The 1,031,416-nt window shown below is 45.2% G+C and overlaps 2 protein-coding genes across 3 annotated transcripts; both read left to right on the top strand.

The window, feature by feature from the left end:
- The first annotated feature begins 261,370 nt into the window (after nucleotides 1-261,370).
- LOC138295431 (brain and acute leukemia cytoplasmic protein-like) lies at nucleotides 261,371-901,509 on the top strand. 2 transcript variants are annotated; one of them, XM_069233729.1, is made up of 4 exons: nucleotides 261,371-261,571; nucleotides 412,692-413,339; nucleotides 896,059-896,249; nucleotides 898,396-901,509. In XM_069233729.1, exons 2-4 carry the CDS (start codon nucleotides 413,153-413,155, stop codon nucleotides 898,423-898,425), a joined length of 408 nt encoding a protein of 135 aa, XP_069089830.1. In that variant the 5' UTR covers nucleotides 261,371-261,571; nucleotides 412,692-413,152; the 3' UTR covers nucleotides 898,426-901,509. The 2 variants fall into 2 exon arrangements, with proteins under 2 accessions (XP_069089830.1, XP_069089829.1); XM_069233728.1 differs by having other exon boundaries at nucleotides 261,383-261,571; nucleotides 900,309-901,509.
- On the top strand, nucleotides 263,329-265,029 carry LOC138297002 (uncharacterized). Its single transcript, XM_069236518.1, has 2 exons — nucleotides 263,329-263,617; nucleotides 263,951-265,029. Exons 1-2 carry the CDS (start codon nucleotides 263,329-263,331, stop codon nucleotides 265,027-265,029), a joined length of 1,368 nt encoding a protein of 455 aa, XP_069092619.1.
- Nucleotides 901,510-1,031,416: the final 129,907 nt, after the last annotated feature.

Raw genomic sequence — 1,031,416 nt, 5'->3', positions numbered from 1 at the left:
ACATATACAAGGTCTGGTTAGGATTGGGGGCATTATTTATCGCCCCTAATAAATAATGCAGCTACAGGGTATGTTATTTATCAGGTGCGATCAATGTCACCTATTATGATTTATGGGGAATAACATTTGGATTTTGGCATTTAACGCACCAAAAAATCCGCGTGATACCTTCTATTCTCCCCTGTTAAATTTCCGCAGGTTTGACCTGCAGAAATTTAATGAAGACTGAGTTATTTAACACATCCAATAATTACTCGTGGATCAGAATATTATGAGGCACTCTTAGTCAGGCTCTAGGCCTCCAATCACTCCTGTCTCAGGACAGTATTGCACAAGGAGCTGTTTTCTGCCCTCCAACTATAGTCACGTCAGTCCATGACAAAAGCGTCCCAGGACCTATGGTGGTCCTATCCTAGGATGTACTATATAAAGAAGAATGAGTATGGATCAGGCCCTTTCTTGAAATGAGCTAAATGATCTCAGACCGATTACTAGCTAGCAAGTGACAGGGTAGAAAACTCAGTTCAGCCCTTTCTTCTCATCCTAAGCATTGAGTGTCTCCTTAAAAGCTCTGGGCTGGAAGATGGTAAGTGAGAATACCTCACTATTTCACCTACATTTGTTCTTGTGTAAATGATTTCACATTAATACCAAAACTAAAATATGTAACTCACATGTGATGGCAAATTTGATTTCACCATTTTAAACCAAGCTACCTTTGGGAATTTGACAATACTCACTGGCGCTATTTCTTAGATTCAAACTATATCTATGAGGCACGGGTTCTGAGGAGGAGTGTCAGTAGTCAGTGAAGGTTTCTAAACTACCTACAATTTATTTTGAATATTTGAACAAATATCCTGCTTCACAATGCCAAAGCTATCCCGAATGAAACAGGAAGGGTGCTCCCCATTTTTGTTCTTGCCTCATAATGGGCAAGTTACTAGTATTTTTTAGGGCCATATGTACGAACACTTTTTCCCATAGACACAGAATGGGTAAAAACCTTTGCTACATCTGGCCCTTAGTTGTTTTGGGTCTTTGCCTAAGACCCATACAGAAAGTGGCTCACTCTCACAGGAGCAGAGGGTGCACTGGGAGAATCTATGCCCACCACTTTAACAAAGCACAGGTGGCCGGCACCTGTCGAACTGGAATAGTCCACAGCATGTATGTCCTGATTATACCAGTGTAAAATCTTAGATACTGTTAAATTAGTAACACTAATTAGTGTCTCTATGGTATAGAGCAGGGACGGATGGAGGAGCAATCCAACACAAAAAAGCACTGCATGAAATCCCTCGGGCAGTCTGCATGGGCAGTTGCCAACGACCTTTACCTATTTATGGCAAATCTACAACAGAAAACATCCTAGTAGTGTGCTAGTTAGGCAAACCAGAGACTACTTGAAAGCATCCTTGCCTCACTCTTATGTAGGCGTAGCTCAGGTTTTAGGGTGTGTCAGCAGGACAAGGAGCAACAACTAAAATAGGCAATACAGTATTTAAGATAAATTATTTAATGTCAAATCACATTCTAACATTGGGATTGTTAGAAATGGGGTCGTTGGTTGACAGTCAGGTTACCCCTGTCCAAGCAAGGACTCTCACTCTAGTCAGGGTAAAGGAGAATCACCCACAGTTAACCCCCGCTCACCCCTTTGTTAGCTTGGCAATAGCAGGCAGGCTTAACTTCAGAGTCTAGGTTTAAAGTATTTGTACCAACACACACAGTAACTCAGTGAAAACCCTACAAAATGGCATGACACAGGTTTGGAAAAACAGATAACGTTTATCTAAACAAAACAAGACCAAAAGGCAAAAGTCCACCAATCACAAGTCAAGTTATGAATTTAAAAGCAAAAAGAGCCTTAAATCATTAGAAAACAGTGCTATTGCTGTTGGCGTGAAAAAGTCCCTGGGCTGCATCAAAATAACACCGTACGGGTGTGTGTGCATTGGAAAAGGCCAGCGATGCGTTGATTTCTCACTCGCAAGTGAGACCGTGTGTCGTTCCTCCTCTGGTCAGGTTGGTGTGCACCATTTTTCCTCTCCGCAGGAGAACGATGCGTTGATCTGGACAAGCATCTCGAGTCTAGGCAGGATTTGCATTGTTTTTCCGCGCCCAGCGAGGTTCGTGTCAAAAATCCTGCCGCACGGTATCAGAAAAAACACTATGTGGGTTGCGACATTATCAGCCTCCGTCAGCGGGTGGTGCGCGTTATTTCTCCAGCCGTGTGCGTCGATCTTCCAGATGCAAAAAAGGGTAGAGCGTAGATTTCAGCTGCAAAGCTGGCGGCGCGTCATTTCTCAGCTGCGTCTCAGAAGGCGCGTCAAAAATGTCACCCGCACGACAGTCTGTGTGTGGATTTTCAGTCTTGGTCTACCAGCTTCACCTTTCAAGGCCCCAGGAACTGGATAGGGCACCACTTGGCAGGAGTCTCAGCAGAGAGTCCAGGTGCTGGCAGGGGAAGTCTTTGATGGCCCTGAGACGTCAACATCATGAGGCAAGCTCAGGACAAGCCCTTGGAGATTTCTTCACAAGTAGGAATGCCCAACAAAGTCCAGTCTTTGTCCCCTTTCACAGGCAGAAGCAGCAACTGCAGGATAGCTCCACAAAGCACAGTCACAGGCTAGGCAGCACTTCTCCTCAGCTCTTCAGCTCTTCTCCTTGACAGAGGTTCCTCTTGATGTCCAGAAATGATCTAATTTTTCAGGAGTTAAGGTGCTCTTCTTATACCCATTTTGGTCTTTGAAGTAGGCCTACCTCAAAGGAAAGTCTCTCTTGTTTGTGAGATGCTGCCTTGCCCAGGCCAGGCCCCAGACACACACCAGGGTGTTGGAGACTGCATTGTGTGAGGGCAGGCACAGCCCTTTCAGGTAAGTGACCACTTCTCCCCTCCCTCCAAGCAAAGATGGCTCATCAGGATATGCAGGCTACACCCCAGCTCCCTTTGTGTCACTGTCTAGAAGAGAGGTGTAAACAGCCCAACTGTCAAACTAACCCAGACAGGGAATCCACAAACAGGCAGAGTCACAGAATGGTTTAAGCAAGAAAATGCCCACTTTCTAAAAGTGGTATTTTCAAACACACAATCTCAAACCCAACTTCACTAAAAGATGTATTTTTAAATTGTGAGCTAAGAGACCCCAAACTCCACATGTCTATCTGCTCCCAAAGGGAATCTAGGGCCAGATGTAGCAAAAAGAAAAATTGCGACTCGCATTTTGCGAGTTAATGCGACTCGCAAAATGCGAGTCGCAATTTGCAATGCCAGAAAAAAAAACGATCCGATTTAGCGACTCGCAGCCGGACTCGCAACGCAGTGTGCGAGTCCGCAGATTGCGAGGTCGCTTTTTGCGAGTGTGCAAAAAACGAACTCGCAATTAGCGAGTAGGTGTCGCAAATTGCGATTACCTCGGAAATTGCTTGCAGGTGCAGCAGAACACTCCAGAAAGCACACCAGAACACTCTGGAAACACTTCCTGGCACATGATGATGACATCACAGCCAGGAAGTTTACAAATACACCTGGGAGGAGGGAGGACCACACCCTTTTATAACTGCCAGTCTTCACACAGAACAATCAGCAGCTGCCATGGAGGGAACCACACGAAAAAGAAAACTCAAATTTTCTGAGAGGGAGCTGGAGGTGCTGACAGAGGAATGCTGTCAGCACCATGATGAGCTTTTTGGAAGAGCAGCCCTCAATGTTCCTGAGGCCACAAAAAAAATACTCTGGCAGGACATACAAGAAAAAATCAATTCCCTGAGTGTGAGCCACAGGACAATCGAGGACATTAAGAAGAGGTGGTATGACCTCCGCTCCCGGACCAAGGAGAGGGTGGCTGAAAGGCTCCGGGAGATGAGAGGCACTGGAGGGGGACCATCATCTGTGCCACCACCCACACCCCTGGAAGAAAGGGTTGAAGAAACTCTGGAGCAGGAGGCTGTGTGTGGATTTGGGGACCTGGACACATCAGAGCCCAGCACATCAACCGGTGAGTACCATGTGAGAAGCCTGTACCCCTATCAATGCCATACCCCCACCCACCATGTACACAGGGGCATGCACAACCAAAATAGCTCCATTTCAGGTTAGAAATTGCCAGAATGATGCATTATGGGAAATGTAGTCAAATAGGCAGTTCATAGGCAAATGTTTATTAGGATGTGTGCAATAGATAGTAGACACTGACAGTCTGTTCCACATGTCCCACAGGTCTCCAGCAAGACACCACCAGCACCCCAAGCACCCAGGCCCAGGAGGACACCCCAGGACCCACCAGCACCCCCACCTTCACCGTCAGCAGCATCCCTGCAGTAGTAACACCTGCTGCAACAATCACGCCAGAAGCTGCCCCAGCAACAGGCAGGGAGGTCACAGGTGGGAGCACAGGGCAGCCACCGCTGCGCAGGCGTCGCAGGGCACGACCATCTGGGCTGCAGTCTGCATCCGGGAGACTTCCTCCAACCACCAGCGAGGCACATCTGCTGCGGGGTCAGCGCCTGCAGAACAGAATATTGGGCAGGATTAATGGTGTGCTGCACCGCTTTGTGCGGAACAACCATGCAAGCATGCAGCGCCTCAACAGACGCATGGACATGATGTGCCAGAACACTGGGGACCTTGCCCTTGCCATTAGGGAACTGGCGGGAGGACTGCTGGCCCAGGCAGAGGCTGGGCGGCGCAGAGATCGCCAGATAATGCAACGACTGGACAGGAAGGCCACATCGATCGGCAGGCTCGCCATTAATACAACAGGCCTGTCGAGGAGGACAGTTGGTCTGCAAATAGAGATGGGCCATTTTGCTGGGGATGTTGCCAGGGGCCTGGGACGTCTCACCCACATAATAGAACTTATGGAGACACGGGAAATGTCAAGGGCCACCGGGGAAACTCCCCAAGACAGTGAGGAGGGCTCAACATTGAGCAGTGTATCTGCCACAGACAGCAGGGTGCTGAGGAGTGGTAGGCACAGCACCACGGACGCAGCAGGGACCCGCCAGGCTGGCAGGAGGAGCAGGAGATCATAGATCACACCCAGGACCATTAAATGTGGCACATGGCGTTAATGTGCCACATGACTGGTTGGCATTTCCCTGCCCATGGACAATTTCGACTTGTATATAGTTTCTTAATTACAGTAATAAAACAGTTATTTTTGTTCCACTTAACAAATTGAGTTTTTGGTTAATAGCTGAGTATGGTGGGAGTTGACACGTACCGTCCAAAATATTGTGTTGCAATGTGGTCCCGTCTCAGTCTGCCTTGATTAGCTATACGCCGATCCCCATGATGGCGATGTGGTTGTTCTTGCTCTTCATCATCAGGATCTGGATCTGCAGGGGTGAGAGATAGCCCACGTCGGGTGGCTATGTTGTGGAGGATGGCGCATGCAACCACAATTTTGAATGCGGTAATGGGGGTGTATTGGAGTGCACCTCCACTGCGGTGGAGGCATCTGAATCTTGCCTTCAGGAGTCCGAAGGTGCGCTCTATCAGGTTCCTGGTCCTCTTATGCGCACTGTTGTATTGCCTTTCAGATTCAGTTCTGGGTGTCAAAAACGGAGTCATGATCCAAGGCCTAAGAGCATATGCACTGTCACCTGTTGGGCACAAAAAGTACAGATTGTCGTGCACAGTGACCTGTGTGTATGTCTGCAAGTGTCTGTGGCTCTACCTAGGAGGTAACCGTCTCCGAATTCCCCACGTTCCAGGCGTTGATGTATCCCACTATCCCTAAAAATGTATGAGTCATAGGTACTGCCTGGAAACTTAGCTACGATGTCCGTGATGACATAATGGGCATCACAAACGACCTGTATGTTGAGTGAGTGGGTACACTTTCTGTTGCGGAAAATGTGTTCCAGATTAGCAGGGGGGCATATTTGAATGTGTGTCCCATCTACACACCCTATGACATGGGGAAAGTGGGCAATGCGGTAAAAGTCCAGCTTGGTGCTGTTCATTTCTGCCTCATTCTTTGGTAAGTATATGAAGTGAGACATGTGCGTGACTAAGGCATCTAGGAAGGCCCTGAGGAACCTTGACACTGCACTTTGGGATACCCCACCTGCCACAGCAATGACCCCCTGATAGCTCCCTGAGGCCAAGAGGTGACTGAGCATAGTACTTGCACATGCGTAGGAATGGCGCAGCCACGCAGAGTCTGGTGTTCTAGCTGTGGTTTCAGAAAATCTATTAATTCTAGTATGGCTGCGCTGCTAAGGCGGTATTTGTCATAGATCTCCTCTTCAGTTTGCTGAAAAAGAGTCTGCCTGGTTCTATATATCTTCTCCTGTCTGTGGCCCCTCCTCCTCCTCTGCTGGGCTGCGTAGACTCTCCTCCTCACTGCTATCAGGTATATCTCCGCCATCTTGAGTAACCCAGATGGCTTCTGGGTCCCCTTTTATACTTTGGTAATGGTTACCACCTGCTCTGAGTTAGTGGTAAATGGGACATGCAAACTGGGCTTTTTGCGACTAGTCGCAATTTGCGAGTTGCAATTGCATAAGGTTTGCGACTCGCAAATTGCGACTTGCTATTTGCGGGTCGCAAAATGGGGTCGCACCGGATGCAACTCGCAAACGGGTCCCATCGCTTTTTGCGAGTCGGAAATGGGCTTTTTGCATCCCATTTCCGATTTTGCACGGTCGCAAATTGCGATTCTGCCCGTTTGCGAGTCGCAAACGTTTGCTACATCTGGCCCCTACTCTTTAATCAGATTTAAAAGTAGCCCCCATGTTAACCTATGGGAGAGATAGGTCTTGCAACAGTGAAAACCGAATTTGGCAGTATTTCACTGTCAGGACATATAAAAAACATTAGTCTATGCCCTACCTTGAACATACACTGCATCCTGCCCATGGGGCTACCTAGGGCCTACTTTAGGGGTGTCTTACATGTAAGAAAAGGGAAGGTGTAGGGTACACTTGCCAAGTCGAATTGGCAGTTTAGAAACTGCACACACAGACACTGCAGTGGCAGGTCTGAGGCCTGATTACAGGGCTACTCGTGGGTGGCACAACCAGTGCTGCAGGCCCACTAGTAGCATTTGATTTACAGGCCCCTGGCACCTCTAGTGCACTGTACTAGGGACTTATCAGTAAATCAAATATGCCAATCATGGAAAGCCAATTACATACACATTTTATATAGGAGCACTTGCACTTTAGCACTGGATAGGAGTGTTAAAGTGCCCAGAGTAACCAAAACAGCAAAAACAGAGTCCAGCACACATCAACAACCTGGGAAGCAGAGGCAAAAAGTTAGGGGAGACCACGCCAAGGATTCCAAGTCTAACAGGGATTCTAAATTATCTTACTGAACAAATTATGAAGGTGAACTGGAGAAAATATGTCGAATGATTTCAGTATAAGTTGTTAGGAAGGAGAGTATGTATGGCTGCCTCTGGTAATGAAATTTAGTCAACAGGAAATAAGTGAAAATTAAAGAAGACGATTGATTCACAACACAGAGTTTTCAGTGGGATCTAAAGTCTAAGTGAGGCCAATCTATGAATGATCACGCGTGGCATGGCTTAAAAGTTTGGGTTGTTCATGACTTTTATCTTCATATTTAGCCTATGACATGGGCCAAAAATCATCCAAGTGGAGCATAGATTTCCATGGTGTCTGTACAGCTTGTTATGCCATTAGATGAAGTTTACAATGAAAAAGAAAAGTTGTAAGCAAAAGGTTTCAGGGTGAAGAAGGTATTCCCCTCTGGATGATAGCTGATGTAATAATGTTAAATTGGATTGTAGCCTTAATTCTTTTTCGGTAGATTTTTGTTTGCATTAATTGGCTCAGTGATTGATTTTGTTCTGCTTTGGCAACAGAGGGATCCAGGGGCTAGGACTGCAGGTAGGCAGAGTTTGAGCTGGAGTGGTTTCACAAACTTAGGCCCATATTTATACTTTTTTTTTTAGTCATATTTGCGTTATTTTGTTTACACAGATTCGGCGCAAACCTAACTCTACATTTATATTTTGATGTTACACACATCTAACGTCAAACTATAGGAGTTTGGACCATTTTTGGATGAGTGCACCTACCCTGCGTCAATGAGATGCAAGGTAGGCGTTCCCATACAAAAAATTGTGCTATCCCCATAGCCCCATATTCATCCCCCTGTGCTAAAATGATTCACAGGTGGGAGGAGGGGCTAAATAATGGGGCAAAGCTTGCTTAGCCCCTTTATTTAACGCCTGGGTCAGACCAGGCGTTAGGGGACCTGTGGACCCATTTCCATGGTAAAACACCATGTAATGGGTCCACAGGTGCCCTCCCCAAGCCCCAGAACACCCCCACCCCCACCAGAGGGACACCAAAGGATGGGGGACCCCATCCCAGGTAAGTCGAGGTAATTTTTTTTTTCTATATTTTTTTGCCATCTGGGCCCTAACTTGGGGTCCCCTGCATGGCACAGAGTGCAATAGCCATGCCCAGGGGACACTTGTCCCCTGTGCTGGCCATTGGGGTGATGGGCATGACTATTGTATTTCCTAAGACAGGAGTCATGTTTTTGGTGGTTGTGCACCAGGAAATGGTGATAATCTGGTTAGAGGCATTGTTTTTTGCCTCTAACCAGGCTACGGTCATTTTCTGATGCACAACCCCCTCCTTCCCTACCGCCAAGCCCACCCAGCGAGCGTCTTCATCTAAAACGCTAACCCAAGTTTAACGTCAGCTTGCGCCATTTAATAAATATGGCGCCCGGCTGACATTGTGAAATGACGCAGCCGGCTCTAAACTTTTTGCCTCAAAACTGCGTTCGCTCAGTTTTGCCGCAAAAAGTATAAATATGGGCCTTCGTTTTTCAATGAGCAAGATGGGACATTTTTTTATTTTTGGGATATTGCACCTTCTCACAAAGTGTGAGTGAGTCATCCCAGTTCTTCAATATGTCTTCATTTTGTTTTCAGAGATTATGGGTAGTTACATTATTCACTTAGCAATAAGGAACAAAACTGAAACCAGGCCTATTTGGGAAACTTCATACTAAGTGTATATGGGTGAACTTTCCTGAATTCACTTGGTGACCTTTATACCACTGGTACCTACAAGTTTTGAATTCATTAAGTATAGGAATGTCAGGGCATGTAGCTACACAGAAACCTAAGATGTGCTGCTATGCCTACACATCATGGCTCAACACTGGCATCCGAGTATTGACAATTTACACTCTACTGTTCAGGTGTGGCTTTAGCTCTGAGCAGTAGCTGTTTAACAGACGTTACTCAGCAACGATACACAAGTGTCCTTCCAATGCAGAAGGATGTACTTTCTGGGGTGAATAATTGGAATGTGTCGCTACTTAGCTCACACAGACCATCCACTGCAGTTCATTGCCTTGAACAGCAGTGGAATTACCAGTACTTCGTTCTGGCCAGTTGTTTACAGTGCTCAGCACCGGCACGTAATTGTCAACATGGGCACTTGCCACATGGTGGTGCTGTCTGTCTAAGTTAGAAACAACCACAACAAAAGTTGTTTAATATTCATTAAAAAGGGCTAACATCTGCCGGCCAAGCCAGTCTTAGCTTTCGGTGAGTGGAGTGGTCTGGACTAGTCTGAATTGTGACACTTGTAGGAATGTGATTGTTAGTAGTTGTGCGAAAGTCCTTCTTTTTGCCCTGGTCCCCCCCAAACGTTTTGGACAGATACTGGTGGTTAATGACTCTTGGCTGTGCCCTGGGTACTGCTTATCAGTCCCAGGGCCAGTGCTCTGTGTAAAGTGGATATGCAAAGTAAGCTAATTATAATTGTCAGTATTAACCTACCTATAAGTCCCTAGTATATGGTAGGGCGTGTAGGTTTAGGGACCCCAGCATAGGTAGTGCACCCATAGGTGTACTGCTGAGGTGCCCAGTGTCAATGTAAAGGCAGGCCTGCCTTGCTGACTGCTTTTAAACTGAAGTTATATGCAAATTCGACTTTGGAATTAAAGGTACTTCCAAAGTCTACCTTTATTTTTAAATATAAGACACCGCTAAGGTGTGCCCTATGTGCCCCAGGGTTGGGTGCCATATAACTATAAGCAGGGACCTTATAAAAATTGTTTCATAAGCCCTGTTGAGGTAAAATAGCCAAATTCATTTTTCCCTCACTCTAGTGAATGGCCTTTATAAGCTAAAATGGGGAGACTTTATTTTAATTAAAAAAGTCCCCTTAAGTGTCAGATACCTCGAGTTTGGTATCAAATTAATTATTATAATAAAATCCCACAATTTATAATGAAAGCATTTTTTAAATTCTACCTGAAAAGTTGCCAACTTCAGCTCTGTAGTGCCCTTCTCTGATTGGCCAGCCTCTGGCAGCCTGGCCAGCCTGACTTGATGAGGTGTGAAGTGGCCTGGGCTGAACACAAAGGATGTGCCAGGGGGAGGAGAACTGCCTCTGCCGATGGGGAAGTAGGAAGGGGGAGGGCTGCCAAACTGGTCTTCAAAGGCAGGGAATGACATTTGGAGCAACCCAGCACCTCCCTCACATCCTGCAACCCCAGACAATTAGGTGCCCTCTTGATTAGATTAGAAGAGGGCAAGAGAGGGGTGTGTTTCGGATTTTTTGCCACACCAGTGGGTGGGCTCAGCCAGATCTAACCTCCAAAAATCTTTTTCAGCCATGTTGGATTTTTGAAGAATGTTGCTTCCGAGGACTGATTTTTGCCACACTTCCCAGGAAGTGGTCATCACAGGGGCAAGGAGCCTGCCTCTCACTGGAGAACCAGGACCCCCCTGTTTTTCAGCGAGGAGCAAGGATAAATATGGCAGAGCTGCACTCACACCTCAGATCCCTACAAGGAAGAATATCAGAAGAAGAAGGACTTCCTTGCTGGACTCCTGACCTGCACCTGCACACTGCACCCTAAAGGACTGCACCAGCTGCACACTTGGGCTCCACCACAAGACGGACTTTGCCTGGCTTCATCTGGTTCAAGGAGGGACTCCCTGTTTGCTATAGGTGAAAAATTGCTAACCAGAGTTCCCTGTCTCAGATCCTGAAGAACCTGACCAGCTGACCAATGTCCAGTGACAGTTTTGAAGTTTGAGCCAGGTGCATTCTGGGAGTTGTAGCCCGCACCCTCAAGGAGCAAGTCAGCGCTTCTGGAACCTTGGGGTCAGCTGTGGACTCCTGAAGGACCTTCAAAGACCTTCTGGAAGAAGATCCAGAAGTTTGGAGAAGACTGGAGAACATTTTGGGAAAAGCTCCACAGAGGGACGACCTGCCGAGGTGAACCGTAGGTTCATCCAGCTGAAGAAAATCTCAGAAAAAGTGACTAAGTCAGAACGTAGAAAGTTGACCGGGACCTCCCACTCAGTGTATGCAAAAAGGGCTCCAGGGACTTCGGATCAAGATTCGGGATTGGCCTGATCCAAGGATTTTCATCTCAAAAAATTGTCTAAATCTGAATGTAGAAATCTTCACTGAGGTCTCCTGTGACGCGTATCCAAGGAAGGGCTCTGGGGAGTTCGGATTGGACTGGCGACTTCGTCCCACTGAGAAAAATCTTCAACGAAAACAACTAATTCCAAAGGTAAACTTTTGACCGAGGCCTCCTGCTTGCTGTAGCTGAGCAGGGCTCCTTCCCGGTCCGCCCTAAAGTTTGACTTCCTCCTGGTCGAGTGGCGACCAGATGACTAGATTGGCGCTATTCATTTCTATGTGCTAAAAAAATAGTAATTCTTAAAAAAAATCATATCTTCGGTTCCCCTTATCCGATTTTATTTGTTTTGGTGTCATTTTTAAGGTAAACTTATTTCCTATTTCTAATCAATTGGTTTTGGATTTTTAAACTGTTTCCTGCGTTTTATTTAATTACTGTTTCATGATACTTGAATGCTTCACACTTTGTCTCCTAAGTTAAGCCTTGTCGCTCATTCCCAAGCTATCAAGGGTTGAGCTGGGGTTAATTTATTGAGACCTAACTGAACCTAGTGGGGGCTAGTGGCCAATTGCTAAGTGTAGAGACTTACCTGCCCTTACCAATAATCCACTTTCCAACAGTAGTTATGTTCCTGGCCACTGGCAATGCTGAGAAGGGTAATGGGTGGTGCAAGCTGCAATGGCCTCCTGTTGAGGGACCTGGCATTTATTGTTTTTAAAATGAAGCACTGGGCATCATTATGCAGCACATGCATGATCACTAAACTGACCCCATTTTTTCAAAGACTGCAAGCTCTGTACTTTCAGAAGCATGCACAGGTTATTATTCAAAGTTGCAAATCCTCAGACTTCACACCTTCGCACACCACAATGCACATAGCGTAGGGATCTTGCAGGCTTTTGGACTTTGCTTCCCACAAACAGGTAAGACTATTAGATATCTAGTCTCTCACTCTACATGTATGCATCTGGGCACAGGACCTCCAGCAGACAGGCTGTTAAGATGCAAGAAATTACCACTGTAGTCTCTTGATCCTCCCTATTCCTGGATTCCACAGCAACCATACTACTGAAATGTCATGCCACTTCAGGTTCCACAGTTGGAAGGGGGGACAGTGGCAGGCAATGTGCCTCACTATTGTTGGGTGAAATGGAGACATTGGTTTCATTAACCCCTCTTTGGAGAATACTGAAACAATGTGGAAAATCTATTTTTGACTTTCTGCTTCATAGATTCAAGAAACCCATCAGATTCTAAATCATTTGAATGGTCAATTTTTTAACAACTGAGTCTTCCATAGTGAACATGTTTAATGGGTTTAAGACAATCTGGTTGGCTTGGTGATTTGGGGACATTCACTGCTTAGGTTTGCAGGTATTTAAATCACTGTTGTTCTTCATAGAACCAGCGACACATGCAAGTGCCAGAGTTCATGTATCCTTGAGCTGTGATGTGTTTGTGGTGGTGTGTTTGCATATTTGACATTAATTAGTGTACTGTGATGCAAATACATTTTTCCCTAGTACTTTATGTGGACTTGATATATTTTCCATTGGATAAGTTACGTTTTTACAACGTTCATTTTTTGTGATTGTCTGTTTTGTTTTGATTGTGATTACAACCAATGCTGTCCAAAAAGACAAATCTGCTTAACATATAGGGAGCATGTTTCTTAAATGAGCCTTTATGACCATAGTGTCTTTGTATTATTTGTGTAGTAATTATCTATGCTTTATAAAAAAGGAAAAAGTGCATTATTTTCAAATGCATGAAATTAAGTTTTTCAACCCCTCCTCAGGTGCAGTAAGAATATATGCAAGTGCAATTACAAAACAACACTATGGCCCTCATTACGAGACTGGTGGTCTCAAGACCGCCAGCCTCGCAATGGAGGTCGGACCGCCTCAGACAGGGTGGTCCGGGCCACTTCACACCTCATCAAGGCCCCATTATGACCTTGGCTGATCCCCTCGGTCATACCGCTGACACCGTCAGGCTGCTGCCAGCCTGGCAGTCCTGGTGGTTGTAATCTGCCAGGGCAGCGCTACAAGCAGCACTTGGCATGGGCAGTGCAGGGGGCCCCATGCACAGCACCATCACGCATTTCACTGCCCGAATTAACGGGCAGTGAAGTGCTGCTTTAATGTTGTGGTGAGTTTTCCTGTGGGCCTGTGGGAAAATCCTAATGGGGCGGCAATCATGCCGCTAGCACTGGCGGTATGATGAAACCCGTGGCTTCGACGGTCTTTGAAAAAGACCACCGAAGTCGTAATGAGGGCCTATGTCTTATGCAGCTAAGATTCAGTGCAGCAGTCTTTTCTTCATATCTGTTCTGTTTGTTCCTATTTTATTAGTGCTTTTATTAATTTTTAGGTTTTGGTTACAAAAACAGGCAAGCTATCTGGTTGCAAAAGACCTATTGTGAGCTTACCAAACTTTAGAGTGGGCTTAAAGCCTTCCCACTGCTTACAATTGGTTGGATATATTCAGGGGCGGTTTCGTTCGCAATGGCAAAGGAGCGTCGCCCCACTGGCTGAGCCAGTGATATTTTAATATGGCTTTATTTTACAGCTGCTGGCTCAGCCAGCATGTGCAGAGAGGGGTGGGGCTGGTCCATGGGGGAGGGGAGGCGGAGGAGTGGAGACAGTACCCTAAGTGCGCAAGTCAGTTTGGCTGGCCGTCTTAGGCCGGCAAAGCAGACAGGCGCTCTTAGGCTTCTCCAACCCGGCTGTGCAACATAGCTGGGTTGGAGAAACTGAACAGACCCAGTGCACTATCTGAGCGGCAGACCAAGCCGTTCCGACCAATACTGATAGCATGAGAGTAAAACCAGGATTGCATGGGGAGCCTGTGCAGGTGTCCCAGGGACTGCTGTGACACCATCACCATCGAGGGAAGAGGAACGAGGTGGCCGGCGGAGTTTGTGAAAGCAGAAACAGGTACTTAAAAAAATATGTATTTATTTTATTTCCCCCTGTAAACCCCTAACCCCACCTCCCCTTGAGATTTGACGTGGTCGCCGCTGTATACATTGTGACTTTCATTTGCTTGCTTTTTATTAGCTGGCTTGCCCTGTGCATTGAATATCAGTCTTTCCCTTGGTGCATAACCTCTTTACCATTCTTATGCTTCGCTGACTTGTATTCTTCCTCTGCTCACTAAAAGTGCACTATTTTTTCCTGTTTTATTCAGCACTTCATGAGAGTTCCTATATTTCCTAGCTATCGCCTTCATATGCTGCTTCTTTCCCCAAAGACTCGACACAGCATACTTTATTTTATTGTCTCTCTATTGTACTGCTCTCTCATGCTTTACCCATACACCATGTTGCTTTGTACCTCGTGTGCTACACTCTCTGTCTTGTGTGCTTCTTCCGACACCCCCAGTGCTCCATCTTGCTCTCCCCCTTTTGTGCTGCTTTTCCCATACTCCCCCCACCCAGCTTTTTATTTTCTCCATTCTTCTGGCCCCCTAACAGCTCCACCCTTGCTTTTGATGAAGCAGAAAAAGAAAGACTAACAAACATTCATATGTCATGTAACAAAATCGTATAAGACAATGTGATTTTAGAAAGAAAAATAATGTATGTAGAAAATGTGCCCACGAAGTAGATCGCCATTAGTATAAACAAGCTTAAATTAATCATGAAAATCGTCAAATGTACGAATGTGTCATAATTGCAGCTATATTCTATGATTTTCTCGTTAAAATTGTTATATGTTTAGCTTAAATTTAGCACAGGCTTTGGCCTAGTTGCCTGGTCTCAATTTTAACTGCGTAAGTTTTCACTTGTATTAACAAAGACGTATTTTAAACCTTTAAAAGCTGTATTTTTCCAGTAGAATGACTAATACACTTATCTCAAAGTTGCGTGCTAGGCAACTTTCATCCCCTTTGAAGCAAGGTCAGTTTCTGCAGGTGCAGACCATAAAGACACTGATGCAGAATTAATTGGCAACTTTGTTGCTACTTGTGTTCCAAAACTCCAAGGACACCTTATGCGTAGATGAGTATTAAGAGAAAAGACACTATTCATTGGTCAAAGAGAAATCACCCCATGGACCGTCCAATGCAAGAACCTGAAGAATTTGCAACTTTTCTTACTTAATCCCACCGGATGAAGAGAAGCCAGACATTTTCTTTGATGCCATTTTGAAGCCAGAATCGAGAATCCATTTTTGATGACACTTTGCTGCTTTTTCTCTATCCCAGAGAGAGACTTTAAAGAATTCTCACCCTAGAGACTTTAACTTTAACTTTACTTTGCCTTGCCCATTCAATAACTTTTGTCCCCCCATTGTCCTTGCTGCTGCAAGGAAAACCTGCCTTAAACTTTGCCCCCTTGAAATTTGCCCCATGCTGATCGAACCGGTACCTGAAGGACGAAGACTTTCCTTGAATGCTGATTGTATTTGGTAATTATAAAAGGATAAATGTATTATTTGTTGTATTTTCCTTCTTTGGTACCAACTGCTTATTTTTGACAGAGCCTAAGCTAGAAGGTTTCTAAATTTATGTTGATTAAATTAATTTTTTGCATGAAGCCCCACATGCCAATGCTAATCAGAGGTTAGTTGAGGTATTCATTTGATGCACCATGCTGAACTGAAATCTTGTTATGCTGACCGATGTATGCGATTAGTCAATTTCAGTTACTTTTATTAGTGATTTGCATTGCTATAGCCGAGTGCATTATAATCCAAGTTTTGCGTAGATTGCGTTTCTTCCGTCGTTATGGACAGCCAGTAATGTTCGTATATGTGTATCATTTGATTTTGAGACTTACTTATATTGTGTTAGCTTTGTTAATATAGGGAAATAAACTCATTAACTTTTAATAAACAGGTGTGGTTATTCATGACTGAAAGGTCATGGTGTGTCTAATTACTGTTATTCTGTTGAACTAATTTGTTGATTGATTACTAATCGAGTATTGTTATTGATTATAAATGATTATTGATTATTGATTTGAGAGGATCCGGCAATTCTTTATATGAGGAGAACTCAACCCGGTAAAAAGATTCACCGACCTCTGGCGTGTCCAAGCATAAGTAATTTATAAGGACTGGACGCACTATCATTAGATGGTAGCAGAGCTTGATGGTTTGGCCCTTTGGGACCCCATCCGAACAATAGACGGATTCAAGTTAGTATTTTCTTTAATAAAACAAGTTAGAGAGATGATGATGCCCTAAATTCCCAATGGCTTTCCTGGAATCTCAGAGCTTGCGAATGGAGGAAATGGAGGTGTGAGAATGTTTTCGGCGTTTCCAGTGATGGTATGAGTGAAGTTAGGGTTTTGTGCTTGCATAGCTTATGCCGCAGATGAATTGTGAAGTGTGTGAGGATTTTAGGGGGTTACAAACTCCAATAAAAATGTTATAGGAGTGGTACTCCAAAGTGTGGAAGTAGGGAAGTCGTCGAACTTCATATGTGTGTAGCGCTTTGTGCAGGAAAAATTGTCCACATGGTTGATGATGTTGAGACGGGCCCTGCGAGGTCAAGAGACCCCGGAGTATGTTGAAAAGTGTATGAGACACTTGATTGATGTTGTAATTTGTTCGGTTTAATAGGTTGATCGGGCGTGGTCAACAAGTCAGTACGAATGTTGAGGAATAAAAGAACATTTTCGACTTTGAGATTTGACGAATTCTAAGGTGCACTAGAATAGTTCATTGATCAGTTGAGAGTAAAGTTTGCAGGTCAAATTTTGCTTGCGAAAGTGGGAAACCGAGAAAGATGGAATAACTGCCGAGGCTAGTGAAAAATCCCGAAGTTGTCTGAAGCGATTGTATTACCTTTCCTGTAGTAAACCGACAGATTTGTTTTCCTTTTTTTGATTAGTGCTCGTAATATATTGCAGAAATTAGTTTTGCGTGAAGCTGAATGAAGGAGGACAAGCCGCAAGACTTTGTCAGCCGCAGTGTGTGAGTGTGACGTCACTAGGAGTCGCGCTGGGATAGGTTGATTGGTTAGAAGGGTCGCGCACGGATTGGACGCAGTCCGTGAAGCGCAATTGGTGAGGAAAGGCAAGCGAAGAGTATTCTGGGAATTAAAGTCACTTATTGATTACATTTTGAGAAAATAAAGGACGGAAAGATGACATTTTTCAAAGCATTTAAGAGTGCATTGAGGGGAGATGTATATATTAAAGCAAATGTAGGAGAAGAATCACCTCCTGAGGGTATACCAGCTTACATCGTAATTGAAGAGAAGGGTGTCGCACCATGTCTTTGGTTAAAGCAATGGTGTAAATGAACAGAAAAGCATGGAAGTGTAGCGTTTCCTATCCATGGGACGTTTAATCTAAGAGTTTTGGAGAATTTAAGATTTGCGCTAGATGACATGAAAATACCTCCAAGACCAGCACAGTTTGAAGCATTAGCAATCTGGGAACAAATGGCTAAAAGGCAACTACAAAAGAAATTTGAGACAAGAGTGAGAAAACTAGAAAAGACACTAGCGGATGCTAGATGGGATAGTGCTCAAAAGGTTTGGAGATCAGATATATTGCAGGGAGTCAAATTGTTTCCAGCAATTACTGACGAAGCAGAGATGGAAGGAAAGAATGCTACCCATAAAACAAACAGGAGTCAGTCCAAAGATAGAGAAAACAAGAGAACCTCGAAAAGGTCAGACGAATCAGACGATGAGGAGTTCATTCTGCAATTGTTAAATGACCGTCCACCACCATATGTGGAAAACGAAAATGGCCCAAGCACTAATACTCCCCCTCCAGAACCGACAGAGGGTACTGTAACACCGAATTTGAGAAAATTGCAGAGGCAAAGTAGTCCTGATATGCCTTTGACACAAGAAATACCACAAGATCAGAGAATATATCCTGACATGACTAAACTGGAACCTGTTAATGATTATCAGCCACAGGTCCAAAGACGCTAATATGATGAACATAATTTGGAAATAACTTCTGATTTAATGGTGCAGAGAGGACAGAATTACCAAAGACCGACATTGATTCAAACTGAACCAACAAAAATTTTGATGCCTCAAAAGCAGATACAAGAAATACCGAAGTACATTCAAACAGCAGAAACACAGTTAGACATGTCAGCAATGATGAACCATAATGTGGGAATTAACATGCCACAGAATTTGGGTAACAGACAGAATCCGAATGCAATATCTTTTTCTATCACTGTAGGTCTGCCAGTACCATTATATATATAAGCAAAGTCAAGTGTATGCGATCAAGGTGCAATGACACAGAATGAGACAGGAAGGAGATACATTGAAAATACTCAAGAAATGAGTCCCGTAGGAACACTGTCAAATAGATCTGGGTCTTTGTTGGAATTTAGTCCAATTCCAATTTGTGTTCCGTCAACTGTGGTAAGGTCAAATGCACCACTAATAATACCGCAAACTTCAAAAACAGAAACATTACAGAAACCATCAGTAGCAGTAGACGTAGATGCTACATTAATGGGACTAAATGCACAACAGTTAACACAATGGTTGAACAGTCTGAATGCCCCACAGAGTACACCCAAGGGGAAAGGAGAAGAATATTTGAATCAAATAAGATTGGGCATGAAAGCAGGTGAACTCATAGATGGAATGATGGGTCTGAACAGGTTAGAATCATACACAGAAGAGCTGAGATACATTTGCCCTAGAATTACAAGAGAAGTAAGCAGCATACATAAGAGGTTACAAGAAGTTGCAGACAGACACATAATAGACATAAATAAAACCAGGCACTTGAGCAGAAGTTACAGGTTAGACTTTGAGGCAAAAGATTTTGAACACATGAGGTCTGCAGGAATGAAAACACACCTTAAAGAAATATTGCAAAGCGCGCAGGTCTGGAGATGTTTAGACAAGTGGGAGAGTAGGTGGGTTAAGAAAAAGGATAAGAAGAAAGAAAGTACCCCAGATCAGAATGATAAAATACAACAGAATGGTGATCTTATAACCATGTTTCCAATGAGAGAAACAGCAGGAGGAAAACTTATCCATGTACCATGGCACAGGTGTGACATTCAATCTTTTACGGATGATTATCCTAAGCTAAGAGAGAAACCGATCAAATGGTATCAACAAACAGATAGATTTGTGAAACTCACAAAATGTCTTTAGGAGGACCTGAATACTTTATTCGAAATTGGAGTTCCAGCAGATTTGTGGGAAGATTGTAAAAGGGCTGTAAATTGGCCAACAAGTGAACCGGAAAGAGATAAGGACACAGGTGCACTATCGCCTAGGGTAATGAGCATATACCATAAAGTGATTGAGTATTTGAAAACAAAAGTTGCGTTGAAAAATGTAGATTGGCAGACAATTGACAGAGCAGCACAGGAAGTTAAAGAGTCGCTACATGCATACTATGAGAGATTGTTGAAAGCATTTAAAAATTACAGTGGCACGGAAACAATTGAGGCAAAGGACATGCTCCATTTTGTATTCAGATTTGTGGAAGGATTGAGACCAGAAATTAGCCAGATGATTAAAATGCATTTGATTTGTTGGCAGTCAAAATCGATTGATGAAGTGTTGAACTATGCAAAATACTGCAGTGATGAGATTGAGACAAAGCAGAAAAGGTTGAAAAAAAAGTGATGGTGATGCAGCTCAGTCAGGTTTGCAAGGTGTCCAACAACAGTTGCCGCAGTAGCAACAGCAGGGAAATGCTATGTTTCAGCCACAGATGAGAGGCAGAGGCCGAGGAGGTTTTGTGAATAATGGTCCTGATTTAAATACTGTCGTGATTCCTAATGTTATACAGGCAATGAAGAAAGTGATGCCATATCACACTTGTGGAATCGTCGGACATTGGAAACGGGAGTGCCCAATGTTGGTGCAGGAAGGTGTAGGTCAGCAAAACAATGATGTCAATACATTTCAGAATATGAGAGGACCAAAATTGAGAAGTCCAAACCCAAATTTCCAAAATAATGTAAATCAGATGCAGCGTCTACAACCTATACAACAACAGCAGGTGCAAATGCCTCGTGTACAAATGGCACAATCACAGCCAATGCAACAGCAGTTTCCTTTGGTACCTAATCAGTAAATGCAAGTACCCTTAGCACCCATGAATCAGCAACAAGTAATGCTTCCTCAACAGGTCACAGGTCAAGGAATGAATCAAAGTAACACAGTACACCAATTCCCGTTACGCAGTGAGAATGGAATAAACAATGAATGGGAGAGTGAAAGTTCAGATGAGGAGGGAAATTGTATGCTTGCAGCATCTTTGGAAGTTGATCAAAAGGGACCATATGTGGAAGGAAGAGTTATGGGTCACAGCGTTTCCTTTTTGGTTGACACAGGAGCTACACGCTCTACAGTTAGAAGTATTGAAGTACCAAATTTGCCACTTTCAGGGAGAACAGTTCAAGTAGTGGGAGTAGCAAATCGGTATCTGACAAACCCAATTACAGATCCAGTGCAAGTCAAAATTGGTAACTTTCAAGGGTTACATAAATTTGTGGTGTGTGACTCAAGTCCAATATCCCTATTAGGAAAAGATTTATTATGCAAACTAGGATGCTCGATTATGTGCTCACATAATGGAATTAAAATTCAGACAAACAGTGATGAGGAAGAAGATGACGGTTTAGAAGAAGAAGAAATGGAAACTGTTGATGAAGAGTATCCCCTGATTACCCCCCTTACCCTATGCTCACTGAAGCAGATATTCCAGTTGATTTAAAAGAAACTGTTGAAAAGGAAGCATGGGATGTGACAGGGAAAGAAGTAGAATGATCAAAGGAGCAGAACCAGTGAAAGTGACTGTAAAACCTAATGTAAGTTTTCCTCAGACTCCACAATACCATATGCCACAAGATACTCTCATGAAAGTCGCCCAACTCATTGACTAATTTGTGAAACAGGGAGTACTGAAAGAAGTACTAAGTAGTCTATGTAATTCACCAATCATGAGACTAATAAAACCAAGTGGAAAAGTCTGAATTGTTCAAGATTTGAGAAAAATAAATGACATAATAGTCAAATGTTGTCCCGTAGTACCAAATCCAGCTGTAATAATGTTTCAAATTCCCGGTGATGCAGAGTGGTTCACAGTCATCGATTTGTCACAAGCATTCTTTTCTGTGCCTCTTCATGGGGACAGCCAATTTCTCTTTTGTTTCAAATTCCTGGACAGAGTCTACAGTTGGTGTCGAATTCCTCAAGGGTTTTCGGAGTCACCATCAATTTTCAAACAGATTCTAAAGAAAAATATGGAATCATTGGAATTACCTTTTGAATCAACCTTAGTACAATATATTGACGATTTACTGATTGCATCCAAAACAGAAAATGACTGTGCAGTTGACACTATTGCCTTACTGAACCATTTGGGAAGGAATGGACACAAAGTGTCTCCTTCAAAATTACAATACTGCCAAAAGAAAGTGAAATATTTGGGTCACCAAATAGAAAAAGGGTCGAGAAAAATCATGAAAGAAAGAATAACGAGTGTACTTCAAATGAGTCCACCCAAAACAAGGAAAGAGGTGAGAAAGTTTTTGGGAATGGTAGGCTACTGTCGCCAATGGATTCCCAATTTCTCAACTCTAGCCAAACCTTTACTGAAACTGACTCAGAAAGATGCACAGGATGAAATAATGTTGAAAAGAGATGAAATGGATGCCTTTATTGAATTAGGAATGCATGTGCAGAGCTCCAGCTTTAGGTATGCCTGATTACACAAAGCCTTTCACATTGTTTTGTCATGAACATGATGCATGTTCCTTGTCTGTCTTGACTCAAGCCCATGGTGGTGTAAACAGACCAGTAGCATATTTTTCAGCTACTTTGGATTCAGTCACAGCAGCCTTACCAGGATGCTTGCGTGCTGTAGCAGCAGTTGGTGTGAGCCTGAATCAGAGTGAAGGAATAGTGATGGGACATCCTTTAACAGTTATGGTCCCTCACTCAGTCAAAATACTTTTGACACGTTCCAGAACACAGCACAAGACTGGTGCTAGGCTTACAAGGTACGAGACAATAATTTTGGGATCATCTAATGTGCAATTAAAAAGGTGCACTACATTGAATCCAGCAACTTTGTTTCCCAGTGAGAATGTTGAAATTGAAAATGCAGATGGTATCGAACATGACTGTCTTCAAGTGACTGAATTTTGTACTAAACCAAGACCTGATATCAAAGATACTCGACTGGAAGAAAATGATCAGATTATTTTTGTTGATGGTTCATGTTTGAGAGATGCACTAGGAATATTGAAAGCAGGATAAGCTGTATGCACAATATCTGGTGTTCTAGAAGCATCTTGGCTTCAAGGAATTTACTCTGCACAAGTAGCGGAACTAGTAGCCCTTACTAGAGCTTTCCAGCTTTCCGCATCAATGAAAGTCACCATTTACACTGACAGTCAGTACGGATTTGGAATAGTGCATGATTTTGGACAATTGTGGTCACAAAGAGGCTTTATGACCCCTTCAGGATCACCAGTGAAAAATGGTGAAAGGATAAGAAAATTGTTACATGCTATCCAGTTACCAGGAGAAGTAGCAGTGGTAAAATTCAGTGCACACTCGAAATCACAAGACTTAGGGCCAGATGTAGCAAAGGTTTGCGAGTCGCAAACGGGCCGAATCGCTATTTGCGACAGTGCAAAATCGGAAATGGGATGCAAAAAGCCCATTTCCGACTCGCAAAAAGCGATGGGACCCGTTTGCGAGTCGCATCCGTTGCGACCCCATTTTGCGACCCGCAAATACCAAGTCGCAATTTGCGAGTCGCAAACCTTATGCAATTGCAACTCGCAAATTGCGACTAGTCGCAAAAAGCCCATTTTGCATGTCCCATTAACCACTAACTCAGAGCAGGTGGTAACCATTACCAAAGTATAAAAGGAGACCCAGAAGGCATCTGGGTTACACAAGATGGCGGAGATATACCTGATAGCAGTGAGAAGGAGAGTCCACGCATCCCAGCAGAGGAGGAGGAGGGGCCACAGACAGGAGAAGATATATAGAACAAGGCAGACTCTTTTTCAGCAAACTGAGGAAGAGATCTATGACAAATACCGCCTTAGCAGCGCAGCCATACTAGAATTTATTGATTTACTCAAACCACAGCTAGAACACCAGACTCTGCGTGGCTGGGCCATCCCTACGCATGTGCAAGTGCTATGCTCACTGCACCTCTTGGCCTCAGGGAGCTATCAGGGGGTCATTGCTGTGGCAGGTGGGGTATCCCAAAGTGCAGTGTCAAGGTTCCTCAGGGCCTTCCTAGATGCCTTAGTCACGCACATGTCCCACTTCATATACTTACCAAGGAATGAGGCAGAAATGAACAGCACCAAGCTGGACTTTTACCGCATTGCCCACTTTCCCCATGTCATAGGGTGTGTAGATGGGACACACATTCAAATATGCCCCCCTGCTAATCTAGAACACATTTTCCGCAACAGAAAGTGTACCCACTCACTCAATATTCAGGTTCTTTGTGACACCCATTATGTCATCACTGACATTGTAGCTAAGTTTCCAGGCAGTACCCATGACTCATACATTTTTAGGCATAGTGGGATACATCAACGCCTGGAACGTGGGGAATTCGGAGACGGTTACCTCCTAGGTAGAGCCACAGACACTTGCAGACATATACACAGGTCACTGTGCACGACAATCTGGACTTCCTAACAGTGTACTTTTGTGCCCAACAGGTGACAGTGCATATGCTCTCAGGCCTTGGATCATGACTCTGTTTTTAACACCCAGCAATGATTCAGAGAGGCAATACAACAGTGCACATAAGAGGACCAGGAACCTCATCGAGCACACCTTCGGACTCCTGAAGGCAAGATTCAGATGCCTCCAGCGCAGTGGAGGTGCCCTCCAGTACACCCCCATTACCGCATTCAAAATTGTGGTCGCATGCGCCATCCTCCACAACATAGCCACCCGACGTGGGCTACCTCTCACCCCTGCAGACCCAGATCCTGATGATGAAGAGCAAGAACAACCACATCGCCATCATGGGGATAGGAGCATGGCAAATCAAGGCAGACTGAGACGGGAACACATTGCAACACAATATTTTGGACGGTACGTGTCAACTCTCACCATACTCACCTATTAACCAAAAACTCCATTTGTTAAGTGGAACAAAAATAACTGTTTTATTAGTGCATTAATGAAACTATTCACAAGTAAAGATTGTCCATGGGCAGGAAAATGCTAACCAGCCATGTGGCACATTAACGTCATGTGCCACATTTTATGGTCCAGGGTGATCTCTAAGACCTTCTGCCCCTCCTGCCAGCCTGGCTGGTCCCTGGTGCTTCTGTGGTGCTCTGCCTGCCACTCCTGAGCACCCTACTGTCAGTGACAGAGACACTGCTCACTGTTGAGCCCTCCTCACTGTCCTGGGGTGTTTCCCCTGTGGCCCTCGACATTTCCCGTGTCTCCATCATTTCTATGATGTGGGTCAGACGTCCCAGGCCCCTAGCCACATCCCCAGCGAAATGGCCCATCTCCACTTGCAGCCCAACTGTCCTCCTCGACAGGCCTGTGGCGTTCATGGCGAGCCTGCCGATGGATGTGGCCATCCTCTCCAGTCTGTGCATGAGCTGCCGATCCCTGCGCCGCCCACCCTCGGCCTGGGCCAGTAGTCCTCCCGCCAGTTCCCTCATGGCAAGGGCAAGGTCCCCAGTGTTACTGCAGATCATGTCCATCCGTGTTTTGAGGTGCTGCATGCTGGCATGGTTGTTGCGCACAAAGCGGTGCAGCACACCACTAATTCTCCCCAAAATTCTATTCTGTAGGCGCTGATCACGAAGCAGATGTGCCTCACTGGTGCTGGGAGGAAGTAGCCCGGATGCAGACTGCAGCCCTGATGGTATGGACCTGCGACGCCTGCGCAGCGGTGGCTGCCCTGTGCTTCCACCTGTCTCATCCCTGCCTGTTGCTAGGACAGCCTCTTGTGGAATTGTTGCAGAAGGTGTGGCTACTGCAGGGATGCTGCTGACCGTGCAGGTGGGGGTGCTGGCGGGTCCTGGGGTGTCCTCATGGGCCTGGCTGCTTGGAGTGTTGGTGGTGTCTTGCTGGAGACCTGTGGGACATGGGGAACAGACTGTCAGTGTCTACTATCTATTGCACACTTCATAATAAACATTTGCCTATGAACTGCCTACTTGACTACATTTCCCATAATGCATCATTCTGGCATTTGCTACCCTGAAATGGAGCTATCTTGGTTGTGCATGCCCCTGTGTACATGGTGGGTGGGGGTATGGCATTGATAGGGGTACAGGCATATCACATGGTACTCACCGGTTGAGGTGCTGGGCTCTGAGGTGTCCAGGTCCCCAAATCCAGACACTGCCTCCTGCTCCAAGGTTTCTTCCACCCTTTCTTCCAGGGGTGTGGGTGGTGGCACAGACGATGGCCCCCCTCCTGTGCCTCTCATCTCCCGGAGCCATTCAGCCACCCTCTCCTTGGTCCGGGAGCGGAGGTCATACCACCTTTTCTTGATGTCGTCGATGGTCCTATGGCTCACCCCCAGGGAATTAATCTTGTCCTGTATGTCCAGCCACAGCTGTTTCTTGGTGGCTTCAGGAACATTGAGGGCTGATCTCCCAAACAAGTCATCATAGTGCTGACAGCATTCCTCTGTCAGCACCTGCAGCTCCCTCTCAGAGAATTTCAGCTTCCTCTTTCTTGGTGTTCCCTCCATGGCAGCTGCTGTTTGTCCTGTGTGAAATTCGGCAGTTATAAAAGGGTGTGGTCCTGCCTCCTCCCAGGTGTATTTGTAAACTTCCTGGCTGTGATGTCATCATCATGTGCCAGGAAGTGTTTCCAGAGTGTTCTGGAGTGGTTTCTGGAGTGTTCTGCTGCACCTGTAATCAATTTTCAAGGTAATCGCAATTTGCGACATCTACTCGCTAATTGTGAGTTCGTTTTTTGCACACTCGCGAAAAGCGACCTCACAATCTGCGGACTCGCACACTGCGTTGCGAGTCCGGGTGCGAGTCGCTATTTCGGCACTTTTTTTTCCAATGCATTCCGAATTGTGACTCGCATTTTGCGAGTCGCATCAACTCGCAAAATGCGAGTCGCAATTTTTTGTTTTGCTACATCTGGCCCTTTGTTTCTTTGGGAAATGGATATGCAGATCAAGTCGCAAGGTTTTGCGCATTGAACTGTATATTGCTCAGAGACAAATGGAATTTGATAAGTGAGCCAGAACTTGAACCAAATGAAGCCTTTGCTCTAAAAGTTGTAGACACAATAGAAGAATTGAAATTCATACAAAATAATGTTAGTAAGGATGAAAAACTCTCATGGAGTAAATTACAATGCATAAAAAAAACAGATGATTTGTGGGTTTCAAGTGAAGGGAGATTAGTTTTGCCAGACAGTCTTTTGACACAAATAGCTAGGCTATATCATGAACAAGCACACATTGGAAGAGATGCCATGATTAGATTATTCAAAATTGATTGGTTTAATCCCAAATTTCACCAAGTTGCTGAAGCAGTTTGCCATTGTTGCGTCATTTGCCAACAAATGAACGCAGGGAAGGGAACCGTAGTAAATATGAGCCACATTGGAAGAGCAGGTGGGCCGTTCAGCAGGATGCAAATGGATTTCATTGAGATGCCTCTGCATGGAGGCTTGAAATATGTGTTGGTGATTGTGTGTATTTTTAGTCACTGGATTGAAGCATACCCTACATGCAGAAATGACAGTCTCACAGTTGCAAAACTACTCTTGAGAGAACTAATACCACGTTTCAGATTTCCGATCTCTTTAGAATCAGATAGGGGAAGTCACTTCAATAACGAAGTAATCAAATTATTATGTGCAGCATTGAACATTGAACAAAAATTGCATTGTAGCTACCGCCCTGAAGCATCAGGACTAGTGGAGCAAATGAATGGCACGCTGAAATCAAGAATGGCGAAAATATGCGCATCCACAAACTTGAAATGGCCTGACGTGTTGCCTTTGGTGTTAATGTCAATGAGAAACACACCTGATAGAAAAACTGGACTATCACCACATGAAATTCATGCAGTTCCTGTGAATGCCCTTGTAAATATTACAGATGATATGGTATTGGACTACAGCAAAGGTCTGTCTGATGTGGTCCGCTCTTTTTCTCACCAGGTAGGGGCAACCACCTTGCCACAGATCCAAGGTACAGGACACGCCCTGAAAGCAGGTGACTGGGTTGTGGTAAAGAAGCACGTGAGAAAATCATGTTTAGAACCCCGTTGGAAAGGACCTTTTCAAGTGATTCTGACAACTCCCACCGCTGTGAAGTGTGCGGGAGTTCTCAACTGGATTCACGCCAGTCACAAAAAAAGGCTGACGTGTCCCACAGAAGAAGAAATTGAAGCGCTGAAATTACCAACGGCTAACAGGAAAGTACCAGGCACTGAGACAGAACGAAGAGAGCCTGAAAGTGAACAAGAAGAAATTGACACAAAAGAAATATTCTCTGAGAAAGACGCAGTCGATCCCTTTGAGGACAACAGAAGCCTCAGGAGATGACAAAGATCCTATCTCAGGTGAAGAAGCAGGAGAGCCTAATAAGAGGAGGGCTTTCTCAGAAGCAGACGATACAGGAAAAGAAGGAGAAAACCTGACTGACCTCCCAGGTGAAGGAGACAAGACAGAGCAAAGTGAAATTGTTCCAATTCTTCCAGAACCGGTTGCAGGTCCATCAGGTGAAAACAATGCGAAACGAAGACGAAGCATATCACCAGTGAAATCAAAGACTAAAGAAACATTAAACGAAAACAAATGGCCAAAATTGAAGGAGAAAAGAAAGGAAGTGTCTATCATAACCACATCGAATGAAGAAAAAGACACAGTCAAAGAACAAGACATAAGCGAAAGGGAATCGAAAGGAGATGCAAAATTGAAAAGGAAAAGAATAGCGAGCAGAAGATATTCTGGTCCAGAATGGGCATACACAGCCACTAATGATTGGTCAGACGAATTTCCATCTCTTAGTCTTGAAAATGAAGAAGCAGAACAACACTTTGGTACTTGAAAAGTGAAATTTCATGAACATTACCGAATAAGACATTGATAACCTGATTGACTTTTGAAACCGATTTTGAGACAAAGCTGCTAAAGAAAACCGTGTGAACTTTGACCTTGTTGATCCTTTATACATATTTGCAAATTTGATTTGATAAAGTATCTTCAACCTTCTGATTCTCTATAGATCATGACAGACAATACTACACAAGGACATAAGATGAAATATTGTAAATACATGTGTATAGGTCTAATAATTGCATGTGTACTAATAATTATGGCAATGATTCTTGGAATGCATGGAGGGAATGAAAGATACGTGAATGATGCTTCTACTTTTAAAATTACTACTGAATTAACTCCTTTGAAGAAACTCGAACAAGACGAAAAATATTTACATGATTATACTAACGACAACAAAGAACTCTCATCTAATGTCTTCTATCGCTTGCTGAGTGAGTATGTTGAGACAATGGACACGAAAGATTGTTATATATGTACACAAATCCCTACCTCAGTAGTAGAAGGGGTGACATATCATAGCATGCCTCTTACGTATGGAATAACAAGTAGTTTGTTACTAACCAGATTTTATGGCCAGGAGTATATTCAATACTTCTATTCCAATCATGATGTCGTATTTTCATATGTCCCCATAATTGAGTACTTGAGTAAAGTAGCAAGAGATTATTATATAAAATTAGTTAGGGGTTTCTTTGAACCATTATCACCTTTTTCCACAGTTCATGCTCATAAAGAAAACCTTATATGCTTACTTTCACCCGTAGAGAAAAGCTTTTTAGATCACACTGAAGATAGAAGGAAAATGATAAACGAAAAATTAGAAAAAGAATGACATAAAAGGACATCTGTAGATAACTATGCTTTTGCCACAATAAAGACACAAGGGAAGCTAGCTTTAGATGCATTACACATAGGGAAACTTTGTATATATAGACCTAAATCATACTATGAAACAATCTTTGTAGGAGCGAGTGAATGTAAACACGTGTTTTTATTCCAGAGTAAATGGACGTTCATTTTAAATGGACTAGATCCAGCCACTCCAGGGGTATATTATATTTGTGGACTTAATGCCTATTATCGTCTTCCAAAAGGATGGTATGGGAGATGTTATTTGGGAATAGTATTTCCAAAGATTTATCAACTAGATGACTTAAAGAAATTTCCAAACCTGTCTGAATTACATCGTATTCAGAAAAGGGAGACAGTTTCTGGTGTGGTAGGAGACATATTTGGAACAATAATTCCTTCAGTAGGAGTTATATTGAATTCAATCAAAATACAAAAGTTGTCTACTATTGTGGATAACATGCTGACAAATTTCTCAGGAGCAATGATCCTGATGGATACTGAACTTGCTGCAGAAAGAGCTATGACTCTTCAAAACCGGCTTGCTTTAGACATTCTTTTAGCAAAGAATGGCGGCGTTTGCAAAATGCTTAGTGCACGTCACTGTTGCTCATATATACCAGACAACAGTAAACAAATTATAAATATGCTTACAAATTTAACTAACAATAGTACAGATTTGAAAGAATTGAAAGAACCAGGAGTATGGGAAAAAGTTGGAAAAGGATTTGCTTCCGTGGGAAATTGGCTCAGCAACATTTGGAACGGAATATTACTGAAAATAGTAAAAGGGATATTAATAATACTAATTTTCTAAATAGGTATTTGGGGAATATGGAATGCTATTAAAATACTGAAATCAAGAAACAAGAGAAGAATTGAAAAGAAAGAACAAAAGGAAATGGTAAAATTATACAGGGAAAAATCAAAGGGAGTAAAAAGGAAAAGGGAAATGATTGAAATGCAAAATTATTAAAACAGAATTTTAATGAAATAAAATTTGTGATGGAAGATTTAATGTGATGACATAATTAGTCATCAGAGGAGGGATTGATGAAGCAGAAAAAGAAAGACTAACAAACATTTATATATCATGTAACAAAATCGTATAAGACAATATGATTTTAGCAAAGAAAAATAATGTATGTAGAAAATGTGCCCACGAAGTAGATCGCCGTTAGTATAAACAAGCTTAAATTAATCATGAAAATCGTCAAATGTACGAATGTGTCATAATTGCAGCTATATTCTATGATTTTCTCGTTAAAATTGTTATATGCTTAGCTTAAATTTAGCAGAGGCTTTGGCCTAGTTCTGGTCTCAATTTTAACTGCGTACGTTTTCACTTGTATTAACAAAGACGTCTTTTAAACCTTTAAAAGCTGTATTTTTCCAGTAGAATGACTAATACACTTATCTCAAAGTTGCGTGCTAGGCAACTTTCATCCCCTTTGAAGCAAGGTCAGTTTCTGCAGTTGCAGACAATAAAGACACTGATGCAGAATTAATTGGCAACTTTGCTGCTACTTGTCTTCCAAAACTCCAAGGACACCTTATGCGTAGATGAGTATTAAGAGAAAAGACACTATTCATTGGTCAAAGAGAAATCACCCCATGGACCCTCGAATGGAAGAACCTGAAGAATTTGGAACTTTTCTTACTTAATCCCACCAGACAAAGAGAAGCCAGCCATTTTCTTTGATGCCATTTTGAAGCCAGATTCGAGAATTCATTTTTTGATGACACTTTGATGCTTTTTCTCTATCCCAGAGAGAGAGAGACATCAAAGAATTCTCACCCTAGAGACTTTAACTTTAAATTTACTTTGCCTTGCCCATTCAATAACTTTTGTTCCCCCATTGTCCTTGCTGCTGCAAGGAAAACCTGCCGTAAACTTTGCCCCCTTGAAGTTTGCCCCATGCTGATCGAACCGGTACCTGAAGGACGAAGACTTTCCTTGAATGCTGATTGTATTTGGTAATTATAAAAGGATAAACGTATTATTCGTTGTGTGAGAAAACAGGGCTGATTGCAGAGGCCCCCTAACTTTTTGCCCCCATTTTCCACTTTTTGCTGGTGTTTTCCTGACTCTGATGGTGCCCTGGGTACTGCTAACCAGTCCCAGGGCCAGTGCTCTGTGTAAAATGGATATGCAAATTAGGCTAATTATAACTGGCTAAGTTAACCTACCTATAAGTCCCTAGTATATGGTAGGGCATGTAGGTTTAGGGACCACAGCATAGGTGGTGCACACCTAGGTGCACTGCTGAGGTGCCCAGTGTCATTTTAAAAGCAAGCCTGCCTTGCTGGCTGCTTTTAAATTAAAGTTATATGCAAATTCGACTTTGGAATTAAAAGTACTTCCAAAGTCTTAAACTACCTTATTTTTACATATAAGTCACCCCTAAGGTGTGCCCTATGTGCCCCTAGGGCTGGGTGCCATGTAACTATAAGCAGGGACTTTATAAAAATAGATTTATAAACCCTGGTGAGGTAAAAACAGCCAAATTCGTTTCTCCCTCATTGAAGTAAATGGTCTTCATTGGCTAGAATGGGGAGACTTTATTTTAAATTTTAAAGTCTCCTTAAATGTTGCATACCAAGAATTTGGTATCAAATTAATTGTTGTAATAAGTCCCACAACTTCCAGTTGTGGGATTTAATATAACTTGTTCAGGTAAAAAGTTTAGACTTTACCTAAAAAGTTGCCAATTTCAGCCCTGCATTGTTTTTGCTGCTGTGCTCTGATTGGCCAGCCTGCAGCAGCTTAGCCAAAGCTGCCTTGATGAGGTGTGAAGTGGCCTGGCTTCACACAAAGGAATGTGCTTGGGGGAGAGAATCTCCCTCAGCAGATGGTGAGGCAGGAAGGGGGAGGGCTGCCAAACTGGTCTTCAAAGGCAGAGAAGGACATCTGGAGCACCCAGCAACACCCCCACATCCTGCAACCCCAGACAACTAGGTGCCCCCTTGATTAGATTAGGAGCGGGGTGTGTTTATGATTTTTAGCCACACCAGTGGGTGGGCTCAGCCAGATTTAACCTCCAAAAATCAGATTCATCCATGTTGGATTTTTAGAGAATGTTGCCTTCTGGGATGGATTTTTGCCACACTTCCCAGGAAGTGGTCATCACAGGGGACGACCCTGTACCTGATTGGAGAACCAGGACCCCCCTGCTTTTCACCCAGGAGCAAGGATAAAATTGGCAGACCTGCACCCACACCTCAGATCCCCACCAGATTTCAACAAGAAAAGAACTAAAGGAGAAGAAGGACTGCCCTGCTGGACCCCTGGCCTGCACCTGGAACCTGCACTCAGAAGGACTGCACCAGCTGCACACTTGGGCTTCACCACAAGAAGGACTTTGCCTGGCTTCAACTGGTTCAAGGAGGGACTCCCTGTTTGCTACAGGTGAAAAATTGCTATCCAGAGTCCCCTGCACCAACTCCTGAAAAAAGTGACCAGCTGACCACTGTCCAGTGGCCAAAAAGGAGTTTGCGCCAGGTGCATTCTGGGAGTTGAAGTCCGCACCCCCCAAGGACCATCTCAGAACTTCTGGACCCTTGGGGTGAGCTGTGGACCCCAAAAGAACCTTAAAAGAACATCTGGGAGAAGCCCCAGAAGTTTGGAGAAGATTTGAAAAATTTTGTAAAAAAGCTCCAGAGAGGGACCGACCCGCCGCGGAAATTCTAGCCGGCTTGCCACAACCGCAACCCGGCCTGACTTGGTGGTTCGTCCCGGTAAAGAAAAACCTCTGAAAAAGAGACTAAGTCCGAAGGTAAAAAGTTGACCGGGACCTCCCAGCCATCGTATCCGAGAAGGGCTCCATGGACGTCGGATCAAGATCCAGGTTTACCCCGGTCGAAGGATTTTCACCTCGAAAAAACGACTAAGTCCGAAGGTAAAAATCTCCACCGAGGAAACCCACATTGCGTATCCGGACAAGGGCTCCAGGAGGTCGGATTCAACTGGCAGGTTCGTCCCGCTGAAGAAAATCTTCAAAATAAAGACTAAGTCAGAAGGTAACTTTTTAACCGAAGCCTCCCGCGACTTGTAGCCGAGCAGGGCTCCATCGCGGTCGGCCTGAAACTTTGACTTTGCCCCGGTCGAGGTGCAACCAGATGACCCGATTGGCGCTTTTTGTTTCTAAGCGCTAGAAAAATAATAATTCTTTAAAAATTCATATCTCCGGTTCCCCTTAACCAATTTTATTCGTTTTTGTGTCATTTGAAAGATAAAAATATAAACTATTTTTATAAATTGGTTTTGGATTTTTAAACTGTTTCCTGTGTTTTATTTAATTACTGTTTTGTGATATTTGAATGCTTTACACACTGTCTCCTAAGTTAAGCCTTGACGCTCGTTGCCAAGCTACCAAGGGTTGAGCTGGGATTAATTTACTGAGACCTAACTGTACCTAGGTGGAGGTTAGTGGCTTGTTGCTAGGTGTAGGTACCTACCTGCCCTTACCAATAACCCATTTTCCAACACGTTGTATTTTCGTTCTTAGGTACCAACTGCTTATTTTTTACAGAGCCTAAGCTGGAAGGTTTTCTAAATTTATGTTGATTAAATTCATTTTTTGCATGAAGCCCCACATGCCAATTCTTATCAGAGGTTAGTTGAGGTATTCATTTGATGCACCATTCTGAATTGCAATCTTGTTATGCTGACCGATGTTTGAAATTAGTCAATTTCAGTTACTTTTATTAGTGATTTGCATTGCTATTGGCCAAGTGCATTATAATCCAAGTTTTGCGTAGATTGCGTTTCTTCCGTCGTTATGGACAGTCAGTAATGTTCGTATATGTGTATCATTTGATTTTGAGACTTCCTTATATTGTGTTAGCTTTGTTAATATAGTGAAATAAACTCATTAACTTTTTATAAACAGGTGTGGTTATTCATGACTGAAAGGTCATGGTGTGTCTAATTACAGTTATTCTGTTTAACTAATTTGTTGATTGATTACTAATCAAGTATTGGTTATTGATTATAAATGATTATTGATTATTGATTTGAGGGATCCGACAATTCTTTGGATGAGGAGAACTCAACCCGGTCAAAAGGTTCACCGACCTCCGGCGTGTCCAAGCATAAGTAACTTATAAGGACTGGACGCGCTATCACTTTTCCAACCCTCACAAACATTTACATTTTTTTTACCTTTTTAGTAGGTTCTGCAGCTGCCCTTTCCTTCTGGGACTATGCTACAAATATAACCACTTTTGCATTCTTACATTTATTTTTTTGTTTATTTTACTGATCTAAGAAGCATCCACCATCTCAGATTGGTCAATGAAAAATAAAATTACATCTACACCTTTGTGAAAGCATGTGGATGTGCGGTGATGCATGCATGTCAGAGTTGTCAGAGTGGGCTAGTTCTCGCACACTTGTGCAATATTTAGCCCAACTGTGCGAGGGAAAATAAAGTTGGACAGGCAGTCAAAATTTGGGCTAGAATCCACCCTGTGTGTGACAGATTCGGAGAATTGTGCGGGGCAATCGTGCTTGGTACTCCAGCCTAGGGCTGCCTCGCCACACCCCTTCTCTTGCTTTAGGTGTGTGCATGCCCACAGTTAACACCTGGGGGGGCTTAAATCTTTTGCTGTGCTGGAAATTCCATCCTATAGAAGCCCTGCATTGAGTCCTGCGTTGAGCCCTGGCATGCCCCCATAACCCTGGTGGCCTGTATTTCACCCAATCGTGGTTTGTTCCATGCGTCACTGCGGGGGTGTGTCAACACTTGTCTGGCACCACCATTCACCTTTTTTGCTATTTATTTTTTGGGAATCACCCCCTGCTTTCTCCTTTTTTACCTGCCTGCACCTCCTGGACGACCACCCACCAGACCACCTGCCTGTCGCCACGTGAATTCTTGGTCCTCGAACTTCCTGCCTGCTCCGCAGTCAGCTCACCTGTTCCTCGCTTCCCCCTGCCCTTTTCAATTGTATAGCATCTGTTTGCAGAGGCTTAGGCTCTCTTTTCAAGTGAGCTGTTCGCCAGCCCCCACTGCCAGTTCAAAGGTGAGTGAGAGGGTGGGAGCGTGTACATGTATTGCTTCACTTTCTGCGCCAGCAACACTATTGCGGGCCTGTTTAATACAAGATGCTCTTACCCACTACAGCATGTGTTACACATTGAGGGGGCATAGGATGCTGTAAGTAGTGCAAGTACTTTATATTTAAAGCAGTGCTGTACCTCGAGTACTTTATATTTAAAACAGCACTGCTGTTTATGTGAAGTGCGCCAATACCTTTAGATCAAGTCCCCTCTATATACAAAAAAAAAACCTTGGAAACGAGAACACTCTACTTGTCCCTTTAAGTTATTGCTCATGCCATAAAGAGCTTTGTTTTGTTTTGGGAGCGAGTCGCGTAATCGGAGTTTCATCTAGTCGAAGTTTTGACTCATCATAAGGTAGTGCAGAGGGTTAATGTGCCTGCAGCATGGTGTACCATTATGATCACACAAGCATTTTTAATAAAGAGCTTTTTTTATGTTTTTTTCTTTTTTTTTGCTGTTGCTGAAGCAGATATGTTAATTGGAAATATTACTGAGTTTTTATGAATTTTGAATAATAAGAAAAACGTAGAAATAAAATAACATAGAAAATGAATGGACATGTTTGAAAATGTGCCCACGGAGAGTGGTCATCAAGATTCACAAATTTACTAAAAAGTGACTAAAATATGTAATAATGATGTAGTAATATGTCATTTTGATATATACAACGTATGTTTTGCATTGTATTGTAGAGCTAACTTATCCGAAGTTGTGGCCTAGTTTTGCCAGGCCTCATGCAGAAGCTGAATAATAATGCAATGTAGAGAAGCTAATGTGCTGAACTGACCATGAGCCGCTCATTGTTTAATAAAGGCTGCTTAGCTAGAATTCTCTGCGATGAACCGACGGACAGGAGATGATGGAATCAAAAATGTATCAAGGACTGTGTAAAGCAGACATGATTGTACTTTCTCAGGACTCAAACAATAGAGACAATGACTGGAGAAGAATATGCAACATTTTCAGTACCTGATGAGCCGGATGATGACGACCTCGTACAGTGAAACAATCGAAATCTTGAGAACTGTGTAATATTAGAATTCATAGATTTGCACAATTTTGGCTATTGGATAGAGTCATAATTGGTGATTCACTGACCAATTAGGAATTGGGGGATAGTCTGGGTGACTTTGATATAATGACATGACAGAAGAAGAGAGTTCAGATGTTAGGTGCAGAAGTCTGGAGATAGAACTGATGGAGAAATGTTAGACGCGATATCAAGGAGATTCAAGACTTTGTCATTGGGCTCATACAATACAATACATATTGATGACTTACTGGTTGCATCCAAAACGAGGGCCGAGTGTAAGTCTGACTCGATTGCCCTGTTGAATCATTTGGGAAAATGTAGACATTAAGGTCCGCATTTCAACCTTGGCGGGCCGCCTCCGGCTGCCTATGCAGCCGCACTCCCACCAGCCGCATTAACAACATCCCCACTGGGCCGGCGGGTGGAAACAGAGTTTCCGCCCGCCGGCCCAGCGAAGATGTCGGCAGTAACATTGGAGCTGGCTCCTAATGGAGCCGGCGGTGTTGCGGCCGTGCGACGGGTGCAGCTGCACCCCGTTGTGCTTTTCACTGTCTGCTATGCAGACAGTGAAAAGCATGTGGGGCTGTGCCTGTGGGCCCCTGCACTGCCCATGCCAAGTGCATGGGCAGTGCAGGGGCCCCGCGACTCCCCTTCCCACCAGCCTGTCCATGACGGTCTCTACCGCCATGGACAGGCTGGCGGGAAGGGAGTCATAATCCCCAGGGCAGCGCTGGAAGCAGCGCTGCCCTGGCGGATTATAACCGCCGAGACTACGATGGCGGGAAACTGCCGGTACCGGCGGTGCGACTGCGGCACTACCGCCACGGTAATAATATGACAAATTGTACCGCCAGCCTGTTGGCGGTACGATCCCCAAGACAACCCTGGCGGTCTTGGACGACCAGGGTTGTAATGAGGGCCAAAGTGTCACCTTTGAAATTGCAGTATTTTCAGAAATCAGTGAAATATTTGGGACACCAAATTGAGAAAGGGTCAAGGAGGATTTCCAGAGAAAGGATTACAATGATATTGCAGAGAAGTTCACCAACTTCACAGAGAGATATCAGAATGTTTCTGGGAATGGTAGGGTATTGTCGTCAATGGATTCCAAATTTTGCTGAGATTGCCAAACCATTGCAGCAGCTGACACATAAAGATGTTACAGATCTCTTTATATTAGACCCGAATCAGATGAAAGCGTTTACTGAGTTGAGAAAGAGTTTGTGCAGAGCTCCAGCGTTGGGAATGCCTGATTATACAAAGCCATTCACGTTGTTTTGTCATGAACGTGATGCTTGTTCTTTGTCTATCTTGACACAGGTCCATGGAGGTGCTTATCGCCCAGTAGCCTATTTTTCAGCTACCATGGACCCAGTTGCAGCAGCCTTACCAGGTTGTTTGCTTGCAGTTGCCGCAGTTGGTCAAAGCCTTTCACAATGTGAGGGAGTAGTGATGGGATACCCTCTAATGGTAATGGTACCGCAATCAGTTGAGATTATACTGACTTGGATGAAAACACAGTATTTGACTGGTGCCAGACTGACAAGGTATGAGACGATCATTCTAGGTGCTTCAAATGTAACACTGAAAAGATGTACAGTGCTGAACCCGGCAACATTACTTCCAAGTGATACTGTTGAAATTGAAAAAGAAGAAGAGATTGAGCATGATTGTCTCGAGGTGACTGAGTTGTGCAGAAAACCAAGACCTGATATCAGAGATACACGACTGGAAGAAAATGATCCAATTGTTTTTGTTGATGGTTCACGTCTCAGACATCGTACAGGAACATTGAGAGCAGGATATTCTGTATGAACAATTACAGGTACTTTAGAAGCCTCTTGACTTTGAGGTGTATATTCTGCACAAGTAGCAGAATTGCTAGCTCTTACTAGAGCATGCCATGTATCTGCTAGATTGAGAGTCACTATCTTTACAGAAAGCCAATATGGATTTGGAATTGTTCATGAATTTGGTCAGTTGTGTTGCAAAGAGGTTTCTTGACCTCTACTGGTTCACCAGGAAGAAATGGCGACAGAATAAAGAAGCTGCTGTATGCAATACAGTTGCCTGAAGAAATTGCTGTGGTAAAATGCGGTGCACATCTAAAGTCACAGGACTACATCTCACTAGGCAATGGATATGCGGACCAAGTTGCAAGGTTTTGCAAATTGAACTGTATATTGTTCAAAGACAAGTGGGAACTGATGTCAGAGAAGATAACACGTGTATGAGTTTCGCATTGAAAGTAATCGATACTTTAGAAGAGTTGAAAACTCTGCAGAGTAATGTTGACAAGGAAGAGAAACGACTTTGGTCCAAATTAAAATGTGTTCAAAGGCCTGATGAAATATGGGTTTCTGGGGAATGTCATATGGTCCTGCCAAATAGTTTATTATCACAAATGGCCAGGTATTACCATGGTCAGGCACACATTGGGAGGGATGCCATGGTTCGGTTGTTCAAAATAGACTGGTTCAATCCCAAGTTTCGGAAGGCAGCAGAGGCAGTATGTCCTCGCTGTATAATCTGTCAGCAGCAAAATGTGGGAAAAGAAACACTGGTGAATTTGAGCCACATTGGAAGAGCAGGAGGTCCATTCAGCAGAATGCTATTGGATCTTATTGAGATGCCTGCTTGTGGAGGTTTGAAATACGTGTTGGTGATTGTGTGTATTTTTAGCCACTGGATTGAAGCATACCCCACAAGAAGGAATGACAGTCTCACAGTAGCAAAGTTGTTGCTTAAGGAGTTGATACCACGTTTCGGATTTCTGATCTCTTTAGAATCAGATAGAGGAACTCACTTCAACAACAAGGTGATTAAACTCTTGTGTGCAGCACTGAACATTGAACAGAAGTTGCATTGTAGCTATTGCCCTGAAGCATCAGGGCTAGAGGAACAGATGAATGGTACTTTGAAATCAAAAATTGCTAAGATGTGTGCAGCTAAACATTTTAAATGGCCAGATGCATTGCCTTTGGTGTTGATGTTGATGAGAAATACACCTGACAGAAAGTCAGGGCTGTCGCCACTCAAGATACTCATGGGCAGAGCAATGAGATTACCAGCAGTTCCAGCAGTTCCAGCCAATGCACTTGTGAATATTACAGATGATATAGTGCTGGGCTACTGCAAGAGTCTGGCTGATGTGGTTCGCTCTTTCTCTCAGCAGGGGGAGGCCACTACCCTGCTACCCATCCACGATCCAGGGCACAATCTGAGAGCCGGCGACTGGGTCGTTGTCCGCAAACATGTTCGCAAGAATTGTTTAGAGCCACGCTGTAGAGGGCCTTACTAGGTGGTCCCAACAACTATGACAGCTGTGAAGTGTGCAGGACTCTTGAACTGGATTCATGCGAGTCATATGAAGAAAGTGGCATGTCCACTGGATCATGAAGAAGTGTTGTTGAGAGCACCAACAACTGTAAAACAAGTTGCAGCAACTGAACCAGAAAAAAGAACCAAGAGAGCCTGAAATTGAGCAAGAGCTTGTGGAAGATGGTTCTATTACCCCTGTAAGAGGTGAAAGTGAAGAATTACAGGAGGGTGCAGAAGAATCAATCTTAACGGATACAACAGGAGAGCCTAGCTCAGCAGGGGTTCTCCCAGCAGCAGAGGGTGCTGAGAATCAAACAGAGAAAGTGCCAGACCAAGAGTTGCGATAGATCAAAGTCAAAGTGATCCGACTCCTCCTGAGCCCGTTGCTGGTCCATCAAGAGAAAACACCACAGAGAAGGAAAAAGAAAAGAGTCCAATTTTGAAAGGAATGTTGACAGAAGGATCAAGAAAAGGAGATAATTGGCCTAAGTCGCAAGTAGAGAAAAGGAAAGAAGAGGTCATAAATGAAACAATAGAGGAGGAAGTAGATACTACAAGAAAAGAAGAATTGAGTGAAGGAGAACTGAGTGGTGATCAAAAGTTGCAAAGAAAGAGAATAGCAAGTCAACATTACACAGGTCCTGAATGGGCATATGCAATTACTAATTAATGGTAAAACAAGTTTATGTCCTTTTGTTTTGATAGAGCGGTTCCAAGTCAGTATTTTGATGTAACTTAAAGGTGAACAAGAAGCTGAATTGTTGAACCAATCTGAAAAAACTTAAAAGAGAGTGTTGAAAATAAACCAGAAGAGACATTGATAACCTGATCTGACATCAAAAACCCAGATGTGACAAGCTGCTAATCAATTTTGACACAGGAAAAGGGTTCCTGAATGTGAGACTGAACTGCGAGAGAAGAATTTTTCTCTCTTTTTGATTTTTATAGCACTTTATATAAGAATTACTTCTGCTTTCTGATCCTTTAAAGATCATGGTTGAGTTGAATAATCAAGTTAGGAATGCTAGGCGTTGTAAATATATGTGTGTTGGATTGGCAATTATGTGTGGAATTTTTTTTATAGTGGTGATTGTGGGAATGTCTTTTCTTGATGTGAAAAGAGACAATCGTACTAGTGCCCCTGATATTACTACACTAACAGCTTTAGAGAGGTTTAAGTTAGATGAGAAATATTTGCATGACTATACTAATGCTCAAGGAGAGCTTTCTTCTAATGTTTTCAATCACTTGTTGAGTGAATATGTTGAGACAATGGATGCAAGGGATTGTCTTGTGTGTACGCAAATTCAGTAGAAGAAGGAGTTACGTACCACAGTCTTCCGCTAACCTACGAAATATGCTATAGTCTGCTACTAACAAGATTCCATAATCAAGAGTATATACAGTATTTTTATTCTAACTACGGCTTGGTGTTTTTGTTTATTCCTTTTATTAGGTATTTGAGTAGAGTAGCTAAGGATCATGAAATAGTATTAGTTAGAGGATTCTTTGAGCCTGCACTAACAATTGGAACCGCATATATGCACATAAAAACAACCTCACATGCTTGCTTACACCTTTAGAAAAGAGCTTCATAGGGCATGCTGATGACAGGAGAAAGGCATTAAAAGAAAAACTATAAAAAGGCTTAGAGAAAAGGACTTCAAAGAATGATTATGCTTACACTGCAATTAAAACAAAAGGGAAATTAGCATTAGATGCATTACATGTAGGGAAGCTTTGTATATATAGGCCGAAATCACGCACTGACACTTTATTTGTGGGAATGAGTAAATGTAGGCATGTGTTTTTTGTTTCAGAGTAAATGGACCTTTATGCTGAATGGTCAGGATCCTGGGATTCCTGGTATCTATTATATTTGTGGACTTAATGCTTATTACCGTCTTCCAAGAGGATGGTATGGGACATGTTATTTGGGAATAGGTTTTCCAAAGATTTATCGGATAGATGACTTAAAGAAATTTTCAAAATTGACTGAATTACATCATAAGCGACAGAGGAGGGAAACCTCTTGTGCAATTGTGGGAGATATCTTTGGTGCAGTGATTCCTTCACTGGGAGTCATCCTGAATTCGATCAAGATACAAAAGTTGTCTACTATTGTGTATAATATGCTGACAAATTTTACAGGGGCAATACTCCTGATAGTTACTGAATTAGCCGCGGATAGAGCTATGACACTTCAAAATCGCCTTGCTTTAGACATCCTTCTAGCGAAGGACGGCGGAGTCTGTAAAATGATAAACTAAAATTGCTGCCCGTATATTCCGAACAATAGTAAAGAGATAAGATACTTGCTTACTAACTTGACTAACTTAAGTAAGGATTTAAAAGAATTTAAAGAACCAGGTGTTTGGGAAAAGGTTGGAAAGGGATTTGCTTCAGTGGGAAATTGGCTTAGCAGAAATTGGGATGGGGTATTATTAAAAAACATACAGGGAATATTAATTGTGATTGCTTGCATATTAGGATTATGGGTTCCTGTAAATTGTGTCAAAAGATTAAATTGAAAAGTTCTAAAAATAATCAGAGGAGGGAAGAACGAAACAGAGAAAGAAAATATAGGGAAGATTTGAGAAGGAGACAAAATACTGAAGAAATTGATTTATGAAAATGTTGATGGAAAAAGTAGTGTGATGAAATATTTAGTCATCAGAGGACTTTGATATAATGACGTGACAGAATGGGAGAGTGCAGATGTTAGGTGCAGAAGTCTGGAGACAGAACTGATGGAGAAATGTTAGACGCGAGATCAAGGAGATTCAAGACTTTGTCATCGGACTCATGCTCTTGAGAGCCTGATGTGATGCTGATTGACAGAAACACTGGTTTCTGTTTTTGTCAGAGAGATCATTTTGTTACTTGCAGTTTATAAGTTAAAATTCTAGTATAGAAATGTGATCATTTGCTGCATGCCAACTGCATGGAATAGATTAGAGAGTTTTGATTTTTCCCCAATCTTTCATTATCCTAAAAAGGTATCATTAAGGTAGAAATCAGTTCCTATTGCTAAATATGCCACTTCCTAAAAAAGTACTGTAATTGTACACTTTGGGCCTCATTACGAGGCTGGCGGTCTTGAGACCGCCAGCCTCACAATGGTGGTCGGACCTCTGCAGACAGGGCGGTCCAACCGCCCCAATATGACCCTGGCAGAGCCGCCACAGCAATACCGCCGAAACTGCCAGGCTGCAGCCAGCCTGCAGCCTGTCGGTCCCAGTGGTTGTAATTCGCCAGGGCAGCGTTGTAAGCAGAGCTGACCTGGGGATTACAAGTCCCCATCTGCCAGCTTTTCCATGGTGGTAAACACCACCATGAAAAGGCTGGTTGAATGTGGGTGTCGAGGAGCCCCTGGGGGCCCCTGCACTGCCTATGCACTTGGCATGGGCAGTTCAGGGGCCCCACGCACAGCCTTATTGTGCATTTCACTTCCTGAGTTACAGGCACTGAAATGTGCGACGGTTGCTGCTGCACCCGACGCACCACAACATTGCCGCCGGCTCAACAATGAGCTGGTGTCAATGTTGTGGTGAATGTTCAGCTGGACCAGCGGGCGACTCCTAATATGGCAGGCAAAAGACCTGCATTACAGGCAGTCTTTTGCCTGCAGCGGCTTCGTAATGAGGCCCTTTGTATTTTTGTCATATAGCATGACCGAGGCCTGGTATATTTTGATTTCTGTTTGTTCCCATTGTTGGAGCTAGCTTTGATCCCTGGGGATTACGAGTCCCCATCCGCCAGCCTTTCCATTGTGGTAAACACCGCCATGAAAAGGCTGGTTGAAAGTGGGTGTCGAGGGGCCCCTGGGGGCCCCTGCACTGCCTATGCACTTGGCATGGGCAGTTCAGGGGCCCCCATGCACAGCCTTATTGTGCATTTCACTTCCTGAGTTACAGGCACTGAAATGTGCAACGGTTGCTGCTGCACCCGACGCACCACAACATTGCCCCCGGCTCAACAATGAGCTGGCATCAATGTTGTGGTGAGTGTTCAGCTGGGCCAGCGGGTGACTCCTAATATGGCGGGCAAAAGACCTCCATTACAGGCAGTCTTTTGCCTGCAGCGGCTTCGTAATGAAGCCCTTTGTATTTTTGTCATATAGCATGACCGAGGTCCGGTATATTTTGATTTCTGCATTGTTCCCATTGTTGGAGCTAGCTTTGAAAAGTAAACAGAGTTATTTCCCCTAGATGGCTGCTTTGTCTTCTCTCTTCCCTGCTCATTAGCACCAGAATTTGACGAAATTGCCAGTCATCTCTAATATACAGCAGGACAGGGAAACGAGAAGCTTGGCTGGTTGGGTAAAGAATAATATATATATGTCGCTTCACGCATTATGACACTTCACGCAGCACTCTTGTACTTTCTAAGTGCTGTAAATTTAATGGTGCTCAATTTACTTATGGACCTATAGCGATTTCTGGGGATTGTGGCCTGATTCCCCTAGTTAATTTTCACTGAAACAGTGTCATTTTGGGGCATCCTATTATGTGGAAAAGTTAAACTGTGTCTTAGAAACCTTGACTAAAACATGAACATTTCTAATTCGTCCATCAATGCTCCTTCACACCTCATGTCACTATCAAGTCAGTCCCCAATATTGTCTACCACCACCTGCGCCATCTTCTTGGAATCCTCCCTTTGTTGCACCTTCGGCTCCAAATAGCTCAGGCTCTAATAGTGGTCTCTTCCTGATGTGACCACTCCAACACCAGCTACTTCGGGTTCCCGATAAAAGTGTACCTCCAATGGATGAAGAACAAAGAACCACGTCGACTAGCTCATGTTTCCTTGATACACTGACATCACATTGTGCCCTCCTTCAAAAGCCTACATTGACTCCCCCTCAAATGCACATCACATTTCACTACACAGTGTAGGATGCTGCTACTTTTGGCAGTGCCTGAACAATCTTGCCCACCTCAACCTACCACTGCCAGACTCTGAAGGATGCTGCTACTTTTGGCAGTTCCAGGCCCAGAAGAACACTTTTGTGCACCTCAATCTACCTCTGACAAACTCTGAAGGATGATGCCATTCAGGACAATGCCGTGCCCAGAAGAACGTTTTGGCACAATTGAACTTCCCACTGCTTGAGCAGGGGTCCATTTTACTGTTGCCTGGAAAAGAATAGGGGATGGAGTATTTTTTCTGTGAGCCTGCAGAATGTATTATCACTTTCTCAGGAACATCAAGCAGCAAGTTGTGCACCCCATGCAATGGACTGCTCTCTTCTGATGAGTACTAAAAGTATGAAACATACGTAACTTGCGGATGTAAAGAGATGCCCATCATTTACCCTTAATTTGCTCTTGGGGCGTTGAAATAAGTGTGAATCCTTGGCCTATATTGCACTACTCTGAAGGGCCTGTTGGGAGTATGCAAAATTAACTTGATGCTGAAGAGCATCTTTCCACAGTTGCAGGCCCCCAAACATCAGATTCAGAACAGTTTTCCACAGCTTGCGCCAGATCATGAGATATCACGTGAGTGACAATCTTCTTGACAGACCAACTTGGATTTTAGTGTAAAAAATATAGGTAGTGTGGGTGTTGAACATATAATCCTTGAAATAGGAGTGTATTTGTGAATATTGCAGTCACTTACATTAGTGGAGTGGTAACAATGGGCTAGTTTGGGCTAGTATTTGGTTGCTTTTAGGCTTGAGAGTTGTGAAAAAATCTGGCAACACTGATGCATGCCCCCAGAGCATCTTTTTTCTTTGTGCCGATCCTACAAAGCATTGGCAAACAGCGTTGGCAAAGCAAATAGGTCCACTTGGCATTGATTCGCTGTGGTAGTGCTTGTTTTTTCTTATTTTATCGTGCACATGACAAACAAGCCAGGATTCAGGCGCACAACGCCACACACTTTTATACACAAATGTCTTTCTAATTAGTTCCCTGAGACACTGTTTCTCATTTTTTGAAGCTTTAGAAGGAGTCAGCAATGAATGCACTATAATAATACCAATTACAAGGATTAGAAATTGATCTAACATGGTACACTTTCACTCAGTGCGGCTTCTCAACGTAAAAACGCAAGGCTATTAATCAGAGACGGATTCAACTAAACTTGAAATGAATTGAATGACTAATTGCGAAGAAATTTTGAAAAAATTAGCACTACGTTGTTAATAGCTAGAAGACAAACAGCTTTGTTTAACCTCAGGATATTCTGTGACTGTGCCAACTTTTTGGTTCCTAAGAGATGCAATAACTGGCATTACACTTCAGCCCAGGAGGCAGGTAATTAAAACGGTGGGGTGAAGTGCTTGAGTGGAACAGCAGTGTCCTTAACACTGTGTAAATGTGAATTTCAAGTGGCACTGCAGCTTGTACCCAGAGATTTGCAATGTGATCAGCAGGGCTCAAACAAAAGCACTCAGAGAGCACCTGAACAGCTTAGTTTATAGAGCATGTAGTGAAATAAAATGCAGAACAGTGACTGGTTTTAATAATAATAATATCAGCTGCTTAAATCTAAAAAAGAAAAAATGCATATCACCACCAGCTGCAGCGTGAAGGCCACTGAGCATGAACAGGGCCTCGTACTCAAAGGCTTAACATTTAGATCTTTCCTTTTTTTGGCATTGGGCATTAGGGCTACTGGCCCTACAAAGCTAGAAGTGACCTTGGTCTCCATGAAACTCTGAGAGGGCCTGCATATCACGTTCAGATTAAAATTCAAGTGCATCCTGCCCTGTGACAGAAGTGAACAATAATTAACAATAGGTCTGGGTATTGTATAAGTGAAAGTGCTTTGTTGTGGGGTTATTTTAGCACTTATATAGGCACATTCTTTTTAGCTGGGGTCTGAGATTTGTGTCCTCTCACCCAGTCACGTGTCATTCTATTCCTATTATTTGTTTAGCAAGGCTTCATTTTAGTAGCAATGTTTCATTATTTTATATCAGTTGCCCTTCCACGCAGAATTGTTATTCATTTCTCTGCACGACATTTCATCCTCTGCTACCTTACACAGAATAATGTGTTGTCATGTCAGGGTAGTTCTCAGAACAAGAAGAGGTTTTATTATAAAAAAACATGCTGCCCCCACCAACTTAGACAGGACATTTCAGCAAGCTTTCCATCTCATGCTGAAACCTCATGTTCCCTCTTTGTCTATAAGGGAGGGCTCCCAGCAGACACCATACCTCTTTATTACCTCTAACACAGGTTTGGGGATTGGGCATCCATCCCGGGACTAGAAGGGCAGATTAGGGCTATCACTGCTATTGCTCTCATATGGCAACTTAGGGCCTCATTTACAAGGCCCTAGAGGCACATTGTGCCTCTGGAGAGTCATTTAATTTTACGCTCCAGTGGCAAAGTGTGCCGGCCCATATTTACAAGCCCACCTTGAATGACTTTTCATGGCCTTGTGAAAATGGATCGCTTTCACACATAACACTGTGTGAAAGCAGCATTCCATGGGTGTTGCTTCGGGTGTTCCCAAAACCAGAAAAAACAGTGTCCAAAAAGTCGAGGGAGGCAGTCAAAAAGTTAGGGGTGACCACCCTATGGCTGTCAGGTCTAACACCTTTCACGCATAACAATGCATGAAAGCAGCATTCCATGGGTGTTGCTTCAGGTGTTCCCACACAATACCCATTGAACCGGAAGGAATCTGATACATTCCGAGATTGAAAATGATGCAACAGGGAGCACACATAGAAAGAGGAAAATATCTCTTATGTTTGTTTTTGTGCAGGAAAGTTTCCCTTCCTGCTCAAAAACAATTATCACCACAACATAGGCATCCTTGCACCATGGTTTCAAGGGTGTCTGCATTGGTGCTAGGCAGCAATTTGTGCACCAGCACAGGGGTAGAGGGCAGTCATGTGACGTATCTTGTGGGTATGTTGAATTTTTGCCCTGGCCCGGTGGCACAGGGCAGTGCAGCAAGGCACTTGCTGCACCACCTTGTGCCACAGGACTCGTAAATGAGGACCTTAGTATTGTCAGTAGACATATTAGGGATGCTATTGTGACAATATGGTGTGACTTGTTCTTTATTTCGCTTTTCTGGTCACTGCTGTAATAATGTTGTGTTTCATCATCCTCACATTCGCAATTCATGCCTTTTTACATAGAACACAGTTGCGTCAATAAAACCTATTGAACTAAGATGCGTCTGTTTTTCTTTGCATGTATGAGACTTGTATAACTGAGAGAAAGGGTACGATCTGTTCTACCACGACTTCCCTGAGGAGTATGAGACTACCACACATCACCTTTTCCTTTGGTTCTGGTCAGGTGCTGCTAGCTAGCCAGTAGTGTTAGGTCAACAGCTGTCATACAGTGTGGGATCTGACTTAGTCTCCCATACTCTGTAGTGCTGCTGTCCAAAATCCAGCAGTCTTGTGACTATGACAGGAGTCTACGACAGCTTCTTCATTAATGGAGTGTAGATGTTCAGTTGAGAGACTGAGTAGGTAAACATGAAAATGTGTCAATTAATGGATGGGTGAATGAGTGGGTGAGTGAAAATATGCATGAGAAATTAATATAGAGTCATTGCATGGATGTGTGAGTTAGTATGAGCAGGTAAGCAAGTGTATGAGTGCATTGCAGGAACAATGAGTGAATAGACGGGTGGATGCAAACAGCTGATAGCATTTCTACAATCTGAGAACTCAACTAGAAGTAGTGATGATAGAGAAATGCCATCATAACATATTATTTCAATGTGGGCATTACATTGGGACTGGGGTACTGTATTCTATTACACTACGCAGTAGAGAAGTGCATTTCATTGCATTGTACGGTACTGTATTGCATTGCACAGTATTGCACCATGCCATATTATTTCTGCATTCTATATTATTTTGAATTAGAAAGTACTGTATTATACATTACTGGGGCAGGGGATTTCAATGCGCAATGATTCATATAGCACTTATTTTTATTTATTCATTTATTTCACATTCTTGTGCAGCAGTCACTCTACTTGGACTTTTGTCAGCAAAATACATAATAAAATAAATGTGAAATTGGAGAAGATCCTTAGCACATCCTACATCCACAGAAAGAGTATTATTGATGGCGTGCTCCATAGAAATATTTTTGGCAGCTTTACATGATTTTTTTATTTTTGAATTTCAGTCTACATATACTTCTTATGTGGTTGTCTAATGTTGGAATTTATTAGAGAGGTTCCGAGGAGCTCCAGTGTAGTCTATGGCATTATATATCATGCATGTCAGTTTGAATTTCATTCTGGCTTCAAGTAGACAGTGGAGGTCTTTTAGGAGTGTAGGTCATATGTGGTCAAGCGTGCTGGTTCCAGAGATCATGTTAAGTGCTGATTGTTTAACAGCTTTCACAGGGTTTAAGGAGGAAGAAACAAATTACTCTGGTCCTGATGCATAACATCAAAACACTTCCTATACATGCAGCATGGCAAATATGCACTGTTTTATTGATTGCACTCCACAGACAAGAATGCTACCTCTTGGCAAATGAGCTTTGGTGAATTATTAGGAATATGAAGCACTGTGTAAATACAACTACAATAGGATAGAATGTATTCGACCCCTCCAGCACTGTGAAGCCACAGAGCTAAGCAAATATTTATTGACATAACCAATCCCTATGTTCAATAAAAATGTACTGACTTTGCTTAAAACCTGCTTCAAAGTTGTGTTTTAAATTTCAATACATGCATGAATTAATATTTTTACACGGATCAGAAATTTTTGTTGTACATCAGCTACCACACTTTCATTTTTCTGCTGACAGGTTTCACCAGAAAAGCCTGAAGAAAGGTATGAGGATAAGATGCTGAGACATAAATACAAACCATGCAGTAATCTGGGTGGTAAATGCCCAAGTGAGACTTGGGTTTTTGATTGACTGGGGGTGTGAGCCCTGGTCAAGCAACGGCCACATTCCTCGCTAAGTGAACCACAAAGCGTCACTAAATTAACCTGTGCTTAACCCTGGGTAGCTTGCCACAAAAAACACAGTCAGGCTTAACTTAGGGGAAATGTTTCTATGCAGCACACAAACAGTAATAAAGTAACAACACAGTACAAGAAAAATCCCAAACCAATTTAGAAGAATAGAGCACCTTTTAATAAATGATTTGACTCCAAAATGACAAAAATTCAATCAGTAGAACCTGAGTAATGAATTTTCATTTTTTTTTGTAAAACATTAGCACCTAAAAGATCAAAGCGCCATCACCAGACATCTGGTTGCACGAGTCTGGGACAAAATGATAAAATATGGCTGAGCAAGATGAAGCGCTGTTTGGATTCAAGAAGATAAGTGGGCTTGGTCTGCACATACCTTGGGACTTAGAAGAAATTCTAAGAAAAAATGTCCGAGAAGGTAAAGTTCAGCGAGGGAAGGCTGTAGGAGGTGTCTGAGGAAGGAGCGTTGTAGTCAGATGGCCTTGGGTTGAAGCTGTGGTGATGATTTCTACGTTTGGACTTAGTCGTTGAAATGGAGGCCAAATAACTTGAGCGGGACAAGGCAGAGGGCTGTAGCCAAACATCGCTCTACAAGGTCTGATACCCCTTTGGTGAAGGACCGCTGAAAAGGATATGTTGCTATAGAGAAGAACGTAGCAGGAGAAGCCGTAAAGGCAATCTGACCAGTGATGCACCTCGAATGGATAGGCGAGCGGGTTGGTCTTTGTCTCCCCCTGGTTCTCAGAACAGTTGTTGGTCAAAAATGTTCCACATGCTCAATTTTGGAATTTGGCTTTTGGCACCCTTAGCACAATAGGCCATCTGAGCACCTTTAGCACAACAACCAAGAGTCCGGTATTGGTGGAACATCTCTTGGTGCAGGTTCTAGATGGTACAAGCCTTAAAGGTCCCTGTCGCTCCGAACAGGAGGCCAGCAAACAACCCTTGGAGTCACTCTGGCAGTCTTGTATGCAGGTGAAGATGTAGGGCTCAACAGCAGGACTGGCCTCTGAGAGATTAAGACAGGCTTCAGGCAGCAAAGCAGTCCTTCTAGGTACTTCAGGAGTCTGGCTGAGAGCACAGCAGATGACAGCAAGAGTCGGTCCTCTGAGAGTCCTTCCACAAGTCCAGTAGTGAACTGAGGAGTGGGTCTGAGGCCCATATTTATACTTTTTGACGCTAAACTGCGCTAACGCAGTTTAGCGTCAAAAAATTTAGCGCCGTCTAACGCCATTCTGAAGCGCCATGCGGGCGCCGTATTTATGGAATGGCGTTAGGCGGCGCAAGCAGACCGGCGCTGCCTGGTGTGCGTGGAAAAAAAACACGTAGACCAGGCAGCGCCGGCGTAGGGGGAAAATGGTGTTAGGGCGTCTTAAAATGGGGCAAGTCAGGTTGAGGCAAAAAAATCGCCTCAACCCGATTTGCGCCATTTTTTTCGACGCCCAGACGCCATTTAAATGACTCCTGTCTTAGTAAAGACAGGAGTCATGCCCCCTTGCCCAATGGCCATGCCCAGGGGACTTATGTCCCCTGGGCATGGTCATTGGGCATAGTGGCATGTAGGGGGGCACAAATAAGGCCCCCCTATGCCACCCAAAAAAAATTAAAAAAATAAAAAATTATACTTACCTGATCTTACCTGAATGTCCCTGGGGTGGGTCCCTCCATCCTTGGGGGTCCTCCTGGGGTGGGCAAGGGTGGCAGGGGGGGTCCCTGGGGGCTGGGAGGGCACCTGTGGGCTCATTTTGAGCCCACAGGCCCCTTAAAAAGTGGCGCAAATGCGGGTTTTTTTGCCCCGCCCACTCCCGGGCGTGATTTTTGCCCGGGAGTATAAATACGACGCATTTGCGTCGCCGTCATTTTTTTAGACGGGAACGCCTTCCTTGCATCTCATTAACGCAAGGAAGGCGTTCACGCAAAAAAATGACGCTATTTGCCCATACTTTGGCGCTAGACGCGTCTAACGCCAAAGTATAAATATGGCGTTAGTTTTGCGCCGAATTAGCGTAGAAAAAAACGACGCAAATTCGGCGCAAACGAAGTATAAATACGGGCCTGAATGTCTTATTTTACAACGTGTTTTTTTTTTTCTGGAAGGTGCTGGAGAGGTTCTTTGAAGTGCATGGAATTTCCTACCCAAGCTGGTTGCAGTGACAGTGTCACTAGGCCCTTTGCTTGAAGGCAGAGCACAGGCTATTTAGTTTCAAGTGGGGCTGTAGTTAGCACCTCCCCTCCATCCTGACAACAGATGACCCTTTGAGGCACATCCAATCCCTCTTTTGTGTGACTGCCTGGGAGGAGTTCACAAAGTCGAACTGTGAACTACAGTCTGTTGTATAGCTATGTTAGCCATATTTTAGATATGTTATTTTAGCACACTAGGTCTGCCACTCTGCATTTTAACCTAGTTATATTTAATTTAGCATTGTTTTATTTTCTAGCAATAGTTACATTCTTGCGGTGCTGTTTTATTTCTCGCTATCTCATTGTACTTTCACCTAGGAAAGCATTATGGTGGTCATTACAACCCTGGCGGTCGGTGTTAAAGCGGCAGTAAGACCGCCAACAGGCCGGCGGTAAAAAATTTGGAATTACGACCGTGGCGGTAACCGCCAACAAAGACAGCCACTTTAACACTCCGACCGCCACGGCGGTACAAACAAACAGCTTGGCGGTCACCGCCAACAGACAGGCGGGAGACAATTTACCGCCCACACTATTATGACAGGCCAATCAGCCACCTTTTCCAGGGCAGATTCACAGCCGATAAAAACAGGGTGGAAACAGGAATCCCGAAGGGAAAACGCTCACCTCTACACACTCCACGAGGAACGAGGACGCCATGGACCCGGAACTCCAAATTCTCCCTGCAATAGTCTTCCTGCTCCTCTACCAGGAGCACGAACGCTGGCGGCGAAGACCACGGTGAGTACTGCACCTACGACACAGGGGAGGGGGGAGGGAAAAAACAGGGACACACACACGCAACACCCCCACCCTCACTCACTACAACACACACACTAATGCATATCAATACATCACAGTTACACCCCCAAACCCCCCGGAAGAATGCAAAGACAATAGAAAATGAGTGTAACCATTGTAATATATTAAAAGCAAGTAGGCAGAAATATATATATACACCATGTACATAATATATACCAAGCATAGTAGTCCAGGTAGTGCTCTAAGAAAGTCCGTGGAACACTGGCACCACCTGGTATGGGCGAGGCCCACAAGAGATCGCCGACCATGACGGAGAGAACACTGCAGGGGCATCAGACAGCAACTAAACAGGCACCTCAGGGGGAGGGAAAGGGGGGGCACCTCAGCCGCTTGAGTGCATAACGCCAAATCCACGAGAGGCCACATGCCCACTGTTCCATCCTGGGGAGTGCAAAGCCACAGTCTCACAAGTCTCTACAGTGGGTGGTTTGCCCACTGTTACATCCTGGTGAGTGCAAAGCCACAGTCTCACAAGTCTCTGCATTGGGTGGGTTGCCCACTGTTCAATCCTGGGGAATGCAAAGCCACAGTCTCACAAGTCTCTACAGTGGGTGGGTTGCCCACTGTTCAATCCTGGGGAGTGTAAAGCCACAGTCTCACAAGTCTCTACAGTGGGTGGGTTGCCCACTGTTCAACCCTGGGGAGTGCAAAGCCACAGTCTCACAAGTCTCTACAGTGGGTGGTTTGCCCACTTTTACATCCTGGGGATTGCAAAGCCACAGTCTCACAAGTCTCTGCAGTGGGTGGTTTGCCCACTGTTACATCCTGGGGAGTGCAAAGCCACAGTCTCACAAGTCTCTACAGTGGGTGGGTTGCCCACTGTTCAATCCTGGGGAGTGCACGGCCACAGTCTCACAAGTCTCTATAGTGGGTGGGTTGCCCACTGTTCAATCCTGGGGAGTGCAAAGCCACAGTCTCACAAGTGGATAACAGTCTTCACTGGTTCTGGAGGGGGCATGGTGCCCAGAGTGCTTCATCCTGCCAAGGACAGAGGGAGTGGATGCCTTTCTCCACTGGTTCTGAGGGGGATCTTTGTGCCCAGAGTGCTTTATCCTGCCAAGGGCTGAGGTAGTGGATGCCTTTCTCCACTGGTTCTGGAGGGGGCTTTGTGCCCAGAGTGCTTCATCCTGCCAAGGACTGAGGTAGGGGAAGTATCTCTCCACTGGTTCTGGGGGGGGCTTTGTGCCCAGAGTGCTTCATCCTGCTAAGGACTGAGGTAGTGGATGCCTTTCTCCACTGGTTCTGGAGGGGGCTTTGCGCCCAGAGTGCTTCATCCTGCCAAGGACTGAGGTAGTGGATGGATCTCTCCACTGGTTCTGGAGGGGGCTTTGTTCCCAGAGTGCTTCATCCTGCCAAGGACTGAGGTAGTGGATGGATCTCTCCACTGGTTCTGGAGGGGGCTTTGTGCCCAGAGTGCTTCATCCTGCTAAGGACTGAGGTAGTGAATGCCTTTCTCCACTGGTTCTGGAGGGGGCTTTGTGCCCAGAGTGCTTCATCCTGCCAAGGACTGAGGTAGTGGATGTATCTCTCCACTGGTTCTGGAGGGGGCTTTGTGCCCAGAGTGCTTCATCCTGCCAAGGACAGAGGGAGTGGATGCCTTTCTCCACTGGTTCTGAGGGGGATCTTTGTGCCCAGAGTGCTTCATCCTGCCAAGGGCTGAGGTAGTGGATGCCTTTCTCCACTGGTTCTGGAGGGGGCTTTGTGCCCAGAGTGCTTCATCCTGCCAAGGACTGAGGTAGTGGATGTATCTCTCCACTGGTTCTGGAGGGGGCTTTGTGCCCAGAGTGCTTCATCCTGCTAAGGACTGAGGTAGTGGATGCCTTTCTCCACTGGTTCTGGAGGGGGCATGGTGCCCAGAGTGCTTCATCCTGCTAAGGACTGAGGTAGTGGATGGATCTCTCCACTGGTTCTGGAGGGGGCTTTGTGCCCAGAGTGCTTCATCCTGCCAAGGAGTGAGGGAGTGGATGAAAGTCTCCACTGGTTCTGGAGGGGTCATCGTGCCCAGAGTGCATCATTCACCCCGTGACGGACTCAGTTGCGTCCGTGCCCTTGCCGCTCATGGGCCAGCAGTGCTTGAGATGGTGGTGCCCTGTTCAGCGGTGCTTGAGATGGCGGTGCCCTGTTCAGCGGTACTTGAGACTGCAGTGCCCTGTGCAGCGGTGCTTGAGGCAGTGATGCCCTATTCAGCGGTGCTTGAGATGGCGGTGCCCTGTTCAGCGGTGCTTGAGATGGCGGTGCCCTGTGCAGCGGTGCTTGAGATGGCGGTGCCCTGTTCAGCGGTGCTTGAGGCGGCGGTGCCCTGTTCAGCGGTGCTTGAGGCGGCGGTGCCCTTTTCAGCGGTGCTTGAGATGGCGGTGCCCTGTTCAGCTGTGCTTGAGATGGCGGTGCCCTGTTCAGCGGTGCTTGAGATGGCAGTCTCCATTGCAGGGTGTCAGCTGCTGGCGGTCCTTCATGGCCCAACGGGGCTATTGCTGGCGGTCCTTCATGGCCCAACTGAGCTTTTGCTGGCAGTCCTTAATGACCCAACGGGTATTTTGCAGGCAGTCCTTCATGGCCCAACAGGGCTTTTGCTGGCGCTCCTTCATGGCCCAACGAGGCTTTTGCTGGCGCTCCTTCATGGCCCAACGAGGATTTTGCTGGCGGTCCTTCATGGCCCAGCGGGGCTAGTGCTGGCGGTGGCCTCCTGGGCAGCTGGGCTGGTGCTGGCGGTGGCCTCCTGGGCAGCTGGGCTGGTGCTGGCGGTGGCCTCCTGGGCAGCTGGGATGGTGCTGGTGCTGGCGGTGGCCTCCTGGGCAGCTGGGATGGTGCTGACGGTGGCCTCCTGGGCAGCTGGGATGGTGCTGACGGTGGCCTCCTGGGCAGCTGGGATGGGCAGCTGGGATGGTGCTGGCGGTGGCCTCCAGGGCAGCTGGGATGATGGCGGTCTTCTCAGCCATGCTGCTCTTCCCAGACTTGCCGGGTTTCTTGTGGCCCTTCCCCACCTTGGAAGGTGTCACAGCTGACTCCACACTCCCACCTGTACCCCTGGGAGTGGCTTTGGTGGCTGGAGTCTTCCCCCTCTCACGCCAGGCACTGGCCAACTTCTGATGCTTCACAGGTGGGGGACTGTCTGTGCTGTGGGTCCGTGCCACACTGGCTGCCCTGGTGGCCGGTGCACTCCAGATTCCGGTGACTACAGGCACCACTGGTCCCGGAGATGTTGTGGCTCAGGTGCTAGTTCGGGACCTAGGAGATGGACGGGGTGGGGGAGGTGTGGGGAAGAGGTCAAGGGTGGACAGGAAAAGATGTTTGGACACACTGGGACGGGTAGCTGGAGGGGGTTTGGGAGTGGAGGAAGAGGTGGTGGTTGTAGGAGGTGTACGTTTGGTGACTTTGGGTGAAGGTGCATGCGCTGGAGGCTGTCGTGAGGTAAATGGCTGTTAGGTGGGTGTGTGCCTGCATTTGTGTATCTTGGGAGGGGGTGTCACAGACACACTGGGAGAGGACACAGGGGACGTGTGAATGGTAGTGGGGGTGGTGACTGCACGTGAGCGGGGTGTGGTAGTGGGTGTGCTGGAGAGGGACGTTGTGGCTGTAGATGTCGTGCATGCAGGTGTGAGTGTAGACGAGACTGGGAGGGAGGAGGGAGACGAGGAGGAGGGGGACACAGTGGAGGCAGTAGATGTTGCTGTGTCTGTATGTGTGTGATGCTTGCGTGAATGCCTGTGGGATGTGTGGTGCTTATGTTTGCCTGAGCTACCCTTGGGTGTTGACGTGTGTGCATGTTGGTCTGTAGGTGTGCTTGGGATAGGCTGAGGTACAGGGGATTGGGTCTGGGTGGAGGATGTTGGAGGGGGGAGGCTAGAGACGGGGACAATGGCTGCCATCAGTGCTGAGGCCAGAGTCTGAAAAGCTCGCTGCTGGGCCACCTGACCAGAATGAATGCCCTCCAGGAATGCATTTGTATGTTGAAAATGCCTCTCTACACCCTGGATGGCATTCAAAATGGTAGACTGCCCAACAGTGAGGGACCTGAGGAGGTCAATGGCCTCCTCACTGAGGGCAGCAGGGGTGACTGGGGCAGGGCCTGAGGTGCCTGGGGCGAAGGTGATGCCCACCCTCATGGACTAGAGCTGTGTGACATAGGTATGTTGACATTACAATTGAAAGAGCATTTTGTCACTGTTATTGCTAATACACTATTTCGAAATCACAGACAGACTCCAGATTGTTTTGTGTTTTAAGTGTGTTTATTTAAGTGCTCAATATTGGAGGGGGTAGTGAAATGGTGAGGGGTGATGGCGGAGGAATGTCCATGGCAGAGTCTAGTCTATTAGTCTCACAGGTGCATTGCCCAAATGGGCATAGGAAGTGGAGCTGGGGCAGTTTAAGTATGGACAGAGTGACAAAGTGGGACAGTAGGATGACAATCACGGTGGTCTCATTTCTTGGCGGGGGTCTTGGCATCGTGCTCTGTCTTTGTTCTGGATCTCAGGGACCGTTTGCGGGATGGTTCTCCCTCTGCAGGGGGTGGGGTGCTGGTGTGGTGGTCCTGTGGCAGGGCGTCCTGTCCACTAGCGCCGGCGGAGGTGGTGGGCAGTTCATCCTCCATGCTAGTGTCAGGGACCCCTTGTAGTGCCACAGTGTCCCTCCTGGTGTTGAATAGTTCCTTCAGCACCCCTACGATGGTGCCCAGGGTGGAGCTGATGGTTCTGAGTTCCTCCCTGAAGCCCATATACTGTTCCTCCTGCAGGCGCTCGGTCTCCTGAAACTTGGGCAGTACCGTTGCCATCGTCTCCTGGGAGTGGTGGTAGTCTCCCATGATGGAGGAGAGGGCCTCATGGAGAGTTGGTTCCCTTGGCCTGTCCGCCCCCTGTCGCACAGCAGCCCTCTCACCTTTCACTGTAGGCAAATCCTCCACCTGAGGGAAAATGATGTAGCTCCGCATGTGTTTCAGAAGGGCAGACAACACTCTGGACAATACGTTGGAAAACACAGGCAGGGACATCCCTGATGCTATGGCCAGTGTAGTTTGAAATCACCCACTTGCAAGGAAAGGGAGCACTGACAGCACCTGCACTTGAATGGGGATTCCTGTGGGATGGCGGATTGCTGACATCACGTCTGGCTCCAACTGGGTACACAGTTCCTGGATTGTGGCACGGTCAAGCCTGTATGTGATTATGACATGTCGCTCCTCCATTGTCGACAGGTCCACCAACGGTCGGTACACCGGAGGATGCCACCATCTCCTCACATGTCCCAGTGGACGATGCCTATGAAGGACAACAGCGAGCACAGAGTCAAACAACTCAGAGGTACGTACCCACAGTTTACCCAGAACACCAATCATACATAAAAGGTGGCCTGTATGTGTGTTGAGTCTAGGCCTAGGTATGTGTGACACAGTTGGAAAAGAAGCCATGTGGGCCCCTGAAATGGCGGCTGCTTGACCTCTAAAGTGGGACAATGGGATGTGAGGTAACTGCGCTGGCGTTGTACACCGTCGCGGTAGGCGGTCGTAGACCGCGGCGCAATGCTGCATTGGTTAACATTGGACCCTATGGGTCCCAGGAGCCAATAATGAAGTGCGCCGGCGGTGATGATATGCACCGCCGCGGACGTGACCGCCATTTTCTATCTGTTCAATCACTCGATAACTGATCTTCGACAGGAGAGCACCTACACTGCAAGTGCTGCTGTGACCTCGGTCTGGAAGAGACAATGGCTGCTGCGTCTGGGGAAAGGGCCCCTGCCTTCAGTGCTCAGGAGTTGGAGAAGCTCGTGGACGGGGTCCTCCCCCAGTACACGATACTCTACGGTCCTCCAGACCAACAGGTAAGTATACAGGGAGCACGTTGTATGGGCTATGCCTGGGTGGAGAGGGCTGGATGTTAGTTGGAAGGGGGCAGAGTTCAGGGAACATGAAGGACTGTGAATGCATGTGCCACATGGCAAGGGTAGGGATGGGGGCCACTCACATCGACGGTGCAGTTGGTAATGACTTCTCTTCTTCCCCTGTGCATGTCATGTAGGTCAGCGCCCACCAGCAGAAGGACATTTGGCGTGCCATCGCAAGGACGTCCGGAACCTGGGGGTCCACCGGAGACGGGGCACCCACTGCCGGAAAAGATGGGAGGACATTCGCCTCTGGAGCAAGAAGACGGCGGAGGCTCAGCTGGGGATGGCCTCTCAACGTGGGAGGGGTGCCCCTCGCACCATGACCCCCCTGATGTTCCAGATCCTGGCGGTGGCCTACCCGGAGTTGGATGGGCGCTTGAGGGCATCACAGCAGACACAAGGGGGTGAGTACACTCTCATTCTGCGGACTTGGCGCGCAGTGGAGGGGTCTGGGTGGGGGAGGAGGGCTGTGGGTTTCCCTAGGCCAGGGCGAGTTCCGTAGGCAAGGCCCCTCCGTAATACAGGCCATGTGGCACTCCACCCCACCTCGGTAGAGTGCCAAGTACAGGTATACATGCCTCTGTGGCATCTATGTGTGCAGATGTCCACCATAGCCATGTAGGCCAGATGCCAGGAATTGCATCTGTAGAGTCCGAGAGCACGGCGTAGTGCAGGGGCTGCTGTGTCTGTATTGTCCGCCAACGGTAGCGGTAAGCCATGCACTCAACATGTCTTTCTTCTGTCGTCTCCCCCCCCCCTTTTTGTGCTCTCCCTGTTCTTTTGTGCATCAGCATCATCAGGCGGAGGTACAGTGGCACCAGAGCACGAGGGAGCTGCATCCCACATGGCCATGGAGGGCCACACCACAGACTCTGAATACACCAGTGGGACGGAGGGCGAGGGGAGCTTCACATCGGTCACCGGATCACCAAACAGCGACACGGACTCGTCCACCGATGGGAGCTCCCTTGTGGTGGCGGCACCATCTGTGCCCCCCACTTCTACAGGTACAGCCGCCACCTCCCCTACCAGCACTGCCCTCCCAGCAGCCCCTCAGCGTTCGGCCCGTGCCCGCTCACCCAGGAGGGTGGGCATCACCTTCGCCCCAGGCACCTCAGCCCCTGCCCCTGTCACCCCTGCTGCCCTCAGTGAGGAGGCCATTGACCTCCTCAGGTCACTCACTGTTAGGCAGTCTACCATTGTGAATGCCATCCAGGGTGTAGCAAGGGAGTTGCAACACAGTAATGCATTCCTGGAGGGCATTCATTCTGGTCAGGCTGCCCTTCATCGAACCCTGCAATCTCTGGCCTCAGCACTGATGGCAGCCATTGTCCCTGTGTCTAGCCTCCCCCCTCCAACTTCCTCCACCCAGACCCAATCCCCTGTACCCCAGCCCCCATGCACACCATCAGACAAGCATGCATACACCTCAACACACAAAAGTAGCTCAGGCAAACATAAGCACCACACAACCCACAGGCACTCACACAAGCATCACCCACATACAAACACAGCAACATCCACTGCCTCCACTGTGTCCCCCTCCTCGTCGTCTCCCTCTTCCCTCCCAGTGTCGTCTACACTCTCACCTGCATGCACTACATCTACAGGAACTAGGACTCGCACCAGAACACCCAGAACCACACCCCGCTCACCTGCACTCCCCACCCCCACTACCATTTACACGTCCCCTGTGTCCACTCCCAGTGTGTCTGTGACGCCCTCTCCTAAAGTACACAAACGCGGGCCCCCACACACCCAACATCCATCCACCTCAGAACAGCCTCCAGTACCTGCACCTGCACCCAAATCACCTAAAGTTACACCTCCTACAACCACCTCCTCTTCCTCCACTCCCAGACCCCCTCCAGCTACCCATCCCAGTCTTCGTCAGCAACTCTTCCTCAGCAACGTTGACCTCTTTGCCACCACCCCCACCCCTCCAATTGATAGGTCCCGTAGTAGCACCTCAGCCAAAAAAAGTCCAGTACCAGTGGTGCGTGTTAAAGGTGTGTGGAGTGCACCGGCCACCAGGGCAGCCAGTGTGACACAGAGCCAAAGCACTGCCAGTCCACCCCCTGTAAAGCACCTCAAGTTGGAAAGTGGCCCACAGGACAGGGTGAAGACTCCTGGCGGCAAAACTGCTCATAAGGGTCCCAGGGGGAGTGCAGAGTCAGCTGTGACTCCTCCAAAGGTGGTGAAGGGCCAGAAGAAGTCTGCACAGTCTGGGAAGAGCAGCACGGCGGAGAAGGGCGCCATCCTCCCCGGCGGCCGGGATGCCACCGCCAGCACTGTCGTCACTGGTCCGGAGACCACCGCCAAAGTCAGTGTCCAGGAGGGCAGCACAGTCGTCACTGGTCCGGAGACCACCGCCAGTGTCAGTGCCCAGGAGGGCAGCACAATCGTCACTGGTCAGGAGACCACCGCCAGAGTCAGTGCCCAGGAGGGCAGCACAATCATCACTGGTCCGGAGACCACTGCCAGAGTCAGTGCCCAGGAGGGCAGCACAATCGTCACTGGTCAGGAGACCACCGCCAGAGTCAGTGCCCAAGAGGGCAGCACAATCATCACTGGTCAGGAGACCACCGCCAGAGTCAGTTCCCAGGAGGGCCCCGGCAGCCACAGCCCCGCTGGGCAATCAGGGACCGTCATGCCACACACCAATGCACAGGTCAGAGACCGCCATGGCAAAGCACCGCTGAACAGGGAAATCACCGCCATGGTGAAGACCGCTGAACAGGGCAAAGCACCGCTGAACAGGGCAAAGCACCGACATGGCAAGCACCGCTGAACAGGTCAGAGACCGCCATGGCAAAGCACCGCTGAACAGGGCAAAGCACCACTGAACAGGTCAGAGACCACCATGGCAATGCACCGCTGAACAGGTCAGAGACCGCCATGGCAAAGCACCGCTGAACAGGGCAAAGCACCACTGAACAGGTCAGAGACCACCATGGCAATGCACCGCTGAACAGGTCAGAGACCGCCATGGCAAAGCACCGCTGAACAGGGAAAACACCGCTGAACAGGGCAAAGCACGGCTGAACAGGGCAAAGACCGACATGCCAAAGCACCGCTGGACAGGGAAAAAACCACCACATCAAGCGTTGTTATCCCATGTGCAGCTGGGACAGTGACAGAACAGGAACCGTCACGGGGAGCCTGATGCAGTCTGGGCACCAGTCCCTCTCAAGAACCAGTGGAGACTGTTATCCACTTGAGAGACTGTGGCTTTGCCCATGCATTTTGGGCCCAGTGGTGCACGGACATTGATATGTGCATACCTGCACTACTTCTCGTAATGCATAAAATCTGGAATGTGTATACATCTGTACATATTTGTTAACTGTATTTTGATACATTACAATGTTTGAACTAATTTCATTTTGTCTTTGCATTCTTCCGGGGGAGGGGGGTTGTGGGTTGTTACTGTGCTGTTTGGTGTATGTGTTGTAGTGGGTGAGGGTCGGGTTGGGGGTGGGGGTGTTGCGTGTGTGTCCCCCTGACTTTTGCCTCCCCTATGTCGTAGGTGCAGTACTCACCGTTGTCTTCGGCGCCTACATAGATGGTGATCGTAGAGGAGCAGAAAGACAAGAGCAGGAAGTATTTGGAGTGCGGGCTCCATGGTGGCCTCCTTCCTCGTGGAGTGTGTTAAGGTGAGCGGTTTCCCATTGCAAAAGCTGTTTCCGCCGTGTTTTTATCCACGGTGAATCCGCCCTGGAAAAGGTGGCAGATTGGCGGGTTGTGATACTGTGGGCGGTACACTGTCTTCCGCCTGTCTGTTGGCGGTGACCACCGCGCTGCTTGTCTGTACGGCTGTCGCGGTCGGAGTGTTAAAGTGGGTGTCTATGTTGGCGGTTTCCGCCACGGTCATAATTCCCTTTTTTTGTCCGCAGGCCTGTTTGCGGTATTACCGCACCTTTAACACCGTCCACCAGGGCTGCAATGACTACCTATATGTAATGAAGTAGGTACAGTACATAACCTTAACATGTGAAGCTCAAAAAACACTTAAAAAGTGTGTATATGCTATGTTGAAACTGTAGAGGAAAAAAACTAAATTAACAAGAGGTGGTGGGAAAGTAGAAACAAGAAAAAATGTATAAGGCCAGCAAAATCCCAAAAAGTGAATAGAAGGATCATTCATGCAGAGGAGAAAATCTCCATCATATAAGTAGAGAACCTGTATGTATCAAGTGAAATGTAAACCTAAATGCAGAGAAAAGTGTCCAAAGAATAAACACTGCATTCACTGTGCATGTGTGAATATTATTGGTGATGGAGTACAGCACCACCAGTGCTTCGCATATTAGTACATGCGTGAAAAAAGTGGAGACATAACACGATGATGCATATAACAAGAAAAAACGTACCGAATTATAATGTATCCAGATGAAATCATATGTATGAATATAGGTTGAGACGTCAAAGTCCAGTGAAGAACAAGTGTCTTACACCAATAGAACTAGGATAGCAGATCACTGTAAAGTTGGTTTCACGAGAAGAGTCTCAGACATCACAATAAGTAGAAATATGTTCGAAAATGAAAGGCCATGATAAGCCCAAACAAAAGTTAAAAAATAAGTCTGAAGAATAGCTACGCTAAGAAAGACCATATGAACATAAAATGCAGCAAAATCTAGGTCCGTAAGAGCAAATACAAAGAAATACTAAAATTACAAGCCAGTAAGTTTAAGGAAGAAGGAAATACTTGTAAATAGTGACACATAAACTGTGAACACGGATAAGGTATTTATGGTCCAATCAATACAAACTTAAAATGCGTTAAGTGGTAGGCTATATCGGCATAAAGTATTTAAGAAATAGCCTGTGGTAAAGTGAAACCGAGAAAAAAGGTGCCAACAGGCATCCCGTAATTGCCACAGAAAACCAATAAATAGTGAAAAATAAAAGAAGTGAATAATTAAATAACGCGTACCAGGCTGGGTGAATATTTATGGGAAGAACCAAGGCAGCGCGATAGCTACAGTGCTAAATGAACGTCCCAACATGCCGAAAATAATAGCGCATGCATCGTGGACTAGAAAAATGCCGGAGCACACAAATCGTTTGCCGGCAGTTGGAGATCACAAAATGAACTAGAGTCAAGTAATGGCACAAACAAGATCTCATTACAGATATGGTGTATCGTATATCTACAATCCCATTACCTCGCCATGTATATACATTTTACCTAAGATCCATAAAACAGGCAATTTCCCTTCAGGTAGACCTATAATCTCAGGAATAGGATCTCCAACTGAAAAACTCTCAGAATACAGGGAGTGCAGAATTATTAGGCAAATGAGTATTTTGACCACATCATCCTCTTTATGCATGTTGTCTTACTCCAAGCTGTATAGGCTCGAAAGCCTACTACCAATTAAGCATATTAGGTGATGTGCATCTCTGTAATGAGAAGGGGTGTGGTCTAATGACATCAACACCCTATATCAGTTGTGCATAATTATTAGGCAACTTCCTTTCCTTTGGCAAAATGGGTCAAAAGAAGGACTTGACAGGCTCAGAAAAGTCAAAAATAGTGAGATATCTTGCAGAGGGATGCAGCACTCTTAAAATTGCAAAGCTTCTGAAGCGTGATCATCGAACAATCAAGCGTTTCATTCAAAATAGTCGCAGGGTCGCAAGAAGCGTGTGGAAAAACCAAAGGGGGTCATTGACCGCCAGGGTCAACGACCGCGAGAGCACCGCCAACAGGCTGGCGGTGCTCTCAAGGGCATTCTGACCGTGGCGGTTTGGCCGCGGTCAGAAAGGGAAAACCAGCGGTCTCCTGCCGGTTTTCCGCTGCCCTAAGGAATCCTCCATGGCGGCTCAGCTTGCTGCGCCGCCATGGGGATTCCGACACCCCATACCACCATCCTGTTCCTGGCGGTTCGGCCGCCAGGAACAGGATGGCGGTATGGGGTGTCGTGGGGCCCCTGGGGGCCCCTGCAGTGCCCATGCCAATGGCATGGGCACTGCAGGGGCCCCCGTAAGAGGGCCCCACAAAGAATTTTAGTGTCTGCTTAGCAGACACTGAAATTTGCGACGGGTGCTACTGCACCCGTCGCACATCCTCCACTCCGCCGGCTCCATTCGGAGCCGGCATCCTCATGGAGGGGTGTTTCCCACTGGGCTGGCGGGCGGCCTTTTGGCGGTCGCCCGCCAGCCCAGTGGGAAACCCAGAATACCCGTGGCGGTCTTTTGACCGCGCAGCGGTATTCTGGCGGTTCCCTCCAGGCGGGCGGCTCCCGCCGCCCGCCGGGGTCAGAATGACCCCCATAGTGTTTAATCTTTAATTTACAGCCTTGAAAATGTCCTTTGGACGAAACACGTGTTGGCTGTTTTGTGTCTCTATACTCACCAGAAATAAAGATCTTTCATTGGATGAAGAAGAAGAATTGCTTCATGCACTATTTTCCACCTATTGTTTGGACTACCTTGGTGTGCTCTGGTATTTTGATTAATGAATTCTCTAAGTACAGTTCATAACTTTGTTATGACCAGTGCAGTAGACACCTTGGGTGGCTGGGTGTCATACTGGATTTAGCACCCCAACACTATATTTTGGATAAATTAGCCTGTCATTAGTTATCCAGGGATGAAGGATGATTCTCCCCCAGGGGAAAACCTGAAGGGCAGATTAGGCTTATTAGGCTGTGCTCAATCATAGTGTAGAGGGAAAACATATATACAACATTATTCTTAGTGGCAAGATGGTAGGACTATTTTTGTGTTTCCCTCTCATCGTCACCTGCTTGCTTTTATTGTGTTTTATCATCCTAGTTATTGCAAAGCATACCTTTTTATCTAAGATGCAGTTAAATCAATAAACTCTTATTTAACTATATTCTGCCTCTGTTGTCTTTGCTGGTGTGAGACCTGGGTAACTGGGAGAAAGGGAAGAGATCTGATTAACGAAGATTCCACTGAGGAGTCTTTCTTGTTATGCGCCCGGTTGCCAAAATCATCCCTGTTCTTGGACAGAGATGAGACACTGCTAGTTAGCCGGATACTCTGGATTAGGCCAAGAGGCATCATAGGGTGTGGAATCGTACTTAGTGCCTACAATCTATGCTATTCTGCTACCCAAATTCAGTAGCCTCATTAGCATAATGAGAACCTATGCGACAAGCCAGTCATGTGATCCAAGTCAAAAGGCTAAATTGCCAACTTTCTAAATGTGGTGTTTTCAATATTGTAATGAAAAATCTGACTTTACTATTAAAGAGAGTTTATCATTACAATTTCATAGATACCAAAGATTACATAGAAACCTGCTAGAAATTGCAGCTTATTAACCCCTTCGCTGCCAGGCCTTTTCCCCCTCCTGTGCCGGGCCTTTTTTTGCCTATTTGGGGCAGTTCGCGCTTAGGCCCTCATAACTTTTTGTTCACATAAGCTAACCAAGCCAAATTTGCGTCCTTTTTTTCCAACATCCTAGGAATTCTAGAGGTACCCAGACTTTGTGGGTTCCCTTGAAGGAGGCCAAGAAATTGGCCAAAATACAGTGAAAATTTCGTTTTTTTCAAAACAATTGGAAAAAGTGGCTGCAGAAAAAGGCTTGTGGTTTTTACCCTGAAAATGGCATCAACAAAGGGTTTGCGGTGCTAAACTCAGCAGCTTCCCAGCTTTCAGGAACAGGCAGACTTGAATCAGAAAACCCAATTTTTCAACAGAATTTTGGCATTTTACTGGGGCATACCCCATTTTTGCAGTTTTTTGTGCTTTCAGCCTCCTTCCAGTCAGTGACAGAAATGGGCATGAAACCAATGCTGGATCCCAGATACCTAAACATTTCTGAAAAGTAGACAAAATTCTGAATTCAGCAAGGTCATTTGTGTAGATCCTACAAGGGTTTCCGACAGAAAATAACAACTGAAAAATAAAAATATTGAAATTGAGGTGAAAAAAACATAAATGTTTCTCTACGTTTTACTCTGTAACTTTTCCCTGCAATGTCAGATTATCGAAAGCAATATACCGTTACGTCTGCTGGACTCCTCTGGTTGCGGGGATATATAGGACTTGTAGGCTCATCAAGAACCCAAGGAACCCAGAGCCAATAAATGAGCTGCACCCTGACGTGCGTTTTCAATCTATACCGGGTATAAAGCAATTCATTTGCTGAAATATAAAGAGTAAAAAATTGCTATCAAGAAAACCTTTGTATTTCCAAAAAGGGCACAAGATAAGGTGTTGAGGAGCAGTGGTTATTTGCACATATCTGAATTCCGGGGTGACCAAACTAGCATGTGAATTACAGGGCATTTCTCAAATAGATGTCTTTTTTACACACTCTCCTATATTTGGAAGGAAAAAATGTAGAGAAAGACAAGGGGCAATAACACTTGTTTTGCTAATCTATGTTCCCCCAAGTCTCCCGATAAAAAAGATACCTCACTTGTGTGGGTAGGCCTAGCGCCCGCGACAGGAAACGCCCCAAAGCGCAACGTGGACACATCCAAATTTTTGGAAGAAAACAGAGGTGTTTTTTGCGAAGTGCCTACCTGTAGATTTTGGCCTCTAGCTCAGCCGGCACCTATGGAAACCTACCAAACCTGTGCATTTCTGAAAACTAGAGACCTAGGGGAATCCAAGGAGGGGTGACTTGCGGGGCTCGGACCAGGTTCTGTTACCCAGAATCCTTTGCAAACCTCAAAATTTGGCTAAAAAAACAAATGTTCCTCACATTTCTGTGGCAGAAAGTTCTGGAATCTGAGAGGAGCTACAAATTTCCTTCCACCCAGCGTTCCCCCAAGTCTCCCGATAAAAATGATACCTCACTTGCGTGGGTAGGCCTAGCGCCGGCGACAGGAAACACCCCAAAGCGCAACGTGGACACATCCTAAATTTTGGAAAAAAACAGAGGTGTTTTTGCGAAGTGCCTACCTGTAGATTTTGGCCTCTAGCTCAGCCAGCACCTAGGGAAACCTACCAAACCTGTGCATTTCTGAAAACTAGAGACCTAGGGGAATCCAAGGAGGGGTGACTTGCGCGGCTCGGACCAGGTTCTGTTACCCAGAATCCTTTGCAAACCTCAAAATTTGGCTAAAAAAACACATGTCCCTCACATTTTTGTGGCAGAAAGTTCTGGAATCTGAGAGGAGCTACAAATTTCCTTCCGCCCAGCGTTCCCCCAAGTCTCCCGATAAAAATGATACCTCACTTGCGTGGGTAGGCCTAGCGCCGGCGACAGGAAACACCCCAAAGCGCAACGTGGACACATCCTAAATTTTGGAAAAAAACAGAGGTGTTTTTTGCGAAGTGCCTACCTGTAGATTTTGGCCTCTAGCTCAGCCGGCACCTAGGGAAACCTACCAAACCTGTGCATTTCTGAAAACTAGAGACCTAGGGGAATCTAAGGAGGGGTGACTTGCGGGGCTCGGACCAGGTTCTGTTACCCAGAATCCTTTGCAAACCTCAAAATTTGGCTAAAAAAACACATGTCCCTCACATTTCTGTGGCAGAAAGTTCTGGAATCTGAGAGGAGCTACAAATTTCCTTCCACCCAGCGTTTCCCCAAGTCACCCGATAAAAATGACACCTCACTTGCGTGGGTAGGCCTAGCGCCGGCGACAGGAAACACCCCAAAGCGCAATGTGGACACATCCTAAATTTTGGAAAAAAACAGAGGTGTTTTTTGCGAAGTGCCTACCTGTAGATTTTGGCCTCTAGCTCAGCCGGCACCTAGGGAAACCTACCAAACCTGTGCATTTCTGAAAACTAGAGACCTAGGGGAATCCAAGGAGGGGTGACTTGCGGGGCTCGGACCAGGTTCTGTTACCCAGAATCCTTTGCAAACCTCAAAATTTGGCTAAAAAAACACATGTCCCTCACATTTCTGTGGCAGAAAGTTCTGGAATCTGAGAGGAGCTACAAATTTCCTTCCACCCAGCGTTCCCCCAAGTCTCCCGATAAAAATGATACCTCACTTGCGTGGGTAGGCCTAGCGCCGGCGACAGGAAACACCCCAAAGCGCAACGTGGACACATCCTAAATTTTGGAAAAAAACAGAGGTGTTTTTTGCGAAGTGCCTACCTGTAGATTTTGGCCTCTAGCTCAGCCGGAACCTAGGGAAACCTACCAAACCTGTGCATTTCTGAAAACTAGAGACCTAGGGGAATCCAAGGAGGGGTGACTTGCGGGGTTCGGACCAGGTTCTATTACCCAGAATCCTTTGCAAACCTCAAAATTTGGCTAAAAAAACACATGTCCCTCACATTTTTGTGGCAGAAAGTTCTGGAATCTGAGAGGAGCTACAAATTTCCTTCCACCCAGCGTTCCCCCAAGTCTCCCGATAAAAATGATACCTCACTTGCGTGGGTAGGCCTAGCACCGGAGACAGGAAACACCCCAAAGCGCAACGTGGACACATCCTAAATTTTGGAAAAAAACAGAGGTGTTTTTTGCGAAGTGCCTACCTGTAGATTTTGGCCTCTAGCTCAGCCGGCACCTAGGGAAACCTACCAAACCTGTGCATTTCTGAAAACTAGAGACCTAGGGGAATCCAAGGAGGGGTGACTTGCGGGGCTCGGACCAGGTTCTGTTACCCAGAATCCTTTGCAAACCTCAAAATTTGGCTAAAAAAACACATGTCCCTCACATTTCTGTGGCAGAAAGTTTTGGAATCTGAGAGGAGCTACAAATTTCCTTCCACCCAGCGTTCCCCCAAGTCTCCCGATAAAAATGATACCTCACTTGCGTGGGTAGGCCTAGCGCCGGCGACAGGAAACACCCCAAAGCGCAACGTGGACACATCCTAAATTTTGGGAAAAAACAGAGGTGTTTTTTGCGAAGTGCCTACCTGTAGATTTTGGCCTCTAGCTCAGCCGGCACCTAGGGAAACCTACCAAACCTGTGCATTTCTGAAAACTAGAGACCTAGGGGAATCCAAGGAGGGGTGACTTGCGGGGCTCGGACCAGGTTCTGTTACCCAGAATCCTTTGCAAACCTCAAAATTTGGCTAAAAAAACACATGTCCCTCACATTTCTGTGGCAGAAAGTTCTGGAATCTGAGAGGAGCTACAAATTTCCTTCCACCCAGCGTTCCCCCAAGTCTCCCGATAAAAATGATACCTCACTTGCGTGGGTAGGCCTAGCGCCGGCGACAGGAAACACCCCAAAGCGCAACGTGGACACATCCTAAATTTTGGGAAAAAACAGAGGTGTTTTTTGCGAAGTGCCTACCTGTAGATTTTGGCCTCTAGCTCAGCCGGCACCTAGGGAAACCTACCAAACCTGTGCATTTCTGAAAACTAGAGACCTAGAGGAATCCAAGGAGGGGTGACTTGCGGGGCTCGGACCAGGTTCTGTTACCCAGAATCCTTTGCAAACCTCAAAATGTGGCTAAAAAAACACATGTCCCTCACATTTCTGTGGCAGAAAGTTCTGGAATCTGAGAGGAGCTACAAATTTCCTTCTACCCAGCGTTCCCCCAAGTCTCCCGATAAAAATGATACCTCACTTGCGTGGGTAGGCCTAGCGCCGGCGACAGGAAACACCCCAAAGCGCAACGTGGACACATCCTAAATTTTGGAAAAAAACAGAGTTGATTTTTGCGAAGTGCCTACCTGTAGATTTTGGCCTCTAGCTCAGCCGGCACCTAGGCAAACCTACCAAACCTGTGCATTTCTGAAAACTAGAGTCCTAGTGGAATCCAAGGAGGGGTGACTTGCGGGGCTCGGACCAGGTTCTGTTACCCAGAATCCTTTGCAAACCTCAAACTAAAAAAACACATGTCCCTCACATTTCTGTGGCAGAAAGTTCTGGAATCTGAGAGGAGCTACAAATTTCCTTCCACCCAGCGTTCCCCCAAGTCTCCCGATAAAAATGACACCTCACTTGCGTGGGTAGGCCTAGCGCCGGCGACAGGAAACACCCCAAAGTGCAACGTGGACACATCCTAAATTTTGGAAAAAAACAGAAGTGTTTTTTGCGAAGTGCCTACCTGTAGATTTTGGCCTCTAGCTCAGCCGGCACATAGGGAAACCTACCAAACCTGTGCATTTCTGAAAACTAGAGACCTAGGGGAATCCAAGGAGGGGTGACTTGCGGGGCTCGGACCAGGTTCTGTTACCCAGAATCCTTTGCAAACCTCAAAATTTGGCTAAAAAAACACATGTCCCTCACATTTCTGTGGCAGAAAGTTCTGGAATCTGAGAGGAGCTACAAATTTCCTTCCACCCAGCGTTCCCCCAAGTCTCCCGATAAAAATGATACCTCACTTGCGTGGGTAGGTCTAGCGCCGGCGACAGGAAACACCCCAAAGCGCAACGTGGACACATCCTAAATTTTGGAAAAAAACAGAGGTGTTTTTTGCGAAGTGCCTACCTGTAGATTTTGGCCTCTAGCTCAGCCGGCACCTAGGGAAACCTACCAAACCTGTGCATTTCTGAAAACTAGAGACCTAGGGGAATCTAAGGAGGGGTGACTTGCGGGGCTCGGACCAGGTTCTGTTACCCAGAATCCTTTGCAAACCTCAAAATTTGGCTAAAAAAACACGTCCCTCACATTTTTGTGGCAGAAAGTTCTGGAATCTGAGAGGAGCTACAAATTTCTTTCCACCCAGCGTTCCCCCACGTCTCCCGATAAAAATGATACCTCACTTGTGTGGGTAGGCCTAGCGCCCGCAACAGGAAACACCCCAAAGCGCAACGTGGACACATCACAGAAAACAGACCTGTTTTTAGCAAAGTGCCTACCTGTAGATTTTGGCCTGTAGCTCAGCCGCCACCTAGGGAAACCTACCAAACCTGTGCATTTCTGAAAACTAGAGACCTAGGGGAATCCAAGATGGGGTGACTTGTGTGGCTCGGACCAGGTTCTGTTACCCAGAATCCTTTGCAAACCTCAAAATTTGGCTAAAAAAACACATGTTCCTCACATTTCTGTGGCAGAAAGTTCTACAATCTGAGAGGAGCCACAAATTTCCTTCCACCCAGCGTTCCCCCACGTCTCCCGATAAAAATGATACCTCACTTGTGTGGGTAGCCCTAGCGCTCGCGACAGGAAATGGCCCAAAACACAACGTGGACACATCACATTTTTTCATAGAAAACAGTGCCTACGTGTGGATTTTGGCCTCTAGCTCAGCTGGCACCTGGGGAAACCTAGCAAACCCACAAAAGGAAATGGCCCAAAACACAACATATTTTTTCACAGAAAACAGAGGTGTTTTTTGCAAAGTGCCTACCTGTGGATTTTGGCCTCTAGCTCAGCCGGCCCCGGGGGGGGGCGGGGGGGGGGGGAATTGCCCTAAAATTAATTTGACCCCCCACCCCCCCAAACCCCCCCTGCCCAGGTGCGACCCTTGCCTACCCAAGGGGGGCAGAAATGGTCTAAACACAATTTGCCCCCCGAACATCCACCCCCCGCCCCCGGAGCGACCCTTGCCTATGGGGTCGCTCCCCCTGCGTGACATTGGCGCCAAAAAACAAATCCCCGGTGCCTAGTGGTTTCTGCCCCCTTGGGGCAGATTGACCTAAAATCTACCAATCTGCCCCCAAGGGGGGCAGAAATGGTCTAAACACAATTTGCCCCCCAGGGGAGCGACCCTTGCCTGATGGGTCGCTCCCCATCTCTAAAAAAAACCAAACAAACAAAAACAAACACACAAAAAAAAAAATTGCTCTGGCAACAAGAGGTTTCTGCCCCCCCTGGGGGCAGATCGGCCTAATAATAGGCCGATCTGCCCCCAAGGGGGCAGAAATGGCCTAAAATAAATTTGCCCCCCGAACACCCACTCCCCCCCCCCCGGAGGGACCCTTGCCTACGGGGTCGCTCCCCCTGCGTGACATTGGCGCCAAAAAACAAATCCCCGGTGCCTAGTGGTTTCTGCCCCCTTGGGGCAGATTGACCTAAAATCTACCAATCTGCCCCCAAGGGGGGCAGAAATGGTCTAAACACAATTTGCCCCCCAGGGGAGCGACCCTTGCCTGATGGGTCGCTCCCCATCTCTAAAAAAAAACAAACAAACAAAAAAAAAAACACAGAAAAAAAATTTGCCCTGGCAACAAGAGGTTTCGGCCCTCCCTGGGGGCAGATCGGCCTAATAATAGGCCGATCTGCCCCCAGGGGGGGCAGAAATGGCCTAAAATAAATTTGCCCCCCGAACACCCCCCCCATCCCCCGGAGTGACCCTTGCCTACGGGGTCGCTCCCCCTGCGTGACATTGGCGCCAAAAAACTAATCCGCGGTGCCTAGTGGTTTCTGCCCCCTTGGGGCAGATTGACCTAAAATCGACCAATCTGCCCCCAAGGGGGGCAGAAATGGTCTAAACACAATTTGCCCCCCAGGGGAGCGACCCTTGCCTGATGGGTCGCTCCCCATCTCTAAAAAAAAAAAAACAAACAAAAACAAAAACACAAAAAAAAAATTTGCCCTGGCAACAAGAGGTTTCTGCCCCCCCTGGGGGCAGATCGGCCTAATAATAGGCCGATCTGCCCCCAGGGGGGGCAGAAATGGCCTAAAATAAATTTGCCCCCCGAACACCCACTCCCCCCCCCCCGGAGGGACCCTTGCCTACGGGGTCGCTCCCCCTGCGTGACATTGGCGCCAAAAAACAAATCCCCGGTGCCTATTGGTTTCTGCCCCCTTGGGGCAGATTGACCTAAAATCGACCAATCTGCCCCCAAGGGGGGCAGAAATGGTCTAAACACAATTTGCCCCCCAGGGGAGCGACCCTTGCCTGATGGGTCGCTCCCCATCTCTAAAAAAAACCAAACAAACAAAAAAAAAACACCAAATTTTTTTTTGCCCTGGCAACAAGAGGTTTCTGCCTCCCCTGGGGGCAGAAATGGCCTAAAATAAATTTGCCCCCTGAACCCCCCCCCCCCCCACCGGAGCAACCATTGCCTACGGGGTCGCTCCCCCTGCGTGACATTGGCGCCAAAAAACAAATCCCCGGTGCCTAGTGGTTTCTGCCCCCTTGGGGCAGATTGACCTAAAATCGACCAATCTGCCCCCAAGGGGGGCAGAAATGGGCTAAACACAATTTGCCCCACAGGGGAGCGACCCTTGCCTGATGGGTCGCTCCCCTTCTCTAAAAAAAACACCAAACCAATTAAAAAAACACAAAAAAAAAATTTGCCCTGGCGCCTAGAGGTTTCTGCCCCCCCTGGGGGTAGACCGGCCTAATACCAATAGGCCGATCTGCCCCCAGGGGGGGCAGAGATGGCCTAAAATAATTTTGCCCCCCCCACCCCTACCCCCCCCGGGGAGCGACCCTTGACTACAAGGTCGCTCCCCTTGTGTGACGGCGCAAAAAAAAGATCCCTGGTGCCTAGTGGTTTCTGCCCCCCTTGGGGGCAGATTGACCTAAAATCGGCCGATCTGCCCCCAAAGCGGGCAGAAATGGCCTAAATACATTTTGCCCCTCCAGGGGAGCGACCCTTGTCCAAGGGGGTCGCTCCCCATCTGTAAAACAGAAAAACAAAAAAATCCCTGGTGCCTAGTGGTTTCTGCCCCCCTTGGGGGCAGATCAGCCGAATCAAAATAGGCTGATCTACCCCCCCCAGGGGGGCAGAAATGGCCTAAAATAATCCCCCCCCACCCCCCCCAGGGAGCGACCCTTGCCTAAGGGGTCGCTCCCCTTGCGTGAAATTCACGCAAAAAAAAAAAACTCCCTGGTGTCTAATGGTTTCTGCCCCCCTTGGGGGCAGATTGGCCTCATCAAAATAGGCCAATCTGCCCCCAAGGGGGGCAGAAATGGCCTAAATATAATTTGCCCCCTAGGGGAGCGACCCTTGCCTAAGGGGTCGCTCCCCACCTAAAAAAAAAAGAAAACATAACAAAAAAAAAAGAAAACATAACAAAAAAAAAAGAAAAAAAAAAGATCCCTGGTGCCTAGAGGTTTCTGCCCCCCCTGGGGGCAGATCGGCCTAATAAAAGGCCGATCTGTCCCCAGGGGGGGCAGAAAAGGCCTTCCCAAAAAATTGCCCCCCCTGGGAGCGACCCTTGCCAAAGGGGTCGCTTTGTTGCGTGACATACGCGCGCAAAAACAAACTCCCTGGTGTCTAATGGTTTCTGCCCCCCTTGGGGGCAGATTGGCCTTATCAAAATAGGCCAATCTGCCCCCAAGGGGGGCAGAAATGGCCTAAATATATATTGCCCCGTAGGGGAGCGACCCTTGCCTAAGGGATCGCTCCCCACCTAAAAAAAAAGAAATCATCACAAAAAAAACAAAAAAAAAAAAAGGTCCCTGGTGCCTAGAGGTTTCTGCCCCCCCTGGGGGCAGATCGGCCTAATAATAGGCCAATCTGCCCCCAGGGGGGGCAGAAAAGGCCTTCCTAAAAAAATGCCCCCCTGGGAGCGACCCTTGCCCAAGGGGTCGCTCCCTTTTGCCAATTTCAAGGAAAAAAAAAAAAATCCCTGGTGTCTAGTGGGGTTTCAAAAGCCGGATTGCAAGCAATCCGGCTTTTGAAACCTGTGAGAGACTTCAAAGGGAAGGAAATACATTTCCTTCCCTTTGAAGCCTCTCGGGGCCTCCCCCATGGGATTGAAAAAGAAATGCAAAAGCATTTCTTTTTCAATCGCGCTGGAAGCTCTGCTTCCAGCGCGATGGGGGAGACCCTGTGACTAATCAGCGGGCGCTCGTGCGCTGACGTCACAGGGGGGGTTGGGGGGGTCGGGGGTGGGAGGGGAAGGGCTTCCCCTTCCATCCCTGACTTGGGGGGGTGGGGGGGAACCCCACAGAGGGAGCGAGAGCGCTCCCTCTGGGCTCTGTGCACAGGACGTAATGGTTACGTCCTGGGCACAGCAGCACTGTGCCTCAGGACGTAACCATTACGTCCTGGGCACAGAAGGGGTTAAATGTAATAAGGACTCCTCAAAATTATCCTATGGGAGGGGTAGGCCTCACAGTCGCCAAAAACTAATTTAGGAGTTTTTCACTACCAGAACAGGTAAAACTTAAAAGTACATGTTGAACCTTTTAATTACGCAGCACCCTGCCTTATGGGCTACGTAATGGGATTTTAAAAGCCAAGTCTTCATGGCAGTTCAAAACTGCACTCAGGCTGCAATGCCAAGACTGGGGCATGTCTTAGAGTGTTACTTAAGTGGGTGGCCCAATAAGTGCTGCAATCACATTGGCAGCATTTAATTTACAGTCACTGGTTATATGGTATAACATTCTAGAAGAGAATGATGAGTAAATTAAATATGCCAAATAGTTATAAGCCAATCAAACAATGTTTAGGAGAGTGAACACAAGCACTCCAGCACTGGTTAGTAGTCATAATGCCATCAAAAACAATTTTCAGCAAAAATTGTTGGTAAGTAGGCAAAATGTTTAGGGTAGGACCATCCTAAAGCAGGCAGGTCTAACAGTTGATTACACATTAGGCCTTTACTCTGAAGTGAGGATTTTAGGGCAAGGTAATTATGTCACCATACACCATGGTAGGGCTAATTACCAGGTGCACTATCACCCAAATTTTAAAGAACTGGGCACCATGGGCCTTGTCTCTTTTGTTGTGCTTCTATTCATAAAGTAATGTACATGGCTAACAATATCCAAGTCTCAGTTGGGGTCACCAAGCCCATGTAGTTTGCCCATTTCTCTATGCACAGTAACCTCACAGCCTCTAATAAGTCTCTGTCTCTGTCTGACAATACAACTACATATTATGAACAGAGGAGAGAGGTGGGGTGTGGATATGTGTATGAGTATATGTGTGGGGAGAGTGAGACGACCCATCTATCCTGTTCATTTCCCTGAAATCATGAGCACTTTCTTTGCTCTTTTATTATGATAAGATAGTAGAGAATACCTAAATATATCATGAATAGCGTGCATAGATGTTGATAAGTAAAGGCCACCAAACTCTCCTGATATGTAAAATGCCCTTTCAAATAAAACCTTGTAGACCATGCTTACGGCAACATTTAGACCTTTGGGGACAGTAAGCAGATCTGCCTGAGGGGTAGCCCATACCTTCTGCCAATCAGACAGAGCATCATCCGCCCCATTTAGATATCCCAACCTGCTTGGCTGGGATTTCTGTGCTGGAAGGGCAGCTGCAACTGCTGCACCCTCTTCAGAGCACAAAAGGCTTGCTGAGTGGCACCAATTTAAATGTATCCACTTAGTAAACGTCTTTGTATTGAGGAAATAAACCTTCAAAGTGGGGGTTTGTTTTCTCATTATGAAACATAGTTGCAGTTGGCATGCAGTTTTCTCCCTACATGTGTGGGACATTCTACATTTTCCCTGCCTGTATTCACCATGCCATGCCTTTCTTATGTTTTTTCTCTTTTGCAGCTACCTCTGTTTGGAATGTAGTTTGTCTTAGCCTGTTTAAAATAGTGGATCTAGGTTTAAGAAGGCTCTTAAATTAAGCCATTTTCTGATTATATTCATATCTTTTCTGATGTTGTAGGGGGTTCAGTGCTAAGATGCCTCAGGGCATTTGTTGCAACAACTCAAGTCATATATTGCAAGTGTAGGTAGTCAGCATATTTAGGGGCATATTTAAGAGCCTCTAAGGACACTGGAGCATCACTTTACATGACTCCCTAGTGGCACTAACCTCTTCTCCATATTTAAGGAGGTGTAAAGACACTTTTTGTGGCGTTATGTCTCCTTGTAAATATGGGCCCCTCCGACGCAGTTTTCTGCGTCAGGTGTCCAATGGGTGTTGCTGTGGGTGTTCCACAGCAACACCCTTTGCATTTTTTTTTAACGCTTTTTACGAGATTTCGTAGATCTGAGGCAGCGCCAAAATCTATCGCCACCCCATGGGTGGTTTTAGCAAAGAGCAACGAGGAAGAATACTTTTATTCTTCCTCATCTTTTGCTTTTTCTGCAGCACGCACAGAAATAGAAAAACGCCAGGAGTGATTGTTTATGTGCAGGAAGGCTTCCCTTCCTGCACATAAACAATCATTTGAAAATTATGCTTTGGCACTTCTGTGTGTGCTGCATTCTGCAGCACACACAAAAGTGCCAAAGCGCCATTTGTGATTGTTTATGTGCAGGAAGGGACACCTTCCAGCACATAAATAATCACACCCCTCAACACACACATCCTTGCATGATGGTGCAAGGATGCCTGCGTTGGCACTGGCAGCTAAATTTAGCGTCAGCACACGGGACAACACAGGGGTGCGCCGTATTCAATTAAATATGGTGCATCCCTGCATTGTGAAAATGATAGAGTGCAATTTTGACAATTTTGGCACAACGTTGCTCTCTATCATTTTCTCATAAATATGTGCCTTAGTGTATTTCCTCAGGCACGAAACAATGGGTCTGCTGGCAATTTTTGAAGAACTCAAGCAGAATCGATAGGGTGTGGCTCTTGTCCTTTGGTGATAGAGGATTGCGATCTGTGGAATAGCTCAGGTGTCTGGTGCATTACCTATGGGTAGACTGAGACAGGGTTCTGTTATGTAATGAGTGAACATATAACTAATGTCTAACCAGACGCATGCCTCTGAACACCAAATATGATCAGTTTCTCAGAGTGCATTGTAAGGCAGATGGGGAATATGTAGAATTTGCTTTAAAGTATGCCATGCATGTTTTTCTCTGGGATTGTGTCTTGAGTGTCCTATCTCTTCAAAATAGTATAGGTTGGCAGCAAAATGCTTATGAAACACTCTTTTTTCCATCAAACTAATCCTCAGTCTTTCACAAACAGCATAACTCTGATACTTGGTATAATAGGTTGTCATTGCAAAACATTACATAATGAGAATACTACTTTGTGAGCTACTTGTTCTAGAGTAAGAATGACAAACTGATATCTTTCTTGCCAGCCTGACATCTCTCTTGTGCCACATTCTAGGTTGCCCTTTTCTCCAGCAGGCTAATTGTTATAATTAGTATACACATTTAGGAACAGCCATGATAGAATATGGTCATTCTTCTCAAAGGAGATTCAGATTTCACTTTTATAATGCACATTACCCCTACAGGATTTAAAGCAACATTGACATTCTAGTTGAATTGATCATTCATGTGCTAGATGCTTCAAAACATAATTAAATTAATTTTATGAGTCTCAATTTCACCTAGTGACTTAGAAAAACGTTGAACCTTGGATGCTATCAATGCTATGCCTTATGTTACCAATAAAGAATTTTATGTAAATTGACAATTTAAACTGATTCCTTCTGGATCCCAAACGCCTCATTATGTGAACTTAAATTTACAAGCAATTGGTTTAATATTTGCTACTTGTTATATCAGACTTTCATAGCATTCTTACAGGTTTCCAACCAAGTACCTAGGATTGTAAGCTATTAATAATAAATTTAAATCTGTGATTCTCTAGGAAGCAGTGAAAAAGTACAATGCATTCTTATATTCTATTTGTTTTCTGCCATACACCCATGTACTTTTACTTTCAAATTACTTGCAGCACTTGTCATGTTCAATGGTAAGTGCATGTCCAAATCAATGTTTTCTCGCATGATTACAGTCTAAATATTGACTTTCACATAATTACATAATTACAACTCAAAAGATATTAGGCCAGATATACAAAAATGCAATTTTGCATTTCTTAAATAGCAACTTCATAGAAATCGCTATTTAAGAAATTAAAATCGCCGTGTACAGAGATACAGATTTCCTAGTAGCGATTCCTAAAAAGTTGGAATCGCTACTAGGAAATCGGTATTAAGAAATCCCATTGCATTTTAGTCAATGGGCTGGTTTTGCATTTCCTAATTAGCGATTTCTTATTAAGAAATTGCTATTTGGGAAATGAAAAACCAGGGATGTCAAAGGGCAAAAGTCCCCCCTTGGTGCACCCAATAAATAAGGGTGCACCTGTTGGGCACATATGTGCCTAAGGGGCATGTGTGTGTGTTCTATTGCAATAAAAAAAGCACCTGGTTATCACCGACTTCAAGTCAGTGGTAATTGCATCTCCTAAATGCCCAAGTAGCATTTAGGAAGTGCTTTGTACATCAGAATTGGAATCGCAAGTAGGAAATCCCTATTTGCGTTTCCTATTCTGGGATTCGCAAATTGCGATTTTGACGAGGTAGAAATTGCAATTTGCGAATCCTTAAGGACCTCTGTTCATAAGAAAAGGCCGTTTTACATTTCTTAGCAAGCCCGAAATACTGAAGAGATGCGAAAGAGCTTTGTACATCTGGCCATTGTCACGGTGCAGTTAATAAGTACAGGAACTGAACTTATGGCTCACGATATATGTGTAGGTTGATATTGTGGGGGTTGAAATCGTGACATATAATAATTCAGATCTAATGAGAATTCAACATCGAAGAGATTTGCATAGAAAATGTTAGTTATCAGAATAGATGTTTTTCAACGGAATTTGAAATAAAAGCCCGGTCAAAACATAAATACTCAACAGTGCTGTTGGCTACTCTACTAAAGTTTAACTTGAACAGGAGCCAAAAGGACACTGTCTAGAGATGGTGAGTAGCTTATTTGCAAAGCAGCTTCGAAGCAATGCTGGGATGGCAAATCAGATTTCTGAAAGACTTAACAGCTGTTACCTTTTGTCCAGTCCATATGTGACCTATTGTTTACCTGTTGTACTAATTCTATCTGCCATGTCACAGTACCCTCACTCTATGCTTGGTTGCCAAAACGCCACATTTCCGACTTCATGGTAGGCAAATATACACATTCAATTTGAATCAGATATTTTTTTTAATTTAGACACTAACCTCAGCTTCTGACTGAGTTTGCTAGCCAATTATACTCAGACAGATGAATCAAGTCAGAGCACCGCCTGTCAGTGGCGTACAGAAATACCTTCATATCACAAGGATGCTATGTGAGAGTTGGATATTCCATAAAAGCATGTTGCTCCTGGCAGAGAAATTCAGACCACATTTCATGTTCTCAGTCTTCATCCCTTCATTTCGGAAAGTGTGTCTGGGGAAAGTTTTGATGTTAAAAGCACAGGCCATTGTCGGCATTTCAATGAAAGTGTTATCGTCATCAAACGTATAAAAACTGTCTATAAAAGTCTCTAGTCATAAAGTGCCACTTTAAATAATCTCACACAATCAAACCAGAGTACCTCTATCAAGAGGCATGTGATCACTGATGGCTGGAGAGATAATCATAGCCTTTCCATTTACCCACTTGATATTTCTGGAGCTAATAAAGAAAAAACTCAGGCCCTGATTTATACTTTTCGGTGCAAAACTGCACTAACACAGTTTTGAACCAAAACGTTTAGCACCGGCTTGCACCATTTCTGAGCACCAGCTAGGCACCATATTTATGGAATGGTGCAAGTCGGTGCAAAGAGTAGGCTGGTGTAAAAGAAAAAAAGACGTTAGCCGGGTAGGGCTGGCAGTTTAGAAGAAGGGTTTCTTTTCACCAAAACATTACGCTAGGCAGGTTATATTAAAAAAAAAAAAAAGACTCTAACCATCCATACCACATGACTCCTGTCTTTAAAAAGACAGGAGTCATGCCCACCACCTCAATGGCCATCACAGGGGACCAGTGTCCTCTGGGCATGGCCATTGCACCCAGTGCTAGGTAGGGGACCCATTTCAGGGCCCCCAATGTCACTTTAAATAAAAAAAAAAATACTTACTTGTACTTACCTATACTGACCTGGGATGGGGTTCCCCATCCTCTGCTGTCCCTCTGGTGTGGGTGGGGTTATCCCTGGGTCCTGGGGAGGGCACCTGTGGCCTTATTCTATGGTGTTCCACAATGGAAATAGGCCCACAGGTCTGCTGATGCCTGCCCTGGCCCAGGTGTTAAAGCAAGCTTTGCACCATTATTTGACCCCCTCCTCCCCCAGTGCGTGATTTTGGCACAGGGGATAAATATGGCACTAAGGCCATAGAGTAATTTTTTCCACTGGAATGCCTATTTGCATCTCATTGACGCAAAGTAGGTTTTCACGTCCAAAAAATGACTTTAACTCCATAAATTTGGTGCTAGACACCTCTAGCACCAGAGTTTAAATATGGATGTAGTTTTGCACCGAATTTGCGTAAAACAATGACGCACATTCAGTGCAAAACAAGTATAAATATGCCCCTCAGTAACACACTTTTCCAGACTATCTCTGTAATGTCCTCCCACTGAAGTTTAGACTGTCCACACTCTTCCGTCAATTCAGAAAAATAAAATAAAGAATTGCTATCTATAGCTGCTGCTCCATCAAAAATGTGGCCTACAAATCCATAATGCATTGTAATATCCACCCCATTTATAAGGTTTGCTCACAGATGATACCTATTATATGAAATACAGAATGAATATTTAAAATAATATTGAATTCTGGATATTTATTTGCATAAGCCTTCGCAATTGTACTCAAATGTTACATAATTTTAGTCCACGATAATGAGACTAAAGAAACCCAAGTAAATGTGTTTTGTCAAAGAAAGCTGGTGTGGTATTGCTGGAGGCAGCTCGGTCCTGTTGGCTAAAGCATAGGCCAGTCAGGTGGAGTGCACTACTCCTGTCCCTGGTGGTCAGGTACACCAGCTAGATAACCTCTACTCACCCTGGGGTAGCTTGGCACAGAGCAGTCAGGCTTGTCTCTGAGGCAATGTGTAAAGCAACAGCACAGCATGTTCCCACACCATTCTGTCTGAACAGCCCCAAAAAGAGACTTTACACTGGTGGTATGTATAGAAAACGTGTATTCAACACACACACATGATCAAATAAGTTAATTTACAATGTGATCTCAGCATATCGGTCAATGAGCAAACAACGCATAGTAATAGACACTGTAAACATAGGTGTGAAGCTCAATAAACAGAGCAACACATGATAATACGCCCCACTGCGTTAAATATCAAACACTGTATATACATTTAGAGAAAAAGCACATTCCCTTCCCACACTTACTGAAGGCGCCCACCAGCTGTCAGTACCATGCCCACCCTCACGTTCCTCCACAATGTGTGCCCCGGGGCTGACAGTAGCTGCAAAAATGTACATCAAAGTACTCACACTCTCCCTCTCAGGCCCACAGCCTCAGTCTTGCTAGTAAAGTGTTATGTCGATCCTAGGACCTTCCTGGCAAGCCCAGAGTACCCAGCAACACCACAGTGCTGCTACAGCACTCTCTTGTTCTCACTCTGACTCCCTCCCTCACATCCACCCAGTGCCTAGGCTCAGGGCCCCGGTATCAGTTGGCACAGGAACGCACACACACACACACACTCTCATACACACTTGCATCTGGCACCCTACTGTGGTACCCTGATAACTAGCAAGTGGATGCCCTTCTGCTTTCAGGCACTGTGTTCCAGTCCGGCCTCCACCTGGCACCTAGCACTCTAGTCATCCTCACCCCACCGCAAACCTCAAAGAATTGTACTTTCCCCTGGGCACCAAGTCGCTCCAAAAGAGGTCATACTCCCCAGGTATCAGGTTTAAAGTGGGGGACAAGAAAAACAAAGGCCACCAGACCAACAAGGTGGAGACATTCAGGCTCCAAATAGGAGGTGCCCTCAGAGGTCTGTAAAACACAGGGGGAGGTTCCCGGGGGACCAGTCGACAGACTTGGAGATGCCCAATCCTGCAAGACGGTCCAATGGTGCGAACTAGTCACCAAGTTCAGCGCCTCAAGAATGGAGAGACGCTGTTAGGGCATGGTGTGTCGATCCACCCCAGACAGTTCAGATTGTACACAACAAGTTCCCAGGTCCATGCCTCAGGACCGTAGGCACCCTGTCTGTTACCTAGGAACCTCCAATGCCCGATCACCAAACAGGTTCGATCCAATGTAGAAAGTGCTCAGTGCTGTGCCCCCAAACAAAGTGGACACTACTCAGGGACACAATGACTTGGCCTGAGTCACAAGGTTGCTCCAATCAAATCTTGGTTTCTGTACCTCTCTAGATTGAGGTACTCTGTCTAGTAGGCTTTGAACTTAGCCGTACCTGACTCTCACTCCAGACAAACACACTAGACACAATGGTGGTCATTTCAAAATTGGCGGTAAAAGCCGCTTACCGCCGTGCAGAAGACCGCCAACACACCGCCGCATCACCAAAGGTCAGTGATAAACTGGCGAAAACAAAACTTCCACCGTCACGCCAACAGAAATACGCCCACACTATCACAACACACGAATCCACGCGGCGGTCTTTCAACCGCGGTATTCTATTGGCGGTACACACCGCTGCGATCAAAATACACACACATTTACAAAACACAGCCACATTGGACAATTCAAAATACAAACACCTGATACACATACACACACCACTCCCACACACCCATTACAATATAAAACACACACCCACATCACCCACAAACCCCTACGACCAGTATTACAGAGAGAAGGCCAGAGAGAGACACCACCATCCACAGACTAGCATCCACAGGCACACAACACCATCACCCACACAACTTCCACGCACAAAACACCACACACCACTACATATCACCACACTTATCACCCCACACACCACCCCAAACAGCACCTACACAACCACATGGCACGGCAAAGACACCCCAGGTTCTCGGAGGAGGAGGAGCTCAGGGTCAAGGTGGAGGAAATCGTCCGGGTAGAGCCACAGCTATTTGGAGCACAGGTGCAGCACACCTCAATTGCAAGGAAGATGGAGCTATGGCGAAGAATAGTCGACAGGGTCAACGCAGTGGGACAACACCCAAGAAATCGGGGGGACATCAGGAAGAGGTGGAACGACCTACCGGGGAAGGTGTGTTCCGTGGTCTCAAGACACCACCAGGCGGTTCAGCGGACTGGCGGCGGACCCCCACCTCCTCACCCACAGCTAACAACATGGGAGGAGCAGGTCTTGGCGATTCTGCATCCTGAGGGCCTCGCAGGAGTAGCTGGAGGAATGGACTCCGCCGCGTCCGTGGAATTTCGCCACAGCTATTATGACCCACATCTCGGAATCCGACAAAATTCAGACACCCACACAAGTCCGCCACACCAAAGGTCAGTGATAAACTGGCGCCAACAGAAATACGCCCACACTATCACGACACATGAATCCACGCGGCGGTCTTTCAACCGCGGTATTCTATTGGCGGTACACACCGCTGCACTCAAAATACACACACATTTACAAAACACAGCCACATTGGACAATTCAAAATACAAACACCTGCTACACATACACACACCACTCCCACACACCCATTACAATATAAAACACACACCCACATCACCCACAAACCCCTATGACCAGTATTACAGAGAGAAGGCCAGAGAAAGATACCACCATCCACAAACTAGCATCCACAGGCACACAACACCATCACCCACACAACTTCCACGCACAAAACACCACACACCACTACATATCACCACACTTATCACCCCACACACCACCCCAAACAGCACCTACACCACCACATGGCACGGCAAAGACACCCCAGGTTCTCGGAGGAGGAGCTCTGGGTCATGGTGGAGGAAATCGTCCGGGTAGAGCCACAGCTATTTGGAGCACAGGTGCAGCACACCTCAATTGCAAGGAAGATGGAGCTAAGGCGAAGAATAGTCGACAGGGTCAACGCAGTGGGACAACACCCAAGAAATCGGGGGGACATCAGAAAGAGGTGGAACGACCTACGGGGGAAGGTGCGTTCCGTGGTCTCAAGACACCACCAGGCGGTTCAGCGGACTGGCGGCGGACCCCCACCTCCTCACCCACAGCTAACAACATGGGAGGAGCAGGTCTTGGCGATTCTGCATCCTGAGGGCCTCGCAGGAGTAGCTGGAGGAATGGACTCCGCCGCGTCCGTGGAATTTCGCCACAGCTATTATGACCCACATCTCGGAATCCGACAAAATTCAGACACCCAAACAAGTCCGCCACACCAAAGGTTAGTGATAAACTGGCGCCAACAGAAATACGCCCACACTATCACGACACATGAATCCACGCGGCGGTCTTTCAACCGCGGTATTCTATTGGCGGTACACACCGCTGCAATCAAAATACACACACATTTACAAAACACAGCCACATTGGACAATTCAAAATACAAACACCTGATACACATACACACACCACTCCCACACACCCATTACAATATAAAACACACACCCACATCACCCACAAACCCCTACGACCAGTATTACAGAGAGAAGGCCAGAGAGAGACACCACCATCCACAAACTAGCATCCACAGGCACACAACACCATCACCCACACAACTTCCACGCACAAAACACCACACACCACTACATATCACCACACTTATCACCCCACACACCACCCCAAACAGCCCCTACACCACCACATGGCACGGCAAAGACACCCCAGGTTCTCGGAGGAGGAGGAGCTCAGGGTCAAGGTGGAGGAAATCGTCCGGGTAGAGCCACAGCTATTTGGAGCACAGGTGCAGCACACCTCAATTGCAAGGAAGATGGAGCTATGGCGAAGAATAGTCGACAGGGTCAACGCAGTGGGACAACACCCAAGAAATCGGGGGGACATCAGAAAGAGGTGGAACGACCTACGGGGGGAAGGTGCGTTCCGTGGTCTCAAGATTCCACCAGGCGGTTCAGCGGACTGGCGGCGGACCCCCACCTCCTCACCCACAGCTAACAACATGGGAGGAGCCGGTCTTGGCGATTCTGCATCCTGAGGGCCTCGCAGGAGTAGCTGGAGGAATGGACTCCGCCGCGTCCGTGGAATTTCGCCACAGCTATTATGACCCACATCTCGGAATCCGACAAAATTCAGACACCCACACAAGTCCGCCACACCAAAGGTCAGTGATAAACTGGTGCCAACAGAAATACGCCCACACTATCACGACACATGAATCCACGCGGCGGTCTTTCAACCGCGGTATTCTATTGGCGGTACACACCGCTGCACTCAAAATACGCACACATTTACAAAACACAGCCACATTGGACAATTCAAAATACAAACACCTGCTACACATACACACACCACTCCCACACACCCATTACAATATAAAACACACACCCACATCACCCACAAACCCCTATGACCAGTATTACAGAGAGAAGGCCAGAGAAAGATACCACCATCCACAAACTAGCATCCACAGGCACACAACACCATCACCCACACAACTTCCACGCACAAAACACCACACACCACTACATATCACCACACTTATCACCCCACACACCACCCCAAACAGCACCTACACCACCACATGGCACGGCAAAGACACCCCAGGTTCTCGGAGGAGGAGCTCTGGGTCATGGTGGAGGAAATCGTCCGGGTAGAGCCACAGCTATTTGGAGCACAGGTGCAGCACACCTCAATTGCAAGGAAGATGGAGCTAAGGCGAAGAATAGTCGACAGGGTCAACGCAGTGGGACAACACCCAAGAAATCGGGGGGACATCAGAAAGAGGTGGAACGACCTACGGGGGAAGGTGCGTTCCGTGGTCTCAAGACACCACCAGGCGGTTCAGCGGACTGGCGGCGGACCCCCACCTCCTCACCCACAGCTAACAACATGGGAGGAGCAGGTCTTGGCGATTCTGCATCCTGAGGGCCTCGCAGGAGTAGCTGGAGGAATGGACTCCGCCGCGTCCGTGGAATTTCGCTACAGCTATTATGACCCACATCTCGGAATCCGACAAAATTCAGACACCCAAACAAGTCCGCCACACCAAAGGTTAGTGATAAACTGGCGCCAACAGAAATACGCCCACACTATCACGACACATGAATCCACGCGGCGGTCTTTCAACCGCGGTATTCTATTGGCGGTACACACTGCTGCATTCAAAATACACACACATTTACAAAACACAGCCACATTGGACAATTCAAAATACAAACACCTGCTACACATACACACACCACTCCCACACACCCATTACAATATAAAACACACACCCACATCACCCACAAACCCCTATGACCAGTATAACAGAGAGAAGGCCAGAGAGAAATACCACCATCCACAAACTAGCATCCACAGGCACACAACACCATCACCCACACAACTTCCACGCACAAAACACCACACACCACTACATATCACCACACTTATCACCCCACACACCACCCCAAACAGCACCTACACCACCACATGGCACGGCAAAGACACCCCAGGTTCTCGGAGGAGGAGCTCTGGGTCATGGTGGAGGAAATCGTCCGGGTAGAGCCACAGCTATTTGGAGCACAGGTGCAGCACACTTCAATTGCAAGGAAGATGGAGCTAAGGCGAAGAATAGTCGACAGGGTCAACGCAGTGGGACAACACCCAAGAAATTGGGGGGACATCAGAAAGAGGTGGAACGACCTACGGGGGAAGGTGCGTTCCGTGGTCTCAAGATTCCACCAGGCGGTTCAGCGGACTGGCAGCGGACCCCCACCTCCTCACCCACAGCTAACAACATGTGAGGAGCAGGTCTTGGCGATTCTGCATCCTGAGGGCCTTGCAGGAGTAGCTGGAGGAATGGACTCCGGTAAGTCAAACCGTTAAATACCATATCCCCCACCCTACCTGCATGCTATCACATACCTCCACCCTCGCCCCCACCCCTATCACTCCAACTCCTCACAAATGTACCAATATCACAAACCACACATCCCAACACCAAGCCCTGCATGCAACACCAACGCATGGACACCCATCACTTAAGCATGTCCACTGCAGATACCGATACACCCCCCTAAACCATCTTCACACAAGGTCCCACACAGGAATGCAAGCACTGGGGTACATGCTCACCCACCCATTGCACACCATGACACACACAGATGCAATAATCATGCTTTTCCACCCATGCAGGACCACTACCCAACGTCACCAGACAGGAGGGTACAGACATCTCCACTCCACCCACAGAAGAGGCCCACAGTGATGACAGCTGCTCTGTCCACCTGGATCTCGATGACCAGCCCAGATCATCGTGGGCCTCGGGACAGTTGGTTCCCCTCACACAGGCACAGGCCACCACAGACCTTCCCCCCTCTGGTAACACCAGCACAGCACTCACCCAGAGGGCCCATACCTCTGTCCCCAGGACACGTCAATCAGCTGTGTGTCCACCACTACAGGGAACCCAGGATAACCCACCACCCCAACAACAACAGGGACCTGGGGGCAGTGGCAGTGGGCACACGGTCCAGGGGACGGAGGCCCAGGAACACAGGGGAACTGGGAGGGCTGCTGTGCGACAGGGGGTGGACAGGCCAAGGGAACCCACTCTCCACGAGGCCCTCTCCTCCATCATGGGAGCATATCACCACTCCCAGGAGACGATGGCAACGGTCCTGGCCAAGTTTCAGGAGACCCAGCGCATGCAGGAGGAACAGTATTTTGGGTTCAGGGAGGAACTCAGAACCATCAGCTCCGCTCTGGGCACCATCGCAGGGGTGCTGAAGGAAATACTCAACACCAGGAGGGACACTGTGGCACTATAAGGGTCCCCTGACACTAGCATGGACGATGAACTGCCTACCACCTCCGCCGGCGCTAGTGGACAGGAGGCACCGCCACAGGACCACCACACCAGCACCCCACCCCCTGCAGGCGGAGAACCACCCCGCAAACGATCCCTGAGATCAAGGAACAAGACAGAGCACGATGCCAAGACCCCCGCCAAGAAATGAGACCACCCTGATTGTCATCCCACTGTCCCACTTTGTCACCCTGTCCATATTGAAACTACCCCAGCTCCACTTCCTATGCCCATATGGGCAATACACCTGTGAGACTAATAGACTGGACTATGCCATAGACACTCCTCCGCCATCACCCCTCAACATTTCACTACCCCTTCCAATATTTTGTATATAAATATACACACATAAAGCACCAAAAGATCTGGAGTCTGTCTGTGATTTCGAAATAGTGTATTTGCAATTACAGTGACAAAATGTTCTTGAAATAGTAATGTCAAAATACCTATGTCACACAGCTCTAGTCCATGAGGAATCTAAGCAGATGACACACGTTGGGACCCACACCTGTGAAACCGTAAGGGAAAGTGACAACTCAGTGACCATACACTGGGTGAAGTCGACAGACAGGATTGAGGTAGAAGTGTAAAAGTACATGTAGTAGGCAGGAATGTAATCTCACCTGTGTTTCACTGGAAATATTGCTGGATGACTGAGTCCCTGTTGTCCATGTCTTCTTCCTCTGCTTCCTCCTCATCACTATCCACAGGCTCCACAGCTGCCACAACACTGCCATCTGGACCATCCTCCTGCAGAAAAGGCCCCTGTCGTCGCAAAGCCAAGTTGTGAAGCATACAGCAGGCCACGATGATCTGGCACACCTTCTTTGGTGAGTAGAATAGGAATCCACCTGTCATATGGAGGCACCGGAACCTTGCCCTCAGGAGGCCGAAGGTGCGCTCGATCACCCTCCTAGTTCGCCCATGGGCATCATTGTAGCGTTCCTCTGTCCTTGTCCTGGGATTCCTCACTGGGGTCAGCAGCCATGACAGGTTGGGGTAACCAGAGTCACCTAATAGCCACACACAGTGCCTCTGGAGTTGACCCATCACATAAGGGATGCTGCTATTCCGCATGATGTAAGCGTCATGCACTGAGCCAGGGAACATGGCATTCACATGGGAGATGTACCGGTCTGCCAAACACACCATCTGTACATTCATTGAATGATAACTCTTCCGGTTCCTGTACACCTGTTCACTCCTGCGGGGGGGTACCAATACCACATGTGTCCCATCAATGGCACCTATGATGTTGAGGATATGTCCAAGGGCATAGAAGTCACCTTTCACTGTAGGCAAATCCTCCACCTGAGGGAAAACGATGTAGCTCCACATGTGTTTCAGAAGGGCAGAAAACACTCTGGACAATTCGGTGGGAAACATAGGCTGGGACATCCCTGATGCCATGGCCACAGTTGTTTGAAATGAGCCACTTGCAAGGAAATGGAGCACTGATAGCACCTGCACTTGAGGGGGGATTCCTGTGGGATGGCGGATTGCTGACATCAGGTCTGGCTCCAACTGGGTACACAGTTCCTGGATTGTGGCACGGTCAAACCTGTAGGTGATTATCAAATTTCTTTCCTCCGTTGTCGACAGGTCCACCAGCGGTCGGTACACCGGAGGATTCTGCCATCTCCTCACATGTCCCAGCGGACGGTGCCTATGAAGGACAACAGCGAGCACAGAGTCAAACAACTCTGAGGTATGTACCCACAGCTTACACAGAACACGAATCCCAATCCGAAATTTGCCCTGTATGAGTGTTGAGGCAAGGCCTAGGTATGTGTGACGCAGTTAAAAATAGATCCATGTGGGCCCCTGAAATGGCGGCTGCCTGACCTGTAAAGTGGGACAATGGGATATGAGGTAACTGCGCTGGCGTTGTACACTGTCGTGGTAGGCGGTCGAAGACCGCGGCGCAATGCTGCATTGGTTAACATTGGACCCTATGGGTCCCAGGAGCCAATGACGATGCACGCAGGCGGTGATGGTACGCACCGCCGCGGACGTGACCGCCATTTTCTATCTGTTGAATCACTCGATACCTGATCTTCGACAGGAGAGGACCTACACTGCAAGTGCTGCTGTGACCTCGGTCTGGAAGAGACAATGGCTTGTGCATCTGGGGAAAGGGCCCCTGCCTTCACATCGGAGGAGTTGGAGAAGCTCGTCGATGAGGTCCTCCCCCAGTACACTCTACTCTACGGTCCTCCGGACCAACAGGTAAGTACACTGGGAGCATGCTGTATAGGCTATGCCTGTGTGGAGAGGGATGGTTGTAAGAAGGAAGGGGGCAGAGTTCTGAGTGCATGAAAGACGGTGGGTGCATGTGCCACATGGCAAGGGTAGGGATGGGGGCCACTCACTTTGACGGCGCAGTGGGTAATGACTTCTCTTCTTCCCCTGTACATTTCATGTAAGTCAGCGTCCACCAGAAGAAGGATATTTGGCGTGCCATCACCAAGGACGTCCGGACCCTGAGGGTCCACCACAGACGGAGCACCCTCTGCCGGAAAAGATGAGAGGACATTCGCCGCTGGAGCAAGAAGGCGGCAGAGGCTCAGCTGGGGATGGCCTCCCAACGTGGGAGAGGTGCCCGTCGAACCATGACCCCCCTGATGTTCCGGATCCTGCCGGTGGCCTACCCGGATTTGGATGGGCGCTTGAGGGCATCACAGCAGGCACAAGTGGGTGAGTACACTCTCATTCAGCTGACTTAGCACGCAGTGGAGGGATCTGGGGGGGGAGTACTGTGGGTTTCCCTAGGCCAGGGCGATTTCCGTAGGATAGGCCCCTTCGTAAGGCATGGTCCTGTGGAACCCCACCCCACCCCACCTCTGTAGAGTGCCAAGTACAGCTATTCATGCCCCGGTGTCATCATTGTGTGCAGATGTCGTCCATAGCCTTGTAGGCCATTTCCCAGGAATTGCACTGTAGAGCCCAACAGCGTGACGTAGTGCAGGGGGCTGCTGTGTCTGTCTTTTCTGCCAACGGTAGCGGTAAGCCATGCACTCAACATGTCTTTCTTCTGTCCCCCCCCTTTTTTTGCGGTCTCCCTGTTCTTGTGTGCATTAGCATCATCAGGCGGAGGAGCAGTGGCACTGGAGCACAAGGGTGCTGCATCCCACATGGCAATGGAGGGCCACACTATAGACTCTGAATACACCAGTGGGACGGAGGGCGAGGGGAGCACCACGGCGGGGACAGGAGCTGCAACCAGCAACACAGACTCATCCTCCGATGGGAGCTCCCTTGTGGTGGCGGCAACATCTGTGCCCCCCACTACTACAGGTTCAGTCGCCACCCCCCCTACCAGCTCCGCCCTGCCAGCAGCCCCTCAGCGTGTGCCCCGTGCCGGATCACCCAGGAGGGTGGGCATCACCTTCGCCCCAGGCACCCCAGCCCCTGCCCCTATCACCTCTGCTGCCCTCAGTGAGGAGGCCATTGACCTCCTCCGGTCCCTCACTGTTGGGGAGTCTACCATTTTGAATGCCATCCAGGGTGTAGAAAGGGAGTTGCAACAAACAAATGCATTCCTGTAGGGCATTCATTCTGGTCAGGCTGCCCTTCATCGAAACTTTCAAACTCTGGCCTCAGCACTGATGGCAGCCATTGTCCCTGTGTCTAGTCTCCCCCCTCCAACTTCCTCCACCCAGACCCAATCCCCTGTACCTCTGCCTATCCCAAGCACACCATCAGACCAGCCTGCACACACCTCACCACACAAGGGAAGCTCAGGCAAACATAAGCACCACACATCCCACAGGCACTCACGCAAGCATCACCCACATACAGACACACCAACATCCACTGCCTCCACTGTGTCCCCCTCCTCGTCGTCTCCCTCCTCCCTCCCAGAATCGTCTCCACTCACACCTGCATGCACTACCACTACAGCCACTACGTCCCGCACCAGCACACCCACAACCACACCCCGCTCACTAGCAGTCACCACCCTCACTACCATTCACACGTCCCCTGTGTCCTCTCCCAGTGTTACTGTGACGCCCCCTCCCAAGATACACAAACGCAGGCACACACCCACCCAACATACATTCACCTCACAACAGCCTCCAGCGCATGCACCTGCACCCAAAACCACAAAAGTTACACCTCCTACAACCACCACTTCTTCCTCCACTCTCAAACCCCCTCCAGCTACACGTCCCAGTGTCTCCAAACAACTTTTCCTGTCCACCCTTAACCTATTTCCCACCACCCCCGTCCAACTCATAGGTCCCGATCTAGCACCTCAGCCACAAAATCAACGGGACCAGTGGTACCTGTTGTCACAGGTATGTGGAGTGCACCGGCCACCAGGACAGTCAGTGTGGCACGGAGCCAGAGCACAGCCAGTCCCCCCCCTGTGAAGCACCAGAAGTTGGCCAGTGCCCGGCGGGAGAGGGGGAAGACTCCAGCCACCCAAGCAGCTCATAGGGGTCCCGGGGGGAGTGTGAACTCAGCTGTGACTCCTCCCAAGGTGGGGAAGGGGCAGAAGAAACCCGTAAAGTCTGGGAGGAGCAGCACGGCGGAGAGGACCGCCATCATCCCCACTGGCCAGGAGGCCACCGCCAGCCCCATCGTCGCTGCCCAGGAGGGCACCGCCAGCCTCAGCCCAGGTGCCCAGGAGGGCCCCGCCAGCCACAGCCCAGCTGCCCAGGAGGGCCCCGCCAGCCACAGCCCAGCTGCCCAGGAGGACCCCGCCAGCCACAGCCCAGCTGTCCAGGAGGACCCCACCAGCCACAGCCCAGCTGCCGAGGAGGACCCCGACAGCCACAGCCCAGCTGCCCAATGAAGGACCGCCAGCCCCAGCCCAGCTGGGCACGAAGGACCGCCAAGTCAAGCACCGCTGAACAGGGCAAGGACCGCCAAGTCAAGCACCGCTGAACTGGGCAAGGACCGCCAAGTCAAGCAACGCTGAACAGGGCAAGGACCGCCAAGTCAAGCACCGCTGAACAGGGCAAGCACCGCTGAACTGGGCAAGGACCGCCAAGTCAGGCACCGCTGAACAGGGCCAGCACCACTGAACTGGACAAGGACCGCCAAGTCAAACACCGCTGAACAGGGCAAGCACCGCTGAACTGGGCAAGCACCCCTGAACTGGGCAAGGACCGCCAAGTTAAGCACCGCTGAACAGGGCAAGCACCGCTGAACTGGGCAAGGACCGCCAAGTCAGGCACCGCTGAACAGGGCAAGCACCGCTGAACTGGGCAAGGACCGGCAAGTCAAGCACCGCTGATCAGGGCAAGCACCGCTGAACTGGGCAAAGACCGCCAAGTCAAGCACCGCTGAACAGGGCAAGCACCGCTGAACTGGGCAAGGACCGCCAAGTCAGGCACCGCTGAACAGGGCAAGCACTGCTGAACTGGGCATGGACCGCCAAGTCAAGCACCGCTGAACAGGGCAAGCACCGCTGAACAGGACAAGCACCGCTGAACAGGGCAAGGACCGCCAAGTCAAGCACCGCTAGCCCATGAGCGGCAGGTGCACTGACGCAACAGGGACCGTCACGGGGTGAGTGATGCACTCTGGGCACCAGTCCCCCTCCAGAACCAGTGGAGACATGACATGCATCCACTCCGTCTGTCCTGCACAGGATGAAGAACTCTGGGCACCAGTCCCCCTCCAGAACCAGTGGAGAGATCCATCCACTACCTCTGTCCTGCACAGGATGAAGCACTCTGGGCACCAGTCCCCCTCCAGAACCAGTGGAGACATGCATCAACTCTGTCTGTCCTGTACAGGATGAAGCACTCTGGGCACCAGTCCCCCTCCAGAACCAGTGGAGATATGCATCCACCCCATCTGTCCTGCACAGGATGAAGCACTCTGGGCACCAGTCCCCCTCCAGAGCCAGTGGAGAGATCCATCCACTACCTCTGTCCTGCACAGGATAAAGCACTCTGGGCACCAGTCCCCCTCCAGAACCAGTGGAGAGATCCATCCACTACCTCTGTCCTGCACAGGATGAAGCACTCTGGGCACCAGTCCCCCTCCAGAACCAGTGGAGACATGCATCCACTCCGTCTGTCCTGCAAAGGATGAAGCACTCTGGGCACCAGTCCCCCTCCAGAACCAGTGGAGACATGCATCCACTTCGTCTGTCCTGCACAGGATAAAGCACTCTGGGCACCAGTCCCCCTCCAGAACCAGTGGAGAGATCCATCCACTACCTCTGTCCTGCACAGGATGAAACACTCTGGGCACCAGTCCCCCTCCAGAACCAGTGGAGACTATTATCCACTTTAGAGACTGTGGCGTTGCACTCCCCACGATGGAACAGAGGGCAACCCACCCACTGTAGAGACTTGAGAGACTGTGGCTTTGCACTCCCCAGGATGGAACAGTGGGCAACCCACCCACTGTAGAGACTTGAGAGACTGTGGCTTTGCACTCCCCAGGATTGAACAGTGGGCAAACCACCCACTGTAGAGACTTGAGAGACTGTAGCTTTGCACTCCCCAGGATGGAACAGTGGGCATGAAGCCCCCTCGTGGATCTGGCGTCGTGCACTCATCCAGCTGAGGTGCCCCCCCTTCCCTTCCCCCTGAGGTGCCTGTTGTATTTCTATCTGATGCCCCAGCAGTGTTCTCTCTTTTTTGATCTGGTATTGTGTGTGGGCCTCGCCCATGCATTTTGGGCCCAGTGGTCCACTGACTATGAATGGTGCAATACCTGGACTACTAACCGTGGTGTACATTTTGTTAATAGTGTATATATGTATATATTTGCTTTCTGAATTTTGATATATTATAATGGTTACACTCATTTCCTTTTGTCTTTGCATTCTTCCGGGGGGTTTGGGGGGTGTAACTGTGATGTATAGATATGCATTGGTGTGTGTGTTGTAGTGGGTGTGGGGGGTGTTGGGGTGTTGCGTGTGTGTGTCCCTGTTTTTTGCCTCACCCCTCCCCTGTGTCGTAGGTGCAGTACTCACCGTGGTCTTCGCCGCCAGCATTGGTGCTCCTGGTACAGGAGCAGGAAGCCTATCGCAGGAAAAATATGGAGTTCCGGCTCCATGGTGTCCTCCTTCCTCGTGGAGTGGGTAGAGGTGAGCGTTTTTCATTCGAAATGCCTGTTTCCGCTGTGTTTTTATCCGCAGTGAATCCGCCCCGGAAAAGGTGGTGGATTGGCCTGTTGTGATACTGTGGGCGGTACATTGTCCTCCGCCTGTCTGTTGGCGGTGACCGCCGAGCTGTTTGTTTGTACCGCCGTGGCGGTCTGAGTGTTAAAGTGTCTGTCTTTGTTGGCGGTTTCCGCCACAGTCGGCGCCCGGAAGACCACCTAGAGTAGTGATCGCACCCCTGGGAGGCAGGCCCTTACAGAGTGGCCAATGGAGAAGTGACCCTCTTTCCGGATTTCACTATCGAGGTTCAAATAAGGAGATCTTCCTTTCTTGCGGTGAAGAGAGCGCTGAGAGAAGAAGGAATCCAATACTCACTCCTTTTCTCTGCCAGATTGAAGGTGATGGAGGAGGGCAAGTCCACTTTCTTTCAAAACCCTGAGGAAACATGGGAATGGTTAGAGGCCCGTGGAGGACAGAGAAAACAACGTGGGGGACTGGGTAGAGCCTCCCCTGTCCCTCCGGGGGTGGGGGGTGGCGGCGCCGAACCCGCCCCCGGACTGAGCCATTGCAATCTCCGAAAGACCTGGGCAAGAAGGAGGCCCTGAAGGCAGCGGCATCAATGGGTAGAGAAGCCTCTCCAAAGGGGAGCGATGACATAGACTAAGACGGCACTGCAGCATCGTCAGTGGAGGACTCCTGCTGCTCGGAGCAGCCGCCGAAGGTGACTCCGCAGACGGCAGATGGACATTGTACCTCCCCCGATCGGTTTCTCGTCGAATCAGGTGGAATGGAGAGAACTAAGCTTATTTGTTGGACTACGTTGCTTGGTTGCACGGTTTACTTGGGCAGCCTACAGTTAGGGAGGTGCCCTGGGGTGGGGGAGTTGGGTTTTTTTAAGTTTGAACTTAGATGGTGCCTGGAGAGAATAGGTTATACACACAAGGTTCGCTGGATCACACAAAGTGGCGGGGAAGACAACGAGGGGGGGTGGGGCCCGCATTTTTTACATGACACATCCAGATGGCCGACTATAATCTCTTAACATGGAACATACGTGGGATGGGTTCACCTGCAAAAAGACACAGAATACTGTCCCTACTGAAGAGGAGGGGCATACATGTAGCGATGCTCCAAGAAACCCACTTGACCACGAGTGAGGTGGAGAAGCTGAGACGCAGATGGCGAGGACAGGTGTTTGCCACCAGGTATTCTGCCTATTCCAGGGGAGCCCTAATCTGGATTCGCGCTGGAGTACCCTTCGAAGCGATATCCATAGACATAGATCAGGAGGGCAGATTTGTAGTGGTGGAGGGGAGGCTCCATGGGATCCCAATAATATTAGGAAGCGTATACAGTATGCCCCCAACCAAGATCAGGCCCCCTTCCTGCAGCGCCTCTCGAGGCACATTACCCGCCAGCAACATGGGGAACTATTATTAAGAGGAGTCTTTAACAGCGTTCTGGACGTAGATCTGGACCGCTCCTCACCCCCGCTGTTGGGCGCAGAGACACATACAATAGCCAAGAAAGTAAGTGAGTGGGTAAAGGCCTGGGGAATGGTAGACGTCTGGCACGAACATCACCCGCACGATAAAGACTACTCTTTCTACTCAGCCCTGCACCAGATAAATACTAGGATCGATAGGGTGGTGTTCACTCCCGGGATAGCGAGAGGTATTACTCACACTGAGTACCTGGGGCGAACCATATCGGATCATAATCCATTACTAGTAACGTGGAGAGCAGCTGAGGATAGGCCCCCCATACCGCCGTGGAGAATGTCACCGAGAGCATTGGAGGACCAGGCATTCAGAGGGGCACTCCGATCTTACTTAACTGATCATATTAACATAAACAAGGGGTCAGCCTCCTCCAGACATATGGAATGGGAAGCACTTAAGGGGGCGACGAGGGGTTGTAGCATAGGTCAGACAGCCGGGATAAGACACACATTAGAACGAGAACTGATCAAGCTCGAGGAGACTATACACAAGTGGGAAAAAAATGGCCATAGAAGCACACAAGAGCAGGAGGAATACGAACAGGCGAGGAAATCCTACTCACAGTTGGAAGAACAACTCCGAGACCATTGCTTCCAGAGACACTTAGCCTCAGTACAGGCTGAGGAGGGTAGGTCGGGTAGGATGCTGGCATGGCTGGTGAGATCGGGAGGGGAAGGAGCACCCAAAGTAGCCGTACGTGACATGAAAGGCGACTACAGATTTAAACCTGGACCCATAAATTACGCCTTTAAAGAGTACTAAACCTTCCTCTACAGGGAGCCAAATCTAGATAGGGACCGCCTGAGGGAATTCCTGCGACCACTCCGCTGCCGACCCTGGCCAATGGAGATGGTGAAGAGCTGGGGGGCCCGGTAACGACGAAGGAGGTACTGGAGGCCATCTCACAGCTGGCCCCAGGGAAAACACCAGGAACTGACGGGTTGGCAATGGACTTTTATAAGAAATATGCCAAGTTACTGGCCCCACAGCTAGTGGACGTTTCTGCAGAAGCACTACACCGTGGCCTACTCCCAGGCACACTCAGGGAAGCATTAGTGATCCCTCTACCCAAGACAAAATCGGGCGAAGCGTCAGTCACCAATTTCAGACCACTCTCAATGCTGAACAGCGATTTTAAAATTCTTAGTAAAATATTGGCCAACCGCCTGCTTCAGCATATACCCACTCTAGTACACGCGGAACAAAATGGGTTTGTCCCGAACCGTAATACATCACTAAATCTTAGACGCCTCTTCGCTATCCTGCAGATGCCAAGTGCAGTGAAAGGGATGTTATTAGCAATAGACTTTGAGAAAGCCTTTGACTCGATCCGCTGAGACTACCTAAGGACGGTGATGTTAAGGATGGGCATGGGAGCCAAGTGGGTTAAGTGGGTGGATTTTCTCTATACAGCCCCACAAGCGAGAGTGAAGATGGGAAAAACCATCTCAAGCCCCTACTCCATACATAGGGGCACTAGGCAAGGATGTCCTTTATCGCCGCTATTATTTGCCCTGGCTATTGAACCATTGGCAGCACACCTGCGGATGAAGGGTAGAGGCAGGGGAGTGACACGGAGAGGAACCGAACACAACATTTCACTCTATGCTGACGATATCCTAATCTACCTCAGAAATGGGGAATCTGGGCTATCCTGGGCCTTACAGTCACTGGATCACTTTGGAGGTCTCTCGGGCTTACAACTCAATAGAGGCAAAACCTTCATCTTCCCGATGACAGCAGGTTTCGTCCAACTCTCTGCGTTCCCGGAGGCCGTGGTATGGGCTCCTAACACATTTAAGTACCTAGGGATTCAGGTATTTCACGACCTGAGGGACTTACGAGATAGGAACATCGGTAGGGCACTCAGCTCCCTTAGAGCTTCCGTGGGGTTTTGGAGGTCATTGAAACTATCCACAATGGCCAGGATATCTCTGTCTAAAATGATCATGTTACCTCGCCTCCTTTATTATTTCACTAACTTACCGGTACAGATCCCTGCGTCATGGTTCAGGGAGTTAAACTCCTTACTCAGGGATCTGGTATGCGACGGAAGCTGGCGCCGCACAGCACTATCGATTTTATGGAGACCAGCCACTGAGGGAGGACTCGGCGTCCCGGACTTCGAACTCTATTACTTAGCATGCCAATTACAGTGGACTGCTAGATGGTTCGCGGGCGGGAGCCACCTGGATAGGTGCACTACGAAAAGAGAACAGGGTGTGGAGGAGATTATATCAGATATGGTGGGCCGGAAGATGAAGACACAGGAAAAGAGCACACTGACGAGGGTGGCTTTGGCCTGCTGGAAGAGGTGCTCACTGCGAGTGGGGAAGGCCTATTCCCCTGCAATGCCACTGACCATGCTGAGGGTAGAAAAGATTGCGGGGAACCGGGTGGACTCCGATCTGGGGGCGTGGACGAGGGCTGGAGTGGAGACAGTCGGAGACCAGTTCTGTGGGGGGGTGTTGAGCTTATTCACTGAATTGGTAGACAATAAAGGGGTCCCTAGGGGAAAGTTCCTCGTGCACTAGAGGCTAATTCATATTTTAAGGGAACACTGGGAAACGATTAATGCAGAGCCTACCACACACCGGGTGTTGCACCTGCTACTGACATTGGGCGTAGATACCCACCTAATCGCATAACTATACAGAACTCAAATCGAAGACACGTTAGATCAACTGCAACCTCTGAGAGATAGATGGGAAGGGACTCTCGCACGGGAACTGTCAGACACTGAGTGGAGGAAGCTATTGACATACCCGAAGATAATACGCGTCTGAGATAATTTCAGTTCAACTACACACACAGGACATATCTCACCCCACTACGCTTAGCTCGTATATATGGAGGCGCTCCTAAGGTATGCCCCAAGTGTGGCACCACGGATGCCAATCTTGATCACAGAATCAAGTTGACAGATCAGCCAGACAGTTGGGATAACTGAGAGAAGAACCCACTACATTATTAAATAGCACGGAGGGTGAGCTGCGGAAACATGAAGCCACTAAAAAGCAGGAGGAAGGCACAGAACACAGGAAGGACACAGAGTGTAGATCTGGAGAATAGCAGAGTGATAATCAGGTAACCCAGCACACACGGAAGGAACGCCGGGGATTGGGTAGGGTCACGTCACCCCCCATAGTTAGAATTATAAGGAACCATGGCACCATCACGTTTGTGTTCATGTTTATGTTAATGTCAATGTTGACTGATATCGGTGTAAGAACAGCATGCAAGGAATTGTTATTGAAAATACGTGGCAGGAGCCATAATATTAGAACACGCTCAAGCACAAGGCAGATGGAAACAGTAAGGTGTTCTAATGATACTGAGACACAGTAAACTAAGTACCAGCCTTCGATATATATCTTAGTGGGAAACGATTTCTAGAATCTATAGTAATGGTTATGAATGACAATGCCTTGAATAACCTAACTTGTATAACAGCAAAATGTTAATAAAAAATATATTTTTTTAAAAAGTAAGGGTAGTGAGAAATGCTGTTTACTGGTGTAAGTTAATTTTTATTACTATTACAGAAATGTCACGATCAGTGGCCACTGAGCAAAAAGTGACTTGCGTGCAGTCTGATGTGGTCATATTAAAGGCCTCGGTGGCCACCCTTGAGGCTCAAACATGCAAACTGGAGGCACGTGTTGAAGATGCGGAGGGTAGGGCGAGGCGCTGTAACCTCCGTGTAGTGGGCTTCTCGGAAGGAGTGGAGGGGGCGAATGTTGAGGTCTTCCTGGAGGACTGGATCCGGAAATCTCTGCCTGCTGCCCCTCTTTCGGCTGTGTTTGTGGTGGAGCGTGCACACTGGGCTCTGGTGCCGCCGCCGCCTCAGGGGGCCCCTCCACATACGGTCATAGCCAAGGTCCTTAACTACAGAGACCACAATGCAATTTTGCAGGAAGTATGCAAACATGGAGATCCCACAATTGAGAACCACACTATTCGTTTTTTCCTATACTATACCAGGATGGTACAGCTCCAACAACAGTCATATGCTGGTGTTAAGCGTAAGCTAAGAGACCTGGGCTATACTTATATGTTGTTGTATCCAGCAAAGCTGGAGGTTCTACATGCGGGCCGTGCTCACTTCTTTCAATCTCCTCAAGCAGTGTGGGACTGGTTGGAGCGGAGCAATGGGACAGGACCGCCGAGGTCCCCGCGGAGGGCGAGTGGTGGAAAACCCCAGGGGCTGGAGGAAGTGCGAACTGCGGTGCACAGGAGCACCAGGCGCCATCGTACTGGCCGTGGAAGTCGAGTGATTGTGTGCTTGAGCGGTACTCTGACCCTTGAGCGGAAAAGACAGGAGCGGGAGGAGGCAAAACTGTTGGTACAAACTGTCACGTCAGAGGCTTCCTTGCGTTCCGGCTCCCCCGGAGCCGCAAGTGGTCTGTCTCCGGAGAGAGAAGCCGAGATCACCTGACCGATATACTAGACCTTTGATGTGATTCGTACCCTGGTTTGGGGTCAAAGTTTGGGGTCCTCCTATTGTCGGTTCTTTTTAGGTGCTGGGGAAGCAGGGGTCTGGGTTGGGCGATTGGATGGGGGCCGCGGCAGAGTGGTGAGCCTGTGAAAGCCCCCCCCCCCTCCGTTGTTAGTTTATTGTTGGGGAAAGTGTGTGTGCGGTCTGGACAATTGGCGGAGTGCAGTGTAGTCCAGACCTGACACTGGCTATCGAGTGGGAGTGGCGATTGTTCCCCAATTCTGGGTTCTGGAAGTGATAGCGGGGTACACACACAATTGGGCAGACGCTACTTGTGGGTGGTGTTTACCCGGGGTGGGATGGGGGAGTGTTATGTGGGTTCTAGTTGGTGTTGGTATTTTGTTTTTAATGAGCGGAGCATTGTGAGCATTCTCCGTCTGAAAAGGTATCGGATCATCGGGTTGGCATGCGCCGTGGCTGGGGGTGGGTTGGGGGGACTACATGTGGGTGGGGGGGTTGCAGTTGAGCCTGGTGAAGGTTCAGGTGGTGTGGAACAAAATATGGCTGGTACCCTGACACGTATATTTACATGGAATGTTAGAGGCTTTAACTCCTTTGAGAAGGCTACAGAGTACACACATATCTTAAGCAGCTTGGAGTGCACATTGCACACGACGCATTTGATAGAAAGTGAAGCACAAAAAGGACAGAAAAAATGGAGGGGGCAGTTTTATTCAGCAACCTACTCCTCCTACGCTAGGGGGGTCTCTGTATGGATTGCCCTTGGGACTCCATTCACATTAAGTAGCTTAAAGGCGGATGTTCAAGACCGCTATCTATTCCTGCATGGGGTACTAGATAGCCGGGAGCTCTGTCTGTTAAATATTTATGCCCCTAACACTGATGATGCAGAGTTCTATCATCAGCTCCAACAGGAATTAATATCTTATACAGGGATGCCTATTGTGTGGGCTGGTGACTTTAATTGTGTCCTTGACAGGACTCTAGATAAAGACCCGCCAAAGCTCAACACTAAGTCGCAAATGACTACCAAGTTGCGGATGGTTATGAGGAACTTACATTTTGCGGGTGTGTGGAGGGACATGTACCCTACCTCCAGAATATTTTCATGTTACACGCCGATCCATGGGGCTTGTAGCCGCCTGGATCATTTACTTCTAGCCAATGACGGATCGCTTGACATTCGCCATGTTACCTATCAGGTCCGGTTTTTATCAGATCATGCCCCTCTCCTTCTGGAATGTGAAACACACGTACCCAAGACGGCGATCCCCCTGTGGAGTCTGCGGCCAGACCTACTGAGTGATACTGAATATAAACAAGACCTCCAAGTGGTGCTGATTGGTTATTTTAGTACTAATTGGGGTACGGCCGCAACCCGGGCGTCGAATGGGAGGCACCAAACGTAGTTATTAGAGGGGAAAGCCTTAGTAAAACGTATGGTATCAGGAGGCGCTTGGACCAGGAGCTTACACGGCAGGAGGATGTATTGACAGCCCTGCAGCGGCAAATAGATAATGGCGATACATCGGAATCGGTGTGCCTTGGTGTGTGGGGCAGAATTATAGAACTATGGGATAGACTAGATAGTTATGTCCGCCAGAGTTATACACAGCGGCTGTATTGGGAGGGGGACCGTTCAGGGCGTATGTTGGCTTGGATTCTTCGGCGGGAATGCCCTGTTCCTATTATTCAGATGCTCCGTGGTCCCTCTGGTTAATTGATCCTGGGACAGCTACTGGTGAACTCACACCCTGCGGGAACACCTGCAGGCTATTTATACCGCACCATGGGGTGTAGATGTGACCCGGATAGGGGAATATTTGGATGGTCTGCGGCTGCCTCGCCTTACAGAGACCCAGTTGGAGGAGCTGGAGGGGGAGGTGTTATTGGATGATCTGACCGAAGCGTTGGGAGGAATGGCATCCGGGAGGGCACCTGGTCTTGACGGGCTACCTGTTGAAATTTACCGTACTTACCCAGCTGCGACTCTGCCGCGTCTGTTGGAGGCACGTGGTGCGGGACTTCTCCCGGAGTATATGCGGGAGACGCTGATAGTCATGCTACCGAAGCCTGGGAAGGTGGTAGAAGACCCAGGCTCCTAAAGGCCATTATCTATGTTGAATGTAGATGTTAAGTTGTTGGCCAAGGTCTTGGCCTCTCGTTTGAGTCGAGTGGTGATCCATTTGGTACAGAGTGATCAATGTGGATTTATACCAGGAAGGGGGACTCATATGAACAGACGGCGCCTAGCCCATGTACCACACAAGACTTGCGATTCCGCGTTTCCTGCGGCTCTAGTGGCACTTGATATGGAGAAAGCATTCAATACGTTATCCTGGGAATATCTTTGGGAGGTGATGCGTCAGATGGGCATCGGCCCGGTCTTTCTATCCTGGGTTGCATGTTTTATATACAGGGCCCCGGGCAAGAGCCGCATGGGAGCAATAGTGTCAGAGTCCTTTACTATTGAGCGTGGCATGCAGCAGGGATGCCCCTTGTCGCTGCTGCTGTTCGCGTTAGCAATGGAGCCTCTAGTCATACAGTTGCGATCTGGGTTGGAAGGGTGATGCATCCGGGCGGGGGCCAGAATGCATATGATATCATTGTATGCTGAAGATGCCCTGGTGTACGTTACTGATCCGGAGTGAGCGGTCCCACTCTTGTGTATGATAGATATTTTTGGACAGATGTCAGGCCTCCGAATCAATCAACGCAAAACGGTATTATTTCCAATGGCAGGACTGTCGAAAGCAGCGGCTCCTGAATTACCCAGTTTGGGGCTGCCTCAGGAGACAGAGGGGGTCATTCTGACCCTGGCGGTCGGTGACCGACAGGGTCACCGACCACGGGAGCACCGCCAACAGGCTGGCGGTGCTCCCAAGGGCATTCTGACCGCGGCGGTTCAGCCGCGGCCAGAAAGGGTAAACCGGCGGTCTCCCGCCAGTTTACCACTGCCGTTGTGAATACTCCATGGCGGCGGAGCGCGCTCCGCCGCCATGGGGATTCTGACACCCCCTACCGCCATCCTGTTCCTGGCAGGTCTCCCGCCAGGAACAGGATGGCGGTAGGGGGTGCCGCGGGGCCCTTGAGGGCCCCTGCAGTGCCCATGTCAATGGCATGGGCACTGCAGGGGCCCCCGTAAGAGGGCCCCACAAAGTATTTCAGTGTCTGCTATGCAGACACTGAAATACGCGACGGGTGCAACTGCACCCGTCGCACCTTCCCACTACGCCGGCTCAATTCTGAGCCGGCGTCCTCGTGGGAAGGTAGATTTGCCCTGGGCTGGCGGGCGGCCTTTTGGCAGCCGCCCGCCAGCCCATGGCAAATCCCAAAATACCCTCAGTGGTCTTTCGACCGCGGAGCGGTATTTTGGTGGGGGAACTTCGGCGGGCGGACTGTCTGTAGGAGTCCTTGCCAAATGATCAAGATATCGTCTATATAACGACGCCATAGCTTGATGTTGTCAAAAAAGGGATTGGTTGATGGTAAAATAAAAAGTTTCTCAAACTGATACATGTATAAACATGCCAGACTGGGAGCGAAAGTGCTGCCCATCGATGTCCCTCTTATCTGATGATATAGTGAGTCTTCAAATTGGAAGAAGTTTTGTGTCATAGCCAGGTCAGCAAAGTGCATTATAAAGTGTACCGGGGTCGAGGAAGTCCAAGGTTGATGGAGAAGAGCGGACTCGACAACCTGCAGAGTTGCTGCCTGGGGGATGTTTGTGTATAAAGATTCAACATCTAAGGTAATCAAAACCTCGACCTGTGTAGATGAATTGATAGTCTCAATGAGGTTGAGGACGTCTTGTGTCTTTTTTCCAGGGTGACCTAATAGAAGACTGACTACGATTATTTAATCCATACACTGTAAGTGACCTTCCAGCACTTATTGCTATTTGTTCTTAAGGAGAAGTTATCTTTTCTAAGGTCCTGAAGAAACGCAGCTGGATCTTTTATAGACCATTCAGGCGTGAAACATGTCGACCCCTTAGTGTTAGGATCGAGTATTTCTCCTCCTTTCCTCACTTTATGTTAAGGAGTGTGGGGCACGTTACTCCCCTTTAGACTCCTTGATTCATTTTTAATCTTGGCCTGACTCCTCCATATAGTATTAAAGACATTTGGTGTTCAGAGCCAATTTTAATACACCTCTTACTCTCCTTTTTTCCACCATACATTATCACATTTCACTGACTCTACCTGATCAGTAACATCATTTTCGGTCAAAGAGCCTACCACCTTTTGAGTGTGTCTTTTTTCCAGGGCGACCTAATAGAAGACTGACTACGATTATTTAATCCATACACTGTAAGTGACCTTCCAGCACTTATTGCTATTTGTTCTTAAGGAGAAGTTATCTTTTCTAAGGTCCTGAAGAAACGCCGCTGGATCTTTTATAGACCATTCAGGCGTGAAACATGTCGACCCCTTAGTGTTAGGATCGAGTATTTCTCCTCCTTTCCTCACTTTATTTTAAGGAGTGTGGGGCACGTTACTCCCCTTTAGACTCCTTGATTCATTTTTAATCTTGGCCTGACTCCTACATATAGTATTAAAGACATTTGGTGTTCAGAGCCAATTTTAATACACCTCTTACTCTCCTTTTTTCCACCATACATTATCACATTTCACTGACTCTACCTGATCAGTAACATCATTTTCGGTCAAAGAGCCTACCACCTTTTGAGTGGTGGCCTGTCGGATATTGCAGTGCCGGTCCGGCGAGGAGTCAACCCGATGATGATGCTTAGCATTGCAATTGATGCTTGAGGGTACTCCTAATGACATTATTTGCCCGTGATGATTAACGTAGGCAGACACTTTTGGAACAGTATACTTTTTGTTATATAGGCTTATATGTAGGGAGCACGTATACTGGACCTTTAACTCTCCCAGTCCCTCTTCTTTTATTAGCATAGTGGGGGACTGGGACTGCCAGACCTCTACCTATATTATTTGGCCGGGTTACTACAGTACGCAGTCCGGTGGTGTGAGGATACTCCTAACTGGGAAAAAGATTGGTTGACTGGCTCGATCCGGGTGGAGCAGCTCCCGCATATCTTGATGGGGGACTCTAGGGTTCCGCAGGGTACACCTCATCTGATTGTACAGGTATCGAGAGCCTGGGAAAGTGCGGTTGTGAGGGTTCTCCGCAGGGCCCCATACGCGCATCTACTATCATTATGGTGGATCCGTCCCTTTGCTAAAGCCGCTGAGGTGATGGATTTTGAGAGGTGGTGCACAGGGGGTTGTAATAATGCGGGTGACCTGTACCAAAACGGCACAATTATCACAAGGGAAGAAGCGGAATCCCTGTTCTGAGTAGGCAGGAGGCAGTTCTTACAGTACGCAAATATTTCACGGACGGCCAGAGAGATTTGGACGACTTTTCCAGAGGAGCCGGCAGAGTCTCATCTCCTGGTCACTCTTCTGGATCCGGGGGTGAACGCGGTCTCCTGTTCCGAATGTATGAAGCGCTTAAGGGAGATAGGCAAACTGGGATGCAGAGAATCAGAGGCTGCTAGGAAGCTGACCTGGGTGTAGCGCTCACAGACGGGAAATGGAATAGGGCCTGTTCGCTGGTGCAAGATGCGATTAGCAATGCTCGGTTTAAATTGACACACTTCTATTATTTTCATAGAGCATACCTGATGCCCCAACGTCTCCGTAGAATATCCCCCTCGAGACCTGACAGCTGTGGCCGTTGCAGGTCGCCGTTGGCTTCTTTTGTGCATACAGCATGGGTCTGTAGCTCTGTTCAACCCTTTTGGTGTCGGGTAGGGGTGGCGCTTAGGGAGGTAACAGCTGTGTGAGTGCAGGTAACAATTAAACACTGTTTAGTGGGTGTTCTCCCTGTCCCTAAGAAAGGTCATAGGATGGCGTACAGATTTGCGCAACTGAGGCTTCTTTTGTCAAAAAGGCATATCGCGATAAGTTGGGCTAGCCCACACCCCCCGCTGCTTGCAGACTGGCTGAATGACTTGGCCGAATGGGCCACTGCTAAGGAATGTCACCTGCGTAGGGTGCGAGAGGATGAACATGCCGCCCGAGATATAGAGCACTGGCATGAGATGATTGCCGAGTTATCTGGTGGGAGAGAGAGTGAGGGGGAGGACCCATTGGCAGACGACTCAGTCTGTTGAGCTCTGGATACAGCTTGTCTATTCCTGAAATAAGGTTAACGGTTATTGAGGCATGGCTATGAGGTGTTGAGCTATTAGGGTGGGTGTGTTGTCAGGGTTGGCTGTTGATGTGGGGTGATTTAGATACGAACTAATGTGTGGTGGCCCCGGGCGTCTCTTCCCCCCATCCCTGGCTGTGTGTGGTGGTACCTTTGATGTCATGTGGACGTTGATGCTCACTTTGTCTGTTTTGTCGCTGCTCCTTATGATCACAGTGCTCTGCTCTGTTTGTTAGTTGTTGGACTGAAATGCACTACACGAATTGTATAGCGATTGGCGACACTAACAAATGGGTCCATTATATTGATTTTGATGGACTTGACCATGTCTGATACTATAAGTGTTTCTTCCCTTATGTTTACTACGGACAATGCACAATTCGTGAACCTGGATGGGGACCTCGAATGTGTACAGTTGCTGGATGGTCGACTGACAGCAAATCTCCTTCAATTTAATATGCTATGATGTAGTGCATGGTTTCTATGCATAAATAAACAAGTTAAAAATAAATATTAAAACTATTACAGAAATGCCACTTCTAGAAAGTGAGCATTTCTCTGTGCTTATGACTCTGGTGTTTTGCAGCTTGACTTCAATCCACGTCTGGGCAGAGTAACAGTTGGGCTTTGTGCATGCTTTTCAGACAGCCTGTACACAGGGAGGGTAGAGGTGTCACAGAGGTGCATCTGCATACTGAATAGTCTTCCTGGGCTGAGAGAAAGGAGAGGCGGGGCACACCTGCATTTGTAAAGGTTGTGCCCTGGCCTCACACAAAAGGGTTGTTTACCTAAAACTGATGTTTAGAGCCTGTGCTGAAGGAGAGAAGGGACAATCCCAGAACCAGCTGTAACTGGTTGGAACCTCCTCTCCCATTTCTTTGTGAACACACTGTAAAACTGAGTATAAGTACAGGGGAATTTTCCCCACAATTTGGTAACATTTTCAAACTGGACACAGAAGGCTGCTGGAAGGACTCACCTGGGACCGCCATGGACTGCTGCTGCTGTGCTGACCTGTGACCTGCTTGGTCATGTGGTGGAACTGTCAACTGCCTTCCTTCAACTTGTGCTGGCCTGCTGCTGGGCCCTGCCGCCCTGTGCTTCTAGTGTACTTTGTCCCCCAGGGGCAGGGTGCCATGGCCTCTGACCCCTGCAACTATTGGAAGCGCATGAGGAGCGCTTCTTCTTTAATCTAGCGATTGGAGGGCGCTCTGTTTATTCTTAAACCAGCACTTTGAAAGCGCTTTGTTTCATTGCCCCCAGCATTTCCGAGTGCTTTTTGCCGCCAAGAATCACCACCGCCACTCGGACTAATTGAAGTGCCCCAGCGCTTGTGAGCACGTTATTGCAAGGGATTCACCTCCGCAACCCGGCTTTTGTTTTATAAGCTCACTGGAGTCATGCTGTCCCCAGTGTCCCCGGGTCACCACTAAAAGTAAGGAAAGGAGCGAGGGCGCTCCTACCATGCCCCCAGGGCAAAACACGCTCTGAGGAGCACCTTCGGGCACAAGCAGGCACCTGCTTTGGTGCTGCTTCACTGCCACAGGCCAGGGCGGCCTCTGTTGTCGTTTTCAAAGCCAGGTGGGGAAGGAAGCCTCATCAGAGGCTCCACCCCCACTGGGCCCCCTGTTGCTGCTTGGAGGACGGGCGGAGGGAAGGAAGCCTTATCGGAGGCTTCCCCGACCCCCGGGCCCTTGTGTGTGTTTGGGACGGGTGGGGGGAAGGAAGCCTTATCAGAGGTCCCTTCACCCCACCAGAAGCCCTAATATTTCTCTTGGAGATCGCCGGGGAGGCGTAAGCCTCACAGGAGGCCCCTGCGCCTTTGGTCCCCCTGTATGTGGCCCCAATTGTAATGCTGGCTTTGAACCCCCTCCCCCTCTGGACGGCCAGTCGCGGCCCGGGCAGGCCACCAGAGATCGCAGGCCCCAGGAGGGGCCCTTTATAAAAGCAGGAGGAGGGTGCATGCCGCCCTCCTCCCCCCAAATCATAGTGAGGCCACTGTTTTGCACAGTGGAGCGCCGGGGGCCCCCTTTGTTCTCTTCAGGGCACTAGAGGTGCCACTACATCACCAAACAGGTACTTTTCAAAGGACATAAAATTCATAATGTTCCTGGTATGGTCATGGTATATTATTATGTTAACCTGTCTCTTCTGATGGTATGACATATATGTTTGCTAATGTTCCTTTTATGGGCATTCCCTGCTATGTTTTCATGACTTGCTATATGATTTATAATGTTCTTGATATGGGCATTTATGATATCTGTATGACAAGTGCATTTGTGTAGTAATGTAATTCCTGACTACTGCTTCTGTTTCAGAATAATAAGTAACCTGTGTGTTAAGTGTGACTATTGCTTGTTCTGCAGAGTAACTATTGTGTAACATTCTGACAACTGCTTGAGTAGCAGGGTTTTAATGACATGTTGTGTTTGGTCTACAAATTGCGTTGTGTACAATACAGTTTATTTTGATATAACTTGGTGTTGTATTTCCTTTGTGGTGGGGATAGTGTGTCAAGTGTGCTGTGTGTGTTGTGCAAACGCTTTACACATTGCCTCTGGGATAGGCCTGGCTGCTCGTGCCAAGCTACCAAGGGGCTGAGCAGGGGTTATCTTGGATGTGTAACTCCCTTGCCCAGAATAGAGTGGGTGGGTTCTGCCTGGCTTAGATGCATACCCTAGCCAACCAGAATACCCATTTCTAACATCCTCACTAGATCATACCTGTCAAAGTTTACAAACAATCAATGTGCAGCTGAACTATGCTACTGTGATTTGGGGGATGTGATACCATTTTGAACTTTCTTCTATTTTGTACAAAAACTAAATGTTCATCCTCAGAATTGCTGATTGTAAATGTACATATCCACCTAGGAGCAAGACAATGATGGTGAAATGTGACTAAATTAATCAATAATTTAACCACGCCTTTATCCTCCTAATCCACCCATGGCATTAAATTAACAGATTTTATTTAAATCCAATGCTTACAAACACAAAGAATGCATTGGCCCAAGAAGAAGACAACATTTGGAGTATCCCAAGCAAGCAAATTTTCCTCCAAGAAGAGAGCACTTTTCTTGATTGGACTGTTGGATTCACCTTACTTTATCACGTTGCAGGTACTCAGTGGTTTTCCTAGAGTCGATTTGATATGCTGCACTCACATTGCAATATTGCAAAAGGCTGTTTTCAGTTATACCATCATCTCAATCAAAATGGTGAATCTTTTTCAAACAGTTAAGATTTTCCAGTGTCTGGAGAGTGACCACCATTCCTAACCAATCACTCTTATTCTAAACAAGTATTTGACTCTTAAAGCCTACTAGATAAAAACGAGTACTGCTCTCAATGCAAAATTTGAAAATTTGGGTGCAAATAGCATCTCCAACCTTTTTAATTCTCTCAAAGACATGGCAATAAATGTATTAAGGATATGGTTATACATACCCGTCCACAGCCCAAGCTCGATATTCAAAGACAGAAAACATTATGGGACCTACCGCCTGTTACGGGCCACCACCCTTGTGGTAATTGCAACGTTTGTACTCTAACTAAACATTTCACATCCATAGTTCTAAATCCCATAGGGACTTGGCATCTCAATAAACACACTAACTGTAACACTAAAAATTGTATCTATATGATCACATGCCCCTGTGATTTACGTTATATTGGCATGACATCAAGACCAGTAAAAATCCGCATTAACGAACACAGGAGTAATATTCGTTGCAATAGAATTACTACCAAACTCAGTGAACATTTTTTGGAGGCAAAACACACACCAGATGATATGTGGTGGGTAGTAATAGAGGCACCTAAAAACCACTCGTTTGACACTAGCCATCTTTTCAGAACAGAACAAAGATGGATTTTCAAACTAGGTACCTATATATATGGTCTGAACGATGACATACCTTGGACTTCACTGACCTGACTTGACTTTTATGTAGACATATTGGTTGTTCATTTCTCGATTTGTAACTGGAATAAATTTCATACACATATTTCTTGGTATATAATGTGGTATTGTTTACCTTGAGAATACCTTTAAATGAATTTTGTCCCATTATGAGCAACTGTACCCTTGCCAAGGAATAATAAGTTTTGCTCCAGATCTGATAACTATATACTGACGTACACACTAACAGCTTTAAAACCTTTAATTTTATACATTTTCCACTTAGTCACCTTGTAGATCTGTGGAAATGCACTCTTGTTTGAGGGAGACACACATCCCCCGTTGTCCACCTCCGATTTAGGAGGAAAGATGTGTGTTACAATTTGGGCAGAACGTGAGCAGGACACATCGGTGATCTAACTAGGACTGAATTTGCTAGTCCTTCTTTAGTCTTCACTTGGGGTTTCGGGAGCCCTTTCTCCCTCTCCATGATTCGAGACGCGCAGAACCCGTGGAAACACAGTTACTTCCGGGTCCGCGGCGTCCCTTTAAGCTCCGACGGCGCTCGCTCTGCACTTGTGCGAGACGCCGTTTACGGAGGGTAGGTCCACAGCTACGGACCTGGAATACTTATGTGAGTACTGCGGCTGCTACTTACGCGATATTTAACGCTCTTTAGCTCGTCTTTCGAGCTCAAAAATGCCTAGTGGTACACTAATACCACGCATTATAGCAAATGGATATTTTGCCTTAATTATTTGAAGCAACAGACATAACGACCTAACGTTTCTAATGTACACTTCCAGGTTACACGAGTGTGGGCACTATGATGGCTATTTCCCTTAATTATATTGCACTTATGGTGACGTGCACTATAATCTGTTGGTTTGCTCATTGTTAATGATTGATACTCACTACTCTAACGCACATAATTGCTTGGTTACTTTTGTCACCAATCTTACCTCATAATACGACGCACTGACTACAGAGTGCTGGGTGCTACTTGTATTATGTGTACAACATGGATTACATGGTTTTTTTGTGCTTTTTGATGACTTACATCTACCAATAGGCTACGTGTTTCCAAGTCCCTGAAACGTGCCTCTCAAGGAGCCCTATCCTGATTAAGGGATGGTAAGCCCATGTTTTACTTTTAAGACTGCCTGATCAACCTTATGAAAAACACATATTACACCATGATATTCACAATAGATATTATGAGTTGTATGAATATATTTTTTTGTTTTGATACTTCTCTGTCCCCTAGGGCGACCTGATAGTGACGTAGCGAGTTTGACTTAAAAATGTAAGTGACCGGTATATATATTTAATTTTCGTCACTTTTTCTTTTGTAATTGGAGAAGAATTTCCTTAATAATTGTCTTTTTTTGGTCCTGATGAAGCGTCACTGGATCCTTGAGGACCACACGACGCGAAACATGTCGACCTTATTCTGAGGGTACTGTGATTATTACAGACCCCGATAGTTCGTTGCTCTTTGAAAGTAATTGAGCATCAATACTCAGTTTATTACTTTCCTTTTTGATTTTAGTCTTGGTCTTCATCCGAGTATATTAAATTAAAGGAATGTTTCTTCTTTTTTCGGGATGAATAACCAATTTTAGTCTTACATCTTATTCTCTCCGAGCGTATGCTGGTGCCTTAATACAGGCATTCCTGTCTGATTAGTTTATATCTGAACAGAACGGCTGAGTGCTTCCCTTTTAGGGGAGCCCGTCAGGCGTTGCAGCGCCGGCCTGGCGAGGAGCATTTCCCAATGATGATGCCAGTCATCCATTGTGATGCTTGAGGGTTTTGCTCCTGACACCTCAGTGTGCCCTAGGTTATTCGAGTACTTTTGGAACAGTGTACCTTTTTTGTATATTACATTGTTGGGAGACTGTACACTGGACCACAAAAACTCCCGGTCCCTCTTCTTTGCCTTTAGATTCATGTACAGCTGTTTGCTGTGGGACCTTAGTCTTTTTCAATTGCTGCCCTGTTGAGATCCTCAAAATGGATGATTTCCAGGGACTTAGCTATGACGACGATATGGTGTCAGCAATTTTACAAGCACCATCTATTCTTGATCACGATGGGTCAACTCCATCTGGTAGTCTAAAAACTGAATGGGATAAACTTTCTGCTTTAAAGAAGGAATTAATTAAAACAGTCATGCATGGTACCATCATGACTGAATACTTACGGGCAAACATTGCACCTAATGGCCTTTTGGTTTCTAATATCCCTCGGATATTTTTGCAAGATCTGGCCTTTAGAAAAGACTGGGCACAAATAGCCTGGAAATGTACTAGGGATTGGCTGATTTTAATCATTAACACTTCCAAACGCTTAGCGGATATTCTTACTATTCAAATTAACACCATGGAAAATGGACTAAAAACGTCTGTCACTTTGACATCTTTCAAAAGCCGTCTTTCTGAAATCAATACTGAACTTAACGAGCACAAGGAGTTTTTAACACAACAAAAGATTACTAAACTCCAAAAGGACATCACAAGATTTAGCAGGGAGAAGGTTTATCCGTATATTAAAGAAGATTTTGAGGGGGATAACCAATCTCGATCATCTGATGATTCTACCTCTTCTTATAAGAAGAGTCGCAAAATCAGCAGTGGTTCATCATCAGATGGGTGGAGCACCGATGATAATCAACCTCAGCCTTTTTACAATTATCCTCCTTACCCGGTGCAACATCCTATGCCCTGGCAAACACCATTTCCCTTTTTTCAACCTCGCCCTATGATGCCATACATGCCTTTTTTAGGCCGCGGCCGGGGCAGAGGCAGAGGCAGAAGGAGAGGAAGAGGAAGGCACGTCCAGTGGTCCAGAGAGGAACCACAGATGGTCACGAGGAGCCAAGTGAAAAACCCTCCAGTGCGAACCTAGTTGTTAATCTATCAACTAGAATCCTCACAGAAGCAGAAACTAATGTGCTCAACAAGGCCCTGGGATTTGTCCCTACCCCTGAAGAAGATTTCTTCCGCTTACATATCGAAATCTCCCAACTCTTTCGTAAAATTCGCTTACATTTTTTCTTCAAAGACAAACCTGCTGACACATCACTTATGGATTCAGGCCTAAAGAAACCATCTGGGTTCGTTCCTCCACTAGCCTTGATGCCTAGTGAAGTAGTGACCTTTGAAAAGGCAGTATTATCTGATTTGGAAAAATTATGTCCTAAACACCCATATAATAACACACCTACAAATGAGAAGAGAGCACTACTATCTTTAGCTTCTGATACTAGCATTACCATTAAACAGGCTGATAAAGGTGGTGCAATAGTAATCATGAACTCTACTGACTACAGACAAGAATGTCTGCGCCTACTAAGCGACTCTACTTACTATGCCCAGATAAGAAGTGATCCTACTACTAGATTAAAGAAACAGATCAGAGTTCTTATTGAAGAAGCCAAGAATAATTTATGGATATCATTAAAAGAGGCTGAATTTTTGGACACACCCCATCCACGTGTTCCATACTTTTATTGCCTACCTAAGATTCACAAGGGTATTACACCACCACCTGGACGCCCTATAGTTTCAGGAATTGGTTCTGTCTTAGAACCTCTTTCAACGTTCTGTGATCACTTCCTACAACCATTAGTGAGGAACTCTTCCACCTATCTAAAAGACACAAAAGATGTCCTCAATTTAATTGAGACCATAAATGATTTAGGAACGGTTCAAGGAATCATCACATTGGATGTAGAAGCACTTTACACCAATATTCCTCAAGAAGCGACTTTAGCAGTCATTGAATCAGCTCTACGAGAAAAATCCGATTCCTTGACCTCTCCGGTTTCCTTCATTATGCACTGTGCTAGACTGGCCTTGACAGAAAATTATTTTCAGTTTGAGGACCAGTTTTATCATCAGATCCGAGGGACTTCAATGGGAAGTACTTTTGCCCCTAGTCTTGCCTGTTTATACATGTATGACTTTGAAAAAAAGTTCATCCTTTCCTCTTTGAATGTTTACCAGGACAACATAAAGTTATGGCGTCGCTATATCGATGATATTCTTATCATCTGGCAAGGTCCTCTGTCCATGACTGATCATTTTACAACATGGATTAATACACTTGATCCTTTCTTGAAATTCACATCTACTGTTTCTGCCACACAGTTACCCTTCTTAGACCTAATGATTTCAATTGATAATGGTATACTGACCACGACAGTTTATCATAAACCTACTGATCGAAACTCACTTTTGTTATATGCAAGTCATCACCCAAAAGCCCTACGGGATAACCTTCCGGTGGGACAATTTCTACGACTCAAGCGGAACTGCAGTTCGTCCCTTGAATTTAACCATCAGGCTGACTCACTCCAAGAAAAACTCTTGGAACGATATTACCCTTCGAGAATAATTAATCAAGCACGGAAAAGAGCGAAGAATAATAACAGGGAAGCACTATTAATGACTATTGACAAGAATCCTCAGACCAGGATAACGTGCGTCTCTACTTTCACACCCTTATCCAATTCTATCAAGAAATTGATTAACAAACGTTGGCCTATTTTGACTAGTATAGATAATGACATTCCTAAACCTCTTTTTGCTTTCAAACGTACGTCCAATATTAAGGATATGGTTATACATACCCGTCCACAGCCCAAGCTCGATATTCAAAGACAGAAAACATTATGGGACCTACCGCCTGTTACGGGCCACCACCCTTGTGGTAATTGCAACGTTTGTACTCTAACTAAACATTTCACATCCATAGTTCTAAATCCCATAGGGACTTGGCATCTCAATAAACACACTAACTGTAACACTAAAAATTGTATCTATATGATCACATGCCCCTGTGATTTACGTTATATTGGCATGACATCAAGACCAGTAAAAATCCGCATTAACGAACACAGGAGTAATATTCGTTGCAATAGAATTACTACCAAACTCAGTGAACATTTTTTGGAGGCAAAACACACACCAGATGATATGTGGTGGGTAGTAATAGAGGCACCTAAAAACCACTCGTTTGACACTAGCCATCTTTTCAGAACAGAACAAAGATGGATTTTCAAACTAGGTACCTATATATATGGTCTGAACGATGACATACCTTGGACTTCACTGACCTGACTTGACTTTTATGTAGACATATTGGTTGTTCATTTCTCGATTTGTAACTGGAATAAATTTCATACACATATTTCTTGGTATATAATGTGGTATTGTTTACCTTGAGAATACCTTTAAATGAATTTTGTCCCATTATGAGCAACTGTACCCTTGCCAAGGAATAATAAGTTTGGCTCCAGATCTGATAACTATATACTGACGTACACACTAACAGCTTTAAAACCTTTAATTTTATACATTTTCCACTTAGTCACCTTGTAGATCTGTGGAAATGCACTCTTGTTTGAGGGAGACACACATCCCCCGTTGTCCACCTCCGATTTAGGAGGAAAGATGTGTGTTACAATTTGGGCAGAACGTGAGCAGGACACATCGGTGATCTAACTAGGACTGAATTTGCTAGTCCTTCTTTAGTCTTCACTTGGGGTTTCGGGAGCCCTTTCTCCCTCTCCATGATTCGAGACGCACGGAACCCGTGGAAACACAGTTACTTCCGGGTCCGCGGCGTCCCTTTAAGCTCCGACGGCGCTCGCTCTGCACTTGTGCGAGACGCCGTTTACGGAGGGTAGGTCCACAGCTACGGACCTGGAATACTTATGTGAGTACTGCGGCTGCTACTTACGCGATATTTAACGCTCTTTAGCTCGTCTTTCGAGCTCAAAAATGCCTAGTGGTACACTAATACCACGCATTATAGCAAATGGATATTTTGCCTTAATTATTTGAAGCAACAGACATAACGACCTAACGTTTCTAATGTACACTTCCAGGTTACACGAGTGTGGGCACTATGATGGCTATTTCCCTTAATTATATTGCACTTATGGTGACGTGCACTATAATCTGTTGGTTTGCTCATTGTTAATGATTGATACTCACTACTCTAACGCACATAATTGCTTGGTTACTTTTGTCACCAATCTTACCTCATAATACGACGCACTGACTACAGAGTGCTGGGTGCTACTTGTATTATGTGTACAACATGGATTACATGGTTTTTTTGTGCTTTTTGATGACTTACATCTACCAATAGGCTACGTGTTTCCAAGTCCCTGAAACGTGCCTCTCAAGGAGCCCTATCCTGATTAAGGGATGGTAAGCCCATGTTTTACTTTTAAGACTGCCTGATCAACCTTATGAAAAACACATATTACACCATGATATTCACAATAGATATTATGAGTTGTATGAATATATTTTTTTGTTTTGATACTTCTCTGTCCCCTAGGGCGACCTGATAGTGACGTAGCGAGTTTGACTTAAAAATGTAAGTGACCGGTATATATATTTAATTTTCGTCACTTTTTCTTTTGTAATTGGAGAAGAATTTCCTTAATAATTGTCTTTTTTTGGTCCTGATGAAGCGTCACTGGATCCTTGAGGACCACACGACGCGAAACATGTCGACCTTATTCTGAGGGTACTGTGATTATTACAGACCTCGATAGTTCGTTGCTCTTTGAAAGTAATTGAGCATCAATACTCAGTTTATTACTTTCCTTTTTGATTTTAGTCTTGGTCTTCATCCGAGTATATTAAATTAAAGGAATGTTTCTTCTTTTTTCGGGATGAATAACCAATTTTAGTCTTACATCTTATTCTCTCCGTGCGTATGCTGGTGCCTTAATACAGGCATTCCTGTCTGATTAGTTTATATCTGAACAGAACGGCTGAGTGCTTCCCTTTTAGGGGAGCCCGTCAGGCGTTGCAGGGCCGGCCTGGCGAGGAGCATTTCCCAATGATGATGCCAGTCATCCATTGTGATGCTTGAGGGTTTTGCTCCTGACACCTCAGTGTGCCCTAGGTTATTCGAGTACTTTTGGAACAGTGTACCTTTTTTGTATAATAAATGTAGATCCATAAGAAATATGTGTTTGGAGTGATCTTAATATGCTGATACGTACTATCATGCAGATAGAAACATGCTGTCCCAAAAATAACAACTGTAGGCTCCATAATACCTGATCCCTCAAATTACAGATTTATAGCCCTTCTTGTGTTTGACTCCATAAATTATGCAGTCTCTTACTAGACGAATTGCGAAACTTGGAAACAGAATATATAATCTGTGAAAAAATGTAGTTATTAGTTGACAGGGCTGAAAGTCCAACTCGAATGATAAACACAATCCTTGTCAGGGTGAACCACAAAAATCACTAAATATACCTTTGCTTAACCCTCTGGTAGCATGGTATAAAGCAGTCAGGCTTAACTTACAGGCAATGTGTAAAGTAGTTATACAGCACTTTGTAAGCACAGTAGCAAAGTGAAAACATAGCTCAAGGAAAAGCCCAGACCAATTTAGAGAAACATTTTCAATGTAAATTGTAATAAATAAAATGATACCATAATCACAAAATCCTAATCAATCAATCAATCAGTGTATTTGTAGAGTGTACTACTCACCCGTGAGGGTCTCAAGGCGCTTTGAGAGTGGGTGGAGGGGGGAGCTGCTACTGCTCGAACAGCCAGGTCTTGAGGAGTCTCCTGAAGGTCAGTAGGTCCTTGGTCTGCCATAGGTGGATGGGGAGGGTGTGCCAGGTCTTGGCCGTGAGGTAGTAGAAGGCTCTGCCACCGGATGTTGTTCTGTGGATGCGTGGGACGGTGGCGAGGGCGTGTTCAGTGGATGGGAGCTGACGGTTCGAAATGTAGAAGGTGAGACGATCATTGAGATATACTGGTCCGGCGTAGAATTGGAGATAATTTTTGAAATATCAGGTGAAAACTGCCATTCGTGGTTATCTAATGGCCCTGGGCTATTGTCACAAGTTCAGGCCAACCATGACAGAGCGTGGGTCAGATACAGAGACAAGGCTAGTCCCTTTGAAGAGGTTACCTCCCCAAAGTCTGGGCGAAGAGTTCCGTTTGCATTGACAGGGCTCAGAGGAGGTCGTTGTAAGCATGAGGAGCAGGTTGGTTGTCTCAGATGGTCGTTGAAGTAGCATGAAGAACCTGTTATTGCTGGAGATTCGTATGGGTGACTGATGCAAGCTGTTGCTCTCGGTGTGAAGAGCAGGTCTCACTGCAGCTTCGTGTGCGATTCTTGAACTCAAGAGGTCTCTTTGAAGTTGCGAGGAGTCCTAAACCTCTGTTTCTTTACCTTCTCTTCAGGTGGAGTTCACAATGATGCCAGCCAAGGCTGTAGGACCTGGAGGGCACCTCTATGGGATGAGGACTCCAGCAGAGGCCAGTAGCAGGGCTCACACAGGTCCAGGCAAGCCTAGTTGGTGCTGGTCAACTGGGCAGTTGCAGGTATGCCCCTAAATGCTTGTTATGTCCCTGTACCTCAAGCAGGAAGTCAGTCAACTGCCCCTTGGAGTCACTACGGGTAGCCTGGGTTCAAGGCAAGCAGATCCAATCTTACTTCTTCAGACCATTAAGGCAGCTCTTCCAGCAGCAGGGTAGTCCTTCTTCTGAATCTTCTCCAGGTCTATGAGAGTTCTGATAAATTATTTTATACCAGGTGGCATACTTTGTTTGGCCTCCAAAACCAGTTCTGGTCAGTTCTTCCCATTTCTCTGGTCTGGGGTGGCAAAGGAAGGCACTGGTATCAGGTTCCTTTGTTTGTGCCGTGGGTAGAACACAGTGGGGTTAAGACATTTGAGGGGAGAAATTTGAGGGGGCCTCCCAGAAAAGCATGTGGATTTACGCAGGAGCACTCAGACCAGGGTACTGTGCTGAATGGCCACCCTGGTGCTCAAAGCTCCCCCTCTACACCATAGGGCTGCAAGTGCCTTTTGTACACCACTGGTAGAACCCTTTCACTGGGAACTGTGGGTGTACTCTGGAAAAGGTACAGCTCCTCCCCAGCCATCCTGTCAGGAAGACACACTCCCCTCAAACCTAGGCCTTATTTGTTCCCATGTCTGTAAGCAACACATAACCCACAATAGCAGAGCCATTCACAGTTATGTGACCAGGGAAACTGGCAGAAAGGCACAGTTGGTGTACAGTGAAAAATGTAAACTTTCTAAAAATAGCATTTTCAGAAGAGTAGCTTAAAATCAGACTTTACCATGAAAAAGGATTTCAAATTACAATTCATTTGAGTGTAAACAGCATACCTCTATCTGGACTGAAACTTAGGATAGCACTTCTTAAGTGTAATAAGGTAATCAAGTGTTAGTCAATGGGAGATATAGGCCTTGCAACAGTGAAAATGACTTTTGGAATTTTTCACACCAGGACATGCAATTTGTAATGACACAGTCATTTTCAATCTCACTAGTGATGGGTTGCAACACACTGGACAATCTCAGTATGTACTGTGTTTCAAACAAACAAGGTCAGTTATAGAAGACAAAAGTACTGAATTTCACCTGCTACTGTCACAATAGGCTCATCAAAAATGTATATGGAGAACCTACCAAGAGTACCAAATCCAACAACACCTTGGGGGAGGGAGGGGTAGTTTTAAGCAACAGGAACATCCAAACGGCATCTTTAAGTGATGGGAAATGAAGCAGCATCATTAAAATCTAGACTCCTGAAACTGTGCACAAAACCTGATGGTCCAGCCATTTCACCACTTCTCATTATACCAAAGGCAACAATTCTTCCATCACTGAGCATTTCTAGGTCAATTTAACAACTGATGAAAACAGGACTAGAGGAAGTTATATTGGCATATACTTACCTAAAGTTCGACTAATTGATGAGTCTGTGGCCCAAAAGAATCATAAGATTCTAGTTCAAACTAAAACTTGCTGAAAAAGTTATTCAAACGTATCCTTAACAAACAACATGGTGCATCAAGTTATTCTAAGTATACAGCTTGGCACACAACCACTAATCCAACACTACAGTCCACCACTAAAGGTGGAAAAGCGTGGAACCACCGCGAGAACTAGCTCTTTTTTTACTCAGGTAATGAGAAAACGTGGAGGAACCACATTAAGTGCAAAACATAGAAAAACGATCTCACAATCTTTTAAAAATTGCCCACAGAAACCTGGCCATGGGAACCTCTTAGATCAAGAGCCATCTAACATATCAGGAACTCGCTATGGCCTGAGAACTAAAAATTCAATACCTCTGCCTTTGACTTGTTGATGCAACATAAATCTTAAACGATGGACGTAGAAGACAGACTATAAACTATAAATACAAAGTCGAACAGCTAGTCAATGTTGCCCAGTTTTCATAAGAGAGAGCAAGAAGTTACTAGTTCCAGTCTCGCTTTTGCATATGGGCCTGTAAGCCTGCAATCACTGTCTATTTAAACATTCTAGTAAGGGGTTCTAGTAAGCAACTTTTGGACATATTTACAAGAGAATGGCACATCAGCTGTGATGCGCCATTTTTCTTGTGCCCCCTAACAACACAAAGTGTATGCCGTATTTACAATTTGGTGCACTAGGCACACATTAGGACAATAGCATCAAAATATATGACGCTATTGTGGTACTTTGCAGAATCAGCAGCTTAAGTTGTAGAGCTGATCCTGCAAAGTAAAGGAAGGCCCATTGAAAGTAACGGGCACATCATTTCAAAGTCTGTTCTGAGCATGCATAAAAAATGACACTAATAATGGCGCAGTGAAATGCTGTAAATTTCACTGTGCCATTTTTATGGGCCTCCCTGCAGGAGAATACCCCCTTGCATACATCATGCGAGATGCAGGCATAATGTGGTACAAGGGGGCGAAAAGTGGTGCAATGCAAGTATTGCTCCACTTTGTAAATATGGCGAAGGAGCATGGCCTCCTTAACATCACTTAGCGTTAAAAAAAAATGATGCTAGTGTGCTGCTAGGGTCCTGTAAATCTGGCCCTTTGTGTCAAAAACTGTAAACAACCTACATAATTTTAATAATGTTTGAATAGTACAACCTACTAAAAGCCAAATAAATTGTTATGAGGCTTATGCACAAGTTTTATTTGTTTCTTGTTGTGAATCTGGAATACTTATTCATATTGAATGCTTTAATTACCTATCAAAACACATATTTATTCATTTAACAAATATTTGAGAAGCCACAGCGTTGCTGACTGTTAGAGATGGAGGACCGGGAAAGGACACCTATGTTTTTCTCTACAGCTGCAGTGCATGGCCCCTTTAATGCCATGAGATGATCTGTTCCGTGTGCGTGCAGCACAGGCACGTTTTTCTTTTACCATGCATGGAGAATGTGAACGGCGTGCCCTTGGAGAACGATTATTGCCATTATACCATTGCATGACCTGAGACCCATTACTGTAAAATTGAGCTTTCTAATCTCATAATTAGTCCTAACCTGTTTCTTTCCTACGGGACTAGGCGAACGTGTTCACAAACCTCCCTGATCTTTATGTAAATGTGAAATTCTATATTCCCTACTGAAAAGGAAGCAAAAGTAGAACTTTAGGATGGATCAACATAAATGTACTGATTTAAGGGCATATTTATAAGCCCCTAGCACCTCATTGTGCCATATTAGTGTCATTTTTTAACTCTAATGTGGTGTTAGGTAGGCATGTTCATCACGCCATCTTTACAAAGTGAGTCAATGCTTCCACTGCGCCATTTTGTAACCCTTTGCGCCACATTATGCCTGTGCCAGGCATAATGTATGCAAGTCAGGGCGTTGTGGCGCTGAGAGGCCCGAAAAATGGTGCGCCATTTTTTTTCGTCATTTTTAATGCTCTCACAGAGCAGGCGTTAAAATGGCACACCCATTATGTTCAGTGGGCTTCCCTGTGCTTTGCTGCACTAGCATCAACATTTTTTACGCTATTGTGCTAACGACTGCTTAATTCTTAGTTCCTACAAGTAATATTCTGCCTTGGTTGTTGTTAGTTTCAGTCTTTTATTGCTAGAATCCACTCAGGAGCTGCAGAGAAACAATCCACAACCACATGTAGTGATTACTGACTGCCAGGGTAAATCACTCTATAAGATTCACCCAGCAACATCATTGCCAGGATAAATGCTCCACAGGGTCCACCCAGGATCAACAGATGAGTAACCAAAAGCATGAACGCCTTACAAGCAACCAGAATAATTGCTTTATTCAACCTAGCCTGGCTGAAGAGGGGTGATACCCTAAAACCGATCCCAGGATGCTTGTTTCTGGTCCAGGGAGGACCTGGTCTGGCAGTTCGGGCTGGACTATTCCCATGGGGAACAGGGTCAAGACTGATTTGCGTATGACTGGGTCCCACTGGAATGGCATGGTGAGCAAAAAAACTGATGGATTAAACCCAGATCTGTGACTGGGGTTGAATGTTTGATTTGTTCTACATTCCGTCCATCAACTGTTCTTTTTGAGAAACAACCCACAACCACATGTAGTGATTACTGGCTGCCAGGGTAAATCACTCTATAAGATTCACCCAGCAACATCATTGCCAGGATAAATGCTCCACAGGGTCCACCCAGGAGCAACAGATGAGTAACCAAAAGCATGAACGCTTTATAAGCAACCAGAAGAATTGCTTCACAGGGTCCACCCAAGAGGAACAGATGAACAGTCAAAAGCATGCACTTGTTACAGGCAGCTAGGGTAATGCTCCATAATGTTCACCGAGAGGCAACAGAGATGCAGCCCACATCAAGCAAAGGTTGCTGGCAGTTGACGTAAATTCCCTTCATGTTACACATCAGCAACATAGGTGTATCTGATGCAGTGCCGGATCTACCCTATGGAGGCCCCTAGGCTGTCGAAAGTTTGGGGCCCCCTTCAAATTATCTCATAACATGTTTTCAATTTTGCCAAACAACAATTTTAATAAACCAATTTTATTACACAAAACTAAACATTACACGTACATAGTTTGCATCGCTTTTTTTACAAACTGACAGCTGACAGAAGATGAGCTTTTAAGAGACACTGTTATGTGAATCTGATGTCTATGGTTTATGTACTTTAAGTTGTTAATGGGCATATTACATTAATACAATATTTTCTCCATAGAGTCCTAAATGTAAAGTTCTTATTTCTTTGAGTTGATTCATTTTTTCAATCTTTTGGAAACAATTTAAGAAAGCTTGATTGTAATTTTCTTTCAAGATCAAATCAATATTATTTTGATCTATTGTTGCTGGGCCCCTAAAAGGGGATCTAACACTGACCTGGTGTTCCTAAATATTAATGCAGATAGTGGACTTGTGGTGTGGAATGAATATATTTAGGATGTGCAATGAGGTGAAGAGGCAGAGATTAGGTTTGAGATTAAGGCATAGAAGGACAGGTTCAGAGGAAAGCATTCTTAAACTTTCCACCCTACACCTGGTACCCTAGCTCAATGTTCTGGAAAGAGTATGATAAGGATAATGGTACTAAGAGCTAGAAAGGAGGTGGGCAGGCCAACAGGAGTGGGGACAATCAGGAGACTCATAGGGCTAGAAAGAGGATGGGGCAGAGCCAGGGCTAATGTTGTGAGGGGGAGAATGAAAGACTACAAATGCAGATCAGAATAGAACCTGAAGAACAGAAAAACTCAGACACTATTCTAAACTAAATCCTAACTTTGCAATGTACGTTTGCCTTAACAACTCAGTATAAAGGACATTTCTCACAGCATGATGACAGTGGGGATCATGCTGTTACGTCATGCTATATTACGTGCATTTGTAAAGCACACTATAACTCGCGAGGGTATCCTAGTGCTGAGCAGGTGTGTGTGACTAGTCCTGCCTATGGCAGGTTGGTTAATTGAAAAGCCAAGTCTTCGGGTTCTTGTAGAATTCAAGGAGGAGGAGGAGACTCTGATGTGTGGTAAAAGGCTGTTCTATGCTTTACAAACAATATAAGAGAACGTCTGTCCTCCTGATCTTGGTATGCGTAAGATGTGCTGGAAATATCAGTCCTTCTGTTGGAAATATAGAAAAGATATAGACCAAAAGATGAAACCTGACTCTACCTAGCTTACAGATTCCACATGTGCAGCATCACTAATTAAAGAACTCAAATTTAGAAGAAGAATATGTAAACCTCTTGCTTTCGTTAATTCCTTCTGTTTTTATTAATGCCTAAACATGCACTAACTCTTAAAACCAAAATATGATGGACAAGATCCGTTCACAAGAGAGGGAAATGCAGTGCAAAGATCTTGATCATTGTTTCATAAGCCTGTGAGCACCTTGTTCCACAAGATGCTCAGATAGGGGGCTTTGAAAGGCAACAGGGTAAGGGTTCAAATAAAACAGTAACAAAACAATAATGGTATTTACTGTAATCAGAAGGTACCAGGTTGTGTCTAACACTCCTTGTGTAGGCTAGTGTTGTGTAGATATTCAAGTATGGGCTGGTAAGTTCCCAGTACTGGGTTCTCCTCTCTCCAAATACACATTTATATCTACTAGCTGCTAATTATTAATTAAAAATCAGTGGGAGTCTTTCGATCATTTTGCTAGTTGGAACAAATGAATTCCAAATTATTGTTTTGGTTATCTACTTAGACACACTTTTACTCTCCAGATATCTGTAATGAACAATCGTGCCTGCTACTGGCTTCGTTCTAGATGTGCATTTTTTAAATGATCACTAATTACATTTTGTCATTAAACCTGAAACCGCATAGATGTTCAACTTCCCTTATTTAGGATAAGGGTTTGCACAGTGCTTTGTGGTGTTTTAGTTGATATATTTCCTATATTTTCGTAGGACACATTCTGGTGTCAAATATTTAACTGGCATGAAAGTCGTAGGACAAATGTTCATGCTGGGGTTCCCTGGTTACAGCAACATACATTAACTGCTCTTACACTGTTCAGTATCTGGATTGTACCACATCTGCCTGTTCTGCATGGACACCCCATATTTATCGCGTTTTTCTGGACCCTGTTTTACCTGGCTTTAGTGCTCCAAGCACTCTACAATCTCTAAAACAAAAAGTGCTAAATTGCCTGTGCACCCCCTCTATGAGAAGTCTTGTAAATTGGGAGTCCCCGTTTGGCCTATTTCACTTCCCTCTAAGCCCTCTGTTAATGGTACCTAAAGTGTGCCTAATGCCTGAAAAGTTAAATGTCACATGTGGGCTGCTCTGTATAATTACCCCACCCGCCTATATAAACAAAAAGGTATTTCTCTAGAAGCGCCTTTATGTTCTGGCTATGTTCCAGTTTAAATTCACTGCAGTGGCATGTGATAGGAAAAAAAGCCTTTTCGAAGTAGGAAAAACGTATACATTTTTATATATTCTGAAGACCCCCCTAAAGTATGCTATGTAGTCCACAGAGGAGGGTGTTAATGTAACATAATAGGGCACACTAGGGTTCTGCCCTCACAGTGAAATAAAGCCCTGTGTAGGCTGGTTAGCAAGCCTATACACTATTGAAATCTATATGTGTCACCCCTTCTTAGGAAAGGACTCAAAAATGTGCCATTAAATTTAATTCGTTTTTAAAATCTGACATAATAGTGAAATTAGATCTTTCATAACTTAAGCAGAAAAGTTACATTGTAAAAATATATGGAAGACTGCCTGAGTTAGAACTTTCCTAAACCAGTTATCACTCTTCTCCTTCTAGAGCAGAGGACTTCAAACTTTTTGATGCTGGGACCCCCTCTCAGATTGTTTTAGGTTTAAGGACCCCCTCTAACAAAAATTTCTAGAACCTGGTACTCCTCATCATTGACAATCATAAATGACTCCAATTCCCACAGCAAATCATTTTTACGGTGAGGAAATACACAGTGTTTAGCAAACTAAAGGTCAGTAGTGTGGGGGCGTGGTTAGAGATGTGGCTAAAAACTAAGGTCCGAATATATGAGGAACTGGACTAGGGCAGTGGCACAAGTCTTCTTGCTATACTGCCCTAAGGCAATATAAAGGGGCAGGAATTGACTGTATTTATGAAATACAGTGCATTCCTGTCCTTTCTCCCTGTGCTGGTGCACAAATTGCTACCTAGCACCAACGAAGGCAGGATTGTTTTTGTGCAGGAAGGGGCACCGTCCTGCACAAAAACAATTCTGAGAGGCATTTTCCTCTTTCTACATGTGTGGCAGATAGCAACACACATGGAAAGAGGAGAAAACAAGGATAAATTAAAACATTTTTCCTCATTACGCCTGCTCTGGGGAGGCGTACGGTTTTGCCACTGCTCCAGTTTGCATGATTTTGTAAAATCTAGGGCAGAGTCAAAATCCATGGGTGTTGCGTGGGAACACCCTCCACAACAGCCATGGAACGCCTCCTTGACGCAAAGTAAGGCAACACAGTGTCTTACTCCATATCTATGACACCATGCGGAGTGGCTTTGCGTCGCCTCATAGGTATGATTGAGAGACTTGTGCCGCCAGTGCAAACTTCTCATAAATAAGCCCCAAAAAATATTCTGTAAGTCTTTCACCATCAGGTAGCTACATATAAAATAACAGTGAGCTTAAATGAAAAAAAAATAAAAGAATGATGTTACTCATTGGGAGATGCACTGTAGTGCATTATGAAACCTCTATTAGTTAGTGCACTGCACAGGTCTGTGACAGAAAGCACTGTGAATATCTAAGGCATTATTTTATACTTGCATTACACACAGTATAAGATAGGCCACTACAAAAAGGTTTAAGATAAAAGAGTGCTTCCAAAATGTAGATTTAAGTAATATCAGAGCATATGTAATGCCATATTTAATAGCTGTCCCTTCAACACCTCCAGGTGAAGTAAGCGCTATGTAAATAAAATTACAATTAAAATCACACACTTCACAGTACAGTTGTTAACTCTGCACTACTACTCATAAAGAATAAATGTTTGACATAATAAAGCTTTGAGTGACTCGATCATTTAAAGCCAAGAACCGGCTCTCAAGCAACCTTTATAGTTGAAGATTATGCTTCACATTTGCAGAGCAACTCGTAGCGCACATTTGCATTTCATTCAGGAAGCAGGCACCCTGGCACAAAAGCGTTTTTAGCTGTCTGTGTGGCTTTATTTTCCAGCACAGGAGACTCAGTAAATCAAAGTCCAGCTGAGGCATTTTAATGATGGGAGAAGTGAGGCTGGGGGAATGTGTGACCCCCTGCCCATGTCGTCTCCTGGGGAGTCGCAACCCCAAGATTGAAGACCTCTGTTCTAGAGCTATAAAACGCATCCTTAGATGGAAGAGTCAGAGATCCCGGTTCAGGGAATAATGGTCTGTCTCTGAGCCAAGGAAAAGCCAATGGGTGTTAACCACTAGGTACTTAGCTGAAATAAGCTATCTAACATTGGGGAGGTGTGGTAAGCAGAACAAAGTACAGCTTTAGCACTACCTCTTGATTGCGAGATGTTAGGGAAGGCTGCTCCTATTCATTCCCACAACCCTCCCAGACATGCAGACTCCATTATCAGTAGAAGGGAAACCCAGCTCAGCCAACTATCACAGCTCCAGAGTTGGAATCTAAGGGCCAGATGTACAAAAATGCAATTTTGCATTTCTTAAATAGTAATTTCATAGAAATCGCTAATTAGGAAATGCAAAATGCTATTTACAAAGATACTGATTTCCTAACAGCGATTCTTACAAAGTAGGAATTGCTATTTGGAAATTGGTATTAAGAAATCCCATTGCATTTGAGTCAGTGGGCCAGTTCTAGCAGAAATGCAGAATGCAACGCACACAGAAAAAGTTAAATTAAAGAGAAATAAAGGTATAGCTCCTGGTTGCTCCTACCTTACGCCGCCCCAGGAAGGCATAGACATTTGACCCATTCCCAGGTTTGCAAATCCTTGTAAACCTGGGAATGCATCACAATCCATGAGTGTTACGTGGCAACACCCAACGCAACACCCAAAGAATGCCTCTTTGATGCAGATTAGGTCAAAGCAGCGATTTGTGCTGGGTTGCCTTACTTCATATACACAAAGCTATGTAAAGCCATGCAAAGTGGCTTTGTGGGGCCTTGTAGATAAGGGCATGAAGCCTGCACTGTTGGTGCATCAAAAAAAGTGATGCATGGCAGTGTAAGCCGCTTGTAAATGTAGCCCATAAAGAACCCTGACATCACTCCTGGCTCGTGCTCAAAAAGAGCAGACCAACACACAAGGACTCAAGGACCAACTACTTGAATCTCTCCAAGGGTCAAGTGGTTGGTCTCCTGTTTACCTGCTCCTGTGACACAACAATCAGAAGAACTCCTGATTCTAAGGAGTTCCTGCTGACTAAAAATGGCTATAAGATTCAGGTGACCTAAGTAGGGAGAGACTTGCCAGAAGCATGATGTGAGTAGCTGAGGGATACAGGGCGTACCAGAACAAGCTTTCCCAGCAGCTGGAGGATATGTCTGAAGGTAAAAGTGTTGACTGGATGAACCTAATTGGTGTATCCAACCTCAGCTTCACTGTAGTCGGCCTTAAGCTGCTCCTAGGTCCTGCCCCACCACAAACTGTTGTTTCTCCATAGTATTTGACTTTTTTGATTTTCTATTTTCCCTTAAACTTAAAAAAATCATATTCCTAATTCTTCTTTCCCTTTTCTGATGTTCTTTCTATCTATTTGCACAATATTGTTGCTCAATTTTTAAAATAGGCTTAAGAATGTTTTTTGTGTACTTTACGTAAGAATGATTGGTGCTGCTTAAACAAAGCATGTGTATATCTGAGGACTGCTTGCTGCTTGGGCCACAGCTACCAGGGGCTGAGCAGAGATTCCCCCATAACTGTGTTTTTACCTAAGCAGATTTGGCATACCCTCTCAAATTAATAACCTAATTTCCAACATGGGTTAAATATGACACAATGAAAATCTGCTTGGCACATATTCATGCAGTGACTTTAGTGACAGTTTGTTTAATGGAAGGTGGGACAAAGTTTGCTCCTAAAGTCTGTACATTTTCTAAACAAATTACATAAAGCTAACTGCAATTAGCAGGGAAAACATTTTCGACCCAAGGTGTTGGAATGTTTTGCTTATGCAGGGTCATCCCCAGTCTTTTTGCCTCCTACCTCCTATTTTTTCTGCTGACCTGTTGCTGTTGGCCTTTGAACTCTGAGCACTTTACCACTGCTAGCCAGTGCTAAAGTGCACATGCTCTCTGTGTAAATTGTATGTAATTGATTTATAAATGATCAGCATATTTGATTTACTAGTAAGTCCCTAGTAAAGTGTCGTAGAGGCGCCAAATGGGCCTGCGGCACTGGTTGTGCCATCCACATAAGTAGCTCTGTAATCATGTCTCAGACCTGCCATTGCAGTGTCTGTGTGTAGAGTTTTAACTGTAAATTCGACTTGGCAATTGTACACTCTTGCCAGGCCTAAACCTTCCCTTTTCTTACATGTAAGGCACCCCTAAGGTAGGCCCTAGGTAGCCCCAAGGGCAGGGTACAGTGTATGGTTAAGGCAGGACAAATAGTATTGTGTTTTAAATGTCCTGACAGTGAAATATTGCTAAATTCGTTTTTCACTGTTGCAAGGCCTGTCCCTCTCATAGGTTAACACGGGAGTTACCTTTAAATCTAATTTCTGTGCCTGTTTGTGGATTCCCTGTCTGGGTCAGTTTGACAGTTGGGCTGGTTACACCTCACACTAGACAGTGACACAAAGGGAGCTGCGGTGTAGCCTGCATATCCTGATGAGCCATCTGTGCTAGGAGGGAGGGGAGGAGTGGTCACTCACACATGAAAGGGCTGTGTCTGCCCCCACACAATGCAGTCTCCAACCCCTGGTGAGTGTCTGGGGCCTGGCCTGGGCAAGGCAGGATTTCATATTCAAAATAGACTTTACTTTGAAGTAGGCCTACTTCAAAGGAGAAATTGGGTATAAGAAGGGCACCCAAAACCACAGACTTGAGAAACACTTCTGGAAACAAGATGAACCTCTGACTGGAGAATAGCTGAAGAGCTGAGGAAGAAGAGCTGCCCTACCCGTGACAGTGCCTTGTGGAGCTATCCTGCAGTTGCTGCTTCTGCCAGAGTAAGAGGGCAAAGACTGGACTTTGTGTGCCTTCCATCTTGAGAAGAAATCTCCAAGGGCTTGATCTAGAGCTTTCGTCCTGTTGTGTGAAGTCTCAGGGACAGCAAAGACTTCTCTCTGCCAGTACCTGGAGTCTCTGGAGAGACTGCTACTCTGCCCTGTGGTGCCCATCCCATCCATTTCCTGGGTGCCTAAAAGGAGAAGCTGTCAGCCTAAAGACAAGGAAATCCACGCACAGAGCGCATGCGGGGAAAAGATCGACCCGACTCCGATCTGCGGCTGAAGAAATGACGCGCCCCCGGCTCCGCAGCTGAGAATGCAGACAGGAAATGCGACCGAAGAATCGATGCACAGAGCAGGAGAAACAACGTGAAGCATTGCTGACGGAGGCTGGGAGATCACAACCCGCGCTGCGGGCTTTTTGGATCATCGTGCAGCTGGATTTCCGACTCAAGTACCACTGGGCGTGGAAAAACAACACAAGGCCTGCCCGGACCCGAGACTGCTGACCGGATTGACGCATCGCTCTCCTGCAGAGAGAAGAAACTACGCGCCCCCACCCAGCGAAAGGAGAAACAACGCAAGGTCCTGCTCGTGAGTGGAATCACCGCTTCGCAAGCCGTTTTGACGCACACTCGCCCGTGCGGGGTTATTTTTGACGCACCCATGGTACTTTTTCACACTAACAGCGTTAGTGTGTATTTGAAACTACTTAAAGTCTCTTTTGCATTTTTATTGATAACTTGACTTGTGTATTGTGGATTTTTGTTGTTTTGGTCTTGTTTTGTTTAGATAGATATTTCCTATTTTTCTAAACTGGTGTTGTGTCATTTTGTAGTGTTTTCATTAAGTTACTGTGTGTGTTGTTACAAATACTTTACACCTAGCAATCTGAAGTCAAGCCTACTGCTCTGCCAAGGGGGTAAGCAGGGGTTAGCTGAGGGTGATTCTCTTTTACCCGGACTAGAGTGAGGGTCCTTGCTTGAACAGGGGGTAACCTTACTGTCAACCAAATATGCCATTTCTAACACCAAGGAAGGCTATTCAACTATAAAACCTCTACATTTCTAAATCTGAGAACACATGCTTGCTCTTTTTTATGAAATAATGAAACAAGTGGCTAAGAACTGATCATGGTTCTTTCTTTTGGATGATCTTCTGATGATCACCTTAGATACTTGTCCCTTTATTTCACAAACACTACTGGTCATACAATTATGGATTTTGTACTATTGGTTCACCCCATTCTGTCACTTATGCACAGTGGCATGCATGCACCACAAACCTAATGTATCGGTCTGCACACGGAGTTGACCCTGTAGTAGAAAGCAGCTGGATGCATCAGATCTTGCTGCTTCCACTGAGGATGGCATTTCTTTGCCTGATGGCATACGCTGGGTGGATGAAGCCTACAACTCTTACATTTTGAGTTTACTATCACTAAGGAAATAAAGCTGCAAGTGGTCAACAGCAATGACAAGCTCTTCTTGCAAATGATGGTTAACTATTCATTAACATTGTGTTGGTTCAGCTTGAATTGAGATATACTGCCAATTGAGTGTACTCTGGACAGAGTTCGAGAGCAGTGCTGATACATCCATAGACTAAAGCATGAACAATCACAGGCAGAAGATCAGCTGAGGATTTGAAGTGCCAAGCACAAGTTTCTAAATTCACTATTACCTCTTAGACCCTCCACTCTAAATGCAAGAGACCCACCAAGGATTTCTTTCTGGCACAAATACTAATCTTTATCGATTTGTTCTTCTCGTGTTTAGTTGTTTTTGAGTTCTATGTATTTTACATGCATGTTACACTCTAGATCAGTGTTTCCCAAACTATGATTCTCAAACTACTGGTGGCTCACCAGCCAATTTTTGGTGGGTCGCAAAAGCCCAAGCAATAAATAAAAAAACTTTAAATTCTGTATTTATCTACTCACATTTGCTACACTTTGAAGCAAGAGGTCAAATGTCGCTATGTCTTCAGACAAAATGTTGCTTGTTTTTAAACATGGGGATTTGTGTTTACAAACCTCTCTCACTTTGCAGTCAGAGAAAGAAAATTAAAATTAATTATGTGACAACGTTGCCAAGGTACAGGGAGAGTGATAGGAAAGGCTGTTGAATGTAATTTTTTGTATCATACAACAAAATGTAAATACATGGAAAATGTGACCTGTACACATAAGCAGTTTGGAAAGCAAAAGTGAAGGAAATTTATTAGGTTTATTCAAATATGTAATGTGTTTGAAGTGAAGTAGTTTGCCTGCTGTTGCATAGACTGGAGTGGGAATAGTAAATGGAACCCCTCTGAAGTCCAATGCTTTCCCTACTATTGCACAGACTGGAGTGAGAATAGCAAATGTAACCCCTTCAAAGTCCCACATTTCTCTAGTGTTGCACAGGCTGGAGTTGGAATAGTAAATATTACCCCTACGAAGTACTACACTTTCAGTGACTCTCAGGCTTACCCTGCCCACATCATCTCCTCCCAACACTGCAGCATTCACATCACAGGCAACCATTCGTCCCTGAACCTGTGTCCCAAGGACTGTTCAATCTATTGTGTGCCCCACAGAACAGGGGCCTGAGTCTAACCTTGACACCCCTGACAATGATGGACCTCCAACCACTGTGAGTGGGCCCACTGTACCAGGGGCACAGGCATGTGCGGGTAGGGTGCATAGGAGGGATGCTGTGGGCCAGAGGATGGGGCCTCAAAGAGACATAAAAGACCAGAAAAAACAAAGTTCCCAAGACAGGATGGGGCAAATCATCACCATGTTGGGGGAAAATCAAAGGCTATAGAGGGAACACCACCAGAAAGTCATGCAGCAGTGGCAGGCAAAAAATGCCTACATGGCTACCATTGAAGGGGTGCTGTGGGACATCAGTACCACCCTGATTAGTTTCTCCTCACAACATCAGGCCTCTTCCAGAGGCAATGTTACATCTGTCTCTTCTACATCTGCGGCAACTAGTGGAATGGAGGCACTACTAGGGGGAGGACATGCCTAAGACACCCCACCCACTGTAGCAGAAGAACCCCCCCACTGCTGCAAACGTGGGCATCCACCAATACATCCAGCCAGAGCAGATGCCAAGACCAAACCCACTGCCAGGAAGTGAACCTCTCCTGATTTGCCACCCTTTTGTGCCACACAAACACCCTGTTGACTCTTCAGAAACGTAACTCCATTTTCCCATGGTACAAGGACACCAGATTTGTGAAACCAACTGGTATAGCAGCTGTTCTGATGAATACATCAACCATTACTTCACTCATTACTTTTATTTTCATTTGTGCACTTTAATTGTAACTGATAGTATTTTGATATGCACAATAAATCACAATTAAACACAGATACTTTGTATGTGTTCTTTTTAATACATGTACAATAGTCATGCTTGCCAAATGTGGTCTGGGCGTGCCCCCCTGTATTGAACAGCCAGTGTAATGATCATCAGATGGAGGCTCCCTCAGCAGGAGACACATTACAATAGAAATGTCACAAGACAGAAGTCAGAGAGGTCGAAATCCAGGTCAACACAATTGCATAGTCAGTATTCCAATCTGCAAACACAGCATGGCAGAGAGTACCATCAGGATGTAAGCCATGGTGTCATACAGTGCACAGGTTATGGAAGACAGGCCTGTAGGAAGGGTGAAGAGGTCCCACATTGCAGAAGAATCATGCAGAGGGCTATGGGTCACAAGGAAGAGGGCTTGGAGCTGGGGCTACACGGGGCCTGAAGATCCCTTAGAGGAGATGCTAACAAGCCTTGGTAGCTGCAAGAAATTCAGTGCACAGGGTTACTCTACTGCGTGGGGAGGCAAGGGCTTACCTTCACCAAAGTTGGACAGCTGACAAAGAGGACCAATGGGACTACTTCAGACTACCACCCATGATGCAGGATCCACGCAGTTCAGGATGAAAGGAGTGTCACACAACTGGTCGTCGTTGCAGTTGGTGCCTGCGGATGCAGGGAAGTGACTCCTTCGCTTTAAGGGAGATTCCTCCTTACTTCTTGTGCATACTGAAGAATTGCTGCCCTCAGAGGATGCACAGCCAGGGAAATGTTGCATTTGCTGCAAGGAGTCAGAGAAACAATGTTGCAGAGCGGAGTCATTGCTGTAGCTGCAGATTGTAGGTTCCTGTAGCTGCAGATTATAGGTCCAGTGACCAGAAGTTGAAGTAAGCGGTGCAGAGGAGTCCTGCTGGAGTCTTGTCCATCAAATCTGAGGACCCACCCAAGAGGGAGAGCCTAAATAGCCCTGGAAGGGGGACCACCTATCAGGAGGGGGCTGTGATGTCACCCGCCTGACCTGGCCACTCAGATGCTCCCAGAGGCCTCTGCCCACCTTGTATTCAAGATAGCAGAATACAGAGGCCATCTGGAGGAGCTCTGGGTACCACCCCTGGGGTGGTGATAGGGGAGTGGTTACTCCCCTTTCCGTTGTCCAGTTTCGCACCAGAGCATGGACTGGAGGCCCCTGAACCGGTGAAGGCTGGTTTATGCAAGGAGGGCACCAAAAGTGCCCTTCAAAGCATATCAGTGGCTTGGGTAGGCTACCCCTCCCAATCCATGTAACACCTATTTCCAAAGGGAGTGTGCTACCCCGCCATCTCAAAGGAAACCCTTTATTCTGCTTTCCTGGGCTTGAGCTGGTCAAGCAGCAGGAGGGCAGAAGCCCATCTGAGGAAGTGGCAGCAGCTTGGGCTGCCTGGAAAACCCCAGAAAGCTGGTAGAAACCATGCCGGGGGTCCTCTAAGGAGCTCCCAGAGTGCATGGAATCATACAACCAATACTAGCAACAGTATTGGGGTATGATTCTGACATGTTTGATACCAATCATGCCCACTTTCAGAGTTACCATTATGTATCTGGACATAGGTAGTGACCTATGTCCAGTACACACATAAAATGGCATTCCTGCACTCACGAAGTCCAGGTAAATGGCACTGGAGTTCATAGGAGTTCATGGGAGCACCTCTGCTCATGCAGGGGTGCCCTCACACACAGGTACCTGCACCCTACTCTCTGGGCTAGGACTTACAGTGACCTGGTGCAGTGACCTCTAGTGAAAGAGTGCATGCACCTTTTCACGTAGGGTACAATGGCAGGCCTGCAGCCACATTTTCATTGGGCTCCCATAGGTGGCATAATACATGCTGCAGCCCATGGGGAACCTCTGGTGCCTCATTGCTGTGGGTAGCTGGGTACCATATACTAGGGACACCAGTATGCCGCATGTGGAGTGTTTGTTGTCCAAGCAACCAGGGGTCCTGGTTAGCAGAATCCCTGTGAACACAGCCAAAACATACTAACAACAGGCAGAAAGTGGGTGTAACCAAGCCAAAAAGAGGCTACTTTCCAACAAGGCCCATGTTAATGTACCTACAAAGCAGGGGCACACAGATAGGTCCTCCATATCACCAGATAGAGGCTCTTCACATTCCCATACCATAGCTACAATATCACTTTCACATGGAACACAAAAAAGAACATGCCAGAGAAACTCAGTACTTAAAACATACACTAACATAGGCCCCATAGCTGTAGGATTGGCACTCACCTATGTCAGTACAGAGTTACATGCACCTTGGACAGCAAAGTTAGAACACAAACACAGCTAGGTCCCATGGCCATCACAAAGTACTCCACCCACTGTGAAATGAGAGGCCATGATCAAACCTTCACACATGTGCCACTATCTTCACCTGACATGTTAAACATCATTTTACATCATCCTCAACAAGGTAAAACAGAAGGACTAAGCATTTACCACCCCACATGTATGAAAGATAAACTATCAAGTTACCACCCCACTGAAACTAATAACATTTTACCAGATATCTATCAGATACACCTCTCATGTCTGTCAGCAATAACCATTGGCTAATGACACTGAATACAGCAAGCCTAGGTTGTGGAGCCAAACAGGATATAACTAAATCAATGAGTGCAAGGAAAAGAGGATAGGAGATTGCACAACACATAGCTCTGTCCTGTACACTTTACAATTTATCAGTCTGCATCCACAATGCACACATAGGCATTGGAGCGCATTAGACCCCCAATGATGGATCAAGAAAGGAGGTGTAATGGCAGCCATCTACTACAAGTTGTGCACATTCATCACAACAAAAAGTGCATTTCACATACCTGTATGTCAGTTGAAGTACTGATTGATGAGATCTGCCCAAAGTCACCTGCTCCTTCTTCCTCTGGTTCTTCATCAATATCTGTTAGAAATGGGGTTTCTGGTTGGCTAGGGTATGCACCTAAGCCAAGCAGAACCCACCCACTCTAGTCAGGGCGAGGGAGTTACACACCCAAGTTAACCCCTGTTCACCCCCTTGGTAAGCTTGGCACGAGCAGTCAGGACTACCACAGAGGCAATGTGAAAAGCGATTGCACAACACACACAACACATGTGACGCACTATGCCCACCACAAAAGAAATACAACACCAAGTTATATAGAAATAAACTATATTGTACACAACATCATTAGACCAAACACCACATGTCAGTAATACCCGCCGAGGTTCCCATCCCGACCTACCAACTGAGCGGGGACAGGGAACAGGGGCCTCTCGGGCCGATGCTGCTTTCTGTGGGGATGTCGTCCTCGGTCATCCCTGTTGTGTGTAGAATGCCTCTCCGTGGCCACTCTCAGCTGGCCACAAAGCAATTCCTACTTGTGCCCCGGGGTCAAGCTCCTGCAGTCTTTCAAGAGTGTCTTTCCTAACATGGGGAAAAACCCCTGTACTTATACTCAGTTTTGCACAACTTTTACAAAGAGGGTGAGAAGAGGTTCTAAGAGTGTCCCCTCTCTCCACCAGCACAGGCTCCAGACATCAGTTGGGGGTAAACAAGCCCCTCGTGTTAGGTCCTTTCCAAATGCAGGTGTGCCCTGCCTCGCTTTCCCTCAGCCTACGAAGACCATTCAATATGTAGATGCACCTCTCTGACACTTCCATCCTCCCTGTGTACAGGCTTTCTGAAAAGTATGCATAAAGCACAGCTGTCACCCTGCCCCAGATGTGGATTAGAGTCAACCTGGAAAACACCTGAGTCATAAGCTCAGAGAACTGCTCACTTTCTTGAAGTGGCATTTCTATAATGGTAATAAAAAAATCCACTTACACCAGAAAGCAGCATTCCTCACTACCATTACAACAATACCAAACATGCCTACGCTACCTCTCATAGATCAGACAATACCTTGTAGGCATAAGGGAGGGCATTTCCGATGCAATCCTATGAGCAAGGCGGCAGTCACAGCAGTGAGAAACCAAATAGGCTGTTTGTCACTACCTGGATAGGCCACACAACCAGGCACATGTTCTGCCTCCTACATACATAGCACCTTGCCCACAGGGCTAGCTAGGGCCTACCTTGAGGCTGACTTACATGTAGTAAAGGGAGATTTCCAGGCCTGGCAAGTAAATTTAGATGCCCAGTCCCTGTGGCAGTAAACTGCGCATGCAGGCCCTGCGCTAGCAGGTCTGAGACAAGTTTGAAAGGCTACTTTGGTGGGTGTTTCAAGCAGCGCTACAGGCCCACTAGCAGCATTTAATTTACAGGCCATGGGTATGGAGATATCATTGTACAAGGGTGTTACACCTGACAGCCTTAGGGTGGTAACCCCCTAAGTTTTTGCCTGCCTCCTTCCACTTTTTAGACACTGTTTTTGCTGGTTTTAAAACTCTCCGCACTTTACCACTGCTAACCAGTGCTAAAGTGCATATGCTCCCTCCCTTTAAACATGGTATCATTGGATCATACCCAATTGGACTATTTAATTTACTTATAAGTCCCTAGTAGAGTGCACTATGTTTGCCCAGGGCCTGTAGATTAAAAGATACTAGTGGGCCTGCAGCACTGATTGTGCCACCCACTTAAGTAGACCCTTAACCTTGTCTCAGGCCTGCCATTGCAGGGCTTGCGTGTGCAGTTTCACTACCAATTCGACTTGGCATTTAAAAGTACTTGCCAAGCCTATAACTCCCCTTTTTCTACATATAAGACACCCCTAAGGTATACCCTGGGTAACCCATAAGGCAGGGTGATGTGTAAGCAAAGGGCAAACTACCTATGTAGTTTACATGTCCTGGTAGTGTAAAACTCCTAAATTAGTTTATACACTGCTGTGGCGCCTGATGTCTTCATAGGCTAACATTGGGGCTGCCCTCAGACATTGTTTGAGTGGTAGCTGCTGATCTGGAAGGAGTAGGAAGGTCATATTTAGTATGGCCAGAATGGTGACATTAAATCCTGCTGACTGGTGAATTTGGATTTAATATTACTATTTTAGAAATGCCACTTTTAGAGAGTGAGCATTTCTCTGCACTTAAATCTTTCTGTGCCATACAATCCACATCTGGCTGGGTTTAGGTGACAGCTCCTTGTGCATTCACTCAGACACGCCCCAAACACAGGATACTCAGCCTCACTTGCATACATCTGTATTTCGAATGGGTCTTCCTGGGCTGGGAGGGTGGAGGGCCTCCTCTCACTCAAAGGACTGCCACACCCCCTACTGGGACCCTGGCAGACAGGATTGAACTGAAAGGGGACCTGGTGCACTTCTAAGCCACTCTTTGAAGTCTACCCCACTTCAAAGGAACATTTGGGTATATAAACAGGGTCTCTGCCCCTACCAACTCAGACACTTCCTGGAGAAGAAACTTGTACCCAGAACCTGCCAAGAAGAACTGCCTGGCTGCCCAAAGGACTCATGTGACTGCTTTCTGTGAAAGACTGCTGCTTTGCTGTTGCCCTGCTGCCTTGCTGCTCTCTGGCTGAGGTGAAGAAGTGGTCTTCAAGGGTTTGGATAGAGCTTGCCGCCTGTTCCCTCAAGTCTCAGGACCAAAAAAACTTCATCTCTTCAAGAAGGACACCTCGTGTGGCGAAATTCGATGCACAGCCTGCTAGAAACGATGCACAACCTGCCCTGCGGAGGAATTTTCACTGCACGCTGAACCGGAATGACGCAGTCCAACTTCCCAACAAAATGATCAACGCAGCGCCAGAGTAGCGACCGGAAATTCGATGCACGGGCCACTGGATCGACGCATTGCCGGAACGACGCAGCCCGACTTCCAGAGAGGAATCGACGCAGCATCTGCCGTGCAGTAGAAAATTCAAAGCAACGCTGACCAGATCGACGCAGCTCCTGTGACTTCATCCTGCCAGCTCAGGAAATCCACGCACCGTCCCCGGGGCATCTGAAAACCCCACATCCTGAAGAGGATCCATGACCGAGCGCCGGAAATCGACACACAGCCATCCCTGCATGGAAACTAAACGACGCATCGCCGTGTGAGGCCTGATAAATCGATGCACACCCCTTTTGTTTCCACACTCCTCCTCCCCTGTGGCCCCCTTGCGGAGATTCTTCATGCGAACCAGGTACTTTGTGCTTGAAAGAGACTTTGTTTGCTTTAAAAAGACTTAAGACACTTTATATCACTTTTCAGTGATATCTCTACATTTTACTTATTGCATCTTTGACCGATTTGACCTGCATTTAACCACATAAATATTATATATTTTTCTAAACAATGTGTGGTGCATTTTTGGGGTGCTATATGGTGGTATTGTATGATTTATTGCACATATACTTTACACATTGCCTTCTAAGTTAAGCCTGACTGCTCAGTGCCAAGCTACCAGAGGGTAGGCACAGGATAATTTGGATTGTGTGTGACTTACCCTGACTAGAGTGAGGGTCCTTGCTTGGACAGGGGGTAACCTGACTGCCAACCAAAGACCCCATTTCTAACAAAGGTACTTACAGGTAAATTAAGTGTGCCAATTAAATGCAAGCCAATCATACCAACTTTAGAAGGGAGAGAACTTGCACTTTAACACTGATCAGCAGTGATAAAGTGCTCAGAGTCCTAGAGCCAACAACAAGAGGTCAGAAAAAATAGGAGGAGGAAGGCAAAACATTTCGGGATGACCGTGCAAAAAGGGCCAGGTCCAACAATTGCCATATCATCATTTCCAGTTACTGGACTAGCTGCCTCCCCCTCATCTGCTATCAATGGTATCTGACATCTCAGGGCTAGATTGTGGAGCATGCAGCAGGCAATGATTATTTGGCATACCTTGTGGGGCAAGCAGAGGAGGGCTACTCTAGATAAATCCAGGCACCTAAATATGCCTTCAGCAGTCCAAATGTACGCTCTATTACACTCCTTATCCTCCCATGGGCCTTATTGTAATAGAGTTCCCCTAGCGTGGTTGGGTACCTCACTGGTGACGGTTTGGATATTCTGGGTCACCTATGAACACAATGGTTAAAAAACTCAAAAACTCTATCTGCGACTGGCTATATTGTGATGACAAGAGACATAACTAACTTAAACACACTATAACGGAAACTTACATCTAGCCAGCCCTCTCTGTGTGGAGCGTGCCATTAGCTGAGGGACATTGCTGTTCTGCATGATGTAGTGGGACATTGCTGTTCTGCATGATGTAGGAATCATGCACAAATCCTGGATACTTGCTGTGACTTGTGAGATGTACTCTTCTGCCACACACACACCACCTGACCGTTGATTGAGTGGCAGTTCTTTCTTTTCTTATACACTTGTTCATTTGCACTGGGAGGGACTAAGGCTACATGGGTGCCACCTATGGCTCCTACCTCATGAGGAATGTGTCCCATCTCATAAAAGTCTGCCTTCAGATAGGCCAAATCTGCTCGGTGACCTGATGTAACCTGATGTAGCTGTCCAGGTGTCTCAACAATGCACATAGTACATCCTTCAAAACTAGACTGAAAATGGGCTGCGATATCCCTGCTGTTAAAGCTACCGTATTCTGAAAGGAGCCTGTGGCCAGGAAGTGTAGCACTGAACAGACCTGAACGATGGGGGGTATGCCATAGGGATTGCGAATGGCAGGCATCAGATCTGGCTCCATCTGAGTTCATAGATCCATCATGGTATGACGATTAAGACGATACATCTGGATGACATGCTTTCCTCCATGGTGCCCAGGTCTAATAGTGGACAGTACACTGGTGGTTGTCTCACTTTACCCATGGCAGGATAACTATGTTGAGAGAAGTGAAAATACAATATTTTATGCAGTATGCGCACATCATGTATACTTTGTTTATTACCTCACACCTAACATCTGTATAAGACGTCTAGCACATATGACATGTACAGTACAGCCCATAGATATGCACCAGTTTCACCCTCCTTGGTGCACATTGGCAACTATGACAGTGGGATTGGACATATGATACTACTGTTAGGGCATATGTGTGTAAGACGTAGCTGTCCTGCACTAATCACACATATGTTTTGGTAAAGATCAATGGGCCAGATGTATGAAACTTTTTTGCACTCGCAAACGGTGCGAATCGCAAAAATCGGCCGTTTGCGAGTGCAAAAAAAGTGGTCTGCGATGCATGAAAGGCATTCGCAGACCAAAAATAAGAAATCGCAAAAATTGCAATTTTTTGCGTTGCGACCTGGTTTTGCGAGTCACAATTTGCGATTCGCAAAATCCAAATCGCAAGGAGATGCAGCAAAAAATCGCATATTGCAATTTTTCACAGAATGGCATTTTGCACATGCAAAATACCATTAAAAGAAACCAGGTGGTAACCAGGTGCAAAATTAAAAAATGCATTTTTAAATAGTACATGTGAAGCACACATGCCCTTTTGGCATGTGTGCACCTTACATGTCCCCCCCAAAATGTTTGGGGTGCAGCAGAGGGGGCCTTAGGCCCCCCGCACCCTGGGGTTTTGCATTTCCAAAATTGCGATTTCTGGTTCAGAAATCGCAATTTTGGAAATGCAAAAAATTTGCAGATATGGGCCAACAGGCCCATAGCTGTGAATGGGGCTGGTATTGCAATTTGCGATTCGGTAATAGCATTTGCGATTTTTAAGAAATCGCTATTACCGAATCGCAAATGTGATACATGGCACTTTGCGAGTCGGAAATAACGATTTCTTAAAAATCGATATTTCCGAATCGCAAAGGGCCGTGATGATACATCTGGCCCAATGTCTTTCCGTGGACTAAGCACCTCTGGTAGCTGTACATGGTTATCACCATATTTACTCATTCAACACTGCTTTTACTTCACATTTGCAAATTATGTTACACAACCATGAGGGCACTACATACAGATATACAGCACTTTAGGGGATTAAGTGACAACGCAGATTAGAATACACTTTAATCTATGAAATGGGCCCAAAATGCCTACTCAACTGGACAGGTGGAAGTGACCTAAGTCTACCGGCGGAAGTCATCATGTTGGTAGGCGGTCGCAACCGCGGAGTAACTTGCCATTGGAAAACATTGGTGTCTTTGGCCGACTTGGCCCAATGGCGATGTACGCCGGCTGGGACGGTCATGTACATGGAGGCAGTGACCGCCTTCTTCTGCACTATTGCTCACTTGACTCCTGACACTGTTGCCAGCAATACCTCCACCTTGTGAGCTGCTGTGTACTGGCCCTGGAAGCCATCATGCCATGTCCTGCAGGTGATAGGGACCCTGCCTATTCCACGGAAAAGCTTGAGAAGCTACTGGAGGAGGTCCTACCCCTGTATGAACAGCTATATGGGGCACCAGAGGAGCAGGTGAGTCTAATGTTCTAGCTATGTGTGATAGGTGCTCTGTGTGATTTTGCATGGGGCATGTGAACTTGTGAGGGTGTTGATGCATACAGATGGCATAATGTGGAGGCGTGTGTGCAGAGACGATTGGTATGTGTGCCTGATGTGTACTGACCAATCCTATTGGTATGGCGCATTTGTACATGACCTTCTCCTTTTGTCTGTGTCAGGTCAATGCCCATCAGAAAAAGGGAATTTGGCGTGCCATCACCAAGCAAGTGCCGAACTTGGGGGTCCACGCCGACAGAGCACCCATTGCAGAAAGCGGTGGGAGGACCTGAGACGCTGGATCCAAAGGCCGCAGAGGTCCAGCTGGGAATGTCCTCCAACAAGGAAGGGGTGCCCTTCAGACCCAGACCCCCCTAATGGCCCGCATTTTGGCAGTGGCCTACCCTGAGGTGGATGGTCATTTGAGGGCACAACAGCAGCCACAAGGGAGTAAGTGCTGAATTACTCCATGTACTTTACTGTGGTAGTTAGGTGTTTGCTGTTACACTTTAGCAGCTGTGACACTGTAATAGGTGCTACATGTACGTAGACTACTGGGAATACATAGTACTCAAGTTGCCTGACTAAAAGATGGCGGTCTAGCATAGGCTTGCGCATGTCAACGTTTACATCACCTGTGTCAAGGAATATCTATGACTGCATGTGAAGATGCACAATTATTGACAGTGCCACATGTGTGACACTGCCCAGCCATATATATGTATGTAAGCTGCTTTATAATACTATCCATCTAGTATTCCTGGTTCCATTAATCTAATTATATGAATATGTAGCTCTCAGGTGTCAGACCACTCCCATCTGTTAAGATCAGCTGTATATGCTGCAAAGTGCCTGACAAATTTGGTACATGGCCTAGTTACCCTGTGTCCTGGTACAGATATTGACTCTATGTGAGGCTGGCATCTCAATCTATCAATAGGTATGGCCAATATTGGACTGTTCATATGGGTTTTTGGAGGTGTCCCCAGTATCCCTTCATAATCATACTATGTAGTATGTAAAGGTAGTAGCAGAAGGACATCCAACTATGGGTGTCTGGTTTTGTCTATTTGCCCTTACCAAGCATTTCCATGCCATTGAAATGAGGACAAATCACTTACATCCCAATGCCTTTGTTGTGAAGGAGGTAAGTGGGTAGGCTGTCCTGCCCTTTGACACTATGCAATGTCCATGCTATATGTGCCAATGCCCTACCAATAAGAGTGCAACATATGGTATTAGCTGCCTACATCATGCCTCAGTGGTTACATGGGAGCAGATCTTGTAGAGTGGGGCAATCATTGCTACCCTTAGCCTAGCTGATGTGGGCAGTTTGGACAGGAATTGGTGTAGGCTGACCACATATTTCAAGATGTCATGGATTAGCAGTACTACTATTTCTCATACAGGTGTTGTAGTAGTGGGATATATTGTCAGTGCAATGGCAGTTGTGTAGGTCCATGTGTACATCATGTGTACATGTCTTTTCAGTGGGATATGTGTGTTGTCTGGACTTAGGTACCGCAATTCACATCTTGGGAATGGTGTGAGTGATGTTGGTGTACTCATGTTGTTATTTTGTGGTTCTGTAGCTGCATGTCAGGTGGAATGTAATGTGCCCTAATAGGAATTAGTAGGCTGACCTTTGTTTAGTTGTTGTAACTATGCTCTATGTGATTGTCAGTGGATATCTCATGTGTGCTAGGTAGGACACTGTAGCTGTACATGCATTTCTGGTGTGATATGGACTATCTGTGAATAGCGACTGCAGCTAATCTTCTGAGATTTGGTACATGCAGTGATATAGCAGTTCTCCAGACATGGAATGTAAAAATGTTATGGTAATTGTATGGGCCTGCCACATGTGTCTTCATCAGAGATTGTTGACATTGTGTCATATATATGCAGAGGGATCAGCTAGGCATGTGATTGGAATGGCAGGTGCTGTGTTGTTTGTGAAGAGACTTGTCTTTACTTGCATGGAACATGACTTATGGTCATGGACTGCTCAGGTGTAGTTTCTGAATATGCATGATATGGTGTTATCACCCAACTGCATTTCCTAAAGATGATAAGATAATGGAGAATTATGACCTGGATTAGGATAATATATCCGCTTTAGCCAGGGCATGATGAGCATACTGACATAGATTTACAGGTGATTTGATGGGATGCTCCGGTTGTGCTAACTTACATGGATTATGATGTTGGTGACAGAGATGTCAAATGGGGTAGATAGAAGTAACATGTTTTGACATGATGTAGGATCTGTGGGTTTCAACACGGGATTACTTTGCCAGGAGATGTATACCTACAGTTGTGCATGTTGTAATGTGTGTATGTGAAGAATGTGATGATCCTCTCTCTCCCTCTTTATCTCTCCCTCCCTCTCTCTCTCTGTTTCTGTGCATCAGCATCAGCAGGTGTAGGAGATGGGGCACTGGCGAGTACGGATGCTGCCTGCCGCAGGACCCAGAGTTGTGATACAACTGACAGGGAGGCACCCAGTGCCCTGGAAGGCGAGGGGAGTGCCATGGGGGAGACTAAATCCAGCACATCATCTTCGGAATCCTCCTGCAGTGGACACTTCCCGGCGGTGGCGGGCCCATCTTGGACCACCCCAGCACCATCTTTGTCCACCACCCCCCTTTCTACCACCACCCGCCCTGTAGCTCACCACCCAGTTGACCGTGCCCGTTCACCAAGGAGGGTGACCATCTCCTTTGCCGTAGGCACCTCTGCCCCAGCCCCTGTCAGCCCTGCTGTCCTTTTTGAGGAGGCTATTGACCTACTGAAGTCGATCTCTGTGACCATCATGAATGCCATCCAGGGACTGACAACTCAGATACAACAGAGTAATGCAATCCTGGAGGGCATTAACGGTGCACTGGCTGGCCCAAAAAGATCACTTCAGGCTCTGGCCTCCACACTGATGGCAGCCAGTCACCCTTTGCCTTCTGTCTCCCCTCAACCTTCCTCTACCCAATCCCAAACCACTCTTCCCTGACCCAGCCACAGCACACACAAACAGACAGGCATGCATCCACCTCAACATGGAAGGGTAGCACTGACAAACACAAGCACCACAAGACCCACCACAGGCATGCACACAAGCAACATACACCTGCAGACACATCAACAGTCACTACTGGCCCTGACATCCCCACCATCCCAAGCATCACAGACACAACGCCTGACACACCTGCAGTCACCACACCAACATTCAAACAAACAGCCACACCACCTATCATACCCACAATCAGCACAATAGCAGACCCTACGACATCCACCCCAGTCCCCAGATTAGAAGACACCACAACCACATACACACCTACATGAAGCACATCCACCATGCCTGCATTCACCACCGCAACAGACACTCACCCATTCACCATGGTATCTCCCAGCACCTCCACCCCCACAGATCCCAAGACACATAAATGCCCACACTCACCCACCCAACAGACACCCAGCACCCACAAGTATACGTCACACTCACATGCATCCAAGACATCCACCAAAACACCTCAGACGACCACTCCCTCTTCCTCCACACCCAAACCCTTTTGCCATGGCCGTCCCCATGTGTCGAAGAAAGCTTTCCTCTCACGGTTGAACCTGTTCCCTGCTTCTCTTCCACACTGTGTGACCCCATGATGCTCTGTGCCCCTGCCCAAGTCCTGCCCTTCCACCCCCACCACCTCCCTGCACGTACCCATGCCCTTCTCCACCAAGGAGTCTGCCCCTCCCAGGGCTTCCCAACCCTCCCCTAAGCCTTGTTCCCAAACCTCTCCCAAGCCTTGACCTAAGCCCCCTCCCAAATCCAAGCCCAAAGATCCTCCTCCCAACCCTAAGCTCAAACCCCCCCTCCAGCCCCTGTTCTAATCCCTGAGGTGCCTGCCGCCCCCTTGATGCCCCTACCTGTGGAGGTTACATGGCAGTCAGCAGTCAAGTTAGGGGCAGATGCAAGTGCCATATGTGCAACTTGCACTTGTATGATTAGGACTGGCCTATGGCCTTTATCTTTGCAGATAATGATGTGTATATATATATATATATATATATATATATATATATATATATATTACTATTTATATATATCAAGGCTGACCTGTTGTTTGTTCAAAGGCTACATCTTTGTCCTGCTATTATTTTCTTAGGGGAGTTTTGGTCTTGGCTAATTTTTTTTGTGTGTGAGTCAGTTTTGTGTGAGTGGAGGTTGGATTAGCTGTGTCTGGGCAGCATGTGTGGTTGTGTGCAGTGCATTTGTCCCCCAGTGATCAATGTGAATTGTGTGATGGGCATGTGTATGTTAGAGACATTTTGTTGTGTTGGTACTGTGTGGTGTTTGTGTCAACATGTGTTATTTGCAGTGTTGCGTGCCTTTTTTTGGTTGTACTGTGTGCGTGAGTGTGTGTGGAGATTGGTATGTCAGATCTGTTGTCATGTGTGTTTGCGGGGTGTGACATATGCCTTGTTGTTTGGATGTGTGATTGTGTGTGTTCATTTTCTGATGTTGTTGCGTTGTGCTGTATGTAGGATTTGTCAAGTAGTGGTGTGGATTGTGGGTGCTTGACGATAATTTGGTGGTGTTGCGATTGTGGTGTTGTTATGTCTTTTGGTGGTGTGTTGATTTGTGTGACTGTGCCAGTGCTGTGTATCTGGGGGTTGGTGTGTGTTTGAGCCATGTGTGTGTGTGTGTTGGCTGTAGTGTGAGTACTATGTATGTGTATGTGGGTATGTGGCTGTGTGTGAGTGTGCGTGTTGGTATGCGGTTACGTGTGTGTGTGTCGCCCTCACCACCTGTTCTCGATTGGAATGTATTGCATAGGTACTTTGACAATTTACAACAGTGGCAGGTATGTGTACTCACAGTTGCTGACGCCGTCGCTGGTTGTGAGCAGGAGCAGTGGGAAGACATGTAGTTCTGGTTCCATGGCGGCTAGGGCGGTATGGCTTCCTGAAGGTGAGTGTCTCCTTTTAAACAGTTGATGTGGGTTTCCATGGTGGTGCGACCGTGGCGGAAACCTTTGCAGTGTGCAGCCTTGTAATGTGTCAGACGGAAATATGGTCTCCACCGGCCTGCAGGTGTCTACTGTCAACCATGGCGGCCTGACCGCACTGGCGGTGCCGGCGGTGGTTTGACTGTATTCTGTTGGGAATACCGCCATAGTCATAATTCGACTGTCTTCTCTGCCGTCCTGTTGGCAGATCGACCGCCAAAATGGCGGTCCTGAGTTCGCCAACTCATAATGACCCCCTTAGTGTTTGCTCAACAGTACCGAACCCCGGTTGAAAACCATATTGAGCCTCAGAGAAAAATGTATTCCCATGAGTCCATTCTTCCAGATTTTGTAGGACAGCCCACCTGGGGATCCCAGAAGGGAAATAGGTCGATAGCATGAATGTTGGCTTCTATTCCCCTTTTTTACATATGGGAACGGTAATAGACTCATTTTGGAAGTTAGGGATTTTACCTCTTACTGCCGCTCGAAAAACATTTGTTGATAGGGGAACCCAAAAAGAGGGGTTCTGTCTGTAAACATTAATGGAGACCCCACCTTGACATGGCACCTTTCCAGCAGATGATTTTAAAATAGCTATAGATACTGCATTTACTTCAGGGGATTTACTTAAGGCTAAGATTTCTTCAGAGGAGAGAGTCAGTATCTCCACTGTGGCCTTTATTGGTAAGCCCTGTCTAAAAAAAATTGAAAAATAGGAGACCCAGTCCTCAGCCGGGATATGACTTTCAATTCTGGGCTAACTGTCATCTTTGAAGTATGGCCAGTTTATTATTTCCCAGAAAGCCCTCGAATCCCTGAGTGTAGAAGCAACTTACAGATCATACCAAGCCTGTTTTGTTACCTTCTGTTTCCTTTTAACTCAGATTTGTATGTGGATCTACATTGTCTTACGTACTCAGTGTTGCAGGAGGATGCTTTTAGGTTCTCTTTTTTAACTTTTTTAAGGCAAAAGGTGCCTACTGAATTTAACCATTTATAGGGGGAGGGTGCCCTATTCTTGTGATATATGACCAACAAATTAGAAACAAATTTACAGAGACCATCAAAACTCTCCAGCACATCCTCAACTTTTGCTACCTCAGATGAGCAGCTCATAACTTAGTCTTTCTTTAAGGAAATTAAGCTTCCAAGAATTTTTCGTGGTCTACATTTCCCCATTTAAGATGTATACCTTTACTTTTAGAAAACTCGAGGTCAGGGGGAAAGCTACACATTTGTGGTTTATCTAAGGGATGTGTTAAACTCACAACTGGATTATGATTGCTGATGTTTGAAGGGAGGATGTAAGAATCCTGTATATATGACACAATCTGGAGTGAGAACAAGATAGAATGAATGGTGGAAGTTGTTAGAAATGGGGTCTTTGGTTGGCAGACCGGTTACCCCCTGTCCAAGCAAGGACCCTCACTCTACTCAGGGTAAAAGAGAATCACCCTCAGCTAACCCCCGCTCACACCCTTGGTAGCTTGGCACAAGCAGTAGGCTTAACTTCAGAGTGCTAGGTGTAAAGTATTTGTACCAACACACACAGTAACTTAATGAAAACACTACAAAATGAAACAACACAGGTTTAGAATATTAGAGAATATTTATCTAAACAAAAACAAGACCAAAACGACAAAAATCCAAAATACACATGTCAAGTTATCAATTAAAAACCAAAGAGGCTTCATGTAGTTTTAAACACAACGCTAACGCTGTTAGCATGAAAATGTACCTTGGGTGCATCAAAAATAACCCCGCACGTGCGAGTGTGTGTCATAAAGGGCTTGCAATGCGTTGATTTCACTCTTAAGCGAGAACTTGCGTAGTTTCTCCTTCAGTCAGGTTGGCATGCGTCATTTCTTCTTGCTGCAGGAGAGTGATGCGTCGATCTGGTCAGCAGGTCCGGGCAGGCCTTGCGTTGTTTTTACGCACCCAGCGGTGTTTGCGTCAGCCACACAACGGTCCGAAAACCACACAGCGTGGATTTTGATCTCATCATCCTCCATCAGCGATGCTGCGCGTAGTTTCTCCAGCTGCGGGCGTCGATCTTCCGGACACATTGCAGGCGACCGTCGATTTTCAGCTGCAAAGCCGGTGGCGCATCGATTTTTCACCTGCAGATCGGAAATGTGACGATCTTTTCCCCACACGGCATTCTGTGCGTGGATTTCTCACTCTTGGGCTGCCAGCTTCTCTTCTCAGGGTCCCAGGAACTGGATGGGCACCACTTGGCATAGTAGGAGTCTCTCCAGAGGCTCCAGGTGCTGGCAAAGAGAAGTCTTTGCTGTCCCTGAGATTTCAAACACCAGGAGGCAAGCTCTATATCAAGCCCTTGGAGATTTTCACAAGAAGGAAGGCAACACAAAGTCCAGTCTTTGTCCTCTAGCACAGGCAGAAGCAGCAACTGCAGGATAGCTCCACAAAGCACAGTCACAGGCAGGGCAGCTCTTTTTCCTCAGCTCTTCAGCTCTTCTCCAGGCAGAGGTTCCTCTTGGTTTCCAGAAGTATTCTAAAGTCTGTGGTTTTGGGTGCCCTTCCTATACCCATTTTGCCCTTTGAAGTAGGCCTACTTCAAAGCAAAGTCTCTCTTGTTTGTGAAATTCTGCCTTGCCCAGGCCAGGCCCCAGACACACACTAGGGGGTTGGAGACCTCATTTTGTGTGAGGGCAGGCACAGCCCTTTCACATGTAAGTGACCACTCCTCCCCTTCCTCCTAGCACAGCTGGCTCATCAGGAAATGCGGACTACACCCCAGCTTCCTTTGTGTCACTGTCTAGTGAGAGGTGCAACCAGCCCAACTGTCAAACTGACCCAGACAGGGAATCTACAAACAGGCAGAGTCACAGAAATGGTTTAAGCAAGAAAATCCCCACTTTCTAAAAGTGGCATTTTCAAACACACAATCTCAAAATCAACTTTACTAAAAGATATATTTTAAAATTGTGAGCTCAGAGACCCCAAATTCCACATGTCTATCCACTCCCAAAGGGAATCTACACTTTAATCATACTTAAAGGTAGCCCCTATGTTAACCTATGAGAGGGACAAGCCTTACAACAGTGAAAAACAAATTTAGCAATATTTCACTGTCAAGACATATAAAACACATTACTATGGGCCTTATTACAACTTTGTAGGACGGTGTTAATCCGTCCCAAATGTGACGGATATACCACCTACCGTATTACGAGTCCATTATATCCTATGGAACTTGTAATATGGTAGGTGGTATATCCGTCACATTTGGGACGGATTAACACCTCCTCCAAAGTTGTAATAAGGCCCTATATGTCCTACCTTAACCATACACTGCACCCTGCCCTTGGAGCTACCTAAGGCCTACCTTAGAAGTGCCTTACATGTAAGAAAATGGAAGGTTTAGGCCTGGCAAGTGGGTACGCTTGCCAAGTCGAATTCACAGTTAAAAACTGCACACACAGACACTGCAGTGGCAGGTCTGAGACGTGATTACAGAGCTACTTCTATGGCTGGCACAACCAGTGCTGCAGGCCCACTAGTAGCATTTGGTTTACAGGTCCTAGGTACCTCTAGTGCACTTTACTAGGGACTTACTAGTTAATCAGATATGTCAATCATGGATAAATGGAAGGTAAGTAACAATGATGGGAAGGAGGAGGGGGCAAAGAACAACGATGGGTGAGCAAGCAACAACAGTGTGTGTGTCGAGGGAGTGGAGAAGAGGAAAAAATATAAGAGGGGTGGCAAAAAATAACATCAAGAGGGCATGCAACAACAAGGGGAGAGGGGATGGAGGGGAGCCAAGCAACAATGATGGGAAGGATGAGGTGGAGCAAACAACAAAGACTGCAAGGAACAATGAGGAAGAAATGATGATGAGGACCTTAATTCAAGCAACAGAAGACAGTAATAAAGCAATTAATCAGTACTTGGCTCATGCTCCACTGAGAGAGAAACACACAAAGAGAAAGTAAAACTGGCACGCGCTGACCAATGAGAAGAAAAGAAATGAGAGCGACGATGAGGCCAATCGATGATAAGCAATGGGTGGGCTTTAGGCCCCGTTTTACCTTTAAGATAACAATCTTCAGGGTTAGAGGCCACTTGGAGAAAGAGGAAGGTCTTCAATTTCTTTTGAAAGATCGGAAGATGTAAATGGAATTTAGAGACAAGGCAGTGAGATCCATAGTGAGCAGCAATGTAGGAAAACAAACACCCCCCTAAATGGGCCTTTGTCAGATAGGGGCGGTGATAAGTTTAGTTGAGCCAAATCAGAGGCAACAGATGGACAAACAAGGTTTGAACGTGTCCTTAGGTAAATAGGAACAAGGTCATAGAAAAATCTTGAATTTGGAACACTGAGATTGATGGGGTGAGACGAGGTTAATGCAATAGAAGGATGCAGATCATTTGCAAGTGGTGGGTAAGCTAATCGGGCAATCATAAATAAACAGTTGCAGTAATCCAGGCAGGAGGTGATAAGAGACTAGATAGTATTTTCCATGCTGGAAAGGGAAGTATAGGGAATCATTGTACGCATAGTGAAACAAAGCCCAGTTATGTGATAAATTTGCCTGCTGTTGGAAAATGGGCTATTGGTAAGGGCAGGTAGGTACCTACACTTAGCAATAGGCCACTAACCTCCACTAAGGTCCAGTTAGGTCTCAGTAAATTAAACCCAGCTCAACCCTTGGTAGCTTGGCAACGAGCGTCAAGGCTTAACTTAGGAGACAGAGTGTAAAGCATTCAAATATCACACAACAGTAATTAAATAAACCACAGGAAACAGTTTAAAAATCCAAAACCAATTTATGAAAATAGATTATATTTTTTATCTTTAAAATGACACCAAAACGAATAAAATCAGATAAGGGGAACCGGAGATATGAATTTTTAAAGAATTATAATTTTTTTAACGCCTAGAAACAAAAAGCGCCAATCGGGTCATCTGGTTGCAGCTGGACCGGGGCAAAGTCAAAGTTTCAGGCCGACCGCGATGGAGCCCTGCTCGGCTACAGGCCGCGGGAGGCCTCGGTTAAAAGTTTACCTTCACACTTAGGGGGTGATTCTGATTCTGGCGGGCGACGGAGGCCGCCCGCCAGAATTCCGCCCTCCATTATACCGCTCCGCGGTCAGAAGACCGCGGAGGGTATTATGAGTTTTTCCCTGGGCTGGCGGGCGGTCTCCAAAAGACCGCCCGCCAGCCCAGGGAAAAACTCCCTTCCCACGAGGATGCCGGCTCGTAATCGAGCCGGCGGAGTGGGAAGGTGCGACGGGTGCAGTGGCACCCGTCGCGTATTTCAGTGTCTGCAAGGCAGACACTGAAATACTTTGCGGGGCCCTCTTACGGGGGCCCCTGCCGTGCCCATGCCATTGGCATGGGCACGGCAGGGGCCCCCAGGGGCCCCGCGACCCCCCCTACCGCCATCCTGTTCATGGCGGCTTTCCCGCCATGAACAGGATGGCGGTAGGGGGGTGTCAGAATCCCCTCGGCGGCGCAGCGAGCTGCGCCGCCTTGGAGGATTCTTAGGGGCATTGGAAAACCGGCGGGAGACCGCCGGTTTTCCTGCACTGACCGCGGCCAAAGCGCCGCGGTCAGAATGCCCTGCGGGGCACCGCCGGCCTGTCGGCGGTGCTCCCGCCGACCCTGGCCCAGGCGGTCTAAGACCGCCGGGGTCAGAATCACCCCCTTAGTCTTTTTTTCGAAGATTTTCTTCAGCGGGACGAACCTGCCAGTCCAATCCGACCTCCTGGAGCCCTTCTCCGAATACGCGATGCGGGAATCCTCGGTGGAGATTTTTACCTTTGGACTCTCTTTTTCAAGGTGAAAATCCTTCGACAGGGGTAAACCTGGATCTTGATCTGACGTCCATGGAGCCCTCCTTGGATACGCTGGCTGGAAGGTCCTGGTCAACTTTTTACCTTCGGACTTAGGGCCATATTTATACTCTGGTTGCGCCGAAGTTGCGTCGTTTTTTTCGACGCAAATTCGACGCTAAACTAACGCCAACTAACGCCATATTTATACTATGGCGTTAGACGCTTCGGGCGCCAAAGTGCCCGGAGTGTGCGTCATTTTTTAGCGTGAACCCCTTCCTTGCGTTAATGATATGCAAGGGAGGCGTTCCCGTCTTAAAAAATGACTCCCAGGCCTTTACGTGGTATTTATACTCCCGGGCAAAAATGACGCCCGGGAGTGGGCGTGGCCAAAAACGGCGCATTTGCGCCGCTTTTTAACGCCTGGGTCAGGCATGGCGTTAAGGGACAAGTGGGCTCAAAATGAGCCCAGAGTGCCCTCCCCTGCCCCCAGGGACCCCCCCTGCCACCCTTGCCCACCCCAGGAGGACACCCAAGGACGGAGGGACCCATCCCATGGACATTAAGGTAAGTTCAGGTAAGTTTTTATTTTTTTATTTTTTGTGGCATAGGGGGGCCTGATTTGTGCCCCCCTACATGCCACTATGCCCAATGACCATGCCCAGGGGACATAAGTCCCCTGGGCATGGCCATTGGGCAAGGGGGCATGACTCCTATCTTTACAATGTTAGGAGTCATGTTGATGGGGGATGGGCGTCGAAAAAAAATGGCGCAAGTCGGGTTATGACGATTTTTTCGACGTAACCTGACTTGCCCCATTTTAAGACGCCCATACGCCATTTTCCCCCTACGCCGGCGCTGTCTGGTGTACGTGTTTTTTTTCCACGCAAACCAGGCAGCGCCGGTCTGCTTGCGCCGGCTAACGCCATTCCATAAATACGGCGCCCGCATGGCGCTTCAGAATGGCGTTAGACGGCGCTAAATTTTTTGACGCTAAACTGCGTTAGCGCAGTTTAGCGTCAAAAAGTATAAATATGGGCCTTAGTCTCTTTTTCGGAGATTTTCTTTACCAGGACGAACCAGCAAATCAGGCCGGGTCACGGTTGAGGCAAGCCGGCTAGAGTTGCCGCGGCGGGTCGGTCCCTCTATATAGCTTTTTTACAAAAGTTTTCCAAGCTTCTCCAAACTTCTGGGGCTTCTCCCAGATGTCCTTTTAAGGTTCTTTTGGGGTCCACAACTCACCCCAAGGGTCCAGAAGTTCTGAGATGGTCCTTGGGGGGTGCGGACTACAACTCCCAAAATGCACCTGGCGCAAACTCCTTTTTGGCCACTGGACAGTGGTCAGCTGGTCGCTTTCTTCAGGAGTTGGTGCAGGGGACTCTGGACAGCAATTTTTCACCTGTAGCAAACAGGGAGTCCCTCCTTGAACCAGTTGAAGCCAGGCAAAGTCCTTCTTGTGGTGAAGCCCAAGTGTGCAGCTGGTGCAGTCCTTCTGAGTGCAGGTTCCAGGTGCAGGCCAGGGGTCCAGCAGGGCAGTCTCTCTTCTTCTGTTGTTCTTCCTTGTTGAATGTGGTAGGGAACTGATGTGTGGGTGCAGGTCTGCCAGTTTTATCCTTGCTCCTGGGTGAAAAGCAGGGGGGTCCTGGTTCTCCAATCAGGTGCAGGGCCCTTCCCCCTGTGATGACCACTTCCTGGGAGGTGTGGCAAAAATCAATCCCAGGAGGCAACATTCTCCAAAAATCCATCAAGGCTGAATCTGATTTTTGGAGGTCACGTCTGGCTGAGCCCACCCACTGGCTGAGCCCACCCACTGGTGTGGCTAAAAATCATAAACACACCCCTCTCCTGTCCTCTCCTAATCTAATCAAGGGGGCACCTAGTTGTCTGGGGTTTCAGGATGTGGCGGTGTTGCTGGTTGCTCCAAATGTCCTTCTCTGCCTTTGAAGACCAGTTTGGCAGCCCTCCCCTTCCTGCCTCACCATCTGCTGAGGGGAGATTCCTTCCCACAGGCACATTCCTTTGTGTGAAGCCAGGCCACTTCACACCTCATCAAGGCAGCTTGGCCAAGCTGCTAGAGGCTGGCCAATCAGAGCACAGCAGCAAAAACAATGCAGGGCTGAAATTGGCAACTTTTCAGGTAAAGTTTAAAACTCTTTAGCTGAACAAGTTATATTAAATCCCACAACTGGAAGTTGTGGGATTTATTACAACAATTCATTTGATACCAAACTCTTGGTATGCATGATTTAAGGAGACTTTAAAAATTAAAATAAAGTCTCCCCATTCTAGCCTATGAAGGCCATTTACTAAAATGAGGGAAAAACGAATTTGGCTGTTTTTACCTCACCAGGGCTTATAAAAGTATTTTTATAAGGTCCATGCTTATAGTTACAATGCACCCAGCCCTAGGGGCACATAGGGCACACCTTAGGGGTGACTTATATGTAAAAATAAGGTAGTTTAAGACTTCGGAACTACTTTTAATTCCAAAGTCGAATTTGCATATAACTTTAATTTAAAAGCAGCCAGCAAGGCAGGCCTGCCTTTAAAATGACACTGGGCACCTCAGCAGTGCACCTATGGGTGCACTACCTATGCTGTGGTCCCTAAACCTACATGCCCTACCATATATTAGGGACTTATAGGTAGGTTAACTTAGCCAATTATAATTAGCCTAATTTGCATATCCATTTTACACAGAGCACAGGCCCTGGGACTGGTTAGCAGTACCCAGGGCACCATCAGAGTCAGGAAAACACCAGCAAAACATGGAAAATGGGGGTAAAAAGTTAGGGGGGCTCTGCAATCAGCCCTGTTTTCTCACACCTGCTAATGGAAATATGTTGCCCAAAGATTATATCATATTTGTAGATGGATGTGGAGGTGATGATCATTTATTGAGTGACAGAGAAACACACAAGGTTGATCCATGTACAATCACGTACCAAGAATGCTATGGTAGTGAGAGTGTAATCTCCCTGTTAAAAGTTGGCAATTATTTATTTTGTACAAATTATTTTGATTGCAGAATGCACTAATAATAAGAAGAATATGCCACAGGTCACCAGTAATACGTTCTTGTAGGTGAATTGTGATGTCATAGACCCCAGGGACTAGGGCTGCAGTTGTCAGAGGTCTTGCAGCAGCTGTTACCAGTGCCCGCTGGCCACCGTCACACCTGCACGAGAAAAAGGTAATTGCAAGCAGCACAGACTGAGGCTTGTTACAGCCTGTTCTCAGTCCCCACCCAGTATTACAAGATTGTAATGAGCACCGAGCAAGGGCCCAAAGTGCAGCATCTCAGGATCTGAAGTTGAAGCTCATACTTCCTCAGCGTCCATGCCAAGATGATGTCGGACAGGGATAGCGAACAAATGACAGATTTACAAGAAAGTTGTGCATCAGCTGTGATGCACCACTTTTCTTGCACCCCCCCTTACCGGCCCCTAAGAACATAATGGCGCTAATCCTGCAAAGTAATGGGAGGCCCATTGAAAGCAATGGGTGCATCATTTTTAACACCTGTTAAGAATGGTGCACTGAAATCTTGTAAGTTTCACTGCGCCATTTTTACAGGCCTCCCTATGGAGGAACACCCCCCTTTCATACATTATGCCTGGCGCAGGCATAATGTGGTGCATGATGTGGTGCAAGGGGTCGCAAAGAGGCGCAATTCAAACATTGCGCCGCTTTGTAAATATAGGGAAATATGCCACATTAGAGTAAAATAAACATGATGCTAGTGTAGTGCTATGAGGCGCTAGGGCCTTGTAAATCTGGCCCAAAGTCCTGCTGATGATGCAAGTCATCTGACAGAGCCACTCTCCACACCTTCTTCAAACCAAATAGCTCTCAGCAGCAGGTGTCTGGGATCACGCAGGCCAGCAACCACCTCACCTTGCGGCTTTGTGGAGTCACAGACATCACCCTGTGAGAGCTACTCTTATAAGCATCACACAATGCTGGGTAGCCCTTATGCAAACGCCACCATCCCTAGCAAAGCTCTCAAAAGGCAGTCTAACTTGTCATAAGATGTTTGTGCTACGCTGCTTTCCTAATGACTGCCCCATTGCAGTAAAGAATTACCAATCAGAGGCAAATGAGTTCCTCCGAGACTTAACTTCAAATTGACCCATTAGTTTTAAATAAAATGTGACAGTATATTCTTCTTGCCTGACAGATTTTCAACCCCTTTTCCAGGCCTGTTTACTAAAGCACAGACTTCGTTGAGCTTCTCCATGGAGATGCTGCCGATGAATCTTCTGAAATAATAGCTCACGTGCCTTCACTCCGGGAACGATGAGATGGGTATTGTTGAAAAACAACCATTAAGTGATTATGCTCAGTGCCGAGTACATGATCGAACGAGCAATAATTCCTCTGCGATTCGAATCCCATTAGATCAATAGCGACAATTTTGTTGCCAAGAACCAATAAAGCAATTCTCGTGCACTGCAAAACACCTGGGAGAAAAACATAAACTATGATTTGTAGTGTTTGCAGTTTTCACCATGACAGCGAGCTGCTGAAAAGCAGCACACATAAATAGCTGTGATGCTCTTAGCAGGCTTGCCCAGCACTCCACCCCCCTAGGATTCAGGATTCCTCACAACTCTGCCTATTTTACATTCCATCACCCCAGAGGCAATGAATGCATGTGCAGTAACATGCATAATGTATGAACAGTGGAATGGATAATTTTATTCCATTATTTCCCAAACAGTGTATGCGTTTTATTTCTGCTATAGAATTGAGAATAATCTGATTTATGCATCTCTGTTTCAAGGACTTCTGTCAATAGCTATGTGATAATTACACTGGTAGCCTCTTGCTCACTGCCTCAGTACAACTAATAGTAATACTGCAATTACTGACACCATGGAGCATGAAGGGGTTCAGTATTTCCTGCTTGCGAGATATTACAGCATCATTAAACATTCTGCGGGGCAAAATGGTGGATAACACAGTAATAGCACATGGTTTCCCCCTGATTCGAGTTGCACAATTGCGAATATTTTGGTGGTCCTCAAATAAATTTCGGTGGGATTAACCTGGCTCAATTTACGGCTGTGGGGCACTGGTGTCACCCTGTGGGACAATCTTTGTTGACGCCCCCCAGTGACCTCCTTCTCCATGGATTGGGATCACCCTCCAAGGGTGATCCTCATCCTTCCATAACTCCTCTCGCACATTTATTTAATTTCTTTTGTAGCACTGCTTATACCAATATATTTGTTTCAGAGCACTTTGTGTGGCACACACACAAACACCGTATACAGAGACAATAAATTATACGAGTGTAAATCAATGTGTAGGAAACCTTACAGAAGACAATGAGGACTACAAGGTGTAGGAGTCAGGTGTCATCCAGGTTGATAGGCAGAATATTTTAAGAGTTCTTGGTCTCGAGAAGCACGAACCCAGGATTTAAAATGTAACATAGTGGTTGGCATTACTAATAAGAATATAGTTCTACCCAAACAAAATATTTTAAGCAATGAAAGACTGGGAAACAAACATAAGGTTCTAAACCTATGCCATGTAGTTTGCAAGCAAGTCTTGGATGCCGGTTCATAGTTCACCATTGTTGGACCTGGCTTTTTGACAGGGACATCCCCAAACTTTTTGCCTCCTTCCTCCTATTTTTTCTGGCCTGTTGTTGTTGGCTTTGGACCTCTGAGCACTTTACCACTGCTAACCAGTGCTAAAGTGCCTATGCTCTCTGTGTAAATTGTACTATTGATTGGTTTATCCATGATTGACTATTTAATTTACCTGTAAGTCCCTATTAGAGTGCACTACATGTGCCTAGGGCATGTAGATTAAATGCTACTAGTGGGCCTGCAGCACTGGTTGTGCCACCCACCTCAGTAGCCCCTTAACCTTGTCTCAGGCCTGCCATTGCAAGGCCTGTGTGTGCAGTTTCACTGCCACTTCGACTTGGCATTTAAAAGTACTTGCCAAGCCTAGAACTCCCCTTTTTCTACATATAAGTCATCCCTAATGTGTGCCCTAGGTAACCCCTAGAGCAGGGTGCTGTGTAGGTAAAAGGCAGGACATGTACCTGTGTAGTTATATGTCCTGGTAGTGTAAAACTCCTAAATTCGTTTTTACACTACTGTGAGGCCTGCTCCCTTCATAGGCTAACATTGGGGCTGCCCTCATACACTGTTGAAGTGGCAGCTGCTGATCTGAAAGGAGCAGGAAGGTCATATTTAGTATGGCCAGAATGGTAATCTAAAATCCTGCTGACTGGTGAAGTCGGATTTAATATTACTATTCTAGAAATGCCACTTTTAGAAAGTGAGCATTTCTTTGCACTAAAAACTTGTTGTGCCCTTCAATCCACGTCTGGCTAGGTTTAGTTGACAGCTCCTTGTGCATTCACTCAGACACACCCCAAACACAGGGTACTCAGCCTCACTTGCATACATCTGCATTTTGAATGGGTCTTCCTGGGCTGGGAGGGTGGAGGGCCTGCCCTCACACAAAGGACTGCCACACCCCCTACTGGGACTCTGGCAGACAGGATTGAGCTGAAAGGGAACTTGGTGCATTTCTTAGAGACTCTTTGAAATCACCCCCACTTCAAAGGCACAACTTAGTATAAAACAGGGCCTCTGCCCTACCTCATCAGACACTTGCTGGAGAAGAAACCTGAACCAGAAACTACATCCTGCCAAGAAGAACTGCCTGGCTGCTCAAAGGACTCACCTGTCTGCTTTCTCCAAAGGACTGCTGTCTTGCTGTTGCCCTGCTGCCTTGCTGAACTCTTGTCTGGCTGTGAAAGTGCTCTCCAAGGGCTTGGATAGAGCTTGCCTCCTGTTCCTTGAAGTCTCAGGACCAAAAAGACTTCTGCCTTTCACGTGGACGCTCCGTGCGCCGAAAATTTCGACGCACAGCTTGTTTCGCGGCGAGAAAAACGCCGCACACCGACGCTGATCGACGCGACACCCTCGGGACGATCGAGACTTCGACGCACAACCTCGCAAGGACAAAGCCGCCCGACTTCCAAGGAGAAATCGACGCGACGCCTACCGTGAGTGCGAAACTTTGACGCACGGCCTCGCAAGGACAACGCCGCCCGACTTCCAAGGAGAAATCGACGCGACGCCTGCCGTGAGACCAAAATTTCGACGCACGGCCTCGCAAGGAAAACGACGCCCGACTTCCAAGGAGAAATCGACGCGACGCCTACCGTGAGATCGAAACTTCGACGCGCAGCCCCGCAGAACGACGCGCAGCCGGAAAATAAGCAGGAGAATCCACGCACAGACCCGGGACATCTGGTAATCCCCGCGATCCACAAAAAGAGACTGTCTGCGCGCCGGAAAACGACGCCCGACTTCCCCGCGTGGAAAAGAACGACGCAAGTCTGTGTGTGCTGAGCGGAAAACGACGCACACACCCCTTTTTCCACGCATCTCTTCTCCTGTGGCCCTCTGAGGAGATTTCCCACCAGAAACCAGGTACTCTGTGCTTGAAAGACACTTTATTGCTTTTTAAAGACTTAAAGACTCTTAATATCACTTTTCAGTGATATCTTTACAAATTCGTATTGCAACTTTGATCGTTTTGACCTACAATTATCCAGATAAATATTCTATATTTTTCTAAACACTGTGTGGTGTATTTTTGTGGTGTTATACTATGGTGTTGTATGATTTATTGCACAAATGCTTTACACATTGCCTTCTAAGTTAAGCCTGACTGCTCGTGCCAAGCTACCGGAGGGTGAGCACAGGCTGATTTTGGATTGTGTGTGACTTACCCTGACTAGAGTGAGGGTTCTTGCTTGGACAGAGGGCAACCTAACTGCCAACCAAAAACCCCATTTCTAACATTGGTGATCAGCGGTGAGGATAGGACTTGTATTTGTGCAGTGACATACAGTAGCTAAGTATTTCACTACCTACCCACAGTTGAAGGTCAACTTGATTTTTTATCTTTTTTTGACTTTTGGTCTCTGATGTCCTCCTGGATATACTATTGATATTTTGGACTTTGGATTTTGGTTTTTGCTGGTAAGATCCTATCAGAATGGGATCGCTTACCTACTTCTTTTTGCCTACTGACCACCTCACTAAGGCTGACCTAAGGAAGCTTTGCAGAGAATGTGGCCTTCCTGTAGCAAAGAGATCTACTAAAGCAGAGATGCTACGTGCCTACATAGTCTGGGAGGAAGACAGATGGGCAGAGAGAGAGGCAGCAAGAAACCAAATGACTAAGTACCCCTCAGAGGAGGAGGAGGACGACTCAGATGAGGAAAGAGACCCAGTGAAAAAAGAATGGCTCATGGCTCTAGAGCGGTGTTTTGAAGAGCTAGATGAGCAGCTTGAAAGGGCTGAGGCAGCAAGTCTCTTAGCCCTGGAAGAAGAAAAGATTGCAGCTCAAGAGCTGAGCTGTAAAGAGCTGAAACTGGAGGCCGGAAGGGCTGAGTCCAGTTCAGATGGTGGCAGCAAAAATCTTGCATCTAGTACTGCTGAAGAAGGGCACAAGCCCAGAGATGTGGTACCCAACTTGAAGAAGAGAGTTGACACACCCCAGGCGGTTCAAGGGTATGAGGTAGTTCCCGTTATGCACAGGGTCCCTGAGAAGGATTGGGGAACTGGCACAGGGAGTCATATTCCTACTGGGGGGAGGGACACTTTACTGACTCTAGCAGAGAGTGACAGAGAAAAGGGTTCCCCCCTGGTGGACGTCCTGGATATAGAGTGTAGAGACATCCCAGAAGAGTTTGGGTTGAGTGTCAGGGACAGACAGAAACTGTCTCACCAGTCTCAAGAGGGTGATGTAGAGTGCTTTTCCAAGGCTGAGTTACTAGGTGGTTGGGTGAAGGGTACTGTGGTTAATACATGTGAAGGGCAGAGTGATGTAATTGCTGGAGAGCATATGTCTGGTCCTTATTTTCCAGAGCTACGCCAACACCAGGTGGAGTGTGAGTTCTCTGACCCCAGGGAACTTACAGTGGAGGCAGACTTTTGGGTGAGTACCAGAGAGTCTGAAGAGGCATTTGGGGGTGCTCCTGAAGGGAGTGGTCTAGGTGATTCCCGACCAAGTGAGGTGGGAGAGGATTGTAGTGTCCCAGGTAGGTCTCAGAGCCTAACCTGTACCGTAGGGCCACCTTTTGAGGGAAGCCCCGCAGTGTCAGAAGAACTTGGGGGGATGACTGTAGACAGCATCCCAACAGTTCTGGTGTCTGGCAGTACCACTCCTAGTGGGGGGGTGCAGAAGTCCAGACATAGGGTTGAGAGGGGGTGGCAGACCCCAGTGGAGGATCTTGAAAGTCAGGGGTCAGCTCTGAGAGCAGAGCCCCCCAGGAATGACCCAGGTGAGACCGTTTCTGGTTTGGGGGAAACCCAGACTCTGCCGGATGGGCAGAGGTCGGGAGACCTGCGCCAACCAGACTCTTGTGTGGCCCTTGGGGACGGCGTGTCCCTTGTGGGGGGTGAGAGTGCCCCCCAGGAAGTCCTGGCATGCCAGGCAAGGATTCAACCTCAGGGTGGTGACTCTGGGTTGGATAACCGGGTTCAGAGGTTAAACTTTGACCTGGTGGGGGGTAGATGTGCCCCCCAGAAAGTCCTGGAATGCCAGGCAATGGCTCAACCTCAGGGTGGTGACTCTGGGTTGGCTTACCAGGTGAAGAGGTCAAACTCTGACCTGGTGGGGGGTAGGTGTGCCCCCCAGAAAGTCCTGGCGTGCCAGGCAGTTGTCCAACCTCAGGGTGTCGACTCTGGGTTGGATGGCCAGGTTCAGAGGTTAAACTCTGACCTGGTGGGAGGTAGGTGTGCCTCCCAGAAAGTCCTGGGGTGCCAGGCAATTGCCCAACCTCAGGGTGGTGACTCTGGGTTGGCTAACCCGGTTCAGAGGTCAAACTCTGACCTGGTGGGGGGTAGGTGTGCCCCCCAGAAAGTCCTGGTATACCAGGCAATGGTTCAACCTCAGGGTGGTGACCCTGGGTTGGAGAACCAGGCTCAGAGGTTAACCTCTGACCTGGTGGGAGGTAGATGTGCCTCCCTGAAAGTCCTGGCCTGCCAGGCAATGGTTCAACCTCAGGGTGGTGACTCTGGGTTGGGTATCCAGGTTCAGAGGTTAACCTCTGACCTGGTGGGGGGTAGGTGTGCCCCCCAGAAAGCCCTGGTGTACCAGGCAGTTGTCCAACCTCAGGATGGTGACCCTAGGTTGGAGAACCAGGTTCAGAGGTTAAACTCTGACCTGGTGGAGGGTCAGTGTGCCCTCCAGGAAGTCCTGGTGTGCCAGGCGATTGTTCTACTTCAGGGTGGTAACTCTGAGTTGAATGGCCCAGTTCAGAGGTTAAACTCTGACCTGGTGGAGGGTCAGTGTGCCCTCCAGAAAGTCCTGGCGTGCCAGGCAATTGTTCAACCTCAGAGTGCTGACTCTGGGTTGGATACCCAGGTTCAGAGGTTAAACTCTGACCTGGTGGGAGGTAGGTGTGCCTCCCAAGAAGCCCTGCTGTGCCAGGCAATTGTCCAACCTCAGGGTGTTGACTCTGGGTTGGATGACCAGGTTCAGAGGTTAAACTCTGACCTGGTGGGGAGTAGGTGTGCCCCCCAGAAAGTCCTGGCGTGCCAGGCAATTGCCCAACCTCAGGGTGGTGACCCTGGGTTGGGGAACCAGGCTCAGAGGTTAAACTCTGACCTGGTGGGAGGTAGGTGTGCCTCCCAGAAAGTCCTGGTGCGCCAGGCAACTGTTCAACTTCAGGGTGGTGACTCTGAGTTGAATGGTCAGGTGCAGAGGTTAAACTCTGACCTGGTGGAGGGTCAGTGTGCCCTCCAGAAAGTCCTGGTGTGCCAGGCAATTGTTCAACTTCAGGGTGGTGACTCTGAGTTGAATGGTCAGGTGCAGAGGTTAAACTCTGACCTGGTGGAGGGTCAGTGTGCCCTCCGGGAAGTCCTGGCGTGCCAGGCAATTGTTCAACTTCAGGGTGGTGACTCTGAGTTGAATGGGCAGGTGCAGAGGTTAAACTCTGACCTGGTGGGGGGTAGGCGTGCCCCCCAGGAAGTCCTGGTTTGCCAGGCGGTGATCCAGTCTGAGGGTACAGACCCTGGGCTGGAAGACCAGGTTCAGGGTGTCCCCCTGGACCTGGAGGGAGGGGCTACTGATAACAGTGCCCCTACCATGTTGTCTTCTGAGGAGGCCACTCCTAGTTGGAGGGTGCTGGACCCCAGAAGGGAGGGCAGGGGGAGGGAAGCCTCACCCCGGGCCCTAGTCCCACCTGAAGGTACAGACCCCAGGTTGGAGGGCCAGTGGCAGGTTAACAGCCCTGCACTGGTGGAGGAATGGTACAGGGCGACTTCTGTAAGCCCCCTGGCCATGTTGGACTCTGGGGGTACCGCTCCAGGAAGGAGGGTACAAAGCCCCAGAGGGGAGGACCAGGTTCAGGCTGTCATCCCTGACCTGGTGGAAGGGAGAGTGGTTAAAGGGTGCCCAGCACCTGGGGCTACCGCCCCCCACTCTCCACAGCCACAGTGGTTGGAGAGCTTTGAGAGGCCTGGGGCCTGGCTCTCATCCCTGGCAGCTGTCAGTAATCACTGTGGCTTGCTGTCCGGGTGGACAGAGTTATCCCTGGGGAGGGGACAAGTGTCACACCCCAGGGGTAGAGTGGGCAACACCACTATGTTGGTCATGGGGGTACTATCCTGCTCCTGGGATACATCTGTGAGCAAAGTAAGGTTAGGTGCTGCACAGATGGGATCCGCAGGAAAGGAGAAAGGTTCCCCATGGATGGGCTTAGTGGGCCCTGAGAGTATGGACAGAGGGATCCAATTGGAGTCAGGAAGGCGAAGAACTGGAGCATGCCCCTGCTGTTGTGGGCCTGGGTCCTTGTTCTGTCGCCTCAAACAGGGAAGTACATCAGGATAGTGATTGTTCTCCCCTGGCTTTAGGCTGGTGGGGGGTCATGTTGGACCTGGCTTTTTGACAGGGACATCCCCAAACTTTTTGCCTCCTTCCTCCTATTTTTTCTGGCCTGTTGTTGTTGGCTTTGGACCTCTGAGCACTTTACCACTGCTAACCAGTGCTAAAGTGCCTATGCTCTCTGTGTAAATTGTACTATTGATTGGTTTATCCATGATTGACTATTTAATTTACCTGTAAGTCCCTATTAGAGTGCACTACATGTGCCTAGGGCATGTAGATTAAATGCTACTAGTGGGCCTGCAGCACTGGTTGTGCCACCCACCTCAGTAGCCCCTTAACCTTGTCTCAGGCCTGCCATTGCAAGGCCTGTGTGTGCAGTTTCACTGCCACTTCGACTTGGCATTTAAAAGTACTTGCCAAGCCTAGAACTCCCCTTTTTCTACATATAAGTCATCCCTAATGTGTGCCCTAGGTAACCCCTAGAGCAGGGTGCTGTGTAGGTAAAAGGCAGGACATGTACCTGTGTAGTTATATGTCCTGGTAGTGTAAAACTCCTAAATTCGTTTTTACACTACTGTGAGGCCTGCTCCCTTCATAGGCTAACATTGGGGCTGCCCTCATACACTGTTGAAGTGGCAGCTGCTGATCTGAAAGGAGCAGGAAGGTCATATTTAGTATGGCCAGAATGGTAATCTAAAATCCTGCTGACTGGTGAAGTCGGATTTAATATTACTATTCTAGAAATGCCACTTTTAGAAAGTGAGCATTTCTTTGCACTAAAAACTTGTTGTGCCCTTCAATCCACGTCTGGCTAGGTTTAGTTGACAGCTCCTTGTGCATTCACTCAGACACACCCCAAACACAGGGTACTCAGCCTCACTTGCATACATCTGCATTTTGAATGGGTCTTCCTGGGCTGGGAGGGTGGAGGGCCTGCCCTCACACAAAGGACTGCCACACCCCCTACTGGGACTCTGGCAGACAGGATTGAGCTGAAAGGGAACTTGGTGCATTTCTTAGAGACTCTTTGAAATCACCCCCACTTCAAAGGCACAACTTAGTATAAAACAGGGCCTCTGCCCTACCTCATCAGACACTTGCTGGAGAAGAAACCTGAACCAGAAACTACATCCTGCCAAGAAGAACTGCCTGGCTGCTCAAAGGACTCACCTGTCTGCTTTCTCCAAAGGACTGCTGTCTTGCTGTTGCCCTGCTGCCTTGCTGAACTCTTGTCTGGCTGTGAAAGTGCTCTCCAAGGGCTTGGATAGAGCTTGCCTCCTGTTCCTTGAAGTCTCAGGACCAAAAAGACTTCTGCCTTTCACGTGGACGCTCCGTGCGCCGAAAATTTCGACGCACAGCTTGTTTCGCGGCGAGAAAAACGCCGCACACCGACGCTGATCGACGCGACACCCTCGGGACGATCGAGACTTCGACGCACAACCTCGCAAGGACAAAGCCGCCCGACTTCCAAGGAGAAATCGACGCGACGCCTACCGTGAGTGCGAAACTTTGACGCACGGCCTCGCAAGGACAACGCCGCCCGACTTCCAAGGAGAAATCGACGCGACGCCTGCCGTGAGACCAAAATTTCGACGCACGGCCTCGCAAGGAAAACGACGCCCGACTTCCAAGGAGAAATCGACGCGACGCCTACCGTGAGATCGAAACTTCGACGCGCAGCCCCGCAGAACGACGCGCAGCCGGAAAATAAGCAGGAGAATCCACGCACAGACCCGGGACATCTGGTAATCCCCGCGATCCACAAAAAGAGACTGTCTGCGCGCCGGAAAACGACGCCCGACTTCCCCGCGTGGAAAAGAACGACGCAAGTCTGTGTGTGCTGAGCGGAAAACGACGCACACACCCCTTTTTCCACGCATCTCTTCTCCTGTGGCCCTCTGAGGAGATTTCCCACCAGAAACCAGGTACTCTGTGCTTGAAAGACACTTTATTGCTTTTTAAAGACTTAAAGACTCTTAATATCACTTTTCAGTGATATCTTTACAAATTCGTATTGCAACTTTGATCGTTTTGACCTACAATTATCCAGATAAATATTCTATATTTTTCTAAACACTGTGTGGTGTATTTTTGTGGTGTTATACTATGGTGTTGTATGATTTATTGCACAAATGCTTTACACATTGCCTTCTAAGTTAAGCCTGACTGCTCGTGCCAAGCTACCGGAGGGTGAGCACAGGCTGATTTTGGATTGTGTGTGACTTACCCTGACTAGAGTGAGGGTTCTTGCTTGGACAGAGGGCAACCTAACTGCCAACCAAAAACCCCATTTCTAACAACCATGCTATATTAGAAGGTTTGTCACTTACGATCTACAAGTAACAAAAGCATCTCTGTGACAAAACAAAAGCAGTAACCCACTGATCTCTCTAAATAAATACAACTCAGCGTTCTGCATGTTAAACTGCTTTTCAGCAGGCACATTAACCCTCTGAGCTACTTTATGTTTAGTCAAAACTGCTAGACAAAACTCAGATCTCTCCAGCAGGTCGATTTATCACCAGAGTTATCTTGATATTTTTAATATCGCCTGAAAATTGCTTGGCATTTAAGCAACTCTCAAACAAGTGCTTTTAAACCCACAAGATACTTCAAAATGCAGCACCTCTCTAGGTCAGCGCCAAGTGTGGTGGGACCAGTTTCACCTCCCTAAAGCCACCCATCTCTGTGCAGTACAATTTGTAATCCTGATTTGGCTGCTAACATCTGTCTGCATGCAAATTAAAATTACCAGGGCATGCATAATGGAGAATTACTATTTTGGTAATATTTTGTGCCCTTTGTCAGGTACTATGATGACATTAATATCAATGTATACATTACGTACTGGGTGTCTCTATTACATTGAGGGCCTGATTTATATTTCAGCGGGCAGGTTACTCCATCACAATAGTGATGGATATCCCAAGGTTACTCCATCAGTGATGGATATCCCGACTACCGAAATATAAATTCCACTATATCCGATCGCTTTTATATTTCAGTGGACGGATATCCGTCACCATTGTGACAGAGTATCCCACCCCCCAAAATATAAATCAAGCCCTATGTCTCCTCTTTCTTGTAAACATAAATGGAGTACAGAATGACATAAAACTAACACACAAAACAGAGGCTGGAAATAGATTAATGAGAACCCGGTTCAGGGAGGAGGGTCCAGGGGCCAATTATGGGTTGGGGAGGGGTCTGCACACCCCCTCCATTAATATGTATGTTTTGGCCCCAGGAGTTGGGGTCTCTGAGGCCTAAAAAGCCAACTCTACGCTGCGCACAATAAAGGCTGTGCACGGTGTGTGGTTAAAATATTACTTTTAAAAAACTAGCAATTCACTGCAGGAAACAAAGGTTAAAGTAAAATTATAGTTATGTGAATATGTCAGTGACAACATTAATGTTTTGAACAACAAAAAAACACAGAAATTCACCAGGTATAGTTAGCAGAGCTCACTATAGCTTGCACCCCATCGTTCACTGCTTATGGCCTCACATATTACATCACTCATGACATGTTCTATGACATCAATGAAGGGTGCAGGTCTAGTCTTCCTTCTCAGCAAGCATGACAGGACTCAAGCAGCTGGGTAGTCCTCTGGCCATAGGACAGTCCTTCTTTTGTAGTATCTACAAGTTCAAGAGTATACTGAAGAGTGGGTCTGAGGGTCCCCTTCTAATACCCAGTGCCCACCTTGAAGTGGGAGAAGCTGCTGGAGTTTCTGCCTACAGAGGAATTTCCTGCCTCCCTGCCCTGCTCCCAATCTGCTAGTGTGATTCTTTCTTTTAGAAATATACAGAGGTCAGCTGCCAACAACACCTAGCCATGTGAACCAGGCTGTAGGCACTAAATGGTTAGGACATGACTGTCAACTTACTAAAAGTGCTGTTTTCAGAACTGCAAATTAAAATCCGACTTTGCCCAGAAGGTTTTAGATTACAATTTCTCAGAAGTCAAACATGATATTACAACCTGATCTCAAACAAAAGTTATCACTTATTATAGGTAATAAGATAACCCAGTGCTATCCAATGGGGATGGTAGGCCTTGCAATAGTAAAATATTTATGTGAGACAGGACATGTAAAACTGAAAGGTACCTGTCCAATGTTTTGAATACAATGTACCCTGCCCTAAAGGTTGTCTAGGGCCTATCCTAGGGGTGACTTACATGTATTAAAAAGTGGGCCTGGGTGGTAAACTCGGCTCTGCTTGCATAGTTTTTGGAATTCAGGAACTTTACACTACATGGAGTAGCGTGGAGTTTCCAAAATTCTGCCTTCCTGCGTAAAGTGGAATTCTTTTTTTTTCCTTTACGTGTGCAAGATTTGCATTTGGCACCCATTGTGTGCAACATGATATTCTCAGGTCACTAGCGGGCTTGCATGAGATTATGCGCCCGCTCGCACGACTTCTGGCCATGACAGTTCCATTATAGTGTCACTGGTGAGCACATCTTGAGTAAATTCTCTATTCGAGAAGCAGTTAAATCTACTCTAAAATAAATGTTCAAGTTGATTTTCTTCTCCAGCAGACCGCTCAAGCTGTGTTTTAGTGGAAGAAGCCTTTAAAAAATAAAAAAGTTTGTTTCTAACAGGAAGGAAATGCCCCAGAGACTCTAACTTCCTGTTTCTGTCCAGCAGGCTCATCCCAGTGTTTTGTCCCCATCCTGATCATTTTTCACTTTGATTTCGAGGTGGAAGGATAACTCTCTGTGCCTGCTGGAAATATTCTTTTGGATGTAAGGACTTTGTTTTTGTGAAATCACACAAGCATTTTCAAAAACTATTGTAAAAGATTGTTGTTTGTTTGATAGAGCATGCACCTGTATTTCTTTGTAATTTTATTTGAGTTTAAAATGTCATTATGGTGGGTGGCCTGTAGTTTCAGTAGGGGCCTAGTTTTATTTTAGCATTTCATTTTGCACCTTTGTAAAGGAAAAATGTTGCAACAGTACCTTTTCTCAAAGTTTGTTACATTTGCAATATTAATTAATTTTACTGTGTGGCGTACACTGCAAAGGGGCCATCAAGCCAGTAGACCCAGTACTAGTAATCTGTGCATGAAAGAAATGTTTCGGGTGTATGTTTTTAAAAAATCATTTAGGGCACGGATGTCATTGGATTAAATTAAAAATATTGACTATTGTTTGTATTGCATGTTTTTTTCATTGCAAAAAGTGTATATATTGGGTGCTATTTGATGTCATCGGAGGATATGTGTTGTTGTAAAACTTGTTTAGCTCAGTTAATTTTCGAGTTTAGCATTGCTGATTTAATGATAGTGTTTTCTTCAGTGCTATCATGCCTGCTTTGTCTGGCCAGTGTGTGTGTGTGTGTGTGAGTGCGTGGGTGTGTGTGTTTGTGTGAATGCTTTTGCCATCGATCAACATTTGTCTGTGTTTTCCACGTCATGTGGACAGGATCCAATTTGTGTAGTCTGTGTCCATAGGCTTGAATGTGTTCTTTGTTCTCCATGCCTCCTTGCTAATTTTTGTTGTTTGACCGTGTGGCTGGTAGCCATTTTGTGCATCGAGCCAGTGTACTTTTGCCATAGGCTTGTCTGTGTTCTTTTTTCTCCATGCCTCCTTGCTCACTGTTGTTTTTGACCATATGGCTGGTGGCCATTTTGTGCACCCAGTCAGTATGCTTTTACCCTAGGTCTGCATGTGTTCATTGTTCTCCATGCCTCCTTGTTCGCTGTTGTTGTTTCACCATGTGTCTGGTGGTCATTTTGTGTATCCGGCCAGAGTGCTTTTGCCATAGGCTTGCATGTGTTCTTTGGCCTCCTTGCCGCCTTGCAGGCTGTTGTTGTTTGACCATGTGGCTGACAGCCATTTTGTGCATCCAACCAGTGTGCTTTTCCCATAGGCTTGCATGGATGTGATAACAACAGTTTAATAATATGCTTAAGCATCATTTAGTATATGTATATTAATATGATGATGAGCAGTGCTTTATATTCCATTCATTTTTCATCTACACTGCCTAGTCTCACAATAGGTTTCTCATACTTTCATACAAACATCAGCAATTTATTACGGTTTTTCTATTTTAGTTTTTTTTATGTTAATTCTTTTATTTTTGTATTTTTTTTTAAAATTTTGTATTTATTTATTTATTTTTGTATTTTAATTTTTTATTTTGAGTGCCACATGTGTCTTCTTTAGACTAGATGTACATAAAACAAAGAGCTATATCTGTATGATGTGTTATCCTGATTGTAAATGAAATTATATGGTATGGTGTTGTGGTTTGACTTTAAAATGGCTGGATAATTGTTGATAATTATGACTTAAGTAACCAACCACACTACATTATATAGCCTTTGTATTAACCTGGGATAAGCACTCCTGCATCAACAGCACCACCACAACCTAAGCCCAAGCCTATGTCTGTCAGCGAGGCAGACACTGCAATCATGATGATGCCAACAAGCAGTGACATTGAATTATATTTGTCCATTATACAAAGTATTACCCAATTGTTTCAGGAAACAGTGAAAAGTGGACAGCAGCAGCAGCCAGTAATAGTAGATCTTCCTAAAGTTGGAGCAGAACAAAAGGTTGAGCTTACTGCAGAGCAACAAGAAAACTGTCAACAATAGCAACAGAAGAATTGGACCTAACCTCTGCATTGGCTTGGTTTCAAGTGGCAGGTCTTAAGTTGAGTGCGGAGGTGAAGGCAAAAGAGGTCTACTAAGTTTCAGCACCAATGACTATTCATAGGATGTTCCAGGAGTATCTGGATGATCTAAAAGAGGTCTATGTGGTTCAAAAGCCATTGGTATATTGGTATGGGAAGATGCACAAATGGTCAGAGCTCAGCATGCTGGCAAAAAAGTATCTGGCTTGTCCTGTAGGTAGTGTGTCTGCTGAGCATGTGTTCAGTGCAGCTGGCACAGTTGTCACAGTGTGATGGACCAGTCTCTCACCTCAAAATGTGGACAGATTGACTATGATAAAAATGAATCAACATTTCATACCACACAATTACACAAATTCCTGAGATAGCACAGGAGGAGGAGTAGGATGATTGGCCAGAGTCATGTGTGTTAGCCGACCAACTTCTGAGTTTGAGTATGAACTCTACTTCCCTGGCTAAATATGTCAGTGCCACCATAGAACTATTTAATTATTTATCGTTGAACTTCTTTTTTTTCACAAAAAAGTGGCTAGTGGAACATTATGTTTGTGTCTGATTTTAGGTGCCCCACAATACTTAGTCACATGTATGGCTGGATTGGAGTTGGACCAGTGTGCAGTAAAGGAGCCTCCACGACTCCTTGAGGACATTGCAGACAATGCCTGCCTCCCTCTCATGCCTATCCTTTTGTCCATCAGGAGGGCTGCCCGGGAAGATAATTGATTTACAATACTGCAATACCAAATGTCTATGTGTTGCTTGCATCAAATATACAATTGTGGACCTACCACTGTGCTTGGATTGGAAGAGGTAACTACAACTATTGCACCAATGAGTGGTGAAATATTATTGAGTGAATGTGAGTGTTGCTTGCAGTGGCAGACAGTGAGGGAGAATGTTCAACTAATAACTTGATTTTGATGAACTGCAATGTTTGGTGACTGATGGCTGATCATTTTTCCTGACGGTTAATGGCCCTTTCAAACTTAGCGCAAATCTACCTGCAGGGTTCACTCCCTTTTTCTGCTTATTCAGAGAACAGACCAGTCACTTTAGTTAACAAACACAAAATACTGCAATTCTGTTTCTCTACACTACAAGTATATCTCACCCAGGTCGAGACTGGGGCAGAGTTACTCGGAGGCAGGAAGATGATGGAAGGATTCAGGACAAAACTACCTCAACAGCTAGAAGAAGGAAGTTATCAACTTCAAAGGGAAACTATGATGATGAGGGCTCTGAGGCCTAGTACTCAGCTATGTGGAATGGAGAGAGGTGTGTTGATTTTGGAAATGCTTCTGAGTGTGTGTGCTGAACTACTGGCAAATGTGAAACTCCTCTTGTTTTTGCTCTGCCTCTGAGTCTTCTTGGTACAGTCCTCGTGAAGCTTAGCTTCCTTCTGCTCTTTTCCTTGACTCTACAATACAATTTCTGTTTTGCACAGGCCTTCTCCTCTCCTGCATGAACGAAAGCCGAAAGCTGAGCTCAACACTCCTGGTTACTTACCAGACTGGTTCAGACAGGCACTCAAAATTGTCGGACATTCCAGAGGAGAATGCAGATGCACCGCCCAATTTGGCAATCCAGTAACATTTTTCTTTTAATAATCATATTTGTTAGAACTGGGTGGGTTCAATTCACTCCTCCATAATATGATTTTCAAAGCTAGATGAAAGAACATTTAGATATCTAATAACTTGGGTCTCTGGGGCAGAAGGACTGTTTGAAGTGCATTTAACTGAACTGTGTCGTACTTATTCCTTCGTTTCCTTCCACAACAGATTGATGATGATGGGCTGTTCATCACCCTGATGAACATTGTTCTTGTGTTGTGTTTGTCTTTGTCACACCTTTCCCAAATCCGCTTTCTCATTCATTCCTCAAACCCCTAATCCTCTTCCACCCACGCTGTGTGATTTATGTGTGATTTATGACTTTATGCGTGATTTAGGTGTGACTTAGTTTACACCAAATAGATCACACACTTGTTGGGGTGGGTGTGGTTAAATGCGACACCAACTGACTGAAGAATCTTCTACTACCTGAGCAATAGCCTATACTAGCCTCACTTAACTGACCAGAACATCATTCCTCAGCATCAACATCATCATTTAAGCCTTTGTTATACGGAAACGCTTAACCTTGTCAACTCCAGAGTACAGACTTTGAGTATACTTTTCCTGACTTGAGGCCTTCATAAATTCGGTTTTCATTACATTCCATGCTTACCATTGCTTTACTATTGCTAGTTTTTGTTAATAGTGATATTCTTTGATATATCATGGTGGTGTTTGTTCTGAGCCTTTGTAAAGCTATACTATACATGTATATGTATAACCCACTAGTTATGGGTTTTTTCTTTCAATTTAGTTGCCTGTGATGGATAATCCTTTTGATTAATCCTGCAGTTGGAGATCTCCTAGGTGAGAGTGGGACCTCGCTTTTAATGTCTTCCCTGGTAGCGCACTACTGCTACCATAAAGAAGGCACTTTAGCAAAGCTACTAGTAAGGTGTTTGAAAATTGACGGAGGGAGCAGGTGCCAGCCATCACTTCATCTATTCAGGTAAAAGAACTACGGAGTGAAGTGAACTAGTTTAGTTAGTACATAACTAATGTCTACTGCAGATGAGATAAGTAATTGTTTATCTAGGTTTCTGTGGGCAATGTAGGGAATGGCAGCATACTCTCCTAATGGTTAATATCATCACAAAGAGTAGTGGGACAAGGGTATAACTAACTATAAATATCTGACTTACACTTTGAGAAGAATATTATAAAGGCAGGCTGCTTGAAAAGGTATCAGTGTAAAGTTAAAATAAAATGCAAAGAAAATCTTCAAACATAAAGTAGATTAGAAGTTTTCCTCTTCACTGAAAAAACGTCAAAAACTAAACCCACCCTCTTTTCCCACAAAAGGCCTATCCCTCTCGTACAACAATACCCCTCCTCATCCCCAACTAACAACCACAATAAATATAATGTCCAGAAGTCGGAAGAACAAAATAAAGTCTTGCCCAAATTCCCACCGTCTCCAGCCACAACAAAACTCCCTCCCACCAAAACAAAAAAAAAGAAGAATGCATTCACATTGAAGGTCCTCAAGTTTTGCTTATGGGCCTTGAGGTGTGCCATCCTACAGCCCAAGTGTGCTAGCTCGAGCAGCACTCAGAGATCGAATAGCCGTCTGAACTGAGTGGCAGTGGTGATATGTGGATGTGCAGCTCCAAGTTACCAGCAACACTGGTGCTGGCATGGCCTGGAGGCACAAGTGGTTGGCTGACAGAAGTGGAGCCCAGAGCAGGGGCATGTGCCTCACCCTCCTCATCTACCAGCCATTGGTACTAGGCCCTGGGGGCCTCTAGCTTCTGCCACCAGAGACGGGACACTATCTCCTGCCATGTCGGTGGACCAACAGGAATAGCTATATCAAGAAAGAAAAAATAAATAGAAAAGACAAATTGTAAAGAATGCTCTGTGCAAACAATTGTTCAAAATTATTGTGGTATCAGCATAAGTTCATTGCTGGTCCCCTAGGGCCATTGGAATTGTTAAAATGATTAGGAAATCACAGGGACATGATTTCTTAATCACCCCAAGTGGGAAGGATATGCCCAGACGTGGGTCCCGTGCTCACTGCGCCACTGGATTCAAGCTAGTCCAGCTGATGAAGGGTGATACCCTGAAACCGGTCCTAGGATGCTTGTTTCCAGTCCAGTGAGGACCTGGCTTGGCAGTTTGTGCTGGACTGTTTCCATGAGGAACAGGGTCAAGACTGATTTGCATATGGCTGGGTCCAACTTGGGTGGTGTGGTGAGCAAACAAATGATGGATTAAACCCAGATCTTTGTGACTGGGGGTGAATGATTGATTTGCTCTGCATTCCGTCAATCATCTGTTCTTTTTGCATTACCAGAAGCAGGCACATATTGCACAGCCAACACTGCAGTGCCAAATTGAACCATGCTGCAATTAGGTTGGGTCATGGCCTGTGGGTCGCAAAATGCCAGGGACACAGAGGCCATGGATGATGGGTGGGCTTAACAAATACAGCGGGTATACTAGTAATTGTCATTAACCCAGCAATGTAACTTGCTACTGCCCATCCCTCCCACTACAGAGATTTCCCCTTTGCTGCTGCTTCGTCGTCTGGCACACTGGTGGCGGCCCCAGCAGTAGTGGTCTGTGCGGCTGGAAAAGCATTACACATTTTGGACGCCAGATACACCTCCCCCTTTTTTTTTTAACAAAATACAAACACAACACATGACTACAATTCAGTTCACAGAAACCTCTCTCCTATCTACAATATCACTTTGGGCAATTTGCTGGTTGACAATGTTAGAAAAGTCAGCAGTCAAGCCATCTGTAATGGGCGGACAGAGATATGATGATGACTGTGAGTCATTTGAAGCACAATGAAGGGGTAGAATAAATTGGCCAATGAAGGAGTTATGGTTTTGGTTAGCAGATGCAATGGGACCATCCACATACTACTTTCCTGCCTTGCTGCACTGTCATCTATACTGTTGGGATGCTGAATAATCCCTACAACACACCATTGGGGAGCCTCACCATAATCATGGCCACTCTCTTGTCATATGAGCATAAGCAAGAAATCCTTCTAAAAAAGAGGCATAGAATAGCTTGCTTGGGACTGCAAACTCAGATATTCTATCTATTAATCTATTGTCTTAGTCGTACAGTGCCAGTCCACAAGGTATATAAGTTAGGGGAGAGAGAAAGCTTAATAACCAAGCAGAAGAAAGATACAAATTAGTACAGACAGGAGGAAGTCAGCTACAAAAAACAAGAAATATAGAAAAAAGGATCATGCAGGGAGGGATAACAAGAATTAACAAACATTAAATAGAAGGAAGAGAATTTTTTTTTTTTAAACTTCATAGTATAAGAGAAAGAATGAAACATTCTAATTGGGAGAGGTAAAAGTTAGAGAAATACATATTGTTATGGAGAACTTACTTTGGGCCAGCAGAGCCGTCAGTTGTGGCTCTGGTAGTGGAGGTGGTACTTCCACCCGCCACAGCACAGGTGGTGGCAGCCTCTTCAGCCAGAATCTCTGAAGTTCTCTTCTTGACCTTGGGTGCTGGTGTAAGAAATAAAGAAGATAACAAAAATAGATTAGTTAATTAGTTAATCTACTGGAAAATATTTTGACAGGCAAATGCAGTAACAAATTAACATTGCACTTTTTGAAAACACATCACCTAGATCATCGAGTTGACCTATTCCTAACTTCCGAAACCTTACCTAAGTCCTATTCTAAATTACATAAACTACTTTTGGAAATACTGATGCACTGCAATGAGTGATCTTTGCTTCACAACCCCTTCTAATGGGCCATCTCGTTCAGTTTTTCTTTTCAGTACAGAGATGCATACTACACATCACTGGGAGATTGCTTGGGAATGCACGAGCTACAGAAAAAAAAGACACAGAGAATGTGAACTAACTGATATTACTACTCCTACCAAAGAACCACTATCTTAGTGACAGGAGTACAGAGGAGTCTGCATGACTTTACAAATAAATAGCCCAAGGCACCTACAGCAATGAGCAGAAGTAGGTAGCACCGAGTACCTGGATCGCTCAAATTGGATCACATAATATTCCTAATGTTACATGAACTTAATTTACCTCTGAGATTCAGCAGCATGCTATTTGAAAAAAATTGCATTGTAGGGCACAGCAAAATTTGTCATTACTAGTACACACCAAGCCCCACAACCAGGATGTCCTTCAGGTCGAGCAGGTCCTCCTCCTGGTCAAGGGTGTAAGCCCAGGAATGTATCAGCTGCTGCTGGGTTTTCTGTATCCCAGTACACCTGTGCATGCAATGGTGCACCCTACCCCATAGCATCCAATGCTCCTGCAGGCCGTGGCCACTGCCAGACCTTCTGCCAGCATGGACCAGCTGCCTCTCTCACACTCTGCCATGGCATTGGGTGGGAATAAAAAAGAAGAGACAGGAAAGAGAAGGAATACAGAGGAAGAAATGAGTAAGTTAGGGACAAAATGTCACAGAAAATAAGAAAAAAGAGGCAGAAACATAAAATACACAAACACAAATACACATACTAATGAAATAAATGTAAAACAGGGAGAATAAATGGGATGAAATAAGTATTGCATAGATAGAGACTGGATTATAAAGTAGGCTCAGCATCATGCACAGAATGGGAAAACAAAATGGCCACATGCGCATGCAACTGCATGGTTCCATTTGCACTTGCATTGCAATATAGAGCGCGGTACTCGCACCAATCAGCACAAATGGACGGCCGAGCACAACTTTGCACGTTTTGCGGAGCGAGGTGGAGTTCACAGAGTTTTTGCCACTCCACAGAGTTCTGCAATTTCTCCAACCACTATTTAAAAGGAAGGTTTAGTTAGGCCTGGCAAAAGATTTATTTTGCCAGGTAAAACTAGCAATTTAAAACTGCACACCCAGGCTGCAATTGCCAGCCTGAGACAAGTTTAAGAAGACTACTTAAGTAGGTGACACAATAAGTGCTGTAGGCCCACTTGTAGCATTTCTTTACAGGGCCTGTTTACCTGTAATACTACTTTCCTAGGGACTTAGAAGTTAATTAAATGTGCGAATTAGGTGTAAGCCAGTGTTACCATCTTTAAAGGAGAGAGCATTACCACTTTAGCACTAGTTAGCAATGGTAATGTGCACAGAGTCATAAAAGCCAACAATGGGTTCAGATATCAGAAGGGTTAAGGCCAAAAGTTTGGGGTTGACCGTGCAAAGAAGGCCAAGTCCAACAATATCATTTTGTGACCAATTTTACATATTTCACAAATAAATGATGTGTGCAATGAAATACCATGTTCAAAATTTATTGACCAAATTAAGCTTTAAAAACTGTGTACACATGCTTTTCTAAGATGAACATTAACAACTGCTTATTTGACTTTAGATTTACTAAGAAGCTCATGTTTTAAATTTATTACACTATTAATGCATAGATGAACAGTTTTCTTGCTTATTTTTTTTCTAGTACTTATAAAACATTCTGGAAGTTCTGAAAGGAAACTTTTCTACATATACCAGAAACAAAATGTGGAAAAGTAGGAATTTCGTAGCAGTGTTTCAGCAGATTACCCTCTTCAGGACATGCAGCTATCGACCACACTTGCCACCCTACAGTATTTGCTTCTGAGATTGCTATAAACACTGCTAGGTCAAAGCAGCCTTTATAGGTCTCTAGGAAATGCAATTCTTATTGGCCTGATCACTTTAACTTATTTGTTTAACTTATTTGTGTACATATGCAATGCTACCACAATCTTTATCACCTTTGGTGTGATCTAAAACAGTGATTATCATGCATATTAGAATTAAAAAATGGTCTGTAGCAGTCTGCGTGGTGTTGCTGGGCACGGGCATAAAAACAAACAAACAAGCATTTAAAAAAATGTTAATAAAAAAAAGCTTTGTCCTGAACTAGTGACATTGAAGTGCGCTACTTAATGTGGGGATAATCACATACTGTCACTCACATTGAAACTAGCCAGTGACTCAACTAGGCTGATTGGCTGCTACATATTGTGGTGCTAGGAAGACAAATGTGAAGGACAATACAGTAGACAAATTGATGAAGAGAGATGATTGAAAGTCCACTCTATACATATGCATCTATTTTATAGGAATTTGTTTGGGAAAAGCACAAGGCATTGGCTAATTCCAGACATAAAAAACGGCAGATCCATTTAAAAAGTTTTTAAAAAATTGTAAGCGGGAAACAAACAAAATCCAACCCATTTTCTTTTTTTAAAAAACCTCCATATTCTGCCTACACTACAAAACCAAACTTATGCAACTAACACACTTTAACTGATACAGTAATTCCCATCCTGAAACATATAAAAATACATTACGCTACACCAATCCAATCTATTATAAATGAAAACATAGAAACTTCCTTAGCTGGTCTGAAAAAAGGATCCTGCATCCATCGTCTTTAAAATCTGCTAGGGAATAACATGGGAAAAAGTCAATTTAATGGCCTCAATGGGAAAAATGGTGTGCAAATAGAAATGAAAAATAGACTACAGTTACATTAGAGTCAATGTAGAATGACTTAAACATGATATTACATGCTATAATACTGTGTGAAAATATAATTTAAGTTTTCATGTACTTGAAAATATTGCTAGAATGTTTTTTAAAGAATATTAAAATGAATCTTGTCTCTATAGTTCATAGAAAAAAAAGTTAATGTTCTTCCTTTTCTTTAATATTTTTCTAACTCATTAACATTATCTAATTGTAATTTTTTTGTACTGTACTGTATATACAATATATGAAGACAAAACAAGTTTATTTTTGATTAATAATTTGGGGTTGTATTTGCAAAATACATTTTCAGGATGTTTAGTGGTACTACAGATGTAGTACACAATGATATTCTCTCTGCATCTTCTATATTTTATGTGTGGGGATCTCTGCCCCAAATGTGGACATCTTTGCACACGTAGGTATACATTTTAGTAGTAGATGTGGCAGAGGCATGAGGAATGTCTTTAAAAATGGCTAATATTTAAAAATAAATGGGATGGGTTTAGGAAGGAGAAAAAAGGGTTTAAAGGAAGATTATGAAGGGGTTTAAGAAAGGACACACATGCACCCAAAAAAGAGTAAGCCCATTGTTATTCATAACCCGATCTTCTATAGTTACTACAGCCAAAAAGGACTCAAAAAGGTCATAAATGTGCTCTAATTCAGACCTGAGTATTTCCAGCACAATACGTGGCCAACCATTAGTACTGCAACACCCTTCCATTGAAAATAATGGTGGTAGAGGTGTTTTTCAAAATAACACTCATTAGGAACTAATACTTACTTATATTAACTTAGTTTAATTTTCTATACAATATAAATGCATTTACTTTAATGTTAAGATACATATTGAAATGAAACTTAAATATTATTTTATTTTACAATATGTTAATCATGTTTGATAAAACGTAACATGATTGTAAGTTTAATATCTTTCAAAAGAAAACAATTAACTTAATTCTTAACATAATCTTTAGTGTGGGGGGAGTGTGTTTGGTTTACTATTCTAACTTCAATCCCACAAATTTTGGGAAGAGCGGATACAATGAGGGTCACATTTAGCATTCTGATTCTAATCCCACAAACAATGTGGAAAGTACATATATTTAGGGAATCAGATTTATCCCTTTAACTCCAACCCCACAAATATCAGACTTTTTTCCTATATTGAGGAAGCCTGGTGGAATTTCCAAGGAGGCAGGTCTGATTTACTATTTTAAATCCAATCCACAAACAACTGGGAAAGTGCATATACTGGGTAGTCAGATTAACTCTTTTAACTCCAACCCAAATTACATTGTGGAAAGTGCAATTATTGGGGATACACTATCTATTCTTAGTACAATGCTACAAAGAGGGGAGAAAGTGCATTCTTTAGGGGCTATGGTTACTATTCTAACTCCAATCCTCCAATCCTGCAGAGAAAGTGCATGTATTGGGGGTGGTGGGGCACATTTACTGCTGTAAATCCAATCCCCAAATATTGGAGAAAGTGCATAAATTAGGAGTGGTCACTCATTAATTAGGAAAAGAGTAGAATAAAGATATATATAACACATTCATTATTCAGCAAAGCATAGATTATAATAACTTTTTCTCAGCTTGCAAAATCTGCAGATGCTCAAGCAAATGCACAAATGTAGAAAGGCAGCATCATGTCTTTTCTGCAAGCTAACATATGCATATCTATTAAGCCATCAACATGGAATGATTCACAGCTTTCTAAAGCATTTGCTCTTATCCTCACTTTCAAAAAGTGATTTCTATACCAAAAGAATCTGTATTTGCCTTTCACCTTTGGTGGAACTTGGGAAAATATGATCTAATGTGCCCTTCTAAACAGAAATAGCCCTGATAATATTTGGCAATGAAGAATATATCCATCACTTCAACCAATGCATGACCTAATGTTTAAGAAGGTGGTACTGCTACCCACATTCTGATCTTATGTCCCAAGAAACTCTTAAACCAAAATTGCTCAGAACTAAAACAGGTTGCGAAGATATGAAGTATGTCATCGTCAGGGAGTCTTCAATGGGTACAGCAAGAATCAGAGTGAGTTCCCCAGACATGGGGTGGAGTGATGTAAAGAAGATTCTATGGATCGTTTTGTAGTGCTGCATTTTTACACTGGAGGGAATAACAGGCCCATATCTTTCAATGGTAGGTTCTGGCATTTCTTCAGTGTCAAAAAAGAACACACAATTGTTATGACCAATTGTCTGCAGCACCTTGGATATCATCTGCTACATTAGTACAAAATAGGTAAGAGATGGCTTGTACTAGGGTTTCCCTGTTTGTCAAGCAGTAACTGGTGGATTGTGAATAATTTAAGTGGAAAGAAGCCTCATAATAAAATTACCTATTTGGAGATATTAAAAAAATCGCTTGTAATACATTGAAGGGGAGATTTACCTCATTAACGAATATTTGACCTACAAATCAACAATACGGTTCTGGATCATAATTTTATTGATACTGTATGGGACTTTAGGGGCAATCAGGAGTCTTTCGCATGTTTGCAAGATATCATCCATTTTTTTGGCAACCTGTCCATAGCTCAAATCTATAATTACTTCAACTTTAGGCAAAATGACTACTCCTAATTAAATATGTGGCTGACCTCACAACGCTAGCACCCTCTGCAAACTCTAAATAAAGCCCATAATTTGCTTCTTTTGATTAGCTTTGAAAGTAACAGGGCACAAAAGCCAAAAATGAATGCTTCTCAATTTGAGAAATAGGGATTGTTATGGAAGAGGGGGACACAACTGTGTAATCAGTGTAAGCAATGACTTTACTTTCCTGCACATTTAAAGTAATGATTACAATCTTATCATTACTTTCAGGTTAAAAAGTTAACAGCAGTGGAGCAAAAAGGGCACCACTTCCTTGCTCTTGTGGTCACTGGCAGGCATGAAGAAACAAACACCACATAGATTGCATGTGAAGTTGGTTATTGATAAGAGGCACCTATTTTGTTCACTAGTTCCAAGTCTGAACTCTTTCAGGAGTTGCAAAAGGAAGTTTTAGGAGACCTTTTCAAATGCTCTTTCTGCATCTAATGTGATCATCCCTGTTAAACCCCATTCTATGGTTGCAATATTAAAAATAGTTGTAGCAGAGTTGATATGAGCCTTGGCGTATGTATCTGGTATAAAGGCAAGTTGAAAAGCTGAAGCAGGGAAGGGCTCAACCTGGCTATATGTATGGAAAATATTTTTTAAAAGGTTTAGTGCATCTATTTATTAGCAACATTGTCATATAACACCCACATTCTTTGGGATCATTGCCTTTCTTCGAAGAAATTGTAATTGACACTTACTTCCACAATTTTGGTGGGCAATTGCCCTCACCAACCGTATTGAAAAGCTCTCTGAGAAATTGGAAAAGGTTTTGGTTAATTACCTTATAAACATCAAAGAGCAGAGGGATAGGACCTGCAGCTTTCCCATTGGGTAGGGCCTTTAATATAGCTTGTATTTCTGCTGATGAGAAGGGAGCTTTTAACATAGATGTGTATTCTACCAATAGTGCCAGGCCTGCAATGTGGTCCTGTCCATATTTTGCCATTTTATGTTGCCCAAAGATTGGCCAATATTTAATGCATAGTTTGTTGAACAATCAATTACCTTATTTTAGGATGGGGATGCAGTATGCTGCACTGCCTGAGTAAAATCCCATCACTTCCGGCCTCCACAGGCCCTTCCCTTCTCACCCACTGGCAGCAAGCAGAATAGCAGCCTTGCGGATGGCTAAAGCGTCCAGGATGCAGGCAACTGGGAGCTACAAACTGGATTATGGTAGTAGTGCTTTGCTAGACTAGTGTCAAAAATGTTGCTAGTCCAGCAAAGCTCGGGGAGGCCCATTGAAAAGAGCCTAGCATCAGTTTAACGCCTGCCCTGGCCAGGAATTAAAAAATGATGCTAGAATGATGCTAGAATGGCTCATTTGTTTGGGCCTCCAGGCGGAGAACGCCTCCCTTGCATACATTATGGCCCTCATTACAACCCTGGAGGTCGGTGTTAAAGTGGCGGTAATACTGCTAACAGGCCGGCGGATAAAAAAATTGAATCACAACCATGGCGGAAATCATCAACACAGATAGCCACTTTAACACTCTGACCGCTACGGCAGTAGCAACAAACAGGCAGAGACAATGTACCACCCACACTATTACAAGGCACCAATCCGCCAGCTTTTCAGGGGCGGTACCAACGCCATCAAAAGCACGGCGGAAACAGAACACAGAAGGGAAACCACTCACCTCTCGACAATCAACAAAGAACCAGGATGCCATGGAGCCCAAGTTACAGGTCCTGCCCATGTTGCTGTATCTATTAATAAACAATGAAGTGTAAAGAAGGTGGTGACGATGATGGTGAGTACTGCACCTAGCACACAGGGGAGGAGGCAAAAGAGAGTGACACACACACGCAAAACGCAACATCCCCACCCCCAACACCATACACACAAATACATGGAACAACATTACATATACACCTCGAAGAACGCAAGGACAAAAGGAATTGAGTCAAATCTTTTATATATTAGAAATAGGCAGATAAAGTAAACAATCGTAAAAAACAGTATATACAAATACTTACAATATGTACAGAAGGCCGTACACTGTCCTTCGCAGATGTCCTGGCCCAGTGGACAAAAAAATCTGGGGCGAAGCTCACTCATGACACCTGCCTCAAAACGGAGAGAACACTGCAGGGGCATTAGGTCGGAAAAAAAATAACAGGCACCTCAGGTGGAAGGGGAGGGGGGCACCTCAGCCGGATGATGGTATGACGCCATTGCTCCTCGAGGGGGCTCCATGCCCACTGCTTGGTCTTGGGGAGTGCAAAGCCACAGTCTCTCAAGTCTCTCAAGTGGGTGGGTTGCCCACTGCCTGGTCCTGGGGAGTGCAAAGCCACAGTCTCTCTAGTGTATGCCTTCTACACTGGTTCTGGAGGGGGTTTTGTGCCCAGAGTGCTTCATCCTGCCAAGGACTGGGTTAGTGGATGTTTTTCTCCACTTGTGCTGGAGGGGGCTTTGTGCCCAGAGTGCAGTGCTTCATCCTGCCAAGGACTGGGTTAGTGGATGTTTTTCTCCACTGGTTCTAGAGGAGGCTTTGTGCCCAGTGATGCAGCACTTGGGGGTGTGGCAGTTGACTTCGTCTCACCTGGGTGTCTCAGCCACGCGATGTACCTGGAACAGGTAGCATGATACTCCATGGAGGCAGACCCACATTCCATTCTGCTGCGACTTAGGCTGCCAATTGCTGTTTCGTATCAGTGCTAAAGGTGGTGTCTCAAGTGCCGTGTCCAGGGTCCAGGACATCACCTGCACACTCTGACGGCTGCACACTGGGGATGCTGCTGATGACCGACAGAGTGGCATCGGATGTGCACGTGGCAGTGCTGATGGCGGTGCAGGTGGCGGTGGCTGTGGCGGAGATGCTGCTAGTGCTGGCCGTGGTACAAGTGACAATTCCGGTAGATGGAGACACCCTACCGTCTCCGGCAGCCTCAGATGGCTGATCCTTGGGGAGGATGCTGCAGACTGACATTGAGGCTGTGGCAGTGCAGGTGGCGGTCATGACTGTGGTGCATGTGGCTGCCATCCCGGATGCTTTGGTGGTCACCAGCCTCTCACCAGGTGACATTGTGCCCAGAGGTGATGTGCCCTTTGGCTTGTGGCCCGTCCCCATCTTGACAGTCGCTGCAGAGACCTTGGCACTGTCCACTCGGTGTTTGGGCTAGGCCTTGCTCGGTGGGTGGTGGGCTGTCCCCTGCTGGAAGCTGTCCCCTTTTTGACCTTTGCAGGTGGTGGAATAGGGTGGTCCTTCTTGTCTTTCGGTGGCACACTGGCAGCTCTGACGGGTGCCCCCTTAGACCGTCCTGGAGTAGCAGGGACCACAGCAGATGCAGATTTGCTTGCTGAGGTGCTGGGCTTGGATCTAGACATCCTGGCCCTAGGTGGAGTACGAGGGGGGGAGGTGTTGGGAAGATGTCAAAGTTAGCTACGAAACATTTTTTAGGCATACTGGGACGGAAAGATGGAGGGGGTTTGGGAGTGGAGGAAGAGGTAGTGGTTGTAGAAGGTGTACGTCTGCTGAGTTTGGGTGAAGGTGCATGGGTTGGAGGCTGTTGTGAGGTGAATGGCTGTTGAGTGGGTGTGTGCCTGCGTTTGTGTACTTTGGGAGGAGGGCTCACAGACACACTGGGAGAAGACACAGGGGGCGTGTGCATGGTTGTTTGGGTGGTGATTGCTCGTGAGGGGTGTGTAGTGATGGGCGTGCTGGTGATGGAGGTAGTGGCTGATGATGTAGTGCATGCAGGTGTGAGTGAAGATGAGACGGGGAGGGAGGTGGACGACGTGGAGGAGGTGGATGTTGGTGTGTCTTCATGGGTATGGTGCTTGTGTGAGTGCCTGTGGGATGTGTGGTGCTTATGTTTACCTGAGCCACTTTTGTGTGTTGATGTGTGTGCATGCTGGTCTGAAGGTGTGCTTTGGATAGGCTGAGGTAGAGGGGATTCGGTCTGGGTAGTGGAAGTTGGAGGTGGGAGGCTGGAAACAGGGACAATGGCTGCCATCAGTGCTGAGGCCAGAGCCTGAAATGCTCTCTGTTGGGCCGCCACGTCAGAATGAATGCCCTCCAGGTATGCATTTGTTTGCTGCAAATGCCTCTCGACACCCTGGATGGCATTCAGAATGGTTGACTGCCCAACAGTGAGGGATCTCAGGAGGTCAATAGCCTCCTCACTGAGGGCAGCAGGGCTGACTGGGGCAGGGCCTGAGGTGCCTGGGGTGAAGGAGATGCCCACCCTCCTGGGTGAGCAGGCACGAGAAACACACTGAGGAGCTGCTGGGAGGGCGGTGCTGGTAGAGGGGATGGTAGCTGTGCCTGTACAGAGGTGCCTGCCACTACAAGGAAGCTCCCATCAGAGGAGGAGTTGCTGTCACTGGTGTCCCCGTCATGGAGCTCCCCTCGCCCTCCGTCCCACTGGTGCCCTCAGACTCTGTAGATTCACCCTCCAGAGCCATGTGGGATGCAGCTCCCTCTGTCGCTGGTGCCTCTGCTCCTCCGCCAGATGATGCTAATGCACACAAGGACATGGTGACAAAACAAGAAGGGGGGGAAAGACAGAGAAAACACATGGTCAATGCCAGCAACACTACTATCATTGGCGGACACAACACACAGGGAGCAGCCCTATGCACTAGGCCATGCACTAGCAGTTAGTAGCAAAATCACCTGCACATGGGGTACTATGCCTAACATAATTTGTTGCACACCTGGAACCCACAGGAGCCTGACTAGTTGTAGATGCCCACTAACACTATTGGGGTTGGAGTGCTTCAGAGCCTGCCTCACAAGGGACCTACCCTACCTAGTTCGCCCTGGCCTAGGGGAACCCACAGCCCACATCCCCCACCCAGACACTTTGTAAAGTGCGCAGAGTCAGCTGAATGACACTGTACTCACTCCCTTGTGGCTGCTGTGATGCCCTCAAGCGCCCATCCAACTCCAGATATGCCACTGCCAGGATCCAAAACATCAGGGCATCAGGGGGATCACGGTGCGACAGGCACCCCTTCCACGTTGGGAGACCATCCCCAGCTGGGCCTCCACCGTCTTCTTGCTCCAGCTGTGCAGGTCCTCCCATCTCTTGTAGCAGTGGTACTATGATAGACCCCCAGGGTCCGCAGTTCCTTGGTGATGGCACGCCAAATACCCTCCTTCTGGTGGGTGCTGACCTAGAGGAAAGGTACAGGATGAAAGGGAATTACTCTCCCGTCTGGGCCGTCATACTCATTGCCCACCAGTTCCCACCCATGCCCTGATGCACATACACTCACCATCCTCAAATTCAGGCCTCAGCCTCCCCCCCACATGTATCTTCCATCCACACCACTCCAAACAGGCATTGCCCACGCATCATGCTCACAGTGTACTCACCTGTTTGTCTGGAGGACCATAGAGTAGCGTGTACTGGGGGAGGATCCCATCCATCAGTTTGTCCAACTCCTCCGTGGGGAAGGCAGGGGCCCTTTCCACAGACACATGAGCCATTGTCGCTTCCAGACACAGGTCACAGCAGCACTTGCAGTGTAGGTCCTCTCCTGTTGAAGGTCAGGCATCAAGTGAGTGAAGCAATAGAAAGTGGCGGTCACGTCTGCAGCGGTGCGTACCGTCACCTCCGACGTACATCGTCATTGGCTCCTGGAACCCATATGGCCCAATGATAACCAATGCTAAATTGCGTGGCGGTCAGCGACCGCCTACCGGAACGCTACACAACGCACAGTTACCGCATTTCCCCTTGTCCATCCTTATAGGTCAGGCAGCCGTCATTTCAGGGGGGCTATGCCTAACTGCGTCACAGCACTATTTGACAGATATACGGACAAACAACGACACACACAGATTTACTCTCACTACTGAAAACACACTTGTGCAAACTATGTGGTACTTGACCCTCTGTCAACCATTCTCCTCCATAGGGCACATCCGCTGGGGTAGATGATGAGATGGCGTCATCCTTCAGTGTACAGACCCCTGGTGGACCTGTCAACAATGGAAGACAGACACATCATTATCACCTACAGACTTGATCGTTCCAGAATCCAAGAACTGTGTGTACAATTGGAGCCAGACCTGATGTCAGCTATCCGCCATCCCACAGGAATACCCTCTCTAGTGCAGGTCCTGTCAGTGCTCCACTTTCTGGCAAGTGGCTCCTTTCAAACTACAGTGGCCATGGCATCAGGGATGTCTCAGCCAATGTTTTCTAACATGTTGACAAGAGTGTTGTCAGCCCTACTAAAACACATGCGCAGCTACATCGTTTTACCCCTGGTGGAGGATTTGCCCACAGTGAAGGCTGACTTTTATACCCTGGGACATATCCCCAACATCATAGGTGCCATTGATGGTACACATTTGTCCCACCCCGCAGAAATGAACAAGTGTACAGAAATCAAAAAAGCTACCATTCTATGAATGTGCAGATGGTGTGTTTGGCAGACCAGTACATCTCTCATGTGAATGCCAAGTATCCTGGCTCTGTACATGATGCTTACATTTTGAGGAATAACAGTATCCCTTATGTGATGGGCCAACTCCGGAGGCACCGGTGTGGCTAATAGGTGGGCCCATGGTCCCCACACAATATGAATAGGTGTCTGGGTATGGGGTTGTCCCTAAGGGTTAGTGTGTGTCTAACAGTTGTCCCTCGATATTTACAGGTGACTCTGGTTACCCCAACCTCTCATGGGTACTGACCCCAGTGAGGAATGCCAGGATAAGGGCAGAGGAACGCTACAATAAGGCACATGGGCGAACTAGGTGGATTATTGAGAGGACGTTCAGCCTCCTGAAGGCCAAATTCTGGTGCCTCCATCTAACAGGTGGCTCCCTATACTACTCACCGAAGAAGGTGTGCCAGATAATCGTGGCATGCTGCATGTTGCACAACCTGGCATTGCGACGCCAGGTGCCTTTTCTGCAGGAGGATGGGCCTAATGATGGTTTTGTGGCAGCTGTGGAGCCTCTGGACAGTGAGGAAGAGGAGGCAGAGGAAGAAGATATTTACAACCAAACTAACATCATCATTCAGTACTTCCAGTGACACACAGATAAGAGACTGGCACTGCTCCTCTCATATCTCACTACTGTAGGACATTGTATAAGTCAGCCTTTTAACCTCTGTGTATGGACACTGACAGTTCACTTTGGCTTTCCATTTCACAGATCTGGGTACCTCATTCTGCCTTCTGCTATATTTACTGCTGCCCAACAACTGTCATACAATGGTATGAGCAAATGAACATTTACATTGATATTTGTGGATGATGTTGTAATTATACATTTGTGAAAGAACAGACTGACTCCAGATTGGTTTGTGATTCAAAGGTGTTTATTTATGGGCTAATGTGTATAAGGGGATGTGGAAGGGGCTAGGGTGATGGTGGAGGAAGGTCCATAGTAGAGTCCATTCTCTTGGTATCACAGGTGCATTGTCCAATGGGGCATACGGAGGGGAGCAATGTCAGTTTAAGGAAGGGCAGGGTGAGAGAGTGGGACAGGAGGGTGACATTCAGGAGAGTCTTATTTCCTGGCGGGGGTCTTGGCAATGTTCTCTGTCTTCTGCCTGGATCGCAGGGACCGTTTGCAGGGTGATTTTCCTTCTGCAGCCTGTTGGTCCTGTGGCGGGGCTTCCTGTCCACTTTCGCTGGCAGACGTGGAAGGCTGTTTATCGGTTGGGCTAGTGTCAGGGGCCCAGTGGTATGCCACTGTCTCCCTCATGGTGTTGGCCATGTCTGCCAGCACCCTTGCAATGGTGACCAGGTGGTGTTAATGGACTTCAATTCCTCCCTGATCACCATGTAGTGTCCCTCCTGCAGCCACTGGGTCTCCTGAAACTTGGCCAGTACCGTGCCCATGGTCTCCTGGGAATGGCATTATGCTCCCATGATGTTGGAGAGTGGGCTCCCTGGGCCTGTCATCCCCCTGTCGCACAGCAGTCCTCCCAGCTTCCCTGTTGTCCTGTGCCTCTGTCCCCTGAACCATGTGCCCACTGCCACTGACCCCAGGTCCCTGATTGTCTTGGGTTAGTGGGTTTGCCTGGGGTCCCTGTAGTGGTGGACACACTGCTGATTGATATGTCCTGGGGACAGTGGCATGGGACCGCTGGGTGGGTGCTGTGGTGGTGTTTCCTGAGGGGGAGGTTCTGTGGTGGGTTGGGACTGTGGCAGGGGAACCGACTGTCCAGAGGTCCCTGGTGGGCCGGGCTGGTCATCTTGATCCAGCCGTGCAGAGCTGCTGTCATCACTGTAGGCCTCTTCTGTGGGGGGACTGGATATGCTGGCACCTACTGTCTGGTGACGTTGGGTATGGGTCCTGTTGGGGTGTAAATGCATTGTTATTATATCTGCGTGTGCCATCTTGTGCAATGGGTGTGTTTTCCTATATTCCTGTGCTTGCACTATCGCCTTGGCCCTTGTGTGATTGATGATTGTGTGCCCTGGGTGAGTCTCTCTCTTTGACATGCTTTGGTGATGGGTGTCAATGCAGGTCTGTGATGGGTTCCATGCATTGTTGTTGCATGCAGGGCTTGGTATTGGGATGAGTGGGTTGTGATGGTGGGGTATATGTGAGGTGTTGGAGTGATGGGGGTGAGGGTAGGGGTAGGAGTTAGTGATGGCATGCAGGTAGGGTGGGGAGGATATAGTAGTAAAGATATGACTTACCAGAGTCCAGTCCTCCTGCTACTCCTGCGAGGCCCTCAGGATGCATTACTGCCAAGACTTGCTCCTCCCATGTTGTTAGTTGTGGAAGAGGAGGTGGGGATTCATCGCCAGTCCTCTGTACGGCCGCCTGGTGTCTGGATACCACGGAACGTACCTTTCCCCATAGGTCGTTCCACCGCTTCCTGATGTTATCCCGTGTTCTTGGATGCTGTCCCACTGCGTTGACCCTGTTGACAATTCTCCGCCATAGCTCCCTCTTCCTTGCAATGGAGGTCTACTGCACCTGTGATCTGAATAGCTGTGGCTCTACCCGGATGATTTTCTCAACCATGACCCTGAGCTCCTCCTCAGAAAACCTGGGGTGTCTTTGAGGTGCCATGATGTGGTGTGAGTGATGTGTGAGTGATGTGTGATGTGATGTGTGGGGTGATGTTTTGGGGTGTGTGGTGTTTTGTGCATGGATGGTGTATGAGTGATGGTGTTGTGTGCCTCTGGAAGCTGGTGTGGTCTTTGCTTTTCCCTCTCTCTGCTTCTTCAAAAATCTTCGGTGTAAGGGGTTGTGGGTAATGTGGGTGTGTGTTTTATAGTGGTGTGAGTGTGTGGTGTGTGTATGTGTATCAGGTGTGTGTATTTTGAATTGTCCAATGTGGTTGTGTTTTGTAAATGTGTATGTATTTTGAGCGCAGCGGTGTGTGCCGCCAATGGTTTACAGCCGTTGAATAACCGCCGCGTTAATTCGTGGGTCGTGATAGTGTGGGCGTATTCCTTTTGGCGTGATTGTGTGGATTTTGGTTCCGCCAATTTATCACTGACCTTTGGTGTGGCAGATTTGTGTGAGTGTCTGTATTGTGGAGGATTTCTCAGTGTGGGTCATAATGCCCGTAACGGATTTCCGCCGCGGACACGTTATGTTGGCGGCCGTCGGCACGGCGGTCAGCTGCATTTTTTCGCCAATGTTGTAATGAGGGCCTATATCTGGTGCAGGTATAATGTGGGGCAAGGGTTACATTGCACCAGTTTGTAAATTCGGTACAGGTTGGGGGACTATTTTGCGCCACCGTAGCGTCACGTAAAAGTACACTATGATGGTGCAAGGGGACTTGTAAATGAGCCCCTAATTGTGTACAGAGAATTTTTAGTTCCTGTCTAATTTTTTAATTTTATTTATGGTAAAACCACAGGTTACCCTCTGCATGTCTGCCTGAAGTGATTCCTATACAAAATATATTGAAGAAGTATGTAGGAACCCTTTGATGCAATCATATATAAATATTGACATACACACATATTCCAGATTGTTTAGAAGTGATAGCTTTACCTACAAAATCAAAACCTGGCTTGGCAGCTCTGATTAAGTAGCTCATCAGAAAATATATTATGATCAGAGGCCTCCTTCAGGTGTAGACCAATACTAACTCCTAATTTCAATAAGCAGACGAAGCACAGAATTATACCAATACCTCAATATCCTGGATGAGGAGCACAGCAGTAAATACAGCCTTATTCTTTGCCCTTTAACAGCCTCCACACGTCCATCATGCCTAAGGTTTGATAATAGTCTCTATAACTTTTGTCATCCTAGAACTCTCATTTTTCATAAACTGCCCAAGTGTGGATTAAGTGCAGACTGCACAAAGTAGACAGAGGCCTTCCCATATTGTTAATTTGGGTAATGGTGTGACAAATACATCTGCGCTATCAATATTAGGGCCTTAAATGTATTCAGTTCCCAAAAGCGACTTTCCCTTATGAGTGTTTTATGTCACTCAGTGCTATCTTTTGTCTACCATATCCTGCTTACAATACCATAGCTACACAATATTGCCTCACATTTCATGTAAATCCCTAGAATAGTCCAGACTAGGACACAGTAGTCTATTGATAAAGTATTTGTGGGCCAGTACATGAAATATGGGTTTCTTGGAGACAAATTATTTGAGAATTAATGTTGGATAACTACACCTTGGCTAGATGCAGCTTTTATCCTCTGTTCTATGGATTAACAATCCATGTTACTAATCCATTAGGAGAAATATTTTAACCTTAGGCATTTTAGACAATACTTTCCATGATAGATCATAGAGAAAAAATAAAGACCTTCCTGCCCTTGAGTACTCTGCTTTAGCTAGATAAAAGGGCACTTGCTCATTCCAGTTTTTTTCTTGCCCTTTCTGCCCCATCTCCAAGCAATGCTCTTCCTCTGCCCCCAACCCTTCCACCCATCACCCTACTCACATGGGACATCAACATCATCCTAGGGTGTGGAATGGAGCCACTTGGGTCAGCCATTCTTCTCCTCTTCCCCAAGGATTGCAAACCTAATTTACAATCCCTATACCATTAAACTAGGCCCAAACAGTAAAGAAAAAGACCAAAAAAAAAGTGAAATTATCAGCTGAGTTATGCCATGGTAGTGATAGTTCTCCATTAGGTAGTATGTCAGATGTTTTTCTCTTTGCTCTTCCCAAGATACTCCTGTGATACTCCTTTTCTACCAAAACCCAACACCAACAAACCAACAATCATCACTTGGATCCCCCTCACCACCGAAGATACTCTTAGAACAATGAGGTCCATGCACTCCGGGTCCCCACGAACCCATGCCCCCACCACATTTTCAACAGAGCCGCAGACACCATCACCTCCAAGCTCTACCTCACCATCAACAGCTCACTAGCTGCCGCCACCTTCCCCGATGACTGGAAACATGCCAAGATCAACCCCCTCCTCAAGAAACCCTCAGCAGATCCCGCCAACCTCAAAAACTTCAGGCCTATCTGCCTACTCCCTTTTCCTGCAAAACTAATCGAAAAAGCGGTCAACAGCCAACTCGCCACATTTTTAGAAGACCACAACATCCTCGACATCTCCCAATCTGGATTCACAAAAAAACCATAGCACCGAAACAGCTCTCCTGGCCGCAACAGACGACATCCACTCCCTGCTGGACAAGGGAGAGACGGCAGCACTCATCCTGCTCGGAGGCCTTCCACACAGTATCCCATCACAAGACTGGATCCAATCCTTCCTCTCAGGCAGAGCTCAATGAGTGAGACTCGCCCCCTTCCTCGGAGACCCCACACCCACCAACTGTGGAGTTCCCAGGGATCTTCCCTCAGCCCTACGCTGTTTAACGTCTACATGGCCCCGCTCGCCACCATTGTCAGAAGCTATGGAATCAACATCATCTTCTATGCCGCCGACACCCAACTCATCCTCTCCCTCTCCAACGAACCCAACAAAGCCAGACAGAACTTCCACGAAGGTATGGAAGCATTTGCCAACTGGATGAGAAACAGCTGCCTTAAACTCAACGCAAACAAGACAGAAGTACTCATCAAGGGCCCTCACCTCAACATGTGGAATGATTTCTGGTGGCCACCCACCCTCAGAAACCCGCCCACCCCCACCAGCCAAGCCCGCAACCTTGGGATCATCATGGACTCCAATCTCAGCATGAACCATCAAATCAACTTAGTCACCTCTGCCTGCTTCTGCACCCTCCGATTCCTACGCAAGTCCTTCAAATGGATACCCCTAGAACATAGAAGGACCGTGACACACGCCCTCATCACCAGCAGACTGGACTATGGCAATGCACTCTATGCAGGAATTAACAAGAAACTCATCCGCAAACTCCAAAACATCCAGAACGCCGCCACCAGACTGGTCCTCGACCTACTTCGACACTGCCACATCTCGCAACACCTGCATACACTGCACTGGCTTCCCATAGGGAAAAGAATCACCTTCAAGATCCTCACCACGCACACAGAGCCCTCCACAACACCAGACCAGCCTACCTGAACCATCGACTCAACCTCCACAGGACCCTACGCTCAGCCCAGATCTCTCTCGCAGAAGTACCCCACATCAGGATTTTCACGCACCCATGGTACATTTTCACGCTAACAGTGTTAGTGTGTATTTAAAACTACTTAAAGACTATTTTTGCATTTTTATTATTAACTTGACTTGTATATTGTGGATTTTTGTCCTTTTGGTCTTATTTTGTTTAGATAAATATTTCCTATTTTTCTAAACCTGTGTTGTGTCCTTTTGTAGTGTTTTCATTAAGTTACTGTGTGTGTTGGTACAAATACTTTACACCTAGCACTCTGAAGTTAAGCCTACTGCTCTGCCAAGCTACCAAGGAGGTAAGCAGGGGTTAGCTGAGGGTGATTCTCATTTATCCTGACTAGAGTGAGGGTCCATGCTTGAACAGGGAGTAACCTGACTGTCAACCAAAGATGCCATTTCTAACAATATCAGAACAGCAATTGTCCTCAAGGACAAAAATCTCAAGGAGAGCTTGAAAGTACTGATCCGATGTGAATTGTCCATATCATTTGCACTCTAAGGTTCCCCTTTGGCTCTCTCAGTGCAGTGTCATTCTTCTGAGCTTACTGAGTTTAGGGGAAAAACTTGGGGCCTAACTTGGAGTTTGGCGGACAAGTTAAATTTATATTGTATGTGATTTAAATTTTGAGTGACGGGATATTCGGAGTAACCCGTCCACTAAACTGTATACAGGCCTTTAGTTTGAATCTCTTTTGCTCACCACTACTCTCTGAAAAGGCCTCGGAAGAATCTCAGTTGCCCCAAGTCCACTTGCAGAACAAGTCAATTAACTCAGGGAAACAAATCAATAGTAGCACCAGTATGCTGTACTTTGTGTTGACTCCTCCTCCTAGAACAGCCTCTGAGGGCACCCCAAACAGGTCTAGCCTGTCAGAATGAATGGTACTGTTCCTTGCAGCCGCACAGCTCCTCAGTGAGTGTGCCAGGTTCAGCACTACCACAATCCACTCCTCCATCAGGATCATCAAGCTTGGAACTTATGTAGCCCACAATGAGCACCATTGCCATGAAAGACCCACAGCAGCAATCAATTGGTTGTTACCAGGATTCCAATCACCAAGGCAGCGCTATACCTTGCACCATCCAGACAAAACAGGTTAGCTATGGACAGATGATTGGTAGAAGGGGAGACAGCAACACAACCCTGACTGTCAGTCACCATCTTACCCTCCCTTGGCGGTGCTCACATTTAACATTCTAGCTCTAATCCACAAACCCTATAGAAAGGACATATATTAAGGGGGGTTCACGTTTACTATTCTAATTCCAACCTCAGAAACTTGGCGAAAGTGCCTGTATTGAGGGTCAGATTTGCATTGTAACTCAAATTCCACAAACACTGGGTAACGTGCATGTATTGGTGGATCAGATGAACTATACTAACTACAATCCAACACGCATTTTTAAAAAAATGAATTACACAACATTACACACTGCTGGTAACAGGTCAATTTTATTTCTGCATTTTCAACTAGGTCACTTAATACGCAGCGTTGAATTGGTGTTGCTCGAGTACTGCAGCTCAGGAAGAAACTTTAACATATTTGGACATGTATTGCTCGGAGATAAAAAATGTTTTCAGGTTGCCAGAGTTTCAGAGGGTTCTAGGACCTTTTTTGTGAAATTTCCTTTAGAAGCCGCAATATTTTTCAGTACAAGGTCTCAGATTTGAAAGCATACCTTGGAATTCTAGTTTTAACATGTGTCCTTACGTGAGAGCTCCACTGATGAATCACTTCCCTTCTGCGTTATTTGCTTGACAACCAATTACTGACCAAGTAAACACCATAAAACAAGCCAGAAATAACCCGCTGCTTCTGCATTCTGCATCACACATAGTAGGAGGAAATCACCTCCATTGATTGTTTTTGTGTAGGAAGTTGTCCCTTCATGCAGTAAACTAAGGTTTTGGTGTTAGCGGCCGGAGCTGTGTGGCAGCAGAAGTAGGTGATGTGGTGGCCCAGACATCGAGGTATGACTTCTAGTCATCCAACTATTTGATTAACACTGTATTTGAGTCATATCCAGTGTCTAGTTACGCCCAAGCAACAGCAGACCAGGTCATTCAGGCAGTAGAAGACATAAAGGTGCTGAGGCACTGACAGTAAGGTCATTGAAGTTTGGTTGTGGTTGCTTTCAAATCATCCCTTAGCGAGTCGAAGAGACCAATAGAGCAGAGGTGAGCATAGGGGAGAATAGGAGAACAAAGAAGAGCCCATGTTTGAACTTCCACCTGCGGCTTGCCCTGCCCTGACCTGCCTTGCTGAGATTTACCTGAGGGTACCTCAGGACTCTGAAAACCTGGAAGCCTGGGAAAGTTTAATGGTCACCCTATGTTGTGGAGGCGGTGAATGTGAGTGCGTTACTGAGCTTGCCTGATGGCACTACGCATTACCTCACTTTTCTAATATATGTGGTCATGGTCCCAAGAATTGAGCCGGCGGAGTGGGAAGGTGCGACGGGTGCAGTTGCACCCGTCGCGAATTTCAGTGTCTGCAAAGCAGACACTGAAATTCTTTTTGGGGCCCCCAGGGGCCCCGCGACACCTCAGACCGCCATCCTGTTCCTGGCGGGAGAACCGCCAGGAACAGGATGGCGGTATGGGGTGTCAGAATCCTCCATGGCGGCGCAGCGTGCTGCGCCGCCATGGAGGATTCATTTGGGCAGCGGAAAACCGGCGGGAGACCGCCGGTTTTCCACTCCTGACCGCGGCCGAACCGCCGCGGTCAGAATGCCCTGCGGGGCACTGCCAGCCTGTTGGCGGTGCCCCTGTCATTTTAGCCCTGGCGGTCTTGGACCGCCAGGGTTAGAATGACCCCCTAAGTGACGTATGTTGTCTGTGAATACAATTGGTTACTGTTGGACTTTTTGCCTTACGCAGGGTCATCCCCAGTCTTTTTGCCTCCTTCCTCTTGGTTTTTCTGACCTCTCGCTGTTGGCTCTAGGACTCTGAGCACTTCATCACTGCTGACCAGTGCTAAAGTGCAGGTGCTCTCCCATCTAAAGTTGGTATGATTGGCTTATACCTAATTGGCATATTTAATTTACCTATAAGTCCCTTGTACAGTGGTATCTCTATACTCAGGGCCTGTAAATTAAATACTACTAGTGGGCCTGCAGCGCTGCTTGCGCCACCCACTGAAGTAGACTTTTAAACCTGTCACAGGCCTGTTAGCGCAGGACCTGTGTGTGCAGTTTTCTGCCACAGGGACCTGGCATCTAAACTTACTTGCCAGGCCCAGGACTCCCCTTTTACTACATGTAAGTCACCCCTAAGGTACGCCCTAGCTAGCCTTATGGGCAGGGCGCCATGTATGTAGAAAGGCAGGACATGTGCCATATTGCATGGCCTGTCCTTGTAGTGACAAACAGCCTAACTTGGTGTCTCACTGCTGTGAGTGCTGCCTTCTCATAGGATTGCATTAGAAATGCCCTGCCTTATGTGTAAGGGGTATTGTCTGATTTATGAGGGGTAGCGTAGGCGTGTTTGGTATGGTTGTGATGGTGATAATAAATACTGCTTACTGGTGTGGGTGTATTTTTTATTACTATCACAGAAATGCCACTTCTAGAAAGTGCGCATTTATCTGTACTTATGACTCTGGTGTTTTGCAGCTTGACTCCAATCCACGTCTGGGCAGAGTGACAGTTGGGGCTTTGTGCATACTTTTCAGACAGCCTGTACACAGGGAGGGTGGAGGTGTCACAGAGGTGCATCTGCATACTGAAAAGTCTTCCTGGGCTGAGAGAAGGGAGAGGCGGGGCACACCTGCATTTGTAAAGACTGTGTCCTGGCCTCACACAATAGGGTCGTTAACCCCCCACTGATGTTTGGAGCCTGTGCTGAAAGGAGAGAGGGGGCACTCCCAGAACCAGTTGTAACTGTCTGGAACCTCCTCTCCCTACCCTTGTAAAACACTGTAAGAACTGACTAAAAGTACAGGGGAATTTTCCCCACAATTTGGAGACTCTTGGAATCATCTTGGAACTGGACACCAAAGGCTGAAAGGACTCACTAGGAACCGCCATGGACTGCTGCTGCTGTGCCTGGTCACTGTGAAGGACTTGCCACTTGCTGCCTTTCCCTTGTGCTGGCCTGTAGCTGGGCCCTCCACTTGAGGACCTTGTCTTAAGATTCTGCTCCCCCGGGGCAGGGTGCTGAGGCCCCTGACCCATGCATCCATTTCTTCACGAGGGGTGCTTCTCCGTGGTTTGCAGCGTGCTTATGGAGCCTTGGGAGCTCGTAGGCTCCTGGCTGCATTGTGCCCCTTTAAATAAGATCACCGCAGTGGCCCGGGAAGCTGGAAGAACACTTGCGCACCGCATCGGGTGCAGGCGAGTGTCTGCTCGGGCCCCAGGAGGGGTCCGATCTTCTTGTGGCTTCACGGCAGGACCAGGGGAAGGCGTGGGGAGTGCCCCCTTCCACCTGGCCTCTGCGTTAGGAGCAGGACGCTCCTTTTCTGCTGTTAGGTAAAACGGGCATTATTGTGGCCCCCCCCCCTTGGTGGAAGGGCCAGTGGAGGCCTGGGGTGCCCCCAGAGATCGCGGGTCCCAGGAGGGGCCTGTCATTAAACCGGAGGGGGTGCGTGGTGCCCCCCTCCTGCCCTAAGTAGTTTTTGCTGGCTTTGGCCCCCCTTGTGAGGGCCGGTTGAGGCCCTGGGGGACCCCCAGTAATCACGGTCCCCAGAGGGGCCTGTCTATAAACGAGAGGAGGTGCTTGTCACCCTCCTCTGACCCCAGAGTATGAGGGAGGCCCCCGTTTTGCGCATAGGAGCGCCGGGGGGCCCATTGTTTGCCTTCTAGGCACAGGAGGTGCCTTCATCCAACCAGGTACTGTTTAAAGGACCAATATAGTTGTGATGACGCAGAAAAAGAGGGTCTAGCATATACTCATATATTCATACATATCGTGTAATCAAAACGTATAATGTGGTGTGATTTTAGTAAAGAAAATAATGTACGAGGGAAATTGTGCCCTCGGGTAGTTCGCCATCATTGTAAACAAGCTTTATTAATCATGAAGTATTGCAAATGTAGTAATCTGTCATAATTGCAAATGCATGCCATGATTTCTCGTTTGAAACTGTTTTGCTTAGCTTAAATTTAGTAGAGGCTTTGGCCTAGTTGCCTGGTCTCAGATTCTAACTGCGTGCCTTTTTCTTGAACTAATGAAACATATATTCTTGCTTGAAGTTGTATTTTTCCAGCAGAGATGACTAATACACCTATCTCCAAGGTTTCGTACTAGGCCGGTTTCATCCCCTTCGATACAAGGTCAGTCTCTGCAGGTGCGGACAATGAAGGTACAGATACCAAAATAATTGGCAAACCATGATACAACTTGTGTTCCAAGGCTCCAAGGCCAATGTATGCATAAATGAGTTCTAGTAAAAGACAAATTTTCATTGGACAATTTGAAGCCAACCTATGAACCCTCCAATGGAAGACCCTGCGGAATTTGGAATGTTTCTTACTTAAACCCCCTGGACAAAGAGAAGTCAGCCATTTTCCTTGATGCCAATTTGAAGCCAGATGCCAGACTCCATTTTGGACGACACCTTGATGTTCTTTTCTCTATCTGAGAGAAAGAGACTTTAAGAATTCTCACCCTAGAGACTTTAACTTTGACTTGCCCCGTCTTGCCCATGAAATAACTTTGCCCTATTTTCCTTGCCGCTGCAAGGAAGCTTGCCCTAAATCTTGCCCCTTTAAAATCTGTCCCATGCTGATCGAACCGGTACCTGAAGGACGAAGACTTTCTTGAATGCTGATTGTATTTGGTAAATATGAAAGGACGAATGTATTATGCATTGTGTTTTTCCTTTTAGGTACCAACTGCTATTTTGATAGGGTCCTAGCTAGAAGTTTTTCAAATTTGTGTTGACTAAATTCGTTTTGCATGAAGTCCCACATGCCAATGCTAATTAGAGGTTAGTCGAGGGATTCATTTGATGCACCATGTTGATTTGAAATCTTGTTATGCTGACCAATGTATGAAATTAGTCAAATACAGTTAGTTATATTAGTGATTTGTATTACAATAACTGAGTGTATTATTATCCAGATTTTGCGTAGATTGCGTTTCTTCCGCCGCTATGGACAGCTTGCAATGTTCATATACATATATCATCTGGTTTTGAGACTTATATACATTGTGCTAGCTTTGTTAATGTAGGGAAATAAATTCACTAACTTTTAATAAATTGGTGTGATTATTCATGACTGAAAGATCATAGTGCGCCGAATTATAACTGTTATTGATTTCTGATGTGATATATTGATCTATTAATTGAGTATTGATTATCGATTACAATAGTTATTGATTATTGATCCGAATGACCCGACTATTCTAGGATGAGGAGAGCCCGACTCGGTTAAAAGATCCACCGACCTCCAACGTGTCCAGGTACAGGTAATTTATAAGGGCTGGGCGCATTATCAGTTGCAATCCAAAATTCTTTCTACAGACTTTTGTTTGATTCATATATTACCTACCTGCGTTTGATGTTTTTACATATGTGTATACAAATGTTCCTTTTATGGACATGCTTGCTAATATGTTTTTCTAACTTGCCATATGTTTTCTAATGTTCCTACTATGGGCATTTTATGATATTCTTATGACAAGTGCTGTGATGTAATAACGTGTTTTCCTGACTACTGCTTATGTTGCAGAATACTGAGTAACCTGTGTGATATGTGTGACTACTGCTAGGTTGCAGAGTAACTAATGTGTAACGTTCTGACAACTGCTAAGGTAGCAGGATAGTACTGATGTGTGATGTTTGGTCTGATAAATGCCTTGTGTACAATACAGTATATTTTCATATAATCTGGGGTTGTGTTTCCTTTGTGGTGGGGATATTGCGTCACTTGTGTTGTGTGTGTTGTGCAAACGCTTTACACATTGCCTCTGGGTGTGCCAAGCTACCAATGGGGTGAGCAGGGGTTATCTTGGACGTGTAACTCCCTTGCCCTGACTAGAGTGGGTAAGTTCTGCCTGGCTCAGGTGCATACCCTAGCCAGCCAGAAACCCCATTTCTAACAGTTACATAAGTGCCCTTTCCTACCATCAATTATTGTGAAGCAGTAATATCGATTCATCAAGTGGAAGGGGTGATTAGTGACATACTGTGAAGAGCAGGACTACTCAGCCGTGTTCTTCTTGACCATCCCTAGCACAGCTCAAGAGGGGCAAGTTTCTGGTTAAAACTAGTAAAACAACTAAATGCAGATGTTCAGTTTGGGAGAAACTAGAAAAGTGAGGAGGTGGAGGCCGGATGGTTAGGTCCATCTCTTAGAGATGATACAGAAGATACTGGAAATATTTCCACTAGACATAAACCAATAGCAGACAATATGTCCAGGGAGCCAAGTGGAGAATTTAGGGTGCATCTATCCTGGCAAAGTTAAGTTGACACCACAAATCCAGCTACCAAAATGGAGTCTAAAAATACATCATCCCATCCACATGGGGCAACACCACTGAATTACCCATATTCCATCTTCACAGGAAGTGACCCCTTTGGTTTCCTGCAAAAAATCAAAAGATATCACAGCTGTAGTCACCTCTAATGTTCTGCTCATCTGCCGCTGCCTCCCATCTTGTCTTGACTTCTCCCACAAGAGGACTTCATTTCCCATCAACCAACTGCACAGGAAGTGACACCAATGGATTTCACACCTATAGCACCCTGCTTTGCTCTGCCCTCCCAGGACTAACTGAATGGCAACGGCAGAACGGACACACAGCAGACAGGTGCAGCGAGCGTTCTACTGCAGTGCGAAGGTGCAAGCCTGTCTGCACCCATCCTCACCTATATGACCGTGGACTGCATCCAGCTCCATGAAACCTGGTTCTCCCTTTACCCACTGCTGCCCTGCAACACTCCTCCATGCTATCAACACCTCCTGCCACTTGCTACACTGCTGCTACATCGCACCACACACCACATATTCATCTGTGCCTCATGCATCCTACACCCATCACTCCTGCACCGACAGAATCCAGCAACTTACTTACTCACAGTTATACAAACCAGGCACCAGTTCACATTCACACAGAACAAACACCACCCACACAACATGCCACACTCACATGCATACTCCTCTACACCAGCTCGCTCACCAAGCACACCACAGAGATGTGGGCCCTACTGCATGACCATGCTTCTGACCTCTTCTTTCTCTCAGAAACATGGCTGAACACAACCAGACATCACTACAGCTATCTCTGCTAGCTACAAGATTGCCAGGCATGACCATTAGCACAAGCCCATAGGTGGATTTGCCATCATATTCAAAGATACCATCAGCTGCACCACCTACACAGACACCTCCACCACCCTCACCAACTATATGGAACATCTCACATTCAAGATATGCATCACAGCCAACTTCTCCCTTGGCAGAACCCTTTTATAAAGCACAACCAGAGCCACACTTTATAGATCTGGGGTAATTACACACTCACTCAGGTGTCGTTTCATAAGTTTTATCAGTATTTTCAGTACTTCATCTTATTCTCTGGTTTCTCCTCTCCACATATTCTTACCAGGTCTTCCGGTTTTCCTCATTCCAGGTTCTCTCTCAGGTTGTCGGCCTCTCTTTCTCTAGCCTGTGTCATCAAGAAGATCTGGTTCCCTTAATGTAAACCACACAAATGCACCATTAATAAAAAGATAATCCTTGTGGTTAAATGTGCAACTGTCACCTGCCCTGTGTGTGTGATCCTTGATTTTATGACTGGTGCTTCTGTTTCATTATTTTACCTATCGGAACATGGTCTGATTCCCTTATGCTATCACTTCGATAATTGAAGGATATATAAAAAAGGTACTTGCCTGTAGCCATGACCCTCCTCCTGGTTCAGGGCGATAGGAACCACAATGTCCTCCTTCCCCTCTTGATTGCCACGTTCAGGGGTGGTTGATCGTATCTCCTGAGGCTTGCCATGGCTCCCGGCACTGCTCTCCTCCTGGATGTTACTGCTGTAGTCATCTCTGGTGTTCTGCTCAGGTGTCACTGCCTCCTCATCTCTTGTCTTCTCCCACTAATGGTGCAATCTTCAGTTGGGCTCTGCTGTCGTCGTTCGCATCTTCTGCTTCTCTGCTCCAGCTCTGTGCTTTGCCATTTTCTGTGCCATCTTCTCCATTGGCTCCTTCATTTCAATGCTTCTTCTCTTCTTTTTTGGCGTCCTGTCATCACCTTCCCCTGGGGCAACTAGAACATTATTGTTCTTTGTGCTCCCGGATACATAGGCTGGCATTTTGGAATTCCCGGTTGGTTTGTGTAACAATTCACACCCAGACTAATTTCACCAGCGATATCATGGATTTCATTTCACCTCTCATCATCAATGCCAATAGCTTCATCTTCCTTAGGGACCTTAACTTTCACATAGAAGACCACACCAAACAAAAATCCACAGTTCTTCAAGAAAACCTCCCAAACCTTGGCCTCACCTAGCATGCTACAGAATCCACCCATACCAGCGGACTGCTATCGGATCCGATTTTCTCCTCAGTGAACAACATCACAGTCGACAAGCCCGAAATTATGTCCTGGACAGACCAAAGTTTTGTCAGTTTCAGCATATCCTTCATGCACAATGGTAGGCCTACCACTACCGGAACTACACGCCACAACTAAAAAAGCATCACGGAAGGAGAAAAGTAGGCTTTTGCCATCTCTGCACACTAGCTCAAGTACATTAGCAACTTGCGAAGCCCATCAAGAACCTCAAGAGCTTCACCACTGCATGCACCAACACCCTGTCTCTCCGAAGTGCAACCAAAAGGCAGGAGTCTGACAACAGTCCAGATGGTACACAAAGGAACTCAGGATGACATCTCTGCAAGCAACTGAAGTGTAAATGGAGAACAAGGCAACATACTACAGCTTCAGACATCTTCAAATCAGCCCTAAGATGTTACCAGCAGATATGGAACATTAAATGCACAGCTCTTGCAGATCGTATTGACACCAAACTAATAGAAGTAAAGGAATGTTCGCCACCATCAAGGATTTCAGTGCACCTACTGCTGTCACCAGCAACATCATCCCCTCGCAAGACCTTTGCAACCAGCTCTCAAAAGTCTTCTGTAACAAAATCCCCTCCATTTATTTCAATATTGTCCCTCAACCAGACCTTGTCACTGTTGCAAACTCAACTTCCCATCACAGTCAAAGAACATACCCTAACCTCACAGTCTACTGTCACCACTGTTAACATCGCTGCTGCAATGAAAGTCACCCACTCGGGTGCCCCTCTAACCCTTGCCCTCACCAGGCCTTCACCAAAGGACTCCTACCGATCAGAGAAACACACCCATCTTCAACACCTGCATCAACTCAATAAATGAAGTAATTTGTAAAGTGCACTACTCACCCGTGAGGGTCTCAAGGTGCTGAGGTGGGGGAAGGGAAGGAGGTGCTGCTACTGCTCGAACAGCCAGGTCTTGAGAAGTCTCCTTAAGCTAAGGAGGTCTTTGGTCTGACGCAGGTGGGTAAGAAGAGTGTTCCACGTCTTGGCGGCGAGGTGCGAGAATGATCTGCCACCTGTTGTAGTTCCGCAGATGTGTGGGACGTTTGCGAGGGCGAGGTCGGCAGAGCGGAGTTGCCGGGTCAGGGTGTAGAAGGAGAGCCGTCTGGTGAGGTATTCTGGTCTGGTGTTGTGCAGTGCTTTGTGAGCGTGGGTGAGGAGTTTGAAGGTGATTCTATTGTTCTTGGGGAGCCAGTGCAGGTCTCTCAGGTGGCCTGTGATGTGGCAGTGGCAGAGGATGTCCAGGATGAGGCATACAGAAGTGTTCTGGATGCGTTGCAGCCTCTTCTGTAGTTTGCCCGTGGTTCCAGCGTAGAGGGCATTGCCTTAGTCCAGTTTGCTGCACACAAGGGCTTGGGTTTCTCTTTTTCTGGTTTCGGTGGGGATCCATTTGTAGATCTTTCGTAGCATGCAGAGGGTGTTGACGCAGGAGGAGGAGATGGCGGTGACTTGCTGGGTCATGGATCATGAGGAGTCCAAGATGAATCCTAGGTTGCGTGCGTGGTTGGTGGGAGTTGGAGCAGATCCGAGAGTGGCAGGCCACCAGGAGTCATCCCATGTGGAGGGGGTGGAGCCAAAGATGAGGACTTCCGTCTTGTCGGAATTGAGTTTGAGGCAGCTGTTCTTCATCCATTCGGTGATGGCCTTCATTCCTTTGTGGAGGTTGGTCTTGGTGGCGTCCTCGGTGAGGGAGAGTATCATCTTGTGTCGTCGGCGTTTCGAGATGATGTTGAGGTTGTGGGATCGGGCGATGTTAGCTAGCGGGACCATGTAGATGTTGAAGAGGGTCGGGCTGAGGGACAAACCCTGGGGTACGCCGCAGATGATTTTGGTGGCTTCGGGGCAGAATGAGGGGAGGCGGACTCTGGGTTCTGCCGGTGAGAAAGGAAGTGACCCAGTCCAGGGCTCTGTCACGGATTCCTGCACCTTTCCAACACCTGGAAACATGCTTCCCCCATGCCCCTGCTGAAGAAACCATTCACTGATCAGCTGCCTCTTTCTAAGAAGACAGAGTTTGCGCTGCACATTTCATCAGCCATTGTACAATATACACTCTTTGCCTTGTACAAGGCCGCCTTGTACGGTACATGACATGCCAATTAGTTTTTCCTGTCCAGGAGCCAGTTCCTATCAACAAGACGCATCATTACTTCAGGCCTGTTCTTTAAACTCTGCAAGGGTGATGATATAAACTACACATAGGCCTAAGTAGAGAGCATTTCAGGTCATGGCTGTCCTGGGACAAGTACCACACTACAGACAGCTTTGCTGATCCTGGCACTGACTCTTTAGCTTCCTATGAGGATTGCCATTAAGACATCAGGCAGACCCCTGCTATCCCATTCAGGTATGTGGTTGGGTTACTCTCTTAGATTGGACAGGCAGAAGTGTGACAACCACTGTGCTCTCAGATCTAGACATAGGGTTTGACAGGAATCTCAAGACTTTCTAGAATCATACAAAATGGTGGGGTTGTTCATGTTCTTTACTGTGGTTGTATTGATGATTACTGTGTTATCTTTTATCTGCCTTATTTTTGCAGCCCATGCTTTTTAAACTAGGATGCAATTACTTCTATAAAAGCATTGAATTCCAGCTTGTGTCCTGCCTTGGCATCTGTGCATCACTGAGTAGCTGAGGTGAAGGGGTATTTCCATGACTTCCCCGAGGAGTCAGAGTGTCAGGTTTAGGTTGCCACAAAATCACAACTCTGCGGATTGGGGGGCTAGCTAGCCCGTAGTTAGGCCAACAGCTTCAAAGTAGTGTGGGGTTGACTTAGTCTTCCACACTCTGTGGTGCTACTGCCCTAAACATGCAGTCTCATTATCAGAATAAGAACCGCACAGCAATCTGTATTTGAAGGACTGCCTGCAGGAATATGAAATGTGGCAGTACATGACACTTGAACCTCATGTATTTGGGGTGCACAAAGCTAAATTCATGAAATTCATGAAATGATGAGCATATAAAATAAAAACAAATAAAAGCAAGAAACTTGAAGTATCTTCATAATGCTTGTCAGCTAGAGAATAGCAAACAAGCAAAAAAAAATCTTTTTTGCAGAATGACATTGAAATATGCCATATCACACTGCTTGACACGTCAGTATTGAGAGTGATCAATGTGTATATTCAGAGGAGGAACAAGTTGGACCACTCTAAATGGATACATTCTATTATTTACGATGAAAAGAGCCGCAAAGACCAAATCATTCTTCCTTGTGTGGTGATTAAATAGCAAGGCAGAAGAATGGTAAATGACTTACAAATTATGGCAGCATAAAAGTTCCCACGGAGAATGTATTATTTGCATCACAGTTTTGATAGAATAGATCCCTAGTAATTGTGAATGTAATCTTTCAGGTGTCACTTCAAGGTATAGAAGAGTCTAGCAGACTGAAGAAAAGAAGAAGTGGAGCTCTGAGGCAGTCTCTCTTTATCCCACTCCCCTTTCCCCTTTCAGGGTGCTCAAAATGAGAAACTATTCATTGCGAGTAGCCTGGGTTGTGAATCGAAGATAAATCTTCTGCTCCTGAGGGAATGGCACCAAGGTACTCTTACGAGGACATTTGGGACAGCAACTGTACCTCCTCCATTTCCTGCAACCCCAGACAGCCAGGCAGCCCCTGATTAGATTAAGAGAGGGCTGGAAAGGGGTGTGTTAATGGAAACTTAGCCACACCAATGGGTGTACTCAGCCTAACCTAACCTTTAAGACAGAAATTTTGCCATCTTGGATTTTGGAAGAATGTGGCTTCCTAGGACTGATTTTTGCCACGCTTCCAAGGAAGCGGTCACTCAAGAGGATGGTGGCCTCCACCTGTTGGACCGGAGCACCCCTCCCTGCTTGCCACCCCAGGAGAAAGGAAAAATATGGTAGAGCTGCACCCACATGTCAAATCCCTACTGGAACAAGACAAGAAGATGAAGACTGCTGTGCACCTGGACACTGCGCTGAGAACGACTGGACCAGCTGCACACTTTGGGCTTCATCAAGAAAAGGTCTTTGCCCTACTTCTTCAACCTCAAGAATGGACTCCCTGTAGGCTACAAGTAGAAAGTAGCCGACCACAGTCCCCAGCATCAAGCCCTGCAAAAATAGACCAGTTGACCAGTGAACAGTGGTCATTTTAGAATTTGAGCCAGGTGGCATTCTGGGAGCTGGAGTCCTAACCCCCAAGGAGCAACTCTGAGCTTCTGGAACTTTGGGGTGAGTTGTGGACACATAAAGAACCCTAAAAGTACTTCTGGAAGAAGATCCAGTAGTTTGGAGAAGTTTGGAGCAACTTTGGGAAAAGAGCCCCATAAGTGGACCGACCCAATGTTGTGAGTCAAGCCGGCCAATGTCGACCGTGACCTGGCCTGACTTGCATGCCCGTTCCTCTAAAAAGCTACAGAGCCCCAGACTTCCAGGATCTCACGGGGGTTTGTGGAAAGGCAATCCAACGATGTTGCATAAAAATTGGCTTGCTTGGAGGGTCGTCTGACGCCGGGGAAGAAAAGCTCCATAAAGGTTTCTGAGCCCGAAAGTAAAGGTTTGACCGAGGCTACCCGTGCAGTGTATCCGAGGAGGGCTCCATTGAGGTCAGCTTCGACTTTCGACTTGGTCCCGGTCCAAGATTTATGTCCCAGAAAAGCTTCTATGTCCGAACGTAGAACACTTGAGGCCTCCTGAGACATGCATCCGAAAAGAGCTTCAGCAAGATTGGCCTCAACTTGTGACTTTGTCCCGGTCGAAATTTATTTTTCAAGAAAACAACTAAGTGTGAATGTAAAACTTTAACCGAAGCCTCCTGTTCAGTGTAGCTGAGCAGGACTCTATCTCAGTCGGCCTCAACTTTTGACTTTGTCACGGTCGAGTGTGACCAAATGTCCAGAGTGGCGCTTTTGATTTCTAGGTGGCAGAAAAGATTTAGGCCCTCATTATGACACTGGTGGTGACTGTTAAAGTGGCGGTAATACTGTCAACATGCTGGCAGTAATTCCCGGCAAATTATGACCTTGGCGGTGATAACTCCCATAGTCGGCCAATGTACACACCAACCGCCAGGGCATTAACACAACTGACTACATCAGTAGCCATTAACAGCCAGGCGGAAGACAAGGTACCGCCCACCATATTATGACACAGCACACCTCCACTATTTCCGGGGCGGTACGAACGCCATCAAAAGCCTGGCAGAAACACATCACAGAAGACCAAAGACTCACCAACAGAGACACAGAGAAGACCAACGCTACCGTGGAACCGGAACTGCAAGTCTTCCCGATGCTCTTCCACACCATGCTCCACCTGGAACACCAACGCCGACGAAGACAACAACGGTGAGTACAGCCACCTACCACACAAGGGAGGGAGGGAGGAAAAGGAGCGTGACACACCCATGCACAACACACACCATTCACACACATACCATAGATACAAACAGCTGCAGGCGTAAATTAATGGCACACAATGCACGGCATAATAATACAAGGACTACAGTTCGTCAGCACTGACATTGTAATAACAAGGCAACACCAACCAAATGAACCAATTTCAGAACAACAATACATGAACAATTCAAGGTAAAACTCCGTGTAGTTGATCCAAGTGGTATTTCAGGAATTAAGTCGAAGTCCGGCAAACAGGTGACACTGGATATTTATTATAGATGAGAATAAGTGGTAAGAGTTCCAATCAAAATGACCACATATAACATAAGTCCATGCAGCAAAACAGCCGACACGTGTTTCGTCTTCTAGACTTTGTCAAGGCTGTGAAATAGATGAACAATATATACAAGTAGATGAGATGGGAAATGTACAATAGGGTATCCCTCACTCTACATCATTTGATCTTTGTAAGACACACTGGTTTTAGTTGTCTGGCCTTTCCTCCTCTTTTCTACAATGCACATTGATGTTGGATACCCTATTGTACATTGAGTGCTTGTGGACTGAAGTGTGGTGCCTGTGTTTGACTGTGCCACTCTTGTGTGATGTCTTGTATGCATGCTCGTCTGTATGAGTCCATAGGATGGGTTGAGGAGAGTGGGACTGGGAAGTGATAGTTGGAGGGGGGAACGGTAGGAACAGGGACAATTGCTGCCATCAGAAAGGAGGCCAGAGCCTGAATCAATCTCTCTTGTGCTGCCAATCCACCGTGGATGCCCTCCAGGAATGCATTGCATTGCTGCATCTGGCATGCCAGCTCCTGGATGACATTCACAATGGTTGACTGCCCTACAGAGATGGCTCTCAGGAGGTCAATAGCCTCCTCACTGAGGGCAGCAGAGCTCACTGGGGCAGGGCCTGAGGTGCCTGGGCGAAGGAGATGCCCACCCTTCTGGGTAAGCAGGCACAGGCAACTCGCTCAGGGGCTACTGGGAGGGCGGTGCTGGTATGGTGGAGGGCGGCTGCATCTGCAGATGGGTTGGTCACAGAGGCGTCCGGCACCACCAGGGAGCTTCCATCCGAGGAGGTATCTGAGTCAATGTTGTCACCTCCTGTCTCCGGCGTGGTGCTCCCCTCACCCTCTGTCCCACTGGTTCCCTCGGCGTCAGTGGACTGCCTCCTGGGTCCTGTGGGATGCAGCTCCCTCTGTCGCCGGTGACCCTGCTCCTCCCCCAGATGATGCAAATGCACACATGGACAGGATGACAGAAGGAGAAAGGGGGGAAGAGAAAGGGAGCACTGGGTCAATTACAGCACCAACACCACAGTTGGCATACACAGCACCATCACACACAGGGATCAGGATTGAGCACTATGCATTGCACTGGCATTGAATTGGCTAGATGTCACAGGAAGATGAGTGCCAAACACAGCCAACTACACACCTCCTGGGACCCACAACGCCCTGACTGACATGGAATGCAAACAAGCTAGGTTACCTGCATTTGCCATACATCCATTACCCTTGAGCTGGATCACACTGCAATGTCTGGCCTGGCATTAAGGGGCACCCACTAACTCACAACCACCACCCGGATCCCATGCCACCTAACAATTATTGTAGTTAGGCCCACTGTACTCACCCCCTTGTGGCTGCTGTGATGCCCTCAAGCGCCCATCCAGCTCTGGGTAGGCCACCCCCAATATGCGGGCCATCAGGGGGGTCAGGTTCCGACGGGTACCCCTTCCTCGTTGGGAGGCCATCCAGAGCTAAGCCTCCACGGTCTTCCGTGCCCAGCATCTCAGGTCCTCCCACCGTTTCCTGCAGTGGGTGCTCCACCTGCTGTAGACCCTCAGGGTCAGCACGTCATTGGCGATGGCACAACACAATCCCTTATTTTGCTGGGCACTGACTTGCAGAGGGAATACAGACAGGAGGACAGCATTACACATACAATCCAGCCTGTCACATATATGGCCCACAAATCCTGTTTGCAACTCCATTGGCACACACATCGCCTGGCGCACACCATGTACACTACCACCAGACATACCACCCCACATATGACACCATGCCTGCACACACATCTCCATGGAACTCTCCCACAAGCATTGTGGACAAGGTGAACTCAACTGTTGGTCTGGAGGCCCAAACAGCTGCCCATACTTGGGCAGGACCCCATCCACCAAGCGCTCCAACTCCAACTCCATTGAAGTGAAGGCAGGGGCCCTTTCCCCAGTCACACGGGTCATGGTATGTTCCAGACACAGATCACAGCAGCACACGCAGTGCAGGTGTTGTCCTGTGGAAATTCAGGAATCAAGTGAGGTTATAGACAGAAAATGGCAGACACGTCCACGGCGGTGAACATCTTCACCGCCGACGCTGACCCCTATTGGCCATGTACTCCACAGAGCCCCATATTAGCCAGTTAGGAATTGCACGGCGGTGCAAAACCACCTTCCACCACAACGCCCAACATCGGCGGAGTTACCTCACTTCCACCTGTCACTAGATACAGGACAGGCGGTCGCCATTTCATGGTGGGGGACTACATACAGATCTTCCATAACTGCATCATTTATGGAATTTGCACATACATTGCCATTCCCACAGTCCCATCACATTAATGTTGTATGCACACTGAGGTGGTGGTTTCATTGTACAAATGGTGACAGCCTACTCACTCTTTTGTCCCTTAGATCACTGCGGATGAATAGAAGGAAGAGACAAACTCCTGTGTACAGACCCCTTGTGGACCTGGCTACACTAGAGGACAGGTACAATATACTCACCTATACTGTAGACTGGACAGGGCCACAATCACAGAGCTGTGTGCCCAATTGGAGCCTGACCTGATATTACCTATCCGTCATCCCACTGGGATCCCCCTCTTGTGCAGGTTCAGTGCTCCATTTTCTGGCAACTGGTTCTTTCCTAGTGACAGTGGGCTTGGCAGCAGGAATGTCACAGCCAATGTTCTCTATCGTGCTGGCAAGGGTATTGTCTGCCCTTGTGAAACACATGTGCAGCTACATTTTTTTCCCTCAGGTGGAAGATTTGGCTACTGTGAAAGCGGGATCCTATGCAATGGGACATATTCCCAATATTATTGGGGCGATTGTCGGTACACATATTGCATTTGTCCCCCCGCTCCTGCCAGAATGAACAAGTGTTCAGGAATCGGAAGAGTTTCCAATCACTCAATGTGCAAATGGTGTGCCTGGTGGACGAGTACATCTCTCACGTTATTGTCAAGTATCCTGGGTCTGTGCATGACGTCTTAGTTCTGAGGAATAGCAGCATCCCAAATGTGATGGCCCAACTACAGAGGCACAGGGTGTGGCTAATAGGTGAGCCTGAGTCCCCATCCACTCTATGTCAATATATGCCCTAAAGTGTTATTCCCATTGCATTGTGTAAGGCAAAAATGTTTACCTCAATACTTGCAGGTGACTCTGGCTACCCAAACCTCTTGTGGTTCCTGACCCCTGTGAGGAATGCCAGGACAAGTGCCGAAGAGGCACATGGGTGAACCAGACAGATCATCGAGAGGACCTTCGGCCTCTTGAAGGCCAGGTTCCGGTGCCTCCATCTAACAGGTGGATCCATGTGCTACTCACACAAGAAGGTCTGCCAGATAGTAGTGGCATGCTGCATGTTGCACAACCTGGCCCTCAGACGACATGAGCCTTTTCTGCAGGATGAGGGGACTGGAGATGCCCATGTGGCAGCAGTGGACCCTGACGAGGGTGAGGAGGATGAGTAGGCAGAGGATGAGGACAACAGAATTTCAGTTATTGTCAATACTTCCAATGACACACAGGTGAGACAGTGGAACTAACCATTACTCTGACTATTGATGTTTTCTGTGTGGTTGTAGCATGAAGGCAATCACTTCCTTTGCATCTCAACTTACTGTCACCTATGGCTTGTGCTTTTACAGATGTTGGTGATATGACAACAGTGTCCTGATGTGTTTACTGCAGACAGCTACAGGTCATAATTTGTATTCTATCACAGTGTTCAGATCATTTGCACTAGTTGTGACTGTTCCCATAAATTCACATTTTAAATACACAAAAAACGGTGTCACTCAAGTTGTGTTCAAGGGTGTTCATTGTAGTGCAAATAATTGAAAAGTGCAATGAAATGGGGTGATGGTAGAGGAAAGTCCAAGGTGTTGTTCCAGTCTGTTTGTAGCACAGGTTCAGTGTCCAAGGGACCATAGGAAGTGCAGCAAAGGCATATCAAAGTGGACAAGGTGACAGAGTGAGACTCAAGGGGGACAATCAGGAGAGTCTCATTTCATGGCGGGGGTCTTGGTCTTGGCAAGTGACTCTGGCTTCTGTCTGGGTCGCAGGGAATGTTTGCGGGGTGGTTCACCTTTTGCAGGGGGAGGGGTGCTGGTGGCCTGTGGGTCCTGTGGCGGGGCCTCCTGACTACTAGCTGCAGCGGAAGTGGAGAGCTGATCAACAGATTGGCTAGTGGTAGGGGCCCCCTGGTGTGCTGTTGATTCCCTCATTAGTTTGCCATGTCTGCCAGAACCCCTGCTATGGATATCATGTTGGTGTTAAGAGCCTGCAAGTCCTCCCTGATTTCCTGATGGTGTCCCTCCTGCAGCTGCTACTTCTCCTGCATGTTGTTAAGGATCTGGCCCATCGTGTCCTGGAATTGTTGGTAGGTCCCCAGGATCTTGGTAAGTGGCTCCTGGAGTGTCGGTTCCCTGGGCCTGTCCTCCCCCTGGTACACAAATGCGAAAATAACAGATGATGGATGGAATGCAGAGCAAATCAAACATTCACCCCCAGTCACAGACCTGGGTTTAATCCCTCAGTTTGTTTGCTTGCCATGCCATTCCAGTTTGGACCCAGCCATATACAAATCAGTCTTGACCTTGTTCCCCATGGAAACAGTCCAGTCCGAACTGCCAGGCCAGGTCCTCCCTGGACCAGAAACAAGCATCCTGGGACCGGTTTCAGGGTATCACTCTTCATCAGCCAGGCTAGCTTGAATCTGGTGGCATAGTAAGCACGGGACCTACGTCTGTGACATATTGGACATCCTTAGCTTCCCCTCTATCGTTGCTGTTGCCCTGCTACCTTTGTTTGTGTATGGTGATGTATTATGGGATTGTTAGTTCTCCATGCTGTGCATGCTTTTGTGATGGGGGTCCATGTAGGGCTGTCCATGCATTGGTATAGCATGCAGGGCTTGGCATTGGAGTTAGTCATATGTGTAGGTGCAGTGTGTGGGATGGAGTGGAGTGATGGGAGTGAGGGTGAGGGTGTGAGATGGCATGCAGGTATAGGGGTGATAAGTAGTACATTTTGACTCACCAGTGTACAGTCCTCCGCCAACTCCAGTGAGTCCCTCAGGATGCAGTAATGCCAAGACTTGCTCCTCCCATGCTGTTAGCTGTGGGGGAGGAGGTGGGGGTCCACCGCCAGTCCTCTGTATGGCGAGCTGGTGCCTTGTTGCCACGTAACATACCTTCCCCCATAGGTCGTTTCACCTCTTCCTGATGTCGTCCCTTGTTCCTGGATGTTGTCCTTCAGCGTTCACCCTGTCCACGATTCTCCACCATAGCTCCATCTTCCTGGCAATGAATATATGCTGTACTTCTGCTCCAAACAGCTGTGGCTCTACCCTGACTATTTCCTCCACCATGACCCGCAACTTCTCATCTGTGAAATGGGGGTGCATCTGTGGGGACATGGGTGTTGTGTGATGTGTGTAAGTATGTCGGTGTTGGGTACTGTTGTTGCATGTGTGAGGTGGGGTGCATGAGGGATGTATGGGTGTATGTGGTGGGTGTGTCTAGTTGTCGCAGTGGTCTTGGTGTTAGTCTGGTGGCAATAACTTGTATTTGTAAAGGGTTGTGGGTAATGTGGGTGTGTGTTTTATAGTGCTGTGGGTGGGTGTGTGTGGTGTGTGTATGAGTGTCAGGTGTGTGTATTTAGAATTGGCCAATGTTGTGTAGTCTAGTATCCGAATCTCCATTTTGAGTGCACTGGTGTGTACTACCAATGGTTTACCACCATTGAATTTCCGCCGTGGTGATTTGTGGGTCATAATGCGGGGGCGTAGTTTTGTTGGACTAACGGTATGGGTGTTGGTACCGCCACTTTAGCACTGATCTCTGGGCTGGCGGATTTGTGAATGTGGTAGTATTGTGTCGGCTTGGTGTGTATGTGTGTGTCATAATTTGGCGAATAGATGTCTGCCTCCGTGGCGGTGTGTTGACAGCCGTCACCACAGCAGTAAGCGGTATTTACCGCCAATGTCATAATGACCACCATAATCTTTATAAATTCATAACTCTGGTTCCCTTTATTGGATTTTTGTCATTTTGGTGTCATTTTAAAGATAAAAACGTAGGTGGTCATTATGAACACGGTGGGTTGGCCGCCAAGGCGGTGTGGTGGCTGAAAATGCCAGCCGGCATGGCGGGCCAACCCGCCGCATAATGATCACGGTGAGGGCGGCCAGTGGCAGCCCTCACTCACCGCCAGGCTGCCTCCGTCAGGCAGCATGGCGGTGGGTGGAAACATCATCCGACAGGGCAGCGGCGCTACCCTTCAGATAATGTTTCCTAATCCTCCAGCCTTTCCCTGGCGGGGGCCCCTGCACTGCCCATGCACTTTGCGTGGGCTGTGCAGGGGCCCTGGTGCAGTGCCCCTTCATGCAGTTCACTGCCAGATTTTTGGGCAGTGATCTGCATGACGGGTGCAGCTGCACCCGCTGCACAGAGGCATTTGCGACGGCTCCACATGGAGCCGCCGTCAATGTCCCGACCACGCCTTCCTGTGGGCCGGCAGGTCGAAACAATGTTTCCTCCTGCCAGCCCACAGAAAGGTTCATTATTTGGCCAGCGGGGATCCGGGGACACTGGCGGTCCATGTTTTGACGGCCAGCATGAACACAACGGTTGTTACCGCCGTGTTCATAATGAACACCATAATCTAATTTTATAAATCAATGTTGGATTTTTATTTTGTTTGACTTATTCACTGTTTTGACGATATTAACTGCTTTACACATCTGTCTCTTAAATTAAGCCTAACTGCTCATTGCCAAGCTACAAAGGGTTGAGCCAGGATTAAATTATTGAGATCTTGTCTGGTCCTAGTGGGGATTTGTGGCCTATTGCTAAGTGTAGCACTGCTCTTACCAATAATCCACTTTCCAACAGTGCACCAAAACTGAGAGGATACTGCAGGCCTTAGATAGGTACTATGTTCCTGGACCAAATGTTCTCCTCTGTTGTCTCACAGCCTGCCCAATTATACCTGAGAAGCTAAAAAAAACCTGAGAAAGGAGGATGTTTACTCTGAACATGGATGGATTTCTTTTAATTGGAACACTGCTGAAAAAGGGAAACTTGACTCTAACAGACATTTGCAACTATGGGAATCGGATTTGTCCCATTTCATCCTGAGTTATCAGCTCTACACATTAATAAGAAAAAATAATTTATTAGGCTCTTTCGCTATGAAATGCCTGGAAGCTGATTACTCTGTGACATTTGTGATGTCACAGGCAGCATGATGAATCAATATCTCTGAAAGGGCTGAACAGAAAAGAAAAAAAATAATTGCAGTAAGGGATGACCATAAACTCCAGTAGAGAAATAAACTGCTATTCTGCACTTCAGCCCCTACTGAAGTAAATGAAACAAGGAAAGTTGCTAATCTGAACTACAAGAGGGCAGGATCAGTGTTAATATTCTTCATCATGCTGCAATTGTTTTAAAAATGTTTACTGACCTTTACATTTTAGATTTTCTCTTGCCTTCATGCATTTGTCATGCGTTTGTTCTGCACTAGGAAGGGTAGCGAGGTGAATCACAATTCTCTCTGAATAATTCTAGCGCTTGGCAATTAGCTTCAGTCCTGTACTTCTAATGTCCTTTTTGCAGTTCTTCAACAGAAAGACAACTTACAACCAATTTGGCACCAAAGTGTGGAGTACTGCTTCTTCAGTCAGGCATATATAACTTAATACCAAAGAAAATAATATTTAATCACTTCAATATCAGGAACCAATATAGATTATCAAAATGTCCTCCTCCCACACATAACTAAGAAAACCCCAAAAATAATTAACAAAAATATAGGGCCTCATTACGAGTTTGCCAGTCAGACCACCAGACCCCCATTTTGGTGGTCCCAAAAAGACAGCTCTATTAGGAGTTATACAGGTATGACCCCAGACCGCCAAACAAAAAATCCAGACCAGAACTTAGTGGTCCGACCTCCTCCCCGACAGCACTGCGACCAACCACTGACCGTATTACAAGTCCAAAATCACAGTGGCAGACACCCATGGTGGTTAGACAATGGCGGTTCGAACCATGGCAGTTTGCAGTCAGCAAAGTAATACACAACAGCACATTTGATGGATTTGAAAACAACACAGCTGACACTCATTGCCACACTCAACACATCTGCAAAGGACACTATAAAACACACCCTTTCACACACACCGCAAACCTTTGCATCTACACTCCAAGATAACGAAGCCTGAGCACCTTTTTTTGCAGAGTACATAGATTAGGTACCCCTTTATTTACCATCACATTGAACACCCTACGCACACATTTGCACATTCAGACCCATTGCACTTTCCTTGTTTAGAAAGTCACTGTCACCTGTTTTTGTTTGTTTTACCATGTCACGTTCCAAAAATCCACATTTTTCTGATGATGAGTTAAGAGGATGAAAGAGTAGAGCCTCAATTCTTTGGAGCACATGTCCAGCACACTCCTCTCAGTAGGAAAATGGAAATGTGGGAGAGGCTGGTCAACAGAGTGGATGAATGTTGTAGGTACCATCCTGCACACAAGGGAGGACATCAGGAAGAGGTGGAAGGACCTCAGGGGCAAGGTCCTTTCCCTGGCTTCCAGGCACCAGTTGCATACCAAGAAGACTAGTGGGGGGCCTCCCAGTACCCCAAAACAACTATTTCCCTGGGAGGAGAAGGTCTTGGCCATTCTGCATTCGGAGGGCTTGACAAGAATACCTGTGGGAGTCGGGTTTGGTAAGTCACAACAAGAAAAATTTCACCTAAATGCTAGTCATGGATGCCCAGCGCTCACCTTTACCCAACTCACCAGCCCAGTGTTCTCCCCTCCAAATACTCCTGTATGTGACCTCCCAATTGAACTGTACTCAACTGGGGGAACAACATTTGTATGGTGTGTGGAGTAGAGAGAGCAACAGGACTGCAAATCCCAGCAGGCACTGTTTCTGTGACTCCAAACTCCAGCACAGTGTTCTCGTCTCCAAATATCCTTGTTTGATAACTCACAAATGAAGTGTACTCACCTGGTGGGTTCACATATGTATAGTGTGTATTATGAGGACTGACAGGGCAGCAACTCCCAGCAGACGCTGTTTCTGTAACTACAAACACCAGCACAGTGTTCTCTTTTCCAAGGACCCCTTAGGTAACCTCTCAAATGACGTGTACTAACATGAGGGCTTCATACTTGTATAGTGTGTTTACCCTAGCGACTAACAGGATTGCAACTCCCAACAGGCACTGTTTATGTAACTCCAAACACCAGCACAGTGTACCCTTGCATGTCAACTCACAAATGAAGTGTATTCACCTTAGGGGTGACATTGGTCAGGTGTGTCAAGTACCCAGGCTTCCCTGACTGCAACTCACAAGAGGCACTGTTACTTTGACTACAAACACCAGAACAGTGTACATACAACCAAAAAGCACTGTTTCCCAACTCTCAATGTAAAGTTACTCAGATGTGTGGATACTGTTTCTGTGGTGAGTGTACTAGAGGAAGTGATGGGACTGCTAAGGCCAAGAGCCTATGTAGCTCACACTCAGCCCAGGATCCATATGCATAAATAGTCATGTCTGTAAAATCCCAATTGATGTGTACTCACCTGGGAGGATACCATTTGTGAAATGCTAGGAAGTAGTGGGCCTGACCGGAAACCTAAGCCCAATAGGCCCTATCCCACATACTCCAAAACCAAAATCAGTGTTCACTTGCCCAATCCCATCTAGCGGAATAGACCTACATTTACTTTACACACTTTGTATGATGCAAATTCTTAAGTGTGTATCCAATTGACACAGTGACCTGACTCTGACTCCCAGGAGGCACTGTTTCTCAAAATATAAAAATAAACATATCAGTAGTCACCTGATTAAATACCCTTGCCTGATAAGTCACATTTGAAGTACATTCCCCTGGAAGTGAGAAGCACACAGATCAGGCCCAACTCTAAGACGTGTCTGCCTACCTACTCCAACCTGACCTACTAACCCAAGATGAAACCATTGAGGACAGGCATGACAGCTTACCCAATGTGCTAAACAGTGATCCAAATGTCACAAGAGGCATAACAAGATTGGTATTGGTAGCACTCATATTAACATTGCACTAACCACATGATGACTTATGTCACATGTACTACAAACTCCTTGGTCTGCCTGTATCACATTCAACTAGGCCTCAAAATGGCATAAACCTAACTTGACTAGCCACTGTGTGGCCTGCACTGGACCAAGTTGACACTCCTGGCCCATCTCCCCATGGAACAATGTATTGCACATCTCAGCAGCCAGCTGTGACAGGCAAGGAGAGCTGGCATGCTCCACAAATGTCACGTCAAAACAACCATAACCATTTGCACCTGTCACAATATGTTTACATGCTAGACAACTATGTACAAGGTCTCTGTAAAATGTCACTGTAAATGATTGGAGGTAGACGTCACAATACAACCAGTAACATGGTATCTTTCACATCAATACGTTGTGCTGCCACTGGCCATACAGAGGTCACTGAAGAGATTGCCACAATCTCCCAGGATAAAGTCCTCAATGATGGCAACACTTCTGGACATCTGGACGTGGAGGACATTTTTTCCCCATCTGGGCAACCTGCTCAGATACCACCGGTGAGTCTCACTGTGGCCACATCAACACCTCCCAGCAGGGTTGCCTCAACATCATGGGCAACCATGTGCCTCCCAACCTGTGCCAATAGAACACTGACAACCAGCTTGTGCCCCCCCAGTCCAGGATTCCTGAGTCACAACACAACATCTCTGACAATGATGTTCCGGGAACCAGTAGGAGAGGGCACCCTGTAGCAAGGGCACAGGCCCATAGTGGTAGGGTGCATGCGAGAGAAGCTGTGGGCTAGTGTGGTCAAGACACCGGGGATGCTCCCGGCCAGGACACCATTAGCCACGTCTTGAGGGTCTAGCAGGAGTCCCAAGGCGCGATAGACCAGGCACTAACCAAACTCTGATGAAATGAAGCAGCTGCAGAGGGAATTCATACAGGAAGTGCATGCACAGTGGAAGGACCACAGTTCCAACACGACCTCCCTAACAGGGGTGCTGAGGGACATCAACACCACTCTGAGCGGGAATCGACAACAAGACTGCACCCCTTCTCTTGGCATGTCTACACCTGGCACCGGTGCCAGCCACTGGAAGAGAGGCCCTGCCAGCGGAAGTACCCACCTCAAAACCCCCTGCCTCTGTAGCAGCAAATCACCCCCCATATAAGTGGGGATATCCAGCTAAGTGTCTAGGAGGTGCGGTTGGCCAGCCATCTACCACTGCCAGCAAGTAACCTATTCCCAAATGACCTCCTTTGTGTGCCACATGTTCACTCTGTTCACTGTTTCTCAACCAACTTCCATTTCCAATGAGAGGAGTAAACTGGACTTTGGACTTTCAATGCTGTGGTATCTACTACAATGATTTCATCCACCATAACTGAACCCTTCACTATTCTGTTCCGTCATATACCTAATTTTTGCTTGATTCACAAATTTACAATAAATACCACTTATCACAAAGTTTGTGTCTGCTTGCTTCTGTTTTAAATTGAGCTATGCAGAGATGTAAGATCATGTGAAGCCAATTATGAAGACACAATATACTGGTGCAAGGAGGGATGTGTTACAGGTACAGTGTCCTTCTAAGGATTATATCCAACACACACAAACACATTGCTACAAGTGTCTGGTCACACTAAACATTTTATTCCACTGTACAGCACTGTACAGCACGTAGGCTGTCAAAATGTCTGGACTGTCATAGCCAAATATGGCTGACATAACAACCACAGCTCCCCAGACCATGGAAGGAAGGGCTTTGTCAGACATTGTCCTGTAGAGTAGGCAAACTGAAAAGTAGATGGTGACACCAGCTTGAGCCTTATTACACACCACATCAAAGCAATACAACAACACATACCCTAAGGTACAGATAGAGGGCAGTACTACAGTTCCTGATCACAGACACATCATGAGCCAATGGTTATGCATCTGTTGGTATGACACAAACATATGTCAGTGTTATAGCACAGGGACTACGGTTTTTATTGATGAAACACATCTATAGCTACATAGAGGTCAAACAAGAACAGTGATTTGCCTATGTGAAAGGTGAATGCCTTGCTTGCACATGATGACAACATATTTGATGGCCACATGATCACACACATGATGCAATCTGCCCACCACAACACACAAACAAGCAAGTACAATGTTCACTTCAGACCTTCCACCCAAACACTGGCTAAGCTGCCTGGCACTGGTCTCATATACCCCAAATCTGTGACCCACATTACCTGGAAAAATCCATGCCCGCTCCCTATGTCGGAACAGCATCAGACACCTGCCAATGTCACAACTTTGAAATACCCACATGAGGATGTCATGGCTAATGTATCTGGACAAAAGCAAAACAAGAAGTATGAGCTTCAAGACATACCTATTACCCAAATCATAACGCAAGCATCTGGAAAGGAATTAACATTGTAATGAGACTGACACAAATGATGTAGCTACAACAAGGTGAACATCTGTCATAGGCTGACCATCCATGTGCCCTTTGGCTAAACATTGCAAATTAATAGCTTCCCAGTTCTTGGAAAAGCACTCTACTCCACACATTCTTACAACTACACTTTTTCGTAGAGTCACAGTTACCTTGTCACATGACTTACCCACACTTAGGAAAAGTAGCTATTGATGAGATCTTCCTGCCTGTCAGCTCCTGCCTCTTCATCACTGACATCCTCACTTGGCATTTCAGGAGGCTCACCCAGTGGCACTGCAGGCTACCCCTCCTCTATGATGTATTGGATATTCCGCCTTGGTGTGAGGTTGTGGAGCACGCAGCACTTTTCCTGGTGGGTAGAGGAGGGCTCCATCAGTCCAGTCAAGACACCTAAATCTGGCCTACAGGAGCCCAAAAGCCCGCTCCACTATGAGAAGTGTTTGTCCATGGGCCTCAGTGAAGTGGACTTCCCCTGGGTAGTTGTATTTCTTATTGGCGTCAACAACCATGGATGGTTTGGATGTGCAGAGTCTCCTGTTTAGGAATGCAACATATGTGAAACAACTAGTCCCTCTTAACAGAATTGTGGCACCAGACATTGCACGCACACAAACAGGACGAATATGACTTACCAACCAGCCAGGCTCTCTCTGGGTACAATTGTGACATAGGCTGGGGGATTGTGCTGTTCCTCATAATGAAGGAATCATGGCCTGAATCCAGATAATGGGCACATACCTGTGAAATGTATAGGTCTGCTAAACACACAACTTGGATGTTGATGGAAAGGAGGTTCTTTCGGTTGCTGTATACTTGCTCACTTGCATAAGGTGGGACCAAGCCAAAAAGTGTGCCATCAATTGCTCAAACACATGTGGGAGGCACGCAGAACCATAAAAGTCAAACTTCATATGAGCTAAATCCTCACGTTGGGGAAACTGGATGTAGCTGTCCAGGTATTTCAACATTGCTGATATGACATCCTTCAACACCAGACTTAACATAGGTTGGGACATGCCAGCAGCTAGTGCCACTGTATGTTGGAAGGTCCCTGTGGCTAGTAAGTGCAATACTGACATAACTTATACAATGGGTGGTATGCTGGTTCAATACCTAATAGCTGGCATCAGATCTAGCTCCAACTGATGACACAAGTCTATTATTGTTTGCCAATGCAGACAATACAGGATTATGAAATGGTGTTCTTCCATGCTCTGTAGGTCTGGCAGTGGAAGGTAGACAGGTGATTGATGCACCTCCCTCTCCCTGGGTACCTATATATGACAAGAAATGAGTTCTGACATTAGTCATTGTGTTACCAGCTACATACATGATGCATGTCAATGATAACATGTGACAAGACAATTAAGAAGGGACGGACTTGGCATCACAACCACACATGTGTAGACATAATGTATCTGGACCTAAATCAAAAATGTGCATCACATCACAAACAGCCCTGGGATAGTGACTGGATGTCCCAACCACAAAATGACCTTTGATGTGGGTGGACTGTGCCTCGCTGTAAACTGCCATCCGTGCCCTGCAACTTACTGCAATGGTGTCTGAGTTTTAGGACCTACATGACAAGACAGGATAAGCAGGTTTGTGTGCTCAAAACAACATTTCCAGAGGTGTGATGCAGTTTTTGAAGTTCAATCCCACATTTCAGGCCTCTAAAATGGTGGCTGTCTGACCTACTGTACTGGACATCAGGAATCACCTGTGATTGCCGGCAGAAGTCGTCATGGCAGTAGGCGGTTGCAATCACGGAGGACACAGGCATAGGCTAACGTTTTTGCCAGTGGTGGTCGCAGGCCAATGTCTGTGTCTACTGGCGGTGACAACCGTGTATGTTGCAGATTTGACCACCATGTTCTGCAGATTCTCTCACTTGACTCCTAAAAATGTTACAGCAACACCTCCACTACTGAGATGCTGTGTACCACCTCTGTGAGCAATCATTCCACTTCCAGCAGGTGATAGGGCCCCAACCTTCTCTCCTCATATGCACAGTTTTCTCTCTACTTCACCATCCTTTCCCTCCTCACAGGATAGATTGTGCCTATGTGTGCCAGATTGACTACTCATGTGCCTGTAAGTGGAGTCTCTATGTCTTCAATGGGAGGGTCATTGTGCAGATATTGGTGGCCAGTGCCATATGTTGAGTTAAATCACAATGTGTTGTGTGTGTTTTTAGTGTAACTAGATCCACCTTGTGTTGGATAGACATAGATAGGTGTGGTGACATTACAGCCATCCACTGACATCTTTTTCCTCATGATTGTGGTATTTGTGAGACAACAGGTATGTGCATGGCAGCATAAGCTGAGTGTGCATGTTGTATGTGTCAGCTGTGAGTAATGTGAGCTATGTGTATGTTACTTCAAAGATTTCTTCACACATCTGCGCTTGCTAAACTGCAGTTTGTAAGGCATGTCATCACTTTCTCTGCCCTTCATGTTGCCACACACACCACATCCCAATTCCGACAGCAAATCAACACGTTTTGTCCTCATGCTCTGCTCCTGAACATGTTCAACTGCCACAGTACAAAATAACCTTTAATACCTCTTAAACAAAATTAAGAACTGGACTTAAGTTGAAGCTAAACACAGCACCATATTAGATTGGTTACAAAGTACATACAGTCAATTTAGATTGGGCCAGCAAAGTAAGTTGTTGCACAACAGCTGATCACCTAAACAAAGTTAATCACAGAACAAGAAAATGTTATCCCCTGCAAGTCATAAATGTGCTAACAGCATATTTATATATCTATATCTATCTATATCTATCTATATCTATATCTATATATATATATATATATATATGTTTAGATTTATGGATAGATATAGATAGATATAGATATATAGATATATACACATATAGACATATATTTTACAATATATAAAATTAAACACACCTATAAACATATCAGTAAACTGATGAGTTTAAACAAAATAACAAATAGACTTGAAGAAGTTGAAGCATTTCCAGATTTCCCAAAGAGAACCAATAATGAAGGCTAAACAAAACTAACTACAAATAACTACAGGTAATTAGGTAATAAAAATGACCTAAAAACTTCAATATATCTTATAAAAATTGTTTGCATCTGCACTAAAAATAAAGAACTAATTCCTACCTTTTCATTTATATCTCCGTTTTATAGGTTTCACATCAAAAGTTCAAAAGAAAAAAACTTGCTACACACCAAAAACACCTACCTCACCATTGTGAACACGAACAAACACATTATAAGTAAAACTAATAAAAAACTATCCCAAACCCCAACCCCTAAAATGTAAAAATAAAACAAACCCCATAACAACTCCCAAACTGACTAAACAATATTTTTTATCCAAACATTAAACAAATACTTTCTTTTTAACAAGGAAAATTGGCCCAATTGACTCACAACTGAATTGTAAGAAACTGAAGTGAACAAAGACCACAGTAAAAGGATGGCAAACTTGTAAATATAAAATATCATAAATAACAATGCATTGTTAGATGTCAGCAATAATCAAAATAGCATGTTTAACGTAAAGAAATTCAGATATACCTATACATGGAATACAGATACAAGGAGTGCACAAATAACAAAAATGTCGACTAGAAATGTATTAAATAATGCCCTAATGCTTGTTACATGAAGGCATTAGCTAAAGATGGCCTTGGTATTTATGTAAGAGAACACAACCACACCCCAAATGTAGCAAAGATAGAAGTAAGTCATGTTCTCAAGATCTCAGAGAAGGAAGCAGTTGCATACAGTAAGCCACAGGCGATATTCTAAAATATATACTTTCTAAAGTTTCTGAGCACATTGCAGGGGATCTACCCCAATCTCCAATCTCACTATCACACAAAAGAAGAGACACAAGCCAAACTCCTGCTGCTTCTAGAACGTAGAAAGACATTAACATTCCTAACCACTGACTTAACCATTACACCAAATGAAGAAGCCTTTCTCCTGCACACGAGTAAAAACAACATCTACCCACACAGAGCCATACAAGACTGCTTTACCATTTTAACCAAAGCATTTGAAGACACCTGAAAAACCCCACAATAACTGCCTCATTACGAGGCTGGCAGTCTTAAGAACGCCAGCCTCTTGGTGGCAGTCAGGACCGCCACGGCTGTGGCGGTCCGACTTCCACATTAAAACGCTGGTGGTCAGACCACCAGGGTTCCGCCCTCTCCACGAGATCGGTGATCCAGACGGGTTGACAGGTGGTGGAGGTCGTAATCCGGCAGGGGAGCAGCGCTTCATGCAGCACTGTCGTGCGGATTATGACCTCATTCTCCGGCAGCCTTTTCATGGTGGTTTCATCGCCATGAAAAGGCTGGCAGAGAACAGGTGCAGGGGCCACGGAAGAGGCTTCACTTCCCATGCTCTTGGCATGGGCAGTGTAGGGGTCCCCCTGCCCACTACCCTCGCAATGCCCAGACAGTGAACACCGAGGGTGCCTAGTGCAAGCTGCCACCTGTTTCCCAGTAGCTGACGGTTGGAAACCTCGGTTTAAACAACTCCTAATAGGTCCGGCGGAGTGGTCGCCAATACAGCGGCAGCCACCCTATATGGAGTTTGGCGGACTGGTTATCTCGTCCGTCAAACTCACGATTAGGCCCTAAGAGTAGAATATGCAAGGAACAGTGAGTTTGCATTTGAATTGAAAAAAACTAAAGCATTATCCTATGTAACAGAGACAGGATTCACTAACTTCTACAACATACAAATATTATCCTCACATTGCAAAAGATATTAACAAGAACTAATGCTGTTTCATTAATTACTTTCAGGAAACTTGGGATGGCACACTGCACCTTTGTGACCACAGATGCCAACCCAAGTTTTAAATACCATGGTGGAACATTAATGACTGTGCCATAGCTGAATAAACCAAGACTAACTACACAGTGGAAGAATAGCAGAACTCCTTCCAAGTCACATTAAGCTGACGCCACCCTGCCCTGTCCAAATTCCTAGACCTCTCACAGAAAGAACAAAGCTTCCAACACTAAAGAATAGAACAGTCAGGAAGCCATTCAGACCTAAAATATCTAAACAGACCCAAGAGATGTACAAAACATTGTCATTCAAGGAACAGCTGTTTATAAACAACAAAGGAATACAGTACTCCGAAATGATAGCTAGAACAATACTGCAACTAAAATATACAATTTCCCAACAATAAAATTCCAGACAAACGGGCTACAACAAACACAAATGTTTATTAATACATTTTACAAAAATATATTTTTTCATCAAAATATAACCAAAATAAATTTCCCTTTTATTAAAAAAAACACATCCCAAAATAGGAAAAAGTCCATACAGCAACCTCCAAAAACATGGAATAAAAAAAGAACATAGCCACTGTGTTGGAAGATGGGTCATTAGTTGTGTGGCCTGCACAAGTAAAGAGTCCGCACACGACTGCCACTGGGACCCAAGCACCCCATTGTAGCGCTTGACTTTCATAGGGTAGCTTTGCAGAGCAGTCCAAGGCTTACTCAAGGGAGGTGGTGTGGGCTAGTAATTCCCATTAATGAGCACACAAGCATGACTCTCAATAAATGATTGTCCAGTCTGTGCTTTTTCTTTTGCTAAAGTAAAAGTACATTTATTATTCACACACTCTACTCAATACTATGCAACAATCTACAAATATATACAAAGTGATGGAAGCACTCTGGGCAAACATTATGTAATCTCTCAGATCTCCTCCAGGGAGAGTATAATCCAACAATCCACATGGCAAAACAATCCCAGTGTCCCCCTTGCGACATTTGAACCTTTGACAGTATTCAACATTTTGACAGTAGGGTGAAATGAAGACACCTACATTTGTAATTAAATACTTCCATCTTGCCAAGTGGTGGCTGTCAGTGTCATTACTCAAATTAGCCTAATCAGGGAACATATGGGACCAAATTCTAGCACTATAACCATTAGGATTACTTTTAGATTACTCTTAATTGACCATAAAATAACAGTTCATTACATGGGGCAATACCAGCCTCCATCTATAGAAATCACCCTTCCACAAGCAGAAACAAAAGTTCACTGAAGCTTGTGCTTCAAACACCAGTCCAACCCTTGAGGGGTTATCTTTCATGTGTCCCACCCTACCTAGGGAGGGGACACCAACCGATGTTGGGGGAGGCTGTGCTGCTCCTTCAGCTCCTCCTGTCTCTGGGCATTCACTTGGTGGTGGCCCCATCTCCCAGGGACCACCACACGCTGTTTTGGGGGCTCAAACTGCGGCCCTTGCCCCGCAAAGCACGCTGGGGCCGCCGCATAGATGATGAGCGGCTCTCCCACTGCGTTGGGGAGAGCCGCTGTGCCTGCTGCTCTGACATTTCTCCTGGGGTGCCGGTCCAACCCGTACACCCCCGCACCAAACATAGAATCCTTTGATGGAGGGAGGCCCAGGGAGGCCACCCCTGGCCGCCCCCGCCGGCTCCCCGCACGGGCAGCACCTCTGGGGGCTGCCGCGGGAGCCGGCCTGCTGCCTGAGGTCTGCCCGCTCCAGTGGGCAGATGCAGAAAGACTCGCGTCCGGACGGGCCGCTCGGGGGAGTGCAGCGGCACTCCCCCCTTCCTCCTGGCATCTTTGGGGCCCAGGGATGTGGTCCGGGCCCCTCCTCATCGTGGCAGGGAGCACGACGGCGCTCCCTGAGGTCCTCTTCTTCTCGGGGCCCGGGGATGGGGTCCAGGCCCCTCCTCGCCTTGGCGGGGAGTGCAACGGCACTCCCCGAGGCCCTCCTCTTCTCAGGGCCCTGGGATGGGGTATGGGGCCACTTCTGGCATTCTTCACGGGGGGCGCAATGGCGCCCCCCTACTTCACTTCTGCTGGGGGCCCTGGGATAGGGTCTGGGGCCCCCCGCATTCCTTCACGGGGAGCGCAACAGTGCTCCCCGGCTTGGCTTTGCCGCAGGGGGCCCCGGGATGGGGTCCAGAGTCCCTTCACACCGCGGCAGGGGGGTGCGCAACGGCGCCCCCCCATCCGATGAAAATGGACCAGGCTTCACGGGGCCCCGAGATGGGGTCCAGGGCCCCTTCCTCTGCTGAGAGGGGAGTGCGACTGCACTCCCCTCTGCTCCTCTTCCTCCTGGGGCAGCCCCCGGGCCCTGGCCCACCCCGGGGGCACAATCTCGAGCAGCTGCGGAGCTCCACGCGCTTCGTAGCTGCTTTCCCAAAGGTCACCATCCTTTTTCCTGTGATATCATGGGCCCCCAAGGGCCGATTTTCATCATTCATGCATCGTTCCGCTCCTGGTGACAAGCCCTTGCCACCAGGAGCATTCTCCTTAAGCCTCCTGGCCTCGAAGGGTCCCAGATCCTAGGGAGCCAGTCCCACTGACTACCTGCGCCAACCTTTCCTCTGGGTTCCCTCTTTGTGTTCTGGGCAGCGCGCTCTCCTTGCGCTATCCCAGTCCTTTCCCCAGCTAGTCCTCTGGGGGTTAAGGGGACCAGCTTGCCTGGCCCTGGCATTCGCCTCGCTGGCCTGGAATCCTTCAGGGGCAGAGTCCCTGCCCCAAGGGCAGTCAGGAGGTTCTTCCTTCAGTTCTCCATGACGCCTGTCTGCAGTCCTAGTGTCCAGCAGTGAAGCACAGCCAAGAGAGAGCTCTCCCCTGTGCAGGACCTTTTTAAGTGGGGGCGGAGATGTCTAGCAGGTCTGCACCTCTGGCCTATCCAGATGTGCCACATCACTTCCTTGTCCCTGTCCCCTCCTTCTTGCACAGTCTTCTGGGAGAGCTCAAAATGGCCTCCTCCAGGAGTTAGTTGCCACATGTGCTCTGAAAGTCTCAGCCCCTCCTCCCTGACATTCCTCGCAGGGCTTCTCCAGCCTGCTCCTGGCACGGAATGACAGCTGGCTGATTGATGCAAGGCCCTGCTCCAGCAAATGGACAGAGCAGTAATTGGCCCTAATCCTGAGCTGAGTCAGAGAAAGATGACATCCCTGGATGACCCATAAGTTGTACAACTATGCTCTTGTAACCTACTGCATCATTCTTTTCTTACAGGTTTCAGTGTACTTTGGTGTCACTCTGGTCTCGAGTTGCACCGTAGGCCCTCCTTTCCCATTGACATTTAATGGAGTATCCCCACAATGCAAATACCTTAAACACACTGACATTGGCATTGAACTGAGTGTCCCTACAGTGAAAAGACAGTAAGCACACTGACTTTCCCTCACATGTATACACCCCTCTCATGAGACCTACTCCAGGTCACCACCCACTCTGCATAGTTCCTCCTGCACCAGGACTACCTAAGCGCAGTTCTTGGGCTGCGCACACCAGGAATCCTCCTCCCACAGCCCTCACATGGGTGCACATCCATGCACACATGTAACCTGCCCGGGGCCTCCTGCCCTTGCTGCGCCACAGCAGCCTTTCCTTAGCACGGCGGCACCGGCGGTAAACATGTGCAGTCCATTTTACCATGTGTTTACTGTGCGTGAGTCACCTCATAGGAGGCTTCCTCACAGTAACCAGTCAAAAACCAGGTGTTCAAAAATCGAAAAATCAGGGCAGACCTGATGGTCAGAACCATCCTCTAACACACTGTCACAAAACATACACTCCATTTACATTACAAACAGGGGAATATTACATATCAAACATTACTAACATAGCTACAACTACTATTTAACACTACTTACACCGCGTAAACAAAACTAAGGCCCACCACAATACAGTATGTTATAGTACAAAGGTCCAGATTACGACATTGGCGGTACGAAGACCGCCAATGCTGTGGTGGAAGTCGGACCGCTGTAGTTGTGATGGTCCGACTGCTACATTACGAGGTTGGGGGGCAGATCCACCAACCTACCACTGTCCCCGCCAGGATCCTGGATCCCGACGGGCTAAAGGCGGTGCAGGTTGCAATCAGCCAGTGGGGCGCTAAAGTAAGCTCTGCTGATTACAACCTTGTTCTCCGCCAGCCTTTTCATGGCGGTTTCACTGCCATGGAAAGGCTGGCAGAGAACAAGTGCAGGGGGTCACACTGGGGCCCCTGCACTGCCCATGCCTGTAGCAGACAGTGTGCATTTCAAAGGTGCTGTTGCCCCCTATGTGTGGCAGCATTATTGCCGGCTCTATTAGGAGCCTTGGTTTCCGCTGGTCACCCAGTGGGGAAGTCCTAATGGGACCGGCGGGGAAGTCGCCAGAATGGCGGCGACCACCCCCTCAGGAGTTTGGCAGGCAGGTGTTCCCATCCGTCAAACTCATAATTGGGCCCTCAGACTAAACACAACAAGCGCTACAAACTAACACCGTATCCTCAAATTTAAACATCTACACACAACATCATTTTTCAAAAGCCCTACAAAAGAAAGTAAAATAAATCTAATCTTAAAACTTACATAGCAGCAGAGAACCACAATCAACAAATCTTACAATACATATATTTTAAAATAAATACATGTTTACATAATTTAAAAAATATATATATAAACAAAGCAACAGTAATGAGTATGTAGCATATATATATTAAAAAGTACAAATAAAAAACTAAATATATACTACATACTTATATAGTCAATGGTAATGGAAAAATATTTAAATGCAATGGCTCTGTAAAATGATGCATAAGTCAAGAAACAAATGTGTAACATATGTAAACAGAATACAAAGTATATACCAAAACATTGAGTACATAAAACTTACTGAACAAAATGTGTATTAATATCAAAGAAAGTATATACATGTTTTTAAAAAGTTGAAAAAGATTGTTATAGTTTTATTATAACTAATACATATGTGTAGTAGTAATTATGAAAAAGTGTATGCAATTAACATTTATAAATTTATTAATTGTAATTTGCAATGTTTCTTACATTCAAAACATGAACCATATAACACTCAAATGCATCTAGTTAAGTAAACATGACTATGCTAACACAAACAAAAACACACACACAACACAACTATTCCACTAATAAAAACACTAACTGTAATACACCTAAAACCTGAAACAACAATATATTTACGAGAAACAGAAACACACTGCATAAACATAGCATATTTTTCAGCTACTCTGGACCCACTCGCAGCAGCCTTGCCAGGTTGTCTGCGGGCCGTTGCAGCAGTTGGTCAAAGCCTCACACAGTGTGAAGGCAAAGTGATGGGACACCCTTTAACAGTTATAGTCCCATACTCAGTTGAAATTTTGCTGACCCGAACCAAAACCCAGCACATGACAAATGCCAGATTGACGAAGTATGAAACAATTATATTGGGGTCACCAAATGTGTCACTGAAAAGATGTACTGTATTGAACCCGGCAACTTTGCTTCCAAATGAGAATACAGAGGTCGATGATGCTGAGGAGGTAGAACATGATTGTCTTGAGGTAACAGAACTGTGCACCAAACCGAGACCTGACATTAAAGATACCCAATTGGAAGAGAATGACTACATTGTCTTTGTTGATGGCTCATGCCTGAGAGACTCAGTAGGAGTATTGAGAGCCCGTTACACTGTGTGTACAATCACTGGTATCCTAGAAGTATCTTGGCTTAAAAGAGTATACTCTGCTCAAGTGGCTGAATTGGTTGCTCTTACTAGGGCATGCCATGGCGCTGACAAGCTGAAAGTGACTATCTATACTGACAGCAGATACGGATTTGGAATTGTTCATGATTTTGGGAAACTATGGTCACAGAGGGGTTTTCTGACCTCCTCTGGATCGCCAGTGAAAAATGGTGAAAGGATTAAGGAATTGTTGCACACGATTCAGTTACCTCTTGAAATTGGCGTGGTGAAATGCAGTGCTCATGTGAAATCACAAGACTTTGTGTCAATGGGAAACAGATACACAGATCAAGTCGCAAGGTTTTGCGCATTGAACTGTATATCGTTCAAGGATCAGTGGGAATTGTTACCTGAAAAAGAAAATGAGACATGCATAGGATACGCATTAAGGGTGGTTGACACTATGGAGGAATTAAAATTGTTGCAGGGTCGTGCCAGCAGAGAGGAGAAATGCTCTTGGCTTAAAATACAATGTGTACAAAGACCAGATGATTTGTGGGTTTCAAACAAAGGGAAAATGGTTTTGCCAAACAGTCTTCTGTCACAGTTTGCAAGGTTCTACCATGGGCAGGCACATATTGGGAGAGATGCCATGATCAGGTTGTTCAAGATTGATTGGTTCAACCCGAAATTCAGGCAAGCCGCAGAAGTGATTTGTCACAGGTGCATAATCTGTCAAACAGATGAATGCGGGGAAAGGGACAGTGGTAAATTTGAGTCACATTGAGAGAGCAGGAGGTCCATTTAGCAGGATGCAATTGGATTTTATCGAGATGCCTGTGTGTGGATGTTTGAGATACGTGTTAGTGATTGTGTGCATCTTTAGTCACTGGATTGAAGCTTACCCTACACGCAGAAATGACAGCCTCACAGTAGCGAAGTTGCTGCTTAGGGAATTGACTCCACGTTTCCAATCTCTTTAGAATCAGATAGAGGAAGTAACTTCAACAATGAGGTGGTTAAGCTCTTGTGTGCAGCACTGAACATTGAACAGAAGTTGCATTGTAGTTACCGCCCTGAAGCCTCAGGATTAGAAGATCAGATGAATGGTACTCTGAAGTCGAGGATGGCAAAAATGTGTGCAGCTGCAAATTTGAAATGGCCTGATGCCTTGCCCTTAGTGCTAATGTCCATGAGAAACACACCCAACAAGAAAACAGGACTGTCTCCTCATGAAATTCTCATGGGCCGAGCTATGAGACTGCCAGCGGTGCCTGCAAATGCTCTTGTGAATATCACGGATGATATGGTGTTGGACTACTGCAAGGGTCTGGCTGACGCGGTCCGCTCTTTTTCTCACCAGGTGGAAGCCACCACATTGCCACTGATAAGTGATCCAGGTCACAACCTGAAAGCTGGTGACTGGGTTGTCATCAAGAAACACGTGAGGAAGTCGTGCTTGGAGCCATGTTGGAAGGGGCCATATCAATTAATAATGACAACTACTACTGCTGTGAAGTGTGCGGGAATTCCAAACTGGATTCATGCCAGCCACACAAAGAAGGTGACATGTCCAACTGATGAGGAACTTGAATTGTCAAAAGTAACGACAGCAGAAAAGGAAGTCTCAGGGGCGGAGAGTAATCAACGGGGAACATAGAAAGAAGGAGAGCCAGTTGAGGACGGCCTGGTCACTCAAACAGCAAACGAGACTCAGAGGGGTGACAGTGAGCCTATCTCAACTGAGGCGCCAGGAGGACTGACTCGAAGAGAGGTTCTCCCAGAAACAGATGGATATGGGTTTGAAGTCGAACCCCTGACAGACCCAGAAGGCGAAGGGGTTGAGGCAGAAGAAAGTCAGAGTGCCCAGACTCCTCCTGAGCCGCTTGGAGTTCCATCAAGAGAAAACACCATAGAAACAGAGGAGGGCAACGAGCTGCCACCAGGAAGATCAAAGATCAAGGAGACACTGAAAGGATCACAAGTGACAAAAGGAAAGGTGGTCATTAATGAGACAATCGAAGAAGAGGTTGATACAACGAGGAAAGAAGACCTAAGCAAAGGAGAATTACAAGGGGACAGCAAGTTGAAAAGAAAGAGAGTAGCAAATAGAAGGTACGCAGTCCTGAATGGGCATACGCAACATTCTGTTTTGATCGAGAAATCCCAGGTCAATTCTATGGTACCTGAGTTTGGCTACAAAGAAAAGAGACTGTTAAGTTGAAATTGAATTAAAGAAACCTGAGAAAAGAGACTGATAAGTTACCGGATGTGACACTGTTAACCTGAATTGACCTTTTGAAAACTGATTGTGACAAGCTGCTAACCGAATTGACAAGGATCCTGGGAGTGAATGAAAATCTGTAAATACCTGTTAAAGAGAGACTTTGCTTAGCTTTGCCGGAAATAAAAGAGAGAAAAGAAAAGAAAAGCTTTAACCATCCTCAATTGGTTTGTTGTTTACACTTATAGCATTCTACTTTCTGATTCTTTACAGATCATGCCTAGCACGGGAGATGATAATGAGGGGAGTAAGCGCTGTAAATATTTGGGTGTTGCTTTAGGTGTTGTATATGTGATATGGATGTGAAAGCTTGTTATGTGTGTACACAAATTCCTGTTTCAGTACAAGAGGGAGTTACCTATGATAGTTTGCCCCTAACCTATGAGATAAGCTGTAGTTTGCTACTAACACGTTTCTACAACCAAGAAGAAGTGTAATATTTTTATTCCAACCACGACTTAGTATTCTCTTATGTGCCTATCATAGAAGATTTGAATAGCGCAGCTAAATATTATGCCATAACGTTGATTAAAGAGTTCTTTGAAGCTAGAGTAGCAATTAGTACATCTTATGCACACCACAATAATTTGACTGCCTTTCTTACACCTGTAGAGAAAAAGTTTCTAGATCACACTGAAGATAAAGAAGGATTCTGAAGGGGAAATTAGAAAAGGGCTTGCAGCAACAATCCTTTATTAATAGTGGGAGCTACAATGGAGTTAGGGAACAAGGGAAATTAGCTTTACATGCAATACATGTAGGTAAGCTTTGCATAACACGGCCAAAGTCATATTATGACAATGTGTTTTGTGGGAACGAGTGAGTGTAAGAATGTGTTTTTGTTTCAGTGTAGGTGGACTTTCATGTTAAATGGACAGGATCCAGCGATGCCTAGGGTCTATTACATTTGTGGACTTAATGCTTATTACCGTCTTCCAAAGGGATGGTATGAGACATGTTATTTGGGGATAGCTTTCCCGAAGATATATCAGCTAGAGGACTTAAAGAAGTTTCGGAAGGTGTCTGAATTACTTTGTACTAGACAAAAGAGAGAGACTGCTGCTGGTGTAGTAAGAGACATATTTGGAGCAATAATTCCTTCAGTGGGAGTTATTTTGAACTCAATAAAGATTCAAAATTGTCTACTATTGTGGATATTATACTGACAAATTTCACAGGGGCTATACTCCTGATGGATACTGAACTTGCTGCGGAGAGGGCTATGACTATTCAAAACAGGCTTGCTTTAGACATTCTTTTAGCGAAACATGGCGGAGTCTATAAGATGCTTAATGAGCGTCACTGCTGTGCCTACATACCTGATAATAGTAATGAGATTAGAAGTATGCTTACTAACCTAACAAGAGACAGTGCAGATTTGAATGAATTGAAAGAACCTGGAGTTTGGGAAAAGGTTGGAAAGGGACTTGCTAATGTGGGAAGTTGGTTTAGTAGTATTTGGCATGGGATATTGGGAAAAATAATACAGGGAATAGTGATTGTTTTGGCTTGTTTATTTGGGCTATGGTTATCGTGCAAAATTAGTAAAAGAATGAAGGCAAAATTGGCAAAACATAATGCGAGGAGGGAAGAAAAGAAAAGGGAGAAAATGTTCAGAGCAAAATATGAAAAGGCAAAACCAAGGGAAGAAATTGAAATGACAGAATTTAGAAAATGAAAATTTGGGAAAGAAGGGATTTGTGTGATGACAAAAGGAGGGACTGTTGGAGTTTAGCTTTTATATTCAATATTAACATGAAATGCTTGCAAAATAATGTATAATGAAGCTTCATAGAAAACGTGATAGAAAAAAAATTAATGGGCGTGTCTGAAATGTGCCCATGGGGAGTGGCCATCAATGTATACGATGATCAATGAACTTGACTAATAATGAATTATTAATGTGCTCATGTATGATTCTGTACTAGCTTTATGAATTATGTATTAAGGTTTTGCTAAGTTAATCGCTAGGCCTTAGTTAGCAAGGGTCTGGGCCTAGCTGCCTGGTCTCATATTAACTGTGTTTTTCTAACGTGCAATGTGCTGTCTTCCTTAAGGACATGGAACTGTACTTTTCCAGAAGCTAGAAATGTGTGTGTAACCGTAGTAAATTCTTTCTCATGAGACCCGACTTGCTCAAGGAGACATTCTTGCCGAATGCAACAGTGTCATTCGTAGCAGGTACAAGGTTGTCTAAACTGGTAAAGACAATGGAACTACTGACTGGAGCGGCGAGTGTAACTTTTCTCACCTAACATTCTACCCGTTGAAGACGTAAATCACAGGAGCCAATAAACTGCACGAGAACTGTCTTAGATGAAAATTCTAGTAAGGTGATCAACTGATTATTGGACAGAGAGAAAGATGCACCAAACATTGACCAATTGGAAATTAGAGACTTGTTTGGCAAATTCAATTTAACAATGTGACACAAGGAGAAATCAGCCATTACGTGCCTTATACTGAGCTATTAGAGGGACACCGTGCTGTTACTCTGAGATTCTGTCTTAATCTTTGCTGTTCTGATCCTTTAAACCATCCTCACCTTTCTTGCCTGGCCCGATACTTACTTCTCCTCCTTATGAGGGAAGAGTTCCTTCTCACCCTATCTTGCCGAGACTTTGCTGTCTATCCTGGCTGATGGCGAATGAACTGCTGTCCTGAGGGCGAAGACTGACTCTGTATGCTGACCCATTACAGAGGGTAACTAAATGATGATAAATTGTAATTGTCTGTTTGCCTTTCCTTTCTAGGTACCAACTGCTCTTTTGACAGAGGCCATAGTTAGATGTTTTCCAAATGTATGTTGCTAAATTGTTTTGCATAAAGCCCAACATGCTGATGCTGATTAGAGGTTAGTCGAGGAAATCACTAATATTGGGTGCAAATGGACAAATTACTGAATCTTTGCTTTGTTGAATAATGTGCTAACGATATTCTGCTAAAGTTGATTCATGATGACGTCGTGTTTTGTTCTAATGTTCATGATCTTTGCTTTGATAAAGTCTTATTCAAGTTGCCATGTTGTCACATTGTTGATGTGTTTGTTGGTATTGAGACTAATGTACTTGCTAGTAGAGTGTAACAAATAGGGAATAAATATCTTAAATCTTATTAAAGGTTGTGTGGCTATTCATGGTAAAAGGTCATGGTGTGTTTTGATTATTATTAATGTTGATAACTAGTTGATTGATTTATTATTGTGAATATTGATGAAGTCATTGATTTATTGATTGCAATGCTGAATTGATATCTCGTCTTAAGGTGTCTCCAATCAGGGTCAAAAGGTTCATTGGCCTAAAACGAGTTCCCGTGTAAATGAGTTAGCTAGGTTGGGACGTGTTAACAACTGCATAGTTAAAATGATAAACCAGCAAACTTGGCTAGTGGAATTATATAAGAACTTTAGAAATTTGATCAATGAACTCTTGCACTTTACAAAGCTTCCATTAAAAAAAAAAACGGAACGTTTGTCTGTATCTTGACTGTCTTGATATTGGTGAAGCAGTGCGATCAAGCTATTTACATCTTATCGAGCTCTGCATTGGTGCTTGTAAAATGGGTATAATTCAAGTATATGATTTTCTTTACATGAACCTTATTATAATGTTCTTCAAAGTTTAAAAAACTGCTGCTGCAACTTCTCTCCTATTCAGTTAGCTACCTTCAACATGTTTTAAGTTTGTGATAAGATTTATTTCAGAAGCAAAGACAACTAATCCTTTGCATATACTTTTGCATTAGTCACAATATTGATAGAGTAATTTATCAGTGGCCAAAGGTCTCTGCCTGTGGATATTATATAATATATGGTCTGGTCCATATGCCCTATCAGTGCTAGCTTTTTTCCTTCTCGCTAAAGACAGTCTCAGCTGTCTGTCGCAGGCAGCAGTGCATACCATACTTAATAGAGTGGGCTTTGGGGCAACTCGTGCTCATGATGGGATGGATTTCTTTTCCATTCCTATCCCTGATCCTAATCTGATGACTTTATCCCTATTTTTCCCTATTCTGGAGCATTTCAGGTTTAGCGCGCCTTTTGACTGGATTAATTATACCTTTTCACTTATGATGTCAGGGAACTTCTGTTTTCTTTTTTCCAGTTACCATAATCCATGGGAATGCAACCCTCTTCCTTTAGTTTTTTCCAGAACATGCACTTGCTTCAGCCCACTACGATCTCTTTATGCTTCCACGCTATTTGAGTTCTATGGCACCGCCCTCTGACACAAAGCACTGCCGGGACTTGGAGTCCATCTCCCAGTTTCCTCCATTTGCTTCTCTCAATTCCTCGCCTGTCACTCACCACCACTGCCTGTGTCCTACCCTTGTCCCAGTGTTCACCGCTATAGGCTTTGCCAGTGCCAAATGTTTTTCAAATTGTGCAGACATTAGTAACGCCAATAGCAGCAGCTGGCAAACTTTTAATCTGAATTTATAGAAAATACCCTTTTCTATGCTTTAAGATGGTCGCCACATTCCTTGTACATGGGACAGAAAGCACACTGTGAGATGGCAGGAAGAGAAATTGAGCAATTGAAGAAAACACAAATGTAAGGAGCAAAGTTGAACACCAAATAGCTTGAAACATGTCCAGAGATGCCCAGCATTGGTGGGGCCAGTAGTGCAAGGAGTATACCTTCAACTGTGAGTAAGAATAGCACAATGACCTGCATTTCACATAAAGCACTAAGAAAGACTGATGGTAGCATGTCAGTAGTGTGCCCCTGCCCCACTACAAATGAAAGAAGATGTATGTTAGAAATGGGGTCTTTGGTTGACAGTCAGGTTACCCCCTGTTCAAGCAAGGACCCTCACTGTAGTCAGGGTAAAAGAGAATCACCCTCAGCTAACCACCTACTTACCCCCTTGGTAGCTTGGCAGAGCAGTAGGTTTAACTTCAGAGTGCTAGGTGTAAGATATTTGTACTAACACACACAGTCACTTAATGAAAGCACTACAAAATGACACAACATAAGTTTAGAAGAATAGGAAATATTTATCTAAACAAAACAAGACCAAAACAACAAAAATCCACACTACACAAGTCAAGTTATCAATAAAAATGCAAAAAGAGTCTTTAAGTAGTTTTAAACACACACTAACGCAGTCAGCGTGAAAAAGTACCTTGGGCGCATCAAAAATAACCTCGCACGGGCAAGTGCACGTCAAGAAGGGCTCGCGATACGTAGATTCCACTCACGAGCAGGACTGTGCATCGTTTCTCCTTTCGCCGGGTCGGGCGTGTCGTTTCTTCTCTCCACAGGAGAGCGATGCGTCAATCTGGTCAGCACCCTTGGATCCGGGCAGGCCTTGCGTTGTTTTTCCACGCACAGTGGTACTTGAGTCGGAAATCGAGCCGCACGATGATCCGAAAACCCCGCAGCACTGGTGGTGATCTCCCAGCCTCCATCAGAGATGCTGCGCGTTGTTTCTCTTGCTCCGTGCATCAGCTCTTCAGTCGGATTTCCTGCTAGTGTTGTTTCTCAGCTGCAGAGAAAGCAGCGCGTCGTTTCCTAAGCTGCATATCAGAGTTGCTTCGATCTTTTCCTTGTCTTTAGGATGCCAGCTTCTCCTTACAGGGTCCCAGGAACTGGATGGGCACCACCGGGCAGAGTAGGAGTCTCTCCAGAGACTCCAGGCGCTGGCAGAGAGAAGTCTTTGCTGTCCCTGAGACTTCAAACAACAGGAGGCAAGCTCTAGATCAAGCCCTTGGATATTTCTTCTCAAGATGGAAGGCACACAAAGTCCAGTCTTTGCCCTCTTACTCTGGCAGAAGCAGCAACTGCAGGATAGCTCCACAAAGCACAGTCACAGGCAGGGCAGCTCTTCTTCCTCAGCTCTTCAGCTCTTCTCCAGGCAGAGGTTCCTCTTGTTTCCAGAAGTGTTTCTAAAGTCTGTGGTTTTGGGTGCCCTTTTTAAACCCAATTTCTCCTTTTAAGTAGGCCTACTTCAAAGTAAACTCTCTTTTGAATGTGAAATCCTGCCTTGCACAGGCCAGACCCCAGACACTTACCAGGGGGTTGGAGACTGCATTGTGTGGGGGCAGGCACAGCCCTTTCAAGTGTGAGTGACCACTCCTCCCCTGCCTCATAGCACAGATGGCTCATCGGGATATTCAGGCTAAACCCCAGCTCCCTTTGTATCACTGTCTAGTGTGAGGTGCAACCAGCCCAACTGTCAAACTGACCCAGACAAGGAATCCACAAACAGGCAGAGTCACAGAAATGGTATAGGCACGAAAATGCCCACTTTCTAAAAGTGGCATTTTCAAACACACAATCTCAAAATCAACTTTACTAAAAGATGTATTTTTAAATTGTGAGCTCAGAGACCCCAAACTCCACATGTCCATCCACTCCCAAAGGGAATCTACACTTTAATCAGATTTAAAGGTAAGCCCCCATGTTAACCTACGAGAGGGACAGGCCTTGCAAAAGTGAAAAATGCATTTAGCAATATTTCACTGTCAGGACATATAAAACACATTACTAAATGTCCTACCTTAACCATACACTGCACCCTGCCCTTGGGGTTACCTAGGGCCTACCTTAGGGGTGTCTGACATGGAAGAACTCAAAAGGTTAAGTCGAATTTACAGTTAAAACTGCACACACAGACACTGCAGTGGCAGGTCTGAGACATGATTACAGAGCTACGTATGTGGGTGGCACAACCAGTGCCGCAGGCCCACTAGTAGCATTTGATTTACAAGCCCTGGGCATCTCTAGTGCACTGTTCTAGGGACTTACTAATAAATCCAATATGCCAATCATGGATAAGCCAATTACATACACATTTTGTAAAGGAGCACTTGCACTTTAGCACTGATTAGCAGTGGTAAAGTGCCCAGAGTAACAAAAACAGTAAAATCAGAGTCCAGCACACATAAACAACCTGGGGAACAGAGGCACAAAGTTAAGGGAGACCACGCCAAGGATGAAAATTCTAACAATGTAACAACATTGAAAACGTTCTGAACCACCCATGTGGCAACTCTCAATAATCTTAATTTCTACATTATACCACTTGGAGTCCTACAGGCTAACAATTTCATAAATATCCTATGAGGTCAAGTAACACCCAATTATATCTGCATATTTCATTTAGTAAAGACTTCATCCAGCTAAAGGACTTCCTTGCCCTCTAAGCACGCACTCATTAGCATAGACATTAAGCAAAAATAAACTGTATGAGTGGCCCTTAAAAATCAACCTGAATGGTTTTTCAACACAAGCTGTCAACTTACTGAAGTTCCTTGACTTCCACATAGACTTCTACCTTAGATTCAAGACCATTACCTTACACAATGGGAAGACTGCCTAGATCCAACTGACCCTGCTCCACATGGTGAATCCCTTCTTTACAGAAATTGACTTCAGGACAGAGGTACAGCCCTGGTCTTCTCTCATCTCAAGGTCGTCAATGCCACAGCTGACAGCATTACAAATAACAACCTAACACCACCAAATAAAGTTTTTCATGCAGCAGCCCATCACACCAGAGACTTTCTCAAACCTGACTGAATTACGCTGACATTCTGAGAACTGCACTGCAGTGCACTGGTTCCCCAGCAAGCATGCTTCTAAGAAAAATCAGCACGCCTCATTAAGAAGGCGCTCAAAGATTTGTTTGCCCCTCTTGACATGGGAGGCAATTCAGATCCTCATGGATTTATCAGCAAATTCCAATACAGAAAACAACCCTTCTGGAACACCTAGCACACAGGTGGTATCGCTTCTACGGACCTTAAATGGTTACAAGACTTTTTTTCAAGCAACAGTCAACAAAATGTAATGGGCTCTTCCCTGTCATAAGTGAAAAAAATCTTGTGTGAGATACCAAAAGGGGGAGGTTCTAGAAGGTTCTCTATTATCAACTGTACTAGTTAATATCTACTGGAAGCCAATGACCTAGATGCCAATGCAGCATCAACTTGAATTCCTGCTGACATCCAATTCCATATCCAGCTCAGCAATTCTTCCTTGAAACTTGCCTAAACAAATTTGTTCACAGAATGAAGGAGAGCTAGCTGTGCCTCACATGTAGTAAGGCTACATACACACATCCAAGTGAAACTCAGTTATAATATGAAATCAGGCGGGAGGTATTGCATTAGAGTTAATCTGTATGAACGTCAATGGTTTAAAATTCAACATGAAAGTAGTCAATACTCTGAATGGTATATATTCAACAAGGAACCTTAGATACATCAAATATATCAGAGGCAATCAGTACCTGGATTTCTCATGTGGGTCCAGATAGGATCTTTAATTTTAAGACAACAAGCACAAGAAGCAAAAAATAAGGACAAAACTTCAATATAGTAAGAAAAAGTGCATTGCAAGTGAAAAAAACACCAAATTAAATACATAGAGTTGTAATATTATATACAGTTACTGGTGTATTGATACAACAAAGAAAAGACAGCCAATTCTGATAAGAGAGGTACAGCCACGGGGCAGTTTTCCCTTGTGGGATGAGCATTCATATAGTCTGTCTTTTGTTTTTGTCAACAACATTTTGACCCTTCCCTTCATACAGGGGTTTAATCAGGACACACAATAACCCAGGGGATGACTGCCTCTAGACTACATGGACTTTTAGGATTGATTCTACAAATGCAGCCACTTTCAGCTGGGTATGAGGTCCCTCGATGTTGAGGTGATTCTGTGGTATTGGCTTGGATAATAACTCACAGGATGAGTCTATAATAAGGCGTTGTACTTCATCTTCGATAGTACTAAACCTCTGATGAGGTTTATCTTACCAGCGGGCATGAACGATTCTCAAATAAAGCATTAACAAGAAACATGTATAGGCATGTTGGAATGATTTGTGCTGTTGCGATTATCCTCAGCATGATCTTTGCAGTCTAACCACACCACTAAACAATGTTGGCAAAGGTTCACCATATTCCATATTGAAGCATTCAACATAAAAATGATGCACAGTTAACAAAATCCCTAAAGGACATCACTTGGTTGTTCTCAGTTGCGTATTACCATCCTTCACCCCTGGAGGGTGCCTTTTCCTATGACCTTACACATATCACATCATTGGCCATAACACTGCAGCCATACATTTTTCATCACATTCAGCACAGCATGCTGCACTTTAACCATTTTCGCAAAAGGACTCCATTTCTGTAAAAACACCTGTAACTGCAACCTTTCCCTCCCTCCAAGAGAGCGTTCACCATTATAAGCATCAATTGTTCTGACATTCAGGCCACAAGGACTGCAACCACGATCTTCACTCAGGGAGGGAACAGGTCCACCACCTTGAACAAATGTTCCAGCATAGACTGAGCTTGAAAACACATTAGGACTCTTGAGGAGTGAGCCTTTTCAAGCCCCCTGAAACTGAGGGTGGGGACATTTGGAAACTTCTTGGGAAGAGACTGCACTCCTCCTGCAGCTCCCCTGCACTTTGGAATCAATTTGGCAGTGACCCCGCCCTTCTGGGGTCACTACTGCGCCAAAATTAGCCATTTCCTGGTGTTTTTCTTACATTGTGGGTTGGTCCCGCAATGCATTATGGGGCACTCCTCTGAGAGTGCCATGCATACTCACTAAGTGGCTCTCCCACTGCGCCGGGGAGAGCCTCTATGTTTTGCATCTCATTGGCAGCTTCGTGCCACTGTTCCTTTTCCTGTTGGGGGTGTCAAGTCCCACCCAGACACCCAGCGTGAGGTGAGAGGGGGTTGGATACATTGGAGAGTGGCATGTGGAGCCCACCCCAGGCTGCTCCCACTGGCTCTGTTGAGGGGGCAGACGTGATGCTGACAGCGGCCATCCTGGATGCATGGGGAGTGTGAAGCCACTCCCCCCTCCACTTCCTTGCCATCGGCATCTTTACAGGGAGCGCAATGGCCCTCCCCGGCTTTACTTCTAGGCTGGGGCCCAAGGATAGGGTCCTGGGCCCCTCCTTCTGGGCATCTTCACGGGGAGCAGGACGACACTCCCTGACTTTATGGCTTGACTGTGGACTGAGGAATGGGTTACTGGGGCCCTCCTCGTGGGCATCTTTTCCTGCTCCTCAACTTTACTGCTTGGCTGGTGGCCCAGAGATGGGGTCCTGGTCCCGTCCTCCTTCACCATCAAGGGCATGCAATGGTGGTTCCTTGCAGTTAGACTTTTTGCCGGAGTTGTGCGACGGTGCTTAACGGCCATCAGAGCTTTTTGGGGCAGCCTGGGGACCACTTTGAAACCAGCTGCAGAGCCCCATGCGTTTTGTCTCTGGGGGCAAAGGTCATGTGTCTTTCCTCTGGGTTATCTCGGGCCCCTGTGGGCCATCTGGGCAACCCTGGTTTCCTTTTGCTCCTGGTGGTGAGCCCTTGCCACCTGAGCATTTTCTTTCAGCCTCCTAGCCACGAAGGCCCCATCTTGGTAGGGAACCAGTCTCACTGACTCCCTGTGCCAGCTTTTCATTTGGGTGCCTTTCTCTCTCTGGGCAGCATACCCTCCTTGTGGCAAAGCACAGTCTTGCCCCGAACTGGTCCTCAGGGGGAGTAAGGGGACCAGCTTACCTGGTCCTGGGGCATGCCCCACTGGTTATGGGGTAATTCAGGGGCAGAGTCCATGCCCCAGTGGGCAGTCAGGGGTTTTTACTTTCCAGTTGTCCATGGTGCCCATCTTCAGTCCCAGCGTTATGCAGAAAAGCACAGCCAAGAGAGAGCCCTCTCCCCTGTTCAAGACCTTTTCAATGAGTGCTGCGCCTCCGGCATATCCTGATGTGCCACATCACTTCTCTGCCCCTGCCCCAATCTTCCTGCACAGTCTTCTGAGATAGCTAAAACCCGTGTTGCCCAGGAGATAGCTCTGAGGGTCTCAGCTCCCCTCCTCCCTGACATTCCTGCCAGGGCCTCTCCCAGCAATTCTTCCAAGGAGCCCCTCCTCACTGAACGGCCTGGGGCAGGACCAGTTTTTGGCATGGAATGACAGCTACCTGATTGATGCAGGGCTATGTTCCTGTAGGAGAACAGTAGTTAAACCAGCCCAGCAAGTTTACAAAGTCCTGGGCCCTGATCCTGAGCTTAGTCGGAGAAAGATGACATTCCTGGATGACCTATAAGCTGTACAGATATGCTTTTGTAACCTACTACATTGTTCTTTTCATACAGGTTACAGTGTACACTGGTACAATTCTTGAGTCTGTGGACCTAGGGGACTGGAGTTGCACCCTAAGGCAGCCTTTCCCATTGGCATGTAATGGAGTGCCACTACAATGAAGACAGTAAGCACACTGACTATCCCTCACACGTGTACACCCATCTCATAAGGCCTACTCCATGTCAACACCCTCTCTGCCTTGTCCTTTCTACACCAGGCTACCTGGGTGTAGTTCTTGGGCTGTGCACGACAGGAGTACTCTCCGCGCAACCCTCACACAGGTGCACATGTGTGTGCACCCGTGATCATGTGTAACCAGCCCTTGACCTCCTACCCTGGTTGTGTTGCGGCAGCCTTATCTTGACAAGGCAGCACCGGTGGTAAACACACACAGTCAATTTTACCATGAGTTTACTGTGGGTTAGTCCCAGATTATGAGGCTCCCCATAGGGAAAGGTAAAAAAACCGGGCGATCTATAAGCAAAAACTCTGGGCGGAACAGATAATCAGAATCACCCTCCCATAGTTACAAACTGTTTTTTAACTGCTAAAATGGTGCCATAGCATGTACTAAGGCTTGTGTTTTAATTAATTGGTTAAATAGCATAGTGAATTGACTTTTACTGATTTGTTAAGTTGTTACATCAACTATTTGCAAATCCTAAATAGAGATTTGCAATTTGCAATTTGCAATTGGAAAGAGCTTTGCAGTAGATTCAGGGAATGATGATAGCGATAATGAAGATATACCACCCCTCCACAAAAAAACCCTCTAGATCATGATGAAAACAGAGCAATAGAGAAAGTGACACTATTAGTATAAACCAGGAAGAATTATCCAGAGGTATTCTTTAAGTTTTTATTTCCATTATTTTCTATTTTTGAGGCCATCAAAAGCAATGTAATAAATAGTATAAAGTAATATTGTTCATTCACAGCACATAAAACAATTTTGAAAATAAATGTACTCATCAATATATTTGTATATAAATGTTAAACATGCAAAATATAACTAAACACGTTTTCCTGAATGTCTTTCAAAATAAACTAACAGAAACAGAAGTGTAAGCATCACCGTCTGCGTCCTTTTTTTCTTTCATTACACTCAACCTTTTACTAAGTGTACTTGAAGCACTCTGCTCTTTGCACTAATCGCTGTGGGTCTCTTCACTCTGTTCTTCAGCCCTTTTAGCATATGTAGCTCACATTTCTTCCATTTATCAAAAAAAATTCTAAGCATTTAGCAACAACCCCGCTAAAATGGCTGAGCTCAATTTACAGACTTGTAGATCTACTAAGTATGAAACTTGTGGCAATGACAAAGCAATCTACAGACATCCTAAAGCCATGAAACCTATTGCTTAAATGTCTGCATTAACGTTGTACATAAACTCTATTCTCGTGTATTAATCCACATGGTTACAGCCTCTGTATAGGAACTGATTTCATAACAAATTGCCTTATGTAATACACAAATGTGATTAAACCCAAGAAACATGGCTTGCTCTAGTCCAAGCGTCTCCAATAAGTAGCCCCTGAGCTACTGATAGCTCATCAGCTACCTATAAATAGCTCTCCTGTGTGCAGCCCAGTGAACTAAATTAGAAGGTGTTCCTTGGTTGAATTAATATAAGTATGCAAACATTTTAAAGCGTTATAAACTGATGTTTGGAACAAACAGGTTGAATTTCCAAAATATATTTCAAGCTGATATCTGGGTGATAAAATTCTCACTGTGTTGGCAAGATTGTTACTAATATTATCCACTTGGTGCTAGGGTCACCACAGCTATGGCTGTTGTCTATTGCCCATATAGAGACATTCCACATTGATAAAATATTTTTTATGTTACTGCTGGCAACAATCCCCCGTATACAGAGATGCTCATTGCTAATAATCTTGCACATGTTGTTCCCTAACGTAATCTTGTCAATTACGGTCACTACTGCGTCTCTAGTAAAAGTGGCACAGGAGGTTTTTCATTGAACATAAGTAGCGCTTATCATAAAAAAATTCTTTTTTTTCAAACTGCAACATAGACTTTCCTAAGTTTTTAAATTACTGAGCACATTCTATTCCAGCCTCTAAATTAGAGGACTCAGGCCTGATGTTAGCTCAACATTCTTCAAGCAATCTGCAGGCATAAGGTGTCTGCTCAAAAGGAGGATTTTTAGGTGTGAATAGGTGAAGGTAACACAATATAGGCAGGGTGTTGACTTTCACTTCTTAGTCAGAAGTATATCTTTCTTTAACCGTGATGGTAGCTTCAGTATAAAAGGATTCTCCTATTTCAAAATCATCAGAGTTGGCACCAATGTGACATTGCTGTTCACAGCGTGCCGGGTCCACATTGACGTCTATATTACATGACAATAATATTGATGAACCTTAAAAATGCATTTTACATAATGCATTGCTGTTTACATCATATTGACACTCCAATATGTTAGAATTACTTTTAACATTATGTCTATATCATATGAATGAAATGTGTCTGTATGCGATGAATACAATTAAACATTTAGTCCAATTTAACACATGTTAACTTTTAAAATGTGTTAGAAATTGGGTTTTTGGTTGGCAGTCAGGTTACCCCCTATTCCAAGCAAGGACCTTCACTCTAGTCAGGGTAAGTCACACACAATCCAAATTATCCTGTGCCCACCTTCTGGTAGCTTGGCACTGAGCAGTCAGGCTTAACTTAGAAGGCAATGTGTAAAGTATTTGGGCAATAAATCATACAATAACACAATATAGCACCGCAAAAATACACCACACAGTGTTTAGAAAAATACATAATATTTATCTGGGTATATGTAGGTCAAAACGATAAAAAATGCAATAAGGAATTGTAAAGATATCACTGAAAAGTGATATGAAGGCCCTCATTCTGACCCTGGCGGTCTTTGACCGCCAGGGCGGAGGACCGCGGGAGCACCGCCGACAGGCCGGCGGTGCTCCAATGGGAATTCCGACCGCGGCGGTAAAGCCGCGGTCGGACCGGCACCACTGGCGGGCTCCCGCCAGTGTACCGCCGCCCCATTGAATCCTCCACGGCGGCGCAGCTTGCTGCACCGCCGCGGGGATTCCGACCCCCCCTACCGCCATCCAGATCCCGGCGGTCCGACCGCTGGGATCCGGATGGCGGTAGGGGGGGTCGCGGGGCCCCTGGGGGCCCCTGCAGTGCCCATGCCACTGGCATGGGCATTGCAGGGGCCCCCGTAAGAGGGCCCCTACATGTATTTCACTGTCTGCTGCGCAGACAACTGCAACTGCACCCGTCGCACAGCTTCCACTCCGCCGGCTCGATTCCGAGCCGGCTTCATCGTGGAAGCCTCTTTCCCGCTGGGCTGGCGGGCGGTCTGAAGGCGACCGCCCGCCAGCCCAGCGGGAAAGTCAGAATTACCGCCGCGGTCTTTCGACCGCGGAACGGTAATCTGACGGCGGGACTTTGGCGGGCGGCCTCCGCCGCCCGCCAAGGTCAGAATGAGGGCCGAAGTGTCTTAAGTCTCAAAGTCTCTTTCAAACACAAAGTACCTGGTTTGGAGTGGAAAATCTCCACAAAGGGCAGCAGAGGAGGAGATGCATGGAAAAATGGTGTGTGCATCGGTTTCGCCCCTTCACACACGGACGTGCGTCGTTATTTTTCACGCGTGGAAGACATGCGTCGTTTTTCGGCGCGCGGATAGTCTCCTTCTGTGGTTCGCTGGATTACCAGATGTCCCGGGGTCTGTGCGTGGAATCCTGGGCTTGTTATCCGGCTGCGCATCGTTCCGGGGGGCTGTGCGTGGAATGTTCTCCCTCACGGCAGCCGTTGCGTCGATTTCCTCTCTGGAAGTCGGGCAGCGTTGTCCAGGCGGGCCGTGTGTCGAATTTCCGGTCGCACCGCAGACGTCACGTCGATCTTTTCCTAGTGGTGTCGAGCGGCGTCTTTCCGGAGCGGCGGGCGGTGAATTTTTCACCGCGGAGCAAGCTGTGCATCGAATTTTTCGGCGCACAAGGCATCCAGTTGAAAGAAAGAAGTCTTTTTGGTCCTGAGACTTCAGGAAACAGGAGGCAAGCTCTATCCAAGCCCTTGGAGAGCACTTCTGCAGCAAGACAAGAGTTCAGCAAGGCAGCAGGCCAACAGCAAGGCAGCAGTCTTTTGTAGAAAGCAGTCAGGTGAGTCCTTTGAGCAGCCAGGCAGTTCTTCTTGGCAGGATGCAGGTTCTGGTTCAGGTTTCTTCTCCAGCAAGTGTCTGAGGTGGTAGGGCAGAGGCCCTGTTTTATACCCAAATGTGCCTTTGAAGTGGGGGAGACTTCAAAGAGTGGCTTAGAAGTGCATCAGGTCCCCTTTCAGTTCAAGCCTGTCTGCCAGGGTCCCAGTAGGGTGTGTGGCAGTCCTTTGTGTCAGAGCAGGCCCTCCACCCTCCCAGCCCAGGAATACCCATTCAAAATTCAGATGTATGCAAGTGAGGCTGAGTACCCTGTGTTTGGGGTGTGTCTGAGTGAATGCACAAGGAGCTGTCAACTAAACCCAGCCAGACGTGAATTGTAAGACACAGAAAGATTTAAGTTCAGAGAAATGCTCACTTTCTAAAAGTGGCATTTCTAAAATAGTAATATTAAATCCAACTTCACCAGTCAGCAGGATTTTGTATTATCATTCTGGCCATACTAAATATGACCTTCTTACTCCCTTCAGATCAGCAGCTACCACTTCAACAATGTATGAAGGCAGCCCCAATGTTAGCCTATGAAGGGAGCAGGCCTCACATTAGTGTAAAAACGAATTTAGGAGTTTTACACTACCAGGACATGTAAACTACATAGGTACATGTCCTGCCTTTTACCCACACTGCACCCTGCTCTTGGGGTTACTTAGGGCACACATTAAAGGTGACTCATATGTAGAAAAAGGGGAGTTTTAGGCTTGGCAAGTACTTTTAAATGCCAAGTCGAATTGGCAGTGAGACTGCACACACAGGCCTTGCAATGGCAGGCCTGAGACAAGGTAAAGGGGCTACTGGAGTGGGTGGCACAATCAGTGCTGCAGGCCCACTAGTAGCATTTATTATACAGGCCCTAGGCACATACAGTGCACATTACTAGGGACTTATAAGTAAATTAAATAGTCCAATTGGGTATGATCCAAAGTTACCATGTTTAAAGGGAGAGAGCATATGCACTTTAGCACTGGTTAGCAGTGGTAAAGTACGCAGAGTCTAAAAGCCAGCAAAAACAGTCCAAAAAGTGGAGGGAGGCAGGCTAAAAGTTAGGGGTGACCACCCTAAGGCATGTCAGGTCTAACAAAATGCATCATGGGGTTATCATTTTTCATTTTAATTTATTTATTAGCAGTTGAAAATGAATTGACTTACGTGTATTACATTTTATATTAGTAGTAGATGTTTTTTCATTCTTTTTAAATCACACTAAAGCACATTTAAAATGTAAATTATACCTAAAAGATATGTAGCACTAACCAGTACTTGGTAGAGGAACATTAGATGTATCGATGTCTGTAACTTCATAAATGTACTTTCAATCATTTCCTCCATTGAACCAGTAAGGTGAAGACATGAAGAGCCACCAGTTTGACCAGCTTCAGATCTTCCTTTAGCCAGCTTCTTTTTCCTACAAGACCGTAAGTCATACTAGAGCTTAACAACCTCATAAAATGATGGGCTTGGTGACACTGACATCATTAATTCAGTGGATCCAGGCACTGTAAATTAACTTTTACCAAAAGGTTTATCATTGTTTGAAATTCCTTCTTCTACAGGAATCTCTAACTCCACATTAGAGAACTTGTTCTGCACCCCCACATCATATGTTTGTTGTGACTGGCTGCATATTTTAAACAACCTCCAATTGTTTTGTGCTCCACTGAGATGTTTGTTCCACAAAGTAGAAGCAAGCAATTTGCTGTGGGAGACTCACTTCTTGGTTATGACTCATCATAAACTGTCTAAGGGCCTGATTACGAGTGTGGTGGTCAGTGATGTGCTCCCTTCCCTCTTGTGTTTAAAAGACTCCCTTGAGCCAACGAGCTGTCAAGCTCATCTGGGATGTACCTGTTTGCCTGTGGATTGGTGCAGTGACCTGTGAAGACTTGGGCAGCATTTCAGCAACCCCGAATTACTTTTCTCTGCTCTCTACTACTTCCGCCCTCTATGGATGAAGGGCCAAACCCAAAAACATGTGACTAGAGATAACAGCGCTACCTGCACAAACTTTGGTGAAAATCTACAGCATCTCTGATGTAAGTGTACTGCAGTAGCCAGAATGCAAAGGGGGAACTATGCTGGAATGAGAGGCAGTGTGCCCCCTCGCCCTTTGTGTTTAAAAGGCTGCCTTGAGCCAAGAAGCTCACCTGGGATGCACCTGTGTGCCTGTGGAGTGGTACTGTGACCTGTGAAGACTTTGGAAGCATTTCAGCAACCCCAGATGATGTTTCCCTGCTCTCTACTACTTCTGCTCTCTATTAATGAATGGCCAAACCCAGAAACATGTATAGACATAAAAGCACTACCTGCACTAAAGTTGATGAAAAACTACAGCAAATTTGAAGTAAGCATACTGAATTTACCAGGATGAAATGGGGTGAACTGTGCAGGGATGACAGGCAGTGTCCTCCCTCCCCCCTTGTATTTAAAACTAATAGTATGTATGATTTTTTGTTTCATAAATGTGACTCAGTATGTATCTCAAACAAAGATTCACAAAATTATATGTGTAAGAAATTGAATTAATATTTTCAGTTGGCAACTGCCAATTTCAAGGAACGATCACAACTCTTTTCCGGGTGGACCTTCAAAGACACTAAATTAACCTGAGCTCAGCCCCCTAGTATCTACAGCACAGAGTAGACAGACTTAATTTAGAGCAATATGTAAAGCGGTTATGAAGTTCCAAAATGGTAAGAAAGTCAAAAGATCAAGTAATAAAAATCCCAACCTGAATTAGAAAAATAAGTAAAATGTAATGAGTAAAATTATACCAATACAACGTTTGAAGTGAAAATAGGGCCAATAAGTGCAAAGCACTAATGGTAGTAAATGTTTGCAGTAGAGTAGACTGGGACCTGGGTGCGATTTGAGGTTGGCCACAGCGGAGCCACGGTCATTTCGGGCTGGACTGATCCCATGGGGAACAGGGTCAAGACTGATTTGTATATGGCTGCGTCTAAACTGGGTTGACTTGATGAGCAAACAAACGGTGGATTGAACCCAGATCTTTGTGACTGGGGTGAATGTTTGCATTGTTCAGCATTCCACCCATCAACAATTCTTTTTGCATTTGTCATCCCAACTGGGAAAGGTATGCCCAGACGTGGGTCCTAGCTCACTGCGTCACTGGATTCAAGCTAGCCTCACTGATGAAGTGTGATACCCTGAAACCGGTCCTAGGATGCTTGTTTGCAGTCCAGGGAGGACCTGGCTTGGCAGTTTGGGCTGGACTGTTCCCATGGGTAACAGGGTCAATAATGATTTGCATATGGCTGGGCCCAAACTGGGGTGGCGTGGTGATCAAAAAAACAATGGATTAAACCAAGATCTTTGTGACTGGGGTGTCAGCATTCTGTCCATCAACTGTTTTTTTTTTTTGCATTTGTCGCCCCAAGTGGGAAGGGTATGCCCAGACGTGGGTCCCGTGCTCACTGCGCCATTGGATTCAAACTAGCCTAGCTGATGAAGGGTGATACCCTGAAACTGGTCCTAGGATGCTGGTTTCCGGGCAGGGGAGGACCTGGCTTGGCAGTTCGGGCTGGACTGTTCCCATGGGGAACAGGGTCAAGACTGTTTTGCATATGGCTGGGTCCAAACTGGGGTGGCGTTGTGAACAAAAAACCGATGGATTAAACCAAGATCTTTGTGACTGGGGGTGAATGTTTGCATTGTTCAGCATTCCGTCCATCAACTGTTCTTTTTGCCACAGTCAGATAAACCAACCAGGTATGGCTGACCAGAGGTTTTACCTCTGGAGTTAGTCTTTTTTCTGGAAGCCAAAAATCCTTCAGTGGGGCAAGGCAGCAGGCTGTATTGGAGGAAAGCTTCAAAAAATCTTCATGTATTTGTCTAGGTGCTGGGTGATATACCGTTGAAACTGTTAGTTTTGGCAGGAAAAGGTCGTAGTGAGTGAAATTCCAATTTTGCACCCAGGGAAGTTTTGTAACTAGTCAGATACTCTTTTAAGGTTTTTGCCTTTGGATTTAGGACCTGATTTAGTTATTGGCAAAAGTGTTACTCTGTCACAGCAGTGACTGATATATTGTCTGCCGAAATCTAAATCCCATTATGTCCTATTGGATTTAGATTTCAGCAGTCGGGAGATCCGTCACTGTTGTGACGGAGTAACCTCTCCGCCAATACCTAAATCAGGCCCTTAGCCTGTTTTATTTGAGTTTGGAGTCCTTCAGCAGGGGAAGGGTGTGGCTGTATCCAAAGTCAAGTTATACAAGGTTGGATACCTTCTTGCCGAGGGTCCATTTAACCCGCATTGCTGCCTCGGTTAAGCTCATGGCTGGAGAAACCTGGCTTCTTGGACCAGCAAGGTCATGCCCTGGTGTGGATAGGCTGGGGTGGTTTGTCCTGGTCCTCCAGAGTTAAGGAAATCCAAACATTTTCTAAGCCCCAGGCTTTCAGATGAGGTAGGAGACGTCCGGTTATACACAGCCCAGGATTTCAGGACTCCAGAAATGGCACTTGGGGGCAAGATTCACTCCATCAAACACCACCAACAGGGTCCAACTCAATTAAAGTTGGTACTGGTCAACTGGTTACTTTAGGAAAAGCCCTCTTACAGCTATTTGCATCTCTGTTTCCTTGCAGGCGGTCAACCAACTGACGCTTGGAGCCCACTTCTTTGTCTTGGGTACAAGAGGAAACCAGCCTAATTCTTCAAGGCTCATCGTAGTTCACAGGCACCATGTCTGGTCCTCCTCTGTTCTTCCCCAGGGCCAGAAAGTGCTCTGATGAGGAGCACATATGTGCCTGCACTAGCTACTGGGTGGGGGTGATTCCTGACCCCTCTTTAAACAATGCAGTAAAAGTTCACAGGGTAATCCTATCCACTTTTGCAGACATTCCCATTTACCAGTAAATACAAGCAAATTCACAGTGCCCTTCACTCCTAAAATCGAAGATGGGGAAATGCTTCTCCCCTTGTGCAAAGCCTGTGTGTCCATCCACAAGCGTGGCCAGAGTAATGATCAGTCCCTTCCTCTGTGAATACTTCAAACCAAATCTCGGGACAGCTTTCCCCTACTAGGTTGGATGCCTGCCTGACTGGGAGGATAATGTCTGGTGCCTTTCCAGGTGGCACCTAACTTTTGTTGGTGGCGGGAAAGCCCCTTTAAAGTGAGTTAAGTTTGTGGCAGGGGAAGATAAAATTCCACACGCCCAATTAATGTCTCAACTCTGGGAGCAGTTTTCACACCTCATCAGGGCTAATCACCCACTGCGCTACTACACAAAGCTAATGCAGATTAACCTCCAGGAGCCTCAGGCAAGGAAAGGGTGACTTTTGTAAAAGTTAAATTTCCTTAATATTTATTAAAAATCCAACTTCTCTATTGAACTGGGCTATTTATAAATATTCAAAAGACGAGTTTAAGCCTATGTCTATGTCATATGCCTAGCTGGTCCATATCCAGAGATAGTAGGATTATAATTAATATTTAATCCCACTTCCCATTATTTCCTATGGGTCAAACAGAGCCTCTGGGTCCTAGTCACTGTACGGACATGTTTCCTTTAAATTTCTACATTTCCTACTTTTAAATACCAGGTGCCCTACCTTGTTGGCTGCCTACATAGAGACAACTTATTAATATTTAAAAGGAAGATTTTCTTCTGTGAAAAAGGGTTATTTTCACAGGTCATTTTGCAGCTATTACTATGCAGTAATAAGGCTACTCCGGCTAGGCTTGAAATCACGTTTCCCCCTCCACTCAGGACTCCGAAGTCACCCCAAACCACAAGCTGGCGCCAAGCATAAATGTGGCACCCCAAGTCACCTTCATCAGAACACTGCTGGACTTGCAAAAGGATACCAGGCAGAGTGAATAAGCTGCACTTCGCATCTGTGACCTGTGAGGAGGATCTGTGCACGTTGGAACCCCTTCCACAATAAATCCAAGTACAGAAAGATCATCAAAGATTATTAGGCTGATGCCCTGGGTGGCTCCAGAAATATAAAAAAGCTGAAGAAGACATTCCCATGAAGAATCCAGATGACCAGTGACATTTGGACCCGGACTGGACTGTGTGAATGTGTACTCCTGTGGCTGTTTGGGTAGCAAAGAAGTTTGTGGACTTTTAAAAATATTTTGCTCCAGAGTTACAGAGCTTCAAGGGGACCAACTGTGAAAAGTATATGAGTGGCAGTTCCACTGTGCTGGATTTATTTTCAGGTTTGTCCCATGTTGAGAAGATTTTTTCCCTTTTCAGAATGGGAATCATTGAGGGCAATCTACCTGATGTATCTGACCTGTGCTCTCTCGTGGTTGGCCTCAAACTGTGGCCACTGACTCCCATTCCCACTTTGTGATTGTTGGTGCTATTTTCATTTAAATCTTTAAAAAATCATATTGCTGGTTCCCTTTATTGGAGTTTTGCGATTTCGGTGTCCTTTCACTGATTACATTTCTGTCTATGTTTATAAATTGGAGTAGGATTTTTTATTGTGTTGTGATAGTGATTTGTAACTGTGCTGATACTTCTAAATGCTTTACACATTTTCTCTAAGTTAAAACTGTCGGCACTATGCCACAGCTACCAGGGGTTGAGCTCAGGTTTAAATTACTGAAATCTTTGACTCGACCTAACAATATAGTGACCTTATTACTTGTGGTGGACCCTTTCCAACCCATTAATAAATCACTTTCTCACATTTCCAAAAGGGTAAACTTTGTTTTATAAAGAGGCTCAAGACCACTAACGCCTCCTCGATGGCGGCTGACAGGATTCACAAAGAGGTAGGCATAGTTTCTAAAGGTGACACCTTCCCTGTTGCAAAACAATTATTACCACCTTTGTGGTGCTTATAACTCATCAGTGGTTTGCAAAATCAATTGTGATTGCAAGCCATTGACAAATACCATTGCATGTCATAATTAGGAGGAAATGCACCTTTTATGTCCCTTCTGAACTGCGATCCGCTTTTTGTAAGTCAGAAAGGATTGTCTGCCTCGCAAAATAAATTTAGTAAATACAAACAAGACTTTTTTGTTTGCAAACTATGTGATTTTGAAAATGGCAGGGTTTGAGATCACAAAATGGCTTTATACATCAGTCCCCAGGTTCTGAGCATTTGGGACTTTTTGAAACATTTGTGCTACCTACCACTTGTTAATATACTAATGCCTTTTGACTATTTCTTCTGCATGCTCTAAAAGTTTCAGCATCAGATGTAACAAAGAGTGGTACACTTTGGCTGTGTAATAATCCTGTTACAGTTCAGCAGTGTCGTACCACACATAGTGCAACACAGATTGTTGATGACCACTATGTTCTCCTGGCTGGACCCTGGTATGCAGTGTATTGTTTCAACTGGGTGTGTCTTTTGCGAAGGAGCCATGACATCTGTATCTACCAGTGTTCTAAGACATTTCCATGTCACAGTACCAACATTTGCCGCCACGATCCTGCAATGTAAAAGGCCAGCGATGGTGGGATCTTATTGTGAGCAGTGTGATTGTGGAACATGCATGGTGGTGTCTTTTCGTGTGTTCACAACACTTCTCAGAAGACAGACGATACATGCAAGACAAAAAACGCCTCCTGCCAATACTTGTCTTCAGAAAGTCCTGCTCCCAAAACAAGGGCCCAACCAGCGATTTCTACTGTGCACACCTGAGTTAGTCACCCTCCCTTTGTGACCTGTACTACAATCGCTGCCTGCTGACATCCCCGTGAGTTTTCTGACCCCTGCCAGAAGGACCTCTTCCATTTTGATAACTTGATGTTAATAGGTAATTTTCATGGGTTCTATAAAGGCATTTCGGATAGGTGCACAGCTAATGTGAAAGTGGGAGCACCCTTGGCAGGGTAACGCATGGTGCTCCCCTAATGTGCCTGTTTCATATTTCCACAAAAAAGTGGTTGCGACCAGTTGAATAGATTCACATCCCAAAATACTTATCATATTCTAATATTTAGGAACATATAGCACAGACTCCTGTTAATTGAAAACAACCTTAAGACACGTCCTTTTCTCTCCATCCTTTCCCAGCTGGAGTCTTCTAGAACAGGATGCAGCTTTCAATGAGTGCTACTGTTTCTCTTAAAACATTTACTGCGCTTACAAGTTTTCTTTTTTGGATTGCGGGCATCAGAGGGCTGTTCCTCTGCTGTGCCATATATAAAATCAGCAGAGAATGCAGCACTTGAACAAAAACCTAAGCACGCAGGGAAAGATTCAATAAATACTCTGCACTGCACACAGCCAGCCTGATGAATCAGGACAGAAGAGGCACTGTTAGAAGACAATGTGGGAGGACAAGGTCGAGGACCTCTTCCCAGGTCATCCCTACCTGGAAGATAAAGGAATGACGACGTCACGCGGAGTCCGCCTCGACCCCTCCCCTTTACAGCAGCAGCATCAGCACCAGCGGCAGCGGTGGGGAGGAGGGAGACATCGGCTGGGAGGACCGCTCTTCACGCGCGGGGACAGAGTGTTCAGAGCTGTTCCCGCGCGGTGAGGAGGTACTGGGAGGAGAGGAGCAGGTACCCCTGCCCCCCCAAGCGGACCTCTTACACTTGGAGCCTGAAAACTGCCCACGGCGTCCACACCTGAACGAGGTAAATAGCATTAAATTCGGATATGGGCATACCCAAAGGTTGTCTTCTTAAATTGTTGAAATAGGGACGGTGCTGCCGAGATGTTTCTGTGCCATGTGTGTTTTGAGGGCAGTTCTTTGTGTACGTGTGTGTTTCCATGATTTCACCTCGCTAATGAAACGGTGAAAGGATGCGCTGAACTGCATCGCTCTGAGAAAGGTCCTTCACCCAGAGCAGGCTGAGACCTGGACACAGGATGCAGGTAGAAGCTCAGTTACAGGTAGGCATGCCTGTGCCACTTGTGCCTGTCGAGCATCGGTGTTCTGCACATCCTCTCTGTATCCCGCTCTGCTTCCCCTTAACTCACTGGGTAAAACGTGACGATTAGACATTGCACTGATGCCCTCTACTCCAGTCTGCTTGCAAACGTTTAGGGTTAAAAGCACTTTTTAAAAGATATAAACTTGTTTCCTTTTCTTTCGCTTACTTGGCATTTCAGTTTTTTTCTCTCTAAAAGAGGCGCCCGTCTCGGCCCCTCTGCATCAGATCTCGGGATTTAGGTTTAAGAGGAAATATTGAGGAATAAGAAATACCGTAATACTTTCACACAATTCTGAGCATGGAGCGGCAGAAGAGAGGAAAGAAGCCTTTCATCTGGTCCTTGAGGAGTATGAATGAAAGGCAGCCTCTACGCTTCATACATATTCATGCCTGCTATCCGCTCCTCGGCTGCCGCATCTCTAACTCGTACACCACTCGTGCCTGCTATCCGCTTCTCGGCTGCCGTATCTCTAACTCATACACCACTCGTGCCTGCTATCCGCTCCTCGGCTGCCACATCTCTAACTCGTACACCACTCGTGCCTGCTATCCGCTCCTCGGCTGCCGTATCTCTAACTCATACACCACTCGTGCCTGCTATTCGCTCCCCGGCTGCCGCATCTCTAACTCGTACACCACTCACGCCTGCTATCCGCTCCTAGGGTGCCACATCTCTAACTCGTACACCACTCACGCCTGCTATCCGCTCCTAGGGTGCCACATCTCTAATTTATACACCACTCGTGCCTGCTATCCGCTCCTCGGCTGCCACATCTCTAACTCGTACACCACTCGTGCCTGCTATCCACTCCTCGGCTGCCGCATCTCTAACTCATACACCACTCGTGCCTGCTATTCGCTCCCCGGCTGCCGCATCTCTAACTCGTACACCACTCACGCCTGCTATCCGCTCCTCGGCTGCCACATCTCTAACTCGTACACCACTCGTGCCTGCTATCCGCTCCTCGGCTGCCATATCTCTAACTGGTGCACCACTCGTGCCTGTTATCCGCTCCTCAGCTGCCGCATCTCTAACTCGTACACCACTCGTGCCTGCTATCCGCTCCTCAGCTGCCGCATCTCTAACTCGTACACCACTCGTGCCTGCTATCCGCTCCTCGGCTGCCGCATCTCTAACTCGTACACGACTCACGCCTGCTATCCGCTCCTAGGGTGCCTCATCTCTAACTCATACACCACTCATGCCTGCCATCCGCTCCTCTGTTGCCACATCTCTAACTGGTACACCACTCGTGCCTGTTATCCGCTCCTAGGCTGCCACATCTCTAACTCATACACCACTCGTGTCTGCTATCCGCCCCTCAGCTGCCACATCTTTAACTCGTACACCACTTGTGCCTGTTTGCCGCTCCTTCGGTGCCACATCTCAAACTCATACACCACTCGTGCCTGCTATCCGCTCCTCTGCTGCCACATCTCCAACTCATAGAACACTCATGCCTGCTATCTGCTCCTCAGCTGCCACATCTCCAACTCGTATACCGCTCGTGCCTGCTATCCGCTCTTTGGCTTCCACAACTCATACAACACTCGTGCCTGCTATCCGCTCCTCAGCTGCCACATCTCTAACTCATACACCACTCGTGCCCGCTATCCGCTCCTCGGCTGCCACATCTCCAACTCGTACACCACTCATGCCTGCTATCCGCTCCTCGGCTGCCACATCTCTAACTCATACACCACTCGTGCCCGCTATCCGCTCCTCAGCTGCCACATCTCCAACTCGTACACCACTCGCGCCTGTTATCCGCTCCTCTGCTGCCACATCTCTAACTCATACACCACTCGTGTCTGCTATCCGCTCCTGAGCTGCCACATCTCTAACTCGTACACCACTTGTGCCTGCTAGCCGCTCCTCGGGTGCCACATCTCCAGCTCATACACCACTCGTGCCTGCTATCCGCTCCTCTGCTGCCACATCTCCAACTCATACAACACTCGTGCCTGCTATCTGCTACTCAGCTGCCACATCTCCAACTCGTATACCGCTCGTGCCTGCTATCCACTCTTTGGCTTCCACAACTCATACAACACTCGTGCCTGCTATCTGCTCCTCAGCTGCCACATCTCTAACTCGTATACCGCTCGTGCCTGCTATCCACTCTTTGGCTTCCACAACTCATACACCACTCGTGCCCGCTATCTGCTTCTTGGCTGCCACATCTCCAACTCGTACACCACTCACGCCTGCTATCCACTCCTCGGCTGCCACATCTCTAAGTCATACACCACTTGTGCCTGCTATCCCCGCCTCAGCTGCCACATCTCTGACTGGTACACCACTCGTGCCTGTTATCCGCTCGTCGGCTGCCGCATCTCTAACTCGTGCACCACTCGTGCCTGCTATCCTCTCCTCGGCTGCCACATCTCTAACTCATACACCACTTGTGCCTGCTAGCCGCTCCTTGGGTGCCACATCTCCAGCTCATACACCACTCGTGCCTGCTATCCGCTCCTCTGCTGCCACATCTCCAACTCATACAACACTCGTGCCTGCTATCTGCTACTCAGCTGCCACATCTCCAACTCGTATACCGCTCGTGCCTGCTATCCGCTCTTTGGCTTCCACAACTCATACAACACTCGTGCCTGCTATCCGCTCCTCAGCTGCCACATCTCCAACTCATACACCACTCGTGCCCGCTATCCTCTTCTCGGCTGCCACATCTCCAACTCGTACACCACTCATGCCTGCTATCCGCTCCTCGGCTGCCACATCTCTAAGTCATACACCACTTGTCCCTGCTATCCCCGCCTCGGCTGCCACATCTCTGACTCGTACACCACTCGTGCCTGTTATCCGCTCCTCGGCTGCCACATCTCTAACTCGTGCACCACTCGTGACTGCTATCTGCTCCTCGGCTGCCACATCTCCAACTCATATAACACTCGTGTCTGCTATCCGCTCCTCGGCTGCCACAACTCATACACCACTCGTGCCCTCTATCCTCTCCTCGGCTGCCACATCTCTAACTCATACACCACCTGTGCCCACTATCCGCTCCTCGGCTGTCACATCTCTAACTCTTACACTACTCGTGTGTGCTATCCGCTCCTCAGCTGCCACATCTCTAACTCATGCACCATTCATGACCACTACCCGTTCCTCAGATGCAGCATATTCAACTCACACATAATCACAGCTTCTACCCACTCCACATCTGACACATCTTTAACTCATACACCACTCATGCCTGCTACCCACCCTCTAGGTGCAGCATCAGGAAAGACCTCAAAGCATGGTTTTTCGACTGATCCCCAACTGATCCTCGATAACTGCTCCCTTGCTGCCCCCACCCAGTGCCTTGAGACCCTAGCGGGTGACTAATCACGCTTTACAAATCTGCTGATTGATTGATTGACTCCATGGCTGCCACATATTTAACCTATACAACACTTATGGCTGCTATCTGCCCTGCCGGTGCTGCATGCATAACTAATACATATCCCTGGCTGCTACCTGCTCCACGGCTGCTACATCTCTAAGTCAATACTTCACTCATGGCTCCTACTCACCCCTCAAGTGCGGCATCTCCATCTCATACACTGTTCATGGCTGCTCCATGCTTCTCAGGTACAGCACCTCCAACTCATACATGTTCATGGCTGCTACCGACTCCACAGCTGACACATCTTTAACTCATACACCACTGCTACCTGCTCTACACCCTCTAGGTGCAGCATCTCCAACTCATACATAATAATGGCTGCTACCCGCTCCTCACCTGCAACACCTCTAACTCATATACCAGTCACAGTTGTTACTTGCTGCCCAAGTGTAACATCTCCAACTTATACACCACTCATGCCTGCTACTCACTTCCCAGGTGCATCATCTCCAACTCATACATATTCATGCCAGCTACCCACTTCCTGAGTGCCACATATCCAGCTCATACTTATTCATGGTTGCTTCCCTAGGTGCAGCATCTCCAGTTGCTGCTACCCACTTCATGGATGTCCCACCTCTAATTCACATGCCACTCATGGCTGCTATCTGCTCCCCAGGTGCAGCATCTCCAACTCATACATAATCATGGATGCTACCCATTCCATAGCTGTCACATCTCTAGCTCATACACCATTCAGGGCCGCTGTCACTTCCCAGGTACAGCATCTCTAACTCATACATATTCATGGCTGCTACCCACTCCACAGGCGACACATCTTTAACTAATACACCACTCATGGCTGGAACTCACTCCTCAGGTGCAGCTTCTCCAACTCATACATATTCATGCCAGCTACCCACTTCCTGAGTAACAGATATACAGCTCATACATATTTATTGCTGCTACACGCTTCCCAGGTGCAGCACTTCCATTGAATACAATCCATTCCACAGCTGCTGCATCTCTAGATCATACACCACTCATGGCTGTTACCTTCTCCCCAGGTGCAGCATCTTAAACTCATACATATTTATGGCTGCTACCCCCTCCCCGGCTGTACATCTCTAACTCCTACACCATTCATGTCTTCTACCTGTTCCCACAGTGCAGCATCTCCAGCTTATAGATAATTATGGCTGCTCCCTGCTTCTCGGCTGCCATGTCTCTAACTCTTGCTCCATTCATGGCAGCTCCCCGCTCCCCGGCTGCCACACCTGTAACTCAAACACCATTCATGGCTGCTTCCCAGGTGCCACATCTCCAACTCAAACATAATCATGGCTGCTGCCCACTCCACAGCTGCCACATTTCTAACTCATTCACCACTAATGACTACTACTCACTCCCCAAGTGAAGCATACACAACTCATACATTTTTGTGGGTGATATCCGCTACCTGAGTACTACATCTCCAGCTCATACATATTCATGACCCCTGTTCACTCCCCGGGTGGAGCATCTCCATCTCCAACTCATACATAACAATGGCTGGTGCCCACTCCACAGCTGCCACATCTCTGCTCTAATGCATACACCATTAATGGCTGCTACGCGCTCTCCAGGTGTAACATCTTTAACTCATACATATTCATGGCTACTACCACCTACCTGGCTGTGCATCTCTAACCCCTACACAGTTTATGGCCACTATCCACTCCCCATAGGCAGCCTCTCCAACTCATTCATATTCATGAATGCTACTTGCTCCCTGTGTACCACATTTCCCTCTTATATATTTTCATGGCCACTGCCCATTCCCTATGTGGTGCATCTCCATTTCATACATATTCATGGGCGCTACCCACTACCTGGAGACCACATTTCCAGCTCATACATATTTATGGCTGCTCCTCGCTCCCCGGGTACCATATCTCCATGTCATATATATTCATGGCTACTGTCTGCTCCCTGTGCATCACCTCTCCTATTCTTGCATATACATGTTTCTACTTGTTTGCTTGGTACCACATCTCCACCTTATACATGTTCATAGATGTGCTTTCTGTCACAGCCTGGGACCTAATAGCACTATAAATACAGGTCTCCATTCCGCACTATGCCAGCCATGGATCAGTTCTCTTATTGATTACACACCTAGACCTATGCAGTGATCACATTAACCAAATGATGATGATAATGATGATGATAGTGACGATGATAATAATAATAATAATAATAATAATAATAATAATAATAATAATAATACGAATAATGATAATAATACAATCCATATTTTTTTTTTTTTTTTTGGCTACTAGTATTACTTGTAGTGGTAATAGTAGTTGAAGTAATAGTAGTATTAGGAGCAGTGTAGGTACTGCTACAAAAAATTATGTGATTTTTGCCATTGTTACGGTTATAACTGTGACTAATAATCATAATGATAATTCTTTCCTTTCAACATGGCTCTGGTCACTGCAGATGCTGCAGTTTCACAGTGCTGTAAATAACAGTTATTAATACTGAGCAACTCAAAGGAGATCACTCATTGATTTCAGTAAGGTGAAAGACTGAGGTTGCTCAACCAGGATTTTATCCTTTAAGGTACACATTGCCTGCTGAGAGCATCACTGACCGTATTACTTATTGACCTATCTTAACATGGTAATATCATTATGTATATAGCCCTTTGTGATAGCACATTGCCAAAATAATTGTCTGTGTAATATTTTGCTGTGCATGTCTTTTTAAGTTTGCCACTTACAATGCATGCTTCGCCTTCTGAATCCTTTTCAAAACAATCTTCATTGAGGATAAAGCTTAGCTTTGCTAATGCTGTCGGTTCAGCAAAGGGCAATATCCCCAGCTTCCATACTGCTGTACCCCAAGATTTTGTTTCATTATGAGATTTCCTTTCTAGGACAGCTGAGTACAGCACCTAGTTACTACCATGCACTTCCCATAACAAATATTTAGATCTACTGGTTTGTCAAGTCCTTTTCATTAATTGGTATTTGTGCAAAATGTGTACATTTATATATTGGTAAGTATTAATATTTTTCTAATTGATGGATATCTCTATATAGCTTTATGTGGTGCTGCTCTTCCAAAAATTTACCTCATGATGTTTTATACCACAAGCAGTGAGTGCAACCAGAGGTAACAAAAAGTCGGTTGGCATATTTGTAGAATACTCATCACATTCTGCAGAATACGCCTTGTGTTTGGTTTAATGAGTACAGGGACAACCCCTTGATAAAGTGTTTTCTTTTGCCACTGAAATACTTAGGGCATTTCCCCTAGATGAATTTGTGGTTGAAACAGAGTGCTTTGAAGGTGATATTGAAGCTGATTGAAAGCATTCTTGATTATCATTATAACTGTGTGTTCTTGACCAGATAGGTTCTATTTTAGAGGGTCAAAATACAATAAGTGCATGATAATTAGATTGTCAGATATGTATATTGTTTGACTGACTTGGAGTAATGCAGTAGGATTGTGCAAAGCACCACATCCGTATTAACACACTGTATTACCAGTGCGGTAATGCGATTACCACAGGAGCAGTAATATTACTTATTTAGCAGGTCACAGTACAAGAGGGATTTAGAGATAGGACAATTCAAGATAAGGATTGCTGAGGGAGAGGGATTTGGTGGAGTCCTGGAAGGAGATGATGGAAGTGTTTGCTGTTAGTTCCCATTCCAGTGATAGAATGAAGGGCAGGAGGCGTTCAAGTAGTGCACAGTGGTATTGGTAGGGTATGCTGGGTGAAAGAAAGGGGAGGTGTAATCAAGTACACATTGTCTATGATGGGATGTACTGGGAGAATGAATGGGAGGGTGTGTTCAAGTACACATTGGCTACATTGGGATATACTGGGTGAATGAATGGGAGAGTGTGTTCAAGTATACAGTGGTAATAATGAAATGTACTGGGTGAATGGGGGTGGTGGGCTCATGTACATGGTGGTAATGGGATGCACTGGGTGAATGAGTGGGAGGGTGGGTACAAGTACACAGTGGTATTGGTGGAATGCACTGGGTGAATGAGTGGGAGGGTGGGTACAGGTACGCAGTGGTAATGATGAAATGTACTGGGTGAATGAGTGGGAGGGTGGGTGCAAGTACACAATGGTATTGGTGGGATGTAAGGGTAAATGAATGGGAGGTTAGGTTGACATACACAGTGATAATGGTGGGATGTACTGGGTGAATGAAGGGGGTTGGGTTCACGTATGCAGTGGTAATGAAATGTACTGGGTGAATGAAAGGGGAGGTGTACTCAAGTACACATTGGCTACAACGAGATATACTGTGTGAATGAATGGGAGGGTGTGTTCAAGTACACAGTAGAAATGATGGAATGTACTGGGTGAATGGGGATGGTGGGCTCATTTATATGGAGGTAATGGGATGTGCTGGGTGTATGAATGGGAGGATGTGTTCAAGTACACAATGGTATTGGTGGAATGCACTGGGTGAATGAACGGGAGGGTGGGTGCAAGTACACAGTGGTATTGGTGGGATGTACTGGGTGAAAGAGTGGGAGGGTGGGTGCAAGTACATAGTGGTATTGGTGGGATGCACTGGGTGACTCAGTGGGAGGGTGGGTACAAGTACGCAGTGGTATTGGTGGGACGCACTGGGTGAATGAGTGTGAGGGTGGGTACAAGTACACAGTGGTATTGGTGGGATGTAAGGGTAAATGAATGGGAGGTTAGGTTGACATACACAGTGATAATGGTGGGATGTACTGGGTGAATGAAGGGGGTTGGGTTCACGTATGCAGTGGTAATGAAATGTACTGGGTGAATGAAAGGGGAGGTGTACTCAAGTACACATTGGCTACAACGAGATATACTGTGTGAATGAATGGGAGGGTGTGTTCAAGTACACAGTAGAAATGATGGAATGTACTGGGTGAATGGGGATGGTGGGCTCATTTATATGGAGGTAATTGGATGTGCTGGGTGTATGAATGGGAGGATGTGTTCAAGTACACAATGGTATTGGTGGAATGCACTGGGTGAATGAACGGGAGGGTGGGTGCAAGTACACAGTGGTATTGGTGGGATGTACTGGGTGAAAGAGTGGGAGGGTGGGTGCAAGTACATAGTGGTATTGGTGGGATGCACTGGGTGACTCAGTGGGAGGGTGGGTACAAGTACGCAGTGGTATTGGTGGGACGCACTGGGTGAATGAGTGTGAGGGTGGGTACAAGTACACAGTGGTATTGGTGGGATGTAAGGGTAAATGAATGGGAGGTTAGGTTGACATACACAGTGATAATGGTGGGATGTACTGGGTGAATGAAGGGGGTTGGGTTCACGTATGCAGTGGTAATGAAATGTACTGGGTGAATGAAAGGGGAGGTGTACTCAAGTACACATTGGCTACAACGAGATATACTGTGTGAATGAATGGGAGGGTGTGTTCAAGTACACAGTAGAAATGATGGAATGTACTGGGTGAATGGGGATGGTGGGCTCATTTATATGGAGGTAATGGGATGTGCTGGGTGTATGAATGGGAGGATGTGTTCAAGTACACAATGGTATTGGTGGAATGCACTGGGTGAATGAACGGGAGGGTGGGTGCAAGTACACAGTGGTATTGGTGGGATGTACTGGGTGAAAGAGTGGGAGGGTGGGTGCAAGTACATAGTGGTATTGGTGGGATGCACTGGGTGACTCAGTGGGAGGGTGGGTACAAGTACGCAGTGGTATTGGTGGGACGCACTGGGTGAATGAGTGTGAGGGTGGGTACAAGTACACAGTGGTATTGGTGGAATGCACTGGGTGAATGAGTGTGAGGGTGGGTACAAGTACGCAGTGGTATTGGTGGAATGCACTGGGTGAATGAGTGGGAGGAAGGGTACAAGTACGCAGTGGTATTGGTGGAATGCACTGGGTGAATGAGTGGGAGGATGGGTGCAAGTACACTGTGGTATTGGTGGGGTGCAAGGGTAAATGAATGGGAGGTTAGGTTGACATACACAGTGATAATGGCGGGCTGTACTGGGTGAATGAAGGGGGGGTTCAAGTAGGCAGTGGCAATGATGGAATCTACTGGGTGAATGGGTGTGGTGGGCTCATGTGTATGGTAGTTATGAGATGTACTGGGTGAATGAAGAGGAGGGGGTTTCGAGTACACAGTCCAAATGATGGAATGTACTGGGTGAATGAAGCGAAGGGTGGGTTCTAGTATGCAGTAGTAATGATGGAATGTAATGGGCGAATGAAGGGGTGGGAGCTCAGTACACAGTGGTAGTGATTGGATGGTTTACTCTTTTGATGTTGGTGCTAATTCTAAGTGGCTAATTGATACAAACAAGTACAATCCATGTACCAGAATGGGCCATGTTGGTCACTAGAGGCTCCAGATGGTTCTTTTGTTTGAGTGACAGACGTGTTTTAACTAATACATAAAGATACTTGGAAGTGTCAGAGTAATCTACGAATGTGAACAGATTCTTGTGTGAGTACAATGCAGTTTTGTAATTCATTAAGTGATTTAATCACATTGATGTTTTTGTGGGAGTAAATATCTCCGTGTGGGTGATGAGCAGCCTTTACAAGGTGGTAATGACCTGAAAGTCTGTGAACACCCAGAAGCTTAAAGCTGTGGATATTCAGAAACCACTTACCGTCTTCCGACCCTTTCCCTGCATTGAATTGTTCTGAGACGTACTCTTTGTTAAGGACAGGATCATTATTCCATACTATACTGTATCTACCTTCTGCAAAAAAACAATAAACCATATATAATTCTGCCCTTTATTCCCTGCCCTCTAATCCTAGGGTGCCTTCTAATGCTGCCTTTTTTGTGTACACATACATATACAAAAAAGGATATGATTATTTGTATTTATCATAGGTCAAAGGAAAACAAGGGTAGGCGATTCCAGAGGGGAAAATATGTTCCCAGCGGAGGAAATAAAAGAAATGTCTGCAAGCAAGTCTGCAGATGCTCTATTTTTCTTATGTGATAAAATACACGGCTGTATCTTCACCAGAGGAAAAGGAATCCACAAAAGAACAGAGCGAAGATTCAGCCTCACAATATCTTTCGTTATTCCCTCTCGTCTGCAGCAGTCAGTTTGTCTGTCCGAGAGTTCGTGTTTGTTGACCCGAGGATGCTAGAGTCACATCTTTGGAATATGCATGCCATGCAGTGGTCCCAAGAGAGATACAATTATAGCGCTGTTGCAACTGCTCTGCAGGCGAAAAAACAGCTGAAGAGGCAAACTTTACATCTTCTCCCACCTGAAGGGGAAGGTGCTGAATAATAAGGAGCAGGAGATAGAGATAATTTCAGATGGGTCACTGAAGGGCTCTGATTGAAATCAAATAGGCAGCGAGATATTCCACAATCACTGCTGTTTTCACTGCACAAATTGTGGTTACCCACTTCCCACTGTAGCAATAGAATAGTATTTTAATACAGTGCTTAATTTGTTAAAAATGCTTAAATAAATTAAGGCACATAAAGTTTTTCTTAGGAGCCCTCTGCTGGCAATGCTAAATGCCATAGCTGGCGAATACCTGGTCTGTCCAGTCTTTGTTGTACTTGTTCCTCCTTCTCCCACTACCATTTATTCCTCCTTTTTGTCTCACTTTTACAGGTTCTTCTTCATACATGCTTTTTCCTTTTTGGAACTGGTTTCTCTTCCTCCTTCTTCCCCCCTTTTCTGCCTCTGGCTCTAGATCAAAGTTTGATGATTGAGCAGATTGGTTATGAATCTCTAGTCACCCCCCAACGCCACATTGTCTCCCGCATGGGACACCGGACCTCCTTCCTTATACCGCACCCCATCCTGAAATACCCTCCGCCCAGCAGACATTACACACACACGTGATTCCTATATTTCCATCACCTCCGAACACTTCACTTAGTATTGTGTGTGAGTCTGTACAAACTGCATTGGCTGTATTATATCTGCTTTTGTTTAAAGCATTTCTGTTCAAAATGCTCTTGCGCATCATCAAGTTACATACACAAATATTGCATTTAACAAACTATTAGAGGGTGGCCATCTAAATTAGCAGCTAGACATAAATGGGGGCAGGATAACTTGATGTAATTTTTTTTATACATTTGTTACTGAAACCATAAATAACAATTCTTTCTTAAAATGGAAATAAAATCCTGGACTAGAAGTTTACAATACATGAACAACAGGATATGTCAAAGTTGAAATGCACGGGGAGAACATTAAAAAGAAAGTGGAGATGTTCCCATTTAAACAAATCGAATGAATGGGAGATCCTTGTTTGTGGTCCAGTACAATTTTCTCTTTCCAGGGTTACCTCTCCCAAATGGATCTGAGGGGTCACCCAGAGAGATGCTTAATGTACTAGAAGCTGCTGTCAGTGTACAGGGATGGGTGCCACTATGCTGGAGGTTATATGACAGTGTTTTGGGATATGCTCACCTGGTGACAAACGAGTGATGTACAGAATGTCATACATCATGCCAATAAACCCAGGTTATCCCTGCACAGTCCAGTGAAGGACCAATAGCTGTAGTCCAATATGCCAGAAATGTTTTACAACTCCCACACTCCTGCTACAGATCCACTGAGGTGTCCAACACACATCCCTGTGAGGCAATGTGCTTGATCTTCCATATGAACCTTACTTTTTCATTCATTTCAGTCTGGAAGCAAGTGATGACTTCTTTTGTGCAGGGTAGAACAATCATCTTTTTCTACTTAAAGAATCCTGAAGGCGTTCAACTCCCAGTGCTGTTTCCTCCCTTCCCAGTGCCAGGACAATAGAAGGGGCAGCATTTAATGGTCATTAGCTGTGGTCTGCTCTTTGTCAGCTCATTGGAGGATGCATTATGCCTATTAGAGGAATCAGAGTTAGGAACTATCAAATATGTGACGGAACAACTTGGTCCTAAACAACAATAGCCTAAACCACTACTGCTAAACAACTAAAAAGTCTGTTCAACGAAGTACTGAACAACTACTGTCTAAACAACGATTTTGCCTGAATAACAATTATCTGAACAACGAATTTTAAAATTTTAAGGCAAGTCATATAAATTCTGAACAATATATATATATATATATATATATATGTGTATATGTATATATATACACATATATATATATATATATATATATATATATATATATATATATATATATATATATATATTCTAAACAACTAATAAACAAACAAAAAAAAGAAAAACTTACCTTAAAGATCGATGTTCAGGCAATTGTTCTTCAGGCAAAATCGTTGTTTAGACAGGAGTTATTCAGTACTTCATTGTAGAGACTTTTTAGTTGTTAAGCAGTAGTGGTTCAGGCAACTAGTGGTTTAGACCTCGTTGTTCAGGATGTTTCCCATTTTTTCTTATTGAAACGTCAAAGGAAGGACTCGTGCTGATGGCAAGGTTTCCTAGAAATGTGCAAATTAACCTAAATTCACCTGTCCAACAAATTAAATTTGTGAACGTCTTTCATAGTGCCAATTTTGTACCCTTATTCCTTGACGTCACTTAGAGTCTTTCTCGTCTTCTTTTTAGCTGGATATTTTTTTCTTTGTCTTTTCTTTTCAGACTCTCCATCTCATTCCTGTCTCCTCATCGTTATCTTTTTTCTACTGCAGGCCTGACCAGCGAGGGCACAGCCCCATGCTAAATTTCCACGTACTCTTTTTAATGATCTGTTAGCGCTTTCTTCATACCTTTAACCATCCCACCCTTCATTCCTTCCTTGTCTTATCCCCTGTAGTGTTTCGTCTAGGTTCCAACCTCCTCTCTCAGCTCTTCTTTTGAATTTGCAGTCAACCTCTCTCCTCTGCCGCCCCATTCTCTGATCTTCACCATCATTTCCTCTACGACTACAACCCTCCTTCTTTTTTTTCATTTTGGGGATTATAGTTTCCCCTTGAAATCTCCCTCAGTTCTCCCCACAATTTTTCACTCTCTCTGCTTCTCCATTTTCCCCTGCTCGTGTCACTTTTTTCTTGCTCTCACTTCCCTGTCCATTCTCTGACTTTTCACTACCATGTGGTCCATTTCCATGGCCGTATTTGACTTAGCGTTGCAGTGGGAACACCAAGTAGACTACTTTTACCCCAAATCTTTACTTTCTTTTATTTTACCCTTGATGCCCTTTTCTGTGGTTTAAGTGATCTATAACAGAGATCATATAAAAATTTGGGGATTTTTTTGGGCTCGTGTGAATGTATTAATCTCTGGGAACTCTCGATACGAGTAGTTGATGATTTGGCTCGTTTGTGGGATACTTTGGGATTTTATAGCACTGATATTAGTCAGTTTCCTGACACAGATGCAGTGCAATGGAGGTGAACTGCACAGTGTAATATGAATTGTACACTAGACACACGTATGGTTTCCCAGTCCACTTACTTCTTTGCTGATAATATAAACAATTGCTACCCTACTATTGAAAAATGAAATATTGCTTCTGGCTTTGGTTTGTGGGTCCATTGCTTTTGTTTTAATGGTCATTTGTCTGATGGGGCTCATGACAATGGACTAGTTTCTGACCTTATTTCTTTGCACACTCTTTCTATTAAGCTACCGACCATTCCCGACCTGTCAGTACTTACCTCAGTCATTTCTGTCACCCAGCCTTTATCATCTGCCGCCAACCACATTTTCGCTCACACATCGTAGCTAACGATTTACGGGGAGACTGAAGGTGAAGAAATAAAAAATGTGAGAATAGAATGATAGAAGATGAAAGAGAAAAATATAATAGGGTAGGGAAGAGAAACAGAGGATGGTTTTATGAATTCGGCAGGGAATAAGCATCGACAATGCAAACAGGCTCTGCTTTTACTATATGCAAGATCAATATGTTGTTTATGAGGGTTTTATTTCTCAAAAATGATGGTCTGTATTAATCTTTATGAGGTTTTCGAGAATACTCTGCCAGGTTGGTGTATGGTGTGGTTGAATGAGCTCCTACCAGCATAGTAGAGCTGTTCCGGCAAAACAATGTTTTAAAAAAATAGTCTGCTGGGCACCGTAACATGCTCTTGTACTAAGCAAGGCTTTTATTTCTCTGAAAGAAAGCCACAAAGGGTCATATTTACAATAAAGGGGGCATTGGTCCTGATACGCCACTTTTCTTGCGTGCCCCTACCGCCACCTAACGAAACCATAGTTGCGTTGTATTGACAATACGACGCACCATGGCGGTCGTTATGCCAATAGCGTCAACATTTTTTTATGCTATTGTGGCGTTTTGCTGCACTAGCGTCAACAATTTTGCCGGTAGTGCAGCAAAGCACAAGGATGTCCTTTTATTTCAAGGGGTGCGTCATTTTAACGCCTGCCATGAGAAGGCATTCAAAATGACAGAAAAAATGACGCAGTGAAATCTTGTAAATTTCACTACACCATTCTTTAAGGCCTCCTAACAGGGAAAAGCCCCCCTTGGCACAGGCATAATCTGGCACATTGCGCCACTTTGTAAATCTGACGTGGGGGAAAAGGCCACCTTAGCGCTGCCTTAGCATCAGAAAAATGATGCTAAGGCAGTGCAAGGGGCTTATAAATATGCCCCAAAGTGTCCCCTGTGTGGATGGAGATTTATTTTCACACATCTACGCATGTCCGGAATGTGGAACTAAAGGTGCATTTACATGGAACCCTACAACACCTGGGTAAGATTCTCAAGGCTGTGAACCCATTCATATATGTATGCAAAATGCAGAGATCATAAGAGCGCAATGATAGATGTGGACGTTAATATTTTTATAATACAAGGGATTCTACAATCCCTGTATAAACGGCAGTCAGTGATTTCTTTATAATTGGTGACTTGTGATGCACCAAGTCATTGATTATAAAGAGAAGGCGTCGGAACTCAACTATTATAAGGTTATTATAAGGTTATTACAGTTAAGTACTGACATCACAGCCAGAGCCAGCAGCTGAGGTGAAGGGCAGATTTGGTCAAGGAGCATAATTGAAGCAGCTGTTTAAAACAATGACAACAGAACAGTTGATTTTCTTTCTTCGGCTGCATTTTAATAGCTTAAAATGACAAGCAGAGGGAATATATTTTTGCACTCTTTAGACAGAGAAAACCTAAAATCGTTCTGCATGTTTCTACACGTTCTGAGCTACTTCAGCTCTTTTTAAACTGACTTGTATGAAACTGTTTCTAATATCTGTTTGCAATTAATATCTAACAGTTTTCTGATGTGTTTTATTTTTCAACAGAGGTTTTATTTTTACTCTTCATGTTTGCAAACATTATTGCTCTTTCATATGAAAGAGCTACGCACCAAGGTTTTAAGTGGTTTGTGGCAAAGGTGATGATGTGACCATGTATTATATGGGATAACGTACCCCCTGCAGTACATGATAAGGATATTGCAAGTCACCTCGGAGTTCCAATAACTTATAAAGAAACTCGGCCTTCAGACTTGTTCATCTGTGTGGTTATGGAACCACTCTGTGTCTTGCAATATCCTTATAATATAGAGCAGAGGGTACTATAACAATTATATCATGGAAGTAAGAAAGAAAACAGACATTTAGGTCCATATTTATACTTTTTTAGCACCGCATTTGCATCATTTTTTTACGCAAAAGCAGCGCCAAACTTGCAAAATACAATGGTATTTTGTAAGTTTGCGACATTTTTGCATCAAAAAGCAGCGCAAATGCGGTGCTAAAAAAGTATAAATATGGGCCTTAGTGAGAAAAGAATAGTGTAAAAACATCGTGCATAGTGATAGTGTGAGAGTAAAGAACTGTTCGAACACAGTGGGCATCATTATGAGTCAACCTTAGGAGTTGCCCTGTTTTTGGGAGGTATAATTGCATCTGCTACATGCCAGTGCTCATCAGTGCTGTTTTACTGAGTACAATGTTACCACCCCAGTTCAAGACTGCACTTTGAACTCATGATTAACATAGGAATAATTTACTTGGTCTCAGGGGCTAAATTCGAAATGTGCATTATTTTGCACAGCCAAATGCCAGTTCTAGTTGGGCTCATTTGTGCAGGAAAAAACAGGCATTGAACCTCTAGTGATGATGATAATTAGGGTGCCAAGGTTTATTGGCACCCGAATTGGATTAATGACCTAAATTGAGTGGAGACTAAGTAGGGCTCATCATTTTGCACTCCAAAGAGGACTGATAAGAGTAAATTATGTGTTTCGTAACTGCCTGAAACTTACAGTTGTGTATACAATATTTTCATGTTTTTAAAACAAAGGAAGCTTTTCAGAGTGTAATCTAAAACTTTGAAATGTTGCAGCATACTAAGTGCCCCTCATTGTCCTTATTTTCCTTGAATTACTAAATTCATGGATGTCTCAGTCTCTTATTGTACGAATTTGAATTATGTATTGTGGTAAAAGGCCGCTCTGGACACTAATGGCCTTAATTAGAGTTTGACATATGGAATACGGTGTCACAAACATGGTGAATATTCCAAATGCTAAAGCTGATAATGAACTTGTAATATGGTAAATGGGACATCCACCACGTTTATGTCAGTGTATCCCCACTAAACTCTAACCAGGGCCCTGAGTAGTGTTAGTGTTGTAGCATGCATTGAAATAAACAGATTAAATGAGCACTGAAGTATCCATCCGTCCATCCATTTATCCATCCATCCATCCATCTTTGTCTTGGTCTTCGCATATCCAGGAAAGGGCAATGAGAGACCTGGAGACTTGGGCTAGCTAAGCGGACAACATATCACCATAGTAATAAAATCTTACACTATAATTCCATGTATCGACTTGTAAAATACTTTTTCATAGAGGGAAATCCTGCATGTGACCAAATGAGGTAGTGAGTCTCCCAAAAGAATGCGTTTTAAGTACGACAGTATAACCAGAAAAAATAGATGAACAGCTTACAGCTGAAAAAAGCATGCCTTCACATCAGGAAATAGAATAGAGTGAGACTGGCTAGCCTTGCATTGCATTTTTTTCAAGCAGGATGTAAACCCATTTAAATGGTGGAGCAGTGTATCAAGGAGGCGACACATGAATAAAAGGCTCAAAGAGTGGATTCCAAAATCAGTCTATAAGAGAAGAAATGGAGTCATTTGTGAAGCAGGTAGGCAGTGGGCAGTAGGTTACAACTATGCATGACACAAAACTAATACAAAATCCTTATAACAATTATATTATAATTACTCGAATTGTATCTGGGGAAAATTTGCTTTCATGAAAGCATCAATGTCTCTACATGAATTAGATTTTTCGGTATAGGAGTCGGATGGTCACGTGTTCAATGAAAAATTTAGATGTTAAACATTGTTATGAGTCATACTTAGGGCCTCATATACAAGAAACTGGTGCATTGTCATCAATGGGTTAGACTTCTTGCGCCTGCCGCACATCCCCTCATGATGCCATGGATGCGCAGTATTTACTGTACAGAGCTCCATGGCGCATGTTTTCACTGATCAGAATTTCTGACACCTCTTTTGGTGCTAAAGTGACGCATTGCTGGAGTTGCATTGGAAAAAGTCCTGCGTCAATTTTACTCCTGGTCTAAGCATGCTGTAAAGTTTTGATAGGGTGAAGTCATAGAGTGATGTAGTGAAAGGTTGGAAATTTCTTTGCATCAGTTCCACGTGACTTTTTCCATGGGAACACCTATGCTGCACATGTTCTACCAGGCACAGGTATAATGTGACGCAGGACTTTACAAACTGACTCATTTGGTCCAATGCGTCAGTTTGTAAATATGGAGCAGGGTAGTGCGCTGCTAGTACCGCCGCTCCTTAAAAACAATGACGCAGCAGCACAAGGGCTTGTAAATGAGGCTGTTAGTATGTAAAATGATTGCAATTGTTGCATATCAATGGAAAAGTAAGTGTGTGTGTGAGAGAGACTGTGCACGTGTGACTGTGTGTTTATGTGTTTGTGGGTGTCTGTGTTTTATGGATTTTTCCAAACGGACATGCTTGATTGATTTATTTATTGGCTGACTGATTAATTGACTGATTTAATACTCAATGTGGTGCAGCGACTGAAATAATAAATGCTGTCATGTTTTACTTACAAGTAGGAAATGGAGCAGGTACAGACGGTATACAAATGAAGGGCTAATACTGTTAAGTACAGAGGTTTTTGTTCTAGCTAATAAACCATTATATGACCTCACAGTACTTTGAGAGTTGCTTCAAAAACAAGTAACGATCGATGTAGGAGTTATTCCACAATATTTTCCAGAGGCATGTAGCCCAACATTGCTGTGCCTTTTGACATATAGAATTACATACAGGGCATACACCTCTTTTCTGATGTGAATAGAAACCCAATGCAACACTCAGTTTGTTAGAAATCAAATTGCTACGTTTAGGAAATGTTTCCTTTTTACTTGCTCTACCCAGACTTTTTTCATTTTCAGGCCTGGCGTAAGCTGATGCCCTGTGTTTAAAAAAAAAAAATCCTTAAGTGAACCCTATTCATCCACTGGCCTACTGCAGTGTTATCTACCCTTTGCTTCTGCCCTCCACAACATACAGCATGGGACTATGGGTCATCCCAGTACCACCATTGGCACACCTCATTGTGAGTGATAATGTTTTGCTTTGTCCACAGTGTGCAGAGCCACTCTGCATGTATTTCATTTCGGTGCATGGATCTGGAGGTCAATTTTTAAATGTAAATTAAGTTGCACACAACAAATGTATTTTATAATTTTCGTCACTATTTAAGTATACCCAACAGCCTCTAGACCATGCAACCAAGGTACTCACTTATCTGGGTTTATGGCCCCCCCTCCTTAGCCAAGAATCCAGTTTTCTTCACAGTGGCCTGCTCCTCTGTCCCTTTTACTTTTCAGGCTGTCTTACCTGGAAGCATGATAACTGGAAGTGAGTCCAAAATGGGAGCTGTGTTCCATCCTAGCTCATTTCATGCTACACCTCTTTAATCCCTGTTTGCCTTCAGGAGCCGTAATCAGCCAATTATCCCTTTGTTTAGTAATAATTTGTCCACTCGCAGTTGGATGCGGTATTTCAGCTTATTATCAACATTCTGCATCATCAACTTTACTCCAGAGCTTTGTTTTCTTCATCCTTTGTATTCTTCAGGGTGGTGACTGCTTGTGGGATTCTAGGCTCGACTTGCTTGCCCGTTTCGTGCCATGTTCACTGTTAGAAATGGGGTCTTTGATTGGCAGTCAGGTTACCTCCTGTCCAAGCAAGGACCCTCACTCTAGTCAGGGTAAAAGAGAATCACCCTGAGCTAACCCCTGCTTACCCCCTTGGTAGCTTGTCACGAGCAGTAGGCTTAACTTCAGAGTGCTAGGTGTAAAGTAGTTGTACCAACACACATAGTAACTTAATGAAAACACTACGAAATGACACAACACAGGTTTAGAAAAATAGGAAATATTTATCTAAACAAAACAAGACCAAAACAATACACAAGTCAAGTTATCAATTAAAAATCAAAAAGAGTCTTCATGTAGTTTTAAACACACAATAACACTGTTAGCGTGAAAATGTACCTTGGGTGCATCAAAAATAACCCCGCACGAGTGAGTGTGCGTCAAAAAGGGCTTGCGATGCGTCGATTTCACTCATGAGAGAGACCTTGAATTGTTTCTCCTTTCGTCAGGTTGTTTCTTCTCTCCGCAGGAGAGCGATGCATCGATCTGGTCAGCACTCTCGGGTCCGGGCAGGCCTTGCGTTGTTTTTACATGCCCAGCGGTGCTTGCGTCGGAAATCCAGCCGCACAATGATCTGAAAACCACGCAGTGCGGGTTGCGATCTTACCAGCCTCCGTCAGTGATGCTGCGTGTCGTTTCTCCAGCTCCGTGAGTCGATTCTTCGGTCGTGTTGCAGGCGAGCGTAGATTTTCAGCCGCGAAGCCGGCGGCACGTCGATTTTTCAGCCGCAGATCGGAGTCGCGTCGATCTTTTCCCCGCACAGAGTTCCGTGTGTGGATTTCTTCCTCTTAGGCTGCCAGCTTCTCCTTTCAGGGTCCCAGGAACTGGATGGGCACCAAAGGGCAGAGTAGGAGTCTCTCCAGAGACTCCAGGTGCTGGCAGAGAGAAGTCTTTGCTGTCCCTGAGACTTCAAACAACAGGAGGCAAGCTCTAAATCAAGCACTTGGAGATCTTCACAAGATGGAAGGCACACAAAGTCCAGCCTTTGCCCTCTTACTCTGGCAGAAGCAGCAACTGCAGGATAGCTCCACAAAGCACAGTCACAGGCAGGGCAGCTCTTCTTCCTCAGCTCTTCAGCTCTTCTCCAGGCAGAGGTTCCTCTTGGTTTCCAGAAGTGTTCTAAAGTCTGTGGTTTTGGGTGCCCTTCTTATACCCATTTTCTCCTTTGAAGTAGGCCTACTTCAAAGTAAAGTCTCTTTTGAATGTGAAATCCTGCCTTGCCCAGGCCAGGCCCCAGACACTCACCAGGGGGTTGGAGACTGCATTGTGTGAGGGCAGGCACAGACCTTTCAGGTGTGAGTGACCACTCATCCCCTCCCTCCTAGCACAGATGGCTCATCAGGAAATGCAGACTACACCCCAGCTCCCTTTGTGTCACTGTCTAGTGTGAGGTGCAACCAGCCCAACTGTCAAACTGACCCAGACAGGGAATCCACAAACAGGCAGGGTCACAGAAATGGTATAAGCAAGAAAAATGCTCACTTTCTAAAAGTGGCATTTTCAAACACACAATCTTAAAATCAACTTTACTAAAAGGTATATTTTCAAAATTGTGAGCTCAGAGACCCCAAACTCCACATGTCCATCCGCTCCCAAAGGGAATCTACACTTTAATCAGATTTAAAGGTAGCCCCCGTGTTAACCTATGAGAGGGACAGGCCTTGCAACAGTGAAAAACGGATTTAGCAATATTTCACTGTCAGGACATATACAACACATTACTATATGTCCTACCTTAACCATACACTGCAACCTGCCCTTGGGGCTACCTAGGGCCTACCATAGGGGTGCCTTACATGTAAGAAAAGGGAAGGTTTAGGCCTGGCACGTGGGTACACTTGCCAAGTCGAATTTACAGTTACAACTGCACACACAGACCCTGCAGTGGCAGGCCTGAGACATGATTACAGAGCTACTTGTGTGGGTTGCACAACCAGTGCTGCAGGCCCACTAGTAGCATTTGGTTTACAGGCCCTAGGCACCTCTCGTGCACTTTACTAGGAACTTACTAGTAAATCAAATCAGGGATAAAATAATCACCAGTACAATTTACACAGAGAGCAAATGCACTTTTGCACTGGTTAGCAGTGGTAAAGAGCCCAGAGTCCTAGAGCCAACAGAAACTGGTCATAAAAATTAGGAGGAAGGAGGCAAAAAAGTTTAGGGATGACCCCACAAAAAGGGCCAGGTCCAACACCGGGCCTTAATTTCACCAGTGGATTCTTTTCTTTACCCAAGTAAGGTATTATTTTAGCCTTCAGCCATTACCTCCTCATCCATCTCCCCCGATCTAGTCTTTATATGTGAGATCGCATCCTAGCAGATATTATTCCCTAGCCAACTTGAATTACTTCCCCCAAAATGGCCACCATTACACAAGTGCCAATACTGATGCACCAAACATTCTGTCATTTTTTCTGCAGAAACGCGTTCCCTAGCTGTCTCAGGTAAGTGGAGTCTGTTTGTTTCAGACCCCTGAGTTATTTTTTTATTGTTTTATGGGAAAATTACTGCTATAGCGTCCTTATTGTTTTTTATCTGTTTTTATCTGGCTAGGGCATAATATCTGCTAGGAGGAGATGGGATCTCACATGTGAGGACTGTATTGGCAAAGACTTGGACTCGAAGTAATGAAGATTTCCCATAAGTAACCGGAGCATTAAAGCACACTGGATAACCTTGGTTGAAAGGCAAGGACAACTTTCATGAATCACCATTTGCAAACACAAGCTCCGTCCTGCTGCAGGCTTCTCCCTCTGTGAAGGGATCTGTTAGCACTCAGGTGCAACAGCAAAAAGAGCAAAACATTGTTAATAAAACTGCAGCCATATAATCCCAGTAATGTCTATGTGAATTGTTTCAGGCAAAAAGGATGAAGTGACCCCAGTGCAGGGGATACAGAAAAAGGGCATAACGCTACCTTCTGTGAAGAGGTGCCAAGGATTCTGTTAACCTCATGTGGCTAAACAAAATCTTCCAATATGCAGGAAAGCTGTCTACCTTTATATTGTCATAAGCGTACAACTGACCACGGTGCATGCATGTGAGCCTCTGCACATAAAGTGAGCAAGTGGGAGTACTTTAATGAAAGTCAATCCCTAGAACCCCATGGACGCCATTAGATGTAAAATGGATATAAAAGGAGCAGAATGACCTGCTAGGTCAGACTCCTCATCTTCCTGACTTTCAAGCACACACAAAGTCAGAATTCACATGCGATATTGCATCCCCTGTCAGTCTTGAGCTTGGATAATGTACAGAAATTCATTCCAAAGATGGAAGTTTAGCATCTCATGGCTAGCTTGCTTTAGTTTGCAGCAGAGTTAATGTAGGCTCGCTGTCTTGCAATGGATTGCATGACTAAGCCAAATTCAAGGTGAAGCTGGACTGGTGACGCATAAGCTGGCAAAAATAGACAGCCTTGAAGAGTTTAATAATGGCGTTGTCCAGATGGACAGCATCTCTCCCCTTTAAAACTTCACTTCCGTAGGCAATGGTGGAAATTAGTTTAGCATCAATTATTTTCAGCAGTGATAGAAAAGTGGAGTATTGTGTTGCTGCTTTGATGCGCTTAAAAGCAACAGTGAGAGAAACTGATTTTTGGTGCATAAGCTCCAAGTGTGCTTTAAAAGGGCCCTTGCTAGTGACATATGTGCCCAGGACCTTGTATTCACACACCGCCTCAATTTTGTCCTTGCCCATATACCACTGGTGTTGACGGCAAGATGGTTTTTCCTGGATCATTATTTTGGACTTTTTTAAGTTGACTGCAATGGCATTAATGTTGGAGTATTGGGCTGTGGGCTGTGGCCTCTGTCTAATAAGCACTAAATCGTCAGCATACACCAAACACTGGAGTATGTTGTTGTCCAACTTTGGAGAATGAGAATTAACTTGCGCTAAGCAGGGGGCAAAGTCAGCTAAGAAAAGGTTGAGGAAGGTGCGAGCTAGGGCACACCCTTGTTGTAGCCCCTGGAGGGTTGGAATCCTTCTTGATAGGTGAGCGTCGTCATGAACTTTGATCCTGATTTGGTGTGGAGAAGGATTATAGCTCTCAGCAGTGAGCTGGGTATGTTCCAGCTGGCCAGTTTGTTCCACATCTTTTCTCTGTCTACTCGGTCTAATGCAGCTTTGTAGTCTATGAACAAGAGGTAAAGGGGTTGCTTGGATGCCTATGGTCTTCTTCGGACTCAACTTGGGGCCTGACTTGCCAAGTGTTTTGTAAGATACTGTTACCACATCTCTTCTGGAATATTGACTGTGACACTTGTTTGAGACAGTTTGTTTAGGTTGTCCACCATTTTCCAGAATTTGTTGTGCCTGTTGGGCTTGAAGTCATATAAACATTTAGCAGATAGCTTAGCGGTCACCTCTCTTTAAATTCCACAAGTGCTTTCTGTACACAAGCCTGGCCTTGTCCAGGTTTGTCTTTAACTTGTCATCACTTGGCTTTTTTTGATACATGTGAAGGGCTTGGTTTAGGCTCCATTCAAGCTCCTTACATTTTCTGTTTGCTGCTGATTGGGAAGTATTATATTTGTGTTTGGAGCTTCCACCAGAGGATGGATGGCTGTCTATAAATTTTGTTGTAAACTGCTCCCAAGTGGTGTGAACAACACTCGTACTGGTCAGAAGGGCTGTCTATAAACCGTTAGCTCTTTCTGACAGGTCATAATTGTTCTTAATGACAATTTAAGCTACTTGTTATTTGCCATGTGGACGCTGCCTTGGAGTGGGTCTATTGGTTTGTGGCAGTCCAACTACAGAGCAAGGGATAACTCTTGAGATAGATGATCATTTTCGTCCCTCCGCTTAATTAGGAAGCCGGAGACCAGGTGAATAAGTGGGGCCAAAAAAACTGTAAAGTCTATTACAGTGGAAGCTTTGTGGTTGTGGTACGAAAATGACGGTGTACAATTATTGTAGAAGCTCTATGATGAGTTCTCTGTCCTTTTTGTCATGCAGGACTGGGTTTGGGGCTTGGTCTGGAATCTGTCAGAAGGAGTAATGGGCTGTCTGTGACTCCTCATCCTGGAGTGGCCCCAGCAGGTTCATATTAAAATCCCCTGAGAGTATTATTTTGAAGGGCGAGGGACTGTCCTGCTGGGCTAGGATTTCATGTATCAGATGTTCTTTAGCCGTCTATTTGAGTTTTGCCTTTGGGGGGTATGTAGATGTTCATGAGTACTAGGTTGAGTCTAAAAGGGCTCTGTCTCAGGATGCTCAGGACTGTCTGCAGGCTGCTCCAAATTGCTGGTTTCATGTTGTGGCTGCCACGCAGGGCAGCCTGAATGTATATTGCTAGTCCACTGCTTTGCCAGCAATAGAGGGCTTCTTTAGTATCTGGGTATGTTTAGTTAGTGTATCCTAGGGTCTTTGGCACTTTTTGGGCCCATGTTTCTTGTAGCATGACTATCTGGAAGGAGAGCAAGTAATTCAGCGTCTGGTTGTCTTCAGGTTTGTCTAGCAAGCCATTGATGTTCCAGGAGCAGATTTGGAGCTTGCCTGCTGGTAGTGCGGGACTTGTTCATGATTGCTACAAGACACCTGGGATCCAACTCCAGCTGTGAGTTTAGGGAAGTCCTCTGATGACACTCACTGGCTGCGGGGGATTTTGTGAGGCCAGGAATGCTTCTTTAGATTGAGATAGAGCACTTGCTAAGATTAAGAAAGAGCCATTGTGAAGAGTGGTACATGCCTAGTAATTCATGTGCGTTAGTAGAATATGGGGATATGCCGGTTCTGCATTTGGTGGCACCTGTATCCCCCAGATTTTAAAAACCCGAGCAGCACCTGCTGCTTGGTTGATGGCTGCATTGGATTCTCCAGTCAACTTGCTGGTTTAGTTTGTTTTTCCTGGCAATCAATCAATAAATTTATAAAGCGCGCTATTTACCCGTTAGCGTTTCAAGGCGCTAGGGGGGCGGGGGGTTAGCTGCTATCGGTCGAAGAGCCATGTCTTGAGGAGTCTCCTGAAGGTGAGGAGGTCCTGGGTCTGGCGTAGGGAGGTCGGGAGTGAGTTCCAGGTCTTGGTGGCGAGGTAGGAGAAGGATCTGCCGCCTGAGGTCTTGCGCTGGATTCGGGGAACGAAGGCGAGGGAGAGGTTGGCAGAGCGGAGTTGGCGGGAGGGGGCGTAGAATTGGAGTCTGTTGTTCAGGTAGGCGGGTCCGGCGTTGTGTAGTGCTTTGTGTGCGTGGGTGAGAAGTTTAAAGGTGATCCTCTTGTCCACGGGGAGCCAGTGGAGGTCCCTCAGGTGGTGGGAGATGTGGCATCGGCGGGGTATGTCGAGGATCAAGCGGGCGGATGCGTTCTGGATGCGGTGGAGTCGTTGGATGTCTTTTGTTGGGATGCCTGTGTAGAGTGCGTTGCCGTAGTCAAGTCTGCTACTGACGAGGGCTTGGGTCACCGTCTTTCTAGTTTCCGTCGGGATCCACTTGAAGATTCTGGGGAGCATGCAGAGGGTGTTGAAACAGGAGGAGGAGACTGCGTTGACCTGTTTGGACATGGTGAGAGCGGAGTCGAGGATGAAGCCGAGGTTGCGTGCGTGGTTGGCTGGAGTGGGTGGGGGGCCCAGTGTGGTGGGCCACCAAGAGTCGTCCCAGGCCGAGGGGGAACGACCGAGGATGAGGTCTTCCGTCTTGTCGGAGTTTAGCTTCAGGCGGCTGTTTCTCATCCATTCGGCGATGGACTTCAGTCCCTCGTGGAGGTTGGCTTTGGCGGTGTGAGGATCTTTAGTGAGGGAGAGGACGAGCTGGGTGTCGTCGGCGTATGAGAGGATGCTGAGGCTGTGCTGATGGGCTAGGTGTGCGAGGGGTGCCATGTATACGTTGAACAGCGTTGGGCTTAGCGAGGAGCCTTGGGGGACGCCGCAGATGAGGTTGGTGGCTTCAGAGTGGAAGGGTGAGAGTCGGACTCTCTGGGTTCTAACGGAGAGAAAAGAGGAGATCCAGTCGAGGGCTTTGTCTTGAATTCCGGCTTCGTGGAGACGAGTTAGTAGGGTGCGGTGGCAGACTGTATCGAAGGCGGCGAATAGGTCTAAGAGGATCAGGGCTGAGGTTTCGCCGTTGTCCATTTGTTGTCTGATGTCCGTGGCGGCGAGGAGCGCAGTCTCGGTGCTGTGATTGCGTCTGAATCCGGATTGGGAGGGGTCTAGGATGGCGTTGTCTTCGAGGTAGTGGGAGAGCTGTGCGTTTACGATCTTCTCAATGACCTTCGCTGGGAAGGGGAGGAGGGAGATCGGTCAGAAGTTCTTGAGGTCGTTGAGGTCAGCTTTGGGTTTCTTGAGGAGGGGTTGGATATCGGCGTGTTTCCAGCTGTCCGGGAAGGTAGCGGTGTCGAAGGAAAGGTTGATGATCTTGCGGAGTTGGGGGGCGATGGTGGCGTCAGCTTTGTTGAAGACGTGATGTGGGCAGGGGTCAGAGGGTGATCCTGAGTGAATGGAGTTCACGGTCTTTAGGGTTTCGGCGTCGTCTATGTGGGTCCATGTGGTGAGGCGGTCGGCGTGGGAGGAGATGTTGGGGGTGGGGTCTGGCGGAGGTATGGTGTTGAAGCTGTCGTGGATGGCGGCGATTTTCTGGTGGAAGAATGTGGAGAGAGCGTCGCAGAGTTTCTGGGATGGTGGGACGTCGTTGACTTTGGCGTTGGGGTTGGAGAGCTCCTTCACGATGCAGAAGAGTTCCTTGCTGTCGTGTGCGTTGTTGTTTAGGCGTTCTGTGAAGTGGGAGCGTTTGGCGAGTCGGATAAATTGGTGGTGTATGCGGTTGGCTTCCTTGTGGGTTGCTAGGCTGTCGGGTGTGCGCTCGAGGATCAATTTTTTCTTGAGCTTCTGGCAGTTGCGTTTGGAGGTGATCAGTTTGTCTGTGAACCAGGCTGCTTTATTCTTTCCTTGGTTGATGGTGGGTCTTTTGAGTGGTGCTAGGATGTTGGCGCAGTTGAGGATCCACTGTTGGAGGTTGATGGCGGCGGAGTCTGGGTCGGTGGGGTCGGCGGTGGGTTCTTGGCGAGGGTGCTGGTTAGTTGGTCTTCGGTGACTTTTCCCCAGCGGCGGTGAGGAGGTAGTGGGGTGCGGTGGTGTTTGGTGTTTTTCTTGAAAGTGAAATGGACGCAGTAGTGGTCGGTCCAGTGGAGTTCGGAGGTGTGGCTGAAGGAGATGTGGTTGCTTGCAGTGAAGAGCGGGTCAAGGGTGTGACCGGCGATGTGGGTGGGTGTGTTGACCAGTTGCCTGAGTCCGAGGTTGGAGAGGTTGGTGGTCAGAGATGCGATGTTGGCGACGTTGTTGTTCTCCAGGTGGAAGTTGAGGTCTCCCAGGAGGATGTAGTCCATGGGGGCGAGGGCGAGGGTGCTTGTGAGGTCGGAGATGGGGTCACTGAAGGGGGCTCTTGGCCCTGGGGGTCGGTATATGAGGGTTCCTCTGAGGGTAGTGTTGGGGTCCGTGTGGATCTGGAAGTGGAGGTGTTCGGCTGTCTTGAGGGTTTCATCCATGTGGGTGTGGATCTTGAGGGTGGATTTGTGGACGATGGCTATTCCACCACCGATTCCGTTGGTGCGATCTCTTCTGGTGATTTTGTAGCCGTCAGGGATGGCGATGGCGATGTCTGGGGCCGAGGAGTCGTTCCACCAGGTTTCTGTCAGGAAGGCTACGTCTGGGGTGGTGGTGTCGAGTAGGTCCCAGAGCTCGATGGCGTGTTTTCGTGCGGAGCGTGTTTTGAGGAGAATGCAGTGCAGGTGGATGGTGTTGGTTGTTGCAGGCTTTGTTGTTTTGTTGCAGGTGAAGTTGCAGTTGCGGCAGGAGAAGGGTCCTTTGGTGTGCTTCGGGGTGGCTTGGCAGCAGGCAGTCGAGGAGCCGGGGTTGAGTGCGGGGAGTTCGCTGGCTGAGTAGCGAAGGCTGGTGGTGCGGAGGGCGTGAGGACCAGGGGGGGTGGCGCTGGGCGCGGTCCAGGCGCAGACGGGCTTGCCTCTGGCGTGCCTCCGGCGCGCCAGCGGTGCGCCCGCTGCGCGGATGCGCAGCGCCAGCCATTAAGAAGGAAGGGGGGAGGGAGGACCAGCTGGGAGGCGGGAGGCGGGAGGGAGCGGCGAATGGGGGCGCGAGGGGGGCGGGCCGCAGGGAGGCAGCGGCAAGGGGAGATCGGCAAGGGGGAGCGCCCAAGGGGCGAAAAACCAGGGAAAAAGCAAGGCACAAAACAGTAAGGAAAAGTTTAAAAACAGGCACAAAATACAATTATGGCACAAGTTACAATCGGGGTACAGCAATCAGAGGGGCACAACGGGGGCAGAAGCGCAAGGAGGCAAGGCGCTGAGAATTAGAAAAACACTTACAGGACGGCGAAAAGCGGCACACGGGTCAAGTGAAGATTACTAGAGCCCACTAGACACCAGGGATGAGGCGCAGGAGGATGCCTGCGGGTGGAGGAGGGCCTCGAACACGCTAGCAGCAGCGTGGGCGGGGGTCAAGGGCAGGAGACAGCAGGGTGGTGCTGTGGACGTGGGGGGCGAGCTCTAGACCTAAGGCAGGTCAGAGGTCGCTCACTCGCGACGGTCAGCGCCAGCCTTTAAGAAGGGAGGGGGGAGGGAGGAGCAGCTGGGAGGCGGGAGGTGGGAGGGAGCGGCGAATGGGGGCGCGAGGGGGGCGGGGCCGCAGGGAGGCAGCGGCAAGGGGAGATCGGCAAGGGGGAGCGCCCAAGGGGCGAAAAACCAGGGAAAAAGCAAGGCACAAAACAGTAAGGAAAAGTTTAAAAACAGGCACAAAATACAATTATGGCATAAGTTACAATCGGGGCAAAGAGGACAGGATCCCGACCGAGACAATGTCAGCCATGGACAGGTTAGCAGTTTCTGGAATTTGGCTTAGGAATCGAAGGATGTTGCTATAGTTAAGAAGATCAAAGGAACCTCTTGATTGGTACTTAGCGTACACTAGAACTATCAGGCTGCCAGCTGTGCCAGAAGATGTTATCGTTGTGTCGGTGTGGTCATATCCAGTGGCAAAGGGCGGCTTATCCTTAGTTGCGGTAGATGAAGCCCTTATTGCTGGAAAATCTGTAACATTTGCTACACTTGTTGCTGTCTCTATTTTGGTGGTTTCCTGAGGATCCAAATTTGCTTGGACAAAGTTGCATAGGTTATGTGCCGGTCGAATGGTGCCTGTTATTGCTGTCAGGTCAGCGCAGGCCAGGGAGGCATGGCTGCTAATTACTGGAATGCAGCCAGCTTGGTGGCCTTGGCTAAGCAGACTGATGGCCCTATTTTTGCCTGTTGCACCCCTAGGTGTGGTGCAGAATCTTGATTTTGGTTTCCTTCTTGGCCTGGCGCCTGGCAACACCCAGCGCAGTTTCCCGTGTCCTCCTTGTTCATGATAGTTGTTTCCTGGGGGGTCGTTATGTCTGAGTTGACAGCTGCAGGCTCTATGTTGTCAGAGTGGTCTGTTACTGTGTCTTGTTCCTGTGGGTTGCATCTGTTATGTAAGTTTGGGTTGCAACTTGAGTTGTCGAAGAAGGAATACATGCTCTTATCTGTTCAATTTAGCCCTTATTTTTCTAGCTTTGCGCCGGTTTTTCCTCTGTTGTCCACTTGCCATTCTATCTAAAGTCCTTTTTAGATCTCGGTTTGTGCCAGAGGTATTACAGTTAGAGCCAGAGGTGGGCCTGTCAGAGAGCTGATGATGAGGTATGATGGTGCTGTGGAATTTCCTCAGTTGTTGCCACTGGAGGTGTAGCCTGCAGGACTGTTTTGCTCTCCAGTCAGGTCGAGATGCATCAGTTCATGGGTCTGTACTGGAGTTGAGTTACCGTACATAGTTGTCATGGCTTCCCATTCTGTTTTTGTAAGCAAAGAGGGACTTTGTGGAGGCTTGGCCTCATGATTGTCCAGGTTTGGTGGACTGCCAGGGGGAGCGTAGTTAGTATACATCAGAGTCGTGTGTTCCGCAGGGTTGGGTTGATTGCCCTTTGCTTTGTCGCTGTTTGTAGACTGGGCAGAGGGATAATGGAGGTAGCAAGTGAATGCAAGGTTGGTTCCCTTTCCTGGGTTCCTGCTGCTTCGATTAGGAAGAAGGAGTGACCAGCATTCACGCTTTCAGATAGGTTAGGAAGGATGTTGATGTTGTCTGCACATCGATGTACTTCCGCAGAGAATGTAAATATGGATTGAGTATCTCTGATCCGCTTGCTGTGGTTGTCAGAATTTAAGGGTGTATTGCCCGAGCCTGCGAGGCTCAGCAGACGTTTATTGAGCTCTTCTCCCCTCGGACATTAGTGCAAGCTAGTTGACTGCGGTCGACTTCGGTGTTGTGTGGTGTTGCGTTAGCATTAGGTGCAGTGTTTGATTGGGGTGCATGGCTTCTGACCGAATATGTGACAGAACAACTAGGTCCTAAACAACTATAGCCTAAATCACTACTGCTAAACAACTAAAAAGTCTCTACAACTAAGTACTGAACAACTACTGTCTAAACAACAATTGTGCCTGAATAACAATTGTCTGAACAACTAATTTTAATATATATTCTAAACAACTAATAAACCATAAAAACCAAAAAGAAAACCTTACCTTAAAATTTGTTGTTCAGGCAATTGTTATTCAGGCACGATTGTTGTTTAGACAGTAGTTGTTCAGTGTTTAGTTGTAGAGACTTTTTAGTTGTTTAGCAGTAGTTGTTCAGGCAAGTAGTGGTTTAGATCTAGTTGTTCAGGATGTTTCCCCTTCTGACCTGTCTGGAGAGTCCTGTGAAGCACCCTGAGAGAGACCGTATGTAATGGTTTGATTGATAACGGTCAGGTCTAATAGATACAGTAGTCCCGGGATGTTGGAGTTGAAGATGGCCGCTGCTTGGTCTTTGAGGAAAAAGAACTTGCTGTTAATTTTAGAAAGACTTTGTTATGTTGATATGTTTTCGTCAATTGATGATAGCTCTATTGCGCCGGGATGGAACTGTGACTGGTAATGTGGCTGTAGAGTTGTCTACTGCTGTGGGGAATCCATTTTAGTTTCCCACTGGGACACAGGAGTTAGCTTAGCCTTTGGCTTGCAGGCCTGTTGGCTCCATCACCTAGTGACCTTTTTCCCACTTAGTATGCTCTGTTTTATTCCATGTATTTTATTATTTCTTTTAAATTGTTGCCATTGCTTACATTTTATAAGAACTTTTGATTTTCATTATCAGTGCCATTCTGAGAAGGCGTCATTACTGACGTCACTATCAGTCATACACATAGGTATTGTCATCATGTCCCTTTCTCACTTACGTGTGACAGGAACATCATGTGCACTTGTTAGGGATTGCTTATGCAATTGCCAACTCAAGTCTGCCACATTATCAGTTGTTTAGGTACATATCTGCATCAGAGATCCTACATGATCAGTATAAATACATTTCACACGGACAAAGTCATTAGAGGGGTTTCTTCCAGATGCCATCTACGCTGCATGCCACCTTGCTGCAGAATTCAGCCTTTGTGTCACCATGAAGTCTGACCTAGAGACCTCAGTTCAAGGTAACAAGGGTTGGTGGGCACTTCTCATGGACAAGATACTGGCAGATTAGGGTCTCGTTAGGGTAGAGATTAGGCCTTTTTGTTTAGATATTGCATATTTTATGTTTACTGTAAGATGGTGGGGGTTTTCAAATTCACAATTCTCATCTTCACAATTCTGCTTTTATTATTGTTCATTATCCTAATCATGGCAGCACATGCATTTTATCGTAGATTGCAGTCTTTTTAATAAATATAATTACAACTTTTCTTCATCTCCTTCATTGCCTATGTGTGTATGAGATTTACTGCTAACGAGACAAAAGGTTAACTTACTTTCCACCACGACTTCCCTGAGACGCACACTCTAGAGTCCGTGAGTAAGGCTGCCAGAAATCCCCTTCACTGTCTAAGTATGGTGAGGTACTTCTTGTGAGTCGGGAGGGTAGGGTCGACAGTTGTGACTTGTTGTAGGAGTAACTCAGTCGCCTACAAATAGAAGTACTGTCACCCCTAAACCAGCAGTCTCACTAGGGAGTTAGAGTCCAACTACAACACTGCTGGAGTTGGACCTGAAGATGGTGGTGCAGAGTTGTCACAGATGATTGGATCAGTGCACACCATTCCTCTAGCAGTGTTATTTTCCCTTTTCGCTTGCATTGTGGGGTGGGGGGCATCTTGACAGTTCACATGATGAGCACAGAGAAAGGGCTGTGACAAAGTTAGAGCTGAGTTGGCCTAGTTGGCAGGGCTTGACTAAAGATCATGAAAGATCATGCAGCGCTTAGTCAGAGAGGCTGGCCGGGCTTAGCTACTGTTGCTGTGTGGGTTTAAGCGAGATTAGAGTAGGTGCACAAGTTGGTTACTCTACAGTTGGAGGCAGCAAGACTGTTACCACCCCCGTTGTAGAACTATTTCACCAGATCCACTAAAGCTGTGTTTTGAAAATCAAGAGCTTACCCAGGTAACCCTCCACGGCAAGGCCACCTGGTCATTGGGCTGGGGACCATAGCTGCTCACGCTGCTGAGTGGGCAAAGACAGGAGGCTAGTTAGACTGTTACCATGCCCTTTTTCCATTGAGTGGTGAGTGGGAGTAAGGAGTGAAACATAATGCACTGGAGGTGGAAGCACAGTCTTGGCAGCAAGCAACACCCAGGCCTGGCCCGGGCCACTTCCACTTCCACGATCAAGGGACTTAACCAGGTGTGTCAGGACTAACCGTCTCTCTTACCAAGCCTGCCTGCTCCTCAACACCGCCTAACTCCCTCACGCACCCTGAGCACACGCTGCCTATCAGCTGCCGCTTGTTCTCAGGTACCTGCTCCTGCTCACCTGCTGCTGTTTAGCCCACCTGAACCGGGTCCGGTTCTGTGTTGTGAGCAACCCGTGATCGAACAGCAGTGCTTGCCTCTGTGATGCCGTTGGTGGTCGATAAAGCAGAAGTTGAAAGGCTTAAACACTGCTGAGGCTAGCAAGGTGAGGGCTCCTGAAGACCAGACGGGGACACCAAGGGCCAAATGTATACTTTTTCACGCAAAACTGCGTTAGCGCAGTTTTGCGTGAAAAACTATAGCGACGGCTAGCGCCATCCTAAGACACCGGCTTGGTGCCATAGTTATGAAATGGCGCTAGCCGGCGCTAATGCCCTGTTAGCGTCCTTGGAAAGGACGCTAACAGGGCGGGGGAGGCGGAGGGGAAACCAGGGCTTGTGCGCCAAATTATGGCGCTACACTGTTTAGAGGCAGAAAAATGCCTCTAAGCAGTGTAGCGCCATTTTCTGGCGCACAACCCACATGGACATGGTTCCTGTCTTAGTAAAGTCAGGAGCCATGCCCACCACCCTAATGGCTATGTCCAGGGGACAAATGTCCCCTGGGCATGTCCATTGGGGCCAGCGCCGAGTAGGAAACAAAATATATATATACTTACCGGGACTTACCTGGGATGGGTCCCACATCCTGTGGTGTTCCTCTTGTGTGGGTGGGGGTGGGTCGGGGTGTCCCTGGGGCCAGGGAAAGGCACCTGTGGGCACTTTCCATGGTCTCTGACCATGGAAGTATTCCTACAGGTCCCCTTACGCCTGCCCATACCCAGGCGTTAAATAATGGTGCTAAACAAGCTTAGCGCCGTTATTTAAGGCCCCCATCCCCCGTGTTGGATTTTAGCACAGGGGATAAATATTGCACAAAGACCATATTGTCCTCTTCTGGATGGGAACGCCTAACTTGCATCTCATTGACGCAAGGTAGGTTTTCACGTAAAGAAAATGATGTTAACTCCATAACTTTGACGCTAGACGTGTCTAGCGCCAAAGTATAAATATGGAGTTAGGTTTGCGTTGAATTAGTGTAAGAAAAAAAAATGATTCTAATTCAGAGCAAACCGAGTATAAATATGGGCCCAAAATCCAAACAGGAGGTGAGGGGGGAAGTGGTAGAGCGGAGGAGCGGGAGCGTTCCTGGCGTCCACACGGCAAGTCTCCGATGCAGCTGGAAATGCCACGTCATGTGAGTCACTTGCTGAGACTTTTAACAACACGCACACAAGCATGCAAGAACCACCCAAAGAGGATGGTGCTTTTTTTCTTTATCCCACAGGCACACTACGCACAGACATACAGAGGAAGCAGCATACCACCAGCACCTTTACAGAGCAGTGGAACTGCAGCAGCGAGACTTCCAACAAGTGTGTCACCAGGCTTGTAGGATCTCAGCAATTTGTTTCGTTAACAGCCACTGGTTTTCAGAGTTTAGCATTGGTCTTCTCAAGCAATACCTATTTGTGATGAAAGACTCCAGCATTGTGAGATTCTTTCCAGCAGTTCATGGTCAGTGCTACTGCAGTCCATCAGTGTAGATTTTCTCTTACTACAAGTCCAGCATTGAACACAGAGGTCTTCAAACTGGGGGGTGGGCCCCCCTATGGAGGCCTCAAGTGATCCAGGGGGGGGGGATGCTAAACTCTGCCCAGAAGCATGTTATTGCAGTTTTAAAAAAGTAACAGTACTTAACTGCAATGTTTAAATAGGCTTAGACATATTTAAACATTGCCATTTTTCTAAAATAATTGTGAAAAATTCTGATGAGGGGGCCCAATAATTTTTATTTTTCAAGTGGGGGGGCGCGGCATTAAAAAGTTTGAAGACCACTGCTCTATGGTGACTGGCGATTCAAGTTATTAAAACACTTAGGGCCAGGTGTAGCAAAGGGTTTTACCCATTCTGTGTCTATGGGAAAATGTGTTCTTACATATGGCCCTTATTATCGACCTTTCTCTCATTCTTCGGAAAATAAAGTTCTAATTAGTTGTAGGGAGATGCCACCTTGAACATTTCACTCTTTCTGTTTTGTTTGCTAATTACTACTGGGTAAAACCTCACAAAGGGAGGCATGCTCTGCTTCAATGCTCATTCTGCATGTCTGTTTTCTACGGGCAATTGACCACCTAGGCCAGGATCATGAATAAGGAATTTCAAGGTTTTGTCCCTAAAATCTTCAGCAGTGTGCATTATATTTATAACGTTTGTTTCCGAATTTACACAATGTGCTGCTGCTCCTTTGGTCACTATACTGTTAAGCACATAGAGTTTCATGAAACTAATTGCTATATGATTAGTTTAAAGTTTTAGTTTTTTTCTGGAGACGTGTTAATTGCTGCGGCATCCCGCAGCTATATTTTGTAACTTAGCATTGATTTCTGATTTTTAATTCCATGTTCTTTATGTTTTTTTGCATGAAATGCGTTGCATGTTTTTTGCATTTCATACAATCGTGCCTGCTTGGGAAGGTTCAGCAAATCATTTTGCAGTTCAGCAAATGAATGAGAGTACAATGACGACAGACAACTGTGAAAGTGGACATTAAGGTGGAAGGAAGCAGTGATTGTGTAAAATAGAACACCACAGTGAAGCATTGTTGCACTGTGAACATAAACACCACAGTTTAGCATTGCAGTTTGGGTGATGTTGACAACCACAAAGAAGCTTTATTGTAGACAACTATACAAATGAGTGCCCTATTTGTAAGAGTTATGAACACAAGGGTTCATCTTGTTTTTAATTATTAAGCGCACAGCCACCATTTTTAGGAGGAGCAAGTCTTCTTTTTTGCAATTTCTAGTTTTTGTTTTTACTCCCTACACCTGACAAATATATAACTAAATAAAACAATCACACTGAAAACATCATTGGTTCATAAGGCCTGAATTATTGGCTTTATCAATGCTTGTTTTGGGTTGATTTGCTGATTTATTTGAACTCCTAAGTATGGTGATGCTGCAGAACATCTCCAACCCATGTGATCAGACCCCTTTGAACAATTGGCTAACTCCAACTGGAATACTTGAATTTTGGTGAAGGTCACAGCAAAAATATACAAAACTGCATGTGAGGCATAAACATCAATCATAGAAAATGCTGCAAATTGTAGCAAATATGTAGCAACTTCATGAGAAACGTTAAAATGTAACATCAGGGGCACTCAAGCAGACTTAAACTGCATCAAACCAAACTGCAGCAAGTTCATGCCAGGATACATAATTGTGCCCGTTTAAAAGTTTGCTTCCAGCATGAATTAAGTCACCTATAACATGTTCTTTGTACCCTACAAGCTCTTAGGTGTAGGTGGTTAATGTGTAGGAAAGAGAGATGCCAAATATTTAACTGGTGTGTCTCTGAAAGTAACAGGATTGGAAAGTGCTACATGCTACACAGCTTAAGAAGCTTTTACAAAGGCCTGATCTATGTAAATATATCACTAGAAATAAGTGATTAAACCCCCCTTCACTGAAGTAGTTGATAAACTGAGATTTGTAGTATAAATGGAGCAAATACGTTCTTTAGAAAAGGTGTCTGTCTCTGCCTAAGGCCTGGCAGCCCCCAAACTGGTACATCCAATCTCTCATCTTCTGCAGTGACTGTAATTAGATATCCCCACCCCTAAGAAAAGGTGTGAAAAGTGTCATTGGGCTCTGCCTGGAGAACAATGGAGTCTTCTTGGCACCTACCCTGTTGAGAGAGTTCAATTATCAGGACTTGAAAAATATAATTACAGGGCCTCACACACCCAGGATGTCAGAATAATGTCAGGTGGAAGAAAGAAGCTGAAATAATCTTACCCATAGAAGGTATAGGCAGAAACTTCTGTGATACTCATGAGTATGTTAAGGGGACATATGGGGTGAGCCTGCTTTGAAGTGGGCCTTCCCATAGACATAGTGGCACCTTCCCAAAGGGAGATATTTGATGGAAAGGACCGGTCTGAATAGGTTTTCTATCTGTGACCTTAGGCAGTGCCTGCAAATGAAGCAGTCTTCTGCAACTTTAGAAATTCAATTGCAGGTTTCTCAGGACTAGATTTCTACACATGTAATGAAAGAGGATGCAAAGTTTGAAAGCATTCAGTCAGAGATCTTTGTAAAGATAAGTTCAGGACACTAAGCCACCTGCTGCTGAGCTACTGCTATAGCTTTTGACTCCCACTCATTAGAAATTAGAATAGTGCCTGGAACGTGAAGATGCCAGGGGAAGAATATTGCTTGATTGCTTTAGGAAAGAATGAGATCTGGGATGCTGCTTCCTCATGAACCAAATGATGTGGCAGTTAATCACCATTGCTCAGAGAATTTTACTTGCTTAAGTCCACACAAAATCAAGGACAAGGGGCCACCATGGAAAATTAACAAAAACTCTTGAAGGGCTGAATTTGTGGCTGCTGCCCGATATATAAAAAGTACAGATGCATGTCTCCCCATTGGACCTGTGATGCTGAAGAGCTCCTAAAAGTTTGTATTTGGAAAGTATTCAACTTAAAAGAATAGGACTAAGGATCAGCTTTACTAACTGTTAGACCTGGCAGCCTTAGGGTGGTCACTCCTAACTTTTTGTCTGCCTCCCTCCACTTTTTGGACACTGTTTTTGCTGATTTTAGGACGCTGAGCACGTTACCACTGCTAACCAGTGCTAAAGTGCATATGCTCTCGCCCTTTAAAAATGATGACGTTGGATCATACCCAATTGGAGTATTTAATTTACTTATAGGCCCCTAGTAAAGTGCACTATATGTGCCCAGGGCCTGTAGATTAAATGCTACTAGTGGGCCTGCAGCATTGATTGTGTCACCCACATCAGCAGCCCCTTAACCTTGTCTCAGGCCTGCCGTTGCAAGGCCTGTGTGTGCAGTTTAACTGTCAATGGACTTGACATTTAAAAGTACTTGCCAAGCCTAAAACTCCTCTTTTTCTACATCTACATCACCACTAAGGTACGCCCTAGGTGACGTGCTGACGTGCTGTGAAGACAAAAGGCAGGAAATGCACCTGTGTAGTTTACATGTCCTGGTAGTGTAAAATTCCCAGTTTCGTTTTTACACTGCTGTGAGGCCTGCTCCCATAATAGGCTAACATTGGGGCTGCCCTCATATATTGTTTGAGTGGTAGCTGCTGATCTGAAAGGAGTAGGAAGGTCACATTTAGTATGGCCAGAATGGTAATACAACATCCTGCTGACTGGCGAAGTTGGATTTAATATTAATATTTTTGAAATGCCACTTTTAGAAAGTAAGCATTTCTCTGCACTTAAAACCTTCTGTGCCTTACAATCCAGGTCTGGCTGGGTTTAGTTGACAGTTCCCTTGTGCATTTACTCATACACACCCCAAACACAGGATGCTCAGCCTCACTTTCATACATCTGCATTTTGAATGGGTCTTCGCTGGGCTGGGAGGGTGGAGGGCCGGACATTTACATGTCAAAGGACAGTAGCCTGCCCTCACACAAAGGACTGCCACCCCCCAGGCAGACAGGATTGAACTGAAAGGGAACCTTCTGCACTTCTAAGTCACTCTTTGAAGCCTGCCCAACTTCAAAGGCACATTTGGGTATTTAAACAGGGCCTCTGCCCCTACCAACTCAGACACTTCCTAGAGAAGAACCTGAACCAGAACCTTCAACCTGCCAAGAAGAATTGCCTGGCTGCCCAAAGTACTCACCTGACTGCTTTTCTAAGAAGGACTGCTGCCTTGCTGCTCTCTGGCTGTGCTGAGAAGTGCTCTCCAAGGTCCTGGATAGATCTTGCCTCCTGTTCCCTGAAGTCTCAGGACCAAAAAGACTTAATTCCTGCAAGAAGAACTCCCTGTGCGGTGAAAATCGACGCACAGCCTGCATCGCGGTGAGAAAATCACCGCACACCGAACCGGTGCCACATCTGGGCATACCCAAGCCACTTAGTGCGCACAAGGCAATATCACAAAATAAACTTATGGATTGAATGTTTTGAACCTTTTCAAACACTCACCTTCAGTCACAGATCTGAGTTTAATCCATCGTTATTTTGCTTGCCACGTCACCCAGTTCGGACCCAGCTATATGCAAATCAGTCTTGACCCTGCTCCCAATGGGAGTAGTCCAGCCCAAACTGCCAATCCAGGTCCTCCTTGGACAGGATTCAAGCATCCTGGGACCGGTTTCAGGGTATCACCCTTCATCAGCCAGGCTAGCTTTAATTTATAACGGAAATCAGGATTTGAGTTGAAATGTTGGCCAAAGGGAGGCAACGTAGCTCTATGTGCTATTATACTTCAAGAGGGTGTTTCATGGTTGCATTCTCGAAGGAGGCATAGAGGAGAAGTGGTTTAATTTCTCCAATCCTTTCAATCTTTGCATGTGTGCTGCATTGCACCCCACACATACACAGTGGGAAATGTATTAAATCATATTTTTTAACTGGAAGGCTTCCCTTCTAGTACAAAACCAATGCTTTATAGAACGCATACCACACTGCACTATGGTACAGAGTGTGTGTGTGTTGGCACATGACAAGCTATAGAGTGTTCGAGCATTGGGGAAAAGGAAAACAGAGCCATATCTTAGCTGATATTGTGCTGTTTTTTTGCTCTCTCTTTGATGCATCTCAGTGCAGCAACTTTGGTTAATGCACTGCATTCATCACCATTTAGAATAATTTTTTGTTAGAATTGTTTTTGACCTCTGAAAGACAGGGGCAAGGTACTCGGGCTACTGGACAAAGGCTCAGCCTTGGCTCACAAGATCTCCTGGTTTGTCAGATATTTTTGCAATGATGCAGAAGGCTCCATCTGAACTGAAGAAACCAGGTAGCCATTCTAGCGGAGCCCTGTCTTGCCAACCGCTCCCCCTTGACTTTCCAGAAAAGAAGGGTTAGACGTACAAGTATGAGAGAGGCTGCTGATGCCAAAATTACCCCAGCACCAAAAGGACTTTGGCGGCTACAGTCCTCAAGTCTATCCAATTTAGAGGGGTCAGCACCAAAATTCAAGTCTTTGACCTGTCAATTCAATGTATCTTGTTTTTTGTGGTCTTCAGTAAGCACTGTATTCTACCGCACAAATCTGCAGCATTTTGACTTTCATCTTCCAAGTCAGAAGTTCAAACTATTAATAAGGACCAAGAGCTAGGCTTACCATACCCAGCTTCAATACATTTGCTTAAAAGGTTAGATAGGGCATGGTAACCCACACCTCATTAAGTAATAGTGCTTTTATCCATTTCCAGTTGCTGTTCATTGGTACAATTTGCTATAAACATTCAAAGTTACTGATCTCCTCTACAATGTTTGTTATTTTGGTGCCATTTCAATCACTGCAATTTTCTATTTTTTACTAATTGGTTTCAGAATTGTATCTCTTTAATTTCCTGACTTTAACATTGGTCTGATGCTGAAAAAACACTTTTAGCATCACCAGGTCCTAGCACTCTCTAGGATCTGCTCTGTGCCTAATTTAATCAAAAATGTTCTTTGGCTCCAAAAAATGCATCATTTTAGAATAGATTGAGCTGGGAACTGGCATCATAAGAAAGGATTTGATTTTATCTTGGATTGGGTGCCTTTGTCAGAGTCTCCTGAATAGACTACCGTCTTGTAAAGGGCAATTCCAAAGGTTTTCTTGCCATTTTCCCGTAATTGATAGCACTGGCTTACCAGACAAAGAAGAGTCACAAGTTTAGCATTCTTTGCCCAGTACAGAACTCTGAAGTCCTGTTGCTGCATTTCCCTTTGACAATCCACACCGATCATGGACCACTCCTCGGTGTGACCACGACTGCAGAAACTACAACATGATCCATCCCAGCATACACTGAGTAGTATGCACATCATCTTCTCATTGACACAGCAGAGATGGAACAGTATACCTTACTCCTGAAACGTCAGCCTTATCAGGGTACAATGAAAAAAAAATAGCAAAATGACTAGGGAGCATATAGAGAAGTGCTTTTTCCAAAGAATGCTCACTAGGCGAATTAACTTTCCAGTGAATCCGAAATTGAAGATGATCTCAAAGCGTCAGCGAATCACAGATTTCCAAAACCTCATATTACAATTTTTCTTCTACCATGATTGATAGAGGTTCAGCAGGAATACAATGATAAGGATCGGGCATTTTGTTAGAAATGGGGTCTTGGGTTGGCAGTCAGTTTGCACTCTGTCCAAGCAGGGACCCTCACTATAGTCAGGGTAATGGAGATACACACTCAAGATAACCTCTGCTCATCCCTTTGGTAGCTTGGCACAAGCAGTCAGACTCATCTGAAAGGAAATGTGTAAAGTATTTGTACCAACACACACAGTAATACAGTAAAAACACTACAAAATGGGCACCACTCCAGTTTAGAAAAGTAGGTAATATTTATCTAAATCAAACAAGACAAAAACGACAAAAATCCAACATACACAAGTCAAGATACGAATTTTCAAAGTAAAAAGAGTCTTACTCCGTAGGAAACAATTGAAATGTTGATTTTACACAAAGTACTGGGTTTGCGTCAAAAATAAAGCCGTATTGGTGATAGTGCATGGGAAAAGTCAGTGATGCATCGATTCCTTACTCACAAGTGCGTTGTTTTTTCTCTGGTCGGGTAGACAATGCATTGTTTTTCTCCCTTGCATGAGAGCGATGCATCGATTTCTGGAAAGGACACCTCTCTGATCCACGCAGGTTTGTGATGACTTTGACGCCCAGCAATGATGTGTGAGAAATCCGGTTGCACGGTGTTAGAAAACTGTGCTGCGTGGGGTTTGCATCATTATCAGCAGCCGCAAGCGGGTGCTGCGTCATTTTTCCAGCCACAATGCATTGCTCTCCCAGTTGCGATGCAGGTGGAGCGTTGATTCTAGCCACGAATTGGGTGGTGTGTCATTTTTCAGCCGTGTTGCAGGTGATGCATCAAACAGTTTCCAGCACGGTGTTCTGTGAATGGATTTCAGTTCTTGTTCTGCCAACTTCACCTTTCAAGGACCCAGGGATTGGATGGGGCACCACTTGGCAGGGCAGGAGTCTCAGCAGAGAGTCCAGGTGCTGGCAGAAGGAGTCTTTGATGGCCCTGAGACTTCAAAACAGGAGGCAAGCTTAGTCCAAGCCCTTGGAGATTCTTAGACTGCACAACAAAGTCTAGTCTTTCTCCCCTTTTACAAGCAGAAGAAGCAACTGCAGGGTAGCCCAACAAAGCACAGTAAGAGGCAGGGGCAGCACTTCTCCTCAGCTCTTCAGATCCTCTCCTTGGCAAAGGTGCCTCTTGAATCAAGAGGTGATCTGAAAATCTGGGGTTTTGGGTCTACTACTTATGCCCCTTTCTGCCTTTGAAAGAGGCAAACTTCAAAGGAAAGTCTCTGTTGTTTACAGGATCCTGCCGTACCCAGGTCAGGACCAGAAATACGCCAGGGGGTTTGAGACTGCATTGTGTGAAGGCAGGCACAGCCCATTCAGGTGTAAGTGACCACTCCTCCCTACACCCAGAAGGCTCATCAGGTTATGCAGGCTACCCCGGCTCCCTTTGTATCACTGTCTAGATGAGATTCACAAATAGCCCAGCTGTCAGTTTGACCCACACAGGGAATCCACAAACATGAAAAGTCATAGAATGGTTTAAGCAGGGAAATGCCCACTTTCTAAAACTGGCATTTTCAAACATACAATTCAAAAACCAACTTTACCAAAAGATGCATTTTTAAATTGTGAGTTCAGAAACTCCAAACTTCTATCTGCTCTCAAAGGGATTCTGCACTTTCATGATATTTAAAGGCAGCCCCAATGTTAACCTATGAGAAAGATAGGCCTTGAAACAGTAAAAACAAATTTGGCAGTATTTCACTGTTAGGACATGTAAAACAGATCAGTATATGTCCCACCTTTAACATACACTGCACCCTGCCCATGGGGCTACCTAGGGGTGCGTTACGTGTATAACAAGGGAAGGTATGGGCCTGGTAAGTGGGTACACTTGCCAGGTCAAACTGGCAGTGTTAAAACTGCACAAACAGACACTGCAGGGGCAGGCCTGAGACACGTTTACAGGGCTACTCATGTGGGTGGCACAATCAGTGCTGCAGACCCACTAGTAGGTTTTGATTTACAGGTCCTAGGCATTTTACTACAATTTCATACAGGGAGCACTTGCACTTTAGCACTGGTCAGCAGTGGTAAATTGTCCAGAGTAACAAAAACAGCAAAAACGGAGTCCAGCACCTCTCAACAATCTGGGAAGCATAGGCAAAAAGTTAGGGGAGACCACACTAAGGATGCCGGGTCTAACAAATATATAGCTGTAATTAGGATGAATGAAAAGCAGAATGAATCTTCCAATCATTAGGGAGCTTCAACAAAAAAGCATGGATTGATTTGATTTGATGAGAAATATCAAATGGACCAAATAATTGTGGTTGAAATTTTACTGGCAATGTATGAAAATGAAAAAAGAGAACACTTCTAACTCCAGGATTTAAAGTACAAGCATTTGATCTTGATTTCCATGCATATCTCTTTATGTTGACCTTAAAATTCTATACACTTTTAAAACCAAGACATCTATGTTTCTGCAACTGGATCAAATAATCAGTAGTGCACACACCAAAGGATGTATTTGGGGAGCAGAAGGAAAAACTCTAGGATTAAATACTTGCATACAGAAAACCCTGAAAAATTAGAAGTGACTTTAGTTGCATTGTGATAACAGGCTTTTGTGAAAGATAAAAAAAAAATATGCCTAAATGATTTTATTTTCATTACAGTAGCATTGTTGGATTTTGATTGCTTTGCTCAGAATGCACATTTGATGGTTGTTGATAACCAGAAGAAAGTTATTGTAAAACTGCTAATGCCTTTCACAGAGATGCCCAAAAAAGTGAATGATATTGAGTATCTCTATCTGAAATGATAATATGAGGTAATCCAAAAAGATTAACAATATCTGTCAAAGCCATTGGGCCATGTCTGATAGAAACCTGGAAAAAAGCAGACTTATTGCCTACCTTTGAAAAGATGTGCAATGTAACATTGTTACTCAATGTCCAGAAGCAGAAAAATCTGTAGGAATCATGTGCCAAGGTAAAAGAGCCACTGGTAATGGTAGTTAATTTCCAAAGAGCTTAAACTGAATGAATTATGTGGGACAGGCAAAAAGATATTCTCAAACATAATGAACAGTAGGGTTGTGCAAAATTTGCTTTCAGATAATGACTTGAAATTATACACAATTATGTAAAATTTGAATCAATCATTCTGTACTATATTCAGCCAGAAATGCGTTTCTGTATCAATTTTAAATATGAGGATGCATTTCATGCTAAAATAATTTTGGAACTAAATAAAAGCACCACAAACAACAGCTGCTTGCATTCTGTTTTCCCATGGTCTTGTAGTAGATTCTTACCTTGAACGGCAGGTAATTAGCTGTTGTCCCATGGTCTTGCAGTAAATTGATGATCTATGAATGGCCCATAATTACGCCTAACAAACACAACCTGAAATAAGGTGAATTATTTCTCCGTAATGTACATTTCTCTCTGCCCAATGAACAGTTAACCACCAAAAAGATAATAGAACTAAATGAAACAGTCTTAACTCTTTTATGACCAGAAATGTCAGTCAAGACACATCTTCGATACATCTAAATGTAGTTCTTTAGTTAGATAGAAATAGCTTGCCTGCTGAAATACAACTCTTTTCTTCTGAATAAAAGGGGCTTTAGATGAAGAACTTCCAATTCTAACAACACAGTGTCCGACTTCTCGGTACACACACCATTTTCTTCTTGAAACTCACAAGTTCTGGTATATTCTTGGCATAAATTAAACTTGTATGGATCTTTGTTGGAGGTACCTAAGAAAGTTTTTGTTTGGAAGTAGAGCAAGAGCATGCACTGAAGTGTCACATATATGTAAAGAGTTCATCAGTATCAAAAAGCAGGCCACTGAAATTAATTTCACAAATAGATCACAGAAGTGAAGATAGGGGCCAGCAATTTAATGAGGAGGATAGCAACTGTAATGAAAATAGATAATAAAAAATTGGGATCAAATGTTCTCAGGAAAGAGGAGTTATTTCTAAATGTTTACATTTGTCACATTCATATACTAATGGTTTCGCGGACTACCTGTACAAATTGATTGTACATGAATAAGATTGTATTATGACTGAATTGTATGGAAAAAAACAAAAAGAGTGTTTTACCACTACCTAATAAAAAAAGTATTTTCCACACATTTTTCCTATGAAAGCCTGTTGCCTTAAACTTCAACGTCCTCGAAGTCATCAATAGAACCTGCTTTTGCATCTTATGGTAAGGGTTAGTTAAATTAGTGGCCACCATTTTTAGGAGGAGCAAGTCTTCTTTTTTGCAATTTCTACTTTTTGTTTTTACTCCTTACACCTGAAAAATATATAACTAAATAAAACAATCACACTGAAAACATCATTGGTTCATAAGGCCTGAATTATTGGCTTTATCAATGCTTGTTTTGGGTTGATTTGCTGATTTATTTGAACTCCTAAGTATGGTGATGCTGCAGAACATCTCCAACCCATGTGATCAGACCCCTTTGAACAATTGGCTAACTCCAACTGGAATACTTGAATTTTGGTGAAGGTCACAGCAAAAATATACAAAACTGCATGTGAGGCATAAACATCAATCATAGAAAATGCTGCAAATTGTAGCAAATATGTAGCAACTTCATGAGAAACGTTAAAATGTAACATCAGGGGCACTCAAGCAGACTTAAACTGCATCAAACCAAACTGCAGCAAGTTCATGCAAGGATACATAATTGTGCCCGTTTAAAAGTTTGCTTCCAGCATGAATTAAGTCACCTATAACATGTTCTTTGTACCCTACAAGCTCTTAGGTGTAGGTGGTTAATGTGTAGGAAAGAGAGATGCCAAATATTTAACTGGTGTGTCTCTGAAAGTAACAGGATTGGAAAGTGCTACATGCTACACAGCTTAAGAAGCTTTTACAAAGGCCTGATCTATGTAAATATATCACTAGAAATAAGTGATTAAACCCCCCTTCACTGAAGTAGTTGATAAACTGAGATTTGTAGTATAAATGGAGCAAATACGTTCTTTAGAAAAGGTGTCTGTCTCTGCCTAAGGCCTGGCAGCCCCCAAACTGGTACATCCAATCTCTCATCTTCTGCAGTGACTGTAATTAGATATCCCCACCCCTAAGAAAAGGTGTGAAAAGTGTCATTGGGCTCTGCCTGGAGAACAATGGAGTCTTCTTGGCACCTACCCTGTTGAGAGAGTTCAATTATCAGGACTTGAAAAATATAATTACAGGGCCTCACACACCCAGGATGTCAGAATAATGTCAGGTGGAAGAAAGAAGCTGAAATAATCTTACCCATAGAAGGTATAGGCAGAAACTTCTGTGATACTCATGAGTATGTTAAGCGGACATATGGGGTGAGCCTGCTTTGAAGTGGGCCTTCCCATAGACATAGTGGCACCTTCCCAAAGGGAGATATTTGATGGAAAGGACCGGTCTGAATAGGATTTCTATCGGTGACCTTAGGCAGTGCCTGCAAATGAAGCAGTCTTCTGCAACTTTAGAAATTCAATTGCAGGTTTCTCAGGACTAGATTTCTACACATGTAATGAAAGAGGATGCAAAGTTTGAAAGCATTCAGTCAGAGATCTTTGTAAAGATAAGTTCAGGACACTAAGCCACCTGCTGCTGAGCTACTGCTATAGCTTTTGACTCCCACTCATTAGAAATTAGAATAGTGCCTGGAACGTGAAGATGCCAGGGGAAGAATATTGCTTGATTGCTTTAGGAAAGAATGAGATCTGGGATGCTGCTTCCTCATGAACCAAATGATGTGGCAGTTAATCACCATTGCTCAGAGAATTTTACTTGCTTAAGTCCACACAAAATCAAGGACAAGGGGCCACCATGGAAAATTAACAAAAACTCTTGAAGGGCTGAATTTGTGGCTGCTGCCCGATATATAAAAATTACAGATGCATGTCTCCCCATTGGACCTGTGATGCTGAAGAGCTCCTAAAAGTTTGTATTTGGAAAGTATTCAACTTAAAAGAATAGGACTAAGGATCAGCTTTACTAACTGTTAGACCTGGCAGCCTTAGGGTGGTCACTCCTAACTTTTTGCCTGCCTCCCTCCACTTTTTGGACACTGTTTTTGCTGATTTTAGGACGCTGAGCACGTTACCACTGCTAACCAGTGCTAAAGTGCATATGCTCTCGCCCTTTAAAAATGATGACGTTGGATCATACCCAATTGGAGTATTTAATTTACTTATAGGCCCCTAGTAAAGTGCACTATATGTGCCCAGGGCCTGTAGATTAAATGCTACTAGTGGGCCTGCAGCATTGATTGTGTCACCCACATCAGCAGCCCCTTAACCTTGTCTCAGGCCTGCCGTTGCAAGGCCTGTGTGTGCAGTTTAACTGTCAATGGACTTGACATTTAAAAGTACTTGCCAAGCCTAAAACTCCTCTTTTTCTACATCTACATCACCACTAAGGTACGCCCTAGGTGACCCAGAGTGAAGGGTGCTGTGAAGACAAAAGGCAGGAAATGCACCTGTGTAGTTTACATGTCCTGGTAGTGTAAAATTCCCAGTTTCGTTTTTACACTGCTGTGAGGCCTGCTCCCATAATAGGCTAACATTGGGGCTGCCCTCATATATTGTTTGAGTGGTAGCTGCTGATCTGAAAGGAGTAGGAAGGTCACATTTAGTATGGCCAGAATGGTAATACAACATCCTGCTGACTGGCGAAGTTGGATTTAATATTAATATTTTTGAAATGCCACTTTTAGAAAGTAAGCATTTCTCTGCACTTAAAACCTTCTGTGCCTTACAATCCAGGTCTGGCTGGGTTTAGTTGACAGTTCCCTTGTGCATTTACTCATACACACCCCAAACACAGGATGCTCAGCCTCACTTTCATACATCTGCATTTTGAATGGGTCTTCGCTGGGCTGGGAGGGTGGAGGGCCGGACATTTACATGTCAAAGGACAGTAGCCTGCCCTCACACAAAGGACTGCCACCCCCCAGGCAGACAGGATTGAACTGAAAGGGAACCTTCTGCACTTCTAAGTCACTCTTTGAAGCCTGCCCAACTTCAAAGGCACATTTGGGTATTTAAACAGGGCCTCTGCCCCTACCAACTCAGACACTTCCTAGAGAAGAACCTGAACCAGAACCTTCAACCTGCCAAGAAGAATTGCCTGGCTGCCCAAAGTACTCACCTGACTGCTTTTCTAAGAAGGACTGCTGCCTTGCTGCTCTCTGGCTGTGCTGAGAAGTGCTCTCCAAGGTCCTGGATAGAGCTTGCCTCCTGTTCCCTGAAGTCTCAGGACCAAAAAGACTTAATTCCTGCAAGAAGAACTCCCTGTGCGGTGAAAATCGACGCACAGCCTGCATCGCGGTGAGAAAATCACCGCACACCGAACCGGTGCCACATCTGGGCATACCCAAGCCACTTAGTGCGCACAAGGCAATATCACAAAATAAACTTATGGATTGAATGTTTTGAACCTTTTCAAACACTCACCTTCAGTCACAGATCTGAGTTTAATCCATCGTTATTTTGCTTGCCACGTCACCCAGTTCGGACCCAGCTATATGCAAATCAGTCTTGACCCTGCTCCCAATGGGAGTAGTCCAGCCCAAACTGCCAATCCAGGTCCTCCTTGGACAGGATTCAAGCATCCTGGGACCGGTTTCAGGGTATCACCCTTCATCAGCCAGGCTAGCTTTAATTTATAACGGAAATCAGGATTTGAGTTGAAATGTTGGCCAAAGGGAGGCAACGTAGCTCTATGTGCTATTATACTTCAAGAGGGTGTTTCATGGTTGCATTCTCGAAGGAGGCATAGAGGAGAAGTGGTTTAATTTCTCCAATCCTTTCAATCTTTGCATGTTTGCTGCATTGCACCCCACACATACACAGTGGGAAATGTATTAAATCATACTTTTTAACTGGAAGGCTTCCCTTCTAGTACAAAACCAATGCTTTATAGAACGCATACCACACTGCACTATGGTACAGAGTGTGTGTGTGTTGGCACATGACAAGCTATAGAGTGTTCGAGCATTGGGGAAAAGGAAAACAGAGCCATATCTTAGCTGATATTGTGCTGTTTTTTTGCTCTCTCTTTGATGCAGCTCAGTGCAGCAACTTTGGTTAATGCACTGCATTCATCACCATTTAGAATAATTTTTTGTTAGAATTGTTTTTGACCTCTATAAGACAGGGGCAAGGTACTCGGGCTACTGGACAAAGGCTCAGCCTTGGCTCACAAGATCTCCTGGTTTGTCAGATATTTTTGCAATGATGCAGAAGGCTCCATCTGGACTGAAGAAACCAGGTAGCCATTCTAGCGGAGCCCTGTCTTGCCAACCGCTCCCCCTTGACTTTCCAGAAAAGAAGGGTTAGACGTACAAGTATGAGAGAGGCTGCTGATGCCAAAATTACCCCAGCACCAAAAGGACTTTGGCGGCTACAGTCCTCAAGTCTATCCAATTTAGAGGGGTCAGCACCAAAATTCAAGTCTTTGACCTGTCAATTCAATGTATCTTGTTTTTTGTGGTCTTCAGTAAGCACTGTATTCTACCGCACAAATCTGCAGCATTTTGACTTTCATCTTCCAAGTCAGAAGTTCAAACTATTAATAAGGACCAAGAGCTAGGCTTACCATACCCAGCTTCAATACATTTGCTTAAAAGGTTAGATAGGGCATGGTAACCCACACCTCATTAAGTAATAGTGCTTTTATCCATTTCCAGTTGCTGTTCATTGGTACAATTTGCTATAAACATTCAAAGTTACTGATCTCCTCTACAATGTTTGTTATTTTGGTGCCATTTCAATCACTGCAATTTTCTATTTTTTACTAATTGGTTTCAGAATTGTATCTCTTTAATTCCCTGACTTTAACATTGGTCTGATGCTGAAAAAACACTTTTAGCATCACCAGGTCCTAGCACTCTCTAGGATCTGCTCTGTGCCTAATTTAATCAAAAATGTTCTTTAGCTCCAAAAAATGCATCATTTTAGAATAGATTGAGCTGGGAACTGGCATTATAAGAAAGGACTTGATTTTATCTTGGATTGGGTGCCTTTGTCAGAGTCTCCTGAATAGACTACCGTCTTGTAAAGGGCAATTCCAAAGGTTTTCTTGCCATTTTCCCGTAATTGATAGCACTGGCTTACCAGACAAAGAAGAGTCACAAGTTTAGCATTCTTTGCCCAGTACAGAACTCTGAAGTCCTGTTGCTGCATTTCCCTTTGACAATCCACACCGATCATCGACCACTCCTCGGTGTGACCACGACTGCAAAAACTACAACATGATCCATCCCAGCATACACTGAGCAGTATGCACATCATCTTCTCATTGACACAGCAGAGATGGAACAGTATACCTTACTCCTGAAACGTCAGCCTTATCAGGGTACAATGAAAAAAAAATAGCAAAATGACTAGGGAGCATATAGAGAAGTGCTTTTTCCAAAGAATGCTCACTAGGCGAATTAACTTTCCAGTGAATCCGAAATTGAAGATGATCTCAAAGCGTCAGCGAATCACAGCTTTCTAAAACCTCATATTACAATTTTTCTTCTACCATGATTGATAGAGGTTCAGCAGGAATACAATGATAAGGATCGGGCATTTTGTTAGAAATGGGGTCTTGGGTTGGCAGTCAGTTTGCACTCTGTCCAAGCAGGGACCCTCACTATAGTCAGGGTAATGGAGATACACACTCAAGATAACCTCTGCTCATCCCTTTGGTAGCTTGGCACAAGCAGTCAGACTCATCTGAAAGGAAATGTGTAAAGTATTTGTACCAACACACACAGTAATACAGTAAAAACACTACAAAATGGGCACCACTCCAGTTTAGAAAAGTAGGTAATATTTATCTAAATCAAACAAGACAAAAACGACAAAAATCCAACATACACAAGTCAAGATACGAATTTTCAAAGTAAAAAGAGTCTTACTCCGTAGGAAACAATGGAAATGTTGATTTTACACAAAGTACCGGGTTTGCGTCAAAAATAAAGCCGTATTGGTGACAGTGCATGGGAAAAGTCAGTGATGCATCGATTCCTTACTCAGAAGTGCGTTGTTTTTTCTCTGGTCGGGTAGACAATGCATTGTTTTTCTCCCTTGCATGAGAGCGATGCATCGATTTCTGGAAAGGACACCTCTCTGATCCACGCAGGTTTGTGATGACTTTGACGCCCAGCAATGATGTGTGAGAAATCCGGTTGCACGGTGTTAGAAAACTGTGCTGCGTGGGGTTTGCATCATTATCAGCAGCCGCAAGCAGATGCTGCGTCATTTTTCCAGCCACAATGCATTGCTCTCCCAGTTGTGATGCAGGTGGAGCGTTGATTCTAGCCACGAAGCGGGTGGTGTGTCATTTTTCAGCCGTGTTGCAGGTGATGCATCAAACAGTTTCCAGCACGGTGTTCTGTGAATGGATTTCAGTTCTTGTTCTGCCAACTTCACCTTTCAAGGACCCAGGGATTGGATGGGGCACCACTTGGCAGGGCAGGAGTCTCAGCAGAGAGTCCAGGTGCTGGCAGAAGGAGTCTTTGATGGCCCTGAGACTTCAAAACAGGAGGCAAGCTTAGTCCAAGCCCTTAGAGATTCTTAGACTGCACAACAAAGTCTAGTCTTTCTCCCCTTTTACAAGCAGAAGAAGCAACTGCAGGGTAGCCCAACAAAGCACAGTAAGAGGCAGGGGCAGCACTTCTCCTCAGCTCTTCAGATCCTCTCCTTGGCAGAGGTGCCTCTTGAATCAAGAAGTGATCTGAAAATCTGGGGTTTTGGGTCCACTACTTATGCCCCTTTCTGCCTTTGAAAGAGGCAAACTTCAAAGGAAAGTCTCTGTTGTTTACAGGATCCTGCCGTACCCAGGTCAGGACCAGAAATACGCCAGGGGGTTTGAGACTGCATTGTGTGAAGGCAGGCACAGCCCATTCAGGTGTAAGTGACCACTCCTCCCTACACCCAGAAGGCTCATCAGGTTATGCAGGCTACCCCGGCTCCCTTTGTATCACTGTCTAGATGAGATTCACAAATAGCCCAGCTGTCAGTTTGACCCACACAGGGAATCCACAAACATGAAAAGTCATAGAATGGTTTAAGCAGGGAAATGCCCACTTTCTAAAACTGGCATTTTCAAACATACAATTCAAAAACCAACTCTACCAAAAGATGCATTTTTAAATTGTGAGTTCAGAAACTCCAAACTTCTATCTGCTCTCAAAGGGATTCTGCACTTTCATGATATTTAAAGGCAGCCCCAATGTTAACCTATGAGAAAGATAGGCCTTGAAACAGTAAAAACAAATTTGGCAGTATTTCACTGTTAGGACATGTAAAACAGATCAGTATATGTCCCACCTTTAACATACACTGCACCCTGCCCATGGGGCTACCTAGGGGTGCGTTACGTGTATAACAAGGGAAGGTATGGGCCTGGTAAGTGGGTACACTTGCCAGGTCAAACTGGCAGTGTTAAAACTGCACAAACAGACACTGCAGTGGCAGGCCTGAGCCACGTTTACAGGGCTACTCATGTGGGTGGCACAATCAGTGCTGCAGACCCACTAGTAGGTTTTGATTTACAGGTCCTAGGCATTTTACTACAATTTCATACAGGGAGCACTTGCACTTTAGCACTGGTCAGCAGTGGTAAATTGTCCAGAGTAACAAAAACAGCAAAAACAGAGTCCAGCACCTCTCAACAATCTGGGAAGCAGAGGCAAAAAGTTAGGGGAGACCACACTAAGGATGCCGGGTCTAACAAATATATAGCTGTAATTAGGATGAATGAAAAGCAGAATGAATCTTCCAATCATTAGGGAGCTTCAACAAAAAAGCATGGATTGATTTGATTTGATGAGAAATATCAAATGGACCAAATAATTGTGGTTGAAATTTTACTGGCAATGTATGAAAATGAAAAAAGAGAACACTTCTAACTCCAGGATTTAAAGTACAAGCATTTGATCTTGATTTCCATGCATATCTCTTTATGTTGACCTTAAAATTCTATACACTTTTAAAACCAAGACATCTATGTTTCTGCAACTGGATCAAATAATCAGTAGTGCACACACCAAAGGATGTATTTGGGGAGCAGAAGGAAGAACTCTAGGATTAAATACTTGCATACAGAAAACCCTGAAAAATTAGAAGTGACTTTAGTTGCATTGTGATAACAGGCTTTTGTGAAAGATAAAAAAAATATGCCTAAATGATTTTATTTTCATTACAGTAGCATTGTTGGATTTTGATTGCTTTGCTCAGAATGCACATTTGATGGTTGTTGATAACCAGAAGAAAGTTATTGTAAAACTGCTAATGCCTTTCACAGAGATGCCCAAAAAAGTGAATGATATGGAGTATCTCTATCTGAAATGATAATATGAGGTAATCCAAAAAGATTAACAATATCTGTCAAAGCCATTGGGCCATGTCTGATAGAAACCTGGAAAAAAGCAGACTTATTGCCTAGCTTTGAAAAGATGTGCAATGTAACATTGTTACTCAATGTCCAGAAGCAGAAAAATCTGTAGGAATCATGTGCCAAGGTAAAGGAGCCACTGGTAATGGTAGTTAATTTCCAAAGAGCTTAAACTGAATGAATTATGTTGGACAGGCAAAAAGATATTCTCAAACATAATGAACAGTAGGGTTGTGCAAAATTTGCTTTCAGATAATGACTTGAAATTATACACAATTATGTAAAATTTGAATCAATCATTCTGTACTATATTCAGCCAGAAATGCGTTTCTGTATCAATTTTAAATATGAGGATGCATTTCATGCTAAAATAATTTTGGAACTAAATAAAAGCACCACAAACAACAGCTGCTTGCATTCTGTTTTCCCATGGTCTTGTAGTAGATTCTTACCTTGAACGGCAGGTAATTAGCTGTTGTCCCATGGTCTTGCAGTAAATTGATGATCTATGAATGGCCCATAATTACGCCTAACAAACAGAACCTGAAATAAGGTGAATTATTTCTCCGTAATGTACATTTCTCTCTGCCCAATGAACAGTTAACCACCAAAAAGATAATAGAACTAAATGAAACAGTCTTAACTCTTTTATGACCAGAAATGTCAGTCAAGACACATCTTCGATACATCTAAATGTAGTTCTTTAGTTAGATAGAAATAGCTTGCCTGCTGAAATACAACTCTTTTCTTCTGAATAAAAGGGGCTTTAGATGAAGAACTTCCAATTCTAACAACACAGTGTCCGACTTCTCGGTACACACACCATTTTCTTCTTGAAACTCACAAGTTCTGGTATATTCTTGGCATAAATTAAACTTGTATGGATCTTTGTTGGAGGTACCTAAGAAAGTTTTTGCTTGGAAGTAGAGCAAGAGCATGCACTGAAGTGTCACATATATGTAAAGAGTTCATCAGTATCAAAAAGCAGGCCACTGAAATTAATTTCACAAATAGATCACAGAAGTGAAGATAGGGGCCAGCAATTTAATGAGGAGGATAGCAACTGTAATGAAAATAGATAATAAAAAATTGGGATCAAATGTTCTCAGGAAAGAGGAGTTATTTCTAAATGTTTACATTTGTCACATTCATATACTAATGGTTTCGCGGACTACCTGTACAAATTGATTGTACATGAATAAGATTGTATTATGACTGAATTGTATGGAAAAAAACAAAAAGAGTGTTTTACCACTACCTAATAAAAAAAGTATTTTCCACACATTTTTCCTATGAAAGCCTGTTGCCTTAAACTTCAACGTCCTCGAAGTCATCAATAGAACCTGCTTTTGCATCTTATGGTAAGGGTTAGTTAAATTAGTGGCCACCATTTTTAGGAGGAGCAAGTCTTCTTTTTTGCAATTTCTACTTTTTGTTTTTACTCCTTACACCTGAAAAATATATAACTAAATAAAACAATCACACTGAAAACATCATTGGTTCATAAGGCCTGAATTATTGGCTTTATCAATGCTTGTTTTGGGTTGATTTGCTGATTTATTTGAACTCCTAAGTATGGTGATGCTGCAGAACATCTCCAACCCATGTGATCAGACCCCTTTGAACAATTGGCTAACTCCAACTGGAATACTTGAATTTTGGTGAAGGTCACAGCAAAAATATACAAAACTGCATGTGAGGCATAAACATCAATCATAGAAAATGCTGCAAATTGTAGCAAATATGTAGCAACTTCATGAGAAACGTTAAAATGTAACATCAGGGGCACTCAAGCAGACTTAAACTGCATCAAACCAAACTGCAGCAAGTTCATGCCAGGATACATAATTGTGCCCGTTTAAAAGTTTGCTTCCAGCATGAATTAAGTCACCTATAACATGTTCTTTGTACCCTACAAGCTCTTAGGTGTAGGTGGTTAATGTGTAGAAAAGAGAGATGCCAAATATTTAACTGGTGTGTCTCTGAAAGTAACAGGATTGGAAAGTGCTACAGACTACACAGCTTAAGAAGCTTTTACAAAGGCCTGATCTATGTAAATATATCACTAGAAATAAGTGATTAAACCCCCCTTCACTGAAGTAGTTGATCAACTGAGATTTGTAGTATAAATGGAGCAAATACGTTCTTTAGAAAAGGTGTCTGTCTCTGCCTAAGGCCTGGCAGCCCCCAAACTGGTACATCCAATCTCTCATCTTCTGCAGTGACTGTAATTAGATATCCCCACCCCTAAGAAAAGGTGTGAAAAGTGTCATTGGGCTCTGCCTGGAGAACAATGGAGTCTTCTTGGCACCTACCCTGTTGAGAGAGTTCAATTATCAGGACTTGAAAAATATAATTACAGGGCCTCACACACCCATGATGTCAGAATAATGTCAGGTGGAAGAAAGAAGCTGAAATAATCTTACCCATAGAAGGTATAGGCAGAAACTTCTGTGATACTCATGAGTATGTTAAGGGGACATATGGGGTGAGCCTGCTTTGAAGTGGGCCTTCCCATAGACATAGTGGCACCTTCCCAAAGGGAGATATTTGATGGAAAGGACCGGTCTGAATAGGATTTCTATCGGTGACCTTAGGCAGTGCCTGCAAATGAAGCAGTCTTCTGCAACTTTAGAAATTCAATTGCAGGTTTCTCAGGACTAGATTTCTACACATGTAATGAAAGAGGATGCAAAGTTTGAAAGCATTCAGTCAGAGATCTTTGTAAAGATAAGTTCAGGACACTAAGCCACCTGCTGCTGAGCTACTGCTATAGCTTTTGACTCCCACTCATTAGAAATTAGAATAGTGCCTGGAACGTGAAGATGCCAGGGGAAGAATATTGCTTGATTGCTTTAGGAAAGAATGAGATCTGGGATGCTGCTTCCTCATGAACCAAATGATGTGGCAGTTAATCACCATTGCTCAGAGAATTTTACTTGCTTAAGTCCACACAAAATCAAGGACAAGGGGCCACCATGGAAAATTAACAAAAACTCTTGAAGGGCTGAATTTGTGGCTGCTGCCCGATATATAAAAATTACAGATGCATGTCTCCCCATTGGACCTGTGATGCTGAAGAGCTCCTAAAAGTTTGTATTTGGAAAGTATTCAACTTAAAAGAATAGGACTAAGGATCAGCTTTACTAACTGTTAGACCTGGCAGCCTTAGGGTGGTCACTCCTAACTTTTTGCCTGCCTCCCTCCACTTTTTGGACACTGTTTTTGCTGATTTTAGGACGCTGAGCACGTTACCACTGCTAACCAGTGCTAAAGTGCATATGCTCTCGCCCTTTAAACATGATGACGTTGGATCATACCCAATTGGAGTATTTAATTTACTTATAGGCCCCTAGTAAAGTGCACTATATGTGCCCAGGGCCTGTAGATTAAATGCTACTAGTGGGCCTGCAGCATTGATTGTGTCACCCACATCAGCAGCCCCTTAACCTTGTCTCAGGCCTGCCGTTGCAAGGCCTGTGTGTGCAGTTTAACTGTCAATGGACTTGACATTTAAAAGTACTTGCCAAGCCTAAAACTCCTCTTTTTCTACATCTACATCACCACTAAGGTACGCCCTAGGTGACCCAGAGTGAAGGGTGCTGTGAAGACAAAAGGCAGGACATGCACCTGTGTAGTTTACATGTCCTGGTAGTGTAAAATTCCCAGTTTCGTTTTTACACTGCTGTGAGGCCTGCTCCCATAATAGGCTAACATTGGGGCTGCCCTCATATATTGTTTGAGTGGTAGCTGCTGATCTGAAAGGAGTAGGAAGGTCACATTTAGTATGGCCAGAATGGTAATACAACATCCTGCTGACTGGTGAAGTTGGATTTAATATTAATATTTTTGAAATGCCACTTTTAGAAAGTAAGCATTTCTCTGCACTTAAAACCTTCTGTGCCTTACAATCCAGGTCTGGCTGGGTTTAGTTGACAGTTCCCTTGTGCATTTACTCATACACACCCCAAACACAGGATGCTCAGCCTCACTTTCATACATCTGCATTTTGAATGGGTCTTTGCTGGGCTGGGAGGGTGGAGGGCCGGACATTTACATGTCAAAGGACAGTAGCCTGCCCTCACACAAAGGACTGCCACCCCCCAGGCAGACAGGATTGAACTGAAAGGGAACCTTCTGCACTTCTAAGTCACTCTTTGAAGCCTGCCCAACTTCAAAGGCACATTTGGGTATTTAAACAGGGCCTCTGCCCCTACCAACTCAGACACTTCCTAGAGAAGAACCTGAACCAGAACCTTCAACCTGCCAAGAAGAATTGCCTGGCTGCCCAAAGTACTCACCTGACTGCTTTTCTAAGAAGGACTGCTTCCTTGCTGCTCTCTGGCTGTGCTGAGAAGTGCTCTCCAAGGTCCTGGATAGAGCTTGCCTCCAGTTCCCTGAAGTCTCAGGACCAAAAAGACTTAATTCCTGCAAGAAGAACTCCCTGTGCGGTGAAAATCGACGCACAGCCTGCATCGCGGTGAGAAAATCACCGCACACCGAACCGGTGCCACATCTGGGCATACCCAAGCCACTTAGTGCGCACAAGGCAATATCACAAAATAAACTTATGGATTGAATGTTTTGAACCTTTTCAAACACTCACCCTCAGTCACAGAACTGAGTTTAATCCATCGTTATTTTGCTTGCCACGTCACCCAGTTCGGACCCAGCTATATGCAAATCAGTCTTGACCCTGCTCCCAATGGGAGTAGTCCAGCCCAAACTGCCAATCCAGGTCCTCCTTGGACAGGATTCAAGCATCCTGGGACCGGTTTCAGGGTATCACCCTTCATCAGCCAGGCTAGCTTTAATTTATAACGGAAATCAGGATTTGAGTTGAAATGTTGGCCAAAGGGAGGCAACGTAGCTCTATGTGCTATTATACTTCAAGAGGGTGTTTCATGGTTGCATTCTCGAAGGAGGCATAGAGGAGAAGTGGTTTAATTTCTCCAATCCTTTCAATCTTTGCATGTTTGCTGCATTGCATCCCACACATACACAGTGGGAAATGTATTAAATCATACTTTTTAACTGGAAGGCTTCCCTTCTAGTACAAAACCAATGCTTTATAGAACGCATACCACACTGCACTATGGTACAGAGTGTGTGTGTGTTGGCACATGACAAGCTATAGAGTGTTCGAGCATTGGGGAAAAGGAAAACAGAGCCATATCTTAGCTGATATTGTGCTGTTTTTTTGCTCTCTCTTTGATGCAGCTCAGTGCAGCAACTTTGGTTAATGCACTGCATTCATCACCATTTAGAATAATTTTTTGTTAGAATTGTTTTTGACCTCTGAAAGACAGGGGCAAGGTACTCGGGCTACTGGACAAAGGCTCAGCCTTGGCTCACAAGATCTCCTGGTTTGTCAGATATTTTTGCAATGATGCAGAAGGCTCCATCTGGACTGAAGAAACCAGGTAGCCATTCTAGCGGAGCCCTGTCTTGCCAACCGCTCCCCCTTGACTTTCCAGAAAAGAAGGGTTACACGTACAAGTATGAGAGACGCTGCTGATGCCAAAATTACCCCAGCACCAAAAGGACTTTGGCGGCTACAGTCCTCAAGTCGATCCAATTTAGAGGGGTCAGCACCAAAATTCAAGTCTTTGACCTGTCAATTCAATGTATCTTGTTTTTTGTGGTCTTCAGTAAGCACTGTATTCTACCGCACAAATCTGCAGCATTTTGACTTTCATCTTCCAAGTCAGAAGTTCAAACTATTAATAAGGACCAAGAGCTAGGCTTACCATACCCAGCTTCAATACATTTGCTTAAAAGGTTAGATAGGGCATGGTAACCCACACCTCATTAAGTAATAGTGCTTTTATCCATTTCCAGTTGCTGTTCATTGGTACAATTTGCTATAAACATTCAAAGTTACTGATCTCCTCTACAATGTTTGTTATTTTGGTGCCATTTCAATCACTGCAATTTTCTATTTTTTACTAATTGGTTTCAGAATTGTATCTCTTTAATTCCCTGACTTTAACATTGGTCTGATGCTGAAAAAACACTTTTAGCATCACCAGGTCCTAGCACTCTCTAGGATCTGCTCTGTGCCTAATTTAATCAAAAATGTTCTTTAGCTCCAAAAAATGCATCATTTTAGAATAGATTGAGCTGGGAACTGGCATCATAAGAAAGGATTTGATTTTATCTTGGATTGGGTGCCTTTGTCAGAGTCTCCTGAATAGACTACCGTCTTGTAAAGGGCAATTCCAAAGGTTTTCTTGCCATTTGCCGTAATTGATAGCACTGGCTTACCAGACAAAGAAGAGTCACAAGTTTAGCATTCTTTGCCCAGTACAGAACTCTGAAGTCCTGTTGCTGCATTTCCCTTTGACAATCCACACCGATCATCGACCACTCCTCGGTGTGACCACGACTGCAGAAACTACAACATGATCCATCCCAGCATACACTGAGCAGTATGCACATCATCTTCTCATTGACACAGCAGAGATGGAACAGTATACCTTACTCCTGAAACGTCAGCCTTATCAGGGTACAATGAAAAAAAAATAGCAAAATGACTAGGGAGCATATAGAGAAGTGCTTTTTCCAAAGAATGCTCACTAGGCGAATTAACTTTCCAGTGAATCCGAAATTGAAGATGATCTCAAAGCGTCAGCGAATCACAGATTTCCAAAACCTCATATTACAATTTTTCTTCTACCATGATTGATAGAGGTTCAGCAGGAATACAATGATAAGGATCGGGCATTTTGTTAGAAATGGGGTCTTGGGTTGGCAGTCAGTTTGCACTCTGTCCAAGCAGGGACCCTCACAATAGTCAGGGTAATGGAGATACACACTCAAGATAACCTCTGCTCATCCCTTTGGTAGCTTGGCACAAGCAGTCAGACTCATCTGAAAGGAAATGTGTAAAGTATTTGTACCAACACACACAGTAATACAGTAAAAACACTACAAAATGGGCACCACTCCAGTTTAGAAAAGTAGGTAATATTTATCTAAATCAAACAAGACAAAAACGACAAAAATCCAACATACACAAGTCAAGATACGAATTTTCAAAGTAAAAAGAGTCTTACTCCGTAGGAAACAATGGAAATGTTGATTTTACACAAAGTACCGGGTTTGCGTAAAAAAAAAAAGCCGTATTGGTGACAGTGCATGGGAAAAGTCAGTGATGCATCGATTCCTTACTCACAAGTGCGTTGTTTTTTCTCTGGTCGGGTAGACAATGCATTGTTTTTCTCCCTTGCATGAGAGCGATGCATCGATTTCTGGAAAGGACACCTCTCTGATCCACGCAGGTTTGTGATGACTTTGACGCCCAGCAATGATGTGTGAGAAATCCGGTTGCACGGTGTTAGAAAACTGTGCTGCGTGGGGTTTGCATCATTATCAGCAGCCGCAAGCGGGTGCTGCGTCATTTTTCCAGCCACAATGCATTGCTCTCCCAGTTGCGATGCAGGTGGAGCGTTGATTCTAGCCACGAAACGGGTGGTGTGTCATTTTTCAGCCGTGTTGCAGGTGATGCATCAAACAGTTTCCAGCACGGTGTTCTGTGAATGGATTTCAGTTCTTGTTCTGCCAACTTTACCTTTCAAGGACCCAGGGATTGGATGGGGCACCACTTGGCAGGGCAGGAGTCTCAGCAGAGAGTCCAGGTGCTGGCAGAAGGAGTCTTTGATGGCCCTGAGACTTCAAAACAGGAGGCAAGCTTAGTCCAAGCCCTTGGAGATTCTTAGACTGCACAACAAAGTCTAGTCTTTCTCCCCTTTTACAAGCAGAAGAAGCAACTGCAGGGTAGCCCAACAAAGCACAGTAAGAGGCAGGGGCAGCACTTCTCCTCAGCTCTTCAGATCCTCTCCTTGGCAGAGGTGCCTCTTGAATCAAGAAGTGATCTGAAAATCTGGGGTTTTGGGTCCACTACTTATGCCCCTTTCTGCCTTTGAAAGAGGCAAACTTCAAAGGAAAGTCTCTGTTGCTTACAGGATCCTGCCGTACCCAGGTTAGGACCAGAAATACGCCAGGGGGTTTGAGACTGCATTGTGTGAAGGCAGGCACAGCCCATTCAGGTGTAAGTGACCACTCCTCCCTACACCCAGAAGGCTCATCAGGTTATGCAGGCTACCCCGGCTCCCTTTGTATCACTGTCTAGATGAGATTCACAAATAGCCCAGCTGTCAGTTTGACCCACACAGGGAATCCACAAACATGAAAAGTCATAGAATGGTTTAAGCAGGGAAATGCCCACTTTCTAAAACTGGCATTTTCAAACATACAATTCAAAAACCAACTCTACCAAAAGATGCATTTTTAAATTGTGAGTTCAGAAACTCCAAACTTCTATCTGCTCTCAAAGGGATTCTGCACTTTCATGATATTTAAAGGCAGCCCCAATGTTAACCTATGAGAAAGATAGGCCTTGAAACAGTAAAAACAAATTTGGCAGTATTTCACTGTTAGGACATGTAAAACAGATCAGTATATGTCCCACCTTTAACATACACTGCAGCCTGCCCATGGGGCTACCTAGGGGTGCGTTACGTGTATAACAAGGGAAGGTATGGGCCTGGTAAGTGGGTACACTTGCCAGGTCAAACTGGCAGTGTTAAAACTGCACAAACAGACACTGCAGTGGCAGGCCTGAGCCACGTTTACAGGGCTACTCATGTGGGTAGCACAATCAGTGCTGCAGACCCACTAGTAGGTTTTGATTTACAGGTCCTAGGCATTTTACTACAATTTCATACAGGGAGCACTTGCACTTTAGCACTGGTCAGCAGTGGTAAATTGTCCAGAGTAACAAAAACAGCAAAAACAGAGTCCAGCACCTCTCAACAATCTGGGAAGCAGAGGCAAAAAGTTAGGGGAGACCACACTAAGGATGCCGGGTCTAACAAATATATAGCTGTAATTAGGATGAATGAAAAGCAGAATGAATCTTCCAATCATTAGGGAGCTTCAACAAAAAACATGGATTGATTTGATTTGATGAGAAATATCAAATGGACCAAATAATTGTGGTTGAAATTTTACTGGCAATGTATGAAAATGAAAAAAGAGAACACTTCTAACTCCAGGATTTAAAGTACAAGCATTTGATCTTGATTTCCATGCATATCTCTTTATGTTGACCTTAAAATTCTATACACTTTTAAAACCAAGACATCTATGTTTCTGCAACTGGATCAAATAATCAGTAGTGCACACACCAAAGGATGTATTTGGGGAGCAGAAGGAAAAACTCTAGGATTAAATACTTGCATACAGAAAACCCTGAAAAATTAGAAGTGACTTTAGTTGCATTGTGATAACAGGCTTTTGTGAAAGATAAAAAAAATATGCCTAAATGATTTTATTTTCATTACAGTAGCATTGTTGGATTTTGATTGCTTTGCTCAGAATGCACATTTGATGGTTGTTGATAACCAGAAGAAAGTTATTGTAAAACTGCTAATGCCTTTCAAAGAGATGCCCAAAAAAGTGAATGATATTGAGTATCTCTATCTGAAATGAAAATATGAGGTAATCCAAAAAGATTAACAATATCTGTCAAAGCCATTGGGCCATGTCTGTTAGAAACCTGGAAAAAAGCAGACTTATTGCCTACCTTTGAAAAGATGTGCAATGTAACATTGTTACTCAATGTCCAGAAGCAGAAAAATCTGTAGGAATCATGTGCCAAGGTAAAAGAGCCACTGGTAATGGTAGTTAATTTCCAAAGAGCTTAAACTGAATGAATTATGTTGGACAGGCAAAAAGATATTCTCAAACATAATGAACAGTGGGGTTGTGCAAAATTTGCTTTCAGATAATGACTTGAAATTATACACAATTATGTAAAATTTGAATCAATCATTCTGTACTATATTCAGCCAGAAATGCGTTTCTGTATCAATTTTAAATAAGAGGATGCATTTCATGCTAAAATAATTTTGGAACTAAATAAAAGCACCACAAACAACAGCTGCTTGCATTCTGTTTTCCCATGGTCTTGTAGTAGATTCTTACCTTGAATGGCAGGTAATTAGCTGTTGTCCCATGGTCTTGCAGTAAATTGATGATCTATGAATGGCCCATAATTACGCCTAACAAACACAACCTGAAAGAAGGTGAATTATTTCTCCGTAATGTACATTTCTCTCTGCCCAATGAACAGTTAACCACCAAAAAGATAATAGAACTAAATGAAACAGTCTTAACTCTTTTATGACCAGAAATGTCAGTCAAGACACATCTTCGATACATCTAAATGTAGTTCTTTAGTTAGATAGAAATAGCTTGCCTGCTGAAATACAACTCTTTTCTTCTGAATAAAAGGGGCTTTAGATGAAGAACTTCCAATTCTAACAACACAGTGTCCGACTTCTCGGTACACACACCATTTTCTTCTTGAAACTCACAAGTTCTGGTATACAGTATTCTTGGCATAAATTAAACTTGTATGGATCTTTGTTGGAGGTACCTAAGAAAGTTTTTATTTGGAAGTAGAGCAAGAGCATGCACTGAAGTGTCACATATATGTAAAGAGTTCATCAGTATCAAAAAGCAGGCCACTGAAATTAATTTCACAAATAGATCACAGAAGTGAAGATAGGGGCCAGCAATTTAATGAGGAGGATAGCAACTGTAATGAAAATAGATAATAAAAAATTGGGATCAAATTTTCTCAGGAAAGAGGAGTTATTTCTAAATGTTTACATTTGTCACATTCATATACTAATGGTTTCGCGGACTACCTGTACAAATTGATTGTACATGAATAAGATTGTATTATGACTGAATTGTATGGAAAAAAACAAAAAGAGTGTTTTACCACTACCTAATAAAAAAAGTATTTTCCACACATTTTTCCTATGAAAGCCTGTTGCCTTAAACTTCAACGTCCTCGAAGTCATCAATAGAACCTGCTTTTGCATCTTATGGTAAGGGTTAGTTAAATTAGTGGCCACCATTTTTAGGAGGAGCAAGTCTTCTTTTTTGCAATTTCTACTTTTTGTTTTTACTCCTTACACCTGAAAAATATATAACTAAATAAAACAATCACACTGAAAACATCATTGGTTCATAAGGCCTGAATTATTGGCTTTATCAATGCTTGTTTTGGGTTGATTTGCTGATTTATTTGAACTCCTAAGTATGGTGATGCTGCAGAACATCTCCAACCCATGTGATCAGACCCCTTTGAACAATTGGCTAACTCCAACTGGAATACTTGAATTTTGGTGAAGGTCACAGCAAAAATATACAAAACTGCATGTGAGGCATAAACATCAATCATAGAAAATGCTGCAAATTGTAGCAAATATGTAGCAACTTCATGAGAAACGTTAAAATGTAACATCAGGGGCACTCAAGCAGACTTAAACTGCATCAAACCAAACTGCAGCAAGTTCATGCCAGGATACATAATTGTGCCCGTTTAAAAGTTTGCTTCCAGCATGAATTAAGTCACCTATAACATGTTCTTTGTACCCTACAAGCTCTTAGGTGTAGGTGGTTAATGTGTAGGAAAGAGAGATGCCAAATATTTAACTGGTGTGTCTCTGAAAGTAACAGGATTGGAAAGTGCTACATGCTACACAGCTTAAGAAGCTTTTACAAAGGCCTGATCTATGTAAATATATCACTAGAAATAAGTGATTAAACCCCCCTTCACTGAAGTAGTTGATAAACTGAGATTTGTAGTATAAATGGAGCAAATACGTTCTTTAGAAAAGGTGTCTGTCTCTGCCTAAGGCCTGGCAGCCCCCAAACTGGTACATCCAATCTCTCATCTTCTGCAGTGACTGTAATTAGATATCCCCACCCCTAAGAAAAGGTGTGAAAAGTGTCATTGGGCTCTGCCTGGAGAACAATGGAGTCTTCTTGGCACCTACCCTGTTGAGAGAGTTCAATTATCAGGACTTGAAAAATATAATTACAGGGCCTCACACACCCATGATGTCAGAATAATGTCAGGTGGAAGAAAGAAGCTGAAATAATCTTACCCATAGAAGGTATAGGCAGAAACTTCTGTGATACTCATGAGTATGTTAAGGGGACATATGGGGTGAGCCTGCTTTGAAGTGGGCCTTCCCATAGACATAGTGGCACCTTCCCAAAGGGAGATATTTGATGGAAAGGACCGGTCTGAATAGGATTTCTATCGGTGACCTTAGGCAGTGCCTGCAAATGAAGCAGTCTTCTGCAACTTTAGAAATTCAATTGCAGGTTTCTCAGGACTAGATTTCTACACATGTAATGAAAGAGGATGCAAAGTTTGAAAGCATTCAGTCAGAGATCTTTGTAAAGATAAGTTCAGGACACTAAGCCACCTGCTGCTGAGCTACTGCTATAGCTTTTGACTCCCACTCATTAGAAATTAGAATAGTGCCTGGAACGTGAAGATGCCAGGGGAAGAATATTGCTTGATTGCTTTAGGAAAGAATGAGATCTGGGATGCTGCTTCCTCATGAACCAAATGATGTGGCAGTTAATCACCATTGCTCAGAGAATTTTACTTGCTTAAGTCCACACAAAATCAAGGACAAGGGGCCACCATGGAAAATTAACAAAAACTCTTGAAGGGCTGAATTTGTGGCTGCTGCCCGATATATAAAAATTACAGATGCATGTCTCCCCATTGGACCTGTGATGCTGAAGAGCTCCTAAAAGTTTGTATTTGGAAAGTATTCAACTTAAAAGATTAGGACTAAAGATCAGCTTTACTAACTGTTAGACCTGGCAGCCTTAGGGTGGTCACTCCTAACTTTTTGCCTGCCTCCCTCCACTTTTTGGACACTGTTTTTGCTGATTTTAGGACGCTGAGCACGTTACCACTGCTAACCAGTGCTAAAGTGCATATGCTCTCGCCCTTTAAACATGATGACGTTGGATCATACCGAATTGGAGTATTTAATTTACTTGTAGGCCCCTAGTAAAGTGCACTATATGTGCCCAGGGCCTGTAGATTAAATGCTACTAGTGGGCCTGCAGCATTGATTGTGTCACCCACATCAGCAGCCCCTTAACCTTGTCTCAGGCCTGCCGTTGCAAGGCCTGTGTGTGCAGTTTAACTGTCAATGGACTTGACATTTAAAAGTACTTGCCAAGCCTAAAACTCCTCTTTTTCTACATCTACATCACCACTAAGGTACGCCCTAGGTGACCCAGAGTGAAGGGTGCTGTGAAGACAAAAGGCAGGACATGCACCTGTGTAGTTTACATGTCCTGGTAGTGTAAAATTCCCAGTTTCGTTTTTACACTGCTGTGAGGCCTGCTCCCATAATAGGCTAACATTGGGGCTGCCCTCATATATTGTTTGAGTGGTAGCTGCTGATCTGAAAGGAGTAGGAAGGTCACATTTAGTATGGCCAGAATGGTAATACAACATCCTGCTGACTGGTGAAGTTGGATTTAATATTAATACTTTTGAAATGCCACTTTTAGAAAGTAAGCATTTCTCTGCACTTAAAACCTTCTGTGCCTTACAATCCAGGTCTGGCTGGGTTTAGTTGACAGTTCCCTTGTGCATTTACTCATACACACCCCAAACACAGGATGCTCAGCCTCACTTTCATACATCTGCATTTTGAATGGGTCTTCGCTGGGGTGGGAGGGTGGAGGGCCGGACATTTACATGTCAAAGGACAGTAGCCTGCCCTCACACAAAGGACTGCCACCCCCCAGGCAGACAGGATTGAACTGAAAGGGAACCTTCTGCACTTCTAAGTCACTCTTTGAAGCCTGCCCAACTTCAAAGGCACATTTGGGTATTTAAACAGGGCCTCTGCCCCTACCAACTCAGACACTTCCTAGAGAAGAACCTGAACCAGAACCTTCAACCTGCCAAGAAGAATTGCCTGGCTGCCCAAAGTACTCACCTGACTGCTTTTCTAAGAAGGACTGCTGCCTTGCTGCTCTCTGGCTGTGCTGAGAAGTGCTCTCCAAGGTCCTGGATAGAGCTTGCCTCCTGTTCCCTGAAGTCTCAGGACCAAAAAGACTTAATTCCTGCAAGAAGAACTCCCTGTGCGGTGAAAATCGACGCACAGCCTGCATCGCGGTGAGAAAATCACCGCACACCGAACCGGTACCACATCTGGGCATACCCAAGCCACTTAGGGCGCACAAGGCAATATCACAAAATAAACTTATGGATTGAATGTTTTGAACCTTTTCAAACACTCACCCTCAGTCACAGATCTGAGTTTAATCCATCGTTATTTTGCTTGCCACGTCACCCAGTTCGGACCCAGCTATATGCAAATCAGTCTTGACCCTGCTCCCAATGGGAGTAGTCCAGCCCAAACTGCCAATCCAGGTCCTCCTTGGACAGGATTCAAGCATCCTGGGACCGGTTTCAGGGTATCATCCTTCATCAGCCAGGCTAGCTTTAATTTTCAACGGAAATCAGGATTTGAGTTGAAATGTTGGCCAAAGGGAGGCAACGTAGCTCTATGTGCTATTATACTTCAAGAGGGTGTTTCATGGTTGCATTCTCGAAGGAGGCATAGAGGAGAAGTGGTTTAATTTCTCCAATCCTTTCAATCTTTGCATGTTTGCTGCATTGCACCCCACACATACACAGTGGGAAATGTATTAAATCATATTTTTTAACTGGAAGGCTTCCCTTCTAGTACAAAACCAATGCTTTATAGAACGCATACCACACTGCACTATGGTACAGAGTGTGTGTGTGTTGGCACATGACAAGCTATAGAGTGTTCGAGCATTGGGGAAAAGGAAAACAGAGCCATATCTTAGCTGATATTGTGCTGTTTTTTTGCTCTCTCTTTGATGCAGCTCAGTGCAGCAACTTTGGTTAATGCACTGCATTCATCACCATTTAGAATAATTTTTTGTTAGAATTGTTTTTGACCTCTGAAAGACAGGGGCAAGGTACTCGGGCTACTGGACAAAGGCTCAGCCTTGGCTCACAAGATCTCCTGGTTTGTCAGATATTTTTGCAATGATGCAGATGGTTCCATCTGGACTGAAGAAACCAGGTAGCCATTCTAGCGGAGCCCTGTCTTGCCAACCGCTCCCCCTTGACTTTCCAGAAAAGAAGGGTTAGACGTACAAGTATGAGAGAGGCTGCTGATGCCAAAATTACCCCAGCACCAAAAGGACTTTCGCGGCTACAGTCCTCAAGTCTATCCAATTTAGAGGGGTCAGCATCAAAATTCAAGTCTTTGACCTGTCAATTCAATGTATCTTGTTTTTTGTGGTCTTCAGTAAGCACTGTATTCTACCGCACAAATCTGCAGCATTTTGACTTTCATCTTCCAAATCAGAAGTTCAAACTATTAATAAGGACCAAGAGCTAGGCTTACCATACCCAGCTTCAATACATTTGCTTAAAAGGTTAGATAGGGCATGGTAACCCACACCTCATTAAGTAATAGTGCTTTTATCCATTTCCAGTTGCTGTTCATTGGTACAATTTGCTATAAACATTCAAAGTTACTGATCTCCTCTACAATGTTTGTTATTTTGGTGCCATTTCAATCACTGCAATTTTCTATTTTTTACTAATTGGTTTCAGAATTGTATCTCTTTAATTTCCTGACTTTAACATTGGTCTGATGCTGAAAAAACACTTTTAGCATCACCAGGTCCTAGCACTCTCTAGGATCTGCTCTGTGCCTAATTTAATCAAAAATGTTCATTAGCTCCAAAAAATGCATCATTTTAGAATAGATTGAGCTGGGAACTGGCATCATAAGAAAGGATTTGATTTTATCTTGGATTGGGTGCCTTTGTCAGAGTCTCCTGAATAGACTACCGTCTTGTAAAGGGCAATTCCAAAGGTTTTCTTGCCATTTTCCCGTAATTGATAGCACTGGCTTACCAGACAAAGAAGAGTCACAAGTTTAGCATTCTTTGCCCAGTACAGAACTCTGAAGTCCTGTTGCTGCATTTCCCTTTGACAATCCACACCGATCATGGACCACTCCTCGGTGTGACCACGACTGCAGAAACTACAACATGATCCATCCCAGCATACACTGAGCAGTATGCACATGATAGAGCGAACCGTAGTAACAATTTACCTGTGTTCGGACGCTCTTTAGGCCGATGAATCTTTTGACTAAGTGGGAACTCTCTGTACTCTTAATCGATCAGTCGCATCAGATCAATAATCAATAACGTACATAAGCAATACCTTGATCAACATAACACTTAACAATTAATCCAGAATACATTTCGGCGAACCCTGACCTTTCAGTCAGGAATAACCACACCAGTTTATTGCAAAGTTAGTGAATTTATTTCCCTATATTAACAAAGCTAGCACGATATAGATGTGTCTCAACACCAAATGATAAACATAAATGAACATTAATAGCTGTCCATAACGTCGAAACAAGTGTAATCTATGTAGCATTTGAATCACAAGGCATTCGATAATAGCAATGCAAAGCACTAATACGATAATCTGTAATGGGCTAATTGCGTACATTTAGTCAGCATAACAAGATCTCAAATTGCATCGTGCAACATATGGAATCCTCATCTAACCTCAAATTAGAATCGGCATGTGGGACTTCATGCGAAAACAATTTAGCAACATAAATTTAGAAAACTCCTATCTAGGGATCTTATCAAAAAAATCTGCAGTTGGTTACCTAAAAGGAACACAATGCAATTTTACAATTTCCTTTCATATTTACCAATTACGATCAGCAATCAATGAAGTCTTCGTCTCACAGGTACCGTTTCTCGATCAGCATGGGACGGGACAAAGGGGCAGGGGTGAACGGGGCAATTGCCTCACGGCGGCAAGGTAAAACTACTACTTCATGCAAAGGGCATTTCAAAGTTAAAGTCTCTAGGGCAAGAATCATTAAAGTCTCTTTCTCTCGACTAGAGAAAGCATCAAAGTCTCTCAAAATGGCGTCGCAGCAAAGTGGGCCATAATAGCTACGAAGTCTGCAAAATGGCGTAGTGTCCGGGTAATGGCCTCTAATAGCGCAATGGCCAGTAATGGCTACCTTCTTCTCGTGCACCTGGTTTTTATAGACAACAGTTCGAATCCAGTAGGGTCTCCATTGGAGGGTTCATAGGTTAGCTTCAAATTGTCCAATCAAAAACGACAGTTCTCAAGCTTTTACTTAAGCATACATTATCCTTGGAGATGGGTACGCAAATCGCAACATTGTCTACAAATTAGCTCACTTTCAGAGCCTCCATTGTCCGCACCTGCAAGTCGACCTTGAATTAAAGAGAAAATATGCCAGGCTGGCACGAAACTTTAAGATAAGCATGTGAACAGTTTCTGTGGAAAAGTACAGCTTCAAGCAGAAATACACGTTTAATAGCACATTGGAAAAATACGAACATCTAAACCGTGAGACCAGGCCACTAGGCCAAAGCCTCCTCTAAAGTAATGCTAAGCTAACGTAGTTCAAACAAGCAAATCGAAGCACACGTTTATGATTATGTCAGATTAGTGCAATTCTAATACACAACGTTATATAAAGCACGCTTATAAATGTTGGCAAACTACTCTAAGGGCACATTTTGTCCCCGTACAATCTTTATTAGTTCGGTTAATGTCACACATGATTATTTCACACTACGTTTATGCGTTAATAAATCAAAACCTTCATTTTCTGCTTCATCAATCCCTCCTCTGATGACTACTTGTCATCACACAAATTATGCCCACAAATTTTATTCCATTAAAATTCTGTCAGTTCCCTTTTCCTTTTAGTTCCCCTAGTTTGTGCTTTGTATTCTTCTGCCATTCTTTTCATAATTTTCTCCTCTTTTCTTCTTTTAATTCTTTCCATAATCATTATTATTCCCCTTTTTATTCCCCAAATTCCAAATACACAAATTATCACTATTAAAATTCCCTCTATTATTTTTAACAATATTCCATTCCAAATTCCCCCAATCCAATGTCCCACTGAAGCAAGTCCTTTCCCAACCTTCTCCCACACTCCTGGTTCTTTCAGTTCCTTCAAATCTGCACTTTCTTTTGTTAGATTAGCAAGCATAGTTTTAATTTTCACACTATTGTCAGGTATATAGGTACAACAGTGTCTTGCACCAAGCATTTTGCAAACACCTCCATCCTTTGCTAAAAGAATGTCTAAAGCAAGCCTATTTTGAAGAGTCATAGCTCTTTCCGCTGCAAGTTCAGCATCTATCAGGATTATAGCACCTGAAAACTTTGTCAACATGTTATCCACTATAGTAGACAACTTTCTTATTTTGATGGAATTCAGCACAACTCCCAATGAAGGAATCATGGCTCCAAATATATCACCTACCACAGCAGCTGCGGTCTCTCTTTTCTGGATACGATGGGATCCAGATGTCTTTTGAATCATCGATAGGTCATCCAGTTGATAAACCTTTGGGAACACTATACCCAAATAACATCTTCCCCACCATCCCTTCGGAAGACGATAATAGGCATTATACCCACAAATGTAATATACCCCTGGAATGACAGGGTCAAGTCCGTCCATCATGAATGTCCATTTGGCCTTAAAGATAAACGTGTGTTTACATTCACTCGCCCCTACAAAAATGTTGTCATAATAAGATTCACCTCGATATATACAAAACTTCCCTACATGCCAAGCATCTAAAGCAATTTTCCCTTGTGTCTTTATTGCAGCAAAATCATAATTATCTACTGAAGTCCTCTTATGTAACTCCTTTTCTAATTTCGCCTTCATTTGAGCCCTTCTATCATCTGTGCGATCTAAAAAGCTTATTTCTACTGCAGAGAGTGAACAGGTAAGATTTTCCCTATGAGCGTGAGCCGTTTCAAAAGGTAGCATTGGCTCGAAAAATTCCCTCATAATTTTAGCATCCCAATCCTTTGCAGTCTGGCTTAGCTGCGCTATTATAGGAACATAAGCAAAGGTAACATCATAATTTGAGTAAAAATACTGTATGTTAGTTTGACCATAAAACCTAGACATTACTATACTACAAGTAATCCCGTATGTAAGAGGCATGTGGTGATATGTCACCCCTTCCTTCACTGATGTCGGTATCTGGGTACACACATAACAATCTTTCGCATCCATTGTCTCAACATATTCTGTTAGTAAGCGATAGAAAACATTATACGAAAGCTCTTTCCTTTCATGCAAGAGTCTCTCATCCAGTGCTAGCCTTTTCAATGCGGTTAGTTCAGTGACAGTAACAGGAGCAATAGTAGAAGCCTCAATAGTCTCATTCTCACCCTTTCCATGCATTCCAAGCACAATTGCCATTATTATTAGTACACATGTAACTACCAAGCCTATACACACATATTTACAATATTTCTTTCTATTGTTTTGCGTCATGATCTGTATAGAATCAGAGAGCTAGAAGCACTTATAAATGAAACTTATTTAGCAATTCAGTATACAAAGCTGAACGAGCGCAATGTTCACACCGTCTTCTTCAAGAGGCCAGTCACTTATCGGTTAGCAGCATTTGTCTCAATTCGGCAATAACTCAGTCTTTATCGGTTTAGCAAATGTCTCATCCGGTTTAGCAATGTCTCAGCTGGTTGTTTGTCTCACGTTAGATTGCAGCAAGCAATATCGTTTATCACCCTTTCAATCAACACTGTCCATGAAACTTTTCTTTTCTATTGGTATCTCTTCCTCTTCTTCGTTCTCGATGCTTAGAGATACGAACTCGTCAGTCCAATCGTCATTGACTGCATATGCCCATTCAGGACCGGAATATCTTCTGTTCGGTATCCTTTTCCTTTTCAATTTTGCTTCTCTTTTCGATTCTGCCTCACTGGTACTTTCCTCTTTTGTCAAGTCTTTTTCTTCACTCGAGGTTGGTACCACGACAGACACTTCTTTTCTTTTCTCTTTTACTTTTGGCCTTTCTCCGTCGTTCAATCCTTCTCCAGACCTTTGTTTTACTGGTGATATACTTAGTCTCCTCTTTGCACCGTGTCCATTTGATGGACCTGCGACCTTTTCTGTAGAGGTTTGAACTTTTTCGTTCTGCTCTGCCTTGTCCCCTCCTTCAGGGGAATCGATCATGTTCTCCTTTTCTTTTTCTGTATCGTCTGTTTCTGGGAAAGCCCTCCTCTGATTAGGCTCTCCTGCTTTTTCACCTTTTTCGAGCCTTTCGTCACCGTTACTTTCGTCAGGCTCTGTATCACTTTCAGCTGCTTCAGGTTCTTTGTCACCTTCAGCTGCTTCAGGCTTTTTGCTACCCTCAGCTGCTTCAGGCTCTTTGTCACCTGCAGCTTCTTCGTCGCTGTCTGAACTTTCTCCTTGGTCTTCCCCAAGTGAGTCGGACTCTTCGTTCTCCAATAATATCTCTCTCTCTCCTGCTGCTGCTTGTTCGCTTTCAGTTCGCTTTTGTTCTGTCTCAGCACTCGGCACTGTTTTATCAGGCACTGGCAATTTCAGCGCTTCAACTTCCTCATCTGTGGGACACAGCACCTTCTTTGTGTGACTGGCGTGAATCCAGTTGGGAACCCCCGCACACTTCACAGCGGTAGTTGTCGTCAGGATCACTTGGAAAGGGCCTTTCCAACGGGGTTCCAGGCACGACTTCCTCACGTGCTTCTTCACCACGACCCAGTCACCTGCTTTCAGTGCGTGTCCTGGACCTTGGATCGGTGGCAAGGTGGTTGCTTCCACCTGGTGAGAGAAAGAGCGAACCACGTCAGCCAGTCCTTTGCAGTAGTCTAACACCATATCATCTGTAATATTCAAAAGCGCGTTTGCGGGAACTGCAGGAAGTCTCATAGCCCTGCCCATGAGAATTTCGTGCGGAGACAATCCGGTTTTTCTATCAGGAGTGTTTCTCATTGACATTAGCACTAAGGGCAATGCATCAGGCCATTTCAAATTTGCTGATGCACATATTTTCGCCATTCTTGATTTCAGTGTACCATTCATCTGCTCCACCAGTCCTGATGCTTCAGGGCGATAGCTACAATGCAGTTTCTGCTCAATGTTCAGCGCTTCGCAAAGTAACTTTATCACCTCGTTGTTGAAGTGACTTCCCCTATCTGATTCTAAAGAGATCGGGAATCCGAAACGTGGTATCAACTCTCTCAATAGTAGCTTTGCAACTGTAAGGCTGTCATTTCTACGTGTGGGGTATGCCTCAATCCAGTGACTAAAAATGCACACAATCACCAACACATATTTCAGACCTCCATGCACAGGCATCTCAATGAAGTCCATCTGCATACGACTAAAAGGACCGCTTGCCCTACCAATGTGGCTCGCGTTCACAACTGTTCCCTTTCCTGGGTTCATCTGCTGGCAAGTGACACATCGATGGCAAACTGCTTCTGCAGCTTGACGAAATCTGGGGTTAAACCAATCAGTTTTGAACAACCTTATCATGGCATCTCTCCCTAGGTGAGCTTGCCCATGATAGAACCGCGCAAGCTGTGATAGGAGACTGTTTGGCAAAACAAATTTTCCCTCATGTGAAACCCATAACTCGTCTTGTCTCTTTATACATTGTGATTTAATCCAGGAATCTCTTTCATCCTCCCTGACATTATTCTGTAGTGCTTTTAGTTCCTCTATCGTATCTACGACCTTCAAGGCAAATGCTTCAGCTGGTTCGAGTTCTGGCTCACTTATTGAGTTCCATTCATCTCTCAGTAATATACAGTTCAAGGCACAAAATCTTGCGACTTGATCCGCATATGCATTTCCCAAAGAAACATAGTCCTGTCCTTTCGTGTGAGCACTGCACTTTACCACTGCAACTTCAGCTGGCACTTGAATGGCATGTAACAATTCCCTTATTCTCTCCCCGTTTTTCACTGGGGATCCTGAAGAAGTCAGGAAACCTCTCTGTGACCATAGTTGTCCAAAGTCATGCACAATCCCAAACCCGTATTGGCTATCAGTGTAAATGGTGACTTTCATCAATGCAGACAGTTGACATGCTCTGGTAAGGGCTACAAGTTCTGCTACTTGTGCAGAATAGACTCCTTGAAGCCATCCCGCTTCCAAGACCCCTGTTACAGTGCATACAGCGTATCCTGCTTTCAAAATTCCCATCCCATCTCTTAGACATGAACCATCAACAAAAAGAATTTGGTCATTTTCATCAAGTTTAGTATCCTTAATGTCCGGTCGGGGTTTTGTGCAAAATTCAGTCACCTGAAGGCAGTCATGCTCGACGTCTTCAGCGTTCTCAATTTCGGCATTTTCTCCAGGAAGCAAGGTTGCTGGATTCAACGTAGTGCACCTTTTCAGCTGCACATTCGGTGAGCCCAGAATTATCGTTTCATACCTTGTGAGTCTAGCTCCAGTCATGTGTTGCGTTCGGGAGCGGGTCAAAAGTATCTCAACTGAGTGAGGGACCATGACTGTTACTGGGTGTCCCATCACTATTCCTTCACTCTGAGTGAGGCTGATACCAACTGCTGCTACGGCGCGCAAACACCCTGGGAGTGCTGCTGCGACCGGATCCAAAGTAGCTGAAAAATACGCTACTGGTCTGTTTACGCCACCATGGGCTTGAGTCAAGACAGACAAAGAACATGCATCACGTTCATGGCAAAACAATGTGAAAGGCTTTGTGTAATCAGGCATACCTAAAGCTGGAGCCCTACACATGCATTCTTTCAATTCAACAAAAGCATCCATCTCATCTCCTTTCAGCTCAATTTGATCCAAAGCATCCTTCTGGGTCAGTTTCAGTAAAGGCTTCGCTAGAGTCGAGAAGTTGGGAATCCACTGGCGACAGTAGCCCACCATTCCCAAGAATTTCCTCACCTCCTTTCTCGTCTTGGGCGGACTCATCTGAAGTACACTTGTAACTCTTTCCTTCATTATCCTTCGTGACCCTTTCTCTATCTGGTGACCCAAGTATTTCACTTTCTTCTGACAGAACTGTAATTTGGAAGGAGACACCTTGTGTCCATTCCCTCCCAAATGGTTCAACAGAGCAATGGTATCGGCTGTGCAGCCACTTTCTGTCTTTGATGCAACCAGTAAGTCGTCAATGTACTGTACTAGGGTTGACTCGAATGGCAACTCTAACTCTTCCAAGTCTTTCTTTAGAACCTGATTGAATATTGACGGTGACTCAGAAAACCCTTGAGGAATTCGACACCAACTGTATACTCTGTCTAGGAATTTGAAACAAAAGAGAAATTGGCTGTCCTCATGAAGAGGTACAGAAAAGAATGCTTGTGACAAATCGATGACTGAGAACCACTCGGCATCGCAAGGGATTTGAAACATTATCACAGCTGGATTCGGTACAACAGGGCAGCATTTGACTATGATGTCATTTATTTTCCTTAAGTCTTGCACAAGTCGGACCTTTCCACTTGGCTTTATTAGTCCCATTATTGGTGAATTACATGGACTGCTCAACACTTCTTTCAGTACCCCCTGTTTTACAAATTCGTCAATAAGTTGGGCAACTTTCATGAGGGTGTCTTGTGGCATGTGGTATTGTGGGGTCTGGGGAAAGATTGCATTGGGCTTTACAGTCACTTTCACTGGTTCCACTCCTTTCATCAATCCCACCTCTTTCCCTGTCATGTCCCACACTTCCTTTCCGACTGTCTCCCGTAATTCAGCTGGAATATCTTCTTCAGTTATCATCGGGAAAAGGCAAATCAAAGGATACTCTTCATCTACCGTTTCCATCTCATCCCCCTCTACACTGTCCTCTTCTTCCCCATCACTGCTCGTCTGGATTGTTATCCCTTCGTTCGAACACATGATCGAACATCCCAGCTTGCACAATAGGTCTCTCCCTAACAGTGCTATTGGGCTTGAGTCACATATCACAAACTGATGTACCCCTTGATAGTTACCGATGCTGACTGGTACCGGATCTGTTATTGGGTTCGTCAGGTGCCTGTTTGCTACTCCCACCACTTGAACTGTCCTCCCTGAGAGTGGCAAATTTGGTAGTTCACTACTCTTAACAGTTGACCGTGTGGCTCCCGTGTCCACCAAGAATGAAACACGATGACCCATTACTTTTCCCTCTACGTACGGACCCTTTTGATCAACTTCTAAGGACGCTGCAAGCACACAATCTCCTTCCTCTTCTGAGCTCTCACTCTCCCATACATTGTTTATTCCACTCTCACTGTGTAATGGGAACTGTTGTACGGTGCCATTTGTACTTGTTACCTGACCCGAGACCTGTGGAGGAACCATCACTTGCTGCTGACTCATTGGTGCCAAAGGTATTTGCATTTGCTGATTAGGTACCATGGGTAACTGCTGTTGCATCGGCTGCATTTGCGTCATCTGCATACGAGGCATCTGCATCTGCTGCGGCTGCATAGGTTGTAATCCCTGCAATTGATTTATGGTCTGAAAATTTGGGTTTGGACCTCTCATTTTCGGTCCCCTCATTTTCTGAAATGCATTGACATCATTGTTTTGCTGACCAACCCCTGCACCTGCACCTGCACCTTCCTGCACCACCATCGGGCACTCGCGTTTCCAATGACCTACAATTCCGCACACGTGACACGGCATCATTTTTTTCATTGCCTGCACACCCGTCACAACAGTGTTTAAATCCGGACCGTTATTCACAAAACCTCCTCTGCCTCTGCCTCTTGCCTGTGGCTGAAACGCCATGTTTCCCTGCAACTGCGGCTGCGGTTGCGGTACCTGCTGTTGGAACCCTTGCATCCCTTGCAAACCTTGCAGACCTGTCTGAGCTGCTTTAAGCTGCATCATCATCACCTTCTCTTTCAGCTTTTTCGGTTTTACCTCAATTTCGTCGCTACAATATTTCGCGTAAGTCAAGACCTCATCAATCGGTTGAGACTGCCAACAAATCAAATGCGACTTTATCATCTGACTTATTTCTGGTCTCAGCCCTTCCACAAATCTGAACACAAAATGAAGCATATCTTTTGCCTCAATTGTTTCCGTGCCACTGTAATTCTTGAACGCTTTCAACAACCTCTCGTAGTAACTATGAATCGATTCTTTTGTCTCTTGGGCAGTTCGATCAATCTTCTGCCAATCCACATTTTTCGCTGCAACCTTCTTCTTCAAATGCTCAATCACCTTATAGTACAAACTCATCACCATAGGCGATGGTGCACCCGTCTCCCTGTCTCTCTCTGGTTCACTTGTCGGCCAACCTACAGCTCTTTTACAATCCTCCCACAAATCTGCCGGAACCACGATCTCAAAGAGAGTGTTCAGGTCTTCCCAGAGACATTTTGCAAGTTTCACAAACCTATCAGTCTGTTGATACCATTCAATCGGCTTCTCTCTCAGTTTGGGAAAATCATCCGTAAATGACTGAATGTCGCTTCTGTGCCACGGTACATGTATTAACTTTCCACCTGCTGTCTCCCTCATTGGTAACATGGTTACTGTCTCGCTACTTTGTGGTCTCTTCTCATTATGCTCTGTAGCACTGTCCCTCCTCTTATCCTTTCTCTTTACCCACCTGCTTTCCCACTTGTCTAAGCACCTCCACACTTGGGCACTCTGCAACAATTCTCTAAGGTGTGCCTTCATACCTGCTGACCTCATGTGTTCAAAATCTGTGGTCCCAAAATCCAACCTATAGCTCCTGCTCAAGTGTTTCGTCTTGCCTATGTCAATCCCGTTTCTGTCCGCTACTTCCTGCAAACTTTTATGTACCTTGTTCACTTCTTTCGTGATCTTTGGACATAGATACCTCAGCTCCTCTTCCGTGTAGGACTCTAACCTGTTCACACCCATATTCCCTTCCACCAATTCTTGTGCTTCCATGTTCAGCCTCATCCTATTCAAGTAATCTTCTCCTTTCCCACTGTCTGAACTTTGTGTGGAATTCAAGCTGTTGAACCACTGTGTCAGCTGTTGCGCATTTACCCCCATCAGTGTAGCATTCACATCGACTGCCATTGATGGTTGCGGCAACTTTTCAGTATTCGATGTTAAAGGTATTATCAGTGGGGGGCTCGACCTCACCAGTGTAGACTGAGCACATATGGGACTAAACTCCATCAAGGATCCAGATCCACTTGGCTGAGCTGCTATCGGAGTTATCCCTGGAGTGTTCTCTATGCACCTCCTCTCTGTCCCATTCTGCAGCATTGATCCCTGACTGTTCATGCCTAAGTTAGGCTGGCTATACAGAGGTACCGGTGGACCTACAGTAATGGGTAGTGATATCGCATCTGGGTTCTGTCCATATCCCATGTTCTGAGGCATGTTCATCCCCATACTATGGGTCATCATTGCCGGCATGCCCATCTGACTCCCCGTCATCTGAGCATGAGCGTTTCCTCCCTGCATCTGCTTTTGAGGCATCATAAACTGAGTTGATTCAGCCTGTGTCATTGTTGGATTGTGACCATTCTGTACTCCCCTTACTGTTTGTTCTAGAACCATTCCTCCACTATTGTCACTGCTGTAGTACCCTGGCATCTGCGGTTGGTAATTTTCTGCTGGTTTCATTATGGGCACATCTGGATATATTCTCCTAACCTGCGGTATCTGCGGGGTGAACAGTAAACTCTGGTCCTTAGATCCCGATGGCGCTCCTGAACTCTGGGTTTCACTGCTCTGTACCGATGCCGGAGGGGCAGAACTGGTACTTGGACCTTGTCCATTCTCCGCATAAGGTGGTGGACGGTCGTTCAGCAATTGCATTATTAACTCCTCATCCTCTAACTCCTCTTCTCTTCTCAACTTTTCCTCGTCCTCTCTATCCTTGGAACACTTCCTGTCTGTCTTACAGGTAGCTTTCTTACCTGTCTCCTCTTCCTCCTTAGTAATTGCGGGAAACAATTTTATCCCCTGCAATATGTCTGACCTCCACACCTTCTGCGCATTATCCCACCTAGCATCCGCTAGTGTCTTTTCTACCTTCCTCATCCTTGTTTCAAACTTATTCTTCTGTTGCTGTCTAGCCATTAATTCCCAGATTGCTAGAGCCTCAAACTGTGCCGGCCTTGGAGGCACCTTCATGTCATACATCGTGAATCTCAAATTCTCTAGGATCCTTATATTGAATGTCCCATGTATCGGGAACGCTACGCTCCCATGTTTCTCTGTCAGTTTGTGCCATTGCTTTAGCCAAAGACACGGAGCTAACCCTTTTTCCTCCATTACAATGTAAGCTGGTGTGCCCTCGGGCGGCGTCTCCTCTCCTACGCTCGCTTTGATGTAAGACTCCCCCTTCATCGCACTCCTAAATGCTTTAAGGAATTTCATTTTCTCGCCTTTTATTTCACAAAGTTTATAATCAATAGGTCACTTTTATTCCACAAAATTTGTAATCAATAGGTGACTTTAATTCCCGGAATACTCTTCGCTTGCCTTTCCCCTTCCAAACGAGCCCCACGGACTGCGTCCAATCCATGCGCGACCCTTCTCTCCAACCAACCTATCCCAGCGCGGCTCCTAGTGACGTCACACTCACACACACTGCGGCTGACAAAGCCTCGCGGCTAGTCTTCCTTCACTCAGCTCCTCTCGTAACAACTTCTTGCATGTATCGTTAGCTACCAAAAACTAAAACAGATCTGTCGGTTTACTACAGGAAGGGTAACACAATCGCTTCAGGACCTTAGGGACCTTTCACTAGCCTCGGCCGCTATTCCGTCTTTCTCGGTCCCCACGTTCGCAAGCAAATCTGACCTGCAGACCTACTCTCAACTTGTCAATGATCTGTTCTAGTGCACTTAGAATCTTGTCAAAGCCCGAAGTCGAAGTTTCTTTCACTCCCTAACACACGTACCGACTCGTTGACCACGCCCGATCAACCTACTAAACCGCCCAGACCACAACATGGATCAACATACTCCGGAGTCTCTTGACCTCGCAGGGCCCGTCTCAACAACAACAACCACGTGGACCTTTTTATGCACAAAGCGCCACACGCACATGAAGTTCGACGACTTCCCTACTCTCACACTCGGAGCCGCACCTCCGCTATTTCTATGAAGTTCGACGACTTCTCTACTTCTACACTCGGAGTCGCACCTCCGCTATCCTTTAAAAGAAAAAAATCCTCGCAACCTTTTCACACACCCTGCGGCAATAAGCTGTGCAAGCACAAAACCCTAACTTCACTCATACCATCACTAGTACCACCAACGCTGTTTCCACACCTCCGTTCTCTCCATTCGCAAGCTCCGAGATCCCGGGAAAGTCGCGGTGGACCTAGCCCATCATCATTCTGTCAATCAGTTTTATCCAAGAAAAATCTAATTCAACTTCTCGAATGAGGCCTCAAAACGCGTAACCGTTAATTCAACACCATGTATTTTAATAGTACAGGGTCCCAAAAGACGAAACCGTCCTCTGCTACCATCTACTGATAGAGCGAACCGTAGTAACAATTTACCTGTGTTTGGACGCTCTTTAGGCCGATGAATCTTTTGACTAAGTGGGAACTCTCTGTACTCTTAATCGATCAGTCGCATCAGATCAATAATCAATAACGTACATAAGCAATACCTTGATCAACATAACACTTAACAATTAATCCAGAATACATTTCGGCGAACCCTGACCTTTCAGTCAGGAATAACCACACCAGTTTATTGCAAAGTTAGTGAATTTATTTCCCTATATTAACAAAGCTAGCACAATATAGATGTGTCTCAACACCAAATGATAAACATAAATGAACATTAATAGCTGTCCATAACGTCGAAACAAGTGTAATCTATGTAGCATTTGAATCACAAGGCATTCGATAATAGCAATGCAAAGCACTAATACGATAATCTGTAATGGGCTAATTGCGTACATTTAGTCAGCATAACAAGATCTCAAATTGCATCGTGCAACATATGGAATCCTCATCTAACCTCAAATTAGAATCGGCATGTGGGACTTCATGCGAAAACAATTTAGCAACATAAATTTAGAAAACTCCTATCTAGGGATCTTATAAAAAAAATCAGCAGTTGGTTACCTAAAAGGAACACAATGCAATTTTACAATTTCCTTTCATATTTACCAATTACGATCAGCAATCAATGAAGTCTTCGTCTCAGAGGTACCGTTTCTCGATCAGCATGGGACGGGACAAAGGGGCAGGGGTGAACGGGGCAATTGCCTCACGGCGGCAAGGTAAAACTACTACTTCATGCAAAGGGCATTTCAAAGTTAAAGTCTCTAGGGCAAGAATCATTAAAGTCTCTTTCTCTCGACTAGAGAAAGCATCAAAGTCTCTCAAAATGGCGTCGCAGCAAAGTGGGCCATAATAGCTACGAAGTCTGCAAAATGGCGTAGTGTCCGGGTAATGGCTTCTAATAGTGCAATGGCCAGTAATGGCTACATTCTTCTCGTGCACCTGTTTTTTATAGACAACAGTTCGAATCCAGTAGGGTCTCCATTGGAGGGTTCATAGGTTAGCTTCAAATTGTCCAATCAAAAACGACAGTTCTCAAGCTTTTACTTAAGCATACATTATCCTTGGAGATGGGTACGCAAATCGCAACATTGTCTACAAATTAGCTCACTTTCAGAGCCTCCATTGTCCGCACCTGCAAGTCGACCTTGAATTAAAGAGAAAATATGCCAGGCTGGCACGAAACTTTAAGATAAGCATGTGAACAGTTTCTGTGGAAAAGTACAGCTTCAAGCAGAAATACACGTTTAATAGCACATTGGAAAAATACGAACATCTAAACCGTGAGACCAGGCCACTAGGCCAAAGCCTCCTCTAAAGTAATGCTAAGCTAACGTAGTTCAAACAAGCAAATCGAAGCACACGTTTATGATTATGTCAGATTAGTGCAATTCTAATACACAACGTTATATAAAGCACGCTTATAAATGTTGGCAAACTACTCTAAGGGCACATTTTGTCCCCGTACAATCTTTATTAGTTCGGTTAATGTCACACATGATTATTTCACACTACGTTTATGCGTTAATAAATCAAAACCTTCATTTTCTGCTTCATCACACATCATCTTCTCATTGACACAGCAGAGATGGAACAGTATACCTTACTCCTGAAACGTCAGCCTTATCAGGGTACAATGAAAAAAAAATAGCAAAATGACTAGGGAGCATATAGAGAAGTGCTTTTTCCAAAGAATGCTCACTAGGCAAATTAACTTTCCAGTGAATACGAAATTGAAGATGATCTCAAAGCGTCAGCGAATCACAGATTTCCAAAACCTCATATTACAATTTTTCTTCTACCATGATTGATAGAGGTTCAGCAGGAATACAATGATAAGGATCGGGCATTTTGTTAGAAATGGGGTCTTGGGTTGGCAGTCAGTTTACACTCTGTCCAAGCAGGGACCCTCACTATAGTCAGGGTAATGGAGATACACACTCAAGATAACCTCTGCTCATCCCTTTGGTAGCTTGGCACAAGCAGTCAGACTCATCTGAAAGGAAATGTGTAAAGTATTTGTACCAACACACACAGTAATACAGTAAAAACGACAAAAATCCAACATACACAAGTCAAGATACAAATTTTCAAAGTAAAAAGAGTCTTACTCCGTAGGAAACAATGGAAATGTTTATTTTACACAAAGTACCGGGTTTGCGTCAAAAATAAAGCCGTATTGGTGACAGTGCATGGGAAAAGTCAGTGATGCATCGATTCCTTACTCACAAGTGCGTTGTTTTTTCTCTGGTCGGGTAGACAATGCATTGTTTTTCTCCCTTGCATGAGAGCGATGCATCGATTTCTGGAAAGGACACCTCTCTGATCCACGCAGGTTTGTGATGACTTTGACGCCCAGCAATGATGTGTGAGAAATCCGGTTGCACGGTGTTAGAAAACTGTGCTGTGTGGGGTTTGCATCATTATCAGCAGCCGCAAGCGGGTGCTGCGTCATTTTTCCAGCCACAATGCATTGCTCTCCCAGTTGCGATGCAGGTGGAGCGTTGATTCTAGCCACGAAGCGGGTGGTGTGTCATTTTTCAGCCGTGTTGCAGGTGATGCATCAAACAGTTTCCAGCACGGTGTTCTGTGAATGGATTTCAGTTCTTGTTCTGCCAACTTCACCTTTCAAGGACCCAGGGATTGGATGGGGCACCACTTGGCAGGGCAGGAGTCTCAGCAAAGAGTCCAGGTGCTGGCAGAAGGAGTCTTTGATGGCCCTGAGACTTCAAAACAGGAGTCAAGCTTAGTCCAAGCCCTTGGAGATTCTTAGACTGCACAACAAAGTCTAGTCTTTCTCCCCTTTTACAAGCAGAAGAAGCAACTGCAGGGTAGCCCAACAAAGCACAGTAAGAGGCAGGGGCAGCACTTCTACTCAGCTCTTCAGATCCTCTCCTTGGCAGAGGTGCCTCTTGAATCCAGAAGTGATCTGAAAATCTGGGGTTTTGGGTCCACTACTTATGCCCCTTTCTGCCTTTGAAAGAGGCAAACTTCAAAGGAAAGTCTCTGTTGTTTACAGGATCCTGCCGTACACAGGTCAGGACCAGAAATACGCCAGGGGGTTTGAGACTGCATTGTGTGAAGGCAGGCACAGCCCATTCAGGTGTAAGTGACCACTCCTCCCTACACCCAGAAGGCTCATCAGGTTATGCAGGCTACCCCGGCTCCCTTTGTATCACTGTCTAGATGAGATTCACAAATAGCCCAGCTGTCAGTTTGACCCACACAGGGAATCCACAAACATGAAAAGTCATAGAATGGTTTAAGCAGGGAAATGCCCACTTTCTAAAACTGGCATTTTCAAACATACAATTCAAAAACCAACTCTACCAAAAGATGCATTTTTAAATTGTGAGTTCAGAAACTCCAAACTTCTATCTGCTCTCAAAGGGATTCTGCACTTTCATGATATTTAAAGGCAGCCCCAATGTTAACCTATGAGAAAGATAGGCCTTGAAACAGTAAAAACAAATTTGGCAGTATTTCACTGTTAGGACATGTAAAACAGATCAGTATATGTCCCACCTTTAACATACACTGCACCCTGCCCATGGGGCTACCTAGGGGTGCGTTACATGTATAACAAGGGAAGGTATGGGCCTGGTAAGTGGGTACACTTGCCAGGTCAAACTGGCAGAGTTAAAACTGCACAAACAGACACTGCAGTGGCAGGCCTGAGCCACGTTTACAGGGCTACTCATGTGGGTGGCACAATCAGTGCTGCAGACCCACTAGTAGGTTTTGATTTACAGGTCCTAGGCATTTTACTACAATTTCACACAGGGAGCACTTGCACTTTAGCACTGGTCAGCAGTGGTAAATTGTCCAGAGTAACAAAAACAGCAAAAACAGAGTCCAGCACCTCTCAACAATCTGGGAAGCAGAGGCAAAAAGTTAGGGGAGACCACACTAAGGATGCCGGGTCTAACAAATATATAGCTGTAATTAGGATGAATGAAAAGCAGAATGAATCTTGCAATCATTAGGGAGCTTCAACAAAAAAGCATGGATTGATTTGATTTGATGAGAAATATCAAATGGACCAAATAATTGTGGTTGAAATTTTACTGGCAATGTATGAAAATGAAAAAAGAGAACACTTCTAACTCCAGGATTTAAAGTACAAGCATTTGATCTTGATTTCCATGCATATCTCTTTATGTTGACCTTAAAATTCTATACACTTTTAAAACCAAGACATCTATGTTTCTGCAACTGGATCAAATAATCAGTAGTGCACACACCAAAGGATGTATTTGGGGAGCAGAAGGAAAAACTCTAGGATTAAATACTTGCATACAGAAAACCCTGAAAAATTAGAAGTGACTTTAGTTGCATTGTGATAACAGGCTTTTGTGAAAGATAAAAAAAATATGCCTAAATGATTTTATTTTCATTACAGTAGCATTGTTGGATTTTGATTGCTTTGCTCAGAATGCACATTTGATGGTTGTTGATAACCAGAAGAAAGTTATTGTAAAACTGCTAATGCCTTTCAAAGAGATGCCCAAAAAAGTGAATGATATTGAGTATCTCTATCTGAAATGATAATATGAGGTAATCCAAAAAGATTAACAATATCTGTCAAAGCCATTGGGCCATGTCTGTTAGAAACCTGGAAAAAAGCAGACTTATTGCCTACCTTTGAAAAGATGTGCAATGTAACATTGTTACTCAATGTCCAGAAGCAGAAAAATCTGTAGGAATCATGTGCCAAGGTAAAAGAGCCACTGGTAATGGTAGTTAATTTCCAAAGAGCTTAAACTGAATGAATTATGTTGGACAGGCAAAAAGATATTCTCAAACATAATGAACAGTGGGGTTGTGCAAAATTTGCTTTCAGATAATGACTTGAAATTATACACAATTATGTAAAATTTGAATCAATCATTCTGTACTATATTCAGCCAGAAATGCGTTTCTGTATCAATTTTAAATATGAGGATGCATTTCATGCTAAAATAATTTTGGAACTAAATAAAAGCACCACAAACAACAGCTGCTTGCATTCTGTTTTCCCATGGTCTTGTAGTAGATTCTTACCTTGAATGGCAGGTAATTAGCTGTTGTCCCATGGTCTTGCAGTAAATTGATGATCTATGAATGGCCCATAATTACGCCTAACAAACACAACCTGAAAGAAGGTGAATTATTTCTCCGTAATGTACATTTCTCTCTGCCCAATGAACAGTTAACCACCAAAAAGATAATAGAACTAAATGAAACAGTCTTAACTCTTTTATGACCAAAAATGTCAGTCAAGACACATCTTCGATACATCTAAATGTAGTTCTTTAGTTAGATAGAAATAGCTTGCCTGCTGAAATACAACTCTTTTCTTCTGAATAAAAGGGGCTTTAGATGAAGAACTTCCAATTCTAACAACACAGTGTCCGACTTCTCGGTACACACACCATTTTCTTCTTGAAACTCACAAGTTCTGGTATACAGTATTCTTGGCATAAATTAAACTTGTATGGATCTTTGTTGGAGGTACCTAAGAAAGTTTTTATTTGGAAGTAGAGCAAGAGCATGCACTGAAGTGTCACATATATGTAAAGAGTTCATCAGTATCAAAAAGCAGGCCACTGAAATTAATTTCACAAATAGATCACAGAAGTGAAGATAGGGGCCAGCAATTTAATGAGGAGGATAGCAACTGTAATGAAAATAGATAATAAAAAATTGGGATCAAATGTTCTCAGGAAAGAGGAGTTATTTCTAAATGTTTACATTTGTCACATTCATATACTAATGGTTTCGCGGACTACCTGTACAAATTGATTGTACATGAATAAGATTGTATTATGACTGAATTGTATGGAAAAAAACAAAAAGAGTGTTTTACCACTACCTAATAAAAAAAGTATTTTCCACACATTTTTCCTATGAAAGCCTGTTGCCTTAAACTTCAACGTCCTCGAAGTCATCAATAGAACCTGCTTTTGCATCTTATGGTAAGGGTTAGTTAAATTAGTGGCCACCATTTTTAGGAGGAGCAAGTCTTCTTTTTTGCAATTTCTACTTTTTGTTTTTACTCCTTACACCTGAAAAATATATAACTAAATAAAACAATCACACTGAAAACATCATTGGTTCATAAGGCCTGAATTATTGGCTTTATCAATGCTTGTTTTGGGTTGATTTGCTGATTTATTTGAACTCCTAAGTATGGTGATGCTGCAGAACATCTCCAACCCATGTGATCAGACCCCTTTGAACAATTGGCTAACTCCAACTGGAATACTTGAATTTTGGTGAAGGTCACAGCAAAAATATACAAAACTGCATGTGAGGCATAAACATCAATCATAGAAAATGCTGCAAATTGTAGCAAATATGTAGCAACTTCATGAGAAACGTTAAAATGTAACATCAGGGGCACTCAAGCAGACTTAAACTGCATCAAACCAAACTGCAGCAAGTTCATGCCAGGATACATAATTGTGCCCGTTTAAAAGTTTGCTTCCAGCATGAATTAAGTCACCTATAACATGTTCTTTGTACCCTACAAGCTCTTAGGTGTAGGTGGTTAATGTGTAGGAAAGAGAGATGCCAAATATTTAACTGGTGTGTCTCTGAAAGTAACAGGATTGGAAAGTGCTACATGCTACACAGCTTAAGAAGCTTTTACAAAGGCCTGATCTATGTAAATATATCACTAGAAATAAGTGATTAAACCCCCCTTCACTGAAGTAGTTGATAAACTGAGATTTGTAGTATAAATGGAGCAAATACGTTCTTTAGAAAATGTGTCTGTCTCTGCCTAAGGCCTGGCAGCCCCCAAACTGGTACATCCAATCTCTCATCTTCTGCAGTGACTGTAATTAGATATCCCCACCCCTAAGAAAAGGTGTGAAAAGTGTCATTGGGCTCTGCCTGGAGAACAATGGAGTCTTCTTGGCACCTACCCTGTTGAGAGAGTTCAATTATCAGGACTTGAAAAATATAATTACAGGGCCTCACACACCCAGGATGTCAGAATAATGTCAGGTGGAAGAAAGAAGCTAAAATAATCTTACCCATAGAAGGTATAGGCAGAAACTTCTGTGATACTCATGAATATGTTAAGGGGACATATGGGGTGAGCCTGCTTTGAAGTGGGCCTTCCCATAGACATAGTGGCACCTTCCCAAAGGGAGATATTTGATGGAAAGGACCGGTCTGAATAGGATTTCTATTGGTGACCTTAGGCAGTGCCTGCAAATGAAGCAGTCTTCTGCAACTTTAGAAATTCAATTGCAGGTTTCTCAGGACTAGATTTCTACACATGTAATGAAAGAGGATGCAAAGTTTGAAAGCATTCAGTCAGAGATCTTTGTAAAGATAAGTTCAGGACACTAAGCCACCTGCTGCTGAGCTACTGCTATAGCTTTTGACTCCCACTCATTAGAAATTAGAATAGTGCCTGGAACGTGAAGATGCCAGGGGAAGAATATTGCTTGATTGCTTTAGGAAAGAATGAGATCTGGGATGCTGCTTCCTCATGAACCAAATGATGTGGCAGTTAATCACCATTGCTCAGAGAATTTTACTTGCTTAAGTCCACACAAAATCAAGGACAAGGGGCCACCATGGAAAATTAACAAAAACTCTTGAAGGGCTGAATTTGAGGCTGCTGCCCGATATATAAAAAGTACAGATGCATGTCTCCCCATTGGACCTGTGATGCTGAAGAGCTCCTAAAAGTTTGTATTTGGAAAGTATTCAACTTAAAAGAATAGGACTAAGGATCAGCTTTACTAACTGTTAGACCTGGCAGCCTTAGGGTGATCACTCCTAACTTTTTGTCTGCCTCCCTCCACTTTTTGGACACTGTTTTTGCTGATTTTAGGACGCTGAGCACGTTACCACTGCTAACCAGTGCTAAAGTGCATATGCTCTCACCCTTTAAACATGATGACGTTGGATCATACCCAATTGGAGTATTTAATTTACTTATAGGCCCCTAGTAAAGTGCACTATATGTGCCCAGGGCCTGTAGATTAAATGCTACTAGTGGGCCTGCAGCATTGATTGTGTCACCCACATCAGCAGCCCCTTAACCTTGTCTCAGGCCTGCCGTTGCAAGGCCTGTGTGTGCAGTTTAACTGTCAATGGACTTGACATTTAAAAGTACTTGCCAAGCCTAAAACTCCTCTTTTTCTACATCTACGTCACCACTAAGGTACGCCCTAGGTGACCCAGAGTGAAGGGTGCTGTGAAGACAAAAGGCAGGACATGCACCTGTGTAGTTTACATGTCCTGGTAGTGTAAAATTCCCAGTTTCGTTTTTACACTGCTGTGAGGCCTGCTCCCTTAATAGGCAAACATTGGGGCTGCCCTCATATATTGTTTGAGTGGTAGCTGCTGATCTGAAAGGAGTAGGAAGGTCACATTTAGTATGGCCAGAATGGTAATACAACATCCTGCTGACTGGTGAAGGTGGATTTAATATTAATATTTTTGAAATGCCACTTTTAGAAAGTAAGCATTTCTCTGCACTTAAAACCTTCTGTGCCTTACAATCCAGGTCTGGCTGGGTTTAGTTGACAGTTCCCTTGTGCATTTACTCATACACACCCCAAACACAGGATGCTCAGCCTCACTTTCATACATCTGCATTTTGAATGGGTCTTCGCTGGGCTGGGAGGGTGGAGGGCCGGACATTTACATGTCAAAGGACAGTAGCCTGCCCTCACACAAAGGACTGCCACCCCCCAGGCAGACAGGATTGAACTGAAAGGGAACCTTCTGCACTTCTAAGTCACTCTTTGAAGCCTGCCCAACTTCAAAGGCACATTTGGGTATTTAAACAGGGCCTCTGCCCCTACCAACTCAGACACTCCTAGAGAAGAACCTGAACCAGAACCTTCAACCTGCCAAGAAGAATTGCCTGGCTGCCCAAAGTACTCACCTGACTGCTTTTCTAAGAAGGACTGCTGCCTTGCTGCTCTCTGGCTGTGCTGAGAAGTGCTCTCCAAGGTCCTGGATAGAGCTTGCCTCCTGTTCCCTGAAGTCTCAGGACCAAAAAGACTTAATTCCTGCAAGAAGAACTCCCTGTGCGGTGAAAATCGACGCACAGCCTGCATCGCGGTGAGAAAATCACCGCACACCGAACCGGTGCCACATCTGGGCATACCCAAGCCACTTAGGGTGCACAAGGCAATATCACAAAATAAACTTATGGATTGAATGTTTTGAACCTTTTCAAACACTCACCCTCAGTCACAGATCTGAGTTTAATCCATCGTTATTTTGCTTGCCACGTCACCCAGTTCGGACCCAGCTATATGCAAACCAGTCTTGACCCTGCTCCCAATGGGAGTAGTCCAGCCCAAACTGCCAATCCAGGTCCTCCTTGGACAGGATTCAAGCATCCTGGGACCGGTTTCAGGGTATCACCCTTCATCAGCCAGGCTAGCTTTAATTTTCAACGGAAATCAGGATTTGAGTTGAAATGTTGGCCAAAGGGAGGCAACGTAGCTCTATGTGCTATTATACTTCAAGAGGGTGTTTCATGGTTGCATTCTCGAAGGAGGCATAGAGGAGAAGTGGTTTAATTTCTCCAATCCTTTCAATCTTTGCATGTGTGCTGCATTGCACCCCACACATACACAGTGGGAAATGTATTAAATCATATTTTTTAACTGGAAGGCTTCCCTTCTAGTACAAAACCAATGCTTTATAGAACGCATACCACACTGCACTATGGTACAGAGTGTTTGTGTGTTGGCACATGACAAGCTATAGAGTGTTCGAGCATTGGGGAAAAGGAAAACAGAGCCATATCTTAGCTGATATTGTGCTGTTTTTTTGCTCTCTCTTTGATGCAGCTCAGTGCAGCAACTTTGGTTAATGCACTGCATTCATCACCATTTAGAATAATTTTTTGTTAGAATTGTTTTTGACCTCTGAAAGACAGGGGCAAGGTACTCGGGCTACTGGACAAAGGCTCAGCCTTGGCTCACAAGATCTCCTGGTTTGTCAGATATTTTTGCAATGATGCAGAAGGCTCCATCTGGACTGAAGAAACCAGGTAGCCATTCTAGCGGAGCCCTGTCTTGCCAACCGCTCCCCCTTGACTTTCCAGAAAAGAAGGGTTAGACGTACAAGTATGAGAGAGGCTGCTGATGCCAAAATTACCCCAGCACCAAAAGGACTTTGGCGGCTACAGTCCTCAAGTCTATCCAATTTAGAGGGGTCAGCACCAAAATTCAAGTCTTTGACCTGTCAATTCAATGTATCTTGTTTTTTGTGGTCTTCAGTAAGCACTGTATTCTACCGCACAAATCTGCAGCATTTTGACTTTCATCTTCCAAGTCAGAAGTTCAAACTATTAATAAGGACCAAGAGCTAGGCTTACCATACCCAGCTTCAATACATTTGCTTAAAAGGTTAGATAGGGCATGGTAACCCACACCTCATTAAGTAATAGTGCTTTTATCCATTTCCAGTTGCTGTTCATTGGTACAATTTGCTATAAACATTCAAAGTTACTGATCTCCTCTACAATGTTTGTTGTTTTGGTGCCATTTCAATCACTGCAATTTTCTATTTTTTACTAATTGGTTTCAGAATTGTATCTCTTTAATTCCCTGACTTTAACATTGGTCTGATGCTGAAAAAACACTTTTAGCATCACCAGGTCCTAGCACTCTCTAGGATCTGCTCTGTGCCTAATTTAATCAAAAATGTTCTTTAGCTCCAAAAAATGCATCATTTTAGAATAGATTGAGCTGGGAACTGGCATCATAAGAAAGGATTTGATTTTATCTTGGATTGGGTGCCTTTGTCAGAGTCTCCTGAATAGACTACCGTCTTGTAAAGGGCAATTCCAAAGGTTTTCTTGCCATTTTCCCGTAATTGATAGCACTGGCTTACCAGACAAAGAAGAGTCACAAGTTTAGCATTCTTTGCCCAGTACAGAACTCTGAAGTCCTGTTGCTGCATTTCCCTTTGACAATCCACACCGATCATGGACCACTCCTCGGTGTGACCACGACTGCAGAAACTACAACATGATCCATCCCAGCATACACTGAGCAGTATGCACATCATCTTCTCATTGACACAGCAGAGATGGAACAGTATACCTTACTCCTGAAACGTCAGCCTTATTAGGGTACAATGAAAAAAAAATAGCAAAATGACTAGGGAGCATATAGAGAAGTGCTTTTTCCAAAGAATGCTCACTAGGCGAATTAACTTTCCAGTGAATCCGAAATTGAAGATGATCTCAAAGCGTCAGCGAATCACAGATTTCCAAAACCTCATATTACAATTTTTCTTCTACCATGATTGATAGAGGTTCAGCAGGAATACAATGATAAGGATGGGCATTTTGTTAGAAATGGGGTCTTGGGTTGGCAGTCAGTTTGCACTCTGTCCAAGCAGGGACCCTCACTATAGTCAGGGTAATGGAGATACACACTCAAGATAACCTCTGCTCATCCCTTTGGTAGCTTAGCACAAGCAGTCAGACTCATCTGAAAGGAAATGTGTAAAGTATTTGTACCAACACACACAGTAATACAGTAAAAACACTACAAAATGGGCACCACTCCAGTTTAGAAAAGTAGGTAATATTTATCTAAATCAAACAAGACAAAAACGACAAAAATCCAACATACACAAGTCAAGATACGAATTTTCAAAGTAAAAAGAGTCTTACTCCGTAGGAAACAATGGAAATGTTGATTTTACACAAAGTACCGGGTTTGCGTCAAAAATAAAGCTGTATTGGTGACAGTGCATGGGAAAAGTCAGTGATGCATCGATTCCTTACTCACAAGTGCGTTGTTTTTTCTCTGGTCGGGCAGACAATGCATTGTTTTTCTCCCTTGCATGAGAGCGATGCATCGATTTCTGGAAAGGACACCTCTCTGATCCACGCAGGTTTGTGATGACTTTGATGCCCAGCAATGATGTGTGAGAAATCCGGTTGCACGGTGTTAGAAAACTGTGCTGCGTGGGGTTTGCATCATTATCAGCAGCCGTAAGCGGGTGCTGCGTCATTTTTCCAGCCACAATGCATTGCTCTCCCAGTTGCGATGCAGGTGGAGCGTTGATTCTAGCCACGAAGCGGGTGGTGTGTCATTTTTCAGCCGTGTTGCAGGTGATGCATCAAACAGTTTCCAGCACGGTGTTCTGTGAATGGATTTCAGTTCTTGTTCTGCCAACTTCACCTTTCAAGGACCCAGGGATTGGATGGGGCACCACTTGGTAGGGCAGGAGTCTCAGCAGAGAGTCCAGGTGCTGGCAGAAGAAGTCTTTGATGGCCCTGAGACTTCAAAACAGGAGGCAAGCTTAGTCCAAGCCCTTGGAGATTCTTAGACTGCACAACAAAGTCTAGTCTTTCTCCCCTTTTACAAGCAGAAGAAGCAACTGCAGGGTAGCCCAACAAAGCACAGTAAGAGGCAGGGGCAGCACTTCTCCTCAGCTCTTCAGATCCTCTCCTTGGCAGAGGTGCCTCTTGAATCCAGAAGTGATCTGAAAATCTGGGGTTTTGGGTCCACTACTTATGCCCCTTTCTGCCTTTGAAAGAGGCAAACTTCAAAGGAAAGTCTCTGTTGTTTACAGGATCCTGCCGTACCCAGGTCAGGACCAGAAATACGCCAGGGGGTTTGACACTGCATTGTGTGAAGGCAGGCACAGCCCATTCAGGTGTAAGTGACCACTCCTCCCTACACCCAGAAGGCTCATCAGGTTATGCAGGCTACCCCGGCTCCCTTTGTATCACTGTCTAGATGAGATTATCAAATAGCCCAGCTGTCAGTTTGACCCACACAGGGAATCCACAAACATGAAAAGTCATAGAATGGTTTAAGCAGGGAAATGCCCACTTTCTAAAACTGGCATTTTCAAACATACAATTCAAAAACCAACTCTACCAAAAGATGCATTTTTAAATTGTGAGTTCAGAAACTCCAAACTTCTATCTGCTCTCAAAGGGATTCTGCATTTTCATGATATTTAAAGGCAGCCCCAATGTTAACCTATGAGAAAGATAGGCCTTGAAACAGTAAAAACAAATTTGGCAGTATTTCACTGTTAGGACATGTAAAACAGATCAGTATATGTCCCACCTTTAACATACACTGCACCCTGCCCATGGGGCTACCTAGGTGTGCGTTACATGTAAAACAAGGGAAGGTATGGGCCTGGTAAGTGGGTACACTTGCCAGGTCAAACTGGCAGTGTTAAAACTGCACAAACAGACACTGCAGTGGCAGGCCTGTGCCACGTTTACAGGGCTACTCATGTGGGTGGCACAATCAGTGCTGCAGACCCACTAGTAGGTTTTGATTTACAGGTCCTAGGCATTTTACTACAATTTCATACAGGGAGCACTTGCACTTTAGCACTGGTCAGCAGTGGTAAATTGTCCAGAGTAACAAAAACAGCAAAAACAGAGTCCAGCACCTCTCAACAATCTGGGAAGCAGAGGCAAAAAGTTAGGGGAGACCACACTAAGGATGCCGGGTCTAACAAATATATAGCTGTAATTAGGATGAATGAAAAGCAGAATGCATCTTCCAATCATTAGGGAGCTTCAACAAAAAAGCATGGATTGATTTGATTTGTTGAGAAATATCAAGTGGACCAAATAATTGTGGTTGAAATTTTACTGGTAATGTATGAAAATGAAAAAAGAGAACACTTCTAACTCCAGGATTTAAAGTACAAGCATTTGATCTTGATTTCCATGCATATCTCTTTATGTTGACCATAAAATTCTATACACTTTTAAAACCAAGACATCTATGTTTCTGCAACTGGATCAAATAATCAGTAGTGCACACACCAAAGGATGTATTTGGGGAGCAGAAGGAAAAACTCTAGGATTAAATACTTGCATACAGAAAACCCTGAAAAATTAGAAGTGACTTTAGTTGCATTGTGATAACAGGCTTTTGTGAAAGATAAAAAAAAATATGCCTAAATGATTTTATTTTCATTACAGTAGCATTGTTGGATTTTGATTGCTTTGCTCAGAATGCACATTTGATGGTTGTTGATAACCAGAAGAAAGTTATTGTAAAACTGCTAATGCCTTTCACAGAGATGCCCAAAAAAGTGAATGATATTGAGTATCTCTATCTGAAATGATAATATGAGGTAATCCAAAAAGATTAACAATATCTGTCAAAGCCATTGGGCCATGTCTGTTAGAAACCTGGAAAAAAGCAGACTTATTGCCTACCTTTGAAAAGATGTGCAATGTAACATCGTTACTCAATGTCCAGAAGCAGAAAAATCTGTAGGAATCATGTGCCAAGGTAAAAGAGCCACTGGTAATGGTAGTTAATTTCCAAAGAGCTTAAACTGAATGAATTAAATTGGACAGGAAAAAAGATATTCTCAAACATAATGAACAGTAGGTTTGTGCGAAGTTTGCTTTCGGATAATGACTTGAAATTATGCACAATTATGTAAAATTTGAATCAATCATTCTGTACTATATTCAGCCAGAAATGCGTTTCTGTATCAATTTTAGATATGAGGATGCATTTCATGCTAAAATAATTTTGGAACTAAATAAAAGCACCACAAACAACAGCTGCTTGCATTCAGTTTTCCCATGGTCTTGTAGTAGATTCTTACCTTGAATGGCAGGTAATTAGCTGTTGTCCCCATTGTCTTGCAGTAAATTGATGATCCATGAATGGCACATAATTACGCAAAGAATGGCATCATTATGTGAATTTCACCTAACAAACACAACCTGAAATAAGGTGAATTATTTCTCCGTAATGTACATTTCTCTCTGGCCTAATGAACAGTTAACCACCAAAAAGATAATAGAACTAAATGAAACAGTCTTAACTCTTTTATGACCAGAAATGTCAGTCAAGACACATCTTCGATACATCTAAATGTAGTTCTTTAGTTAGAAAGAAATATCTTGCATGCTGAAATACAACTAACTTCTTCTGAATAAAAGGGGCTTTAGATGAAGAACTTCCAATTCTAACAACACAGTGTCCGACTTCTCGGTACACACACCATTTTCTTCTTGAAACTCACAAGTTCTGGTATGTTCTTGGCATAAATTAAACTTGTATGGATCTTTGTCGGAGGTACCTAAGAAAGTTTTTGTTTGGAAGTAGAGCAAGAGCATGCACTGAAGTGTTACATATATGTAAAGAGTTCATCAGTATCAAAAAGCAGACCAGTGAAATGAATGTCACAAATAGATCACAGAAGTGAAGATAGGGGCCAGCAATTCAATGAGGAGGATAGCAACTGTAATGAAAATAGATAGCAAAATAATTGGGGTCAAATGTTCTCAGGAAAGGGGAGTTATTTCTAAATGTTTACATTTGTCACATTCATATACTAATGGTTTTATCGAGTACCTGTACAAATTGATTGTACATGAATAAGATTGTATTATGACTGAATTTTATGGAAAAAAAACAAAAATGTGTTTTACCACTACCTAATAAAAAAAGTATTTTCCACAATTTTTTTCTATGAAAGCCTGTTGCCTTAAACTACAACGTCCTGTAAGTCATCAATAGAAACTGCTTTTGCTTCTTATGGTAAGGGTTAGTTAAATTGGAACCTCAATCATTGCTCTACCACCTAGCTAGTAACCTTTTTTCTCAGACCAACCAATCGCAAGGAGAGGCCAGAGTTTTAATGTGAGATATAAAGGTTCTCCCTCAGTACCAAGAATCTGACCCACAGACTAAACCTGAATTTTGTAAGGAATAATTTGCTGATTGTTAATGTCAGAGAAAGTTCAAATAGTATTTGTTAAAGAGCCATTTCACCTTAGTTTAAATGCCAAAAAATACTAAATCAAGTATGACAGATTACCAAGGAAGAGTGGATGTACATGATGAAGAAGAGGTGTTATAAACAGTGACAACAATTTTAAAGATTCACAAGAGGGCCAGTGCTAGAAATGGGGTCTTTGGTTGGCAGTCAAGTTACCCCCTGTCCAAGCAAGGACCCTCACTCTAGTCAGGGTAAAGGAGAATCACCCTCAGCTAACCCCTGCTCACCCCTTTGGTAGCTTGGCACAAGCAGGCAGGCTTAACTTCAGAGTCTAGGTGTAAAGTATTTGTACCAACACACACAGTAACTCAGTGAAAACACTACAAAATGACACAACACAGGTTTAGAAAATATTTATCTAAATAAAAAAAGACCAAAACAACAAAAATCCAACATACACAAGTCAAGTTATTAATTTTAAAAGCAAAAGAGTCTTAAATCCTTTTGTAAACAGTAAAAACACTGTTAGCGTTGAAAAGTACCTGGGTAGCGACAAAATAACACGCACGGGCGAGTGTGCATAGAAAAAGGTTGGTGATGCCTCAATTTCTCACCCACAAGCGAGACCGTGCGTCGTTTCTCCTTTTCCGGTTGGGTCAACGTGCATCGGTTTTCCTCTCCACAGGAGAGCGATGGGTCTATCCGGGCAGCACTCGGGTCTGGGCAGGCATTGCGTCATTTTTCCACGCCCAGCAAGGTTTGCGTCAAACATACTGCCGCACGGTGTTAACAAAACCTGTGTGGGTTGCGATGTTACACATTTTGTATAGGAGCACTTGCACTTTAGCACTGGATAGCAGCGGTAAAGTGCCCGGAGTAACAAAAACAGCAAAAACAGAGTCCAGCACACATCAACAACCTGGGAATCAGAGGCAAAAAGTTAGGGGAGACCACGCCAAGGATGCCAAGTCTAACAGCCAGCATGAGTATTGTTAGAAATGGGGTCTTTGGTTGGTAGTCAGGTTACCCACTGTCCAAGCAAGGACCCTCACTCTAGTCAGGGTAAGTCACACACAATCCAAATTATCCTGTGCCCACCCACTCGTAGCTTGGCACTGAGCAGTCAGGCTAAACTTAGAAGGCAATGTGTAAAGTATTTGTGCAATAAATCATACAATACCACAATATAACACCACAAAAATACACCACACAGTGTTTAGAAAAATACATAATATTTATCTGGATAAATGCAGGCCAAAACGATTAAAGATGAAATAGGCAAATGTAGGGATATCACTGAGTTTAAATATTACTGTAAAAGCAATAAAAAGTGTCTTAAGTTCTCCTAGAAACAACAAGTGTGTCTTGCAGGGCAAAGTACCTGGTTTGCATTGAAAAATCCTCGCAAGGGACTGCAGAGGAGGAGAGGTGTGGAAAACGGTGATTGTGCGTCGGTTTCGCCCCTTCGCACACTGACTTGCGTCGTTATTTTCCACGCGGGGAAGACGTTGTGTCAATTTCCGGTGCGCGGACTTGGATCCTCTTCGGGTTGCGGGGTTTTCAGACGCCTCGGGGACGATGCGTGGAATCCTGGGCTTGCGGAGCGAGGTCACAGGGGCTGCGTCGATTCCGGTAGGTGATGCGTGGAATTTTCTTCCGCACGGCGGGCGCTGGGTCGATTCCTCTCAGGAAGTCGGGCGGCGTTGTTCTGAGTCAGCTTGCGTCGATCCAGTAGGGCCGTGCATCGAAGTTCCGATCGCTTTGCTGGCGCAGCATCGATCTTCTGTCGTGAAGTCGGGATGCGTCGTTCCGGACTCGGCGTGCAGTGAATTTTTCACCGCAAGCAGGCTGTGCTTCGTTCTTGGCAGGCGGTGTGTCGAATTTTCACCGCACGGGGATTTCAGCTACAGGAGAGAAGTCATTTTGGTCCTGAGACTTCAGGGAACAGAAGGCAAGCTCTATCCAAGCCCTTGGAGAGCACTTCTGCAGCACAGCAAGAGAGCAGCAAGACAGCAGGGCAACAGCAAGGCAGCAGTCCTCTTCAGAAAGCAGTCAGGTGAGTCCTTTAGGCAGCCAGGCAGTTCTTCTTGTCAGGGCGCAGGTTCTGGTTCAGGTATCTTCTCCAGGAAGTATCTGAGGTGGTAGGGCAGAGGCCCTGTTTTTATACCCAAATGTGCCTTTGAAGTGGGGGAGACTTCAAAGAGTGGCTTAGAAGTGCACTAGGTCCCCTTTCAGTTCAATCCTGTCTGCCAGGTTCCCAGTAGGGGGTGTGGCAGTCCTTTTTGTGAGAGCAGGCCCTCCACCCTCCCAGCCCAGGAAGACCCATTCAAAATGCAGATGTATGCAAGTGAGGCTGAGTATCCTGTGTTTAGGGTGTGTCTGAGTGAATGTACAAGGAGCTGTCAACTAAACCCAGCCAGACGTGGATTGTAAGGCATAGAAAGATTTAAGTGCAGAGAAATGCTCACTTTCTAAAAGTGGCATTTCTAAAATAGTAATGTTAAATCCAACTTCACCAGTCAGCAGGATTTTGTATTACCATTCTGGCCATACTAAATATGACCTTCCTACTCCTTTCAGATCAGCAGCTACCACTCAAACAATGTATGAGGGCAGCCCCAATGTTAGCCTATGAAGGGAGCAGGCCTCACAGTAGTGTAAAAACAAATTTAGAAGCTTTACACTACCAGGTACATGTCCTGCCTTTTACCTACACAGCACCTTGCCCTAGGGGTTACCTAGGGCACACCTTAGGGGTGACGTACATGTAGAAAAAGGGGAGTTTTAGGCTTGGCAAGTACTTTTAAATGCCAAGTCCAATCAAGTCGAATTGGCAGTGAAACTGCACACACAGGCCTTGCAATGGCAGGCCTGAGACAAGGTTAAGGGGCTACTTAAGTGGGTGGCACAATCAGTGCTGCAGGCCCACTAGTAGCTTTTAATCTACAGGCCCTGGGCACATATAGTGCAATCTACTAGGGACTTATAAGTAAATTAAATAGTCCAATTGGGTGTGATCCAGTGTTACCATGTTTAAAGGGAGAGAGCATATGCACTTTAGCACTGGTTAGCAGTGGTAAAGTGCGCAGAGTCTAAAAACCAGCAAAAAAAGTATCTCAAAAGTGGAGGGAGGCAGGCAAAAAGTTAGGGGTGACCACCCTAAGGCTGTCAGGTCTAACATGTGTCCCCCCAGCTGAAAGTGGGGAGAGCTACCCAACCTCCTGGGAGCTCTCATCGCTAAGGCGGAAGTATCTGGAGAGACCATCAGCGTTGGCATGGTCAATCCCCGGGCGATGCTCCACCGTAAAGTCCATCCCCTGTAGGGAAATGGACCACCTCAAGAGTTTAGGATTCTCACCCCTCATCTGCATGAGCCATCTGAGGGGCCTGTGGTCTGTCTGAACTCTGAAATGAGTCCGAAACAGGTATGTTCTCAGCTTCTTCAGTGCCCAGACCACAGCAAATGCTTCTCTTTCAATAGCACTCCACCTCTGTTCCCGTGGTAATAGTCTTCTGCTAATAAAGACTATTGGTTGGTCTAGGCCCTCCTCATTTAGCTGTGCTAGGATAGCCCCTATGCCATGCTCTGAAGCGTCTGTCTGCACAATAAATTCCTTGGAGTAGTCAGGAGCCTTGAGCACGGGCCGTGCACATGGCTTCCTTCAGGGAGTCAAAGGCTTTCTGACAAGCCTCTGTCCAATTCACCAACCTAGGTTGCTTTTTGGATGTGAGTACTGTCAAGGGTGTCACCATGGTTCCATAGCCCTTGACAAATCTGCGGTAATACCCGGTGAGGCCTAAGAAGGCTCTCACCTCTGTTTGGGTTCTGGGTGGTTGCCAGGCCTTGATAGTTTGAATCTTGGCCTGGAGGGGCTGCACCTTGCCACCACCTACTAGGTGTCCCAAGTACACCACGGAACCCTGTCCAATCTGGCACTTACTGGCCTGGATGGTCAGGCCTGCCTGTTGCAGAGCCTGAAGCACCTCCTTGAGGTGGAGCAGGTGTTCCTCCCAGCTGTCACTGTAGACGGCAATGTCGTCCAGGTAGGCTGCGGAGAAGGCATCCTTGCCAGCTAGGACCCCGTTAACCAAGAGTTGGAAGGTAGCAGAGGATTTTTCAACCAAAAGGGCATCACCCGGAATTGGTAATGGCCCTCAGGTGTGGATAATGCCGATCTCTCTTTAGCCCCCTCAGTCAAGGCGATCTGCCAGTACCCTGAGATCAAAAGTACTGAGGAATTTGGCAGCACCTAGTCTGTCTACGAGCTCATCAGCTCGGGGGATGGGGTGAGCGTCAGTCCGTGTGACTGAACTGAGACCCTGGTAGTCCACGCGGAACCGAAGTTCTGGCTTGGCACTGGGTGCAGCAGCCATGGGTACCAGCACCACAGGGCTGACCCAAGGACTACTAGACTTCTCAATAACCCCTAGAGCCAACATCTTGGAGACTTCCTTTTTGATGCTGGCCTTTACCTTGTCTGACAACCTGTAAATTTTGTTCTTTACAGGGGGACTATGTCCCCTGTCAATATCATGGACACACAAGTGTGTGAGGCCAAAGGTGAGGGAAAACAGGGAGGAGTACTGTTCCAGTAACTGGTAGCAGCCCCCTCTCTGGTCTAGGGTCAGGGAGTCAGCGAGAGTGACACCCTCCACTGACCCATCACCTTTCTTGGCAGCGAGGAGGTCGGGGAGAGGTTCACTCTCCTCCTCCATACCCTCATCTGTCACCAAAAGCATGTTGATTTCGGTCCTCTCAAAGTGAGGCTTCAGTCGGTTGACATGGAGCACCCTTAGGAGGTTCCTAGGGGATTGGAGGTCCACTAGGTAAGTGGCCTCCCCTTTCCACTCCTTCACTTCAAATGGGCCAGACCAGCTGTCCTGGAGAGCTCTGGGCTCTACTGGCTCCATTACCCACACTTTGTCTCCAGGTTGAAACTCTACTAGGGTGGCCTTCTGGTCATACCAGCGTTTCATTACCTCTTGACTTGCCTCAAGGTTACTTTTGGCCGTTTTCCAGAAGCAGTGCATCTGGTTGTGGAGGCCCAGCATGTAGCTGACCACATCCTGAGGGGGTGCCTTTGGAGCTTTCTCCAACCCCTCTTTGACAATGCTTAAGGGTCCCCTAACAGGGTACCCATAGAGAAGCTCAAAGGGACTGAACCCCACCCCCTTCTGGGGTACTTCTCTGTAAGCAAAGAGAAGGCATGGTAAGAGGACGTCCCACTTACGCCTCAGGGCCTCAGGGAGGCCTGTGATCATGCCTTTTAAGGTCTTGTTGAATATCTCCACAAGACCATTAGATTGGGGGTGATAGGGTGTGGTGAACTTGTAGGTTACACCACACGCATCCCACATGGACTTCATGTATGCAGACATGAAGTTAGTGCCTCTGTCAGACACTATTGTCGTAGTTTGGACTCTTGCTTTGGGCAAGACTGCTGGTTCAAGGATGACAGTACTTATGTTTGTTGGTGACTATGCCTATCCTACAACAAATCGCAACTGTAGTCCCAACCCTTCAGGCTCACTAGCAGTACCTCACCAAAAACCCAAACAGTTAAAGGTGATTTGTGGCAGCCTTTACGCATGGACTCAGAAGTATGACATCCCAGGGATTATCGTGGTTAAACGGAGATTACCCCTTTCTCACAGATATTTCATGTCTCAACCAAACACAGGCAATAACGAAGATGCAGTAATGTTTCAATAGTTTTTATTTAATACAATGCAGTAAATCGCATGGGCTGCAATGATTAGGATAATGAACAGTGCAAGAAATAGAATTGTAAAGACGAGAGTCATGATTATGAAGACCCCCACCATCTTGCGTTAGCATGGAAAGACATAAAGTATGTAATATGTCCTAGTACCCCATCGTGATAGGCCTAACCTTCTACCTAGAAGAGAGCTGGGTATGTTAAACCTAATCTGCCAATGCCATGTCCCTGGAAGGAGCCCCCAACCCTTGTTCCCTTGGAATGAGGTGCCGATCTCACACTTCGGAAGAACACGAAGTCCGGGTCAGCGTCAAGGCGACGTGCAGCATCAATAGTAGCGATGGTATCTGGTCGGAATCCCTCTGATTATCTGTCTAAAGTGTGATGTATTTATACAGATCTACTTGGACCCCAGACGTAGGTTGTTCCAAAACAATAGATAACACCACATGCTTGGGACGGTAATTTCTAATGTGAGCACCTACAGTTTGTTTGTCTTTGTCGCATGAGTTGATGCCTTAGCGCGGTGACACTGATAACATAACTCTAAACAAAAGGGCCTAACTGTAAACAAGGCAGCCATCTTAGAAGAATTAATTAAATAAATGGTCTAAGACAGAGCAAGCTAAGTAGGTTAAAAGTCACTAGGTGACGGGGGCATGAGTCTGCAAGCCAAAGGCTAAGCTAACTCCTGTTATCCCATTAAAACAAACTAGGATTCACTACACCATCTACTTTGGGAATCCCACACGGGTAAATATCCCCATTAGAGTTCTGGTCACCACCGGTGCAGTTACGGTCCTCAGAGGGATTGCCTGTGGGTAACGGGTGGCATGGTCCACCAAAACCAGGATGAACCTGTTGCCTAGGGCAGTTTTGGGGTCCAATGGACGAACAATGTCGATGCCCACCTTTTCAAAGGGGGTGCCAATGACAGGAAGTGGGATCAGGGGGGCCTTAACCCTTTTTCCTGTTTTACCACTGGCCTGGCAGGTAGGACAGGACCTACAGAACGTATCTGAGTTTGTCCTCATTCGGGGCCAATAGAAGTGGGTGACAAGCCTGGCAACGGTCTTGTCTTGCCCCAAATGTCCTGCCATGGGAATGTCGTGAGCCAGACCCAGTAGGAAGGTTCGGTAGCACTGGGGGACCACCAGAGCACGCGCTGCCCCAATGGTCGGAACCTTAGGCTCACTGTAGAGGAGATCATTCTCCCAATATATGTGGTGATCGCCAGAGGCTACACCTGCTGCCTGGGCTGAGGCTTGCTTCCTCATGCCCTCTAGAGTGGGACATTCTTTCTGCGCCTTGCAGAATTCCTCCCTGGTGGGCCCACCCTCAACTTGCCATCCAGCAAGCTCAGGTAGGTCACCTAGAGCGGCAATGTCTTCCCCAGTTGGCTCGAGGCCCTCCTCCTTAGGAACCCCATGAACCACTGCGGGAACTTCTGGGACCGGTTTCCCGCGCCCCTTGCCCCTTCTCTTGGCAGTTGTCTGGGCCATTGTTCCAGGCTCCAGACGCCCTTGATTCCCTCCCGGGCAGCCATGGACCGTGTGGTCATGCAGACCCACTCAGGCAATCCTAACATCTCCAAGTGAGACCTTAGCTCTACCTCCTTCCAGGTAGTGTGCTCAAGGTCGTTGCCTAACAGACAATCTACAGGCATGGAAGGACTCACAGCTTCTTTTAGAGTACCAGAGACCCCCCACCCCCACTCAAAGGGAACCAGAGCTACTGGTAGGTGGCTCTCACGATTGTCGGCGACTATGACTTGGTGGAATGTATTTGGGAGGACCTGCTCTGCTGACACCAGTTGACCCTTGACAGTAGTCATGCTGGCTCCTGTGTCACGCAGAGCCTCCACCCTTTGCCCATTGATGGTGACCCACTGCCTAGACTTGGAAGTATTGGCAGGCATGTGGGTTTTTGGCACCATCTCTGCATCCCCCAGGGACACTATTGTTACCTCTGTCTGCTCCCCAAAACTGTCTGGGACCATCTCCTCCCCGAGCGATACGCTAGCCAACCCAGGTGTCTGCCCTCCTTTAGGGGGCTGTGCCCTCTTGGGACACTTGGAGTCGCCCACAGAGTGCCCATACTTATTTCACTCTGCACATTGGGGTACAAACCTCCCTGTCTTATGGTCAGTAAAACCTCTCCTTTTGGAACCAGACCGGGACTGGTTACCACTATTCCCTTGGGAACTATTTTGGGGGCCTTTTGAGAACTCTTTGTTTTTAAGTTTTTCTTCCCCCTCTTTCTTCTGATGGGAACCCTGACCACCTTTGTGGGTGTCCCCCCCAGATACCTTTCTGGACACTCTGGTGCTAGTCCAGAGGTCCGCCTCCTCAGCAAGCTTCCCGGGATCAGTCAGCTTACTGTCTACTAGGTGCTGGCGCAACTCTGTAAAACAAATACTGAGCATATGCTCTCTCAGAATCAAATTATACAATCCTGTGTAATCATCTACATTGCAGTCCCGCACCCATCCATTCAGTGCCTTACTGGAAAAGTCAAAGAAATCTACCCATGTTTGTGTGGACTGTTTGGTGCTGTCCCTGAACCTCTGACGGTATTTCTCAGGGGTCAGCCCAAACTTGGCAAGTAAAATGGCTTTCATAAGTGGGTATGTGTTTTGATCCTTTGGGTCCAATGTAAGAAGTGTGTTCCTCTCAATTGCTGGCACATAACTCCACATAGCTGTACCCCATTGCCCTTCAGGAACCTCATGAGCCCTTAGTGCAACTTCATAAGCAGCTAGCCATTTATCTATGTCATCTCCCACCACAAAACTGGGCACCGCATTTTTGGGTATACGAATCTTCTTTTCTCCAGCAGGTCCTGCCTGTATGATGCCACCATTACTGCTGGACTCAGACTGCTTCGCCTTAAGATCCAGCTCCTTGAGACTCAGTTCATGAGCCAACAATAGTTTTTTTTCAGCCAAGGCTCTCTCAGCTGCTTGCGCTTCTCTCTCTGCCCTCCTTTCCTCCTGTTGAGCCTCAATTTTCAGTCTTGCCATTTGCAATTGGAACTCCCTCTCCTCTCTCCTTTCCTCTGCGGTCAGGCCTTGATCAGAGACACTGCTCCCTGGTCTGGCAAGGGGCACAATTGCAGTGTTAACTTCATCCACTGATGGCAAAAAATCCTCTGAGGGGCCATCTTCTGGCTCCTCATCCTCAGCATCATCTTCTAAATGCACTTCTGCCCAGGCCCTCAGCGCCACTTGAAAGTCCTCCTTTCTGGATGCCCCTTGGGTGGGTACACTCATCTCCTCGCAGAACCCTTTTACTTGTTTGACAGTATATGTCTCCAACAGGGCTAGGTCAAAATCTCCTGCTTGAGACCCAGCCTCAGACATGTTTAGTGAGGATTTAAGTTTAGAAAATTGTCAGGAAAAACGAATTTGCAAAAAGAGATAAAAATCAAGTTGACCTTCAACTGTGAGTAGGTAGTGAAATACTTAGCTACTGTATGTCACTGCACAAATATAAGTCCTATCCTCACCGCTGATCACCAATGTTAGAAATGGGGTCTTTGTTTGGCAGTCAGGTTACCCCCTGTCCAAGCAAGGACCCTCACTCTAGTCAGGGTAAGTCACACACAATCCAAATTATCCTGTGCCCACCCTCTGGTAGCTTGGCACTGAGCAGTCAGGCTTAAGTTAGAAGGCAATGTGTAAAGTATTTGTGCAATAAATCATACAATACCACAATATAACACCACAAAAATACACCACACAGTGTTTAGAAAAATATATAATATTTATCTGTATAAATGCAGGTCAAAATGATTAAAGATGAAATAAGCAAATGTGGGGATATCACGGAAAGTGATATCAAATGCCTTAGAGTTGAAATATTACTGTAAAAGCAATAAAAAGTGTCTTAAGTTCTCCTAGACACAACAAGTGTCTCTTGCAGGGCAAAGTACCTGGTTTGCGTTGAAAAATCCTCGCAAAGGACCGCAGAGGAGGAGAGGCGTGGAAAACAGTGAGTGTGTGTCTGTTTCGCCCCTTCGCACATGGACTTGTGTCGTTATTTTCCACGCGGGGAAGACATTGCATCGATTTCCGGCGCGCGGACTTGGATCCTCTTCAGATTGCAGGCTTTTCAGACGCCCCGGGGACGATGCGTGGAATCCTGGGCTTGCGGAGCGAGGTCATAGGGGCTGTGTCGATTCTGGTAGGCGATGCGTGGAATTTTCTTCCGCGCGGCAGGAGCTGCGTCTATTCCTCTCAGGAAGTCAGGCGGCGTCGTTCTGAGTCGGCTTGCGTCGATCCAGTAGGGTTGTGCATCGAAGTTCCGGTCGTGTCGCTGGCGCTGCGTCGATCTTCCGTCGCAAAGTCGGGCTGCGTCATTCCAGACTCAGAGTGCAGTGAATTTTTCACCGCGAGCAGTGCGTCGTTCTTGGCAGGCGGTGCGTCAAATTTTTGGCGCACAGGGATTTCAGCTGCAGGAGAGAAGTCTTTTTGGTCCTGAGACTTCAGGGAACAGGAGGCAAGCTCTATCCAAGCCCTTGGAGAGCACTTCTGCAGCAAAGCAAGAGAGCAGCAAGACAGCAAGGCAACAGCAAGGCAGCAGTCCTCTTCAGAAAGCAGTCAGGTGAGTCCTTTAGGCAGCCAGGCAGTTCTTCTTGTCAGGGTGCAGGTTCTGGTTCAGGTATCTTCTCCAGGAAGTATCTGAGGTGGTAGGGCAGAGGCCCTGTTTTTATATCCAAATGTGCCTTTGAAGGGGGGGGACTTCAAAGAGTGGCTTTGAAGTGCACCAGGTCCTCTATCAGTTCAATCCTGTCTGCCAGGGTCCCAGTAGGGGGTGTGGCAGTCCTTTGTGTGAGAGCAGGCCCTCCACCCTCCCAGCCCAGGAAGACCCATTCAAAATGCAGATGTATGCAAGTGAGGCTGAGTATCCTGTGTTTGGGGTGTGTCTGACTGAATGCACGAGGAGCTGCCAACTAAACCCAGCCAGACGTGGATTGTAAGGCACAGAAAGATGTAAGTGCAGAGAAATGCTCACTTTCTAAAAGTGGCATTTCTAAAATAGTAATATTAAATCCAACTTCACCAGTCAGCAGGATTTTGTATTACTATTCTGGCCATACTAAATATGACCTTCCTACTCATTTCAGATCAGCAGCTACCACTCAAACAATGTATGAGGGCAGCCCCAATGTTAGCCTATGAAGGGAGCAGGCCTCACAGTAGTGTAAAAACGAATTTAGGAGTTTTACACTACCAGGATATGTAAACTACACAGGTACATGTCCTGCCTTTTACCTACACAGCACCTTGCCCTAGGGGTTACTCTGCTGACACCAGTTGACCCTTGACAGTAGTCATGCTGGCTCCTGTGTCACGCAGAGCCTCCACCCTTTGCCCATTGATGGTGACCCACTGCCTAGACTTGGAAGTATTGGCAGGCATGTGGGTTTTTGGCACCATCTCTGCATCCCCCAGGGACACTAGGGTTACCTCTGTCTGTTCCCCAAACCTGTCTGGGACCATCTCCTCCCCGAGCGATACGCTAGCCAACCCAGGTGTCTGCCCTCCTTTAGGGGGCTGTGCCCTCTTGGGACACTTGGAGTCGCCCACAGAGTGCCCATACTTATTTCACTCTGCACATTGGGGTACAAACCTCCCTGTCTTATGGTCAGTAAAACCTCTCCTTTTGGAACCAGACCGGGACTGGTTACCACTATTCCCTTGGGAACAATTTTGGGGGCCTTTTGAGAACTCTTTGTTTTAAAGTTTTTCTTCCCCCTCTTTCTTCTGATGGGAACCCTGATCACCTTTGTGGGTGTCCCCCCCAGATACCTTTCTGGACACTCTGGTGCTAGTCCAGAGGTCCGCCTCCTCAGCAAGCTTCCCGGGATCAGTCAGCTTACTGTCTACTAGGTGCTGGCGCAACTCTGTAAAACAAATACTGAGCATATGCTCTCTCAGAATCAAATTATACAATCCTGTGTAATCATCTACATTGCAGTCCCGCACCCATCCATTCAGTGCCTTACTGGAAAAGTCAAAGAAATCTACCCATGTTTGTGTGGACTGTTTGGTGCTGTCCCTGAACCTCTGACGGTATTTCTCAGGGGTCAGCCCAAACTTGGCAAGTAAAATGGCTTTCATAAGTGGGTATGTGTTTTGATCCTTTGGGTCCAATGTAAGAAGTGTGTTCCTCCCAATTGCTGGCACATAACTCCACATAGCTGTACCCCATTGCCCTTCAGGAACCTCATGAGCCCTTAGTGCAACTTCATAAGCAGCTAGCCATTTATCTATGTCATCTCCCACCACAAAACTGGGCACCGCATTTTTGGGTATACGAATCTTCTTTTCTCCAGCAGGTCCTGCCTGTATGATGCCACCATTACTGCTGGACTCAGACTGCTTCGCCTTAAGATCCAGCTCCTTGTGTCTCAGTTCATGAGCCAACAATAGTTTATTTTCAGCCAAGGCTCTCTCAGCTGCTTGCACTTCTCTCTCTGCCCTCCTTTCCTCCTGTTGAGCCTCAATTTTCAGTCTTGCCATTTGCAATTGGAACTCCCTCTCCTCTCTCCTTTCCTCTGCGGTCAGGCCTTGATCAGAGACACTGCTCCCTGGTCTGGCAAGGGGCACAATTGCAGTGGTAACTTCATCCACTGATGGCAAAAAATCCTCTGAGGGGCCATCTTCTGGCTCCTCATCCTCAGCATCATCTTCTAAATGCGCTTCTGCCCAGGCCCTCAGCGCCACTTGAAAGTCCTCCTTTCTGGATGCCCCTTGGATGGGTACACTCATCTCCTTGCAGAACCCTTTTACTTGTTTGACAGTATATGTCTCCAACAGGGCTAGGTCATAATCTCCTGCTTGAGACCCAGCCTCAGACATGTTTAGTGAGGATTTAAGTTTAGAAAATTGTCAGGAAAAACGAATTTGCAAAAAGAGATAAAAATCAAGTTGACCTTCAACTGTGGGTAGGTAGTGAAATACTTAGCTACTGTATGTCACTGCACAAATATAAGTCCTATCCTCACCGCTGATCACCAATGTTAGAAATGGGGTCTTTGTTTGGCAGTCAGGTTACCCCCTGTCCAAGCAAGGACCCTCACTCTAGTCAGGGTAAGTCACACACAATCCAAATTATCCTGTGCCCACCCTCTGGTAGCTTGGCACTGAGCAGTCAGGATTAAGTTAGAAGGCAATGTGTAAAGTATTTGTGCAATAAATCATACAATACCACAATATAACACCACAAAAATACACCACACAGTGTTTAGAAAAATATATAATATTTATCTGGATAAATGCAGGTCGAAACGATTAAAGATGAAATAAGCAAATGTAGGGATATCACTGAAAGTGATATCAAATGCTTTAGAGTTAAAATATTACTGTAAAAGCAATAAAAAGTGTCTTAAGTTCTCCTAGACACAACAAGTGTCTCTTGCAGGGCAAAGTACCTGGTTTGCGTTGAAAAATCCTCGCAAAGGACCGCAGAGGAGGAGAGGTGTGGAAAACGGTGAGTGTGCGTCTGTTTCGCCCCTTCGCACATGGACTTGTGTTGTTATTTTCCACGCGGGGAAGACATTGCATCGATTTCCGGTGCGCGGACTTGGATCTTCTTCAGGTTGCAGGCTTTTCAGACGCCCCGGGGACGATGCGTGGAATCCTGGGCTTGCGGAGCAAGGTCATAGGGGCTGTGTCGATTCTGGTAGGCGATGCGTGGAATTTTCTTCCGCACAGCAGGAGCTGCGTCTATTCCTCTCAGGAAGTCAGGCGGCGTCGTTCTGAGTCGGCTTGCATCGATCCAGTAGGGTTGTGCATCGAAGTTCCGGTCATGTCGCTGGCGCTGCGTCGATCTTCCGTCGCAAAGTCGGGCTGCGTCATTCCAGACTCAGAGTGCAGTGAATTTTTCACCGCGAGCAGTGCGTCGTTCTTGGCAGGCGGTGCGTCGAATTTTTGGCGCACAGGGATTTCAGCTGCAGGAGAGAAGTCTTTTTGGTCCTGGGACTTCAGGGAACAGGAGGCAAGCTCTATCCAAGCCCTTGGAGAGCACTTCTGCAACAAAGCAAGAGAGCAGCAAGACAGCAAGGCAACAGCAAGACAGCAGTCCTCTTCAGAAAGCAGTCAGGTGAGTCCTTTAGGCAGCCAGGCAGTTCTTCTTGTCAGGGTGCAGGTTCTGGTTCAGGTATCTTCTCCAGGAAGTGTCTGAGGTGGTAGGGCAGAGGCCCTGTTTTTATATCCAAATGTGCCTTTGAAGGGGGGGGGACTTCAAAGAGTGGCTTTGAAGTGCACCAGGTCCCCTATCAGTTCAATCCTGTCTGCCAAGGTCCCAGTAGGGGGTGTGGCAGTCCTTTGTGTGAGGGCAGGCCCTCCACCCTTCCAGCCCAGGAAGACCCATTCAAAATGCAGATGTATGCAAGTGAGGCTGAGTATCCTGTGTTTGGGGTGTGTCTGACTGAATGCACGAGGAGCTGCCAACTAAACCCAGTCAGACGTGGATTGTAAGGCACAGAAAGATGTAAGTGCAGAGAAATGCTCACTTTCTAAAAGTGGCATTTCTAAAATAGTAATATTAAATCCAACTTCACCAGTCAGCAGGATTTTGTATTACTATTCTGGCCATACTAAATATGACCTTCCTACTCCTTTCAGATCAGCAGCTACCACTCAAACAATGTATGAGGGCAGCCCCAATGTTAGCCTATGAAGGGAGCAGGCCTCACAGTAGTGTAAAAACGAATTTAGGAGTTTTACACTACCAGGATATGTAAACTACACAGGTACATGTCCTGCCTTTTACCTACACAGCACCATGCCCTAGGGGTTACCCAGGGAACACATTGGGTGTGACTTATATGTAGAAAAAGGGGAGTTTTAGGCTTGGCAAGTACTTTTAAATGCCAAGTTGAATTGGCAGGGAAACTGTACACACAGGCCTTGCAATGGCAGGCCTGAGACAAGGTTAAGGGGCTACTTAAGTGGGTGGCACAATCAGTGCTGCAGGCCCACTAGTAGCTTTTAATCTACAGGCCCTGGGCACACTACTAGGGACTTATAAGTAAATTAAATAGTCCAATTGGGTGTGATCCAGTGTTACCATGTTTAAAGGGAGAGAGCATATGCACTTTAGCACTGGTTAGCAGTGGTAAAGTGCGCAGAGTCTAAAAACCAGCAAAAACAGTATCTCAAAAGTGGAGGGAGGCAGGCAAATAGTTAGGGGTGACCACCCTAAGGCTGTCAGGTCTAACAAGTATAATGTTAATTTAGTTCCAAGATCAGTTGAAGGGTGAAGCATTAGGGATCTGGCTTGGGGAGTTCTGTCAAATGGCTTAAAGGGAAACTGGGGGAAAATAGCTGTGTTATGGTATCTGAGTTCAGGAACAAGAGGCTTGAATGTGGTGAAGCTCCGGTAAGATAATACTAAACTGTGAGTCAAACTGTAAGGGGCATATGATTGCTGTGGGATTGAACACCTGTGCAAGATATTGAAGGACAAAAGTTTAATGTGATGTTGTGCAGAACTGTCAAATTGGATGCAATTCCCAGATGTCTGTTCTCAAAGATCCCCTTGAGACTGAAGTTCTTCACAGCTCGTAGATTAACACATTTTATTGATATCTTCCAAAGATTCACTGGATCAGATGCATTTTTTGCAAGCTAATTCCACTACATCAAACACCACATGACAGTCTCTCTGAGATCCCTTTCAACACAGGCTTTTTTTTTGGCCCATCACTCATGCTCCTCTCGGCAAGTTCCTCTCAGGCTGGACAGCAACTACCAGCATGCAGAACCTTCTTAGTCCAAGTGTGTGGGAAGTTGGGTTGTTGGCTGTGGAGGGTTTGAGCCCATCTCAAGCAACAGCCACAATCTCAAATAGGTTAATGATTAAAGTCACTAAATTAACCTGTGCTTAACCCTAGATTAGAGACAATGTGTAAACTATTTATGCAGCCCACAAACAGTAATTAAGGGAAAACACAACACAGAACAAATCCCACACCAATTTAGAAAAACAGAGTAAAATTAATAAACATCAAAACAACAAAGTGAAAACTAGTACTTAAAAGATCAAAGCACCAACCACAGATACCTAGCTGAAGAAGAAAGTTATGGGAGACTGCCATGTAGTGTGGTTCGGATACACAAAGTGAACTGGGCCCAGTCTCTGCTTACCTTCAGACTTAAAAGACATTTTGAGGAAAAATACTGAGAAGGTAAATTTCAACGGGGCAAGGCAGCTGGTGGTGTCTGAGGAGGACGCGTCATCATTAAAGAAGCCTCTGCTGTGGAGAAGAATGTAGCTGGATGTGCCGCGAAGTCAGGCCAACCAACAATGCACATTGGGCAGATCAACAAGCAGGTAAGTCCCCGTCTCTTCCAAGTTCTCAGAGCACTTTTTAGCCAAAAATGTTCTAACTCTGAAGTTTTGGATTTAGGCTATCTGGACACATTTTACACCACTTCCAAGGGTCTAGGACTTGAAGGTAACACTTGGAGGGTCAGGATCTACTCTGGCAGGGTCCAGGTGTGGGTTCAATATGGTTGGTACCTTTTCGGTCGATCAAGCTTTGATCAGAAGGCCAGCCAACTAGCCCTTACTGTCACTTCTGGAAGTCCTGTATTCAAAGAGAAGAGTTGGGCTCAAGCAGCAGGGCAGACCTCAGAGCAGGATTCAGGCAGCATAGCAGTCCTTCTTGGTGCAGTAAAGCAGTTATTCTGAAACACACCACAGGCCACAGCAAAAGGCAGTTCTCTGGGAGTTCTTCAGGTGATCCAGGAGTGAACTGAAGAGTGGGGCTGAGGGTCCCTGTTTTATGCCTGGTGCTTTCTTTGAAATGGGAGAAATGTCTGAAGGCTTCCCTCCACAGAAGTGTCTGGAATTTCCTGCCTCCCTGCCCTCGCTCCAGCCTGGCAACAGGCCCAAAAGGCTAGAGTGAAGTTATTTGCTTGTGAGCAGGGCCCAGCCTATTGATGTGTTAGTGGGACTGTGCACAGCTCCACCACCCCCTCCCCCCATCCTACCAGTGATGGCACATTCAGGCACCTAGTCCCTCTAATAACCCTCTAATGTGTGGCAGTGTGGGAGGAATATATGAAGGACAACTGGCACTCACATCTAGTCATGTGACACAGGAACAGGCTGCAGGGACCAAATGACTGGACAAGAAAATGCCAACTTTCTTAAAATGGCATTTTCAAAATTGTGACTTAAAATCCTACTTTCCCATTAAAAAGGATTTAAAATTACAATTCCTCAGTTACCAAACATGAAAGTCCCACCTGCTTCCAATGCTAAATTAGCACTTATTAAATGTAATAAGGTAACCCAATGTTATCCTGTAAGACTGTTAGGCCTCACAGTAGTAAAAAACAAATTAGGAAGTTTTTCCCTACCAGGACATGTAAAACCTAAAAGTGCATATTCAACTTCTTAATTACAATGCACCCTGTCCTATGGACTGTCAAGGGCCGACCTTAGGGATGACTTAAATGTAATAAAAATAGAGTTATAGACTTTGAGAGGGGGTTATTTTTTCTTGTTGAATTGGCAGCTAAAACTGTGCTAAAGGCTGCAATGGCAGTCCAGGGACAGGACTACTTCAGTGGTTTGGCTGAATGAGTGCCGCATGCCCACTAGTAGCATTTAATTTACCAGCCCTGGGTTTATGCTATACTACTTTACTAGGGATGTATAAATAAATAAATATGTCAACCAGGTGTAAGCCAATTTTACCATGTTTTAGGAAGTGAGCACAAGCTTTTCAGCAGTAGTTCTCAGTGGTAAAGCGTATAGAGTCCTAAGGCCAACAAAATTTAAGTCAGAAAAATAGGAGGGTGAAGGGAAAATCTTTGGAGGAAGACCACCATAAGGCTGACAGGTCTAACACACTGTATCCAGGCTTCTTGAAACAAGTTTCTTCAGCAGGCAAGGTCAGTTCATGAGAAGGGCTTGGTGTTGGAGGCAGAGACAGAGCAGGAGGCAAGTCTCTTCAAAGTTTTTGGCCGGCATTTATGAATTCTTTAGTGCACAAAAATAGGAGTCTTCTTTTCTTCTTCAACTCTAAGTAGTTGAATTCCTGCAGTGAATTAAGAAAGGTGATTTATAGTTTATGTAGTAGTTTACTATTGGCAGTTGTCCCTAAGCAATCCTACCTGAACGTCATATTTTATCTACGGGGTGTACTCTTTGAATGTGCATTGTGCAATCAACTCCTTAACAGAAGTTAATCACCTTAAAAACCAAGATAGTTAAACCATGTGTCAGCTTAGGAGCCTTTTACTTTCAGTTTTACTCATGTTCCTCCCATTTCAGCCCTTAAACCATTGGTTCTAAAGTTTTTGTCACCATGCAACCAGAAGATGCTCAATCCTTCACATTGCTAGAAGAACTTCACTGGCTCACTGAGTGCAAGTTCCTCTACATTTCCACATCCTACAAGGGAAAGCCTCTAAATATGTGCACTCTTCAGGCCCAACTATGCATCAACCTGGAATCTTCACACAGTAATGGAAGACCTCATCACCCAAGCAACTTTCAAATGAGTGCAACATGGAGGCAGATCTCGGAAAGGAAGTAATTAATGGAGTCAAAATAAACTACATTCAGTTAAAAACTTACCTACAGCTGATTACACAGGAAAGGCATTGCTACTGAAGACCTTTTGCACCATGTAGTAACAAAAAGGGAAAATCCGGTGCTTGATAAACCTCCCTAGAAATAATTAAATGAATACAAGGAAAACCATTCACCCAGCCAACATGTATCTCAAATCTACCACAGGAAAAAAGCAATCAGAAGACAAATCTACAAGCTCTTGTATTATTAAGGCGTTCTACCATTATATCAAGTTTTTTTAGCAACTTCGAATAATATTATGTTCAGAATATTGACTACTACTAAATTGCCAAAGTAAGTGTATATATAGGTGAGTAACGATTCACCATTCTTAACACCTACTGAGCTTGGCAATATAAATCTTGCCATCTTAAGTAATCTTTACTTATGTAATAAATAACTTGATATTTTGACATTTAAATAATATTAAGGAGGGGAATTGTGCAAAGCAGTAGATGTGTTGCTACTCTCTCGGCCACCAATAAACTATGCAATTCTGCAATCTAATCTGCACTTTAGATTTCAACTTGTCCTTTACTAACACTTCTCTTTGCCCTACTTTGTGTAGCTACCTATGCAAATTGCTCACAGAAATTGAAAGTCAAGCATGGCAATTAAAGTAATGTAGAGATAGATGTGTACACCTGCCCTTAATCAGTATGCAGCAGACACAGCACAAGTCCAAGTACCAGCTATCCAGAGCAAAAGCATGGTGCATTGTTTAAAAATATGGGTATGCTCAAAAAAACTATGATCAGAAAGCCAAGATGCAATGGGCTATTGAGATGAGAAAGGAACCGCTTTTTAGTTACACCTAAATGAAAGAAGAAATTACAATGCATAGAGTTAGGAACAGGGCGCAATTAAAATGAAAGGAGGGGATACAAAGTTTGAACAAAGTCATCAAGAAAGCATGCTAAAAGAATGAAAGAAAATTAGTTGTTGAGAGGGGAAGTCAAGACAAACAGAAGAGACCGAAATGGGACAAGCAGAAAATATAATCTCAATAAAAAGGTGTAGGAATATAAATAATGAAAGCAAAAAAAGAAGAATATGAGCTTCGTGAAAATGAGGAAACAAGTTGGATGGACAAAAAGAATACAGAGATGATATAGGAAAAGGATGATGTAAAATTATACCAGAAGACAAAAAGTACAGGAAAGGATATAAGAAGTGAATGGAAAGAAAGGAAATAGTTTGGGGCCAAGACCTGTGCAGCTAGCCATGCCAAGATCATTACCAAAAGCTTACCATGGACTTTATGCTTTCAGAGAAGAAAGGAGCCTTCCATACGCCACCTGACAGCATACTGTGGGGCTTTGCACTCAGGTCATGGCTATGCATCATCGCCACCTGGATTGTTCTGGCTTCTCCATGCTCATGGTCACCTGGAGGATCTTCAGTGAGCATTTTGGTCTGCAGAAGCACATGCAGCGGTGGCACTGCAGAATCCAGTACAAAGAATGTCAAACGTGGGCTTCTTCATTGGTCAAATGACTGCAATGTATACTAGGAATGGGGAGTGAACACACTTTCTAAACACATATTGCCAAGACGACCATCTGTCCATAATACATAATCCGAGATTTCCATTCCAAGATGTAATAGAGTATTTTCCTGTGATGTCAGTTCCTGTTTTGAAGCATATTTAAAAGGAGGCAATCGCAAGAAAATGATGCACCTCAAAGCATTGGTTCCAACTTTTACTTGTGATCTTCACCGCATTTGCTGCTATGTTTGTCCCTGGTTTTTGCTTCCAGCAAGTTGATCTTCTACTGGATTCTACTTTGAGTATTATGTCTGGCGCTTTTCTCCTGCCTGGTGTCAGGGAAGTTTAAAGCCTTGTTGATCAGTTCAGTGTTTATTGTCCTCTCTAGTTAAGAGCTACAGAATTGTGAGGGAGAAAAACCCTTATGTTTCTTCCCTCCTAACCGGGACCCTCTTAGGGAGACACTTGACACGTTTCACATATACTGTTCTTTGCAGAGTGATAGTGGTACTTCTGAATAAAATCACTCTTTCCTCTGTCAATCAAAAAGGGGACTGAAAAGAACTTCTCTGCGTCCATTCCTTGACAAGAGAATGTAAAGATGGACAATGTGATGAGAGGCAGAAGACATAAGATAAGTAAACTAGCAGAGCAAAAGGTAAGGCAATGATAAGAACTGTAAAGAACTGAATGATGTGGAAAGGAAGGGAGAGACTAAAAGAAGAGAAGAGAAGGGGACTCAAAAAAGGATGTGCCATGCACATGGGAAGCAGGTGGGAGAATGTCTCAACTCATTGGAAACATATAGATCAATGAACATCTGAAGAATGAGTGAGTGGCACCTGATTTGTAAACAATAAGTTATGGGAGAAAGGGAACTGGGAAGAGATCAGAGAGAGCGGGCTGGAAACATGCCAAAGGGAGTAAAGAGAAGAGATGGAGATGCTCTGATTGTCAGAAATGGTTTATTACCTCGACCCTTTCAGCTAAGCGTGTGAATAGAAATATAAAATGATTATATCTAACGGCAACAACATGCCAGCGTTTCTCACTGATGCCCAGGAGCCTGTGGGTAGAACACATTTCATTGTGCCTGAATCATCGTGTAGGTTTCAGCTACAAAGTGATTGAATGGTTCGTTTTCACTCACAAATGACATGTTGAGCCTCAGTTATTACTTTGGAAGAAATGTGCCTGGGCAGCCGGTGCGTGAAACAGAATCCAATCTTAGATAATTAGATTAGTTTTCTTTTACAGCGTGTTGCTGTTGGCTGGGCTCATTTTTCATAGCAGAGAAACTAAGGCATGAAATGTGTTTAGAATATTAAATTCCAGGTGCGTTTATAAGGAGACATCTCTATTTGGTTCAATTATATTGACATTTCTTATAACTTTCCCTTGGCTGTGTTAAGCTCTTGCTTAGATAAAGATTTGCACAACTACTTGTATCGAAGAAACAATGAGCAACATGGAATTATAACTCACAGTCGGTTATACCTATTCCAAAAATCGAAGTATTGTCTGTCGGAAGGTTTCAGGTTCCAATGAAGCTTGGCTGGCAGAGTTTTTCGTCTTGTATGGTTGATATAAAGACTGCAATTATGGATAATATTGACAACTATAACAATTCGAAATGGGAAGAAATAGAAAGGAGTGGTTATATGTTTATTTAATGGATTACTTTAGCGCTGCATCACCAGGTGGGTGAAAAGAGAGGGCTTTACAGAGAACAAGTAGAACCACCAAGCGTGCAACATAAATCAAGTAAAAACTAATCACTACAGGAATATAAGGGGGAACGGTGGATATTAACTGAGATCTGATAACCCTAATCACAGAGATACTTAGACAGTCATGGATGCTGCAATGAATTAAATGGCTTAAAATGCAAACTCTCATAGACAAAAGGCATTTTATTTGAGAAACGGAAATGCTCCTCTGTAGGGTGCATCTAGGGTGCCCGACTCACTGGGTAAAATCTTTACAGCAATCATCTCTATGCTTAACCCTCAGATTGAAGGTTTTGTTAGCTATGCCACTTTAATCCTGATGTGGTTGGTCACTGGAGTTAGTAGCCCCCCTGGGCTATGAGGAGTGTAGGCACAGTGAGAGTGTGGAGCTTTTCATCAGCAAACTTTGGGTCTGATTTAGACAGATAGAATTATATCCTGTGGGATTTAGTTTTCGGCAGACAGTATATACATCACCGTTGTGACGGAGTAGCTTGTCCGCCAATAAATCTAATAAATCTAAATCAGGCCCATAGGCTGCTGGAGGCAAGGGAATGGTGAAATTGTGGCAGGAAAGGCGAAAAAATGTGGGAGTCTCTGCGGAAATACTGATTCCCATATTCGATGACCTAAAGTGTGCAATCATGAGGATTTCCCCCGAGGAATTACCAATGCCTGCAGTATCTTTAACTCTTAGGTGAAGGGAAAGGAGGGAATACCAGGCGTTTTCCACTCACTCACAAATGGGCCCTATGCTGTGGGGAGTTTGATAAGACATTAGCTACAGGGGCTTTATGAGTCATCAAGAGCCTGAAACTATTTAATACATTTCCTGATGTCCAGACATCTTCAGCTATGAGTAATTCAATTCTGGTTTTGCATTTTGTGGTTTAGTGGACAAATTATGAAGTGACCAAAGTTACTGTGCTGCATTGCATGAAATGGCAAGAGCAGATCTCTACAAAGATATGATGCTGCAATTCTCTTTCCAAGCACTGGAACACTTTCTTGCTGCCTAGCGCCATGCACACACTTTTACAGTATAGTACAGAGGTGTCTTTGTGAGTACCCTTCCAGTACAAAATACTATTCTTGAATTTACTTTTAAATATTTGCACTTTGAATGTAAGCTGTACAGTACAACCCTCATCCAACCATAGAAACGTTTGCGTCTGCCCCGAGTAAGCATTTTGTTTTTTGGTGCAATGCCCATCCACCACCCATGCTTCATTGATGCTAAGTAATGCTCTGTGTTAGACCTGGAATCCTTGGTGTGGTCTCCCCTGTCTTTTTGCCTCTGCTTCCCATGTTTTGACTGTGTGCTGGACTCTGTTTTTGCTGTTTTTGGTACTTTGGGCACTTAAACCACTGCTGACCAGTGCTAAAGTGCAAGTGATCCTGTTTAATTGGCTTTTCCCTGATTGGCATATTTGATTTACTAGTAAGTCCCTAGTAAAGTGCACTAGAGGTGCCTAGGGCCTGTACATCAAATGCTACTAGTGGGCCTCCAGCACTGGTTGTGCCACCCATGTGAGTAGCCCTGTAAACATGTCTCAGACCTGCTACTGCAGTGTCTGTGTGTGCAGTTTTGAACTGCCAATACAACCTGGCAAGTGTACCGACTTGCCAGGCCCAAACCCACCCTGTTTATATGTGTAAGGCACCCCTAAGGTAGGCCCTAGGTAGCCCCATGGGCAGGGTGCAGTGTATGTTAAAAGTGGGACATGAACTGTGTGGTTTACATGTCCTAACAGTGAAATACTGCCAAAGTAGGTTTTCACAGTTGCAAGGCCTATCTCTCTCATAGGTTAACATGGAGGCTGCCTTTAAATATTATTAAAGCGCAGATCTCCTTTGGGAGCAGATAGACATCTGGAGTTTGGGGTCCACACAGTAAAATACTGCAAATTTGGTAGTCACTGTTGCAAGGCCTATCTCTCATATAGGTTAACATGGGGCTGCCTTTAAATATTCTTAAAGGGTAGTTCCCCTTTGAGAGGAGATAGAAATTGGGAGTTTGGAGTCTCTGAACTCACAATTTAAAAATACAACTGTTGGTTATTAGATTGTTAGTTTGAAAATGCCACTTTTAGAAAGTAGGCATTTTCTTGCTTTAAGTATTCTGTGCCTCTGCCGGTTTGTGGATTCCCTCTCTGGATTAGACTGACAGAAGGGCTGTTTGTGAATCTCTTCTAGACAGTGATACAAAGGGAGCTGGGGTGTAGCCTGCATATCCTGATGAGCCATCTGAGCTAGAGTGGAGGGAGGAGTGGTCACTTACACCTGAATGGGCTGTGCCTGCCCTCATACAATATGGTCTCCAACCCCCTGGTGCGTCTGTGGGGCCTGGCATGGACAAGACAGGATTTTGTGAACAACAGAGACTTTCCTTTGAAGTTTGCCTACTTCAAAGGCAGAAAGGGGTATAAGTAGTGGACCCAAAACCCCAGACTTTTAGATCACTTCTGGAACCAAGAGGAACCTCTGCCAAGGAGAAGAGCTATAGAGCTGAGGAGAAGTGCTGCCCCTGCCTGTGACTGTGCTTTGTTGGACTATTCTGCAGGTGCTGCTTCTGCCTATGAAAGGGGAAAAAGAATGGACTTTGTTGTGCATTCCTGCTTGAGAAGTATCTCCAAGTGCTTGAACTGAGTTTGCCTCCTGTTTTGAAGTCTCAGGGCCTTCAAAGACTTCCTCTGCCAGCACCTGGACTGTCTGCTGAGACTCCTGCCCTGCCAAGTGGTCCCCTATCCAGTCCCTGGGCCCTTCAAAGGTGAAGTTGGCAGAACAAGAGCTGAAATCCACGCACAGAACACCATGCGGGGAAATATTTGACGCACCATCTACAATGAGGCTGATAGCCGCCCCCTTTGCTGCTGAAATCTCTGCTCCACCTGCATCTCAGCTGGGAGATTGAGGCATTGCAGCTGGATAAACGATGCAACACCTGCTTGCGGCTGCTGATAACAACTAAAACCCCACACAGCGTGGTTTTCTAACACTGTGCAACAGGATTTCTCATGCACCGTCACTGGGCGTCAAAGTCATCATGAACCTGCATGTATCCGAGGTGCCCTGTCTGGAAATCAACGCATCACTCTCTTGCAAGGGATTAAAATCGCCTACCCGACCGGAGAAGAAATGATGCACGGCTTCACTTGCCAGTAAGGAATCAACGCATCGCTGACTTTTTCGACGCACACTTGCCCGTGTGGCTTTATTTTTTACGCAAACCAGGTACTTAGTGTAAAATCAACATTTCCATAGTTTTCTATGGAGAAAGACTCTTATTCTTTTGAAAATTCATATCTTGACTTGTGTATGTTGACTGTTTGTCGTTTTGGTCTTGTTTGATTTAGATCAATATTACCTATTTTTCTAAACTGGTGTGATGTCCATTTTGTAGTGTTTTCACTTTATTACTGTGTGTGTTGGTACAAATACTTTACAAATTGCTTCTGAGATAAGCCTGACTGCTTGTGCCATGCTACCAAGGGGGTGAGCAGGGTTTCTTCAAGTGTGTACGCCCTGACTAGAGTGAGGGTCCCTGCTTGGACAGAGTGCAAACCGACTGCTAACCAGAGACCCCATTTCTAACATTCTGCTTTACTGATAGGTGACTTTCCAGCGGAAAACAACTTTTGTTTTGGAAAGTAAACAACAAATGTACACTTTCACTAGTTGGTTTTATTTTTGGGGGATGCTGTACTATTTAAAATTATTGATAAATCTGTCCCAGTTTCAAACCACTTTTCCCATTTCTTGTGCATTACACCTGCCTTTAAGTTAGGGGAAAATTGGCTTGAAAATCCGGGAAGATCCTAAAAAGCTGTAGTTTGCCACAATGGGAAATCCCACAAAGCTGTAGGCTGCTGAAAAGCAAACAATATTCTGAATTCAGCATGGGGTAATTTGTGTAGATTGCGCAAGTTTTTTTCTGCACAGGAAATACCCAAGAACGCGACCCTGGAAAGCACAAAAAAAAGTTAGGAATTAACTTGATTTTCAAATTGAAGTGACTGTGGTGTTTGGACCTTGGGTCAGTTGGCACATAGGGAAACCTAGAAGCTTGAGTTACCAATAAATATAATACCATTCCTATGTGGTTGGGTCTACTATAATAAACAGGAACATGCCAAACATCCACAGAAACATGGACATAAAACACGGACTCAACCATAGCCACTCCCATTCATTAAAACTCCTGCACACTCTTACAGGAGCACAAACGCAAAACAAAAAAATAATTTTTGGCAACTGACATTATCAGCAAAACATCAGCATATCACTGCACAAAATTGTCACAATGCGACTAGACATATTATGTAACCATTCAGCATTACATTGCATGCAACACACATTTAAAATATTCTCCTGACAACTTCACTCATAGTGGCACAAATGATAACATATACTGTGGCACCAAAATCAGCATGACCTTTGTATTAAAAAATGGCAAACCCAAAGTCCTGCACAATGGTGAGCAATATCGCACCCGAATATGCCACACAGAACCCATGACAGTACATGTGGCGGTTAAATCAGCATGACCCTGCAAAACACGCAAGGATAAATAAAATTGTATGTCTAGTGCCGGGGCTCACAGTAAATCAGTTGTAAACACTCTTAGCACAACAATGCTCTGCATGAGTCATCCTCCCAAATTAGCTGACAAGCGCTGCCCTCCTCTGTTATACTGTTATACTTGCTGTCAGTTCACTCACCGCCATCAGTGCTGACTGCAAACCACTCCACTCCACTCCACACCACAGATTAGCTCAATTCTGTATTTTTTCCAACTGTGTGCATGCAAAGTTCAGCAGGTCACTTCTTTGTATTCATAGTCTATTTAATATCAAACCAATTAAATCCATATCTGGCACAGTTGTTAACAGGCACAGCACGCCTGGAATAAAAACAGTAACTGCTTGACAGCGTCTATGTTCATATGTGTACAGTTAAGTAGACCACCCTTTCAGTCTGAAGGCTGTCTGATGGGAAAGACACTGGTGGGGTTTAGGGTGTCTACTTTTCCTCTTCCTGCGTCTCTTTTCTCCTCCTGCATCTTCAAAGTTCTTTCACTTCTTTGTTTCATGAGTTTCCTTACATGTAGATTCATTTCCTGATCGTTGTCAGTGTTGTAATCATAGATTCTTCCTTAGCAAGTAGCAGTCAGGTAGCCAGTTCACGTGGTACCTTAACAGAAAGTTTAGCACGTCAACAGCAGTCTCTATGTTACTGATGTTGGTACACACCAAATGACATGTAATGATGCTCAATGTTCTATGCATCATGGAAATGTAAATTGTTATATTATCCTGTTTCCTCCCTTTTATTTTATTACATGTTTTCCCTTTATCTCACAATCAATAAAAAGCTTTGGAAAAAAAAGGATAAGTTACAGGTTAGTTAATAAGGAAATCCCGCAAGAAGCAGCATCCTCTCTGCTCTGCCCGCTCTCTCTGTCACTCTCCTTCAGTCACTCACCAACATTCTGTGACCTCACACACTGACTGAGCAGAGCAGAGAACAAGAGGTGTGTGCATAGAATGCATTACAAGCATAGTAGATTTTAACAGTCCATCAACACATTTGAGGCACTTTTAATCAGGAGAAGTGTGTAAGTGTTGAGTGGTAAGATGTCTGACGTTCACCAGATATTAAAGAGGTTTCACTCACAGGATAATGAGGTTGTGATTTTCTTTCCAAACTTTGATATTTGTAGGGAATTCTGGGTAACAAAACGCCATGCAATTCACACAAGACCAGTTGCCTTGAATTCTCCTGGTTCTCTAGTTTTATGGAATGTTTGGGGATGTTATGTTTCCCTGTGTGTCGGCTGACTCTGGACCCAAATACTGCTGTCACCCCCATGGAAGCCAACCACCATCATAAACATATGGTGCATCTTGTATGAGAATCCTCGCTCATACCCTCTGTGACAACCCAACACTCAAGAGCCCCAGTGTAACACAGATGATGAAAAGCTGACAAATATCATGTTGAAAGCATTCTCCTTGCTAGTTAGCCAGGAAGAGGGAGATAACCACTCTGTATCAGAACCCTTAGGATACACTGATGTTGAAAAGATGTAGTTGTGGTAGATTTCCAAACAACCAAAGAGAAGAACCATAAACTGACATTCGACAATTAGTTTCATTTTAAATGTAATGCACTTCAATCCAGTTTATTGCTTGTGGGCAACCCAAACCCCATAGAAAATCCATACACTTCTGTTTCGTGTCCCCTGCACATCAGGAGACTCAGAGAAATACAATTGCAGTTCATGATTTGGCAGGGATATGTTTCTGCATGAGGGAGAATGGAAGAATCACTGAATGTTTGGAAAATTGTGCAACAAATCTGACCAATGTAATGTCAGTATGTTTTCTTAGCCAGCAAATCATGGCAAGGGAGGTCTAGCACCCAGCCATAGAAACCTTAAGATGCACAGAGTTGCAAAATAAATTGTTATGGTAGCTTTCCAAAAGTCTCAGGGGTGATACCTGCAACCACAAAATAGGTTTCCTAAACTGCCTTTTCACTTTCAGATGCTTTCCAAATTTCCTGACTGCACTGCAGCAATTGTTATTACCTGTGGGCATCCAAACCCATGACAAATCCATGCATGTCTGACACATCCATGCTCAGGAAACCCGAAATGTTCCTGCAGGAGGGACACTTGGGAGAATTACATTATTTTGAAATAAAGTGCTGTCAGTCATAAAAGAATCATCTTCAAGACATTTTAATAGTAGGTCACGTGTGAGAAGGGAGAACTGGCTTACAACACTAGATTCCTGTGATGCAGAATCAGAAAATATATAGTTTTTGCTCTTTCCTTTCCCTTCTGCCACAGTGTAGTCTTATGTACTATATTAAATACTTTATTGTGCAAACTACATTCCAAGGGAAAACAGCATATATTTGGTATTGCCATAATCCAGAAATGGAAATACTTCCTTTGTTAACTTTCTAGGGTTTTATGAATGACTGTAAGAGAAATGGAACAATATATTGACGCAATATGTTAGAAACACTAAAATATCTCCATGTTTCATTACCTTGTCTAGCTTCAGTGAGATATTGATGCAGACTTGCATCATATAGATAGGCCTGAATGTGCCAGAGAAAATAAACATATAGCAGGCACAGGTAGGCAAAGAGACCAAATATTTACATGTATTTGAGCCACCTAATTTCGATTGACGAAAAAAAGCCCTCGCACAGAGATAAGTAAACACCCCGAAACTAAAAGGTTTATTAATTCTCTTCTTAGGATCATCTCTTCAAAATAGTAATTTATCTGTGTTTTTGTGAAAAATATTGGCCCTATAATGCAAAATTAAAGTCATGATTTGTTTATAGCTGTGGGGGAAAAACATACAACTGCATTGACTGTATGAAAAGGTAAAAATGCTGTCATAATGGCAAAGACACTAAGGGGGTCATTACGACCACGGCGGTCCCGGACCTCCCTGCCAGCGGTGGCGGTAGTACCGCCAACAGGCTGGCGGTGTCACAATGCGTATTATGACCGTGGCGCATTCGCTACGGTCATACCGCCGGTACCGCCAGCCTATCGCCAGGGGGTCGTAATCCACCAGGGCAGCGCTGCAAGCAGCGCTGCCCTGGGGATTATGAGTCCCCATCCGCCAGCCCGTCCATGGCGGTAAACACCGCCATGGAAAGTCTGGCAGTAAGGGGGACTCAGGGTGCCCCTGGGGGCCCATGCACTTGGCATGGGCAGTGCAGGGGCCCCCAGGCACAGCCCCATCGTACATTTCACTGCCCGAATTACGGGCAGTGAAATGCGCTACGGGTGCTGCTGCACCTGCTGCACCTGCTGCACATCAACATTGCCGCTGGCTCTATTACGAGACGGCTTCAATGTTGATGTGAGTTTTCCGCTGGGCCAGCGGGCGTAAATGCTGTTTCCGCCCCTGGCCCAGAGGAAAAGTCATAATAGGGTGCCACGCATACTGCCAGCACTGGCGGTATTGTGGCGCCCGCGGCTTCAGCGGTCTTTGTCAAAGACCGCAGAAGTCGTAATGAGGGCCTAAAATTCTTCAGACGCAAGATATTAGTACATCTTCTTCATGGTGGAGAGGGCTACTGATTGCCAAACTCCTGATTTATAAGAATTGGTTTCCCTCTATAAATAAATTGCTGGCTGAGTACATGAAGTAAATGGCCCAGGATAGAGCAATTTCAGCTGCTGTTATATGGTTCCTGCAAATATAGGAGGGCTGTGTATTAGACCAACACTAACTTCACAATATAGGGACTCAGCCCACCTATACCGTCTTTAAGTGTTCTTTTATCTCAGCTAGCTGACAGTACCACATCCAATCCCCAAACAGAACAGGGAAAGATGTTGTTGGCAACCTCAAACATATCACTTTGATCGCCGGTAAATGAGTGGGAACAAATGTAACCCTTTTGATAGTTGCTCTTGTACACCCAAGGTAAACACAAGGAAAATACAAAAAGCCTTTTCAAAACATTTATTGAAATTATTGTTTTTTTATATATGAAAAGCGTGTACTGCGATTCTTCGCAAGATTAACATTGTTAAAATGGTGAATAAGATTAGTAGTTCAACCATGGCAAATGCTGCTAATGCTAAAGTTTGTGTACTCCTATCTGTACCTAAGACTATAATAAATAAAGCATACTTGGAGTACTATTTGCAGATCAGTTGGGATGGTGTAAACTCCATACCTTAGTGTTAGATGTTTGGAAGCCAGTATAGGATATCCTCCTTGGCAGGATGAAGGTCACAGTCAGCAGAGCTGCACCTCAGTCACAGCTCTGCGAGGTTCCATAGCAGTTCCAGCAAAGAAGTGCTCCTCTCGCTGAATAATAGCACAGAAGCTTTTTATATAACAACATAGTGCTCTTATCACACTGTGAGAGAGAAATGCAGAGCAGCCTATTTGTTTCATCTGGCTAAAATGAGTTGTCACCCAACGGTCACACCAAGAAAGTAAACAAGTGACATTGTGTTCTCAAATGTGCTGCCATGGAACTAGCTGTTCAGAATAGAGGGCATCAGTGCCTATCAGAGATGCACATACAGCACGTTCACACACTAAAGTATGGCAAAGGTTACTACTGAAGAGAGAAAGGAGACAGAAGATGTCAACTTTAAGGAGCTGAATCTAAAATGACAACTGCATGCAAGACATGAGACGCTGGTGACATATTTAGAACAGGTAAATGTTTTTCTTCTCTCCTCTGAGATTCTGTTGAGAGCATGCACACCCATTGGTGTGGTGGAGTGGCTTTGATGTGTCTGCCTGTCGAGCCCAGGTTAGTAAACCTGAGATACAACAGTATAATGATGTTTGGGATCTTCCAGAAACTTTGCCTCTCTTCATGATCTCAGTTTTGGATCCATTTAGGTAAAGCTTGTTCTGACTCATGCCAGCCAACCAGAGATTGGTTATGTGTAATATCCCCTACTGGTTTCTGACTGAGGTGTATATCGGTTTTATCAGCAAATATGGGAACCAACATCATCAATGCTTAGGAATTTTGGCGTCCTTGAAGAACACCACAGCTGATGTCTGTGAGTTTAGAGAAAAATGTATATGACATTGTCCGGTGAGCACAGCTGTACAGCAATGCCACTGACCTCTGAAATCTCTGTTGAGCATAGTGGAAACAACATGGGGTTTGTGGTGTCGAGGAGTCCAGACAGTTCTGGGTGCCTAAAGATGAAAGAATTACTTATGTTCAGCAGGAATTATTTGGCTCCTCTGTGCATACAGAATCCATGTTAGACATCACTGAAGAGACTAAGGGGGTCATTCTGACCCTGGCGGTAAAATCCGCCAGGGCCAACGACCGCGGGAGCACCGCCAACAGGCTGGCGGTGCTCCCTTGGGCATTCTGACTGCGGCGGTACAGCCGCGGTCAGAAACGGAAAACCGGCGGTGTACCGCCGGTTCTCTGCTGCCCTGGGGAATCCTCCATGGCGGCGCAGCTTGCTGCGCCGCCATGGGGATTCCGACCCCCATACCGCCATCCTGTTCCTGGTGGTTTTGGCCGCCAGGCAGAGGATGGCGATATGGGGTGTCGTGGGGCCCCTGGGGGCCCCTTCAGTGCCCATGCCAATGGCATGGGCACTGCAGGGGCCCCCGTAACAGGGCCCCACCAAGATTTTCAGTGTCTGCCATGCAGACACTGAAAATCGCGACGGGTGCTACTGCACCCGTCGCACCCCTTCCACTCCGCCGGCTCCATTCGGAGCCGGCATCCTCATGGAAGGGTGTTTCCCGCTGGGCTGGCGGGCGGCCTTCTGGCGGTCGCCCGCCAGCCCAGCGGGAAACCCAGAATAACCGCAGCGGTCTTTTGACCGCGCAGCGGTATTCTGCCGGCGGGACTTTGGCGGGCGGCCTCCGCCGCCCACCAAAGTCAGAATGACCCCCTAATTGTTTTAGGAAGTGATGACAAATGCTGACCAACAATTATTTCCAATTTATTTCTCATGCTCTGGCTGCCTGGAGCAGGGTGGTGAAAGGACAGAATTGCAGCATCAGTGCCTTTTATGTCCTGAAAGGAGTACAAGTGTGTGCTTCAGCTCCTAAAATAACATGTTTGGGTGTCAGTCATGCACTTCCACATGTATTAGTACATTGTAAGCAGGAGGTTGATGCTATCAATTTTCTTCTTGGCTTGTTTTTATAGTTTCTTAGTTATACAAGCAGTGATTGTTTAGCTTTTCATTGTTGCTTTAATATTGTAGATGTTGACAATTCAGTCACTAAAGTCCTGATTTATAATTTTTGGTGCAAAACTGCACTAATGCAGTTTTGCACCAAAACATTTAGCACAGGCTTGCACCATTTCTGTGCACCAGCCGAACACCATATGTACGGAATGGTGCAAGCCAGGGCAAAGGGTAGGCTAGCATAAAAATAAAATGACGTTAGTCGGGTGGGGCTGGCGGTCTGGAAGAAGGGGTTTTTGCACCCAAAAAAAAGACTCTAAACTGCCTAGAGTTATTTTCTGATGCAAAACCATCCATACCACATGACTCCTCTTAGAAAAGACAGGAGTCATGCCCACCACCCCAATGGCAAGCACATGGGGCCAGGGTTCCCTGGGCATGGCCATTGCACCCAATGCCATGTAGGGAGGCCCATTTCAGAGCCCCCAATGCCACTTAAATGAAAAGAAATATATATATATCTATATATATATATATGTACATATATATATATAGATATATATATATAAAAACTTACCTGTACTTACCTATACTTACCTGGGATGGGGTCCCCCACCCTCTGCTGTCCCTCTGGTGTGGGTGGGGGTGTCCCTGGGGGCCTGGGGAGGGCACCTGTGGGCTTATTCCATGGTGCTCCACCATGGAAATAGGCCCATGGGTCCCTTAACGTCTGCCCTGACCCAGGCAAGCTTTGCACCAATTTTTGACCCCTCCTTCCTCCCATGCGGGATTTTAGCATGGGTGGATAAATATGCCGCTAAGACCATAGCGTCATTCTTTGCACGGGAGAGCCTACTTTGCATCTCATTGATGCAAAGTAGGTTTCCACATCCAAAAAATGACTTTAACTCCATAAATTTGGCGCTAGACAGGTCTAGCGCCAAAGTATAAATATGGAGTTAGTTTTGCACCGAATTTGCGTTAAAAAGATAACACAAATTCGGCACAATACGAGTATAAATATGCCCCCAAGTGTTTTGTCCAAGATGATAACTTGAGAAATCTGTCAAGGCTGATTAAAGTGTTAATCACTATTCAGTAAAACCTGACGGTCTTATCAAAGTCAATGAAAATGTTTGTGTATATTCAGTATTGTACTGTCCAGTAGTTATTTAGATTAGTCTGATGGTATTTTGTTCATTGCAACCATCCTTTTGAATATTTGAGTACTAGTAGCAAGTGAGGTTTGCTCTGTTCTGTAATGGACTGGATCTAGAATCAGAATGTTAGGACAAAAATATATTTTGCATAATGACATATTGGATTAATGTAGTCTGTTTTACAATATAATCTATACTTAGAGTCTTTCAGAAGGCTAGAAAGGAATGAACCTTCACATCCAAAATAAATGTTTTTTATGTTTAAAACATATGGGGGGTCATTCTGACCCTGGCGGCCGGTGACCGCCAGGGTCACCGACCACGGGAGCACCGCCAACAGGCTGGCGGTGCTCCCGAGGGCATTCTGACCGTGGCGGTTCAGCCGCGGTCAGAAAGGGTAAACCGGCGGTCTCCCGCCGGTTTACCGCTGCCCCATTGAATCCTCCATGGCGGCGGAGCGCGCTCTGCCGCCATGGGGATTCAGACACCCCCTACCGCCATCCGGTTCATGGCGGGAAACCCGCCATGAACAGGATGGCGGTAGGGGGTGCCGCGGGGCCCCTGGGGGCCCCTGCAGTGCCCATGCCAATGGCATGGGCACTGCAGGGGCCCCCGTAAGAGGGCCCCGCAAAGTATTTCAGTGTCTGCTTTGCAGACACTGAAATACGCGACGGGTGGAACTGCACCCGTCGCACCCCTGCAACTACGGCGGCTCAATTCTGAGCCGGCGTCCTCGTTGCAGGGGTATTTCTGCTGGGCCGGCGGGCGCTCTTTCGGAGAGCGCCCGCCGGCCCAGCGGAAATGTTTAAATGCCCGCCGCGGTCTTTTGACCGCGGTGCGGTCATTTCACGGCGGTACCTTGGCGGACGGCCTCCGCCGTCCGCCAAGTTTAAAATCACCCCCATGATGTTAAAAATACTGAACAACACCAGTTGACAATTAAAAGTATAGAAATCTGTATAAAGAAACCTTCATTGAACGTAGAGTGTGACAAATTCTACTTGCTACGTACAATAAGTAATACCAGGCCTCAGTGTGAATAAATGAGATAGACTTGAGAGAAATCTGTGTGAGATAATTGTTAACAGTTTCCTGCCTGCTTTGAATAATTGTTTTTACCAAAAATATTTACATTTGTTTACACTTCTACTGGTTAGATTTATGTGCTAAAACAATTTCTAAAAGTAAAAAAATGATAAATATCTGATTTTATTTTTAAGATAAATTGAACAGCCAGATATATCTCTGTGTATTATTCAGAAACAGTGACTACTTAACATGCTATGCATGAAAAAAACAATGAAAGAAAGTTTGAGGAAATTCCCACTTTTAGATAACAATAGTAGGTAAGATGTGCCTTCATGTGATTCCTGGGTCACAGAAGAAGAAGAGTTTGGTCTGGGGACACCTAAAGATTTTAAGAGGCTGAATGGCTACTACAGAAGGTATATGAGCAACATTTATCTGGTATGATCATTCTTCATTTGATAAGACTAAAACATTAAGGCCCTCATTACGAGCCTGGCGGTCTGTGACCGCCAGGCTCGCGGTTGGCGGGAGCACCGCCGACAGCCCGGCGGTGCCCCGCAGGGCATTCTGACCGCGGCGCTTTGGCCGCGGTCAGTGCAGGAAAACCGGCGGTCTCCCGCCGGTTTTCCGCTGCCCGTTGGAATCCTCCAAGGCGGCGCAGCTTGCTGCGCCGCCGAGGGGATTCCGACCCCCCCTACCGCCATCCAGTTCCCGGCGGTCCGCCCGCCGGGAACCGGATGGCGGTAGGGGGGGTCGCGGGGCCCCTGGGGGCCCCTGCAGTGCCCATGCCACTGGCATGGGCACTGCAGGGGCCCCGTAAGAGGGCCCCTAAATGTATTTCACTGTCTGCTGCGCAGACAGTGAAATACGCGACGGGTGCAACTGCACCCGTCGCACAGCTTCCACTCCGGCGGCTCGATTCCGAGCCGGCTTCATCGTGGAAGCCTCTTTCCCGCTGGGCTGGCGGGCGGCCTGAAGGCGGCCGCCCGCCAGCCCAGCGGGAATGTCAGAATTACCGCCGCGGTCTTTCGACCGCGGAACGGTAACCTGACGGCGGGACTTTGGCGGGCGGCCTCCGCCGCCCGCCAAGGTCAGAATGAGGGCCTATGACTATGTTTATAACCATTACTGCCTCCTGCACCCTCCCCAAGGGACATAGGGCCATATGTATGAAATTCCTGTTTTGCGATTTCCAAAAAGCAAATCTATAGACATCGCTATTTAAAGAAGATGGGGTCAAGGACTCAGGGAGCAGGAAGAGAAAGATCAAGTTCTGTGAGAGGAAGCTAAAAGTACTGACGGGGGCATGTGTCTCCCACATGGACCAACTGTTTGGGAAGGTCTCCTTCACAGTACCTGAGGCCCAAAAAACGTAGATCAGGAGAAGATCAACTCTCTATAAGTCACTGAGAGGACCGTCCCAGAGATACGCAGAAGGTTGTACGACCTGAGGTCCCGTACAAAGGAGAAGGTGGCCAGCAGGATGGCAGAGGGACATGGAACAGGCAGGGGATCTTCACAACACCGCCATCTGACTCTAATGGAGATATTTATAGAGGGGACCCTGGAAACTGAGATTGTGGGGGCAGTAGCAGACACTGACACCTCCAAGCCAGCAGGCACCAACCAGGGTAAGTCATCTTCTCTTTATGTACCTTTATGTACCAGACATAATATATGTTAGCTAATCCAGAAACCATGCATGAATAACTCCATTGAAGTGCTTGGCCCACCAAGGCAAGGCATCATGGAAGTTGTAGTACACATAATTTTCTTGCTGCACTGTGTGCTGATAACCACACCAAACATAATTGTACAACACAAAAATGTTGCACACACATGCACCAGAGCCACAACAATATTGTGCCCAAACATTAACCATTTATTTTCACTAACTATATGCTTGCATTTCCACAGCTCATAGGCCAGACGTGTCAGGACCTGTGGCAGCCAAAGGGGCTACTGAAAGTGAGGTGGTCATTGAGGTCACAAGACTATCACTCCCTCAGCCCATCACCACCCAACTCCAGCTGAAAGGAGAGCAACCATCTCACCCATGCCAGAGTTTGAGAACAAGGATGAGGGACAGTCGGAGAGCAGGGACCCCAGGGACCCCACAACATCTGAGACTAGGACACAGTAAAAGTGCAGAAGCCAAACTTCAGCAGTCCCTCCAGAGACTTTGTCAGACAACATGTCAATGCACATCCTGTATATGGTGGCCTGGAGAGGTAGATCATCTCCCCACAGAGCCTGCAGACAAAGCAGATACGCACCGTCAGAAGGCAAGTGCAATGCATATCCAAATCGCTGCAGAATATGGAGGAAGGCCAGGATCGGTGGCAAGCAGCAATGGAGAGAGAGCACTGTGTGCAGTGACAGAGGCAAAGGCAGTACCTGGCAAGGTTTGATACCTTCATCCAGGCCATTAACCGGCTTGCTGCCGCAACAACAATATTGGCTAGGCGGACTGTTAACATCCAGATCTGCAAGGGGCACTGCAGCAAAAACAATGCACATCGGCTAGTGCAAGTCACCAGGGCACTAAAAAACCTTCAGGCCCGCAACCTCTGCATCCCCAACATCCCTGCCCCAACTGAGAGTAAAGAAGGCTCTACCCTCAGTGGGATATGCCTCCAGGATGCATACAGTACCTGGCATTCACCCTGCAATACAGCAATACATCTAACAAGGACATGCCAACAGGCACACCACCCAGTGCTGCTGACAAAGCACCAAACCCCAGAGGCTGTAAAAAGTGGCTCACTGTGCACTCAATGAAATGAGTTGCCTTTGTTTTGTTTTCCATAATTTACTTTGTTTTTAATCTTTTAACAATGTGTCATGCATAAGGATGCAATTGATCCTTGCTTGCAACATCATTGTAGCAACCTAAATAAAAGGTGGTCACTCAGTTGTGCCCCATCATGTGTGATGTCTCATTTTTAGGATTTTTTCAATTTCTTACCTCAGAAATAGTTGTTTATCTCTGTGCTTCATGCACATCCCTCTGCTGCACGTGTAGCCTCCTACCCTCTTTCTGCACCTGTAGTGGTGGAAGGTCATCATCAGAGTTGGACTGTATGGAAATGTCATGCAGACCTTTCCGCATTGCAATATTGTGCAGTATGGCTCATGTGGCAGTGATCTTGCAGCTTGTAACTGGCCTGTACAGTAGTGCCCACTGGTCTTGAGGAGGCAGGGAAACCAGGACTTCAGGATCCAAAAGGCCCTCTTTATGATAGAGTGCATTGTCTGGTGTGTGCCCTGTTGTACTGTCTTTCACTTCTTGACCTTGGAGTCAGGTACAGTGACAGCAAAAGAAGGTGCACCATTAGGTCACATTTCACCCACCCACCTGACCACAGTATGCATTGAGTCTGTGATTTACTTACCTAGTAGGACACCATTGACAAATTCACCCAGTGCCAGTCAGTTGTATAGTTCACTGTGGTGGAACATGAATGAGTTGTGTGTGCTGCCTGGTAATCTGGCTATAAGGTCTGTTATGATACAGGAGGCATCACAGACTAATTACATTGAGTGAGTGTGGGCTTTTTCTGTTCCTACATATATATTCATTTGAGGAGGGGGGGCATAGGAAATATGTGTGCCATCAACACAGCCAATGACGTTTGGGAACTGCGCTACCTTGTAGAACATCAGTTTGATTTGTTGCAATGATTTGGGGGTATTGGGGAATGTAATATACTGGTTGACTTTGCTCATCATGATGTCCAGACACCCAAGATGGAACCTGGACAGTGCACTTTGTGTCACCCACCTACCCCTGCCACTCCTATGACTCCCTGGGAACTGCCAGAGGCTAATATATGTAGGCAACACAGTACTTGCATAGGTGGTGGGATTGCATTTCTTATGAGTGTTGGGGCCTGTAGCTGAGGTTGCAATTCAGCAATTAAATCAAGTATCACCTGACTACTGAGTCTTTACCTCTTATAAATCTCCTCCTCTGTCTACCCAAACAGCGTGGCCGTCACCGCAAATAGCCTCTCCTGTCAGCCCCACTGCCAAAATCATCATCCTCCTTGCCAGAACGTGCACTGCTGACATTGTGAAAAAGCCTGGTGCATTTTCGGTACCTTTTTATAGTTTGTATCTTGCTATCACCAGACCTGAATCAATGGTAATTGCATTTCCTAAATGCCCATTTTGTGACTAGTCGCAATTAGGAAGTCCTTTATACGTGCAGTTAGCGATTCGCAATTAGGAAATCCCTATTTGTGGTCTCCTAATTTGCGATTTTCAAAATGTGATTTCTACTAGATGCCTTTGGTACATACCAAAATGCCTTTGTACATATGCTTCATAATTCCTATCTCAGCATGGTTAGGAGAGTTTTACATACATGCACTTAAACATCCAGTCACTTGCAGAAATACACATGCAGACATTTCTATGTACGTCAGGTTGGCTAGCATGCCTATGACTCTGGCACTGCAGAGTATATCCTGAATAAACCCAGTTGGGAAAGAATCAATTTACAGACAAGAGATGTTCCTCAGTTTGAAGAAGATTTTCTTCAAAATGTTTATTCAGGTGACTAGAACTTAAATTCCTTGTGTATGCTTAGTAATGCAATGCAGTAATGCTATGCAGTGTCACATCAAGGTATTTTGTCCATGTTAGAAATCAGGTCTTTGGTTGACAGTCAGGTTATCCCCTGTTCAAGCAAGGACCCTCACACTAGTCAGAGTAAAAGAGAATCACCCTCAGCTAACCCCTGATTACCCCCTTGGTAGCTTGGCAGAGCAGTAGGCTTAACTTCAGAGTGCTAGTTGTGAAGTATTTGTACCAACACACACACAGTAACTTACGGAAAACACTACAAAATGACACAACACCAGTTTAGAAAAATAGGAAATATTTATCTAAACAAAACAAGACCAAAACGATAAACATCCGACATACACAAGTCAAGTTATGAATTTGTAAAGATTAAACTCAAAAATAGCGCTTAGAAACACAAAATGCTTCGATGAGGTGTTAACACGGCGTCGTGACGGAGTCGTTCCCAACAAGCCGACACCAGTGGCACCGGACACAGAGTCGCGTAGAACCCCAAGTACAGTACCTTTGGTGAAGAGTGAAAACAAGTCGATGTGCGCAGTCGGGGATCGCGGCGTCTGTGCGAAACATTGAATCCGCGTACTTCGAGTGGTGTCGGTCACGACGTGGTGCGGCGACTTCTACGGAGTCGCGGACTTCAGCGGGGCTGCAGCAGCATCGGGCCTGCGAAGATCGTCGCGTTCCAGTGAAGGTCTAGGCGTCAGGTGCAGGGCCTGGCACCTCTAGTGCACTTTACTAGGGACTTACTAGTAAACCAAATATGCCAATCATGGATAAGCCAATTACATACAATTTACACAGAGAGCATATGCACTTTAGCACTGATTAGCAGTGGTAAAGTGCTCAGAGTTCAAAAGCCAACAGCAACAGGTCAGAATAAATAGGAGGCAGGAGGCAAAAAGATTGGGGATGACCCTGCATAAGCAAAAAAGTCCAACAAAACCCCCTACCAGCCTAAAGCCAGGGGAGAACAATCAATACCTTGATGTACTTTCCTGATTGGGGCGATAGAACAATGACCCAGGCCCACAACAGCAGGGGCATGTTCCAGTTCTACGGCCTTCCTGACTCCAGTTTGATCTCTCTGTCCATACTCTCAGGGCCCACTAAGTTAACCCATGGGGAACCCTTCTCCACATCTGCAGATACCATCTGAGCAGCACCTAACTTTACTTTGCTCACAGATGTATCCCAATGGGCAGATAGCAACACCAGGGCCAACACAGTGGTGTTGCCCACTCCACCCCCGGGGTTTGACTCTCATCACCCCCCAGGGGCAACTCTGTCCACCAGGACAGCAAGCCACAGTGGCCCCGGACAACTGTCAGGGATGAGAGCCTGACCTCAGGCCTCTCCAACCACTGTGACTGCAGAGAGTGTAGGGCGGTAGCCCCAGGTGCCTGGCACCCTTTGACCACTCTCTCTTCCACCAGGTCAGGGATGACAACCTGACCCTGGTCCTCCCCTCTGGGACTCTGTAACCTCCCTGCCGGAGCAGCACCCCCAGAGTCCAAAATTGTCAGGGTGCTTGTAGTAGCAGTCCTGCACAATTCTTCCACCAGCGCAGGGATGTTAACCTGCAACTGGTCCTCCAACCTGGGGTCTGTACCTTCAGGTTGGACTAGGGCCAGGAATCAGGCTTCCCTCCCTTCTGGGGTCCTGCACCCCCGAACTAGGAGTGGCCCCCTCAGAAGACAACATGGGATGGGCACTGTTAGCAGTAGCCCCTTCCTCCAGGTCAGGGGGGAAACCCTGAATCTGATCCTTCAGTCCAGGGCCTGTACCCACAGACTGGACCGCTGCCTGGCAACCCAGGACTTTCTGGGGGGCATACCTACCCTCCCACCAGGTCCGAGTTTACCCTCTGAACCTGGTCATCCAACCCAGAGTCACCACCCTTCGGTTGAACAATTGCCTGGCACACCAGGACTTCTAGGGGGGCACACTTACCTCCCTTAAGGGACACACCATTCCCAAGGGCCACACAAGAGTCTGGCTGGCGCAGGTCTCCTGACCTTTGCCCATCTGACAGAGTCTGGATTCCTCCCAACCCAGAAATGGTCTCACCAAGGTCATTCCTGGGGGGCTCTGCTCTCAGAGCTAACCCCTGACCCTCAAGGTTCTCCACTGGGTCCGCAACCCCCTCTCAACCCTCTGCCTGGACTTCTGCACCCCCTCACTAGGAGGGGTACTGCCAGACACCAGAACTGGTGGGACGCTGGCTACAGCCACCCCCCCCCCCCAAGTTCTCCTGACACTATGGGGTCTCCCTCAACAGAGGGCCCTACGGTACAGGCTAGGCTCACCTCCTGGTGTTCCCTCATGGAACCCTCCAGGACCTGGGACTGGATCCCGGGCACCTTGGGCCTCAACCCATCCCCATTCCCTCTCCTCTAAGACTGGACATGGGGTTCCTCACCCATCCCACTACACTGGGACCTACCTGGGACACTACAATACTTCCCTACCTCACCTGGCTGGGAAATACCTAGACCACTCCTCTCAGGGGCACCCCCAAATGCGTCTTCAGACTCTCTGGTACTCCCCCAGAAGTCTGCCTCCATTGTAAGCTCTCTGGGGTCAGAGAACTCACAGTCCACAGGGTGTTGGCATAGCTCTGGAAAATAAGGACTAAACATATGCTCTCCAGTAATTACATCACTCAGCCCCTCGCATGAATTAACCAATGTACCCTTCACCCAACCATCCAGTGACTCTGCATTGAAAAAGCACCCCACATCACCCTCCTGAGACTGGTGAGACAGTATCTGACTGTTCCTGACACTCAACCCACACTCTTCTGGGATGTCTTCACACTCCATAACCAGGACTTCTACCTGGGGGGAACCCCTCTCCCTGTCACTCTCACTTAGAGTCAGTAGAGTGTCCCTCCCACCAGTAGGAATATGACTCCCCATGCCAGTTCCCCAATCCACCTCAGGGACCCTCTGCATCACTGGAGCTACCTCATACCCCTGAACCTGCTGGTGTGTGTTAGCTCCCTCCTTCAAGTAGGGCACCACATCTCTGGGCATGTGCATTTCTTCAGAAGCACAGGATATGAAATTGTTGCTGCCACCATTCCAGCTGGACTCAGCCCTCCTGACTGCCAGCTCTTCCAGTTTTAGCTCATAAGACAAAATCATCCTTTTTATTTCTAAGTCTCTTTTTCACTCTTCGAACTCCCTTTGCATCCTCAACTTTTCTGCCTCCAACCGGTGAGCCCTTTCTGCCTGTCTGTCCTGCACATCTTTAGGAGTCAGACCTTTAGAAGACCTACTGCTACCACTCCTGGAGACCCTCTCCCCAGGTGTAACAGGTACCTCTACTACACCACTGTGTAGACTCTGCACTTCCACATCCATATCTTCTGTGTGCCCCCCAGCTTCCTTGGCTGTCTCCCAGGCACTCAGTGCCTCTTGCAGCTCCCCCTTCCTGGTGGAGCTCTTAACGGGACAGGCAAGATCTTCACAGAACTGTTTCAATTGAGCAACTGAGTACCTCTTCAGTTTACCTAATTCAAACACAGCTCCAGCTGTTGCATCTTCAGATTGAGATATGATGGCAACAAGTGCAAAGTTCCATCAGCAGAAAACAAGTTCCCAATGAAGTGAAAAGAATCAGTCAAGGGATCAGCAAAATCATGGAAGTAGAACAAAAAGGAGTCCTTAAGAGAAAAAAGAAATATCACCAAACAAGTAGTATGTGGTCACCTAGTGGTCTGAGATCAAAACAGTAGTGTACACTCAATCACTGTATGTCAAGTGCAAATACAAGTCCAAATCCCAACCCCTGATCACCAATGTTAGAAATGGGGTCTTTGGTTGACAGTCAGGTTATCCCATGTTCAAGCAAGGACCCTCACTCTAGTCCTCTAGTCAGGGTAAAAGAGAATCACCCTTAGCTAACCCCTACTTACCCCCTTAGTAGCTTGGCAGAGCAGTGGGCTTAACTTCAGAGTGCTAGGTGTAAAGCATTTGTACCAACACACACAGTAACTTAAGGAAAACACTACAAAATGACACAACACCAGTTTAGGGAAATAGGAAATATTTATTTAAACAAAACAAGACCAAAACAACAAAAATCCGAAATACACAAGTCAAGTTATGAATTTGTAAAGATTAAACTCAAACATAGCACTTAGAAACACAAAATGCTTTGATGAGGTGTTAATACGGCGTCGTGACGGAGTCGTTCCCAACAAGCCGACACCAGCGGAATCAGGCACGGAGTCACGTAGACCCCCAAGGACAGTACCTTTGGTGAAGAGTGAAAACAAGTCGATGCGTGAAGTCGGGGATCGCGGCGTCTGTGCGAAACGTTAAATCCGCGCACTTCGAGCGTTGTCAGTCTTGCCTTGGTGCGGTGACTTTGACGGAGTCGTGGACTTCAGCGGGGATGCAGCGGCATCGGGCCTGCGAAGATCGTCGCGTTCCACCAAAGGTCACGCCGTCGGATGCAGGGGGCGTCACCGGATTCAGCAGCAGCGTCGGTCCGAAGTCGTCCGAAGTCGATTTCCTTGGATTTCCACCAGCTTTCCTTTCAAGGGCCCAGGGACTGGATAGGGCACCACTTGTCAGAGCAGGAGTCTCTCCAGAGACTCCAGGTGCTGGCAGAGAGAAGTCTTTGCTGTCCCTGAGACTTCAAACAACAGGAGGCAAGCTCTAAATCAAGCCCTTGGAGATTTCTTCACAAGATGGAAGGCACACAAAGTCCAGTCTTTGCCCTCTTACTCTGGCAGAAGCAGCAACTGCAGGATAGCTCCACAAAGCACAGGCAGGGCAGCTCTTCTCCTCAGCTCTTCAGCTCTTCTCCAGGCAGAGGTTCCTCTTGATGTCCAGAAGTGATCTAAAGTCTGTGGTTTCGGGTGCCCTTCTTACACCAAATTTATCCTTTGAAGTAGGCCTACTTCAAAGTAAAGTCTATTTTGAATGTGAAATCCTGCCTTGCCCAGGCCAGGCCCCAGACACTCACCAGGGGGTCAGAGACGGCACTATGTGAGGACAGGCACAGCCCTTTGAGGTGTAAGTGACCACTCCTCCCCTCTCTCCTAGCACAGATGGCTCATCAGGATATGCAGGCTACACCCCAGCTCCCTTTGTGTCACTGTCTAGTGTGAGGTGCAACCAGCCCAACTGTCAAACTGACCCAGACAGGGAATCCACAAACAGGCAGAGTCACAGAAATGGTATCAGCAAGAAAATGCTCACTTTCTAAAAGTGGCATTTTAAAAAACACAATCTTAAAATCCACTTTACTAAAAGAAGTATTTTTAAATTGGGAGCTCAGAGACCCCAAACTGCACATTTCCATCCACTCCCAAAGAGAATCTACACTTTAATCAGATTTAAAGTTAGCCCCATGTTATCCTATGAGACGGACAGGCCTTGCAACAGTGAAAAACGAATTTAGCAATATTTCACTGTCAGGACATATAAAACACATTACTATGGGGGTCATTTTGACCCCGGCGGGCGGCGGGCGCCGCCCGCCTGGAGGGAACCGCCATATGGCCGCTCCGCGGTCGAAAGACCGCGGAGTCCATTCTGGCTTTCCCGCTGGGCTGGCGGGCGACCGCCAGAAGGCCGCCCGCCAGCCCAGCGGGAAACCCCTCCCCACGAGGAAGCCGGCTCCGAATGGAGCCGGCGGAGTGGGCATGTGCGACGGGTGCAGTTTGCACCTGTCGCGTATTTCAGTGTCTGCTAGGCAGACACTGAAATACCCAGTGGGGCCCTCTTACGGGGGCCCCTGCCGTGCCCATGCCATTGGCATGGGCACGGCAGGGGCCCCCAGGGGCCCCGCGGCACCCCCTACCGCCATCCTGTTCCTGGCGGGCGAACCGCCAGGAACAGGATGGCGGTAGGGGGTGTCAGAATCCCCCATGGCGGCGCAGCAAGCTGCGCCACCATGGGGGATTCCCAGGGCAGCGGAAAACCGGCGGGAGACCGCCGGTTTTCCCTTTCTGACCACGGCCAAACCGCCGCGGTCAGAATGCCCTGCGGGGCACCGCCAGCCTGTTGGCGGTGCTCCCGCCGACCCTGGCCCCGGCGGTACTGAACCGCCGGGGTCAGAATCACCCCCTATATGTCCCACCTTGACCATACACTGCACCCTGCCCTTGGGGCTACCTAGGGCCTACCTTAGGGGTGCCTTACATGTAAGAAAAGGGAAGGTTTAGACCTGGCAAGTGGGTACACTTGCCAAGTCGAATTTACAGGTAAAACTGCACACACAGACACCACTGCAATGGCAGGTCTGAGACATGATTACAGAGCCACTTATGTGGGTGGCACAACCAGTGCTGCAGGCCCACTAGTAGCATTTGATTTACAGGCCCTGGCACCTATAGTGCACTTTACTAGGGTCTCACCAGTAAACCAAATATGCCAATCATGGATAACCAATTACATACAATTTACACAGAGAACATATGCACTTTAGCACTGGTTAGCAGTCAATAGCAGCAGGTCAGAAAAAATAGGAGGCAGGAGGCAAAAAGATTGGGGATGACCCTGCATAAGCAAAAATGTCCAACACCCCCCATATTAGCTGACCCTGTGTTAAATGTAAAAAGAAAATATTTTGGCTGTGCTTTATTACAGTCTCATCAGTACCTCTCGTAGGGTTGAGGGTGGAGCTTTAATGGCTCACACGGGTCACTCACTGCAGTGAGGTGTGCATGTCGAGTTGGATGGATGTCTTTCACCACCCTCGTCGACATGTGTACTTGAGAGGCATACTCCCCCCACCTACAATTAGTGAACAGGCCCGGGGCAGGATGACAATTGCAGCTCACCCAGTCTCTAAAGGAGTGCTGTGTATGGCTGCCCTAGCCAATCCTGGCACTGCTGTCATGCTGTTTCAGACATACACAGCAAGGGAGCCATGTCCTCATTGGCTCAGGTGCCATGCATAGGTTTCTGGCTTTTGCGCTGAACACGAGGCAGCACGGGGGTCAGAGGCTCAGGTTAGGTTCACATAATATAGCCAATAACTGTTTGGCTTTGCTAGGAAGCCATGCAGGGATTGGCAATTTTCTGTCCCTTGCTCTCTTCCTTCTGCGTGCCCAGTGCCATTAACAGCATTATACACAAGGTAGCAGAAACAGATACTCTCATCTGGCCACGTACTCCATGTAGCCCTCCTGCTCCAGGGGTGGACTACCCAGTGGTTGCTGTCTCATCACCGCGAACCCGAACGAAGGCCCATATTTAAACTTTTTTTGCACCTCATATTTAGTCATTTTTTGACACAAAAGTGGTGCAATCTTACAAAAATACAATTATATTTGGACGCAAATGGAGCACAAAAAAAGAATAAATATGGGTCAGAGTGTCTGCAGTCACCAATAGTCGTTGTGGAAATTAAACAACAAAGAGGTAAAACTGCAATATCTATTGCAGTTTTTTTTAAATGAGACTCCTTTACTCCAGCAGAGTCAATAATACAAGTAATCTGGATAATATCATATAAAATCCAACTTCACCAACAACAGCGGCCCATATGTAACCAAATAACTGAGGCATTTCTGAGCTGTGAGAGCTGGGCCCGCTGTCCACAATCTGTTCCATTTATTTACTTTCATTATTCACTTAACCCCTTCTCTTAACAGTTATTACTTCCCTATTGCTGTTTTGATTTTTTATTACTGTGCATTCTTTTAAAACAATGTTACTCCCAACTTTTTGTCTCCTGAACTGTAGTTTCTGATGCAATCATGTCACCGTGGGGTAACTGACACGCAAATGCCAAAATATAAATTAACTCCATGAACTATCCTTCCCGCTCTTAGGGCTGCCTAACAACTTGCTGCAGTCAGTGATGCAAACTGTTTGAGATAAGTTGTTGACAAATAGAGTATTGTCTTTTTTTTCTCCGACTACTGACTTTCCTGGCAGTTTGTTGTCCTGGTTCAAAGGCTGTGGTAATGGCTGTTCAGAGAGCCGGGCTTCTGAACCTGTTAAACAATCTTCTGTTTGTTGGGAGGCCACTTTCTCGCAAACTTTAGGACTTTCAAGTCTGATTGATTAAGTGGGTGTATGCAGTGTCCCACAATTAACCAAATAATCAAGTGCCATTTCTGAGCACTGATTGTGAATTTTTCTTCTTGGCTTGTTTTTATAGTTTCTTAGTTATACAAGCAGTGATGATTGTTCAGCCTTTCATTGTTGCTTTAATATTGTAGATATTGACAATTCAGCCACCAAGGCCCGTATTTATACTCCGTTTGCGCCGAATTTGCGTCGTTTTTTTCGACGCAAATTCGGCGCAAAACTAACGCCATATTTATACTTTGGCGTTAGACGCGTCTAGCGCCAAAGTATGAAGAAAGAGCGTCATTTTTTAGCGTGAACGCCTTCCTTGCGTTAATGAGATGCAAGGAAGGTGTTCCCGTCTAAAAAAATGACGGCGACGCAAATGCGTCGTATTTATACTCCCGGGCAAAAATCACGCCCGGGAGTTGGCGGGTCAAAAAACCCCGCATTTGCGCCACTATTTAACGCCTGGGTCAGGGTAGGCGTTAAGGGGCCTGTGGGCTCAAAATGAGCCCACAGGTGCCCTCCCCTGCCCCCAGGAACCCCCCCTGCCACCCCTGCCCACCCCAGGAGGACACCCAAGGATGGAGGGACCCACCCCAGGGACATTCAGGTAAGTTCAGGTAAGTATTATTTTTTATATTTTTTTACTTTTTTTGGGGTGGCATAGGGGGGCCTTATTTGTGCCCCCCTACATGCCACTATGCCCAATGACCATGCCCAGGGGACACAAGTCCCCTGGGCATGGCCATTGGGCAAGGGGGCATGACTCCTGTCTTTACTAAGACAGGAGTCATGAAATGGCGTCTGGGCGTCGTAAAAAAATGGCGCAAATCGGGTTGAGGCGATTTTTTTGCCTCAACCTGACTTGCCCCATTTTAAGATGCCCTAACGTCATTTTTTCCCAACGCCGGCGCTGCCTGGTCTACGTGGTTTTTTTCCACGCAAACCAGGCAGCGCCGGTCTGCTTGCGCCGGCTAACGCCATTCCATAAATACGGCGCCCGCATGGCGCTTCAGAATGGCGTTAGACGGCGCTAACGCAGTTTAGCGTCAAAAAGTATAAATATGGGCCCAAGTGTTTTGTCCAAGATGATAACCTGAGAAATCTGTCAAGGCCGATTAAAGTGTTAATCACTATTCAGTAAAACCTAAGGGTCTTATCAAAGTCAAGCAACATGTTTGTGTATATTCAGAATTGTACTGTCCTGAGTTTTCTTAACTTTTTCACCATCTGTCCCAATTTTTTTAATTATTAACTTAGCTCTTTCTTTTACTGGTTAAATACTTTACTATTTATGTTTTGATTTTTTTCTTTATTGTTCATTCTTTTATTATGATGTTTATCCTGATTTTTAGTTTCCTATTTAATCACTTCACGTTGATGTAACGAACACACAAATGCCTAAAAATCTTGTAACTAGTAACTACCCGAGCCATCTTTGCAGGCCTTAACACTTCCTAACTACTTGCTGCAGTGATATGAGCCAAGAGGCCAATGAATAGCAGCATATTGTTCTTTTTTGAGGCTGTGTTCATGCTTTTTGAACTCTCCAAGAAAACCTGCAATTTTAATTTTACAGCTGCAGACAGAGCTGAATTTATTTGCCTGTGTCATGGGGCGACAGGCGCTTCACAGCGGTTGTAAATGAAAACACTTCCCTCCTAATTCAGGCTTCCTCGGAGTCTGTGCATTTGTCATGGTGGGTACTCTAAAGGGTGTTTGTCACAGTGGTCCTTTTGTAGCTTGTCCATCCAGAAATACCTTTTCTCCTGGGTCAGAACTGTGCTGCAAAACTCAGCCAGACGAGAATGCTAACTATACAATCAAAATAATTCCCATGAGTTCACGCCTTACCTAACCACGGGTAATTCAATGGGAATTTTGATTTTGAAGGGTCTATTGGCATAGGTCAGTGGTGGCTGGTGACTGAAAGCAGTGGTGGGGCACAAATACAAGACGGAATTGCACCTTGTGAGTGAGCCTCACTACCCACGTATTTCCATTCACCTACTCACCCACTGCCTTTAGTCACCTACCCATTTACTCATCCACATTGTCATCCACTGCCATTCACACAACTCTTATACACAGACACCCACATTTTCTCAGCCACTCAGTCATGCCCTGCAAACACTTATTCAAACCAACACACATTGCCCCACCCATCCAGTATCCAGCAGTTTCAGTGATAAAAGCTACACGTTTATTTGAGCTGCAGATTACATGTTTAATATGACATATCAGGTCATTAGTCTGCAGAAGAAATAAAACGAGCATAACTAGCCATGATAAATTACTGGAACCATTACTGCCTTTGAGAGACGAAATCACCTACAGAGGCAGTGAAGGAAAGGCAGAGGAGAGCTGAGAGAACAGATTTTTTTCTTATTGGCTGTAAAAAAGATAGAGCTCCAACTTACTTGTGTGCAGGGTTGTCTTTGGCATATTTATGACTTGAGGTCTTCAGGTCACACTCCTGTCTCCCAGAGAGCCCTGGATGGAGTTATTTATTGTATTTATTCCATTTATCTGCCACAGACTGCTTGTAATGCAGGAAAAGGGGATTTTCTTTGCGCAATGCCACATTCTTTTAATAAAATGTGACCTCTGGTATGTAGACCCTTCTGATCACACCCCACCATTTGAATATATAGGAAAGGGTGGAGAATAATATCGGAGTGGCATGAAGTTTTCAGAAAACCGGGCTGAACAAAAAACGCTCCAAGCTGTTTACTAGCAGGGCTTCTGGTGGAGGAGGAGATAAGCCAGGGATGTCACTGCGTTCTGAGAACACGTAAGGGCTTTGCGTGGGCAAGGCCTGTCAGCCCTACTGTGCAGCTTTCAGCCAAATACTGACGCAGGCGCAGTGGGGCTATTCAAAGTTCCCCCCATATTCACTTGGAAAATGTTGTGCAGAAAATATTTTACTTTCATCATGTAATTAAATATATGCTTCTCTAGAGAGGCCAGAAAAGGCTAGAGGCGCAGCCCCTTAGCCCTTGAACACCAGCCGCCCCTGGCATAGGTGTCTCCAAGGATGAAACAATGCTATCCTCCAAGTCAACATGTTCAAATGTCTTGCAAGCAGATCAGTTGCCATCTACCTGTCTATCACCAAGTAAGTCTCTTACCTACTAAGGTGCCCTGAGACTGACTGAATGATTTGTCACCCATTGTTGGGCTGGGATGTGGGACATATTTAATGCAGAAAGAAATGGGGCTATTTTTGTGGGGGTTTAAATATTTCAAGACTACATGTCACAGTTGCTTTATAAGACTTTTTGCTTTCTCTAATTTGCTTCAAAATGCACCACTTACCGTTCTATTTTTCAAATCTTTCTTGATTGGGAGGAGGTGGTTCTTTCCCTCCTTTCCGCAAGCCCAGCTTTTCTCAGTTTGGCTTGTTTGCTTTGCTCATGAAATATACTCATGCCCAACTTTTATGCCCCACCACTTTCAAAACTCTCCTGCCACCACTGGTAATCTCTCTGCTTTGCACATAGACGAAGAAGAAGAACATTTATTGCAAGTTACTCAACATTCCTATATTATCTGTGTTCTAAATGTGGCTTTTGTAAAACTGCAAAGAGCTGCAAATCCAGCTCATCTGCTCTGCGTCTTCACAGTAGCATCGGAACCCGAGCTCCATTTAACTGCAGAATAACAATATTTAGGTTTAACTCTTTTTATCTTATCCAAGGTCCCAAGGTAAATCAGTCTCAACAATAAATAACCCAAGATATATGGACTGCACATCAAATTGGTGGCCTTACAATAGCACATCACTCTGTCTGACAGCTCAATATTCCAGTACATGCATGGCAACCACCAACTGGGAAATTTAAGAGGGGTATAGAAAAATAAAGAAGAGGAATAGGAAATATGTTCCCACTCACTATTTATTTAGTAACTGCATCTAACTCATTGTGCTGGTTTCAACCGATACATCCAGCTGCCACAGGGAGGCTCATATCACATTTCGTCTCAAACCATTCAATTTTTTTCATGTAAAGTGTCAGATTTCTTTTCCTTGCTAGAAAGTTTCTCGCGGTGTGCAGGTCAGTAAAAGCATAGCTCATTCCTTTACAATACACACAGAATTTAACTGGAAGCACTGAAACCTATTGCTGTACCCTTATTTTTTAAATGCTTGGAATTTCTGCCCTTAGGGTGTATGGGTCCTACTCAGGTCTGGGCAGTGCTTAATTTGTAAATAAAAATGTGCCGGTGCCCAAAGCCCTCCTCTTAAACACGCGGCTGCTGCAATTAAATGTGGGAATACGGAATTACTGAGGCAGCGTAATCCTGAAGCCATCTCGGGTCTCTTCAATCCATTTAAAGCCACTCCCTGCCCCTTCAGCTCACTCTTACAGAGCTCTTCTTTCTCCCTTTGTGACGCTTGTCCGTCTTTCTCTACCTCCCTCTTTCCCATTTGTGTCTTTAGCTCGCAGCAAATGCTTGAGGCAGAAGAATAAGCTCCGGCCCTCAAAAATAAGTGCCGGTGTTCAGCACCGGAATCAACAAGCACAAATTAAGCACTGGGTCTAGGAGAATCAAACCTCTTCTCTCGTAATAATAAATAACTTGATTTTGGAGTGAACTGTGGCTTGAACTCTCCCTGCACTCAAACAAGGTATACTGCTTTGGGAGGGAGCCGTGTGATGGGCTGTGGGGATGGATAGAGTATGCATGGTTGTGGCTATGGGCAAGGAATGGGGCTCACAGCACATGGTGTGCTGATTGTCAGCAGATCACGTGCTGGCATAAACGACCCTGTGTGACAGCGGGAATGCTCTCCTTTTGCTGCAAAGGGCAGATGCATGTCTTCCACAACTCGTATTTAAAAACATTGCACTTTGCAAAGCTTTCAAATTTAAAAGAAAAATCACCAAAAGGTGATCAATCGACTTGGCCCCTTCTTGCAACTAAGGCTCATATATATGGGAAATTGACAGAACGCGAAGCTGCGCTAAACTTGGCAGCGCCACGCTCCGTTATTTGCACAATGCAGGGATGCGCCATATTCAAGTGAATACAGCGCACCCCTGTGCTGACCCCTGCTCTGGCACTAAATTTAGCTGCCAATGCAGGCATCCTTGCACCATCGAACAAGGATATCTGCGTTGAGAGGAATGATTGTTTATGTGCGGGAAGGGACACATAAACAATCACTAATGGTGCTTTGGGACTTCTGTGTGTGCTGCAGAATTCAGCACACACAGAAGTGCCAAAGGGTAATTTTGAAATGATTGTTTATGTGCAGGAAGGGACACCATCCCGCACATAAACAATAATTTCTGGCATTTTGCTTCTTCTATCCGTGCTGCAGAATGCAGCACACATAGAAAAAGCAAAAAACAAGGTGGAATAAAAGTATTTCTCCTCGTTGTGTCTTGCTAACGCCACCCCAGGAGTGGCATTAGATTTTGGCACTGCCTCAGGTTTACGAAATCTTCTAAATCTGAGGCAGCTTCAAAATGCAATGGGTGTTGCTATGGCAGGCCCACAGCAACACCCATTGCACGCCCCTCTGATGCAGATAACTGCATCGGAGGGGCCCATATTTACAAGGAGGTGTAATGCCACAAAAAGTGTTGCTACACCTCCTTGTTAGTATGGAGCATAAGTTAGTGCCAATGGAGCACCTCGTAAAGTGACGCTCCAGTGGCACTAGGGGCTCATAAATATGCCCCTAAGTCTTCAACCCATTGCTTTGCCAGCCTCTAAATGACACCCTCAAAACGTGTGCATCTGTGACTTAAGAGTTGAAGGGGTAGAAGTGACTTAGCACCAAAGCTTTAGCGCATCTCTACACTTTGCGCTCTCTAGAGGCCATTCAACAAGGTGTAGTGATGTAGCGAGTCATTATTTTAATGCAATGATTCGAAGCAGAAGGTAAATGAACACAATAATTGCAGCAGGAGTGCACATTATACTGATGGCTTGGCCCAAAAATACCTGGGATGAGGATGTGAAAGTGTAGAAGGGGAGGGGGCGACTGAAATGATGGAAAAAGAAGGGCTTTGAAGGAAACTCTGAACAATAAGCTTGCATTTTATCTTTTCTTTCTAGATAATGAGCATAATGAAAGAGCAGCACTCCTGCTAATGGGGCCTTCTTGTTTCTGAAAGATTCTGCTCGTTGAAAAAGAAGAGTTTTGTTCTCAGCCGTCCAGCTGACTCACTCTGTCAACAACACTGAGTCTGTGAACAGAGCAGCATAGGGAAGGGATGCTGCTGGGACCCCATGAAGCTCAGTATAGCGTACCACTGGTTCATCCCTGACCCAGCCCAAACCAGAGACAAGGCATGCAACTGTAAATCTGTACCTCAGGCTTCAAAGGGTTTTCATCAGTGAATTATTCCCTGCTAAACGTGAAAAATTGTTCAACATTGGCAACTGCAGGAGATGGCAGCTGGGCTCTGAGGATCTCAGCATGAAGACGCGTGGCCAGGATGGGATCCTGTGAGAAGTTGAAATATGTTCAATTATAGTTTGGTTTCCTACCCTCACTGACAAACCCACAAGCAAGCATGGGTTGTGGAGGCAGTCGGACAGATGCCCTCGAGCCCAGGTATCTGGAGAGCTGGACCAAGGAGACCGAGTCCACCTGGTTGACGAGCACCGATGCTGATATCCCGCTCTCCTCCATCCAGAATATCCCTTCTGAGAACAACTCTGAGTCTGGTTATAGGGCAGAGAAAAAAACCTTGAATGCAGGTAAGGGAATGCTGTATTGTTCATACCTGTACTTTTGAAAGGTCACCTGCAGAGAAGGACGGTGCAAGGCAGCCAACCAGCATTGTATCATGGAAGCGTAACACACAAAGGTCTGCTCAGGTTATGAAGATCTGTAGAATCTGTCTTAACCAGCAAGACCAAGCATGACTGGTGTTATTCGATTTTATGTATTTGTCTGACTAGAAAGCACCATAATTGCAAGAGATAATGACTGCAAACAGTTTGGGATATGGTGAATTGGCAACAGTGTTTTTTTTAACAGTGTGTCATAATATGAGTCTATACCTAAGACCTAGGTTCACGTATCTTCTTTGGGGATAAGTTGGAAGTTTGTTTGAATAAGTCAGTTTTAAGGTCAACCTTGAACTGACCTTGGTGTAATTGTGACCTTATGGTGAACTGTTATGTCGGAATACCAAGCACAGGAATATTGTGATGCATAAATATTGTAGCCAGAATATGGGCTACCAAAATACACTGAAGGTAAGTATATATGTATTTACAATATTTACTACTCTTACCTCCCTACCTACGTATCTTGAAGATATTCATCAAGGTACATATATGTGATGTTGAGTATAGTAAGTCTATATTTATCTGTTGATCTTCATTAAACATTTGTAGTCAATAAGCTGGCTTCGATTATTTGTAGCACAGTATTTAAAACTCGATATTCCTGTAGTGTACCCATGCGGTGGCCTGAGCTTTCTATACTTTAGCTATCATTTGCAGCAGTGTTTTGAGCGTTTTTGCCTAGATTCAATGTTCCACTGGCAACCAAATACATGTTATGCTTCTATGGGGTCCTGCTATCACATGTATTGAGTTGTACAAATGTTGCCTAGTTTTGTGTCCTACAAGTTTATTTGTTTTTGGGAAGATCTAAGTAGAAGCAGTTTCAGTTTTCTTAAGTGTTCAAAATATGCCATTATGAGGAATATAGCTAATTCTGCTCTTTGACTGCAGTGAAGGAAAAAGTCTGATGTACAAAGCTGTTTATGAGTGCAAACCCTGCAGTAGCCAAATTCAATGTGTGCAACCACTGGTATTTATTCTATTTACTAAACATATTTTGCAAATCAGAAGGGCTGTTCCATTCCGAATCACAATTAGGAGGGAGTGGGGAAGAGGCATCCACTTTCTCTCCTTAGTCATTATCTTGGTAAAAGCAAGAATAGGTTTAGTGCAGACATTGTTTTTACAGGATTGCTATTGTATTAGCAGCGTTAATCCCACCTTTGCAAAGGGTGATGTGTTCCAAATGACTTAATTGACTAGAATCATGGCCAAAGCTGAATATAGCACACAGAGGTTCATAAATTTCTCAATGGGTTGCAAAACTAGACTAGGGCCCCCATTTTATGTGATCTTGTGAATTGTCTGGATTTTCCCCAATCCTACATTTACCAGTAACTCTGTTGGTGGGGAAAATTCAGATCTTTACGAGTTGGATCCTCCGGAAACACTAAGAAATAAAGAATTAGCAGGGAAATCTAATTCTGGGTCCGATATCCCCGATAATTCCTCATTTTGGATCAGAATTTCACCAAGGTAATTTGACTTTCAAAATCTCCATATGTAAGTACTGTTACTGGCCCTAACTAAAGAGTTTACCTATTTTACCCAGAACTATCAAACATGATGGAGGGGCTGGCAGTGACCTTAAGTGCAGACTGGACAAGATCTAGAATGCCTTCAGGATGCTGAACAACATGTAGAGGCCATCTCAATACAGCACCACCATGAAGTTGAGGCTTTACCACAGCTGTGTATCTGTTTTGCGGATCACAATGATGGCCGATGAAAAAACAGAAATATTGTCGTGTGGGCTCTCATTATTCTAAATGAGACTACTGGATTTCTAGGTAGAAGGATCGATAACGGTGTGGGGGACTGAGTCTGACCCACGTGTAAAGAACTCTGTCACCCTAAATCCGGTTGTTGCTCCGGCTAACTAGCAGTGCCTCATTTCTCCCACGGGGAAGAAATGATTGGGCAGCCGAGCGCATGACATCTTTGGAACTTCTCAGGGAAGTCGTGGTCACTCAGATCCAAACCAACTCTCTCATTCACAATATGGTCTCATATACAAATGACAAAGACAGTATGAGTTTTATATAATGTTTTAATAAAACAACTGTATTTTAGATATTAAGGCGTGAGCCGCAATAACCAGAACAATACAAAATAGTAGGATGGATATAGTAACCAGGAGAGTAAAACATAGAAATAAAGCTATCATAATTCCTAACCGTTTCTACTCTCCCTCTGCTTGTTCTATTTAGAGCACAGCATGTTAAGCTTTCAGCTTGCCTATTAGAATCACTGTGGGGATATCAGCCCTCATACCTGAGCAAAGACCTGTGATCTTGGTTCAGCATCTGCAACGAGGCAGTCAGCGTCAAGTTGTGGTTCCCTGGTCGGAATCTCCCTCTTGCGTGTACTGGGACAAGGAAGTAATTTTATAACTAACATGTCAGCGTGATCACAAAATGTCCCTACGCAGGAATGCCCAGTCTAAACTCTTACCACGTCTATCGGCAATGTACCAGACTGTATCCTTGACTGAAGCACAGAGTAAACATGTTATGGAGAACTCCAGTGCTGAAGTAGGCAAAACAGTGTGATATGAATAAAAAACAACACCGTAGAACTGGCTATTTGAAAAATAACAGTACGAAGCCTAATAAAAAACATGTAGAGCAAAGTGCACAGAGGCTCTAAGCTATTAGCAAATGAATAAAATATATTCAGGGCAAAATGCACAAAGGCCTAAAGCCTGAAGCTAAAGCGCAATGAATACGTAAAACTAACCACACTACACCCTACCCTTGTCGGTAGCAAGTGGTTCCAATAACATAAAAGGATGCCCTAAATATAAACAATATCTAAAACAAGTATTTCGACAAGGTGAGAAGACAACAAAGTCATAAATTTAGGTAACATGTGAGCATAACCAAATTCAATATAGTGTCAATTTTGTAAAATCCAAACATCAGACAGAAGCAATAGAAAGTAGGAGTTCCTCCACTTCGATATATGTCAATATCGGAAGATCCACGCCACAAAGTACCATGGAGCAGGTGTGATCCAAAGCCCCAAAACCATTCAGGGCGGCACCCCGTGTAGGGCCTATGAAAGAGACACTACCATCTTCCTCCAGGAAGGGAATCTCATAAACTGCCTCACGAAGCAAGCGCATCCGTAGTGCACAAGTCTGGGAATGAGCCCTCATCGGGAACATCAACAGATCAGCATCAACCATTGGAGGGCGCTGCAATGAGAGACAGAGAGCCAGTGCATGTTCAAATGAGCACCAAAGGCACCGAAACACGGGTTGCACACAATCCAAAACCGGTCTGAATGACAGAGACCAGTCGCACTCCAATTGTCCCAGGAGTGTTGCTCCAAAATGCTGCATCATGCGTTCACGACAAAGCTGCGCTGATGGGAGCAGCAGTACAGGATCTCGTCGTGACGGGACAGCCATTGCGAAAAAATAGCAATAACAGCAAGACTCCAGCCAATAAAGCCAAAGTAATCGGGAAACCCCCAAAAACGCTTCAGAAAATAGAATGTATAGCCGAGGGTATCAAACCGAATATAGAAGAGAAGGTATGAGCAAAACCAACACCAACGACTTTGAAAAAATGTGCAATACCAGCAGTGCTGGATGCATTAAATATACGTCCCACAAGTTCACCGAAGTGAGTCGGAAAGTTAGTATTCAAAAGGGACTGTATCTCCGCCGATGAGCTTGCCACCTGAAGTGCGTAGGTCTCGCTAGCAGATGTAAGGGCCACATGCTTTTGAAACAATAAAGCTTTTAGCCGACTCAACTTGTCGAAATCAACCTTGGAAGTAGCAATATGAGGCCAGATGTCCGCTACCTCCCTAATTTGAGTGGGGGGAAACAACACATTCCCGCAGCACGTAACGGCCTTGTTGACAACGACGATGTAAACTATTCCGGCACGCATGCCACAGCAGCGTTCGCTGTTAAGAACAATGTAACTGCCGTTAGAAAGCACCTGGAAAGTGTTTTTAATAACCGGGACTGGAACTCCCTTCAGATAACAAGCTAAGTTAGCAATCGAAGCATTTTACGCCCCGTGCAAGGTCAGCTGTTTACAAACCATTGAATGGCTGACAGAAGCTTCGCATTCGCTGCCGCTAAGAAAAGCCTCCTTCAAACCATTAACACATCTGTTCTGAAAGGGAAGGTCCCACACCTCGTGTATGTAACTGTCTCCCAATAGTTCATATCTACCCACCGGAATATGCTTCAAACACGAAGTAAATTGCAAAGTAGAGATAGGCAAATTAATAACCCCATGGATCAACCATTCAGCTGACGGAATCTCAGCTACCGTGAAAGGCAGTTTCTCTAATTTTTCAATATTTAACATAACATATGTCGCTTCCTTTTTAGCCATCAGTTGTTGTTGACGAGTCAAATTAAAAGAGATAAAGATCTCCCTGGCACGAACGTGCTGCCATGGAACGCGACCCGCCTTCAAGGTCTGAAGAGTCCAACCCAGCTGCATGATGGACCGCGTCTGACTCTGCCCATGATATAAAGAAGACATGTCTGAATTAATAATGTCAATAGCAGAGGACACAATGCTGTCAATCGTGTAAACACGTTCAGAAAGGGTATGCATGCCATTATCAACAACAGACAAAGTCTGCATCAGATTTGCTTGATCAATCTGCCTCAACCGGGCTGCAGCCTCTTGTTGTGAAAGCTTCCAAATCTCAGTATAAACCTCGTATAAGAACCTTTTCTTCCGTGGTACTCTGGGACCTGACAAAAAATCTTGAATATCAGTATTATTAGACAGTAACATGAGATGTGACTTAACTGCATCCAGCGTGGAGGACTTCAACCATTGCTGACAAAGCTTCCCCACACTGTATGTAGTTATAATATCAGCATGTTCTGGTGAAACGTAACGAGGGTCTGCCCTACTAGTCCTGAACCCCCCTGAAGAGGTGACAAAACGTTGATGACACATATTAGTGTCTACAGGCCATAATAACCACCCGCCTGGATGTAACGATGAAGTGTTAAGTGTACCATTCTGGACCCAATGTGTAAAGTCACAGAAAGTAGCATTCATATAGTGCTGCCAATTTTGTAATTTAGAAGGGACAGGTATACTAGGCAAAGTTAACTCCTTAATTGTCGCTAAGCCCAAACAGCTAGTCTGTTGTACTGTGTCATTGAGGAAAATCATCTGCACAGGGATAATACATGCTCTAAATAACGTGTCCCTGCCTCGCATTTGCCAATTTTTTGTACCCCAAACACTTTTCAAGTCAACAGTTTTCAACCAGTATTCATATCCTTCGACCGACAGTTTAGATACAAACAAATTAGAATACAGTAATTTAGTATCGGTCAATAACATTTGCTTATTAGAATACGGTGTAACTTTAAAATAGTAGGACCTAGCATTACGCGGATCATGCCCAGTAAAATATGCAAATTTGTCATAATATGTTTTTGAACTCCCTTGTGGAGGAGTCGAGCAATGTTCCCATTGCACATAATTAAACATGGACTTAGGGCTACTAGCTTTATGAATAAAGTGGTGTCCATAATAGTTGTAACAAAACATGTCACCATGATTATCTCTAAACTGGTAAGCATCTTCATCGTCATAGACAGTATAATATTGCAAATCCGTTAGCATAGAATCTACTGTCTTCACATCCCAATCATTAGAAACAATGCCAGGTATAACAATATCATTCATTGATAATTTGAGGACATACGGTATTTGAATCAATTCAGTGGGACCATATATATCAAACATTACTTTATCCCACACAATTCTATCCGGAACTGGTATAGCAGAAATGTTCACTGTGGACAAGTCTCTTCGAACCATATGAGACGATAAATGTGGTTTCAACACAGTCTCCACGTGCTCAATGTCAGATCGATCAGGAAGAAAATGACCATGTATTATCAGAACAAAAGTAACCACAAATCCCAACCATAATAATATAGTCATCACGGCCAAAAATAGCCAAAAATAGTTCCAAGGAAAAACAAAATATGTTTGTTTAAGCCATCCCAGCAGCCGTCGTGGACCGTGAACAGAAGACATCGAAGACGAGGAGCCGGACCCATCATTATCAGCGTCGTTGAAGCAGCCAGAAGCAGTTCTAGCAAAAGGTGCAACTCTGAACGAAGAAGCAGACGGAGGCTCCCGCCGTGGCACGCTATAAACCACATGTTCAGAAACATCAGTAGAACGTACAGCAATTTGATCACAAGATTCCATATTAATCGCCGTCGGTGGAACGATCGCAAGATCATCATCCACCCTCCCCAAGCTCGGAGAGGAAACAGTGTCGGTGAAAATCACCTGCAGCGGGACCTCATCCCCAGTAGTGAGAGGGATTCCGGAACTACTGGGTGTCCCCCTTGGTTTGCTGTGCAGAATCAGCCACATGTTGTAACTTGACATTATCAATGGAAACAAAGCGATTTCCTTTGGCCCCTCGCAGCGGCGGTAAAATCACAGTTCTCGTGCCGCTCACCCCTAACACAGGGACAGGTTCTCGATAAGAAGGACCAAATTCTTTTTTAACTGCGACCTTTTCACGCACTAGATCCCCAATCCTGGGTATCCAACCAGTAGTTGTTACTGGCTCATCCTTAATTCCTGAGGAGGCAGCATTGGCAGAAGAGTTATCTTCACGGAATTGTTGTAAATCCTGCAAAACAGTGACACAATCATTTATGTCAAAGGGCGTATCTGCCGCCTCCACACCAGGACCATCTAGATCAGGAACATACATTCGTGTTCCGAACAGGCACTCATATGAAGTACGACCCCCCAGTGACCTTCTAGGCAAGTTATTAAGTGCTCTCTGTACTCCATATAGGTGGGCTAGCCAACCACGATCCGTACCTATAACTCTGGCCGTTAAGGACTGCTTTAAATCACGATTTAAACGCTCCACAACAGAATTTCCCTCGGGATGAAATGGAGACGAGAATTGGAGTTGGACCCCCAACGAAGCCATGGTGTCCCTGAATGCCTTAGAGGCAAAAGCAGGGCCCTGGTCCGAATGAAAAGCCGCAACTGCAAATATATCGACAAAGATGCGCAAATCTTTAATAACAGTGCGAGCGTCAGCCGAGCGTTGTGGCCATACCCATACAAATCTGGAGCACGAATCTACAGCAACCAATATATATTTGTATGCACTATCTGGTGTCAGCGGACCACAATGATCCAAGTACACACACTGTAATGGTTTGTTTGAAATCAGAAGGGGCGTCTGCTGCGGGCGTCTAGCCGACGATGTCTTAATTAGTTGACAAATGTCACAACAAAGGACATACTGTTTCGTCTCCTTATAGAGACCAGGCCACCAGTAACGAGCCTGTAAAAGTGAAATTGTGGCAGCCACCCCAGCATGTGCAGAAGCCACCCCCTCATGTGCTGCAGAAATTAATCGAGGTCTCTCAATTTTATTGGGAATTTCACGTACACCAATGCCTGGAATTGTAACAGTAGCATTTCGCGCACCATTCAAGCAGTAACTATATTTTGAAGGAAATCCTTTAGGAAAGGCCGTGCCATCAGCAGTAGCTTGTATGGCAGCTGAAATTTCTGTGTCTGGTTTTGAACTCGAACGAGTCACTGCGGCCACAGTGGCGACAGCCACTGCCGACTTCGCGGCTTCATCAGCCAAAGTATTCCCAGCAACGTGTATTCCAACGCGCTGGTGTCCAAGTGAATGCACAACATGGACTTTAGGAAGCGTTTCCTTTAGATCCGCAACCTTACCCCACAACATTTTATGCTTAATGGTGTTGCCTTTAGAATCTCTGAACCCATTCATCTTCCAATAGTGTAAATATTCGTTGAAAGACTGCACACAGTAGTAGGAGTCACAGACCAGCAAGGTTAAAAGTGCCGGATCCGCGTGCTCCAACGCTAACAATAGAGCTTTGAGCTCAGCCATCTGTGCCGTGCAATCTCCCAAGGTTTTAGTATAAGTATGTCGGGGGCAGAACACTTCCCCCTCCATAGTGCCGCTCACCACCGCACATGCAGCAGAATATTGTTGTTTAGTCCCAACCGCCGGTTGCACAGAGCCATCAGTATACATGACCACTTCATATTGGTCAATAGGCAATGTACCAGCAGGAAAAGGGTATTCTATTTCGTATTGAAGAAATTCTTGAGTCTGCAGTTTAGGGTCAAATACATAATCTACATCAGTGGCTGTCAAAGACGTAGCCCGCTGTATCCATCGCGGGTGTAAAGCTTTCGAATTAGGAACACTCGCTTTTGTAACAGCCTCTAAGGCCGGAACCGGGGAAACGACAACTATGCGTTGACCCTGGGCCAGCGGTCTTTCTTTAATAACAGCCATCTGTACTGCAGTGAGAATTTTCTCAGTTTGTGCAAAATGTTGCTCTGCAGCAGAATACAAGTGAGATTTGTATGCAATCGGGACAGTCTCCCCTTCATTAAAGGTGACATAAGTAAACCCAACAGCCCCAGGTATTACCCTGATCACTAAATGTGTCTTATTGTCCCGAGTGTGTAAGTGTTTAACTGCTAAAAGATCACTCTGTAATTCTCGCAGTATGTGTGTATGTTCAATCGTCCAAAGTTTACTCGAAAAATTAGGGCGAATCAACTCGTATAATGGTTTTATACGCGTTGCATATTCAGGAATGTAAGTTCTGCCAAAATTCAGAAACCCCAACAATGACTGGAGCTTCCGAACCGTATTAGGAGGCTGCAATAAAGCACATTTCTCCCAAAAATGTGGCGCTAAGCTCTTACCCTCACTCGACAACTCATATCCCAGGAAAATGACGCTGAGGAAAGCAATCTTCGATTTCTTAAAATTGAACTTATAGCCAATATCTGCAAATCCCACAACAATGCGCGATACACGCCTTAGATGTTGCAGAATCTCATCATCTGTCAGATATATGTCATCAACATATGATAATGCTTCAGGGTCGAACTCATGCAGCATTTCAGTTACACGAGCCGAAAACAGTCCTGGGCTATTCTTATACCCCTGAGGCAAATGACAAAAAAATTTCTGAGAGCCAAACGCACTGAAACAGGTATAGTCCCGACTCTCGGGCGCTATATTCTGGCAGAAAAATCCATTAGAGATTCCAATGTTGTTTTGTATTTTTTACGCACTATATTATTCATAAGCGCTGCGCTATGTGAATTCTGTATTGCATATGTGCGTGTATGACTATTCAAATGTCGGTAATCCACCACTATCCTAAAGGAATGGTCCGGTTTAGCAACCGGAAACAAGGGATTATTCATCGGCGAGACACAGGGCTCAATAACACCCTGATACTCCAATTCAGTAAGAATTTTCCTAACCGATGCCCTAGCCTCAAATTTGATAGGATATTGCGGTTGTGGCTGAGGTTCGCCCTTTATCGGTATTACATGATAAGGTGATTGTCTGTCCCACCCCACGTTATTTCTATACAAGGCGGGAGCCTGTGCTAGAGCCCATGATTTACTATAGGACTCCGCGAGTTCTCTCGGAACAAGTGGTGAGAAGGAAGGTGCAATAACCTCCTCCCCAACTGGACAGTCGCGAACAAAGTCAGGTGGCCAATCTTGTTCGGCCAACAGAACATCATATGATTTTACCACATGGTCCCAAAAAATGGTGTTTATAACACGGTCAATGTCCCCTTCCAATCGCAGAGTTACTTCATATACTCTATCAGGATCAGAGACTCGCATATCCGCCGTCTCGACTTGTATGAAGTCATCAGTTGCTTTCACCTCCAGATGCTCTAGAAGACTCCGGCGAACTATTGTGACCTCTGCCGCGCTGTCTAACAGTGCTAACGCCCATGTCTTGTTCGTCAAGAGAACTCTCTTCTTGAGCGGCATGTCTAACTGAGACAGCTGCCACTTTCTTCTTTTTGAATTGCTGTTTCTGTTGCAGCGGTTTCTCTTCTTGTTTAATAGAAACCTCCGCTGAGCGTTGTGAATCCTGTCTCGGTTTCACGTACTCCGTCCTCCGCTCTGACCGCCCACCTCTCTCACTTCTCTTTTCCGAGGAGTCCTGAAAGGAACAAGATTGGCGTGTATCAGTATATTGATATCTATCAGGCGTCTTCAAAGTATCCCTATTCCTGAGATTATACTTATTCTGTGGGGTCTCCGGTTGCGGAGACTGCCCATCATCCTTCTTAGGTGTTTGCTGTTTCTTTTCCCAGCGCTTTTTCGAACCCTCAGGTTGTTGCTGTTTAGCATGATCTTTATTATTTTTACCCTGTAACTGGGGTTTTTGTGGTCTAGCCCCTAGGCTATCACGACCAATACTAGAATATGTTTCCGCTATTATTCTCGGAAGCTCCTGCTCCTGTTGAAGCAGCGGAACATCCCGAAGACGCATACGCACAGCTAGTGCTACTGCCTCTCCTTTGAGATTACTCAAAATAATAGAAGAAACTGTGGCAAAATTGCCCAGCAACTGCATGCCCAAATCCAAGGCAGGGGCAGCCCCATATTCTTCCTGTATCTGCTTAAGTACGTCCGGTAAATTAGCTAATGTCGGTGTACCGTGTGCCGTAGTGTAGAGCGCGGCAAACACCGTGCCCCAGGTATTACAAAGGTCCACCGGAGGAACCATCCCGTACGGCAAACACATCGTCAAAATTCTATGTTTATCCTGAGGTCCCGTATGGGGAAATACTGCTTCCAGCGTATTAATTTTTTGCGCCAGCCAAAACGGAGTCTCCTCTCGTTTAGCCGGTGCTTTACCCATAACTGAGTGTACAGTGGCCGGATTAAGACCCGGAACCACCGCCTGTGGGTGCGCTGGAGCAGCACGCGCTGCATTCGTATTTAATGTCTGCATCACAAACTGAACTAATCGTCTACATGTAGCCGTTAATTCTGTATATAAACGACAAACTTCAACCACTGCCAATTGAGCAACCGCAGGATGTGGTGTATATGTGGCCAATAAAGGCCAGGTAGGACCATCATTACTCAGTGGACCTAACCGTACTTGTGCTATTGTGTGTGGGAGGGCGCCATCAAGCCAATGATGGTGTTCTTGATAAGATAGAGGTATTTCTAAATAAGCGTAAGCCCTGTATTGCCCAGGGGCATTCACAACTGTGTATTCGTGAAAAGTATTTGTTCCCCCATCCACTGCTGGAAAAGCGACCCAAGAATAAAAAAGTTCCGTTCTAAAGGCTGCATGGGCGTCCACCACAAAAGTGACTGGACCCCCCTGGACTGTCAGTCCATGTGTCAATAGATGTCCCGTGAGCGGATGTCGCATATTAATTGCTATGTTCACTACATTAGGATTTGCCATTTCATAAAAAACGGCTGCAGGCCAGAGAAGGCACATCAATATCGGGGTTTTTTCCTGTCAAAGTTCAAGCTTGAACAACCAACCACTAAGTAATAGGATGTACCCAACCTGTGGTGGCGGAAACCCTCAGCCCCACGGACGTCTCCGCATACGGAACCGAGGAGTCAAAATATATACGAGACCGAGAGAGTCAGTCGGACCCAAACATTAGAGCCAGACCAAACGTTGGCGGCGCCATGTCGCGTGGGCTCTCATTATTCTAAATGAGACTACTGGATTTCTAGGTAGCAGGATCGATAACGGTGTGGGGGACTGAGTCTGACCCACGTGTAAAGAACTCTGTCACCCTAAATCCGGTTGTTGCTCCGGCTAACTAGCAGTGCCTCATTTCTCCCACAGGGAAGAAATGATTGGGCAGCCGAGCGCATGACATCTTTGGAACTTCTCAGGGAAGTCGTGGTCACTCAGATCCAAACCAACTCTCTCATTCACAATATGGTCTCATATACAAATGACAAAGACAGTATGAGTTTTATATAATGTTTTAATAAAACGACTGTATTTTAGATATTAAGGCGTGAGCCGCAATAACCAGAACAATACAAAATAGTAGGATGGATATAGTAACCAGGAGAGTAAAACATAGAAATAAAGCTATCATAATTCCTAACCGTTTCTACTCTCCCTCTGCTTGTTCTATTTAGAGCACAGCATGTTAAGCTTTCAGCTTGCCTATTAGAATCACTGTGGGGATATCAGCCCTCATACCTGAGCAAAGACCTGTGATCTTGGTTCAGCATCTGCAACGAGGCAGTCAGCATCAAGTTGTGGTTCCCTGGTCGGAATCTCCCTCTTGCGTGTACTGGGACAAGGAAGTAATTTTATAACTAACATGTCAGCGTGATCACAAAATGTCCCTACGCAGGAATGCCCAGTCTAAACTCTTACCACGTCTATCGGCAATGTACCAGACTGTATCCTTGACTGAAGCACAGAGTAAACATGTTATGGAGAACTCCAGTGCTGAAGTAGGCAAAACAGTGTGATATGAATAAAAAACAACACCGTAGAACTGGCTATTTGAAAAATAACAGTACGAAGCCTAATAAAAAACATGTAGAGCAAAGTGCACAGAGGCTCTAAGCTATTAGCAAATGAATAAAATATATTCAGGGCAAAATGCACAAAGGCCTAAAGCCTGAAGCTAAAGCGCAATGAATACGTAAAACTAACCACACTACAATATCACCAAACTGTCAGCCTTCTACGCCAGCAACTTGAAAGAGATCTTGCACATTTTCAGGCCATGAACTATCTCCTACCAGGAACAGCTCACTAGATGGAAGCAGAAGATCATGGACACCATCTTTATGCAAAAAAGATGGAGATGGATAGGACACACCATGAGAGGGGTACAAGACTCCATCACAAGAAAAGCTCTTCACTAGACCGCAGAAGGCAATTAAGAGAGAGGAACGCCAAAAAACACCTGGAGGTGAAACTGTGGAAACAGAACTGAGGACCCCGAACGACAGCTGCAGCACTGTACAGAAAATTGCCCAAGATAGACAGAAATGGAAGTCCTTAATAGCTGCCCTACATGCCAGTCGGCATAATGCGTAGCAAGTAAGTAAGTCACTGGCCCCATCAGAATTAAAAGACCACTTGTAATTCAAACATATGTTGTTTTGGGTAAGTTATTTGGGTTCCTTTTCCTTATATTCCCTTCATGTAAACCTTTGCTAACATATTACTGGGAAAGGCTAAGGCAGTTTGCCAACTTTGTATTATTATCTAGTACATTTTATATCCAAAGGCAGATCATGTTGTTTGGGAGAAAATGTTAATTTTTGCATGGTCGCCCCCATTTTTTGCTGAATTTTATAACTGCATTTTAGATTCTTCACACTGAGGCACTGCTGTTCAATGAAAGATACAGGGTGGTGTTTTTTTAGGGGAATTGGCGCTCACAAATACCCAATCCTCGAAGTCTCTCATAATCCTAATCTCCAAAAGGCGGTGCACTTAAAGGTGGGAAAAACAGACCTGCAACCCCCAAATTTGAACAATTAAAGACTGTCATAAACAAGAAATCTACATTTAAGGCACACGCATATAAGCAATTCCAATACATTATTCACTCATACTTTGGATAGTCCATATATAAAGTAATGTTCATTCATCAGATGGCACTTAAGCTTCAAATCTAAACTCCAATTGGCTCGATCCGTCCTGGGAAATATCCCACCGACTTCGTCATGGCTGAAAATGTCATTAAAACAACCTCCTCAGGAATATGATCAAACAAATCTATCACCCCACCACCAATCATCGTGAGCATGAAAACCAAAAACAATTCCGTTTTCAAAAAATTCCATTATCTAAAACATATGAATGCATGCATCAATGTGCACCATTTTCATCTGAAATCAATTAATAACATAGAAAAACTCATTGTGACCACCATTGGGACTGGTGAGTAACATTGTGTTCTATCATATAATACCAACTGATAAAAGACTGTGATAAAATGTCAGAAAAATCCTGGTAAATGATCCAAGTTAACCTAGAGACATCGTCCTTCAACTCTTCAAAAGTCTAAAGTCACTATCACAAAAGAAAAAGAAAAAAGTACACCCTTACTCGTTCATGCACGAAATTGAACTGGCACCACAATACAATCTACAACACATTAGCCCCAAATATTCTGTATCAAGCAGGTAGACCATCACAAGATTACAATCCTACCTTAGTATTGACACTCCCTCAGGGAAGTAAATCTCCATGCGCTGAGAGTATGCTGCCATACTCTCTCTTCAAAGGAAAGTCCCTCTTCCACTACTTCCTTAAATACAGGAAATAAACACAAACATAGGACTACTACCCCATTCCCTACTACATAATAGACTCAAACAAAGGATTTCCCTAGCCCCTGATCACTGGATTAGGGCAGGCGGCATCTTTGTGCAGTAATACTTCACCTGTTCCCCACTATTGTTATCATAATGATAGCTCCTAAACCACACAAAGGACATACCTGATACGTCCAAAACTCGCATAAGTAACCCTCTCTTCCCTGTGGAATGACTGCTGTTCCAAAAAACATAATGATAAGCGTACCAAAGTGCCGTCATCGACTATAGTATAAACAACCCCCTAGTAAACATAAACAAAGGACTCACTATTGAAGTTACAATTGTAAGCGCCATAGTCATTTCATCCATGTGTGTGCACCTCTAATCATTAATTACATTTATGAACATAGTTCCAGAACACATTTGTTACTAATATATACATCCAAACTATCAACTTACATCAATCTGGTAATCAGTGATCCTACTCTCCCTCAAAATCATTCCAATTTGGAATCCAAATTCCATCCATCCCCACCCATTGTGAAATATTGTTAATTTCCCAAAAATTACTCCAATTCTTGATTTAACCCATCCTCAACTGCTCTGTGACGCAAGATCCACAATGACTCCTTTCTCCTCAAAACCAGTTCCCTGTTCCCACCCCAGGGATCTATTGGTACATGCTCAGTTCCAAATTATCTGAAGATTTTACTCCTACCTTGTTCCTCACATATTCTCATATACTGTACCATTGGGTACCGTTCATCGTCATGTTTAAGTGCTCTCAGATGTTTACTAATCCTGACTCTCAAAGGGCGCATCGTACTACAGACATATATACGGTCACACTTGCATGGTAAAGAATAGACTACAAAGATTGATTTACAATTGATGTTAGAGTAAATTTTGAAAACACTATCGCCAGCATTCCCAAACTCTTTCTTGCCATGGCTTGCTCAACTGCAAACTCCGCATTGACCACACTTAAAAAAAACCTCTCTTATGTTCGGACAACCAATGATCCTGCGGCAGATATATTGGGTAGCTGGGGCTGAGAAGGCTCCTTATCGATCTACCCCTCCGATATGTAATTTCAGGTCTGTTTGAAATGAACCCTTTAAGGGTTACTTCCTGAGACAAGATTCTCCAAAGACTACTCATCACCCTCCTTAGAGCAGCAGAGGCCCCTGTATAATCAATCACCATCCTCACTTTATCTTTCTTGTTAATAGACGCCTTAGTGGCAAGGGGCTTCAATGTGCCTTGTCTAGACATGTTAGTTGCTCTCTGTTGTGCCTTTCCAATATCCTGAGCTTGATACCCTCTTAATTTGAAACGCTGACCCATGTTCCCAATACATTGTTGGAATTCATGTTCTTTACTGCAATTTCTTCTGGCCATAACCATTTCCCCAAATGGTATACCCTGAATCTGGTGTTTGGGATATACACTTGTAGCATGTAAAATAGAATTACATGAGGTTGGTTTACGAAAAAGTCTACTCTGTATCTTGTCATCCTCAATGTACAGTTCAAAATCCAGGAACTCCTTCTTCTTCTGACTGCATTGATAGGTGAATGTAACATTCACATCATTCAAATTCAACTAATTACACAAATCATCCAACTGTTCCATGTTACCAGTCCAAATCATCAGACAGTCGTCAATATAATGACCCCAGTACAGAGAATATGTTTGCCAGTGTATAGATCCTGGTCCCCAGAGCCACATCTTCTCTAACCAACCCATAAAGAGGTTAGCATAGGAAGGAGAAAACCTGGAGCCCATCGCCACTCCTTGTCTCTGTCTGAACCAGCCCTTATTAAACAGAAAAACATTCCAGTATGTTCCCAAACACTTGCAGATCTCCTGTTCTAGATATGACATAGTGCTTGTAATCCCACAATATGTCCAATACTAGTGTATAGTGAAACTACATTGTGTCACCAACAGCATACCCGCCTCCCACTGGACATCACTAGGCAAACCCAATACGTGCTTTGTATCTTTGATATAAGAAGGACGATTACTGACCAAAGGCTGTAAAAACACATCCACATATTTGGATAGCTTTTCCGTCGGTCCTGAAGTTCCAGATACAATTGGTCTCCCCGTAGGAAAGAGGAGCTCCTTATGTACTCTTCAGAAGAGTGTATAGGCAAGGGAACCTTGGACGGTCAACTCTCAAATACATATATTCATCATCATCAAGTAAGCATTGTTGATGCCAAATTTTCAGTCTATCGTTAATCTTATTTGTTAATCCTGGGATGGGGTTATTTGTGATTTTCTCATAACAGTTCAAATCACTCAATTGAGTATGAATCTCGCCTTCATAATCCACTCGATTCATGACCACAATGCTGCCCCCCTTATCTGCCTGCCTGATTACAATACTATCATCTTTCTGCAGTGTTTGTAATGCTTGTTGCTCCCCATAGGTCAAATTGTTACTAGGTTTCCGGATCCTGCCCTTAACCATGAGTATATCGAAAATTCTTACAGACCATTTTGTCAGAGCCCTTGAGGCAGAAGTGGGACGTCCTCTTGCCATGCCTTCTGTTCACCTACAGTGAGGTGCCTCAAAAAGGTTTTGGATTTAGTCCTTTCGAGTTACTGTATGGCCACCCTGCCAGGGGACCTTTGAGTCTGGTGAAGGAGGGCTTAGAGGAAGCCCCCAGTAAACCTCCCCAGGATGTATTTAGTTACATGCTGACCTTCAGAAACCAGACTGCCCGCTTCAGAGCTCTTGTAAAAGAGATCCTGGAAGCAAGCCAGGACAATATGAAACAGTGGTATGACCAGAATGCCAATCTGGTCGAGTTTCAGCCTGGGCAAAAAGTGTGGTTGATGGTGCCAGTCAAGCATAGGGTGCTCCAGGACAAGTGGACTGGGCCATTTGAGGTGGTGGAGCGCAAGAGCGAAGTCACCTACCTGGTGGACTTGCGGACTCCCTGGAACCTCTTAAAGGTTCTGCATGTGAACCGCTCACACCACACTTTGAGTGGACTGAATCGTCCATGCTCCTAGCAACAGATGATGAGGTGAAGGAAGAGAGCGAGCCTCTTCCTGACCTCCTGTCTGCTGGAGAGAAAGATGGGTCTGTGGAAGAAGTGAACCTCTTCCCCTCCTGACCTCAGAACAGCAGAGGGACTGTTGCCAGGTATTGGGTCAGTTTGCCTCCCTGTTCTCCCTGATCCCAGGGGTCACACACTTGTGTACACATGATGTGGACACTGGGACAGTCCACCCATTGAACCAAAGGTTTACAGGGTGACTGATAAGGTCAGGGCTAGCATCAAAGATTAGGGCCCTCATTTTGAACACGGCGGTCCGTTCCGCCACATAATGAACCAAACGAAAGACAGGCATCCCGAAAACCACCCACCGCCAGCAGAGTAGTGCCGACGACGACAGCAGAGCATGCCCACAGGCTGATGGAAAGGCCCAACCCGCCCATCGAATAATGAACCACCAGTCCGCCGCCAGTTTCGGGGCGGGAACCACCGCCACGCAAAGCCAGGCGGAAATTAACCAAATATAAGGAAACACTCACCGGAGGCCCACACAACGCGCCGAAGCAGACATGGATAGAGAGCTGCAGATCATGCCAACCCTGCTCCTTGCCATACACCTCCACGACCGAGACCGCCGACGAAGAAGACCACGGTAAGTACTGCAACTTAGGAAACAAGGGAGGAAACGGCACAGTCACATACCCACCCACTCCACCCACCCTGTAACCCCCCCAACCCTTCACAGCAGCACAAGTCATAAACCCCACAGCAAGAGGTACGTACCCGACACAAGGCAAATCCAACTTGACCATCGTACATACAAATGCCCCACACCCATAAACAATTAATCAAAAGACCAGGGTTCAACAGTGTGCCGCCATAACACAGGCCACACAGAAATCTTTAATGAAAGCTCACAGAGCCAAACAGTCCAAACAGGGCCAATGGCCAGTCCGTACTGCTACAATTGCCATGGGCCACAAGGGACCCAACCTGACTCCCAAAAGTGCACGGTACTCCACCTAATGGGGCAACAAAGGGGCATCCAGGCACCTCACGGAACGGGGCAGGGGGTAGTGGGGGAGGAGATTTGCGACGAGGTGGGCCTTGGACTTTCATTTGGAAGGTGGAGGGGTGGTGGGCTTGTCCTTTGAAGGAGGGGGAGCCAGATGAACTAGTCTCAGACTGGGCCTTTTTTTTCTCTGGGGAAGGGGCACGGGAATGTGAAGGGGGGACGGGGTGGGCTGTGAAGTGAAAGGAGTGGAAAGGGCAAGGAGGTGAGCACTCTTGGGGACAAGACGGGGTGGGCCAGTGGGTTGGAAGAGGTCAGCACTGGAGAGGAAAAGTTTCTTCGGAGCAATTGGGGTGGTCCTGGATGAGGGCGTGGAAGTGAAGGCAGAGGCAGTGGATGTATGTGGTGTAGGGGTGCGTGTAGTGGGTGCAGGTGACTGGACAGAATGCTGTGGTGTGGTGGATGTGTGATGGGTGGGTATCTTGGTGCGTTTGTGTGTTTTTGGAGGAGAAGGGTGGACACAGTGGGAGAAGACAGGCAGCTTGTGTGGACGTATGTTGTGTGGGTGTCTGCAAGTCTGGTGAGTGTGCTGCAGGTGTCAACTACAGGTGTAGTGAGTGCAGGTGTAGTGCATGGGGCGCATGTGTGGATGTCTGCTATTGTGGTGAGTGCAGTAAGAGGAGCAGCAACAGTGACTGAAGGTGCAGTGCATGAGGGTGTGGATGTAGAGGGGACAGACAGGGAGGTGGAAGAGGTGGGCACACTGGGTTAAGTGGATGTTGTGTGTGCATGAGTCTGTTGGCTGTGTGAATGCTTGTGGTGGGAGGTGTGGTGCTTGTGTTTAGAAGTGTGCTTCTTGTGTGTTGATGTGCTTGATTGCGTGTCTGAATGTGTGCCTTGGACGGGTGAAGGGAGTGGGGTGCTGGAAGGGGTAGACGAGGTTGGAGGGGGGACAGAATGGCCAGGGAAACTGGCTGCCGTCCAAGAGGAGGCCAGAGCCTGAAATGATCTCTGTAGGGCAGACATGGCACCGTGAATGCCATCCAGATAGGTATTTGTCTGCTGCACCTCTGATGCTAGCCCCTGGATGGCATTGACAATGGTTGTCTGCCCTACAGAGATGGTTCTCAGGAGGTCAATAGCCTCCTCTGTGAGGGCAGCAGGGCTGACTGGGGAAGGGGAGGATGTGCCTGGGGCGAAGGAGACGCCCACCTTTCTGGGTGAGTGGGCATTGGCAACTCAGTGGGGAGCAGAAAGGAGGGCGGTGATGGAATGGGGGTGGAGGAAGATGTCACTGTAGTGGTGTGGCCACTAGGGTCTGCCGGGGAGCCCCCATCGGAGGAGGTCTCGGAGTCACTACCTCCTGTGGCAGTTGCCTCCCAGTGGAACTCCCCCCGCCCTCCCACCCACTAGTCCCCTGGGTGTCGGATGTCTCTGCCTCCGAGGATCCGTGGGCCGCTGCTTCCCCACTTGTCGGTGCCTCAGCTCCCTCGCCAGATGTTGCTGCTGTACCAAACCAACACAAGAGAACAGGGATGGGGAGACAAAACAGGAGAGACAATTGTAAATAGCTGAATGGAGGTACATAATGGCCAGACATACACCCACCAAGAAGACACACCCAACAGGCAGCACCGTTCACTATGCCCATGCCCCTGACTACTGGCCAGAATACTGTTCTACACCCATCTCCTGGACTACCTAAGGAGGCGATGTGTGGGAGACCTGACAAAGACACCTCTACACCCTTTGGGGACCATAAAGTAGATGGACACCAGTCGGAGTCCATGCCTCTAAGCAGCATGAACCCTAATGCACACACAGACATCCTTCCAGACTGAAGTTTGTGAAATGAGTACTCACCCCCTTGTGACTGCTGTGCAGACTTCAAGCGCCCATCCAGGTCTGGGTACACCACTGCCAGGATACGTCGCATGAGGGGGGTCAGTGCCTGACGGGCACCCCTTCCACGTTGGGAGGACTTCCCCAGCGGGCTTCACAGATCTTACATGCCGAGCGCCGCAGGTCCTCCCACCTCTTTTTGCAGTGGGTGCTCTGCTGGTTGTAGACCCCCAGCTTCCGCACCTCCTTGGCAATGGCATGCCAAAGTGCCCTCTTCTGGTGGGCGCTGACCTAAAAGGGTGACACAGATATGGAACACAGAGGTCAGGCACTTGCAAGATAGGTACAGCTGGCTAATTGTCCACTATGGGACCGACAGTACTCTCAGACTTACAGGCCATACGCATGCAGCATGCCATGCACCACGGCCCATGCAGGCTCAGAGGTGCACACATATGTCCATTCAACACCATCCATTACAGCCAAACAGTGCCCCCCAAACCCAGACTCACCTGTACCTCTGGCCGTACAGTGTAGCGTACAGGGGCAGGACCCCATCCACTAGCCTCTCCAGTTCCTTCTGGGTGAAGGCCGGGCCCTTTCCCCTGCAACACGAGCCACATCCATTGCCAGAGGCAGGCCACAGCAGTACACACAGTGGAGTACCTGTCCGCACGAAATCAGGGAGTCAAGTGAATATTCGACGACGAAATTGCATATGTTCGCCGGTGGTGTGCACCGTTACCGCCGGAGGCGATCATGATACGCCAGGATTCCCCATTGGCATCCATGTTAACCAATGATTGTGCGAACAACGGTAAACACCGCCTCACGCTGTGACGTCAACCGCTAGAGGTATGAGGTCACTTCCACGACGAAAGGCCTGGATTACAGTGGGCAGACATTTTGGCAGTAACTACGCATTTATAAATAAAACTTTGCACAATGCAGGCCCTACTAGCCACGTGAAGCACCTAAGCATGTGTCCATTCCGTAATATACCACACATAAATACTCTGTTCCCTCATTGTGGTGTAGATGTAGATCTGTCAGGAAGCAGTTAATGTTGAGTCACTACAATGAACTATGCAGTGCACAAATGATGAAATGTGTGCCTATGTATGTGTCTTCATCACACCTTTTTGAAACCCCTCGTAGGTACCGGCCCTTGTGGTGAGGAAGGGCACCATCGGTGTACAGACCACTTTTGGATATGAGGACCATAATCAATTACAGACTCACACATACAACAATTCAGGAACTTTATGCTTTACTGGATCCTGCACTAACTCCGGGAAATTGTAATCAGCATGCCATCCCTACTGAAGTGCAGGTGCTCTCCGCACTCCATTTCCTGGCCACGGGCTCATTTCAAGTGACAGTGGGCATGGGTACTGGATTTTCACAGCCAATGTTCAGCATGGTATTGACAAGATTTCTGAATGCATTTGTACGACACCTGCAGTCCTATGTGAGATTTCCCCAAAGTACTGACCTCACTGCCATCAAGTCGGAATTCTATGCCTTTTCCAACATACCCCATGCTATAGGTGCCATCGATGGCACCCACATACTGATCATCCCCCCCAGAGTGAGTGAACAGGTGTACCGAAACAGAAAGAACTCTCACTCCATGAACATCCAATTGGTATGTACTGCAGACCAGTACATCTCACATGTGAATGCCACGTTCCCAGGATCAGTCCATGATTCCTTTGTGTTGAGGAACAGTAGTAATCCACACAGGATTGAACAACTCCAAGAGGACAGAGGGTGGATCATAGGTAAGTGTGCCTGTCACTAACTGACACATAGCAGACAGCCAGGCTGTCTGACTAAGGGGCATAACAATGATGACTCTGTATTGCACCTTTTTCTAGGTGATTCTGGCTATCCAAACTTGCGTTGGCTCCTGACACCAGTGAGGAATCCCAGGACGGATGCAGAGAGGAATTACAGTGAGGCCCATAGACGTACTAGGAGGGTGATAGAGTGAACTATATGTCTCCTGAAGGCTAGATTTCGTTGTCTACATATCTCTGGGGGTTCCCTGGCCTATGGGCCTGAAAAGGTGTGTAGAATAGTGGTGGTCTGCTACATGCTGCACAACGTGGCAGTGAGACATTCTATCCCCCTCTTGGAGGTGGAGGGTGCTGTATGTCCTGACCAGCTACCTCAAAGAGGTGAGGAGTTTGATGGTGATGATGAGGAAGGGGAAGATGTCAATTCCAGAACCCAACTGATACAACTCTACTTGCAGTAACTGTGTGGGACTTTGGCCTGGCATTGGGGTTTGTGACACATACTGGCAGTGTGCTCAGTCATGTAGGGGGGGTTGATAATGATAGGTGAAAAATGGTCCACGTCTGCATGGTACAGATTGAAATTTTCTGCATTTACTTATTGCCAACATTTAGGCACACAGGACTCCCTTAATGCATAGATTTCACAATAAAGTAGTTATCAGCCAGTTGCATCCATACTTCACTTTGTTCACAATTTAACACAGGGGACAGTTTTACAGGTGTGATATGTGTTTTATTGGTTGAAGTGAGTGACTAGTGCTATTTACAGTGATGGCAAGTCGTAAGGGGTGGGTGTCCTCAAGAACCACATGGTGGCAGCCTTGTTTGTACTAATGATGGGTCCATCTTTTCTTACATTAGTGCATATTGCCTCTGAGCAATGTGTGGTGGCTGATTGAGTGGGATGGTTGCTGTGCAGATTGTTGCTGAGTTACTTCTTGAAGGGGGCCTTGTTCTTTGCTGGGGTTCCAGTGCCATATCCTGGCCTGAGGGTCCGTTTGGGCGCCTGCTGTTGATCTTCAGGGGATGACATGGTAGGCCCTTGGGTTTCCTGTAAGGGTAGTTCCTAGTATGTTTCTGTTGATGGTGGATTCTCATGGTTGTCCTGTGTGGGTGTCAGACTGGTTTTGGACCAGCTGCAGCAGTGCTCCTGCTATGGTGGCCATTGTTGCATTGTGCTGTTTCCACTGCTACATGGCCTGTTGGTGGTGTTCCTGCTGCATCCTCTGACTGTGCTCCAGGGTGGACCCAATCTGTGCCAACCTGTCATGGGTATGCTGGTAGGCCCCCAATACCTCTAATATCACGTCCTGGGCTGCTGCATCCATCCTGTGGCCTCCCCCCTGGCCCACTGCCACTCTTGCACGTGCCCTAGCCCCCTCTGCCTGTGTCCCCTGCACAGGTCTGGCAGTACCACTTGTAATGGGGCCCTCACCTTCCTGCATGTTGGGAGTGGGAGACTGTGGCCTCTGTACCTGTGTTCCACCAGTCTGTGGCTTGGATATACTGGTGTGGGGACGCTTGCCCTGGGCTGCTGGTATTGACTGGGTGGTAGGGGTGACAGTGGTTTCATGGGTGGGGCTGCTGCATGGTGAGAGTCCAGGAATATGTGAGGGGCCTGCCTGCTCATCACTGTCCAGGGATCCTTCACCAGTGTCCTGTGAGGTGCCTCTGTCTCCCTGGGGGGCACTGGCACTCCTTGTCCCGTCCGTTAGGGTTGCATGGGTGGTGGTGCCTGTTGGGGGACATAGACATGTCTGTTACAGCTGCATGAACGTTTAAGGTGAACAGGACTGGGATATTTTGTGCTGGGGTTACTTTCAGTGGCCTTACAGGGTGCCTTTGTGAGGTTGACACTGCATTTAGCGTCGACCTTGGGGTTGCATTGTGGTGGGGGGTGTCGTTCCATTGTGGGTACTTGCAGGGGTAGGTGACTGTGCACAGGGGGAGGGATATGGGCCTGTTAGTGGGTTTGTAGTCATGCGGTGGGTGGATTTAGTGGCTGATGCCTGGGTGGGGTGTTGGTCCTGGTGGGTGTGGGTGGGGTGGTGCATGCATTACAGGTATGGTGTATATGGGGTATATGCTGATGACTTACCCGAGTCCATTCCTCCAGTGAGTCCCTCAGGGTGCAGGATGGCGAGTACCTTTTCCTCCCAGTCTGTGTATTCTGGTGGTGTTGGTGGCGGTCCTACCTAAGTCTTCTGCACTGCGATGTGGTGCCTTGATGCCATGCCCTCACCTTCCCCCGCAGGTCATTCCATCTCTTCCGGATGTCGTCCCTGGTGCGTGGATGGTGTCCCACTACATTGACCCTGTTCACAATGGTCTGCCATAGCTCCATCTTCCTTGCGATGGGTGTATGCTGCCCCTCGGCCCCGAATATTTGTGGCTCCACCTTCAGGATCTCGTCCACCATGGTCCTTAACTCCCTTTCGGTGAAGCGTGGATGTTTGGGGGGTGACATGGTGAGTGTGGTGAATGGTGTCGGGCCTGGGAATGCGGTGAGGGTGCTCTTCTGTGGGTCGGTGTGCGTCTCCTGCATGCTGGCGTTCGATGTCTGCCTCTGGTGCTCTCCATCTTCTTGGCCTGGTTTCGTTGCAAAGGATTGTGGGATATGTCTGGAGGTGTTTTATGGGGTTATGGATGTGTGTCACGTGTGTGGGTTACATGCTTATCCAATGTGTGCACTTCTTGCTGTTAAGTCCACTTGCCGCTTGTGGCGGTCGGAGCCGCCAATGGTTGTTCGGCCTCCACTGTCCGCCAAGATGATTTTTGCATCATTATTTGGGGGGCAGGATGTGGGTGTGCTTGGTGGTGGCGGCGTGAGGAGGTCTGGGATTCCCACCGACAGGGTCATGGCGAGGAGTGGTGGTCTGGTGATTTTTGGCAGGGTTGGGATTTTCATTCATTATATGGCGGGTTTCCCGTTCACCACCAACGGCGGGATTCTGTACACCGCCGCCATGTCGGTCGACGGTGTTTCCCGCTGTGTTCATAATGACCGCCTAGGTGTCTAAGATGTTAGCCCTAGGGGTGATTGAGTTTTCAAGCAGTCCTTAGGCCAGCGTTGTGGACTTGGTCCCAAAGGCTGCTGCTGCTGGTACCACCCCAGAACTCCATTTCTGTGTGCACTACCGGGGCCTCAATACGGTCACTAAAACTGATGCGCACCCCATCCCCCGAGCTGATGAGCTCATAGATCGGTTGGGAGCTGCCATATACCTCAGCACGTTTGATTTGACGTCTGGGTATTGGCAGATTTCCCTAACTGAGGGGGCCAAGGAGAGGTCAGCATTTTTTACCCCTGATGGACACTTCCAGTTTAAAGTGATGCCATTTGGGATGAAAAATGCCCCTGCCACATTCCAGAGATTGGTCAACCAGGTGTTGACTGGGCTGGATGACTTGAGCGCAGCATACGCTGGATGACATTGCAGTGTTCAGTTCCACTTGGGAGGAACACTTGCAGCACCTCTGCAGAGTGTTGGAGGCCCTGCAATAGGAAGGCCTCATGTTAAAGGCAAGCAAGTGCCAAATAGGGCAGGGTTCAGTGGTGTATTTGGGACACCAGGTGGGGAGTGGCCAGGTGGCACCCCTACAGCCAAAAAGTTACACTATTCTGGCTTAGAAGCCTTCAAAGACCCAGACTGAGGTGAGAGCCTGTTTAGGCCTCACTGGCTATTACAGGAGGTTTGTCAAGGGATATGGCACAATTGTTGCCCCCTTGAATGAGTTGACTTCCAAGAAGCAACCAAAGAAGGTGATCTGGACAGAGGCTTGCCAGACCGCTTTTGATGCCCTGAAGGCTGCCATGTGCACAGCACCTGTGCTAAAGGCACCTGACTATTCCTAGGAATGTTTTGGGCTAACAGACGCCTCAGAGCATGGTATAGGAGCAGTACTCACACAGCTTAATGAAGAGGGCCTAGATCAACCAGTAGCCCTCATTAGCAGGAGGTTACTTCCGAGGGAACGTAGGTGGAGTGCAGTGGAGCGTGAAGCTTTTGCTGTGGTCTGGGTGCTGAAGAAGCTACGACCCTACTTGTGTGGGACTCACTTCCAGGTTCAGACTGACCACAGGCCCCTTAGATGGTTAATGCAAATGAGGGGTGTTAGAAACGGGGTCTTTGGTTGGCAGTCAGGTTACCCCCTGTCCAAGCAGGGACCCTCACTCTAGTCAGGGTAAAAGAGAATCACCCTCAGCTAACCCATGCGGTCTGTGCGTGGATTTCTCACCCTTGTCCTGCCAGCTTCTCCTTCCAGGGTCCCAGGAATTGGATGGGCACCACTTGGCAGGGTAGGAGTCTTAGCAGAGACTCCAGGTGCTGGCAGAGAGAAGTCTTTGCTGTCCCTGAGACTTCAAACAACAGGAGGCAAGCTCTAATTCAAGCCCTTGGAGAGTTCTTCACAAGAAGGAAGGCACACAAAGTCCAGTCTTTGTCCTCTAGCAAAGGCAGAAGCAGCAACTGCAGAATAGCTCCACAAAGCACAGTCACAGGCAGGGCAGCTGTTCTTCCTGAGCTCTACAGCTCTTCTCCAGGGAGAGGTTCCTCTTGGTTTCCAGAAGTGTTCTAAAGTCTGTGGTTTTGGGTGCCCTTCTTATACCCATTTTGCCCTTTGAAGTAGGTTTACTTCAAAGAAAGGTCTCTCTTGTTTGTGAAATCCTGCCTTGCCCAGGCCAGGCCCCAGACACACACCAGTGGGTTGGAGACTGCATTGCGTGAGGGCAGGCACAGCCCTTTCAGGTGTGAGTGACCACTCCTTCCCTCCCTCCTAGCACAGATGGCTCATCAGGAAATGCAGACTACACCCCAGCTCTCTTTGTGTCACTGTGAGGTTTTTAGAGGGAGTTCAGACTTACAAGATGTTCCAGCCCTGGAATGCACCTTCCCCCGCACTTGTAAACTGATTTACTTTCACAATTATTTGCATGGCTAAATCCTCGTAAGAATGAAAAACGAACTTTTGCAAATTCAAAATGTGGCTTGGCAAACATAAGAAGGCTATTTGCATGTGTACATCAAACTTATACAGGCATAGTGTTTTGTGAATTGAGCCATGATAGTTTAGTAACTACTTTGACCTATTGAAAAAGTGCTGAAAATGTAAGTGACTGCATTTAAAATGATTTGCATAACAATGGAAAAGGTTTGCGTTTAGTTAATTCAATTGGAAAATATAACATTTAAAACATGCATTGGCATGCCAATATGTCTGGCTTTCGTTACTTGACCTTTTGGCTTCGACAACGGTTATTTTGTTTGTGAGTGGGCTTTGTACGAATGCAAGAACTTTATGAAAATAAGCACTATCGAAAAGCCAAAATGTATAATTTTATGGAAAGGCACAGACTGACCCAGTGGATTATGTACAGTGTGAATTAGCAAATTGTGCAAGAGCTATCATTCACTGTCATGAGCCAGTGATTGAAGTGGGCTGCCTAAGGACTCAGACACATGCAGTGGTGGGTGGAAGGAAAATGTGAATGACACTACAACAGACCAGTGGGATGACGAAGGTGACTGGAAGCATCTGTATGTGTGTATGGTGCATATCTCAAATGAATCCCACTCCTCACCATGCAGAAAACACATGTGATTCTACTTAGGTAGAAATTAATTCAAGGACACAGTCATTGCTATACTAAGTAACACTTGTACTTATGTCAACACGAATTGCAATTTGTGGTAACAATCCTAAATTCTCCATAAATTGCAATTCATTACTTATGAAGATCACATTTATACTCTTAGAGAGTATCCAATGAGCAAAAAGTAGAGTGACAAATGTGCAAGGGAACGGCTTAATTTGTTCTTATTCACCAACTTGTCTCATTTAGCTGCAGTACTGAGCCGTATTGTCCACATTTCAGATGTGCTTCCATTTTTATCCTGATCGTTCCTGCATAACAAACCAAGGGTACAGGCAGAATCGTCTTCTGTGCATAAGTTCCCATTCAGGCACATCGGCATTGTGATGGGGACCTGCTAATGTTAGAAGGATGCGGTCATGAAGCTTATATCTCAGGAGGGGAGCACACCAGTGTAGTTCCCATAAGAATTAATAGCATAACTTCTTCAGAGAAAATGATAACGGATGGGTGCCTCTCACTCCTCACCACAAAAAGTTGTGCTCACACAGAGAAGGAGTGTTAGGAGTTGTCACTCACAAGCGGAGTATTGTATCTAGATGTGGACCCCTATTCTGACCCCTAGAAACAGTAAACACACACAATTGTTGGTATTTTACAACACAAGTTATGTATTATGCACTATGTATACATGTATTATATGTATCAGTATGAAGGTAATTATCACAGCGATTTCAGTAGACATCATATAAAACAATAGGAATATCAGAAATGCCTCAAACATTTTTCAGCACTCATTCATATCCTCCCCATTAGATTATATTAGTCCCCGCCTAAAATCTAACTATATGTCACCAGCCTCCTGTTTAATGTTGGCTGCATGGTTATTTGAATTCTAATTATATGCCAAGCCATGTAAGTTTCCCTGCAACTTCAGTTGAGTAACAGTACTTCAGCGTGTCCCTCTAACAATCCAACCTCCTGTCTGGCCTACCCAAATCCTCAGTACTCTTTATATCATCTACTCCAATGACTTTCTGTGGAGAAGGGAGGGGGAACTTTTGTGCAGTGTTTCACACCATCACTCCAGAACACTAATAGGGCTTCTTCAGTAGAAGCACATTGAAGTAGGCAAATGTTGTCATTTTATTTCTTTCCAAGTCTGATTTGTATGAGGCTGGATAGCCTGCATCTCTAATTAATGCACACAGCCCTGCAGCTTTTCAGAGAAAGGAACACTTATTCTCCTAAATAATATCTGAAAATATGAGATTTCACACATTGTTAACATTACCATTCAAAATATTAGTTTTCTAGGCCCTACGTCTGACACAGACAAACCCCAAAGAATTAATATGATAATTTTGGCACTGTTTTGATGTAATGTGTATTACTATAAAAATAGTCTGCTGCACATGTCAGAGGTCCACTCATATATAGTATAATATTGACATGGATGGCCCTAACAGTAGCAGCATACCTTGACATTCCTACCCTTAAGCTGGGTGTGGAAAGTTCAGCTTGTTCCTGACCACTTATGTATTTAAGGACAGAGGAGCATGGGCGTTGCAATACAGAAAGAGAATATTTGCCTCTGTGTCATACTTCCTTCTGGCAGCCCTGCATTAGGTCAGGGCAAGAGAATGTGCGACAGGTTCAAGCACATCGCCCTGCAACATCTGGAACTCAAAATGTTTGCAGGGACAAGATGTGTGTGTGGCCAACCAATTTGCACATGTGCAGCAGCAGCGGCCTCTGAAAATCTCAAGAGGAGGGGTGGTGGGGAGAGGACGGAGACAGAGGAGGGAAAATAAAATAAACGTACCTTACCGCCATCTCCGTCTCCTACCGCCTCGCGCTCTTTTTCCCTCCATGTGGTGTCCCAGCATTCACTGGGACACCAGTACAGGCTCCCCAGCAATCCTGGTGCTGCTTACATGCTAAACATAGCATGTAAGCACCGTCAGGATTGGTCTGAGTGGCAGTCGCTACCACTCAGACACAAGCCTGGGGACTGTGCAGTTTCTCCAGCCCGACTGTGTATACAGCTGGGTTGGAGAAACCTAAGTGCGCATGTGTGTTTGGCCGGCTTGTGACGGCCAGCTAAACACACATGGTCACTTAGGTGCACTCTCCCCTCCTCCCCCCTGCCCCACTTCCTGTGGCCCATCCCCGCCCCTCCCCTGTCCTGATGGCTGAGCCCGAAGATGAAAAATGAAAGATGGATCCACTATCGTTTCATTTTTCATCTCCTGGCTCTTGGCCAGGGTGGCGACGCTCCTCCGCCATTGTGGAGGAGCCGCCCCTCTAGTTCAAGTTTTGTGCAGAAGCCAGTTTACTTTGTGAATTTGCAGGTTTGGAAACAGTGCTTATTTCTCAGTCTCTGTTAACATAGGTCAACAAAAAGGCTCCATTATGTGCACCAATTTAATTTATAAGCCTTATTCTTTCTCTAAAATTATTTTCCCTTTTTCCAACTGTATTGCTATATTTAAGTCTCAGCCTTTATTATTTAAGGAACATCCAAAGAGGAATTCGACACCCGCGTCACATTATTCACCTAAACAATTTTATTTTTCAGAATGCATCTTAAGGATGCCTTTTATTCTAAACCAGCAACTTGCTGACAAAGCATAGAATGGATTGTGGAAATAAATGTTTCCATTTTTAGGTCTCGGTTTGCAGAAAGCGGGTCCGAAAGTAGAGGTGCTGATACCTTTTAATTCCACTAAATTAAATGAATATGTATTATAGCGCAATATGCTTTTTAAGGCCCTTGAAACATCTACGTCAGCTACCCCTAAATCAACGTATTCATTTATTGAAGGAGATGTGAAATCCAAGGTCAACTTCCATGTCTATCCTTCGTGCAAAGTGTATTATTTATTAAAAGCATTTCACCATGCACGTGCCTAAATGTCAAAGGCAAGTATATGCAACATGATGAAATATGGATTCATTTATTTAGCCTGCGCAGGTCAAGGTGAAGATAAACGAAATATTGAGATGGTTGAAGTTAATGTGTAAATCGCACGGGTGAGTCCTTCCTCGGGGTAAGCATCAGATGTACAAAGGCTTAGTAACAAAAATAGGACAAGGAGGAGGGGAGCAATGCCCTTGAGGTATAAGGGCAACTATGGGCGTCGCGTGGTCAGCATGATCGGTGGGGGGTGAGCTTCAGATTTTCTGACAATCAGACTGGCATATAATGTTTAAATATATTATAAAACAAGCAGGGTGCGTGAGAGGGGCAGTTGAAAGGGAGATAAATGCAGATTGGTAGGAGTACTAAGCAAGAAAATATAAGATATGGTGAAATATCCAATATTTTTTAGGACTTTCAAAGCAGAGAATGAAAGTGTTTGCGTGTGTTTTGTCTGTGTGTGTAAAAATTCCGGCTGAAATCCAATTGACAGCTCACGCTACCCAACTGAATACATCTGTATCTATTTATCATGATATAGATTTATTAGGGGGTATAACACCCTCCTCAAGCTACGCCACTGAAGCTGTATGTTTTGCTAGAGTATTTTCATTTTCTGCAAGTTCTAGCTGAACTTTTACAAAATTCAGGCCTGAAGGCTCCACAGAGACAAACCAAAGCTCTCTTAAAATATCCAAGAGTTGACAAAATAAATGAAATTCTGCCAATTCCTAAAGGCGATGCTAAATGCAGAGAAAAACATATTTCATCTAGTCTACCAAGAGTGTGATGCAGGAAATTTCACTGGTGGATTATCCAGAGACAGTGCTCCCTCGGGAAAGTGAGGAATTTCGTTTTCATGAGCAACCAATGGTGAAATAACAGCAACGGTAGATACATCAACAAATAGAAATAAAAAAAAGTTAATTTTTCTACCTAAGCCCTGGTCAAAAGTGTGGCCCATGAGTCCGCGGGGAGGTGGGGATAAAAATCAATGTTGCATATGTGCTTCTGCAGTGCACCCAAAAGTATTTATTAGTACTTGGTGATGGGGGCCAGGAGTAGCTGTGTCCCCTGAAATGCCCCCCACCCCCAAGGAAACAAATGACAGTACACTTAGGAGCATATTTATGAGCCCCTAGTGCCTCCTTGGGCCTCCCTAGCGTCATTTTTTTTAAGCTAAGGCTGCGTCAAGGAGCACCACTTTGTATAATGTATGCAAGGTGGGCATTCCACCATTAGGAGGCCCAGAAAAATGGCACAGTGAAATTTACGAGATTTCACTGCACCATTTTGCTCGTAATTTGGAAGACGTTAAAGTGAAGCTCACATTGTTTCCAGTGGGCCTCCCGACACTTTGCTGGACTAGCACCATAATATTTTGTGCTAGTCGACCAATGCACCACAATAGCATTAAAATTGTGGACGCTATTGTGCTAGCGTGCGTCATGGTGCACCATATTGTTGATGCGGCGCTAACATGATGATGTAAGGGTGGGCGCAACCGGGCACTAGAAAAGTTATGCATCATAGCTGACTTGCCACTTTCTTGTAAGTATTTTCCTCAGTGAGAGATCAATGATCCCCGTGGAGGTTTAAGCTAAAAATCAATCACTTACATACATGACACCGTTGTGATTCTGGGTCCTGAGAGGTCATTAGCAATGTTTGCTTCTTATTGTACACTAGATCCAATTGATATGATTTTATAAACCTTAAAGGCAAGTTGTACGCATATTTGTGGCAGTCTTTAATGTATGGTGAGCGACCCTTGACAAAGCCGGTAGGCCTCACTTCTTTTTAAATAATTGCATAGCACATAATGGGGTAATTATGGGTTTAGGTGTTATGGTCTGTGAACTTTAAAGGCATCTCAGACCTACTGGATCTGGTCTGCGCTTAAAGGGTGTTTTTCCTTTCTTGACCTTTCTTTAGGGTGCACCCCCTGTCATTTGGGAAGCCTCACATAGATGGTTTCTATTCATTTCTCAACTTGCAATTGTGTGCAGATTTGTAATAAAGTAAATACTGTTATTTTGTAGCGTATCATTTTTAACATTAAAAGCACTGATAGGACTTTGATTTATTAGGTGTTATTTGTTGGGTCACTGAGTTCCAAGTTGGTAGAACACAGTTCGCCCCTGAGTTAATCTTGGATTGCTCTTCCTCACTATCAGTGAGTCAAATGGGACTTGGCTCCCAGTTTGATTTTTTGCAGTACACGGGTGTTGGGACACCAGTGCCCATATTACAACTGTCCTTGTTTCCCAAAGGCGCCATTACAAGCAAATGTGCTAGGCACAAACAGGGACAGCATATCCTATTACAGTGAGTGCACTGCCCCCTGGGCCACCACAAACGTCTGTTGTCCTGGGGATAAAACATTCAGTGAAATATGGAGTGATTGTTCGAAAGATGCTCTGTGTTTCTCTGTGCAGGTGGCAACCTGCCTGCACTTTAAAGAGCAGTTAGAGATCTACCTGCAGGCAGGTGAAGTGAGTGACTACACCCGCCTGCAAGGGGATGTCTTTAGGCTCCCATCCCCCCATAGAGCTGCCCTGAGGGTGCACACTGACAGTATGCCACCTTTTGGTAGCACAATTTCAGTGCACCTTCTAAGGGCATGTTTGCCGCTGCACCCGCAACCGTAATACGGCACAGAGACAGAGGGATTCCCTAATTTGCATGAGACTATGCCTCCATGCAAATGAAGGAGCACCCTCTGAAGATAGCACTGACGGTACTTGTGTGCCAGAGCTATCAGCATTGCAGAAGGGACCTGCACAAGCAACTGGAGCCCCTTCTGTAGTACCATAGTGCTGTGGAGGCACAAAAGCAGACACACATGGCTGATGCATCCCCTGGGAACTGTGTGTAATATGACCTCAGAAGTAAAAGTCCTTAGTTGTTACAATTAACACTCTGTAATGGTGAATGCCCTGGAACCCTCCAAGCTAGACATCTCACATTACATTCTTTTCCTGGATTTAGTATACAGACACAACAATATGCATATGAAAATAACAACTAAGAAAAAAACCTGGAGAGAATTACTTGCCTTTTTTAGGGCAGTCTTGAGTAATGAGAGTGTAAGTAATTGAAGTCAAAGGGAAGCATTCCAACTGCCCTACAAACCTATAACCTGGTTTATTTGCCAAAAATAAATAATTCATTACATTCACATGGACACCTGGAGATTTTCATATCTATAGATTGTCCAGACAAAACAAATATGAGGAGGAAATTGTAAGAATTTAGGATTTGACAGTAGAATTACATGAAAAAGGTGTACTTTATTGGTTGTTAGAGCTATCACATTCATCACATAAAGCATAGAAAATAGAAAAGGCCATAAACTTAGACATCTATAAAACTTCATTGAGGAGCTGGATTACACCATCAGACATGAGCCTGAACACAGGTGCGTCTCACTTTCATAAGAAAACATTTAGTGACAATGCACTCTAAAGACAAAATTCTGAAGTGCCTACCAGAAGTGCTGCGAGAAGGGAGCACCTGTGAAAGAAAGAAAAGTAAGAAGCATCAAGCTGTCTATATTTAAAAACAAAAAATAAACATCAGGCATATTACTTGAATGGATGGAAGAACCCGAATACTGGGAAAGTGCTCACCTTTGATTAATAGATAGATACAATGACACAATGGACCCTTATCCTACATTGATAGTCTTGTTGATTGATTCACCACACTAGAGGCCTCATTGTAGAGACTGTGGTAAAGGAGCGATAAGGATGGTGAAATCTGCTGTAAATTACTAATGGGGCATACAATAGGCAAAATATGCCTGTAAGGCAATGTTCTTCAACCTGAATATAGTGGAATTATAGGGTTGTAGATGTTTGGAAAGGTAAATCCAGTGCAGTTATTGTATAGATGAGGCAGGTTGCTCTATGTCGGATGGGTACACTTGCAAGACTAACACTAGATCTTTTTTACAGGATAGAGTTGTATAAACCTTTCAGGACCTGGTAATAAATCACACGTCTACTGTTGTACACTATGACCTACATGTAAGGAAGATAGGGAAGGACAGGTTAAAATCCATGAACAAAATGGAAACAAAATGGGAGCCCTAGTCTAACTTATCTGATAATTAAGCTTCACGTATACCACGCATACAAGTGGCATAACTAAATCAAGTGAAATCCGTAACAAAAGTGGTAAATTGGGGTGGAACCTAGAAGAAAACAGACAAACTGAAAAGCAGAGGAGGGGAAAACAATTATGGGGTGACTATCATAGGGAAGAAGTCTTATGATCAGAAAAGACAATAATATCATGCTGGCTTTTAACAAATTAAATATATAATTGTAACAGGGGTATGGACTGTACATGCTTTCAACTGGGAAAAGCTTACAATCTTCACACAATGTGTAGACTGGTAATGGAAACTTGGGAGAAATGATGATTAATCATGTAACAACACACACACATAATATGTACTGTGGCTCTTACCAATGTCTAAGGCATTTAAAAAAAACATAATTATTCCATTAACCGGGGACTAAAGGTTGTTTCATTTGCACTAGTATAGCTATACTGACCAACATACGAATGACCAAGCTGAAAAATATCATGGGTTGCATCTCAGACAATGCATTGATGGTCATTATCACAAAGTAAAGAATAAACAGATTCCTGGCCAAATAGTGCAGAATGAATGATGACCATGCCAAGGAGCCCATAAGAAAACACAGAATAAGATAAATGCTGAAGGTCCCTTTGGAGAACAACATGAATCAGTATAAAAATTACAGATCTTATTGGAAATGTGCCAAGTATTTGACAAAGAATTACTTGTGAAGGAGATAGTTAAACAAAGAGATGTAATAAAATGGTGTAGACCACCATACAGACAACAACTAAACAAAAGATCAAAAAAGTGGTAGCATTACAAGAGCTTCCATCAGAATGTGGTTCAAGCTAAATACCACTTGAAGACATTAATCCCACAAACATATTGTGGGTGTAAACCTCTGCCTACATGCAATTCAGCAACTCCTGGTGGAGATTTATGCCTAGTACTGTGTGTCCTCATCCACTTACAACAAGGGGGCAAGTATGATTTAAAATGTAACTGTACCCTTTTTACATCCAACTCCACCAAATTATAGGTCAACATAGCATTCTCCACTATGTAAAACTATGACCTGAAAAGAACTAGGGAACAGGCACCACCAAAGGAAAACAATGCATACCTGACGATCAACACAAGTGGAAGAACATAAATTAAGTTCACACCACGGGCTATTTTCTCTTCCATTTTTGCAGCCAGAGGTTGTAGAGCTAGACGTCAGCTACAGTTGTGGTTGTGTTTTGACTTTGTGTGTGTGTGTGTGTGTGTTTGGGGCATGCAATTTGCTATAATGTATCTTTAAGTGTGTGACTGTAATGCTAGCTATGCTTTAAGTTGTTCTATTTGCATACATGTAGTTTTCAAAGTATGTAAATCTGTTATCTTTACATTTTTCAAAGTTAATTGTTTTGGTGTCACTGTTTAAAGTTATGTAACAGTTGTTTACATTAATAGTTCAAGTTCAAGTTTATTTATTCAATGCATAGTTGATATAAACCAATTCATCACACCATTCTATCTAAATCAAAAAATATACAGTCCAGAATGTCAAACTATGAAATCTAATATGCATAAAAATAATATTATTTAAGAAATTTCTAATGAATATCTACTAATCCGAGGTCAGTATAAGATACCCATATATGTCTAATACCTTACTTAACTAGGCCTAAAAATAGTTTCGTGAATACTGTACAGTGATTTCTTGTTTTTAAAGAGAATTAAAAAATGTCTGTAAATTCTGTACGAAAACTTGATATATATACACTAATTAAGATCTTATTTAAAAAATGTTTGTGGTGTTAAGCATAAAAACCTGGTAAATTTAGCATTCAGAACAACGTCAGGGGGTTTAAAACAGGCAATCACTGCTTGCCTGCAAGTCCATAGCCTCCTTTGATTGAATGTTGCTTTAAATAGACATTTGCGTTCATTTCATAGGCCATTACAAATACAGATCAAATGAATTATATCTTCCTTACCCTGGCCACACAGCCTGCACTGAGGGACTGTAGCGGGGTGTTCCCACGGAACTAGGTAGGCACCACCAGGAATGATGCCAAATCGATATTTGATAAAATTATCCTTGTCTATTTTTGTCCACCCAGCTTCCAAGTAAGGCTAACATTTCAAAAGTTTATACTTGTTTATTACCATCCAGGAATGCGATCTGAAGGCCAATAAACTCTTATCCATGTTCACTGATCTTTTCCTTGTTATCCGGTTTAGGAGTTTTTTTAAAGCAAAGTAGGAAAGGTTCTGAGTCCCATAATTCCACTACTCCAAGTCGGTTAGTGCCTGATCTTAGTACTTTCTAGATTTAGCTTTAGAGTTTGAACTAATCTCCTTCCAAAGTGCTTTGCAGAGCTGATTTTCCTTTGTTAGCTGTAAATGTTTCCAGGCTTTGATATAACTGGCTTTCTTATCTATACATTAATTTAGATACCCAAACTCCTGCCTAATTTGTGCTTGGGAGGTATACCCTGGTAGCTGGAATAAGGACCTAAAAATCTTTCCAGTGATTTTATTTAGGATGATAGCATCTTGTCCACACAAAGCTGCGGTTCCGTATCCTAAAGTTTGAATTAGTTTGGCTGCAACGACTTGAAGCAATGGCCGATAGCTAGGGCCGGTAAGCAGTTTTTTTAAAGTACGGAAAGCGAACAGTAGAACATTTCCTTTTCTGTATAACTCCTGTTTCTGGGAAAGAAAGGAGCCACGTCCATCAAAAAGGACACCCAGGTATCTATACTGGTTCACTTGTTCCAAATCACCCCTTTGATTGTTCCATTTTTTAACTTTCAACGTTTTTTTGCTAATTTCCATTACTTTGGGTTTTTTCTGATTTATTTCCAATCCATTTTGTTCTGCATATTCGGATATTTTTATGATGAGCCGCCGTAGCCCTACTTTAGTTTGACTCAGGAGTACTACGTCGTCAGCATATAGCAAGTTTGAAATGGTCATATCACCAAGCTTTGGGGGGTGCGCATTTACCTTATTTAGTTCCGCAGTCAAGTCTGATACAAAGAGATTAAAAAGATATGGTGCCAGCACACAGCCCTGTTTCAGACATTGTTTTGTTTTAATTTCCCTTGAAAGGAAAGATCCATCCCCTATATTAACTCTTACCCATGTATCTGTGTATAGCTGTTCAATATCCTTTAGCAGATTCTCCGGTATCCCCCAGGAGACTAATTTCTCCCATAGGAGAGGTCGCTGTACCAGGTCAAAGGCTGATTTAAAATCTACAAAACACAGATACAAGGGTTGATTTTTTTGTTTGCACTTCTCAATCATTAGGGATAGAGTTAAAATGTTTGCGGCAGTACCCAGGCCCTTTACAAAACCTGTCTGATGGGAGGAAATAATGCTATTTTCGATTGTCCACCTACGAAGATGCTCCAGTAAAATCCCTGCATAATATTTAGCTTCTACATCCGCTAAGGTAATTAGTCGATAACTCTCAGTTTGTGACTTATTACTCCCATGAATATTAGATGGATTATCGGCCCCCTCCAAGATTTTGGAATACTTCCTAGCGCCATCCAGTGGTTGAAAATCAAAGCCAATTTTTCACCCCAAAATGCAGGATTCAGTTTAAACAAAGCATTTGGGATCCCATTTGGACCAGGGGCACCCCCAGTTCTGCTGTTTTTTACTGAGCTTATAATTTCGGACATTGTAAATATTATTTTTTTGGTTTCCTTTTGGGGTATGAGGGGTTTTAATTTTACTCTTTCTAAGCTTAACTTTATTGCTTCCTCTTCTAAATTTTAGCTGGTTCTCTTTTGTTCACCAAAGTGGTGACTTAGGTAATCAAACCAGATGCTTCTGAGATATTAGAGCTGGTCAGGGTCATCGGGGCTTTATTCAGGGTAATCACCATTTTCCAAAAACCTTGTGTATTTGATTTTTTACTTAAGAATAGGTCCTTTGCCCACAAATCATGGTTTTCCTGATGCTTGTATTCCAATATTTGTTTCCGATACATGTTGTTTAGATTTTTTAAGTCAGCCTTAAAATAGCAGTTTGTTGGATTCTTGTTATATAATCGTAAAGCTCTGTTTTGTTCTTTTCTTAATTTAATCATGTGTGCTGAAAAATGTATATTCCAGTTTGTTTTCGCACCTCGCCCCTGGTTTTGATACCTGCATTGCGGAGTCCACCGACATCGACAACATGGAGGGATATATAGAACGCTTGCTAACCCAGGTATTGGGCCATGACACGTTTTCAAATATTTTTGTGGTTGAGAGATCACACCGGTCACTAGGCCTATCATAACCAAACTATTGAACTTTGGGGACTGAGATGCGGCTCTGCAGCAAGCAAGAGAACTAAAAACACTCCAACATGAAGGGACGACAATCTCGCTCAACCCTGATTTAACACAGCAAGTACAAGAGGCAAGAAGACAATTTATCACAGGGAAATGTCAGCTATGAGATCGGCAACTGGAATACCTCATGCTTTACTCAGCCAAGTTACATGTAATGGTGGATGGCAAGCCAATCTTATTCACAGACCATAACCTGCTTACCCAATTCCTGAAGCGACAGATATCCAAAGGGGGTAGGTGAGATGAAGCACAAGCCTCCATATAAGAAAAGAAGGAAAATGCATATACAGAGACTACAGTTTTGGTTGTTGTTGGTAGCACGAACAGATAGACGCAATGGAACTGTACATGCGAGACTTGGGTGGCCAATCGGGTAGCTAATGATGCACTATTGAAATGCAAATATATGATTTAGGCGATATTGCTTGATAATTGGACTTAGATTCAAGAAGGAAGCTGCTTGATCTAAAATTTGACACCGGAGGAGCTGATATATATGACACATAGGAGGCGGGGACCCCCTGCATGTGAACAGGCCAAATATACTAGCAAGGTGGCCAGCCAAATGAGCAAGATAAAGAAACAGCCGAGTAACATCCACCCTAGCGTGTATTTCACTCAGTTCCACAGGTGATTGCTAATCAGTTCAATGGGAGGGTGGGGGGAGGTGCACGTATATGAAAATTGGCAGGTTTAGGAAATGCCTGTTGTGGGTGGGGGAGGGGTTTCCTACAATGAGTTACCAGTTGGGATTGTTTTGTTAATATGGCAATTGCGGACTCAAACGAGGAACACCATGATGACAGCATCTTGTACACCATGCGGCACATGACCGATCATAATTCTGAGCTGGACGGCAGAAGGGGTTCAGGTACTGTGAGGTTAGTAAGATGGAACATCAAGGGGTTAATTGATTCCAGAAAGGTGTGGAAGGTGGTAGCCTACCTTCAGCGTCATAAGGTTGATTTGGCTATACTACAAGAAACACATTTGACACCACACAGTGCTATGCTTACCCCAAGGAAAATGCAGGGACAGTTTCTGGCAGCAGGGTTCACGTCCCATTCCATGGGAGTACTGTTATGGGCAGCAAAACATTCAGGTATCTGCCTTCAGGGGTTCGCAACAGACCCCAACGACAGATATGTTGTGGCCCACTGCAGCAAAGGAGATCTCACCTTTCTCATTATCAGGGTCTATTGCGCCAATTTCGATAATCCACAGTTTTACATCGACCTATCTGCTTAGGTGGCGATGTGAGGGAGCCTCCCACAGATATAGGGAGGAGATTTTAATTGTACTTTAGACCCATTGTATGATCGATCAGGGGGTGCCCACAGAAAACCGGCCTCTGCAGCTAAGGCGGTGAATGAGATCTCAGCAGATACTGTGTTAGTAGATATATGGAGACACAGACACCCAAGTAGGGTAAGGTTTACTCATTACTTGATAGTACACGATTGGCATACACAAATTGACCTCTGGCTGGTTTCTAAGAGTCTGGTCCCTCGTACGCATGTGAAAGACCCCTGGCCCAGACATACTCAGATCACTCACCAGTCCCGCTTGAGATCAAGGTGGGCCCCAAGAAAATCCCACCATTTCTGTGGAGGTTCCCCCCATATTTGTTATTGGACTCAGTGTTTCGAGATGACTTAGCCACAGCCATTAAGGAATTTTTTCAGATCAATATTGGCTCAATTGCCAATATAAGCACGGTGTGGGAAATATTCAAAGTCTATATTCAAGGGATTACTATAGCTAAGCAAGCTGGGGTCCTGAAGTCGCTACGTGGATGCTTGGCCCATCTGGATCAAGAAGTTGCACAGTTAGAAGATGAACATCTGAAAACTGCAGACAATCATCTCTTGGGCTGCATCTATGCAAAGATAACAGCATTTCAGGACATACCGCACACTGAAGTCCAACACATGAGGAAAAATGCAACGGCCCGTATATACGGGGAGGGAGAATGCCTGGGGTCGACATTGGCGGGTCTGGCACGCCTCAGTAGAGAGAGACACAATTTTGGCAATACAAGATGAAGACAACAGTATAATCAGAAGCCAGGATTGCGAACAGATTCTATGACTATTATGCAGCACTCTACACAGCCAAAATAACTCTAGATTTAGATGCAATATCTGATTGTTGGATGCATGTCACAATGCCTTGGTTAACAAATGCAGATAGGGAGTTCCTCACTGCACCTCTGCAAGCTGCAGGGATACATAGAGCTCTGAAGGATATGCCAGAGGGGAAGGCCCCGGGGCCAAACGGGCTAACAGTATATTTCTATAAAACCTTTCAAGATCTGCTATTACCCCACTTGATGGCAGTTTATGAGGAAATGGCGAGGGCTAAGGAGGTGCCACTATCTATGAGAGAGGCAGTACTCATCACATTGTTGAAACCTGGCAAATCCCCCTTGCAGTGTTCATCTTATAGGCCATTTTCATTACTCAATGTCGACACTAAAATCTATGTTAAAATTCTGGCATACTGTCAGGCAGCAGTAATACCCAAACTGAGCCAGAGCATTCGGGGTTCATCCCGGGCCACAACCTTACAGCAAACCTCCGTACAGTGTTTGGTACTTGAATCCAGAGGTAAGAGCTGTCACAGTCTTCCTGGATGCCAAGAAGGCTTTCGACTCCATGGAATGGTACTTCCTGATGGCGGTGCTCCGCTGTATGGGAGTGGGTGAAGTTTTTCTATAATTAGTACAAACCCTATACGAAAGACCATTAGTAAGAGTTAGGATCAATAGATAGGTATCAGACGTGATACATATCACCAGGAGCACCAGACTGGGGTGCCCATTGTCTTCTTTGTTATACGTGATTGTTGCTAAACCACTTGCATGTGTGCTGTGGGAGTACCATGGACACCGGGGCCTCAGGTTCCATGGATATAACCTAGTAGTCTCCACATATGCGGATGACACAGTACTGTATATCCGAGACCCTAGCCGTAATCTCGCACTGACACTCCAAGAGGTTCTAAAATATGGTGCCCTTTCTGGTCTGCGGATTAACTGGGATGGATCCATAGTGTTCCCCCTAACACCAGCCTCAATTCCTATGGACATGGACTTTCCCCTTAAGTGGGAGACAGGCTCCGTTAGATATTTAGGACTCCAAATTTATACAGAGTCCTCTAAGATAGTGTTAGAAATGGGGTTTTTGCTTGACAGTCAGGTTACCCTCTGTCCAAGCAAGAACCCTCACTCTAGTCAGGGTAAGTCACACACAATCCAAATTATCCTGGGCCCACCCTCTGGTAGCTTGGCACTGAGCAGTCAGGCTTAACTTAGAAGGCAATGTGTAAAGCATTTGCACAATAAATCATACAATAACACCATATAGCACCACAAAAATACATCACACAGTGTTTGGAAAAATATATAGGTGGTCATTGCAACCCTGGCGGACGGTGTTAAAGCGGCGGTAAGACCGCCAACAGGCTGGCGGTCTTTGTTTTGAGTATTATGACCATGGCGGTTACCGCCATGGTCATCCGCCGCTTCACCGTTCCGTCCGCCAGGGCGGAGACGACCGCTGGGCTGGAGACCTGGGTCTCCAGCCCGGCGGCCGTCACAATACCACCGCCGGTATTTTGACCCGGCTTACCGCCATGGATTTCCAGCAGTAGGAACCGCCATGAAATCCATGGCGGTAAGCCCTATCAGTGCCAGGGAATTCCTTCCCTGGCACTGATAGTGGTCTTCCCCACCCCCCACCCCCACCCCGACGCCTTCCCCTACACCCCCCACCACCCCTGCCACCCCCCAAAGGTGGCAGGGCCCCTCTCCCCACCCCGACCCCCAACTTCACATAACTCACACACACACACAACACGCATGCAGGCACCACCAACACACATACACGCACACACACCAACATACATGCCTACATCAACACACTGAGTCAGATACGCACACCCATATACGGACATACACGCACTCATCCATACAGACATACATACAGACATACATGCACTCATTCCCAAAACACGCAACACACCTGCAAGCATACACGCACTCACAACCCCCTCTACATACACAGACGCACACCCCATGCACCCACACAACACACAACACCCCCCCATCCCCCTCCCCTAATGGACAATCGACTTGCCTTGTCCGTCGATCCTCCAGGAGGGGATGGGAGCCATGGGGGCTGCTCCGCCGACACCACACCGCCAACAGAACACCGCCGCGCCGAATCACAGGACGTGATTCGCTGGGCGGTGTTCTGTTGGCATGGCGTGGAGGTGGAGCAACCTCCACTTCCCCGCCGCCCACCAGTATGGCTGTTGGTGGCTCTCTGTCGTAAAAAGGATGGAGAGCAGCCAACAATCATAATACGCCGAGCGGCAAACCGCCACTACTGGCGGTCTTCCACACGGCGGTCCCTCGGCGGTCTTGTTAAAAGACTGCCGAGGTTGTAATGACCCCCATAATATTTATCTGGGTATTTGCAGGTCAAAACGATCAAAGATGCAATATGAATTTGTAAAGATATCACTAAAAAGTGATATGAAGTGTCTTAAGTCTTTAAAAAGTAAACAAAGTCTCTTTCAAGCACAAAGTACCTGGTTTGGAGTGGAAAATCTCTGCAGAGGGCCGCAGAAGAGGAGATGTGTGGAAAAATGGTGTGTGCGTCGGTTACGCCCCTTCACACACGGACTTGCGTCGTTATTTTTCACGCGGGGAGACATGCGTCGTTCTACGGGAGGAAAAATGGTGTGTGCATCGGTTGCACCCCTTCACACACGGACTTGCGTCGTTATTTTTCACTCGGGGAAGACGTGTGTTGTTTTCCGGCACGCGGACCGTCTACTTCTATGGATCGCGGGATTACCAGATGTCCCAGGGTCTGTGCGTGGATTCTTCGGCTTGTTTTTCTACTGCTTGTCGTTCCGGGAGGCTGTTTATGGAATTTTCTTTCTCACGGCAGGCTTCGTGTCGATTTCCCCTCTGGAAGTCGGGCGGCGTTGTTCATGCGAGGTCTTGGGTCGAAGTTCCAGTCGCCCCGTAGGCGTCGCGTCGAGCAGCGTCGGTGTGCGGCGATTTTCTCACCGCGAAGCAAGCTGTCTTTTTGGTCCTGAGACTTCAGGGAACAGGAGGCAAGCTCTATCCAAGCCCTTGGAGAGCACTTTTACAGCCAGACAAGAGTTCAGCAAGGCAGCAGGCCAACAGGCCAACAGCAAGGCAGCAGTTCTTTGTAGAAAGCAGACAGGTGAGTCCTTTGAGCAGCCAGGCAGTTCTTCTTGGCAGGATGCAGGTTCTGGTTCAGGTTTCTTCTCCAGCAAGTGTCTTATGAGGTAGGGCAGAGGCCCTGTTTTATACTAAATTGTGCCTTTGTAGTGGGGGTGACTTCAAAGAGTGTCTAAGAAATGCACCAGGTCCCCTTTCAGTTCAATCCTGTCTGCCAGGGTCCCAGTAGGGGGTGTGGCTGTCCTTTGTGTGAGGGCAGGCCCTCCACCCTCCCAGCCGAGGAAGACCCATTCAAAATGCAGATGTATGCAAGTGAGGCTGAGTACTCTGTGTTTGGGGTGTGTCTGAGTGAATGCACAAGGAGCTGTCAACTAAACCTAGCCAGACGTGGATTGAAGGGCACAGAAAGATTTAAGTGCAAAGAAATGCTCACTTTCTAAAAGTGGCATTTCTAGAATAGTAATATTAAATCCGACTTCACCAGTCAGCAGGATTTTGTATTACCATTCTGGCCATACTAAATATGACCTTCCTGCTCCTTTCAGATCAGCAGCTGCCACTTCAACAATGTATGAGGGCAGCCCCAATGTTAGCCTATGAAGGGAGCAGGCCTCACAGTAGTGTAAAAACGAATTTAGGAGTTTTACACTACCAGGACATATAAACTACACAGGTACATGTCCTGCCTTTTACCCACACAGCACCCTGCTCTAGGGGTTACCTAGGGCACACATTAGGGGTGACTTATATGTAGAAAAAGGGGAGTTCTAGGCTTGGCAAGTACTTTTAAATGCCAAGTGTAAGTGGCAGTGAAACTGCACACACAGGCCTTGCAATGGCAGGCCTGAGACAAGGTTAGGGGGCTACTGAAGTGGGTGGCACAACCAGTGCTGCAGGCCCACTAGTAGCATTTAATCTACAGGCCCTAGGCACATATAGTGCATTCTACTAGGGACTTACAAGTAAATTAAATAGCCAATCATGGATAAACCAATCAATAGTACAATTTACACAGAGAGCATATGCACTTTAGCACTGGTTAGCAGTAGTAAAGTGCCCAGAGGTCAAAAGCCAACAACAACAGGTCAGAAAAAATAGGAGGAAGGATGCAAAATGTTTGGGGATGACCCTGTCAGAAAAGCCAGGTCCAATATATAGTAATGGCAGATAATTACGATGCCGCAATTAAAAAAACTGGTGGAAAGGTGGATTTGGCTGCCACTCTCGCTAGTGGGAAGTGTAGCCCTCATGGAAATGGTGGTAATCCTGAGGTTTCTATTCCTTTTCCAGAATATTCTTATGCTCTTGCTGAAATCAGTTTTCTCTACCCTGAGAACCCTACTTATTACACTTGCTTGGGCAGGAAAGCAACCGAGAGTGCAATGGCGAGTGCGGACTTTGCTATACGAGCTGGGCAGACTCAATGCACCTAACCTAGAGACATACTATAGAGTGGCCCACGCCATGTTTGCACAAGCTTGGATACATGGCACCTCGGAATTGCCATACCTGAAGTTGAAACGGAGTATGGCAGCCCCACACTCTTTGCCATAATGGATATTTCAGCCTCCGACCCATTGTCATGGGGTGCTTGACTCTTTAAACACAACTACACATGCTTGACATAGTCTAATGGCTAGACAGGGGCTCTCTCTGATGTGCGCTCCCCACGCATATCTGGAATGGTGCGCTTGGTTCCCGTTGGGACGCGACAAAAATGCAGTGGCCGCATTGCACAAACTGAACATTAAGTCAATAGGAGACTTCTTCCATGAGGGCACAATGCGTACCTGAGCATCGGTTGCAGAACAGGTGCAACCAATAACCCCTCTTCTACAATATCAATATTGTAGAGCCAGAGACCCAATGGGTGTAACATTAGGAGACGAATTGCAGGAGCCACCAGATATGCAAGCCCTTTCCATGATTATAGCAGACACCCAACCTAGTAAGCAGGTATCTAGACTTTATGCACACACACAAGAGGCTCATGGGAACGAATAGATGAAAGCTAGGGTGGAGTGGCAGAGAGATTTGGGGATACAATTAACAGATGAGTAGTGGCGCTACTGCTGCTCAATGACTCACATCATCTCCCTCTATGGTAGACACCTCCTCATACACTTTAAATGAATTAACAGGACATATCACATGCCCCTTGGACTCTTTAAATACGGGCTGTGCAGCGAGGCAATTTTCTTAGATGTGGTGAGGAACAGGCAGGATTTCTCCACATGGCTTGGACCTGCCAGGGCATACAGCGGTCCTGGGAAAAAGTGTTGGACGATTTGGAAGGCATGATAGGAAACCGACTGGAACGCATGCCCCTCTCAAGGCTCTGTTGGATTACGACAGAGAAGTAAAGGGAGACGATCAACGTATGTGATCGATGGGGCTGCTGCTGGCAAAACATAGGGTGGCCATGGGGTGGGACCGGGGACCGTTGCCATTGTTAAAGAATGGCGTGCTGACATATTATACGGCAACACTCAAACAGATATATACAATGAGCTAATCCCCCAACAAATAGACCCAAACAGTTCTGGGGAACTTATCAGAAAAATTAAATTGGGATAGAAAAGGGAGAGCCGGAGGGTGATGAAACTAGTGGCAATGCTGGGAACAGTCTTAATACAGTAGATAACTTGCAAGCTCCCAAATATATACTAGGTCCCATATGGTGAAATTGCAGAACACATCATTGTAGGGGACAATCGGGAATATAAAACAGGCACCATCATCATATTAAGCTGCTTTGCTTGACCCTGCCAGCGAAGCCAGAGATATATATGTAAGACCACACTTGTCATGTATGTACATTAATATTACAATGTATGAAAACGTAATTGCATTTTGGTTGAAGTGTTACAATTGTAAAAGTATAAATAAATAAATAAATAAATATAAAAAATAATAATCTAAAAGGCCGGAGGTGGCTCCTCTGGGTTTTTCCGTTGAGGAAGGAGGTAATCCATCTGAGCGCATTCCCTTTAATGCCAATGTGGTGGAGTCTTTTGATCAGCCTGTGGTGGGATGCAGTGTTGAAGGCGGACAAGTGCTTGAGGAGAATCGAAGCTGCTCTTTCTCCTCTGTCGAGGAGGGTTCATAAGTCACAGGTGGCTGCGATCAGAGTAGTTTCAGTGTTGTGGTTGCTGCGGAAGCCGGATTGAGAGGAATTGAGTAGCTGGTTCTGCTCCAGGTGTGGCATGAGTTGCTTGTTGATGATCCTTTCCAGTACCTTTGCTGGGACTGGAGAAGGGAGATTGGGCAGTAGTTTTTAGGTTTGCGGCGGAGAGTTTTTGAGTAGTCATTTTTTAAACTTGATTTCTATGGTTGTTGGAATGTGTAACATTGTTTGTAATTTGATCTTTCATTTAATTCTAATTGTTTTATGTGTATATATATGTTCTGGTAATGTCATTGTCTGTCTCCTTTAATTTCTAAGTGATTACCTTGCAGAACATGTGAGTGGCCATGTGGTATGTGTGACCTACTCCGGGGTGTGACTGGACTAGTTCTGAGACTGTCATGGCTGTAAAATCACTGGACTTGACACTGATGTAACTTTTGTGCCTTATAAATGACTTACAACTTTGTAGCAGTGTTTTTGTAATTTTATGTCCCTCTTAGTTGCCATTCTTAATGCCCCTTTTCCATCCCCCCCTGGATATTAAAAGTTCCACATTTTCCAGGCACCCACCCCCTTGCTTCACAATTTCTCCTCAAATGTAGAAGTACATAGTTGTAGTTTTATACACTCTCAATGGAGCAATTCACACACAAGTGATAGGACAGACAGGTATAAATCTATGCCATAACAATGTGAATTGGACTTATGATTATGTGAATTAGTACTACAGCAGGAGTGCTACCCAATCGCGCATGGTTTTGTGAATCCCCCCCTATTGTTAGCATTATAAGCTTAATACTTGCTGACCTGATTACATTAAAACAATACAAGCATGTAAAGGAGGTAGTATACCTTTTAGTCTTACCTTCATAAAAGAGACATGCATGGTACTGAAGGCCGGCACAAAGAAACCAGGGAGGGTACTTACACAGCTAGTGAATATGCCAAAGGAGTTTGCCACTTTCTTTGGAAAACTTAGAACTATGAATGCGGCACTGACATTCTAATGAGCTGCATTTTTTTCTTCAGTGTCAGGCAGCCTACATTAATAATGCAAGAGTTGCCTTGTGAAAAAATAATTGAACAGACAGTCACAAATGGCACCAAAGATAACAATGCTTAGAAGATGGTTGGAGAACAAATCCTCCCCAGAGAATTTTATACGATTTCAGATGAACAACTAGCTCTCTTGCTGTGTATAGTGTTTAGAGAAGCCCAAGAAAAGTAGTGCCATATCACAAAAACATTTATTGTCTGTATGTACTGTCCTTGGTAGTAAGCAAAGACAGTACTTGCACCGAACAGCTTTGATCAGTGCATTAAGAAAAAAGGATTCTAGAGGCAATATGCGACAAGAATGTGTATGCTCATTTACATGGGGAATTTTGTTGTGATGGTGATGTGTTCTGGCAGTTTTTGTGCCTTGTTTCTGTGCTGCTTTGTTTTTGTGCTGCATTAAAGCAGTGTGATTTTGGTGTCTTGTAGTGTGGTTATACAAAAAACAGCACATGCCTTGCAATTTCCTATGAGGACTGTCTGAGTTGGTAACATAGCACTGCGCCAGCACTTCTATTGCGTAAGACACCAGTCAGCCGAAAACTGTTATCATAGCACCCCCTGTGCTCACTTTATGTGAACTGGCCCTTAGTGTGTTTGCCCTTTACAGTTCTTAAAGAGGATCAATACATATTGAGCATTGAACAAGATGTGTGAGGAACAAGTAGTGCTGTTGCTCTATATAGAGTTTTAAGATGCTAACACATTTATGAGAACAGAACACTATTTTCATTGATTGGAAAACATGTCACCGTTCCCACTGGTCTGCAGGTTGTTCTGTAAAGATTATTTCTTTTTCTGCTCTTCTCCAAGTTCGCTTGTGTTCTAAAGACTCTAGGGTGGGAGCTTGTGTTGCAGTAATTGGGTAAGACTTCAGCCACTCCTAAGGAGAGGACTCACTTATTTTAATGCACTTCCCTGATATTACTGTAAACAATTTCAGAATCCTCATCTAGGGGCCGGCCTATTGAATGAGCAGGGGTGGCTCCTCCATAAGGGCAGAGGAGCGTCATCTCCCTCCTCCCCCCGCCAGGAGCGGCAGCTGAAAAAAAATTCCACAAAAAACGGTAAACTTTGTTTATTATTGTTTTGGCGGGAAAGGGGAGGGGCCACGGGGGTGACGAGCAGATCGCGCAAATGTTTGGCCGGCCGTCTTGGGCTGGCCAAACACACATGCGCACAGGGCTCTCTCCAGCCCAGCGAGAGCCTGCACAGGCTCCCAGTCTGTCTGGGAGTGCCCTGGCTGGGCGCTCCATGCCAATCATGACGCTGCTCTGAGCAGCATCAGGATTGGCCGCAGGGCAGGCTGGGGAGCCTGTGCCTGCAGGCAGAGGAGAGGAGCAGTGCGGTTCTGAAGGCGGCGGCACAGGTAAGTTTTAATTTTGTATTTTTTATTTCATCTCTCTTCCCTCCCCCTGCTACTCCCCCCCACCTCCCTGCCCCTTCACCATCGTGTGAGCCGTGACTGTAAATTAGTCCCTCCATTCGCCATCAAGGCTGGGCTCAGGACGCCTTCTTACTATTTTACGGGCTTACTTATGAGCTATAGGTTTATCTTATTTATGAGCTACAGTTTTATCTTATTTATGAGCTATAGGTTTATCTGCTGTATATAGATGAACAATTGAGTTGGCCTCAATCCAGATACTGGAGCCAGTTCTTAATTCACTGTGTCAAATATTCTTCGAAATCAGTGCTAAAATGCAACAAAAACATCTGGTTATAAAGTATTTTCTTGTATCTCAGCCTGGTGCTGCTGAGGGCAATTCAAATACTGTACAATGATACTTGGATCAGGGTCACTGTGGATGAGAACATCTGTGTAAAGTTGCAAAATCTACTCTAACAGGGGTTTGAAAAAAGGGTCTGAACTTGCACTCCGACTATCCAGCTTCTATATAGCAGATATGGGGGAGGATCTCTGTACGGTGCAAGGTGTTCATCTAAAGCTTAAATATTATTCTTTTTTAAGAGTGCTCTAATTACCTTCTGCTTTACAGTTCTCATTGTCAACTTGAGGTCAATTCTACAAGTTTTGCAGGTTTGATTTTTGGATGTTGGTGAGGGGCACATGGAGGAAGATGTTTGGTGATGACTCTCAAAAGAGAATCTTCGCACACGTTTCGATATGCCTGTAGATGATGAAGGTGGGCACAATCCACGCAAGTCGATTGAAGGTGAAGATTGAATCCTCTAGTTCAGTGGTTCCCAACCTGTGGTCCAGGGACCCCTGGGAGTCCACGGAGCCTCCTCAGAGGGTTGCGACTGCTTAGAAAATGTAATAATTTTAACAGATTAGGTCCCCAGCTTTCAGTAATGACTCAGTAGAGGGTCCCCGGATTCCAATAATGATTCAGTGGGGGTCCCTGGGTTCCAGTATTGATAAAGTGGGTGTCCACAGAAGTCGAAAGGCTGGGAACCACTGCTCTAGTTTCTGTGTTAACATATCAGCCATTTAATACCCACTACGGCAATGCCAGTTTTAACATTAGTTTCTTGTAAATTAGCTCAGCTCTTTGTTGCCTGTTTTAGACTTTGCTAACCAGATGAGAGTACTAGGTAGAACAGTATTTGGCATGAAATACAAGGAAAACTGGGGTTTAGTAACCCCTACATTGTCTTTGTCAGTGTTTCTCTGGAAGCATTTTAGTTAAATCTTATGTGGACGTCAACAAATTCTGCACCAGCCTTTCAAACATCAGCAAAGCATACACATTGGGAAGTATTATTTGAAAGGGATGCAGTGAGTTACACCACAGGCAGGTGCCACCGAATTTAAATATTTAGTTATCCACAGCAAAAAGAATTAGGTTTTGGAGTTAGCGTTTCGAATTATCCTCGGTAGTAATAAAAATCAGTGGTTGGGCACCCTGGTGGCAATAAAAATGTCTGATGTTGTTTGTGTAATAGATATTGTACTTGATATGTTTATGCCCTTGCTTATTAGTTGAAATTAACTTGCAAACTTATAATAGTATGATAATGTTTGTTCTTTGTTGTGAGGAACTACGAATGATTGTCATGGATTCTGGCACTGTTGACTGCAACTGTAACCTGCTTTATGGTATTCAGGATAGGGCAGCCCTCTAGAGCAATCTGGCACCGCCAGAATGGGTGCTTTGACAGTTCAGTGTTTGGGCTGTTTGTTGCTGTCTCTGGGCCTTTTTAGTGGTCCTGGGAGCAGGTTTCTGCTGTTGATTTCCCTGATATTACGCTATTACCTCTATACCTTGCACAACACCTATATAAATTGTCTTTGCAATATCAAAACTGCCCTGAGTTTTAAAAGTAGGCCACTCTTTAGCTCTGTGATTCACTAATGGGGCATCTTTTAATTTGGTGCCAGGGCCAGTTCTCTATACCAGTCTGGCCCTGATGGTTTTACGTCCTCTGAGGCAGGTGTTGCCCCCTTGTTCAGATTACTGTCAAATGATTAGTGACTCAAGCTGCTGTCTCTGCAAGATTGGACCATACGAACAGTTCATCTGGCTAAATTTCATTGGCTTCCATTAGCCAAAATAATCTATTTTAAGTCTCTGTGTTACGTTCATTGAGCCCTATGTGGGACCAGATATAAGTATTCCCAAAAAATACACCAGAAGCTCCTATACTCAGACTATCAGGGTTTCTTACCAAAACTATCTGCAAGTTCCAAATAGACCCAGCCTGGTGACTGTCTTTCTCTTACATAAGTGCTGTACAGTGGAACTTGCTCCCTCTTTCTTGCATAAGAACATTGATCTTATTCCCCTTTGTAAGGTGTAAAAGGTCTACACTATTAGGATATAACTTGTTGAGGAGCCTTCTGATTGGGTTAGTTTTTGAGCCCATTCTCACCAGGTGACCATGTGGTAACAGAGTGCCTAACACATTTTATTTCATTAATTCACGATCATATGTAAGTGAATAATAGAAACTTCCAAGGTCAGATATATAGCTGGAGAGTCATACTGGGATTGCTGCAGATTTAAGATGAAAGCAAAAACATATAAACTGTGGACTGACTATTCCAGGAGTCCTTATCCAGAAAGCATCACTGTGATCAGTTTCTCTTGACTTAATCTTTCTTTAGCCTGTTTTCTCCTCCTGTTAGCTCCCTTTCTTGTTCCATTCCTGACCCACTTTCTTTTAATCTGTTCTATGTGCTTCAGAAATAACCCCTGAGGGGACACTGCTGAGAGACACAGTTGGAGTTTACATTTATATGAAGGATAAAAAGAATGCTCAAACTTCCAGAGACTATTGACCGTACATGTTCTGTATCAATTGAAAATCTTTCTCAAAAAGCACCTTAATAAAAAATAAAATGGACCATGTCAATTTATATAACCAGAGTATTTCAAAATCCTGAAGCATTGTGCTAATAAATTTCACAGGGAGTTAGCACTGTAAAATCCACCATTTATTGCCTTTTCTTTCAATGATATAGTGGGGGGAAGAATGAGGATTGTGTTCACCCTTGCTAAACACCCCAGGGGAAGGGAGTTTAATAGTTAGATATGTCAATAAGTGCCTTTCATTTAGGTTTCGGATAATTTTATAAATGCCCTTACAGAGCTACATGGAAAACACGGAGTATCACCCTGTTTTGAACAGTGCACTGTAAATTGAGTATTTTACGACAATGTTGAATTTTAAACTATTGCCCTGGTAAAATATTGTATCCAGAATATTGACTAACAGGAAATCATGGTGGATATGTAAATATTGTTCTATCTCCACATATGTGTACCTCGAAGAACCTTGAAGATATGTATATCTACTGAAGGTCGCCAGCAGGTAGACCTAGTTTCCAAAGAAAAAACATTTTTCGTTTTTGCTAATAACTTTGGCACCATTTGAGGAATCTTCAGGAAAACTAGCTTGCCGCTCACTTCAGCTGTTGTCTGGAAAGTTTAAGGGTGATACATCAAGTGGGGGCCGTGAAAAATGGAGGGGAGCAAAACATGTTTTCCTCATGCAGTTTCCAATAGGGTTTTAAGACATTACTACAGCCTGAACCGCTGGATGGAATTATACCAAGTTTGGCAGAAAGCTAGATCTTGGTCTAAAGAAAAAAGATTTATGTATATCTAGAGATGCGGATTAACTGCAGTGCATTCATGAATCCACGTGCCAATAGCAATGCTGTGATTGGCTGGGGGCAACTGAGAGAAAATTTGTGGCTGCCATTTTGTGAATCAGGACACAGTTCCCAGGGGGGTAAATAAAGATAAGATAGGATATAAGAGGTTAGGATAGAGGTATACTGATGCAATTGGACTCTGCATCACTCAGCGTGGCCCCCCATGTGAATCAGTGATGGATGTATGGATCCAGACCCCCATTTGAAAAAGTACACCGACTCACAGACCCACTCAAACACTTACTCACACACTCACACATTCATTGACAGACCCACAAAATCCCTACCACACCCAGTCAAAAACCCACACAGCCACTCACACACGCACTCACACACCCACTTACCAACCCACACAACCACTCACAGACTCACAAAATCACTTTTACACCCACTCACAAATCCACAAAACCACTCACACATCTACTCACAGATCCACACAGCCACTCACACACGAACTCACTCATACAGTCAAATACCCAATTACACATCCACACAACCACACACATCCAGTCACACACCCATACAGCCACTTACACACCCACTCACAGACCCACAGTTTGGGGTTGGTTGCATGCAGCAGTTGTTGAATTATTGTATGGTAATTAAATATTACCTTACATTAAAAAACATAGACATTCACAGAAAAAAAACTAAGTTTCTTGGGCCTTTAAAGTTAGGAAATAGAATTAAAAAAAAAAAGTTAAAACTTCAATAAAAAACAAAGGTTACAGGAATGTTATAGTTATGTTCAGATTTTACATACACAAAGCCATAGAAATTCATCAGTTATGCTCTAAGGTGAATATAACTCATACCCTTGCCATGCATTGCTAATTACCCCACATATTACAACAGTCATGACAGTAAAATTATTGATCAGAAAACTGCATAGTGAAGATGCAAGTTATAATTTCTTGAGATAACTATAACTGCTGAATTTCTATTGATTTGTGTGTAAAATCTCAGTTTAACTATAACATCCTGGTAACCTTTGTTACCTACAGTAGGTAGTTATAGATAGGACTTTGGGCCTCATTACGGGGCTGGCGGTCTCAAGACCACCAGCCTTGCGATGGCGGTCGGACCGCCGCAGACAGGGGGGTCCGACCGCCCCATTATGACCGTGGCGGAGCTGCCGCGATCAAACCGCCCACACGCCAGGCTGCAGCCAGCCTGCAGCCTGGTGGTCCCGGCGGTTGTAATCCACCAAGGCAGTGCTGCAAGCAGCGCTGCACTGGGGATTACGAGTCCCCATCCGCCAAAGGCTGGCAGAATGGGGGCATCTGGGGGCCCCTGCACTGCCCATGCACTTGTCATAGGCAGTGCAGGGGCCCCCATGCACAGCCCCATTGCGCATTTCACTGCCCGTATTACTGCCGCGTCACTGTTGTGGTGGGTGTTCTGCAGGACCAGTGGAAAACTCCTAGTATGGCGGGCAAAAACCTCCATTACTGGTGGTCTTTTGCCTGCAGTGGCTTTGGCGGTCCTGTGAAATGACCGCCAAAGTCGTAATGAGGCTCTTAGTTTCATAGGAAAAGTGTTTTTTGTTTTGCCAATAATTTTGGCGTCATGTGATGAATCGTCATTACATTTTCAAAACTAATATGACAGTCAGCTCAGCTGTTGTCTTTAAAGTTTAGGGGTGATTCGTCAAGTGGGGGCGGAGAAAAAGAGAGGGCAAAATGCATTTTCCCCATGCATTTTTCCCACGGGTTCTTTAACAACGACTACAGCCCATACTGCTGTATGGAATTACACCAAATTTGGCTGGAATCTAGATCATGATATGCAGATTGTACCTTTTGTGACTTGGTGTAAATCTGTTCAGTAGTTTTGGAGGTATTAAAGAAAATAGAACTATAGATAGCTGGGCGGAGCCTAAGCAAATCTCTCATCTCTGATTGGCTGTCAGCACTTCAACCAGGAAGTGCTGGCAGCCATCTTAAGACCAATATACATTACAGCACTCCATTGAAATGCCTTGTAGTGAATAGTAGGTTTTGAGGGTCACTAAAAGGAAAACATATAAAGGGTGATAACAGATTTTAGTTACAATATAAATCATTGTTGATAGTACTATACTAATTTTAGGAATTGTGGTGTGTTCTAAGATGATTTTACCATGTGAAAAAGCCTTCTGTTGGAATTTCATGAGTCATGTTGAAAGAAAACAGTTTTCTCATGATTTTCCCATAGAGGTTATTTTTCTCAGACATTTGAGAATGAAATCTGACATTCTTAGTAAAAAGTGTACTGCCTACAGGAGCAGCCTGACAGTTGATTCCCTTGTGTTCTACTTCGGCCTCCCAGAGTATTCTAAACATAGCTGCCAAGGTTTCAGTTTGCTCTTGTGTGACATTTTCAGAGTTTCAGTGTACTGTATTGAATGAGTGACATTCAACAACCAAATGTGCGACTCCTGGAGTGACAGTTTCTCATGAGCAAAATCAAACAGTTAAGTTCATGGAAACAAATAAATGTCAGAAGTTACACCCATTTGAGCAACAAGAAACTCTCATAAGATCTTGAAATTTCTGCAAAGCGCCTACAATGGAAGGGCGCTGACCTCTCTCACATGCGTTTCATTTGTTTTATATCTCTACTCATATTGGTGTAGGATGTCAGAGCATTTTAGATCATGCACACATTATACTGAGACAACGAATCATACATGTGTAAGTCAGCCTATATGTTGCATAAGACAGTGGGAATTACAAGTTGTAGGAATCACTTGTCATTCACACTAGTAGGCAGTATATCTTTTACAAGTTTTTGGTCTGGAGAAGCACAAACTCAGGATTTACAACATACCACAGTGACTGGCTTAACTCAAAAGAATGCATTTCTACCGCAACAAACCTCTTTTAGCAGCATAAGGATAATGCAAGAATAGGGGTGGAAATATTATTCTAGCCCTTACCATGCAGTTTGAATGTAGGTCCTTGATGACAGTTTATATGTAACTGTGCAGTATTAGGATTGTAACTTATGAACTGCAAGTAACAAAAGGATCTCTGTGACAAAAACAGTAACCCACTGCGCTAGTCACATAAAATGCAGTTCAGTGGTCTGCATGGTACATGTCCTTTCCAGCAGGCAGATTAATCCTCTGCGCTACTTCATGGGTGAAAACTGCCACTAGACAAAACTCTGATCTCTCTCCAACAGGAACCTTATTCAGGAGAGTTATCTTGACACTTTATCACTGTTGTCTGAAAACTCCTAAGCACACAAGGAACTCAGCAGCAAGCGTTTTAGACCCATGTTATTACTGAATACACAGCACCTGACCCTCCACGCCCCCCAACTTAGCGCTAGGTGCTGTGGTGCAGCAGAACTTCCACAAGAAGTTAAAAAAGGATCTCTATGTCAAAAGTAGTAACTCACTGCTACAGTCATCATAAAATACAGTCATTTTTGTGATAAAAGCGTGGCATTCATTCTTTGCAGCACCGCAGGATAATTAACCCTAACTCTTACCTTTCAGAAGGAACATTGTACCATCTGTGTTATTTGAATTACTTAGCTGTGCATCTCAGAGTCTCACAACTCTGTTCTGCAGCTGCCTGCTGCCTCGGGCAGCTGTTGAAGTGTCCCTGACACAGCAGTGAGGAGCACGTGGTCTGGTGGCACAGCTATTATGATTTGAGAGCTGGGCAGTGCGCCTTTTAAAGAAAATCAGCCACTCGACTCTCTTCCTGACCTGACACATTTACCCCTGGTGCTCCCCTTCCCTCCAAACATGCACATGACAGGGCAGCAGCAAGCATGTCAAAGTCAGGGATGACAGCCTGGTTGTCCTATAATTTAACTAAATCTAAACTGAGGCAGGCCGCAGCAATTAATTCCTAGGAGCCCAGGTCCCTTGGCAGGAAATTGAAATTAAAAACACATCTGGCTGCCACAGGCAGCTTTCACGAGTTCGGCCGGTACCCTGCAGCATAGTGAGACAGTCTGGGCATATGGACCGACCTGACAGGTGCCAATTCAAGATAGCAAAACAGGCAGTGCCCATCGTCATCTGCATGACCTCGCTACTGTTAATGCAGGTCCTTTCTGATGCTTGCAGTCACTCACAGCATCTCCTTCACAGTGTGAGGTGGTGTCAAGGCACTAAAATGCATGACTAATGCATTTTAGCGTGGTGATTCGGACCACCACACTAAAATGCGTTAGTCTAACACTTGATGCTTGGCACTTGGCAGGACTGTCTAAAGCACACCTAGAATGTTAACAGTCTTACTTAGTGAATCTAACTGATAAAACTTAAAATATTTAATTTAGAAAGGAACAAAATAATGGAGTTCATTTTGTCATACAAATTATGGTTAGTGCTGTAGAAAGAAAATTTAGAACATGTTTAAGTGAGTTCTCAAATATCTACCTCTTCTAAACATTATGAGATGCAGACAGAAACATGCACTTTCAACACCAGCAGCAAACTGGCAGTTAACTTCCTGGCGATCAGCATATTTATTAGAGTGTCTAATGAGCAACTAGAGTGTAACATTTTGAATTTATGTCCGAAGTGTGGCACATCTGAATGTCATCTTGATTGAATTGAAGTAAAAAACTGGAAGCATTTTCTACTGAGGATACAGCAGTAAATGAGGAGATTATGGATCTTCATAACAAATAAATCTATCAAGATGGCCACCAGAGAAAAAGGAGCCCAAATGTACCACAATTATCACTCAAATTTAGCCCAAGTGTAGCCCAATGATAAAAGTGTGTAACACACTTAGGGCCATATTTATACTTTTCGACGCACAACTGCGCCAACGCAGTTGTGCGTCAAAAAAATCTAACGCCGGCTAACGCCATTCTGAAGCGCCATGCGGGCGCCGTATTTATTCAATGACGTTAGCCGGCGGAGCTGCCTTGTGTGCGTCAAAAAAAATGACGTACACCAGGCAGCGCCGGCGTAGGGGAATATGGAGCTTGGGCGCCAAAAAATGGGGCAAGTCAGGCTGAGGCAAAATTTTCGCCTCAACCCGATTAGCGCTATTGTTTTGGACTCCCAACCCCCATTGAAATGACTCCTGTCTTAGTAAAGACAGGAGTCATGCCCCCTTGCCCAATGGCCATGCCCAGGGGACTTCTGTCCCCTGGGCATGGCCATTGGGCATAGGGGCATGTAGGGGTCCCAAATCAGGCCCCCCTATGCCACAAAAAAAAAAAAAAAATTACTTACCTGAACTTACCTTATGTTCCCTGGGATGGGTCCCTCCATCCTTAGGCGTCCTCCTGGGGTGGGAAAGGGTGACAGGGGGGGTCCCTGGGGGCCTGGGAGGGCACCTCTGGGCTCCTTCCGAGCCCACAGGTCCCTTAACGCCTGCCCTGACCAGGCGCTAAAAAACGACGCTAAAGTGGCTGGACGTCATTTTTTTTGACCCGCCCACTCCCGGGAGTGCACATGCCTCGGAGTCAATTTTTTAGACGGGAACGCCTACCTTGCATATCATTAACGCAAAGAGGTGTCCACGCTAAAAAATGACGCAAACTCCATGGACTTTGGCGCTAGACGCGTCTAACGCCAGAGTATAAATATGGAGTTCGTTTTCGTCGAATTTGCGTAAAAAAACAAAAAAAACGACGCTAATCCGGCGCAAACGGAGTATAAATATGGCCCTTAGGGGCATATTTAAACTCTGTTTGCACCGAATCAGCGTCATCTTTATTTTACTCTAATTCGGTGCAAAACTAACTCCATATTTATACTTTGGTGCTAGACCTGTCTAGCACCAAATTTATGGAGTTTATGGAGTTAAAGGGTGGGCTAGCGTAAAAAAATTGAAGTTAGCCGGGTGGGGCTGGCGGTATGGGAGAAGGGAGTTTTGCACTAAAAAATGACGTTAGGCTGGTTAGAGTAAAAAAAAGATGACTCTAACCAACCTAGTGTCATTTATTGGTGCAAAACCATCCATACTACATGACTCCTGTCTTAGAAAAATGTCATGGCCATTGCATCCTGTGCCATGCAGGGGGAGCCATGTTGGGCCCCCGATGGCACTGTAATTAAAAAAAAGAATTATTACCTATACTTACCCTACTTACCTGGATGGGGTTCCCATCCTCCGGTGTCCCTCTGGTGTGGGTGGGGATGTTCCTAGGGCTTGAGTAGGGTACCTGTGGACCCATTCAATGGTGTTTAACCATGGAAATGGGTCCACAAGCCCTTAACGCCTGGTCTGACCCAAGCATTAAATAATATTACAAAGCATGCTTTGCACCATTATTTAGCCCCTCCTCCCACCCGTGCACCATTTTAGCACGGGGGATCAATATGGGGCTATAGGGTTAGCACCATTTTTTAGATGGGAACGCCTACCTTGCATCTGATTGACGCAGGTAGGTTCATGCATTTAAAAAGTGGTGCAAACTCCAATATTTTGACGTTAGAGTGGTCTAACGTCAAAATATAAATATGGAGTTAGTTTTGCGCTGAATTTCCGTAAAAAAAACAAATGACACAAATTCATTGCAAATTGAGTATAAATATGCCCCTTAATTCTTTGTTTTGTTTGCAGTGTCATATAGTGCAGACTTATCCCAAATGTATTGGAGTGCTTTAGATGAACATCAGTTAAATTACAAAGTACGCGTTCATTTTGGTTTTAGGAATGGGGCGCTTAAGTGATTTGCCCAAAATCACTAGAAACTGAGCTGACGCTTAAATTCGATCCTCGCTCCCCAGGTACAAAGTTTGGAGCTCTGGCCATACGCCACATCCTCTCCCATAAGTGTACCATTGAATCATTGGATCAAATGGATAAAAAACATAAAGATAGCAAATAATTTAAAAGTGCTTTGTCACTCTTTAAGAACTCAGAAAATATGTCCTCATTTTAGTTTTTCAGAGCACTAACCTTAATTTCTATGGGAATAATATCCGCACATTTTTATAGTTTCTAAAGGAAATGCTTTAGGTATTGCAGTTTCGATTACATCAAGATGCAATCAGGCTTGCCACACTTTCGTAACAAATATAGAATGTTAGCAGTCCAGTTGTTTATTAGAATACTGTAGGGAGGCCGAGGTCAAGGGCACAGTCTTGGATACTTAAGGGCAAGGAGGAGGGTGCAGAGGCAACAAGTTGATGACATTGGGCAGGCGGGAGGGGCAGTGGCAGCACAATGTACCATGGAGAGCAGTGGAAAGGGGGAACCAACCATGCAGCCTAGTTACATTCTGGTCACCGTTGACGTCATGTCCCTATACACCTGTATTGGTCACGATCTGGGGATACAGGAACGTTAGCATGTTTTTTAGGGACAAACCATTGCATTTGTATGACCATTCTGTGATGCTCCTTGTTATGCTGAGATTTTGCTTGGATCACAACTTTTTTCTGTTTGGGGACCAATGGTCCAGCCAAACGTACCAGGAAAGCGGTGGAGAGTTGTTTGCTCTCAGCTATGCCGGTATTTTTTATGGGCTGGTTGGAGGACAAGTACATTTGGACTGAGCAGAATCTGGGATGAACACAACATTTGATATTTTGGACACCTTATATTGACAATCTTTTCGTTATTTAGGATGGCCCACAAAATCTCTTGAACACCTTTCTTCTCTTGATAAATGAAAATAATTTTAATTTACAGTTTACACATAAGACACATAAAACGATCATGGAATTTTTGAATGGTCTGGTCTCATTAAAAGAGTTGGCTGTTACTACCAGACCATTCAGAAGAGGGACAGCAGGCAACAGTATTCTCCATGCTCGCAGCCACTATCCACCCAACCTGAAGTGGAGCATCCCCTATGGGGAAATGCTATGGGCAAAACGAAATAGCAGTACCCCACAGGCTTTTAGGGAGGAGCAGTCTAGGATGGTTGCCAGATTCAGGTCACAAGGATATCCCAGGAGTGTGCTGAGGGCAGCCTGCCAGAAAGTGGAACAGGTCAACATGGACACTTTTTTGGTACCTAAGGAAAGGAATAAAAACTTTTGCAAGCATTGGTTGTATGATTCCATGCACTCAGGGGGCTCCTTAGAGGACCCCCAGTATTGCCACTACAGTCTTCTGAGGTTTTCCAGGCAGCCCAAGCTGCTGCCACCTCACAGACAGGTGTCTGCCCTCCTGTTGCTTGAGCAGCTAAAGTCTAGGAAGGCAGAACAAAGAATTTCCTTTGGGAGAGGGGTGTTACACCCTCTCCCTTTGGAAATAGGTGTTACAGGCTTGGGAGGGGTAGCCTCTCCAAGCCACTAATAATGCTTTGAAGGGCACATTTGATGTCCTCTTTGCATAAAACAGTCTACACCGGTTCAGGGACCCCCAGTCCCTGCTCTGGCATGAAACTTGGCAAAGGAAATGGAAGTGACCACTCCCCTGTCCATCACCACCCCTGGGGTTGTGCTCAGAGCTCCTCCAGAGGGTCCCTGGTTTTTGGCATCTTGGATTCAAGGTTGGCACAGAACTCTGGGAGCATCTGAGTGGCCAGTGTCAGCAGGTGACGTCAGAGCCCCCTCCTGATAGGTGGTCACTGAGCTAGGTGACAAATCCCACTTTCAGGGCTATTTAGGGTCTCTCTTTTGGGTGGTTACTCAAATTTGGCTTGCAAGATTCCAACAGAAATTCTCTGCAACTTCCACTTCGACTTCTGGCTGAAGAAACTGCATTTGGATGCTCCAGGACCCGCCAAGCTGCAACAAAGAAGGAAGACTCTGCCCGCAAAATTGTATTCACGGCTCCTTCCAGCAACTGCAAAGTTCCCCGGTCATGCATCCTTAGAGAACAGCCCATCTTCAGCCTGCACAAGAAAGAAGAAGGAATCTCCCTTGGAGTGAAGGACTCGCTGTCCTGCAGCTGCAGGCACCAACTGAAACGACAACTGGCTGCATGGATCCCCTCTCCTGCTGAGCTGCCTGGATCCTGCAACACAGTGGTGGACTGAAGTGGTCCTGATGGTACTCTCTTCCAGCTGTCCAATTTGGGTGGAGGTAAGCCCTTGCCTTCCCACGCAGGACAGTTCCCCCGTGCACCTAATCATTTGCTGCTGCCAAGGCTTGTTGGCATCCTCTCCAAGGGATCTTCAGGCATCTTGAAGCTCCAGCCCCTAGCACTCCATCTTGTGACGCACAGCTTCCTGACTGGTTCTCCTGAGGCGTGGGACTCCTTTTTGTGGTGTGCATGAGCTCCTTTTTCAACTTCTGTGTCCCTGTCCTGGGGGTGCTGTTTGTGCTTCTGTGGGCTCTTTGTATCACTGAGGGCCTCCTCTGACTCTCCCTCCTGGGTAGAGTCCACCTGGTCTTTCCTTGACCCTGGCAGCACCACTTTCCACCAACCACATGTTTTGCGTGTGTCAAGGCTTGTTGGTGGAATTCTAAGACGCAAACCAGACTGCAATCCTCCGTCTGGTGGGGGACATCACCTGCATCCTCCAGGAACTCGACTTTGTCTTCTGGGGGCAGTGCTGACTCTCCTTCATCACTGTCAACTCATCTCTTGCACCTTCATTCTGGTGGGTAGGGGCTCCTGCCTTTCTTTGATTCTGCAGGGTTTGTTGGACTTGGACCCCTTCATCCACAGGTCCTGTTGTCCAGGAATCCACTGTTGGTGTCTTGCAATCTCTTCTGGGCTTTACACTATTTGTCTCTTCTTCTAAGTGGGTGTTCTGGGGAATTTACAGTGATTTACTCCTGCTTTCCTGGTCGCTGGGGTGTTGTGGTACTTACCTTTGGGCTTTCCTAGTAGTCCCAGTTCCCCTCTACACACTCCACTTACCTATGTGGGGGACCGAATCTCACATTTCATTTTTTGGGAGTTTTTGCTCCCCCTAGGGCGAATATTCTCTATTGTGATTTCACTATATTGTACTGTTTTCTAATTGTTTTTATGCCTATTTCTGCGTACTAGTGTATATAACTTGTGTATTACTTACCTCCTAAGGGTGTATAGCCTCTATGGTATTTTTGGTATTTGTGTCATCAAAATAAAGTACCTTTATTTTTGAAACACTGAGAAGCATATTTATACTTTTTGCTGCAAAACTGCACTAGTGCAGTTTTACATCAAAAAGTTTAGCACTGGCTTGCGCCATTACTGAGCGCCAGCCGGGAGTCCATAATTAGGCTGGTTAGAGGCAAAAAAAAGCCTCTAACCGGCCTAGCATCATTTTATGATGCAAAACCATCCATACCAAATGACTCCTGTCTTAGAAAAGACAGGAGTCATGCCTATCACCCCAATGAACGCCTAGCTTGCATCTCGTTGGCGCAAGATAGTTCATACCTCTAAAAAATGGTGCAGACTTCAATATTGTGACGTTAGACATGTCTAACATCAAAATATAAATATGGAGTTAGTTTTGAGCCGATTTTGCGTAAAAAAAAATTACACAAATTTGGCGCAAATTGAGTATAGCCCCTCAGTGTTTTATTTCAGGTGTGTAAGGACTGTGTGTGACTACATTAGTATTGCATGAGCTTTGCATGTCTCCTAGATAGGCCTTGGCTGCCCTTCCACAGCTATCTCTAGAGAGCCTGGCTTCTAGACACTGCCTACACTACGCTAATAGGGGATACTTGGGCCTGGTATAAGGTGTAAGTATCATAGGTACCCACCACACACAAGGCCAGCCTACTACAGGGTGGGATGCTGAATCCACTGATTTGTCGCTGTGCTTTTTTGGTTTTCTTTCTTTTGATTTTGTCATTTATTCTCCGGTACCTTTAACATTAGGGTGGGCATGGTGGATTGACTTTTTTGAGTTTTCCTCCCTCTGTGCATATGTTTTTGGGTACAATGAGGGTGCGAAATATCCCACTTAGAGCAGTATGATCTAACCACGACTGGGCAGTTTTCTTTTTCCGTGGAGTGGAGTTGGGTAATTCAACGAACCAACACTTATTATTCAATTTTACTTTTTCTTGGCTTCCAGATGTGTTTATACATGAAATCGCCACCTGGCATCTTGAAGCTCTCAGGCACATATGTGTCCCTATGTGTATATAAACTGTGAAAGGGTTTGTTTCTGACAGAAGAAACAGTGGCAGAACCGAAAGTGGCTTGTATCGTACTTGCTAAGACGTATTGTTGATTTAAATGTTTTCTGAAGTATGTAAATAGCATTCTTTGAATTCTGTTACAGTGATTATGCAGTGCGATTGTATTCAGAGTATTGAAATATGTTTTTGCTTTTGATTGGATGTATGTATTTTAAAATATGCAATGTGGTTTTTCAATAACTAGTCTTTTCACTATGTTAGTGATGATGTAATGGGTTTAAAGGGCAATTCAGCACTGTATGGTTGATTTGGTTTTGGCAAAGACCTTTGTGGTCGAAACGCGCCAACCTTTACAATAAATCACTTCTGCTTTTATGCTTGGTATCCCAGGTTGCTAGCATCTATATATATATATATATATATATATATATATATATATATATATATATATATATATATATATATATCAACACTCGAGTTGCGGTTGCCGGTGTGCTTCCAAATTGCTGGTGGTGCAAGGTAAAGCGCTACCGCAAATGCCCTTTTGACATCAAAACTTCATTTCTCTCACTCCAGAGAAACACCTGCACTCAAACTGGGATGAAATATTATTTATTCAATCATTCAGCAGTGTCCAATATCTCGTAATAGTGCCAGTCAATCCTTCTCTCAAGAACTGTCTCCAATTCAGAACGCGTTTCGGCTGATTGTCAACTGAAAAACGCTGTGCTTAATTGATTTATATTCTTTGCACTTGAGTTAGTTACAACCAACATGGTAAAAATACTTCTCCAAGCTATTACTCCAGATTCACTTCAGTTTTTTAAAGTTCATTATTTGCAATTTCCTTTATATTGCTTATTTTCTTCTGAACCAGGCCCAGATACACTCTCCTTGCTTTGTGATACTTTTAGATAAATCAGCTGGCTTAAAACTTTATACACATTCATGCAAACATTAATTCAGTTATATGACACCCACTCGCCAATTCTGGTTAAATGCCTTTTCCTTGAACGTTGCTGTTAAACAACATCTCTAATCCCTCGTTCCACCTCTTACTTCTGTAGTGGTGTCTAGCTCTGGAAAGCCCCGCAATTCCTGGTGAAAAGGTTCCTCTGTAGCCAGAGCCTTCTCCACCTTAGACTTTCTACCTCGGCTTCGAGGACATTCCAACCTTTATATCAACACTCCAGTTTGGTTGCCGGTGTACTTCCAAATCGCTGGCGGTGCAAGGGAAAGCGCTACCGAATGCGCTTTTGACATCAAAACTTCATTTCTCTCACTCCAGAGAAACACTTGCACTCAAACTGTGATGAAATATTATTTATTCAATCATTCAGCAGTGTCCAATACCTCGTAATAGTGCCAGTCAATCCTTCTTGCAAGAACTGTCTCCAGTTCAGTGATTGTACAGCCTTTGTCAACTGAAAAACGCAGTGCTTAATTGATTTATATTCTTTGCACTTGAGTTAGTTACAACCAACATGGTAAAAATACTTCTCCAAGCCATCACTCCACATTCAATTCAGTTTATGTAAAAGTATCACAAAGCAAGGAGAGTGTATCTGGGCCTGCTTCAGAAGAAAATAAGCAATATAAAGGAAAGTGAAAATAATTAACTTTAAAAAACTGAAGTGAATCTGGAGTGATGGCTTGGAGAAGTATTTTTACCATGTTGGTTGTAACTAACTCAAGTGCAAAGAATATAAATCAATGAAGCACAGCGTTCGTTCTGAATTGGAGGCAGTTCTTGCGAGAAGGATTGACTGACACTATTACGAGATATTGGACACTGCTGAATTATTGAATAAATAATATTTCATCCCAGTTCAAGTGCAGGTGTTTCTCTGGAGTGAGAGAAATGAAGTTTATATATATATATATATATATATATATATATATATATATATATATATATATATATATATATCCAAGGTACCTAGATGTGGCGTCAAGAATAGTAAGCCTGTACTTACATATGCATATTTAACTCCACAATGTTATGGTAGTCAGTGCTCTGGATACAATATCATTTTAATCAATATTGTGACAGCTAATATAATATTTGTTTTCATATTTTTTTAAGTTTCTCTGAGTGAGATAGGCTGTAAGTGCTTCCTGACTTTGCTTACTCACTCACTGCCCCTAACACCTCACTTATTTAAAGGTTCCATTGATATTGGTGGTAAAACTAGGATAGTAACAGGCTATGCCCTATGTGATAAATACTTGTTTTAATGTGGTACTCCCTGCAGAGATTTTGTTATTTAGGAGCACAGCTAATAACAGGTCATCCACTCACTTTATCAATCTCAGAATGATGGAAGTCTAAGGCCTATATCTATACTTCTGTTACGCCGAATTTGTGTAATTTTTTTAAGCAAATTTGCCGCAAACCTAACTCCATATTCATATGTTGATGTTACATATGTGTAACGTCAAAATATAGGAGTTTTCACCATTTTTTGGATGCATGCACCTACCTTGCTTCAATGAGATGCAAGGTAGGAGTTCCCATCTAAAAAATGGTGCTATCCACATAGCCCCATATTTATCCCCCGTGACGCACAGGTGGGAGGAGGGGCTAAATAATGGTGCAAAGCTGGTGTTAGTGGACCTGTGGACCCATTTCCATGGTTAAACACCATGGAATGGGTCCATAGGTGATCTCCCGAAGTCCCAGGAACACCCCCACCAGAGAGACACCCGAGGACGGGGGACCCCATCCCAGGTAAGTCCAGGTAAGTATTTTCTTTTTCTTTTTTTGCCATCGGGTCCCTAACTTGGGGCCCCCTGCATGGCACAGGGTGCAATGGCCATGCCCAGGGAACATTGGTCTCCTGTGCTGGCCATTAGGGTGGTGGGCATGATTCCCGTCTTTCCTAAGACAGGAGTCATGTTTTTGGTGGTTGTGCACCAGGGAATGGCGCTGGTCTGGTTAGAGGCATTTTTTTGCTTCTAACCAGGCTAGCGTTATTTTCTGACGCACAACCTCCTCCTTCCCTACCACCACCCCGCCCCGCTAGCATCTTTTTTTAAGACGGTAGCCAAGTTTAGCGCCGGCTTGCGCTATTTCATTAATATGGCACTGTGGAATGGCGCAAGCCGGCACTATACTTTTTGCCGCAAAACTGCATTTGCGCAGTTTTGCGGCAAAAAGTACAAATCTGGGCCTAAATACGCCTGACTAAGGCTAAATCTCCTATGTCTGCCGAGCACACAGATCTCACAAAGAAGTGATTACGTGACTGTGTCATTTTTCTAGGCTCAGGTACTAAAACTGTAAACTTTGTTAAGTTATTATTTCTCATTGTCTTCTAACGCCCACTTTTCATTCACAAAATGTTATATGGATTTCACATTCTATGAACCAGAGACTACCTTGTTGATATGTTGCTTCATGCAGTGCACCACATACATTAGTCATACCTCCCACTATTCTATTCTTTAAAAACATTAGACACAGTATGATTCACACATCTGTTTGACTGCCTACTCTCTAATTGCAGCAATTACTGCTGCAAAAAAAGAACACGCTGTAATTTTGTATCATTGTGAGTATAGGTTTTATATAGCAACTAAGGAAATAATTGTCCCTCATCACAGACAGCTCTTGCAGAGACAATCTGAATTCGGGATTAAAGATGTGCTCTAGAAGGTTGACATAGATTTGAACATTTTTTCGAAAAGTTGGAGGATGGCACAGTTAGAGACCTTCCTAACTTGCACAAAGCTTGGGAAATAATTTATTATTTTATTAGAATATTGGAATGTTGTGAGCGCCAATGAAAACAATTGAGTGCTCTGGGCTTCTAATGGCTGATAGAAGCCCGGAGCATCAACATTCCAATGTTTTTGTTCACAGCTGTTGCTGTGAAGGAAGGCTTCACTGATCACAAGAGGATTTCAATCTCCTCGGATTCCATGAGGCCATTGTTTTATTTATTAGAACATTCTGCCCGCTTGTAGCAGAATGTTTTAATAGCTTTATAACCCTTCCAAGCTGGGCTATACTGGCATTAAAGTCCAGGTCTTTAACTCTGCAGTGGTCCTTTAATGGATGGTATAGCCCACTATGGCAGGCTATAAGGCTATAATAGAACATAGAAATGTTGAGAGATCCATTGAAGACAGTGGAGTGCTCCGGCTTCTAATGGCTGGTAAAAGCCTGGAGCCCCAACATTCCAATGTTTCTCTCATAGCAACAGCTGTGAACAAAGGCCTCATGGAGCCCGAGGGGATTTCAGTCCCCTCGAGCTCTGTGATGCCTTTTTTTTATTTATTAGAACATTCTGTCCTCTAGTGGTGGAATGTTCTAATAGCCCTAAAGCCTGCTGTAGCTGGGTTACACTGGCCATTGAAGGCCCACTTCCTTGTTAAAGGCCCTAGTCTTCAGCTCGGGCCTTTAACGCTGGAGCGGGCCTTTATTGGCTGGTATAGACCACTATGGTGTACTATAAGGGTATACTCCATAAAAAAGTTCACTGTTGTGCGAAATGACAGAAAGCATATTTCCTGTAAATAAGACAACATTTGACTGAACTTGTTTTGAAATGCATCTTGACGCCTTGCATCATGGAATGTTCCATCATGTTTAGTGCTTGAAAAAAAACACAGTACTCACTGATAGTCCATCCCATCTGGCCACCAGATCAGTTGGCTTCTATCACTTAGAACAGGGTTCTGCAAAGTCGGTCCTGGAGAGCCGGGTCCATGCCCGATTTTTAGCATATCCACATTTAGAAAACTGTAGATTCCTGACACATCTTTTTCTAAATGTTGATATGCTAAAAATCTGGCATGGACCTGGCTCTCCAGGACCGACTTTGCTGAACCCTGATTAGAACATGGAATCCTCAATGACATTTTGCCTTGTTAAGGATCTTATTATCAATGTCCTGGTAATGCTTTGCTGGTGGTGGTAATAACAGTTATCAGCATTATCAGGAATGTAAAATCTGTGGTAACTCCACAGGTCTGGTATTTTCCACCTGAATGCTTTGGTGGTTGAAAACACATAGAACAATACAGGAATTAAAACTCAGGTCCAGGAATGAAAATACACATTTTTATTGATGTCTCAAAAATTCGTAATGTGGAGTAACTCTGTTACCCCAACTAGAGTTACCAATATCTGCACTCCTGATAATACCAAGGGTCAATGGAAAAGATAATGGTGGTAGATGAATCCTGTGGGAGGAGTTATGTAAACTCCATGAACCACAGAAAAGGGATGCTCGCATGGTGAACTGAGCAAAATTTGGGTCACAGGTTCAGTTGTGAAATAACCTCTGTGGCATATTTGGTTTCAACCATACGAAGAGTGTCCCATTAAATGGTGCCAGACATTAGATACAAGGTAAATATGTATGGCAAAGTATAGATTTACTATTCATAACTTCACATCTACATACCTTGAAATAAATGTGTGTGTGTTTGTGCGTGTGTGTATTCGTGGTGTGTGTGTAAATATAACATCAAGTACCTGAATATATACATGGAGTTAGGTATAGTGTTTACCTATTTATACTTACTTTCACAATATGGTGGGTACCAATATTCTGGCTACAATATTTTCATAGTACATTATTTAAAATATGCTATCATGTAGAATACCATCAAATGGTTTTGTCAGAGATGGTGTTGGTGAACACACAAGCATGTGAGTGGGTTAAAACAAATCCACCTGACTGGTTATAAATGGGATCTAATGGTTTCAATTGTCGCATTTATTGATACATCTTGACATTCCATTTGATTTCAATTGTGTGTTGGCAATGGTTATATTATATGAGTGAAATGAAGCATTTGAGATGCAGTTTTCTTAAAATCAGTGTAAATATCCAAATTGTTTTTGAAATACAGAAATAGTTTAGAATGCAAAAATCGCTACACCTGAGGTGGATCCTACTGACTATAGGTCCACCCTTTTTATTACATGCATATGGCAAATGTGTGTTCAGCAGTAATCTTTGGAGAAATAGGTGAAGGAAAACTATAAAGTGTAAATTACTGTGGGTAAAATCACCACTTTGTCGATGAATTGTGAAAGGTGTGAAGCCTTCCCACTCCAGGAAGGGAAAAAGGCTGTGGTAAGGTGCACGATACAGGGCTAGTACCTGTGCAGAATGTGAGATCTATGCAAGTAATAGATCCTCAATTGTTTCCTGACTGGAAACCAAAAACCCCCAATGTAGCACTTGACTCTCTCAGGGTAGCGAAGCAGAGCAGTCCAAAGCCTTTTCAGGGGAGGTGGTGTGGGCTAGTAATCTCCATTCGCTGGCACGCAATAACATTCAATAAATCAATGTTCAACCAGTGCTTTTTCATTGAAAAAGTATATTTATTATACACACTACTAAGTACTATGAATAAATTTACAAATACATACATATGGTAGATGTAAGTAACTTTGGTGACATTCTGAAATCACAGTTGACCCCTCGTGGGTCATGACCCATATAATAATTACACCCTGCCAGCTATTGCAGGTGCAACATCACCAAATAAGGTGATGTAATTGTAAATAAAATAGGCCTATAGGCTTTGTCAAGGTGTCACCACATCAGTATATGAAACAAGCCTAGTTGTTTTGTCATGTGATCACCACATTAAAATATAAGGCAATTATCACATACCAGGATTCACAATTAAAACCAATGGACTCGGTATTTAATGCATTTATTATCAATACGCATTGCATTGTTCATCAACAAAATGGTTAATTAAACACTTGTTTTCAAAACAACATTCAGGACACATAATACAACCATAAGAATCCCTACAACCCTGTGCCGACCACCATGCCTCAGCTCCAGAAACACTTGAAATATATGCTGAATATCTCCCGGGGTCATGAATTCCTGGACCCAAGAAACTCAGGGTCTCTTGATAACATTACTTTTGTGGGATAGGGGAGGTACTTCATCTCCTGCAGCCCCCATAGCATGTTGCATTAACATTTGTGGTGCCCCTGCCCTCTCCATTGGGCACTACAAAAACAGAATTATGCTAAAATCAAGCTGTTGCATGGTATGCTTCGGCTTTGGCTGCCTCATGCTGTGTGGTTTCTTCCTTCTTTACTTTCTATCCTGGGTACCTGAGCCCACTGGGTACCCAGGTACATGTAAGGTCAGTGGTGATAGTGCATGGAGTCCACTCCTAGCTGCCCTACCAGTTCCCTACCAGTGTACCACTTGGCATGTGGCACATAGAAGCTGGTACTTCTGCTGCTGCTCACCGTTTCAGGCCCTCCACCATTCCAAGTCAGTGGCACGGACCCAAAAGACAGAGATGGTGGCCTGCAGTGCTCTTGGGGCGCTGGCTACCCCCGGAGCTGATTGAAGAGCGTGATATACTCCAGCAGCTGGCCTTCTCTGATAAAGGAGCATCCCTTGGATAGAAATTTTTGAATAGGTCCCCGGAGATGAGTTCCCTAAGGCCAGAGACAGTACGCGGAGAGGGGGTTCATCACACTGCCATCTTCTCATGAATCATGAAAACACTGTTGTGTTGACCCCCGGGCAGTGGCTCACCCCAAGGGTAATTTTAGGAAGCAGCGGAGCGCTTTGCTCTCTGCTTTATAATTTAGGTTAAAAGGTCAACATCTTTATATGGTGATATCTAGAGCCCCAATTGTGATGAACCTTGGCTTGTTTTACTCTTAGTGGTGGTCTGTAGGCACCAGAAGCATTTCTACCAGGCCTTCTGGCCTTTAAAGGGCACACATTGCAGGACGCTGGTTTTACTGCCTCTCTGCATAAGCCTATTCCTCTCCTGGCCTCAGATGCTCCTCTCCTGCTGGTTGAGGCTTCTTGCGCAGTCTCTCTGGTGCCAGCCAGCAGAACACCCTCCTGTCTGCACTCTCAGGTTCCATGGCCCCCTGGCCGTCTTGCAGGGCAACAAGGGTGACCGTTTAGTCTAGATCTCTTCTCAACTAGAACTAAATGTGCACAAAGGGGTAGAGCAACACTGGCTCTAGAGAAACTCCTCTAGTCCTGGGGTCTGCTGTAAGCAACATCCTTAGTCTATCAGTGTTATCGGGGGGACTTCTCCTTCCACCTGTTCATGATTCTGGTGTTGTTGCCATCCAGGTCTAGGGTCTTGTTCACTGTCTTTCTCTTGTACAGGGTTTTATGAGTGTGAGTGGAAGGTTCTACACGCTAGGCAACCTTTGTCAATCCTATGATGCCACATCATCATCCACCCGTCCCGACCCTCCTACACAGCATTCTGGTAAAATCCAATATAGTGCAGTCAAGTTTCCTATACAAAGAAGTCCTCTGAGAGCCTCAGCATATCCCTTTGTGATATCCCTACCAGCTAGCTACCTTACCACAGAAATGTCAAAGGGGCTCTCCTCCTGTGTTGGTTCCAGATGTCTGGCCTTTCTCCTTTGTTCAGTGGGCCTAGGCTATCACATCCTAGATACAATGTAACAAACTAAGTATCAGATGCATGTTTTCTTCCCTATCCCTTCCTTCAAATGACTGAATTAATCACTGATAATTGCTCTCTCTGTGCAGGGAGACCTTTGGTCTATCTGTTGCAGAATAGAGTGGTTAACTTGGCCCACCCGGGGGACACTTGGTCTATCTTTTAGAGAATAGAGTGGTTAATCGTGCCCAGCTGGGGGACACTTTGGTCTATCTGTTGGAGAATAGAGTGGTTAACTTTGCCCAGCTGGGGGACAAAAGGCCTAGAAACTGATTATGAACAGAGGCAGAGAAATTGGACAGCTCTTGATGATGCATAAAATGTGCCTGTATGTCATTGGCACCTGCATAGTCAAACTCAACTTGCATGTTTCATCCCAATTCGACACCTTGCCAGATATAGGTAGAGCGAAACTGCACTTTACCTCCTTCGCTGCCAGGCCTCTTCCCCTCCTGTGGCGAGCCTTTTTTTGTCTATTTGGGGCAGTTCGCTCTTAGGCCCTCATAATTTTTTGTCCACATAAGCTATCCATGCCAAATTTGTGTCCTTTTTTTTCAACATCCTAGGGATTCTAGGGGTACCCAGAGTTTGCGGGTTCCCCTGGAGGAGACCAAGAAATTACCCAAAATACAGCAAAAAAATTGTTTTTAAAAAACAAATGAGAAAAAAGGGCTGCAAAAGAAGGCTTGTGGTTTTTACCCTGAAAATGGCATCAACAAAGGGGTTTGCGGTGCTAAAATCACCATCTTCCCTGCTTTCTGGAACAGGCAGACTTGATTCAGAAAACCACATTTATTAAACCAATTTTGGCATTTTACTGGGACGTACCCCATTTTTACTATTTTTTGTGCTTTCTGCCTCCTTCCAGTTAGTGACAGAAATGGGTATGAAACCAATGCTGGATCCCGCAAAGCTAAACATTTTTGAAAAGTAGACAAAATTCTGAATTGAGCAAGGGGTCTTTTGTGTAGATCCTACAGCATGTGCTTTACTAATTATGATCATATATTAATAAATCAACTGTACTTGTATGTCTTATTAATGACTTATTTTAAAGAGGATGCTGTGGCCCATGTTATGTCACAGGAGTTGCAACAGCCTTGGATTGTTCCAGATTATCACACAACATAACAAGTAGGATAGCACTCTAAGGGGCATATTTATACTCAGTTTGCGCCGAATGTGCGTCAAAGATTTTGAAGCACATTCAGTACAAACCTTGCCCTATATTTAAACTTTGACACCCGAGGACGTCAAAATTCCACTGTGTGCGTAATTTTTTTGGAGCGGGAAACTGCCTTGCGTTAATGATATGCAAGGTAGGCGTTCACGCCCAAAAAATGACATTAAGGCCTGTGCGCCTTATTTATTCCCCAGCGTGAATTTTGATGCACAGGAGTGGGTGGGCCTTAAAAAACGGCGCACAGCCTGTTGAGCACCGGTTTTTAATGCCTGGGTCAGGGCAGGCGTTAAGGGATCTGTGGGCTCGGAAGAAGTCCAGAGGGGCCCTCCCCTGCCCCCAGGAACACCCCCTGCCACCCTCGCCCACCCCTGGAGGACACACATGGATGGGGGGACCCATCCCAGGTAAGTAAAGGTAAGTTCAAGTAAGTAATTTTTAAAGTGGCATAGGGGGGCCTAATTTGGGCATGGCCATTGGGCAAGGGGGCATGACTCCTGTCTTTGCTAAGACAGGAGTCATGTCAATGGGGATTGTGCGTAACAAAAATGGCGCAAGTCCGGTTTGAGGCCTGATTTTTGCCTCAGACCTGACTTGCACCATTTTTTTGACGCACAACTCCCATTTTCCCCTACGCCGGCGTTGCCTGGTGTGAGTCATTTTTTTTTACTCAGACCAGTCCGCAGCACCGGCTAACGTCATTCCTTAAATAAGGTGCCCGCATGGCGCGTTGGAATGGCGTTAGCCGGCGGTAAAATCTTTGACGCACAACTGCATTGGCGCAGTTGTGCGTCAACAAGTATAAATATGGCCCTAAGGGCTTGTTTATAAAAGTATCACCAAACGAAGCACAGAAGCCAAAATTGCTGCACTGCATTTTGTGAAAGGAGGGAGCAAAAGGGCACCATATCTCCAGAGATATGGCGCTCTCCTTCCCTGTCTCTAGTGCGGGTACAGAATTTTGCTGCCGAGCGCCATAAATACGCCTTTGCGCTGTAGTGCATGGGTGTGGGTGCATGAGCCCAGCATCGGTTTTGTAGATTCGCAACCAATACAAAAGACTATGCCTAGACAACTTTTAAAACTTTTCCTACTGTGTACGTGTGCTCTACAGTGCAGCACATGTGCAAAGTCAGAAAAGAAAGAAGAAAGAAAAACATTTATCCTTTTAACGTCTGCTTTCAAGTGGCATTCATTTTTGCTACAAAACTCTGTCTGCTATTGTGATAGGGTTTTGCATTAAAAGGCGTGGATGGCTTCTTAAGAACACCAAAGTACCACCTATGTAATGCCCCCTTAATGATAAATTTGCTAAATGTTTGTAAATCTGCCCCTAAATGTTCATGATTAGAAGCAAAAAAAATTATAATCCATGTAAAGTCTGGGGGGCGTGGCCTGGCCGCCGGGCAAGATGGCCGACACAGAGTGAGGCTCCGCCGGACCTCTGGCCTTTTCTTCGATTTTTTGATTATCCTGTGTGCGGCGTCTGCAGGAGCGGGCCTGGTGTTGCCTCCCCGCGGGCCCTGGAGAGGATCGGAGTGCCGCTGGAGCGGCCGGACCGACGCGGCAATCGGGACGCGAGCGTGCCTAGTGTCGACTTCCAGCCCGCGCGTGTCCTCGCAGCAGGGAGGAGAGAGGGATGGCGGCCGCTCCCGGCGAGGGAGCATAGCCGGGAACGAGCGTGTACACAGGGGCCTGTTGGACGGCTGGGTGGTGTCTTGGCCCCTGCCGCCCTGGTGGCCTTGGCTGCTGGGTGTCCCCTGTGGCTCCTGTGGCCCCGTGGTTGTGGGGGGCCTGTCCGGGCCCCGCGGCCCTTAGTTTTTTTTCCCGCTCTTTTGGGTCAGTACAATCTGGCCTGAATTTGCCTGGAGACGCCACGGGCGCAGACCTGACGTGGATTGAGGGGCTGTCCCCGGAGGTGAGACAGACCTGCGGATTGTGGCGACTGGAGCCTGTGGGAGAGCAGACAGCTGGAAGAGACGCGGCCTAGCTTAACGGCGCTTCTCTTGAGGCGGTGCCAGGAGGGACCGCCTGACTACACGGGAAACTCTACATTATTGCGCCTGGAGTGTCAGGTTGAAGTTTTTGGGCTAATTGCTGGATGAAGTGCGGGCGGCCTGGTGGAGGTGTAGCCGTCCGGCGCGAGATGACCCACTAGGGTCCTGGAACTGTGAAACTTCCTCGGATTGCAGGTGTCGGGCCTGACCGGGTGTAGGAAAGTACCATCTTGCCTGGCATTTTACCCCCATTTTTCACTGTATATATGTTGTTTTAGTTGTATGTGTCACTGGGACCCTGCCAGAGAGGGCCCCAGTGCTCATAAGTGTGCCCTGAATGTGTTACCTGTGTTATTACTAACTGTCTCACTGAGGCTCTGCTATCCTGAACCTCAGTGGTTATGCTCTCTCATTTCTTTCCAAATTGTCACTAACAGGCTAGTGACCAATTTCACCAATTTACATTGGCATACTGGAACACCCTTATAATTCCCTAGTATATGGTACTGAGGTACCCAGGGTATTGGGGTTCCAGGAGATCCCTATGGGCTGCAGCATTTCTTTTGCCACCCATAGGGAGCTCTGACAATTCTTACACAGGCCTGCCACTGCAGCCTGAGTGAAATAACGTCGACGTTATTTCACAGCCATTTACCACTGCACTTAAGTAACTTATAAGTCACCTATATGTCTAACCTTTACCTAGTAAAGGTTAGGTGCAAAGTTACTTAGTGTGTGGGCACCCTGGCACTAGCCAAGGTGCCCCCACATTGTTCAGGGCAAATTCCCCAGACTTTGTGAGTGCGGGGACACCATTACACGCGTGCACTACACATAGGTCAATACCTATGTGTAGCTTCACAATGGTAACTCCAAATATGGCCATGTAACATGTCTATGATCATGGAATTGACCCCTCTATGCCATCCTGGTATTGTTGGCACAATCCCATGATCCCACGGGTCTGTAGCTCAGACCCGGGTACTGCCAAACTGCCTTTCCCGGGGTTTCACTGCAGCTGCTGCTGCTGCCAACCCCTCAGATAGGTTTCTGCCCTCCTGGGGTCCAGCCAGGCTTGGACCAGGATGGCAGAACAAAGGACTTCCTCAGAGAGAGGGTGTTACACCCTCTCCCTTTGGAAAAAGGTGTTAAAGCAGGGGAGGAGTAGCCTCCCCAAGCCTCTGGAAATGCTTTCATGGGCACAGATGGTGCCCATTTCTGCATAAGCCAGTCTACACCGGTTCAGGGACCCCTCAGCCCTGCTCTGGCGCGAAACTGGACAAAGGAAAGGGGAGTGACCACTCCCCTGACCTGCACCTCCCCTGGGAGGGGCCCAGAGCTCCTCCAGTGTGCTCCAGACCTCTGCCATCTTGGAAACAGAGGTGCTGCTGGCACACTGGACTGCTCTGAGTGGCCAGGGCCAGCAGGTGACGTCAGAGACTCCTTCTGATAGGCTCCTTCAGGTGTTGCTAGCCTATCTTCTCCCCTAAGTAGCCAAACCCTCTTTTCTGGCTATTTAGGGTCTCTGCTTTGGGGATTTCCTTAGATAACCAATGCAAGAGCTCATCAGAGTTCCTCTGCATCTCTCTCTTCACCTTCTGCCAAGGAATCGACTGCTGACCGCGCTGGAAGCCTGCAAAACTGCAACAAAGTAGCGAAGACGACTACTGCAACTCTGTAACGCTGATCCTGCCGCCTTCTCTACTGCTTTCCTGGTGGTGCATGCTGTGGGGGTAGTCTGCCTCCTCTCTGCACTAGAAGCTCCGAAGAAATCTCCCGTGGGTTGACGGAATCGTCCCCCTGCAACCGCAGGCACCAAAGAACTGCATCACCGGTCCCCTGGGTCTCCTCTCAGCACGACGAGCGAGGTCCCTTGCATCCAGCAACTCTGTCAAAGTGACTCCCACAGTCCAGTGACTCTTCAGTCCAAGTTTGGTGGAGGTAAGTCCTTGCCTCCCCACGCCAGACTGCATTGCTGGGAACTGCGTCTTTTGCAGCTACTCCGGCGTCTGTGCACTTCCGGCGGAAATCCTTTGTGCACAGCCAAGCCTGGGTCCACAGCACTCTAACCTGCATTGCACAACCTCCTGAGTTGTCCTCTGGCGGCGTGGGACTCCTTTGTGCAACTTCGGGTGAGCGCCGTTCCACTCCTCTTCGTAGTGCCTGTTCTGGCACTTCTGCGGGTGCTGTCTGCTTCTGAGAGGGTTCTATGTCTTGCTGGGCGCCCCCTCTGTCCCCTGACGCAATTGGCGATATCCTGGTCCCTCCTGGGCCACAGCAGCATCCAAAAACCCTAACTGCATGACTTACAGCTAGCAAGGCTTGTTTGCGGTCTTTCTTCAGGAAAACACTTCTGCACGACTCTCCACGGCGTGGGGCATCCATCCTCCAAAGGGTAAGTTTCTAGCCCTTGTTGTTCCTGCAGAATCCTCAGCTTCTACTGTCCAGTAGCAGCTTCTTTGCACCCACAGCTGGCATTTCCTGGGCATCTGCCCACTCTCGACTTGATCGTGACTTTTGGACTTGGTCCCCTTGTTCCACAGGTACCCTTGTCTGGAAATCCATCGTTGTTGCATTGCTTGTTTTGGTCTTTCCTGCAGAATTCCCCTATCTCGACTTCTGTGCTCTTTGGGGAACTTTAGTGCACTTTGCACTCACTTTTCAGGGTCTTGGGGTGGGCTATTTTTCTAACCCTAACTGTTTTCTTACAGTCCCAGCGACCCTCTACAAGGTCACATAGGTTTGGGGTCCATTCGTGGTTCGCATTCCACTTTTGGAGTATATGGTTTGTGTTGCCCCTATGCCTATGTGTCCCGTTGGCATCCTATTGTAACTATACATTGTTTGCACTGTTTTCTAATACTATACTGCATATTTTTGGTATTGTGTACATATATCTTGTGTATCTTTGCTATCCTCATACTGAGGGTACTCACTGAGATACGTTTGGCATATTGTCATAAAAATAAAGTACCTTTACTTTTAGTATATCTGTGTATTGTGTTTTCTTATGATATTGTGCATATGACACTAGTGGTACTGTAGGAGCTTCACTCGTCTCCTAGTTCAGCCTAAGCTGCTCTGCTAAGCTACCATTATCTATCAGCCTAAGCTGCTAGACACCCTATACACTAATAAGGGATACCTGGGCCTGGTGCAAGGTGTAAGTACCCCTTGGTACTCACTACAAGCCAGTCCAGCCTCCTACATTGGTTGTGCAGCGGTGGGATAAGTACTTGCAACTACTTACCACTTTTGTCATTGTACTTTTTATAAGAGAAAAATATACAAAACAAGTTCAGTGTATGTACACCTAACCAAAAGGTTTTGCTTTTCTTCTCTCACTTCTTTTAAAAGTGCTGAAAAGTACCTCTAAACTTTCTAAAAAGTTCTTTAAAAGTTTTTTTCTCTGTCCTTTAAAAAGTTCTAAAAACTTTTTTCTCACTTTTTCTATCCCTTAAACACTTTCTAAAATGTCTGGCACAGGCCAAACTGTTGATCTGTCCAAACTTGCTTATGATCACCTTAGCTGGAAAGGAGCAAGGAATCTCTGCATAGAAAGAGGTTTTAGTGTAGGGAAGAATCCCCCTAGAGAACTGTTGGTTAACATGCTTGTAGAACAGGATAAGGCCAGAGGTGCCACTTCTGTTGAAAAAGTAGCTAATGGTTCCCAATCTGACCCTGGGACACCCCTAGAAAAAGATTCAGAAAAGAAACTTCCTAGCCTGCCCATTATCAGACAACCTAGCATAGCTGGTACTGATGTAGAGTCACACCATACTGATAGTGTTGTCTCACATAATAGCAAGAGTATTCCTTCTCATCATAGTAGAAGTGATGTTTCTGTTAGCCAAGCTGTTAGGATGCCTTCTGTTAGGGACAGGTCTCCTTCTGTTCATTCTCACCATACTTCTGTTTCAAGGCATGTCCCACCCACCCACCCTGATGACAGAGTGTTAGAAAGGGAGCTCAATAGATTGAGAGTGGATCAAACCAGACTGAAGCTCAAGAAGCAACAGCTGGATTTGGATAGACAGCCCTTAGAAGTGGAAAGAGAAAGACAGAAATTGGGTTTAGAAACCCAAGGTGGCAGCAGCCATAGTCATCCTGCAAAAGAGCATGATTCTAGGAATCTGCACAAGATAGTTCCCCCGTATAAGGAGGGGGATGACATTAACAAGTGGTTTGCTGCACTTGAGAGGGCCTGTGTTGTACAGGATGTCCCTCAAAGGCAGTGGGCTGCTATCCTATGGCTATCATTTAGTGGAAAGGGTAGGGATAGGCTCCTTACTGTGAAAGAAAGTGAAGCCAATGATTTCAAAGTTCTTAAGAATGCACTCCTAGATGGTTATGGCTTAACCACTGAACAGTACAGGATGAAGTTCAGAGAAACCAAAAAGGAGTCTTCACAAGACTGGGTAGACTTTGTTGACCATTCAGTGAAGGCCTTGGAGGGGTGGTTACATGGCAGTAAAGTTACTGATTATGAAAGCCTGTATAACTTAATCTTGAGAGAGCATATTCTTAATAATTGTGTGTCTGATTTGTTACACCAGTACCTGGTGGACTCTGATCTGACCTCTCCCCAAGAATTGGGAAAGAAGGCAGACAAATGGGTCAGAACAAGGGTGAACAGAAAAGGTCATACAGGGGGTGACAAAGATGGCAACAAGAAGTAGGATGGTAAGTCTTCTGACAAGGGTGGGGACAAATCTAAAAATGAGTCTTCATCAGGCCCACAAAAACACTCTGGTGGGGGTGGTGGATCCAAATCCTCTTCAAATCAAAACAAAGAAAAGAAACCATGGTGCTATTTATGTAAAATAAAAGGCCATTGGACAACAGATCCCAGTTGTCCAAAGAAAAGCATCAAGCCTCCTACCACTACAACCCCTGCTGCTACACGTAGTGCCCCTAGTAATAGCAGTGGTGGTGGGAGCAAACCTACTAATAGCCAATCCAAGGGAGTAGCTGGGCTCACTTTTGGTAATTTAGTTGGGGTTGGTCTTGTTAGGGAGACCACAGAGGCTGTGTTAGTCTCTGAGGGGGCTATTGATTTAGCCACCTTAGTCGCTTGTCCCCTTAACATGGATAAGTACAAGCAACTACCCCTAATAAATGGTGTTGAGGTTCAGGCCTACAGGGACACAGGTGCCAGTGTTACAATGGTAATAGAGAAACTGGTCCACCCTGAACAACACCTACTTGGTCACCAGTACCAAGTAGCCGATGCTCACAACAACACACTTAGCCACCCCATGGCTGTTGTAAATCTCAACTGGGGTGGGTTACTGGTCCAAAGAAAGTTGTGGTTGCCTCAGATTTACCTGTAGACTGTCTACTAGGGAATGATTTAGAGACATCAGCTTGGTCAGATGTGGAGTTGGAGGCCCATGCAGCAATGCTGGGCATCCCAGGGCATATTTTTGCTTTAACCAGGGCTCAGGCCAAAAAGCAAAAAGGACAGGGTGACTTGGATCCTGGAAGAATGGACCAAGTGCTCCCTAAAGCTAGGGCTAGTAGAAGTAAAGCACTACCTACTATCCCTCCCTCTACAGTGGATTCTACTTCTGAGGAAGAAGAATTTCCACCCTGTGCAGAACCTACACCAGAGGAGCTGAAAGCAGACACTGCTGAGCTTTTGGGTGAAGGGGGGCCTGCCAGGGAGGAGCTGAGTGTGGCACAGCATACCTGTCCCACACTAGAGGGTCTAAGGCAGCAAGCTGGCAAACAAGCAAATGGGGATGTCAGTGACTCTCACAGAGTTTACTGGGAGGACAATCTTCTGTACACTGAAGCAAGGGATCCAAAACCTGGAGCTGCCAGGAGATTGGTGATTCCTCAGGAGTACAGAAAGTACCTCCTAACTCTAGCCCACGACATTCCCTTAGCTGGACATTTGGGGCAAATGAAAACTTGGGACAGGCTTGTTCCCCTGTTTCATTGGCCTAGAATGTCAGAGGACACAAAGGAATTTTGTAAGTCCTGTGAAACCTGTCAAGCCAGTGGCAAGACAGGTGGCACCCCACAGGCACCCCTTATTCCACTGCCTGTGGTTGGGGTTCCCTTTGAAAGGGTAGGGGTTGATATAGTTGGCCCCCTTGACCTCCTACTGCTTCAGGCAATAGGTTTATCTTGGTGGTAGTGGACCATGCCACCAGATATCCTGAAGCAATTCCTCTAAGGACCACTACAGCTCCTGCAGTGGCAAAGGCCCTCCTGGGAATCTTTTCCAGGGTGGGCTTCCCAAAAGAGGTGGTATCAGACAGGGGAAGCAATTTCATGTCTGCTTACTTAAAGGCCATGTGGAAGGAGTGTGGTGTTACATACAAGTTCACCACACCCTATCATCCACAAACAAATGGACTGGTGGAGAGATTTAACAAAACTCTCAAAGGCATGATTATGGGACTCCCTGAAAAACTCCGCAGGAGATGGGATATCCTTTTACCATGCCTCATTTTTGCTTACAGGGAGGTACCCCAGAAAGGAGTGGGCTTCAGCCCCTTTGAACTCCTATTTGGTCACCCTGTGAGAGGTCCTCTAACACTTGTTAAGGAGGGTTGGGAACAACCTTTAAAAGCTCCAAAGCAAGACATAGTGGACTATGTACTTGGCCTCAGATCAAGGATGGCTGAGTACATGAAAAAGGCCAGTAAAAACCTTCAGGCCAGCCAAGAGCTCCAAAAGCAATGGCATGACCATAAGGCTGTTTTGGTTCAGTACCAACCAGGGCAGAAAGTGTGGGTCTTGGAGCCAGTAGCCCCAAGAGCACTCCAAGATAAATGGAGTGTACCCCACATAATTTTTGAGAAAAAGGGTGAAGTCACCTACTTAGTTGACTTAGGCACTGCCAGGAGTCCCCTTAGGGTGTTCCATGTCAATCGCCTGAAACCCTACTATGACAGGGCTGATCTCACCCTGCTCATGGCAACTGATGAGGGACAGGAAGAAGAGAGTGACCCTCTCCCTGATCTCTTCTCTTCCACAGAACAAGATGCTCTAGTGGAAGGTGTAGTTTTGGCAGATTGTCTTACTGCTGAGCAGAAAGACCACTGCATAAATATATCTCCTGGGTCAGTTTTCTGAACTCTTCTCTACTGTGCCAGGTACAACTTCTTGGTGTGAGCACACTATAGATACGGGAGACAGCTTGCCTGTCAAAAGTAAGATCTATAGGCAGCCTGACCATGTCAGAGACTGCATAAAGCAAGAGGTGCAGAAAATGCTTGAACTGGGAGTGGTTGAGCACTCTGAAAGTCCATGGGCTTCTAAACCTCATTCCAAGGATGGAAAGAAGGAAATGCGGTTTTGTGTTGACTACAGAGGTCTCAACCAGGTAATAAAAACTGATGCTCACCATATACCCAGGGGAGATGAGTTCATAGATACACTGGCATCTGCCAAGTATCTAAGCACTTTTGACTTGACTGCAGGGTATTGGCAGATCAAATTATCAGAAGATGCAAAAGCAAAAACTGCATTTTCAACCATTGGAGGCCATTACCAATTCACAGTAATGCCTTTTGGATTGAAAAATGCACCTGCCACTTTTCAGAGGTTGGTGAACACAGTCCTGCAAGGGCTGGAAGCTTTTAGTGCAACATATCTGGACAATATAGCTGTCTTTAGCTCCAGCTGGGATGATCACCTGGTCCACCTATGGAAAGTTTTGGAGGCCCTGCAAAAGGCAGGCCTCACTATCAAGGCTTCAAAGTGCCAGATAGGGCAGGGAAAGGTGGTTTATCTGGGACACCTGGTTGGTGGGGAACAGATTGCACCACTTCAGGGGAAAATCCAAACTATTATAGATTGGGTTCCCCCTACTAATCAGACTCAGGTGAGAGCCTTTTTAGGCCTCACTGGGTACTATAGGAGGTTCATAAAGAACTATGGCTCCATTGCAGCCCCTCTTAATGACCTCACTTCAAAGAAAATGCCTGAGAAGGTATTGTGGACAGCTAGCTGTCAGAAAGCTTTTGAGGAGCTGAAGCAGGCCATGTGCTCTGCACCTGTCCTGAAAAGCCCCTGTTATTACAAGAAATTCATTGTCCAAACTGATGCATCTGAATTAGGGGTAGGGACAGTCTTATCACAACTTAATTCTGAGGGCCAGGATCAACCTGTTGCTTTTATCAGCAGGAGGTTGACCCCTAGAGAAAAGCGTTGGTCTGCCATAGAGAGGGAGGCCTTTGCTGTGGTCTGGGCACTGAAGAAGTTGAGGCCATACCTGTTTGGCACTCACTTCATTGTTCAGACAGACCACAAACCTCTACTTTGGCTAAAACAAATGAAAGGTGAAAATCCTAAATTGTTGAGGTGGTCCATATCCCTACAGGGAATGGACTATACAGTGGAACATAGACCTGGGAGTACCCACTCCAATGCAGATTGACTCTCCAGATATTTCCACTTAGACAATTAAGACCCATCAGGTAATGACTAGTCTTATTGTCCTTCGTTTGGGGGGGGGTTGTGTAGGAAAGTACCATCTTGCCTGGCATGTTACCCCCATTTGTCACTGTATATATGTTGTTTTAGTTGTATGTGTCACTGGGACCCTGCCAGACAGGGCCCCAGTGCTCATACGTGTGCCCTGAATGTGTTACCTGTGTTATGACTAACTGTCTCACTGAGGCTCTGCTATCCAGAACCTCAGTGGTTATGCTCTCTTATTTCTTTCCAAATTGTCACTAACAGGCTAGTGACCAATTTCACCAATTTACATTGGCATACTGGAACACCCTTATAATTCCCTAGTATATGGTACTGAGGTACCCAGGGTATTGGGGTTCCAGGAGATCCCTATGGGCTGCAGCATTTCTTTTGCCACCCATAGGGAGCTCTGACAATTCTTACACAGGCCTGCCACTGCAGCCTGAGTGAAATAACGTCCACGTTATTTCACAGCCATTTACCACTGCACTTAAGTAACTTATAAGTCACCTATATGTCTAACCTTTACCTGGTAAAGGTTAGGTGCAAAGTTACTTAGTGTGTGGGCACCCTGGCACTAGCCAAGGTGCCCCCACATTGTTCAGGGCAAATTCCCCAGACTTTGTGAGTGCGGGGACACCATTACACACGTGCACTACACATAGGTCAATACCTATGTGTAGCTTCACAATGGTAACTCCGAATATGGCCATGTAACATGTCTATGATCATGGAATTGACCCCTCTATGCCATCCTGGCATTGTTGGCACAATCCCATGATCCCACGGGTCTGTAGCTCAGACCCGGGTACTGCCAAACTGCCTTTCCCGGGGTTTCACTGCAGCTGCTGCTGCTGCCAACCCCTCAGACAGGTTTCTGCCCTCCTGGGGTCCAGCCAGGCTTGGCCCAGGATGGCAGAACAAAGGACTTCCTCAGAGAGAGGGTGTTACACCCTCTCCCTTTGGAAAAAGGTGTTAAGGCAGGGGAAGAGTAGCCTCCCCAGCCTCTGGAAATGCTTTCATGGGCACAGATGGTGCCCATTTCTGCATAAGCCAGTCTACACCGGTTCAGGGACCCCTCAGCCCTGCTCTGGCGCGAAACTGGACAAAGCAAAGGGGAGTGACCACTCCCCTGACCTGCACCTCCCCTGGGAGGTGCCCAGAGCTCTTCCAGTGTGCTCCAGACCTCTGCCATCTTGGAAACAGAGGTGCTGCTGGCACACTGGACTGCTCTGAGTGGCCAGGGCCAGCAGGTGACGTCAGAGACTCCTTCTGATAGGCTCCTTCAGGTGTTGCTAGCCTATCTTCTCTCCTAAGTAGCCAAACCCTCTTTTCTGGCTATTTAGGGTCTCTGCTTTGGGGATTTCCTTAGATAACCAATGCAAGAGCTCATCAGAGTTCCTCTGCATCTCTCTCTTCACCTTCTGCCAAGGAATCGACTGCTGACCGCGCTGGAAGCCTGTAAAACTGCAACAAAGTAGCGAAGACGACTACTGCAACTCTGTAACGCTGATCCTGCCGCCTTCTCGACTGTTTTCCTGGTGGTGCATGCTGTGGGGGTAGTCTGCCTCCTCTCTGCACTAGAAGCTCCGAAGAAATCTCCCGTGGGTCGACGGAATCGTCCCCCTGCAACCGCAGGCACCAAAGAACTGCATCACCGGTCCTCTGGGTCTCCTCTCAGCACGACGAGCGAGGTCCCTTAAATCCAGCAACTCTGTCCAAGTGACTCCCACAGTCCAGTGACTCTTCAGTCCAAGTTTGGTGGAGGTAAGTCCTTGCCTTCCCACGCCAGACTGCATCGCTGGGAACTGCGTCTTTTGCAGCTACTCCGGCCTCTGTGCACCTCCGGCGGAAACCCTTTGTGCACAGCCAAGCCTGGGTTGACGGCACTCTAACCTGCATTGCACAACCTCCTGAGTTGTCCTCCGGCGGCGTGGGACTCCTTTGTGCAACTTCGGGTGAGCACCATTCCACTCCTCTTCGTAGGGCCTGTTGCGGCACTTCTGCGGGTGCTGCCTGCTTCTGAGAGGGCTCTTTGTCTTGCTGGGCGCCCCTTCTGTCCCCTGACGCAATTGGCGACATCCTGGCCCCTCCTGGGCCACAGCAGTATCCAAAAACCCTAACTGCACGACTTGCAGCTAGCAAGGCTTGTTTACAGTCTTTCTTCAGGAAAACACTTTTGCACGACTCTCCACGGCGTGGGGCATCCATCCTCCAAAGGGGAAGTTTGTAGCCCTTGTCGTTCCTGCAGAATCCTCAGCTTCTACTGTCCAGTAGCAGCTTCTTCGCACCCACAACTGGCATTTCCTGGGCATCTGCCCACTCTCGACTTGATCGTGACTTTTGGACTTGGTCCCCTTGTTCCACAGGTACCCTCGTCTGGAAATCCATTGTTGTTGCATTGCTGGTTTTGATCTTTCCTGCAGAATTCCCCTATCACGACTTCTGTGCTCTTTGGGGAACTTTAGTGCACTTTGCACTCACTTTTCAGGGTCTTGGGGTGGGCTATTTTTCTAACCCTAACTGTTTTCTTACATTCCCAGCGACCCTCTACAAGGTCACATAGGTTTGGGGTCCATTTGTGGTTCGCATTCCACTTTTGGAGTATATGGTTTGTGTTGCCCCTATGCCTATGTGTCCCCATTGCATCCTATTGTAACTATACATTGTTTGCACTGTTTTCTAATACTATACTGCATATTTTTGGTATTGTGTACATATATCTTGTGTATATTTGCTATCCTCATTACGGAGGGTACTCACTGAGATACTTTGGCATATTGTCATAAAAATAAAGTACCTTTATTTTTAGTATATCTGTGTATTGTGTTTTCTTATGATATTGTGCATATGACACTAGTGGTACTGTAGGAGCTTCACTCGTCTCCTAGTTCAGCCTAAGCTGCTCTGCTAAGCTACCATTATCTATCAGCCTAAGCTGCTAGAAACCCTATACACTAATAAGGGATACCTGGGCCTGGTGCAAGGTGTAAGTACCCCTTGGTACTCACTACAAGCCAGTCCAGCCTCCTACACCGGGGACCTGCCTGTCTGCCGTAACGCGGTTCCTTTTTTCCCGTGTGGAATCTGAGGCCGGAGATATGTCTGGAGACGCCGGCGCGGGCTGGTCTGCTCCGAGGTGAGTCCCTCTGTGGGCCTGGTGACCTGAAAGCTGGCTGGTGGCCTGGTGGAACGAGTGGCGTAGCTGGGATTGCTCTGAATATCTTTCGACATTCTTGCACGGTCAGGAGACCGTGCGTGCTGTGTTGGATTATGGGCACGTCTGACCACCGACAAGCGAAACTTACCTTTGAGGGGGGTAAGAAGAGGAGTGACGTGTCTGCCTCCCAGTCTACTGATGCTTAGTGTTGAGAGGATAGCCCTGAGGTGTCTGTGCGGTCCATGTTTCTGGAGCCTAAGACCAGCCTGGCTGGCATAGACGCCAAGCTGGACCATGTTACGGAACAGTTTGATCGCATAAGAGCCCGAGTTGGCGATCATGATTCTTGATTTGAGGTTCTGGAGTCACGCACGTCAGAGGTGGAGGATGCGCACCGGAGTGATAGAGAACAAATCGCACAAATGGAGCGCATTCTGGAGGTGATACGGAATAAGAACGAGGACTTGGAGGTGCGTTCTCGCCGTAATAACATCCGTATTGTGGGGCTCCCGGAGGCAACTGATATGGGCCGCATGGAAGACTTTGTGGAGTGCATGTTGCTGGAACTGTTTGCTGGCAAGCTCTCACGGATGCTAGTGGTGGAGAGGGCTCACCGGTCGCTGGGGCCCGGCCCCCTCAGGGAACGCCTCCGTGTCCGATTATTGCACGCCTGTTGAACTATAGAGACCGGGATGCTGTCCTTCGTCTGGCGAGGGAGAGAAGGCCGCTGGTTTACAAGAACTCGGAAATAAAAAAAAATCCAGATTACACCCCTGGTGTGCAGGCTCTGCGGCGTGCTTTTCTTCCGACCAAGCGTCTGCTGAATCAGGCTGGAGTTGGATTTGCTTTATTATATCCGGCCAGACTGAGGGTGCGGGACAAGGGAAAAGTGCTGTATTTCATGGACCCAAAGCAGGCGATCAAGTTTGCTAGGCGTTTGCCCAAGGAGCGGGGGCTGCGGGGTCAGGGGGGCCGTGGGCTGAGGACGCCGCTTTAAGTGATAATGACTGACCGGCTGTGCTCGATTTGTGTACATTGACTGGGGCCGCGCGGGGTGCACGGGGGTGCTTCCCACGCTGATCCTCCGGCTGTGTGGTTTGCTATTTGGCCCTTGGCCCCTCTCCCCTTGGGTATTCTGGGTGGAGAGCTGCTGGCCGACTGCAGTCCCTGGGATGAGTCCTATTGCTTTTTGCTTCAGTTGTGGGGGATGGGCCTTGGGGTGGGTTGGGTGGGATACAGAAAGGGTCCGATTGGGGGGCCTGTGTGGGTGGGGGGGGATCTGGGCTGTTCCTGATTGCACAATGTTTGTTTTTATTGTTGCCCTGGTTGGCCACAATTTCTGTTTCAGGCAGGTGGAGGTGAGTTTGGGCGTGCAGTCCTGGAAGGCTGTGGTAGGGGATGAGAGGTGATGATGCAGTGGTGGTTCGTTGCTTGACGTGGAATGTACGTGGGCTTAATGACAGGCGTAAGGCTAGACTGGTGGCTGCATATGTTAAGCGACACAACATTGACATTTATATGCTGCAGGAGACGCACCTGATGGCGACCTCGGTGGACAGATTGAAAGCTGGGTGGATTGGTGAGGCTCTCTGCTCCACATATTCCAGCTATGCTCGTGGAGTTGCAATCTTAATCTGTAAGGGGTTGCAGTGGCGCACGCGGGAGGTACTCGTAGACTCAAACGGCAGATATGTTTTGATGAGTGGTACATTACTAGACAGGGCCTGTCGTCTCGTGGCAGTATATGGACCGAACGTTGATGATCCAGAGTTTTTTCTGTAGTTGTGGCGACTTGTGGAGTCTTTGGGTGCTGGAGCAGTGATCTGGGGTGGCGATTTTAATGTCGTCTTGGATGCTCGGATGGATCGTGAGAGTGTGGCCAGGGTGCAGCATGTCTCTGCAGCAAGGTCCTTGGCGGCTGTGATGCGTAGTCTTGAGCTGGTGGATCTGTGGAGACGGATGTATGCAGATGCGAGAGAGGGTACTTGTCTGAACTATGTCCATGGCAGTTGGTCCCAAATAGACCGTTGGTTGGGTACTAGAGATGTGGAGGTCTGGACGAGAGCGGTAGATCATCTCCCCCGCACATTGTCTGACCACTCGCCGGTCAAGTTGGAGCTTACGATACCTAGTGAGCTGCGCCAGACGACATTGTGGCGGTTACCTTGCGGTGCGCTCCGAGATGAGATATTTCGGAAGGAGGTACGTGAGGCGATACAATTATTCTTCGCTGAGAATCGTGGATCGGTGGAGTCAGTGGGTATCCTATGGGAGACATTCAAGGTTGTTATCCATGGAGTATGTCTCTCGAAGCAACACGGTATTGTGAAGGCCCTGCGACGGGAGATGGCAGATATTGAGGGAAGGCTTATCGAATTGGAGAGACGATTGGCTTCTAGCTGGTCCAGCGAGGTGCTTGCCGAGATTCGGCGTGAAGTGTCCCTTTATGAAGAAGTCTCTATGAGAGAGGTCTGCTTCTCTGGGAAGCAGGCCCAAGCTCGCCGGTATGGGGAGGGTGAGAGAGCAGGACGCACACTTGCGGGCATGCTCCGCAGGCCCTGGGCCAGCAATTATGTTACAGAGGTTGTTGCTGACGGTGGCGGTAAGGTGACTGGATCGAATGGCGTCATGCAGGTGTTTACTGAATATTTTACGCAGCTTTATGCAGCTCCGGTGGGCCTCAGTGAGGAGGCTGCGTGAACATACTTTGCGGAAGTTGCTCTTGTATGGTTCGAGGAGGCACACGGGGCGTATTTAGATGAACCGTTCACATTCGAGGAGGTAGCCGCGGCGATCCGGGGTTTGCCTGGGGATAAATCTCCAGGTGTGGATGGCCTGACCCCTGCATTCTATAAAGAATATGTGGATATTCTCGCCCTGTGCCTGCTGGAGATGTATATGGAGTCTCTGGAGGCTGGGTCGTTGCCGGCCTCGCTCCGGGAGGCTTTGTTGGTAACAGTTTTAAAACCTGGGAAGGATCCGACTCGATGTGACTCGTACCGTCCCCTCTCTATGATAAATATTGATAATAAAATTCTGGCAAAGATGATAGCAGCGCCCAGCAGCCCCTTCTGTCCCGGTTGGTGTTACCGGACCAGTCAGGATTTGTCCCAGGTAGGTCTACAAGTCATAACCTGCGTACATTTTTCGCGTTGGCGGGATCTTTGGAGGCTGGAGATAATGTAGCTGCGGTATTTCTTGATGCTGCCAAGGCTTTTGATTCCTTGGCCTGGGATTACATGTTTGCGCTCCTAGGCCGGGTGGGACTTAGTGTGCGTTTCATGAATTGGATTCACCTATTGTATACTCTCCCAACCGCCAGGTTGCGTCTTAATGGATGTGTGTCGGCTCCATTCCCGGTTGTGCGTGGTACGCGCCACGGTTGCCCGCTGTCTCCCCTCCTGTTTGCGACTGCTATCGAGCCTCTGGTGGCGCGGCTGCGACAGAAATATAATGACAGAGGCTTGCAGTTCTGACAGAGACCTGTCTTGATATCCTTATATGCTGAAGAAATAGCATTGTATGTGCGGAATCCTGGTCAGAATTTGGATATTTTACTGGATTAGGTCGTTCACTTTGGCACCTTTTCTGGCATCACTATTAACTGGTCGAAATCGGTGGTGCTGCCTTTGACCCCCAGTGTGACGCGATTTGACTCTCGGTACCCTCTAATTTGGGCAGATGGGCCGGTGCGCTATTTTGGTATTCAGCTGAGTCGTGATGTGGACACGTTACGGCAGGCTAATTATGGCGCTGCATTGTCGTGGTTGGAGGAAAGGGTTGAGATTTGGCACGCTCTTCCACTCTCGTTAATTGGGCGCATTGCCATTGCAAAGATGGTGGCTCTTCCTAAGTTTTTGTATTTATTTGTGAATCTTCCACTTCCGCTCCCGAGGAGCTACCTACGCAGTCTGCGCTCCGCGTTAATCCGTCTGGCGTTGGCGGGACATCAGCCGTGCATCTCCTGGGAGAGACTGACGCTGCCATTTGAATTAGGTGGGCTTGCTGCTCCGGATCTCGAGCTTTATTACTACTGCGCACAGGCGCATTTTGCGTACTATTGGCTGAATCCGATTCGGTACATGCCGCATCTGGCGCCTGAGAGTGACTCTGTGTGGCCGGATGGCTTGGTGCGTGTGCTTGGAAGCCGGGTGCAGTCCCGGGTCGCGGGAATTGAAACTGTGGCGTGTACGATGAGTGCGTGGGGGGCATTGATGCGGTGCTCTGGGGTTACTGTTCCTTACGCTCCTTCGCTGCCAGTGATGGTGATCGCGGACGTTAGGATGTTCCGGGATGGCGGGGTGCGCGGTTTCCTTCAGGATGCTGGCTTGACTGAACTACGGGACTGGCTGGTGGACGGTCGGCTGCTTGATGTTGATGAGGCCCTGGCTGGTTGCCAGGGTACGGCGCTGCAGCGTTTTTATGCTCTTTGGGATCGTGCTTTGGTACGAGATCGATTCTTTGGTCCGGCTGGAACCCTTTCAGAGTTTCGGGCTCTGGAGGTGCTTTGTGGTGCGCGGTCCCCGAGCAGGCTGGTTACTAAGCTGTATAACTGTATGCAAGAGCAGAGAGATGGCTCTGGGGAGTCCTCCAGAGTGGCCTGGGAGGGGGATATCGGAGACCCCAGTACTGAGGCAATGTGGCGTGGGTGCTGTGCGCATATGAGAGCGTTGTCCCTGAACTATAGGTTGCGACTGCTGCACTTTAAGTTTCTGCACCGACTGTATTACACACCTAAGGGGCTCCACTCCATGGGCCTGCGTTCGGATGCATGCTGCGCTCGTTGCCGGACTTTGGATGCTGACTTCTTTCATCTGGCGTGGGAATGTGCGGAAGTCCACGATTTCTGGGTGGAAGTCTGGCAAGTGGTCATCGAAATGGTTTACCTGGACCTGCCCCTTTCCCCTGTGGTTGGGTTGCTTGGATGGGTGGATGAGATTCAGGGGCCGCATCGACGCCTGGTGGGTCTGCTTATGCTGCTAGCTAAGCGTAGAGTTGCCATGTGCTGGGGCAGGAAGAGGGCTCCTCGTAAATCTGAATGGTTGCGTGATGTCGCCTTCTGTCATGACCAGTTGGTGGTCTATTGGGATCTTATGCCTGAGGGGTCTCGACCTAAGGATATCTGGGCCCCGTTAAATGAATACCTGGCCACCCGAAGTACGTAAGCGATGTGATTGGTGATGCCCATGTGTGAGACTCGTTCATCTCCCTTGGATTGATGTGATTCTATGCCGTTGAGATGGACTTGTGCGCTCTGCTCGTTGCCCCACCTGCCTTCTTGAGTATGTTTCTTTTCTGTTATTCGTACCCCTCTGCTATATTCTACTGTGTCCTCTGCTGAATAAGGATTACCTTCATGCGAGCGTTAGAGACTTTGCTGTTCGCTGGCCTGTGAGGAGGCTCTGAGACATGCCCCTTGATATTAATGCTTACTGAGAGACATGTTGATTTATTTCTTCTTGCTGTCTGGGGCAACGCTGTGGCTGATAGGGACCACTGCGTTATTTGACTTATTACTAAAACGAGGGGAATTCTTTTTGTGTTTTGTACGTTGCTGTATGTTATAAATTCAATTAAAAAGAAAATGAAAAAAAAAAAAATCTGTGTAAAGTCTCAACTTTGTTTCTGTTTTAGGGTGTCTCCCGAGAATGTGACTCACTCACTGGGACGTCACTCACTCAGTGAGTGCTCATTGTTTGATATAATTATCCACTGCGCTTTTCACATTTTGCATGAAATCATAGCCATCGTGTGCTGTATATATTTGCTCATTACTGTTGAGGGCAGGTGGCAAATCTCTCAGTTAACCTTCCCAGCATCGTGGAAAACCTGTTGTAAAGGACCCAGTAATTACAGGAGTCAGCAGGTTATTTCCCTTTCTGAGGAGTTTAATTTGTAATCACCTTTATCTCGCAGGAGAACTCTGGGCGGAATAATTAATTCCCGCACTACAATCCGCACTCAAAATGAGTGGCTTAGTCCACAGCGTAATTAAATCACAACACGACTGATTCACAAATTAACTACTCACAAAGTCTGCACCACCTCAATATGGATACTCTTCATGTGTAGCAAATTTCAAACCTTCTTTTAAAGTTATAGGGGGTCATTCTGACCCCCGCGGGCGGCGGAAGCCACCCGCCTGGCGGGAACCGCCAGAAGACCATACCGCGGTCAAAAGACCGCGGCGGTCATTCTGACTTTCCCCCTGGGCTGGCGGGCGACCGCCAAAAGGCCGCCCGCCCGCCCAGCGGGAAAGCCCCAGCAACGAGGAAGCCGGCTCCGAATGGAGCCGGCGGAGTTGCTGGTGTGCGACGGGTGCAGTTGCACCCGTCGCGATTTTCAGTGTCTGCCAAGTAGACACTGAAAATCTTAACGGGGCCCTGTTAGGGGGCCCCTGCAGTGCCCATGCCAGCGGCATGGGCACTGCAGGGGCCCCCAGGGGCCACACAACACCCGTTCCCGCCATCCTGTTTCTGGCGGTGAAAACCCCCAGAAACAGGATGGCGGGAAGGGGGTCGGAATCCCCATGGCGGCGCTGCTTGCAGCGCCGCCGTGGAGGATTCCCTGGGGCCGCGGGAAACCGGCGGGAAACCGGCGGGAAACCGCTGGTTTCCCTTTTCTGACCGCGGCTGTACCGCCGCGGTCAGAATGGCCCCAGAAGCACCGCCAGCCTGTTGGGGGTGCTTCCGCGGTCGTTGGCCCTGGCGGTCCATGACCGCCAGGGTCAGAATGACCCCCATAATTTCAGAAATAGACCTAGTGCTCAAATACATAAGTATTTGCCTATATGGAAATGCAGGGAGTCCACATTTCTGCATAAAGAGATGTTAAATTCAAGTCCATTTGTACAGGTTAATTTACATTTCTTTTCCCCAGAGAAAATAGTTTTTCCTCCTTGAAAGTAAAACCCCATTCTGCACCACGCCCACAGATATGTTTTTCTACCTGTTTCACTCTCCAAAACTTGCTTTGCTCCTGGTCATGGCAGGAATTAATCTCTGGCCATTTTCAGGGGATGGGAAACTAGATTTAATATGTTAATCCTTGCAGATTGGTGGCTCTTCCTACCTTTTGCAACATACTCTAACCTCTCGGTGTTTATCACCTAGCCTGCATATAAGAGAGAATTTACTTAAAGTTAAAATTATGCCACACTGTCGGAATTGTGGGGAAATGTGTTTATTAGGACATCACAAATATTATTTACCCCCTTTAATCCTCCATTTTGTGCACCTAATTTAAACTTGAGTGTTCAAATAGCATCACGAATCGCATCCAGTATTTCTTTTTAAAAAGATACTCTTGCAGTAACATTTATATCTGGCTAATTCTGCTCTATTGATATGAGCACATTTTGAAAGGCGATGCTTAAAAAAAATCTAAGGTTATAAGAGGGCCAAGAATACCTCAGATATTTTTTTTTAAAATACTCCTTCATTCACAAGTTCCTTTATTATTTCTTTCAGGCTTTGTAACCATGATGCAGCTACCCATTTGTGAAATTCTGGTAACCTGGACAATTTTCAGCCTATTTCTAACATTTCATTTGTGGAAGTGACTAGGTTTGTGGAAGATCTTAGAATGTAGTTTGTCAAAGGCACCTGGGCCTGTTTCTATTACACTTATTAGTGACCTCTTCAAAATTGTTGACAATAATACTCTGTGGTTCATCTACATCATATTAGTAAACAGAGACATTGTCTTCCATGGTGCCAACATTCTGTTTTTCAAGTTGTAGTCCATTGATCTAATGACTGAGGGCCTCATTTCCAGTTCGGCAGACAGGGTGACCCGTCCGCTGAACTTCTGACAGGGAGGTTGCCACCTTACAGGCGACCTCTCTGCCGGACCTATTATGACTTTCCCGCTAGGCTGATGGGCGGAAACCTTCAGCCTAGTGGCTGCAACATTGTCCCCAGCTTGTAATCGAGCCAATATCAATGCTGCCGCCCACAGAGTGCACCAGCACACTCACAATGCTGTGCAGACAGTGAGCATTGCAAGAGTGCTGGGAAGGGGGACCCCTGCACTGTCCATGTCAAACACATGAGCAGTGCAGTGGCCCCACTGTGGCCCTGTTCACCTGTTCTCCGCCAGCCTTTTCATGGCCGTAAAACCATCATGAAAAGACTGGCCGAGAACCAGGTCGTAATCAGCAGGGCAGCGCTGACTTCAGTGACGCCCCGGATGATTCAGACCTCCGTCACCATCAGCCCATCTGGATCACTGATCCCCATGAAGACGGCGGTACCCTGGCGGTCTGACTGCCAGGGTCGCAATGTGACTGTCGGAACCGCCAAGCAGCAGCGGTTCTGACCACCACTGCGAATCTGGCAGTCTAGTGACCGCCAGACTCGTAATGAGGCCCTAAATGTGGTTATGAAATTATCGCAACACACCAAGGGGCCCTTGAATATTTATCGCCAGGAGCTTGCAGAAACGTGATCCTCCTTTCACCAGCCGCAGGTCAACTGACTCAAAAGGAATCACACCATAATACAAGGGTTTCAACAGAACAATGACTAACGAGCATTCTAAAACACATATTAGTTTCATATTAAATGTGTTACCACTAAAAGCTATTCATTCCTACTCTTTATTTCTATGTTCCAACCACTGACAACTAGTAAAATATCTGTTTAATTTGCAGATTAGGACTCCAATTCTGGCTCTTGCAATTTGGAGGCTAGATTATACCATTGCATCCTTCTGGGTGTGCCAAAATACATATAAAATGGTTGGCTAGCCACTCACTCATTATGCAGATGCTCACATTTCTCCAAAGGTGCACTGTCTGCTCTTATGGCACAGCCTCCAGTTAAAGGACCTCAGAAAGCCAGAGCAGGTGTGCTATTTCATATCTAAGTTTCTATCATTGCAATACCCTTCCTTCTTATTTGACATAGACACAACCCTAGGCACATGTTTAGGTATGCACTCCCTCCCACTCATTCCTGTTTGAAGTATTTGTTCACTGCTCTCTGCTATTTTACTGTAGCTGGTTTACAATGTGATCTAGGTGTTAAAGTCAGTGCCAGGATGTATTTATTTTAAATCTTGGTCAGACTTTGTGATGAAGAATGTAGAAAAAATCTAGAAAGAAATTTAATTTGTTGACAAACTTATTTTAATATTTTTCTTATTGTGATTCTCAGGTCATCATAGGTGTTAGATCTCAAATTGACCTTTCATTACTTGGCCCTCCTTTGATGACCTGTTTACTCGTAACAACTGGAGCACTAAGCTTATGCCATGACCAGTGGCTGTCGTTGTAGTTTGTGGGTGAGCTGTGATGCCTGTGGCTGTGGATATGTCACGATAATGAAGAGCCGTCATGGGTCTAGCTTCACTTGCTGCACCCGGGCTCCAGTCATCCTAGTCAACAAGGCAGCAAGCCAACAAGCCAGGACCTAGTCCTTCCTTATCTGGCAGTAGAAGGGCCTACAACTAATGGGAACTTATTATTTATGGTCTCATTGCTGTCACCTGGTGCTGCTCTCTGTCCTCTGTCTTTGAGCTTGTAACTGTCATCATCATCCCTGCACAGTCCCAGGCTCTTGACTGAGAGCTGCTGTGAATGATGTGTGTCTTGCCCTAGTGCCCTCACCTCAGTGAGGCAAAGGGATCATCTAGAGCAGGACTGCAGATGTTAGTCTGCAATCTTGCAAGATCCAGCCATCTTGGTTGCAGGCCATATATGGTGGCACTGCTTTCATGTTTATGGATACTGATCAAACAGCTTAGTACAATCCAGCACTCCTCTGTGGACCATTCTATTTTAGGTTTTATAGAGCATTTGGAATTCACTAGCGTAATGAATCGTGGTCAGAGGGTCCCAGGGCAGACAGTTGGTATTGGGACCCTATTGTAACATCTAGAGTCCAGGGTTGGACTTGCCCACCGGGCAATTAGGCAATTACGTAATGTCCAAAGAGCTGGTTAGAGTAATCGTATATGGGCTGTTTTGGGCTCATTGTGGGTCAGTTTTTTACTGTTGATTTCTATGCTGTTAAAACAAACATTGGCTGCAGCAAGCTCAAACCCATGCATTTTTCCATACTTTGCAAAACACTTGCACAGCATGTCTATACAAGGTCAAATCTATCTCCAAGTTTAAACAAGTGCCCTTTGTAGCTTTCTAATTCACTAATTGGTGCCACTTGTATGTTGGTGCCGCAGACTATTTTCTGTCCTGGTCTGACTGTGCTGGGATCTTTTTCCGCTGGTGCTCTGGATTCCCCATACTGTGGACCCATCACAAAGAACCACATACTCAGTTATTGCACCTGACTCTTAGGGTAGTGAGGTAGAGCAGGTCAAGGCTTAATCAGGAGTGATGCTGTGGCTAGAGACTCAGAAGTCAGCAATGCAACAGTACATAACAAATTAATGTCCAGACTGTGTTTTTTGTTATACAACAGAAAACTACATGATTACACACACTATTGTATCCGACATACAATTTAATAAAAATATACAGAATGCCAGATTGAAATGCCTTTGGTGACATCCTTTAAATGGCCTCACAACCAATAGGGAAAACACACTAAAGAAAGGTCCCCCAAGTCATGTAACCTAAATGTACTGGGAAACCCTGTGCAGGAAACAACTTTAAGTGTCTATGCCACAGCACCCCCTTAACCAAATACAACAAAAGGGGAGCAGTGATTAAAACTGGGACCTACAGGCTCTGTCAGTGTGCTACCACAATAATCAAAAGAAAAATATAGAATCAAACACAATGCAAATCAATATTGAGACAAGATGGTACCACTATTCAATGAAATAAAACAATAAATGCAGTAACTTGCTATCTCCACTATACATATTAATACAGATTTCAATGTTCTATATAATGCAGTATTAATGTCTTACCTCTACCTTTAACCTGGCTGCAGACAAACAAATAGATTTAAAAACAATGACAGAGGCTCTTGGCTAAAGCCCTAGCCCAAGGTGTGCTTGCTAAAATTATGATGAGTTCCCCCAGGCCATTCTTCTAGTAACGTAAGAGACCTATGGAGAAGGAGATGCTGGGGGGGCTGACACGGTTGCACAGTCTTGGCAATAAGGGTCCAGTAGGACCAATTCTAAGTTCTTCATTTCCCTCTCCCACCTTCTGACCATGCAAAGGATTTTTATTCTGGTCAGTAGTGGATCAGTAGAAAGGGGAATGGGACAAGAGAGAGAGAAACAGAGACAACGGGTACCTTAACTTTGCTTCTTGTGCCTGCTGGACTCAGCTTATGCTGTACAGATGTGGATATCTACAATAACAAAATTATCTTTTAGGTTTTGTTGAACAAGATTTTAATTCAATGATTCTACTTTATTATATAACGTAATTTGTGATCATCTCTGCATAACCCATTCTTGGAGGTTGCTGACAATTCTTAGATATATTGCTGAGAGTAATGTGAACTTTAAAACATGTGGTAGTATATATATGTGTATACCTCAACTTAAATCCGTTGTTTGAGTAGTCCTTAACACACATGATTCATCATCTGCAACATAATATATACTCAATAATGCTGTTATTCCGACACTATGCCACCCAAGGTAATAGTGATATGTAATACCTTAAAGCCATATGCAATTCAAGTAAAAAATAAACTGTGTAGTGGAGTTCATGTTTGTAGAAAGACAACTCCAGAACAGAGCTTATAATTCTAAACAAGATCACTCTAGTACAAAGCTCACATTCCCAAACAAAATGACTCCAGCAGAGAATTCAAATCAGAGTCTAAATCCTTAGGACCTGAGGGAGAGTTTGGCTGATGGGTTACTTCGGCACAAACCTGATGGATATCCTGTCCGCCTTATTACAATTCTGTAAAACTCTAAATCAGGCTCAAAGTAATTGTGGTTTGGTTATGGACATGTCCCTATTAATTTATTTTCACTTTTTGTGTGATTATTGTAATCAGAATACAGATCAATACCACTGAGGTGCAGTGTTGTGTTTCATGGTGTTAAATCAGCTGATACTAAACTTCACAGTCTGTCTTACTGACAACTTGCTATGCACACGCACATCTATTACTAAGCCGCTTTGTTGTCTGAATATCTATCATCCCCCTCCCTCATCCCTTTAAGGAGCTGAGTGAATGCGCTTTAAAGGTTGAGAATGAGTGCCACATTTGCAAAGCCTCTTATCCTGCAAGTTATGTTACAGGTCAATCACTCAGCTCTAATGAGCTTCCACTGTCATTCGGCTCACTCTCCCTACCTAGTGTCTTTTCTTGGTTTCAGGAGAACATTGAACCAATTTTGCCCAATAAAACTTAAAATTCTAGGGCCAGATGTATCATTCTTCACAATAGTGATTACCTAATTGCGATTTTTAACTAATAGCAATTTAGTAATCGCTATTGGAATGTATGAAACTCCAGGAGTTTCATACTGCGATTCGCAGGGACTTGCAAATGGACCTACCTCATTTATATTCATGAGGTAGGTCACAATTTGCGAGCCATTGCGAATGGCTACAATCACAGGGATGGTGGCTTGTTGGGCTAAGCAGACCACGATGTCTGTGATTGCTTTTCAATAAAGCAATCTTTTTTTTATTTCTTTTAAATGCAGCCAGTTTTCCTTAAAGAAAAATGGGATGCATTTAAAAATGAAAAATGAAAAGTTCTCTTTCCATTTTTTGGGAGTAGGCAGTGGTCCGTGGGACCACTCCCAGCACTTAAAAAACGTTTTTGCATGCATTCACAAAGGGTAAGGGGTCCCTTGGGGACCCCTTCCTCTTTGAGAATGGGTTACCACCAATTTGAAATTGGTGGTAACTGCAATTGTTTTGCGACCGCATTCATGGTCACAAAACAATCATACATACCTCTGCGATTCGGTATTAGGAAGGGACGCCCTTGACACGCCCCTTCCTAATACCAAATCGGTATGTAGTCGCAAATCCAATTTGCGATTCAGTAACAAGTTACTGAATCGCAAATTGGACTTGTTACATACCAAAATGCATTTTTGCGATCGCAAACGGGAAAATGTTTAATACATCTGGCCCTTAGCTTTGAATATGGTCCTACAGCAGTTTAGTTATTTTGTATGCAACAGTTTTGTTTTCATTATATTATTGTTTGCAACAATTATATTGTTTGGAAGACAAAAAAACAATAGCAATTTCTGGAAGGTGTCTGTGTGCCTTGAGCAGAGAGAGAAACCGTCTTTCTGGCCCTGAGAGAGGTACATCAAAAAACTGTGCCTGTGTCTAAGAAGAGTAAACTTGATGAATTGTCAGTGGTTTTCTTGATTTGTGGTGCTGGTAAAGTTTAGCAACTAATTCCAAAAGCTTTATTCATAGGCAGGAGGACCCCATTGGTTAACATACTGACTACTAACGAAGGGAAATACACAGTGATATGGCACACAGTCTACTTAACACAAAGTAATTCCAACTCATGGACCAATATTTTAAAATGTATACATACATACAATCAATAGGTCCATTAAAAATAAGAAGCAGCTAGTGATACAAAATTAACTCTTGTGAATTGTTTCTGAGTTTCAAAGAACAGCAGCTAAATTTATGTCCATGGTGTTCGCCACACAGATTTAAGACTTGATCTGTAGGTAATCTTTGTCCTTTTAAAAATCTGACTTCCTTCTTAAACACACTACTTGAAAAGAATAAGGTCTAGTTTTACTGACACTGTGTTAAATCTGGAATGTTGTGTTATGAAAATGTTAAATGTTAGACCTGACAGCCTTAGGGTGGTCACCCCTAACTTTTTGCCTGCCTCCCTCCACTTTTTGGACACAGTTTTTGCTGGTTTTTAGACCCTGCGCACTTTACCACTGCTAACCAGTGCTAAAGTGCATATGCTCTCTCCCTTTAAACATGGTAACATTGGATCATACCCAATTGGACTATTTAATTTACTTATAAGTCCCCAGTAATGTGCACTGTATGTGCCCAGGGCCTGTAGATTAAATGCTACTAGTGGGCCTGCAGCACTGGTTGTGCCACCCACTTAAGTAGCCCCTTAACCTTGTCTCAGGCCTGCCATTGCAAGGCCCGTGTCTGCAGTTTCACTGCCACTTCGACTTGGCATTTAAAAGTACTTGCCAAGCCTAAAACTCCCCTTTTCCTACATATAAGTCACCCCTAAGGTGTGCCCTAGGTAACCCCTAGAGTAGGGTGCTGTGTAGGTAAAAGGCAGGACATGTACCTGTGTAGTTTACATGTCCTGGTAGTGTAAAACTCCTAAATTCTTTTTTACACTACTGTGAGGCCTGCTCCCTTCATAGGCGAACATTGGGGCTGCCCTCATACATTATTGAAGTGGTAGCTGCTGATCTGAAAGGAGTAGGAAGGTCATATTTAGTATGGCCAGAATGGTAATACAAAATCCTGCTGACTGGTGAAGTTGGATTTAATATTACTATTGTAGAAATGCCACTTTTAGAAAGTGAGCATTTCTCTGCACTTAAATCCTTCTGTGCCTTACAATCCACGTCTGGCTGGGTTTAGTTGACAGCTCCTTGTGCATTCACTCAGACACACCCCAAACACAGGGTACTCAGCCGCACTTGCATACATCTGCATTTTGAATGGGTCTTCCTGGGTTGGGAGGGTGGAGGGCCTGCTCTCACACAAAGGACTGCCACACCCCCTACTGGGACCCTGGCAGACAGGATTGAACTGAAAGGGGACCTGGTGCACTTCTAAGCCACTCTTTGAAGTCTCCCTCACTTCAAAGGCGCATTTGGGTATAAAACAGGGCCTCTTCCCTACCACCTCAGACACTTCCTGGAGAAGAAACTTGTAACCAGAACCTGCATCCTGCCAAAAAGAACTGCCTGGCTGCCCAAAGGACTCACCTGACTGCTTTCTCTGAAGGACTGCTGCCTTGCTGTTGCCCTGCTGCCTTGCTGTTCCCTGGATGTGGTGAAGAAGTGCTCTCCAAGGGCTTGGATAGAGCTTGCCTCCTGTTCCCTGAAGTCTCAGGACCAAAAAGACTTCTCTCTTGCAACTGGACTCCTTGTGTTGCGAAAAATTTGACGCACAGCTTGCTCCGCAGTGAAAAATTCACTGCACGCCGACCCGGGACGACGTCGCTCGACTTTGGAAGGAAAAGATCGACGCGCCGCCTGCGGTGTGACCGGAACTTTGACGTGCGGCCCACCAGATCGACGCACAGCCGACCTGGAGGGACGACGCCTGACTCCCAGAGGGGAAATCAACGCCTCGCCTGCCGTGAGGGAGAAATTTCCCCGCATCACCCACCGGAACGACGCAGAGCTTGCCAACAAGCCCAGAATTCCACACACAGACCCCGGGGCGTCTGATAACCCTGCAACCCGAAGAGGAGGCTGTCCGCGTGCCGTAAATAGACACAACGTCTTCCCCGCGTGGAAAATAACGACACAAGTCCGTGTGTGAAGGGGCGAAACCGACGCACACACCATTTTTCCATGCATCTCCTCCTCTGCGGCCCTTTGCGGAGATTTTTCACTCAAACCAGGTACTTTGTGCTTGAAAGAGACTTTGTATGCTTTTAAAAGACTTAAGACACTTTATATCACTTTTCAGTGATATCTTTACATTTTCTTATTGCATCTTTGATCATTTTTGACCTGCAAATATCCAGATAAATATCATATATTTTTCTAAACACTGTGTGGTGTATTTTTGTGGTGCTCTATGGTGTTATTGTATGATTTATTGCACAAATACTTTACACATTGCCTTCTAAGTTAAGCCTGACTGCTCAGTGCCAAGCTACCAGAGGGTGGGCACAGGATAATTTGGATTGTGTGTGACTTACCCTGTCTAGAGTGAGGGTCCTTGCTTGGACAGAGGGTAACCTGACTGCCAACCAAAGACCCCATTTCTAACATTAAACAATTGTGAAGCACCAGTTTCAACTAGCTGCAAAAAAAAAAATTATGGACGCTAAGCGTTGCTGAACAGCATAAGGGCGACCTAGCAGTGTCTAGTGTTTTAGGGTCGACCCTGCGAGTGCATGTGCTAGCATATGCGTCTCGCATGTGTGTTCAGTAAAGGGCTTAAAGCCCACCTGTCGCTCACAATTTGTTGGTTTGTGTGGCATTCTTCTTTACAGCCCTGTAATTCGTCAAGGCACGCCTGGCATCATTTCCATTCTTATGTACAGAGCAGGGATCAAGCACTAATTGAGTTCAACTTAATTAGTGCTGGTCAGCTGGCCCGACATGATTGCAGTCCTATTTTGTTCTACCTTCTAGTGCCCCGCAAACTAAAGGCTTGTGACTGGCAAAAAGCATGCCCAGCCCGACAAATAAAATTGCAAGTTTTTTTTTTTTTTAAAGCTAACTTTATTTTATTATGTTAATTTGTCTTTTCTCGCTTTCCACTAATTTTTTTGTTTTTGCCCATGGGCGCTGTTGTCGAAAGATGACAATTAACTTGTCCGGAATATGCAAGACCCATTGCATTTACATTTGTACTCGAGAATCATCCTTCAGTAATTAAGACACAATTATAACTGTCAAAGGGTTAGCCTCAGAGCATGTGTAGTTTCTCATGGATGAGCAAAGCCGGAGATATTCCGCTTGTCACCTGATTGATCCTTGTTTCATTGGGTGTCAAGATCTGACACAAAGCCACTCCATTCTATCTTAGTAGGCCTAACCTTGCTTCAAATGCATTTGCCACCCCATTAAGCCTCTTCTACATAGATTAGCAGGAGTTTAGCACTCGCCGACAAACACACTTCTGACGCTGTGCTTGTTTCCTCTTCCACAGCTAAAACACATTAGCACCAGGAAGTTGTTCCACACTCCCATTTGTGCTGCTTTGACTCCCTCAACATCTGATATTAATTTGTGTGTTGTTTTTTCATTATATAGAAAGGATTTCTGAAAAGAAGTTCATTTATTTACCAATGTATTTAGGTATTTGGTTAAAAGGTTTTATGGTGATTTAACTGTTATTTTGATATTGAAGTTTTAGCGCCAAAAGTTCAGCTATGTAAAAATATTACTTATTGTATTATCACGTGACTCAGCGTATGTACAATTACCACACCATTTTAGAATGTGTAGAAATGCCCCTTAAAAGTGAGCGGGCTAAAAGAGTGCATGTGTGTTTACACCCAGAAATACAATTTCCACATTCATTAAACACGCCACCTGTGATAAGGTGCAATCTTAGATCTCCCAAATTGGCAAACAACTTTGCCACTAGTTCTTTGATGAGCTATTGAGTAAAATATCAATGGTTGCACACACCCAGAAGAAGAAGATGAAGAAGAAAAAATGAAACACGATGCAGAAGGGTGGATTCTATTCCATGCCATCCTCCTCATCCAAGAAAGAGCCCATCTATAGCCTCCACTGAAAATCCTGGCAGGGAAAGATTCTTCCAGGTAGGGGAAATACAAGCTGTCAGGACTGACTGGGCTGGCAGTTGAGGCATCGAGGAGTCCGACTTCACAATCACCACAATCCAAGAATAAACCACAACGCCAGAATAGAATTCTGGAGTAATATCACTCTTATGACCAATGTGTTTTTCACCTAAAATTAACTAAATGTGGAATTAGCTCAAGCATCAACTACATGTGCCTATATCAAGACATAGATGGTAAAGTTTGATCTCACAGAGTGATCACCACCACATGTACTACTAAAGTTAGGGAAGACTAGGTCATAGGAAACCTGTACCTCTGATGACTGATTGGGGGACATGGTTAAAGCTGCAGGAAAATCTCAGTCCATGATTGGTAGGTAATCTCATGGAAGGGAACACATGAAACACACACTAATCACAACATCCATTTGCAGCTGGAACTCTACCTCAAAGATCATCCATCAGATTGCACCTTTTCTAAAGGGTCTCAAAACATCATCTCCACTGCTTGCAAAAGCAATGCACTGTAATTATTTAATTAGCAACCTTTGGAAACTATATTTTAATGTCATTTTATGCTATTTGGTAGAATGAACAATAGTTCTAGTAACAACCTGTTACCAATGCATCTCTTCGCAGCTGGTTCAAAATAACATTTTATAAAGTAGGACAGATTAAGCGAGGTCCAGAGTATAATTCTTAACTTTTTCTGACGAAGGCCCCATATATTATAGTCCTGCTGTAATTTTGTGATGTCAATGTGTGGATGTTGAGTTACCAGACAGTTATGCTGATCTGCAGCTTGACATTCGTGATGAATTTTTCCAACACTTCACACTTATGTAGTATGAAATTTTCTACAGAGTAATGGAGATATTTGGACATATTATTAGGTTGTGAAAACTGGGACAGGGAAATATCAAAAACAAATTGTGATACACAGATATTGTGAATCCAAAATATCGTTGTCAAGAATATTGTTTTCTCAGGTGAGTAATGTCATTGTTAAGAATATCGTCGTTGTAAATATCATTTTTTTAAATTATTTTGATGTTTCAATTCATACATTAATATTATATGTTACTATTGTTTGTATAATTGCTATTGTTTTTTAATTTATTTCGGGATTTTAAGTGATTCAGAATTTTTCATTAAATTGGTAATAGTAATTTATTGAGTCGTAGAAGGTTGTTGGGTTTGTAGGGGGATAGGGAGGGAAGTTGAATAAGTAATAATTATTAATTAATTATTGATTTGTAAATAAGTATTTGATTGATATTAATTATATGTATTATATAATACTTGTTAGAAATGGGGTCTTTGGTTGACAGTCAGGTTACCCCCTGTTCAAGCAAGGACCCTCACTCTAGTCAGGGTAAAAGAGAATCACCCTCAGCTAACCCCTGCTTACCCCCTTGATAGCTTGGCAGAGCAGTAGGCTTAACTTCAGAGAGCTAGGTGTAAAGTATTTGTACCAACATACACAGTTACTTAATGAAAACACTACAAAATGATACAACACCAGTTTAGAAAAATAGGAAATATTTATCTAAACAAAACAAGACCAAAACAACAAAAATCCACATTACACAGGTCAAGTTATTAATAAAAATGCAAAAAGAGTCTTTAAGTAGTTTTAAACACACACTAACGCTGTTAGCATGAAAAAGTACCTTGGGTGCGTCAAAAATAACCCAGCACGGCTGAGTGCGCGTCAAAAAGGGCTTACGAAGCGTTGATTCCACTCACGAGTGGGACCTTGCGTCGTTTCTCCTTTCGGCGGGTCGGGTGAGTTGTTTCATCTCTCTGCAGGAGAATGATGCGTCGATCCGGTCCACACTCTCGGGTCTGGGCAGGCCCTGCGTTGTTTTTCCATGCCCAGCAATTCTTGAGTCGGAAATCCAGCCGCACTATGATTCGAAAACCCCGCAGCGCGGGTTGTGATCTCCCAGCCTCCGTCAGCGATGCTGTGCATCGTTTCTTCTGCTCCGTGCATCGATTCTTCTGTTGCGTTTCCTGCAAACGTCAATTCTCAGCTGTGGAGCCGGTGGCGTGTCATTTCTTCAGCCGCAGATCGGAGTCACGTTGATCTTTTCCCCGCACAGTCCTCTGTGCGTGGATTTCCTTGTCTTTAGGCTGCCAACTTCTCCTTTCAGGGCCCCAGGAACTGTATAGGCACCACAGGGCAGAGTAGGAGTCTCTCCAGAGACTCCAGGTGCTGGCAGAGAGAAGTCTTTGCTGTCCCTGAGACTTCAAACAACAGGAGGCAAGCTCTAAATCAAGCCCTTGGAGATTTTTTCTCAAGATGGAAGGCTCACAAAATCCAGTCTTTGCCTTCTTACTCTGGCAGAAGCAGCAACTGCAGGATAGCTCCACAAACCACAGTCACAGGCAGGGCAGCTCTTCTTCCTCAGACAGAGGTTCCTCTTGTTTCCAGAAGTGTTTCTAAAGTCTGTGGTTTTGGGTGCCCTTCTTATACCCAATTTCTCCTTTGAAGTAGGCCTACTTCAAAGTAAAGTCTCTTTTGAATGTGAAATTCTGCCTTGCCCAGGCCAGGCCCCAGACACTCACCAGGGGGTCGGAGACTGCATTGTGTGAGGACAGGCACAGCCCTTTCAGATGTAAGTGACCACTCCTCCCCTCCCTCCTAGCACAGATGGCCCATCAGGAAATGCAGGCTACATCCCAACTCCATTTTTGTCACTGTCTAGTTTGAGGTGCAACCAGCCCAACTGTCAAACCGACCCAGACAGGGAATCCACAAACAGGCAGAGTCGCAGAAATGGTATAAGCAAGAAAATGCACACTTTCTAAAAGTGGCATTTTCAAACACACAATCTTAAAATCAACTTTACTAAAAGATGTATTTTTTAATTGTGAGCTCAGAGACCCCAAACTCCACTTGTCCATCCGCTCCCAAAAGGAATCTACACTTTAATCAGATTTAAAGGTAGCCCCCATGTTAACCTATGAGAGGGACAGGCCTTGCAACAGTGAAAAACGAATTTAGCAATATTTCACTGTCAGGACATATAAAACCCATTACTATATGTCCTACCATAACCATACACTGGACCCTGCCCTTGGGGCTACCTAGGGCCTACCTTAGGGGTGTCTGACATGTAAGAAAAGGGAAGGTTTAGGCCTGGCAAGTGGGTACACTTGCCAAGTCGAATTTACAGTTAAAACTGCACACACAGACACTGCCGTGGCAGGTCTGAGACATGATTACAGAGCTACTTATGTGGGTGGCCCTACTAGTGCTGCAGGCCCACTAGTTGCATTTGATTTACAGGCCCTGGGCACCTCTAGTGCACTTTACTAGGAACTTATTAGTAAATCAAATATGCCAATCATGGGTAAGCCAATTACATACACATTTTGTAAAGGAGCACTTGCACTTTAGCACTGGTTAGCAGTGGTAAAGTGCCCAGAGTAACAAAAATAGTAAAATCAGAGTCCAGCACACATCAACAACCTAGGGAACAGAGGCAAAAAGTTAAGGGAGACCACACCAAGGATGAAAAGTCTAACAACACTGATTTATTTTACTTATATTTTTGCTGTGGGTTGCTGTGTGAGGGGAGTGTAGAATACAAATTTAAGTAGGTAATTCATTAGCAATTAATAATTCATTTATTATTAATTATTTAATTGAACAATACATATGTAGATTGTGTAATATACATTTTAGATGCAACCGGTCGTTTTGTAGGTTTGTATGGTGGGAAGGGTAATTAAGCAACAATTGATAATTATGACTTTATTATTAATTATTGAATTGTTTATTAATTATGTACATTATGTAATACTGATTTATTTTACTCATATTTTGGTTGCAGGTAGTTAGGTTTGTAGGATTATAGGGTGGGAAATTAATTATGTAATATTTGTTTTTTAAATCATTAAAATATAGGTGAATATTTAATTGATTGATAATTATGTAAATTGAGTTTTATATATCTTCAATCAATCAATCAATCAGAAATTTGTAAAGCGCACTACTCACCCGTGAGGATCTCAAGGTGCTGCAGTGGGGGGGTAAGGGTGCTACTACTGCTCGAACAGCCAGGTCTTGAGAAGTTTCCTGAAGGTAAGGAGGTCTTTGGTCTTATGTAGGTGGGTGGGAAGAGTGTTCCACGTCTTGGCGGTGAGGTGCGAGAATGATCTGCCGCCGGTTGTAGTTCTACGGACGCGTGGGACGGTTGCGAGGGTGAGGTCGGCGGAGCGGAGATGCCGGGTCAGGGTGTAGAAGGAGAGCCATCTGTTGAGGTATTCTGGACCGGTGTTGTACAGTGCTTTGTGCATGTGGGTGAGGAGTGTGAATGTGATTCTCTTGTTGACTGGAAGCCAGTGCAGGTCTCTCAGATGGCCTGTGATGTGGCAGTGGTGGGGGATGTCCAGGATGAGGCATGTGGAGGCGTTTTGGATGCATTGCAACCTCTTCTGGAGTTTGGCTGTGGATCCTGCATATATGGCATTGCCGTAGTCCAGTTTGCTGCTTACAAGGGCTTGGGTGACTGTTCTTCTGGTTTCGGTGGGAATCCATTTGTAGATCTTTCGGAGCATGTGGAGGGTGTTGAAGCAGGAGGAGGAGATCGCATTGACTGGCTGGGTCATAGATCTTAGTTACATTTTAGGTGTGGGCTGTTGGGTTTGCAGGGCTGTAGAGTGGGAACTTAATTAAAAAAATCAATTAACAATTAATAATTGATTGTTAATTCTGCAAATAAATATCAGTTTTTTAAATTGTTATATTTATTAATTTTGGTTATATTTTTGGTGTGGGTTGCTTTGTTTGTAGGGGTATAGGGTGGAAAGTTAATTAAGTAATAATTAAATGACCATTATTCTTTAACTGAAAATTATTACATGATTTATTATTTTAAATTGGTTAATTGTTTTATACATATATAATGTAATATGTTTGAAGTTAATTAGTTTACCTACTGTTGCTTAGACTGAGGGGGGAATAATAAATCTTACCCGTCCGAAGTCCAACGCTTTCCCTACTGTTGTACAAACTGGAGTGGGAATAGTAAATCTTACCCCTCTGAAGTCCGATGCTTTCCCTACTTTTGCATAGATTAGAATGGGAATGGTAAACTTACCCCTCCACAGTCCAAATTCTTTCCCTAATCTTGCATAGACTGGTGTGTTAAAAGTAAAGTTAACCTCTCGGAACTCCAACATTTTCCCTACTGTTGCACAGACTGGAGTGGGAATAGTAGATTTAACCTCCCTGAAGTCCAATGTTTTCCATGCTGTTGCACAGACTGGAGTGGGAATAGAATATCTATTATTCCCAGACTCCAATACATTTTCTAATATTGGTATATATGTATTAGCAAATATTTGTTTTGAATTTTATATTATATCTTGATATTTATATTTGTTTTAAATTTTTTATAATATTTTTGTAAATGTCTTTTTTGTTTTTTTATTTTATTTGTTATATGTTTCATGTTTATGTATATGTGTGTATGTATACACACATATATAATAAAATATATAATTAAAATGTAAAGTATTTATTTTTAATGTTTGTGTTACATTATATATATGTATAGTTGTGTATATGTATAAACATACATATATACATATGTGTGTTAATATAGGTATATATATTTATAAATAGTATTAAATATTAGTGGTATTTATTTAATTAAGTTTATAATAATGATATATAACAAAATGTTTAAGATTTACTACTTTAAGCTACACATCAATATGATCAAACAATATTTTGTATGTTATTCATGATTATTGTGAAAACAAAATTGTTCAATGTTTTTGTACTCATCATTATAAGGATAGTGACACAATATTTCTCTGAATTATATTTTTTACACATATATTTATGTTACATGATATGGTAGGTTTGGATGTTCTGCCAGTGATCCGTTATGGTAACCACATGTGTACATCCACATAGTGGATGCAAAAAATCTCCACCTGCTATACACATTAAACACCTATATAAAAACTTGACCTTAAAGAAACTTGTACCTACTTTTCCATCTCTTATTTGTCTTAAATGCACCATTGCTTCCCTTGCATGGTACTTCTCTACTGTATATAAACTACGGTAAATCTCATTTTGTCTGTTTTAAGTTTTTTTCTGAAACCATAGCAATATTTGTTAATTCCAGAGAAGCATTTGCTTCTCTCAGAGCCCCCCCCTCTAATGATTACACCTCAGTCACTAATTACCACAAAGAAACTGAAGTAAATGCATGGAATGGGGTCTTTCACATGCAAAATTAACCCCATTAACCAATGGACTGGCCACTAATTTTGGGCTCCTGTGTAGCATGCTACTTGCTTTAGAGCGCTTAAACGCCTCGTCAGTGGTAGTAAGTGCAATATAAATGCAATTTCAGTTTTAAAAAGGGAAGGGCTTATGAGATGAGTATAGCACATGATCAGGTACATAGAAAAAGGAATTTCTAGCTGGCTTGAGAGTTGTGTGTGATGATCAGTGAGATGATAATAAGTGGAATACCACTAGCTACAGACTGGTAGTAAACAGGCATACCCCAAGTAATTTGTTTTTAGGTACAATTGTAGCCCAGAACTTTCAAAAGTTGGTTGCATAGGGGCTATCCATGCCATATCCATACTAGATTAATTTACAGACATTGGCCCTTATCATGTGTTTGTAGGAGTGGTATCCCCTGTTTAGGGAAAGGGACCATTCAGAAGAATCACAGTTTTTTTGGTGTCTCTGTGCATGGAATAACTGTGCTTCCAAATACCGGTCCTGATAAATCTAGCTCTAATAGTACTGAACTGGACCTGTCATAGGAGCTGCTACAACATCGGGTAATTCCTGCAGCTGGACCCTGCTTACCTCTTTTGCAGCACGGGGGTAGCAGTTAACACCGCCCGAGCTCTCTCCTCCACTATTGACCCTCCAACCACCCCCATTCCACTTCCCAAACATGCCATGGGCCAAAACAAAACCATTGCATCCATTTACCAAATACAACAGATTTTAGCCAACTATATTTCTAAGAATGGGGAAAACATGGAATTGGGCCCCTTATTGTCAGAAACACATGTTAACTATGATTTACAAGTAGAGTAGAAGAAGGTTACGGCCTAAATGGTAACATCATTTATTGAAACAGGATGAGTCTCCACTACCACCCACAACAAGGAGCCACTGGCAGCTTCTCAAATCCTGCTCCTACATGTTTTTATCTGACCTCCTCTCAGCAAAACACAGCATATGATTGTATCTACTACACCAATGACATACACTGAGCTCAGTTAGAGCTCATTAGCATATGTCCACTTTGCATGAACATTCACAGGGTTCAAAGTGCCACCTCACATCAATCATGTGGTGTCTTTCAATGGGTACATATGATCTACAACTTCATTACCATTCATAGCTATTGTGCAAGTTTTAACTTTCCTGTAGGTGCATCTACCCCTAGGGGAGAGAAGTGTGCAGAGACGTTGCTATCCAGGGTTGAAGTACCAAGAGTTTGTGCACTCCTTTAATCTTGCACTTTTATTGCTGAGAATACTGAATTGATGTAAACATGTCGTACCTAGAAGACATATCATAATCATTGACAGATTCTAGAAGGCATTCAATACTCAAGGATTTTTCATAACCTCAGATTAATTCCCCAACCTCTGAAATGAGTTCCCACTCGGGTTCCGTCCATCAAAGCTCTGTTTCATTTAACCCTACCCAGACTCACCTTGTCGCTCCTAAGGCATTCCAACTCACTGAAGCTTGGTAGATCACAGGAATAAAAGAAATTGTGTATTTTGGCTGTGTTGTTCATCAAGGAGATCACTTTATTCCCTGAAATAACAGAATAATAATGAAATATGTAAGATCATGCCCAGCCCATAATCTGTAAAATCCACTTCCTTCTAATTTACTGGTTCTTTCCGCTTTCAAGAAACAAATAAAATTAACTCAGTCAATCCAAGGTAGCGCTCAGAAGATATAGAACAATAATCCATCCAAGATGCAAATTAACACTACAAGATAATCCATAATGCTTGAAACATGAAGGGCCAGACTTCCAAGAAAGTGGGCATCAGCTGTGATGCACCACTTTTCTTGCGCCCCCCCATAACAACACCATGTGTGTGTGTGCCATATTTACAATACGGCGCATTATAGCACACTTTTGGACAATAGCATCCGAATTTATGACGTATTTGTGGTACTTTGCAGTGCTCTGAGTAGGTGTTAAAAATTATCCTAAAAGTGGCACATTGAAATGTTGTAAATTTCACTGCACCATTTTTGTGGGCCTCACTTCAGGGGAATGCCCCCCTTGAATACATGATGTCTGGTGCAGGCAAAACGTGGCGCAGGGGCTTACAAAGTGGTGAAGTGCAAGCATTGAGCTACTTTGTAAATAAGGAGAATGGCCTCCTTAACGCCACATTAGCGTAAAAGAAATGATAATAATGTGGCACTAGGGCCTTGTAAAACTGTCCCCAAGCACTTAAAACTATGAACATCTTCAAGTGTGACATCCATTGATATTGGCAGTATTGTTGTTTTATTTCCTGTTCATATTAGCTGCCTATATGATCTTTGTATCATTTTTGTAGTGCTTTGACACCCTGAAGTCTGCTATGTGCTATAAAAATATCTTGAAATAAATAAATGAATATACAATTCTATGACTAAATAAATAAATAAACAAACAAACAGATAGATGGTCAAACACTCGTCTCAGACCCTTCACACCTTGGAGAGCGTAAGACATTTTTCCTGACAAAGGAAAAGAAAACATTATTTTTCAGAGCAGAAAGGAAAAGAACATGCATCAAAAACTGGTGAGGATGGAGAAACAGGGATTTCCATGGGGAAACAACAATCATCATTGAGAAAAAGGCAAAAAACTATCAGGGGCATTTTCGCTTGCTCCGCGAATATTAGCATGAAATGAATACTTTTGCAAAAATTAAATCCAAACAGTTTTTCTAGAATCACACTTGCAAACCTGACATGGTTTTTCAAGCATGGCAAAACCTTGTGAATTGCAAAAATCTGTAAACTCATGGGTGTAAATATAGTCAGTGGCGGCCGGCAATTTTAGGAGGGAGGGGGGTGGGCGGGAAGCACACTCACACTTTCACACGCACGCACATCCATTAACACTCATCAACATTCAAACATACACGCACGCACCAAACATTCATTTAAAAGATCTCATACTCACACACACACACACACACACTTACCTTCAGCCTTGGAGGTCCCAGGAGGGTTGGGACTTCTGCCTTCCATCACTGACTGACCTTAGTTAAGCCAATGAGGGAAGGCAGCAGTCCCAGCATCATCACAGAGTGGGATGGGGTCAGTGAGACTGCTGACCCCACCCCACTTTGTGACGAGGTGTCACTGTTTGACACTCGCCCTGGGCGCTTCAGGACTTAAACTTGAAGCGCCCAGGTCAAAGTCAATGGGTGATGCTTTCCTCGTCACCTGAGGGAGGGCCTCAAGGCACCCTTGCTGAGCCGAAAAGGTCACACCCATAGGAGCTTTGACCTCTTCAGCCCAACAAAGTTCAGCTCAGGCCGCCAGGAGTCGGCGCAAATTGCGCATGTCTGCTCCTGGCTGCCTGACCTGAACATGAAGAGTGTCTGTCAGGCTGACCTTTGCCCAGCCTGACAGACACTCTTCATGAGGGGCAAAAGGTGGGGGGGGCGAGCCCTCCGCCCTAAAGGACGGGCTGGGCCTGAAAATAGTCATTTTTAAAATACCACTGATTCCCTCTTCTAAGTACAGTAAATGTACGGAAATATTTTTAGGTCTAAAATTATTGTTTTGTTCTTTTAGAGATCAGAATTAACCAGTGGTTAAATCACTTTGTTCATGCTTGACTAAATGTTGTGGTGGAAGTGTCTGGCTGTCATTGTTGTGCTTGATGTGCTTTAGGAAAGGCATGGTTCACTAGAAGAATCTATAGTTAAATCATCTTTTGTGAGGCAGACGCAATTTGTAAACGATCTGCTGGAAGTAATCAAGCAGGGATCAGAAAATATTAAACTTTCAGTGTCATTTGACCAAAGCCTTCAGCAGCTGCACGAAGGCGGCCATTTCAATGATCTCAGTCTGCTCCTAACTTTTTTTTAGTGCTTGTTTATTCCTTCCGGGGTTAGGGGTCGTAGGAACGTTTCCCATCAACCCATGAGAGGCCTTATCATGTATGTGGCACGTTGAGCTGCACCTCTATAAGGTCCTACAACCTACACATATCTCCTCGGCCCTCCTTTCAATGGAAGGCCACCTGTCAGACTTCAAGACTGTGTGGAAGAAACTTGTTACAGAAACCCAGGTTTTGGGAGTGGTCCAAGACAGACTTATTTTGGACTTATTCAGCTTTCCCCTGAGATTTGTGGTGTATCTGACTCACTGGCCTTTGGATCTGCTTATGACAATGGTATTTCATGAGGGAGTGGGCGATCATCTTATGAAGACAATTGTGCCAGTGCCACTGCTTAATTTGTGCTGGTGGTTTCTGGTGCAGTGCACCAGCACTTATTTTTGATGGCCACTACTTATTTATCTGCCTCAAGCATTTACTGCGAGCAAAAGACACATATGGGAAAGACGGCGGTGAAAAAGCATCACAAAGGGAGAAAGCTGCAAGAGTGAGCGGAAGGGGCAGAGAGTGGCTGTAAACGGATTAAAGAGGCCTGAGATGGGTTCAGGATTATGCTGCATCAGAATTCTGTGCTCTCATGTTTAATTGCAGCAGCCGCATGTTTCAGAGGAGGACTTTGGGCACCGGCATGTTTTTATTTACAAATTAATCACCGGCCAGTGCACCCCAGGAGTGAGTTTTAGGACTACAGTGGATCAGAGCTTTCTCTTCTCTTTGCTCTGTTGTGGAAGTCCGCAAATAGGCATGGGTGTCACTGGAAAGAAAGTAAAGGGTTTCTATTGGTGACATTTCTAGGGCTGACACCTTCTGATTCTGTTATGTCCTGACTGTGTAATCTTGTGTATCTAGTGTCTGCTGCGTGTGGTGACAGTGAGGCATTGTAGAATCTCGGTGTGTAGTACATTCCACCAGTCATTTGGAAGAGCTCATTAACACTCGTGCTGAGCTGGCGGCGAAAAGTTCATAGCAGGCTGATGTTGCCTTTACCTTACTTTAATATTTACTTAAAGCCAGTGCTTAATTCGTGCTTGTTGTTTCCGGTGCAGAGCACCGGCACTTATTTTTGAGGGCCGGCACTTATTTTTCTGCCTCAAGCATTAACTGCGAGCAAGAGACATCTATCAGAAAGATGGAGGAAGAGAAAAACGAAAAAGCATCACAAAGAGAGAAAGCAGAAAGCTGCAAGAGTGAGCTGAAGGGGCAGGGTGTGGCTGTAATTTGATTAAAGAGGCCTGAAATGGCTTCAGGATTGCTCTGCCTTAGTATTCAGTGTTCGCACATTTAATTGTAGCAGCCACGTGTTTAAGAGGGGGGCTTTGGGCACTGGCATGTTTTTATTTACGAATTAAGCACTGCTTAAAACCTACATCTATCTACAAGTTGACCTCAACTCATAATAGCTTTCCATAACACTTGTGTGTCACGTTATCATTTCCATGTCTCTACAGTTCCTCTTGAGGATGCTGAAGTAAATATGGGTGTGCTCTGGGCTTCATCTCCTCTGTTAAGAACATGTTTGGCTTTTAAGAGTTCCTATCTAATGTCGTACTTGGTCCTTCCATGAAAGCCGTCATTATGATGCAAATGTCCAACCCCTGTATGCTGTGGTCACTTGGGCTCCCCCTGGGAGCTTGCTACATGCTCATTATTAAGGGCTGTGACAAGGGTGAGGAAACGTGGGGTGTTATGTCAGGTTTGTTTACTGGTAATTTTCTTTACTTCTCAGCCCACTCTTCCACGCCCCAATCCATCACCCCTTTTACCCTACCTGATGAATCGGGTGTCCTGGAGTTCCACATCTTTCAAAGGCTTGCTATTGTTAGAAGATGACTGGGAGAGGTCACATCTCTTATGTATGTCGGATAGGGTGGACAAAGATTTATTATAAGTTTCCTAGACGCACATCAGTGGAGGTCAAAACCTCATTATTAAGGACTTCGAGAAGCAAGACGATGACGCGGTGTAATGAAGTTTACCAGTAAATAATCTAGTCATTAGTCACTGCATGCCAGCATGTGTTAGAGATCATCTAACATTTATCACAAAAGCACAGAACATAATGGGACCAAAATCAAAGTCTTGATTTGGAATCCTGAAGTTAAAAATGGCTACGCCCCTTTTGAAAGTCAGCACTACAACATGAAAACAAGTCCCTGGAAGGGGCTACAAATCAAAGGCTTTCATAAGGTTATAGATCTGCAGAAACAGGTGAAATGCTCAGTGACAGGCTGCATTTCACACAGAAATGCCCATCTTGCATTAATATTTTACAACAACACACACACAGAATAAGCTGAAGCAGGAGATGGCAGGGGAAGGAATCACACTGACATGAATCAATGCTGAGGAAATAGCTTAACTGGGAACATAAAATATTAATACACAGCAGAGCATTCAAATGACACTACTTTCATCTGACCAGCTTAGGACGGATCCAATTATCTGCATCCACATGCCATACCTGGTGCCTCCTCCAGCAGATGCCCACCATGCCCTGGTTATTCCTTTTTCCTTCTACTCACGCGGTCTTGTATTTAAATAGAGAAAACATAACACAGTCACATTCAAAGATGACAGCACAGTTGGCTTGAAACACTGCATAGGAAAACATGGGGCCATAGGAAACCCTACACAGTAATCTCCACTGGTGTGCTGTATGTAAACTGGCCTCATACATAATCGATTTACGATTATGTTGCTCTTCGAGCAGACCCCTGCAGCAACTGGGATCACATTGCTGCACATTCTAAAGTTAAATTACAATCCTATCATTGATGCCAGATTTAAAAGGACTTGGGGCTATACATACAAAATAATTTTTGCAGTCAGAAACGGCCTGATTCACAGGATCGGGCTGTTTGCAATCGCAAAAATGTTTTTTCCATGTGTAAAAAACACAAATTGTGATTCTTTAACGTGTTACCAAACCACAATTTGTATTTAGCAATTCATTTTTTGGAACGGGGGTGTTGAGGGCATCCCTTCTAAAGACTGATTCGCAGTGGTATGTATGAATGTATTTCTACTGAATTACGGTTGCAAAACATTTTTTAACGACACCTCAAGGTTGGTGGTATCCATTTGCAAATGGTAAGAGGTCTTCATGAGATTCCTTTTGTGAATGTTGAAACAAATATTTTTGAGAGCAGGCAGTGCCCCTAGCGACTTAAATTCTTCATTTTAATTTTTGATATGCATGCGGTTGTCCTTTAAAGAAAACGGCATGCATTTCAAAAAGAGAATGATTGTTCTATTAAAAAGTAATCACAGACATGGTGGTCTGCTGACCCCAGCTGGCCGATCTCTGTGATGGCTGTTTTTCCTAATGGGTCACAAATTGTGATATTTCTCATTAATGTTCCTGAGGTAGGTCTATTTGCAACCCCATTAGGAATCGTTAAATGACACTCAATGTGTTTCATACATTAGGAATAGCTATTCCTAAAATGTGTACATATGGCCATTGGTGAAAGATTCCAACCATTTAATAGTAGAGGTACATCATGGATCTCAATTTAAAAAGCATGCTATAGTTAGCTAGCACAAACGTAGGGAATCACACCCACTACACTCTTTGCCATTTTGCTTCACTGAACATACTACAAAAAGATCAAATATGAAGTAAGAAAGAGCTCTTACACCCCAGAATGAAATACTCTGAACCCCAGTTGTGGATAAGAGCCCAATATTGTTTCAACCAATCATTAACAAAGATTTGTAGGACACGAACGTGTCACCACAGAGGGTCTCCAGGAGGGAGTGGGGTCTGCGAGACAGGGCCAGCTGGTGGTCGAACAGTTTTTAGCTGTCTTCTGAAGTCTTTCAGAGAAGGGGAAGTGCGCAGGTGAAGGTCGTTCCAGGACTTGGCAGCGAGGTGGGAGAAGGAGCGGCCACTGAGGCATTCCCAACAGATTAGGGGGACGTGGGCAGGGTGAGGTAGGCTGGTGGGTTAGTGGAATGTGATGTGTTTGTTGATATAGGCAGGTGGACATCGCAGAGAGCTTTGTGAGCATGCGTGAGGAGCTTGAAGTGGCATCCTTGCTGGATGGGGAGCAGTGAAGTGCCTTGAGGTGGGAATAGATGGTGGTTCTTCTGGGTAGGTGAAGGATGAGTCTCACTGCTGTGTTCTGGATGGCCTGGAGGTGGATACGGAGCTGCTTCATGGTTGTGACGTAGAGGGTGTATCCGTAGTCCAGGCGGCTGGAGATGGGGGCCTGGGTGGCTGACTTCCTTGTCACGAAGGTGATCCATCCGAATATCTTGCTGAGCATGCGTAGGATATGGAAGCAGGAAGAAAAGATGGCATTGATCTGTTGTCTCATGGCAAGTTGGGTGTCCGGGATAATGCCAAGATTGCATGAGTGGTTGGTTAGGGTGGGAGAGGGGCCTAGGGCAGTGGGCCACCATGTGTCGTCCCAGGGGGAGGTCTTGTTCCCGAAGAAGAGGATCTTGGTCTTGTCTGAATTTAGTCTGAGGCACTTGGTCCTCATCCAGCTGGCTATTTTGGTCATGGTGGTTTGGAAGCTCCTTCATGTAGTGGAGGCATCGTCTGTGAGGGATAGGACAAAGGGGTGTCATTGACGTAGGAGGTGATGGTCCAGCTGTGGGTACATGCAATGTCAGCCAATGAAGTCATGTAGGTGTTGAAGAGGGTGGGGCTGATGGAGGAACCCTGGGGAATGACGCATTGGTTTCAGAAACAGTTTGAAATCACAACAGTGTCACATTCTCCATAACTGAATTTTCCCCTTTGAGCTGGCACCATTGGAGGCAGGTTTTGAGAGCCCAGGGATGCTCCTGTCATTTTTCCCAAAATCTCCAGCATTAATTGCAACAGACACAGGGACCTTCAAGAAATAGAGAGAGACAAAGAAGAAGTAATGGAGAAAGAGAAATGTAGAGAGAGCAATAGATTGTAGATGGAGAAAAGAGAGGAAAAAGAATGGATAAATGAAAAGTGGGAGCGGGACAGGAAGGGATTGGGCTGGTTTGAGCGTTTTTACTAGGGATGTTTTTGGTTCCCATATCTGGCCTGGACACAGAGGCAAAATATAGACTTTTCTCACAGCTGGTTTCCACGATATCAGAGTTGTCTGTTGAGAGAGATAAAGTAGAGAGAATCTGAACATCAGGGTTTCAATCAATCAATCAAATCAATCAAACTGGATTTGTACAGCATGGCTAATCACCCATGATGGTATTGAGGTGCTTAGAGTGTAGCTGTTCAGATCAGTCGAACAGCTAGGTGTTTATTTCTTTCCTAAATTTCAGAAGGGAGGAGGAGGTCCACAGGTGAAGGAGGCGGTTGTTCCAGGATCTTGCTGTAAGGTAAGAGGAGGAGCGTTCTCCACCGTTGCTCCGCCTGATGCGGGGGTGTTGGAGGGAGAGCGGCGTGAAGTGCAGGAGTCTGGAGAGTGGGTGGACGTTGATGTATGCTGGTTTTTGATTGTTAAGGCTTTGTAGGTGTGGATCAGCATCTTGAATTGGCATCTCTTCTGGAAGGGAAACCAGTGAAACTGATGTGGATCCATTTAGGGAAGTTGAGGATAAGGCTCCCAGCTGAGTTCTGTATGGTCTACAGTCTCTTCATCAGATGTGCATTGATTCCTATGTAGAGTAAGTTTCTGTAGTCCAGCCAGTTAGTGATCAGAGCCTAAGTGATGGTATATCTGATGTGGACACAAGTCATTTGAAGATTTTACAGAGCATGCAAAGCATTAGGAAGCAGTCAGAAGAGAATGCTTTGATCTTTTTTTTCTTGGTGAGCTTGTGGTCTAGGATGATGCCAAGCTTGTGAGCGTGGTCTGTCATGGGGGCTGCTGGCCCAAGTTCAGCACAAGTCATTCCATGGGGAGGTGTTGTTCCCAAAAATCAGCATGCCTGTCTTGTCTGTACTGAGTTTCCGGCATTTGTTTTTTATCCATTCAGTGATGTCCTTCATGTCCCTGTGGAAACTGGCTTTCGCAATGACAGTGTCTTCTGGTAGTGAGAGGATCAGCTGGGTGTCATCTGCATAGGATATGATGTTCATTCCATTGGATTCAACGATGTTGGCCAGGGGTGTCATGTAGATATTGAACATTGTGGGGTTGAGGGACGAGCCTTGAGGGGTGCCGCAGATGTTGTACTTGGGTTCTGAGGTGGAAGGAGGCAGGTGGATTCTCTGGGTTCTTCTGATGAGAAAGGATGCGTTCCACTTGAGGGTTTTTCCTTGGAATCCAATGTGATGCAGCCTCATGATAAGGGTGTGGTGGTATATGGTGTTGAGTGCTGCTGAGAGGTTGAGGAGTAACAGGACCACTGTTTCGATTAGGAGGGCTGTGATGTCTTCAGTTGCAGCAATCAAGGCAGTCTTGGTGCTGAATCCAGATTAGAAGGAGCCCAGGAGGTTGTTTATCTCCAGGTAATGAGTGTGTTGGTGGTTGATGGCGTTTTTCAGCACCTTGGCAGGAAAGAGGAGCAGCAAGATGGGGTTTCAGTTCTTGAGGTTGCTGAGGTTGGCAAGTGGTTGGTGGTATTGGCAGAAGGATGATTTGAAGGCGGTTTAGTCTGTGGTGTGTCATTTCCTTTCTAGTGGCTTGTTTGGAGGGTCACCTGGGTTTGGTGTGCTTGACTGGGGGACTGTGTCAGCACAGTAGGTAGTCCTGTCAGAAATTCTTGACAGCCCGTTTAAGGTTGGGTGTGGTGTTAGGACCGGAGGAGGGGAGGGCATTGGTGCACTGGCTTTCAGATACTTTGCTCCAGCTGCGGTATGGGGTGAGGTTTGCTTTAAACCCTGTGAAAGAGTTTTAGAAAACTGGAGTTTCAGCCATTAGTGTCAACAGACCACAGCAACCACCCTCTGAACAAGAAAGTGAAGAGTTGTATGTATCATTCTGCACCATTTCATTAAGTTGTTCTTCTATATAATTATTGTACTGTTGCAAATTGTCAAGCAGTGCAACAGAAGGAAGCTGAGGTGTATTTAATTGTTTAATATTAGCTATTCCAAGACACATAGGGCTTTATTACGAGGCTAGTGGTCCTAGGACCGCCATCCTTGCGGTGGCGGTCGGACAGCTGCAACTGTGGTGGTCCAGCTACCACATTACAACCCTGGTGGGCAGACCCACCAGGAGACTGCCGTTCCCACTAGGAACATTGTTACCAATGAGGTGACAGCAGTCAAAGTAGTAACCAGCCAGGGCGGTGCTGAACTCAGCACTGCCTGGTTAATTACACCCCCACTTTCCGACAGCCTTTCTATGGGTGGCACCCTTCCATGAAAAGGCTAGTGAAAAGCCAGTGCTAGGGGGCAATGGCATGGGCAGTGCAGGGGCCCCCATGCCCAGCACCCTCAGAATGTGCACGTCTGTTTTGCAGACAGTGTGCATTCCGAGGCTTCTAGAGTGCTAGGATATTGGCCTCGAATCCCTAAAAGGAGCTGAGGCCAATATCCTAACACTGTTCTGTCTGGTCAGCGTGGCAGGAACGCGTATTACAGTGTTCCCACCGGTCAGCCCATCGGGAACATTGTAATACACTTGGGGGGATGCCACCAGTATGATGGTAGCGTCCTCCCCATGGCTTTGGCAGATCACTTTTAGGACTGCCAATGCCATAATGAGGCCCATAGTTTGTTGTACTGGTTTGTTCAAAAATATCATTTGTTGATGGATTAAACAAGCCCTAAATAAAGTATTGATGCCCTAACACTGCCAGGGTCATATATCCCAAATTGATTTTAAATATAAACCTTTAGGGGGAATTGGGAAATAAAGGACTCAGAATAAATTAATGTTCTTTGTGTCAGCATATTTTTAATTTGGGAAGGCATAAATCTATAACAAAATGAAACTGGGTATGTGGGGACATGACCAGAAAAATAAGGAAACTTTTTCAAATATTGTGGGGACTCCCTTTAGTTGGTGTTAGGCAGTGTCCCCACTATGGTTAGATTAAAACAGCATATAGAGTATTAGCTCTGTGTAACTAGTGATGTGCATAGCAGTGATAACAAAACATTTCACCATAGCTTGCAGAATTAAAATACAAACCCTCATGTTCAAATACTGCATCCAGATAGCATATTAGAAACATTAATCAGAAATGGAACCTGGGATGACAATGCCATCCATCGCAACCTTAGAAACATAAGGGATTTCCAAAGTTTTAGCAGGACAAAAAATGCCATATGGGACCCTAACCCAAAGGATACCTTAACAAATAGGAAATACAGTAATGTTCTCAAGGGACAAGTCTCTTCGGACCTTATGTAAACAATCGTAACCACCTCACCTACCAGTTCTGCAGAAGATAATGTCCATTCAACAGCAGGAAGAAAACTCTAACAAATCCAATCCAGAGGAAGAAAAAAATAACGAAATTAAAATCCAGAGGTAGGACTATGGAGGAATCAGAAAAATCTGTTTCAACCAAAATAACAGCGTGCATGCACCATACAAGGAGGTATGCAAAGAACTTGAGGAAAAATCATCAATGTCAACAAAATAAGCAGTGGCAGTCTCAGTAAAAGCAGAGACTCCATTAGGCAAAGGAGAGCAGGTATGTACCTCCAAAGGTAGCTGATGATATACAATTTAATTTTTAGGAGCAGTAGTAGAAAACTGTAAACTCACATCAGATACGTATCCTGTACTGACATTAGAAACAGGCACAAGTGAAAATTCACCATCAGAAGTCCCCAGCTGGGGAATAAAAAGATTAGGACTATTTAAGGAATGTAGAGGGATCTCTTGCAGGGTAGGTAGAGGAGGCAAGTAACTACTCAGATACTCTCATGGCCTGCTGTGGAGAAATGGCCACAGCATGTAGCTTGATCAAATCAGTGGAAACTTGTAATTTCTGTTTACAGTCAGCAAGCAGTGGCAAAATCACAGTTTGAGTATCTTGAACAGCAAGGACAGGCACTGATGCGTAATAGGATGGGCCAAACTCTTTCTGGTCTGCAATCTTCTCCCATACTAGATCCCCAATTTTTGAGTGCCTACTTGGGAAGACTTGTAATTCCTGTAAGAGAGCAAAACATTAATTGATGTCAAGGGTGCATCTGACAACACTGTTCCCAGGTTATTGAGATCTGGAACATAAATTTGGACACTGAAAAAGACTTTATGAGGGTCTGACCACCCAATGATCTTCTAGGCAGATTATTGAAATCTCTTTGGACTTTATACAGGTGATGGCTCCAACTACGAACTGAATCTAATATTCCAGCTTTTAAGGACTACTTTAAGCCACAGTTCTTCTGTTCCACTACCAAATTTCCTTCAAGATGATAGGGGGCGGAATAATGAACAGCAGCAACCAGGGTGCCCATGTCCACCAGTAAGCCGTAGAGGCAAAGACCAGTCCAATGTCGCCACCGCATATGTAAAGACAAAGACCTGAAAATCTTTAATTACAGTTTGAGCATCAGTCAATCTCTGTGGCCACAACTACAGAAATAAAGAGTATGAATCATCAGCCAATAAAGTAAATATAAAAGTACCATCCAAAATGGAGTGGTCTACAATGATCTAAATATACACATTGTAATGGCTTATTTGAAATTAAAAGGGGTGTCTGTGGTGGGCATGCAACGGTGGCACTTTTAATTTGCTGACAAATGTCACAACAAAGGACATATATTTCAGTCTGTGTATAATGATCTTGCCACCAGTTGTGTATCTGTAACAAGCACCAGCATGTGCAGAAACTAATACTTCAAGAGCAGCAAATATTAATTATAACCTACGGTTCTAGTTGGGTATCACTTGATCAACCAACTTGGGAATGTGGACAAAAGGAATATTTTGAGAACTCAACAGATAGACGTATTTTGCTGGATAGTTTTGTGGTATGGGTGTGTCACTAGCTGAAGCAGTTACCAAAGCCCTAATTCCATCATCTACTCTCATATGTGAATGAGTAATCACAACTACTAAAACTGTCTGAGCAGCCACTTTTGCAGCTTCATTAGACAATGAATTCCCTACAACGTGTACCCCAACACATTGCCTGTGGCAAAGCATCTTTTCATGCCACCATCTTTCCTGAGAGAAATTTAATCTAGATAGTGTTACAGTTAGAATCCCTGAATCCAATCAAGTGCCAATAATGTAAATTATCATTAAAGGACTGAAAGCAGTGATGGGAATCACACTCTATAAGCGTGGGGAATTCTTGATACGTATTTTACAGTGCCAGAATCAAAGCTTTCAATTCAGCCATCTGAGCTGTACAGTCAACCAAAGTTTCTGTATATGTTTTTTGTGCCTGAAATGCACCATCTTTCATGATACCTTTCACCTCAGTACATGCAGCTGAGTGTTGATGTTTATTGCCAAGCGCAGGCTGGGCAGAACCATTAGTATTTTTTATACTGATCGTGATGCAAAATTTCATGACACATGGTCTACTTTTGTTAATACTGGAGAAATTCCTGTCTTCTCACTGTAGGGTCAAAAACGTAATCTCCATCAGTAGCTGTTAAAGAATTGGCTCACTGAGTCATGGATGGAAGACTTTTGTGTTAGGGACACGTGCCTTTGTGACAGCCTCTAGGAATGGGAGACACCACAATTATGTGTTTCCCCTGAGCCAAATTGATGCTCTTTTAGACCAACTGTTTGAACTGCACTCAGATTGTTTTGTGTCGATGCAAAATGCATTTCTGCATTAGAACATAAATTTGATTTATATGAAATTGTCACAGTTTCACCTTCAATAAAGGTGACATAGGTGTAACCACTGGAATCAGCCATTATGTGGATTACTAAATTAGCAGTGTTAATACAAGTTTGTTAGAATTTAGATGCAAGCATGTTTGTTTGTAATGTTTTGAGAATAGTTGTTAGAAATGGGGTTTCTGGTTGGCTAGTGTATGCACCTCAGCCAGGCAGAACTTTCCCACTCTAGTCAGTGCAAGGGAGTTACACGTCCAAGATAACCCCTGCTCACCCCCTTGGTGGCTTGGCACGAGCAGTCAGGCTTAACCTAGAGGCAATGTGTAAAGCGTTTGCACAGCACACACAACACACGTGACGCAATATCCCCACCACAAAGGAAACACAACACCAGATTATATGAAAATATACTGTATTGTACAAAAGGCAATTATCAGACCAAACATCACATATCAGTACTATCCTGCTACCTTAGCAGTTGTCAGAACGTTACACATTAGTTACTCTGCAACCTAGCAGTAGTAACACATTACACACAGGTTACTCAGTATTCTGCAACATAAGCAGTAGTCAGGAAAACATGTTATTACATCAAAGCACTTGTCATAAGAATATCATAAAATGCCCATAGTAGGAACATTAGAAAACATATGGCAAGTTAGAAAAACATATTAGCAAGCATGTCCATAAAAGGAACATTTGCATACACATATGTAAAAACATCAAACAAAGGTAGGTATTATATGAATCAAACAAAAGTCTGTAGAAAGAACTTTGGATTGCAACTATATTGGTCCTTTTAACAGTACCTGGTTGGATGAAGGCACCTCCAGTGCCTAGAAGGAGAACAATGGGGCCCCTGGTGCTCCTATGCACAAAACGGGGGCCTATCTTACACTCTGGGGTCAGAGGAGGGTGACATGCACCTCCTCTCTTTCACAGACAGGCCCCTCTGGGGATCGTGATTACTGGGGGGCCCCCAGGGCCTCAACCGGCCCTCACGAGGGGGGCCAAAGCCAGCAAAAACAACTTAGGGCAGAAGGGGGGCATCATGCCCCCCCTCTGGTTTAATGACAGGCCCCTCCCATGACCCGTGATCTCTGGGGGCCCCCCCGGGCCTCAATTGGCCCTTCCACCAAGCTGGGGGCGGCACAATAATGCCCGTTTTACCTAACAGAAGAAAAGGAGCGTCCTGCTCCTAACGCAGAGGCCAGGGGGAAGGGTGCACTCACCGCGCCTTCCCCTGGTCCTGCCGTGAAGCCACAAGAAGATCAGACCCTCCTGGGGCCCGAGCAGACAATCGCCTGCACCTGATGCGGTGCGCGAGTGTTCTTCCAGCTTCCCGGGCTGCTGCGGTGATCTTATTTAAAGGGGCACAATGCAGCAAGGAGCCTACGAGCTCCCAAGGCTCCATAAGCGCGCTGCAATCAGCGCTATGGCAGCCGCAACCACGGAGAAGCACCCCTCGTGAAGAAATGGATGCAGGGGTCAGGGGCCACAGCACCCTGCCCCTGGGGAGCAGAATCTTTAGACAAGGTCCTCAGGTGGAGTTCCCAGCTACAGGCCAGCACAAGGGAAAGGCAGCAAGTGGCAAGTCCTTCACAGTGACCAGGCAGGTCACAGGTCAGCACAGCAGCAGTCCATGGCGGTTCCTGGTGAGTCCTTTCAGCCTTTGGTGTCCAGTTCCAAGATGATTCCAAGAGTCTCCAAATTGTGGGGAAAATTCCCCTGTACTTATAGTCAGTTCTTACAGTGTTTTACAATGGTAGGGAGAGGAGGTTCCAGCCAGTTACAACTGGTTCTGGGAGTGCCCCCTCTCTCCTTTCAGCACAGGCTCCAAACATCAGTGGGGGGTTAACGACCCTATTGTGTGAGGCCAGGGCACAGTCTTTACAAATGCAGGTGTGCCCCGCCTCTCCCTTCTCTCAGCCCAGGAAGACTATTCAGTATGCAGATGCACCTCTGTGACACATCCACCCTCCCTGTGTACAGGCTGTCTGAAAAGTATGCACAAAGCCCCAACTGTCACTTTACCCAGACGTGGATTGGAGTCAAGCTGCAAAACACCAGAGTCATAAGCACAGATAAATGTGCACTTTCTAGAAGTGGCATTTCTGTGATAGTAATAAAAAATACACCCACACCAGTAAGCAGTATTTATTATCACCATCACAACCATACCAAACACGCCTATGCTACCCCTCATAAATCAGACAATACCCTTTACACATAAGGCAGGGCATTTCTAATGCAATCCTATGAGAAGGCAGCACTCACAGCAGTGAGACACCAAGTTAGGCTGTTTGTCACTACCAGGACAGGCCATGCAATATGGCACATGTCCTGCCTTTCTACATACATGGCACCCTGCCCATAGGGCTAGCTAGGGCGTACCTTAGGGGTGACTTACATTTAGTAAAAGGGGAGTTCTGGGCCTGGCAAGTAAGTTTAGATGCCAGGTCCCTGTGGCAGAAAAGTGTGCACACAGGCCCTGCGCTAGCAGGCCTGAGACAGGTTTTGAAAGTCTACTTCAGTGGGTGGCGCAAGCAGCGCTGCAGGCCCACTAGTAGTATTTAATTTACAAGCCCTGGGTACAGAGATACCACTGTACAAGGGACTTATAGGTAAATTAAATATGCCAATTAGGTATGAGCCAATCATACCAACTTTAGATGGGAGAGCACCTGCACTTTAGCACTGGTCAGCAGTGATAAAGTGCTCAGAGTCCTAGAGCCAACAGCAAGAGGTCAGAAAAACGAGGAGGAAGGAGGCAAAAAGACTGGGGATGACCCTGCATAAGGCCAAAAGTCCAACAATAGTGGTATGTTCTGTAGTCCAATTTTTGTACGAAAAATCAGGACAAATTAAAATGTACAATGATTTAACCAATTGTGCATAATCTGGTATGTGTTTTCTTCCAACGTTTAGGAAGTCTCAAAGTGATTGAAGATTTTTAAGGTATTTGGTGGTTGTAAGACAGCACAATTTCCTAAGAAGTGTGGTGCAAGGATTCTGCCTTAATTTGATCATTCATATCCTAAGAGGAGGACAATGAGAAAGGCAATTTTAGGTTTTGGAAAATTAGAATTTATAGCTTTGGTCAGCAACTTTCAGAACCATACGATCCACACTGGCCAAATGTATGTTTAAATCATCATCTGTAAGTTAAATGTCATCAATCTAAAACAATGCTTCTGATTCAATTTCTTTTAAAATTGACCTTACACAGGCAGAAAACAGATCTGGGTTGTTATACCATTGTAAGAGCCAACAGAATCATCTCTGAGTCCTTGAAATGGTGAAAGTCGTCAAATTCCTGCTTTAAGGTGCTATATTTCGACAGAAAAAAACATTGGAAAAGTCCAATTTAGTTTTGTATTTTTTATGAACAATATTATTCATGAAAGACACACTGTGGTAATTTTGTATAGCAAAAGTCTGTGTCTGATTGCTTAAATGTCTATGGTCTAAGACTATGCCATAGGAAATATACAGTTTAACTATAGTAAATAAAGGATTATTCATAGGAGAGATACAAGGCTCAATCACACCTTGATATTTCAAGTGTGATGGAATTTCACTAGCAGGAAGTTTAACTTCACATGTAATAGGGTATTCTGGTTCCACTTGTGGGCTGGACCTTATAGGTGTAACATGATAAGGTTAATCTTTATCCCAGCCTGCCTGATTGTAATATAAGGCTGGGGCTTTTGCAAGAGCCCATTCTGCAACATATGCTTCTTTAATTTCTTTGAGTATAAGAACAGAAAACAATGGTAATATTACATCCTCCCCCTGTGGGACTTATCTAGCAAACTAAGGTGGCCAATCTACCTCAGCCAAGACAATGTCATATGGTCTAGTCAAATTTTGGCAGAAATAATACTTTAATAGTAGGCAGTATTTCACCCTCAATTTGGATACACAAATCATAATGTCTAGCAGGAGGGCTTCGTTGCTGTTCTGGAGTTTCAATTTGTATGTGATCATTAATCAGTCTTGCTACCACTCTTGAAGAATCTGGCGAGCTATCATGACCTCTGCTGCTCGGGCAAGCAGAGTTCTTGCAAACGTCTTGTTCAGAAGAAGACTTCGGAGTGGTTTTTGTTGTGGAAGCTTTTCTTCCTGTTTTCCGATGAGACCAGAGTAACGCTGTGAGTGCGTCTTCAGTTTCAGATACTCTTCCTATCTGCATTCAACTCGCCCCACTCTCTCTGACCTTCTGTCTGAAGAGACCTGAAAGGAACAAGAAGGACGTTTATCAGAATGCCAATACCTATTGGGCTGTATAATTGTATCACAGTTACGTAAATTATAGCATTTTTCAGTGGACTCAGGTTGCGGAGGTCCAGTCTGTGTTTTGGTTTTTTATCCCAGCGCTTTTTAGAAGACTCAGGTGTCTACAATTTTGTTTTAAGTTGTGGCTTACCGGCCTGGTTTCCAAACTTTCATGACATTTAGATGTATAGGTCTAAGAAATAATTTAAGGTAGCCCATGTTCCTGATCCACAACGAGACCCAACACAACCCATTGATATATTGCCAAAGAATATCCCTCCCTTTAATATTAATTGAAGTTATTGAGAACGCCGTGGCAAAGTTGCAAATTAGCTTCATCCCCAAAGCCAGGGTAGCGGCCACCATGTGTTCATTTTGAATTTGCTTAAGCACTTGAGGGAAAAAACACTAATTGATGGGATATCATGTGTAATAGTATATATGGCAGTAAAGACAGTACCCCGTGTGGTACAATTTCAACTGTGTAAACCATACCAAGTAGAAAACACATTGTGAGAATTTTAAATGTATCTAGGGGTCCCATATGGGGAAACAGTGCTTCAAGCTGATTTTTTTTTGTGTGATCTCAAATGAAATTACATCCTGGATGGTAAGGATTGTACCCATAGTGATATTATTAGTAACTGGATTAATAGCAGGTACAGCTAACTCTGGCTGTCCAGCTTGAATAGCCCTTGCTGTGGCAGTAATAAATGTGTGCATGGCAAACTGCATTAGAGGTCTTATAGTCTACCTAAGTGGTTTAGAAGAGCAAGCGTTTTGACCTGATTTATTTGTTGTGCATCAGGATATGGCTTATAGCCTGCCAAGGCTCACCAGGTCGCTCCCTCATTACAGGGATGACGCAGTCTTACACTGAACCCATTTTGATGTTCCGGAATGTCTGTGAATTGGCATCAACTGCAGGAAAATTAACCCAGGAATCAGAAACTTCACTTCTATAAGGTTTTTGTACATTAACCACAAAGGTAACATCTCCACCACCATTGACAAGCCCATGTGCAGTAAAATGTGCAGTTACTGCCTTTGCAGAATTAACAGAAATATTCACTGGTTGCACCATATTTAAGGGATGGAAATAAAAGAAAGGAAACACTATAGTCGGGTGATCCTTTTAAAAGTTCAAGCTTGAACAACCTTCAGATGTAAGTAGGTGCTTCCTAGTACGCTGAGGAGAATGAATCCTTTTCACCATGGACGCCTCTATATAAAGGTGAAAAAGGAGTCTTTAGCACATGCAAGGAAACTACTCAGGAGACCCATTAAATAAGTCCCTGACCTAAACTGCTTGTCATGCCGTGTTTTATGGTTCCTACACATTTAGTAGGACTGCGTATTATGTCAACAAGACCTTTACAATATAGAGACTTAGGGGATATTTCTGAGAGGTTTGCATCATGCTTGCACCTCGCATCACGGTACTTGCATGACTCAAACCTCTAAGTAATATTTTTTAAGCCACGCATAACCACTTTGCATGGCTTTGAGAGGCTCCAGGAATATGGAGTAATGCAACGCAGTGGAAATCGCTGTGCAAGGGAGGAGTTCCATGGACATTGTGTGGGTGTTCACATGTAAATTCTATGTTTTTTACACATTTCTAGATTGACCAAACCTATTAAACCTGGGAATGCACCAAAATATATATGCATCTTCAGAAAAGGCGTAACCAGAAGAAATATATTTGTTTCTCTACATTACTTCCTCTTTTTATGTGTGATGCATTCTGCAGAACACATAGATAGAGGAATATGCCTCTAATGATTGTTTTTGTGCAGGAAGTCACTCCTTCCTGCTCAAAAACAATACTGCATGCAATGGAGGCATCCTTGCAGCATGGTGCAAGCCTGCCTGCCTTTACTTAAAACCCTGGCATGTATGTCTGCACTTAGGTGTAAATCTCCCCTCAAATATAGTAAATATGAAAACAAAATGAAGTTACACCTAGGTATATGAGTATTTGTCCATATGGACAAATATACAAGTGTATATTTACCTCTGTGAATCAGGTCTTGGTTACTTAGAATATTTATAAGTAAAATTTACCAACTTCACTTGTGCTGTCATTTGCTTTTATCTTGATACATCCGCATAAACTGACGATAAGGTCATGTTTCTTTTTTTTCTCCTTGTCAGCTCCTTTTTCATACAATATTGAGTGGTGAAAGAATAAAAACAGTGGTTTACTGAACTGTTTTCTGTTCCCAACATTTGCAATGTGTTTATCTGGCCCTCTGCAAGTTGTGTGATGTACTAATATATATCACGTTTTAAACAAAGCTAAGATTCCAACTAACATAAAAGCAATTGACTATTTGTAGGGGTGGGCAGATTTCACAGTTTCCCTAAATGGAGTGACACAGAAGCTCCACGAGATTCCACAGAGTTCTGCCAATGGGAGGGAAATATGTACTTCAAGCTGCAATTTAGCATCAGTAGCACGAGCAGTGATGAGAAATGTGAGCAAACTGCACATCCCTTGTGGTCCTCGGGGAGGGAGCGATGGCATCCAAGGTGAGCGAGGTGGCTAGCGGGAGCAAAAGACCCGCTCGCCCACTCATGGCCTCTTTTATGGGAATTGCTGGTGCATGTGCTAAGATTATGTGACCCAGAAGCACTCTAAGTGCTTCTGGGATCACAACAGCGTTGCTGCCCAATCTATGCCCACTTTAGTGGGTTGTGGTGGTGCACTGTGCAGCGGACCCCCAGGGTTCATCCCGGCAAAGACCGGTATGTGCTGCTCCCCCGATATAGGGGAGCCTATGCCAGTACTCGAGAAGAAGCCCTCAGACTACCTGTGACCGCCCACATTAGAAAATCATGCTGGCAGACGCATTTATGGAGTCTTGCAATAAAAAATTCCATCACGTCGTGAATGGCAGAACTTGGCTGGAACTCCGCTTTACAAGAGTGATGCAGTCTTCAAATTCCTCCACTTCCGTGAGCATAATGAAACATTTCACCCACCCCTAATTATTTGTTGATTTTATGTATTAATCTCTATATTAGGTCTGGCCTAGAGAAAGCTTACATTACTATGACAAGGGCTAACCGAATATACTTAGGAACTATTAACTAGTTTAATACAACAGTATTTCCTTCAGACTCATTTAATTTCTGTATCAATCCACACATTGCAGGGGTCAGAAAATATATTCCCCACACAGCATTCAATACAAAAGAAAGAAGAGAAAACTCACAGTCCCATGATATGGTAAGACATACTATGTATAGTGAGCATGAGCTAAAAGATAAATAAGACACTTTATCCAAGGAAATAGTGAAACGGCACAGGGCATATCGGTTGCAGGAAGTGTGAGTGGTATAAAAAAAATTACAACATCTTGTTAATAGTACTTCTGTTGACTACAGCGCTGAAATATCCTTCAAAACACAGTTAATGAAAAACTTAGGGCCACATGTACGAAATATAGGTTTTGCGAGTCGCACTTTGCGAATCGCAAAACCTTATGTTCAACAGTGTCAATGACACTGTTTGCGATTCGCAAGGGGGTCGCAAATGACCTAGCTCATGAATATTCATGAGGTAGGTCGCAATTTGGACCCCATTGGGAATGGTCGCCCTCACAGGGATGGTGGCCTGCTGGGGTCAGCAGACCACCATGTCTGTGACAGCTTTTAAATAAAGTTTTTTTTTTTTTTTTAATGCAGCCCGTTTTCCTTAAAGGAAAATTAGATGCATTTCAAAAACAAAAAATGAAAAGCTTTCTTTTCATTGTTTCAGAGCAGGCAGTGGTCCGTAGTACCACTGACTCCTCTGAAAAAATGTTTTTGCTGTCATTCACAAAGGGGAAGGGATCCCATAGGGACCCCTTCCCCTTTGTGAATGGGTTAGCACCAGTTTGAAACTGGTGCTAACTGCGATTGTTTTGCGACCGCATTCGCGGTCACAAAACAATCATACATAAGACTGCGACTCGCAATTAGGAAGGGATCACCCCTTCCTAATTGCGACTCGCAAACCCTTTTTGCGATCTGGTAAATAGTTTACTGAATCGCAAAAAAGGATCTGTACATCCCAAATTGCATTTTGCACGTCGCAAACGGCCCCATGCGCCGTTTGCGACGTTCAAAATGCTTCGTACATGTGGCCCTTAGTTCTGTGGAACCCCACTTAATTATTACTGGAATCCGGGGACCCTCACAGAACCAGTTTTATGATCCATGGAACCAATCATAAGCATTTTCAACCTCAGAAGTATAAACAAACTTATGGAAATAAGTATTCATCAAACAAATACACAAATGGTGAAATATTTTATTTATCGTTGAAGAAATATGAAAAAGAATCAAAATGTTAATTTTAATGGGAAGGTTAGAGCTTTTCTAAATGCGTTTATGGCGACCTCTAGCCTTTACTATATTCAGTTTGATGCTCTTGCACTGCTCTCACGGTTTAACCTGTTGATTCTAACTCAATATTTTCGAATTCCTTCACATTTACAGAACATTTTATAATTCTCAATTTTCAATTATATAGCTTTATTTATCTATATTTTATTAATCTTTTAATAATATTTTATTTTTTAAGCATTAGAGAATCCTCTGAGCGGGCATCGCAGACCCCCTGGATTCCCCGGACCAAAGGTTAAGAACCACTGCCCTAGGGAATGCAGTTCTTTAATAAGGTTTTTCCACCAACAATTATGACTTAAAACTGGGTCTTCCTTAGGGCAGAATAATCGATGCACCTTAACCATTTTGGTACTGAGGATGGAACGGTTACACCCTCAGCCACGGTAGTCATGTGCTGAGGACGGAGCTGTTCGGTCCTCGGCACACAAGCAGGAAATCTCTCTGATGCAGTTACCAGAGGGATTTCCTTCTCAAAGAAACAGACTCAGAAGCTGTAGAAAAGCTTCCCGAGCTCCCATGGCTGTTTCTTTTTTTCAGTGAAATGACAATCAGGGTGCATGGTGCGCCGACATCATTTCACTAAAAACAAAAGTGAAATGAGCCGATCAGCTAATTTCACTTTCACTGTCTAGGTGCTTGGGGCCTAACTCAGCCCGAGCACCTTGGTAAACGGGAGAGGAATAATTGGAAAGGGAAGGATCTCTCCTTTCCAATGTACCCCTCCCTAGTGGATCCTTGCTTGCGTATCACCGCAGGAGGGCAATCCCCAAGCAAGGATCCAGTCCACTAGATATCAGGGAGTGGGGTTGGGGCCAATTGGGCAAGGGATTTTGCTACCCCCCCAAAATGTTTGTGGAAGTCCAGTCTTTCTGCAGCTCCTGGGGGCAGAAAGAACAATAGGAGTTAGGAATATTTGTTTTTTAATACGTAGGGGTGGCAGCTGCCCAAAATGGGCATGCCAGTGCCCTACCCCTCTTAAACACAAATAAAAACAGTCTTTATGCCCCTCCTGTGGGGCAAGTCGGGTTCATTACCCCCAATCTACATCTCAGGGAGGGCAGAAAGCCCAGTAGGCCCAGGGATTTTCTTTTAAATATTTAGGGGTGGGAGCTGCCCAAAATCAAAATGGGCAATGACCCCACCCCTGGAAACAAGAATGGGCACAGACTTTCTGCCCCTCCTGGAGGGCAGATGGAGGTTTTTACCCCCAATCTGTCTCCTGGAGGGGCAGAAAGCACACTAGACACCAGGGATTATTTTATTTTTGTTAGTGTTTGGGGTGTGGGTTGCTCAGAATGGGCTTGGCAATGCCCCCACCCCCTCCCAAAAAATGGACACAGTCTTTCTGCCCAGCTGGGGGAGTGAGCAGATGTGGGTTATTCCCCCCATCTGCCCCCTAAGAGGGGAAGAAACCCTACTGAACACCAGGGACTATTTTTGTTAATTAGTTTAGGTGTGGATGCTGCCCAGAATGGGCATGGCAATGCCCCCACCCCCTTCCCAACAAATGTGCACAGTCTTTCTGCCCCCCCAATGGGGGAACATGGGGGTTATTACCCGTTATCTGCCCTCCTGGGTAGGGGCAGAAGTCCCACTAGACATCAGAAAATATTTTTTAAAGAGAGGGGTGAGTGCTGCCCACCATGGGCATGGCCATGCCCCCATCCAAAATAAATGGGGACAAAGTCTTTTGCCCTCCCTTAGGGAAGATGAGGGTAATTACCCTTGATCCTCCCTCGGGGGGAGCATACAGCCTACTAGATCCCAGGGAATAAAATAAAAAAATAGAGGGGTGGGGGCATGGTATGCCCCCACGCCAAATAAAGGGGGCAACAGTCTTTCTGCTCTACCTGTGGATTAAAGCATCTCATCCCAATGGCAAGCAAGAGGACATTTGACTTTTTTGGGTGTTGATTTTACATATGAGCCAGGAGAGCTTGGCTAACTCCCAATATGCTATGTACAATGGTGAACGGCTGCACTTTTTGGGCTTGGGTAAGCTGCCACTGCGAAAAACCTACCAGACCCATGTACTTTTGAAAACTATACATCTGGGGTAGTCCAGGGTGCTGTGCTTCACATGCACCCTACACCATTTCCATACCTACAATACCCTGCAAGCCTCTAACTTTGCCTGAAGTCATACATTTTCCCTATATTTCTGTGATGGAAACTTCCACAAAATTCCTACCACCAGCATTGCCTCTCTTGTGCCGATAAAAACTTTGGGGGTCATTCTGACCCCGGCGGTCTGAGACCGCCGGGGCCAGGGTCGGCGGGAGCACCGCCGACAGACCGGCGGTGCCCCGCAGGGCATTCTGACCGCGGCGGTTCGGCCGCGGTCAGATGCGGGAAACCGGCGGTCTCCCGCCGGTTTCCCGCTGCCCTGCAGAATCCTCCATGGCGGCGGAGCGCGCTCCGCCGCCATGGGGATTCTGACACCCCCTACCGCCATCTGAGACCCGCCAGGAACAGGATGGCGGTAGGGGGTGCCGCGGGGCCCCTGGGGGCCCCTGCAGTGCCCATGCCAATGGCATGGGTACTGCAGGGGCCCCCGTAAGAGGGCCCCACAAAGTATTTCAGTGTCTGCTATGCAGACACTGAAATACGCGACGGGTGCCACTGCACCCGTCGCACCTTCCCACTACGCCGGCTCAATTCTGAGCCGGCGTCCTCGTGGGAAGGTTGATTTGCCCTGGGCTGGCGGGCGGCCTTTTGGCGGCCGCCCGCCAGCCCAGGGCAAATCCCAAAATACCCTCAGCGGTCTTTCGACCGCGGAGCGGTATTTTGGTGGGGGAACTTTGGCGGGCGGCCTCCGCCGCCCGCCGAAGTTAGAATCACCCCCTTTGTGCCACTTGTGTGACTGACCCAGTTTTCACTGGAAATATGGGCTGCGTCCATGTTGTGTTTTGGTCCTTTTCCTGTCGCAGGCACTAGGTTTAATCACACAAGTGAGGTACCACTTTTATTGGAAGGCTTGGGGACATGCCGGGTGGAAGGAAGTTTGTGGCTCCCCACAGATTCCAGAACTTTCCATCACAGAAATTTGAGGTAAATGTGTTTTTTTCTGGTCAAAGTTTGTAGCTTGTCAGGGATTCTGGGTGAAAAAACATGGTGAGAGCCACGCAGGTCAGCACACCTTGGGTACCCCTAGGTATCTAGTTTTCAAAAATGTACAGAGTGGCTAGATTTCCATAGGTGCCAGCTAAGCTAGGATCTAAAATGTAGAGCTACCCACATCAAAAAGAGGGTCAAAGGTGGGGGAAAAATGTTCTGCATCCATGTTGCGTTTTGGGCCATTTCCTGCCCTGAGACCTAGGTCTAATCACACAAGTGAGGTGCAATTTTTTTTGGAATTCTTGGGGGTCGGCTGGGTGCAAGGAAGTTTGTTGCTCCTGTAAGCGCGTCTGGCCTTAATAAGTAAACTTCCAAGGGGACGCGAATAGGTCGATGAACCTTTTGACTGTTCTTACCATAGCTCCAGTACATAATCAATAACCAATATACAATAATCAATAATCATTAGCAATCAATAACAGCAATAATCAATGGAGTCAGTAATTAACACACACCATGGACTTTCAGTCATGAATAACCACACCTTTTAGTAAAAGTTAGAATATTTATTTCCCTATAGTAACAATGCTAAGGTCATGTAGATTAATCTCAAAATCAAATGAAACACATACAGAAACAATACTGGCTGTCCAAAGCGGTGGAAGAAACGTAATCTAATCAAAGCTTGACCTACAACACATTCTAAAGTCACAGTACAGATTAATAACAAAGGTAACTGCGTCAAAGTAATCACATACATTAAGTTTAGCAGAGAAATTCATCAAGCATTAATCCCTATTAGCATAATTTCTTTAGTGAGAATCCTTAACTAACACTAGATTAGCATCAGCATGTTGGGCTTCATGCAAAACAATTTAGTAACTCAAATTTGGAAAAACATCTAACTATGGCTCTATCAGAACAATGCAGTTGGTACCTTGAAAGAAAAGCAAATATAAATAATAATCAACAATTTATTGCATTATACCTATCCTCAGTGTGGATCATCAAGCAGAGTCAGTCTTCTTCCTCAGGACATCAGTCGATCAGCAAGGCATCAGGATGCAGCATCAAAGTTCAGAAAACTCAAAGGGGGTCATTACAACATTGGCGGTAAAAGCCGCTTACCGCCGTGCAGAAGACCGCCAATACAACGCCACGGCCGCTGAAATCCGCCACAGCTATTATGACCCACATCTCGGAATCCGCCGAAATGCAGACACCCACACAAGTCCGCCACACCAAAGGTCAGTGATAAACTGGCGAAAACAAATCCTCCACGTCACGCCAACAGAAACACGCCCATGCTATCACGACCCACGAATCCACGCGGTGGTCTTTCAACCACGGTATTCCATTGGCGGTACACACCGCCGCGCTCAAAATACACACACATCTCCAAAACACCGCCACATTGGACAATTCCAAATACACACACCTCATACACATACAAACACCACTCCCACACACCCAACACTATATAAAACACACACCCACATCACCCACAAACCCATACGACCAAAAATTATTGACGAAGGCCAGAGAGAGAGCACAGCATAGACAACCCCACCACACAGAGGCACACGACACCATCACCCACACAACATCCACGCACAAAACACCCCACACCACTACACATCACCACACTCATCACCACATACACCACCCCACACTTCACCTACACCACCCCAAGGCACGGCAAAGACACCCCAGGTTCTCCGAGGAGGAGCTCAAGGTCATGGTGGAGGAAATCGTACGGGTAGAGCCACAGCTATTTGGATCACAGGTGCAGCACACCTCCATAGCTAGGAAGATGGAGCTATGGCGAAGAATAGCCGACAGGGTCAACGCAGTGGGACAGCACCCAAGAAATCGGGACGACATCAGGAAGAGGTGGAACGACCTACGGGGGAAGGTGCGTTCCGTGGTCTCCAGGCACAACATTGCGGTACAGCGGACTGGCGGCGGACCCCCACCTCTTCCCCAACAACTAACAACATAGGAGGAGCAGGTCTTGACCATCATGCATCCTGAGGGCCTCGGAGGAGTCGGTGGAGGAATGGACACTGGTAAGTCAAATCTTAACTATCATATCCCCCACCCTACCTGCATGCTATCACACACCCCCACCCTCATCCCCTCCCCTATCACTCCAACTCCTCACTAATGTTCTAATAACACAAACCACCCATCCCAACACCAAGCCCTGCATGACACAACAAAGCATGGACACCCCTTACTAAAGCATGCCCACAGCACATACCCATAACACCCCCCCAACCATCATCACACAAGCCCCCACACAGGAATGCTAGCACTGGGGTACACGGTCACCCACCCATTGCACACCATGACACACACAGATGCAATAATCATGCTTTTATACCCCTGTAGGACCACTACCCAACGTCACCAGACAGGAGGGTCCAGACATCTCTACCCCACCCACAGAAGAGGCCCACAGTGATGACAGCAGCTCTGGCCAACTGGATCCAGATGACCAGCCCGGACCATTATGGGCCTCGGGACAGTCGGTTCCCCTCGCCCAGGCACAGCCCAACACTGACCTTCCACCCTCTGGAAACACCAGCACAGCACCCACCCAGCGGGCCCATACCTCCGTCCCCAGGACACGTCAATCAGCTGTGTGTCCACCACTACAGGGAACCCAGGATAACCCACCACCCCAACAACAACAGGGACCTGGGGGCAGTGGTAGTGGGCACACGGTCCTGGGGACAGAGGCCCAGGAACACAGGGGCACTGGGAGGGCTGCTGTGCGACAGGGGGCGGACAGGCCTAGGGAACCCACTCTCCACGAGGCCCTCTCCTCCATCATGGGAGCATACCACCACTCCCAGGAGACGATGGCTGTGGTCCTGGCCAAGTTTCAGGAGACCCAGCGCCTGCAGGAGGAACAGTATTTGGGCTTCAGGGAGGAACTCAGAACCATCAGCTCCGCCCTGGGCACCATCGTAGGGGTGCTGAAGGACATACAGAACACCATGAGGGACACCGTGGCACTCCAAGGGGCCCCTGACACTAGCATGGACAAAGAACTGCCCACCACCTCTGCCGGTGCTAGTGGACAGGACACCCCGCCACAGGACCACCACACCAGCACCCCACCCCCTGCAGACAGAGAACCACCCCGCAAGCGGCCCCTGAGATCCAGGAACAGGACAGAGCACGATGCCAAGACCCCCGCCAAGAAATGAGACCACCCTGATTGTCAAACCACTGTCCCACTTTGTAACCCTGTCTATATTGGAACTGCCCCAGCTCCACTTCCTATGCCCATATGGGCAGTGCCCCTGTGAAACTATTAGACTGGACTCTGCCATGGACATTCCTCCACCATCACCCATCACCATTTTACCCCCCCTCCAATAATTAGCACTTCAATAAACACCCTTGAAACACAAAACAATCTGGAGTCAGTCTGTGATTTTGAAAATGTGTATTAGCAATGACAGTGACAAAATGCGTTCTCAAATGTAATGTCAACATACCTATGTCACACATCACAAGTCCATGAAGGATGCAAGCAGATGACACACGTTGGTAACCACACCTGTGAAACCGTAATGGATATGTACAACTCAGTTACCAAATACTGCTTGAAATAGACAGACAGGATAAAGGTAGAAGTGTGAAAGTACTTGTAGTAGGCAGGAATGTGTTCTCACCTGTGTGTCACTGGAAATATTGCTGGATGACTGAGTCCCTGTTGTCAATGTCTTCTTCCTCTGCTTCCTCCTCATCACTGTCCACAGGCTCCACAGCTGCCACAACACCGTCATCTGGACCATCCTCCTGCAGAAAAGGCACCTGGCGTCGCAAAGCAAGATTGTGAAGCATACAGCAGGCGATGATGATCTGGCACACCTTCCTTGGTGAGTAGAATAGGGAACCAGCTGTCATATGGAGGCACCTGAACCTGGCCTTCAGGAGGCCGAAGGTCCGTTCGATCACCCTCCTAGTCTGCCCATGGGCCTCATTGTAGCATTCCTCTGCCCTGGTCCTGGGATTCCTCACTGGGGTCAGTAGCCATGACAGGTTGGGGTAACCAGAGTCCCCTAATAGCCACACCCGGTGCCTCTGGAGTTGACCTATCACATAAGGGATGCTGCTATTCCGCAGGATGTAGGCGTCATGCACAGAGCCAGAGAACAAAGCATTTACCTGGGAGATGTACTGGTCTGCCAAACATACCATCTGTACATTCATGGAATGATAACTCTTCCGGTTCCTGTACACCTGTTCACTCCTGTGGGGGGGGGACCAGAGCTACATGGGTCCCATCAATGGCACCTATGATGTTGGGGATATGTCCAAGGGCATAGAAGTCACCTTTAACAGTAGCCAAATCCTCCACCTGAGGGAAAACTATGTAGCTCCTCATGTGTTTCAGCAGGGCAGACAACACTCTGGACAACACGTTGGAAAACATAGGCTGGGACATCCCTGATGCCATGGCCACTGTTGTTTGAAAAGACCCACTTGCAAGGAAATGGAGCACTGACAGCACCTGCACTTGAGGGGGGATTCCTGTGGGATGGCGGATTGCTGACATCAGGTCAGGCTCCAACTGGGTACACAGTTCCTGGATTGTGGCACGGTCAAACCTGTAGGTGATGATTAAATGTTGCTCCTCCATTGTCAACAGGTCCACCAGCGGTCGGTACACCCGAGGATACCGCCATCTCCTCACATGTCCCAGCTGACGGTGCCTATGAAGGACAACAGCGACCACAGAGTCAAGCTACTCAGAGGTATGTACCCACAGCTACACAGAACACGAAACATAATCCAAAAAGTTGTCTGTAAGTGTGTTGAGTCCAGGCCTAGGTATGTGTGACTCAGTTGAAAATGAAGCCATGTGGGCCCCTGAAATGGCGGCTGCCTGACCTGTAAACTGGAACAATGGTATGTGAGGTAACTGCGCTGGCGTTGTACACCGTCGCGGTAGGTGGTCGAAGACCGCTGCGCAATGCTGCATTGGTTAACATTGAACCCTATGGGTCCCAGGAGCCAATGACGAAGTGCGCCGGCGGTGATGATACGCACCGCCGCGGACGTCACCGCCGCAGACGTCACCGCCATTTTCTATCTGTTCAATCACTCGATACCTGATCTTCGACAGGAGAGGACCTATACTGCAAGTGCTGCTGTGACCTCGGTCTGGAAGAGACAATGGCTCGTGCGTCTGGGGAAAGGGCCCCTGCCTTCACTGCACAGGAGTTGGAGAAGCTCATGGACGGGGTCCTCCCCCAGTACACGCTACTCTACGGTCCTCCCGACCAACAGGTGAGTACATAGGGTGCAAGTTGTATGGGCTATGCCTGGGTGGAGAGGGCTGGTTGTAAGAAGGAAGGGGGCAGAGTTCTGCGAGCATGAAGGACTGTGAATGCATGTGCCACATGGCAAGGTCAGGGATGTGGGCCACTCACTTTGACGGTGCAGTTGGTAATGACTTCTCTTCTCCCCCTGTACATGTCATGTAGGTCAGCGCCCACCAGAAGAAGGCTATTTGGCGTGCCATCGCCAAGGACGTCCAGACCCTGGGGGTCCACCAGAGACGGAGCACCCACTGCCGTAAAAGATGGGAGGACATTCGCCCCTGGAGCAAGAAGACGGCGGAGGCTCAGCTGGGGATGGCCTCCCAACGTGGCCCCCCTGAAGTTCCGGATCCTGGCGGTGGCCTACCCTGAGTTGGATGGGCGCTTGAGGTCATCACAGAAGACACAAGGGGGTGAGTACAATATCATTCTGCGGAATTTGCGCGCAGTGAAGGTGTCTGGGTGGGAGAGCAGGGCTGTGGGTTTCCCTAGGCCAGGGCGAGTTCCGTAGGCTAGGCCCCTCCGTAATGCAGGCCATGTGGCATTCCACCCCAACTCTGTAGAGGGCCAAGTACAGGTATACATGCCCCTGTGTCATCAATGTGTGCTGATGTCCACCATAGCCATGTAGGCCATATCCCAGGAACTGCATCAGTAGAGCCCAACAGCGCGGCGTAGTGCAGGGGGCTGCTGTGTCTGTATTGTCCGCCATCGGTAGCGGTAAGCCATGCACTCAACCTGTCTTTCTTCTGTCGTCCCCCCCCCCTTTTTGTGCTCTCCCTGTTCTTTTGTGCATCAGCATCATCAGGCGGAGGTACAGTGGCACCGGAGCACGAGGGAGCTGCATCCCACATGGCCATGGAGGGCCACACCACGGACTCTGAATACACCAGTGGGACGGAGGGCGAGGGGAGCTTCACGGTGGTCACCGGATCCGCAACCAGCGACACGGACTCGTCCTCCGATGGGAGCTCCCTTGTGGTGGCGGAAAAATCTGTGCCCCCCACTTCTACAGGTACAGCTGCCACCCCCCCTACCAGCACCGCCCTCCCAGCAGCCACTCAGCCTTCGCCCCGTGCCCGCTCACCCAGGAGGGTGGGCATCACCTTCGCCCCAGGCACCTCAGCCCCTGCCCCTGCCCCTGTCACCTCTGGTGCCCTCAGTGAGGAGGCCATTGACCTCCTCAGGTCACTCACTGTTGGGCAGTCTACCATTCTGAATGTCGTCCAGGGTGTAGAAAGGGAGTTGCAACACACTAATGCATTCCTGGAGGGCATTCATTCTGGTCAGGCTGCCCTTCATCGAACCCTGCAATCTCTGGCCTCAGCACTGATGGCAGCCATTGTCCCTGTCTCTAACCTCACCCCTCCAACTTCCTCCACCCAGACCCAATCCCCTGTACCTCTGCCTATCCCAAGCACACCATCAGACCAGCCTGCACACACGTCAACACACAAGGGAAGCTCAGGCAAACATAGGCACCACACATCCCACAGGCACTCACACAAGCATCACCCACATACAGACACAGCAACATCCACTGCCTCCACTGTGTCCCCCTCCTCCTCGTCTCCCTCCTCCCTCCCAGTGTCGTCTACACTCTCACCTGCATGCACTACCACTACGGCCACTAGGACCCGCACCAGCACACCCACCACCACACCCCGCTCACCTGCACTCACCACCCCCACTACCATTTACATGTCCCCTGTGTCCTCTCCCAGTGTGTCTGTGACGCCCCCTCCCAAAGTACACAAACGCGGGCACACACACACCCAACATCCATCCACCTCATGACAGCCTCCAGAACATGCACCTGCACCCAAATCATCAAAAGTTACACCTCCTACAACCACCTCCTCTTCCTCCACTCCCAGACCCCCTCCAGCTACCCATCCCAGTGTTCGTCAGAAACTTTTCCTGAGCAACGTTGACCTCTTTCCCACCACCCCCCCCCTCGAATTCATAGGTCCCGTACTAGCACCTCAGCCAAAAAATCTCCGGTACCAGTGGTATGTGGAGTGCACCGGGCACCAGGGCAGCCAGTGTGACACGGAGCCAAAGCACAGCCAGTCCCCCACCTGTGAAGCACCAGAAGTTGGACAGTGCCCGACGGGATAGGGGGAAGAATCCAGCCGGCAAAGCCGCTCACAAGGGTCCCGGGGGGAGTGTTGAGTCAGCTGTGACTCCTCCCAAGGTGGGGAAGGGGCAGAAGAAAGCGCCAAAGTCTGGGAAGAGCAGCACGGCAGAGAAGGCCGCCATCATCCCCGCTGCCCAGGAGGCCACCGCCAGCCCGATCGTCACTGGTCAGGAGACCACCGCCAGAGTCAGTGCCCAGGAGGGCAGTCCCATCGTCACTGGTCAGGAGACCACCGCCAGAGTCAGTGTCCAGGAGGGCCCCGGCAGCCACAGCCCTGCTGGGCAATGAGGGACCGCCATGGCAAACACCGCTGCACAGGTCGGAGACAGCAAAGTCAAGCACCGCTGAACAGGGCAAGCACCACTGAACAGGGCAAAGACCGCCATGGCAAGCACCGCTGAACAGGGTAAGCACCGCTGAACAGGGCAAAGACCGCCATGGCAAGCACCGCTGAACACGTCAAGCACCACTGAACAGGGCAAGCAACGCCAACTCAAGCACCGCTGGCTCATGTGCGGCAGGGGCAGTGATGGAACTGGGACCGTGACGGGGAGAGTGATGCACTCTGGGCACCAGTCCCCCTCCAGAACCAGTGGAGAACAGCATCCACTACCTCAATCCTTAACAGGATGAAGCACTCTGGGCACCAGTCCCCCTCCAGAACCAGTGGAGACTGTCATCCACTTGAGAGACTGTGGCTTTGCACTCCCCAGGATGGTACAGTGGGCAAACCACCCACTGTAGAGACTTGAGAGACTGTGGCTTTGCACTCCCCAGGATTGAACAGTGGGCAATCCACCCACTGTAGAGACTTGAGAGACTGTGGCTTTGCACTCCCCAGGATGGTACAGTGGGCAAACCACCCACTGTAGAGACTTGAGAGACTGTGGCTTTGCACTCCCCAGGACTGAACAGAGGGCAACCCACCCACTAAAGAGACTTGAGTGACTGTGGCTTTGCACTCCCCAGGATTGAACAGTGGGCAACCCACCCACTGCAGAGACTTGAGAGACTGTGGCTTTGCACTCCCCAGGATGGCACAGTGGGCAAACCACCCACTGTAGAGACTTGAGAGACTGTGGCTTTGCACTCCCCTGGATTGAACAGTGGGCAACCCACCCACTGTAGAGACTTGAGAGACTGTGGCTTTGCACTCCCCAGGATTGAACAGTGGGCAACCCACCCACTGCAGAGACTTGAGAGACTGTGGCTTTGCACTCCCCAGGATTGAACAGTGGGCAAACCACCCACTGTAGAGACTTGAGAGACTGTGGCTTGGCACTCCCCAGGATGGTACAGTGGGCAACCCACCCACTGTAGAGACTTGAGAGACTGTGGCTTTGCACTCCCCAGGATTGAACAGTGGGCAAGCCACCCACTGTAGAGACTTGAGAGACTGTGGCTTTGCACTCCCCAGGATTGAACAGTGGGCAACACACCCACTGCAGAGACTTGAGAGACTGTGGCTTTGCACTCCCCAGGATTGAACAGTGGGCAAACCACCCACTGTAGAGACTTGAGATACTGTGGCTTTGCACTCCCTAGGATGGTACAGTGGGCAACTCACCCACTGTAGAGACTTGAGAGACTGTGGCTTTGCACTCCCCAGGATTGAACAGTGGGCAACCCACCCACTGCAGAGACTTGAGAGACTGTGGCTTTGCACTCCGCAGGATACATCAATGGCCATGGAGCCCCCTCGTGGATCTGGCGTGGTGCTGTCATCCGGCTGAGGTGCCCACCCTTCCCTTCCCCCTGAGGTGCCAGTTGTGTTTCGATCTGATGCCCCTGCAGTGTTCTTTCCGTTTTGCTCAGGTATCGTGTGTGGGCCTCGCCCATGCATTTTGGGCCCAGTGGTCCACGGACATTGAATGGTGCATACCTGCACTGCTAATCGTGATGTATATTTTGTTGAATGTGTATATATATCTGTATATATTTGGTTACTGTATTTTGATATATTACAATGGTTGCACTCATTTCCTTTTGTCTTTGCATTCTTCCGGGGGGTTTTGGGGTTGTTACTGTTATGTTTGGATATGTATTGGTGTGTGTGCTGTAGAGGGTGAGGGTCGGGGTGGGGGTGGGAGTGTTACGTGTATGTGTCCCTGACTTTTGCCTCCCCCCTCCCCTATGTCGTAGGTGCAGTACACACCGTTGTCTTCGGCGCCGGCGTTGATGATGATCGTACGGAAGCAGGAAGACTATCGCAGGGAGTATTTGGAGTTCCGATTCCATGGTGCCCTCATTCCTCGTGAAGTGTGTAGAGGTGAGCGTTTTCCCATTGAAATGGCTGTTTCCGCCGTGTTTTTATCCACGGTGAATCCGCCCCGGAAAAGGTGGCGGATTGGTAGGTTGTGATACTGTGGGCGGTACTTTGTCTCCCGCCTGTCTGTTGGCGGTGACTGCCGCGCTGCTTGTCTGTACCGCCGTGGCGGTCAGAGTGTTAAAGTGGCTGTCTTTGTTGGCGGTTTCCGCCACGGTCATAATTCCCTTTTTTTTTCGCCGGCCTGTTTGCGGTCTTACCGCCGCTTTAACACCATCCGCCAGGGTTGTAATGACCCCCAAAGTCTTCAGGCAACTCGAAAGAATAGAGGTAAACCCTCCAGAAGAATAGAGAAAAATGGTGCGTCTGCCCTCTGTGTGGGGTCGTTAAATTAAAACTAGGAAAACTACTTCCCAAATAATCCCTATTGGTCAGTTAATTGCATGTTCACACTTTGTCCAATAAAATGAAATCTCCAAATCTATGGATTCTTCTATTTCTCCGTTCAAATTTCGTTGATTGGGTTGTCCTGCAGTGTCCTTATCATCCGGCTTCTCAGGTAACAATATTGCTGCAGCTTCCACTCCAGTCAGTATCTCCATTGTTCTCCTCCTGAGAAAGTCAGTCTCACACGCATTACACACAAAATGTTACATTAATAGGAACAGCATCTTCTAGCAGTCGATTCTCATGAGAAACAATTCTCAGCTGCGAGCACATAATGCAAAATGGAAAATCACAGTTTAACTCTCTAGGACAACCATTTATTAAACATTAAGAAATACAGCTTTGACATGAGGCCTGGCAAACTAGGCCAAGACATTCGCTAAGTTAAGGCCTACAATTAATAAAGCTGGAGCATAATGCATAACCCTTAATATGACTTATTACTACATTAGTCAAATATATATTCAACCTTTCATAATATTAATTCACAAGTAGGTACACTTTGTAAATATTGGCGGCGACTCATCGTAATCACATTTTCAAATGCGTGCATTATTTTTCTACGTTATTATATTTTCTACACAAATCGCTTATTCAAAACACATGAACACTCATTAATAATTTTTATTAAAACACCTGTATTAGCACTTCCCACAGATTCCAGAACTTTCCATCACAGAAATGTAAGGAAAATATGTTTTATTTAGTCAAAGTTTCAGATTTGCAAGGGATTCTGGGTAAAAGAATGTGGTGATAGCCATGCAAGTTAGCCTACCCTTGATTTCCTAAGCTGTCTAGTTTTTAAAAATGTACAGGTTGGCTAGGTTACTTTAGGTGCCAGCTGAGCTAGGGTCCAAAATCTAGAGCTACCCACATCGGAAAAAGAGGGTCAGATTTCGTTCGAAAAATGTGCTGCAATCATTTTGCGATTGGGCTGTTTCCTGTCGCAGGCACTAGCTCTATCCACACAATTGAGGTACCATTTCTATCAAGAGTCTTGGGTGTATGCTGGTATGGAAGGAAATCTGTGGCTTACCTGCAGATTTCAGAACTTTTTGTCACAGAAATTTGAGTAAAATGTGTTTTTGTAGTCAATGTTTGAGGTTTGCAAGGGTTTCTGGTTGAGATATGTGTTGAAAGCCACGCAAGTCAGCCCACTCTGGATACCCCTAGGTGTTTAGTTTTCAAAAATGTACAGGTTGCCTAGGTTTCCATAGGTGCCAGCTGAGCTAGGGTCCAAAATCCAGAGAAAACTACATTGGAAAAAGGGGGCAGTTTTGAGTGGGAAAATGTGAAGCATCCATGTTGCATTACGGCCCATTTCCTGTCATGGACAGAAGACCTACCCACACAAGTAAGGTACCATTTTTATCATGAGACTTGTGGGAGCATAGAATAGTAGAACAGTTGTTATTACCAATTGGATTTCACTAGATTTGTGGTTTCAAATGTTAGCTAGTGTATAATAAAGATGACATTTTGAAAAATACCCTCCAAATCATATGCTAGTACGGGTACCCACAAATTCAGAGATGTAGAAATAACCACTGTTCCTAAACTCTATATCTTGTAATCATTTCAGAAATACGTACCTTTGCTTGATACCCATATTTAATTCTGTCTATTTTGCTATAAGAATTGGTCTCTATGGGATACTCATTGAAAAACCACTGTATGGTGCAGGTCGGTTTTTTGCTCTGGGTACCCTGTGTTCTTGGAGAACCTACAAACCCTATGCATCCCCACTACCAGCAGAGTCTAGTGGGAATAATGGTATATTACTTTTGTCAATCTGCAATTGTGACAAAAAGTTACAGATGAAAATGTTGTCAAAGAAGCCCATTTTGTTCAACTCATTTACAGGTTTTCTTTTTTTCAACAGTTATTTTCCTTGGAAAAACCTTTAGGGATCTAGACATTTGACCCCTAGCTGGATTTGGAATTTTGTCTACTTTCCAGAAATCTATATCACTCAAGGGTTTCACACAGGTTTCCACCACAAACTGGAAGTAGGTTGATAGCACAACAATTGGGAAAATCATCTACATTTTAGAAAAATGCTAAAACTGCGGTACAAATTTAGTTTTTTGATTCAACTTTGTATGTTCCTGAAAGCTAGGAAATGTCTGATTTTAGTACAGTAAATTGTTTGTGGATGCAATTTTTAGGGGAAAAAACAGGGACTTTTATCTGGAGCACTTTTTCCCTATTTTTCTAAAAAAAACAACTCAAAATGTTGCTATATTTTGCAAATTTCTTAGTGCTCTTCAAGGAGAATCCAGAAACCCTGGGCACCCTTAGAATACCTAGGATGTTGGAAAAAAGGACGCAAATCTTCTGTGGATAGCTTATGTGGACAAAAAGTTGTGGAGGACTAGCGTGAAGTACCCCAAATATAAAATAAAAGGCTTAGCAACGGTGGTGGGGTGGCATAGCAGCGAAAGGGTTAAGTGAAGACAGGAATATGAGTGATGGAATCATAGAGACATGTTTCTGAAAAGGTTTCCTTACATCTAACCTGCTGAAAATACATTCCACTTAGGCCAAAAGGCAAAAATGGAAATCTATACTGAAAACACATGGCTATGATTGAATACCTCAAACGGTCAAAAGAAGGGAAGAAGCTTAACATGTATTGATGCTTATCAGAAAATTCAAAAGATTGACAGGATATGTTTCACTGAAATAAAATGTAAAACAGCATGAGCAGCCTTCAACATGGTGATGTGCAAGTGTTAGAACATGCACTTTTGGGAAAAAACAACTTACCCAAAGCAGGCTGGAAACTGTCTCAGTTGATCCCCAAATATGCTAAATAACTATGAAAATTAATATTCGCAAATTCAGGGTATCTATTAAAATTGTAAACCTGTGCTCAAATAACAGGCTAAATAGCGTGCCATGTGTGATAGTCACTACTGAATTTAGGAGATCAGACTTGTAACATTAATCTTAGATAAGTGTCAGTGTGCATGCAGGCAATGGAGATATACAGAGAAACACTTCTTGACTACTTTAATATTTTCAAGTTGCTAATTAGGTATATACTGTTTTTTAAGTATGCTTCAGAAACATGGTGCATGCAGCAATTTTCCCATTTTCAATGAGTGCCCTCAAGTGATCAAACTCATCTTTTGAGCTTTTAAAATGTCTTTATTTTCTTATTAATTTGACCCACCGCCAGACTGGTCCTTGACCTACCTCGACACTGCCACATCTCGCAACACCTGCGTGCACTGCGCTGGCTTCCCATAGAAAAAAGAATCACCTTCAAGATCCTCACCCACGCACACAAAGCACTCCATAACACCAGACCAGCCTACCTGAACCAGTGACTCAACCTCCACATACCCCACAGGACCATACGCTCAGCCCAGCTCTCTCTCTTGCAGAAGTACCCCTCATCAGGAAAACCAGAACAGGAGGACGCTCCTTTTCCTACCTCACAGCCACCGCCTGGAACGCCCTCCCTCTCCACATCAGACAAACTGCCTCCCTCCTCAGCTTCACAAAGGAACTGAAGACATGGGTTTTTTAAGAACCATCTCACCGGTATACGCTACACTTCCCTCTGCCCCCAGTGCCTTGAGACCCTAAGGGGTGAGTAATTGCACTGATTGATTGATTGATTGACCCTCCTTCCACATTTTGTATACATTTCTGAGGGTCCTGAGTCATGGAAAGTGACACCTATTTATCTCTGCATTGCTTGTGTACACGCCAGCAAAGCACTTTTTGCAGCTTATTTCAGAATGATGCATGTGCACACTCATTACTGGTCTGATTCCATTTGGTCTGCAAGCTGTTTGTTGTGTGGCTGTTGTGTGAGTTATGGATTCTGATTTTACCAACAACTTGTGAATTTCAGTGTTTTTTTCAGTTTTAATTTGTAAACATAAATGTACTTTAACTCTGATTTTAGGTGAATTTATTCGTTTTTTTGACATGTTAAGAGTATTTTAACACAGACAACTATAACTTCATTTTACCTTTTTTTCATGATTTTCAGTTTTTTTTATATTCCAGATGCAAGAGTCCTGGATTCATTCCCTTCTGCTGGTGCATGCCCTTCAGCGGTGTGCAGTGGGAGTTCGCCATAGGGCTTGGGCCTTCTTTGGTCTCCCCCCCACATAAACTTAAAGTTCAGGCTACACTCACCCTATTCCCATTATGCGACCTTTCACTTGTTTTTTCAGGATCCAGGGACCTAGGGCCAGATGTAGGAAGATAGCAATTTGCGACTTGCAAATTGCGAGTCCCTGCGACTCGCAATTTGCAAGTCGCAAATTGCTATGCAGTACGGTGTCTCAGACAGTATAGGCACTCGCTAACATGGAGGCCTGCTGTAGTCAGCAGGCCTCCATGTTAGCGACCTGCTTTTCAATAAAGCAGTTTTTTTTTTTTTAAATGTAGCCCGTTTTCCCATTTAAAAAAAAAACGAAACCTTTTGTTTCGGTTTTTTCAGGGCAGGGAGTGGTCCCTTGGACCACTCCCTGCCCTGAAAAAATATTCTGGGGTCCAGTCTCAAACTGGAAGGGGTCCCATGGGGACCCCTTCCAATTTGCGAGTGGGTTACCATCCACTTGAAGTGGATGGTAACTGCGACTCCATTTGCGACCGCGTACGCGGTCGCAAATGGAGTTGCATACCACTGCGACTCGCAAATAGGAAGGGAACACCCCTTCCTATTTGCGATTCGGAAATGCATTTTGCGAGTCGGTCCCGACTCGCAAAATGCATTTCTGCATAGGAAACACGCATTTGCGAGTCGCAAACGGCAAAATTTGCCGTTTGCGACTCGCAAAGTGTTTCCTACATCTGGCCCCAAGTGTCTTATAATGGCAGCCACAACATTATTACTGAAGCTGCCTATCAGATTCTTTCAGGTTCACAAGTCTGTTTCAGGATTTGCAGATCTTAAATAGCCACAAGGAGAAACACATCCCTTAGCTAACGGGAATCTCATATTTTTTTGAATTTGTGGATTTTTGGATATCTGGGAATTACCAGTCCAGATAGCTCTAAAATATAACCTCAGAGCCAGTGTAGTAATGATTAATTCAGAGTTTCCATAGGAATGGCATTTATTGTTCTCCTAATAACTTTGACATTGTTCAATGAAACTGTGCAAAATGTTGCAAAAAACAAGTACAAACAATGTAGGTTATTCATGGCAAATTTTGTTGAAATCCATTAAGTGGGGGTCAAGAAAAATGTTGGGTCCCACAAAGTGCTAATTCACATTTTTATTACTGTAGGATTCTTGCCCCTTCTGTAAAGAAAATCAGTTGAACAGAAATAAGCATTTGACACAAAGGTAGAGAATTTGAAAAGAATGTCACTTGTGCTGGTTTGGTATAAATCTATCCAGCATTTTTTTGGAGATTAGCACTTGAAAAGGTGCTTGGGTAGGGCATGAAGACGTTAAATTTTAGAGCTGCTTGAACCGTTAATTTGTCATTGTTTGTGAATTTGCAAACCAATTTTTGATTTCTGCAGCTTCATGAATTGAGCTCTGGATTTTCAAATCTGCCCCATTCTGATAGGTTGGCTGTCACAGAAATAATTCTGCTGCAGATGTGTTTATCCACCATAGTGCACGGAGCACTGTGTTGGGAACAATTAAAAGAAATGCAGCATAAGCTGACAGGGTGACCTTACTCTCAACCCAATGCCCATCTGGGGTGCCCCCAAAGGAATACCCTATGGTGTTAGAATAAATTAAAAAAAAGATTCACAGATCCTATGTTGGATTCCTTTATACTGCAACTTCCTGTGATCCCTCAGTCCCTCCTGATACTGTGAATCCAGAATGGAATCCATGATTCCTGCAAAACGATTTGAAAAAAAAACAAAGTACTTAGAGAACTATTGCTATGCACGGCCAACAACCAAACATGGGGACTGGCCGCATGCAGCAGAGTGGCACTTGGCCAAAGACTATGCATTGCAGGGGTTGGACACCAATGGAGGGTAGGGGAGAGAGGCCAGGCACTACAACCAGCCCTTGCTTGCCACGGGTAAAGGCCATACACAATGGGAAATTGGTGACCACAGAGCTTTGGGTGCAGGATTGAGCCATAGTCATGACCCTGCAACCAACCCAACTGCACATGATCAAAGAGGCAACAACCTGTGGAAAACCCCCTTCTATTCACGAGTGAAGCCCATGCAGAGCTTGAGTTGGATACCTATGTAGTGATTGGTGCAGGTCCTGCAGACGGCCAGGCCCTGTGGTCAATCGCCTGTGCACACAGTTTAAGGCCTTGGGCTGTTAGTGTTGGCCGTCCTTAGAGAGTTAATTACATAGGTTGACCAGGGCCCATGCCCAACTGTGCTTTTCATGGTCAGTGGGTTACCTACCGAAGGCTGTGTGCTGTGGGTGTTGGCAGCCACTCCACTACTGAAAGCCAAGAGTCGAAAGATAGGCCCTGCAGGCAATTAAGCTACACATGGTCATGTTAAGCAGGGTTGGCCAGACACTGAGTGTAGGGCCGAGGGCCTGAACACAGGCCAGGATCAGCAGCAAACCACCACTGCATATGTTCAGAGGCTACTTGAGATGTATTTGGGGCAGGGGTAAGGCCAGCCACTCCAGTCAATACTGCTGCACATGACCACAGACTGAGTGAAGCATTAGATGGCTGCCTCTGAAGGGTAGGATGCACTGCCTGAATGCCAGCCCTGTGGCCAGCACCATTTCCACACCTTAAGTCATGCGATGTGACTGCTATCCTCCCACTAAGTGATGGCCAACCACTGCTGTGCAAGTCAAAGGCTATGTGCTGTGGGTGTTGGTTACTTCAGTAGAGTTGGGCCCAGGACCCGGCTTGAGGCTGTAACCGGTGAATGTAAGAGGATTTGTTAGTTTAGAATGTATGTTGTAACTGACTTTCACATAAATATAATGTCATGTTAACCTTTGTTTTTTTCTTAATTTCTATGTTTTTCAACATAAAGTAAGTTGTCCATTGCTATGCATGACAGGGGAACAGGGGATTTAGGAGCCCAAACCTGCATTGTGCCCACCTCTGGCTAGGCCCTGCACCCAACTACCCCTGCCCCGTATGTGGTGTGGGGTGGGTGGCCAACTCTCACAGCCTTTGGTAGTGCTTGACGTGGGGTTGGACGCAGGGCCTGAATATATATTCAGTGAAAAAAAAAAATATATATATATATATACCAGGATGTTATAGTTAGGTTCTAAATTTACTTGCACAAAACCATAGACATTCAGCAGTTATAGTTAGACTTATTTCAAGTAACTATAACTTGCGGCCTAAGGTAACTATAGCTCACGCCCCTGCCATGCACATTTGTTTCTTCAATAATTTGCTAAAGTTTCATTTATATTTTAATGACGTTATAGAAGTTGTCATGAGTGCTGTAACATCTGTGGTGATTAGCAGTGCATGACGAGGGCGCTAGCTATAGTTACTTGAAATAACTCTACCTATCGCTGCTGAATTTCTATGGTTTTGTGTGAGTAAATTCAGAACCTAACTATAATGTCCCTGTAACCTTTGGTGTTTTAAGTAAATTTCTATGTTTTTTTAATTCTAATTCCTAACTCTCCACCAGGCCCTGCAGCCAATCCTCTATAACCACCCAACCCCATGCACAGCCTTTGGCGGCAGTTGGTTGCAGAGCCTGGCCTGCGGTCACCCAACCACCTATAACCATCCAACCCTGCAGCGCACCTTTGCCCGTGCATGATGGGTGTTGGCTGTAGGGCCTGGCCTGTGGCCAGTCCCTGCGGCCAACTCCCTATAACCACCAAACCCCACGTTGACTTCAGATAACTCCTTGTTATGCAGTTTCCGGATATATATTTGACATTCAAACCAATGACTTTGATGGCAAAAATACATAAATGATCCATCAAAATACTAGTAAATAAACAGGCAAACTACCATGAAATACCGGGATTTGAACATTCACCCTTCTAAGTGACAGTCCAAGAACTTTACGATTGGGCCACAAGAGGCTCTCTTCTGCTGTGTCTCAAAACATAACTACATCATTTGTTACCAAATTTCTTGGCAGTGTGACACTTTGAAGTTATTGCATGGAGAGACCATTGCAATAAGAATCTCTCTCTCCCTTTCCCAGCCCTTATGGGATTTATGCATGTCTAAATGCTTAGCAAAAGTGCATCTGCATGCTTCTAACTTGCTTCTTCACACAGAAAATAACTATACCTAAGGCATAGCTCATTTACCTATGTTCTGACCAGTAATTGGGGCGTTCTCTACCGATTCCCATACTGTCAACAGATTTAGTCCTGCTCATGAGAACTGTACATTTCTGAATATGCCAAGATTCCAGAGTGTTGGTATGTCTTACAAATGTGTGAATACTCACAAACCCACTTGGTGTGAGTTCTTCTGTATCACAAGGCATTACCACCTTGGAAACCCTCTGGGTACATATTTACTTCCACCTAATGTGACATCACATTTGTGTTAATTTTGAATGCATAAATGTATTTGCAAGCTTAATGTTCTGTTTCTTTAATTGCAACCTTTATTTGCGCACAACACAGAAATGATGTTGTACCTACCCTTTGACAGTGCACCTGAGTTTAGCTGACCAAAACACTCATTTGCCAAGTTTTGCCTTTATGCTGGTTCATCTGTACTTTTCTCCTCTAACATTCTATGCAGTTTCTATCTACATTTCCATCTTTTCTGTATGACTAGCTTCAAATATTGCTATGAATAGCACCACAAATAACTATTTTCTTAGATGTCATTTTTAGCTCTGCAATTTCCTCTCCTTCCTCTCGAAACAGTTTCCTTAATCATTCTGTTTTTTCGGAGTCTTGGTTCTATAGAGTGGGTGGAAAAATGTTTAAGTACCATACACAAGGATAGATTTTGACAGTAGGCCGCCCATTTGAATATCTATCTAGTTTTGAACAACCATGATATGGGTGGTAAGAATGCAATATTTGAAGATCAATTCACAGTAAAATGACTACTTTTCAATCGCCATTTTCGTGTCAATTATAGTAAGAGCTGCTTTAGCATTGCTCTTAACCTACTTACTAACTATACTATACTATACTTACTTGCTCACACACACACAGATATATATATCACAGCTTCTGTCTGGAAGGTTTTGGGGTGATCCGTCAAGCAGGGGCTGAGGAAAAGGGAGGGTCCCAAAACATGTTTTCCCCATGTTAACTTCCATAGGAACATGAACAGCTGGATGGATTTATACCAAAATTTGCAGAAAGCTAGCTCTTGGTCCATAAAGAACCCTTTTTGTTATTTGGTGTATATCCGTTCAGCAGTTTTTGAGATTTTGAAGTTCAAATGCTCCCCAAACCCTTCTGATCTTGTGCTGAGATCTGATTGGCTGCCAACACTGCAAACAGCAAGTGTTGGCAGCCATTTTTAGACTCAGCTTCAGGGAGTCAAAAAAAAAAAAAATGAAAAGAACATGGAAAGTAGGTAGGGTACTGCGTACTGTTACCATACCCCTGTAGTCTTGGTGTAGGGGTTCCCCCAGGGACCACTCTCCAAGGCTTAAAAGTACTTTTTTTTAAATGACAGTGAAAATTGTGTCAAATTAGCACATTTTGCAGTGTTTTTTCTTTTTTAAACAAGTGCAGTCTCCCGCACTTTCTTTTTGTTTTTTTGCCCCTGGGTGGACCAGGTCCTGGGATCATGCCATAAAAATAGGAGGGTGGCACATGCCGCCCTCCCCCCTCCTACGGCCTATGAAAGCCACAGTGACCACCACTTTCCTGGGGCAAGTCTTGTTAAAATAATGCTGGAGCCACCTCCCCCCCACCACAGCCTGGGGGACCGCCACCTCCCCAGAGCTGAAATAAAATAATGTAGAGGGTCCATTGTGGATCCCCAGCCCTGGAGACCACCACCTCCCTGGGTCTAAGTGCTACAATGGAGAGGGGGGGCGTGCAGCTGCCCTTGTGGAGCCACCTATTTCCATGCAGAGAAACAGATGAAAACTCCATGTTCTGCAACCGGGAGTTGTTTGGCAATGTGTGTGTAAATATGTATGCAGTATGGTATTAGAATAGCATTACGTATATTTCATCTAACAAAAATATTGTGTCCCAAAGAATTTTTAGATGACTAACAACCCGTTGCAGTTAAGAATACAAAAAAATGCATCCCATTGTTAGACCTGTCAGTCTTAGGGTGGTCTTCCCCAATCTTTTCATGTTCCATCTCCATGTTTTTTGCTGATCTTGTTTTTGCTGGCCTTAGGACCCTGTCCACTTTACCACTGCTAAAGTGCAAGAGCTCACTCCTTTAAACATGGTAACATTGGATTTTTCCCCAATTGTCATACTTAATTTACCTATAAGTCCCTAGTAAGTTGGTTCATGTACCGTGGCCTGTAAAGTAAATGCTAATAGTGGGCCTGCAGCACTGATCCCATTCTAAGTGGGGACTTGGAAAAAATGTCAACTTTTGCCATGTGCCACCCACTTAAATAGCCCTTCCAAACATATTTCAGACCTGTCACTGCAGCCTGTATTTGCAATGTTAAAATGGCATCATGACCTGGCATAAGAAACCCTTTGCAAGGCCCAGCCTTCCTTTTTAATACTTACAAGTCAACCCTAGAATAGGCCCAGAACAGTACAGAGGGCAGAGTGCAGTGTATTTAAAAATGAGTACCTGTACCTTTATGTGTTACATGTCCAGTTTGTGAAAAACTCTTACATTTGTTTTTTCACTACTGCAAGACCTGCCTTTCCCATAGGATATCATTGGAGTGACCTTATTACATTTAATAAGCTGTAAGTTTCAATTGGGAGTAGGTAGACAGGTCAAGTTTTGTGTCTAAAGAATTGTAATTAAAAGCCCTCTGTAATGGTAAAGTTGGATTTTTAGTCACAATATTGAAAATGCCCCTTTTAGAAAGTTGCCATTTTCTTGTCCTAACCGTTTGGTGCCTACAGCCTGTTCCTGAGTCACATGACTCGTTGTAGCTGGCAGTTGGTCCTTATGTATTTCTCTCAGAAGGTGAGGCACAGGGAAGCTAGGTGTTGGCAGCATGCACCTACCTACCTTCCTCAGCGTACAACCTCTGGCATGCACAGAATGCGGTTGGTCTTGCAGGACCTAGCTGCACTCAGGCACACTTACTGACTTTGTCAAAGCGTCACAACATAAACGTTTAGTGGACGGTGCTGGGTAGTTATAGTTAGAACCACATTTCCATTGGAAAAGCATTTTCTAAACTTTCCAGAAAAAGTATTATCCACCTCATATCCGTCTTTAAAACCTTTGGGTCATCCATCAAGCAAGGACTGCAGAAAAAGGGTGTTCTAAATCTTCCCCATGCAATTTTCCTAAGGTAAATTAAACAGGGATACCACAAAGATAGCGGGGCAGAAGTCTACCAAATTTGACAGAAAGCTAGATCTTGGTCCAGAAAGTGTGAATTTTGTGATTTAATGCTCAGTAGTTTTTGAGATACTAAGGTTCAGGTTTTATGTATACATCATGCCTGGGATATCCCCAGATCTCAGATCTAAAGATAAGATCTGATTGTCAGCTACCAAATTAACAAAGATATAGCTGCAGCCAGTGTAGGACTCAGGGGCTTAGGTGGCAGGGTAGGAATACCCTGGCCCCTAACCTTGGTGGTGGCATCCCAGAAGGACCTCGCCTTGCAAGGCCAAAAATAGTACTTTTTTTATTGACAGAAATGCACATCTGGGGTTCCATTAAAAAAAGGTGGGCTCCTGGTTTTATCCCCACTGGGCTGGCCAGGCATGAAGGGGTATTTTAGTTATTACATAAGGTATGTGGGCATGTGCCTCCCCCTCCCAGAGCTATTGTAAGGCCCTGGGGACCCCATCTGCAGCCCCTACAAGCTCCCCGGACTGCACCCATCGTAGTGTGTCAGGAACCGGCTGCATCTGCTCACTCCCACTCAGCAGGAGCAATTATTTTTTTCTATGATCCCTGCAGGCTATATTTCCTGCCTGCAAGGATATGAACAGGGAGTTGAAGTTCTCCCTGCCCATGCTCCTGTAGTCAGGGATCTGTAGTGTTCCAGGGGATTGAGCCCCTAAGGCACTTATGTGGCTCAGGGCGGGGGGCTCCATGCTCCCCTCCCCTCCCCTTGAGCAATAAAATCAACCCCAGGGGATGGGGTCCCTCGGGCATTTGAAGGCTCAAGGGTGGGGGAGCGCACACCCTCTTGTTCCTCCCTAAAAAAATGATCGGCCCCAGACGATGGGTATCTCCGGGGCCCTTACGTGGCTCTGGAACTTGGGGGGTACACACCCCTGCCCATTTAAAAAAGGGAATTAGCCCTGTGAAATGGGATTCTGAGGGCCATGAAATAGCTTGGGGAGAGGGGGCACACTCCCCTTTCCTAAATTAAAAAAAAAACTGTGAATGAGAATTGACAGAGTAGCCATTCAATTCACAATCACTGCCCCAGCTGAGCAAGAGATTTTTTATAAATATTTTGTGAATCCTGGTGGTGCACCTGGAAGGGGCGGGGTACCACTTAGAATTTTTTCTAATGTTGTGGAAGGCTGCAGGGAGTGCAGCAGCCCTCATTAAAAAACACAATAAGTCACCTGGGTCAGTGAATCCATAAACCCAGGAGAGCTACCAAAAAAAACAAAGGTTAAAGTAAAGTTATAGTTAGTTGTGATAAACAGATTAGTTTTCTTAAAAAAAAAAAAACAACTACAAAAATGCAATGAATAGAAAACAAAGGTTAATGTAACGTTAAAGTTAGGTGAGTATATCAGTAACAGCCTTAACGTTTTGAGCTCTAAAACCCACAGAAATTCACTAGCTATAGCTTGCAGGGCTCCTATAACTTGTACCTACTTAATTTTTATACCGCTTGTGTCCAGCTAATGGGTGTAAGTGTTTACAAAACATATGTGCTCCTATTGCATCATAGGTGTGTAGAGGTGTTGATCACATTATAAATCTTTGTATTGAAGAGTAGCTCTGTGTGCAGGTGATGGTATGTTTCACACAAGCCTGAGACAAGCCCTGTGTTCAGCTTACCTCAGGCACTTACCTAGAGACAACCAACCACACGTCACGCATGGCCTTTGGTCATGAGTGGTGTGGATTTAACTGCAGAGCCTGACTTGCAGCCACGCCCTGCTTCCAAATCCCTGCTGGCAGCCAATCCTATGCTGCACACAGCCTTTGGTGTGCAGCATTGGGTTGCCACAGGGATTGGCCTGAACCAGGCCCTGTGGCTAAACTCCAACAGGCTGCTAACCGCACACTGTGCACAGCCTTTGGTGTGCTCAGTGTAGAGTTGGTCTTCAGACCCATGGGACTCCATTCCCTGGGGCCAAATGTGTATATTAAGGGGAAGGGGCATGCCGCCCCCCAACTAGACCCTTAATTGGCCCAAATTGGCTATATGACCACCTTCCCAAGCCTTAAAGGCCCGTAGACCCAACCCCTAGGGCCAAATTCAATTAAACCGTAATAGAGTCCCCAAGGCCTGAAATGGCATGTAGAGGGGGCCACACTGCCACTCCTGTTTTTTTCACTGTATTTGGCCCCTTGCGGACAGGGACCCCAGGACCAAATTCAATTAAACAGGGGAGGAGGGTGTTCCCCAAGCCTTAAAAGGCCATGGGGATCCCATCCTCAAGGGGCCAAATACAATGAAAAAAACAGGTGGGGCAGTGAGGCACCCCTCCCCAGGCAATTTCAGGCCCTGGAGACCCTATGCACAGGGCTAAACATAATAAACAGGGATGGAGGGCCACTCAGCCTCCTTCCCTGAGCCTTCTCCGGCCCTGGGGACCCCATCTCCCTTGGTCAAACTAAATACATAAATATATTTGTACTTTCATTTTTCGAAAACTACTGAATGGATGTATGCCAAATTACAAAAAGCATATTCTAGTGGACAAAGATCTAGCTTTATACCAAATCTGATGTACGTCCAATCAGCAGTTTTTGCTGTAGTGCTTTTTAAAGAAGTCTGTGGAAAATGCATGTGGATTTTTTCTCAGTCCTTGCTTGATGGATCACTGCTAAACTTTACCTGCACAAATTAAGCACAACTGAGCACTTTTTAAAAAAGTTCTGTGAACATCCATCAAATTGTGGCAAAGTTATTAGCAACACAAAAAACCATTTCCTATGAAGATGCTGACCTAACTATAACTGTGGTGACTGGCACATGGTTATCACTGACACCCAAACTAGATTTTGACTTGGATATTGTGCCTCATCACACACATGTGCACATTAGGTATAGTTATAGGGGAGCATGCTGAGAGTATACTGATCTTTGAAGAGCGCATTTTGTGTCACACAAATTCAGTTAATACAACAGTGATGTTGCCTGCGTGTAATCACTGCTTAAGTAACGCATACAAAACAGATGCATTACAAAACTTAGTCTTCCTTTAAGAACTTTAACCTGGTAGCAGCTGATCAAATCAGTATGAATATTGCCACCAATATAGAACTGTTAGAAATGGGGTCTTTGGTTGACAGTCAGGTTACCTCCTGTTCAAGCAAGGACCCTCACTCTAGTCAGGGTAAAAGAGAATCACCCTCAGCTAACCCCTGCTTACCCCCTTGGTAGCTTGGCAGAGCAGTAGGCTTAACTTCAGAGTGCTAGGTGTAAAGTATTTGTACCAACACACACAGTAACTTAATGAAAACACTACAAAATGACACAACACCAGTTTAGAAAAATAGGAAATATTTATCTAAACAAAACAAGACCAAAACGACAAAAATCCACCATACACAAGTCAAGTTATTAATTAAAAATCAAAAAGAGTCTTTAAGTAGTTTTAAAAACACACTAGCGCTGCTAGAGTGAAAATGTACCTGGTGCGCGTCAAAAATAACCCCGCACGGGCGGGTGTGCATCAAAAATAACTCCGCACGGCGGTACGCGAGTCGAAAATCCAGCCGCACGATGATCCGAGAATCCCGCAGTGCAGGTTGTGATCTCCCAACCTCCGTCAGCGATGCTGCGCGTCGTTTCTCCTGCTCCGTGCGTCGATTTTTCGGTCGCGTTTCCTGCGAGCATCGTTTCTCAGCTGCGGAGCCGGCGGCGCGTCGTTTTTTTCAGCCGCAGATCGGATTTGCGTCAATCTTTTCCCCGCACGGCGCTCTGTGCATGGATTTTCTTGTCTTTAGGCTGCCAGCTTCTCCTTTCAGGGTCCCAGGAACTGGATGGGCACCACAGGGCAGAGTAGGAGTCTCTCCAGAGACTCCAGGTGCTGGCAGAGAGAAGTCGTTGCTGTCCCTGAGACTTCAAACAACAGGAGGCAAGCTCTAGATCAAGCCCTTGGAGATTTCTTCACAAGATGGAAGGCACACAAAGTCCAGTCTTTGCCCTCTTACTCTGGCAGAAGCAGCAACTGCAGGATAGCTCCACAAAGCACAGTCACAGGCAAGGCAGCTCTTCTTCCTCAGCTATTCAGCTCTTCTCCAGGCAGAGGTTCCTCTTGGTTCCAGAAGTGTTTCTTTAGTCTGTAGATTTGGGTGCCCTTCTTATACCCATTTTAGTCTTTGAAGTCACCTTTCTTCAAAGGGGACTCACACCTACTTGTGAAATCCTGCCTTGCCCAGGCAAGGCCTCAGACACACACCAGGGGGTTGGAGCCGGCATTGTTAGAGGCAGGCACAGTCCTTTAAGATGAGAGTGACCACTCCACCCCTCCCTCCTAGCAGAGATGGCTAATCAGGAAATGCAGGTTACACCCCAGCTCCCTTTGTGTCACTGTCTGGTGTGAGGTGAAAAACAACCAACTGTCAAACTGACCCAGACAGGGAATCCACAAACAAGGCAGAGTCACAGAATGGTTTAAGCAAGAAAATGCTCACTTTCTAAAGGGCATTTCAAACGCACAATCTTAAAATCAACTTTACTAAAAGATGTATTTTTAAATTGTGAGTTCAGGGACCCCAAACTCCACATGTCCATCTACTCTCTAGGGGAATCTACGCTTTAACCATATTTAAAGGTAGCCCCCATATTATCCTATGAGAGAGACAGGCTTTGCAGCAGTGAAAAACGAAATTGGCAGTATTTCACTGTCAGGACATATAAACCACATTACTATATGTCCTACCTTATCCATACACTGCACCCTGCCCTTGGGGCTACCTAGGGCCTACCTTAGGGGTGCCTTACATGTAAGAAAAGGGAAGGTTTAGACCTGGCAAGTGGGTACACTTGCCAAGTCGAATTTACAGTGTAAAAATACACACACAGACACTGCAGTGGCAGGTCTGAGACATGATTACAGAGCTACTTATGTGGGTGGCACAACCAGTGCTGCAGGCCCACTAGTAGTATTTGATTTACAGGCCCTGGGCACCTCTAGTGCACTTTACTAGGGACTTAATAGTAAAACAAATATGCCGATCATGGAGAACCAATTACGTACACATTTTAAACAGGAGCACTTGCACTTTAGCACTGGTTAGCAGTGGTAAAGTGCCCAGAGTAACAAAAACAATAAAATCAGAGTCCAGCACACATCAACAACCTGGGGAACAGAGGCAAAAAGTTAAGGGAGGCCACGCCAAGGATGAAAAGTCTAACAAGAACTATTTCTAAAACATAAAAATGATTTTGGGATGGATGTACAGTATCTCTTTCAACTAAACCTAGACCTGGAATCATTGGCGTTATTTCCCCCTAACTTTTTCTTTTAGACTTCCTGTTTTGCTGACTTCGTTTTTGCTGAACTTAGGACCCTGCACACTTTACCACTGCTAACCAGTGCTAAAGTGCTTGCTCCTTAAAACATGGTAAGATTGGCTTCTCCCCGGTTGGAATATTTAATGTACTTGCAAGTCAGCCAGGTGGATGGAAAGTAGATTGAAATATGTATCATTTGCAATGGGTAGCTTTAGCTGTGTGTTGCCCAGAACTGTTGTTTCCAAAATACATGGGGGCATATTTATTGAAAGAGGCGTTGCACAAGCACCCCACTAAAGCCACCAATGTAGCGCCATATTTATAATACGGTGCACCATGGCGGTAATCAGAGAGACTAGAGTCATAATTGTGGACGCTAGCCCGGTGCTTTGCAAGACTTGCATCTAACATTATGACTCCAATCCTGCAAAGCACCCAGAGGCCCATTGTAATCAACGGGAGCCTCTTTTTTAACACCTGCACTTAGCAATGGTGATAAAAATGGAGCAAATTAATCTCATACATTCATTTGTGCCCCCCTTAGCGCCGGGACACCGCCTTGCATACATTATGCGTGACGCAGGCATAATGTGGCGCAAGGGGTTACAAAGTGGTGCAATGCATGCATTGTGCCACTTTGTAAATATGGCACGTAATTTTTCACCTTCGAAAGCCACATTAGTGTCAAAAAATTACGCTAATGTGGCGTTGGAATGTTGCAAGGGCTGCATAAATCTGGCTCTTAGAGTGGTCTTTGGGTCAGCTCTTTGCTTTTCACTGGATAGCTTTGTTGCCTATTTAGGACAGCCTCTCTTGATTCAATGGCAAATACTTGTCTCACCTTCTTAGGATTATCTAAGCTTTTTACATTTCATGTCACTAAGAAAGTTCTGATGTTGCCTGTCGGCTCCCCCTTTACGCTGGATCTCCATAATTCTGTCAATATCTCATTTTGTTAAACCTGCAATTCATGCTCTTGGCACATTGATGACTGCACCTGCCTCATGGCATTAAAACATTTCCGTCCCTTATCCCTCCTCAGCACACACAAAACGCCAGCTCATTAGTAAATTCCATCCCAAGCACATCAAACTTCTGTAGAAATTCTGGCAGGATCTTCTCACAGTACTCTCACACTCACATCCTATTCTGTTGGGTTGACCAGTACAAGCACCACTGTGTTCCCTCGCTGCAATTGTCCCAGAACCTCCATTATATCTGTGCAGATTCATGTCAATACTTGAAGGGGGTATTAACCTACATTTACGACACGAGATTCACTTACAGAACTCCACTGTTTAAAATCAGACTGCAGTGGTGTCATCAGACATTTCTGGGGGCTGAAAGAATAGGCTCTCCTTTTTACACTTTACCTTATCTCCTGGTGGTGCATGTACATGTGTTGCTGTTCAGTCAACAATCTTTTTATACATAGGACGGTGCAAAGTTGCCACCTGTATCTGCTGACGTTTAGCTCGTGGTTCTGTTCACAGTAGATGCACGGTGTCACCAACATTCGCAGCCTGAAACATTGTAGTGTTTTTGGATAAAATACTGTAGAAAAAATATTGTGTGGACAAAATATCATGCCAGGAATATTGAGGGCAAAAATGTTGTGAGAGTGGGTTTTGATTGATAAACAAAGGTTAACTCCACTTAACTCCACATATATGTACATATGTGTACACTGATATATACATCTTCAAGGTACGTAGATGAGGGGTAAGGAATAATAAATATATACTTCCCTATTTGGACTTACCTTCTCGATATTTTGGTCCTTGATAATTTTGACATGTTCACAATATTTTTAGCATCAATTTTCTGTCAGTCAACCACCTGTTAAAGGTCACTGAAGATGTGTGCAGTCCTCAGTCCTTTTGAGAAGCGTCATGGCATGTTGGACATTGATCTACTGGAGTTTTTTCTTGATTGTCGTGAAACCCTTCTGCCTCCTACACTGAATATGTAAAGTCAGTGTAGAATGATATTGTGTCTCGATGGTAATTCAGTCCCTTCCGTTCACATACCAATCTCCAGAAGGTGTGGTGATCTCTGCAATTCAGCATCTCCTGATAACGGAACAAGCTTGGGTGCCAGGTATGGGACTAGGTGCCCGACTATGGTGGGCTCTTCCTACCACAAATATTTGACAAAAATGTGCTCTATTAAATATTAAACAGGTTTGTTAGCAGGGTTTCCACATATTCACCCCATTGATAGAGTCTAGCACTCCCTTCTTTAATGGTCATGATCAGCTCCAGTACATTTTTCATCTTTAGTTGCTTCTCTTGCCTCACCACAGTACCATCTTAGCCTCCCTTTCCTCATGTTCAATCAGAGTATTGAGTATCAGTTTTCACGTCTATAGTAACTAAGCTTTTCCTCCTGTCCAGCAGGTGTGTTTTAACATCCATATTCTCTGAACATATCAGGCATCTGCGATACGACCTTCTTGCTGGTGTTTCCCCCCTCTATCCCTGCTGTCCGTTTTATCCGTATAGTTAAGGGTGCAAGTCCTGTAATTTGGTTGAATGCCTGGAGCATTGCTCTACTAACAAATGAATCCCCTCACACACTCTCTTAAGCTATGATTGCATTTCATTCACTGCACATGGGGACAGGTGTTTATTTCGATTGTGATTTGCAAGGTTGTGTTCCCTCAGACCCATCTGATTGTATCAGGCTTCAGTGGGATCGTAACTGTTGCAAAGTTCTGATGCTCACCTGAGGTCTAATTTCTATTTCACCAAGAAGTCCAGGCTCTTCTGCTTGCAGGCCTACTCAGGCATTTTATGGACTCACCCATCCATCAGGCAAGAGTCAGGAAAGGCATTCAAGACAGCTGTTTCCTAGTGGTCTGGCTGATCCATCTGAGGCCCCTTTTGGTTATCTAAGCTTTTTACATTTCATGTCACTAAGAAAGTTCTGATGTTGCCTGTCGGCTCCCCCTTTACGCTGGATCTCCATAATTCTGTCAATATCTAATTTTGTTAAACCTGCAATCCTACTGTCTGTTCCCTATGTCTGATGGTGGAGCACCCTTACTGGCGAATTTCAGTTTTTTTGCTGCCTATATAAACCAACCACTGGGCCATGAAAGTCAATCCACTGAAATACCAGGGGTAGTGGAAGTGACACCACGTGTTATTTGACCTATGCATTTACTCACACAGAGATGCTTACACATAAACATACAATCAAACAATCCCACAAACACACTCACCTGGACACAACCAACATGTAAACACCTTTTGTACCTACCTCACCTGCCAGGGAGGTACATATTCTAGGTAATTGCACTTCATATTTCATTACACTAATAGTGAATAATATACTGTTATTCACTATTAGAGTAATAAAAACAATGACTGAAGACAAAAAGATTGGAGCCTCAACCGATGTCTTTCTGGCACTATTTCTGTCACCTCCGAGTCCAGGGGTCGCAAATTCAGTGCCAGGGGTCTGAGGGGCAAGCCAGAGGTTGCAGCTGCGACCCCTGGCGACCCCTAAATGACGTCTATGTGCTCTGCCCCAGCTGCTGGACCCTGTGCACTGCCGGATGCCCCTGCCCCCAGCCCACCATGGTGCATTTGAGGGGCAGCTCACTTCTCTCGCTTACTGGCCCTCCTAGTTTCTCCAGCCCCCATCATCACAGCAAGGGCATCCGCTGGTCTAGCACTGTACCTGTACTTCCTATGGCTCTAGTCATGGCTCTGTTAGCTGAGGGCCCACTTGCAGCAGACTGTTTTCGACTTGCACATTTAGGGGCTCCTTTACTGGCTCCTAGTGCCACCGGAGCATCACTTTCAGCGACGCTGAGGTGGTGCTGTGCCTTTTCCATATTTACTAGGCGGTGCTAAGCCACTTTGTGTAGCTTAACGCCTCCTAGGAAATATGGGCCCTGCATTTTTTCAGGAAGGGGGAGCCAAGGCACCTTTTTACCATTCCCACCCCTTCCCTTCCTCTACCCCAGCAGCTGCTCCCACCAGCTCACAATTGCTGGCTCCTAAAAGTAGGAGAAAATATGAGTTTTAACCCCTTCAAGACAGGGAAATGTCTGCGAGATTCCACCAGGTAAAACCAGGTTTGCACAGTTATTCCCCATTCTGGGAGGATTAACTCACGTATGCTTGTCCCTGGCGTGGTATTGCTCTATGGTAATGTTAATTTAGTGTGCGGAGTTTGCTCCCCCTCAGTTCCATATAGTCATAATGAGGGACATATTGTACCGTTGGGCCCCTAGGCTGAGGACACAGCATGTGCACTGAAAGCTGCAAGCAGGCGCTATAAAATAAACAGATAGATGTTTCTGCAGAAGGAGAGCTTTGATGTTTAGTTTTGCCAGTTGCATTGTCCGAGGCAGAAACTATGATTTGTCTACGGATAGGGACTAATCGGTTCATGGATTTACACAACCTTTCATATTGCATTATTTATGACTGAAATAGGTCACACATTTTCAAACGGAAATCCTAAAACAGACAATAAAACATCAGGCTAATGTAAATCTTTCTTTTAAGGGCCGCTGAAAGTTATGAAGGATGTGTGATAAATTGCTCGTTGCAAGAGGGTTTCCCAACATGGCACAGATGTCCCTGACTCTTGGAGCTACAGTCGCCCGTCGTCAATCTGACATTATGGTTTTTTATGTGCTTCGTGTTTAACTTCAGGGTCAGGGTGGCTAATGAAATGTGCCAGTAATCATCCTCTGGTCCATTCGCGGGAGGCTGTCATCCGAGGGACTAAGCGCTTTGTTCTGTCTTTGGTGTCCTTGTCATTACAGGCTCACACGTGCCCTCCAGTTATCAAAGATGCTGCTGTGTAACAAGAATTGTTGAATCGGATGCTCAAATTGCAGTGATTTTTTTCACCATTGTTAATGTAATTATGGCTCCAATTTTGTGATATATATATATATATATATACACACACACTCACACACACACACACACACGCACACAACAAAGTCCCGGCCTCCTTATAGTTAGGTAAGAATTTCAATAGAAAAGCCTTTTATGTTTTCCTTATAACCTTGGTACCATTTGACAAATCTTAACAAAACATTCCACAAAAGTGCTCTTTGCTGCCTAGTTTGTACATAGGAAATTTGTGGGGTGATTTGTGGTCAGGATGGGGCCAAGAAAAAGGGAGGGTCTCAAAATACAAAATCCCCATGCATTTTCTATATACTTTTGTCAGAAGTGTTTTTGCAAAAAACACTAAACGAAATTACACCAAATTTGGTAGCAAGCTGGATTTTCATCCATTTATTGTGCTTTTTGTGATTTGGTGTAAAGTCCTTCAGTGGTTTGTGAGATATTCATGTTTAAACATATTTGTAAGTTTAGATGGTTGGGTTTGAGGGACTCTTGTGATATTCCCTTGAACCCAATTTAAAAAAAAAATTGCACTCTGATAGGTCCCGGGAGCTTCTTTTCTCTTGGGTCTATTCGCTCCCCCAGGAGTCAGACCTCCATGGGAGTGAAAGTCTGAATAAGAAAAATGTTCTTAGCAGCCATTACAGGACTGTTCTGAAGTTAATAAAAATAATGTAAGGGAGCATGGAAATTATACATTACCCTTTGGCCCTGTTGGAGGGGGATCATTTTTTTAACCCCTTCGCTGCCAGGCCTTTTCCCCCTCCTGTGCCAGGCCTTTTTTTGCCTATTTGGGGCAGTTCGCGCTTAGGCCCTCATAACTTTTTGTCCACATAAGCTAACCAAGCCAAATTTGCGTCCTTTTTTTCCAACATCCTAGGGATTCTAGAGGTACCCAGACTTTGTGGGTTCCCTTGAAGGAGGCCAAGAAATTAGCCAAAATACAGTGAAAATTTCGTTTTTTTCAAAGAAATTGGAAAAAGTGGCTGCAGAAGAAGGCTTGTGGATTTCCCCCTGAAAATGGCATCCACAAAGGGTTTGCAGTTCTAAACTCAGCAGCTTCCTAGCTTTCAGGAACAGGCACACTTGAATCAGAAAACCCAATTTTTCAACACAATTTTGGCATTTTACTGGGGCATACCCCATTTTTGCAATTTTTTGTGCTTTCAGCCTCCTTCCAGTCAGTGACAGGAATGGGCATGAAACCAATGCTGGATCCCAGAAACCTAACCAGTTCTGAAAAGTAGACAAAATTCTGAATTCAGCAAGGGGTCATTTGTGTAGATCCTACAAGGGTTTCCTACAGAAAATAACAGCTGAAAAAGAAAAATATTGAAATTGAGGTGAAAAAAACATAAATTTTTCTCTACCTTTTACTCTGTAACTTTTCCCTGCAATGTCAGATTATGGAAAGCAATATACCGTTACGTCTGCTGGACTCCTCTGGTTGCGGGGATATATAGGGTTTGTAGGTTCATCAAGAACCCGAGGAACCCAGACCCAATAAATGAGCTGCACCCTGCAGTGCGTTTTCATTCTATACCGGGTATACAGCAATTCATTTGCTGAAATATAAAGAGCAAAAAATTGCTATCAAGAAAACCTTTGCATTTCCAAAAAGGGCACAAGATAAGGTGTTGAGGAGCAGTGGTTATTTGCACATCTCTGAATTCCGGGGTGACCATACCAGCATGTGAATTATAGGGAATTTCTCAAATAGATGTCTTTTTTACACACTCTCCTATATTTGGAAGGAAAAAATGTAGAGAAAGACAAGGGGCAATAGCACTTGTTTTGCTAATCTCTGTTCCCCCAAGTCTCCCGGTAAAAATGATACCTCACTTGCGTGGGTAGGCCTAGCGCCCGCGATAGGAAACACCCCAAAGCGCAACGTGGACACATCCAAAATTTTGGAAGAAAACAGAGGTGTTTTTTGCGAAGTGCCTACCTGTAGATTTTGGCCTCTAGCTCAGCCGGCACCTAGGGAAACCTACCAAACCTGTGCATTTCTGAAAAATAGAGACCTAGGGGAATCCAAGATGGGGTGACTTGTGGGGCTCGGACCAGGTTCTGTTACCCAGAATCCTTTGCAAACCTCAAGATTTGGCTAAAAAACACATGTTCCTCACATTTCTGTGGCAGAAAGTTCTGGAATCTGAGAGGAGCCACAAATTTCCTTCCACCCAGCGTTCCCCCAAGTCTCCCGATAAAAATGATACCTCACTTGCGTGGGTATGCCTAGCGCCCGCGACAGGAAACACCCCAAAGCGCAACGTGGACACATCCAAACTTTTGGAAGAAAACAGAGGTGTTTTTTGCGAAGTGCCTACCTGTAGATTTTGGCCTCTAGCTCAGCCGGCACCTAGGGAAACCTACCAAACCTGTGCATTTCTGAAAACTAGAGACCTAGGGGAATCCAAGGAGGGGTGACTTGCGGGGTTCGGACCAGGTTCTGTTACCCAGAATCCTTTGCAAACCTCAAAATATGGCTAAAAAACACATGTTCCTCACATTTCTGTGGCAGAAAGTTCTGGAATCTGAGAGGAGCCACAAATTTCCTTCCACCCAGCGTTCCCTCAAGTCTCCCGGTAAAAATGATACCTCACTTGCGTGGGTAGGCCTAGCGCCCGCGACAGGAAACACCCCAAAGCGCAACGTGGACACATCCAAAATTTTGGAAGAAAACAGAGGTGTTTTTTGCGAAGTGCCTACCTGTAGATTTTGGCCTCTAGCTCAGCCGGCACCTAGGGAAACCTACCAAACCTGTGCATTTCTGAAAAATAGAGACTTAGGGGAATCCAAGATGGGGTGACTTGCGGGGCTCGGACCAGGTTCTGTTACCCAGAATCCTTTGCAAACTTCAAAATTTGGCTTAAAAACACATGTTCCTCACATTTCTGTGGCAGAAAGTTCTGGAATCTGAGAGGAGCCACAAATTTCCTTCCACCCAGCGTTCCCCCAAGTCTCCCGATAAAAATGATACCTCACTTGCGTGGGTATGCCTAGCGCCCGCGACAGGAAACACCCCAAAGCGCAACGTGGACACATCCAAACTTTTGGAAGAAAACAGAGGTGTTTTTTGCGAAGTGCCTACCTGTAGATTTTGGCCTCTAGCTCAGCCGGCACCTAGGGAAACCTACCAAACCTGTGCATTTCTGAAAACTAGAGACCTAGGGGAATCCAAGGAGGGGTGACTTGCGGGGCTCGGACCAGGTTCTGTTACCCAGAATCCTTTGCAAACCTCAAAATATGGCAAAAAAACACATGTTCCTCATATTTCTGTGGCAGAAAGTTCTGGAATCTGAGAGGAGCCACAAATTTCCTTCCACCCAGCGTTCCCTCAAGTCTCCCGGTAAAAATGATACCTCACTTGCGTGGGTAGGCCTAGCGCCCGCGACAGGAAACACCCCAAAGCGCAACGTGGACACATCCAAAATTTTGGAAGAAAACAGAGGTGTTTTTTGCGAAGTGCCTACCTGTAGATTTTGGCCTCTAGCTCAGCCGGCACCTAGGGAAACCTACCAAACCTGTGCATTTCTGAAAAATAGAGACTTAGGGGAATCCAAGATGGGGGGACTTGCGGGGCTCGGACCAGGTTCTGTTACCCAGAATCCTTTGCAAACCTCAAAATTTGGCTAAAAAACACATGTTCCTCACATTTCTGTGGCAGAAAGTTCTGGAATCTGAGAGGAGCCACAAATTTCCTTCCACCCAGCGTTCCCCCAAGTCTCCCGATAAAAATGATACCTCACTTGCGTGGGTATGCCTAGCGCCCGCGACAGGAAACACCCCAAAGCGCAACGTGGACACATCCAAACTTTTGGAAGAAAACAGAGGTGTTTTTTGCGAAGTGCCTACCTGTAGATTTTGGCCTCTAGCTCAGCCGGCACCTAGGGAAACCTACCAAACCTGTGCATTTCTGAAAACTAGAGACCTAGGGGAATCCAAGGAGGGGTGACTTGCGGGGCTCGGACCAGGTTCTGTTACCCAGAATCCTTTGCAAACCTCAAAATATGGCAAAAAAACACATGTTCCTCATATTTCTGTGGCAGAAAGTTCTGGAATCTGAGAGGAGCCACAAATTACCTTCCACCCAGCGTTCCCTCAAGTCTCCCGGTAAAAATGATACCTCACTTGCGTGGGTAGGCCTAGCGCCCGCGACAGGAAACACCCCAAAGCGCAACGTGGACACATCCAAAATTTTGGAAGAAAACAGAGGTGTTTTTTGCGAAGTGCCTACCTGTAGATTTTGGCCTCTAGCTCAGCCGGCACCTAGGGAAACCTACCAAACCTGTGCATTTCTGAAAAATAGAGACTTAGGGGAATCCAAGATGGGGTGACTTGCGGGGCTCGGACCAGGTTCTGTTACCCAGAATCCTTTGCAAACCTCAAAATTTGGCTAAAAAACACATGTTCCTCACATTTCTGTGGCAGAAAGTTCTGGAATCTGAGAGGAGCCACAAATTTCCTTCCACCCAGCGTTCCCCCAAGTCTCCTGATAAAAATGATACCTCACTTGCGTGGGTATGCCTAGCGCCCGCGACAGGAAACACCCCAAAGCGCAACGTGGACACATCCAAAATTTTGGAAGAAAACAGATGTGTTTTTTGCGAAGTGCCTACCTGTAGATTTTGGCCTCTAGCTCAGCCGGCACCTAGGGAAACCTACCAAACCTGTGCATTTCTGAAAACTAGAGACCTAGGGGAATCCAAGATGGGGTGACTTGCGGGGCTCGGACCAGGTTCTGTTACCCAGAATCCTTTGCAAACCTCAAAATTTGGCTAAAAAAAAACATGTTCCTCACATTTCTGTGGCAGAAAGTTCTGGAATCTGAGAGGAGCCACAAATTTCCTTCCACCCGGCGTTCCCCCAAGTCTCCCGATAAAAATGATACCTCACTTGCGTGGGTAGGCCTAGCGCCCGCGACAGGAAACGCCCCAAAGCGCAACGTGGACACATCCAAAATTTTGGAAGAAAACAGAGGTGTTTTTTGCGAAGTGCCTACCTGTAGATTTTGGCCTCTAGCTCAGCCGGCAACTAGGGAAACCTACCAAACCTGTGCATTTCTGAAAACTAGAGACCTAGGGGAATCCAAGGAGGGGTGACTTGCGGGGCTCGGACCAGGTTCTGTTACCCAGAATCCTTTGCAAACCTCAAAATTTGGCTAAAAAACACATGTTCCTCACATTTCTGTGGCAGAAAGTTCTGGAATCTGAGAGGAGCCACAAATTTCCTTCCACCCAGCATTTCCCCAAGTCTCCCAATAAAAATGATACCTCACTTGCGTGGGTAGGCCTAGCGCCCGCGACAGGAAACACCCCAAAGCGCAACGTGGACACATCCAAAATTTTGGATGAAAACAGAGGTGTTTTTTGCGAAGTGCCTACCTGTAGATTTTGGCCTCTAGCTCAGCCGGCACCTAGGGAAACCTACCAAACCTGTGCATTTCTGAAAACTAGAGACCTAGGGGAATCCAAGATGGGGTGACTTGCGGGGCTCGGACCAGGTTCTGTTACCCAGAATCCTTTGCAAACCTCAAAATTTGGCTAAAAAAACACATGTTCCTCACATTTCTGTGGCAGAAAGTTCTGGAATCTGAGAGGAGCCACAGATTTCCTTCCACCCAGCATTCCCCCAAGTCTCCCGATAAAAATGATACCTCACTTGCGTGGGTAGGCCTAGCGCCCGCGACAGGAAACGCCCCAAAGCGCAACGTGGACACGTCCAAAATTTTGGAAGAAAACAGAGGTGTTTTTTGCGAAGTGCCTACCTGTAGATTTTGGCCTCTAGCTCAGCCGGCACCTAGGGAAACCTACCAAATCTGTGCATTTCTGAAAACTAGAGACCTAGGGGAATCCTAGGAGGGGTGACTTGCGGGGCTCGGACCAGGTTCTGTTACCCAGAATCCTTTGCAAACCTCAAAATGTGGCTAAAAAAACACATGTTCCTCACATTTCTGTGGCAGAAAGTTCTGGAATCTGAGAGGAACCACAAATTTCCTTCCACCCAGCATTCCCCCAAGTCTCGCAATATAAATGATACCTCACTTGTGTGGGTGGGCCAGGTGCCTGCAACAGAATAAGGCCCAAAACCTGAAGGGATAGAAGGGATAGCAAGTTTATAAGGGCATATTCTTTTATACATCTTTAGACGGACTCTGCTTTGGGGACCCACATCAGTGAGGTGTCATTTTACTTGGGAGACTGAGGGGAAAACTGGGGAGTAGGAATTTTGTGCTGGAGCAGTGATCCTACTAAGAAAAATCAGGAAAATATGCTTTTTTATGCAAATTTTGAGGTTTACAGAGGAGTCTGGGTAAGAAAATGTTGGGGGAGCCACACAAGCCACACCTCCCTGGACTCCTTGGGGTGTCTAGTTTTAAAAAGTTTCTGGGTTTTGTAGGTTTCCCTACATGAAGGCCGCACCCAGGACCAAAAACATAGGTGGGCCCTCCCCCCCAAACACAGGTATTTTTGGAATATATCACTTTGATGTGTGCACATATGTCCGTGATGTGCCAAACACTAAAATTGTGAAAAGAAACACACTTAGGTTATGTGAAGAAGACCCCTCACCCACCAACCAAGTTGGTGGCATGCTTCATCATCGGGGTCCCACCCGAGGCACCTAGCGTGTCACAGGTGTGCTGCGACGCCTGATTACAGCGGAGCAGGTTTTGTCATTTTTTACAACACATACTGGTTGGATTTGGCACGAGGGTGAGTGATGGTTCAGTGGATCAAATTTTATTAACAAGAGATTTCACAAAAATGAAATGCACTGCTAATAAATGAAAGGCAAAAAAGTGAACCAATGACTCACAGCTCGTGAGCTGTAAAGCCGCGACAAGGCACCAACCGCTTTACAGTCCATTCACACACCTTTCATACATGACACGCACAAGACCATTCAGACCGCCAGCCACGGGCCCAGCACATTACAACACTCACATCGACAGACCGCGCCACTCAAGGGCCCATCACTTACATACGCCCACATGCCTGATACAAGAATCACACCAGCTGAAGGGAGTGTGGACTGCCGTTTGGCTGGCACCGCCAGCCAAGCGCCACCCCACGCACACCGCCAGCCAAGCGCCACCCCAAGCACACCGCCAGCCAAGCGCCACCCCAAGCACACCGCCGGCCAAGCGCCACCCCACGCACACCGCCAGCCAAGCGCCACCCCACGCACACCACCAGCCAAGCGCCACCCCACGCACACCGCCAGCCAAGCGCCACCCCAAGCACACCTCCAGCCAAGCGCCACCCCAAGCACACCGCCAGCCAAGCGCCACCCCACGCACACCGCCAGCCAAGCGCCATCCCACGCACACCGGCAGCCAAGCGCCACCCCACGCACACCGCCAGCCAAGCGCCACTCCACGCACACCGCAATCACTTTTTTTTATTTATAAACAACAAAGAAACTACTAATTATAAAATAAGCACAAAACTACAAACACAAAAGCTCTAACTAAATACACGACAGATGCCAACCGTGAAACATATGAAAATATAAAACAGACAGCTTACGCTCACGGTATTTCCCAAAAGTTTTTCCTTGTGTGGTAACTTCTAAAACAGCTGGGCACACACAGCCCAGGCTTTGAAGGGCATTCGGGGCAGTACATCCGGCTCTCCCTCCGGATTGATCTCCGGGCACATACTCTACATTTCTTTGTGGGCATGTCTTTTTTGGGAGTGGGAGGAATGTGATCTGGAAAGTGCCGATCTTTCAATCTAGCCACATCCTCCACCACTTCTACTCTAGGAACTCTTGCCGGTTCCACCACAATAAGGCTTTCTATCACCGACTCCTGAAATTTAACAAATGTCATCCTTGACTCGGGTGAACAATCCTTGTATACAATAAAGGCATTAAAAGTTGCCAAATGAAATAAATGTAGGGCCAACTTTTTATACCACACATAAGACTTACGAAGAGCAGTGTAAGGTTCTAACCTCTGATCTACTCTATCAACACCACCCATGTGCCTATTGTAGTCCAAAATGCAGGCAGGTTTGCGCACTTCCGCAACCTGACCCCAAACAGCCACAGGGGAAGCACTCTCATCATGGATGGTCGATAGCATGTACACATCCCTCCTGTCTGAAAATTTCAGAGCTAGCAGCTCATTATTCCGCAAGGCACTGCACTGTCCCCTCTCAAGTTTTTTACAGACAAGCTCCCTTGGATAGCCTTTCCGGTTAGAACGGATTGTGCCACAAGCAACAGTGTCCACTCTAAACAACTCCTTGAACAACTGCACTCCAGTGTAGAAATTATCTACGTACAAATGGTGACCTTTGTTAAACAGCCGTCTAGCAAGTTCCCACACAATTTTCTCGCTAACTCCAAAAGTGGCCGGACAACCAGGAGGGTCAATACTGGAATCCCTACCAGTGTAGACCCGGAAATTATACACATATCCTGTACTGCTTTCTGACAGCAGATACAATTTAATCCCATACCGTGCCCTCTTACTAGGAATGTACTGCTTAAAAACTAAACGCCCCTTGAAAAGGACCAAAGACTCGTCCACACTTATCTCTTTGCCTGGAACATAGACCTCTGAAAACCGATCCACAAAATGATCAAGGACAGGCCTAATCTTAAAAAGGCGGTCACAATCAGGGTGATCTCGTGGCAAGGCTAAAGCATTGTCTACAAAATGCAGCATACGAAGAAGAAGCAAATACCGATTACGTGTCATAGTTGCAGGAAATATAGCAGTTGCCATCAAGGGACTAGTAGACCAATAAGAAGCCAGTGACGGCTTCCTGATCAACCCCATCAAAAAAGACAAACCTAAAAACCTTTTCATCTCTTCCAGATATGTGTGAACCCAATGAGTAGCTCTAGACTGAGGCTTAAGTCTGGCAGCGTTGTCCCGCAAATATTGCTCTGCATACACATTTGTCTGCTCCACAATCTCTACCAAAAATACATCGTCCATAAACAAGTGAAAGAAATGGACAGGCAGAAAGTTTTCCGTATTAACTCGACACCCTGGGAGACCAGTAAATGCAGGTAACTGTGGCTGCTCCATGTTTGGGGCAATCCAGGTGTCAGGTCTTCCAATGGGAAACCCTGCAGCCCCAGGCTGCTGCACTCTTGGCACATCAATGTCCTCCTCTAACACAGGCCCTTCATCTGCACTGAGAGTAGCTTCCTCATCAGAAGAATACTCTCGGACAGAAAACTCACTTCCAGAATCTCCTGCTTCCTCCTCTGCCTCAGATGCAGAGTCAGTGTCGTAATCATGGTCTGAAGACGACTCAAAGAGCATGCGAACAACCTGCTGAGCGGTCACTTTGCGGTTAGCCATGATCCTAACAACAAATGGATTGCCAACAACAACTAGCACTAAAATAAGTAATAAACAAAGTGTAGCTTTATCACAAAGAGTTATGTACTACAAAAAACTATACCACTCAGTTGCCTGAAATAGCTACTCACCAAGCAACTACTCTGCACAGACAGCAATCACCAATGACATCCCACTAAAAAGAAAAAAGAAAATTAGACATATGACAACACAAACATCACTGTGCTCAAATCTAAGGACAATGTCAAACACACAATACTGCATTTAGTACACCACCTACAAACATGTCAACAATACTCCTTTGGAGTAAATTGCTTTCACTTACCTAAAACATGCAACTATGCAAACCACAGGACAACTACTGCCAAACCGCAAAGATCCACAGCAAAGGAAGCAAAAGCGTTGAACTAGAAGAAAAAGAAGAAATAAATTGTTATAATCACAAATACAAATACTTTGCCAGTTGACAAACACCCCACCACCAAGAACTTAGAAGTTGTCCCTGGTACCTAAGTGGATCCTGCCCCCCTCGGGGGTAGATGGGCGTAAAGAAATTGGCCAATCTGCCCCCAAGGGGGGCAGAAATGGGCAACACCTCTGTGCCCCCTTTCAGGGGGCGACCCTTCCCAAAGGGGGCACCCCCAGCACAACACAAAACAAAACAAAAAAATCCCTGCTGTATTGGTGGTTTCTGCCCTCCTTGGGGGCAGATGGGCCTACAAAATTACGGGCAGAGATGGCCAATACAAATTTTCCCCACCTTAGGGGGGCGACCGTTGCCTAAGGGGTGCCCCCAAACACACACCACACACACAACACAATCCCTGGCGCCTAGTGTGCTTCCACCCCTTGCCCAAGGAGTTGCCCCCAAAATAAACAATAAAAACAAAATCCCTGGTGTCTAGTGGATTTCGCCCCCCCCCCCCCCGGCGGCAAATCAGCCCAAAAATCGGCAGATCTGCCCCCGGGTGGGGGCGAAATACAAAAAAAAAATGCCCCCCGGGGGGGCGACCCTTGCCCAAGGGGTCACCCCCAAAATACACATAAAACATAACATCCCTGGTGACTAGTGGTTTTCGCCCCCCCCTGGGGGCAGATCCGCCGAAAAATTGGCAGATCTGCCCCCAGGGGGGGGGGCGAAATACAAAAAAATATTGCCCCCGGGGGGGGGCAACCCTTGCCCAAGGGGTCGCCCCCAAAATACACATAAATAAAAATATCCCAGTTGTCTAGTGGTTTTCGCCCCCCGCCCGGGGGCAGATCCGCCGAAAAATCAGCGGATCTGCCCCCAGGGGGAGGCGAAATACAAAACAAAATGGCCCCGGGGGGGGGGGCGACCCTTGCCCAAGGGGTCGCCCCCAAAATACACATAAATAACAATATCCCTGGTGTCTAGTGGTTTTCGCCCCCCCCCTGGGGGCAGATCCGCCGAAAAATCGGCGGATCTGACCCCAGGGGGGGCGAAATACAAAAAAAATTTGACCCCGGGGGGGGGCGACCCTTGCCCAAGGGGTCCCCACCAAAATACACATAAATAAACATATCCCTGGTGTCTAGTGGTTTTCGCCCCCCCCGGGGGCAGATCCGCTGAAAAATCAGCGGATCTGCCCCCAGGGGGGGGCGAAATACAAAAAAAAATGGCCCCCGGGGGGGGCGACCCTTGCCCAAGGGGTCACCCCCAAAATACACATAAATAACAATATCCATGGTGTCTAGTGGTTTTCGCCCCCCCCCTGGGGGCAGATCCGCCGAAAAATCGGCGGATCTGACCCCAGGGGGGGCGAAATACAAAAAAAAATTGACCCCGGGGGGGCGACCCTTGCCCAAGGGGTCGCCCCCAAAATACACATAAATAAACATATTCCTGGTGTCTAGTGGTTTTCGCCCCCCCGGGGGCAGATCCGCCGAAAAATCGGCGGATCTGCCCCCAGGGGGGGCGAAATACAAATAAAAATTGCCCCCGGGGGGGGGGCGACCCTTGCCCAAGGGGTCGCCCCCAAAATAACCAAGAAAGAAAATCCCTGGTGGCTAGTGGAGATTCCTGCTCCACGATCGCGCGCCCTGCCCGCGATCGTGGAGCAGGAATCTTGTGAAAACAGGCTCAGGGGGAAAGGAAAAACCCTTTCCTTTCCCCCCGTGTCTGTTTTCACCACCCCGCCCCCCAAAAACGGAGAGGACTCACCTGTGATGTCCTCCTCCGAAGACGCGCTGGAAGCAAATGGCTTCCAGCGCGCCCGGCAACACTAGATGACGTCAGCGCGCTGTGCGCGCGCTGACGTCTTCGGATTGCCGTGGGGGGGATGGAAGGGGAAGGTTTTCCCCTTCCATCCCCGCCTGGGGGGGTAGGGGGGTGCACGGGGGGCGCGCTAGCGCTCCCCCAAGTTCCCCTGTGCCTAGGACGAGATGATCTCGTCCAAGGCACAGGGGAACTGTAGCCTTGGACGAGATCATCTCGTCCAAGGCACAGAACCGGAGGGATGGGGTCCCTGAGGCCTTTCAAGGCTCAGAGAGAGGGGTTCAGCGCTCTCCCTCACCTTGAGTAATGTTCCCTGCCTCGGGGAGATGAGGCCCTTGATGCCCAAAATAGGCTTCTGGGGAGTACCATATGCGGGTGGGGGCATAATGAGGACCCCCCCACTCCCCAAGTCCATTTTGGGGCCCGGGGACCACAACCCATGGGGCTGGGTATACATTTTAGTAGAGAGGGCCATGTGGCTCCACGCGCTTTGATATGCCCCAGAGACACATTCTCTTGGGGCTAAAATTGAGAAAAAGGGGAGGGGAGCTATACTCCCGACCTCCCTGATCTCCTACAAAAGGGGAGTAAACATGCACGTTTGCTCACACCAGGCAGGGGATTTAAATAGGCTTCTACCAGCTGGGAGCAGAAGGTGGGCAGGGAAACAGAACACATATTTCTCTCACCTAAATGGAGCAAGCAGAGAGGGAGCAATGCTGGCTGCCACACCTGGATGGGCCTTGGGGCACCCATCCAGTATAAAGTAGGGACCTGGGGGATGGGGTCCTGGGGCCTGGGGAGCCACCTTCCCATTTAAGATACAACCCTGGGTGACGGTATCCCCGGGGCCAATGAAGGCTCGGGGACCATGCCAGTATGGCCCCTCCCCTTTTTAATAAAATATGACCCCAGTGGAAGGGGCTACCCAGGGCCTCAGAAGGCTCAAGAAGGACCCCTCTCCCCTTTTAAATAAGATACGGCCCCTGGGGATGGAGGCTCCTGGGCCTGTGAAGGCTTATGAAGGAAGGCCTGGAGGTCCCCCTTTTCCTTTTCTATCACATAGAAATGGGGATGGTGCCCCTGGGGCCAAGAAGGCTTGAGGAGGGGAGCTTCATGCCCCCTTCACCTGTTGAATTTTACTCGGGCCTGGTTAATGGGGTTCCCAAGACCTTTTAAGATTTGGGGAGGGAAGCCCCTTGTCCAGCTTTCCCTTTTTATTTGAATTTGTCCATGGAGGATGGGCTCCCTGGGCCTGAAGGCCAACCTTATGCTGTGCATATCGCAGGGTGTGCACGGCTTGGGGTTGGCAGCCTTCTGCAGGTTTGAGCACAGAGTGTGGTGGCAGGCCAAGTCCTGTGGTCAGCCTCTGCTGCAACAGTATGGGGTTGGCTGCCTGCGGGGAGTTGAGTGCAGGTCCAGGCGGCAAGCAAGGGACTGTGGCCAACCCCACGGCACTCATGACCAAAGAATATGTGCAGCATTTGGTTGCCTGCCTCCGGGTGGCTGCCTCTGGGGAGTTGCAGCCAGACCCTGTGGGCAATCACACATGACAAAAGGCTGTGTGCAGCATGTGATTAGCTGTGTTTGGGGGGGGGGGTTGGCAGCCTCTGCATTCAAGAGTAACTCTGTGTACAACTGACAGTTGTCCTGTTTTCATTATGCTCCACATAACTTTTTGGTTCTTCAGAAAAAGTTTCCAAGAGGGCAAAGATCCTTTATTATAAGCAGCCTACAGTTGTGAGACAGAACCATTGTAGCTTGACAATTATTACATAGTACATACCATAAAAGACTGTGTGCATCAGGTACTAACCCATGTACATGTGCTTGTTTATCTTCAAAAGATGGGTTGTCTGTCTGTCAAGTTTTCACCATAGTGTGAAGGCTGCAGGTAGTATGTATGATCTTTAGCACCTTCAGATCTTGCTAATTTTGAGCAAATAGTGTTTTTTTAACAACTGTTGCATAGAATGTATACTGTACTTAGTCGATTCTTTTGAATACGGTGTGGTGTATTTCTCACAAGAGTTTCACTGTTTGCCAACAGTGTGGTATACTCCCTCCATAGAGTAAACAATGTTTACAGTACTCAGTTCTCCGCTGATATCAACTTTATTTCCTAATGTAGGTTCAATGTGTGTCAGGGGCTTGATACCGATAAAAGCTGTTCACAATAGGGCATTTGTTTTGGAATTAACATTCACTATTTCAGCTTTCTCTGAAGAGCTGTATACAGACTGAACTCTGTACTCACTGACGGTTTTCCATATATCTGTGGTCAATTGTTAGAGTAGTCTATGCTACAAGTAAAGCCATAGCAATTTATACAGCAACATGTAGGAAAAACTATGCTTGGATGATGTAATCAGTGATGTCATCAATTATGTCATGAATGATGTCATAAATGATGTCATAGAACATGTCATGAGTGATGTCCTATGTGAATTAAGCAGTGCATGGCAAGGCCCCAAGTTATAGTTAGTGCTACCAAATATAACTGCTGAATTTCTGTTTCTTTTAGTCCTAAACTTTAACATTGTCACTGAGAAAGTCACTTAACTATAACATTACTTTAACCTCTGTTTTTTCAGTAAATTTTGAAGTGTTTTTTAAACAAAAACAGATATATTATCACACCTAACTTTAACGTTACTTAAACCTTTGTTATTTTTAGGGAATTTCTTGGGTTTCTTTTAAAAGGAAATAATTTTTTCTGAGTGTATGTATGATCAAACAACTGTATAATATATGTTGTGCTTAGACATTTTAGTAAAATATTTTTTTTATTATATCAAAAAAGTATATGGATGTTAGTTATTAAAACTCTTTGTAAAAAGTGCGTGAGTATTAAACAGATAAATATTTAATAGAAATGATTTATTGTAACTCTAACGGGAGTTGTCATCAGTAATCTTGAAGGTATTAATATCCTCACTAGAGGATTGTGAGAAACATGCAGGAGACTCATGAGATTATAAACTTCTAAATGGGATTCTCATCTATATATATGGTTCTTTATCATGTTTTCAGTTACTATTTAATGCTAATGTGTAATAGTGTAGTGAATAAAAGGTGGGTGGATGTTTCTTTTCTTTTTTTTAAAGTGATCGCACTCATGATACGCTCGTGTGAGCTGAACACACCACCCCCTGCGCGGACAACGAGGGAGCTGTTCTTCTCTGTTTGGCTCTCGCAACCCACTCATGAAAACGTATATTTAGAATTAATTTAATCACAGTGTTTAGTGTCATTTTCAATAAAAGAGAACATTACCCATGTTGTTTAAGGTACAAAAATTAATTGTGCACTGTTGTATAGAAGATATGAAGGAAGTATTTTGTTATGTTGTAGTTAGCGTGAGTCCTTCGGTGCCGCCATCGTAATTACCTTGGCAATAGAATGTACTGGGGATTCTACGTGGGACGGTTGAGGATCGAGGGAAAGGAGACACCGGAGACACTGTGAAAAGGTTGCTGTTTATGCTGTTCTGGGTGGATGCAATAAAAAGACTTTTAATAAGAAGAAAGAGACTCCGTGTCAAGTGGCGACAACCCGCATCCACCCTTCATCGGACCCACGTGATTTTGGTGAAATTTGAGCGGTGCGCATTTCGGACTGTTTTCAGTGTTTCAGGACGACAGCTGATCGTAACAGCTGATTGTCAACAATGTGTTTTGTTTTACTAAACACACGCGCATTTTTCTTAAGCCTACAGCTGACTGTTGTGTAGAATAGCAGCTGATCGTAACAGTTGATTGTAGGTAATGCGTTTTGTTGAAATATGCGCATTCATTTAAAAACAAACAATAAACATGCGTGCACCTCCCTAAGCCTTTTGTGGATACAGTTGACTGTGAACAACGCGCATTTCTTCAGACTAATATGCGCGCACCTTCTTGGATTTTTTTTTTACAGCTACTTGTGTGTTTTCGGCTTTTGAGAATGGCAGCTGAGCAACACGTTTTTTTCTTTAAAAATAGATGACGTGCTCTACTGAACACTTTTTTAAACCTTCTACGGCTACTTTTTTTTCATCTCTGACTGTTGCTGCCATATGCATAAATACTGTTGTGATTATTACATTTTCAACAGCATAAACCTACTGTATCCTGGTGAATCCTGCTCTCACTGACATTCATGAAACATAGTTTTTTACAGGAAGTTCCTTTACGACAGGAAGTGAATATAGACTAGTGTGCTAACATAACGAGAACTTTGGCACATTCAGGAAGTACAACAAAATAATCTTTTACCAGACAGTTTTATAAACATTTTATATTCTTTTATTATTAACAATGACTCATCAGCCTCTCCTCAGCATGTCTCAGCCTCCACAATTCTTATCTGAACGAGGCGAACCAATTCTACCATGGAAAAAATGGATAAACTTATTTGATTCATACTTAATTGGTATTGGTGGAGAGAAATTTTCCCCTGCAAGAAAACAAGGCATTCTATTACACAATTTAGGAGTTGAGGGACGAAATATTTATGACAGCCTTGATTTGATAACTGTTGGTACAGCTGAGGGTGAACCTAGAGATGTTTATGAAATGTCACTTATGATGCTCAAAAAACATTTTGGTGGTCGCATAAATGTTGTCATGGAAAGACACAAGTTTTTTATGAGAGTGCAAGCTAAAGATAAAAAGGGTTGGTAACTACATTGCTTCACTCAAGACGTTGGCTCAAACATGTGACTTTGCTGAACTCACGGACTCCTTAATACGTGACCAACTTGTGCGTTGTACTAACAACCCTAGGGTCTAAGAAAAACTACTAGCTAAGAACCCAACCTTGCAGGAAGCTCAGATCATCGCTGAGAGAATGGAACATGCCATTTTATGGGCCAAGGAGATGAAGGGTGCAGGTCTCAGTCATGGCATCCATGCTGAATCTGCACTTCCGGGTTCTTCCTGTGATTGTGTTCAGGAATGTGACTTTGTGCAAAAGGTGTCCAGTAAAGCAAAAATTAGTAATGATACCGTAGAGAAAGGCAACGTGAGATGTTACAAGTGTGGCAATGTTGGTCATTTGGCTAATAACCCGAAATGCTTTGCTAGAAATGTAAATTGCAGAAACTGTAAAAAAAGGGGGCATTTAGCGAAAGTTTGCAAAAGTTCAAAAGTGAATATAGTCAGCAAGTCAACAAGTGCACAACAGATGATTTTGCATGTTGATTATAACAATCAACAGTGCAATGAAAATAAGCTAGTAATGCCAAAATGTGATATTGGTATTGATGGGAAAACTGTCCCAGTACTTGCTGATTCAGGATCCCCGTTTACGCTAATTTGGGACAAGAATTGGGAAAGGATCTTTGCAGGTCAAAAGATTGAACTAATTCCACCTGACATCGATCCTATTGGATATGGTGGACAGAAAATTGATCTTATTGGATACTCTGTGATGACAATAGAATTTAAAGGGCGTGAAACAGTTGGAAAGGTTTACGTAGCAAAACGTGGCAACAATCTGTTGGGGTGGCGCCATCAAAGAGATTTAGGAATCGTTTTGAACCCGAATACTCCGGACCAGGTTCTTTCTGTTTCTAATTTGGGCGATGATGAAGAAATTGTAAGCAATTTCCCAGAGGTCTTTAATGATGGGCTTGGACTACTGAAAAACTTCAAACATAAAATCATCTTAAAATCCAATGCCAGTCCGGCTGTATTCAAAGTGAGGAAGGTGCATCACCTGATGTTGCAGCCCTTGCAAGAAGAGCCTGACAGATTACTAGGTTTGGGTGTTATAGAAGATATTGAAGCCTCAGAGTGGTTAGCACCCATAGTTTTGGTTCCCAAAGATAATGGAAAAAAAAATCAGATTATGTGTGGACCTTAGAGGTCTCAATCAATGCATTTGGGTAGACCGCCAGCCGTTGCCTAATATCAATGAGACTTTGACCATGTTAACTGGGGCTAATGTATTCAGTGTTTTGTACCTCTCGGCAGCTTATCATCAGATCCTGCTCGATGAAGATTCAAGGCATCTTACTTCTTTTGTTACTCCTTTGGGGGCGTTCAGATATGTTAGAATGCCTTTTGGTTTGGCATCTGCTGCTGCTTGTTTTCAGAGAATTATGAAGGAGGTACTCAAAGATCTTGATTCTGTTTTGTTTTTCCAGGACAACATTCTTGTTTATAGCAAAGACCCCGTCAAGCATGATACTATGCTTCGAGCTGGTCTTATGATGTTGAGAGAGAATGGGTTGACTGTAAAGAAGGAGAAATGTGAGTTTAGAGTTGGAACTGTTTCTTTTCTTGGTCACACTATCTCTGGAGATGGCATCAAACCAAAAATAGAGTTAGCGAAATCAATTATGTCAGTACCAATACCGGTAGATAAAGATCAAGTACGATCGTTTCTTGGTCTTGCAGAATACTACTCTAAATTTGTCAAGAATTTTGCGAGTATTGTGCAACCATTAAGAATGATCCTGAAGAAGGGTGTGAAGTATGAGTGGACTCCACAGTGTGAGGAGGCGTTTAATGCAGTGAAAAATGACATAGGAAAGATGCCCACCTTAGGCCATTTTGATGTTAAGCGCAAAACATTTTTATCCACTGATGCTAGCTTGAAAGGCCTTGGTGCAGTTCTCTCGCAACATGTGGATGGAGAAGAAAGAGTAGTGGTGTTTGCATCACGTTCTCTTAAAAGCCAAGAAGAATGGTATTCTGTGATTGAGCATGAAGCATTGGCCTGCACCTGGGCTATAAATCATTTCAAATATTACTTATGGGGTTTACCCTTTGTACTCAGGAGTGATCACAAACCCTTAGTACAGTTGTTCACCTGCCGAAACATTGAGAGTACGACACCACGCATCAAGCGTTGGGTGGAGAGCTTGTTAGACTTTAATTATTTGGTGGAGTATTATCCTGGAAAGGAGAATATTCCTGCTGATTTCCTGTCTAGACTACCAGTGAATGATTGCAGTTTTGATGAGCAAGTTCCTGTGTTGTGGATCAAGGAATATGCTCTAGACAAGGTGGAATGGGATGGAGAATGTAGTAAAGACCCGGTTTTAAGATTGGTCATGGAATATGTGGTTCAAGGGTGGCCATGTTTGAGTGATTGTCATGAAGATACCAAAGTCTTTTGGAATGTTAGGGATGAGTTGAGTATCATCGATGGCAATTTGTTCAGGAATAAAGGTTAATTCCTCCTTCTAGTTTACGTGAGAAGCTGATTAATTTAGGTCACGAGGGACATCTAGGTAGGAATCTCACAAAAGCTAGTATCTGAGAGTGTTATTGGTGGCAGGTTTAAATAAACAGGTTGAGGTTGTTGTGAAGGACTGTTTACAGTGTGCTGGAAATTATAAATCCAGGGTAGTTCGGACTGCTCCTTTATCTCCAGTTTCCATTCCTGATGAACCATAGGTCAAATTGGGTTTGGATTTGGTGGGACCTTTTGAAATGTTACCATACAATGAAAGATTTGTGATTGTCCTTGTTGATTACACTTCTAAATGGGTCACTGCTAGTTGTGTACACTCTGTTACCACCAGAACTGTGATAGATTTTTTGACTGATGTGTTTGCCTGTGAAGGAGTTCCCAGAGTGATAGTGACTGATAATGGTGTTCAGTTCACGTCCTCAGAAATGAAGGATTTTCTTAAGAATTTGTCAATCTCTCATTTTCGCACAGCACTTTATGCACCCCAAGCTAACGGGTTGGTTGAGAAAATGAATCAGTTGGTGAAGGCAAGTGTTCAAGTAGCTCTGGAAAACAGATTGCCGTTAAAAACTGTGTTGAGGGAGAAGTTATGGGCCCACAGGAATGCACCAAATTTTGTTACTGGTATGTCTCCGTTTCGTATTTTAAAGGGCAGATTAGCAGGCTCAAAGCTGAATCCTTCGTGGTTGCATCCTAAAACTCAAGTTAGAGCAAAGTTCAATGACTTAAAGAATATTTGAGCTAGAGTAATTGCGAACCAGATAAAGTATAAGAAGCGATTTGATGAGAGGCGTTGTGTGCGTCAGAAGAGTTGGTGTGAAGGTGATTTGGTGTTTATTAAGAAACCTGTGTGGTGTCCTAAAGGAGAATCTAAATATATTGGACCGAAGAAGATTATAGAAGTAAAGAAGAATGTTGTTGTTCTAGAAGGTGGTGAAGTTTGGAGCATGTCGCGACTAGCCAAGTGTTCCAAGTTGTTGGATGAACATGATGCTGTTTGGCCTGATGTAGATGTGAATGTAGGAGTAAGAAGGAGTGGAAGGAGCTGCACATATCCTAGACATCTCAGGGATTTTGTGAGTTAAAGTTATACTTTATCTATACCTTAAGAACTGTGATTAGAACTATTTCTATGAGTTGTTCTGTAAGTCCTATATTATGTTTGCTTTTTATGTAAATGTATATAGTTATGTTATCAGCCGGTCATCATATTTTTTTTTCCATTTATTTACTTTTTATGTAAATGTATATAGTTATGTTATCAGTTGGTCATCATATTTTCTTTTCATTTATTTATTAAGAGGGGAAGATGTGTTATGTTGTAGTTAGCGTGAGTCCTTCGGTGCCGCCATCGTAATTACCTTGGCAATAGAATGTACTGGGGATTCTAAGTGGGACGGTTGAGGATCAAGGCAAAGGAGACACCGGAGACACTGTGAAAAGGTTGCTGTTTATGCTGTTCTGGGTGGATGCAATAAAAAGACTTTTGACAAGAAGAAAGAGACTCCGTGTCATATTTTTTCCTTATAGTCCCACGAGACAACCACAAGACACTCTCAAGAGGCACGGGAGAGAAAGCACACCCTAAGGAAGGATTCTACTTGGTTAATATGGATGTCTTTATTTAGAAAAGGAAGATTCCATCCTTTTTGCTTCATTTCAGTATTGGACATTTGTGAGAATACACATATTTGTCTTGCTCTCTTTTCCTGTTTGACTTTGGAAAGAAAGATGTCTTCAACTGATTCAGATAAAGAGCCAGGGACTTCTGCACCAGATGAGCCACCTTAGCCGCCGAAGGAATACTTGGTATGGCAATGTTTTTAAATGAGGCCAGGTGCCAAGACGGTTTCAGCGAAATATGTCACATGTAAACTTTGCAGCAATGAGTTTAGCAGGAGGTGAAAAATATGCAATATAGTATGATTACCATAGGGATGTGGAGACACCTGAGGTCTATGCATCTCTGAAGGCTTATAGAGTTGGCTCGTACTGCAGAGCTAAATACCTCTACAGGGGCTTTAACATAATTTCCACCAGGAAATACTGTGCCTTTGCAGGTTCTAAGTACAAAGGTGGACAATAAGCCTGCTTTTTGTAATAAAGCACTATTTTGCTGCTTGTGCCAACAGATAATGTTTTTCATCAGAGACAAGCAGTTCTATCAAGGACACGCTGGCTGAAGAGCGCAGGAGCCCTGCTAGGCAACAGTTTTTTTCTTTATTATTTTTTGTTAGCTTTTCTCCTTTTCGTTTCAGGGAGATGCTGTTGGTGTTGTTTAGCATTTCATGATGTTTGTTTTTGTTGTTGTAGCCTTTAAAAAAAATAAAAAAACAAAAATATTAAAAATATTTGAAAACATAAAAAATGTTATAGTTGTTGAAAACTTTTAACAAAAACAGCTCTTTTTAGACCTACCCTCTAGCTTAAATATCTATGTTGTTTCCACTGTTTTCCCTTTTCCCCTTTGTATAATCTTTTGAAACTCTCACAAGAGACAAAGAGGCAATCCCTCACATTCAATCTCAGGGTCAGTGTTTCCTGGTTTGCTCTTGCGAGCCTGTCATGAGATCGTACCAAAATTTAAATTCAGCCATTAGAAAAGCACATAACTGTTTATTAAGTAACTTTGCACCATACACACAGCAGTTGGTCACAACCCAAGTTACTTTTGTAACTGCCAAAAACCTACCAATAACATTTAGCCCTCTCATTTTTCCCTACGTGTATAACTCCACATAGCTCCTGAAGCTTACTCATTCTGCTGAGCACTTCTCTTGTGACTGAGATCTTCATGCATCACCATGGTTCGCCCCTGGATTTTGGGACACAGCTTCATCCACTGCTCTAGACAACATGTCATTAATTTTGGTATTGACAAGAATCTTGGACTTCCTAACTTGGACATAACTTGGATTGCTCATAGAGATATGAGGCAGGATCAATGGTTACCAATGGTTGAGATCATACTGGATTGTGAGCACCCAGATATGATGAAAGGGCATTGTGGTGGAATTCACGTAGGCACAATCATGGGTGTTGTGGTTGAAATCCAAATGAAGGAGACTTTTTCCACAATTGATGCCTCTCATTCCTTAAACTGCCTTTATATATTGCAATGTATGTCAAAGGCTGAAATGGCAATGCTCAAAAAAGATTTCTCCTAAGATTGAGAAATCCCGAAAGTATATCAAGAAAACAGTTTCTGGATTTCTTTGCAAATATGGCATGGACTCTATATTTCACAACAACATCTATTTTGATATGCCAGGTGTGTATAGGTGAGATGGAGTGCACTTCACTGTAGAGGGGAACAGGATCTTCCCTAATAACATCAATGAATGCATTCAGTTCTATGTGTAAATGAACATTACACACCATAAATATAAACACTCTCATCAGAGCCACAATATTGCAACATTATGTGATTATTTCATGGTATAAATCTCCTTTTTTCAAATACTGACACCCTCAAGAGTCTCGCGAGAGCAGCAGCATCCAAACACCTCCTCTCACTACCATATTTGTTCAGCTCTCACAAGAGTCTCACGAGCTCAAATATTTGAAGTATATTTAAAGCATAATAGCTCTGTATCATAGGGTGTGTGTGTATTAGACTCTGAAAACACAAAAGTCTTTGTACAAAAACCTTTCTCAAGAAAGATTTACTATACCTCACTACTTTTTAAAAATGTTTTTACAATCCAGTGAGAGTCTTGTGAGATCAACAAATCTCGTGGGGGAAGAATTTACACTTTCCTTCATTACAATACTTATGCCTTATGGTCCCCACTGGTAGTGTGTAGGGAGGAAGTGGCTTCTCAAATGAGACCTTTTCACAGTATGACAGGAGTGCATAGCAAGGTGTGAGGAGACACTGAGTTCTTCACTAACACCTCCACCCAGGGGTAGAAGTGTGTATAGTAGGGTGTTGGGAGAGGCGGTCTCTCCAGTGACATATTGCATCAACATTTTGTGGACCCCACTAAATTTTTTACAATCCTGCAAGAGTCTTGCGAGTTAGTAAGCCTTTTTGGAGGAAGAATTTACACTTCACTTTAATATAGTATTTATGCATTATAGTCTCCATTAGTAGGGTGCGGGGAGAAAGTAGACTCTACAATAAGCTCTTTTCACAGAATGACACCAGTGCATAGTATGATGTAAAGAGACACTGCAATCTCACTAAGACTGCTCCACAGTCAAACATCTATATATAGTAGAGTATTAAGAGCCAGATGTACGAAGCATTTATCAAGTCGCAAAGGGGCTGATTCACAGAATCGTCCCGTTTGCGACTTGAAAAATGCTTTTTGGGATGTACAAAGCCCAAACTGCAATTCGGTAACTTGTTACCGAATCACAGTTTGGGTTTTGCTATTCTGTATTTGGAATGGGTGTGACAAGGGCGTCCCTTTCTAAATCCAAATCCAGGTGGTATGTATGATTGTTTTGTGACCGCGAATGCGGTGGCAAAACAATCGCAGTTAGCACCAGTTTCAAACTGGTGCTAACCCATTCGCAAATGGGAAGGGGTCCCTATTACCTCAATGCTGCAAAGTTTGTCTTGCATAACATCTATAAAGACTATGGTATGGAAACACCCTGTCAGCTGAGACATTACCCCAGAGTAACATAAGTGCAAAGTAGAATGTGGGTAGAGACTGTTTTGTCTACACGTACCTCTGTTCATCATGATGAATGTCTATAGAAGAGTATAAGATAGATTATCCTCTCTGTTGAAAACTGTGTCTTGCACAACTGGTCTCCATAGTTGATTGTGGAAACATATTCATCTCACTTTCAGACATCTCCCAGTGTTGACAGTCATACATATAACTGTGTGCACAGCAGGTGATAGGAGTGCTTATTAAGATATAAACATGCACTTCTCTCTGTGCCAACACATCTCTCTTGTATCTGAGGTCCCTATGCTACAGCTTCGACAAGGACTGACCTTTCTACTACAACTCACTGTTTTATGAGGAGCTCCCATGGCTGCATAACAAAATACTTGGCTTCTCCATTTCCAAGTATATCTAGAATAACAGATGTGCTTACTACTAAAGAAATGCATTTACATTCTGCAACATAATTACTGTCCCTGAAGATGGACCTGACAGTTTTGGTGACTATAATTAAATTTACATTTATAATAAGTATTAAGCAAAGAAATCTTAAGTAACTTTAAGCTTTTTATTACAACAAAACAATTTAACAATAATACACAACTACAGCAACTATATCAACAAACTATATCAACAACTATTAAACAAAGAAACAAATAACAATATAACTTTTAACATTTTTTGGACACTTATCAGCAGGCCCCAATGCCTCCCCCCGCCTTTTTGCTTGATTTGCCTACTGACTTTCGATTCAGGTAGCACATCTTTGCCAGTTTTTTAGCCACCTTAGCCTGCCAAAGCATGTTCAGTTTCCTGGTATATATTAGCAGCCTAGGTGGCAAGAAAGTTACAGTGAAGTATTATGTCTATAAGTTACAGTTTACAAGGCCTAGCTCATGCAGAGTTAGTTTGTGCTGTTGAAATGCAAAACTGTCCAGCCACTGCCACATCCTTCCAACCTCAAAACACTGGGCTTCAAGATGTAGTTGTTCCTCAACAGCACAATACTCCTCCTTGTGTTAAAAGGCTCTTTTCTGCTGCTTATGTAAGCACATATTTGTTTCCTCAGTCACAAGTTTGTAGTTCCCTCCTAAAAAAGACAAAAAAAGAAAAAAATTACATAATGATCAATAATTCATAAAAGTGATACATCAATATATTGTCTATGCTTTACTACGTTTTTCACCCGCAATCACATATTTATATATAGTGCACCAGTAACTTATTTTTCCTTTCCCCTATAAAATTCCACACTCTCAACCAGTCTAATTTCATATTTTACAATTAAATTATAACTTGCAATGAGCTCTGCGTCCATAACAGTTACTAACGTTACTAACATTAACGACAATCATCTTGACACACCTTTGCTAACACTCACTACAGTGTTTCACTCTAGAAATAGGAATATCACCACACAAACATTTCATAGTGCTAAAATATATTTACAATGAGGTTCATAAGCACAGTAAAGATTGTGTTATTACATTCTTTGCTGTATAATTTAAGAAACAGTACTTCCTCTACTGACAAGTGCATGTAACATAATTTTTTAATACAAAGTTCAAAGCTTGCTCACTATCTTTCTACATTATAATGTTTACCTCCTAAAAGCTGTATAACCACATCTTTACCTCCCCAACCAGATTTTCACTCTGCAAACAAAGTATAAAGGCCCGTATTTATACTCCGTTTGCGCCGAATTAGCGTCGTTTTTTTCGACGCAAATTCGGCGCAAAACGAACGCCATATTTATACTTTGGCGTTAGACGCGTCTAGCGCCAAAGTATGGGCAAATAGCGTCATTTTTTGGCGTGAACGCCTTCCTTGCGTTAATGAGATGCAAGGAAGGCGTTCCCGTCAAAAAAATGACGGCAACGCAAATGCGTCGTATTTATACTCCCGGGCAAAAATCACGCCCGGGAGTTGGCGGGTCAAAAAACCCCGCATTTGCGCCACTTTTTAACGCCTGGGTCAGGGTAAGCGTTAAGGGGCCTGTGGGCTTAAAATGAGCCCACAGGTGCCCTCCCCTGCCCCCAGGGACCCCCCCTGCCACCCCTGCCCACCCCAGGAGGACACCCAAGGATGGAGGGACCCACCCCAGGGACATTCAGGTAAGTTCAGGTAAGTATACATTTTTATATTTTGTAAAAAATGTTGGTGGCATAGGGGGGCCTTATTTGTGCCCCCCTACATGCCACTATGCCCAATGACCATGCCCAGGGGACATAAGTCTCCTGGGCATGGCCATTGGGCAAGGGGGCATGACTCCTGTCTTTACTAAGACAGGAGTCATTTAAATGGCGTCTGGGCGTCGAAAATAATGGCGCAAATCGGGTTGAGGCGATTTTTTTGCCTCAACCTGACTTGCCCCATTTTAAGACGCCCTAACGCCATTTTCCCCCTACGCCGGCGCTGCCTGGTGTACGTGGTTTTTTTCCACGCACACCAGGCAGCGCCGGTCTGCTAGCGCCGGCTAACGCCATTCCATAAATACGGCGCCCGCATGGCGCTTCAGAATGGCGTTAGACGGCGCTAAATATTTTGACGCTAAACTGCGTTAGCGCAGTTTAGCGTCAAAAAGTATAAATATGGGCCAAAATACGTTTGCCAACATTAGTACAATTACTGACACTTCACAACAAAGTTTATAAAATATAGTATTAAATACCTGAGATTAAAGTTCTTTCTTGAATGCAGATGAAAACACCAGTGTCTTTCAAATTCACCAAAAATCATTTCTGCAGAGTACAACTCAAACCGGATTCCTGCTCCTCCAAAGAACCAAGGACAAACTGAGCTATCTCTGATTCCGCAGCTAATCACATAATAGCATTTCTTCAGCCGTGTAATAAGAATGGTAACTACTGGTTGAGTCGTGACCCTTTTTTCCTATCACCCCATACGATCTCAAAAGGCTCCTGCAGGATTGTAAACACCTCATGGAAGGCTCAGTAATCTTCTGTGCGGGTCTCAAGACCATACATTTTTTTAAAAATAACAATTAACCAACTGCTCATCATAGTACTTATCTCTTACAAACGTTCCCTCAAAAACAAGCACCATAATATCCATTCCTACTATTATAATGTATTGTGAATTCAGCTACTCATTTTTACCATTCAGAATACCACGAGAGTCCTGTAGGATTGGAAAAATTTAGCTAAACAAATATGCTCTTATAACCTTCAAAGAAGTTATCCCTTATACACATCCACTCTAAATCTAGGGTGGACAGCAGGCCCCTCTGCTGCCCCCTTATGTAGTTTTTGTTTACTTCATTTCCACAACACCACTTACTTTACACATTAAATAGTAATGGCGGCCAGTTCTAACATTCCAACAATCAGCCCATCAGAGCGCTTGGGGGACTAGCAGAAGCCTCTCACTCTGGCTAGAGCGTGAAGGCTCACAGGAAAAATTGGCCTCTTTTTTATAATTTATGGAATGATATATATATATAATTAATTTTGTATTCATTCTATATATTGGGCATGCTGCAATGAGGGTATTGAGAATTGGACCCTAAATATAATTGTGATTGACATCTAGTAGGTAGGTGCTGTAATCCTTTGAAATAACTGGACACATTAAAGTATTTTTTTTGCACTTTAACACTTGTCACTTTAAAAGATAATATGGAAGAACAAAGAAAGAATGGTGTTAATAAAGAAATCGAAAATGTGTCTAGTTCACCTTTGATTGTATCTCTTTTTGATATTATCCTGGGATATCAATTAGGAAATGCCAAATTTTTGTAAAAATAAAGTGTGCAAATTACTAATTAGTAATAGCTAATGAAAGTATTCACATAATGTATATATCTGTTTACAGCAATGGAGACTGAAGGGATCAAAATGGCAAATGTAAAATGACAAGTAAATGAGAGGAGCTTGATGTCTAGTTGTTGTAGCCAAAATGAAGGTAGGACTGCAGAAAAAGCATTATGCGGTATCAGTGGGTTGGCCCGGTAGAAGGTGTTTGCCGAAAAGCATTGGCTATGCATAATGTATGGTGTGTGAAATAAAGGAAAGGGAATTTGAAATTTTAATATACTGATGCCTCTGGAGCAGTGATTGCATACAGCAGATATTTGGTGCGACTGTTCTCTCTCTCTCCCTCCGTCTCCGTGTGACTGTTCTCTCTCTCTTGCATATATATATATATATATATATATATATATATATACACAAATATTACGTAATGGTGGTCACTACTAGATAGTTATAGTCAGGACCTAGTTTCTATAAAAAAAACACATATTTATACATATATTATGTAATGGCAATCGCTACTACATAGTTACAGCTAAGACCTAGTTTCTATACAAAAAACATTTTTTGTTTTGCTAATAACTTTGACGCTGTTGGATGAATCTTCATGATATTTTTCAAGAAAATATGACGCTCACTTTAGCGTCTGTCTGGAAAGATGTGGGGTGATCCATCAGGCGGGGGCTGAGATAAAGTGGGGACCCAAAACGCTTCCTCCCCTCATTTTTCCATAGGGGTTTTGAACAACGATAGCCCCTGAACCACTAGAGGGAATTACACCAAATTTGGCAGAAAGGTAGCTCTTGGTTCAGAAAGCAGCCTTTTTGTTATTTAGTGTAAATCCGTTAAGCAGTTTTTGAGATATCAACAAAAATCCACATTTGTATTTATAGGGACGCAAAGGCTTCGCAAACCCTCCTGATCTCATGGTGAGATCTGATTGGCCGCCAACACTTCAACAAGGGTTGGCAGCCATGTTCGGACTCGGCTTCAGCCTCAGAAAAAAAAGGTTCAAAGAAAGAAAAGGAACCAGGGTAGGGACACCCTGTCCCTTTAGTTGTGGTGCTGGGGTCCCAGAAGGTTCCAATGGCAAAAATGCTATTTTTAAAAAAAGCATTCTGCGGATCTGCCAAAAATTAAACACGCTTGATATTGCTGAGGCCTCTGGGTGGGCCAAGTCCCAGGGGCATTGCCATTTTAAAGCTGCCCTGGGGACTGCCACCTCCCCGGGCACTAATGAAAACAAGTGCAGAGGCCACCCAGCCCTCAGCAGCCCCAGACCGCCACCTCTCCCGGGCAGTAATGAAAACTAATGTTGGGGGGGCTGCCCGGGCCCCTCCTCCCCCGCATCCTGAGGAGCCCACCTCCACCAAAGTCTAACTAATGCAGGTGGGCCACTCAGCCCCCCACGGCCCCATGAACCACCACTTCCCTGGGGCACTAATCAAAAGTAATGCGGGGTGGCACAGTTTTACTCGGACTCATGCCCTAAGGTAACTATAACTCACGCCTTCGCCTGGCACTTTTTTCTTAGTAATATGTTTTTTTGCAAATGTTGCAGTGATAATATCAAAGATGCCATACAAGATCTCATCAATGATATAATATGTGGAGTAAGTAGCTGTGCATGGTGAAGTGGCGAGTTACAGTTAGCACCCCGGTGACCTCCCCGTCGGGAGTTTGGCAGACGGATGTTTCCGTCCACCAAACTCATAATCAACCCCTATGTCTTTATTCTGGCTGAGAAATCTAGAGTATTAGTTATTTTGAAATAAATGTGTAGTTAGACAGGTGGCAGTTAGCAAACTGTATTAGAGGGAAAAATTATTTTTATTGATTTATATATTTTTAAGTTAAGTTTAGGAAGTAACTCTATACTTTCTCGAAAGTATGGAGTAAGTACCACACCACTTCTGAAATGTTGAAAAAAATGTAGGGAGGCAAGTAGAGGGTTGAATTACAAAACACACTATGCCACTCTATTCTGTGCCACTGCACCTGAAGTCACTGCACTCTATGCCACTCTGCTCTTCTCTGCACCACTGTACTCTACGCTACTCTACTCTACTGTGCACCATTGCACTCAATGTCACAGTACACTATACCACTTTACTCTATGCCATTCAATTCTACTCTGCACCACTGCACTCTACACTACTCTCCGCTACTCTGCACCACTCTATTGTATGCCACTGCACTCTATATCAATGCACTCTATACCACTGCTCTCCTCAGCACTGCACTCTACTCTGCATCACTGCATTCTATGCTTCTGCACCATCGTCTGCACTACTCTATACCCTCTACATCACTGCAGTGTATGCCTCTGCACTCTATGCCACTACACTGTACTCTGCACCACTCTAAGCTACTGCACCCTATACGACTGTACTCAACAACACTCTGTGCTTCTGCACTCTACGCCACTCAACTCTGCACTACTGTACTCTACACCATCGCACCCTACATCATTGCACTCTACACCACTGCACTTTATATCACTGCACTCTGTGCCACTCTACTCTACTTCGCACCGCTCTACTCTATACCACTGCACTATACACAACTAATTGTACACCACTTTACTCAATGCCACTGAGCTCAACACCACTCTGCTCTATTCTGCACCACTCTACTCCACTACATTCTACCCCAGCTCACTATACACCACTCTACTATATTCTACATCACTCTACTCTGCTATGCACCACTCTATGGCACCGTACTCTATGACACGTTGCTCTTCTCTGCACCACTCTACTGAATGTCACTGCACTCTATATCACTGCACTCTATGCCAGTCTTCTCCACTTTGCACCTTTCTACTCTTTGCCACTGCACTCTAAGCCACTGCACTACATGACTGCTCTCCAGTCTGCACCACTGCACTGTATGGCGCTCTACTCTACACCACTGCACTTTATGCCACTGCATTCTTTGCCACTTCACACTGTCCCAGTCTACTCTGCGCCACTTTATGCCACTCTACTCTGCTGTGTACCACTCTACACCACTGCATTACACCATTGTACTCGAGTTTGCACCACTGCACTCTATGCCACTGCACTCTATGCCACTGCTCTCTGTGCCTCTCTACTCTGCACCACTTTGCACCACTGAGCTCTATGCCATTGCAATCTACTCTGTCACTCACTCTATACCATTCTACTCTACTTCGCACCACTGTTCTCTGTGCTATTGCACTCTACACAACTGCACTGTACACCACTCTATGCTATGCCACTCCACTCTAGGCTGATGTAGCCTACTCTGCACCACTGCACTCAACGTCACTGCACCACTGCATGCCATTCTAATGAACTCAGCACCACTATACTCCAAAACACTGCACTTTATGCCACCTATTCTGCACCTCTCTACTCTATGTCACTGCACTCTACTCTACACCACTCTATGCCACTGCACTCTACTTTGCACCACTCTACTTCACTGCACTCTATGCCCCCCAATTCTGCACCATGCACTGTGCACCACTGTACTGTGCAGTACTCCATGTGACTGCACTATATGTGGCTGACCTCTACTCTGTACCACTCTACTCCATACCACTGCACTCTATGCAACTGAACTGTATTATACTCCACTCTACTCTGCACCACTGCACTCTATGTCATTGTACCCTACCGTGCACCAGTGCACTCCATGGCACTTCACCCCACACCTTACTACACTACTCTAGTCTATTGCACTCTACACCACTATGCTATACTCTGCATCACTCTACTCTATGCCACTGCACTTCACACCACTGCACTATATGCTACTCTACTGTGTGCCACTCTACTATGTGCCACTGCAATGGAAGACAATGCACTCTATGCCACTGCACTGTAGACCACTATAGTCTATGCCAAAGCACTGCAGTCTACACCAATCTACTCAGTTATTCAATTATTTATTATCATAATTTGGAACTCCAAAGAGGTCCACAGGTAACAATAGTACATAACAGTAAAATGACATAATACAATTCCTAAAGAAAATAAAATTCTGTCCTTGCCGTTGCATCTTCTAAATGATATAAAAGAAAAAAATAAACTCCACCCCTCCCATTCATTACAATATACTTCACACATTACAACACAACATTCTATATGTAAAGAAAACATACCCTTCCAGTAGTCAGTCATATTACCTTCGCCAAACATAGCATAAATGTATCCTCCATAAGCTGGACAAAATCAAGTAATATGGATCCCCACCAAGGAAGACCAGTGATCAACTACCTCCCTCCTGTCTTCTGGCCAATCAACACATGTATACAAGACAAAGTTATAATCTCTTAGGCCGTTGGAAGACCCACTCCTCCTTAGTTACTTAAGCGGGTCCTCTGCAATGCACCTTCAATTACCATAATGTGTTGTTTCCACCATGGTCCACGTGGTACCACCTGACCACAAGGAATTCATATAACTTTAGAAAAGATTGAAAAAATGTAAAAGTCCTAATACAGAACATTTCATTAGGGGTATTATAGAAGGAGTCTAAAGCTTCCCCAGCAGATTTAATATTTATCTGCAAATAAAAAGCTTTCAACCAAACTTTCCGCTGGGCAGTTAGGGCTGGGCAGACAAATAATATATGCTTGATATTCTGAACCCCCCATTGGCACAAGTCACAGGTGTTAGTGGTGCCATCCCATTTAGAGGTTAGTTTCCTAAGTGGCACTCTATCTTGTCTGATTAACATAAAGAGACGCCTCACCCCATGACTGAGCCACTTTAGGAGTCACTGACTTCATTAATTTAGCAAGGCCTCTTTTAGTGAGGCACCACTTGTGATCCATTATAAATCCTTTGGACCATGCCACCTCCTTCAAGGTCTTTTTGAGAATAATGAGCGGAATCGATGTAATAAGGTCCAGGTCCAGGTCTAGCAGCTGGACTGCGCGAGTATAATTTCTGAAAAACCTGGATTTTCCTCTCAGACTGTTAAAAATGTATTTAAAAGCCAGGTTCCTCAGTGTAGATTCCTCGCTATGTGCTAGGTAATGAACCCTCCGGATCACCACCGCCACAAAGATATTCTTAATGCCAAATTCAAGCCTTGGAGCTGCCACCGAGGCTATATTATTACAGGAGGCTAGGCCTCTTAGGATCGGGACTTCTACCTTATCGAGAAAGTTCCAATTAGCGATATCTATACATTCTATCGCATACAGGAGAGTTGCTGGAATCTTTGCTTGATAAGCGGTCAATAAATGAGAAAAATGGTGCTGACCAACTGCATTAAAGAAAGCCGCTAAGTCGTGTGCTTGAGAAAGAGCCTTGCTGATATTATTGGGAATATGATCTGGATCGCTAAGAGCGGCCGAGAAGATTTTACCTAAAAAGCAATATGCGTTTACCTGCTCTAGCTTGTGTTGCCCCAGGAACCAAGATATTTTTTTTCACTGGCTTTTTTACCGGAGAAGCATACCACTTGAGACTTATGTATAAATTTTCAAGTAGTGCTGCGTAGAATAGGAATTTAGAGCTGCCAAGCATTGATTTAGACCCTTCGGAGTAAAACACAACTATGTCATCCGCATATAGTAGGCAGGCAATGAAACGACCACCCACCATAGGGTAATAACCATCAGCCTTCCATAGGGTGCTAGGGAGGTCATGAATGTATAAGGAGAATAGCAATGGAGCCAATAAGCAACCTTGATTCAGACCATTTTTTGTGGGAAATTATGAAGAAAAGCCCTGCTCTCCTCCCAGAAGGACTTTTCACAAGGTAGATGAATGCAATGCTATAACCAGGAGCAGCAAGCAAGACAGGACACCCAGCTTGTGCAGTTTCCTCCACAGGATCTTCCTATCCACCCTATCAAACGCGATAGAGTAATCTATAAACGCAGCATAGACTGCTCCACCCCTGATCTGAACATATTTTTCATAAATCATTCTACTCTACTCTACACCAATTCACACCACTCCACACCACTCCACGCCATGCCGCTCCACTGTACACCATAAAATTAAGAATAAAGATATGTGAAAGAATTCATACAAAATAAAGAACATTATGTGATCAAAACTCAGTTAAAAAAAAGGAAATTCAATCAAACGTTGATGATAAGTTATAGTTGCGCTTTCCCTATGCACTTTTGTTTGTTAATAACTTAGTCATCATTTGATGAATCTTCACGAAACTTTGCAAACCTATATCTTTCTACATTGGCCGATGATCCAAAGTTTTGTGGTGATTAGTTAAGGAGGTGCAAAGAAAAAAGAGAGGACTTTTTAGACAGACTCAGGGGCATATTTATACTTGTTTTGCGCCCAATTTCGGTGCAGAACCAACTCCATATTTTTACTTTGACGCTAACCCGTCTAAGGGAGGAGGGGTCAATAATGGTGCAAAGCTCGCTTTGCACCATTATTTAACACCTGGGTCAGGGCAGGCGTTAGGGGACCTGTGGGCCTATCTCCATGGTGGAACACCATGGAATAATTCCACAAGTGCCCTCCCCAGGGACACCCCCACCCACACCAGAGGGACAGCAGAGGATGGGGGACCCCATCCCAGGTAAGTATAGGTAAGGATGATTATTTTTTTAAAGTGCCATTGGGGGCGCTGAAATGGGCCCCCCTACATGGCACTGGGTGCAATGGCTACACCCAGGGGACCCTGGTCCCCTGTGCTAGCCATTGGGGTGGTGGGCAGTATTATTATTTTTTTTAAGTGCCATTGGGGGCCCTGTAATGGGCCCCCCTACATGGCACCGGGTGCAATAGCCATGCCCAGGGGGACCCTGGTCCCCTGTGCTAACCATTGGGGTGGCGGGCATGACTCCTGTCTTTTCTAAGACAGGAGTCATGTGGTATGGATGGTTTTGCGTCAGAAAATGACTCTAGGCAGGTTAGAGTCATTTTTTTAACTCTAACCTGCCTAACATCATTTTTTTGTGCAAAACCCCCTTCTTCCATACCGCCAGCCCCACCCGACTAACGTCATTTGTTTTTTAACGCTTGCCTACCCTGTGCACCGGCTTGCACCATTCCATAAATATGGTGCCCGACTTGTGCACAGAAATGGTGGAAGCCGGTGCTAAACTTCTTAGTGCAAAACTCCGTTAGTTAGGGCTAGCTTTGCTGGTCTCTTGTTCAGAGCCAGAGGGACATAACAAGATCCCACCATCTTGAGCCAACACCTGGACCCAGCCTGAGTGAGTCTTGAACCCCCAAGAGTTCTCCATTCACTCCTGGACCCTTCGATGTGGTGCTAAAGGTGTCCAAGTGGCAATTTCCTAAAACTGAGGACTTGCTATTTTGAACCTTAGACTTTAACAATTAATAATTTCAGTTCTATTAATTGGACTTTGATGGTTTTAGTGTCTTCACTGGGTTAAGCACAGATTAAATTAGTGTGACTTTGTGGTTCACCCTGCAAGGGACTGTGGCTGTTGTTTGACCAGGGCTCACACCCTACTCAACTAAAAAAACAATTTCCCACACATCTTCCACCAACCACCCAGAGTCCTCCACTCTGCAGGACTCCTACTCTCAAACATCCCACACATACACAGAACCAGACCAGAAGGACAGGCGTTCTCTTACATTGCTCCTAAAGCATGGAATGGCCTCCCACTCCTCATTATGGTCTCCTCCTCTCTTCTTCTATTCCGCATGAAGCTAAATGTATTTAAGTTAACCAACCAACCATAAGCAAGGCTAGATATACACATAACTACTCAACGCCAAGGTACCCTAGCAGGAGGTAGTGTGCTTTATAAATACACATAACATGTCCAGTGCCCAGTGTTTACGCTGTGAACCCTAAAACATTTACAAATTGGCTAATCCCTGATTGGCATATTTAACTATACTATAAGGCCATAGATTGTAGTGTAAAAAACACCCATGGCATGGTACGTTGAATGCTACCAGTGAGGCATTTTTTGTGACATTTCCTAGTGTGGCAAGGAAAACATGGCTGCACTTAAATCCTGCCATGTGACCTGTTAAAATATCCCTATTAATGGGTATACACATCCTTTTTAAATACTGCTAAGGGCCTGATTTAAATCTTGGAGGAAAGGGAAATCCATCTCAAAGGGTGACAGAGTTCCCTCTCCATCAAGACTATGGTCTGCCCACCCAATTTTGATTCGGTCGGATAGTAGTTTGACAACAGTGGAGGCTACTCTGTTTCCACTGTGGTCAAACTTCTCCAATGGCCTGACTGCATAAGGGTCGTCAGAGAATTTGCTTTATGTCTGCCCACCTACTTTAGATTGGCAGATATAGAGCCCTCTTTCAATGCCCATCACTGCCATGCAAAACCTGGTGATAAAGTGCACTGAAAGTGCTCAACGCCACCCTCCCCATTGGAGGCAACACTCTTGATCAGTGGACCATTGTTTTTTTCTGTTTTCAAAATGAAAACCCTGCTTTGGGATTTTCTTTTTAAAAATAAAGTATGTTGTAACTTTGCCGTACAGTTCCATCATGTTTAATGGAGCCATGCAGCAAAGTTATAATTTGTTGGTGATAACTGCTTTGCTGGTGGTTTCTGTCAATGCTGAAATGTCTGTTGGGCATTTTAAAATGTAGTGGTCTGCACCTCTGTCATGGTGACTGTGAAATGTACACCATCACACTGGCGGAGGATGGGCCGACCGCCCAGATATAAATTGGCTCCTAAGTCACCCCTATGTAAGTCATATAGCCTCATGGTAGGGCACGCTGTATTTAAAAGTGGACATGTAGAAAAGTAATGTTACCACATCCCTAAAGGGACAAGTCCCAAAAGCTATTTTAACTGTGGCATGGCATACGTTACCTTTGTAGAAAACAAGACTACAGATTAAAATAGTAATAATGTATCTCAAAAATTGAACTATTTTTAATAGTTATTGAAAACGGTGCAGTTGGATTTTTAATAAATAGTAAGGGAAAGTAACATTAATTGAAGTTCCTGAAGGCTAATTTCCATTAACTGTTCAGCAGCTCTTAGCCTGTGCTCAGCCCAGGAGGAGGTGTGTAAAATGTGTGAAATTCCTCTCAGACCCACACCACCAGAAGGGATTGTTTTTGGTATAGTGACTGCTTCAAACTAGATTTTAGTGTTACTGGATTTAGGATTACTACAGTACACTCTCTACTCATACCCTTATCCTCAGAGCCCAAGTTTAGTGTGGCAGAAGTCCTCTACCATCTTTGATTTGCTCAGTAACATTATGTTTTGGGCCTGCTAGCAATACAGCAAATAGGAATTACTGCAAAGCTATTGTAAATGTAAGTAGGTCAGTGCCTATGAACCTTTACTCCATTGGTCAGAGAGGGGCTACAGTGTTCCTCACCCATGGGCTGGTGAACTCTTCCAAGATGGATCTCACCCAGCCTTCCTCAGAACAATGATGGACTTGTAAAAGTATACTAGGTGGACTAACCCTGCTACACCCGGGGCTGATTAAGAATTTGGCGGACTGTTTGCACCATCCGCCGAACTTCTGATGGAGAGGTTGCCGCCACACTGGCTACCTCCCCGCCGGACCCATTAAGAGTTTCCCACTAGGCTGGTGGGCGGAAACCTAGGTTTCCACCCACCAGCCTAGCGGGAAACAGATGGCAGCATTGTCTCCGGCTTGTAATCGAGCCGGAGGCAATACTGTTGCCGCAGGTTCACCAGCACATTCTCAATGATCATTGTCTGCCCTTCTGGTGGGACAAAAGCAGCAATCACACATGGGATATGCAAGAATTGTCCGGGCATCCTATTCTCTCCCTTTCAAGTGCACCAAAGTGTTACATTTTTCTCAATAGAGTTGTCAGTCAGGATTTGACTTTCAGGTGTTCAGGCCCACAGCCCCTACCCTCCAAATTTTATTGAGCTCAGAAGAGTCATCTCTACCCAGGACACCATGAGAATCCCTAAGTGCTCAGCTGAGGTTCTGTGGGGCATTGAATTGTACTTCTGTGGTAGTTTGGGTACTAAAGAAAGATTGTGAACTTTTTCAAAACTTTCACTCCAGTGCTTCAAAGGGACAGGCCATGACCAGCAGTTCAATGGCATTGTATTGAATTTCAGGTTTGTCCCACATAAAGAACAGTTCTTCTCCAGACAAATAACTAAGGGCCAGATGTATCAAGCATTTTTGTGGTTGCAAACGGCCCAGTTGGGACATTTGCGATCGTAAAAATGCATTTTGGTATATATGAATCCCAATTTGCGATTCGGTAACTTCTTACCGAATCGTAATTTGGAACTGTGACTACATCCTGATTCGGTATCAGGAAGGGCTGTGTCAAGGGCGACCCTACCTAATACCGAGTCGCATCGGTATGTAGGAATGTTTTGTGACCTAAATGCTGTTGCAAAACATTTGCATTTTACTATCTACTTCAAGTAGGTGGTATCCCATTCACAAACAGGAAGGGGTCCCCAAGGGTCCCCCTTCTCCTTTGTGAATGCATGCGTAAATGTTTTTTAAGAGCAGGCAGTGGTCGATTTGCGAGCCATTGGGAACCGCTAAATAAAACTCCTGCAGTTTCATACATTCAAATAGCGATTACTTAATTGCGAATTGCAGAAAATCGCAATTAGGTAATCGCTAACCAGATAAATGATACATTTGGCCCTTAGTCCTTTTTCAAATTGAGACTCAGGCTCATATTTAAGAAAAAGTGGTGCATCAGCTATGATATGTCAAACTCTCTTGCGCCCCCCCTACCAGCACCTAACGACACCATGGTTAGTGGTCATCAGCACAAATAGCGTCAACATTTTTGGTGCTATTGTGGCACTTTCCTACACTAGTGTCAAAAAGTTTGATGCTACTGCAGCAAAGTGCAAGGAGGCCCATAGGTTACTATAGGAGATTAATTTTAATGCCTGCTCTGAACAGGCATTAAAATAACGCAAAAAATGGTGCAGTGAAATCTTTTAATTTTCAGTGCACCATTTTTGTGGGTCTTCTAGCGACAGAATGCCCCCCTTGTATACAATATGCTTGGCGCAGGCATAATGTGGCGCAAGGGGTTACAAAGTGGTGCAATGAATGAATTGTGCCACTTTGTAAATATGACGTGGCAGAAAAACCTCTTTAGTGCTGCATTAGCGTAAAAAAAGGATGCTATGGCGGCGCTAAGGTGTCGCTAAGGGTTCCTAAATATGCCCTTTAGAAAACGTTTTTTAACTTTGCTACTTCGAGACTTTAGAGAGGCTAATCTACTTATTGTACCTGACAAGATCCTCATTGCAGTCAACCTCAAATTGCACCTTGGTCCTGCCCTTCTAGGAAGTAGTTTCGCACAAACTTTAAAATATTAATATCTTAGGTACTGCTTATTGGATTTTTGTAATTCTGTGTCATTTTGTTCATCTGATTTACCCTATATTTATAAATTAGGAGTGGATTTTTTTACTGTGTTGTGTTTTCAACTTGTTAACTGTTTTGTCATAATGAGGTTTCCACCCATGTAAAATGCAGTCTCAGGCCACTGGTGGTAATCCTTTACATATTATTGATATTCATAACATGATAGTGTCCTTCCAGAAAACATTTGGCTCTTATTTTTACAATCGGGTATCCTTAGGTAATGGAAAGGGAGACCTCACACACTTTATTGTGACATGCTTCATCATAAGTTTCCCTTTCCCTCAAGGTAGATCAATACCACTTTGAGGTACTCAGTCATTTGTGGGAGTTAGAATCCAATTTTTAGAAATACCTTAAAGGTATATCCAGACTGTTTTTTTATCTTTATTGTCAGGTACCCGTGGTATGACTAAAAGAAATTCATATGGACTGCCTACTGAATATATTAATTCAGACATCCCATAAGTATTTCCTTTATTCGTGCCACGAGTTCCAGACATTTTGTGAATTTCACGCAAGGGGAGCGACCCCTTAGGCAAGGGTCGTTCCCCTGGGGGGCAAATTTATTTTAGGCCATTTCTGCCCCCCTGGGGGGCAAATCAGCCTATTTTAATTAGGCCGCTTGGGGGCAGAAACTACTAGTCACAGGGATTTTTTTGTTTGTTGTTGTTTTACAGATGGGGAGTGACCCCTAAGGCAAGGGTCACTCCCCTGGAGGGGCAAATTGTATTTAAACCATTTCTGCCCCCCTTGGGGGCAGATCGTCTGATTTTAGGTCAATCTGCCCCCAAGGGGGGCAGAAACCACTAGAAACCGGGATCTTTTTTTTTTGCACCAATGTCACGCAAGGGGAGCGACCCCGTAGGCAAGGGTCGCTCCCCAGGGGCTTGGGGGGGCAGGGTGGCAAATATATTTTAGGCCATTTCTGCCGCCCGAGGGCAGATCGACCTATTGTCATTAGGCAGATCTGCCACGGGGGGGGGGGCAGAAGCCTCTAGGCACCAGGGATACAGTTTTTTGGGATTTTTTTTTTGTTTGTTTTCTATTGCTTTTTTGAGGTGGGGAGCGACCCCTTAGGCAAGGGTCACTACCGGGGGGTGGGGGGCAAATTTATTTTAGGCCTTTTCTGCCCCGGGGGGCAGATGCCTCTAGGCGCCAGGGATAAAAAAAAAAAAAATGTTTTTGTTTTGTTTTTTAGAGGTGGGGAGCGACCTCTTAGGCAGGAGGGAACATTTATTTTAGGCCTTTTCTGTGCCCCCTGGGGGCAGATCGGCATATTGTTATTAGGCCGATCTGCCTCCAGGTGTGGCAGAAACCTCTAGGCACCAGGGATAAAAATTCTCTTTTTTTTGTTTTTGTTTTTTAGAGGTGGGGAGCGACCCCTTACTCAAGGGTCGCTCCCCTGGGGGGCAAATTGTATTTAGGCCATTTCTGACCCTTTTGGGGGCAGATTGGACACTTTTTGTTAGGTCAATCTGCCCCTATGGGGGCAGAAACCACTTAGGCACCAGGGATTGGTGTGTGTGTATGCATGTGTTTTCTTTAGGGGGGCAGCCCCTTAGGTAAGGGTCACTCCTCATGGGGGCACATTACTGTTGGCCATATCTGGAATATTTTTGGAAGGCCCATCTGCCCCCAAGGGGGGGGGGGGGCAGAAAGCCACCAGAGGCAAGGGAAGTTTTTTTTCTCTAAAAGAACAGGGTGGGGGTATGGCCATACCCCCACCCCAAATAAATGGGGCCAAAGTTGTTCTGCCCACCAGTGGGCAGATGGGGCAATTACCCCTGATCCACAACCCGTGGGGGCAGAAAGTCTACTAGATTCCAGGGAATTTTAAAAAAACAAAAAATATTGGGGTGGTGGCTACCAACCAGTATGGGCCTGGTTACGCCCCCAACTCAACTGAAGGGGGTAACAGTCTTTCAGCTCTCACCCGCACTCTAAAACATCTTATCCCACAGCAAGCAAGAAGACATTTGTTTATTATGGGTTTTAGTTTTACATTTGGGACACGAGAGCTTGGCTTACTCTCAAAATCGTCGCACTTGGAATGGTGAGGGCTGCACTTTATGGACTTTGAGATGTTGCCATGTAGAAAAATCCACAAGACCTAGACACATCTGAAAACTAAACATCTGGGTGATTTCAGGGTGGTGTGTTTCACATGCACCCAAAACCATTATTGCACCCACAATCCCCTGCAAACCTCCAACTTTGCTGGAAATCACACATTTTTCCCACGTTTGTGTGATATAACCTTCCGGAATCTGCAGTAATCTACAAAATTCCTACCACCCATAATTGTCTCATCTGTACCGTTAAAAATTCTGCTGCACTTGTCAGCCTAAAAATGTTTTTTTGCAAACTACCCTTTTGGACCCCTCTGTTCCCCCTCAATATCGACATGTTTTTGGCTCTTCCCTTTCACAAGCACTTGGCCCACCTACAGAAATGAGGTATAATTTTTACCGGGAGACTGAGGGGAACACTGGGTGGTATGAAATGTGTCCCAGTGTGGTGATCCCACCCAGAAATGTGGGAAACATTTGATTTTATAGCTAAATTTGTGGTTTGCTGAGGATTCTGGGTAAGAAAACATTGGGGGATCCACAACATTCACACCTCACTGAACTGCCTTGGGTGTTTAGTTTTCAGAAATGTCTGGGTTTGGTAGGTTTCCCTAGAAGGCTGCTGAGCCCAGGACCAAAAACGCAGGTGCCCCCCTGCAAAACAGGTAGTTTTGTATTTGATCAATTTGATGTGTCCAGATAGTGTTTTGGGACATTACCTTTCGCGTGCAGAAATGAGAGGAAAAAGTTTTTTTTGGGCCAAATGTTGAGGTTTGCAAAGGATTCTGGGTAACAGAACCTGGTCAAAGCCCCACAAGTCACCCCATCTTGGATTCCCTTAGGTGTCTAGTTTTCAAAAATGGGGTGGTTTGCTAGGTTTCTCCAGGTGCCGGCTGAGCTAGAGGCCACAATCCACAGGAGGCACTTTGTAAAAAACACCTCTGTTTTCTGTGGAAAAATGTGATATGTCCATGTTGTGTTTTGGGGCATTTCTTTTCGTGGGTGCTAGGCCTTCCCACACAAGTGAGGTACCATTTTTATCAGGAGACTTGGGGGAACGCTGGGTGGAAGGAAATGTGTGGCTCCTCTCAGATTCCAGAACGTTCTGTCACCGAAAGGAGAGGAAAAAGTGTTTTTTGGGCCAAATTTTGAGGTTTGCAAAGGATTCTGGGTAACAGAACCTGGTCAGAGCCCCACAAGTCACCCCATCTTGGATTCCCTTAGGTGCCTAGTTTTCAAAAAAGCGCTGGTTTGCTAGGTTTCTCCAGGTGCTGGCTGAGCTAGAGGCAACAATCCACAGGAGGCACTTTGTACAAAACACCTCTGTTTTCTGTGGAAAAATTTGATATGTCCATGTTGTGTTTTGGGGCATTTCTTTTCGTGGGTGCTAGGCCTCCCCACACAAGTGAGGTACCATTTTTATCAGAAGACTTGGGGGAACGCTGGGTGGAAGGAAATTTGTGGCTCCTCTCAGATTCCAGAACGTTCTGTCACCGAAAGGAGAGGAAAAAGTGTTTTTTGGGCCAAATTTTGAGGTTTGCAAAGGATTCTGGGTAACAGAACCTGATCAAGCCCCACAAGTCACCCCATCTTGGATTCCCTTAGGTGTCTAGTTTTCAAAAAAGTGCTGGTTTGCTAGGTTTCTCCAGGTGCCGGCTGAGCTAGAGGCCACAATCCACAGGAGGCACTTTGTAAAAAACACCTCTGTTTTCTGTGGAAAAATGTGATATGTCCATGTTGTGTTTTGGGGCATTTCTTTTCGTGGGTGCTAGGCCTACCCACACAAGTGAGGTACCATTTTTATCAGGAGACTTGGGGGAACGCTGGGTGGAAGGAAATTTGTGGCTCCTCTCGGATTCCAGAATGTTCTGTCACCAAAATGAGAGTAAAAAGTGTTTTTTGGGCCAAATTTTGAGGTTTGCAAAGGATTCTGGGTAACAGAACCTGGTCAGAGCCCCACAAGTCACCCCATCTTGGATTCCCCAGGTGTCTAGTTTTCAAAACAGCACAGGTTTGCTAGGTTTCCCTAGGTGCCGGATGAGCTAGAGGCCAAAATCCACAGCTAGGCACTTTGCAGCTCTGTTTTCTGTGTGAAAATGTGATGTGTCCACGTTGTGTTTTGGGGCATTTCCTTTAGTGGGCGCTAGGCCTACCCACACAAGTGAGGTACCATTTTTATCGGGAGACTTGGGGGAATGCTGGGTAAAAGGAAATTTGTGGCTCCTCTCAGATTCCAGAACTTTCTGTCACCAAAATGGGAGGAAAAAGTGTTTTTTTGCCAAATTTTGAGGTTTGCAAAGGATTCTGGGTAACAGAACTTGGTCAGAGCCCCACAAGTCACCCCATTTTGGATTCCACTAGGTGTCAAGTTTTCAAAATGTGCTGGTTTGCTAAGTTTCCCCAGGTGCCGGCTGAGCTAGAGGCCAAAATCCACAGGTAGGCAGTTTGTAAAAAACAGCTCTGTTTTCTGTGGAAAAATGTGATATGTCCATGTTGTGTTTTGGGGCATTTCTTTTCGTGGGCGCTAGGCCTACCCACAAAAGTGAGGTACCATTTTTATCGGGAGACTTGGGGGAATGCTGGGTGGAAGGAAATTTGTGGCTCCTCTCTGATTCCAGAACTTTCTGTCACCAAAATGAGAGGAAAAAGTGTTTTTCTTTGCCACATTTTGAGGTTTGCAAAGGATTCTGGGTAACAGAACCTGGCCAGAGCCCCACAAGTCACTGCATTTTGGATTCCCCTAGGTGTCTAGTTTTAAAAAATGCGCTGGTTTGCTAGGTTTCTCCAGGTGCCGGCTGAGCTAGAGGCCAAAATCCACAGGTAGGCACTTTGAAAAAAACAGCTCTGTTTTCTTTGTGAAAATGTGATGTGTCCACGATGTGTTTTGGGGCATTTCCTTTCGTGGGCGCTAGGCCTACCCACACAAGTGAGGTACCATTTTTATCGGCAGACTTGGGGGAACGCTGGGTGGAAGGGAATTTGTGGCTCCTCTCAGATTCCAGAACTTTCTGTCATCAAAATGAGAGGAAAAAGTGTTTTTTTGCCAAATTTTGAGGTTTCCAAAGGTTTGTGGGTAACATTACTTGGTCAGAGCCCCACAAGTCACCCCATTTTGGATTCCCCTAGGTGTCAAGATTTTAAAATGTGCTGGTTTGCTAAGTTTTCCCAGGTGCTGGCTGAGCTAGAGGCCAAAATCCACAGGTAGGCAGTTTGTAAAAAACAGCTCTGTTTTCTGTGGAAAAATGTGATATGTCCATGTTGTGTTTTGGGGCATTTCTTTTCGTGGGCGCTAGGCCTACCCACAAAAGTGAGGTACCATCTTTATCGGGAGACTTGGGGGAACGCTGGGTGGAAGGAAATTTGTGTCTCCTCTCTGATTCCAGAACTTTCTGTCACCGAAATGAGAGGAAAAAGTGTATTTTTTTTGCCAAATTTTGAGGTTTGCAAAGGATTCTGGGTAACATAACTTGGTCAGAGCCCCACAAGTCACCCCATTTTGGATTCCCCTAGGTGTCAAGTTTTCAAAATGTGCTGGTTTGCTAAGTTTTCCCAGGTGCCGGCTGAGCTAGAGGCCAAAATCCACAGGTAGGCAGTTTGTAAAAAACAGCTCTGTTTTCTGGGGAAAAATGTGATATGTCCATGTTGTGTTTTGGGGCATTTCTTTTCGTGGGCGCTAGGCCTACCCACAAAAGTGAGGTACCATTTTTATCGGGAGACTTGGGGGAACGCTGGGTGGAAGGAAATTTGTGTCTCCTCTCTGATTCCAGAACTTTCTGTCACCGAAATGAGAGGAAAAAGTGTATTTTTTTTGCCAAATTTTGAGGTTTGCAAAGGATTCTGGGTAACAGAACTTGGTCAGAGCCCCACAAGTCACCCCATTTTGGATTCCCCTAGGTGTCTAGTATTAAAAAATGCGCTGGTTTGCTAGTTTTCCCCAGGTGCCGGCTGAGCTAGAAACCAAAATCCACAGGAAGACACTTTGTAAAAATCACCTCTGTTTTCTGTGAAAAATGTTATGTGTCCACGTTGTGTTTTGGGCCATTTCCTGTCGCTGGCGCTAGGCCTACCCACACAGCTGAGATACCATTTTTATCTGGAGACCTGGGGAACGCTGGGTAGAATGAAATTTGTGGCTCCTCTCAGATTCCAGAACTTTCTGTCACCGCAATGAGAGGAAAAAGTGTTTTTTGGGCCAAATTTTGAGGTTTGCAAAGGATTCTGGGTAACAGAACCTGGTCAGAGCCCCACAAATCACCCCATCTTGGATTCCCTTAGGTGTCTAGTTTTCAAAAAAGCGCTGGTATGCTAGGTTTCTCCAGGTGCCGGCTGAGCTAGAAGCCAAAATCCACAGGAAGACACTTTGTAAAAAACACCTCTGCTTTCTGTGGAAAAACTTTTTGCGTCCACGTTGTGTTTTGGGCCATTTTCTGTCGCGGGCGCTAGGCCTACCCACACAGCTGAGGTACCATTTTTATCTGGAGACCTGGGGGAACGCTGGGTAGAATGAAATTTGTGGCTCCTCTCAGATTCCTGAACTTTCTGTCACCGCAATGGGAGGAAAAAGTGTTTTTTGGGCCAAATTTTGAGGTTTGCAAAGGATTCTGGGTAACAGAACCTGGTCACAGCCCCACAAATCACCCCTTCTTGGATTCCCTTAGGTGTCTAGTTTTCAAAAAAGCGCTGGTTTGCTAGGTTTCCCTAGGTGCCGGCTGAGTTAGAGGCCAAAATCCACAGCTAGGCACTTTGTAAAAAACACCTCTGTTTTCTGTAGAAAAATTTGATGTGTCCACGTTGTGTTTTTGGGCATATCGTTTCGCAGGCGCTAGGCCTACCCCCACAAGTGAGGCACCATTTTTATCGGGAGACTTGGGGGAACGCTGGGTGGAAGGAAATTTGTGGCTCCTCTCTGATTCCAGAACTTTCTGTCACCAAAATGAGAGGAAAAAGTGTTTTTCTTTGCCACATTTTGAGGTTTGCAAAGGATTCTGGGTAACAGAACCTGGCCAGAGCCCCACAAGTCACTGCATTTTGGATTCCCCTAGGTGTCTAGTTTTAAAAAATGCGCTGGTTTGCTAGGTTTCTCCAGGTGCCGGCTGAGCTAGAGGCCAAAATCCACAGGTAGGCACTTTGAAAAAAACAGCTCTGTTTTCTTTGTGAAAATGTGATGTGTCCACGATGTGTTTTGGGGCATTTCCTTTCGTGGGCGCTAGGCCTACCCACACAAGTGAGGTACCATTTTTATCGGCAGACTTGGGGGAACGCTGGGTGGAAGGGAATTTGTGGCTCCTCTCAGATTCCAGAACTTTCTGTCATCAAAATGAGAGGAAAAAGTGTTTTTTTGCCAAATTTTGAGGTTTCCAAAGGTTTGTGGGTAACATTACTTGGTCAGAGCCCCACAAGTCACCCCATTTTGGATTCCCCTAGGTGTCAAGATTTTAAAATGTGCTGGTTTGCTAAGTTTTCCCAGGTGCTGGCTGAGCTAGAGGCCAAAATCCACAGGTAGGCAGTTTGTAAAAAACAGCTCTGTTTTCTGTGGAAAAATGTGATATGTCCATGTTGTGTTTTGGGGCATTTCTTTTCGTGGGCGCTAGGCCTACCCACAAAAGTGAGGTACCATCTTTATCGGGAGACTTGGGGGAACGCTGGGTGGAAGGGAATTTGTGGCTCCTCTCAGATTCCAGAACTTTCTGTCATCAAAATGAGAGGAAAAAGTGTTTTTTTGCCAAATTTTGAGGTTTCCAAAGGTTTGTGGGTAACATTACTTGGTCAGAGCCCCACAAGTCACCCCATTTTGGATTCCCCTAGGTGTCAAGATTTTAAAATGTGCTGGTTTGCTAAGTTTTCCCAGGTGCTGGCTGAGCTAGAGGCCAAAATCCACAGGTAGGCAGTTTGTAAAAAACAGCTCTGTTTTCTGTGGAAAAATGTGATATGTCCATGTTGTGTTTTGGGGCATTTCTTTTCGTGGGCGCTAGGCCTACCCACAAAAGTGAGGTACCATCTTTATCGGGAGACTTGGGGGAACGCTGGGTGGAAGGAAATTTGTGTCTCCTCTCTGATTCCAGAACTTTCTGTCACCGAAATGAGAGGAAAAAGTGTATTTTTTTTGCCAAATTTTGAGGTTTGCAAAGGATTCTGGGTAACATAACTTGGTCAGAGCCCCACAAGTCACCCCATTTTGGATTCCCCTAGGTGTCAAGTTTTCAAAATGTGCTGGTTTGCTAAGTTTTCCCAGGTGCCGGCTGAGCTAGAGGCCAAAATCCACAGGTAGGCAGTTTGTAAAAAACAGCTCTGTTTTCTGGGGAAAAATGTGATATGTCCATGTTGTGTTTTGGGGCATTTCTTTTCGTGGGCGCTAGGCCTACCCACAAAAGTGAGGTACCATTTTTATCGGGAGACTTGGGGGAACGCTGGGTGGAAGGAAATTTGTGTCTCCTCTCTGATTCCAGAACTTTCTGTCACCGAAATGAGAGGAAAAAGTGTATTTTTTTTGCCAAATTTTGAGGTTTGCAAAGGATTCTGGGTAACAGAACTTGGTCAGAGCCCCACAAGTCACCCCATTTTGGATTCCCCTAGGTGTCTAGTATTAAAAAATGCGCTGGTTTGCTAGTTTTCCCCAGGTGCCGGCTGAGCTAGAAACCAAAATCCACAGGAAGACACTTTGTAAAAATCACCTCTGTTTTCTGTGAAAAATGTTATGTGTCCACGTTGTGTTTTGGGCCATTTCCTGTCGCTGGCGCTAGGCCTACCCACACAGCTGAGATACCATTTTTATCTGGAGACCTGGGGAACGCTGGGTAGAATGAAATTTGTGGCTCCTCTCAGATTCCAGAACTTTCTGTCACCGCAATGAGAGGAAAAAGTGTTTTTTGGGCCAAATTTTGAGGTTTGCAAAGGATTCTGGGTAACAGAACCTGGTCAGAGCCCCACAAATCACCCCATCTTGGATTCCCTTAGGTGTCTAGTTTTCAAAAAAGCGCTGGTATGCTAGGTTTCTCCAGGTGCCGGCTGAGCTAGAAGCCAAAATCCACAGGAAGACACTTTGTAAAAAACACCTCTGCTTTCTGTGGAAAAACTTTTTGCGTCCACGTTGTGTTTTGGGCCATTTTCTGTCGCGGGCGCTAGGCCTACCCACACAGCTGAGGTACCATTTTTATCTGGAGACCTGGGGGAACGCTGGGTAGAATGAAATTTGTGGCTCCTCTCAGATTCCTGAACTTTCTGTCACCGCAATGGGAGGAAAAAGTGTTTTTTGGGCCAAATTTTGAGGTTTGCAAAGGATTCTGGGTAACAGAACCTGGTCACAGCCCCACAAATCACCCCTTCTTGGATTCCCTTAGGTGTCTAGTTTTCAAAAAAGCGCTGGTTTGCTAGGTTTCCCTAGGTGCCGGCTGAGTTAGAGGCCAAAATCCACAGCTAGGCACTTTGTAAAAAACACCTCTGTTTTCTGTAGAAAAATTTGATGTGTCCACGTTGTGTTTTTGGGCATATCGTTTCGCAGGCGCTAGGCCTACCCCCACAAGTGAGGCACCATTTTTATCGGGAGACTTGGGGGAACGCTGGGTGGAAGGAAATTTGTGTCTCCTCTCTGATTCCAGAACTTTTTGTCACCGAAATGAGAGGAAAAAGTGTATTTTTTTTGCCAAATTTTGAGGTTTGCAAAGGATTCTGGGTAACATAACTTGGTCAGAGCCCCACAAGTCACCCCATTTTGGATTCCCCTAGGTGTCAAGTTTTCAAAATGTGCTGGTTTGCTAAGTTTTCCCAGGTGCCGGCTGAGCTAGAGGCCAAAATCCACAGGTAGGCAGTTTGTAAAAAACAGCTCTGTTTTCTGGGGAAAAATGTGATATGTCCATGTTGTGTTTTGGGGCATTTCTTTTCGTGGGCGCTAGGCCTACCCACAAAAGTGAGGTACCATTTTTATCGGGAGACTTGGGGGAACGCTGGGTGGAAGGAAATTTGTGTCTCCTCTCTGATTCCAGAACTTTCTGTCACCGAAATGAGAGGAAAAAGTGTATTTTTTTTGCCAAATTTTGAGGTTTGCAAAGGATTCTGGGTAACAGAACTTGGTCAGAGCCCCACAAGTCACCCCATTTTGGATTCCCCTAGGTGTCTAGTATTAAAAAATGCGCTGGTTTGCTAGTTTTCCCCAGGTGCCGGCTGAGCTAGAAACCAAAATCCACAGGAAGACACTTTGTAAAAATCACCTCTGTTTTCTGTGGAAAAATGTTATGTGTCCACGTTGTGTTTTTGGGCCATTTCCTGTCGCTGGCGATAGGCCTACCCACTCAGCTGAGATACCATTTTTATCTGGAGACCTGGGGAACGCTGGGTAGAATGAAATTTGTTGCTCCTCTCAGATTCCAGAACTTTCTGTCACCGCAATGAGAGGAAAAAGTGTTTTTTGGGCCAAATTTTGAGGTTTGCAAAGGATTCTGGGTAACAGAACCTGGTCAGAGCCCCACAAATCACCCCATCTTGGATTCCCTTAGGTGTCTAGTTTTCAAAAAAGCGCTGGTATGCTAGGTTTCTCCAGGTGCCGGCTGAGCTAGAAGCCAAAATCCACAGGAAGACACTTTGTAAAAAACACCTCTGTTTTCTGTGGAAAATTTTTATGCGTCCACGTTGTGTTTTGGGCCATTTTCTGTCACGGGCGCTAGGCCTACCCACACAGCTGAGGTACCATTTTTATCTGGAGACCTGGGGGAACGCTGGGTAGAATGAAATTTGTGGCTCCTCTCAGATTCCTGAACTTTCTGTCACCGCAATGGGAGGAAAAAGTGTTTTTTGGGCCAAATTTTGAGGTTTGCAAAGGATTCTGGGTAAAAGAACCTGGTCACAGCCCCACAAATCACCCCTTCTTGGATTCCCTTAGGTGTCTAGTTTTCAAAAAAGCGCTGGTTTGCTAGGTTTCCCTAGGTGCCGGCTGAGTTAGAGGCCAAAATCCACAGCTAGGCACTTTGTAAAAAACACCTCTGTTTTCTGTAGAAAAATTTGATGTGTCCACGTTGTGTTTTTGGGCATATCGTTTCGCAGGCGCTAGGCCTACCCCCACAAGTGAGGCACCATTTTTATCGGGAGACTTGGGGGAACGCTGGGTGGAAGGACATTTGTGGCTCCTCTCAGATTCCAGAACTGTCTGTCACCAAAATGAGAGGAAAAAGGTTTTTGTTTTCCAAATTTTGAGGTTTGCAAAGGATTCTGGGTAACAGAACCTGGTCAGAGCCCCACAAGTCACCCCATTTTGGATTCCCCTAGGTGTCTAGTTTTCAAAAATGCGCTGGTTTGCCAGGTTTCCCCAGGTGCCGGCTGAGCTAGAGGCCAAAATCCACAGGTAGGCAGTTTGTCAAAAACAGCTCTGTTTTCTTTGTGAAAATGTGATGTGTCCACGTTGTGTTTTGGGGCGTTTCCTTTTGTGTGCGCTAGGCCCAAACACAAAAGTGAGGTACCATTTTTATCGGGAGACTTGGGGGAACGCTGGGTGGAAGGAAATTTGTGGCTCCTCTCTGATTCCAGAACTTTCTGTCACCGAAATGAGAGGAAAAAGTGGGGTTTTTTTGCCAAATTTTGAGGTTTGCAAAGGATTCTGGGTAACAGAACTTGGTCAGAGCCCCACAAGTCATCCCATTTTGGATTCCCCTAGGTGTCTAGTTTTAAAAAATGTTCTGGTTTGCTAGGTTACCCCAGGTGCCGGCTGAGCTAGAAGCCAAAATCCACAGGAAGGCACTTTGTAAAAAACACCTCTGTTTTCTGTGGAAAAATGTGATGTGTCCACGTTGTGTTTTGGGCCATTTCCTGTCGCGGGCGCTAGGCCTACCCACACAGGTGAGGTACCATTTTTATCTGGAGACCTCGGGGGACCCTGGGTAGAATGAAATTTGTGGCTCCCCTCAGATTCCAGAACTTTCTGTCACCGCAATGAGAGGAAAAAGTGTTTTTTGGGCCAAATTTTGAGGTTTGCAAAGGATTCTGGGTAACAGAACCTGGTCAGAGCCCCACAAGTCACCCAATCTTGGATTCCCTTAGGTGTTTATTTTTCAAAATGCGCTGGTTTGCTAAGTTTCCCCAGGTGCCGGCTGAGCTAGAGGCCAAAATCCACAGGAAGGCAGTTTGTAAAAAACACCTCTGTTTTCTGTGGAAAAATGTTATGTGTCCACGTTGTGTTTTGGGACATTTCCTTTCGTAGGCGCTAGGCCTACTCACACAAGTGAGGTACCATTTTTATCGGGATACTTGGGGAAACGCTGGGTGGAAGGAAATTTGTGGCTCCTCTCAGATTCCAGAACTTTCTGTAACCAAAATGAGAGGAAAAAGTGTTTTTTTTTGCCACATTTTGAGGTTTGCAAAGGATTCTGGGTAACAGAACCTGGCCAGAGCCCCACAAGTCACCCCATTTTGGATTCCCCTAGGTGTCTAGTTTTAAAAAATGCGCTGGTTTGCTAGGTTTCCCCAGGTGCCGGCTGAGCTAGAGGCCAAAATCCACAGGTAGGCACTTTGAAAAAAACAGGTCTGTTTTCTTTGTGAAAATGTGATGTGTCCACGTGGTGTTTTGGGGCATTTCCTTTCGTGGGCGCTAGGCCTACCCATACAAGTGAGGTACCATTTTTATCGGCAGACTTGGGGGAACGCTGGGTGGAAGGGAATTTGTGGCTCCTCTCAGATTCCAGAACTTTCTGTCATCAAAATGAGAGGAAAAAGTGTTTTTTTGCCAAATTTTGAGGTTTGCAAAGGATTCTGGGTAACAGAACCTGGTCAGAGCCCCACAAATCACCCCATCTTGGATTCCCTTACGTGTCTAGTTTTCAAAAAAGCGCTGGTTTGCTAGCTTTCCCTACGTGCCGGCTGAGTTAGAGGCCAAAATCCACAGCTAGGCACTTTGTAAAAAACACCTCTGTTTTCTGTAGAAAAATTTGATGTGTCCACGTTGTGTTTTGGGGCATATCGTTTCGCAGGCGCTAGGCCTACTCCCATAAGTGAGGCACCATTTTTATCGGGAGACTTGGGGGAACGCTGGGTGGAAGGAAATTTGTGTCTCCACTCTGATTCCAGAACTTTCTGTCACCGAAATGAGAGGAAAAAGTGTATATTTTTTGCCAAATTTTGAGGTTTGCAAAGGATTCTGGGTAACATAACTTGGTCAGAGCCCCACAAGTCACCCCATTTTGGATTCCCCTAGGTGTCAAGTTTTCAAAATGTGCTGGTTTGCTAAGTTTTCCCAGGTGCCGGCTGAGCTAGAGGCCAAAATCCACAGGTAGGCAGTTTGTAAAAAACAGCTCTGTTTTCTGTGGAAAAATGTGATATGTCCATGTTGTGTTTTGGGGCATTTCTTTTCGTGGGCGATAGGCCTACCCACAAAAGTGAGGTACCATTTCTATCGGGAGACTTGGGGGAACGCTGGCTGGAAGGAAATTTGTGTCTCCTCTCTGATTCCAGTACTTTCTGTCACCGAAATGAGAGGACAAAGTGTATTTTTTTTGCCAAATTTTGAGGTTTGCAAAGGATTCTGGGTAACAGAACTTGGTCAGAGCCCCACAAGTCACCCCATTTTGGATTCCCTTAGGTGTCTAGTTTTCAAAAAAGCGCTGGTTTGCTAGGTTTCCCTAGGTGCCGGCTGAGTTAGAGGCCAAAATCCACAGCTAGGCACTTTGTAAAAAACACCTCTGTTTTCTGTAGAAAAATTTGATGTGTCCACGTTGTGTTTTGGGGCATATCGTTTCGCAGGCGCTAGGCCTACTCCCATAAGTGAGGCACCATTTTTATCGGGAGACTTAGGGGAACGCTGGGTGGAAGGACATTTGTGGCTCCTCTCAGATTCCAGCACTGTCTGTCACCAAAATGAGAGGAAAAAGGTTTTTGTTTTCCAAATTTTGAGGTTTGCAAAGAATTCTGGGTAACAGAACCTGGTCAGAGCCCCACAAGTCACCCCATTTTGGATTCCCCTAGATGTCTAGTTTTAAAAAATGCGCTGGTTTGCTCGGTTTCCCCAGGTGCCGGCTGAGCTAGAGGCCAAAATCCACAGGTAGGCAGTTTGTCAAAAACAGCTCTGTTTTCTTTGTGAAAATGTGATGTGTCCACGTTGTGTTTTGGGGCGTTTCCTTTTGTGTGCGCTAGGCCCAAACACAAAAGTGAGGTACCATTTTTATCGAGAGACTTGGGGGAACGCTGGGTGGAAGGAAATTTGTGGCTCCTCTCTGATTCCCGAACTTTCTGTCACCGAAATGAGAGGAAAAAGTGGGTTTTTTTTGCCAAATTTTGAGGTTTGCAAAGGATTCTGGGTAACAGAACTTGGTCAGAGCCCCACAAGTCACCCCATTTTGGATTCCCCTAGGTGTCTAGTTTTAAAAAATGTTCTGGTTTGCTAGGTTACCCCAGGTTCCGGCTGAGCTAGAAGCCAAAATCCACAGGAAGGCACTTTGTAAAAAACACCTCTGTTTTCTGTGGAAAAATGTGATGTGTCCACGTTGTGTTTTGGGCCATTTCCTGTCGCGGACGCTCGGCCTACCCACACAGGTGAGGTACCATTTTTATCTGGAGACCTCGGGGGACCCTGGGTAGAATGAAATTTGTGGCTCCCCTCAGATTCCAGAACTTTCTGTCACCGCAATGAGAGGAAAAAGTGTTTTTTGGGCCAAATTTTGAGGTTTGCAAAGGATTCTGGGTAACAGAACCTGGTCAGATCCCCACAAGTCACCCCATCTTGGATTCCCTTAGGTGTTTATTTTTCAAAATGCGCTGGTTTGCTAAGTTTCCCCAGGTGCCGGCTGAGCTAGAGGCCAAAATCCACAGGAAGGCAGTTTGTAAAAAACACCTCTGTTTTCTGTGGAAAAATTTTATGTGTCCACGTTGTGTTTTGGGACATTTCCTTTCGTAGGCGCTAGGCCTACTCACACAAGTGAGGTACCATTTTTATCGGGATACTTGGGGAAACGCTGGGTGGAAGGAAATTTGTGGCTCCTCTCAGATTCCAGAACTTTCTGTCACCAAAATGAGAGGAAAAAGTGTTTTTTTTGGCCACATTTTGAGGTTTGCAAAGGATTCTGGGTAACAGAACCTGGCCAGAGCCCCACAAGTCACCCCATTTTGGATTCCCCTAGGTGTCTAGTTTTAAAAAATGCGCTGGTTTGCTAGGTTTCCCCAGGTGCCGGCTGAGCTAGAGGCCAAAATCCACAGGTAGGCACTTTGAAAAAAAACAGCTGTTTTCTTTGTGAAAATGTGATGTGTCCACGTTGTGTTTTGGGGCATTTCCTTTCGTGGGCGCTAGGCCTACCCATGCAAGTGAGGTACCATTTTTATCGGCAGACTTGGGGGAACGCTGGGTGGAAGGGAATTTGTGGCTCCTCTCAGATTCCAGAACTTTCTGTCATCAAAATGAGAGGAAAAAGTGTTTTTTTGCCAAATTTTGAGGTTTGCAAAGGATTCTGGGTAACAGAACCTGGTCAGAGCCCCACAACTCACCCCATCTTGGATTCCCTTAGGTGTCTAGTTTTCAAAAAAGCGCTGGTTTGCTAGGTTTCCCTAGGTGCCGGCTGAGTTAGAGGCCAAAATCCACAGCTAGGCACTTTGTAAAAAACACCTCTGTTTTCTGTAGAAAAATTTGATGTGTCCACGTTGTGTTTTGGGGCATATCGTTTCGCAGGCGCTAGGCCTACTCCCATAAGTGAGGCACCATTTTTATCGGGAGACTTGGGGGAACGCTGGGTGGAAGGAAATTTGTGTCTCCACTCTGATTCCAGAACTTTCTGTCACCGAAATGAGAGGAAAAAGTTTATTTTTTTTGCCAAATTTTGAGGTTTGCAAAGGATTCTGGGTAACATAACTTGGTCAGAGCCCCACAAGTCACCCCATTTTGGATTCCCCTAGGTGTCAAGTTTTCAAAATGTGCTGGTTTGCTAAGTTTTCCCAGGTGCCGGCTGAGCTAGAGGCCAAAATCCACAGGTAGGCAGTTTGTAAAAAACAGCTCTGTTTTCTGTGGAAAAATGTGATATGTCCATGTTGTGTTTTGGGGCATTTCTTTTCGTGGGCGCTAGGCCTACCCACAAAAGTGAGGTACCATTTCTATCGGGAGACTTGGGGGAACGCTGGGTGGAAGGAAATTTGTGTCTCCTCTCTGATTCCAGAACTTTCTGTCACCGAAATGAGAGGACAAAGTGTATTTTTTTTGCCAAATTTTGAGGTTTGCAAAGGATTCTGGGTAACAGAACTTGGTCAGAGCCCCACAAGTCACCCCATTTTGGATTCCCCTAGTTGTCTAGTTTTCAAAAAAGCGCTGGTTTGCTAGGTTTCCCTAGGTGCCGGCTGAGTTAGAGGCCAAAATCCACAGCTAGGCACTTTGTAAAAAACACCTCTGTTTTCTGTAGAAAAATTTGATGTGTCCACGTTGTGTTTTGGGGCATATCGTTTCGCAGGCGCTAGGCCTACTCCCATAAGTGAGGCACCATTTTTATCGGGAGACTTAGGGGAACGCTGGGTGGAAGGACATTTGTGGCTCCTCTCAGATTCCAGAACTGTCTGTCACCAAAATGAGAGGAAAAAGGTTTTTGTTTTCCAAATTTTGAGGTTTGCAAAGGATTCTGGGTAACAGAACCTGGTCAGAGCCCCACAAGTCACCCCATTTTGGATTCCCCTAAGTGTCTAGTTTTCAAAAATGCGCTGGTTTGCTAGGTTTCCCCAGGTGCCGGCTGAGCTAGAGGCCAAAATCCACAGGTAGGCAGTTTGTCAAAAACAGCTCTGTTTTCTTTGTGAAAATGTGATGTGTCCACGTTGTGTTTTGGGGCGTTTCCTTTTGTGTGCGCTAGGCCCAAACACAAAAGTGAGGTACCATTTTTATCGGGAGACTTGGGGGAACGCTGGGTGGAAGGAAATTTGTGGCTCCTCTCTGATTCCAGAACTTTCTGTCACCGAAATGAGAGGAAAAAGTGGGTTTTTTTTGCCAAATTTTGAGGTTTGCAAAGGATTCTGGGTAACAGAACTTGGTCAGAGCCCCACAAGTCACCCCATTTTGGATTCCCCTAGGTTTCTAGTTTTAAAAAATGTTCTGGTTTGCTAGGTTACCCCAGGTGCCGGCTGAGCTAGAAGCCAAAATCCACAGGAAGGCACTTTGTAAAAAACACCTCTGTTTTCTGTGGAAAAATGTGATGTGTCCACGTTGTGTTTTGGGCCATTTCCTGTCGCGGGCGCTAGGCCTACCCACACAGGTGAGGTACCATTTTTATCTGGAGACCTCGGGGGACCCTGGGTAGAATGAAATTTGTGGCTCCCCTCAGATTCCAGAACTTTCTGTCACCGCAATGAGAGGAAAAAGTGTTTTTTGGGCCAAATTTTGAGGTTTGCAAAGGATTCTGGGTAACAGAACCTGGTCAGATCCCCACAAGTCACCCCATCTTGGATTCCCTTAGGTGTTTATTTTTCAAAATGCGCTGGTTTGCTAAGTTTCCCCAGGTGCCGGCTGAGCTAGAGGCCAAAATCCACAGGAAGGCAGTTTGTAAAAAACACCTCTGCTTTCTGTGGAAAAATGTTATGTGTCCACGTTGTGTTTTGGGACATTTCCTTTCGTAGGCGCTAGGCCTACTCACACAAGTGAGGTACCATTTTTATCGGGATACTTGGGGAAAAGCTGGGTGGAAGGAAATTTGTGGCTCCTCTCAGATTCCAGAACTTTCTGTCACCAAAATGAGAGGAAAAAGTGTTTTTTTTTGCCACATTTTGAGGTTTGCAAAGGATTCTGGGTAACAGAACCTGGCCAGAGCCCCACAAGTCACCCCATTTTGGATTCCCCTAGGTGTCTAGTTTTAAAAAATGCGCTAGTTTGCTAGGTTTCCCCAGGTGCCGGCTGAGCTAGAGGCCAAAATCCACAGGTAGGCACTTTGAAAAAAACAGCTCTGTTTTCTTTGTGAAAATGTGATGTGTCCACGTTGTGTTTTGGGGCATTTCCTTTTGTGGGCGCTAGGCCTACCCATACAAGTGAGGTACCATTTTTATCGGCAGACTTGGGGGAACGCTGGGTGGAAGGGAATTTGTGGCTCCTCTCAGATTCCAGAACTTTCTGTCATCAAAATGAGAGGAAAAAGTGTTTTTTTGCCAAATTTTGAGGTTTGCAAAGGATTCTGGGTAACAGAACCTGGTCAGAGCCACACAAATCACCCCATCTTGGATTCCCTTAGGTGTCTAGTTTTCAAAAAAGCGCTGGTTTGCTAGCTTTCCCTACGTGCCGGCTGAGTTAGAGGCCAAAATCCACAGCTAGGCACTTTGTAAAAAACACCTCTGTTTTCTGTAGAAAAATTTGATGTGTCCACGTTGTGTTTTGGGGCATATCGTTTCGCAGGCGCTAGGCCTACTCCCATAAGTGAGGCACCATTTTTATCGGGAGACTTGGGGGAACGCTGGGTGGAAGGAAATTTGTGTCTCCACTCTGATTCCAGAACTTTCTGTCACCGAAATGAGAGGAAAAAGTGTATATTTTTTGCCAAATTTTGAGGTTTGCAAAGGATTCTGGGTAACATAACTTGGTCAGAGCCCCACAAGTCACCCCATTTTGGATTCCCCTAGGTGTCAAGTTTTCAAAATGTGCTGGTTTGCTAAGTTTTCCCAGGTGCCGGCTGAGCTAGAGGCCAAAATCCACAGGTAGGCAGTTTGTAAAAAACAGCTCTGTTTTCTGTGGAAAAATGTGATATGTCCATGTTGTGTTTTGGGGCATTTCTTTTCGTGGGCGATAGGCCTACCCACAAAAGTGAGGTACCATTTCTATCGGGAGACTTGGGGGAACGCTGGCTGGAAGGAAATTTGTGTCTCCTCTCTGATTCCAGTACTTTCTGTCACCGAAATGAGAGGACAAAGTGTATTTTTTTTGCCAAATTTTGAGGTTTGCAAAGGATTCTGGGTAACAGAACTTGGTCAGAGCCCCACAAGTCACCCCATTTTGGATTCCCCTAGGTGTCTAGTTTTCAAAAAAGCGCTGGTTTGCTAGGTTTCCCTAGGTGCCGGCTGAGTTAGAGGCCAAAATCCACAGCTAGGCACTTTGTAAAAAACACCTCTGTTTTCTGTAGAAAAATTTGATGTGTCCACGTTGTGTTTTGGGGCATATCGTTTCGCAGGCGCTAGGCCTACTCCCATAAGTGAGGCACCATTTTTATCGGGAGACTTAGGGGAACGCTGGGTGGAAGGACATTTGTGGCTCCTCTCAGATTCCAGCACTGTCTGTCACCAAAATGAGAGGAAAAAGGTTTTTGTTTTCCAAATTTTGAGGTTTGCAAAGAATTCTGGGTAACAGAACCTGGTCAGAGCCCCACAAGTCACCCCATTTTGGATTCCCCTAGATGTCTAGTTTTAAAAAATGCGCTGGTTTGCTCGGTTTCCCCAGGTTTCGGCTGAGCTAGAGGCCAAAATCCACAGGTAGGCAGTTTGTCAAAAACAGCTCTGTTTTCTTTGTGAAAATGTGATGTGTCCACGTTGTGTTTTGGGGCGTTTCCTTTTGTGTGCGCTAGGCCCAAACACAAAAGTGAGGTACCATTTTTATCGGGAGACTTGGGGGAACGCTGGGTGGAAGGAAATTTGTGGCTCCTCTCTGATTCCAGAACTTTCTGTCACCGAAATGAGAGGAAAAAGTGGGGTTTTTTTGCCAAATTTTGAGGTTTGCAAAGGATTCTGGGTAACAGAACTTGGTCAGAGCCCCACAAGTCACCCCATTTTGGATTCCCCTAGGTGTCTAGTTTTAAAAAATGTTCTGGTTTGCTAAGTTACCCCAGGTGCCGGCTGAGCTAGAAGCCAAAATCCACAGGAAGGCACTTTGTAAAAAACACCTCTGTTTTCTGTGGAAAAATGTGATGTGTCCACGTTGTGTTTTGGGCCATTTCCTGTCGCGGGCGCTAGGCCTACCCACACAGGTGAGGTACCATTTTTATCTGGAGACCTCGGGGGACCCTGGGTAGAATGAAATTTGTGGCTCCCCTCAGATTCCAGAACTTTCTGTCACCGCAATGAGAGGAAAAAGTGTTTTTTGGGCCAAATTTTGAGGTTTGCAAAGGATTCTGGGTAACAGAACCTGGTCAGATCCCCACAAGTCACCCCATCTTGGATTCCCTTAGGTGTTTATTTTTCAAAATGCGCTGGTTTGCTAAGTTTCCCCAGGTGCCGGCTGAGCTAGAGGCCAAAATCCACAGGAAGGCAGTTTGTAAAAAACACCTCTGTTTTCTGTGGAAAAATGTTATGTGTCCACGTTGTGTTTTGGGACATTTCCTTTCGTAGGCGCTAGGCCTACTCACACAAGTGAGGTACCATTTTTATCGGGATACTTGGGGAAACGCTGGGTGGAAGGAAATTTGTGGCTCCTCTCAGATTCCAGAACTTTCTGTCACCAAAATGAGAGGAAAAAGTGTTTTTTCTTGCCACATTTTGAGGTTTGCAAAGGATTCTGGGTAACAGAACCTGGCCAGAGCCCCACAAGTCACCCCATTTTGGATTCCCCTAGGTGTCTAGTTTTAAAAAATGTGCTGGTTTGCTAGGTTTCCCCAGGTGCCGGCTGAGCTAGAGGCCAAAATCCACAGGTAGGCACTTTGAAAAAAAACAGCTGTTTTCTTTGTGAAAATGTGATGTGTCCACGTTGTGTTTTGGGGCATTTCCTTTCGTGGGCGCTAGGCCTACCCATGCAAGTGAGGTACCATTTTTATCGGCAGACTTGGGGGAACGCTGGGTGGAAGGGAATTTGTGGCTCCTCTCAGATTCCAGAACTTTCTGTCATCAAAATGAGAGGAAAAAGTGTTTTTTTGCCAAATTTTGAGGTTTGCAAAGGATTCTGGGTAACAGAACCTGGTCAGAGCCCCACAACTCACCCCATCTTGGATTCCCTTAGGTGTCTAGTTTTCAAAAAAGCGCTGGTTTGCTAGGTTTCCCTAGGTGCCGGCTGAGTTAGAGGCCAAAATCCACAGCTAGGCACTTTGTAAAAAACACCTCTGTTTTCTGTAGAAAAATTTGATGTGTCCACGTTGTGTTTTGGGGCATATCGTTTCGCAGGCGCTAGGCCTACTCCCATAAGTGAGGCACCATTTTTATCGGGAGACTTGGGGGAACGCTGGGTGGAAGGAAATTTGTGTCTCCACTCTGATTCCAGAACTTTCTGTCACCGAAATGAGAGGAAAAAGTTTATTTTTTTTGCCAAATTTTGAGGTTTGCAAAGGATTCTGGGTAACATAACTTGGTCAGAGCCCCACAAGTCACCCCATTTTGGATTCCCCTAGGTGTCAAGTTTTCAAAATGTGCTGGTTTGCTAAGTTTTCCCAGGTGCCGGCTGAGCTAGAGGCCAAAATCCACAGGTAGGCAGTTTGTAAAAAACAGCTCTGTTTTCTGTGGAAAAATGTGATATGTCCATGTTGTGTTTTGGGGCATTTCTTTTCGTGGGCGCTAGGCCTACCCACAAAAGTGAGGTACCATTTCTATCGGGAGACTTGGGGGAACGCTGGGTGGAAGGAAATTTGTGTCTCCTCTCTGATTCCAGAACTTTCTGTCACCGAAATGAGAGGACAAAGTGTATTTTTTTTGCCAAATTTTGAGGTTTGCAAAGGATTCTGGGTAACAGAACTTGGTCAGAGCCCCACAAGTCACCCCATTTTGGATTCCCCTAGTTGTCTAGTTTTCAAAAAAGCGCTGGTTTGCTAGGTTTCCCTAGGTGCCGGCTGAGTTAGAGGCCAAAATCCACAGCTAGGCACTTTGTAAAAAACACCTCTGTTTTCTGTAGAAAAATTTGATGTGTCCACGTTGTGTTTTGGGGCATATCGTTTCGCAGGCGCTAGGCCTACTCCCATAAGTGAGGCACCATTTTTATCGGGAGACTTAGGGGAACGCTGGGTGGAAGGACATTTGTGGCTCCTCTCAGATTCCAGAACTGTCTGTCACCAAAATGAGAGGAAAAAGGTTTTTGTTTTCCAAATTTTGAGGTTTGCAAAGGATTCTGGGTAACAGAACCTGGTCAGAGCCCCACAAGTCACCCCATTTTGGATTCCCCTAAGTGTCTAGTTTTCAAAAATGCGCTGGTTTGCTAGGTTTCCCCAGGGCATGGCTGAGCTAGAGGCCAAAATCCACAGGTAGGCAGTTTGTCAAAAACAGCTCTGTTTTCTGTGGAAAAATGTGATATGTCCATGTTGTGTTTTGGGGCATTTCTTTTCGTGGGCGATAGGCCTCCCCACAAAAGTGAGGTACCATTTCTATCGGGAGACTTGGGGGAACGCTGGCTGGAAGGAAATTTGTGTCTCCTCTCTGATTCCAGTACTTTCTGTCACCGAAATGAGAGGACAAAGTGTATTTTTTTTGCCAAATTTTGAGGTTTGCAAAGGATTCTGGGTAACAGAACTTGGTCAGAGCCCCACAAGTCACCCCATTTTGGATTCCCCTAGGTGTCTAGTTTTCAAAAAAGCGCTGGTTTGCTAGGTTTCCCTAGGTGCCGGCTGAGTTAGAGGCCAAAATCCACAGCTAGGCACTTTGTAAAAAACACCTCTGTTTTCTGTAGAAAAATTTGATGTGTCCACGTTGTGTTTTGGGGCATATCGTTTCGCAGGCGCTAGGCCTACTCCCATAAGTGAGGCACCATTTTTATCGGGAGACTTAGGGGAACGCTGGGTGGAAGGACATTTGTGGCTCCTCTCAGATTCCAGCACTGTCTGTCACCAAAATGAGAGGAAAAAGGTTTTTGTTTTCCAAATTTTGAGGTTTGCAAAGAATTCTGGGTAACAGAACCTGGTCAGAGCCCCACAAGTCACCCCATTTTGGATTCCCCTAGATGTCTAGTTTTAAAAAATGCGCTGGTTTGCTCGGTTTCCCCAGGTGCCGGCTGAGCTAGAGGCCAAAATCCACAGGTAGGCAGTTTGTCAAAAACAGCTCTGTTTTCTTTGTGAAAATGTGATGTGTCCACGTTGTGTTTTGGGGCGTTTCCTTTTGTGTGCGCTAGGCCCAAACACAAAAGTGAGGTACCATTTTTATCGAGAGACTTGGGGGAACGCTGGGTGGAAGGAAATTTGTGGCTCCTCTCTGATTCCAGAACTTTCTGTCACCGAAATGAGAGGAAAAAGTGGGTTTTTTTTGCCAAATTTTGAGGTTTGCAAAGGATTCTGGGTAACAGAACTTGGTCAGAGCCCCACAAGTCACCCCATTTTGGATTCCCCTAGGTGTCTAGTTTTAAAAAATGTTCTGGTTTGCTAGGTTACCCCAGGTGCCGGCTGAGCTAGAAGCCAAAATCCACAGGAAGGCACTTTGTAAAAAACACCTCTGTTTTCTGTGGAAAAATGTGATGTGTCCACGTTGTGTTTTGGGCCATTTCCTGTCGCGGGCGCTAGGCCTACCCACACAGGTGAGGTACCATTTTTATCTGGAGACCTCGGGGGACCCTGGGTAGAATGAAATTTGTGGCTCCCCTCAGATTCCAGAACTTTCTGTCACCGCAATGAGAGGAAAAAGTGTTTTTTGGGCCAAATTTTGAGGTTTGCAAAGGATTCTGGGTAACAGAACCTGGTCAGATCCCCACAAGTCACCCCATCTTGGATTCCCTTAGGTGTTTATTTTTCAAAATGCGCTGGTTTGCTAAGTTTCCCCAGGTGCCGGCTGAGCTAGAGGCCAAAATCCACAGGAAGGCAGTTTGTAAAAAACACCTCTGTTTTCTGTGGAAAAATGTTATGTGTCCACGTTGTGTTTTGGGACATTTCCTTTCGTAGGCGCTAGGCCTACTCACACAAGTGAGGTACCATTTTTATCGGGATACTTGGGGAAACGCTGGGTGGAAGGAAATTTGTGGCTCCTCTCAGATTCCAGAACTTTCTGTCACCAAAATGAGAGGAAAAAGTGTTTTTTTTTGCCACATTTTGAGGTTTGCAAAGGATTCTGGGTAACAGAACCTGGCCAGAGCCCCACAAGTCACCCCATTTTGGATTCCCCTAGGTGTCTAGTTTTAAAAAATGCGCTGGTTTGCTAGGTTTCCCCAGGTGCCGGCTGAGCTAGAGGCCAAAATCCACAGGTAGGCACTTTGAAAAAAAACAGCTGTTTTCTTTGTGAAAATGTGATGTGTCCACGTTGTGTTTTGGGGCATTTCCTTTCGTGGGCGCTAGGCCTACCCATGCAAGTGAGGTACCATTTTTATCGGCAGACTTGGGGGAACGCTGGGTGGAAGGGAATTTGTGGCTCCTCTCAGATTCCAGAACTTTCTGTCATCAAAATGAGAGGAAAAAGTGTTTTTTTGCCAAATTTTGAGGTTTGCAAAGGATTCTGGGTAACAGAACCTGGTCAGAGCCCCACAACTCACCCCATCTTGGATTCCCTTAGGTGTCTAGTTTTCAAAAAAGCGCTGGTTTGCTAGGTTTCCCTAGGTGCCGGCTGAGTTAGAGGCCAAAATCCACAGCTAGGCACTTTGTAAAAAACACCTCTGTTTTCTGTAGAAAAATTTGATGTGTCCACGTTGTGTTTTGGGGCATATCGTTTCGCAGGCGCTAGGCCTACTCCCATAAGTGAGGCACCATTTTTATCGGGAGACTTGGGGGAACGCTGGGTGGAAGGAAATTTGTGTCTCCACTCTGATTCCAGAACTTTCTGTCACCGAAATGAGAGGAAAAAGTTTATTTTTTTTGCCAAATTTTGAGGTTTGCAAAGGATTCTGGGTAACATAACTTGGTCAGAGCCCCACAAGTCACCCCATTTTGGATTCCCCTAGGTGTCAAGTTTTCAAAATGTGCTGGTTTGCTAAGTTTTCCCAGGTGCCGGCTGAGCTAGAGGCCAAAATCCACAGGTAGGCAGTTTGTAAAAAACAGCTCTGTTTTCTGTGGAAAAATGTGATATGTCCATGTTGTGTTTTGGGGCATTTCTTTTCGTGGGCGCTAGGCCTACCCACAAAAGTGAGGTACCATTTCTATCGGGAGACTTGGGGGAACGCTGGGTGGAAGGAAATTTGTGTCTCCTCTCTGATTCCAGAACTTTCTGTCACCGAAATGAGAGGACAAAGTGTATTTTTTTTGCCAAATTTTGAGGTTTGCAAAGGATTCTGGGTAACAGAACTTGGTCAGAGCCCCACAAGTCACCCCATTTTGGATTCCCCTAGTTGTCTAGTTTTCAAAAAAGCGCTGGTTTGCTAGGTTTCCCTAGGTGCCGGCTGAGTTAGAGGCCAAAATCCACAGCTAGGCACTTTGTAAAAAACACCTCTGTTTTCTGTAGAAAAATTTGATGTGTCCACGTTGTGTTTTGGGGCATATCGTTTCGCAGGCGCTAGGCCTACTCCCATAAGTGAGGCACCATTTTTATCGGGAGACTTAGGGGAACGCTGGGTGGAAGGACATTTGTGGCTCCTCTCAGATTCCAGAACTGTCTGTCACCAAAATGAGAGGAAAAAGGTTTTTGTTTTCCAAATTTTGAGGTTTGCAAAGGATTCTGGGTAACAGAACCTGGTCAGAGCCCCACAAGTCACCCCATTTTGGATTCCCCTAAGTGTCTAGTTTTCAAAAATGCGCTGGTTTGCTAGGTTTCCCCAGGTGCCGGCTGAGCTAGAGGCCAAAATCCACAGGTAGGCAGTTTGTCAAAAACAGCTCTGTTTTCTTTGTGAAAATGTGATGTGTCCACGTTGTGTTTTGGGGCGTTTCCTTTTGTGTGCGCTAGGCCCAAACACAAAAGTGAGGTACCATTTTTATCGGGAGACTTGGGGGAACGCTGGGTGGAAGGAAATTTGTGGCTCCTCTCTGATTCCAGAACTTTCTGTCACCGAAATGAGAGGAAAAAGTGGGTTTTTTTTGCCAAATTTTGAGGTTTGCAAAGGATTCTGGGTAACAGAACTTGGTCAGAGCCCCACAAGTCACCCCATTTTGGATTCCCCTAGGTTTCTAGTTTTAAAAAATGTTCTGGTTTGCTAGGTTACCCCAGGTGCCGGCTGAGCTAGAAGCCAAAATCCACAGGAAGGCACTTTGTAAAAAACACCTCTGTTTTCTGTGGAAAAATGTGATGTGTCCACGTTGTGTTTTGGGCCATTTCCTGTCGCGGGCGCTAGGCCTACCCACACAGGTGAGGTACCATTTTTATCTGGAGACCTCGGGGGACCCTGGGTAGAATGAAATTTGTGGCTCCCCTCAGATTCCAGAACTTTCTGTCACCGCAATGAGAGGAAAAAGTGTTTTTTGGGCCAAATTTTGAGGTTTGCAAAGGATTCTGGGTAACAGAACCTGGTCAGATCCCCACAAGTCACCCCATCTTGGATTCCCTTAGGTGTTTATTTTTCAAAATGCGCTGGTTTGCTAAGTTTCCCCAGGTGCCGGCTGAGCTAGAGGCCAAAATCCACAGGAAGGCAGTTTGTAAAAAACACCTCTGCTTTCTGTGGAAAAATGTTATGTGTCCACGTTGTGTTTTGGGACATTTCCTTTCGTAGGCGCTAGGCCTACTCACACAAGTGAGGTACCATTTTTATCGGGATACTTGGGGAAACGCTGGGTGGAAGGAAATTTGTGGCTCCTCTCAGATTCCAGAACTTTCTGTCACCAAAATGAGAGGAAAAAGTGTTTTTTTTTGCCACATTTTGAGGTTTGCAAAGGATTCTGGGTAACAGAACCTGGCCAGAGCCCCACAAGTCACCCCATTTTGGATTCCCCTAGGTGTCTAGTTTTAAAAAATGCGCTAGTTTGCTAGGTTTCCCCAGGTGCCGGCTGAGCTAGAGGCCAAAATCCACAGGTAGGCACTTTGAAAAAAACAGCTCTGTTTTCTTTGTGAAAATGTGATGTGTCCACGTTGTGTTTTGGGGCATTTCCTTTTGTGGGCGCTAGGCCTACCCATACAAGTGAGGTACCATTTTTATCGGCAGACTTGGGGGAACGCTGGGTGGAAGGGAATTTGTGGCTCCTCTCAGATTCCAGAACTTTCTGTCATCAAAATGAGAGGAAAAAGTGTTTTTTTGCCAAATTTTGAGGTTTGCAAAGGATTCTGGGTAACAGAACCTGGTCAGAGCCACACAAATCACCCCATCTTGGATTCCCTTAGGTGTCTAGTTTTCAAAAAAGCGCTGGTTTGCTAGCTTTCCCTACGTGCCGGCTGAGTTAGAGGCCAAAATCCACAGCTAGGCACTTTGTAAAAAACACCTCTGTTTTCTGTAGAAAAATTTGATGTGTCCACGTTGTGTTTTGGGGCATATCGTTTCGCAGGCGCTAGGCCTACTCCCATAAGTGAGGCACCATTTTTATCGGGAGACTTGGGGGAACGCTGGGTGGAAGGAAATTTGTGTCTCCACTCTGATTCCAGAACTTTCTGTCACCGAAATGAGAGGAAAAAGTGTATATTTTTTGCCAAATTTTGAGGTTTGCAAAGGATTCTGGGTAACATAACTTGGTCAGAGCCCCACAAGTCACCCCATTTTGGATTCCCCTAGGTGTCAAGTTTTCAAAATGTGCTGGTTTGCTAAGTTTTCCCAGGTGCCGGCTGAGCTAGAGGCCAAAATCCACAGGTAGGCAGTTTGTAAAAAACAGCTCTGTTTTCTGTGGAAAAATGTGATATGTCCATGTTGTGTTTTGGGGCATTTCTTTTCGTGGGCGATAGGCCTACCCACAAAAGTGAGGTACCATTTCTATCGGGAGACTTGGGGGAACGCTGGCTGGAAGGAAATTTGTGTCTCCTCTCTGATTCCAGTACTTTCTGTCACCGAAATGAGAGGACAAAGTGTATTTTTTTTGCCAAATTTTGAGGTTTGCAAAGGATTCTGGGTAACAGAACTTGGTCAGAGCCCCACAAGTCACCCCATTTTGGATTCCCCTAGGTGTCTAGTTTTCAAAAAAGCGCTGGTTTGCTAGGTTTCCCTAGGTGCCGGCTGAGTTAGAGGCCAAAATCCACAGCTAGGCACTTTGTAAAAAACACCTCTGTTTTCTGTAGAAAAATTTGATGTGTCCACGTTGTGTTTTGGGGCATATCGTTTCGCAGGCGCTAGGCCTACTCCCATAAGTGAGGCACCATTTTTATCGGGAGACTTAGGGGAACGCTGGGTGGAAGGACATTTGTGGCTCCTCTCAGATTCCAGCACTGTCTGTCACCAAAATGAGAGGAAAAAGGTTTTTGTTTTCCAAATTTTGAGGTTTGCAAAGAATTCTGGGTAACAGAACCTGGTCAGAGCCCCACAAGTCACCCCATTTTGGATTCCCCTAGATGTCTAGTTTTAAAAAATGCGCTGGTTTGCTCGGTTTCCCCAGGTTTTGGCTGAGCTAGAGGCCAAAATCCACAGGTAGGCAGTTTGTCAAAAACAGCTCTGTTTTCTTTGTGAAAATGTGATGTGTCCACGTTGTGTTTTGGGGCGTTTCCTTTTGTGTGCGCTAGGCCCAAACACAAAAGTGAGGTACCATTTTTATCGGGAGACTTGGGGGAACGCTGGGTGGAAGGAAATTTGTGGCTCCTCTCTGATTCCAGAACTTTCTGTCACCGAAATGAGAGGAAAAAGTGGGGTTTTTTTGCCAAATTTTGAGGTTTGCAAAGGATTCTGGGTAACAGAACTTGGTCAGAGCCCCACAAGTCACCCCATTTTGGATTCCCCTAGGTGTCTAGTTTTAAAAAATGTTCTGGTTTGCTAAGTTACCCCAGGTGCCGGCTGAGCTAGAAGCCAAAATCCACAGGAAGGCACTTTGTAAAAAACACCTCTGTTTTCTGTGGAAAAATGTGATGTGTCCACGTTGTGTTTTGGGCCATTTCCTGTCGCGGGCGCTAGGCCTACCCACACAGGTGAGGTACCATTTTTATCTGGAGACCTCGGGGGACCCTGGGTAGAATGAAATTTGTGGCTCCCCTCAGATTCCAGAACTTTCTGTCACCGCAATGAGAGGAAAAAGTGTTTTTTGGGCCAAATTTTGAGGTTTGCAAAGGATTCTGGGTAACAGAACCTGGTCAGATCCCCACAAGTCACCCCATCTTGGATTCCCTTAGGTGTTTATTTTTCAAAATGCGCTGGTTTGCTAAGTTTCCCCAGGTGCCGGCTGAGCTAGAGGCCAAAATCCACAGGAAGGCAGTTTGTAAAAAACACCTCTGTTTTCTGTGGAAAAATGTTATGTGTCCACGTTGTGTTTTGGGACATTTCCTTTCGTAGGCGCTAGGCCTACTCACACAAGTGAGGTACCATTTTTATCGGGATACTTGGGGAAACGCTGGGTGGAAGGAAATTTGTGGCTCCTCTCAGATTCCAGAACTTTCTGTCACCAAAATGAGAGGAAAAAGTGTTTTTTCTTGCCACATTTTGAGGTTTGCAAAGGATTCTGGGTAACAGAACCTGGCCAGAGCCCCACAAGTCACCCCATTTTGGATTCCCCTAGGTGTCTAGTTTTAAAAAATGTGCTGGTTTGCTAGGTTTCCCCAGGTGCCGGCTGAGCTAGAGGCCAAAATCCACAGGTAGGCACTTTGAAAAAAAACAGCTGTTTTCTTTGTGAAAATGTGATGTGTCCACGTTGTGTTTTGGGGCATTTCCTTTCGTGGGCGCTAGGCCTACCCATGCAAGTGAGGTACCATTTTTATCGGCAGACTTGGGGGAACGCTGGGTGGAAGGGAATTTGTGTCTCCACTCTGATTCCAGAACTTTCTGTCACCGAAATGAGAGGAAAAAGTTTATTTTTTTTGCCAAATTTTGAGGTTTGCAAAGGATTCTGGGTAACATAACTTGGTCAGAGCCCCACAAGTCACCCCATTTTGGATTCCCCTAGGTGTCAAGTTTTCAAAATGTGCTGGTTTGCTAAGTTTTCCCAGGTGCCGGCTGAGCTAGAGGCCAAAATTCACAGGTAGGCAGTTTGTAAAAAACAGCTCTGTTTTCTGTGGAAAAATGTGATATGTCCATGTTGTGTTTTGGGGCATTTCTTTTCGTGGGCGCTAGGCCTACCCACAAAAGTGAGGTACCATTTCTATCGGGAGACTTGGGGGAACGCTGGGTGGAAGGAAATTTGTGTCTCCTCTCTGATTCCAGAACTTTCTGTCACCGAAATGAGAGGACAAAGTGTATTTTTTTTGCCAAATTTTGAGGTTTGCAAAGGATTCTGGGTAACAGAACTTGGTCAGAGCCCCACAAGTCACCCCATTTTGGATTCCCCTAGTTGTCTAGTTTTCAAAAAAGCGCTGGTTTGCTAGGTTTCCCTAGGTGCCGGCTGAGTTAGAGGCCAAAATCCACAGCTAGGCACTTTGTAAAAAACACCTCTGTTTTCTGTAGAAAAATTTGATGTGTCCACGTTGTGTTTTGGGGCATATCGTTTCGCAGGCGCTAGGCCTACTCCCATAAGTGAGGCACCATTTTTATCGGGAGACTTAGGGGAACGCTGGGTGGAAGGACATTTGTGGCTCCTCTCAGATTCCAGAACTGTCTGTCACCAAAATGAGAGGAAAAAGGTTTTTGTTTTCCAAATTTTGAGGTTTGCAAAGGATTCTGGGTAACAGAACCTGGTCAGAGCCCCACAAGTCACCCCATTTTGGATTCCCCTAAGTGTCTAGTTTTCAAAAATGCGCTGGTTTGCTAGGTTTCCCCAGGTGCCGGCTGAGCTAGAGGCCAAAATCCACAGGTAGGCAGTTTGTCAAAAACAGCTCTGTTTTCTTTGTGAAAATGTGATGTGTCCACGTTGTGTTTTGGGGCGTTTCCTTTTGTGTGCGCTAGGCCCAAACACAAAAGTGAGGTACCATTTTTATCGGGAGACTTGGGGGAACGCTGGGTGGAAGGAAATTTGTGGCTCCTCTCTGATTCCAGAACTTTCTGTCACCGAAATGAGAGGAAAAAGTGGGTTTTTTTTGCCAAATTTTGAGGTTTGCAAAGGATTCTGGGTAACAGAACTTGGTCAGAGCCCCACAAGTCACCCCATTTTTGATTCCCCTAGGTTTCTAGTTTTAAAAAATGTTCTGGTTTGCTAGGTTACCCCAGGTGCCGGCTGAGCTAGAAGCCAAAATCCACAGGAAGGCACTTTGTAAAAAACACCTCTGTTTTCTGTGGAAAAATGTGATGTGTCCACGTTGTGTTTTGGGCCATTTCCTGTCACGGGCGCTAGGCCTACCCACACAGGTGAGGTACCATTTTTATCTGGAGACCTCGGGGGACCCTGGGTAGAATGAAATTTGTGGCTCCCCTCAGATTCCAGAACTTTCTGTCACCGCAATGAGAGGAAAAAGTGTTTTTTGGGCCAAATTTTGAGGTTTGCAAAGGATTCTGGGTAACAGAACCTGGTCAGATCCCCACAAGTCACCCCATCTTGGATTCCCTTAGGTGTTTATTTTTCAAAATGCGCTGGTTTGCTAAGTTTCCCCAGGTGCCGGCTGAGCTAGAGGCCAAAATCCACAGGAAGGCAGTTTGTAAAAAACACCTCTGCTTTCTGTGGAAAAATGTTATGTGTCCACGTTGTGTTTTGGGGCATTTCCTTTTGTGGGCGCTAGGCCTACCCATACAAGTGAGGTACCATTTTTATCGGCAGACTTGGGGGAACGCTGGGTGGAAGGGAATTTGTGGCTCCTCTCAGATTCCAGAACTTTCTGTCATCAAAATGAGAGGAAAAAGTGTTTTTTTGCCAAATTTTGAGGTTTGCAAAGGATTCTGGGTAACAGAACCTGGTCAGAGCCACACAAATCACCCCATCTTGGATTCCCTTAGGTGTCTAGTTTTCAAAAAAGCGCTGGTTTGCTAGGTTTCCCTAGGTGCCGGCTGAGTTAGAGGCCAAAATCCACAGCTAGGCACTTTGTAAAAAACACCTCTGTTTTCTGTAGAAAAATTTGATGTGTCCATGTTGTGTTTTGGGGCATATCGTTTCGCAGGCGCTAGGCCTACTCCCATAAGTGAGGCCCCATTTTTATCGGGAGACTCGGGGGAACGCTGGGTGGAAGGAAATTTGTGTCTCCACTCTGATTCCAGAACTTTCTGTCACCGAAATGAGAGGAAAAAGTGTATTTTTTTGCCAAATTTTGAGGTTTGCAAAGGATTCTGGGTAACATAACTTGGTCAGAGCCCCACAAGTCACCCCATTTTGGATTCCCCTAGGTGTCAAGTTTTCAAAATGTGCTGGTTTGCTAAGTTTTCCCAGGTGCCGGCTGAGCTAGAGGCCAAAATCCACAGGTAGGCAGTTTGTAAAAAACAGCTCTGTTTTCTGTGGAAAAATGTGATATGTCCATGTTGTGTTTTGGGGCATTTCTTTTCGTGGACGCTAGGCCTACCCACAAAAGTGAGGAACCATTTCTATCGGGAGACTTGGGGGAACGCTGGGTGGAAGGAAATTTGTGTCTCCTCTCTGATTCCAGAACTTTCTGTCACCGAAATGAGAGGAAAAAGTGTATTTTTTTTGCCAAATTTTGAGGTTTGCAAAGGATTCTGGGTAACAGAACTTGGTCAGAGCCCCACAAGTCACCCCATTTTGGATTCCCCTAGGTGTCTAGTATTAAAAAATGTGCTGGTTTGCTAGTTTTCCCCAGGTGCCGGCTGAGCTAGAAGCCAAAATCCACAGGAAGACACTTTGTAAAAATCACCTCTGTTTTCTGTGGAAAAATGTTATGTGTCCACGTTGTGTTTTGGGCCATTTCCTGTCGCTGGCGCTAGGCCTACCCACACAGCTGAAATACCATTTTTATCTGGAGACCTGGGGAACGCTGGGTAGAATGAAATTTGTGGCTCCTCTCAGATTCCAGAACTTTCTGTCACCGCAATGAGAGGAAAAAGTGTTTTTTGGGCCAAATTTTGAGGTTTGCAAAGGATTCTGGGTAACAGAACCTGGTCAGAGCCCCACAAATCACCCCATCTTGGATTCCCTTAGGTGTCTAGCTTTCAAAAAAGCGCTGGTATGCTACGTTTCTCCAGGTGCCGGCTGAGCTAGAAGCCAAAATCCACAGGAAGACACTTTGTAAAAAACACCTCTGTTTTCTGTGGAAAAATTTTATGCGTCCACGTTGTGTTTTGGGCCATTTTCTGTCGCGGGCGCTAGGCCTACCCACACAGCTGAGGTATCATTTTTATCTGGAGACCTGGGGGAACGCTGGGTAGAATGAAATTTGTGGCTCCTCTCAGATTCCTGAACTTTCTGTCACCGCAATGAGAGGAAAAAGTGTTTTTTGGGCCAAATTTTGAGGTTTGCAAAGGATTCTGGGTAACAGAACCTGGTCAGAGCCCCACAAATCACCCCATCTTGGATTCCCTTAGGTGTCTAGTTTTCAAAAAATGCGCTGGTTTGCTAGGTTTCCCTAGGTGCCGGCTGAGTTAGAGGCCAAAATCCACAGCTAGGCACTTTGTAAAAAACACCTCTGTTTTCTGTAGAAAAATTTGATGTGTCCACGTTGTGTTTTTGGGCATATCGTTTCGCAGGCGCTAGGCCTACCCCCACAAGTGAGGCACCATTTTTATCGGGAGACTTGGGGGAACACTGGGTGGAAGGACATTTGTGGCTCCTCTCAGATTCCAGACTGTCTGTCACCAAAATGAGAGGAAAAAGGTTTTTGTTTTCCAAATTTTGAGGTTTGCAAAGGATTCTGGGTAACAGAACCTGGTCAGAGCCCCACAAGTCACCCCATTTTGGATTCCCCTAGGTGTCTAGTTTTCAAAAATGCGCTGGTTTGCTAGGTTTCCCCAGGTGCCGGCTGAGCTAGAGGCCAAAATCCACAGGTAGGCAGTTTGTCAAAAACAGCTCTGTTTTCTTTGTGAAAATGTGATGTGTCCACGTTGTGTTTTGGGGCGTTTCCTTTTGTGTGCGCTAGGCCCAAACACAAAAGTGAGGTACCATTTTTATCGGGAGACTTGGGGGAACGCTGGGTGGAAGGAAATTTGTGGCTCCTCTCTGATTCCAGAACTTTCTGTCACCGAAATGAGAGGAAAAAGTGGGTTTTTTTTGCCAAATTTTGAGGTTTGCAAAGGATTCTGGGTAACAGAACTTGGTCAGAGCCCCACAAGTCACCCCATTTTGGATTCCCCTAGGTGTCTAGTTTTAAAAAATGTGCTGGTTTGCTAGGTTACCCCAGGTGCCGGCTGAGCTAGAAGCCAAAATCCACAGGAAGGCACTTTGTAAAAAACACCTCTGTTTTCTGTGGAAAAATGTGATGTGTCCACGTTGTGTTTTGGGCCATTTCCTGTCGCGGGCGCTAGGCCTACCCACACAGGTGAGGTACCATTTTTATCTGGAGACCTCGGGGGACCCTGGGTAAAATAAAATTTGTGTCTCCCCTCAGATTCCAGAACTTTCTGTCACCGCAATGAGAGGAAAAAGTGTTTTTTGGGCCAAATTTTGAGGTTTGCAAAAGATTCTGGGCAACAGAACCTGGTCAGATCCCCACAAGTCACCCCATCTTGGATTCCCTTAGGTGTTTATTTTTCAAAATGCGCTGGTTTGCTAAGTTTCCCCAGGTGCCGGCTGAGCTAGAGGCCAAAATCCACAGGAAGGCAGTTTGTAAAAAACACCTCTGTTTTCTGTGGAAAAATTTTATGTGTCCACGTTGTGTTTTGGGACATTTCCTTTCGTAGGCGCTAGGCCTACTCACACAAGTGAGGTACCATTTTTATCGGGATACTTGGGGAAACGCTGGGTGGAAGGAAATTTGTGGCTCCTCTCAGATTCCAGAACTTTCTGTCACCAAAATGAGAGGAAAAAGTGTTTTTTTTGCCACATTTTGAGGTTTGCAAAGGATTCTGGGTAACAGAACCTGGCCAGAGCCCCACAAGTCACCCCATTTTGGATTCCCCTAGGTGTCTAGTTTTAAAAAATGCGCTGGTTTGCTAGGTTTCCCCAGGTGCCGGCTGAGCTAGAGGCCAAAATCCACAGGTAGGCACTTTGAAAAAAACAGCTCTGTTTTCTTTGTGAAAATGTGATGTGTCCACGTTGTGTTTTGGGGCATTTCCTTTCGTGGGCGCTAGGCCTACCCATACAAGTGAGGTACCATTTTTATCGGCAGACTTGGGGGAACGCTGGGTGGAAGGGAATTTGTGGCTCCTCTCAGATTCCAGAACTTTCTGTCATCAAAATGAGAGGAAAAAGTGTTTTTTTGCCAAATTTTGAGGTTTGCAAAGGATTCTGGGTAACAGAACCTGGTCAGAGCCCCACAAATCACCCCATCTTGGATTCCCTTAGGTGTCTAGTTTTCAAAAAAGCGCTGGTTTGCTAGGTTTCCCTGGGTGCCGGCTGAGTTAGAGGCCAAAATCTACAGCTAGGCACTTTGTAAAAAACACCTCTGTTTTCTGTAGAAAAATTTGATGTGTCCACGTTGTGTTTTGGGGCATATCGTTTCGCAGGCGCTAGGCCTACTCCCATAAGTGAGGCACCATTTTTACCGGGAGACTTGGGGGAACGCTGGGTGGAAGGAAATTTGTGTCTCCACTCTGATTTCAGAACTTTCTGTCACCGAAATGAGAGGAAAAAGTGTATTTTTTGTGCCAAATTTTGAGGTTTGCAAAGGATTCTGGGTAACATAACTTGGTCAGAGCCCCACAAGTAACCCCATTTTGGATTCCCCTAGGTGTCTAGTATTAAAAAATGTGCTGGTTTGCTAGTTTTCCCCAGGTGCCGGCTGAGCTAGAAGCCAAAATCCACAGGAAGACACTTTGTAAAAATCACCTCTGTTTTCTGTGGAAAAAGTTTATGTGTCCACGTTGTGTTTTGGGCCATTTCCTGTCGCTGGCGCTAGGCCTACCCACACAGCTGAGATACCATTTTTATCTGGAGACCTGGGGTACGCTGGGTAGAATGAAATTTGTGGCTCCTCTCAGATTCCAGAACTTTCTGTCACCGCAATGAGAGGAAAAGTGTTTTTTGGGCCAAATTTTGAGGTTTGCAAAGGATTCTGGGTAACAGAACCTGGTCAGAGCCCCACAAATCACCCCATCTTGGATTCCCTTAGGTGTCTAGTTTTCAAAAAAGCGCTGGTATGCTACGTTTCTCCAGGTGCCGGCTGAGCTAGAAGCCAAAATCCACAGGAAGACACTTTGTAAAAAACACCTCTGTTTTCTGTGGAAAAATTTTATGCGTCCACGTTGTGTTTTGGGCCATTTTCTGTCGCGGGCGCTAGGCCTACCCACACAGCTGAGGTACCATTTTTATCTGGAGACCTGGGGGAACGCTGGGTAGAATGAAATTTGTGGCTCCTCTCAGATTCCTGAACTTTCTGTCACCGCAATGAGAGGAAAAAGTGTTTTTTGGGCCAAATTTTGAGGTTTGCAAAGGATTCTGGGTAACAGAACCTGGTCAGAGCCCCACAAATCACCCCATTTTGGATTCCCTTAGGTGTCTAGTTTTCAAAAAAGCGCTGGTTTGCTAGGTTTCCCTAGGTGCCGGCTGAGTTAGAGGCCAAAATCCACAGCCAGGCACTTTGTAAAAAACACCTCTGTTTTCTGTAGAAAAATTTGATGTGTCCACGTTGTGTTTTTGGGCATATCGTTTCGCAGGCGCTAGGCCTACCCCCACAAGTGAGACACCATTTTTATCGGGAGACTTGGGGGAACGCTGGGTGGAAGGACATTTGTGGCTCCTCTCAGATTCCAGACTGTCTGTCACCAAAATGAGAGGAAAAAGTGGGTTTTTTTTGCAAATTTTGAGGTTTGCAAAGGATTCTGGGTAACAGAACCTGGTCAGAGCCCCACAAATCACCCCATTTTGGATTCCCTTAGGTGTCTAGTTTTAAAAAAAGCGCTGGTTTGCTAGGTTTCCCTAGGTGCCGGCTGAGTTAGAGGCCAAAATCCACAGCTAGGCACTTTGTAAAAAACACCTCTGTTTTCTGTAGAAAAATTTGATGTGTCCACGTTGTGTTTTTGGGCATATCGTTTCGCAGGCGCTAGGCCTACCCCCACAAGTGAGGCACCATTTTTATCGGGAGACTTGGGGGAACGCTGGGTGGAAGGACATTTGTGGCTCCTCTCAGATTCCAGACTGTCTGTCACCAAAATGAGAGGAAAAAGGTTTTTGTTTTCCAAATTTTGAGGTTTGCAAAGGATTCTGGGTAACAGAACCTGGTCAGAGCCCCACAAGTCACCCCATTTTGGATTCCCCTAGGTGTCTAGTTTTCAAAAATGCGCTGGTTTGCTAGGTTTCCCCAGGTGCCGGCTGAGCTAGAGGCCAAAATCCACAGGTAGGCAGTTTGTCAAAAACAGCTCTGTTTTCTTTGTGAAAATGTGATGTGTCCACGTTGTGTTTTGGGGCGTTTCCTTTTGTGTGCGCTAGGCCCAAACACAAAAGTGAGGTACCATTTTTATCGGGAGACTTGGGGGAACGCTGGGTGGAAGGAAATTTGTGGCTCCTCTCTGATTCCAGAACTTTCTGTCACCGAAATGAGAGGAAAAAGTGGGTTTTTTTTGCCAAATTTTGAGGTTTGCAAAGGATTCTGGGTAACAGAACTTGGTCAGAGCCCCACAAGTCACCCCATTTTTGATTCCCCTAGGTGTCTAGTTTTAAAAAATGTTCTGGTTTGCTAGGTTACCCCAGGTGCCGGCTGAGCTAGAAGCCAAAATCCACAGGAAGGCACTTTGTAAAAAACACCTCTGTTTTCTGTGGAAAAATGTGATGTGTCCACGTTGTGTTTTGGGCCATTTCCTGTCACGGGCGCTAGGCCTACCCACACAGGTGAGGTACCATTTTTATCTGGAGACCTCGGGGGACCCTGGGTAGAATGAAATTTGTGGCTCCCCTCAGATTCCAGAACTTTCTGTCACCGCAATGAGAGGAAAAAGTGTTTTTTGGGCCAAATTTTGAGGTTTGCAAAGGATTCTGGGTAACAGAACCTGGTCAGATCCCCACAAGTCACCCCATCTTGGATTCCCTTAGGTGTTTATTTTTCAAAATGCGCTGGTTTGCTAAGTTTCCCCAGGTGCCGGCTGAGCTAGAGGCCAAAATCCACAGGAAGGCAGTTTGTAAAAAACACCTCTGCTTTCTGTGGAAAAATGTTATGTGTCCACGTTGTGTTTTGGGGCATTTCCTTTTGTGGGCGCTAGGCCTACCCATACAAGTGAGGTACCATTTTTATCGGCAGACTTGGGGGAACGCTGGGTGGAAGGGAATTTGTGGCTCCTCTCAGATTCCAGAACTTTCTGTCATCAAAATGAGAGGAAAAAGTGTTTTTTTGCCAGATTTTGAGGTTTGCAAAGGATTCTGGGTAACAGAACCTGGTCAGAGCCACACAAATCACCCCATCTTGGATTCCCTTAGGTGTCTAGTTTTCAAAAAAGCGCTGGTTTGCTAGGTTTCCCTAGGTGCCGGCTGAGTTAGAGGCCAAAATCCACAGCTAGGCACTTTGTAAAAAACACCTCTGTTTTCTGTAGAAAAATTTGATGTGTCCATGTTGTGTTTTGGGGCATATCGTTTCGCAGGCGCTAGGCCTACTCCCATAAGTGAGGCACCATTTTTATCGGGAGACTCGGGGGAACGCTGGGTGGAAGGAAATTTGTGTCTCCACTCTGATTCCAGAACTTTCTGTCACCGAAATGAGAGGAAAAAGTGTATTTTTTTGCCAAATTTTGAGGTTTGCAAAGGATTCTGGGTAACATAACTTGGTCAGAGCCCCACAAGTCACCCCATTTTGGATTCCCCTAGGTGTCAAGTTTTCAAAATGTGCTGGTTTGCTAAGTTTTCCCAGGTGCCGGCTGAGCTAGAGGCCAAAATCCACAGGTAGGCAGTTTGTAAAAAACAGCTCTGTTTTCTGTGGAAAAATGTGATATGTCCATGTTGTGTTTTGGGGCATTTCTTTTCGTGGACGCTAGGCCTACCCACAAAAGTGAGGAACCATTTCTATCGGGAGACTTGGGGGAACGCTGGGTGGAAGGAAATTTGTGTCTCCTCTCTGATTCCAGAACTTTCTGTCACCGAAATGAGAGGAAAAAGTGTATTTTTTTTGCCAAATTTTGAGGTTTGCAAAGGATTCTGGGTAACAGAACTTGGTCAGAGCCCCACAAGTCACCCCATTTTGGATTCCCCTAGGTGTCTAGTATTAAAAAATGTGCTGGTTTGCTAGTTTTCCCCAGGTGCCGGCTGAGCTAGAAGCCAAAATCCACAGGAAGACACTTTGTAAAAATCACCTCTGTTTTCTGTGGAAAAATGTTATGTGTCCACGTTGTGTTTTGGGCCATTTCCTGTCGCTGGCGCTAGGCCTACCCACACAGCTGAAATACCATTTTTATCTGGAGACCTGGGGAACGCTGGGTAGAATGAAATTTGTGGCTCCTCTCAGATTCCAGAACTTTCTGTCACCGCAATGAGAGGAAAAAGTGTTTTTTGGGCCAAATTTTGAGGTTTGCAAAGGATTCTGGGTAACAGAACCTGGTCAGAGCCCCACAAATCACCCCATCTTGGATTCCCTTAGGTGTCTAGCTTTCAAAAAAGCGCTGGTATGCTACGTTTCTCCAGGTGCCGGCTGAGCTAGAAGCCAAAATCCACAGGAAGACACTTTGTAAAAAACACCTCTGTTTTCTGTGGAAAAATTTTATGCGTCCACGTTGTGTTTTGGGCCATTTTCTGTCGCGGGCGCTAGGCCTACCCACACAGCTGAGGTATCATTTTTATCTGGAGACCTGGGGGAACGCTGGGTAGAATGAAATTTGTGGCTCCTCTCAGATTCCTGAACTTTCTGTCACCGCAATGAGAGGAAAAAGTGTTTTTTGGGCCAAATTTTGAGGTTTGCAAAGGATTCTGGGTAACAGAACCTGGTCAGAGCCCCACAAATCACCCCATCTTGGATTCCCTTAGGTGTCTAGTTTTCAAAAAATGCGCTGGTTTGCTAGGTTTCCCTAGGTGCCGGCTGAGTTAGAGGCCAAAATCCACAGCTAGGCACTTTGTAAAAAACACCTCTGTTTTCTGTAGAAAAATTTGATGTGTCCACGTTGTGTTTTTGGGCATATCGTTTCGCAGGCGCTAGGCCTACCCCCACAAGTGAGGCACCATTTTTATCGGGAGACTTGGGGGAACACTGGGTGGAAGGACATTTGTGGCTCCTCTCAGATTCCAGACTGTCTGTCACCAAAATGAGAGGAAAAAGGTTTTTGTTTTCCAAATTTTGAGGTTTGCAAAGGATTCTGGGTAACAGAACCTGGTCAGAGCCCCACAAGTCACCCCATTTTGGATTCCCCTAGGTGTCTAGTTTTCAAAAATGCGCTGGTTTGCTAGGTTTCCCCAGGTGCCGGCTGAGCTAGAGGCCAAAATCCACAGGTAGGCAGTTTGTCAAAAACAGCTCTGTTTTCTTTGTGAAAATGTGATGTGTCCACGTTGTGTTTTGGGGCGTTTCCTTTTGTGTGCGCTAGGCCCAAACACAAAAGTGAGGTACCATTTTTATCGGGAGACTTGGGGGAACGCTGGGTGGAAGGAAATTTGTGGCTCCTCTCTGATTCCAGAACTTTCTGTCACCGAAATGAGAGGAAAAAGTGGGTTTTTTTTGCCAAATTTTGAGGTTTGCAAAGGATTCTGGGTAACAGAACTTGGTCAGAGCCCCACAAGTCACCCCATTTTGGATTCCCCTAGGTGTCTAGTTTTAAAAAATGTGCTGGTTTGCTAGGTTACCCCAGGTGCCGGCTGAGCTAGAAGCCAAAATCCACAGGAAGGCACTTTGTAAAAAACACCTCTGTTTTCTGTGGAAAAATGTGATGTGTCCACGTTGTGTTTTGGGCCATTTCCTGTCGCGGGCGCTAGGCCTACCCACACAGGTGAGGTACCATTTTTATCTGGAGACCTCGGGGGACCCTGGGTAAAATAAAATTTGTGTCTCCCCTCAGATTCCAGAACTTTCTGTCACCGCAATGAGAGGAAAAAGTGTTTTTTGGGCCAAATTTTGAGGTTTGCAAAAGATTCTGGGCAACAGAACCTGGTCAGATCCCCACAAGTCACCCCATCTTGGATTCCCTTAGGTGTTTATTTTTCAAAATGCGCTGGTTTGCTAAGTTTCCCCAGGTGCCGGCTGAGCTAGAGGCCAAAATCCACAGGAAGGCAGTTTGTAAAAAACACCTCTGTTTTCTGTGGAAAAATTTTATGTGTCCACGTTGTGTTTTGGGACATTTCCTTTCGTAGGCGCTAGGCCTACTCACACAAGTGAGGTACCATTTTTATCGGGATACTTGGGGAAACGCTGGGTGGAAGGAAATTTGTGGCTCCTCTCAGATTCCAGAACTTTCTGTCACCAAAATGAGAGGAAAAAGTGTTTTTTTTGCCACATTTTGAGGTTTGCAAAGGATTCTGGGTAACAGAACCTGGCCAGAGCCCCACAAGTCACCCCATTTTGGATTCCCCTAGGTGTCTAGTTTTAAAAAATGCGCTGGTTTGCTAGGTTTCCCCAGGTGCCGGCTGAGCTAGAGGCCAAAATCCACAGGTAGGCACTTTGAAAAAAACAGCTCTGTTTTCTTTGTGAAAATGTGATGTGTCCACGTTGTGTTTTGGGGCATTTCCTTTCGTGGGCGCTAGGCCTACCCATACAAGTGAGGTACCATTTTTATCGGCAGACTTGGGGGAACGCTGGGTGGAAGGGAATTTGTGGCTCCTCTCAGATTCCAGAACTTTCTGTCATCAAAATGAGAGGAAAAAGTGTTTTTTTGCCAAATTTTGAGGTTTGCAAAGGATTCTGGGTAACAGAACCTGGTCAGAGCCCCACAAATCACCCCATCTTGGATTCCCTTAGGTGTCTAGTTTTCAAAAAAGCGCTGGTTTGCTAGGTTTCCCTGGGTGCCGGCTGAGTTAGAGGCCAAAATCTACAGCTAGGCACTTTGTAAAAAACACCTCTGTTTTCTGTAGAAAAATTTGATGTGTCCACGTTGTGTTTTGGGGCATATCGTTTCGCAGGCGCTAGGCCTACTCCCATAAGTGAGGCACCATTTTTACCGGGAGACTTGGGGGAACGCTGGGTGGAAGGAAATTTGTGTCTCCACTCTGATTTCAGAACTTTCTGTCACCGAAATGAGAGGAAAAAGTGTATTTTTTGTGCCAAATTTTGAGGTTTGCAAAGGATTCTGGGTAACATAACTTGGTCAGAGCCCCACAAGTAACCCCATTTTGGATTCCCCTAGGTGTCTAGTATTAAAAAATGTGCTGGTTTGCTAGTTTTCCCCAGGTGCCGGCTGAGCTAGAAGCCAAAATCCACAGGAAGACACTTTGTAAAAATCACCTCTGTTTTCTGTGGAAAAAGTTTATGTGTCCACGTTGTGTTTTGGGCCATTTCCTATCGCTGGCGCTAGGCCTACCCACACAGCTGAGATACCATTTTTATCTGGAGACCTGGGGTACGCTGGGTAGAATGAAATTTGTGGCTCCTCTCAGATTCCAGAACTTTCTGTCACCGCAATGAGAGGAAAAGTGTTTTTTGGGCCAAATTTTGAGGTTTGCAAAGGATTCTGGGTAACAGAACCTGGTCAGAGCCCCACAAATCACCCCATCTTGGATTCCCTTAGGTGTCTAGTTTTCAAAAAAGCGCTGGTATGCTACGTTTCTCCAGGTGCCGGCTGAGCTAGAAGCCAAAATCCACAGGAAGACACTTTGTAAAAAACACCTCTGTTTTCTGTGGAAAAATTTTATGCGTCCACGTTGTGTTTTGGGCCATTTTCTGTCGCGGGCGCTAGGCCTACCCACACAGCTGAGGTACCATTTTTATCTGGAGACCTGGGGGAACGCTGGGTAGAATGAAATTTGTGGCTCCTCTCAGATTCCTGAACTTTCTGTCACCGCAATGAGAGGAAAAAGTGTTTTTTGGGCCAAATTTTGAGGTTTGCAAAGGATTCTGGGTAACAGAACCTGGTCAGAGCCCCACAAATCACCCCATTTTGGATTCCCTTAGGTGTCTAGTTTTCAAAAAAGCGCTGGTTTGCTAGGTTTCCCTAGGTGCCGGCTGAGTTAGAGGCCAAAATCCACAGCCAGGCACTTTGTAAAAAACACCTCTGTTTTCTGTAGAAAAATTTGATGTGTCCACGTTGTGTTTTTGGGCATATCGTTTCGCAGGCGCTAGGCCTACCCCCACAAGTGAGACACCATTTTTATCGGGAGACTTGGGGGAACGCTGGGTGGAAGGACATTTGTGGCTCCTCTCAGATTCCAGACTGTCTGTCACCAAAATGAGAGGAAAAAGTGGGTTTTTTTTGCAAATTTTGAGGTTTGCAAAGGATTCTGGGTAACAGAACCTGGTCAGAGCCCCACAAATCACCCCATTTTGGATTCCCTTAGGTGTCTAGTTTTAAAAAAAGCGCTGGTTTGCTAGGTTTCCCTAGGTGCCGGCTGAGTTAGAGGCCAAAATCCACAGCTAGGCACTTTGTAAAAAACACCTCTGTTTTCTGTAGAAAAATTTGATGTGTCCACGTTGTGTTTTTGGGCATATCGTTTCGCAGGCGCTAGGCCTACCCCCACAAGTGAGGCACCATTTTTATCGGGAGACTTGGGGGAACGCTGGGTGGAAGGACATTTGTGGCTCCTCTCAGATTCCAGACTGTCTGTCACCAAAATGAGAGGAAAAAGGTTTTTGTTTTCCAAATTTTGAGGTTTGCAAAGGATTCTGGGTAACAGAACCTGGTCAGAGCCCCACAAGTCACCCCATTTTGGATTCCCCTAGGTGTCTAGTTTTCAAAAATGCGCTGGTTTGCTAGGTTTCCCCAGGTGCCGGCTGAGCTAGAGGCCAAAATCCACAGGTAGGCAGTTTGTCAAAAACAGCTCTGTTTTCTTTGTGAAAATGTGATGTGTCCACGTTGTGTTTTGGGGCGTTTCCTTTTGTGTGCGCTAGGCCCAAACACAAAAGTGAGGTACCATTTTTATCGAGAGACTTGGGGGAACGCTGGGTGGAAGGAAATTTGTGGCTCCTCTCTGATTCCAGAACTTTCTGTCACCGAAATGAGAGGAAAAAGTGGGTTTTTTTTGCCAAATTTTGAGGTTTGCAAAGGATTCTGGGTAACAGAACTTGGTCAGAGCCCCACAAGTCACCCCATTTTGGATTCCCCTAGGTGTCTAGTTTTAAAAAATGTGCTGGTTTGCTAGGTTACCCCAGGTGCCGGCTGAGCTAGAAGCCAAAATCCACAGGAAGGCACTTTGTAAAAAACACCTCTGTTTTCTGTGGAAAAATGTGCTGTGTCCACGTTGTGTTTTGGGCCATTTCCTGTCGCGGGCGCTAGGCCTACCCACACAGGTGAGGTACCATTTTTATCTGGAGACCTCGGGGGACCCTGGGTAGAATGAAATTTGTGGCTCCCCTCAGATTCCAGAACTTTCTGTCACCGCAATGAGAGGAAAAAGTGTTTTTTGGGCCAAATTTTGAGGTTTGCAAAGGATTCTGGGCAACAGAACCTGGTCAGATCCCCACAAGTCACCCCATCTTGGATTCCCTTAGGTGTTTATTTTTCAAAATGCGCTGGTTTGCTAAGTTTCCCCAGGTGCCGGCTGAGCTAGAGGCCAAAATCCACAGGTAGGCAGTTTGTAAAAAACACCTCTGTTTTCTGTGGAAAAATGTTATGTGTCCACGTTGTGTTTTGGGACATTTCCTATCGTAGGCGCTAGGCCTACTCACACAAGTGAGGTACCATTTTTATCGGGATACTTGGGGAAACGCTGGGTGGAAGGAAATTTGTGGCTCCTCTCAGATTCCAGAACTTTCTCTCACCAAAATGAGAGGAAAAAGTGTTTTTTTTTTGCCACATTTTGAGGTTTGCAAAGGATTCTGGGTAACAGAACCTGGCCAGAGCCCCACAAGTCACCCCATTTTGGATTCCCCTAGGTGTCTAGTTTTAAAAAATGCGCTGGTTTGCTGGGTTTCCCCAGGTGCCGGCTGAGCTAGAGGCCAAAATCCACAGGTAGGCACTTTGAAAAAAACAGCTCTGTTTTCTTTGTGAAAATGTGATGTGTCCACGTTGTGTTTTGGGGCATTTCCTTTCGTGGGCGCTAGGCCTACCCATACAAGTGAGGTACCATTTTTATCGGCAGACTTGGGGGAACGCTGGGTGGAAGGACATTTGTGGCTCCTCTCAGATTCCAGAACTGTCTGTCACCAAAATGAGAGGAAAAAGGTTTTTGTTTTCCAAATTTTGAGGTTTGCAAAGGATTCTGGGTAACAGAACCTGGTCAGAGCCCCACAAGTCACCCCATTTTGGATTCCCCTAGGTGTCTAGTTTTCAAAAAAGCGCTGGTTTGCTAGGTTTCCCCAGGTGCCGGCTGAGCTAGAGGCCAAAATCCACAGGTAGGCAGTTTGTCAAAAACAGCTCTGTTTTCTTTGTGAAAATGTGATGTGGTCATGTTGTGTTTTGGGGCGTTTCCTTTTGTGTGCGCTAGGCCCAAACACAAAAGTGAGGTACCATTTTTATCGGGAGACTTGGGGGAACGCTGGGTGGAAGGAAATTTGTGGCTCCTCTCAGATTCCAGAACTTTCTGTCACCAAAATGAAAGGAAAAAGTGTTTTTTTTGCCACATTTTGAGGTTTGCAAAGGATTCTGGGTAACAGAACCTGGCCAGAGCCCCACAAGTCACCCCATTTTGGATTCCCCTAGGTGTCTAGTTTTAAAAAATGCGCTGGTTTGCTAGGTTTCCCCAGGTGCCGGCTGAGCTAGAGGCCAAAATCCACAGGTAGGCACTTTGAAAAAAACAGCTCTGTTTTCTTTGTGAAAATGTGATGTGTCCACGTTGTGTTTTGGGGCATTTCCTTTCGTGGGCGCTAGGCCTACCCATACAAGTGAGGTACCATTTTTATCGGCAGACTTGGGGGAACGCTGGGTGGAAGGGAATTTGTGGCTCCTCTCAGATTCCAGAACTTTCTGTCATCAAAATGAGAGGAAAAAGTGTTTTTTTGCCAAATTTTGAGGTTTGCAAAGGATTCTGGGTAACAGAACCTGGTCAGAGCCCCACAAATCACCCCATCTTGGATTCCCTTAGGTGTCTAGTTTTCAAAAAAGCGCTGGTTTGCTAGGTTTCCCTGGGTGCCGGCTGAGTTAGAGGCCAAAATCCACAGCTAGGCACTTTGTAAAAAACACCTCTGTTTTCTGTAGAAAAATTTGATGTGTCCACGTTGTGTTTTGGGGCATATCGTTTCGCAGGCGCTAGGCCTACTCCCATAAGTGAGGCACCATTTTTACCGGGAGACTTGGGGGAACGCTGGGTGGAAGGAAATTTGTGTCTCCACTCTGATTCCAGAACTTTCTGTCACCGAAATGAGAGGAAAAAGTGTATTTTTTGTGCCAAATTTTGAGGTTTGCAAAGGATTCTGGGTAACATAACTTGGTCAGAGCCCCACAAGTCACCCCATTTTGGATTTCCCTAGGTGTCTAGTATTAAAAAATGTGCTGGTTTGCTAGTTTTCCCCAGGTGCCGGCTGAGCTAGAAGCCAAAATCCACAGGAAGACACTTTGTAAAAATCACCTCTGTTTCCTGTGGAAAAAGTTTATGTGTCCACGTTGTGTTTTGGGCCATTTCCTGTCGCTGGCGCTAGGCCTACCCACACAGCTGAGATACCATTTTTATCTGGAGACCTGGGGAACGCTGGGTAGAATGAAATTTGTGGCTCCTCTCAGATTCCAGAACTTTCTGTCACCGCAATGAGAGGAAAAGTGTTTTTTGGGCCAAATTTTGAGGTTTGCAAAGGATTCTGGGTAACAGAACCTGGTCAGAGCCCCACAAATCACCCCATCTTGGATTCCCTTAGGTGTCTAGTTTTCAAAAAAGCGCTGGTATGCTACGTTTCTCCAGGTGCCGGCTGAGCTAGAAGCCAAAATCCACAGGAAGACACTTTGTAAAAAACACCTCTGTTTTCTGTGGAAAAATTTTATGCGTCCACGTTGTGTTTTGGGCCATTTTCTGTCGCGGGCGCTAGGCCTACCCACACAGCTGAGGTACCATTTTTATCTGGAGACCTGGGGGAACGCTGGGTAGAATGAAATTTGTGGCTCCTCTCAGATTCCTGAACTTTCTGTCATCAAAATGAGAGGAAAAAGTGTTTTTTTGCCAAATTTTGAGGTTTGCAAAGGATTCTGGGTAACAGAACCTGGTCAGAGCCACACAAATCACCCCATCTTGGATTCCCTTAGGTGTCTAGTTTTCAAAAAAGCGCTGGTTTGCTAGGTTTCCCTAGGTGCCGGCTGAGTTAGAGGCCAAAATCCACAGCTAGGCACTTTGTAAAAAACACCTCTGTTTTCTGTAGAAAAATTTGATGTGTCCATGTTGTGTTTTGGGGCATATCGTTTCGCAGGCGCTAGGCCTACTCCCATAAGTGAGGCACCATTTTTATCGGGAGACTCGGGGGAACGCTGGGTGGAAGGAAATTTGTGTCTCCACTCTGATTCCAGAACTTTCTGTCACCGAAATGAGAGGAAAAAGTGTATTTTTTTGCCAAATTTTGAGGTTTGCAAAGGATTCTGGGTAACATAACTTGGTCAGAGCCCCACAAGTCACCCCATTTTGGATTCCCCTAGGTGTCAAGTTTTCAAAATGTGCTGGTTTGCTAAGTTTTCCCAGGTGCCGGCTGAGCTAGAGGCCAAAATCCACAGGTAAGCAGTTTGTAAAAAACAGCTCTGTTTTCTGTGGAAAAATGTGATATGTCCATGTTGTGTTTTGGGGCATTTCTTTTCGTGGACGCTAGGCCTACCCACAAAAGTGAGGAACCATTTCTATCGGGAGACTTGGGGGAACGCTGGGTGGAAGGAAATTTGTGTCTCCTCTCTGATTCCAGAACTTTCTGTCACCGAAATGAGAGGAAAAAGTGTATTTTTTTTGCCAAATTTTGAGGTTTGCAAAGGATTCTGGGTAACAGAACTTGGTCAGAGCCCCACAAGTCACCCCATTTTGGATTCCCCTAGGTGTCTAGTATTAAAAAATGTGCTGGTTTGCTAGTTTTCCCCAGGTGCCGGCTGAGCTAGAAGCCAAAATCCACAGGAAGACACTTTGTAAAAATCACCTCTGTTTTCTGTGGAAAAATGTTATGTGTCCACGTTGTGTTTTGGGCCATTTCCTGTCGCTGGCGCTAGGCCTACCCACACAGCTGAGATACCATTTTTATCTGGAGACCTGGGGAACGCTGGGTAGAATGAAATTTGTGGCTCCTCTCAGATTCCAGAACTTTCTGTCACCGCAATGAGAGGAAAAAGTGTTTTTTGGGCCAAATTTTGAGGTTTGCAAAGGATTCTGGGTAACAGAACCTGGTCAGAGCCCCACAAATCACCCCATCTTGGATTCCCTTAGGTGTCTAGCTTTCAAAAAAGCGCTGGTATGCTACGTTTCTCCAGGTGCCGGCTGAGCTAGAAGCCAAAATCCACAGGAAGACACTTTGTAAAAAACACCTCTGTTTTCTGTGGAAAAATTTTATGCGTCCACGTTGTGTTTTGGGCCATTTTCTGTCGCGGGCGCTAGGCCTACCCACACAGCTGAGGTATCATTTTTATCTGGAGACCTGGGGGAACGCTGGGTAGAATGAAATTTGTGGCTCCTCTCAGATTCCTGAACTTTCTGTCACCGCAATGAGAGGAAAAAGTGTTTTTTGGGCCAAATTTTGAGGTTTGCAAAGGATTCTGGGTAACAGAACCTGGTCAGAGCCCCACAAATCACCCCATCTTGGATTCCCTTAGGTGTCTAGTTTTCAAAAAATGCGCTGGTTTGCTAGGTTTCCCTAGGTGCCGGCTGAGTTAGAGGCCAAAATCCACAGCTAGGCACTTTGTAAAAAACACCTCTGTTTTCTGTAGAAAAATTTGATGTGTCCACGTTGTGTTTTTGGGCATATCGTTTCGCAGGCGCTAGGCCTACCCCCACAAGTGAGGCACCATTTTTATCGGGAGACTTGGGGGAACGCCTGGTGGAAGGACATTTGTGGCTCCTCTCAGATTCCAGACTGTCTGTCACCAAAATGAGAGGAAAAAGGTTTTTGTTTTCCAAATTTTGAGGTTTGCAAAGGATTCTGGGTAACAGAACCTGGTCAGAGCCCCACAAGTCACCCCATTTTGGATTCCCCTAGGTGTCTAGTTTTCAAAAATGCGCTGGTTTGCTAGGTTTCCCCAGGTGCCGGCTGAGCTAGAGGCCAAAATCCACAGGTAGGCAGTTTGTCAAAAACAGCTCTGTTTTCTTTGTGAAAATGTGATGTGTCCACGTTGTGTTTTGGGGCGTTTCCTTTTGTGTGCGCTAGGCCCAAACACAAAAGTGAGGTACCATTTTTATCGGGAGACTTGGGGGAACGCTGGGTGGAAGGAAATTTGTGGCTCCTCTCTGATTCCAGAACTTTCTGTCACCGAAATGAGAGGAAAAAGTGGGTTTTTTTTGCCAAATTTTGAGGTTTGCAAAGGATTCTGGGTAACAGAACTTGGTCAAAGCCCCACAAGTCACCCCATTTTGGATTCCCCTAGGTGTCTAGTTTTAAAAAATGTGCTGGTTTGCTAGGTTACCCCAGGTGCCGGCTGAGCTAGAAGCCAAAATCCACAGGAAGGCACTTTGTAAAAAACACCTCTGTTTTCTGTGGAAAAATGTGATGTGTCCACGTTGTGTTTTGGGCCATTTCCTGTCGCGGGCGCTAGGCCTACCCACACAGGTGAGGTACCATTTTTATCTGGAGACCTCGGGGGACCCTGGGTAAAATAAAATTTGTGTCTCCCCTCAGATTCCAGAACTTTCTGTCACCGCAATGAGAGGAAAAAGTGTTTTTTGGGCCAAATTTTGAGGTTTGCAAAAGATTCTGGGCAACAGAACCTGGTCAGATCCCCACAAGTCACCCCATCTTGGATTCCCTTAGGTGTTTATTTTTCAAAATGCGCTGGTTTGCTAAGTTTCCCCAGGTGCCGGCTGAGCTAGAGGCCAAAATCCACAGGAAGGCAGTTTGTAAAAAACACCTCTGTTTTCTGTGGAAAAATTTTATGTGTCCACGTTGTGTTTTGGGACATTTCCTTTCGTAGGCGCTAGGCCTACTCACACAAGTGAGGTACCATTTTTATCGGGATACTTGGGGAAACGCTGGGTGGAAGGAAATTTGTGGCTCCTCTCAGATTCCAGAACTTTCTGTCACCAAAATGAGAGGAAAAAGTGTTTTTTTTGCCACATTTTGAGGTTTGCAAAGGATTCTGGGTAACAGAACCTGGCCAGAGCCCCACAAGTCACCCCATTTTGGATTCCCCTAGGTGTCTAGTTTTAAAAAATGCGCTGGTTTGCTAGGTTTCCCCAGGTGCCGGCTGAGCTAGAGGCCAAAATCCACAGGTAGGCACTTTGAAAAAAACAGCTCTGTTTTCTTTGTGAAAATGTGATGTGTCCACGTTGTGTTTTGGGGCATTTCCTTTCGTGGGCGCTAGGCCTACCCATACAAGTGAGGTACCATTTTTATCGGCAGACTTGGGGGAACGCTGGGTGGAAGGGAATTTGTGGCTCCTCTCAGATTCCAGAACTTTCTGTCATCAAAATGAGAGGAAAAAGTGTTTTTTTGCCAAATTTTGAGGTTTGCAAAGGATTCTGGGTAACAGAACCTGGTCAGAGCCCCACAAATCACCCCATCTTGGATTCCCTTAGGTGTCTAGTTTTCAAAAAAGCGCTGGTTTGCTAGGTTTCCCTGGGTGCCGGCTGAGTTAGAGGCCAAAATCTACAGCTAGGCACTTTGTAAAAAACACCTCTGTTTTCTGTAGAAAAATTTGATGTGTCCACGTTGTGTTTTGGGGCATATCGTTTCGCAGGCGCTAGGCCTACTCCCATAAGTGAGGCACCATTTTTACCGGGAGACTTGGGGGAACGCTGGGTGGAAGGAAATTTGTGTCTCCACTCTGATTTCAGAACTTTCTGTCACCGAAATGAGAGGAAAAAGTGTATTTTTTGTGCCAAATTTTGAGGTTTGCAAAGGATTCTGGGTAACATAACTTGGTCAGAGCCCCACAAGTAACCCCATTTTGGATTCCCCTAGGTGTCTAGTATTAAAAAATTTGCTGGTTTGCTAGTTTTCCCCAGGTGCCGGCTGAGCTAGAAGCCAAAATCCACAGGAAGACACTTTGTAAAAATCACCTCTGTTTTCTGTGGAAAAAGTTTATGTGTCCACGTTGTGTTTTGGGCCATTTCCTGTCGCTGGCGCTAGGCCTACCCACACAGCTGAGATACCATTTTTATCTGGAGACCTGGGGTACGCTGGGTAGAATGAAATTTGTGGCTCCTCTCAGATTCCAGAACTTTCTGTCACCGCAATGAGAGGAAAAGTGTTTTTTGGGCCAAATTTTGAGGTTTGCAAAGGATTCTGGGTAACAGAACCTGGTCAGAGCCCCACAAATCACCCCATCTTGGATTCCCTTAGGTGTCTAGTTTTCAAAAAAGCGCTGGTATGCTACGTTTCTCCAGGTGCCGGCTGAGCTAGAAGCCAAAATCCACAGGAAGACACTTTGTAAAAAACACCTCTGTTTTCTGTGGAAAAATTTTATGCGTCCACGTTGTGTTTTGGGCCATTTTCTGTCGCGGGCGCTAGGCCTACCCACACAGCTGAGGTACCATTTTTATCTGGAGACCTGGGGGAACGCTGGGTAGAATGAAATTTGTGGCTCCTCTCAGATTCCTGAACTTTCTGTCACCGCAATGAGAGGAAAAAGTGTTTTTTGGGCCAAATTTTGAGGTTTGCAAAGGATTCTGGGTAACAGAACCTGGTCAGAGCCCCACAAATCACCCCATTTTGGATTCCCTTAGGTGTCTAGTTTTCAAAAAAGCGCTGGTTTGCTAGGTTTCCCTAGGTGCCGGCTGAGTTAGAGGCCAAAATCCACAGCCAGGCACTTTGTAAAAAACACCTCTGTTTTCTGTAGAAAAATTTGATGTGTCCACGTTGTGTTTTTGGGCATATCGTTTCGCAGGCGCTAGGCCTACCCCCACAAGTGAGACACCATTTTTATCGGGAGACTTGGGGGAACGCTGGGTGGAAGGACATTTGTGGCTCCTCTCAGATTCCAGACTGTCTGTCACCAAAATGAGAGGAAAAAGTGGGTTTTTTTTGCAAATTTTGAGGTTTGCAAAGGATTCTGGGTAACAGAACCTGGTCAGAGCCCCACAAATCACCCCATTTTGGATTCCCTTAGGTGTCTAGTTTTAAAAAAAGCGCTGGTTTGCTAGGTTTCCCTAGGTGCCGGCTGAGTTAGAGGCCAAAATCCACAGCTAGGCACTTTGTAAAAAACACCTCTGTTTTCTGTAGAAAAATTTGATGTGTCCACGTTGTGTTTTTGGGCATATCGTTTCGCAGGCGCTAGGCCTACCCCCACAAGTGAGGCACCATTTTTATCGGGAGACTTGGGGGAACGCTGGGTGGAAGGACATTTGTGGCTCCTCTCAGATTCCAGACTGTCTGTCACCAAAATGAGAGGAAAAAGGTTTTTGTTTTCCAAATTTTGAGGTTTGCAAAGGATTCTGGGTAACAGAACCTGGTCAGAGCCCCACAAGTCACCCCATTTTGGATTCCCCTAGGTGTCTAGTTTTCAAAAATGCGCTGGTTTGCTAGGTTTCCCCAGGTGCCGGCTGAGCTAGAGGCCAAAATCCACAGGTAGGCAGTTTGTCAAAAACAGCTCTGTTTTCTTTGTGAAAATGTGATGTGTCCACGTTGTGTTTTGGGGCGTTTCCTTTTGTGTGCGCTAGGCCCAAACACAAAAGTGAGGTACCATTTTTATCGGGAGACTTGGGGGAACGCTGGGTGGAAGGAAATTTGTGGCTCCTCTCTGATTCCAGAACTTTCTGTCACCGAAATGAGAGGAAAAAGTGGGTTTTTTTTGCCAAATTTTGAGGTTTGCAAAGGATTCTGGGTAACAGAACTTGGTCAGAGCCCCACAAGTCACCCCATTTTTGATTCCCCTAGGTTTCTAGTTTTAAAAAATGTTCTGGTTTGCTAGGTTACCCCAGGTGCCGGCTGAGCTAGAAGCCAAAATCCACAGGAAGGCACTTTGTAAAAAACACCTCTGTTTTCTGTGGAAAAATGTGATGTGTCCACGTTGTGTTTTGGGCCATTTCCTGTCACGGGCGCTAGGCCTACCCACACAGGTGAGGTACCATTTTTATCTGGAGACCTCGGGGGACCCTGGGTAGAATGAAATTTGTGGCTCCCCTCAGATTCCAGAACTTTCTGTCACCGCAATGAGAGGAAAAAGTGTTTTTTGGGCCAAATTTTGAGGTTTGCAAAGGATTCTGGGTAACAGAACCTGGTCAGATCCCCACAAGTCACCCCATCTTGGATTCCCTTAGGTGTTTATTTTTCAAAATGCGCTGGTTTGCTAAGTTTCCCCAGGTGCCGGCTGAGCTAGAGGCCAAAATCCACAGGAAGGCAGTTTGTAAAAAACACCTCTGCTTTCTGTGGAAAAATGTTATGTGTCCACGTTGTGTTTTGGGGCATTTCCTTTTGTGGGCGCTAGGCCTACCCATACAAGTGAGGTACCATTTTTATCGGCAGACTTGGGGGAACGCTGGGTGGAAGGGAATTTGTGGCTCCTCTCAGATTCCAGAACTTTCTGTCATCAAAATGAGAGGAAAAAGTGTTTTTTTGCCAAATTTTGAGGTTTGCAAAGGATTCTGGGTAACAGAACCTGGTCAGAGCCACACAAATCACCCCATCTTGGATTCCCTTAGGTGTCTAGTTTTCAAAAAAGCGCTGGTTTGCTAGGTTTCCCTAGGTGCCGGCTGAGTTAGAGGCCAAAATCCACAGCTAGGCACTTTGTAAAAAACACCTCTGTTTTCTGTAGAAAAATTTGATGTGTCCATGTTGTGTTTTGGGGCATATCGTTTCGCAGGCGCTAGGCCTACTCCCATAAGTGAGGCACCATTTTTATCGGGAGACTCGGGGGAACGCTGGGTGGAAGGAAATTTGTGTCTCCACTCTGATTCCAGAACTTTCTGTCACCGAAATGAGAGGAAAAAGTGTATTTTTTTGCCAAATTTTGAGGTTTGCAAAGGATTCTGGGTAACATAACTTGGTCAGAGCCCCACAAGTCACCCCATTTTGGATTCCCCTAGGTGTCAAGTTTTCAAAATGTGCTGGTTTGCTAAGTTTTCCCAGGTGCCGGCTGAGCTAGAGGCCAAAATCCACAGGTAGGCAGTTTGTAAAAAACAGCTCTGTTTTCTGTGGAAAAATGTGATATGTCCATGTTGTGTTTTGGGGCATTTCTTTTCGTGGACGCTAGGCCTACCCACAAAAGTGAGGAACCATTTCTATCGGGAGACTTGGGGGAACGCTGGGTGGAAGGAAATTTGTGTCTCCTCTCTGATTCCAGAACTTTCTGTCACCGAAATGAGAGGAAAAAGTGTATTTTTTTTGCCAAATTTTGAGGTTTGCAAAGGATTCTGGGTAACAGAACTTGGTCAGAGCCCCACAAGTCACCCCATTTTGGATTCCCCTAGGTGTCTAGTATTAAAAAATGTGCTGGTTTGCTAGTTTTCCCCAGGTGCCGGCTGAGCTAGAAGCCAAAATCCACAGGAAGACACTTTGTAAAAATCACCTCTGTTTTCTGTGGAAAAATGTTATGTGTCCACGTTGTGTTTTGGGCCATTTCCTGTCGCTGGCGCTAGGCCTACCCACACAGCTGAGATACCATTTTTATCTGGAGACCTGGGGAACGCTGGGTAGAATGAAATTTGTGGCTCCTCTCAGATTCCAGAACTTTCTGTCACCGCAATGAGAGGAAAAAGTGTTTTTTGGGCCAAATTTTGAGGTTTGCAAAGGATTCTGGGTAACAGAACCTGGTCAGAGCCCCACAAATCACCCCATCTTGGATTCCCTTAGGTGTCTAGCTTTCAAAAAAGCGCTGGTATGCTACGTTTCTCCAGGTGCCGGCTGAGCTAGAAGCCAAAATCCACAGGAAGACACTTTGTAAAAAACACCTCTGTTTTCTGTGGAAAAATTTTATGCGTCCACGTTGTGTTTTGGGCCATTTTCTGTCGCGGGCGCTAGGCCTACCCACACAGCTGAGGTATCATTTTTATCTGGAGACCTGGGGGAACGCTGGGTAGAATGAAATTTGTGGCTCCTCTCAGATTCCTGAACTTTCTGTCACCGCAATGAGAGGAAAAAGTGTTTTTTGGGCCAAATTTTGAGGTTTGCAAAGGATTCTGGGTAACAGAACCTGGTCAGAGCCCCACAAATCACCCCATCTTGGATTCCCTTAGGTGTCTAGTTTTCAAAAAATGCGCTGGTTTGCTAGGTTTCCCTAGGTGCCGGCTGAGTTAGAGGCCAAAATCCACAGCTAGGCACTTTGTAAAAAACACCTCTGTTTTCTGTAGAAAAATTTGATGTGTCCACGTTGTGTTTTTGGGCATATCGTTTCGCAGGCGCTAGGCCTACCCCCACAAGTGAGGCACCATTTTTATCGGGAGACTTGGGGGAACACTGGGTGGAAGGACATTTGTGGCTCCTCTCAGATTCCAGACTGTCTGTCACCAAAATGAGAGGAAAAAGGTTTTTGTTTTCCAAATTTTGAGGTTTGCAAAGGATTCTGGGTAACAGAACCTGGTCAGAGCCCCACAAGTCACCCCATTTTGGATTCCCCTAGGTGTCTAGTTTTCAAAAATGCGCTGGTTTGCTAGGTTTCCCCAGGTGCCGGCTGAGCTAGAGGCCAAAATCCACAGGTAGGCAGTTTGTCAAAAACAGCTCTGTTTTCTTTGTGAAAATGTGATGTGTCCACGTTGTGTTTTGGGGCGTTTCCTTTTGTGTGCGCTAGGCCCAAACACAAAAGTGAGGTACCATTTTTATCGGGAGACTTGGGGGAACGCTGGGTGGAAGGAAATTTGTGGCTCCTCTCTGATTCCAGAACTTTCTGTCACCGAAATGAGAGGAAAAAGTGGGTTTTTTTTGCCAAATTTTGAGGTTTGCAAAGGATTCTGGGTAACAGAACTTGGTCAGAGCCCCACAAGTCACCCCATTTTGGATTCCCCTAGGTGTCTAGTTTTAAAAAATGTGCTGGTTTGCTAGGTTACCCCAGGTGCCGGCTGAGCTAGAAGCCAAAATCCACAGGAAGGCACTTTGTAAAAAACACCTCTGTTTTCTGTGGAAAAATGTGATGTGTCCACGTTGTGTTTTGGGCCATTTCCTGTCGCGGGCGCTAGGCCTACCCACACAGGTGAGGTACCATTTTTATCTGGAGACCTCGGGGGACCCTGGGTAAAATAAAATTTGTGTCTCCCCTCAGATTCCAGAACTTTCTGTCACCGCAATGAGAGGAAAAAGTGTTTTTTGGGCCAAATTTTGAGGTTTGCAAAAGATTCTGGGCAACAGAACCTGGTCAGATCCCCACAAGTCACCCCATCTTGGATTCCCTTAGGTGTTTATTTTTCAAAATGCGCTGGTTTGCTAAGTTTCCCCAGGTGCCGGCTGAGCTAGAGGCCAAAATCCACAGGAAGGCAGTTTGTAAAAAACACCTCTGTTTTCTGTGGAAAAATTTTATGTGTCCACGTTGTGTTTTGGGACATTTCCTTTCGTAGGCGCTAGGCCTACTCACACAAGTGAGGTACCATTTTTATCGGGATACTTGGGGAAACGCTGGGTGGAAGGAAATTTGTGGCTCCTCTCAGATTCCAGAACTTTCTGTCACCAAAATGAGAGGAAAAAGTGTTTTTTTTGCCACATTTTGAGGTTTGCAAAGGATTCTGGGTAACAGAACCTGGCCAGAGCCCCACAAGTCACCCCATTTTGGATTCCCCTAGGTGTCTAGTTTTAAAAAATGCGCTGGTTTGCTAGGTTTCCCCAGGTGCCGGCTGAGCTAGAGGCCAAAATCCACAGGTAGGCACTTTGAAAAAAACAGCTCTGTTTTCTTTGTGAAAATGTGATGTGTCCACGTTGTGTTTTGGGGCATTTCCTTTCGTGGGCGCTAGGCCTACCCATACAAGTGAGGTACCATTTTTATCGGCAGACTTGGGGGAACGCTGGGTGGAAGGGAATTTGTGGCTCCTCTCAGATTCCAGAACTTTCTGTCATCAAAATGAGAGGAAAAAGTGTTTTTTTGCCAAATTTTGAGGTTTGCAAAGGATTCTGGGTAACAGAACCTGGTCAGAGCCCCACAAATCACCCCATCTTGGATTCCCTTAGGTGTCTAGTTTTCAAAAAAGCGCTGGTTTGCTAGGTTTCCCTGGGTGCCGGCTGAGTTAGAGGCCAAAATCTACAGCTAGGCACTTTGTAAAAAACACCTCTGTTTTCTGTAGAAAAATTTGATGTGTCCACGTTGTGTTTTGGGGCATATCGTTTCGCAGGCGCTAGGCCTACTCCCATAAGTGAGGCACCATTTTTACCGGGAGACTTGGGGGAACGCTGGGTGGAAGGAAATTTGTGTCTCCACTCTGATTTCAGAACTTTCTGTCACCGAAATGAGAGGAAAAAGTGTATTTTTTGTGCCAAATTTTGAGGTTTGCAAAGGATTCTGGGTAACATAACTTGGTCAGAGCCCCACAAGTAACCCCATTTTGGATTCCCCTAGGTGTCTAGTATTAAAAAATGTGCTGGTTTGCTAGTTTTCCCCAGGTGCCGGCTGAGCTAGAAGCCAAAATCCACAGGAAGACACTTTGTAAAAATCACCTCTGTTTTCTGTGGAAAAAGTTTATGTGTCCACGTTGTGTTTTGGGCCATTTCCTATCGCTGGCGCTAGGCCTACCCACACAGCTGAGATACCATTTTTATCTGGAGACCTGGGGTACGCTGGGTAGAATGAAATTTGTGGCTCCTCTCAGATTCCAGAACTTTCTGTCACCGCAATGAGAGGAAAAGTGTTTTTTGGGCCAAATTTTGAGGTTTGCAAAGGATTCTGGGTAACAGAACCTGGTCAGAGCCCCACAAATCACCCCATCTTGGATTCCCTTAGGTGTCTAGTTTTCAAAAAAGCGCTGGTATGCTACGTTTCTCCAGGTGCCGGCTGAGCTAGAAGCCAAAATCCACAGGAAGACACTTTGTAAAAAACACCTCTGTTTTCTGTGGAAAAATTTTATGCGTCCACGTTGTGTTTTGGGCCATTTTCTGTCGCGGGCGCTAGGCCTACCCACACAGCTGAGGTACCATTTTTATCTGGAGACCTGGGGGAACGCTGGGTAGAATGAAATTTGTGGCTCCTCTCAGATTCCTGAACTTTCTGTCACCGCAATGAGAGGAAAAAGTGTTTTTTGGGCCAAATTTTGAGGTTTGCAAAGGATTCTGGGTAACAGAACCTGGTCAGAGCCCCACAAATCACCCCATTTTGGATTCCCTTAGGTGTCTAGTTTTCAAAAAAGCGCTGGTTTGCTAGGTTTCCCTAGGTGCCGGCTGAGTTAGAGGCCAAAATCCACAGCCAGGCACTTTGTAAAAAACACCTCTGTTTTCTGTAGAAAAATTTGATGTGTCCACGTTGTGTTTTTGGGCATATCGTTTCGCAGGCGCTAGGCCTACCCCCACAAGTGAGACACCATTTTTATCGGGAGACTTGGGGGAACGCTGGGTGGAAGGACATTTGTGGCTCCTCTCAGATTCCAGACTGTCTGTCACCAAAATGAGAGGAAAAAGTGGGTTTTTTTTGCAAATTTTGAGGTTTGCAAAGGATTCTGGGTAACAGAACCTGGTCAGAGCCCCACAAATCACCCCATTTTGGATTCCCTTAGGTGTCTAGTTTTAAAAAAAGCGCTGGTTTGCTAGGTTTCCCTAGGTGCCGGCTGAGTTAGAGGCCAAAATCCACAGCTAGGCACTTTGTAAAAAACACCTCTGTTTTCTGTAGAAAAATTTGATGTGTCCACGTTGTGTTTTTGGGCATATCGTTTCGCAGGCGCTAGGCCTACCCCCACAAGTGAGGCACCATTTTTATCGGGAGACTTGGGGGAACGCTGGGTGGAAGGACATTTGTGGCTCCTCTCAGATTCCAGACTGTCTGTCACCAAAATGAGAGGAAAAAGGTTTTTGTTTTCCAAATTTTGAGGTTTGCAAAGGATTCTGGGTAACAGAACCTGGTCAGAGCCCCACAAGTCACCCCATTTTGGATTCCCCTAGGTGTCTAGTTTTCAAAAATGCGCTGGTTTGCTAGGTTTCCCCAGGTGCCGGCTGAGCTAGAGGCCAAAATCCACAGGTAGGCAGTTTGTCAAAAACAGCTCTGTTTTCTTTGTGAAAATGTGATGTGTCCACGTTGTGTTTTGGGGCGTTTCCTTTTGTGTGCGCTAGGCCCAAACACAAAAGTGAGGTACCATTTTTATCGAGAGACTTGGGGGAACGCTGGGTGGAAGGAAATTTGTGGCTCCTCTCTGATTCCAGAACTTTCTGTCACCGAAATGAGAGGAAAAAGTGGGTTTTTTTTGCCAAATTTTGAGGTTTGCAAAGGATTCTGGGTAACAGAACTTGGTCAGAGCCCCACAAGTCACCCCATTTTGGATTCCCCTAGGTGTCTAGTTTTAAAAAATGTGCTGGTTTGCTAGGTTACCCCAGGTGCCGGCTGAGCTAGAAGCCAAAATCCACAGGAAGGCACTTTGTAAAAAACACCTCTGTTTTCTGTGGAAAAATGTGCTGTGTCCACGTTGTGTTTTGGGCCATTTCCTGTCGCGGGCGCTAGGCCTACCCACACAGGTGAGGTACCATTTTTATCTGGAGACCTCGGGGGACCCTGGGTAGAATGAAATTTGTGGCTCCCCTCAGATTCCAGAACTTTCTGTCACCGCAATGAGAGGAAAAAGTGTTTTTTGGGCCAAATTTTGAGGTTTGCAAAGGATTCTGGGCAACAGAACCTGGTCAGATCCCCACAAGTCACCCCATCTTGGATTCCCTTAGGTGTTTATTTTTCAAAATGCGCTGGTTTGCTAAGTTTCCCCAGGTGCCGGCTGAGCTAGAGGCCAAAATCCACAGGTAGGCAGTTTGTAAAAAACACCTCTGTTTTCTGTGGAAAAATGTTATGTGTCCACGTTGTGTTTTGGGACATTTCCTATCGTAGGCGCTAGGCCTACTCACACAAGTGAGGTACCATTTTTATCGGGATACTTGGGGAAACGCTGGGTGGAAGGAAATTTGTGGCTCCTCTCAGATTCCAGAACTTTGTGTCACCAAAATGAGAGGAAAAAGTGTTTTTTTTTTGCCACATTTTGAGGTTTGCAAAGGATTCTGGGTAACATAACTTGGTCAGAGCCCCACAAGTAACCCCATTTTGGATTCCCCTAGGTGTCTAGTATTAAAAAATTTGCTGGTTTGCTAGTTTTCCCCAGGTGCCGGCTGAGCTAGAAGCCAAAATCCACAGGAAGACACTTTGTAAAAATCACCTCTGTTTTCTGTGGAAAAAGTTTATGTGTCCACGTTGTGTTTTGGGCCATTTCCTATCGCTGGCGCTAGGCCTACCCACACAGCTGAGATACCATTTTTATCTGGAGACCTGGGGTACGCTGGGTAGAATGAAATTTGTGGCTCCTCTCAGATTCCAGAACTTTCTGTCACCGCAATGAGAGGAAAAGTGTTTTTTGGGCCAAATTTTGAGGTTTGCAAAGGATTCTGGGTAACAGAACCTGGTCAGAGCCCCACAAATCACCCCATCTTGGATTCCCTTAGGTGTCTAGTTTTCAAAAAAGCGCTGGTATGCTACGTTTCTCCAGGTGCCGGCTGAGCTAGAAGCCAAAATCCACAGGAAGACACTTTGTAAAAAACACCTCTGTTTTCTGTGGAAAAATTTTATGCGTCCACGTTGTGTTTTGGGCCATTTTCTGTCGCGGGCGCTAGGCCTACCCACACAGCTGAGGTACCATTTTTATCTGGAGACCTGGGGGAACGCTGGGTAGAATGAAATTTGTGGCTCCTCTCAGATTCCTGAACTTTCTGTCACCGCAATGAGAGGAAAAAGTGTTTTTTGGGCCAAATTTTGAGGTTTGCAAAGGATTCTGGGTAACAGAACCTGGTCAGAGCCCCACAAATCACCCCATTTTGGATTCCCTTAGGTGTCTAGTTTTCAAAAAAGCGCTGGTTTGCTAGGTTTCCCTAGGTGCCGGCTGAGTTAGAGGCCAAAATCCACAGCCAGGCACTTTGTAAAAAACACCTCTGTTTTCTGTAGAAAAATTTGATGTGTCCACGTTGTGTTTTTGGGCATATCGTTTCGCAGGCGCTAGGCCTACCCCCACAAGTGAGACACCATTTTTATCGGGAGACTTGGGGGAACGCTGGGTGGAAGGACATTTGTGGCTCCTCTCAGATTCCAGACTGTCTGTCACCAAAATGAGAGGAAAAAGTGGGTTTTTTTTGCAAATTTTGAGGTTTGCAAAGGATTCTGGGTAACAGAACCTGGTCAGAGCCCCACAAATCACCCCATTTTGGATTCCCTTAGGTGTCTAGTTTTAAAAAAAGCGCTGGTTTGCTAGGTTTCCCTAGGTGCCGGCTGAGTTAGAGGCCAAAATCCACAGCTAGGCACTTTGTAAAAAACACCTCTGTTTTCTGTAGAAAAATTTGATGTGTCCACGTTGTGTTTTTGGGCATATCGTTTCGCAGGCGCTAGGCCTACCCCCACAAGTGAGGCACCATTTTTATCGGGAGACTTGGGGGAACGCTGGGTGGAAGGACATTTGTGGCTCCTCTCAGATTCCAGACTGTCTGTCACCAAAATGAGAGGAAAAAGGTTTTTGTTTTCCAAATTTTGAGGTTTGCAAAGGATTCTGGGTAACAGAACCTGGTCAGAGCCCCACAAGTCACCCCATTTTGGATTCCCCTAGGTGTCTAGTTTTCAAAAATGCGCTGGTTTGCTAGGTTTCCCCAGGTGCCGGCTGAGCTAGAGGCCAAAATCCACAGGTAGGCAGTTTGTCAAAAACAGCTCTGTTTTCTTTGTGAAAATGTGATGTGTCCACGTTGTGTTTTGGGGCGTTTCCTTTTGTGTGCGCTAGGCCCAAACACAAAAGTGAGGTACCATTTTTATCGAGAGACTTGGGGGAACGCTGGGTGGAAGGAAATTTGTGGCTCCTCTCTGATTCCAGAACTTTCTGTCACCGAAATGAGAGGAAAAAGTGGGTTTTTTTTGCCAAATTTTGAGGTTTGCAAAGGATTCTGGGTAACAGAACTTGGTCAGAGCCCCACAAGTCACCCCATTTTGGATTCCCCTAGGTGTCTAGTTTTAAAAAATGTGCTGGTTTGCTAGGTTACCCCAGGTGCCGGCTGAGCTAGAAGCCAAAATCCACAGGAAGGCACTTTGTAAAAAACACCTCTGTTTTCTGTGGAAAAATGTGCTGTGTCCACGTTGTGTTTTGGGCCATTTCCTGTCGCGGGCGCTAGGCCTACCCACACAGGTGAGGTACCATTTTTATCTGGAGACCTCGGGGGACCCTGGGTAGAATGAAATTTGTGGCTCCCCTCAGATTCCAGAACTTTCTGTCACCGCAATGAGAGGAAAAAGTGTTTTTTGGGCCAAATTTTGAGGTTTGCAAAGGATTCTGGGCAACAGAACCTGGTCAGATCCCCACAAGTCACCCCATCTTGGATTCCCTTAGGTGTTTATTTTTCAAAATGCGCTGGTTTGCTAAGTTTCCCCAGGTGCCGGCTGAGCTAGAGGCCAAAATCCACAGGTAGGCAGTTTGTAAAAAACACCTCTGTTTTCTGTGGAAAAATGTTATGTGTCCACGTTGTGTTTTGGGACATTTCCTATCGTAGGCGCTAGGCCTACTCACACAAGTGAGGTACCATTTTTATCGGGATACTTGGGGAAACGCTGGGTGGAAGGAAATTTGTGGCTCCTCTCAGATTCCAGAACTTTCTGTCACCAAAATGAGAGGAAAAAGTGTTTTTTTTTTGCCACATTTTGAGGTTTGCAAAGGATTCTGGGTAACATAACTTGGTCAGAGCCCCACAAGTAACCCCATTTTGGATTCCCCTAGGTGTCTAGTATTAAAAAATTTGCTGGTTTGCTAGTTTTCCCCAGGTGCCGGCTGAGCTAGAAGCCAAAATCCACAGGAAGACACTTTGTAAAAATCACCTCTGTTTTCTGTGGAAAAAGTTTATGTGTCCACGTTGTGTTTTGGGCCATTTCCTATCGCTGGCGCTAGGCCTACCCACACAGCTGAGATACCATTTTTATCTGGAGACCTGGGGTACGCTGGGTAGAATGAAATTTGTGGCTCCTCTCAGATTCCAGAACTTTCTGTCACCGCAATGAGAGGAAAAGTGTTTTTTGGGCCAAATTTTGAGGTTTGCAAAGGATTCTGGGTAACAGAACCTGGTCAGAGCCCCACAAATCACCCCATCTTGGATTCCCTTAGGTGTCTAGTTTTCAAAAAAGCGCTGGTATGCTACGTTTCTCCAGGTGCCGGCTGAGCTAGAAGCCAAAATCCACAGGAAGACACTTTGTAAAAAACACCTCTGTTTTCTGTGGAAAAATTTTATGCGTCCACGTTGTGTTTTGGGCCATTTTCTGTCGCGGGCGCTAGGCCTACCCACACAGCTGAGGTACCATTTTTATCTGGAGACCTGGGGGAACGCTGGGTAGAATGAAATTTGTGGCTCCTCTCAGATTCCTGAACTTTCTGTCACCGCAATGAGAGGAAAAAGTGTTTTTTGGGCCAAATTTTGAGGTTTGCAAAGGATTCTGGGTAACAGAACCTGGTCAGAGCCCCACAAATCACCCCATTTTGGATTCCCTTAGGTGTCTAGTTTTCAAAAAAGCGCTGGTTTGCTAGGTTTCCCTAGGTGCCGGCTGAGTTAGAGGCCAAAATCCACAGCCAGGCACTTTGTAAAAAACACCTCTGTTTTCTGTAGAAAAATTTGATGTGTCCACGTTGTGTTTTTGGGCATATCGTTTCGCAGGCGCTAGGCCTACCCCCACAAGTGAGACACCATTTTTATCGGGAGACTTGGGGGAACGCTGGGTGGAAGGACATTTGTGGCTCCTCTCAGATTCCAGACTGTCTGTCACCAAAATGAGAGGAAAAAGTGGTTTTTTTTTGCAAATTTTGAGGTTTGCAAAGGATTCTGGGTAACAGAACCTGGTCAGAGCCCCACAAATCACCCCATTTTGGATTCCCTTAGGTGTCTAGTTTTAAAAAAAGCGCTGGTTTGCTAGGTTTCCCTAGGTGCCGGCTGAGTTAGAGGCCAAAATCCACAGCTAGGCACTTTGTAAAAAACACCTCTGTTTTCTGTAGAAAAATTTGATGTGTCCACGTTGTGTTTTTGGGCATATCGTTTCGCAGGCGCTAGGCCTACCCCCACAAGTGAGGCACCATTTTTATCGGGAGACTTGGGGGAACGCTGGGTGGAAGGACATTTGTGGCTCCTCTCAGATTCCAGACTGTCTGTCACCAAAATGAGAGGAAAAAGGTTTTTGTTTTCCAAATTTTGAGGTTTGCAAAGGATTCTGGGTAACAGAACCTGGTCAGAGCCCCACAAGTCACCCCATTTTGGATTCCCCTAGGTGTCTAGTTTTCAAAAATGCGCTGGTTTGCTAGGTTTCCCCAGGTGCCGGCTGAGCTAGAGGCCAAAATCCACAGGTAGGCAGTTTGTCAAAAACAGCTCTGTTTTCTTTGTGAAAATGTGATGTGTCCACGTTGTGTTTTGGGGCGTTTCCTTTTGTGTGCGCTAGGCCCAAACACAAAAGTGAGGTACCATTTTTATCGAGAGACTTGGGGGAACGCTGGGTGGAAGGAAATTTGTGGCTCCTCTCTGATTCCAGAACTTTCTGTCACCGAAATGAGAGGAAAAAGTGGGTTTTTTTTGCCAAATTTTGAGGTTTGCAAAGGATTCTGGGTAACAGAACTTGGTCAGAGCCCCACAAGTCACCCCATTTTGGATTCCCCTAGGTGTCTAGTTTTAAAAAATGTGCTGGTTTGCTAGGTTACCCCAGGTGCCGGCTGAGCTAGAAGCCAAAATCCACAGGAAGGCACTTTGTAAAAAACACCTCTGTTTTCTGTGGAAAAATGTGCTGTGTCCACGTTGTGTTTTGGGCCATTTCCTGTCGCGGGCGCTAGGCCTACCCACACAGGTGAGGTACCATTTTTATCTGGAGACCTCGGGGGACCCTGGGTAGAATGAAATTTGTGGCTCCCCTCAGATTCCAGAACTTTCTGTCACCGCAATGAGAGGAAAAAGTGTTTTTTGGGCCAAATTTTGAGGTTTGCAAAGGATTCTGGGCAACAGAACCTGGTCAGATCCCCACAAGTCACCCCATCTTGGATTCCCTTAGGTGTTTATTTTTCAAAATGCGCTGGTTTGCTAAGTTTCCCCAGGTGCCGGCTGAGCTAGAGGCCAAAATCCACAGGTAGGCAGTTTGTAAAAAACACCTCTGTTTTCTGTGGAAAAATGTTATGTGTCCACGTTGTGTTTTGGGACATTTCCTATCGTAGGCGCTAGGCCTACTCACACAAGTGAGGTACCATTTTTATCGGGATACTTGGGGAAACGCTGGGTGGAAGGAAATTTGTGGCTCCTCTCAGATTCCAGAACTTTCTGTCACCAAAATGAGAGGAAAAAGTGTTTTTTTTTTGCCACATTTTGAGGTTTGCAAAGGATTCTGGGTAACAGAACCTGGCCAGAGCCCCACAAGTCACCCCATTTTGGATTCCCCTAGGTGTCTAGTTTTAAAAAATGCGCTGGTTTGCTGGGTTTCCCCAGGTGCCGGCTGAGCTAGAGGCCAAAATCCACAGGTAGGCACTTTGAAAAAAACAGCTCTGTTTTCTTTGTGAAAATGTGATGTGTCCACGTTGTGTTTTGGGGCATTTCCTTTCGTGGGCGCTAGGCCTACCCATACAAGTGAGGTACCATTTTTATCGGCAGACTTGGGGGAACGCTGGGTGGAAGGACATTTGTGGCTCCTCTCAGATTCCAGAACTGTCTGTCACCAAAATGAGAGGAAAAAGGTTTTTGTTTTCCAAATTTTGAGGTTTGCAAAGGATTCTGGGTAACAGAACCTGGTCAGAGCCCCACAAGTCACCCCATTTTGGATTCCCCTAGGTGTCTAGTTTTCAAAAAAGCACTGGTTTGCTAGGTTTCCCCAGGTGCCGGCTGAGCTAGAGGCCAAAATCCACAGGTAGGCAGTTTGTCAAAAACTGCTCTGTTTTCTTTGTGAAAATGTGATGTGGTCATGTTGTGTTTTGGGGCGTTTCCTTTTGTGTGCGCTAGGCCCAAACACAAAAGTGAGGTACCATTTTTATCGGGAGACTTGGGGGAACGCTGGGTGGAAGGAAATTTGTGGCTCCTCTCAGATTCCAGAACTTTCTGTCACCAAAATGAGAGGAAAAAGTGTTTTTTTTGCCACATTTTGAGGTTTGCAAAGGATTCTGGGTAACAGAACCTGGCCAGAGCCCCACAAGTCACCCCATTTTGGATTCCCCTAGGTGTCTAGTTTTAAAAAATGCGCTGGTTTGCTAGGTTTCCCCAGGTGCCGGCTGAGCTAGAGGCCAAAATCCACAGGTAGGCACTTTGAAAAAAACAGCTCTGTTTTCTTTGTGAAAATGTGATGTGTCCACGTTGTGTTTTGGGGCATTTCCTTTCGTGGGCGCTAGGCCTACCCATACAAGTGAGGTACCATTTTTATCGGCAGACTTGGGGGAACGCTGGGTGGAAGGGAATTTGTGGCTCCTCTCAGATTCCAGAACTTTCTGTCATCAAAATGAGAGGAAAAAGTGTTTTTTTGCCAAATTTTGAGGTTTGCAAAGGATTCTGGGTAACAGAACCTGGTCAGAGCCCCACAAATCACCCCATCTTGGATTCCCTTAGGTGTCTAGTTTTCAAAAAAGCGCTGGTTTGCTAGGTTTCCCTGGGTGCCGGCTGAGTTAGAGGCCAAAATCCACAGCTAGGCACTTTGTAAAAAACACCTCTGTTTTCTGTAGAAAAATTTGATGTGTCCACGTTGTGTTTTGGGGCATATCGTTTCGCAGGCGCTAGGCCTACTCCCATAAGTGAGGCACCATTTTTACCGGGAGACTTGGGGGAACGCTGGGTGGAAGGAAATTTGTGTCTCCACTCTGATTCCAGAACTTTCTGTCACCGAAATGAGAGGAAAAAGTGTATTTTTTGTGCCAAATTTTGAGGTTTGCAAAGGATTCTGGGTAACATAACTTGGTCAGAGCCCCACAAGTCACCCCATTTTGGATTTCCCTAGGTGTCTAGTATTAAAAAATGTGCTGGTTTGCTAGTTTTCCCCAGGTGCCGTCTGAGCTAGAAGCCAAAATCCACAGGAAGACACTTTGTAAAAATCACCTCTGTTTCCTGTGGAAAAAGTTTATGTGTCCACGTTGTGTTTTGGGCCATTTCCTGTCGCTGGCGCTAGGCCTACCCACACAGCTGAGATACCATTTTTATCTGGAGACCTGGGGAACGCTGGGTAGAATGAAATTTGTGGCTCCTCTCAGATTCCAGAACTTTCTGTCACCGCAATGAGAGGAAAAGTGTTTTTTGGGCCAAATTTTGAGGTTTGCAAAGGATTCTGGGTAACAGAACCTGGTCAGAGCCCCACAAATCACCCCATCTTGGATTCCCTTAGGTGTCTAGTTTTCAAAAAAGCGCTGGTATGCTACGTTTCTCCAGGTGCCGGCTGAGCTAGAAGCCAAAATCCACAGGAAGACACTTTGTAAAAAACACCTCTGTTTTCTGTGGAAAAATTTTATGCGTCCACGTTGTGTTTTGGGCCATTTTCTGTCGCGGGCGCTAGGCCTACCCACACAGCTGAGGTACCATTTTTATCTGGAGACCTGGGGGAACGCTGGGTAGAATGAAATTTGTGGCTCCTCTCAGATTCCTGAACTTTCTGTCATCAAAATGAGAGGAAAAAGTGTTTTTTTGCCAAATTTTGAGGTTTGCAAAGGATTCTGGGTAACAGAACCTGGTCAGAGCCACACAAATCACCCCATCTTGGATTCCCTTAGGTGTCTAGTTTTCAAAAAAGCGCTGGTTTGCTAGGTTTCCCTAGGTGCCGGCTGAGTTAGAGGCCAAAATCCACAGCTAGGCACTTTGTAAAAAACACCTCTGTTTTCTGTAGAAAAATTTGATGTGTCCATGTTGTGTTTTGGGGCATATCGTTTCGCAGGCGCTAGGCCTACTCCCATAAGTGAGGCACCATTTTTATCGGGAGACTCGGGGGAACGCTGGGTGGAAGGAAATTTGTGTCTCCACTCTGATTCCAGAACTTTCTGTCACCGAAATGAGAGGAAAAAGTGTATTTTTTTGCCAAATTTTGAGGTTTGCAAAGGATTCTGGGTAACATAACTTGGTCAGAGCCCCACAAGTCACCCCATTTTGGATTCCCCTAGGTGTCAAGTTTTCAAAATGTGCTGGTTTGCTAAGTTTTCCCAGGTGCCGGCTGAGCTAGAGGCCAAAATCCACAGGTAGGCAGTTTGTAAAAAACAGCTCTGTTTTCTGGGGAAAAATGTGATATGTCCATGTTGTGTTTTGGGGCATTTCTTTTCGTGGACGCTAGGCCTACCCACAAAAGTGAGGAACCATTTCTATCGGGAGACTTGGGGGAACGCTGGGTGGAAGGAAATTTGTGTCTCCTCTCTGATTCCAGAACTTTCTGTCACCGAAATGAGAGGAAAAAGTGTATTTTTTTTGCCAAATTTTGAGGTTTGCAAAGGATTCTGGGTAACAGAACTTGGTCAGAGCCCCACAAGTCACCCCATTTTGGATTCCCCTAGGTGTCTAGTATTAAAAAATGTGCTGGTTTGCTAGTTTTCCCCAGGTGCCGGCTGAGCTAGAAGCCAAAATCCACAGGAAGACACTTTGTAAAAATCACCTCTGTTTTCTGTGGAAAAATGTTATGTGTCCACGTTGTGTTTTGGGCCATTTCCTGTCGCTGGCGCTAGGCCTACCCACACAGCTGAGATACCATTTTTATCTGGAGACCTGGGGAACGCTGGGTAGAATGAAATTTGTGGCTCCTCTCAGATTCCAGAACTTTCTGTCACCGCAATGAGAGGAAAAAGTGTTTTTTGGGCCAAATTTTGAGGTTTGCAAAGGATTCTGGGTAACAGAACCTGGTCAGAGCCCCACAAATCACCCCATCTTGGATTCCCTTAGGTGTCTAGCTTTCAAAAAAGCGCTGGTATGCTACGTTTCTCCAGGTGCCGGCTGAGCTAGAAGCCAAAATCCACAGGAAGACACTTTGTAAAAAACACCTCTGTTTTCTGTGGAAAAATTTTATGCGTCCACGTTGTGTTTTGGGCCATTTTCTGTCGCGGGCGCTAGGCCTACCCACACAGCTGAGGTATCATTTTTATCTGGAGACCTGGGGGAACGCTGGGTAGAATGAAATTTGTGGCTCCTCTCAGATTCCTGAACTTTCTGTCACCGCAATGAGAGGAAAAAGTGTTTTTTGGGCCAAATTTTGAGGTTTGCAAAGGATTCTGGGTAACAGAACCTGGTCAGAGCCCCACAAATCACCCCATCTTGGATTCCCTTAGGTGTCTAGTTTTCAAAAAATGCGCTGGTTTGCTAGGTTTCCCTAGGTGCCGGCTGAGTTAGAGGCCAAAATCCACAGCTAGGCACTTTGTAAAAAACACCTCTGTTTTCTGTAGAAAAATTTGATGTGTCCACGTTGTGTTTTTGGGCATATCGTTTCGCAGGCGCTAGGCCTACCCCCACAAGTGAGGCACCATTTTTATCGGGAGACTTGGGGGAACGCTGGGTGGAAGGACATTTGTGGCTCCTCTCAGATTCCAGACTGTCTGTCACCAAAATGAGAGGAAAAAGGTTTTTGTTTTCCAAATTTTGAGGTTTGCAAAGGATTCTGGGTAACAGAACCTGGTCAGAGCCCCACAAGTCACCCCATTTTGGATTCCCCTAGGTGTCTAGTTTTCAAAAATGCGCTGGTTTGCTAGGTTTCCCCAGGTGCCGGCTGAGCTAGAGGCCAAAATCCACAGGTAGGCAGTTTGTCAAAAACAGCTCTGTTTTCTTTGTGAAAATGTGATGTGTCCACGTTGTGTTTTGGGGCGTTTCCTTTTGTGTGCGCTAGGCCCAAACACAAAAGTGAGGTACCATTTTTATCGGGAGACTTGGGGGAACGCTGGGTGGAAGGAAATTTGTGGCTCCTCTCTGATTCCAGAACTTTCTGTCACCGAAATGAGAGGAAAAAGTGGGTTTTTTTTGCCAAATTTTGAGGTTTGCAAAGGATTCTGGGTAACAGAACTTGGTCAAAGCCCCACAAGTCACCCCATTTTGGATTCCCCTAGGTGTCTAGTTTTAAAAAATGTGCTGGTTTGCTAGGTTACCCCAGGTGCCGGCTGAGCTAGAAGCCAAAATCCACAGGAAGGCACTTTGTAAAAAACACCTCTGTTTTCTGTGGAAAAATGTGATGTGTCCACGTTGTGTTTTGGGCCATTTCCTGTCGCGGGCGCTAGGCCTACCCACACAGGTGAGGTACCATTTTTATCTGGAGACCTCGGGGGACCCTGGGTAAAATAAAATTTGTGTCTCCCCTCAGATTCCAGAACTTTCTGTCACCGCAATGAGAGGAAAAAGTGTTTTTTGGGCCAAATTTTGAGGTTTGCAAAAGATTCTGGGCAACAGAACCTGGTCAGATCCCCACAAGTCACCCCATCTTGGATTCCCTTAGGTGTTTATTTTTCAAAATGCGCTGGTTTGCTAAGTTTCCCCAGGTGCCGGCTGAGCTAGAGGCCAAAATCCACAGGAAGGCAGTTTGTAAAAAACACCTCTGTTTTCTGTGGAAAAATTTTATGTGTCCACGTTGTGTTTTGGGACATTTCCTTTCGTAGGCGCTAGGCCTACTCACACAAGTGAGGTACCATTTTTATCGGGATACTTGGGGAAACGCTGGGTGGAAGGAAATTTGTGGCTCCTCTCAGATTCCAGAACTTTCTGTCACCAAAATGAGAGGAAAAAGTGTTTTTTTTGCCACATTTTGAGGTTTGCAAAGGATTCTGGGTAACAGAACCTGGCCAGAGCCCCACAAGTCACCCCATTTTGGATTCCCCTAGGTGTCTAGTTTTAAAAAATGCGCTGGTTTGCTAGGTTTCCCCAGGTGCCGGCTGAGCTAGAGGCCAAAATCCACAGGTAGGCACTTTGAAAAAAACAGCTCTGTTTTCTTTGTGAAAATGTGATGTGTCCACGTTGTGTTTTGGGGCATTTCCTTTCGTGGGCGCTAGGCCTACCCATACAAGTGAGGTACCATTTTTATCGGCAGACTTGGGGGAACGCTGGGTGGAAGGGAATTTGTGGCTCCTCTCAGATTCCAGAACTTTCTGTCATCAAAATGAGAGGAAAAAGTGTTTTTTTGCCAAATTTTGAGGTTTGCAAAGGATTCTGGGTAACAGAACCTGGTCAGAGCCCCACAAATCACCCCATCTTGGATTCCCTTAGGTGTCTAGTTTTCAAAAAAGCGCTGGTTTGCTAGGTTTCCCTGGGTGCCGGCTGAGTTAGAGGCCAAAATCTACAGCTAGGCACTTTGTAAAAAACACCTCTGTTTTCTGTAGAAAAATTTGATGTGTCCACGTTGTGTTTTGGGGCATATCGTTTCGCAGGCGCTAGGCCTACTCCCATAAGTGAGGCACCATTTTTACCGGGAGACTTGGGGGAACGCTGGGTGGAAGGAAATTTGTGTCTCCACTCTGATTTCAGAACTTTCTGTCACCGAAATGAGAGGAAAAAGTGTATTTTTTGAGCCAAATTTTGAGGTTTGCAAAGGATTCTGGGTAACATAACTTGGTCAGAGCCCCACAAGTAACCCCATTTTGGATTCCCCTAGGTGTCTAGTATTAAAAAATTTGCTGGTTTGCTAGTTTTCCCCAGGTGCCGGCTGAGCTAGAAGCCAAAATCCACAGGAAGACACTTTGTAAAAATCACCTCTGTTTTCTGTGGAAAAAGTTTATGTGTCCACGTTGTGTTTTGGGCCATTTCCTGTCGCTGGCGCTAGGCCTACCCACACAGCTGAGATACCATTTTTATCTGGAGACCTGGGGTACGCTGGGTAGAATGAAATTTGTGGCTCCTCTCAGATTCCAGAACTTTCTGTCACCGCAATGAGAGGAAAAGTGTTTTTTGGGCCAAATTTTGAGGTTTGCAAAGGATTCTGGGTAACAGAACCTGGTCAGAGCCCCACAAATCACCCCATCTTGGATTCCCTTAGGTGTCTAGTTTTCAAAAAAGCGCTGGTATGCTACGTTTCTCCAGGTGCCGGCTGAGCTAGAAGCCAAAATCCACAGGAAGACACTTTGTAAAAAACACCTCTGTTTTCTGTGGAAAAATTTTATGCGTCCACGTTGTGTTTTGGGCCATTTTCTGTCGCGGGCGCTAGGCCTACCCACACAGCTGAGGTACCATTTTTATCTGGAGACCTGGGGGAACGCTGGGTAGAATGAAATTTGTGGCTCCTCTCAGATTCCTGAACTTTCTGTCACCGCAATGAGAGGAAAAAGAGTTTTTTGGGCCAAATTTTGAGGTTTGCAAAGGATTCTGGGTAACAGAACCTGGTCAGAGCCCCACAAATCACCCCATTTTGGATTCCCTTAGGTGTCTAGTTTTCAAAAAAGCGCTGGTTTGCTAGGTTTCCCTAGGTGCCGGCTGAGTTAGAGGCCAAAATCCACAGCCAGGCACTTTGTAAAAAACACCTCTGTTTTCTGTAGAAAAATTTGATGTGTCCACGTTGTGTTTTTGGGCATATCGTTTCGCAGGCGCTAGGCCTACCCCCACAAGTGAGACACCATTTTTATCGGGAGACTTGGGGGAACGCTGGGTGGAAGGACATTTGTGGCTCCTCTCAGATTCCAGACTGTCTGTCACCAAAATGAGAGGAAAAAGTGGGTTTTTTTTGCCAAATTTTGAGGTTTGCAAAGGATTCTGGGTAACAGAACCTGGTCAGAGCCCCACAAATCACCCCATTTTGGATTCCCTTAGGTGTCTAGTTTTAAAAAAAGCGCTGGTTTGCTAGGTTTCCCTAGGTGCCGGCTGAGTTAGAGGCCAAAATCCACAGCTAGGCACTTTGTAAAAAACACCTCTGTTTTCTGTAGAAAAATTTGATGTGTCCACGTTGTGTTTTTGGGCATATCGTTTCGCAGGCGCTAGGCCTACCCCCACAAGTGAGGCACCATTTTTATCAGGAGACTTGGGGGAACGCTGGGTGGAAGGACATTTGTGGCTCCTCTCAGATTCCAGACTGTCTGTCACCAAAATGAGAGGAAAAAGGTTTTTGTTTTCCAAATTTTGAGGTTTGCAAAGGATTCTGGGTAACAGAACCTGGTCAGAGCCCCACAAGTCACCCCATTTTGGATTCCCCTAGGTGTCTAGTTTTCAAAAATGCGCTGGTTTGCTAGGTTTCCCCAGGTGCCGGCTGAGCTAGAGGCCAAAATCCACAGGTAGGCAGTTTGTCAAAAACAGCTCTGTTTTCTTTGTGAAAATGTGATGTGTCCACGTTGTGTTTTGGGGCGTTTCCTTTTGTGTGCGCTAGGCCCAAACACAAAAGTGAGGTACCATTTTTATCGAGAGACTTGGGGGAACGCTGGGTGGAAGGAAATTTGTGGCTCCTCTCTGATTCCAGAACTTTCTGTCACCGAAATGAGAGGAAAAAGTGGGTTTTTTTTGCCAAATTTTGAGGTTTGCAAAGGATTCTGGGTAACAGAACTTGGTCAGAGCCCCACAAGTCACCCCATTTTGGATTCCCCTAGGTGTCTAGTTTTAAAAAATGTGCTGGTTTGCTAGGTTACCCCAGGTGCCGGCTGAGCTAGAAGCCAAAATCCACAGGAAGGCACTTTGTAAAAAACACCTCTGTTTTCTGTGGAAAAATGTGCTGTGTCCACGTTGTGTTTTGGGCCATTTCCTGTCGCGGGCGCTAGGCCTACCCACACAGGTGAGGTACCATTTTTATCTGGAGACCTCGGGGGACCCTGGGTAGAATGAAATTTGTGGCTCCCCTCAGATTCCAGAACTTTCTGTCACCGCAATGAGAGGAAAAAGTGTTTTTTGGGCCAAATTTTGAGGTTTGCAAAGGATTCTGGGCAACAGAACCTGGTCAGATCCCCACAAGTCACCCCATCTTGGATTCCCTTAGGTGTTTATTTTTCAAAATGCGCTGGTTTGCTAAGTTTCCCCAGGTGCCGGCTGAGCTAGAGGCCAAAATCCACAGGTAGGCAGTTTGTAAAAAACACCTCTGTTTTCTGTGGAAAAATGTTATGTGTCCACGTTGTGTTTTGGGACATTTCCTATCGTAGGCGCTAGGCCTACTCACACAAGTGAGGTACCATTTTTATCGGGATACTTGGGGAAACGCTGGGTGGAAGGAAATTTGTGGCTCCTCTCAGATTCCAGAACTTTCTGTCACCAAAATGAGAGGAAAAAGTGTTTTTTTTTTTGCCACATTTTGAGGTTTGCAAAGGATTCTGGGTAACAGAACCTGGCCAGAGCCCCACAAGTCACCCCATTTTGGATTCCCCTAGGTGTCTAGTTTTAAAAAATGCGCTGGTTTGCTGGGTTTCCCCAGGTGCCGGCTGAGCTAGAGGCCAAAATCCACAGGTAGGCACTTTGAAAAAAACAGCTCTGTTTTCTTTGTGAAAATGTGATGTGTCCACGTTGTGTTTTGGGGCATTTCCTTTCGTGGGCGCTAGGCCTACCCATACAAGTGAGGTACCATTTTTATCGGCAGACTTGGGGGAACGCTGGGTGGAAGGACATTTGTGGCTCCTCTCAGATTCCAGAACTGTCTGTCACCAAAATGAGAGGAAAAAGGTTTTTGTTTTCCAAATTTTGAGGTTTGCAAAGGATTCTGGGTAACAGAACCTGGTCAGAGCCCCACAAGTCACCCCATTTTGGATTCCCCTAGGTGTCTAGTTTTCAAAAAAGCGCTGGTTTGCTAGGTTTCCCCAGGTGCCGGCTGAGCTAGAGGCCAAAATCCACAGGTAGGCAGTTTGTCAAAAACAGCTCTGTTTTCTTTGTGAAAATGTGATGTGGTCATGTTGTGTTTTGGGGCGTTTCCTTTTGTGTGCGCTAGGCCCAAACACAAAAGTGAGGTACCATTTTTATCGGGAGACTTGGGGGAACGCTGGGTGGAAGGAAATTTGTGGCTCCTCTCAGATTCCAGAACTTTCTGTCACCAAAATGAGAGGAAAAAGTGTTTTTTTTGCCACATTTTGAGGTTTGCAAAGGATTCTGGGTAACAGAACCTGGCCAGAGCCCCACAAGTCACCCCATTTTGGATTCCCCTAGGTGTCTAGTTTTAAAAAATGCGCTGGTTTGCTAGGTTTCCCCAGGTGCCGGCTGAGCTAGAGGCCAAAATCCACAGGTAGGCACTTTGAAAAAAACAGCTCTGTTTTCTTTGTGAAAATGTGATGTGTCCACGTTGTGTTTTGGGGCATTTCCTTTCGTGGGCGCTAGGCCTACCCATACAAGTGAGGTACCATTTTTATCGGCAGACTTGGGGGAACGCTGGGTGGAAGGGAATTTGTGGCTCCTCTCAGATTCCAGAACTTTCTGTCATCAAAATGAGAGGAAAAAGTGTTTTTTTGCCAAATTTTGAAGTTTGCAAAGGATTCTGGGTAACAGAACCTGGTCAGAGCCCCACAAATCACCCCATCTTGGATTCCCTTAGGTGTCTAGTTTTCAAAAAAGCGCTGGTTTGCTAGGTTTCCCTGGGTGCCGGCTGAGTTAGAGGCCAAAATCCACAGCTAGGCACTTTGTAAAAAACACCTCTGTTTTCTGTAGAAAAATTTGATGTGTCCACGTTGTGTTTTGGGGCATATCGTTTCGCAGGCGCTAGGCCTACTCCCATAAGTGAGGCACCATTTTTACCGGGAGACTTGGGGGAACGCTGGGTGGAAGGAAATTTGTGTCTCCACTCTGATTCCAGAACTTTCTGTCACCGAAATGAGAGGAAAAAGTGTATTTTTTGTGCCAAATTTTGAGGTTTGCAAAGGATTCTGGGTAACATAACTTGGTCAGAGCCCCACAAGTCACCCCATTTTGGATTCCCCTAGGTGTCTAGTATTAAAAAATGTGCTGGTTTGCTAGTTTTCCCCAGGTGCCGGCTGAGCTAGAAGCCAAAATCCACAGGAAGACACTTTGTAAAAATCACCTCTGTTTCCTGTGGAAAAAGTTTATGTGTCCACGTTGTGTTTTGGGCCATTTCCTGTCGCTGGCGCTAGGCCTACCCACACAGCTGAGATACCATTTTTATCTGGAGACCTGGGGAACGCTGGGTAGAATGAAATTTGTGGCTCCTCTCAGATTCCAGAACTTTCTGTCACCGCAATGAGAGGAAAAGTGTTTTTTGGGCCAAATTTTGAGGTTTGCAAAGGATTCTGGGTAACAGAACCTGGTCAGAGCCCCACAAATCACCCCATCTTGGATTCCCTTAGGTGTCTAGTTTTCAAAAAAGCGCTGGTATGCTACGTTTCTCCAGGTGCCGGCTGAGCTAGAAGCCAAAATCCACAGGAAGACACTTTGTAAAAAACACCTCTGTTTTCTGTGGAAAAATTTTATGCGTCCACGTTGTGTTTTGGGCCATTTTCTGTCGCGGGCGCTAGGCCTACCCACACAGCTGAGGTACCATTTTTATCTGGAGACCTGGGGGAACGCTGGGTAGAATGAAATTTGTGGCTCCTCTCAGATTCCTGAACTTTCTGTCACCGCAATGAGAGGAAAAAGTGTTTTTTTGCCAAATTTTGAGGTTTGCAAAGGATTCTGGGTAACAGAACCTGGTCAGAGCCCCACAAATCACCCCATCTTGGATTCCCTTAGGTGTCTAGTTTTCAAAAAAGCGCTGGTTTGCTAGGTTTCCCTAGGTGCCGGCTGAGTTAGAGGCCAAAATCCACAGCTAGGCACTTTGTAAAAAACACCTCTGTTTTCTGTAGAAAAATTTGATGTGTCCACGTTGTGTTTTTGGGCATATCGTTTCGCAGGCGCTAGGCCTACCCCCACAAGTGAGGCACCATTTTTATCGGGAGACTTGGGGGAACGCTGGGTGGAAGGACATTTGTGGCTCCTCTCAGATTCCAGACTGTCTGTCACCAAAATGAGAGGAAAAAGGTTTTTGTTTTCCAAATTTTGAGGTTTGCAAAGGATTCTGGGTAACAGAACCTGGTCAGAGCCCCACAAGTCACCCCATTTTGGATTCCCCTAGGTGTCTAGTTTTCAAAAATGCGCTGGTTTGCTAGGTTTCCCCAGGTGCCGGCTGAGCTAGAGGCCAAAATCCACAGGTAGGCAGTTTGTCAAAAACAGCTCTGTTTTCTTTGTGAAAATGTGATGTGTCCACGTTGTGTTTTGGGGCGTTTCCTTTTGTGTGCGCTAGGCCCAAACACAAAAGTGAGGTACCATTTTTATCGAGAGACTTGGGGGAACGCTGGGTGGAAGGAAATTTGTGGCTCCTCTCTGATTCCAGAACTTTCTGTCACCGAAATGAGAGGAAAAAGTGGGTTTTTTTTGCCAAATTTTGAGGTTTGCAAAGGATTCTGGGTAACAGAACTTGGTCAGAGCCCCACAAGTCACCCCATTTTGGATTCCCCTAGGTGTCTAGTTTTAAAAAATGTGCTGGTTTGCTAGGTTACCCCAGGTGCCGGCTGAGCTAGAAGCCAAAATCCACAGGAAGGCACTTTGTAAAAAACACCTCTGTTTTCTGTGGAAAAATGTGCTGTGTCCACGTTGTGTTTTGGGCCATTTCCTGTCGCGGGCGCTAGGCCTACCCACACAGGTGAGGTACCATTTTTATCTGGAGACCTCGGGGGACCCTGGGTAGAATGAAATTTGTGGCTCCCCTCAGATTCCAGAACTTTCTGTCACCGCAATGAGAGGAAAAAGTGTTTTTTGGGCCAAATTTTGAGGTTTGCAAAGGATTCTGGGCAACAGAACCTGGTCAGATCCCCACAAGTCACCCCATCTTGGATTCCCTTAGGTGTTTATTTTTCAAAATGCGCTGGTTTGCTAAGTTTCCCCAGGTGCCGGCTGAGCTAGAGGCCAAAATCCACAGGTAGGCAGTTTGTAAAAAACACCTCTGTTTTCTGTGGAAAAATGTTATGTGTCCACGTTGTGTTTTGGGACATTTCCTATCGTAGGCGCTAGGCCTACTCACACAAGTGAGGTACCATTTTTATCGGGATACTTGGGGAAACGCTGGGTGGAAGGAAATTTGTGGCTCCTCTCAGATTCCAGAACTTTCTGTCACCAAAATGAGAGGAAAAAGTGTTTTTTTTTTGCCACATTTTGAGGTTTGCAAAGGATTCTGGGTAACAGAACCTGGCCAGAGCCCCACAAGTCACCCCATTTTGGATTCCCCTAGGTGTCTAGTTTTAAAAAATGCGCTGGTTTGCTGGGTTTCCCCAGGTGCCGGCTGAGCTAGAGGCCAAAATCCACAGGTAGGCACTTTGAAAAAAACAGCTCTGTTTTCTTTGTGAAAATGTGATGTGTCCACGTTGTGTTTTGGGGCATTTCCTTTCGTGGGCGCTAGGCCTACCCATACAAGTGAGGTACCATTTTTATCGGCAGACTTGGGGGAACGCTGGGTGGAAGGACATTTGTGGCTCCTCTCAGATTCCAGAACTGTCTGTCACCAAAATGAGAGGAAAAAGGTTTTTGTTTTCCAAATTTTGAGGTTTGCAAAGGATTCTGGGTAACAGAACCTGGTCAGAGCCCCACAAGTCACCCCATTTTGGATTCCCCTAGGTGTCTAGTTTTCAAAAAAGCGCTGGTTTGCTAGGTTTCCCCAGGTGCCGGCTGAGCTAGAGGCCAAAATCCACAGGTAGGCAGTTTGTCAAAAACAGCTCTGTTTTCTTTGTGAAAATGTGATGTGGTCATGTTGTGTTTTGGGGCGTTTCCTTTTGTGTGCGCTAGGCCCAAACACAAAAGTGAGGTACCATTTTTATCGGGAGACTTGGGGGAACGCTGGGTGGAAGGAAATTTGTGGCTCCTCTCAGATTCCAGAACTTTCTGTCACCAAAATGAGAGGAAAAAGTGTTTTTTTTGCCACATTTTGAGGTTTGCAAAGGATTCTGGGTAACAGAACCTGGCCAGAGCCCCACAAGTCACCCCATTTTGGATTCCCCTAGGTGTCTAGTTTTAAAAAATGCGCTGGTTTGCTAGGTTTCCCCAGGTGCCGGCTGAGCTAGAGGCCAAAATCCACAGGTAGGCACTTTGAAAAAAACAGCTCTGTTTTCTTTGTGAAAATGTGATGTGTCCACGTTGTGTTTTGGGGCATTTCCTTTCGTGGGCGCTAGGCCTACCCATACAAGTGAGGTACCATTTTTATCGGCAGACTTGGGGGAACGCTGGGTGGAAGGGAATTTGTGGCTCCTCTCAGATTCCAGAACTTTCTGTCATCAAAATGAGAGGAAAAAGTGTTTTTTTGCCAAATTTTGAGGTTTGCAAAGGATTCTGGGTAACAGAACCTGGTCAGAGCCCCACAAATCACCCCATCTTGGATTCCCTTAGGTGTCTAGTTTTCAAAAAAGCGCTGGTTTGCTAGGTTTCCCTGGGTGCCGGCTGAGTTAGAGGCCAAAATCCACAGCTAGGCACTTTGTAAAAAACACCTCTGTTTTCTGTAGAAAAATTTGATGTGTCCACGTTGTGTTTTGGGGCATATCGTTTCGCAGGCGCTAGGCCTACTCCCATAAGTGAGGCACCATTTTTACCGGGAGACTTGGGGGAACGCTGGGTGGAAGGAAATTTGTGTCTCCACTCTGATTCCAGAACTTTCTGTCACCGAAATGAGAGGAAAAAGTGTATTTTTTGTGCCAAATTTTGAGGTTTGCAAAGGATTCTGGGTAACATAACTTGGTCAGAGCCCCACAAGTCACCCCATTTTGGATTCCCCTAGGTGTCTAGTATTAAAAAATTTGCTGGTTTGCTAGTTTTCCCCAGGTGCCGGCTGAGCTAGAAGCCAAAATCCACAGGAAGACACTTTGTAAAAATCACCTCTGTTTCCTGTGGAAAAAGTTTATGTGTCCACGTTGTGTTTTGGGCCATTTCCTGTCGCTGGCGCTAGGCCTACCCACACAGCTGAGATACCATTTTTATCTGGAGACCTGGGGAACGCTGGGTAGAATGAAATTTGTGGCTCCTCTCAGATTCCAGAACTTTCTGTCACCGCAATGAGAGGAAAAGTGTTTTTTGGGCCAAATTTTGAGGTTTGCAAAGGATTCTGGGTAACAGAACCTGGTCAGAGCCCCACAAATCACCCCATCTTGGATTCCCTTAGGTGTCTAGTTTTCAAAAAAGCGCTGGTATGCTACGTTTCTCCAGGTGCCGGCTGAGCTAGAAGCCAAAATCCACAGGAAGACACTTTGTAAAAAACACCTCTGTTTTCTGTGGAAAAATTTTATGCGTCCACGTTGTGTTTTGGGCCATTTTCTGTCGCGGGCGCTAGGCCTACCCACACAGCTGAGGTACCATTTTTATCTGGAGACCTGGGGGAACGCTGGGTAGAATGAAATTTGTGGCTCCTCTCAGATTCCTGAACTTTCTGTCACCGCAATGAGAGGAAAAAGTGTTTTTTGGGCCAAATTTTGAGGTTTGCAAAGGATTCTGGGTAACAGAACCTGGTCAGAGCCCCACAAATCACCCCATCTTGGATTCCCTTAGGTGTCTAGTTTTCAAAAAAGCGCTGGTTTGCTAGGTTTCCCTAGGTGCCGGCTGAGTTAGAGGCCAAAATCCACAGCTAGGCACTTTGTAAAAAACACCTCTGTTTTCTGTAGAAAAATTTGATGTGTCCACGTTGTGTTTTTGGGCATATCGTTTCGCAGGCGCTAGGCCTACCCCCACAAGTGAGGCACCATTTTTATCGGGAGACTTGGGGGAACGCTGGGTGGAAGGACATTTGTGGCTCCTCTCAGATTCCAGACTGTCTGTCACCAAAATGAGAGGAAAAAGGTTTTTGTTTTCCAAATTTTGAGGTTTGCAAAGGATTCTGGGTAACAGAACCTGGTCAGAGCCCCACAAGTCACCCCATTTTGGATTCCCCTAGGTGTCTAGTTTTCAAAAATGCGCTGGTTTGCTAGGTTTCCCCAGGTGCCGGCTGAGCTAGAGGCCAAAATCCACAGGTAGGCAGTTTGTCAAAAACAGCTCTGTTTTCTTTGTGAAAATGTGATGTGTCCACGTTGTGTTTTGGGGCGTTTCCTTTTGTGTGCGCTAGGCCCAAACACAAAAGTGAGGTACCATTTTTATCGAGAGACTTGGGGGAACGCTGGGTGGAAGGAAATTTGTGGCTCCTCTCTGATTCCAGAACTTTCTGTCACCGAAATGAGAGGAAAAAGTGGGTTTTTTTTGCCAAATTTTGAGGTTTGCAAAGGATTCTGGGTAACAGAACTTGGTCAGAGCCCCACAAGTCACCCCATTTTGGATTCCCCTAGGTGTCTAGTTTTAAAAAATGTGCTGGTTTGCTAGGTTACCCCAGGTGCCGGCTGAGCTAGAAGCCAAAATCCACAGGAAGGCACTTTGTAAAAAACACCTCTGTTTTCTGTGGAAAAATGTGCTGTGTCCACGTTGTGTTTTGGGCCATTTCCTGTCGCGGGCGCTAGGCCTACCCACACAGGTGAGGTACCATTTTTATCTGGAGACCTCGGGGGACCCTGGGTAGAATAAAATTTGTGGCTCCCCTCAGATTCCAGAACTTTCTGTCACCGCAATGAGAGGAAAAAGTGTTTTTTGGGCCAAATTTTGAGGTTTGCAAAGGATTCTGGGCAACAGAACCTGGTCAGATCCCCACAAGTCACCCCATCTTGGATTCCCTTAGGTGTTTATTTTTCAAAATACGCTGGTTTGCTAAGTTTCCCCAGGTGCCGGCTGAGCTAGAGGCCAAAATCCACAGGTAGGCAGTTTGTAAAAAACACCTCTGTTTTCTATGGAAAAATGTTATGTGTCCACGTTGTGTTTTGGGACATTTCCTATCGTAGGCGCTAGGCCTACTCACACAAGTGAGGTACCATTTTTATCGGGATACTTGGGGAAACGCTGGGTGGAAGGAAATTTGTGGCTCCTCTCAGATTCCAGAACTTTCTGTCACCAAAATGAGAGGAAAAAGTGTTTTTTTTTTGCCACATTTTGAGGTTTGCAAAGGATTCTGGGTAACAGAACCTGGCCAGAGCCCCACAAGTCACCCCATTTTGGATTCCCCTAGGTGTCTAGTTTTAAAAAATGCGCTGGTTTGCTGGGTTTCCCCAGGTGCCGGCTGAGCTAGAGGCCAAAATCCACAGGTAGGCACTTTGAAAAAAACAGCTCTGTTTTCTTTGTGAAAATGTGATGTGTCCACGTTGTGTTTTGGGGCATTTCCTTTCGTGGGCGCTAGGCCTACCCATAAAAGTGAGGTACCATTTTTATCGGCAGACTTGGGGGAACGCTGGGTGGAAGGGAATTTGTGGCTCCTCTCAGATTCCAGAACTTTCTGTCATCAAAATGAGAGGAAAAAGTGTTTTTTTGCCAAATTTTGAGGTTTGCAAAGGATTCTGGGTAACAGAACCTGGTCAGAGCCCCACAAATCACCCCATCTTGGATTCCCTTAGGTGTCTAGTTTTCAAAAAAGCGCTGGTTTGCTAGGTTTCCCTAGGTGCCGGCTGAGTTAGAGGCCAAAATCCACAGCTAGGCACTTTGTAAAAAACACCTCTGTTTTCTGTAGAAAAATTTGATGTGTCCACGTTGTGTTTTGGGGCATATCGTTTCGCAGGCGCTAGGCCTACTCCCATAAGTGAGGCACCATTTTTATCGGGAGACTTAGGGGAACGCTGGGTGGAAGGACATTTGTGGCTCCTCTCAGATTCCAGAACTGTCTGTCACCAAAATGAGAGGAAAAAGGTTTTTGTTTTCTAAATTTTGAGGTTTGCAAAGGATTCTGGGTAACAGAACCTGGTCAGAGCCCCACAAGTCACCCCATTTTGGATTCCCCTAGGTGTCTAGTTTTCAAAAATGCGCTGGTTTGCTAGGTTTCCCCAGGTGCCGGCTGAGCTAGAGGCCAAAATCCACAGGTAGGCAGTTTGTCAAAAACAGCTCTGTTTTCTTTGTGAAAATGTGATGTGTCCACGTTGTGTTTTGGGGCGTTTCCTTTTGTGTGCGCTAGGCCCAAACACAAAAGTGAGGTACCATTTTTATCGGGAGACTTGGGGAAACGCTGGGTGGAAGGAAATTTGTGGCTCCTCTCTGATTCCAGAACTTTCTGTCACCGAAATGAGAGGAAAAAGTGGGTTTTTTTTGCCAAATTTTGAGGTTTGCAAAGGATTCTGGGTAACAGAACTTGGTCAGAGCCCCACAAGTCACCCCATTTTGGATTCCCCTAGGTGTCTAGTTTTAAAAAATGTTCTGGTTTGCTAGGTTACCCCAGGTGCCGGCTGAGCTAGAAGCCAAAATCCACAGGAAGGCACTTTGTAAAAAACACCTCTGTTTTCTGTGGAAAAATGTGATGTGTCCACGTTGTGTTTTGGGCCATTTCCTGTCGCGGGCGCTAGGCCTACCCACACAGGTGAGGTACCATTTTTATCGGGAGACTTGGGGGAACGCTGGGTGGAAGGAAATTTGTGTCTCCTCTCTGATTCCAGAACTTTCTGTCACCGAAATGAGAGGAAAAAGTGTATTTTTTTTGCCAAATTTTGAGGTTTGCAAAGGATTCTGGGTAACATAACTTGGTCAGAGCCCCACAAGTCACCCCATTTTGGATTCCCCTAGGTGTCAAGTTTTCAAAATGTGCTGGTTTGCTAAGTTTTCCCAGGTGCCGGCTGAGCTAGAGGCCAAAATCCACAGGTAGGCAGTTTGTAAAAAACAGCTCTGTTTTCTGTGGAAAAATGTGATATGTCCATGTTGTGTTTTGGGGCATTTCTTTTCGTGGGCGCTAGGCCTACCCACAAAAGTGAGGTACCATTTTTATCGGGAGACTTGGGGGAACGCTGGGTGGAAGGAAATTTGTGTCTCCTCTCTGATTCCAGAACTTTCTGTCACCGAAATGAGAGGAAAAAGTGTATTTTTTTTGCCAAATTTTGAGGTTTGCAAAGGATTCTGGGTAACAGAACTTGGTCAGAGCCCCACAAGTCACCCCATTTTGGATTCCCCTAGGTGTCTAGTATTAAAAAATGCGCTGGTTTGCTAGTTTTCCCCAGGTGCCGGCTGAGCTAGAAGCCAAAATCCACAGGAAGACACTTTGTAAAAATCACCTCTGATTTCTGTGGAAAAATGTTATGTGTCCACGTTGTGTTTTGGGCCATTTCCTGTCGCTGGCGCTAGGCCTACCCACACAGCTGAGATACCATTTTTATCTGGAGACCTGGGGAACGCTGGGTAGAATGAAATTTGTGGCTCCTCTCAGATTCCAGAACTTTCTGTCACCGCAATGAGAGGAAAAAGTGTTTTTTGGGCCAAATTTTGAGGTTTGCAAAGGATTCTGGGTAACAGAACCTGGTCAGAGCCCCACAAATCACCCCATCTTGGATTCCCTTAGGTGTCTAGTTTTCAGAAAAGCGCTGGTATGCTACGTTTCTCCAGGTGCCGGCTGAGCTAGAAGCCAAAATCCACAGGAAGACACTTTGTAAAAAACACCTCTGTTTTCTGTGGAAAAATTTTATGCGTCCACGTTGTGTTTTGGGCCATTTTCTGTCGCGGGCGCTAGGCCTACCCACACAGCTGAGGTACCATTTTTATCTGGAGACCTGGGGGAACGCTGGGTAGAATTAAATTTGTGGCTCCTCTCAGATTCCTGAACTTTCTGTCACCGCAATGAGAGGAAAAAGTGTTTTTTGGGCCAAATTTTGAGGTTTGCAAAGGATTCTGGGTAACAGAACCTGGTCAGAGCCCCACAAATCACCCCATCTTGGATTCCCTTAGGTGTCTAGTTTTCAAAAAAGCGCTGGTTTGCTAGGTTTCCCTAGGTGCCGGCTGAGTTAGAGGCCAAAATCCACAGCTAGGCACTTTGTAAAAAACACCTCTGTTTTCTGTAGAAAAATTTGATGTGTCCACGTTGTGTTTTTGGGCATATCGTTTCGCAGGCGCTAGGCCTACCCCCACAAGTGAGGCACCATTTTTATCGGGAGACTTGGGGGAACGCTGGGTGGAAGGACATTTGTGGCTCCTCTCAGATTCCAGACTGTCTGTCACCAAAATGAGAGGAAAAAGGTTTTTGTTTTCCAAATTTTGATTTTTGCAAAGGATTCTGGGTAACAGAACCTGGTCAGAGCCCCACAAGTCACCCCATTTTGGATTCCCCTAGGTGTCTAGTTTTCAAAAATGCGCTGGTTTGCTAGGTTTCCCCAGGCGCCGGCTGAGCTAGAGGCCAAAATCCACAGGTAGGCAGTTTGTCAAAAACAGCTCTGTTTTCTTTGTGAAAATGTGATGTGTCCACGTTGTGTTTTGGGGCGTTTCCTTTTGTGTGCGCTAGGCCCAAACACAAAAGTGAGGTACCATTTTTATCGGGAGACTTGGGGGAACGCTGGGTGGAAGGAAATTTGTGGCTCCTCTCTGATTCCAGAACTTTCTGTCACCGAAATGAGAGGAAAAAGTGTTTTTTTGCCAAATTTTGAGGTTTGCAAAGGATTCTGGGTAACAGAACTTGGTCAGAGCCCCACAAGTCACCCCATTTTGGATTCCCCTAGGTGTCTAGTTTTAAAAAATGTGCTGGTTTGCTAGGTTACCCCAGGTGCCGGCTGAGCTAGAAGCCAAAATCCACAGGAAGGCACTTTGTAAAAAACACCTCTGTTTTCTGTGGAAAAATGTGATGTGTCCACGTTGTGTTTTGGGCCATTTCCTGTCGCGGGCGCTAGGCCTACCCACACAGGTGAGGTACCATTTTTATCTGGAGACCTCGGGGGACCCTGGGTAGAATAAAATTTGTGGCTCCCCTCAGATTCCAGAACTTTCTGTCACCGCAATGAGAGGAAAAAGTGTTTTTTGGGCCAAATTTTGCGGTTTGCAAAAGATTCTGGGCAACAGAACCTGGTCAGATCCCCACAAGTCACCCCATCTTGGATTCCCTTAGGTGTTTATTTTTCAAAATGCGCTGGTTTGCTAAGTTTCCCCAGGTGCCGGCTGAGCTAGAGGCCAAAATCCACAGGAAGGCAGTTTGTAAAAAACACCTCTGTTTTCTGTGGAAAAATTTTATGTGTCCACGTTGTGTTTTGGGACATTTCCTTTCGTAGGCGCTAGGCCTACTCACACAAGTGAGGTACCATTTTTATCGGGATACTTGGGGAAACGCTGGGTGGAAGGAAATTTGTGGCTCCTCTCAGATTCCAGAACTTTCTGTCACCAAAATGAGAGGAAAAAGTGTTTTTTTTGCCACATTTTGAGGTTTGCAAAGGATTCTGGGTAACAGAACCTGGCCAGAGCCCCACAAGTCACCCCATTTTGGATTCCCCTAGGTGTCTAGTTTTAAAAAATGCGCTGGTTTGCTAGGTTTCCCCAGGTGCCGGCTGAGCTAGAGGCCAAAATCCACAGGTAGGCACTTTGAAAAAAACAGCTCTGTTTTCTTTGTGAAAATGTGATGTGTCCACGTTGTGTTTTGGGGCATTTCCTTTCGTGGGCGCTAGGCCTACCCATACAAGTGAGGTACCATTTTTATCGGCAGACTTGGGGGAACGCTGGGTGGAAGGGAATTTTTGGCTCCTCTCAGATTCCAGAACTTTCTGTCATCAAAATGAGAGGAAAAAGTGTTTTTTTGCCAAATTTTGAGGTTTGCAAAGGATTCTGGGTAACAGAACCTGGTCAGAGCCCCACAAATCACCCCATCTTGGATTCCCTTAGGTGTCTAGTTTTCAAAAAAGCGCTGGTTTGCTAGGTTTCCCTGGGTGCCGGCTGAGTTAGAGGCCAAAATCCACAGCTAGGCACTTTGTAAAAAACACCTCTGTTTTCTGTAGAAAAATTTGATGTGTCCACGTTGTGTTTTGGGGCATATCGTTTCGCAGGCGCTAGGCCTACTCCCATAAGTGAGGCACCATTTTTACCGGGAGACTTGGGGGAACGCTGGGTGGAAGGAAATTTGTGTCTCCACTCTGATTCCAGAACTTTCTGTCACCGAAATGAGAGGAAAAAGTGTATTTTTTGTGCCAAATTTTGAGGTTTGCAAAGGATTCTGGGTAACATAACTTGGTCAGAGCCCCACAAGTCACCCCATTTTGGATTCCCCTAGGTGTCTAGTATTAAAAAATGTGCTGGTTTGCTAGTTTTCCCCAGGTGCCGGCTGAGCTAGAAGCCAAAATCCACAGGAAGACACTTTGTAAAAATCACCTCTGTTTTCTGTGGAAAAATTTTATGTGTCCACGTTGTGTTTTGGGCCATTTCCTGTCGCTGGCGCTAGGCCTACCCACACAGCTGAGATACCATTTTTATCTGGAGACCTGGGGAACGCTGGGTAGAATGAAATTTGTGGCTCCTCTCAGATTCCAGAACTTTCTGTCACCGCAATGAGAGGAAAAAGTGTTTTTTGGGCCAAATGTTGAGGTTCGCAAAGGATTCTGGGTAACAGAACCTGGTCAGAGCCCCACAAATCACCCCATCTTGGATTCCCTTAGGTGTCTAGTTTTCAAAAAAGCGCTGGTATGCTAGGTTTCTCCAGGTGCCGGCTGAGCTAGAAGCCAAAATCCACAGGAAGACACTTTGTAAAAAACACCTCTGTTTTCTGTGGAAAAATTTTATGCGTCCACGTTGTGTTTTGGGCCATTTTCTGTCGCGGGCGCTAGGCCTACCCACACAGCTGAGGTACCATTTTTATCTGGAGACCTGGGGGAACGCTGGGTAGAATGAAATTTGTGGCTCCTCTCAGATTCCTGAACTTTCTGTCACCGCAATGAGAGGAAAAATGTTTTTTTGGGCCAAATTTTGATGTTTGCAAAGGATTCTGGGTAACAGAACCTGGTCAGAGCCCCACAAATCACCCCATCTTGGATTCCCTTAGGTGTCTAGTTTTCAAAAAAGCGCTGGTTTGCTAGGTTTCCCTAGGTGCCGGCTGAGTTAGAGGCCAAAATCCACAGCTAGGCACTTTGTAAAAAACACCTCTGTTTTCTGTAGAAAAATTTGATGTGTCCACGTTGTGTTTTTGGGCATATCGTTTCGCAGGCGCTAGGCCTACCCCCACAAGTGAGGCACCATTTTTATCGGGAGACTTGGGGGAACGCTGGGTGGAAGGACATTTGTGGCTCCTCTCAGATTCCAGACTGTCTGTCACCAAAATGAGAGGAAAAAGGTTTTTGTTTTCCAAATTTTGAGGTTTGCAAAGGATTCTGGGTAACAGAACCTGGTCAGAGCCCCACAAGTCACCCCATTTTGGATTCCCCTAGGTGTCTAGTTTTCAAAACTGCGCTGGTTTGCTAGGTTTCCCCAGGTGCCGGCTGAGCTAGAGGCCAAAATCCACAGGTAGGCAGTTTGTCAAAAACAGCTCTGTTTTCTTTGTGAAAATGTGATGTGTCCACGTTGTGTTTTGGGGCGTTTCCTTTTGTGTGCGCTAGGCCCAAACACAAAAGTGAGGTACCATTTTTATCGAGAGACTTGGGGGAACGCTGGGTGGAAGGACATTTGTGGCTCCTCTCTGATTCCAGAACTTTCTGTCACCGAAATGAGAGGAAAAAGTGGGTTTTTTTTGCCAAATTTTGAGGTTTGCAAAGGATTCTGGGTAACAGAACTTGGTCAGAGCCCCACAAGTCACCCCATTTTGGATTCCCCTAGGTGTCTAGTTTTAAAAAATGTGCTGGTTTGCTAGGTTACCCCAGGTGCCGGCTGAGCTAGAAGCCAAAATCCACAGGAAGGCACTTTGTAAAAAACACCTCTGTTTTCTGTGGAAAAATGTGCTGTGTCCACGTTGTGTTTTGGGCCATTTCCTGTCGCGGGCGCTAGGCCTACCCACACAGGTGAGGTACCATTTTTATCTGGAGACCTCGGGGGACCCTGGGTAGAATGAAATTTGTGGCTCCCCTCAGATTCCAGAACTTTCTGTCACCGCAATGAGAGGAAAAAGTGTTTTTTGGGCCAAATTTTGAGGTTTGCAAAGGATTCTGGGCAACAGAACCTGGTCAGATCCCCACAAGTCACCCCATCTTGGATTCCCTTAGGTGTTTATTTTTCAAAATGCGCTGGTTTGCTAAGTTTCCCCAGGTGCCGGCTGAGCTAGAGGCCAAAATCCACAGGTAGGCAGTTTGTAAAAAACACCTCTGTTTTCTGTGGAAAAATGTTATGTGTCCACGTTGTGTTTTGGGACATTTCCTTTCGTAGGCGCTAGGCCTACTCACACAAGTGAGGTACCATTTTTATCGGGATACTTGGGGAAACGCTGGGTGGAAGGAAATTTGTGGCTCCTCTCAGATTCCAGAACTTTCTGTCACCAAAATGAGAGGAAAAAGTGTTTTTTTTTTGCCACATTTTGAGGTTTGCAAAGGATTCTGGGTAACAGAACCTGGCCAGAGCCCCACAAGTCACCCCATTTTGGATTCCCCTAGGTGTCTAGTTTTAAAAAATGCGCTGGTTTGCTGGGTTTCCCCAGGTGCCGGCTGAGCTAGAGGCCAAAATCCACAGGTAGGCACTTTGAAAAAAACAGCTCTGTTTTCTTTGTGAAAATGTGATGTGTCCACGTTGTGTTTTGGGGCATTTCCTTTCGTGGGCGCTAGGCCTACCCATACAAGTGAGGTACCATTTTTATCGGCAGACTTGGGGGAACGCTGGGTGGAAGGGAATTTGTGGCTCCTCTCAGATTCCAGAACTTTCTGTCATCAAAATGAGAGGAAAAAGTGTTTTTTTGCCAAATTTTGAGGTTTGCAAAGGATTCTGGGTAACAGAACCTGGTCAGAACCCCACAAATCACCCCATCTTGGATTCCCTTAGGTGTCTAGTTTTCAAAAAAGCGCTGGTTTGCTAGGTTTCCCTAGGTGCCGGCTGAGTTAGAGGCCAAAATCCACAGCTAGGCACTTTGTAAAAAACACCTCTGTTTTCTGTAGAAAAATTTGATGTGTCCACGTTGTGTTTTGGGGCATATCGTTTCGCAGGCGCTAGGCCTACTCCCATAAGTGAGGCACCATTTTTATCGGGAGACTTAGGGGAACGCTGGGTGGAAGGACATTTGTGGCTCCTCTCAGATTCCAGAACTGTCTGTCACCAAAATGAGAGGAAAAAGGTTTTTGTTTTCCAAATTTTGAGGTTTGCAAAGGATTCTGGGTAACAGAACCTGGTCAGAGCCCCACAAGTCACCCCATTTTGGATTCCCCTAGGTGTCTAGTTTTCAAAAATGCGCTGGTTTGCTAGGTTTCCCCAGGTGCCGGCTGAGCTAGAGGCCAAAATCCACAGGTAGGCAGTTTGTCAAAAACAGCTCTGTTTTCTTTGTGAAAATGTGATGTGTCCACGTTGTGTTTTGGGGCGTTTCCTTTTGTGTGCGCTAGGCCCAAACACAAAAGTGAGGTACCATTTTTATCGGGAGACTTGGGGGAACGCTGGGTGGAAGGAAATTTGTGGCTCCTCTCTGATTCCAGAACTTTCTGTCACCGAAATGAGAGGAAAAAGTGGGTGTTTTTTGCCAAATTTTGAGGTTTGCAAAGGATTCTGGGTAACAGAACTTGGTCAGAGCCCCACAAGTCACCCCATTTTGGATTCCTCTAGGTGTCTAGTTTCAAAAAATGTTCTGGTTTGCTAGGTTACCCCAGGTGCCGGCTGAGCTAGAAGCCAAAATCCACAGGAAGGCACTTTGTAAAAAACACCTCTGTTTTCTGTGGAAAAATGTGATGTGTCCACGTTGTGTTTTGGGCCATTTCCTGTCGCGGGCGCTAGGCCTACCCACACAGGTGAGGTACCATTTTTATCGGGAGACTTGGGGGAACGCTGGGTGGAAGGAAATTTGTGTCTCCTCTCTGATTCCAGAACTTTCTGTCACCGAAATGAGAGGAAAAAGTGTATTTTTTTTGCCAAATTTTGAGGTTTGCAAAGGATTCTGGGTAACATAACTTGGTCAGAGCCCCACAAGTCACCCCATTTTGGATTCCCCTAGGTGTCAAGTTTTCAAAATGTGCTGGTTTGCTAAGTTTTCCCAGGTGCCGGCTGAGCTAGAGGCCAAAATCCACAGGTAGGCAGTTTGTAAAAAACAGCTCTGTTTTCTGTGGAAAAATGTGATATGTCCATGTTGTGTTTTGGGGCATTTCTTTTCGTGGGCGCTAGGCCTACCCACAAAAGTGAGGTACCATTTTTATCGGGAGACTTGGGGGAACGCTGGGTGGAAGGAAATTTGTGTCTCCTCTCTGATTCCAGAACTTTCTGTCACCGAAATGAGAGGAAAAAGTGTATTTTTTTTGCCAAATTTTGAGGTTTGCAAAGGATTCTGGGTAACAGAACTTGGTCAGAGCCCCACAAGTCACCCCATTTTGGATTCCCCTAGGTGTCTAGTATTAAAAAATGCGCTGGTTTGCTAGTTTTCCCCAGGTGCCGGCTGAGCTAGAAGCCAAAATCCACAGGAAGACACTTTGTAAAAATCACCTCTGTTTTCTGTGGAAAAATGTTATGTGTCCACGTTGTGTTTTGGGCCATTTCCTGTCGCTGGCGCTAGGCCTACCCACACAGCTGAGATACCATTTTTATCTGGAGACCTGGGGAACGCTGGGTAGAATGAAATTTGTGGCTCCTCTCAGATTCCAGAACTTTCTGTCACCGCAATGAGAGGAAAAAGTGTTTTTTGGGCCAAATTTTGAGGTTTGCAAAGGATTCTGGGTAACAGAACCTGGTCAGAGCCCCACAAATCACCCCATCTTGGATTCCCTTAGGTGTCTAGTTTTCAAAAAAGCGCTGGTATGCTAGGTTTCTCCAGGTGCCGGCTGAGCTAGAAGCCAAAATCCACAGGAAGACACTTTGTAAAAAACACCTCTGTTTTCTGTGGAAAAATTTTATGCGTCCACGTTGTGTTTTGGGCCATTTTCTGTCGCGGGCGCTAGGCCTACCCACACAGCTGAGGTACCATTTTTATCTGGAGACCTGGGGGAACGCTGGGTAGAATGAAATTTGTGGCTCCTCTCAGATTCCTGAACTTTCTGTCACCGCAATGAGAGGAAAAAGTGTTTTTTGGGCCAAATTTTGAGGTTTGCAAAGGATTCTGGGTAACAGAACCTGGTCAGAGCCCCACAAATCACCCCATCTTGGATTCCCTTAGGTGTCTAGTTTTCAAAAAAGCGCTGGTTTGCTAGGTTTCCCTAGGTGCCGGCTGAGTTAGAGGCCAAAATCCACAGCTAGGCACTTTGTAAAAAACACCTCTGTTTTCTGTAGAAAAATTTGATGTGTCCACGTTGTGTTTTTGGGCATATCGTTTCGCAGGCGCTAGGCCTACCCCCACAAGTGAGGCACCATTTTTATCGGGAGACTTGGGGGAACACTGGGTGGAAGCACATTTGTGGCTCCTCTCAGATTCCAGAACTGTCTGTCACCAAAATGAGAGGAAAAAGGTTTTTGTTTTCCAAATTTTGAGGTTTGCAAAGGATTCTGGGTAACAGAACCTGGTCAGAGCCCCACAAGTCACCCCATTTTGGATTCCCCTAGACGTCTAGTTTTCAAAAATGCGCTGGTTTGCTAGGTTTCCCCAGGTGCCGGCTGAGCTAGAGGCCAAAATCCACAGGTAGGGAGTTTGTCAAAAACAGCTCTGTTTTCTTTGTGAAAATGTGATGTGTCCACGTTGTGTTTTGGGGCGTTTTCTTTTGTGTGCGCTAGGCCCAAACACAAAAGTGAGGTACCATTTTTATCGGGAGACTTGGGGGAACGCTGGGTGGAAGGAAATTTGTGGCTCCTCTCTGATTCCAGAACTTTCTGTCACCGAAATGAGAGGAAAAAGTGGGGGTTTTTTGCCAAATTTTGAGGTTTGCAAAGGATTCTGGGTAACAGAACTTGGTCAGAGCCCCACAAGTCACCCCATTTTGGATTCCCCTAGGTGTCTAGTTTTAAAAAATGTGCTGGTTTGCTAGGTTACCCCAGGTGCCGGCTGAGCTAGAAGCCAAAATCCACAGGAAGGCACTTTGTAAAAAACACCTCTGTTTTCTGTGGAAAAATGTGATGTGTCCACGTTGTGTTTTGGGCCATTTCCTGTCGCGGGCGCTAGGCCTACCCACACAGGTGAGGTACCATTTTTATCTGGAGACCTCGGGGGACCCTGGGTAGAATGAAATTTGTGGCTCCCCTCAGATTCCAGAACTTTCTGTCACCGCAATGAGAGGAAAAAGTGTTTTTTGGGCCAAATTTTGAGGTTTGCAAAGGATTCTGGGCAACAGAACCTGGTCAGATCCCCACAAGTCACCCCATCTTGGATTCCCTTAGGTGTTTATTTTTCAAAATGCGCTGGTTTGCTAAGTTTCCCCAGGTGCCGGCTGAGCTAGAGGCCAAAATCCACAGGTAGGCAGTTTGTAAAAAACACCTCTGTTTTCTGTGGAAAAATGTTATGTGTCCACGTTGTGTTTTGGGACATTTCCTTTCGTAGGCGCTAGGCCTACTCACACAAGTGAGGTACCATTTTTATCGGGATACTTGGGGAAACGCTGGGTGGAAGGAAATTTGTGGCTCCTCTCAGATTCCAGAACTTTCTGTCACCAAAATGAGAGGAAAAAGTGGTTTTTTTGCCACATTTTGAGGTTTGCAAAGGATTCTGGGTAACAGAACCTGGCCAGAGCCCCACAAGGCACCCCATTTTGGATTCCCCTAGGTGTCTAGTTTTCAAAAATGTGCTGGTTTGCTAGGTTTCCCCAGGTGCCGGCTGAGCTAGAGGCCAAAATCCACAGGTAGGCACTTTGAAAAAAACAGCTTTGTTTTCTTTGTGAAAATGTGATGTGTCCACGTTGTGTTTTGGGGCATTTCCTTTCGTGGGCGCTAGGCCTACCCATACAAGTGAGGTACCATTTTTATCGGCAAACTTGGGGGAACGCTGGGTGGAAGGGAATTTGTGGCTCCTCTCAGATTCCAGAACTTTCTGTCATCAAAATGAGAGGAAAAAGTGTTTTTTTGGGCCAAATTTTGAGGTTTGCAAAGGATTCTGGGTAACAGAACCTGGTCAGAGCCCCACAAGTCACCCCATCTTGGATTGCCTTAGGTGTCTAGTTTTCAAAACAGCACTGGTTTGCTAGATTTCCCCAGGTGCCGGCTGAGCTAGAGGCCAAAATCCACAGGTAGGCACTTTGAAAAAAACAGCTCTGTTTTCTTTGTGAAAATGTGATGTGTCCACGTTGTGTTTTGGGGCATTTCCTTTCGTGGGCGCTAGGCCTACCCATACAAGTGAGGTACCATTTTTATCAGCAGACTTGGGGGAACGCTGGGTGGAAGGACATTTGTGGCTCCTCTCAGATTCCAGAACTGTTTGTCACCAAAATGAGAGGAAAAAGGTTTTTTTTGCCAAATTTTGAGGCTTGCAAAGGATTCTGGGTAACAGAACCTGGCCAGAGCCCCACAACTCACCCCATTTTAGATTCCCCTAGGTGTCTAGTTATCAAAAATGCGCTGGTTTGCTAGGTTTCCCCAGGTGCCGGCTGAGCTAGAGGCCAAAATCCACAGATAGGCAGTTTGTCAAAAACAGCTCTGTTTTCTTTGTGAAAATGTGATGTGTCCACGTTGTGTTTTGGGGCATTTCCTTTTGTGGGCGCTAGGCCCAAACACAAAAGTGAGGTACCATTTTTATCGGGAGACTTGGGGGAATGCTGGGTGGAAGGAAATTTGTGGCTCCTCTCTGATTCCAGAACTTTCTGTCACCGAAATGAGAGTAAAAAGTGTTTTTTGGGCCACATTTTGAGGTTTGCAAAGGATTCTGGGTAACAGAACCTGGTCAGATCCCCACAAGTCACCCCATCTTGGATTCCCCAGGTGTTTATTTTTCAAAATGTGCTGGTTTGCTAAGTTTCCCCAGGTGCCGGCTGAGCTAGAGGCCCAAATCCACAGGTAGGCAGTTTGTAAAAAACACCTCTGTTTTCTGTGGAAACATTTTATGTGTCCACGTTGTGTTTTGGGACATTTCCTTTCGTAGGCGCTAGGCCTACTCACACAAGTGAGGTACCATTTTTATCGGGATACTTGGGGAAACGCTGGGTGGAAGGAAATTTGTGGCTCCTCTCAGATTCCAGAACTTTCTGTCACCAAAATGAGAGGAAAAAGTGTTTTTTTTTGCCACATTTTGAGGTTTGCAAAGGATTCTGGGTAACAGAGCCTGGCCAGAGCCCCACAAGTCACCCCATTTTGGATTCCCCTAGGTGTCTAGTTTTAAAAAATGCGCTGGTTTGCTAGGTTTCCCCAGGTGCCGGCTGAGCTAGAGGCCAAAATCCACAGGTAGGCACTTTGAAAAAAACAGCTCTGTTTTCTTTGTGAAAATGTGATGTGTCCACGTTGTGTTTTGGGGCATTTCCTTTCGTGGGCGCTAGGCCTACCCATACAAGTGAGGTACCATTTTTATCAGCAGACTTGGGGGAACGCTGGGTGGAAGGGAATTTGTGGCTCCTCTCAGATTCCAGAACTTTCTGTCATCAAAATGAGAGGAAAAAATGTTTTTTTGCCAAATTTTGAGGTTTGCAAAGGATTCTGGGTAACAGAACCTGGTCAGAGCCCCACAAGTCACCCCATTTTGGATTCCCCTAGGTGTCAAGTTTTCAAAATGTGCTGGTTTGCTAAGTTTCCCCATGTGCCGGCTGAGCTAGAGGCCAAAATCCACAGGTAGGCAGTTTGTAAAAAACAGCTCTGTTTTCTTTGTGAAAATGTGATGTGTCCACGTTGTGTTTTGGGGCATTTCCTTTCGCAGGCGCTAGGCCTACCCCCACAAGTGAGGCACCATTTTTATCGGGAGACTTGGGGGAACGCTGGGTGGAAGGACATTTGTGGCTCCTCTCAGATTCCAGAACTGACTGTCACCAAAATGAGAGGAAAAAGGTTTTTTTTGCCAAATTTTGAGGCTTGCAAAGGATTCTGGGTAACAGAACCTGGCCAGAGCCCCACAACTCACCCCATTTTAGATTCCCCTAGGTGTCTAGTTATCAAAAATGCGCTGGTTTGCTAGGTTTCCCCAGGTGCCGGCTGAGCTAGAGGCCAAAATCCACAGATAGGCAGTTTGTCAAAAACAGCTCTGTTTTCTTTGTGAAAATGTGATGTGTCCACGTTGTGTTTTGGGGCATTTCCTTTTGTGGGCGCTAGGCCCAAACACAAAAGTGAGGTACCATTTTTATCGGGAGACTTGGGGGAATGCTGGGTGGAAGGAAATTTGTGGCTCCTCTCTGATTCTAGAACTTTCTGTCACCGAAATGAGAGGAAAACGTGTTTTTTTTTGCCAAATTTTGAGGTTTGCAAAGGATTCTGGGTAACAGAACTTGGTCAGAGCTCCACAAGTCACCCCATTTTGGATTCCCCTAGGTTTCTAGTTTTAAAAAATGCGCTGGTTTGCTAGGTTTCCCCAGGTGCCGGCTGAGCTAGAAGCCAAAATCCACAGGAAGGCACTTTGTAAAAAACACCTCTGTTTTCTGTGGAAAAATGTGATGTGTCCACGTTGTGTTTTGGGCCATTTCCTGTCGCGGGCGCTAGGCCTACCCACACAGGTGAGGTACCATTTTTATCTGGAGACCTGGGGGAACGCTGGGTAGAATGAAATTTGTGGCTCCTCTCAGATTCCAGAACTTTCTGTCACCGCAATGAGAGGAAAAAGTGTTTTTTTGGCCAAATTTTGAGGTTTGCAAAGGATTCTGGGTAACAGAACTTGGTCAGAGCTCCACAAGTCACCCTATCTTGGATTCCCCTAGGTGCCTAGTTTTCAAAACTATGCAGGTTTGCTAGGTTTCCCTAGGTGCCGGCTGAGCTAGAGGCCAAAATCCACAGCTAGGCACTTTACAAAAAACAGCTCTCTTTCTTTTTGAAAATTTGATTTGTCCATGTTGTGTTCTCGGGTATTTCCTTTCGTGGGCGCTAGGCCTACCGACACAAGCGAGGTACCATTTTTATCGGGAGACTTGGGGAAACACAGGGTGGAAGGAAATTTGTGGCTCCTCGTAGATTTCACAACTTTCTGTCACCGCAATGTGAGGAAAAAGTGTTATTTTGGCCGAATTTTGAGGCTTGCAAAGGATTCTGGGTAACAGAACTCGGTCAGAGCCCCACAACTCACCCCATTTTGGATTCCCCTAGGTGTCTAGTTATCAAAAATGCACTGGTTTGCTAGGTTTCCCCAGGTGCCGGCTGAGCTTGAGGCCAAAATCCACAGGTAGGCAGTTTGTCAAAAACAGCTCTGTTTTCTTTGTGAAAATGTGATGTGTCCACGTTGTGTTTTGGGGCATTTCCTTTTGTGGGCGCTAGGCCCAAACACAAAAGTGAGGTACCATTTTTATCGGGAGACTTGGGGGAATGCTGGGTGGAAGGAAATTTGTGGCTCCTCTCTGATTCCAGAACTTTCTGTCACCGAAATGAGAGGAAAAAGTGTTTTTTTTGCCAAATTTTGAGGTTTGCAAAGGATTCTGGGTAACAGAACTTGGTCAGAGCCCCACAAGTCACCCCATTTTGGATTCCCCTCAGTGTCTAGTTTTAAAAAATGCGCTGGTTTGCTAGGTTTCCCCAGGTGCCGGCTGAGCTAGAAGCCAAAATCCACAGGAAGGCACTTTGTAAAAAACAGCTCATTTTTTTGTGTGAACATTTTGATGTGTCCACGTTGTGTTTTGGGGTCTTTCCTTTTGTGGGTACTAGGCCTACCCACACAAGTGAGGTACCATTTTTATCGGGAGACTTGAGGGAACGCTGGGTAGAATGAAATTTGTGGCTCCTCTCAGATTCCAGAACTTTCTGTCACCGCAATGAGAGGAAAAAGTGTTTTTTGGGCCAAATTTTGAGGTTTGCAAAGGATTCTGGGTAACAGAACTTGGTCAGAGACCCTCAGGTCACCCCATTTTGGATTCCCCTAGGTGTCTAGTTTTCAAAATGTGCTGGTTTGCTAGGTTTCCCCAGGTGCCGGCTGAGCTAGAGGCCAAAATCCACAGGAGGCAGTTGTAAAAACACCTCTGTTTTCTGTGGAAAAATGTGATGTGTCCACGTTGTGTTTTGGGGCATTTCCTTTCGTGGTCAGTAGGCCTACCCACACAAGTGAGGTACCATTTTTATCGTGAGACTTGCGGAAACGCTGGGTGGAAGGAAATTTGTGGCTCGTCTCAGATTCCAGAACTTTCTGTCACCAAAATGAGAGGAAAAAGTGTTTTTATTCTCACAATTTGAGGTTTGCAAAGGATTCTGGGTAACAGAACTTGGTCAGAGCTCCACAAGTCACCCCATCTTGGATTCCCCTAAGTGTCTAGTTTTGAAAATGCACTGGTTTGTTAGGTTTCCCCAGGTGCAGGCTGAGATAGAGGCCAAAATCCACAGGTAGGCAGTTTGTAAAAAACACCTCTGTTTTCTGTGGAAAGATTTGATGTGTCCACCTTGTGGTTTGGGGCATTTCCTTTCACGGGCGCTAGGCCTACCCTCACAAGTGAGGTACCATTTTTATTGGGAGACTTGGGGGAACGCTGGGTGGAAGGAAATATGTGGCTCCTCTCAGAGTCCAGAACTTTCTGTCACCGGAATGAGAGGAAAAAGTGTTTTTTGGGCCAAATTTTAGGTTTGCAAAGGATTCTGGGTAACAGAACCTGGTCAGAGCCCCACAAGTCACCCCATCTTGGATTCCCCTAGGTGTCTAGTTTGCAAAACTGTGCAGGTTTGCTAGATTTCCCTAGGTGCCGGCTGAGATAGAGGCCAAAATCCACAGCCTGGCACTTTGGAAAAAACAGCTCTTTTTTCTTTGTGAAAATGTGATGTGTCCACGTTGTGTTTTGGGGCATTTCCTGTTGCAGGTGCTAGGCCTATCCAAGCAAGTGAGGTACCATTTTTATCAGAAGACATGGGGGAACATAGAATAGTAGAAGAAGTGTTATTGCCCCTTGTCTTTCTCTACATTTTTTCCTTCCAAATGTAAGACAGTATGTAAAAAAGACGTCTATTTGAGAAATGCCCTGTAATTCACATGCTAGTATGGGCACCCCGGAATTCAGAGATGTGCAAATAACCACTGCTTCTCAACATCTTATATTGTGGCCATTTTGGAAATACAATGGTTTTCTTGATACCTATTTTTCACTTTTTATATTTCAGCAAATAAATTGTTGTATACCTGGTATGGAATAAAAACCCATTGCAAGGTGCAGCTCATTTATTGGCTCTGGGTACCTAGGGTTCTTGATGAACCTACAAGCCCTATATATCCCCCAACCAGAAGAGTACAACGGACATAACGGTACATTGCTTTAAAAAATCTGACATCGCAGGAAAAAGTTACAGAGTAAAACGTGGATTAAAATGGCTGTTTTTTTACCTCAATTTCAATTTTTTTAATTTCAGCTGTTATTTTCTGTATGAAACACTTGTAGGATCTACACAAATGACCCCTTGCTGAATTCAGATTTTTGCCTACTTTTCAGAAATGTTTAGCTTTCTGGGATCCAGCATGGTTTCTTACCTATTTTGGTCACTAACTGGAAGGAGCTGAAAGCACAAAAATAGTAAAAATGGGGTATGTCCCAGTAAAATGTCAAAATTGTATTGAAAAATGGGGTTTTCTAATTCAAGTCTGCCTGTTCCTGAAAGCTGGGAAGATGGTGATCCTGCCACCGCAAACCCTTTGTTGATGCCATTTTCAGGGAAAAAAACACGAGCCGCCTTCTGCAGCTCTATTTTCCCATTTAAAAAAATGAAAAAAAAAATGTTCACTATATTTTGGCTAATTTCTTGGTCTTCTTCAGGGGAACCCACAAAGTCTGGGTACCTCTAGATTCCCTAGGATGATGGAAAAAAGGGACGCAAATTTGGCATGGGTACCTTATGTGAACAAAACGTTATGAGGGCCTAAGCGCGAACTGCCCCGAATAGCCCAAAAAAGCTTCGGCACAGGAGGGGAAAAGGCCAGGCAGAAAAGGGGTTAAAGAGAAAAAAAACAGCCTGTAAATAATTAAATATGAATTAAATATTTAATTGACATGTAATTTATTTAATTTCAAATAAAAAGCAATTGCTTAGAATTTAACTAACTTCCCAACCTATTCCCCTTGAAATCAACAACCTGATACTAAACTATAAACTACTAATTAAATATAAAAAAAATGTTTATTACATATTAAAAATCACAAACTACTTAAAAAAATTGGAATGAATAAATTAATAACTCTAATAGCTAAATGTATATAATAACATGTGTTAAAACTGCATTTAGATAACGGATACCATCTACAATATTTTTTAATTATATATATATATATAATATATATATATATATATATATAGCAACACAAAAGGATGATGGACGGAGTGCTGACAATGCAAACACTCACCCCGAGTCACAGATCTGGGTTTAATCTATCGTTCTTTTGCTCACCATGCCACCCCAGTTTGGACCCAGCCATATACAAATCAGTCTTGACCCTGTTCCTCATGGGAACAGTCCAGCCCGAACTGCCAGGCCAGGTCCTCCCTGGACCAGAAACAAGCATCCTGGGACCGATTTCAGGGTATCACCCTTCTTCAGCCAGGCTAGCTTGATTCCAGTGGCACAGTGAGCAAGGGACCCACGTCTGGGCATACCCTTCCCACCTAGGACAACTTTAGCAACACAAAAGGATGATGGACGGAGTGCTGATAATGCAAACACTCACCCCCAGTCACAGATCTGGGTTTCATCCATTGTTCTTTTGCTCACCATGCCACCCAAGTTGGGACCCAGTTATATGCAAATCAGTCTTAACCCTGTTCCTCATGGGAACAGTCCAGCCTGAACCGCCAGGCCAGGTCCTCCCTGGACCAGAAACAAGCATCCTGGGACCGGTTTCAGGGTATCACCCTTCTTCAGCCAGGCTAGCTTGATTCCAGTGGCACAATGAGCAATGGTCCCACGTCTGGGCATATCCTTCCCACTTAGGGCAACTTTAGCAACACAAAGGATGATGGACGGAGTGCTGACAATGCAAACACTCACCCCAAGTCACAGATCTGGGTTTAATCCATCGTTCTTTTGCTCACCATGCCACCCCAGTTTGGACCCAGCCATATGCAAATCAATCTTGACCCTGTTCCTCATGGGAACAGTCCAGCCCAAACTGCCAGGCCAGGTCCTCCCTGGACAAGAAACAAGCATCCTGGGACCAGTTTCTGGGTATCACCCTTCTTCAGCCAGGCTAGCTTGATTCCAGTGGCACAGTGAGCAAGGGACCCACGTCTGGGCACCCTTCCCACTTAGAGCAACTTTAGCAACACAATAGGATGATGGATGGAGTGCTGACAACACAAACACTCACCCCCAGTCACAGATCAGGGTTTAATCCATCGTTCTTTTGCTCACCATGCCATCCCACTTTGGACCCAGCCATATGCAAATCAGTCTTGACCCTGTTTCTCATGGGAACAGTCCAGCCCGAACTGCCAGGCCAGGTCCTCCCTGGACAAGAAACACGCATCCTAGGACCGGTTTCAGGATATCACCCTTTTTCAGCCAGGCTAGCTTGATTCCACTGGCACAGTGAGCAGGGGACCCACGTCTGGGCAATCCCTTCCCACTTAGGTCAACTTTAGCAACACAAAAGGATGATGGACGGAGTGCTGACAATGCAAACACTCACCCCCAGTCACAGATCTGTGTTTAATCCATCGTTCTTTTGCTCACCATACCACCCCAGTTTGGCCCCAGCCATATGCAAATCAATCTTGACCCTGTTCCTCATGGGAACAGTGCAGCCCGAACTGCCAGGCCAGGTCCTCCCTGGACCAGAAACAAGCATCCTGGGACCGGTTTCAGGGTATCACCCTTCTTCATGGAATACAAAAAAGTTACAACTTTAAAAAAAGCAGTAGAATACCTAGCCTTCTTCCTTTTATTTTAGCGATCTGCATCAAAACTGAAATAAGCACAAAACATCTTCAAACCACACAAATAAATAAAGTTTACAACAAAGCTCAATGTCCAAAATCAAATAAAACAGTCCTCCAGATCATCCAACAATTTCAAATGTCTTCTGCAGGTCTTATTCTTCCTTATTGTTGTGCTTGAGCTACAAAATAAATAACAACAATTAACTCTGGGCTGGGAAAAGGGAAGGATAATATTCAATCAATCAATCAATCAAAAAAAATTATCAAGCGTGCTACTCACCCGTGAGGGTCTCAAGGAGCTTGGGAGGGTTAAGGGGGGGGTGCAGGAGGGTCACTGTTCGAACAACCATGTTTTGAGGTTCTTTCTGAAGAGCAGGAGGTCTTTGGTTTTGCGGAGGATGGTGGGGAGGGAGTTCCAGGTTTTGGGGGCGAGGTAGGAGAAGGACCTGGCTCCTGTGGTGGTACGTTGGTTGCGGGGGACTGTGGCTAGGGTGAGGTTGGCTGATCGGAGGTTGCGGGTTGGAGTGTGGAAGTTCACTCTTTAGTTGAGGTAGGCCGGCCCGGGGTTGTGGAGGGATTTGTGTGCGTGGATGAGAATCTTGAATGTGATTCTCTTGTTTATGGGGAGCCAGTGAAGGGTTTTGAGGTGTGGAGAGATACGTTTGTGGAGGGTGAGGCAAAGGACGAGGTGTGCGGCTGTGTTCTGGATTGTCTGGAGTTTGAGTTTGAGTGTGGTGCCGGCGTAGAGTGCGCTACCGTAGTCTAGTCTGCTGCTGATGAGTGCATGGGTGACTGTCTTCCTGGTCTCTGGGGGAATCCACTGGAAGGATTTTTTTAGAGTGTGTGGAAGCAGGAGGAGGTTAGAGCATTGATTTGCTGTGTCATGGAGAGGGAGGGGTCCAGGATGATGCTGAGGTTGCGTGCGTGGTTTGCGGGGGTGGGTGAGGGGCCTAGGGCGGTGGGCCACCAGGAGTCGTCCCATATGGTTTTGTTGGGGCCGAAGATGATGATCTCGGTTTTGTTGGAGTTAAGCTTGAGGTGGTTAGTTGTCATCCAGTTGGCGGTGTCGAGGAGAGCTGCGTGTAGGTTGGTTTTGGCGGTGGTGGGGTTGCGAGTGAGGGAGAGGATGAGTTGGGTGTCATCTGCGTAGGAGAGGCTAGTGATTCCGTGTGATCGGAGGATGTTGGCTAGGGGGATCATTTAAATGTTGAAGAGTGTGGGGCTGAGGGAGGACCCTTGGGGGACTCCGCAGATGATCTTGGTAGTGGTGGAGTGGAAAGGTGGGAGGCGGACTCTCTGGGTCCGGTCAGTGAGGAAGGAGGTGAGCCAGTCTAAGGCTTTGTGGCGAATTCCTATGTTGTGGAGGCGTGTGCGGAGTGTGTGGTGGCAGACAGTGTCAAAGGCTGCGGAGAAGTCTAGGAGGATGAGTGCGACGGTCTCACCTTCGTCGACTTTGGTCCTAATGTCGTCAGTGCATGCGATGAGGTCGGTTTCCGTGCTGTGGTTCTTGCGGAACCCGAATTGTGAGGGGTCAAGAGTGTTGTTTTCATCGAGGTAGTGGGATAGGCGGGTGTTGACTCGTTTCTTGGCGACCTTGACAGGGAAAGGGAGGAGGGAGATAGTTGGAGAGGATCTCTGGGTCGGCTTTGTTTTTTTTAGGGGAACGGTGATTTCCGCATGCTTCCAGGGGTCTGGGTAGGTGGCGGAGTCGAAGGATGAATTGATTATGTCGCGGAGTATGGGGGCGATGGTTGGGTTGGCTTTGTTGCAGATGCGATGTGGACAGGGGTCGGAGGGGGATCCGGAGTGGATGGAGTTCATGTTTTTTTCGGTTTCTTCGTGTGTGGTGGGGTCCCAGGTGGTGAGTGTGGTGGGGGGATCATGAGTGGGGGTTGAGTTGGGTGAGTGAGAGGTGTGTGTGGTGGGTGTGTGTGGTATGAAGCTGTTGTGGCTGTCCAGGATTTTGTAGTGGAAGTGGTTGGAGAGGGCGTCACATAGGGGCTGTGTGTGTGAGGGGTCTATGTTGCTGGCTTTGGGTTTGGCTAGTTCATTAATGATGATGAAGAGTTCTTTTCAGTTTTGAGAGTTGTTGTCAAGGCGTGTCTTGTAGTGATCTCTTTTGGCGGTGCGTATGAGTTGGTGATGGGTGCGAATGGTGGCTTTGAGGGTGGAGAAGTTGGTTGTAGAGGGTTCTTGTCGCCATATTTTCACGGCTTTGGCGGCATTTCCACTTGGAGTCTTGGATTTCGGGGGTGAACCACGGGGCGTTCTTGATGTTGCGGGTGGCAATGTGTTTTCTGAGGGGGGCTAGTTTGTCTGCAAAGGTAGTGATCCATTTCGAGAGGTTGTGTGCTCCTGTGTTGGGGTCGTTGGTGTGGGGGGGGTTGTGAGCCAGTTGGGAGTTCAGGCATTCTGTGGGGATCTTGTCACACATGCGGTAGGGCGTGGTGTGTTGGTGGTGTTTGGGGGGTTTGGCGAAAGAAAAGTGGATGCTGTGGTGGTCAGTCCAGAGAAGTACGGTGGTGTAAGCTATGTGTTGGCTTGACGTGAAAATTGCGTTGAGCGTGTGTCCTGATGAGTGGGTGGGTGCGGTGACTAGTTGTTTGAGTCTGAGGTTGGTGAGGTTGTCTATGAGGGAGGTAGAATTGTGGTCTTGTAGGTTCTCCAAGTGAAAGTTGAAATCACCGAGGAGGATGTAGTCTGTGGAGGTGAGGGCGTGAGAGCTGATGGTGTCGGCGATGGTGTCGCAGAAGGCGGGGCATGGTCCTGGTGGTCTGTAGATTAGTGTACCTCTGAGGGTGAAGTTGTTGTTAATGTGGATTAGTAAGTGCATGTGTTCTGTGTTATCGATTTTATTAGCCCCATGTCTTTAATAAAATCCAGATTATCTGTCCACCAGAGCTGAGGAAAATCTACATTTTATGGCAAGACTGAAGGCTAATATTACTGCACATTAAACTTCTTCAACAAACAATTAGCTGCAGTTTCAACAGGCATAAAATAAAACCTCCAGAACCCAGTATCATTTGATCAATCTACACACCTCAAAATGTCTTGCAAATCACCCTCATGCATGAAAAGTTTGATGCTGGTGCACCCTTCACAGAATGAGAACCAAACATGCTAATATCCACATCAGAACTCTTCTTTATCTCTTTCACCCAACAAGCAAGTGTAGGTGAAGAAACTGCTTTCTCCGGACAGTGAATAAAATGAGCACATTTTTCTTCAAATCAGCCCTTAGCTGTGCTGTCCTCTTCTCATACTTCTTCACACCATGCACCACACACAATTTTTCATGCTTGGCAAAATATGGATAGAAAATAGGCATAGAATTTGCTTCATGCTTTCATTTAAGTTAAAACAAACTCCCTCAGGTGAATAAATCCTGTTTGTAATGTCCAGGGTGCTAACATCTGAAACCTTCTTAAAAGAAACTAGGCACAACAAAACTGTCAACTTTTGGGACAACACCTTCAAACTCAAAACATCATGCGCCCCCAATCCTTCCAAATAATTCAAAATCTAATACCAAACACAATTATACCTAGCCACTGGTGGTTTTGAAATTCTTACACTCCTCAACAACCTTCTCGCCAACACATCATGTCCTAGAGTAATTCCGTTATGCAAAACATGTACTGCAGCGATTGCTGATCTATGTACATTAATTGACCTGTAAGACAAACCCCTTTCAAACAATAACATCCAATAATTAACCACTTCGACTACATCCACTGAAATGGGATCAAGTGCCTTCTCCACACATGAGCAAACCCATTTTTTTCCATGCCGATCTATACATCGTCTTTGTTCCTGGTGTCAGGACTCCTTGATAAGAATCTTAGCTTCTCATGAAAGTCCCAGCACCTCTCAGACATGCCTGAAATTTCCCAAACCACCAGTTTCAGCTGACCTGACATAACCAGCTTGTGTCTCTCTCCTAAAGGACCCAATAGAATGTCCTCAAATGTAGGCAATAGGACTGGTAACTACACTGACATTTCTAGGAGTATTGAATACCAAACCTGTGATTTTCAAACAGGTGTCACCAACACAGTGTCTCCTTTCACTTGCAAATCAAACCTGTCAAATGAGTAGTCATTGAAAATTGTGGGAAAGCATAAGGCCTAGGACCCTTCTAATTCTGTTGAAATGCATCTGTCCTTGCTGACTCCGGATCCGGTCACCATCTCAAAAAAGTCTGTAACTGAGTATTCAAACTGCTTGCAAACAGATCCACTTGACATGGGCCCCAGGGATCAATTAACCTCTCAAAAACCAACCTGCACAGCATCCAGCAGCTGGAATCCCTGTAATTCCTTGAACATCAATCCATCTCCACATTGCTCAACCCTGGGATATGCTCAGCTTGCACTAAAATATTCTGTTGCAAGCAATAATACTGGGAAACGGACACCAATTCAACAGACCAGACCAGAAGCTGGCAGTGGGATTGATTTGGGATTTATACAACAATTCCTATGGACTAGATAAGGCTTATTCTAATTGACAGATAAAATATTAATCATCACAGAAAAGCTTACTTGATTTTGGGATCAATGGGGAATCAGTGATTGTGAATTGGACACATTGGAATGAAAAGCAAAAAAGTTGTAATTATTTGGTGTTGTGAAGGTGCTACCTGAGAAAAACTTGACTTTTGTCCTGATGATGACCCTTTAATGATTGGTTCTTTTTGTGGGGTTGAAACATCGACATTAGTTCTTGTTGATTATTCTTGATTGGAATGAGTGACACCTGGACACCTGCATTGAAGGGATCTTTTTGAAGATCACTCCTTATACATTTTTAACCACAATTTGTAAATATTGTAGATAACACTTGGAACATTATTTATTTCACTAATCATGTTTCACTGTGCTGTTATCCTGGGAGCACCTAAATATGATGTTTTATGTTAATAATTTAATAAAATGCTATTCAAATTAAATTCTTTCAACCTTGTGGCTACACAGGGTTTTAAAAGAAATTATTTGCTGTAGGTGTTAAAGGATACTCTTCCCCCTTGGGGCCAGAAATTTCTTAACATTATACACTGGGCACTGCCTGTGATTGTTGTAAGAACTCCTACCTTCAGTACGTGCTAGAGAGACTTTGTGGCTGTACGCAGTATAGACTGGGTGAAAGGTGTTGTTTTAGCAAAACTCTGTACCCAATGTTATTGGCCACTGTATTTACTGGGCACGGTCTATAGATGTGTTCAATGTGCACTGAGCCCACTGTGTCACCTCAGTCATGACTATGGCCCGATACCTGTGCCATCAATTCCCACAGTGGGCAATGAGTACAGTTGGTAGCCTTCAACAACATTGCCAAGTGCTCCTGCCTTCTGTATCAAATGGTCAGGACCTTCAGGTGTGCTGTCATGGACTGGACACTGGTTATGGAATAGGACCATACTGCGCCCAGTTACTCTGTCTGTCAAATGCCCAGGGCATGGTCTCCTTCACATCCACTATGAATGCCTCTAGTGCCCACTGAGTGCATCGCTAGATCATTCTCAGCTGGGATGAGACCTTATGAACCCTATGCACAAGATGCAGGTCTGCAGTGTCAAAAGAGCTCTCCTACCCTTAATACCAAGGTGGCATGGCCTTTAGCTACGTACATTGTGCATTAACGACAGTGTTTGATGTTCAGACTGCCCTATCCCTAGGGTACATTTCCAATATCAAAGAATATGCTTAAACATAGTTTAAGAATTTTTCAAGGTTAAAGTTGGAATAGTGTAGAGTAAATAAAACATGTCTCCAACTTTACACCTGCTAGTAGAAGGCACATATTTTTGGCAAAAAAGGATTGTGAATACTGCGGTTATGGTTAGTAGACAGGGTTTTGTGTCATAAATCATGGGTGGTTGGATGGGATTACGACCTTGTTCTCCACCAGCCGGTTAACAGGTACAGGGGGCGACAGGGAGGCCCCTGCACTGCCCATGCACTTGGCATGGGCAGTGCAGGGGTCCCCCTACCCAGCACCGTCACAATGATGACTGCCCGCGTTGAAGACAGTGAAGATTGTGAGAGTGCTGGTGCACCCTGCGGGCTACAGCACTGCTTCTGGCTTGATTACGAGCCAGAGACAATGCTGTATCCTGTTTCCTGCTAGTCTGGCAGGCGGAAACTGAAGTTTTCACCAGCCGACCTAGCAGAAAACTCTTAATAACTCCGACTGGGTTGACACCACGATGGCGGTAGCCACCCTGTCAGGAGTTTGGCAGACTGGCTTTCCCGTTCGCCAAACTCTTAATTAGGCCCTTTGTGCTGATTTGCAGCACTTTTGTGGGGCACTGTGTTAGTAAATCCTGGCCATTGATTGTAAATGAAACAGCACAATGGTTTTCCTCTACACCATTCTGTTCCGAAAATAAATATCTTATTCTACATTTCATTAATTTTCCTAGATGGAATATATGAACAAATTCTCAAAACTATTTGTGTATGTACAAGAGAAAGACCTCTTATGAAATTCTAAAACCTTGGTTTTTCACTCCTAAAAGGATTTATTGAGTAGATGAAGTGCACTTCGAATATGTACACTAACCATCAAAATATGCATTTGTGGTGGACACAGTCTCTCCCTGACCCCTACAAACCCTTGAAATCCACCATTAATGAAACCTCTGACCAGGAGGTCAAACACAGGTGCAATAGTAGACAGAGCTATCAGGCTAACATCAATGAAATAAATACAAAAACGTACAAAAGCCCAGAATACCATTATAGGAAGGGAATATAGAAATAAAATGTATGCGTGCTCAGAAGTCCTTTCATTCTTACCGATTAGTTCAAAAACTGCAGGGAGCTCCAGGCAATGCGAAATAAAATTCTGTGCATCGATTGTTATCATAAATATTTATGTTTTCTCAGCAGTTTCAATTGATTATGTCTTGGAACAGGAACTGATGCCTTGATCCTTGACTTGAAAATTCACTTTACAATCTTACCAGTGTTGGTGTCATTTTCTGCCACGATGAGAGATGCAGTGACATTAATGTGATGCAAGCCCTATCCGACCTTCGTTTGTATACATGAGCGTATGTGTAAGTTCACACTGCTGAAAAATAATAACTATTGCTAGAATATGAAATGATCATCTTCAAACCCCTTGGGAAGGAGGACATTGTGAAACAACCTCTTGTTGTTTTTCTTCTGTGCATACAGAACTAATTCAAGGAACACTGTAGAAAATCAGAGAGCCTTGCCTTAAGGGTGTTCAGATGAAAACATGATCTACCACCTGGTTCCCCCTGTCCTCTCCATATTTTATTATTTTCACGTGCATATTGGAAGTAGCGTAGGTTGGGGAGTTGCAGTGAGCTAATCATTTTTAGTTCAATAACCCCGCACATATACGCAGTTTTATGATAATGTTTGCAGATGTAGTGTGAGAGATTGAGAACATTGAAACAGACACTGCTAGATAGTCCAGCATCCATGCAGACAGGTTGGCAAATAACAGCTGGACAGACAAACCGGTGCACACAAATTCAGATTCATAGTCAATGAGATACAGACATGGAAAAGTAAAAGCAATTAAGTAAGAACCTTGACAGGCAGACATGCAGACTGAAAAACACAGGGCAAACTCCACCATCCATAGACTGGCAGTTAAAGAAAGAGAGGAATGGACAACAGCCAAACACAGAGACAGAAGAATGCACAGGGGCTTCTTCAAATCTAATAAGAGTGCAAAAGGCCTCAGACAGAGAGTTTTTAGTCTATCAAAGGAGGTGTTCCAGTATCCCCTTGTGGCTCTTGGATGATCCTTCTGGGACAAACCACCTTGCTAGATGTGAATCAACAGAGCACAGCTAGTTTACCAGAACCTTGACCTGAATTTTCATGTCAACATTGGTTTGGAATCTAAGGCAAACTGTGGACTCATGCAGTCGGTCTTTCCCTTACTTTAGTATAACCAAAGTAGTAGCTTTATTGCTCATCAGTTTTAGGATGCTAGAGTCTTCAGTCTTATAAAATGTTGTGTGTAACGTGGATGCCAAGAGCACTGTACCAGTTTTATAGAATTTTTCTGGAAGCCTTTCTTTTCATGGGGACATGCATAAGGATGATATCTCCTCCATGAATATCTTACCTTATACTGAATCACATATTAGGAAGAGAGGGGTGTAGGTGGTCACATATAGGGACTATGGACCTTTGGGCTACCTTCTGTCTATGCAGAGCAGCCAGCAGTCTGTGTGACCTTTTGACATGATCATAGAGTCATAGAGTCGTAATTTCATTTTGTGTGAGGTTAATTAAGCCTTTGGGGCAAAAAAAGAGTTAAGGGATTCAAAGGGCTGTCTAGAAGTTGGAATGGGGTCAAAATTTTATTATGTTGTCAGGTCCTTCACATCCAGTGTGAAGTAGGCCTCCTCATTCTTTCATTCCTGTATGGCCATAGCTGGGTTGCACACAGCATATGAGCAAAACCTTCACTTAGATCTTTATAGTTTTGTATATTTGATCACAGGTGTCTTTTTTTGGGTTATGAATATGGAGGTTTTCATGAAGCGTTGAGTCAGCATGAGGGCAATGTTTCCAAAATCCAATACCAGCTTTACCAGTGAGTACTCTGTGATCCCACTCTCCAAAATATCACAGAAGGATACATCATGGAGAGGGGATCCCATTGTCAGAAAGTAATCAATTAATTAGGATGTGCCAAGGGCTTGGAAAAGGAAAGTGTATTCCAAGTGAGTACAGTGCAAAAGGCACCATAAATCAACCAATTCATGATCATCCACAAATAGCCTCATTGCTGAAGTGATCAAGAGCCTAAGGTGGACCAGGATATTCTGGCCACCATGTCGATTCTGATCATACAAGAGGACAAATGCATGCAAGATAGGATGATCTGTCTTGGCCATTGAAGATGCAGTGGAGTACTGTAAGAGTGCTTTCAAATGTAATCAGTACCACATATATGGGAGACAGGGTCCACAAGCACTTATATCACAACTCATGTCAAAAGCATATGTGGTCACTTCCGCAATGCCTCTGAAGGTCCAAGCTACTTGTGGTTCAATGAAATATGAAGGAACACCTTTGGCCCATTGCCACAGAATTAGCTGATGCTATTTTGAATCTACCTAGCTGCATAGCACAATTACAGATATAACACATACTGTATGTGGGCTTATATTCCTGATTTACCAATGACATGACAGATGTATGACAGAATATCCAAAACAACAGTATCAGCATACAAGCAATCACTCAATCAGGTATTTATAAAGCGTGGCTTATCAGACAGAGGGTCTCAGGGCACTGGGGGGAAGGATGCAGATCAGTGGAAGAGTCAGGTCTTGAGGTCCTTCCTGAACGGGATCAGCGAGGGGGATTGCCTGAGGTGGAGAGGTAGCATGTTCCAGGTCTTCGCAGCGAGGTAGGAGAAGGATCTTCCTCCAGCCGAGTTCTTTCAGATCCTTGGGGTGGAGGCGAGGGCTAACTGGGCGGAGCTGTCTGGTGGGAGTGTGGAAGGAAGAGGCGGTGGTTGAGGTAGGCGAGTCCGATGTTGTGTAGGGCCTTGTATGCATGTGTGAGGAGCTTGAAGGTGATTCTTTTGTTGACTGGTAGCCAGTGGAGGTCTTAGGTGTGCGGTGATGTGGTTGTGGCGGGGATGTCTAAGATGAGTTTAGCCGCGGAGTTCTGGATTCTCTGGAGTCTTGTTTGGAGTTTCTTGGTGATGCCGGCATAGAAGGCTTAGCCATAGTCAATCTTGCTGCTGACGAGTGCCTGGGTGACTGTTCTTCTTGCCTCGATGGGGATCCATTTGAAGATCTTTTGGAGAAGGCGAAGGGTGTTGGAGCATGATGAAGAGACGACTTGGACTTGGTGGGAGATTCAGAGCGAGGAGTCGAGGATGATGCAGAGGTTGCATGCATGGTCTGTGGGTGAAAGGGGCCCCAAGAGCTACGGGACACAAGGAGTATTCCCAGGGGGAGGGAGTGGAGCCCAGGATGAGGACCTCAGTCTTGTCAGAGTTGAGCTTGAGATAGTCGTCTTTCATCCAGGTGGTGACTGCCTTCATTCTAATGTGGAAATTGTTCTTGGCTATTGATGGTTCGCTGGTGAGGGAGAGAATCAACTTGGTATTGTCGGTATAGGAGATGATGTTAAGACCATGGAGTCTGATGATGTTAGCAAGTTGGATCATGTAGATATTGAAGAGGGTGGGGCTCAGGGAGGAGCCCTAGGATACTCCGCAACTGGTCTCTGTCGGTTTCAAGGTGAATGGTGGGAGCCTGACTGGGTGTGGCTTGTGATGAAGGAGCGGATCAACTCAAGGGCTTCACTGCGGATGCCAGCGTCACGTAGTCTGGTACAAACAGTGGTGTGGGAGGCAGTGTTGAAAATGGTGGAGAGGTCCAGGAGGATGAGGGCTGCTGTTTCATCGCAGTCGAGGAGTGTGCAGATGTCACCCGTGGCTGCGAGAAGTGCGGTTTCTATACTATGGTTACACCTTTATCCGGATTGGGAGGGGTCCAGGATGTAATTGTTCTTGATGAATTCAGTGAACTAGGTGTTGATGGCCTTCTCAATAACTTTGGTTAGGTAGGGGAACAGTGAGATGGGTCTGTAGTTTTTCAAGTCCGTCGGGTCGACGGAGGTCTTCTTCTAAAAAGGGTTGATCTCCGTATGCTTCCAGTCTTCTGGGAAGGTGGTGGACTTGATAGGGCAGTTGATGGTGCCACACAGTTCGGGGGCTATGGTGGTGCTGGCTCGGTTGAAGACGTGGTGGGGGCAAGTGTCAGAGGGCACCCCGGAGTGGATTGAATTCATGATCTTCATGGTTTCTTCCAAGGTGAGGGGAGGTCCAGTGGTGGAGAGGTGGCAGGGGGGTGGAGTCTTTGGGTGCAGTGGCGGTGGGCATTTGTGAATCCATCATAGATGTCTTGGATCTCGCAGTGGAAGAAAGTGGCAAGGTTGTTGCAGAGAACTTGGGAAGGTGGGATGTCTGTGGTGCCCATGCTGGGTTTGGTGAATTCTTTGACCACAGTGAACAGTTCCTTACTGTTGTGAGTGTTGGCGTTGATGCATTCCTGAATGGTTGATTTACTTGCTGTTCTTATGAGGTGGTGGTGCACGGTAATGACAGTTTTGAAGGCTGTGTGGTCTGCTGTGTTCTTGTTGCTTCGTCACTTTCTCTTGAGTTGTCTGCAGGTGCTTCTTGGAGGTCGGGAGAGAACCAGATGGTTTTCTTGTGATGTTGATTGTTGAAGGGTTTCCTGAGAGGGGCCAGAGTGTTGGCACAGTTGGAGATCAATTGGTGAGGTTGCGGGCCAAGGCATTGGCATCTGTGGAGTCCGGTGGTGGGTCGTGGTGGAGGGCCTCGGTGAGTTGGACTTCGAAGACATTGCACAAGTTTCTCCGGGGGTGGTAGTGGGCATAGTGGTGTTTGGTGGTCTTCGTGAAGGAGAAGTGGACGCAGTGGTGGTCCATCCAGTGCAGATCAGAGGTGTATTAGATGGAGATGTTGCTGCCGGCAGAGAAGATGGGATCAAGGGTGTATCCTACTGAGTGGGATGGGGAGTTGACCAGTTGCTTGAGTCCAAGGGTGACAAAGGTCTCTGGTAGGCATGAGATAGCCTGGCCGCTGAGGTTGTCTAGGTGGAAATCGAGGTCACCAAGGAGGATGTAGTCCATTGAGGTGAGTGTGTGAGGTGCGATGAAGTCGGCTATGAATTCGCTGAATGGGGGGTGAGATGAGGGTGTCATGGAGAGTGGTGTTCTGGTTGGTCTGAATCTGGAAGTGGAGCTGGTCGTGAGGCAGAGGGTATTTTTGGGGATGATGATGCCTCCTCCTGTTCGGCTGGTGCGGTCTTTGTGGATAATCTTGTAGCTGTCGGGGATGGCAGTGGCAATGTCCGGGGCTGAGGTGGGAGTCATCCAGGTTTCCATGAAGAAGGCAACATCTGGGGAGATGGTGTCAAGCAAGTCCCATATCTCGACGGCATGTCTGATGAGGGAGCTGGTGTTGAGTAGCATGGAGCCCAGATGTCTAGGTGGGCGCATGTTGGGTGGGTCTGGTGTGTGGAGGTAGGTGAAGGTGCAATTGCGGCAGGAGAAAGGGCCCTGTGTGTTCATGGGCGAGGCTTGGTGGCAGGAAGTGGATCCTCAGGTGTTGAGGGCGTGCAGGGTGCCGGAGTCATACTGTTAGATGGTGCGGGAACCAGGGTCTGTGGTGCTGAGCGAGGTCCAGGCGCAGAAAGGTGCAGACAGGCTTGACTTTGGGGCACCTTTGGTGCACCAGCTGTGTGGCCATGCAGTGGCCACCATTAAAAAGGCCAGGAAAGTGGGAGGGGCTGGTCAGCCGGGAGGTGGGAGGCGGAAAACGAGATGCAGAGAAGGGGGCGGGGCCACAGGGGCGAAGCAGTGGCAGGGGTGGGAAGAGAGAGGAGCAGCAGATTGGGGGATGAGAGAAGTGCAGGCAAATAGCAGAATGGAGTGCAAAAAGCAGAATAAAGAGCAAAAAGCAGAAATTAGAGGCAAAAAGCAGAAATCAAAGATAAAAGCAGAATAAACAGAAGGAAGGGAGAGACAGACAGAGACTCACCACAGGGCTACCAGGGATGTGGCACAGGCAGGAATTAGCAGGACGAAGGCAAACAGAGACAGAGACAGAGGCTCACCACTGGGCTACTAGGGATGAGGTGCAGGCAGGAGCCTGCAGGTGGAGGAGGGCCTCTAGCTTGCAGCAGCAGAGCTCACAGAGCAGCGCAAGGGGCAACAGACTGGTGGACCTGTGTGGTGGGAAGTGACAGACGCTGACCAAAATATCATGACAAAAATCTTCTACAGAAATATTGAGTTCACATTCTTTGTGTGTATCAAAATATAGTGGAATAGGATAAATACAAAACTAAGATAAAAATATAGTGGAATAGGATAAATACAAAACTAAGAAACGTGTATGGGAAAATTCATATTTATATCATTATATATATTATGTATTTATAAAAATAAAATGATTTAATAAAAACATTGATTTAATAGGTATATATATATATATATATATATTTATACTTTTGTAGCTCAAAAGTTTAAAAGTAGGAATTAGCACACTTATATATAACCAAACTTCTATTTAACCTAATTTAAATATTAAAATATAGTTTATTTGTACTGTGAACTATAGATATATAGATAGATAGATAGATATTTAGCAAATAAAAAATATATAAACAATGCATTAATATTCAAAAAGATTAAAAATAACAAACACATATACGTGTACAACAAATACATAGTATATGGAAACATATATGTGTGTGTGTGTGTGTATATATTAGCAAAAACATGCATCAATATCATATGTTAATTAGAAAATAAAATTAACATAAACAATAAAAAACTACAATTTAGGTATAAATAATGTAAACATTAATGAAAATTATAAAAAGAACAACCATGAAAAATAAACAATGCTAGCAAAACTTCTGGACTTCAAAGGATTCCGATTCACTATTCTAGCTCCAATTTGGCAAATCAACAATATCAACATACCATAATTAGCATGTCCAAAGTCATCTATAGAAATATTGAGCTCACATTCAAAGTCCCAAAACACATAGTGAAAAATATGGCGGAACAGAATATAAACAAAACTATGATAAGTGTATAGAAAAAGTAATATTTATACCATTCTATATACTTTATTTGTAATAGTAAAACATAGATGTAGTAAGCAATACATATATATATATATACATATATATATATGTATATATATATATATACATACATACAGCTTAATAGTAAGAATTATCACACCTATATATAATCAAACATATATGCAACCTAATTTTAATATTAAAATAAATATAGTTCTATTACTGTGAACTATATCTATATTATATATGTAGATATGTAGATATTTAACAATTTAAAAATATATATAAACAATGCATTAATATTTAGAAAGCTGAAAATCAACTAACATGTATATGTGTGTAACAAATACATATTTTATATATACATATATGCATATATATTTGTATATACATGTGTGTGTGTATATATATATATATAAATATGTACATTAGCAAAAACATGCGTCAATATCAATATCATATGCTAAATAGAAAATAAAAAAAATAAAAAATTAACATAAAATAAAAAATACAATTTACTTATAAATAATGTAAACTTTAGAAAAAATGTTTTTTAAAATAACCTTGAAAAATAAACAATGCTAGCAAAAGCATTGGACTTCAAAGTATTCCAATTGACTGTTCTAAGTCCAATTTCGGCAAAAGTAGGAAAAGTGTTAGACTTCAGAGTGGTTAAATTTACTACTCCATACACCGTATTCAAAAGCAAGTGTTGGACTCTGAGAAGGTCAGATTTACTATTCCCACTTCAAGCAACAGTAGTGAGCATGTTGGACACAGCATGATTGGACACAGCAGGATTGGAGTTACTATTCTCAAGATAATCTATGCAACAGGATGGAAAGTGTTGGACTTTTGAAGATTTAGATTTACTATCATCATTCCAACCTAAGCAATGGTTGGTAAATTGTTGGCCTTTGGAGGTTTAAATTTACTACTTCCACTCCAATCTAGACAAGAGTAGGGGAAGTGTTCCAATCTAAGCAACAGAGGGGAAAGTATTGGAGTTAAGAAGGGTTACATAAACCATTCCAGTTCCTAAAGATTTAACTACCTAACAACATACATCGTCAAAAACATATATAGAATAGAAAATATGCTTTTTAGTGAATAAAAGGGAATCAAATTGGTGAAAAGTGTAATGATTCAAGCATAATTTAGCAGATAGAAATCAAAAGTAACACATATGAAATAAATACACTTTCCTTCCTACTATACAAATAATGATCAACCCAACAAAGTATCAAAACAAATTATGAATATAACAATAATATCATTATAATATAAATTACTTAAAACAAAATTAAAAAGCAGCATGAATTGTAATATACTGACTTAACAAACTCCAGGAGATGGAGAGGGTCCAAAACCTCTAGTTTCCTGTAAAATTGCCTGGTTCATTGAGTTTGTGTGGGAACTTTGCCGGAGGACGTGGACCCAAGTCCTCCAAGGACAAGATGAATTATCAAAGACAAGTGGTAAAGCCCCACTAAATAAATCAAGTCTGTATTTATAGTCAAGTAATGGATCCAAATAAATTGATTTATTTTATGCGAAGAGATCAAATAATTTCCAAGAACACATGGATTTACAAAGCAAGATACATCAGAAGTACATCCAAAAAGAAACCATGGGAGTCAGCCAACACGTGTTTCGCCCTACCAGGCGCGTAAGCCAGGGCTTTTTCAAGGCTGAAAAGAACAACAGAAAGGAAAAGAAATACAGTCCAATTAAGGGAATATAGTATTGTAAAGAAGAGTTGTTAGAATAATACAGCACTGAAACATGAGAAGTCCCGAATTGATGCAGAAGATTTAGCTTAGGCTGGTTCAGTTAGTACCCGAGAAGTAAAGATGTTATGGTAAGGTAAAAGGGTTGTGAGTCAATCCAAGGCATGAGTTACTTATATGCCACTAGAACCTTGATGTGTGTAAGTAAAAAGTCGAAATAAGTTTCTGAAAAAAATGTGACAAACATGACATTGGTGTGAAGACCAATAAAGTTGTGTGAAGAATAAATGATTGCACTGTGAGTTCGATTAGTGATACCTATGATTAAGAAATGAAACCAAATAGGTAACTGGAAAAAGTGCATGATTAATCAATCTTGTAAGAGCAAACAGGAGAGTATAGCTATTAACTGACATACGCTTGGGACAAGAATTCAGCAGTATAAGGCAATTGTTGTATACATGATTGAATAAATTCCTAATCTGTAAAGAATACATACAGCCAACATATAGTAATAATTTCTTAAATACAGAAAATAACAATAATAAGAAAAGAGTCAACCATAAGTACTGTGGTCTGTTCGTTAGCAACCACCCTTAATGGGAAAGAGGTAAAAATGAGAACAGTATGAGTTAACAAGAGAAAAACAGTATGAAATTTAAAGAGAATATGTGTGACGTAGAGGGAAAAATGTGTCTGCATATTTATCTAATTCCCAAAGCCCCATACACGGGAAAAGTAATTACGTGAATCAACAACTAATTTTTGAGAGCGCAAAGATTAAAAATGGACATGTGGCAATATCGAGCTCTCCTTAATGAAATTGTCAAGGCGCGAGGGATCGCGTCCGTCTCCTGTGGTAAGAAATGGGACGGACGCGAAAATAATACCATTGCGTATTTAAGTAAAATACGGAAAAGAAAATGCAATAGTAAACGGGCGTACTGCAATAACGGGCTCACCTTAATTAACGCGAGGGATAGCATCCGTCTCCTGAGGTAACACCGGGACGGACGCTAGAACGCCGCTATCATGTTTAAATACAGAGCAGAATGAAAAAGAGCTGAGTGTCCATCCTCAATGGTATTACCGGTGTAATGAAATGAAGAAAGGACTACCTTGGAAAGCGCCATATTAGCCCACGGAAATAAGCATTGCCATTTTGAAAAGGAAAATACCAATGTCAAAAATAGGTGAAAGCGAAAGAGATGATAGTAGAAGCATAATAAAACATAGGACAGAATAAATAAAGGATAGAAATGATAATGAGAGTGAGAAGTGAAAATTAATAGAAATTAGTAAGAAAAAGAAAAAATGTAAATGAAAATAGAGAAAGATAACAAGAAATGAAATGAAAAAAACTGAAAAAGGAATTATATGATACAGCTGATATATTTCTTAAGAAAGATCATAGTAATCATAGAAATAACAGAAAGATCAGAAAAGCAAGGAAGAATGATAACAATTTATGAATGAAAAATGCTATGAATACTAAAGAAAGTAAAGAAAGGGCATATTCTGACCTAAGTTGATACAAATAATAATATAAATAACTATAAAATGAATACTATAATAAATCCAGATTACATTAACCAATAATGCCATTCATGATCTTTGTTGAGTCCATTCTTCACTGTGTCATATTTAATGATAAGACGACTTTCTTCCTGACGCAAGCGTACTAGTACGTTGCCGCCTCTTGGGGATGATGTAATTCGTCGAAGACCACTGAAATTAAAGGAACGTTGGTGGGAGTGAAATTCAATATAGTGTTCAACTAATGGTGTTTTAGTGTCCAACTTCTATATGTTCCGGTAATGTTCTTGTATCCTGGTTTTTAAGGCACGGGTAGTACTGCCTATATAGGCTTGATTGCAAGAGCACCAGATGGCATAAACAACAAAAGAGCTGTCACAGTTAATAAAGTCGTGGATGTGATGAATTTGTTTATTAATGGTGACTGATCTGGATTTGGAAAGACCCAGTTTACAGACTGAACATTTGCTACAGGTATAGAAACCTTTTGGTTTTGGCGGTAAAAAAGCGGTCACAGGCTTCTCTTGAAAAAATGATGAACACAGTTTAGTTCGGAGGTTGGGGGCCCGTCTGAACCCTATTTGAGGATAATTAGTAATATGTTGGTTAATAGAAGGATTGTTCAAGAGTAAATACCAATATTTCCTCAATAGTTTCCGAATACGGTGATGACCATTATGAAACACTGTGGTGAACCGGATGACTGGATTTTTGCTGGTCTGTTTAGATTTGTTGAGCAACTGATTACGGTCCATATCTCTTATTTTTTTCCTCGAGTTGTTGAGTGAGTTACGATTATAGCCCCTGGTTGTAAATCTTGAATTGTTACAAAAAACATTCTTATAATCCAACAGCTGAAATACAACAAGGGCTGTCTGATCTTTTGGAGTACTGGCACTTTCACCATATTCTCTCAGGCCAAGAAAAATCTGCTCTCTTTCTCCAATTTCCAACCATTCCCACATTATATCTCCTACCCAAAATCCACAAAAAAGGCCATCCACCGAAGGGCAGACCCATTAATTTCAGGAGTTAACTCTGTATGCTCCAAGCTGGGATCTTTCATTGATAAGGAGCTCCATCCATCCATGACCAACTTACCCTCCTATGTCAGAGACACTAAAGATATTCTCCAAAAGTTACAGAACATTGATTGGCAACCTGATTATTTTCTTGTTACCATTGACGTTGTTAGTCTTTATACTTCTATTAAACACAATGATGGCTTAGCAGCGGTGAGCAAATGCTTATCCACGAAATCGGTGACACATATGGCACGAAATACCATGATATTGGAAATGCTCAAATTTAGTTTAGAAAATAACAATTTCCTCTTCGACGGTCACTTTTATTTACAACTCGAAGGGACAGCGATGGGGGCTAAATTCGCTCCGTCATACGCTTGTATCCTTATGGAAGCAGTGGAAAATTCTTGGATTTGGAATGACCGTTCGGAGCATCTTACCCAACATATAATTTACTGGGGGCGCTACATCGACGACATCTTTCTAATTTGGCAAGGTCAGAAGGCTCTTCTTCAACAATTTATTCAGACATTAACACCTAACAATTGGGATATTGAGATCACCTATCAAATCTCTAATTCGTCAATTGAATATCTTGATCTTTTGATATATGTTGAAGATAATAAACTTCATACTAAGTTTATTTCGGAAAACAACAGCAGCTAATTCAATCCTTCATGCCACCAGTTATCATCCTTCCAGTACTATTCATAACATACCCAAAGGAGAATTCATGAGAGCCAGACTCAATTGCACTAATGTCTCTGATTTTGACATCATTTCCACTCAAATGACTGAAAGACTTACAACCAGGGGCTATAATCGTAACTCACTCAACAACTCGAGGAAAAAAATTAGAGATATGGACCATAATCAGTTGCTCAACAAATCTAAACAGACCAGCAAAAATCCAGTCATCCGGTTCACCACAGTGTTTCATGATGGTCATCACCGTATTCGGAAACTATTGAGGAAATATTGGTATTTACTCTTGAACAATCCTTCTATTAACCAACATATTACTAATTACCCTCAAATAGGATTCAGACGGGCCCCCAACCTCCGAAATAAATTGTGTTCATCATTTTTTCAAGAGAAGCCAGTGACCACTTTTTTACCGCCAAAACCAAAAGGTTTCTATACCTGTAGCAAATGTTCAGTCTGTAAACTGGGTCTTTCCAAATCCAGATCAGTCACCATTAATAAACAAATTCATCACATCCACGACTTTAATAACTGTGACAGCTCTTTTGTTGTTCATGCCATCTGGTGCTCTTGCAATCAAGCCTATATAGGCAGTACTACCCGTGCCTTAAAAACCAGGATACAAGAACATTACCGGAACATATAGAAGTTGGACACTAAAGCACCATTAGTTGAACACTATATTGAATTTCACTCCCACCAACGTTCCTTTACTTTCAGTGGCCTTCGACTAATTACATCATCCCCAAGAGGCGGCAACGTACTAGTACGCTTGCGTCAGGAAGAAAGTCATCTTATCATTAAATATGACACAGTGAAGAATGGACTCAACAAAGATCATGAGTGGCATTATTGGTTAATGTAATCTGGATTTATTATAGTATTCATTTTATATTTATTTATATTACTATTTGTATCAGCTTAGGTCAGAATATGCCCCTTCTTTAGTATTCATAACATTTTTCATTCATAAATTGTTATCATTCTTCCTTGCTTTTCTGATCGTTCTGTTATTTCTATGATTACTATGATCTTTCTTAAGAAATATATCAGCAGTACCATATAATTCCTTTTTCAGTTTTTTTCATTTCATTTCTTGTTATCTTTCTCTATTTTCATTTACATTTTTTTTTCTTACTAATTTCTATTCATTTTCACTTCTCACTCTCATTATCATTTCTATCCTTTATTTATTCTGTCCTTTGTTTTATTATGCTTTTACTATCATCTCTTTCGCTTTCACCTCTTTTTGACATTGGTATTTTCCTTTTCAAAATGGCAATGCTCATTTCCATGGGCTAAGATGGCGCTTTCCAAGGTAGTCCTTTCTTCCTTTCATTACCCCGGTAATACCATCGAGGAAGGACACTCGGTTCTTTTTCATTCTGCTCTGTATTTAAACATGATAGCGGCGTTCTAGCGTCCGTCCCAGTTTTACCTCAGGAGATGGATGCTATCCCTCGCGTTCATTAAGGTGAGCGCGTTATTGCAGCACGCCCGTTTACTATTGCAGTTTCTTTTCCATATTTTACTTAAATACGCAATGGTATTATTTTCACGTCCGTCCCATTTCTTACCACAGGAGACGGACGCGATCCCTCGCGCCTTGACAATTTAATTAAGGAGAGCTCGATATTGCCACATGTCCGTTTTTAATCTTTGCGCTCTCAGAAAATTAGTTGTTGATTCACGTAATTACTTTCCCCCTGTATGGGGCTTTGGGAATTAGATAAATATGCAGACACATTTTTCCCTCAACGTCACACATATTCTCTTTAAATTTCATACTGTTTTTCTCTTGTTAACTCATACTGTTCTCATTTTTACCTCTTTCCCATTAAGGGTGGTTTCTAATGAACAGACCACAGTACTTATTGTTGACTCTTTTCTTGTTATTGTTTTTTTCTGTATTTAAGACATTATAACTATATGTTGGCTGTATGTATTTTTTACAGATTAGGAATTTATTCATTCATGTATACAACAATTGCCTTATATTGCTGAATTCTTGTCCCAAGGGTATGTCAGTTAATAGCTATACTCTCCTGTTTGCTCTTACAAGATTGATTAATCATGAACTTTTTCCAGTTACCTATTTGGTTTCATTTCTTAATCATGGGTATCACTAATCGAACTCACGGTGCAATCATTTATTCTTCACACAACTTTATTGGTCTTCACACCAAAAAAAAAATTCAGAAACTTATTTCGACTTTTTACTTACACACATCAAGGTTCTAGTGGCATGTAAGTAACTCATACCTTGGATTGACTCACAACCCTTTTACCTTACCATAACATCTTTACTTCTCGGGTACTAATTGAACTAGCCTAAGCTAAATCTTCTGCATGAATTTGGGACTTCTCACGTTTCGGTGCTGTATTATTCTAACAACTCTTCTTTACAATACTATATTCCGTTAGTTGGCCTGTATTTCTTTTCCTTTCTTTTCTTCTTTTCAGCCTTGAAAAAGCCTCGGCTTACACGCCTGGTGGGGCGAAACACGTGTTGGCTGACTCCCATGGTTTCTTTTTGGATGTACTTCTGATGTATCTTGCTTTGTAAATCCATGTGTTCTTGGAAATTATTTGATCTCTTCGCATAAAATAAATCAATTTATTTGGATCCATTACTGGACTGTAAATACAGACTTGATTTATTTAGTGGGGCTTTACCACTTGTCTTTGATGAATTGTATTATACATTTTCAAACGTTTATGACATGCACTTACCAATGAATTAACATTTGCTTAAAATATAACAAAAACATTTAGGTAGTAAAAAATCAATGGAATAATTTACATAATTGATTACCAGTTAAATATTTCATTAATATAAAAATAATTTGTGAACAAAACATATATAACCGTCTTCACCCGTCATCGACCGGAGGCTTACCATTTTGGTTGTGCTGAAGCATAAGTAAGGCCTTTTATATTTATATTTTAGCCCCGCTATTACCTACACATCAAGGCCGTAGATCTGCCAGCTCCACCCAAGGGAACCAAGAAAGCCAAGAAACGCCCTGGTAAACATGTTAACCAAGTTCCCCTGAGTTGCCAAAATGCGTTAGACGCTATCGACCTCCTTTTGGAGGAGGTTGAGTCTATATTAGGCACCCATTTGACAGGACAAAGGCCTCATAAAGAGGGGCAAACAAGGGCTAGGAAAATCCCAGACATATTCAATATGAAGGGCAAAAGTCATTCTTTAGACATTATCTCTGAGACTGATGGCGGCAAAAGTAACGATATCTATAGGTCTCCCCCAGTGGCCCCTTTGTGGACTTCCACTGATAATGCACCTAAGTCTATAGAGCTACAGAAGGAGTCTCCTCTTGAGGCAGGCAAGCAAATTCCTCCTCCATTGAGTCCTGTGATTAATGTGGTCCCCAATATATTGTGTTCCAATCGCTTTGAACTATTGCAGGAAAGCAATGAAATACCTTGTTTGTCTGGACCTGCTATTTTAGCTGAGAGGTCACATAGCCCCCATTTTGACTCAGAAATCCGAGAACCCCACAATAACAGAACCGATCTGGCCTCAATTTTTCAGAGAGTAAATGGAGTCAAGGATCTGGTTCTGGCTTTAACAAATTTAGTAAAAGGGAACATAACTTGCCACTGTAGCAGTACATGCTCAGGAGGCAGTAGGAAGATCAAAGGGAGCGGTCCACCTGTAGTTATTAATCCAGTTATGGGGGATACGTCTAAAGGGATGCTTTTGCCCACAGCCTGTGAACCTCTGCTTATTCCAGACAGGAATGGGGGCTATCCTTCATACATTTCTGGAGAATTAAGCTATAAAGAAATGCCTGTTAGAACAACTAGTTACAACAATAGCTTAAAGTACAGGACAAGTAATAAAGCTTACCTTGATGGTGATGTAGAAAGAGGAGGGGACAGGGTTCCTGACCCATTGATCCTAGCCAGAACAGAGGCCCCAGCCACTTTCCTATACACCAGACCTCCTAAACCCCCCCCCTCAATTATAACTCCTTTTTGCGTATAGATAAAAATGAAGTAGCAAACATGCCTCAGGCCCAGGATATGGGTAAGGGTGATAATGTTATCCATTTGGTAGATGTTCCTAAATTATCATTGGGTACAACGGAGAATCAGGATTCTTTGATCAATAAAGTGACACATTGGTTACGTATTCGACGAAATTGCCTCTCTATTATCCGTTCGGATATTTTGGCAACAGATAGAAGGAGTGTCCCAGGTACCAATTTGGATAAGATCATCATTTACCTAGTAAATAAGTTCCTGGTAGCCCAGCTCATGGATTTCGATCGGCGGACTAGATCGCATGAGGTGAAGGAAGGGGGGGCCAGGCTTATAATAGATCCCCGTAGTTCTCCCACTATAGTAAATCCTGATACACTAAGCAATATATGCAGAGATGGTACATCCTTGAGAAATTTCAATTGTCCCTCGCAGCTAATCCCTGCGTAACTGCCCACATACATGAAGGTATCTAACAGATTAACCATGAGGTACTCAATTCTGAGAAGGGTGATAGGGGACTGATGTGGGACAAAGGCAGTCCTGATACGGATCAGAGGGCCTCAGAACAAGTAAATAGCCCACTAATCTTATTGTCTTGGAATGTAGCAGGTCTTGACAAGAAATTGGATCACCCCGACTGGGGTGCCTTTATCAAACATTTAGATATATGTATTTTTCAGGAAACATGGGCAGAGAGATATAAGGTTATAGATGGATTTTCCTCCTTCTCTGTCCTCGCGACTTCTTCGGAGAAGGGTAAGGGCCGTGCAAAGGGTGGGCTTTTGTTATGAATAAATAAGGATGTACAATGTGATTTCCAGCTATTAGAAATAGATTCTGCAGATTTAATGGGTATTCAAATTAAATTCAAACAAGATCTAATCCTTATTAATGTGTACAATCGACCAGATTTAATGGGTATTCAAATTAAATTCAAACAAGATCTAACCTTATTAATGTGTACAATCGACCAGCTTCGCAGAATACTGAATCCCAAATTCTAGTTGCATTAATCAGCTACTTGGAGACTATGCATCCTTCTACTCTACTGATTATAGCCGGGGATATGAACTGTACTTTTGAGCCTTCCCCCTTGCTCAGTGATCTAACAGATGAGGAAGATGAGCTCTGGGGGATACCGCAGTTAAATAGTACTCGGCTCGGCACACGCTCTTGTGTGGCCTCACAGCTTGCCTCCCTTTGCTTAAAATTTGGATTAAGGGCTTGCAATGGCAGGACATTATCTGATTTAAATCTTGCCCTGACATTTAAATGGGGCATGTCTATAAGGTATAAGTACCATTGACTATTCTCTGGTGGATGTTAGGTTATGGCCACATTTAAGGGATATGAAAGTGGAAGCCAGATGTGAGAGGGATCACTTCCCCCTGCTACTCACTTTGTCGGGGGAGATGTTTAGGAGAACTTCTAACATCTTAAAAACCGAGGCTCCCAGTAATTTTACTAAGATTACATGGCCCAAAGTGATGACCAACCCCCTCTGATTAGAAGAATCTACCAGGCCTTTATAGATAATCTGGCAGTATATGAGACTCAGGCTGTAGAAAACATTCAGATTCTTGATATCCATGTTAATCTGACCAAACAACTACAGAAGTTTTTTTTACAAAGAAAGAAGATTTGGATCGCATGGAAAGGATAAGGGACGCTGTGGTTGGTTTGATGAATCTTGTTCCAGGGCCAAGATAGGGTTAAAAGATGCACTTGTTAGCTGTTCTCAGGGGGAGATCCAGCAAGCAAGACGTAATTACAAAGGAATCACAATTCAGGCAAAAAAAAAAGTGGGAAGATCATATGTGGCAGGAACTCTTAGAATCCACAAGAGCAAATGACAACAAGCTCTTTTGGGAACTCCTGACCAAAAGGCAATCAGGAGGCAGGACTTCTCCTGCCATTCACATCCAACCAGAAAGATGGGTGGAGCACTTTACTAGTCTCTATGCTCTCCCAGTAGATTCTATGGAAGTATCTGGGTTATATCCCCACTTGACGAGTTTAGATTCTAGTTCAAGCCTGCCCCTATTTAGGGGGGGCCACTGTGATTTAAATAACCATTTTTTTTCTCTTTGGAAGAGACCCTTGAAGCCGTAAATTCTCTTAAACCAGGTAAAGCACCAGGTCCCGATAAGCTTCCGGGAGATCTCTATAGATCTGAACCAAACCTATGGTCATGGTATATAAACTCAATTTCAAATAGTATAGCTGCAGGGGGATCAATTCCTGAGACCTGGAAGGGGGCAGAAATTATACCTATCTATAAAAAGGGCAATGTAAACCTCCTGATTAATTACAGGCCTATTAGCCTCATAGACAACTTGCAAAAGATTTTTGCAAAACAACTCCTGAAGAGGTTAACTAACTGGGGCGAGGATCACCAGATTCTTTCCACACTCCAAGCAGGTTTTCAACAAAAAAACAGTACAGTGGACCAGGATTTACAGGTTGGCAGTATTGTATTGGAAATATGTCGCCCTTGCCAAGCTGCGTTTATATGTAGTATCAATTGATTTGAGATCTGTATTTGACTTGGTCCCCAGAAATAAGCTGTGGGAAATGTTGGGAAGATTGGGGGTCCCAGTTGAATTATTGCATTTGTTAATAAGACTCCATGAAAATACGTATGCGCAAGTGAGATGGTGGTACCATGGTGAACTGACAGAGCAGATTTCAACTGAGAGGGGAGTTCGCCAAGGTTGTGTGCTAGCTCCTTTACTTTTTACTTTATTTATTAATGAGGTAGTGAAGTATAATACCCTTTGCCAAAATGATGCTCCCTCTCTCGATGCTCAAAAAAGTCCCATTCTTCTATTTGCAGATGACTCGCTGCTTATCTCAAAAACCCCAATGGGGCTAAAATTTCTGGTAGATAGTTTTAATCTTTTTTGCAGAGAACATGGATTGGAGGTTAATGTCAATAAAACCAAATTAATGGTGTTTCATATTGGGCCTAGTAAAAGCTGCTCCATTACTATTGATAGAGTCCCGTTAAATAAGGTTAATTCTATAGATTACCCCGGCGTTAGACTATCCAGTAAATTATCCTGGGAGGATCAGATTTTGAACAACACACAGCTGCCTCTATTCTTCGTTTTTATCAAAGTTCTAGCATCAAAGCAATCCTTCCAGCAACTAAAACTGATATAGCTAAGGCACAGGGGGCAGCTCTATACGGTGCAGAAATATGGGGATCCAGTACTTGCACCAAAATAACAGTGGGAGAGAATACATTTGCTAGGGCCCTGATAGCGTGCCCGAGTAGCACACCTTTGATTTCTCTCTTTCTAGATTTAGGGTTGAAACGTGTAGCAGACCTAATTATTTTGAGACCCCTAATTTATTGGATAAGGATATGGACCACCCCAGAACTGATTTCTTACAAAGCATCATTAGTTGATCTACTAAAAAGACCGAATGTAATAACAATTCCTTGGATAAGACATATTTCCTATTGGTTTGGATTACTAGGTTTGGCTGATTACTGGGAAAACCCTACCAACTTAGAAAGACGCCACAAAAATGTCTTGAAGACAACTTATTGGTCCTACATTAGGGCCAATTATATAACCTGCAATTCTTATGGTCGGTTAACGGATTGCTTTCTTAATTTTAAGTGGTTCCCGCAGTATGAGCCATATCTAGATATTATACCAAACCTACTGGGCAAAAACGTTTATGCAAGAGTTCGATTTGGAGCTCTGCCCTTACAATCCTTGATGAGTATATGGGAACAGTTCACCAAAATTGATATGTGTCCTGCGTGTGATGATGCGACAGAGTTTATTGAGCATTTTATGTTTTTTTGCCCTGCCTACTCTATCCCGCGGTCAAAGTGGATCAGCAAAATCTGTCTAGAACTGGGCTTAACTAACTGTAATCACTCACTAAGGATTTTAAAAACCCACAAATCTAATGATTTAGTATTAGCAGTTAGCAAATTTTTTGTTGCAGCCTGGCATATACGACGTTGTATTTTAACCAAAAATAATTGAATTTTAACTGCAATTAGATGTTGTTTCAGGATTTTATGTATTTATGTCTTTGTTTTTTATTTATAAATTTATGTTGTATTTGATTAAGGATTATGTACTGCTGTGTATTGCTTTGAAGGTCAATGGACCGAATAAAGCTTGTTCTTCTTACAACTTAAATGACTTCCCACCCTATTCCCTACAAACCCAACAACCCACTAATAGATGATAAATTAATTACTAAACTATCGAAAATAAAAAATGCATAAATAAATCACTAAATACACTTAAAAAATTCAAATAATAAATAATAATTTGAAGAATTTAAACTATTAATTACCAAATGAACATTTAATTAAGACACAACGTTAATGAACCTGAAAGTAGAAATTTAAATAACTTCCCATCCCAGTCCTGTGCATCCTTTCTATCTGCCAGTAAGTTATAAACTGTTTATTAAACTAAACAAAAATAAAATTAACGATTAAAATCACAAAATATCCCTAAATAAAGGTATCAATTAATCAAAAAATAGTTACATAATTAGTTACTAATTAAATAATTAACATAAACATGAATTTTTAAAAGGCAATAATTTATACTTTAAAGACCTTTCCACCCTATTGACCTACAAATCCGACAACTTGTTATTAATTATAAATTATTCATCAAATATCAAAAAAAAAAATTACACCTTAAAACTTGAAAACTATACTACATAATTAAACAATTAAATCAATAATACTAATGCCTAAAACTAATGTAGCTAATATATAATGAATTACTTAAAAGCAATATTTCATACAACTTTGGTAAAGATAATAATAATATAGTAAACGATATTTACAAAAATGAAATATATACATAAAAAACAGTGTGCCATGTGTACAATTCTGACTGCAAAAATGTATTTTCTTGGGTACAGAAAACAAATTGTGATTCCAACACTTTTCCAAATTGCAACTAGGAAATGCTCACACATACAGATCTGGAATTTGTAAGGGGCATGTTATGGGAGTCCATTCCAAATACAGGCTCACAGTGGAATGGGTGAATGTTTATGATCGAATTACTGTTGCAAAACAATAAAATAACAATAAAATGACCAACAACTAAACTATAGTAACCATTCGCAAATGAGAATGTAAACACATATTTTTAAGAGCAGTCACTGTCTAATCCTAAAAAAATGAAACTTCAGAGTTAATTTGTTTCTTTTTAAATGCATCCCATTTTCATTGAAGAAAAAGAGCCTTTTTTTTATTGCTTTATTAAGGAGCAATCACAGACATGATGGTCTGCTGACCTCAGCAGGCCACCAACCCTCTAATGACTGCAATCCCTAACGGGTTGCAAATTTTAATCTTCCTCGTTAATACCCATGGTGTAGGTCAATATGTGACCCACTAGGAATCACTATTTAAAAGATTTAGGTTTTCTTACACCAGGAATTGTAATGAATATTGAATATGTTTATATTGAAGATATTTTGGACATGATATTCTTGTCATTCACCAACCAGACCGGTACAGGAGCAGTAATCCATACACCTTGAATAAACAGTAGAACAAATAATGGCTGATGAATGTCAACAACATGTGACTAACATATGACAGATGCTAACCTGAGTATGTTTCTTCTTAGTTCTGAGAAACAACCGTAAAGAAGTTGTCTGCAGAAATACCTAAAAAGGGTGGAGGTTCACCAAATTATATTATGGAGCTGGTTATGCAATCAGACTTGGACCAAGACAGATTTAAAAGATTGATTAAGTGATCTATGGAACTTTCTGATAGTATGTTACTCTTTCCTCAAAATACAAAGTTTGTGAAATGAAAGTGTTTCCCCCGTTTAATCTAACTTGTGAGTTTTGTGAAGTGCTGTATACTTTAATCCAGTTACTTCATAGCCCTATAAGTCCAGAAGAGGTAAGGAAGCTTAGGAAAGAGGAGAGCGCTATTAGAGTCTGATTCGTGAGCAAGAACCTCATTGAGTATGCATCTTTGGTGCATGAACTCATATGTAGGAAAGGCTGAAAAGTTCACTTTTCAGTTCTTGCAGCAATAAACTCTAATCTGACTTAGTTGTGTGGGTCCAAAGCATTCCATAGCCTTTGGTCCCAAATCCTCAAGGTTCGGTTTCAATATTTAAGTCCTTTGAAATATCATAAGATGATGAGATGAGTACTGGTAGAGGAAAGGCTTCTGGTTGGTAAGTTCCAGGTGGCTGGAGGGTGATGGTATTGGGGGCTCTTCTCCTAGTAGCCTTCGTGGACCATGGCAATGACCTTTGACTATTATTCTTGCATCCACCAGCAGCCAGTGAAGCATTATCAGAACTGGTTTCATGGAGTCTCATTAGTCAAGGTTGAGGCACTTCCTTGGTGCATAATTTTGATGTCTTTAGAGCCTGTGCATGCACAAATATGAGATGCTTAATGCACTGCTTCTTGCTCTATGTCACTCGGTGAACCCAAGAATTTACTCACGAGAAGTGTTGAACAAGCATTTGCAATGCAGTGGGTCTTGCGTTTGCTCGAGTTAGAGCTATTTGCGTTGTAAACTCCTAACTGGACTTTTCTTGCCACATAAACTGAAAATGAAAAGTAATACAATTTCACATAAAGGAGACGATTTAAAGCACCACGCCATGAGCATGAAGATGACTAATTAGAACAAAAAGACCAGTCAGGTTTTGCCTTTGCATAGTAATTTAAAAAAAACAGAGCGATTGCACTGTGTAAAACCTTGAATTCGTGAAGGAGTGCTAGGATAAACAATAGAATTAAACTGGTAGTCATGGATAGCACTCGATTACTGCCCAGCAAGATCACCCTGCCTATGAAATCAAGAGAAAAAGTAGTCCAGAAACCATACGGAAAACATGGAGACTCGTATGTTTTCAATAGTTGGCCAGTGATCTTGAGAAGGGCTAAACACCAGAAAAGGCATGACGTATGTATGCCTTTCACTAATGAAATCAAGCAAATTTTAAAAGGCAAGCCCGCAAACCAACAAAAGTGAAGGACGTGGTTAAGAGCGCTTGCGCGCTCGACCCTAAAACCAGGTGGAATGCTTCAGCTCATACTGGTGAAGGAAATTAACACAGACTCATTCCTAGGACAGGCAATAGCGAGTAACACTAAACAATGCAGTCGAATAACCATCGGAAATACAGGAGAGCATCCAAATCACCAATTATTGCATACATTGTAAACTTTTGTCAACAAAGGCATGTTTATTTAGGGTGCAGTGAGATGGATGTGCATGCAGAGATCTTAGCCTCCTTAGGGGTAATTCCAACTGTTGGTCAGAATAGAAATGCAAATGTTCCCAGCTTCCCCTAAGAAATGATGGTGCAGAATACATACAAATGTTTGCAGCCTTGTGTCGAACCTTAATAACGGCAAATCAATATACTTTCAAGGATGAAAAAACGTACACATAAAGAGACACTGGAGTAAATTTCTGTAAATAATAATTGTTCTCAGCAGTATATTTGGATTTAAGTAGTAAAACACTGAAACGTTCTCAGTCATCAACATTTGCTTGGTCCAACCACACTGTTAATCGAAAATTAGATTAGCCTACGAACAACACGTAAAAAGTACCTTGTCTGTAAAAATGAAAGGTTTATTATTTTTCTTTCAAACTATGCACAAGAAGAGGTGGGCAGTGGCGCTTCTTGTTTTTCTAAGGTATTGGGAGAGTTGACCTACATTGGTTATAAATGATCACTTTGTAAAAGAAATCCTGTATTAAAATATTATAGACTTATGTGCAGACAATTCCAGTTATACCTTTTTTGTTGGCCTGCAAACCTTTGTTAATATTATCTTTTTTCAACAAATGTTCAAGCTTATCTTTTCCAAGGGACGAGGTGTGGCCTAGTGGGCAGAGCTGCACGTAAAATAGGGCAAATCACTTAGGCGGTCATTATGAACATGGCGGTCCGGATCGCCATGCCGGCGATGGCGGTAATTACCACCACCGGCATGGCGGTCTGGATTGCCATATTATATACATGGCAGGACCACCACAGGCGGAACTCTGCCACCGCCAGGCTACCGCCGCCAGGCAGCTTGGCGATGGTGGAGTCACTTATCCAACCGGATGATGTACCTGTTGTCCCACAGCCTTTCCTGGTGGTTTAGCCCACCAGGGGAAAGGCTGGCGGAATGGGTGCCCTGGGTCCCCCCTGGTGGCTCCTGCACTTGGCATGGGCAGTGCAGGGGCCCCATGCACAGCCCCATCACGCAAGGCAGTGGTATGTGCGACGGGTGCTTCTGCACCCACCGCACTGCTACATTGCTGCCGGCTCCATGTGGAGCTGGCGTCAATGTACAGGCCCTGCATTTCACTGGGCCGGCGGGCAGAAACACTGTTTCCACCCACCTGCCCAGCGAAATGTTGTTTATGTGGCCGGCGGGGTCTTCAACGTGCTGGCGGTCTTTTTTATACCGCCAGCACTGAACTCAGTGGGTTTTCCCACTGAGTTCGTAATGAGGGCCTTAATCACATGATACCGAAACAACAACATGTGTAACTAGTCAGTGTTCTGTCGTAAAGTTCTTTTGGGTCAGGTTTGTGCTATAAAGAAACTGCAAACAAAAAATGTAATGTGGCATGTAATAACTATATTAATCACACCTGTATATATTTCAACTTAATCCAGAATACTTATAGAGAGCTGTAGTCCCAAAAACACACACGTAATGAAAAAAGGCCAGAAGCCCTAAATAGGTGAAGAAGGTTACTTGTCTGCAAAAGTGTCAGGAATCAGTCCCAGACTCAGGGTTGCCCATAGATCAGGCCCACAGAAACACATTCTGAGAGAGTTAGCACATTGTTTTCAAAGAGACCTAACAAGTTAGAGAAGTGGACCAAGCATACACAGGTCTGGAACATATGGAAAATGGGTAGATGGAAAAAGCCCTTTACAGCTTGGCCTGCAAGGTGTAGGCCTGAGAGGTCACCTATTAATTTCATTTCTTGGCCATGAGTGACTGCATCAGTTAAAACAACAGCAACCATGGAGTACTTGGGGTGGACTTGGCAAGATTGGTTGTTGGTCTTTCTTCACTTCCAACTCAATTTGTGCCAGTTTTGCTTTCCCACATATGTTTTGTGTTTTCCCTTTCTTCAGTTCTCTCAGTAGTTAGCTCCCACATAGGCAGAACCCTACCAGTTTTCCAACCTCCCTCTGTTCTCCTACAGTGCTGTGATCCTCACCAGTTGGTATTCCTCCATTTCTTACTGCTCACTTACCAAAACCTCCATGATGGAAGCTCTACTTGACTTAATGCTCCCTACCCTTTCAATTCTCTGGATGTATCCCATTAGCCAGGGGGCTAATTACAGAGCTTCTTCCACTCAATCCCGGTGAGCACCATTTTGAGCCTGGGCTTTGGAGTAGTTCATGATTGTTATAGATCTCTCTCTAATGTGTTGTGGGCTTTCGATATAGAAACTTGAAGGTCTAGTGAAGCTTATGGCCTGATATGGATTTCGGCAGATGGGTTACTTCATCACAATGGTGATGGATATCTGTCTGCCGAATTATAAATCCTATAGGACATAATGGAATTTATATTCCGGAGGATGAGATAGCTGTTGTGTTGTGAAGGAGTAACCCATCCACCGAAATCTAAATAAGGCCCTCAGTGAATTCCCGAGAGGTGCTGAGCTGCCTACAGCCAGGACCTCATCATTTTCTCTCTCCCTGATCCCTCTTTTCCCCGGTGTACAGTTACCTTCATGTGTGTTTCTTGTCACAATGATGGGGTTCTGTCTTTGGGAGAGAGGAGGATTATCTGTGCCCCTGAGAAATCACGGCCAGTCTCAAGTTCTGACAAAACAGACATATAAGCCTTAATTTTTCTAATGTCTTTACGTAACCTATTCCATACACAGTATGTCAATTTCTTCAATGATAGTCCACCCAAAGCATGAGATGTCAAGCCTTATTTTGTAATTTCAAGATACATTGTAGTACCTGACTCTTGAGGTTCTCTGGCAGAAAACTGATTGTCAAACTATACAGTAAAATGTAACAGTTTTGAATGAAATATATGTTGAGACAAGCACCCTATATGGCTGTCCTAAGACCACAGTCAGCAACTGCAGCCACAACAAGTTTATTTGATGTTCCATGGTGAGTTAGGCATCAAAGAAGTCTCCAGATTTACATAATCGTTAGCACCATAAAGAATTGTGAGATATGAGTGTGCCTACAGTGTATGTCAATTTGTATCCACAAAGCCCCCTTAAGAAACATTTGACCTCTATATGGAAAATATTCCACCAAAGGTGTAGAATAATGTGTAAAGCAAAACATACTACTTAGGTGGAAACGTAAGTGTGGATAGGGGAAGGAAGCTACGAATGTGGACTAGCTCCACAAACATGGGTATGGTAAGCAGAAAATCAAGTTGGCCCCTGGGAGAGCTATGGAAATGGGGGTGCTCTCTCTGTAGACTACAGGTTTCCTTGCTATTGTCATACTAATGTGTTGGGGATGATGTCTTTCCGGGGCGTTCTGAAGGACGGATTAGGGCTTAGCTTGCTGTGCTTGAACATAACTTAGGTAGGAATGGCATATACTAACATTAGTGACAGTATGGTAGAACTTTTCCTGTGTTACACTTTTCTTGTCCCCATTTGGCTTCTACCATGTTTCATCATACTAATTATTGTAATTCATGCCATCTTATCTAAAACACATCTGATTCAATAAATCTTATTGAACCATTTTCTTCATCTGTGTGTCTTTGCATGTGTGAGACTAATGTAAATGAGAAAAAAGAATGAGATCTGATAAGCCACGATTTCCCTGAGAAGTCATCTTGTCATGCTCCTGGTTGACACAAATCATCCCTGCTCTTGGGGAGAGATGAGGTGCTGACAGTTGTCTGGAAATGGATTAAGCCAACAGTTGTCACATGGTGTGGGATTGGAATCAGTTCCCCACAATTCAAGCGATGCCCTGGGAGGGTTATGGAAATGCACAGTCATAACTCCAAAAGTGGACGTTGGACCAAATCATAAATGGTACATCCAGTACTACTGGATTGGTACTGCAAGCCAACCAGCTCAAGGTCATACATACCCAGCCTTGAGGTAAGCCATCAACCACACACGCAATCCACTCTCTGGATCTACAGTACAATGCTACAGAAACAAACAGAAGCAGGGACTTACATTAGTATTACAGAGGAATAAAGTGAAATGCATAGCTAATGGTGCTAAGAAATACACGCACCCACACATAGAGTGAGTACAATAAGAACATAGGGGCTGATTACGAGTGTGGCGGTCAGAGAAACCTGACTGCTAAACTCCCAATGAGGAGACCATCACTGTTCTGGCGGTCTCCCCACCGGCCCCATTATGAGGTTTCCGACGGTCAGCCGAGTGGAAAACGTGTGGCGGCATTTAACTTGGCTCCACATGGAGCCGAGTCCAATGCCGTCACACAGGGGGCCCCGTAGCACCCTCGGAATGCCCACTGTTTGCTAAGCTGACAGTGTGCATTCCAATGGTGCTGGGGAAAGGAAACCCCTGCACTGTGCAGGGGCCCCTCTGTGGCCCCCAGCACTTACTCTCCACCAGCCTTTTCATGGCAGTAGAACCGCCATGAAAAGGCTGGCAGAAAACATGGTTGTAATCAGCATGGTGGTGCTGACTTCAGCGCCACAGTGGCAGATTACAGCCACTACTGCCGTCATTACATCGGGATGAAAGATCCTGGAGGAGACTTATGGCGGTTCATCTGTCAGCGTCATCATTTGGCGGTTGGACCGCCGCGGCGGATCGACCTCCCCCATGAGTCTCATGGTCTTCGAACCACCAGACTCGTAATAGGGCTGTTAGTCATGTAAGTTGGTCAAGGAGAAACAATTAACATGAAATATGAAATTATAATTGGATACCTGATTAGCTGTAAACTTATCACATGTTCCATCAATCATAAATAAATACATGTGGCTCCACACTGACAACACCTACACCATGCCCTTACACAGCTTCTTCTCATTTACTCATTAACCAACCATAAACAGGTCAGTACCACAAATACACCACCCACAGGCACAATAGGGTTCTCAAAGTCAATGTTACTGTTTATTGCATTGCTCCTCATTTTATTGAACAACTATTTGAGGAGAAATAAGATATATAAATAAAAGATAACTTTCTTTGATGTGTCTAAAGAAGAGGTAGTAGAAAGATAACACTTCCTTCCAGGTATGTTCCTAAACATGGTTGAAAAACAGGTGCTCATTTCATCCACAGCCCCATCCTGTGTCAATGTACTGGCTGCCCTTTGCTTCCAGACCCCTTGATCATTCCAGTGAGTCATCTATTTCATGGATACATGTCACAGGCAAGTCAATACTGGTGCTTTTCCCAGGTACCAAGGTGCATTACCAGTTCTGTTAAGTGCAGGAGTACATCACCTTGCCAATCTGACTTAAACACAGGCAACAGAAAGGACAGCACTACAATAACACAACATTTTTCTCCCATATTCTAAGTGCCATCGACTTCAAACATGTGGCACATCAGCCATCTTTGACAGAGAGCACATGATCATCGCAGCCAACACTTCTGGAACTCCGTCAACAGTCAAGCTGTCCACAATGATAGGGGCTTCTTTACACAAGTGTGCGCCACCTTTTCTGGTGCAACAGATGACAACCTCATTTTCTTGTCAATTGAACGTTAACTGGTTGCCCAGGATTACGGAGACAAGTGACTGCTTGGTGAGTACAGCAACCACATACAGAACATGCATGTTTACTATGGGTATGACATCTCATAACCCTCTTTCATACATACCCCATGATGGGAATAATGGATGCATGCAAGAGTGAAGTGTGAAGAAATGTGGATAGAAAGAAAGCATTGTTTCCTATCTCAGTGCGAGAACACCCTCATGTTCTTGGTTTAAGGCTTGTGTCATCTTTAACACATTCAAATTAACTGCAGTTAATGTATTTATGGGGTCGATGTGACATTCTGCAATGCTGCATGCTTTTTCTCTGCATTACTTCTCTATCTGCATGACATGAAGACAAGGAACCAAAAATGCAGACTGTAGGGAGACCATACTGTAATATAGTGGAAGATGCTAAAACAGTATTAGCAATCTGCAGATGAAAACAAACACTTTTGGAACAATAGCCAATGCCAAAAGACTTTCTGAACAGAATACAGCAATAAACTGATGACTCCTCGTATTGCATACTATGGGCCAGTGACATGCGAACCATGCTTACCTGGCCAGAGTGATAGAATGAATGTGGCTTATGCACTGGCTCTGGGACAAGTCTTCATTGCAATAGTGACATCTGAGCAACTACTTGGACACCAGTATTTCTGCATACAGAGCAGAGACACATAAACTCAGTATTCTGGTCTCCCGAGCAATCCTGGTGGTGATGGCTGCACAGACTCCATTTGCATTTTGATTAATACCATTGTTGACTGACAGATGTAAAGATAAGAACCCTCAATGACCTCACAGGACATCATAGAAGGAATCAATGATGGACAACAGATACAATTAGAGGGTAGAGTTGGTACTTTGAAAGGTTGCACCAAAAGTTGTGATACAAAAATGTCACAGTCAGAATATCATCTGACATAAATATCATGCCTTAAATATTGTTTTCAAAAATATTACCTTGTTGAAGTTATTAATACAAAATCTATGATTTATGGGACCATATTTTGTCAGCCAAGGACCTTAGATTGGGGTGACTGAAGAAATGACACATTAGGAAGACACACAATTAAAAATGGCCACTAGGAGGAGGGCGAAAAGAGCAAGAGGATGATGGTCTACAAAACAGAAGATGGATAGACATTTGGAGAGAACACAGGACCAGGGAGGTGCTTGAGTGCGGATGCCCAATTTTTCTCTTCACTTAGCAAGCAAAATCATTCAAAAGTGATAGAAAGATGGAGAAGGGTATGACATTGGAGGACATACAGGACTAGGAAGGCATTTGGTACTGATATCCCATTACTCTCAGCACCAGGCATGTTCTTGTAGAGTGTGATCCATGCAGAGGAGACCCTTTAACAGCCATGACGGGACTAGACACCAAAATCAGCCCTGACAAAAATGATCAGTCCCACACTGCAGAAGCAACAACTAAAAAGGGGTCAATGGGGCATGGTTAGGTCATGATACACCATCCAGCACTGAAAGCAGTCCCCAAGCATGCAGCCCACCAGGGAATTACACTTACACAAAAGCCCATTCTGCCTTCATGGGAGCCCACAACCACCTGGTCCCCTGTTGGAAAGGCCACAACCCCCGATATCCTGCTGGAAATCAGTCTTGAAATCCTTGTATAATACTGAAATACTGACACCTGAGATTCTATATGTATGGACGAGGTGTTGGGACAACAATGTTGCCTGTTTAGTGTACGGTTGTGCCCTTGCCAGGAGTACCCAGCTGAGAGTATCTGGTGTGCTGTTTTTTCTAGTTTTGGCTCCAGCTTTATGCTAACCCAGGCGCTTCCTTGAACTGAGTCTGTTCCTGGACCTGTCTTTGACTTAAAGGGGCCCAGAAAGCATGCACTCTACAGTGACAGATGACTACTTTCCCTGTCATGGGTTCAAGCCTGTAGTGAAGTGGCAGCAGCGCATCATGTTGATTGTGATCATAATGTTACCAGACCTTTTAAATGTGTAACAGCAGTGGTATCTATTCACCCACTCATGTAACATTCCACTGCTGTAGGTGACTCTGAATCCCTGTGCTGATATCCTGAGTGCATCTGTGTATGTATGTATGTATGTGTGCATGTATGTTTGTATGCATGTATGTGTTTGATCTGCATGTTACACACCTTGTGCATATCTGAGTGAACTAGAGTGAAAGAGGCATTTGGGTTCCATTTTGGAATCCCATGGCCTGTTCATGTGCACAAGATGGAGGTGAGGGTACTTTCCCATGCAGTGGGTGTGTATTCTGGAGACTGGGGGGAAGGGGCTGGCTTTTTGTTTTGCTTTGTGATCTGTCAGGTCTGACTGTGATAGCCTTAAATGTGGGTACTCCCATGAGTCAGCTTTAAAGAGCACCACTATAGACGAAGGCTGATTATTGAAATCTGACTAAGAAGGACACATGAAAGAATAACCTACTCAAACTGGATCTGGACGTACAGATAGAGAATACACACCCCATACTGTGCCTGTATAAGAGTGTGAGCTATTTGTGTAACCCTCTACTTGTTCTAGCTCCAAAATCTCTTTGACCAAGGGGGTTGCTCTGCAGAGGATCCAGAGGACTACTGTGCAGTCAGGGCTGGGATGTGCCTAGCAGCTAGTCCCCCACATCCTCTCCCTCCAGAAGTGAGGGACATCTAACCCAAGAGAAGAGCTATTCCTTGTGCTAGAAGTTTGAGAGGATTGTGCCGGAAGAAGAGTGAAGGAGGGAGCCACCCCTGCTGGAGTAGTGTACCACTTGCATGGATAAGAGCTGTTGACCACGGTGGTGCCGATTTGTCTGAAACATTTGTGCAAGCCTGACTGGTGAGCTCCAAGGTGACTGTCACCAAAGTGAACGATTTGCTGCACTGCTGAAGTGTGTCCAAGCAGATCAACATTGGCATTGTCCCCAAAGTGTCCCTGAGTAGTCCCTGAAGAGGAGACTTCTGTTAACATGAGGCACCTTCCCCAAGTATACCTGAATGGACTGGTATTGTAGCTAGATCTGTGGTACTTGCCCAACATGTGCCCATGTGATTTGGCAGCTGCTGAGGCATTAATCGGAAGTGCACCTAATCGGACATAAATGGCTCTTATCCACTAAAGCACCTTGAAGCAACTCAGCTCATATCCCTGGGCCAGCACTGCACCTGTGCAGATAGCTACACTGGCATAACTTAGAGTAAGCGAAGGGGAAAACGGCAAAGGGTGCATCCTCACACAGAAGAAGTAGTCCTGTACCAGAGACTCTGAGTACTTGGTAGCATTTATGTAATATTGAGTTTTACTGTGTAATGAAGCACTTCTTTTTTACAAAGATAATCACATGGCTGGGCAATCACTTTATTGTACTCTAGGGTGTCTGTTTTGTGCTGAGATTGTTGTATCTCACTATCCTCCTTCAGAAGCATGTGACTGCTCACCATTGGTAGCTCAAAGAGTCAATTGCTGAAGGGGTTGTACCTGGCCCAGTTTGCAGAGCCACATAGTAGGGCTGGCCATGAGACATCAGAAGTGAAAAGCCCAAGCCCTCTTAGCTGTGGCCAAGAATCCCCTGCCTGGCCCATGGCCCCCTTAACTGAGTCTTATGTTAGACATCGAGGAAACTTTATGCTTGAGAAAATTGTGACATTCAAAAAATTTCTTGAAATAGCACATTGCACAACTTTGTGTAATATCTTTTTCACCCGAGCTTGCATTCACGTTATAAAGTCTTGCAATATACCAGAGGGAGAAATAGAAAATTCCGCACGAAGAGACATTTTGATATGGACGACTTTCCTGCTGGTATCTTCTTAGAGTTTTTAACATAAAGTGCACACTCATAAAAAAAGTGATGTGAGATACCAACAAATCATATTTCGGTCAAAAATCTAAATTTGTAAAACTTTCATGGAATTTTATGAAATTTCTCTTTAAAAAGTATGCAGTTTCACCCGGCCTTGGTATGGGCCCTCATACTATGTTACCCCGAGTATGAAGTAATACTCCAGTATGTATATAAAAGTATGTTGATCCAAAATAAACATCAAAAGAACATAGAATTTGTTGCAGTGTTTGCCATATTAAATACCCTTATCATACAGCCTCTGAGAACACCTGTGATGGATTGGAAAAAAGATACAGAATTACTATATGGAAGTTTGGTTTACACAGCTTTAAAATTGGTACCTATAAGAGCATTTCTATGTAGACATTTAACTTTCTGTAACTACTGGTAAAAAGATTATGGGCTTGATTTAGATCTCAGCAGAGGGGTTACTCCGTCGCAACGGTGTCGGATATTCCATCGAAAACAATGCTATTTAGATTTCAGCCTCCCGATTTTCGATTTAATAAATTGTAGCATTTTCTGGAAAAAATTAAGGAATAGAAACATTTCCAATGGTCTCTTGGCTATATTAGTAGAGCTACACAGCAACAGTTGGGCAATGGTGGAATTAGATATGAAAGGGTTGTTATCAAGTAAGATACTGAAAGCGAATGGTCTTCAGCAGGGATGTGTGTTATCCCCAACTCTATTCAGACTCCATATATCAGATCTACTAGCAATGTTAGACCAGGTTCATGCCTTCTCCCTCAGGATGGGGGGAAGGCGTGCACCATGTCTTTTATATTCAGATTATTTTACTTTTTAGACCTGACCCTAGTGGGGCATGAAGCTAGAAACTTTCAATAATCATGTTGCGGGAAGCTCACTAATTATAAATATAGAGAATGCCAAAACAGTGGCATTTGGGGATAAAAATAAGCCACTTAGATGGTCAATTGGGAAAATGGTAGGAAAAAGCCTGTTTTATAAATACTTCGGGATGATCATCCACAGATATCTAAATTAGATTGTACCTGACAGATTAATTATTATTATTTTTTTTTAACTTTATTTTTGATGCATAGGAATAAAGCATGAGTATGCAATCAATATGAGCATGAGCACAAGCCAATCAGATACAATAAGCCAGGCCAAATATGATACAGTGAGAAACCAGGGCATACTGCCATACAGAGGGTCCAATTCACATAGGTAAACTTAGATGTTTGAGTTCGAGAATTCGAGTGCACACTCAGGGCAGACATAAAGATACTATTCCTAAATGCCCTTTGTGAATTTCCATTCGTAAACTTAGACGTTTGGTCTAACTTTAGACCAAACGTCTAAGTTTACCTTTGTAAATCGGGCCCTTAGTGCATAACATAGGGCACTAAAGGCCACCAGTGGGCAGTGGAAGGCTATTGTCTGAAGTAGGAGAGTGTCCATTATCTGATGCAGGAGAGACGGGCACTTGGGTTTGAACGTATGTCCTTAGAGGTTGCCATATATCCTTTGGGAGGGAAGCTGGAGGTTGCAGGGAGGGGTATAGTTCAATAGTGGTTTTACAACAGGTAAGATTTCTTAGCCAAGCTGCCTGCGTGGGGTGGATAGCACTGCCCCAGTGCAGGGCAATCCAACGTTTAGCAAGCAACAGTGCTAAAGCAGCGAGGCGCAGAGTAGACTTTGACAGTGGTTTAACATAACCCAACAAAGCCTGGAGAGAATCAGGGGTAATTTCTTGGTCGGTCATATGGGACAAAGTAGAATAGATGGCACCCCAGTATGCAGAGATAACAGGACAGGACCAGCTCAAGTGTAAAGAATCAGCATGTTCGGCCTTGAACTTTGGGCAGTGGTGGGACCGTGTAGGATTTAGTCTGGAAAGAGCGAGTGCGGTGGTGTATGCTCGATGTAAGAATTTAAAATGTAGCAATGTATGACAATATTGATAACAGTTTGACCTGTGTACAGCAATAATACCACATTTTGTCTGGCATCCCAGATCCCTCTCTCAGGAGATCCTTGACTTTTCTGGCGGACTAGGTCTGAGATGTAGTGATGAGTGATACAATCATGAAATTAAATGTGCACTGTCAGAAGCTGTAATGTTGAGGAACAATGGGGTGAAGTCCCTTGGCTCCATGGGGTATGCAGGCAATGTAGTGCGTAGTGTACTGTATAGTAGGTGCAGGATGAATCTGTCCAGTGATGAGGATTGATGCCCCTCAGTCACGTTCATGGCCAATCGGAGCATGGAGTTTGCAAACAGATCATCGACCGTGCATAATTGGAGGGGAGCAAAGGTGCTCTGAGTCAGCCACTTGCACATGAGCGGAAGCCACGGATTATTGGATAGAGGAATGTGTGGTGAATAAAGGGTGTCAAAGCCTAGGTAATGGAGTAGTTTTGTCCATGCCCAGCAGGTTGTTGGGAGCATCTGTATTTCTGCTGGATTTCTCGGTAGGCCTTGAAGCAGCAGGACAGCAAGAGATGCAGAGGGTGTTTGTGATCTCTCCGGCCTAAGGTACTGGACCCTATTACTATTATCAGGATGGTACCAATAATACTCAAAGTGCTCTTGGACAATTAAGTAATAAAGATAGAAGTCCGGGACACCAAAGCCTCCACGTTCAAATGAGAGCATTAGTGTGGACCAGCACACGTGGGGATGTCTACCCGCAGAACTCCATTGCGCAAGGAGGCCACGCAGCGTGTCGAAGAAGTGTTTGGTAAGGACAATTGAAATGTTTAAGAAGAAGTAGAGGAATCGCTGAAGAACCACCATCTTTATAATGGCAACTCATACTGCAAGGGACAGGGACAAGGCGATCCATCGTTCAACTTGAGTGGTGAGCTTATTAACTGCTGAGCCATAGTTGTGCCGAATGACTTCAGTGCTGCTCCTGTGGTGATCTATATCGGGGTATTTAGTCTAGTCTTCTCTCCATATCAAAGGATAAGACAGCTGGTAGGTTACCATGACATCAGTAAGAGGGAATAATTTGTGTCTTGTTCCAGTTAATGGACAAGCCAGAAAAAGTGCTGAATCTGACCACCTCTTCAATCAGTGGGGCAAGATTGGTGACCGGGTCCCAGATAAATAGCAGAATGACATCTGCATAAAGGGAAGCGAGTAGGGAGCCGTGGCAAAATCGTAGTCCCCTATCTAAATGATGTTCCTGAAAATGGCACACCAGGGGATCCATGCAAAGGATAAACAGAAGAGGGGAAAGTGGGGTACCTGACAAATGTTTAATGGCAATATTTTGTTTGACCATATATATTTTATTTCCAAGAGGCTATCAATTTTAAAATCTGCTTATTTGAAATAAATATTTTGAGATGTAGCTAATTTGTTACTAGGGCTCCTGAACACAGTCCTTGGGAAGATGCCCTTGTAGGTATTTCTTTTATGTTTTATGTGGTTTTATCGATGATGAGGTATATTCTGATGTTTAATAGACTATGGTTGTCTTGCCAGGCTGGGCTGCATCAAAGTTTGATAAACCTGACTCAAGATATTTAACAGTAAAACCATATTTGTCAGCATTTAATTTGATGGATTTTAATTTGATGGATTCTATTATAGTATATCAATTAAAATTGCAGCTTTGTGCCTATCTCGATATCCATATTACCAGATATACGGAAGAGAGAGTGCACTCACCAAGACCCAATGCATTTATTAATCATTCATTTAAGTGTAAGTATAACTATATCTGACATTGGTTCTCATCTTTAAGATCCCTTGTCTATCTATTATTTAATCGATTTCTTGCACTATTTTCCACTATGTATGCAGTGCTTTGGCACATTCTAAACATGTTTCCAGGTTGTTAAACCTTTCCTCCTTGGTGTGGTGTGCCCCTAAACATTTTGCCTTCACCCCTCTTGTTTACTGAATTATGTTTTGGTTGGGACTCCTTTCACTTTACCACTGCTAACCTTGATGCTGGACTTCTCATCTGAAGCCCTCGTAAACGGGTTCCTCAACGATGATGCAGGACCTCACACTACAGCATCACCACATATTGGAACTGATGCATCTCTTCCACTGCATGGTGCATCTTCGACATGCATCCTTGCAACACTCCGCAAGACAGGATTGAATTTACTTTGTTCAGTGGGCCTAAATGGGTCCCTGTAGTCAGCCTGTGCTCCATCGTGGTCAGGCTGAACTTGTGACTTGACCCGGTCCAGCATGACCAGATATCCACAGTTGGCTCTTTGTGCTTTTTCGCACTATTTCAACTGAAATTGTTAGAGTTTAATATCTTGGTTATACTGATTGGATTGTTGTCATTTTGGTCTTGTTATATTTATTAAAAATCACTCTGGTTTTCCAACTCAGTGTGGGATTTGTTTGTGTAGTGTTTTTCATTCTATTATTGTCTGAAGTGTTTCACAAATACTTTACACACTGCCTCTAAGTAAAGCCTGACTGCTCTGTGCCAGGCTACTGGAGAATTGAGCACAGGCAAATTTAGGGTTGGTTTGTGCCTCACCCTGACAAGGATTGTGTTTACTGCTTGTCCTGTGCTCACAGCCCAGTCAATCAACAACCCAAGTTCTGAAATCATCTTCACCCTGTTCATCCACAGGTAACCTTGCCAAGCAGTCAGCCTTACCATTTCTGCTGCCAGCAATATGAACAACTTGAAAGTTGAAGTCCAGCAATTTATTTGATTAACTGGCCAAACAAGCTGACATTTTTTCACCTGAAATAATATCAACAAGAAGCCAAACAAAATGTCCTACTCCACAAGTGTGGCTTACATTTTTCCACTCTCTATGTGCAAGCAAGCATTTCTTTTTCAATCACAGAATACCTCGATTCAACCTCCTTAAGACATCTTGAAGCAAAACCATTGGTAACTCCTTCAGTTTTGTTGCACTGTGACAAAAAAGCCCCCACACCATATGCACTGGCATCCACTGTGACAAATGTTTTGCATTTCACAGACTAAGGTTGTAAAGCCAGTGCTGAAACAATACCACATTTGATAAGCTCAACATTTTCTTGACATGAAGATGACCATACAAATTCAGTGTTTCGTTTGAATAGATTGCCATAACATTCAGTCAAATTAGAGAATGATATTCATAAATATAGAATAGAATTTACACAACCCTAGAAAAGAACGTAACTCTTTCTTACCTCGGGGGTGAAGTGCTTTCATCCTACCATTAACTAATCCCGGTTTGAGTTTCACTCCATCAGCAGATAACACATGCTCCACATACTCCATTTCATTCACACAAAAACACACTCATCCTTTTTCAGAGTGACTGCATTTTAAGATAACACACTCAGCACCTGTTTCAAGACACTATCATGCACTTCATAGTGTGGACAAAAATCCTGAAGTACCACATCGCGCTAGGGAACGCCAAATCTTGCTCTTACCAGCTTGTATTCTGTTGCCTTGCATTGTTCCAGTTGTCATTGCATTGATCAAACTGAAAAAAAAAAACTACCTCATGGTGATTGGCGGATTTTGGCAGGAACTCTGTGTTACAAGAATAACGTGGAGTCGCCAAAATTCTCCAATTCCGCTCACAGAATTAAAATTCCACCCAAGCCTAGCCCCCACCTCAGAAAATTAATGCCTTTTATAGCCTAGTACACTTTGCCTTTGATCGTTCTGTCATGAAAACTAATATCTACTCCAAAATAACCCATGAGATCAATTCTGCTGCTTTCAAAAGCAGTAGTAATGAAATCAGGTGGTAAAAGTACTTTATCTCACCTTTTCTCCTTAAGCTTATCATTGTCAATGATGGTAAATCTACCACCAGCATCGAGTAAAAGGGGAATATTGTTTGTGTCAATAGTTATGTCCACATGGGGATCACTATAACACTTATTAAAATTAACACTCCCAATTTCAAGCACTTCTATAGACAGTACTAATCAATTTATTTTACTCTCAGTAACATCAGTTTCCTCCCTAGTGGTTTAGTCCTGTGTACTTTTGACAGTAGTGTGTTTCCCTTCTGTACACACTTTGCCAACATAGCCTCCCTTACTACATTTCCAACATACTTGTCCATTTGCTGGACAATTTTTTGACCCCTTAGCTGCTGGGCCTACCTCCCCCACCTCCAATGCTGAGCCCTTTTTTGGCTATTTGGGGTAGTTCGTGCTTAGGCCTTCATAACTTTTTGTCTACATAAGCTATCCATGCCAAATTTGCGTCCTTTTTTTCCAACATCCTAGGGATTCTAAAGGTACCCCAAGTTTGTGGGTTCCACTGGAGGAGACCAAGAAATTAGCCAAAATACAGCTAAAATGTTGTTTTTTCAGAAAAATTGGAAAAAAAGGGTTGCAGATTAAAGCATGTGTTTTTTTCCCCTGAAAACGGCATCAACAAAGGATTTGCAGTACTACAATCAGCATCTTCCCAGATTGCAGGAACAGGCAGACTTGAATCAGAAAAACACATTTTTTAACACAATTTTGGCATTTTACTGGAACATACCCCATTTTTACTATTTTTTGTGCTTTTAGCCTCCTTCCAGTTAGTGAAAGAAATGGGTGTGAAACCAATGCTGGATCCTGGACAGCTAAACATTTCTGAAAAGTACAAACAATTCTGAACTCAGCAAGGGGTCATTTGTGTAGATCCTACAAGGTTTTCCTACAGAAAATAACAGCTGAAATAAAAAAATATTGAAATTGAGGTGAAAAAAACAGCCATTTCTCTCCACGTTTTGCTCTGTAACTTTTTCCTGCGATGTCAGATTTTCAAAAGCAATATAGAGTTACGTCTGCTGGACTCTTCTAGTTGCAGGGATATAATGGGTTGGTAGGTTCATCAAGAACTCTAGGTACACAGAGCCAATAAATGAGATGCACCTTGCAATGGGTTTTCATTGTATACCGGGAATACAGCAATTCATTTGGTGAAATATAAAGAGTTCAAAATAGGTATCAAGGAAACTTTTGAATTTCTAAAATGGGCACAAGATAAGGTATTGAAAAGCAGTAGTTATTTTCACATCTCTGAATTCGGGGGTCCCCATACTAGCATGCGAATTGCAGGGCATTTCTCAAATACTCTTCTTTATTACACACTCTTACATTTGGAAGGAGAAAATGTAGAGACAGACAATGGGAGGTAACACTTGTTCTTCTATTCTGTGTTCACCCTTGTCTCCTGATAAATATGGTATCCCACTTGTGTTGGTAAGCCTAGTGCCCGCAACAGGAAATGCCCCAAAAAACAACAAGGACACATCATATTTTTACATTGAAATCTGCCTTGTTTTTTGGAAAGTGCCTATCTGTGGATTTTGGCCTCTATCTCAGCCGGCACCTAAGGAAACCTACCAAACCTGTGCATTTTTGAAAACTAGACACCTGGGGGAATCCAAGATGGGGTGACTTGAGGGGCTCTCACCAGGTTCTGTTACCCAGAATCCTTTGCAAACCTCAAAATGTGGCAAAATACACTTTTCCCTCAGATTTCGGTGATAGAAAGTTAAGGAATCTGGGAGGAGCCACAAACTTCCTTCCACCTAGCATTCCCCCACATCTCCCGATAAAAATGGTACCTCACCTGTGTGGGTAGGCCCAGTGCCCGCGACAGGAAATGCCCCAAAACACAACGTGGACACATCACATTTTCCCATAGAAAACGGACATGTTTTTTACAAAGTGCCTTGCTATGGATTTTAGCCTCTAGCTCAGTCGCACCTAGGGAAACCTAGCAAACCTATACATTTTTGAAAGCTAGACACCCAGGAAAATTCAGAATGGGGTGACTTGTTGGGCTTCACTGAGTTCTGTTACCCAGAATCCTTTGCAAACCTCAAAATTTGGCACAAAAAAAACCTTTTTCCTCAAATTTCAGTGCTGCAAAGTTCTGGAATATGAGGGGAGCCACAAACCTTCCACCCAGCATTCTCCCACATCTCCCGATAAAAATGGTACCTCACTTGTGTTGGTAGACCCAGTGCCCACGACATGAAATGCCCCAAAACACAATGTGGACACATCACATTTTCCCAAAGAAAACTGACATGTTTTTTGCAAAGTGCTCAGCTGTGGATTTTGGCCTCTAGCTCAGTCGGCACCTAGGGAAGCCTAGCAAACCTATACATTTTTGAAAGCTAGACACCTAGGGAAATTCAGAATGGGGTGACTTGTTGGGCTTCACTGAGTTCTGTTACCCAGAATCCTTTGCAAACCTCAAAATTTGACCAAATAAACACCTTTTCCTCGCATTTCAGTGCTGCAAAGTTCTGGAATCTGAGGGGAAAAACAAACTTCCTTACACCCAGCATTCCCCCACATCTCCCGATAAAAATGGTACTTCAATTGTGTGGGTAGGCCCAGTGCCTGCGACAGGAAGTGCCCCAAGACACAAAGTGGATACAACACATTTTTCCAATGAAATGGACTTGTTTTTGCACAGTGCCTAGCTGTGAATTTTGGGCTGCAGCTGAGCAGGCACTTATGGAAACCTACCAAACCCACATATTTTTCAAAACTAGAAACCTAGGGGAACCCAAGATGGGGTGACTTGTGGGGCTCTCAACAGGTTCTGTTACCCAGAATCCTTTGCAAACTTCAAAATTTGGCAAAAAAACACCTTTTCCTCAGATTTCAGTGCTGCAAAGTTCTGGAGTCTGAGGGGAGCAACAAACTTACCCCTACACAGCATTCCTCCAAGACTCCCGATAAAAATGGTACCTTACTTGTGTGGGTAGGCTAGTGCCTGCAACAGAAATGGATCACACAAGGGTCAATGGTAGTCCTTGCATGAGGGCTACTGTTAACCCTGGAGTGATCCATTCCTGACGCAGACACAAGACACAGGCAGACAAGTGGGGTTGTGTTTTTCTCAGGACAAGTGGAGAAACACTGGGTGATAGGAATTTTGTGGATCCCTGCACATTCCTGTAGTTTCTGTGATGAAAAAGCAAGGGAAAATAGTGTTTTTAATCAACGTTTCACTTTTGCAGGGTATTCTGGGTAGGAAAACTTTGTGAAATCCAAACATGCCTCACTTCCATGGACTACCCCGGGTGTCTAGTTTTCATAAATGTCTGGGTTTGGTAGGTTTCCCTATATGGCCGCCGAGCCCAGGACCAAATATTCAGGTTACTGTCTTACAAAACCAGGCTGTTTTGTGGTAGGTAATTTTGATGTCTCCACAATTCGTTTTGGGTACTTCCCTGTTGTGGTCACTTGCCTACCCACTAAAGTGAGGCAATGTTTTTCTCTGGAGACTTAGTGGAACGCTGGGTGGTAGAAAAGTTGGGGCTGCCTGCAGATTCCAGGACCACCTCTCACTGAAATGCAAGGCAAAACTGTTTTTTAAGCAAAGTTTGTGATTTCAAGGGGTTTCTGGGCGAAGGAAAACTAGTGATAGCCTTGCAAGTCCTGCACCCTTTGACTCCCTTGGTACAAGTATGTTAAAGTTAATCCACCACTCACACTGGCTGGTTTTAGCATATCCAGAAATTATGACTTCAAAGCATGAATAGTTATCAAAGTATCTGAATATTGAAACCAAGCCTTCTGAAGGTGGGCCATAAAGCCACGTCCAAGCACCAACCTCTTTATGGGCCATTCACACGCCATTCACGCACAACAAACAACCCTTACATACCGCCGGCCACGGGCCCAAATCAACCAACCACTGCACTCACATTAACTTACCGCTGCCAGACAAGGGTCAATCACATTCATGTGCCACAGTACAGAATAAGTTTGACTACGTTTTATCACCTGTCAAGTAACCGCCTCCTTCTTCCTGAACATTACCAAAGGCATGTGTAACTAACCTTTACTAATGACTCCATGACAGCCACCCGAGGCTCAGAAAGACATGTTTTCCATGTGCCTTTATCACACTCACTGTGCTAAATCCAACACCTCCCTGTTTGTGGATGCAAGTTGGGGGTGTCCGAGTATGCCGTACAAAGCGATTCCTCAAACTGAGTGAGCATATCTACCTTTGAAACTAAGGCAGACATGCTGGGGAATTCTTGTGCTGTTCCCTAAAGAGAAGGTCATAGGCTATGAAAAAGTGTAGTGTTTGGCACACAGGGGAGTCCGTCAGAATGTAGCATATGTCCCAGCCAACATTATGTGTAGTGCTGTGATTGTAATGCACTTATCATACAGCAAATTCAACATCTACTAAGCTCTGATGGAGGATGAACATGAAAAGCAGGTCAAACACTGACCCATACATGTCATTGTCCTTCAGTGCTGGGATGGCACCAATGGGTTTTGAATCTATAGATGTAGATGGTGTACATCTGTACTACCTTTACTATCTTCCTTCTATCTGTGCAATATCGCTGTGAAGGCACACCTACCATAAGCTTTCCTTACTCATTCATGTCTCTGTACTCATCAGAGTCCTGACTAAACCTGTATAATTGCCAAGTAAACCTATACTAGTTTGTGGATGCAAATTGTGGGTGTCCGAGTATGCCTTGGAGGCCTATTCCTTGAACTGAGCAAGCATATCTACCATGGAAGCTAAGAGAGACATGCTGGTGAAGAAATCCTATAAAGTAAAAAGTCAAACAAATATCCTGTGGGACTCATTCACCAACACTACTACCTTTGCTTTGGAAGAGAAGCTACAAACGGAGGCCCGTATTTATACTTTTTTAGCGCAGCATTTGCGTCGTTTTTTTGACGCAAAAACGGCGCAAACTTGCAAAATACCATTGTATTTTGTAGGTTTGTGCCGTTTTGCGTAAAAAAACGGCGCAAATGCAGCGCTAAAAAAAGTATAAATACGGGCCAGAGTTTTTCAAACAAGTAGAAATGTTGGTGAATATGTCCGACAGGACATTTGTTTGACTTATTACATTTTCTCTGGTTCTCGTTGGCAATCATGGTAGTCCTTGTGTAGCATACCTAAGTTCCTTAACAAGAACTTCAAAATTCAGTCATGCCTTTAACTTTTTGACACACAGGGTACTCCGTGACAATGTGGCATATGTTCTGTCCACTAGTATGTGCAGTATGGGGACTATAATGCACATTAATTGAACAGAACACCTACCACGTACTGATGGTGGATATAGGTGTCAAGCAGGCCATAAGGAAGTCCATGATTTCCTGAAGAAGATGAAGTAAAAATCTGTGGCTGCTTGTCTAACGAAGCAGTGGTCCATGGATGTTCGGTATCCATGCACAGCCACTGAAAGGATTACACAATGGCAGCTCCACCTCAGTCGATTTCCCAGAACTTTGCTTTAGTATGATACAACGTAAAGCAAGTAGGGACACAGAGGCCTGGTTGAGATGGGCACTGGGGACAGTAATACCGACTCTCCTGCCGCTTTCCATGCTTCGAGCACACTTTACAGCGATGACATGGATGATCCTTTTTGGGTGTTTTAGGAATGCGATCAGCAAAGTGTCGCTCCTGCAGCCTTGCCACACCCTCAAGAACATATGAGGTGGAGGCTGTTGCTGCTTCTGTAATAGTAGTGAAGCTTTCAATTACAGACAACTGGAAGTCAAGGAAAGTCATGAGTCTTCCTGTGATTGTCTGTCGGTAAACAACATACGCATTGTATGCTACCATCTGGATCAGGTGGGTAAACAGTTTCTTGTAACAAGTGCAAGTTTTACGACACGCATTGTATGGTTGAAGAACCTAGTCATTCTTGCCCACACTGCCCAGGTACTTACTATAATCAAGTATACAGATGGGCTTGTGGACTTCGGCCATCCGACCCGAAACCTTGATGGGGAAATGCTCTCATCATGAATTGTAGTGAGCGTGCATACATCATGCCTATCCAAGAACTTGACTGCGAGCAGTTGGTTGGAATGCAACGCTGTACTCTGGGATTTCTGGACCTTCTTGCAAACAAGCCCCTGCGGGAATCCCTTGCGGTTACATCTAACTGTACCGCAGGCCACAGTGCCAGCTTTGTAGAGCTCACTGAACAGCTCTACTGCTGTATAGAAATTGTCCACATAAAGGTTATAACCTTTGTGAAGAAGTAGCTGGACAAGATTCCATACAATCCTACCTGTGACCCCTAACGTGGGAGGGCAACCTACAGGTTTTAGGGTAGAGTCCTTCCCTGTATACACTCTCAAGCTGTACACATAGCCAGAAGAGCTCTCATACAGCAGGTACAGCTCTATTCCATAGCGAGCTCTTTTGCTCGCAATATACTGCCTGAACAGCAGACGTCCTTTGTACAGGATCAAGGACTCATCGACTGCTACATTCTTTCAAGGAGTATAGATCTCTGGAAACCTGGCAGACAAATGTTCCAAGACAGGCTGAATTTTGAACAACCTGTCATGGTCTGGATGTTCCCAGGGCAATGCAGCAGAATTGTCATTGAAATGCAGCATGCGCTGCAGTAGCAAAAAACGATCTCTGATCATGTATGGTGCAAAGATGGGGGTTACTCAAACCGTGCAAGTCGTCCAGTGGGACTGCAAGGTGGGTTTCTGCACTAACCCCATTTTGGGCGTAAGGCTAAAAAATATCTTCAACTCCTCCAGCGAAGTAGGAGTCCACTGGCGTGCCCTAGAACAGGGCCCTAGAGTGCCTCCATGCTCCCTCAGAAATTGGTCTCCACGCAAATAGATGGACGTTGTCAACTGGCAAAAAGTTGGCCATATCGACTTTACATCCAGCGTCACCAGTAAAAGGTGGAATTTGGGGATGACATAAATCAGGTGGAATTTGGGGCTGCCAAGAGAGCACTCTCTCTGTGCTTGCTGACGCACGCACCTGCTCTCTGGGTTCAGCTAACCCGCTCTTGTCCCTGTGCTTGCGATGGGACTGCGAGGGACTTTCGTCATCGCCCCCCTGCAGAATCACTGGAAGGGGTGTTGTTGGAATGGACTCCGCCCACTGAAAAATCACTCCCAGATTCTGCCCCATTGTCCTTTCCCTCAGATGCTGTCTCAGTCTCTGATCCTTCCTCAGAGCTATCCTCCATAACCTGAGTTAGGGCTTGAGCAGCAGTCATCCAACGAGACGCCATCTCTGCTACTGGCTAAACTGTCCCTCTAAAGTACTAGTCTATGTAGAAGGCAGATTGAGTCACAAAATTGCTCGTGGGTGTCCAATAGTAAATGTCATCACCTTACCTTCGCTTCTTCTCTGATTCAGGAGATTCTCTGAAGACACTGAAAAAAAACAAAAAAGACACACTATTACTTCACCTTACCACATACCCATCATCACAGCCTTTAGCGCTGCTGGCACCCAGTGCGACAGTCATTTTGGGTACTCTGCCACCCATAACCCCCTCTTCTAATACCCTCAGTACCACCCAGCAAAAGTGCCCCTCATATCGCCATAGCCCCCCTCCACATACATTTTATTTGTTTTAAAGTGCAGGTAATGCCTGGCTTTACTAATCCACTCAGTGAAATATATGTATATCCTTTGCAGCAGGCATATAAACCATCTGAGCTACTTTATGGCATCAAAACTGCCAGAAAAGACAGGCATATTTCTATATAGAGAGAATCTATCTCTTTCTACTCTCTCGCTCTCTCTCTCTCTCTCTATATATATATATATATATATAGAGAGAGAGAGAGAGAGAGAGAGAGAGATAAATATCGGTTTTATATATGTGTGGTTTCCCTGGGGGCTGATGGTGGCTCCCGGAAAACAACACATGTAAAAAAGTGATATATATATATATATATATATCCATATATATATACATATATACATCTATAGAGAGATTTGTCTCTCATTACTTATATACATATATATATATATATATATATATATATATATATATATATATATATATACATAATCATGAAGGGACATTGACATGCTTTGAAAAATACGATATTTAATGACAATGTTAAAGTTGAGAGTGCACTGGACATAATGATTATAGTTATGTGCCCAGAAACATTTTGGTACTACAAACTACCAGAGTAAAAATCATGACTGGGACGTGAAACAACTATTAAGATATGTCATGATGGCGGCATTTTAAGCTATATGTTTGATAGGAAACGGAAGTCCTGTTTCACTCACGAGTACTATGATTAAAAGCAATGAAAGAAACATATTTAAATTTAAACACCTGTGTTTAAATGTCCTTTGACTACAGGCATTTGAGAAAGGCAGGTCGCCAAAACGCATCATGCTGGGAAAATTAAATCAATGTGGCTGTGAATCCTATGAGTGCTCGGAAGAGGAGCCTGTTTGTTGTTCATGATATATTGTAAACGCCTAACCGGACATTTCTTGACACATAAACTGAAAAGTAAAACAGTTTCACATAAGCAAGCCGACGACCGCTATGAGCTCAAAGCAAACACACAAAAGGAAACAGAAGTTTACTCACAGTGAAACGTATCAGCAAAAGCACAATTATCCATGTAACCGGCAAAAGTGCAAATATCCATGTATTTCCCTAATTAAATCACCCTAATTTTGAAAGGCACACCCATGAACCATCCAAACTGATTGGCTTGAGATGGGCGTGGTTAAAAGCCCACAGAGAGATTACACCACGGACAGAGTGCTTTGGGTTCAACCCTACAAATACCCCCAGGGAATTTTTTTTTTTTTTAAATGATAATATATGCCCCCGGGGTCGGCCCATGTAGGAAGGGCCCATCCACAATTAAAAAAAAAAAACATTTATTTCATAATCTGGGGGGCGCAATCACCCCCCAGAAGAACCCCAACATCTTTTTTTTTTATTTTGTGCCTCCACGGGCAGCCCACTTACGTGGGGGATGACCCCCCCAAACAAGATCCCTGGTGCCTAGGGGCGTTTCCTGGCAAAGATCACAGACGCGCTGCGATCCATGGCCATGAAAAGGTGCCAAGAAGGCATCCATGGAAAGGGGAGAGTCTTCCATCGATGCCTCCCTGGTATCTGGGGAGGTCATGGAGAGGACGTTCACCAGCTCCTCCACTGCTCCGGTGGGGAAAAATGTCACAGAGGGGTGTGTGAGGGGTCTGGGGGAGACAAGGAAGTTCTTCCACGTCTCCCAGGGTAATAAAAAAAAAATCCTTTGTGCATTGCACCAGAGGATTTTTTAACTCCCTCCGTGGTGTCGGCCACTGGTAGTGACCCGCATCAATGGGGTTAAAATCAGAAATGTGTGTAAATGAACCACACCTGAAACACTGTGTTTTAGAATTATTGTGCATACCTCTGCCTCTGTTAGAGTTTTATAATGAAGTACTAGATTGGATCCTTTTTTCACTGATGACAACAGATACCTGGATAAAACTAGACTCTGGCTGTTTTACATCCTCTCACGAACAATCAATGCTTTTAGCAATATCAACTGCCTTATTAATTCTCTGTTTTTTACAGGCTACCACCTTTTCCTGTATCTTTTTAGGATAACATCTGGAAACAAGTTGATCCTGAATTAGTTGATCCTGAGTTGGTTGAGAAGTAAAATTTTCAAATTCACATTATGATGCAACTACCTTAAATGCAGTCACACATATGCCAATTGACTCAGGTGGATCTTGTACTCTGGTAAAATGCTAACATGTTTGTGTCTGCATAGTACCAAGTTACATTCACCCTCAAAGTGAATCTTCAGTTGTTTTACTCACTTTGGAACTCATCAATAACTTTAACTTCTATTGGTGTATACCCTGGCAAATGATAAAAAAACATTTAGACCTCAAAGCCCAAATAATAATAAAGCAAAATTATCTTGCAATCTTGTTTGAATTTGATACCGTCAATGGTTCCCAAATAAGCATTACAAGACATGAGAGACAATTGTCACTTCAGTGGCGGTTCACCAGCATCCTGTAGAAAAGGAGCTAGAGGTGCCACAACGAGCATCATATTGCAAATATGTGTATCAAGGTCTGTTGACAAACAATACACTATACACTGACCATGAGAAAAGAAACAAATTAGACCTGAAAAAAGAAACTTTGATATAATAAAAAAGCACAGCAGGATGTTGCAAAGCACATATAAGAAAATGGGGTTATAATGTCTGCGCAGGATGCAGATTGCTAAAGGTGGATGAGACCTCTCTTAATAGGCATGTCAATCTCTGTTGGCACCAAGGAGAAAGTTCCCAAAAGGTGAAAATGTACTTAAAATGTCTGAACATGTATGCAGATCACTGTTGCTTAGCCAAATTAATATCCCTTTATTTATTAAGTGTGCCCATTGCTGTTCACGCAGCTGTGACAACACCCAATAGCTAATAGGTGATGTTGTGTCACTGTACATTCTAGCCGAGGGAAGTGACATTTAAAAACTCTGATTGTCAAACTCCAGTTTAAGACTTTGAAAAGCTCAGTAGTGCATCATCTGAAATATCAGATCATGCAGAGGCTTCATTTACACTTGCATAGTGTCATCAGTGAGAAAACTGCTTGGAGGTGATGTATGTGAAGTAGAGATGTGCACGTGAAGCTGCTCAAATCTCTCATCAACCATCAGTTTAGAATTCATGAGCGAGACGCGCACATTGCAACACAAGGGGGCATATTTAAGAAAAGTGGCGCTTCACAGTGCAGCGGCACTTTTCTTGCGCCCCCTAACTCTACCATGTATTCATCGTATTTAAAATACAGCGCACCATGGAGTTAGTTTTGGGACTAGCGACAGAATTTTTGATGCTAGTCCGACGCCTTGGAGGATTAGCATCAAAAATGTTGACGCTAACCCTGCAAAGCACCCAGAGGCCCATTGTAACCAAAAGAAGCCTCCTTTTAATACCTGCTCTGAGCAGGCGTTAACAGTGCCAAATAAATGGTGCCAGGAAATCTCTTAGATTTCATTTCACCATTTTTTTCCCCCCACGCCCAAACAGGGGAACGCTCCCTTTGCATACATTATGCTTGGTGCAGGCATAATGTAGCGCAAAAGGTTAGAAAGTGGCGCAATGCATGCAGTGCGCCACTTTGTAAATATGGTAAGGTGTTTTTGGCATTCTAATGCCACATTAGCATAAATAAATGACACTAATGTGGCAATCGAATGGCGCCAGTGGCTCTTAAATATGCCCCAAAGTAGGCCCAGAGCCACTGAAGAAAGGAATAAATCAGAATTGCTTTAACAAGGAAGCCCGCAGCAGTAAATAGCTGATTTAAACAGGAACACAGTTTTCCTCCTGTAGAGTCTCCCTGGGCTTTCATTAAACTTTGGATCAGATAAAAACAGTATCTTTGATTTAGTTATTGGGTTCCCCAAGATTGTCACCAAATGTGAAATTCCTTGAATAACATGCAGATACCAGCAGAGCAGATCCCCCAAAACAAGTGATAGGTATTCTGCTACCAAGAAGGCCCAGGAACCAAGACCAACTGACCGTATATTCATTACAAAACGTATACAATTGCAAAACAGAACATAAGGCTAGCCGATCAGTAACCATCTTACATGATAAACTCAAGAATGTCAACATAACCTATAAGAATGAGGAAACCAAAGGTCGGTATATTGAGATGTGCTAAATTTTTAAAGAACTTATAACAATCATTGTGATTTATGTTAAATAAGTAAAGTTCCTCTACGTTACGGGTTCCCTATGTTTAAGAATCAAAATGTTTACAGTAATAGTCTATCAGTGCACTCTGGAAATTGTGTATTTCAAGTCATTATCCTTTGTGCAAAATAGGAGGTATGTCACAAAAACAAGATCCTATATTTTCCCATGGAAATGTGTGATAAAATGGTGATCTGGGAAAACGTCATCTAGCACAAGTATACATGTATGTTAGTGTAAAGGGACCACATTGTTCACAATTGGCATGAGTTCAGTGTGTGCCTGCTGCAGCCCGACATATCAAGCAACCAACCGCAAACAAAAAGATATGTATCGTGGTGGAAGCCGATTGATATGCAGACGACCAAGCACTTAGCTTGACATATTTTGACGTAGGTAGTCAGACGGATAAAGTTGCACTCACTCAAAGGTCCCGTAACCAACAGACAACATTGGATAGAGCACCTCTCACACAGAGTGCAGGGCACAAAATTGCCCTGTGGCAAGCAATAACACACAAACATGCAACGTGTAGGACAGAAACCAGCACTCAAATCCAAACTCATTACAGCTAATTCAACCTTTTAGTTGGGTATTACTGAGCTCACAATAGCATTCACACCAATAAACATACATGAACACAGAAGTAATACATTGAAGCATAGAGGGTGGAGCTGCACTGCAGTGATGTGGAATGCATCTGGGTAGCACTGCTCTCACACCAACCTTATCCACTAAGACAACAGAAGAGATTTGGCAGGCCCCCACACAGCTCAGATATCACTTGAAGGCAAAACACAGACACAAGAACAAAAAAAAAACAGACAGTCATAGGAGTCAATGCACTGCCTTTCAACCCTCATGCGGATATCACACGAGTTTTCATCTTACAAACTTTGACCTTGAAAACTAACCTTTAAATAAATCTCATTGGACCAGTAGTTCACTAAACAATGTGTCATAACAGGCACAATCAACCTACCTACACACTAGCAAAGCGAAAGGCATTATTTTAAAACAACATCCAGATACCATGCTTAAATCACAGATAGTCAAACCAGGACAGGTGCTGCAAGCCTAATGAGGAGGAAATCACTTTGATACTCAAAGTACTGCATACAGAGAGAAAACAAGTAAACACATTCCTGACACAATCTACAGGACAGAAACATAAGCACTGCATTTCATTCTGGAAGTTCCAAGCCCAGTTATGAAAAAGACTGTCACTGTTCTCCCTTTTGAAGACTGTGGTGGTCATTCTGACCCTGGTGGTCTTTGACCGCCAGGGCGGAGGACCGCGGGAGCACCGCCGACAGGCCGGCGGTGCTCCAATGGGGATTCCGACCGCGGCGGTAAAGCCGCGGTCGGACCGGCACCACTGGCGGAGTCCCGCCAGTGTACCGCGGCCCCATTGAATCCTCCGCGGCGGCGCAGCTTGCTGCACCGCCGCGGGGATTCCGACCCCCCCTACCGCCATCCAGATCCCGGCGGTCGGACCGCCGAGATCCGGATGGCGGTAGGGGGGGTCGCGGGGCCCCTGGGGGCCCCTGCAGTGCCCATGCCACTGGCATGGGCATTGCAGGGGCCCCCGTAAGAGGGCCCCTACAAGTATTTCACTGTCTGCTGCGCAGACAGTGAAATACGCGACGGGTGCAACTGCACCCGTCGCACAGCTTCCACTCCGCCGGCTCGATTCCGAGCCGGCTTCCTCGTGGAAGCCTCTTTCCCGCTGGGCTGGCTGGCGGTCTGAAGGCGACCGCCCGCCAGCCCAGCGGGAAAGTCAGAATTACCGCCGCGGTCTTTCGACCGCGGAACGGTAACCTGACGGCGGGACTTTGTCGGGCGGCCTCCGCCGCCCGCCAAGGTCAGAATGAGGGCCTGTGGGCCTCATGACCGCCAGGGCTGTATCGGCGATTGTACCGCCAACAGGCTGGCGGTACAATTTTGCCGATTACGTCCGCAGCGGAAGCGCCGGCCCAGCGGGAATGTCAAAATGGGCACGGCGGGAGTGCGGCCGCATTGGCAGCCGCACGGCGGTTACGCCAAGGTTGTAATGAGGCACTGTGTTTTTTAACTGTTCGGCTGTGTAGGTGACTTGAACATAAAACAAGATCAAATGTTACTAGTTTGGAAAATATAAGTAGCATCGCCCAGGGGACTATTTGGTTAAAGGGGGGGTCTCAAGTGAAAGCAGAAAACGACCCAAACAGCTACAAACGTGCTCAACAGGCACATCTGTGAGCTGTCAGTGGAACTGGTCTAAGCTGTGATGCCATTACCTCTAATAGCACAGTTTGATTTCTGCAAATTGTGTCTCAACTACATAAATGCGTAACACAAATATGCAGCAATAGAAAAACAGCATTTAGATGTAAAGTGGCATTCTTTGTGGGTTTTAGTCACTGCAGATGGTAAAGTATCGCCAATTACTCTTACATTTTCTTGAACTATGGTAACATGCGGTGGAAGTATTAATAGCATCCTGCTTTCACTCTGGATTAGGTCTATTATCCATACAGTGTCACCTGCACCGAGGGAACGCGCGCCTCCTCTGAAGGAAATCAGGAAAGGTGCCCTTTAGAACTGGGAGTGAGAGATATGTAAATACTCTCATTATATGAATGTAAAAATGAAGACCACAGAAGAGCAGTAATGTACACATGCCTGCTCCTAGGTAAGAACTGAGCTGCCCAGGATTTTTAATTAATTGAACTTTAGCTCTTCCAGCTCTGAGTGGGAAGGCAGTCTGAAGGACCTCCAGCCGACAGGTCTTCTGGTCTCAGTAATGGAAAGATCATACTCCCTGCTGGTTAGCAAGTGCAGGCAAATGTCATCTTCATGCCAGCAGCACAAAACAACACGAAACTCCACAGTGATCTCTTTAAACCAGACCAGCCAACGAATACTACAAGTGCCAAATCAATATCAACTCAACTAAGGCAATTAAATAAGATGTGACACTGAAGCGTGAATCCCTTTCCTGCTAACACATCATGGCCCTCATTATGACTTTGGCGGTCTATTTCGTAGATCGCCAAAGTCACACCCGCCACATGACCACCAGTGTTGGCTGGTGTCTGCTGTCCGTCACTATTTGTGGGGGAACCGCCAGCAGCCATACTGGCAGTCGGAGGTCTAGTGGAGCTTGCTCTGTCACCACCGCCATGTCACCACAACACCACCCGCCGTATCACAAGATTGTAGACTGCGTGGCTGTGTTGTGTTGGCGTGGCGCTGGTGGCGGAGTAAGCTCCCTGGACCCCGTTCCCTCCCAGATGACCACCACGATCACTAGGTAAGGTGATCGACCGACAGGGGAGGGGAGGTGTTGAGTGTTGTGTGCGTTAATGGGTGTGTGTGTGTGAAATGAGGAGGGTGGGAGGGGTGTTGTGTGTGTTTGTGGGCGTGTGTGCAAGTGTCTGTGTGCTTGTGTGCATGCTTGTATACGGGGTGGAGGGAGTAGGTGTACATGTATGCAGGGGTGAGGGGAGTATATGTGCGTGTATGCAGGGGTGGGGGTGTCGTGGACATGTGTGCATGTGTGTGTGAATGGGTGAGCATGGATGTGTGCATGTATTTATTTAAGTGTGGTGTGTGCGTGGATTGGGGCGGGGGGCAGTAAGGTAATGGGGGAGAGGGAGTCAGTACGAGGTCCAGGGGTTGGGGGTGTCGCTGCTTGGGTGGAGGGAGCTTCTGATGATTTTGGTGATGAGGGGGCTCCTACATGGAGGGGGGGTTGGGGAGTCCTGTTGTGGCAACAGGAATTAGTATTCCTGTCGCCAGTATCCTTACCACCAGGGATTTTGTGGCGGGCTGCCACCATGGAATCCCTGGTGGTGAAGATACTCATTATACCACGGGCGGTGTTAGGTGGACTGCTGAGTCGAAGGTGGTCAACCTTCGGCTGGACGATCTCACCCCCCTGGTGGTACGGGGGGTGCAGCTTGTTCACTTTAGTTTGGTTATTATTTGGTGGTCCTGCACTGCCATGCTGCCGGTGGTCTGACCGTGACTGCAGGTGTGGTGGTGCAGGACTGCCAAGGTCAGGATGACCACCTATGTTTGTACCACTTCCGCAAAACTTATCGGGAGGTGGTTAGGGAACCTTAAGATATTTTGGCAGATATGTGTCAATTGTGGGATGTGTTAGACCTGGCATCATTGGCATGGCTTTCCCTGACATTTTTGCCTTCTGACCTCCTGTTTGTTGCCTTCATTTTTGCTGGCCTTAGGACTCCGGGCACTTTACCATGACTGAACAATGCTCAAGTGCATGTGCTTTTTCCTTAAAATATGTTACCATTGAATTATCTGCTATTGGCATATTTAACATACCTATAGGTCCCTAGTAAAGTGCACTACATGTGCATGGGGCCTGTAAATTAAATGCTACTAGTGGGCCTGCAGCACTGATTGTGTCACCCAGTTCAGTAGCCCTTTAACTTTGACTCAGGTCTGCCATTGCAGGGTCTGTATGATTTAGAATTCGGCCATTATATCTTATGGGATTTAGATTTCGGGTGACGGGATATCCATCACCATTGAGACCGAGTAACCCGTCTGCTGAGTTCTAAATCGGGGACATTGTCTGTTGCACTGAGCCATAACGAGGATTAAAGGTTGTTGCCAGGTTCTATCCTGACAAAATACATGCACAATTACAAGAGAGTGTGAGGTATCCCTTAGTAATCACATCTTATTGATAAGTAATAGATCAAACTACAATCACCTTTCAACTACTTGGCCTCAAACTCAAGATGGAGCAGGGATCACTCTGCACATGCCTGTTGAGGGTTATCTGGGAGTTAGCTGAAGGGGGCCTTTGTGATACCTCTTGCAAACCAATTGTACACTACTTTACATGTATCCGGACAGGTTGTTTTCCCCTGCATCTGTGTCTGCAATATGCTGTGGGTTCAATGACAAAGATGTTCCCTCAGTTTCATGGAATCATGTCTCCAGCAAATGAGAGACTGGCCCCCTTTGGAATCATGTAGACATAAAATGTGCACCAATGTGAACCATATTACTGAAGGTGCGCCACCACAATCAATGACTTCTTCTTTAATACCATTGTCATACTAAAGTGTCCAAGGAGTGCAAAAACTGGGCTGAACTGCTTTTGAACTCTTGGCTCCCTTCTGTAATATGAACCAAAGCGGGCTTCCATTCCATGGGTGTAGAAGCTTTATTTCTGGCAAAATAACCCTTACTGATTTGCTTTGCACATCTGTCAGACACCTTCCATATGTTTGCCTTGTCTCCGTGAGCACACGTGTTTTAAGATTTGTATCTCGCTGCAATCCGTACTTGACTAACCCATTATGATGCTGTGCCTTGCACCCAGTATGAATCTTCTTCCGGGCCCTGCACACAGCGGGGCATTAGCTGAGCTGTGCACTGACCGCGAACACCTTCATCTCATCTAAACCACCATGGTAAGATACTATAAATGCACTATGTGTATGAAAGCATTTCATATGGAACAACTGTTGCATAGGAAATCACACGATGCTCCCGACAATAAAAGTAGATTAAAGTAAATTAACTGGGTCTATAGTACATTCAACACTTCGGTTACTCATGTATGCAGGAAATCTGATCCCATCGTTTTAAGTTTTACTCGGAAACTGTGACTGACCTTTTTCCACCAGGTTACAGCTGGCATCCAAAGCCTGCCAGGGTAAGGCGATATGTCCTGGCGCACCTGCTTCCCAGAGTGGTTTTAGTCTGTGAACTACCAGCATGGCAGACTGCTGAAGGTCCCTATGCCTATTTCCCTTCAGGGGCAGAGCCTTCTATTGGGAAAGACACTTTTGTTTGCTGTAGATCATTATTTTTTAATATTTGTCACGACAATTATTTCACAATTATTTCACTTCAGGTAGAATCAGGTAGAATTACCCATACTGGACTACTAAATAGAAGTAAATCCATAGGAGCTGCTGCGGAAGCCCCTTGTGGAACCAGGGGAGCTACAACACACATCAAGAATGTTCTAAGTCTCACTGAAAAAACAATTGACAATTAAATTGTGTATTTAATAAACTATATTGGCAATAAATGAATGGAACAAAAAATAACAACGAGCCCTGTAAACACAGGGTATGCTAGTTAATTATAGCACAATTCCAGTAAGCCTAAGTGGAATACATTTGATTCGGGGGAGCAAAAAATGCCCATTGTGGGAAAAGTTGATACTCAGTGAAGGGTGGCATCATAGATCCCAAGAGTTCTGAGTGAGACAAGGGGATCGACTAATCAAAATGTGTGGGAAATGAATGTCTATCTTCATATGCAGCTCTACCGAAGTACAGTAATTTTGATGTGCTTTTTATTCCATAATGATCAGTAGCATTTTGACCCTTGTATTACCTATGGGAAATAATCAGAAGGGTGGGAATGAATACTTAAGCACGTTTTTTTGTGGTCTCGTGTCAAGAAAGTATCCAATCTTGAGTATTTTGTTTTATACACTGCTGACAACTGTTTTTTGCCCTTTTACTGCCCCGCTTCGTTCTTCGCTCTGTGATTTCCGCTGGTTTCAAAGCCGGCTCTTGCCGGTTTCCCCGTCCCTGTCACTGCGTCCCCTGCTGCCCCGCCCACCTCGTGCCCCCATTGGTCTCTCACCTCCCTCCTCCCAGCTGCTCCTCCCTCCCACTTCCCCTTCTTAATGGCGGCCGGGCGCAGCAGGCGCGCCAGAGGCAAGCCCATCTATGCCCGTCCACGCCTGGACCGTGCCCAGACCCCGTCCCCCTGGTCTACGTTTCTCTGACCCCCCGAAGCACCACTACTCCTCCACAGAATTCCATGCCCTCAACCCAGGCCAGCACCCCACCTGCACCCAGGCCAACCCCAAACACACACATGGACCATTCACATGCCACTCATGCCATTTTTCCTGCACTCACACCACGCCAGCAACACCAACAAGCACTGCAATAACACCAAACCCCACAACCACCTTAACTACATCCTCCTTAACACACGCTCCGTCCACAAGCACGCCATTGAGCTTTGGGACCTGCTCACAACTTACTCTCCTGACATCGCCTCCCTCACTGAAACATGGATGAACCCCTCATCAGAACCCGACATTGCCATAGCCATCCCAGAAGGTTACAAAATCACTCGTAGAGACCGCATAAACAAACCAGGAGGAGGTATCGCCATAATACACAAAAACACCATCAAAATTTCCACCAACACCTACAATACCCTAGACAACGCAGAACACCTACACTTTCAAATACACATCAACTCAAACACCACCCTCAGAGGAACCCTCATCTACAGACCACCAGGACCCCGCCCCCATTCTGTGACTCCATCGCAGACACCATTAGCTCCCACGCCCTCACCTCCACAGACTACATACTCCTTGGCGACTCAGCCTCAAGCAACTGGTCACCTCACCCACTCACTCAGCGGGACACACGCTAGACGCCATTTTTACCTCCAGCAGCCACATCACCTTCACTCACACAACTGAACTCCACTGCGTCCACTTCTCCTTCATGAAACCCCCCCACCCACCGCCAACAACACACTACACCCTACCGCAAGTGGAACAAGATCTCCAAAGAACACCTGATCGCCAACCTCACACAAGCTCCACCTCCCATCACCAACGACCCCAACACTGCCACCCACAACCTCACACAATGGCTAGCAACCTGCACAGACTCCCTCGCCCCTTTGAAAACAAACAACAACACCCGCACTAAGACTTCCCCCTGGTTCACCACAGAACTCCAGGCCTCCAAACGAGAATGCCGAAAAATTGAGAAAGCCTGGCGCCAAGAACCCTCAATGAGCAACTTCTTCGCCCTCAAAACAGCCATGTGCAAACACCACCACCTCACCCCGACCACCAAACGGTCCTTCTACAAAGAACGCATAGACACACACAACAGCAAGGAACTCTTTACCATTGTCAAAGAACTCACCAAACCCAAATCCAGCACCATCGACCCTCCACACTCCCAAAACCTCTGCAACTCCCTCTTCAACTACTTTCACCGCAAAATTGGAGACATACACAACAGCTTCACAGCAGCAGCACCCACCATCACCACCACCGACACAACCAACACCACAACACCCTCCCGCACCAACCACCTACACACCTGGACCCCCACCAACAACGAAGAAATCGGCAAAACCATGAACTCCATCCACTCACGCTCCCCAACAGACCCTGGCCCCCACCACATTTTCAACAAGGCCAGCCAAATCATCGATCCCCAGCTCCGTGCCGTCATCAACTGTTCCTTCAACACCACAACCTTCCCAGACGTTTGGAAGCACACCAAACTCAACGCTTTTCTCAAAAAACCTAAAGCAGACCCGGAAGACCTCACAAACTACTGTCCCATTTCTCTTCTCCCCTTCCCCGCAAAGGTCGCTGAGAAGATAGTAAATGCTCAACTGTCTTGCTTCTTAGAAGAAAACAACATACTCAACGCCTGCCAGTCTGGATTCCGCAAGAACCACATCACTGAGACCGCCCTCATCTCCTGCACAGACGACATCAGGACCAGAGTGGACAAGGACAAGAACGTCTCATCCTCCTAGACCTCTCTGCAGCTTTCGACATAGTATGCCACCAAACCCTCCACGCACGCCTTTTGGACGCTGCAAGGCCCTGGCCTGGCTCACCTCCTTCCTCGCCGAAAGAACCCAAAGAGTTTGCCTCCCTCCTTTCCGGTCTACAGCCACCAAGATCATCTGTGGGGTCCCCCAAGGATCCTCCCTTAGCCCCACCCTCTTCAACATCTACATGGCTCCTCTCGCCAACATCCTCCGCCCCCACGGCATCACCATCATCTCATACGCAGACGACACCCAGCTCATCATCTCCCTCACCAGGAACCCAGCCACTGCCAAGATTAACCTGCACGCCGGACTCTTCGACGTCACCAAATGGATGACAGCAAGCCACCTCAAATTAAACTCAAACAAAAGAGAGATCATCATCTTCGGCCCCAACAAGACAGCATGGAACAACTCCTGGTGGCCCACCACCCTCGGACCACCCCCAACACCCACCACCCATGCACGCAACCTTGGCATCGTTCTAGACTCATCTCTCTCCATGACCCAGCAAATCAACGCCATATCATTCTCCTGCTTCAACACCCTTCGCAAGCTATGCAAGACTTTCAAATGGATTCCGTTAGAAACAAGAAAAACAGTCACCCACACCCTCATCAGCAGCAGACTGGACTACAGCAACGCCCACTACGCAGAGACCACAGCCAAGCTTCAAAGAAAACTCCAGCGAATTCAAAACGCAGCCGCACGTCTCATCCTCAACCTCCCTCGCCACGAACACATATCCACCCACCTCAGATCCCTGCACTGGCTGCCCATCAACAAAAGGATAATTTTCAAAGTCCTCGTCCACGCTCACAAAGCCGTCCACAACATTGGACCGGCCTACCTCGACGAACGAGTAAACTTCCGCATACCAACTCAACAGCCCTGCTCCGCCGACCTCGCCCTCGCTACAGTCCCCCTCATCCAAAGCACCACCTCCGGCGGCAGATCCTTCTCCCACCTCGCCACCAAGACCTGGAACTCCCTCCCCACCAACCTACACAAGACCCAGGACCTCCTAACCTTCAGAAAGCACCTTAAAACATGGCTTTTTGAGCAGTAACCGGCAACCCCCTGCCCCACAGCACCTTGAGACCCTACCGGGTCGTAGCAAATTATTTGATTGATTGATTGATTTACATCGCCAGGCCGTATTACTGCTTGTAATACGGCTGGTGGAGTCCTTTTGGCGGGGCGTGGCCAGTGGTGGAACCGCCCATGCACCTCTGCCTGCCTTCAAGACTACTGCTGGATTTCCTCTCAAAATGTGGCGGAAATCCAGCAGTACTCGTAATATGGTGGGCGGAAGACCACCAGTACTGGCAGTATTCTGGCGCCTGTGGCCGCCAAAGTCATAATGAGGGCCAATGTGACAGAAAGAGGTGGAGTCAATGAGAAGGGGAGGATAAAACATCAATGTTACTGTTAGAAATGGGGTTTTTGGTTGGCAGTCAGGTTACCCCCTGTCCAAGCAAAAGCCCTCACTCTAGTCAGGGTAAGTCACACACAATCCAAGATTATCCTGTGCCCACCCTCTGGTAGCTTGGCACGAGCAGTCAGGCTTAACTTAGAAGGCAATGTGTAAAGCATTTGTGCAATAAATCATACAATACCACCACATAGCACCACAAAAATACACCACACAGTGTTTAGAAAAATATATAATATTTATCAGGATAATTGTAGGTCAAAAAGAATAAAGTTGCAATGGAAAATTGTAGAAATATCACAGGACAGTGATATAAAGTGTCTTAAGTCTTTAGAATATAAACAAAGTCTCTTTTAAGCACAAGTACCTGGTTGGGAGTGGAAAAATCTCCTCAGAGGGCCACCAGAGAAGAGGTGCGTGGAAAAAGGGTGTGTGCGTCGATTTCTCCCCAGCACACACGGACTTGCGTCGTTATTTTCCACGCGGGGAAGTCGGCGTCGTTTTCTGGCGCTCGGACAGTCTCTTTCTGTGGATCGCGGGGATTACCAGATGTCCCGGGTCTGTGCGTGGATTTTCCTGCTTGTTCTCCGGCTGCGCGTCGGTCTGCGGGGCTGTGCGTCGAAATTACGATCTCACGGCAGGCGTCGCGTCGATTTCTCCTCTGGATGTCGATCTGCGGGGCTGCGTGTTGAAATTACGATCTCACAGCAGGCGTCGCGTCGATTTCTCCTCTCGAGGTCGGGCGGCGTTGTCCTTGCGAGGCCGTGCGTCGGATTTCCGAGCGTCCCAAGAGCGTCGCGTCGATCAGCGTCGGTGTGCGGCGTTTTTCTCGCCGCGGAACCAGCTGTGCGTTGAAGTTTTCAGCGCACGGAGCGTCCAAATAAAAGAGAGAAGTCTTTTTGGTCCTGAGACTTCAGGGAACAGGAGGCAAGCTTTATCCAAGCCCTTGGAGAGCACTTTTCACAGCCAGACAAGAGTTCAGCAAGGCAGCAGGGCAACAGCAAGGCAGCAGTCCTTTGTAGAAAGCAGACAGGTGAGTCCTTTGAGCAGCCAGGCAGTTCTTCTTGGCAGGATGTAGTTTCTGGTTCAGGTTCCTTCTCCAGCAAGTGTCTGATGAGGTAGGGCAGAGGCCCTGTTTTATACCCAAATGTGCCTTTGAAGTGGGGGGACTTCAAAGAGTGGCTAAGAAGTGCACCAGGTCCCCTTTCAGTTCAATCCTGTCTGCCAGGGTCCCAGTAAGGGGTGTGGCAGTCCTTTGTGTGAGAGCAGGCCCTCCACCCTCCCAGCCCAGGAAGACCCATTCAAAATGCAGATGTATGCAAGTGAGGCTGAGTACCCTGTGTTTGGGGTGTGTCTGAGTGAATGCACAAGGAGCTGTCAACCAAGCCCAGCCAGACGTGGATTGTAAGGCACAGAAGGATTTAAGTGCAAAGAAATGCTCACTTTCTAAAAGTGGCATTTCTAGAATAGTAATATTAAATCCGACTTCACCAGTCAGTAGGATTTTGTATTACCATTCTGGCCATACTAAGTATGACCTTCCTGCTCCTTTCAGATCAGCAGCTGCCACTTCAACAGTGTATGAGGGCAGCCCCAATGTTAGCCTATGAAGGGAGCAGGCCTCACAGCAGTGTAAAAACGAATTTATGAGTTTTACACTACCAGGACATATAACTACACAGGCACATGTCCTGCCTTTTACCTACACAGCACCCTGCTCTAGGGGTTACCTAGGGCACACATTAGAGGTGACTTATATGTAGAAAAAGGGGAGTTCTTGGCTTGGCAAGTACTTTTAAATGCCAAGTCGAAGTGGCAGTGAAACTGCACACACAGGCCTTGCAATGGCAAGCCTGAGACAAGGTTAAGGTAGCTACTTAAGTGGGTGGCACAACCAGTGCTGCAGGTCCACTAGTAGCATTTAATCTACAGGCCCTAGGCACAGGTAGTGCACATTATCAGGGACTTATAAGTAAATTAAATAGTCCAATCAGGTATGATTCCAGGTTACCATGTTTTAGGGGAGAGAGCATATGCACTTTAGCCCTGGTTAGCAGGGGTAAAGTGCGCAGAATCTATAAACCAGCAAAAACAGTGTCCAAAAAGTGGAGGGAGGCAGGCAAAAAGTTAGGGGTGACTACCCTAAGGCTGTCAGGTCTAACAGTTACACAGCCGAGTATCGGCAGGATTAAGCATTGGGCTGGGACACTGCTGCAAATAAACAGAATATATGAAATATTAATAAGGGATGTGTTATAGAAGGTGATTCCTAAGAATCAATAAAAAAATGTCAGTTTTCTGTCTGCGCTTGCACTCCGTGCACTGCAGACATTTTTTATCAGAGGTATCTCTGGCTCTGCTATCAGATTTGCAAAGATGGGGTGCTAACACCACCAACTATGATGACAATGCAGCACCCAACCTACAATGCCAGATCTTTCACCATTTCTACATAGTTACCACAGTGAAGGATTGCCATGTAATAAGGTGTTGAACTTTCACATAAAATGAATACACTGTACCTAACAGTGAGGCACTGTCCCTGCATCCTAGGAAGGAAAGATACTTGGGTAGCATCAATGTACTCCCACTTTGTGGATACGTTTAGAGTATTCAACTGAGGAGGTCAAAAATTTCAAAATCGTAAGTAGACATTGACAGAACAACTATCAAACAAATTCTCCTGCACCCAAAGTGCGGGCCTGGGTGGTTGCACAGTCCTTCACCGATTATTGAATCATCATATGAATTATTGATCATCATATTGATCAAAACCTTTGTTGGCCATAGTGATTACATTAAATATTGATAAACTGTATCTTATCTTCATGTAGCTACTGGATAAGTGTTTTAGTACATTAATCTCACATTATTTTGTGAGAGATTGGGTTATTGGTTGAAAGGGGTGTGAGCCCTGGACAAGCAACAGCCACAATCCCAGGTTGAACCGCAAAAAGTCACTAAATTAACCCATGCTTAACCCTGGTTAGCTTGGAACAAAAAAGGCAGTCAGACTTAACGTAGAGGCAATGTGTAATGTATTTATGAAGCCCACAAACAGTAATAAAGTTAAAACACAACACAAGAAAAATCCCAAACCAATTTCGAAAAATATAGTCATTTTTCATAAATTATTTGACAACATAACAACACAAATCCAATCAGTAAAACCAGAGTTATGAATGTTTTAAGTTTATAGTTCAAAATAGCGCCTAAAAGATCAAAGTGCCACCAGGACAAAGTTGAAAGTTATGACTGACAGCGATGGAGCATGGTTCAGATACAAGAAGTGCAATGGGCTTGGTCACTGCTTATTTTCGGACTTACAAACGTTTTGAAAGAAAATTGCCTAAGAAGTTGGAAGTTCCGTGGGACAAGGCTGCAGGAGTGTCCGAGGAGGGAGCATCATTGGTGGATGGCTGTGGATGGTGGAGTGAAGCTGCGGTGAAGTTTTTACCTTTAGTCTTATTCGCTGAAATGGAAGTCAAAAATCTCCAGCGGGACGAAGCAGAGGGCTGTAGCTGAAAGCGGTTACACGAGGTTGGATACACTGAAATGGAATTGCTGCTGCGGAGAAGAATGGAGCAGGAGAAGCTGCAAAGTCTATCCCACCAATGATGAACTCAGGCGGATAGGTGAGCAGGGTGTTCCCGGTGTCCTACTGGTTCTGAGACCCCTTTTTGGCCAAATCCCTTGGTTTTGGGACATGACCATTTGAACACCTTTAGCACCATAACCCAGCATCCAGGAGTGGATAGAGACCTCTTGGAGGTTCAGGACTCACTCAGCCTAGGTCCAGGTTCTGGTTTAAAAGTGTAAGAGCCTGTTTTGTCCCTGTGGCTCTCAACAGGAGACCAGCAAAATAGCCCTTGGGGTCACTTCTGGTAGTCCTGACTGTAGGTGTATATGAAGGGCTCAGTCCTTGCAGGTACAGTACCAGCCTAGCAGAGTGCACATGGTAACGCGTCCAGCCCTTATAAATTACCTGTACCTGGACACGTTGGAGGTCGGTGAATCTTTTAACCGAGTCGGGCTTTCCTCATCCTCAATAGTCGAGTCACTCAGATCAATAATCAATAACTGTTGTAATCGGTAATCAGTACTCAATTTATAGATCAATATAAAACATCAGAAATCAATAACAGTTGGTATTTCGGCGCACCATGACCTTTCAGTCATGAATAACCACACCAGTTTATTAAAAGTTAGTGAATTTATTTCCCTATATTAACAAAGCTAGCACGATATATATATGTCTCAAAACCAATTGATATATGTATATGAACATTACTAGCTGTCCATAACAGCGGAAGAAACGCAATCTACGCAAAATCTGAATAATGATACACTCTGTTATAGCAATGCAAATCACCAATGTGACTAACTGTATTTGACTAATTGCATACATTCGGTCAGCATAACAAGATTTCAATTCTTCATGGTACATTGAATGAATACCTCGACTAACCTCTAATTAGCATTGGCATGTGGGACTTCATGCAAAACGAATTTAGTCAACACAAATTTGGAAAACTTCTAGCTAGGATCCTATCAAAAATAGCAGTTGGTACCTAAAAGGAAAAACACAATGCATAATACATTTATCCTTTCATATTTACCAAATACAATCAGCATTCAAGAAAAGTCTTCGTCCTTCAGGTACCGGTTGATCAGCATGGGGCAAGTTTCAAAAGGGGGCAAAGTTAAGGGCAAGCTCCCTTGCAGCGGCAAGGAGAATGGGGCAAAGTTACTGCATGGGCAAGACGGGGACAAATCAAAGTTAAAGTCTCTAGGGTGAGAATTCTTAAGTCTCTTTCTCTCAAATAGAGAAAAGGGTATCAGAGTGTCGTCCAAAATGGAGTCTGGCATCAGGCTTCAAACTGGCATCGAAAAAAAATGGCTGACTTCTCTTTGTCCGGTGGGTTTAAGTAAGAAACATTCCAAATTCTGTAGGGTCTTCCATTGGAGGGTTCATAGGTTGGCTTCAAATTGTCCAATCAAAAATTGTCTTTTACTAGCGCCCATTTATGCATACACTGTCCTTGGCGCCTTGGAACACAAATTGTATCATGGTTTGCCAATTATTTTACTATCTGTACCTTCATTGTCCGCACCTGCAGAGACTGACCTTGTATCAAAGGGGATGTAACCGGCCTAGCACGAAACCTTGGAGATAAGTGCACCAGCCAGTTTCTACTGGAAAAAATACAACTTCAAGCAAGAATATATGTTTCATTAGTTCAAGGAAAAAAGGAATCACGCAGTTAGAATTTGAAGCCAGGCAACTAGGCCAAAGCCTATACTAAATTTAAGCTAAGCAAAACAGTTTTCAAACAAGAAATCATGGCATACATTTGCGATTATGACGGATTAGTACATTTTTAATACTTCATGATTAATAAAGCTCGTTTATAATGATGGCAAACTACCCCGAGGGCACAATTTCCCTCGTTCATTATTTCTTTTACTTAAAATCACACTTCAATATATATGTCGGTTACACGGTGTACATGAATATATGTCGAACCTTCTTTTCTGCGTCATCAATCCTTCCTCTGATGACTAATTATGTCATCACATCAAATCTACCCACAAATTTTATTCCATTAAAATTCTGTATAGTAATTTGGCACTTCAGTCAATTCCCTTTTTCTTTTAGTCCCTTTTGACTTCTCCCTATAAATTTCCACCATTTTGTTCTCTATTTTCTCTTCTTTTTTTCTTTTGTTCCTTGCTTTTAACATTTTGAAAGCTTTCCATATTCCCCAAGAACCTAATAGACAAATTAATATTATTAATATTCCCTTTACTATTTTTAGTAACAATCCGTTCCAAACGTTGCTGAGCCAATTTCCCACAGAAGCAAATCCTTTTCCAATTTTCTCCCAAACTCCGGGTTCTTTCAATTCCTTTAAATCTACACTTTCTCTAGTTAAATTTGTAAGCATTGTTCTAATTTTTCCACTGTTGTCGGGTATATAGGTACAACAGTGACGCGTGCCAAGCATTTTGCAAACGCCGCCATCCTTTGCTAAAAGAATGTCTAAGGCAAGCCGATTTTGAAGAGTCATAGCTCTTTCTGCAGCGAGTTCAGCATCCATCAGGATTATAGCTCCCGAAAACTTTGTTAGCATGTTATCCACAATAGTAGACAACTTTCGTATTTTGATTGAATTCAATATGACTCCTACTGAAGGAATCATAGCTCCAAATATATCTCCTACCACACCAGAAGCTGTCTCTCTTTTCTGAACACGATGTGATTCAGACAGCCTTGGAAATTTCTTTAAGTCATCTAGTTGGTAAACCTTTGGGAACAATATTCCCAAATAACACCTCCCATACCATCCTTTAGGAATACGATAATAGGCGTTGAGTCCACAAATATAATATACTCCAGGAATAACTGGGTCTTGTCCATTCAGCATGAACGTCCACTTTTGTTGAAATGCGTATGTGTGTTTACATTCACTCGTTCCCACAAAAACTGTGTCATAATATGATGGAAATCTATGTATACAAAATCTTCCCACATGCAATGTATCTAAGGCTATTTTCCCTTGTGTCTTTATTGCGGCAAAAGCATAATTATCTACAGATGTCCTTTCGTGCAATTCCTTCTCTAATTTCTCCTTCATTTCGTTCTTTCTGTCGTCAGTGCGGTCTAAAAATTCTATTTCTACTGGTGAAAGCAAGCATGTAAGATTCTCCCTATGTGCGTGAGCTGTGTGGAAAGGTGACATTGGTTCGAAAAATTCCCTCATTAAATTGGCAGACCAATCTCTAGCTATCTTACTTAGGTGCCCTATTATGGGGACATATGCAAAAGTAACATCGTAATTAGTATAGAAATAATGAATGTCTCTTTGAGCATAAAATCTAGAAGCTACTATACTACATGTAATTCCATACGTAAGAGGCATGCTGTGATACGTTACCCCTTCCACTACTGAGGTAGGTATTTGTGTACACACATAACAATCTTTCGCATCCATGGTCTCAACATACTCACTCAGTAAGCGATAGAAAACGTTAGATGAAAGTTCCTTCTTATCATGCAAGTGTCTCTCGTCTTGCTCGAGTCTCTTCAGAGCTGTTAGTTTAGTAACGATAATAGGTTTAGAAGTGGAAGCATCATTCGTCTCACTCTCACTTTTACCATGCATTCCAAGAATTATTGCTACAATTATTAGTACGCATGCGGTTATCAAGCCTATACACATGTATTTACAATACTTCATTTTACGCCCCTGTGTAGTGAAGCTAGTCATGATCTGTATAGAATCAGAAAGTTGAAGACACTTTATCAAGGCGTGTTTGCAGGTATTTACAAAGCTGAACGAGTTCAATGTTCACACAGTTTTCTTTAGCAGCTTAGGCCCTCATTCTGACCCTGGCGGTCGGTGATAAAGCGGCGGCCAAGCCGCCAACAGGCCGGCGGTCCAAAATATGCAATTCTGACCCTGGCGGGAACCGCCAACACAGCCCGCCGCATTAACACTCTGACCGCCACGGCGGTACAAACAAACAGCGCGGCGGTCCCCGCCAACAGCCAGGCGGCAGACAATGTACCGCCCACCCTATCACGACCCACCAATCCGCCACCTTTTCCGGGGCGGGAGCACCGCCGATAAAAACACGGCAGAAACAGACTACGAACGGGAAAACGCTGACCTCTACGCACTCCACGCGAGATTCCGGCAGTATGGAACCAGAGTTGCAGGTCATCCCCGCACTCCTATACCTGCTCATATACCAGGAGCACGCCCGGCGGCGCGGAAGACATCGGTGAGTACTGCACCTACGACACAGGGGAGGGAAAAGATTACCGGCACACACCCACCCACCCATACCCACTACAACACACACATCAATGCATTCCCACAGATCACTGTCACAACCCACAAACCCCCCCCTCCGAAATAATGCAAAGACCAAAAGAAGAGATCATAAACGGGCAGATATATTGAAATATGGACACCAGTAATCCCAATAAATAAATAAACTATGTACAAAATATACACAGCTACTAAATGTAGTCCAACCACTGTCCGTGGACCACAGGGGTCCTGTGCAAAGGGGCAAGGCCCAGTCCCACGACAAGAACTCCACGGAGAGAACACTGCAGGGGCATCAGAAAGAAAATAGGACAGGCACCTCAGGGGGAATGGAAGGGGGGGCACCTCAGCCACTTGAGTACACGACGCCAGATCCACGAGGGGACTCCATGACCACTGGGCCATCCTGGGGAGTGCAAAGCCACAGTCCATACAGTCCATACAGTGGGTGGCCTGCCCAATTGGCCATCCTGGGGAGTGCAAAGCCACAGTCCAAACAGTCCATACAGTAGGTGGCCTGCCCACTGGGCCATCCTGGGGAGTGCAAAGCCACAGTCCAAACAGTCCATACAGTGGGTGGCCTGCCCACTGGGCCATCCTGGGGAGTGCAAAGCCACAGTCCAAACAGTCCATACAGTGGGTGGCCTGCCCACTGGGCCATCCTGGGGAGTGCAAAGCCACAGTCCATACAGTCCATACAGTGGGTGGCCTGCCCACTGGGCCATCCTGGGGAGTGCAAAGCCACAGTCCATACAGTCCATACAGTGGGTGGCCTGCCCACTGGGCCATCCTGGGGAGTGCAAAGCCACAGTCCATACAGTCCATAACAGACCCCACTGCCACTGGAGGAGGCATGTTGGCCAGAGGACATCCTGCAGCCCTGCCCGAGATAGATCCTGCCCTGCCACGTCTGCCAAAGGGCCAGCGGTTCTTGCCTGGAAGGGCCCAGTTCAGCGCCTCATGCCTTGAAGGGCCCAGTTCAGCGGGTCTTGCCTTGAAGGGCCCAGTTCAGCGGTTCTTGAGACGGCGGGGCCCAGCGGAGCGGTGCTCGAGACGGCGGGGCCCAGTTCAGCGGTTCTTGAGACGGCGGGGCCCAGCGGAGCGGTTCTTGAGACGGCGGGGCCCAGCGGAGCGGTTCTTGAGACGGCGGGCCCAGTTCAGCGGTTCTTGAGACGGCGGGGCCCAGTTCAGCGGTTCTTGAGACGGCGGGGCCCAGCGGAGCGGTGCTCGAGACGGCGGGGCCCAGTTCAGCGGTTCTTGAGACGGCGGGGCCCAGTTCAGCGGTTCTTGAGACGGCGGGGCCCAGTGGAGCGGTGCTCGAGACGGCGGGGCCCAGTTCAGCGGTTCTTGAGACGGCGGGGCCCAGCGGAGCGGTGCTCGAGACGGCGGGGCCCAGTTCAGCGGTTCTTGAGACGGCGGGGCCCAGTTCAGCGGTTCTTGAGACGGCGGGGCCCAGCGGAGCGGTTCTTGAGACGGCGGGGCCCAGCGGAGCGGTTCTTGAGACGGCGGGGCCCAGTTCAGCGGTTCTTGAGACGGCGGGGCCCAGTTCAGCGGTTCTTGAGACGGCGGGGCCCAGCGGAGCGGTGCTCGAGACGGCGGGGCCCAGTTCAGCGGTTCTTGAGACGGCGGGGCCCAGTTCAGCGGTTCTTGAGACGGCGGGGCCCAGCGGAGCGGTGCTCGAGACGGCGGGGCCCAGTTCAGCGGTGCTTGAGACGGCGGGGCCCAGTTCAGCGGTTCTTGAGACGGCGGGGCCCAGCGGAGCGGTGCTTGAGACGGCGGGGCCCAGTTCAGCGGTTCTTGAGACGGCGGGGCCCAGCGGAGCGGTGCTCGAGACGGCGGGGCCCAGTTCAGCGGTGCTTGAGACGGCGGGGCCCAGCGGAGCGGTGCTCGAGACGGCGGGGCCCAGTTCAGCGGTTCTTGAGACGGCGGGGCCCGGCGGAGCGGTTCTTGAGACGGCGGGGCCCAGTTCAGCGGTTCTTGAGACGGCGGGGCCCAGTTCAGCGGTTCTTGAGACGGCGGGGCCCAGCGGAGCGGTGCTTGAGACGGCGGGGCCCAGTTCAGCGGTTCTTGAGACGGCGGGGCCCAGCGGAGCGGTGCTCGAGACGGCGGGGCCCAGTTCAGCGGTGCTTGAGACGGCGGGGCCCAGCGGAGCGGTGCTTGAGACGGCGGGCCCAGTTCAGCGGTTCTTGAGACGGTGGGGCCCAGCGGAGCGGTGCTTGAGACGGCGGGGCCCAGTTCAGCGGTGCTTGAGACGGCGGCCGGTCTATGGCCAACTGCTCATTGCCTGGTGGTGCCCTCCTGGGCAGCGGGGATGGTGCTCCTTCAATGCCCACCTGGGCTGTGGGTGGTGGGGCCCTCCTGGCCAGCTGGGCTGGGTCCTCCCTGTGCAGCGGCTATGGGGGTGGTGGGCTCTCCCGGGGCAGCTGTGCCGGTTCCTCCCGGGGCAGCGGCTATGGGGGTTGTGGGCTCCTCCTGGGCAGCATGCCTGCTGCCTGACCTCTCCGACTTGCTGCCCTTGCCCTCCTTAGTCGTGAGTCTGTGGCCCTTTCCTCCCTTTGGAGCTGTGGCTGGTGACTGTCTCTGGGTGGTGTCCGGGGGGGATGTAGAAGGCGGGCTCCTGCGGTGCCCCTTCCGCCTTCTGCTCCTCTTCCCAGGGGGTGGGCTGGCTGTCCCCTTGCTGCTGGGCGAAGATCCAGACATGCGGGCTGGCGGGCTCCAATACCCCTGCACCCTTGTCAAGGGGGCTGCAGGGCTGGTGGTGGCTGAGGTGCTCTTCTTACCCCGACGAGAAGGAGGGGGGGGCTCAGGGTCAGGAAAGAAGTTAGCAGTGGCGAGGAAGAGTTTCTTGGGACAATGGAGAGTGGTAGGTACAGTGGGAATGGGAGTGGAGGGAGAGGATGTGGTTGTAGGTGAGTCACGTTTGCTGTCTTTGGGTGCAGGTGCAGGGGGGATAGGCTGTCGTGAGGTGGATGGCTGTTGGGTGGGTGGGTGGCTGCGTTTGTGTGGTGTGGAAGAGGGGGTGACAGACACAGTGGGAGAGGACACAGGGGACGTGTAAATGGCAGTGGGGGTGGTGACTGCACGTGTGCGGACTGGAGTGGAGGGTGTGCTGGTGATGGAAACACTGGCTGATGGTGAGGTGAATGGAGGTGTGAGTGTAGACGTCACAGGGAGGGAGGAGGGAGACGAAGAGGTGGGGGTCACAGAGGTGGTAGTGACTGTTGGCATGTCTGCATCGGAATGTTGCGTGTGTGAATGTCTGCGTGATCTGTGGTGCTTATGTTTGGATGAGCTTCTCTTGGGTGTTGAGGTGTGTGCAGGCTGGTCTGATGGTGTGGGTGGGACAGGCAGAGGAACAGGAGACTGGGAGGAGGGAGTTAGTAGAGGGAGGCAGGAGACAGGGACAATGGCTGCCGTCAGTGCTGAGGCCAGAGCCTGGAACGATCGCTGATGGGCAGCCTGACCCGAATGAATGCCCTCCAGGTACGCATTGCTGCGATGAACCTCCCTCTCCACCCCCTGGATGGCATTCAAAAGGGTAGTCTGCCCAACAATGAGCGTTCGGAGGAGGTCAATGACCTCCTCACTGAGGGCAGCGGGGGTAACAGGGGCAGGGCCTGAGGTGCCTGGGGCGAAGGAGATGCCCGGCTTCCTGGCAGAGCGGGCACGGGGCGAACGCTGAGGGGCTGCTGGGAGGGCGGAGATGTTGCGCTGGGTGGCGGCTGTACCTGTAATGGCGGGGGGCACGGATGGTGCCACCCCTGCAAGGGAGCTCCCTTGCGAGGACGTGTCCGTGTCGCTGCAGGGTCCAGTCGTCCCCGTCGTGGAGCTCCCCTCGCCCTCCGTCTCACTGGTCCAGTCTGACTCTGTGGCATGGCCCTCCTGGGCCATGTGAGATGCAGCTCCCTCCTGCCCCGATGCCACTTCTCCTCCGCCTGATGATGCTGATGCACACAAGCACAGAAAGACAAACAAAAAGGGGGGGGGAGAGAGAAATAAAGGGATATTGAGTACATGGATCTCCGGTACAGTTAGTGGACATGACAGACACAGATGCCCCCTGCACTAAGTTGCGCACTTGTGGTCCGCTACGCATTCCGTGGAACATGCCCTACACGCCTAGAGTTGACAACTGCACCCATGGATGACACGACCCAGGGATGGCTGTACTGACAAACTACTGAGGGTGGTGGCTGGGGACACAGGGGCTTACGGGGGTGCCCAGCCTACAGATATCGCCCTGGCCTAGGGGGACCCACAGCCCTCCTCCCCCACCCAGACACCTCCACTGCGCGACAACAGAGTAGATAATGCTTGTACTCACCCCCTTGTGTCTGCTGTGCTGCCCTCACGCGCCCATCCAAATCAGGGTAGGCCACCGCCAGGATCCGGAACATCAGGGGGGTCAGTTGACGGCAGGCACCCCGCCTACGTTGGGAGGCCATCCCCAGCAGAGACTCGGCGGTCTTCTTGGTCCCGCGGCGGATGTCCTCCCACCTCTTGCGGCAGTGGGTGCCCCGTCGATGGTGGACCCCCAGGGTCCGGACTCCCTTGGCGATGGCACGCCAAATCCCGATCTTCTCATGGGCGCGGACCTATGTGACACGTACAGGGAGGGAGAAATACCATGTTCAAGTTTGTCTGCATTTTCCCTGCCAGTGGCCCAACGCCCCCCATCCCCGCCAGGCCCCCCGCCATGCCCCCCGCCAGGCCCAACATGCCCCCCATCCCCGCCATGCCCCCCGCCATGCCCCCCGCCAGGCCCAACATGCCCCCCATCCCCGCCATGCCCCCCGCCAGGCCCAACATGCCCCCCATCCCCGCCATGCCCCCCGCCATGCCCCCCGCCAGGCCCAACATGCCCCCCATCCCCGCCAGGCCCCCCGCCATGCCCCCCGCCAGGCCCAACATGCCCCCCATCCCCGCCAGGCCCCCCGCCAGGCCCCCAAGCCAGCCAGTGGCCCCAAATCCAGATTGAATTAAACTCACTTGTTGGTCTGGAGGACCGTAGAGTAGCGCATACTGGGGGAGGACCCCATCCACAAGTTTCTCCAACTCCTCTCCAGTGAAGGCAGGGGCCCTTTCCCCAGGCGCAGCAGCCATTGTCCCTTCCAGACCGAGGTCACAGCAACACTTGCAGTATAGGTCCTCTCCTGTGAAAGTTCAAGTCGCAAGTGGATTAGTAGATAGAAAATGGCGGTCACGTCCGCGGCGGTGCGTACCGCGGTGGTGCGTCCCGCCACCGCCGGCGCCCTTCGCCATTGGCTCCTGAAACCCATAGGCTTCAATGTTAACCAATGCGGTTTCGCGCCGCGGTCTTCGCCCGCCGCCCGCCGCGGTGTGCCACGCCAGCGCATTGACCTCACATCCCACTGTCACACTTCACAGGTCAGGCAGCCGCCATTTCCAGGGCCCACATGGCTCTATTTCAACTGCGTCACACAGGCCTAGGCCTTGCATAGCCACTCAGACACGCCATTCACTGCATAGAGAATCGTTTACTGTGCTAGCTGTGAGTACGTACCTGTGGGTTGCTTGACTGTGTGCTCCATGTTGTCCTTCCTAGGCACCGTCCGCTGGGTTTGGCGAGGAGACGGATGAATCCTCCCGTGTACCGACCGCTGGTGGACCTGTCGACAATGGAAGAACGCCACATTATCCTGACCTACCGTCTTAACCGTGCCACTATACATGAACTGTGTGCCCAGCTGGAGCCCGACCTGATGTCCCCCATCCGCCAACCCACAGGGATTCCCCCTCTGGTGCAGGTCATGTCAGTACTCCATTTCTTGGCAAGTGGGTCATTTCAGACAACAGTGGGAATTGCTTCTGGGATGTCTCAGCCCATGTTTTCGAAGGTGTTATCCAGAGTGTTGTCTGCCCTGATGAAATCCGTGAGGAGCTACATCATTTTCCCTGAGGTGGGCGAATTGGCTACAGTGAAGGGTGATTTCTACGCCCTTGGACATATTCCCAACATCATTGGTGCCATTGATGGGACCCATGTGGCTTTGGTTCCCCCAAGAGACAGGGAGCAGGTGTACAGGAACAGAAAAAGTTACCATTCAATGAACATCCAGGTGGTGTGTTTGGCTGACCAGTACATCTCGTATGTAAATGCCAAATTCCCAGGGTCAGTGCATGACGCCTACATCCTAAGGAATAGCAGCATCCCTTACGTGATGGAACAGCTAGAGAGACACCGTGTATGGCTAGTGGGGGACTCTGGGTACCCCAACCTGTCGTGGCTACTGACCCCAGTAAGGAATCCCCGGACAAGGGCAGAGGAACGGTACAATGAGGCCCATGGGCGTACTAGGAGGGTGATCGAACGCACCTTTGGCCTCCTGAAGGCCAGGTTTCGGTGCCTGCATATGACAGGTGGATCCCTAATGTACTCACCTAAGAAGGTGTGTCACATCATCGTGGCCTGCTGCATGCTTCACAACCTGGCTTTGCGCCGCCAGGTGCCTTTCCTGCAGGAGGATGGTCGAGACGGTGGTGTTGTGGCAGCTGTGGAACCTGAGGAGAGTGACGAGGAGGAAGACGACGGGGCTGAAACAGACAACAGGGACAGAATCATTGAACAGTACTTCCAATAGGACACAGGTAACAATTCAAAGATAATTTAGTAAATGTGAACTACTCTCCTGCATCTCTGCTGCCTGTCTATTTGCCCCAGTGTATGATGACTGAGTTGTGGCTTTTCCCTCCCTATTTCAGATCTGGGGTCCCCACTACGAGTTCTGTGCTTCGTTTCCCCATGGACTACAGCTTTGTGGCAGCTGTTTGTTGACTTCACCATGTACAAGGACATATTTGCACTGTCATGTCAATTACAATATATTGAAATCACAGCCAGACTCCAGATAGTTTTGTGCAAAATAGGTGTTTATTGAAGTGCTCAAAATGGGATGGGTGGTTTCAAGTGGGTGGGGGCTATGGTGAAGGAATGTCCATGGCAGAGTCCAGAGTAACAGTCACACAGGTGCATTGTCCAGAGGCCTGTGGAGAGATGGAGCATGGGCAGTTCAAGGATGGACAGGGTGACAATGTGGGACAGTGGGATGACATCAGGTGGTATCCATTGCTGGCGGGGGTCTTGACATCCTACTCTGTCTTCTTGCGAGATCTCAGGGCCCTCTTGTGGGGTGGTTCTTCTCCTGCAGGAGGTGGGGGTCTGGTGGGCTGCTGCTGTGCGGGGGCCTCCTGTCCACTAGCGCCGGCGGAGGTGGTTGGCTGTTCTTGGTCCAGGCTAGTGGCAGGGGCCCTTGGGTGTTGTTGAGTGTCCGCCCTGGTGTTGACGAGGTCCTGCAGCAGCCCTACCATGGTAACCAGGGTGGAGGTGAGGGCTCTGATGTCCTCCCTGTACCCCCGATAGTGTTCCTCCTGCAGTACCTGGATCTCCTGGAACCGGGCCAGTACCGTCGCCATCGTCTCCTGGGAGCGGTTGTATGCTCCCATGATGGTGGTGAGGACCTCGTGGAGAGTGGGTTCCCTGGGCCCGTCCCCCCCCTGTCGCACAGCTGCCCTCCGAGTTGCCCTGTTTCCCTGGGCCTCTGCCCCCTGGCCGGTGTGCCCACTACCACTGCCCCCAGGTCCCTGTTGTTGTTGGGGTGGTGGGTTATCCTGGGTGCCCTGTAGTGGTAGACACACCGCAGATTGACGCGCCCTGGAGACAGAGGCATGGGCCCGCTGGGTGGGAGCTGTGCTGGTGTTCCCAGAGGGGTTTGGGTCTGTAGTGGCCTGGGCCTGTGTGAGGGGAACCGACTGTCCAGAGGTCCCCGATGGTCCGGGCTGGTCATCGGTGTCCACGTCGACAGAGCTGCTGTCATCGCTGACGGCCTCTTGGGTGGGGGGTGTGGAGAATTCTGGGCCCTCCGCGGCGGTGTGTTGACGGTCGGGTCCTGCAGGGGTATAGAGGTATGGTTATAGTTTCAATGTGTGGCATATGGGTGTATCTGTGGGTTCCCGTGTCCCCAAGTGCTGGCATTCGTGTGTGGGGGCTTTGGTGAGGGTGGCTTGTGGGGGGGATGTGTATATGCATTGGGCATGCTTTGGTGATGGGTGTCCATGCTTAGTGGACGCATGCAGGCCTAGGTTTTGGGATGTGTGGGTTGTGATGGTGAGACATTGGCGGGGAATAGGTGTGCTGGGGGTGGGGGTGAGGATGGTGGTGGGGGTGAGGATGGTGGTGGGGGTGAGGGTGGGGGTGAGGATGGTGGTGGGGGTGAGGATGGTGGTGGGGGTGGGGGTGAGGGTGGGGTTCGAGGATGGGGGTGAGGGTTGGGGTATGATTTGGCATGCAGGTGGGGGGGAAGCAGTAGTGAAGCTTCAACTTACCAGTATCCATTCCTCCGCCGACTCCTGCGAGGCCGTCAGGATGCAGGATGTTCAAGACTTCCTCCTCCCATGATGTAAATTGTGGGGGTTGAGGTGGGGGTCCTCCGCCAGTCTTCTGCACGGCGATGTTGTGCCTGGATACCATGGAACGCACCTTCCCCCGTAGGTCGTTCCATCGCTTCCTGATGTCTTCCCGATTTCTGGGGTGCTGTCCCACAGCGTTGACCCTGTCGACAATCCTCTGCCATAGCTCCGTCCTCCGGGCAATGCTGGTGTATTGGACCTGTGTGCCGAACAGCTGGGGCTCTACCCGAACGATTTCCTCCACCATGACCCTGAGTTCTTCGTCTGTGAAGCGGGGTTGTCTTTGGGGTGCCATGGGGTGGTGTGTATGATGTGTGGGGTGGAGTATGTGTATTTAAGTGTGTTGAGTGTGGTGGTGTGTGTTGTTTTGTGTGTGGATAGTGTGTGGGTGATGGTGTGGAGTGGCTGTGGCTGCTAGTTTGTGGATGGTGGTGTCTCGCTCTGGCCTTCTTTCAGAATTTTTTTGCGTAGGGGTTTGTGGGTGATGTGGGTGGGTGTTTTATATTGTATTGTGTGTGTGGGAGTGGTGTGTGTATGTGTATCAGGTGTGTGGGATTCAAATCGTCCAATGTGGCTGAGTTTTGTTCGTTTGTGTGTATTCTGACCGCGGCGGTGTGTCCCGCCAATGGAATACCGCGTTTGAATGACCGCCGCGTGGATTCGTGGGTCGTAATGGCATGGGCGTATTTCTGTTGGCGTGGCGGGGGAGGTTTTGTCACCTCCACTTTTCCGCCGACCGCTGGTCTGGCGGTCGGTTGTGGCTGTCGGATTTTCGGAGGTTTGCCTTCTGCGGGTCAGAATGACCGTGGCGGGTTTCCGCGACCGCGGCGGGATTATGGAGGATTTATGACCGGCGGTAAGTGCATTTTACCGCCGGGGTCAGAATGACCCCCTTAGTCTCTTATCGGTTAGCAGCGTTGTCTCAAAATCGGTTTCAATGTCAATCAAGTTAGCAATGTCTTAGCCGGTTGAAAAGTCAATCAGGTGATCAATGTTTTCAATCTACAGAGTCCATAAAGTTTTTATTTCCAAAATGAAGTTCTGCCTCTTCGTTCTCAAGACTGAGGGATACGAATTCGTCTGACCAATCGTTATTGGCTACGTATGCCCACTCCGGACCAGAATACCTCCTGCTCGGTATCCTTTTTCTTTTCAGTTTTGCATCTCTCTTTGATTCTTTCTCACTGGTACTTTCCTCTTTGGCCAAGTCCTTTTCTTCACTTGGTGTTGGTACCACGACAGACACTTCCTTTCTTTTCTCTTTCACTCTTGGCCCTTCACTGTCGTTCAATGTTTCTCTAGTTCTCAGTTTCACTGGTGATATACTTGGTCTTCTTTTTGCACTAGGTCCACTTGATGGACCTGCGATCTCTTCTGAAGAAGTTTGAGCAGTTTCGTTCTGTTCTGCCTTGTCCCCTCCTTCTGGGGAGTCAATCAGATTTTCCTTTTCTTTTTCTGTACCGTTTGCTTCTGGGAAAGCCCTCCTCTGATCAGGCTCTCCTGCTTCTTCACCTCTTTCGAGCCCTTTGTCACCGTTACTTTCTTCAGGCTCTTTGTCACTTTCAGCTGCTTCAGGCTCTTTGTTACCTTCAGCTGCTTCGTCGCTGTCTGAGGCTCCTCCTTGGTCTTCCCCAAGCGAATCAGTTGCTTCGTCCTCAGAGAATATTTCTCCCTCCTCTAATTCTGCCTGTTCGCTTCTAGTTCTGTTTTGCTCTGCCTCAGCGCTCGGCACTTTGTTATCAGGTACTGGCAGTTTCAGCGCTTCAACTTCTTCATCTGTGGGACACAACACCCTCTTTGTGTGACTGGCGTGAATCCAGTTGGGAACTCCCGCACACTTCACAGCGGTGGTAGTCGTCAAAATCACTTGGAAAGGTCCTTTCCAACGGGGTTCCAAACACGACTTCCTCACGTGCTTCTTTATCACGACACAGTCACCTGCTTTCAGGGTGTGTCCTGGACCTTGGATCGGTGGCAAGGTGGTTGTCTCCACCTGGTGAGAGAAAGATCGAACCACATCAGCTAGACCTTTGCAGTAGTCTAACACCATATCATCTGTAATATTCAAAAGCGCATTTGCAGGAACTGCTGGAAGTCTCATAGCTCTGCCCATGAGAATCTCGTGTGGAGACAGTCCAGTCTTTCGGTCAGGGGTGTTTCTCATTGACATTAACACCAAAGGCAATGCGTCTGGCCATTTCAAATTTGTTGATGCGCATATTTTCGCCATTCTTGATTTCAATGTGCCATTCATTTGCTCCACTAGACCTGATGCTTCAGGGCGGTAGCTACAATGCAGCTTTTGCTCAATGTTCAGTGCTGCACAAAGCAATTTTATTACTTCATTATTGAAGTGAATTCCCCTATCTGATTCTAAAGAGATCGGGAATCCGAAACGTGGTATTAACTCTCTCAAGAGTAGTTTTGCAACTGTGAGACTGTCATTTCTGCGTGTAGGGTATGCTTCAATCCAGTGACTAAAAATGCACACAACCACCAACACATACTTCAAGCCTCCATGCACAGGCATCTCAATGAAATCCATTTGCATCCTGCTGAATGGACCCCCTGCTCTTCCAATGTGGCTCAAATTTACTACGGTTCCCTTCCCTGCGTTCATCTGTTGGCAAATGACGCAACGGTGGCAAACTGCTTCAGCAACTTGACGGAATTTAGGGTTAAACCAATCAGTTTTGAACAACCTAATCATGGCATCCCTCCCAAGATGAGCTTGTCCATGGTAAAACCTGGCTATCTGTGTCAAAAGGCTGTTTGGAAGAACGAATTTCCCTTCACTTGAAACCCATAATTCATCTAGTCTCTTTACACATTGCGATTTGGTCCAAGAAAGTTTCTCATCCTCACTAACATCATTCTGTAGGGATTTCAATTCGTCCATCGTATCTATCACCTTTAGAGCAAATATTTCGCTTGGTTCGAGTTCTGGTTCACTTATCAAATTCCATTCATCCCTAAGCAATATACAGTTCAATGCGCAAAACCTTGAGACTTGATCCGCATATCCATTTCCCAGAGAAACATAATCCTGTCCCTTCGAGTGTGCACTGCATTTTACCACTGCTACTTCTCCTGGTAGTTGGATGGCATGTAACAATTCTTTTATTCTTTCGCCATTTTTCACTGGCGATCCTGAAGAGGTCATGAAGCCTCTCTGTGACCACAATTGTCCGAAATCATGCACTATTCCAAACCCGTACTGGCTGTCAGTATAAATGGTAACTTTCATCAATGCAGAAAGTTGGCAAGCTCTAGTAAGGGTTACTGTTAGACTTTTCATCCTTGGCGTGGTCTCCCTTAACTTTTTGCCTCTGTTCCCCAGGTTGTTGATGTGTGCTGGACTCTGATTTTGCTGTTTTTGTTACTCTGGGCACTTTACCACTGCTAACCAGTGCTAAAGTGCAAGTGCTCCTGTTTAAATTATATAGTGGTTCATCCATGATTGGCATATTTGAATTACTAGTAAGTCCCTAGTAATGTGCACTAGAGGTGCCAGGGCCTGTAAATCAAATGCTACTAGTGGGCCTGCAGCACTGGTTGTGCCACCCACATAAGTAGCTCTGTAATCATGTCTCAGACCTGCCATTGCAGTGTCTGTATGTGTATTTTTACACTGTAAATTCGACTTGGCAAGTGTACCCACTTGCCAGGCCTAAACCTTCCCTTTCCTTACATGTAAGGCGCCCCTAAGGTAGGCCCTAGGTAGCCCCAAGGGCAGGGTGCAGTGTATGGATAAGGTAGGACATATAGTAATGTGGTTTATATGTCCTGACAGTGAAATACTGCCAATTTCGTTTTCACTGTTGCAAGGTCTGTCTCTCTCTCATAGGATAATATGGGGGCTACCTTTAAATATGATTAAAGTGTAGATTCCCCTAGAGAGTAGATGGACATGTGGAGTTTGGGATCCCTGAACTCACAATTTAAAAATACATCTTTTAGTAAAGTTGATTTTAAGATTGTGCGTTTGGAAATGCCACTTTTAGAAAGTGAGCATTTTCTTGCTTAACCAATTCTGTGACTCTGCCTTGTTTGTGGATTCCCTGTCTGGGTCAGTTGACAGTTGGGTTGTTTTTCACCTCACACCAGACAGTGACACAAAGGGAGCTGGGGTGTGATCTGCATTCCTGATTAGCCATCTCTGCTAGGAGGGAGGGGTGGAGTGGTCACTCTCATCTGAAAGGACTGTGCCTGCCTCTGACAATGCTGTCTCCAGCCCCCTGGTGTGTGTCTGAGGCCTTGCCTGGGCAAGGCAGGATTTCACAAGAAGGTGTGAGTCCCCTTTGAAGGAAGGTGACTTCAAAGACTAAAATGGGTATAAGAAGGGCACCCAAACTTACAAACTTTAGAAACACTTCTGGAATCAAGGGGAACCTCTGCCTGGAGAAGAGCTGATCGCTGAGGAACAAGTGCTGCCCTGCCTGTGACTGTGCTTTGTGGAGCTTTCCTGCAGTGCTGCTTCTGCCAGAGTAAGAGGGCAAAGACTGGACTTTGTGTGCCTTCCATCTTGAAGAAGAAATCTCCAAGGGCTTGATGTAGAGCTTGCCTCCTGTTGTTGAAGTCTCAGGGATAGCAAAGACTTCTTCCTGCCAGCACCTGGAGTCTCTGGAGAGACCCCTACTCTGCTCTGTGGTGCCCTTCCAGTTCCTGGGACCCTGAAAGGAGAGGCTGGCAGCCCAAGGACAAAAATACACGCACCGAGCGCCGTGCGGAGAAAAGATCGACGCGAATCCGATCGCGGCTGAGAAAACGACGCGACGCCGGCTCCGCAGCTGAGAAACGACGCCGCAGGAAACGCGACCGGAGAATCGACGCCCGGAGCAGGGGAAACGACGCGCAGCATCGCTGACGAAGGCTGAGAGATCGCAACCTGCGCCGCGGGACTTTCGGACCGTCGCGTGGCTGGCTGTTTCGACGCGCATCGCCGTGCCGAGTTGTTTTCGACGCATATAACCGTGCAGGGTTATTTTCGACGCGCACAGCCCGTGCGGGGTTATTTTTGACGCAAACCAGGTACATTTACACGCTAGCAGCGCTAGTGTGTTCTTACAACTACCTAAAGACTCTTTTTATTTTAAACCTTTAAAAAAATCATAACTTGACTTGTGTATGTTGGATTTTTGTCGTTTTGGTCTTGTTTTGTCTAGATAAATATTTCCTATTTTTCTAAACTGGTGTTGTGTCATTTTGTAGTGTTTTCATTAAGTTACTGTGTGTGTTGGTACAAATACTTTACGCCCAGCACTCTGAGGTTAAGCCTACTGCTCTGCCAAGCTACCAAGGGGGTAAGCAGGGGTTAGCTGAGGGTGATTCTCTTTTATCCTAACTAGAGTGAGGGTCCTTGCTTGAACAGGGGGTAACCTGACTGTCAACCAAAGACCCCATTTCTAACAGCTACCAATTCTGCTACCTGTGCAGAGTAAACTCCTTGAAGTCAAGAGGCTTCCAGAACACCTGTTACAGTACATACAGCGTACCCTGCTTTCAATACACCCAGTGCATCTCTTAAACATGAACCATCAACAAAAATGATTTGATCATTCTCTTCCAATCGGGTGTCTTTGATATCAGGTCTTGGTTTGGTGCAAAATTCAGTCACCTGAAGACAGTCGTGCTCGATGTCTTCAGCGTTCTCAATTTCAGCATTTTCACTGGGAAACAAGGTTGCTGGATTCAACGTAGTGCACCTTTTCAGCTGCACATTAGGTGATCCCAGAATTATTGTTTCGTACCTTGTGAGTCTAGCACCAGTCATGTGCTGTGTTCGGGAACGTGTCAGAAGTATCTCGACTGAGTGAGGGACCATGACTGTTAAAGGGTGTCCCATCACTATTCCTTCACTCTGAGTGAGGCTGATACCAACTGCGGCTACGGCGCGCAAGCACCCTGGCAGTGCTGCTGCGACCGGATCCAAAGTAGCTGAAAAATATGCTACTGGTCTGTTTACGCCACCATGGGCTTGGGTCAAGACAGACAAGGAACATGCATCACGTTCATGACAAAACAATGTGAAAGGCTTTGTGTAGTCAGGCATACCTAAAGCTGGAACCCTGCACATGCATTCTTTCAATTCAATAAAAGCATCCATTTCTTCTCCTTTCAGCTCAATTTCATCCAATGCATCCTTCTGGGTCAGTTTCAGCAAAGGTTTTGCTAGAGTTGAGAAGTTGGGAATCCATTGGCGACAATAACTCACCATTCCCAAAAACTTCCTCACCTCCCTCCTCGTCTTTGGGGGACTCATTTGAAGTACACTTGTTATTCTTTCTTTCATTATTCTCCGTGACCCTTTCTCTATTTGGTGACCCAAATATTTCACTTTCTTCTGACAGAACTGTAATTTTGAAGGAGACACTTTGTGTCCGTTCCTTCCCAAATGGTTCAATAGAGCAATGGTGTCGGCTGTGCAGTCACTTTCTGTCTTGGATGCAATCAGTAAGTCGTCAATGTACTGTACTAGGGTTGACTCAAATGGCAATTCCAACGCTTCCAAATCTTTCTTTAGAATCTGATTGAAAATTGACGGTGACTCCGAAAACCCTTGAGGAATTCGACACCAACTGTAAACTCTGTCTAAGAATTTGAAACAAAAGAGAAATTGGCTGTCCTCATGAAGAGGCACCGAAAAGAATGCTTGTGACAAATCGATGACTGAGAACCACTCGGCATCGCAAGGGACTTGAAACATTATCACAGCTGGATTTGGTACTACAGGGCAGCATTTAATTATGATGTCATTTATTTTCCTCAAGTCCTGCACAATTCGGACCTTTCCACTTGGCTTTATTAGTCCCATGATTGGTGAATTACATGGACTGCTTAATACTTCTTTCAGTACTCCCTGTTTTACAAACTCGTCAATGAGTTGGGCGACTTTCATGAGGGTGTCTTGTGCCATATGGTACTGTGGGGTCTGGGGAAAGGTTACATTGGGTTTTACGGTCACTTTCACTGGTTCCACCCCTTTCACCAATCCCACCTCTTTTCCTGTCATGTCCCACACTTCTTTTCCGACTGTTTCCTGCAACTCAGCTGGAATATCTGCTTCAGTGATCATCGGAAAAAGGGTAATCAGAGGATACTCTTCATCGATAGTCTCCATCTCATCCCCTTCTACACTGTCCTCTTCTTCCCCATCACTGCTCATCTGAATTCTAATTCCATCGTTCGAACACATAATCGAACATCCCAATTTGCACAATAGGTCTCTCCCTAACAGTGATATCAGGCTTGAGTCACATACCACAAAATTATGTGACCCTTGATAATTACCAATTCTGACTTGTACTGGGTCTGTGATTGGGTTCGTCAGGTACCTCTTTGCTACTCCCACTACTTGAACTCTTCTCCCTGAAAGTGGCAAATTTGGTACTTCAATGCTCCTAACAGTAGAACGTGTAGCTCCTGTGTCAACCAAAAATGAAACGCGATGGCCCATAACTCTTCCCTCCACATACGGGCCCTTTTGATCAACTTCCAAGGATGCTGCAAGCACACAATTTCCCTCCTCATCTGAACTTTCACTCTCCCATGCATCGTTTATTCCATTCTCACTGTGTAACGGGAACTGATGTACTGTGTCATTTTGATTCATTCCTTGACCCGTGACCTGTTGAGGAAGCATTGCTTGCTGCTGATTCATTGGTGCTAAGGGTATTTGCATTTGCTGATTAGGTACCATAGGAAACTGCTGTTGCGTTGGCTGCAATTGTGTCATTTGCACACGAGGCATTTGCACCTGTTGCGGTTGCATGGGTTGTAGACCCTGCATCTGGTTCATATTGTTTTGAAAATTTGGGTTCGGACCTCTCAGTTTCGGTCCTCTCATAATCTGAAATGCATTGACATCATTGTTTTGCTGACCTACACCTTCCTGCACCATCATTGGGCACTCCCGCTTCCAATGCCCGACAATTCCGCACGTGTGACATGGCATCACCTTCTTCATTGCCTGTATACCATTTGGAATCATAACAGTATTCAAATCAGGACCATTATTCACAAAACCTCCTCGACCTCTGCCTCTCATCTGCGGCTGAAACATAGCATTTCCCTGTTGCTGCTGCTGCGGCATCTGTTGTTGAAACCCTTGTAAACCTTGTAAACCTGTCTGAGCTGCTCTGAGCTGCATCACCATCACCTTTTCCTTCAATCTTTTCTGCTTTGTCTCAATCTCATCACTGCAATATTTTGCATAATTCAACACTTAATCAATCGACTTTGACTGCCAACAAATCAAATGCGATTTAATCATCTGGCTGATTTCGGGTCTCAGCCCTTCCACAAACCTGAACACAAAATGGAGCATGTCTTTTGGCTCAATCGTTTCCGTGCCACTGTAATTTTTAAACGCTTTCAACAACCTCTCATAATACGCATGTATAGATTCTTTAACCTCTTGAGCGGTCCTGTCAATCCTTTGCCAATCCACATTTTTCGACGCAACCTTGGTTTTCAAGTGCTCGATCACCTTGTGGTACAAACTCATTACCATAGGTGATGGCGCACCTGTGTCCCTATCTCTCTCTGGTTCACTCGTCGGCCAACCTACAGCCCTTTTACAATCTTCCCACAAATCAGCCGGAACCACAATTTCAAATAAGGTATTCAGGTCTTCCCAGAGACACTTCGCGAGCTTCACAAATCTATCCGTTTGTTGATACCACTCTATCGGCTTCTCTCTCAATTTGGGAAAGTCATCCGTAAAGGATTGAATATCGCACCTGTGCCATGGTACATGCACAAGTTTTCCCCCTGCTGTCTCTCTCATTGGTAGCATGGTTATCAGATCGTCATTATGTTGTTTTTTCTCACTCCGTTCTGAAGTATTTTCCTTCTTTTTATCCTTTTTCTTGACCCACCTGCTTTCCCACTTGTCTAAACATCTCCAGACCTGTGCACTCTGCAGGATCTCTTTAAGGTGTGTTTTCATCCCTGCGGATCTCATGTGTTCAAAATCTTTTGTCTCGAAGTCTAACCTGTAACTTCTGCTCAGGTGTTTGGTCTTACCTATATCGATCTCGTTTCTGTCTGCAATTTCTTGTAACTTCTTATGTATGTTGCTCACTTCTCTTGTAATCCTAGGGCACATGTATCTTAGTTCTTCCTCTGTGTATGATTCTAATCTGTTCAAACCCATTGTTCCTTCTACCAGTTCATCTGCCTCCATCCCCAACCTTATTTTATTCAGGTATTCTTCTCCCTTCCCGCTTGATGTACTCTGTGGGGAGTTCAGGCTGTTGAACCATTGTGTCAACTGTTGCGCGTTCAGTCCCATCAATGTAGCAGTTACATCAACTGCCATCGACGGTTTCTGTAATGCTTCAGTCTGTGAGGTTAACGGTACTAACAGTGGTGGATGTGACCTTACCACGGTTGACGGAGCACAAATTGGAATTGGACTAAATTCCGACAAGGACCCAGATCCAGTTGGCAGTGCCGCTATCGGAGTTGTCTCTGGAGTGGTTTCTATGCATCTTCTCCCTGTCCCATTCTGTATCATTAACCCTTGGTTGCTGGAGCTTGAATTTGCCTGTATGTACAGTGGTTCTGTTGGACCTACAGTGATAGGTAGAGATATTGCATCTGGATTCTGTCTGTTCCCCGAATTCTGTGGCATGTTAATCCCCACATTGTGGTTCATCATTGCTGGCATACCTAACTGGCTTTCTACCACTCGCACTTCTGGTGTCTGCTTTTGGGGCATCGAGAACTGTGTTGATTCAGCTTGAATCAATGTCGGTCTCTGATAGTTTTGTCCTCCCTGCGCCATTGAATCGGAAGTCATTCCCACATTATGCTCATCGCAATAGTGCCTTTGAACCTGTGGCTGAGAGTTATCAGCAGGTTTCAATGTTGGCACGTCTGGGTACATTCTCTGAATCCGTGGTATTCGTGGTGAGAAAGGCATGTCAGAGCTGCTCGGTCTCTGAGATACCCTCAAATTTGGTGTTACATTACCCTGTATTGGCTCTGGAGGGGCAGTACTAATGCTCGAGCCTTTTTCGCTTTCCACATATGGTGGTGGGCGACCATTCAGCAATTGTATAATGAACTCCTCATCATCTGACTCGTCTCCCCTTTTTGAGTTCCTATTGCTCTCTCCCTCCCTGGACTGACTCCTGTTTGTCTTACAGGTAGCTTTCCTTCCTTCCGTCTCCGCTTCCTCGGTAATCGCTGGAAACAATTTAATTCCCTGCAATACGTCTGATCTCCAAACCTTTTGTGTACTGTCCCATCTAGCATCCGCTAGTGTCTTTTCTACTTTTCTTATTCTTGTCTCAAATTTCTTTTGTTGTTGGTTTCTAGCTATTAGCTCCCAAATTGCTAATGCCTCAAACTGTGCCGGCCTTGGAGGTACTTTCATGTCGTATAGCGCAAATCTCAGATTTTCTAAAACCCTTAGGTTAAACGACCCGTGGATAGGGAACGCTACACTTCCATGTTTTTCTGTTAATTTGCACCATTGCTTTAGCCATAGACATGGCGCTACACCCTTTTCTTCAATGACGATGTAAGCTGGTGTACCCTCAGGCGGTGTTTCTTCTCCTACATTCGCTGTAATATAAACATCTCCCCTCATGGCGCTCTTAAATGCTTTGAAAAATTTCATCTTTCCGTCTTTTGTTTTTCTAAAATATGTAATCAATAAGTGACTTTAATTCCCGGAATACTCTTCGCTTGCCTTTCCCCTTCCAATTGCGCTTCACGGACTGCGTCCAATCCGTGCGCGACCCTTCTCGCCAACCGACCTATCCCAGCGCGGCTCCTAGTGACGTCACACTCACACACTGCGGCTGACAAAGTCCCGTGGCTTGTCCTCTTTTCATTCGGCTTCACTCATAAGCTAATTTCTGCAATATAACGCGAGCACTTAACCAAAAGAATAAAACAGATCTGTCGGTTTACTACAGGAAAGGTAATACAATCGCTTCAGAAACCTTAGGGATTTTTCACTAGCCTCGGCAGTTATTCCATCTTTCTCGGTTTCCCACTTTCGCAAGCAAAATTTGACCCGCAAACTTTACTCTCAACTGATCAATGAACTATTCTAGTGCACTTTAGAATTCGTCAAATCTCAAAGTCGAAGTTTTCTTTCACTCTGCAACATTCATACCAACTTGTTGACCACGCCCGATCAACCTATTAAACCGACCAGATCACAACATCGAACAAGTGTCACATACACTTTTCAACATACTCCGGAGTCTCTTGACCTCGCAGGGCCCGTCTCAACATCAACAACCACGTGGACAATTTTTTTTCTGCTCAAAGCGCTACACACACGTGAAGTTCGACGACTTCCCTACTCTCACACCTTTGGAGTAACACTCCTCTAATATCTTTTAACCCCCCTTAAAATCCTCACAAACTTCTCAATTAATCTGCGGCGATAAGCTGTGCAAGCGCGAAACCCTAACTTCACTCATACCGTCACTAGAAATGCTGAGACCATTCTCATACCTCCATGTTCCTCATTCGCAAGCTCCGAGATCCCGGGAAAGTCATCGGGGACTTAGGGCATCATCATCTTTCCAAATTGTTTTATCAAAGAAAATTCTAGCCTGACTCTGTCTGTTGTTCGGATGGGATCCCAAAGGGCTAAACCATCAATCTCTGCTACCATCTACTGGTAACGCGTCCAGCCCTTATAAATTACCTGTACCTGGACACGTTGGAGGTCGGTGAATCTTTTAACCGAGTCGGGCTCTCCTCATCCTCAATAGTCGAGTCACTCAGATCAATAATCAATAACTGTTGTAATCAGTACTCAATTTATAGATCAATATAACACATCAGAAATCAATAACAGTTGGTATTTCGGCGTACCATGACCTTTCAGTCATGAATAACCACACCAGTTTATTAAAAGTTAGTGAATTTATTTCCCTATATTAACAAAGCTAGCACGATATATATATGTCTCAAAACCAATTGATATATGTATATGAACATTACTAGCTGTCCATAACAGCGGAAGAAACGCAATCTACGCAAAATCTGAATAATGATACACTCTGTTATAGCAATGCAAATCACCAATGTGACTAACTGTATTTGACTAATTGCATACATTCGGTCAGCATAACAAGATTTCAATTCTTCATGGTACATTGAATGAATACCTCGACTAACCTCTAATTAGCATTGGCATGTGGGACTTCATGCAAAACGAATTTAGTCAACACAAATTTGGAAAACTTCTAGCTAGGATCCTATCAAAAATAGCAGTTGGTACCGAAAAGGAAAAACACAATGCATAATACATTTATCCTTTCATATTTACCAAATACAATCAGCATTCAAGAAAAGTCTTCGTCCTTCAGGTACCGGTTGATCAGCATGGGGCAAGTTTCAAAAGGGGGCAAAGTTAAGGGCAAGCTCCCTTGCAGCGGCAAGGAGAATGGGGCAAAGTTACTGCATGGGCAAGACGGGGACAAATCAAAGTTAAAGTCTCTAGGGTGAGAATTCTTAAGTCTCTTTCTCTCGAATAGAGAAAAGGGTATCAGAGTGTCGTCCAAAATGGAGTCTGGCATCAGGCTTCAAACTGGCATCGAAAAAAAATGGCTGACTTCTCTTTGTCCGGTGGGTTTAAGTAAGAAACATTCCAAATTCTGTAGGGTCTTCCATTGGAGGGTTCATAGGTTGGCTTCAAATTGTCCAATCAAAAATTGTCTTTTACTAGCGCCCATTTATGCATACACTGTCCTTGGCGCCTTGGAACACAAATTGTATCATGGTTTGCCAATTATTTTACTATCTGTACCTTCATTGTCCGCACCTGCAGAGACTGACCTTGTATCAAAGGGGATGTAACCGGCCTAGCACGAAACCTTGGAGATAAGTGTACCAGCCAGTTTCTACTGGAAAAAATACAACTTCAAGCAAGAATATATGTTTCATTAGTTCAAGGAAAAAAGGAATCACGCAGTTAGAATTTGAAGCCAGGCAACTAGGCCAAAGCCTATACTAAATTTAAGCTAAGCAAAACAGTTTTCAAAAAAGAAATCATGGCATACATTTGCGATTATGACGGATTAGTACATTTTTAATACTTCATGATTAATAAAGCTCGTTTATAATGATGGCAAACTACCCTGAGGGCACAATTTCCCTCGTACATTATTTCTTTTACTTAAAATCACACTTCAATATATATGTCGGTTACACGGTGTACATGAATATATGTCGAACCTTCTTTTCTGCGTCATCACACAGCAGGTCACAGCAGCAGGTAGTCCTCTGAGAGTCCTTCTACAGGCCCAGTAGTGAACTGAAGAGTGCGTTTGAAGGTCCTATTTTTATACCCTGGTGTCCTTCTGCTGGAAGGTGGGAGAAACTTCTGGAAAGGTTCTTTGAAGTGCATGGAATTTCGTGACCTCCTTGCTCTGACTCCAAGCTGGCTCCAGTGACAATAGTGGATTGTTAGGCCTTTTGTGTGGAGACAGGACACAGCCTATTCAGGTGTGTGGGGCTGTGCTGAGCTCCACCCCCTTATCCTGCCTCTTGATGGCCCATTGAAGAACACCTAATCCTCCTAATGTGTGACTGTCTGGGAGGAATTCACAAAGTCTAACTCTCAGCTACATCAAGTCATGCGACGGAAGACAGGCCACAAGCACAAAGGGCAAGGGTAGGAAAATGCCAACTTTCTAAAAGTGCCATTTTCAAACTTGAAATGAATTGTAATGAAACATCCGACTTTACCATTAAGGAGGGTTTATTATTACAACTTCAAAGGTACCAAACATGATATCCACCTTCTCCCAATTAGGAATTACAGCTCATTAAATGTAATAAGGATTCCCCAATGTTGTCCTATGGAAGGGTTAGGCATCTAAGCAATGAAGAAGGAATTTGGGGTGTTTTCACTGCCACAACATGTAAAACTTAAAAGTACATGTCCTACCTTTTTATTGCACAGCACCCTCCCTATGGGCAATGTTAAAAGTGACTTATATGTCATAAAAAGGGAGTGTAAGTCTTGGCAAGGGGGTTTAAATGCCAAGACGACATGGCAGTGAGACACTGCATTCAGGCTACAATGGCAGGCCTGAGACAAATTTTAGAGTGCTACTTAGCTGAGTGGCACAATAAGTGCTCCAGACCCACTGGTAGCATTTCATTTACAGACCCTGGGTTTATGGTATACTACTCTACAAGGGACTTACAAGTACATTAATTATGCCAATTAGGTATATGCCAATCAAACCATGTTTGAGTGGTAACATGCACAGAATCGTAAGGCCAACACAAATTAATTCAGCAAAAAATGGAGGGGAAAAAGGCAAAATGTTTGGGCGAGACCCTACAGAAAGAGTTAGGTCCAACAGGATTGAATAAAGACAGCAACCTTTCATCCACATTCACTTTGCATAGATCAAAGTTTTGGAGATGATGAACAAGGTGCACTGCTCTTGCTGCAAATTATGGCCCTCATTACAACTTTGCCGCCCGCCAAGTTGTAACTGCCACGCGCCCGCCAATGCGGCTGCACTTCCGCGGTGGCCATTACAACATCCTCGCTGGGCAGGCGGGGATGTCGGGCGCAACACGGGAGCCGGCTCCAAATGGAGCCGGCGGTGTTGCGGCGGTGCAACGGGTGCAGTTGCACCCGTCGCGCTTTTCACTGTCTGCTATGCAGACAGTGAAAAGCCCCATGGGACTGTGCCAGGGGTCCCCTGCACTGCCCATGCCAAAGGCATGGGCAGTGCAGGGGCCCCGCGACTCCCCTTTCCGCCAGCCTTTTCATGACGGTTCCTACTGCTATGAAAAGGCTGGTGGGAGGGGGACTCGTAATCAAGCAGCGCTGCCCTGGAGGATTAAATCCGCCGGGACCACTGTGGCGGAAAACCGCTGCGGTCGTAATACCCAGGATTGCACTGCCAGCCTGTTGGCGGTGGAATCAACGAAACAGCCCTGGCGGTCTTTGACCACCAGGGTTGTAATGAGGGCCTATGTGTGCTAGTAACCCTATGTTTTTTGATGCATTAGATGGCTAAATATATCATATTGCTTTCCTGTCACTCTTTCTGTAAAAGAATAAATATATGAGCATTATTTTATAGTCAAGTTTATTACTCCTACACCTCACTTAGGGCCAGATGTAGGTAGCTGTTTGCATGGTGCAAACTGCGAAAATCGCAGTTTGCGCCATGCAAACAGCCTAACGCGATGCTCATTCCCAAATTGCGAGTCAGTACCCACTCACAATTTGGGAATGCGACTCGCAAATAGGAAGGGGTGTTCCCTTCCTATTTGCGACTCGCATCGCAATTCGCGAATGCGGTCACAAAGCAACTCGCAGTTACCACCAGTGTCACACTGGTGGTAGCTCATTCGCAAAAGGGAAGGGGTCCCCATGGGACCCCTTCCCCTTTGTGAATGTCGACAAAAATATTTTTTCAGAGCAGGCAGTGGTCCTATGGACCACTGCCTACTCTGAAAAAATGAAACCAAACGGTTTCGGTATTTTTTTCATTTTGCAACTCGTTTTCCTTTAAGAAAAACGGGCTGCAAAATGAAAAAAAAAACGGCTTTATTTAAAAAGCAGTCACAGACATGGAGGTCTGCTGACTTCAGCAGGCCACCATCCCTGTGAGTGCAGGGAATCGCTATGGGGTCGCAAAATGCGACCCACCTCATTAATATTAATGAGGTGGGTCTTTGCGACCCCATAGCGATTCGCAGAAGGTTTCTGAGACACCATTCTGCATATGCTTTTGCGATTCTGAAATTGCGAGTCGCACCGACTCGCAATTTCAGAATCGCAAAAGCATATCTTGCTACATCTGGCCCCTGGTCGTAGCCAGGTGTGGCAGGTGCTAACTCTGGATTTCATAGTTGCTACCCCTGGCATTGCCTATGCCATCCCTTGTTTTAAGATTATTGAAGGCAGTGGCAGACAAAGTGAACAGGCCTCTAGGATTGCTGTTTATTTTTCTGTGGTTTACATTTCTTACCCTTCCACTAGCTGCTCTCCAGCAAAAGGAATGCTGTTATAGGGTGAAGGGTGGGGAAACGGGTCAATTCTAATTGTCGTTGGAGGTCAAAAGGACAGCACTGCGATGTCACCTTCACTATTCCATGAATTTCGTGAATTTGCATCCATGATATTACTATGATTATGTGCGCACTAAAGTGTGATAAAATTTATGTTAGAATATATGGATTGGGCTTACAGACTCCTTAGGAGTTTGTAAACTTGGATAATGGTAGCTATTGAGAAATAATGTAGATTTTCCTAGTAGATTATGACGGAAAGTCTTAATTTTATTAAAGACACGGAGGCGAGTATTATGCTTCTCTATTCTTGCTTTATTTTAATAGCAGCAGTCAAGAAACTATAACTCCCATGAGGCTTGAAAACAGGAAAGCCAATGGGAGAACAATAAATGGAACTAATGCACAAATCACAATGTACGGGCATACGTGACCACTAAGCTTGACTGCGACCAGCCCTCTTTCTTGATGCGAGAAGTTAATCCATGTGTGAGAACAACAGAAAAATAGTGAAAACAATTGCAACTGCCAAAATGAAAGAACAAAGTTCCTGGATAAAGTTCAGGCAAAAGAAGAGACGAGGAGAAAGTCAGGAAACGCTCGGGAGACTCCACTGGAACAAAGCCGGATCTTCAGAAGGAGCGTCAGGGATCGGTAGAACCAGGGTCCGATCAGGTAGCTGGTTGAGATGTCGAGGATGTTGCTGTGAGGGAGGGAAAAGAAGACAAAATCAGGAAATTGTCCTACTTGAGGCGGGATAATACTCGCCTCCGTGTCTTTAATAAAATTAAGACTTTCCGTCATAATCTACTAGGAAAATCTACATTTTATGTCAAGAACGGAGGCTCGTATTATGCTTTTTAAAAGCATATTAATCAACACAGAAGTTGCAGTATGTACAGGCTTACAATAGAATGTTCTGAAAACATTATCATTAGACCAATCGGCTGATCTCAGAATGTCTTCCAAACTGGAATCAACCCAGAAAGCCTTAGAGGCCATAGCACCTCTAGTGGAATGAGCCCCAAAAACCAAGGTATCTATACCCGTCAAAGACATTACCCTGCGAACCCATCTGGCAAGAGTGGCCGAAGAAACAGGCTTATGGGGTTTACGAAAAGAAATAAGCAACTGGGAAAAGGAAGTCTTTGTGAGATTGGCCGTGCGTTCTTCGTAACATTTAAGACATTGTCCAACACATAACTTAGGTTGATTGGGAAAATATGGGTAAAAAACTGTATGCAAATTAGATTTGGTGCGTTTGTGAACAGAAAATAATACCCCCGTAGGGGCGAACTGTCGAGAGGAAACATCAAGAGCTCTAACATCAGATAACCGTTTGATGGAAACTAAACAGAGCAACATAGTGAGTTTGGCAGAAAGCATTTTCAAAGACAACTCATAATTATCTTGCCAAGATAAAAACAAATTTAATACCACATTCACATCCCATAGGTTTGAGTATTTAGGTAAAGGAGGACAAGAAAATTTTACTCCCTTTAACAAGCGGCAAAGAAGGGGGTGTTCCCCCACGGGTTTCCCATTGATGTAAGCATGGTGCATGGAAATTGCTGATCGATATAGATTGATCGTCCTGTATGATTTATCTATGCCAGCCTGTGCGGCCAGAAAATTAATTACATCGTTTATATCTGCTGAAACTGGATCGAGGTCCCTTGCCACACACCAGCTAGACCAAAGAGACCAGGCGGAACTATATGCCTTCCTGGTACCTGGGGCCCAGGCCTTGCTGATGAGGTCCGCAGCTTCTTCCGAAATTGGGATGGGAGGTCGGGAAGTCCCGACACCTTCCACGCAGAAAGCTGGAGAGAGTTGTTGATGACAAGGGGATGAGGATTCCCTAGTGGGTCTAGAAGAAGAGAAGGGAACAAGGGGAGAAGAGGAGGGAAATGGATTGCCAGTTCCAAGAGAGGGGGAAACCAAATTTGTGATTGCCAGAAGGGGACCACCAGCACTGATGTTGCCTTCTGGCACCTGATCTGGGCCAAGAACCTGGTGATCATTATGAAAGGAGGAAATGCATAATTGATCATTTTGGACCAGTCCTGAAGAAAAGCGTTCGAGGCCAAAGCGGAGGGGTCTGGACGCCAGCTGAAAAAGAGGGGTAACTGAGAATTGAGACGGGAAGCGAAAAGGTCTATGACGAGAGGACCCCATTTGTGAAGTATAGAACGGAAAACTGAGGGATGAAGCTTCCAATCGCTGTAGTCTTTGAGGACGCGCGAGTGCCAGTCCGCCGTTTGGTTGAGGGAGCCTGGAAGATATTCTGCTGAAAGGGATATTTCGTTGAGAAGGCAATATTCCGAAATACTTTTTGCCAGGTCTGCTAACGGTTTCGATCTGGTTCCTCCAAGATGGTTTATGTAACGGACAGCCGAAACATTGTCCATGCGGAGGAGGATGGTACACTGCACTCTGTCCTTTGCCAGACTTTTGATTGCAAAGGACCCAGCAAGCATCTCTAAATAATTGATGTGCAATTTGGACTCCTCGAGTAACCATGTACCTCCAGTCGAGATTGAGCCACAGCGGGCGCCCCAACCCGTCAGGCTTGCATCGGACTCTAAACAAGATCGGGGGCTGATGGAAAAATAGCCCTGCCGTTCCGGGCGTCTAAATGGTCTATCCACCAGTGGAATTCTAAACGAGACTCGTGATCGAGAGCCACCATTTCTGAATAGGCAAGACCTCTTCTGAGATGACGGATTTTGAGCCTCTGAAGAGCTCGGTAATGTAGCGGGCCAGAAAAAATGGCCTGGATTGAAGCAGACAGAAGACCCACAATACTGGCCAGAGCTCAGAGAGAAATCTGAGATCTGCTGAGTGTTTTTCGAATTTCTGTCTTTATGGTATGTACTTTTTGTAAAGGGAGATGGAGAGTAGAGGAAGAAGAATCTATCTTGAATCCTAAGAAGTCTATCCTTTGAGATGGGAGAATATTTGACTTTGCTTCGTTGAGAAGAAACCCGAGTTGGGAAAGAAGGGAACAAGTTATTTGCAACTGAGATAGGAGAGTGGAACGATCTTGATGTAATAAGAGAATGTCGTCTAGATAAATTAAGAGTGTGATGCCCAAAGATCTGAGATGAGCCGTGACCGGTTTCATTAACTTGGTGAAACACCAAGGAGCTGAAGACAGGCCGAATGGAAGGGAAGAGAACTGATACAACTGACCTAGCCATTGGAATTGAAGATATTTTCTGTGACTCGGATGAATGGGGACTGAAAGATAAGCATCCATGAAATCGAAGGGAAGAAGAATGTCTCTGAAATGTATAATGGTCTCCATTTTGAAATGTCGATAAACGACAAACTGGTTGAAATCTCTGAGATTTATCACGGGTCTGAACTTCTTGTTCTTCTTTTGAACCAGAAAGAGAGAGCTGAGGAAGCCGGAGGGATCTAGGGGAGCTTTTTGAATGGCTCGCTTTGTAAGAAGAGATGCTACTTCCTCCGAAATGAGAGTGGACATCTCTGTGGAGAAACGAGGAGGCGGGGGAAGGTAACTTTGATAAGGAGTGGAATAGAACTCTATTTGATAACCTAGAATTGTGTTGAGAACCCAAGGATCTGAAGTTAGGGTGTGCCATTTAGGGTGAAATAACGAAGTCGGCCCCCGATTGGAGGAAGGCCAGAAACAGGGCTTACCTTGGTTATTGTTGGACCGGAATCCACGTTGACCACGACCCCTGTAGCCTCTGCCACGTTGTGGATAGAATTGGGGCTCGTAGGCTTGAGATCCGTAGGTGGAATGTGCGGAATAAGAGGAGCCTCTGTTTCCCTGGAAGGACCGGCCGGTAGAGCGGCTCCTGCCTGTACCGGCCCTGGCAAAAACACGCTGGTTGAAGACCTTTTTAATGTTCTGTTGCGCCTTGTCAATAGAGGAAAATGTGGAAACAAATTTTCCCAAGTCTTTAATGAAAGAATCGCCGAAAAGACGACCATCGGCTTTGATACCGGGGTCCATGGTAGCCAGATTTGACACTTTGGGGTCCAGCTTTAGGAGCAATCCTTTTCTTCTTTCATGAATCATGGAGGCATTTGCATTGCCTAGAAGACAAAAGGCTCTCTGAGTCCATAAGGATAGTTCCGCAGGATCAATTTCTGCCTCATCCATTTTCGCAGATTCTGCCAGATCTAAAATACGAGCCAAGGGCCCCACTAAATCCAGAAGTTTATCCTGGCAATTTGACCAGTCCTTGTCTACCCCTTTACGAGTGTCCTTTCCAAATTTGGAGAAAAAAGTCAGAAGTGATTCGTCAATGGATGGAGTCGCTGTAATATGGGAAAAAAGGGACGGTCTGGGGCACTCCGACCTCAATTTGGCCCTGGTCTGCTTTTCCAGAGGAACCCTTAATCTGGAAGCAATGTATTTGCCTACGTGGGATGACGGGGACCACTCTGTGGAATTAGGGTGGTGAAGGAGTGAGGGGTCAAACATGGGGTTACCATCCGCATCGAGAACAGTTTTGGCAAAGAACGGGTCCGAAACATCTAGTTTAGGCTTTTTAGCAGGGGAAGCCTGAGATTGCGCACCCCATATATCCGAGATGTCATCCGCCTCATCCGCATCACCGATATCATCATCGGTATCCGAAATGTGAGAAATCACAATTTGTTTTGGCGCCGAGACAGAATGCTTTGTCTTAGATTTACATTTACCAGAAACTTTAGAATTCCCCTCCTGAGAAGGGGGCCTGGGAGGAAACTCGTCCTCAGCCCTGGGTGAAGAAACTTCACCAGCCAGAAAAGTGCCATCGGATGTTTTTTGTATATACAAATCCTTTAATTTTCTTTTTCTGCTATCCCCCGCAGAATGGGCCAGGAAGGATTTGTAGACCATGTTTTAGACAGTGGTCTCAAAATTCTTTGACATTTTTGACATAGAAGCTGAAACAGCCTTGGCCACAGCCTCATTAATGAGGGCTCCAAAATCATTAGTATCAGGTAAAGAGGAATCCTGAGGATCCATAACACTGTACAGTATAGGCAAAAGAGGAGGGAAAAACAGTGGAAACTATGACAGCCAAAACCTCCACTGAAGGGGTTAACTAAAACCAGGAAATACTGTGCTGAAATAAAAGTACACGCCCCCAGGGCGTGTCCGACCGAGGAAAAAAGAATTTGTCAGAAGCCAGAGCGAGGCAAAGTAGCGGCACGGCTTGGAAGCAGCAGCCGAGGCTCCCGAAGTATCTCTGACGCGCGAGTACAGAAAACAAAGAGCAACGGTAAGAAGTGTTGCCTTTAGAACGTTAGGAAAAGGAGGCAGAAGTTGCCTCAGGCTGCGCGCGAGCGAGTGGGGCTTCCGAACCCCGAGGGCTGGAAACGACGCTACGAAGGAAATAAGCAAAGCAATTAGGTTAAATAAGACGTGCAAGCAAATACTGAACCAGCGGCATCACTAAGTGAAAATAATTAAACACGACACTATGGAAATATTATCAAAATACAAGAGAAGTAAATAACACCACTTATCTTGACTGCAAGCAGCAAGAAAGAGGGCTGGTCGCAGTCAAGCTTAGTGGTCAAGTATGCCCGTATATTGTGATTGGTGCATTAGTTCCATTTATTGTTCTCACATTGGCTTTCCCGTTTTCAAGCCTCATGGGAGTTGTAGTTTCTTGACTGCTGCTATTAAAATAAAGCAAGAATAGAGAAGCATAATACGAGCCTCCGTTCTTGACATAAAATTGTAGTGACATGTTATGCTTTTGAATTGACAAACACACACACATAGAGTGACTGAATACATTTATATCAGTAGGTGTGTAATCTGACAGTATTCTGTAGGCATGTTCTAATAGAGAATAACTGTCCAAAATACTAAAACAAGCATGAACTTAAGGGTGATGTTGGGGAAGTGCATCTTGACACAAACAATGGCCAGGTTTCACATCAATTCCATTCTAAACACTTTTAAGTGCACCTCCTAGGAGAATATGAAACCAGAGAGCACTTTCTGTACCACACATGTAGCTGGTGGAAGGAGACCATCCCAGCCAGAAGAAACCCTGTTATGATCCCAGTATACCATTGTTGGAAAATGGGTTATTGGTAAGGGCAGGTCAGTACCTACACTTAGCAATAGGCCACTAACCTCCACTTAGGTCCATTTAGGTCCCAATAAATTAAACCAAGCTTAACCCTTGGTAGCTTGGCACCGAGCGACAAGGCTTCACTTAGGAGACATATGTGTAAAGCATTTAAAAATCACAAGACTGTGAATAAGTAAAACACAAAACAAAATAAAACTCCAACATCAATTTATACCAATAGATTATATTTTTATCTTTAAAATGACACAAAAACAAATAAAATCAGATAAGGGGAACCGGAGATATAATTTTTTTAAGAATGAATGCTTTTTAGCGATTAGAAACGAATAGCTCCAATCAGGTAATCTGGTCGGGGCAAAGTCAAAGTTTGAGGCCGACCGCGATGGAGCCCTGCTTGGCTACAGCTTGCGGGAGGCCTCGGTCAAAAGTTTACCTTCAGACTTAGTAGTTTTCTTGAAGATTTTCTTCAGCGGGACCAAGTCGCCAGTCCAATCTGACCTCCTGGTACTCTTCCTCAGATACGCTTCGTGGTGGTCCTCAGTGGAGATTTTTACCTTTGGACCTAGTCGTTTTTTCGAGATGAAAATCCTTCAACCAGTGAAAACCTGAATCTTGAACCGACGACCCTGGAGCTCTCTTCGGATAGCCTGCCTGGGAGGTCCCGGTCAACTTCCTACGTTCAGAATTAGTCACTTTTTCAGAGATTTTCTTCACCTAGACGAACCTGCAAGTCAGGCCGGTCGCAGTTGAGGCAAGCGGCTAGAGTTGCCATGGCGGGTCGCTCCCTTTATTGAGCTTTTTTCCAAAAGTTCTCCAAACTTCTGGATCTTCTTCCAGATGTTCTTTTAAGGTTCTTATGAGGTCCACAGCTCACCCCAAGGTTCCAGAAGCTGTGAGATACTCCTTGAGGATGCGGACTACAGTTCCCAGAATGTACCTGACGCAAATTCCTTTTTGGCCACTGGACAGTGGTCAGCTGGTCATTCTCTTCAGGAGTTGGTGCAGGGGACTCTGGTTAGCAAGTTTTCACCTGTAGCAAACAGGGAGTCCCACCTTAAACCAGCTACAGCCAGGCAAAGTCCTTCTTGTGGTGAAGCCCAAGTGTGCAGCTGGTGCAGTCCTCCAGAGTGCCATGCCCAGGTACAGGTTGGGGGTCCAGCAGGGCAGTCCTTCTTCTCCTCTAGTTCTTCCTGGTAGGGATCTGAGGTGTGTGTGCAGGTCTGCCAGTTTTATCCTTGCGCCTGGGTGAAAAACAGGGGTTTCCTGGTTCACCAATCAGGTGACCACTTCCTGGGAAGTATGGGAAACATCAATCCCAGGGAGCAACATTTTTCAAAAATCCATCATTGCTATAAGTGATTTTGGAGTTTACATCTGGCTGAGCCCACCCACAGGTGTGGCAAAAAATCTTAAACACACCCTTCTCCTGCCCTCTCCTTATCTAATCAAAGGGGCCCTTAATTGTCTGGGTTTGCAGGATGTGAGGGGGGTGCTGGGTTGCTCCAAATGTCCTTCCCTGCCTTTGAAGACCAGTTTGGCAGCCCTCCCCCCTTCCCCTTCCTGCCTTTCCATCTGCTGAGGGAAGATCTCCTTCCCCAGGCACACATCTTTTTGTTGAGCCAGGCCACTTCACACCTCATCAAAGCAGCCTGGCCAGGCTGCCAGAAGCTGGCCAATCAGAGCAAAGCAGTAAAAACACTGCAGGGCTGAAGTTGGCAACTTTTCAGGTAAAGTTTAAAACTATTTAGCTGAACAAGTTATATTAAATCCCACAACTCTAAGTTGTGGGATTTATTATAACAATTAAGTTGATACCAAACTTGATTTATCGGTTACTAAGGGGGACTTTTTAAAATTAAAATAAATTCTCCCCATTCTAGCCTATGGAGGCTATTCACTACAATGAGGGAAAAATGAGTTTGGATGTTTTACTTCACCAGGGCTTATAAAACTATTTTTATAAGGTTCCTGCTTATAGTTATGTGGCACCCAGCCATAGGGGCACATAGGGCACACCTTAGGGGTGACTTATAGGTAAAAATAAGGTAGTTTAAGACTTTGGAACTACTTTTAATTTTAAAGACGAATTTGCATGTAACTTTAATTTAAAAGCAGCCAGCAAGGCCGGCCTGCCTTTAAAATGACTCTGGGCACCTCCACAGTGCATCTATGGGGGGGCACAACCTATGCTGGGGTCCCTAAACCTACATGCCCTACCTTATACTAGTGACTTATAGGTAGGTTGACTTGGTCAATTAGAATTAGCCTAATCTGCATACTCATTTTATACAGAGCACAGGCCCTGGGACTGGTTAGCAGTACCCAGGGCACCATCAGAGTCAAGAAAACACCAGCAAAAAGGGCAAAAAGTCAGGGGGCCTCTGCAATCAGCCCTGTTTTCCCACAACCATCTATGACATTGACCAACCATCTTACCCAGTGCGTCACCTGCGAACCCATGGATACCAACGGATCACAAATGCCAAGATGGGCAAAGGTAAGTGTCACTCGTAGAACACAAGATATAAGAAACACTCAGTGATTGGCATTTTAAAGGATGGGGTATTCAGTTATGTCCTGCACTATGAAACTGATGCCTACAGCTTCACCAATTACTCACCAATGTCCTAATATTTAATCCCTTTTTTAAAAATCATGGGACAATAATTGTAAAAAAAAATCGTACCTCTTCGTGTATGATGACATATGAAGATAAGTAAATTATGAATGATGTGAAGAAAAGCTGATTACACGATTACGATATAAATAATAGACACGTGATGTTGCTCAAGGAAATACGTATAATTTTGTAGAAAACATTAGAATCTTGTTGAATTGGGGATAAATAGATCTTCTTTTTAATGGGTTTATGGGTAAAATAAATATAAAGCTTAAAGAAAGAAGATTGCCAGAGTTTTGTGTTCAATTTCCAAAAGGTGTTAACATTAAAACGTGACTATACATTACTATTGCCATATTTGACCCTCCCCTTAATTGTAAATAGGATTAATGGTATTTGTATCCACCGCTGCAAATCAGTGACTTGTTTAAGTAATTATTCATTTTTCTTCTTGTGTTATGTTCATAGCATGTGAACCCAGTCCTATGATTCGTGTGATGTTTTATCTTGTTGAATGGGAAGGATGCCATATGGTTACTGATTATTTCCATAAGGTTTGTGCATAGACACTAATGTAATAACATTAGTTTGAGTTGTTAACACTGAGCCCTCGTGCGTGGACGGAGCACGCGCAGCGGAGGGCGGGGACGCTCATCCCGCACGTGCAGGTTGATGGGGAAGGCACGGAATTCCGCAGCTGAGTCAGGCGCGTGCTGAATTCGTGTAAACTCAGTGGAATCAAGCGGCATCCAGTTATGCAGATAATTAAATCATCAGATTAGCCGTGCATAAGTGGCTAACTACGGGTTCTCATGAAAAGGAAAGGTGTATACTGGAAAGAAATTGCAGGTCATTAAAATGTTGCGTGCAAATGTGTCAAGAAAGTGCTTTATGGGTAAACTCTCATACGTGCTTTACTCTTGGAACACACAATGGGTTCCCTTGCATCCGAATGCATCTGTATGGATAGCATTGAATCCATTTTTAAAAGGTTCACTGGGGACATTTCCAGGAAATAAATTTAACAACCGCACGCACAAGTCTTTCCCTTTATTCCAAGGGCAAATGTACTTTCAAGGGAAACGGACCCAGGGTTGAAACCATTCGCCGAAAATCTGCACTTTTCGAAGACGTTTAGTTGTCATGGTAATCGCGTTTAAGTAATCCGGTAGCCATGGAGACAATACCCTCCAAAGGCTAGTAAGATCATTGGCCTTGTTTTATTTCCACTTCACTCCAATAAAAACGCAGGCTTTCCTTAATAAGGCCTGCGAAACGTAGAGTATTTTTTAAATGCTCTGTCTTGGGTATTTCTGATCGAACTACTTGCAAACTTACTGTAAATTATTTAAGGATGACATTTGATTCGAGGAACATAGTGTAGCAGAAAGCAAGACAGCCCAGGGGTATTATCGCTTGTCGCCGACGTCTCTATGTGGCATCCCATGTTCAACTTTTTCTTGTTTCTGAAGGCATAGAGCTGAATAAATGTGAGAAATGCCGAAACTAAAATATTAAATGCAACATGGAAGCACGTTTTGACTTTTGGTTTCACACATTCAGTGGCACAAGAACCTTTAGGCACACGCCTTTCTGCAGCAACACAAAAGGATGATGGACAGAATGCTGAAACTTTTCAAACACTGCACTCAGTCACAGATCTGGATTAAATCCACTGTTCTTTTGCACACTAAGCCACCCCAGTTTGGACCCAGCGTATACATATCAGTCTTGACCCTGTTCCCCATAGGAACAATCCAGACTGAGCTGCCAGGCCAGGTCTTCCCTGACCAAATTGCAATATCAGCCCTCATCAGCCAGGTTAGCTTGAATCCAGTGGCACAGTGAGCAAGGAACCCACATCAGAGCATACCCTGGCCACCTAGGGTGACTTTAGCAACACAAAAGAGTGACAGCTGAAGTGCTGAAACTTTTCAAACATCCCCCCCAGTCACACATCTGGGTTAAATCCATTGTTCTTTTGCTCACCATGCCACCCTTTTTTGGAATGAGCCATATGCAAATCAGTCTTGACCCTGCTCCCCATGGGAACAGTCCAGCCCTAATTGCCAGGCCAAGACCTCTGTAGAACGGAAACAAGCATCCTAGGACACGTTTCAGTGTATCACCCCTAATCAGTCAGGCTAGCTTGAATCCAGTGGCACAGTGAGTAAGGGACGGACAAACATCTGGGCATACCCTTGCCCAGATGGCAACTTTAGCAACACAAGGGTATGATGGGTGGAGTGCTGAAACTTTTCAAACACTAACCCCCCAGTCACAGATCTGGGTAAAATCCACCATTCTTTTGCTCATCATGCCATCCCAGTTTGGACTGAGCCATATCTAAATCAGTCCTGACCCTCCTCTCCAAGGGAACTGTCCAGCCCAAACTGCCAGGCCAGATCCTCCCTGGACCAGAAACAAGCAACCTGGGGCAAGTTTTGGGGTATCACCCCTCATCAGCCAGGCTTATCATTTTGTGTTGCACTCCTTTCTGTAGCATGAATGAAGATTTAGAATTGAATCCAATTCAGGTGAGCAATGCAATAACGGAGGGCCATTTTCTTTTTAAATCAGTGGTAAATATTTACCAATGCACCAGTCTGACACACCGCCAGAGCTTTCAATCACCTGTATCCCTTTCACCTCCTCCCTGCCAGGTCAGCCTAAGTGTCTTTTAGCCACAGAGTATAGTCTCCTCCGCTATGTTGCCTCCCTTCTGCATCCTTTCTTCTCCTAAGTGCTGTGGAGTCCTTGATCTGTGCAAGAATTGAATTATTTCAGGATCTTAGAGATGTGGTCTGGAATTAGCCGTAGTGCAGTGAGATACTTTGGGCATGACAGTTCTTTATATTTATGGGTGAGCAAGGGTTTAAACAGGTACCAACCCACCTTGTAGGACTTGACCTTATTATCTATCAATAACATGACTAATATCATATTTTGTATATTCCAAATCTTGGTAATCAAAAATGAGAGCAAAGGCACCAAGTGCATTCCCCAAACTGCTAGTATTTTATTTCTGTGACTAGTGTAACTAATTGTTTCCTCCTAGATGATTTTGAAGATCCTTGGTCTGCCTATCCGTACTATTCCTGGGTGTCTGGAGATTTGGTCATCAACACTCTGTTAAATTGTGTTAACACGTCCTCCTAGTTTCTACCGAACCTTGGGCAATTCTGTAAGAGGTGTAGTGAGGTTCCCACCGCTCCACATCCTCCCCAGCATTGCATGCCCTTAAATGTGTTCTGCTTCCCCACTCTCACCAGCATTCTACAGAAGGGACTTGAAAGAAGGGACTTTGGATTGGATTTTTTGGAGCCGAATATCTATTTCAAATGTGCATGTTCTATCACAGAGTGTTCTCTGTTCCTTATGTGACAGTTTTCCTTCAATTTCCCATTCCCACCTTTGTTGTCCAGTGTCTTATCGTGAGAAGTGGAAAAGTGAGAAACCTCTAGAGTGTTGATTGCCAAGGCCCTATCAGTTTGACCACGCTTACACCATTTTTTAATCTCCTTAAGGGGTGTTGAGGCCCCATTCTCTCACTTTAGGATGAAGAATCCAATGACTGACCTTGGTTTATGCTACCCATTCAGTTTCTGGGAGACAGAACTGTTGTCAAAAAAAGTTCTTCGAAGGTTATGATCTGTTGTTTTAAAAAATAAGGTGTAGTTTTACTCAAAGATGACGGAATTTTAGACATCTTTCTGTTTTTTTTCTTGTAACATTGAAACTGAAATAGGAATATCAGTAATGAAATAGCGCCAGAAGTAAATAAACACCACATTAACAAATACATGCCATCAGGAACAAAAACAAACTTCAAACACCATCATGTCTCCCCCCCCAAAATAAATCAACATTGAAGCTCACATGTTCACGGTCTAGGGTTATTATCATACGAGAAGACCTCACAGTAATGATGATCACCAACACATAAGATCTGATGAGGACATCCAAGTACATGACAAAGGAGGTGCTAACCAACAAATGCCAACAGATTCAGTGCCATCAAGTGCTTAAAAGTGCAAGGAGCATGCCATGCATCAGAACTCACAGAGGTGCAGCAGTGACAGCATCTGTGTTTTGGTGTGAGTTGAAGAAGCACAAATCCTAATTCACCATCATAGTACAGTCATAGCCCAACTTTTGTTTACTAATTGCACGACCTGCATACTTTTGTTGGCAGTTAACACAGGTGGTAAAGAGGCTGCTGTATGTACTTTGCTCTGTTATCTTAACATTCTATAATCTACCTAAAACTCTACCTCTGTTTTCTGGCTCAGCCTGAATGGTTGGAGTTTCATTCTTTTAAGATGCACTGCTTTTGATTGACAGTGGGCAGCTGCTTAACTCCTTATGACTAGAGCTCACTCCTGCAGGTTCGCATTCATGAAATCCCTAAAGAGACCACGGTAGTACCACCCTAAATAAGACTGTGTCTCAGAAAAATATAGGGTCAGGCTAAAACACCTTATAGACAGCAGTAGCCCATGAAGAGGTCAGTTATGACCAAATGCGATAGGCCTCTTGACCAGGAAGCCTTGTCACCACTGAGGCACCCAGGGCCACATATACCATGCATTTTGTAGGTTGTAAATGGCCTGATGAGCAGAATCGGGATGTTTGCGAATGGTAAAATGCATTGTGGTATGTATGAATTCCAAATTGCAATTCGGTAACATGTTACCAAATCGCAATTTGGAATTGCGAATATATACTGATTCAGTATTAGGGAGGGCCACGCTCGGGGCGTCCCGTTCTAAAACCGAATTGCAGCGGTATGTAAGAATGTTTTGTGACTGAAATGCAGTCGCAAAACATTGACAATTATTCGCAAATGGGAAGGGATCCCTTCCCCCTCGTCAATGTTTGTGAAAATATTTTTTAAGAGTAGGCAGTGGTCCCACGGACCATTGCATACTCATAAAAAATGAAAAGAAAACTTTTCATTTTTATTTTTTAAGCGCATCCCGTTTTCTGCATCCACCCAGCAGGCCACCATACCTGTAATTTTTGCATTTCCTAATAGGTCGCAATTTGCGACCCACTGCATTAGTGTTGGTGAGGTAGGTCGATTTGCAACCCACTAGGAATAGCTAAATGAAACTCTATTAGTTTCATACATTAGGGATATTGATTACCTAATTGCGATTTGCAGAGAATTGCAATTAGGTAATTGCTAATTCTAATAATGGTACATCTGTGCCCAAGTCTTCCAATAAAACACTGCCCCATTACAGAACAGAACCTCATCGTGCCTTCATATCTCAAAAAAGGGTAAACGAGGGAAGGTCACATGCACTACAATACCCTGCCCATTACTATCTTGTCTGCCTCTTGGCAGACCAGAGGAGCAAGAAATAAAAAACTATCTCTGTCCATCATCATCGAGATATCGAGGCCTCCAAATCAAACAGAGCAAGGCTGCAGAACAGTACTGTGAGGCATGATATATGTATAAGAAGCAATCAAAGTATGTCAATAAGGGGCCAGTCTGTTAAGGCCCAACAGCAGAACTCTTGGTTGTCTCGCATAGCCATAACAAGCTAAATTCCTTTCCTCAGTCAAAATCAAGTACATCTTTTTTGTATTGCAAACCAAACATTTATATTTTCAATCCCAGTCTGCGTGTGATTTCGTCCCGATTGGTATGTTATGCAGATTTGTAGAGCACACTATTACCCGGAAGGTTGTTCGGGCACTGGAGATTGTTTATCGCTACTCTTACTGCTATTTGTGTCACTTGTGTATCCAAAAGTAATCTATCTCTTAAGAAAAAGTACCATATCAGCACCATCCTACCCTAAGACCAAGAGTTTGGGGCCCTAAATCAGGGGCAGCACAAGACATAGGCAGTGTGGGCAATGGTCCAGGATTCTATAATCACCCCACCAACATAGGTCTCCCTGCCAGTGCATCACAGCAAGCCAGGGCTTCCCACATTTACCCCCACCACGCACATCCTCCTGTCCTCTCTCTCTATCCATTTGAGAGCATGGTGTGTCTCATTGGAATTTACCCCAGAGGATGGGGTCCCAAACCCTGGACTTTGCAGCAAAGGTGGAGTGCTGCAAAAGCCTATTGTAGGGTTTCCCCTCCTCTGGCAACAATTACAATTAGACTCTTTCTGCAGGTTTGTCCTACAATTGGAGATCCTGCCCGCTACCCTCAGAGAAGCACTGGGAGACACCTATTGTTCAAGATTTTGGCGCCGTGTCACTTAACTCTCAACTGAAAAGCAGCTCTCTTTTGTTCACCTCTTTACGAGCTGTATATGAAGTGCTTACAGGTGGGTGGGAGGGAGGGGTTACAGGCATGTTGAGTCCTGCACCATGCAGCTTCACGAGAGAGCCTTATGCTACATCAGAAGCAAATAGATTTGATTAAGGGAAAGAAAATAGTGCTGGGTATCTGTTCTGGGAGTATGCTCTTGATTTCTTATTTTTTCTATTGAGCATATTTCCAAGAGCTGACAAATTGTAAGATCAGTGGATGGAAGCACAGGTTAAGTCTTATTTGACCATGATCAAAAAGTTTGTTAGCTTAGTAGACACACTGCTAATTGCATCAAAGGATATATACTTACCACTGTATTGCATTTTGGTGAATATGGCATGTGACTAGGCATTTTTCCTCAACCCCAGGTCATATCCACATGCTTATTAACAGTTTTTGCATTGAAACTAAGGGGCATATTTATACTCTGTTTGCGCTGGAATTGCGTCGTTTTTTTTTTACGCAAATCCGATGCAAAGCTAACTCCATATTTATACTTTGGCTTTAGACCCGTCTAGCGTCAAAGATCTTGGAGTTTGCGTCATTTTTTTGCGTGGACACCTACCTTGCGTTAATGATATGCAAGGTAGGCGTTCCCGTCTAAAAAATGACTCCAAGGCATGTGCGCCTTATTTAAACTCCCGTGCAAAAATGACACACGGGAGTGGGCGGGTCAAAAAAAATGACGTCCAGCCGCTTTTGCGTCATTTTTTAACGCCTGGTCAGGGCAGGCGTTAAGGGACCTGTGGGCTCGAAAGGAGCCCAGAGGTGCCCTCCCATGCCCCCAGGGACACCCCCTGCCACCCTTGCCCACCCCAGGAGGACGCCCAAGGATGGAGGGACCCATCCCAGGGAACTTAAGGTAAGTTCAGGTAAGTATGTTTTTATTTATTTTTTTGTGGCATGGGGGGCCTGATTTGTGCCCCCCTACATGCCACTATGCCCAATGACCATGCCCAGGGGACATAAGTCCCCTGGGCATGGCCATTGGGCAAGGGGGCATGACTCCTGTCTGTGCTAAGACAGGAGTCATTTCAATGGCGGTTGGGAGTAAAAAAAAATGGCGCAAATCGGGTCATTTTTTTTTACGCACACCAGTCAGCTGCGCCGGCTAACGTCATTCCATAAATAAGGCGCCCGCATGGCGCTTTGGAATGGCGTTAGCCGGCGTTAAAATTTTTGACGCACAACTGCGTTGGGGCAGTTGTGCGTCAAAAAGTATAAATATGGCCCTAAATACTCACAAACTTGCCAAGAAAGGAGCAGCAGAATAAGTGATTACACAAGAGCAAAATATTTGGTCAAAAGGGAGGCTGGGATTAAAAGCCGTGTCTCTTGGTTCCACATTTTAAACTAGTCCCATAGTCCACAACCAGGGGGGCAGTAAAACTAACAGCAAGGCCAATGGGGTGCCCTTCTGAGGAAAATGTCACTGTGTTGTGGACCCTTCTCAGCTTTAGAATAAGGTGTTTATTTGTAGCATATTTGGCTTGTTAAACCTGTCAGCCTCGTTTGGTGTTCCCCAAATGTTTTGTCTACTTACCTCCAGTTTTTGATGGATTTTTGCTATTGTTGGCTTTGGGATTCTGTGCACTTTACATCCGCTAACCAGTGCTAAAGTGCTTGTGCTAACACCCCTAAACATGGTTTGATTGGCATATACATCATTGGTATATTTAGTTTACTTACAAGTCCCTTGTAGAGTGGAATACCATATACCCAAGGCCTGCAAATTAAATGCTAGCAGTGGACCCGCAGCACTTATTGTGCCACCAATTCACATAGCACTCTAAAATATGTCCCAGGCCTGCCATTGCAGCCTGAATGTTGACTTGGCATTTCAGCCCTGTTAGAAATGGGATTTCTGGTTGGCTAGGATATGTACCTAAGCCAAGCAGAACCCACCCACTCTAGTCAGGGAAAAAGAGTTACACGTCCAAGATAACCCCTACACACCCCCTTGTTAGCTTGGCACGAGCAGTCAGGCCTATCCCAGAGGCAATGTGAAAAGCGTTTGCACAACACACATGTGATGCACTATCCCCACCACAAAGGAAACGCAACACCAAGTTATATGAAAATATACTGTATTGTACACAACGCAATTATTAGACCAAACACAACATTTCAGTAATATCCTGCTACCCAAGCAGTTGTCAGATCGTTACACAATAGTTACTCTGCAGAACCAGCAGAAGTCACACATAACACACAGGTTACTCATTATTCTGCATTTTAAGCAGTAGTCAGGAATCAGATTACTAAAGAAAGGCACTTTTCATAGAAATATCATGAACGCCCATATCAGGAACATTATAATACATATGACAAGTCAAGAAAACATGTCAGCATGTCATGTCCATAAACAGAACATCAGCAAACATATATGCAGCACATCATAAAACTCGACAGGTTAACATATAAATCCATTGGGATTGATTGGGGAGGAGGGGGTGACTCGCACCCCCTCCGGTTTTATGACGGGCACCTCCTGGAGCCCATGATTTGTGGGGGCCCCCCTAGGCCACAGTTGCCCTCTGGGGGGGGTAGGGCGGAAGCCAGCCACAACGATTGGGGGCAAAAGGAAGGGGCCTCCAATGAGGCCTCCCTCCCCCAATCCAAAAAGCCAAGGAGAGGGCAAAGGGAGAGAGGCTCGACGGCTGGGGAACCTCCGATTAGGTTTCCCTCCCCAGTCCGCAAGCCAAACTGGTGCTTTTGCACCTTCCAGGGGCCTCTGCCTGCACAGCACTGGCGGCGGCTTCTTCTCCTAATCTGGACCGATCCTCCGGGCTGCCACGGTCTCCTCTCGGTTTTCCTCTCCTGCAGCGGCTCAGCCGCAGGAGCACCAGGCACCAGGAATGGTTGCCCGCTTGTGCCCCGGGGGCACTTCTTCCATTGCCTCAGTCCCCGGGGGGCACCTTAACACCATGCTCACTTCCTCCTTCTTCTCCTCATGCCCCAGGGGCCCCAGATGAAGCGCATCCCTGACGTGCTCGGATGTTTGGAGAGCCTGAGTCGCAGTGGTGATTCCTGGAGGCAATAAAGTGCTTACCAGTGCAAACAAGCAAAAAGAAAGCACCCTCAAGGCGGTACGGTAGTTATTGAAGAGCGCTTCTCCCAGAACTAAATACACAACCTCAGTGAAGTGCCTCCCAGGCGTTATAAGGTGAAATAAAGCACTCCTCATGCTTTGAGTAGTTGCAGTGGTCAGGGGCCACAGCACTGTGCCCCAGGGAAACAAAGTCAAGGAAAAAGGCGCACAGGTGTCAGGGCCCAGCATCAGGACAGCGCAAGGGGGATGCAGGCAGACGGCAGTCTCTCCTCGTGACCCAGTAGGTCACAGGTCAGCACAGCAGCGGCAGTCCATGGCGGTCCCTGGTGAGTCCCTCCAGTAGCATTCTGTGTCCAGTTACAAGCAAGTTCCAAAATCTCACCTGTTAGAAATGGGGTCTTCGGTTGGCAGTTAGGTTATCCCCTGTCCAAGCAAGGACCCTCACTCTAGTCAGTGTAAGTCACAAACAATCCAAATTATCCTGTGCCCACCCTCTGGTAGCTTGGCACTGAGCAGTCAGGCTTAATTTAGAAGGCAATGTGTAAAGTGTTTGTGCAATAAATCATACAATAACACAATATAGCACCATAAAAGTACACCACACAGTGTTTAGAAAAATATATAATATTTATCTGGGTATTTGCAGGTCAAAACGATAAAAGATGCAATAAGAAATTGTAGAGATATCACTGGAAACAAAGGGGGTTATTACAACTTTGGAGGAGGTGTTAATCCGTCCCAAAAGTGACGGTAAAGTGACGGATATACCACCAGCCGTATTACGAGTTCCATAGGATATAATGAACTCGTAATACGGCTGGTGGTATATCCGTCACTTTACCGTCACTTTTGGGACGGATTAACACCAACTCCAAAGTTGTAATAACCCCCAAAGTCTCTTTCAAGCACAAAGTACCTGGTTTGGAGTGAAAAATCTCCGCATAGGGCCGCAGAGGAGGAGATGCGTGGAAAATGGTGTGTGCTTCGGTTTCGCCCCTTCACACACGGACTTGCCGTGTTATTTTTCATGCGGGGAAGACACTGCGTCGCTTTCCGGCGTGCGGACAGTCTCCTCTGTGGGTCGCAGGGTTTTCAGACGCCCCGGGGTCTGTGCGTGGAATCCTGGGCTTGTTGTCCGGCTGCGGGTCGTTCCGGTGGGCTGTGCGTGAAATTTTCTTCCTCACGGCAGGCGCTGTGTCGATTTCCCCTCTGGAAGTCGGGCGGTGTTGCCCAGGCGGGCCGTGCGTCGAAGTTCCGGTCGCACCGCAGGCGTCGTGTCGATCTTTTCCTCGCGGGTCGAGCGGCGTCTTTCCGGTTCGGCGTGCAGTGAATTTTTCACAGCGGAACAAGCTGTTCGTCAAATTTTTTGCCGCACAAGGAGTCCAGTTGAAAGGGAGAAGACTTTTTGGTCCTGAGACTTCAGGGAACAGGAGGCAAGCTCTATCCAAGCCCTTGAAGAGCACTTCTGCAGCATGGCAAGAGTTCAGCAAGGCAGCAGGGCAACAGCAAGGCAGCAGTCCTCTGTAGAAAGCAGTCAGGTGAGTCCTTTAGGCAGCCAGGCAGTTCTTCTTGTCAGGGTGCAGGTCAGGATGCAGGTTCTGGGTCAGGTTTCTTCTCCAGCGAGTGTCTGAGGTGATAGGGCAGAGGCCCTGTTTTATACCCAAAGGTGCCTTTGAAGTGGGGGAGACTTCAAAGAGTGGCTTAGAAGTGCACCAGGTCCCCTTTCAGTTCAATCCTGTCTGCCAGGGTCCCAGTAGGGGGTGTGGCAGTCCTTTGTGTGAGAGCAGGCCCTCCACCCTCCCAGCCCAGAAAGACCCATTCAAAATGCAGATGTATGCAAGTGAGGCTGAGTACCCTGTGTTTGGGGTGTGTCTGAGTGAATGCACAAGGAGCTGTCAACTAAACCCAGCCAGACGTAGATTGTAAGGCACAGAAAGATTTAAGTGCAAAGAAATGCTCACTTTCTAAAAGTGGCATTTCTAGAATAGTAATATTAAATCCAACTTCACCAGTCAGCAGGATTTTGTATTACCATTCTGGCTATACTAAATATGACCTTCCTACTCCTTTCAGATCAGCAGCTACCACTTCAATAATGTATGAGGGCAGCCCCAATGTTAGCCTATGAAGGGAGCAGGCCTCACAGTAGTGTAAAAACTAATTTAGGGGTTTTACACTACCAAGACATGTAAACTACACAGGTACATGTCCTGTCTTTTACCCACACACACCCTGCTCTAGGGGTTACCTAGGGCACACATTAGAGGTGACTTATATGTAGAGAAAGGGGAGGTTTAGGCTTGGCAAGTACTTTTAAATGCCAGGTCGAAGTGGCAGTGAAACTGCACATACAAGCCTTGCAATGGCAGGCCTGACACAAGGTAAAGGGGCTTCTTAAGTGGGTGGCACAACCAGTGCTGCAGGCCCACTAGTAACATTTAATCTACAGGCCCTAGGCACATACAGTGCACTTTACTAGGGACTTATAAGTCAATTAAATAGTCCAATTGGGTGTGATCTAAGGTTACCATGTTTAAAGGGAGAGAGCATATGCACTTTAGCACTGGTTAACAGTGGTAAAGTGTGCAGAGTCTAAAAGCCAGCAAAAACAGTGTCTACAAAGTGGAGGGAGGCAGGCAAAAAGTTAGGGGTGACCACCCTAAGACTGTCAGGTCTAACATCACCAAATTGTATGGAAAATTCACCTGTACTTATACTCAGTTTTACAGTCTGTTTACTAAGAAGGAGGAGAGGAGGTTCTAACCAGTTACAACTGGTTCTGTGATTGCCCCCTCTCTCCTCCAGCAGAGGCTCCAAACATCAGTTGGGGGTAAACAACACTTTTGTGTGGGGCCAGGGCACAGCCCTTACAAATGCAGGTGTGCCACACCTCTCCCTTCTCTCAGCCCAGGAAGACTATTCAGTATGCAGATGCACCTCTGTGACACCTCCACCCTCCCTGTGTACAGGCTGTCTGAAAAGTATGCACAAAGCTGTCACTCTGCCCAGACATGGATTGGAGTCAAGCTGCAAAAACACCAGAGTCATAAGCACAGAGTAATGCTCACTTTCTAGAAGTGGAATTTCTGTAATAGTAATACAAAATCTATCTACACCAGTAAGCAGTATTTCTTACAACCATTACAACCATACCAAACACACCTATGCTACCCCTCATAAATCAGACAATACCCCCTACACATAAGGCAGGGCATTTCCAATGCAATCCTATGAGAAGGCAGCACTCACAGCAGTGCGAAACCAAATTGGCTGTTTGTCACTACCAGGACAGGCCACGCTACCTGCCACATGTCCTGCCTTCTACATAATTGGCACCCTGCCCATAGGGCTAGCTAGGGCCTACCCTAGGGGTGACGTACATGTACTAAAAAGGGAGTTCTGGTCCTGGCAAGTAAATTTAGATGCCTGGTCCCTGTGGCAGAAAACTATGCACGCAGGTCCTGCGCTAGCAGGCCTGAGACTGGTTTGAAAGTCTACTTCAGTGGGTGGCGCAAGCAGCGCTGCAGGTCCACTAGTAGCATTTAATTTACAGGCCCTGGGTATAGAGACACCACTGTACAAGGGAATACAGATAAATTAAATATGCCAATTAGGTATAAGCCAATCAAACCAACTTTAAAAGGGAGAGCACCTGCACTTTAGCACTGGTCAGCAGTGATAAAGTGCTTAGAGTCCTAGATCCAATGGCGAAAGGCCAGAACAAATAGGAGGGAGGAGGCAAATAGTCAGGGGATGAACCTACCAAAAGGGCCAGGTCCAACAGCTAGCATTCCTAAGTCCATCAAGCACCTATTCACACAGTATCAATACTTCTAGGTATGAACTATCACTGAAAACTTACCTCGCATATTAGGATTCTGTCTTCTACTGGGGCAACTATACTTAAACAGCATGAAAAGATGAAGTAGTTTGATTTACGTACAGATCTACACCCATGATTCATTAGAAGTAGGGAACACTTTAAACCAGGTTGAATGGGAGTGTATGTTCTGTCTTGCAAGAAGCACATTGGGGTTTAAATTTGATTATATGGCTTAAGGTCCAATATTTATGTTCAGTCGCCAGTCGTAGGATGGACTAGAAAACCATTTACGTGGAGAAAAACTCAAAGGTGCCCCTCTGTTATTGAAATTGGACGTTGAGCCTTTCAACCAGTATCATTCTCAGAAAGAGAAACAGGGGCTCACAGTTTGGAAGCTAAAAATATAAACTAGTAGCGTTTGGAGATTTCCTCCTGGCCTTGCTGGTAAGCCTGGAGATGTAGCTCAATGGGGTGTTTTGAGTATGTGTTGCCGTGCAGCCATCAGGTTTAATACAAAGTTGAAAAGCTTAATATCTGTAACTAAGTGGTGTCAGAGTAGAGGTGATTAACTAATTTAACTAGCTAATGATATATCTTAAAGATACATCTGATTTTATCTGCTAATATATGAACAGGAGAAAGTTCCCCAAGCTTTAGAATGAATGAATTACCTATCTGTTAAGAATAATTTGGCGATCTCATGGCTTCGAAAGGTTGCCTCAATAAACAAGCAGTGGGAAAGCCAAATGTCTAAGTTTAATGTACTAACACATGCAATCATGGGGTGGGGGGTGAAGGAGCCAGCACACCGAGGAAAGAGAGAGGAGTCTGTGAGGTCAATGAAGAGGAAGCACATCATAGCAGAAAGAGGTAGGGGTGGGTGGGAGCCACGAGGAGCCTGCACACCTGGAGAAGATGGAGGTAACTATTACAAAAACTTCTGTTGCAGGAACAGATTATTCTTCAACAGACCTGAGCAAATATATGAAGGAAATATGTAAAAAGGAACAGCTGCCACACGGCCGCAAAGAACAATAAATTACTGAGAGTCTTGACTGCAGCCTCTGGTTCCTTTTGCCTGCTGTAAATCTTCAGTGACTGCAGTTCTGAGGTGTGCCAGCTGATTGAGGGGCATCTGTTTCTGCGCTGGGTAGAACTGAATATCAATTATCAAATGTGCAACACTACATCTCTCTATAAACTGACAAATAGACAATACCCGAGGTTCACACACAGAACTCATCAAAAGATATCATCAGAAGTGGCAAAGGCATTGCCTCCCATCACCTTTGTTGCTTTGCTGTGTATAATGGAAACAATAGGTCTGTTTGGGCAACTTCAGAGTCACACCCACACTTAAAATGAATATCTCTATTCTACATTTTCATGTCATAGTAGTGCCCCTGAGAAATGTGAAACAGCTGCTGAGGCATTCACAAGATTTATTGGAGAATAACGAAAAAACATGGATTTCACGTTAGGTTGGCACATTTATTTACAACAACAAGCATTGGAAAAGTCAAAAGGTCTCGCCTATGTGAGATCTATTAGCTTTGTCAATGTTTTTTGACATTCTGGAGAGCAGAACAGGCTGCTATGCAACATGGCTTAAAGTAAACTAGAAAAGCATTATGACTCAGCCAGCACTGACTGTGTCATAGTGGTATTGTTTTCTTTACTTTCAGCCATGTTGCACAGCAGCAAGGCTGCTGATGTGCAGCATGGCTAAAATGTCGGAAACAAAAAGCACTGTGATGCAATTTCACAGCACTTTTTTGAATACTTTATATCCAAGCTACAATAAAGTTTGTTTTTATCCAGCATATGTGTTGGGAATGGCCGTCTCTACAGGGCCATCCCCAAACCTTTTGCTTTCCTCCTCCTACTTTTTGATGGATTTTTGCTCTTGTTGGCCTTAGGACTCCGTGCACTTTACCACTACTAAACAGTGCCAAAGTGGTTGTGCTCACTCACTAAAACATAGTTTAATTAGTTTATACCTAATTGGTATATTTAATTGACGTGTAAGTCCCTTACAGAATGGTGTACCATATACCTTGAGTCTATGAATTAAGTGCTACCAGTGGGCCTGTAGCACTTCTTGTGCCACCAACTTAAGTAGCTCTCTAAAACATGTCCCAGGCCTGCCACTGCCGCCTGAATGCAGTGATCCTCTGCTATGTCGACTTTACATTAAAAAAACCCCGGCCAAGCCTTAAATATGTCACCCCTGAGGTAGGACCTAGGTAGCCCATTGGGCAGGGTGCTGTGTAAATAAAAGGTTGGAGATGTACTTTTACATTTTACATGGCCTGTTAGTAAAAAACTTCCATATTCATTTTTCTTCTGTGAGGCCTATTCTTTCTATAGGATAATATATGGGGGTCCTTATTACATTTAATAAGCTGTAATTCCTAAATGAGAGGAGCTAGCTATATCATATTTGGTATCTATGAACTGACAATGAAAAACCCTCTTTAATAGTACAGTTGGATTTATCATTACAAGTTTGAAAATGCCACTTTTAGAAAGTTGGCATTTTCCTGCTTTCATCAGTTTGTGCCTGCAGTATGCCTTTTGTCACATGACTGAATGTAATCAACAGTTGAGACTTTGTGAATTTACCCCAGACAGTCATTCAATAGTGCGATTAGCAGACCTTGATTGGCCTTTCGACTGGCAGGATGTTGTGGGGGGGTCAGAGCTGAGCACAGCCCTAGTTCCAACTGAATGGACTGTGCCCTGCCACCCCACAATAGGCTGAAAGACCCTGTATTGGCAGTGCAGCCAGCTAGGAACCAGGGCAGGGGAAGTAGGAAACTCCTGGAACTTCTAAGAACCTTTCTGGAAACTTCACCCACCTTCTAGGAGGAGGGCATCAGGGTATTAAAATAGGGCTCTCAGACCCACTACTGGACCTGAGGAAGGACTCTCAGAGTACTATCTGCTGACGTGACCAGCTATGCACTTTTTCAGTCTGCTGCTGTACCTGGAACGACTGACTGCTTTGCTGCCTGGAGCCTGCCTTGAAGCCTCAGAGGCTAGCTTTGCTATTGAGCCCTGCATCTTCACCTGCATCCAGGACTTCCAGAAGTGATTCCGAGGGGCTAGTTTATGGGCATCCTGTTTAGAGCCACAGACACATAACAGGCTCCCACCATCTTGAACCAGCACCTGGATCCAGCCTGAGTGAGTCCTGGACCGCTAAGAGGTCTCCATCCACTCCTGGACCCTTGGTTCTGGTGCCAAAAGTGCTGAGATGGGCGATTTCCAAAACTGAGAGCGTAGACAAAATTTGGCAAAAAGAAAAAAGTGCCCGGGACCAACCTGTTCGCATAATCACCTGAGGTGCATTGCTGGCCGGATTGACTTTGAGGCTTCTCCCATTACATTCTTCTCCACATCAGCAAATTCTGTGCCTTTTTCAAAGGGGTATCCAGCCTCATGGAAAGCTCTCTGTCTAATATTGAACAAAAAAATTGGGTCCACAAGGCAGTAGATGAAGCCGTCCTAATAAAAATCTGCAAAAAACCTAGACCCAGGGAAAAATTTAGCTGGTTCTCTAAGGAACTGAAACAACTAAAAAAAGAATGTAAAATCAAGGAAAGGAAATGGAGAACTAAATACAATGTGGTAGACAAACAGATTTATAAAGCATTGCTAAAAAAATAATATCAACATGCCATTCGAAGAGCCCGGATAAACAACTTTGCCAATAGGATCAATTATCCCTCAAACTCCATTAAAGGAATTTACAATATTGTAAAGTGCTTCTTAAAACCAAACCCAGTTGATGTTCTGAGAAGAGATGTGAGCTATTGGCGGGTCCCTTCCTTGGGAAACTGAGCAAGATCGATGACTCCTTAGTGTCAGGACTAAAGGACAAGTTGGAATGTGGGTGCAGTATTAAAATTCATGGATCCAAACTCTCAAATGTTCCACAATTACAAAAAGAGGAGGTCACTTGTGTGGCGGGATTTATTAAATCAGGTCCTTTTGGATGAGAGTGGCTTCCAAGTTAGCAAGGGATAATTTCAATCCACTATTCATCAGTTGAAGTGAAAGGTTTCTCCGGGCTCTTCATTAGCCCCACACTTTTCAATATTTATGTCCGTCCGTTATCTGAGATCATCAGTGCCTTTGGGTTCACAATGGTGTCACACGTTGATGAAACACAGCTGATAGTCACGCTGTATCCTGATACGATCGCCACTTTGACAAAACATAATGGTTGTTTGGAGAAGGTGTCCAAATGGATGGCGGACAGCTGCCTAAAATTAAATGGAGAGAAAACAGAGGTGATGGTGGTAGGCAACAACCCATCCCTCTGGCAACAGATCCACTTGCCTACGGTGTTAGGGGAACATTCAATACCCTAACAAGAGGTGAAGAACTTAGGCTTTACCCTAGCCAATCAACTCTCTATGGTCTTGCAGGTGAACAAGATAGCTGGTACCTGCTTCGGTCTACTAAGAGCACTTAGGAAAACCCTTAGTGGCTTCTGGCCGAGTCTAGAAGAATTGTGATCCATGGGCTGTTCCTATCACACCTTGACTATGGCAATTCACTCTATTTAGGTAGGACCAAAGCAGTGATAGAGAAATTTCAAATCATTCAGAATGCTGCAACCCTGACACTACTAGGGATTCCAAAATCACAGTCAATCAGGGAAGCACTTAAGCTCTCCATTGGCTGCCCATAGCCAGCAGAGTACAGTTTAAGGCACTCTGCCTGGTATCTCGGGCCAAACACAAGGTGGGCTCCAAAGTTCTCCATCACCTTATCAATCCATCAGGGTCCTTTCATCCACTAATCTTGATCTCCTGGCTATGCCCAGAATGGTTAGAGCTAGGTGTGGGTGTCAATCATTTTCATATCTTGCCCCTAACTTTTGGAACTCGCTACCTCTCACTCTGATAAGCTAAAATAATCTCCTGCACTTCAGGAAGCAGTTCAAAACCCATCTTTTTCTATAATTTGGATGCCTTTTGCACTCACTGTTCTTCTTTGAGTGCTGGGAAGCCTGGTGCCCGGTAGCGATGTGCTTTATAAGTATGATGAATAGAATACAATAGAACTGTCTTCAGCTATAGCCTTCTGCTTCATCCCACTGGAGATTTTCGACTTCCATCTTGGGGCGACTAAGTCCAAAGGTAAAAATCTTCACTGCGGCTTCGCTATATGGCTATCCGGCAATGATGCCTCCTCCTCGGACACTCCTGCAGCCAAGCCCTGCTGAACTTGTACCTTCTCAGAGACTATTTCTTCCCAAAAAATGTAAGTCCGAAGGTAAGCACTAACTGCACCCAATCCACTTTGGTTATCCGAACCGTGCTCCATCGCAGTCAGCCTTACCTTTTGAATTTGCCACAGTCTAGTGCAACCAGATGTCCGCAGTTGGTGCTTTTTGCTTCTAAGTGCTATTTGAACCATGAACTTCAAAAATCCATAACCCCGGTTCTACTAATTGGAGGTTTATTGTTTTGGTGTCAACTATTTAATTAGAATTTACTCTCTTTTTCTAAAATGGTCTAAGATTTTTTATTGTGTTGTGCTTTCACTTAAATACTGTTTGTGTGCTACATAAATACTTTACTCATTGCCTCTAAGTTAAGCCTGACTGCTTTTTGTGGCACACTACTCAAGGTTAGGCACAGGTTAATTAAGTAACTTTTTGTGGTTCACTTTGCAAGGGATTGTGGTTGTTGCTTGAGCAGGACTCACATCCCAGTCAACCAACAACCCAATTTCTCACAATAGTTACCAGTTTTAAAACATCAATCAGTACTTTTGATCTTGTAAGGGTAGGACCTACTTTTTCTGTGATATAATCTGCATCACTTCAGAAGGACGAGTCTCTAAATTTAACCACTCATTCTGGTGCACAATAGCACATGTGTAGAGTACAGAGAACTTTTTTGCTAACCTAACAACATTGTTACTTATCATTTATAAGAGATCTAACTAATGGGATAAGTACCACTATTTTAAGGTATTTTTTTATTGGCTGCCAAAGATTCAAAAGTGGAGATTGCTTTGCATAGTGTCTGGTTGTAGGGTTGCTATTGCTGTTCCTTAAGCTGGCAAGATGTCTGCCATTATTTCCCCCACCTACCTTTTCTCTGTCATGTCTCCTGTCTATGCCTGTGTCTCCTATCTCAGACTTTCCCTTTGACTCCCTTCCCCTACTCTACATAGGCAAATAAAGACAATACCAGTGCCTGTAGCACTCTACTTGTATGAGAAAGGGTGCAATGAGAGGACATAAAGAGTTTGAGAGTAATGAGAATGCTAGAAATGAGCACGCTGACTCTGAGAATTAGAATGGAGAAAGGTCACAGTAAAGCCAGAGGTCACATATTGTCAGTGGGAAAACAAGGTGTAGTAAACGGCTTGGCTCAAAGGAGCAGTATTACATTGCTTTACAAGACATGCAAGTACCATGCATGCCTTTTCCATGCAGCTTTACCAGGTAGATGTTTTTATCATGCATGGTAAGTACATGTAAGGTAAGTAGATTTGTTTTATTTTGTAAATAACTAAAGGCTAAAGTGATGTTATAGCTAGGTCTGGTAATAATATCTTATTTTACGTAAAAAAGCTGTGAACTTCACTGATAATACCAAAGGTTAAAGTGATGTTAAAGTTAGAGGGAAATGCCACTTAAATCATACCATTTTAAACTAAAATAAATACTGTAATTCATCAGTTCTATCTGAGCTAACTATAACTTTTGCCCCACCATGCACTGCTTATCACCGCACGTAATACATCACTCATGACGTGTTCAATTACACCATTGATGACATCACTGATGACATCTCAAATAATATCATTGATGACATCACAATGATACTGTTTTTCTGTAAATGTCTGAGTTTTGTTCTTTTGACATAAAGTAACATTGAAATACTGATTTCCTGCTCACCCTGCCTGTGTTCACGATGGGCAGTGGTTGGCACAGAACCCTTGTCTCCAACTCTGGCTTGCAGAGCAGGCAACATGTCCGCCTATGACTATTTGTGTGCTAGGGGATCGAGTTCCCTGAACATCACTATGTAATCAGCCCCAGTGGCATAGGTTGACATGGGGAGGGGTCTCATGTCCCACTCCCATGAAAAAACATACATCTAGGCCAACACCCAGGACCTGGCCTACCCAGGGAGTGTAAAAATCAAAAAGCAATGTCCCATTTTTTAAAATTTGTTGGCTGTCCCACAGGACTCTCACTGGATCGAGCGACAAATGAAAAATAAAATCACATTTGGAATATGGGGTTGTTCCTTTGGGACCCTACCCCCACTCACCAAATGGACTTGGGTGTTCAGGGTTTCCTACCATGCACCTTTATGTCCTTTTAAAAAAAACATTTCAAGACAAGGGGAACAAAGTCCCTGAGTCCTCTAATGGCTGCTGCAAAATCTCTATTTATGTTTTGGCCAGCCAATCAAAGCTGTCACTCTGAATAAGCCCCCACAGCCAATCAGCAGGTTTTCATTTTTGTATTATCTAGCTATACATTTTCAAGGTAGTTTCTCAAAAACTACTGAATAGATTTAGACAAAATCACAAAAAGCATGCTTTCTGGGTTCAGGTCTAGCTTTTGACCAAATTTGGCGTAATTCCGTTTAGCCATTTTGGCTGTAGCGGTCTCTCAAATTCCTTAAGTAAACTGCACAGGAGATTGCATTTAGGGACCCTTTTTTTTGGCCCCTACTTGATGGATCACCACAAAGCTTTCAAGGAATGAGATGAGGTGGATGTGTTTTTTTGGAAAGCTTTGTATAGATTTGTCAAAAGGTGCCAAAGTTATTAGCAAACCAAACAATAAATGGTAAGGAGGACCCTACTATAACTACAGAATCAATCAATCAATCAATCAAAAAAAATTATAGAGCGCGCTACTCACCCGTGAGGGTCTCAAGGCGCTTGGAGGAGGGGGGCAAGCGGGGGGCCAAGGAGGGTCACTGTTCGAACAACCATGTCTTGAGGTTCTTTCTGAAGAGCAGGAGGTCTTTGGTTTTGCGGATGTAGGTGGGGAGGGAGTTCCATATTTTGGGGACGAAGTAGGAGAAGGAAGTGCCTCCTTTGGTGGTGCATTGGATGCGGGGGACTGTGGCTACGGCGAGGTCGGCTGATCGGAGGTTGCGGGTGAGAGTGTGGAAGTTCACTCTGTCATTGCGGTAGGTTGGGCCGGTGTTGTGGAGGGATTTGTGTGCGTGGATGAGGATCTTGAATGTGATTCTCTTGTCTATGGGGAGCCAGTGAAGGGATTTGAGGTGTGGTGAGATTCGTTCGTGGCGGGGGAGGCCAAGGACGAGGCATGCGTCTGTGTTCTGGATTCTCTGGAGTTTGCTTTTGAGTTTGAGTGTGGTGCCGGCGTAGAGGGCGTTACCGTAGTCTAGTCTGCTGCTGATGAGTGCATGGGTGACTGTCTTCCTGGTCTCTGGGGGAATCCATTTGAAGGATTTTTTTAGAGTGCAGAGTGTGAGGAAGCAGGAGGAGGTTAGAGCATTGATTTGCTGTGTCATGGAGAGGGAGGGGTCCAGGATGATGCCGAGGTTGCGTGTGTGGTTTGCGGGGGTGGGTGCGGGGCCTAGGGCAGTGGGCCACCAGGAGTCGTCCCATATGGTTTTGGTGGGGCCGAAGATGATGATCTCATTTTTGCTGGAGTTAAGCTTGAGGTGGTTAGTTGTCATCCAGTTGGCGGTGTCGAGGAGAGCAGCGTGTAGGTTGGTTTTGGCGGTGGTGGGGATGCGGGTGAGGGAGAGGATGAGTTGGGTGTCATCTACGTAGGAGAGGATAGTGATTACGTGTGATCGGAGGATGTTGGCTAGGAGGATCATGTAAATGTTGAAGAGTGTGGGGCGGAGGGAGGATCCTTGGGGGACTCCGCAGATGATCTTGGTAGCGGTGGAGTGGAAAGGTGGAAGGCGGACTCTCTGGGTCCGGTCGGTGAGGAAGGAGGTGAGCCAGTCTAAGGCTTTGTGGCAAATTCCTATGTTGTGGAGGCGTGTGCGGAGTGTGTTGTGGCAGACAGTGTCAAAGGCTGTGGAGAGGTCTAGACGGTCTCGCCTTTGTCGATTTTGGTCCTGATGTCATCAGTGCATGCAATGAGGGCGGTTTCCGTGCTGTGGTTCTTACGGAACCTGGATTGTGAGGGGTCAAGAGTGTTGTTTTCTTCGAGGAAGTGGGATAGGCTGGTGTTGACTAGTTTCTCAGCAACCTTGGTGGGGAAAGGGAGGAGGGCGATGGGGCGATAGTTGGAGAGGGTCTCCTGGTCAGCTTTGTTTTTTTTTAGGAGAGCAGTGATTTCCGCGTGCTTCCAGGGGTCTGAGTAGGTGGCGGAATCGAAAGATGAGTTGATTATGTCGCGGAGTATGGGGGCGATTGTTGGGCTGGCTTTGTTAAAGATGCGATGTGGGCAGGGGTCAGAGGGGGATCCGGAGTGGATGGAGTTCATGTTTTTTCAGTTTCTTCGTGTGTGGTGGGAGCCCAGATGGTAAGTGTGGTGGGGGGTCATGAGTGGAGGTTGAGTTGGGTGAGTGAGGGGTGGGTGTAGTGGGTGTGTGTGGTATGAAGCTGTTGTGGATGTCCAGGATTTTATGGTGGAAGTGGTTGGAGAGGGCGTCACAGAGGGGCTGTGTGTGTGAGGGGTCTATGTTGCTGGCTTTGGGTTTGGCTAGTTCATTAATGATGGTGAAGAGTTCTTTGCTGTTTTGAGAGTTGTTGTCAAGGCGTGTCTTGTAGTGATCTCTTTTGGCGGAGCGTATGAATTAGTGATGGGTGCGAATGGTGTCTTTGAGGGTGGAGAAGTTGGTTGTAGAGGGTTCTTGTTGCCATATTTTCTCCTCTTGGTGGCATTTGCGCTTGGAGTCTTGGAGTTCGGGGGTGAACCATGGGGCGCTCTTGATGTTGCGGGTGGCAATGTGTTTTCTGAGGGGGCTAGTGTGTCTGTGCAGGTAGTGATCCATTTCAAGAGGTTGTGTGCTCCTGTGTTGGGGTCGTTGGTGTGGGGGGGTTGTGAGCCAGTTGAGAGTTCAGGCGTTCTGTGGGGATCTTGTCCCACATGCGGTAGGGTGTGTAGTGTTGATGGTGGTGTGTGGGGGGTTTGGTGAAGGAGAAGCGGACGCAGTGGTGGTCAGTCCAGAGGAGTTTGGTGGTGTGGGTGTAGGCTATGTGTTGGCTTGAAGTGACAATTGCGTTGAGCGTGTGTCCTGCTGAGTGGGTGGGTGCGGTGACCAGTTGTTTGAGCCCGAGGTTGGTGAGGTTGTCTATGAGGGAGGTAGAGTTGTGGTCTTGTAGATTCTCCAGGTGAAAGTTGAAATCACTGAGGAGGATGTAGGAAGGCGATGTCAGGTGAGTGTGATGTGATGAGGTCCCAGAGTTCTATGGCATGTTTGTGAAGGGAGCGGTGTTGAGGAGCAGGCAGTTGAGGTGGTTGTGGTGGGTGGTGTTGGTGTGGTGCATGAGGGTGTTGTTGTTGGGTGGTGTGCTGCGGGTCTGGTTGGTGGGGGTGTGGGCAGAGCAGGTGTGTGTTGCGTTGGGGGTGTTGTGTGTGTTGTCAGGGGGGTCGCTATGGTTGGTGTGTGGTGTGAGGGATGAGGAGCAGGAGAAATGACAGGTGAGGCAGGTGAAGGGGCCATGAGTTTGTGTGGGGCTGGAAAGGGTGCAGGTGGGGCGAGGGCCTGGGTTGAGTGAGTGGAGGGTGAAGGGGGAGTAGATTCGTCTGAGGGGGCCAAGGGGACTGGCACTGGGCAGGGTCTTGGCGCGGATGGGCGCAGACGAGCTTGCCTTTGGAGGGGAGTGAGGGAGTGGTAGCTGGGAGGAGGCAGGGCTGGACAAATGGGAAGGCTGGCGGGAGGTGCCGCAGGGGACGCAGCGGCTGGGGATCACAGAAAGGAACGGACGGTGAGGAGGTGGTGCTGGGCGGCGGAGCGGGGAGCGACCTGCCTGCTGAAGCAGGGTCGAAGCAGAATGGCACCCACCACTGTGTTATGTGCATATATTAATTAATATATATCTATGTTTTTTTGGGTGGGGACTCACCAAACCTCCATGTTTTTTAAATTACTTCTAACCTCCCTTTACTGTTACCCTCCACTAAACCCTAAATTTACTTTACCTCCCTTTACCTCTACCCGCCCCTAAACCCTAACATTAACCTTACCTCATTTTATCAGATTTCATCCCTAAATTTAGCCTTGCCTCTACCCACCCCTAAATCCTAAAATTACCCTTACCTCCCCCTAACTTTTACTCACCCTAAACCCTAAAGTTACCCATACCTACCTTTACCGCTATTGTACCCTAAACCATAAAATTATCCTTACCTCACTTTACCACTACCAACCCCTAAAGCTTTTTTAAATAACATAATAAGTATGTCATTTAAAAAAAACTTACCTGCATGTTGCTTATCTGCGTGGAAAAGACTGCAGTGCAGAGTCTGTTTCCTAGAGCAGGTGGCCCTTATCAGCTGTCATGCTGCAGTGGAGCAGCGTCAAATAGTAGACCAATTTCAGCACCCATTCCCACTCCCCACCCTTTGGTAAAGCCCTCTGACTCAGAGGAGTTTTTGAAACCTGAAAAACGTGCATCGTTTTTATCTTAGAATTTTGGCAAGAAGACAGTACCTCCGACCATACTCCCAGTCACATTTTGTTTCATCAACGTCTACTTTAAAGTGGAATTAGGCATTCAGAATGTACCCAATTTTCTTCAACGATGTTCAATTCCCTTTATAATAGTTTTCAAAACTATATACAATTGAGAGAAGAACTTAACTGAAATTGCTTTGCCACTAATTTTGATTATCTTATTTAAGTCAAGACACATAAAATAAGCCACCACCCTTTATCCAACATGTTTGCTTGAATAACTTCAAAAATATAATCTGTGTGGGAAATTAGAAATCGTTCATCTGAAATATTCCCATTATATTTAGCAGTCAGAGACAATTTAAGTTTGAAAAGCATGACTTTGTTTCATTTTCTATAAACTGCATTATAATTACACAATGACAAATATTTAAAATACGAGCAATAAAAGTGCATTCATCAAACATATTTACCCTCAGATTTCTAGCATGCGCTTTTCACACTTGTCCAGAAATCGCAGAATGCACGTGGTTGCTAAATGAAAGATACTTACAGATTATCTTCACAACAAGGAGTCTTCAAAACAGGGCCATTCTTGCAATCTCACAGAGGCAGATTTCTACCAAAGAAGAAAGAACCTCATTACTAGTCTTAACGCAAAGAAGTAATGCATTCAGGGGCATATTTATGAGCCCCTAGCGCCACTGGATCATCATTATACGTGACGCTCCAGTGGCGCTAACCTCTGCTCCATATTAACAAGGAGGTGTTGCGCCACTTTTTGTGGCGTTACACCTACTTGTAAATATGGGCCCCCCGACGCTGCTATTTGCATCAGAGGGGCATGCATTGAGTGTTGCTGTGCGTATGCCACAGCAACACCCATTGCATTTTGACGCTGCCTCAGATTTACAAGATTTCAGAAACCTGAGGCAGTGCCAAAATCTAATGCCACCCACAACGGCACAACGCAGAGGGATACTTTTATTCCTCCTCGTTTTTGCTTTTTCTACGCGTGCTGCGTTCTGCAGCATGCATAGAAAGAGCAAAATGCCAAAAATAATTCTTTATGTGCGGTGAAGTGTCCCTTCCTGCACATGAAAAATCATTTGAAAATGATGATTTGGCACTTCTGTGTGCGCTGCATTCTGTAGCACACACAGAAGTGCCAAAGCGACATTAGTGAGTGATTATGTGCAGGAAGGAACACCTTCCTGCACATAAAAAATCACTCCCCTCAAAGCAGACATCCTTGCACGATGGTGCAAGGGTGCCTGCTTTGGTGCTGACAGCTAAATTCAGCGCCAGCGCAGAGGACAACACAGGGGTGTGCCGTATTCTCTTAAATATGGTGCATTCTTGCATTGTGAAAATGATGGTGCGCTGTGCTGCCAATTTTGGGCCAGCGTCGCGCTCTGTCATTTTCCCATAAACATGGGCCTATGTATTCATTTCTTTTGAGAAAGCATTGACCTCCAAATCTCACAAATGATTACAATCTGTTACCCCACAGCGATCACAAAGGTTTCAATTAAACTTTCAGAGCCAATTGACAAAAAAGGCATAACTTACATTTTATATCAACCTTAATATAATTAACCAATGAAAAGCAATTCTAAATATAGGCAAATGCAAATCAGTTTATCAAACAATGGTAAGCTTTTAACTGTGCATAGTATGAAAAAAATGTAGGTGCCTAATACTTTCTTTTGATGCTGCGATGCACTTTCTCTACCAGTGGCACCCACTCTCAGTTCTGGTGCAGCCCTCTTCCACAACGATTGGCACTTCCAAAGCGCAATGTAATATCTGACCTTAGGTGCTTATGATCTCACCTTACTTAGCTGGTACTCAGTTGGATTCTGCCCCCGAATATATTGAAAACTAGGGTAAAACAGGAAAATGGGCTCCCTGCTGGCCAGTAAAGAACAGAAATAATTAAGGTACAGTGTATGACTGCTGCTGCTGCACCCCCTGCACTAATGAGAACTATGGGGCATATTTATACTCTGTTTGCGCCGAATGTGTATCAAAACGTTTGACGCACATCCGGCACAAACTGTGCACCATATTTAAACTTTGACGCCTGAGGACGTCAAAATTCCTCCATGTGGGTCATTTTTTGGATGAGGGAAACTGCCTTGCATTAATGATGTGCAAGGTGGGCGTTCCCGTCCCAAAAATTACTTTAAGGCCTGTGCGCCTTATTTATACTCCTGTGTCAATTTGACGCACAGGAGGGGTTGGGCCTTAAAAAATGGCGCACAGCCTGTGCCCCGTTTTTTAACGCCTGGGTGAGGGCAGGCGTTAAGGGACCTGTGGGCTCACTTCCATGGAAGGTAAGTTGAGGTATTTAAAAAAAAGTGGCATGGGGGACCTAATTTGGGCCCCCCTACATGCTACGGAAGTCCCCTGGGCATGGCCATTGGGCAAGGGGGCATGAATCCTGTCTTTGCTAAGACAGGAGTCCTTTCAATGGGGGTTGTGCGTCAAAAAATGGCGCAAGTCCAGTTTGAGCCATAATTTTTGCCTCAATCCTGACTTGCACCATTTTTTGATGCACAACCCCCATTTTCCCCTACACTGGCGCTGCCTGGTTTGAGTCTTTTTTTTTTACTCTGACCAGTTTGCAGCGCCAGCTAACGTCATTCCTTAAATAAGGCACCCGCATGGTGCGTAGGAATGGCGATAGCCGGCGGTAAATTTTTTGACACAAACCAGCGCCGGCGCTGGTTTGCATCAAAAAGTATAAATATGGGCCTATGTGCATTGTTTTGTACATTAGTGAGTGTACATTCTGTACATTAGTGAGTGTGGCACTACTACTGCATATCATGCACCTGCTCCAAGCGTAAGGAAAGTGTGCACTGTTGCAGTTACTGCTATAGGTGATCAGGGAAGCTTACACTATTGTTAAGAACTGGAACATTACTATAATGAAGTCCTTCACTGTTGGAGGCTGGATTATGAGTAGGGATAAGCATGCGCCTACCATTAGTAATAAGGCCACCACCCCAACATAAGGTCCAGTTAAGGGCTGAATACATTATCCCTTGGCTCAACCCTTGGTAGCTGGCTGCTAGCAGGCAGGCTTAACTTATGAGACAGATATGTAAAGCATTTAAATACACCAATACAGTAAATATTCAAAACACAACACAGAATAAAAATTGAACACCAACATATAAAAATAGGAAATATTTGTATCTTTAAAATGACACCAAAACAACAAACATCCAATATAGGGAAATAGAGATATGAATTTTTAAAGATTAAAGCAAAAACTGTGCTTTCTAGTGCCATAAAACCAATAGCACGAACCCGGGGACATCTGTTCACGCTAGACAGGGACCAAGTCACAATTTGAGGTTGACTGTGATGGAGCTCTGCTCTGATACACTGAGGCCTCAGTTAAAGTTTTACCTTCGACGTAGTCATTTCTCTGGAGCTTTTTTTCTCATCTTCGTGCGGTTCTCCTCATCAGGCCGAGATCTGATGTGACTTTGTCAGCTTGGCTCAGAGTATACTCCCGGCCAACTCCTGGAAGTCTCCTCGACAGGGAATGCTCCAAAGCTTCAGTGGGATAAACTTCAAATTCAGGCCGGATCGACGGGTCTGTCACCTTATGGATCTTTTTCCGAAAGTGACTCCAAACTTCTTGAACTTCCTCCTGAAGATCCTTTTGAGAGTTTAAAGTGTCCAAAACACCAGTCCAAGGGCATAGAAGCTCTGAGATGGTCCTTAGAAGTTTGGACCACACTTCCCTCAATGCACACGACCAAATCCTTAAAAGTCCACTGGACACTCTCCAGGCTGAGGACATCTTCTGGAGATGGTGCAGGGAAGCTCTGTTAACCTGTTGCTTTCAGGGAGTCCACTCATTAATCCTTTTAAAAGCATGGCAAAGTCATCAGGGCTGTACTTTCCAGTGTGCAGCAGTAGCTGCCCTTCAGAGAGTAGTCCTTTAAGTGCAGACAAGGTTTTTAGCAGGGGAACTCTTCTACTCGTAGTTTCAGGCAGCATATCTGAGTTGCTATGCAGCTCTCATATATGTATTCAACAGTCTGGGGAGAAAAGCAAGGGGTCATCCCTGCCCAATTAAATGCAGGGCACCACCCCAAAGCATGAAAGCTTCCTCCAAAGTGTGACATATTCTTGTCCCACAAAGCACTGCACTTTAAAAATCAAGATGGAGTATTCCTCGTCAGAGGAGCAAGTCCAGGCTGAACTAATCGGTGTGGCTCATTTCTATTTACACCCCTCACATGCAGATCATCCCCAAATTCCACTCCTTGGACTGCCATTTGGCTGTGGGGTACAGGAAGAGGGGTAAGCCTGTGTGGCATCCCTTTCTGCCCTGTTCTCTTTGAAGCCCAGTTTGATTTACCCAGCCTTCTTTCTGGCCTGTGCAGCTGCAGAGCTCCTCCTACCAGATAGCCTGTGTGTCATGCAGGTCACTTATCACTCATCAAAGCAGCCTGGCTAAAGCCTGTTTAGGCTCACAGAAAGGAAACTCATATAACTTCTTCTCTGCAATAGTTATGATAAATTCAACAGTGGAAAATTATTGGATTTATCAATATCAATCTTTTGAGTCCTTGAATGACATTTCTAGCTCCTTCTTAGCAATATTTATACTTACATAAATATTCCAATGTTAGCCCATGGAGCTAGGTATCTACAATGAGGGAAACAAAATGGGTCTCATCAGGGCATATAAAACATATTTTATGATGTTCCTGCTTATAGTAACATGGCACCCCGCCCCTAGGGCACCTAGAGAAGACCTTAGGGGTGACCTATATGTACAAATAAGGTAGATTACCACTTTGGAAGTACTTTTAGTTCCAAAGCGGAATTTGCATATATTTTACTTTTAAAGACAGTCCGTAAAGCAGGACGGCCTTTAAAAGTGACAGTAGGCAACACAGTAGTGCATATTAGAGTGCAGGAAATCTATTGGGCCTCTTTACCTCCTGCCCTTTATATAAAAGAGACTTATAGGTAGTTTAAATTCCACTTGTTTATTATTTACTAGGGAATTACAATGGAGCAGAGTAGAGCAGCGTACATTGTAGTGGCATAGAGTGGATTACAGTAGTGGAGTAGCATACAGTGGAATACTGTACAATGAATAGTAGAAGAATGAAGTGCAATAGAGTGGAATAGCATAGAGTGGTGTAGGGTACAGTGGATTAGCACAGAGTGGGGTGGCATACATTAAAGTGGCATTGCCTAGAGTTGAGAAAAATGTTATAAGCTGAAGTGGCACCCCATACAATAGAGTGGAGTGCTGTGTCGTACAGTGTTGGAAACTGTTATGTAGTGGATTAGAGCGTTCTAAAATAGAATGTACAGGCACAGGGTTTAGTGCAAATTTGGGCAGTGGAGTGTGCGGGGATAGAGTGGAGTAGAGCCTAGTAGAGTGGCATAGAGTGTAGTCGAGTTTTGTAGAGTGGATCTACTTAGTGTGGAGGAGAGTACACTGGAGTGGCATAGAATGGAGAGGCATACAGTGGAGTGGCATAAAGTTGATTAGCGTAAAGTCGAGTGGCATACAATGGATTGGCATAAAGTGTTATAGCATTATGTAGTAGAGTGCAGTGGAGTGGTGTAAAGTTTAATATAGTATAGTGTAGTAGCGTACAGTGGAATGGTGTACAGTGAAGTGGTTTATTTTGGAGTGGCATGTTGTGGGGTGGTGTAGAGTGGTGTAATAGCATGCAGTGGAGTAGCATATAGTAGAGTGGGGTAGAATAGAATACAGTAGAGGGGCAAAGATTGAAGTTGCATACAGTGTAATAGGGTAGAATAAAGTGGCGTTCAGTGCAATAGCATAGAGTGGAGTAAAATTGAGTGGTGTAGAGAAGAATAGCATTGAGTGGAATAGTGTAGAGTACAATAGCATAGAGTCGAGTGGTGTAGAGTGGAGTAGTGTACAGTGAATTGGGGTGGAGTGAAATAGCATATAGCAGAGTGATGTCCAATGGACTAGCATTGAATGGAGTTTATAAACTGGAGTACTGTAAACTGGAGCGTCATGAAGTGGAGTAGCATATAGTGGAGTGGCATGTAGAGGAATAGCATAGAGTGGAGTGGTGTACAGTAAAGCGGTGTAGACTGGAATAGCATATAGTGGGGTAGCGTACAGTGCAGTGGCATATGCTGGAATAGGGTAGAGTGTAATAGCACGCAGTGAAGTGGTGTAAAGTGGACTGGGGTCCAAAGAAATAGCATAGAATGGAGTGGAGTGCAGTGGACTGGCATATAGTGGAGTGGCATAGAGTGGAGTAGCATAGATTGGAATGGCATACAGTGGAATGACAAAGTTTAATGACATATACTGGACTAGCACATAGCAGAGTGGCATACAGTGAAGTGGCGTACACTGAAGAGGTGGAGAGTGGAGTTGCATACAGTTTAATAGCGGTCACCAGGAGGTAGTTAGGACCATTTTTTCCATAGACAGAGCGTTTTTTGTTTTGCCAATAACTTCTGTGCCATTTGATGAACCTTCACAACATTTACAAAAGTTATAGTTCAGTCGCTTGGTGTGTTGAAAGTTTCAGTGTTATCTGTCAAGTGAGCGGCAGAGAAAAAGTGGGGTTCCCAAAACACTTTTTCCCTATTCTATGTCGGTGGTATTTTTCTAATTTGTGAACACACTACAGGCCGAAATGCTGAACGGAATTACCAAATGTGGAACAAAGCTAGCTCTTGGTCCAGAAAGAGTGATGTTTGTTATGTAGTGTAAATCTGTTCAATAGTTTTGGAGTGAATAGAGTTTTAAAAATGTAGATATCTAGGAACGTAGATAATCCAGGGATCCAACTGTCCCCGTACTGTTATCTGATTGGCTGCCAACACTTCAGCAAGGAAGTGTTGGCAGCCATCTTAAGACTTAGCTTCAGCTTTGTCTCACAAAAAAGGATTTAAAAATAGAAAAGGGTCTGGGTAGGGTCTCCATGAGCCCCTAGCCTTGGTCTGGAGTTGCCACAAGGACCCCGCCAGAGGTAAAAAGCATTTTTTCTTTAAATAAATCTCAGAAAAATCCATGGATGGATCAGCACATTTTTAAAAAAGCAAAGGTGGTCTGCCACTCTTTTCTTTTGCTTCCAGGTGGGCCCGTTCCTGGGGGCATTGGGGGCTCTAAAAAGTGTTGTATATGCCCCAGAGACCACCACCTCCCTGGGGCGATCACAGACAAATATGCAGGGGGCGGCACCCCCAATGCCCCAGGGGCCACCACCTCCCAGGGGCAAAATGGGAATTCAATATGTGGGAGGCATATGTGGTCTCCCCCAGAGCCCCAAGAACTGCCACTTCCACAGGGCTAAATGTGAAATGAATGCAAGGAGGGGCCTGTGGGGCCCCCCCACAGCCCCCTGGGACCACCATCTGAAAAAAAAATCAAGGGTGTCCATCGCAGACCCTTGGCCCAGAGGACCACCAACTCCCGGGGGCTGTTTAATGTTGATGGGGGCCCCCCCACATGGAGCCAAAAGGGGCCTGGGAACCTCCGCCCCCCAGACCCAGGAAACATCCTAAACAGTGAATTTGGGATCAACGTGGACATTTTCCACACAAGCGTAACCACGCATGCTGGAACAGCAACTGCCTATTTCTCTGCCTTAACCAGGCATGTGCGGAACTACGCATATGCGTGGTTAAGGTAGAGAAAAAGTTAGAGTGCATCAGGAGAGGACGCGGTCAGGTAAGTGGGGTTGGGGATTAGTTTTTAGAGGTGGTGGGTGGGTAAAGGGCTTGAGGTGGGGGTGGGAGGGTTGGTCTATTTTCTTTTAGGGGCGGGTGTTTTTTTTTTTTTTAAGAGTAGGACTTAAGGTGGGGGGTTGCGCAGGGTTGGGTGGCAGTTTTTAGGAGTCGGTGTTATAAATGGCTTGGGGTGGGGGTGTTGGGCTATTTTTTTAGGGGCGGGGTTGGAGGGTGTTCAGGTTTTTTTTTAGGATGGATCGGGAGAGGGCACGGTCAGTGGGGCTGGGGCAGAGTTCGAGGGTAGTTTTTAGGGGTGGGGTGGATTAAGGGCTTAGGGTGGGGGGTTGGGCTATTTGTTTTAGGGGTATGGGTGGTGGGGTCGGGGTAATTTTGTTTTTAGGGTGGGTGAGGGGGTTGGGATAGTTTTGTTTTTAGGGGCAGTGGTGGGGGGTCAGGGTAGTTTTGTTTTTTTTGGGTTGTTTTCCGGGCGGGTGGGGAGTCGGGGAAGGTTTTAGGGTTCAGGGTGGGTGAGGGGTTTCGGAGTAGTTCCGTTTTTAGGGGTGGGGGGTCAAGGTAATTTTGTTTTTGGGGTGGGGTGGAGGGGCTGGGGTAATTTTGTTTTTAGGGGCGAGTGGGGGGTCGGAGTAGTTTTGTTTTAGGGCTGGTGGGGGGATTGGTTGTTTATAGGGTGTTGTTGTTCATGCAGCGAAAGGCAGGGCTCTGATTGGCTGCCAACACTTCAACCAGGAAGTGTTGGCAGATATCTTGGGACTTGGCTGTCCCAGAAAAAGGATAAAAAGAAGAAAAGAAGCCAGGGTAGGGATACCTTGAACCCATACTCAGGTGTTGGTGTCCCAGAAGGACACCACCAGGGCTAAAAAGCATTTGTTTTTAAAAATTTCCATGAATAGTGGCGGATCCGCGCATCTTGTGAGAATTTAAAAAAACAAAAAAACAAGTGCGGGCTCCAACGCTTGTTTTTTATAAAGCCCGCAGGTGGTCCAGGTCCTAGGGGCATATAAAAATGAAGGAAGGAGGCCCATGGGGATCCCCTCCTATGGCACTTTAATGCCCGGGGACCACCACCTCCCCAGGGCTTTAATCACATTGAGTGCAGGGGGGGGGGGCTGCATGGCCCCCCACAGCCCCAAGACAGGCACCTCCCCGGGGCTTTAATTATAATGAATGCAGTGTGGCCCTCTCACAGCCCTGGGGACCGCCACCTCCCGGGGCTTTAATTATAATGAATGTGGGGGGTCTGTTATGGGCTCCCGACCCCAGGGACCACCACCTCCCCGGGGCTACTTCACTTTAGAGGGGGGTCCTGGGGACTTCCACCCCCGTGCTAGCTCCTACTTTGTACCTTGGGTGCCCACCCATTTGACATAGCTGTTTGTTCTGACTTGGTAGTAGCTTTGACAGGTCTCATAAAGTCAGAGCAAACACTCTGCTTTCTGCAAGTGGCAGCTGTCAAACAGCTCCTGCATGTAGAAGTGGAGTTTTCATTGGTTTCCCTGCATGCAAATATGCATGCAGGGAAACAGATTAAAACATTGCTCCTGCAAGAAGGGAACTACTTTTTAAAGCAATTGTTATTGCAATGGTCATTCCATACGATGACTTCAAAGTGTCAAACTAGCAAGATGTGTGGCACAAATGTTATACTTACACTTTGATGAACAGAAGACCAGTGACACTCCTGGCCTAATGGTAAAGCTCTTGGACTGTCAGTAGGTTGATGGTTCAAATCCTATTATGTGATGACAGTGTGTCTGTTTATTTTCTAGTGTTTTGACTGTTAAACATTCCCAGTGATGAAACGTTGACGTTTTTTTCTCCTCAAAATCTTTGGGTTGAATATCACAGCTAAGTCTGGATACTACACAGTAAGGAGTCACCTCTGGCTTACAGGTTAAGGTCTCAGACAGGCACACTGAAGGTTAAGGATTCCAGTCTAGATGAGTATGTGGTCATTTCCTGCTTTCGTTTCTTTTCAACAACAAATATTTACGTTGCATCCTTTAAGGTGACCTCACTCTTTTTCATTGACAAAAACATATTTTTTTCAACTTATCCAGAAATATATCATTCTAAGTATATAATTCATCCTAAAAAAACTCTATCTCTCCGTCTTGCTCTCTCTCCCAATTTCTCCTTGTCAAACCTTTCCCTAAATCGCTCTCTTTCTCTCAATCTCTCACTTCCTCTTTCTCTCCCTATCTCTCTCATCTCTCAGGGTTGGGTGGTTATTAGAGATTGGCCTCAGGTCCTGGGCTTTAGCTGCGCCCTGGGGCCAACCCCCACTACAGGTGCAGTGTTGGATGGTTATAGGGGTTGGTTGCAGGGCCTGGTCTCAGGTGAGTCCCTACAGTCAACCCCCGCTGTATATATTCCAAAGGCCACGTGTGGCAGTGGTTGGATTAATGTATAGTAATTAAAATTACACTACAGGCCGAAATGCTGAACGGAATTACCAAATGTGGAACAAAGCTAGCTCTTGGTCCAGAAAGAGTGATGTTTGTTATGTACTGTAAATCTGTTCAATAGTTTTGGAGTGAATAGAGTTTTAAAAATGTAGATATCTAGGAACGTAGATAATCCAGGGATCCAACTGTCCCGTACTGTTATCTGATTGGCTGCCAACACTTCAGCAAGGAAGTGTTGGCAGCCATCTTAAGACTTAGCTTCAGTTTTGTCTCACAAAAAAGGATTTAAAAATAGAAAAGGGTCTGGGTAGGGTCTCCATGAGCCCCTAGCCTTGGTCTGGAGTTGCCACAAGGACCCCGCCAGAGGTAAAAAGCATTTTTTCTTTAAATAAATCTCAGAAAAATCCATGGATGGATCAGCACATTTTTAAAAAAGCAAAGGTGGTCTGCCACTCTTTTCTTTTCTTTTGCTTCCAGGTGGGCCCGTTCCTGGGGGCATTGGGGGCTCTAAAAAGTGTTGTATATGCCCCAGAGACCACCACCTCCCTGGGGCGATCACAGACAAATATGCAGGGGGCGGCACCCCCAATGCCCCAGGGGCCACCACCTCCCAGGGGCAAAATGGGAATTCAATATGTGGGAGGCATATATGGTCTCCCCCAGAGCCCCAAGAACTGCCACTTCCACAGGGCTAAATGTGATATGAATGCAAGGAGGGGCCTGTGTGGCCCCCCCACAGCCCCCTGGGACCACCATCTGAAAAAAAAATGAAGGGTGTCCATCGCAGACCCTTGGCCCAGAGGACCACCAACTCCCGGGGGCTGTTTAATGTTGATGGGGGCCCCCCCACATGGAGCCAAAAGGGGCCTGGGAACCTCCGCCCCCCAGACCCAGGAAACATCCTAAACAGTGAATTTGGGATCAACGTGGACATTTTCCACACAAGCGTAACCACGCATGCTGGAACAGCAACTGCCTATTTCTCTGCCTTAACCAGGCATGTGCGGAATTACGCATATGTGTGGTTAAGTTAGAGAAAAAGTCAGAGTGCATCAGGAGAGGACGCGGTCAGGTAAGTGGTGTTGGGGATTAGTTTTTAGAGGTGGTGGGTGGGTAAAGGGCTTGAGGTGGGGGTGGGAGGGTTGGTCTATTTTCTTTTAGGGGCGGGTGTTTTTTTTTTTTTTAAGAGTAGGACTTAAGGTGGGGGGTTGCGCAGGGTTGGGTGGCAGTTTTTAGGAGTCGGTGTTATAAATGGCTTGGGGTGGGGGTGTTGGGCTATTTTTTTAGGGGCGGGGTTGGAGGGTGTTCGTTTTTTTGTTTTAGGATGGATCGGGAGAGGGCACGGTCAGTGGGGCTGGGGCAGAGTTCGAGGGTAGTTTTTAGGGGTGGGGTGGATTAAGGGCTTAGGGTGGGGGGTTGGGCTATTTGTTTTAGGGGTATGGGTGGTGGGGTCGGGGTAATTTTGTTTTTAGGGTGGGTGAGGGGGTTGGGATAGTTTTGTTTTTAGGGGCAGTGGTGGGGGGTCAGGGTAGTTTTGTTTTTTTTGGGTTGTTTTCAGGGCGGGTGGGGAGTCGGGAAGGTTTTAGGGTTCAGGGTGGGTGAGGGGTTTCGGAGTAGTTCCGTTTTTAGGGGTGGGGGGTCAAGGTAATTTTGTTTTTGGGGTGGGGTGGAGGGGCTGGGGTAGTTTTGTTTTTAGGGGCGAGTGGGGGGTCGGAGTAGTTTTGTTTTAGGGCTGGTGGGGGGATTGGTTGTTTATAGGGTGTTGTTGTTCATGCAGCGAAAGGCAGGGCTCTGATTGGCTGCCAACACTTCAACCAGGAAGTGTTGGCAGATATCTTGGGACTTGGCTGTCCCAGAAAAAAGATAAAAAGAAGAAAAGAAGCCAGGGTAGGGATACCTTGAACCCATACTCAGGTGTTGGTGTCCCAGAAGGAAACCACCAGGGCTAAAAAGCATTTGTTTTTAAAAATTTCCATGAATAGTGGCGGATCCGCGCATCTTGTGAAAATTAAAAAAAACAAAAAAACAAGTGCGGGCTCCAACGCTTGTTTTTTATAAAGCCCGCAGGTGGTCCAGGTCCTAGGGGCATATAAAAATGAAGGAAGGAGGCCCATGGGGATCCCCTCCTATGGCACTTTAATGCCCGGGGACCACCACTTCCCCAGGGCTTTAATCACATTGAGTGCAGGGGGGGGGCTGCATGGCCCCCCAATGCCCCAAGACAGGCACCTCCCCGGGGCTTTAATTATAATGAATGCAGTGTGGCCCTCTCACAGCCCTGGGGACCGCCACCTCCCGGGACTTTAATTATAATGAATGTGGGGGGTCTGTTATGGGCTCCCGACCCCAGGGACCACCACCTCCCCGGGGCTACTTCACTTTAGAGGGGGGTCCTGGGGACTTCCACCCCGTGCTAGCTCCTACTTTGTACCTTGGGTGCCCACCCATTGGACATAGCTGTTTGTTCTGACTTGGTAGTAGCTTTGACAGGTCTCATAAAGTCAGAGCAAACACTCTGCTTTCTGCAAGTGGCAGCTGTCAAACAGCTCCTGCATGTAGAAGTGGAGTTTTCATCGGTTTCCCTGCATGCAAATATGCATGCAGGGAAACAGATTAAAACATTGCTCCTGCAAGAAGGGAACTACTTTTTAAAGCAATTGTTATTGCAATGGTCATTCCATACGATGACTTCAAAGTGTCAAACTAGCAAGATGTGTGGCACAAATGTTATACTTACACTTTGATGAACAGAAGACCAGTGACACTCCTGGACTAATGGTAAAGCTCTTGGACTGTCGGTAGGTTGATGGTTCAAATCCTATTATGTGATGACAGTGTGTCTGTTTATTTTCTAGTGTTTTGACTGTTAAACATTCCCAGTGATGAAACGTTGACGTTTTTTTCTCCTCAAAATCTTTGGGTTGAATATCATAGCTAAGTCTGGATACTACACAGTAAGGAGTCACCTCTGGCTTACAGGTTAAGGTCTCAGACAGGCACACTGAAGGTTAAGGATTCCAGTCTAGATGAATATGTGGTCATTTCCTGCTTTCGTTTCTTTTCAACAACAAATATTTACGTTGCATCCTTTAAGGTGACCTCACTCTTTTTCATTGACAAAAACATATTTTTTTCAACTTATCCAGAAATATATCATTCTAAGTATATAATTCATCCTAAAAAAACTCTATCTCTCCGTCTTGCTCTCTCTCCCAATTTCTCCTTGTCAAACCTTTCCCTAAATCGCTCTCTTTTTCTCAATCTCTCACTTCCTCTTTCTCTCCCTATCTCTCTCATCTCTCAGGGTTGGGTGGTTATTAGAGATTGGCCTCAGGGCCTGGGCTTTGGCTGCGCCCTGGGGCCAACCCCCACTACAGGCGCAGTGTTGGATGGTTATAGGGGTTGGTTGCAGGGCCTGGTCTCAGGTGAGTCCCTACAGTCAACCCCCGCTGTATATATCCAAAGGCCACGTGTGGCAGTGGTTGGATTAATGTATAGTAATTAAAATTACTTTACATTTTTAAAAAAACATAGAAATTCACTGAAAAAAGAGAAAGGTTACAGGAAAGTTACAGGTAGGTTCTGAATATACTCGTACAGAACCTTAAAAATTCACCAGTTATAGTTATTGTTATTTCAAGTAACTATAACTCATGTCCCAAGGTAATTATAACTCATGCCCTCACCATGAACTGCTAATTACCCAAGATATTACAGCAATCTTGACATCTTTTATAACATCATTGATAATATCACTGTAACATTTGTTGTGAAATTACTCATAAAGAAAATGTGCATGTTGGGGGCTCGAGTTATTGTTACCTAAAATATTTTTATCTTTCAAATGACACCAAAATGACAAATCTCCAGTGAATGGAACCGGAGAAATTAATGTTTAAAGAGTAAATGCAAAAAATGCTTTCTAGCACCTAGAAACCAAAAACTCCAACCGAGGACATCTGGTTGCAATCAATAGGGGCAAGGTCAAAGTTTGAGGCTGACCGCGATGGAGCCCTGCTCGTTTATGCTGAGCGGGAGGCCTCCGTTGAAATTTTACCTCCAGACGTAGTCACTTTTTTGGAGCTTGTTCTCTCATCGTCAGGCAAGGCTCCTCTTCAGACCCGGTTGCAATGCGACAACGGTGGCATGCTTCATTGTGGGGGTCCTGGTTAACTCCTGGAAGTCTCGTTGATGGGGAAAAGCTCCAGAGCTTTACCAGGACAAACGTGAAATTCAGGACGGGTCACGGTTCGACGTCCCTGGCTTGACTCTCGTCAAATTAAGGAGCTTTTGTCCAAAGTTGCTCCAAACTTCTGGATCTTCTTCCAGAAGTACTTTTTGGGCCCTGAAATTGTCCACAAACTTGCTCCAAGTTTCCAGAAGCTCTAAGTTGCTTCTTGGAAGTTGGGACCGCAGTTACCAGAATGCACCTGGTCAGAATCCTCAAATGGTCACTGGACAGCTGGGCTATTCTTGCATGGCTTCATGCAGGGGACTATGGTCAGCACCTTTGTACCTGTAACTTACAGGGATTCCACTCCTGGAGTTGCAGAAGCCAGGCAAAGTCATTTTCTTGTTGGAGCCCAAAGTGTGCATCTGGTGCAGTCCTTGTGAGCACAGTGCCAAGGTGCAGGCCAGGGGTCCAGCAGGGCAGTCCTTCTTCTTGCTGTATATTTTTCCAGCAGGGGTCTGAATTGTAGGGAAGCTCTGCCATATTTATACTTGCTTCTGGGGGTGGAAAGCAGGGGTTGCTTCTGTCCAATGGGTTGCAGGCCAGCACCCTCTGGGGTGACCACTTCCTGTGAAGTTTGGCAAAAATGAATCCCAGAAAGCAACATTCTTGAAAAATCCAAAATGGAGGGCATCTCTCCTGGAAGGCTACACTTGGCTGAGCCCATCCATTAGTGTGGTCAAATTCTCCTACCTCTCCTCCCCCAGCCCCTCTCTTAGTCCAATCAGTGGGGCTCATAGCTGTCTAGGGGTGCAGGAAATTGAGGGAGTCCAGTTTATCTCCCAAGTGGCTTTCCCTCCTTTGAAGACCAATTTGGCTACTCTCCCCCATCCTTCTTTGCCATCTCCTGTAACAGTTCTCTGCCACCCCCCAGATGCTTCCTTTGTGTCAACCAAGGCCACTTCACACCTCATTAAGGCAGTCTGGCTCAGGCTGCCAGAAGCTGACCAGTCAGGAAAGGGCACTATAGGACTGACTTTGGTAACTTTCTGTCACGGTTTCGGGCGGGTCTGATCAGGACTTTGGTTGGGACACCCCTTGAGGTCACCGAATATCCTAAAGAGGTAGTACACTGGGGCAGAGGAGCAGCTAAAGGCATACACGGAAAGGACAGCTATGGATAGGCACAGGAAACAGGAAAGTAAAAGCAGAGCAACCCTTGTGCGAACAAACAGGAAACAGATTACCAGTGGACAAACACGCTGGGGTTGTACACAGAGTAAGGCGCAGAACCTCCCACAGTGACAGGGAATCTCAATGCCTCTGTGCAGTTTGCTCTTACAGATAGTCACCCTGCCAGCCCCATAGAAAGGAGGCGGCAGAAGTGATTCTGTCTCTGGACCCTAGAGCACAAACAAGGATAGTACTTACATACACAGGACACGCTCTTGTGGGTCCAGCTGGAAACACAGTGGCGATTCCTGAGAAAACAGCAATAGCACACTGTCACTGTTAGGCACGATATACAACGTATAACACTGGACAAGGATGGGGGCTGGAATTGCCTCCTGGAAACCAGGAGCCAACCCCAGTACACAGGAGGACACGTATACACTGGTGAAGACTGATAGAACACTTACCAGACACAAAGAACCAAGAAGAAACAGAAACAGAAGGGAACAAACAAAGAGGCAGAGGCAAGAACTAGGAACAGGCTCAGGCTGAAGCAAAGGCGGGACTAGGACTTGAAAACAGGGCGCAAACTTCTGTCTGGGACAGACAGAGACAGGACTGGGAAACTGAGAACAGGCAAGGACAGGACTGGAATACAGGGAGTAGGAAATGAGCAGTAAACAGGACTGGGAAACAGAGAGAAGGTTCAGGCTGAAACAAGGCAGGAGCAGGGCAGAGAAACAGGGAGCAGGCTTTGGAAGAAACAAACAGGTACAAGGCTAAGAAATAGGGAGCAGACTCTGGCTGGAAAAATCAGGAGCAGGGCAGAGAAACAGGAAAAAGGATCAGGCTGGAACAGAACAGGAACAAAACTGGAACACCATCCGACAAGGGGTCTGTAACACAAAGGAATTGAAGTCCGATGCACGACGGGGAGCTTGAGGAAATGGCTGCTTATAAGCAGTTCCAAGCTGGGCTGCACAGGAGAGGTTTCAGGTGTGTGTGGTTTCGGACACTTGCAAGTCCTGGAGGAGAGGATCCAGTGAAAAGGAGCAACTGGATTTCTCCCATTGAAAACAATGGGAAACAGAATCCGGGTTTTCCTGACTACCAAGCTGTGCATTATGGGATTTGCAGTCCCAAGAAGCAAATGTAGTCCTACACAAGTGTACCATGGAGAAAAGAGAAACAAACAGGAGTCAGCAAGGGACTCTAGATAGGTGTTCAAGGTGATTCCCAGGCTTCTGACAGTCCCCTTACAGCGCCCCCTGGAAATGGGACGACCGAGTCGTAACACTTTCAGAAAGAGTTCTAAAACTCGTTCCCTATACTAGTTATATTTAATTCAACATTGGTAAGTTTTTAATGTAACATTTAATTTGGTACCAAACTTGCTATATTTAGCTCATCTCTATTGAAAATAAGACTTTACGATTTTAAAATAAAGTATCCAGTGTTAGCCTATGGGGCCCATTGACTATAATGGGGAAAATATATTTGGCTGCTTTCCCCTCACCAGCGCTTATAAAACATATTTTAGCACTTAGGCCCATATTTATACTTTTTTTGCGTCGCATTTGAATCATTTTTGGATATATTTTGTATGTTTGCCCCACTTTTGCATCAAAAAATGACGCAAATGCAGTGCAAAAAAAGTATAAATATGCAGACCTTAGAGGTGACTTATATGTAAAAATAAGCTAGTTTAGGACTTTGGAAGTACTTTTAGTTCCAAAGCCAAACTATTGGTTAACTTTAACTTAAAAGCAGTTAGCAATGCAGGCCTGCCTTTAAAATGACACTGGACACCACAGCAGTGCAGCTATGGGTGCACTATTTATACTGGGGTCCCTAAACCTTCATGCCCTACCATATACTAAGGGCTTACAGGTAGGTTGTCAGAGCCAATTATAATTAGGTTTCATTTGCATTTACCATTGTATGCAGAGCACTGGCCCCGGCACTGGTTAGTAGTGCCCACGGCAAAGAAGAGTCAGTAAACACCAGTATCTGTCTAAAAGTTTCGGGGGGGGGTGATCAGGGCAAAAATAACTACTTTCCCCATCAATGTTCTAGGATAGCGTGTTACATTTAGGTAAATAGTATGTTTTACTGTTTTCCCTACCTATTACCACTTTATGAAAGTGCTAATCGGTAGAGACATTAATTAAAATGTTTTATTTATTTTTTTCAGCAGTTTAGGGAGGACTGTACATTTGTTTGAAAGATTTTAAGTAGCACTGAAGCTGTAGGTATTACCACGGTAGTCCATAAATGTTTTTATTAATATTTAAAATGGAAAATACACCATAGTACACTTTATTTGTAAAATATAGGGTATTACAGTGAATTTTTAATTTTTTAACACATTCATCGTTTGTTTCTTTTAGGTACCGCTGTGCTTCATCCTATTTTTTTAAATCTAAAGAAAGTTATAAATCTGTTTCCCCACCTATTACCACTTCAAATAAGTGGTAATAGGTAGGGAACAACTATAAAACCTACTGTTTACCTAAATGTTACAGTTTAATACACTGATAATAGGTAGAGGAAAAATATCAAACCTAATTCTCACATATATCTAAGAGGGATACGTAGAATGCAACCAAAGTGTATCTAAAAACAACATGGCTATCTTTAACTTTTATAAAGGCAGTCATTAGCCAATCACATAATGCCCTGTCATCGCTATGTACAATGGTACTTCCGCAAATACTGCAAAAGTTTGTGAAAATACCACAACAATTTAAATTACTGAGTGTAAATGCCTTATAACTTAAAAAATACTTATTCTACTTACTTGTAGCACCTACAAGGATTATCTGTGCCCCATAATGTCTAATCCTGCCCAATTTCATGTAAATTAAGTCAGCCATTTTCACGCTATGCAAGATACAAAAGTCTTGGGAAAATGCATTGGTGGAAAAACACAGTTTGGGACCTCTTTTTCTTTGCAGGCCCTTGACCAATCACCACAAAACTTTCGATCCTCCGCCAATGTAAACAAAGATATAGGTCTGGAAAGTGTTATGGAGATTTGGAAAATGGGGACAAAGGCATTAGCCACCTAAATTCTGAAAACCCTAATTATAGCTACAGAGTGGCAACCTCTATACCATAATAGGCAGCTCTGAAAACTATAACTGGAGAAGTTCACTGTTTTTTTCAGTTTAAAATGGTATGTTTTAAGTGACATTTTCCCATGACTATAACGATACTATCACCAGACCTAACTATAATCTCACTCTAACCTTTATTTCTTCAGTGATATATCTATATCTATCCATCTCTCTCTCTCTCTCTCTCTCTCTCTCTCTCTCTTTCTCTCTCAGATTATATATATATAAAAATCTGAAGAAAAACAAAAGTTACAGGGGCGTTATAGTTAGGAAATAGAATTTTAAAAAACGTAGAAATTCACTTAAAAAAACTAAAGGTTACAGGGACATTATAGTTAGGTACTGAATTTACTCTCATAAAACCACAGAAATTCAGCAGTTATAGTTAAAGTTATTTGAAGTAACTATAACTTGCGGCCTCAGGTAACTATACTATGTGTCCCCCCCATGCAGTTTTTTCTTCAATAATTTGACTTCTAATGTTTCAATGTAAATATAGCATTATTTAGGGCATTATTTAGAGTGCAAGTTATAGTCCCGGCCTCAGTCCCTGCCAAAGCTCCCCCAAGTCGAAGCTCCACAAGGGAGGCTATGCTGCCCCCATTCAATGTTGTATTTGCCCCGGGGAGGTGGTGGTCCCCAGGCATGGGGGTCTGCAACAGACCCCCTTCTTTCTTTTATTTCAACCCTGGGGAGGTGGCGGTCCCCGGGGCTGTGCGGGGCCGCCCGCCCCCCACATAAATTGATTCTTTAGCCCTGGGGAGATGGTGGTCCCTGGGGCTGCGGGGAGCCACACAACCCCTGCACATAATTGAAAATAAACCCTGGAGATGTAGCAGTCTCCAGGATTGTGGGGGCTGCGTGGCCTTCCGCATTAATTGTTAGTTTAGGCCCAGGGAGGTGGTAGTCCCCAGGGCACAAAAATGCCCTTGGAGGGGTGCCCCATGTGCCCCCATTCCTTTATTTTGTATATGTCCTTGGGACCTGGCCCACCCGGGGGCTTTAGTAAAAGATGTGCAGGAGACCGCGCTTGTTTTTTTTGTTTGTTCTTTTTGCCATGGATTCATGACCCCGTTGTGAATTTGTGCCCAATTCTTTTTTTAAAAGTGCTTTTTTGGGTCAGCACTAGAGCTAACGAGTCAGGGTATCCCTACCCTGGCCCTTTTCTATTTGTATCTTTAAAATGACTGCCAAGACTTCCTTGTTGAAGTGTTGCAGCCAATCAGATCTCAGCACGAGATCGGGAGGGTTTGTGGAGCCTTTGTGTCCCTATATATACAAGTTTGAATTTTCTTTCATATCTCAAAGACTACTGAACGATTTACACTAACTACCATGAAAGGCTCTTTCTGGTCCAAGGGTTACCTTTCTGCTAAATTTGGTGTAAGTCCTGTAGTCTTAGGCTGTAGTCGTGTTCAAATCCCTATGGAAAAATGCATGAGGAAAATTCGTTTGGGGACCCCATGTTTTATCGCCCCCACTTGACAGATCACCCTGCAATGTTCCAGACAGCAGCTGAAGTGAACGTCATATTTTTGGGGAAAACTTTGTGACGATTCTATGGTTTTGTACACTTAAAATGTGAACCTACCTATAATGTCCCTGTAACCTTTGTTTTTTTAAGTGATACATTTAAGTGTATATATATATATATATATATATATATATATATATATATATACATATATACATATATATGGGTAGTTTTTTGACTTGCCTATATCTTTGTCGCTGTTTGACGATGAATCTTCACAAAGATTTCCTGATTTTTTTTCCTGAGACTCTTGTTATGCATGGGAAGTTTTGGGGTGATCCATGAAGTAGGGCCGAGAAATAGAAGGGGTCAAAAAGATGTATTTCCCATGTTATTTCCCATTGGGGTTTTGAACACGACTACAGCCCAAACTGCTAAACGGAATTGCACTAAATTTGGTAGAAAGGTCCTTTTTGGTCCAAAAAGAAGCCTTTTTCTTGCTTGGTGTAAATCCGTTCAGTGGTTTTTGAGATAGTAAAAGAAAAAGAAATATAGATATCTAGAGGCATAAAGGATTTGCAAATAATTTGGGAATATTCGTGAAAGCATGTGCGAATAGAAGCACTGTAATTGGCCGGCTACAACCTGAACAGAAAGTTGCAGCCGCCATTTTAATGTCCCTGGTCATGATCCCCGAGGCTGAAGAACAAAATTAAAGGTAGCATGATGGGTCATTGTGGAGGTTGCCTGACCCCAGGGGTGTGATATATGGGTGTTTGAAGGTCAGATTATGGGTTTAAAATTGGGTTTAAAATTATTTATTTTCACCGTGTGCGAAATATTCAAGTTATTCAAGAATATTTGAGAATATTTGCAAATATAGTGCATGGTGAAAAACTAAATAAAAAAACATTCACAGACTCCTTCATACACTAATTCATTTACTCATACGTGCACCCAGAAACTCATGCACCCTCTCATACACCCACTCAGACACTCATGCACCCACTTAGACCCACTCACCAAGTCACACACCCACTTTCAAACTCACTCAGGCACTCACGCACCTACTCACAGATCCACTGACAGAGACAGACCCTTTGGCCAACTCCCACTGCGCATGGCCAAAGGCTGTGTGCAGCGTGGGGTTGGGTGGTTATAATGGCTTGGCTGCAGCGCCTGACCAGAGGCCAGGCCTTGCAACCAATCCCCTGCGCGAACGGCCAAAGGCCATACACATCGGTGGTTGGGTAAACATATAGGAATTAAAATTACTTTAAGTTTTAAAAAAACTTAGAATTTCACTGAAAAGCCAAAGGTTACAGGGGTGTTACTGTTAGGTTCTAAATTTACCTGTACAAAACCAGAGAAATTCAACAGTTATAGTTAGAGTTATTTCAAATAACTTTAACTCGTTCCCTAAGGTAAATATAACTTGCACCATGCTCAGATAATTAATCCATATATTATATCACTGATGACACCCTCTATGGCATCTTTGATGTTATCACTGCAACATTTTCTGTAAAATTATTGATGAGAAAACTATGCATGATAAAGGTATGTGCTGTGGAGCTGTAGAGTTATAGAACCTTTTTTTGCATGTTTCCTTTGTAAGTAGTGCCAAGAAAAAACAAGTAGGTCTTAATTTAATTCATCAGTTTCTTCATTCATTAATTGCATCAAAGAATAAAAGCCAGCCAACATTTTATTATACTTTCCAAGAAAGTTTTTAAGGACTGAAAAATGTATGTAGAAAAGAAATCTTTAAAAAAACGTGAAACAGCATATCATGTTAAGTCAAATCAAGTTTATTAGCATAGTTAAATAAAACCATTGCCCACTATAAAATCAGTTTTGCATGCATCCAGAGAATGTGGCCACTCTTAAAATCCTTTACATTAATTTGCTTAAGAGCGCTCCAAAGATATGGGAGCAGTGCAATCCTACAAATGTCTTAAAAACATTTTTATACAATTTCTGCTGCCAAACTAATAATATACACATAAACATGTGTGCAAGACCATTTGCTTTAGCTACTAAGGAATCAGTGCTTACTTTATTCATAGAGGATTACGTTATTACAATGCTTACTTTTTTCATAAAGGATGTCTTGTGTAAGCTGAAATTCAAGCCTACTGATTCCTTTCCCCACCAACAACTGAACTTAAATACAGGACATAAATCAATTTACCCATTGAAGTGCCAGTGCTACATAGAACAAGAAACATCAGAAACAGACAAACACCATTAGCTGTTAGTGACTAACCACAAAATAACTGCACTCAGTGAAAGGTCCTGTCTTACACCAGATCTTACTAGGTCTTTTTAGACATTTCTTTAAGGAATGATATTAAAAACTTTACACTCCTGCAGGTCAAAGGAATAGAGGAACCACTTAGCCAGATGATTACCGCTTGTTCACATGAGCAGATGTTCAAATATATCAAAATTTGTTTCAACAACTTTTTCCTTTGTGCCCCAGACCAACCATACACCAAAAGCATGTTCTAATGACTCTTGCTTACACCCACAAAGACGACAAGACTGAGTTTGCAGCTGCTGTTTACAGGAGGGAACAATGGGCCAGATGTAGCAAAATTGCAAATTGTGAGTTGCAATTTGCGAGTCCTTCCGACTCGCAAATTGCAACTCGCAATTTGCAATGCAGAACGGTGTCTCAGACACGTCTGTGCGTCGCTATGGGGTCGCAATGACCCACCTCATGAATATTAATGAGGTGGGTCGCAAATTGCGGCCCCATAGCGACTATGGGCACTCGCTAACATGGAGGCCTGCTGTCGTCTGCAGACCTCCATGTTCGTGACTGCTTTATCAATAAAGCAGTTTTTTTTTTTTAAATGTAGCTCGTTTTCCATAAAGGAAAACGAGCTGCACTTAAAAAAAAATCCGAAACCTTTAGTTTCGGAATTTTTTCAGGGCAGGTAGTGGTCCCTTGGACCACTACCTGCCCTGAAAAAATATTGTGTGGTCCATTCACAAAGGGGAAGGGGTCCCATGGGGACCCCTTCCAATTTGCGAGTGGGTTACCATCCACTTCAAGTGGATGGTAATTGCGACACCATTTGAGACCGCATACGCGGTCTCAAATGGTATTGCATACTACTGCGAATCGCAAATAGGAAGGGAACACCCCTTCCTATTTGCGATTCGGAAATGCATTTTGCGAGTCGGTCCCGACTCGCAAAATTCATTTCTGCATTGGAAACTCCGGTTTGCGAATCGCAAACGGCAAATTTTGCCGTTTGCGACTCGCAAACAGTTTCCTGCATCTGGCCCAAAGTCTTTAGTCTCTGTCATATCAAAATGAAATAGCAGAAACCGGTACTTTAGAACATGAGAAACATATGTTCACAGATAATCCCCGGCTTGCAAATTTTTATATGAAGATATTACTATGCAAGTATGTGGTCTCTGTGCAAGTGCATTTTTATCTGCTGGTAAGGACAGACACCAGGTAGAAACATTTATTATAGGATTAAACACCGATTTTCCCCATGCTCATGGCCCATGCATCTTGTAGGCCTACTTCCTTAACTGTCTGATTTAAATGGTGACCCCATGAAATTTTTTAATTACTTCGCTGTTGCTCCTCAATTTCCATCCAGCATAATTTACTAATGGAGCCGGCATCACCGGCACGGAGTCTCCAACATAATTTGATGAAAGCACACTTGTGCTGGAATGCTTGATGGTTCAACTCAAATTCTAAACGTACCTGAGCTGGTGATGCTGAGACTGGAATCTGAGACACAGATTTGTAAATCTTTGTTTGAATTTTGTTAAAGGAGGCAATTTCCTTGCCCAACATGATTTCTGCCCCATAGGACAATGTTGGCATTAGCCGAGTCGACATTGCACAAAGCAGGTGGTTAAGCGATAAACAGCACCGTTTCTGTTTTAATAGTTTAAACTTGTAGGTAAGTGAGTGAGCTCTTGCCGGAGTAGCGGCAAGTTGAGGTTTAAAGGTCATTCACTGGTCCACTATAAATCCCAGACACTTATATGAGAGGACTACCTCTACCAGTTGGCCTTTAACAACCAAACGTATGACTTCGTTTTCAAACCACCTTCGTTTTATTTAGGTTTGGCTCAAGACCTTGCTTGTCCCTATAACTGATTAAGGATTTGATACTGCGCTGCAGACCGACTGAAGTTTGACTCAATAGGACGATGTCATTCGAAAATTGTAAATAAGCTATCACTTCTAAGGCCAGAGAGGGCAGGTGGCTATTTTCCAACAGAAGGAGCTGACTAAGTCTGTGAGTTATAAATTAAACAGCGTTCTCTGTTTTAACTTTATTTGTGACTTGACCACCCTCACCGATTTGGACTTGCACCCATGTTCCTGAATGTAATTTGATGATTGCCCTCAATAGGGGCCCAATCTTCCAGCTTTTGCCAGAGTCGTGTTCAGGGAACATGATCGAAGGTCGACTTAAAATCTATGAAACATGCAAATAGCTGAGATTTTATGTATTTGGCCTTCTCATCTAAAAGAGTTAATGCTGTTAAGTTTATTGGTGTCCACATACCTGCATTAAATCCTGTCTAATTTTGTGTTATAAGCTGTTTTTCATTTTCCCAATCTGTTAAAGGATGGAGTAGACAGGATGCGTGGAGCTTTGCTTCAACATCAATTAGAGCTATAAGCCTGTAGTTTAGTAGAGAGGCAGGATTTCCACTTTTGTAAATCGGATTAAAGATCTCACCTTTCTGTGAATCTGGCAGTCGCATGGTACGATGAAGATCATTAAAAAGTAGAGCACATTAATAAGCCCAGTATGTTACATCTCCTCTGAATAGAGCATTCGGAATTCCATTTGGACCGGCCGCCCCTTCCAATTTTAACTTCTTTATAATTCCCTTCAGCAGGTTGAAATCTACGACAACGGGCAAATGCTCATGTTTCTGAATTGGAACGCGGGTATCAGACTTCACTTCAAAACCAAAGTTGGCTGAAGTCAGGCATGTCTTGTTTTTCAATGAGGCCAGCAGGTCTTCTCCCTTCACCTCTAGCAGTGGCATTGAGTACATTGTAGCCATGTGTGCTTCCCAGGCAGCTGCGTCGATCCCTTTGTTGAACTGTCTAGTTTTTCCCAGCGACAGCCCGTTCACTGGCTGCCAGAACCTTTTAGTATTCTGCAGTTTGCTGGATGCAAGTAGCATAGGGCCAGATGTAGGAAGCTGTTTGCATGGTGCCAACTGCGAAAATCGCAGTTTGCGCCATGCAAAAGGCCTAACGCGATGCACATTCACAAATTGCGAGTCGGTACCGACTCGCAATTTGTGAATGCGACTCGCAAATAGGAAGGGGTGTTCCCTTCCTATTTGCGACTCGCATCGCAATTCAGAATTGCTTTGTGACCGCGAATGCGGTCGCAAAGCAACTCGCAGTTACCACCAGTGTCACACAGGTGGTAACTCATTCGCAAAAGGGACCCCTTCCCCTTTGTGAATGTTGCCCAGAATGTTTTTTCAGAGCAGGCAGTGGTCCTACGGACCACTGCCTACACTGAAAAAACGAAACCAAATGGTTTCGGTATTTTTTTTCATTTTGCAACTCGTTTTCCTTTAAGGAAAACGGGCTGCAAAATGAAAAAAAAACTGCTTTATTTAAAAAGCAGTCACAGACATGGAGGTCTGCTGTCTCCAGCAGGCCACCATCCCTGTGAGTGCAGGGACTCGCTATGGGGGGGCAAAATGCGGCCCACCTCATTAATATTGATGAGGTGGGTCTTTGCGACCCCATAGCGAGTCGCAGACGGTGTCTGAGACACCGTTCTGCATCCGAGATTGCGACTCGGAAATTGGGAGTCGAACAGACTCGCAATTTCCGAGTCTCAATCTCGGAGTTTGCTACATGTGGCCCTTAGTCCACAGATCCTCTTGGTGGTGGCGTTTTTCTGACCAGCAGCTTTTCTTATATTGCAATTTCAATTTACAAAGCCTGGTTTTATCAGACTTCTTGCCAAGGTTTAGCTCCTTTACCATTCTTTTTGATTCTTGTGTAGTTTGATCTTTTAGGTTGCACAGCTCTCTATTATACCATAGTTGTCTACCATAACCTCCCCTTTTGTTTGCCCCATTTAATGGAGTTAAGAGTTGTTCATTTGCAGGAAATGTTGTCAATAGCGAGTCACACAGAAGTAGCCATGCCATTTCCTGCTCTGGTTCCGTTTCAAATTTTGAAACAGCATATCATTTCTTCCCACATAGATAAAAATTCCTAAAAACAAAAATGCAACTAAGTATTCAAACCAAAAGTGAACAACTTCATCTAACGCAAAAATACACCTGTCACTTGTCAGGGTTTATAACGCCACCATTACAGTGCTTAATTTGTGCTTGTTGTTTCCGGTGTTGAGCACCGGCACTTATTTTTTTAGGGCCGGGGCATATTTTTCTGCTCAAGCGTTTGCTGGGAGCAAAAGACACATATGGGAAAGACGGAGGAAGAGACAAACGAAAAAGCGTCACAAAGAGAGAAAGTAGAAAGCTGCAAGAGTGAGCTGAAGGGGAAGGAAGTGGCTTCATATGGATTGACGGATCACGCCTCCTTAGTATTCAATGCTCACACATTTAACTGCAGCAGCCGCGTGTTTAAGAGGAGGGCTTTGGGCACCGGCACCCTTTAATTTACAAATTAAGCACTGCACCATTACATGTATTTGTATCACTGTGTCACTAGAAGAAGTATCAACATGCAGTGAATGGTGACATATAATTAGGCTCTTTTGGGCACATTTTCAAAATGTAGGCATAGTGAATTATCGTACGACCAAACTCCTTCAAAACAGGTATATTCTGTTCAAATGCACATGAGCAATCATTTTCTAAGTAAAGTATGATATTTACCCGTTACTGTATAAAATGTATTTACATCAGATACCTAATCATACAATTAAAAGCCTTCACTTTCATGAATTTTCCAAAAATTCATTGCACACCCATTGTGTTCTTAATATTTATTTATTCATGAAGTATGCATAAGGATTTCAGCCAGTTAAAGTAAGTTTAGTTGGGGGAAAAGGCCTACAAAACAATCAAAACATATGCAATACAGTGTGTTAAATACCAATTCTACATGTTATGCCTCATTTTCATGTCATGGGTGGTATTTACGACACCACCCCAGTAAATACCTCACCTTGGATTATGGTATTTACAAGATGTTGATCACCCCCCATTCTGCACAACTTGAAATCAGAGCCATTTAATTTTCCTATTTTTTCTGCATTATGCCAAAGATGCTAATCACCCTAAGTCATTGCCTAACATGACCATCAATGCGGTATAGTATCTTCTAAAGTGTGTCCTAATGAACTCTGAATGTCATGACTATGGATGCTATGTTGCTAGTGTTTCTCTCTGTTTTTAACACAATATATTTCTTGTTATTATGTTAATCTGCTCATTCAGAAATAAATATGTAAATACATTACTATATATGCCCATTGACGTTTTCAAAGAAGCAATCTCTTTGATTCTCTTCATATTATAACACTAAAGTAACATATCTAGTATTATTAATTGCTCTCTGAACCATATTAGTATATTTTGCATAAACAATAATTTCCCTCTGTCTTCCATAAAGTGCATGAAACCTTTTTTCCATATTCTTTGACAAACCAAGTACATAAAGACTTTGCTGTATTATTTCTGCTTGCAAAGGGAAAGCTTTGTAAACTTACTGTCCAGAATAATATCTCTATTGTAGTTTTGTTTTTTGTTTGACCCGGTGATGGCCTCCAAGCTTTTCAGTCCCATGTCCTAGGGAATCACTTCTGTGCTAGAGGTTTGGGCTCCTTTTGAGTTCTAGGATTTTTATGATTGGTTGCACTCATTTCTGCCTTACCTGTGTTAACAATAAAACACAAAACGTCAGAAAGGCCAAAGTCCAACTAGTGTTTAATTCAAAATAGCAGACTGCACACCAAAAGATGAAAAATAATTGCCCTTTTAACTGTCAGGGACTATCCTAGAACACAGTCAGTTGGAAGGTAAAGCTAAAATACATACAAACCTAGACATATATGTTTTCTCATAATACAAGTCAATAAATCTTTGTCATTTGACAAAGTTGTTGCTCTCAGTGAAAACATAACTAAACTACAGGTGGCAGTACCTTCCTCCTGAGGAAGCGCCTTAAAGCGAAGGTATCATTCACTTGTAGAATACTAGCCTCATTATTCTAACAGAATCCGGCTTACACTTGCCAGGTTTAAAAACACTGTTATGCTGTTATGAAATATACAAGGTATAACACTGAGTCTTGTAGCTTCTAGGAGTACTAGGCTCATGAAAAAGAGTAAGCATACTCAGTACCACAAGCAGCCTCCATCTAATATAAAACAACATCCATATTTCAGTTGATACATTTAGGGCTATACATGCTGTTATTAGAGTATGTTAGCATAATACAGATAAGATTTTACATTTATTTTCACTGCCTCCCCTTTTTCCAGAGGGGGAAAATCTTCAGTTTAAAATAGTCCAATAGAATACAATCTCACCAGTTTTTTTAGTAAACTCCTTGTTATCACTGTCCTCATCGTTCTGTAAACTGTAAAATTATTGGCAGTGCCTCTATTTTTTCAGAAGCTTTGGATGATGCACAATATTAACCTAATATCAATATATATATAATAACCACAGTCAGGACGAAAACAATTATGGATTCAAATTTCATACATCAAGGGATGAAAACGTCCCTCAACAGCGCCTACATGCTGTAAGGACTCAGGTCAGGGCCGCAATGCATCTCATGTAATTTCGTTACACCCCTTAATGTTATCTATCTGCTTGTGTATGCTAAAGGGCTTTTTGAGAAAATGAGTGCAACATTTAGGGCCAGATGTAGCAACGTAAAAATTTGCGAGGTGCAAAGTGCGAGTCCATGCGACTCGCAATTTGCACCCCGCAAATTGGTATGCAGTACGGTGTCTCAGACACTGACTGCAACTCGCTATGGGGTCGCAATGACCCACCTCATGAATATTCATGAGGTGGGTCGCAAATTGCGGCCCCATAGCGAGTGTCGTCAGCAGACCTCCATGTTCGTGACTGCTTTCAATAAAGCAGTTTTTTTTTTTTTAAGTGTAGCCCGTTTTCCTTAAAGGAAAACGAGCTGCACTTAAAAAAAAAAACGAAACCTTTAGTTTCGGTATTTTTTCAGGGCAGGGAGTGGTCCCTTGGACCACTCCCTGCCCTGAAAAAATATTTTGGGGTCCATTCACAAAGTGGAAGGGGTCCCATGGGGACCCCTTCCAAATTGCGAGTGGGTTACCATCCACTTGAAGTGGATGGTAACTGCGATACCATTTGCGACCGCGTATGCGGTCGCAAATGGTATTGCATACCACTCAGACTCGCAAATAGGAAGGGAACACCCCTTCCTATTTGCAATTCTGAAATGCATATTGCGAGTCGGTTCCGACTCGCAATATGCATTTCTGCATAGCAAAGAGGCATTTGCGCCTCGCAAACGACGATTTTCGCCGTTTGCGAGGCGCAAATCCTTTGCTACATCTGGCCCTTAGTCCCTACAATTTCACATACCTCCATCCCCTTTGCCTGCTGAGAGGTGATATAAAGCTATCCTGTTTGGAATCAGCATCTTGGCTTGGGCATCTAACTGTCCCTTTTCTAATCCCAAACCTACTGAGATAGATTTTGCAACTTCTTACAAAAAAGTTTGCATTCTAGCTTATCTCATTTAAAAAATGGAAGTCATTCTGTGTTCAGGAATTGGAGCGGAGGATCACGTAGTGTTAGCTGAAACAGCCTGCTTGTCTCCTTTTTTCTAAGCGAAGATCATCAAAGTGTCATATGTCTGGAATTATGTACCTTATATAGCAAGTCTAAGGCCAGTCTAGAGACAGCCATAGGTAGGGGTATGATCCACAAATTAAAGATTCATGATAGTCTTTAGGGTGACATTTGAGAAACTACAATCCATCGTGAAGACAATACTCATAAGGTGGTCACTCAAAAGGAATGTTCTCCACTGTTAAATCGCATATTGTATCCAGCAAAGTTACTAGAGATATGTGCTCCTCAGTGTGTGACAATAAATCCTTGCACAGAAATTGTAAGATGGGTCATGTTTGGCATGTTGCAGTTGAAATGAGTATTGAATTGTTCAAGGCCTAAGAAAGAATAGAGGGGATTCCGGCACATTCTGTCAGTCTATGCTCAAAGTGGAAAAGCTGAAGGCCATCACCATTAAAACGGAAGAGCATTCTGATGAAAGTAATGCTATCTCCCTCAATCACAGGCATGTGCATGTAAATCCAGCGGGAGAAAGAGTTAATGGTCTGTCTGTACTTTTCCTATCGCAAGGCATAGGAGTTACCCTTGTAAGCTGAGGGCAAGTGAAGGTTCAGTACACTTTAGTCTTGGAGAATTCCACAGTCTGCAGAAAATATGCCCCCCATAACCAGCCAGATGCTCAAAGCAGCAATAAATATATCAAGGCGGACCCACAGAGGAATCTGGTTTTGAGTAGGAGGAAGCTGCTTTCCTCTCATGGAGGCAGTAGCAATGAGAGGCTATTGAGTCAACATAACTTGGTGGTCATGGAGCAGGCAAGGAATGTGGGCACCGAGGCTCCAACACATCTCCAATAGATGACGAGGCCACAGTAGATATACTTTCAACATATAGTGCCTGCTTGTGGTTGTAGGTGTACTGCTGTCTCTAAGAGGACTAACACGCTTGCAGGTTGTAAGGCAGTATTCCTCAGGCATACATGAAATGAAACCCAATCTTCAGGCTAGAAATGGTAGGCTTCTGTCGGACACTCAGATAAGGAAGCCAACACCTGTTAACGGAAACTGTAAAGACATTGTTTCAATATTGTAAAACAGTGTCATATTTAACTGCAAATCCAGCTTGGCAGAGGAGACAGGGGCATTTGAGGTGAGCATCATGGGTCAGCACATAACTATTTTACATAGGCTCCATTTTCCCTGCTACAGAGGGCTTTCACTCTCAAGAACCATAGTGCTAATGGTAGAAAATTGGGCTGTTTTATCTGTGCCTCTAAACATATCTTAAGTATCTTATTTTACAGGGTCCCATTATCTACTATATTCTGAATAAAGTCTATTTTGATATGCACACAATGCTCAAAGGGGGAGGGTGATCTACGGCGTGGCCTTGACCACTTTTCCACCATTGATTGACAGGCATGTGTCACAGGATTGGCATTAACTTTGAGCTATGGAAGAAATGAAAAGCACTTACCAATGGATTGCCACAGCAAGTATAATGCCATCCCCACCAACGTGAGGTGTTCCATGATACATCCTGGCAAGTTTGGGGAGTAGAAATTTTGTTGTAACCACCTGGCAGCGCTGTCTCTTTCCAACCCCCTGGTGCTCTTTTACACTACTACATTATCCAGGATTGTTTATCATTTTGGATGCTTGCTTCTGTAATTAAAAGTGGTTACTGGAAATAGATTAGTTTTCACAACATACATGGCAACATCAGCTGTTTTAGAAAATGTGGCATTCTTAGCATCTGAATCAGCTGGGGCATTGTCCCTTGAATTATCATCATGAGGGTGCTAGTGAGCAGCACATTTTACCACCACCACCTTTTCCATTAACTGGGAGGCAATTAGAAGGCTTCAAAGATATTGTTCATTTTTACAAGGTACCCGCCGAGGTCAAAATATCCAAGGTCAAGAAACCTCTTTACAGCCATTGGCATGCAAAGCATGCAAAGCTATGCATCATTTCAAAAACATATTTTGAGTCCATGTGCAGAGTAAAAGTATTTTCTTTGTTCTTGGCTAGGTTGAAAGCTGGAGTGAGAGCAATGAGCTCTGTGATTTGGGCTGCTTTGTCTGTGGGCAAAGTACAGCTTCCCACCTCTGGGTGCCAGGAACGAGAGTACTGTCATCATTTCTGAGACTGGATCCATCCACAAGATAAATTATTTCACATTCATTGAATGCACTTCAGTCAAATCAATGCTCGGATTAGTGGCCTAGGTGGCAGTTAGAACAGAGTCGTGTGGATCTTCATCCACCCTCCCTCCTAGCCATCTGTGGTAGGAGGTAGGGGAGGAGTGGTCACTCACACCTGAAAGGGCTGTGCCTGCCCTCACACAATGGAGTCTCCAACCTCCTGGTGAGTGTCTGGGTCCTGGCCTGGGCAAGGCAGGATTTCACAATCAAAAGAGACTTTGCTTTGAAGTAGGCCTACTTCAAAGGAGAAAATGGGCATAAGAAGGGCACCCAAAACCACAGACTTTAGAACACTTCTGGAAACCAAGAGGAACCTCTGCCTGGAGAAGAGCTGAAGAGCTGAGGAAGAAGAGCTGCCCTGCCTGTGACTGTGCTTTGTGGAGCTATCCTGCAGTTGCTGCTTCTGCCAGAGTAAGAGGGCAAAGACTGGGCCTTGTGTGCCTTCCATCTTGTGAAGATCTCCAAGGGCTTGATTTAGAGCTTGCCTCCTGTTGTTTGAAGCCTCAGGGACAGCAATGACTTCTCTCTGCCAGCACCTGGAGTCTCTGGAGAGACTCCTACTCTGCCAAGTGGTGCCCATCCAGTTTCTGGGACTCAGAAAGGAGAAGCTGGCAGCTTAAGAGGAAGAAATCCACGCACAGAACGCTGTGCGGGGAAAAGATCGACGCAACTCCAATCTGGGGCTGAAAAATCGACACGCCACCAGCTTTGCAGCTGAAAATCAACGCTCACCTGCAACGCGACCAAAGAATCAACGCACGGAGCTGGAGAAATGACGCACAGCATCACAGACGGAGGCTGGTGAGATCACAACCCACGCTGCGTGGTTTTCGGATCATCGTGCGGCAGGATTTTCGACGCAAGTACCGATGGGCATGTAAAAAACAACACAAGGCCTGCTCGGAACCAAGAGTACTGACCGGATCGACGCATCGCTCTCCTGCATGACCACTCCTCCCCTCCCTCCTAGCACAGATGGCTCATTAGGAAATGCAGACTACACCCCAGCTCCCTTTGTTTCACTGTCTTGTGTGAGGGGCAACCAGTCCAACTGTCAAACTGACCCAGACAGGGAATCCACAAACAAGCAGAGTCACAGAAATGGTATAAGCAAGAAAAATGCTCACTTTCTAAAAGTGGCATTTTCAAACACACAATCTTAAAATCAAGTTTACTAAAAGGTGTATTTTCAAATTGTGAGCTCAGAGACCCCAAACTCCACATGTCCATCCGCTCCCAAAGGGAATCTACATTTTAATCAGATTTAAAGGTAGCCTCCAAGTTAACCTATGAGACAGACAGGCCTTGCAACAGTGAAAAACGAATTTAGCAATATGTCACGGTCAGGACATATAAACACATTACTATATGTCCTACCTTAACCATACACTGCACCCTGCCCTTGGGGCTGCCTAGGGCCTACCTTAGGGGTGCCTCGCATGCAAGAAAAGGGAAGGTTTAGGCCTGGCAAGTGGGTACCCTTGCCAAGTCAAATTTACAGTTAAAACTGCACACACAGACACTGCAGTGGCAGGTCTGAGACATGATTACAGAGCTAATTATGTGGGTGGCACAACCAGTGCTGCAGGCCTACTAGCAGCATTTGATTTACAGGCCCTGGCACCTCCAGTGCACTTTACTAGGGACTTACTAGTAAATCAAATATGCCAATCATGGATAAACCGATTACATATACATTTTGTACAGGAGCACTTGTACTTTAGCACTGGTTAGCATGTGTTGTGGCATGGCTCTGTGTGAACATCCAATCAGCGTTCAAAGTCTCTACAAGTGTTTCTCGACCCACACTGTCCTGCAATAAGTCTGTTGGGAATCGCCATGTACAGGGCAGTCAGTGATCACAACCCCGTTCAAGTATGCACATGGGTGGAGCATGGTCCAATAAATAGCGTGATAAGTGAGTCGCCTCCATAACCCTGGGGGCATAGTGTTTAGTCATTAGGATACAATCTAGCATACTAAACATGCCATGTGTTGGGAGTAACAAGTGGTTTCTTGCTTAGTTGGGTGTGTCTCCCTCCATATGTCGCACAGCCCCAAATGTGTCACAGCCCCCACAACTGTGCTGCCATTTTTGGTCTGGTATTCTAGCTTGCAGGATGGGGATCTAACTCACCATCATCTATGCAATTAAAATCACCCATCCAAAACAGCCGCTGTGGATGCCACGTCTTGGATTCCATCTTAGAAGGAGGAATTATTTAAATTTGGGCCATATGAGTTCACAAATGTCACGTCTGTGCCATCTAATCTGCCATGCAGGACTATGTATCAGCCCTCCACATCCACCTCTATAAACGTCATCGCAAACTGAACACCCAGGGCAAACCACACCAGGACCCCCCCTCCGAGAGTAGGAGGAATAATTGGCAGAATACACCTCGCCCCTCCATTTTTTCGCTAATTTTCCTGCCTCTTCTTCTGTAAGTTGTATTTCCTGGATTCAAGCAACACTCACACTGTGTCATTTGAGCAGGGATAGTACTCTATGGTGGCCATTATGACCTTGGTGGTCCTGCCCCGCCACAGCTGCGGTTGCGGTCAGACTGCTAACAGAGTAGGGGTGCAGGACTGCCAAATAATGACCGCGGCAGTGAACTGGCTGCATCACAGCCAGTTCACCGTCTGTACCACCAGGGCAGAGAGACAGCCTGGCCGAATGTTGACCACCTTCGACCTGGTGGTCCACCTAACACCGCCTGCAGTATAATGAGCATCCTTTCCGCTAGGGATTCCGTGGCGGCAGTCCTGCCTCAAAATCCCTGGCCGAAAGAATACTGGCGACAGGAATACTAATTCCTGTTGCCACAACAGGACTCCCCAACCCCCCCTCCATGTAGGAGGCCCTCCCACCCCTGACCCCATCAGAAGCCCCCACTCCTCCAAGCACCCCCTCCCCGATTCCTGTACTTACCCCTCAACCCCCAATCCACGCACGCACTCACCACACTTACATACATACACGCACACATCCACGCTCACTCATTCACACACACGTACACACAAGTCCACAACAGACCCACACCCCTGCATACAGGCATTCACACAAGCACACAGACACTTGCACACATATGCACACAAACACACACAACACCCCCCTCCATTCACACACACATACACAAACCCATTCCGGCACACAACACTCAACACCCCCCCTCCCCTGTCGGATGATCACCTTACCTGGTGGTCGCAGTGGTCGTCCCAGAGGGAACGGGGTCCATGGCGCTTGCTCTGCTGCCAGCGCCCCGCCAACACAACACCGCCACGCCATTTACAATGTTGTAATGCGGTGGCCATGTTGTGGTGACGTGGCAGTGGAGCAAGTTCCAGTAGACCGCTGACCGGCAGTATGGCTGCTGGCGGCTTCCCTGCCAAATAGTGGTGGAGGGCAATCAACAGTCATAATATGGCAGTCTTCAGACCGCCAACACTGTCAGCCATCTGGCGGTGGTGACTTCGGCGGTTTATAGAATAGACCGCCAAAGTTATAATGAGGGCCTATATCTTTTTTGTGATGTGCCCAAGCCCCACACATTCCAGGACAGGACTTTAATCTTACTTATGTTTATCATAGGTAGTTCCCGACAACTGTATCTCTTTCCTAAATCCCTGCATGTCGTAGGGGCAGTGGATGTAACTCTTCAACTATTTAACCAACTCAACAATACCTCCTTCCCCCACTCCCAGGACAAGAAATAGCAACCAGTAATCTCATACTTGTCCACTCTAGTCGATGTGTCAGGACAAGCACTATTGTAACCCTTTAATTTGCCCACACCAAACTCCTCTAGAGCAACCTAATAATGAATTCCCCCCCAACCACCAGCATGAGATCATACAATTTGAAATTTTAGTCCAATTAGTTTCACGGGGCAAATCTCTGAAATCACATTTAACAGTGCACACTTTAGAGCATTCACCTCCCTCCCCATCATCCCCAGGTACCATCCACAGCCATGATCCTTTGTCTACCAGTATTTTCCTCCCCTCATTTGGAACTATCAAACCCAAAATTGATTCACATCTGACCAAATGGGTCTGCACACCTCAAACACACTCTGCAATTCTTCTTGAAACCGAGATGGATTTTCCTGAATGTTGGGGGAATTGTGTCTTTATGGTCATTAAGTCAGGGGATGCAATGAATGTGGACCACAAATCTCCCTCATTCACAGGGAGAAGAGTGAAATAGGATGGAATCTTATCATCAATGTCACTTGGATGAGGAGAAGGTGGAGGCTATTTAGACAGTCACCCTGCAGTTTGTGTTAAGCTGTCAAAAGTGATCAAGCTAAAATCATTCCTGGTAGAAAAGAAGAGTAAAGGGGATACAAACCTATGTTCTCTCTCTTCTTCTATGCCATTATGTGCCTGAAGAAGTAACTATGTCCAAAGATTGCCTCCCATTAGTTGGCAACACACATAGAAACCAGGAGAATGGAGTGCAAGGACAAGAAAGTGAAAAGTGATTTGCAGCTTCAATTCCCAGATTGGGCTTTGGAGGTAAGGAAGGTTTCTTCAGCACTTGACGGAAAAAAAAAATGATTTGGCTTATGATCAAAGCATGAGGAAGATGAAATGTGGAAACAGCAGATCCTGGCATCAAGATCTTATTGCTGTAATGTCAACACAGTGAGTGAATCAGTAGGCAAGAAAACCTCAATTGTGTGGATGTGATAATTTGGAAAAATATGTTGAGACCCTTGAGTTGAGTTGTTCCTTGGCCCAAAGAGAAGAGAATCAAACAGGTCAGTGAGTATGGAAAGGTTACCTTCTGTGTCAATGGATGCCATTCTCACTTTAGCCCTGATGCAACACACTCATTAAAAAGGTTCTGATGATTTGTGGACATTTTACCACATGGCAAACACCAACATGCTCTCGATGCCAGTGTGTGCCCCCAACCCAGTACCTTCGCTCCCCTTCCCAGCCTGCTGACCGGTTTCCATCACTTACAACTGCAGCACTATTTAATTAGGCTTCTGTGGCTATCTAGCTGTCAGGAGTACATGGGGAAGAATGGCAGATGGCCAGTAACATATTTCAAAATTTTTGACCTTTATTTATTCGTTTTTATGTCGATCTTCACCTAAAGTCCTATGTGCTCAATGACTGCCTATATGAGATAAGCATACACAATAAGCCAACAGACACCCACGTTATCCGGGCCCCTTAATGCATTTAATCTAAACAATGTATCTGTAAATGCTGCTAGGATACCTCTAGTGTTAGTAACTATTACTAGAGTCCGTGTGGGACTGTGGGTGTTTGAGAGTACGCCTCTCTTCGGTGTTGTCCTGATCTTTAGATAATCATTCTTATTTGCATTGCTCTTCTTGGACGACTCCTTGCTTCCATCATTGTCACACGCCCTTGTAGTCAGTTAGACCCTATTGTTAAGTCTTCTCCATAAGAAACCTTTATTGTGGCAATAGCTACATTGTGAGGAAAAAATAGTTGCAAAGTGGCAGCGTATTCCCCATGGCCAGAAAAGGAAAACTTGCGATTGGGCACAAAATAAAACTGATCAAAGTACAGTAACGGTGTTCAGCCAGACGCTTTTTCACCCAATCGCTTTCCGGTGCTCAGAATATGGTTGTACATACATGCAAATTCAAGAGAAAGTCACAGAAGTCAGAAGTATAAACTGTGGACGCTAGATTAAAATTCTTAGAACCAGTAGCGTGGCAAGGATGCAATGGGTCCTAGTGCAAGCAAGGAAAATGGCCTTCCTAACTGCTGCAACAGCAAATTAGAGCAATAATCCAGGTTAAAAGGCCCCCTCAGGCTTCTTGTCTCCAGTACCACTTGGACTGCTACAACACTGATAGCTGAGCGCCCTGCCTAGAACCTACCATATATTCGCGTGTTGACTATCTTTGTATATTACCATTTCATTGGCTTCTTCAGAACCCTGTGCATCAGTGACAGAAATGAGTAACTATGGCATCACATACTAAATAGGGATGTAAAAAGCAACAGCAGCTGCTGCCAGTAACACTTGGTGGGGCAGTACACAGAGTGGGAGGGAATAGTTTAAAATAATACGCCGCCTCGGTGTTCCTCTGCTACCGTTGCCTGTGTGCTTCTCTGATTCCCTCCCCATCCAATCCAGATGCTGCTCTCATGCTGTTACCCAGCTTGAGAGACGTGCAGGGAGAGGTCTGAGCAGGCTGAAATCCTGCTCAGTTAGGAACAGGGAGCCTGCACTGGTCCTCCACGGCTGTGTTCTAAGTGCGCATGTCAGTTTGGCTGTCCTAAGTTGGCTGGCCAAACTGACATGTGCACTTACAGTGCACCTACCACTCCTCCTCCCTGCTGCTGACACAAAGGATGGCCCGTCTCACCCTAGAGTCGGCAGACTGGTTAGTTAAAAAATACAATTATAATAAAATAGTTGTATTATAATTTTATTTATTTATTTCAGCCATTTCGGAGGGGCCGCCCCTGATAAAAAGATCTTCTAACCTTACATATTTTTATATGCATGACTCTCCTTCATTTACGGTTTAGCTGCGAAAAGCTTTATACATGCATCAGAAATGATGATTAATTCAAACATAGCGAGCATCCACTTTAAGTGAATTATGTGGTGCTCTGCCCTAGCCTGCCAGCTAGGAACATCAGGTGCTAATGGTGACCCGAAATCCGTTGAGTTGGGCCTGAGTAATTCTGGAATGTACAAAGTGGACCAGATCACACGAAGCGTATTAGGGTGAGACAATTTTGCATTGGTGATGGGTAATTTTGTACTGGAATTCAAGGCGACCAATTTTAAAACAGTTTTCAACCAACATGTGCTTCAATTGACTAATGCAGAATGCTGTTTTTTCCGTGCTTATTTTGTGCAAATGTCCACGTGTAGTCGGTATAAATTTCACTGGTAAATTGGCCATCACTGGTGTAAAAATGCCTAGAACCAGATCCAGTTTAGGTTGGCTGAAAGCAGTTCAGGCTTGCCTGGCACCTGTACAAGGAGTCTTGGATACTATTCTAAACAAAGCAAAGCATTTATGTACTCTTGCATGGGGATTATTAACAGAAGATTTTAACAAACAGAAAAGACTGAGGTAAACATGGGTCTCCGAAATGCAATTTAATCTAATTTAGAGTACTACAGTAATAGTAGAAATCTGTGGTAATCGTGATGAGGTTGCACAACATTTCAAGTGTTACTGTAAATGCAGAAAAATGCTCGAATCCTACATTAAGGTGACATGTTCTTTTACAGTCCCTGTGAATTATACGTTTTCTGGTCATTACCTCATCCCTCTCAACGTTATTATGGAAAAATGCGCACTAAATACCAGTTTCTGAGGATTGTGGCTCAACATTTAGGCCCTCATTGCAAGCCTGAATAGGGTGGGACATTAACATGGCCAGCTTTAGCGCTGGTGGTGCCCAGTGAAATGGTCTTTTTGGGCAACTTTACCCCATGTCCTCCTTTTCCACGAATTCCCTCACCAACAGTGCCCCTCATCTCTCCATAGCCCCTCTCCTACATGTATTTCGTTTTTTTTATAGCGCTTCTCATAATTCACTCGGACTCGGTTCTGTGAGCTACATAGTGTACACTTTCTTTTCAGCAGGTACATTAACCCAGTGCGCTACTTTATGATAAGCCAAAACTGCCACTAGACAAAACTTGATCTCTCTCCAGCAGGAACATTAAGCACCAGCGTTTTCTTGATATTGTTACTGAGATCAGAGTCAGGTGTGGCTGCACCGGTCGCACTGTCCTAAAGCTGCCCTTGGTATTCATTTACTATACATGTTAAATACCATTGTCCTTGGGTGAAGTATTTAACATGAGCAGCAAATTGCTCCTACTCTGAGTTTCAACAGGAAAACAAGGCCTAACGTGGAACACACTAATCGCCTTTTTTCCAGGTCTTTCCCCCCATAATTTTCAGCTAGAATTTATCTGTGGAATACTACGAGGATATTCCGCTCCCTGTGTCAACACATGTTTGCACAGATCTTGGAATTCAGCCCTGAACTCGTAATGAGGACGATAGTAGCAGCAGCAGCTCGTGGGAGGGAAAAGGGACGGGGCAAGGTGGCTCGGCGCATGTCGGGGAGGCAACAACAACAAAAAAAGAAATAAATAATAAAATAACTTACCTTACCCGCCGCACTGGTGATCTGCTCCGCTCCCCTCTTCTCCTCTACTGCAGTCACAGGCTTCCAGCTTGCCCTGCAGCCAATCCTAAGGCTGCTTTGGGACGCATCGCACAGCCAGGGCACTCAGAGGGAGAGTGAAAGTCTCTACCTGCTGTCTCCAACACAGCAACGCAGTGCCTGCATTGCTGGGTTGGAGAGCGCCCAGTGCGCATGTGTGTTTGGCTGGCCTGAGACAGCCAAACATACATGCGCACTGAGGGGGAGTGCTTGTCACAACCCTATGGCCCCACCCCTTTTACTATAAAAAGATAAAAAACACAGTTTATTATTGTTTTACAGTGAAAGTTTTGCAGCTGCTTCTTCTGGCGGGGAGGGGTTATGGGGCAACATACCTCCGCCATAGTGGAGGATCCGCCGCTAGATAGTAGTCAATCATTATCGCACCTTATAAATTCCCATCCTTGTGGCATAGGTTTTTAAAAAGTATGATAATTATCACATCCCAACCATGGCCATGTGTCAAGAGTTCCTTAGGTAAATGGGTATATGTGCCCCAAATACGCTAGCAATTTTTACAACTCTGTTATAGCCTCATACAAGGTATTGGAGGCCAATATTCTCCAATACTAGCTACTAAGGACTTTAGTTTAATATTGACGTGTGTGCCAAATAATACTCAAAGAACGTGCCAAGTGTTTTCCATGCTGTCATCCCTTCTGTGCATTATCTAAAGACCTGTGATTTACCTAAGTGTTTGCCCAGTTGGTGAGGATTATCCATTATTATCAATGTGTTCTAAGTGAAAGATCTGAAAGTTTTGGAGTGATACGACCTATAACTAGGATTGTTTAACTTATTTTTCAGTGGCTGATTTCTTTGATGATGGATTCCCTAATCCAGCCCAGGCTTATCTCAAGGTGTGTTCCGTGATCTCAGATCCAGCGCTGAATGACAAGAAGCCCACAAGTGGAAGTCCTGCCCCCAGCAGGCAGCAGCTGGCTGTCCCAGCGACAGGGACAACACTGCAGAAGCGCAGTGTCCTGCGGACGGAAGAGGTGAGGTGTCCATTTTATCCATGATTGTCCTCATTTCTTTCCCATCCAAAAGTAACTTGCTCAGAACGATCTCAAGGTTTCTAGTGACTGTTATTGCAGGTGGCAGGCACCATTGCATGTTCTATGCATCAAAGTAATTTGAGGAAGAATAAAGTATGTTTTCATTCCCTTTCAATGGGAAAAACAAGGATAATGTTAAAGGTTTTCTACTCTTTTGCAGGCCTGCTGTACCTTTACTCTGCATGTTTTTGCATTCACTGACCAAGGCAATGTAACAACATGATCTGTCTTTCATGCTTTGACTTCAGGTGATGGTTGTAGACAGATCATATGGCCATGGAATGATGCACCAAGACATGAGCCAGTAAAGGTGATTTAGACATAGATGATTTTAATTAACTAATCAACCGCTCATTCATTCAGAAGGTAATGTGTGTTGTCAATTGCACTGTACTGTAATTGCATGTAGGGTCTGAAGTGTTCACATATGAGTTGTGCATGAAGGGGTGGAGGAGCAGCAACCCATGGAATTAATACATACAAGGGTTTGTGGAGTTCATCCAGGAGCAGTGTTGGTGCAACCCAAAAAGTCAGACAGAGTCAAGGAATGATGAGGCATTACACAAACATGAGTCTGTTGGTTAGGCATAGGAGTGGCTGAGGATACACTCACAGGCATGAGCTATATCCATAGTGTATGCAATGAAGATTACATCTAGGAGCAGTAGAGAAGCAGTCATAGCAAAACCTTTGGCCTGCCTTAGGAATCAAAGGGAGAATGGGTTAAACAGTGACTCTGTGGAAGGAATGCTGTTAAGTCTCTGTTCAAAGAAAAATATGAGGTGAATCAGAAAATGTTTCTGACCCAAAGCCTTACTTGGCCCTAACAACGCCAAGTAGGCAATTCACTCTGACCTTCTCTGGCCTTCAAATGGGTGCATGAGCTGGAAGTCCTGGAAGGAGAGGTTGAAATAGTCAGGGGGTGAGGGCAGAGTGAGAAGAAGAATGAACAATAACAGATGGTACAGAGAGAAAAGAAGAGAGGTGCTAAGATGTAGGCTGCGAGGAGGAAGGCAGAGGAAGACCATTGTGAGGTGAACTGAACTACCACACGCAGCACAACCAGGAAGGCTCTCAAAAAAATAAATGAAAATAGTTTCCATCAGGTTTAAATTGCTGTGTATATTGGAAATTGAACATGAAAGACCATTAGGTTGCCCAACTCCGTCCTTAATCAGTTTCATGACATTTATCTTAATGGCTTAGGGGTTTCCCATTTAGGACATCTGGGATCTTCGGAATGTACCCATTAAACTAGAGAAGACAAACTCTGGGACAATTCACCCCTCCAGCCATCCAAATAGTAAGTTAAAAGGTGGGCATATTTACTGGTGGAAGGTGCAAAAAGTATCCGTCCAGCGACAGTCTGTCCTTTGGCATGAAATTGAAATTTCTCCTACTCATAGCTTTCCCATCAATGGGCAATGGATCACCAATACCTTGTTCAGCAGCTATCCGATGATGTGGAACCCTCTTCAACTACAGCCTGCTGCATTGCTGCACTAATGGTTTTTGACCTTCATTTCAAAGACTTAGCCAAAGGTAAAATTTCTGACCTGGTTGAACCTGATTTCTCTATCCGACCCAAACTGCATTGAGGTTGGCCTTAGTTTGCACCTTGGTACCAAGCAAGTGCAACCAGAAGCCCTCTGTTGGCGCTCAAAAGCTTTTTGGTGCTATTTTTATATTTCAACTTCAAAAATCTTACCTCTGGTTTTCTGTATTGGAATTCTGTCGTGCTGGTGGCATTTTATTTACTAAAATTTACTCTGGCATTTTAAATTGGTTTGAGATTTTTTATGTGTGTTGTGTTTTGACATTGTTACTGTTTCGACACTGCATAAATATGTTACACATCGACCCAAAACAATTTATTGACTATGAAGATTCACCCTGACAAGGACGGTGATTATTATCTGTGGTGGATATCCACCCCCTCAACTAATACTTCCGATTTGTTATACCAGGTAATAAGTCTTCACAAGAAATCATCTAACTGCTGGAGGGCTAGATTTACTTTCAATGATACCTTACAAACACACTAGATTGCAAATCATGTCTAATCCTCTACTCATCTTTTCCCTAGCTTTTCATGTTCTGTTTTGCTGATATGTAAACTTCCAACAGAAGCTGAAGATTTACAGATACTTTCCTGGACCCCACCACCATCACTGTAAACCGCAACAATCTCTGTATTGCGGGCCATCTTAATATTCTGCCTGACTTAAATTTCACCCACACAAAATCATACTTCACTAAAGGAACTCAATTTCTCCCAAATTTTCCCTGGGCAAACACATCCAGCAAGGTATATCCTCAACGAAATGTTATGTCCACCCAGTAATCATCAGGTTAACATGACCATTGTCTTCAGATCTCTAAATGCATGGAAAAACAATGTGCTCTCCAACATCACTCTGGCTTTCTCCCTGACAGAACTCCCAAAATGACCATGATCTCCATAATCAGGGACAACCTCAACTCAACTGTTGAAAGAAACTGTGTCACTATTATGGTATATCTTTACTGATATGCTCCTCACGACAAAGTCCATCACTACTATATCCTACTGACACTAGAGTAAATAGCATCCTGAGGACTATTGCAAATGGCATCTTCTACTACACCTCTGAGAGATCAAACATATTTTCAGTCTTACCTTTCTCATCATCTTCTTTCCATACCACTTCTGCTGTACCTCCAGACTTGATCATCTCTCCACTTCTATTCACTGCCTGCTTGAGTCTGCTACCAGATCTCCTTCAACATAACATACTGTAACTATATCAATGACACTTAAATCATTCTGTAATTAGACACTTTTGGGCAAAACTGCTGCCTTCAAGCTGTTGGCCAATGGATGCTGAGAAACCACCTAGAAGTCAAATAATTTAAACAGAAATCCTTACACAGGGAGAATGGAAGAACTTCGGGGAACTTGGACCTCTACAAGAGACACCTCCCAGTTAAACCAAGTGCAATATGTGCAGACTCATACCTCGACCCACAGAAGTTCCTGTCTGTTCTTCCAACTCCAAATACTTAAAAAATGCAGTAGCCAGATAACTACTACACCTGTACCTATATGACAAGAGCAACCAAGTGCTTCACTTGCCACCCATGGCCAGACACTCCTTCACTGTATGCGATGTTGCTCTTAGGGTCATTGGTCTATCCTTTATTCAAATACAACTTCAAAGATACAGAATTGCTCCCTGCAATCTAAACTTCCACTCTTGCTGACCACCATGCCCTACATGAAGTCCTTCATCTGTAAAAACTCCATCCATCTCTGTAAATGCAGAAAAACTACGAAGCGCCTTTCTGGCACCGTCAAGAAACATACAAGGCCACCAAACTATCAGGAAGTGGATAAATATCTGTCTCTTCTTCAACAAGTGTTTCAGCGGAATCAGTTTTGCATGATTAGATCCACTGCATGGATGAGCACTGCTACACAATCACAGGAACATGATATGATCAAAGCTCAGAACTAAACTCTTAAAACTGTACAAAATGTTGTTGTGTAAGATTACACATTCTATTTCTTACTTCTTTTCACTCCACTATGTGCTGAGACACAGCTACATGCGACACAACGACAGTAGCACTCTAATCATTACAAATTATACCAAAACGCTTCCCACATAGACCACACATCGAACACACAAGTTTCTAATCAACTGCAGCTTCATGAGTTGAATGGCACCCATCCAACAAAAGTTAGGGAGAAGATTACTTGGAATGATCAATTTCTTATTGAGAAAATTGTCACAGTTTAATATTAAAGTAGGTCAAATATCCTTTGAAAATTCTTAACTTTCAGAATATTTGATAACAATGAATGCAAATTGTTAAATAAACCTACAATGAAATTAATTTTTAAAATATATTGAAGGCAAATTCTTTATGAGCATTGTTAGGTAGCTCTCCTTGTCCTCCCTGTGTAAATTTTCTGGTTTGTCATGCTTACTGACCATCTGTTTCACAATTCCGCAGACTAAGTGGCAGTCGAACCGTATGTCTACGAAGCAGGTCACCATAACAGTGACGCAGAGCATTCAACAGATAGACAAGTTGGGTAAAGTCCTGGAAACATCTCGCACAACGTTTGAGCTGACGAAGCCCCCTACAGAAAAAGTTGATGAATAGTGCATTGAATTTTCTGGAAAGCTGCTTATCGTTATAGTGATGATAATTCATAGTAGTAGTAGGAAATAGCTGTTGATACTGATTTAGCGTCTTGAGCCTCTCTGTCTTTTTTATGTGTGCTTTTTTTGTAATATTTCTCAGTGTGTAATGCTCACCTGTTGAGGATTTTCAATATGTTTGTATATGCTGTTGTATTTATTTGCAATGCTTTTAGACTGGATTTGACAATTTCCAAGAGAGTACCAAAACAAAACACAGCACTCAAAAGAAAACCCTGTCATTTCCAACAGAAAATTCAAATATCAACAAAACATTATTACAAGATTTAAAGTAATCCAGTAACGAACTGGCAAATGTGTACGTCTTCAAACATTATGTGCATCATCCCCCTGTCTGATAATATTTACTTTTCCTCACATCCATTTCTATATAATTTGAACACCTCAATGCAATATTTTAGGATTTCTTGTCCATAAGTGCATTATGCAATTTCAGAATTGGCCTTAAATGCTCTGTGAAATAATGCGGTAATCAAAACGCCTACCCCAGGCACTGAATTTTAAAGGTATGAATGCTCATATCATCCTATCCAAAGAAAAACAAGAAATCAACTTATTTAATGCCTCAAATATTTATGCAGGGTCATTCCATTTGAACCTCACTTTAGAAAGAGTGATGTGTCAACTATAGTCTTTAACACTGTTTCACTCTTCACTGACTGTGAAGCCAAATAGATTATTCAATCACGATTGTGATCGGGTCAGAAGTTGGACATACACTCTAATCTCCAATGGATAGTGACAATAATTTCATCAACTCCCTTAAAGTCTGAATTGTTCAGCTAATTATGTGGAACTTCGATAATTGCTTTGATGTGTCTTTGCTTATTTAACTTGTTAACACTCTCATTCACCATTAACGTTATGCTAGCAGGAACAAGTGCCAAAAATTAAAGAACATGATTTCTGTGTGTGAGCTATCTCTAAGTGTAAGCTCTCTCCCAGGCAATGTGGGATCTTAATGAGATCAATATTTTAAATAAAGTTATAAAAAATTTACCTCTGTTTCTTGTGATATTTGGAAACTTCAGTAAAAATAGGGGTATGTGAAGAAGCATAGGCTTATACATGCCAACTTTGCATATATTTTTTTAACCTATCGGTAGCTAGGAGCAGGGCATTAGCACCAACCAGCTGCAACAATAATAAGGCTTGAACAGCAGTTCTGAAGTAGCTCTCTGCATGGACATCTTAAGGATTCTGGGTGCCCAGGGTCAAACATAATATGGGACCCCCTGCTTGGGACAACTGTGAATTAATTATCCATGTTTGGTTCATTCAAACCTTAAGCAACTATGGTCTGATCATTGACAATCTTCCTCGTTGGCCCCCCAAACCTTTATCAGACCCTCAGCCCTTCAGGGGGCCCTCATTCACTGGAAAGCCACTGACTATGTATGATATATTGGAGACCTGCGAGCCTCTTTCCATATTGTGCATGGGGCCCCAACATGTTTGTGTTATGTCAATGTCTGGGACTGTCGTAAAATCTTAATGATGGGGCCCCTACAAATGTGGGGGCCCTGGGCCAGAATCCAGTGGTACATGCCTTAATAAATCTCTGTCACTCTGGTGAAATGGTTTCACTTTCTTTAAAAGAATGTTGTTTACTTTTTTTGCCAATGTGATCCTTGAGGGTGAGGTTGGAATCCAGTGTGAATCCAAGCAACTTGGCATTCAGTGCAAGTTGAGGTTTGAAGCTGTCAAGGTTCACATCATTGGACCAGGTTTGTAATGTTTGTCGTTCTAGGGAAATTATAGGAATGCTATCTTGGTTGGGGTGTGCTTCAGGTATGAGTGGGACATCCAGCCTGGATAATGTGTATGCAGTGTTTGAGGATTTGTAGGTCTGAATCAGAGGAGACTTTAAAAGTAGAGTTTTGCATCATCCACATATTGATAAACCTTGGTGTTGTCATCTGTGAGAAGACGATATTTTAACAGTTTTACTAACGGTGTTGAATCAGTAGGTACCTTTTAAAACTATAGGAGATAAAGAATCTATTGTTATAAATACATACTTTCCGCAAAAAACCATCAGGATAAGCAAGCTCAACAAATGACACTCCTGCTGGATAAGATAAATATAACATATCCCCAGTGCACAATATCGCTAGTTAGGGACTTTAACGCTAAAATCTCTAATCTCAGTCTGTGTGATGAATATCAAGCGAAAAGGGAGGCATGCTTAAATATTCCATCCCTGATTTTAACAAATAAAACTAGTGACGCCAAAGGGAGGAGGACTGTGGATGTTTTAAATTAATTCAGTCTGATAGTTATTAATGGAAGATGTAAAGGAGATCAACTAGGAAAACCTACTTTTGATAATGGCAAAATATCCTCACTGATCAACTATGCAAAAACATTTATTGACAAAGTCTGTCTAGTCTAGTTGAAGATTTGGTTGTAGTGGAATTAGCTGGCAGTGATCACTGGCCCCTGCAATTGACACTTCGCTGGGTGAAAGAGAGATGTGGTAGAACTCAGCTTTCATCCAGTGCAAGAATGGCTGTTAAATAATATGGTCAGTGAAAATAAAGATGAAAGTAAAACAATTGGTGCAGAAGCATTTCATCCTACATTGTGGAAGCCCAGATAATAATATATGATCAGAATGTGAATAATTGATAAATGATATTCACCAATTATCTGTTAAGTTTAGAAATCCCAATAAAAAGAGAAAAGCAAAAAAAAGTCCTGAGGCTGAAAAATTGAAAGCAAAGAAAGCTTTAAAGATAAAAACAAGGGAGACCCCAAGATCAGAAATAGGCATATTAAGGTCTATAGGAGAGAATTCAGAAAGGAAATAAAAAAGATTGTTTGGGTAGAGAAGGAGTCTTTATGGATGGAAGCCATCTCAGCCCTCCGCAGTCGTAGAGTTATAATCTTTTGGAAAGTTCTTGGCAAAGAATTGGGGGATATAAAAAATCCTGAAGTCTGTTCAGTAGATGAAGAACAGTGGATCAAGTATATCACAGACCTTTATGGCATTAGGAATGAAAGCAACAAATTAAAGGGATTGTAGAAATTCTTGAGAAGCTGTTTGGGTTCTACAAATATAGGTAGAGAGGAGAAGAATGTAATTCCCTTAACAAAGGAGGAGACAGCTATAATAAAGAGCTTAAATAGTGTGCCTGCCCAGGGACAAGATGGACTGTCAGCTGACATATTAAAAGTGGATCCCTATGTGTGGGCCTGAGTGCTTACACCCCTGTTTGCTAACATAGTTTGCTCAAATAGAACACCACATTCTTGCCTGGGGTGTATTTAAGTTCCAATTTTTAAAAAAGGGTATCAAGAAATGCCCAATAACTATTGCATGATAACTCTACTGGATATTCCAAGTAGAGTCTATGCAAAATGCCTGCTGCAGGCCTTAGAAGCATGGGAAGATAAAGAATACACCCTCCAGTGAGTCCAACTGGATTTCAGAAGGAACTGTTCAACTGTAGATGGTGTTTTGCATAAAACTGTTAGTGAAGGTTATGTCATAAAGAAAGCACTCTATGTAGCATATATAGATTAGTTTATTACTTTTGATATGATCACTAGAGGTAAACTTTGGGAAAAATCTTAAAAACTGGATTATACCCCCAAATTTACTAAAGTTGATTGTGCAATTACATGATGATTCTTTGACACAAGTTGAATTGGGAAGCAACAGAGCCTTAGCAAGGGAAAAAAAATAAGAAAGAAAGAAAGAAGGAAGGAAAGAAAGAGAGAAAGAAAAAGAAAGAAAGAAAGACAGTTGGAGCAGCTGAGAGGTCCAGCATCATGAGGAGGCAGGGGTCATCTTCATCTGTGGTCATGAGGGCAGTGTCTAAGATACATAAGGTAGTGGTCTCCTTGCTCCAGTGTGATCTGATGACAAGCTGCAAGTCTTGCAGGAGATAGTATTAATGTGATCCTAGAGTTTAAAATAGAGGCCATTTTCAATGATTTTACTGATGAATGATGGTTGAGAGATGGGCCAGTACTTGGTTAGGTCATCAGGGACTAGGGTAGGCTTAATTAGGAGTGAGAGGATCAGGACTGCTTTGAGAGCCTCTGGGAAGGTGCCTAGAGTGAAGGAGGCATTGACATCATGTGTGGGGGTGAGCCAGCAGCCTCACAGAGAGAGCTTTGATGAAGTGCAAGGATAAGACATCTTCATAGAAAGTGCCTTTAAGAGAGTTAAGAATGTATGCAAGATCTGCAAGAGATGGGGCTTTGAAAGATGATGAATGTTTTATTCTGTGGGAAACTGTGAACATGGAGATAAAGCAGGCTTTATGATATTGATGTGCTCTCAGATCATCTGTATGTTTTCACTGAAGAGGTTGATGACATTGCACTTATCTGTGGAATGGGGAAATGTTCAGTCCAGCTGAGGGTTGATGCAGTGCTTGATTGTCTTAAACAGTGTTCTGCTTCTATTAGTGTCTTCACTGATATTGTTTTTATAGTACTTAGTTTTGGCTTATTTCATGAGCTTTTTGAACACAGTATGTATGCACTTTGGTATCACCCGGTCTTTGAAGCTCTATTTTTATTCTTTTATCCTGTCTGCTGATTGATCTACTATTGTCAGCAAGATCTTTAAAGTACCAGGGTGCTGAAGGCTTTGTCTTGCACATGCATATTTAATTTGGGAGTGTAGATGTTCACATAGTTTTCCAAGAAAGTTTTGATGTTGCTTGGAAGGGTGTTAGTGTCGGGAGTGGAGTTAATAGGGTGAGAGAAGATTTCAAGCTATTAGGTTGTCTTTAAAAGATACAAAGGTTTGGCCTTCTCTTTTGAGGTTGAACTTGCTTTATTGGTAGGAGGTTGACCACGAAGATAGAGCTGAGGAAGTAGTCATCCAGTCCAGGGGTGTCGGATGTTATAATTAGATTGCTGGTGATGTTGAAAAGCTAAGGCTGAGGATAAAGCCTTGGGAGTATGTTGATTCTGTGACAAGCCATACAACATTAAGTATGTCATTGAGACTGAAGATGATATCTCTGAAGGTTGAAGTCTAAGAGGTTTGTGTGGGTCTATTTGATGAACAAGGTGACAAGGGGATTTGAGAATTCATCAACAAAGTCTATATTCTGCCCTGGAGGCCTGTCATTGAAATGGAAGAGTGGACAATTATATGTCAGCAGCTCTATAGAGCTGAGTGATACTTGCTTGCCTATGGGAAGGACTTGTGAAGAGTAGCGTGGCCTCTCCATTCTTATGTGTGCAGCCCACACAATGGATACTGTAGCCTATGGGAAGAAGGATGGCAAGATTGTGTGATTGAAGCATATTTATGTGATGAAGAATGTGAAGCTTGTAATAAGTAAGGAGGTGTGAGATGTGTAATGCAAACAGTATGGCAGAGTGAACATTAATGAATATGAGTTGCAATGCGTTTTCTGGTTAGTGGGATGTGTACACGGTTGGATGTATGTGTTGTGTGAATGCTACGTAAGTATTTGGGTGCTCTAGGTGTGGGAATAATTGTAGTGATTGGCAGTATGGGGTGCTGGGTGAGGCACATGATGACATCTTACAAGTTTCAGGGGGACAAGGGTTCTGGCCCGTGGCCCTTCCTGGCCCCAACAAGCTTTTCTGTGCCTTTTGCTCTGGGCCGTCTGAATGTTGGAGCGATGGGACACCCTAAAGAGTTGATTGAAGTAGGGAAAAGCAGGAATCAATGTCTGTTCCTATGAAGATGGGTGACTGGAAATTCATTGGTGTCACTTCATGACTGAACAGATAGATGATGGGAAATGCAGTGATGTCACTTCCTGTGAAGATGGATAAAGGGAATTGCAGTGATGCCATTTTCAATGTAGCTTCATTCTTCTTTTAAACTTTGTTTTGTGGTGCAGTACTGTAAGTACTTATACAGTAATTGTAGTGATTTAAAAGATAAATAGCCTTATATGTATGTCTATTTGTGATATCATCTCAATCTTCTGATTTAATAGTAATATTTTAATTCAACAGTAGATGCCCAGTTCTTGCTGTACTTGACACACAGTACGTTGTTACTAAATGTTATATCCAAAACATAATCTGGTTTCATAATTTCACAATATCCTTATTTAAAAGTGCAAAACAGAATAACTGACGATCACATGATGCATTAGAAAAATGGAGACTGCTGGTAGGCTAGTAGTGAGACAGTACACAGTCTTGATGGGAGCTGTGACTGAGGCCCTCATTACATGTTCAGCGGTATTTAGGCATGATCGCCGCGTACGCGGCTGCTGAAATACCGACAGTGATGGCAGTTTCCTGACCATCACATTAAGAGACAAATACGGGGGACTGCCCAAATACCAGCACAGCCACAATGTCTTCACTCCACCCACCATATTACGTGGCAAATCACTGCACGGCGGTCACTGCACGGCGGTGAACCATTGGCAGTTTGCACCGCCGTACACCCACCAATGGGATGTCATCATCTGCCCCCTACCAGACGGCCTCCTCGATGTGGGTGGTGTGTGGTCCAGACAGGTAGGTGGGACGACTGCAATGGGGGGGTCTGCAAAAAGTGTATGTTTGTGGTGCATGTGTGCGGGCGTGTGTGTGTGTGTCAGCCTGGGTGTGTGTAGGTACAACAGGAATGTTTTTTCCTGTCGTAGGGTTTTCATGGCGGGGCGACCACCGTTAAAACCCTGGCGGTTTGCACCTTCATAATACGGCCAGCGGTGTGAGACATGCCGCCGGCCCGGAGAAGGCCCTCACCAGCCGCTGTGGTCTGCCTGCACTGGTGGGACTGGTGGCGGTTTGGCTGTTTCCAGTCGGCCACACTGCCATGCTCATTATGCGGCAGTCTTCAACTCCGGGCCCATGACGGTGAGACCTCCACTGCAGCTGTCCTCGGACCCCCAAAGTCGTAATGAGGGCCTGAGTCCTCAAAAGGACAGGATTTATGTAATGACGCAATGCTCCAATATTGACAATCCTAGGCAGGGATAGTAAAATTAAAATAAAACAAAACAGCTCATAGGAAACCATTAGAAAAAGGTGTTTAATGTTACTATATGGAAATACAAGAAAATAAGAAAATGAAATAAAGGAGGACTATTTAAAGGATGGCAGATGTGGAATTTAAGAAAGTAGATTATTATTTGGGATGGATGGTAGTGTACCCCATGTAGTATGTCACTATTCATGTTTAATCCAGTAAAATTTCAGCAGTTTCAACTTGATCTCAACCTCTGGTAGCTATGGCACAGAGCAGACATATTTAACTTAAACAATGGGTAAAGCACTTAGAAGTATCAAAACAGTTAAAACGTCGAAAACACGACATAACAAACAATTAAACTCCAAGTTCTTAAAATAAAGGCTGTTTAAAATGACAATAAAATGGTAAAATCCCAACAAGCACAACCAGATATATGAACCTTTCAGTGAAAATATTGTCAAAAAGGGTTAAGTGTCAAACACAGCCTTCTGGTCGTGCGGTACCTAGTCACAAATTAGGGGGGTGTCAGGTGGAATGCCGGTTTGATACATAAACCAAGAATGTCCTGGTTGGAAGTTTTATAGTCTGACATAGAGCCTGATTTAGATTTTGGCAGATATGTTATTCCATCACAACAGTGATAGATGTCCCGTCCGCCAAACTATAAATCCCGTAGGAAATAATGGGATTTATATTTCAGAAGATGGGATATCCATCACCGATGTGATGCAGTAATCCATCCATTGAAATCTAAATCACGTCCTTGGTCTTAAAGGTTTATCCTGCCTCTCAACTTACTACTGGCCTTCCCAGGTCAGCTCAGCAGACCAAAGTGGAAATCTGAAAAATCCAGAAAAATATAAATATATACAGAAATAGAAAAAATATTTTTCGTTTGTGTCACACCTACCCGGACACTTGGAAGCATGCCATAGTACTCTCTTGTGAATAGCACATTCTAATTTTCCCTGTCTCTGCTTCTGCTTTGCTGTTTTCCGTTTGACTTCAACACTGTGCTTGTCTCTGGTCTATGTTATAGGGCCAGAATACTAATTATGGTTTAAAATTTCATAGTCAGAATATACACTACCACAATACCATGAATGTAAGTATATATAAGTATCAGTTTATTATATGTAACTCTGCCAATATGTACAATATTGTAGGTATTCAAGGTAAAGTGAAGAATAGAAACTCTATACTTACCTATATATACTTGTGATAACACATGAAAGCCTGAAAACCCCGTATGAAATGGTCTTTAATTTCCTAATTAGAGTGGTCACGTCTCTGGTCATCAATAATAATGAAATGACGATGCTGCTCAACTGTAATATAGCCTTGTAGCCCACAGTAGCTGGTAATACTGGCCATTAGAGACTCACTCTAGCGTTATAGGCCAGAGCTGATGGTGAGGGCCTATAACAATGGAGCAGGCCTTTTAAGCCAAGGCTCACCTGTTAGACCAGACTATAATGCTATTAGAGCATCCAATCCAATGAGGGTAGAATGTCCTAGTTAAAAAAGAAGCCTCCTTGAAGATACAGAGGGTTTGCACAGCCACAGAAATAACAAGAAAAAACAAACATTCACAGCACGAGCTGTAAAAGGAGACATAAATCAGCCCTAATCCACTTTGGTTCAGGCAAACTGTTTTTCTTCATTTTGCAGAGCCAAGGGAGATTCAAGAGATCAGGAGAATTCCCTGCTTCCTCCTTCGGATGCTCAAGAGACACTGTAAGCTATGAAAGGTGGGAGGGGATGGCCGGCTGTGTGCCTTCATCCACATGTCATTCCGCTGCACAGTCTACATATCTTGGAGAGGCATGGGAGTGTTAGTGTTGGAGGATGCAGATGAGGACATTGAAACGTTTGTACCATAGTTTATAGCTTGCTGCTACTCCATTGTCTTCAATGGAGCAGTCAACATTCAAATATTTTAATACGCTATTACAAGTAAGTTCTGATGTGATGATGTTTGCTGCCAGAGTCATCGGCCAAGGTGAAACTGGCTTTCCATTCGTCTAATTATTTTTTCTAAAATGACTAGTGATCAGTAAAAAAAGAGCTATGGATGTCAGTATGTTTATTTTTTTTAACACTACAGTTCACTACAGGAAAGTTAGATTATTTTTTTTATTGTACACATTCACAACTACGGGATTATGCTAGTCTGAATTACATTAAATTTATATTTTCTGCAACAAATTACTAAATGTTTTTTGAGTGTTTAATTTGTGCTAAATTTCAGCTTTTATTCTTCATTTCTAGAGCCATACCATCTCTTTCATGTAAAAGAGCAAAGTGCCAAGAGCAAAATGGATTTGTGTTAAGGGTGATGGTGTGATCAAGAATTATAACAAATGAAATACCCTGCAAGGCTCTTGCAAGTCACCTTGGAGTTCTAAGACTTTTAAAATGAACTTCGCCTTTGACTTCATTTCTTTATATGATCAAGTAAGTCCTCAGTGACTTGTGATATCTTTATATTTATCCCATATATCTTCACAATATTTTGGTACTTTATGTTCTGCCACGACAGATTTGTAGAACAATATTTTTCTATTTGATATTCTAAAATACAACCTTATCTACAGTGACTACGGGCCATATGTACAAACACTTTTTCCCATAGACACAGAATGGGGAAAAACCTTTGCTACATCTGGCCCTACGTTGGGTATAGAATCTGGTAGATATTTTTCAGTTTTTCCTGATAAAGTCAAAGTTATTCTTTTATTGCATCTTTTTTTGTACCATCTCCGGTGGTTAGTTGCCTAGGCCATGAAAAGGAAAACGATGGTTGATGTAGAGACAGAAGCAGAGAATGGACAAACATATGACTCCATATTTGAGATCCTTTTTGGATACTGTGGCTGTTTCATCAGCAGGCGGTGTTACAATAAACTCACTAGAACTGTTCTCTCGTGCTCCTTCTACTCACAACTTGTCAATATCTCCTTCAGTGGCAGAACAGCCTGTTCCTCGTTTGAAGTATTAGATTGCTTGTCTCAGGAGTGACCTTCTTTTGACAATGCAGCACAGAAAACTAGTTCCACAAGTACCTAGTGGGTGGGTACCTGATGGAGTTATGATCCTACCTTGCTTTAACATGTTTGAGGTTTATTATACAGTGTTTCAACCAATCTGAGTAAAGTACTTTTGGGTAACTGTTTTAAGGGAACTTTGAACTTTTTAATCCCCTACAATCTCTCGGGACAAACAGTAGTTTGGCATATTTTGTATGGTTAATGTAACCCAAGATTTCCCATGGTGTTGTTAATCATGTCTTTTGCAAAACCAGAATTTCATGGATTTTCAAAAAGTTCATCAGGTCCTGGTCTCCAGTTGTTTAGGTGATACCAGCTAGGTTTCATGAGAGGGTTGCAATTTTCCTGCCCCCAATCCATCTGTTCTGATCCCGCCTTTCTAAATTGAGGATCTCGTCAGTCTTGATGCAACTGGTTTCCATTCACAATTACTAGCTCTGAGGGTTTCACGGGGTTTCCAACCCATATATTTTTACTACCAACAGATGTAAAGTTCATCAGGAAAGGGTGCAATTTTGAGGTTTGTTTTTTCCTAGGTAGCTTCTTCTCTTGCTGGTTGCGTACTGATATTTTAGTGTCTTTTACTCCTCTTTTTTGCCTCTCCTTCATAGGGCAAAGCAACAGTCCCGGTATTGTTATTTTAGCCTTTCCTTTTTTGGTGTAGAGTGTGCGTTGCTATCTTCAGGGCTCTCTTCTCTCTTTCACTGGTGCTTTCCTCCATAGCTTTTTCATGGGATTTGATGGCAATTAGTATTTGGATTTTCTAGAAATGGTAACTTAGGTTAGATATCAGATTAGAAATACCTAAGATGTATACTGTGACCGCACTAAAATGATGCTGTTTAACCATTTTCAAATCACTCTTTTTTAATCCTATTTTATTGAATTTTCATTTTACAGATAAAGCCATTATCAGTGAATATACAAAGCGACTGACTCAAACTAGATCAATAATTTTAGTTTCTTATACCATTCATAATTCTAATCAATTTTAGCCCCCACCATGAACTGGAGGTGGTTGATGCAATTATGTAAAATCAAGTAATCATACTATACATTCACCTGTCAACAAAAATAAAACTTTTTGAACTATGAGCCTGTCATTGAGGGTGTAGGTGGTGCTAAGGATAGAGCCACAGTTATAGTGAGTGGGGTATGTGGAGTGATAAGTTAAACTTGGGTTTTTATGCTAAAGACCCTAGAATCTTATATCCCCCCACGTGCTGGATGGCTGAGTGCCACGTGTGCAAGTTGTGGCAAGGAATTATCCCTTGGGAAAGTGGGTTCAGGGGGTATTTTCCTGGTCTGAGTTGCACCTCACTAGCTCACCGTCACTTCCCATTAGTGGCAAATCATCTAGGATTCATGCCAAGGTTTCCCCCGTCTCTTTATCTGTTTTTCTTTTCAGTACTGTACTCTCACATCTAGACCATTTTCATAGCTCCCTGAGCCAGCTTCGAATCCTGGGTTCCTCTGTGCACTTTCAGGTAATTGTTAATTGATGTTTTAGGAGTACTGCCATAGCTGCAAACCTAGTCATGACTGTTCCCGTCTTAGGGTGGGAAAACCAACCCAAGAGGCAGGTTGCAGTTGATATGGACAGTAGATGATCTGTGGCCATTGAAAGAGCTTCCATCACTGTGTCCCAATAGGGGGTGATGACTGGGCAATCCCAGACCATTTGGAGGAATGAGGCATCGTGCTCTGTGCATCTGGGGCAGCCTGCATTCGCAACTAACCACATCAAGACCCATATTTATACTCAGTTTGCGCTGAATTAGCGTCACTTTTTTTTTACGCTAATTCACTGCAAACCTAACTCCAAACCTAACTTGCTAATTCAGTGCAAACCTAACTCCTTCATCTAGCGCCAAAGTTATGGAGTTTACGTCGTTTTCTGGAGGGGAAAACCTACCTTGCGTCAATGAGATGCAAGGTAGGCGTTCCCGTCCAGAAAAGGATGATATGGCTTTTGCGCCATATTATACCCCTGTGCTAAAATCCAGCACGGGGGGATGGGGAGGCCTTAAATAATGGCGCTAAGCTTGCTTAGCACCATTATTTAACGCCTGGGTCTGGGCAGGCGTAAGGGGACCTGTAGGCATATTTTGATTGGTTGGAGACCATCCAAATTGCCCACAGGTGCCCTTCCCTGGCCCAAGGGACACCCCCACCCACACCAGAAGGTCACCTAAGGATGGGGGACCCATCACAGGTAATTCCAGGTGAGTGTTTTTATTTTTTTACACACCACCACTCGGGAGCCCTGCCTTGGGGTCCCTGCACGCGCTGGCCCCAATGGCCATGCCCAGGGGACATTTGTCCCCTGGGCATGGCCATTGGGGTGGTGGGCATGTGCCAGAAAATGGCGCTACACTGCTTAGAGGCAATTTATTTGCCTCTAAACAGTGTAGTGCCATAATTTGCCACACTAGCCCCGGTTCCCCCTACGCCTCCCCAGCCCTGTTAGCGTCCTTTCCAAGGACGTTAACAGGGCCTTAGCGCCGGCTAGCGCAATTCCATAAATATGACGCCCGGCTGGCGTCTTGGAATGGCGCTAGCCGGCGCTATACTTTTTGACGCAAACCTGCGCTAACGCAGGTTTGCGTCAAAAAGTATAAATGTGGGCCCAAATCTATTCTTTTGGGTGTCACATATGTCCTGTGAAGAAAGTAATATTAAATGAGCTTAAATCGTGTGTTGCTGGAAACCTCCGAGAAGCACTCAAGGATTTTGACCCAGTCTGCATCGCCACTGGGGATTATCAGGTCTGCCACTTATATATCCCACAATGGCCATAAATCTGGTTTTGCTTGCCCTAACAGTGCTCTACATAGGAGTGAGTGTGCATAGTGCTGCCCCGAGATCTTGCAGATGCCCTGCAGGACTAGATAGGCCTTCAAGTCAGACAAAATGTGCCTCACTACTGCCACATCCCCACCGTGCTGCATGTCGTAAAAATTGCTTGCAGGGATCACATATTGCTCCTGCAGCTCGTCAAACTGCACAATCATGTCATTTATGTATAAACCACCCACCCTGATGTGATCAAATGTTGGCCAATCTGCATCGCCAGTAGGGGTTCCCAGGTCTTCCTCTCATTTATTCAGCAATTGCCAGAGGTATAGTTTCTCTTGCCTTATCAGTGCTCAATATAGGAGTGAGGTTGGACAGTGCCACCCCAAGATATCGCAGATGCAGTGCAGGCCCAAATAGGCCTTTGGGTCAGACAATCGTGTCCCTCATCACTGCCACATTGCTCTTGCAGCTCTTTAAAATGAGCAATCATGTCATTCATATAAATCGCCCACCCTGGTGAGATGAAAACATTGGGCAGTTCCTCAATTCTTCATATCACTCATGTTGACAGTACATTTGCCCAGCTTTTCACACAGCTACTTATATGTCTTATTTTTAGACAAAATTTTCCATCATCATTTGTCTTTTGGAAATGTTAGAAATAGTGAAATTTTGAGAAGTTTTGTCTTCAGGGTTTACTGTATACTCAACATTGAGTGTGTCCAACAGAATCGCTTAAGAGGTCCTCAGTTTGGCACTTGTGATTTTGTACCTCATTGCCTTCTCAGACTCATTAATGCTAGTATGTTGTTTAGCTACACCTTTTTTGATCTAATCTTATTGGGGGTTGGGCACTGTTCCTCTATTGGATGCATTTGAAGTTGTGACGATTGTTGATTCCATGTTATTTGTATTTTTGCTTTCCTTTTTTTAAATTTCACCTAGACAGCGTAAGTGTTGTCTGCAATATTTTGTTTACACATAGTGGGCTTGTAGCTTGCTCATTGCTTACCATATGCTAGTTTCAGCATTACTTTCATTTGCTTCATGCCTGTTTGTCATGGCAAGTGGAAGTTGAATCCTCTTCTTGTTTTTGGCCCCTCCCTAGATCATGGACCAAGTACTTGTGTCCATCCACTGCTCCATTTTTGGAGCTATTTTTTATAGTTCAAGCATTCCCAATGAGTGCTTGTGTTTGTGTCTTTTCCCATATCCCCATCCATGTAGCTTTTGTTCCCTTCCACCACTGCCCTCTACTGGTAGCCACTGCACTTTTCTCTACGCCACTCTACTTCACTTCACTATACTTAACACTACTGAACTCTATGCCACATCACTCTATGCAACTGCTCTTTGCTCTGCACTACTCCACTCTGCATCACTCTACGTCACAGCACTCTACACCACTTTACTCTGCACCACTGAACTCAGCCCCACTATACTGTGCACCACTCTACACCACTGTAGTCTACGTCATGCTAGTATACTGCAATCTATACCACTGCAAACTACTCTGCACCAATCTATACCACTCTATGCCACTCTACTCTATGCAACAGCACTCCAGGCCACAGTTGTAGATGACACTGTACTCTGCACCACTCTACAGCACTGCACTCTACGCCACTGTAATCTACTCCACTGCACACTGTGCAACTGCACTCTAGGCCACTGCACTCTACGCTGCTACATTCCACTCTGCGCCACTGCACTCTATGCCATTGGACTCTACTTTGCACCACTCTACACCACTGCACTCTACTCAGCACCACTTTATGCTACTGCTCTATTCTTTGAACCACTTTTTGCCACTGCACTCTACACCACTGCACTCTATGTCAATACACTCTATTTCATACCACTGTCCTCTGTGCCACTCTACTCTGCACCACTGCACTCTACTCTGCACCACTCTATGCCACTGCACTGTTTTCTACACCACTTTGCTTTATGCCACTGCACTCTAATCTTCACCCCTCTATGCCACTGCACTCTATGACAATACACTTAACTCTGCACCACTCTACTATATGCCACCGCACTTTACAACACTGCACTCAATGCCATTCTACTCTGCACCACTGCACTCCACTCTGCACCATTCTATGCCACTGTACTCTATGCCAGTATACTCTGCACCACTCTAAGTTACTGCACTCTATGTCACTCCACTTTACGCCATTGCACACTACGCCACTCTACACCACTACACTCTACTGTCCACCACTCTACATCACTGCACACATTGCCATTCTACTCTGCACTACTGCATTCTACTCTGCACCACTGCGCTCTCCTCTGCACCACTCTATGCCACTGCACTCTATGCCAGTTTACTCTGCACTACTCCACTTTAGGCCATTGCAGTCTACTCCGCACCATTGTATGCCACTGTACACAACAGCATTCTAAGCCACTTCACTCTATGCCACTGCACTGTACACCACTGCCCTCTACTCTGTATTACTGTATGCCACTCTACACAACTGCACTGTAGGCCTCTGTACTCTACTGTATGCCTTGCAGTTTACATTGCACCACTCTACACCACTGCAGTCTATGCCACTCTACTCTATGCCACTGCGATCTACTCTGTACCACTCCACTATACACCACCACACTCTACTCTATGCCACACCACTCTACTGTACACCACTCCATGCCATGCCACTCTACTTCACACAGTGCCACTCTATGCCATGCTACCCCACTCTACACAAAGTCACTCTATTCCACTCTAAACCACTTACTTCTACCCTAATTCACTCTGCGCCATTCTATGCTATTCTACTATATGCCACTCCAAGCCACTCTACTTCCCTCCACAGAAACCTACTCTACACCACTCTTACTTATGCCACTGCACTCTACTGTGCACCACTGCACTCTACACCCTGCTACTGCACTCTGCACAATTGCATTATATGCCACTGAAGTCTACTCTGCACCAATCTACTGTAGGTCACTACACTCTATGACAACCTACTCTGTACCACTGTACCCTGCCACTGCATTCTGTGCCACTGCACTCTACTCTGCGCCACTCTACTCCATGTTACTGCACTCCACTCTGCACCACTGGCACTCACCAGTCCACTGTACTCCACTCCACTCAGTGCCACTCCATTGTACACCACTCTACTCCACTTCACACCATTCCAATCTACCCCACTCCACACAGTGCCACTCTCCCTCACTCTGCACAAAGCCACTCTGTGCCACTTTACTCTACCCTACTTCACTCTACCCCACTTTACTCTGCGCCACTCCAAGAAACTCAACGCATCTAACACTATACCACTCTATTCCACGTCACTCCACACCATGCCACTCCACACTGCTGTAAAACATGGCAAAAATACATTGGCAAAACCAATATCTCTCACGTAGGCGAAACCTATTGACTTTGCCAATGCTTGTTCTTGCTTGAGCTCTGCTTTGTAATTTCGTAAGTCCTTCCCATTTTGGATTAGCTTCAACATAGGTGACATTAACGTTGTGCAGACACAGGGAGGCCGCCTCTTGTTAGTGATAATGTTGGCATGCATGTTTTACGTCAGTACTGTACTTTTCAGTCAACTACTAGTTCCGCTTCAGGCTTTGCTTCTCTAGAAAATCAAGGCTCCGTGCCCCTCCAGGGGCTCGCTTCATGTTCATGAGTGCTAGCCTTCTTAGTGGAACATCTATCTTTTTTTTATACCCAGTCTGGTTTCTCTGTCTATTTTCCTGAGTTTCCATGATCTGTTCTCAAGACATTTTTCACGAAGACTCTTCAATCCTGTATTGACTTTCACTACTTCTCCCTTTTCCAATTAATTTGCTGTCATCAGAAAAATTGTGTTACATTATAAAAAAAGTTCTCTCTAATGCCTACACCAATGGGGCTAGTGTGGCATCTCATCAGCTTTGTTAGACTCAGCCTTTCTTTTCCTCCTTCCTTACTGCATAGCACTTTTTAGGCAACGTCTGCCCCCTGATGATTCTGGATCACATCAGTTGAGAAGGTGATTGCTCCCTTTGACCCGCTTATGGTTGTATTTATGTTTACAGCTGGTATTGCGGATTGAGCAGCAGGGTCGGGCTGGAACAAAAAATAGACCCCAAAAAAGTGGCCCCCATTAGTGAATTAGACAGCTAAAAAAAGTGGTTTATGTTTGCAAATTGGAGCAATTGGACTTGTAAAGACATCCTGTACAGGTGTTTTTCAAAGTATGGAAGACTGCATGGCCATGGATGTGAGCTTGCTGCAGGCAATGTTTGTTTTAACGTCAGGGAGGTCAAAAGTAAAAACCGACACACCAGTCAATAAATCATGCACACAGACAGACAACAAACCGACCCACACATTGGCTTGTCAGACCAGCCCCTGGGCACTGCCTCATAGCACTATAGGCCAGTCCGACCCTGTTGATCAGTTAACATTCTCATTTGTACATCCAAATATGCCATTACATGTGCTTGCAATGATGCCAGAGAACGGGACACCCCTCCCTTTCAGATGTCCTGAATCTCTCATCAAAGTCCAATTTCAATGCGATCTTTGTGCATTCAGCCACCAAATCCCTGTCCTGTGGTGCGATCTGTGAAACTAAACTTTCCCGCTGGGGTCCCTTTTAGGCACTTCATTGTTGCCCTGGGCTTGAACCTTTTTAAGGTTCTGTTGGTAACGTTCCTGTAAGAATTAGGGGATCATTATGACTTCGGAGACGGTTTAAACCGTCCGTCGAAGTCCCAGCGGTCAGTTGCGCCAGTACGGCCCCCTTCCCGCGGGCTCCATTCGCAGCTGGGTCAGCAGGTGGAAACGGTGTTTCCACCCGCTGGCACAGTGTGGAACGGCCTACAACGTTGACGCCGGGTAACAGAGCCGGCGGCAATGCTGTCGTGCATAGGATGCACCGCCACCCGTCGCAATGTTCACTGCCTGCAAAGCAGGCAGTAAACATCGCAACAGGGCTGGCCGGGGGGCTCCTGCACTGCCCATGCCAAGTGCATGGGCAGTACAGGGCCCCCCTGCGGCACCCTGCACCCTGTCTTGGCCAGCCTTTACATCAAGGTGCTACTGCCATGTAAAGGCTGGCAGAGAGGGGGGTCGTAATCCCCAGGGCAGCGCTGCTTGCAGCGCCGCCCTGGTGTATTAGGACTGCCAGGACTGCTAGTCCATCCTGTGGAGGAAAACTAGCGGTGCTGGCAGTCCAACCACGGCACAACTGTCACGGTCATAATTTGGCAGTCAGACCGCTGACAAAGCAGTTGAACCACCGCTTTGGCGGCGGTCAGTCTGCCACTGCGAACCTGGCGGTTTGAAGACAGCCAGGGTTGTAATGAGGCCTTAGTGCCAAAGGCTGCTCATTCTTTCTAGACTTGCTTGTGTGCCAAACATCTATCTCTGTGAAGATAAAACTACTATTTGAGCTAGTAGCCAAAGCTACTCACAGTCATGGGATTTTATTTTCACTGTATCTACCTGAGTTACAGACTCGTGCACCACCGCTTCCAACATAAGATACTTCCACCTTTGTTTAGGGCATACATCCACAGGGGGGTTGTGAGGGAACTGAAACAACCACATTTTTGTATTGCTTTAAAGAAGTGCTCACTGATAGATTGTCTTAGAGGTGCAAAGTCTATCTCAGTCGGTGCTATCTTAGCTGCCTCTCAAGCTTCTTCCTGTCCTGAACCTTCCCCAGTTTTCAGGTTTCTTTTATTCTTAGTTTTAGTTTCTTCAAACATGGTGGTGAATTGCATTTTAAAGTTCCTTTGTCTCCCTGAAATCCTTCAACCTTTTTTGAGGGAGGTAATATTGGGTCATTCTTTCTCAGCAAAAAATGAGACAGCTTAGACTGCACTGTTTTACGGCCTGCTGTCAGATTTAGCACTGCATGCACTCCCCCCTCTTCACTTTAAATCACCATTGACAGTGTTGACATAAGTTCCTTCAACAGTTTACACTTGAAAAGGGAATCAGTCCTTCTCACTGACTGGGCTGCGGTCTTTTGGCAACAGATCATTCACCAAACTTATCCAACCACGCCTGCTTGATGGTTATCTCTGCCTGTTCCCTCTATGGTAACCTCCTGTGATGTGCTCCCCCTTCCACATCTTTTCACACTGCAAATACCCACTACGAGACACGACAAGGACCCCCTCCCCCTGAGAGTTTCCACTACTCCTATCTTGTGAAGAATGAAACTGTGCCTTCAGCCATACCCCTCAAAGTCTACTTTCTTATGCGTTCAGGACTCAAGGTAATGTCTTGTCTTATTGTATCTTGTATTGTGAGGAGATGGCCTTTTGAAAGCTCCCCCCTCACAAATTTGCCTTACTGTTGTTGTAGTTCATAATTGAGTAATGACTGTGATGCACTGGGTCCTGCTGACCAGGCCTCATAGCATGTGCTCTAGTCCATAAAAAGGCCATGTTTAAATGGCTTATCCCCAACTGGCATAAGTTAAATTACTAATAAGTCCCTAATATATGGTACCACAGGGGCACCTAGGGCTTCTACGTTAAGTATTGCTCATGGACTGAAGCACTGGTTGTGCCATCATGAGGGTGACAAGGTAAAACATGACACCCAGACTGCCATTGCAGTTCTTAAACTGCTAACTAAACTTTTAAACTTATCACAAGGCCCCAATATTCCTTTTAGTATATGTATGTCAACCTTAAGGCAGGTCTAACAATTCTATGGCAGGGTGCTGTATATTAAAAAGATGGACATGTGTTGTTACATGATCTGGCAGTAAAAGCCCCGTACTGTCATTTTTACTGTGGAATGGTTAGTAGCCCCATTGATGATTACAGATTTACACACAGACAACTCAGGAGTGTTAACCTCTAATGGGACTACTAAAGTTGGTACTTCAAGTTATCAAAAGAATCAATGTATTACACTCACCTTGTTGCTCAGGTCAAATGTAATGTCATGAGTTTACAAAGTGCAACTTTAGAAAGATGCCACATTTGTTACCCAAGGTTTTCAGTAGCTGTTTATGGTTGCACACAATCATCTGTCCTCAAGACAACCTTCTTCCCTCCTGGGGGAAGGTGAGAATGACTCTCAGGAAGCCAAAGGATCTAATGCTGGAAGAGGTGCATCCTCCTCCTGGGAGGATGGCCATGAGTGAGTGTGAACCAAAAAGGTAATCTTCAAAGGTGAAGCTAACTTTGAAGGGCAAATGGTAATCACAGAAAAACAGAGATGCCCTATTTTTAGGCAGACAGACTGGCATCTCAGGCAGAGAAGGAGAAGCTGTTATCAAATCATTTCTTCAAGAGGACTGCCGCCCCCAAGTAGCCACACCCTTGAGTTGGGCTAGAGAGCAGACCAAAAGAAGGGTTCCACCTTGTTGAAGGTGGGCAGATTGGTGTACTCTGGGCTGGCCAGATGCCACACTTTGCAGCACGCTATCACTAGGCAAGAGGGGACCTGTTAGCCCATTTGCTAGCAATCAGCACATCCCTTGAGGGCTCAAAATGGGCAGAAAAGTGTCACAGCTGACAAACCAGACTTCAGACCACATCTGAACTGGAGAGAGGGCAGAAGAAGAACTGCCCTGCTGTTCCCTGGACCCAACAAAGAGAGGCTGCATCAAATGCAGGACTACACCTGCTGTTCATAAGGCTGGCAAAGAAAAGACTGTGCCTGTGGTGCTCCGCTTGTCATCCCAAGCCCCAGACAGAGAAGGTGACTCCATGAGTCAGTTAGCTGACTTCCTGTTACAGCCACAAGACCACAAAAGCTAAGAAGCCTGCACTATTGTGATCCCAGTGCCAAGAAACTTGCTCACCACTGGATGCCAAGGTGCAGTCTGCGAGACTTCAAAAGTTGCACCCAAGTCTGCTAGACCCGGGGGAGTCATTGGAGTGGAGGTGGTTGCTAGCAAGGAAATTACTGCAAGCTAAAGGGAACTGCTGGCTTCACTGTAACCGGAGACCAGTGGCAACTGTTTTTGTGCTAGAATTCATCAAGACTTCATGGCACATTAACCCCGTGGCCAAAGTCACCCCTGCCTTGATGAAGAACTTTGTGATGCTACTGGAAGACCCCTGACACTCATTCAGCATCCTTAGAATTCTGTATCCCTTACATCAGGACCACTCCAATTACTACTATGGTGGTTCGCAGATAGAAGCCTAGAACTGGACTGGAGACTGCTTTACTTGCAAAGTAATCATTCAGTTAGAACTGACTGGTCCCTGTGACTATCTCCATGTCAGAAGTAGCACCCACTACAGTCCCTGTACAGCCATTTTCAAGTAGTTTCTAGTGTCTAACTCTAAAATGTGATTCAATGTAAATTTAAATTATTTATTGCATTTGAGTGAAAAGTAGTAGTGACTTATTTTTTGCTTAAAACTTCATATCTCTAGTGGATTTTCTGTCATTGAGATGTCTATTTAAAGAGAAAAATAAAAACTATTTTTATATATTGGAACTGGCTTTTTATTATGTTGCATTTTCTTTTTATTCAACTTTTTTGGTTCTTCTAAATGCTTTACACTTGTTCCTTTGATAATCACACTATAGAATAATTCACTTTCTCCCATATATCCTATCAGGGTCACCTTACTTGCATCCTACTAAAGTTGTGAAGCCGTGAGTAGAACCATGATCAAATCTGGTGGTAATAGCAGTCTGTAGTTCTGGATGGGAGCACTCAGGAAGAGGGAGGCAGTCTGCTATTAAGGACTCATTGCCCTCCGCTCTCCTGTTCCTACTATACAACAGTAGAGCTCTCTGACTATCTCCTGAGACATTGGCAACACTGGTGGTGATGTGTGTACGAGTCCTTTGCTGCCACTACCAAGGCCACAGCACACAAACCAAATGTCACTATTCACACCAGTGTCACCCTGTCCAGACATTCAAGCATCAAGCTGCCCAATCTGGTCAGCGCTCCACTCCCACAATGGCAATGCTCACTGAACCTTCCCCAAAACACTGCCAGCTACCCACCGCTGGCTTGATGGAGGATCTCAAGCGCATCAGCACTGGGACAGCAGTGGCAGCGAACACGAAGATGTTGGAGGGCAGGAGCACATTGGCCACTTCTGGGGTTCCCTACCTCTGTGGCATCTTTTGATCCCCCCAGGCATGCTGGGTGGGTGCCAGGCCTTGTGGTGTGGTTGGTGCTAAACTTGCTGTAGAAGACTGGCTTATGATCCAGACCACTGCCATCATGCCTTGCACTCTCAATACCTCTTTGCCAGTGTCTTCTACCCAACCTTCCTTCTCCTCCTCCTCCACCCCCTCTCCTTTCTGGGAACTGTATCTGAGTCAGCATATCCTACACTGGTCATGGTGGGCTAACTGTACTACTGAAAAAGATTCTTAAAACCTTCTTGAAACACCTATGGAAGTTTGTGTGTGGTGAGAAAATCCAAATTGTGGGTTTTCTTATCTGTATGGGCTTCACAAACATGGTAGCTTCTGAGGGCGGTGTTAACATGGCGTTGGCCATAACTGTTTTAAATATATTTTTAGGCCTTTAACACGGCTATCAATCATTTATGTTATACCACTATTTCCCACCATGAGAAATAACATATTTGAAAAAAAAGAGTCATTATAGGCTATAAAGTCCACCAGGTTTTAACTCTCAATTGACTTAGTTGATTTCCTACGTAGGGACATAAGCAAATTAATTCTAGAATCATTGTTACATCTTATCTATCTAATTTTGGGTCAGCCCTTACACTGAAATAGCCATCTCTCAAGGTCCTCGGCAACGCTCACCAAATACTGCAAAGGAGTGGATCCTTTCTCCTCAGCGTTCCTGACGTCTCCAAAAATTTAAATACAATTGCCTAGGTGAGGTTAATGCAGGTGGGTCTAATTTTATGCGGTTTGCTGTAAGATCCTGGATAGATTTACCTTGTTAATTTCAGAGTTGAAAAGTCAGATCCAGAACCCCGCAAAACTATGAAGCAGTGTCTAGAGTTTGAATATTTTTCTCTTTACTTTTAGTCTGTGCAAATAGCATTTGGAATATCTCAAACCATTAAAGGGGATGGAGCACCTCCAACCTCCCCTTGTGTAGTGCTTTCATACTAAATAATATTCTACATTGAATTTGGGAACGTGGACTGTCCTCCACATGCTGCCTCTGAAGGCCACTGAACATCCAATTTCTGTCTCCAGAAATCCTGGCCACATCACTTTTAGATACTTTCACATTTCCAGACTTGAAACCTGACCAAACTACTCTATTTTTGGAGGATTTGGAAACGTAGGAAGCTAAGTCTTTCTAAAATGGAAATGACCACATTTCAGACAATCTGCACACTCAAAGAATCATTCTCAGGCATCTGCAATAAATGCAATAAATTCCACCCCCTCTGCTTAACTAACATTTTCCTCCTGGCCTTCTAGAGAGATCTGAAAAACACCTTATTGTATCCTACTCAAATAAACTTAGGCCCAGATTTATACTCTGTTTGTGCTAAATTTGCGTCATTTTGTTCTACTCAAATTCAGCACAAACCTAACTCCATATTTATACTTTGGCGCTAGACCCGTCTAGCACCAAAGTTTTGGAGTTAAAGTCATTTTTTGCTGGAAACTACCTTGCATCAATGAGATGCAAGGTAGGAGTTCTCGTGCAAAAAATGACTATATAGCCTTAGCTCCATATTTATCCCCGTGCTAAAATCAAGCACGGGGAAGAGGGCCTTAAATAATGGCGCTAAGCCTGCTAAGCGCCATTATTTAATGCCTGTGTCAGGGCAGGCGTTAGGGGACCTGTGGGCCTATTTCCATGGTCAGTGACCATGGAATGTGCCCACGGGTCCCCTTCCCTAGCCCCAGGGACACCCCCACCCACACCAGAGGGACACCAGAGGATGGGGGGACCCCATCCCAGGTAAGTAAGGTAAGCACATGTAAGTATTTTCATTTTTTTTAAAGTGCCATAGGGGGCCTCTCTTGGGCCCCCCTACATGGCACTGGGCCCAATGGCCATGCCCAGAGGACCGATGTCCCCTGGGCTTGGCCATTGGGGTGGTGGGCATGACTCCTGCCTTTACTAAGACAGGAGTCATGTCCATGGGCGTTGTACATCAAATAATGATGATAGTCTGGTTAGAGGCATTTTTATGCCTCTAACCAGACAAGTGTCATCTTTTGACGCACAACCTCCTGTTCCCCCTATGCCTCCCACACCCGTCTAGCATCCTTTTGCATTACACCAGCCGGGCCTTACCGCCAGCTACCGTCATTCCAAAAATATGGCACCCGGCCGATGTCTTGGAATGGTGCTAGCGGCGGTATACTTTTTCACACAAAACTGCAGTAGCACAGTTTTGTGTGAAAAAGTATAATTCTGGGCCTAAGTGTTGACATATTCTCACAGCATAATGCCTAGAGACATTGCTGACTCTGACTCTTGGAAATAAGACAATTTTCCGCTCTCACTGTTGTAGCAAACCTTTCTGATCTGCTCCCCTTTTCCTTGACCCTTCCCTTTATAATTGTAGCCTAGAGGCATCTTGAGCTTTCTTGACTGCATTATGTAATCAAAATTAATAATAAAAAATGCATGTGTATACACAGAAGAGGGATTTGGTTCAGCCCTCTTCATCAATTGGATTGTTCAGCATGTTATTTACATTTTGCGTCTGCCTACCACATCATACAGCATGAGACAATTGGTCAGCCCACTTCAGCTATTGGCTTTCATGCCTTGAGAGTGACAGCATTTTCTTTGTTTACAAGTGCACACTTGTCTAAATTGAAGTTCATTTCCATACCAGGGGTGATAAGTTAATAGTTTACTTATGAATGCTTTTTTCTTTATATTATTTAACCTGTTTTATGTATCCTCATGTATTTAGGCTACATCCTTGTGGTACTGCAATTCAAAGACAATAGTACCTTTTCTTTGCACCAAGAAGAATCAAGCTTTCCTTTCATGTGTGTTGTTGGGCCTGGCTCTCTGCAGATTTTGGTCTGTCCCCCCAGTCCCACTTATCGTGCAAATCCTGGCCTGGAACACGCAGCCCACCCTCAACAAGTTGTGCTGCAGCTGTTCAGGAGAGGAGGTGTGACAGTGACAATTGTGACACTTGTGCCTCCAATGCAAATGAGCGGACATTCTTTAAAGCAATACTCTGAGTGTGCTAAAGCATGCACGGCATATCTGCTTACAGCATGTATGTGACTCGAGGTCACAGAGTCTCATGACTCATGTGATTCTCTGACCTCAAGCCACATGCCTGCAATCCTTCACAGGCTGCAAGAAAAACCCTTTCCCAACACGTTACAGGTGACAAGCTGAGAAACAATGTTGCTTGCAGTCTGAGAAAGTGATTGACAGGCAGTCCTGGGATTACTGGGTTTATGCCCAGACACCCAGGACTGCTTGAATATGACACTGCTGCGTATCATGAATGGGACTTCTCGTCAGAGCCCTGAAAATTGCAGACCAGGACTTGTGCTACGCCAGCTCTTTGAATGCTTAGGGATTTAAAAACAAATAAAGAAAATGCTGTATGGCGCATTCTCACTGTAGAGTCCTCCCCAGTCTGTGACCACCTGAATGACTAAACCAAGGAGCTGTAAATCACACATCTTTATTCCTTTGCATGCGTCTGTGAACGCATAACATTCTAAAGCACATTCTATTCTAGTGACTATGTTGCACACTGATAAAGAATCCTCGGGGAGCCATAAAAGTTCCATTCAAATCATGCAAGATGCTACATCTCCCCCTTTGCAAAGTAAAAATTGCAGCTTTTCAGAAATCAATAGACAGACACAAAGGTGGTCATTCCGACCTAGGCGGGCGGCGGTTGCCGCCCGCCCGTCGGAAGCCGCCTGAATACCGCCCCGCGGTCAATAGACCGCGAGGGGTATTCTGACTTTCCCGCTGGGCCGGCGGGCGATCTGATTCAGATCGCCCGCCGGCCCAGCGGGAAAGCGCCTTCCACAAGGAAGCCGGCTCGGAATCGAGCCGGCGGAGTGGAAGGCGTGTGACGGGTGCAGCAGCACCCGTCGCGCTTTTCAGTGTCTGCATCGCAGACACTGAAAAGCCTAGTTGGGCCCTGTTAGGGGGCCCCTGCCGTGCCCATGCCATGGGCATGGGCACGGCAGGGGCCCCCAGGGGCCCCGCGACCCCCCCTACCGCCATCCTGTTCATGGCGGCTTTCCCGCCATGAACAGGATGGCGGTAGGGGGGGTCAGAATCCCCTCGCTGCGCCGCCTTGGAGGATTCTAAGGGGCAGTGGAAAACCGGCGGGAGACCGCCGGTTTTCCCGTTCTGACCGCGGCCAAAGCGCCGCGGTCAGAATGACCAAGGGAGCACCGCCGGCCTGTCGGCGGTGCTCCCGCCCCCGTTGGCCCTGGCGGTAGAGAACCGCCAGGGTCAGAATGAGGGCCAAAATGTCTCTCTATTTACATATATATATATGCATATATATATATATATATAATATCACTTTAAAAAAAAAATGCCAGAAAGGTAGCTTTTCATACATAGATTATGCATTTTGTTATTTGGTGTAAATCCATTCAGTAGTTTAAGAGAAATTGAAGGAAAACCAAATTTGCATATCTAGCCGTCTGAAGGCTTCGCAAATCCTCCTGATCCCATGCAGAGATCTGATTGGTTGCCAACTCTTCAACCAGTAAGTGTTGGCATCCATTTTGAGACTCTTTTTTAGCTGAGTCTCAAAAAAGAAAAGAAAGATGGGCAGGGCACTGTTACCCTACTCCCTTAACCTTGATGCAGGGCAAAAAGCATTTTTTTTATTCATGGCTAAAAATGAGAATATTTGTGAATTTTGCCACGGGTTGAAAAATCAAGCATGGTCTACCACGCTTGCTTTTCATTTAGACCCCAGGTGGGTCAGGTCCTGGGGGACTCACAAAATATAGGAGGGGGATGCAAAGGACCAATTCTAGGGCTTAATAAAGACTCGGAGACCACCACCTCCTTGGAGCAAGATAATTATAATATGCTGTGGGCAGTACAGCTTCCCGCTCCACGGGGACTGCCACCTCCCCGGGGCCATCAACTATTATGTGTGTCGGTGCCCACACGGCCTCCCTGTGCCCCAGGGACTGAATCCTCCCAGAGGCAATTAATACCCCTGCAGCCCCGGGGACTGTCACCTCCTCGGGGCAATCGATACAATGCATGGAGGGCCGCATGGCCCCCCACACACCAGGGACCACCACCTCCCCAGGACTCCACTGACTTAATGTTTGGGGTCCATCGCAGACCCTGGGGATCACAACCATCCCAGGGCTAAATTCAAGTAATCGATGGCCCTTGGGACCACCACCCCCCAGGTCTAGCTCCTTCTTCCTCCCGAGGTGCTTGGTAGCATGATAGCTTGACAGCTCCCACCAAGCAATAGGCAACATAACTCTGCTTTCAGCAAGTGAGAGCTGTCAAACAGCTCCCCCTTGCTGAAAGCGGAGTTTTCATCTCTTTCCGTGCACTCAAATATGCATGCAGGCAAAGAGTTGAAAACGTTGCTCTCACAAGCAGGGAGCTGCTATTTAAAGAGGCTCCCTGCATTCAGGAGCAATGCTGGCTTCCGCAGGACGCAGGAAGCTGGTTAGGATTGTGGGGGCCTTGGGGCTTTCCCATGGTCCTGTTACTTTGTCTATCTATCTCTTACTCTCTCTCTCTTTCATCCCGTACTGGGATGGAATGGAAGAGAGAGAGAGAGACTTTGTTATTCCAATGGTCTGTCCATACAAAGAGATCAAAGCGTCACACTAGAAAGATGTTTGGTTCAAATGTTATAGTTATGTTGTGATGCGCTATACAACAGAGTCATTTATGACCTACTGGTAAAGCTCTTGTCCTGTTACTCACTAGGTAGAAGATTTAAATCTTCCTATCTCATGATAGTGTACCTGTTTATTCACTAGTGTTATGTTCCATCAACACACCTCTTGATGGAACATTGAAGTTTTTTTCCCAGCAAAATCTTTATATTGAATGTCACAGAGACGTCTGTACACTGTGCCATAAGAAGTCACCTGCGGCCTAGTCGTTAATGTCTCAGATCATCACACAGAAGGTTGAGGGTTCCAGTCTAGTAGTGTCAGTTGTCACTTTTCTGCTATAAATTATTTTCAACTTCAAAATTGTAGGGTACATACAGAAAGGTGATCTCTCTCTTTTTACTACATTTTTTCTATTTGTCAGAACATTTCTCATTGTAAGTAGCATGGGGTTGGGTGATTCTAGAGTGCTGGGCGCAAGGCCTGGGCACCGACCAAGCCCTGAGGTCAACCCCTGCTGCAGACTGCAGAAGGCTGTGCATGGTGCAAGGTTAGGTGGCAGACAGACCCTGCGGGCAACCCCGCCCTCACCCATGGCGCCGGGTTGGGTAGTGATAGGGGGGGTGGCTGCAAGGCCTGGCCACAATCCAGGCCCTGCGAACAACCCCCATTGCGCACGGCCAAAGGCCATGCATGGAGGTGGTTGGATTACCCTATAGAAATTTAAATTACTTTATGTTAAAAAAAAAACATAAAAATTCACTGAAAAAAAACAAAGGTTACAGGGATGTTATAATTAGGCAATAGAATTAAAAAACCCATAGAAATTCACTTAAAAAATCAAAGGTTACAGAGACATTGTAGTTTGGCTCACATTTTAAACGTACAAAACCATAGAAATTCACCTGTTATAGATATAGTTATTTAAAGTAACTATAGCTCATGCCCGAAGGTAACTATAACTCGCCACTGCTAATTACCCCAGATCTTACAGCACTAATGACATCTTTTATAACATCATTGATAATATCAATGTAGCATTTGTTGTCAAAATATTCATGAAAAAAATGTACATGGAGTTCAGCACTGTTCTTAAATTGAGCTTCTCAAGAGTTACACGCTACACTGCTTTAGTGTACTCATAAAGTGCTTAACAAGTCCATTGGCCTATGGCCACAAGGGTGTGATTTTGTTGTTGTTTGACATTCAGATGCTCCAAAAATTCCTTGAATTCTTTGCTATTAAAGGGTGGACCAGTGTCCAACTTAACAATGGATGACAAACCCTATGTTGCAAATATGCCATCAAGTTTCTCAATCACTCTTTCATGTGATGTGGATGAAAGGTCTTTGAGTGAAGGAAACCATGATTATTCATCTATTATCACCATTAAATGATGTTCATTATCAAGTGGACCAAAGAAATCGATGGTTACATTCTCCCTGACTTGTTTGGGGAGTTCTGACATATTTAGCTTTTGTTGAGTGACTTTCGTTGACAGGCAATTGCATATGTGTCAGGTTTTGAGCTCCCTTTCAACTCTTTCATTTAGATATGGAAACCAAACGTGGTCCTTGAGAGCTCTTTTTGTAGCAACAATACCACAATGTCCTTTGTGAGCCACTTCTATCACTTTTTGTTGTAAATTCTCTGGAATCAGAAAACTCGATCCTGGCAGAATAACTTCTTCCTGAGTTAAGAATAATTCAACCTTGTGTTTCTTGTACTTCAATCAATCAATCAATCATGGATTTGTAAAGTGCGGCTAATCACTCATAGGGTCTCAAGGCGCTGATTGTGGGCGTGCTGCTCAGTCAAAGAGCAGGGTCTTGAGGTCCTTTTTGAACTGCTTCAGTGATGCGATCTGCCTGAACTTGAGGGGTAGCGTGTTCCATTCCGGGCTGCTATATAGGAAAAGGATCTTCCTCCTGCTGTGCTTTGGACGACTGCAAGGGTGAGCTGGAAGGAGCGGGGACGTCTGTTGGGTATGTAGAAGGTGAGTACTTTTGATATTCACCATCATTACTTAGTGATCGATCATGTCTGTTTCACAACTGCTGAGTGATTATGGGCCTGATTTGGATCTTGGTGGCTGCATGACCAAGCTGCGTCGGCGGCGGATCTGAGAAGACGATCTTCCGCCTACCGTATTTAAATGTTGCAGAACTGCAGATGGTGTACTGGTGGCAGTTCGCTGATGGAGGGAGGACTTTGCGGGACTTTGAGTGGAAAGCGGACAATGGCAGGGGCTACCGAATAGAGGTATGTCACACAAACATACACTCTACCTTTGCCACATGTGTCCCCCTGTGTCCCCTGCATCACACAGAAGACCACAAACCACACACACACCCATATCCATTGCCATTCAACCACAACACAACACGGACATGCCACAAACACACAGTGAAGGACATCCATGGCTAACATACACACACCATTGACACTACACCCACACACGACACAACCACAAAAATCAACACAACACACTTATCTACACAAACACATGCACCCACAAGCACAACTACACACATCACAACAACTGCCACACAACACCACTCACCCAAATGTTGCACGCAGTAACACAACACAAAATACACAACAACTACTCCAGCTCCATCCACCTCACCCAGCCAATTCCATCGCAAACACAAATACATGTGCTGACTCACACACACAACTCGCAGCACAATATGACAGGTACAGATCCCCTGTCCATGTGCACACATGAACACAGTTGACAGGTGTGAATGTACTGTGATTGTGGTGCCAGCATTAATTTGCCAATAAATACAGGCACCATAGTGACAGTTGTGTTTGTGTGTGCGATACATGTGTCCTCACCTGTGTCTGACCCACTTGTGTCCCCGAAATATGCATGTCACCGTACCTTAAAAAAAAAATACTGACATGTATATGTCTGCAGTGTTCCCATGCTCATGTGCAGTGACCCCCCAATGTACAAAGCTAATGTGTGTTCCCTAACTCCATGTCCACTGACGGGAGGCTTGTGTTTTCTCTGTGGTACTGTGGTCTATGTCCAGTGACGGAGGGTCTTGTCCGGTCATGCCCAGTCAAAAATGAGAGTGGAATGGAAAGAAAAGGTGGGTTTTCACCCCATGTTCCCCCAGTGCGGCAACTCACACTTGGAGATCGGGACGCCACTTTTTCCTTGGCAGAAAGGCAGATCTAAATCTGCTCAGCAGTAAGTGTAGCTGGAGTCCCGCAGTGAGCCACTACTGCCTATGGTGCTGTCGACACCGGATGTGATTTCTTGGCGAAGTCGGTGGGACTCGGGCGTACTTTTACATATTGGACCGCCAACATCTAAATCTGGCAGACGGACCACCAAGGCAACGGGCGGGTTTTCAGTTGGAAAACCGACGGCGGAACCATTACCGCCAACAACTAAACCAGGACCTTTGTCTTTTAACATTAACATATCACTATCATGACTCATAGCAGTGACGATCTGGGCTAATGATACAGCAGCTGGTGTGCTTGACTTGACAATGAAATTGATGTAGGCCTCAGCCATTTTTGAAGGACTGCCATGACCTTGAACACGCTCAAAAAGTATTCAGAAGGAATTTGATCCCTTCCAGGTTGATGCATAATTGTATAAATGAACTCTTTCATCGCATTCTCCATCTTTCAATTCGAGGAGGCATTTTGGGCTTTAGATTGCCAATGATAGTTAGCAAGGCTTGAAGATCAGTCACCAGCGTAAAAGATTTTCAGCACAGAAATACATGAAAATGTTTACAAGCCCATTGCACAGCTAAACTTAACTTTTCGGGCTGTGAGTAAGCACGCTCTGTTTGAGGTAAACTTTGACTAAAATAGGCCACAATATGTCCTCTTGCATTTGGGCGTTCACTATGCTGTGCAAGTATAGCGCCTATCCCGACAGACACAATCGCAGTATGAAACTTTGGATTGAAGTATGCCATGTCTGTAGCATTTTCTACTGCATCTTTAATTCTGTTGAAACTCTTTTCACATTCTCTTGACCATTCAAACTGAATTTTTGGGGAGTTAATTCTTGTAGTGGAGCACTGACAGTGGCAAAGTCTTTATGTATTGTGAACACTAGCTGGCCATTCGAAATGTAGCATTGAAACATCCTGTGGGGGTTCAGCATTTGTTAAAGCTTGTACTTTTGCAGAATCAGGCGTCATCCCCCCATCAGAAAATATATGGGCAAACAATTTCAAGTTTGTTTTATTGAACTCACACTTGTCTGTACTTACAGTCAAACCTGCATCGCTAAGTAATTGACATACTTATGTGAGGGCTGTATCATGCTCATTTCAAATAGCTCCAAGAAGCAATTTGTCATCGCTATAGTTAAATGCATTCAAAACAGGTTGAATTACACATTGCATGACGTCTTGGTAAAGTTCTGCAGCTGATGACACACCATAACTTAGGGCCTGATTCAGAGGTTGGTGGATGGGTACCTCCGCCACAAACGTGACAGATATCCTGTCCGCCATACTACAATCTCCATAGTCTATAATGGGATCGTAGTAGATATCTGCCATGTTTGTGATGAAGTAACCCCCGCTGCTAAACTCTAAATCAGGCCCTAAGTCTCTTGTATCTAAACAAACCAATATGTGCATCAAAAGTTGTATATTTTGGAAGTTTTCTTCTAGTTCTGAACAATAATCAAATTATTTCCAGAAAAGACCCTGGCATCATTTAATTGCGTAATCATGTCTGCAGTGTGCGGCCCTGGATGTCTCTCTCATTCAATTGCTTCGTTCACTTGGCAGATATCAGCGCATAGGCACACAGATCCTTCCTGGTCCTTTTTAGGAACATCTTCTATGGGAAAAACCTATGGCGTTTGACTAGTGGGGTCTTCAATGATGTCATGCTTTAGCAATGATTCCAGATCTTTTTCAATAGCTTCTTGTAAATGAAAAGCAACTCGTCTATGTCTCTGAGCAACAGGATGGACACCCTCACTAATATGCTGTTTTTTGCAGTCATGAACTTTTTCAAACCAAGAAACAATGAAGCGGAGGTGACTTGATATCTTGTGATAAGCATTCATGTTATAATTCACTGAAATCAGTCCCATGTCAGCAGCCGTATTGAAACTGAGCAGGTAGTTGCTGCTGTACCTTGAAGTACATGTATCAGTGTTTGAACCTTTTCTTTCTTGCTTCACTGTCACCATAAACGAACCATTGCTCTTCGTAGGTGGTGATGCATCCCAAGTGTAAACCTTAGTCTTTGACGACATGAGACGCAGTAACGGAGACAGTTCATTGTACTTTTCTTTTGGCATTCTATTTAGCAAAGCACCACTATGGAAGGCAAAAGGTACTGAACATCCATTTATTTTCAGTGTAATCTTTGGCCAGTGTTTGTATGATTTCGTTATTTTGACATGTTGAATTTTCTTTGACTGACTTTTCTTCTCACAGGCAACCAGTCCGACGTGCACATTTCTTTCAGATAAGCATTGACATGGCACAATCATTTTCTTAATTTCTTCACCTATTACTGAGGCTGAAGAACTGTTTGATGATGATTTAAATGACAATTGACTTTGTTTAGTACCTATTTGCCTCAACTGATATTGTCACTTGGCTTTATGGCCACACTTTGAACGTTGCTTTAGGAAGTTCTGGCAGCCATTTTGTCTGCAGCATGATACACTTGCTTGTCCCTTCGCTCTGCACATTGTCACAAAATGGTTCTCTTTACCACAGGCTTGGCATATGTGACCAACGGCAGGACACTTTCCTTCGTGTGGAAACGCAAATCCACATCTGAAACACAACTTTTTTTGCATGTGGGCATCACTTTGTGTCCTTTAGTCTTTCAATTTGTGTCCTTTAGCCTTTTGTTTCAAAGTACTTTTCACACTGATGGCCGACTCTGAGCACCTCCGGCCCCAATATCGCCAGCTTGTCTTTCAGCATGTTCCACAGCTCTGGCAGCCATCAGCACTCACTCCAGACTAAGGGGGTTATTCTAACTTTGGAGGAGGTGTTAATCCGTCCCAAAAGTGACGGAAAAGTGACGGATTTACCACCAGCCGTATTACGAGTCCATTATATCCTATGGAACTCGTAATACGGCTGGTGGTATATCCGTCACTTTACTGTCACTTTTGGGACGGATTAACACTCCTCCAAAGTTAGAATAACCCCCTAAGAGTTTCTCTCAGCATTTGTCGTCTCAATAAATCGGACAAGCTTCCATCTATCACTCACTTCATCTTTAAATTCATTGAGCATACAGTGTTTGATGAGTGTGTCAACCGTTTCCACAAATTCATCGATTGTTTTGTCAAATCTCTGATGTTCCTGACTGAAAACATATCGTTCATAATCTGTGTTGGTACTGGATTAAATTTGAGGTTCAACGCATTCTTAATCTTATGGCATGTGACTTCTTTGTCAATTCTTGGCATTTTCTTTATGACTTTTTTCACACTATTAGGAGCAAGATTTTTGAGGTATTTGATAATGTTTCATTCCATGCAATCCATCTAGCGCCAATATTTAGCTTTTTGGCAGTGTTGGTTTAAGGAAGGCAGCAGCATTGTAACTGTTCATGGGAATGGATGACATCAAGGGTGGAGCTCCGTCAAATGCTGTTGACTTCCTTGGCAATCAGCATCATCACGAAGACCCGAGTCTCTGAGTCATCAAGGGTAGTCTTAGGAGTATTGGCCTTCTAGATCTCCTTTGGAACCTCGTCACTCGTAGAGACCTCTGGAGTTGTTATGAGCCGCCACCTCACAGCTTTGATGGTGTGCTGCTTCAGGCATTGGACAGCTCAGTGCTTCTTCTTGGGTCTTCTCTTCCAGTGCTGAGGTTGCAAAGCTCCACTTATTAAGACACAGGTAAGAGCAATAGCAGAGAGCTTTCTTTTTCTTTATTCTGTCAGCCAGCACTGTTTGATATTTGATAACTGTCTTTAATTGTGCTTTGTAAACTTGTTTGACTCTGTCTTTAGCATTGACACCCCACATATTGTATAACTTTATTTTTTGTGTCAGTGATGTACCTTTTTGTATGACCTTGGTCGTAATTTCTTGGCCAATGATGCATAGACTTTTCTGTGAAGCTCCCTATCCATTCACATACTTTACAACAGCTGGATTTGGACTTTGGTGCCAAGTACGTCAACAGTCAACCAAGCACTTAGAAGACAGGCTCATGTGGCACACACAAGCAGTTTTCTTGGACTACGGCAAACTCTCCAGGAGAGCACTTACTTCTTTGGGTAAATTATCCTCTATCTCATCATCAATTTTAGCATCCTCTCCTAGTTTGCTACCCGTTGTATGACTAGGACACACAAGCAGCTGTCAATCACACGTTTTTATTCCTCTGCATGCGCCTGTGAACTCCTTACATTCTAAAGCATACTCTCACACATTCTATTCTAGCGATTGCATCACACACTGAAACGGAGTTCTCGGGGAGCCACAAAGTTTCTATTCAAATCATGCATGACACTACACTCACTAGAGCATGTGTCCCTCTTGAAAGCGCCTGGCTGCCTCACTCTCATCACAGAAAGGATGAGGCAGTCAGGCACTGCGGTCAGCACCCGGCACGGACTCAAAGCCCTTATTTAAATGAACTTATGTGAATGGTAATTGCTCTTGGAAATTACCATGCACTTAACCTGAAAATAGAGGTTGATGGCACCCTGGGTCCTCTAGTGGCAGCTACTGCTGGGTTTTAGGAGTCTGTGCACTTTTCCCCTGCTAACAGTGGTAATGTGCTTGAACCCTCCCTTAAAAACTTAGTAAAACTGGCCTACAAATGATTAATACATTTATTCATTGTAAGCCCCTAGTATATGGTACTGAATGTACCCAGGGCATGCGAATTCAATGCTACTAGTGGGCTGCAGCACTCATTGTGTCACCCACTAAAGTTGCCTTTTAAAATCATGTCTCAGGCCTGCCATTGCAGCCTGTAGTGCAGTTTTAAACTACAATTTCCATTTGGTAAAATAAACGTTTTGCAAGACCTTAACCTCCTGTTTTATTCCTTATAATCCTTATACTCCAAGGTGTGCTCTAAATCCTCACAGGGGAGAGTGCATGATATTTAAAACGGAGGACATGTGTGTTTAAGTTTTGCATGTCCAGGCAGTGAGAAACTCCTAAAATCATGTTTTACTGTTGCAAGGCTGCTTCTCCCATTGGCTACCAGTGGGTTACTATATATTCACTTAATAAGTGCTAACTTTAGTTTAGGACCAGATAGGGTCGAGGCAGTTTACACTTGAATAATTTGTAGTTTAAAATCCTCTTTAATTGTAAGATCGAACTTTAAGTTACAATTTTGAAAATGTCCCTTTTAGAAAGTTGGCATTTTTCTGCACTAACCAACTGCGCCTTCCTGTTGGTGTCCTGGGTCACATGACTGTGAATGGCTCTCCTGTTGTGGGTTGTTCTTCCAGATGTTGAGACAAAAGAGGCCTGTGTGTGAGGACAGAGGGTCTTCCTCACAGGATAGCAGGAAACGATCAGTGCCCTGCCCTGATTACACTTAGAGGGGCCTGCCTGCAGCATATACAAGGGAACATGACACCATGCCTGCCCTTGCCTTTGTCACCCTAAACAGTTTGAAGCCAAGCCCAGGGGAAGGGGAAGTACTGACCAGAACCAGTTTTAGGGGCAGGTCAGGGAATTCCCCCACTCAAAAGATGGCACGAAGTAAAAAAGGACCTCTTATAATAACACTTCAATCTGTGGAAGATTCAGAAGAAGGGCTGGCCTTGTGTTTGGACCTGTTTGCCTTGATCCTAGGCTGCCCAGAACAACATCAAGGGTCTGAACTCCTGTGTGAGCTACATAACAGTCTTCTCCTCTGATATGCCCAGGATCCTAACTAGTATGCATTACCTGCTGCTTTTAGAGATCACATTACTGGCATGCAGATATCCTAAAAGTTGATCCATGTAACAGAATGGGGATATCCTAAAAGTTGATCCCATGGCACAGAATGGGGACTAAAATGTGGGAACCAGTTTTTCCGCACCTATTCCTACATGTAGACCATAATTGCTGGCTTTTTACTGGCCCCAAAATTCACTAGGAATGACTTCAACGATTTGTAGTATTTCAGCTTTACTACAAATTAGGAATTGCGTGCAAATTGCACACTTCCCGTGTTTACATGTGCATTCACTGCCAACTTCCCCCTAATGGAAACTTCCTGGACAGACTTTTGTAAAAACCGCAGTAGCATGTGCAACATGTGCCATTACAGCTAGCACACGTGTGGCCAAACTTTCACACACGGTTGTAAGTTTTGACCACTTACCATCACACAAGTGTCGTTTACACTAGCAGTATTTGCAAACACTGTTTGCACACGTTTTAGCATTTCTGCAGATTTGTTTGCCTAGGAAGTGACCTCCCCCGGGGTTTACATTGTAGGGATGCTGAGAAAACGTTGATGAAAACAGCAGCAGCACGCATGACATCATATTCTTGCCATATGAGCATCTTCTCACATGCTTTACACAAGGATGGGATTTGTGTGCAATTACCACCCACCATCAGCCACAACCATGTTTGCCCTAGCAGTATTGCTGCTATTTGTTCCATGTATAATTGAGGCAGAATGAACCGTTTATTTGGGAAATTGTGACATTTAAACATGCATCCCTTTCTGGCATCATCATTAAAGTACTTCATGCAGCCGGTGATTTGGATGTTTAAATTGTATTGTCCCGAGGCAACTGTGCCGTCAACATGACCTGCTCTTGGGAGCAAACATTTCAAGGAAATGTAATGGAAGGTACAAGTATTGAATGTAAAAATAAAAATAAAAAAAAACTTTAGCTTGTCACTGGCTTTAGACTTCGTCTATTAACAGATGTATCAACTTATGTAATTGGATTCGGGAACTAGGACAGCGAGTTCTGAAAAAAGAGTTCTCTGTTGTTTTCTGCTGAGATACATAGCAGGTCACCTCGGCTCGCCAGCACTGATGTATTACTCCGGTGCATTCATGCTTTATCGCAGAGACAATACACCACGCACTTTTGTACACACCCGACTGCTTCATTTTATCAGCCAAATGCAGACGGCAATTACTGAAATAATAAAGGTGGCCTCATTTCTAAAGAAAAATGAAAACTCGGAGTGGATGTTAGCACACGCTGCAGGCAGGGCCGGTCTTAGGGGGGTGCGACCGGTGCGGCCGCGCTGACCTAGGGGGCGACTGACCTCAGGGGGGTGCTCTATATTTAGCAACAACTTATGATTTAAAATCACTAATGCAGAGTTCCCACGTGGCCGCTGCAAATGTCAATGGGGGGGAGGGACGACGGGAATTAGGGAACAAACTTTAAAAAAACACCTTTCTCGTTGCCGCAGCTCACCACTTCCTCCCACCTCGCGCTCTTCTTCTAGTGTCCCAGCATTCACTGGGACACCAGCATAGGCTGGCGCTTCTTTCATGCTTTAAACTTAGCATTAAAGCAGTGCCAGGATTGGTCTGAGTGGCTCGGACTGCCGCTCAGACACAACCCTGGGGTCTGTGCAGTTGCTCCTGTTTGGCTGGCCTAAGACGGTCAGCCAAATACACTTGCGCACTTAGGTGCACTTTCTCCTCCTCCCCCGCCCCCCTCCCATGACCCCTCCCTGCTCCTCCCGGCACTGCTGGCTGAGCCAGCAGATGAAAAATAAAACAATATTAAATTGTTGTTTTATTTTTCATCTCCTAGCTCTTGGCCAAGCGACCCTGCTGAGTTCCTTGTGCATCCAGCTTTCAGGCAATAATAGAAATGTCGAGGTAACTCTTGTGATTGATGTTCCTGCTGGGGGAAACATCAGAGTTTTGCCTAGTGGCAGTTTTGATGCCATAAAGTAGCACAGATGGTTAATATTCCTGCTGTAAAGAATAGATCTGTATGTTATATGGATAGCTAAGTTCATTAAAAAAAGCTAGCCTTTACCAGCACTTTAAAATAAATGAAATGTATGTGAGATGAAGGGCACTTTTGCCAGGTGGTTGTTAGGGAATGTGGGAAGGAAGTTATGATGGAAAGAGGGAGACACAAATGATTGTTGCACCGGGCGCCACCAGCACTAAAGCTGGCCCTGGCTGCAGCTGATATTCAGGAGTTATATTAGGAAAATAACTCTACACATTGATACAGAGGTGAAATTTGATAGAGGGTTCGTAACCCGATCGCCACAGGTTATACAGATGCCTTTTGTACAATAAATTAAGATTGCATATACAGAATTACAAAACACATTAAGGTATGGCAGTCTGTGGTTTCAGATACTAAACGGTAATTAATAACACTTTACCTTTTTCCACTTTCATGATTAATTTTGTCGATGGGGAGTTTAAAAAAAAAAAAAATGTAATTTGTGGGAGAGAATGCTACTTCAGCTCAGTAAAGATGTGCATAGAAAGTCATCTCAATTTTTCTAAAAGAATTGCAGACTACTTTGCCTGGTTTCTTCATCAGAATCATATGACGAGGGGCGAACGTTTGGAAATTTCCAGTTATTGGAATAGCGTAGATTGCCATCATCCCTTATGTCACAATTATGACACATATGTGACCCTATTATCGAAATAACTGTATGAATTTATGCATCATTGAATGTCAAGTGTTGCACTTGACAGCAATCATAAGGTACATTCCCTGTAGTGATAGCTGATGAAACCTGTGTGGTATAACTCTTTTAATTAAAATGTGATCATTTATGGTGGTTCTGAAACTATCCTCTTGTTGCTTAGAAGTGATTTATACTGCAACGATAACAGATTTCATAATATTTATGCTAAATGGCATTGATTAACGTTGAAAAAATGTAGTTCTCCATCATATTAGTTTATATATGTTGCCAAATTACAGTATTTAATTTTAAATTTTATTGTAACATGGAGTTTAAACTGACAAAATATCATTAACATTTCATGCTGAAACTTGAATACGTAGAATTTAGTATAAAATGAATTAAATGTACAGTTGAATTTTTTCTTTTCGTTAGCTGAACTAGGCCTGAACCATATTTTTCCTAAACATGAGAAACTGTTTTCCATTTTCTGCTAATGTGTCATTTCTTTTAGGTATTTGAGCAGAGAAATGTTAGTTTGGAAATAGAGATGCCATTGTCTTACTCATAGAGAGCCTGAGAGAAGAACTTTGAAATGAGACACGCAGAGACTTTGAGAGAATCGTATTTACAATTGTTGCAATAGTCAAACAGGAGACCAAGGACGTTTACCTTCCCAGGATGGTTTTGGTAAAGAATGAAGATGTTGCAAGGTACCAGTGAGACGTGAAAAGATGGAACTGGAAATTTCCTGTTCAGAGGAGGCGTTACCAAATCAAACTGTTGTTTTAACTAGGACTTGCACTGATTGATTGAGTAGAACTGTCCTGACCACCCTGAGAGCAAATTACTGTTTGCTTGGAGAGGTACAGACCTGTAGCTTTCCCAAGTCTCAAACGCTCACTGAGTGTAGCTTTGGCTAATACTTGATTCTCTGAGAAAACTCTTGATCGATCTTCTGATATGCTGACACCTTCACTTTTCCCTACTTTTTACCTATGTTGGATTTTTACTTTATGCTCCAAGGAAACAATTTCAAATTATTTCTGTCCTTTATTTGCTTTTTATCCTTACTCCTTATGTCATTTAGTTGGGACAAATGCATTCTTTAGGTTTCTTTAGGAGATTTCTGATTGTTCTTAGCTCATTTAGTTAGATTAATTAAATTGCACTAATGTGTAATTGATTGCACCAGCGTTTGTTTTCTGAGCATCAGATCTTAGTGTTGATATTTTATGTGGCTGTATATTAACTATTAATTTGTCTTATGTTAGCATGCCTACAGTTCTTCAAGCATTATTGCTGGCCAATTGTCATTCTGTATCTTTACAGCATGTGTTGGAGAATTGCTTACTTAAACCTGAGTGTTAACTTGCAATAAAACCCTTTAACTTGATTTCCGACTTGGGTATTTAATGTGTGGCCAAATTGGTTACACTGTTTAAAATTTGATGATGTTAAATGGATTTGTTTCACGTCTCTAGTTCAACCTTTTACAGGACTTCAAGGTTTGTCAACCTCCTTTGGAGCATAGCAGGTAAATGTTCCATTAGTATGAAGACTGAAAATAAATAGTGAAATGGCATGTGAACAAAGCAGCAAATCATTTCTATTGAGAATGCATAAAATAGCACATTTGAAAAAAACGCAATTGTGTGCGAAGCACAAAAGAAATTATTTAAAAAAATACAGTTGCTGGCAGTCATGTACATAATCATAAATAACAGACAACAATGCTGCAAGAGGAAAGGTTTGCAATATTGAAGCTCAAGGTGAGAGACTGGAATAATGGAAGGTACTTGTAACAAGTATTGCCAAAGCCAATAGGTTTCGCCTTTGTACTGCTTGTGCCAAGCTGTTAGCTTTGACAAGGTTTCTCTGTATTGTTCAGTAACAGTAAAATAAAACAAACATTTAAAAATGCTACAGGAAAAACAAACGTCTATTGGTACCTCAAATTGTACATTGAATTCAATATTTTTAGTCTTTGTAAATGGCACAGTCTATTTTTCAAGTACATTCTACTCAAGAAACTCTGAACAGAATTTAAAAAGAATAAGGAAGCGCGCGTATGTATAGGGAAATACTTGCCAAGGCTTAATTTATTTCCCACAGGAATCAGCCATTTTTTTCTTTGTATTAGCCCAGATAGCAAATTTATGGACCTTCACTACAAGTACACCTTTTGCCTCAGAGGATCAGACATCAGCAATATCAAAGCCTTCAAGTGCCAAATCGTGTGCTTCCATGCATTTGTGGAATTCAGGAGATAAAACAAAAACAACCCTTAATATCTGCTCTTTAGTCATACTCCAGCAAACGTATCCCTGTTGCTGTGCTTTTACAGACAAGTTGGTTGGGGTGAGGAGCCACAAGGGAGGCTATTATTTGAAGGGGAGAAACAGCACACGAGGGAGAGAGCTCCAAAAGCACATGCACTCTCAGAGTGCTAAATGAGACAGAAAAAAGTAGTTCCCTATATGTGTGCAGTGGAAGGATACAAGTGAGCCAATCAAAAGGATAGTTGAGAGGAGATGTTCGAGGGGCGAGACAAGCACAAGAAGAGGAAGGAAAGCCTTCAAATCAAGAGCAAAGAAATGAGAGTGCCAATAAAGCCAATCAATGCTAAGCAGTGGGTGGGTGTACACGCATTGCAAGTTCACAATACGTTTTTTGCATCTGTCTGGTAGGCGAGACCGTAAAAAGTTTTGCAGTGGGGCCTCATGTCAACACAGCTCTCAGAGACACTCAGAATGCTGTGTGGGGAAGATAGGGCATACTAGATTGTCTTTTAGCTGAAAACTACCAGTTCTATCTCAGCAAAGACAGAAGGGAGGTGGATCACCCCAAGAAGGAAAAATAATGAATATACTCAGTAGGATCAATGTAATATGCTTGTAGAAGATTCCAAGAAAAACATTTGGGAAAACTTCCATCAGGCTGCCAGAGAATGCAGAGTGCGTGTGAGTGCGGAACACTGCCCTCAGCATTGTCAAATGAGGAGACCCAAAAGAGGTGGCATAAACACAACAAATGACATAGAAAGGAGACAATAGCAGATAATACAGCAGGTGTTAGTGGCACGTGAGGAAGACCAAGATGAGGAAAGGCCTCTAAAAGCTGGTGGACTTGTGTAGTTCACAGTTGCCCCAGAGCTTGCTTGAAGGTTACCTAAAGTGGATATCTCAGCAATATGACATATGGATGATCATACTGTGATCAGACAAATGCTGACTGTGACTTTAAATTCCCTGTCTGATGTTCCAAACATCGCATGCATGTTGTCCATGTATATGTAGGGAAAATATATATATGCCTGGCAAATGCATTTGCGTGTGATGGTCACATAATAATTCCCAACAACCACTATGATAGGTACGTAAATAGAGTATTGACAGTGCAAGTTGTTAAGTAATGTTTGTGTTAATTATTCACATATGTGAATGCACACCTAGTAATTCTACAACATGCTATGTACAGACCGGCCCTGTCAAATGCTAGCTGGCCCATCTCAATATCTATTGAGGCCATAACTAAGGAAAGATTTGCCCATCTTTTCATTTTAACTACTATTGTTATTAGCAAGGAAAACAAAATAAAATAATATGACAGGTCAGTGTACTAGGTACCTGATAAAATGAATTAGTGACAATCATTGTTAAGAAAAATAACCACAGAGTATAGTTATTGTACAAAACATAGCTAACAAAGATGTGTGCTTCCACCAGGGGAGTCGTCAACCCCTTGATTTAGCAGCTACAGCAGGGGTGGGGTTTTTGATGCACCTCTTCTGTCTGCAAGTCAGCAGACAAAGGCTCATAATTAACGCTATATTGATTGATGGATTGATGGATGTGTGCGTGAAGTGGTGGATCGGTGAGTGAGTGAAGGGGTGGATGGATAGATGCATGGATGAGTGAGTGAAAGGATGGCTATTAGGATGGATGAATGGATAGATGAAAGGAGGAATGGATGAGTGGATGATGTGTGAAAGGGTAGATGGATAATGAGAGAGAGGATATAAGGATGAGTGAGAAAAAGGATGAATGATGAGTGAAAGAGTAAAAGGATAATGGGTGAGTGGATGGATGGATGGAGTGAAAGGCTGGATGGGTGGCCAGGTTGACACGGGGTGGATGGATGAATGGATAGATGGATAAGTGAAACGATGTATAATTGAGTGAAAGGATGGATTACTTAGTGAAAGGGTGGGTGGATGGATGAGTAAAAGTGAGGATGCGTGGATGTATGGAGTGAAAGGATGGTTGAATGGATGAGTGAAAGAGTGGATATATGAATATATCAACAAAAGGAGGGATAAATGGATGGGAGGATGACTAGAGGGATGGATAAGTGAAAGGATGGATGCCTAGTGAAAGGACAGATGGATAGGTTTGAAGATGGATAGGTTTTTATATGATTGGGCCGGTGGATGGGCGGAATGGTGACAGACAATGTTGGATGGAAGACTAAATAGATGACAAACTGTAAAGGTGGAATGATGATTATCAGCAGTGGATGGAAGGATTAAAAGATGAATGGATAGATGCTTGGATCAGGTGGATGAAAGAATGAGAAGATGAACGGATAGATGCTTAGATGGAAGAGACAAGCAAGCTCTTCTGGGGAGGGTCACAATGACTCATGCCCTAAAGTAACTAAAACTCGTGTCCCCACCATGCTCAGTTTTTTCATCAGAAAGTTTACTGCAAATATTACATTGATAATATCAATGATGTTATTAAAGATGTCACAAGTGCTGCAATTTATGGGCTAATTAGCAGTGCATGATGAAGGTGTGAGTTATAGTTACCTTAGGGCACGAGTTATAGTTACTTGAGGTAACTAACTATAACTGGTAATTTTCTATGGTTTTGATGTTTAAAAAGTGAGCCTAACTATAACGTCCCTATAACCTTTGGTTTTTCAGTGCATTTCTATGTTTTTGAAATATTTGATTTCCTAACTATAACGTCCCTGTAACCTTAGTCTTTTGCAGTGAATTTCTATGTTTTTTTTAACGGATTTTTTTTTTATTACTATATGTTCATCCAACCACCGCCACGCACGGCCGCAAGGTCCAACCCCCTATAACCACCCAAGCCCATCCCACGCATGGCCTTTGGCTGTGCGTGGCAGGGTTGGCCCCAAGGCATGGCTTGCAGCCAGACCCTGCACCCAACCCCTCTAACCACCCAATCCCATCCTGCAGACGACCTTGACCATAGACAGTGGGAATTGGCCACGGCCTGTCTCTCATGGTGTGAAGATAGGTGTGAGAGGGTGTATCTGGGTGTGAGAGTGGCTGTGAGAGTGTCTGTCTGGGTGTGAGAGTTGGTGCATCAGTGTCTTAGTGGGTCTGTGAGTGGGTGCATCAGTGTCTGTGTGGGTCTGTGAGTGGGTGCATGAGAGTTCCAGTGGGTCTGTGACTGGGTGTGTGAGAGTCGGAGTGGGTCTGTGTGTAGGTGCATGAGTGTCTGAGTGGGTCTGTGAGAGGGTGCATGAGGGTCTGAGGGGACTGTGAGTGGGTGCACGAAGGTCTGTGTGTGGATGCGTGTGTCTGAGTGGGTGCATAAGAGTCTGACTGGGTGTATGAGTGGGAGAAAGAGATTGAAAAAGAGAAAGTTAGAGAGAGAGAAAGAGACTGAGATAGAGATAGAGAGTTTTTTAGGTTTTAATGAATGATATACTTAGAATAAGATATTTCTGGACAAAATGAAAAGAAAAATGTATTCTCCATTAAAAAGAGCGAAATCACCTTTCAGTGTGAAACTTAAGTTTTTGAAGTTTAAAAGAAATTAAAAAAGAAAAATGAACTCGGACACATCTGGAGTAGAACCCTCAGCTTTGAGTGCGAGGGTCTGTGACCTTAACCTTTACGCCATAGGTAACTCCTTACTGTGATGCTTCCAGACATACCTATGTCAGTCAACCCACACATGTGATTGGAAAGAAATGTGAATGTTCCATCACTAGGAAGGTTTAACAGCCAAAGCACTAATAAATAAACAAACACACTTCCAAGCGATACTAGGATTTGAACCTTCAGCCTGCTGGGAGATAGCACAAGACCTTGACCATTAGGTCAGAAGTGACTTTGTTCCATGCTTCATCCAAACATAACTATAACGTTCGTAACAAACATCTTCCTAGTCTGACCCTTTGAAGTCATTGGATGGAGAGATCATTGCAATGACAATCTCTCTCTCTTCCATCCCATTTTCGAATGGAAAAGAGAGCGAGTGAGAGAGAGAGAGAGAGAGAGAGAGAGAGAGAGAGAGAGAGAGAGAGAGAGAGAGAAAGAAAGAGACTGGACAGTGGCAGAAGCCTGAAGGCCCTGCAGTCCTAGCTGGCTCCCCGCATCCTGCGTAAGCCGACATTGCTCCCATAAGCAGGGAGTTGCTTTAAATAGCAGCTCCCTGCTTGTGGGAGAAATAATTTCATCTGTTTCCATGCATGCCTATTTGAGTGCAGGGAAACAGATGAAAATTCTGCTTTCTGACAGCGGGAGCTGTCTGACAGAAAGTGGACTTTGTTTGCTTGTGCTGGTGGAAGCTGTGAGCTCCCACCAAGCAAAAGCAAACAGCCATGTCCCATGGGTGGGCACCCTGAGACATAGCAGGAGCCGGCCTTGGGATCCCCAGGGCCATCATTGGCTCCTCAACGGGGACCGTGCAGCCCCCTCCAGCGACTATTGACCCAGAGAGGTGTGGTCCCTGGGGCCGGGGGTCTGAAACAGAACCCACTCATTATTGTATTGTAGCCCCAGGGAAAAGGTGATCAGGGCCAGGTGCACCCTGCATTGGATTTAAACTTGCGATACGGGGAGATGGTGGTCCCCAGGGCTGGAGGGGGGCTGGGTGGCCCCTCCTGCATCATTTGTCTGTAAATCCCCGGGGAGGTGGCACTCCGCGGGCCTGTGGGGGACTGGACGGCCCCCATTCCAAATTTAAATGACCCCAGAACCTGGCCCACCTGGGGCTTTAGTGAAACAAGCGATATCCCACATTTGTTTTTGTTTTTTAATTTTCAGCAGATCCACGGATCCGCTGTGGTTCACACTGAAAACATTTTTTAAATGTTTTTTTGCTCTTGGGGGTCTCTCTGAGACCCCAGCACCAGACCTAAGGAGTCAGGGTGTCCCTTCCATGGTGCCTTTTCTTTTTTTCAGTCTTTTTTTCTGGGACTCAGCTGAAGCTGAGTCCAGAATGGCTGCAAACACTTTCTTGTTGAAGTGTTGGAAGCCTTTGCACCCAGATATATTTACAAATTTGGATTTTCTTTAATTTCTCAAAAACTACTGAACGAATTTACACCCAATAACAAAAAGGTCGCTTTCTGGACTAAATTTGGTGTCATTACATCCAGTGGTTCGGGCGTTAGTTTCTGTCCTGTTCAAAATCCGTATAGAAAAATACATGGAGGAAAAGCATTTTGCGACCCCCCTCTTTTTCTCGGCCCCTGCTTGATGGATCAGCCTGCACTTTCTAGGCAAACCCTGAAGTGAGCATCGTATTTTCTTGGAAAAATTTGTTGAAGATTCAACAAACAGCACCAAAGTTATTGGCAAAACAAAAAACGTTTTTCTATAGAAACTAGGTTCTAATTATAACTACCTAGTTGCGATATATATATATATATATATATATATATATATATATCATCCAAACAAATGGTCCTGACAGCGATGTGCCTAACTGTCGGTGCTGCGTCAGGGCAAGAACCAAACCCTTAACATAATACAAGAGAAATACGCTGCACTCCCGAAGACTGAAGAATTGAGCATTTATTTCAAGTAATAAACAGGCATAACTGGCATCACTGACACGTTTCAACATTCGTCTTCCTCTGAGTGATTTCCGCCATCACAAAAAGCTAAAGGAGCATGCTGGTATTTATAGTTCACAGAAGGATTCCAGCTGAAACACATGCACAGAGACTGCTGCTATCCGTCGCACCCCCATTTTCTCTTAATTCGAATCATATGAGTAATACCAAGTAGCATGGATTTTTGGTACAGCTTCACGTTTATATTTTGTGTGTTTCAGAAATCCACTACGCCAATGTCAATGTAGCAGGTATTATATTCAAGAAACGTGAAGTAATATATCGTACCTCTCAGATATCCACTCAGTTCTTCCTGCACGGCACTGGAAGATTTATGACAATGACAGTCGGACCTCCATTGCGCCTTGTGCTCTCTTAGTGGAAAAAGGCACTTTAATATGGTGCGCCAAGTCTATTTTTGCTGATGTGCCCCTGGATTTTTGGGGCCTGAAGACTGACTTTTCTTGATAATTTATTTTACGTGTTTTGAAGGCGCAGAAAAGCAATATGCATTTATTGACAACAACTGATTTCGTAGATGCATTTGATGGTATGTTGGAGGAAGAACAGAGTGAATCCACCAGGGTTGTATATAAATTCACCTCACGTTTTATTTATAAAAATGCTGCTGTGTCGATATCCGCAGCAGTGACATTTTCAACATGTTGATTTATAACGTGGGGTTTCCCGACAATTTAGTATTATCTGGATCACTTGAGACCTAATTACAAATTAAGACATTGAGACTGCGATAAATGTTGGTGCTGGCACAGGCAAATTTTTGAGGAAGAACTGACTGGATATCTGAGAGGTACGATATATTACTTCACGTTTCTTGAATATAATACCTGCTACATTGACATTGGCGTAGTGGATTTCTGAAACACACAAAATATAAACGTGAAGCTGTACCAAAAATCCATGCTACTTGGTATCACTCATATGATTCGAATTAAGAGAAAATGGGGGTGCGACGGATAGCAGCAGTCTCTGTGCATGTGTTTCAGCTGGAATCCTTCTGTGAACTATAAATATGTTAGGGTTTGTGCACAGCAAAGAGCATGTCCCCTCTCACTGCACTAGTGGGTTCTGTAATAGCTCCCTTTTAAACTTACTATTGAAAGCCTTTCTTGTTATCTCACCTTCCCCCCCCCCTAGGCTTCTGTGTATGTTGTTTAATGTGCTGTTTTGTTTACACATTGGGCCTTGCTTTTACCAAGGCTTCTTTAAAACACTCCTCTCTAGGCCATGTGTTAATTTAACTCATTTGCATAATAACTGAAACTCTGCACACCTTTCAAGAACATGTGCAGCATGTGACGACCACACCCAGCCCTGTCTATAAAAGGCAGCCCCCGAGCCTCACCCAGTGCTTGTGCTCGTCTACCTCCCGCTTACCTGAGGACAGATCCCTCGGCGCTGGCACTCCAGCTCTCTACAGACTTTCATTGGCTTCAATGGGCGCAGCTGCTGGCTCTTCCTTCTTCCGGTTTCCGGTTCCTCCTTGCCTCAGCCTCTCTCCTACAAGCAACCTGCAAAAGAGAAAGAAGACAAGGTTAGACTGATCAGTATCTCTTGCCAGCAACAAGTAAGTGCAAAACTTTCATTACCTGAAAGAACTTTGACAACAATTTCTGGATTTGTGTATAGACAATTTGAAACAAGATACCTTCCACGAACATTGTGATTCAAACTCTTTGTTACAAGAATACTTTGCGGAACTTTGTGAAGCAAACATTTTTTTTATGGAACTTTTAAGAATCAAACCGTGGAAACCATTAACAGCAAGGCAAACAGTAAATCAAGGACTTGCACAAATTACATGCTGTATTTTGACATAAAAGTACAGTATTTGTTTTATAAAAGATTCTGGAAATATGGGAAAAGTGAGTCTGCTATTGGCAATTTAGGCTTTAGTTATATTAAGATGAATGTTTGATATTGGTAATTCTGATAACGGTATTTGTTTAATGTTTTAGAAGCTTTAGAGTAATAGAAAGCACATCCCAGAGCAGTAACACATTCCAAACCTGGAAACTAAAGACCAGGATCCAAGAGGTACTTTTAGAAGAAAATTTCTAATAAATAAAGGGATAGTCAGGAACCCAGTTAGGAATAGGATGTACTTATCTGTTCTTTGTTTATGTTTCATTAGGCACCAGTTTCTACAGAAGTCAGAGAGGGCCGCAGATTTGTGCAGCACTTCAACAGTGGAAACGCAAGAACGGTGTTGTCTCTTTCTTTTATTTTATCTACTTCCCCCCTTCCCTTGAGCTTCTGTTCTTAGTGCACTGTTTTAAAAACTAGTGTGCTGGAACAAGCAGTTTCAGGGTGGGGTCGGATTGTCTTCAACCTCCATCAGAACTGAACAAGGACTCAGGTGAGCTGGGCTTTGACAGAAGCACAAGCCTTAAATAAATTTAAAAAAAAAAATTTCAGTTCTGGTGGACGATGAATATCGGGGAAGAAATAGAGGGCATTGACGTCACGGATATGGCGCAAGCCCTAAATGAGGACTTGGCTCATAATGAATCAGTGTCTGGCATCTTGCAACATATGCAAGAGGAAATAGAGAGATTAAAGATGGAGAATACCTCTTTAAAACAGGATTTATTTAGGGTATCTCAGTGAAACACAGCTTTTACGCCTTTGTTTAAAACCTCCTCAGAGACAGGGGCGCCATCAAAACATACAACTTTGCCTCCCCCAGTTGAGGTCACTGTTAATGTTCCTAATGCTGTGCCCTTAGCAGCACCTGAACGTTTTCATGGAGATAGTAACAAATTCCATGTTTTTATCAATCAATGTCAATTACACTTCGTTTGTAAGCCACAACAGTTCCCTACTGATGCTACGAAAGTGGCATTCGTCTTGTCTTATTTGGGTGGCACAGCAGCCAATTGGTCAATTCCTTTCGTGGAGAGAGATGATCCCATCCTCCATAATTGGAATCAATTTAAACGTCCATGACCAGCCTTTTTGCAAAACACACTTTCATGCAGGCAAGTGATAATGAGCTTTTAAATCTTAAACAAGGTAACAAGGATTTATTGACCTATCTCACTAGTTTTAATCGTTTACTCACCGAGACACACTGGCTAGAAGAAAAGCGTGTCTCCCTTTTATATAAAGGTTTGAGAGACGAGTTAAAAGACGCGCTGGCTCATATCGTTGATTTGCCAGAAGACTATTCGGACTTTGTAGATTTAGTTGTGAAATTAGAACATAGACTAGGAGAAAGAAAGGGAGATAAATACAAACTGGAATCACGGTTAACTTTTATTAGACACAAGAAGAAAGACCCAGATAATAAACTCCCTGAACCTGAGCCTATGCAAATAGGGACACTCAGAGGTACACTCACATCAGAGGAAAAAGAAAGAAGGAGAAAACTTCAATTATGTTTATATTGTGGAAGGGCAGGTCACTTTGCCAGAGAATGTCCAGTAAAGCCTAAAAATCCATGAAAGGGTGCTGTTTCCTCCACCTCCTCAACTGAATCGGGAAACGATTAAGCTCGACAAGGGGAGAGGTTACTTGTTCGAGAAAACATCTTAATCAAACCTCTAAAGCTGCAGCCTTCATGGTACCGCACATACCTAGACATTTCATAATTCAGGTCATTTTAATTGTTACTACCCAAGTGAGGCATTCTCTCCCTGTCCTACTGGACTCAGGCGCGACAGGAAATTTTGTGGATAATAAGTTAGCTGAAAACTTAGGACTTCCTATGTGCCTAAAGCCTTTTCCAGAAGCAGTATGTGCAGTGGATGGGTCAGAATTGACCTCTGGATTAATCACAAAACAAACAAGTCCACTTGTTATGGTCTGTCAGAACGGGCACACAGAGGTGATTAGCTTTGATCTGATAGATACTCCTAATTTTGGTTTGATTCTCGGGGTACCCTGGTTAACAACTCATAACCCAAAAATTGATTGGGTGAATAGAAATGTTACTTTGGATTCCTCTTTCTGTAGAACCAATTGCTATCAAGAAGCAGGTACAGAACAGAGCACAGTATTACACTGTGCTAGTGTTATACAAGATGAACCAAGTCTCCCTCCTGAATATTCTGACTTTAAAGACGTCTTTGATCCAGTAAAGGCTAGTGTGCTGCCCCCACATAGGTCTTATGACTGTCGTATAGATCTTATCCCAGGGGCCCCTTTACCTAATAACAGAGTATATGCTTTGACTGACGAAGAAACCAAATACTTAAGAACCTACCTAGATGACCTACTACAGTCTGGGTTCATCCGTCATTCCACATCTCCGGTGTCATCTCCACTCTTTTTTATCCCGAAGCCGGATAAATCCCTGCGCGCGTGTATCGATTATAGAGGACTAAATAAGGCTACAATAAAGAATAAATATCCTCTTCCTCTAATACCTGTGGTGTTGGATCAATTAAGACATTCTACTGTATACACTAAACTAGATCTGCGGGGAGCTTACCACCTGGTCCGAGTAAAAGAGGGGGATGAGTGGAAGACAGCTTTCAAGACAAAGGCGGTCATTCTGACCCTGGCTGTCAAAGACCGCCAGGGCGGAGGACCGCGGGAGCACCGCCGACAGGCCGGCGGTGCTCCAATGGGGATTCCGACCGCGGCGGTAAAGCCGCGGTCGGACCGGCACCACTGGCGGGCTCCCGCCAGTGTACCGCCGCCCCATTGAATCCTCCACGGTGGCGCAGCTTGCTGCACCGCCGCGGGGATTCCGACCCCCCCTACCGCCATCCAGATCCCGGCGGTCCGACCGCCGGGATCCGGATGGCGGTAGGGGGGGTCGCGGGGCCCCTGGGGGCCCCTGCAGTGCCCATGCCACTGGCATGGGCATTGCAGGGGCCCCCATAAGAGGGCCCCTACATGTATTTCACTGTCTGCTGCGCAGACAGTGAAATACGCGACGGGTGCAACTGCACCCGTCGCACAGCTTCCACTCCGCCGGCTCGATTCCGAGCCGGCTTCATCGTGGAAGCCTCTTTCCCGCTGGGCTGGCGGGCGGTCTGAAGGCGACCACCCGCCAGCCCAGCGGGAAAGTCAGAATTACCGCCGCGGTCTTTCGACCGCGGAACGGTAACCTGACGGCGGGACTTTGGCGGGCGGCCTCCGCCGCCCGCCAAGGTCAGAATGAGGGCCAAAGTTTGGTTTAGTTGAGTACACAGTAATGCCCTTTGGGTTATGTAATGCCCCTGCGGCCTTTCAGTTCTTTATAAATGAGGTCCTACACAAATTCCTGGACGTTTGTGTCATAGTATACATAGACGACATCCTCATTTACTCTAAGAACTCAGAAGAACATACCCAACATGTTCGTGCAGTATTATCAAAGTTAAAAGAAAATCATCTTTTTGCTAAGTGGAAAAAAGTGTACTTTTAATGTCAGCACGGTGGACTTTTTAGGATACTGCCTGTCACCTCAAGGAATAACTATGGATGTAAAGAAAATCAATGCTATTGCTGATTGGCCAGAACCATCCTCTGTAAAAGATATTCAGAAATTTCTGGGTTTCGCCAATTTTTATAGGAGGTTTATTGCACATTTTGCAGACATTGCGGCCCCAATAACTACCTTGTTGCGGAAAGGGCAACGATTTCTTTGGACTGATGAGGCGGCACACGCCTTTCAACTCCTAAAACAAAAGTTCACTACAGCCCCAATTCTGAAACATCCTGATCCTGACTTGCCTTTTTTTGTTGAAGCGGATGCTTCACAAGTAGCTTTAGGAGGAGTTCTCTCTCAACGAGATGCAGTAGATGGCTAGTTACATCCTATAGCCTTCTATTCCAAAAAGTTATTACCAGCTGAACAAAATTACACTGTGGCTGAAAGGGAACTACTAGCTATCAAAGTAGCCTTTTCAGAATGGAGGCACCATTTAATGGGAGCCAAGTACCCAGTTACAATCTTTTCTGACCATAGGAACCTACAGTTTTTTGGATCACTTAAAGCACTAACACCACGTCAGATGCGCTGGTTAATTTTTTTTAGCACATTTGACTTTGTAATAACCTATAGACCAGGTGCACAACAAATTCAATCTGATGTGTTATCTAGATACGGACATACTTCAGACATGAAACAAGATAAAATAGGAGAACCCATTATTCCTCCCCAAAAGATTTTGGCACCAGTACAACAGAAGGATTTCATCACAGATCTATATAATGCACACATGCAAATAGCACCTCAGGATTGGTTAAAGGATTCCCATAACACAATACAACGAGGTTTATTGTATCACGACAACATGCTGTTAGTGCCCACCTCTGAATTACAAACACAGGTGATAATTTGGCATCACGCCTCACCGTTGGCAGGTCATCGTGGCTGGGTAAAAACCCTGGAAAATGTGCAAAAACACTTTTGGTGGGACACTATAAGAAAGGACGTTAAGCAATTTGTCACTACCTGTCCAATTTGTGCAAGACATAAATCTTCTCATAAGGCCCCTGACAGTTTGTTAATACCAATGCCAACACCCAAGCAACCTTGGCACACTGTGAGCGTAGACTTTATTGTAGGTTTACCACCTGTAAAATCTTTCACAACAGTGTTGGTTATAGTGGATTTTTTATCTAAAATGGCACATTTTGTACCATTAAGGAAATTACCCACGGCGGCAGAATTTGCCGATATTTTTATAAGGGAAATTGTGCGTTTACATGGTTAGCCAAGCAAAGTGGTGTCAGACCGAGGGAGCCAGTTCAACTCTAAATTTTGGAAAAAATTATGTAAAAAAGTGAAAATAGATGTGGCATTATCCACTGCTTTCCACCCAGAGACAGATGGACAGACTGAACGACTGAACCAAACCTTACTTCAAACGCTACGTTGTTTATTGGCTGATTATTCTAGTGAATGGTTGGAAGCTCTCACTGTAGCGGAGTTTGTTTATAATAATACTGAGCATTCAGCTCTACTTTGCTCACCATTCTATTTCTTGCAGGGGTATCATCCAAGAGCTATACCCATTTTGTTAGAAGATTCTCTGTTACCTACAGTAACGGATAGACTAACAAGGTTAGGTGACATACAAGACAAAGCCAGGAAACATTTATTAAAGTACAAGGAAAGCATGAAAAGACAAGCAGACAAACATAGATCTGAGGCCCCAATGTATAAAATCGGTGACAAGGTATGGCTCTCCACAAAGAACCTAAACATAGAGGGATCCCGAAAGCTGCAACCACGTTTCATTGGACCCTTTAGTATAACTGCCATAGTAAACCCAGTAACAGTAAAATTAGATTTTCCAAAAGAATATCCAGTACATACTACATTCCATGTGTCCTTGCTTAAGCCGTACAATCCAAAAACCCGACCTGAACCACCACCTCCACCCATACCAATTAAGGGAAATCTAGAATATGAAGTGAAAAGCATAAAAGACTCAAAAAGAATTAGTGGACGTCTGTTTTATTTAGTAGAATGGAAAGGATATGATGAATCTGAGAATTCATGGGAACCAGCATCATATGTACATGCCCCACAGCTGATTAGACGGTTTTATTTAAAAAATCCAGGAAAACCCCGTCCTGTAGGAGGGCCTTTGAGGGGGGCAACTGTTAGGGTTTGTGCACAGCAAAGAGCATGTCCCCTCTCACTGCACTAGTGGGTTCTGGAATAGCTCCCTTTTAAACTTACTATTGAAAGCCTTTCTTGTTATCTCACCTTCCCCCCCCCTAGGCTTCTGTGTATGTTGTTTAATGTGCTGTTTTGTTTACACATTGGGCCTTGCTTTTACCAAGGCTTCTTTAAAACACTCCTCTCCAGGCCATGTGTTAATTTAACTCATTTGCATAATAACTGAAACTCTGCACACCTTTCAAGAACATGTGCAGCATGTGAGGACCACACCCAGCTCTTCAAACCACACCCAGCTCTGCACACCTTTCAAGAACATGTGCAGCATGTGACGACCACACCCAGCCCTGTCTATAAAAGGCAGCCCCCGAGCCTCACCCAGTGCTTGTGCTCGTCTACCTCCCGCTTACCTGAGGACAGATCCCTCGGCGCTGGCACTCCTGCTCTCTACAGACTTTCATTGGCTTCAATGGGTGCAGCTGCTGGCTCTTCCTTCTTCCGGTTTCCGGTTCCTCCTTGCCTCAGCCTCTCTCCTACAAGCAACCTGCAAAAGAGAAAGAAGACAAGGTTAGACTGATCAGTATCTCTTGCCAGCAACAAGTAAGTGCAAAACTTTCATTACCTGAAAGAACTTTGACAACAATTTCTGGATTCGTGTATAGACAATTTGAAACAAGATACCTTCCACAAACATTGTGATTCAAACTCTTTGTTACAAGAATACTTTGCGGAACTTTGTGAAGCAAACATTTTTTTTATGGAACTTTTAAGAATCGAACCGTGGAAACCATTAACAGCAAGGCAAACAGTAAATCAAGGACTTGCACAAATTACATGCTGTATTTTGACATAAAAGTACAGTATTTGTTTTATAAAAGATTCTGGAAATATGGGAAAAGTGAGTCTGCTATTGGCAATTTAGGCTTTAGTTATATTAAGATGAATGTTTGATATTGGTAATTCTGATAACGGTATTTGTTTAATGTTTTAGAAGCTTTAGAGTAATAGAAAGCACATCCCAGAGCAGTAACACATTCCAAACCTGGAAACTAGAGACCAGGATCCAAGAGGTACTTTTAGAAGAAAATTTCTAATAAATAAAGGGATAGTCAGGAACCCAGTTAAGAATAGGATGTACTTATCTGTTCTTTGTTTATGTTTCATTAGGCACCAGTTTCTACAGAAGTCAGAGAGGGCCGCAGATTTGTGCAGCACTTCAACAGTGGAAACACAAGAACGGTGTTGTCTCTTTCTTTTATTTTATCCACTTCCCCCCTTCCCTTGAGCTTCTGTTCTTAGTGCACTGTTTTAAAAACTAGTGTGCTGGAACAAGCAGTTTCAGGGTGGGGTCGGATTGTCTTCAACCTCCATCAGAACTGAACAAGGACTCAGGTGAGCTGGGCTTTGACAAAATACCAGCATGCTCCTTTAGCTTTTTGTGATGGCGGAAATCACTCAGAGGAAGACGAATGTGGAGACGCATCAGTGATGCCAGTTATGCCTGTTTATTACTTGAAATAAATGCTCAATTCTTCAGTCTTCGGGAGTGCAGCGTATTTCTCTTGTATTATATATATATATATATATATAAAACAAAAAAATTAAATATATAAACCAAAAAAACACTTTTTCCTCACATTTTGGTGACAGAAAGCTCTGGAATCTGAGAGGAGACACAATTTTCCTTCCACTCAGCATTCCCTAAAGTCTCCCGATGAAAATGGTACCTCACTTGTGTGGGTAGGCCTAGCGCCCGTGACAGTAAATACCCCAAAACACAACATGGGCACATCACATTTTCCCAAAGAAAACAGACCTGTTTTTTGCAAAGTGCCTAAGCTGTGAATTTTGGCCTCTAGCTCAGCCGGCACCTAGGGAAACCTAGCAAACGTGCACATTTTTGAAAACTAGGCACCTAGGGGAATCCAAGATAGGGTGACTTGTGGGGCTCTCACAAGGTTCTATTACCCAGAATCCTTTGCAAATCTCAAAATGTGGGCAAAAAAACACTTTTCCCTCACATTTCGGTGACAGGAAGTTCTGGAATCTGAGAGGAGCCACAAATTTCCTTCTATCCAGCGTTCCCCCAATCCTCCCAATAAAAATGGTACCTCACTTGTGTGGGTAGACCTACTGCTGGCGACAGGAAATGCCCCAAAACACTATCTGGACACATAAAAATTATCAAATACAAAACTACCTGTTTTTGCGGGGGCCCTGCCTTTGTGGTCCTGGGCTCAGCAGCCATCTAGGAAAAACTACCTAACCCAGACATTTATAAAAACTAGACACTCGGGAGTCCAGGGAGGTGTGACTTGCGTGGATCCCCCAATGTGTTCTTACCCAGAATCCTCAGCAAACCTCAAATTTAGCTTAAAAATCAAATTTTTCACACATTTCTGTGTGGGATCACCGCACCGGGACAAAATTCCTACCACCCAACATTTCCCTCAGCCTCCCGGTAAAAATGATACCTCACTTGTGTAGGTGGGCCAAGAGCCAGTGACAGGGAAGAGCTAAAAACATTTCAAAATTGAGGGGGAACCAAAGCGGGTCCAAAAGGGCAGTTTGAAAAAAAACATGTTGAGGCTGACAAGTGCAGAAGAATTTTTATCAGTATAGATGAGACAATGTTGGGTGGTAGGAATTTTGTGGATTCCTGCAGATTCCGGAAGGTTCCATCACAAAAATGTGGGAATAATGTGTGATTTCCAGCAGGGGTGCATGTGAAGCACACCACCCTGGAATCAAGCAGATGTTTAGTTTTCAGATGTGTCTAGGTCTTGCGGATTTTTGTACATGGCAGCGTCCCAAAGTCAAAAAAGCGCAGCCCTCACCATTCCTAGTGGGACGATTTTGAGAGTTACCAAGCTCTCATGGTCCATATGTAAAACCAAAACCCAAAATAATCAAATGTCCTCTTGCTTGCCATGGGATAACACAATTTTTTGCTTCATTTTAATTTCCTGGCATCTAATAAACTTTCTACCCCCCCCCCCGGGTGTGGATTGGGGGTAATTGCCCAATCGACCCACTGGTGGGCAAAACAACTTTGGCCCCATTTATTTGGAGTGGGCGTATGGCTGTACCATCACCCTATTATTTTGAAAAGAAAATCTTCCCTGGTCTCCGGCGGGTTTTCTACCCCCCCCCCCCTTGGGGGCAGATGGTCCTTCCAAAAATAGGCTGATATGCCCCCAAGGGGGGCAGATATGGCCAACAGTAATGTGCCCCCATGAGGAGCGACCCTTGCCCAAGGAGCTGCCCCCCAAACAAAACACACATACACACACCAATCCCTGGTGTCTAGTGGTTTCTGCCCCCCCCCCCCCCCTTGGGGGCAGATTGGCCTAACAAAAATAGGCCGAACTGCGCCCAAGGGGGGGGCAGAAATGGCCTAATAATAATTTGTCCCCCCGGGGAGTCACCCTTGCTTAAGGGGTCACTCCCCAAAATAAAAATAAACAAAATAAATTATACCCCGGGGTCAGATCGGCCTAAAAATGATTTGGGCCCCTGGGGAGTGGCCCTTGTCCAAGGGGCTGTTCCCCTTATTGAAATATAAACACAAAAAAATACCTGATGTCTAGTGGGCATTTCTGCTGCCCGCATCGCGATCGGGCAGCAGAAATGCTTCGAAAGACATGAAAGGAAAGGAAAGGTCCTTCCTTTCCTTTCATGTCTCTCCCACCCCACCTCCCAGTCGGAAGAGAAATGCTTTTGCATTTCTCTTCCGGGATGGCGCTGGAAGCATGCTTCCAGCACGGTCCGAGGTGATCTCTGATGAGTTCAGTGCGCGATTTGTGCGCTGACGTAATCAGACGTCACTGGGAGGGTGGTTGGGGGTGGAAGGTGAAGCGATTCCCCTTCCATCCCTACTGGTGGGTGTGGGCCGGGTGCAGGACGATCTGGTCTTCTCACAGGCACACGGAAACCGTGTGCCAGGATGAGACCAGCTCGCCCAAGGCACCAAGGGGGTTAATAAAGGGCAATAACAGACCTTACTTTTGTAAACAGACTATAGACAACTGGCTTATTGAACAAAAACATATCTATATCACAATGATAATTGAAAATCAATAAAATGCTTAGTTGTGAAATATCTTCACAAATATATTGATACCAAAATAGATTAGGAAAAAGTATATCCTTATGTATTGTTAATACAATAAACAAAATGAAAATTATAAAATATATTTATTAAATCATAAAAGTGAAATTAAAATCCCATTACAAAAAGAAATCCTTCCCAAAATATAAAACACAACAAACTTAAATCTAAAAATATATAATAAAATGATAATAGAGGTGTTTCTTTAAAACTGAATAACCAAAATATATTTAAAAAATTCTGAAATAAACCAAAAAGTTAAAACCTTTACAAATAAAATCCTCAAAAAGAGCACAAATACTCGCATAAATAAAATAATAAAAACAAATTTAAATGCATACATTTCAAGAGCAAAGAAAAAATATTAGCAATTTTTGTCCCAATTATTGTACAATTTAAATAAAACACATTGTTATATCTATATATCTACATTCTAAGAGGACCTATAAGGTCATGTGCTCAGCAAATTTCTCACCCACATCATTAGCTTCTCCTCAACCTTCCAAGAGGAGTGGAAGCATGCTGCAGTCCCAGCTCTCCTAAAAAAGACATTGGCTGACCCCAATGAACTTAGCAACTTCCAACCCATTTTCCTACTAACACACCCAGCAAAAAGGTGATAGACAAAATAATCAGCCAACAACTCACCAACCATCTGGATCTCCACAGTCTTCTCGACCACTCCCAGTCCAGACTCTGCAGCAATCATAGCACCAACACAGCACTTATAGTTGCCACAGATGAGATCCACCCCCTTCTAGGCAGAGGAGGAACCACTGCCCTCAGACATGCGGACCTCTCTGCAGTATTCCACACTGTGTCACACTTCAGTCTCATAAAAAGATTACATGACACAGGCATCCATGGCTCTACCATCGAATAGATACGCTCCTTCCTCAAGGAGAAGTGAGTAAGGCTACCCACCTACACATCGGGGCCCAAGGACCCGATCTGCGGATTACCTCACAAATCATCCCTCAGTCCACCCTGTTTCAACATTTACATGACACCATTTGCAGACGTCATCAGATCCCAGAGCACCGCTATCATCTCTTACACCAATGACACTCAGCTCATTGCCTCCATGTCAGACAAATCCTCAACAATCAGATCCTGTTTCACTGAATGCATGAACCACATATCAGATGGATGAGAACCAACAGCCTGAAACTCAACATGGGCAAGACTGAAGTACTGATATGAACAAAAATTCCCCCTGCAAGTCCACCTGCTGGCCATCACACCTCGGCCCTACTCCATCACCATGAACCATGCATGCGACCTGAGGAACTTATTAGCTGACAAACTTAACATGGTTGCTCAGGAGAAAGCAGTCAGCTCCCCCTGCTTTTACATGCTGCGTATCCTCAAAAAAATCTTCAGATGGATTCCTAAGACCACCAGAATTATTGTCATTCAAGCCCTAAACCACCAGCAGACTTGACTATGGCAATGCACTCTATGCCAGAAGGCTGCTGCCAGACTCATTCTGGACCTTCGCTGGTGCACCGGCATCACGTCACACATTGGCTACTTACACACAAATGCTGCCCAATTAAACTCCTCACAGATGCATATAAGGCACTGAACCAGCATACCTCAACTCCCTCCTTAGTTTCCACCAGCCCACCACACACCTATGCTTTGCCTCTCATTCCCTCACACACACCCCACATTTGTAGAAGTAGACCAGGAGGGCTAGCCTTCTCATAACTTTCTCCAAAAACATGGACACCTCCCACTACACCTAAGGACCTCCTCCTCGCCTCTAGAACTCTGCAGGAAGATGAAGACCTGGCTCTTCAACTAAGATCTTACTGACAACCTACACTCCTGGTTCAGTGCCATGATACCTCTCGGGTGATTAGTCACACTCTACATATCCACATAGCATAACATACCTCCATGAAAACATAAAAAATAACATGTACTACTCAAACCCCAAGATAAACAACATCAGGGAAATTCTTTCACATTGTACTAACTTCTTTACTATTGCCAACCCAGCCTGAGCAACAGTAGGCAAAGTGTTGGATTTTGGAGGAGTTATATTTCCCAGTCCAAATTCAACCTGAGCAACAGTAGAGAATGTGTTAGACTTAGAGGGGTCAGATTTACAATTTCCAAACAAAACTGAGACACATTGCTGAAAATGTTGGACTATGGAGGGTTTAGATTAACTATTCACTTTCCACCCTGTATCCTAAGCAACGGTGTGAAGGCATGGGACTTTGGAGGGTTCAGAGTTATTATTCCCAAACCTGACTGAGCAACAGTAAGCAAACTGTTAGACTCCACAGATGATAGAGCGCATCAAGGACCTAGAGGTGCCCACTCATTTAATCAAGTATGTCTCACAGTATTCTGATTTATATAGTGTCAGAAAGTCACATGAATACATAATATGCATATAGTTAAGAGGAAGAGGTAGATCAAATATTTGTTCCTTCACATGATTACATTTGAGGTCTTGATTAATAAGTCACATTTACCATTGGACAGCCATCACCTTGGCCCATCTATTTGTCACTGCGCCTGATCACGAATGGTGTTTTACTAGGACACAGGCCACTAACGTGGTTATAGCATGGGTGACATTTAGCACCATCTTCCGTTTTGGTGACTGTTGCTCCTTATTCCTGTATGTGTGTTATTTCATGTTGTGTTATATTTGCTAGGCACAACTGCCACTGATGTAGCCTCACAGCACTCAAACTGTATGAAGGCACTACAGGCAGAAGTAAATTTAGTTGGACAATGTGTCTTTGCAGAAAGTTCTATGTGGAAGAGCTTAGTGTGATGAGTATGATCCTAACGTGGTCTTGCTGTGTCACAGCAAGCATGCCTTTGCTGCTATACATGTCGGTGTTAATAGGGTTGTAAGAGGGAATAGATTGTGCTTCATGCAGTATTGATTGAATATACCTCATACAGATGACATCTCAAGTACTGTGCACTAATCTGTTCTTTCCATTGGAGCCAAATCGTTCAGTGGTTGATAAGCATTTTTTTCAATCAACCATGTTCTTATGGCCTTACAAAAGTGAGGTGGATATAGCTTCATTATTTAGATGAGGAGGAAGTCCTGAGTTTGCTGGTTTGTACTAGAAAGGAACACCCTCTGAGTTAGGTAATTCTAAATTGTGGAACGTGTGATACAAAATGTGTGTTCTGGATGGAGGTTGTGCCTAGAGAGGTAGGTCTGTAGGTGTTGTTGGACCAATCTGGGTTGATTCCTTGTAATGTGTGCTGTGTTACACCTAGTGCTTTGAATGTGATCCAGTAGGTGGTGGTAGCCACTGTATATTCACAGAGGGGTTGATTATGTGATCTGAGAGTTTAAGGTGCAGTACTATCCTTGCTGTTGAGTTTTGCATTTGCTGTAACAGTTTGTTGAAACTTAACACTCACTTCCTCTGGGGATTGTCTACTGCTTGTGCCACAGCTACCAGGCGGTTGAGCACAGGGGTGTGTGTAATTCACTTAATTTGCTTTCATGCAATTACGTGATATTTTGGCAGAAATAGTTTAGAATAATGCATAATTATGCAAGTCTGTCATTCAATGCTATGCGTCCTTGTGTTAATGTTTGGTGCAAGGATGCATTAACGAAAGTACTGCACCCAGCCTATCACATTCTGTTGTTTGTGTGCAAATTATTACAGTTAATGGTGTGTTTTGGGGTAAATCTTTACTCTAAAAGGCACATGATTATGCATAGTGGCACAGTAATCATTTCACACAATTTTGCATTATAACCGTAATGTGAAAGTCCACAAATTACGCATATTATACTGGCATAATTTAAATTTCACTCCCGGCATAGCTGAGCAGAAATGGCCTCAGAACTGTGTTGTGTCTTAACAAAATTGACTTCTTTCCATGTGTAATTTTTATTTCAAAATGTGTTTCAGAGCTCCATTAGCTTTGTATACTGCAGGTTCTTTTGTGAATCATCTAATTGACATGTTGAGAGGTGAGTGTGGAGATTTTTTTTGTGGGGTGATTCTGCCGAATGCATTAGTCACCTCTTTTATTTGTTTTGATCTCATTTTCATTGCTCATGAGTGTAGATTATTCAATATAGACTGGCTGATGTGTTTAGCAAGAAGCTATTCATATTTGTGGCTAAACTCTTGCCAATGGCACCTTAGCTTGGCTGAGGAGGTTACCAGTTGCTAAATCAAAGGAGCTAGCACAATAGACTTAGGGCAGGATCAAAAAGAAGTCCAGGGCTTTTAAGTCAGATGGGCCTGAGAATTATCTCCATTGCAAACATGTCTTTCGAATAGGGGACAAGCCTGCCTCAGACTCCCAGAATCAGACTTTTGCAGATGGCAACTGAGAATGATAATTTCCTTTGGGATCTTGTATGATTGATTTTAGCTTGTTTGGGATTGTTGTGAGGACAGAAATTAGGAGCAGAGTGGAACAGAGATTTTCCCATTTTGGATTTCTGTAGTGAAAAGGAATGTGAAGGAGCGTTTGCATGAAATGAAAATAAAATATACATAGAATAGTAACAGGATCACAAGGTTGCACAAGAAGTGAAAGATAATGTGGGGAATTTCAAAATGATCACAACCAATTGCTGGCTGTTCTCACCCTGCTTACTGCATCGGTTCACCAACAGTCGACATATAACACGATTGAATAAAAGCGACAAAAGAAAGTTGTGTTTTTGCACTCAAGATTTTTCTGACTACCTAGCAGAGGAAGTGGGTTTGCCTCTGGCTGAGCCACAAACAAACATGAGTGCAGGTCCAGCCTGAGAAGCCTGTCTACTTCTGTATCTCTCTCCATTGGCCAGAGAGGAAAGAATGTCAAAAAAGAGAATTATGTGGTCTGTTTGTCTCCTATCTAGAATACAATTGACATTGCTCCTGTCTGCTTCTGAGAAGTATCTTCCTGAACCCTGGGAAGTACAAAAGTCTTGTACACAAAAACAATGGAGCTTCTGGAGGAAAAATCTAATGAACTAGTTAAAACTTGATAATACACTGTTGTAGGAAGATGTCTAGTTATATGATATATTAAAATGAGATTTATCGTGCAAAGAGTCCAGGGGTTCCCTTACTAGAGGACAGAGGCTTGTTGTAACAATCCCAAGGTGTTCTTTTTTAGGGAGTAGTGTGGTTGGACAGCCTCAGGCTTATCAGAGAGGAGTGTGAGACATCTTCAAGTACACACACAGTTAATAAATGAGACACACGACTCAAGAAGGAGATATACAAAAATATAAGGTACCTATATATATATTTTTATATATCAAGCCAAACTCCTTCGTTTTAACCTCCAGAAAATGCAAGCACTCCAGGACACTGCTAAGAATTTTATTTAGGCTCATGCATATCAACCAACACGGTCTTCATCAGAACACACAAGGTGGAAAAAGATGTTGTTACTTTTAAAGACATATCAGCATTTTTTCAAAAGAAATAAACATGAAAGAAATACTTTAAAGGCTACCTCTTTGTCGCCCTCAAAACAAATGTTACAACAAGTCAGTGCTATCCGTAACTTGCAAAACAATATCACCGCATAAAAATACTTTCAAAATAGAAAGGGAGTGAAAAGGAAATGTCTATCTTTCACAAAGAAATATAAATAAGGCCATCCAATTAACAATATCTGCCCGGCATTTCCTTAACATATATGTACCCATTCAGGCACAAAAATATATTGAAAACCCGACAAGCAGCCTAGTGGCTTACCATAAATGCCAACAAAGTGGCCTAAATAATGATAGTGTCTGCACCACATATTCCTTCAAAAAATATATATGAATGCATGGGCTAAAGCCAAGTGGCAACATCAGCACAATGCTGAAAATGTCTAGCAGGCACCAAAATATCACATCAAATAACTATAATGATCCTTCCTATCCCCTAGGGAATGCCTTGGACAGCTCTAAGGGCAGGGGTCAATGTATTTAAAAGGTAGGGCATGTACGTTTAAGTTTTACATGCCCTGATATTGAAAAACATTTAAATTTGTTATTCACTATTGCAAGGTCTACCTCTCTTATAGGTTTAACACTGGAGTTACCTTATTACATTTAATAAGTGATAATATCCAGTTGGGAGCACACAATCAGTTCATGTTTGGTGTCTTTGGATGTGTAATGAACAATTCTCCCTCATGGCGAAGTCGGATTTTAAATTACAATTTGAAAATCCCACTTTTAAAGTTGCCATTTTCCTGCTTTAGCCATTTAGTTCCTGCATTCCTGCAGCCCGTCTCTGGGCCACCTGACTGAGTGTAGCTGACAATTGGGCTTTGTGTATTCCTCCTAGACAGCCACTCACAATAGAGAACGTAGGTGTGCATGGATGGGCCATCACTGACAAGATGGTAGGGCGGAGCTGAGCACAGCAAAACTTATACTTAAATAGGCTTTGTCCTGCCTCAACACAAAGGGATGGATACCCCCTGTAGTTAGTCTGGAGCAATGATAGGGAAGACAGGAAGCCTGTGGACTTCTGGACCTGTGGAGACTATGCAAGGAAGAAGGACTCCTGTGCTGCTGAAAGGACTGCCACTCTGCTGGACTGCTGAGCTGAAGCATTGCTGCCTTGCTGTGCTGACATTTGCCTGCTCTCCTATTGCCTAGGTGAGAGGACTGGATTTGCATCTGTTAAACCAGTTGAACCCAGGACCCCAAGTTGGCTGGTCTTCTGAATGGAGCCTCAGGGACAAAAGACTCCACCAAATTTGAACCCAGCACCTGGGCTCTGTTGTCTGTAAGCCCTACCCTGTCAGGTGGCGCCTGTCCAATCCTGGGCCCTTGGAAGTGGGTCTGAAGGTGCTCTGTCAGCTCCAGCAGAACCAACGCATCTCTTTGGCTGCATGGCACAAACCCGAACATAACCTACCCATTGTCTCTGCTGCAAGAATTCTCTCAACGCAAGGACTTTGCATCGACCTCGTAGCCCGCATCAAAACTGCCACCATGCAAAGCTTCCCTGATGCAGGAACTCACATGGAAAATTTGTTGCCGCCAGCAGACTCGACAGCGATGCATGTTCTTGACTCGCAGCTCTTCAGAACCAACACATCGCCTTAACTGAGTGATGCATCGTCAACCCCGGACTTCACATTGCAAGCCCTGATGAATGGGATGCCAAGGATGACACAGGACCTCGCACTGCAGCTCCTCAGAATCAATGCATTGCATCAGTAGCTCAATGCATTCTTGGCGTGGGACCTCACAATGCCCCACAACCAGGATTTAAAGTACTCTTTTTCATCAGGTCTAACTAGGTTCCTGCAGCCAGTCCACGCTCCAACCCGGTCAGCCTGAAGTAGTGACTTTGTCATGATCTTGTATGACAAGATATCTACAGTTGGTGCTTTGTATTTTTTGGGACTATTTTCACTTAAATCTTTAAATCTCTGGTTCTACTGACTAAATTTGTGTTATTAAAGTATACTCTATTTTTCTAAATTGGTGTGGGATTATTCTTGTGTTTTCACTTTACTACTGTTTGAAGTGCTGCATAAATACTTTACACATTGCCTCTAAGTTAAGCCTCCCTGCTTTGTGCCAAGCTACCAGAAGGTTGAGCACAGGTAAATTTGGGGTTTGCTAGTGTCTTACCCTGACAAGGATTGTGATTGTTGCTTAAGGAGGGTTTCATCCCCCTCAACCTATAACCCAATTTCTCACTGTAAACAACCATACATGCACCAAGCAAACATGTAAATATGTCAAAATGTTGGAACTCAGCAGAGGTGTAGGATAACCAAATGGGAATCAGTAGATATCTATAATGTCAGTACAATATATTGAATGATATTTTTCATTCATTCTTCTTGTGATCCTAACAATGCTGTACACCCCCGTTAGATCCAATTTAGAGAAAATCTTGGTGGTTTTTACTTGGTCCAATAAAACAGAAATGAGAGGGGGAGGGTAACAATTCCTGACAGTGATGAACATAAATTGCCAGTAATCAATACATGACCAGTATTCTCCTACTGCCTTGGAAACAAAAAAGATAGGATCCCCTGCTGGTGACGTTCAATACCTGATGAAACCCTTTTCCAGATTGTTTTAAATATTGTTTGAGGACCTCATCTTCCTTCACTGTCAAGGGATACATTTGGAGGTGTGGGAAAGATGCCCCTGGAATTAAAACAATTGCACAACCGTAAACACATCAGCATATTCAGCATACACTATTAATGCCCTTTGGAGGGAGAAGCATTTTACTTGCTGAACTCCCAGTTTCACCGGCCTTGGATAACATTCCTTTAAACAATACTGCACAGGCATAACAAAGGCCCCTTACAGCCCCTGTGGTGCAGGGAGCCCCCGAGCTCCAGGGGGGCCCTCAGCACAGTACCCTGGCCTGGGAGCTACTAAATGAGTCTGGAGGGGGCCCCTAAATGTACTTTGCTGGGGGGCCCCCTCAAGTTCCATTATGCCACTGCAATACAGCAATACAGTGTAGCTAATGAGATGTTTACAATTTGCTAATCTATCACAGTATTACAGCACCTCATCCAGGAGGTGCCCATTGGTAATGAGTGAGAATCATCCATATCAAATTGAAGAGTTTCCATAAGACTTCAGAAAATATTCCTCTCTAAAGATTTTGCTTCTTGTCCTATAGGCCTCGAGTTGAGAGATATACCATCAGCTCCCTTAATGTCTTCAGGTTCTTCTTTAGTGACACTGGAAATTGCCAGTGTTGGAATTGGAAGGTATGGTCCATGAAGGAGTCCGAATCATCTTATTCCTCCAAGTTATGGAGATTTAGTGGACTTCCAGGAGTTGTCAAAAGTACTTTGAGGTCAAAATGAGATCTTGTTGAGATGAACTGGTTGATATTTTATACTCTTGCCCCAAGTGTTTCTTCCAGTGACAAGCAGGATATTTTGCCAGCAAGTGAAGACACTCACATACAAGATGTCCACTACCGCCACAATATAAGCACATTTTTTTTTTCTTCAGTCAGCTCAAATGAACTTGGAGAGCACCATAAGTGTGAGCTGTCTCTCTTCTTTCTTTTTTCGGATGCTTTGACTGAGCATCAATTTGTAACGTCAGGTCTATTAATGCTTTGGTCATAGTGGGGCATCCTTTCATTACTCATTTAGCCCTACGTAAACAGCCATAAGCTGTTGCAACTGCCTTAAATAGGGAACACAGCATTGATTGCCTTAATTTAAGTTAAGGTGGCCTGATAAGCGGATTGGAAGGTTTAGTATTTTCCAAATATAGCTTTAAACTGTGCCATCGCAAAGCCTAAGTGGTAAACCAATAGCTCCTCTTCATATTAAAAGGAGTCACTCACGCCACAGTTTCTTTAGTGAGGCTTGGTAGAATAAAGGTAATTGTGTGCATAAAAATATAAATGACACAGAACACACAAGGACTGAATCTGTGAAGGATTGTCCGAATTTTTCTCAGAAGCTACAAGTAAAGAGGAGGGATTTCCGAATCTGGGGTAAAGAGAAGGGAAGACTTTTTTAATTTTCCCCAGAGCTATTTCCAGGATTGGAAGTCAGTTTGGGGCTGTAGTAACACCTTCCAAAGTTTGGGGAGGTGATAAGATTTCATTGATGCTTTTTATAAGGAACGCTCACTCTTGACTGCCAGAGACATGTGAATCCATATTTCGTAAATGGACTGAGTCATTTCCTGGAGTGGATTCTCGATAGAGTCGTATAAGTAGTATTGGGCCAGGCAAACTGTCAACCTTTGTTTTTTTTTTCCTATTTATTTTTGCAGTTCACACAAACTTTGTCATAGGTCATCGGAGTGCTTTACATGATGCCAATTATACAACACAAGGTAAGATGAATTTTTAAGTATGTGTAGAGTAAGTGATTTGTTTAGAATCACAGGATGTTCAGCCAATGCTGGAATTAGAACCTGGCTCCACAATTCCAACTCACAGTTAGCCTACATCCTCACCCCTGTGATAGTGTTAAGTCTGTATTCAAATTTCAACTCACGAACATTTACAGTTTTGCCCACTGCTCCTCTGCACCCGGCCGCCCCAGTCCCGCCCAGTGTGACCTTGTGGTGTGGTCCTGACCCTTGCCCAATACTTACCTTAAGTCCAGGAGATTGGTCCCATAAGTTGCTGTATGGTACTTGTTTTGCCATCTTTGTTTTACCTCCATTGGATAACATTGCAGCTTCCAAAAATTGCACTGTTGACTTTTCAAAACAGTAAAGATTTTATATATATATATATATATATATATATATATATATATACATATATATATATATATATATATATATATATATACACACACACACACACATATATATATATGTATAAATCTATCTACATATATCTATATATATACATATAGATAGATAGATAGATAGATAGATAGATAGATAGATAGATAGATAGATAGATAGATAGATAGATAGATAGATAGATACTTATTAGGGTCGGGCGCAAAGCGCTCCGTCCCTGGTGTTATCTCTTTGTGGGCTTTCAACCACGCCCATGTCAAGTCCTTCCGTTTAGTTGGTTCGTCGATAAAATTAGCTTGATTTCATTAGTGGAAGGCATGCATATGTCATGACTCTGGTGTTTAGCCCGTCTCGAGCGCACTGGCCAACTACTGAAAACATACGAGGCTCCATGTTATCCATATGGTTTCTGCACTATTTTTTCTTTTTATTTCGTAGGCAGAGCGATCTCGCTAGGCAGAAGCCGAGTGCTTTTCAAGACATCGACCCTGTTACATGAATATTTGAGCTCTTGCTGGTTACATGGATAACTGCACTTTTGCAGTTACGTGGAGAGTTGCACTTTTGCCGATAAATTTAACTGCGAGCGGACTTCTGTTCCCTTTCGTGTGGTTGCTTTGCGCTCATGGTGGCCGTCGGCTCACTTATGGGAAACTGTTTTACTTTTCAGTTTATGTGGCAAGAAAAGTCTGGTTAGGCGTTTATAAGCTAATAGCTTTAACTCGACTAAACGCGAGACACATTGCATTGCAATTGCTTGTGAAATAGATTCTATCAGAGTCCCATTGTTTTATAAGGCCCTAGTCTGCTGAGTAAAAACTAAACAAATGAAGATGTTTACCTTTAGATGAGGATTGTGCCCCTCAGGAATGCGCTGTGCTGTTTTTCTCTCTGAGAAGGAAGTGGTTTAAAACACGTTCTTCAGGAAAGCGTGTTATAAACAGAAAATGTTTGAGCGTTAATCAGACACAAATGCAATTAACATATCAGACCGAGGACCCAGCACGAAGGGTTGTATGTCACCACCTAAACTACAATGGAGCGCATATACTGCTACATAGAATCTACTACATTGAAATGAGCCCACTGAGATTGCCACTGCAGGGATTACCATTCCTGAGGTTACCACTACTGTGATTACTACCTCTGAGAATACCAGTGCAAAGATTACCTCTGCTGAGATTACCACCTTTGAAATTACCACTGCAGCAATTACCACTATTACTATTACCACCACTGTGATTACTACCTCTGAGATTATGACTGCAGGGAGTACCACTGCTGAGATTACCATTACTGCGATTACTCCTGCTGAGGTTACCACTGCAGGGATTCCACTGCTGAATTACCACTACTGTGATTACTACCTCTGAGAGTACCACCTCAGGAATTACCACTGCTGAGATAGCCACTACTGTGATTACTACCTCTGAGATTACGCCTGCAAGGTTTACCACTGCTGAGGTTACCACTACTGTGATTACTACCTCTGAGATTACCACTGCTGAGATTACCACTGATGTTAATCTTCCACTGAGATTACCACTATTGATATTACCACTACTGTGATTACTACCTCGAAGATTACCACTGCAGGGATTACCACTGCTGAGATTACCACTACTGTGATTACTACCACTGAGATTACCACTGCAGGGATTGCCGCTGCTGAATTACCACTACTGTGATTACTACCTCTGGGAGTACCACTGCAGGAATTACCACTGCTGAGATTACCACTACTGTGATTACTAACTCTGAGATTACCACTGCTGATACTACCACTACTGTGATTACTAACTTTGAGATTACCACTGCTGATATTACCACTCCTGTGATTACTACCTCTGAGATTACCCCTGCAGGGGTTACCACTGCTGAGGTTACCACTACTGTGATTACTACCTCCAAGATTACCAGTGCAGGGATTACCTCTGATGAGATTACCACAGTTGAAATTATCACTGCAGGGTTTACCACTGCTGAGATTACCACTACTGGGTTTACTACCTCTGAGATTACTACTCCTAGGATTATCACTGCTGAGATTACCACTGAAGTCATTACCACCACTGAGATTACCACTACAGATAATGCCACTACTGTGATTACTACCTCTGAGGTTACCACTGCAGGGATTACCACTGCTGAGATTACCACTACTGTGATTACCACGACTAAGATTACCACTGCAGGGATTACCATTGATGAGATTACCACTTCAGAGATTACCACTACATTAAGTAAAATAGATTCAAGAGTAAGCATACTGACCCTATGCTAACCCACACCTTAAAATGCAACCTTACATTATAACTACCCACCAACACATATTTATGGTCATACAGTGCCCTCTGCTTAACACAGTGGTTACATTGCGCTGGAGGTGCCAGTGGGCCCACCAGTACATATTTTGGAGAACCAGGACTCTTCCACTCTGTCCCATGGTGGTCCTATTAATCTTTACAATGCATGAGCCTGCCCTGTCCATTAGCCACACCCAGGCCCAGGCAGAGACATGACTGTAGCATTCTCAAGTGGCAGGGACACCAAGCGCTTCATTTTCCTGCATCCATTCTTATGTTAAACTATTCTGTGCCCATGCAAAGATACACTTTTATTTTCATAACATAAGATTTTGTACCCTGTAATAAATCCAGTATTTCAGGAATTTTATTGAGCATTTCCCTGTTCTTTGTCCATGTACACATGTATGCTATCAGTTTTAGATGGACCAGCCCCTTTGATATTTTAGTAAATGCTGCTTTGTTTCACTCTTTGCCTTTTTTTTCGGTAGAACACTAAAAATGTGTTCCAATGACATTGACCCTGTTACATGGATATTTGCACTTTTGCTGATAAGTTTCACTGCAAGTGGACTTCTGTTTCCTTTTTTGTGTTTGCTTTGCGCTCATGGTGGGCGTCGGCTTGCTTATGTGAAACTGTTTTACTTTACAGTTTATGTGGCAAGAAAAGTCTGGTTAGGAGTTTACAACGCTAATAGCTTTAACTCGAGTAAACGCAAGACCCATTGCATTGCAAATGAATGTTCCTGTAAATTGGTGTGGATCTCCTTCTTGAGTCGTGTGTCTCAGTTATTGACTGTGTGTATTTGAAGATGTCTCACACTCCACTCTGATAAGCCTAAGACTGCTCAGAGCAGGCGTTAAAAGGAGGCATGCCATTATTTGTAATGGGCCCCAACATTTTGGTGCTAAAAATGACGCTACTGCCCCTTTCCCTGTGCCATGGTGTGCCGTATTTTAAATGTGGCACACTCATGGTGGTGGTAAGTGGGCGATAAAGGGTGCAGCGCCACTTTACTTAAATCTACCCCTATGTGTCAAATAAATATTTGTAAATGTAATCATCTGCTAACTTTTTGTCCCAGAATCTAGTTTGAGACAGGTTAAAATGCTATGAGTGGCACATACTTCACTAATATTCACCCATCCTGCACTTTCCTGAGAAGCTAAGGGCCGCATCACATTCATCTGTCAGTCCCTGGCTGCACACTGAAACATCAAAACAGCACCAAAATATCCCAAATTGGAGTTGGATTGATGGATGCAATATTACGAATTTCTTTTACTCTTCCACCATTATAAATGCAGAGACATGCATTTTAGGAGATTACAAACTCCCCCCAAAGAATCATTTTGTAGGGGTAACAATGGAGCCAAGATGGAACAACCCCACACTTCTATAGACTTTTAAAAGTAGCAATAAAGGGCCATTGTTAGAAATCACGGTCTCTAGATAACAGAGGTATACACCTTGTCCAAGTATGGACCACAATTCTATTCAGGGTAAGCCACTACACAACCTAAATTATCCTGTGTTCCCCCTTGGGTAGCTTGGCACAGAGCACACAGGACTAAGTTAGAAGGCAATGTGTAAAGTATTTGTGCAATACCTCACACCATAACGCAGTGAACACACCACAAAACAACCGCACACCAGTGTAGAAAAATAGTAGATAATTATCTCGGTAATGTAAGACCAAAAATGATAAAAATTCAATAAATACTCCTCCAGTTATGATATGTCATGTATGAGGGAATCACAGTGCAAAATGCAGGTTTCAAAGTGTCCTCGATTCCAATCAGGGATAGATTGGTGCACATGACAGCTGTCTGTAGGCATTGGTCCAACAAGACTGGTCCATGCAGGAAAGTTGGTGGCCTGTAAGTGTGCAGGTGTGCGTATAGACCTCTCATTCGAGGTTGGGGAAATTAGAACCTTTCTAGAGCTGATGGGGCTTATGTTGCTTTCTTTGATATTGGTGCCTGGCACTGGCGTCCCTCATGGGTCGGGTGGCTATGACATGCTGATTGCCGTCATCTAGGCAACCCGGGATGGCAGCACAGCAAAAAGTCTCTCTTTGCGCTGTGGCACCAGAGATTACAGATGCAGGAGGCATTCTCATGGCAAATGCACTTGATCTTTAACTCGCTCTTGTTCACAGCAGAGTTGTTGGCACTAGATCCCAGCAAAGCACTCAGAGGTGAGCAGCACCAGATGGTGGACCGACTCACGAGCCATGTAGATGCAGGACAATACCGGACTTATCATAGAGCCGAGCCCCACAGGGGACTTACAAGTCTTTGATGGCCCTGAGACTTCGGAGAACAGGGGTCAAGCCAACAAGCCCTTGAGGTTCACTTTAGAGGGAAGGAGGATTCCTTCCAGCAGAGTCTGGCAGTAGCAGGGGGCAAGGCAACAAGCAGGCAGCTTTCCTTCTAGAAAAAATGTCCAGTTGAGTAACTTGTGCATCACACAGTCCTTTGCCAGGGGTACAGAACTGTCTGTTTTTTGGGGGGTGTGGTTAGAGATCCAGTACGTATACCCAAAAATGCCTTTGAAGTGGGGGAGACTTCAAAGAGTCTTTAGAAATACAATAGTATTCCTTTCAACCCTGTCCTGTCTGCCAGACTTTCTGTGGGGGGATTTTCAGTCTTTTATGTGGGGTGAGGTCACTACTCCTTTGAAATGTAAGTGGGGTCCCTTCCTCCCTACCAGCCCAGGAAGGGCCATCAAAATACAGATGTGTGTGGATGGGTGCTCAGCCACATATAACTTTCCTATGTTTGTGGCTGTCTGGAGGGAATTCACAAAGTGTAACTGTCAATTGTCCAGGTGTGTATTGAAAACAAGCTGTAAGACACACAAACCAGTAAGAGCAGAGAAATGTCCACTTTCTAAAAGTGGTATTTCTAAAATAGTGATGCTAAATCCAACCTTACCAGTAAAGAGGATTTGTCATGACTGTGAGAAAACAGGGCTGATTGCAGAGGCCCCATAACTTTTTGCCCCCATTTTCCACTTTTTGCTGGTGTTTTCCTGACTTTAAAGGTGTCCTGGGTACTGCTAACCAGTCCCAGGGCCTGTGCTCTGTGTAAAATGGATATGCAAATTAGGCTAATTATAAGTGGCTAAGTTAACCTACCTATAAGTCCCTAGTATATGGTAGGGCATGTAGGTTTAGGGACCACAGCATAGGTGGTGCACACCTAGGTGCATTGCTGAGGTGCCCAGTGTCATTTTAAAAGCAAGCCTGCCTTGCTGGCTGCTTTTAAATTAAAGTTATATGCAAATTCGACTTTGGAATTAAAGGTACTTCCAAAGTCTTAAACTACCTTATTTTTACATATAAGTCACCCCTAAGGTGTGCCCTATGTGCCCCTAGGGCTGGGTGCCATGTAACTATAAGCAGGGACTTTATAAAAATAGATTTATAAGCCCTGGTGAGGTAAAAACAGCCAAATTCGTTTTTCCTTCATTGAAGTAAATGGCCTTCATAGGCTAGAATGGGCAGACTTTATTTTAAATTTTAAAGTCTCCTTAAATGTTACATACCAAGAATTTGGTATCAAATTGATTGTTGTAATAAATCCCACAACTTCCAGTTGTTGGATTTAATATAACTTGTCCAGGTAAAAAGTTTAGACTTTACCTAAAAAGTTGCCAATTTCAGCTCTGCATTGTTTTTGCTGCTGTGCTCTGATTGGCCAGCCTGCAGCAGCTTCTGCCAGGCTGCCTTAATGAGGTGTGAAGTGGCCTGGCTTCACACAAAGGAATGTGCTTGGGGGAGAGAATATCCCCTCAGCAGATGGTGAGGCAGGAAGGGGGAGGGCTGCCAAACTGGTCTTCAAAGGCAGAGAAGGACATCTGGAGCACCCAGCAATACCCCACATCCTGCAACCCCAGACAATTAGGTGCCCCCTTGATTAGATTAGGAGAGGGCAGGAGAGGGGTGTGTTTATGATTTTTAGCCACACCAGTGGGTGGGCTCAGCCAGATGTAACCTCCAAAAATCAGATTCATCCATGTTGGATTTTTAGAGACTGTTGCCTTCTGGGATGGATTTTTGCCACACTTCCCAGGAAGTGGTCATCACAGGGGGACGACCCTGTCCCTGATTGGAGAACCAGGGCCCCCCTGCTTTTCACCCAGGAGCAAGGATAAAACTGGCAGACCTGCACCCACACCTCAGATCCCCTCCAGAATTCAACAAGAAAGGAACTAAAGAAGAAGAAGGACTGCCCTGCTGGACCCCTGGCCTGCACCTGGACCCTGCACTCAGAAGGACTGCACCAGCTGCACACTTGGGCTTCACCACAAGAAGGACTTTGCCTGGCTTCAACTGGTTCAAGGAGGGACTCCCTGTTTGCTACAGGTGAAAAATTGCTAACCAGAGTCCCCTGCACCAACTCCTGAAGAAAGCGACCAGCTGACCACTGTCCAGTGGCCAAAAAGGAGTTTGCGCCAGGTGCATTCTGGGAGTTGAAGTCCGCACCCCCCAAGGACCATCACAGAACTTCTGGACCCTTGGGGTGAGCTGTGGACCCCAAAAGAACCTTAAAAGAACATCTGGGTGAAGCCCCAGAAGTTTGGAAAAGATTTGAGAATTTTTGGAAAAAAGCTCCAGAGAGGGACCGACCCGCCGCGGAAATTCTGGCCGGCTTGCCTCAACCGCGACCCGGCCTGACTTCGTGGTTCGTCCCGGTAAAGAAAAACATCCAAAAAAGAGACTAAGTCCGAACGTAAAAAGTTGACCGGGACCTCCCAGCCATCGTATCCGAGAAGGGCTCCATGGACGTCGGATCAAGATCCAGGTTTACCCCGGTCGAAGGATTTTCATCTCGAAAAAACGACTAAGTCCGAAGGTAAAAGTCTCCACCGAGGAAACCCACATCGCGTATCCGGACAAGGGCTCCAGGAGGTCGGATTCAACTGGCAGGTTCGTCCCGGTGAAGAAAAACTTCAAAATAAAGACTAAGTCAGAAGGTAACTTTTTAACCGAGGCCTCCCGCGACCTGTAGCCGAGCAGGGCTCCATCGCGGTCGGCCTGAAAGTTTGACTTTGCCCCGGTCGAGGTGCAACCAGATGACCCGATTGGCGCTTTTTGTTTCTAAGCTCTAGAAAAGTAATAATTCTTTAAAAATTAATATCTCCGGTTCCCCTGAACCGATTTTAATCGTTTTTGTGTCATTTTAAAGATTAAAATATAAACTATTTTTATAAATTGGTTTTGGATTTTTAAACTGTTTCCAGTGTTTTATTTAATTACTGTTTTGTGATATTTGAATGCTTTACACTTTGGTGGTCATTCTGACCCTGGCGGTCTTTGACCGCCAGGGCGGAGGACCGCGGGAGCACCGCCGACAGGCCGGCGGTGCTCCAATGGGGATTCCGACCGCGGCGGTAAAGCCGCGGTCGGACCGGCACCACTGGCGGGGTCCCGCCAGTGTACCGCGGCCCCATTGAATCCTCCGCGGCGGCGCAGCTTGCTGCACCGCCGCGGGGATTCCGACCCCCCCTACCGCCATCCAGATCCCGGCGGTCGGACCGCCGAGATCCGGATGGCGGTAGGGGGGGTTGCGGGGCCCCTGGGGGCCCCTGCAGTGCCCATGCCACTGGCATGGGCATTGCAGGGGCCCCCGTAAGAGGGCCCCTACATGTATTTCACTGTCTGCTGCGCAGACAGTGAAATACGCGACGGGTGCAACTGCACCCGTCGCACAGCTTCCACTCCGCCGGCTCGATTCCGAGCCGGCTTCATCGTGGAAGCCTCTTTCCCGCTGGGCTGGCTGGCGGTCTGAAGGCGACCGCCCGCCAGCCCAGCGGGAAAGTCAGAATTACCGCCGCGGTCTTTCAACCGCGGAACGGTAACCTGACGGCGGGACTTTGGCGGGCGGCCTCCGCCGCCCGCCAAGGTCAGAATGAGGGCCTTTGTCTCCTAAGTTAAGCCTTGACGCTCGTTGCCAAGCTACCAAGGGTTGAGCTGGGATTAATTTACTGAGACCTAACTGTACCTATGTGGAGGTTAGTGGCTTGTTGCTAGGTGTAGGTACCTACCTGCCCTACCAATAACCCATTTTCCAACAATGACCATTCCAAAGATATGAAACACGATTCAGCTACTCTTTTCTGAACAGGAATGACGGCTTAAAAGTACCTTAAGGGATTCCCAATGCTGGCCTATTAAAGGAGTATCCCTCACATGAGTGAAAAACGACTTTGGGATTTTTCACTCTCAGGACATGTCAAACATATACATGTCCTGCCTTTTAAATACGCTTCACCCTGCCATGTGTCACATAGAGTCTAACTTAGGGGTGACCTATATGTAATAATAGGCAAGTGTAAGCCTTGGCAAGGAGTTTTAAATGCCAGGTCAAGTAGGTAGTGAAACTGCACACACAGGCTCTGCAATGGCAGGCCAGAGACATGGTTAAGAGCTACTTCTGTGGGTGTCACAACCAGTGCTGCAGAACCATGAGTAGCATTCAATTTACTAGCTCTGTGCACTGGTAGTTCACTCTACGAGGGACTTATAAGTAAATTAAATTTGCCAATTGGGTATGCGCCAATACTACCATGTTTAGGAGAGAGAGCACACACTCTTTAGCATTGGTCAGTAGTGATAAAGTGCACAGAGTCCAAAAAACAGTGAAAACAGGGTCAGAAAAGGGAAGAGAGGCAGGCAAAAAGTTGGGGGAAGATGACCCTAAGGCTGTCAGGTCTAACATGTTCCCCTCCCCCACTTACAAACCATGCATGCAACCTTGGCTTCATCCTGGATTGATCGCTCACCATGACCCGCCGAGTCAACTCGGTCACATCCTCCTGCTTTCACACACTCCGACTTATCAGTAAGATCTTCAAATAGATTCCTAACGACTGTCACAAAATCGTAACCCACGCCCTGGTCATCTGCAGATTTGACTATGGCAACGCCCTCTATGCCGACACCACCCAGAAGAACCTAAAGAAACTACAGCACATCCAAAATGCCTCTGCCAAACTCATCCTGGATGTCCCTTGCCGCAAACACATCACCAGACACCTTACACACCTCCACTGGCTTCCCATCAAGAAAAGGGTCAAGTTCAAACTCCTCGTCCACGCTTACAAGGCTCTCCATGACCTAGGACCCACCTACCTCAACCACCGCATCACCTTCCACTCCCACGTCAGACCTCTCTGCTCCCCTCAACAGGCACTAGACATCATACCTCATATACGGAAGACCCCGGCTGGAGGAAGATCCTTCACCTACCTCATGACAAAAAGCTGGACCACTTTGCCTCTCCACATCAGGCAGTCACCATCGTTACCTCAATTCAGGAAGGACCTCAAGTCCTGGCTCTTTGACTGAAGCACAGTGGACCGACCCCCCACAGTGCCTTATGACCCTTACGTGTTGCACTCTATAAATTATGATTGATATGATTGATTGAATGAAGGTTACCAGTAGGTCTAGGCCTTACGCATTTAGCTGTGCTAACATTGCCCCTATGCCGTGCTCTGAAGCATTTGTTTGCATGATGAATTCTTTTGAGAAACCAGGGTCCCTGATTAAAGGTGCTATGCACATGGCTTCCTTGAGTGAGTCACCAATTCAGGCTAATCTTGGCCTGGAGAGGCTGCACCTTGCCTCCACCTACCAGGTGTCCTAAATACACCATGGAACCTTGCCCAATCTGGCACTTGCTTGCCCTGATTGTCAAGTCTGCCTATTTCAGGGCCTGCAGCACCATGTGAAGGTGGTGCAGGTGTTCCTCCCAGCTGGAACTGTGGACAGCAATTTTGTCTAAGTAGGTGGTACAGAAAGCCTCCTTTCCAGACAGGACCTTGGTAACCAACCGTTGGAAGGTAGCAGGGGCATTCTTCAAACCAAAAGGCATCACTCGGAATTCGTAATGACCCTCGGGGTTACAAATCCTGTCCTCTTTTGGGTCCCCCTCAGTCAGAGTGATCTGAAGTCAAGTGAAAGGTACTGAGGAATTTGGCAGTGCCCTGCCTGTCAATGAGCTTATCATCTCAGGGGATGTGGTGTGCGTCAGTCTTGGTAACAGAGTTGGGGCCTCTGTAGTCCACACAGAACTGAAGTTCTGTTTTGTCACTCGGTGGAGATGCCTTGGGTACTAGCATCACAGGGCTGGGCCAGGGACTTTTGAGAGGGATCAATCACCCTTATAGCTAGCATCTTGGTGACCTCCTCCTGGTTGCTGGCTCTCACCCTATTTCACAACTTGTACATTTTGTTCTTTACTGAAGGGCTGTCTCCTGTGTCAACGCCAGGTACGCACAGATGCGTGAGTCCCAGGGTGAGCAAAAACAGTGATGCAAGCTGTCTCATCAACTGATAACAGTCATCTTGCTGCTCTGGGGACAGGTTGGCAGAGAGGTTTACCCCCTCCTCTGACCCATCATGTTCCTGGGCAGAGAGGGGGTCAGGGAGGGCTTCACTCTCCTCTTCCACTCCCTCGTCTGACACTAGGAGCATGCTAACTTCAAACCTCTCAAAGTGAGGCTTCAATCGGTTCACATGGAGCACCCTTAGGGGGCTTACCTTGGTTTGGCGGTCTACCAAGTAGATGGCCTCCCCCTTCTGCTCTTTGATCTCATAGGGGCCAGACCAGCAGTTCTGGAGAGCTTGAGGCTCTACTGGTGTCATAGCTTACACCTTTTGGCCAGGCTGAAATGTTACCAGGGTGGCCTTCTGGTCATACCAGAGTTTCATCACCTCTTGGATGGCCTCTAGATTGCTTTTATCCTTTTTCCAGAAGCAGTATATCTGGTTGCGAAAGGCCAGCATGTAGCTGACCATATCCTGTGGGGAGGGTTCTTGGGAGCTTTCTCCCACCTCTTCTTGACAAGGCCAAGAAGTCCCCTAACAGGATGTCCGTAGAGGAGTTCAAGGGGACTGAACCCTACTCCTTTCTGTGGCATCTCCCTGTAGGTAAATAGAAGGCATGGCAGGATGACATCCCACTTACGCCTCATTGGTTCAGGTAGGCCCACAGTCATGCCCTTCGTGGTCTTGTTGAATTTTTCAATGAGACCATTGGTTTGGGAATGGTAGGGTGTGGTGAACTTGTAAGAAACACCATACTTATCCCACATAGATGTCATGTACGCTGACATGAAGTTAGGATCTCTGTCTGACAATACCTCCTTGAGGAACCCAAAACAAGTTAAGATCCCTATGAAAGCCCTCGACAATATGGGTGCAGTCACTGACTTCAGAGGGATTGCCTCTGGGTACTGGGTGGCATGATCCACCAAGACCTGGATGAACCTGTTGGCGAGGGCTGTCTTGGAATCCATAGGTCAATGTCTACCCTTTCAAAAGGGGTGCCAGCACTGTTAGTGGAATTGGGGGCACTTTGTGTCTTTTACCTGATTTTCCACTGGCAGATAATCATCTGAGGCTGTCTACATTCAGGGCCAATAAAAGTGGGTGACAAGCCTGGCAAAGGTAATGTCTTGCCCTAAATGTACTGCCAGGGGTATGTCATGAGACAGGCCCAGTAAGATGGTCAAGTAGCATTGGGGGACCACGGGCACCCGGGCTAACCCAGCCCCAGGAACCTTAGGCTCACTGTAGAGGAGATCATTCTCCCAGTAGATTAGGTGGTCCCCAGAGGCTTTACATGCTGTATGTAAAGAGTGGGACACTTCTTCTGCCCTTGACAGAATTCTTCCCTGGTGGGCCAACCTGACAGCTGGCAAGCTCAGATAGGTCACAGAGGGTGCCAATGTTTTGCACAGTTGGCTCAGGGGCCTCCTCCTCAGACACCCCATCTACCTCCCCTATATGAACATGAGGGACATGTTTCCCATGTCCCTTTCTCCTTTCCTTGCCAGCTGTCTGGGCCATTGTCTCAGGCTCCAGGCTTCATTGACTTCCTTTTCTGGCCACCATGGCTCGTGTGGTCAGGCAAATCCATTCAGGCAATCCCATCATCACCAAGTGAGAACTGAGCTCTACCTCCCTCCGGGTAGTATGCTCACGCTCGTCGCCTAACAGAAAATCTACAGGCATGGTGGGGTTCACAGCAACTTCTAGAAGAAGGTCCCCAACTCAAAGGGAACTAGAGCCACCGGTAGAGGGCTCTCTTGATTATAGAGCAACTGTGACATGGTTAAATGTGTTCAGTAGGACCTGCTCTGCAGACACCAGATGACACTTGACAGTTGTCATGCTGGTTCCTGTGTCTCGCAGAGCCTCCACCATTTGCCCGTTAATGGTGACCTACTGCCTATACTTTGAAGTATTTGCAGATATTTGAGCTTTAGGCACCATCTCTCTAACCCCTAGGGATTACAGGGTTCCGTCTATCTCTTCCCCAAAACTAGCTGACACTGACTCCTCCCCATGCACTACACTCACCAACCCAGATGCCTGCTTACTGGTGGGGGGGGCTGTACCCTCTTGGGACATTTGAAATCGCTCTCAGAGTGACCATACTTACTCTGTACATTGCAGTACAAACCTCCCTGCCTTATGGTCAAATAAACTCTTCCTTTTATTATCAGACTAGGACTGGTTACCACTACTCCCTTGAGTATTGTGTTGGGTGCCTTTGGTAGACTCCTTCTTTTTAAGTTTTTCTCCATCCTCTTTCTTCTTTTGGGAACCCTGACCCCCTTTGTGGGCATCCCCCAGCTACCTTTTTGGACACTCTGATGCTAGACCATACGTCTGACTCCTCAGCAAGCTTCCTGGGGTCAGTCGGCTTACTCTCCACTAGGTGCTGGCACAACTCTGTAAAACTCAGCATGTGTTCTCTTATGATTAAATTGTACAACTGAGCATAATAATTAATTGTGATGTCCCTCACTCAGCCATTCAATGTCTTACTGTAGTAATCAACTAAATCTATCCAGCAGTGGTTGGGGAGCTTCTGACTGTCCCTGAATCTTTTGCGATACGTCTCAGGGTTCACTCCAAATTTGGCAAGTAAGATAGTTTTCATGGAAGTGTACTTGGTCCCCAACCTCTAATGTTAGTAGTTTATCCCTCCCAACTGTTGGCATGTGTTTCCAATGACCCACCCCCCCCCCACCCAGTGCTCCTCAGGAACCCTGTGTACCTTCAGTGCACCTTTATAAGCAGAGGATCACTTATCAATGCCAAGACCCATCACATTACATGGCATCAGGTCCTTGGGTAAACAAACCTTCTTATCTCCATCAGGTACTATATGTATGCTGCCACCATCACTGTTGGACTCAGAATGCCTGGCCTGGATGTCCAGCTCTTTTAGACTCAGTTTGTGAACCAGAAGTAGTTCCTTCTTTGAGATTAAAGCTCTTTCAGCTGTTAACTGTATAAACCTCAGCTTGCCCAGCTCAAACTCCATGGCTCCACTTGCAGAACCAGAGACATGATGTACAGGATAGATCCAAGAATACAAAGCAGGGAAAATTGCAGAAGAAAAATGTGAAGTGGTCTTGAATATGGATGGGTAGTATACACCTAGCTGCTGTATGGCAGTGCACAAACACAAGTCCTATCCTCACCACTGACCACCAGTGTTAGAAATTGCAGTCTCAAGTTGGCTGAGGTATACAGCCTGTCCAAGTATGGACCACAATTCTAGTCAGGGTAAGTCACAACACAACCTAAATTGTCCTGTGCTCACCCTTGGGTAGCTTAGCAGAGACCAGACAGGCCTGACTTAGAAGCCAATGTGTAAAGTATTTGTGCAAAATCTAACACTATAATGCAGTGAACACGCCACAAAACAATGCCACGCCAGGTTAGGTAAATAGTAGATATTTATCTCAGTAAAGTAAGACCAAAAACAATAGAAGTAAAAAAAATTGCCTCCAGTTATGGCTAGTGGTGGGCGGAGCTCACAGAGTTCTACTCTACTGAATTCCTTGAAGTTGGGTAAGAACTCCTTGGAATTCTGTGGGGTTCCGTGTGAGGCAGAGTGCTGCCTTCCCTACCATCCCGGAACTGAATGCACCCGAACTCAGAAGTGCTAAGCAGGGTCGGGCCTGGTTAGCAGTACTAACCAGGGCCGACCCTGCTTAGCGCTTCTGAGATTGGGCATATTCAGGCCAGGCTATGCCAAAACCATAGCGACAGCTGCCGTTTCAGGCCTCTTGTGCTGACACAGCCCACCGGCTTGAAGCCTGCTGCTCTCAACCACACCTGCACACTTACCTGCACCAACTGCCCTCCTTCACAAACTTGCGTCGGAAGGCCAAGCACACCTCCTGTCTTGCATCAGCCTTGCAATCGCTTTGTCTGCACTTACACACAGCCTCAGACAGCCCTCTATTTAGGGCCCAGCACTAGCAGCAGCAAACTAGTTCACCACCGGCAGTCTGGTATTTTTACAAAGTTCCTAGCCTTGCTTGCCAGTGGGCTCTAAGACACTCTCTAAGGCCACACACATATCTATCTGGTGGGGGCTGCTGGACTACCACTCAGCACTGCTGATGCTCCCCAGGTCTCCAGCTCTCTCTGCTGGCCTCAGCACCGTACCCCATAACACAACTTCCTTTGCCAGGGACTCTGAGGAGACAGGTTCTTTTCAAGTTGAGCTCTGACTGCAAGTTTCCTTTTTTCCAATTACAGACCCCCCCTCATATGCAAATCCTATCCATGCCCAGTGCCGGCCCCAGGTGCACATAAAATGGAAAGCAAAACTAGGGTCTTACCTGGGTCCAGTACTCCAAGGTCTCCGTTGCCAGCGGCCTGGCTCTCTGCCTCCTTCTGCCCCCTGCTCCGGGGGGTCCTGGGGACAGTGTAAGCAGGGAAGCCTTGAACTGGTGCTGACGCCAGTACAGCCCCTCAGCAGCAGCTTGCAGCAGCTCCATGGCCACACCCGGCCACTGCCGACGTCTTTGGGACAAGTGCGCACTGCAGCCCAGTGATGGGCCACACAGCGCAAGAGCAGTCTGTCTGTGCTTGCGCTGTGTGGCCCATAACTGGGTTGCAGTGTGCAATTTGTGAACTCCGCTGCCAGGGTTAATGGAGTTTTGGGCTGAACTCTGCACTCCAAGAGGAGCGAGAAGTGCCAAAAACTCTGTTAACTCCACCAGTGGAGCAGAGCTCGCCCCCACCCCTAGTTATGATACCTCATGCACAAGGGAATCACAGTGCAAAATGCAAGTTTCAAAGTGTCCTCAATTCATATTGGGGACTGATTGATGCACACAGATTATGTCGGAGGATCTGCATGGGTCCAAAAGAACCATTGCATGCAGTAAAGTTAGCGGCCTGCATACAGACATCTCTCTCAAGGTCGGGAAAATCAGTACCTCTCTAGAGCTGCTGGGGCTCACGTTGCTTTGGTTGATGTCAGCACCTGGCGCTGGATTTCCTCATGGAGCAGGCGGCGCTGACACACTGATTGTCGTCGTATAGGCTCCCTGGCGAGGCCACACAGCAAAAGGTTTCTCTCAGTGCAGCGGAGTCATAGGTTCACAGACATGGGAGGCTTTCTCGTGGTTATGCACTCCATCTCTCATTTGTGCTAGGTCAGAGTGGAGTTGTTGCTGCTCGATCCCAGCAAAGCACGCGGAGGTGAGCTGCACAAGCTGGTGGGCCATCTCAGGAGCAAAGTAGATGCAGGATGACGCCAGACAACCATTGCCTAATTTTTACTCCAAGGCTGAGACAACTTTTGAAGTATTCGAGAGAAAACAAGCACTCTGTCACATGAGCATCGCAAGCACTTATTTTTAAACTGAAATAATGAAACTCATCACTGATGTGGCTAATACTGTCATTGAGCTTGAAGGGATTATTTGGGGTCTATTTACTGCCCACAATAAGAATCCTACATTTCAGTGCGTTACGTTCCAAGTTTTTGCTTTTCAAGCAACTTCAAAACTAACAAGTGTTTATACAATGCATTTTCTGTTCTCACAGCATCATCAGTGTAGCAATGGAGTACAGTAACTATTATCGAAGGAGCAGTCTCAATCTATGAGCCTAAGGTAGACATCAAAGTCAATCATAAGGATGTTGGAGAGAGAGGGGGTCAAGAAACAATAGCATAGTCCTGCTATACCATTCAGTTGCACTAGTGTTTCTCCACAGGCACCAATATTACCAGGGGCAGCATTTGCAGAATAAAGATGGAAAGCCCCATTAGTTAGACACCACTCATTTTAGCAGCAATAAATGCGCCTCCCACATAAAACTGCCTACACTGTCAAATGGAGTGGTGGAGCTGGAGAAGGCTTAAAATAGGCTTCTTGAACACAGATTTACATGTTTCCTGATTAACACTGACAAGTGAAGTCTTGTCTAATGCATTTATTGCGTCCATCCTGTGATTTTGTTTTTACGAATTAGAACAATAGTTCCTAAATTCCAGGAATTTGTTACCACATCAGAAAAAAGGACCTCAATAAACAGATATAAATATGGTTTTGCACGCATCTTCAAATCAAAAGAAAAGAAATCAGTGGGAACTATGTACATTCTTTTCCACCCCTTTTGATCAATTAAGGGCCTGATTTAGAGTTTGGCAGAGGGGTTACTCCATCTCAAACGTGACAGATATCCCATCCGCCGTGTTACAATGGATACAATGAGAGAGTAATACCGCAGACAGGATATCCGTTATGTTTGTGATGTAGTAACCCCATTCACCAAACTCTAAATCAGGCACTAAGGCCCATATTTATACATTTTTAGCGCCGCATTTGCGTCATTTTTTTACACAGAAGCGGTGCAAACTTACAAAATACAATTGCATTTTGTGAGTTTGCTACACTTTTGCGTCAAAAAGCGGCACAAATGCGGCGCTAAAAAATTATAAATATGGTCCTAAGTCTAAATTATTTCATCTAATGTTTTTGGTACAAAGGGGTTTGGGTTTATAAGAATCCTTGAAAGACTAAGGACCATCAATTACAGGCCCATACTTTTTTTTAAAAATGAGTAAACCATGTGCTGTTGCTTATGTATAGCATTCTGTATGCTTTCAGTTGTCACCCAGTTTTTTAAAAATTAGACACCAAAAGCTGCTCCGGTCTCTTTCAACAATCATAGGCGCAGTCACAGCTCGAGGGTGTTACGGGGGCAGGGCGGCGCACAAGGGTTGGGGGGCAGGGTGGTGGTAGGGGGGGAAATATTAATAACATTTAAAAAATAAATAAATAAACTTACCTGCACACTGTGCTCTGCCACCGCTCCTCCCTCTCCTCTCCTCTGCAGGCTGCAGGCACAGGCTCCCAGCCTGCCCTGCGGCCAATCCTGATGGTGCTCAGAGCAGCGTTAGGATTGGGTGGGAGCGCCCAGCCAGGGCACTCCCAGGCAGAATGAGAGCCTGTGCAGGCTCTCTCCAGCCCAGCAACACAGTGCCGGGCTGGAGAGACCAAAGTGCGCATGTGTGTTTGGCCGGCCCCAATGCCACACCCCTTAAACAATTAAAGGATAATAAGCTTAGTTTATTATGCTTTCATTGTTAAAGGATTTGCAGCGGTTGATGCTGGGGGGGTGAGCCGCCACCACATTAGCGCTGGAAGTAAGGGTGCTAGGGGTGCTGCAGCAAGCACATAATAAACATGCTGGAGTTCAGGAGGTGAGTTCGCAATAAAGGTGCTGTTAAAGTTTGTTTTATCTCATCACATTTGCTGTGTATTAAAAACAGAGGCCAATTGTGAGGCTATGTCTTCTGACTAATTGCTGTTTATTCTTTTAACATGTTAGAATAATGTTTGCATTTCTTTCTCTGACTGCAAAGTGAGAGGATTTTGTAAAGTAAGCTATCTGACAATCTTGCTGGTGCACAGGGAGGGACTAAAAGGGAAAGATGGAGCATGCCAGTATGTTGTTTTCTATCACAAACTGTACATACAATTGAAGACTATCAGCAGTTAGAAAAGCACAAACGAAGCACATTTTACTTCTTTAATTCCAAAGAGTGATGGAAAAAGATCGCAAAATTATCAAAACAATTCAATCAGTTCAATTTGAAATGTGCAAGGGATAAATATTTGCAGAAACCCGATCTCTATATATTATTGTTCCTATTCTTTCTATAAAGTTGTATCAGTAAAACTGCATGTCAGTGGAAAATGTGCTGTCTGTAAATGACAGTGTGCTACTGCACAATGCTTTAGTAATATATTTGCAACAGTGTGCTCCAAAATGCCCCATTGGCTGCATACCACACACCAATACTACTACTGAATGAGTGTCACTCATTTGCTTACTCGCTCTTTGTGTGACGCTTGGATTTTTCACAATCACTTTCTTCAGTGATGTTACATTGATGGCAGCACCCACACTCCCAAACTTCTTCCAGCCCACTGTCAACAATTACATTCTTTAATAATTTCCATTGAAATTAAGGAATCTGGAGTGTCTTCCTCTGCATAAGCTCTGTAAAAGTGACTCTACAACCTGTCAATAGAAACTCTTTGGAATTTTCTTGTTCATGTTTAATAGGCCATTTCAAATAATCTACTTTTAAGCTTCCAAAAGTCAGCATCAAACCACCTCGGGATTTCTCTTTTGGAAGCTTAGACTGTTTGAACAGTTCAATGCCTCACTCTATATTCCCAGGAGCATTTTATAGCCCCTCAAGAACAAGCAAGAAGGAAGTATATAATATTGGGATATTGCAGTGAGTTAAATGGAGCCCAACAGAAATAGTCCATCCATGCTGTGAAGTAAATCAGTATGAAAGCATACCCCCATATTGAAGGTTTGGAAACTGTGTAAATAATTACAGTTCAAATAATTTTAAAGAAATTAAGCCGAAATTATTTTAAGACTGCTGAAATTAATTTTGTTCTGAATTATTTTGGATTTAACGGGGAATTGTATTTACTATCCATCGACGCAGCAATGGGAAGCAATGCACCTATCAAATACGAAATTGATGCATGTCTTTGAAGGGAAATTTGTTCTTGATATTTTGTTTTCTGGTGTAGTTTTACTGATATTTGGTGTGGAGCTAAGGAGGAAACATCAGTATTTAAGCAACATTTGGAATCCTGTCAATATTCCATAAAATGACCGTTGATGCAATACAAAGCAGAGGTTATTTTTTTGGACACATCCATAATTCCAGGTTATTATGCCAATTGGTTGACCGTTTTGAAACAAATGTATATGCTAAGTAAACAGGCAGAAACTATTTACGTTTGCCTATATGCTTTGAACCTATATAGTTATTTGAAAATGTTCCATTCAGTGAATTAGCACTTCCTTAATTTAAACAATGAAAATTAAAATAATTGTGGAAAATGTCACAAATTAGTGGGCATATTTATACTCTGTTTGCGCCGGTATATGCTTTGAACCTATATAGTTATTTGAAAATGTTCCATTCAGTGAATTAGCACTTCCTTAATTTAAACAATGAAAATTAAAATAATTGTGGAAAATGTCACAAATTAGTGGGCATATTTATACTCTGTTTGTGCCGGATTTGCATCATTTTTTTTACACAAATCCAGCGCAAACTTAACTCCATATTTATATTTTGGCGCTAGAGATGTCTAGCGCCAAATATTGGAGCTAAAGTCATTTTTTGCCTGCGGAAAACTACCTTGAGTCAATGAGATGCAAGGTAGGCATTCCTGGGCTAAAAAATTACTCTAAGGCCCTAGTGCCTTATTTATCCTCCCGTGCAAAGATCACGCACGGGGGGAGGAGGGGTCAAAAAAAGGTTTTTTAACACCTGGGTCAGGGCAGGAGTTAGGGGACCTGTAGGCCTATTTCCATGGTAGAACACCATGGAATAAGCCCACAGGTGCCATCCCCAGACGCTAGGGACATCCCCACCCACACCAGAGGGACAGCGGAGAATGGGGGACCCTATCCCAGGTAAGTATTGGTAAGTACAGGTAAGTGCCATTGGGGGCCCTGCAATAGGCCCTCCTACATGGCATTGGGTGCAATGGACATGCCCAGGGGACCCTGGTCCCTGTGCTGGCCATTGGGGTGGAGGGCATGACTCCTGTCTTTTCAAAGACAGAAGGCATGTGGTGTGCATGGTTTTGCATCAGAAAATGACTCTAGGCAGGTTAAAGTTTGCTCTAACCTGCCTAACTTCATTTTTTGTGCAAACCCCCCTTCCTCCATACTGCCAGCCTCACCCAACTAACCTCATTTTTCCCACGCTAGTCTACCCTTTGCACCGGCTTGCACCATTCCATAAATATGGTGCCCGGGTGGTGCACAGAAATGGTGCAATCCGATGCTAAACTTTTTGGTGCAAAACTGCGTTAGTGCAGTTTTGCAAAAAAAGTATGAATAAATGCCTAGATATTTAAGGAAAATTATGTCAAGGATCAAAAGAGATGTTGGGTAAGATCAGACAGACTATGCTACTTAATACATAGTCGAACTGGATTACAGAAATCGTGCAAAAGAAATGGAATGTACTAGAAAAAGAGCATTCATTGCAATGGTATGCATAAGGAAAAAACATTAATTGCAGATTTGCAATGAGCATTCATCGCAATGGTATGCAAAAGGAAAATTCATTTTGGATGTGTTAAAAGCAGAAGACTTTAGTCATATAGACATAGCATGTAGAGATAGCAGACACTGACAAAAAAACAAACAGAATTATATTCCTGTTTATGGGGTTCGAACTGAACTGTAATAATGTGATTGCAAGACGAATATAGGAGTCCCCCAAAGCAGTAAAAGATATTTACAGGAAATTGAGGAGTGAAATCCTACTCAAGCAGCATCCACAATTCTTGTAAGAGTGCAACACAAGCAAACCCAAACTTAACCTGAGGTCAACCCTCTGGTAGCTTGGCAGAAAAGCAATCAGGCTTAACTTAGGGACAATGTGTGAAGTATTTATGCAACACTTAAAATAATAACAAAGTGAAAAGATCAAACAAGATAAATCCGACACCAATTTAGAAAAATAGAGTAAAATGTACCTGATTATTTGAAATCAAAACAACAAAAATCCAATCAGTAGAACCAAAGATATGCAATTTTAAAGATTTTATGAAAATAGTGCTGAGAAGCACAAAGTGCCAACAGTGGTTATCTGGTCACTCCGGACCGGGACAAAGTCAGATGTTAATGCCAACTACGATGGGGCATGGGCTGGATACAGGGACTAAGTTAGGCCAGTTAAATAAGTATCTTAAATCCTGGTTGCAGAGAGCTGCAAGATCCCACATTGAGGGTGCATCACGCAGTGGCGGTTCGGAGAAAGCTGCGGGCTGCAATGCAAAGCCATGAGTCATCATCAAGGATGCCACTGACAAGGGGCTTGCAATGTAAAGTTCTGCTTAGGGATGCATTGCGCAGTGGTGGGTCCAATTTGGGGCTGCAAGGAGATGTGTTGCTCTGTGTCAGTTCTTCCCACAGGACCACATCTTGTCTGGCAAAGCACCTTTAGGCCCACTTCCAAGGTCCAGGACTGGGGTGGCACCACTTGGAAGACAAGACTCATAGTAGACAGGTGCTGCGTTCAATTTGGTTGAAGCCTTTTCTCTTGCTGACGCTCTTATCAGGAGGCCAGCCAACTAGCCCTTGGGGCACTCTGGTGGTCCTGGGTTCAAGATGCAGGTCCAGTTCTATTCACTTAGGCAGCAGAGTAGCAGAGCAGCATACCAGCCCTTTTTCATCTGCCACAGGGCCAGAGGTGTACTGAAGAGTTGGTTCTGAGGGTCCAATGTTTATGCCTTGTGCCAGCCTTAAGGTAGGAGAAGGTTCTGGAGGTTTCCACTCCTAGAGGTGATTGGAATGTCCAGCCTCCCTGCCCTGGACCCCAGCTTGTCTGGGGCAGAAAGGACTAATGACAAACCCTGTGTGAGAGTGCTGAGGCATAGACTTCATGATCTGAAAGTGTGGTAGGTTACAGCTTCTCCCCTCCCGCATCAAGTCATAGATGGCCCATCCTGCCAACACCTATCTCCCCCTTGTTTCAAGGTCTGGGAGCAATACACAAAGACCAACTGCCAGCTAAACCTAGTCACATGACCAGGATACAGGCTGCAGGCACCAAATGGTTAGGACAAGGAAATGCCAGCTTTCCAAAAGTAGCACTTTTGAATTGTGACTTAAAATTCAACCAACTTTACATTTAAAGAGTGTTTTTAAATGAAAATTCTTCAAACTCCAACCCAAAATTCCTACCTGCTCTCAAATGAAAGTTGGGCCTATTGCATTTAATATGGCAACCCAATGTTATCCCATGGAAGAGGCAGGCCTTGCAGTAGTGAAAAATGAATCTGTGAGTTTTTCACTACCAGATCATGTACACTTAGAAGTGCATGTCCCACTTTTTAAATACACTGCAGCCTTTGTTGGTCAAACTGCAGCCCTTTCATAAAAACAGCAAAATCAAACTATATTCGACCTTAAACAGAGCCCATGGCTGTGCTGTCACAAATGGTAGAATGTGAAATGCAACAGCTACTTCTCCCCTTAACAATGATTGGAACTGGCTGCCCGCAGCCCTGTCCAGCAAACGCATGGACTGAAAAGAACACTTGACACCTGAGCACTCAACATTGCTCTCACCATCACGGTGCTCTTGGAACATCAATGGACTCCGGTACAAAATGCAGTCTCCAGATCTGCTCTCCTTTCTAACTGGCCATGATATCTTGAATCTGCAGGAAACATGGGTCGAGCAGAGCTTTCCCATAACTGGCTTTATTGAATATTGGAAGCCGGCGCTCAGAAAGCACATATTTGGCAGACCAAAGGGTGCTCTATCCATATACATCTCATGTAATCTTCAAAGCAACATCGACCTGATAACATTACAAAAAAGCTGGTTGTTAGGAATTAAAATCAGCAGTTGGAGACCGCAGAGCCCCTCTTGATAATCAATGTTTAGATCAACCCCTGTGCAAGAGAGAAGCCGTCAAAGCTCAACCGCTTAATAACATTTTTATGTGCCCTAACTGGAGACTTCCCCCAATCTGATTGTTTGATAACAAGGGACTTCAATGCCAATCTCTTCCAAGAGCCCTAAGGAACTCGAGGGGTCACAGAATATCATGGAACAATCAAGACCAAGGGGCCATTCCCAAAGTTTGTTAGGTGAATTCTTAGTTCTGCAACTCAACAGTGTTGACTACATAGTGTTGAACAGTCTGTTTCCACAAGATACACAACCAAAATGTACAAGAACAGATGGCAAAACGTGCTCTAACTTAGACTATACCATCTGCAACACAGAAATGTTTCCATTCATTGAAAGTTACTGTATTGCTCCTTGTACAGAGAGCGATCCCTGTCCTCAGATAATCATCGTAGCCTCCAAATTAGCAAACCATGCTTCGGCCAGTGTACGCACCATGGAGTACCCACCGAGAATCTAAAAGGTCTCAAGTGGAGTCCCCCGGTCAGTGACACCATCATGGAAGAAGGTGTACAGTTCATGGCCAGAGTCAAGACAAGCACCAGATCTCTGATCATGGAAAGGTTGAGTCTCTGCACTCAATTGCTTGCTAATCTCAATGGCCAGCCCATCGTCATGGCGTAACAGGGCCTTAAGGGACGCTCAGAACAATCCTGGGGCCACAGAGTTAACTTGGTGCAGAAAAGCAACACAGAGACAATTTATGTAGAGAAATAAAACCAATTACAACATTTCTGGTCCACTATCCTATGCGCGAGTAGGCAACCCAATTATAAAAACGTTTGGGGCTTGGTGAACAAACAACTGAATGGAAGCTGTGGGTCGGGCAGTGTGAATATCACAGAGCCAGAATGGGCATCATAAGTTATCAGGCATTCCCTGTCAAGTGAAGATAAAGACTGCTCTTCTGTCTGTGGTATAGGAAGCCCATCTGTAAATTCCACTCAGCATGCGCATCAAGATGAAGACCGTCAGCCCTCTTCTGATATTGAAATACACTCTCTGTCAAGTAGGCTGGATACTGTAATATCGAAAGCAAGAATGGATGGGGCCTCCGGGCCCAGCAGCCTACCCTGTGTCCTTTTTAAACAGAACATCCTCTTTTGTGCTGGGTTGTTACCTAGGCTCTTTGACTACTGCTTGCAGAGCTCAACCATGCCTGACTCATGGCATGGGGCAATAATCCACCCCATCTACAAAGCGGGGTCCCGAGAAGATCCAAGCAACTATAGGCTGATCGCACTTATAGACAATGAGGCCAACTGCTATGCCAGCCTGCTTCTGGAGGACTGAAAACAGTGGTTGGAGCTGAGTGGGCTTGCCCCAATATATCAAACAGGATTTACAGTGAAGTCTGGTTCACTAACTAATTAGTTACCTATATCAATCCTGATGGACAAGACAAACTCCTCGCACTTCTGGATACATTGTTGCTTTGTGGACTTCAAGGCGGTATTTGACCCTGTAAAAAGGGGATCCCACTGGAATGAATTTTTAAAAAGTGGGGAATACCCTCGAAGCTCTTGGAGTCCGAAATTCAGCTGCACACCAACACCTGGATCCATACTAAGATAGGGGATAGTTCTCATTTATCCAGTAAAATACCAACATCACTGGGCGTTAAACAGGAATGTGTGCTGGCCCCTCTACTTTTTAATCTGTTCATCAAGGATCTTCCACAAGCTCTTGATTGTTGGTGCTTGGAATAGTAACCTGTTGTATGCTGATGACCTTGCTCTATTCGGCTTCACGAGGCTTAGATCCGCAACGCCTGCTCAATGAGCTGCATACCTACACAAACACCAAGAATCTGGAGGTTAACTTGAAGAAAACCAAGGTAGTTACATTTGGAAGGAAAAAGTACCAAGGGTGCGGCTGGCCATATGACAGTAACAAGGTTGTGGTGGACCAGTAATATAAGTACTTTGGGGTACACATTGAGGCCAATGGTTTCTTTACAAGGTATCATAAAGAAATTCAATCAAGGGCCTTGGCCCTTCGAGTGACTATCTAAACTATCCAAATCATTTTTTTTTTCATAAATCTGTTTATTACATTTTACTTTATCATAACAGCTGAACACAGATTGCTTGCATAAAAGAAAACGAGATTATGCATTTACATTACCTCTGAATTACCGATCATAACACAACAAGCAAAATATAAATTTCGGGCTGCACGACAAAACCATTATTTAGTCTCTAGCTGTTCCGTTAGCCCACATGCAGACTAAGTTTGATCTGAGAGTTATTGTCGTGGCAGCTCCATTAATACAAATGAGAGTACTTACACGCTTGTACCCAAATAGGGGGCATCAGCGACAAAAATATTGATTAAGGGCATTACATAACAAGATAAATAATTGTACTGTGTTATCTCCATTCTCACTGTAGCGTGAGTATGGTTGGTTGGCAAACTAATGTTGTAAACAGATGCAAACAAGCAATACGAACAAGAAAGAACAAGCGCTGGGTATTACACATATTTACGACTAGTTATCGTATGAGCACTCCTGGGGTGGGTCAGGTGCCAAACCACTGCAGTCCGGCGTGCTGGCGGGGGCGGGAAGGAGACCATCATCCCTTCCTGTCAACTGCACAACGCCAAACTCCCACACTTCGACAGATTCCGTCAACAAGCATACACAGCGTCCCGGGCAAACGCATCGTGTGTCGAGCGAACACTCATTCATTCTGGGCCGAACCTTCCGCCACCGGAGGACCATTCATGTTTCGCAGCCGCAACATTAACTCCTCCCAATTAGCTGATAGTGGAAACTGACGCAGCCCCAACACCTCCTCCCTCTTCAGCGCCGCTCCTTCAGCCCCGGCCCACACCTCAAAGGAGCATCTCCAAGCCTGCAGTGATGGGGGATCAGCTGACTTCCACCTACGGGTCACCAACCTCTTTGCCGTAATTAACCTCAGATCCGTGAAAGGCAGCGCAGCCCTGTGGTCCTTGCCTTTGGGAAACAGTCCCAACATACACGCTTCCCAAGTAAAAGGAACCCGTCGGGCCGTACATTCCGACAGACAGGCGACCACCGCCGTCCAGTAGACGCACAAAGAAGGGCAAGACCACAACATATGTATAAGTCCGCACCCACCGCACAACATCGGGGATAGGCTGCATCCTGGCGCGGAAAATATTTATTCACTCGAGCCGGGGTGAGGTAGGCCCTATGGACAATATAGTACTGAATCAAGCGGAATCTAGAATTACGGGGTACATCTCGGTGACTAGAGATGGCTGACCTCCACCATGCCTCCAAAATTAAGCTGCTCGCGTCTTCTTCCCAGGCCATGCGCAACGCATCGCATTCCAGAGAAGTGTGCGCTCTCAACGCTTCTGCAAACCAGCTGATCAAACGCCTACCCTGACCCATCACGTGTAAATATTGAAGCAGCAAATGGGTAGGGGGTGCCGTCGACACATCCCCCCACTTGGATCTCAGGTCTCCCAGCAGAGAGCTGTGAAGAAGGAACTGCCCGGCCGGCAGCCCCATCTCCCAAAGCCGAGTGAACAAGAGCAGTTGGCCATCTTCATAGAGATCGCCCAGTGTGCATAGTTCTGCTTCATGCCACGCACGTAGCTCCGATCCCGACGTAATCTTGGGACCCCGTGGCGTACCCAGTACCGCCACGGCAGATGCAAACGGGACCACCCGTCCAGTAAGGCGAGAGATCTGTGAAAGCATCTGTGCGCCACCCCAAGGAACAACTGGCGTGGGGCCGGTACCCGTGCAAATGGGTGAAAAAGGTGCAAGACTTGCTGCAGCGTCCAGGGGCCGCGCCCAGAGGCCGTATCAGTGAGCTGGGTTCCCGCCAGCCACCTGGACACCCACTGGAGCTGAGCGGCTAAATAGTAATGTTCTAGGTTAGGGACAGCCAGCCCGCCCCTGTCAAACGGCAAACACAGTTTTCTCAGAGCAACCCTGCAACGGCCCCTGTTCCAAATGAAATCCTGCGTCTCTGACTCAAGGGATCTAAAGAAGCCAGGGGAAACATAGTGCGGCAGGTTTGAGAAAAAATACAATAAACGTGGCAGAACCACCATCTTCAAAAATGCTATTCTACCGGCCACCAACAGCGGTAGAGTCTTCCAAAAGGAAATCTGGGACCTAATCGAAGTCACTGCTATAGTGAGGTTGCCATCAACCAGGTCCTGTTCACGATGGTACACACGGATACCCAGGTAGCGAATCATACATGGTTGCCACAGGACATGACTACTGCCAGGATGAGTCCCGGATCTCGGAGTTCAGAGTCAAAGGGGAAAAGACTCGATTTGGACCAGTTAACCCTGAGACCAGATATCGATGTGAAGTGCTGTAATAATGTGCCCACCCTCTCGGGGATCTGCGTGATGTCTCGGAAGAAAAGGGGGAGATTGTCAGCGTGCAACGATACTATGTGCACACCATCCCTCAGGGTGATTCCCCAGTCGGTCCCTTCACTGCGCAGGGTCGCCGCTAAGGGTTCTATGGCAAGAGAAAATAACAGTGGCGAAAGAGGGCAACCCTGTTGCGTGCCTCTGCACACATTGTTTGGATCCGATGCGGTACCTCCTATTTTCACCCGAACTAGCGGCCGAGTATACAATCGTTTAACCAGCCGGACAAAAGGGGGTCCTATGCCAAACTGCCTCAACACCCTAAACAGGTAGGGCCACTCCAGGAAGTCAAAAGCTTTCTCCAAATCCAGGACAAGACAGCCCGCTTTCGGCCAGTCCCTCCTTGCGTACTGCATGACGCGAAACAGCCGTCTAATATTATGTGAAGTGTCCCTGGCCGGCACAAACCCGTTCTGGTCGGGGTAGACCAGGCCTGGCACCTGCAGGGCAAGGCGCGTTGCCAATGCTTTAGCCAGAATTTTGTAGGCAGTGTTCAGCATCGCCAGGGGCCGATACGATCCCATCTCTGCTGGGTCCCTCCCGGGCTTAGGAAGGGATACCAGTAGTGCCTCCATCTGGGAGGCCAACAAGCAACCCCTCTGAGCAGCTTCCTCATACATCTGGAGCCACCTTTGGCGCAAGCAGGGGCGCAAAAGCCTTATAAAAGTCAACCGGTAAACCATCCGGTCCTGGAGTTCTGCCGGACGCCAGCTCAACAATGCTGAACTTTATTTCCTCAAGGTCAAGAGGCACATCGAGCGCCTCTCTCTGCTCCGCCTCCAACCAAGGGAGCTCCACAGCAGCAAGAAAATCCTTACAGAGACTCTCCGCAGGGGGCGTGCCTGAAGCATACAATGCCTCATAGTGCCTTGTGAATTCAACATGTATTTCCCGGGGCGTATGCACCATCGTCCCAGCCCGAGAGCGGATCTCTACAATTGACCCCCTGTCGTAATCGCGCCGATCAGCCAAGCTAGCAGCCTGCCCGCCTTATCAGCAGAGGCATGTGTTCTCGCAGAGTGTGGGGCATTGTTCAAACATCATAAACGCTCAAGTAGTGACCGGTGCTCAGTACGCGCCACAGACAATTTCCGGGCGGCCGTCGAACTAACCGACGCCTCGCTCTCTGGGTACAGCATATTACGTTCCACCCAAGTAAGGTCACGTTTAACGGAGCAGCGCAGGCTACACTGGGTCCCCAGACAGTGCCCTCTGATAAAAACCTTAAACGCATCCCATTCCAACAACCCCGTCGAGACTGTGCCCTCATTGTGCTCAAAGTACTCCGGGATCGCAGTGCCCAGCGACGCCCTGAAGGCAGCATCTTCCAATAATTCCGGTCTCAACTTCCAAGTGGAAACAGCCGGAGGAGAGGAGTCCCATCGCAAGCACGTCAACAACGGGTTATGGTCTGAATGGGTGCGCCCCAGATACTCCGTGTCCACAATCACTGGGGCCAGGTTCTGAGTACAAAACATCCTGTCTAAGCGCACATGCAGCAAGTGCGGGACGGAATAAAACGAGTAGACCCTATCCCCCGCATGCCGCTGCTGCCAGATGTCAATCAACTACCAATGCTGGGCCCAAAACAGGAGGCCGCGCGCGGCAGTCACAACCGGGGATGAGGGTAACGGCGTTAAGGAGTGGTCCAAATCAACATCAAGCACACTATTAAAATCCCCTCCCAATAACCACAGAAACTCACTCCAACCCGCCAAGTGTTGGGATAATCCGCCCAGGAATGACGTCTGATCAATATTCGTAGCATAAATGGAGCCCAGCACCACAGCATGGCCCGCCAGTCTGCCACGAATCAGAACACATCTACCCTGTGGATCAGCGATCTGTTCTTCCACCGCGAAGGGAACTCCCGCTCTGATCCAGATCAGAACGGCCCTAGCATAGGCCGAGTGTCCCGCCGCATAAAGCTGCCCCCTCCAGCGTCGCCGCAATCGGGGGATCTCTGAACCCACCAGGTGCGTCTCCTGCAAGAACGCCAATTGGATTGAATACCATCTAAGATAGGAGTAGATGGCGTTTCTGTGTTTTTAGGGTGCATATGCCCCTTACATTCCAAGTAATCGCAGTATATGAAGACATATCACAATCAGCCAGTCGCCCCTCTATAAGGACAGCACACCCCATCGCCTAGCGCCACGGCCATGCCAACGGTAGCCCAGCCTCCGATCGGGTGCTCTATGCGTGCCCTCCAGCGCAACCAAAACAGAACCAATACCATCAGGGCAGATAGACAACAGGTCACCGCCCAAACCAAACAACCCAAACAGCAGCATGCAGCAACACAACCACTCATTATGTGTCTCCACTATTAGGAGTGTGGGGTAGGCCAATCCCACAGGAAAACACTCTCTACATGAACCACAATATCCGGCTATAGCAGATAATAGGAGGGGGGCAGAGGGTGAAGACCGGAAGGGGGCAGACCATGCTCGGTAACCGTAATAGTGAATAGGGGGTGGGGGAGAACAATCACCGACCCAGCAACCACATGCACACATCTCCGGGTCTAAGGGTCCGCATTCAACAACTAGATTCCCCATCCGATCACAGCATCAAACACGCTGAATGGCTGCACACACATCAGACAGGCCAGGTGCACAATCCTGGCGGCGTGCAAAGTTCAAACCTAGCTCAGACAGCCTTCAAAAAAGTTCGGCCGCCGTGGCCGGCGTCAACACCGGACCCACCACATAGCCTGACTTAGAGGATCGATCAGGCGTATTGGGTCTCTCACTGGGCGGCTGGGAAAGTTCCGTCTCCGACTCCGATAGCAGCAGGGAGGCGCTGATCGCTGCAGCCGAGTGGATTGACTCTCTCCTATATAAGCTGCTCTAAGTCTGGTGCGTGCGCACCCGGTCCCGCTTGAATTTCGCTTCTCTTCCGGGCACGTCTGGCACGACTGCGCCTGTTTCGCTCCATCGACACAGGTCGCTCAGCCACCCGGCCTGCGCTGCGGCCCGTCGATTCGAGCCACTCCCACGCCGCCTCGGGGGTAGAAAAAAAGTGCGACTTATTCTCAGCCACAATACGCAGCTTGGCAGGAAATAACAAGGAGTAGTTTAGGCCGAGAGACCGAAGCCTACGTTTCAAAGGCAGATAAGATGCCCGGTCTCTCTGCACCGCCAGTGGGTAGTCCAGAAACAGCAGAATCTGTGCATCATCCACCCGGGAGGGTGGAGAGGCCCGCACAGCCTGGAGTATAACATCTCTGTCCACATAATGGAGGAGACGGATCATAAACGGCCGAGGGCTGCTCCCCAGGGGCCTCGACCGGGTGGGAATCCGATGCGCTCTCTCCACAGAGAAAAAGGGGGTGAGCTTGTCCGCCGGCACCAATGCTCGCAGCCAACTTTCCGAGTAGGCCACTGCGTCTTGACCCTCAGTACCCTCTGGCAGGCCAACCACCCGGATATTGTTCCTCCTGGAGCGCCCTTCTGCATCTTCTACTCGGCACTCCAACTCTACTTTCCGGGACAACACATCTTCCATTCCTGACTTCAGACGAGAGGTCATTGGCGTCAGCTCGCCTACACGTGCCTCAATCTCGCTAGTTTGATCCAGCATCTTACGGTGGTCAGCGTGTAGCAGGACAAGGTCACTGGTCACCTTATCTATTTTGGCTTCCAGTGACGTGCGAGCGCGCTCCAATGATTCTCCAATACGTTCCACTGCGGTGAGAACTGCATCGAGCTTCTTACTGTCGTGGGCCGGCATGTCCTGCGTCCTCGCAGCACCGGTAACGGTCCCCGCCATGGTTTATGCCTCTGACAGGCTCCGCCAGCTCCCTGGGCAATCCTCGCCGTCTCACCACCAGCTATGACTGTGTCGCTGCTTCAACTGGCCCCAAACAGCACGGGGGCCCTAGCATGGGATTCCACCGCCAAGAGCACAGCCACTTGCCTCCAGGCGATTCAGCCAAAGCCCACGTCCCACTTCACTCCTCCAATGCCCGATGACAGCACAACTCGCAACAGGAGGCACCGGGAAAGGACTGCCTTGCGACACTCACATAATTGTTAAGAAGTGTGGTGCCTCACAGGTCCCCACAGCGTCTCCACTCCCTCCACTGCTTGGCATGATGGGCTCCAGGCTGGGTGAGGCCCGCTTGCCGGGGCAGCCAAAGTGCCGCCGCATGGTAGCACGAGCAGCCCGACCCACGAGTACCATGGCTCAGTGGGCACAATATCTTCTCCAGCCCCCCCGGGCTCCGCCGTAATCTCCGGGCCCGCGGTGGGCCAGCCAGGCCTAGAACTGACTCAGATCAGGTCCAACAGTCTTCGATAGGCCTGACACGGCCCCCGGGCACGACCCACTCAAAGGCGGCACAACAGCACTTCAGAAGGGGCGCTCAGCTCCGCAATATCTCCCCCTGGCGCCAGTCCGCCCAGGTAGGCCCCGTCCAGGCCCCGCAGCACCGCCGCCGGGCCTCAAAGGAAGCTGCACAGGCCGGCCCGGGACTCCAATCCACCTCCGGGGGACCGCTCACCTGTGGCACCACCGCTCCCTGCGTCTCTCCTCCTCCGGGTCTCCCCCCGACCTCACAAGCAGCAGCAATCACACGGGGGACCCACCTCAGGGACGCCCCAGCACGCGGCCTCCTCGGCACTGCACGCCGCACTCCACGCGGCCCAGCCGCCGGCATCACGGCACAGCACAGCAGGCCCAGGCACGCACGGCCTCGGTACGGGGCCAGTAGTTCAGCCCTGGAAGTCGGACCACCAGCCGGGAGTGTCGCTACTCCGACTGGGTCCAGTCCCGGGTACCTGCAGAGTCTCCCAGGTCCTCCGCCCCCAGAGGTGGTGCCAGATAGGCCGGGAGCGGCGCAGAGCTCTTTCAGCTCACGTCCGCCATGTTCAGTGGCTTGGCCACGCCCTAACTATCCAAATCATTATTAGGCCCAAGCCTCTCCCCCCTGTTGGAAGTCATAGAGCAAAGATTTCTCCCACATTAACCTACAACACCGAAATCCTTTTGGGAAAATTCAGTAGCCTAATGAACAAGCTCATAGCAAGGATTTATAAATGTGTTCTGCGGCTGCCAAAATATTTGTCCACCGCCTAGATCAGGCTGAAACTGGGCCTTGTGGATCAGTGAGCTGTTGGCACTAGAGACTTCCTCAATTTGTGCCACAAGCTGCGGGGGCTAGCACTGCCTCTCTAGAGACACTGTCATGGGCCGACATCAGCACCAGTGGGCCTGGTCGATCACAGAGACAGCTTTTCAAAGATTGTGAGTAGCTACTGAATGCGAATTACCTCTGGGTCATAAATACAAACCAATCTGCATTTAAACTGGGTGTCAAAAAATGTGTCTGTCTTTGGTCCTACCACTCAGACAGAGCTACACTAGCCAAACAAAAGCATGCATGGACAGTAATCAACTCACACCAGCCTGCATCTCCCTCCCCATACCTTGCCTGTACGTGCTCCAATCATTTGAATCTAAGATTCATGACTCTTAGGGTGGGTGAGTGGCTATTTCTGAAGCATCTAGCTTGATGGCACCATCCCACGGAGGGGATCAAACATAGCAGCTGTGGTCAGTGGATGATTCCTCAAGCATGTCCTGTGTCTTTGCCCAGCCCTTTTGGACAAGTGTAAAACTAGACTCCAGGGCAAGTGAAACACTCTAGGAATACGAACCTGCTGGCACGGCATTATCGCAGCCCTCTATCCTGACAATACTACCTTAACTGCTTCTGTCCCGCGGACGTAACGGTTACGTCCTGTGGCACGGTGCTCCTATGCCGAGGATGTAACCATTGCGTCCCGGTACTGGAGCTCGGAAGGAGCGCTAGCCTTCTCTCTGTGGGATTCCCCCCATCACCACAGGGCAGGGCTGGAAGGGCAATTGCTTCCCCTTCCAGCCCCGACCCCCCCACCTCCCCAGTGACATCTGATGATGTCAGCACGCAATTGCGCACTGACCTCATCAGAGGTCGCCTCCTGTGATACGGAAGCATTTCTCTTCCGCTCGAGAGGACGGCGCAGGCAGAGACATCAAAAGAAAGGAGAGGCTTTTCCTTTCTTTTGATGTCATTCTGAGCATTTCTGCAGCCCGATCGTAAAGCGATCAGGCTGCAGAAATGCCCACTAGACACCAGGGATTTTTGTTGTTGTTGTTATTGGCATGAAAGGGGAGCGACCCCTTGTGCAAGGGTCGCTCCTCTGGGGGGCATTTTTTCTAAGGCCATTTCTGCCCCCCTGGGGGCATATCGGCCTATATTGATGAGGCCGATCTGCCCCCGGGGGGGCAGAAGCCACTAGACACAAGGGATTTTTTTTAGTTGTTTACATTGATAAGGGGAGCGACCCCTTAGGAAAAGGTCGCTCCCCTGGGGGGGAATTGTTTTTAGGCCATTTCTGCCCCCCTTGGGGCAGAGCGGACTATTTTTATTAGGCCAATCTGCCCCCAAGGGGGGAAGAAACCAGTAGACAACAGGGATTTTTTTTTTTTTAGGTCTGTTTCACGCAAGGAGAGCGACCCCTTAGGCAAGAGTCGCTCCCCTGGGGGGCAAATTTATTTTAGGCCATTTCTGCCCCCGTTGGGGGAAGATCAGCCTATTTTAATTAGGCCGATCTGCCCCCAAGGGGGGCAGAAACCACTAGGCACCAGGGATTTTTTGTTGTTGTTTTTTTACAGATAGGGAGTCACCCATTAGGCAAGGGTCTCTCCCCTGGGGGGGGGGGGTTTATTTTAGGCCATTTCTGCCCCTCTTGGGGGCAGATTCGCCTATTTTTGCAAGGCTCATCTGCCCCCCACTGGTGGGCAGATGGGGCAATTACCCCGATCCACTCCCAGGGGGGGAAAAAGCCTACTAGATGCCAGGGAATTTTAAACAAATTAAAAAAAATACCAACCAGTATGGGCATGGTTATGCCCCCTCCCCAACTGAAGGGGCTAACAGTCTCTCAGTTCTCCCCCCCACACACACTAAAACATCTTATCCCATGGCAAGAGGACGTTTGATTATTTTGGGTTTTGGTTTTACATTTCAGCCATGAGAGCTTGTCTAACTCCCAAAATCGTCCCAGTTGGAATGGTGAGGGCTGCACTTTTGGACTTGAGGTCCCTGCCATGTAGAAAAATCTACGAGACCTAGACACATCTGAAAACTAAACATCTGGGTGAGTACAGGATGGTGTGCTTCACATGCACCCCCCACCATTTTCTTACCCACAATCCCCTGCAAACCTCCAACCTTGCTTGAAATCACACATTTTTCCCACATTTTCATGATGGAACCTTCCGGAATCTGCAGGAATCCACAAAATTCCTAATACTCAGCATTGTCACATCTATACCGATAAAAATTCTGCCCTACTTGAAAGCCTAAAAACATTTTTTTTCAAACTGCCCTTTTGGACCCACTTTGGTTCCCGCTCGTTTTTTACATGTTTTTTGCTCTTTCCTGTCACAGGCACTTGGCCCACCTACACAAGAGAGGTACTATTTTTACCGGGAGACTGACAGGAATGTTGGGTGGTAGGAAATTTGTGCTGGTGCGGTGACCCCACACAGAAATGTGGGAAAATGTGATTTTGTAGCAAAATCTGAGGTTTGCTGAGGATTCTGGGTAAGAAAACACTGGGGGATCCAAGCAAGTCACACCTCCCTGGACTCCCTCAGGTGTCTAGTTTTCAGAAATGTTTGGGTTTGGTAGGTTTCCCTATATGGCTGCTGAGCCAAGAATCAAAAGCACATGTGCCCCTACCGCAAAAACAGGTAGTTTTGTATTTGATAACTTTGATGTGTCCACATAGGGGGTCATTCCAGCACCGCCAACAGGCTGGCGGTGCTTCCTGGCCAATTCTGACCGCGGCAGTAAAGCCGCGGTCAGAAAAGGGGAACCTGCGGTTTCCCGACGGTTTTCCCCTGGCCAAAGGAATCCTCCATGGCGGCGCTGCAAGCAGCCCCGCCATGGGGATTCCGACCCCCTTCCCGCCAGGAAGAGGCTGGCGGGAACGGGTGTCGTGGGGCCCCCTAACAGGGCCCCATAAAGATTTTCAGTGTCTGCCTGGCAGACACTGAAAATCACGACGGGTGCCACTGCACCTGTCGCACCGCAGCAAATCCGCCGGCTCCATTCGGAGCCGGCTTCAACTTTGCTGGGGCTTTCCCGCTGGGCCGGCGGGCGATCTTTTGCAGATCACCCGCCGGCCCAGCGGGAAAGTCAGAATGTCCCCTGCGGTCATATGACCGCGGGGCGGTGTTTGGGCGGTTTCCGCCCGGCCGGCGGCGGCCATAGTGTTTTAGCGCATTTCCTTTTGTGGGCACTAGGCCTACCCACACAACTGAAGTACCATTGGGAGACTTGGGGGAATTCTGGGTGGAAGGAAATGCATTTCTCCTCTCAGATTCCAGAACTTTCTAGCCTAGAGGCCAAAATCAACAGGTAGGCACTTTGCAAAAAACAGCTCTGTTTTCTTTGGGAAAATGTGATGTGTCCACGTTGTGTTGTGGGGCATTTTCTGTCGCCGGCACAAGGCCTACAAACACAAGTGAGGTACCATTTTTATCGGGAGACTTGGGGGAACGCTGGGTGGAAGGAAATTTGTGGCTCCTCTCAGATTCCAGAACTTTCTGTCACCGAAATGTGAGGGAAAAGTGTTTTTTTGGCCAAGTTTTGAGGTTTGCAAAGGATTCTAGGTAACAGAACCTGGTGAGAGCCCCACAAGTCACCCCATCTTGGATTCCCCTAGGTGTCTAGTTTTAAAAAATGCACAGGTTTGGTAGGTTTCCCTAGGTGCCGGCTGGGCTAGAGTCCAAAATTCACAGCTAGACACTTTGCAAAAAACAGCTCTGTTTTCTTTGGGAAAATGTGATGTGTCCGTGTTGTGTTTTGGGGCCTTTCCTGTCACGAACACTAGGCATACCCATACAAGTGAGGTACCATTTGTATAGGGAGACTTGGGGGAATGCTGGGTGGAAGGAAATGTGTGGCTCCTCTCAGATTCCATAACTTTCTGTCACTGAAATGTGAGGAAAACGTTTTTTTTGGTCAAATTTTGAGGTTTGCAAAGGATTCTGGGTAACAGAACCTAGTGAGAGCCCAAAAAGTCAACCCATCCGGGATTCCCCTAGGCGTCTTGTTTTCAAAAATGCACAGGTTTGGTAGGTGTCCTAGGTGCCGACTGAGCTAGAGGCCAAAATCCATAGCTAGGCTCTTTGCAAAAAACACGTCAGATTTCAATGTAAAAATGGGATGGGTCCATGTTGGGTTTTCTTGTCGCGGGCATTAAACCTACCCAGGCAAGTGAGGTGCCATTTTTATCAGGAGACTTGGGGGAACACAGAATAGAAGAACAAGTTTTATTGCCCCTTTTCTTTCTCTACATGTTTGACTTCTAAATGTAAGACAGTGTGTAAAAAAGACTTCTATTTGAGAAATGCACTGTAATTCACATGCTAGTATGAGGACCTCGGAATTCAGAGAAGTGCAAATAACCACTGTTTCTCAACACCTTATCTTGTGCCCATTTTGGAAATACAAAGGTTTCCTTGATACCTATTTTTCACTCTTTATATTTCCGCAAATAAATTGTTGTATACCCAGTATAGAATGAAAACCCATTGCAAGGTGCAGCTCATTTATTGGCTCTGGGTACCTAGGGTTCTTGATGAACCCACAAGCCCTATATATCCCCGCAACCAGAAGAGTCCAGCAGATGTAACGGTATATTGCTTTAAAACATCTGACATTGCAGGCAAAAGTTACAGAGTAAAACGTGGAGAGAAATGGCTGGTTTATTTCACCTCAATTTCAATATTTTTTCATTTTAGCTGTTATTTTCTGTAGGAAAACCTTGTAGGATCTACACAAGTGACCCCTTGCTGAATTCAGACTTCTGTCTACTTTTCAGAAATGTTTAGCTTTCTGGGATCCAGCATTGGTTTTGTACCCATTTCTGTCACTAACTGGAAGGAGACTAAACGCACCAAAAATAGTAACAATGGGGTATGTCCCAGTAAAATGCCAAAATTGTGTTGAAAAATGTGGTATTCTGATTCATGTCTGCCTGTTCCTGAAATCTGGGAAGATGGAGATTTTAGCACAGCAAACCCTTTGTTGATGCCATTTTCAGGGGAAAAAACACAAGCCTTCTTCTGCAGCCCATTTCTCCCATTTTTTTTTAAACGAAAATTTCGCTGTATTTTGGCTAATTTCTTGGTCTCCTTCAGAGGAACCCACAAACTCTGGGTACCTCTAGAATCCCTAGGATGCTGGAAAAAAGGACGCAAATTTGGCGTGGGTAGCTGATGTGGACAAAAAGTTATGGGGGCCTAAGCGCAAACTTCCCCAAATAGCCATAAAAAGGCTCGGCATAGGAGGGGAAAAGGCCTGGCAGAGAAAGGGTTAAATATTAAAGTTGGGTAAATTTGTCACCCTTGCATTTAAAAGGATTAGTGGCCTCGAGGGGTGGACCTGCAGTACCATCTACTATGCCTCCCAGATAACCTGCCCCTTCCAGCCCATTACTCATGCCCTGCACCAGCACTTTACGAGCTACTTTCCCTTGGTAGCTATGCAGAAACTTTCATTAGTGTGTCTACTTACTGGTTAAAGCTCCACTGGGTTGTTTTCTGAAGGAGCTGGTTTTCATCAGTTTGCTGCTCCTTAAAATTTTTGTGCTTGAACAATGTTAATGTCACTTGTTTTAATGAACAAACAGCTGCTGTTTTCATGCACCTGCACTTTACTAAATGTGGCGGATCTAATTAATGTGTTCTTTCTGATTGATGGCACTTTTTAATTTGTCATTCACGTGCCTATTACCTTTATTATGTTTCTCTTCTTATGTTCCGGCACTTTGCTTTGTTTTAGAAGCCCAAACTGGTTTTGATGTTAGCAACTATTGCAAAGGTTGTAATTCTCTGGATATAATAAAGATTATTATTAGTATTGTAGAGCCTAACCTAGAGGTGATTTATATGTATTAAAAAGGAAAGTTTAGGCCTGATGAACGGTTTAATTTGCCAGGTCGAAATGGCAGTTTAATAAAGTGCACACAGGTGCTGCAATGGCAGGCATGAGACCTTTTTAAAAGGCAACTTACGTGGTTGGCACAATGAGGGCACTTATAGCATTTTACAGGCCCTGGGTGCATGCAGTACTGATTTACTAGAGACCTACAAGTAAATCAAATGTGCCAGCTGGGTGCAAGCCAATTTTACCATGTTTTAGGGAGTGAGCACAAGCACTTTAGCACTGGTTAGCACTGGTAAAGTGCACAGAGCCCCATGGCCAATATAAATGAGATCAGCAAAACTTGCAAAGAGTTTGGGGTAAGGCCACCCTAAGGCTGACAGGTTTAACAATAATCAGTAATGGCAATACAACATATCTGGTACTAAAACTGTGATTTACTTGTTGAAATGCCCACGTGGCAAGGCGTTTACTTGACAAACAGCAAAGACGGTACATACTGAGGATAAATCAGCATAAATCAAAAATATGATATAAAGATATGAAATCCACAGTATTTAAAAATGTCATGAAACAAGTCTATATTGGATTTCAACTACATATCTAGATAAGTGAAAACTCCAATGAGGACATGTGGTATGCTGATTAATCATTATGAGAGAAAGTTGGTGGATAGTTTATTAGGGAACTTTACATCCAGATGTAGTTAATGAAAAACAATCTTGGAATATAAAATGAATCACTAAATGTGTTGGAGCTACAATGACAAAAGATGAAATTCAATGGCTTGAGCAGGTGTAACGCCATGTAATCAGTATGAAATCTATGACAGAATGGACAAGGCAGTCAGTGGCGGCCACAAACAGAGAAGCAGAAGAGAAATAGAATGAGAGACGCAGAAAAGAATGATCGCTCAATGGAATCATTCGGAAAGAGGTGGAGAAGTCACCGATATGGAGGCATGTATGAAAAAATATCATTGAGATAAAAAAGACCGTATACTTTCCGAAATGTGTAAATCAAAGGGATCAGCACTTTCTCTTCCCTTCTACTTGGCAGCTCCAAAGTGCAAGAGGGAGGGCGGAGCTTCAACTCGGCCAGGCCGCACCGAGGTGAGGGGGGGTTCAGGTGCAGCAGAACAGCCCAGGAGCGGAAAGGGAGGTGCCGAGCCTCCTACCATGCAATGCAGCCCCTGCTCTGTACCCTATAATACCCTCCAGCCTTCATCCAGGACATGTCAGGTCTTTCCCTGCTGTCGCAGATGCTACGAGTAATGAGGCTGTGCTACGCGTGCGTATCTTCATAAACATGCGTACATGCATATCTACGTGTATGTATATATGCATGCACTCTAGAGCCTAGCCAGTGCTTAATTTGTAAATAAAAACCTGCCGGTGCCGAAAACCCTCCTAATGCACGCACGGCTGCTGCAATTAAATGTGGGAGCACTTACTGAGGCAGGGTAACCCCGAAGCCATCTCGGGCCTCTTCAATCCATTTACAGCCACTCACTGCCCCTTTCGCTCACTCTTGCAGAGCTCTTCTTTCTCCCTTTCTGACGCTTTTCCGTTTTTCTCTTTCTCCGTCTTTCTAATTTGTGTCTTTTGCTCTCGGCAAATGCTGGAGGCAGAAAAATAAGTCCCGGCCCTCAAAAATAAATGCCGGTGCTCAGCACCGGAAACAACTAGCACAAATTAAGTGTTGAGTCTAGCACAACTGCTGGTCCTTTGCTACCATCATTAGGTATGCATGTATTGATGCATGAACAGTACATCAATGCACGAGTCCAGGCGGCTTAAAATAGCACTAAATTACTGACGAAAGATGGAAACCGGGCACCTGCAATAATATAACCCCATTTCTATAACTACAACATGGAGATGGCCAGACGCCAGTAACGAAATTCAAAGACTAGCGCGCGGCTGTTAAACATGCCTTTTTACATTGAATTCAAGACCTGTTTTCCACTCGACACGTCACACACCTGCCAGAAGCCCGTCTAAACACTTTGCTCATGGCAGTGGTATAACACGTTCTGTCTGCAACGAAATATATCTGCCAAAACACCTTGATCGTTTCAAAGTGCGACCCGAGGTGTAGCGCCTACAAAGGTGTGCCTGTGGCGCCCCGAATAATGACTGATATACATAACAGGTCCCTGCTTGCTCTGCGACTGCAGGTGGGGGAGGGAAAGAAAACAGCCGAGCATTCATGTCTGGATCATTACATGTGCTGGACCGCCGCGCACCTGCAGATACAAGCAGAGGTGTGATAATTCTGGTGAGAGAGGCTTTTATCACCCAGGGAGTTCACTACGTAACTCAGCACGGCAAGCTACGGGGGACCAGCTCCCTAAGGTAACCCCGATGGATGCAAATGACAAGAAATGGCAGAAAAGGGTTATTTTAGTAAACAACACGGAGCAAGCAAAGGCAAAATGCTATTTGTCTAGACTGCTGAAAAACTGCACCGGACTTGAATCTGCCCTAATTCAGATAATGTGACGTGGTGTAAAAAGAATCTCATTGAATTTTCTGCAGATTTCTGCACATTTAACATGAATTTCTTACATAAGGTGATAAGCCTGCCACGCATTGCAGCTGCAGAAATTCTCTTCGTGCATCTAAAGTTGGTGCGCTAACTTTGGTTATGAATATGCAGAGAACAAATAGAAACAACATTTATATTTTAGAATACATTTGATTCTCAACCTGCTGTAATGTTTAGTTAGAAAACCATTACTTGTTTGTCCACCCTTTTACCGTTTTGAGGCTAAAAGTTTCAAATATTACGGTCACATAATGCCATCTCTATTAGAATTCAGATACGCATGCTCATAAGTTAAAAACTGTTGACTAATTTGCAAACTTTTCCGATTTGGAGTAATATATGCTTGTTGTAAATTGTTTGTGTAAGTCCATGAAACTAACAAGAATGATGAAATAAATCTTCCCTTTCTCTACCATATGTGTGCATACTCTGCAGCTAACAGTGGGCGTGCCCAGAGTTAAAACAAAATATGGAATTTTACATGTAATTCACTTTTTTGAAATAAAGAACACTTTCCTTGAGAAGCTTGCTATTCTAACATTTGGTATTCCATGTTTGTTCTGCAACGTTAGAACAAATTCCTCGCTCTTTTTAATACTTTTTAGTTGTTGTGAATCTGTTTGCTGAATTTGCTTGTTTTTACTGTTAGGAGTTCTTGGAAGGAAACTGTAGTTTAATTCCTTGTGTTTGTGCTCTCTGTCCGCGGTTATTGGCCATCTCGGCTGTGCCACTTTATAGGACTTGTGCTCTAGTGGGCCGGCACGTGATGGGAAGGAAGAGCCCAACTCACTATAAAAATCGAGTTTATACACAAATCACTTGATGATGTTAATCTTCATCTAGAGGTGGACAGCTCCAGCCAAATACTGAATTTAATCAGGGATTTGGAGTCGATCTAGATGTAGTGCTTAATTTGTAAATAAGAACGTGCTGGAGCCCAAAGCTCTCCTCTGAAACACGCGGCTGCTGCAATTAAATGTGGGAGCACAGAATACTGAGAGAGTATAATCCTAAAGCCATTTTGGGCCTCATGAATCCATTTATAGCCACTCCCTGCCCCTTCAGCCCACTCTTGCAGCTTTTTGCTTTCTCCCTTTGTGACGCTTTTCCATTTTCCTCTTCCTCCAATCTTTTCAGTATGTGTCTTTTGCTCGCAGTAAATTCTTGATGCAGAAAAATAAGCGCCGGCCCCCAAAAATAAGTGTCGGGGCCCTGCACAAGAAACCACCGGCTCAAATTAAGCACAGTCCAGATGACTCAACTAGTGACTGACTCTACATAAGCATGGTGGTGCAATTTGTGTTGTGGATGTAGGAAGATAAAACATACGTAGGCAGACAATATAATAAACTAGACATTAATGACTTCTGTAATCTGCTGCAGGAGAGCACTCCTAAGTTTTACCTTAATATCGATATGGCAGTAAAGAAGATGAATTATGGGTAATAACGGTTCTGGGTGCTCTGATCCCAGAGAGAGCTAGTAAGGAGCAGCAGCGGCTCCTCAAGCGTCGCACCCCCAACCAGAGCAGAAGCTGCAAAACTTTTACAATAAAACGATAATAAACTATGTTTATCATCTTTTTATTGTAAAAGGGGCTGGGCCATGGAGTGTGACAGGCCGGCCATCTCAGGCCGGCAAACACACTTGCGCACTGTTCTTTCTCCAACCCAACACTGTGTTGCCGGGTTGGGGATAGCAGGCGGAGGCTCCCACTCTGCCTTGGAGCGCCCTGGCTGGGCGCTCCGTCCAATCCTAATGCTGCTTTCATGCTTCCAGCAGCATGAAAGCAGCGGTAGGACTGGCTGCAGGGCAGGCTGGCATCCTGTGCCTACAGTGAGGACGGAGGAGAGGAGCAGAGCAGCGTGGCGGAGGCCACGACGAAGGTGTGTTTCTTAAAAAAAACTAGGTTTTTTGTTTGTTTGTCGTTTCCCCCCACCCCCTGTGCCCCCAACACACCCGCCCCCCCCCCAGCGAGCTGCGACTGGTAAGGAGAAAAAAAAAAGCCATCTGCTCCCTGGTTTAACTCGCAACTATTTGAGCATAAAAAATAGTGTGAAGTGCTGGAACAAAAGTGGAGAAAGCTAATCAACGATTTTTGAAGCCCCTGATTATACATTTAATAAGCTTGCTGTTTATTTTATTAAGAAAGTTAAAGACATAGATTCCAATTTTTCAAACAACTGCAGGTACCCGAGTTTGCAGTTAGTCATGTTTTCCACAAGGTGGCAGTCTCATTGAGTTTGAATTGCTTAATGTGGATTCCTTTTGTCTCCTTACTCAAAAAGTACAATTGTGGTCCCATGATGACTCCATGAAGCCAGACCTTTGGAAGGAAGCTGCTGAGGCTCTTTCCCCTACTTCTTTAGCCAGTGTTGTGATTTCTATGGCTGTGGCACCAATTGCTTGGAAGCCTGCAAAAGACATCCTGCTTAAAAAAATAAAAAAATCTACCCTTGACCTAGTTCTGCCTGAAAACTATTGGCCCATTTCTCTTTTTCCTTTTGTGGCACAAAAGTGTTGGAGAAACACATAAAGAATCTTTTGGTCAATTTCTTAGATGATCATCAGATTCTGGATCTCGCAGAATGGCTTTAGACTGGCCCTCAGTACAGAGACTGCTTTTCTTAAAGTGATGGAAGAGCTCTGGCTCTCATCCTATTAGATCGCAGCGCTGCCGTCAACATTGTCACATTAGGTGCATTTGGTAAGATTGCATGAGATTGTCTTCGGGGCAATCAATTCGGGTTATCAATTTTGGATAACCATATGTGTTATCGTGTGGGGTGTTTTGAGGGTGAAACCCTAGTGTTTTGCACCGTGTAGTATCTTATAATACGGGTGGTTTGATTTGAGGGCAGGAGCGCCTTTTACTCTTTATATCACTCTCTCTCTTATATGTAGTCCTTTTTAAAGGGTCGGTCTTTCCAGGTGATCTCTTCACCTCTTACATCTACCAAGCGGATGCTGGAGTTCGGGGTCTCGTAAGCCCTAAAGCCCAACCCTCCTTAACATCTATTAGCAGAAACAGTAAAATGTTTTGAAATATCGCTAGTTTCAGACGTAGATAACACCCATTCTCTGCCGGGAAAAAAGGGGGGTCTTGCCAACTTTAAGAACTGTATGTCTGCTGTTGCAAAATGGATGCATTCAAAGTGTCTGAAGTTAAATGCTGCATTCTCATGCTGGGAAAACATTTACAAGAATGATGTAGCCACTTGTGGCCCAACTTGTTAGGGTCAACTCCAGAGCCCAAAGTAAGTTATTGTTGGATATTGGTGCGGTAAGTGGGCCCTCTGGGTTCACCTATTATTCCGACATGCATATCTGTCAGTCTCATCGCCTCGTATTAACTGCAGACCGCATTAGTTTTCATTTGTGGATTGTGGTAGCGGGAGTAACGGAGTTAAGCTTCCATTCACCTCACGATCCAGGCCACAACCCCGTAAGCTTTGTTTTTTTAAGTGAATGTCTATGATTTTTATTAATTCTATTTCCTTACTATAAAGTCCCTGTAACCTTTGTTTTTTTCAGTCAATTTCTATTTTAAGTCATTTTCATTACCATACATTAGTGCAACTACCGCTGCGTACAGCCTTCAGCGGTGGTGTGCCACAGGGCCTGGACAGTATTTACCCAACCTTGCGCTGTGCACAGCCTTGAGCCATGCACAGCAGGAGATGGCTGCAGGTCTGCATGGCCCTCGTCCCCTGGCCGATTTCAGCCCCAGAGACCCCATCCCTTGGGGCCTGTCCTTCTAAAATATTTTTTCTATGGGGGCGGGGGTCAAACAGCCTCCCTTCCCTGGCTGATTTCAGCCCCAGGGACTGGCGTTAATATATATTTTTTGTTGGGGAGGGGGCCGCGTGGCAGTTCTTGCAAATCAGAGCAAACACTCTGCTTCCAGTGGGAGAGAGCTGTCAAAATGCTGTTGCTCGCTGGAAGCAGAGGTTTCATCTCTTTCCCTGCCAAGAGATTAAACTATTGCTCTTGCACACAGGAAGGTGTATTTTGTAAGCTTAAGCCACTATTGCGACAAAAAATGACGCAATTACGGTGCAAAAAAAGTATTAATCAGGGCCTTAGAGTGGGCTAAGGTGCAGTGTAGTGGTGTACAGTGGAATAGTTTAGAATGGGGTGGCAGAGAATGGATTGTGTACAGTGTAGTGACAGAGTGGAGCTGTGCACAGTGGAATAGCGTATAGTTTATTAAGTGGACTACGGTACAGTGGAGTGGCCTAGACTGAAGTGGGGTACAGTGAAGTGGTGTAGAGTGAAGGTGCCTAGCCTTGAGGTTTGTAGAGTAGAATAGCAGGGAGTAGAGTGGCATAGAATGGAGAGGTGTGGAGTGGAGAAACATAGACCAGAGTGGCATAGAGTGGAATAGAGTGGCGTAGAGTGGAGAGTGGTGGAGTGTAGTGGTGTACAGTGGAATAACATACAGTAGAGGGGCATACAGTGCAGTGGTGCAGAATGAAGTAGCATAGAGTGTAATAGCGTACATGGGAGTAATGTAGAGTGGAGTGGCGTACAGTGGACTGGGGTACAGTGGAGTAACATGTAGTGGATTAGTGTAGAGTGGAGTGGCGTATAGTGGAGGGAGAGTGGAGTCATATAGGGTGTAATAGCATAGAGTGGAGTGGCATAGAGTAGAGTGGCAAAGAATGGAGTGCTATAGAGTGGAGTGTGGTACTTAAAACAGGCGTAGTGTAAAAGTGGGTGAACAGATGTAGATATTATGTTGCAGGAATATAGATTATGAGGTGTAAATCGTAACTTCTAGTAGTAGGTAGAAATAGTTTAAGTAGTCTTAAAGTTATAGGTGTCAGAAAACTTAGGCCCATATTTATACCTTCTTAGTGCCGCATTTGCGTCACTTTTTGATGCAAAAGCAGCGCACACTTACAAAATACAATTGTATTTTGTAAGTCTGCACTGCTTTTGCGCCAAAAAGCGGCACAAATGCAGTGCTAAAAAAGTATAAATACGGGCCTTAGTTATATATTGTGCAACGTATACTTTGGTAACTGAGCGGTACATGGTGATGACAAGGCAGTATCTGATTCGCTAATGGCTCTCTTTACAAAACGTAAGGACAGCCATGTAGTTTTCAGCATAATGTTGCTGAGTTGTGGGTTAGGGCCTTATATATAAGTCTGTATTAGGTTTTTTTGATGTTCCCTAGTTATTAACACTCTATTGAAGTGTTAGAAGTTGGAGACGTATATTTACATTTTTCTATATATATTTTACATTACTTTACATAGAACCAAACTTTTTTTTATTTTTTAAGTAGTACATAATCTGTAGGTATTACCACGGTAGACTTTTTTGTAAAGAATTAAGTATGTAATAAATTGATAGTATACTGTAGTACACTGTGGGGCATATTTACAAGCCCCTTGAGCCACCTTGCATCACATTAGCATCAATTTTTTTTACACGAATGTGGAGTTAGGGTAGCCTTTTTCGTCATGTCATATTTACAAATTGGCGCAATGCATGCATTGCACCACTTTGTAGCTACTTGCACCACGTTATACCTGCACAAGGCATAATGTATGCAAGGGAGGTGTTCCCCTGTAAGGAGGCCTGTAAAATGGTGCAGTAAAATTTACAAGCTTTCACTGCGCCATTTTTAGCGTCATTTTTAACGCCTAAGGCAGGCGTTAAAGTGACGCTGCTATTGTTTTCAGTGGGCCTTCTTTTATTTTGCAGGATTGGCACCATAATTTGTGGTGCTAATCCACCAAAGCACCACAATAGGGACAATTTTTTTACACTATTGTCCTAACGACCGCCATGGTGCACTGTATTGTAATTAACTGTATTTACATACCACTTACTACCCATGGCGAATTGTCAAAGTGCTTTTTGGCGATTAGCACGCTACTCCGGAACCCAACACAAATTAGTTGTAGATTAGTATAGGGAAATATGAGTACAGTATTAGTATTAGTATGAGTTCATTTGAGCAGAGGACATGTGAGTTTGTTAGTTGGATTGACTAGAGCAATGAAGGGATAGAGGAGGGACGAATCCAAAAGTGTTAATTGGGAGTTTATAGTAATAGGATGAGGCTTGGGATGAGTAAAGGAGAGATGGAGGAGGGAGGAGTCTGTGGAAAGGGGTTAGGGAGATCATAGTAGCAGAAGGGGTTTTGGCTGCGTCAAAGGCGAGATAAATGAGGGAGAATTTAGTAGGGTTGTTTGGGAGATCATATTAGTAAACTGAGGTGCGGGTGAGCCAGAAGTGGTAGAGGAGGGAAGAGCTTAGGCAGGGTATTTTGGGGATCAAAGTAGTAGAATGGGTTTGGGATGAGTGAGAGTGGGGATGGAGGATAGGTTGATAGAGACATAGGGTGATAAGGAGACAGAGTAAAGCTTACGAGAGAGCAAATTGTATTTTATTTTTTATTTATTTATTTATTTTTTATTTAATTATTTATAGTAGGAGAAGGGGTTTTGGATGAATCAAGGGTGAGATAAACGAGGGAGAATTTAGTAGGGTTGTTTGGGAGATCATTTTAGTAACCTGAGATGTGGGGTGAACCAGGAACAGTAGAGGAGCGAAGAGCTTAGGCAGGGTTATTTTGGAGATCAAAGTAGTAGTATGGGTTTGGAATAACTCAGAGAGGGGATAGAGGATAGATTGATAGAGACATAGGGTGATGGGAAGACAGAGTAAAGCTTAGGAGAGAGTACATTTTATATATTTTTTTGTATTTATTTATTTAATTTTTTTTTTTTAATGTATTTATTTTCTTGTATTTATTTGTATTTATGTTTTTTCTCTATTGCAGTAGGACTACGGTAATAAATAAGTAGATATTTAAATACATAGTAAGTGAATATATGTGCAAGGAATATAATAATGGGTTTAATAATATGAGAAGTAGAGTTGTATTGTATAAACACAGACTTTCAAGATTTGTAATATTTGATATTAATTAATAAGTGTACTTTTCTAACATTCATTTATCTTTCCTCAATTTTTCAATAGCGAAATGCATGCTGGTAAATAGATAAGATAACATTTGCTCACTGTGATATAAAAAAGAAAGCAGGGATTCATAAGTATCTACTATAACAACTTATCTAGGAGCTATGCAATGACCTAGGAACATGTTAAGCATAGAATAATATACACATATATATATGTATACACACACACATATACATATACACACATGCACACACACGCATACGCACATATATATATTGAACCGTGAGTAAATATACATTTGTTAAACTGGCCTAAAGAGTATGTGTATAATTTATTATTATGAACTAGTAACTATACATATTTATTAAAGAACTAAACATATCTAGAATATACGCACAATCAGATCATAAATATCAATGAACAGAGGCACATACAGTCCACTGTTGCTTGGATATGGTGGCCATGAAGGAAAGAGCCAACCCCGAGCAGTCCTCTGAAGGCAAGACAGTCATCCGCGGATCCCACACTTGGGGGCAATGGACTCTACAGCCTGGCCGCCCATACGGAGAAAGATGCACCACCCACTGTCCTCCCTCTGCATGGGGGTGCCCTAAGACGAGAAGCCAATCCCGAGCAGAGGCCTCCCAGATGAATACATTTGGTCATTCCGTTTCTGATGAAAAGCGGTCCTGCTCCATGTATAGCTTTGTGGGTGATACAAAGCAGCCTGGAGGTGGATCATCCGGCAACTGGCAACCAGTGCAGTGCTCTCAAGGCAGGGGACACATGGGCCTGTGGCTCCACATGTGATATTAGCCTGGCAGCTGAGTTCCGAATACGTTGTAGTCTCTTCATAATAGACAGAGATGATCCATGGTAGAGGCCACCAGCACAATCCAGCCTAGACAGTACAAGAGAGATAGCAGCCTACACCCTGTCTGGAAATCTGAGGTGGGGGAAGATGCGCAGCAGAGTCCCCAAGGTGATGAAGCTTGATCGTGCCAACCTGTCCACTTGGGCACCCATTGTCAACTTGGACTCCATGGCAATTCCAAGGCCCCCAACCTCCCTGTATACTTGAGGAAGTGGTCCCTCATCGTCAGGCCAGACGCAAAGTGGGTCCCAATTTTCGCAGTTGCCACATATGAGCACCTCCACCCCTGAAGCTCTCAGCCTGAGATGGCCCCAAGTCATCCACCGATCAATGGCTTCGAGGCAACCGAAGATCCTTGATTCTTCAATGTCCTTGGGGCATTCCAATCCAAGTAGCATTTGTGTGTCATCTGCACAGTTGCAGCATGTGAGCCGAAAATCACTGATCAATTCCAGCAATTACATCATGTACATGCCGAAAAGCATGGGCGAGATGATTGATCCCCGGGGGACTACTGTTCCTGCGAGGCAGGGTTCAGACGAGAAGGGGGAAGAATAGACATCAGCTCTGCCCTGAATTGTAAATATGGTGCACACATGGTGCCATTAGGTAGCGGTAGGGGCGACGCAAGCACAGTGCCGCATTAGGACCCATGCGCCACTTTCTGGTAAATATGCCCCAATATATGTAAAATATAGTGTAGTACAGTGTATTTTTACTTTTTTAACATTTATGTCCTTTATATTTTTAGGCACTCTGTACATTTTGTTTTTAAATATATATAAACTTATAAATAATGTTGCCTACCTCTTACGACTTTAGTAAAGTAAAGGTATAGGAAATGTATAAAACCTAATACTTACCTACATCTAAGGCCCTAACCCAGAACACAACCAAAATTTACTTAAAACAACATGGCTGCCTTTAACTTTTCTAAAGGCAGTTATTAGTCAATCACATAATGTCTTGTCATCACTATATAACAAGGTATTTTCGTAAAATACCACGGAATTTCTCAAAACTATCACAACATATATCACCAATTTAAAATGCTTTATAACTTTAAGAATACTTACCCTACATACATGTACCTCCCAAAAGGATCATCTGCACACCATAATCTATATTCCGGACAAATTTTATTCAAATCTGTCTAGCCATTGTTGCACTATGTGCAATACAAAAGTCAATGGAAAATGCACTGGTGGAAAAGCAAGTTTTAGGACCCGACTTTTTTCTTTACACACCCTTGCTCAAGCACCGCATAACTTTCCATCATCTGCCAGTGTAGAAGAAGCTATAGGTCTGGAAAGATTTGTGGAGATTTGTCAAACGGTGCCAACGTTAATAGTGAGCAAAACATCTGAGGAATTCCTATACCAGAGAATCATAACTATAACTACATAGTGGCCATTGACACTCTGTAAAAGTTATATTCACTGCTCTAAAGTAAATGTAACTGACACCCCAGCCATGCACAGCATTGCCATCAATTATTTAATTTCACATGTTACAGTGATATTTACAGTGATGTCACAGAACATGTCAAGAGCAATGTAATATGTGATGTAATTAGCAGTGCATGGTTTACAGTTTATTTATAGAGCGCATGGCTACCTGAAACTTTGGGTTTCCCAGCGCTATCTGACAGGTGAAGTGGGTGACTAAACAGAGGATACCGGAAAAAGAAAAGTCTTCAGTCGTTCTCTAAAGTTCAAGAAGTTGTTCTCCCCTCTTAGACTTCTGGGCAGAGTTCCACGGCTTAGGTGCCAGATATGTAAAAGACCACCCTCCACGCCTAGCTTTTTTTATTCTGGGGATAACCAGCAATTCCTGATTGTTGGACCTCATGTCCCTCTTAACCCAGTAGGGAGTAGCCAGATGCTGAAGAAGTGGACCTGAGTTATGCTTTACCCGATGTAGGATGCACAGTGACTTAAATTGGCCTCTACACCATATGGGAAGCCAGTGAAGCATTTTGAGTGCCATACCTGCAGACTGTGATTTCGGAATCCCTAACAGCATGTGGGCGACAGCATTTGGAATAATCTGGAGCTTATTTATTGCTGCTTTAGGACTTCCTAAATAAAGAGCATTCCCGTAATCCAGGCGAGAAAGGATCACACCTTGAATCACATTTCTGCGCAGTTCCACTAGGAGCCACTTTAGCACCTTTCTAAGGGCTCCCAAGAGGCTGAAGCAGCTACTGGCCACTTTTTTCACTTGGAGGGTCATGGTCAGATGTTTGTCCAAAACCATCCTTAGGTTCTTTACTTCCACTTTATGGGTTGGACGTTCTCCCAAAAAGGGTGGCCAGATAATCTGATCTCAGAGTGTAGCGTTATGCCCAAGAACCAATACCTCAGTTTTCTCCCCATTTAGTTTCAAGCAAACATCTTATCTAAGCAGAAATTTAGTTTTAGAGAGGATGAACAGATGATATCCTCCAGCGGGCGAACGTAAATATTAAAGAGGGTAGGGCTCAAAGATGAACCCTGCAGGTCTCCACAGTTTAACTGGTAAGTGGATGAAAGGAATCTCCAGTCACTAACCTGAAAACTCAATTTTTCCAGGAATGAGGCAAGCTTCCATCAGGCCTTTCCTGTGATGCCTACCTCTTCCAGTTGATGAAGAAGAATGGGGTATCCACCCATATTGATGGCAGAATTTAAATCCAGGAGGATTAATGCCTCTGATCCGCCTTGATCCATATCATTTTTAGATCCTTTGTTGCCCTCAAAAGAGCTGTTTCTCTGCTACAGCTTGTCCAGAAACCCATTTGAGTAGGATAGAGAATATTATTGGTTTCTAAATGATCTATAATCTGCCTGGTAATTATTTTCTCTAGAATTTCACCAACTCCAGGGAGTAGGAAAACGGGTCTGTAGTTTCCTACTGACTCAGGATCTAAGTTAGGTCTTTTTAGTAGCGGGTGGATGATGGCATGTTTCCAATCCTCTGGGATGCAATACTTTTCCAAAATGAGATCAAACAGGTCAGTTAATGCATCAAACATTGCCTTGCCCCCTCTCAATATGATATCAGTTGGAGCCAGGTCAAGAAGGGACCCCGACTTTACCAAAGTTCCCAACGCCATAATATCCTCTTCGGTCAGTTGCAAGAAAGTAGAGAGCATTGGCATACTGTTATTAGTTCTTGTTTTACATTCTGTACAGACCAAATCCTCTACTGAGCCTCACATGGCATCATAGATGTCCCTCACTTTCCCCAGAAATTGGTTTGCCAGGGCTTCGCATCGCTCCACTCAAGCGGTAGGCCAGGTGTGGCAGGTTGAACAGTATAAAGACAACGGAGAGTGACTGTAGTGTTCAGGTAAGTGATTTATTTTTGTGCAAAGGGGTTATTCTCTTTTTCCTTAGAGTTCTCTGGGTTGTAAGGTCTCAAGTCTTTGGCTTCTGTTTTATCTAATGGGGTTTTCTTCTTCTTTTCTTCGTTCTCTCTTTAGGTTGGTGTTCCTTCGGACCCTCCTGGGTCGTGGCTGGCGCTGGGGTGTTCCCTCGGTGGGTGATTTTCGGCAACGCTCTCTTGCTCCAACACCTCGTCGTTGTTCTGCGTTGGGACCGTTCTTCCTGGGTCTCCTGATTCGGCTCCTCTGTTCTCCGTCTCTCCGTGCCCTCCCTCGTCTTCTCTCGCTCTCCCTTTCTCGGCGTCTCTCTCCCTCTTCAAACGCGCGGCCCGGAAATCCTCTGGGGTTTCCCTGGTTACGCCGGGACGGCAGCCTCTCTCTGAGAGCGTTCCCACGGCAACGTGGGGACGCGGATATGACGTGACGGGAGTCTCTGCCACGTCCGTCTCAGCTTGTGCCGGCGATATGTTCGGGCCCACCCGTTCACACACCCCTTCCCAAGAGCGGTCCTGCTCTAGGACCGAAGAAGAGCAAGGGAACCAAGACAAATAATCCGCAGGACCCTGCTGAGACCCTGGAACGTGGCGTACCTGAAAGGAAAAAGGCTGCAGTTCAAGGAACCATCGTAAAATCCGGGAGTTAGATTCTTTATGAGCGGCCATCCAGGTGAGGGGAGCGTGATCCGTGTATAGAATAAAAGGCCGGCCCAACAGATAATACTGTAAACTGTCCACCACCCATTTGATAGCCAAACACTCTCTTTCGATGATGGGATAATGGCGTTCCCGAGGAAACAGTTTCCTGCTGATAAATACGATAGGAAGATCGTGACCCTCCCCATCAGGTTGAGCCAGAACAGCCCCTAGTCCCACATCGGAGGCATCAGTATACAAATGAAACGGTTTGGCGAAGTCTGGACATTGCAAAATCGGTTCGGTAGTCAGATAGGACTTTAACCTCTCAAAACTATCTGTCTGAAGGTGAGAAAAGGGTAACAACTGGTTAGGGTGGGATTTTGACAGGAGGTCTGTAAGGGGAGCTGCAAGGGTGGAATATCCGGGTATGAATCTTCGATAATATCCTACCAATCCAAGAAAAGAGCGTAAGTCCTTCTTTGTTTTAGGGTTAGCGGCATGTCTTATGGCTTCCACTTTCTTTGTTTGGGGTTGTAAAGTACCCTGGCTAATATTGTATCCTAGGTAGGATATGTCTGTTTTCCCAATGATGCACTTCTTGGGGTTGGCTGTTAATCCTGCATTTGTTAGGGTATGGAATATTTCTTTTAGATGGTTTAAATGATCCCCCCATGTCTCGCTAAAAATAACGACATCGTCCAAATACGCGGCCGAAAATGTATGGAAGGGCTTTAGTAACCTATCCATTAACCTTTGGAAGGTAGCCGGAGCTCCTTGCAATCCAAAGGGTAACACAGTGAAATGATAAAGCCCGGATTGGGTAGAGAAGGCCGTTTTCTCTTTATCTTCTGGGGCCAAAGGAATCTGCCAGTACCCTTTAGTTAAGTCTATTGTGGACATATATTTGGCTTTGCCCAGTTTTTTAAGGACGTCGTCTACTCTAGGAATGGGATATGTGTCAAACATCGATATTTCATTAAGTTTTCGGAAGTCGATACAAAATCTGACGGTCCCATCAGGTTTTGGTACCAGGACTACCGGGGAGCACGAGGGACTGTTAGAGGGTTCTACCACTCCGAGGGCTAACATTTTCTGTATCTCGTCCTCTATGATTTGTCTCCTTGCCTCCGGAATACGGTAGGGTCGTAATCTGATTGTTTTACCTGGGGTTGTTCGTATTTTATGGCAGATTAAGGGGGTTTTTCCGGGTGCCTCTGAAAAAAACTGTTGGAAGTGAGTCAATAGTTGATATAACTGTCCCTTCTCTGAACTTGTTAATGCACTATTGATAGGGGGTAGTTTGTTATTATCGTGCTGCTCTTTGGGGTAGAATTCAATGTTTAACTCCTTACTCGGATATATGAACCGGCCCATTTCTACTGGATTGTCCGTGTTCTCTGGCTCTTCCCATTTCTTTAAGAGGTTCACATGATAAATTTGGGTCTTTTTAGGGTTAGCCGTTATTTCTATAAGGTAAGTAACAGGAGAAACTGCTCGGATCACCTGATACGGACCTTGCCATCTAGCAAGAAGCTTTTGTTCTGACGTGGGACGCATTATTAGTACCTGATCTCCTGGTTGAAAAGTCCTCAATTTACTCCCTTTGTCATAATAATGTTTTTGGGTTGTTTGGGCCCGTTCCATATTTTTCCGTACTTCTTCCCACAGCCCTTGTAGATGGGACCTCAAGTTGTGGGCGTATTCCAACAATGGTCTTCCCCCCCTCAGCTTCTTCCTCCCAGGTTTCAAGGGCCATGTCTAACAGGGAACGGGGCTGCCGTCCGAACACTAGTTCAAAGGGGCTATGACCTGTTGAGGCCTGTTCATGCGTTCGGATTGCGTATAGTACTAACGGTAATTTTTGATCCCAATCTCTCCTTGAATCATTGACTATTTTTCTCAGTAGGGTTTTGATGGTCCGATTGTAACGTTCCACCAATCCATCCGTCTGTGGATGGTAAACTGAGGTTTTAATTTGGGAAACTCCTAGGGTCTTACACACTTGTTTCATGAGAGTTGACATGAACGGGGTCCCTTGGTCTGTGAGAATTTCGCGGGGAAACCCTATTCGAGCGAAGACCGTTATCATTGCTTGTGCAACTGTTTTTGTAGTCATACTTGTCAGGGGAATGGCCTCGGGGTATCTGGTGGCATAGTCCACAATAACCAATATATATGTGTGTCCTTTAGAAGAAGGTAGTACGGGTCCAATTAAATCCATCCCCACCCTGCTAAATGGAATGTCTATAATGGGAAGGGGGTACAAGAGGTGCTTTCTTAGGTCTACCGGGTTCGGTAAGCTGACACCTGGGGCATTGGGAGCAATATTTCCTTATGTGGGCAAAGACACCTGGCCAATAAAACCGTCTGAGGAGATACTCTTCTGTTTTTTGCCTCCCAAAATGCCCCCCCCCTGGTTGATTGTGGGCGAGGGTCAGGACTTGATTCCTATAGGTCTCGGGTACTATTAGCTGATGTTTGCGCTCCCCATCTCGATTAGTGGTCACCCTATACAGGAGATTTCTTTTGACCAGGAAGTAAAGACCCACCTCCTCAGTCTCTTCCATTTTTGCATACTTCCAGGCCTGAGCGAGTGAGGGATCTTCTCTCTGTTGGTGATGGAAACTTAAGGGAGCTTCATGTGTTTCTGCTACAAGTCTATGGGGTTGCTCCTTCTCTTTATGAATCCGGAAATGTATTTTCCCATCTCGCTTTCCGCAACGTGACAGTTTTCTACGGGATAGAGGACATTCAATCGTACTTGTGGAAAAAGGAGCCTCACCCCACCAGTCCTGGGGAGTTTTTGGACTTCTAACATAGTCTAAAAGTTCTTGAAAATGGTTGTAGTCTGTACCAACGATGCATTCTTCGATAAGCTGCGGCATTACCCCCATAGGAAGGAAGTCCCTGTAAGTTCCCCATTCTATGTCAAGTATTTTCAAGGGGTACTGCTCCTTGTCGCCGTGAATACAGCAAATATTGACCCATTGACTTGCTTCCTTATCTATCGGGCTTATTAAGTCTTCACGAACCACGGATTGGCTGCAACCCGAATCGATGAGAGCACATACAGACCGCCCATTGATTTTCAGGGTTTGTTTATATTTAATGTCCCCCCCCTGTACAGAGGACGCGTCGCCGGGTCACTCCTATTTCGATAGGTTCACTTCCCTCTAATTTCCGTGGACACATACGGGCTATGTGTCCCCACTCTCCACAGTGGTAACATTGTGGTCCTTGAACAGGCGGGCCCTCTACAAGCCTGCGGGGGACCGAATCTTCAGTGGAAATTCTCGGTGAAGGTTTGGGAGTGGGTACAACCGGTTTTAAGTTGGGTCTGGGCTGTATCCCTCTCATATTGGTGGATCTATGGTATGCGCAGGCTAAGTCAATCGCCATATCTGTATCTACCTTTGGATGTTGTTGTATCCAGTTTTTGGTAGAAGGAGGTAAAGAATCTAAATATTGTTCGAGGATAATCGTTTGAATAACCTCCTCCCGGCTATTCCCGATGGGACCCAACCATTTCAGGGCCAAATCTTTTACGCAAAAATAAAAGGTTCGGGGGTCCTCGTTTGGTCCCCATTTTACTTTTCGGAATCTGACTCGGTAGTACTCTGTGTCGTGTCCTACCCGTTCTAAGATGCAGGTTTTTATGTCTTTATATGGAGTTGTTCCTCCGGTATTCGCGGCTTGATAGGCAGCTTGCAAGAGTCCGGTAAGTAAAGGTGCGACGTATTGGCCCCATCTTTCTTCCGGCCATTGAGCCGAGGAAGCCACTCTTTCAAAGTTAGTGAAGAAAGACTCCGGGTCTTCCCCCTCCTGATATTTCTGTAGGACTGAGCTGGGGACGTTGGGGTGGACTTTGCTGGCGGCGATTGTTTCCGTTAGTTTCTTCATTGCTGACCCGTGTACTAATTGGTTATTTGCCAGTATCGTCGCTTGGCTTTTCAAGGCAGACTGTAAGGCTTCCCTGTCCTCTTTCGCCTCTCGTTGGTGTGCCTCCCATACCAACTGCAAATGGCGTTGCCCTTCCGCCAGTTGTTTGATCATATCTTCTAGAGACGGACTTTCACTCATGGTTTATACTGTTCGGTTGCCGGAGCAGACTGTGTAGTAAAATCCCACTTCTGACACCACTGTGGCAGGTTGAACAGTATAAAGACAACGGAGAGTGACTGTAGTGTTCAGGTAAGTGATTTATTTTTGTGCAAAGGGGTTATTCTCTTTTTCCTTAGAGTTCTCTGGGTTGTAAGGTCTCAAGTCTTTGGCTTCTCTTTTATCTAATGGGGTTTTCTTCTTCTTTTCTTCGTTCTCTCTTTAGGTTGGTGTTCCCTCGGTCTCTCAGCGGGTTCCAGCGGTGTGGTACCGGGAAAAAGGAAAAAAACGCTACGGTAAGTGGGGAATTACGTATATCTGATGATGATTTTAACTAAAGGGGAAGAGGTAAAAGGGTGGGATTGTGCTGGTGGTGACTTTGGGACAAATAGTGAAAAAACTCCTTACAGTGCAGTTTTTACGTGGTTTACTCGTGTCTACCCTCTGTGTCCTCCAAGTTCCCTCCCAGTCCTTCCCTCACTCCTTCTCTACCCCCTTCCCCAGTGCCCTCTTAACCGTGGTATTCCCTCTGGAATCCCACAACGACCGTACCTTAGCAAGCCACGACCCTCCTGGGTCGTGGCTGGCGCTGGGGTGTTCCCTCGGTGGGTGATTTTTGGCAACGCCCTCTTGCTCCAACACTTCGTTGTTGTTCTGCGTTGGGACCGTTCTTCCTGGGTCTCCTGATTCGGCTCCTCTGTTCTCCGTCTCTCCGTGCCCTCCCTCGTCTTCTCTCGCTCTCCCTTTCTCTGCGTCTCTCTCCCTCTTCAAACGCGCGGCCCGGAAATCCTCTGGGGTTTCCCTGGTTACGCCGGGACGCCAGCCTCTCTCTGAGAGTGTTCCCACGGCAACGTGGGGACGCGGATATGACGTGACGGGAGTCTCTGCCACGTCCGTCTCAGCTTGTGCCGGCGATATGTTCGGGCCCGCCCGTTCACACCAGGATTCTTGGATTTCATGCTTCAAAAACAAATTTACTATTTTAGACATGTCTCTTAAGGAGTTACCAAATTGCTTAATCCTCTCTGCAAGATCCTTCGCCCATGCCCTCCGAATTGCATGATGGTATTTTTTTTTCAGAAATGCGTTATAAATGTGTTAATTTATATCGTCATATTCAACGCTCCATTTCCTTTTTTAGTTGCCTTAACTCTGATGAAAACCAGGATTTTTTTCCTCTCAGTTCTTAGAGGGATTAAGTCATCTAATTTCTTTGTAACCCATTTTTTAAGTCTTTGTACAGTATTGAGACCTATACACCTTCAGTAGACCTCAAAATTGATTTGGATAATGCTTGCTCCCATATGGCCCTATCCAATTTAGACCATTGTCGAGAAGTTTTAAAATATTTAGTTCTTGTGATATTCTTTCCTACCATAAGAATCGAGAATGGGATAATGCGGTGGGTGACCAGACTATTGCCAGAGGTACCTGCACTATCAAACTGGATATATTTGAAAAGATAGGGTCTAGAGTGTGACCTTTCTCATGTGTTGGATGTTTAACCAAGTAACTATAATTCACACCCTCACCCGGTGAATGTGTGAATTATAGCTACTTTAGAGCACACGTTATATTTACTTGAGATAACTGTAACTGGTGAATTTCAGTAGTTTTGTTAGTTTACAACAATATCGTTTAATTGACATTTAGACCTAATGATAATATTCCCCTGCCCTTTGTTTTTTAGTGAATTCTTAAGGTTTTTCAAAATGAAAAGTATCATACTATTACAATTCCTAACTACACCGTAACTTAATTCTTAGATTTTTTTCAGTGAGTGAACTCCTATTTTTTTAATGTAAAGTAAGATGTCAATCACTGTGCATGGCACAGGGTTGTGTCCAACCCCTCATTGGCACCCAACCCCCTGCTGCGCATGGCCAGCATGAAGCTAATCGGATGCCCAACCTAGCCATGAAAGCCCTGCCCCCCACAGCACACTCTCTTTGGCCAAGCGTAGCACTCATCTGGGTGCAGGGCCTTGCCACCGGCTAAACACCGCATTCAAACCCTCACTGGCATCCATCCCCGGCTGTGTACAGCCTTCAGCCCCCATAGGCTATGCGATCTTACAATATAAAGTGTGTTATTTTAAGTATGGCAAGCGCACTGATTTGTCAAAGTGTCATCCCACCAAAATATAAAAAGTGGGCCTATTGGCTTTATCAAGGGCTCAGCATAGGGGTGGGAATTGACGGAATTTGGTGACTCCACGTTACTGTTATAATGCGGAGTTCCAGGCAAATTCCGCCAATCGCCGCATGATGGTTTTTTTCCCTGGGAGACTCCAGAAATGCGAGCGAGATTTGGCATCTAGTGCCATTTTCTAACGTGCAGTTGTGGGTGACTGTGGTCAGAGATCTGCTTCGAGTAAATTTGCTGCCACTTCATTACACTTTGTATGCGATTGGCAGCAAAATCAACTCAAATGGCTGTGAGCTCTTGCACAGCGCATGGTGCCTATCATGCTGCAATTTCAGTACTGTTCATGATACTGGTGCTAAATTGCAGCATGAGCAGCATGACATGCATATTTCTGCTCGTTGGCAGAACTCCACCGAAATATGAAGGACTTTATATGTAACTCCTAGGAGTAAAGCTCTGCAAGTTCCGCCTACCCCTAGTTAGCATGTCAACATATATAAAGCAGACCTATTGACTTTGTCAAAAAAACACACATTATAAACAAATGTATATTTCATTAATTAACACAATAAAATGTTTAATAAATAAAAGTGATTGTCATACAAATTATAAAGTTTAAAAAAATGTAATCGAGTTTTTCTTTTCCCATTTTTCAGGCCACAAAATGCAGCCATTAAATCAACCACAAGAGGGTCCAGCATGCCATCTGAATGTCACCCGGGACACCCCATAGAATTTTGGATTTTGGGTGGTTCTGGGGTAGCCCAAGTCCCCACAGACCCACCACCCATCCGACATGTGGCAGGAGCCAGAAATGCTCCCATCCGGCAAAAGCAGCTTTTCTTTCTGCTCCCATCATGCAGCAGCAATTCTTTGTTTCCCAGCCCGCAAGAGCTTGGTCAAGGAGAAACTTTTGTGCTCCCACCTGGTGAGAGCCTTTCTGCTCCTGCCGGGTGGGAGCACCTAATTCTTCCCAGACCGGACTTTTGCGAGCAGGGAAACAACAGTGTCTGGAGGATGAGATCCCAGGAACACCGTAACAGAGCTGGCCCTGATGGAGGCAGTCCCTGGGGCTGTAGCATGGCCCGGGGAGGGGGACTGCATACCCCCCCCCTATTTGTGAAGCAACGGACCCCGGAGATGGGGTCTCGGGCCTCAATGAGGCTCAGGGAGAGGGGGGTTGTGCACCCCCATCCCTAAGTTTAAAACAATGGTTCACAGATGGTGTCCACATGGGCTCAATGAGGTTCAGGGAGGTAGGCTATGTTCCCCCTCCCCTAATTTTTACAACATCCCCAATGGATTGGATCACCAGGACTACCCTCATAGAGGCTCCAGGAGTAGGGCTGCATGCCCCCTTCCCTTTTAATTAAAAGCAGCCCTGGGGTTTGGGATCCATGGGTTCAGAAAATGGCTGGTGGGGGACACACACCCACCCCTCAAAAAATTAAGAAATCTGCACCGTCTTTTTTTTAATTTTACAGCAGATTCTCAGATCCACCAGAAATTCACAGTGAAAATGTTTTAAAAATTGTTTTTGCTCCCCCCCTCCTGATCAGGCCTAAGGGGCGGGGTATCCCTACCCTGCTGCCATATATGTTTTTTACCCTTTTCGTCATGACTGGGGACTGGGGACTGAGTTCCCAAGTCCTAAAATGGCTGCTGCCACAACTTTGTTGATGTGGTGGCAGGCAATCACATCTTATTTTAAGATCTGTTGGCTCTGTGGATCCTCTGTGGCATGAAATATCTGTATGTTTTAATCTACTATCTCCAAAACTGCTGAACGGAATTACACCAGATTACAAAAAGCAAGCTTTCTGGACCAAGATCTAGCTTTCTGCCAGGGGAAGCAAGTTTTTGTCTGCATAAAAAGGCTAGCATTTTTTTTGTGGTTTGATAAAGCACAAACTTGACCGAAGGTATTGTAGCACTTTACATTAGCACAAGTTACGTTACACAACGACACATTAATTTTTTGGTAGGCTAGGGGAGATTAAGGCCCATATTTATACTTTTTGTTGTGTCGCATTTGTGTCATTTTTTGACGCAAAAGCGGCGCAAACTTACAAAATATAATTGTATTTTGTAAGTTTGTGTCACATTTGCATCAAAAAAGGTCGCAAATGCGGCACAAAAAAGTTTAAATATAGGCCTAAGTGATTTGCCCAGAAACACAGGATATTAAGCACACAGTGAAACTCGAACTGGGCTCCCCATCCAAAGTCAGCAGCTCTGGCCATTAAGGCACATCCTTTCCTTAGTGCTGTGTATATGAATAACGACTTCTCAAGCAATTTAACTCTTCTTGAGGGGAGGAATCCTGATACCTGCACATTAGATAAGTTTTCACTGAGAGTAACACATTTACGTCATGTGATTATCCTTCATTGACTTGTTTTTAGGAATAACCTATATCTAATGGTGTCGTTTTTTATGTTTTTACTCCATCTTTTGCCTCCAACTGACCTTTTTTCTGGCTTTCCCCTGCTCAGTTGAAATGACAATTGCTGTCTGTTATTTTGCATTAAACACTGGTTGGACCTTAGAATTTTTTACATGTTTATTTTTAACAGTCTAAGGCCCATATTTATACTTTTACACGCAAAACTGTGTTAGCGCAGTTTTGCATGTAAAAGTATAGTGCCGGCTAGTGCCATTCCTGGACGCTGGCAAGGCTCCATATTTATGGAATGGTGCTAGCCGGGGCTAATGTCCTGTTAGCGCCCTTGTGAAGGACACTAACCGGGAGGGGGAGGCGTAGGGGAAACCGGAGCTTGTGCGCCGAATAATGGCACAACACTGTTCAGAGGCAAAAAAATGCCTCTAAGCAGTGTAACGCCATCTCCTGGCGCACAACCCCCATGGACATGGCTCCTGTCTTAGTAAAGACAGGAGCCATGCCCACCCCCCCAATGGCCATGCCCAGGGGACAAGTGTCCCCTGGGCATGGCCATTGGGGAC

This window comes from Pleurodeles waltl, chromosome 5 (genome assembly GCF_031143425.1).
Source record: "Pleurodeles waltl isolate 20211129_DDA chromosome 5, aPleWal1.hap1.20221129, whole genome shotgun sequence".
Lineage (NCBI taxonomy): Eukaryota > Metazoa > Chordata > Amphibia > Caudata > Salamandridae > Pleurodeles > Pleurodeles waltl.
The sequence above is the reverse complement of the archived record's forward strand: the minus strand, read 5'-3'. Positions and strand labels throughout refer to the sequence as shown.

Excerpts from the sequence above, each read along its gene's own strand:
- LOC138297002 (XM_069236518.1), top strand. The coding sequence starts at position 263,329 with ATGCCTGCTATCTGCTCCTCAGCTGCCACATCTCCAACTCGTATACCG. Across the intron at positions 263,618-263,950 it reads AGCTGCCACATCTCCAACTC|CTGCCACATCTCTAACTCGT; the intron begins GTACACCACTCG and ends TCTGCTCCTCAG.
- LOC138295431 (XM_069233728.1), top strand. The coding sequence starts at position 413,153 with ATGGGTTGTGGAGGCAGTCGGACAGATGCCCTCGAGCCCAGGTATCTG. Across the intron at positions 413,340-896,058 it reads GAAAAAAACCTTGAATGCAG|TGGCTGATTTCTTTGATGAT; the intron begins GTAAGGGAATGC and ends CTTATTTTTCAG. Across the intron at positions 896,250-900,308 it reads GTGTCCTGCGGACGGAAGAG|ACTAAGTGGCAGTCGAACCG; the intron begins GTGAGGTGTCCA and ends ACAATTCCGCAG.